This window comes from Papio anubis, chromosome 15 (genome assembly GCF_008728515.1).
Source record: "Papio anubis isolate 15944 chromosome 15, Panubis1.0, whole genome shotgun sequence".
NCBI lineage: Eukaryota > Metazoa > Chordata > Mammalia > Primates > Cercopithecidae > Papio > Papio anubis.
In genome coordinates this window covers 86,569,331-87,722,763 of record NC_044990.1, presented here as the reverse complement: position 1 = coordinate 87,722,763, position 1,153,433 = coordinate 86,569,331, and the positions used below count along the sequence as shown (strand labels likewise).

Sequence of the window (1,153,433 nt, the reverse complement as noted above, 5' to 3'; positions counted from 1 at the left end):
TAGCGCTCCCAGGACACACATTGGTAAGGCCTTCTCTTGACCTTGGGTTCTTTTCTCTTCTTGCATGATGGTAGTTGCCTGCAGCATACCAGATCGAGCTGTTTCATCCCAGGATTTTTCCCATTTTGTGAAACGCTGGCCGTAGTAGGACCGTTCAGTCCTCTGCTCTGTGGTATCCCACACACTTCATCTCAGGAAGTCTTGTCTTGTCTGAGGACGTTTTTCAAAAACCTCCAATCTTTCCTGCTGGTTTCATCCCTCTGTAACTTTAACTAAAGATCTGCAGCTTTTTTTCCGTAAATGGCCAGATAGTAAATATTTTAGCCTTGTGGGCTATGATCTCTCTCACAAACACTCAATACTGCTGTTGTAGTGAAAAAGCAGCCAGAGGCCACATGTTCATGAAGGGGCAAGGTGTGCTCCAATAAAACTTTATTTATAAAACATTCAGCCAGCAGGATTGGCCTGCAGGCTGTAGTTTGCCTCCCTTTGCCTTAGACTATAACATTTCCTTTGGAAAAATAAAAGCTGTGATCCAATGTGGAACCATTGTAGATTCATGCTTAAGTTTAATACAGTTAAAACCAAACTCCCTTTTCTACTAAAATTAGCTCCCGCCCCAGATTTCCCTATTTCTGGCAATGACAGCAACACTTTCCAACTCATACACGTTTAACAACATGGAGTTGAATATTTGATTCCTCCTCTCCATGAACTGCCATATTTCTCACATCTGTGTGTTTCTATTTTCATAGCTGTCATATCTTATCACTTCACATCGGATTATTTATTTTCTTGGCTTTTAGACTGACAGATTTGCCTTCTTTTTTTTTTTTTCCATCTAGTCTGGCTTTGGGGTCAATCATTCCTAAAAATGTTGCTGTTATCAATCCTTTACTCTTCGGTCTTCCTAACCTACCAAACTCTGACTGCAGTCTACCTCCAGCTTCTACCTACGTCTCACTATGGGGTTTTCCTCTGACAAGGAAGTCCACTTTGCTTTGTTCCTGCACCCTGTTCTTTGGCTCATATTATCTCCTCTGTTCAAGATGACCTTTCATCTACAAGGCTCCTCTCCCGTGTCCATTCTGAAAAGCAGAGCTCAGTTCTAGCCTTCTCCCTGACACTCATCAGTCCATTCCGTCCTATACGCTCCGGTGCCGATGTCTCCCACCTCTGGGCTCTTGAGTGCAGATCGTCTCTTAGACTCACTTGGTACCTCATCACATACCACCTCGAATCCTTTCCTAAAGTTTCAGAAGTGTTTGTGATATGCCCCTAATTAGAGCAAGGTTTGTCAAGACCAGCAGCACGCCTCACAGTGCCAGGATTGGGTTTGCATAGACGTTCTTTCCTCCACAGTAGCCTGTATTATCTCCTTATCAGTTATTGGAGTTTAAGGGGAAGTAGTTTTTTTTTTTTTTTTAAAGAAAGTTAAATGAACTATCTTTATAGGCAATCCTGAATTTTTAAATTGCCTGTGTAATAGACACTATTGGAACTAGAGGGTGATAAGACCCCAAATCACTCTATCCAAGCCCATTGTGCTAGTAAAACATTTGAAAATCCACATAGATGCAATGACCACATGAAACAGAACAAGGTTTTGCGATGCCCAAAGTTGAAACAAAAATGAATTAGAGCATTGCCTCCTCTACTTTTGAGGGAAATACTCATATTGAGATAAAGCAGATGAAGCAGATTTTATTATGGGAAAATGAAATGATAGGCAATTTTGTGGATTTTCCAAAGGAGATTTATTAATATGTGTATCTTTAAAAATATTAGCTGTTGACTAAAAAAAGAAATTTTTCCCTTAAATATCCAATTTTCCTTAAAAATTAATGGCTTTCATTTTCTTTTAGATGTGGGATTATCACTGCCACTGCTTTTATATGTATCAGCTTTAATAGAAATCTTTTTTTTTTTTTTTTTGGATCAAAACTTGAAAGAAAACATTTGCGAAGAGTAGAATGCATAAATGAATGACGGTACATTCGTGCAAAAGAATACTACACAGCATGAGTCTGCAAACTCCATCCTGTAGGTCGAATCTGGCCCATCGCCTGCTTCTTACAGCCTGCAAACTAAAAAAGGTTCTTACATTTTAGATGTAAAATTTTTGAAAGTAGAAGATTTTATGCCATGTGAAGGTTATATAAAAGTCAAATCTCAGTGTCCATAAATGCATTTGTATTAGAGCACGGCAAGGTTCATTTCCTTATGTATTGTCTGTGGCTGCTTTTTGTGCTACACTGCCAGAGAGACTCCTTCGGCCTGCAAGGCACAATACTTACTACACGGCTCTTTAAGAAAGTGTTGGCTAACCCCTGCTATGCAGCAGTAAAATTAACAAACAGCAAGGGAGACTTTCACAAATATGATGGTGAATGAATAAAGCTAGTCCCTAAAGAGTATGCGTCATATAGTCCAGGCAAAGTTAATCTACAGTAAGATAAATCAGAATGGAGATTTGCTCTGGGTGCGTGGGTTCTGTATGCAAGGGAGGCTTCTGGGGTGCTGGCAGTGATTGACTTCTTGAGTTGAATTCAGATTGCACAGATGTGTGTTCCCCAAAATTCTCTGGGCACTTGCAATTTGTGATCTTTTCTGCATTTATGTTATACTTCAGTCTTAAAGGTTTACTTAAAAGAGCCTAGGAAGAATAAAAAAGAATGCTTAAGAAGAGGAATGAAAACAGAGGAAAGAGGATGCATGCTGAGGAACAGTTAGGAACTGGAAGATGGCAGAGCTGCCGGGATGTGCCTGGATCCCGGTGAGGCTAGGAGGAGGGGAATTAGCTGGGAAAGGGGCCAGCAGAGAGACCCCGGGATGTGTTAGGTCTTCAGCAGATCCTACCTAGCTTAGTCACCACCATCTTCCTATGAGACAGATATCATCTTTGTTGTACAGAAAAGGAAACTGAGGCTGAGAAAGATTCTGCGTCCTGCCCGAGGACTCACAGCTTGCATATACAGGGCACATTTCAATCCAAGGGAAAACCATGCTTTGTTCATTATTTTTCTGAAAGAAAAGGAAGGAGTTAGTGTGGATGAAATACACAGATTCCCTCTGTGGCTATCAGGGATTACCAAAGCCCTAGAAGGACTCTATTACCCCCTAGAGTGGGGAGCTTATGTGAGGAGGGGCATTTGATAAGGGCTTTGGGAGAAAACGTAGTTTCAGAAAGGATAGCGCAATAGAGATCCTGTCTGCTTTGGAATGTTTATGTCAATATTTTGGCATTCTTAACTCAAGAGGTACTCATGTGTTCAGTTTTTTAATTTCTTCTACTTATAGTGCAGATATTTTTCCAGTCTTGAGGTACGATGGTTTACCTGTGTGTAAACTATGCAACCAGTTGAATGAACTATGATGTGAAGATCAGTTTCTGATAACATAAAATATACTTCTGGAATTCTGTGGCTTGCATACTTTTAAAATTATTCTTGGCTATACACAGAAATCAAGAAAGCTTTTCTCTCCTGAAATGTCATGAAGTTTCCCAGATTCCTTTTCAAAATCACAGCTATGTGTGTCTGAATTTATGTCGCCAGGTGATTAGCAGGTGAGAGGTTGGCCTAAATGAAACACGGATTCTGATATAGCTTATAGGAAAATTAAGCAGTCTAATTAGGTATAATAAACAAAATGAACAAATTCACATCAATCTACCTATGTTCGGTTTGTAGATGAGCTTAGAATGAATATTTATGCTTAGTTCTTGTTTATTTTTATTTTTATTTTTTTGTTTTTTGGTACGCGTATGGTCTGTTCTGGTATGAGATTATGTTTGGTACAAATTCCAGGTCAGATCCTGTACATGAAGAAAGTCAGCTATAAGGGACAGTTAGAAACATTTGGACATTCTGGCACTTCCATAAATTATGCATGTGTTCTCACTGCAGAAATGGGTAATGTTTCTAAACAAATGGAGACCTCCTGAAATGTTGGCTTTTAGTCTTTAGATTTATTTTTAAAAACACATGCACACAAATAACAAGAACAAACCTCTCATGTTTCAATAGTTAGCCCTCTCGTCTTCCCTTTATGCCTCTCTAAGCAATTGAATGTGGTGTACTCTCATCACATGCTAAGGCTCGGAAATACTGCTTGAGTTATAAATTCCAATTTTCATCTACTTATCTTTTACTATTGAAAACAAACCCCAAGTCTGCTTCCAATTGTTGCAATATCTTCATGATTCTTTATTAACTTCTCTAAGAATGTGACAGGGGAAAGCATACTATTCAGGTTATTCCAAAATATTTTATTCATGTCAATACTAACCTATAATTTCCATCACTTGCTCCAAGGATCAATGACACAAAACCAAACTGTTAATAATTCTGTATTTTTAGAAGGACACATTGATGGCCATCTCCCAAGACAGACCTAAGAGTCAGGGGAGGAAATGGCATTAGGCTTACAAGAGCTCATCTGGGGAGGGAGAGAATCTTGTCTGTACCACTGACAGCTGGGATGTTTGTCACCTTCGATGCTGGCCAGCTGGGAAAGGGTAATAAAGGTGTGTATCTATTATTGTTGAAAGGAATCCAGATATTGAATAGAAATGGAAAGACCTTTTCTTTCATCCCAAGTAGGTCATTACAGCAATCCAAACTGTGGTGACTAGTGAATGGCAAATTACTTTTTCCAGATGGGATTACTCAGGAAATGACCTCCGAAGGAGCTGGAACCATCCAAAATCAATAAACCAATGCCAGCCACGCCACACATTTGTATTTATATTTCACGTATAAATGACAGAAGTACCATTATGGTAAGAGAGATCTGTAGGCATCACACATTCAGTCTTATAGACCAACTAATTCTGGCACTGAAAAATGATACCTTGGACACGGATTAATTTCTGGGTACAGGTGTGGCTATACCTGTCAGGTGAGGCACCTGACAGCCCTAATGTAGTACAGGTGCATAAAGAATGTCCTTTAGGTAGTGGTCACAGCCATTATTTGCAGTTCTTGGGTTCTAACCTTGACTCTGATCCTTATATTATTGGCAGTAAATTGACTTTTTTTTTTTTTTTTTTTTTTTACCCCAGTTGATTTGGTTATAGAATGAAGTGTAGCATATTAATGATTGATATTCATATTGGGACATTAAATTGAATGCACTAAAATACAAATTGGCTGTCAATGTGTAGACATAGGAACATTTGAAAAAGGAGAGAAGGCATAGTGTGAAAGGCAGTGGCTCATGTTAACAACCACTCCTTCTTCTACAGCAGCAGAATATTTATTTATTTAATTAATTTATTTATATTTTTAAGATGGAGTTTCGCTCTTGTTGGTTAGGCTGCAGTGCAATGGCGCTATCTGGGCTCACTGCAACCTCTGCCTCCCAGGTTCAAGTGATTCTCCTGCCTCAGCCTCCCAAGTGGCTGAGATTACAGGCGCCCGCCACCACACCTAGCTAATTTTTGTATTTTTAGTAGAGATGGGGTTTCACCACGCTGGCCAGGTCTCCAACTCCCAACCTCAGGTGATATGCCTACCTCGGCCTCCCAAAGTGCTGGGATTATAGGCATGAGCCACCACACCCAGCCAGAATATTTATTTAATCTTCCAGTTGACCCCTCCCAACCCCCAAACACCTTTTGCATCTCCGCTTTGTTGTTTCAAGTTGTTCTGCTCTTCCTTGCTTTCTTCTTACATGCCTTCTTTGTAAGTAATTACTCCATCCTTAAACAAGAACATACTCCTGTAAATAAGAGCTCATTGGTATTAATGATAACCTATATTTACTAAAGAGATCTTGAAATTGCTTTGATGTTCATTGGAACCCTTGCCCCATGCCCAATCTGGAACTACTAGAAAGAATGTTCAGAAAAAGAATGGGAAATCCCCAGAAGAAAACCAGCATCTGCCAAGCCCAGGGAAGCATTGATGGTGACCCTGCACATGGGCTATGAACTGGGAAAAGCCTGTTTCAAAACTGCTCTGGAAAAATGAAAGAAAATGATCCTGTATTAGACTGATACACCATGTATGTGTGAATGAATGGTCTTTGTATATATTACCGTGATTTATTATTAAAAATGGAATCAACAAGAATCACGAAAAGATAACCTCTCTTTGGTATCTCTCTGACATTCACTAAGAAGTCCCCTACTGATTAGGGTATGCTGTTTTCTCTCATTACTTAATATTCTGAATACAGTCAGCCTTCCATATTCACAGTTATGCATCTGTAGATTCAACAACCATAGATTGAAAAATTCAAGAAAAACAATTAAAAAATAAAAAGTACAACAATGAAAATTGATACAAAAAATACACCTCAACAAATATTTGCATAGCCTTTACCTTTATTAGGTATTATAAATAATCTAGAGATGATTTAAAGTATATGAGAGAATGTGCAGTAGGTTATATGTAAATACTACATGATTTTATTTAATTTATTTGAGCATCAATGGATTTTTGGTATCTTTGGGACTCCTGAAACCAATTCTCTGCAAATACTGAGTGAAGATTGTACTGCTGTTCCTTTGGTGGGTGGCAGATCTAGGGACAGAAAGAAAGTTTGTGGTGATGAACATGTGGTGTTGGGAGAAGGTGGTGGTGGAACCACTGGTTAGGTTTCTTTATACCTAATACAGTGTGGAGTACTGATATGGTTTGGATCTGTGTCCTCACCCAAATCTCATGTTCAATTAAATACCCAGTGTTGGAGGTGGGGTCTGGTGGGAGGTGACTGCATCATGGGGGCAGATTTTCATGAATGGTTTAGCACCATCCTTCTTTGGTACTGTACAGTGAGTCCTCATGAGATCTGGCTGTTTAAATATGTGTGGCACTTCCCTCTCTCTTTCTTGCTCCTGCTCTGGCCATGTGATGTGCCTGTTTCCTCTTTATCTTCTGCCATGATTGTAAGATCCTGAGGCCTCCCAAGAAGCTGACCAGATGCCAGCACCATGCTTCCTGTACAGCCTGCAGAATGGTGGGACAATTAAACCTCCTTCCTTTGTGAATTACCCAGTCTCAGGTATTTCTTTATAGCAATGTGAGAATAGACTAATACAAGTATCTAACAAGGAATGTAACATCTCATGTAAGAATCGAAATAATTCTATGGTTTAGCTTATTTTTTTCATTTTATAACTAAGGAAATGTACCTTAGTTGTACCCCTTACCTCCTATGTTAGGGTTCTCCAGAGAACCAGAACTAACAAGACACACACAAACACACACACATACACACATGCACACACACATATTTATTATCGGGAATTAACTCATGTGATATGGAGCCCAAGAGGCCTCAAGTTCTGCAATTGGCAGAACAGGAGAGACCACATGTGGTTCCAGTGCAAGTCTGAAAACTTGAGAACAGGGGAGCCACTGGTGTAAGGTCCAGTCTGAAAGCCGGCAGGCTCGAGACCCAACAAAAGTGGATATTTCAGTCCTAGTCTGAAGTTCAGAAATGACTGATGTCCCAACTCAGCAGTCAGGCAGGAGGAGCTCTCTCTTACTCCGCCATTTTGTTCTATCCAGGTTGTCAACTGATTGAACAAGGCCAACCCACATTAGGGAGGGCAATCTACCGTATTCAGTCTCCTGATGCGAATGCAGGTTTCTTCCAATAACACCCTGGCAGACAAACACCCAGAGGAATGTCCGATCAAACATCTGGGCACCCCATGGCCCAGTCAAGTTGAGGCACAACATTAATCATCACACCCCCTAAATACTTAAATATATTATAGTAGTTTAAATACTTGAAGATGTCATAGTAGTTGAAAAAGAGGGTTACCTCTGCCCTTCATATCTCTTTTGGTATCTTTGGTATATTAGCAAATGAGTGGTAACCCTTTGGCAGGCTAGAGTGTGAACTATGGGTAATAATGTATGTGAGGTTTAATGAAATGTGGGTATAACAAGCAAGTATGAATACAATAGGCTTTTATAGCATTTTGCACACTGAATAACTCCAAGTACATAAAATATAATTTGCCTTTCCAAATAAACTGACACACACAGTTCTCCTTGCAACCTGAATACACAGACTTTTCTCTGAAACAGCCTTAGGCTCATTCCAAAATCTCAGTGAGCCAGGTATTAAAATTATTCTTTATACTATTTTTTTTTCTTTCTGGGAGTAAATATCACAGGGAATTTATCTGTTCTTTAAGTGGCTACCCCATTTCAAAAGATAAGTCTTCTATGTTTTAAGTAAAAGAGTAGGTCTGGTATTAGGAGGGTGCAGGCTTCAATTTTCCTACTGCTGAGGGAAATAGGCTTTCCTTTAAGAGAAAATCTCCATGGACAATCCCCACCCCACCCCCACACACACACGTGTACACACACATACACAAGTGCACGCATACACACATGTACACACTGTAAGTAAAAAATGAGAAGGGAAGGCAAAGATTCAAGTTGAAAAGCAGTGTGCCCCTGGGATCTCTTCTACTTTTCTTAGGCAATTTTCATGTCAATGGGAAAATAGAAAATGTGAATAAGAGCTTGTTTTTCAAACCTGAGGGAAGATTCTATCTTTACCCCCAAACTCCAGTGCATTCTGTGAGAGCTGTCAATTTGGGTAGGCTTTTTAAGTGAAACTCCCAGCTCACCTTTCTTTTAGATGGGGCTTGGCTGGCTGTCACTGACATAATATCATCTCCTCCCTGCCATCATTAACGCTGTAGGTATCTGTAACTTTACTGTTTTGCGGGTAGAACAGTTACCAAAAACTCAAGCCTTTTCCTTTAGGTGAGACAACACATGGTTCCATTTTAAGTATTTCCTTTGCTCATGATCATCGTTGATGGGAAGGACCTCATAGGATTGTACTAAATTAAATTAATTCTTTTGTATAGAGATGGTAAAGGCGAGAACCTAGCTTTTCATCATTTTCAATAGTTCCTAACTTTTTGCTAATCCCTAAGCTTTTATTGGCTATCAACCAAATCTGAGGCAATGATTTCTTATCCATTTCCACACTGTCTAAACAGCAACCTCAAGACCCTACCATTGTCTCTCAAGATGCCCCCATCAAATGTCACACAACATAAGTTTGCTTCTTGTCTTACGATTTGATATTAGCTCAGGCACTCCCCAGGGTTTTGTTTCAGTATGTGCCCTTGTGGCTTGTCCCCGAGGGCTCTGTCTTAGATGGGATGCCTCGTGACAGACCTTGACTATGTTTTTGAATGTGGCTATCAGGGCCCCATCAATATTTCAGATAAATACTGTCAATCATAATGAAATGGAATAGAAAAGGAAAATGTCATTATAATAGATATCAGCCAGACTTAAAAACAAATAATGCAATATTCAACCATAAAAGCATTTATTACTTGAATTAACTGTTATCTTGATTTATTGACACAATTCCCTTCCACATCAGGCAATGGTTCCAAAGACATCATGGCATACGTATTGCTTTTTAATCAGCATGCCAGATGGGCACCAGCAATAGCTCTTCGAGGAGTGTTCTGATCCACTGTGGGAGTCCAGTGGGTGGAACTAGGGTGCACTGCAGAAAGAAGTTTCTGGGCTCCATCCCTTCTTCATGAAGGTCTCAGAAGCCTTATCATTTCTCCACTAGAGGTGTAAGAAGTTGCTCTACTTGGGCATGAATTTGTCTCCTCTCTTTCCTCGGCAACCCCATACTATTTCTATGCATATTGTGAACTTGGTGGTGGTAGAGGTTGCAGTGAGGAAGAGGCTATTTTACCAGTATCTATTATGGAAAGGATAAGTGTCATCATCTCATATAATGTATGGCAACTACAGAGTAAAGTAACAGAGGTAAATTTTTGGCCCCCTCAAAGGTTTACTTTGGGAAGCCATTCAGTTATCCCTGAGAATGCTGCTATCAATAAAGTCTAGCTCCATTCAGAGCCATTTTTATAATCACTTCCAAAAATATCCCTTGACTTCATGATTGCACTTCCTTTAACACTACAAACAAATTGTATTTAGCTTTAGACCTGACCACATTTACTAAACTAGCATCACGGTCTTTAACTGCTTTCAAAAATCATACTTACACTAAAAGTTTGATAACTTCATTCATTCAGGATATCCAGAAGAGTGCTACATTCTCTGAAGATAATTTTTAAAAAATGAGTTCCAAGGATGTTTTGAACAGTGGAAGGACAACTGAATTAAAAGCATGTAAAGGTGATTACATTGCCTTTGGTGCATTAGGTTGAAAGCATTTGAGCTCCTATGTTTGTAGTTTTTAAAAGACGGCTATATTAGTCCATTTTCACACTGATAGGAAGGACTACCTGAGACTAAGTAATTTATAAAGAAAAGAGGTTTAATTGACTCACAGTTCCGCGTGGCTGGGGAGGCCTCAGGAAACTCACAGTCATGGCTGAAGGGGAAGCACACTCCTCGGAGAGCTATTGCTGGTGCTCATCTGGCATGGAGGGAGGGGAGAGAAAGAGAAAAGTGGGAAGTGCCAGTTTTAAGCCATCAGATCTCATGAGAACTCACTCACTGTCATGAGAACAGCATGGAGGAAACCACCCCCGTGGTCCAGTCACCTCCCACCAGGTCCCTCCGTCAACTCATGGGGATTACAGTTTGAGATGAGATTTGACTGGGGACACAGAGCCAAACCACATCAACATCTTACACCATGTAGTTGTCTACCTATGTGAGTAAAGGGAAAGGGGTGGGTACCAATACCTAGAAAGTGGCCAGGTGTGTAACTCTCATTCACTGTCAGATTTTGAGAAGCCTGGTTATGACTGAACTTGTGTGACTGTCTCCAACCTGTGCAGTCATGGGTCAGTCCAGAAAGATTCTGGGGGCAGCCAATGGCTGGATCCTCCCCACTTTCTGAAAATGAAGTAGAAAACAGATTCCCCGTCCACTGGGTTCCTGGGAAGACATCCAGCAGCCCTCTGGGATGGCCTATGGACTGGCGATTGTTGTAAAAATAAGCACATGCTGTCTCAGGGCATGAATGGAGTCAGGTTGGCTTAACTGGAAATAAACATAGTGAACCTTGAGAAATCTTATATCCTCTTCCTCTTTTGGTTTTCCTTTTGGCAGGTTTTCATGGGAATCTGTATTTGTTTGTTGAGGGCAAATAAATCTTTCTGTTCATAGTGAATTGAGAAGGATAAATAGGAGGAAGAGGTAGATAAAAGGAGCAGGTAAGATCTCACCGATAAATGTCGGTGGGTCTAAAATTTTGATAGCCCAATGCATTTTTATTTGTGAGTTTAACATCCTTTCAAAGTAAATTTTAATCTAATCAGGTTTTATTTAAAAATCAAATAATCATATATGATGATGCTGAAGCTAGTAATAATGACCAATATTAGTAATCATTTTAAGAGCAGGCTGCTAATTCATGGCTTTATATTTTTTTCTTCAGATTTTTCACACTTTAGCATTCAGGGCACAGATTCTCATTTTAACTCAAAGCAATTTGAAAGAGTAGATGGGAGGCCCATTATTATTTCTTGATGGTGGAATGTAACTGAGACTCAGAAAAGTTCAAGGACTTGCCCAAGGTCTCAAGGCTAAGGGGATAAGTTGGGAATTAAAACCAGGACTTTTAGCTCCAAACCCAAATTGCCTCTGTTCTCTCAAGATAGAGGTTATCTAGCATGCTTTGCCAAGTGGAAGTTTCTAATCCACTCTGGTCTGAACACAGATGGATTATGTCAAGTCAATGACGTGTCTCTCTTTTAAACAAAACAATATCTCTCGCACTTGTCCCCTTGTGCGTAGATGGTGGCAAATGATTGTTTGCCAAGCCTTCTACCTCCTCCCTTTCTGTGTTCCATTGAGATCATGGAAATGCAAAGTAAATAACCATGGAGTAAAATGCCTCCGAGAGTATTTATTTAAGAGTATTGTTCCAGGATATGCACAAAGATAAAGACTTTGTGTAATGAATGAGTGACTCAGGAGGCCAAACACCAAGGGGTTATATTCTGTACCCGGCCATGTCCTGGCCAGAGTGAGGTCATTATGTGCTCCCTCTGGTCATGCCCTTAAAAAAGGATCACCTTGCCAAGCTAAAAGCCAGTCCTGTCAATCACAGGGGTGGGCTTGAGCTCAGGGAAAAGAGCATAGGAACAATTCTGGGCCATTGCTGGTTTGTCAAAATGTCAAGGTGGAAAGCAGGCAAAATGAAATCCATCCAAGAGGAAGCAGTGAGGAAGACTGCAGCCCACATGCGGGGCTCTCCTAGCAGAGAAGAGAACAGGAAATAAATATCCTGGAAAGGGCAGGCATGAGTTTAATGACTGGGCCAGATGGTAGGAGGGACCAGGGCAGTGACGGTGGAATTCTGGAATGGAAAACCCTGGCAGCAAAGAGTTAGCTCTTCATTTAGTTCCTCAAGGGCCCAGTCAAGGAATAGGGTTGGTTATGGTGTCACACAACCTCTCTATGAGTGCAGGAAAAGCACTATCATTTGGGAGTCCGGTGTAATAGATTTCAACATCACCCAGATCCCTATAGAGGCAACAAACAAACAAACAACCAAAACACTAATAGCCTGATTTGGAAGCATGTCAAATAAAATGCTACAAAGCAGGAAGCATACAAATGTCTCTGCATATTTAATAATTATTGACTTTTTAAATTGGTTTTAAAATAAAAAGCTTTCTGGATGAAATACAGATTTAAAAGGATTACTAGAAAGTGTACCCCTACTTATTTTACATTAATTCTCCACTTCTATGCATTAAGCTCTACCATTCCACTAATTTCCCATAAACATATATCTGCAGTGCAAATTGTTTTACCACTGAAAATGCCTCAGATGCAATCTACTGGTATCATGAACAGATTTTTTCATAAACAGACCTGTTTATTCACTAACTGTGTATGAAATAGACTGTAAGGTGCTCATGAAAAACACAATCAGACTAGACGCTGTCTTCTTCAGAGAGCCTGGCTTACTGTTTTACATAATAACAACATAAAGAATTGCATTTTGTTGATATGGGAACCCATTTAATTGCTTTCTCTGATTTAACATCTTTACAAAATGTAGTGGATTAGACTCTCCATTTCATTAAAGGAAGATTACTGGCCCTGTTTCATGATCGCTTCTGATTCTCGAGGAAAAAAAAATCTTCCACATAGCTTTTTGTTAGTTAATTCTTATGGTAAGTAGCAATCATAAAACTGACGTGGAACTCTCTTTGTAGAAATACATGAAAAAGTATGCATATTTTTATTTTTTTAAGTTATTGTAGTGATCAAATCAGTGTAATTAACAAATTTGTCACCTTGAACATTTATCATTTATTTGTGTTAAGAAAATTCAAACTTCTTTTTTCTAGCTATTTAAAAATATATGGTAAGTCGTTAACTATAGTCACTGTAAAGTTCTATAGAATGCTAGAATGTGTTCCTCCTGGCTAGCTGACATTTTGTATACTTTAACCAACCTCTCCCTCTAACTCTTTCCCTCTCACTTCCCAGCTTTCAATATTCACCCTCTTCTAGGAGATTAACTTCTTTAGTTTTCACATACGAGTGAGAAGTGGTGGTATTTTATTTCTCTGTGCCTGACTTATTTTACTTAACATAACGTCGTCCAGGCTTTCTATGCTGCTGTGAATGACAAGATTTTAATTCTTTTTTATGGCTGAATAGTACTCCATTGTGGATATGTACCATATTTTCTTTATTCATTCATCTGCTGATAGACAAAGTTAACTTGGTATCGGCTATTTGTGGAAAGTGCTGCAAAAAAACAAAAACAAAACCAAAACAAAACAAAATTAAAAAATGAGAGTGGATATATCTCTTTGACATCCTGATTTCATTTTCTTTGGCTGTATAGCCAGGAGTGGGATTGCTGGATAACATGGTTGTGACGGTTGATATTGTCAACTTGATTGGATTGAAGGATGCAAAGTAATGTTCCTGGGTGTGTCTGTGAGGGTGTTGCCAAAGGAGATTAACATTTGAGTCAAGGGACTGGGAGAGGCAGCCTCACCCTCAGTCTGGGTGGGCACCATCTAATCAGCTGCATGTGCAGCTAAAATAAAGCAGACAGAAGGTGGAATGAGGAGACTCACTGAGTTTTCTGGTCTTCATCTTTCTCCCGTGCTGGATGCTTCCTGCCTTCGAACATCAGACTCCAAGTTCTTCAGGTTTTGGACTCTTGGACTTACCAGTGATTTGCCGGCGGTCTCAGGCGTTTGGCCACAGACTGAAGGCTGCACTGTTGGCTTCCCTACTTTGGGGTTTGGGGACTTGGACTGGCTTTTTTGCTCCTCAACTTGAAGACAGCATATGGTGGGACTTCACCTTGTGATTATGTGAGTTAATTCTCCTAATAAACTCACCTTCAGATATTCATCTATCCTATTAGTTCTGTCCCTTTAGAAAACCTTGGCTGATACAATGGTAGTTCTAGTTTCAGTTTCTTGAAGAACATCTATGTTGTTGTTGTTGTGTTTCATAACGGCTGTACTAATTTACATTCCCACCTACAGTACATAAGAGTTTGCCTTTCTCTGTACCTTCTCTGGCATTTACTTTTTGTCTTTTTGATAACAGTCATCTTAACTAAAGTGAGATGGTAGCTCATTGTGGTTTCGATTTGCTTTACCTGATGATTAGTCATGTTGAGCATTTTCATATACTTGTTGGCCAAATGTGTGTCATCTTTTCAGCGATATCTATTTAGATTTTTCACAGAATTGAGTTCCTTATATATTCTGGATATTAATCCCTTGTCAGATGAATAGTTTGCAAATATATTCTTCCATTCTGTAAGTTGTCTCTGTGCTCTGTTGATTACGTCCTTTGCTGTGTAGAATCTTTTTAGTTTGATGTAATCCCATTTGTCTATTTTTGGTTTTGTTGCTTGTGCTTTTGAGTCTTATTCATGAAATTTTTTGCGCAGACCAATGTTCTGAAGCATTTTCCCTCTGTTTTCTTCTAGTAATTTCATACTTTCAGGTCTTATATTTAAGTCTTTAATCCATTTTGATTTCTTTTTTGTGTATGGTAAGAGATAGGGGTTAGTTTTATTTTTCTGAATATAGATATCCAGTCTTCACAGCACTATTTATTGTATTGGCTGTCCTTTCCCCACCAAATGTTCCAGATGCTTTTGTCAAAAATCAGTTGGCTGTAAATACATGTATTTATTTCTGCGTTGTCTATTCTGTTCCATTGGTCTATGTATCTGTTTTTATGCCAGTACCAAAGCATGGTTTTTATGTATGAAGAGCAGAGAAAACACAAGATATTCTTTTTCTTTTATTTTTAATAGATAATCATAGTGGGAGAAACTTTTACAGCTCACATGTACTTTTAGAGACTTTCTATTAATTATATGCTATGTAATTACTTATGTCAGATGTGTACTGACTCTTGGGTCAGATGGATACCAAAAAGATACCCATTTCCTAGATGAAAAGATTGAAAACATCAGTGTCAGTACTCTTCCAGAAGAGAAAGTAGTGTGCGGACTGAAAGGAGGAAGATTTAAGATGCTCCTGACTTCTCACTGACCCCTCAACTCAAGACATTAAAAAAAAAATGGCAATGGGTCTCATTCAAAGCTTTTGCTAATTGGTATCAAATACAACCTTTTCAGTTTTTCCTCTTCTGTCATAGACCTAAGACAATATTTTGCTAGTCTCACTCCTGAATGCTCTGTTCCACTAGGATGTGTGCCTACCTTCAGTAGATGACCCCTTACCCACAGCTACAGGCTCTGCGACTGCCAGCGAAGGCCGGCCGGCCGGGGCAGGCTGCCCACAAACCCACGGCTGCAGAGAGGGCACTGCTGCCACAGGCCCGTGGGGTGTGTCTTCCCTTGACACACCTTGGCTCTTTTTCTGCCTATACTGGGAAAGAGAAAGCTGACCTAGCAACTGGTAACTAAGGAGGATGCTTCACAAAAACAGAGAATCTGTCCCACACGGGTGTTGGGGATAAAACCAAGACATCCCATGTGAAATGTTAGAATAGTCCTTCCCACCTAGTAAGGACACCGTGCATGCCAGTTACTATTTCCATTACTACTAGTAGTTGATTAATAATGAGAGCAGGATCTCATTTCATTCCCCAATCTACAGGTCTTAAATTTGAGGGTACATTTAAATCACCTAGGAAGCTTTATAAAAACACCAATGCCTTAGTCCACTGCCAAAGATTCAAATTCAGATAGGATGAGGCCTGGCATGGTTCAAAACTTCCCTGGATGATTTTAATATATAGCTAAGTGTGAGAGCCCACTGATCCAATGCTTGAAGTGAAAATTACTGTCACCTGATTTACGGATGAGAATAAAGAGGCCCAGGGAGATTTAGTTATTTGTTCAAGGCCACACATCTGAGTGTTGGAGCTATGATTACCACCCTGGCTTTTCTGAGCCCAAAGTTGAAATCCTTCAGGGTAATAACTCCCAACTGCAGCTGAGTATTAGAATCACTCAGGGTATGGATGGATGTCTGGACCTCATTCAACGTCAGACATCCTTCTTGTCAAAGTTTCCCAGATGAATCTGTTGTAAAAAGCAGATCTGAAATCAATCTCAATGACCTGAGAAATGACCAACTGTGTTAAAAGTTCCTGGGGTGCATGCTAAGCAATAGTGATTCCAGGTTAACACCTAGCTCTACTAAGTCAGTTCATATGAGCTGGGGGCCAAGGATCTGGGCTTAAAATCTAGATGAAGCTTTTCCGGCATTTTTTTTTTAAATACACAGAACTTTTAGAACTAATGCTCCATATTATGCATCCAAGTATTTACATTTTAGTTGACTCTTCTCTGATTCTCTTTCCCTCTCTCTCTTCTCTTCCTGTCTCTCACTTTTCTCGTCCCCACTACTTCCCCATGTGTGTGTGTCTTTGTCTGTAAGTCTGTGTGTCTGCCTATTAAATAAAGTGACTTATCAGAATCAATTCATTTCAGACTGAAGACCTTTAGCAGAAAATTATACTTAATTAACATCTATTGGTAAAGTTATCTAAGATGTACCATCTCATCCTTCACTCCATAGTAAGCAGAAATATATATATATATATATATATATATATGAAATTTGTTTTAGTTTCTAATTTGGATTAATCTGGTTTTATTCTTCTTTCCATTGGTGGTTAGCGTAAAATAGTAAGGTATTATTCTATTTATATTTCCTGAATTCACTTATACAGAGAAAAGAGAAGGACAGAATTAAACATGGGGACAGATGAGGAAGTAAAGAAGATGAAACTGAGAAAGATAAAAAACAAACTGAAGGTAATGAAGCAATTGCTGGAAGAAGGACTAGACAAAGGAAAATTGAATTGGAGACTATTATTCTAAGTGATGTAGCTCAGGAATGGAAAACCAAACATTGTATGTTCTCACTCATAAGTGGGAGCTAAGCTATGAGGATGCAAAGGCATAAGAATGAGACAATGGACTTTGGGGACTCGGGGGAAAGGGTGGGAGTGGGTGAGGGATAAAAGACTACGCATTGGGTACTGTGTATACTGCTCGGGTGATGGGTGCACCAAGATCTCGGAAATCACCACTAAAGAACTTGCTCATGTAACCAAACACCAGCTGTTCCCCCCAAAAAACTACTGAAATTAAAAAAAAAATCAATTAAAAAAATAGAAAAAGAAGGGATGGAACAGAACAAGGGAGTGAAAGAAGGACCTAGAAGAAATGAAATAGGAAAGGGACAGGAAGAAACACGTGGTAATTTATTTAGTGTTTACCAAGTTCTTTTTTATTTGATCCTCAAACAACCCTGTGAGAGAAGCACTACGTGTCAGCAGTGTCAGGAGCAGCTGAACACTGATGCTGCCAAGAGGCCCAGGACCCGCCTGTGGTTATCTCTCTAGGAAGTGGGGACGAGAAAGCAGAAACCCGCCGACCTGACTGTTCTTTCAGTTTTGCTTTCTATCCAACCAATTGTATGAAAAGCACTCATGGATGTCATTTCTTCCTAAAAGCTGGAGAAACTGTGGGAAATACATGCAGGGCCCGAAGGTCAGGAAGAACAGGGCCCGTGGCCTCAGAATTTAGCTTCGGCTTGGGTGTCTTTACCTGAATTGCCACATAAGGAAAATCCTGACTCAAGCATAAGTCAAGCACGTCTTTCGTCTTTTAGTTTTCCTTCTCTTGCCTAACTAGGGCCAAAGCTCAAGTTCCCACCAGAGGGCTGCATCAGTGACTAGACTTGCAAGGTTGCAGGGCAATGCCATTGCTACCACAGTCAGTGCATGGGGAGCTCACACTGAGCAGGACAGCATGGTGGGATACTTGTGCCGTGTACTTTGTAACTTACCAGCAGGCCCTATTCTCTTCATCTCACGCTTGAGTGACAAGGTGCTCTAAATGTCCTGTCCCTTTTCTCTCTACTGCTTAGAAGTACAGAGAGGGAGCCGTCTGCCTCCCATAGATTTACAGAGAGGGAGCCGTCTACACTCCAGTAGATTTGCAGAGAGGAAGCCGTCTACACTCCAGTAGCTTCACAGAGAGGGAGTCGTCTACACTCCAGTAGCTTCACAGAGAGGGAGCCGTCTACACTCCAGTAGATTTGCAGAGAGGGAGCCGTCTACACTCCAGTAGCTTCACAGAGAGGGAACCGTCTACACTCCAGTAGATTTGCAGAGAGGGAGCCGTCTACACTCCAGTAGCTTCACAGAGAGAGAGCCGTCTACACTCCAGTAGCTTCACAGAGAGGGAGCCGTCTACACTCCAGTAGATTTGCAGAGAGGGAGCCGTCTACACGACAGTAGATTTGCAGAGAGGGAGCCGTCTACACTCCAGTAGATTTGCACAGCACATCCTCTCTGGTTGTTTTTTGTTTTAATTTGCTTTGTTTTCCCATACACTTAGAAATGTATGAAGTAGTTCTCCTGAGGTTGGACTTGATTTACTGGTAAGGGCTAAAAAGGATGACTTACTCACCAGGGTCCAGAGCCCAGAGTAGGTGAGGTCTAGAAGACAAGCTGGGCATTAATTGTAACCAAATGGAGCAGAAGGCAAGGACTCAGAGTTAGGGAAGCAGCAGCCGCAAGAGATGGAATGGAGTCAACTCGGAGAGTAGAGGCAGCCTGTTTAGAGGAAAATGGTAAAAATGGGAATGAAACCTGGATAAGTGTATTGAAATGCTGACATATTCTCAGGTCCAGGCAAAAGAGATACACAGAGAGAGGCACTCTGGCCTCCCTCCAGACTGGGTGATGATAAAAGCTCCTGTTCATGGGCATGGGGTCTTTTTACATGCCTGCGCTTTTCCTAGGCAGAGGCTGGTGCATCTTTGGAAAAAACAGTCACAAGATTATTGTGCTTTCCTCCAATTATCTCTAACATGTGTTTTATGGACCAAAAGACGTGTCATCTGAGCAACTGAGGAGTGAAAACAGGGCACAGAGATCCTGCTGTGTGTGCAAGTCTTGGAAATCTGTTTTCCTGAACAAACAAGTTAGTTGAAAGAACAAAGTCTGAAAGTGAATCATAAACTCTTGTTTTGTTAGAGCAGAAACTGTTTTTGAAAACATCTACGTTGGATATTTGGGCACAGATGGTCAATGTAGGACCAGAAATTAACTATAAATTTCCAAGAAGGAGTTAGGCCAGCTGATTAGTCTGTTCTGTCTTTTTTTTTTTCCCACAATAATTCAAAGGCAAAGATAACAAAAATTATTCAACACACTAAAAACATTATACACTGTTCAAGACTCCAAGTAAACAGCTTTTGTTAACTCTTGCATAAATAAGTTTAATAAATGGAAAAAAACAATCTTAATATAAAAGAGGCTCAAAATGAGTTTTGAATTTGGCCAAGCAAAAATTAATGTAAACAATATGGTGAGTTTTTTTGTAAATGCTAAGGCATTATGAATTAATAAGAAAAATTATGTAGCTGAAGGAAATCCTCTGTATTGCATTACTGTTTTTACTAAAAGATGATATTACTTTTTGAATGGGAAAACAAATTATATTAAATTTAAAAAATCCAGATACTTTGAGGCAACATATTAAAATATTTTCTTTTCAGAACATTAACATATCTATTGGAAAACCTTTGGACATCTGAATAAAATTTATATGACAACTTAGAATGTACACATACTTGTTTAGACTACATAAAAACTGTTTAAAGTTTATCTTTCCCATTGTAATCTGGAGAACTCAGCCTAAAAGCTCCACAACTCTTGGAAGATACTTGTCGAATTGTAAAAAAACTGGCTAACCTTTAAAATGTTCAAGAGGACTTTCTCAAGTGAAATAAAAATACTGACTGAAGTTTTAGACAAATTACTTCAAAAACAAAACCAAGAAGAATTCCTGTGCTTTAAAATAAGTACATTAATAGAAGTTCCCCCACTTTTGGATAATATATAAAACCATGATGACTTTCACTGTTTTGGAAATCTCTGAATCAAGCTCTGTTCATTTCCATTTGCCCCCAGCAGAGAAATGAACAATATTTGACTGAAGTAGCATGGATAGAAATATATAAAATAGTGAATGACATTTGATTACTCACAATTTTTTAACTGATTTACATAGTGCTTGCTCAATTTTGCATCCCATTTGCACACATGGCCATAATTAAAGATCAATGATATGAAACTACAATTTTAGTGTTTACACACTGAGATTTTAAACCAACTAGTTTCACTAATTTCTCATTTTATCATGACTTAGTGTGAGCATCACAAATTATTGCTTCTGGCAGTTTAGATGTGGCAGCCATGAGACTGCTTACAGGGCAATGGTCCTCCTGAGTCCACTGTGCCAGGAGGCCAGGCCCTTTCCCCAGAATTAATTCTTTTCCAAAAGGAGTAGGTAAATATCCCCTCCCATCAAGTGGAGAATTCACAGTATAACCTGAGAACTATCTACATCCACTCAAGGGCAGTGTCCAGTGTACGCCCGAAGCATGGATTCCTCACAAGAAAGACTGAGGGCAGGCAGTTCACAAGATAGGTGCTTGGACAGGCCTGGGCGCCAGGCATTAGTGGCTGGGAGAGCAGCAGGAGCAGCAGGAACTAGGAGTCAGGTGCTTCACAGGCAACCAGTGTATCAGTCTGTTCTCATGCTGCTATAAGGACATACTCAAGACTGGGTAATGTATAAAGGAAAGACGTTTAATCGACTCACAGTTCTGCAGGGCTGGGGAGGCCTCGGGAATTTACAATCATGGTGGAAGGGGAAACAAACATGTCCTTCTTCACATGGTGACAGGAACGAGAAGGATGAGAGTTGAACAAAGAGGGAAGCCCCTTGTAAAATCATCAGATCTCCTGAGAAATCACTCACTATCACGAGAACAGCATGCGGGAAACCACCCCCATGATTCAATAACCTCCCACTGGGTCCTCCCATGACACGTGGGGATTGTGGGAACTACAATTCAACATGAGATTTGCATGGGGCACAGCCAAACCATATCAACAAGTTACCTATAGGCAAGTGTAAGAGGAAAGAAGCAAAACGGGGAGGGATCTCCAGGGACAGGTAGGTAGGTGAGAAATGCCCTCCCAATTCCATTTATTAGTAGACACATGCTTTGTTTCCTCAGAGCATACATAGCCTAGAGCAGGAGCAAACAGGAAGTCAGCACCCGGGCACAGAATTGTCCCAAAATGCAGCTTGGAGTGGAGAACAGGGCTGTATAGAGAGAAGCCCCTCTGCCTGGGAATTGTAGGAGTTCTTTGCCGGAGAAAACATTTTGACTTCAGTTGTAGAGGATGAGAAGAACTTTCTAGATGTAAATTTAAAAGTTAAGTATATTCTTGGCATGAGTCAATTGAAGAAAAAGGGACACCTGATACAGAATGAGAATTTCAAGGTGACAGAATCACAAGTGTCATCTGAGGATGGGATGGAATGGGGAGAGATGAGGTTCACAGGGGCGTTTGAGGCACGACTGTAAGGGATGAAATGACTGGCCATGGTATTTGAAATGGCTTCTGTGGAACATCGTATATGTGTGTGTGTGTGTGTGTGTGTGTGCGAGCGCACATGCACGTGTGTGGTTGTATCCATGCTTATGCACTAACTGAGATGACAAGAGAGATGGAGAAGCAGCCCCTCAAATATAAGAATTTCAACTTTGGATGTCTTCCGTTTGAAATGCTGTGAGACCCCTGTGTAGAGATGACCAGAATGCAGATGGAGTTACAAGGGTAAGGAAATCTCTGACAAAATATAGACCCAGGGCCTTCAAGACTGACATAGGTAAAGCCATACCCCTGAGGGGAGGGCAGCAGGGTCTGGGGCCACCTCACTGACCTCTGAGACTCCTCTTCCCCTCAGAGAGGCAGAGTCACGACTTCTCACCCTAACCTGGTCATGCCCATAGTGACAATGCCCATTTTCCTTATCACTCTATAGTATAGTTAAACAGAGTTTGGGCCATTTAAACAGGCATCACTCAAGGTGAATTAAGGACCTGTCAGAGACTATTCCTCAGAGATTTCCATTAAAAATAATCACTGTTGCTAATTAGCTTCACAAACACCACATAATATTGTCATTGGTTATCAAACACACGTTGATGTTTTACATTTTAACATTTATGAAGCGTGTGCACATCTTCCAGACATTGATGGCCAGGAGCACTCAAGATGGAGTTGCCGGCTGGGTGCTGTGGCCCACGCCTGTAATCCCAGGACTTAGGGAGGCCGAGCCTGGTGGATCACTTGAGGCCAGGAGTTCATGACCAGCCTGGCTAACATGGTGATACCCTGTCTCTACCAAAAAAGAAAATTAGCCAGGCGTGGTGACACATGCCAGTAACCCCAGCTATTTGGAAGGCTGAGGGACAAGAATCACTTGAACCTGGGAGGTGAAGGTTGCATTGAGCTGAGATTGTGCCACTGCACTCCTGCCTGGGTGATAGAGTGAGATCCTGTCGCAAAAAACAAAAAAAAAGGAGTTGCCATTGCCCTCATCGTGTGTGACCTCAGCTGTCATTCCAGGTCATGTTGGGGCAATGGGAACCCCTCAACATTTCAGGCAACAAAACACTTAAGGAATTAAAAACATGTTTCATTATAAGAAGGGGATTAATTCATCAAGAGAATATACTAATCCTAAAGGCTTATGCACCTAATGGAGCTTATAAATACATGGAACAAGAACTGAGAATTGATAGAGATGGAAGGAGAATAGAAAACTCCACAATTATATTCAGAGATTTCAATACCTGTCTCTTAATAATTGATAGAAAATTGTTAAGAATATAGAAGATGTGAACAGCATCACCAACAGATTTGACCTAGCTGACTTTTATAGACCAATCAAAGCACACAGTGTTTCAAATGCACACAAAAAGACTATATTTTTCGCCATAAAATAAGAGAAATAAAGACACATGTCCACACAAGTACATATATAAAAGTATTTATTGCAGGTTACTATGTAATATTCAAAACCTGGAAACAAGTCAAAATGCCATCACAGATGAGTGGATAAACATACTGTGATACATCCACACAATGGAACACTACACAGCAAAGAATTAAATAAGCCACTGATAAACATGACAACATGGGTGAATTCCAAAATAACTGTGTGTCTTGAAAGAAGGCAGACCCGAAAAGAAACTTGTACAATGGTATAAAATTAAATAACATTTTGGTAAATGAAAATTTTTCCAGAGAGACAAATCAGATTAGTATTTGCCTTCGAACAAGAGTGTAGTTTGAAAGGAAGGATGTCAGGGAGGAATTACAAAGGGTATGAGAGAACATTTGGATTGGGAGGTGGTAGACAGATTCCCTTCTTAGATTGTGGTGCTGGCTTCACAGGTATATCCATATGTAAGACGTATCAAAGCTTTTAAGATACGCAGTTTATTATGTGTCAATCATGACGCATAAAGATATTAAACCTCTCAATAAGTACAAATTAGAAATTTGAAATGAGAAGACCGTTTTACAGCATTGTTTATTTGGCAGTGCTTTTCTTCCTTAGTGGCACATAGAACAATAGCTCACCCTGTGATGAGTGGCTGGGGTGTTCAATCTTTTGGCTTCCCTGGGCCACACTGGAAGAAGAATTGTCTTGGGCTACACATAAAATACAACACTAATGATAGCTGATGAGGGTTAAAAAAAATCACACACACAAAAATCTCATAAAGTTTTAAGAAAGTTTATGAATTTTTGTTCGGCCACATTCAAAGCCATCCTGGGCCATACGTGGTCCATGGGCCATGGGTTGGACAAGCTTAATGAATGGTGTCTGGGATTCACTACACCGCAGGTGTACTTTGATGCCCTTATAGATCCTCAGGAACCAGTGTCTAAGGAGACAAGGAACATTACACCTAATTGATCATGGAGCTCATTTTTAAATAATTGTTGGCAGTTTCTATGTACAGAGAAAGAATAATCTAGACCATCCTGATTGCAAAATAGAACTTTCTTTTAAAAGCACACAGGTATTAGCTCATCCTAACTTCTGCTCATTCATTTTCCTTGAGGACAGTAACTCTGAATGGAATACCAAGGCCTTGATGTGTCCAATATTTACTCAGGAGCTTCACTGCAGTAGCAGAGAGGTTATTCGATTTTCACAGGTTCTGGAACTTGAAGGGATTCTGCAGCTGGAAGTTTGGATTGAGACCCACCAGCATAGAGAGGCAGTTAGAGCCACAGGAGGGCATAAGCCCACCGATGTAGCAAGGTAGAGATTAGAAGACAGACAAGGTCAGAACTCCAAGGTGGACTATTTTTCACAAAACAATCTGGCTAGGTTCCTTCATGAGATGCAAGAAAATGATAGACAAGAGTAAAGAGAAAACAATTACCTTGTTTTGATGGATCCGCCTCCTACATGATGAAGGTTGGGTGGCCAAGCCTGCACTCATACGCTCATGTATTGTCTGCAATTAGCAGCAATGACTATTTTCACTAGTAGATCATATTAACAATATATGATGAAGTAGCCCTCCATGATTTTGCCGTTTATTAAAATAACACTTCAACTGTTAAAGAATGTACATCTTTCCTTTTTCCAAAAGGAAGGAGTTAAGGCATCATATAAACAACAACAACAAAAAAGATAAAACAAACAGAATATCCCACCAAATGAAGAATTCAAATAAATGGAAACCAAGCAGGATGAAGCAGCTAAGTGCATGTTAGACGCCCAGCTTTAAGCTTTGTGGCAGCCACAGGAAAGCAGTAAATACGGCACTGTACAAACTCTATTGTAAAAACTTGGGCATACTCAGCAACCCTCAGGAGAGAACTTTCCTCTTCTCATGCCCCTGACTGACCTGGGAGACTCAGATGGCTAAGATGCACACTCTTGCCACAACCATTTCACGGTAAACATAGAAATAGTATTCATCTGCATACAACTCTAAGCAACCGCTCATGCAAGTCAGATATATATGGAGGTATTATTTTATTAAAATGTTAATTTTATCTAGTCTTTTATTTGGTCCAAAGATGGAACTTAGACTCTTTAGATTGCAGCATCCTTTAGATTATCTTGCTCAAGTGTTGTTTGATGGAAATCAAGCTTTGGGTAGCAGCTGAATGGCAGGAGATAACAATTATATTAATTTGCTGGAATACGATTGCTTTAATTGCTGATTAGGGACACAGACATAAACCCTGGCAGCCAGATAAGCAGGGCTAGAGTCATTCTTTCCTTTAAAAAATCAGGGAATCCAATAGGAAGTCCACCCTATGGAACACAGAGGTGGGGTGGAGGGGTAGCTAAAGGCAAAGACAGAATTGTTCTCCAAAAGCAGGGTGGGGTCTGTTACAGAGTGTGAACGTATATTAATTCTGCTAAGGACTCAGAGCTCGCCACCACAGAGCAGTGCTTCTTTGTGTTGTCCCCTGACCATCTCGACCCTATTTTCTGTAGTACTTGTGAGTAATGCAGGCTCCTGGGTCCTACCCCAGACCTGCTGATTGACAGGGAGATTACTGAAGGACTCAGGAATATGTAGTTTAAAGTGTTTCCCAGTTATTCTTAGACATTTTGAAATTTGGTAACTACTGCCCAAAAAGGGTTTCACTTGGGGAAAAAAAAAAAAAAAAACTCTCAGAGCTGGTGTTGCCAGTTACTCTGGGAAGAATCATTCCTTCCCTCTATTCCTTATTTCTCTTCCTATACTCTTTTCCTCATTTCTTCTTTTCTCCCTTTCTTCCTTGTGCATTTATTGATTGGCTACTATATTGAGGGCCCTATGTAAAGTGCTGAGGCTACAGAAATGCATAAGGTAGTCATCTGCCTTATGACTTCCAATGTGACTGACGAGAAGAATTAACTGCAACAGAGATCTTTTAAAATGAACTGAAACAGCCTGCTGTGCAGGATTATCTGATGTTTATCACTTTGCTGTTGGAGAAAATCCATCATGCATATCTCTGCCTGATTGGTGAATGTTCAGCCCATCTTTTTGGTATTAGATATAAACAAAGGTCACTTGTTTCTTGTAATCATTCCTGGTACCTGACAGGTGGGAGTGTAAACTAGTTCAACCATTGTGGGAGACAGTGTGGTGATTTTTCAAGGATGTAGAACTAGAAATACCATTTGACCCAGCAATCCCATTCCTGGGTATATACCCAAAGGATTATAAATCATTCTACTATAAAGACACATACACACATATGTTTTATTGCAACACTATTCACAATAGCAAAGACTTGGAACCAACCCAAATGCCCATCAACGATAGACTGGATAAATAAAATGTGGCATATATATACCATGGAATACTCTGCAGCCATAAACAAGGGTGAGCTCATGTTCTTTGCAGGGACATGGATGAAGATGGAAACCATGATTCTCAGGAAACTAACATAGGAACAGAAAACCAAACACCGTATGTTCTCACTCGTAAGTGGGAGTTGAACAATGAGAACACATGGACACAGGGAGGGGAACATCACACATTGGGGCCTGTTGGGGGTGCGGGGATAGGAGAGGGATAGCATTAGGAGAAATATCTAATGTAGATGATGGGTTGATGGGTGTAGCAAACCACCAAGGCACGTGTATACCTATGTAATGAACCTGCATGTTCTGTACATATATCCCAGAACTTAAAGTATATATATACACACACACACACACACATATATATATATATCCTGAACTGATTCAAGTTCCTGTTTAAAGACCCTCACTTAATATACATTACATTAAAACTTTTAAAATTCAAATGCTTTCTTCTTAAACTGTAGTATAGAATCAGTGCTTGGGAAAGATAAATCTCACTAAGAGTCTTTCTGAAACTACACCCATTTGGCACAAAAAGAGGAGGGGGTGACATAACTTAAGCTCCAAGGTAAGGTGTTTGTCATGAGAGTTTAATGCTGGATTCTTGTAATACGCCACTCATAGCCTGCAGAGATTCAGTCAACAGCAGGCATTTTTCACACGCGCATGGTTTTCCAGACATGATCTGAACCCTGGGAATTCAAGGCTGAATAGTACAAAGTCCTTTCCTTACAGAGCTCAGGACCCAGCAGTGGAGGCCACATAAGGGTAAGCTGAAGAGGTGCATCCATTGCTCCTGCAGAATTTCTCTGTAGGTCATGATCACATTTTAGAGTTCATTTTCTATTTTTCCATATCAAGTGCTTTTTCTTTCAATTTTTTTTAGAGGGTCAGGTGAAACTTAACCTCTGTCTTTTTCCAATCTTACTCTTTTTCTTATTAAGTAAAAGTTGTGTGTGCTTATAGTGCACAACATATTGTTTTAATATATGTATACATTGTGGAATGGCGAAATCAAGCTATTTAACATATGCATTACATCACATACGTTTTTTTTTGTAGTGAGAACACTTAAAATCTGTCGTAGCATTTTTCAGATATACAATATGTTGTTTTTAACTGTAGTCACCATGTCATACAACAGAGATCTTGAATTTATTCCTTCCGTCTACCTGAAATTTTGTATCTTTTGATGAACATCTCCTCAATTGCTCCGTCCCTCAGCTTATGGTAACCACCATTTTACTGTTTCTATGAGTTTGACTTTTTTTTCACATATAAGTGAGATCATGTGGTCTTTGTTTTTCTGTGCCAGGCTTACTTCATTTAACACATTGTCTTCCAGGCTCATCTGTGTTGTCACAAATGACAGAATTTCCTTCTTTTGAAAAGTCAAATAGTATCACATTGTCTCTATAAAAATACAAAAATTTGCGAGGCACATGGTGGTGCATGTCTGTAGTCCCAGCTACTCAGGAGGCTGGAGTGGGAAGGCTGCTTGAGCCTGGGAGGTTGAGGCTGCAGTGAACCATGATCACACCACTACACTCTAGCCTGGGCAACAGAGCAAGACCCTGTCTCAAAAGTAAAAAAAAGATAAAGATTATAGTACTCTATTGTGTATACATACCACATTTTCTTTATCCCTTCACCTATGGATGATCAGTTAGGTTGCTTCCGTATCTTGGCTATTGTAAATAGTGATAAACTAAACATGGGAGTGCTGATATTAATTCCTTTGGATACATGCCCAGAAGTGAAATTGTTGGATCATATGGGAATTCTGTCTTTAGTTTTATGAGGTGTCACCGTACTATTTTCCAAAATGGCTATACTAATTTACATTCCCATCAACAGTATACAAGAGTTCCCTGTTCTCCACATCTTTACCAATACTTGTTATCATTCATCTTTTTCATAGTAGCCACTCTAACAGGTGTCAGATGTCATCTCATTGTTTTAATTAGCATTTCCCTGATGATTAGAGACATTGACTTTTTAAATACATCTGTTGGCTATTCATATCTCTTCTTTTGAGAAATATCCCTTAAGATTCTTTTCCCATTTTTAAGTTGGGTATTTTTTTGTCATTGAGTTGTTTGAGTTCCTTATATGTTTCGGATATTAGCCCCTTGTCAGATGTATGGTTTATAAACATTCTCTTTCATTTCATGGGCTATCTCTTCACTCTCTTAATTGTTTACTTTGCTGCACAGAAGCTTTTTATTTCCACATAATCCCATTTGTCCATTGTTACTTTCACTGTTGTACTTTGGAGTCCTATACAAGAAATAATTGCCCAGATCAATGTCATATTTTCCTTATGTTTTCTTCTAGCAACTCTACAGTGTCAGGTCTTATATTTAAGTTATTTGTCTGTTTTGAGTTGACTTTTCTATATGGTATGAAATAAACATTCAATTTCATCCTTCTGCACGTAGATATTCGGTTTTCCTAACACCATTTATTGAAGAGACAACTCTCTCCCCATCATGTATCCTTGGCACCTTTGTTGAAATTAATCGACTATACAAGTGGAGATTTACTTTCGTGTTCTCTATTCTGTTTCACTGGTCTGTATGCCTGTTTTTACGTCAATACCGTGCTCTTTTGATTATGATAGTTTTATCATATATTTGGAAGTCAGGTGGAGTGATACCTCTGGCTTTGTTCCTTTTGCTCAATTGGTTTTGCTATTGAAAGTCTGTTGAGGTTCCATACAGATTTTACGATTTTTTTCCTATTTCTGTGAAAAATGTCATTGTTATTTTGATAGAGATTGCATTAAATCTGTAAATTGCTCACATTTTGTTAAAAGGTGAACATTTTAACAAAATAATCCTTCTGGTTCATGAACACAGGATATCTTCTCATTTATTTTTGTCTTCTTCAGTTTCTTTCACCAGCATTTTATAGTTGCAGTGTACAAGTCTTTTACCTCTTCGGCTACATTTATTCCTGTTTGTTTGTTGGCTGCTATTATGAATGGGATTATTTTCTTAATCTTTTTCCTGAATAGTTTGTTGTTAGGGTATAGAATCCACTACCAAAAAAAATAGAATGCTACTAATTTTTGTATAATGATTTTGTATCCTGCAACTGCACTGAATTTGTTTATTACTTTTCTCAGTTTTTTTTTTTTTTTTTTTTTTTTTGGTAGAGTCCTTAGAGTTTTCTACATATAGGATCATGTTTTATGAAAACAGAAACTATAATTTATTCTTTTCCAATTTGGGTGCTTTTAAAAATTCTTGTTCTTGCCTAGTTGCTCTGGCTAGGACTTCCATTACTATGTTGAAGCAAAATGGCAAGAGTGGACATTCTTTTTTTTTGTTCCTGATCTCATGGGAAAAGATTTCAGCTTTTTACTGCAGAGTATGATATTAGTTATTGGCTTGGTATATATGACCTTTATTGTGTTGAAGCACATTTTTTTCTGTTTCTAATTTGTTGAGAATTTGTGTCATAATAGGATGTTGAATTTTGTTGGATGACTTTTCTGCATCTGTTGAAGCGATCATGTTATTTTTGTCCTTCATTCTGTTAATGAGGTGCATTGCATTTATTGATTTGCATATCTTGAACCACCTTGCATCCTAGGGACAAATTTCACTTGGTCATAGTGAATGATTCTTTATGTGCATTGAATTAGGTTTACTAGTATTTTGTTGTGGATTTTTGCATGTATGTTCTTCAAGGTTATCATAATTTTCTTCTGGTTTTCTTGTCATTGACTGGTATAATTGTAATGCTGGCCTTATAAAATGAGTTTGGAAGTATTCCCTTTTATTAAATTTTTTGAGAGAGTGTGAGAAGGACTGGTACTAGTTTTTCTTTAAATGTTTGGGAGAATTCAGGAACAAAGCTATCAGGTTCTGAACTTTTCTTTGATGGGAATATTTTATTATAGATTTAATTTTTTATGAGTTATTAGTTGGTTCAGACTGTTGATTGCTTCATTATTCAATCTTGGTAGGTTAGATGGGTCTAGGAAATTATCTATTTCTTATAGGTTATCCAACTTGTTGATGAATAACTGTTCAAAGTAGTTTCTTATGGTCCCTTGTATTTCTGTGGTATCAACTGTAGTGTCTTCTCTTTCAATTCTAATTTTATTTATTTCAGTCTTCTCTTTTTTCTTGGTTAGTCTAGATAATCATTTGTCAATTTTGTTTATCTTTTCAAGAAACCAACACTTAGTTTTGTTCATCTTTACTAATGTTTATTTAGTCTCTATTTCATTTATTTGTGCTCTGAGCATTATTGTTTTTCTTTCTTTTATTCACTTTGGGCTTAGTTTGTTCATCTTTTTCTAGTTCCTTGAGGTGAACTTTAGGCTTTTTATTTGAGATATTTTTTCTTTTTTTTGATATAGATGTTTATTGCTATAAGCTTCCCTCTTAGATATGCTTTTACTGCATTTCATAAGTTTGGTATATTGTATTACCATTTTCTTTTATGTCAAGATATTTTAAATTTTCTCTTTAAATTTCATATTTGATCTTTTGTATAGAAAAATGTTTAATTTCCACATATTAGTGAATTTTCCAACATTCTTATTATTGATTTCTAGTTTCATATTCTTGTCATCAGAAAAGATACTTGCTATGATTTCCATCTTTTAAAGTGTGTTGTGACATTTTTTGTGGCCTAACATATGACCTATCTTGGAGAACGTTCTGTGTGCATTTGAAGAGAATTTGTATTTTGGTGCAGTTGGATGGAATGCTCTGTATATGTCTGTTAGGTCCATTTGGTCAAAGGCTCAGTTCAAGTCCAGTGTTTCCTTACTGATTTTCTGTCTGGATCATTTGTCCATGGTAGAAAGTGGGGATATTTAAGTCCCTTATTATTATTGCATTGCAGTCTCCCTCTAATTGCTTTGTACATTTAGGTGCTCCTGTATTGGGTGCATATGTATTAATTATTGTTATAGTTTCTTGATTCATTGATCCATTTCTTGTTATATAAGGACTTTGTCTATTTTTCAAGTTTTTGACTTAAAGTCTATTTTATCTGATATAGGTGTAGCTATTCCTGCTCTCTTTTTGTTCCATTTGTTTTGAATATCTTTTTCTATCCCCTCACTTTTAGTCCATCTGTATCCTTCAAAATAAGATGAGTCTCTTATAGGCAGCATATGGTTGGGTCTTTACTTTTTATCCATTCATCCACTCTATGATTCTTAATAAAAACATTTAGTCCATTTGCATTCAAGGTAATTATTCATTGGGAAAGACTATTCTCATATTTTTATTTTGTTGTTGTTTTGTAAATTCTTTTGTTCTTTCTTTCTCTTTTGCTGCCTTTTTCTGTGATTAGATTATTTTCTCTAGTGGTATGCTTTAATTCCTTACTTTTAATTTCCTGTGTATCTAACATAGTTTTTTTGCTTTGTGGTTACTATAAGGCTGACCTAAAATGTACTTCTAACAGGCTATTTTAAACTGATAACAACTTAAATTTGATTGCACTAAATAGCTATATGTTTACCACCCTCAATCTCACACTTTGTTTTTGATGTCACAATTTACATAATAGTCTATTGAAAATACCCTAATTTATTAGGGCTATATATTTTAATAGTTTTCCTTTGACCTTCATACTAAAGATATAAGGGATTTACATACCACCTACATATTATTAGAGTATTCTGAATTTGACACTGTATTTGCTTTTACCAACGGGTTTTACATTTTTATGTGTTGTTGTGTTATAATTAGTGCTCTTTTATTCCAGCTTGAAGAACTTTCTTTAGCATTTATCGTAAGATAGGTCTAGTGGTGGTAAACTCCTTCAGCTTTTCTATGTCTGGGAAGGTCTTTATCCTTCCTTCACTTTTGAAGGACAACTTTGCCGTGCACACTATCCTTGGCAGTTTTTTCATTTATTCTGTCTTCATTCATTTTTTATTAATTTATTTAATAAATATTGTGGTGGCCTTGTAGGTGCCAGGCAAATGCATTATTCCACTGGCACATGATTGTATGGTTGTAAAATAGCTCCTACATTGAGTTTTCCACGTCCACCTTCTGCTCAGCTACTATGGAGGTTGTAAGCACGTTCCAATGCAACCCATAACTCCAAATATCTCATCACAACAGCACCCCGTAGATTCCCAGAAATACATTTCCCACATCTATTGCTGTGTCCTTGACATAAAGGAAACTAAATGCATGAAGGTTTGGGGTTGTGCTGCTGCCAACACCAAAGATAGATGCTGCTTTTCAGGGCAGAGGGGATATGAGGCAGAAACACTTAGATAAAAGAAACGACAAATTAATTAGCTTGTCAAATTCTTCTTTTCAGAGAGCACAGATGCAATAGACTCTTGCATAATGAAGTATCATTCCTCAGCAACGCTGAGCACCTAGGTTCCTCCTTCTCTTCATATACTAAATTTTGTTCGGAAGGTATTTGTGAATTAGCACACATTTCACAACAGTTGTATGAGATGGCCTGAGAAACATTTTGCAACATTAAATACGTCAAATTGCTCTTAAATTTATATATACATATGTGTTTCCAAATATTTAATTTTGAAGCACATAACCAATTATTTTACATGGGAACTTGATGGATATTGAACACAAAATTGTGAGTTTTGAGAATAAAAGTATTTAATAAGAGTTTTATTAAATTTTCAAAAGGGCATTATAGCTTGTTTACATATTTTGGTATAAAATTTTGTTATTCATTATCATGATTTAAATTTTGCATGACTATCATAAAGAAGATTCCCATGCAAATGATCTTCAAATGGATTTCTATATAGACTCTTCTGACCATGAACAACATACTTCTATTTTTGGTTTAATTTAAAATTCTTGCAGTGAAAAATTTGAAAGAAGAATTTTAAAAATACTTTGTGAATCTAGTTACCGATTTAACTAAAAACTGCTTTGTAAATTGTAGTCATTTATATGATAAAATTAAAATGTTTTCATATTTTCTACAACAACAATGATTCATCCTATACAACCTGATTACAATGTCTGAATGCTAGATGTAAAGCTCACGGCTTATTTTCAAACCTACAAATTACTTTGTGAATTTTATTAATAATACCAGTGTCTATTGGTTCAGCAGCGTGATGTTATTCCAATCTAAAATAACAAAAAACTTGCTGGAAAAATTTAAAAACTATGGTGATCCCCCAAAATTGCTTACTTTGTGTCAGTAGAACACAAATTATGCAGAAGAATCTCTATTGTAGCCTCCTAATTAGTGAATTTTCTAAAGTAATGGTAAGAAAAGAATTATGAATTTTGTATGTAACTATTTTGTTACTTATCTAAACCTCTCCAGACTAGCAAGACATTTAGGTCTATGCACATTCAATTAATTTTGCAATTATAAGGATATCCAGTTAGAAGGCAGGTGATATTTTATTCAGTAGTTTGCTAGTTTGGTTTGCACCTTTTAAATATGGATATGCAGGCCTCGATTAGTATTCTCACACCTGTCTCTGTGGTATTACACACTGGTGGAATGAACACACAGCCTTCCTTAGCATTGACGTTTGTCTCAGGTTCTTTGGCTTGTTTGAGGGAATTGTTGGGGAGAATATTGGAAGAATCAGTTGTCTGCTGAGCTTTCCAATGAAAATAATTCTGCTGTTGAAAGGACCATGAGGCCTCCCACAATTTTTCCTGTAGCTTTTTGGTTCAGTTGTCAGCTAAGGGTACCGATGTTTGAATAGATAAGGAAGCCAAGATAGAGTTACTCTAGAGAGATAATAATCCACCCAGAAGTGGTGTCAACATTCCAAGCATCCTTTTGTATTTCCCATTTTCACAGAAAGAAAACAGATTGTCAAAGGCAAAAAACAAAACAAAACAAAAAACAACAAACAATCAAACTCACTAATTAGGACTCAGAAATTTGACATTGGGAAATAAGGTGGAAGGAGAAATCAATTTCCTCTGGGAAATAAGGTGGAAGGAGAAATCAATTTCCTCTGTCAGTGAGGCACCCTTTGGAGGTACCAGTACTATCAGGGATCACAGTACCTGACACGTAATAGGTGTTCACTGAATGTACTCGACATTATACTCGACGTATTCAATGAATATACTCGACGTAATAGGTGTTCAATGAATGTAATCGACGAGTAACAGAATGAGTGAAATGTACTTCTTATACATGTGAATAACCTCATGGAATAACTAAAATAAATAAATCCTGAAAAGGGTCTGAAATTATCTTGTTGCTAAAGATGAAGCGAGAAACTGTGTAGCTTAGGCAATTTGGCATCTCTCAAGGTAACCAGCTGTGTGTGACACGTGTTTTATTAGGACCAGGGTTGAAGAACACAATCTTTGATTCTCAGTAGTCACTGCTCCTGGGAGACTCCTAAACTCCTAAAATAGGGGAGAAAGTAGGTGATGTATCAGAACGTATTTTCTTTCCTTTTTCTGCATCTTCTTATTTAGTTGTCATTACTATGTATTTGGCCACTTTTACATACTGCCTTGATTTAATAGGCAGCATCTTCCAGAATTCAAAGGCACAAACTTGAGGGAGCCCCATCTTCCTATTTGATCCTCTTCATTTGAAAGCAGTGAATACAGAGAAAAATGGGATTTTCCAGTTACTACAGTGTTTCCAGGGCTGAGGAATACTCTCTAGAAAGTCTCTTTTATCAGGTTTCAGAACATAGTGGTTTTACTTACCACCCTGGCTTGTAAGTTACACCATAATTACAAACTTAACTCACAAACCGGCAGTGGACTGGGAGTAAGAATTCCAATTTTATTTTAAAAAATCATCAAAATAGGTATGCTTATATGACTAGTATTCATTAATGTTTTTTTTAAAAAGGAGCAACTTGATAAACTTTAAAAAGGCTGAGGTCAGTTGAGCCATGTAGGGCTGGCTATGTAACCATAGCCCATGATGTTAAAAATCGAAAGCAGCTCTAGATTACACTAGATTCTATGAGTTGGCAGCTCTTCTAGCTTTATCATGTGCCCATGGAGCACGGCCCTGCCTGAACTCTGATTTCCTTATGCTGGTGGTACGTTTGCCTAACTCATTGAAAGTTCTATAACAATTTTGGCAAGTTCCTCCGTTTAAGAAGGTCATGGGCCAGGTGTGGTGGCTCACACCTGTAATCCCAACACTTTGGGAGGCCAAGGCGGGCAGATCATGAGGTTAGGAGATCAAGACCATCGTGGCTAACACGGTGAAACCCCATGTCTACTAAAAATACAAAAATTTAACTGGGCATGGTGGCAGGTGCCTGTAGTCCCAGCTACTTAGGAGGTTGAGGCAGGAGAATGGCGTGAACCCAGGAGGTGGAGCCCACTGCACTCCAGCCTGGGTGACAGAACAAGAGTCTGTCTCAAAAAAGAAAAAAAGAGTCATAGTGTGGCATTTCCAAATCATATGAAAAAAGTTCCAGAATAAAAAATAAATCAATTAAAAGACTGGAAATCCAGCAAATCTTATGAAAGTATCAGCAACCAGATTCCAAGTGCTTTTATGAGTTCCAAGAAGTCTTGCATTTCATTTTGTGTGCACTCATTTACTATTGAATCCTCCCTAATTCTTTAAAATAAAACTAGTGCACCGCCAGGTCTAAAGCCACCATGAACATTACTAATGCTTCTATATCCCAAAAAGTGGATTTAAAAATTTAATCTTGACTGACTTTTAAATGTAACCCATCCTAAAAAGAGCCACTATTAGAAAAATCTAAAGCATTATGCAGTCTTGGTAGAGGCAGAGAAAGTGCTGATTCCATATGCAATTATGAGCTCCCATTCCCTCCTCTTTGGAGAATTAACATATTATGTAAATTATTTTACAAATATGGTGCAGATGTCATTAATAAAACATGAAAGTGGGATCTGTGATGCCAATTAGCATTTTCATTGTATTTCCTGTCCAGTCGCAGCTTACAGCGTACGCTGCACTGTGAAAAACTGTGTTACTGTCATCAGAAACCTCTATTTAGTAGTTACAGCATGAAGAGTGTCTGTGCTGACGCTGGTTGGGGAGGTCTGATGGAGGGTGGGGAGGAGGACAGAGGGTGGATGGTTGGGTTAACGTCAGTGTCACCACAGCCTATCCTGGTGCCACCTACCAATTCCACTTTGTTTTTCGAGTGATCACATTATGAGCTTGTTTATGGATGCTTGCTAAGCAGAAGGTCAAATTTAGATATGGTAGAGTTTATGTTCTTCTATGAGGTTGAAATATTATTAGGTTGTGGGATTCAGAATTGTCATTGCAGCATGGTTTGACCTTGAGGCATTCATTCTTTGGTGTGTGTTTTTGAGGAGCAGGTGCAAGTTTTCTCAGTTCTAGCTGGGAGGTTTCTGGTAGGCCATTGTAGAATATTCCTGAGTTGCTATTATTGTGGACATTTAAAATGAAAGCTATTTACTTCAAAGTAACCACATGTCTCAGTCCATACGCACATACTGTTTCAAAGAAAAAAAAATCATTTGTTTTTAACATCAGTAGTGTAGTAATTGTCAATCTTAACAAAGTCTCACACTGATAGGTGAGGAATGTTGATAAATTGCAGTGGAAACCCTTGGATGAATATTACCCTGAAAGTTATGTCCCAAGCATGCATCATAAAATTAATTTCTCAGTCTAGTAGAAACAATACTCCTAATAATTAAAAGGTGTCTGCTATCAAGGGGCCAAACAAGAGAGGAATGTAAGTCTCTTGGCTCAGATCAACTCGGATAAAATTATGTAGATTATTCAGCAGAGAAGGGCCCCTGCTGTTGCCTCACTTAACCAGATTACTGGCGGTAATGTGATGGTGACTGGGGATGGGGGTGAGTGAACAAAGGCCAGAGGAGTGGTCTGGTAACCCAGCCAGATTGTCCATGCTGACTGTGGCCAGTGACTGTTAGCTCTCCCTTTCTCTGAGCCCAACCTAGGTAGCCAATCAATGCACACCTCTTCTTATGTTTTGGGGTTATTTTTGTTGTAACCCTTTGTAATGTCATCAGCAGCTCAGAGGTGACAAGGTGTATGCCGAAAGCTCAATTGTCCAGCAGGTAATATCCAAGAGAAGAAAGTGACTAGCCCAGGGCCAGCAGGCATGCCAGTTACCATGTCTGACAAAACGCTAGCAAGAGGCGGCACCCTCAGAGCTGGGGCATGGCTATGCCTTCTCTGAGGCTTGAGCTGGTATTTAGTTTTCAAATATTTAACTTTAACCTGTTTAATATTTAGTAAGGCTAAAGGAATAAAAGATGAATTATTGAGGATATTAATGTTTTAAAAAATAAAAAAAAGTCTCAGCCATGCAGCTTTGTATCAAAAACTCATTTCACAGGCATTAATTTTTTAATAACATGCTGATTGTATGGTGAAGTACAATGTTTGCTAATAAGCTCCAATATTCAGCGGGAGGGCTTTATTATTTTGGGAGCACTAAATAAAATCTTTGTTGAATGCTTTCTCATGCCAGTTTCAGAAACTGTTGAAAGAAATTCGAAGGGTTAAACTCTGATTTTTTTCTTCTGATTTGTAACCTGAGTGGACTTTGAAAACCCTCCGCCATTGGAAACCTTCCCCACAAGGGGAGGACCTGCTTTTTCAGGACATCACTCGGCAGACAAAGGGATCACCATTAGAAATTATGTTTTCTGGGGGCGAAAGAAGAGGGAGGGGAGTTTGGGTGGGTGAATTAAAGCAGAATCAATAGGTGGGGCTTTGTTAATCAGGAAACCCAGTGCAGGAGTCAGTGCAGATGGCCGAGTTGGGGAAGGGCAGGCATCTGGGAGAAGGAAGAGAAAGGCCTGTGGTTAATCCCCTCTTTTTTGTCATAGATGTAATCTGCAATACCATTTTGTATTTATCTTTTATATCTGCATTTGAGAAAAGGGAGGCTCTTTCCTTCTATCATTACAACCCCCAGAAACTCTGTGATGCTTCCTAGACAGATATTGGCAATGCTGTATGGAAGTGATAATGCTAGAAAACCCTCAGTGGCATATTGTTTTAAAATGAATATGGTAGATAGGACATAAAAAGAATGTAGGTGAATGAGCTGCAATTTGGAGAACATTGACAGGATGTAGACTAGGAAACATTGTCACTGGGAGAAAAATTTAAGGTTATAAAATCAAATTGAAAAAGAGAGAGAGAGAATCTTGGCTTTCTAAAACAAAAAGGTTAAACTGTTTTAAGGGGAGAAAGAGAAAAGAGTTAGTTCTTGAGGCAAGTGCTCTGCGATTTACTTTTTGCATAGTGACAGTGTATGGGGATTTATGCTTGCCCCTCTGCAGGGATGTGTTTCTAATGCATATTTATAAGTCTTCCTGAAGCCTCTGCAGTCAAGAAGTGTGGCATGTGAGGACCCTGATCAGGAAGTGAATCCTGTGCCCTGGGCTGAGAGAGACTCCAATTATCACAGACGAGAGACCCTCTGTTCTCTTGGGAGAGACCAAAGCTAGTGTCACTTTTAAAGATCTTTGAGACTCTCCAAGAGCCATGTGCTCTGTTCCAAAAGGTGGCATGGGGTTGCAGGCAGGGAATATTGCATTGGTGACAGAGAAAAAAAGAGAGCTCCAAAGTAAATGGGAAACGACTCTCTAGAGATTCTCTTTCAACAAGCTGGATGCATTCCTTTTGTGTTGATTCTTTTGAGGGAATGGAAATTAGGTCCTGAGGTGAAGGACAGTTGTAGTTGTGACAGAAACACACACTCCTGTACTTAGCTTTTCACTGGAGAAAATGTAAGAGAGTGAAAACACCTTTTTAAGAAACATCAATACCTTCTATTTATAGAGCTTGTAAAAATGGTTTGAAGTCAAAAGCAATAATGGCCAATGCTTTAAAACTCTACACGTGCAAAGTAAACTTACATAGATCTTTTAAACATGAGGTCAAAGGTCCAGAAATGTACATCTAAGTCAACTATCTCAATTTTGTTTTGTACCCATGGAGGAAGGTATTTAAAATGACCCTGGAAAGCAATTTTTATGGCAACTCTGACAGCCTGGTTTGACCTAACCTACATGTTTGCTTAAGAGATTTCTAGAGAATTCTCTGATGATTTCTTTGGTAGCTTGTGCATTTTCCTGAGATACAACTCATATTTCAGAAAAAGAAAAGTCTCTCAGGGTAGGCATTAGAGTTATGAAAGACCTTTCATTGCAAATGTTTGTGTCTGGCGGGATTTAGAATTGCAGAAAGGTTTTTAATCAGTATCATTTTATTTGAAAATTATCAAAACTTTCAATGAAATAAAAACTTTTTCCTTGGGCATTTTTTCTTTTTGGAGGGGGTGGATGGGAAGCTTGAGGGGTTATCTTACAAAGCCCTGTTACAATACACACACACATACACACACGCACACACAACTTTGTATAAAATAGTTTATTTTTTAGATCTTTGGGAAGTCTTGGTGTGCATGATGAAGTTTGTCTGATCGGATTGTGTAAATTTGCTTCACACACACATAGCATCAAGGAGGCTCTTGAGGCAGAGCCCTGAACATCTGAGGACTCCCTATCAGTGTCCTCACAGAGGACACACCAACTATTTCCCCATTCCTCAGGTTCTCCACCCAAGCCCCAATAACTCTCAACAGATGGCCTCCTCTATGAGCTAAGTAAGATCAAGATATCAGGTTACTCAATCTCTCTTTTCCTCACTCAGATTATGGCCTTTTGTGTTTGCAGCTCCCATTCTACTTCTTCCCTCACTCTTTCTTTTCCAGCTAGGAATGTACTCTCCCCAGCAGTGTTCCTCCCCGTGCCATCATCCAGGATATTCCAGACCTCCTCTTCAAGTCCAAGTGTGTGCAAAAGCAACTCTCTCTTCATCATCACTCCCAATCGCTGACACGTGCAACTGGCCCTCTAGCCCTACCACGTGATTGAAACTGTTTGTGAAAATCGTTCATACACTTAAAATCCTCTGATGCATTCTCCCCCTTTCCTCCATCTCTTCTTTCATCCTTCCGACTCTCCATTTTACTTTCCATGATCCACCGTGTCCAACTTGCCAATCCACTGTTGCACTGAAACTTTTCATGGAAGTGGATCCAATAGACCCTTCCCAACCCGAAGTTTCCTGACCTGGAGGTGGGTGAGCGAGCATCTGCTAATCCTGCTTGAGACACTCCCTAATGCTGACACCATGTCCTCCCTCTGTCTACATGACTCGAATGCCTTTTTTCCTATCTGTCTCTTGGACAATGTTCTCCATTTATTTTGCTCAGTCTTCTTTTCCTACCTGAACAACACGTTAGCACTCCTGAGGCTACCTCTTCATTCTTCAAGCTGCAAGCTCTCATCCAGCCTTTCCCTCTGGAATTACTCATGGCACCTACAGGGCACCTGCGCCTGGTCTTGGAGTTGTTTCTGCACATGTTAGGACGTCCCTGCCTCTGAGAGACAGATAGACAAGAGATAGACAAGAAAATTGTCATTTATGCTGCAGTGAGATATAAATGTTAGATAAGGGGCACACAGAGCATCACGGGAACACATAAGAGGAAGCTGGGCAGAGAAATGCTGACAGGAAGAGGAAGAAAAGGGTAATTTCTTGTCTCTTACAAAGAGACAAAAAAGAGCACTATCTTCCAAAACCTGCAGGTAGCTCAGCATGGCTGGAAAACAGTAAAAAAAGAAGAGTAAAGTGGTACTACGCAGGAGATGGGGATGTGAACAGGATTATGATGCATTTTACAAACTATTATAAAGGAGTTGGTACTTTAGCATGAGTCACTTAAATATTTCCAGCAAAAGAATAAATATAGTCAGCTCTCTGAATTTGTGAGTGCCACATGTATGGATTCAACCAACCAGATAGAAAATACTCAGACAAAATTGCAACTGTACTGAACATGTGCAGTCTTTTTTCTTGTTATTATTTCCTAAGCAATACAGTGTGACAGCTATTCACATAGCATTTATGTTGTATTAGGACTATAAGTAATCTAGAAGTGATTTAAAGTGTATGGAAGGATGTTCATTGGTCATATACCAATACCATGAGATTTTATATTAGGGATATGAGTATCCTCAGATTTTGGTATCCAAGGGAGATCCTGGAACCAATCTTCTGAAAATACTGATGGATGCCTATGATCATCCTTGTACATTAGAAGCTGGACTCTGACAGCTGAGTAGAAAACAGACCAGAGCTAGCATACGTGAGGAAGCAGAAAAATCAATTAAGGGTCCGAGAGACAAGTTGAAAACAGTTCAGTAAAGTAGGCAGAGAGACTAGCTGTGTAAATTAGCATCATGGCAGCTAGGATGGGCAGATAAATAACTTCTTGGCAGGTGGGAAGCCCACTAAGAATTCTTAACTCACTGCTAGTTCAGTATTGCCTGCAAAGTTGGTCAGTGTTTGCTGACAGCTTTGGTAGGAAAGTCCTTGGTCAGGTGGTCAGGCTTTGATTGGCCACATAGGTTCTGTGGTGTGGAATGGGTGTGGGGTTCTTTGACTCAACAGCCAAGGTTGGCTGGCCTGGGCTGAGGGGCAACATAGCAACCCTATCATAAGAAAAGTATTCCTGGTGAGAAGAAGAAACAGAGGGTAAGAAATGTAAAACAAAGTATTTCTGTGGCATATAGCTCAGCATTTTTTTTCTCCAATTTAAAGCACCTCTCCAGCATTTCTGGCTGCCTTAGGAAATAAATGTTAGTAAAGGAATCTGTTTAAAAAAATGAAATTACAGGCTGGGCTCTGTGGCTCGTGCCAGTAATCCCAGCACTTTGGGAGGCCAAGGCAGGTGGATCGCTTGAGGCCAGGAGTTTCAGACCAGCCTGGCAACATAGCAAAATCCCATCTCTGATTAAAAAAAAGAAAAATACAAAAATTAGCTGGGCATGGTGGCGCATGCCTGTAATCCCAGCTCTCTGGAGTCTGAGGCACAAGAATTGCTTGAACTTGGGAGGCAGAGGTTGCAGTGAGTGGAGACTGTGCCACTACCCTCCAGCCTGGGCGTTTAACACATAGCTAAATAATTAAATACGCCCACGTTAGATTTGAATGTGTCCCCTCCCAAATTCAGGTGTTGCCAATGTGATGGTATTAAAACGTGGGGCCCTCAGGCTGTGATTAGGCTATGAGGGCTCCTCCTTGTGACCGGGATTAGGTACCCTGAGAGAGCGCTTCACTGAGGGAGCTCTTCTCTTTCTGCCCTTTTGCCTTCTCCCTGCGAGGACGCAATGTTGAAGGCCGGAATGATAAGCAGAGAGCAGCCCTCACCACACAGTCGAACCTCACTGTGTCTGCATCTTAGACTCCCGGCCTCCAGAACTCTGAGAAAGAGATGCCCATTGCTTATCGATCTCCCCATCTGTGTATTTTGTTACAGCAGCATGGACAGACTAAGACACTGCATCACAGCACACAGCTCAGTAATCGTGTGCACAGTTCTGTCTTCAAATAGAAAAGATGAGATGCTTTTATTGTTCAGAGCAGAACATTTCTAACTCACGAGTGCTTTCCAGAAGCAAAGCCGCTCTTGCCTGCAGAACCCCTCTGTCCCTGGAATCACATCCATCCCCTTCTGTTTTGTGCTTTGCTTGGTAAATTTCCAAAGTTGCACGTGGGATAGCATCAGAAAGGAAGGCGGAAGAAAATTGGTCTTCAATAGTCAGCATTATCAGAAGGTGCACAGTTTATATAACATGGTGGTTGGAGCAGGGAGCATGAGGTTTATCTCTGTTCTGCCAATAATATGTGAGCCCTCTGTCTGTCATAGAGCTCTGCTAGGGCTGCAGATGCAGAAATGAGTCAAATCATCTTCGGTCATGAAATTCACTTCTAGGAAGACGACTCTGTGCGATCCCAGCTATGGTGCAATAGAGTGAGTGCTTTAATAGAACACCAAGAGAAAAAGTCTGTGCAAAAGGTTCCTAATCCCAAGCATCTGTTTATTAAAAAATAAAATAGTTACACAAAATGAAAATAATTTCAAGATATCTTCTGTTACATGATTTGCAAATTACGTTAAAGCGGAAGGATCTCATTTGGGAAGTGCATGTGTGGACACGGACAATCTCAGTGGCCCTCACTGGCACACTCATCTACTCCCTGTACTTCTGACAGAGAGACAGATGCTGGGATTGTGGAAATGCACCATCAGAGAGAGAGAGAGACCCACTCACCCAATCCCAGTGTGGTGAGTGGTTCAGAAGCTTTAACAGATGTGCAGATGTGTGTGTCCCATCAAGGGACAAGCCTTTGCTCACAGTCACGGAGAGACAATTTTAGTGGAATCTGACCTTCGAGCATGGGCGAGTGTTTATCAGTCAAACATTCTGTCCTTCCTCAAGTGGGAGGAAACACAGGGAAAACCAGAAAACAAAGCAGAAGCTCCCTTTGAAAGGAACTCAGTGGCTGAGGAGTCTCTGGAGATGAATAGCTCTAAATGCATTTGTTGAAAATGTGTTATCTTTTATTATTATTATTACAAAAAACGCACCACATAAGACCCACCCTCTGAACACGTTTTTGAGTGTGCAGCACAGCAGCACTGACTCCACGGACAGTGTTGTGCAGCAGATCTCCAGAGCTTTCCATCTTGTGAGACGGAAACTCTGTCCCTGTTGACCTCTTCATCGCTGTTCTTTCTACCTCCCCCAGACCCCAGCAACCACCATTCTATTCATTCTATTTGGAGAATGTGCTATTTTTTGATATTCCTAATTTTAGAACAGATCTTCATATGAATAATATTTATTAATATAAGATTGCAGTGATTTGGGGGTGGGTTTTGGGATCAGAATTCCTCCTTGCTCCTTCTGTTCTCTGAAGATCCCTGCTGAGCTTACTACGCACACAAATGTCCACAGCTGACAGGGAAGCGGAATGTGAGTTTCCAGACAGTGGGGCCAGTCCCTAATGCTCCCTAATGTCTGGTGAAAGCTGAATTCAACAATTTGGGTTAATGATTCAGCAAAGTTAAGAGCCGGTAAGCAAGGATTTTTGCTTCCTAGTCTTTCCCTGAAGCCAGACTCCATTTAGCCATGTAACTGCAGAGGGTATCAAGGCAGGCTGGGGATGAGGGGCCACACTCAGCCCACTTACTGCAGATCTCATCTGCAAAATGCCAACAGATCAGGCCACCTACCAAAATAACCTCAGGGAAGAGTGTTTTATTCATGAGGCAGCAATCCCACCCACTACTAATGCCTGGTCCAAGAGTCTACCTGGTCTAATTAGAATTTCCTCCAATGTGGCATAGGGTAGGTGGCACAGCAGAAGGTGTATGTGTGTATCACACTCATAGCTCCAGAGAAATGGAGAGAAACAGAGAGAGAGCTTTGAGCCCAAATCCCTTCTTCCTTTGGGCAGACCTAGAGCGAGAAAAGAAGTGAGTCCCTGCCTCCAATCTCATTAGGCATGAGGATGAAGGGGATGAAAAGGATACACGTAAGAGCTGGATTTCCCTGACTACATTATTCTGCCCTCAGGGAGCTTAGAGTCCAGACAAGAGTGACGCTGATTAAACAAAGTGATAATTGATAATGCAAATTAGCCTTATACATGAGTAATGTTGTACAAGTTCAAGAGCAAGGATGCTAATATGGCATAGTCGGGGAAGATTTCGTATTGGAGGCAGGATTTTAATTAAACTTTGAATGATGAATTTCATTTCAATAAAAAGAGAGAGAGAAAGTCATTTTAGATGGGTCAACCTAAAGCAATATTAACTGTTAGGTTTCTTATCTGGTCTTTTAAGAAGCCCTCAGATATTAGGGTTTGGAAGTTGTGACGATGACCAAGTAGCCTCACAATTTCATATAAACATTTCCATTTGTTTTGTAGAAAGAAATGTAGTTTTTATAGAAGCAACCAAGAAACAGGCCTTCACCAAATGTCACCCCTCTTCCATTTCATGGCTATTCATTATATAGTCCATGGCAGTAGTGTACACTATTGCCCAGATAATTAATAGTTTTCTTGTCATTAACCACTTTAGTGATGGTAAAACTAGAACTGGAAATGTTAAAATAAAGATTCCCCAAGCATTAGAGGAATTGAAGTGGAAAACGTTTGCTAGTTGAAGTTACATCTCCTTGCTCTATGTCCAGACGAGGTTGCAGTTGGTGCCTTCGAGCCTTGGGGTATTGGGTGTTATGGTCAGAGTGTTGCTACAGCCACATCCCTGGGCAGGAAGTCCGTCATAAGCATTCCAGTCATGGCTTTGGGGGTGTGGGCTTTGGGCACTGCCCTAATCTGAGATAAAAGTGTGTGGAATTAAGGAAACTGGCCTTCCTCAAGATTCTCCAGCATCCCACCATGCATCACTGTTAGTATTTTCATTTTTCAGATGACAAGAGACCTCAGGCTTCTTGTAAATTCACCTGGATAGAAGCTGGGTGCATTCTTCACATTCCATCTTTCCAAGTCCAGCTCCAAGTGCCAGGATGCAGGATGTGGCACCTGGAGGCAAAATCAGTCTCGTTTCACTCTCACCACACATGCCTTATAAACTGCTTCTCCCTCCAGACTCAGGAGCCCAGATATTTTAGACCAAGACGTTTACATCTGCGTGGAAAGTTGGAAAGATCACCTTTTCAGAATCCAGTTATTAATTAAACGACCTTCCAGAAATGACTAGAGGTCTCTCAACCTTAATTTCTCCCTCTGTAAACATCAGGAATGATGATATTGATCCCACATAGAATTATGATAATGTATAGGTAGTTTTATTATATGAATTTTTTAATTAAATGCATTTGTTTATTAATCAAACCCTATTTGTCAAGCGCCTAATATGGGCCATGAATGATGCTAGCCAAGGTGTAAGAGAGGTGAATACAGCAGATTCACTTCCTCTGTCATGGAGCTTACAATTACATAGAGGAGGCAGCTAGTACACTTAAATACATAAACAAATGTGTACGAATAGGTGTTTTGAGGAAGATTAGCATAAGAGTCCAGTTGGATTTTCAGAACCAGGGTAGCCCTCTTTGAGAATATTACATTGAAGCTGATATCTGAGGAATGGTTGGGTAAATCTAGCAGAGAAGAAGAGGGCACGTTCCAGACTGACGGGAGCAGCATGGGGAGTCCTGGAGTGAGAACGACCATGGTGAGGGTGTGAATGGAGGCCATTGTGCCTGGCATGGTGACTCACACCTGTAATCCCAGCACTTTGGGAGGCCGAGGCGGGTAGATCACCTGAGGCCAGGAGGAGTTCAAGACGAGCTTGCCCAACATGGCAAAACACCGTCTTTACTAAAAATACAAAAGTTAGCCGGGCGTGGTGGTGCACACCTGTAATTTCAGCTTCTCGGGAGGCTGAGGAAGGAGAATCACTTCAACCTGGGAGGTGGAGGTTGCAGTGAGCTGAGACGGCACCACTGCACTCCAGCCTGTGCAATGGGAGCAAGACACCGTCTCAAAAAAAAAAAAAAAAAAAAAAGAAAGGAGGCCACTGTGGTTCAAGCACACTGCACCAAGCAGGTGAGAGGTACGTGAGGTGTCTGCAGACGTGGCGCGTTTCACACCCTGTAGGTCCCATGGAGAACAGGGGGACTACGACCAAAGCAAGGGAAGCCCCTCAGTGCCACTGCCGTCCACATGTTGTCCCTCCCACTGGATCGTAAACCCCGTGAAGCTGGAAACCAAATGAACGTGCGCTTGCCTATCTCATAGCAGCAGATATGCTGATTTGTTTGCTAAATATTTGCTAACTGGCATGTCCAAAGTTACGTACATAGGAAAAGTACTTTATGAAGTATTTTTCTGAGGCTTTACCACAACGTAAAAGGACCTTGAACTGCACGAAGAATGGAATGTTAATTTTGTTCCATTAAACTAGGTACGTTGTAAAATTAGAGGCAAATATTCACCCAGTGTAGTCTATATGTATATTTGAGTAAAGACGAATAGCTCCACATATTACATTTCCTTCCTTTTGAAGTGTTTCAGATTTGTTATTCCTAGTTCCCTTCGGGTTTTTCAGGATATTACAGTGATGCTGGTGAATGTTTCACGTAGCGCTTGGCTGTCATTTCACAGAAAGGAAAACAAATAGAAAGATCTCAGGGTAATTGTCTATATGTTCTGGACAGGGATCAGTAGCCATTCTGTAAGCTTGCATTCCTTGTCTAGCAGACATCAAACCCAGCAGTGGATGTTTTATTTTATTGCTTATAATGTGAACAATGGGGGCTTCCTCTCTGTGGACTTCATAATAGTCCTATTATCATTCCTTCTGCTACCTTTATTTATTGCTCTTAACACTAGAGAATGATAATTTGATGTCTCCCTCCACAAAAGGCTTTGAAGAAATAGAAAAGCTCAAATTCTAATTATGTTTTTTATGTTTTCTCAAGGTATTTCTTGATGAATACATCCTTTTGTAAATTTAACGTTAAAACAATTAGGCATAAAAATGGATTTGATGCAAAATTCTCTAAGTGGTTGATCACACAGTTGGATCCCTTTTTCTCTAATTTGAGAAAAAAAAATGCTGAGGGATTTGCTTTGCTTTCACTTAAGCCATCACTGCCATGTGAAAAATGTTTTATTTTAAAATTATTTTAGTGTTATCATTTGTGGAAAGTGAGTGTTTGAGGGAGGGATAAAGGGTAGGGTGGTACAAAAGCAAAGTAAACTTTGTATATACTGAGAATTCAGTGGTTACATAAAGCTCTCTGTATTATGAAGCTGAAAATATTAAATTAATAAATATTAATTGAATGGCAATGAAGATATAGTAGTGACAAAAACAATGTTACTGCCTTTTTTTTTTTTTTTTTGAGACAGTTTTGCTCTTGTTACCCAGGCTGGAGTGCAACTGTGCAATCTCAGCTCACTGCAACCTCCACCTCCTGGGTTCAAGCAATTCTCCTGCCTCAACCTCCTGAGTAGCTGAGATTACAGGCATGTGCCACCACCCCTGACTACTTTTGTATTTTTAGTAGAGACAGGGTTTCTTCATGTTGGTCAGGCTGGTCTCGAACTCCCGACCTCAGGTGATCCGCCTGCCTTGGCCTCCCAAAGTGCTGGAATTACAGGCGTGAGCCACCACACCCGGCCTATCTTTTCAATTCTTTAAGAGCAGCAGTTTTGACCCTCTTCTCTTCTGGATCACTGCTCATTCTCCTGGTAATTTTGTCCACTCCCCGGGATGTAAATGCCATCAGTGTGCTGAAGCCCCCGCAGGCCTCTTTCCCAAGCCCCAGCCCTGTTTAATCAGCTGGCATCTCAGCATCTCCCTATGACTGTCTCACGGACACCACAAAGTCATCACATCCAAGACTGACTTCTAATCTGTCCCATGTAAGCTGCTCCGTCTGCAGCCTTCCCCTCTCTAAGCGAGGCAGCAAGTTTTCCTATTGCTCAGGCCACCAAACCATCTATTAGCAAATCCTTTTGGTTTTGCCCTGCAAATACTCTGCAGTTAAAACCAAACACTTTTCACGCCTCCACTGCGGCCCCTCTACTCCAAGCCCTCAAAAACTCTTGCCTGGATTGCTCCAATCACCTCCTCACTGGTCTGCCTCCTTTTACTCTTCCTTGCTTCTTTTCTATTTTCACACAATAACTAGAGTGAACCCTTTAATCAAAACCCCGCAGAGGCTCACCTTTTCAATTGGAATAACTGCCAGAGTCTTTAAAAGGACTGCAAGGCCCTACCTGGTCTGACATCATTGATGGTAATACTCTCCCTCTCTTACCCGCTCTGCTTCAGCCATCCTTGCTTACTCCCTATTCTTTAAACAAATGAAGGATGTGCTGGCCTCAGGGCCTTTGCACTGCCTGTCTCCTCTGCCAGAACACTCTTTCCCCAGACAGCCTTCAAGTCATTGTCCAAGTCTTCTCAATGAAGTGCATCCAGGCAACCCTGTTTAAAACGATGACCTTCTGCTGTCACTTCTGGCTCTCTTTAGTCTGATGTAACTTTTGTTTTTCTGTATCATGTAGCATTTTCTAACACGTTATGTAATTAATTGTCTATTATGCCAGGTGTTTATTATCTACCTTCCTTCGGATAGAATGACAACCTATGAAGGAAGGCAGTTGGGTCTACTTTGTTCAGTAGTGTTTATCCAAGAACTTAGAACAGTGCCTGGCACACAGAAGATAAAATAAACCAGTCATTAGCATTAGAATGACCACTGAAGAAAAGAAAAATGTTCAAATGTTGAAATAGAGGGGTTTCTACTTACATCAGCATTATGATGGCATGGAGAGAACAGTGAAAAAAAATTGAGGAAAACTATTCTCTGATGGTGGTAGAGAAGAAGCGCCTTGGAAGGAGGTTTTGGGGCTCAGCAATTTAAGTTAAGGAGAGAAACTGAGGTTAAGAACTGAGAAGTGACAAGTAGCCCTTGGGAAAGAAGAAGGCGCTGCAACTCTTGAGAGTTTAAGAGCAAAACTGAAGCCAGAGGTGAAGGCAGGCTTGATAGAGGCTGGTGCATGTTCTGGAAACTGATAGATGTAACTCAGGCATTAGTTTCTAGGATGAGTGAATTCGTCCTTCTCTACCTCATTTTCCCAATTTTTGGAATGGGAATGATCTTGCTTTCTTAGTGCTTTCAAGTGTTATCAAGTGCAAAAGAGAATGGCAGGGAACAGCCCAGTAGATCGGTATTCCCCAGGATAAGGAGCTCTATAAATACAAGGTTTTGCTGTGACAATTCAGCAAGTCTACAGAGGTACAGCTTGTCATACCTGCGTTGTAGGCCTACTTTCAATATGACCTACCAAAACGTGTGACTGTCAGCAAAACATTTTCTATCGCCTTGCTTTTGCTGATTTGCATTGTATGCTATTTACAGTCTCTCTGACAAAACTGCCCAGCGATTAGAAAGGTTAATATGAAAAAATGACCAAGGCAGTGAAGACCAGCTCTAGTTCAGAAAGCTCCTGAGAATTTTATATTCCAGGAGAATCTTGAGGATAAAACTGAATAAAGTATGTTTCTTCCTATTAGGAAAGAGAGGGCAGATATTTCCTTATCTTTTTAGTATTGATACTTTAGGAACTATGTCAAGTTACATAAAATGCTACCCCACTTCAGAAGGATTGCGTAGTTGTAAATCTCTAAGTACTATATACCTTTTCGGTTTTTAAAAAAGTTTTTGCCATCTGATTGTCAATAGTTATCTATTGAAGTTTTTATCCTCCAATTAGATGTAAAAGTGCCAGCAGAAAATTCTCTTTAGCACAGAGTTTTATATACTGTTAGAGAGATATAAAATTATTCCTCAATGTTTGTCTCCTGTATTAATTCCACAAATTGTTGTGATTAAAAATCTATGGGCAAAGTATTTCCTTAATGTCTGGGTCAATTGGATAAGTACAAGTCAGTACATCTAATCTTGGAGGATTTAACTCAATGGCTGAAACCACACTGGGGAAAATTACAGAAAGGACATAGGCTACTGGACAAAAGGAAGACTTCACAGATAAGGGAGACAGCCGTTGAATTTTAGATCTGAAGGATGTCAGTCCAAACCTGTCCCCTCAATTATGAAAAGGAAGTAGGGAGAAGTTAAAGGATTTATGTAAAATGCAGGTAGAGTGAAAAATGGACTAGCATCTTTAGCTGACCAGCAAAAATGTCGGCACTTCTTTAATGACACTGGAAACCAGAGATGGAGAACATTGATAGGTACAAATAAAAGGATATGACATAATCACCAGCCAACAGTTTGAGTTAGGTTACCAAAGATGCAATGGTCAGATCAGGCACCTGGTCTGAAGTGGGTGGAGGCTGGGTCTCACAGAGCCAGCTCACAAGAGCAGAGGGTTTGAGTTGGTGTCATGGCAACAGGATGGCACCGCCTCACCTTCCAGCAGACAGGAGAAGCCTCACTGGCTTGTCCTTCCCATTGGTTCTTGCCACCGTCGTTCTCTAGGCCCTTTGCATTTTCCTTCACTCCATCATTCCCATCCTGCCCCTGATGGTTCAGCTCACTCTCCCAGCTCCTAACCAGGCTCCTTGGGCCCTCTGCAGGTTGAGTGCAGCCAGCCTTCCTTGCATGAGTGTAAGTGTTGATGGGATTATGTTGGCTAGTCTTTTGCTCTTTCTGAGTATTTTTTCCCTAATTGACTTGAAATTGTTTGATAATTCCTTTGTTTTATGTCCAACATTCTTAACTTTATCAAATTGCTACTACTGTTATACCCAGACCGTTTGTTCCCCAAAGAAGACCACCAGAGTCCAGAGTCAAAGCCCAGCGGCAAGGATCTTTTACTGCAAGTTCGAACTTGGTCCCTCCATTCCACAGCATACAAGAGGGCCCCGAACAATGCGAGTGCTTGCTTTTTATAGCCTGATGTAAATAAGATACGTAAAGTTACAGAGGAACAAGGGAATTCTTTTGGTTACAGCATTACAATTGGTTTACATTTTAAGTTATACATTTAGCAGTTTTCTATTGGTTCCCACGCTTTCAGTAAAACCACAAACGGCTGTGTCCTTATCGGGGACTTTCCAGGTGGTGTTTTTCTAAAGTTGAGATATATGGTAGTCTCTGAGTTGAGAGATGTGTTTGTACTGGACTCAGGAAGTTGAGAGATATATGGTGGGATGTGTTTGTACTGGGCTCAGGAAGTTGAGAGATATATGGTGGGATGTGTGTGTACTGGGCTCAGGAAGTTGAGAGATATATGGTGGGATGTGTTTGTACTGGGCCTGTTTGTGTTGAGCCTGGGGCTGAGGAATGTGCCTGATTTCTTTCATTTTGAACCAATTTCTCTCATTCCCCCCTTTTTCTCAGGTACCTCTAGAGCCAATCTTGGGTCTTATAAGTCTGATTCTGTTTCAGCGTTTACAGGTTGGTATTGGGCTCTGAGGACCATGAGCTGTACGGTGTCAAACCTTTCCCTGACAAACTGTAAAATTCTGTTAACAACACAAGGTCCTACGGTAAACAGTAACAGTAGACTTAGCAGGGGTCCAAGGAAGGGGGCTAACAGGGAAAACATAGAGGAATTCCACCATTGGTCTGCAGCTGAAGCAAACTGCTGTGTTTTTACTTCTGTGTTTAACTTGTGTAACTGCTGGACCCGGTTCTCTACAAGCCCTGATTAATTTATGTAGAAACAACAGTCTTCCTTTAGAAACATACATGTACCACCTTTTTCAGCAGTGAGTAGGTCTAGGGCCCTCCGGTTCTGCAAGGTTACCTGAGCTAGGGACGTGAGCTGTCGCTAAAGGGAGGCAAGGGACTCAGCCGACTCCTCCATAGCAATGGCAAATTGTTGGTATAACTTGTTGCTTTCTATGAGGGTGTGACCTAGGGCTCCCCCCCGCCAGTCTGGCCGCAATGAGGGATGAGGTGAGGGAGATTCCTGCAATGAGGGGAAGAAATATGGCTCGTGCAGGTCTCAGTCTAGGGACTGGGTGAATAGCAGTACTAGTCCAGTTACCGGTGTACCCCAGGAACTCGCCGACAGTTAGTAGAGTCAACCGGGGAACTAATGTGACAGGAAGACACAGTAGGTTGGTAACAGAGGGACCAGATAGGTTCTTAGATAATGTTCCATTACACCAGAAGAATATGCCCGGTGGAGCCCTTAGGGTGATATTAGGGGGCATTGCAGTGATGTTGCAGAGGCTGGAATTGGTTCCTGAGAAACAGTAGGGAATCTTCTCCTGACTGGGGTTTAGGTATAGTGGCACGTTAGGGATAGGGGCATATGAGAGGTTTTGGAGGTTGTTAGCTTGGGCAGAGGTAGAGGATCCCCATGGCAGAGGGATAGCAGTTAGCGGTGGATGCCCTAGAGTGGCACACAAAAAGCAGCCAGACAAGCTGTGAAGTCCTGTAAGGTTAGCAAGTTCTAATCCTTCTTGTAATAATTTTAACCAGGAGAAAGGACATAAGTCTTGTGTTAGTCTGTTTTCTTGTCGTTGGATATTCCCATGGACCAGGGGCCGTACCTGCACTAGACCTCGCCACAGATAGAGGTGACTGCTAGGCCATGTGGAGGAGGAGTAGTAGTATACAGCCCCATGTTGAGGCGTGGTCCAGCGGGAGTTCCGGGGGTCTCTGACTATCCATGTATATGAAAAGTCCCTGTCCCGTCTATGATGGAAGGGCCACTTAGGATCTAACTGTTCTTCCTTTCCCCAATAATGGGATTTATGGATGTTACAATAGTTATAAGGACAGCCGGCATTTTGGTGCCACCAATAGTGTTTACAATTGTATTTAGTCTGATCAACCTCAAAGCATATTATTGGTGCCATTGGTTTGGCTATTTGAAAACCAGTAAAATTTAGTAGAATTGGGCTATTGCACCCTGAGGAGGGGCAGTCAGCACTGGCCAATAATTTCCTGGGCTTATGAGGTTGCCCAGGGTGGGTTTTGTTTTCATAAAGCCAGAATCTCCAGATAAAGGGATTAGGAGCTGGTTTTGTGATTTCCCCAGCGGCCACTAGGGCGACTAACGTTAGGGTTAGACTACCTAACTGCATGTTTGCAGTGAGCTATGCTGCCGGCGCAGGGTGAGCTTTAAGGGGTTGTTCTTAGCTCTGTCCACAGTCCACGTGGCCGGTGCTTCAGCCGCCGCCGTGATTGGCCCCAGAAGGTCGGAGGTTGGGTCCACGGGCTTGACGTGGGTGTAGTGGATCCACGACGCAACGCCTTCTACCTTCAGGGTGGTGGGTGTGGTCAGGAGTACCTGGAGTGGTCCCTTCCACCTGGGTTCTAGGGTCTCTTGTCGGTGTCGCTTAGCCAGGACCCAGTCTCCCGGCTGGTACGGATGGGGTGTTGGTGGGGGACTGGTCTCATACAGTTCCTTCAGCTTGGGCCAGATTTGTTGATGAATTTCCTGCAAGGCTTGTAGGGAAAATAAGAGTTCAGAGACATTTTCTGTTTCAGACTTGAGCAGATCATCTTTTAGGCTGGGAACCAGGGGTGGGGGTCTGCCATACATGATTTCGTAAGGGGTAAGGCCTAGTCTGTAAGGGGTATTACGGGCCCGGAACAGAGCATAGGGGAGAAGGACCACCCAATTAGCGCCAGTCTCCATAGTCAATTTAGTTAAGGTCTCCTTCAAGGTCCGATTCATCCTCTCTACCTGTCCTGAACTCGGGGGCCTGTAGGCGCAATGTAGTTTCCAATTTGCCCCAAGGATGGAACCCAAATCCTGACTTACCTTAGCGATGAAGGCCGGCCCATTATCTGACCCTATCTGGACGGGGAAGCCATACCTGGGGAGGATATCTTCCAGAATTTTCTTTGCTACAACCTGAGCAGTTTCCCTTTTGGTTGGGAATGCCTCAGTCCACCCTGAAAAAGTATCTACAAAGACAAGTAAGTACCGATACCCGTATTTTCCTGGCTTGGCTTCAGTAAAATCTACTTCCCAGTAGAAACCGGGCCTGGTTCCCCTGAGCCTTGTTCCCGTTGCAGCCTGGGATTGGGGGTAGGCGTTGTTAAGCTGGCAGACTTTGCAACTTGTCACGATGCTGCTGGCCGTCTCGGCTATATGTCTGATTTTGAGCTTGGAGCGTCTGATCAGGTGTATCATCCGCCGAGCACCCAGGTGGGTGGTTCGGTGGATGTGTTCTAACACCTGTTGTCCTAATTTTTCTGGTAGGATGGTTTGGTCATTAGTATCAGTCCACCACCCCTTCTGGATCTGTTTCAGGGGAAGTTTGTCAATCCACTGGAGATCTTGTTCTGAATAATCAGGGAGATATGGCAAGTCCCGGGGGCCTGGATCAGGGAGCTGGAGTGCAAGGAGTTGGCTGGGAGCCTTTGCCACACTCCTTGCAGTTTGGTCTGCCAGAAAGTTGCCTTGAGCAATTGGACTGGTTGGTTTCTGATGCCCTGGGCAATGTACAATAGCCAAATTTTCTGGTCTCCATAGGGCTGTTAACAGGGATAGGATCTCTTACTTGTTTTTTATCTCTTTTCCTTCAGCCGTTAGTAACCCTCGCTCCCTGTAAATGGCCCCATGTATGTGCGCCATAGCAAAAGCATATCGGCTGTCTGTGTATACTGTCAGTTTCTTCCCTGCCCCTAAGGTAAGAGCTTGGGTGAGCGCCATCAGTTCAGCCTTCTGGGCCAATGTCCCCGGGGCAGGGGTTCCACCCAGATTACCTCAGTCTCTGAAGTCACTGCTGCTCCAGCGTACCTCTGGCCTTGGTGTATGAAGCTGCTCCCATCAGTGAACCAGACGAGGTCAGCGTCAGGAAGTGGGCGGTCCTGCAGGTCCTCTCGAACTCTGTGCACCTGAGCTAGTATTTCGGTGCAATCATGGAGCGGGGCATCCAGGTCCGGGTTGGGCAGCAGCGAGGCAGGGTTTAAGGTTGTTGGGGGCAGGAAAGTTATCCAGAGGGGATTTAGTAGTAGTCCTTGATAGTAGGTGAGCCGGGCGTTACTTAACCATCGATTAGGTGGCTGTTTGAGTACACCCTTGATGGCATGTGGGGTAATGACCCGTAATTCTTGACCCATGACAAGTTTATCAGCATCTTGTACCATCAGGGCCGTGGCCGCAATCATTCGGAGACAAGGGGGCCACCCGGCAGCCACTGGGTCTAATTTCTTTGACAGGTAGGCAACCGGCCTCTGCCAGGGGCCTAAGTTCTGAGTTATTACCACCTTGGCGACACCCTTGCTCTCGTCCATGTATAAGTGGAAGGGCTTGGTGACATCAGGTAGTCCCAGTGCAGGCGCAGAGTAGGGCGGTTTTGATCTGTTGGAAAGCCGACTTGGCTTCTTCTGTCCAATTAAATGGCTGCTGCCCCCATGTTGCCTGATACAAGGGTTTAGCCAGCTCTGCGAACCCAGGTATCCATAGTCTACAAAATCCTGCACACCCCAGGAATTCCCTTACTTGTCGGGTGGATTGTGGCCTAGGGATCTGCAGAACAGTCTGCTTCCAGGCGTTTGTTAACCAGCACTGCCCTCCTTTTAGCAGGTACCCCAGATATGTTACTTCTGATTTACAGATTTGAGCTTTCTTTGCCGAGGCTCGGTAGCCTAGATTCCCTAGAGTTTGTAAGAGACCTCTGATCCCTTGAATACAAGCTTCTTGGGTCTCAGCAGCAATCAGGAGGTCATCAACATATTGTAGTAAGGTTATTTCAGGGTGTTTGCGTCGGTACTCACCCAGGTCTTCATGGAGGGCCTCATCGAACAGGGTAGGAGAGTTTTTGAATCCCTGCGGCAGTCTGGTCCATGTCAGTTGGCCACTTAAGCCCCTCTCAGGGTCAGTCCACTCGAAAGCGAAGAGCTTTTGGCTCTGAGGGGCTAAAGGCAAACTGAAGAAAGCATCTTTCAAATCTAAAACAGTGTACCATTGATGTTTAGGGTTTAGGGTACTCAGGAGGGTGTACGGGTTAGGCACAGTTGGATGTATGTCCATAACCCTCTTATTGACTTCTCTCAAGTCTTGTACGGGTCTGTATTCTCCGCTATTAGGTTTTCGTACCGGCAACAATGGAGTATTCCAGGGCAAGTGACATGGGCGAAGGACCCCTTGGTCGAGGAGCTGGCGAATATGTGGTGTAATTCCTTCTTTGGCCTCTAGGGGCATCGGGTATTGGCGTACCCGAACGGGGTCTGTCCCAGGCTTGAGCTCAACAAACAAGGCAGGACGGTGTTTTGCTAGTCCTAAGCCCCCCGTTTCCGCCCAAGCTCCTGGATATTGCTGGAGCCAGGTTGCTATGTCCTGGTCAGGGGCCGCTTGCTCCTGGTGGAGCCGGTACTCATCTTCTAGGGTTATAGTCAGGATGGACACGGGCTGATTTTGGGAGTCGGTCAGGACGGGCCCCTCAGGGAGGAAATGGATCTGTGCTCCCATTTTAGTTAGCAGGTCTCTCCCTAATAGGGGACAGGGGCTCTCAGGGATGACCAGGAAAGAATGGGTTACACTCCTGGCTCCGAGGTTTACTGTTCTTTGTGTTGTCCAGGGGTATTTCTTAATTCCTGTGGCCCCTTGTACCCACGAGGACTTGAAGGATAATTTTCCATTAGTTTTAACTAGGACCGAGTGCTGCGCTCCCGTATCGACCAAGAACTGAACTGAGGACCCCTCCACTTGCAAAGTTACCCTAGGTTCGGGGAGGGGGTCCGAACCCCATCTTCCCTAGTCTTCGTCTTGAGTGACTAGTACGGGTGTAGACCTAGGGAGTCCCTGTCCTCGTTGTTTCTTTTTGGGGCAGTCTCTTACCCAGTGGCCAGCTTCCTTACAGTAGGCACATTGGTCTTTGCTCAGATTATCATGTCTGGGGGACCACCTAGGTTGGGTGTTCTCTGGCTATAGATGCTCTTTCTGTACTACTGCTGCCAGAACCTTGGTCATTTTTTCAGTGGCCTTAAATTGCTTTTCCTCTGGAGTATCTCTGTTATGGTAAACCCGCTGGGCTATCTGAAGGAGGTCCTGAATCTGTTTTCCCTCTAAGTCTTCTAATTTCTGGAGTTTCCTTTTAATGTCTGGGGCCGCCTGATTTACAAAAGACATTACAACAGCTGCCTGACTTCCTGGAGCCTCTGGGTCTATGGGGGTGTACTGTCTAAAAGCTTCCATTAATCTTTCTAAGTAGGTAGCTGGGCTTTCTGTCTTTCCCTGCAGAACAGAGTATACTTTAGCCAAATTAGTGGGCTTGCGAGCAGCTGCCCGGAGACCCGCCATTAGAGTCTGGCGATAAAGGTGTAGCCGTCCCCTACCTTCTGCCGTGTTGTAGTCCCACGCCGGCCTGGTCAGAGGAAAGGTCGCATTTATGAGTTTGGGGTTGGCAGTCGGTTGACCGTCGTCCCCCGGGACCAGCTTTCTAGCTTCTACCTGTATTCTCTCTCGCTCCTCCGTTGTGAACAAGATTCGGAGGAGCTGCTGACAATCATCCCAAGTGGGCTGGTGGGTGAACATGACACTATCCCGTAAAGCCATTAAATCTTTGGGGTTGTCTGAAAACCGAGCACTCTGAGTCTTCCAGTTATACAGATCACTGGTGGAGAACGGCCAGTACTGGAGCCTGGGGATTCCCGTGTCATCTAGGGGTCCTATTTCCCGAAGGGGTAGAGCCACTGTGGAGTCAGGCAGCTGGTGGGGGGCTAGCCTGCAAAGTGCACCCTCGTGTCCGCCCCACCGGCCCTTCAGAGTTACTTCCACTTTCAGCGGGTCTGGGTGTGCCGGCCGCCTCCTGTCTGCCTGCTCCTTCCCGCGGCTCAGCCCGGGGGGCGGGGGCCTGGAGGGGTACAGAGGGGGTTCTGTGGACAGTGGGTCCCCGCTATCAGGTAGAACAGGATGGGGGGGGCAGTCGGTTGCTTGGATTTTAGCGGCCGAGCAACCAGTGCCTTACAGGGTTCAGGGGCTGATTGGAAAGGGGACAGCCAGGGAGGCGGGTTCTCAACAAGGTCCTGCCATACGAGGATATATGGGATTTGATCTAAGTGGCCCGCACACCCAGGTAGGAAAATCTTGGACTTTAGTGACGACAGGAAGTCGGAACATCCCTTCGGGTGGCCACCCCACATCAAAGGCAGGCCATTCGGAGTGGCACAGAGTAATTAGCTTTCCCTTCCTGATTTCCATACTAAGATCATGGCCCCTTGCTCTTACATCTTTGAAATTACTTGTAAGGAGAGATAGGGGAGTGCTCTGGGTATTACCCATCCTGTAATAATCTGTAGTCTCTTCCTGTAAAAGAATATGGTTTAGAATTCCTGTAAAGGGATGGGGCGGAGCAAGATGGCCGAATAGGAACAGCTCCAGTCTCCAACTCCCAGCGCGAGCGACACAGAAGACCGGTGATTTCTGCATTTTCAACTGAGGTACTGGGTTCATCTCACTAGGGAGTGCCGGACAACCGGTGCTGGTCAGCTGCTGCAGCCCGACCAGCGAGAGCTGAAGCAGGGCGAGGCATCGCCTCACCTGGGAAGCACAAGGGGGAAGGGAATCCCTTTTCCTAGCCAGGGGAACTGAGACACACAACACCTGGAAAATCGGGTAACTCCCACCCCAATACTGCGCTTTAAGGAAACGGGCACACCAGGAGATTATATCCCACACCTGGCCGGGAGGGTCCCATGCCCACGGAGCCTCCCTCATTGTTAGGACAGCAGTCTGTGATCTACCGGCAAGGCAGCCGTGAGGCTGGGGGAGGGGCGCCCGCCATTGCTGAGGCTTAAGTAGGTAAACAAAGCCGCTGGGAAGCTCGAACTGGGTGGAGCTCACAGCAGCTCAAGGAAACCTGCCTGTCTCTGTAGACTCCACCTCTGGGGACAGGGCACAGTAAACAATAACAAACGCAGCAGAAACCTCTGCAGACGCAAACGACTCTGTCTGACAGCTTTGAAGAGAGCAGTGGATCTCCCAACACGGAGGCTGAGATCTGAGAAGGGACAGACTGCCTGCTCAAGTGGGTCCCTGACCCCTAAGTAGCCTAACTGGGAGACATCTTCCACTAGGGGCAGTCTGACGCCCCACACCTCACAGGGTGGAGTACCCCCGAGAGGAAGCTTCCAAAGCAAGAATCAGACAGGTACATGCGCTGTTCAGCAATATTCTATCTTCTGCAGCCTCTGCTGCTGATACCCAGGCAAACAGGGTCTGGAGTGGACCTCAAGCAATCTCCAACAGACCTACAGCTGAGGGTCCTGACTGTTAGAAGGAAAACTATCAAATAGGAAGGACACCTACACCAAAACCCCATCAGTACATCACCATCATCAAAGACCAGAGGCAGATAAAACCACAAAGATGGGGAAAAAGCAGGGCAGAAAAGCTGGAAATTCAAAAAATAAGAGCACATCTCCCCCGGCAAAGGAGCGCAGCTCATCGCCAGCAACGGATCAAAGCTGGATGGAGAATGACTTTGACGAGATGAGAGAAGAAGGCTTCAGTCCATCAAACTTCTCAGAGCTAAAGGAGGAATTACGTACCCAGCGCAAAGAAACTAAAAATCTTGGAAAAAAAGTGGAAGAATTGATGGCTAGAGTAATTAATGCAGAGAAGGTCATAAACGAAATGAAAGAGATGAAAACCATGACACAAGAAATACGTGACAAATGCACAAGCTTCAGTAACTGACTCGATCAACTGGAAGAAAGAGTATCAGCGATTGAAGATCAAATGAATGAAATGAAGCGAGAAGAGAAACCAAAAGAAAAAAGAAGAAAAAGAAATGAACAAAGCCTGCAAGAAGTATGGGATTATGTAAAAAGACCAAATCTACGTCTGATTGGGGTGCCTGAAAGTGAGGGGGAAAATGGAACCAAGTTGGAAAACACTCTTCAGGATATCATCCAGGAGAACTTCCCCAACCTAGTAGGGCAGGCCAACATTCAAATCCAGGAAATACAGAGAACACCACAAAGATACTCCTTGAGAAGAGCAACTCCAAGACACATAATTGCCAGATTCACCAAAGTTGAAATGAAGGAAAAAATCTTAAGGGCAGCCAGAGAGAAAGGTTGGGTTACCCACAAAGGGAAGCCCATCAGACTAACAGCAGATCTCTCGGCAGAAACTCTACAAGCCAGAAGAGAGTGGGGGCCAATAGTCAACATTCTTAAAGAATTTTAAACCCAGAATTTCATATCCAGCCAAAATAAGTTTCATAAGTGAAGGAGAAATAAAATCCTTTACAGATAAGCAAATGCTTAGAGATTTTGTCACCACTAGGCCTGCCTTACAAGAGACCGTGAAGGAAGCACTAAACATGGAAAGGAACAACCGGTACCAGCCATTGCAAAAACAGGCCAAAATGTAAAGACCATCAAGGCTAGGAAGAAACTGCATCAACTAACGAGCAAAATAACCAGTTAATATCATAATGGCAGGATCAAGTTCACACATAACAATCTTAACCTTAAATGTAAATGGACTAAATGGTCCAATTAAAAGACACAGACTGGCAAACTGGATAAAGAGTCAAGACCCATCAGTCCGCTGTATTCGGGAGACCCATCTCACATGCAGAGACATACATAGGCTCAAAATAAAGGGATGGAGGAAGATTTACCAAGCAAATGGAGAACAAAAAAAAGCAGGAGTTGCAATACTAGTCTCTGATAAAACAGACTTTCAACCAACAAAGATCAAAAGAGACAAAGAAGGTCATTACATAATGGTAAAGGGATCAATTCAACAGGAAGAGCTAACTATCCTAAATATATATGCACCCAATACAGGAGCACCCAGATTCATAAAGCAAGTCCTTAGAGACTTACAGAGAGACTTAGACTCCCATACAATAATAATGGGAGACTTCAACACCCCACTGTCAACATTAGACAGATCAACGAGACAGAAAGTTAACAAGGATATCCAGGAATTGAACTCATCTCTGCAGCAAGCAGACCTAATAGACATCTATAGAACTCTCCACCCCAAATCAACAGAATATACATTCTTCTCAGCACCACATCGCACTTACTCCAAAATTGACCACGTAATTGGAAGTAAAGCACTCCTCAGCAAATGTACAAGAACAGAAATTATAACAAACTGTCTCTCAGACCACAGTGCAATCAAACTAGAACTCAGGACTAAGAAACTCAATCAAAACCGCTCAACTACATGGAAACTGAACAACCTGCTCCTGAATGACTACTGGGTACATAACGAAATGAAGGCAGAAATAAAGATGTTCTTTGAAACCAATGAGAACAAAGATACAACATACCAGAATCTATGGGACACATTTAAAGCAGTGTGTAGAGGGAAATTTATGGCACTAAATGCCCACAAGAGAAAGCAGGAAAGATCTAAAATTGACACTCTAACATCGCAATTAAAAGAACTAGAGAAGCAAGAGCAAACACATTCGAAAGCTAGCAGAAGGCAAGAAATAACTAAGATCAGAGCAGAACTGAAGGAGATAGAGACACAAAAAACCCTCCAAAAAATCAATGAATCCAGGAGTTGGTTTTTTGAAAAGATCAACAAAACTGACAGACCGCTAGCAAGACTAATAAAGAAGAAAAGAGAGAAGAATCAAATTGACGCAATAAAAAATGATAAAGGGGATATCACCACCGACCCCACAGAAATACAAACTACCATCAGAGAATACTATAAACACCTCTATGCAAATAAACTGGAAAATCTAGAAGAAATGGATAATTTCCTGGACACTTACACTCTTCCAAGACTAAACCAGGAAGAAGTTGAATCCCTGAATAGACCAATAGCAGGCTCTGAAATTGAGGCAATAATTAATAGCCTACCAACCAAAAAAAGTCCAGGACCAGATGGATTCACAGCCGAATTCTACCAGAGGTACAAGGAGGAGCTGGTACCATTCCTTCTGAAACTATTCCAATCAATAGAAAAAGAGGGAATCCTCCCTAACTCATTTCATGAGGCCAACATCATCCTGATACCAAAGCCTTGCAGAGACACAACAAAAAAAGAGAATTTTAGACCAATATCCCTGATGAACATCGATGCAAAAATCCTCAATAAAGTACTGGCAAACCGGATTCAGCAACACATCAAAAAGCTTATCCACCATGATCAAGTGGGCTTCATCCCTGGGATGCAAGGCTGGTTCAACATTTGCAAATCAATAAACATAATCCAGCATATATACAGAACCAAAGACAAGAACCACATGATTATCTCAATAGATGCAGAAAAGGCTTTTGACAAAATTCAACAGCCCTTCATGCTAAAAACGCTCAATAAATTCGGTATTGATGGAACGTACCTCAAAATAATAAGAGCTATTTATGACAAACCCACAGCCAATATCATATTGAATGGGCAAAAACTGGAAAAATTCCCTTGGAAAACTGGCACAAGACAGGGATGCCCTCTCTCACCACTCCTATTCAACATAGTGTTGGAAGTTCTGGCTAGGGCAATCAGGCAAGAGAAAGAAATCAAGGGTATTCAGTTAGGAAAAGAAGAAGTCAAATTGTCCCTCTTTGCAGATGACATGATTGTATATTTAGAAAACCCCATTGTCTCAGCCCAAAATCTCCTTAAGCTGATAAGCAACTTCAGCAAAGTCTCAGGATACAAAATTAATGTGCAAAAATCACAAGCATTCTTATACACCAGTAACAGACAAACAGAGAGCCAAATCATGAATGAACTTCCATTCACAATTGCTTCAAAGAGAATAAAATACCTAGGAATCCAACTTACAAGGGATGTAAAGGACCTCTTCAAGGAGAACTACAAACCACTGCTCAGTGAAATAAAAGGGGACACAAACAAATGGAAGAACATGCCATGCTCATGGATAGGAAGAATCAATATCGTGAAAATGGCCATAATGCCCAAGGTAATTTATAGATTCAATGCCATCCCCATCAAGCTACCAATGAGTTTCTTCACAGAATTGGAAAAAAGTGCTTTAAAGTTCATATGGAACCAAAAAAGAGCCCGCATCTCCAAGACAATCCTAAGTCAAAAGAACAAAGCTGGAGGCATCACGCTACCTGACTTCAAACTATACTACAAGGCTACAGTAACCAAAACAGCATGGTACTGGTACCAAAACAGAGATATAGACCAATGGAACAGAACAGAGTCCTCAGAAATAATACCACACATCTACAGCCATCTGATCTTTGACAAACCTGAGAGAAACAAGAAATGGGGAAAGGATTCCCTATTTAATAAGTGGTGCTGGGAAAATTGGCTAGCCATAAGTAGAAAGCTGAAACTGGATCCTTTCCTTATTCCTTATACGAAAATTAATTCAAGATGGATTAGAGACTTAAATGTTAGACCTAATACCATAAAAATCCTAGAGGAAAACCTAGGTAGTACCATTCAGGACATAGGCATGGGCAAAGACTTCATGTCTAAAACACCAAAAGCAACGGCAGCAAAAGCCAAAATTGACAAATGGGATCTCATTAAACTAAAGAGCTTCTGCACAGCAAAAGAAACTACCATCAGAGTGACCAGGCAACCTACAGAATGGGAGAAAATTTTTGCAATCTACTCATCTGACAAAGGGCTAATATCCAGAACCTACAAAGAACTCCAACAAATTTACAAGAAAAAAAAAACAACCCCATCAAAAAGTGGGCAAAGGATATGAACAGACATTTCTCAAAAGAAGACTTTCATACAGCCAACAGACACATGAAAAAATGCTCATCATCACTGGCCATCAGAGAAATGCAAATCAAAACCACAATGAGATACCATCTCACACCAGTTAGAATGGCAATCATTAAAAAGTCAGGAAACAACAGGTGCTGGAGAGGATGTGGAGAAATAGGAACACTTTTACACTGTTGGTGGGATTGTAAACTAGTTCAACCATTGTGGAAAACAGTATGGCGATTCCTCAAGGATCTAGAACTAGATGTACCATATGACCCAGCCATCCCATTACTGGGTATATACCCAAAGGATTATAAATCATGCTGCTATAAAGACACATGCACACGTATGTTTATTGCGGCACTATTCACAATAGCAAAGACTTGGAATCAACCCAAATGTCCATCAGTGACAGACTGGATTAAGAAAATGTGGCACATATACACCATGGAATACTATGCAGCCACAAAAAAGGATGAGTTTGTGTCCTTTGTAGGGACATGGATGCAGCTGGAAACCATCATTCTTAGCAAACTATCACAAGAACAGAAAACCAAACACCGCATGTTCTCACTCATAGGTGGGAACAGAACAATGAGATCACTTGGACTTGGGAAGGGGAACATCACACACCGGGGCCTATCATGGGGAGGGGGCAGAGGGGAGGGATTGCACTGGGAGTTATACCTGATGTAAATGACGAGTTGATGGGTGCTGACGAGTTGATGGGTGCAGCACACCAACATGGCACAAGTATACATATGTAACAAACCTGCACGTTATGCACATGTACCCTAGAACTCAAAGTATAATAATAAATAAATAAATAAATAAATAAATAAATAAATAAATAAAAGAGTAATTAAAAAAAATTTCCTGTAAAGGAAATCTGGCGTATTAATAATATCTAGCCGCAAGCGCGCTCCGGAAGCCCGGGTCAGAATCAGTTCAGATAAAAATCTAGATCAGACGTGAGCCAGGGGACGTCTCCCACCGGTCTCCGCTGGCTGTCCTATAGCGCATCTGCCAGGACTGCGTCAGCTTCAGTTTCAGACCTCGCGAGTCACAGATACAGGTTCAGAACAGCCACAGACAGACAGACAGAGACGAGCCGGCTCACCTATCAGCAGATCGATCCTGGTAGATCCGTTGACCAGGGGTCTGGTGGGCTTGGGGAATCCCGGACGAGCCCCCAGATGTTATACCCAGACCGTTTGTTCCCCAAAGAAGACCACCAGAGTCCAGAGTCAAAGCCAAGCGGCAAGGATCTTTTACTGCAAGTTCGAACTTGGTCCCTCCATTCCACAGCATACAAGAGGGCCTCCAACAATGCGAGTGCTTGCTTTTTATAGCCTGATGTAAATAAGATACGTAAAGTTACAGAGGAACAAGGGAATTCTTTTGGTTACAGCATTACAATTGGTTTACATTTTAAGTTATACATTTAGCAGTTTTCTATTGGTTCCCGCGCTTTCAGTAAAACCACGAACGGCTGTGTCCTTATCGGGGACTTTCCAGGTGGTGTTTTTCTAAAGTTGAGATATATGGTAGTCTCTGAGTTGAGAGATGTGTTTGTACTGGACTCAGGAAGTTGAGAGATATATGGTGGGATGTGTTTGTACTGGGCCTGTTTGTGTTGAGCCTGGGGCTGAGGAATGTGCCTGATTTCTTTCACTACCAAACATAGTTTTAATCAGGACATTCTCCAGCTCAACAAACAACAATAACAACAACAACAACAACAACAACACACACACATATACCCACATACACACACAGCTCTAAGGATTTATAATGTCAGCAATAAATTTCAACCCTCTTTGCTGGCCATTCAAGAGCCCTACAATTTAGTATCAAAAACTATTTCTTCCTTATCTAGTCATCTTCCTGGTGTGATTCTCTTTTCTGTGGAGGGTGAAAAGATGAGTCTTTGCTGATTATTTTAGGCAACCTTCTATTTTTGCTTTTGCTCCAGCCATTTGCCTACCTGGGTTACCTTTTCTCTTCTTATTGATTTCTGTGAACATTGTACCATGCTTTCACCCCCCACAAGTGCACCAGCTTTCTTTATGGAACCTCTCTGAATCCCTGTCCTCCTGAACCTTTATACATGATACTCATATCCATATTCTACTTAAGTCAGGAGCCACAATCTTCCTTGTGTTGGAATTATTTGAGCATTCACATAGGAAAGTGCCTATCTATGAATCCAGTCAAAGCATAAAACCTCACTGATATGGTTTGGCTCTGTGTCCCCACCCAAATCTCACCTCAAATTACAATTCCTATATATTGAGTGAGGGAACAGGTGGGAAATGATTGGCTCATAGGGGCAGTTTCCCCTATGCTTTTCTCATGATAGTGTGTTCCCAGGAACCTCACGGTTTAAAAGTTCTTGGCATTTCCCTCTTCACACACTCTCTCTCTCCTGCCACCTTGTGAAGAAGGTGCCTGCTTCCCCTTCACTTCCACCCTGATTGTAAGTTTCCTGAGGCCACGCGGAACTGTGAGTCAATTAAACCTCTTCTCTTTATAAATTACCCAGTCCCAGCTAGTTCTTTATAGTAGTGTGAAAATGGACTAATACACTTACATACAGGATGTAGCCAAACAAATAAAAAATAAAAAGTTTTCAAGGCTGACTAAATGAATTTTTAAAATTCCACTTGTATGTTCCCTGTCACAGTTCCCTGCACATGGGTTAAGCAATATTTCCACTGGGATATGATCTACGAGTCATTCTGTATTGCTGTCTTGCATGCATTTAGATGTATAATTATTGAGTAGATTTCAATGATGTCATAATAGATTATATTTTTTTATTCTGGCCCCTGGCTTACAAATGGTAGTTTTAATTTTTTAAAAGTGTATATCCAGATGGAAAAAATCCCTTTTAACTTTTTTTTTTTTTTTTTTAAAGACACTCTTTCTAAAGACTGTGTCAAGAGTTCAAATTATGGTATGGAGAAACAGCATTAAAAGAACTCTTGGTAACCTAGTTAATACTCCTGGTTTTCAGGCCTACCATTTGAAAGCTGGTTTCAGCAATTTTCTTGCTCTTATAACTTGATGGTAAATAACACTAGAAAACATACTGAAAAGGAACCACGTATTCAGTCACTGAAATAACCTTTACCATGAAAAAAAATAAAATAAAAGCTTAAGGGTAAATTTATTCCTTATCTCAGGAATCAGAAATCTGACTTCAAATATATACAGTAGTGTCAAGCTCTACTGAGCCAGAGCTATCCCATTAATTATGGATGACATTGTGTTTTAAACAAACACAAATTGTTTTGCCCTCACCTTTAGAAGTTCCTGAAGCAAATGTTTTATTCCCAGTGAGAATCATTTTGCATAGCTCAGACCCTTCAATTACTAGAAAAGCCACAGTAGTATCATACCACTCCAAAATATAATGTTGTCTTGTGGATACTCGATTTTCCTTTGTAATACGTTCTGTTATTTAATGGATAGGAAGAACATAGTTCTCTATCCAGCTCCCACAGATAACTCCATAGGTGGGATGGTGAGGGCAGACGTCATCTCCAGGACAAGGATTGCTCATTTGGACATTTCCCCCTCTCCTGGGCTCAAAGCAAACATCACTGACGGGTGAATGCCTTTCCTCTCAGTGCAGATGCAGCTTAAGAAATTGCTAAGATGGGTTGGGTACGGTGGCATATTCCTGTAATAACAGTGCTTTGGGAGGTCGAGGCAGGTGGATCACTTGAGGCCAGGAGTTCGAGACCAGCCTGGCCAACATGGTGAAACCCTGTCTCTACGAAAAGTACAAAAATTAGCCATGCTTGGTGGCACACACCTGTAGTCCCAGCTACTCAGGAGGCTGAGGCAGGAGAATGACTTGAACCCAAGAAGTGGAGGTTGCAATGAGCTGAGATTATACCACTGCACTTCAGCCTGGGAGTTGCTGCGAGGCTCTGTCTCAAAAAATAATAGTAATAAAAATTTAAAAAAAGAATTTGCTGAGATGTAGTACTCCAGTGAGACACTAGCAATGATGGAAGAGGCTCACCTAGTACCTCAGTGATTGCTGATCACAATTAGTAAGTCTTTCTTTGGGGTTACTATGGCCTGGAGTGGGTTGGTCTGGGTTATTTTATTCTACTCTTCTCCCTTCTGTTTTATTCTCCCCTGAAGGTTCAAAGTGCTTTGAAGATTCATTTAACCCTTCCTTTGCTGGACTTGTGAGTGGTGTTTGGACAGCAAGGCCCTGAGCCCTGACCTTTCCTACAGCCCAGCAGTCACTTTTCCAGTGTGTTGATTGTCCATTTCACCTTTGCAGTCCAGCCCCTAGAAGGTGCGTGGTGAGAAGCAAGGGGCTTCTCTGCAGGAATGAACCATGCCAATCGTTATTCACATGAGAAGTCAAAACACAGACAGGAAAGCTCACTTTGGATGCAGGGTACGGTCATCTAGCGATGGCCTGTCCTGACATCAGCTGCCATGGTATCCAATTCACACCTTCAAGTCTTCTCTACGTGGCTCACAAATCTCTCAACCACCTCCCAAGAGAGATGGTAGTTTAATGAAAAGGGATACTGGATCTGGAGTCAAAAGGCCTACATTCAGACCCAGTGTTTTATCATTTATCTTTTTGACAAACATCTATTGAGAGCTTATGTTTTAGATCCTTTTGCATTCGTTGTCTCCTTAACTTCACAATGGCCCTTAAGCAGGTTCACTTGTTACCCACATTTGCTGTTATGGAAATTAAGGCAGAGATGCTAAGTAGAATGGTACACAGAGAACATGCAGAAGCTGTGATCTGAACCCGCTTCCAGCCAGCCCCGGAGAGGATGCTCTCCATGAAAATGCTGAGTCGCCCCCTTGCCAGCTGCACAACTTTGGGCAAATGACACAGCATCCACCCTTAGACTCCCATCAGAGTTTCAGTTTTCTTGTGTGAAAAATTGAGGATGAAGATAATAACACCCTCGGGGTATTTTAATGTTTGTCAAAAGAGATGTGAACATTCTTTACAAGCATTATAGGTTGATAAAAAATGAAGGAAGAAAAAGAGCACAGTTTGGAAGTGGGGATCTGGTGAGAGGTAACCAGACCACGAGTGCACTGTGCCTGTCCTCAGAGCATCCATGCTTCCTGCATATGAGAGGCAGCAGAGCTCATATTTTCTCTCTAGCCCTGGGATTTATGAATATCAGACCGCTGACAGAATAGCAATGGTACACAAAATTGGTTGGGCATGGAGGCTCATGCCTGTAATCCCAGCACTTTGGGAGGCCAAGGCAGATAGATCACTTGAGGTCAGGGGTTCGAAACCAGCCTGGGAAACATGGTGAAACTCCATCTCTACTAAAAATACAAAAGTTAGCTGGGTGTGGTGGTGGGCACCTGTAATCCCTGCTACTCGGGAGGCTGAGCCACAAGAACCACTTGAGCCTGGGAGGTGGAGGTTGCAGTGAGCTGAGATCGCACCACTACACTCCAACCTGGGTGACAGAGCAAGGCTCTGTCTTTAAAAAACAAACAAACAAACAAACCTATAAAATTGATACTAGGGCTGAGCACAGTGGCTCATGCCTGTAATCCCAGCACTTTGAGGGGCTGAGGCGGGAGGATGACTTAAGCCCAGGAGTTTGAGAACAGCCTAGGTAACATAAAGAGACCCCATCTCTAAAAATTAAAAACAAAATTAACTGGGCACTGTGGCACATGCCTGTGATCCCAGCTGCTCGGGAGGCTGGCAGGAGGATCAGGAGGTCGAGGTTGCAGTAAGCTGTAATTACACCACTGCACTTCAGCCTTAGTGACCCAGCAAAGCCCTGTCTCAAAAAAGTTGATATTAAAACAGAAGCATTTATATCACATATAAATAAATTCATGGAAAATAGAGAAACAGAAAATGAAAGAAAGGAAGAAATGTTCTCCATTCTATTAAGTAAAAGATTATAATCATAATGGTAATAGGGTTTGTGAGTATCAAGACTTCAAGGAAAATGTTTATCAGCTCCTTATTGACTGTGATGATTGGGAATAGCAGTGAAAATCCAGGTTTCAAAAATTAATCTTTTTTTTTTTTTTTTTTGCTGTCTGTCCTTGGGGCAGAAAAAATATTTAAAAAAGGAAGTTTTACAAAATACTTATAAGACAAAAAAAGAGAAAAAATCAATAGGTAAGGCAATCTGGGCAAGGAGAAGAAAATACAAGTAAGGCAGGACCCAGGATGACCCCTGTGGCCAAACAGGTGGAGGGGCAGGCAACACGTTTTGCTGTAAGCCTTCCCTGCAACCAAGTCAAAGATGGATACACGATTTCTAGTATGATAAGATTAAACAGACAGCAAATGAGCAGCCGGACAAGAAGCGCAAATCTTCTTCTAATACTTACATACAAGTGGGATTTTTCCCATGGGTCCTCAAAAATTGAACATGTGAAATCATGGGGACTTCCATATTAAATAACTTTAATTTCAGGAGAATGGTTCTTAAAATGTCCTTCAACGCAGTTCTGTGAAAAGGCAAAGCAGTGTGATCCAGGGATAGAGCCCTTTGATGGTCTAACCTGGTTCTGGTGGAAAATAAACCTATAGTTTTCCTAACATTTCAGAGAAGCAAGTCGAGGGGATCATTTTCTCTCCACCTGGTGGGTGAGAAATTGGGAAACAGAGAGTAAGCCCAGACTGCCAAACTTGGAGCCAAGGGGCACAGGGCTCAGAGACACTGACATAGCTCATACCCCGACTCACAGGTTGCAAAAATGATCCACTCACTGACGTGGTGCCACTTTGCTGGACTGCACTCCGTAGAGGCCAGCGTGAGATGGATGTGAAAACTGAGAGCTGATTTCAGGTACAAAGGAAGCTGAAGCTCAACAAAGATCAAGTTCCTTCATCATAGGCTGCTAGCCATTCCTACAGTCTTCAACAATCTGTGGGCTAATTAGACTCTCTAAGTAATCAACTACTCATTTAACTATTCCCTGAATTTTTATTATATCTACTTTATCCTAGGAACCATGCTAAGCACTGGTGTATGAGATCATTCCTGACTTCATGGAGCTTATCCTTATACCCAGAAAACGGACACAGTGCATAGTCCTCTGAGATAAAGAAGTCAGGGATGTCATAGGAACAGAGGGCTGAGGAAGGGTCTCTCAGGGCAAAATCATTCAATATGAGAATCAAGGATGAATAAGAACTAGCCAAGTGAAGGCAGTGACAATAGACAGATGAGGTGCGTACCAGACAGAGAGCTGGAAAGACTGGGCCACATTTGTGGAAGGGAAAGAATTCGACTATGCCCGCAAGGTGCAGGTGTTAGAAAAATGGTGAACAGCACAAAGAAAGTCAGGAATGAAAAGGAAGAAAGAAGAGTATAAGAAAGGAAACAGAAAACAAAATGATCGACACATTGGTGTTATTCCTTTTTTAAAAACATTCAATGGGAGTGGCTTAAAATATTAAAAGATAACACTCTCAGACTAGATATCCAAAAAAGCAAAAGCCAACCATATGTCACTAAATTTAAAAATACATGAAGGAGATGTACCTGAAAAAACGCAGAGAAGAAGGCAGGACAGCAGGAAGAAAGGCAGGAAGAGAGGGAAAAAAAGAAAGTAAAAGGAAAACATAAGTGGGTATAAATATAATCAGCGAAGGTATAATCCATGACCCTGATTAAAAAGAAAACGTAGATTTGAAAAATGCAAATGTAACATGGAAATAAAATGTCATCAAATTTTCAAATATGAGGAACATTTGCTTTTTTCCTCTAGTCCTGCCAGGCAAGATAGAGTATGGGTTTTAGCGAGCAACTCCAACATCATTTGAAAATCAGATATGCTTTTAGCTCTGGTGTTGCTGTGCTGCTGTTCTGACTGCCTGTAATTGTGGTCATTACAACCTGGTGTATTTCTGTGCAAGGTGGGTCCATTTTCACACAGGGAAGATAATCCTCAGCAAAGATGAGTGAAGACGTTTTTACAGAGTATAATTAAGTCAAAGGCCCCCTTTGTCTAATTCCAACAACAGAAGCTTGAAATGTTTAGGTGAAATGTTTGGGGTTCTAAAATGAGGGGTAATGCAAATTGGTTTTAGGGGCACCATATCTTTCTGCAAGAGTTTTCTTAGGGATGCTTTCATCACTGCAGATTTAGTCAGTAAACTGACAGCCAATGCAACAACTTTGAAATCCCATGGACGCAGGGTGGAAAGTTTCTAACAGAAAGATGTTTGAGTCAAGTTGAGATGATTGACAGTGGGAGAACAGAAATGAACCTGTGCCAGGGGAAACGTGATATGGCTCAGTAGCAAGGGTGAAAGTGTGGGTGGGGCTGGTTTTTCACTCACACTCCAGCGCATGGTGTTCCAGCCAGACACGTTTGCACACACAGCACCCAGGAATGAATCCTGCCTTGCCGACATGAAGTAGAGCTCAGGACAGTCAAGGAATTGCGCTGATTTTCCCTACAGAAAGAGGATGTCTGGTAGAATAGACAGTGAATAACTAAGCTAAGCAATTAAATTAAGGTGGATTAATTTCATTCCTCTGAGCATAAACCTGGAATGTAATGTAGTGGTAGGAAGAAATAGTAGGCAAGGGTCCAGAAACAGCTTCATATCCAGCATCTGGCACTATGCTGTGGTGACCCTGGTCTCAGATTCTCTATATTTCTGTGGTGGTGTGACAGATGGTCCTGTAGTCTAGATTTCACCCCATGCTACACTGCAACTGCAGACACGGGGCAAGGGGTCTACTCTAGTCCTTTTGTTGAGTAAGGTAGGAGATTGTGCTCCTACCATTAAATGGTAGTTATATGCCATTTAAGGATTTCTGGCCTGCCTGGAGATAGAAGGAATAAAATGCTGGATTGGAGTACATTTACAGAGGGCACAGAAGGGGACATACGAACTGACAACCTTGGCAACGGGTATTAATACTTAGTTAGTGCTACAATGAATCATATCATTGCATGCCATCTTTTATCCTTTCACATGGACACAAGCTAACATCCTAACTAGGTTCTTAAAGTGACTATGCACATTTGTTACACTATGGGTAATCCTTGTGCACCTGCTTTAACAACTATTTTAGCAGCCATGTGCTTCTCCCAGAAAAGACAATTCGTGTGTGTGTGTGTGTGTGATTTTTGTATCTAATTATGTTGTGTATAGATACTTGATAGTACACATACTTGATATTACATATACACATAAATACATACATATAATTTACATATATGTATATACTTTATGCTACATAAAGCAAATAAAAATTCTGTTATGGCAATTTCCAGACCAAATGACAGAAGGTGACAGAACCAGCTGCACTGCCACAGGCACCTGTTGGGAGAGGACACTTCAGACTGTTTTCACAAGAAGCAAAAACTCAGAGAACTCTGTGAAGTCTCTAAGAAAAGGCCAGGAGGGCACCTGCAAGTGGTTGGTGGCAGCTTTAAAGATGCCCCTATGGGACTGCCAGGACGCTCTTTCTGGAATGCTACACGAGGCTTTGAAGACGGATATAATTCTATCCTGACAGTGTTACCCTAGTCATTCCTACATCCTTTTTAGCTCCAATGCCTTAAGAGATCCAGCAACCCTCGGTCGGGCGCGGTGGCTCAAGCCTGTAATCCCAGCACTTTGGGAGGCCGAGACGGGCGGATCACGAGGTCAGGCGATCGAGACCATCCTGGCTAACACGATGAAACCCCGTCTCTACTAAAAAAGATACAAAAAACTAGCCGGGCGTGGTGGCGGGCGCCTGTAGTCCCAGCTACTCCGGAGGCTGAGGCAGGAGAATGGCGTGAACCCGGGAGGCGGAGCTTGCAGTGAGCCGAGATCGGGCCACTGCAATCCAGCCTGGGCGACAGAGCGAGACTCCGTCTCAAAAAAAACAAAACAAAACAAAACAAAGAAATCCAGCAACCCTCTTTGCAGTCCCCAACCTACGGGCTTCTAAAATGCCCCTGTAGCTGGCGGCCGATGACTCAGGGTTCAGTGGAGGACGGGCTCTGGGTGTCCCCCTGGACAAGTTTCCCACTAGCTGAGAGGCAGGCTGAAGCACAACAAAAGAGGAAGAGCAGAGGAGTTTTGAGCTGGCCCAGGACAGTTCAAACTGTTTATACTTGGAGGTATAAAACAGTGTTTTACACCTTTACTTGGAGGTATAAAACAGTGTTTTACACCTTTACTTGGAGGTATAAAACAGTGACTTCTTCTTGGTGCTGCTTGCTGCATCCTTCTTGAGTGTAATGAGCCCCAAGTATTCCTGATCACCTTTCCTGGCGCTGTGGTGAGCGCTCATTCCTCCTGCGTGAAGGGTGCCAGGGACTCGGGCTGCCTGTGCCATGCTGTCAATTTTCTTCCCTAACCCCCATACGTATGCTGATCATTCTGTTAGTCCTCCACGCAAGGCTGTGAGGTGGTGGTTGTTGCTGCTGTGTTATTTCTTTAGAACTCTGAAAGGACATGCTCACTCCAATGTCCCCATTGGTCTGAGCTGAAGGACTCTGCCTGCAGTGTCCCGCTCCATCAAACATCGCTCAGTTCATCTCCTCGGAAGAGGAAGCTGCCACTTCCGAGTCAGACCTGACTGTCACAGCCTCTGTAATCACCTGTGATAGGCAGACTCATCTGCCCCCTCCACCCCCGCCAATTGTACAAGCCCAAATCCCCAGAACCTGGGACTCTGTCACCTTACACGACAAAAGGGACCACACAGATGTGAATAGTCAAGAACTTAAAATGGGGAGATGATCCTGGGTTATCTGGACAAACCCAAGGTAATCACAAGGTTCTCAGAAATGAAGAGGAGAGGTAGGAGACTCCACATCAGTGTGTCCCAATATCAGAACACTTGTCTCACCCTCACAGGCTTTGAAGAGGGGGAGTGCACCTCCAGCCTCACAACGCAGGCACCTCTGGAAGCTGGAAAAGGCAAGGGAACGATTCTCCCCTGGGTCTCCAGGAGGAATGAGGCCCTGCAGGCAGCTCCATCGTAACCCGCTGAACCTTATTTTGGACTTCCAACCTTCAAAACTGTAAGATAATACATTTTTGTTGTTTTAAGTCACTAAGTTTGTGGTAATTTGTGACAGCAGCAACATAAAACCAATGCATTGCTTCATCTTCAAATGCTACATTTCTAGTGGCATTTTAAAACAGTTTATAAAGTGTACAGATATATGATACAGATATAATGATATAATTATCACGCAAATAAGGACCCCTTCTTGGGAGTGAAAGAGGTGTCATTAATAATTACACGGAAACAGGCACAGTGACTCAGGCCTGTAATCCCAGCAATTCAGGAGGTCAAGGCAGGTGGAACACTTGATGTCAGGTGTTCGAGACCAGCCTGGGCAACATGGCTAAACTCTCTCTCTATAAAAAATACAAAAATTAGATGGGTGTGGTGGTGTGCACCTGAAATCCCAGCTACTCGGGAGGCTGAGGCATGAGAATTGCTTGAACCCAGGAGGCAAAGGTTGCATTGAGCTGAGATTGCACCACTGCACTCCAGCCTGGGTGATGGAGTATTTTTGTTTTTCTCAAAAAAAAAAAAAAAAATTACATGGACACAGTAGGCATGACTGAGAATATCTGGCTCGAACTGTGAGGTACCATCACCCTGTGGAACATGACAGACACGTCTTCAGTTCTGTTACGTTTCTGGTGCAGCTCTGCAGGTTTGCATCTTGCTTACATGGAGCACCGTGGGTGAGAGGTGCAGTCAGGTAAGAAGCAAGTGCAAGTGAGGTTTTTTCCTTCATTTCCCAGCCATCTTTCTTCAATATGATGGACTAGGGTCATGTCTGCTCCTAAGATGAGACTTCCCCTTCCTCTCCACTTGCTTTTCCTCTGACACCCTCATTCCTGAATACTTTTACTCAGGCGCTCAAGGTGCCAGTACATATGTTTGGTGGGAGGAGGAGGATGTTTCTTCACAGGTCCAACACTGCAATATCTTATCCCTCATCACCTTTGAGTGCCATCATGCTAGAATTCCACATTCTCTCTGTCCTGTTATTCCTATCAATAATTTAAACAGGAAAATAAAGCATCAATAGACTCCTCAGAGGATAAGATAGGTGATTAACTTTGGACTCTGGTGGTTTTGTCTCTGAATTTATCCCAGGCCATAGCAAAAAAGTAAGAAAGTTGATGGAAATCTAAACAGAAATCTGTGACTATTTTCTAGGGAATCAGAGCTCTTTGAGCTCTCATTGAGTATGTGCTCACAGAAAAGAACAGCCACAAGGCATCTATCCAGTACCACCCCATAAAAGAAAGACCACATGCTGAGAAACTTTTAGCAGGGAGAATATAATTACTGGAAAATACAAAAATTAATTTAAATGAACAATAATTGCTAGTATTTATTATGTTTCAAGAACTGTTCTAAGCAACTTACCTACTTTGTTCATTTGCTCTGTTCAGTAGCTCTGTGACATAGGCACTTATTTCTGTTTTGCAGATGAATCAACTCAAGCAAGGAGGAGCTAAGAATCTTTCTAAAAGTTACACAGCTAAAAAGAAGACCGAGTTTCAGTTAGGACCAAGAGGTCTAGGCACAGGGCCCACAGACTGGAACTCAAAGAGACCCTAACAGAACATATGGGAAATACGAGCCAAGATCAGGCTGTCACCAGGTCAAGGAAATGAAAATATTTTTATGAAAAATACAATCGCTTAGACGAAAAACACAAAGAAAGGCTAAATATTAAGTTGGTGTAAAAGTAATAGTGGTTTTTTTTTTTTTGCAGTTACTCCTAATTACAAAAACTGCCATTACTTTTACACCACCCTAATCGCAAAATGACTAGCTCACAGCAGGCGGAAGTGAGCTGGGAAAATCAGGAGAGGAGGTCTCCAAATAATTCCGTTGGTGATAAGCGGATGGAAACAAATTTAAAAAGAAAGTTAAGAGGGATGGAAGAAAGAAGCTGAGGTATCGAAAGTCCTAATATGAGTGACTTAGGTAGAAAAAAAATCAGACGATACATTTTGTTAAATAATGACAGAGAGCCTTGCAGTATTAAAGAAAGTCAGAAGGCCGAGGATGGAAAAGTGTGCAGTGCCAAGCAGAAGAGACAGGGGAGACCCCATTTGGCCATGTCGCGGTGGCTCATGCCTGTAACCCCAGCACTTTGGGAGGCCGAGGCGGGCGGATCACAGGTGAGGAGATAGAGACCATCCTGGCTAACACGATGAAACGCCGTCTCTAATAAAAATACAAAAATACAAAAAATTACCCGTGCGTGGTGGCGGCGCCTGAAGTCCCAGTTGCTCCGGAGGCTGAGTCAGGAAAATGGCGGGAACCCGGGGGGCGGAGCTTGCAGTGAGCCGAGGTGGCACCACCGCACTCCAGCCTGGGTGGCAGAGCGAGACTCCGCCTCCAAAAAGAATGTCAGACACAAAGAAAACTGTTTATTGCGGCACTATTCACAATAGCAAAGACTTGGAATCAACCCAAATGTCCATCAGTGACAGACTGGATTAAGAAAATGTGGCACATATACACCATGGAATACTATGCAGCCATAAAAAAGGATGAGTTTGTGTCCTTTGTAGGGACATGGAGGCAGCTGGAAACCATCATTCTCAGCAAACTATCACAAGAACAGAAAACCAAACACCGCATGTTCTCACTCATAGGTGGGAACTGAACAATGAGATCACTTGGACTCGGGAAGGGGAACATCACACACCGGGGCCTATCATGGGGAGGGGGAGGGGGGAGGGGTTGCATTGGGAGTTATACCTGATGTAAATGACGAGTTGATGGGTGCTGATGAGTTGATGGGTGCAGCACAGCAACATGGCACAAGTATACATATGTAACAAACCTGCACGTTATGCACATGTACCCTAGAACTTAAAGTATAATAATAATAATTTAAAAAATGGAAGAAAAAAAAAAAAGAAAAAGAAAACTGTGAGGTGTTCTGGAGGGATAAACACGGGGCCCGGCGAAGCGAAAACCCCGGCAGCAAAGGGAGGCGGGACCCAAAGCCCTAAGGGAGGGGCGGCCCCGAGATCTGAGTGCACCACGAGGATGGCAGAAAGAAATTCCCTGGTACAAAGGACCACAGAATGGTGACCACAAGATTCCTCTTCCAAAAGGTACTTGAGGGACGCGATTCTATGAGGAGATATAAACTGAGGCGCACACGGGGATACATGGAAAGCAAGGTTCATTTACTAATAAACAGGCGCGTTTTATTGTATTTTCAGTAAGCAGTGACTAAAACCAAAACCACGTCAACAAAACAAAGAGAAGCACATCTGCAGGAACCGGAACCCAAACTCCAGGTGACAAGGCCCCGACGGAGTGCAGAGCCCGACGGCAGCAGAGGCGGAGGCCTGGCCGACGGAACATCAGAATATGAGACCATGAGAAGCAGGTGAATATTGTATCTTGTTTCCGGTAAAGATGGAAATTAGGAGGGAAAGTTAAAGGTCTTTATAAAATAAAGACAACTCTAAGAAAATTAAAATTAAATAGCTTTTTAAAGCACTAGAAGAAAATATACCTAATTAGAAATAACAAGAAAAGAAAAAGAAATAAAAGCAAAGTTTAGTAAATAAAGCACAATATGAGGTATCAGCAATATCGGCAAATGCAGAGAAGCTAAACTTCCCAAAGGACAGATCTCAGATTTGCTTGATGAAGAAAATGAAAAAATCCAGCTAGTCATGAAAAGACACACTGAAAACAATATGTACTGACTTTTTTTTTTTTTTTTAAAGTAAAAGGATTTAAGAAAGATATGCTACCAAATACAAACCAATAATAAAATTAAGATGGTGATTTTGTTACCAGGCAACAGAAGATTTAGGGCAAAATCATCCTAAAGAACACAGAGGGGACACTACTGATAATATGACACATTCAACCAAGTGGATAAGGGTGACAGTAGGCACACACGTTCCCCATCAGTGGAAAATGCACTTTGTTGAAGACACAGGAAGCTGTCATGAACATCTTCTGTGTTAGAGTATCAAGAAAAACTCAGTAAATTCTAAACCAGAAACTAGCTCTGAACAATATTTCTGACCATAGTCCAATAAAACTGTAAACAAAAGAATTATTTCAAAATTTCATATAGGAGGAAAGAAACAAATCCATATTAAATGTGTTAAAAATGAGACATGAACTTGGGAAATACTTAGAACTGAATAACAGTGAAAACAGTACACGTTAAACTTTGTTGGAAACTGTTAAAGTTGTACTTCAGAAAGAAACTTGTAACTGTGACAATACTAATTAAAAACAAGAAAAATAAAAAAGCAAAAGAACTCAACATGCAACCCCAAAAGTGAGGGGAAGAAAGAGAAGACACAAAGAAATGGAAGGGAACAAAATACGTTTTTTTAAAAATCAGCAAAATTCAGGAAAAAAACCCTGATAACATAAATAATAAAATCTGCTTCTCTGAAATGTTAGCAGAAAATCTCTGGCAAAGAAAATTTAAAAACAATATTGAAAGGAAAGGAAAAATAACTGCAGATTTAACTGATTTTAAAAGAAAAAAGCATATTAGAAACGACGACAATACATTATAAAACCAATTGACAGGGCAAATTTCTGGGGAAAAAAATAAAATACCAAAGAGGGTCAGAAAAAATCACAGAAAAAAAATCAAATAGACAGATGATCATTAAAAAATTAATAGGAAGAGAAGACCTCTATGAGCAAAAAAGGCCCATGCTTTCTTACAAGCGGGTTCTATTAAAATCTCAAGACTGGCTATATTGTCCAGAGGACGAGGTCAAGAGACCTCAGAGGGAGACTGGCCTTACCATAAGAAGAGTCAAGGATGATACTCACACACTCTCCCCTGGCCTTATCCCTCACCTTACTACACACAGTCACCTTCAAGGTCAACAATCCAGCTTCGTCATTATCAACAAATACCTTTGCACCTCAAATTCAGATGCGTGAATCTTGCACTCTGGCTACCACCTCTCATCTCTCTAGCTCCCTTCCCGTTTCCCTGACTCTCAACCATCCTTTGGTTCCACCTTGAACTACAATCCATGGATCACCTCAAGCTTTCAGTGTCGCTCTATCCACTGAAGTCCTCTCTTCTCACCACCCAGTGTGACCCAGTGTGACTGCCACGGCCATTCATCATGATGCCCTTGAACACATCCAGCTCCCTTCCCGGCTCTTGCTTCCTGATCCTCACCCATCGAAACCACAGCTTGACTGTCGCTCTCTGTCTAATCCCCGTGTGCGTCAATTCAGCCCGAGTTTCACTGGAGAAAAGCCAAGCACTATATGGGTCTCACGTTAACTTAATGGCCATGAACCTCAGTGGGGCTTTGGTGCTGCTGGTATTTACACTATTCGTTCCTGCTCCAATTGTTTCTTCCCTCCTCTACATGAGTAACTTCCATTTGCCCCCTCTCCTGAAGCCCCCAACAAATCTCCCCTCCTCGCTCACAGACTTGGAGTCATCCAATGAACTTGGTTCACATAATTCCCTTAATTGTTTCTACCCACTTCTAAACATCAGGAATGGAACGCTGTGCCTTCCCCCCACTAGCAGAGGGTAACTGTACCATTATCTAAGGCAAACCTCTCCATTTTGACAGGCCTCAGGCCCTCCTGCCTACTCCACAATACTGAACTAGTAATTCTTTCTTCCCTTCGATGTCGTCAGTTTTCCCTGTTCTGGATCACTTCCATTAAGACATCTTTACATTATGAGCTTTCCTATCTTAAAAAAAATCCCAAGCTGCAATATGTCTCTATCTTGCTACTGCCCCCATGTAATTCTCTGCTTCCCTTTAAAAGCAAAACTATTCAAAAATGTTGTCTGAGGCCGGGCGCGGTGGCTCACGCCTGTAATCCCAGCACTTTGGGAGGCCGAGGCGGGCGGATCACAAGGTCAGGAGATCGAGACCACGGTGAAACCCCGTCTCTACTAAAAATACAAAAAAAATTAGCCGGGCGCGGTTGTGGGCGCCTGTAGTCCCAGCTACTCGGGAGGCTGAGGCAGGAGAATGGCGTGAACCTGGGAGGCGGAGCTTGCAGTGAGCCGAGATCGCGCCACTGCACTCCAACCTGGGCGACAGAGCGAGACTCTGTCTCAAAAAAAAAAAAAAAAAAAAAAAAAATGTTGTCTGTGTTCACTCTTTCTTCTTCAAACCCAACCCAAAATAGATGGTCATCACACCTCTCCAATTCCCTTCCCCAAGTCACTGATGGTCTTTTCCTCAATAATTCTGACTTTCAATTTTCATTCTTGTACTTGACCTTCCAAATGTATTTGGCAAAGCATATCCCTCTTCACTCATTGATAAAGCTTCTTCTTTTGCCTTCTGGGACTACGTGCTCCACTGGTTTTCCTTCTATCTCACTGGTTGCTCCTCGTAGACTATCCCCCCCTTGTCTCCAGCCTCACCAAGTTGGAATAGACAAGGGCTTAGGATTTGCCCCCCTTTTCTTCCCTGGCTGCATGCTTTTCCTATGGGATTTCACCCAGCACTGTGGTTCTAAACACCATCTGTATGCAACTGATTCCTGAATTGCTGTCTCTATCACAGGTATCTCTCATGAAATTCAGACTATATATCCGATTGCCTATTCCATATTTCCATGTGAATCTCTAATTAAACACTCAAACTTAACATATGCAAGACAACTCCCAACTTTTTTTCTCACTCCCAAAAGCTGCACCTTCGGCAACCCCTCACCTCAGTTGATGAGAATTCCAGTTACTAAGTGCCAGGTACTTGGTGTTTCCTTCACTCCTTTCTTTGTTTCATATCCCATATTGATTTCACCAGAAAATCTTTTGGAACCTACTTTCAAAATATACCCATAATCTTTTTCTCACCACTCCCTACTGCTGCTACTTGGTCCAACCTTAAACCATGTTGTTTCAAACAGCTGTGAAATTGAAAACGGGCACCCTTATTCCTTGTGGGAAGAAGAGAGTCACCCTGCAGAGCACTCTATGGCATTTATTAAAGGCAAGCATGCATCTATTCAGGGAATCAGAGAGACTTATCCAGTTCATAAGAGATATGCACAGCATTGTTTGTGGGAGGAGAGAGTTAGAAGAAACCTAGGTGTCCTTCGCTAGGTGAACATGTAAGTAACCATGTAGTGAAAACACATTGTTAAATTCCATCCCACAGTCAGAAACGCAATTTAGCAACATGGAGAGATCTCGAAAACAGCACTGAATGGGAAAACAGGATCCGTAACACAAAAGTGTGTGGCTTAAAATCACATATATATGGTGTATCTTTCAAGGATACATTTGTATCCAAGGACATTTAATAAACACAATTCAGTTGATGCTTTGGTAAGGGAAGGATTGGGTCATTGATGGACAATGAAGGGAAAAATAATGAAATGAAATAAAACAAGAGAGTCCTTGACAGACCAGTAATAGCACTGTGCTACATGACTCATCCAACTCTCTTCACTGGTGAGAAAGAAAGAGAGCATACTAAAGCTAAAAGAAGTCTTAGCAATTATTTTAACCCAATCTCTGCCTTAAAACACACACATTCTATTACATCTAGCACCAACTCTGCTTCAGTCATTTTATAGAAGAACATCAGCTATACATTTAAGGAAATCCAATTGTCAAGAAACCCCTTTTAAGAAGAACAGAGCTTTTCTAGAAAATCTGCTGATGGAAGAGGGGTAGATCAGGTTTTCTAAAATGGCTTCATGCTGGATAAGTTATTTTAAAATGCCTGTTGCTCAACACACACACACACACACGCACACATACACACACACACCAGAACTCTTTAAAAGCTGGAAAAAAACGTGAATAAAATAAAACCAGAGCTGGGTGAAGGTAATCATAGAAGCCAATGTACCAAAATTTGCATACAAAAGTCAAAACTGGCAACATAGTTTTGAGAATTATTGTGGCCACTTAGCGGAATGAGAGATAGGACTCTGAATCTGCTTGCAAATTTGCATAGTTGAATTAAAACCTCCTACACAAAGCCAGGACAATTGGAGGAACTCTAGCTTCAGAGAAATGGTGGGTGAAAAAAAAAATCTGACTGCCTGCAAGAGAACCAAGGAAGAACATCTTGAGCTCTGTCCTTTTTCCAAATGGAAAAATATCATCTCCATGAGAATATAAGAGCAAAGCTTGGTCTCATGCACCTGGAGTCCAAATGTGCACCACCCCCCCACCCCCACGCTCAAGGAGCCCCAGGCTGAGGCATTAAACATTTCCAGGCGGGCAGCACCCATTACATTTTCAGGCAAATCTCTGAAGAAAACAATCCTGAATCTTGGTTCCTAGGGATTCTCACATATTGTATTTGGCCAAATATTAGTGCATACACATGCACACACACACACACACACACCCATTAACATGCAATGAAAAAAGTCACTGAGTGAGAATAAGCAGAAGCCACAAGTAATTTATTTCCATTCTCAAAGACTTCAGACATTGTAAAGATTAAATACCAAATAAAAATAGCCAAGAAAATTGAAAGAATATAAGTGAGAGAACAAGGAAGATATAACTGATAAGTTTTCAGAACTGACAAAATTAAAGGAAACCAAAGAGACACACCAGGAGAAAGTGGAATGGTATCTTTAAAAAATTAGAAAAACAAATGCAATACAAATTGCTGTACATGATCAAGGGATCTCCCAAGGTCAAGAATGGGATAATAATATTTTTCAGAAAAGCAAAAACTGAAAGCACTTACAACCAGAGTCGTACGTAGAGAAACTTTGGCAGGATCAACCTCAGAAAGAATGCAAAGCATCCCAAGAGAAGATGTGATAACTGAGGGAACTGAGAGCAAGTGGGAAAATCTAAACCAACATTGGCTTATAGAACAATAATGGAAATGTCTAATTTCTGGGGCTAAAATTTAAAATATGAAAGTATATGTACAATGATAGCAGATTAGTCAGATGGAGAATGATAAAAAAACATCCTAAGGTCTTTGTTCTATTCATGAAAAGGGTAGATATGTTAAATTCACTTTAGATTTATTATTTTAATTGGATATATACAGGGAGAGCCAATACAGTAAAGAAATGCAAGAAATAAGAAAAAAGTAAGCGTGATACAGGAAACAGAAAAATAGAAAGCACAAAAATGAGATGGCGGAAATAAACCAAATGCACTAGTCATCACCAGGAATGGATTAGGTAAAAAGACAAAGATTTCCAGATGAGAATCAAAAAATTAAATTATATGCTTTTTGCAAGAGATATGCCTAAAGCCTAAGAATATAGAAATAGAATACTTAGGTAATTAATTGAAAAATGTATGCCAGGCAGATAACAACTCAAAGAAATCTGGCCTAGTAATATTAATATCAGAGGAAAAGCCTAAAAGGCAAAAATCATTATTATAGATGAAGAGGGTCATTATATTTTTATTTAAGTTTAAATTGCCCATGAGGTTATAAAGATCTAAATATTTATGGATATAATAAAATGCCACAAAATATAAGAAAAATTGACAGAATTACATGGAGATATAGGCAAATTCATTAATACACTTGAATATATTCATATAACTTGGTTAGAAAGTGATAGACCAGGCCAAAAATATTTAGTACCGATAGAAATATTTGAATGAGACAATTAACGAGCTGGATTTAGTGGGCATATAATGAAAGCTGCTTAACAATTTGAGAGCCATTATTTTCATTACTACAAAGAACATTTATACAAATATCATGTGCCGTGTCACAAAAGAAGTCTAAATGAATTTCAAAGATTATATTAAAGCAGGCCACATTCTCTGATTACACAGCAATCAAGTTGTAAATCAGTAAGAGACAGACAACATTAAAAATGCACGTATTCTGACATGTTATAGCTTTCTAATTCCAATGTCAACCATCAATTTAAAAAATTCAAAATGCAAACGAAAAGAATGCACCTCAACAACAATAAAAATTCCGCATTAAAATATGTGAAGGACAGTTCAAGTAAGGCTTAAAAGGAAGTGTAGAAGATTATGTGAGCAGAGAAAATTAATAAAGTATTAACTGGTTAATCTTTCTATTTCAGAAGTTAGAAAAAGCATAAGAGTGGAAGCCTAGAAAGGAGAAAAAAAGGAGATAATAACAAACAGATTCAACAGGGAAGGCCAACAATGTCAAAACTGGTTCTTTGAAAAGATTAAGAATAAACCTCTGACCAAGAAATGTAGGGAGGGGTCACAAATACTCAGTATTTGACCTGCAGAGGAGATCACAGGTAGATTTCAAAGGTTGTTAAGAATTTTAAAATTTTAAACAAATTCCTAGAAATATACCAAAACTAGCTTCAAAAAATCTGAGATTAGCTGTATTTAAATTAGAAAGCCTGAATAATCTCATAAGTATTAAACAAACTGAATGAATATTTTAAAATCCTTCCACAAAGAGAACACCAGACTCATACAGTTTTACAGGTGAATTCTGCCAAATCTTTAAGGAAAACACAGTTTTAAAGTGATACAAACTCGTATCAAAAATAGAAAAAGAGAGAGAAGACTCCCCCAGCCATTCTTTGAGTCTCGTATAACCTTGATATTAAAATCAAACAAATAAAGTATGGAAAACTGAAAACCATGAGCTGGTGTCATTCAGGAACAGATAGATGTAAGATGCTTAGACCTGTGAAAATAATAACAACGATAACAATAGCAGTAACTATTGACTAATCCAATTTGCATGTGGCTTCTTGGTTGCAGTGAGTCGGCCTTCATACCTGTGCTTCCTGGTCCCTGGCCCTCACCTTTCTCCCTGAACACTGTGAAGTGTGTTGAAGAGTGAAGGGAGAAGATCTAGCCGACTTAGGGCCTCCGTGTGAGCCGGTGTGGAGGGATGTGAGGAAGGCAGGCAGGCGGGGCCGGTCCACAGGGATTGGCCACTGGGAGCTGGCCACGGGCATAGGCTCAGTGCTGTGGGTCCCTGCCTTTGTCTTTCGGGCTGTGAGTCTTTGCTCGGCACCAGCCAGTGCTGGCTTGGTTTGCAACGGTCGTGATTCAGGGCAGAAGGTCTTGGTCCTTATCCTTGAGAAGCTTCCAGTCTTCTGAGAAAGATACACATTCATCCAAAAATTAAACAAATAAATGCAAATGTGCAACCTGTGATAAGAAGGAAGGACATGCAGTTCTGTGGAGCTCTAGAAGAGTCCGTAATGGGGATGCAGTCTTTTCTGATGATGAGAAGGCTGCTCTGAGGAAACACCATTTGATCTGAGCTTCAAGACACATGAAGATTCAGCCGGTCAAAGAAAGAAAGAGAAGACAGATCTGGGCAGGGGCAACAGCAAGTAAGTCCACCAGCCCAGCACAGGAGGGATCTCGTCCTACTGAGGAACTGGAGCCCAGTGAGGATAGAGAGAGAAGCTCAGAGGGAGGCTAAAAGTCGCAGGGCTCAGTCAACCAGGTCCAGAGCCCACAGGAGGAGTGGACTTGAATGGAGAAGGTCCTTGAATGGCTTTAAAAAAGGAATGACACAGCCAAGATAGTCATTATCTAAAACTCTTTCTGACTGTGGTGTAAAGAATAGAACAGAGCAGGAGACCTTTGCATCAGTCCAGGTGAGAGATGACTGTAGCTTAGACAAGGGTAGTGGTGGAGGTGGAGATACATGGGGGAGTGTTGGTGAGATTTATGAAGAAAAAGGACAGGGCTTGATGATTAAATATGAGATGTAAGGGAAACAAAGAAATCAAAGATGGGTTATCAGACAGTTGGAGAGGCCATTCACAAATAGGAACTAGTGGAGAAGGGCAAAATTAGGAGTGAAGTGAAGAAAAGACAAAACTCTATTCAACATTATCTGCTTCTGAGACAGTCAGATGGAGATTTTCTTTTTTAAATACAATATTTCTTACAGTTCTAGAGGCTGAGAAGTCCAGACCAAATTGCCAGCAGATTTATCACTGTCTGGTGAAGCCTGTTTCTTCATTTGCAGGTGGTTTCCTTCTTTCTATATCCCCATGCAGTGAAGAGAATGATATCTCATGTCTCTTCTTTTTTATAAGGACATAAATATCATCATAAGAGCCTAACCCGGATGGAGATTTTGAGTGGGAAACACATGTCTGGAGCTCAGAGATGAGTTCCGTGTTCAAGAAATGAATTTAGAAGTCCTCTGTGCATAGCTGAAAATTTCTTTTCTTTTCTTTTTTCTTAGGCAGCGTCTCACTCTGTTGCCCAGGCTGAGTGCAGTGGCACGACCTTGGCTCACTGCAACATCTACCTCCCGGGTTCAAGAGATCTTGTGCCTCGGCCTCCGGAGTAGTTGGGATTACAAGCATGCACCACCATGCCCGGCTAACTTTTGTATTTTTAGTAGAGATGGGGTTTCGCCATGTTGGCCAGGCTGGTCTCAAACTCCTGGCCTCATGTGATCTGCCCACCTTGGCCTCCCAAAGTGCTAGGATATAGGCATGAGCCACCACGCCTGGCCTCATAGCTGAAAATTTTAATCACATCAATTGTAGATGCTGACAAATAGGAAGAGACTACAGAGAAGTCAGAGAAAAGAGTTTAGGATTAACCTTTGAGGAACTCCAATACTTACAGTTTGGATGGAAGACTGTAGAAATAGAAGGAAAACCGGAAGAAGGTGGTGTCATGGAGAACAAAGGGAAGAACGTGCTTCAAGAAGGAAGCTGTGATCACCAGGGTTACATGCTATTATTGGACGAAGTAATTAGAGAAATGAAGCATTCCTGTTGCACCTAGTGCTCTGTGTGACAGTGATGTTAACGGGGTCTGTTCTGGAGCCAGGTTGGAGTAGGGCAGGAAAACGTGGATTGAGGGAAATTGGAGAGTCCTTTGGCCAACCCTGATATTGGTGCTATTGATGCCACATGCCACTTGCCACTACATGTGCCAACGCATTTACCCTTCCAGGCAAGAGAATTGGTCCCCTGGACAAAAAGGGAACCATTCCTTTCCTACCTCTTTTACATATAGTTTCTTTGCTTTCAGTTGAGAAGGAAATTCAGGGTTGAAGAAAAACATGTATCACTGAATGCATCGTGCCAGCTACCATGCTACAGAAAATCTATAATGAGCCAGTCAAGAGAATAAATCATTGGGGTTTTATCCACTTTGGTTTTAAAACAAGAAAGTATTATACCATCACTACACTACTTGCCTCGAGTGATCAGAGATGGGTTCTCAGACATAGTATCATCTTCTGTGCTGGCATTGCTATTGTTTCAATTTAGTCTCATAAACATTATATCCTAGTGTTTTTTATGCTGTAGTTTCCCTGTGGTATAATTAATATTCAGTCACTTGTCTGCTGGAAATTTCATCAACTCATTTTAGCATCTCCAAGTTGGTGGGAATGTGTGTTACAGAGCCCCTCTTAAGTCCGCATTCCCCTTAGGGCATTCACCTCATAGACAGAGCTTTTCACAACCAATATTCAGTTCTTTGTTCTCTCATGTAGTCTCTTACATGAGACTAACCAGTGAAAAGGGTTAGTCTCATGTAAGGAGATATTTATATCTGGCACTAAAAAATTTGAAGAAAACAGTAAAAATGCCACAAAAATTGCAAAAAAAAAAGAAAGTTATTCAGTCACTTGTTCATTGAGCATCAGAATGATTAAAAATGTGTTAAAATGCAGTTTCCCAGTTCGTAAGCCTTTAAATTCTCATTTATTGGTTCTTTGGTCTAACTCTGAACCATTTCTCCAAGCTTTGCCAACGTAGCTGGTCCAGGGACCAGTTTGATAAAACACTGCTCTGTATGTGATACTATCATATTTGAGGGTCAGAATAATTAACGTCATTATATGAATATTCAGCATTAAGCAAGAAACTCAATCATATTCTTTTTTTGCTTATTAAGATAGGGCACATTTTAGAAAGACTTTCACCAGTCTGAGAAAACAAGATATATCTTGCCAGGTTTCAGCTGGCCAGTAAACAAATGTGACTGCATCTCTGTGTGTACTGAAGAGTTCACTGCCTCTCTGGAGGCTGTTCCCACCTGGGGTTAGGGATATCCTTTGGGAAGCAGGGAGTTCTTGTCCCTCTTTTCAGAGGCGCCCCAGCAGAAGGTTGTCACTTCTTTCTCCTAGGGTAACCCTGCAAGGGCTGCCCTTTAAGAGTAATCACAAGTAATATCCATAAACCAAGGGCCTAGAATTGAGTTTATATTCTTAAGGGGTCAAAGAAGAAAGAGATAAAGAACTAAGGTGCTTTGTAATTTAGATTTTTTGTTTCCTCAAATCTTTGAGATACCAGGCCAAATGATAGTTGAAAAAAATGAAAAGTAAAAAAAGGGGACTGCATGTTCGAAATTCTATATTTAAGTTGTTCATAATGTGATTACTTTTGCTGGTTCTATTAATCTTCAGAAGAGTAGCTAAATGCAAATGTAAGCATTTTAAGGCATTAAAATTATGCAGAAAAATCTGAGTAGAATTCTAAGAATATGTATGTACATGTAATATATAAATTATAATTTAAGAACCTTTCCAAGAACATTTGCTTAATAAATAGAAATGAGAACGAAAATTTTTGCAATGCTAATTATTATACTACTATCTCTCTCCAGCTCTTACAAGATGGTAAGGGATATGTTACAGGTGTTCATTTGAAAAAGAAATAGTTTTAACTTCTCTTTTATGAGAATAATAGAAGATTAAAGAAAGTCAAAGTGAGTGGTTTAGAAAGGGTGTTCCAGAATATTGTAATTATTAACGAGTGCTTGTGTATCAATGGAAAGAAAACATCTTTACTCAAAGGCAATAAAGGTCTTCATAGTCCAGGTCCAGGAAATGAGTCGGAATAAGCCCATGCATCAGTTTAAAAGTAGAAGATGGAGAGGCGTGGTTTCAACCAGGATTGCCTAAACTACCTTTTCATTAGGGAAGAGGTTATGATAATAGAAGTGCAGGCTTACTAAGTTACCTCATGAGTATTTACACTAATAGACTAATAAAGTTCTCAAGTGATATTCTGGCATGCACTGGCCTCAGGTCAGCTCCTCAGCATGTACAGAGGTCAGGTAGGAGCTCAGGAATGCAAGCGACAGTCTCACTGCCTCCAAATCTGCACAGTCTGTACCATCCCAGAGTCCCTCCAATTACTGTCCCTTCAATTACTGTCTTCAGTCCTCTTCTTTCTTCAGGCAAAGGCAGGTTTCAGCTACTTCCATAGCCAATGGTCAAAACCTTGGAAAACAATTACCAATGGTTCAGAACCAGAAATAAAAACCAAACTTCCTGAACAATGCTGGGTGTTGCTAGGCAAAGTGGATAAAGGTCTCTCCTCCTAGTTAAAAATATTTACCATTTACCCGCAATTTGTGCCTCTTTCTTGTTGCCATTCTTTTGTGCTGGGCTTGGATTTTCATGGTGTTGAACACATAGATGTGCCCAATAAATTCTAAGTAATAGGAATATGAGCTATGAAAAACTCCAAACGTGGGCCCAGTGTTGCCATTTAGCAAGGATGCTGTCTGCCCTGAAAATCCTGTGTAGGTAGAAAGGACTGGTTTTTCCACATTGCATACTGGGACATGATGTACCTAGCAACTGAATTACTTATTTAAACCTGCCCTAATAAGCAGCTATCACTCAAGAGTGTTGTCCTGGGATATGGTTGCAATGATACAGGGTACCCATTGCATAAAGCTTGTGCAAAGTTCAGCTCTGTGCAGCAAAGGTATCACAAACACAAGCAAATCATTACACCAGTCTTATAACTCTTGTTTTCCTTCAAAGGTAGTGGACTACACCAAGCTTTATTTAAATGGGAAAGGAAATGAAAAATGATTGTCTAGGCACATACCCTAATCATCCTAGTGAAGATGAAGAACTACTTTATGAGTCACAGCTGGGAAGCGACCCTAATCTCTGTGATCAGATCCTGAGACACCATCACAGATTCACAGATGTTTTACTCGGGCGGGGGGGGGGGAAGAGTACTCAGCTTTGGTTTAAATATCAGAAATGAGGATAAAAATGCTTCAAGCTTTCCTGAAGGTGCTGCATCTCTTTTTGTTTGAAACTCTGGATATGGGTTTACAATCACCAGTGGTTGTGCATTTAGTGGGGAGTGTGCATTCACCAGTGCCATTAAAGTGGCCTAAATTGAAACTGAATCAACAAGTAGCCAATTTATTTTTTATTTTTCTTTCTTCTATATTGCTTTTCCCTCCTCTTTCTTTCCTTCCTTTTCTCCTTGCTTCTCTCCTTCCTTCCCACCTCTTGGGCCACTTGAGGCCTCTGCACATCCTAAGAACTATCAGAGATTACTGGGGTAAAGTCGGAAAGATGCAAGTCAACTTGAATAAATTCCCCTTGACCAATGGTCAATAAGAACATCAACAATAATAACTACACTGAAATACATAAGATGCATTTAAGCCCATTGGTTCTTGATGATGTTGAAAAACAAAAGGATGCCTCATTTGCCTTCTTGTTCTTTGGGAAGAGGTGAGAGAAACAACTAATTATTTGGTAACTGGTAAAGAAAGGAAAAGAAGCCGGGCACAGTGGCTCACACCTGTTATCCCAGTACTTGGGAGGCCAAGGTGGGCAATTACCTGAGGTGAGGAGTTCGAGACCAGTCTGCCCAAGATGGTAAAACCCCCATCTCTACTAAAAATACAAAAAATTAGCCGGGTGTGGTAGTGGGCACCTGTAATTCCAGCTACTCAGGAGACTGAGGCAGGAGAATTGCTTGAACCTGGGAGGCAGAGGTTGCAGTGAGCTGAGGTCATGTCACTGCACTCAAGCCTGGGTGACAAGAGTGAAAATCTGTCCCCCCCCAAAAAAGGGGGGATTCTGTTCCAAGATGGCTGAATGGGAACAGCTCCAGTCTGCAGCTCCCAGTGTGATTGATGCAGAAGATGGGTGATTTCTGCATTTCCAACTGAGGTGCCTGATTCATCTCATTGGGACTGATTGGACAGTGGGTGCAGCCCATGGAGGGCAAGCCAAAGCAGGGCGGGGCATCGCATCACCCAGGAAGCACAAGGGGTTGGGGGATTTCCCTTTCCTAGCCAAGGGAAGTCATGACAGATGGTACCTGGAAAAACGGGACACTCCCGCCCAAATACTGTGCTTTTCCAAGGTCTTAGCAAACAGCCCACCAAGAGACTATATCCCACACCTGGCTCAGTGGGTCACATGCCCACGGAGCCTTCCTCACTGCTAGCACATCAGTCTGAGATCAACCTGCGAGGCAGCAGCCTGGTAGGGAGAGGGATGTCTGCCATTACTGAGGCTTGAGTAGGTAAACAAAGCAGCCAGGAAGCTCAAACTCGGTGAACCCACTGCAGCTCAGCAAGGCCTGCTGCCTCTGTAAACTCCACCTCTGGGGGCAGGGCATAGCTGAACAAAAGGCAGCAGAAACTTCTGCAGACTTAAATGTCCCTGTCTGACAGCTCTGAAGAGAGCAGTGGTTGTCCCAGCACCATGTTTGAGCTCTGAGAACGGACAGACTGCCTCCTTACGTGGGTCCCTGACCCCCATGTAGCCTAACTGGGAGACACCTCCCAATAGGGGCCGACTGACACCCATATAGGAGGCTGCCCCTCTGGGACGAAGCTTCCAGAGGAAGGATCGGGCAGCAATATTTCCTGTTCTGCAATACTTGCTGTTCTGCAGCTTCTGCTGGTGATACCCAGGCAAACAGGGTCTGGAGTAGACCTCCAGTCAACTCCAACAGACCTGCAGCTGAAAGATCTCACTGTTAGAAGGAAAACTAACAAACAGAAAGGAATATTATCAACATCAACAAAAAGAACATCCACACCAAAACCCCATCTGTAAGTCACCAACATCAAAGACCAAAGGCAGATAAAACCACAAAGATGGGGAGAAACCAGAACAGAAAAGCTGAAAATTCTAAAAACCAGAGTGCCTCTTCTCCTCCAAAGGATTGCCACTCCTCACCAGGAATGGAACAAAGCTGGAGGGAGAATGACATTGATGAGCTGACAGAAGTAGGCTTCAGAAGGTCAGTAGTAAGAAACTTCTCTGAACTAAAGGAGGATGTTTGAACCCATTGCAAGGAAGCTAAAAACCTTGAAAAAAAGATTAGACGAGTGGCTAACTAGAATAAACTGTGTAGAGATAGAGAAGACCTTAAATGACCTGATGGAAGTGAAAACCATGGCACCAGAACTACATGACACAGGCACAAGCTTCAATAGCCAATTTGATCAAGTGGAAGAAAGGGTATCAGTGATTGAAGATCAAATTAATGAAATAAAGTGAGAAGAGAAGTTTAGAGAAAAAAGGAGTAAAAAGAAATGCACAAAGCCTCCAAGAAATATGGGACTACATGAAAAGACCAAATCTACGTTTGATTGGTGGGCCTGAAAGTGACAAGGAGAATGGAACCAAGTTGGAAAACACTCTTCAGGATATTATCCAGGATAACTTCCCCAATCTAGCAAGGCAGGCCAACATTCAAATTCAGGAAATACAGAGAACACCACAAAGATACTCCTCGAGAAGAACAACCCCAAGACATAATTGTCATTCGCCAAGGTTGAAATGAAGGAAAAAATGTTAAGGGCAGCCAGACAGAAAGATCTGGTTACCCACAAAGGGAAGCCCATCAGACTAACAGCAGATATCTCGGCAGAAACTACAAGCCAGAAGAGAGTGGGGGCTAATATTCAACATTCTTAAAGAAAAGAATTTTCAGCACGGAATTTCATATCCAGCCAAACTAAGCTTCATAAGTGAAGAGATTTTGTCACCACCAAGCCTGCCTTACAAGAGCTCCTGAAGGAAGCACTAAACATGGAGAGGAACAAACGGTACCAGCCACTGCAAAAACATGCCAAATTGTAAAAACCACTGATGCTAGGAAAAAACTGCATCAACTAACGGGCAAAATAACCAGCTAACATCATAATGATAGGATCAAATTCACTCATAACAATATTAACCTTAAATGTAAATAGGCTAAATGCTCCAATTAAAAGACACAGACTGGCAAATTGGATAAAAAGTCAAGACCCATCAGTGTGCTGTATTCAGGAGACCCATCTCATGTGTAGGGACACACATAGGCTCAAAATAAAGGAATGAAGGAAGATCTACCAAGCAAATGGAAAGGAAAAAAAAGCAGGGGTTGCAATCTTAAGTCTCTGATAAAATAGACTTTCAACCAACAAAGATCAAAAGAGACAAAGAAGGCCCTTACGTAATGGTAAAGGGATCAATTCAACAAGAAGAGCTAACTATCCTAAATATATATGCACCCAATACAGGAGCACCCAGATTCATAAAGCAAGTCCTTAGAGACCTACAAAGAGACTTAGACTCATACACAATAATAAAAGAGTTTAACACCCCACTGTCAATATTAGACAGGTCAATGAGACAGAAGTTTAACAAGGATATCCAGGACTTGAACTCAGCTCTGCACCAAGCAGACCTAATAGACATCTACAGAACTCTCTACCCAAAATCAACAGAATATACATTCTTCTCAGGACCACATCACACTGATTCCAAAATTGACCACATAGTTGCAAGTAAAGCAGTCTTCATCAAATGTAAAATAACAGAAATCACAACAAACTGTCTCTCAGATCACAGTGCAATCAAATTAGAACTCAGGATTAAGAAACTCACTCAAAAACCACACAACTACATGGAAACTGAGCAACCTGCTCCTGTATTACTACTAGGTAAATAACAAAATGAAGGCAGAAATAAAGATGTTATTTGAAACCAATGAGAACCAAGACACAATGTACCAGAATCCCTGGGACACATTTAAAGCCGTGTGTAGAGGGAAATGTATAGCACTAAATGCCCACAAGAGAAAGCAGGGAAGATCTAAAATCGACATCCTAACATCACAATTAAAATAACTAGAAAAGCAAGAGCAAACAAATTCAAAAGCTAGCAGAAGGCAAGAAATAACTAAGATCAGAGCAGAACTGAAGGAGATAGAGACACAAAAAACCCTTCAAAAAATCAATGAATCTAGGAGTTGTTTTTTGGAAAAGATCAACAAAAATTGACAGAACGCTAGCAAGACTAATAAAGAAAAAAAGAGAAAAGAATCAAACACACGCAATAAAAGATGATAAAGGGGATATCACCACCAATCCCACAGAAATACAAACCACCATCACAGAATACTATAAACACTGCTATGCAAATCAACTAGAAAATTTAGAAGAAATGGATAAATTCCTAGACAAATACAGTCTCCTAAGACTAAACCAGAAAGAAGTTGAATCTCTCAGTAGACCAATAACAGGCTCTGAAATTGAGGCAATAATTAATAGCCTACCAACCAAAAAAAGTCCAGGACCAAATGGATTCACAGCTGAAGTCTACTAGAGGTAGAAAGAGGAGCTGGTACCATTCCTTCTGAAACTATTCCAATCAATAGAAAAAGAGGGAATCCTCCCAACTCATTTTATGAGACCAGCATCATCCTGAAACCAAAGCCTGGCAGAGACACAACAAAAAAAGAGAATTTTAGACCTGTATCCCTGATGAACATTGACGTGAAAATCCTCAGTAAAATACTGGCAAACCAAATCCAGCAGCACATCAAAAAGCTTATCCACTATGATCAAGTGGGCTTCACCCCTGGGATGCAAGGCTGGTTCAACATACACAAATTGACAAACATAATCCATCACATAAACAGAACTAACAACAAAAACCACGATTATCTCAATAGATGCAGAAAAGGTCTTTGACAAAATTCAACAGCCCTTCATGCTAAAAACTCTCAATAAACTAGGTATTGATGGAACGTATCTCAAAATAATAACAGCTATTTATGACAGACCCACAGCCAATATCATACTGAGTGGGCAAAAACTGGAAGCATTCCCTTTGAAAACTGACACAAGACAGGGATGCCCTCTCTCACCACTCCTATTCAACATAGTGTTGGAAGTTCTGGACAGGGCAATCAGGCAAGAGAAAGAAATAAAGGTATTCAATTAGGAAAAGAGGAAGTCAAATTGTCCCTGTTTGCAGATGACATGATTGTATATTTAGAAAACCCCATCATCTCAGCCCAAAATCTCCTTAAGCTGATAAGCAACTTCAGCAAAGTCTCAGGACACAAAATCAATGTGCAAAAATCACAAGCATTCCTATACACGAAGAACAGACAACAGAGAGCCAAATCATGAGTGAGCTCCCATTCACAATTGCTACAAAGAGAATAAAATGCCTAGGAACCAACTTACAAGGGATGTGAAGGACATCCTGAAGGAGAACTACAAACCACTGCTCAATGAAATAAAAGAGGACACAAACAAATGGAAGAACATTCCTTGCTCATGGATAGGAAGAGTCAATATTGTGAAAATGGCCATACTGCCCAAGGTAATTTATAGATTCAACGCCATCCCTATCAAACTACCAATCACTTTCTTCACATAATTGGAAAAAACTACTTTAAAGTTCATATAGAACCAAAAAAGAGCCCGTATTGCCAAGTCAATCCTAAGCAAAAAGAACAAAGCTGGAGGCATCGTGCTACCCGACTTCAAACTATGCTACAAGGCTATTGTAACCAAAACAGCATGGTACTGGTACCAAAACAGAGATATAGACCAATGGAACAGGGCAGAGGCCTCAGAAATGACACCACAGATCTACAACCATCTGATCTTTGACAAACCTGACAAAAACAAGAAATGGGGAAAGGATTCCCTATTTAATAAATGGTGCTGGGAAAACTGGCTAGCCATATGTGGAAAGTTGTAACTAGATCCCTTCCTTACACCATATACAAAAGTTAATTTGAGATGGATTAAAGACTTAAATGTTAGACCTAAAACCATAAAAACTCTAGAAGAAAACCTAGGCAATACCATTCAGGATATAGGCATGGGCAAGGACTTCATCACTAAAACACCAAAAGCAATGGCAACAAAAGCCAAAGTAGACAAATGGGATCTAATTAAACTACAGAGTTTCTGCACAGCAAAAGAAACTACCATCAGAGTGAACAGGCAACCCACAAAATGGGAGAAAATGTTTGCAGTCTACCCATCTGACAAAGGGCTAATATCCAGAATCTACAAAAAACTTAAACAAATTTAGAAGAAAAAAACAAACGACCCCATCAAAAAGTGGGCAAAGGATATGAACAGGCATTTCTCAAAAGAAGACATCTATGCAGCCAACAGACACATGAAGAAATGCTCACTATCACTGGTCATCAAAGAAATGCAAATCAAAGCCACAATGAGATACCATCTCACACCAGTTAGAAGGGCACTCATTAAAAAGTCACGAAACAACAGGTGCTGGAGAGGATGTGGAGAAATAGGAACAGTTTTACACTGTTGGTGGGAGTGTAAACTAGTTCAACCATTGTGGAAGACAGTGTGGCGATTCCTCAAGGATCTAGAGTTATAAATACCATTTGACCCAGCAGTCCCCATTACTGGGTATATACCCAAAGGGTTATAAATCATGCTACTATAAAGACACATGCACACATATGTTTACTGTGGCACTATTCACAATAGCAAAGACTTGGAACCAACCCAAATGTCCATCAGTGATAGACTGGATTAAGAAAATGTGGCACATATACACCATGGAATACTATGCAGCCATTAAAAAGCAATTAAAAAGTTCATGTCCTTTGCAGGGACATGGATGCAGCTGGAAGCCATCATTCTGAGCAAACTGTTGCAAGGACAGAAAACCAAACACTGCATGTTCTCACTCATAGGTGGGAACTGAACAATGAGAGCACTTGGACACTGGGCGGGGAGCATCACAGAAAGGAAAAGACTCAAAGACTCAAGCATTTATCCTGCATTTCCTAAAGGGACACAATGTAATCAGAGTTGATGAGGTGAAGTTTCATTTCATAACATTTTCTGGCTTAGCAATGAAAAAAGAATAATGATAGAATTAGAATATCATCATTTTATCACCCATAATGAAATAATCGATTAGTTAACATCACAGTTAACACCAGCTTTTAGCAAATTTAAGTGGAAGAAAAACACATTAAACATTACCATAGAAATGCAATCAGCAAAATTTTTCCAACAATAAATAGAAAAGTGGGGAGGCAGATCATTTAAAATTTAAAAGAGCCTTAGAAGATATAATCAAACATCACAATATCTGTTTTGTTTTAAATTCTGATTTTAGAGAACCAACATAGATAGGTAGGTAGGTAGGTAGGTAGGTAGGTAGGTGGTAGGTAGGTAGATAGATAGATAGATAGATAGATAGATAGATAGATAGATAGATAGATAGATAGATAATTAAGGACATTTAAGCATTGACTGATATTTAATAAAATAGGAAATTACTATTTTGATTTTTTTGGACTGTGATAATTAAATTGTGGTGATTTGATTTTTAAGAGCCATTATCTTTTAGTCATTTTAATAAAATAGTTACAAATGAAATGATATGAAGACTTCAAAATAATTTCCTGATGGCAGTGGGGGTGGGCGAGCATAGACCAGGATATAAATGGAACAAGATCGGTCATGAGTTGACATTTATTAAGGCTGAGTAAATGGGTGCATTTGAGTTCATTATACTATTATGTCCACTTGGCATATATTACAAATTTTTTATAATAAGACTTTTTTAAACATTTAGAACATATATTTATTTTCTTTTTCTATTCATAAATATATGCATGTAGGTATGTATTCTCTACATGACATTCTTTTATTATTTATTTTTTAATAGTCTACATTTTTCTATGTTATTAAACACAACATGACATAATGACAGTTTATGAACATGTCATAATTTTTTGACATTTAAATTATTTCCAGGTTTTCAGTGTTATGAAGAGTACTGCTCCAATTACCATGATAGATAAATCTTTGTGCAGATCCCTGTTTATTTTATTAAGAAAATTTTCTAGAAATATAATTGCTGGATATGATATGCACCAATTTCTAGTATTTGTATACTGACTGCCAAAATACCCTTCACAAAGTCTCTACATTGTTAATGGCTATTTCAAAGTGGACTCTCACCAATACAGGTTGCATATTTTTTCATTTTGCCATTTTGATAGGCAGACATGGATATCTCATTTTTACTTATACGTATTTCCTATGGCTTATGGTCACAGGCCTAAATGGAGAACAATCAGGACTCCAAATCTGGAATCTTCAAAACCAATTTAGGATTGAATGCATAGTTTTAAAGAAAAGTTCCATATTTCATATTGATCATCACTGAAATCTCAGTCTCATGATATGAGGCATTTTGCCACTTTCACATCTGTAAGAATATATATCTTTGTATATAATATCCCTGATAATGGTCTGTATTCAAATAAAATAACTGATATAATTTCTGAAATCCTGTTTTTAAAAAGTACCAAACTAAAAAGATAAATGCATGGAAAAGCAACACAATTCATTAATTTATCTTATTGACTCCTCCATACATTTATTGCACATACATGTTATGTATCCTTCTTAATATTAACATGTTTAAAAATATCTATAGCAGTAGTCTCCTTCTCTTTGGTGATGCGTGCCCTCCAATGACAAAGCTGTTTACTTTCCTTCGATCCTGACATATCCTAAACCTTCTTTTTCTAAAAGCAAAGACTTTGATGTTCCCCCAACACAAGTCCAGGTCAAATCTTCTTTGCCAGGCAGTTCCTGGGGATAATCAGGGCAAGTCCGGTCTTCCCTGCCTTGCAGCTGTCTCTGCTTTTGTCTCACAGCTCACAGCTCACACCCCCACTCCTCTGCCCCTGGTGGCTGCTTGCCTAGAAATGGAGAGTTATCTGCCTGGTGCTGCCTGGCTTCGTGGCTGTCCTTTCTCCCATCCCCATCCTGCTTCTGTCCACAAACTGTGCTGCTGTGTGCAGACGCTGATGTGACCTGGTGAATCTATCTTGAGAGCACCACCCCTAGGGTCTCTCTGTTTCTTACAACTGCCTACTTTAATGCCTATGTAAAAAGCCCTGCAGAAGCGAAGTGTGCTTGTGTGGCCTTGAGAAGACACCTGGACTTTTCCTCTTATTTGTGATGAGCAATTGATCACACTGTGAATAAGAAAACCCCACTGGGTTATTTTAGATGACTTGATTAAGAAAGTTTGAATGATTCCCCTATAATCCTTTCAGTCACTGAAATTCTGAACATTATTACCTTGTTCCACCTTGTAAATGTTACTGATTTCCATAAGAGCAACAGGAATCCAACAGAGGGGACTTCCTTTCCCAAGTGCACCATCCTCCTGCTTTCCTGCTCTTTGAGATCTGTTTGGAGCAATTCTATCTGCAGGGATTTAAAAACTCAAATTCAAGATGATCCTAAATGCAGATTGTAGAGTAAGCAAAAAACAATAATTAAAAAGTGAAATATGAACTTTCTCATTCTTCCAAAGTACAGAGCACCTCCATGCCAGAAGTTTACGTTTTCTTCACTCGAGGCCTTTGCAGCTTCTGTTGATTTTCCCTAGCCTAGAGCCACCCCTTCTTCAACGTATTAATGTATTAATTTCTTTTCCATTTAAAGTCCATTTCAGAGAAGTCGTTCCAGACTCTACTTTTAGCCGACCCACTGTGTTCTGGATTTTCAGTGCCCTGCCTTACCTAATTTATGATTGTTAATAGACAAGCTTAACCTGTGTCAACTGCAAGCTCCCTGCAGGCAAGATTAGGGTCATCTTGTTCAGTTCTGTGTCTAGCACCTGCCCCTCCTGTCCACGGATAGCAGAGTTTCATGACATTTTGCTGAAGCAAACCGAGTTAAATTCTCCATCCCAAATACCCATCAAATCTTCTCCGCATCCTTGTTTCCCAGTCATCAAGGTATCTGAACAGGGAGGTCCTGCCTTCCTACCACACATCTTAGAGCCAGCAGCACACTGGCCTCAGTGGGCAGTTACCCCTGGCCTCTCCAAACATCACATACTGAGCGAAGGCAGGGTGCTCGGAAGCTGTGGGTCTGGACAGGTTCACACCTCGCTTTCCAGAACCCCCACATGGGCACACACTGCCCTCCTGCACAGGATGGATGAGATGGGAGGGAACTCCTGGGGCATGAGGCCAGCCCTTTGCTGTTCCTGCCATGGCTGTCTCTGTGCTGACCTCTCAGAACCACCAGCTCTGACCCACCTAGTCTTGAAGCCACTCTTTTGAGAAGTGCATATGAGTCCCAAATCTGATAGTAAATATGGTATATAGAGTCGTGGAATCCCAGACTCTAACCTAAAGGAGGGTAGAGATTTTATCTTCTCCTTCTCTGTTACCTCTCATAGCACCTCCCGAATGACTACAAGTACTGTCATTGTTTAATATTTGAAAAATAATGGACAAAGTGATCCAAAACTTTTTTGCCTTTTGCCATTTGTGACGAAACGTTTTACTGAAATCAGGCAAATCTTGCGGAAACTACTTTTTTTAATGGTTTCAATTTGTTTCCTTCACCAATAAACAGATTAACTAATAACTACGGACACAGAGTGTGATTCCATCACCCCATAAGACTTCCTGGTGCCTTAGGTGAAAACAAGCTCTTTCAATGCCGTGTGGCCATTCCCAGGCGTTTATGAACTCTGCCTGTTAGATCATATGGGTTGAGTGTTATATACAGTTGATCCTCATTACTCGTGGATTCTGTATTTGTGAATTTGCCTACTCACCAAAGTTTATTTGTAAACACCCAAATTAATACTCTTGGTGCTTTTGTAGTTCTTCATGGCGAAGAAGAAAGTAGCCAACACTTGGAGACCCCCAGCCCGCACGTTCCCGGCTGTGGTGCACAGGGGCTCAGCTTCCCTGTTTCAGCCCGTACTGTGAACCGCTGTCCTTGCCATGGTCTACTGGGTGCCTTGTGTTTCACATTTTCAAGTTTTTGTTGGTGATTTTTCTGTTTAAAATGGCCTCCGTGCACTGTGCTGAATTGCTACCGAACGTTCAGAAGAGCAAGGAGGCTGCGATGCATCTCACAGAGAGAACCGGCTTGTGAGACAAACTGTGGCAGGGCGTGAGTGACGGTGCTGTTCGGTGTGGTCCAGGGCTAATGAGCCAGCAACATAAACTAAGTGAGGTGTCTTTAAACAGGCACACACATAAAACCAGGTTATGTATTGATCAGTTGATAAAAACGTGACCAGAGGCTCACAGAAACCTAACCCTGTACTTATCCGGGAGCAAAGCTTCAGTGTCCACTAGCTCTGCCTTTGCCTGACTCTGTAGAATGCAACTACTGTGAATAACAAGAATGGATTGGGCCTCATGTTTGACTCTCCCATCCCCACAACTGCCTTATAATATTTGTATTTGTTCCTAGATTCAAATGACTTTCCTGGGACAACCAAGATAAATTCATAGCAGCTGTTATCCAACCTGGAGGGGCAAGACCTTGAGCCTGAACTGCCCCGGCATGGAGACAGAGAAGAAGCTGTCACTGACTCAGTGGCACTCTCCACCAAGCCCTGTGTGGAGGAACCACGGGTGCAATACTCCCCACGTGCTCACAAAGACCTTACATGGTGGAAACCTCTCTCCCGCTGAGCTGTTTGTAAACACCAAAGCTTTGCAGGGTATGCTAACTTGTCTGGTTTGACACAGTGAGAAAGAATCAAAGTGGGATTTTAAACCCTGATCTGTGTGACTTCAAAGCCTACCACCCTAAACCACCCATACTCCTCTCCAAGAGCTAAAGAATTAGAACCATTTTTCTCTTGGGAATATTCCCACCACCATGCCACCAGCTCCAACTTGAAAAACTAGAAACATTTCATATAGTTATTATTTCAACCATTTTCAGCTTGCTTAATGGCTTGAAGCCTGTTAAGGTTTTATGTGGTATGTGTGTGTGTGTGAAAGAGAGAGAGAGACAGACAGAGGCAGACACAGAAAACGACAGATGTTTTCTCCTTTCCTTCTCACTTTCTCGGCTTTCATTTTTATCCTCATTTATTTTTAAAATGTATACAAATTGTCCACATTTATTTTCTCTCAGATTTTGGGTACCGAATAAGCCAAGAGGGCATACTCCTCATGGTGCCACCTCACATCCAGACTCAGGTTGATGGGAATTCATGCGACACTCTCCACAGGTCCCCAGACACGTGGTTCTTTAATAAGTTAGCCCTAGCTGGACCACTCTTGGGTTTTTCTTGTTCTGAACATCCTCCTGCCCCCTGTGAAGCTCTCTCTACTTCAGTCCAAAAGCATGGAATAAATATCCAGCAACGTTTAATTATTAAAACGGGAACAATAAAATCGAGACTTTTCCCTGTAACACTGAAGACGTAATTGAAACCAACTGTGCCCTAGAAGCTTAGGTAACTTTCACAATGCATTCCTTATATGATGTGTAGAAAGAAAACTTTCTGTCTTTTATCTTTTTTCAGAGGCAGAGAGAGAACAAAGATATTAGGCTCACAAAATCCACTTCTGTGAGTGGGGTACTTCATGTTTTTATGGAGGATCTAGTGTTACCATTTAGAAAGTTCAAATGGTAGAGGACAAGCCTGCAGTTGTACATGTGTGCTTCCAAGAAACCCATCAGGATGGGGTCAGGAGAGGAAGAGCGTTTTTGTGAAGCGCATTCTACAAGCTTATAGATAGTCCAAGCCGCGGCACCCTTTGCCACGGGAGCACGGCCACATCAGTGTTACGCTGTATTGTCCTCTTCCGAGTCCTTGCTGCTCTTTGAATTGACCCCGAGGATTATTCACTCATTTACTGTTGGGAGAGGCCCTTCCTTTTGTGGCCAAGTGGAATGTAAGCTCTAAGAGAACTTGATTCTTTACTACAGTTCTGCTTCTCTCTAATGTTTGGGACATAATAGATGCTCCTTAAGTAAAGGCTGAATGAACGATAAGCAGAAACAATTTGAGTGCTGGGGTCCTTCAGAGCACACACTAGAAGAAATAATAAAGTCCAGCTTGCCAATCAGCTTGCTATTAAACCGCCACCAGTCCATTAATTTCTGTAAGCTGCTGCCCGTCTGAACATAAAATAACTCATTTCATAATTTAGCCCCATATACCTCAAAAGAGAAGTATGAGAAAAATGTAATTGGTCTGGAAACTTACCTGCAGGAACTTCAGTTCATTTATTGCAATGGCTGGGGTGAGAAATTCTGGAAAATTGGTGCATAATTTTATACCAATTCACCTATGATTAATTCAGACTCACATAATCTCATGAAGAAATATGAGGGAAAATAGATTAAACTGTCATCAGCCAATGAATTGGCTTAATTATATTATTACATATTAATCATATTAGTTATTATAGTATGTATGGGGAATAATTAATGAGAAGCAGTGACTTCTTTAGAGGGAACAACACTCCATAATCCATTGTGTACTTTGTTATTGCCCTGGTTAGATACTCTTTTAAAATAAATCATACATATTAAATTATTTTATAAGGCCTGCACTAAAATGAGATGCATTTATTACAAACATTGGTAACATTATTCTGCTTTGCAATGTGTGATACAATATTTGCCTCCCCTCCCCACACAGCATGAGTAAAGACAAGTTGAAGGACAAAGATAAAATCACCTCAGATTCTATGCTCTCCCCTTTACCCTGCAGGAGAAGTCTAAGTTCTCAAAATGAATGTTTCTCCAATAAAATAACATTTTTTGCAAGGTGAGCAGACATCACAAATGCACTATGAACACCCCATTGGCAATAAATTAGTTTTATGCTAGCTTTTAATGTTTGTGACTAAAATCAAGTTGATATTTCTTCACAAATACAGTACTTTATATCCTCAGCTTTATGAGCTAACTGACGTCAATCTACTGTGATTAATAGCCGGAGATTAAAAATAAATTGTTTTTGAATACTGTGCCATCATAGCATCTAAAATATCCCCAGAAATCATAAACAGGGGCGGCCAGGGCCAGTCTCTGTCTGCATCTGCGATGAGACATCCCTTTGTCACCCTTTCCGGTCTGTAAAGCCTTCTAGAAAACACAACTTCTGTGAAATCTAGGTTGTCAGCATGAAAAGCAAATTGGCAGAACACAGGGTTCTGTTGCTAAGCGATCCCTGGCAAATACGATACGTGTACATTATGACACTTGATGACACCATGAGGAGAGGAGAACAGAGGTCTCCAGCTTGATGGAAATGTACAGTTTCTGAGAGACGAGGGGCAGCAGGGAGAGCGGGGTGGGAGGCTCAGGCCTGCTTGTCTGAGGGGCCAGGTCTGGGGCTGCTGTGGTTCTATTTTGTGATTGGTCACCGCAATTGGGAAGTAGGTGGACATTGTATTTAATCTTTAGAGTCTCAGTACTCTCTGCTTGTGTCTAGGCTTGCCTCATTTTTGAAAGAGAGAGAGTGATGATTCTGCTGTTTCCATTCACGAGTGCGTCAGAAGGGCGATTTAGTCATAGCCATGTGCCCAGGTGAGCAGCAGTTTACAGGGATTCTTGAGAGCAAAAGAAAAGGGGAAACATGTATTTAACACCACTGCATTTGCTGGAGGAAGCATCTGGTAAAATGCCAGGGATGTGGTGAATTTCAGTCCCAAATTCTATCCAATTAAAGAGCTGCAAGAGGCTCTGAGACCAACTGGCCCAATCTCAGTTTGCAGATGGGGAAACCAAGGGGCAGAGAGGTTAAATGGTGGCCCAAGGTCACACAGATGACCCATGGTCCACTGCCACCCAAGTCCAGTTTTATTTATTTATTTATTTTCAGACGGAGTCCCACTCTGTCGCCCAGGCTGGAGTGCAGTGGCACGATCTTGGCTCACTGCAAGCTCTGCCTCCCGGGTTCATGCCATTCTCCTGCCTCAGCCTCCCAAGCAGTTGGGACTACAGGCGCCCACCACCTCGCCCGGCTAGTTTTTAAAAATTTTTTAGTAGAGACGGGGTTTCACCATGTTAGCCAGGATGGTCTTGATCTCCTGACCTTGTGATCAGCTCGCCTCGGCCTCCCAAAGTGCTGGGATTACAGGCGTGAGCCACTGCGCCCGGCCAAGTCCTGCCTTTAACTCCTTCCAGGACATCCTGGGTGACATGGTGATGTCTCTGTGAATAAGCTACACGACAGAATAGACACGGTGACCTTCGAGAACTGTAGAACCTTCATTTATCATCCCTTTAATGTCAAGTAAGGTTACCCTTAGTGATACAACACAGACACAAATTAAGAGAAATTAACACAAAATCACATGAAAGATTTGACTGCAATATTGCCAGCTGTGATTAGGTGGAGTTGTCTCAACCACTTTTGTGTGCTCTCTTCTCTCCATTGGCTTGGCTGTGGATATTGTCCCTTGCTTTTAACTAAATCAGTCATATTTTCTGGGCCATAATTCCAAAATAGAATGGACACTTTCATCCAGGTATTGCAATGCTTCAACCTGACAGGTATGCCCATGACGGCAGAAGGTCTCTTGCTCCATTTTTACTTACTAACTTTACATTCTTAGTTACATATGCCTCTGTGTAACTGTTGAATGATCAGGCTATGAGAAGTTCCCCAGGATGGTCAGTAGTTAGGACATTTGACAAGGATAATCAGAAATTTACAATACTGATGGAGAAAACATTTCAGAATAATATATTATTCTGGAATTGAGACATTCTGTAGTATAACAAAAGGGCCCTGACAGTTAAAAATTGATTGGATGAAGGATGTGTGTCCAACATTCATATCAATTCAATGGGGAATACTTTACCAGATGTAAACAAACAAACAAACAAACAAAAAACCCAGGATATTAGAAAGCCTCATATAGTTTTTAATACTCCATAATTGACACCTAAATTTGTCTTGTTAAATGACTTACTGTGTTTAAAGTGCTTAGTACAATAAATATTTATTATTTCTTCATCTGTAAAATTAGGATAATAAGAATAACTACCTCCAAGGGTTGTTGTGATAATGAAATGAAATCTGTAGGTAAAGTGAATATGCACGGTAATAATTAGCTAATATGCTGCTGATGCTGGTAATGGCCTTTCATTTAGTAAACTAAGAGGGATTATGGAGTCTATATTAATATCAGATAAATCATCAATCACCCCATCCTCACTAGTTTCTTGTTAATCCTGATTATCCCTTTTATTAAAAAAAGAGAAGATTTCTAGAAGAAAAGTGTGCCTAACTTGCAGATATACATTCAGCAGACTCCAGCCTGGGGGCCTTCTGTTCCTTCCTGAGTCCCTCAGACCTATTTATTCATCAGTCACATTTGACCTAAATCTCTGTGACCATATCACATAGTTATACATTTTATGTCAATAAAAAAGTTTATCATAAGCCTAATAGCATTTTCTATCTCCTATGAGCAGGTAAATAGGAACCATTGCACACTTTAGCTTTCAAGTCAAATAGTTTATGTCAGCAATGGAAAACTGTAATGGGATCAATTAATTTGCCACTATTTTCCATTTACATAATGTGCATTATCAAATCTCATAAAGATTGTTTGGCTGTAATCACAATCTTCGACTGAAACAACTAGGTTCTACCATCACAAAGATCACTGGCTTGGTGTTTTTATACACAGGACCCAGTTATAAGCTTAAGCCTCAGTTACCACTGGTGATTTAAAATTTCATGACTAAGATTTGAAAAACCATCAGAATTTAGTGGAGTTAATATTTGTAAATAATAATAATTATTTTCTGTACTTTGCACAAAGACCTCATAAAAAGGAGTTTCTCTGCTTGAAAATGCTATTGGTTTAGAATAATTGTATAAATGTTTACTCACAAGGTGTGAGGAAGACAGACAAGACAAGAGCGAGAGGGAGGTGTGGCCTTAGGAGAGGAAGTCACGTTTAGCCATTAACTTTTTCAGATCTGTCAAGTGACAGATTTTCATTGTTGCCCTGGTCACAAGGGAATTAAGTCCAAAATTAATTTTAAAGATAGAAAACAAACAAACAAAAACCATGACTGCATATAATTACATATATTTACCAGACAAACAAAACCAAAACAAAAATCTCAACCATAGGATAAAATCAAAACCAAAATGTTATAATATATGAAAAATAGAGATACTACAACACTCTACATCAGAATCTGTGCCACACAGCAAAAACAACACTCAAAGGGTGATTAATAGCCTTAAGTATTTATATAAATAAGAGTCAAAACGAAGGTAATAAACACACAATAAATTGAAAAAGAATAAGAAATATCACCTAACACAGCAATGGAAGGTACTAATAAAAATGGAAATTTGTGAATCAGAAAAGAAAAAAGTTCTATACGTGATTGTTAAGAAACAATAATCTTAACAGAAACAGAAAGACAAAAAATGGATGAATTAGATGAGATTATTTTGCTTAAACCTGTGCACATGAATTTGAGAATCAGGATAAATAAGTGATTTAGTAACATTAACAAAACTGATCCCATATGACAAGAACAAACAAAGCAGATAAATTATTGGAGCAAGAAAAAACAAAAGTTGACTAAGTGCTAATTCCCACAATGCAGCAACTTAAAGAAGTTCATAGGGGAAGCCCAGCAATCTTCCAATATTCAGGTAACTTCAATGCTATCTAAACTGCTTGAAAGTACAGAAAAAGAATTGCAAATTCTGTTTATAATTCTTGCATAGATAGTTAAAAGAAAAAGAAATCAAAATTACAGATCAATCTTATTTATGAATAATGATGCAAAAATGCTAAATAAAATATTTTATAAAATCCAAACCTCTATTTTAATAAACACCCTATGAAGAAGTATGATGGCCTACTTTTAGAATAAAAAGATGACTCAATATTAGAAAATTCTATAATTTTTATGTGAAAATAGTAAAAGAAATCACAAGCTTGTCTCTATTGAAGCTGAAAACTTAGCATCTATTTATTTAAATTAAGCATCTATTTCCAATTTGACAAAATAATTACCAAAATAGGAATAAGTAGATAGTAGCAAAATACAAATATTTCTATGTATCAACTCAAAATCCAATATTATATGATGCTTCAAAGGCAAACATGAGGCAGTGTTCCTGGTAAGATCAGTCACAGGCAGTAGTGTTTACTATCATCACCATATGTGATGTTTCGGAGAAGCTATCTGCACTGTTAGGTAAGAGAAAGGAATAGGGACGCAAATTTAGAAAAAGAGAGAAAAAATAATAATTCAGGAACATATTTATCACATACAAGATTCCTGTATGTGATAAAGATGGCATTTATAATCATTTGAGAAAAATGGTTTGATTATTTAATAAATCATGTTGGAACAACTGCAAATGACTATCATCTGCAGGAAAAAAATAATGAAGTGAGATTCCCCTCCTCTCAGCCAACACCAGAATAACTTTAGCTGCATTAAATACTTAAATGTTAAAAAGAACAACAAAAATAAACCCGACAAACATACAGATAAAGCAGGTTTTCATGAGGATTTGTTTCTTGATAACTTAGACGGGAGAAAGCTTTTCTAATAATGCTCCAAAATCAGAAAACTCAAAAGGACTGATGTATTTATCACATTATACTCATTCAAACACTTCATTAATAAAAACACCAAAAAATAAAGAAATGATATATTTGGAAAAAAATATTTAAAACACAAATTCCAATGCTATAAATTGAAAACATTAGTCTAGTTAACCTTTAAAATTCCTACAGGCTCTAAATTTCCATTAACTTAATGTATTTAATAATTCACATTTATTGAGCCATACACACTAGACTTACCCTAAGTGAACATAAAACAGAAGATTTGTGTTAAATTCCTCACCCCTAAAAGAATCCAGAATGTGGTTCAGGCAGCGAGATAAATCTATGAGCTAATTAAAAGACTTTGAAAAACGAGCACCAGGAGTTCTGAAAGGATGGTGTTGGTGGTGCCAGCATAGTTTGGGATGTTCCTGAATCCCTCTATAAAAAGAGCCATTAGATTTCTCTCTCGCCCCCCAAAAAAGTCAATCGACAACATCAACATTTACAATAAAATAAAACAATAAGATATCCCCTGAAAGATGACTTACAAGTCTCCCGAGCAAGCCAGCAACACCCACAAGGCCATGTGTTGCCAGCACCTACATGGAAAGGAATGTCAGAGAGCACTAGGTATGTAGACACAAGGACCCCCGGGGATGTAGACATGACACAAGGACCCCCAGGGAGGTGGACACAAGAGCCCCCAAAGAGCCAACAGACAGAGCAAGAGAGACGTGCCAATTTGGAGAGACCAACTCAAACTGAGAGGATTTTTCTGAGTCTGCGTGCAAGGGGTCTGTGGTAAGGTCGGAAGAGGCTGGGTCTGGACCCTATTAACTGCTGAAACTAGTCTTCAAGGGCATCCTTCCAGGGTAGAGTGCTGAAATGAGGAAAATTGCTTAGAGCAGCAGTCCCCAAACTTTTTGGTACCAGGGACCAGTTTCGTGGAGAGGATGGTTTCAGGATGAAGCTATTCCACCTCAGATCATCAGGCCTTAGATTCTCATAAGCAGTACAAAACCTCGAATGTATAGTTTACAACAGGGTTCCTGCTTGTGTAAGAATTGAATGCCACTGATCTGACAGGAGGCGGAGCTCAGGCGGTCATGTTCTCTGGGATCCCACAGGAGGCGGAGCGCAGGTGGTCATGCTCTCTGGTCTGACGCTCACCTCCTGCTGTGCGCCCAGTTCCTAGCAGGACACAGACCAGTACCAGTCCGCCGCCTGGGGATTGGGGACCCCAACTTAGAGGAGAAAATGACCATGGAAAAGAAAGAAAGAGAAAGTGGAGGAGAGGAATAGGGACATGACATGTCAAAAAGCAAACTGCTGTATCTTTAAAAATGATACAAAACAACATAAAAGAGAGTTCTTTACAAGATAATAAAAAAGCTATCTGAAGCAAGCCTCCTTCTAAAAATCCAGGAAAATTAAATTTACATAAAATCAACAGGAAAGCATGGAGGTCAAATTCCATACAAAGTTACTTTAAGAAAAAAGAGAATAAGAAGTAGAATAACATCTTGGTAGACAATGAAAACAAGATAAAAAGACATCCTGAGAAAACAGCAAAATTGTAAAGTATAATTTCAGAATGAGATAAAAGGTTTAAAAAAGATGTGAGACATAAAAGAACATAAATCATAATTACAAACATTTTAGCAATGAGGTGAAAAATTTAATAATATAAATACAAAATAAAAATTTTAGAAATACAGTCTTAAAAAAAAGATTGAATGGACACAACTTATGTTAACTTAGGAGAAGCAGAAGGTAAAAAAGGAAAAAAAAATTAAAAAGACAATGAAGATAATTGAAAGCATGAAAGTGGCAAACACTGAAAACAGATAAAGACAACTGAATAGGAGACTGATGTGTGAAGCCAAAACAACAGATAATGACAAATACTAAAATTTGCGATCAATAACTTTCTTTCAATTAAAAAATAGATTTGAAGCTATAAATCAAAATAACTCATTATAAACCAGGAAATATAAAGGAAACAACTAAACTAAGACATACATTAGTAAAATTACTAAATTTTACAGAAAAAGAGCAATAATAATTTGATGACTATCTAGGCAAAATAAGACATGGCTTATATAGAAAAGAAAATTAGATTATCATCAGCTTTTCTTTAAGACACCAATATTTTATGCCAGAAGAAAATGGAGTAACATGTTTAAAATACCCAAGGTAAAGAAAAATGTGAGCCAAGAATTTTATAGCTAGCAAAACTGGCATTCAAGTACACAAACCCCAGACAAACAATTGTCAATGTTTAATAATCTAGGGAATTTTCTTTCCTGACTTCTTCCTACAGAATCACCGAGAGCAAACTTCAGAAAGCCAAAATGACTGCAGACAAACTGACATTATTTTAAATAGAGTGAAATAAATGTATACTTACTGATGGGACTAAGACTAAATGGATAAAACAGACAGCATAGTATGAAATGGTTATGAGACATGACAATGTAGAAAAGTACAAGATAAAAATTGGAGAGAGAATGAGCATACATACATATATTTAAACTATTCTTAGCAATCAAACTCAGTGTTGGTAGCCTAGTACTGTTATTCTGAGACTTATTTGTGCAATGTGGGAAAGCAATGAACCCTTTGGAGACATTATAAATTATCATCTGTGTCTTTGAGAACCAGGATTCTTCGTATTAAAGAACGAATATAGAGATTTAATTAGAAGAAGAGAAATATGAATGCTTTAGACTTGAAGTTTAAATCAAAAGCATTGGTAGGTCCTCAAGAAGTATTTTATCTTTAAATAGATAATTAAATTACATATCTACCTGTCTATTATTCCTAGCTTTTTCTACTGAAAAGGCCTAACAATGATGACTAACCAGACAGCAATGAACATCCTTAATGCCAAGACTGTGGCCTTGAATTATCATTTTCCATTAAAAGAAACAGAGTCGGAACATCTTGACATACCAGATAATAAGGAAGCTATCAAAGATTTGTAGACTCACTTCAAAAGACTCAGGAGTTTATTTTAAAAGGCCCCTTTGGCCAAATATGGGACAATTTGAGCTTCGAAAGGGATAAAAATTATAATGAATTGAAACCCAACAGATAGGTTTAAATTCATAAGTTCATACTGATATTAAAAATTAACAACTGGTTGCATTTTGAAGATGACAGGGAAAAAATCATTGTCTTGAGAACTAGGTAAATGCAAGAAAAGAATCAAGCACTTGTACTTACTTTTAAAATGCAAAATGTAGCATTAGGTAATTAAAAAAAGAGATAACAGAAATTATTTTCTTTCAAAAATTATTCCAGACAGCTTTTAAAAAGATAGAATTAGGATATTCCTTTGTAACCCTTGTGAAAGAATAGGTGTAGGCTTTGACCATAAACAGCAGCTACCACCAAAAATGAATGAAATTTCAATATTTTGTGCTTTCTGATGAAACAATAGAGTGACACCCATACTCTTGCCAAAGGGATCAAACCTGAGTCTCATCAACTCTTGCCAAAGGGATCAAACCTGAGTCTCATCAACTCTTGCCAAAGGGATCAAACCTGAGTCTCATCAAGTCTCTGGATACAGCTGTCAATCTGCAGGAAAAACAAAAGGTAGAGAGGTGAGTTGAGCTGCACAAGGAACATACAATCAGCAAAATGCAGGCTGAAGGAGATGGTACTGTCAGATACTATGTCCAGAATTTTCAGCAGATAAATTATCAGGCAAATAAAGGGCTGTGGAAGGGAATGTAAGTAAAAGAGACTTGCCCCAAGTCTAGTGTATTAGTTGATTCTCACATTGCTGTAAAGAGCAAACTGAAACTGGGTAATATATGAAGAAAAGAGGTTTAATTGACTCACAGTTCTGCAGTCTGTACAAGAAGCATGGCTGGAAGGCCTCAGGAAACGCACAATCAGGGCAGAAGGTGAAGGAGAAGACGATATATCCTACGTGGCTGGAGCAAGAGGGCTAGAAAGCAGGGGCGGTGCTAGACGCTTTTAAACAACCAAATATCGTGAGAACTCACTCATTATCGCAGGAACAGCGAGGCGGAAGTCTGTCCCCGTGATCCAAGCGTCTCACCCAGCTGCTCCCTCCTCAGACACTGGGCATTACCATTCAACATGCAGTTTGGGCGGGTACACAGAGCCAAATCATATCATTTAGTGTTTCTTTATTTTTTATTTTTTGAGACGGAGTCTCGCTCTGTCACCCAGGCTGGAGTGCAGTGGCGCGATCTCGGCTCACTGCAAGCTCCGCCTCCCGGGTTCCCGCCATTCTCCTGCCTCAGCCTCCCGAGCCGCTGGGACCACAGGCGCCGCCACCACGTCCGGGTGATTTTTTTGTAGTTTTAGTAGAGACGGGGTTTCACCGTGTTATGGTCTTGATCTCCTGACCGTGACCTCGTGATCCGCCGGCCTCGGCCTCCCAAAGTGCTGGGATTACAGGCGTGAGCCCCTGCGCCCGGCCCGTATCATCTAGTTTTTAAAAACATTTTTATTGAGCAACCGTAAACAGTAGCTTGTAGTGACCCACGCTTGGGTGATTAAACCATAAAGAAATGGAAGGAAGTGACCACCACAAAAATGAGGATGTGGAAGGGGTCTTTGGGAGGTTTCCAAAGGCCCCAGGGCAGCGCTTCCGAGGGCTCTGTCAAAGTTCTGTCCCCACACCCGGATGGGGAATGTCCCCCTTGTGATGTTTCACTCAGCCATACCTTTGTGCTGGGTGTTTTTCTGTATGTATGTTTTATGTTACCATAAAAATCTGTAATGTAAATAATAAAAAAGATATTATCAAAAATAATTTACGTTAATCTGTGTGTGTATTTGGCAAGTATATACTGAGCAGTTAGGATGTGCTGGGCACTGGCTCTATGCCAGGCGGAGCTGGACATTGCCCCCCTGATAGAATGTCAAAGGGAGCCAGAAGGTGAAGAATGAGACAAATGTTCGAGAAATTTCAGGAACCTGGGGTCTCGTCCTGTTAAAGAATTTTCTGAACCTTGTTCATTATTCCAACCAATTTGAAAATGAGAGAAGATGCTCAAAGGTGTTTATCCCTGAAGCAAAGACCTGAGTGTTAAGTTCTGCTATTGCAAGGGTGACGAAACCCATCCTGAGAGCGCCCCATCACCTGTGAGGCAGAGAACGGGGTGGCGGGGGGCACCCTGTTATACTCTCACGTCGCATAGGTTTTTGGCCAGTCAAAGCTCAAGTCAAAATTTAAAAACAAAACGATAGAAAACGGCTGAAAGTTTAGCTAGGACGTTTCCTAACAGCAATGGCAAAAGAGAAAACTTTATAAGAGAGCCTTGAATCAAATCTAGATGCTTCAAACTTATATCATGAATTAGTAAGTAAAGTGGCTTGCAGTGTTTTAAGGCAAATAACAAAAGTAAAATCTCTGCATGGTTATAGCTTGCATCCATAAGACCAAAGATGATCCTTCAGAACAGATTTTAAAGGACATGTAACTGTTGGCAAAGGATTTGGGTGCTGGGAAGATATCTTTAGTTAGCAGCACTTGTTCTCTTTGTTTGAAGCTATTTTATATTGCATTTGTGTGTGAGAAAGAAAAGTTTCTAAGCGACCGTGTTGTGTGCCGATTGTCTAATCCCAGTAAAATCAGAGTGTTTTTTTTTTTTTTCTTCAGGAAAAGGACATGTATTTATTTCTTATAAGCAGAATCCTTTAAGTGTATGTTGCTTAGTTATCACAACTGTTTGGAAATTGATAATGTTTTTGACATCAAAGTTTCCAGGTGAGAGCAAAGATAAAGACAAACAGGGTAACAGAGACTAGATAGTTTTCTCTTTGCCTGCAAAGAAAATGCCTCCAGCTTATTCCCATTTAATCTTCAACATTGCTGACAAATAGAAAAATCAAATGAGTTTTCTGCTTTCACTCAACACGCTGCTTGATGGATATAGTGGTAAACTTAGGGAGCTTATGGTCTCCAGTGGCAATGACTGAGTTGGAGCTGTACAACCCGTGTCTCCAGCAGGGAAGAGGTTTCCTTGAAACAAGGCGGTACAGCCAATGTCTGTCATTTGCCCTACACTCCTTAATGTAATGAACAAAGCATTATTCTTAAGGCTTTCACTGAAGCTGGTTTTATCCTTTGGCTTGGGGAGTTAATTTAGATTATTGTGTGTTTTCCTATGGTCTGTACCTGAAGGATAGTGTCTAGTTGTCTTTGATATAACAGTATTTAATTCATTATATTATGCTTACAAAGCAACATTCTGGGACAATAATTATAAGACCAATACTCAACAGTGGCTCTTTTCTTAGCTCCTTAGAGCTCCTTAAATGCTGAGACGGTGTGTTTTTGTAGCTAAGCAAGCGGGTCGGCAGCCACGTGGGATTCACGTCTCGAACCTGCCACTTGCTGCTTGTGTTTATGGGCAAGGTTGTTAACCTCTTTGTCTCTTCATTTTTTTCCTTACAAAATGGAGCTAATAGCATCTATCTTATATTGTGAAGCAAATTTATGGGAAATTCTGTGCTTAGCACAACAGCTTTGCCACAAAATAGATATTTATATCAAATCAATAATGTGCTAAGGGTTTTATTTCTAGAGTTCCCTTACTTATATATATATGCAAAGGCTAGCAAATTCAAGCATGTCTAACCTCTATTTGGGAATCAGTCTTCAATCTTATTAAAGTATTTTGGGGGATCATCTATTTTGAGAAAAATTTAGAGAATAAAAAATCTTAGGTCCCTACTTCATTTTTTTGTGGGTGACTTGATTATATGTTTTTGTGGCCAGTGATACAGAAAAATTAGTTTGTATTTGGTATGGACAAAAACAAACTCTACTTTGCATCTGCATGCGGTGGAGAGATAGCAGCTCTGTCCTGAGCACAGCAGGAAGTGAGGGGAACTTTGCTTTTTGTCAACATCCTTTCCCAGGCTGGCCCTGCGTCACTTCACTCTTCTCTCAACAGCACTTTCTCCACCAGGAGGGGAAGTAGCCAAGGAGATACCAGGACAGAATACTAAATAGAAAATGGCCAAGGGATTCAACTCTGGGTTCACTGCCAGGTCAGCTGGAAGTGGGGACAGAGAAAAAGAATCCGAGAAATAATGAAGCTGGAAAGTGTGGGACCCAGAGCACAGACAGCCCTTCCGTGGCTGCGTGCCAGAGCCTCGTGTGCCCTTGTGCATGTGTGAGCTCCCAGGAGAAGGGCAGAGAGTAGAGATCTCACTGCTGTCGAGTGCCCCCTGCAGAACGCATGACTGTGAAGCTCTCCCTGGGATGCTGTCCTTCATCTCCATGTATGTCAGTGTTTTGAACTTTGGCAGAGCAAGACGTAGCCTTGGGGAGACTGAAGGAAAGGCCTCCTTTAGTATCTGTTATGCACCCATGAAATGCACAGGGCAGGTGTTGCACACCTTCTCCTTGGACAGAGGAGGAGCGGGGAAGGGGATGGGAGTGAGCAGGAAGGAGACGTACCTCTGACCTAGAAAAGGAGGGGAAGAAGCTCCAAGGCCCAACCCCATCCTCCACTTGCTCTAGCTCAGTCTTGAGTCCTAGGAGGACCGGAGTGACCTACGCCTCCTTGGAGAACCCTGGAGTATTGCCATGTCTTTTGCCTTTGCCTGGAGCACAAGGGAAAGCACACTGGAGCAAGGTCTGCAGAATGTCCATGAGGGTAGAGCAAAGGTGGGAGAAGCGTAGGGAAGGAGAGAAAGCTTGTCCTGCTTGCTCAGCCACTCAGGGCCCCAGGCTGGCCCTCTTGCCTGCCCCCTCCACCAGAATCACTCCATCCTTGGGTGGTCCTGCTCTTGGCGTCAGTTAGTACCGATGGATTGAAGTGGAAGCTCTCGCAGGAAGAGAATCTTGGGTTTGGGGATCCCTATTCACCGTGTCCTCTCAGCTGCAACATTGGAACCTGGAATCCATTGTGGGGGCCAGGTCTCCCCAATGACTCGGCCCCCTGCTTCCCTCTCCCTCTCCCCCTTTTCTTCCCTCACCAATACCCAGAGTTCCTGGATCTGAAGTCCCCTCAGGGTCTGCCTCTGCTCTTGAGGACTGAGGCCCCGTACACCCAGTTCCTCTCCAGTAAAGGCCCAGGGCTGGAAGGACTTGCCAGCTCCAGGCGCCATATTGGCTGCGTGTGTGTTCAGCACTGCTTGAAACCCAGTGCGTGGTTGTGGAATTGCTTCAGTTGGTCATCACCATTAGGTTTTTAATTGAATTAAATAGAATGGAAAAGAAGTGTTGATCACATTTGGTAAATACAGGTGTTCCTTAATGAAACTTTTGTTCCAGTGGGGTGCGTGTGTGTGTGTTTGTGTATGTGTGTGCCCACACATGATTTTGTAGTGGAAAATGCATCTCTTATAAGAGGTCGTTGTCTAAAATGTAGGAAATCACAGAGATAGAGTAGATGCTCCATGGGGCCAGGGGCTGCCTGTGTGTGACTCCCACCGTGGACCCGTGACTTGGACAGATGAGAGATTGAATGGTTTAGACACTACAATATAACGTTACCCACCACCCTCCTTAAATAAGTCAACAACGGCTTCAGATACAGCAAATTCAGTGCCCTTTCTTCAATTCTCATTTTTTTTGTTCAGTACTTGATAAACTCCTTATTTCTGATTCTTTTCTCTTGGCTTCCCTACTTGGTATGGGCCATTCCTTTTGTCCTTTGGTTGTTGTTGCTGATCCCATGATCCCATCAACTGAATCATTTCCCAGGTCCCTTGGGGAGCTCCTTCTGTCATAGCAATCCGGAACGTGGTTACACATGGATCAGACTCACTGCCAGACGTTCTGTTTGTTTATAGTGCTACATTTCGATTATGTTGTTATAGTCTTCTCTTATTTAGTATGGCCCGCTGGCAATATAATCAGTGGACACGTTGTATGTGGCTATGTAGTATATATAGCGTATCTGTGTACTACATATAGAGAGAGTGTGTATGTGTCAGAGACGGAGAGAGAGAGAAGCAGAGAGAGAGAGAGGTGGGGAGTGCAGTTCCTGATATTCTCATCAGTTTGAAAAAAAAATTGTATTGTAAGCCACTTTGCATATACACAGTTATGTGCTGATGCACTCTTTGTGATTATTAATAATAACGGTGAAGTTACAACAGCAATAATGGTGGGCCTTCAGAACAGAGTCCCATCGCCAGTTGGGGAAAGCTCTGAACCAGTGGAAGTTGCTGGAATGGGTGGTGTGTCAGCCTGAGGCTCTACCCCAGTGAGCTGATGCTGTCTGCAAAGGGACTTCCGAATGCATCGATGTAGTTTTATGCAATGGCTGTGGAGGACAATTAAAACATCTCCATGCAGCGTGCTCTGTTTTCAAAATGATGCACAACATGACGTCCTCTCTAAGTCAGCCCTTCCTGTAGACTTCATTCAGTGATTTTCTATGCAGCTTGTTGTTCCTAATCCCATAGCTAAATTGATCTTCAGCGTCACATTTGAAAGAGAGAAATGAAGCTTTTAAACTTGCTGCCAATTCAGAGAGCTCCTCTCCTGGGTGTTGTCTATGGCCTCAGCAATTATACTTTTTTATCTAAGACATTTTTATGTGAATAAAATAATCTCGATTTCTTAAATGAGACAATTAAACTCCATTTTACCTGGCTTCCCCAGGGCTGTGAGGTCTTTAAACTGAAAGAACATCTTTGTTCAATCCTCTGACAGAATGGCTTTCATTCTTTTATTGACTGACATCTGTGTTCTGAATTTCTCACACTTGTGTTACACGGACAGGACAAGGTGGGGTTGAGCTGCCACCCTGGGGATGCCAGTCTGAATTGCTTAGACTTGCATGCTATTTTCCCATCAGAAACTGAGGGTCTCACTCCATTTTTACATGATGATATGGTCTTTGGTGTCAGTAGCTCTTTTACTCCAGCCTGTACCCTGCTGGGGACAACAATAACTTAGCTGCTCCACTGCCAATTCTTGTAATCCAGGATATACTCTAACATTTCCTTCTATGTGCAAGGCCACATAGCTTGCAACTCTGCTTATCTCTGCGAGGCCCCAAGGCTGAGTAGTTAAAGTCACAAGTGAAGTCTGTTGCAATGGGGAAATTCCTTACTCCTCATGGTAGATTTTATTATTGCTCTAGATACTCATCCTCCTTCCCTAGAGCATATCAGGCTTGGCCATGGGGCTGCACTATCCTTCCTGATGGGAGAATTGGGAGGGTCCCCTAAGCTGAGGACCCACTTTGCTGAGTGGCATGCCACTTGTGTGTCCAGCGTAACATGAGAAAGAATAACCTGCGTCATCTTTGAGCAGACCTGTCAAGAGCCGGCTCGTGAGTCCCCTTATCTTGCCTTGCTTTGAAGACTGGCAGTGTCCCAGATAGTGACTCCATCAGACTTGCTCATAAATTGAACAGAATGTTGAGCAGAGCCAAACCTCAGACAGATCTGTAACACTAGGGAGACAGAAATTGTGTGCTGCCGCAGCCTCTGCAATTTGACGGATGTTTGTTAGTGAATAGTGTACTCTTGACTGCCTGGATGATATTTTCTCACCTGTGGGTGTTTCCTAACGTGTCGCCATTAATTGGCACCTGGAGCATCTCTAGCTCTTGTGTCCCTCAAATTATAGGATCTTGGTTCTATTTCTCCTTCTTAGGAAATGCTGTGCTGTATACATTTTTGTTACAAAAGCTGCACAGTGGGCTCTTCAAGAAAGGCCTCTGGTCCAGGGATGTTGCCCCAGGTGACGGAGGACACATGAGGGAGGAGGGTGGCAGGAATGACCTGAAGGAGATGCAAGACTGAGAAGGGCCTGACCTGCCCCGGGAGAAGGCTGCACACTGTAGGCACAGGTGCTGTGTTAGCTCAGAGCACCAGCAGAGGCACTGCAGGATCCTCAAACATGAAAGCCACAAACAGCTTGCCCTTGTACATCCTTCCACAAGCTTCCATCCCATGTGCTACTAGGGCCTGTACACATTTATATCAAATCTTAAAAGACAGGGAATGGTAAAGGAAATCCATCCGTACCACTATACTGGTATGATACGGCTTTCACAGGTCCTATGCAACAGTGCCAGAGATGGATGGTGAGAAAGTTGGATGGGTGAATTTCAATCATTTAAGAACTTACCCCTACTTGAAATTCATGGGTACATGATATGTATCTATGTGTTTATATAGTGGAGTATGTTCATTTTGACAGGTTCATTGAGCACAGACATATCAGAAAATAACAAAGGTGGTATTGTCGGTGGTATTGTCTAAAACATGAGAACACTTCAAGACCAAGATGGGGGTGTCTGGCTTATGGTCTTCAGAGAAGCAGAAAGTCATGTGTGTGCAGAGGATGAGGGTCACACAGCAAGCTGTGATTTCATAGCAGTACAGAGTTGTGTTTGTTCCAGACTGCACTGGCCTTGAGGAAAAGACAAGGGTGTGCCCAGTAGTGATGATGAGACCGAATATCTAACAAAGCTAGTAGGGTTTATCTTAATGTCCTTCCTTAAGGTTCCTGTAGCTTCTGCTTTGTTCTGAGTAGCTTTTGTCAGTCCCATCTCTAAACTCATCTCTAAACCCGACGTAACTGACCTGGGTCCTCTCCCAGCTCTGGAAAATTGCACTTTCTTGGACAATTAACTTAATCTCTTTCTCTCTTATGTTTTTTGAAAAATATATATGGTGAAGGTTTTGAAAGTACCTACTTCAAATAATTGTTTAGAGTAATAAGTAAAATAATTCATACATTTAGAATAGTGCCAAGTACTCTGAAGCCATTAATAAATATTAGCGACTCTTCTGGTTGTTTTATGTTATTTAATTTTTCATTATTGGATGCAGTTTGTGACCGATTCTCTGCTCCATCTAGCTTCACTTCTTGCACTTACCTAAGGGTCTTTAATAACTTCAGAAAAGTAGATCTTGGTTATTTCAATTCTTCTTCTTACCAATATAAAGTTACAGTGAATGGGTTTGCCCCCATCTGAAACAACTAAAGACACAGTCAGAACTATGAAATGGGTTTTCTGACACTGGGCATCAGCCATCACAGGACAATGACCGTCGGAGGTGGGAAACAGCATCAGCTCTGGAAGCACCGCCACCTCCTGCCGGGAGAGTGCATCCAGGCTGCTGTGCAGTGGGGGTTCCCCAGGAGGACCTGGCTCATCCTTGCACTGAGGAGGTGGGGCTGAGACCCCGTAGAGGCCAAGTGGATAGAGTATCCCAGGAGGGTACCCAGGAGGAGAGAGCTGCACAGAGAGAGGGAACTTCGAAACTCACAGAGGCCTCCCTCAAGTCTTTAGCTGAAGTACATCATGGGAGGACCAGGACACTACCCTAGGCTGGGGAAAGAACCACTCAAAAAGGCCTGGAGAAATAGCCCTGGAGCTGACACAAGGCAAGAAACATCATGTGTTCCCACCAACCAGAGAGAAAAGTGCTTGTAATTCATGGGACATCATCAGGGCACACAGAAGGGTATTGCCTCAGCAGGAGGCACACGCAGCCCTCAACTAAAGCTGTTTCAGCCCCACCTAACAAACAACAAAATGTCTGTCTATCTATCTATCTATCTATCTATCTATCTATCTATCTATCATGAAAAGAAGGAGATAAACAGATCTCCCAAGACAGATCTAAATATATAGATACAGATGATAGAATTAGTGAATAAGGACATTATAATGGGAATTAAAGCTATATTCCACATGATCAAAAAACTGTAGGAAGAAAATGAGCCTGTTATCAGCAGAGACTTAGAAAATATAAAAATAACTCAAATCAAACATCTAGTGTTGAAGGTGACAGTGGCAAAGGTGAAAATACACTAGGTGAAGTCATTAGCAGATGAGACCTTGTAGAGGAAAAGATTAGTGAACTTGAAAACATAGAAAACTATCCAAAATGAGACACACAGAGAAAAAAAGACAAGAAATGAACAGTGTGGTGATTGGTGGCACAAGTTCAAGTGGCCTCTGATTATACTCTGTGTATAATTAGAGTTTCTGAAGGAGAGAAGAAAGGAGAAGCAGAAGAGATATATTTGAAAAGTGATGTTCCAAAATGTCTCAAATTAATGAAAAATATACACTCGCTGATCCCAGCAGCTCAACCACTCCAAGCATGTGCGTGCACACATCACACACCACACACACAGACACACACACATACACACACATACGAAGACAAAGACATTGAGGCATGTCATAAACAAGTTGCACAAAGAATCCCTCTTAGCATGACTTTCGAAAGTTTGGCATGGAAGCCGGTGTTTTAATTTTGCTCCCAAAAGTCACCTGGCTGTCTTTGTTCCAGCCCACTGTGAGGACTGTGGGGCAGACGCCCAGGACTTGGTCTGGAGGGTCACCATATGACACCGCCTTGCGTGGCTTATTGCCCTTGCTGCTCTTTGGGCTGAACACAGACTACTGCCCCCAACTTGTCTCCAGGCACTTCAGGTCTCTGCCCCCTTTATCTGGGGATTCGGGGCTCCCTAGGCCACACCATCTTCTTTGACTTTCCTCCCCCTGCCTGGACACCTAGTGACGGTCTCAATTTGGATGCCCACTACAAACAGAATCTCTGAGGACCTGCTCTAATATTCTGTGTGCCTGTGCCCGGCAAATTGTATACACCAACCCTTCCTGTCTGCCCCCCGCAGAAATTTAATTGTTGCTTTCACTTCACTGTTCCTGACTGACACCTAATTCTTATGGCCACTGATGGACATAATCATGATTAAACCTGTAGTCTGTAGCCAATTTAACCGTACTCCATGTAGGGGTTGTGGAGATCATCATTATCCCCGTGGACATGATATGGTTTATTTCATGAGCAGACTTTGCACTTGCTTTTCCCTCACCTGGAAACATTTCCCTTTGCCCTTCACCAGGCTTTGGGCTTTCCACTCCTCACGTCTCAGCCCAGATGCTCTCACAATATCACACAGATTTCACTGCTGTTTCCTATCACAGCGCCATTTCTTTCCTTTGAAAACCTGATCACATCTCATAGTGGAGCTCGTTTTGATAGAGTGCTTTCTTTCTCTCTGATTCATAAAAATGGCAGGGGCATCAGAAAGACAGGGAAGAAGATACTTTAGTCATGAACCCAGAATGCTGCGTCTCAGTGCACGGATTCATGCTGTCCACCAACATTGCCCCACTGGCCCTGGGAGGGAAAGCTGAAAAAACTGCCTTCCTCACACCTTCTGAAGCATAAAATGGAAACCTCCAGTTGATTACACAGCTCACTGTCAAACCTCTACCTCATATTTTACCCTAGACACAAACTTGGTTAATATTTTATGAATTGCTCATCAGTATGCACAGCAATAAGGGCTGTGGCAAAAGGCTGAGGCTGTCGCTTGTGCCCTTTTGAGGATTTTATAAGTAAATAAAGTCGCTTGAAAAATAAAAAGAGCATAATTGCTTGCGGGGTACGCCATATATAGAATGAATGAATATGTGAGTGAAATGGAAGAGATGTAATATTCTTGGATAAGAATGGGGTGTGTTTTAGTCTAAGAAAGGAGAATATACCCTTGTCACAGTGTCATAAATAAATTAAGTTTTGGCCTGACTGATAAAGATACAGAAATTTTAGTCTTGCAGAACATACAGAAAAAATATGAGAATTGGTAAACTTACAAAAATACTATCAGTGAAAGACATTTTCATATACTTATAATTTTAAAACACAATAAAGAATGATTTGGTTATGAGATGCAGGTAATTTGGAAATTATAGAACATGTTAGGTGGGTGATTTATTTTGCATTAATTAGAAGTTAGGGATTATAAAAAGATGATATTATAAACAAAGTATGATTTAAAATATCTCAGTCATATAATTTATTACTTAACTACAGTTTAGGAAGTATTTTCACTGCACTTATGTGTTCCTGTACACAGATAGTAGATATAGTTTTGGCTTTAGGAATTTTATTAGAATATTTTATTCATCAATTCTGTTTTATCTTCAACATATACAAATACATTGAAGACCATATATTCAAATAGTCCGCTGTTAGACATTACATTTTCTGTGAGGAACATTTAAATGTGTTTTCTCTTCTTTCTCCCTTCAATCTCCGTCTCTCAAGCAAACTTGCCCTCCTCTGTATTGAAATAACATGAAATACTTAGATAATTTAAAAAACATAAAAACACTGTAGTTTGGAAGGGACATATGAAAACACAATTTTCCCTATGCTGAGGAATTCTTTGGAATAGAAAATACAATTCTAAGAGTGAAAAGGGATCTTTATAACAACAAATTTAATCAAGAATAAAGATCCATGGTGGTGAGTATAATAAAGGACAAAGAACTTGTTGGTTACAATTTACAAAACTACAACAGATGAAGCATATTAATAAGACTGCTGAAAAATAACACTGAAAAACCATGAAAGAGACTTTCAAATCCTTTGAAATCCCTAATTGGTTAATCCCTGGGAGTTTAGAGTTATTTTCCCCATTTATATAGATGAGGAAATTGAGGGATTCTATGGCTTAAGACCATGAAATGAGCAAATAAAAGAGTAAGGCTGGAAATCAACAGCTCTGCGTTCATGCCACAGAGAAGAGACAGCTCCCAGTTTACAGAAAACAAAACGAAGCGGATCCATTCCTGTTTACTGAATAACGGGTTCCGTTGACGTATATACAGATTTGCAACAGACAAAATCTGTTTTTGCTCACTGTCGTTTCCCCTACACAAAGCACAGTGCTTGGTACAATAAACCTTTGTAAAATAAATGGATGTAAAACAAACAAACAACAAACAAAACAGATAAACACACAGGCTTCTGAGACAATGCCCACAGTGTGTCATGTAATCTCTGTTATCAAATGTTCTACCACTATGTTTCCGAAGTGAACCTGAACACGCAGGCAACATTGATGAGCACCACGGCCCATTCAAATGGCCACTTTGGACACTGGCTCAGAAGCGCCCAAGGATTACTTTGGAAAGGCAGAGTGCCTGTGAAGCCATGAGCAAAGGGTTGATTCTGGGCTTCTCAGTCTCCTCCCACCCTACTTACTAAAAGGTCATTTTATTTGTGTTTTTGGACTGGACAATATACTGTTTCAGAGCTAACATTTCCCATGTACGTCTTCTTTTCAGCTCTTGAAATGGTACTGGCAGCAGTTACTCACTGCTTGGACCTCTGAGTTTTTCACTGAGATTGTGATCCATGAAAATGTATGTGAATAGCAAAGGCTTAATCAATGAATGTGCTGCTTCCCTGTCCCCTTTGCCTGACCTTCCTGTTGACTATGTAACGTGGCCAACTGCCCTGACTGCTACCATTTCATACAAAATTATTTTGTCAACTTAGCCATGGTTCAGAAGCGGCAACACCCAGATCCCCACATCTCTGTCTTCATATACTACGGTAAATCTGACCAACTCTATCTTGTGTTCGTTCTTCAAGTAGAATTAGCTGCTGAATTAGAATTGAATAAAACCAGATGAAATGCGACTGAACAGAGGTGTGCCAGATGTAACAACTGACAGAACGGTTTAGCCTCAGAGGAGTGAGGCCAAGCAATTGCTGGAAAAGCATTTTCCCCCTTAACATCTCAGCGTGAAATACTTTGGATAAGGAGGCCCGTCTGGTTGGTTCCAAGTTAGAAAATATATACAGACATTAACAGAAAAGCAAATAGCAGGCCATAGAAATTATGAAACAATGTCAGAAAGCTGCCAAAAATTTGATATCCAACAGTTAGATCAGAAAACCTCCCATGCCAGGGTTGTCTTCTGGAAAGACGGACAAAGAGAGACACACTTCAGTCAAGGTAATGCTTTTATTGACAGTTACCAGAGGCTGGGAGGGTGAAGAGAGGTTGGTTAATGGGTAAAAACATAGAATTAGATGGAAAAAATAAGTTCCAGTGTTTAATAACACAGTAGGGTGACTATAGTCAACAATAATTTATTATATATTTTAAAATAGAGGAAAAGATTTTAAATGCTCCCAGTGCAAAAAAATGATAAATGTTTTAGGTGATAAGTACCCTGATTTGGTCATTACACATTGTATGTGAATATCAAAATATCACACTTACCCCATCAATAGGTTCAGTTATGTATCAATACAGATTTTAAAATACAGTGCAAAGCTACTGATGAGTGTTTAGCTTTATTTACAAAATTTTTCAAATGTGGGTAAAAATTTTTCAGCCTACGAGCTAAATTTTTTTCTATTTATTCACAGCAGCATTAAATTGGTACATTAGTGATTTCCATTCTTGCTTTGTGATAGCAAAGTACATTTGTAATTATATTTATTGTAAACATTTCAATCTATTATCACCAAAATGTATTTTAATGCACTTTAATTTAAAAAGCAAATCCACTCAGCCATGGTGAAAAAGGTTTATGCAAGGAAGGGAGAATGCTGCAGAGCTGAACACTGACACTGAAACACAGCTCCAAAAGGCATGACCATCACAGCCCAGAATCCTCCTCCTGAAACTTCCGTCAGTCTTGTCTCTTCACTCATTGGCCCCTATCCTCAGAAACATGCCATCAGCAATGATAAGAACAGCTTAAAAACTTGTTCAGAGTTTCAGCATCCCTCCAAGTCACCCCAGCATTTCTCCTTTGAGACTCCACATACAAGACTGGGCTTCCGTTTCTTGAGTTCATTTGGTGAACTGGGCCAGCTCCAGCACAGCACAAGGCTGCCTATCCAGGCTTAACAAGCGCTGGGTTCTCACTGCACCTCCTTTAGATGGAGCTAAGCATGGTAGCCTCCATTTCATGTCGGGTGTCACATTTGGTAAACATGGGTTTGAGTGTTGACTCTCAGTTCTTTCCCAGCTTCAGACAAATTCCATCTACCACTAATGATCATCGGGCATACCTCAGCCTGCTGTCTTCGGGTCCCTCACTTTTCTAGGCAGAGGGTGTCCGAGGTTTCTGCCTTTCTACTCCTTTGAACAGGCGCTGGCTGTCTTCATCCCGTGCTTGTCAGACATGTTGCTGAGGGCTATGGCCTATTTCTGAACATGTCCCTCATATTAGAGAGTGTCATGGGCAAATGGAAGTCTAACAAGATGCTCCTTCCCCCTTCTTCTTTTTTCTTATTAATTAATTAATTAATTAATTAATTTCTGTTCTGTTCTGACCATCTGAGCATGAAATTGGATTCAGGTCTGACTGTCTGCCTTGGATCTGTGCATTAGAGATTTGTAGTCCTCCTTGGATCCACAGAGGGAAAGGCTACCATTCTCACCACGGACTCCCTGAAGGCCGGCGGTCCTCCTCTTCCCCGGTCTTGCCCTTGTGAGACTCCATCATGACTCCAGATGTGTGGTTTTTGAGCAAAGTTATATTATAAAAAATATAATCTCAATGGTGGCTGCAATCATTGAATTTGGGTAGCATGTGTGAATAGGCCTAGGACAGGCCTGGTAAACACACAACAATGGTTTTCTTATTTTCTTTCTGAGGATGAATTTTCTAATCTTTAAAATACTTAAATGCTAGACATGACAAAATTTGGCTTGTAGACACTAGAGTATCAAAGGTGATTTTTTTTTTTTTAAAGAATGCTTGTCTCAGCCTGAACCATGACTTAAAGGACCACAAGTAAAATACATTTTCTCCCTTTTATAGAAATATAGAGGGCACGATTGTGTCAAGAGCCTCAGCCACAGGCCAGCTTAACTGGATCTTAAACGTTACGAAGTTTTCTGTAAACGGCTGTGGTCTCGGGATATCTTTAACCTGGTTTCAATTCTATGCACTATTAAAATTCTTTCAACACCAGGCTCAGAGGAAGAGAAATAAGAGATACTAGTATACCCTGGGCTACAGAAACAGAACATTGGATGAATATATAAGACAGATACCATCTGTGTATTCAACACATAGGCTCAGGAATTTCTGTCTGTTTTGTTTGATGCTGTAATGCCAACATCTATCATGGTAACTAGCATAACAGATAAAGATGCGCTGAGTGAGTGATTTGCATTTGAGAAGGGGGCAACTAAAACTTGAAGGACATTTTTTAAAAGCAGGATTCAATATTGCCTGAGTTTGATCTCCAGTTACAATGCATTCGTTATTCAAAAACATTATTAAATCTTAAATACAAGCAAACAAAAACTGATATTTCAATTTTCTTTTTACAGTTTTTATTTTCATTTTCCATTTTAGCTTTTGTAACATTATCTGAATGAAGTCACCATCACATTTAAAGTGCAAGGTCAGCTGAGCCGAGAAAATAGAACAAACAAAACAGAACAATTTTTTTAGAAGGAAATGGCGGTATTCATATTCATAAAAGCAAATTTTAATCCAACAGTGATAAAGGGAGTTAGAAATACAATGGATATATGTTGGGTAATGAACAATTCTTATTGCCATTCTTTGCTGAAAAATTTCATGGATGCATTCATCATTTTCTTCTCTCAAAAATGAAAGCAGTAAAACAAATGAGAGACCTAATTTTTAGTTCAAATAGATGAAAAGAAATGGGCCGAGATCCACTTCACTCCCTGAGAAAAAGAAAGAATACAAATGAGGTTTATTATGAGGCATTTGGAGACTAATGATCTCAAGTCAGCTGCAGGAATGCACTTTTTGTCAGTGTCTTTATTAGAAAGCTCAGGCTTGTGTTAAAGTTCAACTTCTTCTAAAAGGATGTACTTTTGGTGCATGAAGTTTCAGCTACATGTGGCCTAACCTGGCCCCCATTCACATCTGTTTCTAAAGCATAACTTTGCAAACAGCTCTGAGCCACCATTTTGGTGCAGTCAGCTCATCCGTGAATGAAGTTCAACGTTCCCTTGGGTCAGGCGTGTGTACTTCCGTAAGCACAGACTGCACCCTGTATATCATTCACCTTCTTTTAAATACATGCATGTCCTCACAAGGTCATGTGTGTAAGAGTCTGGGCATGGTGTATAAGATTCTAGGAAAGTACCAGCAAATATAAAGAAATTAACAAATGAAAGGATACGACTTAAGAATGTCAGACTACTGTTGTCATCTTTGACTTCCATCTAGGGTCCAGATGAGAAGTGAGCTGTATGTTTTCATGTTTACAATTTCACTTCTCTCTAGCCGCCCCTCTGTATGACCAGACAGAGATTTATCTAACAGTGGTTGTGGGGAAATCTTGTTATTAAAGATTAGATTCCTTACTAGATAGCATTTTGTAGAATGATCATGTTGTGTACAAGGAGAAACTGTCCCAGATTCATGTGCCATTCATATGGAGACAATGTTAATTTGAAGGACATCATGCAGTCCCTTGCAAAAGGGGACCCTTGAGGCCCACAGGTGGTCACGAATACACCATAATCTGTGAGAAGACTGTACACTCACCTTGCTAGATTCCCAGGTATCACTTCGCAGGGGCTGATCTCACTGTGCCCCCATCCTGTTCATGATACTGTTTCACACACACAATACCTCAGTACTTTGGATGAGCTATAATAATTCTGAATTAGAATGAGCTGGACTAAAGTTTATCCTTAACTAGATATGTTTAAAAAGTTATTATGTAGCAAAGAGGAATGGAGAGAAAATTATTTAAATTCATCATATATATCATATGTCAAAAGAAAATTTGGCTAAAAACTAAAAAAAAACCTAAAAATTCTTGAAAAACCAGGAACAACATTTTAAAAAGAATTTCTCACAATGTTGGGAGAAGTATGCCAAAGAAGTAATGAAATTATGAAAAAAAATTCTCTGTCAGTTCAGCCTACTGTAACAAATTACCACAGACTGGGTTGCTTCAACAACAAACACTTATTGCTCATAGTTCTGGAGGCTGGGAAGTCCAAGATCCAGGCCCCAGCAAATCTGGTGTCTGGCTTCCTGGTGTACAGATGGCCGTCTTCTCATTGTGTCCTCATGTGGCAGAAAGCAGAGGGATGAAGTTCTCATGTCTCTTCTTATAAAGCCACTAATCCCATTCAGAGGGTTGCACTCTCAGGACCTAATCAGCTCCCAAAGGCTTCACCTCCTAACACCATCACCCTATGGATTAGGATTTCTGCACATAAATTTTGGGAAACACACTTAGTCCATAACACAAATGGTTGACAGATCTTTTACCATAAGATGTTAACCATATAGAATGTGAAAAGCAATAGATATGAAATGAGTAAGAAAGCAGGAAGAAGAAGACATTTGCACCCCATATATGAGATAGAGGATTAATACCTATTATCAGTAAATTTATTTGCAGATGTGAGAACATTACCAAGATCACAATAAATGAAAGAGCTCAGGAAATGAATGGAAAATTAACAATAGGATATAAATAGTAAAGAGAAATGTCTACCTTCCTAGCTACCAAAGAAATGCAAATTAAAGCAAGACCAGAAGCCACTTCATTCCTGGTGAAATGTTTTAAAAAGGATAAAATTCCATACCGTTGACGATTATATGGAACATATAATATTCCATAATAATTGGTAGTATAAACTAATAATGTTCTTTCTCAGTTAAAGCAATTGAATAATGTTTCAGTGCCAACAGTTTTCATTCAACCTGTCTTCCATTCAAGAATTATTTGTTGAGCTTCTACAATTTGTCAATGACTCTACCCTATGCTGGGAATTCAATGATGAACAAGATAAACATAGTACCTTCATGATTCTTACAGTTGCTCTAAGGAAACTTATATTAACAAATAAGATAATACATATTTTAAACAGTTGAGATCATGTCTAGAAGGAACAAATACTATTTTAAATACTTGGGATGGCCGTCTTCTCATTGTAACTCGTAACTCCTGTAAAACACAAATACAGAATATTTTATGAGGCTTCTGGAAACTGAACTGGATTATATATTCTGTGCCTACATTTTCCACCTCCAACTGGCGTTACAGGTCGGGAGCAGAAGGCTTAGGTTAGCAAAGAAGGGGCAGTAAGCAGACTACTGGTGGACACCTGGACAGCCCAGACAAATCAGGACACACGGTCACCTTCGTTATAGAAGATTTACTCTCTCTTATTTGGGAAAGTTTCCCAGGAAAGTAAAATTCTAGTTGATGAGTTGAAGTTTGATTAGAGCACAGCTGGGTGAAGGGAATGGAAGGAGGGGAGGACACTCCAGAAGAAAGGCAGTGAGAGGGAAGGTGCTGGGCAGAAGGGAAAGAGCTGAAGTCCAGGACGCCCCACCCTGGTGAGTGCAGGAGGCTGCAGAGCCCAGAGGGCTGGACCATGCAAGGCTGGTGCTTCCTGCTGGGAATGGCTTCAGTCTCCTAAGGAAGTTGCCTTGAGAAAAGTATCAAAGAGGCATGATTTCAGTTTATAAAGTGTCACTGGCCACAGTAACCATAACATTGGAGCTAAAGAGGTGGCATGGAAAAGTGCACACCAGAATTCCAGTAAGGATAAAGCCATGATATTCTAAGTGTGAATGGATGATGAGTGGGGGGAGTCTTAAGCTGAAGTACAAATACCCTTGCATAGGGCTTGGCTGTGGTATTGGGGTAAATGGGTGGCTTTAAGAAAATTTGTTTCAAGATGCTTGAATTCCTTAAGTAATCCTTCCTAAAATGTACCAGACTGAAGGCAAACCTATAGTAACCTGGTTCTCCTTTATTACCATCTGCTCAGCCAATACCATTTCTGAGAAGAACTTGGCTGGGAAAACTCCTGGCAGGTGGGGAAATGAGTGCCTCCATCTTGAAGGGAGAGCCTGAGGACCCGCTGCCCCCACTGCAGTCCCCTGCTGGCACCACTCAGATCTGCTTTCTTAGTCTTAACTCATTTACCCTACTGGGAACAGGTCTTCCAATATGCTGTTTTGTCTTTGCCCTGGGAATCCATTAAATGTAAAGTCAGTGTTACAAAACACAGAACACAACAACTGGTTATAGGGCTTCAAATGGTCCATATCATCTCCTTTTTTTACTGCCTATTCTAGGTTCCTTCTAATCTTGGCTAGCATCTCTGCCAATCTATGTAGCTTACTGGTGCACCCAGACCATCATCCCTAAGGGACTCAAGTTTCTGATCAGTGTTCCTTTCTCAGGCTGTGCATTTGTTCAGTCATCATCAAAATCAGATAGGGGCCTATAAATGGATGCCCTAGTGGATCACCTGGGTGTCAAATACATTTTTTTACTTACTCCCATTTGTGATAGGAGCTCTGGTTTCTCTTCATGATCATGGTTAATTCACTTTGCTGGGATGGGTGGCTCTTCTCCTTGCTGCTGCTGTCTTGGCAAAAGGAGCTTGAAGTGACTGAGCAGGAGGCATAACTGAAAGTTAACAGGACTCTTGCTGTGTATCTTTGCAGATATATTTTGCCTATAGATCCACAGAGTCTCAAACTGTAGTTACAAGAAAAATACATTTTCCAGGTGAATCACTAGGGGATTGGCAGAGCCACTCCAATTTCCACACCATTATTCATGGCCCCATGCATTCTACCTATTGAGGGCACAGCATCATATAGTGGTGTTTGATTTGGGGTACATGACATATAGTGGAGGATGGCACCCATTATCACATGGTATCACAAGCTTACACCTTAGGTCTGCCTTCAAAAGGCCACCCTGTTGCTCTATCTGTCCTGCAGCCTTGTGGGAGCTGTGGTATGTGAGAGAACCCATGAATCCCACAGTCGCATGGTCGCTGCCTCTGCAGCTACGCTGTAATGTGGGTCATTTGGTTCAACACAATGTATGTGAAATACCAGATGAGATGACTCAACTTCTGTAAGTCCTTTGAGAATGATGTGGGCTAACATTTTACAAGATAGGAAAGGTAACCTGATGGCCAGAATATATGTCAATTCTAGGCAAGATGAATTACTGTTACTTCCAAGAAAATTTACTTCCCACCATGAAGCTAGCTGGCCTCCTCAAAGGTTGGTGCCATCTTGGGGAGCTCGCCCTCGGTCCTCATTGCTCTCAGGTCGAATACTCTGCCGTAGCAGTACTCAAACAGCCATGGAAAAGGGAAGATCTTGCTTCTGGGGCTCCAAACACTCTTGATTCTTGACATGATGGCAATTCTTCTCAGGTGCTCATTGTGCCAGAGCTAGGGTAGCCAGTGAAGAGGCTGGCTGATGTCACCTGGCCACAACTTTCTCTCTACATGGTATCTCTGTATTTCCTCCATGGTAAATAATATCTGATGGACATTAACGTGCAATAAGAAGATTTGCTTACTAGTGACTGTCCCCACAGATATAACTTTACATTGTCCCTGGATATTTTGTATGTAATATGCAGTAACCAAGTCATTGGTCACTACCAATGAGTCGCTTTAAATTCTTACCTTGCCACTTTTTTCTATACAATGTGGATAAACAGGTGAAAACTCTGAAACTCTGTCCACTGGGAAAGTTTTTCCTCGCCATTGACTTCCAGTGGCATCCTGATGGAGCTACATTTCAGTAGCAGTTCTTTTCCAGCTTGGACCCACCTATAGAGTTGGCCCATTTTCCTCCCAAAGAAGTGATATAATACATGCTTTCAATATTTACTTATTAAAGGTACTTTGTTGGCCAATTCCTTGTTACTTTAATTATTGTGTGTTTATTGGACTATGATAAAATTTTATTTCTTGAAAATTCTATAATTCATATTTTGAACATGAGTTTTTATTATTCATCAGAGACCCTGCATTCTATTCAGATGTGACGTCTTTTGATGAACTTAAGGGAAGCAAAGCAAGTTCCCACAGATCTGTCTATATGCAAATTCCAAGACAGGATTAGACAAGAGAGATTGATTGGGGTGGGTGCAGAACACAGTGCAGAGTTCATTCAGACCTTGACACAAGCCTATGCCTATGAAAGGAGAGAAGAAAGGAAAATCGATTCAGTAGCAAGAGTCTTGCACTACAGCACAGTTTTAAGTGAGGCTCAGCCAGTTCAGTGAAATGGTCCTTGGATGCAAGTGACTCAGCAGAAGAGTCTTACATCTTTATAGAAACTACCTGTCATGTTTAGTTGTTGGCTGGGAACAGCTTTCGAGGATCATCACTGCTGAGTAATTGTGATGGTGGGTCCAGAGTGGCAGTGCCTACAGCATCAGCTATTTATGATCCCTGTGGCAGGATAGCTGAGTGATGCAATTCATGGCAACCACACCTACCTTCTTGTGCTTTTCTGTAGCATGCACATGGAGAAACAGCTGTACTGAAGTCAGGAATCAAAATCAGATAAGCCAAGGCTTCATAACTGACAGTAATGCTCTCTTCTTCTCACCAAAACATTGAACAAAGGGCTGTAAAATTTTATTTTAATGAATTTAAGACGCTAGGAACAATTTTTGCAAAATCGTGTGATCAGAACATGGTACCATAACTTCTAGGTAATTATAGGCAACATCAGCATAAACTTTTAATTTATGGCAGATTTCCAGCTTTCATGAATTATTTGTGTAAACCCACATCTGCTGTAAATAAATAAAGAATTTGCTGGTCTTTGCAATGTCCAGTCCCAGATTCTCTTTCTGACAGCTGATCAAAGCATCCTAGGATTGGAGGAAGTGGATGTTCTGCTTGTTGTTGACTGCAATAGGGTACAATTTTACTCTAATCACTGTGATGTCTGTTAAAGGTTCACTGTAAGTAAACACTCATCAATGTACCTATGTGTATAGCTTGCCATTTTTATCCTAAACTGAATTTGTATTATTTTCTCCTCTTTTTCATTTTCTTTTCTTTTTCCTTCCTTCTCTCCTTCCCTCTTTCCTTCCTTTTTTCTTTCTTTCTGTCTCTCTCTTTCTCTTTCTTCCCTTTATTTGGGAATAGAAACTTTTCCACTCTGCTACATGCATTTTAAACATAAAGATGATTTTGTAATCAATTATTCATTTAGAAAAGGGCAGGATTTCTCATGGACTTATTTGGGTGGTTTGAAGCTTCATATGTTTTGCTTTAGGGCATCTGTTTTGTGCTTATAAAGTCTGCTATTGCTTTGCTCACAGTCTTTTAGTTGATGTTAATGGGAAGTCTTCCTATATTTTAAGTGGGGACTAAGTGCTTCCTCTGAATAGGTAATCACAGTGTAGATTGGAAGGAAGAATTTATACTCACAATAAAACAGTAATAAGTCACAGGAACTATTTGCCATTGCTCTTTTCAAGCTTTTTTTTTTTTTTGCATCAAATACCTAGAGACAAGGGTATACATTTTAAGCTTGAATTACAAATAATAACAAAACTACAGTTTTACAAACATACTTAGGAAAATCAGCATAAATTCAAACATATTTAGAAAAGTCAGCAAAAATTCAAATCCAAAAATATGCAGAACACAAAAATAAATGGATAAACTAGCCCCAAACTGAGGTTTCTTTATTCAAAGTTTTAACATCTAGCTGAAATAGTACATTTGGTAAATGCTAAAAAATTAGCTGTGGAATGAAAATCCTGGCACTTTTCTAATTCTTCTTAGGAATTGTAAACAACACTTAAAATAGTAATACATTCTTGTAGAGAATCACAGGTAGACTAAATAGTGAAGGTCTTATTCTTGCCGGAGAATACCTATAAAAGCCAGAAAAGATGGCTTTCTCCAAAAATATGCAAACATCAGTGCAAGAAAATAAGGATTACAAAGACTTGGGAAATTATGACAACTCCAAAACAAACAAACAAACAAACAAACAAAAAAAACTAACACAGCTCCAACACTGAGCCCTAAAATAAGAAAGATTTATGAATGACAGAAACACCAATTCAGAAAAATTATCTTATAAAAGTTCAGTGAACTTTAACCTACTTATTTAAATAAAGAATTCAATAAAATTTGGGGAACAACGCACAAGCAAAATAAGAAATTTGACAAAGAAACAGAAACAGTAAAATAAATAAATAAATAAATCCTAGAGATAAAGAGGACAATGACTGAACTGAAAAATGCAAAAGAAAACATCAATAGCAGGCTTTATTAACGTGAAGAAAGACTCGGTGAGCTTGAATACAGAACATTTAAAATCAACCAATTAGGGAAGCAACAAGGAAAAAATAATTAAACAATGAAAACAGTCTGCAGTAATTATGGACACTATTAAGAGACCCAACCTACACATAATGGGAATTCAAGGAGAAGAAAGATTTAAAAGGCCAGAAAGTCCTTAGAAAACAATCACTGCAAAGTTTCCAATCTGAGGAAACAAGCCAATATCTAGGTACAGGAAGCACAGAGGTCTCAAATTAAATTCAACCCAAAGAAGAGTTTGCCATGGTACATAATAACAAAAGTACCAAAATCCAAAGACAGAAAAAATTCTGAGAACAGTAAGAGATAAGAAATACATCACATAACAGAAAGTCCCAATGTAAGTATCAGCATATTTCTCAGAAGAAACTCTGAAGGTCAGGAAAAAGTGGGATGATATATTAAAAATGCTGAAGAGAAACGAACCCTGACAATTAAGAATAATTTACTCAGCAAACCTGTATTTAAGAAATGGGAGAAAAGTAAAATCTTCCTCAGACAAACAAAAGCTAAAGAAGTACATACCGCTAGGTCTGCTTTACAGGATTTGGTAAAGAAGCTGTTTAAACTAAAACTAAAGGCCGATAACCGATAGCATAAAACTTAGAAACCACAAAAAGTGTAAGTAATGTATAAGTAATACAGAGCAATATATAGAGAACTCTAGGAGTATAATGGTGGTGTATAAAGTTATTTTATTCCTAGTCTGAGGCTTAAAGGATAGAATTATTAATAACAACTATAGCTAAATAAGCTGGAAGGGATACATGTTACAAAATGATATAAGTTTAGACATTAAAAACGCACATGATGTGGGGGAAATAAAGGTGTAGAATTGTTGTATGCAATCAAAGTTAAGTTGTTATCAGCAAACTGTTATAAGAGTGAGATATTTCATGTAATCTTTATTAATCAAAAGCAAAATCTATAGGAGACACACACACACAAAATAAAAAGGTTTTAAACATACCACACTATGAAAAACCATATTAGGCCACAAAACAAGTCATAACTAATTTTTAAAAATTGATATTATATCAAGTATCTTTTCCAACCACAAAGAGACCAGCAATCAATAATAAGAATTTTGAAAAATTCACAAATATGTGGAAATTAAACATGTTTCTACATAAACAAAGGATATAGGAAGAAATTAAAAGACAGATTTTAAAATGTCTTGGAATAAATAAAAATGGTAATACAATATACCAAACTTATGAAATGCACCAAAAGCACGTCTAAGAGGGAAGTTTATAGCAATAAACACCTACATCAAAAAAGAAGAAAGATCCCAAATAAACAACCTATGTTACAACTCAAGGAACTAACAAAGGTAGAACAAACTAAGTAAAAGAAAGAAAACAATAAAGATCAGAGCACAAGTAAATATATTAGAGCCAAGCTAAGCAGTAGAAAAGATGAACAAAACTAAGAGTTTGTTTTTTTGAAAAGATAAACAAAACTGACTATTATCTAGACTAAGAAAAAAATGAGGGAAGATTCAAATTAATAAAATCAGAAGTGAAAGAAGAGATACTATAACTGATATTACAGAAATGCGAGAAACCATGAGACTACTATGTACAATTATTCATCAACAAGTTGAATAACCTAGATGAAATGGATAAATTCCTAAACCCGTGCAATCTACCAAAATTAAATCATGAAGAAATAGAAAACCTAAACATACTAATAAGGCATAAAAAAATTAAATCCATAATAAAATGTCTCTCATCAAAGAAAAGCTCAGGACCTGATGGCTTAGCTACTGAATTCTACCAAACACTGAAAAAAGAACTATTAATAATACCAGTTCTCAACTAACTTTTCCAGAAAGTCAAAGATGAGGGAATACTTTCAAACTCCTTCAATGAGGCCAGCATTACACTAATATGAAAGCCTGAATAGGACATCAAAAATAAAAGAAAACTATAGGCTATTATCCTTGATGACCATAGATGAAAAAATTCTCAAGAAAATTCTAGCAGAATGAATTTGACAACACATCAAAAGGATTACTCACCATGATCAAGTGGGATTTATCACTGGGATGCAAGGATGGTTTAACATTTGAAAATCAATAAATGTGATATACAGTTAATACATTAACAGAATGAAAGACAAAAATCATATAATCATCTCATTAGATACAGAAGAAATATTTGACAAAATGTAACATTATTTTGTCATGAAAACATTCAACAGATTAGGTATACAAGTAATGAAATTCTATGCTATGAAGGTAATAAAGGCCATATATAATAAGCCCACTGCAAACATTACACTTAATAGTAAAAGAATTGGAACCCTTTTAAAAGGACCCCTTGTAAGAGATGGAACAACAAAAGGATGCCTACTCTAATCACTTTAATTCAATATAGTATTGGAAGTGCCTGCTAGAGCAATAAGGCAAGAGAAAGAAATATAAACCATCCAAGTGTGAAAGAAAGAAGTGAAACTGTTGCTGTGTGCTGATGATATGACCTTATATATAGAAAACCATAAAGATTTGACCAAAGAACTGTAATACTGATAAATTTAGTAAAATTGCAGGATACAAAATTAAAACAAAAAATCAGTAATGTTTCATTACACTAGCAACAGGCCATCTGATAAATAAATTAAAACAATCCCATTCATAATAGCTATAGAAAATATACTTAGGAAAAAAATAACCAAAAAGATGAGAGATCCTACACTTAAAACTGTAAAATATTAATGAAACACATTGAAGAAGACATAAATAAATAGACAGGTATGCTCTGTTCATAGACTGGAAGAAATGACATTATTAAGATGTATATACTACCCAAAGTGATCTACAGGTTCCACGCAATTACTATCAAAATTTTAATGTCATATTTCATTAATACAGAAAATTTTCTAAAATTTATATGGACCTATAAAAAAATCCCAAATAACCAAGATAATCTTGAGCAAAAAGAACAAAACTAGAGACTTTACACTACCTGATTTTAAAGTATACTACACAGTGATACTAATTAAAATGGCATAGTACTGACATAAAAATAGACACAGAAGGATAAGGACAGTGCCTTCAGTAAGTGGTATTGGAAAACCTGGATATTTATATGCAAAAGAATGAAATTAGACCCATATCTCACACCATATAAGAAAATCCATTTAAAATGAATTAAGACTTAAATATAAGACATGAAATTGTAAAACTACTGGAAAAAGATAAATGAAAAAAAACTACATCACATCAGTCTTTGCAATTATGTTTTTAGATTTGACCCCAAAAGCATAGGTGTCAAAAGCAAAAATAGGCAAATGAGATTAAATCAAAATAAAACCCTCTGCATAACAAAAGAAGCAATTAACAGTGAAGAGACACTGTGTGTGGATTGGGAGAAAATATTTGCAAGCCTTGTATCTGATGAAGGATTAATATCCAAAATATATAAGGAAATGAAACAACTCTACAGAAAGAAAAATAATCTGATTAAGAAATTGGTAAGATACTTGAATAGATATCTCCAAAGAATGACATGTGAATGGCTAACAGGCACATTTAAAAAATGTTCAGCATCACTAATCACTGGGGAGATGCAAAGTAAAACTCCAACGAGTTAACACCTCACACTTCTTAGAACAAGACTATTATCAAAAAGACAAAAGATAATAAGTGTTGGCACGGATGTGAAGACAAGGGAATTCTTGTGCACTGTAGGAACGTAAATTAGCACAGCCATTGTGGAAAATAGTTTGGCGCTTCCTCAAAAAACTAAAAATAGAATTACCGTATGATCCAGCAATTCCATCTCTGGGTAATTACCTGGAGGGTTTGATACCAGTGCGTGGAAGAGATGTTTGCACTTCCACGTTTACTGCAGCACTATGCACAATAGCCAAGTGAAGGAATCAACCTAAATGTCCATCAGTGGATGAATCAATAAGGAAAATGTAGTGTATGTACACAATAGAATCCCATTTAGCCTTTAAAAAGGGAGATACTCTGTCATTTTCAGCAAATGGATGAAATTCGTGATTATGCTAAGTGAAAAATTCAGGCACAGAAAGACAAAAACTGCTTGTTCTCAGTTATGTGTGGAATCTAAAACAATTGCTCTCATAGTGTCAAAGAGTTGAATGGTGGCTACCAGATGTTGTTGTGAGAGGGGGTAGGGGGAAGACAAAGGGCACAAAACCCTAATTAGATAAAAGGAATAACTGTTTTGTTTTTTTTTTCTTTGGAGCTCTATTGCACAACATGGTGAAAATAGCTAATAATTGAACACTCTGCACTTTAAATTTGCTAAGAGAGTAAATTTCAAATGTTCTTATCACAAAAATATTAAATATTTGAGGTGATGAATATGTTAATTAGCTTAATTTAATTATTCCATGTTATATTTTAAAATTATAACATCACTTGTATCCCATAAATACATATAACTGTAGTTTGATGATATATAATAAAAATGTTTAAAAACACTAAATTCTTTTTTTTTTTTTTAACTTTAAGTTCTGGGACACATGTGCAGAACATGCAGGTTTGTTACGTAGGTATACATGTGGTATACATGTGGCATGTGTGGTTTGCTGCCTCTATTGACCTGTCCTCTAAGTTCCCTCCCCTCGCCCCCATCCCCCAACAGGGCATGGTGTGTGTTGTTCCCCTCCCTGTGTCCATGTGTTCTCATTGTTCAACTCCCATTTATGAGTGAGGATATGCTGTGTCTGGTTTACTGTTCCTGTGACAGTTTGCTGAGGATGATGGCTTCCAGCTTCATCCATGTCCCTGTAAAGGATTTGATCCCATCAAAAAGTAGGCCAAGGGTATGAACAGACACTTCTCAACAGAAGACATTTACGTGGCCAACAAACATATGAAAAAAAGCTCAACATCAGTCCCAGCACTTTGGGAGGCTGAGGCTGGCGGATCACGAGGTCAGGCGATTGAGACCATCCTGACTAACATGGTGAAACCCCGTCTCTACTAAAAATACAAAAAACATTAGCTGGGCGTGGTCCCTGTAGTGCCAGCTACACGGGAGGTGGAGACAGGAGAATGGTGTGAACCTAGGAGGTAGAGCTTGCAGCGAGCCGAGATTGCGCCACTGCATCCCAGCCTGGGCGACAGAGCGAAACTCTGTCCCCCACACCAAAAAAAAAAAAAAAAAAAAAAAAACTTCAACATCACTGATCATTAGAGAAATGCAAATCAAAACCACAATGAGATATCATCTTATGCCAGTCAGAATAACAATTATTAAAAAGGCAAGAAACAATAGATGCTAGCAAGGCTGTGGAGAAATAGGAACGCTTTTACACTGTTGGTGGGAATGTCAATTAGTTAAACCATTGTGGAAAACAGCATGGCAATTCTTCAATGATCTAGAACCAGAAATACCATTTGACCCAGCAATCCCATTACTGGGTATATACCCAAAGGTATATAAATCATTCCACTATAAAGACACATGCACATATATGTTTATTGCAGCACTATTCACAATAGCAAAGTCATGGAACAAACCCAAACGCCCATCAATAATAGACTGGATAAAGAAAATATGTTATATATACACTATGGAATACTATGCAGCCATAAAAAGGAATAACCCTAAATTCTGGTGGATGTTGTGCCATCCAAGTACAAAGGAGGCCACCTTCAATCATCCAGATGGAGAAGTTGGTGTGATGAAAGCATCAACTCATCTTTTTCTAAGGGACTACAGTATTCTTTCAGTTGTTTCTTATCTATATTATAACTTACACTTATGAAATCCTTTGTGCCAGAAACTGTGGATTGCCTGCCTGTTCACCACAGCCAGTTCTCCAAAGAAAGTAAAGTTCTCTTTCATGTAGCCACAGCTTTAGGGCAATCAGAGTCCAACTGCAGTTCTTGGGTGGACCTGGCTTAGCTTAAGTCCATCCTGGAGGCTGATTATCCTCTTTAGAATTGGGTTTAGGTAAAGGCACATGGTTCAATTTTTACCAGTGATGTTAAAGAACAGGTTTGCTGGGAGATTTGCGAAATATTTCTTTGCACTTACAAAAATCCATAAAGTCAAAGACAATGATTGTCATGCCTGTGATGCTTGAAATCATGTCAGTTACCTGGTACTATGAGGAACAGTGAAAAGCACAAGAAAGAAATGCAACAGTAGGGATAGTACTTGGGTTCTTCTTGACCCTGAAGAACTTATTAGACTGCTGAGCTATGGCTTTCATAGCAGGAATGAGAACCAACAGTATAGACCAATGAGCTGGATTTGAGTCATTCCCATGTCAGAAGACTCTACAAATAACTCCCCCTGTGGGGAGGCACCACTAAATGCTGATGGTAGAACATCCCGACGGGAACCCCAAGATCCTGTTAGGGATTTTGAGAGTTCAAAACTACTTCCATAATAATACTGAGGCATCATTTGCCTTTTCACTTTCTTTATCTCATGAGAGCACAGGTGGAGCTTCCCAAGGCTGTATAACTTATGATAGCAAAACAGATGAAATGTAGAAGCAGGTCTAAGAATTCAGCTTTCTTCTATTCAGCCAGACATCTAAGCGATTTTTTAAATGTCAAACAATGCCATTCTGTTGTAAATGTTTTTGGTTTTGAGTTATTTCTTAATAAACATGTTATTTGTGTTACTATGTGATGGGTTTGTTATCAATTGTAAATAAGTTATTAACTATTTAAATTTCTTTCTAAGCCCTACTTTATAATACAATAAATTCAGTAGATATAACCTACATGAACAAAAGCTTTGTGGAATCCTCAATAATTTTTTAAGAGGGTAAAGTGATCCTGAGACCAAATTACTTGAGAACTGCAGACAAAGACATATACTTTTTAAATGAAAAAAAGTCTTAGAGGTGATTGGTAACAGCTCAAAATCTTCATTTAACAAAAATTTTAGCACCACAATGAAGGCATTGGTACAAGTTCCCATGGCCACTACTGCTGTGTGGGATCCCAGCTGTCTGCGGCAAATTTCCAGTCTCTCTTCCTCCAGGTCCCTTTCCTGTTTGTGGCAAAGGCATTGGCTTTTGTAGTCTGCTGTAGTTTGGGGTGGCATTGGCAGAATTTTTTCTAATATTCTGAGCATTTCTGGATTCTGCTATGTCTTTGCCCTGACATGTAAGGATCATTGCTGTTTCTAATGACCTTCAAATCTACAGGGATGCTGATAATTGACTTGATTTCCCTTGCATTCTCAGAATTTGATGATGATAGTCTTTTCACTAAACTTTAGCTTCTAGATCTGACCCAATTCTATTTCAAACATTTGAGGCTGCTTCAAAGATGACAGCTTTCAAAAGAAAGGAAGGCATGTAATTGCTAGCCCTGACTTCTTTCTGGAACTAAAATTGACCTGTAACTAGCATCATTACAAAATTTGTATTAATTTGTTTCTAGTACATTGAGCTGTAATTTGAATAATGAGTTGCCTGTTATTAATTAAGCTAATTAATGTGATTATTACATTCAGTCAAAAATACCTTTTAATTTCATAACACTGTGATTTCCTATAGATTTGGAAGAAAAGAAAGAAGAAAATGAGTAACACATAGAAAAGGCATTAGAAGGGAAAATGAAACACCAGTCTTCCTTTGATTCCTTTTCTAGACTTATGCATAGATACCCTGGTAACCCTCCATTCTCCTTCTAATCATCCGTTTAGCACTGTATCAAGAACATAGCAGATATTCAAGAAATATTTTTGAGAGAATAAACAAATGCTTGTGGCAGGCGGAATAATGGTCCCCCTCTCCAAAGAGGTCCACATCCTGATCTCCAGAACTTGTGTATGTTCTACCTTAGTGGCAAATGGACTTAACTGATGTGATTAACTTAAAAGTTAAAGACCTTGAGATGGAGAGAATCTCCCAGGTTATCCAGGTGGGACCAAGGTCACCACAAGGGTCTTAATCAGAGGGAGAAGAAGGCAGGAGGTGAGAGTCTGGGGGAGATGTGGGGATGGAAGAGGTCACAGTGACGCGATCACAGAATGTGAATTAAGCAATGTAAGGAGGACTCCATTTGCTGTTGCTGGCTTTCAAAATGGAGAAAGGGACCATAGCCATGGAACATGGTGGACTCTAGAAGCTGTAAACCAAAAGGAATAGACTTTCCCCTGGAGCCTTCAGAAGGGACCTTGATTCTAGCCCAGTGAGGCCATGTTAGACTTCTGACCCTCAGAACCATATGATAATGAATTTGTGTTGTTTCAAGCCACTAAATTGGTGGTAACTCTCTAAAGCAGCACAGAAAATGAATGCAGTTCACCATAAATATTTATTGAAATTGTACCAAAAGAACTTACAATACATTAAGTATACATGGTGAGAGAAAAATGTTAACACTAGAGATTCCAGCCATCAAATTCTCAAATTTCTTGTTTCAGAGTATGGACAAGCGATAGGATTTGATTCAAGATTCAGAAAGGAAAAAATTTTTCGATTATGAGACCATTACATGCAAGTCTAAGAAACATTATACATCAACTTCTTTGAAGTATCTCCTGAAACAGTGTTTGGAAAAGACATAATACTAGACAGGACATAAAAATTATTATATTTCCATTGCTCTAATTTTTTTGAACTATCATTTCTGCAGCACATCAAAATGTGATTTAGATACCATTAGGTAGCTTTTCTTTTTTGTAATGTATTCCTTCAGTATCTTCACTTCCCTTTCTTGGATTGTAACTGTTTGACTAGGTAAATTTCTGCTTCCAAGAGTTCTTCATGAAGGGCCAGGGACAGTGGCTCGCTCCTGTAATCCCAGCACTTTGGGAGGCCGAGATGGGAGGATCACCTGAGACCAGGAATTCAAGACCAACCTGGCCAACACAGCAAGACCCTATCGTCTCTATTAAAAACATAAGGAAGAGTTATTTATGAGAAATAATGATTTCCTTTAATAAGAAATACTTTGTAAAGTAGAAGGTATAAAAGTCTTCCCAACTTATGTGTTTAAAAAATTATTAAAGGACACTGTATCTTTTTATTTCCAAGATAATTTGTATGGATCAAATTCTATACATGATTTTGGAGACTCCATTTAATTGTGAAATCTATATTATTGTAACTGCTTCCTTTAAATTGCCAAAGACAGTATATTACTAAACCCCCCCTTTTTTTTCCTTATAGTCATATAGATGTGCAGCTCTACAACTAGATTTGGAAAAATGTTACAATTCTTCCTCTTCTGGAAAAAAAAGTATTTTCCTTTATTATCCTTTAGTGTCTAAAAATAGGCTGGAATTAAATGTCATGTACCTTTGGAATTCATTTTATAAATACACTTGGTAACTAGGAAACTCACATTGTCATTATTTATAATCTAGGAATTCTTTCCATGGTAACTGTTAGAAGGTCACAATTATTGAGTCACAACAGTGGCTAAGAGGCTATTTAAGAATTCACCAAAATAAGGCGATTGACAGGAGGAGGTAATGTCTGATTTTCTGATCACCCAAATTAACGAGGTGAGGTCTTATGTTGAAGCAGTGGCTGCACCTTCAGTTCAGTTACATCTTTCCTGCCATGGCCCTTCTTTCAGCCAAGCAATCATGCCAGCATTACCAACCCTTTCCCTCACAGCCCTTGGAGACTCTGTGCCATGAACTTGGATACCATTTATAGTGCTTTCTCTGTCTTGTGACATCACGTGTAGGTTGATTACATTGGCACACAATAGGGTTTCCAAAGCTCAAGATTCAGCTGAGAAGTGGGAGGCAGCCTCTGTCTGGGACTGAGTCTCACACAAGCTCACAGAAAGCTCTCACTGTGTCCCAGAGTCATGCTTGGAGGAGCCTGGGAACAGGCATGCAGGAGGAGGTCCTTGGTAGCCACCTGTCACTAAGTCTCACAGTAGTGGAGGTTGGCTCTTAAGCAGCCGCATAAATCAAATATACTTGAAATGCCTTCATTTGTTCATTATAATAAACAAGACCTCTTGTCACTAAGCCCAACATCTTATTAATATGTACAGTGCCAGCATCTGCCCTAACACCTCCAAGACATTGAGAGAATGTTGAATGGACTATGTGGTAATAGAGACAGCAGCTTAATGGAGGCCAGATACCCAAACGTGAGCTAAGAGTTTGCCTTCACTCATTATCAGATTTGTGAAAAAGGATGTGACCCCAAATTTTAAACAGTATTTTGCAATAGTATGCAGAGACATTGGTGTAATCAAACATACACAAGTGTGTGATGTGAATGAAGCATTTTGAGAATAAAAGTAGTTAAAATAAATCTGTAATCAATGCCAAAAAAATCCGTACAGCTTCAGAAACGTTTCTTGGGGGTGAATTACATTGCCTATGAGCTTCTTGCTTAGATTAACTCACCATAATTCAATAGCATCAGCAGTAGCTACCAGGCCCAGCTTGACCCCACTAAAGTTTATTATTTAAAGGATATGAACAAACAGTTCAAATATATGCCAATATGAAGAAAAAGAAAGAAGCATAATCTTATGCATAATTAAATAATCACAAATTGAAATGAGATGCTATTTTTTAAAACCTATCAGATTGGCAAAGATTGGAAAGTTGATCTTTCACAGTGTGCACAGGATGTGGGCCAACAGATGGTCTCATTTGCTGTTGGTGTGAGTGTAAGTTGGTGGAATCTCTTTGGAGAGCGTTTTTCCAATGTCTGTCAAAATGCAATGCATATTTACTTTGGTCTTCCAATTTTACTTTGGGAAATTTACCTTACAGGTATATTACCATGTCTACATGAAGGCCTGTACAGAATTTTCCTTGTAGCATTATTTGAAACACTAAAAAAACACTGAAAACAATATAAATGTCCATCAATAGGCACATTAGTCTGTTTCCATGCTGCTGATAAAGACATACCCAAGAGTGGGAAGAAAAATAGGTGTAATGGACTTACAGTTCCACATGGCTGGGGAGGTCTCACAATCATGGCAGAAGGCAAAAGGCACTTCTTACATGGTGGTGACAAGAAAGAATGAGAGCTTGTGCAGGGAAACTCCCGTTTTGAAAACCACCCGATCTCGTGAGACTTATTCACTATCATGAGAATAGTTGGGAAAGACTTGACCCCATGATTCAATTACCTCCCACTGGGTCCCTCCCACAACACGTGGGAATTCACTATGAGATTTTGGTGGGGACACAACCAAACCATATCAACAGGAAACGTATTAATTAAATTATGGTGCCTGTAATAAGAATAATTTACAAGCTTTTTAAAATGTGATAGCTATGTTTGTGCTAATATAAAAATTTATTCAATGTATCTTGTTACTTTTTAAAAATTGCACAACAATGCAAAAATATATTTCCATTTGTATGAAAAAACAAAGAAAGGAGGAAAACTGCATATTGGAATGTTTAGAACTAGAAAATTTTGAAATATACAGAAGAAAACTATTAATATTGCTTTTTTCTTTCTAAAGATGATGAGTATTGATCCAGAAGAAAAATTTCTGTTTCATTATAGTTCTGCTTTACTCCTTTGGAAAAAATGTAGTTTACATGTATTTATTTTCATTATGATTAAAAAGTAATCATTTAAAATTGCCTATTTACTGTTGAAGCAAGCCAGGGTACAGCTGAAAGAATAGTACAAATAGGAGACAAATTTCAAAAATTGTACATCTTGACTCAGCATTATTACTTTCAATAGATACTGAAAGAAAATTATTTGAGGTGTCTGTAGAGATAGAGCTATAGAGCTACATGTATGTCCACTGAAGATTTACTTTTCATGGCAAATTCATTTTACAAAAAAAGCAAGAAGGTAACTTTCGAATGTGATAAAGTAACTGGTACTAGAATAGCTGTCCCTTGGTGTAAGTAACTACAAAACTACCCAAAATATAGGAAGCAACTATTTTCAGGTGTCAGACAAGAAGCAGAGGATTATGTTCCTGGAGAGAAGAGAAATGCACACAGTTCGCCCCATAATCTTCCAGGTGTTCTGCTATAGGCCCTTTGTGGACCAAGAGGCAGGAATGCGGAGCCCAAGTGAGGCAGGATTGGAGGCTTCTGGAGTGGCTGGAATTCTAGTGCAGCGTGCTGGAGAGGAGAAAGCTGTGCAGTGAAGAGACAAAAAAAAAATGTGCAGGGTTTTCTCGAGTCTTTAGCCAAGTGCTAAGCTGTGCATGTGTAGGTAGGGTGGAATCCCTGGGGCCTGGAAAAGCACAGCTCTGGGAAGCTGTAAGTTGCAGGGGATGCTGGCGCCACAGGGTGCTAGAAGACAGAAATTCCAGCCAGCCAGAAAGAAGATACCTCCCAGAATATCCAGGGCATTTAATCACAACCTAAGAGAGAACACGTTTTAGGAGATGGGCTACTCTAGTTCTGCCCAAATTTCAGAGCAAAGAGTAAAAGGATAAAGGCACGAGGAAATATCAAAAAGTAGGGATTTGACTGTACCAATTATGGTTATTCATGTAATGTATTACTATAAAACCATTAAAAAATATACTAAATAAAATGTGTGTCTGTGTGTGTGTGAGGGAGATCTAGAAAGATATAATCTGAAATGCTAATAATATTTATATACATATTTTCTATACAATCACAAGAAATTTCAAAAAACACTCCTTTTATGCTTTAGGGTCTTCAAAAATGTTATTCTTTCTTCTTGGAATGTTGTGTCCTCATTAGTTACTTGGAAATGCACATTCAAACCATACTATAATACAACCCCACGACCACTAGCTAAAGTTGAAAAGCCCATTAACAGTAATTGACTGTGAGATTGTTGATTCCCCGAAATGCTCATGAGCTCCTGGCATGAGCATCAAATGGTATAGCCACTGTGGAAATTGGTTTGGTAGCTGCTTAACAAGTCGAACATACACCTACTCTGTGATCCAACCATTCTACTCCCCAAAGCAATGACATACATGCCCAGAACAAGACATATGAAAAGATGTTTGTAGAAGCTTGACTCAGTAGCACAAACCTAGAAACAATGCAAATATCCAACAAGAGAATGGATAACAAATGGCTGTATACTCAAATGATAAGACATCCCTTATCATTAAATAAAAGTATGTTAATTAGATGACATAGATGAATCCCACAGCAAAACCCAACCTTGTGCTGAACAAAGCCAGAAAAAAAAAGATACATTCTCTATGGTTTCCATGTATTTGACGTGCTAGAACAGGCAGAACTAATCTGGGGTGAAAGAAATCAGAATAGTGGCCATTTTTGGGAAATGAGTAGGAACTTTCTGGAATGACAAAAATGGTCTGTGTCTTGACAAGAACATGGGTTCCATGGGTGTGAACATTTGTAAAACTCCACGAACAAGAACCCTCAGATCTGAGTATTTCATTGTATGTAAAATTATCTAAATAAAAATATTAAAAGGCAAAACAGGATCACCTTAAATAGTCAATAATAAGAGATGGGCTAAATTAATGATGGTACAGTCATAGAATACTCTGTCCCCATTAAAAACAAATTGATAAATCTGTATGGGCTGATATAAAAAGGTCATTAGGTAAAAATATCAAGATATATATTGATTTCTAAAATATTATCTCATTTATGTAAAAAAATGCACACACATGCACGTATTTGTGTACACATAAAACATTTCTGGAGAAACATACCAGAAATTGCCTCCAGGAGGGAGACACTGAGCCGGGGAGTGCTGGGAGCAGAAGGCAAGAAGGAATCTTATCTTTTTTGAACTATTAAAATTGTTTACTGCATGCACATATTTAATTTGAAATTATTCAACTAAATAGAAGTTTTGGTCGGGCACGGTGATTCCCGCTTGTCATCTCAGCACTTTGGGAGGCTGAGGCGGGTGGATCACTTGAGGTTAGGAGTTCGAGACCAGCCTGGCTAACATGGTGAAAGAGTCTCCATCAAAAGTACAAAAATTATCCAGTTTGTGGTGGCAGGCACGTGTGGTCTCAGCTACTTGGGAAGCTGAGGCATGAGAATCAGTCAAGCCTGGGGAGGTGGAGGTTGCAGTGAGCCGAGATCATGCTGCTGCACTCCAGCCTGGGCAACAGAGCAAGACTCTGTCTCAAATATATATATATATGTATATATATATATATATATATATATATATCCCACAATATCACAATATGATGAAGCATGCCAGCGTTCAAGTAGGAGGAATTTTACAATTTTATATTAAATACTACGTTTCAAAGCCAATGTTTGATTCTCCTTGAACTGGCAAATTCACGTTTAGAAATTTATTTGAAGGAAATGAGAATGTTCTGTAGGGAACTATTTATAATAGCAAAAGAGTAGAGGTGATTTAAGTATCCAAAAATAGGAGTTTGTATCAATCATAGCATATTCATACAGGTATTACCATAGCCATTAAAATAATGTGGAAGAAAATGTAACAACACAAAACAGTATTCACCGATAATTTTAAACAAAATGTGTGTGTGTGTGTGTGCGCGCGCGCACGTGTGGCCTGGAAGGTTATATCATTAAATGCTAATAATGTCTATGTTTTCATCTTCTGTCAGAAAAATGTGAGAAATTTCCAAAAAGCCTTCCTCGTGTCTGCCTTAGTGAGTTCTCCTTGGAGAGCTGTGTGCTCATCACTCTTCCCAGGACGGGCTCTTCCGTGTTCCCCCAGTCCCAGCCTCCTTCCTCCACAGCCAGGTCTTTTCTGGAATGGTCCCACCCTGCACTGTCCCCAGTATTATCCTCAGTCTCAGCACTGTGACTTTTACTCACATTACTTCTCTCCATTTCTAATTCTGCAATTGGTGATTTAATGTTATATTTCCTCCATACTCTCTGAAGACTAACAGTAGTGATGGTGTCTATTTTGATCACCACTTGTATACCCAAGGGGCCATGTAATTAAAATATAGCATGTACTCATCCATGGTGAATGAAGATACAAAAAGCTGTGTTGGCTCATTTCTGTAATCCCAACAATTTGGGAGGCTGAGACAGGAGGATCACTTGAGCCCAGAAGTCTGAGACCAGCCTGGGCAGCATAGAGAGATCCCATCTCTAATATATATATATATATAAAATATGTATAATATATATATTTTATATATAATTTATATATTAGTGTTTTTTATATATTATATATAAATAAATAATATATGTATATAATTTTTTAAGTGGAGTTAAGGGTGGGTGGTCACACAATTACCCACACTGAAACTCAAATACGTTTAAAAAAAAAAAAAAAAAAGCAAAACCTCATTATTTTATCTGTAGCCAATCTGTCTTTCTTACACATTCTTACCATTTTAGATAGAAGGAGAGATAAATGCAATGAGATTTGTCATCCTCAGTGTGATCTTACCATTTGAACAGTGTCTTTAGGTCGCCCAGTAAAGGCACCTAAAACGGGGCCTAACACACTCAGTAAATGTTTGTTGAAGAACAGAAATTCATCTGCTTTGAGGTTTCCTCTTGCCCTTGTTAAATTCCCAGACGATGATGTGGTGAGTGAGGTGGTGGCTATGAGCCTGGCAGTGTTTGCTGATGGGTGGGGGGCATGGGTCTTGGCACTATCTCTTGTCCACAGTGGCGTCCCTTGTCCCCATGGGTGATGGGCGTCTGCTGAAACCTGTGACTGGCGGTTCCTGATTCAGCCTCTGGCAGTGCTGGGACCAGGCCTTGCACAATGATTTATCCCATAGTGACCCTTGCTAGGTCCCCAGCCTCCTTGAGGATCTATAATGTCCTGCGTGGAGTTTCAGGCTGGAAACCTACGGCTTCAGGCTTATCTCCCTTCAGGGAAGCAGGGAAGGCCGTTGAGTCTGCCCATCATTTCCAACATCCCCTGGGAGTAACTCGGGAGTTCTGGTCCCTTCCTTTCTTGGGATTGCTTGTCCGGTCTCAGTCTCTGGCAACCACTTTAGCACAGGGGTACCCAGCAGCCTCATCTTCTCATCGTATCCCATGCCTCTGCCCAGTGGCCTTTCCCCAATCCCCAGATGTATAACTGGGATTGATGTGTTTGCTAGTTTGCAAAATCCCACCTTGGGTCCTTGTCCTGCAGGATGAGGACTATCACAGTTGGGACAATCCTGTACAAGCCTCTGAAAGTGTCTCAATGATACATCAATGATAGACTGGATTAAGAAAATGTGACATGTATACACCATGCAGTACTATGCAGTCATAAAAACGGATGAGTTCATGTCCTTTGTAGGGACATGGATGAAGCTAGAAACCATCATTCTGAGCAAACTATTGCAAGGATGGAAAACCAAACACCGCATGTTCTCACTTATAGGTGGGAATTGAACAATGAGATCACTTGAACACAGGGTGGGGAACATCACACACTGGCGCGTGTTGTGGGGTGGGGAGGGGGAGGCGGGGGAGGGATAGCATTAGGAGATATACCTAATGTAAATGATGAATTAACGGATGCAGCACACCAACATGGCACATGTATACATATGTAACAAACCTGCACGTTGTGCACATGTACCCTAGAACTTAAAGTATAATAATAATAAAAAAAGAAAAAAAGAAAGAAAAAGGGCTCTCCAGGATCCGGGAGTCACTGCTTAACAAACTTACATGGAAAAGAGGACCCAAGGGACACAGGGGCAGACCGTGGGGAATGCAGAGGGGACCCTTCTAGATCCCCATTCAAGGAAGAACTTGTTGCCACAGCAGCCGGGAATGTGGTCAGCAGACAATCCTATCTCCCAGCTGTCAGCCCCTGCCCAGTATGCCTCAGCTCCAGAGCTGCCTCACCTAAGAGTCCACCTCTCCTAGGACAATGGACATCCATTAGTTGAGAGCAGCAGGGGAATAACTGCCTGGCTAGTTTGGCTCAATCCAGGAAGATGCCAACATGCCATCAACATCTCCATTCCCTGTGAGATTGGTTGATGCCTCGCTGGCCCTGTTCCGAAGTTCGACATCTCTCTGTCCAATTCTGCTTCTCCCTGACTCTCTTCCACAGTTGTTGATCTCTAATAAATATCTTGCATCCCAAATTCCATCTCAGCATCTGCTTCTAGAGAACCCAAATTATGAACCTCAATCAGGAAGTAAGGCACATGACATCTGCTTCCAACTTCCTCTGCCCCATCCCCTCTACGCTGAGGCTCCAGAGAAGTTGGGACATCAGCATCTTGTCACCTACTTTCCTTATCTGTTGACTCCTTTCTTCCTTCATCCCCTGGGAAGCTCTCAGAGATCAGTTCTTCTCGCTCTGCCTGTGCCTCTGATACATCCTCTGTGCCATATCTTCCCTCTTTCTGAAGTGACATTAGCCACCTTCTCCTTTCTCCGACTGTTCTTTGTGGGCCTCTCATGCTTCTGTGCATTGTATGACAGAGCCACTCTTAGCTCTGTTCTGAACTCACTTCACAGATGTTTCCATAGCAAAAAGCCTTGGAAGAGAGAGATGGTATTTCCTTGCAGAGAAAAGAGAAGGTTTGCTAACAGCCTTGCAAAGCAGTGAGTGTGTCTCTTTGGAGCAGAGTGCAGAGTGGCTTAATGTCCATAAAATATATGTGGATTCTTCTCCTGTAAGGGAACCTGCTGCATGTGCCCGTCTGTGTTGCCCTGTGGGACTTGAGGGCCAAGGATATTGATGCAAATAGGTGAATGCTTAGCTGTTTGCTGTGCTATGAATAATAAAGTCTTGTTTTTGTTTTTTGAGCCAGAGTCTGTCGCTGTCACCTAGGTTGGAGTGCACTCATATGATCTGGACTCGCTGCAACCTCTGCCTCCTGGGCTCACGCAACCCTCACACCCCAGTCTCTCAAGTAGCTGGAATCACAGGCGTGTGCTGTCACACCCAGCTAATTTTTGTATTTTTGTGTAGAGTCGAGGTTTCACCATGGTGTCCAGGCTGGTCTTGAACTCCTGGGCTCTCAAGTGATCTACAGGCCTCAGCCTCCCAAAGTGCTGGGATTACAGGTGTGAGCCTCTGCATCTGGCTAACAAAGTCTTTGGTTTCTGACCCAGGAATCTTGTGTCTTCTGCTACCATCCATGCAACTGTGACAGTTTAACTTGTCAGGTTGTACATAGGGTAGGATCTCAGAGCCCTCACGTTCTGGACAACTCTGATGAATGCCCAGATTCTCAGCATTTTTGGACATAAGCACTGAGCACCTGCTTCACCAAGTGTGGACACACTGTTCTTCTCAATTTCTTCAGTCTTGCACTTCATTTTATTTATTGTGCTTCTACTTAACCCCTCACTTGAGCGTGCAGTCGTCATTTTATGGTATCTGGTACTGAATGTTGGTCTCAATTTTTCTCTCTCTTAGCTCAAGGAGTCTTCATATTTGTTAGGGGCAAACTGCCATTCCAGGATGGACATCACTTGTGCGTGACTCTTGCAGGCAGCACTCCACCTGAGGGCTTCAGTCAAATAGTAGCATTTCAGAGGAGGATTATGCTGAGGGGAAACAATGGCAGCTCTGTCAGCTCCTTGATCCAGTAATAAATCCAACAGTGTTTTCAGGACTCTGCCAGCGTTGGTCAAAAGGAGAGTATCTCAAAAGGATGTAGAGTCTAGGAGGATTTGTCTGAATCTCATAATTAGAACATGCTCACTAAGAAGTTACTGAATTAATAAGTATACCAAAGCCAAGTATTGGTCTTTAGAAATAAAACAATTATAGTCTCAACAATTTCCTAGTGTATAAACAGAAAAAAATAAAGGCAGTTCTAAAGGAAAATCAAACTTCAGTCTAAAAGAGCGTGTAAATTGACAAATGATCAATGAACTCTAGGATAACTGTAAGGGAAAATAAAGATACAACTAATCTGTGTTGTCTCATAAAGCACTAAAAAGTTATAACAACACCTGGGCTGCCATTGGTTTCTGTTTCTTTTTTACCTTCTGTTTCTTTAATCGTATTGAAAATTGTATCATTTTTATTTTATGTTAACACTAGTAGTTTGACTTTTAATGACATGTCTTTTAAGTAATGAAAAATGATCATAAATTAATGGATTATATGGATGTGTTTCTGAATATTTTTGTAGTGAGAAGTTTTTATTAAGTTGTGGGATTAGACTGGCTAGTGAAAGAACTGTGTATAGAAATCAGCTTTAAAAATAAATACAATGAAGGAAGAAGGGGAATGGTTCTTATATTTTACTTAAAAATGAACTATTATAACACACAAACTTTCTAGCATGAAATGTATTGTTGATGATACAATTGGGACCTAATTACCTTATCTGTGACTGAACAGTTTTCTTTTGTAAACCTTTCCTGCTTAACAGCTTTTCCAAAGGCTGTTTCTTTGAGAACACTCTTTAGATAGAGGGTATGTTTTTCCCAATCCCTGGCAAAAGGGGTATAGTGTTTTAGAAGATAAAATCCCCCACAGTAATCCATATTCAACCTACAGAGGAGAAGAGATGCAATAGATGCATTGAACAAAGGAAAAACAGATGTTAGAACATTTACTTTACTTTTTGATTAAGTTATGTGTTCAGACACAGGTTAGAAGTCATACATGTAGTACCAGTTCTCATGGCATGAAAGCTGTGCTAGGTCAAGTCTTTATCTCCAGGCACCTCTGTGTAGCTTGGTTTCTCTTAGATAAACCGAGTGGAAGAAGAGCTGAACTGTGTGTGTGTGTGTGTGTGTCTGTGAGAGTGCTGAGGTGTGGAGGGATCTTCCCCACAGATATGAAACCAGATGGAAGGACTCTTTCATATGATCACTTTTTAAAGCATTCTTCTGTGAAGAAATGAAGGGGCACATGAGTACCCCTTTCAAAATCACCTGAGTACAAAATACCAAACAGCAGAAAAATGAAAGTTATCCAACAAGCCAGTCACTACTGCCAAAAAGTAAAATAGTAATAATAATAATAATAATAATAATAAAAATAAAAGGTCAAAAAGGTCAATTAGCATGGATCTCACAAGTAAACCCCAAATTCTAATTAAATTTATGAGTTTAACATATAATAGGTCAAAATTCTTGAAAAATTAAAGTAGGTATGGTGCTGCCCTTGAGAGGTGCCTGGCTGCTTTATTTAATCAACATATCAAATGAAAGTGAAGAACTATGGAACACAGAGGTGATAGAAGCCCTGGTGGTCAGCCAAGCAAGGGGATCTTCCCATGTGCTCTTGGGCATGAAACCCAGCTCCCTCCCACAAGGTCCAAGCAGCCTGATTTCCCACCGCCACCTCTGCTTGCTGGGATGAATAAGTTAGACAGGGAGGATGTGTACGCAACGCCAGGATGAAAGAAAAAGATAGTAGTGTTTCTTATGTTGTCTCTTCTATACTTTCATTGGTAGCTTCTCTCTCTCTCCCCCACATCTCAATAGGTAAACATGCACACACATGCATATGTATGTATGTATGTATGTAGGTATGTATATAAGTATGCACACAGAGATTTATAGTAATGTAGTATCTATACTATATATAAATATGGTGTACCTGGGCTTTTCAGTTACACAATATTTTTACATGCTTAAAAAATATATTTCTGCAGACACTTGATTGGGAAAATAATTCAGATACTAGTTTATTTGCTATTTATAATTTGCCTGCTAATAAGAGCAAAAAACACACGAGCGTGTTACACAGCATAAAATACTTTGCAATAAGTCTGAAAATAATAAGACAGAATGAAAGGAAGAGGAAAATTTGTATCAGATAAACAGGACTAGGGATGTCAAAAAGATTGAGTACAAAATTTAATTGCCAAGTATTCTAAGGTTTTAAAATTCTCAGTGCCTAATGAAAGGAAACCATGGGAAATAATTGGTTATAATTTCCAGACAGAGAACTGAGACACAGGATGATTAAGAGATATTTTAAGATCACATGACCAGAAGGTATGCGACTCAACTCAAATGTGAGTCTCCAGATTGCTAAATTTGTGCCTTTTCCACCATAACTCGGTAAGATAGTACTCAATGCTCAACAACTAACTACTAGTTTAGATGAGTCTAGTCCACTAAAAAGAGCAACCAGCTCAGTTTAGCACAATCATTCCAGTCAATTAGAATACCTTCTAGCTCAAAGACAATCTTTATACAATCGAGTTGGCCAGAGTAATTGGTATTGATTATAACAGTGGCCAAAATAGTGATTGGGTTGGTACAGCCACATTCTGATTAGTGATTGGTGAATAAACAAAGACAATATGTCTACACTGAGGAACATTTAAGTGTTGTTTAATATCAAGAAATGCTTCACCTCTCAGCTTTTCAGATGACCAGACATCTACTGAAACATTCATTACCAGGAAAGGCCAGTCAACTACAGCCACCTGCCTAGTAGACAGATGCTTGTCTCCCAAGAGCGCCACTAAATGTGGTTAGTACAACATAGATGCACTGGCGTACCCATGCATAGAGAACACCCCTATTGTGGCATGCAAGTCCATTGTGCTGAGACTGTTAAACTATGAGTGATAGGCACCTGCCGGTGCCAAACACATCAGGATGCCACTTGGGCATGGCCTGACATGCTTTGGCTTGGAAAACCAAAGCACAAAAGACTTAACTCATTTGCCCAAAGGCCAAAAACATTTTTTTTCTGAGATGAACAACACCAAGGTAGGCTTCAGGCTCATTCTCTTCTACACCAATCACTGTACAAACCACACACTCTCCCCATAGCTTGTGACAAGTTTCCACCAGGGATGATTTATCACTGACAATACTCATTCTCCAGTTGTCAAAGTACTTCCCTAGGCTTGTAACAGACAACCAACTTCCTATTCGCACTCCTAACTCAACTATCTTTCTACGTCTCTCCATATCTTTCAATTAACTCTAGCTGAATTCCTCCCAGAGGAACTGGCTTAAACTGATGTGGGAGAGAACCATTTTTTCCCTTAAAGTATGTGTTTATTCCTAGCTCACTAGAAGTCAATTCTTATTTGGTTTATTATTTTGTTTATCACAGACTGGAAGGAGTCCTTACATGTATGAAACCAATTTCTCCTGGACGTGGAAACCATCCTTTTTAAGTGGCAGCTACCATAAAGAGTTTCAGCTGCCATCATTATTCTGACTGGGAGTTCAGTTTGTTTTAAAACTTTTTTCTTTTCATCTTTTAGGAATGTAACGATTTTTATAATCTACAGGAATACTTTGACTCATTCATTGTGCACTTTTTTATTGATGTTACTTATAATACTGAAAGTCCAATTCTATTCCTCTTTTATCTTAAAAATAATTCAAATTTATTTTTGTAGTATATATTAAAAACACTGAAAAATGATTATTTTAATACATGAAAGGTTTACTTCAAGATGCTATTTATGTTTTAAATTAGTAATAGTTTATTTAATAATCTTGTGTTAACTTTATTAAAAAATAAATTCCACGTCTCTGTAAAGGACATTAACTCATCCTTTTTTATGCTATTCCATGGTGTATATGTGCCACATTTTCTTTAGCCAAGTCTTTGCTATTGTGAATAGTGTTGCAATAAACATACATGTGCAAATGTCTTTATAATAGAATGATTTATAATCCTTTGGGAATATATCCAGTAAGGAGATTGCTGGGTCAAATAATATTTGTGGTTCTAGATCCTTGAGGAATTGACACACTGTCTTCCACAATGGTTGAACTAATTTACACTCCCACCAACAGTGTAAAAGCATTCCTATTTCTTTATATCTCCAGAAACTGTCATTTCCTGACTTTTTAATGATCACCATTCTGACTGGCATGAGATGGTATCTCACTGTGGTTTTGATTTGCATTTCTCTAATGACCAGTGATGATTAGCTTTTTTTCATATGTTTATTGGCCATGCAAGTGTCTTCTTTTGAGAAGTGTCTGTTCATACCATTCACCTACTTTCTGAGGTTTTTTTTTTTTCTTGTAAATTTGTTCAAGTTCCCTGTAGTTTCAGAATATTAGCCCTTTGTCAGATGGATAGATTGCAAACATTTTCTCCATGGATGAAGCTGGAAACCATAATTCCCAGCAAACTAACACAGAAACAGAAAACCGAACATCTCATGCTCTCACTCATAAGTGGAAGTTGAACAATGAGAACACATTGACACAGGAATGGTAACATCACACAACAGGGCCTGTCAGGGGGTGGGGGATTAGGGGAGGGATAGCATTAGGAGAAATACATAATGTAGATGATGGTTTGATGGGTGCAGCAAACCACCATGGCAGGTGTATACCTATGTAACAAACCTGCACGTTCTACACACATACTCCAGAACTTAAAGAATAATAATTTTAAAAACTCTATTGTTAAAGTACTTATACCAATTTACCCAGTAATTCTTGCTCTCTCTTTCTCTCTCAATATGCCTTTACTTCTGTCTCCTAATCTGTCTCTCTCAGTCCCTCTCTGCCTGTCTCTCCCAATCTCTCTCTGCCTGCCTCCCTCTCTCTTCCTGCCTAAATCTCTCTCTCTCTCTCAATACATCTTTATCTCTCTTTCTTAATGTATGCCTCAGTGTTTCTTTCTCTTTCAGTATTTGTCTCTCTGTGTTTCTCTCTCCTCTCTCTGTCTCCATGTTCTCTATTTCCGGAGCAATATTGAGTTTCCTGCACAGAGAAGCACGTTTGCAACTTCTCTCCTGACAGGTCTGGAAGGTGTAGTTGTGGGCATCGTTCTTGGAAGTTTTGGCTCCACTCTTCATCTTAAAGCTATTTCAGTGACTCTGAAAACTACACAATAGTATTTTAATAAATGTATTTATTTTGCAGAAGTCGTCAGAATCAGCATCTATTGCTTGCCAATAAGGACTCTAACCAGTAATTCCTTCTTTAGAGAAGAGGTTCCTAAACTCTCTGACTCTCAGTGCCTCAGTTGTTTTGTTTTTTTTTTCCCCTAGCATGCCCAGGCCAAAACAACTACCTAATGGCATATTTTATTAAATACTTATTTGTACTTAATACTTGATAAAGTTTGACTGTGTGTCACTCAAATCTCATCTTGAATTGCAGCCCCCAAATCCCCATGTGTTGTGGGAGGGACCTGATGGAAGGTAACTGAATCATGAGGATGGGTCTTTCCCATGCTGTTCTCATGGTAGTGAATAAGTCTCACAAGATCTGATGGTTTTATAAAGGAAAGTTCCCCTACACATGCCCTCTTGCCTGCTGCAAGATGTGCCTTTGCTCTTCCTTTGTCTTTTGACATAATTGTGAGACCTCACCAATCATGTGGAGCTGTGAGTCCTTTAAAATGCTTTCCTTTATAAATTACCCGGTCTTGGGTATGTCTTTATGAGCAGCATGAGAACTGATGAATACAGTAAATTGGTACCGAGTAGTGGGGTACTGCTATAAAGATACCTGAAAATGTGGAAGCGACTCTGGAACTGGGTAACAGACAGTGGCTGGAACAGTTTGGAGGGCTCAGAAGAAGATAGGAAAATGTGGGAAATTGTGGAACTTCCTAGAGACTTGTTGAATGGCTTTGATCAAAATACTCACGAAGCGCTTTCCATGTACCAAACATAAGCTCCATAGCATGACCTAATTCAGTCCTCACCACAGCCTTGAGTTGGCACCCTCATTACATGCATGAAAGATGACACTGCTGAATTTGTGTACTGTTGTAATCTCAGCATCGGTGGAGGGCCTGGCACATAGTAGATGCTTAGTATTTCTTGAAAGAAAAAATAAATAACTTTTACAAACAAAGCAACTGTGGCCTTAGAGAGATCAAATAATTGCCAAAGATCATGAAACTGGTAAGTAGAAGAGCATCTCAGCCTTCCCTCTGCAGAGCTGCTGGTAAAAATGTCTTTGATTGAGCTACTCCATGTTGGTTGTGGGCCACCCACTTGACTTGTTCTAAGCTTTCAAGGTCACTGCTTCCATTTTTAAGGCTGAGTACCCCTTTTATGAGGTGTTTTAGGATTTCACCCACAGTCTCACTCCCACCTCCATGTATTGTAGAAGATCAATCCTGCTCTTTGTAAGTGACATTAGGGCAATTGATCCAGAACCAAAGGTTTATTTGAACCTGCTGAGTCAAGTGCTGCCATCTTCAGGAAGAGAAATCAAACCCACCTGTCTCCCATCTTCCTCTTTTGTTCTTTCTTAAGAATTCTGGGAACAATAATTCAAGGAAATCATTTCTTATTTTTTTACTGATTTTAGCCTTTTCACAGGTAACAGATTATTTCCTTGGACTATCAGTTGCAAGATTCTTGAAAAAAGAGCAAATATTCACATGTATCTGGGAGTGCCGTTGGGTAATATTTGTGAAATGACTGTGTTGAGGGACGTTTCATGTGTACTTGAAAACATAAACATGTGGACAATCCTGCTTTCCATACATGTCTTGCAAACATTAACTCCTTGTTAAAATGTTCACCGCTGAGATTAAAGATTCCTTGTTATTTAAAAGAATTACAGCCCCCTTTCACCCAGATAATGAAAGCACATCACCTCATAAGCCTGTTAAAAATGATATAGACAAAGTATTGAAAATGCTCTGCAGGGAATGGCCCTATGCTGGCCCCTTTAGGGATGATCGAGATGAACTAATAGGTTTCTTTTATGTCTAATTTATATGATTCTAATTATGGCTTCCTTTTCATTCCTGTGGTTGTTCTCATCTGCCCACACAAATGTGCTGCACTTGTGACCCAGCGAATCTTCCTCCACTCCACCATAGCAACTTTCTCTGGGGACTTTTCTCAGTGTTTGATGTCAACCCTTTCAGGAAACTACTTGTAAACTGCAGACTTCTCTGAAGCACCATTGTACACGTAACAGAGAAGGAAGAAAGCCCAGGTAGAACTCTTTTTCTGTGATGTACATTTAAAACCGTATTATGGGTAAATAGAGGGAATGATACAGAACCTAGGGCCAAAGGAATGTGTTGATTTCTCCATGGAATCCATGATTCTCTTCATTGGTCCTGACTGGATGTGATGTATCACATTCACATGAATGTTTATGAAATCATCTATTGTTATTGCAGCAAGGATGGAATATATGCTGGATCTAAGACATTTGGTGGCCTTTTGCCTCCTATTGAAATTCATGAAACTTCAAAATGATTTGAAGAATGGTGCCAGAAAGAACCACACAAACCACAGTGTTCTCTGGCTTGCGCATGGATTGGGGCAAGTGTGTGGGGAAATCATGGGCAAATTTGAAGTTCTCTTAGGGTAGATAAGCTCAGCCCAAGATACCACACTTGGAAGAGAGCTTCTGAGGCTTGGGCACTTCACTTTTCACTTCTTTGTAATCAAACAGCAAGAAGAGAACAGAGCGGACAGATAAAAAAGCTGACATCAGGTTGCACACTTCCCAGGTGTGCAATGTCCCAGACACCAGATCCCCGGAAATGTGTTTCTCTGCGCTCTCCAGGGCCTTGTGGGAAAGCCATGATGTAGGAGGAAGGAAGGAAGGAAAGGAGGAAGGAAGGAAGGAAAGAAGGAAGGAATGAAGGAAGGAAGGAAGGAAGGAAGGAAGGAAGGAAGGAAGGAAGGAAGAGGACGAAGGAAGAAAGGAAGGAAGGAAGGGAAGAAGGAAGAAAGGAAGAAAGCAAGGAAGGAAGGAAGGGAAGAAGGAAGGAAGGAAGGAAAGAAAGAAGGAAGGAAGGAAGGAAGGAAGGAAGGAAGGGGCAGGGACTGAGCGAAGTGGTGGACATTCTAGCAGTGGGTTCACCTTGTCATTGTCCCATGTTTAACTCAGTGGAGTTTTAAAATCCATTGTTAAGGTGGCCACATGTATCTTTTACCTGCATTGTCTTTGTTTTTATTTATCCTGTATAGTACTGTTTCCTTTATTTTCTCCTCAGAGATTCCATCATGTCTTACTGTGTTTGATTTTCTTGAAAGATTTGAGTAGTGAGGGTGGGGGTGGTGGGCTGGCAGAAATAAGTATACAGCCTTGAAAATCCACACTAATCAAACAATTTTCCTATGTTGTTTGCATTTTTTGGTTAATAGCAGATGAAATGGTCTCACCAGGAAATCTTTACATGCACTATTTCATCACTGAAGATTTTTAAAATACTCTCCTGAATGATGTACATTTTATTACATAAGGACTCTACATCCAAATGGATATTTTTGTGTAAAGCATACCCTGACTTATTGAAAAAAGAAAGGAAACAAAACGCTCCCGCAAAATATTAAGTGTGTTTTAAGTGTGGCCTGGTTGCTTTGCCCATTAAAGCAGTCTGTCTCAGCAACAAAAGATGGAATCAACACAGAATAGAATTGGAATTATGCATGTCATTTATAATGAACCTCATTATACAAGGAGGTTTAATTCTATTATGAAGTGCTGCAGTTTGCAATCTTATTGCTATTCAGCTTTGAACAATGACAAAGAAAAAAATTCCCCACCCCATGTCAGAGCTAATCCTTTTTAATGCTCACCATTTTGTATTGTTTATATATTTTCCTTAAAGAGAATTTTCCTGCCATGTTTATTCCAGTCAGCAGTGTGCCCCCTTCACCTTACCCATGTGCAGTGTCTCATTTTCAGTTTTCTTAAGAAAAACTAAAGGATTCCATACATTGTTTTGCTTCTGAGAAGTAATGACACAATGGCTACCACCACAGTTTAATCTGACATTATATTTATAAACAAGAAGGTATATTTACCATCCAGTATAAGCCTCTAATTCCATCAGGGGCGTTTATGTGTCCCTTCTTGACAGAATTATAGCTCAGTGGGCATTATTTGGCCCAATGCTCCATCGTGGCTGTGTGCATGGCTCCCAGGTTTAATAAGACTATTTACCATCAAATCCTTTTTCTACACATTTTTATTACTCAACAATAAATACAGAGGTGAGGTTCTGTTTGGTGTGTGCATATTTTGAGGCATTTTGGGGCCATTATTTTTAAGCACCGACTCATAAATTCAGAATATTGTTTTAAATGCTTGAGCATTTCATCCTGGTGTGGCTGTCATTTTCAATATAACACCCTGGAGACTACACATGTCTACTCAGAATTGTTTACCTCGGGTGTTTGTTAATGTCATTTGTTTATCTGCACCAAGAAGAGTGTTATATTAGGGCTTGTGAAAACATTGAAGAGATATAGAAAAAATAATCTTTGTTCTAGAAGGTAAATTTGTCAGTTGTGTGTTTAAGGAAATAAAGTATTTGTATGTAAATCTAATGCAAGAAGACTTCAAAAGCCACAATTACCTGGGGGTTAATAGATGAACAGTGAACCAGATTTCTCCTGTTCTTTCTCTCACATTTTCTTTTTTTTTTTTTTTTTTTTTTTTTTTTTTTGAGACGGAGTCTGGCTCTGTCGCCAGAGCTGGAGTTCAGTGGCCAGATCTCAGCTCACTGCAAGCTCCACCTCCCGGGTTTACGCCATTCTCCTGCCTCAGCCTCCCGAGTAGCTGGGACTACAGGCGCCGCCACCTCGCCCGGCTAGTTTTTTGTATTTTTAGTAGAGACAGGGTTTCACCGTGTTAGCCAGGATGGTCTCGATCTCCTGACCTCGTGATCCGCCCATCTCCGCCTCCCAAAGTGCTGGGAATACAGGCTTGAGCCACCGCGCCCGGCGCTCTCTCACATTTTCTTCCCTTCTTGCCTTCTTCCTTTTTTTCTTTCTTCCACAAAGTCTGTGAGATATGGGTTGAGATTCCAGCTCCATCATTTACTAGCTGTGTTTGACTTTGGACAAGGTATTTAAAATCTCTAAGCTTCATTCTCTTCAGCTGTGGAATAAAGACAGTAATAGTTCCTACTTCCTGTGTATGTTGTTACAATTTCATTTATATGAGCTGTGTATATAAATCACAGTGCTTGGTGCATAATAACCACTCAATAAATGTTAGCTATTATTTACATTACCTCTTTTTCCACTTATTTTCATTTTAATGAAATAAATAAAAGTATTGAATTGAATCCTGTATTTCTGGTAAACAAAAAAGGGAAACAATGTGTTACAGAGTTTGTATCTGAACCATTTTGCAACAGTCAACAGAGACAAATTAGAGGCCAGTTTGGAGGCTAGCCAACAATAGCTGATCTACTGTAACCTTTGCAACCACCGCCCCCCTGAAAAAATGTATAAAAGCACTGGAGTATATTAGGTAATAAAAAGAAATGAATTACGAACACATGCCACAACATGTGTGAACCTTGAACACATTATGCTGAGTGAAAGAAGCCAGTCACAAAAGGTCACATATTGTATGATCCCATTTATGTGAAATGCCTAGAATAGGCAAATTCACAGGCAGAAAGTAGATTCTTGGTTGCCAAGGGATGAGGGAGAGGGCATTTGCAGAGTGACTGGTAGGGGTACGGATTTTATTGATGTGGTGATGAAAATTAGACAGTTGTGATGGTTACATGACTCTGAATATACTAGGAACCACAAATTGTGCACTTAAAAAGAGTGAATTTTATGGCACATGAATTATATCTCAATAAAGCTGTTATAGAAAATACATATCAGACAGAACAGGGTCAAGTTCAGAATTCTGAGACTCTCACTAGAGATTTTACCATGGTTGGATAACTAATGAATTATTTAATGCTATTTTGTGGGATTTATTCAACAGAAATAAATCCAAATAAGCATCCAACACAAACACACGTGCATGCCCAAAGACTCACAAGGATATGTGATGTGGTGATATTTCTGAAAATGCAGAATGTATCTGATGACCCAAGGCTGATGTCACTGGAGTAGAGCAGTGAACTCAGCTGAGGAGTGGCCAACGATTCCTGCTCACCCTTCTCTCAGAAACTATCTTTCACCTGCATTTGCTAGTGAAAAGCTCCCTGTAAAGCAAGATATCTAAATATAATTACAATCATGATGGTTTAGTGCATTTTGAGATGTGAATTATCATCGTAAAGTGCTGAGGACAGTGGTAAATGAGAAACAGCAGCAAAGGTACCTATGAGCCCCACTTCTGAAAAAAAGTACTGGTTAGTGCCACAGGAAAACAAAAGGAAATTAAAGGTCAAATAAAATTGGAAAGAAAAGAGCAACATTGGCCAGGCGTGGGGGCTCACTCCTGTAATCCCAGCACTTTGGGAGGCCGAGGGGGGTGGATCACTTGAGGTCAGGAGTTCTAGACCAGCCTTGCCAATATAGTGAAACCCTGTCTCTATTAAACATACAAAAATTAGCCAGGCGTCGTGGTGCATGCCTGTAATCCCAGCTACTCAGGAGGCTGAGGCAGAAACACCTCTTGAACCCAGAAGGTGGAGGTTGCAGTGAACTGAGATTGTGCCACTGCACTCTAGCCTGGGTGATAGGGTGAGATTCCATCCCCCTCCCCCCAAAAAAGAACAACATTATCATGATTGACAAACGATATGAATATCTACACAGAAAATCCTTAATAAATATAAAACTTTTCAGATTCATGGGAGAGTCTACAAGTTTCCCAGGTATAATTTCAAAATACAGCAACACCAAAATTCTACACAACGAAATTTAAAAGAATGTTTTAAATGACACCCAGAATATAAATTATTCAGTCTTATGGGCTGAATGGTGTCCCTAGAAAAATTCCCATATGGAAGCCCTAAACCCAGTATCTCAGCATGTGACTTTGTTTAGAGATAAGACCTTTAGAGAGGTGATTCAGTTAGAGTGAAGGTTATTAGCATGGCCCCTAATGCAATACTACCGACGTCCTTACAAGAAGAGGAAACTGTAACACACCCAGACAGAGGGAAGATGACGTGAAGATACAGAGAAAACACAGCCACCTGCAAGCCAAGGGGAGAGGCCCAAAACAGATCCTTCCCTCAGCCTCAGAAGGAACCAGTTCTGCTGACACCTTGATCTTTCAGACTCTGGCGCGGTGAGATGATCAGCATCTGTGGTTGAAGCCTCCTGGTCTATGTGGTTTTGCTATGGCAGCTCTAGCAAATGAATACACTAAGAAAAAAACTTAAATGTGCAAGTCCTTTGTGCAGAAAATAATATTTTATTAAAACACGTAAGAATACACCATGACCATAGAGAGGACTTTTAAAGATATTCAAGACACTGATCCTAAAATGTACAGTCCATTAAAGGGTTGAAAACTAGCAAGAACGCAAGAAGGGCTCACTGGTGGGGTGTTTTCATCTATAAAAACACTTAAAAACCCAGGAGGAATTGGTGACAATATTTAAATAATTGTGAACATTCCTTTTAAATATAATGAACTTAAATAATCTAGATTGCAAAAACCAATTTAAAAAGACATTCATTTAATAATGAAATGTCACCGCAAACATCTGTTGATAGTGTGTAAAAACCTGAACAGCCCAGGATGTCTTTTGACGGCACAAGAATCAACATAAATAATTTGCATTTGTAAAGGAAAAGCAATGAATGTTTTCAACAACAAAATAATGTGTGCCTTATTATGACTTCTGGTATAAATATTAAATGCAAATGTTGTTCACAACTTTTATCATTAAAAGTGGGACATGCCAAATTTTTATTTATTTCATCATAACAGTCACATACAGTTTATTTTTATGGTTCAGATAAAGAATACTTATAATCAATAAGGTGAAAATTAAGATAACATTATGAATCATTTAGTTCTTATAAAGCATTTGAAAAACAAAAATTCTTGAAAACCAAAAGGGTGCTGATGAAGCAAAAGAAAATACTTAGAATGTGCCACCATAATTTTAAACACTGTTCAATATTTAGCAAATATTGAGCATTTTATAATGGACACTGGGGGCAGGGAGGGGGGCCAGAGGGCTGAGGGTTGGGAAGTTTCATATTGGATACAGTGTTCAATATTTGAGTGATGGCTACACCGAGATCAGTCCCCACCATCGTGCAAAATACCTGTGCAACAAATATGCAAAGGTACCCCTGAATTTACAATACAAATAAATAAATAAAAAAGAAAATATTGAGCATTTTGGACACTAAATATTAAACAGAACTTTAAAAAGATTAACGTCACACTGGACATTATTTTGAAAATTAGATTTTTGAGTATTTATCACAAGAATTTTATCTATTCAAATAAAATAATAACTTTTTGAAAAAACTTAAAAATCAGGGCACTAAAATTTCAATTACTATTTTTGATAAGTATTTCACATCAAGATGTTTTAATAATTCACTGGAAAGTTAAAATGCCATATTTCCGAAGTTAGCAATGTATTTTGATGATCTCAGGGAGCTGAAAGGAATGTCATATGAAAAACATTAGACCTTATTTTTGGTACATGAGAAAAATATTTTATTTTCTATTCTATTTGAAACTTAGGGGATTATATAGTAGGTGAATATATCTAGAAAAAAGTATTTTAAAGAGAAAGATTTACAATGAAATCTGGTTAGGTTTTGCACAGATTACATTAGGATAAATCTGTGGAGAAAGTCTGAAGTTTTAGTCAAAATTTAGAAATATTTGTACATATTTAAATGTGGCAACATCTAAGTCATGATACCCACCTATGAGTGTGCTATAAACAATATAAATTGCGTAAAACACTTTACCCTTTAGATAGATGATGGAAGGCTAGATAGACAGAGGATAGATAGATAATAGATGTATAGATGACAAATAGAAAGGTAGATAGAAAACAGATAGATATGATAGATAAGAGATGGATAGGTAATAGATAGATAGATAATAGAGGGAGGGATCGATTGACAGATGGACAGATGATAGGTGGAGAGAAAGAGATAGACAGACATGATAGCTGGATAGATGATAGTTGGAGAGATGAGAAGATTATGGCTAGATAAGAAATAAAAAGAGACAGATAGATGATAGATGGAGAGATGATAGATGGAGAGATTGATAAACAGATGATAGGCAGATAGATGAGACAGAGACAGATGACGGATAGATGATAGATGGATAGATAGAAGATGGATAGATGTCAGATGGAGAGATAAACAGATTAACAGATAGATGATTAGACAGGTGATAGACAGATGACAGATGGAGAGACAGACAGACAGACAGAGCCACATCACACTGCCCTGGGAGTTGAGGAACCAGGAGCGCTGAGAGTGAAAGTTGAGTCCCTGGTGGCCTGAGTTCGGTCTTTTGATTTCTTCACTAGGTCAAGTTGACTTTACGCACAGATTTCTCCCAAAAGGTTCACTCAGGAAGGTGGACAAGGGTCTTCTTTCTGCCTTTGGTGTTCCCTCACTTTTCTGTTACACTGCCCTGTCTTAGGGGTTTGCATTTTGTAGGGGAAATTGGGACTCGCGTGTCACTCTGTGTCAGCCGAGATCCCCCCCAGGAAACAAACGGCTTACTCACAAACGACCGACGTGTGGAAAGTGGGTGGGGGGCTAGCGACTGCAGAACGCCTCCAGGGTCCCTGGACGTGCAGGTGAAGAGGAGGCGTGGCTTCCAGCACCTGAGGAGGAGTTGCCGGGGTCTGCAGTAAAGGCCAAGCAGGAGTGGCAGGTGAGGAGCCAGGAACTCCTCCTGCAGTCTCGCTCCGCCCTCTCTGATCGCCTGATCTTCATTGGCTGAATCAACGGACAAGCACATTTTTACCTGTGAAGGGAAGAGATGGTGGGATTTACAAAACCCGTTCCCAGCTCAAAACAATTACGAAACTGTTCCATGAACCGAGAAGTGTGAATGACTGACACCTCTGAGCCTGAGATCCAAACAAACCAAATCCTTGTCTTTTGCAGCCGTGTCTTTTGGGGGAATAACACCTATTTTGAATGTCAGAAGCGGAATATCTCTCGGGGCATCTCTGAGATAAAATCTTAATTTCCTCAAGGCAGTTGTGTATTTGAGATGACTACAGAGACCATCTCATAAATGACAATGAAAAGAACGCAACACATTTGTATTCATGTATTTTTCAATATATTTCTCCTATTTCCCTTGCACAGGAGAAAACCGAGCTGGAAATAAATAAGACAAATTAACATCAATTTCATCCAGGTAATGGTGTTGTGGGAAGTTCTTACTTTTGTCTTTCATATTTTTCTTTCTTTCTAAAATGTTCACAATAATTATTATTTGCTTTTATAATAAGGAAAAAAATCCCAGCCTTTTCCCAAAGCTGTCATAATCACATGGGGTGAAAGAAAACTAGAGTTGGAGAAGTTATACTTGGGAAAAATGAGGTAAGCCTAAGAGCCACATTACGTATCACTACCCTAGATACTCAGAAATTTTTTTCCTTGATACATTTTTATCTTCAGATGCACATAATGATATTAGATTAGCTTTATGCAGAATCACATTTTTAAAATTCTGTCATAGCCTTACCTTTTATTGAATGTTGTTACTCTTAGACAATTTATGAGACTTCACGTGCATATGTTAAAAGATACCTTATAAAATAAAATTACTCTTTTCTTAGAACATCTGTCTCCCTTATGTGGCAGTTATTGGGCAATTTCCTGGGAAATTTTTTATTAAAACAGGGGGAAGAAAAGAAATCTCAAGATAAACTGTGGAAATTATGGTGTATAAGGCATGATTAAGAGATGGTGTCCCCTGTAACAGGCAGATTCTGAAGTGACTTTTTCTTTAAGTTTCCATGCCTTTATGCAAATAACTAGAGCCCACTTTTTGCCTCAGTTTCTCAGGATGTGAGATTAAGTTGAGTACAACATGTTCTAAGACAGTCATGAGCATGAGCTAATATTTGGAAATTTTAAAACGTTATGATATCCACTTTCCTTCAAAAACTGTCAGTTAAATTGATATTTTCTTCAAGACAGCATAAGAGGTGCCAAATTGAAAGTCGGTTTCTGCAAGAAACGGCTCTGGATCCTCCAGCTTTCACGCTATTTGACAGGAATTAGAGCAGCGACCCAGAAGCTCAGCATTTGGGGGAACTGAGTGGCCTGGGCTGCAGCTGTTGTTAAATACTCTTTCTTTTTCTCAATTTCCCCCCAGCATCCTACTTTTTCTTTTAACTTTTATTTTAAGTTCAGGGATACAAGTGCAGGTTTGTTACACAGAAAAACTCGTGTCATGGGGGTTTGTTGTACAGATTATTTCATCACCCAGGTATTCAGCCCAGTACCCATTAGTTATTTTTCCTGATTTTCTCCCTCCTCCCACCCCAGCAGACACATAGACCCATGGAACAGAATAGACAACCCAGAAATAAGACTGCGCACCTACAACCATCTGATCGTCAATAAATCTGATGAAAACAAGCAATGGGGAAAGGATTCCCTATTAAATAAATGGTGCTGGGAGAAGTGGCGAGCCACATACAGAAGGTTGAAGCTGGAACCCTTCCTTATATCATATACAAAATTAACTCAAGATGGATTAAAGACTTAAATGTAAAACCCAAAACTATAAAAACCGTGGAAGACAACCTCGGGCAATACCATTCAGGACGCAGACACAGGCAAATATTTCATCATAAAGATGCCGAGAGCAATTGCAACAAAAGCACAAATTGACAAATGGGATCCAATTAAACTAAAGAGCTTGTTCTCATTCTTTTTGTCTTTTTTTTCCTCTTCCTCTTGCTTTACTTTTTATTTATTATTACAATTTAATGACATCAAAGTGCAAAATAATTACAGCATTTAATATGCCTATTTTTCAGATTTGTTAGAAACAAGGATGCTTAATAAGTTTAGGGTCTGAACAAAAAAGCAAAATTTTTTCCTATTATTCCTCACATGCTATGTGGTCTTGAGTACTAGCCATATCTTCTCCGTAGTAATATTATTAGTAGGAGGAGTGGGAGGAGGAGGAGGAGTATTTTAATCAGTCAGACGGAAGCCAAAAAATCAAATGACTTCACTTTAATGTCTGTAAGGATCAAATATTTAATAAACCTAGAATATTTTATCAAACCTCTGGTGACTCACTTAAAGTATGTGCAGGGGACAAGCTGAGATGAGAAAACTGGCAGGATCAACAGCAGGAGGACTTCCTACTACTGAGAAGCGCGTGCGGTATTAAAACATATCCACATGGACTCCAAACCGGGCCAGTATCAGTCTGAATTTTCCAAATTAGTTTTGCAAATGTAGAAGAGAAATTCGATGCACTAGAACAGACTGCACCCAGCTTTTTCTATTTTCCTGACATAAAATGATATTGTTGCCTTCTTTTTCCTGAATAAATAAATAAGACAATTTTTTAAGATGTATATTTTGATAGAAGAAATGAGTTCTAGGCTGTCGGGGTTTTAGTTCAGTATGAGCTATAGTAAGACTCCTTTACAAACAAATGCAAAAGATCTCTTCAAAGCATACCTTTTAGGGAATAGCAGTTCTATGACAAAGAAACTTAGGACAAGTTCAAAGTGAATAGGCAACTTCTTCCTTTTACCGTTGGTTCCTTTAAAACGTCTCAGAAATGGAGTTCTGGATTCTTGTCTGAATACAATGAAAAACAGAATAAAACCTCTTACACTAGCTACAGTTGAAAGTGCAAAAGTTATTTGTCCCATGGTGTCTGATCTGTAAAATCTGTTAGCCACGGGGCGTTTTAGTTCTTTGAAGATTTCATTATGGCAAGTCGAATAACACTTAATGTAAAGAATGCATGTACAATATGGAAAACATGCAGCATATAAACTTTTATTGAACTAATTCCCTTCATTAAATATTAGGACTACCTTTGAACTACTGGGCTAACACCTGCATAGTAATAAGCTTTGTGTGGATTATGATATTTCTATTTGATGTTTAATATTTCTTGGAATCGCCCTGCACATCTAAGCTTTTGCCTTTGGAGGTTAAAGCCTGTGCATTTACAGCCAGCCTAATTGGGAGCTGTGAACTGCTGAGCTCTTCTAAACCAGCAGCGTTTTAAACCCAGCTCTGCATGTTTATGTGGCCAGGCTCACTCCGCTTCCCAACTAGGCAGAATTGTGTTCATCGTTTGCAAGCAAAAGGGCCCTGGTGCACAGATAACTGCAGCGGCTGCAGCCACTCGCCACAGGGGAGGGCAGACGGCTCTGCAGAATCAAGGAGGAGATGCCTTGCTGTTGAATCAGGGTTTGACCTTCCAGGGTTTCTGCAACAAGCGCTTGTGGAATTAAAATTTTTAAAAAAGGAGTCTCAGCAAAGGGTTTTAGAGAGGTGCTTTTGGTGTTGATAATAACAACCAAAACATATGGTCCCTCCCTGTCTAGACAGAATGGTACTGTCCCAGACAGAAAGGTCTCCACAGGCCAGACAGTCCATGTAGCACCACGCTGCTGAGGGCTCTAAGACACCCCAGTGTGAGGGAGGGGAACAGGGAAGTGACTGCAACCGCCAGGGATAATTAGCGGGACGGATGAGCAGTAGTGTCTGCTGCGTGTGCGTGCACGCGCTTCAGCATGCATGTATGTGTGTGCACACAAGTGTGCAGTTCTCTGTATGAGACGAATGAGGCTTAGGTTCTTGACCTCAAATTTAGACACAAGCTCGATACAACAACACGCCACCTAGATTTTTTTAATGACACAACTGCAAATAGTAAATTATTTTGAACCTGACATTGCTTGTCATAGAAGGCAAAATTCTGTTTTGATATTTTATTTTAAAATCAGTTTTCAACCTCAGAATTCAAAAATGCAAAAACTCAGAATTTAAACAATTATGTGGCCACACCTAAATTTCCATGGATTTTGGGTTCCAAAGAAAGCATACAAAATGTTATCAGGAGGGTGCAGGTTTTTAAAACTTGGTAAATTTGACACTTTTAAAACATTTCTCTTCATTTTCAACCTGAGTTCACAGCTACAAAAGATGGTGATGTGGCTTCCCTGCTCAGGGTGCCTGGCTCTCCTTCTACCTTGTCTGACAGGAGAACACATTTGTTGTTCTAAGTAGCTGTTGGTTGTTATTAGATGCAAAACTACAACCTGTGTTAATTTTGGGTGCATTTACTTTTGAAGAATCCTAATTTGCTCCTGGATACATCCCTTGTTGAAGACTGCAGGGAAAGTAATATTGTGCCTTTTTTGGTATGATTTATTCTGCTCCAAGTGACATAGCAAAATGTACCTGGCTAAGAACAACTTGTACCCTGTGCTGATTTGCACATGGAGAAAAAACGCTTCAGTGTATCTCAGGGTTCATTCCAGTTGGTGCCTATTAAGGGATGAAAACTGTTCCCTCTGCTTACAGACTAGTGCAATTAATTGCCTTTGTCTAGAGATGACACAGATTTGAGAAACATTGTCTGAGATATGGCTATGGAATTTAGCCAGCATCTTGAAGATGTTCACTGCTTCACTCAAAACATGGCAGAATTTTAAAATACAAAAATGTGGCTATTTCTGCCACTGTGATTTCAAGGTTCAATTAAAAAACTTAATGGGTATGGGAGTTTTCTGAAAGATACCGCACAGGAAATTCTTCAGAACTTGTCATTACTTAAAAGAGTTATACCTCTGGCGAAGAAGGTGTGAGCAGCAGCAGAGGTGGGCATTGTGCCATTCTGCTGCCCCGTTCTTCAGTCTATGGAAACAGACAGAGTCATGTTCTGTGGGCAGGTGATCTCCACCCTCTCGACAGTCTTGGAGTCTGCAAATGAACTCACCTTCAGACACACGGCGGCCACACGGAGGCAACACGGTGCAAAACATGGAGGAGCCGGCAGGAGTTGGAAAGTCAAGCTGGGCCTGCCTTTATCCCTGGGCCTGGTCCTGTTCCCCTGTCCTTACAGAGCCCGGCCAAGGAAAAGTCAAAGGTTTGCTCCTACGCAGCCAAACACACCAAAGGTTGCCCAAGCCACAGATGGCCATGGACGGCGCATCTATTTTAGTCTATTTTTGTAGACTCTGGACATATGGGCCAGCACTTGGTTTTATGCCTGACATATTATCTAAAATTGTCTTTAATCAAAATCCTGGAGATAAGTCACTAGAATGGGGAAAATGTGAAAACAAAATAATCAAAACAATGAAAGACCCCAAATAGTAGGTACTTTGCACAAAGCACAAGAAAAAACAATTGTACTGAAATGAATCCTTCAAATACTGCTTACAGTAGTATAAACCTGAACAAAACTCAGATCTGTGTTCACCTGCCCCCAAAAACTCCCTTGAGCATCCCCAAGTGAGTTATGAGCCTATGCAGGGTGAATGCCATTTCCTTTAGCCACCACTTTCTGCTCTACTTCTTGAACTCTCATAGGCGGGCATGATTTTCACTCATTGAGGTATTCTCAGTGCTCTGCATGGCACCGGGCACATAGTACCTGCTCAAAAAATGTTTGTTAAGAGAATGAATGGATAGGGGCCCCTCCGTTAATGTTTATGACTATGTATAAGCAGATTTTTGAACCATTAAGGTACCACAAATAATTCCTCATTGTGACATTTAGGTTATGCTATATTTTTTTGTAATGTAGCAAAAATGTGTATCCTATTTAAAGAGGCTCAGGCTTAAGAAAATAAATGATTAAAAAACGCAAATAAGTTCAGATGGAATTGTTGGACAGGGAAGTCCCCCAGTGAATGGGAATGAACAGGTCTTGAGAGTGACACAAGCCTGGACTCAAGTTGCAGCCTTGACTGACTTTATGACATCAATCAGATCATTCTCTCAGCCTGTTTCTTTATCCAAAACACATGCTTGCAAGTTTTATCTATCAAATGCCTACCTTAGCCAGGTATGGTGGCTCACATCTGTAACCCCAGCACTCTGGGAGGCCAAGGCAGGTGGATCACCTGAGGTCAGGAGTTCCTGACCAGCCTGGCCAACATGGCGAAACACTGACTCTACTGAAAATACAAAAATTAGCTGGGCGTGGTGGCCAGCACCTGTAATCCCAGCTACTCAGGAGGTTGAGGTAGGAGAATCGCTTGAACCTAGGAGGAAGAGGTTGCAGTGAGCCGCCACTGCACTCCAGTCTGGGCCACACAGTGAGACTCTGTCTCAAAAAAAAAAAAAAAAAAAGTCTAACTTATATGGCCATCTCTTTGGGTGGGGGCATGGAGTGCTTCAAAGAAGTCAGCATCTGATTGTATCTATTCTCAGCATTGAAATTTATCATTTCTTTTTTAAATTTTTTTATTTTTGAGACGGAGTCTTGCTCTACTGCCCAGGCTGGAGGTGCAGTGACACCATCTCAGCTCACTATAAGCTCTGCCTCCCAAGTTCATGCCATTTGAAATTTCTCATTTCTAATCAGTGTTAAATTCATTGGGTCTCGACTTCCCTTCCAGATTCTCAATTTCACCAAACATGTTTTGTTGGGTGTTATTCTTCAAACAGCAAACCACATTTTTGTCCTCTTACCTTTTCTTAGTTACTAAATCTGGCATAGTTTTAGATTGTTACAGTGTTTCATTTTGTTCACTTAATATTAATTATCAGCCGTGCCTAAAGAAACATTGTGAAACTAAATCAGTGTTTAAAGCAGTAACCAAGAATATTGAACCAGTGTCCATCTCCTAGCATCTTAATATTCACTGAAATGGTCACCATATATATAGGCAAGGTCTCAATCTAACAATTTAACATTTTGTTTCCTTTGAGGCTATCTACTATATATAGATTTAATTACCAGTAAGTGCCCACCAGGTATACTATTATAATAAATAAATATCAATGATTAGTAATTGTGTAAGACAGTTTAATTTTTTTCTTTGCAGAGATTTATTTCTAATTGTTTCTCTAGTGTATAGCAGTTGAAATATTAGATAATGGATTTTTATTGATTTTTAGCTGAACATTGAAGATGTACCAAATACATTTCCATAATTTTGATGGTCATGAGTTTCAGAATGTATTGATTGGATTGATGTATTCGTTTGTTTGTTTAGAATATTAACATCATGAGAAGAGCAAATGTATTCCAGCAGGTAGATGTGATGTGCTGAAGAACTGCCTAAGCTCTAATGCCAGCCATCAGCCTGATTTCCAGTGTGATTCCAGGAAACACTCATGCCCTGTACCGTGTGCCATGAGACTCTTTGCACCCAGCTTGCCTCGTGCAATGCTGAGTAGCCCCAGCTTTCTTCCCTCTTCAATGCGTTAGATCATAAAGTAGCAATCACCTCCTAATGTGTTTGTGGAAACAGGGCCTAGAAGAACACAAGATAAAGCTCTCATTTTCACAACAATTAGGCAAGTAACGCTTTTTCATCAGGGTCACTTTCAGAGAAATTATTCTTTGCAGTGTGTTGCAAAAGGGGTCCCAGAGGCCGAGTTATGTATGGGATCTTCTTTTCTCGCAGAAATGTCTGAGAAGTTCATTCAGATGCAAATGGTGTTAGTGACAAATGCAGTGTTAATTTATTTATCAGAGAGACATTACAGGCTAGATAATTCATTCCTAGGGACTGTCTTTATATCGGAAATAACTGGACCACAGCAGAATCAATCCAGTTACTGTAGCCATTTTAGAAAATAAATCAGATTGGATATACTCCATCCATTCGGTTGCCTGCCTATTGATCTGGAGGATTGGAAGCACAAAATTAATGGTGCCCAGCCAGTGGGACTGCAAGTGATAGTCTTAGAGAAAGTAGGTTTGGAGCTAAATCCTAGTGAATAATCATTACCTGTTTCCCTTGCTATGTGCCTGTGGAATAGTCAAAGGACATTGCTGTTGGAGTGAGATAAGATGGGAGTTTGAATCCTGTCTCTGCCATTTATGAACTGTGTGACCATGGGCAAATGGCTTTATTTCTGTTATTATCATTTTATTATTTCCATCTATAAAATGGGAATGCAAAGATACAACTCACAGGGTATATAAGTACATACATATCCATATCTATAGAGAGAGATGTATGTGAAAGCATATATGATTGATGTCCAATACCTGATGGCTTCTGCCTCCTTCTTTCCTACTCAGGGACTCTTCTTCGGTTTATTATTATACACTATTTTTTCAGGAAGGGCCACTGTCTTTTGAGAGGGGGCGTGCTGATTAGAATTTAAAAATTATTTTTAGGTAATTAATTTGGAAGACTTGAAAAGTGAACAAACATATCATGACCCATACTTCACATTAAATATAAATATCGATTCTTGATGGATAATATATCGTAATTTTAAAGGTGAAACAAAGCACTTTTTAGAGTAAAACATAGAATATCTTTATGACTTTGAGTAGAAAACTATTTCTTAAATAGGATCCCCAAAACACGAATCTTTTAAAAAAAATGATAAATTGGACTGCATTAAAATGAATAAATTCAGTTCATCAAAATAGACCAGTAAGAGGGTGAAATGGCAAGCCACAGAGAACAAGTAACTTGCAAGTACCCATATTATACGAAAGACTTGTATCTGGAAGATGTAAACAAGATCTACAAATCAGTAAGACACAGACAACTAAGTCAATCAAATGATTGGTTTTTAAAAAAAAAAAAACAAAAAACAGGGTCAGGTTTGTAATCCCAGCACTTTGGGAGGCTGAGGCGGGTGGATCACGAGGTCAGCAGTTCGAGACCAGCCTGACCAACATGGTGAAACCCCGTCTCTACTAAAAATATTAAAAAATTAGCTGGGTGTGCTGGTGGGCGCCTGTAATCCCAGTGACTTGGGAGGCTGAGGCAGGAGAATCGCTTGAAACCTGAAGGTGGAGGTTGCAATGAGCCGAGATTGTGCCACTGCACTCTAGCCTGGGCAATAAGAGCAAAAACTCCATCTCAAAACAAAACAAAACAAAACTTCAAGTCACATTACAAAAGATAACAGCCACATAGTCATTAACCATATTGTTATGGGAGGTTTGGGCTGTCAGTTTTTCTGGCTGGAAACCTCTGTGGCCACAGCACCTTTACCCAAGCTCCTGTCCTGTGTCCAGGAAGAAGGAGGTATGCAGACAAGTGAAGGGTGTGCAAGATGAACTTCACTGCCTGTTAGAATCGCTCAGAGGAGACTTGCAGTGGGTAGCTCCTCTCTGCAGGCAGGCCATCTGTTGAGCGTTCAGTTCTCAGCAGAGAGGAGGCCCTGGAGAGGGTGGCTTCTCTCTGCCCGCAGCAGCTGTCATCAGAGATGGTAGCTGCTCTCTGCAACTGGTTGTCACGTCATCTCCAACTTCAGCAGAGAGGGTACTCCTCTCTGCAGTTGGTTGTCTCCTCCTCTCTCTGCCCCCTTGGTCCTCTGGCCATCCTCTGCCCTGCTCTGGCTGAGCCCAGGGCTTTTATGGACCTCAGAGGGGTGGAAATCTGTGCTGACTGGTCCATGGGCAGCCATGGGCGGGGCTGGAAGAGGCACCATGAGTCCTCACTCCAGCCTTTAGCCCCTCCCTACCCTGAAGGGGGGCCTTCATGGGGACCTGCCCATTTCCATTCAGGAATCAATCTGCCTCCCACTGCCATTCATGGCTGTTGGGGCTTGGCCCCAATCCCCACTCAGAGATGGGAGCAGGTTCGTGGCATGAAGAGAGGCCAGGCAGTGGGAGCAGATACTCCTGAGCCTGCAGGGACATGGGGGGGTTTCTTTCTGGGGCCCCCAAGGGTGCAGGCTGCAGAGATACCTGGGTCCTGTGCCTGGGCTGCACCCAGGAGCTCCCTACCCTCACCAACTCTAAAGGGGCAGGGCTCCTGCTTGTCCCCAGCTCCTGCCTAGTCTGTAGAGCAGGAGGCCTGGGTCTGCAGCTGCCATTTGGGTGGCTGCAGCAGCACCCAGGGAGTTCCCGCCCCAACTCAGAAGGGGCAGGGTCCCACTGGCTCCATGGAGCGTGCAGCCCTAGCTGTGCCTCCCTGCTGCAACTGGTATGATGGCCACTGCCATCAATATGAAAAGGTGCATAAGGTCATTTGTCATGAGGAAATTGCAAATTGAAATCACACTACAATCCCATTACACACCCACCAGACAAAGCAAAATGAACGCAGGTGTCTGTAAAAATGTAGAGCAACTGGTACTCACCTGCATGGTTAGCAACGGTGTAATGTGGTAGAATCATTTTGAAAAACTCTGAAAATCTTATTAAAGTGGAGCACTTACATTAACTGGGCCCAGCTAGTCATGGCGGGAACAATCTCAATGCAGCATGTTCATACAATGGAGTGTGAAGTAGCAAAGAGAAGGAAACATGATTGCCGCATGCAAGAACATGGGAGAATCCTCATAAGCACAGTGTTGGTATAAATCAGCTACGTGCCAAAGGGTAGACACTGCACTGCACTCCACTTACATAAACTTCAGAGACAGGCAAACCATTCGTGGCATCAGAAGTTATCTTTGCAGAGCCCGAAGCTTCTGGAAAGGGTGGTAATATTTTCCTAGGTAGACCCGGGCACTGGCTACATCATGGGTTGACTCTGGGACCTTGTCAAGCTGTAAAATTTTCATTTGTGCACTTTTTAAATGCATATTTCAATAGAAAGGCTTTTTCTTAAGTTTCCGGTGACATCTTCCTGGAGAAAAAATATCCCTGAATATATGAAACAATGTGTGTTTATTTTAAAAAAATGGGGAAAATAGAAGAAAGCTAAAATCATATATAAGTCTGCTACTCTGTATTTTGATATAATCTTTTCCTGTGTTTTTCTATTTATACACTGGGTGTGTACATGTGAAAACACAATGTCCACTATACAGCATATCAACTTTATAGCCTTCTTTAAAAACTGAACAGTGTGTCCAAAGCACCTTCTCTTGCCATTAACTATTCTTCAATGCACTTCAAAAGGCTCTCTTCTCCAGACACAGCCCACTGCTGCATTTAGCTCATGGCCTTGGCCATATGTACTTTCATCTTAGCGCTGCCTCAGCAACGCATCTGCTGAAGCCTGGAGCTGAAACTGAGTCATTAAAAAACAGATCAATTTAGACCTAACAGGATCTTACCAACAGTATTTTGCAATGGGTGGCCCTGAACCCAGGGTTACTTAATGTTTTCATTGTTGGCCTGGGTTAGGAAACCCTACCAGCATCATGAACAGTAAGAAGCAGCCTTGCTTGCGTGCAGACGAGGGGTCAGTCTAGCTGCCTGCTGGCAGTGTAGCACGAGGGCAGTTGTGTGCACAAGACTCCGGGCTCAGGGTACCCAAGTCAAGGCACCAGCTCTACAGCTGCCAGATGTGTGTCTCTGGGAAAGGGCCGAAGAGGTAGGGACTCAGTTTCTCAGCAGTAAAATGAGGATAATATGCCCCAGTGTGCAGCTCAATGTATGGGCAGTATTTATAATAGTACTGGGCAGAGTAGGCTCACCATAATGATAAGGCACCACACCTTTGCAGAAGTAAATGAAAAGTCACTTCCTTGCTCACAAACCTTAGAGTGATCTCCTGCACATGGCTGGGAAGGAGTCTCCATGTGTGTGTGTCTAGCCCCATCTCTTACTGGTCTATAACTTCATACCTGTGCCCCATCCACACACAACAGTTTGTAGCTTCTTGAAGACAAAATGGCTCACACCTGTTTTCTACCTGGAAGCCACGTTTTCCTCATTGTGTAGCCCTGATCCCTGATCTCTAGTCCTCATTCATTTACCTTACTAATTTACACTCTTCTTTTTTTTTTTTTTTGAGGCAGAGTCTCCCTCTGTCGCCCAGGCTGGAGTGCAGTGGCCGGATCTCAGCTCACTGCAAGCTCCGCCTCCCAGGTTTACGCCATTCTCCTGCCTCAGCCTCCCGAGTAGCTGGGACTACAGGCGCCCGCCACCTCGCCCGGCTAGATTTTTGTATTTTTTAGTAGAGACGGGGTTTCACCGTGTTAGCCAGGATGGTCTTGATCTCCTGACCTTGTGATCCGCCCATCTCGGCCTCCCAAAGTGCTGGGATTACAGGCTTGAGCCACCGCGCCCGGCCTAATTTACACTCTTCTGTGTGTTTTCATCCAGATATGTGTCTCTTCATGGAAACTTTCTCCAGTGCTCACCTGCCCACAGGCCTGGTTAAAGGCCCCTCTTTTTATGGCCTCCTGGACTTAACCATGTCACAGAAATCATCACATTGAGTTGAGCCTCCTGGGTTTCTTTGGACTGGAAGCTCCCTGAGGGTAGGGGCTATCTTGTTCATCCTTTTATCCCCAGGGCCTGGCATAAGATCTGGTGAACAGCTGCTGCACACTAAAGCTTTGCTAATTGAATAACTGTATGTCATTTCTTAAATTCAATGAGAAATCACTTTACAAAGTCCAGGAGACTGAAAGTCACAATAACCGAGCTTTCTCTCCCCTGGGCACTTACACGGGAAACCCAATCACAGCTGGAAGAGGTCTCGAAGACCTGCAGGAGTTAGAAGAATCCAGCATCTCCTGGGCCCTGGCTGGGGCTTCTGCATCTGACAATGGAGATGGCTTTGCTCAGGGGAAGAATACTTTGGAGCCTGTGAAGACAGCTCTGACTCCATGAGCACTGGGTAAGCAACGTCCACCTTGGTGGTTCTTGCTGTAATTTGTCTGTGTGTTCAGACCCAGTCCTTCCCTCCCAAACTGCTGACAGCGGTTTTCTTCGGTTATGCTAACATCTCCCACTACGTTCGAGTTGAGTTTTGCGGACATGCCAGCTGCTCTGTTTCTTCACGTTGATTTTCTAGCTCTGCAATAATACGTGCTCATTTCATAGGTGGACTCTCTACAATCAATTTTTTCATTTTAAAAACGTTCACGTTATTGAGGGACACCTTCCTGAGAGGCGTCCATTATAAACTACAGCTTAACACTGATACGATCCTATGAAAGCTATTGTTGTAGAACTTTCTCTGTAGGGCGCTTGTCACACGGCCATGAGAGATTAGGGTCACAGACATTTTGAAGGGTGAGAGAACATGGAATTTATTGGGCCAAAAGGAAAAAAAGGGAAACAGGGACTCTCAGCAAAGCAACAGTCCTGCTGGCCGGTTTTCCCGCCTCAGCGACAGAACCCCAGGTACTATCCAGGATGAGGAGAGGGGAGGCTTCTCCCCTCTGCAAAGCGCGTGAACTTCCCTGACTCCACCCCATTTTCCCAGCGCGCAGGTGGGTCGGAGTTTCTCCGGGATCCCCTTTACACTTGGCTATTCACTGTGATGATATGGTTCCAGGCCTGAAGAACTTGCAATCTGATTAAGATCTGAATGCATGAATTACAAAAAAATAAAAATAAAAATAAATTTTGGTAATTTAACGTAACAGTCTTGAAGCAAGGGGTTATCACAAGGGTGCTTATGACAGCATTAGTTGTATTAGTAAAATATAGAAATAACCAATACTTGAATTTTTAAATTACAATGAATTCTTTTGCTGCTACTGAAATTATACTTTCAAAGATAATTAATGTTTCTAAGGATAGTTCATTTAGAGGGGGAAAGTAAAGAGTTCAAATTCCAAATAAAAGATCATGATTTGAAACTACCGTGGGAGAAAATGGTATAGATATGGGAAAAGAAAGTGTTTTTAAGGCAGCGACGTTTTGTTTCAAGCTAATCACAGATAACTTCTAATTTTATTATCCTTATCAGGGTTTATCTTGTATCATTAATAGTGAGCGTTTGCCTCGCCTATTATATCTAATTCTGAGTTCTGTGGCTTAAGGTAACGTCAAGCATTTGGAACGGATTCAGATAAGGGCCAGCCTGGCTGGTGCCAGAGCAGGGCACCGAGCCTGTTTCCTACCGATCCTGGATCCTGACAGGGTGACTCCACGTGCGGCTTCTCCCTGCCACAGTCTTAGAGTTGATCCTGTCTCAGTGTATGGACAGCGAGAAGGATTCATTCCAGGTCTGTTTATGAATATTTTCTAAGAAAAAGTGTTTCCTAGGCAACTTCTAGAAGGCACTCAACAATAATGGATTTTAGTTTTTCAAGAAACCTTGGAGATCTAGGACAGTCTGTCTTTACCAACGGAGACACCAAGGCACAGAGATTCCAGGGGATATGACGGCAGAACCATTTCCCTGTTCTTGTCGGCTCGCCTTCTGCTAGCTGTGGCTTCCTTTGTGTCTAGCATATAACCCTGCGTGCCGATTCAGGATTACGGGAGGCCAAGTTCTGCCTCCTGGCTGGTGATTGCCGGGAGGCCCAGGAGGAAGCAGTAGCTGGTGAGGGAAACGCACAGCAGATTTACAGCTGGGCGGAGCAGGGCAGGCCTCCCGGAGCACATTTCTGCACAGAGAACTAGGAAGCAATAAAACAAACTTCATGGAAAATGGATCTTATCCTAAAAATAACAGGTTGAATGCTGACATGCCTACCTTTTGATGACTTACATTTGTTTTTGAGAATTATGATTGCTAATTTGAAAGCAGCTAGGAAATAATCTAATAAGGATGAAAATAATTTAAAAACATTTAAAAACATAAATTGACATAATATTATCATGTTTTAGTCAATTCAGATGAATTTTCCAAGGAATTCAGTGTATAATTAAATTTAGGAAAGAATAGTACCCTAAACCTTTTTTTTTTTTTTTTTTTTTTTTTTTTTTTTTTTTTTTTTTGAGACTGGGTCTCACTTTGCTGCCCAGGCTGGAGTGCAGTGGCATAACATAGTTCACTTCAGCCTCAACTTCTGGGCCCCAAAAGAAACCCTCACCTTAGTCCTCTACCCCCAAGTAGCCAGACTGCAGGCACAGGCCATCACACTCCGCAATTTTTTTTTTTTTTTTTTTGAGACAGAGTTTTGTCATGTTACCCAGGCTGGTCTAAAACTCCTGAGATCAAGCAATTTGCCAGACTCAGCCTCCCAAAATGCTGGGATTACAGGAGTGAGCTACCATATCTGGTACCCTAAACGTTTTTGATGGGCTAGGGGATATAATATTGAGAGGCAAAGTCAGCTGGACTTCCTGGGTGGAGTGGGGGCTTGGAGAACTTTTCTGACTAGCTAAAGGATTGTAAACACACCAATCAGCACTCTGTGTCTAGCTAAAGGTTTGTAAACGTGCCAATCAGCACTCTGTGTCTAGCTAAAAGTTTGTAAATGCACCAATCAACACACTGTAAAAACGCACCAATCAGTTCTCTGTAAAATGGAGCAATCAACAGGACGTGGGCAGGGCCAAATAAGGGAATAAAAGTTGGCCACCCGAGCCAGCAGTGGCAACCCACTCGGGTCCCCTTCCACGCTGTGGAAGCTTTGTTCTTTCGCTCTTCACAATAAATCTTGCTGCTGCTCACTCTTTGGGGCCGCACCACCCTTAAGAGCTGTAACACTCACTGCAAAGGTCTGCAGCTTCACTCCTGAAGTCAGCAAGACCACAGACCCACCAGAAGGAAGAAATTCTGGACACATCTGAACATTTGAAGGAACAAACTCTGGACACACCATCTTTAAGAACTGTAACATTCAATGCAAGGGTCTGCGGCTTCATTCTTGAAGTCAGCAAGACCAAGAACCCACCGGAAGGAACCAACTTCAGACACAATATGATGGATGGTTTTTAGTTGTTGTGGTTGTTGACCTATTTTTAAAATTATTATTATAGTTTAAGTTCTGGGATACATGTGCAGAATGTGCAGGTTTGTTACATAGGTATACACCTGCCATGGTGGTTTGCTGCGCCTATCAACCTGTCATCTACATTAGGTATTTCTCTTAATGCTATTCTTCCCCTCAACAGGCCCGGGTGTGTGATGTCCCCCTCCCTGTTTCCATGTGTTCTCATTGTTCAACTCTCACTTATGAGTGAGAACATACAGTGTTTGGTTTTCTGTTCCTGTGTTAGTTTACTGAGAATGATGGTTTCCAGCTTCGTACATGTTCCTGCAAAGGACATAAACTCACCTGTTTTTATGGCTGCATAGTATTCCATGGTGTTAAACACTTAAACATAAGACCTAAAACCATAAAAACCCTAGAAGAAAACCTAGGCAATACCTTTCAGGACACAGGAACGGGCAAAGATTATACTATTAAAACACCAAAAGTAATGGCGATAAAAACCAAAATTGACAAATGGGATCTAATTAAACTAAAGAGCTTCTGCACAGCAAAAGGAACTATCATCAGAGTGAACAGGCAACCTGCAGAATGGGAGAAAATTTTTGCAATCTATCCATCTGACAAAGGGCTAATATCCAGAATCTACAAGGAACTTAAACAAATTTACAAAAAAAACACAACCCCATCAAAAAGTGGACAAAGGATGTGAACAGACACTTCTCAAAAGAAGACATTTATGCGGCCAACAAACATATGAAAAAAAGCTCATCATCACTGGTCATCAGAAAAATGCAAATCAAAACCACAATGAGATACCATCTCACGCCAGTTAGAATGGCGATCATTAAAAAGTCAGGAAACAACAAATGCTGGAGAGGATGTGGAGAAATAGGAACGTGTTGACGCTGTTGGTGGGAATGTAACTTAGGTCAACCATTGTGGAAGACAATATGATGATTGTTAAGACAATTCTACCAAAGGAAAATTGTCTCTGCTTTGCATTAAATATCTTACATTTGCTGTTTTTCCTTAAGATTTCGTAAATCAAATTGTACATCATAAAACAGGCCTAATAATTGGCTGGGCAGGGCGGTTCACACTGTAATCCCAGCAGCACTTTGGGAGGCCTAGGTGGGCGGATCACCTGAGGTCAGACCAGCTTGGCCAACATGGTGAAACCCCGCCTCTACTAAAAACACAAAAAAATTAGCCAGTGTGGTGGTGCGTGCCTGTAACCCCAGCTACTCAGGCGGCTGAGGCAGGAGAATTGCTTGAACCCAGGAGGCAGAGGTTGCAGTGAGCTGAGATTGCACCATTGCACTCCAGCCTGGGCAACAGAGTGAGACTCAGTCTCAAAAACAAAACAAAACAAAAAACAAGCAGCAACAACAACAACAACAAAAAAAACCAAACAGGCATAATAGTACTCTCCCACATTCCCTGTGTTCTTTGCTGACAAAATAAAACACACTGTCAATTCTCTGACCTTCAAAGGTCAGGTGTGGATATTGGGTGAAACTGAATGTCATGTTACTTGTGGGAGAAAATTGCCATTTTCTTCAAGGAAACTTGGCCAGGACCTCTGTCCTGTCCTTCCCTGCCTCAGCTGATTGCAACTTGCAGGACTCCTCCCTGCAGTGCTTCTGCCAGGACAACTACACCAGGTACCCTGTTGCAGACTTCCCTTTCTCCACACTTGTTTTTGAGGAGTTCAGGTAACCAGTATTTACCAAGGCTCCAAGAAAGCAATACAGATGTAATTTCCCCTTTGCTATTGCTGTGAAAGGACTATGCTCACCTGCATATCAAGTGGAAAGGGCCCGTATGCATTTAGCTTAGACCATTCAGATTTTTTAAAATATATGTTAAGTGTTTCCCTTTGCCTTTCTTCTATTTCATATTTAAGGAGCCGAAGAATCAGTAGAGCTGAGGGCAGCAAGATGGAATTATAACTCATCCACCACCCTTTACTGTACGCAAGATATAATATTCCTTGACCCCTTTACATCTGCTTTGCAATTTTCTATCCTTGATCATCAATGCTTTGTTTAGGTGACTTCACTTCCTGTCACTCTATGATCCATATATTTGTAAAATGTCTGTTGTTTTATAACTCAGTTGACCTTAGTGAATAATCAGAAAACAAGTTGCTGGTTAATATATTCTCAGGATAAACTGAAGATCATGCCTGGAGAGGCCTGTCCATGGTGCAGCTGAGACGTCTCCTATCTTCTTTTTTTGTTTTGTTTTGTTTTTTTGTTTTCTTGAGACGGAATCTTGCTCTGTCTTCCACACTGGAGTGCAGTGGCGCGACCTCGGCTCACTGCAAGCTCAGCCTCCTGGGTTCACGCCATTCCCCTGCCTCAGCCTCCCAAGTAGCTGGGACTACAGGCGCCCACCACCACGCCCGGCTAGTTTTTTGTATTTTTTTTAGTAGAGATGGGGTTTCACTGTGTTAGCCAGGATGGTCTCGATCTCCCAACCTCATGATCCACCCGCCTCGGCCTCCCAGAGTGCTGGGATTACAGGCGTGAGCCACCGCGCCCAGCCATCTCCTATCTTCTTGTCTGTGTATGTGTGAATCTTTCACGCAGAGACAGAGTTGTATGAATGAATCATTCTGAACCCGATGTTCTTTCTACAATGCAGACACATGCAATGGTTTGTTTGCCCTCCTGCCCTGTGGTCACAGCAGTGGCCTATTTACAGGGATGTTTACTGTTCCAGAGGCTGGCAGTTTCCTACGCTAATGTTTTTACTCCATCTTTTTCAGTGAACTTAAGTTTGTTTACTACATACTAGTATGTTCCTCTGCTAGTAATTTCATTGTAACATCGTTTCAAAATGTTTCACCATATCCTGTGTCTTTCTTTTCTCTGTTCCTCGTGTTTCTAATTTCCTTTCCAAAAATTTCCATGGTGCCCAGAACAATCCTGGTTTTCTATCTGTTGTCCTGTTGTCAACAGTAGCCGATTTCACCCTGAAAAGTAACTGCATTGAAATGAAAATTATATTTGCCTATTTACCCATAAAGTAATCACTTCTCTAAGATTTTATACTGACTTTCTGAGAAACTTTATTCCAGGAAAAGACTAATTAGGTAGGTCAATTAATGTAGATCAACCTGCCCCTATCACGTTTCAAATCATAAAACAAGGCCTAAGTCCATTTGGGTGCTATAACAAAATCCCATAAGCTGAGTCGTTTCTAACAACAGAAGTTGATTCCTCACAGTTCTGGAGTTTGGGATGTCCGGGAGAAAATCACCGACAGACTCAGTGTCTGGTGAGAGCCCGCTTCCCGATTCATAGAGGGCCGTCTTCTCACTGTGTCTTTACATGGTGGAAGAGGCAAGTGAGCTTCTTGGGCCTCTTTCATAAGCTCACGAACCCCTTTCATGAGACCTCCTCCCTCATGGCCTTATCACTTTCCACAGGTGCCACCTGCATGCAACATTACCTGGAGGACAGCATTTCAACATGAGATTTCATGATGTGTTTGCTTCCGGAGCACGTGTTCTAAAATTGGAATGAGATTTCAGGAGCCCTCCTCCTTCATGACCTAATCACCTCCCACAGGCTCCACCTCCATATAACGTCACCTCGGGGATGGGGTTTGGGGCAGGGGGACATAAACATTGAGCCCATTGCAGGGGCAGACCCTGAGCGTAACACCAACCAGTAAGTGGGTCCTAACAGGACGAATCTAAATGACAGGCAGGGAGGGAGAGACATTTAAAAGTCCTCTAAACTTTTCTGGTCATTGGTATTTACTCAGAATCTGTGGCTAATTCTGCACTTGCCAGCAATCATCACTGTCCTCGTTGTTGTCTTCATTTCTCCAGCACATACTGCACACGTTTGTACAAGCTTTGTACCAAGCACGGTGCTGTATGTGAGGCTGGTCAGCGAGCACATCAGATAAATTCCTGCCACCTTGGTGCTTACCCTGGGGAGGGAGGCAGACTCACAAAAGGGGAAATTAAATAAACAAAAAACCAGATAATGTTGAGTCTTGTTTAAAAAAAAAGAGTGGTGGGACAAAACCTGAGTTTTTACAAAGTAACTTAGAATGAAAGACCAAGAACGTCCTCTCAAAGGAGGGGACATTTGTGAAAAGAAATAAACGATAAGTCAGTCCCAGTCATGTAGGATGTATGGAAAAGACATCTCAGGTAGAGGAAACAATGAAAGCAAGTGTCCTAAGGAGAAAGCACGGAAAGAGGGAAGTGAGGATGGTTGTTGGGAAAGAAGACAAGTCAATATGCAAAGGTCAGAGACATGGATGCAGCCAGGTCATCACGAGTAGTGGACTCAGCCAAGGGTTCAGAAGGGCCTGTAAGTGGGGTATGCGGCACGGGATACTGACATGCAGTGATGTACATTAAAAACTATCCTCGCTATGATGTGCAGAAAATAGCAAGAAAGGCAAATAAAGAAGCAGAGAGCCCAGTAGATGTCTCTTACACACGCCAAGAGTAAAATGATAGCGGCTGTGGCTGGGTTGATATAGCAGAGAGGGAGAAGGGAACGTCTCTGGGATGTCTTTTGGATGTAGTCACTATGACCTGCCAATCAACTGGGTGGAGAAGGTCAGTAAAGACAATGAATAGAGGATCCATCTGAAGAATGGGCTGGAACACCCGGGTAGACTGTAGGGTCGTCTAACAGGCAGATAATGTTGGGGAAAAATTGAAAGGTTTTGTGTTGTCAGGTTAAGTTTAGAAGCCTATTAGATTTCCAAGGGGAAATGACAATGAAGAACTGCATGTGTGGTGTACAGGCCAGGAATTCAGGGTAGAAGTCACAGCTATAGATATGAACGAGAGGGCTATTGGTATACAGACTGTGTTTAAAGCCACTGAATAAAAATGGACAATCTAGAACATACAGCAGAGGAATCCCATCCAGATCCACCATTTAGGGTTCAGTAAAGAAGACTGTGATGTAGAAAAAGCATGAGCATGGGGTCCATGGAAGCTGAGAGAAAACGTGTCCTGGGGAGGTGATGTGTATCCATGGGTGCTAAGTGCCGCTAGGAGGACTGGAGAGGTGAGAGGGAGGTGAGATCCGGGTCTGGTAGCCACTTTCCAAGTGAGTTGGAAGAGAACGGCTTCGGTTTCTGGAGAATGAAGTGGGAAGAGCCTGGTGAGAGAGAGTGAGGGACAGAGTAAGAGGACAGGAAGCAGAGGCTGTGGCTTCAGATGCTTTCAAGAACATCTGTCATCCAGAGGATCAAAGAAACAAGGCATTTATTGCATAGAAATAGGAAATCAAGGCTGGGCATGGTGGCTCATGCCTGTAATCCCAGCACTTTGGGAGGCTAAGGTGGGCGGATTGCCTGAGCTCAGGAGTTCGAGACCAGCCTGGGCAGCATGGTGAAACCCCGTCTCTACTAAAAATACAAAAATTAGCCAGGTGCACCTGTAGTCCCTGCAACTCAGGAGGCTGAGGCAGAAGAATTGCTTGAACCCAGGAGGCGGAGGTTGCAGTGAGCTGAGATCGCACCACTGCACTCCAGCCTGGGTGACAGAGCAAGACTCCATCTCCAAAAAAAAAAAAAAAAAAGAAAGAAAGAAAGAAAGAAAGAAAATAAATAGGAAATCAAAAACAGCATTGCTTTAAGAAAATAAAGCCTATCCCAGAGCATGCTCGTATGCAGTTAGAAATGGCCCAGTAGAGGGAGAGGGTGGTGTGGAAGACATAGGTAATAACTCTATGAGGAGAGAGGTGATAGGAGCAGAGCAGAAATGCTTGGTTGATCTTTGATAGGAAAAAGGACACACCATCCTCTGAAACCTCAGGCAAAGCTGAGATCTAGGAAAACCCCACAGCTGTTAGGCTGGTAGAGCTGGTGGCAGTCAGATGGGTTCCTCTCCATTTCTTTCTATTGTCTTAACCTGGGATGAGGCAAGATGAACAGATGCAACAGTTAGGAGGTGCTGTGTGGTAGTGTGGTGGACTCTACAGGGACTATTTTGATTGGCTGTGATCTGTACATCCTAAGATGTCTATATTCCAGAACTGATGGGACAAGTGGCCCTGCATGCTGTGCTGTCATCATGAGAGCCACTGATGGTCACTGAGCTTAGCGGTGCTTTACCCAGATGTTAATGTGCTCACTTAATTATGCTCTGCAGTTTCGGCCCCATCTACAATTCTGACATTTTCTCATATTTCTCCGCTTTGCCCTTCCGACCTTCCTTCCTTCCTTCCTTCCTTCCTTCCTTCCTTCCTTCCTTCTTTCTTTCTCTTTTTAAGACAGGGTCTCACTCTGTCACACAGGCTGGAATGCAGTGGTGTGATCTCAGCTTACTGCAGCCTCTACCTCCTGGGTTCAAAAGACTCTTCTGTTTCATCTTCCAAGTTGCTGGGATTACAGGTGTGCACAACCACACCCAGCTAGGTTTTTATTTTTAGTAGAGACAGGGTTTTGCCATGTTGGCCAGGCTGGTCTCAAACTCCTGACCTCAAGTGATCTGCCTGCTCCCATCTCGCAAAGTGTTAGGATTACAGGCATGAGATACAGCGCCTGGCCCGCCGTGGCTCTCTTACTGCTCTCCAGTCTTCTCTGGAGCTTCACTCTTCCCAGGCCAGTGCTCACAACATTTTTCTGGCAGGAATATTCACATCTCACTTCCACATGGGAAATAAGCCAATTCTTTTCACCCAGTTCAAATTATACCTTTAAAATGACACATTTCTGATGACTTCCTTCACCGGCCTCCATTTGGAATGTTCTCTCTAGGGATGCCCATGGAACATTGATTCATTCATTCATCCCCTTGCTCATTCAGCAGGTTTTTATAGATTATCTACAATGTGCTGGGTGTAGGCATGTAGGTTCCAGGAATACGGTGGTGAGCAAATTGACGTGGGCCTTGCCTACAAGCAGTCACCACCTAGAACAAGCACTGTGGCAGAGATGGTGCTGCCAGGAGTAGCTCCACTCTCTTCGTTCCACTATTTTAAGCTGGACAATGACCACCTATCATAGACGACATTTTTCGACCTCTTTTGCAGCTAGATGTGGCATGTGATTAAGTGTTAACCAACAGCTTGTGAGTTGAAATGTCATGTACCGTTTACGAGATGTAGTCTTGAAGTGAGGAGAAATGCCTTTAAAGTTTTTTTGTTTTGTTTTGTTTTTCAATTTCCTTATCCTGCCATTTGGAACGTAGCTTTCGCTGCTGGATGGGGCTGAGTTAGTCATTGTGGACAGTGCAGCGGAAGCCAAATCTGAGTCTGATTCAAGTGAGATCCTAGAAGGACCCTGGGTTCCTGGCACCTTCCGAGCCCATGTGGCTCTACTCAGACCTGCTCTTTTTCAATAAGAAAGTACAGCCTTGTTGTTTTAAGCCACTGGTATTTCAAGTATCCTGTTATGCACATTTGGTCTAACTAAAATAAAGGCGATCAGCTGACAAATGGAGGAGGCTCTAAGAACGTGTAATACGATTCAGTCAAGGGACTTAGAGGAGGTTTTCCGGAGTAATAGACTTCAGGTTTAGATCATAGGGAAGGTTTGGAGTTCAATAAAGTCATAGAAGGAGGGAACAGTAAAGTCCGGGTGGAGGGAACAGTATGTCAAAGACCCTAAAACGGGAGAATACAGCCCTTTGAGATCCCAAGACTGTGGCTTCAGCAGAGTGAAGTAGGAAAAGAGTGGCCCAGCATATGTCTAGAGAGGCAGGCAGGGGCCAGATTACCTATGACACTGCAGACCAAGGTGGGAATGTTGTTCTTTATTCTACAAAAAAATAGAGGTGAATGTGGTGGCTCATACCTGTAATCCCAGCAGTTTGGGAGGCTGAGGTGGGCAGATCACCTGAGGTCAGGAGTTCGAGACAAGCCTGGCCAACATGGTGAAACCCTGTTTCTACCAAAAATACAAAAATTAGCTGGGTGTGGCGGCGCGCGCCTGTAATCCCAGCTACTCAGGAGGTTGAGGCAGGAGAATTGCTTGAACCTGGGAAGCGGAGTGCAGTGAGCTAAGATCATGCCACTGCACTCCAGCTTGGGTGACAGAGTGAAACTCTGTCTCAAAGAAAAGTAATAATAATAATAATATAAAAATAAAAATAAAGGGAAAGCGACTGAAGAATTTTATGCAGGTGTTTCAGTGATCAGGTCTGGGCTTTTAAAACATCTTGCTTATTGCAGTAGGGAGAACTTATTGCAAGTGGACAAGAGTAGATACAGGAAGGCTCTCAAGAAGGTTAGCCAAGGTTAGCCCAGTGCCAGTTGTTCCAGCAGAGAGGAGGAATGTCAAGAATTAGGCAAGCTTAAGATCTACCTGGGAGGTGGAGCCTGTCTTTCCTGCTTTGAGTTCTGCATGGGGGATAAGGAAAGGTGGGGCTTCTGGTTTCATTTAGATTTGCTTAGATATAATTTACCTTCTCCTATATGTTTTATATACTTGCATACATAATTTACCTTCTGTAGTACAGTTAAACGCCGAAGCAGTAGGACTGTATTTTACACATCACCGTGTCTTCTTCCCCACCCAACACAGCACCTTACTCACAGTTGGTGCTCAATACATATTCATTGATTGGGTTAACAGGGTAGATGGATAAACAACAGTTGCATAATTCTTCCCAAAGGAATCCAATGATGCTAGCAGAACTTGCTGGAAGGCTCCTTTGAGAATTGTTGATTTGCTGACTTTGTTGATGTGTGTAGCTAAGGCAGCGTAGGCCGGAAGGGTAGGTCTGATTTTGCAAATTCATTTGCCTATGAAAACAGCCCATATCATGGAGTTACAAGTATGAGCAACAGGAATGGTGCAATCTACATTCTCTGGCAAATATAGTGTCTGAAAAAAAAATTACAACTTTCACCCACTTGCTCTTTTGTAATCATGTGGCAATAACTGTCAAAGGGTAGTGGGTTTTTCTTCTGTGTAATAATGCAGGTTTGAGTAACATGTTTTGAGTAACAAATGATTTCACTATGTTTGGTTAATTATTATGGGTGGTTTATCAATTGATTTAGTGCTCTTTATAAGTATCAGGAAATGAACATAGAAACAGAAAAAGAACTCCATTACAAATTACAGGACCTGATGGTGGCTAGTCAAATCAGATGTTTTAAGCTTAACTAAGTAATAACTGAGGACTAGACTCCATTCCAGGTGACACATTCCATGGTGGTTCAGAAGCCCGGGGGAAGAGAGGTCTATGGTCAGAAAACCAGGCGGCTCCACTGTCTGCAAGGCCTGTGTGACAAACAGAAACACAAATGCATTCAGACCACCATAAATGGGCTGCTAGGAACAATGTTCCCTCAAGAATTCATAATTTATTCCTGATTTCAAGTGCTCACTCAGCAGTTTGAATAGTGACATTCTCAGAAACAAAAGCCACCTTCGTCAAGCAATGAAGAAAGCCCGCAAGCTCACTACAGGTCTACAGTGAACATGAAATTATGAATCAGTTGTAGTACGCGGAGCCAGTGGACTTTAAAGATACAGGAGGCGGTGTCCTGAGAGGTGTGGAAGGATGCCATTTTATTCCACTAGGTCGTTTTATTTTTCATTTACATATGACTGTTGATAGCCCATCACAAATCAATTTGCCTTAAAAGTTTCCTGGAACATGGTAAAATACATGATTTTAAAAAACACATAAACGTATACATTCTCTCTCTCTCTCTCTCACCTCTGCCCAACCCCACATTTTCAACAAACGAATTTTGGAAAGCCAAAACTCTTTTGCCACTAAGTTTCTGTTTATTAATCAGCAAATTTAAGTAACTCAACAATGATCAGAATAACTGTGTCATTCAATAAAACTAGTAACAACTACTTCTGTGAAAAATAGGTCAATTTAGAGGTTGTATTATATTCTACTTCCCCACATGATTACTTTATTTTTCCATCTCATTTTGTGGATACCAGGATTAACTATTTGCCATTTTAAGAAAAGTTGTGACTATCTTTTTTTTTTTTTTTTTTGACATGGAGTTTCACTCTTATTGTCCAGACTGGAGTACAATGGCGCAATCTCGGCTCACTGCAACCTCCACCTCCTGGGTTCAAGCAATTCTCCTGCCTCAGCCTCCTGAGTAGCTTGGATTACAGGCATATACCACCATGCCTGACTAATTTTGTATTTTTAGTAGAGACAGGGTTTCACCATGTTGGTCAGGCTGGTCTCGAACTCCCGACCTCAGGTGATCTGCCCGTCTCGGCCTCCCAAAGTGCTGGGATTACAGGAGTGAGCCACCGTGCCTGGCCTAAGTTGTGACTATTCAGATATCAGTTTCCCTCCTATCTGTAAATCAGCTTGTTTCAATTAATAAGGCATCCTAAACTCACTGCAGAAAATGTAGAATATACATAAGGATATGAAAATAAATTTACCTGAACTACTATATGAAGATTTTGTTTCATATGCTAGATTTTTTTCTCATGCACAGATGTAGATTATTTGAAATAATAGCACTGACTGAACACCCTGCACTGGCACTGTGGTATATTTTGAAATTTCATTATCTGATTTGTACATTTAATTCTCATGACAACTTTACATAAATTGTGCAATTTTTTATTGTATTCCTTTAGCCTCCTACTGTATGTTCTTCTCCATATCATTAAAATTCTTAGTAAATGTTATTTTTAATGCCTGCATGTTTTGTGGGATGGATGTTGCATTTCAGGTTTATGTAACTCATAAACAATTGGATGTTTCCAATTTTTCATTAGCACAAATAATGTAAATACTTTCACTTTAATTGTCTTATAAATTCTGTTATAATTATAAAATTATAAACAGCTACATCTTTGATATGAATCCTCATGTGTGTTTTTGGTTGTAGAGTTAAAATACATTCTCAGAAGTGAAATGCAGGGATAAAGTCTGGGAACATTTTATGTAGACAGTATTTTCTGAAGAATTTTCATAGCAGAAGATGTTTTACTTAGACCAGATTTGCCTTTCTTTAACTTGCATTCATGGACATGCAAGTTAAGAGCTAAAATTGGTTCATTATACAGACTTCTCCCCAAACAGGCAAGCCGAGTGATGTGGAGCCCTTAGTCAATTGGATATTTGCCTCTAGTCCTGTTTGGGTTTTATTTAAGTTCCCTCCGGAAAGTGAAAAAGACTACAGAGGGTGCTCATCATTCTGGCCATCTCCGATGTCCAAGGCTGACCACGGCTGTCTCTTGCCCTGTGGAGTGGGTAGGCTGAGTCTTCCTCGGTCAGTGGCCGTTTTGGTGGCACCAATGCCGCAGAAGGTTTCATCAGATCCCTGCAGAGAGGAAGCTGTGCACAAACCCTGCATGGGGATCTGGAAGCCACGCTGGGGCTGCTGAGTGCCTGAAAATGCTGCTCTTACCACACAGGAGGACAGTTTTTCCAGGCCCGTTCCCATTAGAGCAATCAACGCTGGCAGCGTTCAGTCAACATCTGAGAGAATCTTTCTGACTCGAGAATGCCTTCAACGTAAGGAGAGCTGGTTTGGGGGCCACATGTAAAGCCCTTGACTTAGTAGGTTGCTAACAACATTGTCTTCCTTCTTTCTTGAAGGTAAGCACTTGAGTGTTTAATGTGGGAATGTGTTATAAATTTAACTACATGCTATAGCTAAGCTTCCATTTGAGAAACCAAAAAGAAGGAAATTAGACTTCATGAGAAAACCTAGAAAATGGTCTTTATCATTTTATCCCACTTCACACTTACGAAAAGTACCTAAAATATTGAGTAAACTTGAGGATATATCACTGAATCCTGAATTAAGCATTTACAACATCAATGAAGAAAAAGTGGTTCAATGATGTGGAACCCACGAAAGGGCACAAGGAGAAGTAGGAGAAAATTCACTCTGATCTGAAAGTGAAGTGGTAGGAAAAAATCTTGGCAAGATTGTAAGTTTGGTAAACTATTTTTAAACTGGTTCATCGAGGATTGATTGACATGGAAAGCTGTACATATTTAATATATACAACTCTCTGAGTTTGGGGATAACTAACCATCTGTGAGGCCAATTTGGCAAAATATTTTGAGTATTTGGAGAAATATTCAAACCATGAGGGTATGTCAACACCCAACCCATTCTATGAGAAGAAAAATATAGATTTACTTTTTAACAGGTTGATTGAAGTATGAATTATATATAATAAATGGCACATAACCAGGGTGTGCAAGTGGATAAGCTTTGGCATATGTGCACACCAATAAGCCCCTCTGCATTTAAGGAAATGCATAACCCAGTCTCCCAGCTGTTCCTCTCACCCCTTTGTAATCGCTCCTGCTCTGCCTCTGCTCAACCCCCTCCCCAGGCAACTACTATTCAGCTTTCTGTCACCACTGATTACTTTGCATGTTCTAGAATTATATATAAACGGAATAATGTCATGCATGGTCAGTTTTGCCTGGCTGCTTTTCCCCACGGAATTATTTTAAGATCCATTCATGTTTTTGTGGTGAACAATCGTTCATTCCCTGTCATCGCTGAGTAGTATTCCACCAAAGTGATCTAATTTTTAAACATATATTGTGGCTCTTAAATTCATATTTATTAAGGCTCCATAAGAGAAAAAAAGTGATTCCTGTAACAGTATGAGCTCTCTTCTCCCTCCACCAAGTCAATGAATTTTCCTGTGACATCTTTGCTCCTTATGATTTGAAGAAGTGCTGTTTACAGCACATCTTACTCTTAAAGCTGAGATGCCACAAGGAAGGCAAAGCACAAGCACTAATCCACCGCTGGCCTTTAATTTATGCTACTTTCCATGATGTGCACAGTTTATCCCAGGCTGAGCCTCTCTGTCTTCCCTTGCGGGGCCAGTGAGAAATGCGTAACACTATGGGTGAGGCACTGGCATCATCATAACCACAGGCAATGGACGTGAAACGTGTCTTAGCCAGAATTAATAGCAGCAACAGCCAATTCAAATATGGAAGAATGTTTATGGCTAGAAAATGGTAAGATAATAAGAGCTGGTCTTTATTAAACCCTATGTGTCTGGTATTACGCTGTCTAATTTGTGTGCAGTAGTTATTTTTCACTCAATTCTTCCAACACTGTACACACTACTTCCAAGTTCACATCAGGGTTATTTCCCTTAACATAGAGTGTGTGCATTTTCAGTGTCACTAACAAATTCTTAGTGATCATTATTTATAATAGAGACAACACTTACAGCCAGGAAAAAGAAAAGGATACATTAAAAGAATTTTAGTTTCTATGAAATCCCCTGTGGCATACGTTATGATTCCAAGTAAAAACCAAGAAACCATTCTGGGGAGATTTGACCCAGGGAAGCTGAGCCAGGGAGCGCAGAAGGCCACATACATTAGAGGAGCCCACTCTGGTCCTGGACCGAGGCGGTGCATGTGATCTGCACATTTGCAACAGTTACAGGGTCCAGAGCAGTGAAGAATACAGGAGCTGCCGACCGCCATTATACACTGTGTGGTTCCCCAGCATCCTGGGAACTTGGCTGACTGGTAGCAATTGCTCACCCGGAATGAGACCATGAGGCCCCCACTTCCCATGGCCTGAATAGTTCAGGCTACCTTGGGTTTGTGGGTGTCTGCATCAGGCAGATATCCGGTCCTCCTCTATTATGTCATTAAACAATCCCAGGAACTGAAGGAATGCTATTGATTTGGATCACCTACTCCCCGGCAGGAGTTTCAAAACTTACTATGAGGCCACAAAGGAACCTATATAGAAATTCATTTGGCCACCTGAGGGAAGCACAAATTACAATACTATCCTGCAGCTTGACCTTTTCTGTAAGAGGGAAGGCAAATAGAGTGAAAAACCTTATGTCCAAACTTTCTTTTCATTGAAGGAGAACACACAACTATGCAAAGCTTGCAATTTACGTCCCACAGGAGGACCTTTCAGCTCACCCCCATATCCTAGCCTCCCTATAGCTCCCCTTCCTATTAATGATAATCCTCCTCTAATCTCCCCCGCCCAGAAGGAAATAAGCAAAGAAATCTCCAAAGGACCACAAAAATCCCCAGGCTATCAGTTATGTCCCCTTTAAGCTGTAGGGGGAGTGGAATTTGGCCCAACCCGGGTACATGTCCCCTTCTCCCTCTCTGATTTAAAGCAGATCAAGGCAGACCTGGGGAAGTTTTCAGATGATCCTGATAGGTACATAGATGTCCTACAGGGTCTAGGGCAAACCTTCAATCTCACTTGGAGAGATGTCATGCTATTGTTAGATCAAACCCTGGCCTTTAATGAAAAGAATGCGGCTTTAGCTGCAGCCCAAGAGTTTGGAGATACCCGGTATCTTAGTCAAGTAAATGATAGAATGACAGCTGAAGAAAGGGACAAATTCCCTACCGGTCAGCAAGCCATCCCCAGTATGGATCCCCACTGGGACCTTGACTCAGATCATGGGGACTGGAGTCATAAACATCTGTTGACCTGTGTTCTAGAAGGACTAAGGAGAATTGGGAAAAAGCCCCTGAATTATTCAGTGATGTCCATCATAACTCAGGGAAAGGAAGAAAATCATTCTGCCTTCCTCGAGCATCTATGGGAGGCCTTAAGAAAATATACTCCCCTGTCACCCAAATCACTAGATGCTCAATTGATCCTAAAACATAAGTTTATTACCCAATCAGCTGCAGGTATCAGGAGAAAGCTCCAAAAGCAAGCCCTGGGCCCTGAACAGAATCTGGAGGCATTATTAAACCCGGCAACCTCGGTGTTCTATAATAGGGACCAAGAGGAATAGGCCCAAAAGGAAAAGCGAGATCAGAGAAAGGCCACAGCCTTAGTCATGGCCCTCAGACAAACAGATCTTGGTGATTCAGAGAGGACAGAAAATGGAGCAGGCCAATCACCCAGTCGGGCTTGTTATCAGTGTGGTTTACAAGGACACTTTAAAAATGATTGTCCAACGAGAAACAAGCCGCCTCCTCGTCCATGTCCGCTATGCCGAGGCAATCACTGGAAGGTGCACTGCCCCAGAGGACAAAGGTTCTCTGGGTCAGAAGCCCCCAACCAGATGATCCGACAACAGGACTGAGGGTGCCTGGGGCAAGCGCCAGCTCATGTCATTACCCTTACTGAGCCCTAGGTACATTTAACCACTGAGGGCCAGGAAATTGACTTCCTCCTGGACACTGGTGCGGCCTTCTCAGGGTTAATCTCCTGCCCTGGACAACTGTCCTCAAGGTCCATTATTATCGGAGGAATCCTGGGACAGCCTGTAACCAGGTATTTCTCCCACATCCTCAGTTGTAATTGGGAGACATTGCTCTTTTCACATGCCTTTCTTGTTATGCCTGAAAGTCCCACACCCTTATTAGGGAGGGATATATTAGCCAAGGCTGGAGCTATTATCTACATGAATATGGGGAACAAGTTACCCATTTGTTGTCCCCTACTTGAGGAGGGAATCAACCCTGAAGTCTGGGCATTGGAAGGACAATTTGGAAGGGCAAAATCAGGTTAAAAGACCCCACCACTTTTCCTTATCAAAGGCAATATCCCTCAAGGCCTGACGCTCATAAAGGATTACAGGATATTGTTAAACATTTAAAAGCTCAAGGCTTAGTAAGGAAATGCAGCAGTCCCTGCAACACCCCAATTCTAGAAGTAGAAAAACCGAATGGTCAGTGGAGACTAGTGCAAGATCTTAGGCTCATAATGAGGCAGTAATTCCTCTATATCCAGTTGCACCCAACCCCTATACCCTGCTTTCTCAAATACCAGAGGAAGCAGAATGGTTCACTGTTCTGGACCTCAAGGATGCCTTCTTCTGTATTCCCCTGCACTCTGATCCCAGTTTCTCTTTGCCTTTGAGGATCCTACAGACCACACGTCCCAACTTATGTGGGCGGTCTTGCCCCCAGGGTTTAGGGATAGCCCTCATCCGTTTGATCAAGCACTGGCCCAAGATCTAGGTCACTTCTCAAGTCCAGGCACTCTGGTCCTTCAGTATGTGGATGATTTACTTTTGGCTACCAGTTCAGAAGCCTCGTGCCAGCAGGCTACTCTAGATCTCTTGAACTTTCTAGCTAATCAAGAGTACAAGGGGTCTAGGTTGAAGGCCCAGCTTTGCCTAAAGCAGGTCAAATATCTAGACCTAATATTAGCCAGAGGGACCAGGGCCCTCAGCAAGGAACGAATACAGCCTATACTGGCTTATCCTCGCCCTAAGACATTAAAATAGCTGCAGGGGTTCCTTGGAATCACCGGCTTTTGCCGACTATGGATCTCCATCTCCAAATACAGTGAGATAGCCAGGCCCCTCTATACTCTAATCAAGGAAACCCAGAGGGCAAATACTCATCTAGTAGAACGGGAACAAGGGGCAGAAACAGCCTTCAAAACCTTAAAGCAGGACCTAGTACAATCTCCAGCTTTAAGCCTTCCCACAAGACAAAACTTCTCTTTATATGTCACAGAGAGAGCAGGGATAGCTCTTGGAGTCCTTACTTGGACTCATGGGACAACCCCACAACCAGTGGCATACCTAAGTAAGGAAACTGATGTAGTAGCAAAAGGCTGGCCTCATAGTTTACGGGTAGTTGCGGCAGTGGCCGTCTTAGTGTCAGAGGCTATCAAAATAATACAAGGAAAGGATCTCACTGTCTGGACTACTCATGATGTAAATGGCATACTAGGTGCCAAAGGAAGTTTATGGCTATCAGACAACTGCCTACTTAGATACCAGGCACTGCTCCTTGAGGGACCAGTGCTTCAAATACGTACGTGTGTGACCCTCAACCCTGCTGCTTTTCTCCCAGAGGATCGGTAACCAATCGAGCATGACTGCCAACAAGTTATAGTCCAGACTTATGCCGCCCGAGATGATCTCTTAGAAGTCCCCTCGGCTAATCCTGACCTTAACCTATATGCCGATGGAGGTTCGTTTGTGGAGAATGGGATACAAAGGGCAGGTTATGCCATAGTGATGTAACCATACTTGAAAGTAAGCCTCTTCCCCCAGGGACCAGCACCCAGTTAGCATTTATCCGAGCCTTAGAACTGGGAAAAGGAAAAAGAATAAGTATGTATACAGATAGCAAGTATGTTTATCTAATCCTACATGCCCATGCTGCAATATGGAAAGAAAGGGAGTTCCTAACCTCTGGGGGAACCCCCATTAAATACCACAAGAAAATTATGGAGTTATTGCACTCAGTGCAAAAACCTAAGGAGGTGGCAGTCTCACACTGCTGAAGCCATCAAAAAGGGGAAGGAGAGGGAAGAACAGCAGCATAAGTGGCTGACAGAGGCAGAGAAAGACCAGTAGAGAGAAAGAGAGAGACAAAGTCAAAGAAGGAAAGAGAGAAAGAGACAGAAAGTCAGAGAGAGTGAGAGAGAGAGAGAAAGATAGGAAGTCAAAGAGAAGGAGAGAGGAAGAGACAGAGAGACAAAAAGCCAAAGAAAGAGACAGAGAGAGGAAAGAACACATAAAATCAAAGAGAGAAAGAAAGAGACAGAGACAAAGAAGGAGTCAGAAAGGGAGAGACAAAGAAGAAGTCAAAAAGAGAGAGAGAGAGATAGAAATAGTAAAGAAAAAACAGTGTACCCTATTCCTTTAAAAGCCAGGGTAAATTTAAAACCTGTAATTGATAATTGATGGTCTTCTCTGTAACCCTATAACACTCCAATACCCCCTTTTTGTCAGTGTAAACAAGGGCACAGCCCAAAAGCACTGAGGCCACTGACAACCTGTAACCTTCTTATCAAAAATCCATAACCCAGCAGGTTGCCTAACAGGGGATCCAAATCTTAATTAATTACCATACAAAGGTCCGACCAGACATGGGAGGAACTCCCTTCAGGATAGGATGATAGATGGTTCCTCCTGGGTGATTAAGGAAAAAGACACAATGGATATTCAGTAAGTGATAAGGAAACTCTTATAGAAGCAGAATTAGGAGAATTGCCTAATAATTGTTCTGCTCAAACATGCGAGTTGTTTGCACTCAGCCAAATCTTAAAGTACTTACAGAATTAGGAAGGAGACATCTATACCGATTCTAAGTTAATATAGACTGAACAAGATTGTATTAATAGCAAAGAAAAATTAAAATGCCAAACTTACAAGGTTTTCAACAAAAGTAAAGTTTGCTAAGAATGTTAACAGCATAACATGTATTATCCTAACTTCTAATCTTATGGAAATCAGACCCTATCTGTGCCCCTGAAATCTCAATTCTGTCAGTGCAGGGTCATACAACTAATACCACTACTTATAGGGTTAGGAATGGCTACTGCTACAGGAACCGGAATAGCCAGTTTATCTACTTCATTATCCTACTACCACACACTCTCAAAGGATTTCTCAGACAGTTTGCAAGAAATAACGAAATCTATCCTTACTCTACAATCCCAAATAGAGTCTTTGGCAGCAATGACTCTCCAAAACTGCCAAGGCCAAGACCTCCTCACTGCTGAGAAAGGAGGACTCTGCACCTTCTTAGGGGAAGAGTGTTGTTTTTACACTAACCAGTCAGGGATAGTTTGAGATGCCACCTGGCTTTTACAGGAAAAGGCTTCTGAAATCAGACAACGCCTTTCAAACTCTTATACCAACCTCTGGAGTTGGACAACATGGCTCCTCCGCTTTCTAGGTCCCATGGCAGCCATCTTGCTGTTACTCGCCTTTGGGACCTGTATTTTTAACCTGCTTGTCAAATTTGTTTCCTCTAGAATCGAGGCCATGAAGCTACAGATGGTCTTGCAAATGGAACCCCAAATGAGCTCAACTAACAACTTCTACTGAGGACCCCTGGACTGACCCACTGGCCCTTCCACTGGCCTAAAGAGCTCCCCTCTAGAGGACACTACAACTGCAAGGCCCCTTCTTTGCCCCTATCCAGCAGGAAGTAGCTAGAGTGGTCATCGCCCAATTCCCAACAGCGGTTGGGGTGTCCTGTTTAGAGGGGGGATTGAGAGGTGAAGCTGGCTGAGCTTCTGGGTCAGGTGGGGACTTGGAGAACTTTTCTGTCTAGCTAAGGGATGGTAAATGCACCAATCAGTGCTCTGTCTAGCTAAAGGTTTGTAAACGCACCAGTCAGCGCTGTGTCTAGCTAATTGGGTGGGGACTTTGAGAACTTTTCTGTCTAGCTAAAGGATTGTAAATGCACCAATCAGTGCTCTGTCTCTAGCTAAAGATTTGTAAACTCACCAATCAGCTTTCTGTAAAATGGACCAATCAGCAGGATGTGGGTGGGGCCAAATAAGGGAATAAAAGCAGGCTACCTGAGCCAGCAGTAGCAACACACTCAGGTCCCCTTCCATGCTTGTTCTTTGGCTCTTTGCAATCAATCTTGCTGCTGCTCACTCTTTGGGTTCATGCTGCCTTTATGAGCTGTAACACTCACTGCGAAGGTCTGCAGCTTCACTCCTTCTGAAGTCAGTGAAACCATGAACCCACCAGGAGGAATGAACAACTCTGGACATGCCACCTTTAAGAGCTGTAACACTGACTACGAAGGGCTGTGCCTTCACTCCGGAAGTGAGCGAGACCATGAACCCACCAGAAGGAAGAAACTCTGGACACATCTGAACATCAGAAAGAACAAACTCCAGACACACCATCTTTAAGAACTGTAACACTCACTGCGAGGGTCCACAGCTTCATTCTTAAAGTCAGCAAGATCAAGAACCCAACGGAAGGAACCAATTCTGGACACAGTGCTGGCACAGCAGAGGCATTGCAGACTGTTAGAAAACTTCAAAAGCCAGGTGTGGTGGCTCACACCTGTAATTCCAGCACTTTGGGAGGCCGAAGCGGGCGGATCACCTGAGGTTAGGAGTTCAAGACCAGCCTAACCAACATGGCAAAACCCTGTCTCTACTAAAAATACACCCGGCACCTGGCACCTGTTGTCCCAGCTACTTGGGAGGCTGAGGCAGGAGAATCACTTGAACCTGAGAGGCAGAGGTTGCAGTGAGCCGAGATTGCAACATTGCATTCCAGCCTGAGTGACAGAGTGAAACTCTGTCTCAAAGAAAAAAAAAGAAAAGAAAAGAAAACTTCAGACAAGTTAAATTTGATGGAGTTTAATTGAGAAAAAAAAAAGAAGAAATGATTCACGAATCGGGCAGCTTCCAGAATCACAACAGATGTGGAGAGACTCCAGGAGTGCCTTGTGGTCAGAACAAATTTATAGACAAAAATGACGTACAGGAATTGGCAGTGAGGTACAGAAACAGTGAGTTTGGTTGCACCTTGCCATTTACCTTATTTGAAGACAGTTTGAACACTCAGCCGTCTGTGAGTAGTTGAAGTTTGGCCACTGGGATTGGCCAACACTCAGCTATTGTTACAAGTGCATACTATTATGTTAGATTTTCAATATTGTCTGCCTATTAAGCTAGGTTACTGTTCCATCATGAGGACTCAAATATAGAGGTAGGAGTCCTTCTCAGTTTGCTTTAACAAGACAAATCCTCACATGGACTGGAGTCTGCAAATGGCAGCAGGTACCTCCGAGGCCCAGGTCAGGCTTCCATCAAAAGGGAAAAAGTCTCAGGTCTACTTTATTCCAATATGTGCTCCAAGGAAATAATACTCCAAGCTGTATCCAAGGCTTCAATTGCCTCTACCTCTTCCTTGCAAATTATTTGAACTGCTTGTCTTAATCCCTGAATCGTGAATTTACTAGCTCTGATAACAGATCGCTTCCACATGTAGAGAGTTGAGTTTAGCCCCAAGGTCCTTGCTGTAGTTGTACTTATTTGTTTGTTTTTGTCTTGTTTTATCTTTAGCTAGACTCTACCTGCCTAGAATTGCCACCCATTGGTCTAGGTTTTATGCCTTTGGGTTATATAAAATGTGTGTGGTCTAACTTCTTGCTTCATTATTAGGCTATGCATTCTGGGTCTCACTTCCCACTGCCACAGTTCTGTTTCCTTTCAGTATACGAGTCACTTCTTCCTGAAATCACCTGGGGTTTTCTAACATATCTTTGGAATGTGATGTCCTGCGTTGTATGCCCCAGCAGAGAGAGGTGTCCCTCTGTTACCGCCCAGGTGAGAAATGGGTGCATTCCAGAGTCTGCAATAAGACTCATCCTATCCTATGAGACAGGTACTTCCCACCATCATCTACCCAACCCTCCCAACCATCCTATGAGATAGGTACGGTCATTTTTTCTTTAGCAGCAGTGATGCTGAGGCCACATGATTTGTTTAAGTGCAATAGTGTTGAGCCTGGCTTTCTGTTTCTCCAGCCAATGCTTCAACCTCTCTTACAGTTCTTCTCTTTCTTGTTATCCTTTTTCTTGTATTTTTCTCCTTTCTAATGGATTCTTTACTCAGCTTTCCACTTTTAGTCACGTTTTGTTAACACTCGTCTTCTCTACTCTTTTTCTTTTTGGTCTCCCAGAAATATGAAAAGATGTCCATTTTTCACAGCTCTACTCCACAGTCCATGGCGATGACTTACAATATTTATTTATTTATTTATTTATTTATTTATTTGTTTATTTATTTATTGAGACAGAGTCTCACTCTATCACCAGGTTGGAGTGCAGTGGCGCAATCTTGACTGACTGCAATCTCCACCTCATGGATCCAAGTGATTCTCCTGCCTCAGCCTCCCAAGTAGCTGAGACTACAGGTGTGCACCACCATGCCCAGCTAATTTTTGTAGTTTTAGTAGAGATGGGGTTTCACCATGTTGGCCAGGATGGTCTTGATCTCTTGACCTCATTATCCGCCTGACTTGGCCTCACAAAGTGCTGGGATTACAGGCATGAGCCACCGCGCCCAGCCTACATTTTTTTGCAGTGAACAGAACCTTCAGCCAACTCAGGCACTGCCCTGTTTGTCTCAGCAGGTCTTGTCCCCAACTTACAGGTGTTTGCATTACAAGGTTGATTAGGCCAAGGGATGGGGAAGAGTTGCAGGGAGTGAAGAGCAAAGTCAGATGTTATGGGCTTTTGGGGGCAGAAAAAAGGATATTATGTACCTAACGAGGGGTGCCTTTTCCTGGGACAGGGAGTGGTTTTTGATTTACAGAGGGAAACGTTGAACAAAGACTGCATTCTTCTGGTTGCATAGGCATACTTTAAAGCCCACATTCAGTTCTTACCACAGCCACCCAAGCAATCTGGAATCCCACACAAACGTGCCTTCTAGACAGGAAGTTTTTATGAACATTTTAGAGAAGACAACAAAAACAAGAACAAAAATGAGAACGGCTGGCTGAGTCAGAATCTCAAAAATCTCAAGATTCTCATGCATTTTGAGAACTTGTTAAACAATATGCATATTCTCCTTGGTAAGTCAATTAGAAAAACTCACTCTTTTGAACAATAATGCTCTGTTTTTCTCAAGTTGAGAAACTGAAATAATGGAGGAAATCTCTGCTCTTAATTTCTCTAACCAGATGGAATTTAAAAAGCATGTGGTTCGAGTCATCATTGGGAAAACATGACAAGGATTATGGAACACACATGAATTCCAACTTGCTGGGCACCCACACATTTTCCTTCATTCTTTGAAGAATTGCTAAAATCAGCCATCAAGAACAGTAAACACCAATACTTTGCCTTGAGAGGAATTAGGGGTTTGAGCTAAAATATCTAAAAGACTTGAAATCTGTAATTAAACATAGACTTGGTCTTAAGTTTCCTAATCCTCTCTTTATCATCAACATTCTGCAATAAATTCTTTCTAAACTTCCTCACCTCAGTTTACTAGTTTAGCTCTCTGATGCAATAATTTCCACAATCATTTTTGCTCAGTTACTTTTCATTGATTTATGTTTTTTCCAGTTTTAGTCTTAACTGGAATAAATGAACATATGACTTTAATAAATGATGTATGCATTTATTTATTCTCCATCCCAAGGACCTCACCAATTTGATGAGAGAGGTTAAGCAAAATGAAACAAAATTATTCTCACTTTTTTACTGTACCTAAGCTCAATAGTTCAACAAAATAAAATGAAGAAATGATATTTTAGATAGTATTGTCTTTACTGAAAAGCCAGTTGCAGTCATATTTTGGAGAAAGAGAGTTTAAAATATATAAAAGTAGGGGGAGTTTACAATACATAAACAATTGATCAAAAGTTTTATAGTATAAATGATTCTTTTTATTACCTGTAGTTATGTTTTATAAAATCAACAGAAACCCAAAATTAGCAAATACAGAACCATTTCTCCTAGGGGAAAGCCAGAGTTCATTTCCTTCAAGACTCTGGTCACAATATTTTTGTCAGCTGATCAACATGTAGACTTGTTTTATGTGTGTTTCTGTTTAAAGACACCTTGTTTAATATATATTGTATTCTTCAACGCCAAACTCACAGTCAGTAGCATTCTAACTGGCGCCTGAATGAAGCCCTTCTAACAGGTGTATTTTCTGTCTCAGACACATTACAGCCTTCTTGCATTTAGACACATTAGACAACACTTTTGCACTAGCTTGGGAGCCATTTTAAATAGCAAGATCATCAACAAAAATCACAAAAGTGGACAATGTGCCCCTAAATGGACCAAAATAAGGACATTCATTTACATTAAGAGAGCTGAAACAAGAAGGCAAAGTGTCGCCTTGTTCAACCTCAGCTGGTGACTCGAATTTGGGCCACTCTGCACATGTCCATGAATGACCTTGAAAGCACCATGAGTATTGACTTGGGGGTTACAAATACATTTTAATGAGGAGGCAAGTCTGCAGATACAGGATCTGTGAGTAATAAAGATTGATTACACTTCTGAAAGGATCATTGAAAGCATTTCTATCCTGCACTAAAATATTATTTTGTCAATACCCATACTGTCACTTCTGATTATTCTCAGTCTTCCTTATGTAACTTTCTCTTTTTAGAAAAATCCTTTGAAATTTACAAAAGTTTTTCTTGGTTGACACTCTTTGTACTTACCCTTGAATTCACAAAGGATCACATGCGTTGCTGTTGTTAACATAGAAATTAAGCAATGGAAAAGAACTGTAGCAGATGCTTTCTGTACCCTGCCTACCTTCGCCCAACCCACCCTGAATAGAACTTGTAGACATGCTTGAAGCTTTCTTTGTTTTTTGGCCTGAAAACATTCTCTGTTCAAAAGAATATGCTAGACACACCAGGGCCAACGAGAAGTGAGGCCAACTTAATGCATCAAGAGTAATTGAGTACTCCAGCTCATACCCCGCAGTGGGAAAGTTCTGAAGCAGGTTCCATGTCGTCTCCCAGAAGACCCAGTAGGATCATACCTTATTGCCCACAACAGGCACCGGCTCAGTCATGCTCCACTATTGATTACCAACTTTCCTGCCTCAAAACCCCACTCTATGGATTGCCTCTCACATGCACTCTTTTTATTCAAATCATTGAATCAAGTTCTGCTTTTGTGTTCTTTAAGTTCTGGGACACATGTACGGTCCTGCACATGTATCCTGGAACTTAAAGTAAAATAAACATGTGCAGATTTGTTACATAGGTATACAGGTGCTGTGGTGGTTTGCTGAGCCTATCAGCCCGTCAGCTAGGTTTTAAGCCCCTCATGCATTAGGTATTTGTCCTAATGCTCTCCCTCTCCTTGTCTCCCAACCCCCAACAGGCCCTAGTGTGTAATGTTCCCCTGCCTGTGTCCATGTGTTCTCATTGTTCAACTCCCACTTATGAGTGAGAACATGCAGTGTTTGGTTTTCTGTTCCTGTGTTTGCTGAGAATGATGGCTTCCAGCATCATCCATGTCCCTGCAAAGGACATGATCTTTTTTCTGGATAAGATGGGTTAAAGACTTAAATGTAAAACCCCAAACCATAAAAACCCTAGAAGAAAACCTAGGCAATACCATTCAGGCCATAGGCATGGGCAAGGACTTCATGACCAAAACACCAAAAGCAATGGCAACAAAAGCCAGAACTGACACATGGGATCTAATTAAACTAAAGAACTTCTGCACAGCAAAAGAAACTATCATCAGAATGAATAGGCAACCTACAGAATGGGAGAAAACTTTTACAGTCTATCCATCTGACAATGGGCGAATATCCAGAATCTACAGGAAAAAAACAAACAATCCTATCAAAAAGTGGGCAAAGGATATGGACAGACACTTCTCAAGTTCTACTTTTACAGTAACTCAAACTAAAGTAGAAATAATTTTCTCTGGGAATCCTACTGCAACAACTTGCCATTCTAGAGATCTGTTTGAGTTTCCAGCTTGGAGACACAATAGGGTGGGCTGAAAAGGAGTCCCCTACTGGATTCCAGCCTCTGTTCTGCCACCGCTTGATTCCTAGGTGCCTGTTTTAGTTTCCGATGGATGTTAGAACAAATTACTGCAACTGGGTTGCTTAAAACAATGAAAATTTATTCTTTCACAGTTCTGAAGGCCAGAGGTCTGAAACTCAGGTGAGAGCAGAGCGGTGCTCTCTCTGAAGGCTCTGAGAGAGATTTTGTTCTTAGCCTCTGGCGTGGCCACCATGCCTTGGCATTCCTGGGCTTGTGGATGTGCCACTCTAATCTGTCTGTCTCTGACATTACCTGGCACTCTCCCTGTGTGCCAGTGCCTTTTGAGCTGAGTGCCTTTCTGCCTCCACCTTTTTTTTTTTTGAGACAGAGTCTCGCTCTGTGGCCCACGCTGGAGTGCAGTGGCCGGATCTCAGCTGACTGCAAGCTCCACCTCCTGGATTCACACCATTCTCCTGCCTCAGCCTCCGGAGTAGCTGGGGCTACAGGTGTCTGCCACCATGCCTGGCTAATTTTTTGTATTTTTAGTAGAGACGGGGTTTCACCGTATTAGCCAGGATGGTCTTGATCTCCTGACCTCGTGATCTGCCCACCTCAGCCTCCCAAAGTGCTGGGATTGCAGGCGTGAGCCACCGCGCCCGGCTTGCCTCCACTTTTAAAGACAACAGTCATTGGATTAGGGCCCACCATATGACCTCATCTTACCTCAATAACAAATTTGAAGACTCTACTTCCTATATAGGAACATCACATATACAGGGAGCTAGGACTTGAACATATCATTTTGGGGACAGGATTCAACCAATAAGGGTGCCTTATGTCCTTGTCTACAAAATGTTAATGTTTGACAAAGAAGATGATCTCTGAGGCCCCTTTTAGCTCTGTGGTTCAACGATTCAGACTTTAAAGATGAGTGTTACTTTCAATGCTGTTCTTTTTCTTCCTAGCCTTATCTTCCTATTATCACCACAGAATAAATCCAATTATGGTTTGTCTAAAGGGAAATATACATAGCACTGCATGTTAAAACATAGAGAAAATAAACATGAATGAAATTGATGTCTCTTAAAGTAATTATATTTTCAACCCTAAGCATTTAATTTTCCAATCCAAAGTAACATACTCATTTAGCATGTATAAAATATTTTAAAATCACTGAGTAAAAGTAATAATTACCAAAGACATGAATTTCCTGCAGGACAATCACGTTGCTGAAGACACATTGCTCAGGTGCAGTGAAATAAAATGTTAATGTAAGATTTTATCTGCCCAAGATTCCTTGTGGGTTTGCAAAGTTCAGGGTGCTTTCTGCGTGGTTTAGTTTGTATTCCCTACCAGGGAACGTGTATGGATGGGACTGATGGTATTTTATTTTTTTTTAAGCTATGCTGTATTCTGTATCACTGCAATACTGTTGACTGGAAATGAAAACAACAGATATAGATAATGCCACTCACTCTGAAGATCAAGGCTTTAGAAACCCTGCTTTCCTTCAAGGCTGTCTTCTTTCTTGTTGCTTATTTTGTAAGAGTTTTATTTATAAAAAATATTCTGTGTATGCTCCAACAGCCAATGGAAATAAAGCAAACGACCCTGAGAAAGAGGTAAACAAGTTGTTTACAGTGCTGGGCAGCAGGGCTCCGGGTGCGTCTGCTGAGGCAAGAGGGACCTGGCTTCCAAGTCACTGAGGGCAACAGGGCTGGCCCGGCTGAGCCCTGGCCCCTGCAAAGCCTCTGGGCTTCAGTCACAGGAAGTCACCTACATGTGGTATCCTTTTCAGCTGCTGAGAGAGACAGATGCACCCAGATCAATATCCCTGTCTAGTATCAAAGACGTATTGTTATCTCACCGGGCATTTTCCACCAGGGCAAGAGCACGACTCTTTTCTTCCATCAGTACATGGAGGAGCCTCCAGAGTCCTTCCTCTTTTCCTGATCAAAGGGGTAAGATGAAGGCTTAGTAGGTGATTGGGATTTTATATTTGGAAACTTCCTTCAGCTAAAAGATTATGTATTATATTATATTATGGCTATGATTCTATTGCTGGTACTTATTGGTTTCAGTGGAGAGGCTGTTAATGAGCTAATGACAGCAATAACTCTCCCGCCCTTTTCTGCCTGTAAAGAAGAGTGAAATGGTTGATCTGTTTTAAGTACTGTTGAAGAAGCCATCATTCTCAGCAAACTATCGCAAGAACAGAAAACCAAACACCGCATGTTCTCATTCATAGGTGGGAGTTGAACAATGAGAACACTTGGACACAGGAAGGGGAACATCACACACCGGGGCCTGTTGTGGGGTAGGGGGAGTGGGGAGGGATAGCATTAGGAGATATACCTAATGTAAACGACGAGTTAATGCGTGCAGCACACCAACATGGCACATGTATACATATGTAACAAACCTGCACGTTGTGCACATGTACCCTAGAACATACAGTATAAAAAAAAAAAAAAAAAAAGAACCCTATCAGCTTCCTACCTGTAGAATTTGTATGCAATTTCAAAATGTCCATTACACGTTTTCTCAGGATGGACAGCTAAGTATTACTGCTCTCCATGCTGGGAATAAGGAAATTCACTCATGCACAGTCAAGTTGAGAGTTAAGGTGAACTACTCTAAAAGGAAAAATTTTTGGAAAATTTTATGAAAATTAAGAGAAAATGTTTTTCCCCTTTCTGCATTAACAGGATAAAAGGACTTATTTTTCTGCTGCACTCTGTGGGAAAATACACAGTTAGACACCTTTCACAGGTAACCTGTCCCTGGCTTTAGTATTTTTCACCGGGTACATTCACCAACTGGCCGTATATGGCATCTTTAAACAATCCAACAGGAGTGTAAGAGCCTTTCTGGTGGCTTGGATTTCATTTCCTACAGACATTTCATCAGGTGGTTGGAAAAGGTCTTATTGCTACATGCTTGGAAAATGAAAAAGTAGCAAACAAAAAGTCTTAAAATCTAGAGATTAGGTTAGGCATGCTGGCCCACACGTATAATCCCAACACTTTGGGAGGCCAAGGCAGGAGGATCAATTGACTTCAGGAGTTTAAAAGACTAGCCTGGGCAACATAGTAAGACCCTGTATCTACTAAAAATAATAATAATAATAAAATACCTGAGCATGGTAGTGTGTGTCTGTAGGCCCAGCTACTTGGGAAGGAGGCTAAGGCAGGAGGATCACTTGAGCCTGGGAGGTAGAGGCTGCAGTGAGCCATGATACCACATTTGCACTCCAGCCAAGGTAACAGAATGAGACCCTGTCTCCAAATAATTAAATAAATAAATAAATAAATAAATGCTGGTGATTAAATGAAGTTGCTGGGGTTATCCAAGGGGAAAACAGTGGAGAGTATTTGCTCAGCCCCGAGTTCACCCTACTGCCCACACTGCAAACCAAAAAGTTAGTGTCATGACTCAACTAATGCAGACAGAGGACAGCTCACTCCTGGAGTAACCGGCTCCCAGAACGATAAAGAGACAAGTTTTTTTCCTTATGCAATTGAAAACTTCTCAGTCACTCACATTAAATTCCTTAATATATATCTTTTCATTACCCACACTGTTGGCTTGTTTTGGGGAGAACAAATTCAGAAGGGTGAAAATATGCAGGAAACACTCTGAGAATCATCCTCTGTGTGCTGTGATCATGGCTGTTAGTGCCTTTCTCCTGGTACTGTCACTGAGCACAGAGGGCTCATTATCATAATGTTTTCATTTTCTTACAATAAGACCTTTTGGTAAGAGAAAACAGGCCAACAACTTATTTAATTAGTGATAAAAATACATTCTTAAGAACTTAGTTTGAGTAGTTTAAGGTCTCCAACCTAAACTATAAATCGGGCACCTGTTCGTAATGTTCCCGAAATCTAAAGCTCTACTGAACAGGTATGCACAGGGCATACATTTGGGTGCCCATTACAATATTTTAATTTCCCCAAATCTGGAGTTTAATCATTTACACATTCTGGTATCACATCGTCTGCCCAGTGATTTCTTCTTCAGAGAATCTTTTAAATGTTAATTAATTAGATAATGTGTTCATGCTGTAACTTTAAGTCCAATTCACAATTGGATCTGGCATATGGTGCCAAAAGAATCTGTCCCAAGACGCTACTGAAAGACACAGAGCACCTCAGAAGAAGCCTTCCCACGTGGTCCCATTCCCTGCAGCAAATCAGTAGAAACACACAACGGGTAACTATCCACAAATGAAAGATGCTAAAAGTGGCTCTAAGCTCAGGAGAGATTTTACAAGAGGAGAACACATGTTTTTCGTCTTTCATCATCAGCCTTTGTAAATATGGAAGGTGTTGTATTTTGCTTGAAAATCATGTTGTTAAATTGGTTCATTCACTTATTTTTAAAACAAACATAAATTGAATTGAACCAGGGCCAAGAATTTTGCTGGCAGCTGAGGAGGTTGTGGTAAGACCTGGCCTCTGCCTTCCAGGAGCACAGAGTTCAGTAAGAAAGACAGAAAAAGGAGTCCTGTAAATAGAACAGGGGTTTATTTTAGCATAGCTTATGTAACTAGATGTAGAGGAGATGGCCACCATGGTGCGCAGCCCAAATCGCCTCTCCAGGACAGGCACTCATTTCCCCGCTCCCCAGAGCACTGGCTGTTGCAGCATTACTGCAGAGTCCCTCTCTGGGACCTGCCTGAGCTGAAGGCAGCTACCATGGGCAAGACTTTGTCCCTCCTCGTGGCAGCCCCATGTGGTGACTTGTTGATGCAGGCACATAAAAACCGAGCCTTTGCCTTAATTCCAACAATTATGTAAGATCATCCCAGCTCCATGCTCCCGGCGAAATCAGTGGAAGCCTCTGACTGACGGGCATTACAGTTCAACTGCTGTGCAGTCCTGCTTCCTGACTCCCAAGAGGTGCTGTTCCAGCTACCGTCCCCAGTACCCTTTCTGTATGCAGATATACATCTCACAGTCTGCTTCCTGTGGAACTTGACCTGAAAGACCTACCGCCAAGCAGCCGGCAGAAGCAGCCAGTGGTCTAGCTGTGAGAACCGTCGCTCATGCTACACAGAGAATAGATAGCCTCTGGAATGCCATAGTGTTGCAACTGTCAAAACTTCCAGGTGACCAGGGCTGAGAGGGGAGTGGAAGGGAACCCATCCGCACAGGCATTATCTGGGTGTTGCCCACGTCACTTTCTGAGGGCTGTTGATGCAATAGAGCAATGGTTCTCACTTGGTTTTGACAGCTGAGAGGGAGAGTTGCTACTGGCATCTGGTGGGTAGAGACCAGGGATGCTGCTGAAAAACTCACAGTGCACAGGACAGTCCCCCAAACAAAGAATGTTCAGGCTCCAATTCCAATAGTGCCATAATTGAGAAACCTTCCATTGGAGAGAGAAAATGAAAGCTGAGAGTGTTTAATGTCAGGCAAATCGGGACCTCTATTAGGGACTGAATGTTTGGTCCTCACCCCGCATCCTCCGACACACAATTCATATGTGGAAGCCCCAACCCTTAATATGATGATGTTGGGAGGAGGCACCTTTGGGAGGCAACTAGGTTTAGATGAGGTCACGAAGGTGGAGACTGTGTGATGGTCAGTGCCCTGATAAAGAAGAGGAAGACTCCAGAGCTCGTGCTCTCTCTCTCTTTCTCTGTCTCTCTCTCTTTCAACAGTGTGAGGACACAGCAAGAAGGTGGCTGCCCCCCACCCCCAACCAAGAAGAGGGCCGTCACCAGGAAACAAACGGGCTTCCACCTCGATTCTGGATTGCATCTGTTGTTGAAGCCACCGAGCTTACGGCAATGTGTTACAGCGGCCTGAGCTGACTAAGACACGCTGCTTGGCAAAGTCTCAAGACTATTCTCTACTTTGACTGGAGGACAGAAGAAGCTGAGAAGTGGAGGTAATACTTTCTTGCCAGGGTTGTAGGGCCCTGGAGAAGACTGAATTCTTAACCCCAGCAAATCTGCCATGGCAAGCTCAGGTCTTTGAACACCAGGGCAGGGATACCGGGGCCAGTGAACATGGAAATCTTGACTCCCTAGATGCCCCCAACCCTCTGAGCCTATAGGAGCGGCCTGTGTGTCCCACTGAGGACTAACATTTGCATTGCTTGGAGACCTTGCAAGGTATGCCCACCACGTACACGCAGAATCCATCCCCCAACTCCTCCAGGTCATAACAGGCCCCAATTAGGAAAGGACGGCATCTGCAAAGGGAGGAAGAGACTTTACACTGAGGGAGAGACGGCACTAGCCAATCTTCACAGCAGCAGCCAGGAGGCTGGAGGTAGGGTTGGATTCTGAGGGTGTTCAAACATATGGGGGCCGGACACCGGATAAGAGAGGCTCCTGTTGTGCAAGGTTAATGCCTTAGCAAGGACCCTGGGAAATGGTGCTGAGGCTGTCAGGGCTTGTGGATGACTAGAGAAGGTGAGGGGTTTCACTCAGTGAACTGAAAACGCTAGAACTGCCATGGCAGAGAAAGAGAGAAGAACAAAGCTTCAGGGGAGTGATGTGCTATGGAGGACCAGCCGACTACGGTCTGGGAACGAAGTATCAGAAGTAGGAGTGGCCCCTCACCCCCCTCTTCACTGACCTGGGAAGCTATGTTCCAGGCCTGTGGCTTAGGGCTCTGGAGGTCCAGAGACTCTAAGCTCAGAGGGCTGTTTCCACTGGAACAGGCTCTCACTCCTTCTGAAGCCATGGTTTCCCCCGCAGTGCCTCATGCCAAGATTCCAGGAGGAGAGGAATCATGACCCGGCAGGGGGCCTGGCCCCAGTGTTTAGCTATAGACGCCCTGACAGAGAGGTGTGCCGGACAACTGCCACTGGAGACTGGGAGTCCTGGGGTGGGGTGGCCACCTGGACAAGGCAATGCAGGTGTAAAACCATTCCATTATTTAAAAGCATGCGGGCCTTTTGGTGGGGACAGAGGCACAGGTTACACAGCAAGTGAAAATTGGCAAATACTTGAGAAGATATTTAAGTTTAAATGTCAAATAAATGAAAATAAACAATGAAGGGCTATGTTTTCCACTTTTCAAATATCCAAATTTTAAAAACAATAATGCTTAATACAGATGAGAGTTTTGTGAAGTAGGCCTCCCTCCCATTCATGGGAGCTTGGGTTGGTATAATTTTTTTAGGTGGCAATTTAGTAGCATCCTTCTTTGATTTCTAATTACTTTTCTGGAAATGCATCCTAATGTAATATATCTAAATATGAAGAAAAAAACTTGATGAAGAAGCATGTTGAATAAAATTGTTTACAAGAGGAAAAAGAAAAAGAGAAGAGGAACTATTATAGCTGTATATAGATGAAGAAATATGTTGAATGGAGTTGTTTACAAGACCAAAAGGGAAAACGGTAGAGGAACTGTTATAACCACATTTATCTATTTATTCAGCATAATACCGAGCTAACTGTTTAATGACTGTGGAAACTTTGTAATTATATGGAAATATTGGTAGAAAATACTATTGAAATAATATGGTAAATGCTTTAAATACAATGTCAAATGTAAAACTTAATGCAATGTAGAGAGAATGAGTACAAGCTTGTAAAATGTTTGCTTAAAAATGGAAGGCTAAAAAAAAAAAAAAAAAAAAAAAAAGGCCGGGCGCGGTGGCTCACGCCTGTAATCCCAGCACTTTGGGAGGCCGAGGCGGGCGGATCACAAGGTCAGGAGATCGAGACCATGGTGAAACCCCGTCTCTACTAAAAATAGAAAAAACTAGCCGGGCGTGGTGGCGGGCGCCTGTAGTCCCAGCTACTCGGGAGGCTGAGGCAGGAGAATGGCGTGAACCCGGGAGGCGGAGCTTGCAGTGAGCCGAGATCGCGCCACTGCACTCCAGCCTGGGCGACAGAGCAAGACTCCGTCTCAAAAAAAAAAAAAAAAAAAAAAAAAAAAAAATGGAAGGCTGTGTCAATCAATGTAGATGCAGCTCTTCTGTGACACTAGAAGCTGGAACTGTTTTATGTGCAGCATAGTTTAATATTTCCCTGTGTACAATTGGCTCCATAAAACATGGTTTCTGAAATACTTTTTCTGAATAAAATATGAGTGTAAGTTACTAAGTGTGCTACACCCTTACTATGATATATATATATATCACAGTCATGTGCCCTGCACAAACACTTCCAGACTGAGACGTCTTTAGGGCTCAAATCCAGCCCCGAGGGACAGCCCTGTTTCCATTTCCTCCTGCCCAGAGGGGTGAATTTTCCAAAGGGCAGATGGACACAGCTTCCCTGGGGAGGAGTGCAGGGGTTTCAGTGGGTTATGCACTACAGGGGCCGCCTGTGTTAATTTGTTTTACAGAAGTATTTCACAGAAGAAGTGAACCTGACCCACAGAGGGCTTGAGCGTCAGACAGGTCGGCCTCTCCTGGAGCTGCAGCCTCTGGTAGCTTAATTTCTGAGTTAGCACAGGGCGGAGGGCACTTTTCCCCGCAACCCCTTTCCCCGCTAAAGACACTTCTGGCGGGTCCTCTCTGTGGCTCCTTGTCCCTCTGTCCCAGGAAAGGTCCTGCTTTTCAGGTCCTGTTCATGGGTGAATGTGAACAAGCCCTGAGTGAAAATGCTGGGGGCAGGTGCTGGGAGGCTGGCAGCATGGATTCAGCAACCATGACCCCAGAGAGCAGGACAGGAAGATGACAAAGAAAAGGAGAGTGGGATGCGTGGCGTGAGAGTGCATCAGCCTGCTGGAGTTTGAGGGAGAGGGTGTGCCGGAGCTGGTCTGACCGTATCTGCAGTTCGTGAGGGCTAGCTTGAACACAGCCAGTGCTCTGGAAGGCCTTTGTGAGGCACAGCTGTGATGCAGTTACAGAACACCCTGTCCCTGAGTCCTGGTGAAGATTGGAGAATGGCATACGTGGCTGGTGACAGGTGCCTGGCACCTCGCAGGTGTGTGACCTGTGTGAGTTTCCTTCCCCGCCCCCCTTCCTATGAGATGGAGATGGAGAAGAACGAGGGGAACATGGGGGGCCTACCACTGGATCGGGAGACTGAGCGGGTGTGGAATCGAAGCGGTGTTCCCTTGGCCTCCCATTATCCTGGGAAGTGATTTTCAGAAAACAGTGGGGTGAGCACAGGAGGAAAGTGTGCATGTTGCTATAGCAGCCCCAGGAACTGGGAAATGGCCGAGGACAAGCTAAGTACAGCAGGAGACACTGTCCCTTCCCTCCAGTGACTTCCTGGATTTTCCCTGGTTTGGGGGACACACGAATAACACCACTTGGAACAGCATGTTGGTTTCTATCTGTGCAGTGCACTCGTGGCTGCTTCTCCACTATTCTACAGGAGCTTTCTCTCTCATGAGATGACGAAGGGAGTCCTGGGCCACCTCAGGAAACTCAGATTTCTGTGCCTTTGGCCTGCAAGCTCAGCCATCACTTCAGCAGTGGGTGGCATGGTCAGGACCGAGCGCCATTCACGACACTACCGGAGGCTCATAGGCTTGCAGAGTCAAGCAGGGAGAGCACAGAAAAGGGAGAACTTTTCCCTCTGGATTTTGGAAGGGCTGGGAATCCCCAGGAAGCCCTTTTCTGAGCCAGGAGGTGATGCGCATCATGGGCTCCTCTCCCTCTTGGGTGCAGGTGCCTGGAAGAGATAGGAGCCCTTGTGCCTGATAAGGCGGCACACTCATTACCCTGCTTGGACCCCCAGGGCCCTGGGGAGGCTGCAGAATGAACAAGCAGGGAAAGAGTGAGTGAGCTTCCATCAGGCTGGTGGCAAGGCACAGCGGCTGCACCGAGGGGAACCCACTGGGCACAGGTGCCCGGCTTCCCACTCAGGAGGTGGAGGGCGGGGAGGGCGTGGAACTTAGTTGAATCCCTCCTTTCGGCCTGCTCCCATTTGGGAATTTTGAGACTGGTGACCCACATGCTTTGAATGGATTTTTCTATTTTTGCCACTGCCTCCGCTGCCGCCGACAGACTCTGGCATTTTCTACTCTTTACAGCGCTTGCTGCCTGGATGGAGACAAAAACAACACACACTGGGCCAAGGCTGTGAAAATCAGGGCACCAGAGAAACTGGAACAAAGGAGAGACACAGTATCCCTCTGCAGCATGCTATCTGCTCTCTGCCAGCCCGTGGCTCTTTGTCATGCCACTGGCAGGGGCCTCTTTACTATAAATTGGCATTCTGGTAACTTATTGCCATGACAATGATCTTACAAAATCAGCCTGCTCTTGCCCTGAAACATCGGTTGCAGAAGTTTTACGTAAAGGACAGTGTATGAGGACAGACACACACGTGCAAACACACACAGAGGCCTTTTTATTTATTTGTTTTAATTGACAAATCAAATTTTATGTACTGTATTTGCGGTGTACATCATGATGTCTTGAAATATATGCCCATGAGGAAATGGCTAAATCAAGCTAATTAACATATGTATCATCTTACATAGGCTTTGTGGTGAAAACACTCAAAATCTGCCCTGTTAGCAATTTTCAAATATGCAACACATTGTTATTAACTATAGTCTTTTTTGATGACAACTTTTAATAGGCACTAAAATTGATTTAAGAAGTTAGGGTGATGATAGATATTGATGCTTTATAGCAAAGCTTAAAGCACAACAGGGAATAGAAAACTGAGAAATATCCGATGAGTTTAAGCAAGGTAGAGGATGAGTGAAGGTAATTTTTCAGTAGGCGAGGCGTTGGTTTTGCTGGAATTATCCAAGTCGTGACGTCCAGGCTCCACTTCCTTCAGCAGACGCAGGTCAGCTCCCAGCATCTAAGCAACCCTGGATTCCCGAGGGAGACCCGGCGTCTTCTTGGTGTCCCAGGGCAGCTGCTCTGGAGCAAAAGCCTCTAAAAATTGAATGATGGAGGAGGCAAAAGACAAATCAGAAATACTCAACTGAGAATTTTCCAATTTTCTTGCTATCTTCAATACCTCGTACAATATGTGGTCAAAAAATTGTGCTAAAACTATGCTTGTACAGTGAGTGAATCAATCAATCAGCACATTTCTTTGTTTTTTCTTATCTTTTTATTGGTTTTTTTTTTTGTTTTCTTTTTTTTTTTTAAGAGAAGTCTTCTTTGTTTCAGTCTGTGATGAGATCAATGCAAACATTTGCATGAGGTTTTCTTTTTCTTGTTTAATCTTTATTTCACTTAAGGCATGGTTAGAAGGACTGGGCATTACTATAAATTCCTTCATGTGGGGTCATCCTAACACTAAACGTTCAGCCTAGGTAAGAAGCTGCAGGCAATATGAGAAAAGTGAGAAGGTTAAAAAAAAAAAAAAAAAAAGCCCATTCAAAGGCCAAATCCTTGAAGATTTATTCTCCTTAATTCTGGGAATGAAACCACCTAATGAAATGGAGGCCCACAGCAGGCTTCTGCAGATGGGGTCTGTGAGGGGCTTAATAAAAAAGGAGGAGTCAAAGGGCTAAAGAGATTGTCCCAATATAAGTGCAGCCCTAAATTCCAGAGACACGCCCAGTGGCTGAAAGCAGAGGCGCTGATGCTCTCTGGGCTGCTGCAGCCAAAGCACTGCCCGAGGGGCCTGAGCCAGAGAAGCCATTGCTTCCCAGCTCCAGAAGGCAAAAGCCCAAGAGCAAGGAGCTGCAGGAAGCACCTGTCCCACTCCCCTCACCAGCTTCGCACCTGTCCCACTCCCCTCACCAGCTTCCGGGGGTCTGCCAGCCATCTGTGGGCTCCTTGGCTCAGGGAAGCACCGCCCTGAGCTGCGCCTCTGTTTCCACATGCCATTCTCCCTGTGTGCATTTAGGTTCAAATTTATCCTTCTAGAGACTCTAGTCACCAGGAGTTAGAGCCCATCCTCTTGGCGTCATCTGTACTTGATCCCCTCTTCCAAGACTATTTCCAAATAAGGCCACATCTGAGGTCATGGGGGTTAGGACTCCAGCATGCACTGGGGGGACACAAGCTACCCCACAATGGGTATTGAAGAAAGCTCCGCTTTGCCAAGTCAGGCTTTGCTGGGTGACATGTTCTATGGAACTTGTTTATTGTCAGGAACTCCAAGATCCCTGGACACAGCTTCCTGTATAATCAGAGAAAACTCACAAACAGCATTAAAATTAAATATTTATCCTGATCTTTCATAACCCTACTTACATGAGGGGCAGTTATTGTGATGCTAGTAGCTTTACTAGCATATAGTTCTTGGCAATAAAAGATGTTGCATATAATTAGTTCATATGAAGAGAACAATCCTGGTAAATATTAAATATTTCATAACAAATATTTAATAATTCAAACTAACTACATATCGTACTTGGCCATAGAATCTACAACCCAGGGCTCAGAGTGTGCCTCTGTTAGGAAGGACGCTCAGAGCAAGCATGTGCCTGTCACTTTAATCTTAAACAGAGCAAGCTGACCTCTGGCCCTTTGCAGCAAAGCCTGCAGGGAACCCCCTGCCCCCTAAGAGGCTCCTTTCTAAGCACCCCTACAGCCTGCTGCTCACGCTTGCTCACACACACCCAAAAGGAGGAATGACGTGCTTGCTGCTTCAAACAGGTGGCAGGTGTGAGTGTTGCCCATGCAGACCTAACCACGATTTCCAGCTTCACTCAGGGCTCCTGAGATGGGGGCAATGTGTTCTGTCAAAAGTCTAATTTCTCAGAAACATTCTCTAAGAAAGTACCTTGTACATGTTCAACTGCGACACAAATGGAACTGTCATGCCGTCATCATTATCATCACTGGTTTCAACACTGCAAGCAGAGCCTCCTTATCTTGTGTGTAACCTCATCCCCAGGCCAGGAGGGGCCGATGTTGTGGTGTGTGGCATTCCACAGTGAGTCCCAGGGATTCCCATCTCTGGCTATCATGGCCTTACATAATCCTCTTTTCTCCAGTGTGGGCTGGAGCTGTGACTTGCTTCTGAGGAATAGAGTATGTGCGGCAGGAGGGATGGGTTCACTTCTGAGATCACGTCACAGAGCACTGGGATTCTGTGTTGCTGGCTAGCCTGCCCCCTGCCTCTCTTCTCTCTTTCTCTCTTTCAGTCCTCCCCTCCACTTGTCTCATCCCAAATGCTTGCCTTGCAAGATGCAGCTGGAAAGCTCACATGACAAAAGGATGAGGGCAGCCTCCAGGCAGTCCCCAACTGAGACCCTCAGTTCAATGCCCTCAAGAAAGTGAAGCCTGATGAAGCCACATGAGTGAGCCTGGAGGTGGCTCTCTCCAGTGCAGCACTGAGGTAACACCAGCCTGGATGACAACCTGGTCCCAGCCTGGGAAAGGCTCTGAGTCCAAGGACCACCTAAGTCATGTCCAGATTTCTGATCCATGAGAAATGAGGTAATACGTGTTGTTCGAGCTGCTTTACAGACTGAATTGTGCCCCCACCCCCCGAATTCCTATGTGGAAGCCCTACCCCCAATGGGACTGTATTTGGAGATAGTGTGTTTAAGGAGATAATTAAGGTTAAATGCAGTCATAAGGGCGGGGCCCTGATGCAATGGAGTTGATGTCTTTATAAGAAGAGTGGATTAGGGTACGGATCTGTACGCAGAGCCCATGTGAGGACACAGCCAGAAGGCAGCTGTCTGTAAGCCAAGGAGAGAGTCCTCAAGAGAAGCCAAATCTGCTAACCCCTTATCTTGGACTTTCAGCCTCCAAAACTGCCAGAAAATTAATTCCTATTGTTTAAGCCACACAATCACTGGTATTTTGTTGTGGTAGCTCTATCAGACTAATACAAGCTGCTAGGTTTTGGGGTAATTGGTTACACAGCTATAGACAGCTAATACAGCCATCAACATGAATCAATTTTCCATTTACCCTGAGCTGGGGACAAGACAAAGTCTCTGGTCTTTAAGAATCTTACACTGAGCAGAGCATGATGGCAGACATCTGTAATCCTAGCACTTTGGGAGGTGGAGATAGGCAGATCACTTCAGGCCACGTGTTCAAGACCAGCCTAGGCCACATGGCAAAACCCCATCTCTCCAAAAAAGAACACAAAATTTAGTCGGGACTGGTGGCATGTACCCGTAGTTCCAGATACTCTGGAGGCTGAGGTGGGAGGATCCCTTGAGCCTTGGAGGTCAAGGCTGTAGTGAGCCAAGATGACACCACTGCATTCCAGCCTGGGCAACAGAGCAAGACCCTATATCAGAAAAAAGAATATTACAGTCTACGGAAGAAAATCAACAAATATATTAAAGTAATGGAGCTCAAAAACAATAAAATAATCATGTTACTAGAGAGAGAGGCAAAACGCCACTGGAGACTTGGGGAGAGGGCAGTTCACTCAGTTCTATGGTGGGAGAAAGAGGAAGTTAACCCCATTTCTCTGAGGAACAGTGACTGAGGGGACTTTTAAAGATGAGTTGAAGTTCTACAAGCTGACCAGCTAGGAGACGGCAGTCCAAATACCACCTATACCCCAAAAAAATTTTGGAAAAAAATTTTTTTTTCCAAAGAAGAGCTGCTCTTGCGAAGGCATGAATGCAAGCAATAACTGCACACTTCCTCCTTGCTGGCCATGTGCTGTGTGATGTACTAAGCAGTGTGCAGACGTTGCCTTATTTGATCCTCATAACAGTCCACTGAAGCTGGCGCCATAATCATCTCCATTTTGTCATTGAATACGTAGACGCTGAAGGAGAGAAAGTGAGTTCCCCAAGGTCATATAGCTCATAGGTTGCCAGGCCAGCAGGCTGAAAAGAGAAAATGTCCTTAGAAGACACAGGCTTGTAAGAAGTCAAACACAAAGGCCTAGGAGAGAAACTGAGAAGGATCAGTGTGAGAGATAAGAGGAAAATTAATGTGATCCCAAATCTAAAGGCAGCAATTTGCTGGGTGAGAATGGTGTTGACTGCCAAAGGCAGTAGAGCATCCGGTGGACGATGGGCTTCTGGGAGATCTCCAGGGAGAAGCTCCCATGGCTTAATAAAAACAGAAACAAGATTCCTGCCTAGTGAGTGAGTGTGGTGACAATCAGGAAATGGGTTCGTAAAATGAAGCAGGGGATGGGACAATGGCTAGGTCATCTTGTGGTAAACTCGATGTGTAGAATCATTCCTTATTTCATCCCTTCCCTGTTTGATGCTAGAAGTTTCTTCAAGTCAGTTGGGCTTTAACGGGGCACACATCTTCATACTGCTGTGATTGAGCCTTCACCTTCTCTTCTTTTTTAATGGACCTGGAGTATTCTGGTGAAGCACGCCACCATACTTTGGAGGTTGACCAGCCTACAGGTGGGAGAGGTGGAGAACGAATGCTTTCCTTTTCGGCTAAGGCTAAGCATGGGACATTGGAAGGCCCTATGTCAGTGGATTTGAATGTAGAGGACAAAGGAGGCAAAGGAGCCCACTAATAAGATCCTCCCAGCACCACCCAACCCTGTGAGATAATTGAACTCGTGTGCCAAGAAGAAGGTTGAATTAGAAAAAACAGATGAGAATTTCTTGCCATTTTGATTTCTATAAAACCCTGTCAAGGCCTGTCTCTGAGTCAGTCCTGACCCAGGAGACTGCTTACTTTCCATGCTGTGGAGAACACCCATGAAGCTGGCACACTTTCCTTGGGGTCTTCAAGCTAACATGGTCTTTGTTTTTAACTGACCTTAGCTTGACACCCCAACGGGTTGTGTTTAGAAGGGGTAATGCTTTCTGCAAAGTTTTGAACACACACACACACACGCGCACACACACACACACACACACACACACACAGAGAGAGAGAGAGAGAGAGAACATACCAGACAGTGAAGGGTTGACTCTGTCTCTGAGAATGGAGCAATCACTGAGGCGGGGTCTAGGATTATAGGTCCTGCTTCTTGTCCCTTCTGTGAAGGACATGCACATTTACGGGATGTTGAGTTCAGATGTTAATTTTCAGTCGTATAACACGAAAATGCAGCAACATCCCAAGCAGAGTTCACACTTCCCGCAATAGAATGTGCTTGGTGGAACTGGGTTGAGCACAAGCGCAGCACAGCTGTGGGCGGGTCCTGTGGGCTGTGGAGACGGGGTCACAATGGAACTCCTTGCAATAGGGTATGTGGAATTTTGTAACAAAACGTATGTGGGATCTGCAGTTTGTAAGTTGTGACAATGCAAAACTAGCAAATGGCCCAGAGAAACTTAAAGAGGGGCTATGTATGCCATCCGGTGTGGAAAGCTCCAAACCTTAACCAAACCAGTCATGCTGGGATGTCCTGGCTATAGCAGCTGGCAGACTGACCTCATTGTATTAGGCTAGTCTTTTCTCTATGTGGTACTTAACATGGACTTATACTTCTCTTGTTAATTTGCATTGTTATTTATTGTCTGATGGGCTGTCTGCTTTCTTTGCTTCTCTCCATCCTCCCCAAAACAGAACCTCCATGACATTGGGACCAGCATCCTCTCATTCACTCTTGTCTCTGCCAAAATTGCAGCAGTGCCTTGCATTTTGGAAGTGGCTGTTCCCGTTAAGAAATGCATGAGTGTATCCACCCTCCCCTGCCCTCCTTCCTTTTCCTCCAATATTGTTTCTGCTGTGCCTGTAAAAGGAGCGGGGATACTGAAGTACAAGATCACAATCATGTTATTAAATTTCCTGGTTCTTTTAGGTAAGTGCTACAGGTTGAATTGTGTCTTTCCCAAAGAGATAGGCTGAGGTCCTAACTACTCCCCACCCCATACCTCGGAAAGTGACCATATTTGGAATAGGGTTGCTGCAGAGGTCATTAGTTAAGATGAGGTCATACTGGAGCAGGGTGGGTCCCTAATGCAGAGTAACTGGAGTCCTTTGAAGAAGACAGCCAGGTGATGAGAGACAGCCACAGGGAAAGCTCCATGGGATGCCGAGAGCACAGGTCAGAGGGATGCAGAGATTGACATCAAGCCAAGGAACGCCTGGGCCTCCTGGAAGCTGGACAAGGTGAGGAAGGATTTTCCTACAGATTTTAGAGGGAATTTGCCCTGTAGACATCTTGATTTCAGACTTCCAGCCTCTGGAACTGTGAGAGAATAGGTTTCTGTGGTTTTAAGCCACCCAGCTTGCAGTACTTTGTTATGGAAGTGCTGAGAGCTGATATACTGCAATTCTTGTGAGTTCTCCAAGCCCTAGATCCTCATCTAAAAAATGAGAATAATGAGTCCTACTTAAAAAACATTAACAAAAGTTAAAAGCAAACCCTCATTAAATTAATGTGTATTCTGCGCTATGTTTCCTTTTCTAAGCACAGGTGATTTGTTTAGTAAAACAGCAATAGATTGATCTTTGTGTCCATTTTGCAACTAACTTGTTCCTACTTTTCTCTTTATTAAAACTAGCACGGAGGCACTCACTGACTGTACTCACCTCCATTCACCCACATAAAAGCCAACAGTTCTTACATATCTCATTTATTTTTGATTGATATCCCATCTACATTCAGCATGGATTTGAGGCAGCTTAACGTCAACACATGGATACAAGTTTTATGCATTCCACGTATGAGAGCGCTGCAAAGACAAGACAGTAAAATACATGATAATATACGGTTATGTGGTGTGCTGCACGCTGAAAGGGCAATCAATTTTTGTGACTCCACGTATGAAGATGTATCTTTCTAATACTGTGTGACTCGGGTTATTTCATTTATTTATTTCATCAATTTTGTTCTTTTGTTTTCCTAGCGATTTCTAGGAATGACAAACTGATCATGGTTTAATACAAACTGTGAATCTTGTCTTCTCCTGTGTGTGACTTACGGGGTAATGAATGGCGGGGGTGGGGTAACATTTTGTGGACACTCTCCGGCTTTCTGTCTTCAGGCAGTGTTCTGTTCGATGAATCAGCTGCAGGTCACACATCCATTTCCGTTTAGCGGTGCGGACGGCCTGCGTAGTTCCTTGTCTGCGGGTCTACTCTCCAGCACTGCTCTGTTAAGTAACACAGAAGAAGCCCCGTAATTGAAAGTTGGACAAAAGGGTTAGGGTTTCCCTCTTTTTATTTCCTTTTTTTTCCCTACCAATCCCTTCAAGGCCAAGTTCTAGTCAAATCTCACTTATCATTTCACAATTTTTTTTTTTTGGCTTTGCTGATCAATATGAACAAGTGTTACGTTCTATTAGTGGAATAGTTTATAGATGATACATTACTTGGCTTAAATGTAATTATCTTTCTCGTGGTTGATTATTTCAGCTACCTGGTGAGAAAGGTAGAGCTGGAATCCTGATTTTTAACTTTCTAAGAAGTTTTAAGGAGACCGCTGGCCTTTCCCAGGCTGCTGTTGCAGGAGGTACTTTTCCGGGATACCAGGTACCTGCAGGCAGATCCTAAGGACCCGTCATAACGCTCACTCCAGCAGATACTCAGTGCACACGTGTTTGCTCCTCTAATCAGGGTTGTGGATAGTGTGGGGGCAAGAATGCAAAATGGAGATCTGGGCTATGCTGATTGCTCATTAGCTCCAGAGGACAACTCTGTTGATATCCCTAAAGTGAAAAACGAGCCATAATTTCATCAGTAAGATTGTCAGAAACATCGCAAATGCTTTCTGAGAAGAGAAAACAGAAGGAAATCCCAAAAAGTAGAGTGTTTGTCATGGAGAAAACTGCCATGTGAGGAACTTCGGTGGCATGAGGGAAGACAACCACTTGTTCCAGAGGACAGGAGGAACGAGACTGTGTAAGTGCTGGCTGACATTCTTCCCTTGGATGGAAGTTACAAGACTAGTGATTTGATCTTTCCTTCCCTTTTTTTCCCCAAAATCAACAGAGATTTCAGCTTGTTTGCTCTCAGTTGATGCTATGAAGTGGAATGCATAGATTAAAAGTTTAAGAAGGCAGGGGATGCTGTGGCCTGCCTTCATGTTGCAACACCTTTGATTTCTGCTTTCTGCCTTGAACTCCCTACCAACCAATGGATATCTCAGTGGCTAGTTCCTTGGTCTCCTGAAGGAAGTGCTAGGCATGCGTTCCCATTTCAGGCTGTGAGTGAGTGTCATTAATCTTGCTGCCACAGGCCTTGGGTCTGCGCTTGGGGTAAACATGGATGCTGGTGTGTCCTTGTAGCACAAGTCCCATCCTTACCACTTTGTGTGAAATATTGACTTCATGGGTCTGAGCAGAAATAGTCCAGGGCCAGGTGAGCAAAAATTGAAACAGGGATCAGGGACAAGGCCGCAGGAAAATTAGATTTAATAAGTATGTGACAATATAGCAGATATTTTATGATAGATCTGAAACTTAAATTCCATCTATCATTACAGCGTATCAATTTTTTTTTTTTTTTTTCTGTGAGTATGTCTATATGTCATCTGGAAGTACGGAGGGCAGCCCCGAATGGCTGGGATAACTGCATTAGCTCTAATTTACTTTTCATATGTTCATTAAACCAGTTCATTTCAACTGGGTAAGTGCCTGGCACCTGGAATATGATGATCTGAACACTGTGAAGTCTGTGCCTTAAGTAATATCTTGCCTGCTGGGCATAGCTTTAGTTATTTCTTACAGTAGTTCAGGTTAGAGCTACAAATAAAGGGAAAGATTCTGATGGATCTGGGTCATGTTCATTATGTAGAAAGCAGAGTCTAAAGCTTCTATTTGAAAGTGTTAGAATTTTGTAGCCAAGTATGTAGCTTGCGTTGGAGTATTATGAGCAGGCAATGGCAAGACAGTCGATAATGAAAACTGAATTAAAGAACCAGTGGTCTCTTATAATGATGAAGAATTATGTAAAGTAGAAATGTAAGAAGGATTATGGAAGTAATTGAATTTCTCTTTTTTAGTTTTTTTTGACACATCTGTATTATATGGTCATTGCACTGTTCCTCATTTATCTACCTCTGAGAGATCTGGATATACCTAAATACAGTAGCAATATAGACATATTAACAACCTATCCATTGGCAGCTAGTGAGTGAGCCATATTTCATAGCTCTAATGCAATCAGAGGCTACGAAATTTAATCAAGGGCTACAATATTTCATGCCTGTGAGGCCGTTACTGCGAATTTTTTTTTTTTTTTTTTTTTTTTAGCACAAGAAAAGACGAGTACTTACATTGGATTTTAAACCAGTACTATTGAAATATTCAAAAGAACTTAGATGAATCTTCAAATATTAGGCTCATATGATTGGAAATCTTCATCTTAAACCTGGAAGTATTTTTCATGTGGCAGATGAAGGGCAAAGTTGTCAACTGTTTATTTTCTCTCCTTTCTTAAATAGCTCACTAGTGAACAACAAAGACACAGTGCAGTGCCAAATACAAAGAGAGAGAACTATGGTAATGATAATTTTACCTTTTGAACACATTTTTTTCTGAATTGTTTTTAAAGCCAACATGTTGAATTCTAGATTTAGTATAAGTACTGAAGGATGGCAGTAGGGTGCAACACCCTTATGCAGTTCGGTTTGCAGCCATCTTCCAATTTAAGGCCTAAAGATTTCTTGTCTTTACATAAGACTATACAAAGGGGTTCCATAATAAAACAATCTGGGAAAATACTATGTAGCATGTCTTATTTGTTTGTTGGAAAGTTAAAGACTGATAATTCCTATAGTAGAGAGACATTTAAAATGAAATCAGTTTAATTGAATACCATCATATAAAAGACCAAAACTACGCATCTATTGATCTATGGATCTATCTATCTATGTCTTTGTTCTGAAACTTGAACTGGTCCACAAACTATTGAACCTCTTTATAAAAGGAAACAAACTTTAGTGCAAGTTTTCAGAAAATGATACCTATGTTCTTGTATAGAGTAGAACTAATTTGTACATTTTGTACATATTGAAAACGATCATTGAAACAGCTTCATCACAACGTTTAAGTCTCATAGATGACCTTAAGTTGCTTTTCAAACTATTTCTCTGGTTTGTAATAAAAAACAGAATTCCTAGGTATCCCATTTCCATGGAATATGGTTTGGCACCCTTCAAAATTGGCTTCATTTTCTTTGTTGTGATATAACTGTAGATGAAAAAGCAGCGCCCTTTAAACACAGATACTAATGCACGACGGTGGGTTTATCTTTTCTTCCTGACTCATCAGAGACCCCGGTGAGCACAGAATGAAAGCAGGTTAGACCAGTGCCTCGCGTCAGGCCGAGGCTACTCTCCATTCATGACACTCTCAAGGGGAGTGAAGGAGAAGGGGGTGTGTAGAGAAGACACCTACACACGTTTTGTGTTCCTTGGTTTCATAAGTAGTCAGCCTTATGGGTCTCATCGTGTCCTCCAAAAAGGTCTGCTCAACTCCTAAACTGTGAATACAGCCTTCTTTCTAAGTATGGGGTCGTTGCTGATGTAATCAAGACGAGGTCATCAGGCAGGGCTTAATCCAATATTACCAATGTCCTTACAGAAGAGGAAAGTGCCCTGTGAAAGTACGGACACACGGTGAACACCAAATGGTGATGGGGGCAGAGAGTGGTGTGACGCAACCATAAGCCCCAAACAACAAGGTCTCTGGTGAGCACCAGGAGTGCAGAAATAGCCTGGGCCTGCAGCACCTTGATTTTGGACTTGTGGCTTCAGGAACTGAGAGGGAGTAAATTCCTGTTTTTCAAGCCATCCAGTTTGTGATCCTTTGTTTTGGCAGCACTAGGAAACTGATACAAATAGCTGGTGGTTATTCACTGGTTTATTATATCTGGCAGTGTGCTGGAGCCTTTACATACCTTATTCCTGACAACCACTATGCCAGGAGGGATAGGAGGAATAGGGTCTCCCATTTTATGAAGATGGAGTTTCCATTGTCCCATGCCAGCAGCATTAGCATCAACTGGGAAATTTACAGAAATTTGAATTCTCAGACCCTCCCTAGACCTAATGAATCAGAAACTCTGCAGGTGGGCCCAACAATTGCAGTGTGACAAGTCCTCCTGGAGAAGCTAACACAGCATGAAGTGTGATCTCTGAGGATCTAGACAGACCTAGGGGGGATGGAGTTATGATGTTCATTCACATCCCTCTGGATCAAAAGCTGGGTACACACACACACACGAACACACGAACACACTCACACACAAACACACAGACTCACATCTGAACATATATTTTTTTAATAAAAAAAAAGGAAGGAAGCCTTTTGAGATAGGCAAGGGGCAGCTTTGGGCACTGTTGCTCTCTGCATCCAAAAGCAGAAGGCCCAGGGGAGCCCTGCAAGGATCTATTACCCTCTGCAGAGTCAGGCCTTCTTCATTGCTTTGGAAGAATTTGCAGTAATAACCATTGTCTCTCCTTCCATGTATGTCAAGGCCAAATGCAAAATGACAAAGACCAAGTTGCTTCTTCATTCAGAAAGGATATGAATACATTTATTTACAATCATGTGTTTGCCTTCCTCTGCTAAGTTCAAGGATCTTTATTTATTCATATGTGGACTTTATGTTGCCTAATGCAGACTTTCTTTCAGAATATTTTCACCTATGACCATATGGAATATTTCATGATACTGATTCTGACCTGCGAAATTTAAAGCATTTTCAATACAAACAGGTCCCATTTTCTAAAGATTTAGTATCAAGGCCAAGCAGTCTGTTTCAGTTGTTGACCGGGAAATGGTATTGCAAGGTGGAGCACAATTTGTGACTCAAATGAGCTCTCTCTCTCTCTCTCTCTTTTTTTTTCCTGTGCTGAGCCTTAGCTAAGAGTTTCAACTCATATATTAAAGGCTTTGATATACATAATATTGATCATATAATAATTACATCTAAAATGCCAGTTTCCTATGTTGCAAAAAGTCCTGAGCGTACTAACTCAGGAATTTTCATACCATGAGATTATTGAGAGCAACCAGGGGCCCAGGGCAGCCTCAAATTTCTCTGATTTACAGGATTTTACATAATCTCTGCTTAGTTATTTGTTATCAGAAGTGAAACATTTTAATAACCCCTCTATCACATGTTTCAGTCTTTAGTGTTTTATAGTCTGTTCCCCCAATCAGGAGATTTTGAATATTGGGAGTTACACTTTCCTGGCTTTTCGCCTTGCCAAAATCTTACCAGCCAATCCGCCACCGAAGAACTCAATTTATTTGCTCAATTTATTAGGGAAAATTCAGAAGAATTTTTTATGGGAAAAGTATTTTTGTAGAGACTTTGACACCTACATTGACCCACCTATAGCATTAAAAAAAAAAAAAAAAATCTTTTGATGCTGAAGTTGAATCAAAACTATGCCTGTCCCCTCCACCTCGGGGCTGTCTTCTGCAGTCTGACGTACTTTCCAGTAGCAGGTCCCTGTAAGTGCAGAGAACAACTGTCTTTAAATAGCTGCTGATCTTCGTATCATTAATTTCCTGCTCTGAAAACTGAAATGCCTTGTAATTATCCAGCTGTAGGAACACATAAGACAGTACTAAATTTTGCTTAAGTACAGCCTATTGCCAAAACGGAAGCCAAAATATATAATTAGGTAGGCATTAACATTCGAGAGCCGTGCGGTTTCGGAGCAGCACAATGGCAGGGACACGCGTGAAGGGCAGGCTGTCTGGGTAATGTAGCAGAAACCCTTCTCTAATAGTGTGCCCTCCCGTGCCCCGTCATGGTGCCAGCATGCCCGTCCTATTACTGGTCTGTGGATACGGAAGGATTCCACTTTGCGAGGTCCCCGCCAAAAGATACAGCTTCCCCTGCCTCAGAAGCAAATGTGTGCGTGTGTAAAGCAAGCAGAGTAATTAGATGACAGTGTTCCAGGCTGAACCTAGTGCAAGAAAACAGTCCGTCTTGTCCATTTGCATTCATAAACGTCCCACCATTTTTACGCAGCGTTGTTCCCAGGGCAGGGGTCATGATGTTCCATAATGAATTCCAAGAGAGCTCCTCAGACAGGCAAAGAGAAGTGCCTGCTTTGACCTCTCACCTGCCTGTAACCGTGAGGAAAAGTCACTGGTGATTTTGTGACAAGTATGCTTTTCCATTCCCAGTCATGACTTCAAAAAACCTGCAATGTGCCTATGTCTGGCCAATGTGAACACTCGGGCAAGAAGAAAATCAACACTTTCTGAGTAAAAGTTGCTTAAATATATGACATATTTTTAAGAAACAAAATGATGTTGCCAGTTCTTGGGGACTATAGAGGATTTAAGCTCTTTTGACCTATAAAAGGGAAGGGATCGACCGTGGTAGCTTGGGAGGAAAAAAAAAAATCCTAATTACTATTAATGAGATTCATTATAATATAGGGTCTCCCAGCAATGAATTTTAAATGTCCCCTGTCAGTTTTCTATCAACATGGCACAGAAGGAAACATCTGCTCCGGAGTGCCCATGGAGGCGCATTCTTATGAGCTCATCTGCTTCCTCTATTAACTATCGCTCTCGTCATGTTGGTGGACAAGGGATCAATCTTTCTCCCAAATCAGGTTTTCCACCCAAAGCTGAAAGCCTTGGTGTTTGTGGGTATGTTTTAAAAATCATATATTAAAAGTAATTTAAAGGTTAAGCTCGAATTACTTTTTTCCTTCTTTTTCTATTTTTTTTTTTTTTCCTGTTTGAACTAATAGAAATCATTCTTGTTTCTTGTTATCAGATGGAGGGAAACCTTGCACTAGTACATTTCAGCAAAAATCAAGTTCTTTTGTGACCCACGTAATTCTAACGTTTTGTTGGGGGATTAATGAAATCGTTCTAGAAGTTCCTGCCTTGAGCAGCATTGTGCAGGACAAAGAGAAGGCGAGACAGACGTGTAATTTTAAGTTTTCTAATAGCTACATTTTTAAAAGTAAAGAGAAATTAGTTCTAATAATATGCTTCAGGCCGGGCATGGTAGCTCATGCCTGAAATCCCAGCACTTTGGGAGGCCGAAGCGGGAGGTCAGGAGTTCGAGACCAGCCTGACCCACATGGTGAAACCTTGTCTCTACTAAAAATACAAAAGAATTAGTTGGGCATGGTGGTGGGTGCCTGTAATTCCATCTACTCAGGAGGCTGGGGCAGGAGAATCACTTGAACCCGAGAGGCTGAGGTTGCAGTGAGCCTGAGATCACCCAACTGCACTCCAGCCTGGGTGACAGAGTGAGATTCCATCTCAAATATTTATGTATGTTTCAGTTAAACCAGTATATCCGAATAATACTCTATGAACATATAATCAACATAAATATTATTGATGACCTATTTTACTTTCTCCTTTTGTGTTTTCCACTTGCAACTCTTCACTACCCACATTTCAAGAACTCAGTGGACCGATGGACTCGCGGCTTCCACCCTGGATGGCGCTGAACCTCAGAAAGTACTTTACTTCCATTCTCATATGAGAAACTGGAAGGCAATGATTTTAAAAGATGCAATTCTGCTTCTTTTGATAAACTGTTGTTTACCGTTATACTTCTCTAAAATAGGTTAAATATGTTACTGCTTTTGAGCCTTGATTTTCTAAAGTTTGAATTAGTTGTCAGTGCTAAAATATAAACTTTTTTAAAGAATAAGACTTATCTGAATGTATTAGGCATGAATTTTACTAAAGAAAAGGATTTCAGCACAATAGAAATACCTACATCTAGCCGAAGGTTTCCACAGATGTAAGGCAATTTAGATTTTCCATATGGAGGGATAAACTATTTTTCACTATTTATTTCTGTTGCTTATGGAAATTAAGCAACTTAGAGCAGTAAATGAAGTTTTATTCACAGTACCTTTAATTAGTCAAACATCTGGAAATAGTTTTTGTATGTAATATGACTAAATTATAAAAGATATAATTTTTTATGACTCTATGTTTCCATCTAAATCTAATTTTTTGTAGTATTACATGAGTACACTGCCCAGAAATCTCCTTTCTCCTGGTTTACCTGACAATTTCACTATACCTAGTTCCTGTTGGTGACTGCCAAAGGAAGTCTTTTCAATCAATATTAAGACATTGGCTACTTCGTATATGCTGGCTGCTTCACTTAGCTCTGTGGAGTCAAGAGTATGTTGTATATAACGAAATACAAGACCGTCAACCTGGAGATATGAGGAATATGAAAAGTGGCTTTTGATGGCAGAGGCACACAATCAGTGCTGCCTTATTTTAGAGAAAAGTGCCGTCTTTTCCTACCAAGATCATTGAAAAAGATGTTTTGGAGGAAATGGGATTGTATGATGGTTAGGATTTGGCAACTTGGAGAGGAAGACAACATTCCAAGAAAGATATTTGAGAAAAACACCTGGAAAATCAGACGAAGATAAAATAGCGATTGGCATATAATTCTAATAAAAGACAAATAGTCTGAAAAGGGGGTGCATTTATTAAGATACAGGTTCATGAAAAAATTCTATGTAGTTATTTAAGCTGTCATATAGCAATGCGACTGGTTTCAGGATATAGTAGGGTGCTCTTTGGAAGGATGATGTGGCATTGAAAGAGTGATAAAGAGAGAGAAAGAGAAAAGGGAATTGCAAAGCCTGAAAATCCTTCTTCAGGCTATTCCTTTAAAGCAGGGGTCTTTTACTTGTCATTCATCTGTGAACTCTCAAAGTTCAAGACAAATATTCAATAACTCCTAGGTATTATTTTTAATCGTCAACATCGCTACTATTTTTACTTTTTATCATTTTTTTTGTTTGTTTCTTCTGTTTTTGAGACAGGGTTTGCTCTGTTGCCCAGCCTGGAGTGCAGTGGTGTGATCACAGCTCAATGCAGCCTTGACCTCTCAGGTTCAAGCCTCCTGAATAGCTGTGACCACAGGTGCACACCACCATGCCCAGCAATTTTTAAAAATTTTTTGTAGAGATGAGGTCTTAGTATGTCGCCCAGGTTGGTCTTGAACTCCTGGGCTCAAGCGATCCTCCTCCCTCAGCCTCTCAAATTGTTGGGGTTATAAGTGTGAACCACTGCCCTCAGCCCATCTCCATTATTTTTAAAACAAACACATAAGGAAAGGGTGTAGTGATATAGATTTTTTTTAGATTGGTGTATTACTCTGTTCCCATGCTGCTAATAAAGACATATCCAACACTGGGTAATTTATAAGGAAAGAAGTTTAATTGACTCACAGTTCCACATGGCTGAGGAGGCCTCACAATCATGGTAGAAGGCGAAGGAGGAGCAAAGCCACATCTTACAGGTGGGCAGGCAAGAGAATGTATGTGGGGGAACTACCTTTTATAAAATCATCAGATATCATGAGGCTTACTCCCTATCACAAGAACAGCATGGGAAAGACCCACCCGCTGATTCAATGACCTCCCTCCAGGTCCCTCCCGTGACACATGGGAATTACAGGAGCTACAATTCAAGATGAGATTTGGGTGGGGACACAGCCAAACCCTATCAATTGGAATAGATGTCTTTTCTTAATTTATACAGATCTGTGTGGGCTCTGCAGCTGGCTGTGCCAGTTTCAATCCTAATTTTACCACGCACTTGTGTGAACCCAGGGAAGATGCTGGGCATTCCCCTGCCTCATTTTACTCATCTGCGAAATGGAGATAGTGAGAGTAACTTCTCATGGTGTGTTTTGGTTTTAAATTGACTTTATTTTTTTTTTTAGAGCAGCTTTATGTTCTCAGCAAAACTGAGCAAAAGGTACAGATATTTCCATACACCTCCCCACCCCCACCTCCACACACACACTACCTCCCTCATCATTACCCCCATCCCTTGCCAGGGGATACCTTTGTTACAATCGATTAACCTAAATTGTCTCATCATCATCACCCAAATTTCAGTTTACATTAGAGTTCACTCCTGGTGTTGCACAATCGATGGGCTTTGACAAATGTATACATATTTGCTTTTAAGATGAAAAGAAAATACTCAAAAAGCTTAGAAGAGTATATAGCATAGATGGAAAACTCAAAATGTTATCTATTATCATTGATATTATTATTGATTATAATAGTACGTTTTAAAATAATCTTTTGAAACACAGCTTTTCTTTAAATTATAGTGGCATGTCTATAATTTATATATGTGATATATGTTGTATATTTATATAATTTGTAATAATTATATAATACTAGATATAGTAGTATATATTATATAAACTATAATATGGTATGTATACTATATAATATATACTTATTCTGTATTATATATAACACAATATATTATGTATATATAATATATATGAAGACATACATATATAGTATATATACTAAATTATTAGGTTGTTGCAAAACTAATTGCAGTTTTTGCCATTACGTTCAACAGTAAAAACCACAATAACTTTTGCACCAACCTATAATACATGTCTTCAAAAACTGATGAGCAGAATCTCTGAACTCAGCCAAACACAGAAGGATCCTAGGGAGATGGGTGATTGGTGAAATGCATGCTGCAAAACATTTCTCTTAAAAACCTCACTCTGGGCTGGGCGCGGTGGCTCAAGCCTGTAATCCCAGCACTTTGGGAGGCCGAGACGGGCGGATCACGAGGTCAGGAGATGGAGACCATCCTGGCTAACACGGTGAAACCCCGTCTCTACTAAAAAATACAAAAAACTAGCCGGGCGTGGTGGTGGGCACCTGTAGTCCCAGCTACTCGGGAGGCTGAGGCAGGAGAATGGCGTGAACCCGGGAGGCGGAGCTTGCAGTGAGCTGAGATCTGGCCACTGCACTCCAGGCTGGGCGACAGAGCCAGACTCCATCTCAAAAAAAAAAAAAAAAAAAAAACCTCACTCTGTAAGCTGAAACTTCTAATATTCTGGCTGTCTTTGAGTGTGGTGAGCTCATATTTTGAGGTCAACAATTCGTATTCCCTTCAAATAATACGAATTGTTTGCCTCTGGACAATGATAATCTTTAACTTGGGAAGATTTAATCCTGACTGCAATACGTCGCAGAGACAGAAGTGACTTCCAGAGACACAGACCAATATCTCCTGGAATGAAATTCCAGATAGTTAACAGGCTTTATTATGGTGGCCTACATCAGTGTGCCAATGCATAAGAACATAAGCTGAAAAAAAAATTGGTTCAGATCATAAAAATAAAGTGTAAGGGTTGGATTCAACATCTCTTATCATCTACCACTCCCCACAGATATCTCATCTCTGGATCCCGATCCATTATTCTTGAACTAGGTACACACATTCAATACTCTGTAGCCCAAAGCAATGCCTACAATCTAAGTTCTAGGGCAGAGACTACCATATTCTGTTTTTTATCGTTTCTCCAAGTCAATTATTTCTTAGAAATGTATTAAATTTTCTCATGTCAGATTTTATGTGATTTAATTATGGAACACTAGAGAAAATCAGGGATTTAAAAAAATTTTTCACGCCTATCAGCCATGCTCCAAGATGACTGGTTGTACGTGGTAAAGGATAGCATCTACTCGGTCCCCGTGATTTGAAGACATATGTAACCAGCACTTGCCATTTTATCATTATACCCTAGAAGGCCATCAACCAAGACTTCATTCCAGATGTCCTAACTCTCAGAGAACACCCCTTTCAACCCAATTATATTCTCTGTTCATACTCTATTATTATAGTAAATGTGAATGAACAGCAGTGTATTGACTTTTAATTATGTATAGTATATTTTTAAAATTTGTAATTACTATTCCTTTATAGGTCTCTAAAAATCCTGTAATTATGATGCTAAACACTATCACACCATTGGAAATGGCAGAACTGTTCAGATTTGCCAATATCTGGGTGATTACTCTTACTTGCAAAGGTCTTTAGAGAAATAATAATTATGTGCTTAGCATTTAAGCTATTTTCCCAAGTTTACAATTATTATTCTTTCTTTCTGCAGAGAGCACTGTAACTTACAGACAGTAAGAAAACTAGAAACTTTGGTTTGGTTGTGCCAACGTATCAGCAGCATGATTGGGACAGAATCCATGTCATGTCCCAGGAGAAAGCTACTAGTGACACCATCTCTTCCCACCCTGAACACATTTTTATTAATTCAGTGTTTGACGTGTTTGTAATTACTGATGTGTATTTATGGGTTTCAGGTGATTTTTAAAAATCTTAGAATCTCTGCCCCTTATTGAGGGTGGTCTTAACGTAATAGGACATTTATTGAAATAACTTTATGTACCAAACATGACGCCTTCTTTTTCCTCCGTGGCTTCCAGCTTCAATCTGTACTCCATGTTCCTTCCAGAGTCTGTGCTCCATCCACAGCAAACACTGCAGCTTGCTAAGCAGCCTGTACTGTTGCTTCTGGGCCTTTGCATTGGATATGGTCCCTGCTTAAGAGGCCTTTCCTAGCTCTTTGTCTGCACACAATATTCAGCTCACCCTTCAATTCAACGTAGCTTAACTCACCTTTTCTTCTCTAACAGCCTCGTCCCCTCCCCTAGAGACTTATCCCCTTTTCTTTATGCTACACTGGTATACTAGGCATTTCTGTCATTTTTTTTTTTTCCTGTACAACATCTTCTGAATGTAACATCTATTTAGTAGTTATCCTATTTGTGGATGGAACTTTCTTTAAAAGAATCATCAAGATATATACAACCAAAAATGGCAAACAGAGTAACACCTACACAAGTTTGGTACAGTGCCAGAAATACATGCTTTGTTTTTCTGGTTAAATTAAAGAAATTCACTTTTGGTCACATACACTTCTATATTTGGACATTTTCATGTGGTTTCTGGGTACTTCTCTCTTCTTCATTCCTCTTGTTTTTTTTTTCCTGGCTTATTTTTACATTAGTGGTTCAATTTTTAAAGTTCTTGAAACAGATGCAAAAAATTGCTATGGCATTATTCAAAGTATAGGATCAATTTGTAGATCTTAGGAAATTCTAATTCTGGGAGTCACTTTACTTCTTCTATATGTGTCTCTTTTATTTGCTTAAACTGTTAATGTAATGAGAATTTATCTACTGAGTGATTGCACCAAGCACCATGTCCTTATTCCTTGCTGGGAAATAGTAGGAGTGAAGAATCTCCTTAGTCATTATTTTAACGTATTTTTTTTCAAGTCAGTGAAACTACAACAGTAATGACAAAGTTAAAAGCATTAAGATTACAACTTCAAATAGTGATTATACCTCAAACATGTGCTATTAAAAAATCTTCGGGAGTTAGAATGTGATAAGATTTGTCACTCATTTTCATTGATATTTGGAAGTGAAATATATTATATATATATATTTCAAATAAAAATTTTTGCTATTAAGTGGTAATTTAACTGTGCATTTAGACTCAGATTTCTCTGGACAAACATCCTACCTACATTTTTCTTACATATAGTAGATTTTACTCTAATGAGAGTAAACACTTTAAAAGCTTTGATGGAAGAATTAGTAAGTATCAATGACTGATAGTTCTGTCTAGCATTTTTCTTCTCTCGTGCATTTTGAAGACCATTTAATGGGTTACACCACCAAAACCGCTTCATTAAAAATTTTCAAGCCAGAATAAGAAGGTAAAATTCACCCACAGTTTTTCAGGTAGATTCATGAATTAAGGCAACTACAGGAAACATCAATGGGTAAAAAAAACTATTCCCTTTTTATAAGTTTATAATAATTACTTATTAGGATCACTGTCCTTCAAAGTTCTAAATTTAATTGAAAAAAATTGTTAATGCTTATAGAAGAGTCAACTTGTTAAATTTATCATGTTTGTATATCAATTGCTAGTACATGAGATAAATCTAAACATGATATATTCAGTCATAATTTTTGATTTTTAAATTGGCAATTATATTTCTTGATTATTGATTTAGAAGAATTTCCTTCCTTCCTTCCTTCCTTCCTTCCTTCCTTCCTCTCTCTCTCTCTCTCTTTCCTTCCTTCCTTCCTTCCTTCCTTCCTTCCTCTCTCTCTCTTTCCTTCCTTCTTTCCTTCTTTCCTTCTTTCCTTCTTTCCTTCTTCATACTTTCCTTCTTTCCTTCTTTCCTTCTTTCCTTCTTTTCCTTCTTTCCTTCTTTCCTTCTTTCCTTCCTTCCTTCCTTCCTTCCTTCCTTCCTTCCTTCCTTCCTTCCTTCCTTCCTTCTTTCTTTCTTTCTTTCTTTCTTTCTTTCTTTTCTTTCTTTCTTTCTTTCTTTCTTTCTATCTTTCTTCACAGTCTCACTCTGTTGCCCAGGCTGGAGTGCAGTGGAACAGTCACGGCTCACTGCAGCCTTGATCTCTCAGGCTAAAGTGGACCTCCCACCTCAACCTCCCAAGTAGCTGGGACTACAGGCATGAGCCACCAGGCCCAGCTATTTTTTTAAATTATTATTATTTGTAGGAATGCGGTCTCACTGTGTTGCCCAGGTTGGTCTTGAACTTTTGGGCTCAAGCAGTCTGCCCACTGCAGTCTCCCAAAGTGCTGAGATTACAGGCATGAGCACCATGCCTGACCTAGAAAAATTTTCAATATGTTACAGAATGTTTATCAGTCTGGTAGTGCTATTAAAATAGTGTCTTGGAAATACCCATCTGGCAGCAGAGAGCAGATCTGGTGCAGGGAATATGATCAACTCACAGAAAGGGCACAAGCAAGGAAACGGTGTGAGATGGTAGCAAGAGTGAAGAGAACAAGGCAGATTGAACAAGTGCATGGAGGTAAAATCAGCAGAACTTGAAAGATCTGTTAGCTATGCAGAAGAATAGAAAAGAAAGAAAGTGAAACATGGCTTGGTCAGCTCTACCCGAGGTCTTTCCAGAAAGGAATTCAGGGAGGACCTGGTTTGGGAAAGGCCAAAGGTGGGAGCAATGATGAAATGGGTGTAATCCATGGTCAAAGACTCTGAAAGAGGGCATCACTTTAAAACACATAATTTTCTAAAATCCTAATTATTATATCACCAGTGAAGTTGGTGAAAAAGAGAATTGGGAAGGCTGATAATAAAATGCTTTATCTAAAGGGATCTCTTGAAAGAATTCAGTTTTATTATTTCAATAGGTTTTGGGGAAACAGGTGGTGGTTGGTTACATGAATAAGTTCTTTAGTGTTGATTTCTGAAATTTTGGTGCACCCATCACCCGAGCAGTGTACACTGTACTCAATGTGTAGTCTTTTATCCCTCACCCCCCTCCAACCCTTTCCCCTGAGTTCCCGAAGACCATTGTATAATTCTTATGCCTTTGCATCCTCATAGCTTAGCTCCCACTTAAGAGTGGGAACATATGATGCTTGGTTTTCCATTCCTGAGTTACTTCACTTAGAATAATGGTCTCCAATTCCACCCAGATTGCTGTGAATGCCATTATCTCATTCCTTTTCATGGCTGAGTAGTATTCCATGTATCTATGTATATGTGTATGTATATATACACACACACAGACACACACACACACATATATATACACATACATGTGATATATATGTATATATCACATTTTCTTTATCCACTCATTGATTGATGGGCATCTGACTGGTTGCATATTTTTGCAGTTTCGAATTGTGCTGCTATAAACATGCACGTGCAGGTATCTTTTTCACACAGTGACTTATTTTCCTCTGGGTAGATACACAGGAATCGGATTGCTGGATCAGATGGTACTGATCTACTTTTAGTTATTTAAGGAATCTCCACACTGTTTTCCATAGTGGTTGTATTATGTTGGTGCAAAAGTAACTGCAGCTTTTGCCATTAAAAGTAATGAGTAATGAGCTTGCCTTTCAATCTGACACAGAGAATGGTGATCACAATAAGAGACTTAATATTTCTTTTGTGCTTCCCAGGTGTCAGGCATTGTATGCTTTTCTGTGTGTTATCTCAGCCATTGAGAAGTCCTATCAGACAGAGCTGTGATTGTCCCCACTTACAAAAGGGTGAGATCTAGCTCCTAGAGGATTCATGATATGCCACAAGACTGATGGCCAGGAGAACATTTCAGGACTGCTCTGAATAGGCAGCCCTAGGGAGAACTGCATGAGCCCACAATCTGGGCTCAATGAGCAGATGAGAGAGATGAGAGAGGACAAAGCTGCTCCTTTGCTCCTTCCCCCACCCCCAACTTTCTCCTTTAAGATCAATCTTTTAGGGGCAGCAGGGAGAACAAATGGGTGCAATGGAAAGTGGGGTCCCATAGCTCAGAGGCAATAACAGCAGCTGACGTGCATGGGGCTGAGACTCCAGGTATGGCCAGATTTTACTTCAAAGTGTGCAGAACCCAATTTCAACTATTGTTGAAGAATCACAAAGAAAGTGAAAGGTCAAAGCCGCGGGGCCTGGAAGCCTCAAATAGTCGTACTTGATGGTATTTTCTGGTAAACCTGTGGAGTGGACTATTGTGCTACAGACTTATAAGCCCTTTAGAAAAAGCAGTCATGATTTCCAGGAGTCAGCAAGGGTTCACTAACGGCGAGTCACACCTCATTTGCTTTCTGACATTTGACTGGACTGGCAGCTTGGAAGATGACATGGATGTGGGGTAGCTGGGTTCCATCAAAGCATGTGACAGAGTCTGTTTAATATTTTCATGGAAGCACAGCAGGATGACATGAATGGACTGATAGCAAAATCGGATGCAACGTAAAGCAGTGAATAACTATTTTTTTAAAAAGTGGTGATTAATGTACTGATATCAACCTGAAAGGAAGTCATTAGCAGCAAGCCAAAAGGTTCTGATATGATTAAGTCCAGTCAAATGCTTTTATCATTCACTTACTTGAAGGCATGGAAAACATGCTTCTCGAATAAGTGGGTAATCTAATGATTGTGGGATTGTCTACTACAGCAAATGACTGTATCAAGATTTAAATAATCTGGGAATGCCAGTATGAAGCATAAAAGAAGGTGTTGGAAATTTCTTCCTGAGAAATCCTTTGAAACAAGATAGATCCCTAAGCCAGAACTGGTAAGAATTTCTGCTTTTGACTTGAATTTAATTTTGAATTGAATTTGGTGAATGAAATTTGGCTTCTTTTCCTCCTCCTCTAGGAACTAACTCCAAAATAAGAAGCAAAACAAATTAACTTCATTTTTAATTTTTAAAAAGGAAAAATAAAAACAAAGGAAAGAAAGAGTAAAATAGAAGGCTAGTCTCTCAAAAGCAATGACATTCAAACATGGAAACCATCGAGGGTGGACACCTGTGGTCCTAGACCTCAGAAAAGGCCAACAAAGTCCACTTGTTCAAGGTAGATGGTAGCCATGCAGGCTAGATCTAAACTCGGGTCACAGGACAGGGATGAGTTCTGTCCAGCCCTGAGAGCTTCCCCAGAGTGAGTCTGGCTCTGAGAGAAAATTGAGAAGTGGCTGAGAGAGCACCATGCCAAAGTGTCTTCAGAAGGTTGTCCTTGGTGACAACATGAGGCAGCTGGTGAGGCAAGAAGTTCCCCTGAGAGCCCCCCAGATGTTGATGATCCTGCTTGGCTGAAAGGAAATGAGAGTCCAGAAGCTCATCTGCACTCCACAGTCCTGAGTCATTCTGAGAATTCCTAACATCCTGAAGCACATGCTGTCCCAGGGCCCGTATGGACTTCCTACATATAGTCAACATGTGGAGAGCTTGTCTTGTTCAAACACGATAAATATTCTAGAAATAATTTAAAAGGAATCAGCAAAATATACAAAGATTGTACAATTCTACAAATGGGAAGAAAGAACAGAAAAACTAATTTCCAGACAAAAACCTGCATTAGAAAAACACAAAGAGAGATTATGATCCAACCTATCTTCACAAACTACCAACAAAATGAACTTATCATCTCTATAAACAAAACACACAGCAGAGACACATTAGTTCATGGATGATATATTGGGATCTCAGAAGAAGGTGCTAGCTCAGGAAAAAATGTGAAAAATATAAATGCACAGGAAAAAATGATAGCTAAAAGGGAAGCAGCACTAAGGAGAAACACTATGAAAGTATAGCTCTGCACATAATGGACTGGACTGAGAAAAACATGCAAACTAGAAAGAAAATGAGCAAAGAGTTAATGGGATTACAGTGAAAAAGAGTTATTATGGAACAAGACAAGTAAAATCTAGAAAGCATGATAGATTTACCTAAGTAGGGTGTATTAGTCAGCGTTCTCAAGAGGGACAGAACTAATAGGATATGTATGTGTGTGTGTGTGTGTATATATACACACACACACACACACACACACACACACACACACAGAGCGGGAGAGAGAGAGAGACCAGAGTTTATTAAGTATTAACTCACCTGATCACAAGGTCTCACAATAGGCTGTCTGTAAGCTGAGGGACAAGGAAGCCCAGTCTGAGTCCCCAGACTGAAGAACTTGGGATTCTATGTTCAAGGGCATGAAGCATCCGGAACGGGAGAAAGATGTAGGCTGGGAGGCTAAGCCAATCTAGCCTTTTCACATTTTTCTGCCTGCTTAATATCCTGGCCATGCTGGCAGCTGATTAGATGGTGCCCACCCAGAATAAGGGTGGGTCTGCCTTTCCCAGCCCACTGACTCGAATGTTCATCTCTTTTGGCAACGCCCTCACAGACACACCCAGGATCAATACTTTGCATCCTTCAGTCCATTCAGATTGACACTCAGTATTAACCATCACATAGGGTAGCGAAATAACAAAAGAGTCAAATATTTTAAAAAAACAATATTTTTAAAAACTCCAAAACACAAAAACTTACATTTCCAGTTTGAGAGGGTATCTTGTGTCCCGAGGAAAATCCATGTAGAAAAGACAACCGTAAGGCATAGTTAGTAAACTTTCTGAATCTTAAAGGACCCTGAGGTTAGAAGATGTGTTTGTTTGCCATTGCCACTGTAGAAAAATACACAGACTTAGTAACGGAAAACACTGCAAATTTATGGTCTCACAGTTCTGGAGATGGGCAGTCCAATTAGTCTTCTGGGGCCCAAATCAGGGGGCTAACACACTTGCATTTCTCCTGCAGGCTCTGGAGGAGATCCACTTCCTTGCCTTACCCAGCACCTATACTTCCTTCCTCATGGCTCCTCTCTCCACCTTTGAAGCCAGCCTCATGGCATCTGCAAATCTGTCTGACCTCTGTTTCTGTCTTCACAGCTCTTTTTCTGCCTCTAATGCTCCTGCCTTTTTCTTATCAAGGCCCTTAAACACACCCAGATAATTCATAATCATCTTCCCACTCCAATATCAGTAAACCAGTCCCATCTGCAGAGTACCTTCTGCCACTTTAAGGTAGCATATCCACAGTTTTCAAGTATTAGAAGAAGGACATCTTGGCTGGGCGCAGTGGCTCACTCCTGTAATCCCAGCACTTTGGGAGGCTGAGGCAGGCGGATCACGAGGTCAGGAGATCCAGACCATCCTGACTAACACGGTGACACCCCATCTCTACTAAAACTACAAAAGATTAGCCGGGTGTGGTGGCGGGCGCCTGTAGTCCCAGCTACTCGGGAGGCTGAGGCAGGAGAATGGCGTGAACCTGGGAGGCAGAGGTTACAGTGAGCCGAGATCATGCCACTGCACTCCAGCCTGGGCGACAGAGCCAGACTCTGTCTAAAAAAAAAAAAAAAAAAAAAAAGAAGGACATCTTGGAGATGGGGTGTCATTATTCTGCCAACTACAGAAGGCAAACGAAAAGTTTGTCTAGAAGGTAGAAGGAGAGAAAAACTAAACTTCTCTAGATTTTTCCACAGTGGATGGAAATAATGGAAAATATTTATATTCATTATTTGTTGCTGCCTAACAAATTACTCAAAAACTTAGTGTCAACAACACACCAAAAACGACATATTATCCATATCTTTTCTGCAGGTGAATAATTTGGGAGCAGTTTAAGGGCAGTTCCGGCTCAGGGTGCCTTATGAGGTTGTCACTGGGATGGCAGCTGACTCCAGGCATCTGAGCCTGCCTGGGCCAGAGGGTCTGTGTCCAAGGTGCCTTCTCACAGGATGGATGGCAGTGCCAGCATCGGTGAGGCTGCTGGGGTGTCTTCTACAGTCGCAGTACGGCAATTGGCTTCCTGCAGAATGAGACCCAAGAGAACAAGAGGCGGCCTTGAAACTCATTTCATCATTCCTGCCCTGCCCTGTTTGTTAGAAGTGAGGCTCGATGGACCTCCCACTGCATTTGTATGAAACACCCACAAGAGGCAAAGCTATAGATACAGAAAAAATCTATAGATACAGAAAGTAGATTTGTGGGTAGCTTAAGGCTGGAGAGGAGACTGGGAGGGCTGAGAGATGACAGAAGGTGTGGGTTTCTTTGGGGATAATGAAAATGTTCTGAGTGTGGTCATTGTGGTACATTTCTATAAATATATAAATTTGAAAAACAGTGAACGTGCACTGTAAATTTTATGGTACATGTAGTGTATATGAACTCTATCTCAATAAAGCTGTTACCAAAAATACATACATATTTGATTAACTATACTATATAAAGTTACGGGTAAAGTTAGGCTGAAAACTAAAAAAACAAATTCAGATCAACAGAAAAAATAAATAGAAGACATGTAGTGAAATACTGGGTAGTGAAAGATTTATAATAGCAAAAAAATACATAAAATGCTAGAACAGAAAGAAAGCTTTCTATGTAAAAGTGATCAATATATCTGACATCTTAACTAGTAAAGGAAAAAGACTCAATTAGCTTGATTGGGCGAATCATTTCAGGATGTGCACATGTATCAAGTCATCATGTTGTGCACTTTAAATATATACAAATACATTTAATGATTGACAAATATATTTATTTGTCAGTCATGCCCCAATAAAACTGGGAAAAAAAACAAAGCAAGAAATTGGCACATGTATATTTAAGAGATAAACTAAAAAGTTGTAATTCAGAGATATTTAAGTTAAAATGATGAGAATGGCATACGATGAAAATGCCAAGAATGTAAAGGGTCAGAATCTTAATATGAGATAGGGTTGAATTCTGGGGAAAAAAAAAAACAAAAACAAAAACAAAAACACCAAAAACAAAAAAAAAAGACAAAGACAGGCATTTTACATGTTAATTGTTGCTATCCACAGTGAAGACTGAAGGCATGAAATTTTATGCATAAAATAACATATTATTAACATAGGAAAGCAAACCTTCTTCATAAAAATGAAATCCTGAGAATTATAAACAAAAAACAAGTATACAACTCTTTCAGCCTATGATAGGTTTTGCAAATAAGTAATTATATAGAATATCTCCATAGAACAATATTAGAAATTAAATTCCATTTTAGTAACTGATACATAATTAATAAATAGCAAAGACATAAACGCTTAAAACCGTACTGAGATTCCAGTTCTGGCAATGCTCATCACATTTTATAACACAATGTGTTAACAAGGGTATCATGAAGCAGATGTTTTCAGACTTTTCTTGGGGGAGAGTAGATGTGAATAACTTTTAAGGTGAGCAGTCTGATCATTTATCAAAATTTGAAATGGATATGATCTTTGAGTCAATAATTCCACTTCCAGAAATTTATTCTACTAATATATGTACATGTTGACAAGATGATATGAGAAACAAAATACTTAAAGTATTGCTAGATTATAACCCAAATTTAAAATACATACCAATTTTTCTATGCTGATAGAAATGACTGACTGAATAAAGAAAGAGGGAAAATAGACAAATCTCCTATTCAGAAGAACTTCAAATAATGTATGTAGATTCTTCACTTTCAAGGAGAGGGAGCATAACTCCCCACATGCTAAGCATAGTCTGCAAATAGTGATGTCTTTCTGATTGTACAGCACCAGAGGAACGGAGCAACTTTATGGTGGAGAAATCTGACCAAGACTCCCTTAACCAGGTGATCAATGTCAACCTCCACAGGAAGAAGTAATGTTGACAGTATGCACCCAGGATATAATGTGACAGAAATGACACTTTATCTTTGTGATTTTCTTTCTAAAAAGCCATAAGCCTACTCTAATCATGAGCAATTCCATAGAGAGGCATTCTCCGAAAGACCTGACCAATTGTCCTCAAAACTGTCAGAGTCATCAAAAACAAGGGCTGTCTGAGAAACTCCCAAAGCCAAGAGGAGACTAAGGAGACTTGGTGACTAAATGTAACATGGGATCCTGGATGGGATCCTAGAACAGAAAAATACATTAGGTAAAATAAGGAAATTTGAAGAACTATGGGCATAGTTAATAATGAACCATAGTTAATAATGAATAATGAATCAACATTGGATCATCAGTTGTAACAAGTACACCACACACAATATTATAGGTGTTGATAAGGGAACTTGTTGTGTGGTGTAATGGACCTCTCTCTAGTATCTTTTCAATATTCATGTATTTCTAGCACTGTTCCAAAAATAAAATTTACTAAAATTAAGGGGATGGGAAAAAATGAAAATCATAACATAACGAAACCCCTGGGATGGAGATGAAGCAATGCTTAGAAGGAAATTTTTAGCTTTAAATGATTACATAAGAAGGGAAGGAAGATTCAAAATCAGTTATCTAAACTTCCATCCTAAGAAGATAAAAAGAAGATCAAATCAAAACCAAAATAGTAGAAATGGTAGAATAAGGAATTAAGAGAGAATGGAAATTAATAAAATACAGAATGACTAACAAATGATTTTTTCTCATTGTGCGCATATATATATATATGCATATACACACATAGATAGACACATCTATTTATATGTGTGGTATTCATATCCTTGCTAAGAAAACAACTCTCAGTTACTATTTCCTTGAGTGGTTTTAATCATGAATGAATGTTGAATTTTGTTAAAGACATTTTTAGCATCTATGGAGACTGCAAAGAAAAATGAGTTAAAATCCTAAACAACTTTATTAAACTAAAGGTATTTCACATATTTTAGTTGAAAAAGAATGATTAAGACAATATAACAAATGGTATTTCCTCATTTAAGAAACTATTTTTTTCAAAAGTGATTTTCCAGAACTTGTGTTCCAATGGACACACTTTAAGAAACAATGAGCCTGTTGACTCCACTTTTCCTCCTGTATTTTATATGTGAATAGAGGTATTTCTGCAAAGGTTAACACAAATGTTTGTTTGGGTTACAGTCAGAATGAAAGCCTGTACTTCATGGCCCTTATTCATGGCCATCTAGCTCTCAAAGTCATTTCAGGAATTTTATGATGAGATTCTCTTAACAGAGTTCTCACATAACAAGCCAAGCTCATTACTCAACTAGAGACTTAAAAAATGGTAAAGATATCTTCAAAATTGAACTATTTGGAGAAGTCAGTAAATCATTATGGAGATATGGGGCATGAGCAAATGCTCACATAAAAGAAAGATTTGGCAATAAAGAGTACTGAGATTTTGTCAAATTATCTTGCGTGTGTTTTCTTTATTTCTTGTGAATAACCAAGATTTACAGAAATTAGAATATATTTGACAGATAAACTATATGGTTTGTTTTTCTTTATTTTTCTTTTCTCCATTGGTAAAGGAGGCAGTATGAAGGATGCAAAGTTCCTATTTATGAATTGAATTCTAATAACAGAATCACTGCAACTGAAATTGCTATAAAGAGAGTGAGCACATGTGAAGCAAGTGGCTCATGTTAATACCTTCACCTGGTTCTTAGCCCATGGGTGGCTCATCTTCAAGGCTAACTTTGCACAGGCTTAAATTCAACAGGTGCATTAAACCTGCAAGCACCACGATTTGCTTTTTCCTGTGAGGATTTGATTATATTGCCTTCACTCTTCAAATAGGCATAGATATTTTTATTCATGAAACCAAACCCCAGTTTTTCTCATCGTCTGGTAATATGTCTCAGCTTTTATCAATTGTCTAAGAAAACACCAATAAAAAGTGCCAGACAAGGTATGTAGTAACAGGCAATCCAGAAAGAAAGCAAAGCATCCCAAATGTGATATTTTTGTTTTCTTCCTGTGTCATTGACCTTGTACTTTTATGAATGTACAAATAAATGTAGTCCAAATTTGATTTTCGTCTATTCACAATAGCACCCGGATTTTAATAATGATAATGAACAAGTATGAACAAGACCATGTTTTACACAGGCATAAAGAAAACACGTTTACCATGTTACGGCACAGAAATTGTGCCATAATTGGGTTATTGTGGGCTTTGTTACTTTTTATTTTTTATTGTGGGCTTTGTTTTATATTTTATATGTATTTTATATTGTGGGCTTTGTTATTTTTTATTGCAGAGAAGTTAAGCATTTTGTTAAGTATCTACCTCTGTCTTCAAGGTGCAGCTCCTTATCACCTCTTCCTGGACCCACGGACAACTGCCTGCAGTCACACAGCATTTTGCAATTGACTTAAGGTTCCACATGTTCCCCTGAAGCCTTGGACCTTGAGCTCCAATGCAGTCTCGCAGTCCTGACGCACTTCATCTTTTCAGTCCCTTTGGGTTGACTTTGACTCCTCTGTCTGCTGGCAGAGTTGTTCTAAACCTTTAGGCTTAAATGCATTTTCTCAGAAAAAAATAAGCCATAATGTTGCATTAATGAAGCTTATTCATTTAGGTTGTGCAGGGATCTTTTCTTCCTTTGATGTACATATTTAGTTCCCATTAATGGTAATAAGAGTGAATTATGTGGACATATTGACATGAAAATAGATCCCTTGGGTTCTGTGTATAGAGTATATTTTGTTAATTGGGAAGTACTTTAAAAGAAACCAAACAAATATACCCAGCACATCAGAAAAATAAAATAAAATTACTTTGAAAAAAGAGAGGAAAAATCTTTTGCTGACCTAGGGAAGGATCTGGTTTGAGATGATGCCAAACTATAGTTCCCAAGGATGATGGAATGCTTCTCCCAATGAGGGACATTCAGAACGAATCCTGTCATTAGCTTTCCTTGCCATAGTCTCGCCATCTAAAATTGTTCTCTTTGTAGCTGCACTGCCTGTGATGGAAAGGGTAGTGTCACGTACTGGCTACAGAGCACCCTCCTAGAGACACAAATGTGACTAGCTATGGTCTCATGTCCACGGAGTCTCTTCAGTCAGAAGACTTCCCTTTGTGGCCTTGAATTGACTTTGGAGACTTTTCCAAGTGTCTTCACTAATTGAAGATGCCCGTTTTCAGTGGTTCCTAAAATTTATTAGATCTCAGCAGATCAAGCCTCCAGACTTCCTCTGGACAACTTATTATCCCGCCCTGCTCTGTCTCCTATGATGAACTTGAACTTGTGAATGATAATTTCATAATTTCACATAGCACCATCCACAGAACACAGCATCAGCTTCTGATCAGCGTCCACTTGGGCTCGTCCTGTTCCTTTGTATGGTACATTATGTCACCTTGCCCTTCACTTGCAGTTCATGAACTCTTAAGTTTGACTAAAACACACGAGCAGCTTCCATCGTAAAATGGATAAGCACCACGAAGAACCAGCTTGCTTTAAGAATGTGCTCTTGTCCCGGAGTCTTCCTCAGGATTAGACAACCTGAACAGATGGTGTTGGCAGCTGGGGAAACCAGGTGTGGACTTGGACCGGCGTCAGCGGAGGTCTACCATATTGTCCTGCTGCTGCACTCCCTCTCCAGAGAGGGACAGGGGAAGAAGGGGGAATGCAGGCATGCCAGCCACGCCTCTGGTCTGCTGGGTCGGCACACCCTGATGTGACCTTCATGTCACCTATACCAAAGCTTGGTTCGGTGAGCATCTCTTCCAGCCACGAGGTGTCAAAGGAGCTGTGCAAAAGTTGAAGGCTCATCAGAAGCACATGAAATAGTAAGCAAGCTCTTTCCTCCCCTCTCTCTGCCCCAGATTCAATTAGAGATGTAAATATATTCAAATGTTCTGCCTGATACCACCCTAGGGTGCTGCTGGGATTTTTCTGCCCTAGGCAAGATGGGGAAAAGAAGCCACAAACCCCCGTTGCCCCCTCACAGCTTACAGACCCTCCCGTAATAGAGTCACTAAAACATTTTACTGCCCTAGGCAACCACCTGCTTTTCCTGCCTGTAAAATCTGTCCCTGGCACAACTTAATTCATCCCTGCTGGGTGAATCCATATCACAAGTAGACAATCTAAGGTCAGGGCGGAAAAACAGTTCAAATGAATTCTAATATAAAGCAGAATATTTTTACCACCCCTCCCTCCCAAACTATACCACCTTTATGTTCTGATTCAACCATGGATATTTAGTTCTTTGCATTGCTGTGATGTTTTCTGTGGAATCACCAATTGTGGATAACTCATTAGGAAGAAGGGAAGAGGGATGCTTAAATGAGATTTTTTTTTACCAGGAACAATTTTTTGTTATTTTTACCTCCTTTCTGAATTCTCTCCAGATTTTCTTATTATTGTGGGCATCATGTGTCCATTCAAAGGTTAGCTGGTCAATCACTATAAAAATCCTTTTGAATTTTCAATAAGCAGATCGAAGGGTTGCATATGCAATAGTCTCTTGGTGTTCGTGTGCATCCTATGTTATATACAGTGCATGTATTATATGTGTAAAGTCTGCCCCTGACACTTACAAAGGCTAATTGAACAACACAAATGGAGCCTTCATAGCATCTGTAGAAATATTACAAAGTAATAATCCAGCCAGAAAATGGTTAAACACGATATATTCTATCTACCTACCTTGACACACATATCCAGATACTGACCTAAAAGGCCAGGTTGGAGTTGACAATTCTCAGACTCCTCCAATTTCCAAGCTAGAACGTGGAGGGGCAAGGAGTGTTGGTTCTGCTTACCTGGCCCCTCTTCCCAAGCTAGGCCCTGGGTGTGCGCAGGTGTGTCCCGGCCCTTGAGTCTGGTTTCTATTCACTACCTGACAAACTTCCACCCCTTGGCTACCTAGGACTCCAGAGTCCTCCTCAGGAAGATAGATGGGGAATCGTGCCTGCAGGCAGCGGATGTAAACTGGAGACTGTTTCCTTGGGAAGTCCAGGTCGCAGGCATGCAGCCAGGGCACTGGAAAACGAAGCATGAGATCTAGGGGGCAACGTTCCCTTGATTGTTAGAAGTGCAAGCCCAGAGGAGGACCGGAAATGGGGGCCTCTATAGCATACAGTCCAGGACAGGATTCTCCCTGACCTAGGCCAAGGAGTGAGCCCCACATGGTCAGCTCTCTCATGTGAGGATCATGTAGCTCTAAGAATAACTCTGGCTGCGAGGTTGCACTCTGGTCACACCCTTCATATTTCTCTTCTCATTTCCTCCTTACAAAGCCCGCAAAGTGGGTATCATTCTAAGCAAAGAAAGAGACTTGGAGGAGATAAGCAGTGTGTCCCTGCTGGTGCGGTGAGTAAGTGGCAGAGCGAGGGTTCCCAGCAGCTGCACACGAGAACAGCCCACTCCCTCCTGCTCTCTGCTGTACCTGGCAGGTCGGGTGGACTTAGTAAAAATGAAGTAAAGGCAGAAGGGGTATGACCGAAAGCCTGCTGTTGGTTCTGCTAACAGTCTTCAAAGGAAGACTTCAAAGGTATGTGAGAGTCAGGATTCCTGGCGGGCATCTTCTTTGAACAGTTAAGTCACCTTGGCCAGAATGAAGGTGGTGCTCAGGCTTCACTTTTAGGTGCTGTTCTGCAAGGCCACCAGGCTCTTCTCAAAGGGCTGCTTCATCAGCAAGGGGTGGGGACTCCACTTCACCAGACCTGTTTGCTGTTTCCAAACTGCTCTGGCCTAGACCATCAAGAGGTTTTGAAAGTAGAGGTCAGACACCTGTTTTTTCAAATTATGGCTGATATAGAAAGTGTTTTTCATGGCCTCTGTAATGAGCTGCTTTATACAGGAGGTTTCCAGCCCTGTCTGGAAACTTAACACCCCGCAGCTCCATGCTTTCTGAAAAGCTGAATGTCTTGTATTGTGATATGTCAGTTTAGAGTCATATTCCAAACCCTGAACGTCAGGGGTAGAAAGACAACATTTCCCGGTCCACAAGCCTGCTTCCCTACGTTGGTTTGGTTAGCGTTGCTATAGTAACCTCTAGCCTGTTTTATGATATGCCGGTGATTACTGAGCACATGATGGTGAAGAAAATATCAGGTTACAAGGGCAGATGCCACTGTAAAACATCCTGTGTGATGAACATCCAATTTCCCAGCAGAGAGTGTGGTTTCTGCCGCTCGGGAAGGTGGGGTGGAGAAACATCACGTCACAAACAACACCGGTTTGCAAATATTGATCGTAAACATCATCAAACAATTGTTTTGGAATTGTGCTTTTGTCTCCCCGAGGTGTGGAATCAACTCCATATTCTCCACAACTATCATCCTTAATGGTGTTTGTCGGAAATAAAAAAGTACAATCTGTGAAATTATTCTTTTGTAGATAGAGGGAAAAATAGACATCACGGCTGAAAACCACCGCCTTCATTTTCCATCTGCTTCTTTGCATGACGGTTTCTAGCATACAGCCTGAAGCAGCTAACGTCGCATCAGTTGTCCAGCTGCTGGCATGGCTCGCAATTCCAGGGAGGTGCAGGGAGGAAAAGCCAAGTGGAGAAAGGGGTGCTGAGCTGCGTCGATGGGCTCCACATGGCACTTTAATGGCCACACTGATATTTAGATCAAAGCAAAAGTTATGCACTACTTCTTTGAAAATTAAATTGACTCAGAAATTAAGAGCATTACACTTAGGGTTGAGCCATCCAGTACAAAAATAGATCCAGTCTTTTACTCTAAAGGACGATACGTATCCTGTCCTTGAAATATAATATGTATTATTGTTGATTTGTAAGATATAAGGAGGAAAGGATCCTAACTAAATTTAACAAGACAATGATGACCTGTTGGTCCATGGCTTACATCAATATTACGTCAAAGTTTTTTCCATCTTGCAAGATGAACCATTTCTCTATGTATATTTTTAAACATCTAAGATCATTGCGAAACCAAAGAGATTGTTAATTCAGAGTTGAAGCAATAACAGAGATGCCGGCTTGTGACTCATCCAGGTCAAAAACAGATTATGAATCTTGAAACTATGCATTGATTATTTGATTTTGTGTGATAATGCGGCACACAGGGTTCCGCCGATGCCACCCAGACAGTTCACTGTGCTTGAGTGCAAGCTGACTGGCTTGGGTTTTGGGTCACTCAACCTCCCAGGGCTTCCTTGTGCATATCAGTGAAATGATGGGTTTAACATCAGTGATTTTCAACCTCCACTGCACATTAGAACCACCTGGCAAGTATTTTTTTAAAACATGATGCTGGGGTCCTATGTCAGACAAACTGAATTATTAGTTTGGTGCAAAAGTCATTGTGGTTTTTGTCATTAAAAGTCATAGAACTTCTGGGAGTGAGCCCCAGGCATCTGTGCATTTTAATAAATGTACCAGAGCCAGGTGTGGTGACTCACATCTGTAATCCCAGTACTTTGCAGGGGGGCAAGGCAAGAGGATGGCTTGAGGCCAGGAGTTCAAGACCAGCCTAGTCAATTTTTTAAAAAAATTAGCTGGGCATGTTGGTGTGCCCCTGTAGTCTCAACTACTTTGACAATTGAGGCAGGAGGATCCCTTGAGCCCAAGAGTATGAGGCTGCAGTGAGCTATGATCACACCACTTTGCTCCAGCCTGGGCAACAGAGCAAAAGCAGGTCTCTAAAATAAAGTTTTTAAAATAAAAGTAATAAATGCTCCAGATATTTCTAATTGCACCCAGGATTGATAATTACTGCACTGGATGACCTCTTAAGATTTCTTTTAATCCTGAAATAGCGTGTCCTAGGGCAGTGGTTATCACACGTGAGCATGCGTGGGAATCACCTGGAGTACTCGTTAAACCACAGATCACTCAGCTCCGGCCTTTCAGAGTTTCTGATTCTGTAGGCCTCTGTTGGGACCTGAATACCTGCATTCCTAGCAAGTTCTTGAGTTGTACTAATGCTACCATCCAGGGACTAGACTTTGAGAACTACTTCACTATGGTATGTTTGTACAAAAATGTACATCTTAATGTAAAACACAAATCAACTATATAATTTAATAACATGTGAGAGTTTGGTACTGCAATTTTATAACCCAGTGAACTTCCACTACGGACCCCCAAATCAAATGATTGCATGTCTGTAACTGGCTGATGGTGACACAGCGCAGTTGTTAATAAGGTGTTGTGAGTTCTCTCTGGAGGTATCTGGAGGGTGGCCCTTTAGCCTCCCTGTTCTACCTTTCATTTCTGGTCAACTCTGAAACATACCCATTGAGTAGCAATGTTATTCCACGTATGCTTGGAATAGTTTGAGCCGTACTGAGATGATTTGGATGCTGTAAATAAACCATTGTTAGCACTGTTTCATTGTTCTGAGTTTTTTGTCCAAGGCTGAAATGATGGATTCAGGGCACTGGAATCATTTTCTCTCCCCTAGTGCTATTCAGCTGACAGCATCACCGGAAAGAGGAATTATCCACAATTGCAGAATCTGTGGATCTTTTCTACAATGCCCATGACCTGTCCACAGAGGCCCTGAGTTATTACTGCCCACGTCATAGCAAGAACTGGCAGAGACGTTTAGTTTTCTTGCCATGTTCCCCACTCTTGTCCCTAGTTCATCCTTTAGCCTACAGCACCAGCTTTGAGGCTAGGAGAAACACTCTAAAGGAAAATGATACAGCCTCATCTGTGCTGTTTGCTGAATCTTCCTATTCTCCCCACATCTGAGTAACTGGAAGGATCACAGTTCCTGGCTCCCATCATGGTGCAGTTCCATGCGACCAGCTCTAGCCAGTGAGTTATGGCCCACATGTCCTTTTTGGATTGAATATTCCACTGATGTTAGGAAACTCCCACAAGAACACACCTCTGTTTTGCGCCTTCATCAGCCACTGTCCTGCTCTCTGTGTTTCCATCTGGATGGGGATGATCTGTGAGTGGAGAGCGTCAGATGGTTGGTGAGGCCAGGCCGCTGGAGCCAGAAAGAAACCCTCATGTTTTTCAGGCTCAGAGGCTTTGGGGATGTTTGTTACTGCAGCATAACTGAGTATATACCTTCCAGTGCAGATTCTCTGGTGGCCAACTATTAACTATTCCAGTCTTACAAAAGTCTAGTGCATTATCAATATCTCTGCTCTCATTTCTACTTTTGGTGTGAATTTCTGCCTTTTTAAACTAAGAGTTTGATACATGCTACTCTAAAAACCTAAATACAAATTGGAGTTTTTTAATTTTAGGAGTATTCGATGCCAACAAAAACAAAACAAAACAAAACAAAAACAAAACAAAACAAAATATGCAGTTCATGTACTGGTTTCTTAGTTTTCACCAGCAATTTTTTTACAAGAAAGTGTCACATAATAAATGCAGAAGATACCTTAAGATGATTAGTGGCCTTTGATGTTAAAGGTCTGCAGAAGTTTCAGTGAATTTTCAGGTTGCAATTAACCCACACTCCCAACTCAGTACAATTCATGCTTCTTGGTGTGTGGATGTGAATATTCACTCGCTATTCTCTCACCAGCAGCTCCTTTCTATAAGGCTGCATTCCCTATTGCAGCTGCTTCTCTGATGAACTAGATTGGGAGGAAGAAGTATTTTTGTCAATGCATCAAGGAGAAAACATGTACATTTTATAATAGGTTTATCCACATATACTGATGTAATCAGAGTTAACATTCTCCGAGTGTCTCCTATGCAGTGGGCACTGAATGGAGAGCTTCCCATGAGCCATGGAACTCTCACAATAGGCTGTGAGGCAGGAGTCAGTATGGATCTCGTTTCACAGATGAGGAAACCGGTCCTCAGTGGGGCCAGCAAGTTCCCCAAGGTTCTACAGTGGGCAAATAGGAGTGGTGGGTTTGGAATCCAGATCCATTTGAACGCAATCAGTTGCTGTTCTAAGGACCCATGTGGGAACCTGACACTTCACAGATGTGGGAAAGGGAGCTCCATCTGGAAGTCCCAACCTTCCCAAGAGTTTCTGTAGTTACCCAAAGTTACTACTAGTATCATTCTCTCCAAGCTTCCTTACCAGGAAGCTTAATTCAGCAGTAATGGCAGGAGAGGATACGACTGGGTGGGAAGGAGAAAGTTTATCCAATTGCTTTTGTATTCAAAATGGTTTATTAGATTAATAGATAATTGGTTATGGGAGTGTGCTGAATAGACCAACTACTCTATGAGGCAGACAGAACTGGTTCCTTTAAAGCATAGATGCTGAACCAAAACCTACATCATCCTACTCTGTTTCTGAATTTGAAGGTGCACATGCATAGCTGATATTCAAGCCACATTCTTATTTTTTTCTTTCACCAAGAGTGTTGTGTTTTACCGTGTTCCCATAAATTTACAAATAAATGGAGAATTCTTATTAAATGACAAAATCTGATTTTTGCAAGAGGTTATATCTGTGCAAAATATGGTTCTGGAATAATTTTAGACTCACGCAACACCATTCTCAAAAATAATAGCCCATATGACTATTCTTGTTAGTGACCATCAGTGGCATGTTATTTTCCCTGAAGTCATCCTGTCTAATTCACTTTAGGCATCAGTAATGGGCACTTTCAAACTGTAGCCCAAATGGCAGTGATGCTCCTCTCAGTCATGCGGTAGCGGGAACAGAACAGAGCAGCCGGCTGAAGCACAACAGCGATCTCAGCCCGTCTCTGATCCAGGGCTGATTTTCAGGGTCATGTGTCTATTTTCATTGTCTCCTGAGATAATCTCATAAGAATAAATTTCTACATTGGAGGAAAATTCTACAGTGGAGAGTGCAGAGGCCTCCAGCCCCCATCGGCCTTTGGCCCAGTTGTGTCCTAAGGATTGCTATGGAGTGGCATGCTCCATGTCCGGGCTCTGCTCTCCTGAACCCCCAATTCCTACAAAGGGGAGAATGAAGCCTGAACACTCTCTATCTCACCCCCATGCTAAACAGAGGATGCCCAGCCAATTACCAGCTGCCTTGGGACTAGTTCATTAGAGAAACAGAATGAATACTATGCTAGTGAAATTTGGGAGGCAGTTTTGGTAGGTCTATGAGGACTTGCTCATCAGTATGGTTTATTGGAGAAGGCATTCGTTTTTCAAGCTTGTACTCCATTTCAAAAGTGCAGGAAAGAGTCTTCAGTGAGAGAATAACATTCATTTGTGTGCTACCAGTGATAACAATTGGCATTCAGTGCTTTGAAAGAGAGAACACTGATTGCTTTACTGAGTCTCTCCTTGACTAACCAGAGGTTACATTGAGGATATACCATATTTTTCTCACGAAAATATGTTTCAATTGAAAATTATGTTTAGTGATACAGAAGTGGGACTCAAATGAGTCTGAGCCTGGCAGTTCATGGATGAAACGTGGGAAGCTGAACACACTTCCAGGGGCCACTTGTCAGGTTGTCACGCATGGGTTATTTCTTCTAAATGCTATATTCTTTTTAACTGACTACCTTACCCAAGCAGAGTGATAGAAACTAAGCATGCCTTGCACCACGAGGAGAGTGACAGGGCCATGAAGGTCCTAAGAGGGGCAGCCTGTCCTATCTGTGGAACATCCCAGGAGTCTTCTTGGCGCAGGAGGCATTTGACCCGTTACATATTCTCTCAGGACTTTTATGTTTGTGATTGTTGTGAGGAGTAAAATGTAAGCTATTTATAAAGGGCAGGATAGGCCTGGACGACTGCATATCCTCCAGTAATGGTTGTCATTATTAATTAAACATTATTGAAACCGCTGGGGACACTTTCAGTACTAAGGTGAAAAATTTCCCACACTTCATCCTGAATATGATCTGGGGCTTTTCTCTAATATGGAATCAGGCCTCTTTGTACTGAGTTTGCCCTCAGCAGCCTTGTGTTGTGAGGAGGGGAGATTTGCTCAATCAGAGAGGTGTGTGCAGTTTGGGCTAGTGGTTAAACATACCCTGCAGTGGTGCTCATTCCAAAGTTAACAATTATCTTAACACAATATTTACCTTATCAGGGGAAGTTGCACTGTTTGCCTGTTCCTTCAGCGAGATCTCCTACTGAGCCGAATTCAAAACAGTTAAGATAAATGTTAGCTCTTTAGAGCACACCGCTAGGGCTGGAAAATGGTGGGAACCAAGGTTGTCTCGTGCAGTGTTTTGGATCTGTACAATGACATCATCTCGCCAAGGTCCTTCAGCTGTGCGTCTGATTGATCGTTCCGCATATGCTGCTAACTACACCTGCACACTTTCTTCCAACTTATGCCAGGCAGTATGGCAAAGCCAATTACTTTCTTCTTCTTAGAACAAATTAAATTTTCTGACAATATTACCAAGTAGTCACTGTACTGAGTATTGTTATTGATTGTATTGTCCAAGTATTTGCCCAACTGCTGCATAATTTAGCACAACGTAAACACAGCTCTACAACATGGGGCTTATTGTAGATAATAACACAGGGTTGATACTACCAGAAAAAGTGGCTGACCAAAACACAGACAGCCACAGTTGTGTCTTTAATGTTGGCTGGATAAGCAGAGTTTTATAGCTGTCATACTAAAGCAACTAGGACCTCTAGCTTTTCACCTAAAATTATTTTAAGATGAAGGAGGCCAATCATCAAATTGCTGCCATCTTTTCCTAAAATGACGTCTTTTTCTAAAATGAGATACTTTATTTGGATGCAGTATGCTAAATTAAAGACTAGAAATCTTAGGTAGATCTACCACCTGTCAGACTCCTCACTGACCCCCAGGAAAGAGAATGCCTCCCTCCCTCAGTGAGGGCCTGGTCATGGAGAACTCAAGAAAAATATGATGGCGTCATGCTTCTCTAATAGATCTTATAACCTGAATAAGAAGATTTATGGGCAAGAAGTAATTAGAAAATAATAAAATTTAGTAGTCAAGTACTTAACTGAGTATAAATATGACCAGATTTATGAAAGGAGGAGTTTATTGAGTGTTGAATAAAAGAATAGTCTTTTTTAAAAAACATAAAAATTGAATTGGATTTGAAATACCTTTATTCTGTATATATGGGTAGCTCTGCCAAAATTATTTACATACAAAATGCAACCGAATATAACATATAAAACAGTACCATGCAAGGTATTCCATTATAGACACACATACACACACACACACACACACCACTGCCACCACCACCACCATGTGCTTCACTACTAAACTATTTTAGTTCTCAAAAAATGCTCTGTTGCTTCAGAGTTTTGCTATACCGATCCTCAACCTTGACAACACAGACAAATCATTGAGAGCTTTAACAATTACCAATGTGGGCAGGTGTAGTGGCTCACACCTATAATCTGAGTACTTTGGGAAGCTGAGGTAGGCGGATCACGAGGTCAGAAGATCAACACCATCCTGGCTAACATGGTGAAACCCCATCTCTACTAAAAATAAAAAAAAAAAATTAGCTGGCCATGGTGGTGGGCACCTGTAGTCCCAGCTACTTGGAAGATTGGAGGAGGAGAATTGCTTGAACCTGGGAGGCGGAGGTTGCAGTGAACCGAGATTGCATCACTGCACTCCAGCCTGGGTGACAGAGTGAGACTCCATCTCAAAGAAAAAAAATTGCCAATGTGTAAAGTAATCAATCTTAGATTTTGGTGGCAGGGCTCGGGATCTACGTTTTTAGGGCTTCCTATGTGATTCTAAGGTGCAATCAGGCTTGAAACCCATAATTTTGGATAAGCACATGCTCTGCTCTGTCCCTGAAATTCCCTCCCCACAATTTTTGTCTTTTAAAGCCCCTGTTGATCCTACAAAACCCATCACAGGGTTAACCTTGCAATAAAGGTTCTGTTCCCCCCACCTCCCAAGCTGCTGGTGAGAGGGTCACTCTTCCCTCTGCATCTTGAGCTGGAGAAGGCAATACAGCATTCAGCTGCACACACCGTTACCTCCAAACCAGAATAGGTGACATCCTGAAGAACTTCCTGTGCAAGACCTGGGAAAACCCAGAGGCATAGTTTGTCCCCCCAAGTTTCCCAAAGGAAGCAACCTTCAGCATCACACACTTCCCTGCCTGCATTCCCATCCCTGTCCTGTTCTCTTCCTGCCTCACAAGCCCCCCATGGCAACATGCCCTTAATAAATCAAGTGCATCCAAATCATAGGCTCAGGGTCCACCCTGAAAAATCCTGCACTGCGACATACAATCATAATAAATACTAGTTATTTCAGGGTATGCTGGAGCCAGCTTTGACCAGCTCACAAAAGCTAATTGTGCACATCATGTCTTAACCCTCTTCAGTGAGGGGCATTATCTTGGTAGCTGGAAAACAGCCATGATGTGATCAGTTGCACCACAGAAATTAGCGACTGCTGCTAATCAGGGCTTCTTGATTTTCCTGGACAGCTGTTTGCCAAACATTTATCAGCACACCACTGGTTATTGCTATGAATTTATTACCAAGGAATAACCAAATAAGTAAAGCACATTTGAACTTGGCTTCCCCAATTTTTTCTTGCCTGTTCCTGCTTTCCAAGCTTGTTCATTTCATTTTCCTTGCAGATTCTATCTCTTCATCTCAAGCATCTCTGGGCTCTGGACTACAGTCTCTGTTCATCCACGTTGCTCCTCAGGAAATAAAAGCAGTATTAGTTCAACACCCCAGAGCATCTAGAAGCAAGTTATGCTTTGAGGATGTCTGAGCAGTGGGGGAGCAGTTCAGGCTATGAGGGAACTTGCAGATTTTCCCAGGGCTGCGTAGGCAGTGCCTCCCACACTGCCCATGGGAGTCTGTAGAGCACCAGAGGACAACGAGGGACTCCTGAAGGGCGTCACTCCCCACCCACCCAGTGCAAGCATTTTAACCAGCACTACAGCAACCCAGCCCTAGGGAGGCCAATCAGTTCCTCCTCAGATTTGCTACATCTGTGAGCTAATGACCGGATCCCTAAGAGGTGAGTGTGCTCCTTTGAATGTAGGATCGTGGTGGATTGTGCATGACAGAGGGTGGATGAAAGTGCTGTGAAAGTGTCTGAAAAGTCAGTTGCATTCAAAAAGCAAAGGGTTGAGGGCCTCAGACTCCTGGAAGACCTGACAGGAGGGAGTCACATGTTTGTGCCTAGAAAAGAGTCATCTGCAGTCTCCTGCTGGTAAAGCTTTCCAGCACCTGCAACACACCCTAGGTTAGAGAGCTTCCAGAAACTTCTGCATGACCACAGGTTGTGAATGGTTGTGTGAATGGTGCGGAGAGAGTGAAGGGTCTAGATAAATAATAGGAGAAGTAGCCATGGAATCAGGTATTTGGTCAACAAATTTTATGAAGAGTTTTAAGATAATTTAGTATCAGTGAAACAAGTGGATTGGTCACACTTCTGGCTATAGAGGCAGGAGTAGAAACTCTCTCTGAGAACTCGGGAGATTAACTGGTGACCCCACTTTTGAGGTTGAAGGCGAAGGCCTAGCACAGAAGATCAAGACCAGAGCTGGAGAGAACTTGCATTGCAGGGAGAAAGACTCAGACTTTTCAAGATGCTCAAAGGCTTAGTCAAAGGTGGGAAGTGACCTATTAAGGGCAAAACCCAGTTCATCCCCTAGGACCTTCCTATGGCTAATTGGAAGCTCATTCTTCTCCACCGTCCACTCTCCTTCTCCGTGGAATCATTCTCATCACCATCTAAATGTGCAGTTATTTTCTGCATCCCACTGCTCCAGCTACTTGCTCATTTCTACTCTCACTCGACGGCAAAGCTTCCTGCACTTTGTGTTCTGTTATCTCCCATTCCCCTCCATCCCCTCTCGCACTTTCTTCTGCTCTCACCCTCCCTCTGCTGAAGCCACTCTGGACCGGTGCTGATGGTTTCCATGTTGCTGCTCACAATGAGCAATTCAAAGCCGCCTTCTCTTTGAGTTTTCAGCAGTGCCTCCCATATTTAATTTGTAAATCCATGAAAAACCAAAAAGACTTTCTGTGTTTTCTTCTTCTTCTCAGTTGCTGCATCTCGGTCTCCTTTGATGATTACTCTGCATCACTCCCAACTTCCCAACACTGGAGCATGCCAGGATTCTGGGTCAGCTTCCCTTCGCTATCTGCATGAATTGCCCTGGTGACTTCAGGCACACCTTTAAATGACACCCCTATTCTGAGGACTCCCAAGTGCCTATCTTCAGTTCAAAACTCCCCCCTAAACCACAGGTGCGTATTTCCCTCAATATTTACACTTGAACGTCTAAGAGGCACCTACAGTGCAGCATGTGCAAAACAGAACCATTGCCTCTTTACATGAGCACACACACATACACACATACACACACACACAGGCACAGGCACACGCATGCATACATGTCCTTTCCTTGCTTTGGTGTTTTCTACCATCTTTCTAGTTTCTCTGATCATAATTCTTGGAGTCATCTGTGACTTTTTTTTTTTCTCACATTCCCTTTCTAATCCACCGGGAAGTTGATTTGGCTCTATCTTCAAAATATTTTCAGAATCTGACTTTACCAACTCCATTAGCTGGTGTCGGCCACCATAAGGGCACACAGAGATTATTGCACTCGCCTTCTAACAGGCTCCCAGCATTAATTCTCATATTCCTACAGTGCCTTCTCAACACAGTGATCCCTCTAAATATATGTCCGCACACTTTCACCATTTATTTGCTCAAAACCCTTCAATGAGTCTCCATTCATCTCTGAAACCAAAGTTCCTGCAAAGGTCTGCAATGTTTTCCTGATCTGAGCTCAGCTACTTCTCTGATATCTTCTGTCTCCTCTTGTCCCCTAAACTTCCTGGCTGCCTTGCAGTGGTTCAAGTCCAGCAGAAGTCTCCCTCTCCCAAATGCTTGCAGCTGCTTCTCTCTCCTGAGAGTTCTCCTGAACTCCTCCCGAGTATCACCTTTTCAGTGTGGCCATGCACACTATTTACAGCTGCAGTTCTCCCGTCACTGCCATGACTATCACTATCACCCCCTGCCACATCGTTTCGCTTTTCTCTCTGGCATTTATCACCATCTGAAAACCATCTGAAAAACTGAGTTTCCTTCACATCTCAGTTCTATTCGATTCCTGAGTTGGGATTCTGAGTTTGAGTAGAAGGAGACAATACATTATCCGAATCTGTTTGGTGCTGGAATTTTGGATGGCAAGTAACAAGAGTTTGGATAACAAGAGATTTATTCAAACGTGTACCTGTATGTGTTTAGTTCCCAAGTTTGAACAGCTGGAGATACTTTAAAAACTTTGCTTATTTTTTTTTATTTCTCTCCCCAGATCTGAAAAACTCATGCATGGATTATGCCTCTTTTGCTTCCTGCAATGTCCTTTAGAACAGCCTTGCACGAAGGTATCATTCAATAGGTATTTACTGGTGGACCAAAGGAAGAAAGGGAAACAATAAGAGATATAAACTGAACATTGATGGAATCAGAGGCTAGGGTGAAGATGAATCATATTCAGAATAAATAATACCTTCTATCCTTTACAACCCTAAAGTACTGAGATTCAATCATTTCGGCTCTATTATTTCCAAAAGCAAAGCGATCACATTTGTTTCCTCTGTGTGGCCCCCAGATCAGTAGAATGCACAACTGTCTCTTTGCACTGTTGGAATGCACGAGTCATCCTTTGAACAGCACCACACACTCAGACAGACTCTTGTGTCACGAATCCTGTGTCCAGAAGGTACACGGGTTCTTCTGCTGCCCCCTTGAAGATGCGGTGTCTACACATGCCCTCGGTCCTCCATAAGAGATCATTGCTCTTGGTTTTGCAATGCTCGAAGAAAGCGTGAAGCCTCTGCAGGGGTCTCTCTTTCTCTGGGGGATGATAGAGGCTGCAGTCCCGGGTACCAGATGTGCTGGCATTGGCAGCAGCTGCAGAAATGGTGTTTCTGTGATGTGGTTCACAGCATCATTGGAAGAAGCTTAGCCGCTATCCTCTTAAGGCAGTCCTAGTGATGATCTCTTGAGCTACCTAATTTTCTTTAATACAGTTTGTTTTTTTTTTTTTGTATAAAATAGCCAGAGGAGATTTTGCTCTTACTTTTCTATTTGCAGATTAATGTCCTATCTTGACGGGAGAATTTTTGCCCCTGGGTTGCTTCTTCTTTCCTCTGGTGGAAAGAAAGAGGGACAGTGTTCCTGCAAGTTAGGTATTTCCATTCTGCTTTGAAACTTTCAAAGCGGAAATGCTTTAATTTCTTTGTGAATTATTGAACTGCACAACAAGTAATCTAAATGAGGCTTTCTCAACCTCAGCGTTATTGACATCTTAGGCAAATGATTTCCTTGTGGCGGACTGCACTGTGCCTAGTGAGTGTTGGGCAGCATCCCTGGACTCTACCTGCTGGATGCAATGAGCACCCTCCCCCATCTATGACAACCAAAAATGTCCCCAGACGCTGCCAAATGCCCCCCAGTGGACAACATCACCCCCAGTTGAGAAACACTGATCTAGAGACAGTTGAACGTGTTCTTCTTGACATTGTATTATCAGGACAGCAACTCGAAGTAAAGAGACTGTACCAAGTGCTTTGTTCCTTAAATACGAAATTCCCGAAGAACTGCATTATATTTGCCATATATAAAAGTAAAACAAAATACTTGCTTTGAATCATAAGCATTCTAAGTTTTTCCGCTGTTTAGTTAGTCACACCTGTGTTAAAAGGGATGCCCCACTTTAAGATTATACATTATTTCTCAAAATGACTTAGTAGGCTGTCTAAAGCTAAAATCAGTAGTGATATATTTGGAAAATAAATAACTGGAACAGGAAGTTATAGTTTAGTTTTCCCACCTTCCCCAAATTAAATTCAATGGTGTGGTTTTCTATCAACATATTCTTACTGGGATCATAACACTCTGCTATTTTCACGTTTATGTTGTGCTCCGTGATATCGATCCCTCCACATTTCACATTCACTGCAAAGTTTTACTAAAGCCATTTATTTTTTATAATAAGGTAGATGAGCTATTTATGGCAGTCTTATTTTTGAGAATACAACACGCATATTTTACAAATCTAGTAGACCATAACTAGAATTTTGATTCGTGGAACACCTGTCATTAACAAAATAGAATTACTAATTTACGACATGGCTGCTCAGACAGGCGATGGCCACCAGCAATTTTTAAAGGTAAAAAACTTAATAAAACTATTGTTAATATTATAGATAATTGATTCTCATTTATTACAAAATAATTATCTTTAAACAATGATCACTGTTAACAAGTGATTGCTTTAAGATTATTGCTTAATTAGTATTAAACAGCACAGTACATATGGCATATGATATTCATTGTCTATTATTATTTTTACAAGCACAGATGGCTTAGTACAATCAGGAAGAATAATGGAGAGTAATCTTTTTTTAATGTAATTACCACATGAATATGTCAAATGATTGTTTTGTTTGTTTTGCTAACATTGTAATATTATTTTAATTAAGATGCCAAGGACTGTAATTTTTCCCACCTAACTAGACCAAAAGGAAAAGAAACAGATACATTGAAGATGTCTTTAAAGCTTTATTATAAAAACATTTCTGTTTTATAAATATTTGTCACAGTACTATATCTAACCTTGCTTAAATCTTGCTGTATAAATGAATTTAAAAACTCTTACGACTCAAAGACAGTTCAATGTCTCATAAAACTTTAATGGTTTGTAGTAAAATGACAAAACTATGTATTATAGATGTGTGTATAGTTTTGGAAGTAATGGTTCTATGAAAGAGGGTAGCTGTGATGACTGACTGTGTAGAAGATAATTTAGATTTCTGTAGGTCTTTATTAGACTAATACTGATTACTCACAAAGATAACATGGTTCCACATCATCTTTACAAATACAGCACTTATAATGTAGAAATACAATTGTTTTATTTTTTACAGGAGAAATGCTTTACCATTGAGAAGATAATTTAGATTTCTGTAGGTCTTTATTAGATTAATACTGATTAATCACAAAGATAACATGATTCCACATCATCTTCACAAATACAGCACTTATAATGTAGAAATACAGTTGCTTTATTTTTTTTACAGGAGAATTTCTTTACCACTGATACCTCCCTTTCATTTTCCCTGAAACACATCTTGGATTTTCAGTGCTAAAGCCCAATATGAGCTTTGTCTAGATCCAAGCAAAGAAAATGTGGGCAGACAGTAAACCTGGGCAGGCTTGGAGTCTGGGGCTCTTAGGAGAATCCAGACTCCCAGGAGCGCTGACTCAAAGCCGAGCCCCTCCTGGGGCCAGGGGGACTGGGGGACTTACTGCCACACTCCAGGGTAGATCTGTGCCATCTTTCACTCAAAGTGGCCTTGTGCAAGACACAAATGGTCTGCAGACTTCCTAAGGCTGGTAGGAGGGTTCATTTGATCAAAACAGAGTCGCTGGCTGGAAGTCTGGCCCTTGTGTCTGGTCAGAATTATATTGCTTTTGGCCACAGATGGTTGCAAGATGGTGGCACATATGGTGATTTCTGAGTCTAGCACCATGACTATTGTCATCTCCTAATAGGAGGCTCAGATCACAAGCAAACCTTTCATGGCTCCCAGAGCAGGTTCTGAACAGATGCCAGGAGCTCTCCTGGGGGAGGCACATGACACCAATCCCAGTCACACAGGAGAGGGGCTGCTCAGCAGGAGGCTGCAGTCCCAAGACTGCTGCTGCTGGAACCCAGAGCCTGATTTCCAGCTCACAGTTGCATTCTTAACACAGATTTTGGGAGCTTTTCTACCCTAGGTGTGCACATGCACTTACTGAGGCAAAGCCCGGTTGTTAATGACCCATATTCTCTGGAGGAATCTCTCATTCTCTATTAGAGGCAAGTACATATGTCACCTTCAAAAGAGGGGAGAACACAGGGCTGTGGTGATCCTCGTGGCCTGTTACCAGCACATCAGCACCTGCATAACTCACCTTTCCAGTTCTGGTGTGATCTAACTTCACTAGCTCACCGCCAATCCAGCTCCCAAGAGGCAGGGGCCAGGGATCCAACAAGAATCACGGCTCTCTCACCTGAGCTGAGATGGTCGAGGCTCAGCATGTGTAAACCACAGCGTCTGAGCTCAGTTACATTTCCAAGTTTATCGCTAGTACTGCAATATAAGCTATTCACTTGATAGACATTAGCTTGCCTCAAAATGTTTCCCAGGTACTTTTGCAAGTTTGTGAGAAGTTGTTGTCATCCAGAAAGCGTTCTCCATGTTCCTTCCTCTGTACTACCAGGAGAATAAACTTTCAGAAGTACGTCTCAAAAGGCATCATGATCCTGCCCATAGTTCTGTAGTGGATCTCTGAGCCCATTGCTCGGTGACTGCTGTGTGCTGGCTGCACATGGGAATCATCCAGGGGACCACTGTTGTCCCACTGGACCTCATAAAGAGTATACTACTAATTTTGGTGACCAATGTGCATCCTTATTGCCAATATTGATTGCACTAATACATTTACAACTCAGATGTGTCCAATTAAGGCCGAAAATCTCCACAACTATTGTCTTGGATATTGGCTGTCGTGGAAGATGCTGAGCTCACAGAACTGCCTTTAGAGGCTAGAGCTAGTGTCAATCACAATGGCACTGGATTTAGCACTTGCTCCTGGTCTGAATCCACAAGTTCAGGGCAAAACACTCTCATTGTTGGAATCACTCCATACTGCTCTGTTTTGTACGGTCCGGGCCCATATCATAGGTCCCAATGAGAAGAGGAATTTCCTTTATTCTCATTCAACAATCTCTCTCATTTCCTACCAAAAAGTCATCAAATTTCTAGAGCCATTAAGCCAGATTCATCAACTCCAAACAATTACAGTATATCATTTGTTTGAAAAGCATTAACTTACATGTTTTCCAAAGTGTACTGGGCATTACTGGGTAGACTTTCCTGTGATAATGGAAATATCTGATTATCTGTAGTTGCAACCAGCCCTAGGTGGCTGTCCAGCACTTGAAATGTGACTACTCTGCTGGAGGACCCTTTTCTATCTTTTTAAATTTTAGTTTATTTGAATTTCAGTAGCCTTGTTGACTAGTGAGTATTATATTGACAGCATAGGTCTAAGTTATTTATCTTTTACAAAATCAGAACTATCAAATCAACCTATTATCCAAACATGTGCCATAACTATCTTTCTAAAATATGGATCTGATTATCATCTCCCTGGCCCTCATCTGTGAAGTTCCATTTCGTTAGCTACATGTCAAGTGTCATGGAGGACCCAACCCCACCTCACCCACCTCACTTCCAAGGACTCATCAGAGCAACATAATCAGCTTGAGCACAACATGACACTAACTAAATTACTCATTAGCTGAATTGACCCTGAAAAAACAAAACAGTTTTTCACCCACCTGTTTATTGAGAGTAAAATAATATTTATTGCACTATTTCTTCATGCCAGACACTGTATTGGCAATTTCACATATTTTACCTTGTAATTGCCATTGTAACTCTATAAATAATGTACTAGTCCACCCAACTACTGAGGAAATAGGTTTTCTGAGAAATACCTTTCCTGTAGTTTCTAATGTTTGTTGATAGGACTGCTGGAATGTAAGGTCTCTGAGAGTAGAGGGTCCTGCCTTGTGCACTCTTTGGTCCTCATCACCTAGACTGGTACCTAGCACAGAGTGGACATTTCCATAATATTCACTCATTGAATACATAGACCAGGTTTTATATCCAGGTCCGTCTACCTCTAGGGAACACATATGTTCTTGGGGACACTGCTGCAAAGTCAAATTTTAAATAATCATTTGGAATCTAGGCAGAAACTTCTGTCTAGGGCAGGGATTGGCAAAATGTTTCTGTCAAGGGTTCTGTAGTAAATATGTTAAGTGGGTTTCTGTGGCAGCTACTCAATTCTGCTATTGTGGTGTGAAAGCAGTTACAGACAATAGGTAAATGAATGAGGATAACTGCATTTCAGCAAAAACAATGGCTAGAAACGACACTGACTGCAGTTTGCTGAGCCTTGCCAAGGATCAGTAAGTGTTAAACTTCCATGGTTTATTCAACATAAAGCTGGTCGCATGCTTTGCAAAATCACCTCCAGTAACCTCACATGGCAACTTCAGCCTAAACTTTCTCTCCTTTTTGTCATCAAAATGTCAGTATTATTTTGCATTATTTCTTTTTCATTCAGATTGCTAGAATAAGATCTTTTGTTTTCCTGAGCAATTTCCATGCAATCCTGTTAGTCATAAAACCCCCAAAGGCCTGGCTGAAAAGTCACATCCACTAATAAGGGCAATCATGTCTAATAGGAGCTCTGATTCATTTCCCAGATGCAAGCACACAAACCACAGTTCTGCTTACTCCAGATCTCAGATGCAAACGCTCAATAGATGAGATGTGTTTTGCCACTGAGAGGAATAAAACATATCCAGACTTTAGAAATGCAGAGAATCCAAAGATGACTTTAGTGTTCACTGGAAAATGAATAACAACCAAGACTTCACACTGGATACACAAAGAAGCCTATTTATCAGTATCATTCAGTGTTGAGATTCTGTCAGCTGGGCCTAAATACATAGTGCAGGCATTTCATTTTTTTTTTTCATTTTCTTCCCATTATTGGATTCATTTTGTTGAGGTCAACCTTGAACTGATGAGAACTGAGTTCAGTCTTGAAAATAAATTCCATTGTTTACCTGGTATTGTTTTAGCTAAGGAACTCTACTGAGGCCAGTCTGCATCTCTGAGTATAGGTGCAGACATTGTCTACACGTGTGAATTGTAAACTCCCGGGAGTTGTCGAATTCCCACTGGAAGGATCTCAGGTTTGGAGATAATGCTATTCCCGCCATTTATGATGGTAAGCTGCAATGTTCTTGTCAGGGTAGAGAATAGAAATGAAAGATTGAACCTGTTGTCTGATGAACAGCAATGAAAGAGTGGTAAGAAACAGCAATGGCCTCAGTGTCTGGAAAAAGGAAGCAGTGGAGTCTGTGACAAATGGCAGGCTCCTTCTTCAGACAGAGTCAGTTGAGACTCAGCTTTGCCTATCATTGCTCTGAAGAAATGCCAGAGTTTTCAGATCATCTAATGTTCTAGTGCTGTTGTGAACTTCTCCAATTTGTAAATATCAGTAACTTCGACTAGTTTTTCCCTCCATAAAGAAAGGATCAGACTTCATACATATGACAGCTGCATCTGGTCTAATGGTCATCTGCTTTGTTTAGCTCTATGAGGGCTATGTTTTAGAGTTCTTCTTTCAATTATAAAGAAAATAATCTTAGGGGGAAATAAAGACATATCAACAACTATCTTAATGTAAGAGCAAGTTGAAAGGTTCTAGCAGCAAACACTGCAAACAGAGAAGTGGGAATGCTCTGCTTATAAAAGCCACCATCATCACAGATGGGCCTTGCAGGTACAGGACAAAAGTAGCAGTGAGGGCCCATATATTGTATGTTTAATAATTTCAGGTTATGTACCAAAATTTCTTTGAGTAAAAAATATTCTATCCCCCATTCCCTCCCAAAGGTACTTTCATAATCACAAAGTAAACAGCATATGCAAATATACAATATTAATGATGTCAGCAAGCTACTGAAGACAAATTTCTTTAGCACTGTGAGTGTCTGGTTGTTTGAAATGGTTTGGCTGTGTCCACACCAAAATGTCATCTTGATTTGTAGCTCCAATAATTCCCTTGTGTTGTGGAAGGGACCCAGTGGGAGGTAATTGAATCAAGGGGGCAGGTCTTTCCCATGATGTTCTCCTGATATTGAATAAGTCTCACGAGATCTGATGGCTTTAAGAGGGAGTTCCCCTACACAAGCTATCTTGCCTGCTGCCATGTAAGACGTGCCTTTGCTCCTCCTTTGCCTTCCACCATGATTGTGAGTCCTCCCCAGCCATGTGGAATTGTGAGTCCATTAAAACTTTTTCCTTTATAAATTACCCAGTCTTGGGTGTGTCTTTATTAACAGCATGAGAACAAACCAATACAGTGTTCTCTTCATGGACAGCAATATTTAGATGAGTAAAAATTAAAAATGCATAGCATATAAATTGAATAGTAATTTGTGATTTTTTTTAATATTGCAAACTATTTTTCCTCTGCAGCTGTCCTCTGCAGCTGCTGGGAAGACTGGGCAAGGGTTTGAGGCCCTTTAGACCCACAAAATGGAGTAGCAGGAAGAAAGACCATCAGCAGTCTTGGAGAAGAAGGCTCCACTACGCAGGTCTGGGGCAACCTTGCAGCAGCCAGGTGCGGCTGGCTAATTTGTCAATTCTGTCACCCAAGGGCCACTTAAATTGTACTGAACATCTAAGAAAGACATATGTCTGACATGACAGGGACTCAACACAAGTTTTTTCTTCATCTGGATATGATCTCTTCTTGTTTAGAAGACATTAGGGAAAGAGATGTGGGCAAGAGTTGATTTTTGTCTGTGCAGCCTTTGTCATGAGAATGGACGTGGAGGGTCACTTCACCAGCACAGAACGTTGGGTTTTCAGGGGTAGGGGTGCTCATGTTCTCAGGTATAACTTTGTTTGTGTGAATGTGTGTGTGTAGGGGTGTGCCTTTAGGGTTGTGTGTGTGTAGGGTTGTGAGGCAGGGGCTGTGCATTTGTGTAGGTGATGCAGTTTGGCTGTGTCCCCACCCAAATCTCATCTTGAATTCCCATGTGTTGTGGGAGGGACCTGGTGGGAGGTAATTGAATCATGGGGGCAGGTCTTTGCCTTGCTATTCTTCTGATAGTGAATAAGTCTCACAAGATTTGATGGTTTTATAAGGGGGAATTTCCCTGCACAAGCTCTCTCTCTTTGCCTGCTGCCAATCATGTAAGACATGATCTTCTCCTCCTGGGGGCAGGTCCTTCCTGTGCTGTTCTCGTGATAGTGAATAAGTCTCATGAGATCTGACGGTTTTGTAGAGGAGTTTCCCTGCACAAGCTCTCTCTCTGCCTGCTGCCATCCATGTAAGACGTGACTTACTCCTTCTTGCCTTCCACTCTGATTGTGAGGCCTCCCCAACCACATGAAACTGTAAGCTCACTAAACCTCTCTTTCTTTTGTAAATTGCCCAGTCTCAGGTATGTCTTTATCAGCAGTGTGAAAACAGACTAATGCAGTAGGTGTGTATGTATGTAGACGTGCCTGCATAAGTATGTGTGTAGATGTGTGTGTGTGTAGATGTGTATATATGTAGGGTGTATGTGTGTATGGTTGTGTGTAGGTGTGTGTGTAGGCGTGTTTGTTTTGTGTTTAGAGTTGTGCTTGTATGAGTGTGTATAGGGTTGTGTGTGCAGGTGTGTATGGGTGTCAGAGTGTGTATGTATGTAAATGTATTGTGTGTGTAAGGGTATTTGATGTAATATAAAAGTATTGTATTAATATGTAAAGGAGTGTATAAGGTAATATAAAGGGAATTGTGTGTAGAGTGTGTAGAGTATGTGGAGAAATATATTTATTATGTAGGGGTGTGTGTAGGTGTGTGTGTAGAGAAGTGTGTTAGGGGAGTGTGTGTAGGTGTGTGTATAGGTGTGTGTGTTTTGGGGTGTGTGTCTAGGGGTGTGTGTGCATAGAGTGTGTGTTAGGGGAGTGTGTGTAGGGGTATGTGTGTGTAGGGTGTGTGTAAGGGGACTGCATGTGTTGGGCTATGTGTGTGTGTGAGTGTGTGTATGAGCGTGTGTGTGTAGGGATGTGTGTGGGAAGTAGAATTAGAAACATGTATGCTTAGTGCATATGTACAAGTGAAGTGTATGAGTGTGTGTTATTCGAGTGTGTGAGTGTAGGACTGTGTGTGTAGGTGTATGTATAGGGTGTGTGTGTAAGCATGTGTGTAGGATGTGTGTTAAAGAGTGCGTGAGTGTAGGCTATGTGTGTGTGTAGGCATGTGTGTGCATAGGGTGTGTGTTAGAGGAGTATATGTTGGTGTGTGTGTAAGTGTGTGTGTAGGGGTATGTGTGTGTGTAGGTGTGTGTATGGGGTGTGTGTGTAGGGATTGTGGGCATGAGGTGTGTGTTAGGGGATTGTGTGTGTGTGTAGTGTGTGTGGGTAGGGGTGTAGGGTGTGTGTAGGGGTGTGTGTTGAGGTGTGTATGAAAGTTGTGTGTATGCGATGTGTGTAGGGATGTGTCAAAGTGTATGGAAGTGGGTGTAGGGGTGTGTGTGTAGGGTGTGTGGACATAGGGTGTGTGTTAGGGGAATGTGTGTGTTGGTGTGTGTGTAGAGTGTGTGTATAAGGGATTATGTGTGTAGGGGATTGTGTGTGTAAGTGTGTGTGTAGGGGTGTGTGTAGTGTGTGTTAGGGAAGTGTGTGTGTAGGGGGTGTGTGTGTGTAGGGTGTGTGTGTGTAGAGGTGTCTGTAGGGTGTGTGCTAGGGGAGTGTGTACATGTAAGGGTATCTGTGTGGGTGTAGGTGTGTATAGGGGTGTGGGTGTGTGCATGGGGTGTGTGTGTAGGGTGTGTGGTTAGGGAGTGTGTGTAGGGGTGTGTGTGTGTATAGGTGTATGTATAGGTGTGTGTGTTGGGGTATGTACGCATAAGGTATGTATTAGGGGAGTGTGTGTGTAGGGTGTGTGTACGATGTGTGTGTGTAGGGTGTGTGTTAGGATGTGTGTGTGTAGGGGTATGTGTGTGTGTAGGTGTGTGTATAGGGGTGTGCATGTGTGTGATATGAGTCACTCTGCAGTGCAGGACCCCAGACCAGCCTCCCCTCGCTTGCCAGAAAGAGGGGTGCTGCTGCCGGAGGATTCTAAGGGCATTTCCTGACTCAGTGAACCTTTGTCCTAGGGCCCGTGGAGGACCTCACCCCATTTCCAGGGATAGGGGAGTGTAAGGATCCAGCACACTCTGAGCCCTTGGCTTAGGGTATGAAGGTCTTCCAACACAGATGCCAGGATACATGGCACCCACGCTTCGCTGCCAATGGGAACTTGCAGGCAATGTCCACCCTGGGTTGTGTGGGGGTGGGATGCTTTCTTAACAAGCTCCTTCTAATCATAAACACTGTTGGTTAAAGTTGGGTTTACAACAAAATTCTAAATATAGCAGTTCATACTCTCACACAAAATAGTTCAATCTTTAAAACTATTTTTTTCCCCGAATGAATGTTGATGAGACAACAGGAAATACTAAGGAGAAAATTCTAGAACTACCTTATCTGAATTAAATTGTTTCACAGGAGTTAATAAATTTTTACTGTGACTTAAAACAAAAACAGGAAGAAACAGACCATTTACAATTTGTCGTCCGTGTGTTAATGCAATAAATATTACGGCAAGGTCCAGTTAGTGCAACCATTAGTGAAAACTTCAATGTAAATGAAAGTATATTTATACATTTTAATGAATTTGAACAAAATATTTAAGATATGTACAAATCATTTGTGTAATTATCTGCAGTGATTTTTTTTTTTTTTTTTTTTTTTTTTAGTTAGCCAGTCACCAGTCCCAATCAAGGAGGACAGTAAGACATTTTTTTTTCTCCTAAGATGTAGTTTCTCTTCTTGTTGCCCAAGCTGGAGTGCAATGGCAAGATCTCAGCTCACTGCAACCTCTGCCTCCCGGGTTCAAGTGATTCTCCTGCCTCAGCCTCCCGAGTAGCTGGGATTACGGGCACTACAGGCATGTGCCACAACACCCGGCTACTTTTTTGTATTTGTAGTAGAAATGGGGTTTTACCATGTTAGCCAGGCTGGTCTCAAAATCCTGACCTCAGGTGATTCACCCGCCTCGGCCTCCCAGTCTACTAGGATTACAGGCGTGAGCCACTGCGCCCTGCCGACAGTAAAATTTTTATTGATTACCTTTAATATGCATAGTGAGCATGAAATTAGGAGAAGGTTTAACTAGTTGGCGTCAGATGTTGAAGGGCATGAACTTCACGTGCCTATAGAAAACCACATTCCTTCTCCAGACCTGACGGGGCTGGGGTGCAATCGGTCTGTGTTTGCCTTTTCACTTTGCTTTAACTACTCTCTGCTTCTTTCTCTTTTTAAAAGACACATTCTTTCTTTAATAAGCTAATTCCTTCAGTTCAGGTTTGCTCTGGCCAGGGAGACCTTCCATTATCTTAAAGTAATTTTACCTTAATTCTACTCTGATCTATAAAGTTGGCTTCTGGATTTACTCTCAAAAGGCAATCTCGACCTCACTCCTGTATTGAATTCTTAGAGCTGATACCTCAACATGACTTTTTTGTGTATCCTGCAGTTTTCCATGCATGCAATGATATGTAGCACATCAGGAAGTCAATGTAAAGATTTTCTCTAGATTGACTTTTCCATATATTTGACATCCTTTTCTAGCCATTTTAAAAAATTAGTATTACAATCACCTTAATCTTTAAAGTCACTATTATGTAATTTTTCATCCTTAAGCCGAGATCTTGGAAGACTTGGGGGTCTTGGAAGACTCAGGCACGTCGTGTGATGCTTGTCTATAAGTTAAAATGAGAAAATGGAAAGAAAAGAAACAAAACTGACTGGGCACGGTGGCTCACACCTGTAAGCTCAGCACTTTGGGAGGCTGAGGTGCACGGATCACCTGAGGTCAGGAGTTCAAGACCAGTCTGGCCAACATGGTGAAACCCCATCTCTACAAAAATACACAAATTAGCTGGGCATGATGGTGGGTGCCTGTAATCCCAGCTACATGGGAGGCAAAGGCAGGAGAATTGCTCAAACCCGGGAGGTGGAGGTTACAGTGAGCCGAGATCACATCACTGCACACCAGCCTGGGTGACAGAGCAAGATTCCATCTCAAAAAAAAAAAGAAAAAGAAAAAAGAAAAGAAACAGAACTGCAGCAATGCTCTCATCAAGAGAGTTGTCTCATCACTGAACATATAAAGAGATCTCATTGCATGGAAACTTCTGTGTTGTCCCGGGCGAATCTGATGGGAAGTCAGAGCCCAGGTATAAAGCCAGTGCTTCCACTTCGTGTCAGCTTTACTTGGATGAGTTTCATCTGATCTCGGTGAAAGTTGACATTTTGATCCGTAAAACAGAAAAATCAGTTAGGAGATTTCCCTATAGGGTTATTGTACATGTAAAGCATGTAAAGATTTTAGTGTATGAGGGACGAGTCACATAGCAAACCATCAATAAATGTGTCCTATTAGCACAGCCATCATTGTTAAGATTCTATTTACTATCACTACTATTATATTGGGGTGAACAAGTAATTGCTGTTTTCCAAAACCGCTTGAGTGCAGTGGCACCATCTTGGCTCACCGCAACCTCCGCCTTCTGGGTTCAAGAGGTTTTCCTGCCTCAGCCTCACAAGTAGCTGGGATTACAGGAGCATGCCAACACACCTGGGTAATATTTGTATTTTTAGTAGAGATGGGTTTTCACCATGTTGGCCAGGCTGGTCTCAGACTCCTGACCTCAAGTGATTTGCCCGCCTCGGCCTTCCAAAGTTCTGGGATTACAGACCCATGAATTTTAACATTGGATTTTACCTCAGTCTTGTGCTTCCAGGAAAACAGCACCAGTGATGACTTCCACCACTTTCGTGTGCCAGGAAATGGCTCACCATATATTCCAAATGTCCCCCTCCTGTACCCCTCCTCAGTGACAGGACCCTGGTCCATCCTTCCTCCAGATTCCCATAGGACTCACGTCTCCCTGACTGTGTGGGATTGCAGGCTCCTTTCTTTCCTTTGAGCTATTTCTGAGTCATTCTCCTGATTTCAATCACCAGAATAAAATCACCGCTTTACTCGTGCGGAGCATGTGTCTTTCACCTCTGTCTATGAATTTCCCCATCTGTAGAAGGTACTACTACTAGTACTGTGACCTTCTGTATGGGTTTGTTGTGGATTTTAGATGCACTTCAAGTGCTTAGCAAAATTCTTGACACACAATAAGGACTCGTTGGAGACATCTAGCAGCAACGCGTGTGCGTAGTGATTCATGCTGCACGAGATAATGCTGGAGCTCACTTTAATTTAATCACTGCAACAATTATTCTTGAGACAGGGATTACTTATTCCCGTTTTGTAGATTAGAAAACTGAGAAAGATACTCTGGCCTGCTCAAATAACTCATCTAGCAGGTAAAGCTGAGATTTGAACCTGGACAGTTCTCCTCCACACTGTAGCTTAGAGATAGCTCTGAGGAGCAGTGAGTGTGAGTTTTGGGGAGAAGATAGGATCTGATACTGGTTTCCCATCTTCCCTCTCCTACGGCATTTTAATATGGGTTTGTCCTTCCAGGAGGGGACTGTGGGAGCAGGTCATTCGACCTCTGACAACAGAATAATTTTAAAGTATCACAACAGCTGAGTTGAGGCATAATCTTTCTAGGCCACTGGAACTAGCCCTCCAAGAACTAACACTTGGAGGGCTAACTGATATTCCTAGAGTGAATCTGACTGGAACAGGAAGTCTGCCTGCCTGTGCAAAACTGACCCATCCAATCCTGGCATGTTGATGGCCACTTACTCCAGCCTTAGAAATATGCCTGGCGTGTAGATTTAGTGGCAGAAATGATTAGCTATCAGAATGGATTCAAAAACTTCTTTTTATGAAACTAATTAATTTAAAGTGCTTATTTATAAGCATGTCTATATTAGCATTCTTTTAAACCATGATATCAATTTTAGTCTATTGTTAACCTGATGAGCACTGAAGAATCTACTGAATTCAGCAGACATTTATTGACTATTTTACTCCCTGCCACGCACTTTGCTAGGTGCTGCATAGAATGACATGATGCATTTTCCTTTATTATTATTATTATTTTTTTGAGATAGAGTCTCGCTCTGTCACCCAGGCTGGAGTGCAATGGTGTGGTCTCGGCTTACTGCAACCTACGCCTCCTGGTTTCAAGCGATTCTCCTGCCTCAGCCTCCGGAGTAGCTGGGACTACAGGCACCCACCACCACACCCAGCTAATTGGTATTTTTAGTAGAGATAGGGTTTTGCTATGTTGGCCAGGCTGGTCTCGAACTCCTGACCTTGTGATCTGCCTGCCTCGGCCTCCCAAAATGTTGAGATTATAGGCATGAGCCACCGCGCCCGGCCAACACGATGCATTTTCAAAAAGCAAGCAATCGAGTGTGGATGGTGGAGGGAATATAATTGGATAAATACACAAATCCTTTCCTTCTTCCCTTCCTCTTTTCTTCCTTTCCTCCTTCCTCCCTTCCTCCCTCCCTTCCTCCTTCCTTTCTTATTTGCTTCAACTATTGTTTAGTATCTACTCTGTGGCAGACACTGAGTCTATACTGGAAAATACATTAGCTATATTTTCTGTTTTCTAGAATTTATAATCTGATGGAAAAGAAAAACAATAAAAAGTGAGAAACGCTTTAAAGTGCAATTTCAGAGTATTTTACATAAGGAGAAGAGTGAGTGCCCGCGAACGGCTGTTCTGTCCAGAATGCGCTCTGCATGGCCGGAGTGGGCAGTCACTTCATGTCTCCTTCACCTTTGTGAAGCAGCCTCAGATTCCTTTGCAGGCTGAAGCTTTGGCCAGGCACAAGGGTTCATTGATATGGTTTAGTTGGCACTTACTCTTACACATTCTGTTGCTTCAAACAGAAACACTAGTATCTTTCTCACCCCTTTCAGAGAGAGGTTTTTTATTTTCTTTTCATCTAACCTTCCAAAACATTCTATTCTGTGCAGATGTTGGTGGCAGGATGTTAGAAAATTCCCTGGCAAAAGACTGAGTCTGTCTTTCTGACAAAAATAAACAAACAGCCAAATGTGTAGGAAGGACAGAGTTGAAGATAGCTGGAGATATTAGGCTATTTAGTTTTTAATAGGATCTTGGCCTTTCTATCGTGGTGGAGTTGTCATTCTTCCATGCTGGGATATAGGTAGAAAGTGGGTTTTCTTTCAGCTGTTGTAGATTTGGGAGAAGAACAACTTTGCTTTTTAGGACACCCTGCCTTCAGGGCCTCTCAGTCACCTATCAGCAGTATGAGACAGAAATGGGCAATATCTGAGAAACAAAAAATCCTACATTTTAGATTCTACGAGGCTTTTCTTTTGGGACTTTTTTCTCCACGTGAGAATAACAACCTTACAAAACACAGGAACACAGAAACCAATCCAGAATAGATTTTGCAAACTGTATAAAACCAGTCTGCCAGAAATCAATCACCCCTTTCCACTTAAACAAGAAAGAGTGACACTCACAGTCTTGCCTTCAGAACATTGTACTGACTAATGAGATTGTAAGTTGTATTGGGAATGATCTGTATCTTAAATTATATAGGTTGAGGGAACCATGTGTCCATCACCTTTAATCACACACGAAAAGAACAATAATCATATCTGGTACTCATCAACTACAGTATATTTGTCAATGTTTTCGTATACAGTATTTTATACTATGGTTTGAGATAATAGTTGCACATGTCATGTTGGTGATATATATCAACAATTTGAATTCACATCATTTAACAAGAAACGTGGGCTGAATCTTACTACATGATAGTTTCCTTTTCTTGGGGACAATTTCTCCCTCCCTCTCTTCCTTTCTCATCCTTCTTCCCTTGCTCTTTCTAACAATGGGATGACCCGCGTGAGTGAGATGATACTGTTGAACCAGGCAGGGCTTACAGACCTGCGACTGACGCAGCCTCTCTGGACCACATAAAATTGGGAGATAAGTAAAGAGAAAATACAGTGAAGATAGACTTTACACTTTCCCAAATTAAAATCGCTTATTTTATTATAAAAGGGATAATATGATCATTTTTAAAAAGCAGACAATACTGTGAATTATAAAGAAGAAAAAAATCACTGGTAATCTCTTAGAGACCACCACCGCTACATTTTGAAATCTGTTTCCAGAATTTACTCCATGTTTACATATTTGTGTATATAATTCTGAAAAGGACAATCTGGAATTCAAAACAAAAAATATCTGAACATTATAAAAATGTTATACCAGTAAATACAGACCTGTTTCATCATTTTTATTTTATTTTTAAATTTTATTTATTTATTTATTTAATTTTTGAGATGGAGTCTCTGTCGTCCAGGTTGGAATGCAGTGGTGCCATCTCGGTTCGCTGCAACCTCTGCCGCCCAGGTTCAAGCAATTCTCCCATCTCAGCCTTCAGAGTAGCTGGGACTACAAGCATATGCCACCACACCCAGCTAATTTTTGTATTTTTAGTAGAGACATGGTTTCACTATGTTGGCCAGGCTGGTCTTAAACTCCTGACCTCAAGGGGTCCATCCACCTGGGCCTCCCAAAGTGTAGGGATCACAAGCAGGAGCCAACCACCATGCCTGGCCTTTTTCTATTGTTTTTAAATGACATGTAATAGTCTTTGCATAAATCTACAATAATTTCATAACACTCCTACCAGTGGTTAATTCAGCTTTTGATATCTCTTATTTAGCAGCGATGCTGTGGAAACTTGAACTCAAAAGTAGAGAGTAGAATGGTGGTTAGAAGGGGCTAGGACTGGGGTGGGGGTTGGGGAGCGTTTGGTCGAAGGATATAAAATATCAGTCAAGTGGATAACCACAAGAGATCTATTGAACAACATGGGGACTATAGATAATAACAATGTATTGTATTCTTGAAACTTGCCAAGAGAGTAGATTTTAAGTGTTCTCACCACAAAAAAAAAAAAAAGATGTCTGTGGAGTAATACATATGTTAATTAGCTCAATTGAGCCATTTCACAATCTATACATATTTCAGAACAGCCTGTTGTACATAATAAATATATATAATTTTAATTTGTTAATTAAAATAAATAAGTGAATAATGTTTAAAAAAAAATAAAAGCAATGCTCTGAACATTCTTACATACACACTCCTGCACTTGTCTTTTTATTTCTTTAGATCAATTTCTGCCTGTGGAGTTATTGGATCAAAAGTTGTTGACATTTGAATTTTGATTCATTTTGCCAGATGGCCATCTAAAGAGGTTGAAAAATGTGTAGTTCCACAAGGAAGAGCATGCCTGATGTTAATCCCAGGCAGATGGGAGAAGAGAGCATTTAAAATTATACATGGTGGGGAACTTGAGCCTCTTGAGTGTGCTTTGGATGCACTGACCCTTCTGAGCTCTCAAGAGTATCTCTGCCTTTTCCAGAGCTTCCACCCCTGGAGGAAGTACGCAATAAGTGCACCTGACTTTCTCCAGATTTCATCCTTATCAGGATGAGGGAGCCATGAGGGCCGAAGTCAGGGTGCAGTGTGGCCTGGGAGACTGGGTAGTTTTGCCACCGGCCAGGTGAGATTTTGTCCCGGTTTTGTGTGATGTTGCTCATGACAGCTTAAACATCTTCTTGCACAATCGCTGTTTTACTCAGTGCATACTACTTGCTTGTAAAAGCATCGCAAAAATAGTTTGGGAAGATTCGTACTAAATAAACAATGATAAAGGCCTGGACCTGGTGACGACAGCGCAGACAGAGAAGAATGGAGTGTTTTTTTAAAATTAGCTTCATGCCCTAGTTTCTTCAGATTCATTCCCTCCTAAAATTCAGTCAAAATACGACATACATTGCTTTGTATTTTCACTCTGACTTCTGAGCATCAGCCTTGCCCTATTTTTGTTGGTCCTGAGTCTTTCCAGTCTCAGCTCTGATGCTATATGCCTTCTCTGTTTTTTCTCTGCTACCCTTGGAAGCAAACACGCCATCCTGTGAGGTCCCTCACATTAGTAAGAATGTGTTATGTGACTTCTCTTGTGTCCTCTTATTTATTATCTTGGTTGATAATGATTCATGTTCCAGTTAGCTCCTTCATGACTTTACAAAACCGTGATCTCTGGGGCCATCTTTCTTCTTCCATCTTTGCACCTGCCCCATCATAGCTGGATGTGGTGCTGCTAGGTTAGCACTTGTTCAGCCAATTGGACATGGGCACTTCAAATATCATGTTGATCGCCTGGTTTACTTGTGAGAGGAAGAAGGAGAGAGATTATCAGTGATGATTCTTAGGTTTTGATGCCTCCTTTGGAAGCATCTTCTTTGATTCTTCCTTTGGAAGACCAGAAGGCAGATGATTGTCACTGGCAATAGCAGAAGAATTTGGAATAATGGTTTATGGAGGGAAGGTATACATTTCTTTTTGACTTATGGTTGCATTTGGGAAGACTTTGACACTAAGATGAGAACTGAATTTCTGATACTGCATTGGATGACTGCAGGGAAGGGGGCCTGTGCCTTGGCAGACAGAGCATCTGGTACAGAGTCACACAGCTCACCTGCACACCCAGGGGAGGCCAGGCTAATCCCTCAACCTCTCCCAGTCTGATCTCCCTCACTCTTCCAATGGAGGTGATGGGGATGTTAAAAACAAAAAAACAAGCAAACAAAAAAACACCTTATCTCAGAAGTAGTGTAATAAAGAGGAAAGATGAGTTCGTAAAAACACCTTTAAAAGCTTTATAAGACTTAATGTGTCAATAGTTATTATTATGAAATGTCCAAAAAATGATTTCCCTTGAGGAACAGAGTGAGCTCTGAAGCCAGATGCCATGGTAGTCCCTACCTCCTAGAAGTAAGTATGTTAGTACGTGTGAAATCCTCAAGACAGTATCTGGAAGTTGAAGAGCACTCAATAAATAAGAATAAAACGCTTCCTACTATGCTCATTGTTATTTATATATGGATCTGCAAATTGGATGAGAGTATAGTAGGAGCATCATTGTATAAAGTCTTGCTGATTAAAAGAGACAAGAAACAAGATCTAATTGGGGAAATTTCCTCAATTGGGTTATGTGAGAAGAAGCAGCTCTCACGCACATGGTGTGTTTTCTTAGAGCCAGCTCTAATTAGAGCTCGAAATCACCCACTTTCCTCATATGGCTCGGGGAAATATGGCCCTGTTTTCTCCCTCTGGAGGCTAAGGGAGATGTTTTCCTCAATCTACAGAAGAGACAAATAAACACAACCTGGGTGTGGCAGAAGCACTCCCTGCTTGAGTTCACCTTCCTCGGTCCCCATCCAAGAGAGAACTCAGAGGACAGGTCCTTGCTTTCTGATTTCTGATTCTGCTCTCTAGAGTTGCTTCCTTTTATGCTAGGCAGGTTTCTCGGGAACTGGGCATCGGGTGTAGGTGGATGACTAGAGGGAAGCTGCGGGAAACAGGCGGGCGAAGCCAGCAGTGGGACCGGCCACCCTTCTCTGGCTCTCGACCCAGGGTGGGCAGCATGTCACCCATGGGAAGGGCCTCCACGGCCCAGCGAGGTTTCCCCAGATGCTGTCAGCATGGAACCTCTCACCGTGAAGCAGTAAAGGAAGACCAGCTGGGAGCTCGCTGTCCCCGTGAGCTCTCACCTTCAAACAGGGAAGCTGGCTGACAGTTGTTCTGCTAAATTTAGCCCTAGACTGGGAGTCCAAGCAAGTGCCTGTGTGGCCAAATGAGTAAGCGTTGGCCATACGACTTGTTTTGTCTACAGTGATCTAGAGAGACTTCGAAGTCTGCTTGGCTTCAGCAAGCTAAGCCCTTTCAAATTCACTATTTCTCTCACAGCCATTCTGTTGTGAGCAGGAGATAAAACAAATAGTAACCTTCACTTCCTTTCATCCAAGGATCAATGTTTTAAAAAAGGAAAAAAAGCAAAGCAAAACAAAGCATCTCTAGGCAACCGGTTCAAAAAAGAAAAAAGGTTCCTGTTAGCGAGGCATATGCCCAGAGCACTTGTGCTGTTGCAGTATATGTGTTTGCTGTTTTGCTTTATGATTTAACACGTCCTTCTGTGATGAGATTCCCATGAATATGTTGTTAATTGCTTCAAATTCACCAGATTAGGGAAGCCAGCTGTCTTCCCTAATGTGTTAGTTATTTTTATGTGTCAACTTGGCTAGGCCACAGTACCCAGATAGTTGGTCAAACGATGTTTCTGTGAAGGTATTTTTAAAATTTAAGTTCAATTAAATTACATTTTAATTTTAAAATTTAAATCAGCAGACTTTGAGTAAATCAGAGTACCCTGTGTGGTGTGGGTGGGCCTCATCCAATCAGTAGAAGGCCTGAATAGAAAAAAGCCTGAATGCCATGAGAAGAGGGAATTCTGCCAGCTGACTGCCTTTGACTGTGAGCTGCAACGTCAACAATTCCCTGGTCTTCAGCCTGCCGGTACACCCTGAAGATTTCGGACTTAACAGTCCCCATAATTGCGTAAGCCAATCCTTCCAATAAATCTCTCTCTCTCTCCCCAACATTTTTTCTCTGTCTTTCTCTCTTGCTACACACACACACACACGTGCACGCACACACAATGTATTCACCCTATTGATTCTGTTTCTCTAAAGAACCCTAATACACCTGCCATCTTATAATCTGCCATTTCTTGCTTTTCTTTTTAGAGACTCCAAGTAGACATCTCAGATAGAGTGGCCATACCAGATTTAGCAAATACAAATACAGGATGCCGAGTTAAGTTTGAATTTCAGATGTACAGGAAATATTTTTAGCATAAGTAAATCACATGCAATATTTGGGATATACTTATACTGAAAAAACAATCATTGTTTATCTGAAATTTAAACTGAACTGAGCATCCTGTATTTTATTTGGCAATCCTAATGCCAGTATCACTATGGAAGGAGAGGTTAGTTTTGTTCTTCTCTGTGATTCAGGCAATACCTAAACTCAGCTCTTTTCTCCAATCTATAGTCTTCTTCTTTAGGTTCCAGCCCCGGTTAGCATGAAGCCACGACCCTTACTGTTGTTACACCTTCAACACCCTATCCCATGTTCTCTCATCACCTCAGAAGAAAGGTACCTGAAACTGTTCATTATCTATGCTATAGATTGTGTCCTTTGCAAGATTAGGACCACTACCTTCTGACGTGATTGTGCAAAGATTGTCACCATAGCCCTAAAGTTGGGGAATCCCTTTCTGATTTCAGTAGCCCTCTGGTGTATCACTTTGCCTTGTTTCTTTCCCTTTTTTAATATATTTTATTTTGAGATGAAGTCTTGCTCCATTGGCCAGGCTAGACGGCAATGGCATGATCTTGGCTCACTGAAACCTCCACCTCCAGGGTTCAAGCAATTCTCCTGTCTCAGCCTCCCAAGTAGCTGGATTATAGGTGTATGCCACCACGCCCGGCTAATTTTTTTTTTTTTTTTAAAGTAGAGATGGAGTTTCACCATGTTGACCTGACCTCAAGTGATCCACCCACCTCAGCCTCCCAAAGTGTTGGGATTACAGGCATGAGCCAGTGTGCCCAGCTCGCCTTTTATTTCTGAATGCCTCAGTCCCGGCCCCTGTGACTGACGGCTCCTTTTCCTAACTCCTAGGAATGTCAATGGTGTGCCCCTGGTTTTCAAAGCACTGTAGTATCAAAATCATGATAAAGGAGGAATTAGGATTAAGATCGACCACTATAGCTCATCCCTTCTCATCCTTGCCACTCAATAACTGTTTATGGAATAACATACAAATGGCATTATTTAATATTGTAGGTAAAAATCTTCATACAATCTTAGGATTAAAAAGTTCTAGACAGTCTGTATTATGTCTACTTGTCTCATGTTCAGAACTCTCCCTTCCCTCCTATCCAAGTAGGATGAGAGTCATTGATGATATTTATTAATGATGACAGTTAATATCTTTTAGTGCTTACTGTGTTTGAGGCACATAGACTTTAGGAAGGAGATACCAATGTCATCATAATTGTACAGGTGATGAAACGGAGATGCACATGACTAAAGGCTTTTTCAAGGTCATTTGGCAAGATAATGGCATTGGGACCCAGGCCCCTTTAAATCCAAGTTACCATCAGGCTTCTACAGGTCATGTGCTGAGCACTTCTGGATAAGAGACTTATATATTAATAGGCATCATTTTTATTTTTAAAGTTCTTCCTGCAAAGCAATTCCCAAGTGTTTCTTGATTTATGGAACAGAGATTGGAGAGCTGGTGAAGAGTTTTCTCAGTCGTGTGCACGTAGTCAGGTGAGAGCATCCTTGAGATACAGGGTCTGTGGTATTGGCCAGTCCTGGGGCACTGAATTTACTAAGGGTCATGTTACCTGCTTAGGTCTGAGATAGGGGTGGGGTTAGCAAGTGCATGCGTGCTTCCATGCCATAAGGAACCCACAGTTGATAGAAAATGATTTTTACTCATCAGACTATTCAAAGTAATTATTGAGTACACATGATGTAGCATCAATCAGCTAAACTCTCGAGCTCTGGACCCAACCTACTTGCACTTGAGTCTTGGCTCAGCCACATACTAGCAGTGTGCATAAGGGTTTTATGCACACCCTCTGTGATTCAGTTTCCTCCTCTGTCAATGGGGTAATAATTACACTTACCTCGGCCAGGTGTGGTGGCTCATGCCTGTAATCCCAGCACTTTGAATGCCAAGGTGGGCCGATCACCTGAGGTCAGGAGTTCGAGACCAGCCTGGCCAACATGGTGAAATTCCATCTCTACTAAAAATACAAAAAATTAGCCAGATGTGGTGGCGCACACCTGTAGTCCCAGCTACTTGGGAGACTGAGGCAGGAGAATCACTTCAACCAGGGAGGGGGAGATAGCAGTGAGCTGAGATCATGCCCTGCACTCCAGCCTGGGGGACAAGAGTGAGACTTTGTCAAAAAAAAAAGAAAGAAAGAAAGAAAGAAAGAAAGAAAGAAAGAAAGAAAGAAAGAAAGAAAGAAAGAAAGAGAAAGAATGAATTATATTTGCCTCATCAGATTATTGTGGGGATTAAATTAATAAAATAAAGAAAGCTTTTGGAACGGTGTGCTCCAACATAGGTGGCATGCAAACATTTGTGGTTGACCGTGTTCTTGTTTTCCATGCAGATATACACAATGGGGACACATTTCGTGTACAACATAAACAAGGTACAGACCATCATGGGATATATCTATCACTAGATCGCAGGAAAATTATTAAATAACTATGTAACTTAATTTCAGGTAATCATAAATGCTGTGAAGACAAATTAAGCAAGGTGGAGGTAGAAAGGGTGATGGGCAGGGTCTTCTTTTAAAAAGGTGATGAGCTAACACAGTGACTTAGCATGAAGCCCTGCAGTCAAAAATACAAACGGCCAAGAAATTCCATGCCGAGGGAGTTCCCTGGGTCACGGCAATGTCAGTGAAGGCCCTTGGGGAAGGATTTCAGTAGGGAGATAGGACGGATCTGATCCCTTGGGAAAGGCAAGCCACTCGCTGGAAGACATTCAGGCAAGTGCATCAGGGCGTGATCATGGGGAAGACAGTGCGATGCCAAGCCCCAGTGGCCCCAGTGGGTTTGGGGAAATATTCAGAAATGCTTCTGAATAGGCAGGGCAGAGCTATGTGATGAGAAATCTGGAAAACCAAGCACGTACATTGTAGGTGTGTTGTGGTAGGACACAGTCAAAGTGTTGGAGGATTTTGCATGACACGGTGATGCTGTTCTTTAGAGAAGACAAGACTGAGTGGGCTGCAGTTATAGTGCCAGGCAGTGGACACTGCTAGGGAACCCGGAGCTTCCCATGGAGAGATTGGAGCCAAGAGAGGGCAGGGCTCCTTCAGAAGAACAGGCTTGGCGCTGCCTTGGGTATGTGGGAGCTGTCTTCTCTTTCCATTGTGGTTATGATGATAAATCCTGCACTTCGGATCATTCCCCAGGTTACTCCCCTGAGACAACCAAGGCTCCTGCAAGGCTGGAAGAGCAAGGCCTTCCTTACTTTAAACAAGAATGGTTGCCGCTTACCCTAGGGTTTGTTAGCCCAAGCCACAGAAATTCCAAGACCAGAAAGAAAGCAATATTAAACTCCAGGACAGTGTTCGTAATGTCAAAGGTAGTGATCTTGAAAAATGAGTCTTTTCTCTCTGGAGGGCACTGAGGTCTAGATACAGAATATCCACGTTGTGCAGGGCATAGTGTCAGGCCCAGCATCTGCTTTTCCAAACATTGATCCATTTCAAGACCTTACTGTGTGTCTTCAAGCCGTGAGAATCAAGTGGAAATAATGGATGCCCATCCAGAAGGTAGCTACTGCCCTGTGACTAGAATTAGATACTGCGATAAGTATTCCAATACGTTGTGCAAGCCAGTGGAATGGACAGAAAGGGGGCCTAGAGGAGAAAAGATTACGCTTCTCAGCCATGGCAGGTGCCTGGCTGAGACCCACTATATCAGAAGACAGATGCACAAGAAGAAAGCACATGCATGTATTTAATGTAAGTTTTATGTAACATGGGAGACTTCAGAAATGAAGACCCAAAGAAACAGGGAAATACATGGATATTTAGGTTTGACGAAGACTTGGGCAGTCATGCAGAACTATGATTGGACAAAGTGGGTGTGACCTAATGGTTATAAAATGGGGGGAACTTAGCAAGGCCTTTGTTCAGATGCCTCTTGGTGTCTTTGTGTCTTCATTCCTTTCCTCCCAATACAGGGGGCAATCTTCTGTAATGAGAGTCTTGTGACTTATTTTAGAGAAAGGCCAGAGAATTCTTTCATGGCCTGCTTCAGGGGAGAATGGTGGAAGAAGGTCTGAGAGACCGTCCTGCTTCTGTCTCCTTAAATGCCAGCATGCCATATTCTAGGATAACGTCTTCTGAGCCCTGTTACTCGTCTTGTATTATCCTTCAAGGGGCATCTTCCTGCTTCATTTCTTAGTCCTGCTTTATTTACGGCTTGTTCTTATCTTTCTCCCTCTTTCCTTTCTTCTTTACAAAGCAAATTCTCCTGGCAAGGTAGAATTGCAGTGCTCGTTCAAGGATTGCACGGCTGCTGCAGGATGTATGGCTTTTCATGCTTGTCATCTATATAGAGCCATATTCAAATAGGATGACTGGGTCTGGTTAGAGATGTCAGGATTTCAGTGCACCTGCTGAAATGCACACTGGCCTCCACCACGAGAGGGACATGGAAACAGGCCTAGGGAATGTGGTACTTTTGATCTTTATCCGTACTCCTCCCTCCCTCTTATAACTCTCACAAAATTTGCCCTCAAAAGACACCTTTCACAAAAAGTCAAACATCTCACTTCCTTCTACAACTTCCCTGACTGGTTTGTATTCATTTGAGCTTCTCTTGCAAAGCTGAGCCTCGCTTTGAAAACTCTGGGATCTATTTCATTCTATGCTGCGCACTTCACATGAGTTCCTTCTGTGCAAGCTGGAGACTCCTCTGGGCTCCTTCCCTGAGTGTTATGCTGGCTTCTTCCTAGACTTCTCATTCGGCTCTCTGTGTGCGTGCGTGTGTGTGTATGCATACACGTGAGCATTCACCCTGTAGCTGTACGTGTAAGGGATGCAGGGATGGAACTTTTCCATCAGAGGATCACTGAAGGCATACTAATTAACTTGTTCTCTTTGTTTTCTCTGAAATAATTTTTGTCTTGGACAAATTGAGAAGTAAAAGATTTCATTTTTCACTGAAAAATAAGATGTCCATGTTACCAACAGCCTGCTTTGGATTTCCAAAAGATATCTGAAAAGCCAGGAAGCACACTCCAGTTAGGCTTAATACTGATGGACCCACTCCTCCTTTGAACAAAGGAGCCCTCGATTTACGCCTCTATGGCCCATTTTAGCAAGTTCAATCTTTCCATTAACCCCTGGTAACCATAATGACTTCCTAATACCAGTTAATTAACAAATACCGGGGTGCCACCAAATGCATCCCTGAAGTGCCTTTGGTGTGGTCCCCGGCCTGCTGAAACCAAGTGTGGGTCCCGCCTTTGTTCTTCCTCAGGACTTTTCTTGTGGGCTCACAGCACTTTGAATCTCAAATGAGCTGCCTAATTAATCTCCACAACTATCCTGTGAGACTTGTCCATTATCTTCACTTTGCAGATAGTAACAATTTATAGGACTTGGCTGAGGTCACAGGAAAATTAGCATCAGAGCCAGAATAAAATTCTGAGTTCCTAAACCCCTTTCCTCTTATCCTGTTCCCTAGACAACATCATTTCATCCTCTTGGTATAAAATTAGTAAGTGTGGTAGGGCCTTATTACATCGTAATGAACTACTGTTTGGTACGTGTGACCTAGTGGCTAAGGGCTTTTTTTTTTTTTTTTTCTTAAATGCAGTCTGAAAAAGTACCAAAACAATTATTTTTGGAATATGTCTTACAGAATGGCTTTTAGACCCCACGTGCCAATTCGTCTCCATGAAAGGAATGTCATTTACACAACGCACTGAACATCTCCATGGCTCAAGTATTCCTGTGCCAGGACTTAGAGAAGACGCTGACCCTCGGGTGTTTTCTTTTTTGCTAATAAATTGTGGGTGAAATGTTTTGGACTCGGTGCATGCTGCAATAATTGCAAATGAGATTTACCTGTACATGAATTTTCTCGGTGTGATCTTGTTTGATCTTTCTCGGTGTGGTTCTGTTATGGCAAGAGACATCTTCCTCTGCATCAGAGTATGAAACATCTTAAAGGCATTGCATGGCTGAAGTGCAGGTCTGTATCTTTTAGCACTAGCTATTTGACAGGAAAGGGTGTAAATCTACGTGGTGTTAATTCAATTCTACAAGCATTCATTGAACACGATCTAATGACAAGGCAGTGCCAGGGACTGTGAATGGGGCTGGAGGCAGACACATTCCCAGGGTGACTTTAGGGAGGCCTCTCCCATGTGCTCATTTGGAAAATCAGAAGGAAGGTGACACACTCTTGATTGTCTCTGGCTCAGATGTTCAAGAACATTGTGATCACTTCAGATAATGTTTATCTTATTTATGATGCTGCACTGACACAGACTGCTAAGGCTAGATTCCCACCCTCTCTGTTAACAAGTAAACAAGTCCTTAAGCAGATTATGGGAACTAACTAATGAGTAATTAGAAGCATTTCATAAAGTCACTACAATGGAATCCCAGGGTGGACCCTTTGGGAGAGGGTGAGTTCTTTGACAATGCAAATACATTCTTTAGATTCCAGGTTCCAGTGTGGTTTCTGGGTGGTGAAGTGAGAGGAGCTTGCTTTGGAGAAGTGGAGCTGGCCATAGAAAGGTGTGTTTGACTCTATTGACAATTATCAATCAGGAGCTAGATCTGGGGGGACAGCTAGAAACACTGACATAATCCTCACTTTGTTATGTTGGCTTTAAGAATAAAAATTTTCACATACAGATGACTGTTCTATACTTTCAGGCTTATTATCAACCTGTAGCACTCCAAAGCTTTCAATTATTGTTAATATATTTGAGTTAAATATCAAAGTAATAGGCATTACTTACATTTAGAAAATTGCAACCAGTAAGAGGCATTTCATTTATCATGCATTTAACTTTTGAGACATAATGAATAGTTTCCTAAAACTTTTTAAAGCTGAATGTTATGGAAGAAACATTCTCACCATAACTCTTAAAAATTGCATATCCTTACAAGTGAATAACATATCAAAATATGAAAATTATTACAGACATGTATTAATTACTTACAACTGACAGATGGTAAACAGAAATGTCATTTTTTTCATTAGTACAGAGAAAGCTCCCTCACTTCTCCCAAATACCTACTGTGATGAATTGGTTGATTATTTCAAACCATGTAGTTGCACAAATCGACATTAATGTGAATGATGATGGCATGTCACTTCTGAGGAATTGCATTTAGGAGGTACGTGTATGACAGCTTACATGTAATCTTCAGGCTTGTATTTATGCCACAAGAAAATAGACTTTCTTCAATGATTCACTTCATCACAGGTGGCCTACCTACCTGAAAGACATCTGCATGCCGAAATTGGCTGACTTTCTCATGCACAACTAATCCACATTCCCATAGGAATTGAAGAGGGATATGACTAATCAGTTGAAAACAGTTCTTTAATTTGTTTAACATGTCAAACTCAGGAACAAGCCCCAAGGTTCACTTTTTACTGAGAGACTTTTACCACAGTGCTTTTTTGACATTGAAAAGACAAACAGAACAATAAAAAAAGAAAGTCAACAATTTTTTCAGTGAAGAGACTCACAGAGATTGAAGGTTCTCAGAAAACATTGGGCCAATGCATCATATTACATATGAGAAAACTGAAGTCCACAGGTGACAAAATTTGGCAAATCTACATAGTTAAAATGAAAACAAACAGACTGGTAATCCTACCTGGTGCTGGAGGGGAGGCTGCAATCTGGGGAGCCTGTTACTCAAACATCCCAGCTGGTAGAGTGTGGTACTACATAGATAAAATCACTGTGGTTAGTATCTAGCCTCAGCTTTAAAGTTCAGGAAAATTAAATTTGTCAATATTCTCATGGTTATTTAGATTTAGGGGAACTAATATAAATGCCAAAATATCAATTTATAAAAGAAAATATTGTGACTTTTTATGTTCTCTATGTAGAATGCACCCATTCTTCCATAATCATCCTTATGACATCCAGCATCCTTACAATGACTGAGAAGTGGTAAATTTGGAAGCTTCTTAGGTGAGTGTCGAGAGGGCTGAGGAACAGAATGGTCTTGGGACATCTAGTCATCCCAATTTTACAACTGAGCTGTGGACTGATAACACCACTGTCTCTGTTCTCTAAATAAGCATGGCAAAACTGTGGTTTCCTGAATGTCCTTCATCAATAATCCACGCTGGCTTTTTCACAGTTAGTGTCTAGATAAGGTTCAACAACATATGTGTGGTTTCACATGGTTGTATTTTATTTACATTTAATTCCCCCTTTCAGATCAATCACCTTGATTGAAGTTCTGACTGTTATCTTGCTAAGGATTCTTCTGGAACATGATCCCTTTTGCTTTTCTCTTCAGCTTGCTTGGCAACTTTCTACCCACTTTCCTCAAAATTCCAAGACATCAGACTCACCTCCAATTCATCTCCAGTTCATGTGACAGCTGCTGTCCCTGCTGGTGAAGTGGCTGTGCTGTCTGGGGTATACACCCTGGGGTTCGTTGTCACACGCCAAGAATTCAGGACACAGACACATGTAGGCGGGTTAGGGAGTGGAAAGTTTAATAGATAGAAGAAAGGAGAGAAGAGAGCAGCTCTCTGAAAGAGAGAGATCTGAAAAGTGGGGAGGCGGTGGACCAAAACAGATATAATAGGTTGGAGAAGGCAGTGTCTGATTTACATAGGATTCAAAGACTAGTTCAATCAGGTATGATAGCTACATAGTGTGCAGGGAAGGCTGGTAGCCCCACCCTAATCTTATTATGCAAATCGGCTTTCCAGTTGATCAGAGCCATCTTGTCTGCTCCTTACAATACACTTGGCTGGCAGGGAAGGGAAGATGGAGCCGTCATTCTGAAAATATCTAGTTCCTAGTTCCTGCTGGCATTCACCTATGCAAGCTCCCAGCTTGCAGACTGCTCTTTGTTAGAAAATGATTTGGGGCTGCTTTTCATTAAAAAGAAAAGCCTTACCCAGGACTCCCATGCCCTTGCTATCTGCCTAAATAATTCCTTCTTAACTCCTATATCGCTGGGGAGATGGTAGGAGTGCTGCCCCTGTCCCCTTGCATGAGAGGGGACCTTGTTTGCCACTGCCCCAGGGAACAACCACCATTTTTCTCTATTGCCTGCATGACTGCAGCATGGTGAGGTTCTATGTCCCTGTACCCCTTTTGACTAAGGATGCTTTCCTTCTTCCCCGTGATTTTGTTGGAGAATGAGAGGCAGAATTAAAACTTGCTGCATTTGTATTCAGATTTAAAATTTGTGTCGCTGCATAAAGTATTGCTTGTGTAGGAAGGAAAGCATATTGTTTTAGCCCACAGGGGAACTAGAAATGTGATCAGTCATCAGAATAAGGCAGATGTGTGCTAAATATTTCAGGCACTTATTAGCAGATAATTTATTGGTTTATTATCAAATGTAGCAAATATTTGTCACGTCTGCTTTGGATTAATTTTTTTAGAGTGAAGCCTTAGGCCAATTTCTGGCAACAGGGATTGAAAACACTTTGCTACTTCCCTTATTGAAATGACCTTGTTGCCTGGGTGGGTGCCCAAGTCGTTGGTCTCATAGCCGAGGAAATCGAGGATGCAGACACACCAAGGGTGAGGTCCGAGCAGAAGAAGAAGTTTAACAGGTGAAAGAAAGAGAACATCTCTCTGTTGCAGAGAGGGGTCCCAAAAAGGGTTGCTGTGCCACAGTAAAATGAAAGGGTTTTTATAAGTGAGCTAGTGGGGAGGCAGTATTTTACCTACATAGGGTATGAAAAACCAGTTAAGACCAGGTGTGCCATCTGCATAGAGTGCAAATCTCTGGCAGCCCCCACTCCAGCCTTTTCTTATGGAGGCGGATCCTTTGCCTGAGCTACTCCATGTTGCTTTCCTACTGTGCATGTGCAAAAGAAAAAGAAAAAGAAAAAAAAAGTGGGAAGTGGAGCCCTCATGGTGGATATGCCTGGCTCCAGGTACCCCTTTCTAGTGCAGCAGCTACAGGTAACTCCCCACTGTAAGCTTCCAGCTTCCTTATCTATGTTTGCAGCACAATCTTCCAGGCTGCTCTTTGTTAGAAGACACGTGTCTTCTTGGGCTGCTTTTTGTTAGAAAGGAAGTTCTACTGAGGAATTTTTGTCCTAGCTATCTCTTTTTACTTCCTCGCTCACTATGGGGTCCAGCCAAATCCAGTGGCATTGGGAATGGAAAGGAAGCAAGAATGGCAGATGATGTGGGAAGGTTTCCAATCAGTTAATTGGACTTAAGGGACAAGGGAGAAGTCAAAATAATGATGGAAATGATGGCCAAGAGAAGGGTCTTATTGTTAAAGGAAGCTCTGGAAAGGGAGATAATAGGTGTTTATAGCTATTTCCTGAGCAATCTCTGTTAGCAGGAAAATTCTCTGAAGCCACGTGAAGGGAGGCAGTTGCCAGTGAGGGGAGTTGGTAAGAAATGCCAAAGCCCCCTGGATAATCATTAGATGAAGAAATTGTATTCTCCACAAGTTATCTTTGAAAGATGACTTAATGTACATGATTGGAAATTATATCTTGATAAGCCCCTTGGTTGTTTATGGGAGTGATTCCTTCAAGGGGAATGCTTGGGGGATAATATATAATAGTTAAATATTCTGGTAACTTCAGGGGCTTTATTCTGCTGAGTGGGCATATGAGTGTGGGGATATCAAGGGCTTGGGACACTAAAATGATCAAAGCACTGACTCGGTGGTCTTTTAATTCCTCCATTCTGCTCTTCCCTGTTCAGTGCTTAACTTCTCTTAATATACATTTCACAAATATGTTTATTCTGAGGAACTAAATCATTAGCCTGACCAGGTGTTCAAGTGTTTCCATAGAGGCCTTTCTGTTCCTTTATCTTTCCTATCAGAGCTTTCAAATAAATAGCAATAATCAATATTGATTGATAACAAATATCAATAAGCAAAAATACATCAAATAAATATGTAGCAGAATATGGTGCTTAAGAGTACAGGGCTGCTTGGCTGTGAATCCTGACTCCATTGCCTGCCAGTGATCCCTAAATGGTGTAATTTAGGGCATCTTAACTAACCTTTGATTGCCTCAGTATTCTCATCTATAAAAAGATGTTCATACTTGTCTCACAGGGTTGTTTGAGGATTAAATGAGTTAATGCACATGAAACCCTGCTAATAATTCCTACCACATAATAATTGCTCAATAAAATTAACTATCATCAAAAGCGTTCATTAAATAAAAACTGAGTACTTCTTACCTTCCTTTTATCCACCTCTCAACATTATGCACACAGAGAGGTTTCAGAGTTTCTATGATCACATTTCCTTGCTTTAAGAAGCAGGCAAGGGATTTGGCCCTTTTTAAATAAGAGAACAAACTGATGATCAGAAGGGTAGATACCTTGACTGAGGTGTATATGATACGGTTTTATATAATGAAGCCAAGTGATATTATTTACACTTTTTTTTTTGAGACAGTGTCTCTTGCTCCGTTGCCCTGGCTGGAGTACAGTGGTGTGATGTCAACTAACTGCAACCTCCACCTCCTGGGCTCAAATGATACCCCTACCTTAGCCTCCCGAGTAGCTGGGACTACTGGCATGCACACCATGCCCAGCTAATTTTTTGTAGAGATGGGGTTTCCTCATGTTGCCCAGGCTGGCCTCAAACTTCTGGGCTCAAGCCGTGAGCCTGCCTCAGTCTCCAAAAGTGCTGGGATTACAGGCATGAGCCACAGCACCCAGCTGCCACTATATTTTTAAAATAGTAGATCATTAACCCCTGTGACTATCTAATCCATAGAACTTCAGAAAGTAAAATCAAATAGGGTGAAAGAGTTCAAGTCTTGCATCATCTATAATCTTATCTTGCACCCTGTCCCTCACCAAATATTTTGAAGCAAATCCCAGACATCGTATCATTTCCTCCATAAATATTTCAATATACATCTCTGAAAGTTTAGAACTCTTTCAAAAAGTTAATTTCCATATGATTATCATACTTAAAATTAAAAATTATTCCTTAGGCCAGGCGTGGTGGCTCATGCCTGTAATCCCAGCACTTTGGGAGGCTGAGGTGGGTGGATCATGAGGTCAGGGGTTCGAGATCAGCCTGGCCAACATAATGATACCCCATCTTTACTAAAAATACAAACAATTAGCCAGGTGTGGTGGCGGGCACCTGTAATCGCAGCTACTCGGGAGGCTGAGGCAAGAGAATCACTTGGACCAGGAAGACGGAGGTTACAGTGAACTGAGATTGTACCACCTTGCAGTTGATTGATTTATCTTTTAAACCTCTTTTAAGATGTAGACCTTGTTGGCTTTTTCCTTGCATTTTATTTGTCAAAGAAACAGGTTGTTTGTCCTAAAGAGATTTTTACAGTCCAGATTGCGTTGTGTAATTCCTTTGAAACCTGGATTTCTTATAAACTAGTAAACCTAAAATTTTAGTAGGATTTGGGTTTTATTTACTGTATTTTACTTTGTATTCAAAAATCCTTATAGGCAGAATTATATTTGCTATTGTCTAGCCATCTCAGTTTTTTGTAAAGGTAGATGACTAATCTGACTAAATACATAAAATAAAAGAGAGTTGCAAAATGGTGATGACTTAATGTGATCATTTCTTTTAAATTTATTGTCTGTAGTGTATCTACAAACAATGCCTTTCCATTGTATATTATATGTTTACTTTGTGGTAGAATTATTATAGGAAAAGCAATGTAAGTTCTTGGTTATATCCTCTTATCCACTAGTTTTCAAAACAATAAATTGTTCTCCTTTCACTCTCCGAAGATGATCACTGAAATTTGACTAAGTATTTGATATGGTTTGGCTCTGTGTCCCCACCCAAATCTTATCTTGAATTGTAATAATTCCCACATGTTGTGGGAGTGACCAGGTGGGAGTTAATTGAATCATGGGAGCAAATTTTTCCCATGCTGTTCTTGTGATAGTAAGTCTCATGACATCTGATGGTTTTATAAAGGGAAGTTTCCCTGCACATGCCCTCTTGCCTGCCACCAGGTAAGATGTGCTTTTGCTTCTTCTTTGCCTTCTGCCATGATTGTGAGGCCTCCTCAGCCATGTGTAACTGTGAGTCCATTAAACCCCTCTTCTTTATAAATAACCTAGTCTGGGGTAGGTTTTTATTAGGAGCATGAGAACAGACTATTACAGTATTATTATAAACACATGAATTTCAATTTTTAATGTAATTTATTTCATTTATTAATCTTATTTGTAGTCGAATTTTCCCATCATTGGCTAGTGAAAAACTCTTGAAAGTGGCTGATGAATTATTTGCTTATGATTTCAATAGACTTTGTTAGCTTCTTACTTTCTGGAAAGAACAGATGTTTTAGACTCATCGTTAACATTTTCTTTCTCAAGTTGAAAGCAATTATTTCACTAAGGAATTCTGGTTCTTTGCAGTGGGAAATCATATTTAGAGACCATGATCTTTGTGCTAGAGGTGCTAATTGCTACCGAGTTAGTCACTGTTTCTAGACTTTTCTAGAGAACAAAGCTAAGAAACACACACCCACACACCCACACACAATGTATTCATAAAGATGATGTACAATGTGAGTTCATATTGATTGCTAGTTTTAAATACAATTTAAGACTACAGGTTTTTATTCATATCATCAACCTTACATCCGTATCTCATTCCTTTCATGGTGAAGACACCAATCCTCAATGATAACAGTTCATTTGATTTATCTCACAATAATTACTCATTATATACAGAAAATAATAATATATTCTCAGAATAGTTATATTACTTCTGTCACAAATAATGTGATTATTGAAAAGAGTTGAAGATTGCTCTTCAGGTCTTCAGTATCTAACCCAATAGGGAGGTATAGTAAATCAATATTCTTTAAAGTTACTTGAAATTTTTCTGTTTTTGTGGATATGCTACTAACCTGATAAACAGATTTATTATTTTCAATTTGCTTTTGATTTTAATAATGGCCTTCATAGTTTTAATTTTATTTAATATAATGTTAAGCATTTACATGAGTTATTTGTCAAATGTACAAAACAATGTATATTCAGGGAAGACTTGCTTCTATTCCTTTCTCTTGTATGTATTCAGCCCTCTGTAGGTGCAATTTAAGTTATTAAAATGAAACACATTTTCTGTAGATATGTATGTATATATGCACACATACTCTTCTTAAATATTCTACACATTGAAGCTTCTAGAAGTGTTCATCTTTTATCTGTACAGCTCTATAGTACTCTGTTGTGAGGACATAGCATAGTTTATTGAAATATTGGAAAACATTGTTCTTGCACCCTTTCTATTAGTCATAATGCTGCAAGGAAAAGGCTTATACACCTTTATTTTTCGTATTTTTGACATGTACTTTTAGCATAGATCTCTGGAAATGAGATTGCTGGGTCAAAGATAAATGCCTAAGTCATCCTGTTAGGCATTTCCAAATTCCCTTTTTATAAGATAAGGTCATTTTGTATTTCTGTCAATGTGTGAGATTGTCTGTTTTTCTCCAGCCATTTTGCTTTAGTTTCCTCTTATTTTCCTAGTGTAGAGTAGGAATATGGCAGCACAAAATTATGGAGAATAAGTATCACAATATGTTGAGTTGAGAAAACTTCTCATTCTAACAGAAACTATAAATCCTCAATTGTATCTTGCTAAGAAGACAATATGTACAGAAAGCATCCCTAAAGATTTTAACTTTTTCATCATCAGACTCTGAAAGTCACTCATTAGAAGTCTGACCTAGCAACATCTCACATGCAATTAGTAATCTGGTATTATCCAGTAAAGGCAAAAGCTACTTGCCTTCACTTACAAAATATGTCTTGCAGGTAAAAACATTTTAGTTATTTTGTATGAGTCTGAATTCATTTTTTCTCATGTATGCTGTTAAGATGCCTGGAACAATCATTTGTTGGGGTTGTGTTTGGCCAGGTAGAGCTGTTCATTTATTTTAAGATGTGTTTCTGAAGTATGTCTGTCATCTGATTGGTGTACCTACTCAAATTTCTCGTAATGCATACTGTTCCTTCCTGGTTGGCATTCCTCAAAGTTTACAAAAAGACAACCAATTTCGCAAAAGAGTCATGTTCTAGATTCAAGTAGGGCACATTCCACTAGAAACAAAGTAAATTGTTTTTAAAGGAGGCTTGATGTAGAAATAAAATTTCCATGTAATATGACATACAAGTGTTATATTCACATAACATTACACTTTTAAGCATTTGGAAAGTGGAGACTGGTTCTTCCAGTCATTCATTCATTTATCTGTTATTTATTTATTTTTTTCAGCAAGCATTTTTTAAGTATTTTTAAATCCCAATTATGGGCCAGTGTTTTTGAAATTGTGTTAACTGAAGATACAAGACTAACCAAAGTAGACACAGTTATTACCCATATAGAGTCAAACATTAAGAAATACTATCTAGATTAAGTCATAAATAACCAAATAGCAATAATCTGGATGAAGATCTCTGCACAAGTCACTGTTCCGTCTACCTATATCCCTTTGTTGAAGAGTTGCTTGTATGTGCTGGCTCATCACTTTCTTTCATTTATGCCTAAATCCACTGAAAATGTTTTTCCTAAGATCTCCAATGGGCTTCTGATTCTGGCTAAAATGTAGTAACTGGTACTGAACTAGTCCTCATGACATAAAGAGCTAGAGAAACTGAAAAAGAAATGGTTTTTAGACATTAAAAATAAAGGCAGCATAGAAATAGAATCCATGGCAGAAAAACTAATGTGGTGGGCGCTAGATTCCTTGGCTTTCTGCCTGGATAGTGCTTCTGGACCAGGGCCCAGGAAGAGGCCTTAAGTAGAGCTTGGAGTCTCACTGAGAAGAGGTGATAGAGATCAAAGTTCAGAAAGACTGAGAATAAAGGTACTTGCACAGGAAATGCACAGTTGAAATTTTGGGGGCAGGGGTACTAGAGAGAAAGGGCCAAGCAGAGAAGGAGCTTCAGAATCTACTCAGAGTTTTCGCTGAGTCTTTGTCTGAATAGTAACCTGAACTTGTGTAGGGTACAGAACTATCAAGAAATGATAACTGTCATGGAACTACAAACACAAACTACTGGAGCTCATGTAGAGCTGGGAGACATTTGGACTCCAGCTAGCCTGATTGGAAAGACCAGGGCATTCAGTAGAGGCTCCACAAAGGCCATGTCTTCAGTGCGGGGCTCGCCTAAACCTGGAACAACAGCTAGTCTAAACCTTCTCTAACGAAGTTTAAAAACATCCTAAGAAAGACTTGTAAAGGTCAAACTGATCCTCAAATACATTAATCTCCTTCCAGAACAAAGTACAGAGTATTTTAAAGGGAGACAGGAATCCAGACATTGAACAATAGTGCTAATGTCAAATATCCAATTAAAATTACTAGACATGTGGAGAAGCAAGGAAATGTGACCTTACCAAGAAAAAAAAACCAGTTGATAGAAACAGAGCAGTGACTTTCTAGTTACCAAAGCTAATGATTTTAATTTAGTCGTGATTATCCTATTTGACCAATTTGGGAGGTACTTTGCTGATGATTACTCCTCCCCTGTCTTGGCATCTGTAATACAGAACATCCCTAGTTTCCTGACACTTCTACAAACCCACCTTCTCACTTCTTTATTGGCTCTTGTGTCTGTCTTATTTCTAAGTATTAGTGTTCCTTATGGCTTTTATTTTCTTTTGCTTCTTTCTGACTTATATTACAAGTTCTCTGAAGAGTCTCATTTATTCCCATGACTTGAATTAAAAAATTTCTTTTTATAAGCTTTTGCTTGTATAATAAAAATATGTTAGTAATTATTATGATTATTATAATGTCCACATGCATTAAACTTTATCAAATATTGTTATAGACTTTCTTTTGATTCCTGTGCAACCTCTGCGTGATGAAAAATGCAGGAACTCTTACTACTATTTTTAACAAAGAAGAAACTAAAAGTTCAGCAAGATGAAGGTACTTGTCCAAGGTCACCTGTCTGGGAAGTGGTTTGGCATGGTCTAGGATCTAGGATTTCTGACTCTTAGTGCCAGGCTGTCACCAAATCTGCAGTTTTCTATGATGTGTCCTTTGTAATCCACAAGGACTGAACACATTGTGGATTATCACACATTCAATAGTCATGATACCTGCTGTGAAAAAATTGTCTGAGGATCTTATTTAATTTTGTAAGAGAAATGTCTCCTTGTTGGGCAGTGATGTGTAGATGAGTTCCTTTGAATAATGTCTTTAAATGGACTGAGGCAAATTCTGTCAGGTGATTCATGCCTCACATTGACATTCCAAAGAATCAGATTGCACAATGTGCTTTTGACTTTCTCCCTCTGAGCAATTTGAACTATTTGTGCTCACATGTCCTATCATGGAGCTAACTGCCAGTGTGGATGTTCAGTTTCATCATGACTAGGATTCCTATCTGTGTGGACACAGGCAGGAAAGTCCAGGATGACTTCAGTATCAGGCTGTGGGTCACTTACATTCTGAATTCATTGGTATTGTCTTCCTTTACAGAGAGGCTAGTGCCTTATATAACAAATATTTGTGAATGGTGATGATAGCTTTCCTTATATAGTTCACACTCCATCACTCTAGTTAGGAATGTTACACACTTTTTTTTCTCCTTAACCCGGGAATCCTTACTATGCCCTTTGATGTAATCCCATAGTTTTTGTTTGAGTATCGGACTTGAGAAGTCAAACAGTTGGACACAATTTGAATTTTCTCAGTTTGCCTTAGCACATTCAAATAAACGTCAGAAAATGCAGAGGTCCTCAGGAAACAAATATCCCCAGCCTCACCCCCAAACACACAACCAATAGCAACAACTAAAACAAAAGCAAACACATGAATTAACAAACAAACAACACCTTGAAAAACCTAAACTTTTATTAACACTCTTTTCTGTACCTATCTGTTTTCTCATTTGCAATTTAAAAGTATTAAGGAAAGTTTATTTTAAACTAATTTAATAGCAATATTTTGAATTACAGCCTCTGTTATGCTTGAGACTGTACTACACAACATTTTTAAAACTATTTTTAAGTTCAGGGGTACAAGTGCAGGTTTGTTACATAAGTAAATTTCTGTCATGGGGTTTTGTTTTACAGATTATTTCATCATCCAGGTATTAAGCCTAGTACCCTTTAATTATTTTTGCAGATTCTCTCCTTCCTCCCAGTCTCCCCTCTGATAGGCCCCTGTGTGTGTTGTTCCCCTCTAGTGTCCATGTGTTCTCATCATTTGGCTCCCACTTAAAAGTGAGAATATGTGGGTATTTGGTTTTCTGTTCCTGTGTTAGTTTGCTAAGAATAATGGCCTCCAGCTCCCTCCATGTCCATGCAGAGAACATGATTTTGTTCTTTTTTATAGCTGCATAGTATTCCATGGTGTATATTTACCACATTTGCTTTATCCAGTTGACCATTGATGGGCATTTAGGTTGATTCCATGTCTTTGCTTTGCGAATAGTAGCACTCATCATTTACACTCTTGAGAGTAGCACTCATAATTGCTTGTTGAAATTCTGCTTAATAACATGATTAAACCTGTGTTGTTTCCAAAGGAAAAACAAATTTCATGTGCATATGCAAATTTCATATTCATATGCTGTAACCTTTGTGTATCATTGCCCTTTATATATACTATTCATTTTAGTAGGGGTGAAATAATCTTTTATAACTGTGTATTTCTTTCTATGTAAAAAATGTATGCTTGTCACTAGAAAGTGAAAGTAGGGGTTAAATGACTAAGAGTAAGAAAAAGAGTAAGTTTGTTGTGTCATTTCTGAATTCCTTTTGCCCTTATGCCAATATCATACCAACGTTTCACTGCAACGAGAGTGTTCATTTCTCCTGGTGTTTGAGTTCTGTGTTTCCTTTCTCTCACACTTCATCATACTAGGGTGTGTTTAGTGCTACACAATTTTAGATGGTTCTGTTTTCATAGCGAACAACCACATACCACATCAATAGAATGTTCATGGTGACAGGCTGTATTTCCTTTTGCAAATAGCCTAAACAAATAAAGTTCTATATGTTTCTTCCCACCTTGAAGCAATTAGGTTTAAAATGGAGTCTTAGAGCTAGTTGTGGCAATTAGGTTGGCATGAAAGCAAGATATGATTTTGTAGACTTGTGTTCCTTAAAAATATACAGTGTTGGTTTCACTAGAAAACATATTTATGTCAGTGGTATACTAAATAGGTTATTGTGGGTTTGTTTGCCAGGATGCTCAAAATTGAAAGTTGAAACTTGTAATAAATTTAGCAACGACATGTGTCCCCAAATCTTAAATTGAGATTTTCCAAGATCTTTGGTAACACAAGGCGCACACGTTATGCCTCTACTGAGTGCAGGCTCCACTGCCTTGTGGTGCCTCCCTGATGCCGAGAACTTGGTGACTGTGACACTAATTCTGCATGGGGGTATTATTTCCCCATTTTACAAATGAGGAATCTGAGGTTCATACAGTGTAAGTAATTTTTCCAAGGTTAGAACAATAGAGATAAGATTAGAACTAAACCTTCAAAACCCATTCTCTCCATTTTAATAATCTGCCTCTCACTAGGTCTTTCTACATTTTTTAAAAAAGGTGGTTTTGGCCACGTGCAGTGGCTCATGTCTGCAATTCCAGCACTTTCGTAGGCTGAGGTAGGCAGATCACCTGACGTCAGGAGTTCAAGACCAGCCTGGCCAACATGGTGAAACCCTGTCTCTACTAAAAATACAAAAATGAGCTGGGTGTGTTGGCACGTGCCTGTAGTCCCAGCTACTCAGGAGGCTGAGGCAGGAGAATTGCTTGAACCTGGGAGGCAGAGGTTGCAGTGAGCCGAGATTGTGCCACTGCACTTCAGCCTGGGTGGCAGGGCAAGACTGTGTCGCAAAAAAACAAAAACAAAAACAAACAAAAAAAAACAGGTGGTTTCTTATGTCTGTTAGTGAAAAGAATATTTATTCCAAGTCCCAAGAATCTTCCAGTCAGGTTTGTAATAAGTCCGTTTATTTAGCATATGTAAGTTGTGTTAAAGTGAGGCTCCGTTAAAGGGAGAGGAAAAGGGTTCAGAAGCAGGAGTCAGGAAACTGGATCTAGCTGCCTGTGTCTATCACGACCTGTGTTCTGTCCTTGGCTAAGCCCCTTAGGCTTTCTGTGAGGTAGGTTCCTTGTCTGTATAATAAAGGAGTTAGGTCACATGATCTCTATGGCTTCCCATGCTAAAATCCTGTGACCTTATGCTGTTTCATTTGGATAAAATGCTTGCTAGCTTTTCATCTCTATTGCCTGTCTACTTGACCATCAACAAGATAGCATAGGAACAGGTTTGGTTAAATCACATAGTGGGATTTATGGAGATTGACCTGTGGTGGGCATAAGAATGGACTTTTAAAGATTGGCCCAGAGGGCACTCCTTGTATCTCAGAAAATCCCTTCAGGTGACAGAGAGGCCCTGGGTTTTATGCACATGGACTCAAAATTCCACCACCATCAGTGACTCCTACACTTTTTCTTTCTGGTTTTTTGAAAGAACTTCTTTTGAAAAGTAGGTTCTGACTATTTCAAAGTAGTAGATTATTTGGCCAGAGACTCCTGTCAATGCTGAAAAATAATTGTATTCAAATCAAACATTTAGCTAAGATGTTTTCTTCTACGCTGAGTTGATATTAAACTGAAGGATTGGTCACTCCTATTTCCAGTATCCATTTTATTTCCTTTCAATATATTGACATCAAATAAACACTTAGATTTTAAGGTAAATGTGATGAAAATATTTAAGTATTTTACTATTCTTAAAAAATAAAATGAATTTTAAAAAATAACTCTATAGCCTATATATGTATTGTCTATTGTCAATCTCTGTTTTTGGCTCATTTAAGTCCAAATGAGACTTATATGGAGAGTCTTACTCAAATAGGAGTTTGGAAATGTTCTCAACCAGACTGGAAGTGATGTAGTCTCTATTTCAGTCTAACAATCTTATTATTGGTTGAGATAGATGAGGCTGGACTATGCTGTGGTAACAATCCCCAGACTCAACTGCTGCAGCACAGAGCTTTACATCTCACTCCTGTTCCAGTCTGATGTGGGTCAGGCAGCTGCCTTCCTAATGTGTATTAAAGACACTGATCTTACTGTCTTAACCACGTGGGAGCCAGAGTGCTGGCAAACATGCAGAGGCTTTTATAGCCAGGCTAGGACATGGCTTCTGCCCACACCCAGTGGCCAGGAGCTGGTCATATGGCATCACACTATAATGGAGGCTGGATATTGTAGACCTTGTGTGCCCATGGAGGGAAGAATGGGATGGAGTTTCATGAAAACATGGCATTGTAGCTGCCACAATACCTTATTTAAATTTAGCATGGTACTCCTCGGCAGTAACTCTCAAGAGATAATTGACAACTATATGATTTTCTTCATGGGTCACAAAATCGAGCAAAAACAAAATAACTGAGATGATCTAACAAGACAGCAGGAATGTTGTAAAAATAATTATTCAATGACAAACAAAATTTCTCTTAAAAATGTACCATTAGTGAACTCAAAAGAGAGCGGGCACCTAAAATTCAACAATGGGGCATTGATATGACTTCTTCTCGGATGTACTACTTAAAAAAAATGTCATGTTTCAGACAAAGGAAACTTTAGGAGGTACACTACTGGGTTCCTTCGAAAGATAATTTACAAGAAGAAACTAATGGAGGGAACGGACCCAATATATTACAAAACGTTTAATTGACTTATCAACTAATTGTAATTGTTGATCTTCTTTAGATTTTCACTCAAACTTTAAAACATATGGCATTTATGAGACATTTGGAAATTCGAACAGTAATTTAATATTTGATGATATTAGGAATTACCAACTTTTAGATGTGACAGTTATATTATGGTCATTTCTTTTTCATTAAGCTTTTATCCATTTAAGAAATACTCAAATATTTACAACTGAAATGATATGCTGACTAGGATTTTCTTCAAAATAGTAAAGGAGAGTAGTGGGTGGGATGGGAACAAAACCAGACTCACGTTGAGTTGGTGCTTTTTGAAGCTAGGATATGGGTGTATGAGGCTTTGTTTTACTATCCTATCGATTTATGCTTGCCATTTTGTGTAATAAAAAAATTGAAAACAAAAATGTATGCTATCTTATTATCATGGAATTATTTTTATTTCTACTCTGAATTCATTGTCCCCTTTTTAATATCTATATTTCTTTTCCTGCTTATTTTACTTTTTTTATATAAAGTTTCAACTTTTCACATCAGATATAGTTTCATCAAACTTATCCTCAATAATGTTGGTACAGATCAAAGATGTTGTGTCAAAACGAGTACATGCAGCAGAACATAGAGGTTTTACCCATGTTGGAGCCAGCCAATGTAAAGGATCATGAATGTCCTGAGAGTCTTGGGATGTGTGATTGACGTTCAGTGGATTCCCAGAACAGAAAGTGGTTAACTAAACAAACATCCCCATTCATCACTTCTGAAACTCCTTCCTTGAATTTTCATGCTTCCTCAAAAAAGATAAAGATCCCTAATAACAAAGGGCCATTTTCTGGAAAAAGTATTAAATAATCTGGCTTAGCAAACAAGAGATCTCCATATTTAAGAAAAAATTCCTTTTAATCCTAACTTAGAAAATTGTGCTAATCCAATTCTGGGAGATATTCTTCTCACAGCATTTTGAATCTTGTTGCCAGTTCTGAAGCTCTTGAGACTTAGCCACGAAGATTACCTAGAAAATTCTCAGTGCAGACATTGTGATCTCCTTGACAGTAAGCTCTGTAGTCCCAGTTAGGAGAAACTATTGACTTTCTAAAGAAACAGCATTGCTATTTTTGTCTTCAGAAATCTTTATCAAAGGAATATAGCTTTGTTTTTGGCACTTTGGGTAAAGGAGAAAAAAGATTTATAAAGTTACAGTTCATAGTTTTAATCAGACCAAAAGCTAGCAGTTTTCCTTTCCAAACCGAATTTGTCTCTCCCACCCCCCACTTTTTAAAATTTGATCAGTTTCCTAAGAAGCAGCACTTGGTCATTGCATCATATTTCAGGTCCTTTAATTGAAAAGCAAATTATGCATTTAATATGAGAAAAACTATTTTGAATATATTTCAGTAGAGGGAATACATATTTCAATATTCTGTGATTCTTTCCAATTGGATATTCGTTGTATCATGAATATGATTTAACAGAAAAAAACTAATGTTAGAGAAGAAAATACAATACGATCTGGTCATTCTGACTTTTCAGGCATTTCTTGTCACATCTTTTCTCTCATTTAAATGACCTCTCATGTGTTGCACTTACCCTATGTCTTGCAATGAGCTCATAAAATGCCCTTGTGAAGTATTAAAACTGGAATTTTAGTTGAAAAATAGTGGCAGCATTAATTCAAGGAGCTTAGAAGAAACCAATTAGCTTCCTCAAATCAACCTATTTCCAAGTGGTATTCCACGGATTCTTGATATTGAACGCTTAGCAATTGATCCAGAAAGCTCCCAATATTACTTTGAATAAATCTCATTGGCTCCACAGATAGGGGAGTCAAACTAAATTTGGCAACTGCTGAAACAGTAGTAAAATGAGGTTGCTCTGTAAACCCAATACACTCCTTAGAGCCTTTAGTCAATCAGTCAGACAAAAAGTATCTATTGGGCTTTCACTCTTTAAATAAATATCCCCAACAAAAGGCTTATTTTGGGCCCACAGAACTATAAGCATTACTGTGTAGCATATAAAAATTACAAAGTCATACTGTGCCTGGACACTTACATGCTAAAGGAGTGTTAGAGCTAAATTTTGAGAGAGTTGAAAATAATGGTTGACAAGAAAAGCAATTGAGTAAAAGATCAATGTTGGATGATAATGAGATAGACAAGGTACTAACTAGATGAATGCAATTTTTTTTTTTTTTTTTTTTTGAGATGGGGTCTCACTCACTCTGTCGCCAGGCTGGAGTGCAGTGGCGCGATATTGGCTCAACCTCTGCCTCCCAGGTTCAAGCAATTCTCCTGCCTCAGCCTCCTGAGTAGCTGGGACTACAGGTGCCCACCACCAAGCTAATTTTTGTATTTTTAGTAGAGATGGAATTTCACCATATTGTCCAGGTTGGTCTCAAACTCCTGGCTTTGTGATCAACCCGCCTCAGCCTCCCAAAGTGCTGGCATTACAGGCGTCAGCCACCACGCCCAGCCAATGAATGCGTTTTTTAAAACTTTACAAGTGAAACTAGGAATGTGTGATTAAGACCATTGTCATTACCTTTCTTTTCCTCTCCATGACAAAGGGATTACTCTCTCCTGAAAGACATCTCTATCATTAAGGGTGGAGGATTAGGGCCAGTGAGAAATTGGAGGTTTCCCATCAGTTTTTGTGGTGTCCACTCATCCTGGCTGTTTCCTGTTGGTCTTGTCCTCCCCACTCCACCTGTGTTTTCCTTTCTCAACTGTCTGCCTGCTGACTTCAAGCTGCAGCACCAGAAATCTGAGAAACGGTCTCTTAATAAACATTTAACCAGCCCTACAGTTGCCCAAGATTAAATACCCAAATCAAATTCTTTTTCATATGGAGGGATTGGTTATATTATCGTGGCTCTGCTTCTTTGATAAAAAGCTGACTCATTCAGTCTCCAGGTTTCTTCTACAACCCTGCATTCACTTTCTCTCTAGCTGGCATTGTCTCATGACCTTGGATATCACCCAGAGATTAAACATTGGTTTCTTTGGTCAACCAGTCAGTTAGAAGAATTAATGGAACAATTATCATGTGATAATATGGATACTCTACCATTTGTTTATTGTTTAACTTTTGATGGACATTTAAATTGTTTTCAGTTTTGGCCAGGGACAAATAAAGCCACTTTGAACTCTGCTAGGCATAGAGATACAAAGATGAAGGTTTTGGAAGCTTTAGTAACAAGAGAGACAGATACGTAAACAGAAATATTTACTATTAAGCTTCTAAAATTTAAGTTCTATGGCTTGTCACCTGCAATAGCTCTTTCCTAAGCCCTGTAATTAATCTTTCCCTTTCTTTTCCAAGAGCATTAATTAAATATAATTGACTTGTAATAAAGTGCATATATTTAAAGTATATCATTTGATAAGTTTTGACATGTGTATATGCCTATAAAACTACCAAAACAATCAAAGGTAAAAGTACATTCATCAGCCCCCAAGTTTCCTCAGGTCCCATTGTAATTCAATCCACCCCTTCCCTATCCTCAGGCTACCACTGTTCCAATTTATGTCGTTATAGATTAGTTTGCAATTTCTAAAAATGCATATAAATGGAATAATCGAGTCTGTACTGTTTCGGGTCTCTTTTCCTTCCCACAGCCTCGTTATTTTGAGAGTCACCACATGGTAGTGTGTATCAATGGTTCATTCATTTTTATTGCTGAGTAGCTCTCCATTATATGGATGGACAGCCATTTGTTTATTCATTTACCTTTTGATGGACATTTAAATTGTTTTCAGTTTTGGGCTATTACCAAAAAAAGCCACTATTAACATTCACATACAAGTCTTTGTATAGACATCTGCTTTCATTTTTCTTGGCTAAATATGAAGGAGAGGGATGATTGAATCACTTGACAGATGTATGTTTACATTTTTCAGAAACTTCTAAATTGTTTTCCAAAGTAATTTACCATTTTACACAGCTACCACCAGTGTATGAACATTTAAGTTCTTCACATTCTCACCAATAATTGATATTAACAATCTTTGTAATTTTACTCATTCAAATGGATGTATAGTGGCATCAGATTGGTGTTCTAATCTTCCTTTTCCTAAGGGCTATTGATGTTGAGTATCTTTTTTTGTGTTTATTTGCAACTTATATATCTTCTGTGGTAAAGTATCTGCTCAAATCTTTTTTCCAGTTTTTTAATTGGGCTGTTTGATTTCTTATTACTGAGTTTGAGTTCCACACATATTCTGGATGCATGTCCTTGTTAAATTAAATTTAGCCTGAAGTTGCCTCCTTACATATTTTAAGTTTGGCACTAAAGCTTACACATAGTAAGCTGCAACCTAACTGGATGTATAAACAGACTGTAACCTACTCTTGTTCAATCACACAGTTTCAGCCACTCACAGGCAGCCAGCTGTTCAAAGCATATTCAAATAAGGCAAATGTCAGGAGCTATAACCAATCCAGTTGTTTCTGTACTGTGCTTCTGTTTTCTGTACACCACTTTTCTTTTTCTGTCTATAAATATTATCTGACTTTGTGGCTACCCTGGAATTGCTTTGAACCTATTCTGGTTTGGGTAGTGCCCAATTGTGAATTGTTCTTTGCTCACTTAGACTGCCAATTTGTCTAAAGTTTGTCTTTTAACACCTTTTATCAATATATAATTTGTAGCTTTTGTATATATATAATCTCATGCTATGTGCATAAACTTTTATAATTATTATTTATTCTTAATGAATTGAGCCTTGGATTAAATGACTTTCTTTATACTTGGTATTCTTTGCTCTGAAATCTACATTGTCTGATACTAACGCTGTGACTCTAGTTTTATTTTTATTGGTTATAGTATAATGTATATTTTATACTTTACATTTAAACTTTTTACTGTCTATGTTTAATGTGTGTTTGTTTTATGCAGCATAGAGTTGGGTCTTGGTTTTTTGCCTAATCTGATCATTTCCATCTTTTAATTGGGATATTTAGAGCATTTACATTTAGTGTGATTATTGGCATGGTTAGGTTTAAACTAACCATCTTGCTGCTTGTTTCTACTTGTCCCATCTGTTCTTTTTTTAATTTTTCATTTTTCTCCTGCCTTCTTTTAAATTGAGCATTTTTTTTTATAATTCTACTTTATCTGGTATGTTATATAGATATAATAATGTTATATATATAATGGCATGTGATAATATGTGTAATGCTATATAAATATAACATTTTATTTATTTTAGTGGTATATTTAGGGTGTATGGTATGCATTTTAATGTATCACAGTCTAACATCCATGATATGCTGGCACATTACACATACCAAGAGAATCTTACCATAGTATATTTCCATTTTTCCTCTCCAGTCCTATGCTAAGTATACATTCTACTTATACAGGTACTATAAATCCCACAATACCTGATAGCATTTTTTAAATTCAATTTTAAGGAGATTTTTAGAATAAATATATCTTCTAGATTTTTCCATGTAGTTATTTCCCGTGATCTTCATCTAGTTGTGTAGATTCATGTGACAATTTTGTATTATTTATCTTCTGCCTGAAGGACTTCCTTTAACATTCTGCTAGTGACAAATTATTTCAGATTATGTATGTCTAGAAAAGTATTTCTGCTTCCTTTTGAAGGGTATTTTGCTGCTTACAGAATTCTAGATTTTTTTCCCGTACTTTGAAGATGTTTCCCAGCTCTTTTGTCACTTGCGTTGCTTCTTATGAGAAATCTGTGATCATCTTTATCTCTGTTCCCCTACATGGAATCTTTTTCCTTTGGTTGCTATTAATTTTTTTTCTTCATGACCGTTTTTGTACAATTTGATTCTGATTTGCCTTGGTGCAGTTTTCATCATGTTTCTTGTGCTTTGAGTATGTTGAGCTTCTTGTACCTACAAGTTTCTCATTTTCATCAAATGTAGAACATTTTCAGGTATTCTATCTTCTAGTATGTCCCCTTCCCTCCCATTTAGGGGGTTAAATTTCATGTGTTTTAAACTGCTTGAAGTTTTCTCAGAACTCATGGGTACTCTTTAACATACTTTTAAAAAATTATATTCTATATTTCATATTGAATGGTTTGTATTCCCATTTCTTAAAACTCACTAACTTTTCTTCTAAATACATAACTGCTATTAATTTCATTCAGTGTATTTTTCATCCTACATATTGCAGCTTTCATTTGTAGAATTAGGAACTGGTTCTTTTTTTATGTCTCCCATAGATCTGCTTAACTTTTTGAATGTATAGTTATAATAACTGTATTAAGGTTCTTGCCTGCTAATTGTTACATCTGTGTCATTTCTGGATCAATGTCACTTGATTGATTTTTCTATTCTTTAATGATTATATTTTCCTGCCTGGTAATTTTTGATTGACTGTCAGATATTATGAATTGTATCTTGTTGGGTGCTATAAACTTGGGTATTTATATAAATACTCTTCATTTTGGTTCTAGTATACAGTTAATTGTCTAGGAACCTGATTCTTCCTGTTAAGAATTGTTGGGAAGGGTTGGACTAGTACTCAGTTTAGGCTAATTATCCCCCTTCACTCAGACAAGACACTTCTATGCACTCTACCCAGTGTCCTGAGAATCAGGACATTGTCGAGTCTAGCTCAAGGGAAGAGGCATTGTTCTCTGACCTTTGTGAGTGTCGGATAATGTTACCACTAATCCTTTGGGTGATTCTTTCCCAGCCTTGGGTGGCTTTCTCACATGCAGAAACATGTCCTTAATCATCTGAGGACCCCAGGGTGCCCTCTGCAACCCTGAAGAGCTCCCTCCTTGCAGGCCTATCTTGTGAACTGTAGTCACTGTGGTCTTCCAGCTCCTCCTACTCAACTGAGAGTCCACCAGTACACAGCTCATCTCCCCTTTCCTGATCTGTGGTTTGTAAAATTTTCAGGGCCAGAAGCGGGACAGTCTTTGGAGCTTATTTCATTTGTTTTCTCTCTCGCAAGGACAGCTGCCTCATATCCTGTGTCTTGAAAACCATTGTTGTAGATATTTTGTCATTTTCTTTATTCAGGCAAGAGGATAAATCGGTCTTTCTACTCCATCTTGGACAGAAGCAGAAATCTCTGTCATATATCAAATTTTGCATTAATAATTTTGTATTCCTTTTCTTGAAAGTGCCCCTCCATCCTAATTGTATAATCCAGTTTTACAACACCTCCACTCACCAAAGTACAAAACAAACGAATAGATTGTAATCTTACATGCTGAGTGCAATAATCGATGCATATTGATGCACCTCACATGGTCTAGAGGTGGGGAAAAGATATGTGTCGGAAAATTACCAGAGAAGGAGAGAGTCAAATTGTTTTTAAATAGTAAACAAAATCAAAGATAGGTGAGGAAGAGGTGGTAAGAAACAAAGTGCAAACCTAGGGAGAACCTGATATCACCCTACAATAGATGATTTTCTAAGAGAAAAACAGAGTTTATTTAAAAGACATGAACATAAGAAAATAAAGAGAGTCACACATGGCCTGATATTATTGTCAGGTATAAAGGAAGATAGGAGACATAGTTCACATTAATTCAAAGTGACATTTCCTATTTGAAACAAGAAAGATCATTTTGAATTAATGATACTATGCAGCAGACGATGGCTACTTGTATGTGCAGTTAGGAAGAAGAAAGGGAAGGGAACAGAGGAAGAGAAGTGGGAGAAAGATGAAGAAAGAAAATGAGAAGGAGGAGGCCATAAACTCAGCTCAATTTCAATCAGAACAATGAAAATATTTCATAATTCTAAGAACTGTTTTCCATGAGAGCCAACTTTCCCACAGACCCTTCTCCGATTCATGTAGCGACATTGAGTTTGCTCTCCGTAGCCTTGCCTGTCTACAGACTCATTCCGCAAATACCACCTGCCACGTGTTAGGCTGTCAGGTAAGTGTTACCTCGTCACTCCATCATGCTTCTGCTTCTCTGAGACTTTGCAGATTTTCCCTTAGCACGGAGCTGGACCCTCTGCAATAAAATAAGTTCCCATTTATTGCCAACATTCTACTCCTTACTCACTTTGCTGTAACCATTCGTAACCGTAACAGATTTTCTCTTTCTTCTTGACAGATGAATTCTTTTTGCTTTTCTGATGTTGGTTTATATGACGGTTGTTGTGTGCTTACTCCTTTTATAGAAGCAGGAACAGAAGGGAGCAGGGGAAAGCGTTGTAGGAAAGAAACCCCCAAGAGTGCATAATAACCTGCCAACCTTCCCTTTCTCTCCCTCCTCTTTTAATGGTCCTGGTCTCCTGGCATCTACAGCCCAGAGAAAATGCAAACACATGACACTAGGCCTTACTGACTTACAAAAAATCCCAGGGAGTCGCAGTGCGATAATAGGTCTTATTATTCCTTAACATTTAATAAAGCCTGCAGTGATAGATGCTGAAAATAAAATAAGCTGGTGTGGTATCTGCTTTTTGAAAAGCTGAAATTCAAAAGACAGACCAGTGTAGGCAAATCATACAGATGGACAAAGGATTGAAGAAAATAGGAAGGAAGGGAATAGAGACAGATGGCTGACTCCATGGATTTTTTTTCCCCTCCAAGATAATTCTCCTGGCTAAGGACCCCAGGACACTCCAGAAAGATTCTTTTCTTTTCGCTTTTCTTTTCCTTTTCATTTCATTTGCTTGTTTGTATTTAATCAAGGTTTGCTGTAAACAGTGAAGCCAAGCTTCTCTTAATCACGCTTGCCATTAAGGGCTTTAAATACAAAACTCCTACTTAAAATTGCAATTATACTTTGATGAAAAAATTTCCCAGCCCACTACATTTTACATTTTTCCCATTGGTTTTCTAAAATAGGACTGGAAAGTGCTAATAGAGTGTTTTGGAACTCAGAGTTCTTTGTGGTTTCATAGTCTCAAAAAAACCGGTCCTACTTATTGCCTTATCACCACTAATCAGGGCTTATGTGTGACTTGAAAATTAGAACTTTCACACGTGGCAGGCAGGAGACACAGAGGCACAGTCTCATGAAGAGATACCTAAGCATTGATGTGGCTGCTAAGGACAGCATATTCCCCTGAACCCGTGTGGTTCTGGAAGCCCTCCAAGTTATTAATAGCGACAGTGACAGGGCTGTACATCCTATTGTTTCCTCATCGACGAGAACGGAATGTTAGGCGGTGGGGATTGTGGCATGGAAAGTATGTGAGCTGGCTGTGTTGCATTTCATTTTCTCCTTTGGAGGGCTTTCTGTCCTTTGTGCTTTTTACTGCACTCGTGGCAAACGCCTTAGTGGATGATGAACAAGAAATGACCTCATGGAAACAGTGTGGTGGTGACCCACAGCTGATTTAAAATAAGGTGGACATATTTTGATCACCTTCCCAATGTATACAGCAGGAAAGAGAGACCTGGTTTCACTGGAGTTGGGTTAATCCAGTCCTCCTATGCTGAGTCATTGGATTGAAATGCGTGTCATGTCCCAGGCTAGCCTCAGATTTCCATCTGGTCAAAAAGAAAGCATTTTTGTTGCTACTGGGGTTGGGATTAGTGCAAAAAGGGGAGTTCAGATCTGGATGAGCCAGGCCCACTTGTTCTCTCAGACAAAGCCAGGGGAGGAGCACAGAAACAAACTTGGTACCCTGAGGTGGGATTAAATGAGGAGATAGATGAAAGCCACCAAAGGTAGCTTAAAAAGCATCTGAGCTGGCACAAAATAATTCACTCCTTCATTAGTTGTTAATGCATTTCTCTAATTGCTTATTCAAAGGGACGTTATTTCTTCTTTGGTGTCTTGCATACACAGTTTTAAAATGCTTGTAGACATTATACCTGGCTCTTTGCATTAAATTATCTCATCAGTCGTAATTCATCTCCACTTCAACGAAGTTCTCATGGCACATGGCAAACTGGGATGCACCCTTCCTCCTCCTCTGTGTTCTATCAATTATTTAATCTCATCTCCAAGCAACATGTTCTCATAATGGCTAGATTTTGATCTAAACACTAGCATTCCTGCTATTATTCTTTTACTCAACAGTCCAGATTGTTATGTACCCATGACCTGGAGCTCTGGACTTCTTGGTTTTGTGAACCACAGGACTCCTGCAAGTCTACTGTGTTAGTCCGTTTTCACAATGTATTATAAATAAATACCTGAGACTGGGTAATTTATAAAGAAAAGAGGTTTAATTGACTCACAGTTTCACACTGTTGATAAAGCCTCAGGAAACTTACAATTGTGGACGATGGTGAGAGAGGAGCAAAGGCACGTCTTACATGGTAGCAGGTGAGAGAGAGAGAGAGAGAGCAAATGAGTAAAGGGAGAAGAGCTGCTTGTAAGACCATCAGATCTCATGAGAACTCACTCAGTATCATGAAAATAGCATGGGGGAAACCGCCCCCATGATCCAATCACCTCCCACCAGGTCCTGCCCTCAACACATGGGGATTATGAGGATTACAATTTGAGATGATATTTGGGTGGGGACACAGAGCCAAACCATATAATCTACCATATCATAAGTGCTCAAAATATGGATTAATTGATTGCATCAAGAAGCTACGTTTTCCCTTTGCAATTGGTCAGTCAGCAACTCATTCACTTCAAATATTTTTTTCTTTTCTCAGAATAATCAGAGGGAAAAGGTCATTATAGATAAAACAAATGCATAACAAATAAACTTGAAAAAAGTGACACTATCTGTCTAATTAGAATGGTTTTAATGGCAGTCTGTGTATTTAAAATGTGCAATGCAGCAGCAGCTAAGGGCCTTTTTAATTGCTTTGATTTCATGATTTTCCTAGATTTTATAAAGACTCATAAACCAATGTCTTAAATTTCACTTTACAGTTATTGCCTTACTTTTAGATTTCAAAGTATCTTTTTGACACCTTCACTGGTGTGGCTCTATCCTGGAAGAAATATGCATTCAGAGATTCCATACCTCCCTCTTAATACCCTACTTGGTCAGATTAGATGTTCATTTCTATTAAATCATCTTTTAAGCCTTACTTGCATTTTTAAGAAGATACTATTTTGACTTTGATAAATTCTGGCACTCTGAATTCATTGTGTTTCTTTGTCTTTTTCCTTAGGCTTGCCCTAGGCAAGGTCTAACACTGAAATCATTAGGGGGAGGACTTTATTCCCAATTTCAAATCACTTTTATTTTCATCATTCAAAAAGAAATGGCTGTCTAGGGGATAAGTGTCAGTGCATACTTTGAAGATGATGGGCATATGTTTCTATCTCAGCTGATTCTTGAGGTCACTTTTCTGGTATTTTTTTCTGTAAACTTATGTATATATTCATAAAACTTACTATTTTACTTTGAGTAAGTTTCATTCTTTCCTCTGATTAGAGACTTGTCTTCTCTACCTTTTATACTTTCTGATTGGGACAGAACAATCTTTTGGTTATTCTATCTCATTTTTTCAAAAGCATCCATTATCCCCTTACGATCCCCTTGTGATAAGAATCATAACATTTTAGAGCTATTGTTTAGAAATGTACTATACAGCCTTTCACCTCCTTGTCCCCAACTGTCTCTCTTACTCTTTCTCTCTTTCCAAAAATAGCAAAAATTAAGTTTGCCCACTAGTCCCTGCCCCAGTTCTTTGGGCCCCACATTTTTGCAACCAATGTCTTGTTTTTGTTTTTGTTTTTCTATTTTGAGATGAAGTTTTCCTCTTGTTGCCCAGGCTGGAGCTCAATAGAGCAATCTGGGCTCACTGCAACCTCCACCTCCCAGGTTCAAGTGATTCTCCTGCCTCAGCCTCCCGAGTAGCTGGGATTACAGGCACTCATCACCATGCCTGGCTAATTTTTGTATATTTAGTAGAGACAGGGTTCCACCATGTTGACCAGGCTGGTCTTGAACTTTTGACCTGAGGGTGACCCACCTGCCTCGGCCTCCCAAAGTGCTGGGATTACAGGCGTGAGCAACCACGTCCAGCCCTTTTGCAACCAATGTCTTAATCTTAAAAGCCACATGAGTCTGCAAACTCCACACTTAGGATCAGATGCTGATTTATTTATTTATTATTTGTTTATGCTTGCCTCATAGCTATGAGAGATAAGATAGCCTTAAAGCCACAAATGTTACCTGGTCCACTGAGTATGTCATGAACTGATAATGAAAAGTCCTGAGTGTTTCATTTTCTGCCTTTAAGATTTTGAACACCGTTGAATACAGCCAGACATACTCCGCAGTCATTGTGCTTCTCATTTTTGCCATACTTGCCCTCGACAGTAGACATGTAGCCTGCCAAAGCCTTCCTTCAATGGGCACTTTATTTCCCACAAGCACAGGGGATAATGTAAGTATCTCTTTCACCACCAGATACTGTGGACTGCCAGTGTCTCATCCTTCAATGCTGGCAGAAACTTTGCTGCCTTCAAATCTAACCAGTTTGGATGCATTTCAGATTCCCGTTTCCGTGAGAGTCTATTGTCTCCAGCTGCCTCAGGTACCAATTACTGCATCGAGGGAAGTTCAGTTGAAGAAACAGTCAACTCTGGCTAGTTTAGCCACTTTTTTTTTTACCCGATATTAAATGGCTTACAGAGTCTTTAAGTGGGGCCGAAGAATAGTCTCCAGACTGAGCCTTATGAAAGATCCCTGTACTACAAGCCCAGACTGCCACAAGAGATGTTGAATTGGACAAAATCAGGAAGATGCCTGCAGAACAAGGAAGCCAGCTCCAGGGCCAGCTCCTCCCCTGCCAAACTGGAAAGCTGTCACCAAAATTACTGACCACATGCTGTGTCAACAGTGTTCCGCTGCTCTAATGATGACGTTCTTTGGGCAGAATCTCATTATTGTGTTGAAGTTACTATCTTTTTTTTTTTTCCTCCAGTACTTGGTGACCCTTGCTGGTGCTTTCATGTTTCGTACCGAGGCAGTTAGACTTAGTGCTGAATTTGTTTGTGCTGCCACCTCAGGGATGGGGTGGAATGTGCAGCCGTGGTTTCCATTTGACATTGTTTTCACTGAGAGATGGGAGGGCTGAATGTCGCCTCTTGACAAGTCTTAGTGGACAGAGGGGCCTGGATACCTGGGCACCTTAGTTCTTTGGGCTGTGTTTTCGTTCGTTTTCACACTGCTGATAAAGACATACTCGAGATTGGGAAGTAAAAGAGGTTTAATTGGACTTACAGTCCCACATGGCTTGGGAGGCCTCAGAATCATGGCAGGAGGTGAAAGGCACTTCTTACATGGTGGTAGCAAGAGAAAATGAGAAAGATGCAAAAGCGGAAACCTCTGATAAAACCAACAGATATTGTGAGATTATTCACTACCATGAGAACAGTGTGGGGGAACCACCTCCATGATTCAAATTATCTCCCACCTGGTCCCTCCCACAACACATGGGATTATGGGAGTACAATTCAAGATGAGATTTGGGTGAGGACCCGGAGCCAAACTGTATCAGCCTGCCATGACAAAATACCATAGACTGGGCAATTTGTAAGCCACACAAATGTATTGCTCAGTTCTAGAGGCTGAGAAGTCCCAGATCAAGGCACCAGCAGGTCTGGTGTCTGGTGAGAGCTCTCTGCTTTGAAGACAGTACATTCTCACTGCATCCTCATGTGGCAGGAGGGTCAAGGGACCTCATGCACGCCTTTAAGGGCACTAATCTCATTCCTGAGGGTGGAGCCCTCATGGCTTACTCGGTTCCCAAAGGTCCCATGTTTTAATATGATATTAGGTTTCAACATATGGTTTTTGGGGGACACCAACATCCAGAATATAGCACCGGGGTCCTGCCATTCTCTCTGAATGAGTCTTTTGACACGTGCTGATGCTATATATTCTGCTTAGCTAATAATGGAAAAGGGGAGATGTTTGTGTTGCACACCTGGCTTCTCCTATGAGGGTATCCCGTTAATCACCTTCAGGGGGTCCTGGGGCCCCTTTGTGTCCATGGAGTACTGTGGGATCTGCCCCGTATTGGCCATGCTCTCCTGCATGGATGTTACGCTGTGATTTCCTTTGCAATTTTATTGCCACTATAGTCTACATTTAAGGGATTTTCCCCCACATTTTCTGATCCACCAAAAGTCCTGTGTAATGATTTACATGTTAAACAAATGTTTGTTACATTGTTTTTAGAGATTTGGGATAATGTGGATATCATAAGTGATGCCATAAATGTCACAGCCTGATATCTTGAAAACTCTTTAACTGGTTCTCATTCATTCATTTATGCACCCTTTAGTGTATTCATCCATTAGTAGTACATTGCTGTTCTCTGTGTGCCAAGGACTGTTCTGGAATCTGAGACATACAGTTTTCTTACATCCCCACAGTTGAGTGAGAATGACAGAAATCATGACACCAGCTGGCAGGTGCTGCAGTGAAGGTGTATGCAGAGGATTTTTGAGAACTTAGAAGGGAAGAGTCATTAGAAGAAGAGAGTACATCTGAGCTTCCCATTTCTGGGACTCTCTACATCCAGCATGGTAATGGAGTCTTACATTCACCTCATTTGTCACCTGCCAGTTTTCACTGATTCTTATGTCTCAGTATAAATTCCACTTTGGTAAATACTTCCATGACTCCTTTAAGCAAACCAGATTTATTCTTTAAATTTTTATTATGCCTTGTACTTTTGCCTTTATAGTGCTTGACAACACCGCTTTTTAAATGGTTATATGTGGAATTATTCTGTTTTTCTCCCTACTGTAGCATCAACATGGATTCCATGCCAAATGTGCAGAGGAGTTTCAGAAATCTATGTTTCAATGTGAATAAATGAACTTGCTCTAGGTGATCCACGCATAAAGCACAAGGATATGCATAGAGAAAATTCCAGTGGGCTTCTCTGTGAATTTCGTACCAAAATATCAGTCCTATTTCTCAGTTGAAAAACTCAAGGAGAATGCAATCACTAACTTAGTCTCATTCTCACACAAATGACTAATCCACAGCGAGTGAGAGTGAAACTGCATTTATTTTCATTGCTCTCTCTTTGCCCTCTTCATCTGACTGAAGAGAGGAACAAGTAGTCCCGGCTCCATCCCAGCTACATCAGCTCCTGGCAGGCCCACCACAGATAGCCAATCAACAAGCGGGTAGGGACCCCTTCATTCAACAGTTAGCCAGTGCTGGGGCGTCACTTCTCATCCAACGAATGATCCGGGTCACAATTCTGAGTGAGCAAACGTTTTTGGATGTGTGAACGGTACTCTTGTAACAGTCATATAAAGGAGAGGAAATAAAGAAGCTGTGAATAGAGGTAAAGTAAACAAACAAACAAACAAAACACCCAACAATAAACCACAGGAAACAGGAAAGCATCCAAGAAGTAAACGTGGGTCTGATAGCTGAAAGCAAAGTACTACATTTTGGAATATTCTTTTCTTTATTTTCCAGTGGTATGCTTCTCAGGGTAAAATATCCCGTTATGTTTTCTTATTTCGAGATTACAGTGAAAGAATGGGCCACATGTCAGTCGAATTCATTGGTAGCAAATTTGGTTTTACTTCATTTCACCTGGCATTAATGGCTTGACAAGAGCCATGGGAAGTTTTATTCTTGATTAAGCCATGGAAATTCAAACCAAGTCAACATTAGGTATAACGTAAAAACTTGTAAACAAATTTTAGATATAAATTTTGAACCGGGAATAGTTACACATGAAAATATCAGTATGACTTGAGACGAGCACAGAGCAAACTATTACTGAAATTCTGCGAGTTGTGCAGAAAACAAAAACAAAAAAAGACGTGAATTTTATCTGTACAATTTCTAACCTGTAATAGTGTCACAATCTCCCAAAATTAGAGTGAAAATGGTCCAGGGAGAAGAGAAATAAATGACCTTTAGAATTCACAGCATTCTTTCTAGTGTCATTTTTAATTTATTTTCCAAAATGGATTCTCAACAAAATAAGGTAAAACTAAAACAAATGGATAATCGTCATCCCATTTATCCCTTTGAGATGGATGAAAACTTGTTGTTTTGTTTCGTTTTTGTTTTTCACCTTTGTCCTTAGGTGAGACCACTCCTCCAAGTCCTTTCAAGCAAGTGCAGTTTGGTATAATGTTAAGGGACATGGGGGAATTTCCACACCAGTCTTTGTAACTGGTTCCAATGAGCGTGCGCTCTGCAGTCTACAGGAAGATGAGTTGCCTCTCAGAAGGGAGCCATGGGAGGCCACACTCAGGACACTTTTGGAGGCTCATTCCGTGGCTGGCTATTCCTACCTTCCAGAATGCCAAAACCTCATGAACAGCTGACTCCTTCTAGAGATTGTCTCAACTGTCTTTTCTCCATTAGCATGATTCACCAAACAGTAATTTCCTTAGGAAACATAGAAATGATATAGATGTGCTGTTTTCAGAGAGGCTGCTAAACCTCCATGCACAGGCAGTGCTGTGAGTGCTGCCTGTGGGGCAGAGGGTTGGCAACTGGTCTTTATACAGAGAAGTGCAAAGTTTGGAAACAGAGAGCCCTGGATCCAACTTCATGCTGGGTGACCTCTGCCTTGTCTTTTCTTAGCTTCAATTTTCTCAACTATAGAAGAGGGATTAAAGCATTATGTTTGAGGGGAAGAAATGAGATAAATTCAACTAAAAAAAACTATTTTCCTGCTTTTGGCCAGACAAAAGCATATTAAGGCACAAGTGTGGAGTGGTCAGATGCAAAGCAGTGCCCCATGCACACTAAGCCTCAGATCTGCTGCATCCAGTGACCCCTCCAAACTACCCTTATGTGCATCCCACTGAGTTTATCATTTAGAAGGACATGCATGTTCATTTACTGTGTCTTACAGATTATTATAAGGAAGTTAATGTGGAGAAAGTTTAAAAAACTTTGCTTGTTGCTTAGAATACTTAAAGCTGAAAGAAGTGTTGAGGCAGTAAAACTGTTCATTTTATTAAGGCAGCAAAAAGAGGCAGTGACTCTTCAAAGGTCGGAAGGCTTATTGGTGACACACACGCACATGGAACTTGGCCTCCTCACTTTAAGGTTTGCAGTGTTTGCTTTACTATGTTAACATTGTTCTGTGTGTGTTTTAGGCACATTAATGGAACCTGCATCTGCTGACTGTCGTATTGCTACCCTATTTTCTGCAAAAATTTCCCTTTACATGCTCAGTTTCAAGACTATGTTTTTTGTTCCTTCAAGTCATGATGTAAACGTTTATTAACTCAATGATTAGAAAAATGACTTCTTAGAGCTGAACGCAGTGGCTCACACTTGTAATCCCAGCATTTTGGGATTTTGGGAGGCTGAGGCAGGCAGATCACATGGTTTTCTGCCTGCTTGTATTCTAGCCACTTTGGCAGTTGATTAGATTGTGCCCACTCAGCTTAAGGGTGGGTCTACCTTTCCCAGCCTACTGACTCAAATGTTAATTACCTTTGGCAACATCCTTAGAGACACACCCAGGATCAATGCCTTGTATCCTTCTTTCCAATCAAGTTGACACTCAATATTAACCATCACACAGGGTTTCTCCATGTTAGCCAGGCTGATCTCGAACTCTTGACCTCAGGTGATATGCCCTCTTTAGTCTCCCAAAATGCAGTATTACAGGTGTGAGCCACCACACCCGGCCTTAACATACTTTCTATTGAGAGATGGAGCATAGTCCGCTCCTTTTGAATATAGCCTTGCCTTAGTGACTTGCTAATAACATTGATGCTGCCTGTCTTCTGAGGCTGGGTCATAAAATGTGACACTGCTTTCATCTGGCCCTCTTGAGATGCTTGTCTCTGAAATCCAGATGCCATGGTGGAAAGAACTCCTGGCCACATGGAGAGGCTACAGGGAGGTGCTTCCGTCAACATTCCCCACTGAAGTCCTAGTTAACATCCCACATCAACTGCCAGCCCGGCATGTGAGGAAGCTCTGCTGTGTCACCAGCATTGGTCACCATCTGACTGTAACTGCATGAGAGGCCATGAACACCAACTCTCCTGCTGGGGCCAGTCTCCCCTAGAACTCAGGGAGTCGGGGGGTAATTATAATAAAGGACCATTGCTTTACACCAGTGCTTTAGAGTTCCCCTGGGGAGTGGAATAGAATACTAGTAATGTAGAATTCCTGCTCAAGTATGATTGTTCCTGGACAGTTACAATTTGACACCAGGAAAGCATTCCAGGCAGTCACTTAGAGGGGCCCAGCCTAACGGAGCTTGGGCTCCTTCGGCACACGGCTCCCATACAGAGCTCAGACTCCTTCAGAACTCGGCCCCCATACAGCACTCAGGCTCCTTGGGCACACGGCCCCCATGCCAGCATGACCTTCACTTCCCGGTCAGAGGAACGTGGGGAGCCCTGGGAAGCACATATGGGAGGTTTCTATGGGCCAGACCTGCAAACAACAGGCAGTAAGTTTGTCATTTCATTGGTGACAGCTAAGTCCCAGGACCACGAATAACAGGAAGGGATACTGAGAAAAATGGGTCAGACAAGACAGCCCAGGAAAAAAGAAAATGGCATTGGCTAAAGGGAGCCATTCTCTGTCACAACATTAGGAAACAAATGAAATTCTACCCTTATCATGATTGTAGGGTGAGACGGGAGAGTGTGGCAGCTTTGTTTTGTGGAGGTCTAGACCTGGCAGCTAGTGAAAAATCAGTCTTCAACCAGGAAAATACAGAAAAGAAAAAGACCTCAAATGAATGATTTCCCTTTGGAAAATATTGATGTTGAGGTATTGGGAGGTATTGAGTGAAACTATCTAAAGGTTGTTGAAAACATGGATCTTGAATTCTAGAAAGAGGTCCAAGCTGTAGATAGAGACATTCAGCCAAGGATAACTCAACCTTCCTTGGCAGCAGTATGGGAGTTTCAACAGCTCTGCTGAATATCATTAAGCTGTGGCAGCGAAATCACCAGAATAAAGCCAAACCTCTTATTTCTCATGGCTTGCTGTGGTCAGCAGATAGGCATCCCTACATCTAAACTTTTGAAGTTGCTCACATGCATTTTGAAAACCAGGAGCCACAAATAATTAGAAGACTTTGGAAACCTCTGCAAGCTTTTTTTTTTTTTTTTGCTAGAAAAAACACTGCTGAGTGTCCAATTTGCCAGTAGCAGAGACCGACACTGAACCCTTGATATGGCACCATTCTTCAGGGTGATCAGCCAGTTACCTGGTGGCTGGTTGATTATATTGGACCACTTCCACCATGGAAAGGGCAGAGGTTTGTCCTCACTGGAATAGACACTTACTCCGGATATGGGTTTGCCTATCCTGCATGCAATGCTTCTGCCAAGACTACCATCTTTGGACTCACAGAACGCCTTATCCACCATCCTGGTTTTACACACAGCATTGCCTCTAACCAAGGCACTCACTTGAGGGCTAAAGCAGTGCACCAGAGGGCTCATGCTCATGGAATTCACTGGTCTTACCATGCTCCCCATCATCATGAAGCAGCTGGATTGATAGAGTGGTGGAATGGCCTTTTGAAGTCACAATTCCAAGGCCAACTAAGTGACAATACTTTGCAGGGCTGGGGCAGAGTTCTCCAGAAGGCTGTGTATTCTCTGAATCAGTGTCCAATGTATGGCACTGTTTCTCGCAAAGCCAAGATTCATGGGTCCAGAAATCAAGGGATGGAGTGGGAGTGACACCACTCACCGTCACCTATAGTGATCCACTAACAAAATTTTTGCTTCCTGTTCCCACAACATTACATTCTGCTGGCCTAGTCTTAGTTCCAGGGGCAGGAATACTGCCACCAGGAGTCACAGCAACGGTTCCATTAAACTGGAAGTTAAGATTGCCACGTGGACACTTTGGGCTTCTACTACATTTAAGTCAACAGGCAAAGAAGGGAGTTACGGTGTTGGCTGGGGTGATTGACCCGGACTATCAAGGTGAAATCAGTGTACTACTCCACAATGGAGGTAACGAAGAGTATCCATGGAATGCAGGAGATCCATTATGGTGTCTCTTAGTATTACCATGACCTGTGATTATGGTCACTAGGAAGCTACAACAGCCCAATCCAAGAAGGACTACAAATGACCCAGACCTTCAGGAATAAAGGTTTGGGGTCATTCCACCATGAAAAAATAAAAAACATGACCTGCTGAGGTGCTTGCTGAAGGCAAGGGGAACACAGAATGGGTAGTGGAAAATGGTAGTCAACAATACCAGCTACCACCATGTGACCAGCTGCAGAAACGAGGACTGTAATTTTCATGAGTATTTCCTCCTTTTTTTGTTAAAAGTGTATACATGTTTGTGCATGTATATACTTGTACTAAGAAAATATCTTCATTTTATTTCCTTTCTCCTTCATCATGTGACATAATCTTTATTGACTTCACATCAGCATTTAAGTATTGTTAACTTTATGTAATAGTATTTGGGTTGGGGATTGGTGTGTTTCCAGTTGTAAGAAGAATAGTTGTATTATGTTAGGCAGAATTATGACCTTATTATTGTCTTTACTTGAAGACCATGTATGATCTCAGGAGCTGTGTATGGATTCAAGTTGACAAGGAGTGGACTTGTGATAGTTAATACTGAATGTCAACTTGATTGGATTGAAAGATACAAAGTATTGATCCTGGGTGTGTCTGTGAGGGTGTTGCCAAAGGAGATTACCATTTGAGTCAGTGGGCTGGGAAAGGCAGACCCACCCTTAAGCTGGGCAGGCACAATCTAATCAGCTGCCAGTGCAGCTAGAATATAAGCAGGCAGAAAAATACGAAAAGAGAGACTGGCCTAGCCTCCCAGCCTACGTCTTTCTACCTTGCTGGATACTTCCTGCCCTTGAACATTGGACTCCAAGTTCTTCAGTTTTGGAACTCAGACTGGCTCTCCTTGCTCCTCAGCCTGCAGATGGCCTATTGTGGGACCTTGTGATCGTGTAGGTTAATATTTAATAAACTACCCTTTGTGTGTATGTGTATATATATACACACACACACATATATACATATATACACACACATATATATATATATATTCGATTTGTTCTGTCCCTCTAGAGAACCCTGACTAATACACTCATCTCTACTAAAAATAAAAAAATTGCCCAGGCATAGTGATGCCGCCTATAGTCCCAGCTACTCTGAAGGCTGAGGCGGGAGAATTCCTTGAACCTGGGAGGTGGAGGCTGCAGTTAGCTGAGATCACCCCATTACACTCCAGCCTGGGTGACAGAGAGAGACTGTCTCCAAAAAAAAAAAAAAAGTATCAACTCTTAAGAGAGTTGCAGACATATTCTCAAGCCATCACTTATAACAACAATAATAGAACATATTGCATACATTTCTTTTAAGATTAAATGAGTTAAATGCAGACCATGTAAGTATGTGAGGAACTCCTAGCAAAATTCTTGGCACATAGTAAGCACTGAGTAAATTTTAGCTATCATATTCACCAGTATTATCATCTTTCTTGCCAGGGGCTACACTGGCATCAGCAGTAATAGTTGTATAGAAAAGAACCTTTGTCTTTAGGAAATTGTTTTCATCTTTGAGATCCTGCAGCTGACATTGGTCCTCTGTAGAAATGTTTCCAGGCTGTTTTTAGCCAGAAAACGAAGGTGGAGAGTGGCAGGAACCTTTGACTTCATCAGACACTGCATCTGCCTAGCAGAGCAATCTATCAGATTCACAGGTTTGTGATGATATTCAGGAAAGTATGGTTTCTCTGCCACACACCGCAACACGGTAGGTCTTCATGTAATACTCAACAAATACTTGACTTATATATTGACATGTGTTTCTGTCATGGGAACTTAACTATATAATTTTTTCAGTGTAGGGGCAGCAAAATGAAAATAGAAATCTACATGTTGTATTTTAATAAATATCAATAATTAATCAAATAGAATAACATACACACACTTAGCTAAGCGGAAAAGCACATGTTATTTCCATGGTGGCTGTTGTGGAGGCACACTCTGAGACTCTGGGAGGGAAGGAGACCTAGAATCACAGCAGAGGAGCTGCTATTTTCCTCTAAGCCCAACTCTATCCTAGAGCCCTCTTCTCCCCAAAAAGGAAGGCAGTGAGTCAGAAATCTAATTTCTTTTTCTCTGATATGGAAAGAAAGAAGGTCTCATGTCTGTTAGAGACCACAAACTGCCCCTGTGAGCTGGGGGACAGCGCAGGGAGCCTGAGACTGCCCTGTACTGCCTGCTGGGGCTTAGTTGGGATGAGCCAGTCCTGAGACCCTTTAGCTTATGTCCTGCCCTTCTCATCTTCCTATCATTACCTCACCTTCCTCCCCAGGGAGGATGCCAACACCTCATTCTGCTTCGCCCTTTGCACATTCCCAAGAGTTTTCCCACACTTAATTGTACTTTGATATTTCTAACAACCCAATGAGAGTGGTGACACCATGGGTGACATGATTGCATCTTATCTACAAGGACACAGACTCAGTGAAGTTATTCATGAGGACAGCTCAATGGGCACAATGTTTGAGCTAAAACCCAAGTCTACAGGTTTTTCAACCTTGCTCCCCAATCCCAAGTCATTACAAGGATTTGGAACAAAAGGAGGAACTGCCCTGAAGGAAAGCTCTCTGGTCTCTAATTAGAGTGGTGCTCGCTGGCATCTAGAGTATCAGATGTGACCATATCCCTTGATCGCATGGTAGTCAATTCTTAATTTCTATATGGTTTGAATTCATGCCCCCACCCAAATCTCATATCAAATTGCAATCCCCAGCATTGGAGCAGAGGCCTGCTGGGAGCTGACTGTATCATGGGGTCGGGCTTCTCCCTTGTTCTCATGATATGAAGTTCTCATGAGATCTGGGTGTGGAAAAGTGTGTGGCACCTCCCCCGTCTCTCTTCCTCCTGCTCTGGCCATGTGAGAAATGCCTCCTTCCTCTTCACCTTCCACCATGATTGTAAGTTTCCTGAGGCTCCCCCAGCCATGTTTCCTATGCAGCCTACAGAACCATAAGTCAATTAAATCTGTTGTTTTTTTTTTTTAATTACCCAGTCTCATATAGTTCTTTATAGCAGTGTTTGAACAGACTAATACAATTTCTGAACCTCTTCTCTGGAGGTTCTCTGTTGGGCACAATGCCACCAACATTTTTTTTGCCCAAGCTATTTGTCTAGCACTAGGAATGGACTCAAATAGAGAAATCCTCTAATCAGTAAGTTTTCATCTTAGTAGTGTCATTCTGCCAGCAAAGTGTAGAAGATGGATTCAAACCTGAGTCATGCTTTCTTTAGCTGCCACGTGGCGAAAGCAGAAACTCCTCAAAGAGGCATGTTCACTGCCATTGACAGCAACTTTTTTTCAAGCTGTGTTATTAGAGTAAGACCTGTCTGAATTAGTGAAGAATTATGGGACTTTTAAATAAATTTCATATTTTATCTACTTTCCAGGATATAGTTATAACAGGATATCAGATTGAGACTCTTTTTGCCTCAATTTCCATTGATTTCTAAATGATAGTGATTGGGATACCAAGGGAGTATCAGACAGGTGGCCCTGTATATGTCAGATGCAGACTTTACAAGGGGAAGGAAGGAAACTTGCTCCTATCTCTTGGGCCCTTCAGCAAGATTAAAGACACAAAAAGTGGTCAGAGAGAGGACTAGGAAAAATTGATGAAAATATTTATTTTGCCAACTGTAAGTTTCATCCTGCCCTTTCAGGAGGGGTTTGGAGAGTGCATTTGCTCTTAGTGCTGAGCCTAACGAGGGCGCTCCACCACAGCCCCCAGGGAGCACTGGAAAATGTGCTCACTGCACTGGGGAGATCCAAAGAACTAGTATCTGGCCCATGAGGAAGACTGCTGACTTGCTTTGGAGGTGGGGCTGAGAGTGCTCCTGCTCGGAGCTCAGCCTGCTCTGCAGAGCACGCGCTGCATGAGGGCTCTCCCAACAACTGCATGTGGGCTGCTTGGTGGGTGCCACCTGGAGACCTCCAGAGCAGGGCTTCTCAAATGTCCATGTGCACGTGGCTCACCTGCAGATTTTGACTTGGCAGGTCTAGCGTTGGGACGGTGAGTTTCCCAGGCGATACCACTGCTGCTGGCCACTGGACCACAATTTGAAGGGCAGAGAGTACTGTGTGTGGGAGAGACTGAAGAGACTTCAGAAAAAGAGGACAAAGGACTCCTCCTGATGTCCATGAATTCAGGAAGAAGCCTCAGGAGCTCTAGGAACAGAGAGACATTTGTCTGCCCGGGGCTTGTGTGAGAGAGGACCAAGTAGATAGTCTCCAGAGCCCACTGCATCTTCTGAGAAAGAGTCAGCTTGCTCCTCCACGAGGCCCTCCCAGCGCTCCCTGCTTGAACTGCTGCCAGGCCTGGAAAGGGGAAACCTTCCAGGGAAGTGAGGGACTCCCCTATCTCCCACCTCTCCTCCCACCCATCCTTACCTCGTTACCCTCCAGCGCTGGGTACAGGAAGACTTACAAGGGCCCATTGGGAAGGTGGGCTGGCGGCTGCTGATGTAGAGAATTTTCCGCATCTCATGATTGGCAGAAGGCTAGTGGCTCTGTGCACCTTCTGAGCCCAGAAAGAAATATAAAATTGCTTTTAGATAGTTATAGTTAGGACTTCCCTACCTCACATAGCGTGATGTATCCAGGCGGATCATCAGCCATGTCGCATCCCTTTCCCCAAGTCAAAGAGTAGGACTACTTGTCCCAGGCCCCTTCTGCCAGGTGCAGCCGCATGACTGAGTTCTGGCCCATGGAACGTGGAGGCACGTTAAGCCATTTTTAGGCAGGCCATGAATCCCTCCTGGGTCTGTTCCTTGTGCTCTAATCCGCATCTACTGGCTAAGTAAGGAGCACCGCCAAAGGCCTAGAGGAGGATGAGCCATGAGATGGACGGACCCTTGATCTTTGAATGACTGTGTCAACTGTGACTTAAGAGAGAACACTAAAATAGAAGGACAGCTTTATTGTGTGAAACCACTAGAGCCTGTGGTTGTTAAAACAACCAACTTGAGTAACAAACATAGATAGGAGTGGGAAGTCAAGACAAGTAAGAAAACTGCCCACAAGTGCCACCTGCCAACTGTCAGGAGCAAAACTGGGAGGTACTGTGACTTGTACCTTTAATGAATTTTCTCATTGAGTCACTGTGGGCAAACTTTTGGCTTATGAAGGCTGTGGGCAGCAAGCATTATGTCTTTGTCAGGTTTGCCTTTCCTTCTGAGGCTGAAAAATAAGAGTTCTTGGTATGGGATAAAAACACATCAGTAATGAGACAGTGTCACCTCTAATTTCCTCATTCCTTACCCTTGACACCCTGAGCATCTGAGACCATGACTTGGTGGATTTCTTGTGGCCTCTTTTTCTCTTTTGCTGGGAAACTTGCTTTTAAAAATATAGACGGTCATCCTTTTATGTAACAGTTTCTAAGCCCCAGGGGATGACAATAGTTCTCCAACCACAAAATGCATGTATAATTGTCTGAAGAACTAGTTCCCCTACAAAACACGTGTATATAGATGACCTATTTGTATTAAAAAGTGTCCAAAACACTAGCTTTGTGATATTAAATGTAATTATCTTATTCAACAATAATATTGATGAAGAGTAATAGGGTGTTGGTCGGGTGGCCATGCTCTTCTTATTGCCACACAAAAGTCTAATGCAATTTATCATAAAGTTCGGAAAGAAAATCTCTCTTCAAATATGACAGAATGTATACATTTTTCAATTAATTGTTTTAGATCACAGACCTCCAACCCCTTTGTTTGTTGAAATCTTAAAAGATCAAAAACTCAAATTGAATTTTTTTTTATTCCATTTTTCTTTAGAGCTTTGATCCCCCCCTCCCTTGGAATTTATCAATAGTTTCATTCTCTTTCATTTTCTTTAGACTTCAGAAGTCAAATGGTGACATCAGGAAAATGTCATCTGAGCAGGCTCGCTGGCCTTCCTTTGAAGCAGCGCTTGTTCCCTGGGGCTACAGGGAAAGGCAAGCTGGCAGATATGCAGGGTGTCTGTCCCATGACTAATTCAAAGGAAAGAAAAGACACATTTGATACATTCCTATTATAAAGCAACAATAGAAACGAATGCATAGATTTATTCACCTTTAATTATTTTCTTATGAGAGGACATCAACATTTTCTTCTGCCATTATAATGATCCAGTAAACTACATAAAATTCAGATTATATTGTGCTGATATTGAAGCACACACGAATGATATTTAAAGTATAAGTACATTTCAAAAAGCCTGGAAAATGATCTGAGAAATTAGAACAGGTGATAGAGATGAATTATAGGCACCTATTAAGACATATCCTTTGAAAAATATCATCTTTAAAGTTTATAAAGCATCCTGGATTTTAGAGAAACTTACTGAAACCACAATAATAGAACATCCCAGGGGTTTGGAGTACTTAGGTAAAGTGAAAAAAACTACAAAGATTATTCTTCCCAGTCTGTAACTCAGCATGCTACAACCTTTCGCTATCTAATGGGTATCTTTGTAACTCACGTGGACGCCTTGCAGCAGAGAACATTGTTGGTAGTAGAATTTATTTTATAAAGTCATTGCTTATGAATAAGATGTAAAGGAAGAAAAATGGGGGTGGAGATGATATTTTTAGTTTTTTGAAAGCAGCGCTACTGTTTTGGGAACCCATGAGCATCACACAGAGCTCACTATTCCACAGTAAATAGAAATTTAATTGCTTTCATCTTCATTATATGGATTTTTATGTGCAGCTAAAAACAATTTGAAAAATGTAATAAAATTACACTAAATGTTTACTTGGAACAGAGTTTTTTTTTTTTTCTCTAGCTAATTTAAGAATCTTTTTTATTGAAAGTTTCCTGATGAGAAATAGAAATCAATTCCATTCATTTCTCACCAAAAACTACATTTAAATGATTAGAAAAAAATGAGCAGTTCCAAGTGATGGTCAATGGGTGAATTGTGTCCTACTGAAGAACGTTATTACTTAATACCCTCATGCCCTTTATTGTGATATGAGTTGAGTCTGATGTCTGGCTGGAAACTGACAGCAATAGAATTTTGATAGAAGCTCATCCGTCCTTTCAGACTCTGGAATTCGTAATATACCTTTTGTCTAAGTTGTGTAATGTTTATTTGTGAAGTCCATTCATAAATCTTAGATTTTAATTGGTTGTTGCTTTTATTGAGTAGATTTATATAAGCGTAATTCTACTAAATTAGATACCACTATTTAAGAATAGTGATGATATATTTTTCCATCCTGGAAAATACATTTTAAATCATTTTAACTCATTATAAACATTTGGATAGTGGTTTTTAGAGAGCTCTCATAAATAATTTTTTTAAAAAAAGCAATAGTAGTGGGCAGTGTTTGAACATAGGGTAATAATTCATACCAATTATATTGCTGAACATAAGGTTGAAGCCTCAATAATATATCCTAATTCATACCTTATGGTCTGATGGCAATTAAAATACCACCATTAAGTATTTTGCAAACACACATAAAAGCTGAAATCTTGCTTATATGGAATAATATTCAGTGCTTTATCACCCAGAATAGTACCTCTTTATTTTCATGACAAAGTATAATCATTAGAGAGCCATTCTGAGAGTAACTTTCATCCACACAAGGCTTGGACTTCGTATTATTGTGACTATTAATACTATTACTACTGTCATGGCTATTAATGCTTTTGAGCCTCTGCTGATTTTTATATCATGTAATTAGAACAGGCACAATCAGATGGTCCTAATGTAGTGACCAACAACAGACAGCTGCAATCTCTTTCCACAGCAGAGAAACCAGACAAACACAAAAGAGCTTACTTACTGATTAAGGAGATTGTGTTTGAAAGGTCTGTCTACATTGATTTAGAAGATCACGTTTAAAGAATCTATCTACAAGTGGTTTGGCTTCTAGTGTCTGAAGGTCAATAAACCTTAAATGAGGCAGAGGGACTACTGAGAGGTTAAATATTTCATGTTCATGATGTTCATAGTAATCTAGTAGGTGACTATAAGGTTTACGTAACAACAACACAGGCCCCAGTGCTTCGACTTGGGTTAATAGGGAGGTGTGTGGTTTGGATACACATGTGGCTTGTGACTTCCTTACTTCATGTAGGGTCTCCCTGCAATGGTCATGCATCCTCATTTCAGATATATTTTGATACAGTAAGTTGGCAATTTCTGTGTATCAAATTAAAATGGCATGGGCATTGGAATCATAAAGATGAGAGTTTATATTCTGATGGGCTACTTAAAGCTGTAAGTTTCAATTTCAGTATCAATACAAAAATGATAAAGATTACCTTGCAGGCATATGTCAGTGCTGTGGACTGAATTATGTCCTCTCAGAATTCCGCTGTTGAAACCCTGATCCCCAGTATGATGGAATTTGGAGGCAGGGTCTTTGGGATATGATTAGGTCATGAGGGCAGAGTCCTCGTGATGGAATTCATGCCCTTGTAAGAAGAGACACCAGAGAGGGTGCTTCCTCCCCTTCCTCTCTGAACATGCGAGGGGATGATGAGAAGATGGCCATCTGCAATCCAGGAAGCAAGCCCTCACCAGACACAGGATCTGCAGAAACTTTAATTTTGGACTTCCCAGGCTTCAGAACTGTGGGAATACATGCTTGTTGTTGAAGCTGCCCTGCCGATGGCAATTTCTTACAGCAGCCCTAACCAAAATAGCCAGTTTAGGAATCATATGGGCTGAGCACCTCACACAGTCACCACAATGCTCAGTGAACATTTAAAGCAAGTTCTTGCAATGTGCAATGCTTGAGCAGTTTATTTTTGACCCTGGCCTGAATATACTGTGGGAAGGAGAATGCAATTCAAAGTTTTCATTCAACCAAGATCATTAAGTGCCTACTATTTCCATAACACGGCCCAAGAAGTCATGTATCAAGGGAAAGTCAGCTTCTTCCGATGCTTCTTGGCTGGGGTTGGAAGTCAGAAGGGACAAAGGTGAGAAATAGCCAGGGAGTGGGGCTCGGCTGTCATCAGGCTGGAGGTCAGGCAGAACACTTCCTTGTCTTCGTTGGGTGGCTGCAGTAACGTTGCAGTAACTACATATTGACCATGTGCTTTTATTTGCTGTGTTCCGATGCTTTGGCATCTGGGGCCCTGCTGACCTTGGAGGAACTGCCCTTCCCAGGGTTAGCCATGTCCAAAAGATAGTGATGACTCACCCCAGAACATGATTTTCAAAGACAAGGCAATCAATCTAGAGCCCACATCGCTAGTAAGTCTCCCCTGTGGGTTCTCATAGGGCTGTCATTCCAGGCCACGCTCTGCCCACCCTAATCACCTCAAGGCCAGGTCCCAGACAGGCAGGGGTGGTTCCCGCACCCCAGAACCCACTGACATTTCTCAAAGCAGCCAGTTCTATGCCTGCTTTGTCTTTTCCCAGTGTTGTGCAGACTAAAATAAAGGGCTCCCCCATGCCCTCTGCTTCCTGGCTGACCTTGGTGTGGCCCTCTGATGGTACTATGTGGCCCCTTCTCTGGGATTTCTGAGGATAACAAGCCGTCTTTTCAACGGGACTCCCTTCTGGACCTGATGGTCTCACCATACCGGAATCATCATAAAGCCTGTATTGTAAAACACATCATTGGTGTCTAAAGTTTGCACAATGCTATGGCCCCCACATTAAGGGAGTCTGGGTGAGATGACTTCATTGTCCCTACTTCTCTGACCAGAAAACACAAGACTTAATGGGAGACAATAATAACAACAACAAAAGCAATAGAAGAACACAGTTGTACCTCTTTATTGGCACAGTAACTTTTCAAAGGCTGGTATGAATAAAAAGTTCCAAGTAGCAAGACAAGGTGGTCTGGAGCCACTGCTCAGAACTTCCCACAGCCAACGAAAGCACATCAATGAACAAGGCCTTGCATTATGGGAGGGTTGAGGATATACAGCGAGGGAATCATGCAGTGGAAGTCCTGGGGGACGAACGTTGTGCGATGCAGTCCCTACTGCTCAAAACAGTACATGGCAGCGTGCTCATTTGTACTGTGTAGACCTTTGAATGAATATGACCATTTTACACTACCAGCTATGGATTTGAAGCCATACGTGTTTAACTAAGTGCCATGTGATTTCCTGTGATCTATGCTGAAGTCGGGAGGTGAAATTGAACTAAAGGGTGCACAATCCACTTATCCAGAAATACAGCGCATAGGAAAGAACAGCCTCCTCATCCATGAGTAACACCCAAAACATGGGACTCAATTCATAGTTTTGCAAGGGGTGACACTGGCGAAGCTAAAACAACAATGTAGTTTCAAGATTTCAGGTGGGTTAGGTTAAAAAAAAGGACTGTGGAGGAAAAAAAATAATCTAGAAATTATTTTTTAAAATCTGTATTTTGAAGAAAGGAAGCACCACCAATTGCATAAAGTTATAAAATTACAGTAATAAACATGTAAATAATTATCAGGTTTACAATACCAATAAAACACAAATACCTACAAAGAAATAAAATATATGTCCCGTATACTGTATTACAATAAAACCATTGGAAGTACAATAAACAGACTGTTGAACCGTAGAAAAACAACTGTACAGGGTGTGCATGGATTGCTCCTTTCCTCTGCTACTCTCCCTCTGTGGCCACCCTTTTCCCAGCCTCTCTCTCGCTACCTAGGGGTAGCACAGAGCCATAAATGAGGAGCCTGAAAATCAGAGTGTATCACCACGAGATGGATAAGAAAGAATACACACACACACACGCGCGCATGCGCGCACACACACACACACACGGGATCTCATATATTTAGTGTCTGTGTCCTGTGCTTTTTTTGTCTAAATGCGTGGAGGGAAGACCCAGCGTGTGTCAGAAGGCAGCCTTCTGTTGTTGTAGCCTGGAATCAGTAGGTAGTTCTATTTTGTGAGTCTGTAGTTCAGGCTGCATCAAATGGTGGTGTCCCAGAGCTCAGACGGCAGCCTGTTGCAGGAGGCCCCTTCCGGCTTCTTCAGAAGACTGGGCTTCTTACAAGGTGGTGGGGGAGGTACCCTGGGCTCAGCGTGGTGCAGGATCTGCTGCCAGTCTTGTCCTTCCTCACAGAGCTTTCTCCTCCAGTCCAAGAGTTCCTGCAGGGCCACACTTTCATTCTCTGAGAGCCTCAGCTGATGGATTACCTGTGGGAGGAAGAGGGGGAAAAAAACAGGTAGCAGCAAATATTGTGAATGAGTATGAAGTGTCATAGCAACACCTGGATACAAAGGGGCAGGGCTGGCGCTGAAAGAGGCAGCCTCTTTCCTCAGTCTCCATGCACTGCTGCCTCTGGAAACAGCATTGGGCTAGGGAGGCTATGAATTGCTGAGTTAAGGCGATGACTGCAACAAAAGACTGGGAACTAGGTAGCGTGTTAATGTGAGCTGCACCTCCAGAGGCTGCAAGAAAGAATGAAATGTCTGCTTGACCTATGCCCTCGATTATTGTGTTCATTCTTATGGCAACTTGTACTTTCTCTTCATTTAATTTCTATCCATAATAGATGTTCTCCTATTAACAGAGCTTCCTCAAGCTTCCCTCCATCCTCGGAGCTGCTCCTCCATCTGTCCACATAGTTAATAGTCAAACATGACTATTAGGGTTACATGACCTCATTTCCGACCATAAGGCATGGACCCAAAGATGCACCCCTACTCATGGGGGCCCATACATAGACAATACATAATCACACCACACTCATGTAGAAAATTTTTTCAAGCATTAGGTGTTACAAAAGGCAGTCACTAAAATATCCAATGAGCTCATTCAAGGCAGGCTAGCTGTGCTTGAGAATATTTGAAGCCTCTTTGGGGTATCTACCTGCCTGCTCTATTTGGTGGCAGTGAGACAAAGCAATGAGCTAAATTAGCAACTGTGTACTCTCTCAGACTCTGAGCCCTCAAAGATGGGAACATTATGGGCCTTTGCAGGGAAGCATCAAAACATGTAACTGTATTGGCTACATCATCTTGCATCACTATGGCCCCTGAAGAGAGACACCCTGCAGACCAAGCTTACCCTGACTTCAGCTAGGGCACAAGACAAGCTGGCTATGTAGCTGTGGTCACCCTTCTTCTGCCAGCTGCCAGGAGTCTGTAGCAGCTGGACATTGCAGATATCAATGTTTCTGGCAATTCTAAGGAAGTATACTGGTTTTTTTTTTTTTTTTTTTAAATGAGATTCTGGAAATCCAAATGGGAATACTGGGGAGAATTCAGAGGAAATGAGATGACTCATCCTACCTCCAAAGCACCGACTACTTTATTCCAGCACTTCTTCTATCTCATCACAACCCTCTCCATTAAAATGAGAGAAAATAAAACAGAACACAAGTGGTGATGCACTTATGTAGAAAACAGTCACTTGAAAGCAGCAAAGGGAGTGAGTGTTCCAGACCCAATTCTAACACCAACACCTGAGCCTACTGTTTCCCCAAGAAAGAGGATTTTAAAGGCTGGGATCAAGGAGACGATGTTTACAGCATGAAGGTCAAACCCATATTCCGAGTCTGTAACTAGAGTCCTGGAGCTGGTTATTAGTAAAAGGAGCCTCCCCAGTTGAACTGACAGACAACCAGAGGAAAGAAGAGCTTCAGGGTAGAAAAGAGGACTATGGTTACTCAGTCCCTAAAGCAATTTCTAGACATAACAGAGAGTGAGTTGCAGAGCAGAGTGGGCCCCTTAGAAGGATTTTTTTTTTTTTTCCAGTCTTTAGGGCTGCATCAGAATGACCTGGAAATGAGAAATTCTGTTGGGCAGATTGCTTCTCCTCTCAGCGGAGGAAGCCAAGACAGGGTGGTGGTAGCGAGCATGAAATCAGGTTATTTAGTGAACACTTTGGCTACACATGTGCTAGGTGCTTTCCTAAGCACCTTCCAGGCATTAACTCGTCAGTTCTTAAGAGCCCTGTAAAGTGGGTACTCCTATTTTGCAGATGAGGAAACAGGAACAGGGCAGACAGGTAATCTGCCCAAAGCCACATGGAAAATGACAGATCCTGGCAGCCTGGCCCAAGAGTCCATGTGTTTCCATTTGTTGGCATCATCTATAATTTCTTTCAAAGTGGGCTAAGGACAGGAGTAGACAATTCTCAAAAGAAGATATGCTTTTAGCTGTGAGTCTACTTTGCTTAACCCAACTATTGTCATCTAGGATCTGATACAGGCTAAGGATTAGAGTCCTCTGTACCACGTTCCTCCTCCCTTCTTTTTCTGAATGGGACCACAGTCATCTCTCTATGTTTGTCCAGGAGTGTGTGCCAGCTCCTCCGTCATCCTCCACCAGTGTGTGCTGTGCTGGTTACATTCCCTTCAGTCTCATTAGTGCGGACATGGAACATTCATATTTATGTTCCTTGGCACACACTTAGCATACAGTAGTGATCTCTGAAAACAATGTCACCAGATTAGGAAACAACATTTAGCTGATGGAAGAATATTGCTACCATGTCAACGGATTATTTTCCCCAAGCTTTCTTGAGACACCATCTTTCCTAAATGACACAACTTCATATTCGTTTATTTAGAAAAAAACTGAGGAACGTCCACTTCCAGATAGCTGTAGCAAATTATTGTTCCCGTTGTAAAAATTTCAAAAAAGAGTCATTTTTCTAAAACATCAGGAAATTCTGACAAAAGGAGAGAATTCCAAATGGAGTGAAGCTTTTTGAGGTGAACTGATAATTACCAGCTGCTTCCCCCCGGCCCCCAGGGACACTTGCCAATTCTGAGCATTTCCCCAGATCCAGAGAGTTTTTACTGGAAGAAAGAGAAACCACATAGTATTTTGGAGTTGCATGGAACTAAAGAAACAAATTGGAAACTTGTAGATCCTCAAATGCACAGCCATCGTCCACAAGGGACACTCGTTTAGCTGTTCACCTGCATGGGTGATGGGTGTCCTAGGCCAAAGTTTATAAAAAGCAGAATGAAATCTCCTACAATGACAGAGGTGCTTCAGAAGTAGAACCTGGCAGGGGTGATGATGGCCTCCAGCATGTGGCCAGTCTCATCTTAAAACTTTTTCTGGATTTTGAAATTGTGTGGGGCACAAGGTTGCAGAGCCAGGCTGGGAGCTCTGAAACACAGGGCTAGCTGCTGTCATCTTTCAGTGCTGAGGAACAAAGACCTCTCAATCAAAGGCACAGGACGATTAAGCCTGAGGATTAGGAGAGAACCAGGGGTAGACTGATTCTCCAACACAGCCCAGCGAGAACTACAGTAAGAGTGAAAGCTGATGTCTTCATGGAAACACTGGAAGCCAGAAGCCAACACGTTCCTGGTTAAATTACTGAGAGAGAGAGAAAAAAAAAGTCAACATAAAATTCTACACTGAATGAAAAATATCCCTCAAAAATGAAGGTGATAAGATTTTTTTTTTCTTGTTAATTTGTTTGAGCTCCTTGTAGATTCTGAATATTTGTTCTTTGTCAGATGTGTAGATTGTGAAGATTTTCTCCCACACTGTGGGTTGTCTGTTTATGCTGCTGTTCCTTTTGCCATACAAAAAGTTCCTTAGTTTAATTAAATCCCACCTATTTGTCTTTGCTTTTATTGTATGTGTTTTTGGGTTCTTGGTCATAAAGTCTTTGCCTAAGCCAATGTCTAGAAGAGTTTTTCCGATGTTATCTTTTAGAATTTTTATAATTTCAGGTCTTAGATTTAAGTCCTTGATCTATCTGGAGTTGATTTCTGAATAAGGTAAGAGATGAGGATCCAGTTTCATTCTCCTACATGTGGTCTGCCAGTTATCCCAGCACCGTTTGTTGTATAGGGTGTCCTTTCCCCACTTTATGTTTTTGTTTGCATTGTTGAAGATAAGTGGGCTGTTAAGTATTTGGGTGTATTTCTGGGTTCTCTATTCTGTTCCATTGGTCTGTCTATTTTATATTACTACCATGTTGTTTGACTATGGATGGCTTTATAGTATAGTTTGAAATCAGATAACGTGATGCCTCCAGATTTTTTCTTGTTGCTTAGTCTTCCTTTGGCTATGTGGGTTTTTGGTTCCATATGAATTTTAGGATTGCTTTTTCTAGTTCTGTGAAGAATGACAGTGGTATTCTGATAGGAATCACATTGAATTTGTCGATTGCTTTTGGCAGTATGGTCATTTTCACAATATTGATTCTACCCATCAAAGAGCATGGGATGTGTTTCCATTTGTTCACATCATCTATTAATTACTTTCAAAGTGGGCTAAGGACATGAGTAGATAATTCTCAAAAGAAGATTTACAAATGCCCAACAAACATATGAAAAATGCTCCACATCACTAACGGTGAGGGAAACGAAGATACACAAATGCCCAACAAACATGTGAAAAAAATGCTCCACATCACCTAATGGTGAGAGAAACGAAGATTTACCCAACAAACATATGAAAAAATGTTCAACATCACTAATGGTGAGGGAAACGAAGATACACAAATGCCCCACAAACATATGAAAAAATGTTCCACATCACCTATGGTGAGGGAAACGATGATATACAAATGCCCAACAAACATATGAAAAAAATGCTCCACATCACTAATGGTGAGAGAAACAAAGATACACAAATGCCCCACAAACATATGAAAAAATGCTCCACATCACTAATGGTGAGAGAAACGAAGATTTACCCAACAAACATATGAAAAAATGTTCGACATCACTAATGGTGAGGGAAACGAAGATACACAAATGCCCCACAAACATATGAAAAAATGTTCCACATCACCTGTGGTGAGGGAAACGATGATATACAAATGCCCAACAAACGTGTGAAAAAAATGCTCCACATCACTAATGGTGAGGGAAATGCAAATCAAAACCACAATGTGGTACCACTTTACTCCCGCAAGAATGGCCAGTATCAAAAAATCAAAAAATAATAAATGTTGGTGTAGATGCGGTGAAAAGGGAACTCTTCTACACTGCTGGTGGGTATGTAAATCAGTAAAACCACTATGGAAAACAGCATGGAAATTCCATAAGGAACTAAAAGTAGAATTACCATTTGACCCAGCAATCCCACTGCTGAGTATCTACCCAGAGGAAAATAAGTCATTATATGAAAAAAATACATGCACATGCATGTTGATAGCAGCACAATTCACAATTGCAAAAATGTGGAGCCAGCCTAAATGCCCATCAATCAATGAGTGGATAAGGAAACTGTGGTATATGATGGTATATATGATATATATACACACACACACCCCGTATATGATCATATGTATGATCATATATATGATATATAGATATATATGGGGTGTGTGTGTGTGTGTGTGTGTGTGTGTGTATGATGGAATACTATTCTGCCATACAAAGTAATGAATTAATGGCATTTGCAGCAACTTGGATGGGATTGGAGACTATTGTTCTAAGTGAACTAACTCAGGAATGGGAAACCAAACATTGTATGTTCTCACTTATAAGTGGGAGCTAAGCTATGAGGCTGCAAAGGCACAAGAATGACAGAATGGACTTTGGGACTGGAAGGAAAGGGTTGAAGGGCATGATTGATAAAAGGCTACAAATCAGATTCAGTGTATACTGCTTGGGTGTTGGGTGCATCAAAATCTCACAAATCACTACTAAAGAACTTACTCGTGTAACCACATACCACCTGCTCACCAAAAACTGATGGAAATAAAAGACATTTTTTTAAAAAAAGTGAAATAAAGATGTTTTCTGACAAAAGATAATGAGGGAATTTGTCATCAAACCCTCATATTAATAGACAGAAATAGGTAAGATTTTTTTTGGTAAAAGAAGATGATTCCAGATGGGGAAAAAATAAATGGAAATGTAAGAGGGAATTAACAACACTGGAATTAGTAAACCCAGGGGTAAATATAAATTTTATGCTTGGAATGTCTTATAGACTTTAAATTACATGAATAACACAAGTGCCTGCCATCAATAACTGCAAAACCTTGTTATTGGGATTAAGTAGAGTTTCGAGGTCTTACGGTTCTAGCAGTATTAGAAAAGTGGTCAAAGGGATCAAATCTGTTAGGAAGCAATGAGTCAAGGATGCATGTTTTCTCCTTTTGTGAAACTATTAAAAGAATAATGTAATATTTAATCAAAGTTAATATAACAGTGAAATAATAAATATCCAATTAATCTAAAAATATGCATGAACTGTAGAGAAAAGGATATAAAAATAGAGACTAATTCCTAACAAGACAAAGTAAAGCATAAAAACTAGACAAACAAACAGAATCCAAATCTCTACCCAGCATTTGGTGTTACTCTTCCATCTCCTTATGGCATATGCTGTATTTATCTCGATGCTAGTGTTTGATAGACCATACAACTCTGTGCTTACACCAAGCACAAAATACATCCACTCCAGATTTCCTCTAAATCCTAAACTCTTTTCAGCAGTTTTTCATAGTGACCAAAAATACACTAGATGTGACCCTCTGCTTAACCTTCATAATAGGAACAGACTTAAAACTTTGAGTCACTCCATAGAAGCATAGCAGCACTGCCAATCTGCTGACAGTGACTTTCAGCGGCTGCTCATCTGAATTAGGCTTGTCGGGAAGGATTTTGACAAAAAATGTCCCAAATCCCATGAATCATTGCTTCTCTTTTTGGAAAAAAATGCTCTCTTACCCTTTCAAAGCTTCTCGGTGTTTACTAAAAATATCTGAATTCCCAAGTACCTTATAGAAGGTGAAACTTATGTACATAAACCTTTTGAAAGCCCTTTCTTAATGAGGGTATTGAGTCTTGAATAATGTAGTGAGTACAGGACACCATATTTGAATCAGCAAACAAGAACTTTGCATAGTTCTTTGATAAGCAAAAATTTGACTGATGTTTGCAATAACCAATTAACATTCAGAATAAACCCCTTTATTGAGGGATTTCATGGAAATTTTCTTTTCTATTACAGATATTAATAGCTATTGAGTAAAATCTACTAGGTATATAAGAATTGCCAGAATGGCAGAAATAAGATGCTAACATCTTATATTATTTATCTTAAGATAAAACCAAATAATTGTCACAGGTTATGTTACCATGAAGGTTATAATTCTATGTAAGACTGTATGATAGGTCACTACCTTCAACTTAGCTGAGAGGGCATTTTAAATTATCACCTGTGAGCCAAGAAACAGAAGATCAGAAGAGGAGGCCAGTACTCCTTAACAATATTTAATCTGCTTTATTTCTATTTACTTATTCGATTCTGAAACACAAGAATTACTTTTCACATAGAGACAAAGCTTTAAAATTTTAGAATAACAAACAAATACAATCATGAACACTATCTAAATGGCAGTCCGGTACTATGTAAACAATACAAAGTATTTAAAATGTTCGATGCTGTAAAATCATGTAAATCAATGTTTATCCATTCTTTAAACCTGATGTCCTATTGGTAACAACAAAAACACTCATGGCTTCCTTTACCATTATTTGATACTCACAGTAAATTAAATATCATCATTAAAAAAGCAATAGTGATTTTGTACCAAAAGCTTTAGTTTTGATACCATTTCTTTTTGGAAAGAGAAAAAGTGCCTCTAGGGATTAAGGATGCTGCTGGCAGTGTGAGGTTGGAGTCAGCTGGCTTCACACCGAGTATAATTTATCCTGATTTGTTGGTACAATATAAAGGATGCCATAGTGGTATCTTTTAACTTAAAGCTCATTTTCCATTGCTTTAAAAGATTTATTATCTTCACCCCATATCACCACTTCAGATAACGAGTCACTTATTTATTTTCTTTTCTGGAACTTTTTATAATAGTCTTTGTCCACAGAGTCATTATCTTTTAGAACCAGAAGGCAAGTGTTATGACTGGGAAAGTACAAAGGGCTCCACATCCGCAAACCTTCGCGCTTGCCTTGTACGCCTCTGCTCTAGGAGCTCCCTGCCTCATGAATGGGACAAATGTGCTGCTTTTCAAGGGCTTTTAGACAAACAAAACACGTGTCTTAAAGTGTTATACATGGCACAGAGATGGAGCGGGGCAAAATGGCGGTGTATTTAAAAAAAAATTTTTTTTTATTAAACCATTTACTTGGGAAAGGGAGCTTTATGGAGGAAAGTCTGAGAGGGCTTCACAAGTTCATGAACCTTTGATCAGAATATTGATAAATGAGATGGGCACCTAACCAGTTAGAAAAGGGAAGAAGAACAGGCAAGGAGAAGGGTTTCCAGTCGACAAGTGACAGCAATGACATTAAACTTCATTTTCTAACATGAAATGACAAACCCATGTGGAACTGGAGGATGGTTTTGAGCACAGTCAGTGTGGCTGAAAAACCCAGCCTCTGGAGCCGGAACGCCTGGGATGGAACCCAACTTTGCCATCTACTTGTGCGATGCTGAGCAAGCGTTCACTGGCTTCCTCACCTGTAAAGTGGGACCACAAGAAATTACCTGCCTTGTAACAACTTGGTGTGGATTGTATGAGTCACATATGCAGGTGTCTTAAAAGAAAGCCTCACAAAAGCAGCGAGTGCCGTTTAAATATGAGCTGTAACGATTGTGCCATGGTCAGCTCCTTGACTCGAACGAAATCCCTAAACACTGCTGAATTATGACTATCCTGATGACTCAGTTAAATAATGCTAAATAAGCACACTTCTCATGATTTATGGCCTTTTATAAATATAACATAATTCATTCTTTTATTACTAAAAAGCGACCCAGAAACTACTGAGCAACACATTAGATTTAAAACATAACTATGATTTATATATGACTCAAAACTAAAGAAAGTTCTACAGGAAGAAAATTAGAAAACACAGCTTTTTTGAATTTTAGGGATACGATAAAAAAGAGTATAAAGAGATTTTAGTGACTTATTTAAACAGTTGTTAAATGCAATGCTTCTGAAGTGAGGGTTTGTATTTTCAGGAGTCCTCAAATTCCTTCAACAATTTAAAATGTATTTGCATTTATATACTCAAGATACCTTTTTAAAGTAATTGTGGTTTGTATCATCTTGAATATCTACATTTCAAGCTAGTACTCAATGAGATTTTTTTCTGTCTTTGTATTTTATTTACAAGTAGGATGACAGAAGTAATATTATTTATAGTGTTGTAGGTTAATGAGAAAAGAGCAGATGGATTTAATATGCAATACATTTTCTTTTTCTTGCAAGAAAAGCTATGTGATATTTCAAAGTAGGGTAAGTTCAAAAGCTGGCTGTCAGTTCAAATAGAAATAGTGGTAGGGGCTTGGTTAGCCAGTGGCACAAGGTGGGAAAAATACAGAAAGCTGGACGCAACTTGATGAATAGAATAGTCGACACACATGCTTCCAACAGTCATGTCATTTCAACTAAACAAAATCTCATGCCTAACATCAATGTTGTGAATTTTACTTTTATTTTGCTTTTGTAGACTTTTATTCTACTCAAGTGGTCAATTTGCTTTGGTTTTGTAGCTGAAATGAAAGCTCAAAGAGATTGTTTGTAACCCTGTATGTCTATACATTTAATTAACATTGTAAAATAATTTAAGAAACTTTAAGGGTCAAGGGGATTTTTTTTCTTTCATTTCAAAAGTATCACGTACATTACAAGAGTTGGAGTAATGTTGATCTATTGCATGTGGGTAGAATTAGTTACTGCTTCACAAGACTGTGGTGTCCTTGGAGCCTAAAGTGAGTAAATTAATCTCTACCCAGCACAAAGTATCCAGTGTACTTGCTTAGAGAGTTTAAATGGAGTAAGTGTATGAATGCATGGCCCACGTTTGAGAGAAGGGATAAACATTATCACACAGTATTAAATGTGTGGGTCCATTTAAAAAAAATCTTGGGGGTAAATGGGCAACTCAGCTCCATCAAGTCCAGGAAATAGAACATAAGAGAGTGCCTTCAAGCAATGCCAGGCTTCCCCTGAACGCATTCTTACACGTGAGTTGTATTTCACATTCACAGATTCAGCGAAGGGTTTTTCAAACACTAGAAAGCTCCGGGAACTTATTAAAAATGCTCGGCTGCTCTGAAATCACATAGGGTGTGGGTGGTCCCATGCCCGTTTCTTGCTGTGAATTCAACATGCCTAAATAGATCTGAATGGCTAGTGGGTGGAGCCGCTGAAGGAGAGGGGGACAGTCACCACAGACTCCTGGTAGCTGAAGAACGCAGTGCCTTAGGGTTAAGCAATCACATAAACTTAAAATGTCCAAAATTATTGTTTTGGGATGGCATGGAAAAAATCATACTGTTCTATAACAGGTACAAAACCCAGGCATTTAGAAAAGTGCACAGGCTCTCTGACAGTTTAATGTCTCTGAAAACAAAATTGTTTGGTGAATAAGCTAATAAGACGCTTGCTAGTTATTCTGTAATTTTTATTTTTAAAGTTGACATTCAAAAGAGAGCTGAAAGCTTCAAAGTTTGGGGGCCACTTGCAGTTCTGTAATGAGACAGGAAAGTCACAGTTTATAGGGAGCTAGGAAAATCTGACGTCCAAAGCAATTGACAAAGGGATCCATTCGACAAACATTGGTGGCCAAGGCACTATTACTGGAGCACTTAGGGTGAGGCCAGCATTTCTCATAAACAAGCTCCTGTCAGTTTAGACCACCTAAAATGTGGCCTCGGTTAAACCTCTAACACCCCTATGTTCTCCTTTCTGCTCTTAAGAAAGGATTATGGAAGGTAAAAGCTAAGTCATTTACATTCAATAAATGTCTCTGCCTCCAAACACCAGGAAAGCATTTCAAGCTCCTAGAATGTGCAAACAGTTACATAAAAGTTCATGGTCCAGACACATTTCCCTCTGGGTTGGGATACTCACCCTCAAACAAAATCCCTTCCATTCATTACATTTTCAACGAGAAGATTCCTTCATAGCAATGGTAATTCTTAGAAAATTACAATGCTACTTAAGATACTGGTGATTACTAACTTGACAACCCAGTACGGGGCTTTAAAAAATGATTTTATTCTGTTATTGAGAAAACCTTGGTGATTTGAAATTTAGACATTCAAGACATGAATCTACTTTCCATTTCTGTACTTGTACTGTAAAGTATCTTGTGTCTTCCAACACCCAGGAGCTATCAATTAGATAAGAAGACAGAGTTTGATAAAGTGATGTAAAAACGGAGGTTATGCCAGTGTTTTCTCTAAAGTGAGACACTTGTAATTAGTTCACTTATTATCAGGCGTTACAAAACACTAAATCTCTCACAACCTGGACAAAAATACAACGTGATCTAAAGGCTTAATGAGGTTTATATTATTTATATATTTAATAATTTTCAATAATTTCCTATTGGGCAATTATGAGGTCTAGGGCATGAACTAATTAAACATACGCTATAAAATTTCTTTACTTTCTATGGATATGCATTCCTGTGGATCGTATTAATAAATGTAAATTAATAATTTGCTGCTGATTTTTAACTTAAGTCTTTCCCTTCAAGGATAAAAATAGTCTTTGTTAAATAATTCATATGTAAAATCATGTTGCTGTTCATTTGTCACAGAATTGATTTTTCTATTGACTATTCACCCAAAGGTGAAAAGAGGCATTTACTGACATTTATGGAAATTAAAAGAAGGAAATGTCTTGGCTGACTGAATAGTGAATATTAGTGTTTCAAATGCAAATCCCATTTCTACTTGGTGCTAACAAGATGTAGAAGAATAAAAAATGTTCAAAAAAGAAATTTTAAAAAAACAATCTGTAAAACCAAAGTCTACTTAAATAAATCCTAAAGATATAGCATAAAGTGTGATTTTTAAGAAGTCTTTGATTAAAAGCTTACATATATCTACACTTCTAAAATACCAAGAAAAATATCTGAAAGTCAAAACAGCACTTGTGGTTTTTTAAAAGAATTAGTCCTTCCTAATTCAGAAATGTTCATTTATATAGCAATACAATTAAATTCATTCTTGGAATTTTGTTTCCTTTATTGCTTAAGGTTTAAACAAAGGGGAAAATATCCTTTAAAACTCAGTTTTATTGGAAACAAGAGGAGCTATATCTGGACAATAGTGAGGGAGGGAAGCAAGAGAGAGGATTTGCAATTTTTACCTTATCTGGATGCTTTAATTTCCTAAAAAGAATCAACAACTATTCTTTACTTTTATAATAAATAACATTATATTAGAACACACTTAGTATAATTTAAATATAATTATTTTTGCATTTAGCAACTGATTTTAACCTCTCCACACATAGTTATGAGTAAAAATGGACTCCAATGAGAGAATGTATGTTTCCTCATACCAACTGAAAGTTAAAAAATAGAAACTTAAAATTTTACTACAAATCATGCAATATAATTAATTTGTGACATTTAGGATAAGGATTTTGTACGAACTCTGTTCTCTTGCCACTTTCTTTAGGGAGAAAAAAAAATCTGTCTATATAATTTGCTTGCTCAAAAATCTTTAATGCCACTGCTTTCCCCTAGCCTAAAGAAAGAATCAAGCCCATATGCTTTGAGAAAGTTCTGTATTTTCTGGCCACACTGAATTATTCTAGCCTCGTCATCATCCATTCTGACACAGTCTCTATATTTCAACCCAACCAGATATATGTGGAACACCCTGGAATTCTATTTTTCTTCCCTACAATCGTCCTGGTTTGTACATCCGAATTAAAATTCCCTGCCGGATAGATGCCTCTTCAAGGTTTCTAGTATCATCTTCAGGATATTATTTTATACCCTTAAAGCACTTTCAAACGTTAGTACTCTAGTAGACACTCACAACCGTGTGAAATATGCAGGTTCAATATCATTAGCCTCATTTCACAGATGCAGAAAGTCACCGTTCAAGCCTAAAGTCCCTTGGCTAGAAAGTGGTAGAGTCAAAATGCCATTTCAGGTGCAATTGAGTTTAGTCAACTTTTATATGTATTAATTACATTGCCTTCCAAAAAAGTTTTACCCGTCAGTCAATTAATAAATGTACTTCAAAGCTTTATGAAGATGCAAGGAACTGTGGTGGGTTCTATAGGACTAAGCCAGACCCACACTATCTGACCACCTCTATCAAGGGGCTTTCGTTCAAATTGAGCAACAAGACATAAATGCATAAAAATTATATGAATAAAGATGTTTAGGCAAGACATAAGTACAAAAATTTCACAAGGCAGGATAGCATTAATTGATTAACAACTTCTGCATGTGATTACTGCTGTTGGAATACAGAGGAGAAACAACACATTTAAAGGCAGTCGAGCCACTGGGATGTGTGATTTGATCTGGATTGAAAGGATGACTAATATACAACAAGAAGAAAGGCCAGTTGAGTTGAGTGGTATAACAAATGGTATTCATATTTTGCTTACATGTATATAATTATTATAAAACCAAGAGAGAGAAAAGCCCTGTGAGATGTGGGTACAGGACTTGACAGTAGACTTTGGAGTAACAATACAGTTGTGAATAACTAGGAAAGGAGGTAACGCCTAGGAATAAAGGTGAGGAAAACAAGGGTCAAAATCATGGTAGCATGGCACCCATAGCCTTAGAGGAGAGAGAAGTCAAGTAGAAGAATACTTCCCCCAACCTGCTACATTAGCCTGTATCTTAATTTACATTGTTTCGCAGGACACAGTTTAATATTCATTTAGTAATTTCTCAAAATATTTTTTCCAGAAATAATCATGTTATTTAATCGTGTGTAACAGTCTTAAATAAAATTAAATACGAATGAAGAAAATAATTTTATGAAGCTGGAGTATAATAGAACCCAATTCAACTAGATTTTAAAACACCAGCTATAATTGGAAAGGGGCACAGATTATCAAATCAATGGGATCAATGAACAACTCCAAAATGCAGTGACCTGTTAGAGCCACCCACTTGAGAACTGGCGGTAAGACAGGCACTTCTGTATCATTACTAAATGCACTCAAAGAGTTCTGAAACTATTAAAATATTTCTGTTTCTCAGGGTGCCCAATTTATTACAGGGAATTCACTTTTTCCTTCAGCAAAATTAAGTTCATTTATTTTTGAAGAAGTTTTGGGAGTTACAAACTATATACACATAGAGAACACTGTGTGTGTGTGTGAGAGAGAGGGAGAGAGAAAGAGAGTATGTATAAAGGGTAGCTTGATGGAGCACCAACTGATCATTATTTTGTATTATAATTTCTTATTAACAATATTCCTATAATTCTATCACTGGAAGACATTAAGAGGCATGATTTTGGCTATCTTAAATCTTAAAGAATAAAGATTACTGAATAATGGAAGTTAAACTTAGGTACTACAAATATTAATGCCTAACAGCAACAATAAAATATTAAGCAAATAAATGATGAAGAGGTCCCAGTTATGTTACCCAAGATGCTATAACAGATAAATCATAAATATCAGTGGTTGGCACAAAAGGAGGATATTTCTTGCTCATATTGAGGCCAGGATCTGATGAGTGGATGACCTTTTTTGTCACCATAAGTGAACCTGAGTCTTGGAGGATTCTGAGTCTTGGAGGATTCTGTATCCAGTTTTGGGTTGAGAAAGGTCATAGAAGATAGTCAAGGTTGGTTTGCATGGGCTATGCTTACAAGTGGTGCCCCTCACTATGGTTCTCATTCCATTGGCTATTTTCGGTCAGATGACTACCCCTAACCACAAGGGATACTGGGACATGTAGTTTAGCTTTATGATTAAGAAAAAGAAGGCATGAATTTGGCAGGCACAGCATCTGCCACTATGACTCTGGGCTCAATTACATTGCCCTTAAGATACTGTCAGAGCAAATAACGTGGGTACAAATGCTAGAGAAAAGAAAAACAGATGTCAGGAAGGATTAGGAAGGAAAAGAGGCAAGACTCTGCTAAAGTAGGCAAAATATAAAAGCAAATATTTTAAATTAATATTCCTTTCCAGAAACAGTAAAAATCACCTGCAAGTGTATAAAATTAATTTAAATCCATTTGGGCTTCAAAATCTAGACTTTTTATATCATTGACTGCATGACACTTCTTTCCAATATCACAGCTCATCTGTTTTAGAAACAGAGTCAGAATTACAAAATGACAGTTTCAAATAATAATGCAATCATAAAAATCAGAGAAAAATCAGGTCTACTAGGTCTACTGAGGTCATAAAACACATACCTTCATCAGTGTTAGCTGACTCTATTTCAGCATAATGGAAATCCTTCTATTCTTTTAGCCTGAATTTCGCTTTCAAAATTATCAGAAAATATGGGGCCCAGGTTCCCTGGGGTCTCTCTTCCAATTCTCTGATATCTTGAGCAGAAACAGAGCTATATGTCTAATATTTTCCTCTTACAAAAAAAGGCAAACATTTAACCTTTACTTATACTCTGAACAGATTAAAGAAAGTTGTAATATAATATAGTCATAATTGGTATTTTATATTTAGCCTCTTGCTGTAGTTCACAACTGGAAAGTATCTCTTTCCTAGAATTAACACTTAAAGTAATTTCGACCCTACTTGAACATCTAGTGACAAGTAGAGTAATCTCACTGCAGCCACACCGGCCTTTTTGCAATGCAGGCATGCTCCTACCTCAGGGTCTTGGCTGCTCCCTTTGCTTGGAACACTCTGCCCTGACCTCAGAACGGGTCTCTCCCTGACTTCCATGTCTCTGCTCAGGGAGGCTTTTGTTGATCCCTGATTTACAGTTGCAACTCAGCCCAACCTTCTTCCTCACCACTCTCCAGTCTGACCCTTCCAACCCTGCTTACCCTGTTCAACATTTTCTTTTTTCCATGTGATTTTTCCTTTTATATATTACACATTTTACTTAAATATTGCTTGTTTTTCCATGCTAGAATTTAACTTCTATGAGGGCAAGCAAGTTTGCTTTGTAGACAAAGTATTCCACGTGCCTAGACCTGTGCCTAGTACAAGCAGAACCTCAATAAACATCTTTTGATCGATGAATGAGCCTTTGAAAATTCTTTTTTTTTTTTTTGAGACGGAGTTTCGCTCTTGTCCCCTAGGCTGGAGTGCAGTGGCGCGATCTTGGCTCACTGAAAACGCCACCTCTGGGGTTCAAGTGATTCTCCTGCCTCAGCCTCCTGAGTAGCTGGAATTACAAGCGTCTGCCACCACACCTGGCTAATTTTTGTATTTTTAGTGGAGACAGGGTTTCTCCATTTTGGCCAGGCTTGTCTCAAACTCTTGACCACAGGTGATCCGCCCGCCTCGGCCTTCCAAAGTGCTAGGATTACAGACATAAGCCACCACACCCAGCCTGAAAATTCAATTTTATGCAATCCACTCACTTGGAATTCAAAATGCTAAATGTATATTATTATATGCTTTAAGTTGCTTTATGCATTGCTTATACATGGATGCATATAACTGAATGGAGTTACAAACCTTGCATATTATTCTTGATAGGTAATGTAAGGATGTTCCAGAGTCATTTTCATCATATGTCACTTTCAAATTAAATAATTTTAGAAGCCAATCACTGTATAAAATGTGACTTCACTTTAATTCCCTCCAACCAGTGAAACAACTGCCTGTGATCCTAATTACCAAGTTTATTGATACATTTTTAACATGGGATTAAATTTAAAATATCTAATAAAGTTAGGGAATAATATATCAGTCAGCTTCTCTTAATTCTTCTGGAGCTGCTACTGGTTAACAATTACATTGAGCCAGCAAATTATTGAGTGCTTTGTGTTTGGAATTCAAAAGTGATTAAGATGCATTTAATGCACTCTCTATAAGCTCACAAGTCTATGAAGGCATGCACACACACACACAAATGATTATATTACACTGACTGATTATATGTCACTGAGTTGACATACTCAGTATTAGGAAGAAGCCAGAAGCATGGCCTAATGTTGTAAAAAGTGCGGAACAATTGTTATCTGTACAGAAAAAAATGTAAAATTACATTGCTAACTCACACCATTCTCAAAAACAAAGTCCAGGTAGCTTAAATCCCTAAATGTAAAAAACAAACCTAAACTTTATAAAAATATAATAGAATAATATCTTTATGGCAGGCAGCAGTAAAATAATTTTTTTTCCTTAAAAAATTGTATAAGAAAGATTTTCTTAAACAGAATGACAAAAGTACAAACCCTAAAGGTAAGGATTAATCAATTTGACTATAATAACATTAAAACTTTATGTGGGATAAACACATAAACCAGTAAGTCCACTACAGACTAATTCTCTCACTGATTACAACTAAAACTTTGTATAAAATACAAAACATCTATCGAGGAATTGGGAAAGTTAAAAAAAACAGCAACAACAAAACACAAACAAATCGTAGTAGGGAATCAAAACGTAGAGAACGAAGGCAGAATAATGGCATGCTCAGCTAAAGAAAACTAAGATTTCTTGGGCGTACTCTAAATGAAATGCTAAAGGGAGATCTTTAAGCTGATGTAAAATGACACCAGAAAGAAACTCAGAATTTCAGAAATGAAGGAGAGCAACAGAAATTGTAAATATTGAGTTAACATAAAAGATGATTTTTTTCCCCCCACTATTTTCTCCCTGTATGACTGTTGAAAGGAAAACTTACAACACGGCCTGGGGGGTTTCAATGTACATAGATGTAGCACATGGGTCAATTGCTAAGTAAAGATGGGTGATAGAGGGTGATGGGACCAAGACAATTGACCAGGGTAGACTGAAATTAGATGTGCATATATTACAATTTTAATTCACCAATAGGTAATGTAAAATGGAATTTAAAAAATATCCAAATAATCTGAAAGAAGTCATGGTAAAGAAACAGAAGAATGAAAACAGCAGGGACAATCAGAAAAACACATAATAAAACTAATATACCTTGTGATGGTAAATATTGAGTGTCAACTTGATTGGATTGAAGGATGCAAAGTATTGATCCTGGGTGTGTTTGTGAGGGTGTTGCCAAAAGAGATTAACATTTGAGTCAGTGGACTCGGGAGAGGCAGATCTTCCCTTGATCTGGGTGGGTACCATCTAATCAGCTGCCAGCACTGCGAGAATAAAGCAGAAGGAAGAACATGGAAGGACCTGACTTGCTGAGTCTTCCTTCCTTTATCTTTCTCCCATGCTGGATGCTTCCTTTTTTTTTTTTTTTGACAGAGTTTTGCTCTTGTGGCCCAGCCTGAAGTACAATGGCGCTATCTCTGCTCACTGCAACCTTCGCCTCCCGGGTTCAGGCAATTCCCTGCCTCAGGCTCCCGAGTAGCTGAGATTACAGGCATGCACCACACCAAGCTAATTTTTGTATTTTTAATAGAGATGGGTTTTCACCATGTTGGCCAGGTGGTCTTGAACTCCCAACCTCAGGTGATCCACCCACGTCGGCCTCCCAAAGCGCTGGGATTACAGGCATGAGCCACTGTGCCCGGCTGTGCTTCCTTCTTTTGAACATTGGACTCCAAGTTCTTCAGCTTTTGGACCCTTGGACTTATATCAGTTGTTTGCCAGGGGCTCTCGGGCCTTTGGTAACAGACTAAAGACTGCACTGTCGGCTTCCCTACTTTTGAGGTTTTGGGACTCAAACCTGGCTTCTTTGCTCCTCAGTTTGCAGATGGCCTATTGTGGGACTTCACCTTGTGACAGTGTGAGTCAATTCTCCTTAACAAACTCCCTTTTATATACTCATCTACCATGTTAGTTCTGTCCCTCTAGAGAACCTATCAACACATACCTAAATCTAACCATATCAATAATCACATTAATAGAAATGGTCTCATGAAAGGTTGTCAGATTAGATAAAAATAAATAAGACTCATCTGTTATGTTGCCTACAGAAATCTCATGTCAAATATAGAAAGATGAATACATTAAAGTGAAGGGGTGAATTTTTTGTGGGGAGGAGGCAAAAAGTTCTAAAGTTAGATTGTAGAGATAGTTGCACAACATTAAGAAGTTACAAAGAAACACTGAATGTTCATAACTTAAATGCATGGGTTTTGTGGTATGTGACTTGTATCTTGATAAAGCTATTTTTAAAAAGGAAGGATGAAAAAATATACCTTGTAGACAATGAACAAAATAATGGAGTGGCTTTATTAATTTCAGACAAAGTAGACTTAAAGAAATACAAATAAAAAATGAAATTGTATAATGATGAATAGATCTTCGCCAAAAAAGATGCAATAATTTTAAGTCTTTGTATCTAAAATATAGCTTCCAAATGCATGAGGCAAAAACTGATGAAACTGAAAGGTGTGGACAAAGCCATGGTACAGTTGGAGACTTCTGTGCTCCTCTCTCAGGAATAGATGAAAAATGAACACGGAAAGCCAGCAGAGAAGTGGAAGTGGACACAAGTAACCAAACAGACCTAATCCACACTTCCGGATGACTCCACACAATGGAAGTAGAATACACATTTTTGTTCCAGTGCGCAGGGAAATTTCACCCAGACAGGTCATATCCTGGGCCATAAAAACATTTTAGTACATTTAAGAGAACTGAAGTCATACAAGGTATGCCCTCAGATCATAGCGGAAGTAAAGGAGAATTCAGTAGCAGAAAGGTACCCGGAAAACCCCAAATACCTGGAAAGTTTCAGTGTTAGCCAAAGGGAAAGCCCCATGGGAAATTAGAAAATATTTTGAACTGAATGAAAACGGAAACAAGACGAATTAAGATTTATAGGATGCAGCTATTCCAGTGTTGAGATGGAAATTTATAACTCTATTAAATGCTTTTATTAGGAGAAAAGAAACACTTCAAGTCAGCGATCTATGCTACCTATTTAAGAGAGCAGAAATAGAGACAATTAAACCCAAAGCAAGCAAAAGACAAGAAAATAAAAACAACAGAAATCAATAAAACAGGAAAACAATAGAAAAAAATCAATAAAATCAAAAGTTACTTTAAAAAAGTCAATCACATTGATAAACTTCTAGCTAAACAGACCAAGAAAACACAACAAGCAAAATGTGTGCCATGCATGAAACTGGCAAGGAATATTATTCAGAATACGTAGAAAATTCCTAACATCATCAAGAAAATCATGAAAACCAGTTAGGAAATAAGAAAAGGATGTGTTTGGATTAACAAGTCTGAGAATATGTGAAAATACTGCTTGGCAACCAGGAAATATAATAAAACCACAATAAGATCCGTTTTACATTGATCATATTGGCAAAAATTAAAATGAATAATTAAACCAGGCGCTTACCAGGAGAGATGGAAAACTTCACTCCCTTCTAGAAGTATATACACTGATTTAACCTTGTAGGGGAGTAATTTGGCAATAACCACTGTGGTTGAAAATGTCCATGAGCAGAAACTTAGTACTTCCATTTCTAGGGGAATCTTTGGCAACTTTTTTTCCCAATTGTAAGTTAGAGGCATTCTCAGTGATGCTAATTGTAGCATGACTTGTAACATTGATAACTTGGAAATGATTTTGATGTAAGTTTTCTACTCGCTTTGGTCAACCTGTAAACATGTTCTTAAGAAATGCCATGACCACATTTACATGGAACTTGTTCCTCAGAAAAGTTTCCAATGGAGGAGGCATGTTTGCACCTAAAAAGCAATATGATTGTGTGTGCATGTGTGGTGTGTGTGTGTCTGTGTGTTGAAAAGCTTATAGAGTCACTGGCCAGAATGTATGCTCACACCCTTGGGTGCTGTAACTTCTAGTCCTCTAGTGAAGTTGTAAACTACAAAACGACCTGCATATTGGCACTGAGCACACAGCATCATCAATCTCCCTGCATCTTTTGTGGAGATCACAGAATTAGGTTTTCTGTGGACCACAACACAACAGACCACAGGAAAACACCATCTGTTTTGTGCTCATCTGGCCCCTCGAGGCACCAGCACCCTAGGGCCAGCAGCAGCAGGTCGTGTGACACCTGTCCTTCAGTCCCTAATGCTTTCTTCTCCTCCTGAGCTTGCTCCCTGCCATGCTTGTTGAAGGAATATGAATATAATTTTGCACTAAGTATGTGCTGGTCATCAATAGTTTCTCATTGTGTCGATACCTCAGCCCTAAAGTTGTTTTTTAATTTAGTTTAGTTTTTTTTTCTTTTTTTTGAGACAAGGTCTCTGTTGCTTAGGCTGGAGTGCAATGGTGTGAAGACAGCTCACCGTGGCCTCGATCTCCTGAGCTCAAGTGATCCTCCTGCCTCAGCCTCCCGAGAGCTGGGACTACAGGTGTCAACCCTAAAGTCTGTACATTTCACCTGGAGCTAATACTGAGAATAAAATAACAAGTGGGAGGAACATGTATCGAAAAGGAAAAAAAAAAAAAGTCCTACCGCAGCAACAAGAAGAAGCGGTTTGCAGAATAATCTGTAGAAAGTGAGATTTTTTTACACTTTAAAAGCATGCATAGCATTGGTTATTACTTGTGAATATGATATGATTTGTGAGTACACCTATGCTCAGTAAAGGTGCAAACATGGATGAAGGGGGCCACGTGCAAACTTCATTGTGATGATTCCCTTCTGGTGTGGTAGGCAGGGATGAGACTGAGAACTAGGATACATGTTTTTCCAAAAATGTAGCTCTAAGGTAATAATGCAAAATGTTAAGACTTACTAAAGGTGGGTGTTTCATTAATCACTGTTTCTTTCTAAGTTTATACTATTGCCTAATAAAACATGTTTTAAAAATCACACATATAATAGATTTTAACAAAATCCCAGAAAAATATTGGGTTCTCTTGATCGAATCTAATCTCTAATCTCCTACATATTTTAGATGGCATCTACAATGTTAAAATCAGAGCTGGTTTTTAGAATATTGACCATGCAAAGAAAGGAATATCATAATAACAAGAGCAAGCAAGCTTTTTGCTTTTTTTCTTTTTCTTTTTTTTTTTTTAGCACCTACAGTATTCCAGGCAGCATGGTAGGCATGTTACATGTATTTTCTTTAATTGACCCCCAAAGTTACCTTTTTGTGCACTTACATGATAAACAATGAATCTGGGATTCTTATCTAGTTCTTTTCTTACTTTCTTCACTTTAAAAACCAATTAAATTAATATTGAAATTGTTACCTAGAATTTACAGTTAGCCAGATGTTTCCAATTACTTTGTTACTCCTCCACTATACAATAATATTGCTAATTGCAGATTTCCCATCTACAAGGTGAGCTTGTAGAAATATCACAAGACTTTTTCCTCTTTAAAAACATAGTCACAGCCAGGCATGGTGGCTCACTCCTCCAATCTTAACACTTTGGCCAGGGGGCGCGGACCATTTGAGGGCAGGAGTTCGAGACCAGCCTGACCAACATGGTGAAACCCCGTCTCTACTAAAAAAAAAAAAAAAAAAGAAAAAAAAAATAGGCCAGGGTGCAGTGGTTCACAACAGTAATCCCAGCGCTTTGGGAGGCCTGGGTGGGTAGATCATAAGATCAGGAGATTGAGACCGTCCTGGCTAACATGATGAAACCCTGTCTCTATTAAAAAATAAAAATAAAAATTAGCTGGGCGTGGTGGCATGTCCTGTAGTCCTAGCTACACAGGAGGCTGAGGCAGTAGAATCGCTTGAATCTGGGAGGTGCAGGTTGCAGTGAGCCAAGATTGAGCCACTGCACTCCAGGCTGGGCAACAGAGACTCTGTCTCAAAAAAAAAAAAAAAAAAAAAAAAAAAAATTAGCCAGGTGTGGTGGCGCATGCCTGTAATCCCAGCTACTTGGGAGACTGCGGCAGAAGACTCGCTTGAACCTGGGAGGCGGAGGTTGCAGTGAGCCGAGATCGCACCACTGAACTCCAGCCTGGGACAGAGGGAGACTCCGTCTCAAACAAACAAACAAATGAAAAAAACATAGTAACTACTCTGACTTCATATTCTCTTAAAATTTATGGCAATTAAATCCTCCTCATTGATAATAAATAGTGTCTTAATCAGAAAAATTATGCATTTATGTACACTTATGTTGTATTAATAAATACAGTGCAATTTTATGACGGAAAAATACAAAATACAGAATACGTTTTTGTTTTTTATTTTCCAAATTTCTATTTATCTCTACTGGACATGACCTTTCCCTGTTGAAAATGCTGCCATTTCACACATCAACTTAATTTACTACCTTCACTGTTTGCACATAATCTGTAAGTCAGGAGTGGTGAATACGGATTCCCTGAACCTTGGCTGTGTGAAAGAGCTTTGTTTGCTAGATCTCCTTCTCTTTGTAGCTCATAGATGGTTATACAAACTATATATTTATATATGTTCCTTATGAAAGGGTTATCTTATTTATGTTCCCTGACATATCTTTAGAATTACTGTCTAATGATTAAATATTTCTACATTTCATTATTTTATCTAACACACAATTTGTTTTAATTCCATGCTATAATATATTTCAGTCTATATAACAAATACAATGAACATAGAAAGAAGGCATTGGATTTATTTAGTGCTCTGCAACTCTTAATTGTGTGGCTATGTGACATTACAAAATGGTTTATTTGATCATTCAGTAAAGCATACCACATAACAATTTGCTTTTTGATGAGAATCAATTGCGTATTGATTTGATGATGGCTTTCATCGGCAGCTATGGCAGGAGTGAGCTGGATATTTATTAAGATCTTGGGTCCTAGACTGCCATTATTTTATCAAAGACCATGAATGATTTCTTACAATGAATTCCTGAACATGATCAATATGCATAATAACTTTTTATGTTCTTTACAAAAACAAAAGAATATTTTTAAAAACTTGGCAAGAAATATGATAAATGCCCATAATGAAACTAAAAGAACATAAAGCACATGATATTACTGCAGAGAGCAGACTGCTGAGAGGAATAAGAAGGCATGAAGGAAAAGGTGGTAGAGTTAAAATAGTAACATAAATACAGATAGTCTCTGCTTAATGAAACAATTAAACATCTCATTTCTCAATGTCAAGTGTGGACCCCTAAACAGATGTGTAACTAGAAATTTTTAGGCTGAGGGCAAGCGCCAAGCATTTTTGTTTCTGCGTCCCCTTCTGCCATCATTCTGCCTTCAGGCCGTCCTCCCACCTCCCTGTGACTTTCATGCTTTTGCTCTATTTATAAATTGTGGGCTTCCTGTGTCAGGTTACCTGGCCCTCTGAGTCAGCAGAGGATTGCCATCATGGCAAAAAATGCAAAGAAGTCATTCTCGGCTGGATGACGCTTTCAGCATTTCCCCCACTGCTGAGCCTCTCACCACCGAGTTACTTCTAAAGGATTGCATCACGCCAAATAGCATAAACTTAAAAAAAAAAAAGTAAAATCTCATAAAATGGTAAGTAGATAAATGTCATATTCCTTTCATAAACGCTGTTTAATTCCAAAGCTAATTTAGAATACTTCTATAACCTACGAAATTCTAGATTTGCGTCCTGGGAACTGTCACAAAGCTCCGTCAAGGGCCAGTGTGTGGAATTCCATGAAGTCATATCTCACAGCCAGTTTTATTCATGCCCAGTGCTTGGCAAGTGCAAATGAACACAGCCTCATGCGCAGCGCAGCCAATGTCCTGGCTTTTGCTATTTTCAAACATTTTACGTAAAATTAATGTTCACTACTTTTATGTAAAGCCATTATAGTTTTCAAATTAATAAAAAGTTATAATGGAGTACAACATCAACTACATTTTCTATATTCTTTTTCTACATAAGCCACCACCATATACTGAGGATCCAGTCCTATCAGAAAATGTTTTGCAACTATTTTGAGAACAAATGAAGAGCTTGTACACAGAGTGGAAAAAAAAAATACTTGTTTGGGTGTAAAACTTTATGGATAATAACAATAAAACTAAATGTGTATATTAGTCAAAATTCTGATTTCTAAGCAAAGGAAACTAACTCTGGACATCTCAGGCAGGTAGAGGCTTTATTGGAAGGCTAAGGAAAGACATGAATTTCGACAAAAAGGTCTGGCGAGTGACTGAGGTGGATGCGGGGGCTGATGGCTGGCATGCTCTGAGCAAGGTTCTTCTCTGACTAATATTCTTCTGCTGGTGCTGCATGGAGCCACTACTGCCCAATGTCACCCCATGGAGCCAGGTCAGTTGTTGTCCCTTCCATTATATGTCCCTCGCTCTGCATCCATCATAGGTAGGTTAACTGAGCCCATCTTACATGTATTTGTCCAGCTGTCAAAGCAGCAGGGGAGGAAGAGGGAGTCCCTTTCCTTTATTTTCATCATGGTAGGTGCCAAACTTAAATGTGGGACTGGCAGGAAAAAGCCAAATCACAAATGTGCACTATCACTACTGAAGACTTTTATTTTTGAACCAAAAATTCTTTAAGCTTTATGAAACAGGCCAGGTGCGGTGGCTCACGCCTGTAATCCCAGCACTTTGGGAGGCCAAGGCGGATGGATCACTGAGGTCAGGAGTTTGAGACCAGCCTAACCAACATGATGCAACTCCATCTCTACTGAAAATACAAAATTAGCCAGGTGTGGTGGTGCACACCTGTAATCCCAGCTACTTGGGAGGCTGAGGTAGGAGAATCGTTTGAACCTTGGAGGTGGAGGTTGCAATGAGCTGAGATCATCCCATTGCACTCCAGCCTGGGCAACAAGAGTGAAACTCTGTCTCGAAAAATAAAATAAATAAATAAATAAATTAATTAATTTTATGAAACAGTTAAATGACTCCTCTGTTCCTTTTAATGGATTATGATAAGTTCATTCTCAGAAACGGAACATATGATCTTGATTTCCATTCAAACTGTGGACTCAGTGAATTTTCCATATGATCTTTGGCAAATTACTGACTCTATTTTCTCTTTTCTTTATCTACCATAATGCTCAGACATTTTATCTTCCTTGAAGGGAGTTTATTAAAACTGCTGATGAGGCTAATGAAAATATAGACATCCTTAAAGAGAAATTTCATTTTTGGTCACCATTTAATTTTGCTGCTACACGCCCAATGTGTCTGGGACTGGATTTTATAGAATTTCTATTTAATTGCATTAGTAGAAAAGCTAAAAAGCTGCTTCTCTGTATGTGTCCATACTTCTTGTATAAATGTCACATGAGAGATAAATTCTGAAAGCCATTAAACACATAGTTTCACATAACTCTTACAGCTTCTCACCAGTAAGGAATCTGTCTCATCACGTGAGTGCCCACGATTTGCATGGAAGAGAATAAGCCTGGGTTTTCAGTTTCCTTGAGAAAAAGAAAGTGCCCCAAGATGACTGGCAGTTCCTGCCTCATCAGGGATGTCTACATTTGAAAACAAGGCCTCTTTGAAATCTGAGACTGGAAAATGATTCCTGATGACCTTTCCCATCTCTCTTTGATTCTTAGCCAAACACAGAGGAAAAGTCACAAAGCAGCCTACTATATATACCTTCTTTCAAATGACTCTCTTTGTCTAACAACCACACTGTAGGGGCAGGCCTGGAAAGGATGTCAGATGGCCCAGCGTTGTGTTATAATGTACAGGGGGCAGGCCTCTGATACAAAAATCAAACCAGTGTTCGTGACCAGGAGGTTCCCCTCTGTACCATCTCAGAGGAAGCATCTGTGATGCTTACAAGGTAAAGTAGATGCATCTGTAAGGAACAGAGGGGAGATTAGGACAATCTATTATTGCAACCAATCAGCATTTTCTTTCTATTTCAGTGCCTGGATATCAGTGCAAGTGATTTCAGAAGATTGCCTACTGTAAGATTTATTCTTAAGATTCAAATTATTGATTTTTCTCACTACCTCATCAGTGTTATTTAGAAAAATCTCCGCTGATAATATGGCTGTGCCTCTATAATGCTAAATATTCCAAGGAAAGCTGATCATTAGCTGGATACTTGATTTCATGGAAACATCTGGATACTTGGCTGAGGTTATTTTAGATTTTTATGTAGATGTTTGACATAAAAATTGTGCTGTAACTTTAGATAAAATGAGAATCCTGTTGCTAAAGCAATAGTGTGTTAATATATTGATAACAGCGTCTCCTTACTTAGTGGTTTGTGCATCACTTTGAATGCAACATTACATATTTTAAAGATAATTATTTAAAGTATATTTTAAAATTCAACATACAAGGAAAATAAAACACTACATTCTATAATATAAATTCTTTTACTTTCTAAAAGCACCAATGGGTTGTTTTTTCTTCTTCTTGAAGTGATAATCTTGTTTATTTTGGTGAAATTGTTAGGAGCAGACACATGAAACATTTACATGGAATCAGTAATACACCTCCAAACAGTTTTGTGGACTGCAATCTCACTTTGATTTTGCCATGTTCTCATGATATGTCATATTTCAAATCAATGTGAATTACATGGAAGTGAATGTCATAACTGAGATAAAATGCATGCCATGAAACCACAGGTGGTGCAAGCATTTTATTCCCAGGTGTGGTCACTAAGAGTCGTCCTATTTTAGCCAAGGCCAAATGCATAGCAACTTCATTCAGCAGGTTTAATACCATCTTCACCCGAGAATAATTTTAAACTACCACAACATAAATTAAATCTACGATATTTCATTTAAAACTATTATGTTTTAGTTTTTTTGGACATTATTCTTTATTTTGGAAACAGGTGGAAAATTGTAGTCAGCTGAGATGGAGAGAGAAGACCATTCAGCCCAAGGAGTGCAGGGCAGAGGTGAGAACAGCTGAGCTCTGCAGTCCACAGAGCATCTATTGGTAACAAGTTAATGAATGTCTTGTCATAACTGAATTCCATTTGTCACTGCACATGTGAACAGACAGACGTCATTACCTGAGTGGTGTGACTGTCCCTGTGTCTCTGAAATGTCGAAGTCCCCGTGCCACTTATAGACAACCGTGAGTATCCATCTTCTTCAGGTAAACCTATTGAGGTCAACACAAATCAGGAATTAAGCAGTGTCTCCATTCCAAATAAAGTAAGTCATGCACTCACTACGATAAACTAGAGTTGTTATATTTTACAAATTGAAATGATGTTCCTTAAACACAAACTAAATACTAAATTTTGCAATGAAACATGGGCACGCACAGTATTGTGGCAGCTTCATTTAGGAAAAGAGGGCATATCCTGCCAAAGGAGATACAATGATAATAAAGAAATACGTGATAATAGCACAAAAGTGAGCAGACAAGTATTGGAGGGGAGAAGGGAAACTTCCAGATACTGAAAAGGTTTGAAGACGCTTCCGGGGTCAGTGACGGGTCCACTGAGTCGCTGGGGTGACTGCAGACAGCAGAATGTGGCTGCCATTCATAGGACTGCAGGGAGACGAGGAAGGGATTCGAAGTCAGAGCATGACTAAGCCTGTGTGTCCGATGAATTCCACTGGCTGTAGTTCATTTTGTGCACAAGGAAGCAAAGAGATTGGCTGAATTTCCACGAGGAAAAGGTGGGGAGAGCTGCTGATTCACAACACCAATTCACGAGCAACCACGTAGAGTAAGTTGTAGGTTTATGAAACTTTACATGCCCTCCAACAACATGAAGTCGCTATGAGGCACCAAATGATTTTATTAATTATCCTTTATGATCAAAGCAGTTTCCCACCCTCTGCACTATTGGCATTTTGGCCTGTATAATTCTTTGCAGTGGGGTCTGCCCCATGCATTGCAGGATGTTAAATAGCATCCCTGACCTCCACGCACTAGATGCCAGCAGTGCCCCCATTTGTGGCACCCAGAAATGTTCCCAGACATTACCAAAAGTTCCCTGGAGGGCAAAGTCATCCCCTCCTACACTGGCTGAGAACCACTGTGATACATCATGCATCACCAAAAGTGACTTTGATTAATAAACATGAATAGACAAAAAGAGAAATAAGAACCCAACAAAATGAATTCAACTCAGAGAACTTTAACTACTCAAGTGATTACTACTCCCCTCTGAAAGCATAATTAACTAGCACACTGTAATTGATTAAACATATACATGATTCCTAAATTAAAAATCATTAGACAATCACTGCACACTTTTCCGATTACAGGAGAGAGTTCCTCAGGGAAGTCTACACAATCCTGTCAATACATAACAAGCGCTTCCCAGTGATCTTGTTACATGTCCAGATACCTTGGTATGGAAAAGCTAACTTCATGAAGACTGGGCAGACAATGGCTGGAGAACAGATCTCAGCCACAGGCAGCAGCAGTAGCCTCAGGTGCTACGTGGGAATAGTGTCCTTAGACACTGTGGTAGCAGGACACAGGAAAGGCTCCAATCACAGTGAGTGTTGGAGCAGCCTGAAGTTCACACAGGCAGAAGGGAGCATGGCAATTTAAGATCAGGCACAATATGAAATTTCAGGAGACTAGATAAGGCAGATAGTTAGAAAAAAAAACGTGTTTCCAGATAGTAGAGCACAACAAAGGGCTTGGGATTCATGTGAAGGACCCCCTCTTAGAGTGGAATAAAGGATGGGGTGCTGGGACGAAGGGGCTAATTGACAAGCAAGATAAACCTTAACTTCTACAGGAACCATAAAGAAACCAGTTCGCCAGGAGAAGACAATTGTGATCCATTTTTCAAAACTAAATTATAAATTAGAAGTTGGGGATGGATGCGGCGGCTCACGCCTGTAATCTCAGCACTTTGGGAGGCTGAGGTGGCAGATCACCTGAGGTCAGGAGATCGAGACCAGCCTGGCCAACATGGTGAAATCCCATCTCTACTAAAAACACAAAATTACCTGGGCCTGGTGGTGCACACCTGTAGTCCCAGCTACTCCGGGTGCTGAGGCAGGAGAATCGCTTGAACCCGGGAGGCAGAGTTGCAGTGAGCCAAGTTTGTGCCATTGTACCCCAGCCTGGGTGACAGAGTGAGACTCCATCTCAAAATAAATAAATAAATCAATTAATTAAAAAAATTAGAAGTTGGATCTCAGAATCAAAACAGAAACTCAATTGAAAGGGTACAAGCTCAGAGCTGAATCGATAGCCTGCTGAGCACTGCAGAGAGTCAATTAAACTAAGGTTAAAAACATGTATGAGCAACCTCTGCATAAGGCACTGGGAAATACAATGAAGAATGAAGAAATGTCCCCACCCTTGAGGAAGTCATAATTCAGTGAGAATGACACTGAAGCCAAACACACAGCAGCATGATTTCAGGATTAAGAGGAGTACAGGTCACGTTGAACGGGGTCTTGGAGAAGGCAAGCATTTATTCTGATGGAAGGGACTAGAGGAAACTTCATGGTGGTGTTGCCAAAGGACCTGGGCCTTCCAGGAGGAGGAGAATTGTGGAGGGTGAACAAAGTCGAGAAGGACATGCCTGGCTGTGAGCACCAATGTGATAAGGCAACAAAACACAAGGACGCTTCGCGGAAATGTGACCACACTTTGGAGACGAGAGGTAGCACTGAAGACTTCCCAGAAGAGACGTGCTGCCGTTTTATCTAAGTCATGAGTTCAAAGGTATTTCATTCGTAACTGTTGACTAAAGAAAGGATGGGTCCCAGAACCTGTGTCACGGCTCCACAGAGAGGGATGGATGCAGTGTGGGCAGGTGCTTGCATGCAGGTGTGGAGGGCCAGGTGAGGACAGTGGGGAGGGAGGCAGGTGCGTGGGTGCTGGGGGAGACTGGCATGTGGAGGAGGGGGTGGGACAAAGGACTGAGCCCGAGAAGTCAGAGGGAAGGGGATTTTGGAAGGTTGTAGCAAACAGGCCAAGGGTCCTCATCACGGCCAACTGACCAATGTTGTGAGAAGTGGAAGGGGCAGAATGACAGCCAGGAAGCGCCAGAGGTGCAAAGGAGGTTACACGGCAGGAGGGTTTTGTTTTGTTCTGTTTTTTCCAGCACAATATTTTATTTTGCTGCCATATTAGAAGCAGTACCTTTTTAAGGCAAATAATTTTAAAATGACATCAAAGGCACAACCCATGAATTAAAAAAACAGATTCATATCTCTATATAAACATTAAAAATAAACATATTGATGATGCCCTAAAAATAAAACATGCATTTTAAAAGAACAATGTAGAACATTGAAATATATTAAATAAGAGGCTTTTTAATTCTTAAAACATCCTACAGATCAAAATAAAGGACCTTCTCCCAGATATTAAACAGTGGACAAATAATAAGTGTAGAAAATAAAGGAGAAAAAAATGAATGACTAACAAGTAATACACATATTCAATTCCATTAAGAATTCCAAGTAATGGATATGAGACTACAGTAACATTCATTTTATCTATCAAAATAACACAGTTTTAAAACTTTTTATTACAAACATTTCAGACATAAAGAGAATATGTAGTGAAACTCCATGCACCCATTCCAAGCCTTGGGGCTGTCAATTTTATCCATTTTTATCCATTTTTTATTCATTTTTCACTTAAATCCCAGAAATCATGTCATTTTAGCTGTAAATATTTGTACATGTGTCCCTAACTGACAAGAACTTTTTTTTTTTTTAAACATAGCAAGGATTTTCTCACACAGCTAACAGGAACATTGCTAAGCAAAGGCCCCCAGAAAAGTCCCACAGTCTTGTGTGGGTAGAGAATCCCATGGCGCATTTTAACCAGGGTGAAGACTCCAATCGTGTTGGAGGAACATTTAAAGTGAAGATAGAGCTCTTTATCTGTGCCTTCATTAAAGGGTGGAATTCTGTCCGTGAAGAAGCTTCTGCACATTCTGAGAAGCCTCCTCTGCTCCTCGTACTGCAGCAGTCTTCTCCCCAGACCAGGCTTGGAGTTAACAATTCCCAGCTTAGAGATTCATGTGTCCCTTGCTGAACATATTCCTTCCAGGGTCGCAACAGTGTGCTTCAAAAAGTCGAGCTTCTGGTCCATTTGACACCAAACTACTTCAAAAAGCCATTCTTGCCCAAATGACAGCAAGTCAAGGTCTTCTGAAACTGCATCCACTCTACCCTACCCTCCAGATATCCAGCTTTTCTACTCAAAGAAAACATGCAGATGCTCAGGGAAGGAATTCCCCAAAGCTGATCTTCATGGCCTAATGGATATACTGTGGACACTCCATAGAACCTGCTGTTGTTCCTTTAAACTTGGGTGGGCAAAAGTCAAAAAGGCTTTGGCCTTGATTGAGGGTTTAGCAGGAAGAAGCAGCCTCTGCTCTTCCTCTCCTCCTGAATTGGAGGCTGCTCAGAGCACTGAAAATTAAACCTTCCTCCAGGACACAAAGAGCAATGGCTTTTAGGAATCCTCATCACTGTGATGTAGACCTGGTCCCTGGAGTTCTGTGTGATTTTTAAAGTAATTTTGAAAAGTGAGAGACTCTGGGGCCATGAGGTCTATATGCAGAGCCCAGTGGGTTCATGCAGATTCTTATAAGAAGACAAGAATGAGGGCCAGGTGTGGTGGCTCACGCCTGTAAACCCAGCACTTTGAGAGGCCGAGGCGGGCGGATCACGAGGTCAGGATATCAAGACCATTCTGGTTAACACAGTGAAACCCCGCCTCTTCTAAAAAGAATACAAAAAAAATAGCCGGAGGTGGTGGTGGGCGCCTGTAGTCCCAGCCACTCGGGAGGCTGAGGCTGAAGAATCACTTGAACCCAGAAGGTGGAAGTTGCAGTGAATCGAGATCGTGCCACTGCACTCTAGCCTGGGTGACAGAGTGAGACTTCGTCTCAAAAAACAAAACAAAACAAAACAATACAAAACAAAAACCAGACAAGACAAGAATGAGACAGAGACTTTCAAGGGGTGTACGGCACTGAATTTCACATGGCTAACCAGTTGGAATCTGTTAGTCAAATCTGTCATTTTGTAGGGACCCAAACTTGTTTAGTCAATGGCAAGGTGGTTTGAATTCTCTTTTTACATCTGTCCAGCTTTCCAAGTATTCCATTACCTTTAAATCCACTCCCCTCTTGATTTCCATGAAATCGGACATCTGTCTTCTATCTCTTGAGCACCTATTGCATGTCTCCATTTCCACCCTTCTCAATGTAAATTTCTCAAAGTTTGGTGTTCTGCATTGTTTAGTGGTCATATTTCTTTTCTTATTCCTCTTTATTATTTTTCTTCTGATGCTACAAATAACCACCATGTCTCCAGCTTCTTTGAAAATTCTGGCTTTTCTCTTTCTATCCTGGAACCCTGGCCTAAACTCCAAACCTGTAATCATCATTTGCGGAAAAATCATCCATAATCAGAAGTCCTTCTCTCTCGAGTTCCAAATCCACTTATGGAATTAACCTCCTTTGGGAACTGCCCTTCCCTTCTGAAGAGTGCAGTATTCTCCCATCATTTGCCTCAAATTCTTGGAGTCGTTCTTGACACCTTCCACTTCTTGACTCCTATACCAATACAGTCTAATACTCTTGCTTCACGTACAAAACCTGCCAAGGCTTAAGTGAATGAATTCAAAACTGGCACCCCCAAACTCAGTTTCCAATTCTGTTGTTCACCCTGGATAGTACAATCAGGTACACTTCTCCAAAATAGCAGACAGTACTCCCTCAAAACAATGGCAACCCTTTCAGAGACATTCTTTTTTTTTTTTCTCTCTTGTTTTTTCATTTTTCATTTTTTTCTTGTTTTATATTTTTTATTTTTTTTGAGACGGAGTCTGGCTCTGTCGCCCAGGCTGGAGTGCAGTGGCACGATCTCGGCTCACTGCAAGCTCCGCCTCCCGGGTTCACGCCATTCTCCTGCCTCAGCCTCCCGAGTAGCTGGAACTACAGGCGCCGCCACCTCGCTCGGCTAATTTTTTGTATTTTTAGTAGAGACAGGGTTTCACCGTGTTAGCCAGGATGGCCTTGATCTCCTGACCTCGTGATCCGCCCGCCTCGGCCTCCCAAAGTGCTGGGATTACAGGCGTGAGCCACCGTGCCCAGCTGAGACACTCTTTAAATTGGCATTCATGGCTCTGTAGCTCCTACATAATTGTTTCTTTCCTCTCTTATTTACTCACCTATTCTATCAGAGAAGCCGATTCACATTCGTGCCACAATACATTGTGCAGAAAATTCCTGGAAATGTGCTCCCTTCTTTTCTGATTTAAACACATTTTGAAAATCCCAACCTTCTCTATGAAGCATCCTTAGCAATCCCAGCCCACCAGAATCATCTCTTTTATCTATGCAGAAAGTAACAGACTAACCATTATTTATGGGATTCGTTTCACATTTATTGCTGACTGCCCTATTTTGCAGTCTCCTTGGGATGTATTTTCAGTGTGCTCCGTATTTTCACTGTTCACACACAGAGGTCATCTTGTGGTGCTTAGGTATCATAGGGCTCCCATGCATAACACAAAGCCTACATGTGACAGGTGCACTTGGTGAGTGTTTTGATTGACTAATGTGCACCTCTCTCTTCACTGGGTTTCCTCTTGCCATCCTGCCCTTCATATTATTTTGAATCCTCCAACCTCAATATTAAATATCCCCTGAACTCCACCCAGATATTCCCGCTTCTATTCATCCCAGAGACTCCAAATTGTAATGTCTGTCTTTGCCCTGCATACCAGCATAAGCCATCAAAGTAACATTGTGCATTTGGCTGTACACGTGGGCATTTGTGTCTCTTTCATAAAGCACTGATCTACTACTATAGCCTGTATGGTTTCAGAGAAACGAATTCACTGCCTTGCACCTCATCTACCTCATTCATGTAATTGTTGTTTCTGTTGGATAAATCCTCATGACTCTTCTAGCTCTAAAACACGTAACACTTTATGAATAACTATGTATGGGTAATACTTCTTGAGTATTAACTTTCTGTTAAATATTGTCATATAAAATACAGCAATCCATGAAGTAGGTGCTTTTATTATTCCCATTTTTAAGACAAGAAAATTGAAAAGCAGAGAGGTTAAGTAACTTGCCCATGGTAGGGGAGTTAATAAGCATCGGAGCTGAGCTTCAAACCCAGGCAGGCAGAATGATGCCTTAAGCACTGGGAACAATATTCCACAGCTAGGAAAGAGTAGAGTGAGCATTTCAGTCTGTTCCTTTTCAACACTGACTTCTCAACTGCAGTGGAGAAAAGGTAATTAAATAATATCCACATTAGAAATTATTTAATGTGACTTTAAAATGCTTTTAACTAGAAGGATGAGTGGGGCAGGGCTTACTTGATGCCCCAGGAGTTTTCTTTCTTTGCAAAGGTAACTTCTATTGCTTAAAATAGATGATTTCAACATATTCCAGATTGTCAAGTGAGGCTTGCTTCCTTTTCTCTGGCTGTTAGACTTTCAGTCAGACAAGAGTATGAGTTCCAAAGAATGTGTACAATTTCCGTAAAGAAAGTGATGTTGGCGAGGCGCAGTGGCTCATGCCTGTAATCCCAGCACTTTGGGAGGCCGAGGCGGGCGGATCATGAGATCAGGAGATCAAGACCATGCTGGCTAACACGGTGAAACCCCGTCTCTACTAAATATACAAAAAATTAGCGGGGTGTGGTCGTGGGCGCCTGTAGTGTCAGCTACTGGGGAGGCTGAGGCAGGAGAATGGTGTGAACCCTGGAGGCAGAGCTTTCAGTGAGCTGAGATAGCGCCCCTGCACTCCAGCCTGGGTGACGGAGTGAGACTCCGTCTCAAAAAAAAAAAAAAAAAAAAAAAAAGTGATGTTGTAAAATATATATTAAAGACATTTATGGACTCCCACCAAAGGCTCCTTGACTGGTGGATTGGATTGATTTTGAGGTGTGGCTGATGGAAGCCCTTCTTAGATGTTCCCAGAACTGGTGTGGTTTGGTGCTCTAATGGCCTAAGTTCAACAAGGCGCCAGAGTCGATGCACAGAATGTAGATTTTCTGGTCCTGCAAATGATGCCCCCCAACCTTTTGCCTTAGGAAGCCTGTATTCAACACAAGTAACCCTTATTGTGCATTGAGGGTGAACACAATGCAAATTAAAAATACACAATTTGCACAGAATGATAAATGTAAATGCAAACGCAATGACTGTATTCTTTCATTGCCATTTTTCCTGATACCCAGCCATATAATGTATATTCAAGGAAAAAAATAATACTGATATAAAATGCCCTAGTTAGATTTTTTTATATGTGTCCCCACAAAATAAACATCTTTATGTTCACAATATTTTGTTTGATAAAGCTAAAATGTTCTAACACTAAAAACTGCTCTCTAATCTAATAATAAATAACCACAAGTCCAGGGAATAATTAAGTATACAAAAAAAGATCCAAGCTTGCATTCACATCAGTAAAAGGATGGCAATTAAAGTAAGTGATAGCTATAATTACCCACACATAACTATATTTCAACAAATGAACAAACAGATAATTATTTCTGGGAAGCAGAGGTAACATGCAGATACTGGCATTCAAAAGAGAAATGTTTCCTAGAAAATAACACTGTTTCTAATTCAATTTGAACTTTAAATTATTTTAAACATTTGTTTTCATCTTGTGCCCATATTTAGAAAGTGCATTGGCCGCACTTTGTAAGTTATGAACCTGTACTAATAATTGCTTTAAGAGTTATCATGTTCGTGTATATATCACATGCTGCACATGTGTAATGTTTGTTCAATTTCTATAATACTGATTGGGCAGTTTTTCTGACTCTGCCCTCTAGGATGGGATTTACTGGTTCCTACGTAACAAACAACATTATTTCGATCAGTAAATGCTTACTGAGGGCCTAAGTATATAGAGCTTTGTGCTGGATGTTTTCAAAATCATGGGGAAAGTTCCAGGCACCCAAAAATTCACGGCGCTCACAAGAGTAGATCAGCATAAATGTGTTAAGTTGCTTTGAAAGATTGAATTTCCAATTGAAATAATTTTCCTTTTGCACATATAACTCTTGAGATTTTCAAGTGGTTTTTAATTAACGACAGCACAGAACCAACTTTATTTAAAATCCGTAAGCATGTTAAGGGAGAACACAGCAATCTGTGTTGCAGGCTGCGGCCATACACACTATCTGTTACATGCTGAAGTTTAGAACCCTGATACTCCCAAAGAATTCATATTATTAATTTCATGGAGCCTTTTCCACAAACATCTCCATTTTGGTCTAGAGGGTTTTTGTTTGTTTCTTTCGTTTTCGGTTATGTTTTGATATTTAGAGTAACACTTGCAGTTCTTTATTATTATTAAATTTTTTAGGATCATTTCCGTAGCTGTAGTTTTTGCCTTTTGCCTCAAAACACGGAAAACTTAAATATTTTGGTGAAGAGAAGTTCCCTTTCTCCATCTCTTTCTTCCTTTTTTTTTTTTTTTTTTTAAATTGCAGAATTGTAGCAACTGTGTCCGGAATTGGTGGGTTCTTGGTCTTGCTGACTTCAGGAAGGAAGCCGTGGACCCTCGCAGTGAGTGTAACAGTTCTTAAAGATGGTGTGTCCAGAGTTTGTTCCTTCAGACGTTCAGATGTGTCTGGAGCTTCTTCCTTCTGGTAGGTTCGTGGTCTCGCTGTCAGGAGTGAAGCTGCAAACATTCATGGTGAGTGTTACAGCTCTTAAAGGCAGCGCGTCTGGAGTTGCTCGTTCTTCGCGGTGGGTTTGTGGTGTCGCTGGCTTCAGGAGTCAAGTGGCAGACCTTCGCGGTCAGTGTTACAGTTCATAACAGCAGCATGAACCCAAACAGCAGCAACAAGATTTATTGCAAATAGAGAAAGAACCTAGCCTCCATAACGTAGGAGAGGATCCTAGCGGGTTGCCACTACTGGCTCCGGCAGCCTGCTTTTATTCCCTTATCTGGCCACACCCACATCCTGCTGATTGGTCCATTTTACAGAGAGCTGATTGGTCCGTTTTGACAGGCGGCTGACTGGTGCCTTTACAATTCTTGAGCTAGACACAGAGTCACAGAGTGCTAGTTAGCTACAGAATTAGCTAGATACAGAGTACCAATTGGTGCGTTTACAAACCCTGAGCTAGACACAGAGTGCTGATTGGTGCATTTACAATCCTTGAGCTAGACAGAGTCACAGAGTGCTAGTCCTCCAAGTCTCCAATAGGTTAGCTAGATACAGAATACCAATTGGTGTATTCACAAACCTGGAGGTAGACACAGAGTGCTGATTGGTGTATTTACAAACACTGAGCTAGACGCAGAATGCTGATTGGTGCACATACGATCCTCTGGCTAGATATAAAAGTTCCCTAAGTCCTCATCCAGTTCAGGAGCCCAGCTGGCTTCACCCAGTGAATCATGCACCAGGGCTGCAGGCAGAGCAGCCCCTCAGTCCTGAGCTGCCCCTACACTCTTCAGCCCTTGGGCTGTCGATGGGACCGGGTGCCACGGAGCAGGGGGTGGTGCCCCTAGGGGAGGCTCAGGCCGCGTGGGAGCCCACTGTAGGGGGAGGAGCTCAGACATGGTGGGCTGCAGGTCCTGAGCCCTGTCCCGCAGGTCCCGAGCCCTGTCCCGCAGGGAGGCAGCTAGGAGGCCTGTGCCAGTGGGCTGACACTGCTGGGGGACCCAGTGCAACCTCTGCAGCTGCTGGCCCGGGTGCTAAGCCCCTCATTGCCCTGCGTTGGCGGCAACTGCTGGCTGCTCCCTGTGCAGAGCCCACGGAGCCCACGCCTGCTCCCGCCGGAACTCGCACTGGCTCACAAGCGCCGCCCGCAGCCCAGGTTCCTACCCGCGCCTCTCTCTCCACACCTCCCCACAAGCAGAGGGAGGAGGCTCTGGCCTCAGCCAGCCCAGAGAGGGGCTCCCACAGTGCCATGGCAGGTGAAGGGCTCCTCAAGCGCCACCAGAGTGGAAGCTGAGGCGGGAGGCCGAGGAGGTGCTGAGAGTAAGGGCTGCTAGCACATTGTCACCTCTCACAACTACACAAATAAAATAAAGAAATACAACACTGGCAGCTCTGCGGAAGCTCCTGTGGTCATCTCTCCAAATAGCTGCTGGCCTTCTCCTCCGAATGAAATCGCCGTCCTCACTTTGTGGCAGTTGGTTCTCTGAGCACCTCTTCCTTGTCAGGCAGGTCTGTAATTCTAGAGTGTGTGTGGTAGCATCGTCCTGGAGTCTTAAGTTACATTTCTCTAGTTACTAACGAGGTTGGAATCCATTAAAAATGTTTTTCTAAGTCGTATTCGCGTATTCTGTCCAATTTTCTTTTAAGCTGTCTTTTGTTTTTGATTTAAATAAACGTTGAATATTAGCCTTTGTTGGGTAAATGTGTTGAAAATATTTTCTCCCTATTTATGTTATTTTTTCCTTTTTCTTTATGGTTAAAACTTTTGTGTCTTGCTTAAGAAGGCCGTCTTTCCTTTTACGAAGAAAGAAAGATGTTCTATTGTTTCTTCTATCCATCTTATTATTTGACATTTGACATACAGCTCTATAATCTATCAGGAATTGTTTTGTGTGTATAGCATTAGGCAGGGTCAAGTTTCACTGTTTGCCTCACATGGATAGCAATCAATTATTCTTCCCCAGTGCCCTAACATGCCAATTTTGTCATAAATTAAGTGGCTAATTATGCAAGCTGGAGTAATATTATGTTCTTTCTCCTTCTTCCTTCCTGTTCTCTGAAAGTGTTTATGTGACATTGGAGTTATTTCATCCTTAGAATTTTGGAAAAATCTAGTGGAGAAACCATCCGATTCTGGAGCTTTCCTTGCAGGAAGGCATTCAATTACAAATTGCATTAATTTAACATTTACAGTGTTATTTAGCTTTCCTACTTCTTTTGTCCATTTTCTTTAGTTCTATTTTTCCTTTTTTTGAGAATGTATTCATGTACATTTGCAAATTTATCTTGGCGTAAAACTGTTTGTAATATTCTCTTATTTTTAATTTCAGCCAGATCTGTATTGATGTCCTCTTTTCAATCTAAAATCTGTTTTTTGTGTCCATTTTCTCTATTTCTCTATCCCATTGCAAGAAAATTTTCAATCTTATTAATGTTTTCAAAGATAATTTAAAAGATAAACTTTCTCTTTCCTTCCTTTCTATCCCTTTACATTATTTTATTTGTTTTATATTTCAATAACTTGTGTTCTTATTATCACTATCGTATCTTTCCTTCTATTTTCGTGGTATTTAGTTTTTGTTCTGTTTCTAATTTCTAGATACTTTTAACACTTGTTGTATTTGTTCTCTTGTGATGCAAATGTTTGAAGCCATACATTTCCATTTCTTAAGAGATCTTTTGTAGCAACATGGATGGAACTGGAGGCCATTATCTTAGGTGATATAACTAAGACACTGAAAGACAAATGCTGTGTGTTCTCACTTATAAGTGGGAGCTAAATAACGTGTACACTTGAGTGTGGAATAATAGACACTGGAGACTCAGAAGGTGGCAAGGTGGGAGGATGGGATGGAGTGAAGCACATGAAACGACTTAATCAGTACAATATATATTATTCAGTTGATGTGGACACTAAAAGCCCAGCCATGGCCACAATGCCGTACAGCCACATATTGACCATACTGACACTGCATCTGAACCCCTTCCATTCATACACAAAAGACATTAGTCATGTCCTAAAACTTCTGTTTTCATATTTGCATTGTCATTAGTTAAAATGTTTGGGTTTTGAATTTATTTTGTGATTTCTTCTTGAATATTAGAGGTTTTTGTTTTGTTTTGTTTTGTTTTGTTTTTTTTAGATGAAGTCTGGCTGTGTTGCCCAGGCTGGAGTGCAGTGGCACGATCTCAGCTCACTGCCAACTCCACCTCCTGGGATGAAGAGATTCTCCTACCTCAGTTTCCCGAGTAGCTGGGATTAAAGGCATGTACCACCACACCCAGCTGATTTTTGTATTTTTAGTAGAGATGGGGTTTCACCATGTTGGCCAGGCTGGTCTTGAACTCCTGACCTCAGTGATCTGCCGGCCTCGGCCTCCCAAAGTGCTGGGATTGCAGGCGTGAGCCACCGCGCCGGGCCTAGAGATGTAATTTTTGACATGCAAATATATGAGGACTGTTTTTGCTGCTTTTTAAATATTTGCACGTTATATCTTTTTCTTTTCTATCCCTTGACATTTAATGTTTCAGAATCCTTATGTTTTACTGTTTTCAGAAATCTTAGTTTTTAAAATATTCTGTTAATCATTTTTCATATAAATTTACATTAAATGAGTCTTTTAAAATTTATTTTAATTAAATAAGGTTTATTTTCATATGTGCTTTTATATCTACTGTCTCAGAACTTTCTACTTGCCCTATTTTTCCTATTTTACCCCTTTTTTTCATCTTTGGAGTTGACTTTTTATGATTTTATCTTTCTATCTTTACTGGTTTGGAAATTATCTACCCCACCAATATTCTTTCAGGGGTTACCTTTGAGGTTACAACTGGCAAGGTAGGTTTATCAGTATACAATATTAAATACTATTTTACCCCTCCCATTTTTACTTGCCTTTTTAGTTATTCTTTATTCTTTCCTTTATCTGGAAGCATTCTGAGTCTGTCAATGTTTAATTCTTTTCATTTTAATTTTTTTTCCTAAAAATATCCTTAACTCCCTTTCATTATTACAGGAATTTTTGGGGGGCAGTTATTTTATTTGAGCATGTTAACTGTGTTATTTCATTGTCTTTGGACTTCAGTTGCTGCTTTTTGAAGGTAGTACATATTTTTACCTCTATTTGGTCTTTATTTTATAGGTGTTTTACTATGATACACACCTAGGAAAGTTTTATGTATCCTACTCAGGCTTTGCAAAGATTTCTGTTTCATTTCTACAACAGTTGGATTGATTATGGTGTAATTTAGAGATAGTGAGATTCACCTTTTTTAGACATACAAATCTGTGCATCTACAGAGACATGAACCCTCCCGGTTGTCTATAACAACACATGTCCTTCTGAACTTCATCTGCTGCCATTATGCCCGGCCTCCAGCAACCACTCAACTGTCTCCACAGCTTTGCTTCTCCCCAAATGTCATATAAGCAGGATCACACTTAGTCTTTTGACTTTTTTTTTTTTTTTTTTTACCTCAACACAATGTTTTAGCCATCCCTTTTGATGCTCGTTACAGTTGATCACTCTTATTTATTGCAGACTTCATCCATGTGCTAGTTTGGCCTGTGAGATGCTGGTGAGCTCACCTCCAGGCACTCACAGACTCCCCACCCATTGAGTGTGGCCTGGATTTAGTGACTCCATCAAATGTGACAGAGTGCTGGGGTGTCACTTTCAAGACTGGGTTGTGTGAAGACTGCAGCCTCCATCTTTGGTGCTGTCTCTTGGATTGCTTGCCCAGGGGTGTGGGGAGAGCTGCCGTGCTGGGAGGCTGCCCTGTGGAGAGGCCCATGTGAGTTGACTTGGATGTGAACCTTCTGCGGCCTGCCAATAGCCATCTGAGTGACCTTGAAAATGGATCAGCCTTCAAGATGACTGTGGTCTTGGCTGACAGCTTGATTGCTGTCTCACAAGGGACCTTAAACCAAAGGCACCCTGCTAAGCCACACACAGCTTCCTGGCCCACAGAAACTATGAAATAATAACCATTTCTCACCTAAGCCTCCAAGTGTTAGGAGTAATATTTCGCACAGTGGTGGATCACTAATACAAGCCATTTCCAGTTTTATGTGATGATGAATAATGTCACCATATGCATTTGCATACAGGTGTTTATGTGAACACTGCTGTCATTTCTCTTGGGAAGATACTGAGGAGTCAGACTGCTGGATCTCATGAAGAATATATGTTGAACGTTATAAAAATCTGCCAACTTAAATCCATTTCCTGATGCTCTTTCGTCAGTGTTGGGAGAGGCTCTAACATTTCTCACCAAGTCTTTCTTCCGCTCATGCACTTCCTCTTCTTTCCCTAAGACTTCAGTCATCCTTCTCATTGTCCTTTATATCTCTAAACCATTGTCCAGAGTTTCCATTCTTCTGTTTTGCTTCAGTCTGTTTCGTTCTGGAGATTTTCTGAGTTATCTTCCACTTCCCCAGTTATTTTTTGTTTGTTTTGTTTTGTTTTTCAACAACTATATCTAACTAAGTTTAACTTTATCCTCTGTTGTACTCAATTTTATTACAGCATTTTCCAATTCAGAATTTCCATTTGATGATTTCCTTATAGTTTCCCATTTCTGCTGAAATTCTCGTTTTATTTTGTGGGGGGCTCAGTAAACATACTTGTTTTAAGGCATGTGTCTTTGAACTCCAATCTTTTGAATCCCTGTGGACATACTGCAATTGACATATGTCTCGGCTTGTAATTTTTCAACTTATTTTGTGTCCTCCTATGCCTGGTTATTTCTAACTGTGTTGGACTTTGCATTTGAAAAATGGTTTCTAAGAATGTTTTGAAGCCTGGTATGCTATTACTACCCTTTGGGGTACATTTACACGTGTTTCTCCCAGGTACCTGTAGGCCTGGTTGCTTCTGGGCAACTCCACATGGCTCTTGGTTCTGGTTCACTCTGACTCTTGGGCAGAACACTTGAAGGCCCCACCCCAAGGCCTTGGTGGGGCCACGACTCAGTTTCTTGCCCTGTAATCTGAGAAGGCAGTCAGAAGCACAACTCGACTTCTTAGCTGCCTTCTCCGAACAATGTGGGTACCCCTTTGTCCCCATGAGCCAAGCCTCAAGTGTGGGCTTCCTTGCTTCAGCTCACCTTGCACCCCACTCCCAGGTCTTCAGCTGCTTCCCAGAATTTCAGCATCGTGATGGTTCTCCCATGCCTCTAATTAGACTAAACAAACATGTTTTTTCCAACCATGCAGGAGCCTCTCAGGAATAGTTGGTCTGAATCTTCCCATCAGTTATTCCCAGAAGCCTTTGTCTTCTTTTATTTGTGAGAGAAAATACTTGCATGATCCTCAGCTTTTGTACCTGCAACCAAGCCACTTTCTAAATGTGGCACTCATTGATGTACGTAAAATACCTGAAGCCAGTCTGGCACTTATCATTTCTTTAATATTATTTTCCTTCACATTTCTTAGTTTCCAGAATAATTTTTTAATTAAAAATATTGGTAGATAATCCATTGCCGCCTTCTGCTCAGTATACTAATTTTAGACCAATTAGATTAATACTCCATAAAATTTCAGAGAGGTCAACAAAGAGTGAATACAATTCCAATTCTTTAACTGAAGCAATCATATGCTGACAACAATACCTGCAGGAGAGTTTCATGGTTTATTTTCTATTTTCCGGTTCTTAACCCTTCTTCATTTTCATATGTTAAATCCATTCCTCCTAGAAAGTTGGTACAGCCTAAAACTTCTATCCATTTACTTCTGAGTTTAAAAAGTGCTTACCGTTTGAGATGGAATTTCCATTTTCAGCAGTGATAGCACTAGATAGTGAATTAGATAACTGAATTCCATGGTTATTTGCATTTCTATCTTGAGTCTCGGAAGTAATTTCTGATGTACTAGGGTCATCCCGACTACTTAGGTTCATGTTAGTTTCAAAACCTAAAATAAATTTTAGAAAACATCATTATTTTCTGATGACATGTACTGAATACACCGAATAAAACATTTGGAGAAAATAATAAAACATCAAATCAAACATTCATGACATTTAAAATAATAATAATCTTTAATCAAATTTGTGGCCTATATAATATTCACCAAATTTTGCCACAACACTGTTAAACAAAAGGGAAAGTGTTAAGTGGTACAAATAATTTGTTGCATTCAACCCTATTTATAAAGAATTTTTGATGTCACAGATCAAATAACTTGTCATTATAGTATTGCCTATCATGAGAAAGCAATGAGTTCATGTTTCAGGAGTTTTCTGAATTATTAAATTTAAATAAATTTAGGCAATCTTATAGCTTTGGAAAAAATAAGAAACACTTGAGTGAAAGAAACACTATGGTGCTATTTTCAACATCACTATAAACATTTTTAGTGTCCATATTGGAATACTAAACTTCAATACTCAACTTCTGCATTCTGTACACTAAGATAATTACTTAAATATGTAATGCATGTCCTATATTAAGTGTTTTGAGAGGCGGGAACACAGAAGCCACTGTCCAAATTCCACTGAAGGGCCTAATGAAGACTTTTAAAAGTGACGTAGTATTAATAAAGCAAAACACAGCAAATGCTTGCTCTTTGGAGCAATATCTAACGGAGGTAGGTTTCCCCATGGTCACTGCATTACCCTTAGGCACACAATCAGACTTTGCAAATCAGGCACGACTGTCCATCAAGGGGTCAGACATCCCCCCATCACCACCTCTGCCAGGTTTCCTTTCTCAGACTTCACAGGTGCACCTGGGATTGGCTCTTGCTTCCCAAGGAACCTCAAAAAAGCTGCAACCTATTGGAGACTTTTGATTCAGCATCAGGGATATGTGTGAGACTGGTTCTTTTCTGTTGGGACACAGTTGATTCTGACTGTCTTAAAGTTAGGCCTTTCTAAAGATTTAGGCTAACAAATTATTTGAATGGGACAACACGCATCATTTGCTTTGTTATACTTTAAATATGGCAGAACAGTGTTTTACCACCCCAATCCCAATCACCAGTACTTCCATAGGCAGACATGTTATCCCTATTTTGCTGAAGAAGGAATTAGGGTTACTCAGTCATACAGCTGAAAAGAGACAGAATGGAACTTGAACGTGTATGTTCTGATTATTATTCAGTCTTTATTTTTCATTAAAAGAGAAATTGGATTATGTCTTTTCCATGCTGAAAACTTTTGGATAAACTGCTGTTGGTTACAATCTACAGAAAGAAGGTAGGAAGGAGACAAGGAGGGAAGGAGGGAGGAAGACAGGAAAACAATGGAAGGAAGGAAAAAAGGAAAGAAGGGAGGGAGGGATGGAGGGAGAGGGGAGGGAAGGAAGGAAGGAAGGAAGGAAGGGAGGAAGGGAGGAAGGGAGGAAGGGAGGAAGGGAGGAAGGGAGGAAGGGAGGAAGGGAGGAAGGAAGGAAGGAAGGAAGGAAGGAAGGAAGGAAGGAAGGCAGGCTCGCTCCAGCTCCCCAGAGCTCATCTCTCAAGGCTGGTCTTGACTTGGTCCCTCCTAACTCCTTCCTTGACATTATCCCCTCTTGCCTCCCAAGACATACCCTCAAATAGCACTACAAGCAATGCATGTTTATCCAAATTCTCCATATTGACTCCTGTTTTCTTGCTTTGGTGCACTCATGCCCTCTCCCGCATCAGCCCAGAGTCTTCCTACCCACCAGTCAGGACCTTGGTCAGATCACTCGCAGGGACCTCTCCTTTACAAGCACAGAACACAGCCTGCTCTGCCCAGAAAGGAAAGCAGGTCAAGATTCATAAGCAGGAAATGCTGGATAGATGGAATAAAGGCAAAACTATTGGCACTTTGAAAACTAGGCAGAAGAGTTTATACTTAAATGATCCAGTGAGCCACTGTGCCTTCTGACTCCATTATACATAAAAAACAAAGACCTTCAGTCAAGTTAGCATGTACAAGAATGGCAACAAAAGTGAAAGTCAGGTGATCTTAACTGTTTTAGCTCTTGATGATGAGCAATTGTTGAACGGGCTGAAACTGAAAGAATACTTATTCAATGTGGTCAACTCTAGTTTGGCTTTTTTTTTTTTTTTCTTTTTTTTTCTTAAGTTTCTGAATGCCAGTAAAACAGGTTCTGTTTTAAAACTGGCTCAAGATGTACTCACCTGCTTTTATGTTTCTTTCACCTATTTTATTTTTGTATTCTTTAATTCAGTTATTTATTGGGTGCCTACTATGTGCAAGATACTCACTGAGCGTGGGAGATACATAATGAATACCACTGCCTGGTACCTGGGAGCTTCTCTCCCAGAAAGGTGATTGGCAATAAACAAGCAGATGCACAAGCAGATAATTAAACATGGTGGACTTAGAGCTGTGCGGAAAACCTAGTAAGTGGAAAACACTGGTGGGCAGCCAGGCAAGGTGGGTGAGGTCCATGAGGTCGCATTTCAGCTCATGGTTTTAGAAAGGCAACCTCCACACCATGCGTAAATAACCCAAGGCAGGAAAGAGCTCACCATTTTCAAGGAACCCGGTACTAATGAGTCAGGGCCTGGGAAACCACCAGAGAGGAACTGAGAGGTTTTATTCTCAGCACAGTGAGGGCTTCCCCCAAGGCTTTGAATGAGGACAGTCCTCTTACACCTGGTGGCGATAAGCGAATCCTCTGAGACACTTGCTGACTCTCGGTTTGAATACTTCAGGCTGGCCTCCCTCACGACTGATTTCTATCTCATCAACTGATGTATTTAAATTATAGCCAAAATTCTCATTTTTGTGATTAAAGTTTAAAAGTATTTCTGTTTTTCAATTGGCAGGTTAAACTGTAGCCAAGATATGTTTTTTGGGTTTTTAAAATTTCATTTCTTGAGACAGTGTCTCTCACTCTGCTGCCCAGGCTGGAGTGCTGTGGTACGATCTTGACTTACTGCAACCTCTGCGTCCTAGGATATTCCCCTGCCTCAGCCTCCAGAGTAGCTGTGATTACACGTGCGCGCCACCATGCCTGGCTAACTTTTGTATTTTTTAGAAGAGAGCAGGTTTCACCATGTTGGTCAGGTTGGTCTCGAACTTCAAGTGATCTGCCTTCCTTGGCCTCCCATAGTGCTGGGATTTCAGATATGAGCCACTGTGCTCAGCCACCATGATATTCTTTTAAGTGGTCATATAGGTTAGGCTTAAATCCTTGAATTATCTGCTAAATTTTAATTTTTTCAACCTTAATTTATAATTATTTTAATTTTTTAAATCTTAAAAACATTTATCTACTTAAGGCTGGCTCTGGATGGCAATAAAGGAATAGGCCCTTCTTAATGTAAGGTGTAAGAATTAATGGTCAGCATGACACTTCCTCCCATTGCTCTTACAATAGTTACCATCACCTGGGTGCATATTAGGTGCCAATTCCGTGCTAGATGTGGTGCTTGGTTTAGCTCTGTTCTCATGACAATTCTGAAGAGTTGTCACTACTACGCCTATTTTTGAGATAAGGTCATTGAGGCTTGGGGAGGTTAATCTCCATGTAAACATTTCACAACTCACGGCATGGCAGCCGGATTCAGACTGAGGCCCAGAGGGCTCAGCAGTCCCCCGACACTCGTTCTTTTACTCTTGGTTCCTCTATGTAAAGTTTTCCTTCACTGTTTCATTTGCTGATGTAAAGGACAGGATATAACAGCTTCTTTCCTGTGACGAGTTAACCACCCAGGCCTCAGTGGTAATGAACTGAAAACTATAGGCTGCAAAGCTGCACTCTGGCAGCTGCAATAGTGCTGCGGCTTCAGTATGACATCCCCACTTTGGGGTTCTCCTCTGCTTGTAGTAGCCAGGGCATTCTACTGAATTATGCATCAGCCTCCGCTCATAAACACCCTTCTCCCAGTTAGATCCAAACACGTGAAAGCAGCCGTGCCCTGACTTGTTAATTTCTAGATTCAACACATTGAGGATCGAATGCAGAAACTCTGGATGGTTGGGTTCTCCTGTAAAGTGGTAGCTTAGCACACAAAATTCCTTGTCAAAAGCACTCCCGTTACCCAGCACTTCAGCATTGAGGGAATTACAACAATCAGACATCAAGAGGACAATGGCATGAAGTCTGAAGAGGTCTTTGTTAAAAGTGCGTATACATGATGCATGCTTTCAGGGGAATTTTAGAAATAATATGGTGCAAACAATGTCATCAAGCCTTTTCATGCCTTCAACCAGTGGCTAGCAGAGTTCTGAGAATGAAGAAAAGTCACATCGAAAGAAAATATTTGAAACTCTCAGTGAATTTAGGGAAACAATAGGGAAGTGAATACTGTAAATCCTGTATAATATTTAAAGGTGTGTCTGGGACATTTTTGTGCCTCTGCATTTGGTGAAGTCAGGGTTTGTGTAGTTCAGTGGCATCCTGTGGTTGGGTCCATGGTAACACGGGTTGGTTTGGATACCTGTAGCGTATTCTTTTAGCCTATTAACAAGATTTCTCTGTGATCTCAGGCTTGGTGCTGTTTTTACAGGTACAAGAGAATTGAATCACATCAGGATCTGACTCAAAAATAAAGTCTTGGCCTTCGCATTAGGATATGATTATTAACTACAAGTATGCAGTGTAGGTACATTTACGTTGAATTTTAATCTAGTGAGAGCAAATCTCTAAATGTTAATATAAAAAATTTGGTTGTCTTGTGCTAGTTTCTATATAACTGCAATATCACTCCCAGTCAATGTGATTCTGTTTTAAACTGTGGCTCTTGATAGGAGGGGCTTTCTGACCCCCAGGGGACATTCAGCAATGTCTGGAGACATTTTTAGTTGTCACAACTGGGCCAGGGGTGTGCTCCTGGCGTCTGGTAAGCAGAGGCCAGAAATGCCGCAAAACACCCTGTAGTGCACAGGATAGTCCCCAGCCTAGAATTATAGTATCCAGCTCAGAATGTCAACTGTGCTGAGGCCGAGAAACCTTGCTTTAAACATAAGTCGGATCATGTCATTTCCAACTGCAGCCTCTCTGCTGGTTTCTGAGTTGATTCACATTAAGATCCAAAGGCTTCCTGAGGCTGAGAGGACCTTGCATGCCCTGGCTCCTGTTGGCCTTGGGCCCCCGCCCCTCTTACACGCCTTAGGCCTTGGCCTCGGTCTTGCCTTCCCAGCCCTGTCAGCCTCCCGGCCTCTCTCTCCTTCTCTGGCATCCAGCAGGGCATGGCAGCTGCACCGTGTTCAGGCCTTCTGGATGACCTTCTGAAAAACAGCACCCGTCTTCCTCGCCAGGTCAGTTCCCGTCCCCACTCCTTGCTTTAGTTTCCTACACAGTCCTTCTCCCTGCATGGCACAGAACAGCCCAATTGTTTGTTTTCTGTCTCCTTCCTCTGGAATGTGGGCAAATACAATGTGCGTTGTATTTTCAGCGCCTAGAATACAGCCTGGCACACAGATGGTGCTCAATTAATATTTGTTGAAAAAGAAAAAAGGTGAATGAACAATAAATTAGTTTTAACAATGTTGCTATAGCAATTTTCTTTCTGAAAGGAGCTACACTTTCTGTACCTGTAAAATAGCTTGCACATTTACTAAAGGGAAATTTTATGCAAATCAGTACAGTAAAGCCATGCACCACAATGATCATTCCTCCCCATTCACACAAGATTGACAGTTTATGGAAGCACTTTCAGTGTTAATCTACCTTTGAGTGCTGATCTTTACTTATTTAAAATTGTAAGATAAGGAAAATATCTCATTGCATGAGGTGAATATTTTCTTTTATGCAGTGGAGTGGAGCTGTTTGTTTTCTACCTAAGCTTGTTAACTTATGAGAGAAAAGACCTATGGTTGTTTAAAATTGATTCCTGACCCATGGTTTGAGAATTCAAAGACACAAGGTCCATAAATAGTTTTGTAAAATCGTACTTTACATTGCTTTACAATCTGGAATATCAGGAGATAAAAATCAATTTGATAAATGTTGACATGCTTTGACTGTGCTGAGTGTGACTCTGGAATCGTGGTGACTGGAGTGGGCACAGTGGGTTGACCCGTAGTTAAGTGAGGGGGCTTCCATGCATCCCTCTCTTCCCCAGGCCCCTTCCAAGGCCCAGGGAGGGGCTCAAGCAATGTGCAGACAGTTAACATTTGTAATACTTTGTAAATGCATACTTTGATTTATTTTCTCATTGTGAATAAATGTCCACTTAACTCTCTACATGTTCATTTTTCATCTTTATTATTTTGTTTTAAAGAAGCTCACGTCTCCCCAATTGTATATGCTTCAATCTCTAGACAAAAACCAAAATGGGTCTCAGGCATAGAGCCTCTAGCCATAATCCACATGATGAGATCTTTACCCTTGAGTAATTCACAGGCTGGCAGGAGAAATAGGTGTGAGGTGACTGAATGAGACTACAAAGGCGATGTCACCTCTGGCTCACCTTGGAAATGTTTTATGGGAAAAGCCTAACTCCTCATACAGTAACAAGACTGTTTTATAAGTTTGCCCTGATAGAAGAGGCATGAATAAGTTAACATCAGGGATGTGTCTGGGAGAGGAGACACAGGAAGGATTTTGTGGAGGGAGGGGGAGGTAGGATGGAGGGTGAGAAGAGGAACTTCTCTTAAGGAAGAAGGCAAAAATTCTGCAGGAGTGGAGAGACACTGCTTACTGGGGAGAGAGAAATGTCCTTGAATAATTCTGGGAGAGCTGGAGAGACAGGGAGCATAATGGGGGTTGAGATGAGCCCTTGCTCCAAACCAAGAGTGACAAGAAACTTCGCAGAAAGGACAGTGCGTGGTTCACCCCTGGGAAGGCAAACAGATGCTCTTGAGTGCAGCGGCCACTCTGGGGAACATGAGAACTGAACGAAGAAGAAAGGAAGAGGGGTGGGCCATGAGCAAACCATATTCCTCCCCCAAACTAGGGAGTTCTCCATAGATTCAATAGGTATTCACGTCCTACAAGGTCCAAACCTGGTGCTAAGATTTACTTTAGAACTTAAAGAAATATTCGCCTGAGAGAAACAATCCATTGAGCGCTTACATTTTAGAAGGGCTATGGGGCACAACAGATGACAAGAATTTATGACAACTGGGTATGTGCAAGAAGAAAAGGTACTACCTGAGGGGTATAGAAGACTGAATAATCTGGAAGCATCACTGTGGGACTTGCATCCTGCTCGGCTAATTTTGATGGTTGTATTCATTTGTTAAAGCCTTTGACACTTATAATGCCAACCCATGTGACAGGGACATCCAGGGTGCATTCCAAGGGGTGCTTTTCCCCGGGGCTTCTCCGTAGTGACTCAGCTCTAAGGGGACTGCCTTCAAGGTGCTTTGAAGGCATGTGTTAAGGTAGCAAAGGGCCAGGGGCTGGGATAGGAGCTCTGCAAAATGCTCTAGGAATTCTTAGGAGAGGTCAGAGTGGGCTGGAGCAGCCAGGTGAGCCTTTGTTGTGTAGGCAGGAGGAAGAAGCAGTGGATTTTGGGTTGCGGACGGAATGTGGAGAAGGGGAGGGAAAAAGAAGGGAAAGCTGCAGAGGCAGAGGCAGAGCTGACTGCACTCCTGAGGGAGAGGAGGCTGGCTCTGCCCACACCTCCGCACCGGGAAGCAGGAGCAGAGAGCTTTGGAGTCTATGAGCATCACAGGAGTGGGTTCCAGCAAGTATTTTGAGCAAGGGCATGCTGTGAACAAGAAGGTGTTGGTTTTGTTTGTTGTTTTTGGTTTGTTTTTTGTTTTTTTGTAAATACTAATCTAGCAAAGAAAGTATACAGCTGAATGGGCCTTGAGGAGAGATTAGAAATAGAAAGAGAGTCAGGGGAGAGGCTGGGGAAGCAGAGGAAGGAGTCGGGAGGCAGGAGGAAGCTGAGTTCAATCCCTCTGAGAGGGAGAACTGGGACCCCATGGGGATCACAGCTGGGGTGTGGTTCAGAGCAGCAGCTCCCACCTGAAGAGCAGGGTGCATCCGGGGTTGTACTTGTTGACTTTGAAGTGACAGCCACAGGCCCGAGGATTAAATTGAGTGGCAATTTTTTGAAGAAGAGCATTTATTAGGACTGAATAAGGAAAAAGCTAGGAGAGACTTAAAAATCTTTCAGGAAGGAGAAATTTTCTAGGAAGAGACACTCTTGAGTGCGAGGAGGCAGCAGAAGGGGATGCCCAGGTGACTGCTCTGCAGGAGGGGCTGCAGGCCGGGAGCCTTGGCAGAGGTCAGGACTGTGTGGAGCGGAGGGCCGCTGACAGCATCAGCGCAGGGTAAAGGCCATGAAGCAGGGGAGAGAAAGGAGCCATGGAATGCTTCCCCAACAAGATGCTGAAAACACCGTTTTTCTCTTAGGTACCTGTGCTAGAGATCAAATTAGAGTGTATTTTGGAATCCTATGAGATGGGATCCGGGTTTCAGTAACGCAGGAGAAAAACAAACTATAGCTGTTTGGCTGACTTAATACTGAGAGTGCTATGTAAGGCATAAAAAATGTGAAAATACATTTTAAACTCATTACTCATACTGGCTATAACTCATTCTGAAACTCTATAGGAAAATTCCTCTTCAGAAAGGCTATTGCATGAAGGGAATGTGCTTGTTTTTTCCCACTTGGCATTAAGGAAAAGTACAAATGCAGAGAGAGGTGCCTGGCAGGCTCCCACCACTTCTCAAGTTCTCGTTTGTAAAATTTAGAAGTCGCAGCTCGACAGCACTCGCAGATACACATAGATGGTGCGTAATTAAATTTGGATACAAGCACTTCGACCTGAAATTGGCGTCTAGCTTGTGTTAAACCAAATCTAGTTTGTGTTACACAGGGCAACTCCTTTTAAATCTCTGAAATATAGATTTCTCTGAAATCCTGTATTACTGCACATGAGGAAGAAATGCAAACAGGGCTTCGACAACCCTCTCAAGTAGACCTGCATTCTACTTTATAAGCTTCTAGGAAGGGATTTGTTTTCTTCTACATAATGCATTTTTTCTTTTACACGATAGAATTTTCTTTCCTTTCCATGATAGCATAATCCAAACATTTGTGTTATTGCCTCTCAGAAAGACGAATTTCAGATGTAAAGAACCACAGAAGCTAATCTGAAACCCAAGAAGAGAGGGTTCATGTGGAGATGGGTGGATGTGAGGAGAGTGGAGACTGTTAAAGGGGAAATATGTTAAATTTATGGAGGTGACACACCGCAGTTATGTATGTTTTGAACAGCACAATTCGAATTGCCTTTTGAAAACGTGGTCCAGATTTTATCATCCCTTTGCAAATGGTTGCAGAAATATATCAAGAGAGGGCGTCTAAGTCTAGTGGTGATGGAGATCTGGGAAGAGAACTGGGTTCCCAGGCAGTTACTCTTGTGACACAGCTGTTACCCACACTATGTGGACAGGTTATATTTCTATAAACATTGATTACTCAAGAAACAGAAAAATATATCAGTGCAGACCTTGGAAGGGACGCGTGGGCTGAGAAACTGGATTTGCCCGGCCCTCTACTGACCTAAAATGTCTCAGGCTGGGCTCCCGGCATTCCTTCCTCCTTGTTAATAACCCCTTATGAAATCACCACTCTGGAGTAGATCGAAATTCCTCTTGAACTTATGTTTTCAGCATTCTTCTGTGGTAGCGAGTGCCGCAAATACTTATCCTCCAGGTTAAGCAGGGAGGAAAGGAAATGTCTGCTCTTCCTTCACTCCTAACTCTTGTCACCCACCCCCCTGCCAAGTCGAAGGAGATGGTTTGTGCTAGAAAACACCAACTGAAGTAGGAAACAGAGCGATGTCTTCAACAACATATGTGCTGAGCAAGGGAAGAATGCATTGATAGTAAAGCTAAAAAATGACTGTCAGTATAAATAAGGTTTTCAGTACCCAAAAATGCACAGAAAATTAAGTTGTGCCAATTTCCTTTTAAATTTAACTAACTGAATCCTTTTTTGCCCATTTATTCTGTCCCTGCCATAAAGGGGAAAAAATCACTTCAATCCCTTTCCTTTTCTTGTACTTGGGTAGCTTTTATTTTATTTTTTTTTATACATAATTAGCCGAGTATGCAATACCTAAACAACAAGCCTGCCTGGCCCAGAGCCCCATTCCTCACGCATACTTTTATAGGTCATGAGGTTATTTATATTGCTGTTATTTTTACATTTCCTCAATGCCAGGTGGTAATGTAAATCCAGGAGTCCTGAGCCACAGTGTGTGGTCAAGTACGCAGTCGGTGTCAGCAACATATGCTTTCCTGGAGGGAAATGGTTCCTCCTCACTTTCCCCAGAAGGCAAAGGTGAGAAGATAACGTCTCTGCTCTTCTGTTGGGAGTGTTTCGTGTTGGTGACACCTACAGCCTGGATGGTAAACTAGTGGTGCCTGTCATCCGCTAAAAAAGAAACAGCAAAAATTAAAGAAAACAGAAAGAGAGAAAAAGAAAAACTATAGCAGTGTTGGATGTGAGGTCTTTTCAAATCCCTTGCTCAGAACTCATTACAAATTTACCCATCTAAAGTACTTAATAACAAAAAAGACACAAACCAGGGCCAATTGGAACAAGCTTCAGCTATCAACCTTGAGCATTTTGCTGTGTCAATACTTCACCAAGGAGAAACGTGGCAGGCCTGGGCCAGGCCACCCAAGGGGGTGGGATGGATGTGGGGACCTTGAGAGCTCAGGGCAGCAGCCCTGCACCAGCTGGCATCAAGACATTTCCATATTTTAATAAGAGTGTGGCAGCGCCTGTGGACACCAGCTGAAGCACAGCCCACCTGCCCACACTCGCTGGCTCCCTGCCAGGAGCTCTGAGGCCTTGAAAATAAATTTAAAATATCTATGGAGATTCAAATTATTCTCGAAATTCTGGAAAAGCCACATGGACTGTGTCTTTGATAGCCGTTAACGGTTGTATCTCTTCCTGGTGGTAGATTGGCTGGAGTGACTAATTCTGTATATGCTCATGTGACCCCGTTTCCCTTGATGGGCCACAGGGCAGGTGCCAGTCACCCAGGAAGGACAAATGCCTGGGACGCAGTAGAGAAAGGCTGAGCCTAAGCTTCCAGTGGATTCACACTTCACTGGGGACCACAGGAAGACACCATGAGGGGGCCAGGCAGGTCGGTGGTGGGGTTTCCCTTCTCCTAGCTCTTCATTTCTTAAGTAATTAATCAGCCCAGATTGATCACTCTTTTTTTATTATTATTTTTAGTTTTTTTTGAGACGGAGTCTCGCTCTGTCGCCCAGGTTGGAGTGCAGTGGCGCGATCTCGGCTCACTGCAACCTCCGCCTCCTGGGTTGAAGTGATTCTTCCGCCTTAGCCTCCCAAGTAGCTGGGACTACAGGTGCCTGCCACCACGCCTGGCTAATTTTTGTATTTTCAGCAGAGATGGGGTTTCACTGTGTTGGCCAGGCTGATCACCTGACCTCAGGTGATCTGCCTATTTCAGCCTCCCAAAGTGCTGAGATTATAGGCATGAGCCACCTCGCCCAGCCAGATTAATCATTTCTAAAGTATACAGGTTCACATGCAAATGAACATAGAAATAGCAAGAAAAAAATCTATCCTTTATCTATATCTATACCTCTATAGGTATTCTGATATAGTTACTCCAAAACATAGTTTGATCATGCCCTTTTAAAAATCCTTTTAATGTGCAGGATAGGGCACACAGTGGCTTCCAGCACGCGAGTAGACATCCTGCTCTTGTTCTGGTATTTTCTCTTTGCAGATTTTGTTTCCTGCTTGTCCGTATAAATCCTCCCCTCTAGACCAGTGTTTCAGAGGACATATTTGTGGGCTGAGACATCAATTTAGTGGGTCACGACATGCATTTTAAAATGAAAGAGAATAGAATACTATGAGTAAAAATGCAGTCTTTAACAAGCATCATGGCTAAGTAGTGTTTTGTGAACCCTGAGTAGCATCTCTATGTAAAACGTGCTTCTAGTTCCTTGGATGCGTTGGAGTTTTCAAGTTTCCCTGCAATGGTCTGCTTAAGAGGGAGCCCACAATTCATTTTAAAAATCCATACAATTCCATGCAATGTCTGGCACCAAACAGATTCCTTGGAATAAATGAATGAAGTGTGCCCTTCGTATTTCATGATTTTCCCAAACCTTTTTTGAAATTTTGAAGCAAATTGCACATAGTAATAGGAAATACTACTACTAGTTTTACCATTTTGCCTGAAGTTAACCTCTGATATTTTGTAGCCTAAAAAGGTATGCCATAGGGTAATTTTCTCACCTGATAAAAGGAACATTGGTTTCTAAAGCCATTGCAGAGGGTTCCAAAGACATGCTCAATCCCCACAGAAATGGAAATGCATTCTGATTAGCCGCGGCGCCACATCACTGGGTGTTTTAATGATCATCAGATTAAAAAGACATTTTTATGATCCCACATCTCCAGATAGAAAGCACAGAGCCTCTTTCCTGTGTCACTGTCCCCAGCCTCTAAATTAGAGATAATTTCAAGCCTGAGTAAGTGAATGGTGGCAACCCCCCACCAAGCTGCAACTACATCAGTGAAATTAATGTTCACAATGAGAGTTTTACTGTCTGGTATGACATGTAAGTGATTCAGACAAATCTCTAGTTGTGCTAATGCTTATGTGGTGCAAATAGGGTGTGATTAGAAGGAACTAGAACACCACCAAGAGTGTGCTCCTGTGTCCGAAATCAAGGTCCTATAGCTTCTCTTAAGGACTGAAATAGTCACTCGGAAGGCAATTTAGTGATTAAAAATCTAAGGGGACTTTGTTACGAAGGGGACTTTATTACTAGTAATATATACAAAGGTAGTTAAATACCAAGAGACAGAGTCAATAAAATTCTCATAAAAAATTTTAAAAAGATATACTATTTTGCCTTATAGGATCTGCTGCTGGGCACTGGTTATTTACCTAAGAAAGGATCTGTGAACTGGCAGAAGTACGATGAAGGTCACCTACTTTAAGTTGGTTGTTTGTACTCCTGTATGCCCCCTCCATCCTGCTGTTAAAACCAGTTGGACCCCCTCCAGCCGGTCATCTCACCTGAGAGCCGAAGTTAAAGGAATGCAATGTCACCAAACGGATGTGACCTCAGCAAGTAACTTCACAGCTGCGAGCTTTTGTTTGCTTTTGAGTGACATGGAAAAGCCTGTATGGTGAAAGTTTTCACTAATTGCTTTGCCTAAGTCTTCTCATTTTCACTTACTTCTTCTCAGTTTATCCAGCTTTTCACATAAAAAGCAAATAATAAAGCCAAAATCCAAAATGTACATATATTTCAGGGACACAGTGATGTACCAATTGTGCATATATCAGTTCTTCCTTGCTTTAAAATGGAGATTTCTTTCAAAGGGTTATGTTTGACTATGAGTCCGAGTTTTCAGTGTGAGGAAGCTCTTTTGTGGGCTTTTAGAACTTTGGGTAATGCACAAATTCTCAGGTGTCTCATGCAGTCAGTGTTCTGTAAATCAGTGTAAGTCTCGGATCTAGTTCATGTCTGACCTTGTTTGGGCTCTGCATAGTTTAGAACTTAGTCATTTGCGTGGGGGAGAGAAATGAATCATATTGTTTATTGTCTTATTATAATTAACATGTGTTATTAAATTTGCAAATGGCCACTAATTGCCCATGCACAGGGTCTAAGTATGAAAACTGAAGATTTCAAGGAGAAACCAGGGTGGAGTCGGTAACGGCCCTAGAAGCTCTGCACAGAGTACATGGTGGACGACTGTGTTGACTCATTGAATAAAGGACTGGGTGAAATGATATTGAATATAGCTCACTCACGATGGCGTGAAATTTTCTAGGCTAATCTGGGGATTAATCATAAAAATGACTCAAGTCAGGCATAAAGAGCCTAAACACCGGTAGGTAATTAGGAAATAGGTTTTTCTCTTCCAATACGCTTCAGGAGAGAGAGAGCAGGGCACCTGCCCAGTCTCTCTTTAGGACAATATTCCATGCACCATGTTGTTTCTAAGCATTTCTTCACAAAAGGAAGAAAACCCCAGGATATTGTATTATGTGGCAATAATGAGATGCAGATAGTCAGGAAGGTCTTTATTAACTTGCTTAAGGAGAGCTGCTGAGTGGCTTAGAGGATAAAGGGCTGGATTTCTCTTTAGAGCCCCCAGTGGGAGTTTAATTTGCAATCCAGTGTAGAGACACAATACACAATAGCTGCTTGCTTTAACGGGTTGATAGTATGAAAAATATTTACTGGTTATGAAAGATAATCCACTTCTGAGAAGACTGCCTTATTTTCAGAATTTCAGGTACAACAGATCCTTTCCCCACTGACGGTGCAGTATAGAGCATCCCGGTTGCAAAGACTACTTTGCTGCATTTGGCTCATCTAAAAAATGATAAACTCTTTATGCTAGATACGTATCTCTAGTCTGACTGACATGCTAGCTGCTGCAGATTTACAGCTAATATGTTAAGGTAATTTCTCAGGATAGTTCATGCAATTCAAAGGGTACCTTTTTGATCAGATTGATCTAAATATTTAATAGTCATAACCTTCTGCTTGGTTTTGCTCCTTGGTTTCAAAGAATAATGAAGTGGTATGACCTAGCGGGGACAGCACAGTCACGAGAGCAGTCCGCTTTATATTCTCCCAACAAATATTTATTGAGGGGCTGTGAACATAGCCCTGGCTTTATTCAGTCATGTTTCTCACTTTGCCGTTACCGATGTCGGTTTCTGCATTCACATAATTGAGAAAGGAATGGATTTTTGCCTTTTTAAAGAAAGTTGCTGTAGAGACAGACGACGAGGGCTTTTTGATTGTCTGTCTTTCCCCTGTTCCAATCGTGATGGCTGTTGAGAATCACTGCTGATCATCTGTCTGCACAGTTCTTAGCAGGGTTCCTGGTTCTAGGTGAGGGCCCACCACCTATTTAATTTCTGGCAGGTCTGGGGCAGGCATCTGACACCCCACTTATGAGGTTGAAGTCCACATCCCCAGCAAGTCATATGTGTCCTACAAAAAATATGCTCGGCCATTCTGCAAGTGAGGGTGGATTTCTTTTCAGCAATCAGGAACTCAGTCCCAAGCAAAACTTTAAAGAGGCCAAGAAAAAGGGAAATGGAAAGTGAGGAGACATGAGTTGAGGAATAATCCTAGTCTATCACGTGTGCTGTGGATCCCTGGTGCTACGGAAGACACTTCATGGCAGGTGGGTAGAAAGGATTTTCCAGGAAAGGGGAGAAAAAGAGGAGGAGGAGGCAGGGGGTACAGGAAGAACATGCTCTGTTTCAAAAGCGGCATCTGGCGGGACATTGACAATGGGCAAAACAGTTTTATCTGTCCACCTCCCACATGTTTTCCTGGCAATGAGTTTGTGTTTGACTTCAGAGGGGAATTCCTTTCTCAAACAGAGACTCTGTATCATTATTTTAATTTTATTGTTTTCAGAGACTATGAAGGACATAATAGAAAGAATCCAAGGTTTGGAGAAAGGAGAGGTGTTTGATTCCTGACTTTGAGACTGATTAGTTTTTGTGATTATGAGAAAATCACTTAATCCCTCAGTCTCAGATTGCTCATTAATAAATAGGGATGGTAACACTTGCTTCACCCACCTCAACGAGATGCAAGGGTCCGGGGGAGAAAGGAGATGTCAATATGCTTGGTCAACAGGAGATAGCCACTTACAAATAGCTGTTTATATTATGACCAGGATGCCATTAACACGTCACAGTGTATATCCGAGTATTTCTCATTATACATATGTACCTAGAAGCACTGTTTTTGTTCATTTTCTTCCTCTGGTTCTTTGCACTTTGTAGGAAAGATGCTAAGAGTTAATGCTGAATTCCTGTGTGACGGAAGAGAAACAATGGAGATAATTCAGAGCCTTGTCATCAAGCTAACAAGGAGCTTCCAAGTACAAAGCTTATCCTGCTCTGATTCTATGCAAGGGAAGTCATTTTCTCCTCCTTCTTCCTCAAAATTCATGGTTATATTCTAAAGGAACGACACACCCTGAAGTTTCATGTCTCACCCTATATTCATCCATCGGCCTGCAGCGTCTATTACCCTGACTTCTGCACCTAGAGAGCTCCATCCACCTGTCATCCACTTCTAGCATTCCTCCTGCCCTTCTTCCAGCTCTGGTTGCAAGGCCCTCAGATTCTCTCAGGTATTTACCTCCTTCTTCTTCTGGCCGCAGAAAGTGCTGTGAGTGCACATTCAAAAAAAAGTGAGCGGCTCCTCACTTTTCCCACGTCACTGACATTTTGGGAGGATCCAATGAAGCTTATGAAGCCTCTGCCCAAACAAGTGGCACATATACCATGGGGGCTCATGGGCCACTTGGAGCTCAACTATGAATCCACGCGTGGTTTAGGCCCTCAGGTTAGAAATTCTTTCCTCTTTGGAATTTCTTTCACTGAAAGTGGATGCACCTTCTGTCTCTGATGTGGTCTGTGAGAGGGCAGAGGCAATGCCAGATTTGTTTATCAGTGTTTTGGATTTCCAGTGGCAATCCCTGTGCTTACATTAAGCTTATTGGATGACAGTAAGGGAATTAACTCCACAAGTTAATGCAAGTCTGGTTTATAGGCCTCCTGCTTGCACAATTTCCCTGTATGAATTATTGGGCATTTATACAGAGAAAGTGTTATAAGTTAGGAGAAAAATGTCACAAACATTCACAACAAATCGTTAGGCATTAAAAATATATATATTTCTAATTAATATAGGAAAGAAAGAGCTTTGTGCTCTCAACATAGATAAATTGGGTTACTGATACATACATTAACATTGAAAGTTAATTTCAAAGTGTAGATGAACACAGTATTATTTCTATTAGACATTTAGGGAATTAAAAACAATGAAATATATAGCTGCAAGTCTCAGGCACAGGCACTCTTGGCTACTGCAGAGAGGCAAAGAAATTAGAAAAAAAAAATCCTTTTCTTCCAAAGAGACATATTCCCTTCTTGTCAAGCCTAGGTTTATTAACATGGCAAGGGAAGAAACTTCACACAGCTCCTCCTTGCTTAATGTCCACTTAGTGATAAATGGAGACCCCTCTTCTCTGCGGATGTTAATCTAGTTTCCCCAAAGGACTTACTCATTTGGAAAATGAGGAAAATTTTACATTGATTTAAAATGGTTCTGGAATGCAGAGGAGCGCCTCACTTTGTATGAGACAAGAATTCAGACAGTCACAGATCATCAGCAGAAGAGCATATCAGTAAACTATCTTCCACACTTTTTCTAATTTTCATGAGCACTCCCGCCCCCAACTCCCCACACTCAAATAAATCACCATGGGGAGAAATCATCAAGGGGAGTGAAAAAGATTTAACTGCTTCAGACAGGATAAAACACTACAAGACCTGCACATAGGCAAGAAGCCTAAGGGATGCTAAGCTCTGCATCCCATTATGGGATGTCAAGATTTGCATAAGGCAGACTAATGCCTCATACTTCAGTCTCGTTTCAATGTGTCAGAGATTAAATGATGATAATGTTGCAACTTCTGTTTCAGACATCAGGAGCAGAGAATAGCAATTTGCAAACACCGTCCTGGAGCACATCCCAGGTTTCCGCGAGTAATTCAGGGGCATTTGAGTCATTCTAAAGCATCCTGCGTCTTGTTGCTAAACAATGAATGGGTAACTGTACTTGATTTGGCATAGAAACATCTGAAACCCATACGATATTGACTTAGGATGTCATTGTGTGTCTTTGAATTTTGATCTTTCACAGTTAGTTCTACCTAATATTTAGAATCTTTTTTTTGTTTTGTTTTGTTTTTTGTTTTTTGTTTTTTTTTTTTGTAGAAGGGGATGTCTGCAAGTGTTCCCTTAGAGAAATTTGCAGAGTTGCATTGCTTGGTGGAATGCTAGCCCAAGAATTATTTTGTTTATATGGTGAAAAATGATGCCCTGGCTTCAAGAATCAGGCTTTTGTCATGAATAGCAGTTTCATGCTTGTGAAGACTGAAATGGATTGATTGGTCTGAGCACTTATTAAAGTGCCTTAAGAATAAATGTTTTTTTTTTCTAAAGAACATCTATGATAAAATATTTATAAATGTTTAAATATATATTATTTAAATGGTTCACATTGGTTTTATTTTCTCTTCCTTTTTTTTCCTCTCTCTTTCTTTCTCTTTTTCTTTCTTTCTTTCTGGCCAGGGCATTACTCTGTGGTCTAACCTGGAGTGTAGTGCAGCAACCACAGCCACTGTAGCCTCAACCTCCCAGGCTCAAGCGATCTGCTCAGCCTCAACTTCCTAGGCTCAAGCGATCTGCCCACCTCAGCCTCTCAAGTAGCTAGGACCATAGGCGCATGCCACCATGCCTGGCTATTTTATTTTCATTATTATTATTATTTTTTGTAGAGACAAGGCCTCGTTAGATACTTTGCCAGGGCTAGTCTTGAACACCTGGGCTCAAGTGATCCTCCCACCTCAGCCTCCCAAAGGGCTTGGATTATAGGCATGAACTACCATGCCCAGCTGATTTGACATTGGGATGCACTTCAAAATGATCCAGTGCCAGAGGAGGGAAATGGGCAGAAGTAGAGATGAAATAGGATGGGCCACAGAGAAAGTTCATTAATTTATTCTTTATGCTTTGGTCTATGTTTGAAATTTTCCATAAGGAAAACTTGAAAAACAATTATTTTGTAAACAAATGGCCCTATGGAATAAAAATATATTGTAAAAAATTGTTTATAAAATACTCTGACTCCAAACTCAAAACGTTCTTATTCCGAATATTTATGTAATCAAATAAAATATTTGAAATTAATAGGGACTTCCATTTAGCTTATGTGATCCTTATTTAGTAAAAATGCCACAAGAGTTAGTTCTATCAAATAGATTTATATGGCAGACTGCTCTTTTATAGTAAATTTTAACTCAAACAACTATTTAATAGTCACTTACTATATGCAAAGAAATACTGTACATTACAGTTTTCTTGTTGACATCATTTTTAAGTACCTGTTTATAACTTAGAAGCTAAGGATGCACTGTGTCAGAAAGTAATACAACTGAATTAAAAAAAAAATATTTTGAGTCTGATTTTCATTAATTTGGCCAGGCTGTCTTCAACTTTGTTCTCCAGATTTCTGAGATGTACTGCATTTTTGTCCAGACCCAGTCTTCCTGATCTTTTTCACTGAGTAGAGAATAACATGCTCATGTGATTTCACTTTATTCTGGATAAACTCAACCAGACGCGGAAATGCCATTCAGAGCAATGGAGCACCCTAGTGGCCTGAAGGAGCCAAGGACTCTCATTCACCATTTGAATCGGGTCTCATCGTTTTTGAAACCAAGCGACTAGAAATAATTAGCATAATAATATTAGCCACATCATCACATGAGATGAAAAAAGTGTTGTGAATTAATGGGATCTTTATATCCAAAATGGCACAGACAATTAAACATTTAGTCAATATTAATTTTAAGGGCCAAGTAGCCTAGACACTGTGTCCCAGAGTTATACATCCCCATAATCAGTATAAAGTGCGTTTGGCATTCTTGAGTTTATGGGACAATTCTCTTCAACTACAGTCTTATGACAATGACTCATTGCCCCTCAGTGAGCAAATACTAATTTTAAAACTTTTTTTTTTCTGTTTCTTTTCTCCTGCGGTCTGAGCAGCATTGCATAGGCGGCTAGAGGAAGAGACTCTAGAGACAGATTGACTGCACTCAAGTCATTCTCTGTCCCCCATGAGCACAGTAACTTTGAGCAAGTAGATTAATCTCCCTGTGCCCCAGTTTTTCCACCTGTAAAATGGAGATAAGTGGAGCAGATGTCTTATAGTGTTGTGAGAATTAGATTATTCAGACAGTGCCTGGTACACAGTAAGCACTACAATTCCTTGCTGCAAACATTTCTTCTCAGACTGCAGTCACATCCATCATCTGCACAATCATATCTTTCCTATATGTGTATCCACCACTCTTAGAATCTGCATGATTGTCTATACTTCCAATTGCATATCCAAGAATCTATAGAAAATGAACTGGTTTGGGCAACACAGAGTTTGCGAAATCCTACATATAAGGCTACGGAATAGTAACGGAGTAGAATTACACGAGAAACAACCTTGCTTCCTGTACACAACTCACCGTACATTATAGCCCATTATATTTTAACCAGAAATAACTAAAGTAGTGAATTACTGAGTGGTTTAATCTTGTCGCGGTCACTGTTCCAAACAGCCAAGGAGAACATTTTGAACCCTTCTGCAAAATTTGTGCAATAATTTTCCCCTATGAAAACTGAACAAAAAAAGGAACTTTAGTTAATTTAAGAAGCCTGAAGGGTAAATTAGCCACACACTGTATTATTTGGTTAAAAAAAGCTATTTCACGGTGAAAATAAAAATGCCTTTAAGCATAAAGAAAGTACAGTAAAAGATTTAAAACTTGAAAGTAATTCCAAAGAAGTCATTGAATTCATTCAGAAGAAAACGGATTACTGACCTCAGGATCAAACTGTGTAAACTTTAAGAGTCATATAACCAGCACCAGTGCTGAGCACCAGCACCGAACGCTTTTCCTTCCACAGCTTATGTTGAACCTCTCCTACATTCTAAAAGAATGACCTGAACTATCCCATGAGAACATGACATCCGAACTTGTAAACTTGTTTCCCTCATCACAGCCCATAAAGAATTAGACACTAGGCTGGGCATGGTGGTTCACGCCTGTAATCCCAGCACTTTGGGAGGCTGAGGCGGGCAGATCACCTGCGGTCAGGAGTTTGAGACCAGCCTGGCTAACATGGCGAAACCCCGTCTCTACTAAAAACACAAAAATTAGCCAGGCATGGTGGCGGGCGCTTATAATTCCAGCTACTTGGGAGGCTGAGGCAGAACAATTGCTTGAACTTGGGAGGTGGAGGTTGCAGTGAGCCAAGATTGCCCTCTAACAAGAGCAAAACTCAGTCTCAAAAAAAAAAAAAAAAAAAAAAGAATTATTATACACTTCTCAACTGTGTAGTCAACTGTGTAGTTAGGACTCCCATAATCTGGTGTGCGGGGATGACCTGGTCTGGTATTGCTAAGTTTTCTATTACTACAGCAACTGTGCAAGTGGCCAAAGTTGCCAATTCGTATATTTTTGAGAAAGTCATAAGTGGCTCAATCCAATCTTTTCACATGAAAAAGTATTGCAGAAAAGCCCACAATAAGAAAATAGATGTCTTATAATTATAGTTGAACTATGTTGTACTTGAGATTTTGATGTGTGTTCCCAAATACTGGTTAATACCACCACAGGGAAATATAATTAGCAAATTTACACACTATGCCTGGAGGGCTCACTATAATTCTCGCTATCCTCTGAGGGGTAGACTTTGGGATTTCCAAATGATGAGGTCTGTCTAGAAATTCATTAACTTCACTTCCTTGAATAGAGTCAAGAAGAATTCACCCTGTTCCATTCTCTAGTAAAATGAGGTTCATGAGGTTTTAATAAACTTTTAGTTCTAAAAGCAAATATTAATTTGTTCATTTAATGATTTTCTCTTATCCATTTTGTTCCTTGGAATGAAACACGATTTGTGAAATTCAAACATTCTGCTATTTACAAATACAATTTCATTTATTAATGGCCTATAATTAAGAAGAATTTGTTAGCTAAACAAACAATTAGCTTATTTGTCTGAAGAATAAATAGGGAGAAGGTTATTCATTCATCGTTAAAGGTTCTTAGCCTTGACCTACTTTTCACTTGTTCAGATTGCTTTCTAGATGTTCTAGTTTTTGTACCTAAAGTAATAGTGCTAATCAAATGATGAATGCTTACATATTTATGTATTTTCTTTTGGTGAAGGAGCAGGTTAATGTATGCATAAAATGTTACTACATTGTAGATCAAAGTCTACTTCCAATCCTACCACTTAACCCTAAGGAAGGAATTTAACCTCTCCACCGTGAAGTTTTCCATGTATAAAACAAGAACGTCCACAGTTGCCACCTACCCTGTGTTACCAGTAGAGGGTCTTGACTGCAAGTTGTCCAGGTTCTTGGCATTTTTAACAAAGAATTGGAAAAACACCCAGCAAAGCAAAGAAAGAATGAAGCAACGAAAAAATGAAAGCAGGGATTTACCAAAAACAAAAGTACACTCCACAGTGTGGGATTGGGCTGGGCAGCAGCTCAAGGGCCCAGACACAGAATCTTCTCAGGTCCAAATACCCCCTAGAGGTTTCCCATTGGCCACTTCATGCTCACCTCATGTAAATAAAGTGGTGGCCTCCAATCAGAGGCTGAAGTGAAGTTAAAAGATCACACTCCTCTGCAAACATCTGATTGGTTGCAAAAAGCAATGGAACAGAGGCAAAGGTGAAGTTATAGAGTTGCATTTCTACACAAAGGAAGACTCTGCCTGCAGTAAATCTGACTGGTTATGGACAGCTAATTTCCCATCTGTGGTGCAGAAAAGGTGGGGGTTTGCAGAGGGAGTAGCCTAGGGTCCTTTTTTTACTTAGGCACGGAAAGTTATGGTTTTCCTTTCAATTGAGTTCTAGGGAGTCGACATGAAAGCGCCTTAGGTTCCCTGCCTCCAGACCCTATCCTCCTGCCTCACCTAGAGAGGAGTGGGGGATCGAATGCCATCATGATGGAAGAGACTGGTTATAATTTTTCTTAAAGAGAAGATCCTTTTCATTAATGAACTTCTTCCCCAAAATACACACCATTGGGAAAACATTTTGGCTTTGTATACAAACCATAACATGTCTTTTGGAAGATGAAGACATTCTTTGTGATTATTAAAGGAATCTGTGCAAAAACAGTACCTTTGGCACCCAGGCCGTGTCATCTGAAGGAAGAGCCATGTGGTTAGCCAGTTACAAAAGACTGGCAAAAAAAGTCATCATTAAAATCTTATTTTGCCAGCTACATTCTTCTTTTACAGGGACACAAAATAAATGTTTTTTAAGGCAGGGAACAGCCTGTCATGGAGCTCACTTAGTGGACTGATTCCCACCTGCAAACCCCACTGTGGGCTGAGTCACTGGATGAGAAAACACAGACAACGGGGCTGCGTTAGAGTGTTCCTTGGATGGCACACGACCAGAAGAAAAGCAGTTCATCCCAAACAGCCCACAGCCGAGTGGCGTTAAGTGCAGGGTAGTAACTGGATAGGTCATCATCCCAGATACCACCAGGCAAAGCTAGATGGATGGCAAACCGCACAATGGGGTAGCCGTGAACTGTACATCAAACGGAAATCGGCAATAGAAACTTACCCAGAATACCACTTTCATGTTATAAGGAAGAATTAAAAAAAAAAAAAGAAAAGAAATCAGTAGCTAACATTTAACCTTCTCTGTCGAACATTTATCAAGTTATAATTTATTAAATCCAGTTGCGGTCTGTGTCTTTTTGTATCACGAGACTTTTCTGTCATATTCTGCAACACGGAAATATTAATTCCCACTCATTTGGTCACAGTGGGTGTATATGATTTTTTTTTCTTTTCAAGCTGATACCTGCTCTGAACGACCACGGCCATCACCTGAAACTTCACTCTTTCACATCTGTGCAGACACAGGTGCACGCAATCACAGCGTCCATGCAAAAGGAGTGGGGGGATGTCTACTCCGCTTACCTTCGGCTTCCCTGATTTTTCTTCCCGCCGCGGATTTTCGAAGCACACTCCTCCCGGAGTTGAAGAGGCTGGCGAGCTCGTCCAGGGGGCTGCTGAGAGGCCTGGAGCTGGGAGGGCTGTAGGGCGCCGGGGGAGAGGCACTGGAGCCGGCCTTCCTGGCGTCGACCCTGGCTGCCTTCACCGGGGAATACGGGATCTTGGGGAAGGAGCTGCAGGACCCGGCCCCAGGGCCAGAGTTTGGCTTTGGGTGGACCTTGGGCGCCTCTGTGCTCGGCCCCCCTTTCCCCAAGCTCACCGGGGCGGGCTCCGGAGGGAAGGCCAAGTGCGCGCAGGGTCTGAAGGGCGCGGGGGGCGGCCCGGGCGGGGGCGGGGGCGGCGTGGACGGCGGAGAGGCTCGGCCGGACCCGTTGAACAGCGCCAGGCCGGGGGACGCGGGCCTGTCGCCATCGCCCTTCTGGCTCTTGGAGTACTGCGGGGACAGCGGGCTCGACCCCTCCGACTGCACGGGGTACTTGAGGTTGGTCTCCAGGACCGGCAGCTTCTTCACCTCCAGGGGTGTCAGGGGCGACTCATCCGAGGCGGGGGAGCAGGTGACAGGGGTCGGGGGGAACACCAGCAGGGGCGGCCGGTGCGGCAGCAGGTTGGGGAAGGGCGGCGGGATGTCGCACGTGTCCCCGGGGGGCCCCGCCGCCTCGTCCTCCGGCGCGCCGTGGAGCAGGGGCGGCGATGCGCGCAGGAAGGAGCCCGCGCCTGGGCCGCCGTCGTCGGGCAGGCAACACTTCATCTCCTCGTACACGGACTCCCCGGGGTCCGGGCTATCCGGCCTGGCCGCGTGCCCCAGCATCTCGATGTACACCGGCTCGCCGTCGTCTTCGTCCCCCGGGGGCGTGGCCGGGGGCAGCGCACACTGTGGGGTCCCGGGGGTCAGAACGCGCGCTGCTGTCCCCGGGGCGCCCGGGGGCCTCGCGTCCCCGGGCCGGGACCCCGATATCTCTTCGTAGGAGCCGCTGAGCTTGGTGTTGGGGCTGCGCTTGGGCTTTCGAGGAGGGATCTTCTTCATGGTGCTGTAGTCGTCGCTGTGCGGTCTGGGCCGGGCCAGAGCTGCGGCAGGAAAGGACACGGTCAGTGGGTGCCAGGCCAGGCCCACGGGTGCCCACCTCGCCCGGGGCTCGCCTCGGAGCCACGGCCCTGCGCCCCGAGAATCCCAAGGGACCGGGCCTGCATGTTCCTCCACCCGCTAGGCTCCCTGGCTGAACCTGAACTCCCGAGACCACCACCGAGAAAAGAGAGATTTGATCTTGGAGACGGAAGACTCCCATCCCCTGAGAAGGATGTCCAGCGGAACGTCAGGGGGTTCCAGGACGTCAGCCACCCACGGAGGCCGCGGAGGTGAGGTCCCTGGAGACACAGTGGGGAAGGGACACTCAGGGATCAGGTGGTGGAACACACTTAGGTGTGGATGCTTAGGACCTAACACAGGTGTGACATAATGTACGGGTTGAACTGGTCCTTATGATTTGAAACTCAGGAGACCTGGCCAATTAGCTATTAATAGTTAGTGGCATATGGAAGCTTCCTGTCAGAAATGAGTGTGATTATTTAAATGATGTAAAATGGGCTGGGTACAGTGGCTCACGCCTGTAATCTCAGCACTTTGGAGATGGCGGATCACCTGAGGTCAGGAGATCGAGACCATCCTGCCCAACATGGTGAAACCCCGTCTCTACTAAAAATACGATTAGTCATGTGTGGTGGCGGGCGTCTGTAGTCCCAGCACTTTGGGAGGCCAAGGTGGGCGGATCACCTGAGGTCAGGAGTTTGAGACCAGCCTGGCCAACACGGTGAAACCCCATCTCCACTAAAAATAAAAAAAATTAGCTGGGCCTCGTGGTACGCACCTGTAGTCCCAGCTACTCGGGAGGCTGAGGTAGGAGAATCGCTTGAACCTGGGAGGTGGAGGATGCAGTGAGTCGAGATTGCACCACTGCACTCCAGCCTGGGCGACAGAGTGAGACTTGGTCTCAAATAAATAAATAAATAAATAAATAAATAAATATAAATAAATAAATAAATAAATGAATAAAAATGATGTAAACTGGACAAAACAAAACAACAACAAAACACTTGTGTGGATGGAGAGTCTTTAAAAAAGGACTTTGTTCAAATGTCAGGGACGACAGGTTTTACAATCAGTACATTTCAATACTTAACAGAAACACATCCTTAACAAGGAAACCAAAAGAATAACATTTCCCTAAGAACTTTTCAAGGGGAAACTTCTGAAGGTAAAATAAGAAGCCATACTCAGAAAAACAAATAAGCATAGTGTTATTACAAGAGTGAATTTCAAAAGAGATGGAACAAAACTACTTAAATATGAATTTAAAACAATTATTGAAAATTAAGTCAAAAAATTCCACAAGACTTCTTTTTCTAATGCTTTTTCTGTAAATTATAATAATGTTTTATTAAATAAATATAATTTCTCTGATAACAGAGATATTAATTTTGGAAAAATTATTTCGAGTCTTAGAAATACCTAAACTCCCAAACCTTGAATTATTTTACTAATTTGGTATTTTCTGAATCTATAGGAACTCTTCATAGAGGCACATCTGCCTTTGCTGAGTTCCTGAGTTATTTAACTGAGGCAGTTGTATTCTTCCCTCACTATGACTGCACATTTTGACAGCAGTCTCTGTACCCAGTTTTTGGAAGACAATGCAGTCTAATGGTTAAAAGTAAAGGTTTGGAATCAGATGGACGTGGGTTCCAATCTCAGCATGACCTTTTATTCATTCATTGAGTCATATGCATTCAACGAGTATTTACCGAGATAAATTCATGAGTAAAGATAAGTTCCCTACCCTCCTCTACCCTAGTGGGAAGAGTCATACAACAACAAAAATGGAAATACGCCAAATGAGTGAGTGCTACAGTATGTTAGAATGTGATACAGGCCACGAAGATGAGAACCAACAGGCCAGAGTGAGGGTCACAGAACTGTGTGTGTTTGTGCTGGGGTTGGTGGGGCAGGGTCGTCATTTTAGAAGAGCTCCTGGGCGAAGCGCTCTGAGTCTCAGGGTTGTCATGCATAGAATGGTGATATGAGTATGTATCTCAAAGGAATAAAATAGATACTGTAGGGAAAGTGCTTCACTCAGTTCTTGACACACTGTCACCAGAAAATGGGAATGGAAAAGAACGAAAGTAATTTTTGAACTCAACGGACATCTTTGTAAGTCAGTATTATACCGGGCTCCCCAAAGCAGCCAACATTTAAGAATAGAAAGTACCCAAAGTGTGTGCAGTTCTTTAATTAAGAAGCATTATTCCAGTGACTTTCAATGGGCTAAAACATAGCAGCCCCTGAGCTCCTAGAAAGTGAATAAAGCAACCCCATTTTTAACCTTAAGATTATAGAGTTGCTCTGAAGATATGAATAATTTAAAGGATTTGTGAGAGACCGTATTTTCCAAAGCTGCCTTCAATAATATTTTCAGCCCCACATACTCTTCCAGAACCTGGAACCTGGGAGGGTCTCTGTGTCTGCCCCAATGAATATAATGATTAGAAGATGATGTTCCCTGCTTTCTGGGGCTGGGCCAATGACAATGCAGCCTCTACCTGGCCGCCTCCTTCCCTTGGGACACATGTCTAGGTAGCCCTGACTTCCATGTACACGTCTGTACACCCTGAAGCAGCCACGCCGTGGGAACTGTGGAGAGGCTACATAGAGGTGAGGGAGAGCCAGAGGACTCCGATCTGCTCCAGCCCTCGGCTGTCTGGTTTCCCATCCCAGACACCAGAGATGTAATTAACCATGACTTCCAGTGATCACAGCTGCAGCCACTATCTGACTGCAGTGATGAAAGAGGCTCCTTGAGAACTGCTCAGCAGAGCCCAGCCAAATACTAGAACCATGAGAGATATAATCACCTTATTTTGGTGTCTTCAGCTACTAAGTTGGAGAGGTTTGTTACATAACAATAGACAACTCATAAAGACATTGCTACCTGGCAGTGGACTCTGCTGTACAAAGAAAAACAAAAACAGAAAAACCCTTAAACTCTTAGAAGTTGCTTTGGGCCATGGGAGGAGCTTTGAAGGGACCATGAGGGGAAGCGTGGTGGCCTCAAGAAAGCTCTTGATGAGGCCTAAAGAACAGTGAGGAAGATGTTGGAAGCTGGAGGGAACAGAACATTTTAGCCACAGTGTTAAGTTTAGCAATACTATTTCACCTGCAGTCATGTGGAAAACAGAAAACAGAAGATGAACAGGGTGATGTAGCTAAGGAGATTTCCAGGCAGTATTAAAGTTGCCTCCTGGATTCTTCTAGCTGCCTAGAGTAAATCATGAGAATACAGAGATAAAGTAAAGAAAGAACTATTCACTATAAAGGAACAAGAACCTTCTGAGTTTAAAAATAAAATGGTTCTCACTGCCAGGCTCTTCAGACAGCAAATAATTTGAATGCTAAGAAATGACTTCCAGCCAGGCGTGGTGACTCATGCCTGTAATCCCAGCACTTTGGGAGGCCGAGGTGGGCAGATCACAAGGTCAGGAGTTCAAGACCAGCCTGCCCAATATGATGAAAACTGTTCCCTACTAAAAATACCCAGATTAGCCGGGTATGGTGGCACACACCTGTAGTCTCAGCTACTTGGGAGGTTGAGGCAGGAGAATCACTTGAAACTGGGAGGTGGAGGTTGCAGAGAACCAAGACTGTACCACTGCATTCTAGCCTGGGCAACAGAGTGAGACTCCATCTCAAAAATAATAAAAGAATGAAGGAAGGAATGAAGGAAGGAAGGAAGGAAGGGAGGGAGGGAGGGAGGGAGGAAGGAAGGGAGGGAGGGAGGGAGGAAGGAAGGGAGGGAGGGGAAGGCAAGGGAGGGAGGGAGGGAAGGAAGGAAGGGAGGGAGGGGAAGGCAAGGGAGGGAGGGAGGGAAGGAAGGAAGGAAGGAAGGAAAGGGAGGGAGGGAGGGAGGGAGGAAATGACTTGTAAGTAGAAATAAAATTCAGGGAATTTTCAGAAAAACATGATCTAAAGATGAAATCAAGCACACACTGATGAGACCCTTCAAGAAGTACCCAGAAAAATCCAAGGAGGGGCTTCATAGGGCTTTTCAAGGAAGCAAAACCACAGGTCTAAGAATATCAAGGGCATTGACCCACAGAAATACTCAGTGAGCTTCCCCAGTTACTGGGGTTCAGTAACATTAGCAACATCCATCAAAAAGATTTGTGGATGTGGCTTTTCACTCATAAGGTGGATTATGAATTGATTCACAAGAAAGTCACAAAGCTTTTAAATGAATTTATCAGTTTACACTGAAAGGAGCAGCGTGCACACAAAGACGAAGAAACTTTGGTCTCTCAAAATATTGGCCAGGTGCAATGTGAGCCTGCAGTCCCAACTACCCCAGAAGCTGAGCAGGAGGATCCCTTCAGGCTAGGAGTTCAAGGCTGCCGTGCGCTATGCTCATACCTGTGAATAGCCACCGCATTCCAGCTTGGACAACATAGCAAGACCTCACCTCTAAACAACAGCAACAACACAAGCCTGATCAGGAAGAAGCAGGCTGAGAAAACTACCAGCCTCCCAAACATAAATCACCTCTTGTGGATTGGGAATTATCAGTCAAAAAGGGGGGTGCCAAGATTCCAGAACATAGAGCTAAGAGCTACAGAAAATTATTTCCAGTCTGCGAACGGGACTAAATCCTCATGAAGGCACAAGCAACACGTATCCAGCTCTTGTTCACAACTGCCACCCACCGATGACCACTGTGTGTCACCTGATCTCCCTCCCGTGTCTGAACAGAAGCGTGCATCACAGTTATTCTCTGCCTGTCCCTCCAGTGTATTTTGGTTGTGTAGGGGATCCGGCAACTTGTCTTTTTGGTCATTAAATCTTCAGATGGAAGAGGACACCCTTGAGGCGCTGTCTCTCTCAGGAATCGTACCAGAGGCACTGGCACACCGGGATCTGATTTAGAGGATGCGATCTGGCCCTTGAACCTGAGCCAGATGTGATGCTGCAGGAGGCTTTGGGGAGTCTGGGGGAGGGGTGAGTATAGTTTGTATGAGAGAGGGATACAAATTGTTTTGTCCAGAGGGTGGACTGACACAGACGGTACTTTCCAACACCTTGGCCACCACAGTATATCCTTTCCAGAGGTAGAATCTGTTTCTCCTTTCCTAAACCTGGATGGGTGTTTGGGACTGAGGTGACGAAAGGAACGTGGCAGAAGGGAGTTTGCTCACCTCCCACGCTGGCTCCCTCAAAGCAAGGCTGCATCTACCGCTTTCTCTCTCCCAAAGCACATGCCCCCGAAGCACTGACTCTCCGTGAAAGAAGTTGGATACCCTGAAGCTGTCATGCTGCCCAAGCAATGCAGAGAGATCACATAGACAGAGAGAGACACCCAAGGAGTCGCTCTCCTCAGATGGCTGAGGCACCAGACATGCCTGTGACCGGCTTTCAGATGATTCCAGCCACCTTGCTGCATGAAGGACCGCGTATGACAACTGCCTCAGTGATCTCTGTTGACACCCAGAGCCTGAGAGGGGTAGTAAAACAATCACTACAGTATATAAATCTAATTTCTGGGTGGGTTGCTATGTGACAACACGTAACTGCTATAGTATTCCCTGAAAGTTTGCTTCAGATGTGGTGAAGAGCCTTTTTGCATTAAAAAATTATAAATAAAAGTAGCATGTTTGTTGAGAGGCTGTTGAGAACCTGACTCAAGGGTCCAAAGCTTGCCTATGTGACATGGGACAAGTTACACCACTGCTCAGTGACTTAATACCCTCCTCTACCTAGGGTCATGATGACAGTCCTACTAGGTAGGACCGTTCTACAGATGAAAGATACTTAGCTTAATGCCTGCACATTGTAAACGTCACTAAGTATCCATCATGACCGACATTATCACCGCTACACAACCAGAGACTTACCGTGAGAGATAGAACTGTTCCTTAAAGTGTGGTCTGGGGTTCAGTAACATCAGATCACTAGAGTGCATTATCCTGTTCTACTCCATAACAGTTAAAATGGAACCTCTGGGGGGTCAGAACTGGAAATAGTCATTCTTTATAAACTAAAATTAGAAAACCACAGTTAACAAATTAAAGTCTAATTTGGTTTGTGGCTACTTCTGGATGCATGTGCACGTGTACACATGCTAAAAGTTCATTTGCAAATACTGGTTAGAGGGTTATTAAAAATGAATTTACATCAACAGTTTTCTTAATTTTTTGTCCTAATATTGATGCATAAAACATTTGCAACTACTTGATAAAGTCAATGAAATGGAGTAGGGAAGACAGTTCACGATCACAGAATACTTTTAGGGCAGGTTCTGGGATCCTAATGGTAGCTTAGGAGTCAGACTACATTCTGAAGCCATCTTATTACATCATAAAGTTGCCTCTTGTCTGAACTGCTGGAGAATGATACGGACATGTGTGTCATGTTAGGAGATCTACATTTTCTCCTACAAAACATTTTCCTTTTGGTATTTTTGCAAAGGCATGTCAGTGACTTTTAAGTCATCTTCTGTGCATAAGTTATTTGGTCCCATTCTCACAAAAACAAAATACCTGCATAGTTAATCTGTGAGAAAAAGGAGGAATGAGATGCTTGTTCATCCAAAATAAATAGTGTCTGCATATGTGACTCTCCTCCATTTTCCAGCACTTCTAGTGTGATTGTGCTGAGTTTCAGAGCAGAAGCAAACGTAGCACAGAGCACAGGACCTAGGACATAAAAGATGCTTAATTAAGTGCCTGCTAGCTGACTACTCAGGCTGCATACATCAGTGGATATAGGATGGATTTACAATCAGTTGCAAATTGGACAGAAAGGGCTTCTACTGAGCAGTCATATGTCGCAACCTTGTTATAACTTTTCTTTCTTCGTGGGAGGAGCAGTTCAGGCAATATCATTGCCTTCCCTGCCCCCATCTTTACCCTCCTGACTGCACTTGATGCTGTTGACATGCCCTTCCTGAGCCTTTCGCAGTTTCCACAGAGGGCAAGGTACTCTGTGGCCCGGTGTGCACCTATCACACCCTCAGTGCTGTGGCTGTGCTTCCCCTGTAATCTGTTTGACCACTTATCTCCCCACCTGGTCTGTCAGGTCCTCAGAGAGAAGCCAGGCTCATGGAAGACACTTAATTACTATTTGTTGAATGTACCACTGCGACATAGGTGGTGAACTGTGCAATTGTGTTCTGTTACCCCCAGCAACACATTTCTCCAAAGAGCGTTCACAGAAGACCTAATTTCTGTCCATTTTCAGGTAATAGAAAAAAAAATTTTTTAAGGGCTTCTGTTAAAACTATGTGGACAAATCCAGCCTTGACACATTTCAAGGGTACTTCTCGAACCTTGGCAAATTGTGCTCCCTCTGATATACTGATAGGAAGCACATTCTCTTTTAATGAAGAGTGTAGAGAAATAGATTTCTGTAACATGTATTCACTTGATAAGTATTTGTTGAGTGCTTACTATGTGACACATGTTGTTCTAGAATGAAGACAGAAAGAAGAGAGTAAAGAAAAGAAATAAAGTTATTTCCAAATTAAGCCACAGAGCTGAATCATGATTTGTGTCTACACATGTAAACTGCGTTTTGCGGAGAATGGAGTTGTACAGCAATTTTTGAAAAAAAAATTATAGGTTCATTAAGGTATAATTTCCAAGGAGGAGACAGTTGGAGTCTGAAGGGAGGGTGAGTGTGGAAGTGTCCACATAGAACGGTGAACAGTGAGGACTAGAGCTGCCTGAGAAAAGCTTGCTTCTGCAATTTCACCTTGAGCAACGGTCACTCCAAGCCAGGCACAGCACCACTGACATCATGACTTAACTGCAAGTCCCACATTTTAGAATTTAGTATCCATTTCACAAATGAGGAAACTGACTGTCAGAGGCTTCATTAACAACAAAGCTAAATGCTTGTAACTTTGCTCAGCGCTTGCTATGTCCTGGGCAATGAGGCTCTACAGTCCTTTGCTTCCTAACTCCCCAGAAATAGCCGCTGCCGTGCTTCTGCTGTTGCTGCTCCTTGATATACATGGGCTTGGAAAGACTGAGTCACTTCTTCAAAGTCACACGCATGAAATGCAGGCTTATATTTAACTTCGGTCAGGAGACAATTCGAGAGAATGTTAACCGTCTTTGGGAGAAAGGCTGCACCCGGTGTGTGAGGAATGAACTCTGCAGAGCAGCACTCCAGCTGGGAGGCCCCGGCCAAGAGGAAGTGAAAACGAGGCCCTATCTTTCCTTTCCTAGCCACTATTTGCAAAGAGCAACTGCAGGCTTTTATTCAATGGCCAAAACCGCAATTCCTTTTGCACCGACCTAATAAAAACATGGTACTTTTAAATAGTTGTCTCTAGCTTGCTAATAGTTTGCAAAGAAGTGTTAACATTTATTGGCCTGCAAAATTGTTTCATGCTTTTGAGGTACAAAGGAAATGAGAAAAAAAAAAATTGTTCTCTATCCTGTTTTCCTTCACCACAACCATTTTTATTGGGTGAGGACCCACCAGGAAAGACATGTGCTAATAAGAAAAAGGATAAACACAAAGATAACTTTAAAGTGACCTTGGGGCTGGTCACCCTACAATCCTTGGCCCTTGGTCTCCAATCAGATCTCCTCTCACTCTATAACCATCTGAACTGATTCACAGCTTTATTTGTAAAGGAAAAGAATTTGAACTTGATTTTTTAACATGCCAAAAAGGATGGCTCAGGTACAAAACCAACTTCAGCTGCAGTCCTCAATCCTGTGAAACCAAGGTTCACCAAGCATTTTAGAATAGTGATCAAATTTTCTTCCTATCTTTTGACAGAAAGGAGAATAATTTTGTGACGTTACTAGGTGCAAAAAAATTCAGGATCACCACTTGGTAGACACACGAAGCATTTAGAATCAGGGTTGTCTAACAGAAGCTTCTGTGATGATGGAAAAGTTCTACACCTGTGGCTACTGAGTACCTGGGAAGTGACTGATGATGGAGGAATGACATTTAAAATTGTATTTAATTTTATTTACTTTAAACTTAATTGGCCACATGTGCCTAGTGGCCACTGCATTGAACAACAAAGACTTAGATGATACTCGGATTGTGTTGGATTGAGGGAGATGTCTAAGATGCTAGGATCAATTTCATCACTGTCTTAACTCAACCACCTTCAGCTCCTGACATAAGGGCACAGAAGGGACCAGAACCCCGTCTGACAGCTGGCTTATCACATGTGGGTGGAGCTACCTTTGCAATCATGGATTAGAAACCCAGACCACTGACAGACTGGGTGGCTAAGCTCCTGTGCTGGCCTTCTCTGACTCCCTAATGCTGTAAAAACTAATCAGCAAGCATGCTTGAGCAGATTAAGCTGTTTAATTGTCTTATTCTTAAAAATATACGGTATTGAGAGCGCATGCCAGAATGCAGAAATACATCTCTAGTTGCAGGAGATCAAAGACTTTCTTTTTGTGGTGGTGGTTGTAAAGTAACCAGCATGAAGAATTAATGTATTGTAAGAAAGAACAGATAATGTAGATGGTAAAAAGGAAACCATGTATACACTTGCCCTTTGACAAGCTTCTGAAAGGTCTGCTCACCAGGGTGGGACATAGTGGACAAAACGCATCTCTAAGTACCTTATAATCACATATCTGACAAAATTAGGATCCAAGAAACTAAATTTTACATAAATATCTCACATGCCTAATGCTATCACATGATGTATTTTGATAGCATGTAATAAGGAATTTAAGAGTTATTATGCTGTCCTCTTTATTAATCTTTTTCGGGGTCACTTTGCTTTTGTGCATGTGTGTGTGTGCATGTGTGTGCGTGTGTGTGCGTGCGTGCATGCGTGTGAGCGTGCGTGTGCATGCATGTGTGCGTGTGCGTGCGTGTGCACATGTGTGTGCGCGTGCGTGCGTGTGTGCTTGTGTGTGTATCTCCTGTCGTTCCTGAGTAACCTTTATTTTAATTGACTCTGTTTTTGCTGCCCATATGAGAGTGCTCTCGGAGCTCAGCTTCTTCCTCACTATTTGATCTCCTTTCATAACATGTGACAAAGTGGCCCCCCCCATTACTCCAGGGCAGTGGTCTTTTAAGGTGCACACAAACCTTTAGCTTTTCCTAGATGTTACAAGGTATTCTGAGGCCTCTTTATGCAAATTTCTAGAGCCTGTTTGCAGGGTTCAAGCTTGGATGGGGCTCCATTCTGCATTTGCTGCAATTTTCCATCACATTTCATGACTGTTTTTTCAATGTCTGATACTATCTGGAGTCTTAATTTCCCACCCTCTCCATCTCACAGGTCTTAGCATCTTAGATACCATCTTCCTCACACAAGCTGCCAAAAATCTTTCTTGTTACTCTAATTTACATCTTTTTGAGATACGGGCTGCAAATCTAAAATGGAGGCCTGAAGTTGGAACAGTGGCGATGAGATGCTCCCCACTTTCTCAGGGAGGGTGCTGGTGGCTCCCTCAGATCGTGGGCTTCTCCTGGTGTATGTGGCACCGGGGGAGAATGTCTCATATCTTTGGAGGTCCTGTTCTAATTTACATCTAAGCCCACATCGATGTCCACTTTGAAGACTTTCCTTGGGATGATCTCATCTAATGTCATTTTACAGCTTTTCTTATTGTGCTTATCAAACCAGGACTCTAAAGACACAAATTTGGACTCTCCTCCCCAAAGTCTTTAGGAATTTCTCCTCTACTTTGATCTAAGTATTGTTGATACATGGCTCATACACTAAGACAGTAACATTTTGTAAGTAAAAAATATCCTAAAGATCTATTCTTCTTTAATGCCACTAATAAAAAGCACTTTGAAGAGTGTACAGCATGGTGACAATAGTTAATGACAATACATTGTATTCTTAAAAAATGCTTAAAAAAAAAAAAAAGAAAGGAAAAGGCCTGGCACAGTGGCTCATGTCTGTAATCTCAGCACTTTGGGAGGCCAAGGCAGGCAGATCACTAGAGGTCAGGAGTTTGAGACCAGCCCGGTCAACATGGTGAGACCCAGTCTCTACTAAAAATACAAAAATTAGCCAGGTGTGGTGGCAGGCACCTGTAGTCCCAGCTACTGAGGGAGGCTGAGGCAGGAGAATCACTTGAACCTCGGAGGTGGAGGTTGCAGTGAGCTAAGATTGCACCACTGCACTCCAGCCTGAGCAACAAGAGCAAAACTCCGTCTCCAAAAAAAACAAAACAAAAAACAAAAAAAAACTAAAAAAGTGGACACTAAGTGCTCTTAACACAGAAATGATGGCTGTGTGAGGCATGGATTTCTTAATTCACTAGATTTAACCATTCCACAATGTACATATACTTCAAAACAACATGTTGTTCATGACAAAAACATACAATTTTATGTCAATTAAAAATAAATTTGAAAAAAAAAAAAAAGAAGTTGGCTAGGATGGACTTACTGCTTCAGGCCTCTGCTCCATGTCTTCCTATCACCTTCTTGTCAGTCATCCCAACACTGAGCTTACGGATTTGCTGTGTTTTTGTATTTGGGGTTATTTATTTACTGAAGGAACTGTGTTTCATCCTGTGTTCAGATATTATTTTCTAGTGAGTTCTACCCAGCCGTTTCATTTAGAATCTCAACCCCTGTTCCACCCTATACTACTATCCTGGGTCTATTTATTTCTCTCAGCAGCAACAATCCACTTCTAAAGTATTTACTCTTTCACTATGTTTACCATCTGTTTTGCCACACTAGAATGTAAACTCCATGAAGAAAGATATAGACATGCCTAGAATAGAGCCTGATGCATAGCGGGTGATCAATAAAATCTGTTAAATTCTAAGTGTTCCGCTAAGAAGCACTTCCTTTATTTTTCGCAATTCTTAAAATTAATAATTAAACAGTAATTGTCTCATTACTGATCTATGAGATCTGGCTGAGAAAAACTGCAATGTTCCCTTTTGAGCATCCCTGTTTCTAGACAATGGATGCAGAAACTTTTATAATCTAGTCTCAAAAGTTTTCCTAACAGTATTCTCCTGCACGATGACTCTCCTCTGGGTAAATAATTTCACTTATCGTGTGATGAAGCAGTCTTAATTTTTTATTAGATTGTGATAACTGGACTGCCTGATGCATTTTCTTGACTTTCTAACTGGTGAACCTTTACATGGAATAGCTGCTGACTTTCTGAATTGATTTGATGCTGCTCTTTGGAGGCAGGGGTGGGGATGGGAGTTAAGGAAATGCCATGTAAGTAGCTTTTCCCTAAGAGGCTTAGAGATTTGAATAAATATTATTTATATTTAATGATTAAGAGCTGCTGGCAAGCCAACAATTGGATTTATTTCTATTAAGAATACATTAGGGCCACATACTGCCATGGGTGCCCCAAGGCGAAGTCAGAGCATTCACGAGCCTGGAACACGAGGCTGGCTCCCTCCCCAGGGCTGACCTTCGTTGGCTGCTTCCCTGGCCGCAGAGAGACAGGCGCTCACAGCCTCATAGGAAGCACTCAGTCGGGTGTTGGGGTCCCTCTTTGGCTTGGGCGGAGGCTGTTTCCGTGGAGATGGGAGGCTGCTGTTGTCATCCATGCTGAACACCGAGTGCAGCGAAGGAGACCAGATGGACGGGCCAGCGAGGCACTGGCCCAGGCCATCCACGGCCATGCAGACTGACATGGAGCTGGGGTGGAAATGCCTGGGTCCACTCTTGTCTTCGGTTCTTAGGGGGAAACAAAACACAAACAGCACCACGCCAGAGAGGCCCAGATGCATTATTCCGGTAACAAGGAACCTGCTCAAGCAGACATAATGACGGCTTTTTGGCAAGCAGCCCTTCCTGCTGTGGCTGGAGGACGTGTGCAGCCCTCTGGTGACCAGTTGGTCCAGAGAAGGCCACCCGTCCTCTGGCTCGGGCTTTGTGATGAAAAGCACATGAGCCCGCGGGATATCCATCATGATTACTTTTTAAACATTCTCACACAAACGCAACACTACTTAAGGGGCTTCGCATTTTCCATCAGGCACTCGCTGAATGAGTTCTTCACACTCTGATTATTAAGCAAATCAAAAAACCAGAATTTCAATCTGAATGATAATTTCTGGCAAATCCATCTTAATAGAGAGTTACTGATGCATCAAATACTGGGAGTTCATCACCATTTCCCCTCGCAAGAGGAGGAGAGACTCTACTTAAAACTCGCAGAAATTTACATTTCAGTGTTCTCTTTCTCCCCGTCACTCTCTTTCCTGCCATTTAAATTCCACCAGAAATTATTTAATTATGTGCAGAGCTGTTATTTCTCCTTCTTGACTCTGTATGGTTGGCCAGTGCCAAGGAAACTGCTGGTATCCAGTAAATAAACAGAGAAATACTTCTTCACTTAATTTTGTATCAGGAAAATACATACATAATCAAATTGAGAAATTGGGGTGGCCGTTTAGTTCCAGCAGAGAAAATAATAAATATTATTTTGGAAGTCATATAAAATTAATAGTTATCTTGTTTAAAAAAAATTTCTTCTGGCTTCACATGTCAACGTAATCATGTGCTAGCAAGATGCCAATGCATTCACTCTACAAGGAGTTTCCAAGCATTTGTTTTTATAATTATATCTTTCTGTGGCAGAACACCAACAGGGCTAGAATCTACCACAAGGCAGAGCCAGCCGCCCATGTAGAAAATGAAATAGCTGAAGATGAAAGCGTGGCACTCAGTGGATAATTTGTTTTTCCTGTAATGTTTAATTACAGTCTTTTTTTTTTTTTTTTTTGTACAAAAGGGATTTTTTTCAGTATTTAATCACTGAGATATTTGAAGCTAATTAACAAGATACACATTGCCATTTCCACTTTAATAAAAAAAATTGACATCAGCAGAAATGGGAAAGGAGAGTCATTTTCAGTGAGAAACTACAAGATATTACCAAGTTTCTATAGCAAAATAAACATCTCCCTGACGATAAATTAAGGTCCAAAGGAAGGAACTCCTTGCTCTCCCTCGTAGGTGTGTGGTGGTTCACGAGCGTCTTCATCGTTCTCAGAGAGAGGAAAATGATCAAATGGAGAAGGACCAGCTGGTCTTCATGTTTCTGTTTTAAGCTAAGCATCTAAAGTGAACTTTTAAATAAAAAGCTTTCCCCAAAGCTTGCTTTATTGGAAAAGAGAGATGTGACAGTTTACACAGGGATATATAATACACTTACAATCTATCGAGTTCACTTTCTTTCGTGTTTTCAGAGTGGTATCTCCATTTTTTGGGTCAGATTTCCACAAGTTTCTATAAGCCAGCCTTATGTCCGTAACACTTGTGTAAAAATGTCAACCCCCAAGCTATATAGTTTTGCCAATACAGAAACAGTAAATGCTTTAGAACTAGAATGTGCTTGAGGTAGTTAAGTGACACAAGCATGGCAAGTGAGGCAGTCGTCATCACATACGAATGAAGGAACGCAGCAGCCTCGAACTCATGAGAAGACAGCACAGGAAAGCATCTTTTTAGACTGCTGCTGTTTCAAATAACAAACCACGCACACCTGTTCCTGTAACTCCTGTCATATTATTTGATCGAACTCTTCATTAAGGGCTATATGAATTTTCATGACTCCATTGAATCAATCACAAAGGTAATTAAAGTTGCATGCTCTCTGCCTTTACCTTTTGATTCCTTCCTCTTGCGTGTTCCTGACCTCTAACTTCTCTTTATGGTAGGGAGCGTTCATTTCACTACGGAGCCGGTCATTTTCCCGGGCAATGTCTGAAGCATTCTGAATTACTAGGGCATCATAGGTTTTCAGCCCCATGTCCTCTGTGTTCTGCAGAAAGCTATTGATAGAAGTCACCTCTTGTTGTCTGATGCTCATTTTCTGAAGCAGGTGCTGGCGTGCTAAAAATCCTCTGATAACTTTTATAGAAGAATCATGGGTCAGTAAACGGAGGAAAAGTGAAAAACTCAGACATGCACAAACAAAAATCACAATATACTTATCTCTGAGCAGTTATAAAATAAGATACATGTAACCCAGAATAAGAATTTACCTAAATCAGCAGTGATAACACTAAAGGCAAAGCACTTTGACCTGAATGAGATCTTGCAGGCAATACTGATGATAAAGGCCTCCACACTGTTTTTGGTGACACAAGCTGGACACTGATGGACTGGAGTTAAATCGATGGGAAAGAACTAGGTCCAAATGACACAGAATTTTGGGGTATGCCTCCAACTGCAGCATTTTGGGATGCACGAATCATCTTTCATTACATCACATTATTACATAAACACCTAAGGCTTATGGGGTTTGTCTTTGGAAATATCATGCATATATTGTTTCTAAGATTATGATTTAATTCTTAAGAGAAATTAACACTATATTTAAGACTCTGGAAAAAGACTATATAAATACAGGAATCTATCCTGCTCTCTGGGAGAGGACGGCTAGAAAAATGTGTAAAAATTGGGGGAAATGAGTGAAAATGCTTTGAAATCAATATGTCAGTAACAAATACAAGAATTAAAAACAAAAGACCACCATTTAAAGGGACCTCTGTGTGTAAGACACTCTATTACCTCATTCAATTCTGAAACTCAATGACAAAACATACCACTACCTCAATTTCAGACACAATGGCACTTCTCTTAGTGAAACTAAGAAAGTTCCTCCAGGTCAACACAACCAAAGAATAGTAGAGCCAGGGTTCATATATCCCCAAGCTTAGGAGGTGAAATTACATTTCCTTAGCCTGCAGTTGCACAGACCTAATCTCTAACTCTTCAGGGGGCAGATCACCAACCAAGAAAGTCACAGGGAAGCCTATTTGCAATCAGTGTTAGAAAGAACTTCCTAACCGTCAGCACAGGGTGGAAGTGGATCAGGCTGGCTTATGAAAGAGTTGCTTCCCAGGCCCTGAGTGTGTACAAGGCCAGCACAGTGACCCCTTCTCATGGGTGAAGTGGACAAGTGCAGGTAGAGGAATTCTGATTAGAGTCTTTTCAAACTTTATGATTCTGTCTCTCCCAATTTTAAAAGTTTCTGGGATTATAAGGAGTTGGTTAAGATGACAGAAGATGGATAATTTCAGGAAAGCCAATGTCTGCGGCAAAGCCACTTTATTCTTGCCCTTGGGAAAGGAAGAAGCCTATAAATTATTAAGTGCTTTAAAATAGTCCATGGTTATAAAATAACAAATATGAGGGGTACCTATGATATTGACTTTGATGTCTTTACTTGAGTAGCTGGTGGAAAGTTGAACAGAACATTCTACTATGATGGCTGAAGAGGAAAATAATATGTGGATATCTGAAATGCTGAAAGCGTTTTTTTCCGATGGCACTACTGAAGGTTTAGTTATGTTGGAATGCAGTTGCATTAAGTTAACCGTAAAACAGTCATTCTGAAGTAACCTAAAGGAAAAATGTTAAGCAGAGCGGTACGATCAGATTTCCAGGAAGATAAAATGTGGAATAAAGTGGAGCAGTAGGAACCAATGGGCACCTCGAGCGAGAAGAAGGCAGAACGCTTGAAATTGGCCCGTTCACTTGTTCTTTCTGGTTACACTAAAACAAAACAAAACAAAACAAAACAAACAAACAAACAAACAAAAAAACAAGGGAGACATTGGCTTTCGGAAGAGGGAAAGTGAGTATATTCAAGATGTTTAATCTCTTGGAATAAAGAGAAGATTAATGTGGATGTGCCAGACTTCTCCTGACCTCCCACTACAGCACAGCTATTCACTGGATTCGCATTCACCCGGAGTCTATTGTCCCGCCTCCAGAAGACCTCATTTTCTCACACCTCATCCCACTAGCCTTTTAAAATTCTTTAAAAATGTTACACCAGTTGCTCACTATTGATATCTTCAATAAGGGGCAACTGGTAAAAATAAAATTGCCACTCATGGATGCTGATGTTTATTGTCTTTCAGACAAATTCAGAAGACTGCTGCTAAGACACCTGCCATGTAAGGTCTTAATTTCATCTGAATGAAATGAGCATATACAGTCAGAGAAAAAACTTCTGGCAGGAATAATTTCAAATTAAAATGATTAAATTTAAAACTAAAAGTTACAGCTTTCTTTCCCCTGGACATTTTTAAAGAAAACTATAGAATTCTTAAAAAAAAAAAAAACTGGAAATGCTTCCAGATCATATAAATTTTTAGTAAATTTAATATTAGCAAAAAGCATTGAGGGAACTGTTTTAAGAGCTATGAAAATAAAAATCAATAATTAATGCTTTGCATTTAAAACCCTGTAATTAAAAAATACTCATATTCATTATTTCACTTATGCAATATGAGATTATGGTTTCTATCTTGATGTCATTTTTTAAGACTTTTTTTTTTTTTTTGAGATGGAGTTTCACTCTTGTTGCTCAGGCTGGAGTGGTGCAATGGCATGATCTCGGCTCACCACAACCTCTGCCTCCTGGGTTCAAGCTATTCTCCTGCCTCAGTCTCCTGAGTAGCTGGGATTACAGGCATGCACTACCATACCGGGCTCATTTTGTATTTTTAGTAGAGACGGGGTTTCACCCTGTTGGCCAGGCTGGTCTTGAACTCCTAACTTCAGGTGATTCGCCTGCCTTGGCCTCCCAAAGTGCTGAGATTACAGGCGTGAGCCACTGCACCCGACCTTTTAAGACCATTCTTAATTTTTATCTTTCAAAAAGTGAACAAGTAATTACAGTTCTGTTCATCTTTTCTGTTCCAGGTCAATAGGGTACAGCAATTTAATCTTTGTTAAATAGAACAGAAATTTCTAATGGTGCAAAACTTCTTCTTATTATATTTAAGGGAAGTTTTCAGGAGAATTTGTGATACCCTGTTCTGTCTTTAGCATTATATTAAATGAGACTCTCCCTGTCCCAGTTTCAGCTGAGGCTGCAGATAAAGCTCTGGATGCCATAGGTCCTGGGTGGGGCCTGAGGCATTGCTTTGCTAGCCAGATCCCTGGTGAAGTTGGTGCCACTGGTGTTCCAGGGAAACGTGGGTTGGGGCAGGGCCAAACGTGCAAATAGGACTTGCAAGGGGGAGATCCAAAACAGACCTGTGGCCTGCCCTCTCCCCTGCGCTGATGAAGGTTGATGTTAAGAAGGCCAGGTCATCACACACTAGAAAGAAGATGCCTCCTTTACCAAGAGGTGGCAGTTGGCCCTCTCTTGTCCAAGACTCCCCCTTGCCTCAGCCTGGTGAAAGTGGCTTCAGGAGGCCACCCAGAGATCTTGGCATGTGGCTCCTTGGGGTTGGGAGCCACTGTGCACTGTGATATCTCAGAGGCCACGGCTGCAGTTTTCACAAGGATGTGGTTTTCACAAAGAACGTGTACAGAGAGAACAATGAGACTCCAACAGAGGGTCTGCAAGGTGCCCAGGGGTTGCGGGGTGACTTGCAAATGACCGGCCAAAGGAGGATGTTGCCAGTTAGAGAAGGAAGTCCCTGAAGTGCTCCGGAATATGTGGAAAGCTGTTGAAGTCTGCCCCAGCTGGAGGAGACCAGTGCCAGAGTACACCTGTGTCATCAGAAGACTTGCCAGAAGCAGGTCTTTTTATCTTTAGAAGACTTTTTATCTTCCTCAGAAGACACCTCCTTACTTCTTCCCCTCCTCATTAACCCTGGGAGACCCCGAGGCAACCTGAGTAGGTAGGGATCAGTCCCATGTCCAGTAAGGATGGGACAGGCCTGCAACAGCCAAGAAGGATGTTTTAACTTAGAATGAAGTTCTGAATTTTGATCATTATTTGAGCTGGATGTGTTAAAATCTGAACAGAGACTAGCATGTAACAGGGCTTCTTATTTATTTTTTTCTAATTTTGATTTTTTTTTTCTTTTAGAGGTGGGATCACACTCTGGCACCCAGGTTGGTGTGCAGTGGTAGAAAAAGCTCACTGCAGCCTGGAACTCCTGACCTCAAGGAATTCTTCACTTCAGTCTTCTGAGTAACTGGGATTATTGTTGCGTCCCACCATGCTTGGGAAATTTTTTGAGAGATGGGGGTCTCACTATGTTGCCCAGGCTGGTCTTGAACTCCTGGACTCAAGGGATCCTCCTGCCTCAGCCTCCTGAGTAACTGGGATTACAGGTGACTTTTTATTATCAGAAAATGAAAAGACCCATTGGAGATTCACACAGGGGCATACCTGAATGAATCCCACAGAAAAAGTGGACAGAGGCTTGAGAAGAATAAAAGTGATCTGGGGATCCTATTAGGTTTCCTTGTTAGAGTAACAGTTTCAAATATATTAGAATTGAGTTCACTATATCTTACTAAAAGCTAGCATATAGATCATTTCTCCCTCTTTTATTATTCTTTCAGGAATATATATATATATATAAAATTATATATAATATATATAAATATATATATAAGCTATTAAGCAAATTAAAAATCTATTGCACATGTACATCTTATGTGAAGCATAGTTATGTTTTTAAAAATGTACCCATTTTCAATAGTCACTTGGATTTTGATAGAAAAAACAATTCCAAATGGAATCTCTTCTAAAGTTAAAATGAATAGATACTATCTGCTTTCAAAGATAGCACTCCAAATATTACTGTCACTTCATAAAGGGAAAAAAAAGTCAATACTTTTTCCAAGGCACATGTAGAATTACAGAAAATGTTTGGTTCATCGGCTTGTTCCGGTTCTCCAAACTCTGGTGTCCCTGTGGCGCTACTGAAATGACACAGGAATTTGGTGCCATAGCTGCACCCACATGCCAGGGGAGACGTTTTCCCTGCTGCACAGTCAATGTTACATTCTCACTGTCCTGTGCTTTTGGAAAGAATTTAAAAGCCTGAGTATTTGCAGGGTAATGGATGCATAAATAGTAAGAGATGTATATTCCCTCTTCCAAACTGTACTTTAGGGAAATTCAATATAAAATTTTGTACAAAAGGATGTCTAATTAAAACATGACCAATGTCTGCAAATGTTGATTTTGAGACAGTTGCATAGCACACTAAACCTCGATGCTTCCTAAACACCCAAAAACTATTTGCCTGAAGATAGCATCCAGGAATGGAATACAGTGGCCATTAGGGTGCAGACCCCATTGACATTTAAACCTAGGGATGCACTAAAAGAGTTTGCATTTCACAACTCAAAGAAGTTCGGAAATGTTGGCATATAAATGTTACCTTTTTGGCAGGTTATAATTTTTCTCTGCAACTGTAGGCACAAGTCATTGAGTTGGTCAGCATGCCAGTATTTTAGAAACACTTTTCGGACTCCCATCTAAAACGCAAACAGCGGGGAAACATTTAATAGCATGAAGATACCAAAATGATGATGGAAAAATAATCAGACAAAAGATTTTTCCAGCAGAGGATTAGAAGAAACAAACTAAGAAAATTAGAGTACATGTCTCTGATGCTCAAACACTATTACATTTAATCAAAATCCCAAAGGCTTTGTTGTCATAAGTATGTTTTCTGCATGTGCCGCATTGTTTGCAAATGGTTACACACTACTGATGTGGGTTGTACCATGTGGTGCAAAAGAGAAACACTGGCCTTGACTATCAGTCAGAAGAGAAGACCATCCCCATGAATGGATTCTCCCATTCTAGAGCTAGACCCTCATCTTTCCTTCCTCTTTTCATAGCAGGGAGTTTGAGTTTTGAGTTTACAAAAAGAAAAACGAACACTCAAAAGACCAAAATGAAACATAAAGCCGACGCATAAAATTGTTTTACTTCTATAATTTTTCCCACTATGCCACATATGATTATAAATCAAATGTTTGTACAATTGCAATTATAGAACTTCAGAACTAAAGTTTAAAAGTCTCAAGAAAGATGAGAAAGTCATCTTTGAGCAACAATCTTCTGGATGTTTGCACAAACAGTAGTTATGGGATGAACATACTTTTCCAGAATTTTTAAAAAGAAATTTTAGCATGACATGAAATCAGTTTCTATGACAAGCTCTAGTGGCATGAGAACTTATCCAAACGTACTGATATCGATGAAGACAGCTGCCAAAGAAAATTCTTAACACAAAACTGTAAGCCACATTCATACACTTTTAAAGTAATTCTCTTGTGTGTTGTGCTTATTTGAAGAATTCACAGAACTGAGGTAGGTGTGAGGAATACCCCTCACATAGAAGGCACTCATAGTCTCTTAGGAGAAGCAGACACAAGTAATTGCAGGAGAGCCTGGTGAATCCGAATGTGGTGTGCCAAGGAAGCTCTGAGATGGTATTCGGCTAGATAAAGGGAAAGTATTACTTGCAATAAGTTTATAATCATATTCTTAGCACTTGAGACAAACACCATTAAAGTGAGAAGTCTAACATGTGTGCTCCCAAGCATGAACTGGGGACATTAAAATGATAACACCCCCCTAGCCTATGCCATACATCACAGTGTCACCAGAAGCTGGCATGTGCGTACACACCATGAGGTATGGGAAAGGTTTGTAGGTCAGCCTTGTCTTCAGAATGGTTGGCCAGAGATGTTTTATGAGCTATTTCATATGAAAATGGAGCTTATTCCAAACACGCCTTGTCACTTCACCCCTTTCCACCTAACTCTTCCCTTACATGATCTGCTGTCTTAATAAAACAGTTTTGCCGAAGATTTTGGCTGAATTCTGCATTATGAGAGTCAGGCTAATTAGTTAGATCAACGGGAAAAACTCTTAACTACTGGTCTACTTCAGAGCCTTCTGGCTGACTAGATGTTCTTCTTCATTTAGTTTAGTTTCTTTTAGTTGGTTGAAATTTGAGACAGTAACATGAGTGGGTGGCTACTGAGATTGTTACTTTTTTTTTTTTTCATTGTATTGCCATTTTATCTTCCCAGTTATTTTCCATAATTCATAGTCTTTTTTTTTTTTCTCCTTCCCAACTGCTGACTTATTTTGGCAGTCGACAGGAAGAACAGTTGGTCCTGTCTGTGAGCTCTGCAGAACAAATCTGTGAGACAGGCATTGGAAAGGAGGGAGCATGTCACCTCTCTGTTCATCATTGATTGTGGGATGTAACTCATTGTGGGAGAATAACTCCCAAAGACAAACTTCATCCAAACCTGGGTTCCAAAACAGAACTCCAAAGGAATGATGGCTGGTGATACTCCACAATGGATGGGATCAATAATGATCATTAGGGGAATTAACATATGGAAGGAGAGCAACATGCCTAAAAGACCTGTGGAATGGAAACAGGAGAACAGGATTCTAGTTCCCCTCTCTTAATTCAGTGGAGACCCTGAGCAGGAGGGGAGGTAGAAAAAATGAGTATGTCCTCTTACAGTGGCATTTCTAACAGCCATTCCAAAACCCAAAGGAGGTTTATCTTGAGCATTGTGCTAGATTTGGGGATACAAAGGAGGCCTCCATCCTCGTGGAGCTCATAGTGTACTGGGGAAGGTCAGCAGTGAGCAGATTGTGGCAATTGTCCATGCTCAGGACAGAGAGTTATGTCCAAGAAACAGCTTTCAAGAAAAGAGAGTGATCAAGGTGTGATCAGGCAGGGTTCAGTGAGAAGCATGTTTTCTAAGCCATTTTGTCTTGAGGGATAAGCAGGAATTTCCCAGGGCATCTTGAGATGGTGGGTGTGAGACAGAGAAACTAGCATGTGAAGGGCAAGAACCAGAAGATAAACCATCTGAAGGTACAGTTATGTGGACACGGATGAGGGAAGAGGCTACACCTGTAATTGCTGGCTACATCATGAAGAGGACTATAGGAAAAACATGGAAATTCTCCCATGAGCAATTTGGATATGCTGGGAAATGTTAAGAGGACCAGATCTAAATTTTATAAAAATATTTTTTTGAAATTTGTCTTGAATCCTGAAAACTGTCTAAGAATAGATTGTTGAGCTGGTCATTGGCAAGGGAGGGAAAAATACTCCAATTAATCATTTAGGTTTGGAAGATTCTGCAACTGCTGCTTCCCTGTTGACCAACTCCTCTGTATCCTTTACAACTGAAATCAAACCTCATCTCCATTACTAGAATTTTTATATCCACCTTTCCATTTCCTTTAGGGCTTTGACACCTTCTATTTGTGTTCCCAGAGCATCCTATAAATGATTATTTATCCTTTTATAGTGCTTTGTATATATTTACCATTTTATATATATATAAATATATATATATATATTTGCATCTCCTGAAGAATATGGACACATATTCTTGAAATGCACAAGTGGCAGGGATGTGGGCAGGATGAATTCAGATCAGAAAAAAAGAACAGAAGATAAAGAATTGTGAAGCCCTTGCATAAAGTGAGTCACAGAGACGGATGATAGCTTCTAGGGTGAAAATGAGGTAAGATGGAAAATGAAAACTTCAGTCAGATCCTAGAGTCATTCAACAATCCAGAAGTAAGTCACAGAAGGTGGCAGGTGATAGAATAAGTCACGGAGGAAATAAAAGGAAAAAGAAACATGGGGTGAAACTGGCCTACCAGTTTGTATTGTGACACCAGATCTCCAACCTCCATCGAGTGAATCTGAAGCCCAGAAGCCCCTTGTAACTTACAAAACCCTTGGTTGTACCTCAGCAGTGCAGATCTGCATAGCCATCACTACATCAAAAACCCACCAGGGGACTGGAGAACAGGTCCACCCTTCCAACTCCTACCATTGCAAGTGTCTGCCTTCCTCTCATTTGTCCTTCAGTTGCCAACCCTGCTCCCTCCCAGCCATTATCCTCATTATCTCAACCCATGGCTAGCTGCAGCCATAAGCTGGGGGACCAGGAGCTAGCTGACCCTGTTGCCTCCTCCTCTCATACAAAGGAAGTGGGGAAAAGGGGAAACTCAGGATACAGTATATTCAGGAAATAGACAGTTTTGGTTTAGATATGGAAGTTAAATTACAGGAAGAGTAGACACAGAGGTTGAAGTGAACTTTTCTTGGAATACACTAGGGATTTCATGAAGCTCTTGATGGTGGTTAGTTGAGAAGTGGATTGACGGTTTCACTGCATGTCAGGTCAGTTTTGGAAGTGGAGAAAAGGACTTCTTTCTGGGAGCCATGGATTGGGATAATGGCTGGGAAGAAGCAGGGTTGGCAATCGAAGCACAAATGAGAGGAAGGCAGACACGTGCAATGGTAGGAGTTGGAAGGGTGGACCTGCTCTCCGAACCCCTGGTGGGTGTTTGATGTAGTGATGCCTGTGCAAATCTGCACTGCTGAGGTACAACCAAGGGCTTTGTAAGTTACAAAGGGCTTCTGGGCTTCAGATTCGCTCGGTGGAGGTTGGAGATCTGAAGTCACAATACAAGCATCCTATCAAGACATGGCTAAAGACTTTGTTGCAATGGCTGGGTATTGTGCTTGCTGCTATTACATTCATTCAGATTATTTTGTAAAAAAATTCTTCCATCAACTACTTGGGCATATTTTATGGGTATCCAACGGACTATTTTATTTCATGTAGTTTTGTATTATATAATTTATTTACGGTTTGGCAACATTTGTAGATACTCATTGGATGTTTTAGCATTTGTTTGACTGTACTTTTTTTTTTTTTTTGAGATGCTATACTTGTAGTAAATGTTTACTCTTTCTGAAAACAATGAAATTAGCAGTTAAGTAGTATTTTGGAGTTCTTCCCCAGAAACCATTCTGAATGTAGTCTTTATAGTTCTCTGCTTTCACTGATGCTACGGATTAATGAAGATACAAATTTAAGAATCCTTCTTTAGCAGGGAAACACAGATAAGATCACATATATTCTGAATTTTCATGGATTCACACTGTTTATTAATGATATTGACCAAAAGAAAATTATTGACCGTTTTTGTTTTTTTCCTATGGAATGAATGTTACTGTATAATCAGTCTTACAGTGTTATACCAAATCCAATAAATTAAGATTCATTAAAATTAGACCAAAGGTTCAGATCACCTACATTTTTCATTTTGGTGGTATTCTCACATCAAAGAATGTTTCTCAGTAAGCAGAGAAAAGGAGAGGTTAAAATGTTCTTCAACTGAGCCCTCTCCCTGTGCACTGCTAGATGCAGAGTGTTCCCAGCTGAGATTAAAATGTTAATGTCATTCTGACTCCTGTAAAAGTAAACCATCTGTGAATTACAGTCATCGCTATTTTTATTAGAAAACCATTAGGTTTTTTTTTCTTTTTAAGTGACAGATTTTAAAAGATTAAACAAAATTGTCATTGATGACTTCCAAAGCTCCAATTACTGCTACAATTTTTAGGGGTGTGTGTGTGTGTGTGTGTGTGTGTGTGTGTGTGTTTTTGAGAGGTGTAGGCTGTGGAGGTACAGACAAATGCTGGAACGGTGCTTGTGCTAGAGTGTAGGTGGCACGGAAGCTGTGTTAGTAGAGACTTCAAGGGAACCTGTAGAGCACTTTTTTTTTTTAAAGACAATTTTTAGGAGTGCTGAGTGTTTCTGGCAGTACTTTTGGAACAGCATTTACAAAGAAAAAATACAGCTATTATCCTTTGATATTTTTCTGCGATGCACATTTCTCTCTGTATTAATGAAATTGAGGAAAACATCTAATGTAGAACTATTCTTACATATTGATAGTTTAGAAAAATAGTGACGCCTCTCATTTCGTTATATCTATGAATTCTTTGGGAGTTGAAGAAGCATATATTATTTGTATTCTATGTGTGACTTAATTTAGTTTACTCATTTACTGCTGCTGAAAAATACAATCAGTAATTGTTTCCCATGCAGGTAAAGTAAAGGAGGAAGCTCAGCTCACATGGTTCTGCTTTGACAGAAGGACATGTCAATTAAAACAACAAAAAACACTTCAGTTACTTATGGAGACATAGAAAATTGGATAACATTTATTTTGAAATAATAGTACAATTTCCTCTAAGGAAATGTGTACTTGTGATGTCTACAACAGATGATACTAGTAGGATTCATCATCTACAAAGGAGGGGCAAAGGAACTGAGTGTCCATAACCCACACTGTTCTAGTTAGATCTTAGAAATCATCTCGATCAACCTCTTCAGTTTTCAAGAGAAAAAGATATGTCTTAGAGAGGACATATGACACTCACACAGTCCATACAGAAAGTTAGTGCCAGAGGTAAGATGAATCGGAGCTCTCCAGGCTCCAGACTAAAAGAAACACATACCCTTGACCCTATAAAGTCTCAAACTGAAACATGTGTATTAATCACTTGGAGATCTTGTCAAAATGTAAATTCTGATCCAGTAGGTTGGGATGGGGCCAGTGATTCATTCTGCATTTCTAACACATTCCTAAATGATGTCGGTGACGTTAGTCTGTGGACCACGTTTTCAGTGGTGAGACCCTGGGTCACTCTCTTTTCTTGAAGCTTGACTTCTCTGACAAGCTCACCTGGTCCCCTGCTCTGTGTCTGTCATCTCTGTTCCAATGTTTGTCTGAAGCTGCTACGTTGCTGCTTCCCAATGAAAAGTTAGCTATCCTCAGAATTCTCTACTGAATTCTCCTCTTACTTTTCATCATCTTCCTGGTAAGTTCATTATTCCAAAAGCTTTCACTGTAGACTGCTCATGAGAGCTCATCTTATCACCGAGTCCAGACCTATGGAGCCCATCTCATTGCGCACACATTTATGTCAATGTTTCATGGGCACCCTAGCCTCACTCGTATGTTTCCCTCTTTTCCTGTATTTTCTAGCTCAGTGATCAAAAGAACCATCTACCTGGGTATTCCCTGAGCACCTCAAGCCCTAGAGATTTCCACAGGTCATTTCTCACACACTTTCCCATCTCATCCATCCCTACCCACTCTTGCCTTTCTAGGCCAAAGGAGTCATCATCACCTCATCACCCAAGCCAGAACCCCAAGCATCACCTAAGTTTGCTTACAGCTTTTCCCCCAGGCCCCATTTAGTCATAAGTTCTGTTGAGGTTTCTAGAACCCACTTACTGATTACTTTTATGAATAATTTCAGTAGCTCCATAAATTATCATGGGTCTATAAGCATCCATTTTTTTAAACTATATTCAGAGTGATCTTTCTAAACATCAATCTCATTATGTTACTTTCTTGTCTAAAATTAGTTAGTGGCCTGTAATGATTTTCAGGATGATGTTCAAATGCCTTTAAAAGGTTTATTAGAGTTTTCTATTGTATCGCACTTTTAGTCTCCTCCCTCCCTTCCTCCTCCCTCTATTCCTTCCTTCTTTCCTTCTTTCCTTCCTTCCTCCTTTCCTTCTTCCCTCTCTCCATCCCTGCCTCCCTCACCTTCCCTCTAAAATTTGTGGTAAGTACACTTAGCCTGATATCTACCGTCTTAACAAAATTTTAAGCATATAATGCAGTGTTGTTAAATAGCGGTGCGATGTTGTATAGTAGGCTTCTAGAACTTATTCAATACATTCAAGCTTACTTATTCTCCAGCTATATCATATTGCTTTCTGATCCAAAGTGGGAATTCATTTTTCTCCTGTTTGGTGTGTACCTTATAATAATAAATCAATTACAATAGTACATCCATGTCACTAATGTACTTTGTATACATCTCTACAGTAGGACTGGAGTCCTGGTTTTCTTCTTATTTATGTACCGTCTGACTATTCAACTTAACTGTGAGATATTTATAAACTCAGATAATGTTGGAAAAGTATAAAGTTCATAATTCACATGTATTAAGGTGAAGGAAATGAAACTAAATGGACGTGTACAATGGAAAAGGCAGAATTTAAAAAAATGATTTTAATAAGCACTTGCTATAACATAACCTCAGATATTTAAAATTTCATTTGTCTACAAAAATTTAATTATTATTTTTATTATTTTTTTTTGCGGAGTTTCACCCAGGCTGGAGTGCAATGGCATGATCTCGGATCACTGCAACCTCCACCTCCCAGGTTCAAGCGATTCTCCTGCCTCAGCCTACTGAGTAGCTGGGATTACAGGCATGCGCCACCATGCCTGGCTAGTTTTGTAATTTTAGTGGAAATGGGGTTTCTCTATGTTGGTCAGGCTGGTCTCGAACTCCTGATCCCAGGTGATCCACCCACCTCGGCCTCCCAAAGTGCTAGGATTACAGACATTAGCCACCGTGCCCAGCCATCAAAAATTAAATCTTAACATTTTCAACTTATTTAAACTATTTGATGTATTTTATTAAAATACACCTAATAGGATTAAAGAAACAAAGATGCTAAGTTTCATATTTCTAGTGCCATCACCTCTGATATAGGATTATTACAGACTAAAATCTAGAATTTAACTCATCATCTCTCCTTTATCTGCTTTTTAATTCACCTTGCACATTGACTTCAATTTATTAGTCTTCTAGAAACTTCAATGATTTTATGTTGCCTATAAAGCCCTCCATAATATGAGCTAACCCTTTTTTATTTCTCTAAAAGAGATGCTATTTACTATTATTTTAGCTTCCTGTACACTCTCCTGAAGCGCAAAACCAATGTGAACCTTCTTTATATATATTGTGCAGGGCCCACAGCATTCTTATGAATGGAGTTTTCACTGAATGACATCATTACTGTCTTTATACATTGTACAGGGCCCATAGCATTCTCATGAATGCAGTTTTCACTGAATGATATCATTACGGTTGTCAGTGTTGGGTTAGATGCTATCCCTTTATTTCTAAGTCTAAAATCATTGGACTATTTTATTAACGTATATTACATTTTAATGAGAAAGGTCTTATTGTGAATGCTAGCTTCTTTTCTGCAATTAAAATGCTGTATTTTCATACAAAATTAATCTTGAAAAATGTTAACCCCCTTGCTCTAAAAACAGCCCTAGTCTAGTAAATACTTTCAGTTTTTTCAAAGGATATGTACTGTCGTAGTTGCATCAAAAGTAGTCACATCTTTCACATATCAGTATTCTGGAAAAATGCCCTAGTATTTTTTAAAGTGCCCAGCAATGTAAATCTGTTCCCAGTTTGTTAAGAATAGCTTTATTGATTGCGATACGAACAACACAATCTTTTCAGTGTTCTGATGTCTGCAGAGTTCTCCCCTCAGATTTGCTTTCCTTCCTGCTGATCTCAGAATGTCATTGTGCTCCTTCACAACCCTGTTCTATTTTTGCTATGCGATACCATTTCTGTGCCTACCAGGTCATCTCTTCCAAGGGAAAGAAATCTCAAAATCCCAACATTTCTACATGTGTGCCATGAACAGGTCTTTACCTATAATTCATTCCTGGATCAATATCATTTCTCATAACACTCAGTTGCATTATATTTATATTTTTCCTGATGATCCTTTTCTCACATTTATTCATCCATCATCCTACCATCTGTCTGCTCTGAACATCCATTCACTCATTAGTTCATTCATTCATTCACCTTCAATCATTCATTCATGTATCCATTCATAAATCAAATGTTGCCAAGCACCTTCTTCATACCAGCAGGGTAGAGATGCTGGGACCACAAGGATGAGTGAAATACTGTCTACCTTTTCAACAAGCTCAATAAGGAAACCATTGAACTAAATGCATCCTCTCCAGGCTGAATTCACATTTCCCCCATTTCATTCATTAAATTTCTAAGAATGACCATTACTTTTTCGTGTGTGAATATTTTACTATTAATACCTCCACATTCTACACTTTCATGGTTGCTTTGAAAAGCTACTAAATAGAAAAATTCTAATGTTCAGCCTGGCTCTGAATGTCTGAATGTACTTTTAAATGTTCTCAAAGGATACATTTATATGAAAATACATGTTCTCTTTGTTATAAATAGACTATTCTTGAAGTTTAACTTCAACACAGAAAAGATAATTACAGCCACACACATCTAATAGAGCACTGTATCTTCTGGTATTTGAAGAAGGTGGTTTGGCTTGAATTACATATAATTATAGTTTAAGAAAAATTAATTATTCTTACCTAGAACAGTATGACCTACACAGCAGGCAGTGATGAATAAAAGCTACTATTTTGAGCTTACTAGTGAATGACTCACTATGTAATTCTATATGTTATTTCATTATGGAAATCATATTGACATGGTCAAGAGTGCTTAAAAAAAAATCACTTTTCCCAAAGAGACATATTGTGAAAAAGCAAACCAAAGCCACACCCAAACAAAGGCAATTAGCTTCAAAAGCACAGAGGAAAGTGTATTTGATAAGTTAACGTATTCAGTCAGAGCACACATTTGATATTTCTTTTCAAAATGGCCTAAATCATGTCAATAATGGTTTGCCCCATGGGACTGTATGTCATAAATGGCCAAACAGCAGCACAAACATGGTCATGGCCTTTGGCACTCCTTGGGGTATGGGAGCCCTTGTCCTACCGTCGTCTGCCAAATTGATGGCATTTATATATTTTGATGTGTGCTTTTCTTCTAAAACCATGATACCATGTTTTTTTTTTATCCTGCACATCTGATCTTATGTAGTTAATCTTTAGGAATATTGGTAGATATTCAGAAGTTCTGGCATTGGTTTCCTAATTCCCCATATGTCTGTCCTGTGGTGTGCTCATGTTTGCTTTGAGAATCCCATTTAATTTTGTGAATGGTCTTCTGTTTTCAGCCCTAAAGAGCTGAGTCTTTTCCATCATCTAGAGCTCCAAACATATTTTATGGAGCAAGTTCATTTTTAAAAAGAACTTGAGTACATTCCCGATCTACATGAATATTTTGGTTTTAAATGAGATTCCACTCTTCAAGTCAATATAACTTAACGAGCACCTTCATTGTTGCCACGGTGAGGTCCTCTCCCCTCCCATCATGTTCTCGGCTTCCTCCCTTGTCCCATCCATAATGGCTGTCTCTTGCTTGAGCCGCCACATTGGCTTGGGAACTTGTTTCCCGGCTCTGTTCTTGCTCTCTAATAACACTTTTTTTTTTTTTTTTTTAACATTTAAAGCATAAATCAGGTCATGTTCCTACCCTCTCTAAAATTTATCAGTAGCCTGCCTTGAACCTAAAATAGAATGCTGCACTTTGACACACAAGGTACCACTGGTTCTGACCCAGTCAGCTCCAAGCACACCTTCTCCTTGTGGTGATCCTGTCTAGTCGGTGCAACCGGTTCTTGAGAAGAAAAACGTGTTAGCAATTATAAGGCTTCTGGCATATAATAGGTGCTCAGTAAATGCCTATCGAATGACTAAATAATCTTGAAGTTGGGGAAATTTGTATTGACATAGAAGAGATGGAGTTGGATCTCTCAGTAGGCACAGGCACAAACGCCCTTCTTTCAGTAGTTGTTAGGGGCCTCATATTATCCAGCAGGACTGAGCTTTGAAGGTCAGAAACTGTTGTAATAGCAAAGTTATTTTTGCCTCCCCAGAACTAAATTATTTATTAATTCTCTCAATTTTTCTCCTTCGTGGGGCAATAATGAAAACACAAAGGTTGAGAAACACGACTTTGTAGCATCCCTGTCTGCCATTTTCACCTGGTTCTCTCTCCAGCCCTCCTGCTCTCCTGTTGGTTCTTCCAGGAGGTCCTCATCTCAGGAGCTCAGCACACTCACCCTGGGACCCTTGGTCCTGCCTCAGCATGTCCCCGCTCCTTCTCACCCTTCAGATCTGGGCCTACATGTGACCGTCCCAGAAATTCCCTGCATGGCAACTGCCCTGTTAGGTCAGGAACCCTCTAGTTCACTACTGCAGTGTCCCTTTTGCTCTTTTTGCACCTGGATCCTAATCTGTGATTTATTAGTTTAAAGCTGACTGTTTCTCCCCCAGCAGACTGTAAGCCATCGCAATTGCCTTGCCTAATTTGGGGAACTCACAAGGTGATCAATAAATGCTTGTTGAATCAGTCAATCAATAAACTTGAAGCAGAGGAAAACAGATGGATTTCTAAGAGATCAAAGTTGGATTAGGCATAGGACAAGTCAGTTTTAATCAGCAATTAGCGCCAGATAGTACCCTAAGATATTACTCTTCATGCATAATGAAGCTGAGTGAAAAAATGTAAACTTACTCTAAAGGCAGAAACTATCACACATGTCACCCAAACTTACTGCAGATACCTTCATATGCAAAGGGAAGATGTGGTCATCGGTAGGAGGTTCATTCATTCAACAAACACAAGTTGTATACACACTATGTGCCAGACCCTGTAAGAGATGTCATAGTGAAACACACACATGTACACACACACACACGCACACGCACGCACATGCACATGTGCACACACATGCGCACGCAAGCAAAAATACAAAAGAACATGGTTACATGACACCTGTCCTCAGAAAGTTAAGTGTGGAAAGGGAGAAAGACATTAAGTAAGGATCAAATACATGCAGGATTTTTAAAAACGAAGTGAATGACGACGCACCAAATATTTTCAGTAGTTATCTTTAGGTAGTTCAATTCTGGTAGACTGTATTTTCTTCCTCAGTTTTTTTCTATTTTTCAAACTTCTTATCAAGGATACATACTACTTTTATAACAAAAATGTTCCATATATGTATATGGCGTGTGTGTATGCATGTGTTTGGCACAAAAGAAGAAAGGAAATACACACAGACACACACACATATAATATAATATCTATGGTGATTGCCAATAGAATGTACATCGTTTCAAGGTGTACTCTTAGGTTCCTAATGCTTATTATTTTCAACACTTATAATTCCAGAGAAGGAGAAAGGATACAAAAGAAAGAATCATTTTATAGGCTATTTTCTAGCTTGTACTTATAGTTGATTTATGGAGTGCTCCCTGAGTAGTAAAACAAAGGTTATAAACCATTAATTTATCGTACTAATAAGAACCTAGGGCCCTAATACAATTGTCTCATCACAGAGAATGTAAAAAAAGTGGGGGTAGTTAAAACTTTAACAGTTCCTTGCTCTTCTATTTTATTTTCTCTACTGTACTATTGCAGATTAATGAAATAATAAAACCTTCACCCACTGATTTTATGTAATGTTATGGTAAAATGTTAATGGTGCAATTCTTAGTAATATATGAGCAAATCCTTCAAAGATCATAACTTAATTTAACTCGTTTTCAAACTATGACTTATTTCAAACTATTTAGGTAACAAAATCTAGACTATTCCATAAACATTACATTAGAAGACGATGATAAAAAAAAGATTGTGAATTTCTTTGTTCATGAGTAAACACAAATAGGAAAAGTATATCTCATTACAATTTGGAGTATGTTTTTTGTGAGTATCCTTTGTTATTTCTTTAAGAGCCTCTCTCTCTGTCTCTTTCACATCCACGCATGCACACACACAAGAGTAAGTATCGTATCATGCCGGTACTTGGGACGAAGTTGATGTTCTAATTTTGTTTCTTTCTTCCTGTCTGTATAATCTTGAGTAAGCCACCAGAAGGATCTATGTGTCTGACTCCTCATCCTTAAAATCATAGATGATATGTCATCTCTAAGGTTAAGAGCTCAACTTCTCCTTCCACAATTTCCAGTAACAGATATCACAAGTTCCTGCCTCAAAGGAGACACACAGGCCACTCTTCTTTGCCTGCTCACAAAACTTCTTTCACCCCAAAGTTCTCGACATCTGCTTGCACAGTGAAAAGTACCACCGGGAAAGACTTTCTGCACAGAGCCACATCCGTGCAGTCCCCCCTCGACTCTCCGGGTGCTGTGTGTTCCGAAGCAGCACCCCTGGTATCACATGGACCGACTCTGACAGATTTGTTTCTTCATTCGTCATCCCTCCAGATGGCTTTAAAATGAATATAGCATTCAAATAACTACACAGAAGAAATCATCCTATAACCAGTTGATGCATATAAAATGTGTGAAAATCAGATTATACCACTTATTTTTCCACTTAGAATTAGCTTCAAAGGTTTTCATTTTACATAAATGACATAACACGAAAAACAAGCATGTTCCACATGGGCCTAACTGCTGTCCAGTCACTTTTCTGTGGCTTGGAGAAATTCAGGCTAATAGTCTGATTAACCGTACACAGTTCCAGAGGGATCCTTTCCAAGTTACCTTAAGATAGCCCTGAATTTAAAATGCATATATTTAGATAAGTAAAATACCTGAATAATAACAATAATAAAACAAATAGCAGATGGCTAATAACTACTGGCTTAATTTAACTTGTTTTCAAACTATGAGTTAATTCAAACTTTTTGGATATTTTTCCATAGTGAAGTAATCCATGAACTCTTGGTTTCATAAAGAAAACTCTATCTGCTGAGACAGAAAACAGCACTAGAAGTTAGTCATGCAGGTCCTATTCAGATCATTTCAAAACACTTCCATTCCTTTTTGCAAACAAGTTACATAAATCCCACTTTGCAAATAAGGACGTGGCTCTGACTAGTCCACCATGTTTTTAAAATATATCATTTCACTGTAAACATAAGAAGCCACCAACGTGAAAGATTGCCTTCTAGCCACCACTACATCTTGATTTTCCTTTCTTCAAAATCAAACCACATTATGTAAAAGTAGCAATTTTGAGTATGTTAAGGAAACAGCAACATGCATGAGTTTGCCAAAACTTGTGGTGACCAGTTCAAATTATATGAAAGAAGGCACAAGATTCCTTTGAGAAGTACAGGCTAGTGGTATAAAAGACATAACAGAAATTATATATTGGAAAACAAAAATGCTTTGGTGCAAAATGCCGTGTGACTTACAGCTTTTTCACAAATGTTTAAAATAGTTAATTTGACCCTATGCAGTATTCTATGCTGAAATTATATTTACGTAGTAGTTTCAAATTTTAAAAATTATCTGTAACTATAGAAGTAATGCATTAATACATGTATCTTATAAACACAGATATAAAGCTAAAAATCCATTTGATTCTTACTTCATTTCAAAACAATACATTTTAAAAGGTTTTTGTTTTTTGTTTTTTTTTTTTTTGAGATGGAGTTTCACTCTTGTTGCCCAGGCTGGAGTGCAATGGCGCAATCTCCACTCACTACAACCTCCACCTCCCAAGTTCAAGCAATTCTTCTGCCTCAGCCTCCCAAGTAGCTGGAAATACAGGTATCACCATGCCTGGCTAATTTTTTTGTATTTTTAGTAGAGACAGGGTTTCACCATGTTGGCCAGGCTGGTCTTGAACTCCTGACCCCAGGTGATCCACTCACCTCAGCCTCCCAAAGTGCTGGGATTATAAGCATCAGCCACTGCGCCCAGCCTAGAAAAGTTCTTACATGTCTTTGAATCCACATCAAGTATACTGTATTGTTTGGTAGTTTCTTATTTACAGAAACTCATTTCTTGGCCCAGCTTCCAGGCACAGAGTGTCTGTCCTGTGTCTTTCTCTGGCTTCTATGCCGGGGATGCAGCAGTAAGCTGCGGACACAAAGCCCTTGGGATGGAGCTCCCATGCTATGGAGGAAAGGTGGTGAACAGCATGTTAAGGATTGCAATCTGAAGCGTAACAGAAGGTCCTAGGCACCATGGAGAGGAACGAAGCAGAGAAGAGGATGAGAAGATGCAGTAGGAAGGTCGAGGATAATGAGAATTTAAAATCTAGTAGCCAGGGAATGCCTCGCTGAGAATTGGCATGTGAGCAAAACTCGGTATACTGAAAATGGTGCAGATCTGCGGAAATAGCCTAATAAACTGTTTTCAAACTGCCTTTGCTCTAGGTGCGAAGGTGCAGCACTGCTCCTTTGACCTGCATTTCTACCAGCACCGCCCATGAGTTGCCCCCACCCCTGTCATTTCCTCTGGATGGCCTGAGTCACATCTAGGTCTTAACTCTCAGAATTATAATGAATATCAAATGCTTCCTGAGACTCTTCACTTGATTACAGTTCTTCTCCTTCTCTATCTTCTTCTTTCCTTACTCCTCCTTTTCTCCTTTTCCTTCTCCTCTTGTTTCCAAGATGTAGTTGGGAATGAGGGTGCAAATGCATTGTGCTATTTCAGGGTCAGTTTGGTTGACAGTTTGGGTAGAAAAGGATTCTGATCAGAGTCACTCTGTAATGGGAAGTAGTCTGCTTGTTTTTCCTTCATTTGCTGGGCGAATTTTAAACATAAAAAAGGCACTATGTACAAGGCGAAGGCTGCTCAGACGAATAAAGGGTATGAGTGTCTTTGATCAGAGCTCGCACTGTGACGCATAACCTATCCCTTTCAAGTCCTGTAATATGAGCAAAATGACTTCAGATAGTTATATTAAAAGATATAGATCGAGTTAAATGCAGTGGAAAGAACATGACATAGTAAAAGCTAGACGTGGTCTCAGCAAAGTGGTGCTCCCACTGAAACTGAATATTAACTGCACCTAATATTTTGATCAGTACACTGATCTCTAACTAAGACAAGGGCTCTCTGTGAGGTTCAATTTCCTCAAATCTAAAATAAGGTCACTCCTGTACACACTGTCTACTTTCCTTTTCTGCACAGATTTTTTTATTAGGCTCTAATAAAATAAAATAAAAACTACGAATAGTTGTAATATACTCTGTAGATGACAGGAATTATTACCTATTAAATATTAAAAATTCCAGTACAGACTACAAACCTGTGACTACTTAAAGCATGAAAAGCAGACACAGGTGTATAGATCGGCGTACAAAATAGTACTGAAGATATGACATCTTTATCCTCATCTGAAACAGAAGGAAATCAAATGTGCACCAAGGCTTACTGAATTGCTACAATGTTGGAGAGTATAAGAATTCCAGAGTTACAATCTCATGTTGATGATTCAAGGCTTTCCTTCTACAGGGTCTGATTAAAGTTAAAAAGAGAAGACAGAACCTGCCAGATCTCCAAGACCCATTAGAATGACAATGAAATTACTATGTTCAGTTAAAAGAAATGAATTTGTACCCTACAACTTACAGTATAATAATAATAAATAAATTTAAAAAAAAAAAAAAAAAAAAAATGAATTTCTAGCTAACACTGTATACAAGTTAACGCAGCAAAATGTAATTCTAATCTCTTGGGTCCTCCAGCACTGCTTTTAAAAATATGGAAAAGAATAACCATTCATTTAATGCTAACCACTCAGGACTAAAGGATGAACTGACTGGTTAATGAAAACACACATTCTAACTCTCAGCAATTTGGAAACAATGCTACAGATACACTAACCATCAGATGCAACCTTGTTGTCCCTGTAGCCTAACAGCTTCTGATTTAATTGCTGTGTCAATTAAAAACAGAATAGACTAGGAGGAATTCTTCCTGTAACTAGCAGTGCATTTCAAACAAATGCTTTGCTTTTGCAACTGAGGAGTCTAACTTTCCAGGTTAGGAATGAGTGTTTTTTGTTTTGTTTTATTTACTTTTTTTTTAACAAAAGCTTTTTTTCCTTTGTCAGACCAATATAAAAGTGAAGTATGAATAAGCTTCATTTCTGTGAAGTTGATTATTTGTCTGGTAGTACAAAGTACATCATAGGTTACATCTTGAAGAAGCTGAAGAAACACTGTTTTTTCTGACTAGACAACAGGGAACTCATAAGTAAATATGCTCAGTGAATAAGCACATTTATTTCTCTTTCCTTTTAATTTTTTTTGTCTTGTATTTTCAGCTTCTTTTCAGGCAGGCGAAAAGTGTGGAGAAAATAGTGCCATGAAATGGGATCCCTTTCCCATTTAAAAAAATGTTAATACTCTCATTGAAAGTCCTAATGCATGTTTCAATTTAATGCTATCCTCGGCTGCAATTTCAAGTATCCTAGCAAAAGCAGCGATACAGAAGAAATGATGGCTGGCAGGGTGTACTGATTTGTCTTCCAGTCTCCTCTCATATTTGGCCAGTACTTTACAGTGGTCTATCAGAGGGATCACTGCTCAGGTATTGTGGTTACTTCCAATCACTCTCTTAGTGAAAGAATTATTCCAGATTCCCTTGCTTCCTTCTACAAATAAAAATTCTCCCTCTCCCTTTCCCTCATACACACACATCTATCTCACAGATACACACACACACACACACACACACACATACACATATATATGTATATCATTATCTGTAAGTATTCTTTAAAAGCAAAAGAATACAATAAGAATACCTTAGTGGTACATCATCGGTGGACTACTACTATAAAATTACTTATTCAAAATCTCAGCAGTGATTTCGTTGAACTGACTTCAGTTACCTATAGACCGAATAAACGCTGATATATGTGAATCCCACCCCTATGTCACTGACTCTGGAGGGGTTGGCGGACATCACTTCTGGTTAGTAATTCCTCCTTCTTCCTCCTTCCTTTTTTACCCAATCTTTTGGCACTGATGTGCATCACTGACAACTTCAGACTGAGTAAGCTTCCTCCTTCAGATTGTTATTTAAAGTTCAAATTTCATTATTAGTTAAAAAAAAAAGAAAAGAAAAGAAAAGGAAAAAAGATAACAAAGAAAAAGATTGGGTGGCACAGACAATTAAATCATTACTCATCAATGCCAAAATTCTAGGTTCTTTGTTCTTTGTCATAGACAGATGAGTGTGCGAGTGTCAATCCAGTCTTTCCTCCCTGTTTTACTTAGACTGGGCCACTTTTGGACCTATTCAGCAATTCTGAATCATGAGCTCATGTCATTTCTAAAGCCAAGTCCTCATCCTTTGACTCATCAATTATCATGTATTTTTACTCATAGATATTCTCCCTATCACTTTTTAAAGATGCAAATTATGTCTACTTTCCAGTCATCGTCATGTTTTTACCAAAGCTTTTAGCTACCGTTGTTTCTGCCACCTACGCACTTTTGGTGGTTTTACAGCAAGAAACTTCCAAATAATTCCTGGTGTCATGGACTGCGTGGTTTCCCATTGCTGCTCTAATCTGCTCTTCTCACTTCAAACCTCTTCTTCCTAAAATGAGTCTAGGATGGACTCTGATGTTGTTGAACGTATTTAACAAAATCTGGAACCATCTTCTCCTGTTTCTGGTGAACATTTGCCTGTAATTTTGTCTCAGGTTATTTTCTTTTTCTGCAAGTCTAGCTATAGCTTTCATTGGCCCCTAGGTTCTGCCATCAAATCGATCACAGACTATAATAAAGTGTGTCCAATTATGAGGCTTTTGCCAACAAATGAGGTTCAAAGGATAGTGACATTTTCACTGTAAGGCAGGTGAGAAGCAGGGCAACGAGAAACAGAAGAAAGGGGAGCTGAGTGAGACTTGAACGAGCTACGGAAGTCTAGGTCAAACATGCACTTGTGAGAGACCAACTCTGCACACAGAAATCAACCTTAGTTCTTCAATTTTGGCTCCTCTGACTCCTGCTACGGGTAAATACGACAAAATGCTTTAGTGACAAGGTATGAATCTGGCACATGGGCAAACAGAATGGGGCTCATGAGCTTCTGTCATGGTTGTAAAGGGAGCCTCTTAGATTTCCTCATGTTGGCTGCAAGATGTTAAAATCAGCAAGTCATAAAGAATGACAAATTTCCAGGGAATACACTGAATGTCACGCCTTGCCAAACACATCAAAGGAATTTGTTTTTGCCAGGAAGACTCTGGTGGCTCCCTGCAATGACTCAGCTCATTTATTTAAAATCCTAAAGTGGTATTTTCATAGCTTGTAGGTCACCGACCTGCCAGCCTTGTAATTTACACTGCTGGAGAACAAGCCGACATCGCTCTGCAGCCGAATGTTCCTTCTTCTCACGCAGGAACGTATCAGCCAGCGGCTTATACCTGTGAAAAGCAGCAGAGACAGAAAGCAGTGACTGCATTTGCCAAGCACATAATCACATTCAACAGGGCTGTCTTTGTTACATCGTTTCCCAAGTTTCCCCGTCTTTCTTTATCCCAGGAATACCCAAATTCCTGTTCACTGTGCATTTACTAGGGAACTGGAAATAATCCTTATCTTTTACAAGGGAAATCATTTTTACAATGCATCAAATATATTTTTCAGTCCTCTAATATATGTTTAGCACTGTCATGGAGCAATTCAAACCATTTAACCAAAGGAAATTTGAAGGGAATGAAAATATGAAAATTAATCCAGTAGCCATTTTTAAACATTTGGCATGCTCCTTAAAAATACATCCTTTAAGAAATTTAAGCATTCTTTATGGCCACTTAAGAGTGAATTCAGATGTAACTAGAGTCTATAATAATGGAATACCAAAATGTTCATTCAGAATACTTATTTGAGAGATAGAATCACTTCTTCCCCATATATTAGATATTGAATATTGAAAATATTCTGGGACATTTTTATTTTGCAAAGCATCAGTGGCCAGTTGACTTCCATTCCTTAGCTGAAATTCATGGCAATATAATAGTTTCCTATAGGTTTTTCAAAAATGACTTTTAAAATTATATCGCCCACTTTAAAAAATCCATGTAAAATTCCCTTTGCACTTACAGTGGTTAACCTAAGATACAGGCAAGGCTACAATGGAGGAGGAGGAAGAGGAGAAAACCAAAAAGGAAATGAGCTAAGGTACATGCAGTTGCATCCTGTTGCCTTCTGTGTTTATGATTCTCATGTTGGGCTGTTCTGCAAGCTGAAGGAAACGCAATGCCAAAGCTGAAGTCATCAGTTTTCTGTTATTTTCTGTGTAATACCTTAGTGCTTCATCTAAAGTTCACTGCAGTAAATTTGGGATTTGCTAAAATGAGTTTATTCCGTTTCCTTAGTGCAATTAAGGGAGGGAGTGTTTTGCCTACACATCTTTATTTACTTGCTTTCCTTGGAGAAAGCAGTGGGAGTATGGGACATATCCCATGGACAGCCACACAGGAATCACACGCGTGTCTTATTTCGGCAGGTACTGTGGGTAAACAAGGGCTCACATGTGCGGCAGTACAGTCTGGAGTGTAACACAGGCTGGGAAACACACCTGCCATGGACAGAACGTATATCAAAATCCCTGCATTCAAATCCTAACCCCCAATATGATGGTACTAAGAGGTGGGGCCTTTGACAGGTGATTGAGTCATGAGGGTGGAGCTTTCATGAATGGGATTAGTGCACTTAGAGAAGGCTGAAGAGAACAGGCTTGTTCCTTCCTATAAGGTCAGTGTAAATGCAATTGTGGTTTTCACATTGTTGAAATTTGCCATTTGATATTGGAATACATTCTTAAATAAATGTGGTTATGTTATACATCATGTTAGTGTGCATTTCTTGCTTTATGTTTTTTGCTAATGACTTATTACTTGCTGTTTATTTTATATTTATTTTAGACTATGAGAATAATGTTAGATAAAAAGCAAATTTCTGGGTGTGGTGGCAGGAGCCTGTAGTCCCAGCTACTCGGGACGCAGAGGCAGGAGAATGGCATGAACCGAGGAGGCAGAGCTTGCAGTGAGCCGAGATGGCACCACTGCACTCCAGCCTGGGCAACAGAGCAGACTCCGTCTCAAAAACAAAAAGCGAATTCGAGCGATTTTCTTATTTAGGTTCAAAATGGGTCATAAAAGAGTGGAGACAACTCACAACATCAACAACGCATTTGGCCCAGGAGCTGCTAACGAACATACAGTGCAGTGTGGTTCAAGAAGTTTTGCTAAAGAGATGAGAGCCTTGAAGATGAGGAGTGTAGTGGCTGGCCATTGGAAGCTGACAATGACCAACTGAGAGCAATCCTCGAAGCTGATCGTCTTACAACTACATGAGAAGTTGCCAAAGAACTCAAGGTCGAACATTCTAAGGTTGTTTGGCATTTGAAGCAAATTGGAAAGGTGAAAAAGCTCGATAAGTGGGTGACTCATGAGCTAACTGAGAATAAAAAAAAATGTTGTTTCCAAGTACTCTTATTCTATGTAACAACCATGAACCGTTTCTTGATCAGATTATGATGCACGACGAAAGTGGATTTTATATGACAACCAGCGATGACCAGCTCAGTGGCTGGACCAAGAAGAAGCTCCAAAGCACTTCCTAAAGCCAAACTTGCACCGAAAAAGAGGTTATGTCACTGTCTGGTGGTCTGCTGCTGGTCTGATCCACTAGAGCTTTCTGAATCCCAGAGAAACCATTACATCTGAGAAGTGTGCTCAGCAAATAGATGAGATGCACCGAAAACTGCAACGCCTGCAGCTGGCATAGGTCAATAGGAAGGGCCCAATTCTTCTCCACCACAGCGCCTGGCTGCACGTCACACAATCAAAAGTGGAAAGACGGGCTACTAAGTTTTGCCTCATCCACCATATTCACCTGACCTCTTGCCAACCATCAACCACTTCTTCAAGCATCTCAACAACTTTTCGCAGGGAAAATGCTTCTGCAAGTGGCGGGATGCAGAAAATGCTATCCAAGAGTTTGTCGATTCTCAAAGCACAGAATTTTAAGCTACAGGGATAAACAAAACTTACTTCGCATTGGCAAAAATGTGTTGATTGTAATGGTTCCTATTTTGACTAATAAAGATGTGTTTGAGTCTAGTTATAATGACTTAATGTTCACGGCCCGAAACTGCAATTACTTTTGCACTAACCTAACACCATGTGAGAACACCGTTCATAGAGAGAACAAGAAGGCTCTCTCTCCAAACCAGGAAGCGAGCTTCCACTGAATACTGAATTTGCCGACAACTTGATCTTGGATTTCCCACCCTCCAGGACTATGAGCACTTTCTGTTGCTCAGGAGCCACCATAGTCTATGATAATTTGGGACAGCAGCTTGAACTGACCAAGACAGTACCCAGTTACCTTCTCAGCTAGAGACATTTCTTATTTCCTTTCTTAAATCTTCAGCATTCTCACTGAAAAGTCAGTGTATGACTTTTCCGGGACTGAGAATCCTCATAATCTTGCTAGCCATAAACCAGAATGAATTTATCAGTATCAGCAACCACCCTTCCTTCTCATAGATGGATTTTTGCTCACGTATCAAACTTAGTGCATAGGAAAGCATAAAAACAAAAAATGGCAAGTAACAGAGATTGAGACTGAAGTAACTGAGACTAAAATTGCAGTGCCAGAGGCAAGGATATGAAAAAGGTGGCTCATTATTTTGCTCACACTAAACGGACTACAGTGATTTGTTGATGGATGAAGTACTCAGGAATTGTTTTGCTTTTGATGGGTGACAAGAATGTGATTTCTTACATGCCATGTACTAAAGTTGGTAGCTGTGTGTTTTATTTTACTTTATTAATTTTTATTGGGGTTTCTGCAGAAGAAGAAAGGGAATTTCCCCTGTACAACAGGGCAGGGCAAATGGGTATGACGTGGGATATGTAGAGGGTTGGGAAACAGGAGTAAGCTGTGCAAAGGGCAGTGAATGTGGACCACCCAGGAGGCTATGGGCATCCCCTAATGATTCTCTCACATGCTATCAGTACCTCTTTTTTTTTTTTTGCAGAGTTTCATTCTTGTCATGCAGGCTGGAGTGCAATGGTGCTATCTCTGCTCACTGCAACCTTCACCTCCTGGGTTCAAGCGATTGTCCTGCCTCAGCCTCCCAAGTAGCTGAGATTAAAGCACCCGCCACCATGCCCGACTAATTTTTGTATTTTTAGTAGAGACAGGGTTTCACCATGTTGGCCAGGCTGACCTCAGGTGATCCACCCGCCTTGGCCTCTCAAAGTGCTGGTATTACAGGTGTGAGCCACCGTGCCCAGCTGACATTAGTACCTCTTATGAGCAAACATGGGTTAGGTTTGATAATGTCTGAGTGGTTAAAAGGCGACAAGTGATATAATTGTACAGTGTGTTCAAATAGGAAAGAAACTGAATTGGGAATCTGAAAACTGAGATTTAGGTTCCCACTTTGTAACCAGTTTGCTATAATGCCCTTGGCAAGTCACCTAACAAGCAACGCTCTGCCCTCCCTCAGAACTGTCTGTTTGCATTTCTCCAGACGAGACATAAATTCTATTCTGTGTTACAAACTCTGACCTCTCCTCAAAGTTTGTGAGTTCACCCAGAGTAAGGGGATATCTTTGTACATTTTATGGTGTCTCCTAGCTTGCCTTTGAATGTAGCAAGTTTAAATAAATGATAGTCAAGACATGGGGCTGTGGAGCAGGAGATGGTAAGTTGCATTTCTTGAACCCTGAATGAATGCAAAGGGCTTTTCATATCACCTCACATCCTCCTCACAGATGCAGGCCTGGATGACAATCATCTTTAGATAGTGAGACAGATAATGGTTGTAGGCATTCATTCACTTACCCAAGTTCACAGGGATGCTGTTATGGGCTGAACTGTGTCCCCCAATGCAAGATAAGTGAAGGTGATGTTTAGGGTCTTTGTAGAGTATTCAAGTTAAGACGAGATCATTAGGGTGGGGCCTAATCCAATATGACTCATATCCTGAAAAGAAGAGGGAAACGCCACGGGAGACGCACAGCAGAGGGCCACATGATGCATGCAGAGGTGTCAGTGACACAGCTGCAATCAGGGAACACTGAGGATCTATGGCCGCCACCAGAGACCAGGAAGAGGCCAGGGCAGATGCCACCCAGACTTTCAGAGGAAGCCCTGCTGACAACTCAGTGTTGAACTTCTCACTTCCAGAGCTGGATGAGGAAAGGTCTATTGCTTTAAGCCATGGAGTTTGTGGTACCTGCTTACGGCAGCACTGGGAAGCTGATACAGATGAGGAAAGTGGCTGAGCTGAAATTGAACCCAGGACAATCTAACTCCAGGGCCAAGCTCTTCACCACCATTGCTACAGTTTTGATGACAACTAACAAGTCCTAACCCCGGATGGTTCTAGAGTGGAAAAGGATAAGATTTACCCTTAAAAATTGAAAAAGTAAAACTTAATAGTAACCACCATGATATTGGACATGTAGGAATAAGAAGTCTTGGTTTGTGGCTGGGTGTGGTGGCTCACGCCTGTAATCCCAGCACTTTGGGAGGCCGAGGCGGGTGGATCACAAGGTCAGGAGATTGAGACCATCCTGGCTAACACAGTGAAACCCTGTCTCCACTAAAAATACAAAAAATTAGCTGGGCGTGGTGGCGGGCGCCTGTAGTCCCAGCTACTCGGGAGGCTGAGGCAGGAGAATGGCGTGAACCTGGGAGATGGAGCTTGCAGTGAGCCGAGATCGTGTCACTGCTCTCCAGCCTGGGCAACAGAGCGAGAGTCTGTCTCAAAAAAAAAAAAAAAAAAAAAGAAGTCTTCGTTTGCTGGCCTTCAGTGCCTGGAGGCTCTTTAACAGTGAACTCATTCATGCCCTCAGGAAAGCCATGTGTTTCTAACATTTAGCCAGAGTAATACACTGAAATGAAATCACTCTTTTTTTTATTCTCTCTCATAATTCTCTCATTCTGGAACTTTGTTAATTATAACCAAGAATTTAATTGATATAATTCAAGCATCTGAATATAGTATTAACAAGTCAGAATGAAAAATAATGCACCTGGTGCTTTTTTTCTCATTTTATATTGTTCTTTTGACACTTAAAATGGTATAATTCTGACGTGTCAACTAAAGAAAAAGATCACCTGAGACAGGATGAGATACTCTATGTAAAACATCTTGTCTTTTGGAATGTGAGTGTTTTCTATAGGTGGTGTCACCGGATAGAAAGACAGGGTCACATTCCATTCCTGAGTTAAAACACATTCCCCCAGTAACTTTGTTCTGAGGCCATACGGTTCACGAGCCTGGAGCAGGACGTTAGTCCTGAGCACAGGAGCAGCTGGAGAGGGACTTATCTACTCTCACTCCCCACGCTGTCCCAGCATCTGTCATCCAAGACAGACAGGTCACCTCAATCCACTGAAGACACCTATATTTAGGCTTCACTTCCTCTGTGTCTGAGGCAAACCAATGGACTGTAAAAAGTAAACATGAACCTTTCCAGCCAGCCTGCTCTTCCTGCCTTATCCTGGTTTGGGATGAGGGGAACAACTGTTACCTAGTTTCATATTTGGAATCGGAGTTTGTGGTTCACTTGCTCAGGATCAATCAATCAATTCACCAGCACTGACTGAGCACCAAGTCTGTGCTGGGGATGCTCCCAGGTGCTGGGATCTAGCAGGGAATAAGCAGCCAAAGCCCTTTATGGTAGTAGGGGTAGAATTAAAAAGTAACCTTGGAACCAACCCAAATGCCCATCAATGACAGACTGGATAAAGAAAATTTGGCACATATACACGATGGAATACTATGCAGCCATAACAAAAGGATGAGTTCATGTCCTTTGCAGGGACATGGATGAAGCTGGAAACTATCATTCTCAGCAAACTAACACAGGGACAGAAAACCAAACATCGCATGTTCTCACTCATAAGTAGGAGCTGAACAATGAGAACACACTGGGGCCTGTCGGGGGGTGGGGGGCTAGGGGAGGGATAGCATTAGGAGAAATACCTAATGTAGATGACAGGTTGATGGGTGCAGCAAACCACCATGGCACGTGTATACCTACGTAACAAACCTGCACGTTCTGCACATGTATCCCAGAACTTAAAGTATAATAATAATAAAGAAAAGTAAATAAGGGCCGGGCACAGTGGCTCATGCCTGTTGTCCCAGCACCTTGGGAGGCTAAAGCAGGAGGATGGCTTGAGGCCAAGAGTATGAGACCAATCTGAGGAACACAGCAAGACCCCATCTCTACAAAAAATTTTAAAAATTAAGCAGACATGGTGGTGCAAACCTTTAGTGACAGCTACTCAGGAGGCTGAGGCAGGACGGACTGAGCCCAGGAAGTTGAGGTTGCAGTGAGCTATGATCACACCATTGCACTCCAGCCTGGATGACAGAGACCCCAACCCTTAAACAAATAAAGTAAATAAGGAAGTGTGTCAAATCCAATGAGAGATGTGGAGAAAGATAAAGCAGGAAGGCTTTCCCTGTGAGCAGATGCCTGACAATGAGGGAGGCAGCTGTGGCTTCTCTAGGGGACTGTAGTCCTGGCGGAGTGCGGGTGGTGCATGGCCGCTCTGGGAATATTGAGGAGTCGAGTGTGGCTGCAGAAGAGGAAGGGAGAGGAGAGCTGTAGGAGATGAGTTTAGAAAGGTCAGTGTAATGGGGTAAGGGACCATCAGGACCTCGGCTCAGACTCCGATTCCCGGGTGTGAGGTTTCAGCACACTCTGTTCCTCGACTTTGAAGAAAAGCATCATTGATACTGTGAGGCTGAGTGGGCCTGGAGAGGGGCAGGAAAGAGCCAGGGCCGCCATCTGGAGGCCCTTCCTATAGTCCAGGTGAGAGGCATTGGTCCAAGGCAATGGCGACAGAAGTGGTAAAAACGTGCTGGGCTCTCTGTGTATTTGGGTAGCCCCAGCAGGATTTTCTGGTGAATGGATCAACGTGGCTATGACAGGAAGAGAGGATGATATCAAGGTTTTTGACCTAATAAACTGGAGGCTGTGGCTGACGTTTCCCGCAGTGTAGTAGACAGGGAAGAGCATTTATTCTCCAGACTAATGTTATTTAAAAGGAGGGAAATACTGCGACTGAGGAGAAGCGAAAAGGAGAAATTTGGGTGGAGCTCCGTAAGGAGACATTGACCAAACATCAGCCAGTCCCCCACACTAGATTTATTACCTTCCTGGTTGCCAATGACTCATCTGTGGCTGGTTTCTTTACTGCCATACACCTCTGTCTGACTGGACAGGGCAGTACTGAGCATTCGGGAAACGGATGCAGCTTCCGTGATGGTGCAGAATGCTCATGACCTCATGGGGTTCCAACCTCAAGTTGTGTTATGTTAGACGCTCCATTTGCCCCACTTTTCTTGTGATGGGTTTCTGACCACTTTCAACTTCCCCTTCTTCTTGTCAGTCTGCATTCTAAGTTGCCAGTGTATACTAAGTGTGGGGTTTCAAAAAAGTTCTATCATAGTTAAATGAAAATTTATCTAACATGAGCCTTATTCATCAAGTACATTCTCAACATCAAGGATTCAAGCATAAAAACATGCTTCCATACATTCACGTATCGTGACTATAACACTAAAAAAAAAAAAAAAAAAAAAAAAAAAAACATAGTATCTTACAAAATTGTAAGTGAAAGAGCCATATCATAGATCGCCTTCATTTTGGAGTCTACATTTTTACAAGGACAGGCTGAAATTGAAAAGGCAGAGAAAATCTAACCAGTAAAAGGTGTAAAGAACTCAAGGAAAGTGATGAAATAGTGTTTCTCTCTTCAAAAGTGATTGTTCCTTCCAGTATAAAGGGGAACTTTGATATCCTGTGTATCACGGACCTAGAGATAAAAATAGCTTATGCAGTCACCACAGGATTCAGATTAAACATGATGACTTCTTTTTTTTAACTTTTATTTTAGATTTGGGGGTACATGTGAAGGTTTGTTACATAGGTAAACACGTGTCATGGGGTTTGTTGTACATATTATTTCATCACCCAGCTATTAACCCCAGTACCCAATAGTCATCTCTTCTGTTCCTCTCCCTCTCCCTACTCTCCTCCCTTAAGTAGGCCTCAGTGTCTGTGGTTCCCTTCTCTGTGTTCATGAGTTCTTATCATTTAACTACTACTTCTAAGTGAGAACATGCAGTATTTGGTTTTCTGTTCCTCTGTTGGTTTGCTAAGGATAATGGCTCCCAGCTCCATCCATGTTCCACAAATGACATTATCTCATTCTTTTTTATGGCTGCATAGTATTCCACGGTATATATGTACCACATTTTCTTTATTCAATCTCTCACTGATGGGCATTTAGGTTGATTTTAAAACACAGTGAATTTTAATTGACTACTTAAAAAAAGACTATCAGGAAGTAGGAGAATCATTTTCTTAGAAAATATAATGTATGTTTATCAAGCTAATGTTTATTAACCTTAGATGCAGTTTCTCTGAAAATGTCTCTGTTAAATACTGGTTTTACCACTTCATTCTTAAGGAAAATTTTGTTATGAAAGTAAAACTTACGTTGTTTCAGTCTGAAACTCCTTAGAAATTTAATTCTATTTGAGAAGTATTTATTGAGCACTTACTGTGAGCAATATATTCTGCCAAGAAATGCCAAGATCACTAGGCTGTGTAAAGCAATGTTCTAATTTTACTGCACATGGTCAAATATAAAGCAAGACTTTTTTGGACCAAAATTATACCTCAGAAAAGATGTGGTTTTCTTATTTCAAGAAATTATACTATTTATCTTATTATGGTTATATTCCAATTACTTTATTGTGAAAAATAAAATACTATTTGGAGAGAACCATTAACCTCCTGCTCTTCTAGAAAGACTGAATAATCAATAAAAAGAGAAAAACTGAAGGAGAAAAATCGAATGTCGTAGGAGCTACCTATTGGAGGGTTGACAGAGAAAGAGAGTGGTGAAGGGGAGGGGAAAGGAGAAGCAGGAAAGAAAGGACTGGACGGGAGCCGTCCAATTTCAGAGGAGCCAAGGGAAAGCAAAGTTGGAAATGTGGTCTGCAGTGCTGAACGCTGCAGAGGAAGAGAAGCAGATGCACACTGAGGGGGCTGTGGGATTTGGTGACTGTGGCGTCAATGGCAACGTCAGACATGGGAGAAACTAGATTACAATGGCATCAAGACACTAGCAGCTGGTGGTTCTTAACATCAATCAAAGAAAAGACCAATAGCTGGAGGGTGGGATAGAATCAATGAGTGCTTTTTGTTTTTCAGAGGCAAGGAAAAACTGATTAAGCTTGCAGGCAGCAACATTTGTAGAAATACACACAATGTCTACATGCTATTCATATTTATTTTTGTATATTTCCATTTTCCACCAGATTATCTTATTTGGAAATTTTAGCTCTCATAGAATGAGGATGTACTTTCTTCTAGAACTACTCCTGGGCATTTTCCCTGGGGCACTGCATGGTGTCCATACCTGCCATGGACACCACAAACGTGGCTGTCTGCCCATGGCTACATATGGATGCATTTCCCCCATTCGATGAACTTATATTCATATTCCTGCTTTCACAGTAAACACAGAGCAGGTGCGGAAGGGTGATTTTCAAGCTATTTGGGGCTAATTTCCAGCATTCAGAAGGCTGCATGGTGGGTTGAACATAACAGCTGCCTAGCAACAAGACTGACATACATCATGAAAACCGAGAGAAGTATGAAGGAAAAGGAGCACAAGTGGGCTTGGGAGAGAGATAAAACCTGCTTCAATGTGGAGAGCTGGAAAGGATAAGAAAGAAACGGGATGGGGAGAGGTGGGGATTGCAGAAGTGCTTTTCCCCTAAGGAGGGAGGACTAGTTATTTTTTCTTTTAAGGAAAAGGATATGAAAGCAGAGACAAAGTTGTCAAAAACGTTCTAGTTCACACAGAAATCGATTTTGTTCTCTACACGTGCACATTTTTTCCCTCCTTCCCATGACTCTGACAGGAAATATCCCACCGATCATTGCAGTGTAGTTCTGTCTGTCCTGCTGTGGGTCTCCTCCGCTGTCCTGCAGCCTCCGCACACCCACAGCGCACGGCAGGGCCCCCTTTCACCATGCACCCCTGCCCACCCCTTCTTGCCTTCTGCCCCTTCCTGAGGGTCCTCTGCATCAGGACCAGTCACGTCACCTCCCATCTGCCCACAATCCCTGGCACTTGCCGTGCCCTTGAACTGGAGCCTGTCAGCAGACACATGGACTCACAGCCATAGAGCTCACCAGTCCTCTCCCTCGGTTCCCATGACTCCGCCCTGCATATTTACAAGAAAGATGGAAAGGGGACTTCAACTATATTTTGTGATGGCTTTTGCACCTCCTGAGTGCTGAGGCTTCAAATTTGGTCTTGAGTTTATTTTCACATCTACAGGAACCCATATGAGGCTTCTCAGTTCTCACCATGGTCTGCACATGGCTCTGCTAAGGGAGGAAGAAGTCTTTGTGTTATCACTACGACAATTCCAGGGCTACTGCTTCTGGGGCTGGCCAACACAGATTTCCCTTCTACTTCCGAACTAGGGAGAACAGGCTGCTATCATCTTTTAGAAACACAGATGCACCATTCAAACAAAGACATTGTGACACTTCACATTGCTGCAAATGTCTTTGCTATGCAATTCTTGGCTCAAGAGCCTCCTTGGAACCTTAGGGAAGGGCTGCCCTGCAGCCCCAGGAGGTCTCTCTTGCAGTCTAGGGGACTGGTATGGTAAGGGACTTCCCTGAATTCTACATGCAACTCTCTGCAGTTGAAAATGGAGCGTGAGGGAAAAACAGAAGGGAGGGAGGAACAGGGAAACAGGAAAACAGAGGAAGATTTATAGAGTGGCCATAAATTCCAGGTGTGATAAAAGACGATTCCACATCATCACTGACTTCTCACAACAACTCCAGAATGACATTTTAAGACATTATGTCATAAGACAGTCAGTTTATTGCAAAGCTAGCATCTTAATCTGGACTGTAGGATCTTGAATCAAATGCAGTTTCTAAATCAATATGGGAGATGGGATGATAGATGTTCGTCCCTATTGTTTTTGTGTTTGAAAGGATAAAGGCAACCAACATACAGAATAATGTATAAATGAAGCATATTAGTATACAGAAAACAGCCAGTTGCAGTGGCTCAGACCTGTAATCCCAGAACTTTGGGAGGTTGAGGTGGGCGGATCACTTGAGGTCAGGAATTCGAGACCAGCTTGGCCAAAAATGGCGAAACCCCGTCTCTACTGAAAATACAAAAATTAGCTGGGCATGGTGGCGGGCACCTGTAATTCCAGCTACTTAGGAGGCTGAGGCAGGAGAATGGCTGGAACCCAGGAGGTGGAGGCTGCAGTGAGTCAAGATCACGGCACTGCACTTCAGCCTGGGGGACAGGGCGAAACTCCATCTCAAATAATAATAGTAATAATAATACAGAAAACAAAAAAGGCAAGACTATGCTATTCCCTTAAATTCTATGATTGCTTTTGCCTTAAATTCCAAGTCTTCGAAGTCAGGGTCATATTCCCTCTCTCCCCAGCCCTCTCTCACTGTGGTGGTGGTTGTTTTTGTTACTAGTATTTTAATGACCTCATGGCCATATTTATCAGGAATTCATCTCTTAAGATTCTAAAACAGCATCTGAAAGGAGACTCAGTTTTCGATTTTCACAGTGCTCTTGGCAGAAACCCAGAGGAAGGGAAAGGAGCGGCCTGGAGGAGTGAGGGGTTGCCCACCCCCCTGAGCGGTTACAAGACCACCTGAGGCCCTCAGCAGGGCTGTTCACCACCGTCTGGAAATGACCAGGCTGCTGTGGCCTCTCCTCCTCTGTGTGGTTCGGTCTAAAGGCGCTGTGTCTTCTCGCGCCATGCGGAAGGGCAGCCAGTGGCGGTGCCGAGCGTGGACTGCGGCCCGCTGAGCTCGCTTCACCGCCACCGCCGCCTCTCAAGCACCGCACCCACAACACCGCCTTAATCCCAGGGATTCATTCATGTACTTTATGTAATTAGGCCAGGGGTTCTCTCCTCCCAGACAATATGGGAGCTGAATAATAAAAAAGAATGCTGAATTATACTTCAGCTCTTGGGATTAGGCAATACCAGAAAGCAGATAAAAAATGAATTCAGAGCATCTGCTAAGAATTTACATGACAATACTCTCAAGTTCTCTTACTCAAAGCTGGTCCCACCATTTCATTTTAATTGTGCCATATAACAACACTGTATTTATTCAATAAATGGATGAAAGTGAAACACTAAATTAGAAATGTGTCAGCGTGAAACAGACAGCAAGCTCCATTTCCTGCGCAGCCTTTCCCACACGTAATGTTTATTTTAGCCAGGTTTGTACTTGCTTCCCATACAGCCCTAGGATATTTTTCTACACAGACTCCCCACCAGTGCATACCTAATACTCAGCACCATCTACCAAAGGGAGCATTTAATTTAAAACTGTGCCCTCTTGGAGAACCCAGACTGCGATGAAGCTGAAATAATGGTCGCAGGCAGAGGAACCAACCACACTGTTCTCTGATTTGATCACACATGCTCAGGAGGACACTGAGCCCAGCCTGTTCCGCACATTCAAATCGATATCTTTATCCTTCATGCATTTTATAATTCACTGGCTGAGCCATGGCTTGTATTTATCAGGTACAAGAACAGCTTGTTTCGTTAAACTGAAAAGAACAGATGTTCATTTGTTGTTTAAGCCTAAATAAAAGACCTGTTTAGGCTCTGAGGTTTAAGTAAAATTATCCCATTCCTAAAGCAATTTGCTCCTTAATCAAATATTCTCCAAGGTCAGTCTGACCTCCTATCTTTCAGGAGGGACAGAAAACTAACCAGGTAGATTTAGCTGTTAGAGATACTTGTTTTTCCAGTGTTTTCTCCTCTTACTGAAGAGAGAAGGCTATACTTGAAAATGGCGAAAAAGCGTTGTGGAGTTGTTTGTTTTTGTTTGAGACAGAGTCACACTTTTGTTGCCCAGGCTGGAGTGCAGTAGAACAATCTCGGCTCACTGCAACCTCCACCTCCCCGGTTCAAGTGGTTATCCTGCCTCAGCCTCCCAAGTAGCTGGGATCACAGGCACCCGCCACCACACCTGGCTAATTTTTGTATTTTTAGTAGAGACAGGGTTTCGTCATGTTGGCCAGGCTGGTCTTGAAATCCCGACCTCAATCAATCAGCCCACCTCGGCCTTTCAAAGTGTGGGGATTACAGGCGTGAGCCACCGCGCCTGGCCGGTGTTGTGGAGCTTTGAGGCTAATGCCAATCATTTTAGTATTTAAACAAGTTCATGTGTATTTCAGATATTAAGTTGAGTTACTCACTACCATATGAATCTACTGTTCAGAATATCATTGCCAGCGCAATTGATTAGTGCATCATTGAGAAGTTAAGAATGAAATTACAATTATCTCCAAAGGAGCAGCCTGGTGCTGAAACCACACGGTTGCTTCTACAGCAAGGCACTTTCCTCTGCACACCTCCTTTAGACAGTGTGGCAAGGGTTGAATTAAGAGCTAGAGTCTGGCATCTGAACTGAATTATGTTTGTTAAGTTGGAAAAGTATTACTTTAAAAATAGAGCCAATCAATATTTATTATAAAGACAAAATAAACATTTGGTCAGTGAGATATTAAACATTAGTAGCAGTGAATTTTAATGTCATTTGACTCTGTCATTCCACATTGAGCCAAGAAATGCAATAGACATGGACATTTTCAGAACATATCGTGATGATCAATTTAATAAAAATAATGGAATTCCTATTTATATTCAGCGAGACTCTTTAAATACAGGTATGCTGCTTTTGAGTAATATAACAAAGATGACTGGATAATAGTGAGGGGGAATTAGCAACATTAAGAATTAGAGTCCCAGACACATATTCTGAGGGAAAATAATTTGTGCACCAAATTGTCATCTAGTATGTTGATGACTTACTTTCACTCTTTGTAAATATTGGATGGATAAATGATAAGAAAAGTGCATGACATGTGAAATGTCATGGAAATTAAGGTGTATTATCATAGGCACTAATAATGGCAATGAAGATCTAAATTCAAAAAAAGTCATGATTAAAATTGGCATTAGCTAGAACCCCAAAGAAATTAATATTATCTAAAATGGTTCATCTCTTCATATTCACTAATATATCACATGCCTTTGACACAACACATATCTCAAAGGCTGGATCCTATCTATGCTTTCTACCTGAAAGTTAGCTCTTTTGATGATTACCCATTAAGACAAACACATATACAACATTGTGCTTGGTTCTGGGGAAGCCACAGTGAGGCAGAGAATCCTGTCTTGGAGTATCCTTTGAACAGAATGCTGGGCATTGTCCAGTGGGCCCTCTGGTAATTACTTAATTTTACAGAAGTGTGACCTTCAATTGTTTGTGAGAAGGTTATTTTATAGCTCTGTGGATATAGAAAACTTCTAGTAATGCAAATAATTCCTTTCCAAAGCAGCACAAATGATGTCTATCTTGGGCAGCACAGATAAATTTTGTTAGTAGAGAATACAAACCTCTATAAATCTGTTGTTCATTTGAACTGGTTTTACCATATTTTCTCTAGTCTCTGCTGCACACAGAGACTGGAGTTTTGGGCACACCACTTTATCAAGGCATCCCATATCAAGAGAGCTAGCATGTTATAGGTCAAATTTAATAATGATATTTCAAAGTTTCTCTCCATTACACATTTCTGTTTCCATAGGGTATGGGTCTGTTGACTTCTCCCTCATTGAAACCGCCGAGTCACTGACTATCATCCACACTTGGTTGTTCCCTGTCACCTGCCTCACACATTGTCAGTATTCCTTATAGACCCCGGTCTGTTCACACTCCCACTAACTGTACATGCTCCTCAGCATCTGCTTCTTGGCTCTCCTGGCATGTCTTTCTTTAGCAATCACAAACGCATTCAAGGTTAAAACTATCATTTAGGAACGAAGGACTTAAAAAATGTTATGCACTCAAATGCAATCCTCTTTCTTGACCTTCACACCTATGTATTGAATTTCCTTCTGGACAGCACAGCTTCGATCTCCCAAGGAGAACTCAAGACAAGTTGCTGTCTCCATCCATCCTCTCACATCCCCCATCATTTGCTCCTATTCCACTGGGTCCGCCCTCTCTCTGCCTCCCTGCCTGCAGACGTGGGCTCTGCCAAGACTGGTTCATCAACCTGCGATCCTTCCACATCCTAAACATCTCGAAAGTTTATGTCGTTTTCTTCAGCTCAATGAAGTTTTCTCTCTACAACCTCAAGTAAATCTTCCTCAATTACTCTCATCAATAGTCTCCAAAATACAACTCTCATGCCCTATCTAGGTAATTTGTTGCATGGTCTTCCTTACTATCCTGCAGTGACTCCTCACCTCCTGCATCCAATCCTGGCTTTTAGTTTGGCACTAGGACCCCTCATGAGGTAGTCCCTGCTGTGTCGTTCAACATCTCCCTGTCCATCGGGATCTACTCTCCCCCGGGCTGAATCTGCCGAACTCACATGCTCCCTCAGTGTTGCACTTCTGCACCTGCTTGTGTGGACAACCCTTTCGGGCTCATTTTAAGTTGTCCCAAAGACTCAACTCCATGTCAGCTACTGCGGTATGTCCTATAAAGTTCTACCCATAACCCCACACTAACTGGTCTAGATCCTTCCTTTCTGGGCTCCCTTCCACTTTATCACTCCAAATGGTCATTTTTCTATTTTCCCTGGCTTTGAAGATAGGGGCTTTTTTGTGCATTCCATATTTTTATCCCCAAAGTGTCCCACAGTATCTTGCATGTTACAGACATCCACAAACTACTGCTGCATGAATAAAAAGAAGGAAGAGAAGGAAGGAGAAATGAGAAAAGGTGGGAGAAAAAATTGTAATAATTATGTAAATATTATTTTATTTCTTAACATAATCAATATAGAGTGTTTACATATATGTATACTTAATAAAGTGAGTAAACTTAAGTATTATTTAATATTACTCTAATAATTCATGGATATGATCATGCTAGTGACCATCCCCTTAAACAAATACATATACATTAGTGATGTATAGCATACAGCCTATTTCATTAGCTGTCCAGGTAAAAGGGCGATTTCATAGCCATTCATTTCTTATTTTCGTTTCTAATTACATTAGAGGGTATCAACAATGTAACTTTAATTGGCACCTGGCCACCATCTCTGAGGTCAAAGTCATCATCAAGTCTGTCATCGACCCACTCTTTCACATTGAGGAGGCGGCAGCTGTGTTGGTGCCATCAATCCCATACATAGGGAACAGATGCAGTCATTAGGATGAATTGGCAATGCTATCATTGCTTCTCTAGGCTGCTGCGCCCTACATGATTGTTATCTAATCGTTCTCTTTTCCTCTTATTCATCTAGATTATTTTAAAAAATTTCTAAGTACCCAAGTTTTCTTTAGATGTATCTTCTTCTACACTTTTAGATCGGATGGTATTAAAAGAAGACTATGACAATTTGCTTAACATCAATTTTAAACATCTAAAATACATTTAGAAACAGGAACTGCTGAGTGGATTAACTTCAGTAAAAATGACAAAATGGATCGACTTTAAGCCTATGTTTATACATAATGCATTATATATGTGTTGCAATAGAAAGATACATACTGCATATGACCACGGATCTATATTATGGAATAGAAACAGATGCAAGCTATGACTTCACAAAAGCTTCATTCCTAGATACTCCATCTCTTTGACAGACTGTTGCAAATATTTGGTATGATGCTGGTGCCCTTGAAAACTATCTCATGCTGTCATGATTGCCACCCACCAAGTGCAATTATCAGCACACTTTAGAGATTTACAAGGAACCTGCCCTTATAAACATTGAAACACTGTGTCTTGCTCACCTACAGGATTATTGGAAATTATCCAGCCAGCATTGAGTGCGACACCCACTTAGAATAAACCTTAGAGGCCACAGAGCTTATGACTCTTCGTATTTTACCTTCTTTTTGTCTTTTTCTCATTATGTTTCATAAGTTCTTGACTATCATTCATGCCTCAATCTACATCATTTTCTTCTACCCGGCACCCTTAGTACACCTTTCCCTAACTCATAGGCCCAACGGATAATTCATAATGACCCTTGCTTTTTGATCCTCTCTACTGCAAAAGCTCTTTTTCTCTCTCTCTCTTTTTTTTCTTTTGAGATGGAATTTCGTTCTTGTCGCCTAGGCTGGAGTGCAGTGGTGCGATCTCGGGCCACTGCAACCTCTGCCTCCTAGGTTCAAGTGATTCTCCAGCTTCAGCCTCCAGAGTAGCTGGGATTACAGGCACCTACCACCATGCCCAGCTTGTTTTTGTATTTTTAGTAGAGACAGGGTTTCACCACGTTGGCCAGGCTGGTCTCAAACTTCTGACTTCCAGTGATCCACCCACCTTGGCCTCCTAAAGGGCTGGGATTACAGGCGTGAGCCACTGTGCCCAGCCTGCAGAAACTCTTGACTCCCATTTGCGTAAGCTTTATATTCCCTTGGCCTTTCTAACACTGCAATCTTTGGTTTTCATGTATTACCCTGGTTTTAAATACTAGCCATATTCTAGTGATATTCAAGTATATATCTTCTCCCAAAATTGCCTTATAGATATATGAATATATATTCTTATATTCATATGCATATAATCTTAGAGTCCCTCTGCCTTAGCATGTCACAGGTACCTTGAACCCACTTCATCTAAAGCTAAACCCATTATCTTCTGCTTGGTACCTGCTTTTTTTTTTTCTCTTTCTTTTTTTTGAGATGGAGTTATTGCAACCTCTGCCTCCCAGGTTCAAGTGATTCTCCTGCCTCAGCCTCCCAAGTAGCTGGGAATGCAGGTGAATGTCACCAGGCCCAGCTAATTTTCATATTTTTAGTAGAGATGGGGTTTCACCATGTTGGCCAGGCTGGTCTCGAACTCCAGGCCTCAAGTGATCCACTCTCCTCAGCCTCCCAAAGTGCTGGGATTACAGGCATGAGCCACTGCACCTAGCCACTGCTTTTTTTCCATTATTACTTATCTCAGTGACGGGCATCATTACTCTTCCTGTAACCTAAGCTAGACCTTCGGAAGTTATCTTCAATTTTCATCTTTCTTAAGCCCCATATTTATAATTAAGTTATGCTACTTTTAAATTCAAAATATATTTTTTCACAACTATCCCTTCAGTTCATTAAAATTACCACTTTTTAAAAAATTATTATTATACTTTAAGTTCTAGGGTACATGTGCACAATGTGCAGGTTTGTTACAATATGTATACATGTGCCATGTTGGTGTGCTGCACCCATTAACTCATCATTTACATTAGATATATCTCCTAATGCTATCCCTCCTCCCTCCCTCTTCCCCATGACAGGTCCCAGTGTGTGATCTTCTCCTTCCTGTGTCCAAGTGTTCTCATTGTTCAATTCCCACCTATGACTGAGAACATGTGGTGTTTGGTTTTCTGTCCTTGTGATAGTTTGCTCAGAATGATGGTTTTCAACTTCATCCACATCCCTATAAAGGACATGAATTCATTCTTTTTTATGGCTGCATAGTTTTCCACTGTTTTAACTTTGGCTACCATCATGTTCACTCAAAACTAAACTCTACTTAGCTGCTAAAAGTGTTTCTTAAGGAGGAGTGATGTTACCTTCCTCAGGGGCATCTGGCAGTGTCTAGAGAGGTTTTGGTTCTCATGATGGGGAATGGGGTGCTGCTCCTGGATTTAGTGAATAGAGACTAGGTGTGCTGATAATATTCTATAAATCACCCATCAGTCCGTGACAATGGTGAATTATCAGGCCACAAATATCAAACGCCAATTGAGAAGCTCTGTGTACAGTAATCTAGCTCAGAAGTCAACATTTTCTCTACAGAGCCAGATAGCAACTACTTTAGGCTTTGTGGGCCATACAGTCTGTACTGCAACACTCAACTCCGCTTTGAAAACGCTATGAAAACAAATGGGTATGGATGTGTAACAATGAAACTTTATTCAAAAAACAGGCTGCTGGATAGATTTGGCCCATCAGCTGAAGTTTGCCAACCCCTGATCTAGCTTAAAGAAAAATACAATTATGTTATTAGCATTGCAGGAAATGTTCAATGCCTATTAGTTAACAGCATAGAGTCCAAGTTTTATACCCTAAAATACATAGATTCTACCTTTCTCACATTTTCTCATCTTCTTATGCCACTACAATGGCAGCGTCTTTTCTTGTACACCTTAAGATGCTGCTCATGCCATCCCTTTTTCATATTAAACTCAACTACCCTTACGCTCAGATCCAGTTCTAAGTCTGGGAGCTCCTCCTTTCCATTTTTGGATGTGTCCATCTCTCATCATTGCTCAAGGCCTCTGTAGGAGCACTTATGTACCGTTCTCTCTGGAGGTATCATGCTATTCTTCTAGGCGCTGCTGACCCCGCCACAGTGCTACATTAGGTGTCTGTCACCCCAACGTTCCCGTGAGATAGTGGGTTTAAACATGACCTACTCATTTTTGTATCCTCAACATGTAGAACAACATCAAGTAGTTTGTGGGACTCATTATTCATTCTAATGCATAACTTTTATGGAGATGTCTTTGAGTTTTCAAGCTTTCAGGTTTTCAGAGAACATTTTTGCAATAAATATTTAAAGGCATGCAGTATTTTATTGTTAGATTTTATTTGAGATGTCTTCTTAATTTAAAATATTTCAATGAATTATCTTGAGAAAGTATATATGTAGCTTCATATGAAGAATTCATATTTTTAACCAAATGAATAAATAATGTATGAGAATTCTGAGGAAAGAATGTATAAGACTCACATATGTATGTATATGTATGTGTGTATATCTATAACATATAAATAAAATATATGTATACATATGACTTATACCTTTCAAGTCTGTCTTAATATATTTTATGTTTGCTTGAAACAGATACATATCGTTAGTATGATATTATGTATAATTTCTCTGATCACTGAAATTGAATGGTAAGAGTGCATAATAAAGGACAGAGGCATTTGCTAAAATCCTAATTTTTTGAGCCTCATTCGTGACCTGATAAATGATCATACAATACTTACAAGTCATGGTTTCTGCAAAAACTTTTGAGATAATATATGAGAAATATAAGTGAAAGGTAATTTTATAAAAGCATATTCCTCTATGCTCATTATGTATAAATTCTTAAATATCTTAATACTTTTTTTTCATGTCTCAGAGTTCCCCGGGTTAAAGCACTGGTAGATCATCAATAACAGAATAGAGGATTTCCTGCTAATTCCTACAATCTACTGTGGACAAAGAAGGTGGCAGTTTGTCCTGAGTCAAAGCACCTTTTTTTATTTTTATTTTTTTAAAGGGGGGCACAGAATGTTCAGAATTCTGTTCAGAACTCTACAGAAATAAATGCATTTTTGACCATTTGGTCATTAAAACTCCCAACCCAAGATATTCCTAAGAAAAAGAATAAAAGCCATCAGCTTCCTGGACAATTTCTAGTATGCTTAATTTTAACTTAATTAAAATCCATGCACATTCAAACAAATATAGGACTCGCCTCCACTTCCTATCCAAAACTCAAGTCTAGCATCATCATTTTATGAAATACCAGCTGCTCTATGTTAATTTTTGTACAGAGATATGTCTGTTTAGGAAAAGGTGGTATACATAATCTAAATAATCAAAGCAGGAAAACAGTTATCCATATAGAAAAACATTATACACATTATCAAAAATTATCTTAAGAAATACAAGTGTTCAGGCTGGGCTTAGTGGCTCAGGTTTGTAATCCCAGCATTTTGGGAGGCCCAAGTGGGTGGATCATGATGTCAGGAGTTCGAGACCAGCCTGACCAACATGGTGAAACTCTCTCTCTACCAAAAACACAAAACTTAGCTGGGCATGGTGGCACACACCTGTAATCCCAGCTACTCAGGAGGCTGAGGCAGGAGTATCGCTTGAACCCGAGAGATGGAGGTTGCAGTGAGCTGAGATTGTGCCACTGCACTCCAACCTGGGTGACAGAGTGAGACTCCATCTAAAAAAAAAAAAAAAAAAAAAAAAAAAAGGAAAAGAAAAAAAAAGAAAAAGGAAAAGTGGTCAAACAAAAAACCATCATTGTAGAAAGTTCTCCATAATAAGAATTGCAGGTCCCCCCAAATCACCAGGAGCAATTTGTTTTATTCAATTTTACTTTAACTTTTATTTTAGATACAAAGGGTACATGTGCAGGTTTGTGACATGGGTATACTGTGTGATGCTGAGGTTTGGGGTATGGATCCTGTCCCCCAGGTAGTGAGCATAGTACATGATGGGTAGTTTTTCCACCCATGCTCCCTGTCCCTAGTCTGCAGTCCTTGTTGTTCCCATGTTTACGTCCATGTGTGCTCAATGCTTAGCTTCCGCTTATAAGTGAGAACACATAGTATTTGGTTTTCTGTTCCTGTGTGAATTCGCTTAGGATAATGACCTCCAGCTGCATCCACGTTGCTACAAAGGACACTATTTCATTCAATTTTATGGCTGTACAGTGTTCCAGGGGCAATTTAATAGTTAAAAAAAAACCCATACAGTAGGGAACTCATATAAAAAATAAATAAATCTCAGATTTCTGCTTGTAGCCAAGATGGAGCAATAGTCACCGATTTGCCCTCCCTCCGGAGACAACTGAAAACTGGACAAGTAGGAGGCAATGGCTCCCCAGGTTATCTGACACCAGACAATGAAGTCAGTGACCCCTGAGAGACAGAAAACAAATGAATTAATCCCTCACTCTGCCCCAGCTGACTTCACGGAGGTTTCTGGGCTTTGACACAGAGAGAGGAACCAAAATGAAATCTGGAGATCTCTGGGTGGAAGAGATGAGAGATGAGGGATACCAACCAGTTAGAGTTTCAGAGCAGAGAATCAAAAAGGAGACAGCTGCACAGATAGGAATTTCCGGAGATTTTCAGAGCCTTCCTCTCAAGTCATGAGCAGAACAGAGATCAGTACACGCCCATGAATAGATTACCTAAGTCCCAGAAAAGGACCACCAGAGTGGATTAGAGGGAACCATCCCCAGGGCAGGGACAGAAGGGAAAAGGGCTGTTCCCATCTGCCAGAGTAAAAAACTCCATAACGCATGGGCACTGCATACAAAACTTAATTGGTTTGCATCAGTACTAAGAAATAATTGGCCCTTGGTTAAATTCTGCTCTGGCTCCATGTAACAAAGCTGAAAAGTAAAACTTCCAAACAACAAACTGTTTCCAACTGACTTACTTGTATCCCAGATCAAACTCTAGAATATTAATAGAAGTATAAAAATGTACATCACTTGACAAATTAAAACTCTGGTACTATTCAAAAATTACCAGGCATGCAAAGAAGTGGAAATATACAATCTATAATAAAGAGAAAAATTAATCAATTAACACTGACCCAGAAATTACATAGATAATGGAATTAGTACACTAATAGATACTAGAAGAAAAATTAAATATGTTAAAGGCAGGCAGAATTTTTTTTAAAGAGTCTTGCTCCGTTGCCTAGACTGGAGTGCAGTAGCACGAGATCTCAGCTCCCTGCAACCTCCACCTCCTGGGTTCAAGCAATACTCCTGCCTCAGCCTCCTGAATAGCTGGTACTACAGGTGTGTGCCACCATGCCCAGCCATTTTTTTTTTTGTATTTTTAGTAGAGATGGGGTTTTGCCATGTTGCCCAGGCTGGTCTCAAACTCATCTCAGGCAATTTGCCTGCCCTGACCTTCCAAAATGCTTGGATTACAGGCGTGTGCCACTGTACCTAGCCTACAGACATGCAGAATTTTAAGGGATCCAAATTAAGCTTCTAGAAACAAAAACTACAATAATTGAAACCCAAAAAAATGTGTTGAATTGGATGAACAGAAGATTAGACACTGCAGAAGAAAAGGTGAGCGGACCTGAAGAGATAGCAGTAGACACTACCCCAAATGAACATAGAGAAAAAAGACTAAGAAACATCACCAGAGAATTGTGACACGTGGGAGGACTTCAAATACCTAATACACATGAAATTGTAATTTCTAAAGGAGGAACAATAGAAAGGAGAATAGAAAAATATTTGAAAAAATGTCCAAATTTTACAAAAGCTATAAACTCAAAGATCTAAGAAGCCTGATGAAACTTAAGCTCAAGAAACATGAAGGAACTACACCAAAGTGCTTACTCAAACATAGTAACATACAGAAAATCTTAAGAGCATATGGAAATAAAGATATACTGTGTACAGAACAAAGTTAAGATGGACAGCAGCTTTCTTCCTGGAAAAAGTGCAAGACAGAAGAGTAAAATCTTAAAAATACTAAAAGAAAGATATGTTGACCTAAAATGCCTTTCTCACAAAAATACCTTCCACAAATGACGTGAGAATGAACAGCACCAGGAGTAAACGCTCATGCAAACCACAGATTCTGTGTGCTAATAATGTGTCAATGCAAATTCGTCAATTATAGCAAACCTAACCCTGTGGTAGGGGATTTTTGAGAGCAGGGGAGGCTGTGGGTTTGAGGGAAGGGGAAGGTCTAGGAGAAATCTCTGTACCTGCAGCTCAGTCCTATAATGTACCTGCAATTGCCCTAAAAATATCTATAAAGGCCTGGCACAGTGGCTCACGCCTGTAATCACAGCATTTTGGGAGGCCAAGGCAGGCGAATCCCTTAGGGCCAGGAGTTCGAGACCAGCCTGGCCAACATGGCAAAACCCCATCTCTACTAAAAATACAAAAATTAGCTGGGCATGGTGGTGCATATCTGTAGTCTCAGCTAGTTGGGAGGCTGAGGTAGGAGAATCATTTGAACTCAGCAGGTGGAGCTTGCAGTGAGCCAAGATTGTGCCACCATATTTCAGTCTGGGCGACAGAGAAAGACTCCATCTCAAAAATAAAAATAAAAAAGTGTAAATAAATACATACATTGAGCTGAGAAGAATGTAGATAAAATAATATAAGATCTAGCCATTGCAGCTTGGAGGCAAGCCTATGAGTTTGTTAAAATATATAGAGAGAGTCAGTTTCCACAGCTTCTCATCCTTCCTAGTCTTACTTTTAGATTCTCCACTTTTCTGCCCTCCAGCCTGAAATCTGGGCTTCATTTTCCATCTCTGCTGCGCATTCATCCTGACTGCATGTATAGCTGGGGCCATGCTGCAGGCTGACTGGAAGACGGAAACAGCCCCAGGGGTCCACCCCACTCTTAGGACCACTTCCCTGCTGACGGAAGAGGAAGGTTGCAGTCTCACGGAGCGTTAGGTGTCTCTGGGCCCTCTGCTATGGGATTTCTTGAGATGGAGCATGGAAGAGTGTAGGAAATAAGAAATGGTATTCCCATACACTGGGAGCATCAGGAGTTCCATGTCCTGCGCCTTGAGCCTGAAGTAGAGGCTTCTCCTAGAGTTGTTTCTGTTTGCATTAATGCCCACTTCTGGGTGCAAAGTTGCCTGGACTCCAGGCCGTGGTGAACACACCATCAATTCTGTGCTGTTTCAACAAATATAGGGAAGTTTACGTTAAATGTTTATATTAGAAGAAAGATTTCCTATCACTAATCTAAGCTTCTACTTCTAGACTAGGAAAGAAAAGAACTAAATAAACCTAAGAAAAAGGAATGAAATAATCAAGATAAGAGCTGAAATTAATGAAATCAATTTACTAATTGTTTCAACAGAAAACAACAGAGAAAATACATCAAAAGCTTTTTCTTTCAATAAATAAATAACATAATACAACTCTACCAAGACTGGAGAAGAAAAAAAGAGAAAAGAGAAGAGGCTATCACTGGAGACCCTGCAGACACTGAAAGGATAATAAGGGAGTTACTGGTACCCACTGGTACCCACCCACATAAATTCACAACTTAGATGAAAAAGACCAATTCCTCAGAAACTACAAATAGATCATTAAAGATACTGAGTTCAGTTCACATCCTTCCAGATAAGACATCTTCATACCCAAGTGGTTTCTCTGATAAATTCTATCAAACAGTTAAGAAAAAATTCATAGTAATTCTGCACAGTCTTTTTCACAAGGTAGAAGACAGGACACTGTCTTGGAGAAAACGTTTGCCAATTGAATACCCAATACACATGTGTCTTCAGAATATATAAAGAACTTGAAAAAACAGTCACCATGATACTGTTTATGCAACATACCTGAACAGAAAATTCACCAAAGATGTATGAATGGCAAAGAAGCCCATAAAAAGATTCTCAGGCCGGGTGCGGTGACTCACTCCTATAATCCCAGCACTTTGGGAGGGTGAGGCAGGCAGACCACGAGGTCAGGAGTTCGAGACCAGCCTGGCCAACATAGTGAAACCCATCTCTACTAAAAATACAAAAATTAGCCACACCTGTAGTACCAGCAACTCAGAAGGCTGAGGCGAGAGAATCGCTTGAACCCAGGAGGGGAGGTTGCAGTGAGCCAAGACCATGCCATTGCATTCCAGCCTGGGTGACAGAGTGAGATTCCATCTCAAAAAAAAAAAAAAAAAAAAAAAAAAAAAAAAAAAAAAAAAAGATGCTCAACATTAGTCATTAGAGAAATGCAAAGAAAAATCACAAGAGAATGCTGGTGTAAATTCATTTTAATGCCAAAAATGTAAAAGACTGATCAAACCACATGTTGGAGAGGAGATGGGAAGACAAAAGGGAATAATCAATTTGGAAAACAGTTTGGCAGTTTTTAAAAACCATAACCATATACTAACTCTATGCCTCAGCCATTCCACTCCTATAATTTCCCCAGTCTCTCAAAAAGTGAACATGTCTATATAAAGTCTTGTACACCAGTGTTCTTAGGAGCTCTATTTATAATAACCCCAAAACTGAGAAAACCCAAATATCTATCAATGGGTATGTAAATATACAAAATTAAGACTCGGCAATAAAAAAGAATGGACTATAACAACATAGATGAATGTCAAAATTATGATGCTGAGCAAAGGAAACCAGACGCAAGAGTACACAATTTACAGTGCCATTTAATTAAAAAATAGACAATGAAATTAATTTATAGGAGGTGATATGGTTTGGCTCTGTGTTCCCACCCCAATCTCATGTTGAATTGTAATCCCTACATGTTGGGGGGGGGACCTGGTTGAAAGTGATTGGATCATGGGGTGGTTCCCCCATGCTGTTCTCCTGATAGTGAACTCTCATGAGATCTGATGGTTAAGTGTGGCAGTTTCCCCATGCTATTCCTGTGATAATGAGTTCTCATGAGATCTGATGCTGTAAGTGTGGTGGTTCCCCCATACTGTTCTTCTGACAGTGAGTTCTTATGAGATCTGATGGTGTAAGTGTGGCAGTTCCCCCATGCTGTTCTCCTGATGGTGAGTTCTCATGAGATCTGAAGGTGTAAGTGTGGCAGTTCCTCCATGCTGTTCTCATGATAGTGAGCTCTCATGAGATCTGATGGTGTAAGTGTGGCAGTTCCCCCGTGCTGTTCCCGATGTTGAGTTCTCATGAGATCTGATGGTGTAAGTGTGGATGTTCCCCCATGCTGTTCTCGTGGTAGAGAGTTCTCACAAGATCTGAGGGCTTAAGTGTGGCACTTGCCCCCTTGCTCTCTGCCTCCTGCCACATAAGACATGCCTGCTTCTCCTTTGCCTTCGCCATGATTGTAAGTTTCCTGAGGCCACCCCAGCCATGCAGAACTGTGAGTCAATTAAACGTACTTTCTTTACAAATTATCCAGTTTCAGGTAGTTCTTTATATCAGTGTGAAAATGGACCAATACAGGAGGCAAAAGCATGTCAATGCTTGTCTGGGGATGAGAACTTGGTGACAGGTAAGAAAGTGACACTATAAAAGGGCTTGAAGCATTTTTGGGGAGGTGATAGATATTACCACCTTGGGCTCATGGGTGTATGTTTATGTAAAAACACAATTGCTTTCTTTACCAAAAACAAGGTGAAGGTAGGTCGATTACTTCTCAATAAAACTGTCAAAAATAAATAAATTAAATGTCCATTCATGAAAATAATTCAGAGAAACTTTAAAAATTTGTCCTGGATGACTACCATCAAAACCAAAATGCTTTCTCCTTCTGATGTATAGTTTGCACAAAAGTAAACACTGAAGGAGTACCTTCCAGTGGTGGAAAAAGCAAAGAAAATGTTCTCAGGTGAGCCGAGCTTGAGATCTTGATAGGAATCACAACGTAGCTCACCAAAGTGCCAGGCAGATGAGATTACATAATGCGCGCTTTCACAGTGTCTCGCCAATAGCAAAACTACTCATATTATTCCCTTGTATTGGATAAGTGCTACATTTTGGATGTTACAGTTATGAATATATTTAACCTGTGAGGATTAGTCTCACTAGGATATGCTGAAGGGCAGAAGAACATCTGTTATTTGGTCAATGTGCATAACATTTTCTGAAAAAACTGATAATACATAGCACAGGCAGTTAGTGGCCTAATAATAAACTGACACACCAAATTACCCTATTTCTACATCAGCATGTACTTGTCTATTGGTTAAAAGCATGTATTTCTGTATGTGTTTTAGGCTTAGATGCTCCTTATTTCGAAATAATGGGACAAAGATGAAAATGTACACTAAATGAAGGAATTCATTTTTTCTTCATGCTTTTTAATAATTTGAATACAGATCACCGATATAAAGATATTCTATGGGCCGAGCACAGTGGCTCATGCCTGTGATCACAGAACTTTGGGAGGCCGAGGTGGGTGGATCACGAGGTCAGGAGTTTGAGACAAACCTGGCCAAAATGGTGAAACTCTGTCTCTACTAAAAAGATACAAAAAAAAAAAAATTAGCCAGGAGTGGTTGCATGTGCCTGTAATCCTAGCTACTCATGAGGCTGAGGCAGGAGAATCACTTGAACCCAGGAGGAAGAGGTTGCAGTGAGCTAAGATCACACCATTACACTCCAGCCTGGGCAACAGGAGAAGACTCCATCTCAAAAAAAAAAAAGATATTCCATAATTTCACTCTATACTCAATATTTAACAATAATTAAGATAAATCAAATAGAAAATTGAAATGTATCTCATAAAAATAATGGATTTGAATATCCTAATGTAGTCTATAAGAACTGCAAAGGCACTCACTTAGCTGTTGTAGTTAAGAATTCCTTGTACATAGCAGACAATCTACAAATATTTGTTGAAGGAAGAAAGGAAAGCAGATGAGAGTAAAGAATGGAAGGAAACAAAAGACAAAGGGGCAAGGAATGCTTCAAATTTTCAACCAGGAAATGTCACAGCATCCTTAAGACATAATCTTGCTTTTTTAGTCTTTGACATTTGTTGTTTATCTGAAATATTATATGTCTTATCACAACCTTACCTACTGCACAGGCCCAACTCAGCCATCCATGTTGTAAAATGCCCTGGTAAATCTACTGAGTAGCCATGGTTGAGAGGCACTGATTTAAATAATTTGGTCTGAAGAATGCTTGGGTTGTGTGAGTGTGTGTGTGTGTAAGTAATGCCACAGATTTTATAACCATTAAGAGTGGCAAGAGAAGAAAGAGGATTCCCTGGAAATTTTCCAATTATAATTTGAAATCTGTATTAATTATTTCAAGAGCAAAACAATAATTAATGAGGAAGTAACCTTGTACCAGGCCCAGGGAAAGGTGAGGGGACACAGTGTAAAATGGGATGCTTGTAAATATCACTCAGCTTGCATCTAGATAAGATTGTGAGAAGATATTACAGGATAGTGGGAAGAGCAAATCTTTATTCCAAATATTTTCTATTCCAATGACAAAGACCCAAAATGGGAAAAGACATTGCTACCACTGAATTTCCAAGGTACTTTATAACATTGATTGTAAAAATTGAAAGTGAACATGCACCTTGAGAGATTTACCAAGAGGGCCTAACCTGGATTGTGAAGTTGATGAGCTTCTGAAACAAGAAACACAGCTAGAGCACAGAAGCTGTTTTGAGATGAACCTTCAATCAAGGTCTGGATTTCCTCAACACCCAGTTCACTGGTGATATATTTCCTGTTATCAGAATGTGTATGCTTTATTGGCAGTATAATCACAGTACAATAAAGAACTAAAGTCAACTATAAAATATGCAATTAAGTGCTGAAGTTTTTCATTCAAATGTGGGAAGGTGATTATGGCATTAACATTGGTCTTAGCCAGGGGGTGTGTTGGGCATAGAAAATGGATTACCTGAGTGTATGCTTGCCTTAAATATATCGTTCACTAGGACAAGACCAATAGATATTTTACTAGTTCCTGTGATGATTCCTCTTTAAAAGTCTCTTCCTGGTAATTCTATGAAAGACAATCTTTAAACTATGTGTAGGTCATCACCAATAAAAAAAAGTGTAGGTATAACTTTCATGTCTTATTCTATTGTTAAATAATCACTGATTTACTAAATCTAGTGTATAAACGGTTACTTCTATTTCTTAGCCTTGTAGAGACTTAATAGAAGAAGTGCGTTCAAAACAGAGAACATAATTTTGATGAATGCCACATGTTGCATTCTGATTTGTGAATGGGAATCTGATTTTCAGTGTCATAATGATCAGAGCTGGAAAAAGGTCACATTGCCCCCGTCTCTCATCATTCATCAGTGACGGAGGTGGCTCAACATATCTCCTATTATTTTCCTTATTCCCTCACTCTATGCACTGCTAATTTTCAGGACACTTTGTAATAGCATTCATTCTTCTGAACATTTCATTGTTTTGAATATATAAAACGTTTCTTTCTAACATAAAGTGATCCAAGTTTTGATAATTGTGGAGACAGTAGTTGAGAACTTATAAAAAATAGATGTTTTTGTCATAAATGTGAAAATATTTATAAGAATACTATTTAAAAGTTTGAAAACACGTTGTCATCATCCTTTTCATTCTTTAGCAAATGATGTGTTGTTTTAAAAAATATGAATTTCTAGACAATAAAACAAATTATTTTTATTCCAGAATAGATTCTGCTAAAAGTGGACATCTTTATGTCATATAATATAAGTACTGAGTACTTAAGTTGCCACAAAACTAAGTTTTCAAGTTTAAGTGCAAGGGTCTCACAATGATGTAGCTGGTAGTAGAGCATTCCGTGAGTATTCTGTGGAAATACTGTAAAGTGGGTCAGCTATAACTGAATTTTTCTTAGTTAAAAATAGCTTCTCACCTAAACATGAGATCACCAATACAGTGTCCACTGTGATTTGATGTTTTTATCCCTAAACATATTTCCATGTATAAATTGATGCTTCACCTTGGGAATATTACAAAGAATGCTGTCAGTTAACAAAGCATTTCAAAGACCTAAGAAAGAAAAATCAAATGTAACCTTTAAAAGATATAAAACAGAAGTACTAATCTATGCCTCATTTCATAGTTACTACATGGGTAGATATTTCAGAAAATGAATCAGGGCTCTTTTTTGGGGAGAAAGACTATTATTAACCCGCCCAATGTCAAAACCTTGGATCATTATCTCATTCTAAAGTGTAAATGGCTACCCTAAAATGGAAACATTTACTCATAGTTAAACCAAACTTTTTAAGCTGGTAAGATAATAACAACTATTTAGGCCTATTGATATGTCTTGTATGGGATATCAATAAACATTACATCTAAGACACAAAATTTAGAGCTCAACTCTAAAACTATACAGAAAACTGAAACATTAATCATTTGTGTGTTAGTCCATTCAACAAATATCTGTTGGTCATCCACTACATGCCAGACGATGGAGCTGAGAGTCTATTGGGAATTACAGCATACAGAATCCTGGTGATGAAATCCAACGAGACTTATGGGAAGATGGAGCAGTATAAAGATAGGATGACTGTATGTCCTGCTTTGTCAGGACAGTCCCAGTTTAATACCTGTATTCCTGGCAAAATTATTAATTGTTCCTTGTTTTACTATAAAACATGTCTTGGTTTGGTCCATACACTATAAAGTCACCATTGTCTTTAGCCACATACAGTATTAGATTCTAGAATAATTCTGCTGGCAATATGCTGCTCTGAAGACTAGAGGCAGATTTGTAAATTAATTGCCTGTGAGATTAGTACTCTAATAGTTGTGCCTACTATTTATTCATTGGACTCTCAATGTAAGGATCATGAGAGACTTGGCACTGAATTAAGACAAGTGAGGCCCTGGATTAGCCACATCGATTGAGATGTGTTATGGACTGAATGCTTGCGACCTCTTAAAATTCATATGTTGAAGTCGCTAAATCCCCAAAGTTACTGGATTTGGAGATAGATCCCTTGAGAGGTAATTAAGGCTAAATTAGGTCATAAGGGTGGGGCCCTGATCCAATAGGATTAGTGTCCTTATAAGAAAAGACAGGAGAGAGCTAGCACTCCCCTGACCTCCGTCTTGACTTCCCATAGCATGCAAGTACCAAAGAAAAGCCATGAAGTCATATGAGCACACAGTGAGAAAGCGGACCTCTACAAATGAGGGGCAAGCACGCACTAAATGCCAGCTTGCTTGCTGGTGCCTTAATCTTGAACTTTTAGCCTCCAGACTGTGAGAAAACAAATGTTTTTTAAGCCACCTAGTCTGTTATTTGGATATGGCAGCCCAAGCAGGCTAATACAATAACTGACAGCTCAGACTACAATGCTGAAGTGTCTCAGCTCTACCAAGATGTCTGGAACCTCTTTAGCTAAGACTGAGTAAAATAAGAAAATGCAAAGGATGATTTGGGGACAATAATTTAACTTATGCCTATGAAATTTTGGACATTTAACTCAGAAAGGCAAGATAATCAGATTTGGGATTTCAATTCCATTGGAATTGAATATCTCTGGACTTTAATTTATAAAGTACATTAATCTTTGAACTTTCATTTCTCACTGGGAACTTAATAATGGCAGCAGACTTCCAGTCAAATATGGAGGGATATCTAGGCTATTGGGATTTTATTATTAGAACTGCTCTTTTGTTTTATTTTAACATTTTCATTTATTCTGGTTACGGGATCCCTGATGAACTACACTGGACAATGTGTCAGGGCAAGGTTTGGGATGGGAAAGAATGAATTCACAGCCTTGAATGTAGAGTGGCCTGGAGATCGATACAGTAACCCATTGTTGACTATGACCCATTTCAGTTTCTTTGGATACAAAATTTACATTGCTGGGTTGGGCACGGTGGCTCTCGCCTGTAATTCCAGCACTTTGGGAGGCCAAGGTGGGCGGATCACCTGATGTCAGGAGTTTGAGACCAGCCTGACCAACATGGTGAAACCCCGTCTCTACTAAAAATACAAAATTAGCTGAGCATGGTGGCACATGCCTGTAATCCCAGCTACTCCGGAGGCTGAGGCAGGAGAATAGCTTGAACCTGGGAGGCAGAGGTTGCAGTGAGCCAAGATTGTGCCATTGCACTCCAGCCTGGGCAACAAAGAGCGAAACTCCACCTCAAAAAAAAAAATTTTTTTTTCATTGCTTATTAGTGGTCCTAGAAGGATACACAATGAAGCAGTGGTGTGCTCATGAAGATAAGAGAAAGAATGTTCTTAAAGACTAAATATCCCCCCAGGGGTATAGCCACGCCCATTATTACAAGTTTACTGGATGAGACCAGTAGTTCCAGAAAGTAAAACATGGCAGAACACTACACAGAGAAACTTCTGGTCTGATGTTTCCTTAGAGGTGGAGGTAGAGTGACCTGCTGGGCCACTCTCTAACCTTTCCCACTTCTTAAAGGAAGGTGAAGTGGTAGACTAATCTAATCATTAATCTAGGGAAGAAAACTTGTGAACAAACTGCTTGCAAAGAAACAGTTGTTTCCCTCTCCTTCTCCAAGCTCCAGGATTCAAAATCTGATATTGCATTTTTTTAATAAAAATATTCAGAATTCTGGGACTAAATTTTTTTATGGACTTCACAATTGTGTTAAAAGTACATTGTAACTCCCAAAATATTGAATTAGGGTTGCAAACAGATCTCCGTTTATTTTACCAGGATAATCACCTTCATTTCATTTGTTTGGTATTGAACGTTTGCTCAGTGGAATTATATATTCATTTTATATCCTTTGGGCCGGTCAGCTTTGGGTATTTGCTTCCGAGGTTGTTAGGTTGTTAGGAAGTTATTAAAGACTTTTTATTTTCATTTTCACCTCGTTTTAAGCAAAAATGTACAATCCTTCATTTGTAAACATCGCTTTTCTTATTGTTCTTTGAGCTGATTTTCCAAAGGTTGTGACTGATTCAGCCTCCTTTCATACCCAGCTGCCTTATGCCACAAATGAGTCTGTGGGATGGTGGGTGAGAGGTATGGGACTGGCTGCAGTCCAGGAAACTCCACAAAATTAAATGGGTTGTTTTTCAGGAAGCAGACCAAAGGCAATCCAGAGTATAAGGCCCACAGCTGAATTTTAGAACTCTCCAAGGCCTTCTTTTCACCTGATGTCACAGTGCCATTCTGACGTGCCTGTGCAATTGAGGGTGGATGTTAATGACAGTCAAGCCTCAGAAACGGCACGCCACTGTGGAAGTGGAACCAACAACTACTTTGGAACAGGACCAATGTCAGTACAAATCTCATGTCCTGCAGTGGTTAGAGACACCCTTAGGGATGACGTGCGAGACTTTGGACCTACCTCCTGGGAACTGCAGTTTTCTCAGCTGTAAAATAGAAATGCTGGCAGTAATCAACTTTACACGAGTGCTATGAGGATTAAATGAGATGATGCTTGTGAAGGGTTTAGCACAGTGCTCGTTGCCTAGGAAATACTGATAAATGTTATTTGGAAAAACATTAAATCGAAGCTATGGCAAATATTAATTACATAATAACAAATATCTACATAATGAGAGTAGTTACTCTAAATGGTTATCATAAGGAGAGGAATAGTGAGTATACAGCGAAGAGTGTGGAGTCTGACTCACAGCGGGTACACAGTGGTGATCCATGACGACGACTCTGATGCCGCGCTTATGTGGACTCCTAAGCTACACTGACATTCTGATTTAGTAAACTGCTTGTATGAAATAAGAGTGAGCAAATAAGGATTGAAGAAATTAATGATGAATGAAGGAGTGGATGCTGTTGTGGGGGATCATATCACTTGGTAGAGTAGAAATTAGGATCCCAGCCACATGATGAAACAAAACAGCAAGGTCGCCTTTCATATCATCTGTTTTTCTAAAAAATTTTCCCCAACTATATTAGAAAGAAGATGAGTGGGACTAGATCAAGGTTTAGTTGCCCTAGAGCCCCCAGCCACCTCCTGTTTTTGTCAGTTTACTGGAACACCACTTGACCCATTTGTTTAAATACTGTGACTGCTGCTTTCTGCTGGAGAGGCCCAGGTGAGCAGCTGGATCAGAGACCACATGCCCATGAAGTCCACAGTACATACTATTTGGTCCTTTATACAAAAAGTGTGCAGATCCTTGAAGTAGAATATGGGAAAACTTATGATCTATAATGCACTGAGCAGCATAACAAATTCTCAGTAAAGATATAATTTACTATGTTTAAGCTAAAGCGACTTCTGGAAGTGTTAAGCTTCTCTCTCATCTTTTACATTTCATTGAAAAGTTACAGCTCCTCTCTCCTCTCAAACTTCATTAAACCTTAAACAAGCAGCCAACACTCAAGGACAGTTTCAGCTTTAAGAAAATGGTTTGATGTGGCAAAATTACCTTGGAGAAAGTTTATCCTTTGCCAATTCAAGCTGTTGAGAATATTTAATATCTCCTGACCTTATTAATTCACACTTCTCTAAAGGATGCATTGACAGTAGTTGGCATCTCCAACATGTAACAAGGCAGAATTTTAAAAGACTCCAGCACAGGCTGTTCTCTGGCGAGGGTCTGCCTCATTGGGTAGCCACTGTCCGTTAGCTTTAATCCAATAGATGGAAGTGTGTCTTCTTTCATCCCTCTCTCTGAACACTCAATTTAACATCATGGATGTGTCCTTTCACAGCAAGGCTTTTCAGCAACAACTGTGTCATTTAGGCAAGCTAAATGGTTTGGGCTATTTCTGAGAGGGATTTCATCCAGTAACAATCTAAAAACACAGCTCACGGTCCCTCACCATGCCAAGCATAATAGCCAACCCTCTGGTGCTTTCATTGACAAGTCCTTCTGTCTTTTCCAAATAAGTTCTCCTCATTAAATAGTAAACTTCTCCATTTAGTTACCCTACTCTTCCCTGCCAACCATAAATAATCCCTTAAATGAATGATGGATGTGACACATGCAAGCTTGCCACCCCGGGTCTGGAGTTAAGACTCTAGTGTTTGTTCCTCGTAAGCTGGGATTAAGATGGAGAGGAGTGACACCTTGAGAGAGAGCCATAGGACCACAATTCTGGCACAGCCCTTGATGACCACTGGAAACAAAGACGTATGAATGAGAATGCCACAAGCATACAGGGTGATAAAGGCAGCTTTGGGAAAGGTGGCTGAGACCATATAAAACATCTCCTGCAGGGACTTTTCAAAGCTGTCCTTTTTTCCTTTCTTTTCTCTCTCTCTCTTTTTTTTTTCCAGCATGGCCTCCTATTACCTTTTCTCTCAATTCTACAATTTTGAAAAAAAATACATGGTTTTATATTATTCAACACATTAAATTAACTTATACATATTGGGGAGAGATGAAAATAATAATTCCTATGTATAGGCATGGCTGTGGAAGGGTTTTATTATTTCCCATCACTTGTGAGTTCTGTATTTGAAAGGATGGTAGCTTGTCTCATATTGGTGCTATACATGGATGCTCCCCATTGAATATATCTGGGTTGGGTTTAAGTACTTTGACGAATAGAATACAGGGAGAGTGCTGCTGTGCCACGTCCAGGCCCAGCTTTTAAGAAGGCTGCAAGCTTCTTTCCTTCTCCATGGAAACTTGACCCAGTGGGTAAGAAGTCTGGGCTATTCTGCTAGAGAGAGAGTCACCTGGAGGAACAGAGGCACCAGGCATAGGATTGAAGAGACCACAGTTTGGCTCGTCCCAGCCCAGCCAGGACTTAGCTAACACCCACCTCTTCAGCCATATGGCTGCAACTGGAGAAGAGACCCCAAGCAAGCATTGCCCACTAATCCCGGTTAGCTAACAGCATGGAGAGAAAATATAAATTGCTGTTTTATGCCACTGAGTTTGGGGATGGTCCAACACACAATAACAGATAATTCAGCCAGAAGTTGATGCATTTCCAACCCTTTGTTACATGTTTTGCAGCGCATCCCTATGAGGAGGGCACTTCTCCACGCTATCTATGTTGGTCTTGGCCAAGCGACTGATTTTAACCAATGGGATACTTGGGAATGACACAGGCCACACTTCAGTAGCCTCTGTAACACTCATTCAGCCTTTTTTTTGGTCCTCCCTAGGACTCAGGAAGAGTATATCCTAGATCTGGGCTAGTCTTTAAAGCTGAATCCCATTAAAAACAAAAACAAGAACAACAACAACAACAAAGACTGGAGCTGGTTTGAGCTTAGGCATGCTACTTCTAAACCACACTCAAATGCAATGCAAGAGAGAAATAAACATTTGCTGTTGCAAGCCACTGATTTAGGATTTTTTTGTTCTACAGAACATACTGGTGGAAGCTGGCTTTTACAGTGCCATCAGCAGAAGGTCTCCTAAACTGAAGAATGAGACCGACATTAGAGAACATTATTGAGATCTACTGAAGAGTAGATCAGATTTTTTCCTTCAGTTGCACAGAATTTGGATGCAGAGGCAGGAAGGGTGACCAGCTTCTTGCTGGAGGCCAGGCAAACCCCTCTTATGGTCTAAGGCAGAGATAAGCAAACTTTTCCTGTGAAGGGCCAGAGAGTAAATATTTTAGGCTTTGCATGCTAAGAGGCAAAACTGCGGATATTATATAGGTACTTATATAACCGTTTAAATGTAACCATTTAAAAATGTAAAAAATATTCTTAGCTCTCAGGCCACATGAAGCAGATGGCAGGCCAGATTTGTCTCTTGGGCTGTCATTTTCTAACCTCTGGTCTAGTGGTTTAAATGAACACATACATGGATATTTCCAGCACGCTCTAATAGGCATGTGATAATTATATTATACAACACATTTTGAACCTTAAAGACACCAACTTATCTGGGATTTTATAAAATGTCTTCCAAAGGAGAGGATACCTGAGTGAACCTGGAAGAGCAATAAAGGAAACAAGGTAGAAAAGATGACGGGATTGACATGTACGATGCCTCAAAATCTTTGAAACCATATGGTATGTTCTGGTAAGGCATGTTTCCTTCCATCAGCACAACTATCAAGTAACATAAACTTAGCTCCAAAACTTCCAAACGCAACATATATAGCTTTGCTGCCTATTGACACCAAATGAACACACAAACGTGACTGTTTTACTTTGGGTGGGCTGCTATAACAACGTACTATAGATTGAGCAGCTTAAACAACAGAAATCTATTTCTCACAGTTCTGGAGGCTGAGAAGGCCAAGGCCAAGGTGCCAGCCACATTCTTGTGCCGGCCACATTCTCATGCCCTCATTCAACCTTAATTACCTTCTTAGAGGTTCCACCTCCAAATAAAGGCACATATGAATTTAGAGGAGGACACAGTAAGTCCACAGCTGTAGGCAATCCAATTATGTACCATAATTTGCACATAATAATTTTCCTGCTGCTTCTTTTATTGTTCCTCCTGTCTCCAAACTTGTGAAGTCTCTGGCCATTGGAGACAGAGTCCTTAAGTCTTTATCATTCCACTCTCAAGTTGTATTACACAAGGAATATACAGAAAAAAAATTGACAAGCATACTTTTCTACATTTAATCAAAATAGTACCCTCTCAACTAAAGCAATCCTCCAGTTTCAATTAGAAAGACTTGGAATGATGGACAGTTATTAAAGCCAAGATACCATGATGCAAATTTACAACCTCATGTCCACCTACAAAGTCCAAGAAATGTCCATTATCCACATTTATTGTCATGTCAGATTTCAGAAACAATACATCCTGTTCAAATCAGTAATTGCTTACTTCCCAACTGCAAAACTGGACATTTTTTTTTTGTTCAAGATTTTTGTGGTAATCATATTCTTTCTTGTATACTTAATGAAGTCATTTGCTTTGATAGATTTTTATTCTCTGGCAGTTCAGACTAGGTGATATAAATAGAAAATAAATATTTTGCATAGGGGTAGTACATTCTGTTACCTGAAATTTTGGTAACCAAACAAACAACCAAAAATTTATATTAAATTACAACTCTAGGCTTTGCTTTTTATAACGATGTTTCCATTGCCTGGGGGCATTTCAAAGAGTGGATGAGCTTCTTGAATACTCAAGGAATATTAAAGTATGCTATTTCTTGATGTAACAGTATGTTGATTGTATCTTACTTAAATTCTTCAGTTTCTACAGGAACTATAATCTATGAATCAATATTTTTTGTAAGATTATTTCAGACTGGCATCCTAAATGTAAGAGAGATACGGGCAAATTTCCTTTAAAATAAATTCATAATTCCATTTCCACTGATAAGTCATTACAGATAAAAATAAGAAAAGGAAATCACATCTTATTTTAAATAAGGGAATGCTAAAAGAAATGCAAAGAATTACCTAAAAGCATCATTTCCCATCCTCAGTATTCCTTTTTACTCACTGTACTTTTTACAGTATGCCTATGATCTCTGTTATGCAGAAATATTACCTTAAAATGAATGACCATTTAATCTCCAATGCCAAGTTCATTTTGAAAAAATTTGCTAAACACCAACAAGGCACAAGCATTGTGAATGAATATGATACGATCCTCGTTTAGAAGAAGTTATAGTCTATTGTAAACATATAAAAATTACACTTAATTTTAAAGTATTAATTGCATTTACTATTTTAGCAAAAGAGTAATCCTAATAGAGCGTATATAAAACTGACTTGGAAGTATACAAAAGCAAAGGTAAAAATAATTTTCTAATTTTATGATATATGATCTCTCTCTCTCTCTCTCTCTTTCTCTCCCTCCCTCTTTCCGTCCCTCCCTCCCTCTCTCTCTCCACTCTCTTCTGGGGAAATAGAGCAATTTGGATAACTGTTGGAATAATGGTTAGAAATATTCATGTAGCTGACAAAGGTTACGCTGGACAATCACTAAGGGTTCCTGTAATGCAGAGAATCTTTGATGTCACAGATCTAAGGAACTCTAACAACACGAAGAAACAGAGAAAAATACACTAAATGCACTTTTCTAATACTGGCTGAGTGAGATAAATCCCATTTCACATCCTGCACACGTGCACCTCATTTTGTTGTGCTTTGCTTTACTGTGTTTTGCAGAGATTGCATTTTTCACAAATTGAAGGTTTGTGGCAACCCGACAGCAAGCAGGTTTAATAAGCATAGTTCTTCCAACACGTTCACACTTCACTTCTCTGTTTTGCACTTGGGTAATCCTTGTCATGTTTTAAAACTTTTCATTAAAATTATGTCTGTTATGGTGACCTGTGGTCAGCAATCATTGCTGTTACTATTGTAATTGTTTTGGGGTGCCACAAACCACACTGATATAAGAAAACAAACTTAATCAATAAGTGTCACATGTGTTCTCACTGTTCCAACTACCAAGAGGTCCCCCACCTCTCTCTCCCTCTTCTTGGGCCTCCCAATTCACTGAAACACAGAATTATTAAAATTAGGCTAATTAATAAACTTGCAATGGTCACGAAGTGTTTACATAAAAGGAAGAGTTGCACATCTCTCGCGATTAATCAAAAGCTAGAAATGATTAAGCTTAGTAGGGAAAGCATGTTGAAAGTCAAGACAGGCCAAAAGCTACATCTCTTGCACCAAACAGCCAAGCTGTGAATGCAAAAGACATGTTATTGAAGGAAACTCAAAGTGCTATTCTTGTGGGCACATGAATGATAAGAAGGCAAAACTGCCTTATTGCTGATATGGAGAAAGTCTGAGTGGTCTGGACAGAAGATAAGACCAGCTGCAATATTCCCTTCAGCCAAAGCCTAATCCAGAGAAAGGCCCTAACTCTTCAATTTTATGAAGGCTGAGAGAGGTGAGGAAACTGCAGGAAAAATGCTGGAAGGTAACAGAGGTTGATGCATGAGGTTTGAGGAAAGAAATTGTCTCTGTAACATGAAGGGGTGAGGAGAAACAGCACATGTTGATGTAAAGCTGCAGCAAGTTATCTAGAACAGTTAGCTAAAATAATTGATAGAGGTGGCTACAGCAAACAACAGATTTTCAGTGTAGGTGAAATAGCCTTCTATTGGACGAAGATGCCATCTAGGAATTTCAGAGTTAGAGAGGGGACAATACCTGGCTTCAAAGCTTCGAAGGCCAGGCTGACTCTATAGGGGCTAATACAGCTGGCAATTTTAAGTTGAAGCCAGTTATCATTTGTAATTCCAAAAATCCTAGAGCCTTCAAGAATTATGCTAAGACTACTCTCCCTTTGCTATGTAAATGGAGTAACAAAGCATGGATGACAGCACATCCATTTTTAAAATCAATTTTACTTCAAGTTCTGGGATACATGTGCAGAACATGCAGGTTTGTTACATATGTATACATGTGCCATGGTGGTTTGCTGCACCTATCAACCCATCATCTAGGTTTTAAGCCCCACATGCATTAGGTATTTGCCCTAATGCTCTTCCTCCCCTTGCCCCCCAGTCCTGGATAGGCCCCAGTGTGTGATGCTCCCCTCCTTGTGTCCATGTGATCTCACTGTTAAACTCCCACTTATAAGTGAGGACATGTAGTGTTTGGTTTCTGCTCCTGTGTTAGTTTGCTGAAAATGATGGGTTCCAGCTTCATCCATGTCCCCACAAAGGACATGAACTCATTCTTTTTACAGCTGCATAGTATTCCACAGTGTATATGTGCCACAATTCCGTTATCCAGTCTATCATTGATGGGCATTTGGGTTGGTTCCAAGTCTTTGCTATTGTAAATAGTGCCGAAATAAACATACATGTGCATGTGTCTTTATAGTAGAATGATTTATAATCCTTTGAGTATATACCCAGTGATGGGATTGCTGGGTCAAATGGTATTTCTGCTTCTAGATCCTTGAGGAATTGCCACACTGTCTTCCATAATGGTTGAACTAATTTACACTGCCATTTCTATTCCCCACAGCATTCCTATTTCTCCACATCCTTGCCAGCATCTGTTGTTTCCTGACTTTTTAATGATCACCTTTCTAACTGGTGTGAGATGGTATCTCATTGTGGTTTTGACTCAAGATGGATTAAAGACTTAAATGTAAAAGCTAAAACCATAAAAACCCTAGAAGAAAACCTAGGCAATACCATTTAGGACACAGGCATGGGCAAAGACTTCATGACTAAACACCAAAAGTAATTGCAACAAAAGCCAAAATTGATAGATGGGATCTAATTAAACTAAAGAGCTTCTGCAGAGCAAAAGAAGCTATCATCAGAGTGAACAGGCAACCTACAGAATGGGACAACTTTTTTGCAATCCATCCATTTCACAAAGGTCTAATATCCAGAATATACAAGGAATTTAAACAAATTTACAAGAAAACAAACAACCCCATCAAAAAGTGGGTGAATGATATGAACAGATACTTCTCAAAAGAAGGCATTTATGCGGCCAACAAACATATGAAAAAAAGCACATCAATTTACAACATGGTGTACTAAATATTTGAAGTTCACTGTTGAGAACTACTGCTCAGAAAAAAAAATTCTTGCAAAACACTGCTACTTATTGACAATTCACCTGGTCACCCAAAAACTACTGAAGGAATTGAACATTGTTTTCATGCCTGCTAACATAGTATCCATTCAGCAGCCCATGGATCAAGGAGGAATTATTAAGAAATAGATTCTCTAAGATTATAGCTGCCATAGATAGTGATTTTTCTGATTTATTTGGGCAAAGTAAACTGGAAACCTTCTGGAAAGTATTCCCCTTTCTAAATGCTCCTAAGAATATTTGTGATTTATGGTAGGTAAAAATATCAACATTAATGGGATTTGGAAGCAGTTGATTCCCACCCTCATGGATGACTTTGAGAGGTTCAATACACCAGTGGAGAAAGCAACTGCAGATGTGGTGGAAACAACAACAAAGCCAAAATTAGAAGTGGAGCCTGGAGATGTGACTGAACTGCTGCAACCTTATGATCAAATATTAATGGATGAGGAGTTGCTGCTTATGGATGAGCAAAGAAAGTGTTTTCTTGAGATGGAATCTACTACTGGTGAAGATGCTGTGAACATTGTTGAAATGACAACAAAGGATTTAGAAATTCCATAAACTTAGTTGGTCAAGCAGTGGTAAGATTTCAGAAGATTGACTCGAATCTTGAAAGAGGTTCTACTCTGGGGAAAATGCTGCTGCAGCATTGCATGCTACAGAGACATTTTTCACGAAAGGGAGTCAATGGATGTAGCAAACTTGATTGTTTCATTTTAAGAGATTACCACAGCCACCCTAGCCTTTAGCAACCACCACCCTGATGGGTCAGCAGTCATCAACATCAAGGCAAAACCCTCCACCAGCAAAAAGATTATGGCTTGCGAAAGACTCAGGTCATTGTTAGCATTAGTTAGGAAAAATATTTTAAAATTATGGTATCATATGTTTTAGATGTAATGCTATTGCACACAACAGACGATAGGATAGTGCAAAAATAACTTTTATATGCAGTAGGAAACCAAAACCTTCATGTGATTTGCTTTATTATGATATTAGCTTTATTATGGTGGTCCCTAACTGAACCTACAACGTCTCCAAGGTCAGGCTGGATAGTGATTCTCAAACTTCAACTGCATACCAGTCACTGAGGAATTGTGATGAATTTGCAGATTTTGATTGAGTGAACCTGGGGTGAGGCTGGAGATTATACATTCCTCACAAGTTTGCTTTGATCACCAAGGCACTGGTGCCCTTTCAACATTTGGCTTGGGGCAAGCAAAACAAAACAAAAACATTGTCCCCAGATGACTAGAGATTCCATGCCAGGGGTTCTCAAAGTGAGGTCCACATGGCAACAACGTTAACATCAGCTGGAAACTTTTAAAAAATGAAAACTCACAGGCCTCTGCCAGATGTACTGAATCTGAACTTGGGGGAGCCCAGGAAACCATAGTTTAAGAAGCCTCCAGGTGATTCTGATGTGCACTGATGTCAGAGAACTGCTGTTCTGAGTAACACTAAAGAGGGAGTTACTACAGTTAAACAAATCATAATGTCTCCAGGCTTGTCACCCTCTGAGGACACTGCAGATCACTTCCTGAGACCTCAGCCTAGGACGGACACTCTCCATTCTATTTCATATTGAATCATCTCTGGAGCTACAAACCAGGGGAAGCCCAGTCCCTACTCCCTGTTGATTCGGATTCAGAAAGTTTGGGATAAATCTGGGGACTCTATTGTTTTAAACTTACACAACAACAGTTTTTAAAACTCAAACCAAAGACCATCTATACTTAAGAAGGTGGGAGGGCTAATACACACACTACAAAATGTAAGAAATATCAGCTCTTAACAGGCTTGACATCTCTGAAGACTATGAAGGGATGTCCACCAAGGGACCAGAAAGAGATGGGTCAAGAGCCGTCCCTTTCAAAGCCCCATAACAGTCAGTGATAGCTACCAAGACTCCTGTCCATAACAACCCCCAGAAGTGTTACATCCAGCTTTTCTTTTTTTCTATGTAAGCCCAACTTTGTAGTTATTCCTTATAAATTAAGAGACAACATGTCTATTATCTCATTTACAAGCACCTTCTAAATTTTAAACACAAATATCTTGTCTATCTGAAATACATATTCTACAGTTTAAATGCATCCATCCCCATGTGGTTCTGCTTATCTTCTATCTTCTAAAGATATTCTATCACCCCTTTAAAATGGAAGGCTCAAGCTGAACTCATATGTTGTTTATTTTCTTCTATGTGTCTTTATAAAATTTACCAACATGCACGATAAGTAAATGTGGCTTCTTTCTTCTGGAAAAACAAATGTTATAAAAATTAAACACAGAATTTTAGTCATCGTTTAAATATTATTCCCTTTGTTCTGAATTAAATATTTCAAATGTAGTGATTTAAGTTTGTTGGCTTGCTTGTTTTGTTTTTGTTTCACAGCTTCCTCAAAATAGTGGCTCGCCTCGAACTAGTCAACAAAAGTCTTAAAATCTCTCTTTTTTGGATGAATGGTTTATCAAACAGACTTTTTCATATTGTAGTTGTACCGTTAATTTTTAAACATAAATGCAAGATTTCACACTTGCAATACTTATATTAGTTTACATCAGTATTATTTTAAGATCTCATTTTATTTTATATAGAATTACCAAATGTCTTCTGATTTCCTTTTTGCCCACCCTGTTTTATTTTTTAAATGTTTAAAAACAGATAGTCTCATTATTTTCACCAGGATTGTAATATCTTTCAAATATCTTTGAAAGCCATCTCTGATCCCGAATTACCTCCTTACTATGCGTCTGTAACACTTTGTAATATTCCAACCCTTTGTAGCATTACAAGCACTGAATGGCCATTATTTGCATACACATTTACCTGCCTAAACTGGGACATTCATCAAGCTAGAGTGTATAGCACAACAATGTACCTAAAGATGAGGCCTGGAATAGTGCTTCGTAGCATATATCTGTAAATTAAGTTACTATCCATCAACCAATTTATTTAAAATGGATTCTTCAGTGAGGATTTTAATTTACTTAAAATCAGACTAAAGTTTCTGATCAAATAAAATACATACGAACAAATACGTAGCCTGAGGGGATGATACTGCTTTTGGGTGAGTTTAGGTTCGTCTTGCAAATGGCTGGGATAAGGCTACCATCAGAGAAGGGCTAATACAGACATGAAGACGAGGCCACATGACAAGAGTTTATCCTAGGAATGAGTGCACTGTTTTGTGCACAGTGTGTTTTTCAGCTGAATTTATTAAAGAAAATAGAGGTCAACAAACTTCTGTTCTAAAGGGGCAGATAACGAACATTTTACAAATATTTTACACCATGGGACATTGTCTATCTCCACTGCAGTGCAAAAGTGGTTACAGACAACATGCAAAGAAATGATTGTGGCCATGTTCCAAGAAAACTTTATTTACAAAAACAGGTGGTAGGCTGGATTTGGCCCACGAGTATAGTTTGCCAACCACTGATCTCAATAATATTTGTTCATATATAAAAGGGGAAATAATCACATATATATTCTCCTTTTAAATAATAAATAGGGAGTATCATATGCAATCATTTTATAAAAATTTACTTCAAGGAAAGCCACACTTTGAAAGCTTTGAAAGCCACACATGAGAATGGTTTCCAAGACACTGTCCTCAGTACAGTGTAATTATTTTTTATGTGAGCTTTGTCAGTGTCTTTCATTGTTTCCCAGAATATTTTGTTTATTGGAGATAAGAAAACGTAAACAACAAAAGCAATGCCAAAAAAGACAACAGAAGATCCTTGCTGCAATAGTGTCAGTGTCAGTGTCAGTATACTTCACTGAACAGCAGCTAAAACGATGATTTTAAGAGCAGAAGAATTTACCTTGACAGGAAATCCGAGAAGGAAAGACGAACAGGGTATCCATATCGGAAGATCTTCACCATCTCCAGGACCCCAATATATTGCAGCTGAGCAGACACGTAAAAATTATCGAAAGTATCTGGCAGCTTTGAATTATTGGGCCTGATGCAATGAATGAAGTGTGGAGTGCACTTCTGAAGCTTTCCAATAATATCCGTTAGGGATTTCTAAGGAGAGAAGTAAAACCCAACTGATTCTCCAAAGGAGAGACACTAGCTAAAACTATGAAGCAGTTTTTAAATAAAAAGTCTTTATATCTTTAAATCTTATTATGCATTTACTGTGTGTGTGTGTGTGTGTATGTTTACTTTTTCTGAAGACATTTTGTTGCCAAAAATGGGGGAAAAAAAAGTACATAAACCCTCTTTAGTTGCTATAAACATACATTAAGTTTTTGAAATCTGAAAACGTCACTAACCCTGAGTTGTGATGCTATGGTGACTGGATCTCCTCGTTCCAATCTTTGAAGAAATGTAGAAGTTCCTTTCTTTTTTAATAACTGTAATAAAAAGAAAGAAAAGAAGGAAAGGAGGGAGGAAAAAAAAAGAAAAGAAAGGAAAGGAAAGGAAAGGAGAGGAGAGGGAAGGGGAGGGGAAGGGAGGGGAGGGAAAGGGAGGGGAGGGGAGGAGAAGGAGAGGGGAAGGAAGGGAAGGGGAGGGGAGAAGAAGGAAAGGGAGGGAGGGGGAGGGAAGGAAGAAGGAGAAAAGCGAGGGAGGGGGGGAGGGAAGGGAAGGAAGGAAAGTGAGAAAGGAAAAAACAGAGAGAAAGAAGGAAGGAAGAAGAAAAGACAGAGGAAGAAAGGAAGGAAAGAAGAAAGAATGAAGAATAAGAAAAAGTGAGCAAATTTATTTTACTAAATTTCAGTTCAGAAGAGCAAAAAATTAAGTCTCACATCCATGTACATTCACTTACAGGCAAATGTGGATTTAAAACAGTTTATAAAAACCAGTGCCAAGTGATTTTCGTAATGGTGTATAAGTTGAGGAAATGGGCAACTACTTGTAAAATCACAACTGTTACTGCCAACCTTTCACGTATAGGGCTGTTGTATAAATCAGATCTATCAACATCCTGCACCCATTTTAGTGTGACAATAAACATAGATCCTGATTTGATCCTGATTGCTTGGTGGTACAATAAACTCACTACCATATCCTGGTTATGCTACTAACTGTTCATATTTATCATGAAATTTAGTTTACTCTGGGGCAAAATGATGCTATTTTATGTTACAAAAATTTTGTGTTTCAATTATCATTGGTCTGTTCCCTTAAATTTAAGTACACTCAGATGAATGAATGGTCTGATGCTTTCTTACCATGTTTTTCTTCCCTTTCCTCCTCTTCCTCGTTTTATAACTACTAAAAAAGGTTACTAAATTACCTATCTGTAAAAAATGCTAATAGACGCTATTTTTTTTCAAATAAGTAAATATGTACAGCCCTGAAAAGAAAAAAAAATCCTATGTAGCGAAGATTACATGATGACAGAGACATAAAATCAGTGAAAATGAGCCCAAAACGAAATAAAGGGCAGAAATAAAGGGCAGATGTAATTAATTAAATTCCACCCAGGGTTAAAAGGAACCTCAGCCACTAACCTACTATTATATTTCACAAAATTATATATTAGACTAATAGACTTATTGATCTAAAATCATTTTTCTTAAAAAAGGTCTTGATACAAGAAGAAATCTGAGATAACTTCCTTGTGGATTTAGTGCCTTTGCTATTATGACAATAGCTCATTTTCTTCTGTTAAGATCTACCATCAATCTGAAGTGATTCATTGTACTGACGAGGGAATGTAAAATGAAGTGACTGGGCCAAGATCAACCTGTTCTCTACAAACACAATACAATGTGTCATACTCAGTTACAGAGTAGGGAAAATCCTATTTTCCTGACCACAGGGGTGGCTGTGCATGGATGAAGGGAGTCTGAAGGGAAGAAATAAGGGAAGTGAGAAATAGAACATTTAAGGAATAATCATAATAAATAGCTCTCTGTCCCTTGAAATGGAACACTCCAGTTCCCTTTCTGGGTGGAGGAACTACTGTGAATTACCCCCCTTCTGGTCCTGCAGGGAAAAGACTAATGGCCTCTAGGCCTCGTAATGTTTAATAATTGAGGTTAGATGTGTGTGGTAGTTTTTGCTCTTGACTTTTAGGATGATTGAGAAAAGAAGGGCCAGAAGGTTCAGGAAGACCTCCAGGCATAGAGATCTTTCTCATAAGGATAACCTTGTGTATGTGTTTTTTTAAACGTACAAAACGCCATTTCCTATGTGGCAGAGACTAATTCTCACGACCATTTAGTTCTAAACAACTACATCAAAGGATTTTTTATTCTAGAATCCACTGGCTGGAGACACGCACTCACACACTCACTCACACTCATATTAACACACATTTTGGTGACTCTTCTAAAATAGAAGTGAATTGAATTATGCTTTTATTTTAATTGGTAAGCTAAAATGTATTCCAGAAGCTGCAACAATTGCATTTCTAAAATTGATTGTCCTGAACACCTTCCCAAATATATTCCTCATCTTTTATAGTTTTGGTAGACATAAGCAAAACACGCTGGAATACCATCTGGCACTGGATTCTTAAGAAACCTAAAACACTCCATACATGTTTCCTATCGGTTTGAAACAACTCTTCACTGAGTTTTTAGTTCTCTTTTGCCACATAGAATCTTGAGGTTGTATATACAACCAAACTTTTGTGAGACAAATACACATTACAAATTAGTATAATACAATAAAATTAAAACTCTATAAATATGCAGTAAAAACATCCTAGCACCTGAACAATACCCTATGTCTATAAGAGAAACAACAATTTATCATTTAGAGACCTCAATTATCTGAAGTGATTAATATCAACAGAACAAGATAGCTAAGTTTGCTCCCTCTAAGCCTACAGTATCTGAAGTTACCTTCTATGCATCAAAAAGGCAGTCAGGGATGAAACATAGCTGGGATGTTGCACAGACAACCAATAAAATGACTCAGACTATACTTACTATTAACATTGTCACCCTGCTGCACCTTCCTCTACTCTTCCTTCATTCTGATGGTTACACATCAGATAGACATTCTTTTCCTTAACATTTTCTATTAAAATATCTATTTCTTTGGTATTCAAGATTGTGCTTTTTTTTTAAAAAAAGAAGCAAATATACTTATCAAAATTAAAAATAACCCAACAATAATCACAAAAACTCCTACCTTACTAAGTTCTAGATAATTCTTGTTTTCTCCAATAATTGAAGAAGCTGTCATTTTCTTACTGAGCAGGGCAGACTTATGTCCTCGGAATTTAAAGGAAGGATAGGCAGATACGAGGGATCCTGTCTGTGACAATTTCGACTGGAACAAATGATTGATCACGACATTTTCACTAGCTAGGAAATAAATAAATGAATATCGTAAGTGGCACTAAAATTATTACTTAAGCATTGAACTTACTCCTCATACAAGAGCTTTAGCCACTGATACATTCTAGATGCAAGATGTCGTTGCTTCAGCAGATTGAGGAGTCTACCTTTTCCTTTATCCTTATTTTATTTCCTCCACTATTTAACATCATTGACCAATTCTGACATTCACTACCCTTGACCAGGAATCCTGATCCCAACTGGGCCTTGCTCTCTGAGTGACGCTTCTATCCTAGTTTTCAGAACCAAATCTTACCTGCTCAGACCTAAAGGGCTTTTGTGCACTTGTCAAATCATGAAGACTTATGGACTCTGTTAGAAACGCCCCATTCCAGGAAAATAATTATTCAGGAAAATGTTTCCCCAGGACCTAACTCACCTGTATCAGAGCCGTCTGTAAGTACCTGTGAGAGGACCTGCCTTACTTGGTGTGGCAGTTGCTAGGTGAAAGAAGGGAAAAGAAGTGTCCTTTTATTTAAAAAACAAAACAAAACAACAACAACAAAAAACAATTAAAAAAACTCAGTTAAGATGAAAAGGTAAAAGCAAAATGATATATTTTCATGTTTAAGTTACAAAAATCAAATAATTCTGAGTCCATATTCCTTTCTTGACACCTCAGGGAGAAACTGGAGCTCAGATGAGTGGATTTGGGGTTACAAATTTTAAAATCATAGGGAAAACAATGTATGTGGTGGTTAAGGATCAAAAGGAATGTTTCTTGTGTTACTTATATCTGCATGTAGGCAGTTTTTAAGCCTAAGTGTCCTTTCCTATAAAATAATGATGACAGTACCTACTTTGAGAATCATTGCAAAATTAAAATGTGAAATAATGAACATAAATCACTAGGATCATGCTTCGCCAATCAGACAGTTGGCAACGTTTCATGCAAAGCAGTTTAGTTTCTACCTTTTCCACACTCAAATCATTTTGCCTGCCCAGGTGCAAAATACGGGTGACATAATATATATCTGTAATGCTTTCCATTAAAAAAATCCCTACATTAGGTAATAAACGAACAGGGAAGCAGGAAGAACTGTCAGGAAAAGGAGATACAATTATGTAATGCAAAAGAGGCCCTGTGATGTTGGGATAAAATTAGAGAGAGCAAGAGAAATCCATGATTCTTAATACACAGTTACAGATCTATATACCTATATGTTATCTATACTCACATCTTAAATGTTCAAATTCCGAAAGGTCCTAAAAGCAATCATACCCCAGTAGCAATGAGCTCACCCAGCCCCCAGATCTTGGAGTTTCTGAATACCATTCTTTTCTAAGATATATCAAGGCTTCCTGAACAAATGTCTGATTCTAGATTTGAGGCAAGATGAATGATTCTGGAACATTTTTGGAAGGCCAGAATGTAAGGCAGTGTTTAAAAAAAAAAAAAAAAAAAGTCAAGAGAATATGTCAAAAAGAAATAGGAGTTAACCTGAAGGGGTTCTTACTGCTCAAATCTTAAACAATTTTAGCATCAATATAATGATAGTAATGAATCATTATTCATTGAACAACATAAGAATCCATGAGTGTACACTAATAAGTTAATTAATAGATAAAGAAGTGGGAATTATTACAGTAGAATGCCACTGTTTATGGAAAGATGGGGTAAGAAATTCAAAATTTTGCAATCGTGAGAAACGATTTAGGCAGGAATCATAAATGTATATAAAACTAATGGGTAAAAGTTTGATGAGGAACAGAGTATTTACATAGTCTCAAAGTACTTTCTCACAAATTACTCATTAATAACAAAGGGAAAACAGCAAGCTTTATGTTAGAAGAAGCTGAAGAGCACCACCTTACACAGTGCTCATGGTGAACCTGTTTCAAACCGTGACTGCCGCCAAATGTAATGTGCCAAGAAGGATACTCCACTACCTCTTGGGACTCCTGGTCAAAAATTCATAACCTACTTCTAATATAAACTCAAACACAGTGATTTCTATGAATTAACTGGCATTAAAGAAAATGTCATGAAAGAGAGAGAAAAGCTAAAGAACTGTCTCAGATTTAAAGGAAAAATGATAACTAAATGCAATCAATGATCCTGAATTAGGAGAAAATGACCATAAAAGACTAATATTAGTGGGACCATTGGTAAAACTTTATATGAACTCTGGATTAGATATGAGTAGTACATGACTGTTGAATATTCTGATAACTTACTGAAGTTATCTAAGATAATGTCCCTTCTCTTAGGGTGGGCACCAAAGTATTTAGACAAGAAGAGGCAAGCAACTTACTTTCAAATGATTCAGAAAGTAAACACACACACACACATACACATACACACACACACACACGGGACACAGGAAGGAAAGAGGAGAACAAAAGATGGAAGGAGATAGAAAGAAAGATAGCAAGACAGTAAAACAAAGGAAATGAAAAAAATGAATCTGGGAAGAGGATACCTGGGAGTACTTTACAATAATTCTGTCACTTTAAGTTTAAAACCACTTCAAAATAAAAAGTTAAATGATAAATACATAATAGTATAGCCAATTTAAATACATAATTAAACAATTATTATTTATATTTATAACAGGTCTATGTATAAGTGAACCCACAGATAAGTAATGCAACATTTTATTCTTATAATTGAGAAAATGCCTCTAATAAAACTGAAAACATTACTGAGAAGGTAGGTAGTGCAAAAAAAAATTTTTTTTTTTGTTTGAGATGGAGTCTCGCTCTGTCACCCAGGCTGGAGTGCAATGGCTGCATCTCAGCTCACTGCAAGCTCCGCCTCCCGGGTTCACGCCATTCTCCTGCCTCAGCGTCCGGAGTAGGTGGGACTACAGGCGCCCGCCACCTCGCCCGGCTAGTTTTTTGTATTTTTTAGTAGAGACGGGGTTTCACCGTGTTAGCCAGGATGGTCTCGATCTCCTGACCTTGTGATCCACCCGTCTCGGCCTCCCAAAGTGCTGGGATTACAGGCTTGAGCCACCGCGCCCGGCCGCAAAAAAATTTTTAAAAGAAAAATATAAAAGATTTAAAAAACTGAAGACATGAGACATAAATATGGTCCAAAATATGTAACTGACCCAGTTTTGTATTTTCCCTGAATCATGTGGTCAGGCTGCAGGTATAGCAAGACTCATGTCATCCAATGGACACAGGGAGATGCCATGATACTTTGGGACCCTAACGGGAGAGCCCTGACCACAGCTGAACACATGGCATGAGACAGCAAGTTCCCTCCAGGACTTAAAAGAGAACTCTACTATCCATTTGCCTCTTAAAACCTAGCAAAGGAACTCCTGGTGAAGAGGCATATTTACCTCATTGGGATTACAAGGAGTCACTGACCACAAATCATTTTCTTCATGTCACTCTACATACATACTCAGAGCGGAAGTGTCCCTTACTGGAATCTACAATCATTGTCCAGGGTCTTTCTACCAGTAAAGTGGGATAAGCTAACTTATAAGCAAGTGTACAGAGACACACAGAAAAAAAAAAGACTCAATAATTATTAACATAATTGACAGTAAATCCTAAATTTTCCTAAATCCTAAAATTTCCTATTCCTGTGAGCAGAATTAAAAGTCTGCATTTTGGCTTTCTTATTGTTGTTGTTATTTGCCTCCTTTTGAGTGAACTAGACTTTACTTCTAATCTTAGGCACAAATGAGTGTATTTGCTGCGTGTCTCTATGAGCTGTCTCTAAGCTCCCTGACTACACCTGGTTAGCGGTCTCAGAGACACAGCTCTGCTTGTGTAGATTCTACAACAGACTTCACCATCTTCCTCAACTGGGAGCTTTCTGATGCTATGAAAATTGAATTAGATACTATAAGCAAAGTAACTGCAAATAAAAATTATTATTTATGAATTACATTTGCTTTTAATAATGATGCACAAGCATCAAAGTATTTTACAGATTCATAAAACATGATGGCAACCACAAATATTTTGCTTTTATGATAGAGTGAGTGAGCAGTCATGGCTCCTGAGCCAAACATGACCCACTGCCTGTTTTTGTAAATAAAATTTTATCAGAACACAGTCACATCCATTTGTATTGTCTACAGCTGTTTTTCACATTATAACAGCAGAGGTAAGTAATTGCAACAAGGATCTTATGGTGCACAAGGTCTAAAATATTTATTCTCTAGCCCTTTACAAAAAAAGAAAAAATCTGACACCTCCTGTATAAATACAAAATACAAAAGGGCACATTGTAAATTCTGTCCTTTTACTCAGAAGCACCTACCTCCTAAAGAATAAAAAAAAGACTCAATTGTATTTTTCCTGGAACTTTTTGTGTACAAATTTACATAAAAGAATGATTTTAAAATATAGGCACTCTATTAAGATAAGCAGAATTGCAATATCACTAGCCATCATATTTTCATTCTAAATACACACACACACACACACACATACACGTACACACACACACATATCCTATCACCATGAAATACAAAAGTAAGAAAAGCATTGTGTAAACTTTTAAATACATGCTATATATTAGATCTTCCTAAAAGATAGGGAAGTGCATTATAAATAAAAGTGCAAATAGTCACACATTAAAAGGAAAATTTTCTAATGATAATAAAAAAGACCAATTCTTTCCATCTTCATAAAGTTATTCCTTGTTTTTTTTTTTCCGTTAGTTTTAGCTAAGAGAGCTCACAATAAACGTTAAGTTCTAGAGGCAAGCAGAACAATCTTCAGTGAAAAACAATGTACTACAACTGTGTTGCTGTAATTTGAGGCAAATATGTTTCTCAAACCAGAAGTGATATGGATTTCTTATTTTCAGTGCTAGAGCATTCAATTTTTTCATGAAAAGCTATTCTGAGCTTCTTTTAAAGATGAATGACTATTTCATTTATAGCAACTTAAAGCATACAAGATGCAATGTTTTAATTCACAAAAAAGGTTATTAGAAAAATGTGAATCACTGCAGAACTGCTAAGAAAATAATTACTAGAGACAGAATTATGTATATATGTATGAATATACATTTAATTATCACACATATACATTTTGTATATGGTCTTGTATATAGTGTAGAATTATAGTAGATATATGCATATAAAGTATTAATGCTCACTAAGTAGAAGGGTCCCGTAAATTTAAACTTACATGTGTATACATATATATATTCCTTCCATTTCTACTCCTCCTACATAGTGAGCATTAATATTTTATAACTGAAAGTACATAAGAATAAAATACCACCCTTAGTTGTGCTCCAGAGTCATCTTAAGTAATGAAATTCACCCTATTGTGGCCTAAATAAAGTTGGAAGTCACACTCATCTTCATTAGTCTTCACAGAAAAGCTTTTCTATATTCAACCCACTACAGTAGTAAAGGTATTTTACATTTCTATCTGCTAAAAGCTTAGTTAAATTATGGTTTCCACTGGACTCCAAATTACATTCTAGCAAACATATAGTGCAGCAAGACCCATTTCTTATTATTCTAGGCATTAGAATGCAAAAGGTATTTCAATTATGCTTTAGCTGGTACATATTTTATAGGAAAATATTCAGAGATAAAGGAATAATGGATGTATGGCATTTTAACCAGGGTAGGGCAGGAAAAAAAAATCAACTTACTTTTCATTACAAACAGAAGATTCTGTGAAAGGGAGTCTTTATTTTTTTCAATTGCCCCAACAACATCATACATTACCTAGAATAAAAGAAAGCAGCAAAATTACTAATGATTAAACATGACTGTGAAAATAAATTCCTTTAAAGGATAACTTGACCCAGGTGAAGTTTTAAATTATTCATGAAAGAAGTGTCTTCAGGTCTTAGAGTTCACATTACATGCAAGTTCAAAGCTATAATCTGCCTGTTCTCATTCTGTACATTAAACAAGGGAACCCTCTTCTGTTCTATTTTGTGAAGGTCTCCTTTGATTGCCAAGTTAAGAGCAAATAGTGATAGTTCACATTCACATAGTCTCCTTTATTCTTAAGGACTCTAACTTGCTCAGAAAACTCACTAAATGCAGTAAACATACTTGGGAAACTTTGGGAATGAAGTGTGATTTCAGTTTGAGAAATTTAATAGTCTCCTAATTTTAAAAGTTCTGCTTGAATACTTAAAGAATTAGTACTCTGAAGTCTTTACAATTAAGAACACATAGGAAATAGTTAATTCTGGATTTCTAAAGCACAATTTTCTTCACCATAGGTGACTTATGAATCAATTTTAAGGATGTTACGATATAATTTTATCAGCATACTAGTAGAGGCTGAGAAACTTGATCTCTGAAGACTGAAATAGTTTGTTGGCTCTCTTAGTCAACTAAGTGTGAAATCTCAGTGGTCATGGAAAGCTGATCAGCCATACATTCTTTAAAAGGCTTACCTTTGAAAATATACCTTGGGGCATAGCACCAGGGTCAGTGTGCCACAGTCTATTCTCTGCCCTGTGTGAACCGGGAGTGGATAAGGGGAGACACAAAACCAATGAAGCCTCATTACTCCTGAGCAAGAGTGAGCAACAACCAAGAAGGGGAGTGAGCATCGCTGCGAGGGGAGAGCACCACCATGGGGAGTGAGCACATGCATGAGGGAGGGTGAGCACCATGTGAGGGAAGTGAGCACCGCCATGAGGGGAGGGTGAGCACCCGCCATGAGGGGAGGGTGAGCACCCACCATGAGAGAGTGAGCACACACATGCATGAGGGAGGTGAGCACCAGCCATGAGGAGGTGAGCACCACCATGAGGGAATTTCGTCTGCTTTCGGGGAGAGTGAGCCTCACCCGGGTGGGAGTATAAGAGTTATGCCTGTGGACATCTGAGTGTCACCCATGAGGTAGTATGCATAGCTAATCTGAGTTCTCTGGGAATTTTGTCTAGAGAGCCCAGAGAGGACTGGATCCTTTGTAATGGATGGGTATTAGACAGAGACAGCAGAAGAAACTATGAAGAAAGGGCTTCGCAGCCAGTGGAAGGACCTGGAAAAGGCAGGTGATCCCTGACGCAAGTTCCTTTCTATACGCTTTTATATTTGCATCTGCCACAATCGGTGCCTGATTATGTCCACCTTTCCCATAAAGGCTGAGTTTTTATTCTTTGCTGTTACAAGGGCCTAAATAAAACAGAAGTAATAAGGCATCCCACACGTTCCCAGGTTTTCCAATAAATTTGGGTCAGAAGACCAGTTGAGCTGGAGGACAATGCCAAAATCTTAAAACTACTTTCAGGTACAAGTAAACCATTACCTAATTACCCAGTTTGCACTTGTGCCACCACATGGCTTAGTGATACTGAAATGTGAGCTTCATATGATGTGACACACCATACATTGTTAAATGTGAACAATGTATCATCTAGAGCAATGGTTCTCAATCATACCCTCCAGGGGACACTTGGTCATTTCTGGAGATATTTTTCCTGTCACAACTGGGGGTGACAGTTGGGCAGAGATGTTGCTACACATCCTAGTGTGCACAGAGAAGCTCCCACAGCGTGGAATTATCTGGCCATAAATGTTCATAGTGCTGAGGTCAAGAAACCTCCATCTAGAGGTTTGGCTTCCCTATGCCTTCCTGAGTTAGGAACAGCAGTGCCCAGCAAAACCATGGAGGAAGTCAACACATCTTCAGAAGCCACCTGGAGCTATGTGGAATTAGGCAAGTCATTCAATGTTCCAGTTCTACAGTTTCTTACTTGGTAAAATGAGAGTAAAAATGCATTACCACACTGTTAATATTGTGATGTAATATACATGAAAGTTCTTAGGGCTGGGCGCGGTGGCTCACGCTTATAATTCCAGCACTTTTGGAGGCCGGGGTGGGCAGATCACGAGGTCAGGAGTTCGAGACCAGCCAGACCAATACAGTGAAACCCCATTTCTACTAAAAATACAAAAATTAGCTGGGTGTGGAAGTGGGCGCCTGTAATCCCAGCTACCCAGGAGGCTGAGGCAGAATTGCTTGAACTTGGTAGGTGGAAGCTGCAGTGAGCCAAGATCGTGCCATTGCTTTGTAGACCAAAAACAGTTATTTGAAGTATAAGGGGTTACAAACAGTGTGGGTAATCTCTACAAAATCCTACTGTGCTGTGCTCTTATCCAGCCATGCTCACATGACTTTAGTAGTTACTCCAATTCACTTCTAGAAAATTAATGGAAGTTGAGATAATTTCTTCTCACATACTTCATAATATAACAAGCATGATAATCAAATTCTGTGAGTATCAGTGATTCGTTTTTCACTTTATTCCTAGCTTCCTCAAATGTCATTTCAGTTACATCAAAAAGACTATGCATTTACTAAAGATCTTGTCCAAATGCTTCCAATCATATCTTTCTCCATGACTTTGAGTATTTCTGGTGCAAATATCTAGAAGCACCCTATTTCCAAGATATTCAAATCCTGACTCTCATCTTTAATAGCCTATGTTATTCTCTTCCACTTTCTAAACCTGCTTTTCATTCCCACTGGCATCTCCCCTCCTTCAATTCATCCATAGTTTCTAAAGCAATTGCCTATTTTGACTTCTTTCAGGTCTCAAGAAAACCTGAACCTTAGGGCTTAGCATTTAAGTAGCAAAAGCCACTGATAAGCTGCCACCATTTTTTTTTCATCATAGTTAGTCATTCCTAATTGTAGTAAATGACATGGTCAATCATTGGATCTGACTGTAATTCGGTATCATTTACATCTGCCACAAATTCATTCTGACATCTCAGATGGACCCTGTCTGGCTGCTAAGAAGTTCCCCGATTCACCTCTTGATAATGCCACATTACAATCCTCACAGTAACCGTTAGAAATCTTTTTGCCTCTTTTCCAGCTTCCAGCCCCAGCCCAGATTGGCTCATTCTCAGAAGATGGCCATATTTCTTACTTAAAAATTCAATGCTCTCTCACTTGAAATCTCTGAATCATTCATTCGTCCTTCTCTCCTTCCTCATGTTCACTGCTGCATGTTATGTAGATTAGAAACCGCGGTGCCATCTGGGATCCCCTCCCCCAGGACGGCTCCCTGTCATCTGCCAATGGCTGCAGTTTTCCCCTCATTTTCCCTTCAATCCCTGCTTTTTATATTTACTACCTTCACACTAGTAAAAACCATCACTTACTATTTTGACAGACAAATAGTCAAAAAGGCTAAGCACTGGCCTTTTACATCCTCACTTCAGTGCAACACTGCTATTTGATGCATATATTAAACTGAGAATGTCATTTCTCCTGTTCAGAACCTCTGACCCTGTCGTATGGAGCCCTCCTCTATATAGCCACAATCTACAACTCTAGCTTAGTCTCTGCGTGGAAATCCGATGATTTCAAATGAAACACACAGACACGCACACACATGCACACACACAAACACACGCACAACTGGACCACTGGATTTTCATTAAATACATTTCTTGTCTATCTTTGTTCATGCTATGGGCTTGTTTTTTGATGGTGCTTCCAAGCTTCCCTGGTAAAACTGCTACCAAGTGCCTTGAGGGCAATGACTACGCGTTTCTCAGTTCCGTCTCTGCAGCAGCCAGCACGATGCCTTGTCTATTGGATGCAATCAATAATGATTTGATGAGATGGACAGCAAGCTTTATATAGCATAACATTGTGCTGTCATTTTTATTTAAGATAATGCTAACTAATCTTTCATCAGCACAAGATAATGTTCTTTGGAAAGTTCTCATACATGGCACCTGGTTTACGTGGATGTCTAGAGAAGATGTTGAAGGTCTTCCATTCAAACTAAAGTAAAAAAACTCCCATTTGGAGGCTTCAATTCACTGTTACCTGGGAAAATGCATTTAACATCCACATACAACGACAAACATTTGCTGACGGCAGTTTGCTTTTTGTAGGAAGCACAGTGTTTAGTAAGTCATTTTTTATTGCTAAAAGGACATTTGTATGAAGTTAATGAATTGTGAAGCAGGTGAGCTTGATTATTTTTGTGATATTAGACAAGCTCTTTAAATTCTTTGATTCTTTTTTAATGTGTTAAATAATATTACCTAAGGGCCCTCCAACTTTAAAAGCCTTTGACCCTATCCATAAGACATAGATGACCAGTACTGACAGGATTTGAGTTGACAGACGGACACAAATATTAGAGACTATGCGAATAGCTTATACGTTTTATCATAATAATGAAAACAACTGATAATATGTCACATAAAATTGGTATTAGTGGATTGTTAACACATGGTTGCAAATAGTGTTTTGTTGTTATCTTTGCCTGGTGCTAAATTTGGAATCAAGTATTCCCTCTGGGACATCTTGCAAATGTTTGTGAAGAAAAATGACATGGAGACCTTCTGAACTGTAAGGATTCACAACAGCACATTGTGAGACTGAGTATTGGATCAATCAACGTTTCTACGTATTTCTAGTGGACAGAGCCAAGTAATTTAAATACACAACACAAACATGCACACACAAGCATGCACAAATACTTTTCTTTTTTGTTTAAAGATAAAATACTACCGGATTCCAAATTAGGTCTTTTAACCATGATACTTTCCTTGATCACTGAAGTTTCATATTGGCCTTGTCAAAGGCAATTTGAGGGCCCAGCCCAGTGGCTCATGTGGAGGCTGAGGCGGGTGGATCACTTGAGGTCAAGAGTTCGAGACCAGCCTGGTCAACATGGTAAAACCCCGTCTCCACTAAAAATACAAAAACTAGCCAGGCATGGTGGTATACACCTGCAATCCCAGCTACTCGGGAGGCTGAGGCAGGAGAATCACTCGAACCCAGGAGGTGGAGATTGCAGTGAACTGAGATCACATCACCACCGCACTCCAGCCTGGGCAACAGAGTGACACTCTAGTCTTGAAAAAGAAAAAAAAAAAAGGCAATTTGAAAATCGAAATAAATGATGTCCATTCATGCCCTTTATTATGTCTATATGTATCCTGTTTCTATTACCTTTAAATATTTTTAAAGTTTTAATTTTGAAGTAAGTTTAGATTTGCATACAGTTGTAAGAAATAATACAGATAAATCTCGTGTACTCTTTACTTAATTTGTTTCAATAGTAACATCCTGCAAAACTATCACAACCAGGATATTGACATTAATGCAGTGAAAATATAGAATATTTACATCACCACACGGATCCCGCATGTTGCCAATTCATAAACAATTTCACTTCCCCAAAATCAATTGAGTCCCTTTGTGTGTGTGGTTCTATTTCTGCGTCCTTATTCCGTTCCATTGACCTATGTGTAACATGCTTTAAGGACTTTAAATGGAGAAGGTTAATTCCTCCCACTTAATTCTTCTTTATAAACATTGTTTTAGTTATTCTACCTTCTTTACCTTTCAATGTAAATTTTAGAAAGGTATCATCTAATACCTTTATATCTACAAAAATTTTACTGTGATTTTGATAGGAATGCATTAGCCTATATGTCAATCTGGGGAGAACTGACTACTACTATGCTGATTACTACTAAATTGACACTATATTGCCTTCAAATCTATAAACATGAAATGTCTTTCTTTTAATCTAGATCTTTAACTTCTTTTATCAGCATTTTGTGGTTTTTGCCACACAAGTTCCCTACATATTTTGTTAGATTTACACCTAAGTATTGCATTTTTATGAGCAATTGTAAATGTAATTGTATTGTTCACTTCAATGCCCATTACTAGTATATAGAAATACAATTGATTTTTTGAATGTTTATCTTGTGTCTTGTGACCTTGCTAAACTCACTTATTAGTTCTTTTAGTCTTTTCTTTTCTTTCTTTTTTACGGTAGATTTCTTGGGATTTTACACAAAGGCAATTATGTCACATATAAATAGGCACAGGTTTATTTCCTCCTTTCCAATCTGTTTGCCTTTTATGTCCTTTCTTGCTTTATTACACTTGCTAGAACTTCCAGCAGCCTATGTTAACAGTGGTGAGAGCAGACATCCTCGTCTTGTTTCTGATCATAGAAGTAAAACATCCAGATTTCACCCTTAAATATAATATTGGCTGTAGGATTTTTGTAAACTCTTTATCAAGTTCAGGTCGTCTTTTCCATTCGCATTTGTCTGGGAGTTGTTTTTTATCATGACTGGATGTTAAATTTTATCAAATGCTTTTTCTTAATCCTCTGATATAATCGTGTATTTTTTTCTTGTTTGACCTATTGACATGATGGATTACCTTGATAATTTTCAGATATGGAATCAGCTTTGCACCCCGAGAAAAAGAAAACAAAAACAAAAACCATTCTTTTTATATTTTGCTAAGTTCTATCTGCTAATATTTTAAACATATTTTTTCACCTATATTCATGAGGGTTGTTTTTAATTTTCTCTCTCTCTCTCTCTCTCTGTGTGTGTGTGTTACTGTCTGTGTGGTTTTTGGTGTTAGCATGATACTTGCTTTATAAAATGAATTAAGGAGTATTCTCTTCTATTTTCTAGAAAAGATTGTGTAAAGTTGGCTTTAATTTTCCTTAAAACATTTGGTAGAATTCTCCAGTGAAACAATCTGGAATAGGAAGCTTTTCTGAGAGATTTTAAATTACAAATTCATTTCTTAAAAGTTACAGAGCTATTCAAATTGTCTATTTCATATTGGGTGAATTGAAGCAGCTTGTGTTTTTTGAGGAATTGATCCATTCCTCAAAGTCACAGAATTTATGTGTGAGAGCTGTTTGTAATATTCCCTTTGTACCTTTTTGATGTCTACAGGGCCTATAATGATTTTCCTTGTTTTATTACTGATATTGGCTATTTATGTCTTTTCTCTTTTCTCTTTGTCACTCATATTATAGGTTTATAATTTTTACTGGTGTTTTCAGAGAACCAGCTCTTTGTTTCATTGATTTTCTCCTTTTCTTCCAATTCCATTGATTTCTGCTTTTCTTGTCATTGGCTTCCATTTGCTTACTTTGGGTTTATTTTGCTCCTAGGTTCCTGAGATGGGAGCTTAGATTATTGATTTGAGACTTTCCCTATTTTCTAACATATGCATTTAGTGATATACATTTCTCATTCAATACTATTTTAGCTGTGCCACACAATTTTGACATGTTGTACTTTCATTTTCATTAAGTTCAGCATATTATTTTTAATTCTCTCAAGATTTCCTCTTGTATCCATGGATTATTTGGAAGGGCACTGTTGAGTTTCCAAGTTTATGGAGATTTGGCTGCTATCTTTCTGTTATTGATTTCCGGGTTGATTCCATTGTAGTAGGCAAACCTACTCTGTATAATTTCAATTCTTTTGAGTTTGCTTAGTTTTGCTTTACGGCCGAGCAGATAGTCCATCTGGACACATGTCCCATGGGTACTCAAAAATAATATGAATTCTGCTTTTGCTGGCAGATGTGTTTATAAATATTGAGTAGATCCCGTTGGTGATGGCATTGTTCAGTTCTCCTGTACCCGTGCTGATTGCCTATGTCATTGTTTTACCAATTGTTGAGAGGAGGGTGTTGAAGTTTCCAGCATCACTTTCTGTCTAGCTGACTTCTTTCAGCACTTGGCAAGATAAGGAAGGCACACACTACTGCCTAGTCAGAGTAGATGTCTAGGTCCCTACCCAGCCTCCTCTGATATGCAAGAAGAATGAATCTTCATTATTGCTGGGTGAGGATAAAGCATCTACCTCTCCACTACCTCTCCACTAAGTCTCCAGTCATTCTTCCCTGGCTGTGGGATGAGCAGTGGAAGGAGCTGAAACACTTCTTTACTGCTTCCTACATAGCCTTCATAAATTGGGTAGTGGGGTGTTACCTCTGCACAGTGCTGGAAGTCCTAACCCCCTACCAAGCCTCCTCTGATATCACCACAGTGGCAGGGAGCTAGGGGAAAAATATCCATTTAGAATCTTAGCACAGTGCCACAATCTGAAATAAACCTATGCATTAAAAAATTGTGCACACTAAAAGGAAAACTGTGATTTCAATAAATATAACTAAAAAGATTATTTAAAATTTTGATTTAAAAAAATGTAATAAATGTGATTCTAAAAAAAATTATAATCTGGACTAAGATAGCCCAAATGTTTTCTTTTTGTCTTAAATGAATACAAAAGCTTTGTATTCATCAGGGTTCTCCAAATGAATAGAACCAGTAGTATAGTATAATATATATAGTCTGAGTTATTGGCTTACATAATTATGGGGGCTGAGAAGTCCCACAATCTGCCATCTGCAAGCTGGAGACCCAGGAATGTCGACAATGTAGTTCGAAAGCCTAAGAGCCAGAGAGCCAATAGTGTAGATTCCAGTCTAAATTCAGGAGCACCAAGAGCAGGAGACTGATATTGTAGCTCAAGCAGTCAGGCAGAGAGACTTCAACCTTCCTCCACCTGTTTGTTCTATTCAGACCCTCAAGGGAATGGGTGGTGCCCACCCACCCCCTTGAAGCTGGGGAGGACATCAGCTTAATCAGTCTATGATCAAATACTAACCTCTTCCCAAAACGCCCAAGAAACCCTCAGAAATGATGTTTAACAAGCCATCTGGGCATCCCATGGCCCAGTGAAATCAACACGTAAGTTAACCATCACAACCTGGGAGTTAATTCTGAAGAAAAGATGTTAATGGAAAACAAAAAAATCTAACTTGATGATCGATCATGTTGGATCCCTGATAAATCCTCACTGTTTACAAAACATGTACACTTTGCCTAATTAAATCCTTTGCTTTATAGCATTTTCTCATTGTACTCTGCTCCTCACTTTCCTCTACCCTACTCACAAAATCCTCCCTTGCCATCACTGCTGCCTTTCCTTTCAATAAACTCATTTCCAGCTTCTCCAGCAACCAAGGCCAACTCTGCCTTTCTAGACGCAAGTCTCTAAGAGGCATCAAGCTGTCATGAAAAGTGCGTTGGCCTTGCTCAGTGACGCACCTTCTGGGGTCCAGCTTCAACAAGCCCCAGGGCCTGGATAACCAGGGCAAGTCACTGAGTTTCCAAGGCTTCTCATCTACAACACAGACAGTAATGCTGACCTCTCTCTCTAGCTCTTTCTTTCTCTCTCTCCCATTCCTCTTTCTCTTTCTCTGTGTGTCTCTCAGTGGCTTTGGAGATAAATAAAAAGGCTTGTTCCTACCTACCTTTGCATAGTTTTTCTATAGTTTTCTCATGAATGTCCCTAATTGATGTTTCTAATGCTCACCTGTACCTTCTTCTCTGCCGTTTTCCAGAGTTTTATACATGACTTACTTGAGAAGGACTCATGGTATTACCTAGGTAATCTGTCTTGAGGCTGTTAAATAGGCTGCCTCCCAATAAAAAGCTTCTCATTCTGGACCCGTAATTATCTCACATGAAATTCACTGACAACTTATGAAGGAAATGCTTCCAAAGAAATCTCCCTAGAACGGAAAGCCCATTAAGCTCATCAGCATCTATACTCAGCCCCTGGACTTCACTGACAGCCACCGCCTCCAGCACCAGGAAGAGGCAATAACTTTGCATAGAGAAGAAGAAAAGCTGCAAAACAGTGCAGACAAGGCCAGTGGGCTCCTGGGCAATTCAAAGGAAAGTGAGCCTCAGAGCCTAGTGAGATGGAAGCATTTCTAGGAAAGAAAAAGCACCAAGGAGAAACTCAGCCTGTATTAGAATTCACCTAGAGCTTTGTGAGTCTGGAGTGTCAGGTCTGCTGACAGATAAAGGTCTGCTCTCTGCTGTGCCACTGGGGAGAGCAGGTTGGTGCTGCTGGAGCAGCAGAGAGAAGATTTTAGGTCGAAGGCTCTCTGGGGTCACTCAGGGCAGCTGCTTGGCTCAGGGCCTTGCTTGTCTCTTTTGGTTTATTATTTGGGGGATGAAAGGAGAAAAGCATGAAAGTAGCCAAAGATAGAGGCTAGGTTTATGCCTTCCTTTTTCCCACTCTCTTTACATAACTGATCTTCAGCCTTTATGTATTTATTTTTCCTTCTGAAGATTGGAAGACAGGATTCATGCAGTACATGGCAGCGTCTCTCATGCATGTAATAGAGAAATTTATATTCATGCGACTCAATATGGATCTTTAAGGAAATTGTCATGTATTCAAAATTTCCTTTGGAATGATTCTGTTCAATAAAATAACTCAAAAGAAAACTTAGCATTTTGCTTATGCTGCGGCAGTTAGCAATCCTCATTTAAATGCTACAGTGTGGATGCCAAATGAGGGGTGCAATATAAACTTGAGAGCAGTGACAGTATGTGGCTTTTTTGGAAGTACTTGCTATAACACTCCAGCATTGCAATAAATACAATTAAAAGATAAATTATGTCAGCTATATATGAAAAAAGGGGTATAAAACTTTCACCATGTCTGTGACTCAAAATTCATCAAGATACTGAGTTTCCTGGCTCCACAAAGAAAACAAAAGTTACAAAATGCCAAACCACATGCATTTTCCTCCTAACTGAAGGGTGTCAGGCTCATGCTTGGCTAATCACCAAGGAAACTGAAATTCAAAGGCAAGAGAGCACCACCGAAATAGCTCCATCCACCAACACTGGATTTTAATTCCCTGAACTGAAAGCAAGAGCAATTGGCTTACTTCACCTTGCTAAAGAAGGTCCAAGGGTTGCCCAGAGCTGGGGAATAGTGAATTCTTTATGTCTGCAGCCTCATCCCTCGCTGCGCCTTGTACCAGGTGAGAGAACAATACAAAACTGTGAAATGTGAGCACCTACTATGTGGCTAATAATTTTAGTGTCTCTCAAAATGTGCTTTCCAGATTCCCTAAAGGAGAATATCCTCTGGTGTTTAATAAAAAGGCAAATGCTTTAAACTTCACCCTAGGCCTCTTTAGTCATTATTGGAGAGGAGTCCAGGAAGCTGCATTTTAAACTTGCTCCCCAGTTAAGTTGGATGCACGTTACGTATGAGAATCACAGCTCCAGCTACTAGGAGCTTAGGATGCTCTATTAACTCAGTCCTTCTATGTGGTGCTGGCAGGTGAGAAAGGAGTGTGGGAGCATGGTTTGCTGGAAGTAACTGTTCACAGTGCATTTTATTTTATTTAATTAATTACTTTTTTTGAAGCAGAGTCTCACTTTGTCACCCAGGCTGGAGTGCAGTGGCACGATCTCTGCTCACTGCAACCTCCGCCTCCTGGGTCAAGCGATTCTCCTGCCTCAGCCTCCTGAGTAGCTGGGATTGCAGGCATACACCACCACACCTGACTAATTTTTGTATTTTTAGTAGAAACAGGGTTTTGCCATGTTGGCCATGGTGGACTTGAACTCCTGACCTCAAGTGATCCATCCGACTCAGCCTCCCAAAGTTTTGGGATTACAGGCATAAGCCACCATGCCCGGCCTACAGTGCATCTTAAATAAAGAAACACAGTCCTTCTGAGAACAGCCATTAGAGCTGATATTGATGTATTTTTAAATTGCTTATAAGTTTAAGATGAGATTACACTATAACTATACTCAAGGCTAAGCTATTTTCTTAGGGGAGTTAGCATTTTTTGAAAAGTTCTTGTAAAGGAAAAAAAAAACTTTCAAATACTTTTATCTAAGAGGGTAGCAATAAAGTACAGTATTTTTCAAAAATCCCTGGTTATTGTGGTACCCTATATATGCCATATATGGTGTTGGAATTTTGGAGAAAATGATATAAAAATGAGAGTGTGGTAAAGCAGAAGGAACAATAGACTAAGGGTTGGGAAGAAGGGATTCTCATTCTATTATAGTTTCTGCTTCTCAACCTGTAGAAACACTCATGGGCCACGTGCTGGCATAATTAATTGTGGGAACATGATAGTCAGCTTCTCTGAACCACAGTTTCTTATCTATTTGAGTTTTGATCTCTGGCCAGTTCACACTAAATTTTAATGATTTTATTGATTAGCATAATCCATCAATAAAATTATTATTTTAGGGGGCTAGGAATGGCTTACATGTAAATTTAGTATATGGGCATCTATTTAGATTTTCAGATTGCCTTTGATATGGCTAATGTCAAAAGTTATTAAAATATCATCAATGGATTGAGGAAGTTATCAGGGTTAAGACTAAATTTTTAATAAGCCAAGGAAAACAGCAGGGGCTAACCTTTTAAAAATATTTTGTAAAATATGTTACATGTTGTATTAGTGTGTTTTCACACAGCTGTAAAGAACTATCCGAGACTGAGTAATTTACAAAGGAAAGAGGCTTAATTGCCTCACAGTTCAGCATGGCTAGGAAGGCCTCAGGGAACTTCCAATCATGATGGAAGGCAAAGGGGAGGCTTTTGACTTTGCTCTTGTTGAATTTAACATGCTATACTAATAGAGATATTAAAAAGTCAATATGCAGCCCACAGCAGAAATAGAGTGGAGATCTGTGAATCATCACGTATATGCAACTGAATCTTGACAGTAGATAAGCTCCCTGCTCTGAGAAACATCATCAATATTCACAAAATGAAAGTAAATTCATACATCCATCAAATTTATAATCCCTTTCTCTATCATGTTATTTATATGATGCAAAATATAATCCTTAGGAAAGAAGTGGTTGGAATTAAATTTTTAATTAAACCACTTTTCTGGTGTTGGAAGTGGTGATAATTTAAAATGCAAAGTTTTGAGATAAACCCTTGAATTCAATATATCACATCAGAATATATGTGAAGATTAGATTTTAGCAAAATAAATAAGAGATCATTTTCAGCATATATAAATGTGTCCAATTATTTTCCCTGCCTGGTTTCAGTTTTCTATCTGAGGTTTGCTGAAAAGAGTCTCAATTTCTTCTGTAGTGGTAAACCAATGTCTATATATTGTCAATATTTATAAGCAACAGCTTCTATTCTTTTACTTTCCCATTAAGTGATTCTATCCACTAGTTTTTTTTTTTTTTTTTTTGCTTTCCTTCTGATTCAGTTTAAGTTGATGAATACTAATTAACAAAGAAGGTTATTAGGAACATATAGTAATGAGTAATGTTGTTAAGAGTCCTATCTAGATATCTAGAAATCTGTATATGGATATTCCCTTGAAATTGACATGGCGGAAATTTATGGATGTGCCTCATTGATTCCTTTATGAAAAAATATACCAATCAACTAGTTCATAAACTATCAATATTCTGGAAAATCTAAAGTTTTATAACTTTCTGTCAGGTCATGAAGCTAAAAGAATATATTAAATATTTGAAGAAGCAGAAGATTTTCTAAATGAGATATTACATTTTGTCTTAACAAAACCTAGGTAAGAAAAGGTGGATCATGCCTCCCGTAAAATACTGCCAAAGGTGAAATTCATGTAAGCAGTGGATCACCAGGAGCCTGGTAGAGCTACTTTTATTTTTCAAAACGTCTGCTCAAGGGGTGAACAAATACAGATGTAAATTAAGTTCTTTCTCTGCAGGTCAAAATATCTTTGTCAAATAGCTTTTAAGGGTATCAGTTTGGCTTAGACCAGACAGATTTGGTTGTTATGTCTGGGGATTCTGCCTGGAGAAAAGGAGAGAAATAAATGAAAACTGCCCTATTGATTAGTTCATGTTCTTTGTTTTTTAATTTAAAAGTTCACTCTCAGAGTCTTCTTGGGGACAATGCGTCCCCCACAAATCTCTGGGGAGGTAAAGGACGCGTTATGAAAGGTGTTCCTGACACAGGTGGAACTGAGAAGCTGAACAGACAGAGATCCCTGCAAGCATGTTATGTAAAAATCTTTACGGTGGGAGGCTGAGGAGAGTGGATCACCTGAGGTCAGGAGTTCGAGACCACGGTGAAACCCTGTCTCTACTAAAAATACAAAAAATTAGCTGGGCATGATGGTAGATGCCTGTAATCCCAGCTACTCGGGAAGCTGAGGCAGGAGAATCACTTGAACCCAGGAGGTGGAGGTTGCAGTGAGCCGAGATTGTGCCTTTGCACCCCAGCCTGAGCAACAAGAGCAAAACTCTATCTCAAAAAAAAAAAAAAAAAAAAAATGTTTAAGGGAAAAGAGGTTGGCTTTCATCACTAGATCATCTAGAATTGACCGCAGCATCAATGAGACAAAGATCTCTACTCAGGGACTTGCATAACAGCATAAATCTAAACAATAGAAACATTTCAAACTTAGTTTATTCAAAGATAGAGATACACTATTTTTAAAGAGGAGAAAAATATTACGTATTTTAGAGACGGGCTACAAATCAGTGACTTCATTCTTTTCCCCGCATCATTTCCATCAACAACGTTTTAGTGATATGATTCCCGTAAAGGCCTGTGGAAATCAGTGACATGAACAGTAATGATCAAGGCCTACGTGTCTGAGATTACAACTTGATCTGTAGGGTTGTGGTTTAGAGCTACAACGAAGGAATCATGACAAATACAATCAAAATCTACCCACAGAGAGATGCATCTACAAGCACAGTAGATAAGGTGGCTGTAAGTTTTTATGCCATTATAAAATTACAACTTAGAGTATGTATGTAAATTGTACAGAATGTTTTAATTTTATAAGGTGAAATCATATGGAAAGGATCTTTTAAAATGCGCAGTAAAATTTCCCACACCTGTATGCCTGATTAAAGTATTAGTTATTAAACTAAATGGTAAAGAATACATATATTTTTTACAAAATTCCCTTCAAAGGGAGCTACCCATCACAAACCATCCCAAATATTCTGTGAAAAACAAAATTTTGTTTTCTGTTTTCTCTCTTAATATTATAGTTGAGAAATATCTCAATTTTCTGTATTTAATACTATATAGAGAGAATTTAATTTAATTTTATGCTATATTTTTATATATTTTTATATTATATTTTTATATATTTAATTTAATTTAATATGTAGTTAGAGAAATATCTCAATTTTCTGTACATATCTTCCACTGAAGTATTTCAAGTGTCATAAGAAAGGCCAGAAAATACCATAATATAATCGGAGTGGTTACACCTTTCCTATCATCTACTGAAGCGATACCAGTAACCCTGTGTATATAAAAATAAACATTCTAACATGACTTCCAAAACATTACTTTATATAATGTGAGCACTTTCATAAGATAAAAGAATTGACTCTTTTTAAAAAAACAAATCAAGGACATTTTACCACTTACTTTATTTTGAGCAACTCAAAGGGGCCACCAATATTCTCATCTGAATGTATGGCAAAAGTTGATTGGATAACCTCTGCAATATTATCTGGTCTTCAATATCTGTGATTGATGAGTTCAAAATTTTATGAAGTACTGTTGTATTCCTGCACTGAAGACCTTCAGCCATTGTTGGGGAAATAGATGACTCACATACTTGAAAAGATGAGTAAAAATAATTGTACCTGCATATATTGCTTGTCATTGTACTTAATCTTTGGGACAAGTTTATGAGGTTCATAATTATATTTTCTTTAATGGTAAATTTCATGGTGTGAGGGTCCTTATCCTCCTCAAAGGCACACAGCAATGGAGCTGGAAATCAAACCCCCAACAGCTGGGCCCCAGGCAGGGCTCCTGCCCTTTCTACCCTCCTTCCACTATGCCACATGAATTCTATGAGTACAGACAACAAACACATTAGGAATTTCACCCCATGATGTGGTGAAGAGAGAAAAGCACAGGGAACTTGGGGAAAATAAGACACAATAGTGTCACTGCTAGCCTGTAGTGGCTTGCATAGTGTACCCTAAAATTCACGTCCACCCAGATGAACAGAATATGACCTTATTTGGCAATAGGGTCTTTGTAGATGAAATTAGCTAAATTAAGATATGGTCCTGCTGGATTAAATCTTTGTGAGAAGAGGAGAGAACACACAGAGGGATAGGGCCATGTGATGGAGGCACAGATTGGGGTGATAGGTTTGCAAGCCAGGAATGGGGGCCTGCAAGGCAGGAATGCCAATGGCTGGCTACCACCACAAGCTGGGAGAGAGACTTGGAACAGCCTCTCCCTCAGTGCCTCCAGAAGTAACCAACCCTGCCAACACTTGACTTTGAACTACTATCCTTCAGCACTGTGAAAAATAAATCTCTGTTGTTTTAAGCCACCCAGCCTATGGTACTTGGTTTTGGCAGGCCTAGGAAATTAATATGCAGCTGTACAATCTTTGGTGAATCACTGAACTTCACCAAGGCTTATTTACCTGAAAAATGGAAATAGTAATACTTATATCCAAGACCATGGTGACAATGTCACAGAAGTACTTTGTAAACTGGAAAATGTCATGCAAGCTTCAGGAATCATTATTGATAAGGGCAAAATGAGATCAAGGAAATTTAGATCAGGCCAAGAACTGGATCTGAGGGAAGATGGATAAGATTTGGAAAGACAAAGAAAAGGGATGTTCCAGGTAAGGAAAATCACATGCGCAAAACCTGACTCAGAGAAGTGTAGGAATCACTTAAAAATGAATCAAACGTGGCAAAGAAATTCTACAATGTTATCTGATAAAACTACTCCTCTTATCATCTGTCAAGATGAACCAATAAATACTTTATTAGCTTCCTAGGGTTGCTGCAACAAGTAATGAGTCAGGTGGCTCAAAACAAGAGAAAGGGGTTCCCTCTCTGCACTGGAGGCCAGCACTCTGGAATCTGGTCAAGACACACCGCCCGAGGCTCAACGGGTGGACCATTCCTGCCTCTTCCAGCTTCTGGGAGTTCCAGGTGTTTCAATACCTACCCGTGTGGTCACATGGCCTCCTCCTCTTCTCTCTCAAATCTCTCTCTGCCTAACTTTCGGAGTAGACTTTGGACGTAAAGCCCACCCATAACCCAGAATCACCTCCTCATCTCAAGATCTGTAACTTCATTATATAAATGAAGATCGTTTTTCCAAATAAGGTCATATTCACAGCCTCCATGGATGGGGGCCTGGAAATATTTTTGGAAGGCTCCTGTTCAGCCCATTACAATGCATAAGCATTTGGGGGGAGAAGGAGCTGAAACAGGGATGCATCATCTTAGGTGTAAGAACAATATCACCAACTTGTTGCCTATAAACCATTCAGGCCAATCACAATGGGATGCTTATCTGAGATCCAAAGAGATTCACTTCATGCTAATATAAATTTTCATAATAAACAACTTTCAGACAAAGATCCTATGAGCAGACAACAAACAAGGCTCATATAGGTAGGTGTCATATATTATATTACATATATATTATATAATAATTATTAATTTTGACCTATATTTTCATTAATGCAATTTTTATTACTTAAGGTTGTTTTACTATCTCCTAATCTATTTGCTTATTTCACATCAAAATTTAGGAGCTTAAAAATTCTATTTCTTACTAGAGGTAGTTTAGAATCACCTTAATGGAAATTTAACTCTCCTAAGAGCCAATGTCTTTCGCCAAATCATAATTCTTTCTTCTATCAAGATTCTTAATTTTAATAGCCAATAAAACTAGATACATTTCTGAATTTAATGCTTATCTATCATGTAAATCATCAGAATTTTAAGAGCAGCCCCTATAAGTGATAATCTCATATATGATTTAATATTTGCTAAAACAAATAACTAACCAAAAAACCCTACAAGCCTTCCTTAATTCAGATTCATGCTCATTAATGAGACCGTGTTAATATTTCATGTACAGCCTCTTCCCATTTACTTTAAAATATTTCTGTAATGGAGACTGGAAAATGTACTCTGCTCCTATGAGTAATGAAAAATTCAAATGTGTTTAGAAAAGATCTTCAGCTATAATTTAAATAATGTTGCTTAAACATTTCTAAAAGCACCTCAGAGCCTCTGTTCCAAACAAGACTCTGAAGCCTGGCCGTTCTTCCTGGTCAGAGCTTTAAGGATAGGCGAGTTCCTCCAGGTGGGGCTGGATGCCAATATCATCCAGGAGTAATAATTATCCTTCCTACAAAAGGTAATGAATTTCCACTAAAAAGACCAGGTAATCCTATCATGGAGGAGAAAGCGGTGATGAAGGAGATACGTTCTACCCCATCCATCTGGCCAAAAAAGTGGCAACAAAGAACCCCAGGGCCACTGGGGGCCAACTTGACTATCAGAGAGCTATTCAGCAATGTTCCTCCTATTGTCCAAACTAGACCTTGTATGTTGATTTCAAATCAGTTAACTTTTTCTACATGTCTTGATTTATAAAATACAGAAAGTGTTGCTGCCTTTTTCGAAACTGCAATAGCTCAAAATTTAAGTGTATGTGTCTACATTTGATTATTCAAATGGCATATGGCTTGACATATTGCCACAAATTACATATAATCTATACTGAACATGTGAATGAGTCCTCAGGGAGTCTTTTGGCTAAGACTCATTAATACATCTTAGTACAATAAAAGATTTTTATAAAACCACAAAACTGACTCCCATGATAAAAATCTTGCTTAAAAAACAAAGGTGATTTTACAGGAACATTCATGTTTCCACAGGGGTTTAGGCTGTGTACCAGCTAATCGGTTGGTTTCCTCTGTTTTGCTTTATTTCTATCAGAACTCAGCGAAATAATTATATTGACTTAAACTCAGTTGTTTTCTCAAAAATTTTCTAAAAATATTTGAGGCTAAAAATGGAAATTTTAAGTGAATGCACAACCATTTTTTAAATCGAACATAAACTAATTTAAAAACGATTATTCCCAAGCACATTTCCACTGACTGTAATGCAATTAGCATTTATTGAACATCTAGTGCACCTCCAACACACAACACAGACTCAGAAGGCACACCAAGTATGCACCCGCCTACAGTCACTTCTGTACACCCGAGGAGAAGTAATTCTCAGAAGGCACGCCAAGCATGTACCCGCCTACAGTCACTTCCGTACACCCGAGGAAAGCATGTACCCGCCTACAGTCACTTCCCTAAACCCGAGGAAAGCATGTACCCGCCTACGGTCACTTCCCTAAACCTGAGGAAAAGTAATTTCCTGAGATCATCACACTTCATTGTAACTTGTAAAATACTCCCTACAAATTCAACAAATATTTACTATGAAGAAAATATAGCCTGAAAATTGAAATACAAGTCTAAGATTCCTGTTTTCCTAAAGAATTTTTAATAGTGAAATCTCTCAAAGAACATGAATTATATTTCAAATGTATGTTTTTACAAAATTTATGTATATAAATTTATAATTGAATAAATATATGAGATATATACAATTATAAATATACACATATGCATTATATATTATAAATATATATACACGTAGAAATATATATAATATAAATATATGTATATATTTATATACATATATTGATATATTTATATATGTATTGATTATATAAGCATTTAAAATTTAATAAATTGTATATTATATTTATTAAATATACAAATATTTAATAAATGGAAATATAAAATATACATATATGAATATAAATATAGAATATGTATATAGTATGTATACAAATATATAAATATATTTATATTTGTATATATAAATACATACATAGTACATATACATATATTTATATTTGTATATATACAATATATTTGTATATATACACACATATTTATATTTGTATATATAAATATGTTTTACATATAAATATGTTTTATATATAAATATATAATATACATCTATATACACATATACATATAAAATCCTCCCTGGATTTTCTTCTGACGTGCCACTCACCACCCCAGCCTTCTTCTGAGACTGTGCCCCTCTAATGCCTCTCAAAGCTCCTTGTTAGCCTAACTACCACATCACTCAGATGCATTTTCTATTGACCCCTTTTCTTCCTTTCCCTTGGTTTCTATGATACTCCTTTTCTACTAACTTTTGTTTTCCCTCTCTTCCATTTTCTTCCTGAGTGCCATAATCAGGATACACATTTTCAATTATATAACCATATTTCCCAAAACCATCAACCTATCTTATCTCAGCATCAAGTACTTTTAGCATCGTATTAGAAGTTGCACAAAAAACCCCCCAAATTCAGAACATCTAAAACTGAATAGCATTCCTTCCAAACTGCTGCATCCTCCAGGGTTTCCTCTCTTGGTTGCCGTAATACCACCCTCTGTCAGAGAGTTAAGTGAGACCCTTCATGGTCCTTCCAGGCTGTCTCCTCGGCTTTGCACATGCAATCAGTCACTGTCCCTGCTTCCTCTTCCTCTGAACGCCTCCTCTTATCCTCTGGTATCACTCAAATGCACACCTTGACTGGGCATTTTCAAAGGCCCCTTTATTCTTTTACCAATATCTCCTGTATCAGGCCCTCTGCTTTTTTGTTTTTATTGCTTCATCTTCCTACTTTGTCTAAAAATAGTTCATGAGTTAACAGTGTCAAGAGGACAAAGCCCTTGGTGGTGCATGCATATTTACTCATGATTTGGCCCAACCCAATCTTCTTAGACATGTTACCTACCGCCCTTTCTACCCTGAACTGAACTTCTGACACAACTTCCCAAATACTCTGTAGGTGCTGTGTTGGAATGGCATCGCCCATCCACCCTGGTTGCTGCTTGGACTGCGGAGGCTGAAAAGGAGAAGCCTGCCTTCACGTAGGCTTGCACCAGGATCCAGTTGCTCTTTAGCTTCTACCAGTCTGGTGTGATGGCACAAGACTCAGAGGTAGACGGAGTTAGAACCACACTTCTGCTGCTTCTGCTGTGTTACCTGGTGAGCCTCCGTGAAGATGATTTTCCCTTGCAGTGGGAATCTCCAAGCCTAGTCCCTTCCTCCTTTGATGTTGAGTGCTAGGGTTTACACATGCTACTTGTGCAGGTGGGAGCAGTAACAGAAACAGCAACTGTAGCAGCAGCTTCTCAGTTTGGCTAGAGGCTTCCTGATCTAAGATAAGGCTGTAACTGTCTTAGTAACTCTGTTCTGTGGTGTGCTTGTAATGTCATTCCTGAAAGTTCAACTTAGAGTCTCCCAATGATTATTTTCTCAAACTAGATTATTTTCTGCTTAAATAGGTAGAGTGGATTCTGTCCTATACAACTGAATCCTGAATCAAAATTATATGTCTTTACAAGAATGTCCCCCCACTCTTTTATAATTAGTGAGCTCTCAATCACCCTTGAAGGTCTGGGTTTGGAAAGCATCTCTACACATTTTTTAAGCCACTAATTGCTTCCTTCCCTATGGTAATATATACATTTGTTGATATTATTATATCAATATAATACTTTATTCATATTAATATTTGTTCATTTGCCTTTCCCTATTTGAAGCTGAGATATTTGAGGGCAAGGAATAGGCTTTGTTCATCTTTGATTTTCGAATTCTCCTTCTTTGGCATAACACAGAGTCTCTGGAAACACTGGTCGAAATGAACTGAAATACACTGTAAGCCAGCGGTGAGAGATTTTACCCTCTAGCACGCCATCTGTACTAAGTGGGGTCAAAGGAGTAAGAGTAGGAGACAGAGAGCTGTACATGCAAAAGCAGGAGACACTAACTACAGCTGGGATTTGGACTGATGATAAATGAACACGGATTTAATACTGAAAGTTGGATAAAATTTGATCTTGTTAAGAAGACAAGGAGGATATTTCAAGCTTAATGTAAAGGAGTTTAAGGGAGGCTGAAAATGCAGAAAATATGAGTGGATTAGAAAAATAACCTGAACAGAGATCTTGCACAGGGGAGTTCTGACAGGTAAGAAATGAAAAGAAAAATTATGATCAGCTTGGAGAAGCCTGATATTAGCGTGGACTAAGGAGAATGATAATTTTTATATAGGTAAGAGGAAGTCCTTGAAGGTGTTGAAGTAAGAAGCATGTTTTACAAAGCTGGTTAGAGAACTGGGAAAGATCTGAGAGAGTGGCTTTCTTTCTTCCTTAAGTTGACATGCTTTAAGAAAAAATACTTTAATACTAAAAACTATATTCAAGGTAAGAAAACTCAGATGTCCAATGTTCATCTGTATTATGAATAATATTCCAAAATTTATAGCAGAGCTCTTTGTATTAAACCCAGGGATCCTTTGCTCATATAAAGTTATAATTCTAGAAACATTATGAGAAGACTCACACAGCGTGTGTCATCATTCTAAAGATGTTAATTCCGCATCAAGCTAAAAGAATATCACTTAGAAAAGTACCTATTGTGGGTTGTTCATCCAGCTTCCATTTATCCAAATAACACAATTTAAAATATCAACAACTCTAGAGCTTGTCCCAATGACCTTTGATCATTAGTGCACATGAAAAATTATGCAGTTCTGGCCACTTACCCTTCCTGCGTAGTGCATGATGGTAAAGGCTGTACCGTGGTCTTTGAGGGCAACATTCCCATTCCCATCCTTCATGGGGGAGTACACCGCATTTGTGTTTGAGGATTCTAGGAGACTTTGCAGCTTTTTTGGAAAATTTGATTCCACTGACCAAATCATTTGACTTTCTTCATCCAATAACGTGAGAAATCCAGATGGCTTCTGAGAGTTAAGAAGAGATGGGGAGTTGTTTTGTCTATTACTTAGTTTGATACTTTTGTTATGATTCATGCATGCTTGTTTATATTTTTGTTAGATTCATACAGACACTCAGAAAATGAATCAGTCTTTACCTTAATACATTTCTATTTCTGCCCCACCACCTAGCAGGTCTCTGATGTAAAGTAGACCCCCAATAATATTTATCAAATTAATGAACAAATAAGTAAAAAAAGTATTGTAATGTCATTAAAATACTGTAGTTATTTAAAAAGTACATTTTCATCTTATTAAGAAAAATAAAATTTCAGACTACAGGAAAATTGTCATTTTTCTTGACCTACAATCCATCTAAAATATTCCACACCTATGATGAGACAAGAAACTTATCAAAAAATAAAGCTCATCATGATGTTAAGTCATAAAAATTATGGCAAAGCTGGGCACAGTGGCTTAGGCCTATAATCCGAGCCCTTTGGTAGGCCAAAGCAGTCAGGTCACTTGAGCTCGGAGTTTGAGACCAGCCTGCCTGGGCAATATGGTAAGACCTCATCTCTATTAAAAAAAATAATAATAATACAGAAATTAGCTGGGCATGGTGATGTGTGCCTGTAGTCCCAGTTTCTCAGGAGGCTGAGGTGGGAAGATCACTAGAGCCCAAGAGGTATAGGTTGCATGGAGCCATGATCATGCCACTGCACTCCATCCTGGACAACAGAATGCAACCCTGCCTCAAAAAAAAAAAAAAAAAAAAAAAAGAGAGAATGTCCAAGATGGCTGAATAGGAACAGCTCTGGTCTGCAGCTCTCAGTGTGATCAATGCAGAAGACAGGTGATTTCTGCATTTCCAACTGAGGTACCTGGTTCATCTCATTGAGACTGGGTGTACAGTGGGTGCAGCCCATGGAGGGTGAGCCGAAGCAGGGTGGGGCATCACATTACCCAGGAAGCGCGAGGGGTCAGGGGATTTCCCTTTCCTAGCCAAGGGAAGCCATGACAGACTGTACCAGGAAAATTGGGATACTCCTGCCCAAATACTGCACTTTTCCAATGGTCTTTGCAAATGGCACACTAGGAGATTATATCCCACGCTTGGTTCAACGGATCCAATGCCCACAGAGCCTTGCTCACTGGTAGCCCAAGATCAAACTGCAAGGCAGCAAACCTGGCTGGGGGAGGGGCGTCTGCCATTGCTGAGGCTTGAGTAGGTAAACAAAGTGGCCAGGAAGCTCAAACTGGGTGGAGCTCACCACAGCTGAATGAGGTCCGCCTAACTCTGTAGACTCCACCTCTGGGGGCAGGGCATAGCTGAACAAAAGGCAGCAGAAACTTCTGCAGACTTAAACATCCCTGTTTGACAGCTCTGAAGAGAGCAGTGGTTCTCCCAGCATGGTGTTTGAGCTCTGAGGACAGACAGACCACCTGCTTAAGTGGGTCCCTGACCCCTGTGTAGCCTAACTTGGAGACACCTCCCAGTAGGGGCCGACTGACACCTCATAGAGTCAGGTGCCCCACTGAGATGAAGCGTCCAGAGGAAGGATCAAGCAGCAATATTTACTATTCTGCAATATTTGCTGTTCTGCAGCCTCCACTGGTGATACCCAGGAAAACAGGGTCTGGAGTGGACCTCCAGCAAACTCCAACAGACCTGCAGCTGAGGGAACTGACTGTTAGAAGGAAAACTAACAAACAGAAGGTAATAGCATCAATATCAACAAAAAGGGCATCCACACCAAAACCCCACATATAGGGCATCATCATCAAAGACCAAAGGTAGATAAAACCACAAAGATGGGGAGAAAACAGAGCAGAAAAGCTGAAAATTCTAAAAACCAGAGTGCCCTTTCTCCTCCAAACGATTGCAGTTCCTCACCAGCAACGGAACAAAGCAGGATGGAGAAAGGCTTTGATGAGCTGACAGAAGTAGGCTTCAGAAAGTCGGTAATAACAAACTTCTCTGAGCTAAAGAAGGATGTTCGAACCCATCACAAGGAAGCTAAAAACCTTGAAAAAATATTAGATGAATGGCTAACTAGAATAAACAGTGTAGAGAAGACCTTAAATGACCTGATGGAGCTGAAAACCATGGCACGAGAACTACGTGATGCATGCACAAGCTTCAGTAGCCGATTTGATCAAGTGGAAGAAAGGGTATCAGGGATTGAAGATCAAATTAATGAAATGAAGTGAGAAGAGAAGTTTAGAGAAAAAAGGAGTAAAAAGAAATGAATAAAGCCTCCAAGAAATATGGGACTATGTGAAAAGACCAAATCTACATTTGATTGTCATACCTGAAAATGATGGGGAGAATGGAACCAAGATGGAAAATACTCTTCAGGATATTATCCCAGAGAACTTCCCCAAACTAGCAAGGCAGGCCAATATTCAAATTCAGGAAATACAGAGAACACCACAAAGATACTCCTTGAGAAAAGCAACTCCAAGACACATAATTGTCAGATTCACAAGGTTGAAATGAAGGAAAAAATGCTAAGGGCAGCCACAGAGAAAGGTCAGGTTACCCACAAAGGTAAGCCCGTCAGACTAACAGTGGATCTCTCGGCAGAAACCCTACAAGCCAGAAGAGAGTGGTGGTCAATATTCAACATTCTTAAAGAAAAGAATTTTCAACCCAGAATTTCATATCTAGCCAAATAATCTTCATAAGTGAAGGAGAAATAAAATCCTTTACAGACAAGCAAATGCTGAGAGATTTTGTCACCACCAGGCCTGCCTTACAGGAGTTCCTGAAGGAATCACTAAACATAGAAAGGAACAACCGGTACCAGCCACTGCAAAAACATGGCAAAGTGTAAAGACCATCAATGCTAGGAAGAAACCGCATCGACTAATGGGCAAAATAACCAGCTCACATCATAATGACAGGATCAAATTCATACATAACAATATTAAACTTAAATGTAAATGGGCTAAATGCCCCAATTAAAAGACACAGACTGGCAAACTGGATACAGAGTCAAGACCCCTCAGTGTGCTGTATTCAGGAGACCCATCTCACATGCAGATACACACATAGGCTCAAAATAAAGGGATGGAGGAAGATCTACCAAGCAAATGGAAAACAAACAACAAAAAAAGCAGGGGTTGCAATCCTAGTGTCTGATAAAACAGACTTTAAACCAACAAAGATCAAAGGAGACAAAGAAGGTCATTACATAATGGTAAAGGAATCGATTCAACAAAAAAGAGCTAGCTATCATAAATATATATGCACCCAATACAGGAGCACCCAGATTCATAAAGCAAGTCCTGAGAGACTGAAAAAGAGACTTAGACTCCCACACAATAATAATGGGAAAATTTAACATCCCACTGTCAATATTAGACAGATCAATGAGACAGAAGGTTAACAAGGACATCCAGGACTTGAACTCAGCTCTGCACCAAGCAGACCTAACAGACATCTACAGAACTCTCCACCCCAAATCAACAGAATATACATTCCTCTCAGCACCACACTGCACTTACTCCAAAATTGACCACATAGTTGGAAGTAAAGCACTCCTCAGCAAATGTAAAATAACAGAAATCACAACAAACTATCTCTCAGACCACAGTGTAATCAAATTAGAACTCAGGATTAAGAAACTCACTAAAAACTGCACAACTACATGGAAACTGAACAACCTGCTCCTGAATGACTACTGGGTAAATCACGAAATGAAGGCAGAAATGAAGATGTTCTCTGAAACCAATGAAAACAAAGACACAAAATACCAGAATCTCTGGGACACATTTAAAGCAGTGTGTAGAGGGAAATTTATAGCACTAAATGCCCACAAGAGGAAGCAGGCAAGATCTAAAATCGACACTCTAACATCCAATTAAAAGAACTAGAGAAGCAAGAGCAAACAAATTCAAAAGCTAGCAGAAGGCAAGAAATAACTAAGATCAGAGCAGAACTGAAGGAGATAGAGACACAAAAAACCCTTCAAAAAATCAGTGAATCCAGGAGTTGTTTTTTGAAAAGATCAACAAAATTGATAGACCACTAGCAAGACTAATAAAGAAGTGAGAAAAATAAAATAGATAGAATAAAAAATGATAAAGGGGATATCACCACTGATCCCACAGAAATATAAACTACCACCAGACAATACTATAAACATCTCTATGCAAATAAACTAGAAAATCTAGAAGAAATGGATAAATTCCTGGACACATACACCTTCCAAGACTAAACCAGGAAGAAGCTGAATTGCTGAACAGACCAATAGCAGGCTCTGAAATTGAGGCAACAATTAATAGCCTACCCACTAAAAAAAGTCCAGGACCAGACGGATTCCCAGTCGAATTCTACCACAAGTACAAAAACGAGCTGGTACCATTCCTTCTGAAACTATTCCAGTCAATAGAAAAAGAGGGAATCCACCCTAACTCATTTTATGAGGCCAGCATCATCCTGATACCAAAGCCTGGCAGAGACACAACAAAAAAGGAGAATTTTAGACCAATATCAAGGACCAATATCCCTGATGAACATTGATGCGAAAATCCTCAATAAAATACTGGCAAACCTAATCCAGCAAAACATCAAAAAGCTTATCCGCCAATATCAAGTTGGCTTCATCCCTGGGATGCAAGGCTGGTTCAACATACGCAAATCAATAAACGTAATCCATCACATAAACAGAACCAAAGACAAAAACCACATGATTATCTCAATAGATGCAGTAAAGGCCTTTGACAAAATTCAACAGCCTTCATGCTAAAAACTCTCAATAAACTAGGTATTGATGGAATGTATCTCAAAATAATGAGACCTATTTATGACAAACCCAAAGCCAGTATCATACTGAATGGGCTAAAACTGGAAGCATTTCCTTTGAAAACTGGCACAAGACAGGGATGCCCTCTCTCATCACTCCTATTGAACATATTGTCGGAAGTTCTGGCCAGGCAATCAGGTGAGAGAAAGAAATAAAGGGTATTCAATTAGGAAAATAGGAAGACAAATTGTCCCTGTTTGCAGATGACATGATTGTATATTTAGAAAACCCCATCGTCTCAGCCCAAAATCTCCTTAAGCTGATAAGCAACTTCAGCAAAGTCTCAGGATACAAAATCAGTGTGCAAAATCACAAGCATTCTTATACACCAATAACAAACAGAGAGCCAAATCATGAGTGAATTCTCATTCACAATGGCTACAAAGAGAATAAAATACCTTGGAATCCAACTTACAAGGGATGTGAAGGACCTCTTCAAGGAGAACTACAAACCACTGCTCAGTGAAATAAAAGAGGACACAAACAAATGGAAGAACATTCCATGCTCATGGATAGGAAGAATCAATATCGTGAAAATGGCCATACTGCCCAAGGTAATTTATAGATTCAATGCCATCCCCATCAAGCTACCAATGACTTTCTTCACAGAATTGGAAAAAACTACTTTAAAGTTCATATGGAACCCAAAAAAGCCCATATTGCCAAGACAACCCTAAGCAAAAAGAACAAAGCTGGAGGCATCACGCTACCTGACTTCAAAGTATACTACAAGGCTACAGTAACCAAAACAGCATGGTACTGGTACCAAAACAGAGAGATAGAGCAATGGAACAGAACAGAGGCCTCAGATATAACACCACACATTTACAACCATCTGATCTTTGACAAACGTGGCAAAAACAAGAAATGGGGAAAGGATTCCCTATTTGATAAATGGTGCTGGGAAAACTGGCTAGCCATATGTAGAAAGCTGAAACTGGATCCCTTCCTTACACCTTTTACAAAATTTAATTCAAGACGGATTAGAGACTTAAATGTTAGATGTAAAACCATAAAAACCCTAGAAGAAAACCTAGGCAATACCATTCAGGACATAGGCATGGGCAAGGACTTCACGTCTAAAACACCAAAAGCAATGGCAACAGAAGCCAAAATTGACAAATGGGATCTAATTAAACTAAAGAGCTTCTGCACAGCAAAAGAAACTATCATCACAGTGAACAGGCAGCCTAAGAGCCGTCCTGGCCAACATGGTGAAACCCCGTCTCTGCTAAAACTACAAAAATTAGCCGGAAATGGTGGCACACATCTGTAGTTTCAGCTACTCAGGTGGCTGGCTGAGGCAGGAGAATTGCTTGAACCCAGGAGGCAGAAGCTGCAGTGAGCCGAGATCGTGCCACTGCACTCCAGCCTGGGTGACAGAGCGAGACTCGGTCTCAAAGAAAAGAAAAGAAAAGAAAAGAAAAGAAAAGAAAAGAAAAGAAAAAGAAAATCCAAAGACTGCAATTGCCTGAGAGCTGTATTGGTGAGATCACTCCCTTTCAGCCAAAGGGAATGAAAGCTAATAATGCCAGCCACGGGACATGCACACCCCTGGTGGGGCTCACACAGCAGAGCGTGCTCCTTGAAGATACTCAGCAACAATGACAGCCACCTCTAAAACGAGAAACCAAATAACCTCCCTGGGAAGGAAAGAAAGAGAAGGCCCAATGCGGTGGAGAATGGCACTAGAAAGGAAGTAGGAACGCCTTCAAAAGCAAGCTCACCCACCTTAGCAAGTTACCTGACGTCAGCAATGCCTGGTGAGACTGCTGTTGCCAACACAAAAGTGTTTTTGGATAAAAGAATTTGAAGAAGAAAGCCCCTTACTGGGAGGACTAGTTCAACAGGAAGTTCCATAGAACACATTGCAAGAAGTTCAGAGTGGCCGGGGGACCCCATGAGGAGTCCCCTAAAGAAGCTGAAGGTGAATAAATATATACGTATATTTATATATAAGATATATAAACATTTATTTTTATATAAGATATATAATATATAAATATATAATATATAAATATATAAATTATGTGTGTGTGTGTGTGTGTGTGTATATGAGAGCAGCCCTAGAAAATGGTCTATGTGAGAAGTTTGCCAAGGATTGGTTCCATCTGTGATGTCTTCAAAATCAAACAATTCTTTACATCAACTAATAGCAAGCTATTTGCTGAAGAGTAAGTAAAATGTTGATATTACAATATTATCCATCATTCCTTCATGTATTGATCTGAGCATCAGGTCATGATACTTCTGTAAATACTGTTACAGATTCACATACAAACATACACAAGACACACAGCAGAAAGACAAATGAGCCATGGCAAGGTTGTCTGCAAGTCTGTTTCTGTTTCAAGGGCAGTGACAGATGTCTTCTCTGGGGTGAAAATATTCACTTGTTTGGTAAAGTGGTCAATGTGTATTGCAGTAACTCAAAGACAGGGCCCCGAATCAGTATAAAGATGATAGACATTCCGAGAGCTCACGGATTCTGCTCCAAAAATCAACATCATGTTCGCCAGGGATAAGGTGGTTGATTACTAGCAACATTTTTGAAGCATTATTATTTGTATTGTCTTCAAATTAAAAACAAAATCTTGTGTGTTATGTTTTCTGGATGTCTGAAATAAAACAATAAAAGAATGGGGCGATTAACCTTTTAGACTTTTAAAACTTGTGGAAGTGCCTAAAAACAAAAATAGAACCTGGGGAAATAAGCCATAAGAAAGGGATTAATTGGCCGGGCATGGTGACTCATGCCTATAATCCCAGCACTTTGGGAGGCCGAGGTAGGCGGATCACGAGGTCAGGAGATTGAGACCATCCTGGCTAACATGGTGAAACCTGGTCTCTACTAAAAATACAAAAAAATTAGCCAGGCGTGGTGGTGGGCGCCTGTAGTCCCAGCTACTTGGAAGGCTGAGGCAGGAGAATGGCGTGAACCCAGGAGGCAGAGCTTGCAATGAGCCAAGATCATGCCACTGCACTCCAGCCTGGGCGACAGAGGGAGACTCTGTCTCAAAAAGAAAAGAAAGGGATTGATGACCTTCAATTCCTTTACTAGTAAAGGGTTAGAAGAGATTGCATGGCTCTAATCCATGTGAAAGGTTGTCGTAGTTTCACCTTCATCAGATACTACAGAGTGCAACAAAATGTACTAGACACTTGGAGGATTTGGTAAAAATCTGGATCAGCCCCTCCCCTCAGGGCCAGGGACAAATAGGTAATCCTTGAAATATAAATATGGCCCATGCAAGTTTTCATTCTGATGACCCCTGGTTAGCAGTGGAAGAGAACACGGCAAGCTGGAGAGAAGGTGCTGGATGCCTGAGGCTTCCCATATACAATTAAGTATACAGTCCTGCCAGTTTGAAGACATTTTTAAACCTTAAGTAATTATAGGCTCTGTATGTCACTATGAGGGCTTTCTGGAGGAAGAGGGCTATAATTTTAAAAAAGAAGAATGCTGACAAGTTACTAGCAGGAACAAGAATGTGTTAATCAGAAAAATTTATAAAATAATTTAGAAATCTATCTTTATGGAAAGACAGACTAAAGAATGACATATTCTCCAATTAGATGAACGCTGTCTGTTTTCAACAATGTCCATGTGTCTTGGAGATATTGTGAGTAAATCCATATAATGTTTTCTTATATTAGTACATCGCAATTGCTGTTTATGTGATAGATTTTGGCTTATATGATAGAGACACAGGGTCAAAATGTTTTTCACTGTAAAGTAGAAAAAATAAAGTAAACTCTAAACAGCTGCAGATGCCGTGAGACTCTTAATTTAACTGATATTATATATGTGTTTATATGTTATTCCTGCCAACTTTTCCAAATTTTAAATCTTAGAAACTTTGAAGATAAATTAACAAAAAAGATTCTGTTGAACTTGTTTTATGGTGTGATTAATCTTAGGTATTATTTTATAAAAAGTCCTTTTTTTTGCAATAAGCACTTATAATTGCCAAAAGGACAGTTTTAGTGATGTTGAATAAACAGTATTGAATATTTCTATATCAAAATGATCTGATATTTCTTGTCCTTTTAATGAATTGGTGATGCTTCAAATGCCCTTTCAGAAAAAGATAACTTGTGCACCTCAATGGATTTTGAAAAATTACTGCAGAACCTCACATATAAAGATATCTCAAAAATAAGGCCTCCTGAAAGAAAATTATTTGTCTCCAGTATATTTAAATCCATGTATCCTGTTAAGTATCTAATTATATTATATGAATACCTGGAAAAAAAAGTCCAAAACTCCATTCTGGTTACCAGGAGAATATGCTGTTTCCATGGTAACTCCCTCTTGTACACATTCCACTTGCTCGTGGAGAAAAAGCACTTCATTGATATAGTGGTGCATCTTCTCATTGGTCATGTTGACACAAAGCTATTGTGGAGAAAACAAGAAAACATTTCACAAGATAGTACAGCAGTGCATATTCACTTGTTCAATGACAGTTTTAGATTGGTAAAGTATTGACTCAGGGAGGTTCCAATCAATTAGTCTATCAAAATAAAGCATTACAACGTTGCCTGAGAAGTCAGTTTCAACTGAAGTCCAGTAATGGACTTGCACATATTTCACAAGTCAAATATATCTGATACCATATCATCTAACTATTCAAAGTATGTTAAAAACAACAAAAAGTATGATTACAATATTAACTTATAAATGTTGAGTCTCAAATATATTTGAGCACTTAAAATATTTCCAAAAGGAAAATATATTTGAGCTCTCATCAGGAAATGAAGATAAAGCTGGGTTTGCCATGAGATCCCAGAGAAAAGAGAAGCATTTCTTGAGGGCCTCATTTCTGATTGCATATTAGTGATGGGTAAGAATGAATGTGGTGGTTCTTTCAGAAACAGTAATCGCCAGTCAAATCATTTTATTGTAGAAATTATTTTCTTTATCAGAAAATTTTCCACATTCCTCCAACTGTCAATTTTTCTCTTTCCACAAGACATTCCCACGAGGAAACAAATATGTTATTTCTTAATCTTAAAAAAAAAAAACTTTATCTTAAAGTATTTAAAAAACTAAACCATAACTCAAATCTAACCAGCATAAAATCTGACTTCCCCTCTAGTCTACTATTCTACTTCTCTGCTTCCTTTCATATCAACACACACACACACACACACACACACACACACACACACACGGCTGATTTCTACTTATTATCTCAAATTCTTCTCTTCCCACTCTCTCTTGAAACCACTCTAATAAAACTTTGGACACCATGGCGCCATCAAAATTGCTTTTGTGGAACTCATCAGCAATGTACACATTTCTTTTTTTTTTTTGGAGACAGAGTCTCGCTCTGTTGCCCAGGCTAGTGCAGTGGTGCAATCTAGGCTCACTGCAAGCTCTGCCTCTCAGGTTCACGCCATTCTCCTGCCTCAGTCTCCCGAGTAGCTGGGACTACAGGCTCCCGCCACCACGCCTGGCTAATTTTTTGTATTTTTAGTAGAGACGAAGTTTCACTGTGTTGGCCAGGATGGTCTCAATCTCCTGACCTCGTGATCCGCCTGCCTCAGCCTCCCAAAGTGCTGGGATTACAGGTGTGAGACACCGCGCCTGGCCAGCAATGTGCACATTTCTAAATCCAATGTTCAAGTCTCACATTTGTTTCTCTTGACCCATCCCCACCGCAGCGTAATTTGACTGAGTTGGTTTCTCTCCTTCCATGGAGCACTTTCTCACCTGTCCTCCAGGACACCACACTCTCTTGGCTTTCTAGCTCACTGGCTGCTTCCTCCCTATCTCCTTTCCCAACTCTTTATGGACTCCTGCCTGCTCATGTTGGAGTGTCCAGGGGCTCTGTTTGTGGGCCTTGTCTCTTCTCTGTCTACACCCACTTCCTTTGTGAGTTCACTCAGTCTTACAGACCCTCATGCTCCCTCACCTGCACCCTAAACCACTATGTTATACTAGACAAAATTTAAAGCTGCTTAGAAATATGTAGTGCTCAGTAACTAAAAATAATTACAGATCAATATTTATTTAGATGGAAACAATTGATAAAACATTTGAAAGACACTTAGATCTCATCTGCGAGGGGAATAATATCTATGATATTTAATGAGAAATATCTTGTATTAATATAAACAAATGCCAAAGCTTTTGTTAAAAATTAACAAAATATTAGCCAGGTGCGGTAGCTCACACCTGTAATCCCAGCACTTTGGGAGGCTGAGGCAGGTGGATCACCTGAAGTCAGGAGTTCGAGACCAGTCTGACCAATATAGTGCAACCTCGTCTCTACTAACAATACAAAAATTAGCCTGGCATGGTGGCGGGTGCCTGTAGGCCTAGCTACTCAGGAGGCTGAGACAGGAGAATCGCTTGAACTCGGGGGGCGAAGGTTGCAGTGAGCCGAGATCACGCCACTGCACTCCAGCCTGGGTGACATAGCAAGACTCTGTCTCAAATAAATAAAATAAATAAGAAAGACTGGAAAAAAAGAGCACAGAAAAGAAAGAACTTCCTGGGTTCCTCTTTTCCACACACCCCAAATCTTCTCCAAGTCTGATGTCATCACAACACCTGGGAAGTAGGAGCTCCTTCTAGAAGTTCTGGTCCTGCTGATGGGCACTCATGTCCTCCTTCTAGCCCATATAAGCACAGCTTCCAGTGAGCAAGACAAATTACCTTCTAAAGTGACCAGCACCAGGTCACTCCATATTCTCCCAAAGGGAGCTCCCACTTACCCTTAAGGGTGTGGCTAGTAATGTATTGAGAATTACATGCACCTAGATGGAAAAGGGCATTTTCTCAAAAATCCAGTTACTTAGGAGAATGGAAATTTATGACATGAAGAAGTCTCAGGGGGTAACTTCAGAAGTAGGGCATGAAGAAGTCTCAGGGGCTAACTTCTTCAGAGAAGAAACAAACGCATCAAAGAGCAGAACACGGGTGTGAACACAGAAGGGAATGTGGCGTGGGACTGAGTGGATTTGCTGTAAGTTCTAGTCTTCTTGCCAGGGTTAGAATGTTGTGCGTAGGTGTAGCTAGCTCAAACATCTTCAGAAACGGGGCGATGACAGCATGAGAGGGTGGCAGGCAAGGGGTTCCTTGACTGAAGCAGAGGTGGGAGAGCTCAACGTGCAGAGGTCTTTACAACCTGATGGAGTTAGTTTAATGATGAATGCACATGGTCTTTTTCATTATTAACACGACAGGTGGAGAATAACCGTATAGTAGACATATACCAAACAAAATATTAAAGTAATAGCCATATTGAAATAAGATCTGAATATCACATATTGACATCCAAATCATAAGAAAAGTAATTCTTAGCTTCAGGTCAAAAAATGGTGCTCCATGATGACCACTCTTCCCAGTGGTTTTTCTTGTCTTTCTGCCTTCATGGGTAAAAGATGGTTTCTTAAATTCAGTGATAAATGAATTTCTGTAGATAGAAGTAGTTTCCCTAAAACATTCTATTACAACATGAAATCTAAGTTAAAAATTAAAGAAGAACCTGCCATGTTGTGGTGGTCCTAGAAGTCATTTTAAACCTAAAGAACTTGAGAGGATTTGTATAAACCAGGAGAATGGCCTTCTTCCCCCAGCACTCCCTCCAAGGTTACTGGATTTTCTTCCTTGTATATTATTTGCCCAGAAAGTAACTAGAACTTTTCCTCTCTGTCTTCTGGCAACTAGATTTCAAGAGAAATGCACAAAGCGGGAAGTTCCTTACCTTTTAAACTAAGTGTTTCTTAGGTAAACTCACACTTCAGTGATCACTTCTCTTAATTAAAATAGTCGCTTTGGATGAGAACATACCATATAAAACATTTAATTTTAAAGGCGCTGTTGTTAAGGCAAATACGATTTGAATATGGACACAGACCAATAAATTCTGCACATTATAGCTGGCAGAGGGAGGAGTGGCATTCAGTATCTAAATATCATATGAAAAATATTTTCTTTCTTGTAACTGATACAGTCTAGCACATTTATCCTCTTGAATTATTCCATGAAAACCAAGTGATGCCAGGCGATCCAGATCTTCATGATCAGTTTCTATGTTTATCTTATCCTACAGGGCATAAATCTCCAGTAATGGTTTTGGAAAGAAAAACCATTTTCCATGCAACTGTGTAGCATCTGTCCACAATTGCATCCCTACTGTTAAAGTAATACATCTGCTTGTCACTTTCATTTCAATCATAAATAAAAAATAAAATTCTTAAAGAGAAATAAAAACTGTTCCAACTATTTCACTTTGCTTCAGAAATAATATTTTGATGCATTCCTTTAATAATTTGTTAAATTCCAATAATAAGATAATTTTGCTATAAAGGAATAATAAGTGCTATGAAATTATTAAAGTTTGGGGTGAAATATTTACTGAAAATGTACAGAAAATAAATGACTTCTTTTATGGAATGAAACCATTGGAAAATATTCTTTGACTATATGATATATACAATTGTAACTTCTCAAGTTATTATTAAAAATACATTGAATCATCTAAAAATTAACACAAATAGGTCTGTCCTTTACCTCAACAATTTGACTGTTTATGGATAGTGTGCTTAAGTAGAATACATTTTAGGGAACAAATTGCTGAGAAACAAATGTTGAATCCATGAAATAAAGTAATGTCTATTACTGTGCGAAACGATAAGAAGTTTGATAAAAATGATTCCAAATTTTAAAAAATCAGTGACTGATTATTTACAAGACATACCCACATTATATGACATTTTGTTTTCCTCTCATTTTGAGATTGTCTAACTGAAAATACTTAGATGGACATGGATGACTCTAACATATTTCATACAATTCTTTTGTTATTTTGCATTCAGAATAGGTTGCAGCTCTGTAGGTACAAAAATTGCTTTCGATCACGATCTGAGTGTACCCTCCTGGCCTTGACTGCCTTACAGAACACAACCTCTGTTGTGTTTTGACTGACCTGAGGCTTCTCATAATAGAAAACAGATACTATAATTGTTTTTTTCTTACTGATATTTTACTGAGTTGAATATTGGCTTCACTGAATTGATCCCCCGGTTTAATCAAAGCAGTGAAACCAAGTGTGAATGTAGATGAAACCGTGGGAAATACAAGGATGGGAAGAAGTGAGGTCTCAGGTTCCTTCCTTTTCTCCACAAAGGTCTAAAGCAATCTACCGAACTTTGGATAACAGAAATGGATGTGGCCTGTGTCTTTGGATAGAGCAACCCAATTTATTCCTCTCCTGGTCAAAATGATTGATAAAACCTACAGCTTCTCTGTTGGACTTCTAGCATTGTTAAGCTTCAGCATCAGCTGTGAGTTCTTTTTGTGGCATAGGGTGATCTTTACAATACACCTGAACCTTTTATTGAACCTCGTGTTCTTTGTGTTCTGGGGGGAAAAAAAATCTTAAAATAAATTATTGAAATCCCATAGAGAAAATTCCAGCTTCTTGTGTAAAACCAAGTAGCCTGTGGACTGATTTCCAATTTGTACCTTTTATTATGAAGGTGCCTTCTGGAACTGAATCTATATTTGTGTTTCCAACAGCGGAGAGTGATGTGGAGTGATAGTGAGTCACTGGAAACATATGTAGTTTAAAGTAGAATGTTTTTCAAAATAATTTTTGTGTAATGTGTCCATTAAAATGTTTTACTTAAAGTTTGCCTTCATTCTAAACTGTTCAAAGCACTCATTGTTTGAACCAAAGTTAAAATATAGAAGTACTGTGGCATGAAATTCAAAACCACTAGAACATGTAGCTAAGGTTAACAATAGGAACATACTCAATATCAGATACCTCACTGAAAATTTAAAAAATGTACCCCACAAACCAAATGGTTTTGCCAAAGTCGTGGATAAAACCTTATTCTTCATTTATTTTCACTAAACTGTGTATGTGTATGTGAACGTGCACATGTGGGCGTGTGTTCCACACAATCAAAGATTAGAGTGAAGATTTTTACAGGCAAATCAGTTCGTATACCTAGAAGCATAAATCTGCATCAATCATTGGCATCACTGGCTTCAATGCAAAACAACCATTCATTTTTCAAATCTACCTATTGTAGAGTTGTTTTGGGGTTCAATTAGATCTCCGAGTATTCCTCAGAGTAGACGTGAATGTGGGTGAAAGCTGAGTATTCATAAATGCTCATGAATAATTACCAAGTAACCACTTAGATAGTATTTGCTCTTCTCTAATTAAAATACATGCTTTGTACATGAAGTGCCACTGCTAAGTGGTTTACTAATAAAAATTATGCACCCCTGGAACACACTCTTTAGGAACGGAACCTTACTGCTTATCCAGATGGCTCATCATTTGTATTAACGACAAACAATTTCTTGAGTAAATTTTCACCAACTGTTCTCCCTTTATTTTTATTACTCAGTGAAACATATCTGACACAAAAATATAATAGAGCATGGCATATACATCACATAATTAAAGTAGGAGATTAATTAAAGCTGACTCCAGCTGAAGGCAGAGCCCCGGGCAGTGATTCTCAATCCTCTCTGCATATTGGAATTAACTGAGGAGCTTTTTAAGAAAGGCTAATGTCTGTGCTTGACCCCCAAACCAATTAAATTGGAGTGGGGTGCAGGCATTGAAATATTTAAAAGGCTTTCCAGGTGATTCTAATGGGTAGACATGGTTGAACACACTGAGACAGATCATAGAACTAAGAATGCACTATGCATTAACTAATTTACTCATTAGTTTATATATATGTGTATATATAAGTTATTAACGTGTCTGTGTTCACATAAGACAGAGAGAGAGAAGGAATAGTGTTAGATTTAGATATTCAGCATTCCTGAAATATGTTCAGCAGAACACTAATTGTGTAAGACTTTAATAGCTGTTGTCTAAAAACCCTACATAAGCAGAAACCCATTGGGGAAACATGGAGTTAAGTTAATAGGCTTCTCTGCAGGACTTCTTGGGGACTTGAATACGTCAAGCGTACTATAAACCTCAACTATTTGAAGATTACCTCGGGGCTCACCAGACTGCCCCAAGTGGTTCTCCAACAAATCAATTATCCCTGATTTCCATATATTGCCTATGAAATGGCAGGTCCAGGAGGTTGGTGAGGCGACAGCATCTCTGTTGTTTATTTCAGTTTTAAAAGTCCAGTTCATTTTGTCTTCTCGGAATCTATAATTGTAGAGGCCTTTCTTTCCTACCATTCTTATTTGGGAAAGGTCATGTTTCCTCTTTTGCTAGCACCATCACTCTTACCTTGATAGAGGATACCACCTCTGCTGATAAGCTGATCTTATTTTAAAAACAGAGGACTTGGGGGCTTGGTAGTCTCTTGGTGGCCACAACAGAGAAGGGTTGCTTTCTTTACCAGAGCCCCGTATCAGGACCTGCAGTCAACACCCAGGAAGTGAACTGGGCACACATTCGCTACCACCAACAGCTACCACCTGGCCCAGGCTGCCATATTTGCTTTTGTTTGTATTTCTTTTTTTACCCTTCTATTTCCTTTTCCCCTTCTCTTTTTTTAAATTTTTTATTTTGTTAAGTTACTATTTCTTAAAGGAATCAATCATCTTTCCTTCTCTGGCTTCCCTTATATATTTTAAAAATAAAGTATGTATAACAAATTTTAGGCAAATATACATTTCAGTTACTTCACATGTATAAAGACATTGTTTTACATACATAAAAAACGCTTTCTCTTTTTACAACATTTATTTTATTCTGTTACTAAGAACAAAAAAAATCTAGTATTTTGATGGGTTTAATTCATGACTGTATTCTCCTTTAATGTAAATAATTACTACTTTGGGATTTGAAGAATTGGTCTTCAAAAATGAGTCTATCTGCTATAAACTAACTGGCTAAATTTATTGACAAATCTGATATAATAATATGCTAAGATCAGGATTGAAAAACACAAATTAAAAAAAAATTATTTTTAGATATTTGGTATGATACCTTGTACATAAAATATATCCCTCAATTTAAATAGAAGCCATGCCTAAGAGTTAGAAACATAACCTCTGGTTAAAATGCTCTTATTTTAGAGCTTTAGTCACTCTATCAAATTGCTCAATGTTTTCTTTTTAAAGTTTGTTTTCTTGTTTAGTAATAAACCTCTAATCAATATGCTTTCTTTTTTCACATAAAATTATTCATATAGTCCAAAACCAAGGATTAATATAAAATTTCTACCAAAATAATAAGCCTTTTTCAAATAGTTGTAATTATTCAGAATTAAATGCAAAGTTCAGAGGTTCTGAATGACGAATTGACAGCATGGCCTGTGCTGGATCACCTCCTGGCGCCTCACACATCAGCCTCTGAATTCCCACTGCACCTCATAAAACTTGTGGGGATAACTCTTAATTTTCTGAAAGAGCTGTTGTAAGAGTTAAAAATTATATACAACAATAATCTGACTAATAGTAGGAGCTCAAGAAATTGTAGCCATTATCAATTATTAGCACAAAACTACATGAAAGCATTTTCCTAGTTTAGGTATCTGGGATTGGAGCTTTATAGCTGGACAGCCACAATGATTAATTTAAGCCTTTTCCTGGTCATTAAAATAACTCAATTCACTCTTCTATAAAGTAATCTGATAGATGTTTTTAAATGCATTAATTCTCCTTATTAAGCTTTGTAACATTTCCTTTTAATCATCCTGGTACTCTACAATGAAAAAGATATACCTGCATTATGTAACTTATTTATTTATATTAAATGGATTTGGTGATAAATTCCACTATGTAAAAAAATAATGGCACATAAAATTTATGAAGATTTTATTGTTTCTACACAAAATAGAATAAATAATATTAAGTCCTAAGAGAAATATTTATGAAGAGCTTATTGTTTCTACACAAAATAGAATAAATAATATTAAGTCCTAAGAGAAATACAAACAAAAGGGGCATCAAGTGAAGTTTAGAAAACATACACTAATAAAATTTTAAGTTTAGCTTTGTAAGAACCTTTGGAACTGAAAATAGCTCAAGTTATTAAACCTGAATTCAGACCCTGGTTTTGTTAGAACTTCTATGAGCTACTTAAATTATTTAACCTCAGAGGTAATATTACTTAATTTACGGAGATTTTGAAGGAAAAATCATTAAATGTATAGTTTGTATGCTCAAAATTCTTAATTATGTTGCCACTACCCATTTTATTTCTCTAAAACAAGTTTTTGAAGACTGTTATTTAAAGAAGACCAATAATCATGCTATCTATAAACACAGAATCCAGTGTCATTGTAAGAGGTATATTATACTAGCATCTCATTATTTAATTATTCTATTTGTTTTTCTGTAGAAACCTGAATAGCATTATGCTAGAGTTCTGATATGTAGTGAAAATAAATGCATTTCCTTGTTCAAATTTTTACAAACATCAGATCAACAGCTGGTAAGACCCTGAAATGATTTTGGAAAGTTCAACATCATTATGAAAAGGAGATACACAGAGTAGAAGATGCTTTAAGATAGAGGTAGATATTTAACACATGTATGATTTTGAAATCTATGTGTGAAACAACTGAAAATAATACTTTATCATATTTGTGTATCAACTGATCAGTGGACAAATCAATATTGATATCTAATAGCGATCACATGATACAGTGTGAGTAAAATTACATGGATCCTGTCCCATACTTAGACCAATATAGCAGCCTTTCCCCATATAAGCATCCCACCAGTCCTTTTCCCATGATGTCCAATTAAAATCGGTCCTTCATCAAGAGGTAGACTCAATTTACCCTCCTCCCTGAAGCTGGGCATGCTTGTGATTGCTCCAACCTATAGAGGAAGTAATGCTATGTGACCTCTGAAGCTCGGTTATCAAAAAAGCATCCAGCTTCTGTATGTGTTTCTCCTTTGGGGAAGCCACTCTAGAAAAATCAGCCAATAAACTGCAAGAAAGCCCCAATTAGTGTGTGCATAGAAGCCACAGGGAGAGACCAACATGGAGAGACCAACGTGGAGAGACTCATGCAAGGAGGAACTGAGGCTCCCAGCCAACAGCCAGTGTCACCCTCTACATTCGTGATTGACGGAAGCTTCACATGGCATTTGCCTCCAACACTTCAGTTATCTAGCTAAGACTCCAGATATGATGGACCAGAAACAATCTGTCTCCATATACCCTGTTCAAATACTTGACCCAAAGAATTGGTGAGCATAATAAATGTTTGTGTGTGTCATTAAGTTTTCAGGTAATTCATTATGGAATCATAAATGCTGCAGCACTAAAAACTATGTAGGACTGGAAAAGAGAAGAATTGGTGCAGAAGTGGGAACATATTATCTGGCTAGAGAAAATCTAATTTATAAAAAAGGAATTTGCCCTTTTAACATTTGTACCGTACCTGCCATACCATAATGTCTATGTAAACTTTAGTGCCTAGAACAGGGTCTGGAACTTGGGGCATACACAGTATATGTTTATTGAATGAATGATTACAGATGCAACTAAGCCAGAAAAATGAAACCTACCAGATACTGCTAGCACGCACTTACAAAGCACAGACTGTAGCAGCCGCAATTTTCTCATCTGTGAAATGTGAAAATGCATGTGAAGAGTATGTGGGAAGAGTCCAATTAAGAGAAGTTAATTTACTACTCCATTTTTCTTCTATCATCTCTAGCATTATGATTTCACAATGAAGCGCGTTAAAATATTTCTTGAGGTTGAGACTGCCAAATTATATCATATCATTTCATAAAACTTTAGAAGTCAAAGTATCTCCTTTTTTACCAAACTCTGAGCACAAAGGTCAAGCCCAGGTCATCTGAAGTGCCCAGTAAATCTTAGCTGTTAGAAAACAGTCTGTAAGCAGGGAAATGATTTGAATTCTTGACAAGTCTGATGAAATCGATTTAGATAAAGCCTGGCTTGAAGATAAATTACATATCACAATATTTTTTCTTTTTTTTGAGACAGACTTTCACTCTTATTGCCCAGGCTGGCGTGCGGTGCCGCGATCTCCGCTCACTGCAACCTCCGCCTTCCAGTTTCAAGCGATTCTCCTGCCTCAGCCTCCCAAGTAGCTGGGAAAACAGGCACCCACCACCACGTAGGCTAATTTTTGTATTTTTAGTAGAGGCAGGGTTTCATCATGTTGGTCAGGCTGGTCTCGAACTCCTGACTTCAAGTGATCCGCCCATCTCAGCCTCTCAACATGATGGGATTACAGATGTGAGCCACCGCGCCAAGCCTATATATATCACAATTCTATCTTCGGCAAAGGGAGCTTTTATTTTGAACAAATGTGTTCTGCCTCCAATTCCTCAATTCTCTAAATTCTTCCAGCGTTTTTCTTTTTCTTTTTTTCTTTTTTTTTTTTTTGGCATGGTCTTGTTTGGTCACCCAGATGGGAGTACAGTAGCACAATCTCGGCTCACTGCAGCCTCAACCTCTCAGGTTTAAATTATATTCATGTCTCATCCTCTCGAGTGGCTGGGACTACAGGCGTGTGCCACCACGTGTGGGTAATTTTTGTATTTTTCATGGAGATTGGGCTTCACCATGTTGGCCAGGCTGGTCTCAAACTCCTGGTCTCAAGTAATCCACCTGCCTTGACCTCCCAAAGTGCTGGGATTACAAGCACAAGCCACTGCACTTGCCATTCCAGCATACTGTTAATATGTAATCTCTCTAGACACCATGACTTTAAGAGATTCACTACATGGCTTTGCATGTATGTGTTTAGTGGAAGAATGTAGGGAAATTATTTGTAGGTTAAATTATTTGTTTTCATGACTTTGCTCGTTGGCATGCAGAGCTCTGTGATAACATGTTTAGAGAGAAAAAATTCTATCATTTATTATAGTAATACTTATCTTAAATTTTTCTCATTGAATTAAAATGGCATATGATGAACTGTTTTAAACATATACAATCATGAAGAGAATAATGCAATAACCTCCATCAACCACCAACTAACTTCAACAATCATCAATAAGTACCAACCTATGGCCAATTCTGCTTTTTCCATTTCCTTATCGCCCTCAACGGTGGACTCATTTGAAGCAATTTGCAGACGGTACGTCCTTAAATCAGTAAATACTTCAGTATAAGTCTCTGAGATACAATAACTTAGAGAAACACATTTTTTAGTATCATTATCATACATAATCCAATAAATAATAATTTTTAAAAATTTCATTAACTGTCCAGATTTCACATTACTTTAACTTTTATACATAATTTAGCACATTAGGGCCCAAGAATGCCCACACATTCAGCTGTTGTACATGTCTTTAGATAGCTTTTAATCTACAGGTGCCCTCCTTTCACAATTTTTCTCCGCATTTTATATGTTAAAGAAGTCAGTTGTTTGTCCTGTACAGTTTTCCACACACAGAAAAGTACTACTGGAAGTACCAAACTACTGAGCTATGTCAACTATATTTTTTACACTAGTACTGTACTTATTACTAGAAATAATTATGAATAGAAGTGATTTGCTAATTCTGCTATGGTCTGAATGTGTTCCTCCATAATTCCCCAAAGTGACAGGATTAGAAGGTGGGGCCTTTTGGAGATGATTTAGGTCATAATGGTGCCACCATCCCGAGTGAGATTAGTCCCCTTAATAAAAGAAGCCCCAGAGAGCTGCCTTGATCCTCCGTCATGAGTGGATGTGGCAAGAAGGCAGCATCTATGAAGCAGAGAGCCCTCACCAGACACCAAGTCCACTGGCGTCTTGATCTTACATTTCCTGGCCACCAGAACTGTGAGCAATAAATTTCTGCTGTTTATCAATGAACCTCTTCTAAGGTATTTTGTTATAGCTGCCTGAATTGACTAAGATGAAGTCAGAGAAAATGGGATTAGAATTTCCTATGAGCTGAAGTATTTCATCTTTTAGATAAGAGTCCATTTAATCTTTTGGAGCTACTAGAGGAGACTGAGGTTGGAAATGCTGAAGTTTTAGAGTATTTCTTAATATCTCCTCAAATATGTCCCTACTCTAAACCATTGTCAAGCTTCCTGTGGAGGAACAGTTGTCGAGAAATACATACATTTATTCCTGAACAAGAAGAACCACTATGAAATCCACTATGAAGACTTTTTTCTTATGAGTTTATTCATCTTTAAACTTCAATTGAAAACATGCTCGTTGAACTTCTATTCTATACAAAGCACAGACACAATTTCAACTCTGCAGGAGTGACATTCAAGTGAAGAGCTGATGGATGGGTCGATAAGCTCAAAAGAGAATAACATACATATTATTAAAGCACTAATATTCTTCTAGGTTTGATTCTGAATACAGCATTGATTTGTTAAGCATTTTGTTGCAAGTTTGTAGTGGAATAAAAGATAAGAAAGTCCAGCTTCTGTTAGCAACACAGAAATCTAAAATGTATCGCTCAAACCAATGGTCTTAAAAAAAATTACATGCAAATTTGCACTTGTCAAATGATGAGATTTGTACTTATCATAAGATGAGATTTGCACTCACCACAATGTAAATAATTTTATTCTTCTAAATGACTCCTACCTGCTTTTGTACACAATAGCAAAGCAAACCATTAAAAATCATATATATGTATATGTACATATATGTGTGTGTGTGTATTTCAATTATTTTTTCAAAATTTAAGTCCCAGAATTGTTCATCAGATTTTTACACATAAATGCCCAAAGGTAGCTTTTGGCATTTAATAGAGACTGACTCTTTAGATGTGAAAAAAAATGCCATTCCTATTATACAGAAATCTCAGGCTGTAAATGTATTTCAAAATAAATCATAAAAATATTTAGCAAAAGAAGTTCTAATAAGGGATTTACGTAATTGTAGTAAAATAAATATGTTTCAGTAAGAAAACAACTTAAATGTTTTGCACATATTCGTCATTAGCACTCTCTATTGATAATTATATCTGCGTGTGGAGCTGCAGTTGTATGGCAAGTCCCCTAGTAGACTTCAGAGGTCATCATTCCATCTGTAATTTCTATATGTCGCTTACCAGGAGATGGATAAAGCAGGGAATCTCATTGCAGACATGAAAGCTTGCCTGTTTTCTAAGATAATAACCTAAGGAATCTCTACTGATGCCAGACAGCTTCAAACCCTTGAGCTGAGAGATGCACCTTCATAAGCACCCTGCAGACCCACATATATTGTCATATATTCTACTGGTCACACTTAACTGCTTTCTTCCTTATGTTCGTCACTACTTTTCTCACAATAAGCAATAAAAATAAACACATGAAGTCTTTCCTTTTCTATTCATCCACAGAAAACTATGAAAGGAGAAGAGATCTATGGCCTCTATAGTTCTAGTTCAAACTAGACATTTTGTAAAGTTTTGTAAAGAACGTGGTTCATGCTGACTCACCCTGGATTAGGTAAGTCAGCATAATTAAGATCTAAACACAGGATGATACAGAGTTTTTCTAAAAATAAAACTGGCCAATTTTTAAGTTTTTAAAGTGTTCCCATTTGCGACAGTGATGGGTAGGTATCCATCATTTCTTAATCATATACAGTATGAGAGAACCTCTGTTGAATCATGTTTAATCTCAGAACTCTGTAAGTCTATTAATCTGATTTTACAAACAAGAAAACCAAAGTTCACTATAGAGTCTTCATCTTGGCCAAGAAATTGATGCTTGTAAAAGTCACAGACTTGCATCTCAAACACATTCTATTTAATTGTTTATCCTACCACACTACCCACGTTAAGAAAATAAAGCTAAACAAATTACATGGTTATGAAAATTCCTCCCAAATGCTATGGAGTTGTAATTCTTCCTGTACTATAATATAGCGTGGTTCTCTATTTTTTCATGTTTACCTTCCTACAGGTTGACTTTACCCCTCTGTTTGATAAGGAGAATTGTATTTCTACTGTCTTTATTAACACTTAGTTTTTAGGCATACTTAATAAAACTATTCATGCAGTGCTATTAAGATGCCTAAATAATTTAATACTTTCAAAATGCCCCAAATTATAGATGGATTAAAAACAACCCATGCCTCTCTAATGTATTTTTATGATTTTCCAATAGTCCTATGTATGAATGTCACATGGAGATGAATCTACAAATAACATCACGTAGCATAACAGAGCACTTCCACTCTGATGTTTGGTCAAGGTTTTTGAAAGCCTTCGCATTATTTCAAATATTCATTTTCTCCCTTCTCTCTGACCTAGTTGAAACAGCATTTCCATTAGCACAACTCTAGTCTTCATCTTGCATTGCCTTTTAAAACAAGTGATTCTGCTTTCAATGTGTGACTATGCTAGTTGTTTACAAGATCACATAAAATGATTAATATATTGATAAACCAGAGATATTAATCTTAAAACACGAGAGTAAATTATTTATTTTAATTCCATACTTGTAAGTAGTTACACTGTCCTTACAGAATTAAAAACAGAACTTAGTTTTAAAAAGCCATTCAAGTTCACACAATTTTAAAAGAAAGACTACTTACTTGTTCAAATTCATTCTTTTGAAACTCTTCAAAACCAAAAATGTCCAATATTCCAATATCCAATGTCTGCATGCTGAAAGAAAACAATACACCAGGATAAATGGGCATCCTTAAAACTCCTTCATGACCCTCTGCTCATTCTTCAGGTCAGAAGAATCCAGACACTTAGCACATTGCTGCCAATTTGGACTAAAAATATGAAATAATTATTTTAGAGTCTCATTAAAAAAACTCTGAAAGTTAGTCCCCCAAAAGTGTTATTTTGATGCTTTGATTCAAACACATGCACATTTATAAAAACACATCATCCTGTAAATCTGTTTAAATTCCTTATAGATGCTGGATATTAGACATTTGTCCAATGCATAGTTTGCAAAAGTTTTCTACCATTCAGTAGGTTGTCTATTTACTCTGTTAATAGTTTCTTTTAATAATCTGTACAACAAACTCCCATGATGCAAGTTTACCTGTGTAACAAACCTGTACATGTACCCTTAAACTTAAAAATTTAAAAAAACAAGAATTTGAGGCCAAAAAACCCAAAAACCACATTGATTTTAAATTAAAAATGTACCACTAGGTGTGTGATTTAATATTTGCTTATCTGAAATAGTCCTTGTTGCTGTCTCCTTAGGTTGGACTTCTTTTCCTTTAAGGAACTGAACCTACATGTCAAGTGGTCCTCACTAGCTGTACTTGTGTCTTCTCAGGCTATGCAAGCAGTAAGTCAGAATTTTTTCATCACACCCAAGTGTGATGTAAGGTAAAACACAGTTAAGTCACAAGCATGTTCTTTGATGGATCAAATTTAGTCACTTTAAAAATTCTTCCAGAAGTAATTCTTATAAAAGGAGAATGAAAAAAGTAGAACTTTTGAAGGATAATTTAAATAAATTGATCTTGTTATTCAATGTGAACTATCACTCTTGGAAACAGAATTTACTACAATTATCGATGATAAAAATCTCAGATGTCTGAGCCCACTTGATAAGCAAGGAAAGATGTAAGACAGGCCCAAGTCAGTGACAGCCGCTCTAGCAATGGAGATCAGGTGAAGAGGGTCACAGGGAAGGCAGGGAAGGGTAGCATGGGTCACGTTGGCATGAGCCTGCTTCTTACAAGGAAGCCCAGAGACAATTCTGGAATTTCTGGGAGGGCACGTACTCCACCTCTTCCACATCACTGATGTATAATATGAATGGGACAAATGCTGTACTAATTTCCTGCCAATGGGCACACTGTTCTGTTATTATTATTGTGCTTACAGGGTCAATATCCATTATTTGGTTGGTTGTTAAACTGGGATTTCTTTGCTTTTTTCAAACTGCAGAACCAAACTGGCAAACACCTCAGTCTTTGCATTGTATTTTGTTTTTCACATACAGTATAGAATTATAATCCATGAGGGTCTATAATACATTGCTTCAATGACCATTTTTTCTCTAAAAATGTAGTCACAATTCTATAATATCCTGCCTGTAATATCTGTTGTTATATGTGGTAGAATATAAGCTTCATAAGTAGGAGGGAGAAAATTTTTTAAAAGCCTTCATACAAATTTCACATGTTAAAGAATATAATATAAGGAGAGAAAAAAAGAAATCATTCAATATATTTTCCTAATTGACTTAGTTTATAAGAAGAAAGAATAAAAATAGCTTTATAACTCATAGTGTGTCCAAATAAACTCTACATGGATTAAATGCTGGAACAAGAAATTAAAATGGTATAAGAAAACAAATGCGATTGTTTATTCTGATTTCAGTTTTGGGAAAACTCAAAATAAGTGTTTTAAACTATTGAACACTTTTCAACTATTAAACACTTATTCAACTATTAAACTCCTTTGCAGGATAAGTAATATAAATAAAACTGTTTCTGTTAGAGGTAAATGTTATGTGAAAATGTATTGCGTCATTCGCTTTGGTCGGTACTTTTCAATTTACTGATACATCTCTCCAGTTTTCTGTTCACCATCCAGCATCCATGCATCCTCCTCTCCATCCTGCTGGCCTTACGATATACACAAAGAGATGTTTGGAATGATGTTCGTTCAGTGCTAACAATGCTGCCGAGGCTTAGGATGATTTTTTGTTTGTTTTGGTCATGTGTGTGTGTCTGTGTGTGTGTGTGTGTGTTGGGTGTGTACCAGGGTGTGGTTTGGTGTGTGTGTGTGCTGAGTGTGTAGTGTGGGGGTGTGGTTTGGGGTGTATGTGTGTGTGTTGGGTGTGTAGTGGGGTGTGGTTTGCTCTGTGTGTGTGTGTGTGTGTGTGCGCGTTGTCTGTGTGATGCGCTGCATCATTTTTCTTAAAGCAGTTTGGTGATAAAGTTTGTCAGACTTTGGAGATGTTCAGTCTTGGGGTAGGTTTAAATACTTTTTGGTTGGTTAACTTTAGACAAGTTACTTAAATATTTTGAACTGGAGTTTCATCGTGTATATAAACAGGAGATCAAGTAAAATTTGTCCACCTAGATCACTGCTAGAATTAGAGATGATACGAAGTTCTAAAACAAATAGCTGTTATATAGAGTTTCCAAAAAGCTACCTCTTTAAAAAAAAAAAAAATTTAAGTATCAATCTTATTAAAATTACAAAGAAATACAATTTGAAAAAATTAGAATGAGAAAGATATTTTCCTATATACTTTTTCTGATAGTTTAAATTGGTAGAGGCTTCCTCAAAAACAATTTAGTTATAAAGTTTGCAATATTCATATCTTTTGAACCAGTACTTCCATATATGGGAATCTATTCCAAGATTTCCAGAAACGCTTTTGAAGACTTATAAACAAGGATGTTCATTGTTATCTTAATTACTACAACTACAAAAAGAAATATTTATTTATATCCCAGACTGAAAACACAATTAATTAAATAGTATGGACCCTATGATAAATTAAGAAAGCAATATATAAATTCTGTATAAATAATAACCCCAATTATATATCCAGAAGGCCTGGAAAGAAATAGAATGAGACTTGAAAAAGGAAATGGAGATATTGCTTTGTTTACTTCTTTTAACTATTCTCAATTTTCTAAGGTTTCTATATTGAAACATCTATTTTTATAACCAGCAAATATTTCATTGATGTGTATATAAAGGTAATATGAAAACACAGGAAATGTTCATGAACAACATTAATCCCAAAACAAAAGCCAGAAACAAAATGTATACCTTTAGTATACTTAAAGTATAATTTGAACTATGTTAAAAAATAAACTTAAGACACAGGAAAAATAAAGTCTATGTTAACAGTACCTGTAATAAGCTGGTAGACCTGGAGGTGATTTCTTAATTTCCTAAATGTTCTATACTGAGTACTATAAGAATATTTATCTTTAACATTATTTAAAAACTATATTTGGGCATTTTCTAATTCTGTAGAGAAAAGTGACACCAATATCCCTAAGGGCAGAGAGGGGAAACTATAGACCCGGTGGGTAGGAGAAAAGTGTCTGGTTTTGCCTGTAATAAGAGATGCTGCCAAGGCAGGGACAACTTAAGGAGTCAGGAGAAAAAGCACTGGGGCCTCTCCCCTGAAGGCCGGGTGCTGGCCCCAAGCACGATGCCTCCGTTCACTGACATCAGGGTCCCTATGTCAGGCTCTCAGGTTTGATTACCCTCCTTGCTTCCCAGTTGACCTTGGCAGAAGAGACCCTATGATCATGGCATATTGTTTTGATAGAATTTAGGGAAAAGAGCAACAGATACCCGTGACACCATGTTGCTTCATACATACCTGCCTCCCTTACAAGGATGGCAAATTGCATCCACACACAGAGAAGAGAAATTTGGCCACTGTGGCATGTGTGGGTGGGCAAAATCATTACAGGATGGGTTCACATTGGGGAAAGTGAATGATTAATTAGTAATTTAGAGTGGCATACATTTGATTGGAAGGGTATTCCTCTTAAATGATCTTAAATGATTTTTTTTTCACATTTCACAGATACCCACTCTAAACATACTTGGTTTTTAAAAAAAGAAAATTCCATTGTCAGGAGAAAAATTAAATGCAAGTTTAAAGCATTTGAAGGACTACTTCTGCAATTACTGAGATGCATAACATGTTCATTTAAAATAATTTATTTCATCATTTATGACTGAAATATGTGTCTGTTACTGCAATAGCAACCTTGGCAGGATAGTAATAAAAACTTTTAGCCAGCAAAGTGCCCATACCACATAGCAGTCCGCATGACTGTCCTTTCCCTTATTGATATTTGACTCCTATTCCACAGGCATTTAACTTAACATTCAATTTCTGACAAGGGGGAGCACAGAGGTCATGTGATCCAGCCAAGACTCAATCCTATAGGCAAAATTAACATAAATTAGATGATCTGTTTCAGTTCAAATTCTGCCTTAGAATTCTCCTGATAGCTTTCCTGATAGTTAACAAAACTGTCAGCTTGCATTGACATATTAGTAAAATGCAACACCCTTTACATCAGACAAAATATTAAACGCCAAGACATCAGTCTGGTTTTCATTCTACCTTTCATGTAGATAGGTATAGGGTGGAGAAAGGACTGAATTAAAGAGAATGTTTATCTTAGAACATGGGCAAACTCACTTCATCTGAGCAGAACAATCTGATGGTGTGTACAAGGCAGCTTTTGTCCTCAATTATCCTCAGGCAAGGAGATTCCCTAGAGAGTTATCCAAGTAGTCAGTTTAGGAAGTAGCTTAACCCTACTTGGCACAAAAACCCTTAGACTGACTTAGACCAGTAGGACCCCAGATGGGGCAAGAATTAAATATAAACACATTCCAGACGTGAGCAATCTTGTCCAGACCTACTGCCCTTGGGATCAGCTGCACGTACATAGAGGCTAGTGCTGGAAAGTCCCTGGAGACACCGAGCATTCATCAACTGCACTGTCAATATGCTGATTTATTCATTTACAATAAGTTCTGTTTTCCTTAGTTGGCATGATGCCTCGCTGTGGAGGTGAGCCCTGCTTACATCTTACCTTCTTTCAACCTCTCAAGGTATTTTTCAGTCTATGAGAGAAACTTGGGGGGAAGAAGTAGGACTCTAGGATTGCATACTTTTGGGGGTTCCTCTCTTTTATTCTTTGAAGAAAGTACCTGAGACTTCTCACTTTGTGCAACCATGCCAGAAATTATGGAAAGCCTTTGCAATTCTGACAGTTGAGCTAGAAGCTAGGAGTAAACAGAGGCCCTCTGGCCTTCTCTATCCTTTATGGTAGGTACAAACTAGCATCCTCCTAGATACAGTCATTCCCTGCACCTTTCCCCACAGAAATATATGTTAGGAAGTACAGAACTGTGGACCCCTTGCAAGGAAGACTGCAGTAACTAGACTTCGAGAAAATCTGGGATGCAGGTGAACACAGGAGTCCTGTGCACGAAGCACTGTTAAGAGCATTTAAAAATGCCTCTCCTCATTTAATCCTAGCAGATACTGAGATACAGAATGGTGAAGCTGCCTCAAAACAGAGATGAGTATTAGAGAGACCAAGCATTTGAACTTGGCCATCTAGCTGTAGGGCCTGTGCCTGTAAGGTCTATGAAGCACTGCAGAAAACTATTTCCAATTGCTGGTCTTACACCCGAGTCTAATTCTGCTCTCCTTAGAAACAGGAAGGGCACTGCCTGCACTTGGGATAAGAAAGTGAGCAGTTCATCAATAACTGTAGTAGTGATAAGAATATACATAGTAACAGATCACTTATATCCTTCATAGTAGTGAAAGCCACACTCACACTTTAAAGCATGAATACTTAGTATCTTTTTTCTTTTTCTTTTTTGTTTTTGAGATGGAGTTTCGCTCTTGTTGCCCAGGCTGGAGCGCAATGGCATTATCTTAGCTCATCACAACCTCTGCTCCTGGGTTCAAGTGATTCTCCTGCCTCAGCCTTCTGAGTAGCTGGGATTACAAGCATGCACCACCATGCCCAGCTAATTTTGTATTTTTAGTAGAGACGGTTTCTCCATGTTGGTCAGGCGGGTCCTGATCTCAGGTGATCCACCTGTCTCGGCCTCCAAAAGTGCTGGGATTGCAGGCATGAGCCACCGTGTCCAGCCAAATACTTAGTATCTTAATAAATTTGTGTTTTTATGTATTATATGCTGCATTTATAACAATGACATATATGTCTGTTTTGTTACAAAAAGCATCTTTAGAAACAAGAATCAAGTCAACCTACAACACAATTTAATTACCTTTCAAAAACAATAAATAATATTTATGTTGACTCATATCTCTACTCTCAAACAACTCTCATTTCAGAATAATAGTAGACTAAGTAAGACACCAGTAGTCCACAGGTATTCTGTAATCATGAAAAAGCATGGTTATGAAGGGACAGATAGAAACACAGATAAATAGTTATCACAAAATAGTTTGTGTCCAAAAAAGAGCCAGAAACAAAACTGTACTTATGGGATGTGGAGCATCAGGAATCCGCATACATGGCTGCTGGTAGCTTGAAGCTGAACTTTGGAAAATGCTTTGACTTCATCTACCAAAGCTGAACACATGACTACTGAGTGACCCAGAAATTCCACTCGTGGGCTTGTAGCCTGGAGAACAAGTACGTATGTTCGCCCTAGCATATGCACAAGAATGTTCAGGCTGTTTTGTTTCTGTTTTGTTTTGTTTTTTTGAAACAGTCTTCCTCTGTCACCCAGGCTGGAGTGCAGTGGTGCAGTCTCGGCTCACTACAACCTCTGTCCCAGATTCAAGCGATTCTCCTGCCTCAGCCTCCCAAGTAGCTGGGATTACAGGTGCGTGCCATTGCAGCCAGCTTTTTGTATTTTTACAAGAGTCGGGGTTTTGCCATGTTGGCCAGGCTGGTCTTGAACTCCTGGCCTCAAGAAATGCACCTGCCTTGGCCTCCCAAAGTGCTGGGATTACATGTGTGAGCCACTGCACCCGGCTGCGGCTGCTTTATTTCTAATGGTCAAAACTGGAAACAACACAAGTGTCCATCAACAGTAAAATACAAAACCGAATCATATGCAGAGGTATGTCCAGACATATTTTTACAAAATAATATTATACAGGAATACAATAAGAATGAATTACCACTATACTCAATTTCAGATGTGCGTCTCACATAGGAAACATTGAGCAAAAAGAGACAGACATTTGAAAAGTGTATCGAGGAGCCCTCTGGAGTGCTGGGTTGATTGTACGTCTTTACATCTTTTTTTTTTTTTTTTTTTTTTTTTTTTTTTTTGAGACGGAGTCTTGTTCTGTGGCCCAGGCTGGAGTGCAGTGGCATAATTTTAGCTCACTGCAACCTCTGCCTCCTGTGTTCAAGCAATTCTCTTGCCTCAGACTCCCTAGCAGCTGGGACTACAGGCACGCACCGCCATGCCTGGCTGATTTTCTTGTTTTTTAAGTGGAGACGGGGTTTCACTATGTTGGCCGGGCTAGTGTCAAACTCCTGACCTCGTGATCCACCAGCCTCGGCCTCCCAAAGTGTTGGGATAACAGGCATGAGCCACCATGTCCGGACTACATCTTAGTCTTTATGGAGATTACATGTTATGTTACATGTGTAAAAATATACTGAACCGTACACATAACATGCGCTTTAGCTATGTTCTACCTTGATATGGTTTGGCTGTGTTCCCACCCAAATCTCATCTTGAATTGTAGCTCCCATTATCCCCATGTGTCATGGGAGGGACTCCTTGGGAGGTGACTGAAGCACGGGGACAGGTTTTTCTCATGACAATCTCATGAATAAGTGAATAAGTCTCATGAGATCTGATGGTTCTATAAAGGGCAGATCCTTTTGCACATGCTCTCTTGCCTACCCCCATGTAAGACGTGCCTCTGCTCCTCCTTCACCTCCCACCATGATTGTGAGGCCTCCCTAGCCATGTGGCACTGTGAGTCCATTAAACCTCTTTTTCTTTATAAATTACCCAGTCTCGAGTATGTCTTTATTGGCAAAGCGAAAACAGACTAACACATATCTCAAAAAAACAGTAAAAAAACAAACAAAATTTATGCTCACTTGGATCACAACTATGCACTGTGATAGAGATTATTAGGTAAATATTTGTTAAATGAGGAGCACTTAAATGCCGATCTATTTTGGCACTGCCAAATCAAATATGATGTTATAATAGTGAAATTATTATGGTTGGCTCTGGCTACTACAAGAGGCTCAAGCATCATTTATTAGTAGAAAGATTAGCAGCAGGGAAGCAAATTACCAGCAAGATGTTTGAGTAACCCAGAACTTAAGGAAGAACTGAAAATACATTCTTCATGAAGTTAAATACACTGACCACAGTATTTCTCCCACTAGTGTTTTCACTGATGGTTAAGAGTTATATCTGGTCTCCTCCCTATGTCTGCTGATGCCTTCGTCAGCTACACGCTGCTCTGTCAAAGTGGAGATCCACTTCTTGGGGGTATCTTCAGGATAATGACTTTATTCCCTCCAACAAAAATGATAAATAGTTCCTTGTGTTCAAGCAATTATGTGGATGTGAGTCAGCGAGACAAACTAGAGGGAGGCTGCTTGTTGCTGAGGTATGTTGTCAAGGAGGGATGGATTTCCTGACCATGTACATTAACTAAAGAAGCACAGCATGAATAAAAGCTTTTAAAAACCCAAGCAACAGCAGCACATGAAGTCAACTCAGCTGTCTGCTACGTGTGGTTTGTACTTGCTATCTCAAAGTCAGTGACCAACTATATTATTCTGCATCCCATACAATAACAGAGAGTGGTTACATCTATATTCTTCGAAAAAAATGAGTCTGTATCATTGTATTTGGACTACCTTTAGTATTGAAGTCAAAATGAAAACTTACATGAAGATGCAGGAATTCTGCAGCTTATTTGTCTTTTTAAGGAAATATTAATGTCAGTATTATATCAAAAAGAGATTTCTCCTTTCCTTTCTGTCTGTGTCAGTTTGTAGATGACTGTGGGAGAAAGTTCAGCATCAGGATTCAGGACTTGGAATCAGGTTAGCCCAGTGATATTTGAGAGATCTCATGCCACAAAAGGATCCACATACATCGACATACAGATAGACTTGAAAGGAGACTGAGCCCTAAGGTGTATCTGAAGTTTATGTTTTGGTTTTTGACAAACCTGAGGGTCACAGAGAAGATGGTGAGTCAGAGGATATGACCAAGGTCTGTCAAGGAGTGCTCAAGAATATTATAAGGAAACTCAAAAAGCACAAAATCCAAGTACATGGGTCTGGTTTACAGGTCAGCAATTCAGGAAGAGAGAGACAAAGTTGGGACCCCAGCGGGAGTAATCCGGATAGGTGGGGTGAAAGATTTCTGTGATTGTCAGTGAAAACGTATGATTACCAACCATCAAAAAGAGAGTTTTCCCTATGTCTGAATCCCCTGTGTGAATGAATGAACGAGTTCTAGCAGGCACATGCTTCCCTGCAAAAGAAAGCCACCCATGGCAAATGTATATGGATGGTGACTGCAGGAAAGGCAGGAATCTAGGCTCTCCACGGAGTTCTAGTGCTTCTCCGGGACTTGGATTTGTTAAGGTAGATGCCCTGGGAGAGGCAAGCTAATCCAGGTCATGAGTTTGAGGATTTCTAAGAGTGATCTTCTGATTTGCAGCCTTCAAAATTCACCCATTAATAGTGGCCCTACCAATTCTCCTAAGACCTTGGGATCCATGGAATTGGATGCATTTTTAGCATAATTTGGGTTGGGGAAGGCCAATTCAGAGGTCATTCATTATGGTATAAAGTAGTGAGAATGCATTTTCAGAAAGAAAGTTTTGTGATAGAGCAGAGTGAAGACTTTGTACAGCTGCTGGCTGAGCCTTCAGGGTGGCTTATTGAGCTCCGTGAATATTTTAGAAGCATTCACAAAACAACGCTCTTCTCAGGGGTGAAAACCTTTCCTGGCTGATTAATTATATTTTGTCTTTTCTTGATGTTAAATCAGTATACTAAGAGTGCTATCGGTAGTTGGGTCAACTTTTACTAATGAGAGGTGAGGGAGGACTCAACATAACTGTTTTGCAAATGGAAAGAGAAGGCTATAGGCACTTCCTCACAATTTCAACCTGTCAATTAGAAAGTACCGTAAAGCCTCACCGTGCCCTTCAGTCTTAACAATTGAGAATGGAAGACATGGAACCTGTCCTCAGGCAGCGTTCAGTCTATTTGGAGAGTAACAAGCTGGGAGAGGTCATCTTCACTTTTAGTAACACTGAATTGCTTGCCTGCTTCCACTGGCAGAAAGCAGCAGTCTCCTAAGGCACATGGGGTTTTGGGCTCCAATGCTCCTAAATATTTTTAAATAGGCTACTGAAGAGTTTTTCAAGTGTGTCCTGAGTTCTACGGCCAACTAAACCTGGCTACTCTTTATATTACGTTCAAAGCTTTTTGGTCCATTGGACTGTGTGCTGTTTCAAGAGAATGTACAACTTTCTTTCGGACCAGAGGCACTCCCTTTCTTGAATTTTAAAATTTGTTTCATAGAAATCTTGAGTGAATATCCCACAGAATGTTCTCTGGGAAACACTGTCCTGGGGCCAATCACTTTCTTCCTCCCACAGTTCTCACGTGAGATTCCGATGGAGAAATGCATTCGTAAGAGAGAAGAAGGAAGACAGGAGAGAGAAAGAGAAGACTAGAGAGATGAAATCAATGGTACAGATGGTATTTGTTTCCAGAAATGTAATTTTGATTTTACTCTGCATGGTATATTTATTTTGTACTTCAAACCAATTAGAGAATTACAATCTACCTTTCTTGTTTTGATTTAGTCTTTGGCCTTAGAGCGCATGCATATTATCAATAAAAAGTTCAAATATTACTGGCAGTTGGGAGATGGATATCAATTGAAAAGGTTTGTTTTTTTTTTTTTTAATTAAAAATGAAAGACAGTGTGGCACTAAATCATTCCAATTTTAGCCATCCCAATCAGAAAATTGACTGTGTCTTGGAGTGCTATAATGTATGGATTGGTCTGATGTATCCAAAATGTATTTTAAGAGCATAGGCTATTTGGGTGTTACTGACAATTTCAAACTTATCCTAACTAGGAATTATAGACTCATAGGTCTTAAGATCAAAAACAAGCCAAAGAGAGATGTAGGCTAAACCTCCATCTGTAGGCAGATGGGATGTGATTATCACAATTTTAGGGATGAAGAAAATTAAGATTCACAAGACATAAATGTTTAACTAAAGATTTCATTAATGTTAAGTAGCAGGCTCAGAATAGGAATCCAGATCTTTTGCTTCCTATTACCCTTTAAAAAATTAAAACCCAGTTAAAAGATAAAATTACTGTATATGCATGTAGACAAAATTTACACGCTGCATACCATTTCAACCCTGTAGCTAAGGGCTACAGTAAAAAGTGCTGTTCACTTTTTTTTTTTTAACTTGTCATGCTTTTATTAATAGAGTTCCTTTTCTCCCTTAATTATCTTCCAGCCCAAATGCTCCCTTTTTATTTTTTAATTTTGGTTCTTTAAAAAATAAATTGTATTATATATGTTAAAGTAGACAATATGATGCTATGAGATACACATATATAGTAAATGGTTATTAGAGTGGAACTAATTAACATGTCCATCACCACACATAGTTATCCACACCCCTACCTCATGGCAAAAGCAGGTATATTCTACTCATTGAGCAAAAATCCTGAATACAACACACTGGTATTAACCATAGTCCTCACGTCCTATATTAGTCCTTTTACTTAGTTCATCCTACATATTTGCTACTTTGTATCCTTCTATCTCCATCTCTTTATTTCATTTCCTCCAGGGGCTTCTGGCTACTAAGTGTTTTACAAAGCACTTCTGGATCTTTCCGCAATCTAGTACAAGTACTAAAAATCAACAGTCTTCATTACCTGAAGGTTTGGGATTTTAATGGCCCAGAAGATGACAGACCAAAGAGTTTGAAAACACCGGGAAGGCAGATAATCTCAGAATCTCCCAAATCACTCATGAAATGGAGAGCTGTCTTTTCAGTAATGACCTTCAAATGTACATACAAAAAATGTGTGGTTCCAAGTAACAGCTATGAACATTGAATTAGAGACTTGTAGCAAGTCGATGTTTCTAGATAACCAAGCACCACAAAACTGAGTGACTTAAAACAGCAAGTAGTTATTATTGTTCATAATCATGTGTGTCACCTTGGGCCGCCTGGCAGACGTTAGCAGGTTCAGGATGACCTAACCCATCAGCCCCACAATTGGCCGGCTGAAGGCTGGAGCAACAGGAGTGTCTGTCTCATCTTCCAGCAGGCCAGCCTGGCCTTACTCACATGGCAGTGACAGGGATCAGAGGGAGCAGAATCATGCAAGGCTTTGGAGTTGGCACACCATCATTTCTGCTGCATTCTGTTGACTAAAGCAAGTCACAAGGCCAGCTCGAATTCAAAGGGAAAGGAAACAGAATTAACCTCTTACAAGAGAAGCATCAATTGTACATTTGATTACATTGTACAGGGCATGGATGCAGAGACTAATAAAAATTGGGATCACTTGTTTGCAATGTACCACATGACACTTCTCTTGATACTGGCCTTTAAGCTAGGCTTTAATTATTGTATTAGTTCATTCATCATTGCAATAAATACATATTGAGCACCTTGATTGGGAAAGCACTGTGCTGCATTCTGGAGATCCAGATAGAAAGGAATAGAGGATAACCTCGCCTGTGGAGGCATGTCCATATTCACATAGATTTAACTCTCGTAATAATTTCATTTGAAATAAAGAAATTACCTATATTTTAAAGGGTTATTTAGAAAACATTTAAGCTTTAAAACTAATCTTTTTTCTCACTGTTTTGATGGTCATCAAGGTGGGAGGCATTTTTGCAAAAACTCAGGCTTTTAAGTCTCGCATACCACAGTTCATATCCCAAGCCCACCATTTCCTGGCTGTGTGACTTGGGCCATTTACTTAACCTCTCTGAGTTCCAGTTTCTTTATCTGTAAAAGGGAGACAAGAATGCCAACCTCATAGCTAATGTCAATGTAAACTGTAATAATCAGCAGCTCCAAGCCTGTCTCACTTACAGGTAATATTCAAAAAATAATAACCACAATAATCGTACCTTCACAACTTCTCACATCTGCACACATAAAGACGGCAGGCTTGGAAAATGTATTTTCCACTAGACAGTATGTGAAGAGAGAATAGTTCAAAGTTTGAGACTGACAAAAACTGAAAACGTCCTTTAGTTGCAAAGCACATCCTCCTTAATTAGAAAATTACATTCGAAAAAGGCAAACGATATTTAACTAGTGGTAGTGACATTTCCTTCCTGGTGTTTTTTTCGGGGACAGACAGGGTCACGGAGAGCCAAAAAGGGACATTCTGCTCTCCTTTCTGTACGGCACTGCAGTGCTATTTATTCTGGCAGAACTGCCACTGTGCTCAAATGACAGGCACAGAGAGCATAATAAACAAAGATTCGGCTAACTCTATTGAGCAGGACAGTTATCAGGGGTTGAAAAGAGGCCAAATGCATTTCCCCTGTTAGAAATGAAACGAGAGAGCAGGAATAGCTAACAGTGCAATGAATTTTTTCTTTTATATAAAATATACAAGCTTTAGCCTCTGCACTCTTGGCTCAAGAACAGCTAGCAAAACAAAACACTAAAAGGATTTTATTGGCCTTTTAAATCATTGTATTTCATATACATTTTATTATTAAAACTATGTGGCTCTCAATATTTGTAAATAACCTATTAGTCATTAACAGAAAGAAAAAAAAACTACTGTTTAATATTAAAAATGACATATTCTCCTAGATTTGATAAATCAATTTTCCTCTCCATCTCCTGAAAACATGTACTTAACACAAAATACATAGTTCTTTATTGGGTCAATAAGCTGCACTATTCTTGAAGCAATTTATCATAGATATCATGATTAATATTTAAATTTAACCACTATTTTGTCTATAGCATACTTTTTCAAAAATAATGAGTGGCAAAATTTTAACCATTATGTTGTACTTATTATCTGATAATTTAAATTATTTTTAAGTATTATAATCTGTATGATACTTTGGTAAAACCCCAATACTTTTTTATTCCTCTAGATTCTTCTATTTGAAAATAAAAATGGTCTCACAAAGTAATGAAAAAACAAATGCACAATTGCAGAGAAAAGGTTTTTAGCTCTTTAGGAAATCATTATACATATGGGTATTTTGGTAAGGAAATGGAGCAGAAGGGGGATTATTTAGAAAGCAGGTTTGTCTCAGATATTTGCTAAATTGTATAGTTTGGGTTGTCATGGTAATAAGCAACGTGATTTAAATAAGTCTACACAGAAATAGAAGTCACTCATACTATATTCATAAGAATCAAAGAAATCTCATTATTTAATGGTTAAAAAAAAAAAATCCCCAGTTTGGATGAAGAAGGGAAAAACATTGTGTGTTAAATGTATTTTTCTGACAAACTGATTGTTATTTTATCTCTGAAAGAACATAAAGACAAAATATTAGAACTAAACAACAAAGGCAGCACTACAGATAAAACTTCTGGAATACACTAAGAGGTATTTAGGAGATGATAATTTATAGACTCAGGGTAAAAAAAAAATCATTGGAAACTATGAAATAAATATTCAGCTCATGAATTCAGGAAAAAAATCACCCAAAAAGTCAAAATTTAAAGAAAAGAAAAAGAAGGATATAATAAAACTACAGAAAATATATTTTTGAAACTTCAGAAATTAATTAAACAAAATAACATAAAAGTGAAAATGACAACAAAACAAAAATATGATTCTTGAAAATAATTCATAGAGGCAGATTCTTGAGCAAGAATTATCAATGATGTTGGGGACAATGCATAATCAAACAGTATCAGGAATGTAAATGTCAAACTACAGTTGAAATAGAGATTAAAAGATTACTAAACAAAGCTAGTTATGATTTAGCTGGTGAATAAATTCAAAGTATCAAAGTGGACAAAATTCCAGAAAATACATGTGACTCAAAAAAGAAAGAAAATAATCTGCAACTGTAATATACATTGTAAAATAATCAGTACCCAAAAGACAACTCTCCTTTCAAATGCTCAGAAGATTTTAGGGAGATTTCACCAGACATTAAAGGAGTATATGATCTTCATTCAGTACAAACTGTTTTAGAGAGAAAAAACAGAGAGAGAAAGAAAAGAGAAAGCTAACCAACCTACTTTTTAATGTACATTTAATAGCAAAAGATTGCATAAGAAGAAAAACAAGAATCTCATCTCAATAATGAAAATGAATACAAACATAAATAAAGACTAGAAAGTAGAATGTAGTATATCATGAGCAAACAAGGTTTGCAGTATAAATGAAGAATGATTCAATGTCAAAAAATAAACATCAATGCAGTTTATAACATGAACAAAGAAAAGAAGGAAATTGTTATGATCTTCCTAATAAATAAACCATTAGAAAATATTTGTATCCATCCATGATTGAAAACACTAGGCAGAGGTTATTTACAAATGTAGTACTTAATGACAAATATTCAGTTGCCATTATTTTGGAAACTAAACAATAAGATCCATTATCATCACAAATTTTCCACAAGTATTGGCAGTGCTAGCCAATGTGATAAAATAAGAAGAGGTAAGATACATAAAGAAAAAAAGATAATTATGATCATTTACATAAGAAAGTAGTAAGCCATTTCACAGGAAATTTATTAGAACTAATAAGAAAAGTCGGCAGGATTTCTACATATAAGATCAACATAAGAAACTCAAGGTTCAGTATTCCAATAAATTAATACATAATAGAATAGAACTCATTATAGCCACACAAAAAAAAATTCATAGAAAAAGAAATAAAGGTGTGCATAAAATTGATAGAAAAAAATCAAATATTGTTTAAGGAATACAATAATAAATGTTGAAATATATTTGTGGAAGAAAAAAATCAATAGCCTAAACAGTGTAATTTTTCCCATATTAATCTATAAATTAATTTCTAGTCCACATTCCAGAAGAATTATTTTATGGATAGAGTCAAACTGATTATAAAATTAATATGTGAAAATAAAGACCCCAAAATAACCAAAACACATAAGAAAAACAGAACTTACGAGAAGTAATTAAAGCAATATATCATTGATACGGTTTTAGTAAAAGAGATTAAAAATCTAGAGAGGGGTAAAGAAACATTGCTAATAAACAGGGAAGGGATCATCGAATATTTAACTAAAAATAAAAACTTTATCAACTCTTTACATACACAATAATTTTCTTGCTATGCTGAAAATCTAAAGGTTTTTTTAAAAAAATGTAAGATGACCTTGTGGTAGGAACAGAATGTCTACAGTAAGGCCTAAAGCTGGAGCATGGTATACGACTGCATAAAGCCCAGTAAACATCCGTGGGCATGCGCCAGGGTGCAGGGCACAACTTGCTTTGCCAGAAGATGTCGACTTTGCTTGCAATCAAGAAAATGCAAATAATCGCTCTCCTTGCAATTCTGCCACTAAATATACACCTCGGGGAAAATTCTAAACATATATCTCAAGAGACAAGTATGAGGATACAGCACTGCTTGCAACTGAGAAAAAAATGAAAAGAGACTTCAGTGTCCATCAACAGTGAAATAGATGAGTATACTGAGATTTCTTCATCCACAGGTAGTGCAGCAGTTAAAAAGAATAAACTACGTCTCGAGGTATCAATATAGCTAAATTTCAAAAACCACATGAAGTTAGCAAAGGATGTACAGAATAAAATATGCTGTGGGATAGCATTTCTGTAATTCTTAATTACTCACAATGTTATATATTTGTTATGAAAATACAATGGCTAGAGAAAATAAAAAAATGTGGAAGATTACATGTATTTGATAATATTGTTGTCTCTGGGGAGGGAAAGAGAAAAATGTATCATATAGGAAAACAAAAGAGACCTTGGCTTTTAGTGGTACTCATCTACGTCTTTTATGATAACGAAAATCTGAGGCAAAAGGTGAAAAATGTTAATAGTATTAATTCAAGGTAGTAGGTAAATGGGTGGCTTGCCTGGATTCCTTTTGTACTCTGCTTGACTACTGAGTTTTTCCCAAAAAGATAACATAATAAAAGAGGCTTGTACGCATGAAATAGACAAAGAAAAGTCTGGAAAAGTCTATTTTTATTTTCTCGCAAATGCACAGGAAGTGTTATTTTATAATGTATTTGAAAATTATAAACATAAATTCATTTATTATGAATTAAGTACTTTCATTATAACGGATAAAGTAATGAATAAAATATATTTTATACCAACATTCAATTACTAATAAATGGATTGTCTAGATTTTGGGATTCTTATCTTTCTTACACATATCCTTTTGATTTGTAATTATCACCAACGAGTTTGAACCTTGATAATCATTTCAATAAAATGATTGATATAAGGGAAAAAGTAGAAACATACATAAAAACACATTTGGTTTTAATCAGATTCATTTATCTGTGTTCAATCCTCGCTTCAGAAGCAAGTTTCCATTTTTTCCCAGTTTTTGTCCTGTTAAATGAGATTGTATCTCCTGTCCTTTTCCAAAAGTTTAATAGCAATTGATAAAATATAGATCACATCAGAGAGAAAGAGAGAGAGAAAAAACTTCACTTATGAGGTGTTAAATATGTCATATGGTCAGATGTTTTCCTGGGAACATTAATTTCCAATATTATTATCAAAAAGTAAAAATATGTAATTTCCAGAAGTTTTCTTATTACTCTGCAGTTTCTAGACGTTTTCTTATTACTCTGCTTTTCTACCATCTAGTCCACCATTTAGATTAAGTTTTTAAATTTATTTCATGCTCAGAACACTGAGAAACATTGCATATTTTCTCTCGCCATGATTCCTGGAATGTTAAGGACAAATTCTATGTGGGTTGACAAAAAATACTTACTTTTATTATGTCTCTGCTTTATAATGAATAGCCTCTGATCCCACCTCACTCCATACTACTAACAATTACTACAGATTATCTAGTTAATGACATGGATAGTCCCAAAGGGCGGAAAATACTTAAATGTGAAGTTAGGTGATGCTTATTACACAAGTTCCATTTCACATGGAGGGTGGAAGGCATATACATTCTAAAAAATCATGTTGCTTATTTTCACTAAAATATTTCCCAACTACCTGCCTCAAAAAGGAGGGTGCACTCTCCACCTTAGGCTTCTGGTAGAGAGAATAATGGCAAGCCTTCATCTAAAGCAAAGGAGACGTGTCTATAAGGAAGCATGGCTGGGGAAATGAGGTGTTTATGCCCTTGTGAGATTTTCCAAAATGGAAAATTCCCTCATCATACCTGAGATGCTCCTGACGGCTGCCTGCCTTGAAAGAGATTAATTTTCAAAGTTTTAACTCAAAGATTTAACTTGCCCAGTTGACCTCAATTACTTGCAAAATACTATTTATGCTTTGTAAGAACAATTAAGTGCTCGTATGGCTACATTCCACCCAGTCCTTTTAAAAAGTCATAAATTTCACCTGGTTTTTTTTTTTTTTTTTATATTTAAAAAACCTCTTTGTTGAATAATTTGAGAAAAAAATAATCACAAGCATTTACCCATAGAGCCCCAAGCATACACACACCTGACTAGATTTGGGGGCCTATGCATCCAGCAGAACATGAGAAAATGGTGAACCCCTGAAGACTACAATAGTGGCCTTTTTAATAAAAAAAAAAATAGTATCCCAAAGCTTAAAGCATATTGATATATCTCCAACTGCTATTGTACTTAGCAAGCATACCAAGGATTCTACAGTAAAGATGGGTAATTTTTCTGCAGAAGTAATGGCAACTCACCCTGCATAAAAAGCAAATAAATAAATGCATGAATAAACCTATGAGATGAAATTTGAAAACAGTCATGAGATGCTAGGTAGTCTTCATAAGTGATCTATACAAACAGTATAGATGTAACCTGTAATTCAAAAGGTATTTTAATAGCTCGCTTACAGTGCAGCTGAAAGACGTTCCTTCCTTAGCTCCATCTTCAGGCTCAGAGAACATTGTATAAACAAAGCTCTGGTTTACTGTTCCTAATGACCAAGATCCTTGAGAAATACTCTCTTAGAGCTGAAAATCGAATCCACTAAAAATAATCTTACAAAATAGGCTTAACATGCTTAGTGTCATTTTACTGTTTTAAAAATTATGTTATCTATCTATTAGGAGAAATCTCAGAATATATTTTTAAAATCACAAATTTTACCTAAAATACAAAAATAGAATTCTTCAATTTACAAAAACACAACAACAAAATCATTATACAAAAGACTTAACCTTAAAAATCCTCACGAACTATAAGGAGACTCTGAACAACATTGAGGATATTAATCCAGAATGTATTAATTTTCTAATCAATAAACTAAGAAATTATTATAACCCAATTATATGGTTTTCTGGGGGAGGAGGAACAATGAATTCCCAGAAGTTATGTGGAAAACTGTATTTATGTGTGTGTGCATGTTTGAGTGTGTGTGTTTATGGCATTCGCTGAATTCCCACATTAGACTTTGACCTAGAAGAGGTTGAGATACACTATAAAGTTTCATAAGTATATTAAGTGTTACCTGATTGTATCAATCAGAGACATACAAAATCATAGAAAACTCTATCACTTAATGTGATCAGCAAGAAATATTCTCTTATATTTGAAATCCCTGGATACCCAAAAAGCACATTAAGATATACCTATACGTATTAAAAACCAATAGTATACAAACTGAATTCTTAGTAGAACAAAACCAAAGTGTAGAATTAGGAAATGAGAACGTAAGCCAATTCAACTTAATCCACTTAAACCAATTAATTCACCTCACTTTCACAGCATCAAGGTAAAGATCAGCCTTTTCTGTCATTCGGTTAGACAGTCTTCAGACCAAACATGGATTATCCAAAATGCAACTGTGAGGGATTTTTTTTTTTTTAAAACCAGCCAGCAGAATTCTTCAAAGCTATAATTATGTTTTCTCTATATGGAATATTTTTCCCTCTAATTAAGTAAAGATAACAAGTCTCACCTAATGAAGAAGTACAACTTTTCTGAAGAATATTAAATTGCTTGTTACAATCTTATTAGTGCAGATTCTCTATGTTCATTTAGACACTAACATTCTCTTAAGTGTTGTCAGATGCTAGGGATGAATGTACTCACCTAATACACTGATATCACCTTCAATTTACATGATACTGGATGTGTTCTTTTTTCTCTTTTCTGAGTGGAGTCATCAGTTTTGAGACCCTGGGAAGCTGTGATTCACGGTCAATATTGCCACCTTCTACAGATCACCTCAGTCAGACTTGGGGACACAGGGGCACTGTTGTGAATGTGCTGATGAAAATCTGGATCTCTAGGAAATCTCACATTGGCTTAAAAATCATTTCCCTTATTATCAAAATATGAGAATTTAGAAATGTGGTAAGATGCAAAAATTATCCTGCTGATGATTTCAGGAATTGAATCACTGGATTAACATGTGAATTAAACAAATAATAACCTTAAGAGAAAATGACTTCCATTTCTCTTTGAAACATTTTCTCTTTTTCATTTGTATAGAATCTGTTCAATACTTCCTTCTGTTATTTAAACAATTATACTGGGTAGCAAAGAGAAGGTTTAATAGTTCAAGAAATTCCACAAGTGATATATTTTCAAAAGCCTTCATTTTTTTCCTCCATAATCAATTTCATCTTGTGAAACAAAAAAACTAAGGCTCCAGTTACTGGAATGGGAACCCCTTGCTTCTTGGTGAAAGACATTGCCACTTTTATACTTACATCCTTGAGCCTTCATTCCTGTTTCATTCTCCCACCTGCTCCCAGACACTCCATGGGATCCCCATCTCTACAGGGCACCTGTCCCCTGTTCCCAATATCTCCCCCACCTCAGCATGCCAGTTCCTTAGTTCAGGCACTGCGTGAGCCCCTGTCCACTGGCAGGACCTTGTGTTGCTCCAAATCCTATTTTTCTTAAAAAACTAAAAATAAAATAAACACACACACACACACACACACACACCCCTACCATTTAGGAAATATCACTGTTTCTAACCCATGTGGATCTTATTTTTGCAATACTAAAAAACCACAAACCACTCTTGACCCTAGACAGGCATGTTACAAACATGTCAGACCTGTGACCTAAGAGAAAGAGTGGCAGTTGAGCAATGCAAATCCATGATCCTTGCTTACCACAAGGCAAACCTGAGCAAAACACTAAGAAACAACACCCCTCTCTCTAATAGTGTTCTGTGAATCCTGATATTTCTATTTCCAAAGAACAAAATATCTCCTTTATCTGCTACACCGTGAAACAAAAAGATCAAGAGTGAAATGTAAAAGGAAAACTGGGATATATCTTGGGCGTCCACCACGTGAGTCATCTGCATTGTTTTCAACAACTCTCCCTTTCTCCATAAATAAGCTAATATAAACTAAGATGCTTTCTTACCAGCCACAGCCATCACTATACACACACACACACACACACACACACACACACTATATATATATACACACACACACACACACAGACACACACACATATACATATATGTATGTATATATTTTGAGACAGGGTCTCAGTCTGTCATCCAGGCTGGAGTGCAGGGATGCAATCAAGACTCACTGCAGCCTCACTGACTTGGGCTAAAGCAATTCTCCCAGCTCAGTCTCCCAAGTAGCTGGGACCACAGGTGTGTGCCACTACACCTGGCTAACTTTTTGTATTTTTGGGGGGAGTGGGGTAGAGATGGGGTTTCACTATGTTGCCTAGCATGGTCTCAAATGCCTAAGTGATCCGCCCACCTCAGCCTTCCAAAATGCTGGGAGTACAGGCCTGAGCCACCACGCCTAGCCCTATCACTATTATCATTATAGCAACCATTCCCATTGTGTCAGATACTCTGATAACAACTTAGTATGCACGACCTCATTTAACCTTCAAATAACTCTGAAAAATAAACAAGTTCTTGCAACCTGGGTGTCAAAGAAACAGGCCTGGATAACCAAATAACTAACTCATGAGAAATGAATGCAATTAATCATAATGTTTTTAAATGTTTATGTTTAGGTCAACTAAAATACTATAAGAATGTAATATAAGAATTCATAAGAAACCAAAGGCTCAGTGAAAAAAATGATCTCCATATATATGTTAGAAGCTCAACACACACCATTTTATTCAGAACTTATGCTGAAATAAGTGATAGGTTTTGATGTTTGAAGACATTTGGAGAACTCTCCAAAGTTTCTACAACCCCGTACTTGCCCAGACTTCTATTTGCTTGCAAAACCCCAAAGAAGGATTCAAATGAGGAAAAACAATAATTTTAAATTTAACATTGCAAATTCAACCTTGGGGATGTAAGTGCTGCATTATAAAACAGGCCGAATTTTAGACATTGCAAAAATGATTGATCTTTTTTTAAAACAATTATTTTTCATTATACTTTAGTAGCTCTGATCATGTATCTCATTTCAGAATACTATGGATGATATTCTTTATAAAAATTAAATACTCTTTAGATCATGGTCTTTGTTTATAGAAAACGAGTAACTGGAGTGTGTACAACTCCTCAAGGCACTTTCCCATTCTGTAGTCCCTCTCTACCTTCAACCCCAAGAATTCCTGTCTAAGAGGCACACTTGGGAAAGTGTGGGGCCTCAACCTATTAGCCAGGTGAACCTGAGTCTAAAGGGCTGCCATGGACCATGGAAGGGGGTGGGAGCAACCAGCACACACATGGATGCTGTTGCGGGAAGTCAGAGAGCCCAAATGGAGGAACCGGCTGAAGCCATGGCAGAAGAACATAAATTGTGAAGATTTCATGGACATTTATCTCTGCCCCAATCAATATTCTTGTGATTTCCTATGCCTGTCTTTACTTTAATCTCTTAATCCCATCATCTTCGTAAGCTGAGGGTGAATGTCGCCTCAGGACCCTGTGATGATTGCGTTAACTGCACAAATTGTTTGTGAGGCACGTGTGTTTGAACAACATGAAATCTAGGCACCTTATGAACAGGATAACAGCGATGTTCAGGGAAAAAGGGAGATAACCTTAAAGTCTGGCTGCCTGTGGGCCAGAAAGGACAGAGCCATATTTCTCTTATTACCGAAAACAGGTAAGAGAAGTATCGCTGAATTCTTTCCCCGGTAAGGAATATTAATAATTAACAGCCCTGGGAAAAGAATGCATTCCCAGAGGAGGCCTCTGAAATGGCCGCTCTGGGAGTGTCTGCCTTATGTAGATGTAGATAGGGATGAAACATGCCCTAGTCTCCTGCAGTGCCCCCAGGCTTGCCAGGATTAGGGAATTCCAGCCTGGCAAATTCTAGTCAGACCGGTTCTCTGCTCTTGAACCTTGTTTATCAATGACAATGCATGCACAGCTGGACATGGAAGTTCATTAGTGATTCTAGTTTTGTCCTGACCTTGTGATCTTGCCCTGACCTCCTGCCTTGTGATCTTTTGTCACCCTTGAAGCATGTGATCTCTGTGACCCACACCCTATCTGTACACTCCCTCCCTTTTGAAAACTGCTAATAAAAACTTACTGGTTTTACAGCTCAGGGGGCATCACGGAACCTGCCGACGTGTGATGTCTCCCCTGGACACCCAGCTTTAAAATTTTTCTCTTTCGTACTCTTTCCCTTTATTTCTCAAACCAGACGACACTTAGGAAAAATAGAAAAGGATCCACGTGAATATCAGGGGCGGGTTCCCCCAAAAGATGCATTTTGCACATCTTGAGGATCGCAGGGAAAGGAATCCTAGTGATGAAAATTTATGAGGATTTGAAGAGAAAGGGTCAGTGATAGCCATCTTGGTGGCCAGGAAAGCCTTAAGATGTCAATCAGCAAACCAAGAAATCCCTCACCTCCTTGTTCCTGTTCCCATTTTACCCTGACACTGGGGTGCAGCAGCCCACCTCACACCCTTCCCAGGAGGCTGACAGCTGCCCCCAGAGGCCTCACCTGTGGGAGACGGAAGGGAACTCTCACCTTTGAACATAATTTCTGCTCCAATGCTGGCTATTTCGGGATTAAAGGGTCCATAGAACTGTGATTTATTTAAAAGTAACCAGAAAAGTCTTGGGACCTGATTAAGTTTTATATCAGAGTCAGGAAAATATTACCCCCATTGAATAAATGTTAAAGGGAGGTGGGACATAAGAAAATACGTTTTCATTATACCACAAGTCATGCTTTTTTAATAGTGTTACACCAAAACAAGTGAGAATAGTTTCATATGATGTTTAATTTGGTTACACTGAAACATGTATAAGGCAACTCAGTTTGAAAAGTTGTGAACAATTCTACACATTTCTGGCAGCCACCATAATATTATCCATAATGCTGCCCTTTCAGATCAACAGTAATTTCAGCGTGTTTCCCCAGCTATCTGGTTCAAAGGTTTGCAATTTTCTTAAGCAAAAGAATGGCGAATACTTAATGGAAGCCTTTCAATATTACATTAGAAACAGCCAGCTAGTATCACAAAATGGAAAAGGGTTTCTTCAGTAATGAGGCAAAATAGACCATGAAAGAGTAGAAGTGTTAAGAGAATTCTACACCAAATCCTCTCTATCTCACAAGGTGTGTTCTTAAGATGATGCTCTAAATCACAGTGGTGAAACCCTTGGGTAGAAACCTATTCAGAGGTATAGAAAAAAAAAATCGTTAACAATCCACAGTTCTCAATGTGATTGCTGTAGCCGGGCAGAGAGGCGATTGAGCTCATTTGGGAAGCCGTACAATGCTGCTATTTGCCGCTCAAATGTGCTAACATGGTAGAAGGAACCCTGGCAACCTCACAATTCCTAAAAAGAAGGAGCAGAGCATAGCTTTGGTCTGAGTGGGATTCATGAAACACCCGAGGGGAGGTGATGCCTCCTTGGGGAGAATGGCTGTTATCTGTGGGAAGAGAGGGCCACAAGCCTTTGAATCCACTGGGGGAAAAGTGGACAGTGAGGAGAATGGAATGGAAGATCCATGGCATCCCTGTCCATCAGTGGGTGCCAATTTTCTACATGTGAAATTATGGGAATCTACGTATAGGTTCTCCAAATGGTTTAAACAAGGACTTTGTTAATACCTTCCGTGGTCACTGGGTATCAGCTGACAATTCACAGAGGTGTGGAGGCCAAACAATTCTAGAAAAGTCAAAACAAACTTAACAACTTTATTATTAGTTTTTCTTTAGAAATAATTTGATGTAATTTAAGATTATATTTTCATTGCTAAATATGATCAATTTAATGTGAACTGATGGCAAGTTATGAATAAACTACACGGGTCTTCCATATGCCTAGTGGCCAGACAAGTTCCGGTCTATGCTCTCGAAAACACTAGAGAACGACAACAACAAAAGACCCAACTCACTCAAAATGGGAGTCTCAAAGCCTACACACCTTTGTGCATTAGACTGTCCCTCAATCTTTCAAGTTTATGGACTCACATGTGCTAGGTAGAGATGCTTATTCATAGTCTTGAGGTTTTCTTACAGGAAAAGGAAGCCCCTTTAGCTGTAAGTCTCTTGGCTTCTGGAAGACCGACTTATTCCCTTAGAGTCTAGGACGAAGCCTGGACAAGGAGAGCTCAGGGCAGTCTTCCTGCACTCGCAGGGAGCACGCCATGGCCTCTGCTCCTCCAAGCTCTAAGAGGGCACTGGCCACTTCAGGGCTTACTGGAACTGGTAGGTAGTCAATATGAGTCTAGGGCACAGCAGGCAGAAACAACTGGTTCACTGTGTAAACGTCATCTTCTCATGTCTGCTGTGTCACTCCTCAAATTGCTATTTTGACTCCCAAATGTCTTACTCCACTGTCTTTTTTTTTTTTTTTTTTTTTTTTGAGATGGAGTTTTGCTCTTGTTGCCCAGGTGGGAGTGCAGTGGCACGATCTCGGCTCACTACAACCTCCACCTCCCAGGTTCAAGTGATTCTCCTGCCTCAGCCTCCCGAGTAGCTGGGACTACAGGGATGCACCACCACACCTGGCTAATTTTTTATATTTTTGTATTTTTAGTAGAGATGGGGTTTTGTCATGTTGGTCAGCCTGGTCTTGAACTCCCGACCTCAGGTGATCCAGCTCCATTGGCCTCCCAAACTGCTGGGATTACAGGCATGAGCCACCGTGCCTGGCCTCTTACTACATTGTCTTATTCCTCAACCAATTAAGAATCAGAGATGAAAATGGGTGCTATTAAGTAATCCCCCCTGCCCCCATCTAAAGACCATGATAGCACTGAGCAAAATTGAGCACATGAGTGTCTGATGCAGCAAGAGTGTACGAGAGGCGAAGACACGGTGAGGAGAGCACAGGTACTGCTGTAAGAGGCTGATGCTCTGTCTGTGTGCGGGAGATCAAGGTGGAGTGGATTGAGGGAAACTGTGCTTGCATTACTGGAGACTGTAATCATGAATTTTGTAATAACGACATTGGCATACAAATTTAAATGATATGCAATATCCTTTATTTTAGAAGTCATAAAATTATAGTTTAGAAAAAGAAATGCCTCAGAAAATGATGAAAATAGTAAGCCTTTGGTTTTCACACGAGTTTCTCCAGAGGAAGAGCATTGGAAGGAGACGTGAGGAAGCAGACAGTGGTCACAACTGTGAGCTGTGCTTCACATTTTCCTAGAGTCACCGTTTTAACAATAAAACGTGTTGTTTTTAGCTATTTAACAACATTTCTTCCCAAGGTAATTTATATGTACACGCTTGGTGAACAACAAAGTTTTAAGCAAATATAGGGCATGATATTATTGCTATTTTTTATTACTGTTATTATTCTTTTACCTGTTTGGACCAAATTATTTTCAGCTAAGCATAATAAATAAAACTTCAGTGTGTTTCAATATTTAAAGTACCACTAAGTGTGGCCCTCAGTGGTCCCCAGCCCGCAGGGTCCGGGCCAAGCACTGCACAGCAACCAGGCTCGCAGAGGATAACACCGCAGTAGGCAGCCACATGTAATCATAGACTGGATTCTGATCTGGCAAATGTGGCAAATGCTTCTGCCTATTTTCATTAATCCCATCAACCTCACCTTCAACATACCCAGGGTTTTTGTTTAGAAGTGAAACCTATTTGGATCCAGGTAGAGAAAGTAGAATTATTTTAATATGCTATATGATTAATATTGCACCTATTTTACTGTAATCCAAGAAATGAATCCATCCTGTAACAAATGGACATTCACCTGCTTCAATTTCACTCATTTTCCCTTTATAACTTGTTAGAGTAAATTGTAGTGATATGTATTCTCTCTTGCCAAATTTACAAATGTAAATACACACACACACACACACACACTCAGTATACATGTCTGTGTACTGTATGTATATATACATGTCTGTATGAAAAGTATGTCTATTCTATCACAAGGTGTATTTACTGTGTGTGTGTGTGTATATATATACACACACACAGTAATATATACATATATACTGTGAAAAATGTCTATTCTATCACAATCAATGTGCTCTACAACTTTGACCATGAGGATATTATTTATTTATATAATCTTTTTTGATATGATTATACTTCAAAAACACTGGGGATTGGTAAACAACAAGAGCCTATTCTAAGGTTATCTAAATTTTTTAGACTTTTCTGTGACTTAGGAAATGGGCCTATAAATCTGCAAAACCATAAGCTTTCCATGAATTCAAATGAATTAGAAATACTGCAAATATAACCTTTTCTTGCATTATTTGGGGATTTAAATTCAGGTTTGTGTGACTCACGGGAGAAACAGAGAAGAAAATATGGGAGTTATGACTCAAATGAGAATACTGTCTCTTAGAAGTCAAACTTCTAATATGTTGATTCACGTCTAATTTCCAACGAATCCTTGTCCTCATTCATATGCTTAGTAATACATTTTAAAAGATAAGACCATCCTTATAAATTTACACATTGCCACAGTGGCAATATTCCCATGAAAAGACAAGTAATGTGCTTTCCACGGTTTACGATTGTAGTTTTCCTCCGGGTGTGTGTCTGTAGCAAAAACTGTAGACCATTATATAAGTATTTCCAATTATATAAATTTAACACTCCGTAAAATGTAAATGTCAAATGAAAATTTTCTAGAAGTTTCTATGCACAGCTGGACTTACATATTCATTTTTTCAGTGTCAACTTCAGCAGAGCTGTCAATAATTTTATATATAATTAATTTGGTAGACCCAGCATATTAGTACCATTCTGTGAATCATCTATACATTAACAAATTAACTGATAACAATAATAGCAAAATCAAGAGTCCTTGTCATACTAAATACTACAATATTTCTGCTGAAATATGGTTTATACCATTGCCACTCTCAAATTACAGACTACTGAATATGCTGATCAATGTTCAGTGAGATTTGAGATGTGTACATTTTAATAAGAATTTCAGTATCCTCTTGTCTTTGAAATCTTCTGAGATGTCTATATTTATTTAAGAACTTTCCCATTAATATATATTAGTTCTAATGTTTTCCAAGAAACCTCTGAAGGCATCAATTTTCAGGAATTTAATTTAAATTTAAGAAGTCTATATAGATGACAAAGAAATTCTCAGGTTTCATTTGAAGACAAGTACGTGAAGACTTGTGAATGTGATTGTGCTCTCAATTGTCTGCTCAAGGTCACTACTAGTGACAAGAATAACAAGAAAGTTTTCCACTGATAATATGTAATGGAGATATGTAATTTTTAGATGATGAAATAGCCCTGAGAAGCTACTGTTTGAGATGTTTAGGGGCCGGGCGCGGTGGCTCATGCCTGTAATCCCAGCACTTTGGGAGGCTAAGGCAGGCGGGCGGATCACCTGAGGTCAGGAGTTCAAGACCAGCCTGACCAACATGGAGAAACCCCGTCTCTACTAAATATACAAAATTAGCCAGGTGTGGTGGCACATGCCTGTATTCCCAGCTACTTGGGAGGCTGAGGCAGGAGAATCCCCTGAACCCAGGAGGCGGAGGTTGCAGTGAGCCGAGATCACACCATTGCACTCCTGCCTGGGCGGCAAGAGTGAAACTTCATCTCAAAAAAAAAAAAAAAAAAGATCAGGGATATAAAGCCAAAATGATTACCATAGAGACCCTCTGTCACATAATCCACAAAATAAGTGAAGAAATAAGACGAAGCATTACTGATCCAAAACACATCATAAAATTGGTTCCAAAGGAGGCATGAGCTACTCCACAAATTCCAGTGCCTTACCTGTTCTTAGAGTGTCCTCTTCCTGGATTTATAAAATTTTTATATTTATTGTTGCACAAAAGGCCACATCTACCTTCAGTCCATAAAGAATGCATTTGCGTATCTATACATAGATTATTAATTCATCAATGTAAATGGGAGGGTACCCCAGGGAGGGGGCTTCACTTCCTAAAGAATAATCAATAAAACCCTTCAAGTCAGATTACCTTGTTAAAATAAAATATATTAATGAAGTTCAACTTATGGGTCACCCTGTAATATGAAGCTGCTTTTGGAGTTGAGTCTTTAAGTTACTTACTACAGTAATAATAACAGAACCTAACATCCATCAACTCCTACCTTCTCTGTTCATCTTGACTGAGGAGGCAAGAATTCATGGTATTCACCAGAAAGCTAAACAAACGACTGTACAGGGACTTGGCCAAGAGGTCTCGGAAAAACTCAGCAATCTGTATGGTATGACGTCGTATTATCATATCCCCTAAAATGGTGGAAAGAAAAGGAGGAGTGAGCACAAGGGTTCCCTCATCTAGAAGCCAACCAAAACTCCACATATCCTATCAATTCCCCACACATCCATACGATAAGTGATGTATAAAAATTATACTGATTCTAATAAATGAGAAGGTCTCTGTCAGTTATTACGCACAATGTTTCCTAAAACAAAAGTAAAGTACATTGTAATCTTCTTTGTTAGAATTGTTGACCACAGCATTTCACCTTTATTGTAGGTTGTGTAATTTCACCTCAGTTAGGGAAACAGTTCTTCACAGAGTCCCTCCTGGCAAGGCTTTTGATAACAACTAGCTGGTTTGGATACTGAATCAGCCTAAGGCATGTGGAAACGGGCTATCTGGAAAATCGGATATATTTTAAATATTTTCAAAGGCATGATCTCATTAACCAGAATGTGGGTCTGGAGTTTGGAAAGAAGATTGGGCCTTAGGTGGGAATTTCTATGTCATTCTCAAAGACACAGTGATTGAACTCTTGAGTGACAGGTCTGTGGAAGAGACTAGAATAGAGATGGGGCCAAGGAAAAAAGAACAAGGGTGGTTTGGCATTGAGCCTATCCCATCACTGTTGCAGGAGGGCTGAGTGTAAATAGGAGCCTAGAATTCATATTCTATGGCCTTGGCCAAACTCGCTGACCATTGCATCTCAGGCAAAGAAAGAGACTAGAAACAGGGTGGGGTCCACGTGCAATGCGGGTTGAAGTGTTTTCAGTCTGTTAGAAGCACAGGTGAGGAAGGATATCTACTGATACTGGTAGAAAATGTAGTCAGAGAGCTACAAGTTCAAGGTCATCGAGATGGAACAACACAAGAGGAAGGGGCAGTGAAAGTGGGTGTGGCCATTTATGACATTGTGAAATTGACATTCCTAGAGCCATGTGACTGAGGAGTGCAGATGGGTCACCCACAGGGTGGTGGTAGCAAGTGAGGGTGGTATAAGCAGAGGAAATCATAGACACTAATGGGGAGCTCAATGTTTCTCAAAAGAAGGTGCGAAGAAGAACAATGTCTTCAAGATGCTTAGTGGGTGGGAGGCAAGGGTGCCAGTGGGGCCTCCTAAGCCACCTAAAGTGACGAGCTGGTCTATCTTTGAAAGACTGTTGGCCTTATTCCTGAAATGCCTATTGCATTTCAGAAAGATTATTTCAGAAGTAGTTTGGAAGGAGGGCAAGTTGAGATAAGGCCAGATAAAAGAGGAATAGGAGTGTCTTGCTGTAATGCAGGGAAAGAATGATAAATTCAGCAGTGCTGATGAAAATGAAGGGTAGGAAGTAGGAATGGGAGATATTCATGGCGTCTGTCTGACCTATGAATGGAGGAGTTGGAAGAGAAAGAGCTATCAAGGATAACTTTTGGGCAACGGAGTGAACAACGGGGAGATTCATTAAGTTTGGGGATATTCTGAGAGTAGGAGTGAGGCAGGAATCATGACTCACCTACCTAAATACCTGCAAGTAGGCCCAAAAGGCCACAGAGGAAGAATAGTAGAGATTTAGAGAAGAAAGGTTAGATGAATGGTGAGTTCTCACAATCACAATAAAGAGGAAAACATAAGGCCATCATTTAGAGTGAGTACTTGAAGATCATGTGGGAAAACCACTCTCTTTGTTCACTGAGTAGAGATGCATGTAGCATAGAGATTAAGCACGTCATCTGGGAGTCCGACAGTGCTAGATTCGAATTCCAGACATGTCACTTACTAGTGATTTGAGGTTCAAAGTCATTTAACTTATTTGAATTTTAGTTTTCCCCTCCGTTAAAATGGAAATAGTAATGCCCACATCAGAGCAATCTGTGAGAATTCAAACACAACAATTTTTATAGGACTTGGCACAATGCCTATCAGTTTATAAATGCCCAATAAATGACAGCTATTCTAACCAATGAGGTAGCAGGAAAAGGTCGGTCCTTCATTGAAGAGTGCAGCATGGCACCACACATGCAAATGGATCCAATATTTTATTTGAAGAAACCCTCTTGGATTGATGGTTTTGTTTTTCTAAGATGACAGATTATCTAGAAAGGGTGACCAGTTAGGCAAAATGGTCTCTCAGGAGTATAAAGAGTCTAAACTATAGTCACATCAAATGACCAAACAGGCTCATAATGCTTTTCTCATTTGACCTTAAATTCATAGAAATAGTTTCACTAAGTGGGGACAGGTCAAACTGTATTTAATTTTCATATTTGATTCTAAATTGCACAAAGATGTTAGAGTATAAAAAAATTACCTTTAAAATATTGAATATCAGTTGTTAAGGCAGATGCCAACTCATCTGTTGATACTTGTAACATTCCAGCCACTAAAATTAAATCAGCATTATAAACATAAAGTTAGTACATTTTTTGATTCCAAGAACATTGAATTTTATGGCTATAATTGATAAGTCTTATATAGGCACATTACAAAACATGAGTATTTTAAAAAGCCATTACTACTGTAATTGTCAAATTCAACTAGAGAAACATCTTAATCAAAATATTAATGAGTTCTTACAGTTCTGTGCATTAAATCACAGCAGATTTTTTTCCTCCCTGTCCTGACAGATGGTATGGAATTGTTTTTTTCCAGGTTCCTGGTTAAATCTCTTTGATATAGGTGAAGATATGTTGTTTATTGACAATCTGTGGTTTTAAGGTATTTTTTAAAATCTGGGAGTGACTAAAGAGGCAGCTCCAAAGAGCGAGATTCTTGGCAAGATCTTTGAAAGGGAAGTAATTACATTCTGTTTAAAATGTTTAGCTAATAACATGCCCCCAAAATACACTGGGTGGTGGGGTGAAGGGTACTTAGAACAATATAAATAAACACAAGTATGTGCTAAAGAATCAGTGTTGTTAACGTGGTGCACAGAATGAGAACAAAAAAGTACATCTTGCTATTCATTTCCACAACAGATTATAAGAAAAAACAAAGTAGACAATTTTCCCAGCTTACTGAATTCTACTTATAGAGGAAAGCGTTTACGCCAACAGGCTTTTCTGTACTATGTCGCCATCTACTGGTAGATCTACAAAATTGCACATCAATGTGGTGAATGTCAGAAGGTCACGTTCCACTGACCTTGTTCCAGGAGCTGGAGGTCAGAAACGAAGGCGGAGTTCCCCTCAGTCAGGGCAGTAAACCGAATGTCTCCAAGGTGCAATATTGCTGCTAGAATTACGAACAGATTCTCCACCTCCTATGCGTTTTACAAACAGAGACAAGGAATAGGGTGCTTAGAAGAAAGATTAAAAGGCAAAATGTTTAAGTATCTAAAAGTAAGTTACAAAAATGATGAGCTTATGAATGAGGTTGTGAGTTTGCAGATCCCAAATATTCGCTATGGCAAGAAAACTACTAGCCTCTACCTCAACATCAAAACCTCATAATTCAAAGCATATTTTCTCTAAATCAATGTTTCTGTTCCTGAAATATAAGAGAGTCAGGAAATAATATTCTGATATAAATTAACAGCTTGTAGATAATCATCATAACAAAAATGAATAATTGTGTGCTGTGGGTTTGACTGGCTGGGCTTCACTTGTAAGGTTAGACTTCACTCCCCCTCCTCTCCAGGCTCACGTTGGATGCTATTTAGACTTTGCAGTTGCTGTGGCCGCTTCATTCAAGAACCTACATTATAGTGTTCACTTCTTTGCTATCTCTCTTATGAGATAAATTAACATGATGATTACAAAATTGTTTACTTCTCCAGGAAAAACTAAAGGAGGCGTAATGAAAACCACTGTGCCTAGACTCACAAAATGCTAATTGTTTTTTAAGGTATTTTAAGGAAAACAGAAAAAAAATGGATGTTGGCAAGAGCTATCTTTGAGCAGAGGGTAGCAGGAAGTAAGAGAGTGCTGAAAGAGAATCTGGAACGCTGCATAAAAAAATAAATGAGACCTTAAATTTGATTTTGGATAGTCATTTTTTGGCAAGAATGAAAAATCAAGAAAAAGCTGCAAGTTAAACTGTACTTCTCTAGAATGTCAAATATTTAGCATGATGATATCAATAGTAAAACAGGTTGAGCCCTGTGAAGGGCGAGCGGCATAGCCTGTTCCATTCTCAGTCTCCTAATCTGTAATTTGAGAACAAAACCTCCTTCCGTAACTACTGTGGCAGCTGTTCTAAGAACAATGCTGATGTGCTTTATAAATATACAGTGGAAACAATATACTTCTTGAGACTTCCGTGATTTTCTCCAGAGCCTGTAGTTTTCATAATAAGGTAAGATTTTACCAATTTTAAAATGAGAGCATTGAAAAGAATGATCTCTAAGTTTCAGGTATAATAATGTTTTATGAAGGTCATATACATATAAAAATGTTTTCAGTTAATCCCTAAATCATAAATTTGCTTTTCAAATTTCATTTACTTATGCTGTATAAAATGGCATTATTCAAGCCTCTCAAACTACTTAACTACTTGCCAACTTATTTTTTTTCCTTTTTTTTTTTTTTTTTTTGAGACAGGGTCTCACTCTGTTGCCCAGTCTGGACTGTAGTGGCACAATCGTAGCTTACTACAGCCTTGACCTCCTGGGCTCAAGTGATCCTCCCACTTCAGCCTCTTGAGTAGCTAGGACTACAGGCAAAAATTAGTGTCCAGCTAATGTTTTTGAAAACAGTTGCAGAGATGGGGGTCTCGCTATGCTGTTCAGGTCGGTCTTGAACTCCTGGCCTCAGGCAGTCCTCTCATCTTGGCCTCCCAAAATGCTGGGATTAGAGGCGTGCACCACCATGCCCAGCTTTTTTTTTTTTTTTTTTTTTAAATCAATTAGTCTTCATGAAAGGTACTGGTACCTGCAAGATAGGCACCTCTGGATAGACAGCTGAAGAATCTATACTGTCCTCAAGAATCTCATAATTTAGTGATGGAGACAGAGCTGTGAAAATAACTATAATATGCATTACAGTGTGCTGGATTCTATGACAAAAGTAAAAATAAACTCCTTCCTGAGCAGAAAGGAGGCTGTGTGATTCTGTGTCTCTGCGTAGTGAGCAGCCATCCCTGCCACCCTGCTAGACGGGAGAGCTGGAGGCACGGTTACGAACAGATCTCTCAGGACCACAATCGCAAGTGTTGATTCAAGAACTCACTGGCCCAGAAATACCATCCTTTGAATCTTACTGGACATAATCCATCCCTCTAAAGTGGATTCAATTGTCTTCATTCAAGTCACTCCCAGGGTCAGGATGAAATAATTAATTTCATGGTTTTTGCTAGTGTGTACCTACTACTTTTACCAAGAAGGCTATGAGAGTCTCCCTGGGTTACCTTAGTCAGAAAGTGTACTTTGCTTGCCCTGCCTTTGAGGATCAGTCATGAATTTTCAAAGCCCTGTTTCCAGGCAACTGGTATGTTGGCAGAATGGTTTCTATCCATATCTCTAGCTTCACTTCCTATGAGGAAGCAGACATCTCAGGCATGGAAGGAGGGAAAAATATCAAAACAAAAAAGTACCACAGCAGCAAGTGCAAAGACAGAACAGTGCCAGTGGATAGGACTCAGTAAAGGAGAAAAACAGAGGCTGGGTAATCAGAGCCAAAAAGAACGAGACACCACGTGATTGCGGGCTCCTTGAGTTCCAGTCTCTCAACACGGCAAGGGTGAGTGCAGCAAGGTGCCCCCGCATTCACTGATTTAGGGTGAGCCTCACTTCCTTCCTCTTCCCCCTGTGGACCTCTCCACCCTCCCCACCCACTCACTGCCCGCATGTATTGGCTTCAGAAAAATAAAAAGAACAACTTTAAATCTGTGACCCAGTCTGGGCTTGTGAACTAGTGGCATGTCCAAGTTATCCCTGTGATATTATATTAAATATTCATGAGGAATTGCCCGTAAATTGACCATAATCCAAAATACCACCATGTTGAATGGAGGCAAAGATAATGCCTCTGGAAAACAGAGATTGAAGGGATTCTGAGAGGTCTTTCTCAAGCCTTAGACCATTTCTTATGTCTTATTCACTGGACGGGTGCTGTTTAATTCAGTAACTGCTAACCACACATGGCTATGTCAATTTAAATGAATTAAAATAAAGAAATATAAACATTTATTTCTTCAGTCCACAAGCCACACTTCAAGTGTCCAGGAGCCACACGTGGCTGGAAGCTACCGTGTGGTACAACACAGAGCAGGTCACCAACATTTCCATCATCAGAGATGGTTCTACTGCACGGCCATGGTCTAAAAGTTTTAAAGTGTAATTTTTCAGCTTCATAATGCTTGGAGGTATTTTTCAGCTTCATAATACTTGCAGGTATTTGGCAATTCTGTGCAATAAAATATAACAATATTGAAACATTTACATTGTTCAAGAAGATGTTTTAACAAGGTGATTATGTTAATTTTCAAGTGATTCTTAACACGAACGGTTACTTTAGGTTTATCAGTTTTTTCATGGGTTGATCAAATATAAAGTTATTTGATCTGTTTTGGATACATATATAAAATATGTATTTTGAATATTATATATTTAAATTTTAAATTATATTTTATAAATATAATCTATTTATAAATATAATCTGTAAATTATAAAGTTTATGATCTATTAAAATATATTTTAAATATTTTAAAATTATATATTATAAAATATATATTTAAAAATATATAATGTATATATTATATTCATTTTGGGAAAGGGCTCCTTCTCTACCCTCTTGAAAACTGCACCCTCTCCTCTTGCCACTCTCTGCTGACTGCTATGTTTTCTTCCTAGTTCCCTTCTTCCTCAACATGTGGATTAAGTCCTGCCCCCTGCCCCCTGCCCCCCGCCCCCACTAGCACGTCAGCTCTAGGAGGCAGGGATTGGGGCTTATTGTCTGTCGAATCATCAGTGTCCTCGGCAATACCTGGAATGTCATAGGGGCTCAGTAAATACTTCTGAATGAATAACTTGTATAAATTAGTAGAAGGTTGATTTACTCAGTGAAATATTTATGACATGACTCACCAAGTTGCTGAAGCCAACTACATTCAGGGCTTGTTTCAAAACAGCCAATTTCTCCCTGTTCAGAGAACGCTCCCCTGTGGACGCGTCGTCCTGCATGGTCTGGTTCAAATACCTGTTAGGAGACAAGGCGCGTAATGTTACCGCTTGGCTTCTGGTCAGACTTCTGTGGTTAAAAGTCACTTCTGCCATATTTGATCTCTAAAATGATGGGAATCACCTGGACATGGTGTCCCCATGTTTTCAAAGCGTTTGGTGCATAACCCCACATGATGTCTCAGGAAAGGGAAATGTTAGTTCTTGTTGTACCAGGACATATTTACATTCCTCTACTCGGTTTTCATCTTAGCTGCTGCACCTTTCCTTGTGACAGGAGAAGGTCACAAGTGATTCATGTCTTTTTTTTTTTTTTTTAGACGGAGTTTCGTTCTTGTCGCCCAGGCTAGAGTATAGTGGCACAGTCTTGGCTCACTGCAACCTCCACCTCCCGAGTTCAAGCGTTTCTCCTGCCTCAGCCTCTTCAGTAACTGGGACTACAGGTGCGCACCACCATGCCCAGCTAATTTTTGTATTTTCAGTAGAGACAGGGTTTTACCATGTTGGTCAGGCTGGTCTTAAACTCCTGACCTCGGCCTCCCAAAGTGCTGGGATTATAGCTGTGAGCCACCGCACCTGGCTGTGACTCATGTATTTCATATAAAAATTTGACAGGTTCTATCATATGCTTTGTAATTAATATCTGAACTAAAGATGCCTAATTTATAGTAAGTTATTATTTTTCCTTGTTGGTACTTTTCAATAATGAGATGGTTGATTATGCCACTGATTTACTCCTTTCCCTCAACAAACGTGTACGAATCACCTATGTAACACAGGCAATACCGAGCAGCTGAGAATATGAAGGAAAAGGACTCAACAACAGCAGAATAAACTATGCAGGGGCACAGACAAGGGAGACAGAATCAGAGAGACAGACTCCAGGTATAAGTGTACAGGAAGGGGCCACACCCAGAAGTGGACCATGAGGAAACATGGTGGGGAAAAGCAGGTTTTGGTTCTAACAGTTGCCATATAAGACTTTGCCAAGCAACTCCCAGGCTTTCAGCTTATCCCTGGAATAATTAGAACATGTACAAAGCAGAAAGAATTGGTCAAGCATGATGCATACGGGGAAAATACATCCATGTGTGCAAAATTGGAGCCTAAGGTGAGATGAGCAAAGATTGATGAGACTGGAGAAGTAGCCAGGGCTTTGTACAGCTTGAAAAAGAGTTTGTCATGTCTTGGAAGTGACAGGCAGCTCTGAGGGCCTTGCAACAAAGAAGTGGCACGACCAGGTTGGTGCCTTGGAAAGAATATCCTGGTAGCCCAGGGCAAGATTACCTGGAAAGAGGTAAGGCAAGTAAGGGGAGCATGTGGCCCAGTGGGAGACTAGTGGTGGTGAAGAAGAGGATGGATGGGGAGAGGAGAAGGGAGAAGGCAGAGCTGGCAGTACGAGGGGGTGAACTGGGCACCGGGAGGTGGAGAGTGGGGAGCTCATGATGAGTAGCAAGTCTCCATCTGGGAAAACAGGGTGGACTGCGGGCCCGTTCAACTGGAAAACATTCTCAAGAGGAGGAATAGGTTTCTGGAAGGATAAAGTCTTATATTTGATATTAGACACATTGACTTTAAACTACTTGTTAAAGTTTAAATGTAGTCCCAAGAAATAATAGCTATAAAGATCTGGAATTCAGAAAAACACTAGATAATAGGATCTGGAAGTCATCAGCATGCAGAAGGCTAGAACCATGGGAGAGGGTGAGCTCACACAAAATGAGATGCTGGAATTAGGGCTAAGGAAAGAATGGAGTGTCCAGGATGGAGTAAGAATGTTATAAGAAATTTGAGTCATTAAAACAGAAGGGTTGTTTTTTTTTTTTTTTTTTTTGAGACAGAGTCTTGCCCTGTTGCCCAGGCTAGAGTGCAGTGTGATGATCTCACTGCAACCTCCTCCTTCCTGGTTTAAGCAATTCCCCTGCCTCAGTCTCCCAAGTAGCTGGGATTACAGGCGCACACCACTACGCCCGGCTAATTTTTGTATTTTAGTAGAGACGAGGTTTCACCATCTTGGCCAGGCTGGTCTCAAACTCCTGACCTCATGATCCACCCACCTCAGCCTCCCAAAATGCTGGGATTACAGGTGTGAGCCACTGTGCCTGGCTGGAAAAGGTGCCTTTAAGACTGAATGATAGTGATGGAAAAGAGACCACAGAAACAAGGAAATTGTGCCCTTGACAAGGGGAATGTTTTTTGGAATTGGAAGGGAGAAGCAGATCGCAATGGCCATGTGAGCTGGGTCTATGAGAACTTCTTTTTCCTCAATCTCGGCTGAGGTTGGAAGAACAATCTAGGGGCTGGAGTGGGGTGTGGGGAAGACTTTGGAATATGAACCTGCTAAGGTAGACGCATAAAAACCCACATAAAAGACTTCAAGAAAGGGAGCCGTGGAGAGTACTGAAGAGGGGGAAATGGAGGAGGTAAGGAGAGGGTGTGGAATTGGTGCAAGGGGAGGGTCTGCCTCTCACTGCAGAAATGACTTGACTTTCTAGGATGTGCCAGGTAAGGTGACAAATACGACCCTGAAGGCTGGTGCCATCTCAGAGGAGGAGAGCAACCAATGCTTGTAGCTTTGATTTTTCTAGGAGAGAAAGAGGTTGAGGTTTCGGTGACCAGGTGAAGGTCGTGGGAACTTAAGACATTTGCTGCGGAGAAGGGACACAGTTGTGAAGCAGGGAGCAGCAGGAGCTGAGCTGATGCTGCAGCATGCCATGCCCAGGTGGCGGTGGAGACCAGCTCCTGGGGTGGAGTCACCTCCTCTAGGGCCCCTCAAATGCCTGATGGAGGATGAGCAAGCTGGGGTTTGGGGCAGTGGAACAGAAAAAGGTCAAGGGCAATGATATCAGTAAGAAATTGGCTTACCATGGTCAGAGGGTCCTTTTGTCTGCAATCTATAAACCTTTAGTGATAAACCTTTTATTATTATTATTATAATACAGGGTCTTGCTCTGTTTCCAGGCTGGACGGCATGGTGTGATCTCAACTCACTGCAGCTCTGCCTCCCAGGCACAAGTGATCCTCCCACTTCAGCCTCTCAAATAGCTGGGATCACAGGCACATGTCGCCACGCCTGGCTAATTTTTTGTATTTTTAGTAGAGACAGGGTCTTGCCATGTGGCCCAGGCTGGTCTTGAACTCCTGATCTCAAGCAGTCTGCATGTCTTGGCCTCCCAAAGTGCTGGAATTATAAGTGTGAGCCAGCACACGCTGGCTCTAGTGATAAATCTTAATGATAAAAAATTGTAACCCCTCTCCATACTTCTGGTCCTCACAGTAGGTTTCTATGCATCTTCCTGACATCTTTTTTTCTGACTTCCTTGATCATTGCACAGGTTAATATTCCATTGAGGGGCCACTTGTCTTGCAAAGAACAATTGGCTCCTGTTATCATTAGAGTCAAATGGGAAAAAAAAAAAAAATTTACAATTCTTGATAATTAGTAAGCTCCCCGTAGCCCTGCACCAGCTAGCTTAAGTATTTCTTTAAACCTCCCATCCTCCATTTTATTTTACTTTTTAGCCTAGAATTTACAGCAGCTATGACCCGCTCCATGAGGAAGTATGAATACAGCGGCTTTTTTATTGCAGTTAAATTTTGGGTAGATGAAGCCCTGTGAAGAAATCCTGGTAGTTGCAGACAGGTCTGTTAACTACGTAATGGGTCAGGTGGGAACCAATTCAAAACAGACAATTTGAAAGGGCAGTTTGCCTGATGGCAGGAAAGATGCCTTCAGCTTGGTTGTGAGCATTTTCCTCTGTAGCCAGAAAACTTGTCATAAAGACAAAGAAAAAAACACAATGCCTTTTGCACAATACTTAAAATTCTCCCACTATTCAAAAGCATCTAGGATGATTTCACTAGAAATGCAGTTCTTACTTATCAGCAAAACTATATCTTAAAATGGGAAGGTTAGTACCAGAATAAAAAAAAATACATGTTTATTTTTGGAGATTAAAAATACAAATTTTCCCTTTGACATCACTCAATCATGAAATCTCACATAAGGGCAAAAAAAAAATAAAACTTGGAAAATATGCATGGTAAAATATGGAAACTAAGAATCTGGAGACATATTTAAGTACTATTTGACAATTAAAAAAAAAACCCAAACATTTAAATCTTTATTATCTGTAAAACAGAGTAAAAATATATTAAAAATAGATTTAAAAATTCTCCATTTCTAGTTCGCAGTGGTTTTGTGAATGACAAATGAGACACTGCGTGTGGTAGGCCTCCTATGCTCAGGTTGCAATGCATGTACGGAATATGAGTATTTCCTGGAATGTCTATATCTTGCCTATGTGGGCAACTTTTAGTCAGTGTACTCCGTCATTAATGAAGCTCTTAACCAAATAAATGACTGTGCCACTAACCATCTTAAACCATAAAATACGCTTTTCTATACTTTTCAGACAGAAAAAAGTAACAAATAGGTAAAAGGAAAAGAGCATAGTTCACACTTCGCTGTTGTATACTGACGTGAATTGCCTGAAAGTTGACAATCATCGATGCAATGTTACAATGGCATGCCCAGACTTTTTTTTTTTTTTTTTTAATAGTTTGAAATAGGTAAGAATAATGGTGGGTAATGGGTCATGGACTTCCCAGTGGCTAGTGGACTCGCTTCACCTCCACAGATGTTATCCCACTAATCTCAACACAGTGGCTGAGAACCATCCTAGATGAATCAAAGCAAGGGTTTCATCTAAGAGTTTCCAGTTTTGCCCCCGTATTGATTCACGGTCACATAACCTCTAGCATTCAGACCCTTTAACTTAATATTCAATGTCTTCTATACTATTCTTCTATGAGTCAAAATCATACATCTATAGCTTAAGCCTATTTTCTTATCCTCTTTGGCTCTTGGAACACTGGCAACATCTAGATATCTCCATGTGCAGAGTCAGAAATTTCAGAGAGCATTTGTTAAGAGTCATTGCTATTTTGTTTTTAAAAGATTGGCAGATCAAGGGAATAGTCTGTCTGCTGTTTCTATCATGGGGTAGAAGACTCTTAACATGGGTGCTCTAGATGGATAAAAACTACAGATGGATTAATACTGTTTAATTCCACTCAAAGGGAAAGGCAATGGGAACTAATATTTCTTGATACTGATGGCCCAAATTCTCCCCTGGATGTTTTTGAGGCACTTCCTCTATTAGTCTCCACAACAATTCGCAAACGGAGCCATTATTTTACCTATTTCAGAAATAAGGGCACTGGAGTCTGTTTAAAGTTGTGAAGCCTGACATCGGTGGACCAACACACCCCCATCCTGCCCCTGAGTCCAGCGTCTCTCAAGCTTAGTTAGGAGCTTCCTGCAAGGCGGATGGGACACACCAAAGGTCTTGCTGTTCTGCTCTCTGGAAAGTCAGCAATTCCTAAAGTCTCCTACATTTTATTTACAGAAAAAGGATAAAAACATTGTAGAAATTTGGTGGTCCAATTCCATAGAAATTTTAGTAACACTGATATCAACTACATATAGATTTATTTATTATTTATTTATTTATTTATTGACATGGAGTCTCACTCGTTTTGCCCAGGCTGGAGGGCAATGGCATGATCTTGGCTCACTGTAACCTCCATCTCCCAGGTTCAAGCGATTCTCCTGTCTCAGCCTCCTGAGTGGAGTAGCTGGGACTACAGGTGCCCACCACCACTCCTGGCTAATTTTTGTATTTTTTGAGATGGCATTTTGCCATGTTGGCAAGGCTGGTCTCAAACTCCTGACCTCAGGTGATCTGGCCTTCCTCGGCCTCCCAAAATGCTGGGCTTATAGGCATGCATCACCATGCCAGGCCTATAGTTGTATTTTTTAAGCAGTGAAGAGGTGTCTTGACCTTAAGTGTTGGGTTGAGTTGGCAGCTGAAGGAGAATAGTTAATATCTTTCCTCACCAGAAATCTGTCTACATCAACATTGTTCATTAATTTATATATTATTCATTTCTTCTCTCCAAATTTTAAACAATTATTTAAGCATGTTTATTTCTCCTTAAGGCAAATTCTAGGAAAAATAAACTTCTGCGTTCTTAAAGTGTCAAATCACATAAAAGTCATAATTGCTGTGAAAAGTGCCACTTGAGAACATAATTTCAACAGGTATTTAATTGGCAGGGACGTCCTGGGGAAAATATAGGCCCTGGGGAAGGCTCCCAGCCAACCCCACAGCCTTTGCCCTCACAGTGTTCATCATCAGATGCCCACTCCTCCCAGCTCTCCACGGCCTCTAGGTTGATGCCTAATTCACTTTCCATTGATTAACTTCATAGCATGAGGTTTTGGCAGTTTTTCTGTCTCCCCATGAGCTAGCCACAAGAGTCCCAAGAAAACCAAGTGAACCTAAAAGGAAGGACTAGACAGCGTCTGGAAGAATCTGCATCTATAGGGGTTTCTCCAACACAGGCATTCGTGGTGCATACCAATCATTTTCTTCTTTTTTGTTCTTTTCCATGTTCCCCAGTATTTCTGAAAATCGAAAAGTATTATACATAATCATAAGAAAAAGAAGCTCTGCACATGTATCCCAGAACTTAAACAAACAAAAAACAAACAAAAAAATGTTTTGAGGGAGGTAATGCTTTTAAGTCATCCCTACATCTGTTATCAAGTTTATAAAGTTCTCAATGAAAATGTTTCTAAAGGGAGAAAAAAAAGAAGCTCTACCAAACTCTAAATCAAAAACTGGGAGCACAGTTTTCTGTGGATTCATCCAGGCTGCTGTGTACGGCTAAACTGTATTCCAGTGTTAACACATGGCGGTGTGTCTAGCCACTTAGCCGTCTGAGAAACGTCTAGAGTGCTTCTAGTGGGGCTTTTACGAATAAGGCCACTGCGAACATTTACATAGAGGTATCTGTGTAAACATACGCCTCCATTTCTCTTGGACGGATGCCGAGAAGTGCAATACCTGGGTCGTAGGGTAGCTGCATCTACAGTTTTATAAGAAACTGTCAAACTCTTTTCTAGCATGGCTGTACACTATTTTACATTCCTACCAGCAATGCATGGGGCAGTGAGTTTCTTCACATCCAGCATTTGATGCTGTCACAGATTTTTTTTATGAGCTGTTCTGATAGGTATGTGGTGGTATCTTATCAGGGTTTTAATGTGCATTTATCTAATGGTTAATGACACTCAACACCTTTTCACATGCTTATGTGCTATCCGTATATTCATATTTGGTGAAATATCTCTTCATGTCTTTTGCCCATTTCTAATTGGACGAGAACAGCTTTTATTTTCCTACTGTTAATTTGGAGTGCTGTTTATATATTCTAAATATTAGTCCTTTGTTGGATATGAAGGTTGCAATATTTTCTCCCAGCCTGAACCTTGTCTTATAATATTTTTAATGAAGTATTCTGAATAAGAGTTTTACATTTTGATGTCATATAATTTATCAATCTTTCCTAATGTGGATTAGGATTTTGATGTCAAGCTTAAGTTCTTTTTGCCTAGTCATGGATCCCAAATATTTCCTTCTTTTGTTCCCTAAAAACTGTATTGCTTTATACTTTACATTTAGGTCTCTGATCATCTTGATTTTTTTCCATAATACGTGAGATTTTGGCTTTGCTTTATTATTTTTGTTTTGCTTGTTTTGTCTATGGATGCGCAGTTGTCCAGCACCTTTTGAAGTTGATCTTTCCTCCACTCGACTGTTTTGTATGTTTGCCAAAAAGATCACCTTTTTGTGTGTGAGTATATTTGTGTGAGTCTATTTCTGCACTCTCCCTTCTCTTCCATTGATCTTTGTGTCTGTCTGTCTACCAATACTGTCTGGATTACTCAGACAATAATGTCTGGATTACTCTAGCTGCATGGTAGTCCTTAATATGGGTAGGGTAGTTCCTCTGATTTTATTCTTCTTTTGTTTGTTTTTTTTTTTTTTAGCTATTAGAAGTTCTGTGCCCTTACACACATATTTTAGAATAAGCTTCCATATGTGTCTTAATATTGTTAAGATTTTAACAGGAATTACACTAAACCTATAAATCACCTTAGGGATGACTGGCATTTTATTATATTGAATTATATTGAATCTTCCAATAAGTGAACATTATAAGTCTCTTTTCCTTTCATTGGTATTTTTTTTCATTTTCACCCTCCAGATTCGGTACATGTTAAGTGTATAATTAAGTATTTAATTTTCCTGGAGAAATTGGAAAGGGTGTTATGTTTTTAATTGTTATGTTTTTAATTGTGGTTTCCACACGTTCACTGTTAATACATAATGATTAATATATGTGATTGATTTTGTGCACTGATCTCATATCCTGTCAACTGCTGAACTCACTTACTAGTTTTAGGAGATCCTTTGTTTTTTAAGCTCCTTGGTTCTTCCCACTCCCCTTTTTCACAAAGCCTAATGGTGCTTCCTTTAGAGTAAGTTTCTAAATTAAATTCTAAATTAAAATTTTATCAACCAGTATGAAAAAAGCACACCTTCTCCAGCAACACAGATACCTTCCTTCTTACAGAAGAAACAGTGGCAAACCAGATGAATATGTGTTACAATTGTATAAAATTCGACTTGTGCTTTGGATACGAAATGGTTTTCATTACAAGTTAAATTTATTGAAAATAAGTCAGTAACAACTGTTGACTATGTGCTATTTCTAATTAACTCGTCCATTTAACCAATTTGTTTATTGTCCTGACAACAAAGAGCAGGCTGATGTTACGTCTTCCAAAGCAAGTCCATAATATCGCCAGAATAATCTGTGTATATATGTTAGGTGTGAGTGTGAGTGCGTGTGCTAATACTTTTGCTTTGAGGCAGAGTAAAACTAGTCCTGGACTAAGTTTCTTGTGTCACCTGAGAATGCATGAATAAGATCAAGCTGTGGACTAAATCACAGGAGGGTTTTCTTTTTGAACAGAGGAGTCCACACTGAAGATTTCTTTCAAGAAGTGCTATGTGGAGGCACAGATGAAAACTGTTACCATCCAGCATGCGGCATCACTCTGAGGAGGGGGAATAGATATGATTTGAAGATCAAATACAAACATTGACTGTTTGCCAAAAACATCCCCATGGAACTTCAAAGGCCTGTGTCTCCAGGGTGCAGGTGTGGCCCCGTTCAGCAGGCACAGAGATCAGTGCGCGTGAAACAACCCTTGTGTGCCTGCTTGTGTACCCAAGGCACGCTGCGATTGAAGGTTCAAGTAGAAACAAAAATGTTACTACTTAAAAACCAACTTGTTTAGTCCATTCACCAAGTCAGAGACTCACAGACTGCAAACACAATGTTCTGCTCGGTTTTTTATCTGCTGTGTGAATACAAAGGAACAGTGTCTTCTCTATTGTGGGCAGAGCTATCTTTTACTTGGTGATGTTTAATATATAAACAGAAGCCAAATAAGGCACAATTAAACAGTTGGTTTAAACTAAACAGTGGGTATCAATAAAGACAGCACACTTTGCTAATGACGATGGCCAAGCGCTGATTGCCCACCCGCCCTCACTTTGCTCCTAAAAAAGAAATTATTTTCTGTATTGTTTCTGAACTATCTGAAACACATTAACTAATTTTAAATTTTAAGTCTCCCCCTCCTCAAGGAATGCAAGTACAACTTTTTATTAACCATGCGTTCAGATACATACATCTCCACCTGGAAAGTATTAATATGTGAGTCACAAACTGTTTTGTTTGGAAAGAGAAAATCTTGTCAGTGGTCTCCAGGAAAAGAACAGAATCTAATAAATTTAGGAAAAGAACAGAATCCTTTTAACAAGTTACACATTCAGAAAGTCTTTGGGTCTTGTGACATTCCCAGAATAGTTCATCCATATTTTTCTAATCAGTTGAAATATTTCAAAACATCTGGTGAAACAAATTCAAAACTCTTGCCACCTTACACATAGTGAATACTCGTATGGCCAATTATTCGTTTCTTGAAAATGTCTAGTTGGGAGAGCCGGGGGGTGGAGACAGACAGGGTGGCTGTGTCTTGCACAGAAGGCCCTGGACAACGGTTAAGGGGCTGACCCCAGCCTGAACTCATCCCCGAGCTTTGTGTCCAGCATAAACACAGCCAGAAACACACACCCAGAGCTGCTGATATTTCAGTGAGTGAAGTCGTGAAATGGAGAGAAAAATCAGTTTTTGCTCAGGAAATGTGGGTTGGCCTGGCCTTGAAGATGGTGGGATTAGTTTAACAAGTCGAGGCCTGGGGAGCTGCATCTGCCTGGAGGGAGAGGTGGGCAGAACTTTCTCTAACTCACACCAATACATTCTCAGTCTTGAGAGGGTTCCATACAGGAAGAGGGCACAGAAATATGCCTCAGGTGAGGCTGAACAGGTGCCGAGGTCCTCCTCAGGGGAGAAGGTGACCAGAAAGCATTGTGCAAGGCCATGTCCACAGCACCAACAGGAAGGATAAACTTCACTAACCCTGTGTCTTCAATACCGACTAACATAGGCACCTACACCGAAACTTCAGTAATATGCAAATATTACAGTTTATTTGATTCAGACACATGACCATGTACGGATAGTTACTACCGACAAAGGTATTCTTAGGCAGGTTCATCCAGGCCCCACCCCTGACCTTCATCAAATGCTCATAAAGTATGGTGTGAAAAACACTGCGCTGAATATAACCCACAGATGTATCAAGCAACCTCTTTCAGGTTAGCAGGACTAAAAGAAAATTTTAATTACCCAGTCTCTACAAGAAATAAAAAAAATTAGTTGGGCATAGTGGCCTGCAACTGTAGTCCCTGCTTTTGAGAGGCTGAGGTGGGAGGATCACTTGGGCCCAGGAGGTCGGGGCTGCAGTGACCTGTGATCGTGCCACTGCACTCAAGCCTGGGTGACAGAGCGAGACTATATCTCAATTAAAAAAAAAAAAAATCCATCTCTGTCTCTGTATAGATCCATACCCTCTTGGCTATTGGCTCTGTTTCTCTGGAGAACCCTGACCAATACACTCTCTTCTCCCCATTTCACTTATTCATACATTTAAATATTTAATAGCTCCTATTTAACAAAAAATTAAATGTCATTAACTTGTTTATGGATAAAGATCATGCCTTAAAATTCCTGGTGGATTCTCATAAAATTTAAATTAATATTGAGTGTACAGAAGGTTATATACACCTGCAAGTTTCCATATGTATTTCAGAGTTTCCATGTGTATACCTAGTTGGTTACAGTTTTGCCGGATAGGTTCCCAATATATCTGGTAGTGCCATAGGTAGCAGGATGACAAGTCCATAGTGAACACGAGCTCTACTCTTCCTTTGGTCAAAGGTTGGCAAAATAAGTGAAAAATTTATGCCATAAAAGTCAACCCTCTTTATTATTATTATTATTTTTTTTTTTTGCCAAAATCAAAAGAAACAAATAATCTAACGAAGAACGTATTAGGTAAGGTTATCTAGTGAAGAAAGTTTAGTGTAAGAAACAAACATACAAATATTGATCAGAGATGCTCCGGAAGGAAGTATGACAAAATGGGGAGGAGAGAAGGAATGGAGATATAATAAAATAGTGACCAACAGATATTTAAATACTTAGTCAGATTGCCTTTACTGATAAGGTAACTGGACAGTCAATTTAACCTTCAAAAAATGGCATGTCTGCCCTCGGGCGGACAGACACACACTCCAGGTAGGCAGCTCAGAAGCCTGGCTTCAGGACAGGGTGGGGGACGCATGCTAAAATCCTTTCTGACATGTTAATTAGAACCATCGGCACCTCCAAGCTCTAAAGATTCATTAAAATTGAGATTTTTAATGAAGAACTTAAAATGAGTAAAACGTGTATACTCTATAGACAATCTTTAAAAGTAAACTTCACGAAGATTTTTTTTCAACCTCCAAAATGTATTCACATGTAGGCTGTACCTACTACGGTAAACTTATTCGAAACAATGTATGTAACTAAATGACATCAGTAATAGGATATTAGATCTGGCTATTTCAGAATAGATTCATAAAGTAAATAAAACTAAATAATCCAAATTTTCTTTTCTGCTAAATGTAAAAGCTGAGTAAAAATGCCTAGCTAATTATAATTAATCCTAATAAGTCAAGATAAAAAAGCATAGAAATGTGGGTTCCATTTTGACACCTACTGTTCTATTGCATAGGATTTGGCTCCTATTTTTAAAATACTTTCTAGTCAAGGATGTCTTTCAGAACTACTGTTGTGATTACTTATATGCTACATATTTTCATTAAGAAACACTATTTATGAAATAACAAAGTTCAAATAATGAATAACCCTCCAAATAAGTGGTCCCGGGCCATGAATTGTGCTTTCAAGTCATAAACACTTCTACATGAAAGAAAATTTCCAGAGAGACCCAATCACATGGTCTAAATGCCATCATATATTCACATTCAAAAATTAATGGAAAGTGAAAAATTCTGAAACTAATTATCAGTAAAGTTTGGACTGATGTGCTTCAGCTCCAACTGTAATATTCTAATTGAGAGATTTTAGTGTGAGAAATCCAAGTAAGTTACACAAGAATACTGTGAAACAATCAGTTACATAGAAAGATACTGAATCAATACAAAATATTTAAAACCTGTTTTACAAAAGATGAATTCTGGAAACTTAAAGACAAGCAGGCATGACTATACAGGGTTTAATATGTTTGTTCACTCAGACAAATAATTAGCATTCTGTTAGAACTTTCTTGTACACTTAGGAAATGAAGCAATATTATGACCTAGCAAAAACTGGGTTACTCAATTACTATTACTACTGCCATTTTGTGATATTGTTCCTATTTAGAAAATAACTCTATAGTTGTCTAAACCAATTATACTCATTAAAAATACTAATAAAAGTTATAAGGAAAACATGATTAAACTCAGGTGTTTCATCTCTGACAAATTTATCTTCAATTTTAAAACATGCAAAAGTATATATTTCCTTAGAAATAAATTGAAATGGAATTATGATATTGTAGACTCTTTAGACATTATTCTTTAGTAATCGCTCTCATACTATCTTTCCATCCAATTTTCTGATTTTAATGCCTTAACTTCAATACTTATATTTAGGGTATCAAATACTTAAACAGTTAACAACAAATCTCAACATTTATGAAAATAAAAACTCTAAATTAGCAAGATTTATATCAGTAGACATTTACTTCCAATTTGTTAGGGAATTTAAAAAGTGGGGGTGGAAATTAAATTATATAAACGAACTAATAAAGTGAAAAAGTAGCTTAATGTCATCATTATCAAATGCAGTTGACAGTGTCCTTCCCTTTTTCTCTTTTCTTCTTCAATCTTAATAGGTGATCCTAAAAAGTTTTATTTAAGAATAAGGCAGGCTGCTTTCTTTTATTACTATTAGGTTGGGGCAAAAGTAATTAAAAGTAATGACAAAAACTGCAATTGCTTTTGCTCTAATCTAGTATTATTTTTTTATCTTATCTCCCAGAAGAATGTTCTTACAACAAGCACCGCTCAGAAGCAGGAACTCTATATGTGGTCACAGCAGAGAAAGAAGAAATCTAGAAGAGGCAGAGTCAGAAGTGCAATACCCTCTAGTACAGTTCGGCCTGGTGTGCTGCGCTGTGTTCTGGACCCTCTAGTACAGTTCGGCCTCGTGTGCTGCGCTGTGTTCTCGACCCTCTAGTACAGTTCGGCCTCGTGTGCTGTGCTGTGTTCTGATTACTTGAGGCTGGAACCCTGATCAGCTGATTTGCTAACGCAACTGTTCTAAATGTCCTTCTCACTTCCCACTAAGTTCCATTTTCAGAAAAGAAGTCTCTTCCTGCTGAAACTGAAATCACCACTAACTGGAATCAATGACACATTTTAGCTAAAGAGGAAACAAATCTGCGCGTGATGGCTCACGCCTGTAATCCCAGCACTTTGGGAGGCCGAGGCAGGTGGATCACTTGAGGTCAGGAGTTCCAGACTAGCCTGGCCAACATGGTGAAACCCTGTCTCTACTAAAAATACTAAATTAGCCGGGTGTGGTGACTCATGCCTGTACATCCCAGCTACTCAGGAGGCTGAGGCAGGAGAATCGCTTGAACCCGGGAGGCAGAGGTTGCAGTGAGCCAAGATCATGACACTGCACTCCAGCCTGGGTGACAAAGCACGACTCTGTCTCAAAACAAAGAGGAAACAAGTTCCATTTGATGTTTTTAAAATGTTGATGATATCACACTTAAACAAAAGTACTACATCTATATAATGATCTAGATCAGGAACTTGTAGGGTCTAATGAAATGTTACTTAACTCATTTTGCATTTCAGCAAAAACTGTATATAATAAGGACGTGGTCCTGGTAAACAATATTCTTGTAGTTAAAGCAGAAAGTTAAAGGCACTAGTTTATCAGCCACCAATTAATTTTCTTAGTATGGAAAGCTAAAAATACAGTGTTTATGTTTCAGCAATGGGTACTTACAGAAATGTTTCATAACTTTCTTCTTTGGGGCCAGAATATTCGTTTCTTTCATTAGATGGACATTCTTAGCATCACAGCAAATTCAAGTGTTTCTCATTCACCAATTGATTTACTTTATAAATGTTTAATTTGATACCAATCATGCTTCCTTACTGGAGTCATAGACCTGAATAAAGCAAGGTTCCTACCCTCCTGTTACTCACAGAAGATGCTAAATTTTAGACTGGAAATTGCCCGAATAGAGGTAATGGCTGTAGTTCTCTAAGCTGCTTGGGGGAATCGGATTAGCTTTATAAAGATCGACTTGAACAAATTGTATACTTGGGATAGACAGTGTTTCGTGGTTTTGTTATTATAAACTGCTGATTTAAGATAGTAAGTCTTCAGTTAAGGAAACAAAAATGCTGAGTTTCTACATGTGCCAAGAACTGGGATTACTGGGGAATTCAAAGATGAGCGAGACTCAGTGCTTATCAAGAGACATCAAACAAGTCAGCCAAGGGAACAGATGTGTAAAGATGAAATTATAGTAAGATATACACATACCACATTTTATTATATATTATACAGAACAGTGATATGCACAATATCAATGGTCATTTAATTATTAACTCAGAGAAGGCAAACTAATACTTAAAATATGAGTTTTTTTTAAACACTGAAATGCTGCTGCCTGTTCTAATAACAATTGACTCGATCAGAACCTCTGTATGCACATTCCAATTAGTAATGGAGTAAAATGTGAACAGTTCTGCAAATGCACTTACTCTCATCAGCACATTTTCTAAGGGGCTTTATGATCTTGGGAATTCTTCAAACATTATTCACACAATCCCTTGTCTAAGGGAAGTCCGTTTAGAAATAACACAAACGCTTAGAGTAAATGTGCTTGTAATAATAATTATATTATGTAATATGGAGAAAAAACAGTCAAACAATAGGATTACTATTTGAAACAATAGATGAAGGATTAAAAAGCAAGTCTTTAGTCACAGAACGATTAAATGAAGTACCTACCGCACTATCACAATCAACTATAAAATGCAGGCCTGTTAGCCTCCCTGGTATTCTCTGGAAGTGCGGAATTGTATACACTATGCTACAAATACAAAACACATTCTATTTATGCCAATTAATCCACAAAATAGTTTACTGTATGTATGCATAATTAAATTAACTCTTAGGCATTTAAGAAAATTCAAAGTCAATTAAACAAAACAAAATTTGCTTTGAGTCAAGGAGTATAATGTGTCTGTAGTAACCAAAGCAGCAAAACATGTTAATTTTTAATTAATTTGAACTTTCATTGCTGCAGTGAGGTTTTCACACCAACAACAAACACGAAAGAGCATTTCTCTTGATTGAATCAATGTTTCAGGAAAACTTTTTAAGAGAACAAATGAGCAAATGGACAGCCATAGCCATTTTCTGGCCCCTTCATGCACTTTTTTTTTTTCTTCTTCTTTTTGAGACTGAGTCTTGCTCTTATCGCCCAGGCTGGAGTGCAGTGGTGCGATCTCGCCTCACTACAACCTCTGCCTCCTGCGTTCAAGCGATTCTTGTGCTTCAGCCTCCCAATTAGGTGGGATTACAGGTGCATACCACCACGCCCAGCTAATTTTTGTATTTTTAGTAGAGACAGGGTTTCACCATGTTGGCCAGTCTGGTCTTGAACTCCTGATCTCAAGTGGTTCACCCACCTCAGCTTCCCGAAGCCCTTCATCCACTTTCAAAGCTCATTCTTGTTGGGGTGATTTTATTCCATGCGGTAGGATCCGTCTTCACTCCAGAATGCTTTGGGGAGTGGCAGGAAGCAGGCCCCTGGTAGAAGGCTAACGTCAGTGTCAGCATCCCCTGGATCTGTCTCCTGAAACTGACTCCCAGTGACCTCTCCTGTCTGGCTTCTTCTTATTGGAAATGGATTCATGCTCTTTCAGACTCCACCAAAACCACTCCTCAGGCACAGGCGGCCTTGCCCAGAGCAGCTTCTCCCTGGGAAGCTGGGGCATGCTGAGCCTTTCCAGCCTGTAGCTCACTCATTTTTGTTTCCAGCCTGTGGCTCACTGGTGTTTGTTGTTGGTGTGAAAACCTCACTGCAGCAATGAAAGTTCAAATTAATTAAAAATTAACATGTTTTGCTGCTTTGGTTACTACAGACACATTATACTCCTTGACTCAAAGCAAATTTTGTTTTGTTTAATTGACTTTGAATTTTCTTAAATGCCTAAGAGTTAATTTAATTATGCATACATACAGTAAACTATTCTGTGGATTAATTGGCATAAATAGAATGTGTTTTGTATTTGTAGTATAGTGTATACAATTCCGCACTTCCAGAGAATACCAGGGAGGCTAACAGGCCTGCATTTTATAGTTGATTGTGATAGTGCGGTTGGTACTTCATTTAATCCTTCTGTGACTAAAGACTTGCTTTTTAATCCTTCATCTATTGTTTCAAATAGTAATCCTATTGTTTGACTATTTTTTCTCCATATTACATAATATAATTATTATTATAAGCACATTCACTCTAAGCGTCTGTGTTATTTCTAAACGGACTTCCCTTAGACAAGGGATTGTGTGAATAATGTTTGAAGAATTCCCAAGATCATAAAGCCCCTTAGAAAATGTGCTGATGAGAGTAAGTGCATTTGCAGAATTGTTCACATTTTACTCCATTACTAATTGGAATGCACATACAGAGTTTCTGATCAAGTCAATTATTAGAACAGGAGACCCAGGGAAGTTCCCTGTCAAAGAAACGTGACAGGGAGGTGGCCCACATTTAGCAGAACATAGTACAAATAATCTTTCTTATGAGAAATAGGAAGCGTCCTATTGGGCAACATAGGCCAAAATACCTGAATTTTGTCTTACCTCTCAGGGCTCACTGAAGAGCTTCTCACTGTGATATCTAAATCTTGTCCCCTTAACTTCTCAGTCACTCCTAAGTGTTCTCTGCCGTTCTTTGTGTTTAGGAACTCTTCAAGTTTTTATTTTTCTAAGATTATCAGCAAGCAGAAATTTCATGGGGAGAGTTTACAGGTATAATATGTGAATTATTTTACCAATTAAGAAAAATAATCAGTCATTATTGCATATTGTTCTATTTACCAAGAAATATTTAACCAGGTGAGATATTGCAACATGTCTAGGACAAATTCCCCTCTACTTAGATATCACATACACAGACACAGTAAAGATAATATATTATATGAATGTGTGTGTGTGTGTGTGTGTATATATATATATATATATATATAGAGAGAGAGAGAGAGAGAATATATATATGATGCATCACCTATGACAGTATGATAACACTATGGGTAGTACTACCCAGTGTCTTTTATTGACATTGATATTTTCCGTACTTTTCTCTGATAAATGTGTTAATCTGTTTAATAGCTAAAACTCTGAATTAGACACATTAGAAATATATTTTGTTATTATTATCTCTAATAATATTCTCAAATAAGAAGAAAAGCGGTTAGAGTTTATCAAAATATTTAGCTGTAATAAAATTTAGATTTTTATTTCCAAGATGACAAACTAGAGGCATTCAGTGTGCCTCAGCCACCTGGAAATAGCAAGACAGTACAGAAAGATCAACCCAATTCAAACCCCATTTTAATTGAGGAAGGAAAACAGGAATGTAGCAGAATTGTGAAGACACCCCAAACGCTGGAGAGCACGATACCAGCAAAGAGCCTCAGTGATGGCATGTGACTAACGAAAGCGAGTGAGGCCCCAGTGCATGACAGGCAGAAAACCTCCTTCCGTGACTCCCCTTTCCACTGGGGACCCCGGCAACCCCGACCGAGGGGGACCCCGGCAACCCCGGCCGAGGGGGACTGTGGCAACCCCGGCCGAGGGGGACCCCGGCAACCCTGACTGAAGGGGACCCCGGCAACCCCGGCCGAGGGGGACCCCAGCAACCCTGGCCAAGGGGAGCACTTTGTATTTCCCAAGCACTGAAGTTAACTCGGGGAGTTACCTGAGGGAGAGGCTTGGAAAGATGCTCTACGGGAAATACGCTGGGAAAAGCTCAGATATTTCCCAGACCCAGGACTGGGAGCAGGATGTCATTTTTAATCCAGGCACCTACAAAAGCAGCCATTCTTCAGCAACCTTGCACTGTGGCTGTGCAGGCATATTAGGCTTAGGCCTGAGATTGGAGAGCCTGCTCTGGAGTAGGGTAGGGGCCTCCACAGTCAGAACTGTGGAAAGTGCCTCAGCAGTAGGTGCTTTGTGCCTCTCCACAGGCCTGGGGCAAGAGGGGAGCTGCTACAGCTGAGATTTCTCCTGAGCGTTTAGTCTTGCAGCCATGGTCAGCCTGGTGACCTGGATCTGATCCGTGTGTGCCATTGATGGGTGCAGCAGCCTAACGCCCTGAGACTGTGATGCAGCAAGGCTCTCTCTGCTCTATGCACAGGCAGATCTCTGGGCATTTGGAATACTCATTCACCAGGTTCAGCAGTCTGAGCCATTGCACGTTTCCTGAACATAGATGGTGGTGCAGTGAGATCCTCTCTGCTCCATGCCCAGGCAGATCTCCAGGCATCTGGAGCACCCACTCTCCTAGACTAGGAGGTTAGGCCACGCCCACATCCCTGTGCAGAGAACTTGGGGGCTAGGTGGTCTCCCAGCTCTATGTCTAGGCACACCTCTCAGCACTTGGTGGCCACCCACTGGATTCTCCCTTAGCACTGGGGTTTGTGTCTACCAAGAGGGGACCTGTGGGTGGAACTGCCCAGTCCAGCCCTTCCTGGCTCCTGACCCCCAGGGCTGAGCAGGGAGCTCAGACCATTGTGCATTCCATGGATCAGCCCAGTGCCTGAGGCAACAGAGAGTTTCAGCCAGCAAACAATAAGCAAGTATATATGCAGTCATGTTGGCCTCAGACAGCTCTTAGCTATAAGCACCAGCTACGGGCTTGTAGGATGAACTGCAAAGTTCACCACAAGACCTGCCAAAAAAAAAAAAAGTACACAGGTGTATAGAGGCAAAGCCAAAATACTGTATCCAACATTCTCTATAGTCACACCCCTAGGGAGGGGGAAAAGGGAAAGGAAAAGAAAACACAATAATAATTAACAACAACATTATAGGGAAAGAAAGAAAAAGAAAAAATCCACATGCATAAAGATAATTACAAAAATTAGAAGGGTCAATTTTTCCATATCAGAAGAAAACACTGCAATAATTCTGCTACCATAACAACTCTGAATGTAGCAATGCCACCAAAGGATTGCATTAGCTCTCTGGCAATGGTCCCTAACAAAAATGGAAAGTCAGAAATGACAGGTAAATAATTCAAAGCATGGATTGCAAGGAAGCTTATTGAGATCCAAGACAAGGTTGAAAATCAACACAAAGAAACTTCCAAAACAATCAAAGAAATGAAAGAAGAGATAAACATCTTAAAGAAATCAATCAGAGATTCTAAAATCAATCAGAGTATCAGAGGTTCTGAAATTTAAAAGCTTACTTAAGGAAAGTCAAAATACAACTGAAAGCTTTATCAATAGATCGAGGCAAGCAGAAGAATTTCAGAGCTTGAAAGCCAGTCTTTTGAGCTAACACATCTGACAAAAACAAAAAAAGAATTAAAAAAATGAGCAAAGTCTTTGAGAAATATGCGATTATGTAAACCAACCAAATCTATGAATTACTGACATTTCTGAAAGAAAAGAAGAAAAAGTAAACAAGTTGAAAAATACATTTGAAGGAATAATTCAAGAAAAACTGCTTTATTTGGCTAGAGAGGTGGATATCTAGATACAAGAAATCTAGAGAAAACCTGTGAGATATTATACAAAATGAACAACACCAAGGCATATAGTTACCAGACTGTCCAAAATCAATGCTAAAGAAAAAAAATCTTAAAGCCAGCTAGAGAGAGAGACAGAGAGAGAGAGAGAGAGAGAGAGAGAAAGTAGATCATGTACAAAGGGGGAACCCCATCAGGCTAATGGCAGACTTCTCAGCAGAAACTTTACAAGCCAGGAAAAACTGGGGGTCTATTTTCAGTATTTTTAATGAAAAGAAATTCCAACCAAAAATTTCGTATCCTGCCCAATTAAGCCTCATTAGCAAAGCGGAAATAAAATATTTTCCAGACAAGCAAACATTAAGGGAATTCATTATACATAGGCCAGCCTTATATGGGACCCTTAAGGGAGTTCTAAACATGCAGACCAAAGAACAATACCTGATACCACAAAAACACACTTAAGTACATAGCTCACAGACACTATAAAGCAAAAACACAATAGAAATGGCAAAGCATAGAGCTAACAACTTCATGACAGGATCAAAACCTCACATATCAGTATTAACCTTGAATGTAAATAGTCTAAACACAATTTACACTCTTAAATGTAAGAATTTAAAAGGCATGGAGTGGCAAGTTGTATAAAAACACAAGATCCATCCATTTACTGTCTTTAAGAGATCCACCTCACACGTAACAACAACTAAAGAATCAAAGTAAATGGTGGGAGAAAGATCTACCAGGCAAATGGAAAATAAAACAAAACAAAAAGCAGGGATCACTATTCCTATTTTAGACAAAATAGATTTTAAACCAGTAACAGTAAAAAAAGGACAAAGGCATTATAACCACTCCCACAGAAATACAAATGATCCTCAGAGACTGTTATAAATAGCTCTATGCACACAAACTAGAAAATCTAGAGGAAATAGAAAAATTCTTGGAAACATACAATCACTCAACATTGAATCAGGGAGAAACTGAAACACTGAACAGACCAATGCCAACTTCTGAAATTAAATCCATAATGAAAAAATCTACCAACCAAAAAAAGCCCTGGACCAGACTGATTCACAGCAAATTTTTGTCATACAAAGAAAAGCTGGTATCAATTCTAACGAAACTATAGAAAAAAATGGAGAGGAAGGACTTCTTTCTAATTCATTCTACAAAGTCAGCATCACCCTGATTACAAAAGCCGGCAAAAAAGGGCAGGGCAGGGCAGGGAGAAAGGAAGGGAGGGAGAAAGGAAGGGAGGGAAGGAGGCAGGGAGGGAGGGAGGGAGAGAAGGAAGGAAGGAAGGAAGAAAGGAAGGAAGGAAGGGAGGGAGGGAGGGCAAACGAACTACAGCCAATATCCCTGATGAACATAGACACAAAAATCTCAACAAAATACTAGCAAAACAAATTCAATAGTACATCAAAAAGTTAATTCAAATAAGCTTCATTCCTGGGACGAAAAGTTGGTTCAACATACACAAATCAATAAATGTGACTCACCACATAAACAGAATTAAAAGCAAAAATTATAAAATCATCTCAATAGATGTGAGGAAAGCGTCTGATAAAATCCAACATCCTTTCGTGATAAAAAACCCTCAAGAAACTAGGCATCAAAGGAATACACTTCAAAACAATAAGAGCCATCTATGACAAACCTACAGCCAACACAGCATTGAACAGGCAAAAGTTGGAAGTATTCCGGTTAAGAACTGAAACAAGCCAAGGATGCCCACTCTCAACACTTCTATTCACCAGGACCTCATAATACTGGAAGTCGTAGTCAGAGAAATTAGGTAAGAGAAAGAAAAGGCATTCAAATTGAAAAAGAAGAAGTCAAACGATCTCTCTTTATTGACAATTTGATTCTATGCATTGAAAACCCTAAAGACTCCTGAAACTGATAAACGATACACTCACCAAAGTTTCAGGATATGAAAGCAATGTAGAAAAATCTGTAGCATTTCTATACACCAATAATGTTCAAGCAGAGAGCCAAATCAAGAGTGCAATCCCATTTACAAAAGCCGCATGCAAATACCTAGGAATATGTATAACCAAGGAGGTTAAAGATCTCTCCAAGGGTAACTACAAAACACTGCTAGAAGGAATTACAGATGACACAAACAACTGGGAAAACATTCTATGCTCATGGATTAAAAGAATCAACATCATTAAAATGACCATATGGCCCCCAACAACCAACAGATTCAATTCTATTCCTACCAAACGACCAATGTCACTTTTTACAGAATTGGAAAAAACTGTTTTAAAATTCATATGGAACAAAAAGAGCACGAATAACCAAAGCAATGCTAACCAAAAGAACAAAGCCAGAAGCATCACATTACCCAACTTCATACTATACTCTAAGGCTAAAGTAACCCAAACATTATGGTACTGGTACAAAAGCAGACACATAGACCAATGGAACAGAACAGAGAGCCCAGAAATATAGCCACATACCCACCATCATCTAATCTCAACAAAGTCAGCAAAAGTAAACAATGGAGAAAGGACTCCCAATTCAATAAACAGTGTGGGGATAGCTGGCTAGCCATATTCAGAAAAATTAAAATTAAAATCATTTAACTCAAAACGAATTAAAGATTCATTTAATAATACCTGGTAATTCATAAATGTAATACCTGGAGCAATAACAATCCTAGATGAAAACCTAGGAAACATCATTCTGGGCATGGACCTTGAGACAGACTTTATGATTAAATCCTCAAAAGCAACTGCAACAAAAACAAAAATCGACAAGTGAGAGAGACCAATTAAACTAAAGAGTTTCTGAACAACAAAAGAAACTATCAATAGAGTAAACAGGCAACCTACAGAATGGAAGAAAATATTTACAAACTATGCATTTGACAAAAGTCTAATATTCAGAATCTATAAGGAACTTAAACAACGAAACAAGCAAAAAACAAATAACCCCAGTGAAAAATGAGCAAAAGACATCAACAGACACTTCACAAATGATGACACACAAGCATCCAACAATCATAAGAAAAAATGTTCATCATCATGAATCATCAGAGAAATGTAAATGAAAACCACAATTAGCAACCATTTCATACCAGTCAGAATGGCTATGATTAAAAAGTCAAAAAACAGTAGACATCGGTGAGGCTGAGGAGAAAAGGGCATGCTTATACACTGTTGGTGGGAATGTAAATTAGTTCAGCCACTGTGGAAAGCAGTTTGGAGAGTTCTCAAGAAACTCAGAACACCACTCACCATTTATAACACCATTTCCTTTGTTACCCAAAGGAAAAGAAATCATTCTACCAAAAAGGCACATGCACTCACATGTTCTTTTCAGCATTATTCTCAACAGCAAAGATCTGAAATCAACCTAGGTGCCCATCAACAGTGAGTTCAATAAAGAAAATATGGTATATATACGCCATGTAATACTACACAGCCTTAAAAAAGAATGAAATCATGGCCTTTGCAGCAACATGAATGTAGCTGGAGGACATTATCCTAAGTGAAATAAGGCAGAAACAGAAAACCAATGTCAGAAACATTCTTACTTATAAGAGGGAGCTAAACACTGGGCTCGTGGAAATAAAAATGGCAATGGTAGACACTAGGGACTACCAGAAGTAGGAGGAAGGTATAGGGGAAAGGGCTAAAAAAAAAGCTGTTGGGTACTATACTCAGAACCTGGGTAAAGGGATCATTCGTACCACAAACCTCAGTATCATATAATATACCCAGATAAAAAAACCTGCATAGGTACTCCACCAATCTAAAACAAAAGTTGAAAAATAAAAATAAAATAAAATTTACTAAGATCTATTTCCTGGGGTTATCGCAGGGATGTTTTTAATCTCATACATACACACATACACACACACACACACACACACACACACACACACACACCCCCCAAATAATCGATCTTACATTATCAATATCTAATATATCTTAAAATAACCTAAGACCACTGTATACGCTGGACTTACAATGAAGAGAAATAAAGAGCTTCTTCATTTCTTCAAATAGAAAACATATTATTAGGAAAAAACAACTTGTTTAGTACACTTCCGGGACCATGTGGATCAGATCAACTGAAAGCATGCTCTCAGGCATTCCTGTCTGCATAACAATTCTTTGCTTCTATCTCAGTCTATTCTCATTCAAGTTAATCTCCGACCAATTCCCAGAAGTCTTCAGTCCTCCAATAGCAATGCACTCCATGCATCTTGCCACACCCTGTTAGTGAATGAAAGACAGAAGGAACGCCTTGGTATACTCTTTCTTTTGCTTGCATTCTCCTGCTCCACCAAGAGAACACTCTCATTTTGAAAATTCATCATGAGGACCTCCTGTTATTTGCAGCTCCCCCTGATGCCTTTGTCCTTTGCAGGCACATGTTGCAGCTCCCCCGATGCCTTGCTCTGTCCTTCGCAGGCATGTGCAGCTCCTCCACCTTCTGAATGCCAACATCCTCCAAGGGTATTTCTACTGTGGAACTCATCATGGGGTAGATACTGCCAACTCAAAAGGAGAGTTCACATCTCAGGAAGTACGGGACAGTCCATGGGCCACCCACAGAAGATGGCCACCTGATTCTCAGTGTCTGTGGGAACTTTGGCTTATTTTATTAATCAAGAGGTTCTGTTTCAAAGGACCAATGTGGAAAGGGGGCACATTATTGGCCTTAGAAACTATGTAAGCCTGATGATCAACAAGTCACTATCTCCGTGGGAAGGTATACCGTGAAATCTCTGCCCACAGATGCACAGCCAGACAACAAGGAGACTTATCTTGGGTAGATACTGGATGGGAAAATAAATGTCTGTCCCTGAAGAAATCATGGCCACAGCCAGCCCTCTCTTGGTTTGAGAGGTTTCAACATAGACTGCACATGTCACCTGATCAGTTTAAGGAATGAATTTAATGAATGTATTTACGGAATTAACATAAAAATGGTCCTCGGTTGGTAACACTCCAGAGGACTTGACCAATGCCAAAGCAATCATCTCTAGAGAGCTAACCCTTGACCTAGGCCACATGAGACCCTCTCAGCCAAGCCAAGGAGGAATACCAAGTCACACCCCAAACCACAAAACATGGAGAAATGATCTCACTGAGCAACCATCGGCAGGCAGAATAAGCAGCAGTAGGAGAAGTTCAGTTACTTCATATATACGATGATTGCTTATAGAATGTGCAATAAGCAGCTTTGAACAAAAACAACTACGGATATAAAAAGAACTAGAAATATGAGAAAAGAACAAGAAACAGTATTTGAGAAAAAAACGGATTTGAAAAAGAACAAAGCAGAACTCTTAGAAGTGAACGAAAGTCATTGAAATTAAAATGCAATGCACGAGTTAAACTTCACATTAATCACCATTCATGAAGGCATGAAGCATAAGAAAGCATTGCAGAAATTCTCCAGAACGAAGCACAGAGTGATACAGGGATGGAAAATGTAAAATAGAAATTACAGGAGCAGACAGAACCAGAAAGGACAGCATGCATCTAAAGCGAATCTCAAAGGAAAGGAAGAAAAAATAAAGGAGTGGGGGGAACATTCACAAGGATCATGGCCAATAATTTTTCAAACTGATAAACGCATCAGATGATGTGCACATCGGAAGAAGCCTTAAGCAGGATTAATTTTTAAAAACTAATATCTGGGGTTACTGTGGTAAAACTAGAAATATAAACCTACCCACCCCCGCATACACAAAGCACAAAGCAACATTTATTCACCCATTTGATCACATATTACGTGTGAATGATGGTGCCAGGACTTATGGGCATAACGTTGCTGAAGTCAGGGTCCCAAATCTTATAATTTGTGCTTTATTGGTGATAACAGGAATGTAACGAACAATAAATATGATGAATTCCACAACAGAGATACACACAGAGGATGCTGACATTCAGAAGTGGGGTGGGAGGACTACCTGTGCCTACAAAGGACAGGGAAAGGCATCGGAGGGAACTACATATGACAGAAGGTCCTCAAGATGTTTTCAGAATGAGAATGTTTTCTGGGTGGAGCAGGAGAATCCAAGCAAAAGAAAGAGTATACTAAGGCATTCTTCTGTCCTTCATTCACAAACATGTTTGGTGAGATGCATGGAGTGCATTTTTATTGGAAGGCAGAAGGCTTCCGGGAACTGGTAGAGGATTAACTTGAATGAGAATAGACAGAGATAGAAACAAAGAATTGTTAGGCAGACAGGAATGCCTGAGAGCAATGGTTTTAGAATTTTTTCCATCATAAAAACTTTAAATATGAATCATATGAATTCTAACATATAAAACAGGTAAAACAGCGGTTCAGATGGAAGAGCAGGTGGGGAGGCGTACACATGTGTGTGACGGTGTATTTACCGGGGAGCCCAGCGAGTCAGACGTCCTCCTCTCACGACTGCAGTTTCTCTGGGAGTGTCTTCATTGGATTCATTTTCATTCACAGATATTTTACACTTCAGCAGTATCTTTAGAAGAACTATTTCTATTTATCTATTTAATCTCCACTGCTACAGCTCATATATATGTGATATTTTCATTTTTGCATATGTCTACTTTATAACTCAAACTTTACTAAAATACAGTATTAGAACAAATGCTTTCCCACTGGTTTATTTATATTTGATTTTTCCAGGTGGACAAGCATATTATTTACAAATAGTGGTATTTATAATCTTAACTTTCTTGGTAATTTTTATTCATTTCATTTCTTTTCTTATGTTGATTAAAACTTAAGGATCAATGCTAAAAAGACACTGAGTTTATTTCACAACCAAAGGTGATATCTCCTTGGGAACTTAGCATAATTTTTTTGTGTGTATGAAAGACTCCTTTTACTTTTAATTTAAAATAAGATTTGGGAAGTGACATTTGTCATCCTTTTGGTACCTTTTGAAATGGTGATTGACTTTTCTTTTTCAACTTATTGATGTAATATATACTAAGACTTAAATTTCCAATGATTGATCATTGAGTATTTAGTGGACTGCTAGATTATATTTGCTGTTTTATTTATGCCTCTATCTTTGCAAGTCAAATAACCATCTATTATCGATATATCTCTTCATTTCACGGTGTCATAGATAGGCTGGATTTTTTAATTAAAAAATTGCTAATGAGAACAATTTAAAAATACAGAGAACTATAGAGACAGCCAACGTCATTCTACAATAGTGTGAAAATAGCAACACTGAGCTATATTTACTTCAGTTTTACTTTTTACAAATAAACTTCACAGATAAACTTAACAATCCATCTATACACTCTTATCCCCTGATTTGGTGAAATAAGAATGATCAATTTTACAATATGCTTTCAGTCTATTCAAATTGTTTTCACATTATATGTGTACATACCTATGAAATAAATAAGATTACGGGCATTGAAAATTATGAAAATGTTATTTACAGTGCATGCATCATTCAGCAAATTGCTTTTTGTTAACCTGACCTTAGGTTTATAAATCTATTCTTATTAATGCATACAGTTTAGGTGCATTTATTTGAAATATTTTAAAGTGTCACAATTACAATCAGATTAATTTATTCATTTCCCTAGTTATGATCGTTTACTTTCTTTTCCTTTTACTTGCATGTTCAGGAGACGTGTCAGTGAAGAGCTATGTACATTTTTTTTTAATGCATGTGTGGGTTTCTCTATGCCAGGATTTCTCAAACACGGTGCAGCTGCCATGTGAGGTTGTATAGCTCTTTGCAGTGGGGTCCTCCCATGGAAGGCCGGACCTTGTGCTTCACCCACTAGATTCTGGAATTTGACTCCACCCACTAGGTTCTGGAATTTGACTCCACCCACTAGATTCTGGAATTTGACTCCACCCACTAGGTTCTGGAATCCCCTCTCCTGAGCTGTGACAGCCAAAAATATCCCCAGACATTGCCAGGTGTGCTCCACGGAGTAAGATCAACCATCATATGTACGATGGTGTGTTATGCACATTTCCAACTTTACCAAATATTGCACACTGTTCTTCAAATTAGTTGTACTAATTTAAATCCTCATTAGGAGTGTGTGTGTCTATTTTCATATTACCTGATTTTTGTTATTATTGAAAATATTTTCTTTGTGAAGTGGTCCTCATTATTCTTTCAATTTCTAAATCCTTCATTATTTGTGGGAATACGCATCTTTCCAGATATGTTTTGGAACTTCAGGTTTTCACTTGTGCATACGCTGCTTTCTAGAAAAGGAACCAAGGATTTCTTCATTCTTTCATTTTTATAACGGTTTAAACAATTTTGTATTCTTTGAAGTTTTAGAAGTTCATGTTTAGGAACTTCTTGAGTTTGGCTCCTTCAGGATGGAAACAGTCTTGGTTTTTTCTACGTTATTCATGCAATTTGATTTTTTAAACATTTCTTTTACAGTTAATTTTAATCTGCAGAAAGCATTTTTATTTATTTAGTATCAATGTATATGTGGCTATACCTTTTGTTTTCATTACCAATTATCAACATTTAGTTTTCTAGTGACTTTGTTTACTTTTGCTTCTGTATTTATGTCTGAAATATAGTTTGATATGAAAAGTACAGATTTTGGTATGAAGCAATCATTGGCTTACCTGCCATATCTTTGCTCATTATTTTACTTTTAGGCATTTTAAGCTCAAAATAAAATACAGCTTTAGGCCCATTCCCTTTCTATGAATTTTTATTTTATAGTATTGTGTGTGGTCCTTGACATAAATTGTAAATGTATACATGAGTTCACACAGACTTCTTTTACCTAACAAATGACTCCATTCTTTACTCTTTCAGTCATTTGTATATGTACTTCTTTATGTGTATCAGAAGTTAGTCTTTTCTTATACATTACATCCACTGGACATGACTTATTCAAATGCAAGAATTCCATGTTGCTCCTCAGAGATAAAATACATGGCATCATGAATATTAATTACCATTATATATAATTATATATCCTATGCCATAACATACAATATTCTATATAACATTGCTGTAGATCCCTAGCTAATAGACTACATCATGTAATATAATGACACAGTGCTGTAATCATAATGCCAATAGCTGAACGGACGCCTGCATTTACGGGACACGTGATGGGGCGTCTGGCACTTGCCTTGTTGACCTTTCTGTGCCTCTGTCCTCGGTACACACTCTCTCACCTCCAGGCTGGTCCCATCCTCTCTGTCCATCTCTCCCTGTGGTCCAGCTTCCTCTCTTTCCCAGAAGCTGCTCCCATCCCTCTCTCCTTGTGTATAAAGGAGAGAAGCCCCAGAAGGCAAGCACATCGGCGTCTGTCGGAAGATGTGACTGTGAAACGCAGGGCAGAGCAGAAGATAGGCTGGATATGGAAGGGTAGAAGGTTCTAGAAACCTCACCCTAGTGCTTCAGGCAGAGCCACTCTTGGGCAATTCCTCGTCCCTTTACTGAACTGTGTCTGGTGGAAATCAGTGTGGTGGCAAGAGATGGTGCAGCCTAGAGCGCATGCTCAGGCTCCAGGCCAGGTGCGTGTGTTGGCGCGGTGATTTCCGGCACTCCAGAGTGCAGATCTCTCTGCCTTGCATTTATTTCCTTATCTGTGGAGAGGGCAGGAAATGCCTGCCTCGTGGAACTGTCACGACGGCTCAGGTTAGTTGAATTCCTGTACAGGGCTCCACACCTCCAGGGCATGGGCAGGGACAGGGCCATGTCTGTCTGTCCGCTTGGCATTTTCACACACTGCAGAGCATGTGGCGTGTCTCCTGCCTCGTCTCAGAGAAAACTTTGTGAAATTTCAAAAATCATGTAAAATATAAATATACTTCCATGTCAGAAAGCCTTATTTGAAAATCAATCCAGTAATCTTGGGGTGTCTTTGGGTTTTCTGGGAAGCTCTAGAAGGGTGGCTCCAACTGCACCTAGTCTGCAGCAGGGGTCCTCAGCAGGACATGCAAGAATCATGGGCGGTGAGCCCCAGTGCCCAGCTCATGCCCCAGGCCCATTATACCAGAGGCGTCAGGAAGTGGAAGGCATCAGAGGTGTGACACTCACCAAAGGATGTTGAAAAATCACTCATTTAGAAAGATCCTTGCTGTTGGGTGGAGGAAGGCAAATAGGAGAAAAGATTCCAAATGCTGAAAATGCAACTATAATGCATTATTTACTACCACCTTACTTGGGAAAATCCCTGGTATTTGGGACTGGCACACTCATTTTCTCTAAGTGTGTTTATTCCTGTGCTATATCTTCATCTGGGACAGTCTCTCTCTCTCTCTGTCTCTCTCTTCAGCTGTTGATAGATGCCTTCTCCTCCATTCACTTGGGAGTCATGCTATCCAAGACGTGGCTCTTGACTGTGTACCTTGTTGTCATGCTACACTCTGAGATCTGCACCGTGCCAGGGGCCTTTCCCATACTAGGACTCTAGAAATTCATTTTAGTATTTATAACACTTGACAGTGCCTGTAGCCTAAACAGAACGAAGTGCAATCTGAAAATTATTTCTGTGGTATGTTTATTTTTTAAGATGTTTAACACCATCTATTCAAAAGGAGCATTGATTGTGAATTGGATCAACTTCATCAGTGTTTTCACTGTTGGTGATTTATTCTTCCAGTGAGGAAAGAGTCTTTCTTGAATTACCCACCACCCCTGGTGAACGCTAATGGCACTGCTCTTACTTCTCTCCAAAAACTGCTTGAGAAAACATCACTCCTATTTCTCCTTTTTCATGTTAGCCTGATGGTCTCTAGACGACAGGTTCCACTCACGCCCTTCTGTTCCTGGTGATCTTTTCATGCAGCCCTTGGCAGAGTCCTGTGTGTTCGTCTCTCTCTGGCTGGCTCCTGACCCCTGCTTTTCACTTCTCCTGCACCTGAGCACGATGCCTCCTTGAGTGCACCTGAGATTCTTCAGTTATATGTTGCAGACATTTCTCACATTGCAATTTAATGCCTATATGCTCTGACTTAGACTTTGAACAATTTGAATTTGAGCAACTTTAGAGCAGGGACCATCTCTTATTTTTTCATCTTCAGAAAGGCGCATTGTACTTCAGATACAATAGATAATAGCTACTATTTCAATCAGAGAGAGAAAGAGTGAAGACCGCGACTCTGCGCAACAGACTCCTTGGTGCTGGTTGCCTCTGCAGCCTCTTGGATGACTGGTCTTCTAGACACCTCCCTTTCTCTGGTCAGTACACATGTTGAAACACGTCAGTGTATTTCATTCTGGGAAGGCCTCTGTCAACACAGGATGTCTGAGGAGAAATCTGAAAATTAAGGATGTTTCCAAATGGAAGTCTGGAGGATGAGCCACGGAGCGGTTGGCTCTGAGTCTTTGTGGGGTCAGAACAAGGTGGCTGCAGTGGCATCCTGATGACAGTGGCAAGACTGGATGGGAGGCTCCAAGGGCCCAGGGGACGAGGATGAATTCTGTTCTATTGTCCAAGGCAAACACTGGAAGCCTTTAATGGGGGCAGGAAGGGGTCAGTGAGAGGATCAAACTTCTATGTTAGAAAGCGCACTCTGAACCACTCAGTGGGGCGTGACTTTTCATGGAGGCCGGTCAGTGCCAGGGAGTCCAACAGGAAGGAATGAAGAATTTCAGGTGGGAGATGCTGGGAGGGGAGTCCTGTACTGCAGCAGAGAGACGGAGAGACATAGACAGGTTTGTTACATGTTCAGGAGGCAGAGCCAGAAGGACTTGCCAATGAGCTGGTGTGAGAGGAAGGAGGAGAGTCAAGAATAACATTCCAGATTTTAGCGTGAGTGGAGACGCCATTTACTGGGACAGGGAAGACTTGGTGGGGGAACCAGGTTCCTTAGGTGAGAAAGTCAAAATGTTCAACCCGAAGCTATTAAAGATTCACAGTAAAAAAATAATACCACTATTTAATTACTTGCATTTATAAATCGTATGATATGTACTTCTCTCTGGCCCCATCATCAATAATTTAAGACCATCCATACTACCTCTACCAATGAGGAAGTAAAAGGGGGGGTTCAGAGAGAGACTGCAATGTGCTCAGTAGCACAGGCACAGGCGTGGCGGAGCTCAGTTCAACTCTAGTTCATCTCTGTGACACTCTCCCCAATGGCCCCATTGTCACTCCTGAAAGCAAACACACCACAATGACTTCATTGTTTTAAAAGATAAGTTAAACATCTTAAAGGATGCCCACAGAGAGACACCGGGACTAGCGAGAGAGTGCCATCCTTTCAGAATCAAGAACACCCAAGTCACCCCACCTTCAACTTCCCTCGGCTCTGGGTGCCTCTGGATGACGCTCAGCTAAATCCAAAAAATGACCGTGTATACTTAATTCTGAACAACACAGTTGCAGGAAAACACATGGGCCCATGAACTCCCACCTTCTATTCCCAGAAAGACAAGTACAACCCGTTCCTATGTTGAAAATCAGTTTGTTTTAGACACCAAAATATATTTAAGAAGAGATGACACATTCAGAGCAACAAAATTCGGAAATCATGTATTTGCTGCCATGAATTACCGTGAAAAGGTTAAACTGAATATGTCAGGGTGTGGCCAACAGATGTAAGCTGAACAAAACCCTCTAGCCTGCACTGATAGCAGAAGATGTGACATCAGGAGTGAGTCGCCATGCCATGCTGTGTTGCTGGGAAGACCCTCGTGGGTGTGCAGAGGCAACTCCCACTGTCTTCCTTTGTATAACAAGGAAGTGCCCTAGCTAGCTATACAGAGACTAAATAATGGGAAAAAAAATGCAGCACTTATAAATCAGTAAGTGGGGAACGTCTGGGAATATGGTTCTACTGAATCTGAATCTAAACGATTCCATTCGTACTCAGGAATCATGTATTCAATTACCTGACTTGAATAATGAGAATTTCTTCCTATTGAAGTTCAAGCATCATCGACCATTCTGACAACAGGGGGTGAGGGTGGCTCTCTGGGGTACTTTATTAAGGATGATTGCTCAGCAGGTTGCACTTGCAAAGGGGAAGATACTCTGCCAATTCGGGAGGTGGGAAGCAGAGTTAACGACTTTCCCATGACTCAGAAAAGCAGGAGCTCAGCGCTGAGCTGTTTTGGAAGCTTCGTTTAGATTGGAGTCACAGGAAGAATAGTGTCACACAATGACATCCACACGGCTACATCACATCACTATTTCCATGGCTTCAATATCTCATGACACTTTGCACATATTCTGTTGTGTCCAGCCAGGCAAATTGATGGGGCCAAGTATCCTACCCAAATGAATTTTTAATGTATACAAACATAGAGATTACTGGGCATATTTTAATGTATCTTTGGACTTTATGGCCGTAAACTGATGGTGGAAGACGGCAGAAACCCTTTTCTGTCTCTAAGATTTTGTGAGGAAGATTCATGGCCCAAAGAGTTCAATAGTAAAAAGATACCAATGTCAAAATGGAAAAAGTGAACAACATGAAATGTAACGGCCTATATAACAATGCCAATACGTCAGTTCCAAAATCAAAGCATGCAAATGCTGGCTGGGAAAAAATGCTGCTCTCAGAACAATTCATATAAAATACAAAATCTATGCATGCTTGTTGAAAAGGTTTACTATGAAGTCATGGTGTGGCAGAATTACACAGACAAGCCAAAGACAGAAAAGCCAAAAGTGCTCAGCCTGAATTCTGAGAATCCTGAATCTACAAGAAAAAGGAGACACTAAGAAGCAGAGGGTGAAGAGAGGTCTGCAGGCTGAGGGCTCCTGACCTGAAGCATCCCGGCCGCACTGGGGCAGTGAAAGCAGGAAGGCGAGGGCCCCAGACAGAGGTGAGTGGCGAGGTGCTGGCCAGCGGGTCGGCCACACCAGCCTGAGCAGGGGTTCCCTCTCCTTTCTCCTTCCTCACTGTCCAGGCAGCATCCACCATGTGGGACACCCCACTGCCCTTACCAGTCTGCCTGGACAGAGCCCTCCACTGCTCCAAACAGTGCTGACTTCACCTGTTCCCTTCCTCTGAAATAACTCTCCTAGTGTCAGTGACTGCTAGCAAAAGCAGTGACTGAGTTATACTGCCTTCAGCTTATTACAAGTTGCTGTAACTGCTCCCTTCTCTTCCATGTCCGAATTTCCCATTCCTATCTGTTTCCAACCATGTTCTGAGGTCATCCAGCATCTTGCGAGAGTGACGCCTTGGACCAGGGCACAAGATGGATACACACACAGCCCCCATGTCTTCAGGGGCTCAGGCCTCTCCTTCCCTCCTTCCCTGTGACTGGCCCTTACTCTAGGTGCTCCTGTCCTTTTGTGGATCATTGCAAATACTGCTACAAAATCTTTCACCTGTTTTTACAAATCAGGGTTTGAAAGGCAATTTTTTTTTTTTTTTGAGATGGAGTCTCACTCTGTTGCCCAGGCTGGAGTGCAGTGGTGCGATCTCGGCTCACTGCAAGCTCCACCTCCTGGGTTCATGCCATTCTCCTGCCTCAGCCTCCCCAGCAGCTGGGACTACAGGCACCCGCCATCATGCCTGGCTAATTTTTTTTGTATTTTTTTTTTAGTAGAGATGGGTTTCACCATGTTAGCCAAGATGGTCTGGATCTCCTGACCTCGTGATCCTCCCACCTCGGCCTCCCAAAGCGCTGGGATTACAGGCGTGAGCCACTGTGCCTGGCCGAAAGGCAAACTGTTAAGTGTTTAAGAGAAGACCAGACAAAACCGTGGCTCTCACGCTCCTAGCATGTGACCAGGAGGTTCATGTAACCTCTCTTTGTGTTTGCCTTTTCATGAGTGAAAAGGGGAGGAACCTGCTTCTACACTGGGCCATGGACACAGGGAGATGACATACGTCAAGGTTTTGGTACAGTCTCCTTCCTAAACTCAGTGCTGAACAAATGCTGGTTACTGTCATTTTAATTACATGACTTGAAGCATTAGATTCAAAGTGCTAATTCCTACTATGGCATAGAAGGTGATTTTGGATTCCTGTGCACACACATAAACACACATTTTGTTTTTATTATAGGATTCTACCTAAATATCCACAATATGTCATCAACTCCAAAACCACCCATAACTCATACGACGTATGTCTGGTTTGAACCTGATAGAATCCACCTGAAGAGCTTGATAGATGACTAGTAGCAAATCGTGCATTCCAAATCTTATTGACTTTGCCATCTCTGATTAAATAAGCACTGGATTTTAGATGTAAAGGAAGTCTTTTTTTTCTCCTCTAGCTGATACAGAAAATCAAAGCATTTTAAGCCACAAGAATGGAATTTTTTTGTGCCAGTGAAGATGTGAAAGAGGAAGTTTGACAGAAGTGTTCGATTGCTGCTTTTAAAGATATCTCTCAGCAGCATGGCCCTCTCTGTTCCTGTGCCATGAGGGACACACAGAAGCTGAGGCCGGGGCTGGCGTGTAACCAGGCTCTGGCTGCCCCACCCAACAGGCCTCCGAGGGCTCTGCAGTCCTCTTTCCTCCTCTTTCCTCTCCTTTTGTCCATTCTCAGCCACCCTCACTTCAAAATGCTGGGTTGATTTTCATCAAAAGACCATTAGGTTTAAATCACTTAAATTCATAATTCCTCACAGCTACATGATGAATCCAAGTCCAGACGCCAGTTGATGTCCAACAAGAGAGGGTGGACACGGCTCTGGGCAGAGCTGCACAGAGGCAGAGATGTACACTAGGAGCAAGACCAGACCCCACTTATTTTAAACTCCTAACTCCAAATCGTAACTTCTGCATAACAATTATTATTCCAGTTATTCTCACATGACTCCAATGGGAAGGAGCCTTCTACACTAACAGTGACGATACTAGTCAACCCTTCCCCTGCACTCCTTCTGTCACTCACAACCATACTCTGAGGCTACCTCTGGCCTACAGATGAGCAAAGGGAAGCACAAAGAGGTTGCATGATTTTCCCAAACCCCCGGCCAGGGAGATGTAGATCCTGAATTAGGTAAACTCCGTGCCTTCAACTAATAAGTCTGCTGCTTTTAGCAGTTCAAGCATAGTATCAATGAATACTCATAAATTGCAAAAGACAGTCAGTCACCCTATATTGAGGATATCATCTCTCTAAATGGCAGCAGTCATGGAAGATGCGGTTTTATAGGCCTACACACCTAAAAGCTATGATTTTGCTAACAGCTATTAATGTATATCAATTGATTTTTGCAATGTCCTATATCAGTAGGACAAAGAAAAGCATTTTATCTTCAACTGTGCCACATGTATCCTATATGGCCTGCACGCTACAAAGGAAACCTCAAAGATGGGGAGTGCATATGGAACGCACTGATAAGAGAACATTTTATGTGTCATGTGTAAGAATGGTCACCAATAGTCACTGTGTCAGCAAGGGACAAGGCCAGGCTGGAGTAAATTTGGACTGGGATGTGGACCATGATCCACCCAGGTTCCTAGGAGCTCAGGCCAACTCACCCAGCAGGTCTGTCAGAAAGAGGTGGTCACTCCAGACCCAGGGGAAGGCCCGATGGACAAGGCAGCTTGGGGTTGCCTGGTACAAGTGGCGGGATGTCCTACCAGGTAGGAAGAGACTGGCAGGGAGGTTGAAAGAAAAAGAAACACTGACTACATCAGCTGAACAGTGAATACACTGGTGAGGCAGACAGGCTTGGTCCAGTGTGTCATGCTGTTTGCTACAGTCACATGGGCGGGTTTTGGAAAGAAGGAGACAGGTTCACACACACATGTGGAACTGTGCAGGTGTCCCTCTCAAATGGCAGTGGGGTCTCCAAGCAGACATTTGAGCCACGCCCTGCAACCTTCATTGGTCTATGAGGGCCACACCTCCAGTGACCAGTGACATCACAACCATTGGCAAAGTCAAGCAAGTGTCCTCTAAAATCTGATGCTCTTTCACATCTCCAAATGGTTCATTATTTAAGATACAAAAAATAAATTTTATTTATAAGGAATAAACAATGTTAAAGAGACAGAGACAGACGGCTGGGCGCAGTGGCTTATGCCCATAATCCCAGCACTTTGAGAGGCCAAGGTGGGCAGATCACTGGAGGTAAGGAGTTTGAGACCAGCCTGACCAACATGGTGAAACCCAGTCTCTACCAAAAACACAAAAATTAGCCCAGCTACTCGGAAGGCTGAGGCTGGAGAATCGCTTGGACCTGGGAGGCGGAGGTTGCAGTGAGCTGAGATCGCACCATTGCACTCCAGTCTGGGTGACAACAGTGAAACTCTGTCTTAAAAAAAAAAAAGAGAGAGAGAGAGACAGACAGACAGAAAGAGATGACAGGGAAAGAAAGAAAAGGAAGGAAGGGAGGAAGGAAGGAAGGAAGGAAGGAAGGAAGGAAGGAAGGAAGGAAGGAAGGAAGGAAGGAAGGAAAGAAAGAAAAAGAAAAGAGAGAGAAGGAAGGAAGGAAGGAGAGGGAGAGAGAGAGAAAGGAAGGAAGGAAGGAAGGAAGGAAGGAAGGAAGGAAGGAAGGAAGGAAGGAAGGAAGGAAGGAAAAGAAGGGAGGGAGGGAGGGAAGGAAGGAAGGAAAGGAGGGAGGGAGGGAGGGAAGGGGAGGGGAGGGGAGGAAGGAAAGAAACAGAGAGAGACTGAGAAAAAAAGGAGTGGAGCTAGAGGCAGAAGTCTATTTTGGAAGCAAATTCAGAGCCTCCTTGTCCAGACACAGAAGCAGGTTTATTGATCATTTTAAGCAAACATTTGCCTTGTGGTCCTTCAAGGTAAGGTAAGTCCTTAACTTGGTGAGAAACATAATGACTTCCAAGTTTTCAGTCCTCAACAAGCTAGATTACACAGCTTACAGCCCCTTATCCTAAACTTCTGAAGACAAACATGTTCTGAAATCCAGATTTTAAAAAGTAAAGGTAGTGTTTATATCCCTGGTAGGTTTGAAGCAGTATCACCAGTCAAATATTTTAATTTGGGGGGAACCCCATATGAATACTCACAGTCAGAGAAATATGTAAGAATTATAAACACAGTTACATCAATCAAGTTTAGATTTTGCTGTGAAATAAGTTCAGGTTGGGTCATGTTTTTATGAGCACATGAGTCATACGCGAATGTCTGGTTTTCAGAACTTTTGGGAATTTGAAATTATAAGTAAGCAATCAAGGACATAGACCAACATGCTTTAAATTCATCATTTTATTTGCTCATAACAACCGTGAGAACATCTTCTGACATTTAATTGCCTGACTGCATAAGTGAGGCTGGAGTGTTTGACTCTCTCCCGACACAAGAGGGACTTTCTCTTTTATACCCTGAAAGTAAATACACTGCTTGCACATCTAGCACCAAGCAAACATCTTTACTCAGCAAAGAACTGGTGTCACCTCACTGATAACCAACCCCATCCCTAAAGGAAGTGCTGAGACAAGGAATGGAGAAGATGTCAAAGAACCAGTTAACTACAATTGCTTACGCCAAATTCCCTATGGCCCAGCCATCTCTGTCACCTGGCATCATTGGCGAGACTTTATTGGATGTGACAGAAAAGCAATATTTATTAAAGATTTTTGAGTTAGGAGGTTTTATAGTTAAATTGAAATTTAAAATATGTGAATCTGACCTGAGATTAAAGGGTGAGATTGAAGAGGCACAAAGGTAAGATGCTGTGCAGCAAGGGAAGGTGGGGTAGGAAGGGCCAAGCCAGGGCCATGGGACTGCATGGCAACACGCCAGCACCTGCCCTGCCTCGAGAGAAAAAGACATGATAGCCACAATGCTCGCGGCACCTCTTTTTACACACATGACTGGGAAAACAGCCTCGATCAAATAGGAAGTACAAGCGCCAGAAGCAAAACTTTCAAAAGAGCCTGAGTATCCGGAGAAAAAGTCGATTTCCAGCTGTCTTCCCCAAATCGTGACTATGTGGACATTGGTCTTAGGTTTTCATGTCAAAACAGAGAGTATAAGTTTGAGTGTAATTTTTTTTTTTTTCCCCCAAGACCGAGTCTCTCTCTTGTCCCCCAGGCTGGAGTCCAGTGGTATGATCTTGGCTCACTGCAACCCTCACCTCCCAGGTTCCCGCAATTCTCTTGCCTCAGCCTCCCGAGTAGCTGGGACTACAGGCGCCTGCCTCCACGTCCGGCTAATTTTTGTATTTTTAGTAGAGATGGGGTTTCATCATGTTGGCCAGGTTGGTCTCGAACTCTGGACCTCTGGTGATCTGCCCGCCTCGGCCTCCCAAAGTGCTGCGATTACAGGCGTGAGCCACAGCACCCAGCCAAGTGTAAGTTTCTAAACAACACAGCTGGCCGTCACCTCCTCAAGGACAAATAGCATTAGCAGCCAGTGGCCAGGACTGCTGGAGACAGGCCCTCCCTCTCTGCTGGGAGATGGGCCACTGGGCACCATCTCCGGCCTCCTGCCTTGCCTGACCTTGAGCAGGCTGCTACTTAACCTCTAGGACTCAGTGTCTTCATTCATCAAACAGGGACAATATTAGTAACAGTCTCATAGAGTTATTAGAAGAATTAAGTGAGAATTAATTACTGAGTATGGTGTCTGACACTCAAAATTTTAGTGAAGGTAGTTTCTTGCTGAATTTTATATGCATGTGCAGTTGTATGTGCATGTTTATTTATGTATGTGTTTATTACGTGAACACACCCTCTTAATGAAGGTATATTTAATATATTTATAATTGGCTTAATGATGGTCTATTTTCATAATAAAAATCATAATGATGCTACTATCGTCAAAAATACGAAATAGAAAGGAGAAGGGTTAAGATGCTGATTTTAGCAAATAGTTCTCTTGCTGAAGTAGAGGCAGTTAAATGTATCTGTGATACAAATTCCTTTACTATATGGAATCATTTGAAAACAAATAATTGAGAATCGAACAGATTGAAGTTCAAACATCAACTCTGTCCCATGCTGGTTAGTTAACCAAGCAACCATAGCTCTCAGTCACTTCATCTGCAACATGGGGAAATCAATTATAATCTTCCACAGTTATCATGAGCAGACAAAGAGGAAATCTATGAGAAGTGCTCAATGACAGCTGTTATTAGCTTCAGAAGTATCACAAGGGTGACAACAAAACCAACAACAGCAGCCAAAACAATGTGTCATCATATAATACATTTAACCATTTAAAAGTAATATAGAAGTCTGAATTTTTGAGGTATATTCAGATAATAAATATAGGACCTCTGGCCACAATTCTCTTACGCTAGCTATTTAATGACACTGTGGATTAGGCCGATCATACTGCTGTCTTAACATCATACAATATTTTTTTTAAAAATCTATACAAATAAAAGTCATGAGGAAATACATTGCAATATTCATCTACAGGCTTCATGCAATAGACCTTCATGCACTAGATGCATGAAGCTTCATGCACTAGATGGTCCTGTATGAGTAGCTGGAAATCAAGGTGATAAGTTTGGCCAGAGTTACCAGTGCAGAGTGCTGAATGACTGGTACCCAGACTTACTGACAATTGCACTCTGACCTTCACCTGCTGGTGAACTGCGCTGATCATGACTGTGACTGTGACTGTCACTTAGGTTATTATTAATGGAGTCTGCGAGAATCTGATGAAAGCGCCTCCTGTCTTGAACTTTTGTCTTGGGAGCACCTTCAAGCTACTTACTAAGTAAATAGCTTATTATATCACAAAATTATGAAGACTCACCTCCACATAGTACTTAAGTTTTCCCTTACCTCTTTTTAAACATTATGTGACACTCTCAGATTAGGTTCACCGTTCATAATAAGCCCTTAGCAGAAACCAAACCTTCACGGGAGCTGCTTGCCGTGACTTCCCCGTGACAGGTACAGCTCCCAGCAGGATCACAAGTTCAAGCTCGCGGTGACTCAGCTTTTCCTTTCATGGCCACATGGGTTAGAAACAGGTCACACGCTCTGAATCAAACACTGCTTGCTTTCAACTTAGCATTCAAAATCTGACCTTTACTGACAAATGTTATCCTGCAGCACCACAATCATTTCCACCATTCATCAATACAAAAGGAGATTTGGAATAACTTTTTGGATTTAGGAACCTAGCTTTTCTGGGACTAAACCCATCTAAGCTGTTGAAAGTATGCTGAAGATAAACAATGAATGACTATTTCTGGCTTTCATTAAATCTCAATTCCCCAAAACAGAAATTACATTCGTTACCCAAATGTAATGTTTGCATGATACGCAAAGGGTAAGAAAAATTGAAATAGTCCTTGTAAAACAAACAGCTGGAGGTGAGGGGGTTAGGGGGAAGCAGTCAATATAGGAAGAACCATAAGCGAAAAAGAAACTTTTGGTGACAAGCATTTGTGTTTGTGTTTCTTCATTTTTCTATTTTTATTTTAATTTCTTGGTTTGGATTTTTGTTTTGTTTTTCTCGTCTGACTTTATGGAGAGCTCGCCATCTTGTGGAATTCCAGATCCACGCAGTCTTACTGCCACAGCTCAAAATATAGAAACCTACAGACTGTTTTTCTTGTTGTTTTAATAATCTGTGGAGGAAGATGCTTATGCAAAGTGTTATAAATACTGTTTTCATGCAGCTAAGCCTTAGGAGGTGATGTCTATATCTGTATCACTTATATTCTAAAGTTAGGCACACGTCCTATCTGCTGTTTCTAGATATCATTCCTATGTTACAAACAAGAAAGTAGTTTTACATTCATTTTAATGCTGAAATAAACCTCCATAAATTTTCATGTGATACTTTCAACATTTTTAGTTCTAAAAACAGAGTCAAAGCTAAAGAGCACTTTTGTAGCTTTAATGATAAAAGCGAATTACAGGCCGGGCACAGTGGTTCATGCCTGTGATCCCAGCCCTTTGGGAGGCTGAGGCAGGTGGATCACTTGAGGTCAGGAGTTCGAGACTAGCCTGGCCAACATGGTGAAACCCCATCTCTACTAAAAATACAAAAATTAGCCAGATGTTGTGGCATGTACCTGTAATCCAAGCTATTCAGTAGGCTGAGACAGGAGAATCGCTTGAGCCGGGGAGGCGGAGGTTGCAGTGAGTCAAGATAGCACCACTGCACTCCAGCCTGGGCGACAGAGCAAGAATCCACCTCAAAAAAAAAAAAGAAATTACAGCAATGTTTTCTTCTCTCTGGAGGTCTAATCACATAAGATGATAAGTATTGAACATCCCTTTAGCTCACAGTTACATATGCATGTATATTTTATTTTGATTCATGTATCTAGTGAGTTGTTCTAAACAAAGAAGAGAGAGAATGAATCTGAAAGAAGGCAGCTTGTAATTTCTGTCGTGTTTGCTTTAGGACTTAGTGTACTTCATCCAAATTCCACTAAAAGCTGCACTGTGGAATGAGTGAGTCAGCAAAGAGATGCTGTGTTCATGTGATCACATGTAAGCTGGTGTATTCCACATAATAGGAATAGCAATATTATTTTGAAAAAATCAGACAAGTAGATGTGACAATAATCATGCCATTCTTAATAATAGTAGACATACTACATATAATATAGTGTATATAATACATATATTAACAACAGTAGATATACTATTAACAATAGTAGATATAATTATCTACTTAATAATAGTAGATATACTACATATATGTAGAATCAGGCAGCCCTCAGAATCACAGCAGATTCAGAGAGACTCCAGGGACACCTCGTGGTCAGAACAAATTTATAGACAAAACAAGGGAAGTGCCGTAAAGAAATCGGCAGGGAGGTATAGAAACAGCTGGATTGGTTACAGGTTGGTGTTCGCTTTATTTGAACAACTGAACACTCAGCAGTCTATCAGTGGTTGAAGTGTGGCCTCTGGGATTGGCCAAGACTCAGCTATTGCTACAGGCACATACGCCTAAGTTGGGTTTTCAATCTTGGCTGCCTATTAAGCTAGGTTACAGTTCATCCCCAAGGACTCAAATATAGGAGCGTGGAGTCCTCCTCCAGCCATATTTCCTTTGCTTTAACGTATGGTATTAAGCATTTTATGAATAGCAATATCATTTACCTATGAGTACCAATTTTAAGGAAGGGATTCAGAAGGATTATCAGTTTGTGAAAGGTTAGAAAGCTCGCAAATTCAGGTTTCTATTTCTAATTTTGAGCAAGACAAACGGTTTCCAAAAATAAGGAACTTAATACTCATAATTACTAAACAAAGATTCGATACCAACCTAAATTTAAACATTAATCAAATATGAACTCCTCAAACCTAACCAACATTGTAAAAGTGAGAAGATTCACCAACATTATAAATGTGAGAAGACCTGCATAATATAAACCACAAAAATACTGCGATACAAACTATAACTTGAAAAACAGCTTGCTTTACCGTTCAAGTTTTCCTGTGAAATTGTCATTGTACAAATGCTCCAACTGATGTCTCCGTGGATCTGGAGGGTGGTGGGTGGTGAATATTTTCATGGAAAATGTTGTTTTGCACACATTAGATATTTATGATACATTTTAATAAAATAACTGCTTTGTTCAAGAGAATTGAATTATTCATGATCTTCCTAAGTTCTTTCCTGTTGGAACTCCTCATAAAGTCACCCCTGACTGTTTGACTTTCTAAATAGCCTAAGCGACTCCAAACTCTTTTTTGCAAAGAGAAATGAATGTCAGAATTGAAGCTCAACACAGAAATCCTTGTTTTCTCCCACACACTCACACACTTCAAATGACTCATCCAAACCACAGATCAAGAAGTTAAATTGTTTATTTAAATTATAGATTAGATTATTCCTTTTTCTTCATCAGTGGCCATACATCTGCAGTGCCAAGCACATACCCACGTGCACACACATGCACACACACAGATGCACTCTAAGCTACATATCCGCTTGAGGCTTTGAGTTTTTGCTCATTAGAAGGATTGGGAGCAGAGAAACCCAATACTCTTCTCTTCCTCACAGGCTATCTCTCAACCTGCAATCGCTAGAATCCAGTTAGTTGCTTCCCCCCAGGGTGAGTATGTTCCATTAGCGATGTTCAAGGTAGAAAAACACAAAGTTAATCTCAGGGGATGGGTTTTGTCCACACTGCTGTTGCATAAAAGGGATTCACTTGAGTACAGCTTCTTCATGTCTCTGGCTTTGATTTCCTCCTTCACAATATGAAGGGATTTGATTTAAAATATTTCCAATGTCCTGGAAGCCTGGAATTTTTATATTTCTATCACTTTTGCCTGGGTTACCATACTTTAATATTAGCACTTTCTTCTAAATTTCTGTTGCATTTTGGGAACAGAAAACCCTAAAATAGTCTTTCTTTGTAAATAAAACACAATTTTGATAAGGCCTTTTACACTTCTTAACTACTTTCCACCTACACAACATGACAAACCATATCCATAGCCTTGGATGTCTTCACTGAAATTTAATGATAGTAGTTAGTAATCTGACAGTAAATTAGGCCAATTCAGCCCCTTCCCCTGAGCGCACCTGCACCATCACTCAGCCCTCACAGCAGTGGCGGGACAGAGGTTGTCTTATAATTTCTCCAAGCAGTTCTAGGTGTTCAGTCTCACACTGGCTCCATTACGCTGCAAAGTCCCTCCTCTCTCCAGCGCCCTCCTGACACTCCTGCATCTCCACCTTGCTGTCTCAAAACAGCAGGACTGGTTCTCTGGCCACTCTTCTCCTCCCCAGCACCCTGGTTCCCTCCTAGCCTTGTCACGATGTAAACAGCACAATGACACCATGTGTTGCTCAGGCCACAGTCACAGGAATCATTCTTGATCTCTTTACCTTATATCCCTCGCTCAGTGCATCCATCAATCCCGACCTTCCTACCTTCAGAGCGTCACCCATGTTTCCCCATTTCTCATCGCCTGCACCACCACTACCATCAGTGCCATCACCATCTTCCCACTACCATACCAGGAATTTAGCTCTCTGCTTCCAGCTGGGAATACCACAGGGACATCTCCACAGACGCAAGTCACCTTCAAAGTGAAAACCAATTCCCTTGCATACTCAAAACCCCCAATCACTTCCAGACAACTTTGAAGGAAATCTAAATTTCTGAACATGGCTGTTCTTTTCATGTTGTCTCTATTATCCTCTCTCTTTCCCATACAACTCTAATCTCAGCCCCTGGCCTTCATGTTGTCCCTCAAACATTGAGTATGTTCCTCAGGCCCCTTGTACACTTCCATCTCCCTTGGACACCACTTCAGATCTGTGAATGGCCTTCTCTGGTGTCTCTACCACAGGTACCACCTGGTAGGAGGCTCTTGATTAACCTATCTAAAAGCAGGACACCCACCCGCTCTTCTGTTCCCCAACCCTGATTTATTTTTCATCATATCACCTCGACTATTACCAACCAGTTTATTAATGTCTCCCTAACCAGAATATAACGGCTTCAGATGGAGAAACAGCACCGCAGAGCAGAGAGAACTAGAGATACATATTTTTTTGCAGGCTTAAAGCAGCCTACGTGTGTACTCAAGAGGGGGGCTTGTTGGGGGAAGCCCCCCGCCATTTGTTCTCTCAATAATCACTTGGCCTTAACCACTGTCTTGACTCCATGCAGGTAAGTGAAGCAACTCTTCTGTGTGTGTGTGTGTGGGGGGGGGGTGTTTGTGTGTATGTTTTCTCCCATGGCATCCTTTATTTTTCCCACAAAAGTTCTCCTAAAATTGTGCAAACTCACACCATTCCTCTAGATCTAATAATAAACACCCAATAAGCCATAAATCAGGTATCAGCAGGTATCTGAAGTCAATCCACATGTCCCTCAGATTCTAGTTCCCACATCCCCTGCCACTGAATTGAGTTTGGATCAGAATCCAGTTCTCTCTTATGCTCTTCTCCAACCAACTTCTCTTCTGAACAGGGTTCATTCCCCATATTGTTTCTTGTTCTCATCCTAATGCAAATCTGGACCAATCCCTGTGGCGGAGACGCACTAAACCAGCCAGTTAGCAGAAGTGCAAACATTGAGAAAACATTTTTCACTCACTGTCGATACGGCCCGTCACTCCCATCGTTCTCGTACGACCAAGGCATCCTAATTTTAACACAAGTGCTTTCTGCCTCCATTAAAGGAAATCAGCCCCTCAGGTTATGTGTGCTATGCATCTTAAGCCATGATAAACCTTCATCCACCAATGAATAATCATACTTACTCAAATAATATTGCCCATTATCTCAAAACAGGGGCATGAATTAGGAATGCAGAACTAATGTTATAGCCAAAATACTTAAAAGGAGTACAGGAGTTTACATATGCATAAGTTTTTTTTCTGATCTGAAAACTAGTAAAATACAAATATAAGTCTGTTCACACACATACAACCTCACCCAAACATTCAACAAACAGTTGGAACCTTGTTATGTGGATGGTTTCAACCTAACAGTATCCAACAGTTATCTTTTACTCACCATTTTGTCTCCGAAAAGTAAGAAGATAATTTAAGACTACCAAATTACAATCACAATTTGAAGGCATAGCTTTTAGATACAAAACACTTAGTCACTCACCGGTGTGCACATAAATTATTAAGATGAAGTCCATGTTTTTCTTCAGCAGATAACCCATCCATCAACAAGGAGAAAATGAGAAAATTGCTCTGGCCAAGAGGTTGTGAAACAAGTCTGGATTTCTCCAGCAAATATGTATAAATTCTGGCTGGTTGGGAAAAGAAAAGTAATTCTGTTAAATGGCAGAGTATTCATTTCATTTCCATAAATTAACACATATTAATTAATTACAAGAGATACAAGGACTGCTGACTTTTCCCTTTCCCATCTATTTACATTTTATTTTATTGTCATTTTGCATTCGCTAGGACTTTCAATATGATGCTGAAAAGACACGGTTTAAGGGGACATCCTTCCTCGTCCCATATCCAACAAAGAACTTGGTGCACAAATATAATCTGGAACAAGATCTGCTCTTGCCTCTAACAAAGGCTTTGAAAGAAGCTTTGGAATTTTCCTCATTAATATCTCACTGTTTGAGAGTCCTGGCCATGTTGGTAGGGTGGATATTAACACACACTGTTCAAAAAGTGCTCCACTAAAGGCACTGACAAGAATTCCCCGCAACTAAATCAGAATTATATGTGGCCACACTACGAAGGCCCAGGGAGATAGATCATGGTCCCTCACTGCCAGAAACACCAGAAGAAACCCACTGCAGCAAAGGAAAATGCAATTTGAATTCACACAGATAGAGTTTAATATACAGAATGTACTTGAGGATGAGGTCGATGAGGTGTCTATAAAGTAACACAGGTCCAATGTGAACAGTGTGTAGTCATCTTCTCCTTTTACTCTGACCACATGTGTGTAGTAATAGGACTACTATCTAATGTTTATTTAGTCCTCTGTTTTCAAACCTTTACAAAGTAAAATAAAAGATAACCCAATTCATAAATATAAGGTGTTGAAATTTATTTGATAGCAGTTGATTAACAAGGCCAAAAAGATGCAATATGGTAATCACAGCCTCAGTGTTGCTTTACATATGAAGATCGGCAATTCAGAAGCTAGCATTGGTCAAAATTATGACTGTATGTTTGGCATGCTGCAAATTTCATTGTTTCTGGAGCATTAAAAAATTAATATAGGTTTATTTTTATCATTATGAATAATCAGATTATGTATTTTAATTTAATTTTTATTTATTTATTTATTTACTTTTTGATTCATAGTCTCACTCTATTGCCCAGTCTGGAGTGCAGTGGCATGATCGCGGCTCACTGTAACCTCTGCCTCTCTGGTTCAAGTGATTCTCCTGCCTCAGCCTCCTGAGTAGGTGGGACCACAGGTGTGTGTCACCACACCAGCTAATTTTTGTATTTTTAGTAGAGATGGAGTTTTGCCATATTGGCCAGGCTAGTCTTGAACTCCTGACCTCAAATGATCTGCCCACCTCAGCCTCCCAAAGTGCCAGGATTACAGGGGTGAGCCACCAAGCCAGACCTGTATTTCAATTTTAAATGCAAATGTGAATTATTAGTTTTCCTCTTTGAAGTAAGAATCCAATATCAATATTATTTGGGTGAGGGTGTTAAAGAATGGCAGTTCTTAGAAAGGCAAATGGTTATAATTATCTCATACATTTGAACTTTTAAAAAACCTCATGTAATGAATTTGCTAAGCATTATTCTAAAGTCCAGCCACTAAAAGCAAAAATGTGGTGTCTCCCAATTTAATTGTATACAGAAAATCTGTTCTAACAACTAGAACCACTATTTACAGTGCCTTCCAATGCATTTAGTAAGTGGTCAATTTAGCTAATCAGAATGATTATCAGAGTTTTTTAAATTTCAAAATTAATATCCCTTAGTAAGATAAGTTGTCTAAAGAGACAAGTTTGGGGAAAGTCACCAGAAGTGCATAAAGAAAAGGTCTTTCAAAATATCCCTTTCATCGGTGACAGTAAAGCCCCAAGGTGATGGTAAAATTAGAATGGGGGTGGTATCAAGTCCTGAATTAGCAATAAACCTCAATGGATGGACATGTGTGCTTGAATGTGTGTGCACAGGTCTCAATGAGAATCAATTAGGTGGCAATTTCAAGTTAAGTTTTAAATACTTTTTTTCTTTTTTTCTTCCTTAAATTCTTCGCTGGAAACATTTTCTATTTAATATTAATAATATTCATCTTGAATTAATTTACTACTCAAGAGGATATTCTTTAAAAACCTAAAAACATTTTAAATAAAATTATCTTCCTTTTGTTCCTAACCTTCAGGCATGAAATACCAGATGAGAAGGGAGAATGAAACAGTCATCTTGCTACCATTTTTGGAGAAATGGTTGGCTAACCCCCACCTATCCCAGCCAATATGCAAACTCTGCTTGAAGCAGTATTCAAAACTAATCAAATTCCACATCATGGAGTCACTTTGATATCTTTCATCTAAATTCAAAAACAGAGTAATTATTAATCAACCTGGTTAGCTCATCTCCAGCAGTGAATAAAATTGCTGTGGATTAGCAGAATTCTGATCAGCAGGGTTTCAAAATATGTATACATCTTGAGTGAGCTTTTAGATGGAAGCAAACACAAGACAGCCCAAAATTCAAATTGCCATGAAACTCTAATATTCCTTCAAATGGAGAAATGCAGACTTTTTGTTGTGTCTGAAATTAAATGGTAAAAATGGAAGGAGTATGATGGGCTTCTAAGTTAAACAGGTTTCAGGACACATTCATGTAAGTGTTCATACATAGAAAGAAACATTCTACTAACAGTTCTTGACTTCTCAAGACTTCTATGTTTTAAAAGCTCTTTTATGTACGAAATACTTTTGACTAGAAACATACTTGTAATTCTCTACAAGTGTCCACATATTCATATATGTATTCAAAAAGTTCTGGTGCTGAAAAAACATATGTTTGCAGATTATATGTAACATAAAATGCAATAAAGTATTTCATAGGGCTATACAGCTTTTGCTCATTATGAAAAAAAGTGGGGAAAATAAATTTCCCTTTCTTTCAAGAAAGAAAAATTCCTGCCTTTGCTCTTCCCATTGACTTCCAGAAACTTCCAACACCCAATCTCACCCTGTCGCAGCCATCTAGTTATGGGTACATGACCACTTAGGGCCTGTTCCCAGAAAGTACTGTTATGCCTTCAATTAGCAACCACCAAAAACATATTATCAATTAATTAGGATAGCCAAATATTTTCCCTTTCACACCTATGCATTTCTTTCCATCTCATTATTCATGGTCAGGGTGGTCATCACTCTGGTGGTGTAACCTAAGTGAAAGTGCTTCCCAAAGGAGTCAAATGGACGGATCCTACTCTGGAGTCTGACGCTGCCAATCCCCGCATCCCTCTGGGCTTCGTTTTTCCTATCTGTAATAGGAAGAAGAAAAGACGCGAATGTTCCAAGATTCCTCTGGACTCCAAGAGGAAGGTGCTACCACTTAAAGCACCTACTGTGTACCACACACTATTCTAGTGTCCTTCTAACATTGCCTCATTTAAAATTCTGTTGCAGGCCTTTTCACATTGAAGCCCAACTGTCTTGTCTCCTAAGCCCAGGCTGTTTGCAATAAAGGATGCTGCTCTTCACATAAGATCAACTAAAGCACTTCGAAACTTTTAAAAGAATGTCCTGCTAAGTATGTAATTCTAAGACTAACTGATGATGGTAACAAAGACGACTATTCATCTGGTATTATGCCTCTACTTTATTTAACATCAGGATTTGGAAGAAACACAAAGCAAAGGCCTTAATATATTTTCCATTTCATTTGCAGTAACTTTAACGTTTAAATTTCTTAAATAGAACACATAGCCTGGCTATATTTACTGGAAGATATTTTCTAACATTAGTAAATTTCAATTTCAACTGAAATACACTTGGATATTTTCAGGGCACAAACATCAAAATCCAAGTATTCTTGACATTCCTCAGGGGGACTCTGGACCTCCCTCCCTTTTGAGTTCCTCCCACTTACTTCTGGGAAAGGGATAATCTAAGATTTGAAATAAAAGTGAAAGAAAAAGAAAACAGTGAGTGATTTAAAGAGCAATGTTAACATATTGAATATTCATGGAAACTCTACGAGTTTGGGGTGATAGTTATCCCCTTTGGACAGAAGAAGTAAATGAGGTATGGAAGATCCAGTGAGCTGCCCAAGGCCGGCGGGCACAAAGTAAACGAGCCAGGACTCAACCCCAGGCCTTGTGGCTCGTAAAGACTACAGAGGGAACTCAGAGCTTAGAATCAAGCTTAGAATCAAGCTTTTGAGCTCGCTGAATGCATTGCCAGTGGTGATGAATTTGGCCCTCTGCATATTCTGGGTGCAGTCAAAAGCATGGCCTTATGGACTCTCAATGTCTTCCAGTCCTTTACAAGTAAGCTCTTCTAAAAGTCCTTCACCCTGTTTTTGGTAAACAGAATTCTCTTCAATAATAAATATTCCAGAAGAGGAGATCATTTTCTTGTTTGAGAACTTATCTGGTCAACAGCTAAGATTTACCTTGATAAAGAGAATGACTCCGTTTGGAAAATCTAGCTGCTAAGCGAGATTTGGGACATGGCTGGTCATATGCTCTTTTCACAAGCCCCTCAGTCAAATAAGATTTGTGAAGATGCACTGAGGCCAGTGTTCTTGGCACCCCTTTATTAGCACTGGCTCCTTTGCAGAGGCAGCCTGATTAAACCATTAATAACTCCATCATGATACTAGAAATAGTCAACTTCAAAAGTGGTTTATTTCCAATTAAATAAAAAGCAGCTGAAAGGAACACAGGAGACCATGGAGTCCGGTCCCCTAATTTTATAGCCAGGTAAAGAGAATCAGTGACATTCACCTATTCACCTGAGTTTACAACTGGATGGCCAACCTGCAATTTGATCTAGAAGGCCCTTTTCCATGTGCCCAGCTACCTTGCATGAAGATGGTTTTACAACCTGATTTGTTGCTCCCAGGAAACAGGTGACTTGCAAGTAAATTAGAATAAGAAAGAGCTCACTAAAAATGTCGCTATCACATATTTTTGAAGATCCAAAACAATAAAGTGATTATTTGATAAGAATGAAGACAGTATATTATTTTACTTTATCTGTGCATGTTCGGTAAGACAGTTTTGTGTACTATATAAAAAACTGCACACACTCAAAAGTGAATGAAAATTTATGGTTTTGTACCCTTAAAAGACAAGGAATGATCTTGTGCAGAAGAGAAAGAACTGCCATTCCCTTTCCAGGAACAGATCCTAAGTGGTCATGGACCCATAAGGAGATGGGTGCAACAGGATGAGAGTGGGTGTTGGAAGTTTCTGGAAGTCAATGGGAAGGACAAGGGCACGAACTTTTCTTTCTTGAAGGAGAAGAAACTATTTCCCGCACTTTTTTTCACAATGAACAAAAACTGTATAGCCCTACAAAATACTTTATTGCATACTACGTTACACATAATCTGTAAACACATATTTTCAGGACCAAAACTTTTTGGAAAACATACAAGAATATGCCATTAATATCATAAATTGATTTGTATGTCACATAATGTAAACCTCTTTGCATGCTCAGATGAAAAATACAAATTGGTAGGGATTCAGGCAATGATATCAGCAAATTACCTTAAGTTTCAAATAAAAGGTGCTGTATGGCTAAAACTAAGTCATTGTTGGCAAAGTTTTCCTTTTATTTATACAGTAACTTTTTATAAACTTGTCTGTGCAGTAATAGTAAGATGTTTTATAAGTCACTCAAACCTGAAGGAGGGTGGCACTTACACCAGCGAACCTAAATAATCATATCTTAAAATAAATAATCAGATCAGGGAAAATACTGGACTAGAAGCCAGACTAGAATGTTATTTATAAATTTTCCCCCAAACAAGAAACAGTCCTTACTTATCTATAGTTAGTGTTTCATAAAACTGAGGCTGGTATTTTTTATATTATGATTTGTGGTTACATCTCTGATGAAAGATTTGACATTAAATTATAAAAGTATAACTAATAGTAACAATGAAAGAAACAGCATCTATCAATCTTCAAATTAGTATGATGATACTCCCTGTCCAATAAAATGATAAAAACTGTTTCATAAATGCTAATAATTTAAAGAAAAACAGTCTACCATAAAGTATAAACTCAATCTGTAATCAACACTTATCTGACCTGGTTTGAGAGAGAGCAGCATCACTACAATTTGATTAACTATTTTAGTGAACATTTACAATTCAGAATGCTTTTACAGGGGACTAACTTGAATGACTCAGCTCTCTTTAAAATGTATGTGAAGTAGTTTAAGTTCATGTGTTTTTTATTTTTCTTTCATAAAGAGTCTTGGCAGCCAATTGAATTATTTAAAAGTATCACTAATGTATAACAAAAGTATCATTTACTGATAGCTTCTTAAAGTATTCAGGGTGCCCATTTTTTTGAGCAGTGATGATTTCACTCTTAAACTGAAAATCATTTTAAAGCAAAAATTCATACAATGGATCTCCATTACTCTTTGTTACAGGATGGATTTTGTCCTAAAAAAACCCCCAAAACTACATATTGAAGTCTTCATCCCCAATACCTTAGAATATAATCTTCTTTGGGAATAGCATCAATGCAGAGATCCAGTAGTCACCCCTTATCTTCAGTTAATACATTCTAAGATCCCAGTGGACCCCCGAAACTGAGGATAGTACCAAACTCTGTATGCGTGACGTTTTTCTATACTTACACATCTATGATAAAATTTAATTTATAAATTAGGCACAGCAAGAAATTAACACAGCAACTAATAATACAATAGGACAGTTGTAACAATATGCTGTTCACAATTCCAGGGGTAGGAGATTGTTTCCTACCATGGATCTTAGCAACCTCAGCATACAATTTGTTTTCTTTCCTTATTTGTAAGTTGAGAACATTCACCTTTTCATGAAAAGGAAGCACTTTTCAGTTTCTCTTTGGCCTATGCAAATTTCCAGCCTCACCACTCCTATACTCTGACGCCATGATTAAGTAAAATAAGAGTTACTTGAACACAAACACCAGGAAACTGGCACCATCTGATAACTGAGAGAGCTTCTACATGATTAACAGGTGGGTAGCGGAGACATCGTGGATACACTGAACAAAGGGGCGATTCACTTCCCAGGCTGGATGGAGTTGGAGGGCAGGAGATTTCATCACATTACTCAGAATAATACGCAATTGAAAACTTATGAACTGTTTACTTTGAGAATGTTCTGTTTAATATTTTTGAACCACAGTTGAACTCAGGTAACTGAAACCACAGAAAGCAAAACCTTAGTTTAGGGTGAAACTACTGTACTCAAGTTACAATAAGGTCATACTGGAGTAGGGTGTGTCCTAATTCAATGACCTACTCCATACTGGGGTAGGGTGCGACCAGTGTCCTTCGGAGAAGAGAAGTGACACAGGGAAAAGGCCATGAGCCAAAAGAGGCAGAGACTGGAGGAATGTATCTCCAAGCCACGGAGCACTAAGGATCAGTAGCAACCATCAGAGCTAGGAATGGGCAGGGGAGGTCCCCCCAGAGAAGCCAAGAGCTTGTGCATCTACAGACACCTGAATTCCTGACTTCTAACCTCCAGAACTGTGAGACAATTAATTTCTGTTGTTTCCAGCCACCACATTGGTGTTCATCTGCTACTGCAGCTTTCGAACACTGACATCTAACACATTCTAATATCAACCCTGTTCAGTCTATGCTAACAGGCACAGGAGACAAGTACATGCTATTAAGCTACTCTGGGAGACATGGGAACATCAGATCCACAGCTGAAAGAGTGCTTTCATTTTTGGACTTAAATAATGTTGAGCCCTAGGCAGCATCTTTAAAATTATCTGGTCCAGCTGGTGTCCGCCCCTTCCTCTTGCTTAGGCACAGCCAGCGTAGGCGTGAGAGAGTGCGTGGCAGACGTGAGGATGTTGCACGGCAGGTTCTGATGACTGAGTAAAGACGTTCCTTCTCGGAAACATCGACCTGCTCTTTGTAGTACACACAATATACCTTTGTACTCAAAACCCTTTCCACGAGGTAAGGGATACTTGAAGAAATCTGTCCTCTTTCTCTTGAGTTATTTCTTTTTCAGTGTAAACATTTTTAGTTTTGTCAACACTTTACTCCAAAAACATGACATTGGAACTTTCACTCTCCTGATAAACATTTTCTGAATATATTCCTTTTATTTCTCTTCTTAAAAACAGGAAACAACTGAGTTCCCAGTCTCACCCCTTCAGGGCACTGTGGGTCCTACCACATTTATGATCTAGGCAGTAGACTTCTATGAATGCCATCTCAGCACTGGCTTTGTTACTTTGTTTATAGCAGTTTATTACTCTTAAATAAAAACATTAAAAACGATCACCAAATCATTTGGCCAGAGTTTTAAAAGAACACAGCAGGAAGCTATGAAACAAACAAACATAGGTGATAAGAAATAAATTAAGGATGTTAATTAGGGGAACAGAACTAGTAAAAAGGTCATCCAGAAAGTGGAGAAAGGTGGAGCACGCCTGTCATCAATGCCCCGATTGCCATTTCCATAAGAGAAAAATAAACTCTACACAAGACTGAAATTATATCGAAATTACGGTCACAGTTCCTCAAGGATTCAGAGAACTTTTCTGGGCCTCGAACTGCTCCAGGCCCATCATTATGAATATGCATCACCTCTGGGTCTCAATGCTGCCTGGACAAGCTGCCCCAGAGGTATATGTGGGGCTGATTATGCTGAAGATGTGAGGGACCACGTGTTCACCGAGATTGTTGATTAACAGAAGGCTCAGTTAATCAGTGTTTACAACAAAGTTTTCCAGTTCTTTTTAATAGGTATATATAATTATTTTCTAAATTAACGTTCCTAACTAAAAGGACCCTCTAAGCTAAAAAAATGGGCACCCTGAATACTTTAAGAAGCTATCAGTAAATGATACTTTTGTTATACATTAGTGATACTTTTAAATAATTCAATCTGCTGCCAAGACTCTTTATGAAAGAAAAATTAAAAAAGAAAAGAAAAAAAAAGTTAGTAATGGATGACACCTTCAGAAGCCAGTTATTTTCTCTCCCTCTTGGTAAAGGAAACATGAAATTGAGAGGAAAAATTCATGCTGGTGACACCCCAGATGAGCTTCTCCTCCTTGCACTAGTTGTGCATAAACACGAGTGGCCTGCTTTCAGCTCTCAGAGCTCTCAGACACTCACGTCCCATGAATCACCTGGGAATCTTGTTAAACTGCAGTCTCCACCAGCCAGTCTGGAGTATGGCGTCAGATTCTGCGTCTCCAACAAACTCCCGAGTGATGACGCAGTGCTTGTCCTTGGGCCACATCTTTGAGTGGCAAGCGGCTGGAACACGGAGCTTTCCATGTTTCAGCTTCCTACTTTTGGAGAACTTACTACCCACTTAGAGAACATCGCCACAGCCCACCAGTCACTAAGAGCTCAGCGGGGAACCCGTGCTCAGTATTACAGAAGTAAATCCGGCCCTTTCCCTGGAGGAGCACACCCGGCCAGGTGTTAGGAAACCGAGACTGGAAAACCAGAGCTTGAGGCTCAAGACAGTTCTCCAATGAGGTCTTCATAAAAAGGCAGACCTTCAGAACTCTAAGTCATGCATTTAAAAAACAAATCAACGAACAAAGAGCTTTCCTTTTGCACAACTTAACCTTCTAACTTCAGCATCTAAAAGCATCCTTTTTTTTTTTTTTGGAGACAGAGTTTTGCTCTCATTGTCCAGGCTGGAGTGCAATGGTGCGATCTCTGCTCACCACAACCTCCTCTGCCTCCCGGGTTCAAGCGATTCTTCTGTCTCAGCCTTCTGAGTAGCTGGGATTACAGGCATGTACCACTACACCTGGATAATTTTGTATTTTTACTAGAGATGAGTTTCCCCATGTTGGTCAGGGTGGTCTCAAACTCCTGACCTCAGGTGATCCGCCCACCTTGGCCTCCCAAACTGCTGGGATTACTGGCGTGAGCCACCATGCCCAGTGCATCTTTTCTTACTCTTTTGATGCATGTTATTCGTCACATTTAATTAGTAGAAATCTGATTCTGACACAGACTTGCTGCAAAATGCAATGATTTTGTTTCTAGATTATAGTCAAAACTAACTTTTGTTTCCTGAAGGGAAAATAGGGCAACTTTAAAAAGCCAAATAAAATTAAGCTCTTTCGGAAATCATTTATAATAATTGGCAAATGTTTAAGTGCTGACAGCTGTTGTAAAAGTTTTTTTTTAATATTCAAGTATATCAAAAATGCTACCTATGATTGTATTTATATTATTAATTTGCATGAATTTGTTTTAATTGGAAAGATGTAAAATCCTAGGTGAATTATAAATTAGTTGAATTTTAAATAAGGAGTTTTCATAAAATATACTTTAAGTATTTAAATCAAATATGAAACAGTGTCTGTTTGGGTTTAGTTTGGTGATTATTTTGATGTTCAGATTTAATTCAATCATTTAACTATATGGATTCAGTTTTATTTCAAATAGATTTCAATGTGTGTTATGTGAAGAAATTATATATAATACTAAGGTATTATTTATTTAATTAAAGTATTTGAGTTTGTTTCTATGTTCAGCAAGGATGATTGCTTTCAGCTATTTTTGGTTTGGGTTTGGTTTCTCATTATATAGTCTATAAAATAATCATCTTGAAAAGGTCCAGCTTGCATTTGAGAATATTTTTCAATTCACAATAACTTCAGCACTTGTCACCTGATATCCCAGGTACGTATACACACACACACATACACACACACACACACACACACCCCCCCTCAACTGAGTGCCTGACTGTTGATCCTTGTTCTAATGTAACACAAACTTTCCAGAAGTATCTTAAGCTGTTTACAGATATGGTTGTGATGAAGAATAGATTTTTTTCTCCCAGCATTGATTCATACATGGTGTCTCCATCACGTGCTTGTGTGCGACGTGCCCGCATGCTGGTTCCGCACAGGAAATCCACATTGGCAAACGCTGCACTTACCTCCAGTTAGCTGCTGTTTCCTCTCACAGAACTGCAGTTCAAAGTACTTGATGAAGCAACTGGACAAATCATTAAGTGTGGTCTTGGCATGTCCAAAGGCTTCTAAGATGCACATGACCTGTGGGACAGGAGAACATTTTACTGAACTGCTCATATTTTAAAAAATAAAATTGATGAGTAATAGTCAGCAACGATGCAGGGAATACTTCTTGGTCTGAAAGTTTCTCTCCTGCTCATATAATGCCATATTGAATTTTTAAGACTCCTTTTTCCTCAAAGGCAAGCTACTAGCATCCTATGTCTCAAATTGTGGCTGCTGTTCATGAAGCAATAATAGACAGAGGACTTCATGACACTGCACTCTCCTTGCACATAAGAGAAGGAAAGCCATTCTCTTCACACACAGCCCCAAGCTTAACAAATGTTATTGAGATTTCACACCTGAATAGAACAGTAAAATAGCGTTTGCATTTTGGAAGGGAGGGAGTCATTTGAATTAATATAAGCAATAGTCAGAATGTATTTTACAGTAATACATTTACTTAAACATCAGGATAGAACATTCCTTTGAATCCTTATTTACTTTCCACTCATACTCTTTTCAACCCTGACCCCAGTTTATCCTCCCTGTATTGTGCTTTGGCCTCACACCAACTATTCTCTCCCACAAGGCAGCAGCAAAACTCCCAGCTGAGCTGCTGTGTTGCCTTTTCTCGCTGCCCTGTGTTTTGTTGCAGACTGGCAAGTTGGTGGCTTTGCAATTGCTATGATCAAGCTCCTCAGACCAACCCTGGGGGCTGAAATGCTTCCTTGACATGTTTCCTTAACCATTAACAGTAGAATAAAAGTCACTGCTTCTTCATCAATTGACTCTGCCTGTGAAGGTGACGGGGACCAGCAATTCTCCAACACGTATGAAAATCTGGAGGGTTCCCGGGTGTCTCTGTCTTTTGCGATAGTGGCGTTCCATGCAGTTTCTGCGTCAGCCACAGGAGGGAGTACAATAACACCTTATTGATATGTGGACTGGTTTTCCTGTTCCCTAGGGTTTCTAGTAGTGTTTTTTGAGAACACTATCCTATTTTTTTAAGTGCTTTGATCCCACTCTTTTTTTAAATTTATTTTTTATTTTATTTTTTGAGACAGAGTCTCGCTCTGTCACCCGGGCTGGAATGCAGTGGTGTGATCTCAGCTCACTGCCGTGGTGTGATCTCGGCTCACTGCAACCTCTGCCTTCTGGATTCAAGCAATTCTCCTGCCTCAGCCTCTGGGGTAGCTGGGATTACAGGGGCATGCCGCCACGCCTAGCTAATTTTTGTAGTTTTAGTAGCAGAGACAGGGTTTCACCATGTTAGCCAGGCTGGTCTCAAACTCCTGACCTCGGGTGATCTGCCCACCTCCGCCTCCCAAAGTGCTGGGATTACAGGCATGAGCCACCGCACCCGGCCGCTTTGATATCACTTTTAAATTTCCTGGCCTTTGCTACATTAAGGAGTTGAATTAACCTGGAAGTATTTTATACTGTGAAAGATTATAAAACACTTTGACGCTAACCACAAATTAAAATATGCTACAAGTTGTGATAATAGTGAAGTATGTTAAAACTTCTGTGTTTGAAGTTTGAATTTGGGAGACAAACACATATTCATTCCTTACAAAAACTTTATGCTTTAGGTCTGTATATAATAACCTAATTTTAAAGATGATAAAAGGAAATTGATAGCAGTGATAACAGCAATGTTTTCTGGGGAAAAAATGAAATAGTAACTTCGTTTTTGTATCTTTTCCTATAATCTAACATGAAATCTGTAGTGATGATATACATACAGTGAAAACAGCATAATGATAGCACATTTTAAATATTAATAATATTACATTAAACAATTATTTTAAAAATCTTAAAAACAGGATAATCTTTTAAAATATTGTGCTTCTAGTTATTCTAGTGTTGTGTCTGCTCAGTAATGTGTTGATTATTCTTGGAAAAACGACATTACAGGTAATTAATAACTTGTTCCCCAAACAGTCAATATAGGGAAATGGTTAAATGCATGCGCCTGGAAGTGAGAAGGAGCTACCCCCACACCCCAACACTGCTACCGAGAACTGATGTAACACTGAGGAGGTCTTCTGAATTCCTCAAACCTCATTTGTCGTTAATTCTCAGGCAGGAATAACCCCTTCAGTGTTTGTCAGTGTCTGCTGTGTAAAGCACTCAGCTTTTCGTCTGGCACAGAGAAAACATCCCGCAAATAAGAACAGTGAATTTTCCTTTTGTGAGTAGCAATAGACAACATTCCTGTCATGCTCACTATGTGCCAGGCAGTGTTCTAACGTGAGATGTGTCTGTGCTTGTGTGTTCTCTGTTAACTCTCGGAACCAGTGTATATTACATACTGCTTTATAAGAAAAATGACACAGACGAAGTAGTTTTCCCAAGGCTCAAAGGTTGTCAACAATGAACCTGGGAGTTGAACCTGGGTGAGCTGGCTTTCAGAATCACACACTTCACCACCACGCTATGCAGTAATCACTGCTGAAATACCAATAAAGGCATAAAAGGCATGAAATGAATATAAAACTACAACTACTTAACAAAATGTAAATACTCCATGGCATTCTTTCACTGTACATTGTCATCCATGAGTCAAGATTAAAATGCTAAATAAACTAGGCAATAACCAGTTTTTATCTTTAATTAGCCATTTGGCCAATAGGTGGCACTAAATAAATGTATTAAGAGAAATACTGAGTGAAACAAAACTGGCATTATTCCGCTGCTCACCTTGATTTCAAAAACAATGATGACAACATTGCACAGTAACAAAATTTAAATAAAAATATAAATGAAGAAAATTAAATATATATATTCTCAATATTTACTTATTCAAATTTTATTGACTTTTTTTCTATTTATAATGTATGGTATTTTTTCTACAAATTTATGTCCCTATAAGTTGTGGACTATTATGGCAGGAGTTAATCTACTGTATTTTCTAAAAGTAAAAACTTGCTGCATCCTCAATAAAAAATACTAAATCAGGGGCCAGGCGCGGTGGCTCACGCCTGTAATCCCAGCACTTTGGGAGGCCGAGATGGGCGGATCATGAGGTCAGGAGATCAAGACCATCCTGGCGAACATGGTGAAACCCCGTCTCTATTAAAAATACAAAAAATTAGCCAGGCGTGGTGGCGGGCGCCTGTAGTCCCAGCTACTCGGGAGGCTGAGGCAGGAGAATGGCGGGAACCCGGAAGGCGGAGCTTGCAGTGAGCTGAGATCCGGCCACTGCACTCCAGCCTGGGCAACAGAGCAAGACTCTGTCTCTAAAAAACAAAACACAAGCCAGGTGCAGTGGCTCAAGCCTGTAATCCCAGCACTTTGGGAGGCCAAGACGGGCGGATCACGAGGTCAGGAGATCGAGACCATCCTGGCTAACACGGTGAAACCCCGTCTCTACTAAAAAAATACAAAAAATTAGCCAGGCGTGGTGGCGGGCGCCTGTAGTCCCAGCTACTCGGGAGGCTGAGGCAGGAGAATGGCGGGAACCCGGGAGGGGGAGCTTGCAGTGAGCCGAGATGGCGCCACTGCACTCCAGCCTGGGCGACAGAGCGAGACTCCATCTAAAAAATATATATATATTAAATCAATCGATATCAGCCCACTAGTCTGCTCTCTGAAAGCTATTGCATAGTAAATCCTTATTTAAGTGATTTCAATGGAATTGAATATTCTTAAAGTTGAAGTTCATTTGAGCCAGAGTTGGTGAAAGTTCCAGGTAGTTTCTTTCTGAAACATGACTTTTCTATTCCAATAAATTTAATGTCATGGAAAATCCCCTGCTTCCAGTGTTTGAAATTCAAATGCAGGGATTAGAAACACAACAGCCCTTCCTAACTGCTCTTAAATGGCTCTGAAATTGTATGGGGGAACAAAGCCATGTCTGTGGTGATCGGGTTCCACCCGTCCATCTACCAGGGGGTAAAGTGCACTTGAAGCACAGGACAAAGAATGTGAGCTTAGGCAGGCTTTTCAGATGGGCCAAATGAGGTGTAAGACTGACAGAAATACTTCAGTCACGTCTCTTAAGAATAAGTTTTTGACCTGCATATAATCGCCAAAAGTCATTTCTGGACCTCAATGCTGCACTCTCTCACTTTCTAGTTGTTACCAACTAAATCTTCCTCCTCCCCTCTCTTCTCCCGAAACCTCCTTCAGGGAGAGTACTGTCTGCTGTGACAGTGTGAAACTGATAGTTTCCACTCAAACCCTTTCACTTTGGGTTCTCTTGCTCCCCATACTCCACTGAGATGGCAATCTTTATTTTAGCAATGATGCCATTATTGTCAACCACAGGAACACTTTCTCCACTCCTCAGCATCTGCACAAAACTACACTGAAGACCACCCCAACACATCCTGACTGATATGGTTTGGCTCTGTGTCCCCACCCAAATCTCAAGTCAAATTACAATCCCCACATGTCAAAGGAGAGACCTGGTGGGGGGTAATTGAATCATGGGGGGCAGTTTTCCCCATGCTGTTCTCATGATCATGAGGGCATTCTCATGAGATCTATGGTTTAAAACTGCTAGTTTCCCCTGTACACGCTCTCTCCTGCCATCATGTAAGACATGCCTTGCTTCCTTCTCCTTCACCTCCTGCCATCACTGTAAGTTTCCTGAGGCTTCCCCAGCCATGCAGAACTGTGAGTTAATTAAACCTCCTTTTTTTTTTAAAATAAATTTCCTAGTCTCAAGTAGTATCTTTGTCGCAGTATGAGAACAGACTAGTACACTGACTTTTACTTCTCTTCATTCTTTTACTACACATTATTTGATAACTGCTGATCCAAATGACCTCCAATGAGTATTTTCCTAGGATTCGAGGCAAAATTGTCTCCTTTAGAATGAACCAGGCTCTCTCAGTAGAATGTACAGTTTGTGTGCTTGCTACACACCTGGTCCCGCCTGCCAGCATTCCCCACGTTGGCCTGTGTGATATTCCACAGTGGAGACTCACAACCAAATATGGCTAAACTGTGTCTCTAATCAGCTCATTGTCCTCTCCTCTTAGGGCCACCTAGTGAACTTTCCTTTCATCTTATCCTGACTTTCAAACTTTCTACTAGATAGCTCCATAGATCAAGGCTGTAAGGATGTTCTTTTCTACTCATTTCCTGAATTCTATTTTCCTTTCAGGAAGTACAGGAAGTACTCACTTAATATCATCAATAGGTTCTTGGAAATTTCTACTTTAAGCAAAACAATGTACCTTCTAATGCAACGAATTTTATCATAGACTAATTGGTATAAACAAGAGTTAAGTTTTTACAGCAGACAGGAAATAGTTTTGCCTCAAGTCACAGTTTACAAGAACCCATCAATGACATTGTGAAGATTTATCATACTGGTTCATCTCTTACATATACTTAATTTCACTAAACCCTCTAATTTTATAAAGATTTACAGTAAATTAAAAAATGTATTCAATGCTTGTATTTAATTCCTGTACATATACTCAGATGATTTACAGATATGATGGCTGATGATTTTCGTGAACATCTTGGACACTGAATGATATTCGTGTGGATAATAATTTAAAGGGAAACAATAAAACCATAGCTGACATGGAATTTAAGCCATGCTCAAACCTGGGCACTATTTTTTCATGAGACGAGAAGTCATTTATTTATGACATTTTTTATTTGTCATGAGGAGTGAATAAAACACACAAGTTAACCAGAATTAGTTTTACTTGAAATATGCACTGCTATTATAATCTGGACTCCCAGATGGTAATTGATTTGGGAGGGTTATATCTACCTGATCCAAAGGAATGCATTTTAGAATGTATTTGTTTGAACTAAAATTTAAAGCCAATTTACGTAAGGTAATCGAGAATGCATTAAAGAAATTATACAGCCTGCTGTCTCCCAAATGATCATTTTAATAGATGACTGTTTATAACTTAGAGGAGAAACTATTGTTCCTTGTCATTATGATTAAGTCATCAGTTTCTGTCATTTCTGTTAGTTAACTTGAGGCTATTTTAGGGCCATGTTGTTTTACATGTACTCTAACTCTTAAGCGTCAGCCGTCAGGATATTAACGTATTCGAACAAAGAAGATAGGTTATGCTATTTTCCCAAGTTGACTCTCAATGTTAAACTATTTTGAGCAGCCAGGTGCAGTGGCTCATGCCTGTGATCCCAGCACTTTGGGAGGCTAAGGCGGGTAGATCACTTGAGGTCAGGAGTTCGAGAGCAGCCTGGCCAACATGGTGAAACCCCATCTCTACTAAAAAATACAAAAATTAGGCAGGTGTGGTGGCACATGCCTGTAATCCCAGCTACTTGGGAAGCTGAGGCAGGAGAACTGCTTGAACCTAGGAGATGGAGATTGCAGTGAGCCAAGATCGTGCCACTGTACTCCAGCCTGGGCGACAGAGCAAGACTCCATTTCAAAAAATAAATTATTTTGAGCTTGCTGTAGAATTATGCAGGTGCTCAATACAGTATGAGCTTAGTAAATGGTTATAAATTAAAGTCATTAATGAACACACATGATACCATAGATATTCAAAAAACTGATTAATTATGCATTCTTTTTAAAGAGAAAAGTCTACAGAATCAGACATAAGCTTAGGGATCTATTAGAGCAGAATAAATTTTAAAATTACTTATAATTCACAGGTATAAAATATGTAAAATCACACTAATTTATTAATTAAAAAATCAGTTATTCTCATTTCTAAGTGAGGAATCAGATACTATAAGTTTCCAGAACATGCCAAGTAACCACCACCATGGTAGAAATCACTCTACGCTGTAGCAGCCAGATAAAAAAGCAGGTGACGCAGAAACAAACACAAATAGCACAATATTCATTGGGCAGTATATCTCTGTATTTGTAACTTTTGAACCTTTAGATGGCATTGACTTAGGAAATGATTTAAGTGTAGCTGTCTTGCACGAATGTAATCAGACACTTTGAAATATAAAATTATGACTGAAATGCAGGTATCCTTCTGTAAATGTGTGTACGGCCAGACACATGCCAGCATCAGAGGCACCTCAGTGGAAATTTCACACTGCATCAATATCACACTTTGAAATAAGTGCCAATAGAAAGTTTTATACTATTGTAACATGGCCTATGATGTGTATATGCATTATTTTTTGTCAAAGCAATGATATAGCACATATGTACATTATTTCTTGAATGTTATACAGATAATATTGATTTATTTATAGAAAATCTTATGTTCTGTTAGTATATATGTGGAATTGAACACGATTTTCCATATATGCATTTAGTGGTCTCTTGACCTGCAAGATAATAAACAAATCTTTTTAAACAAATGTGTCTTCCCTACACTTGAATGAAAAATAAAAGGTTGTAAAAAAAGGAAGAGAGGCAGAAAAATCCCACTGTCTAACAAAAGCAGGGCAGGTAAAGAAAAACTGAAGAAAATGTCAATGTTGGTTCTGTAAATCACATACAAGGAAACACACACAGGCCAAATGTACAGTCTCCTGATGACATACAAATGGTTTGTCCATTAAATGTATTTGATAATGTAAAGCTAACTAAGAAAGTTAACTTAGGAAACTGGGGGTAATTGACTGTGTCTCCTATACTGTCACAATACTTATTTTAGTGTATTCATTTATTCCCCACATAGAAACTGAGCTTCTCCCATGCTGTTGAGACAGCATCTCTGAATTCGAGGGACAGGCACTGGGAAGCCACTTTATATTAATAGATGCTTGTGGAATGAGAAAGCAAATGAATGAGACTGCACGGGCCAGGCTGAGAGGGATACATGCTCAAAGGTGGAATCAGCATAGAGTAAGAGGAAGGGGATTTAGTGTTCTAAGATTAGAGAAGAAAATAAAAACCACAACAAATGTAACACTGCCAGAAAGAATGCCGGGCCATGCCGATTTATCGGACTTGATGTAAGGGGAACAGAGACTCATTCAAGGGCTTTGAGCAAAGGAGTCTCTGGTGATACAGGCTGATGGCAGTTCACCAGCATCAATTCTCCTCTTCTTCCGTTTACCAGATGAAGTTGAACACATGGCTGCCTAGGTAGCAATGAGTCCTAACTAGATAGCAGCATGACTAAGTTCAAGCCCATTAACTGTGATGAGAAGACAGGCAGCGCCTCTGCATATGATGAGCCTTCTCCCTGGACTGGGGCTTGCTGCTCCCTTCCTCTGAGCAGGTGAGAAAGTGCCTGGGGAACAACAGGGTCTGGGCCCTACCTGACCCTGGGCAGCAGAGCTACCAACCATGGCCTGCCCCAGGAACATGCAGTAGAGGATGGCCAAGAATGGCAAAAGAAGGACAGTAACTTAGAACAGTCTCAACAATAATGCCATGTGAGATGACTCCACAGCAGCAATGACTGTGGGCCTGAAGGAAACTGGACAGAATAAGAGCTAGGAGTGATAGACTATTCAGAATGTGTTGGAAATAGAGAAACTTAGTACTGTGCAATGGCTCACGTCTGTAATCCCAGCACTTTGGGAAACTGAGGCAAAAACTGTGGATCACTTGAGCCCAGGAGTTCGAGACCAGTTTGGGAAACACAGGGAGACCCAATCTCCACAAAAAAACTACAAAAATTAGCTAGGCATAGAGACACGTGCCTGCAGTCCCAGCTACTTGGAAGGCTGAGGCGGGAGGATCGCTTGAGCCCAGGAAGTTGAGGCTGCAGTGAGTGGTGATCGTACCACTGCACTCCAGCCTGGGAGACAAACCGATTCCCTGTCTCAAAAATAAATAACAATAACAGTAAATAAATAAATAAAAATAAAAAAGAAAGACTTCAGTTTTGGTCATGTCTTTGCAGTACACTGTGGCATGTCCAGGAAGTTCGCTGGACAGGCAGGTCTGCATTTTAAGAATGAAAGGCAGGATGGAGATTAGGATCGGGAGCTGCTGGTGTACCCGTGGCACTGAGTCATGGTCATCAGCATAAGCAAGGCTATAGTATCCTCTAAAATACTATTTTATTTCAACCTTGGGACAATCATCATGAACTTACAGGTGTCAGGAGTGACTTCCAGAAGAAATACAGAAACGGGGAGGATTCCATCTCTAGGCAGAGGCCCCCAGGAAGCAGACTGTTGAGTTCCATTCTTTCGGATTGGTTATTGGTTCCTGTCCTGTCTGTTCCCCCCCACTGCTAGCTGTTCCTTCCAGTGGCCTTTGTCTTCTTCTGATCTGCTATCGTCTGAACAAACTTTTTAACAAAACTTGCTAGAACTATGTATAAACCAGAGAACCAGTCTATGGATAAGCACCTGTGGTGGCCTCCTTGAGTAAAATTTCTGAGTTTGATTGTGTGGAATGTTTTAGCTTTATTTCAGCTGCTACTGGTCCGTCTGCTTCCCCCTTGAATCACGGTCATATTTTAGATAGATGAAGTAGCGGGACAGTTAACACTGTGAGTGTTTCTGAATAGAGTTTAAAAACTGTTTTGGTCCCAAAGGTGCATGGCCTGCACATCAAAGTCTTTAAGGCTCGCTATTGCCAATTCCTTCAGATACACTGGAGATTTATTATCAGCCCCCAGTGATCCCCCACAATAATTTCTTTTCTGGCCAGCTCCCCAGAATGTCCTAACACACCCAAGTGCACTTTCTTTTTTCTTTTCTTTATTTTTTTTTTTTGAGACAGAGTTCTGTTCTTCTTGCCCAGCTGGAGTGCAATGGCGCGTCTCAGCTCACTGCAAACTCTGCCTCCCAGGCTCAAGCAATTCTCCTGCCTCAGCCTCCCAACTAGCTGGGATTACAGGGACCTGCCACCACACCTGGCGAAATTTTGTATTTTTAGTACAGACAGGGTTTCACCATGTTGGCCAGGCTGATCTTGAACTCCTGACCTCAGGTGATTCATATGCCTCAGCCTCCCAAAGTGCTGAGATTACAGTCATGAGTCCCTGCGTCCAGCCTTAAAGTGCACTTTCTTTGTGAACAATATCTACCTATATTACATGTTTTAGATCCAACTATTCAGAGCAAATACAAAAAGAAGGTACAAGATATTTTAAATATGTAAAATAAATAAATGTGCACTTAAACAATATTAATTTGAACCCAAGCTCAATAATTTTTTATTCTTTATTTCCACATATTTTGACCCCCTTGTGTCTATTATGATGTCCCCTCCCCTATTTGTAAATGACAATTGACTGAACATCTTCATTCACATATTTGCCAACCCAAACAAAAAACTTACATGTTTGAATCTGGAATCCAGCATGGCCCTGCTGGAGGCAGCCCTGCAGGTGAGGTGTCTTATGATTTGTTTGCTGGCTTCAGACTTTCCTGATCCCCTTTCTCCACTAAGGAAAACAGAGAGGAAAAACGTAAGTTTGAAGGAACTTTGTTCCTTTGAACAAGCTTTGTTCCTTTGAAGCTACTTTGAAGGAACAAGTAAAAATATTAACTGGAGATATTTCTCAGACACAGAAATGAGGAGGGAATGGCATATTAACTTGCAATGAGTTTGTGGTCTACGTTCACACTTCAGTTTGATGCATTTGTCTGAAATACCTAGTACATGTTTACTGTGTCATGTCCCTGATGGTGTTTCAGATGCTGGCATTACAAATAAATATGACACAAGTTCTGCCGTTCAGTATCTCACAGGGTAGAACCACCTAGTGCAGGTGAATTATGCCAGAAAGGTGTCAGGCTGAGAAGGAAGACATAACCGACTTGACTCAGCTTAGCAAGTCAACATAAAGTGAGGCGATCCCACGACAGCACGCTGTGTTGAGACATGCAGGCTCACACTTGGCCTTGGGAAAGCTGTTCATGCTTCATGGGCCTTACAGGAAAGACGTTACCTCTTCTGTGGAAAAGCTGTGACATCTTTCTGAGCATTCCTTCTCTGTTCTTTGAAACGAAGGTAAAGTACATAGCTACGAAAACTAAGGCAGTAAGGTCTTCAGATCTCCCAGTAGATCCTAAACCTGACCTGGTTAGGTTTCCTTTTCAGCTTGCTTTCGGTTCTGCTCTTCTCTAGTTTGCATTTTTCTTTAATCTAGGAACGATCACTGAACTTTTTATTTATAATGGCATCACTTTTGATACATCCCAGGCATTCTTCATTAACTCACCCAGTGTTTACAAATGGTAAATATTCTATTCCTGACACTAGATGACATAGGATTAACATAAAATTCCAACACAGTAATTACTATTTCACAGTGATCTGCTCTACAATAAAGTTATTACTGTACCCAGATGAAAAACTCATAAAAACAGCCTTTACTTATCCGGTAACCAGAAAAACTTTTTAAAGCCCTTTTATGAGTGCTTCCTTGGTTTTCTGCCTGGAAACATCTCTTTTAACAAAGTTGATTAAAAGTGTTTGCCAGAAAAGAAGTTGAAATTTAATTATTTTCTTAAAGTGTCGAGTCGTTAATGGATGCTTCCACTCACTTGTACAGACTTTTGAACTACTGGGGCCTAAGAGTGTCAACAAATGAGGTATTAAGTTAACATTAGAAAGCAAAATGAAATTTTTTCTGGTTTGGTACTGAGTTTTGGGACATCCATTCCAGGAATACTTGCGTTTTGATTGCTAAATCTTAAATTACCCTTTGTAAGTGCTCGTTTTGAGACACAATCGACACTCAATAATGACCTGTAAACAACTTACTAAGTTGAATTTCAAATGGCTAATTTTATCCTATTAGTAACAACGGAGAAAGCATGTATCTTCGTCCACACAATCAAGGATGCGGCAAAGCTGTATGAAAGCACACATGGTTTTGAAAGAAGAAAGAGAATCACTAAAATAGTAAGTCCTAGTAACCACAGGTGTGCACTCTTCAATTCTGTGTATCAGGACTAGCCATGCCGAAAGGAGTTTGCCAGCTTGTTTCAGGCAGACAGTCAGGGAAGGGTCCCCGGAGAACCTCCGACCCGCCCCACAAGTGCTTACATCAGATGTTTTCTGCAGATAAGGGAACTTGCACAGAGGCTTTGCCTAAACAAGCCTGCGGTGGAAAACTCCGTTCCTTAACACACGTGCAGCAAGGGAAATAAATCAATATGGAGCCGCTCAGTCTAAGCATGCGCACTGGAAGGACGGGGGGTGGAGCCAGCAGGAATTTGCACCATAAGCCCCGGTATTCAACTAAGGGGGCACCCGGCACCCCGCTTTCAGGACCCCTCTCTGCTGAGAGCTTCCCTTTCGTGTCATAAATTCTGCTCCACTCACTCTCTGGTGTCCACACGCCTCGTTTTTCCAGGGCAAGAACCCGGACCTAGCTGAGCTAAGGAGCAAAATCCTGCATCAAAACCTTCTTGAAACTTGATTGAAGAGAGATTTTTTCAAAATAAGGGGTTGGTACATGGAATCATTAGCTTTAAAAAAATGACCCAAAGGAAAACTAGTTCTGCAGAATATTAATGAGTTCTACTGGATAAAAAGTTCCATGAGCAAATACATGTGAAAACTGTTGGGTTAAACTAAGATAAACGGGGTTCTTCACCGAAACAACTCGCTGGCCGCTGTGTGCCCTCTCCCAGGCGGACCCCCAAAGCGCCTCGGCCTGCTGGTTCCTCCTTTTCTCCCCTCAGAGCCTTCCTAGGACCCACACTTTCAACAACTCACCTATAACAGCTGCAATGGTCATCCTAGAATTAAGTGGGAGCGCTCAAATTTACGGAAATTCTAAAGAAATAACTAATACATAGAAATAATCTAGTCCAGGGTCTGGCACCCAGTAAACTCTCAATAAACATTAGTTGTTATTGTCAACAGTGTTACTCCCTATCTCATCAATTTACAGTGCTTTTTCTAAGCAACTTTTAAAAATTTTTCCCTATTTATCGAAGGAAGACCAGGAAACTAGACAGATAAAGCAGATAAAAATAGGGTTGCCTGAGTCTAGAATGGGTAGAAGCCCCCATCTCTGCGCCTTTCTCCTCCTTGAGTCTAGAATGAGTAGAACGGTCAGGTGCAGTAGCTCACACCTGTAATCCCAGCACTTTGGGAGGCCGAGGCAGGTGGATTGCCTGAGCTCAGGAGTTCGAGACCAGCCTGTCCAACACGGTGACACGCCGACTCTACTAAAAATACAAAATTAGCCAGGTGTGGTGACACATGCCTGTAATCCCAGCTACTCAGGAGGCTGAGGCAGGAGAATCGCTTGAACCCAAGAGGCGGAGGTAGCAGTGAACTGAGATCGTGCCATTGCACTCTAGCCTGGGCAACAACAACAAAACTCCATATCAAAAGAAAGAATGGGTGGAAGCCCCTGCCTCGGTGCCTTTCTCATCCTTGACTCTAGAATGGGTGAGAGCCCCTGTCTCAGAGCCTTTCTCATCCTTGAATCTAGAATGGGTGAGAGCCCCTGTCTCAGTGCCTTTCTCACCCTTGTGTCTAGAATGGGTGAGAGCCCGTCTCAGAGCCTTTCTCATCCTTGTGTCTAGAATGGGTGGAAGCCCCTGCCTCGGTGCCTTTCTCATCCTTGAATCTAGAATTGGTGAGAGCCCCTGTCTCAGAGCCTTTCTCATCCTTGAGTTTAGAATGGGTGGAAGCCCCTGCCTCCATACCTTTCTCATCCTTGTGTCTAGAATGGGTGAGAGCCCCTGTCTCGGCGTCTTTCTCATCCTTGAACCTAGAATGGGCAGAAGCCCCTGCCTTGGCGCTTTTCTCATCCCTGAGTCTAGAATGGGTGGAGTTCCCTGCCTCAGCGCCTTTCTCATTATTGAGTCTAGAAGGGGTGGAATCCCCTGCCTCGGTGCCTTTCTTATCCTAGAGTTTAGAATGGGTCGAAGCCCCTGCCTCAGCACCTTCCTCATCCTTAGGATGCTTCTGAACCCAGCACGAAAACAACCGCTAGCACCCTGCTTTGAAAAGTAGAAAACTAAAGCGTGCACCCATCAGTCTGTGCCTCCATCCTCCATAGAATTTTTGATAAAATGCATACAAACCTATAAGTGCTCATTTTAATATTTAAATAAGCCTTTTGAATTCTATCCAGGTTCTGACTTTACACCATTTTCATTTCAGTTTCACTTGAGTTGTGTGCTACTGTACTTATGCGTTCAGTTCCAACCAGCACTACTGACAACAACTAAGGCACCGCCGCCGTGAGTATTTACAGAGGTTTCCCTCCCTTGTAAAAGTTTGGCTGAATATAAAATATAGGTCTCTGACGCAGATTTTAACATTTAAATGTTTCTTTTGTTTTCTATTAATTTATGAGTTAAATCTAGCACTACATTTCAAATTCAAAAAATATTTTGGGCCAAATGCGGTGGCTCATGTCTGTAATCCCAGCACTTTGAGAGGCTGTGACAAGAGGATCGCTTGAGCCCAGGAGTTTGAGACCAGCCTGGGTAATATAGTGAGATCTCACCTCTACAAAAATTTAAAAATTAGCCAAGTGTGGTGGCATGTGCCTGTAGTCCCAGCTATTTGGGAAGCTGAGGTAGGAGGATCACTTGAGCCTGGGAGGTCGGCTGCAGTGAGTTGTGATCATGCCACTAAATTCCAGCCTGGGTGACAGAGTGAGACCCTGCCTCAAAAAAAAAAAAAGTTTAGGAAGTAGAATTCAGTGAACTATGAGCAAAAGTAAATAACAAGAAACAGGCTGAGAAACCTTTGGAAAGAAAGAAAATTGTATTTGGGGCAGCCCTGGATTTTGAAGAATAGTGGCTTAGGTTCACTAATATTGGAAGTTTTTCTTTCTCCATGTTTACTTAGGTTCAAAAGCAAAAACTTTTTATCTAAGCTTTAAATCTTGAAACAGAAATGAGTTTCAGGTTAAGTTTGTTAATATTGATCCAGCTACACTTGGGGCTATTCCTAGTAGCCAACATATTTCTCCTTTGTAACGAGTCAAATGTACTTATTGCAAAGATATACTGGACCTCAAAGTGCTGAGAAAGTAAATAAAGGTAAACCATGGGAAATTAGGACATCTTCACCGCCAAGTCCCATGGCAAACCTGAGTGTGGCAGACAAGGTTGAGGGGGACTCACCTGAGGATGAAACACTGAGGTCGCTGCTCCTGGAAGAGCTGGTGAAAGGCTCTCTCCACACAGGAGAAGAGGTGAGGAGGCAGCGAGGAACACAGCTTCCCTGAGGAGCTGAAATACAGCTGGGACACCTGGAAAACAGGGCAGCAGCAAGCAGAATACCTGAGTGAAAAGGCACCAGGATTCCTCATCCCATAATGAGAGTGACTTATGTCCAAGATACAGAAGTGAATGAATTTCTAATTCTGAATCTCATTGGTATGTAAAAACATTTGTAAAATTACACCCTTCTCTGCACATTTTCAGCATGCATAATGACAAAATGGAGGCTTATACTTTATCCTTCATTACTTGGTCCACAGGCTTTAATTATTCTGCTGTCTTTAAGAAGAGCAACTCACAAAAAAATGTAGTTTAATAGATATCTGTGCAGTAAGCTGAAACTGTGGTAATTTATACCAAATACAATTTCTCTCAGCAGTATTTAATTTAATTTCAATACCATAAGCTAGCCAAGGTTTTAAACTTGAATGTGAGAGGCAGTTGCAGCTGAAATGCATGTAAGTTTACAAATTTCTCATTTCTAATTTCTTAATTAATTTCAGAGAAACGGTGATTTACAATTATTGCCATAATGATTCATTTCCAGTATTTTTAGTCCTTTTGAATTTCTAGTAAATTCCATTACTTTAGAATAAAAACTCAAGAGTAGGAAGACTTCTTAGCTGTGAAGAAATCAAAGTTATTTTTTATTTTGCAAAATAACTGGCCTATATCTTCAAAGATGTCAAGGTCAGAAAAGTCAAAAGAAGACTGCAGAACTGGTCCAGACTGAAGGAGAGTCAAGGGCATGATGGTTCAAAATGCAACATGCAATGCTGGTCTGAATCTCTGGCTCTATGGGCCTTACTGGGACAATGGGAAATCTTGAACAAGGTCTCTTGATTCAGTGACAACAGTGCATCAGTAATAATTTTCCCATTTCGATGACTGTATGGAGTTGACATAGGAGAATATCTTTGTTTAAATACCCAGTAAACATATTCAAGGTTGATGGAACTACGTGCCAGCAAAGTATCTTAAAATGGTTGGTGTTAAAAGTTGCTTGTACAATTTATCTACACATTTTACAGACATTTAAAATTATAGCAAAAATAATTTTTAAAGTAGAATATATGATTCACGATGAGAGTTAACTGGATGAATCTCACAATGTTGAGTGTGAGTGGTCAGATACATAACAGAACACACTATATGTCTTCACTTACATCGAGTACAAACACAGGTGACCAATCCTTGCTGTTAGAAGTCAAGTTGGCAGTAGCAGGGGAACTGTTAGCGTTTAAGGGGCTTCTGGAGTGTTTATAACTTTCTGGAGCTGAGTACCACCCACCTGCACACTTAACAACATAAGCACTTTCCTACAAACATTACACCTCAACCAAAACTCCAGAAAACTAAGGTCATCACACAGTGTGGTGCTGGTGCAAAGACTAGATAAATGGATCACAGATCACTTGAAACAGACTAGAGAATTGATGAAGATGAAACAGGAGAGTTCCCTAACTCTGCCCATAGCATGTGTGACAGGGGTGTGGCTCATCTGTTTGGCCACTGTGTGTTCTCAAACCCCTTATGGGAGGAGGAGCATGCAGATGGGCACGTGCAGGAGCTGGGGCCAGCACCTTTGGGCTCTGGCCCCCTAGTAGCATCTAGGGGTGGGTGCCTGCAACTTCTGAAGCCCAAGTGGGCATGTGTTACAGAGTGCTCTTTTAGCTTTGCCATGTATGGAAAGCTTAAGTGTTAAACAGTTCAGTGGAGCTTCTGCAATTTTTCTAGGGCAGAGGGCCAGTGTGACAGCTTTCTGTATCCTAAGCTCTTGTCTGGCATCCAGGAAAAATCAGATCACACATGGACTTGAAGGATGGTGAATACAGGGTTTTTACTGAGTGGTGGAGGTGGCTCTCAGTGGGATGGATGGGGAGCTGGAAAGGGGATGGAGTGGGAAGATGATCTTCCCTGGAGTTTGGCCATCCAATGGCCAATCTCTTCTCCAATCATCCCCAGCTGAACTCTCGACACTCAGATGCTCCTTCTCTTCTCTCCTTCTCTGGCACTCTTCTGCTCTTCTCTTCATCTGCTTGTGGAGCCTGGTGTTTGGGGGCACAGGATGGGGGGCATGGTGGGCCAAAGGCAACTTTTGGGCATGAAAACAGGAATACCTGTTCCCATTTAGGGCTGTGGGTTTCCAGGTTTGAGGGTGGAGTCTTTGCTGGGGAACTGCTCTCTTCTACCCGGTATCTCCCTGCCTCCTGTCCATGTCAAACATACAGTGTATGACCAACCAGGCTGCACTACCTCTCAGTGGTAAAAGGTGCTGCTGAGACGACTGATCGTCTATTTGTAAAGAAAACAAGTGTTGATCTCTATCCCATAGCATGTGTAAAAATTACTTATAAATGAATTTAAATCCCAAATATGAGCAGCAAAGTTTAAAGCATTTTTACAAGCATATAGAATGACACTCTTATGATTTGTATGTAAACAAGGAAATAGGATTCAAAAATATAAATTATAAAAAGAATGATGGAGCAATCTCAATACATTAAATTTAACAAGCCCTGGTCAACCATATAATGATAAAAAATAAGCAAAGACAGAGAGGTGTATAAGCTGTGCATATAATCAGTAGATGAGCAGCAATTTATAACATATTCCTACGAATCAATTTAAAAATGGAACTACAATAGAAATTTGGGCAAAAAATATAAACTAAAAAGATGGAAATAAATGAGAAAGGATAGAAAGCTCTCGATGCTATTTCAAACTATAAGATGCTATATTACACACAAAAGCCTAGCATAATTAATCATAGTTTAGTCATAATGATAATAATAGCCTACAGGCACTCTGTGCATGGTGCTGTCCTCAGCATCTCACAGACGCTCACTCATGCAGTCCTCTAGAACCTACGTCTGGAGTCAGATAAGTATTTTTATGTTTACAGGCAAGAGAACTGGTGCTAACAGAAGTCAGTGACTGGCCCAAGGGGACAGGGCTAGGTGGTGTCAGAGCTTGATTTCCAAATGAAGTTGTCTCTTGGGCTCGGAAAACATGTCTATACTACTGAATCTTGTAGTTTTAACTAATTGGAAGAATTATCTGGCAATATCTTCTAAACTTGAAGATTCATATTCAACTGGGAATATCTCTGTTGAAACTCTCAAACATGAGCAAAACGAGAATTTATAAAACAATTCTTAGGACTCTTTGTAAGAGCAGGAAATACAGAAATTAGTTAAAAGTCTATAATAAAGATTAATAGACAAATATAACTTGTTGTGTGTCATTACAAGAAAATTCTAGAGGGACTTTAGAATAAATTAGGTATAAAATTTTCAAGATGGAAAATTTTTGAAAGCATGAGGGCTGATCAACAGCTTTTTTGTAAAAGAATACGGTTAATGACTGGGCGCAGTGGCTCACGTCTGTAATCCCAGCACTGTGGGAGGCTAAGGTGGGCAGATCGTGAGGTCAGGAGATTGAGACCATCCTGGCTAACTCGATAAAACCCCATCTCTACTAAAACTACAAAAAATTAGTGGGCATAGTGGCACATGCCTGTAGTCCCAGCCACTCGGGAGGATGAGGCAGGAGAATCACGTGAACCTGGGAGGCGGAGGCTGTAGTGAGCTGAGATTGTACCACTGCACTCCAGCCTGGGCAACAGAGTAAGACCCCATCTCAAAAAAAAAAAAAAAAAAGAATATAGTTACTATAAGTTAATTAAAATATAGAAAATAGCGGTATACCCACTTTTTGAATGTATATATGTGTTCATGTATATAGTTAACATATGAAACACTGGATGGAAGGATAATAACTTCAAGATAACCATTATCACCACTTATGAAAATAAGTTGGTTGAAGTGGTATTTACCCTGTGTTTATAGAAGAGTATGTCATCTATCTAATCTAAGACATCATACAATTAAAACATACTGTTGTTTTTGTACCACTCAGAAAATAAATGTTACAATTAAATTAGGACACAGTGTTTTCTTACCACACCCTTACGGCTGCATCCCAATCACAAAAGTACATGTGAAAAAAAACACAGCACTTTTAATTTTAAATGTTTTTAAAAGAGATATGAAACCAATATGCATGGTGGGCACACCACTGTCTGTTGCATTCTGCTTGAACTTTTTTCATTTTTAGTTATTCCAGAAGTTGCAATGAATATTAAGAATAATTAAATGATAGTGATATACACATTATCATTCATAAAACTAAGGAGTTTTAGTCCAGCTTCATTTTCCAGCAGATCCAATTTCTATTCTTGTTCTAAAACCTAACTACACTATTTCACTTCTCCCCAAGTTCAGCATAGACTTAGACTCTAATTTGACAAAATGTTTTTCAACTCTCTATTTTGTAAATGAGAATTTCGTTAGATGTTCAACAGACACAAGAGACAGCCTGGATCATGTATCCATCTGTGTGTACATGGAGTTCATTTCTCTTTCTAACTATATATTTTTTCATTTTCATTTTTTTGAGACAGGGTATCACTCAGCTGCTCAGGCTGGAGTGCAGTGGCCAAAGTATAGATCACTGCAGACTCCATCCCCTGGGGTCAAGCAATCCTCCTGCCTTAACCTCCCAAGTAGCTGGGACTACAGGTGCATACCACCACAGCTGGCTAGGGTTTTTAAATTTTATTTATTTAAATCTGTTTGGGCTTTGATATTGTCTTTATGCCAAGTTTTACTAGAGAGTAGATGTGGGTGATGAGCCTTGAGTGTCTAAAGAAAGTTATTTCCTGATAAACTCATAACCTCTCTCAGCTCCCCTTTCATGTAAATCTCTTTCCCATGCAGTGTTACAGTTCATGCTGTGGAACAGTCCATTGCTACCACCTGGCAACACATTGCTTGAAGCTGATTCTATGCTTTATACATAATATAATTATGGAAATAATAATGACAGTGTAATTCTATAAAACATTGAGGATTTCTGCTTATGCAGTCTCTTTTTTCTGAGTGAGTGACAAGCCATCTAACTTTTTTATTGGTTACCATTCTCATTGTTAATATTGCACATTCTCATTGGGTCCAGCGAATAGCATCAGGGCCAGCCACTTCCTTCCCCACCTGTCTTTTCTCTTCACTTCACTGTCTTCTTTCCTTATTTGTATCATTTGAAACAAGACGATTCTTGGTCAGGGGATATTTTAAGCACTCCATTTTAGCTCATAGGTGAGATGACAAGAGCTCAGCCTTGCTAATCGTTGATGGACTCTGGTTCCAGGGAATAAGTTCCTTCCTTCCTAATGGATAAAGTCCCTCCTTTTCTTCACTGGTCATTACACTTCTCAATAAACCACCAACAGATTGCAGAACCCTGCCACGTTCATTTCTACAGCCACCAATGCTTCCACAGCTTACGAGAGAGCCATTGAGCCACTGGCCTCCATCTCTGGCGAGCCTAGAAACTTTGTGGAACCTCCCAGACGCCAATGGCTCCAAGTGCCCCGGGCTGCTGGTTTTGCACTATGCTATGAACATCTCACTCTGTAGGCCTGTGTAAGTGTCCCATTTGTTAACTGTATACCTATCTATAGGTGACGTATTTTGAGAAAGTATGTGTTTGTGTTTACAAAAGATCACATATAATAATAATAATGAAACTGTCTGCCTCTGGGCGCAGCACTTGTGCTGCTGAGAGAAGCCTGCCAAGCATTCACTCTGGAGTTGCATAACCTGGACATTAACGCTAGCTCTGCCACTCATGGGAAGACTTTAGAAAATCTGCTTAACCTCAAGTCTCAGCTTATTCAACTGCAGAGTCGAAATAACAACTCTTATACTGTTTTGCCTGCCTTTTGAGATGGAATGTGATAATACCTGTAAAGCCATTTGAGGCAGTTCTGCCATATAATAAGCACTCAACAATGGCAGCTGTTTTCATTTCCTAGAATTTCAAATATTATAGTCTTTTAACTTCTTGCTCACATCAAATTGCATGGTTCATTTCTCTAAATAGTCCTACATATTTTTTAAACCCCATAATGTGGCTCTAGACGATTCTTCTGCTCATCAGAATCTTACTAATTTTTTAAGATTTGCCCTGATCACATTTCTTTTTTATTGTGATACTTATTTTAAAAAAAAACCCTGATAGGATTTATTCCCTTCTAACCTCTTGACTTGCTAATTAGGACTACACACCCTCAATACAGCTATTTAATTGTTGTCCTCAGCTCGAAGTGAAGTATGTGATTTTTTCATTGTTATTTGTGTTTTGTCTCTAGCATGTCTACACAGTGCTCAAGAATGGGACACTCTAAGTATCTAAGGCAATGTATTTTCTTATAGAATCAACAGATGTTTGTTGGTTTGATGATGCATTTTTGTTTCTGATTTTAAGGTTGCTTTTTTGTAAAGCCCATGCAGGAAGATCCGGTTCCTTTCTATTTTCTCTTTCTCCTCTATATGTAACATGTTTAAAATGAATGATATTACATGTCTTCAACATAAACAGGCAGCACAATAATGGACCCTGTCCTGGTTGGTTGTACTTCCTGTGGAACTGCCTGCTGACTCGCCGCTGTGACCCGCATCCTGGCAGTGGTGGTTGTTAGCGTCAGATCAGCACTGCTGTGGCAGAAAGCAGTCTAACCGGGAGGCCTGCCCGCTGCCTTGTGTAGACATCAGTCTCGAAATGAAGTTTGCCTCAAGAGAGTTCTATGTCCATGATTAATAACTTGCTAGAAATAAAAATGAATATTATGCAAAGGCTTAACATAACAGAGTTCATAATGAAATAAAACTAAAATGCAGATGTTATATGTGAATTTCTTTTTAAACATGAAACAGAGAAGTCATTCTCCTGGTCTTTATAATCTATAGATATAATTATGTTTCATGTTTTTTTTTCTTGTAAAGTAATCGGCCGGGAAGAAATTCAAATATTTTAACAAAATTTGTCATTTAAAGCAACAGACATAATACAATGATAACCACTAGAAACAAAAAGAAATAAATTTTTGTTATGTGGCCTAAGGACAAGATTGTTTTAATGAATACCCGATAGGTGACTAGTTGATATTATTTACTAGGCACTAATATTGCTACAGGGAATAACCACTAATTCAATGTAAAATATATGTCCTTATAGCAACCTAATATCTATTATTTTATGGGTTGTTACCTATAGACAAGGAGAGCACAAACTATTTGATTCTACATAATGGATGCCAAGTTCAGAAGGACTAGACACTTTCGCCTTTTCTTATGACCTATAAAAAGCAGGTAATTTTACTGTAAGCTTTATATCAGCGCACCTTTTACCTGATACATTTTTTGTATTTATTTTCCATTTTTTCCATTTTCGTTTTATGACAGTTAGAAATGATAAATATAAAAGGTGGTCTGTGTGTGTATATACATATATATGAAAATTCATTTTATAAAATCATAATACTTACATATTAAATACTTAATTCATATACAGAAACATATTTAGATTTTATTTATATAATTGTATAAATTATAAGTTGCATTAGCTATTCTCAGTTTTAATAAACTATTCTGGTAATGATCTCAATGTATTGTATCTTATTCTTACATTAATAAACAAATATGTCTCTTAATGTGTTTCACCTTTTCTCTATGAATGTGTATTTCTGAAAAAACTGCAAATACAACGTATTATTTGAAGCCATAATACCACCATAGTGTCAACACTTTAAAAACAAACACATCACAAGTTAACAGTTTTTTTCCCAGCACAAGATACAATATAGTATGACAAGTTGTGTCATACTATAAAAAATTATTATGTTAAATTTTGGCTAATACTTAAAACTTTCCCTCTAGATCCATAGAAGCATCCAAATAAGAGTAATTTTTTTTAAATTTTCATTCAATTATTCAAAGCTGACTTTTGTCTCACTGTTAATTCTTGTTAACTCCACAATCAACTGTTACCATAAACATAAGCCAGAAATAATATATTAATAGTAACTTTAAATAGGGTGTGTTTCTCTGTCTTTCCCCTCCCACCCCTTGATGCATACATAATTCAAAATTTAAAGGCATGAAATGCCAAACTAACCTAGGTATTTGAGGGCAAATGATCGTCTGACACAAATGCAATAAAAACAGATACAGTCTCCTTCACAGCTGTCATGAAGCAGCTACTATCAGTGAAATTTTCCTAACCATGAACAATTACAAAGACTGGATCAAATACAAATCAAGCATCTAACGGCAGGGCTAGTAAAATCAGCAAAGCAGCAACGACTTAGGGAGCTAAGATCTTGAAGAAAATCAGGATGCACCGGGCCACACGGAATCTTTTCCATGCCCTCCTCCCAGCACACATTGCCACTGTGCCCTCCTCCCAGCACGCACTGCCACTGTGCTGAGTGTCTCTCAGCAGCATCACGGAAAGTCAGCCTAAGTGTCTCATGCTCAGCAGAGATTGGAGCAGCCTCACACAGTACCGGGAAGACACAAATCCAAGTTCCCGGTTCAGAAACAGAGGAAAGCCAAAGGAATATCAGCCCAACGTTTCACCTGAGTCCAGTAAGGCGGCTCGCCTTTTCGAAGGGAGGCCGGGCGCGGTGACTCGTGCCTGTAATCTCAGCACTTTGGGAGGCCGAGGTGGGCGGATCACGAGGTCAGGAGATCGAGACCAGCCTGGCTAACACGGTCAAACCCCGTCTCTACTAAAAATACAAAAAAATTAGCCGGGCGTGGTGGCGGCGCCTGTAGTCCCAGCTACTCCGGACGGACACTGAGGCAGGAGAATGGCGGGAACCCGGGAGGCGGAGCTTGCAGTGAGCCGAGATCGCCCCACTCACTCCAGCCTGGGCCACAGAGCGAGACTCCGTCTCAAAAAAGTAAATTAAACGAGACTTCACAGGGTCAAGGTAGTTTGTCTACAACTTGTGTACCCACTAGGAGGAAAAGTCAAATCTTCTTGGAAGGAAGGTAACATCTTCCTAGACCCTACGGTTTTTTTATATTGGAAGTTCAATATTCCATCAAAAATCCCCATGGATGTCAGTAAATATATCCATATATGTAAAATACACACACACACACACACACACACACACACACACACACAGAGTCACATTGTAGAAACAGACCTCAATAGTAGAATCATAAGACACAGGATTAAAAAACATCACGTTCAAGAAAATAAGTGGCAAGATGAAGACGAAGAATTTCACCAGGAGCCTGGAAACTCTGAGAGTATAAAATGAAAACGCTAGCATTGAAAAAAATCACATAACAGACATCAGCATTTTAAGGAATGATTCATTAGTCATTCCTTAAAGTTTATCAGCAGATTCAAAACAACAGAAAAGATTTTTTAAAATATGGCCAGGCAATTATCCAGACTGTGGTCAAAGAGAAACAAAAGTAGAAAACAAAGATTAATACAGTTTATATTTTTATAGACTTTCTACATATATATATATAGATAGATTTTTACAGAAAGAAATCACAAATAGATAATACCTTAAACTAATTGACAATGAATTTATGAAATATCATACATGTAGAATTCAGTAAAGCTACATTTAAAGTAATATTTAAAAGCCCCAAATACTTATTTTAGGAAAGTCAGGAAATCAAGGATATATCTATATAACACAAACAATAATCAAATTATACCCAAATAAATTATAAAGAAGGAAATTTTAAAAACTCAGAAAACTCACAAATTACCAACATATGGAATAAAAAGAAGTCACTCAAAAATTCTACAAATATTAAAAAGATAAATAGAACTATGAATATTTTTATGCCTAAAACTCTTGAAGATTAAATGTAACTAACATAATTTTTTAGAAATGCAATCATTAAAAACTAGCACAGAAAGAATATGAACTGTCCTATGTATGTCAAAGAAATTAAATCCAGAACTCAAACTTTCTCACAAAGAAAATACCAGGTCTTAATGGTTTCAGTTGTGAATTCTTCTAAACATTTAGGAGAGAAACAACACCAAATTTTCAAACTCTTTCAGAGACTAGAAAACAGAGTACACCTTCCAATTCTGTTTATGAAATCAGCATAATTTTGATATAGAAGATTTAAGTAAAAAAAAAAAAAGAAAAAGTGGAGGCTTATCTTTTTCATGAACATAAATGCCCTAAGCAAAATATTACTGGATAGACTTCAGTAATATAAAGACAAGGTTAAAACATCAAAAATGCAAGGTAGGTTTAATATTTCAAAATCAGGAATTATAATTCACAAACAAAATAAAGGAGAAAAATATTCATATCAACAATTGATACAGAAAAAATACTTACATTTGATAAAATTCTATACCTTTTCTGTGATAAAGACTTCTTAAAACAGCAATAAAATGAAATTTCTTTAATCTGATAACTGATGTCTATGTAAAATTTATAATTATTTTTATACTTAAGGTTTAATTACTAAAGATTTTTCCTGAGATAAGACATATATATATTTTAAAATGAAATTACTAATAGTTTCTGACATTATTCTGGTGATCCAATCCATTAACATAAGAACAGACTAATAATAGGATTTTAAAGAAGGAAATAAAATTATTATTGTTTCAGGCAATAAGATTGTGTACACAGAGTATTTTTAAAACACACTAGATAATTTTATAGCTAATAAATAAATTTTACAAACTTGCTAGTTTAAGGTAAGACTTTTAAATTGTGTTTTTATACATACAGGGAGCACACACCAATGGAAAATAAAATCTTTAAATGATTATTTATAACAGCATTTAAAAACATTTAATGAACACTATGCAAGATATCCTCCAGAAGAGCACACAGGATGATACACTGAGAGGAATTCCACATTTTAAAGCCTCAATAAATGAATATACTGAAAAGACTCAGTACTACTAACATTTTTTGTCTGTTTCTAAATTGAATTGTAAATGTAATGCAATCAAATTCAAAATCCCAGGGGGAGTCCCCTCAGCGCCCCAACAAAACTGACAAACTGATTCTCAACCTTAAAGGAAAAGGCCAGGAATTAATTGCTAGGGCAATTTTGAAAACCAAAGGTGAATGACTTAGAGTACAAGACATAAAAATGTATTATAATGGACCAATCAAACTGAATGGAAATTCTATATCCATTCATATATAGTTACGAGATTTATGCAAAAGTGCCAACACAATGTCCTGGAAAAAAGATGGTCTTTTTTTCCTTTTTTTTTTCTTTTTTTTTTTTTTTTTTTTTGACAGAGTCTCACTCTGTCACCCAGCCTGGAGTGCAGTGGCGTGATCTCGGCTCACTGCAACATCTGCCGCCCGGGTTAAAGCAATTCTCCTGCCTCAGCCTCCCAAGTAGCTGAGATTACAGGCGCCTGCCACCATACCCTGCTAATTTTTGTATTTTTAGTAGAGATGGGGTTTCACCATTTTGGCCAGGCTGGTGTTGAACTCCTGACCTCGTGATCTACCTGCCTTGGCCTCCCAAAGTGCTGAGATTACAGGCATGAGCCACCGTGCCCAGCTAAAAGGATGGTCTTTTTAAGAAACAGTACTATGTCAGGTTAATATACATTTTTAAAAAAATGAACCTTGACCCCTGCTTCTTACAAGATGTTTTCAATATGCATTAGGAATCCAGAATGCTTAAAGATCTTTCAAGTCAATAAAGATAGATGAACCAATTTTAAAGTTTTTAATTTCAAAGCAGGATAAATTCCTGGAATAGATGCATCACGAAACAGGATATAACTGTACAGTAATTATGTGAAAATGTGGTTAATATCACTGTTTGTCAGAGAAACACAAATTAAAACAACAATAAGATTCCACTATGTATACCCAGTAGAATGATAAGTAAACAAATGAAATTTGAGCAAAGAAGAGGAACAATTAGAATTTCTGTATTAAGTTGTAGATATACCTTAGTACAAGCACTCAGAAAACTGTTGGTATTTATCAAAACTGAATGTATGTATACACTTTCATGTACCAATTCCACTCTTTCCAACAAAAGAAATACATATGTTATCAAAAAAAATTTTGTGAAGATGTTCATAGCAGTAACATGCTTGCTTCAAAAGACAAAATCTCCATCAATAGTTAATTAAACTGCCATATATCCTCAAAAGGAAATGTTATACAGCAATACAAAAGAAAATAACCTATTGTACTCACTGTATTGCTACACACAAAAACATGGGTGAATCTACCTTCCATAATATTGAAAGGAAGCAGCCAGGTACAGAGAAAGATAGTCTGCGAGATTTCACCCACATAAAGTTCATCCATGCAAAGCAGAGGGCGACCGTAGTCAGAATTGTGCTGTCTTTTGGGGAAGTATGTCATGTTTGAGACAGGGCATGGGAGATATCTATAATCCTACTAATACTCTATTTCTTCATGTGCATGATGGTTTTTAGAGTGTCACGACTTTTATAAATTAGTTGAACAGAAGACTTAATATTTGTATGCTATGCAATATTTATATTATACTTCAATACACACAGTCACAGAAATATTAATTAGGACTCAACAAAGTGAAAGATACAGAACTGAGCTTTTTCTCAAAACCATTTAATAACCATATATCAGATTAATTTCAGTCCTTGGATGAAAATCCTGAAATGATCATGGGTGAATCCCTTGCTCTAGCGTCTCGTGCTCACATACACCATTAGATTGCACAGGGTGAGGCTGGCATAGGATTGGGAGGATAGAGGAGGGTAGGCAGGTTTCAACATAGCTTTAAAGTAACCATGGCACTGACTTTTTAATTTACTTTAATTTTACTTTATTCTATTTGGAGACAGGATCTCAATCTGTCTCCCAACCTGAAGTGCAGTAATACAATCACAGCTCACTGCAGCCTCAACCTCTTGGGCCCAAGTGATCCTCCTGCCTCAGCCTCCTGGGTAGCTGTAACCACAGGTACACACCACCATGGCTGGCTAATTGTTTTTTCATTTTCTTTTCTTTGTTTTTTTTTTTTTTTTTTTTTTTTTTTTTTTAGTAGAGATGGGTGTCTCATTATGTTGCCCAGGATGGTCTCAAACTCCTGGCCTCAAGTGATCCACCAGCTTTGGTCCTCCAAAGTGCTAGAATTACAGGCATTGAACCACTAAGTTCAGCCAGAATTGACTTTTGATAAGATGGGTGGAGGGTGGGGTGGTGGATGCACTCTTGTTCTCATGAACTTTTTCTGTGAAAATACATATTTGATTTCCTAGGAAGTTGGAGGAATTTCTAATTTTCTCTCTCCTCTCTGTCCTCCTCCCTGCTCACAACATCTATGAGCGAGCCCCAGCTTCAGGAACATATACCCACTCCCTGCCTCCTGGTTTTGGGCAGGCTCCTGTTCCCTATTGGTGGAACCAGCCTTGTTGTTACATAAAAAACAGCTCCTATTATATAGTATTTTTGACCCATTTCTACTCAAAAATCTTACTGCATTTTCAATTGATTGGAATAATTTTCTACAAGCAATTTCTCTTTGAATTTTTAGGGCCTCATAATTAAACCTGGCAAGTAATTTGGGAAAATGTAAACATGCGAAATCACCCTTTTTTATACCCATTGCTTCAACATCATAGAACTCTTCAGACACAAGTCACGTGTCCAAATAAAGGCTCTAAGCCAAATGATCTTGAGTTAGTCAAGAATGTATGGAAAATATATTTATATATTATTTAATCTTAGAAGTCTGTCTAATGGCTATAGTCATAAACAAATTACACATTTTAAGTGCAAAGAAACATTTTGATAAAATAACTCTGATTTTCAAAATTGCCTCAAAATGAATTAAAGTCATTACGACGCAATCATTCAATTCAGAATTTCATAAAGGTTTTTAGAAGTTTGCCTTATTGTTTTTTTTTAGTCATTTGACACAAATATGCATGACTAGAGCACATTACTCTACATTATTCAATGATATTTAAAATTTTGTACTCACCACGGAAGAATAAATTGGAAGTTCCTTGTATGGGTTAACAAGCAAAAGAATGTCCCCAATGAATGTCTGTGAAAAAAGGGATGCAAACAGTTCATTATTCATATAAATAGCACTTTAAAAAACACAAATCATACCATTTAAAAGCCATTGTATGAAATATAAAAAATAAGAAAAATCTACTTTAATATTTTGTAACTTTTTAATATTTCACAATTTTTTTAAGTTTGGAATTAAAAATATTAAATGAATTAAATAATTCAAATTAAATAAAACAGGCTTTATTTCACTGAGCATATGAGAAACAAAATAGTTAAATTCTAAGAATTTCTTTTCTTAAAAGATTCTGTGAGAACAAAACAATGAAAAAATATAGACTTAAAACATATGACAAAATACCTATGAAAAAGTCAATGGGGTAACAAATTCTGTTATTCTGCTACAGAATAATAAACTGCATAAGAGAGAAGTTAGTAAAGCACAATAATCAAATAAAATACTTTGTTTCAATTAAAAAGTGACAATGAGATACAAAGGCACAAAGTACAGACGGAACAAATAAAAATAGTAAAATGATAGATTTAAACCCAAACAACAGCAACATCAATTGTAAAAGTACCAAATAGTCCAATTAAAATGCAAAGATTATAAATTGTATTAAAATATGAAAGATGACTACTTTAAAGAGAAACATCCTAAACATATAGATTTAAAAAAAGGAAAAGAATGAAGCAAGGTATGCATGCAAACAATAATAACAGCAAAGAAGATGACTATAGAAATAATTAATTTATAGAAAACGTGCTTTTGGAAGCGGTACCAGAAATAAAAAGAAACATTTCACAGTAAAATGATAAATCAATCAGGAAGAAACAACATTTCTAAATTTCTAGGAGACTAAAATCTAGCATCACATATATAAAGAAATAACATATAAGGAGGAAAACATGAGTTAACAATGACAGTGAAACATTTTAACCATTTTTCTTAGTAATTCATGGAACAAGCAGACAAAATTTTAAAGTAATAATTACCGCATTGACCAATTTATTTATATAAAACACTGTTACTGACAAGTTGAACACTGGCTTGTTTCCTTAAACTTTAAAGATTTGAGTCACACAGGGTATGTTCTATTACAGTAGAATTAGGATAGAATATTGTCTCCCAAACTCTGTGTGAAGGGCCTTAATGTCATCCACCAGAAAATTAACACCAAATAAATGTTTACCCTTTAAAAAAAGAAGAATATTGTATTGTGTGTTAAAAATTAACTAAGAGAGCAGAGTTTTGGTGCTCTTACTATAAAAGAAAAAGGTAACTATGTGAGGTGATGGGTATGTTAATGTGCTTGACTGTAGAACTCATTTCACTAAGTGTATGTACGTTGAAGCATCACGGGCAGGGGCAGTGGCTCAGGCCTATGATCCCAGCACTTTGGGAGGATGAGGCAGGAGGATAGGATGATTGTTTGAGCCCTGGAGTTCAAGACCAGCCTGGGTAACATGCTGAGATGCCATCTCTACAATTTTTTTTTTTTTTTAATTAGCTGGGCATGGTGGTGTATTCCTGTCATCCCAGCTACTCAGGAAGCTGAGGCAGGAGGATCACTTGATCCTGGAAGGTTGAGGCTGCAGTAAGCTGATATCTCACCAATGTATTCCAGCCTGGGTGAAAGAGTGAGATCCTGTCTCAAAAACACAAAACAAAAACCAAAATCCAAACAAAACTCACGTTGTATCCCTTAAAAGTATACAATTTTAAAAAAGGTTATTTTAATTAAAAAGATATTGAAATCACTAGTAGATACCTAGAAAATCACCCAACATTTTGAAATTTTACAATACATTTGCAAATAACTAATGAGCTAAAAGGAATTAAAATGCAAATAAGACTATTTCTATTATAACATATTGTAACTTGTGGGATGCAACTAAAGGTCTACTTAAGATAAAAATTATAGCCTAGAATACATGTCAGAAAAGGAAAACAGGGGTGATAATTAATTATCTAAGTATCAACTTCAAGTAGTTTAAAGAACTGCATCAATTATAAGGAAATAAATGAGTAAAATAAGATAATATCAAAGCAGAAATCAATGGAACAGGGAGAAAAAAGCCAAAAGGTGATCCTTTGAAAAATGTACAATTTATCCCAGCAAAACGGATTCAGAAAACAAGAGGAAATGCACCAACTACCAATAGCAGTCGGTAATATGACATCAAGACAGATCCTACGGACACAAAGACAGATGAAGACAGTATCATGAACCATATTGTAGTCACTAAATTTAGAAATTTAGGTCAAGTAGACAACAATCCTAGGAAAATACATCATACCAAAGCGAACACAATAAGAAACAGAAATTCTAATTAGTTATTTCCCTGTAAATCTTTTTTACAGTATTTTCCCTGTAAATATTTTAGACGTAGCAGAATCTACATCTAAAATATTTTTCCAGAAGGAAAACTCAGGCTTCACTGGTGAAGTCTTCCCAACATTGATGTACAAAATAAACAAATATTCTACAAATTATTTCAGAAGATAACAGAAAAAGGAACACTTCCCATTTTAAGAACCCCACATAAAATGGACATTAGAATCTAATAGGAATATTCAACAAAGAAAAATGACAGGCTGAACTCTCTTAATAAAATACATGTAAAAATCCTAAGCAAAATATTAACAAATTGAATCCAGCAATTTAGTAATCATGATAATACATCTCAAATAGCTTTATTCTAGAAATGCAAGGCTGATTTCATAATTGAAGATCAACACCTGTAACTAATAATATTAAAAAAAGAACTTAAAAAGACATATGATCATCTCCATAAATGGAGAGAAAGCATTTAATAATATTCAGTGCTCATTATTGATTAAACAATAACTTTGAAAACCATGAATATAATGAGATTTCCTTAATCTAATGAAAAGTAATGATACCTATGGCATACCTGCTACAAAGAACTTTCTTATGATGAAACACTCAAAGCTTTTTTTCTGGGATTGGCAATGGATAGGGCATTTATTATTGACATTTAAGTCTTTTTAGTGAAGTTCTATCTCATGAAACAATGCAAGAAAAAAAGGTATGATTTTTTTAAAAAAAGAAATAAAAGTCATCATTTGCAGACTATATATCATTGATGTAGAAAACCAATGGACTCTTTATGTAAATTAATACTGACATATAACTTTAGCAAGTTTGATGGATAAAAAATGAATATGAAAAAATCAAAATTGTATTCTCTATATATTATCCATGAACAATTAGAAAATAATTTTTCTTCTTATTTTCCATAAAACAAACAAGCAAACATTTATTATGTCCTCAAAACGTGAAGAATGCAGATAAGCAAATTTAATAGATATGGGAAAGACTCCTACACCAAAAAATAAAAATTGCTCCAGAGAAATTAAAGATGGCCAATAAAAGGGCTACACCATTTTGTGAAATGAAAAATGAAATATTGTAAAAACCTCAATTATTTCCACTTACTTTACATATCTGATACAATACCAATAAAAATCCAATGGAAATTGCTAAATTAACTTTAAAGTAGACATGAATCAAAGGTCATGATTGGCTAATACATGTTTAAGAACAAGGGGACTTTCTATTTGTCAGGATTGACTATATCGCTGTAATGATCAAGATATTTGGGAATTTGTTTATGAACACATGGACCAATACAAAAGAAAACAGATCCTAGAAAACAGACCCACTCCCTGGGGTCAATTGTTTAGGACAAAGGTGCTGTGGCCATGCAGCAGGGAGACACATGTGGGAAAAGTTTTAATCTGGATCCTCCTCTTTGACCACTGTGAAATCTTTTCCACATGGGTAATATACTATGCCTTGGGTTTGGGCCATAATCCCCAAAGACACCATCCTAAACAACATAATCCCGGATGCTGAAATCCCAAAAGAGCAAAATATCTAAAGTCCCAAATCCTGCAAGTCGAAATCATGATGCAACTCTTGTGCATACAATCAAAAACACAATAATCCTTTCCCTAGAATTCAGCTTTCAGGATTTTAACATTCAGAATTTTATTATTTCAGGATTATGATTTGCAGGATTATAGATGTTTGCGATTTCAGACTTTGAGGATTTTGATTTTTGGGGATTTCAATCTTTTGAGATTTCAACATTCTGACTGATGGCATTGGGGATTGTGTCTTTCAGGATTATGATCAGCACCAAAATACCTTAAATGTAAATGCTAAAATAATCAAATGTTAAGAAGAAAATGTAGGAGAACATTTTCATAACCAATGCCAAGCTTTCTTAAACAGGTCACAACAAGTATGAATCCTAAAGAATCTGTAAAATTGTACACTTTGCTTCATTTAAATACACTATTTGAAGAGTACAACACAAGCCATAAACTGGAAGAAAATGTTCTCAATATGTATGTTTCACAACAAAAAGAATATCATGAATATATAAAAACTCCTACATATCAAGAAGAAAGAAAACCCCATTTTAATGGCACTATAACTGAACAGGAAATTCACAAAAGAAGATAATCAAACGAACAACAAACACATATTAATATTTTCATTTGTTAAATCAGAGAAATAGAAATTAGAACCACAATAAGCTACCACTCCACAACTGCCAGAATAGCTGGAATTTGAAAAACTGTTAGTGAAACAAAAATACCATTTATGCCAAAAGCAATTGGGTCATATCTACCAAAGCTGAACATATTTTATGATGCTGGCATTCCACTCCTAGGTAAAGATCCCACAGAAATACTTATGTGGGCCAAAAAAAAAAAAAAAGGTGCAAAACTGTTTATATTATTCACATTTACTAGAAAAGTGGAAACAAGTCAAAGTTTCCTCAAGTATAGAGTGGATAAATTAGAATATACTCATATAGTAGTTTATTGTACATAAACAAAAATTAGTAAATGCTTTTACAAGCAACAGTATAGCTGAATATTAGAGACATAATAATGAGATGAATACTACAAAACAGATTGCATTTATATAAAGTTAAAAAACACAGACAAAACCAATCTATCGGTGTAAATGTTGGAATATTTTGTAATGACAAACGTGGATTGGGGAGGACTTCTCTCTTCTATTACATTATGAAGTTGCAGGTTACGTAGGTATGTTCATGAAGTAAAAGTTCATTAAGCCACACATTAACGAGTTGTGCATTACCTTGTTTATATGTTGTTATTTAACACAACATTTATGGAAAAGAAGGATTGCTCAGTATTCTATACCCAAGTAAATAAGAAAAGAAATAAAAGTGAAATAATACGTCTGCAGAGGACCTTACTAATGTAGTATCTGAAAACTCCTGTTAAATTCCAGAGAAGAAAAATGGAGCTAGAAAGCAGATTGCAAGTGACTTTAGAAATCTTTGATTAAGAAAGACGATAAATTTTAAAATCAATTAATAAATACTTCTAAAATGGCATTTTTCCATTGAGGTATAATTTTTAGATGGGTCTAATTATTGAAGGAATTTCAGACTGTCTTTGAAAATATGTTTTCTGACAAAGAAAAATGGTGTATAATAATGTGAATTTATATTATTGTAAAGTCGTAGAGTATAACTTTGTATAAATAATCAAAACGAAAGAGGCTGTTTTGATGAAATGGAGCATTTTAAGGGTACTGCAGAGAAATAATTTTTCAAATTGTAAAAATCATGAGAATTCGTTCAACTCATCTTTCTAATATATTAAGGTTCTTTCCCCCAACAGCTTACTTGTTAAGTACTCAAAGGGGTCTTTTAGGTGGAGTGGAATGATTTGGAACTACACGGCAGGTGTTGCATAGCATAATGCAGTATATCATAGGTGAAGCTCTGGATAAATAGACAAGGGGCACTATTAACTCAAGGAAAGTGTATGCATTCATGTTACTTCAAATATCCTTCAGGTGAGAGAAACCTCAATCTCTGACACCAGCTTGTCAACATTAGCCTCTTGAAATGCTCTTAAAAACAGGACCTACAGTTTATGTGTTCCCTTTTCTGCACAATCTTGCCAGCATCTATTGTGTTTTTGACTTTTTAATAACAGCTGTTCTGACTGGTGTGAGATGGTATGTCATTGTGGTTTTGATTTGCATTTCTCTAATGATCAGTGATATGGAACTTTTTTACTGTTTGTTGGCTGCATTTTTGTCTTCTTTTGAGAAGTGTCTGTTCATGTCCTTTGCCACTTTTTTTTTTTTTTTTTTTTTGATATGGAGTCTCACTCTGTCATGCAGGCTGGAGTGCAGTGACACTATTTTAGCTCACTGCAACCTCCATCTCCCAGGTTCAAGTGATTCTTCTGCCTCAGCCTCCCAACCACCTGGGATTACAGGCACCCACCATGATGCCTGGCTAATTTTTGTATTTTTAGTAAAGATGGGGTTTTACCATGTTGGCCAGGCTGGTCTCGAACTCCTGACCTCAAGTGATCCGCCCGCCTCAGCCTCCCAAAGTGCTGGGATTACAGGTATGACTCAGTGCACCCAGGCTTGCCCACTTTTTAATGAGGTTGTTTTTCTCTTGTAAATTTAAGTTTCTTACAGATGCTGAATAGTAGACCTGTATCAGGTATATAGTTTGCATATATTTTCTCCTATTCTGCAGGTTGTCAGTTTACTCTGTTGATAGTTCTTTTGCTGTCCAGAAGCTCTTAAGTTTAATTAGATCCCATTTGTCAATTTTTGCTTTTGTTGTGATTGCTTTTGCTGTCTTTGTCATGAAATCTTTGACCATTCCTATGTCCCGAATGGTACTGCCTAGGTTGTCTTCCTGGGTTTTCATAGTTTTGGGTTTTACATTTATGTCTTCAATCCATCTTGAGTTAATTTTTGTATATGGGGCAAGGAAGGGGTCTAGCATCACTCTTCTGCTTATGGTTAGCCAGTTATCCCAGCACCATTTATTGAAGGGGGAGTCTTTTCCTCATTGCTTGTTTTTGTCAGCTCTGTCCAAGAACAGATGGTCACAGATGTGCAGCACTACACTGTTGTTGGGAGTGTAAATTAGTTCAACCATTCTGGAAAGCAGTATGGTGATACCTCAAAGGGCTAAAAGCAGAATTACCATTCCACCCAGCAATCACATTACAGGGTATACGCCCAAAGAAATATAAATCACTCTACCATAAACATACATGCACACGAATGTTCATCGCAGCACCATTCACGATAGTAAAGACATATAATCAATTTAAATGCCCATAAATGACGGATTAGATAAAGAAAGAATGGTACATGTGCATCATGGAGTACTATGCAGCCGCAAAAAAGAACAAGATCATGTCTTTTATGGAAACATGGATGGGGTTGGAGGCTATTATCCTTAGCAAACTAACACAGGAACAGAAAACCAAACTCATGTTCTCCTTATAAGTGGGAGGTAAATGATAAGAACTTATGAATGCAAAGAAGGATGGGAGGTAAATGATAAGAACTTATGAAGGCAAAGAAGGAAACAATAGTCACTAGGGTCTACTTAAGCAAGGAGGCTGGAATGGGGGAGAGGAGCAGAAAATAAAACTATTGGGTACTGGACTTAATACCTGGGTTATAAAATAATCTGTACAACAAACCTCCAGGACATGTGTTTACCTATATAACAAACCTTTACAACCCAAACCTAAAATAGAAGTTAAAAAAAGAGGCTCTGCTGCATCAACCTGGGTCACCCTGAGTGGCATGTTAAGTGGCTGAAATGAGCCAGACTGTGTGCTAGGAGCTGTCAAGCAATGCTTTATTGCTCTGGTTTGGTTTTAGCCAATTACTATATCTTTGTTTCAGAATTCTTTTGGCTAACCAGATGTTACAGGAGGTCTTGTGTTTATTTTGTGGGGTTTTTTAATTAGTCTTAAGTCCCACTAATGTGCTTGTAAAACAAATACTTCCAGCAAACTTCTTTGCTGTCCATACAGGAATTTGATTGCATATTCTGTTCTCTCCGGCGCTGCTGGCGGTAAGTATTCAGAGAAGGCAATGCTTGTATTCTGTGCATTTCCTGGAGAGCATGTGTCTCATCACATGCATTTCATTTTCTGTTTGAAGGTTTGAGAACTTCTTAATGCTGCCAACTGTGGAAACTCCCTAATCTAATGTTCAAATAGAAGGTTATACACTTAGTAAAAAGGCAATTTGCAATCTGTTTTGAAAGATCATACTATAAAACAAATCAGACTGTAGCAAAAAGAGATGAAAACCCTGGTCAAATGATTAAGACAGCTAAAATATTTTATCTTGGCTCTGAAAAAAGTCATTGCTCAACCCTCAGTTATTTGCTATGGATAAGTAAATATTAACTTCTTTCTCTCATCTAAAAATAGGGACTTGGTTGAGGAAGTCTACTCATTTATTCAATATTTATTGGGAATCTATTATGGGTCATACATAGCAGTGAACAAAATGAGAATTCTTTCCCTTATAGAACTTGCATTCTAGTGGGTATGGACATGAGAGAGAGAGAGAGAGAGAGAGAAACAGAGACAGAGACAGAGACAGAGACAGAGACAGACAGTCTGTGTGTATAGGGAGAATCAGCACATGGTATTTATAAGAATCTAAATAAGAAAAATATACTGTATGTTAGAGAGTGGTAAGTTTGTGGAGGAAAACACATGAAGGCAGAAGGATAGGAAGTGCATTTTGCAATTTAAAATAGACTAGGGGGCTGGCCTTCAGAAGCAATGACACTGATATGAAGACCTGAAGGGAGGGAGGAATGGGCATATGGTGGTCAAATTATTCAGGCAAAGGCCTGCACAGAAGTGCCGGCCACACTCATGAGACACCAGGGCCAGCTATGTGGCCAGGGCAGAGGCACCCAGGGGAGGGTGCCAACATCTGACATCAGAAATTCAAAAGGCAGCGGGAAAACATTGTGGCTTTATGAGCCTTTCCTCAGACTGTGGCTTTACTGAGTGAATTGGGCATCCTTTTAGCAGAGAAGTGTCATAATGCAATGTACATTCTAACACTGTTACTCTGGCTTTTGTGTTGAGAATAGACAGAGGGGAAGTCAAGAGAAACTCAGACACTTATTTGCAGGACAAATAGGCATCTACAGAACTCTCCACCCCAAATCAACAGAATATACATTCTTCTCAGCACCATATCGCACTTATTCCAAAATTGACCACATAGTTGGAAGTAAAGCACTCCTCAGCAAATGTACAAGAACAGAAATTATAACAAACTGTCTCTCAGACCACAGTGCAATCAAATTAGAACTCAGGATTAAGAAATTCACTCAAAACCCCTCAACTACATGGAAACTGAAAAATCTGCTCCTGAATATCTACTGCTTACATAACGAAATGAAGGCAGAAATAAAGATGTTCTTTGAAACCAATGAGAACAAAGATACAACATACCAGAATCTCTGGGACACATTTAAAGCAGTGTGTAGAGGCAAATTTATAGCATGAAATGCCCACAAGAGAAAGCAGGAAAGATCTAAAATTGACACCCTAACATCACAATTAAAAGAACTAGAGAAGCAAGAGCAAACACATTCAAAAGCTAGCAGAAGGCAAGAATTAACTAAGGTCAGAGCAGAACTGAAGGAGAGACACAAAAAAATCCTTCAAAAAAATTAATGAACCCAGGATTTGGTTTTTTGAAAAGATCAACAAAATTGATAGACCGCTAGCAAGACTAATAAAGAAGAAAAGAGAGAAGAATCAAATAGATGCAATAAAAAACGATAAAGGGAATATCACTACCGACCCCAGAGAAATACAAACTACCATCAGAGAATACTATAAACACCTCTACGCAAATAAACTGGAAAATCTAGAAGAAATGGATAATTTCCTGGACACCTACACTCTCCCAAGACTAAACCAGGAAGAAGTCGAATCCCTGAATAGACTAATAACAGGCTCTGAAATTGAGTTAATAATTATTGCCTACCAACCAGAAAAAGTCCAGGACCAGACAGATTCATAGCCGAATTCTACCAGAGGTACAAGGAGGAGCTGGTACCATTCTTTCTGAAACTATTCCAATCAATAGAAAAAGAGGGAATCCTCCCTAACTCATTTTATGAGGCCAACATCATCCTGATACCAAAGCCTGGCAGAGACACAAGAAAAAAAGAGAATTTTAAAGACCAATATCCCTGATCAACATCGATGCAAAAATCCTCAATAAAATACTGGCAAACCGAATCCAGCAGCACATGAAAAAGCTTATCCGCCAAGATCAAGTGGGCTTCATCCTTGGGATGCAAGACTGGTTTAATATATGCAAATCAGTAAACATAATCCAGCATAGAAACAGAATCAAAGACAAAAACCACATGATTATCTCAATAAATGCAGAAAAGGCCTTTGACAAAATTCAACAGTACTTCATGCTAAAAATTCTCAATAAATTTGGTATTGATGGAACGTATCTTAAAATAATAAGAGCTATTTATGAGAAACCTACAACCAATATCATACTGAATGGGCAAAACCTGGAAGCATTCCCTTTGAAAACTGGCACAAGACAGGGATGCCCTCTTTCACCACTCCTATTCAACATAGTGTTGGAAGTTTCGGCCAGGGCAATCAGACAGGAGAAAGAAAGAAAGGGATTCAATGAGGAAAAGAGGAAGTCAAATTGTGCCTGTTTGCAGATGACATGACTATATATTTAGAAAACCCTGTCATCTCAGCCCAAAATCTCCTTAAGCTGATAAGCAACTTCAACAAAGTCTCAGTATACAAAATCAATGTGCAAAAATCACAAGCATTCTTATACACCAGTAATAGACAAACAGAGAGCCAAATCATGAATGAACTCCCATTCACAACTGCTTCAAAGAGAATAAAATACCTAGGAATCCAACTTACAAGGGATGTGAAGGACCTCTTCAAGGAGAACTACAAAACACTGCTCAATGAAATAAAAGAGGACACAAACAAATGGAAGAACATTCCATGCTCATGGATAGGAAGAATCAATATCATGAAAATGGCCATACTGCCCAAGGTAATTTATAGATTCAATGCCATGCCCCTTAAGCTACCAATGACTTTCTTCACAGAATTGGAAAAAACTACTTCAAAGTTTATATGGAACCAAAAAAGAGCCCACATTGCCAAGACAATCCTAAGCCAAAAGAACAAAGCTGGAAGCATCACGCTACCTGACTTCAAACTATACTACAAGGCTACAGTAACCAAAACAGCATGGTACTGGTACCAAAACAGAGATATAGACCAATGGAACAGAACAGAGCCCTCAGAAATAATACCACACATCTACAACCATCTGATCTTTGACAAACCTGACAAAAACAAGAAATGGGGAAAGGATTCCCTATTTAATAAATGATGCTGGGAAAACTTGCTAGCCATATGTAGAAATGGATCCCTTCCTTACACCTTATACGAAAATTAATTCAAGATGGATTAGAGACTTAAATGTTAGACCTAATACCATAAAAACCCTAGAAGAAAACCTAGGCAAGACCATTCAGGACATAGGCATGGGCAAGGACTTCATGTCTAAAACACCAAAAGCAATGGCAGCAAAAGCCAAAATTGACAAATGGGATCTAATTAAACTAAAGAGCTTCTGCACAGCAAAAGAAACTACCATCAGAGTGAACAGGCAACCTACAGAATCGGAGAAAAGTTTAGCAATCTACCCATCTGACAAAGGGCTAATATCCAGAATCTACAAAAAACTCAAACAAATTTACAAGAAAAAAACAACCTCATCAAAAAGTGGGCAAAGGATATCAACAGACACATCTCAAAAGAAGACATTTATGCAGCCAACAGACACATGAAAAAATGCTCATCATCACTGGCCATCAGAGAAATGCAAATCAAAACCACAATGAGATACCATCTCACACCAGTTAGAATGGTGATCATTAAAAAGTCAGGAAACAACAGGTGCTGGAGAGGATGTGGACAAATAGGAACACTTTTACACTGTTGGTGGGATTGTAAACTAGTTCAACCATTGTGGAAGACAGTGTGGTGATTCCTCAAGGATCTAGAACTAGAAATACCATTTGACCCAGTCATCCATTACTGGGTATATACCCAAAGGGTTAAAAATCATGGCCAGGTGCGGTGGCTCAAGCCTGTAATCCCAGCACTTTGGGAGGCCGAGGCGGGCAGATCACGAGGTCAGGAGATCGAGACCATCCTGGCTAAACCCGGTGAAACCATGTCTCTACTAAAAAAAAAAAAAAATACAAAAAACTAGCCAGGCGAGGTGGTGGGCGCCTGTAGTCCCAGCTGCTCGGGAGGCTGAGGCAGGAGGATGGCGTGAACCCAGGAGGCGGAGCTTGCAGTGAGCTGAGATCCGGCCACTGCACTCCAGCCTGGGCGACAGAGCGAGACACCGTCTCAAAAAAAAAAAAAAAATCATGCTGCTATAAAGACACACGCACATGTATGTTTATTGTGGCACTATTCACAATAGCAAAGACTTGAAACCAAACCAAATGTCCATCAATGATAGACTGGATTAAGAAAATGTGGCACATATACACCATGGAATACTATGCAGCCATAAAAAAGGATGAGTTTGTGTCCTTTGTAGGGACATGGATGCAGCTGGAAACCATCATTCTCAGCAAACTATTGCAAGAACAGAAAACCAAACACCACATATTCTCACTCATAGGTGAGAATTGAACAATGAGAACACTTGGACACAGGAAGGGGAGCATCACACACCAGGGCCTGTTGTAGGGTGGGGGCAAGGGGGAGGGATAGCATTAGGAGATATACCTACTGTAAATGACGAGTTAATGGGTGCAGCACACCAAAATGGCACATGTATACATATGTAACAAACTTGCACATTGTGCACATGTACCCTAGAACTTACAGTATAATAAAAAATAAATAATAAACACAAAAAACAAAAACCAAAATGCAAGTGCAAAATGCAATTGCTGTAGGAAGGTATGTGCCTGGAGGCAGCAGTAGGGGTGGTCTTCTGTGTATAACTTGAAGGTAGGGCTGGTGACATGTGCAGGGAAATCAGATGTGGGGTGTGGAAGGAAAACCAGCATCAACAGTCTCACTAAGTGCATTGGCCCAAGAAGCGACAAGAGTGGGACTGTCATGAGCCAGGGTGGAAAGGCCATGAGACGTGAAGGTTGGAAGAGCTCAAATGACCACATTCGGGTATTGGAATTTTGAGATTTCTACTAAACTAGTGATTTTCTATTTGTGGGGAAGGATCACTTGCTTTTAGTTCCAATTAATCATGGACTGATACCTTTGTAAAACATAATAAAAAGAATTACTAAAAAATGTGATTAAAAGACATATGAAGTTCAAGCTCTGATTCTTATTAACTGCAACAGATAGGGATTAAACCAACAGACTGCTGGAAGAATTTCTATAAAAACACTTATTTCCATTACACACTGGTCATAAAAAATTCATATACCTACTAATCCGCAGACAGCACATTGGGAAGCACATATTACCATTTAATCCATAATGTTTAAATTGCTTGTCTACCCATTAGAGGTGATTTCAGACACCATAATGTACAACATTCCTATTATGAAATTGATCCTAATCGATTGAGCTCTTCTGTATTTTAGGAATTGAGCAGAAGAAACCCATGCCTCACACAGTGGCAAATTTATGTTATATGAACATTAGGAAAGCAGAGAGTAGTATAAATAGTTCAGGTGATCAAGAGAGAGGAACTGACTAGAAAACAAATTATTTAAGAAGATAGTCCACTGTGTGGAGGAGCTAGAGGCAGGAGTTTGATAAAAATGTAGGAAGTATTTACTGTTTAAGAGGGAAACAGCAGAAAAACTCACATAGCTAACTCCATTTTGTTAAGCGGCTTTACCTATTCTTGTACGTGGGCTAGGATCATCTTAAAGCACTGAGATAACAATGCAAAAATAGCAATTGTATAGTTTTTACTCTGGGATTAAAGGAGAAGTGCATAAGCAACTATGTTTTATTAAAGATTTCCAGGAAAGTTGTAGCCTGACAAGGACAAAGTTCCCAACTCCTTAGACCCTCCCTGGTCCCCAGATGTCTATAGTCCTTATCCACCTTTTGATACCAACACCCTCGTCTTCTGTATATGTCCCTCCCATAAACACTCTCTGGCCAGCCTGAAAAATTGGAGAAGGTACATTAGAACACTAGTTTACCATCTTCTCAGTTTTGCTGGCTTTCCAAATAAACCTACTTTTCCTCCCATCAACCTCGTCTCTGGTGTTTGGCTTTTGAGCAGCCCAAGAACCAGATATTAACAAACTATCAACGAGTTACAGAATAACAAACTGTGATAAATTCTCTAAAGATAGATAGTCCATGATGATGTAATCTAGAAGCTCTGGGAAGGTTTACTTAAAGAGTGGATACTATTTGAGTGGGAGTTTATAAAGCTAACTATTTTATGGAGTAGAAATGTAACTCTAGGGGAAATAAATGAACAGAGAACAGTCTAAGGAAAGTCCTTGATGCAGGAAGGCAGGTGATAAGTAATTTAGATATAAGTGAGAAAGAGTCCTCAGTGACTGTTTGGGGCAGATCATGAGGATTCTAGTCTCTGGAATAGGGGTTGTCGTCTTTTTCCCATGAAAAGTGGTGGGCCATAGAGAAGATTCAAGACTGGGAGCTTTTAGATTACATTTGTGCTTTATAAAAATTACTCTAGTTCATTGTGAGATTGGATTGAAAAAGAATGATGAAGCCTTCCCTAGAAAGTTAGTAGGTTGTTAGAGAAGGGAAGGTAATGGCTTTGATGAGGGTGCTTACTACGGGGGTGGAGAGAACCAGAATAAATGCATATTTAGATGAAATGTCACTTTAAAGGCACAAATGGGTAAAGAAAGACAAAACAATTTAAGCAATGGTCTTCTAGGCTTCCATAATTACGAGTAAAAAAAAAATCAACGCAATACTGGGAAAAAGATGAAAAAATGGAATAAAAATACACACTTTACAAAAGTAACAGGGTGATAACAGAGACCAAAGTAATCAGCTCTTACCACTTTATGCCAATGACATGATTTCATTAATTTTGACAGAAGTATTTAATTTTAAGTGTATTTACAGTGGCAGGCAATTTATCTAAGCATTACGATGCTACATTGCATTTTCATAGGCTAATCAGCATTTGACAATTAATTACTTGTAAGGAAATCTCAGACTTCACATTTACATGAAAATTACTTAATCAGTTTCTCAGTAGACTAGAAAACAAAAGTGTTATCAAAAAGGGACAGCAGGTATATGCATAATCAGATTTCTTTATAGACATTCTGATTGAATTGCTCTGTGCTCTGTGTAGAATATAACAAAATCAGAGAGTGGGAGAGAAAAAGAAAGAGAAAGAGATTGATTTTGATATTACAAGGTGTCTAAACTGTTATCAGTGTTGGGAAAGTAACACACAAATGAGGATAGAACCACAGTAAATAAATTCTCCATGCTGTCATTTGAGTAATATTTTTGGATTCTACTATCAGGAATCTGTGCATAAATTATTAACTTTACAAAGACATTTCCTGGCAATTCTGAGCCACAACAGTTTCTCTTCTCATGCAAATAGAGAGGCAGTCGTTCATGCATAGTCAATGTATGCTCTTTCGCTTCCTGTTCCTGATCTAGCAGGTTCAAGAAAAGTAGAGGAGACAGACAGCAATTTTATAAGTCATATGCAGATCCTGCTGGTTCTAGCAAGCTCTTCCACAGCAATCATGACAACAGGAAAGTTTAATAGCAGTACTTGTGTCTGTCCGCAGGGTAATAGTTTATACTTAACTCCAAAATTTGGAACTGTGCTGAATTGGCTTTATAACTGAGCCAGAATGAAGCTAAACTCACCTTGAAAAATTCAACTTAAGCTATCACCATGACCAGAAGCTCCAGTGAGCCCTTTACTTGCAACATTTGAAGCACTGAAGGGTGATAAAAACATGCAGCAAGACAAAAGTAGTTCAAAAGGCAATTTCCAGGGCACTCACATAGATCTGATTGTTTCCAAAGCGCTTCTGAATCTCATAGAGCAGGCTGCCATCATTGAGCTCGCTGAGCGTTGCCAGGTCATCGTTTGGGGCAGGAGGCATTAGCTTGACCTGGGGAAGAACAGAAAGTATGATCAATTCTAATTGCTTTCCAGTCAACTTTCTTCACAGTTGGATGTTCCACTTTCAATTACCTGTCAACAATTTGAAGACAACCTGAGTTAGGAACTGTTATTAAAAGATGAAATGGTTCAATGAAAAAGAAAAAAAGGAATCCAAAGCCACAGAGCAATGTATTCAGATGAGAATTTTTGTGCTATACTCCCCAGCGTGCAGGTGCACACACCCTGTCTGTCAGCCCAGGCATTAGGTCTGTCAAGATGAGTTCAGCATGTTGACTCTTCTTATTCCCTACTAATAATTTAGACAGCTCTGTACTGTTCTCAGTCCTCTGAAAGATAGGCAGTGGAACACCTCATATATTTGCAGTGTTCCCTAAGCTAAAGCAAAACTTTTCATGTTACCATTGTTGGCATGGTAAGGAAGAAATGTGTATGGAATTTAGATTCTGCATTCATGTAAGACGAGGCCAGGTTTTAAAGGTAGACTCCAGATCTTTCTATTCTGCTCTACATTACTTTTAAGATTAAGGTAGCTATGAGATTAAAATCACGGTCATAAATAAAGCTTTCCTATTCAATTTAATATGCCATGAAAGTTTAAAGACTGTGCAACATTTCAAATAAAAAAGATAAATTTGGATTCTTCAATTAAATGAAAATCCATTATTTTCAAATTAGAAATGTGCAATTTTAATTTTACGTACACAGAATATGCTCAGAAAAGTAGCCATTTGATGTAATATAGTAGGAGTGTTTTTTTAATATCACACACAAAGGAGCAAAAGAATAAGAATATTCTTATCAATCTGAGCTCTTTGATACTCCTAGTAAAGTTTTAATAATTATCATTTGTATTCATGTATGTATTCTATATTTGCATTTTGTATTTATATCTGTATTATATATTATTAATAGTATATACCATTGCTAAATAATTTGAACATAAATATTTCTGCTTATCTAGTAAATGTAGTGTAAAAAATACTAAACATTTTTAATAAAACTAAATTTAGGACTATCTTTTCTGATATTAGTGGATATTTCGCAAAGTATAATCTTTCCCATGAGTTCATAAAGTCGGTTTATTTTCTCCCTAGATTTTCAAAATCTAATGCATTAATAATAGAAACACAGGCTGGTGTGGTGGCTTACACCTGTAATCCCAGCACAGGGAGGCTGTGGCAGGTGGATCACTTGAGGTCAGGAGTTCAAGACCAGCCTGACCAATGCGGCAAAACCTCACCTCTACTAAAAATACAAAAAAATTAGCCGGGCATGGTGGCACACGCCTGTAATCTCAGCTACTCAGGAAGCTGAGGCACGAGAAATGCTTGAACCCAGGAGGTGGAGGTTGCAGTGAGCCGAAATTGAGCCACTGCACTCCAGCCTGGACAACGGAGAAAGACTCTGTCTCAAAAACAAACAAACAAAAATACACACACACACACAAAATAATAGAAACACAAATTGAGTAGTGGGCATGTTGAAAGGTCAGAGTATTTTTTTTTATGAACTCTAGTTAGACTGGTGGCATGGCAGCAAGCTTTGTGGCACTGGAGTTCAAACCATTTCTATAAGCAGGAAACACAATATTCCAATAGATGCATGTTTACTAAACACTAATTTGTAAAATATTCCATTAGCTGGGCATGGTGATGTGCCCTGTAGTCCCAGTCACTTGGGAGGTTGAGGGGAGAGGATTATTTAAACCTAGGGGTTTGGGTTTGAGGCTGCAGTGAGCCATGATAGTGCCACTACACTCCAGCCTGGGTGACAGGGCTAGGCCCTGTCTAGAAAAAAAAAAAAAAAAATCTAGATTTCACAAATATCAACAACAAGCCTGTATCCCTCCCCACCAAGATGCACAAACTCAAACACCCTGAGTTCATTGTTTTAACTACTTTGCAACTTTTAAAGGAAACATATTTCCAAATATCTTTCAGCATTAACCTACGCGAAGCATACAATATAGTTTTACTAAAATTAGTTATTTAATGTTGGGTTAGAGGCATAGCTTTAAGGCTTTGATGTGTCAGAATTATCTACTTGAATCTTTCAAGAGTTGCATCCAAACACTGGTACTTTTTGTTGATAAAAATAGAAGTCATAATGTTCCAGCTATGCTGGTGTTTCCTGGGTTGTCAAAACAATTTTGAAATTGTTTGATATCAACTTTTTAACATTATACACTGAGTTCCACTTTGCGGAGTCTCATAGGCACCAAGCGCTACCTAGACTGACAGGTCTCAGAGAGAGGCGTGACAATAGAAGAAGCCACGCTGCCTTCGGCATAGCCCTTAGACAAGGAACTGGTGGTCTTGATCCAGGCAGTTTTTAATTCTGCTTTCATCGGTCATGCAAATTCAAGTAAATATCTCAGACATTAATTTGAGCTTCCCTACTTCGAATGTTAGAAAATGCGAGCTCATCTACCTCTGAAACATCAATTATTTGTATTCAGTGGGTTGAACAACAGTGTTTAAACCCCAGTTGTACATCTTCCAATCTGTGAGTTCTTGAATAGTTTTCTATCTTAACATCATGAAGTTGCTTTTCATTCTCTATGTGATGAAAGATAGTATATACTTCATAGAGTGGCTGAGGGAATTTTAAAAATGAGGGGAATTTGGCCCGGTGCCTCCTCTGCAGCTAAGTGTGCCTCATTAGTGCCCTTAGTAACACATCTAGGGGCCACGGAGACCATGTAACTTCCTACCAGCTTCCCTTGGGGCTGGGGGAGGGAGGGATGCGGGTGAGTGTGGAGGGCCCTGGGGCTGTCCGCGCTGTTCTCAGCAAAGATGCTCAGCTTTCCTTTGCTTTAGGAATCAGAGTTCTCGTTCACATATTTCTTTCTGAGGAAGGTTCTTCTGCTGAATAACATTTTAAAACATTTTGGCATTCATTATTATAGCATCATTATTTAATGGATGAAAAACTTGAGGCCCAGAGAGGACATGAACTTTTTCTAGGGTCACACAGCTGATAAGTCAGAAGCAAAAGCCGGCATGATAACCACTGGGGAACAGGAGAAATGCCAGTGGATAATGGAAACATCTGATGACATCTATTCAATAATGGGCCAAATTTCCCCTGCTCACCTTCTTTGTCGGCCATTGTGCTAGAGGTTTAGCACAAAGAGGAAAAAAGGAATGATGTTTGTGACCTCCCCTCTGCGGGGGAGAAGTTAGGACAAAAATAAGAAATTACAAGTACAAAATGTATGTGAGGGGAAAAACAGGATGCTTTGAAAAGAGAAAAATTTTACTTTAGATGATCCGAGAAGTCCTCTTTGAAGAGGTCACGTTGATGTTGAAATTGGACATCATTTTAAAAGGCAGTCCTGTGGGATGTGGGGCGAGATGTCTCAGGGAGAGGTAAGGACATGGTGAGGGCTGTAAGATCGGGAGGAGATGGGTGTGTGGGAGACCCTAGAATCTGCCCTGGTGTGGAGGAGGTGGGAGAAGGCAGCAGCAGGGGATATTGAAGGAGCTGGAAAAGCTTCCTGGGCCATGAGGAAGAGCTGCTTCATTCCAGGAATTAGTGAAAGTCATGGAGGGGACTGAGCATGGGGACCACAAGACCAGTTTCACAGTGCTAAGACGACACACCGGCAGCTGCAGCAGAGAAAAGGCGGAGTGGTGAGACCAGCCAGCAAGCTCTAGAAAAAGGGGGCTCAAGGAAGAGGCCACAGAGGAATGGATTGGACTTTGATTAATTTAAGAAAAAGAGAAGCTGCCATATGCAACTGTATGCAACTAAGTTGCACTTGATTTCCTAACTAGAATTAATTTAGACAAGACTGAAGATTTCCTTATAAAGATGGGTAATTTTACTGCATTCCAGGATCACAGACTGGAATGGTTGCCCTTGGATATAAAAGGAATCTAGAAAACATGTGCAATTAGGTAAGAATGTATTTTCTAGAGATGAAATAACTTGTGGCAAAAGTCCTTATGTAGAGAGACACATGAAAGGGAAGTTTCACCATCAATTTAGGGATGGATGTAAATATATTTTCTTTTTTTTTTTTTTTTTTTGAGACGGAGTCTTGCTCGGTAGCCCGGGCTGGAGTGCAGTGGCCGGATCTCAGCTCACTGCAAGCTCCGCCTCCCCGGTTCACGCCATTCTCCTGCCTCAGCCTCCCAAGTAGCTGGGACTACAGGCGCCCGCCACCTCGCCCAGCTAGTTTTTTGTATTTTTTAGTAGAGACGGGGTTTCACCGTGTTAGCCAGGATGGTCTCGATCTCCTGACCTCGTGATCCGCCCGTCTCGGCCTCCCAAAGTGCTGGGATTACAGGCTTGAGCCACCGCGCCCGGCCAATATATTTTCTTTTAAATATCTTTGCAACGTTTCTCCAAAGTACATAAACTTACGCACACATATAGACAACCCCAAAAGTGATGTAGGCATGCATGAATGCATGTACGAAAATTAATCCATATGCATATTCATACATGTACCTAATTTGATGTAAATCAGTAAATGATTGCAATAACTTTGAGTCATGCAAAAAGAAGGCAAAACTCTCCAGCAAGTTAGCATACATCTTCAACTCCCAAAGAAATCATAAAAAGGAAGAAAATCAAGAGCAAGATTTGTATTTTCTTCAGGAGTAATGATTTATGCTAAGATAATAAGATCCCTCTTACAGTCACGATGCTAACAATTTCAATGCAAATTTCTGTGTGCACATTTAGCAAAAACATGAATAGTACTAACAGAAGTTCTGCATTTGTTCCAGCAAGCCTGGAACAGCTATCACAGACATCTCATTGGTATTCCTGTGGATTCTCATCTTCAGTGGCACAGCTGTTACATGGGTCAGAAAGTGTACTAGGCTGACAGTAAAAATGTGACTACTCCCTAGCCTGTTTATAGTTACACAGAGGGGCAGATCCAGTGTGACAGTAGATCAAGGGAAGAGTTCCTTGCATTTCTCACATCAAGATTCCAAAATGACCCGAAAGGAAGCTTTGATAATCTTAACCAAGGCTATCAAAGGAGCACATTCTTTATAGATTTCAAAAGCATTGTGACAGCTGATAAGTAGAAAGAAAAATAAAAAGTATGTCTGTGAATGTTTTTATGTTGCATTTGTAGGCTGAAAAGTAGGCACTACCAATGTCTGCCAAATAATTATAATAATAATCACCAGATAAGTACAAACTATTGCCTATCCTCTCCAAAATTGATCACTATGGTTTTTATTATATATATTTCCAAAAGGAGAGATCTAAAACGCAAGACAGACATACTTTAGAAATCAAGGAAGAATTTAGGGGAAACACTTTGAGAAATGTTTTGCGATCCAAAGCTAATTTAAGTTTTGAAAGTATTCTGAATTTGCTGATCCCTCGTCTCCATTGTGTGGACGCTGTTTTGAGAACCGTGGGCTTTACCATGTTGTCTTGTGTTTGCTTGTTCGTGATTTCTCTCTGGGAGGCTGGTAATACATGTCCAGGGAGTAGAAGCCCAAGGGGCAACAGAAATAATCTGACTTGTGGGATCAGGGTCACAGGATTTGGAGGAAGGCAGTCTAGGGGCAAATAACCCAGTATGGATAAGTAAAAAAAAAAAAAAAAAAAGGAGAAAATTAAAAAAAAAAAAAAAAAAAAAAGACTATGTGTTGTTGGATGGGTACAGTGGCTCACGCCTGTAATCCCAGCACTTTGGGAGGCCGAGGCAGGCAGATCACCTGAGGTCAGGGAGTTTGAGACCAGCCTGATTAACATGGTGAAACCCCATCTCTGCTAAAAATACACAAATTAGCTGTGTGTGGTGGCAGACACCTGTAATCCCAGCTACTCTGAAGGCTCAGGCAGGAGAATCGCTTGAACCCAGGAGGCGGAGGTTGCAGTGAGCTGAGATGGCGCCATTGTACTCCAGCCTGGGCGACAGAGTGAGACGCCATCTCAGACAGAGAAAAGAAAAAAGAAAAAAAAAAAAAAAGAAGCTGTGTGGACCGGAATGACCAGATTAAGAAAGGGTGATCACATGACACATACTTTACTTCGCTTCCCAAGGCTTCCACCCGTGCCATGCCTGGACAGTCCTGTGTAGTTTTGCCCTCCTTTTGTTATTCTGCCAAGGTTTCTTAAATAGTGAAGTCTACCAGGTCCTTTCCCTTTCCCTTTCCCTGGGTGCAGATCTACATGCTTGCGTCTCTGTGGACTACAGGAAGAAAGTTTTAGCAAATCTTAGAAGCCTGCGGTGGTGCCACTAGAAGAACACTGGATACAAAATAAAAGAAACATTTGTGATTCTAGACAACTTGTTTAACTTTTTGGTCAAGAAAAGGGTCACACTCTGTAGCCCATGCTGGAGTGCAGTGATGACATCCTAGCTCACTGCAGCCTCCAACTTTTGAGCTCAAGCAATCCTCCCACCTCAGCCTCCTGAGTTGGTGGGACCACAGGTGTGGGCCACCATGCCCTGCGCCATCATGCCCTGCTAAGTTTTAAATATTTTGTAGAGATGGGGTTTTTCCATGTTGCCCAGGCTGGTCTCGAACTGCTGGCCTCAAGCAATCCTCCCACCTTGGCCTCTAAAAGTGCTGGGATCACTGGAGTAAGCCACCGCTCCCAGCCTGCTCAACTTTCTTGAGTTTAAGTTTGGTCAGCTTGAAACTCAGTTTGAAGCTTGAGTTTAAGTTATGTAGTGAAAGCAGTTAATAACCTGCTCACAGTGACGTTTTGAGGATTAAGATAATGCAGCTGAAAGCATTTCTAAGCTTTGAAATGTTAACCAACATAACACACTATTTTGCATTATTATTTTCTAAAATCATCTATATTTACATTGAAGAGTATAAAGTCCTGTGGATATGCTGACTGGAACTACATGAATTTAGAACAGATCCCTGCAGGGAGTAGAAGACATTACCGCTCTGGCAAAACCAGAGTATGTAATTCCAGTCAGTCACATACAGCCAGTCTATACAATAATAACAATACGAATAATACATCCATCTACTGCCATCGTCATAACAACCATACAAGGCTGGTCCTATGTACCCATTTCACACTTGAGGCTCAGCAAGGCTATGGGACTTCCATAGAGTTCCCGAGCTGCAGACCTGTACCACAGCAAAGCTGCGTGCTTCTTTCCCGCTTCTCTCTACCCCAGGCTATCATGGCTTCACTGAACGGAATAATCACTTGACTTCAATTTCAACCTTAAACCTAATTGAAGTAAAAATGTCTGAAAGAAGAGAGGGAGGAAAGACGGAAAATAAGAAATTAGGGAACCAAGAAAAGAAATGAAAAAACCCAGCAGGTCAGGGAGGGATGGGATGGGAAAGGAAACGAGGAGGGAAAGGGAAGAGAAGGAAGTCTTGCACATTATACGCCACTTACGAAACATTCTGAGTTCTCAGAGATAATATAAAAACAAATGTTAATTTTAGTGATTCTCGGAAATTTAAAAAAATAAAATGTCAAATCATGTCTTTAATATTCATTTACATAGTTACCATTTGATAAGACCTACACTTTGTAAAAATCTGGAAAGACAGATGCAAAGTAGTTTTTATTTTAAGTTTTTAAAATTTTTCCACATGATGTATTTATCTCTAAAATGTTAATCAGAGCTTTATGGCTTTGAAAAGTGTTTTGGAAAGCTTTCCTATGAAATGTGAATATATAATCCATTCAGTTTATCACGCTGCTCTTCCCTGGAGAAAACTGTGGGCAAGAACATAGGAGAACATGATGGCATGTACACATGTACAGCATATTACCGGGTGAATATTAGATCACACAGGAGCATAAAGCTGGGTAGCCACTGTTCCCTCTCTATTAACCCATAAATAGAACATGGTTACAATTACTTTTTATGTCTAGGATACAATTATAAAAAGTCTACATTAAAACAGAAAAGTTAGCCTATGAAGATTACACTTGATATTCTTATGTCCTGAATGTCTTATATTTGAAGAATATTTTATGTCTTTTAGAAACATCTTATTAAATTACCACTTAAAAAGCAATCAATCTGCTAATCATAAATTGTTTTAACTTCACAGAGGGAGAAATCTCAGTACTCTGATGAAACGGTTGACCTAGTTTGCTCTTCTTTAAATAAATAAGTATCATTGTACTTACTACTGCTAAACTCAAACACCTAATTAACACAGCTTGAAAGCAAATTAATAGAAATGTACAATAATTTCACATATACACGTTGACTAAAAGTCATGCCATATCACTAATTGCATTCAAAAGTTTTTGAATGTTAGTTAATTTGAACAGTAGGAAATCAATTCGCCTGAGATTTTCCATACATTTCTATAAATGAATTAAGAAAAAATACTTCAAAACAATGCCCGTAAAAACAAAACTACATTTCAAAGTAATCTTTAATTTCTCTAGGTCATATAATGAATAACATTAATTTTCCCATTCTTAGTAACAAATTAAGGTATGAGGAAAATAACTCCGTAAGTTTAAAAATAATATTCAATTGTTGCTCATACTCAATTTTTTGCTCACATACCTATTCTACTAGAATCCTATGATGTAATATTTTAATCAATAAACAAGCTATTGAAAAAATGAAATATTTCCCCTCCCAAAAGGAAATACATGAATATACACACACACACACAAACATATATATATATACACAAACTTTGTTAAATCTAAAGGTGAGCAGTAATGGTTTTATATATAACACGAGAAAGCAGCCCATAAGACTTTACTCAAAGTGGCTGCCCGTGAAAAGAAACAGGAAACAGAACTCATTCTTGAGTTTCAACTGTTGTAAAATAACTCAGAAATTTGTTTCCTCAACACTCACTGCAAACTAATTTGAGTCTTAAATATCTGTAACGAAAACAAAAGCAAGCTTTTAGATTACTAAATTTACGGGCGTAAGTGTTAAAATGTATGAGGAGTAAAAGGGTGTTAGACACTAGTTAATTAATAGTTATTTTTCCTCTATACAGGATACTAATTACAGAACAGTATTAAATCATAACTGGAAATGGAAAGTTATGTCAGACATTAAAGTACACAAATTATATGACTCAGAAACATGTGGAATGTCAAAAGAAGTTAATAGGATCCTTAAGAAAGTTAAGAATATTTTGCCAGGTGCGGTGGTTCACACCTATAATCCAAGCACTTTGGGAGGCTGAGGTGGGAGGATCACCTGAGCCCAGGAAATCAAGATCAACCTGGGCAACACAGTGAGACCCTACCTCTTAAAAAAAGAAAAAAACACACACAGAAAAAAAATGTCCGAGCATGGTGGCACACACCCTAGTCCTAGCTATCTGGAAGCGGAGGCAGAAGGATCAGTAGAGCCTGTGAGGCTGAGGCTGCAATGAGCCATGACTGTGACACTGCACTCCAGCCTGAGTGACACAGCAATGTTCTGTCTCAGAAAATATATACATATTCTCTCTTAAATTTTACCTAACCTTTGATTTGTCTAGTACTGTGGACTCACTGTATTTCTCCAAATTCATATGTGGAAGCCCCCATCCCTAATGCAACTGTATTTGGAGATAGAGCCTATAAGGAAGTGATTTAGGTTAAATGAAATCATAAGGGTGGGATCCTGATCCCACAAGATTACTCCAGAGAGTGTCCTCTCCCTGCTCCTCCCTGCCTCTCCCTCCTTCCCATTCTCCCTGCATCCTTCTGTCCACCCTGCAAGGACACAGCAGTGGGAAGGCGCCCTGCACCTTTAGTCAACCTGCACCTTGACCTTGGACCCTCAGAATCCAGATGCCTCCACGACTGTGAGAAATGCATTTCTGTTGTCGAAGCCACCCAGACTGCGGTGTTTTGTCATGGCAGCTTGAGCCGATGAATACACCTGCTAAAATTTAAAAGTGTTTCAAATGTTTTGCTTATCTGCTTTAGTTACTTGAAATAACAAAAATTACTAAAATTAAAATTAAATTTTAAGAAGATCTTTAGGAAACCTGGCTAAAATATCTATAAGATATTAAAAAATAGATACACTGAAGAAAGCTATTTTCAAGGATGCAAGTTATTCTGCCACTTATAAAACAGAAATATACAAAAATCATTTATTTCTGTGGCCATAATAAAAACATTAATTTCCATAACTCTAAGCTCATTCCCCTCTCCCACTTCGAATCCAAAATTACCTCCCATAACTTGGGCACCAGACAAGGACACATATGCACACGCAAACACACACACACGCAACGTAAACACACAGACACACACAAATACACATGCAATGCATGACCACAGTTACTTTTAAGAATAAATGATTCAGTGACTGGTTTGCCCTTCTTGTTTGTAAAATATTTGGATCATTGAAATAAACCAAAAAACACAGAATACATAAAAATCAAAATAATGACAAATGACTCAACTGGAAATATTCAAGAAGTAATGAGCTGGCTGAGTTTACATTCCTGGTATATAAGTCAACACCAAAATTCAAATTGTAAAGCACAATAGCAATTATGCGTGTTGATCAGCAGAATGCACTAATTGTTTATGAAAACTGCAAGCAAAATATTAATCTAGGCATTAATTTGTCTTTGAATATAAATTAGTGCACACTTGTTTTTGAAATATGTTGGATTTTAATACATTACTTGATATGAAAAAGTACTGGTAGACATACAGTAAGGGAGTGATTACCTGCTCGGGTTTGGTGGAACCGCCCATCGTGGGGTTTTCAGGGGTGCTGTCCTGAGACTGCTGCATACACAAACCTTTCGTTGCATCTTTGAACATAATGTCTTTTTCCAACAAACTGTCTTGCTTGGCAATTGGTAACACCAGGGGACTGCTAGAGGAAAAAAAGTCAATATTACAATTAGTCTCTTTCTAATGTTTTATCAATTGAAAATTACCAATACAGGATAGTTGGACTATAGATGGTGATTTTATTCAGATAAGAAATACTTCTTATAAACTGCAGGAAAAAAATTAATAAGAAATCTGTAAACTTTAAAAAAATTAATTCCAAACTTCAATTTTAACTTTAAAAGAAAAAATATATACTTATTTGAACTCCAGAAGAAAATGTTTACAAATGTGTATCTGACAATAATAGATGAATCAATAAACAATTTAAGTGCTGAGATTGAAATGTATGGCTGAACTAGACAAGATTTAACATTTAAACGCAAAAATGGATTGCAAACAACTGAATAAAGGCATAATTGTATAATTCGTTTAAAAATTACTCATTTAGGATTTAAAATACAAAATCGTGGACAAAATTTCAAGTTTGTAATGGAATAATAACATGAGAATTAAAAACAATAATATCTTTAAGGACTGCAACATTACAAGCAGAGTAACTTTTGTTAATTCTATACAGCTCAAACAAAGCCAAAAAATAAAAGATACTTAACTTTTTATTCTTCTATTTACTTTATTGCCAAAATACAGTCATTATTTTATAATGTTCATTAAAAATAAATAGAAAATAAATTGATAAATGTTGCATCGTATCACTAAGATTTAAAATGTGCCTCCTGAATTGTTACCATATAAGCAGAAATGCATGTGTATTTAATCAAGTGCAATCTATGTAAACACAATTATTTCATGTAGTCTACCATAGTCACTGGGATTCTAACTAGAGCTAAGTGCTTTTTTTGCCTCTTTTCAACTTCTATTTATTGAGGTTTAGTTTACGTACAGTAAAATTCACCCTTTGTTGTTTAGCTCAATGAGATTCAACAGATATACATAGTTGCATAAGCAAAATAACCAGCAATGTATAGAATACTTTATTACCTCCAAGAGACCCTTTGTGTCCCTTGGAGTCAATTATTATTAGGTGAGTTAGTGGCTTCTCACACTGTGATTTTTATTTGAATTTCATTTTCTTATTTTAAAATACTTATTAAATAAAAATGGAATATATTTCAGGTGTATAATGTGGTGATTTGATATACATTTTGTAAAGGAAACTACAATTCTATTAATTAACATATCACATTAGATCTCCAAAATTTGCTCATCTTATGATTTAAAGTGTGTGCTCTATGACTGACACCTTCCCTTGCTCCGACTCTCCAATACCTGGCAGCCACCGTTCTACTCTCTGCTTCTGTGATTTTCAGGTTTTTAAGAGTCCACACATAAGCAAGATGATGCAATATTTATCTGTCTGTGTCTGGCTTACTTCACTTGGCCTAATGTCTTCCACGCTGATCCACTGCAAATGATAGAATTTCTTTTCTTTTTTTTTTTAGCTGAATAATATTCTGTAGATACATACCACAATTTCTTTATCCTTTCATCTGTTCATGGGCCTTAGATTGTTTCCATATTATCATTATCGTGAACAATGCTGAAATGAACATGAGACGGTACATACCTCTTTGAGATCTTGATTTCATTTCTTTTGAATCAAATATCCAGAATTACAATACTGGATCATGTGTTAGTTCTATTTTTTAATTTTTTGAGGAGACTCCATACCTGTTTCCGTAGTGACTATACCACTTTGCATCCCCACAAACAGTGTTCAAGGGGCCCCTTTTCTCTATACCCTCACCAACACTGGTTACCTCTTGTCTTTTGGATAATTTTCATCCTTATAGATTTGAGGTGGTATCTTGTTGTGCTTTGAATTTAAATTTCTGTGATGACTAGTGATGGTGAGTATCTTTTCATATTCCTGTTGGACAAAATTGTATAACTTCTTTGGAAAAATGTCTATTCAGGTTCTTTGCTCATTTTAAAAACTTAAGAGTTGTTTTTACAGTGAGCTTTGTGAGTTCATTATGTACTTTAGTTATTTATCCCTTAATCATATATATTTGCACATACATATGCACATACACGTATATACCTAAGTATACAGTTTGCAATTATTTTCTCCCATTAAACATGCTACTCTTTCATTTTGTTGATTTTATTGTTTTCTTTGCTGTGCAGAAGCCTTTTAGTCTGATGTAACTGACTTATTTTTTCTTTTGTTATCTGTGCTTTTTCTTCTGGTGTCATATCCATAAAACTCATTGCCACAAAAGTTGTTGAGGAGCTTCTTTTTTTTTTTTTTTTTGAGGTTTATGGTTTTAAATTTTATATTTAATTCTTTCATCCATTTTGACTTAATTTTCTACATGGTGTAAGACAAGTGTCCAATTTCATTCTTTTGTATGTGAATATCCAGTTTTCCTAGTACCAACTATTAACTTTCTTTTCCCCATTGCATCTTGGCACTCCTGTCAAAGATCAGTTGACAATATATGCTTAGGTTTATTTCTGCACTTTCCATTCTGTTCCATTGGTCTATGTGTCTGTTTTATTGCCAGTATCATACTATTTTGATTACTATAGCTTTGTAATATAGTTTGAAATCAGGGGATGTGATGCTTTCAACTTTGCTCCTTCTGAAATAAATAGCTTTTGCTATTTAGAGTTTTTGTAGTTCCATAAAAAGTTTCTCTTCTTTGGTAAAATGTGGGCTCAAATCTTTTGACTATTTGTATTGGTTTCTTTTTTTTCAGATTATTGACTTTATATATTCTGTATCCAACTCATTTATCAGATAAGCTCTTGGCAAATATTCTCTCCCACTCAGCATCTTTGTACTTTTATTTGCATAATTGTGTTTCAAAGAAAAAAAATTCTCTTACAGTTTGTGTTTCTGTGACTTATCTAAGTTCCTTTCCTAACCCAATGTCACCAAAAATTTCTCCTGGGTTTTACTCTAGGATCTGTACAATTTTAAGCTTTACACTTTGATCTACGATCCATTGTGAGTTGCTTTTTGTATACAGTGCTACATATGAGTTGAAGTACATTATTTTCTGATATGGATGTCAAAATGTTTCAGCATTGTTTTTTAAAAAATGACTTTCACTTCCATTTAGTGGGACACATTTTTAAAAAATAAATTGATCATATCTGTGTGAGTTTATTTTGGGACTCTTCAGAATGTTTCATTGATATAATCATTCATTATCATTCATTGATATAATCATTCATTACTAAATCAATACTACACTGTCTTGATTCAAATATCTTCTCATTTAGACTTGAAACCAGTCATGTGAGTTATCCAACTTTATTTTCACTTTGAAAATTATCTGGCAGTCTTTAGCATTTTCATATACATTTTGAATCTGTTTGTGAATTTTTACAAAAATACCTGTTGTGATTTTGATTAGCATTGCATTCAACTGATAAACCAGTTTGGTGAGAATTGAAATACTGACAATGTCAACTTGTGTCATGCATGAAAACAGGTACCTTTATTTTGATCTTTGTCAATTTCCCTCACCAATATGTTTTAGCTTTCAGAATGAAAACCTTCCAAATAATTTTTAGATTTATTCTTTTTTATGGTTTTATGAATGTATTTTAAAATTCCAAGGCTGAGTGTAGAAGGATTGCTTCTACACTCAGGAGATTGAGACCAGCCTGGGCAACACAGGAGATTGAGACCAGCCTGGGCAACACAGTGAGCCCCTTCTCTACAAAAAGTAAAAAGTTAGCCAGCTGTGGTGGTGCGTGTCTGTAGTCCCAGCTACTCAGGAGGCTGAGGTGGGAGGATCTCTTGGGTCCATGAGGTCGAGGCTGCAGTGAACTGTGATTGCATAGGTACACTCCAGCCTGAGTGACAGAGTGATACCTGGTCTCAAAAAATAATGAAACAAATGAGTAAATAAAAATAAAATTCCAATTTCCATTTATTGAATTTTAGTATATAAATACACAAATGATTTTGTATATTAACTTTCACATAGCAAGAAGAGAATAAGCTGAAGGGTTGCTTTCAGTAACCACCACAGTCTCATCACTTTGCAGCCCATCTCTATGCCCTGCCTTGCAACTGAACCATAGAACCTAGGAAAGCATGAATAAAAAAAGAGACTAGCAAATAGGCCAGGCCTGATGGAAAGGCAGGAATATTAAGAAATAAGTTTACAGAAATGCAAGGTCAGTCTTCCTTATTTTGAACTCTGGATGATGTTTTATAGTGTTTGAGCCAATGAAAATACTTGCACATATGTGAGGGGACAGAGGATCATATATTAATATGAGATAGCATGGCATAGTACAGATGTACGGGCATACATTTTCAAATCAGTAAAACTACCATGTTTGATATCTGGTTATACCACTTTGGGTGAGTTATGTAGCCATTCTGTAAAATCAAACTGCAAATGGACTATAGTGAAGGACTAATAACATAATGCACAAAAAGGGAGTAGCACCATGACTATGGCCATAGCAGGCAGTAAAACCAGCTGTTGTTTGTCTGTGTCTAGAACTGTCAAGCTTCTGAGATTTCACCCTACTTACAATCTAACAAGTTAGTTTGTTACTATTCCATGGTTAGTTGCAGAAGACAAGAGTTCCCTGGAGAAGAGATAAAAGACTTTATTACTCAAGGCAGACACAGAGCTTTATGTTTGTATCAGTTCTTCTGTTTATATTTGTCTTCTTATGGTTATATTTGTCTTCTGTTCCATGTAGTGAGGAGGGGGAAGTAGGAAGAAAACAATACAGTTGGATCTTAATGGATGCCAACACTAGAGAAAGTGCTGTTACAGGAGAGAAAGCCAGGTATATATCAAGTATCTTTTGAGCAAGCAACAAACATTGCATCAAGGAGCAAATAAGTCAGTCCCTTCTTTTGGGAGTGAATATGATTCTTTAAATTTACTCAGTTGCCTATGTAGCTATCTACATACGCCTTGCAGTCTGACAAACTGAGCAAAAATGTGAAGGATGCTCATGGATCAAGGTAGACAGTTCTTCTCAATAGTATAGTTATTAATTGGAAAAAATTTACTATGAAAAGAAAAGGCTTATAATGCTTATAAAAATTTCATAGCCAGATCTGCTTGATACTGCTGTGATTTGAATATTTGTCACCAGTGAGGCAGTATTGAGAGGTGAAACCTTTAGGAGGTGATTAGGTAATGAGGCCTCTGTCCCCATGAATAAGTTAATCGATTCATGGATTAATAGATTATTGGGTTAATGGATTAATGGTTTATCATGAGAGTGGGACTGATGGCTTTATAAGAAAAGGAAGAGAGACCTGAGCTAGCACTCTCAGCCCCTCATCATGAGATGTGCTGTGCCGCCTTGGGACTGTGCAGAGAATCCCCTCAGCAAGAAGGTACTCACAAGATGTCACCCCTCAACCTTGGACTTCTCAGCCTCCAGAACCATAAGAAATACCTTTCATTTCTTATAAATTACCCAGTTTTAGGCAGCCTGTTATAGGCAACAAAAAATGAACTAAGACAAATGCCATCAAATGATAAAATATTACTTCCAAAGAGACCTTCTTTCTTCCATAAGCACCACTGGGACAATGCCTGTCTGCTGTAACTTCATTCATCATTCACAGAGTTCCCAAGAATATGTTCCATGCTTCTTTGAAACAAAACCCCTTCACATATTTTAAAAAGTTATTATGGTGTGTCTGTGTATGTGTGTGTGTGTGTGTGTGTGTGTGTGTCTATATATATATATATATATTTTTTTTTTTTTTTTGAGACAGAATCTCACTCTGTCACCCAGGCTGGAGTGCAGTGGTGTGATCTTGGCTCACTGCAACCTCTGTCTCCCAGGTTCAAGTGATTCTCCTGTCTCAGCTTCCTGAATAGCTGGGACTACAGGCATGAACCACCATGCCGATCTAATTTTTTTTTAATTTTAATTTTTACTAGAGATGGGGTTTCATTATGAAATTCTGAGGCCAGGCTGGTCTCAAACTCCTGTCCTCAAGTGATCCACCTGCCTTGGCCTCCCAAAGTGCTGGGATTACAGGCGTAAGCCACCATTCTTGCCCTTTCTCTATTGTTTTCTATAATTTGAGTGAACTATCTGCAAAACGTTATATTAATTATATGACATTTAATATGTGATAGTCTTCTGTTCTAAACACTCTACATGTATTAAATTTGCTTCATTTTCACAACAACATTATAAAGTGTTCATTATTTTATAATGTCTATATGTTTTATGAATGAGCGAACTGAGAGCACAGAGGAGAAGAACTTGCTCTGGACACACAGCAGGTGCTACTGGAGCTGAGGTTTGAGTCTGTCGGATCTAAGCTACAGAACCTGTGTGCTTACTCACCTGCCACACTGTCTACATCTACTCTCATATCATAAAAATATTTTCTGTATTTTTCTTCATCTATCAATCGTATTTTCTTTCTTCTTTGTCAGAGAGTTCTATAAACAAAAGGGAGGGTTTGCATATACCAATTTTTTTGAGTCTGGGGTGATTAATAAAAGAGTAGATTGGTCAAGGTCCAAACAAAGAAGATAGTTTATGAAATACAAAAAAGATCACCAATTATAAAGATTTCTTTAGAATAAATATTTAGAAGAACTGAATTTAGTAAAATAGTTGAAATAATCCTTTTATATCTCAAATCTAATTGCAGTATCACTAGCAGACTCCATGAGAGCTATGGTTGGAAAAAAGATTGGCTTAAGACTATGGAGACATCATTCTAAATCAGATTTTACCTCAAGTTGGCTGCCACCTGAACTTTTAAGGCCTGTGAAATCTCTGGGTCACAGCTTCACCTTTGCAAAATGCAAGAGTTAAACTAGGTAATATCTAAGTGTATATCAAGCCCTACAGTTTTGTATTCTTAATAAATAATCTCTACACATAGAACTTTTTACCTGCATATCAAAAATAAGTCACTAACTCACTTAATTACATCATAGGTTATATAAGATATACCACTAACAATAATCGCAAAGAAATAGTTACAGAGACTCTCTGTATTTGCACACTGTTTGTGTGCTGCTATAAGGACATACTTGAGACTGGCTATGTATAAAGGAAAGAGGTTTAATTCACTCACAGTTCCACATGGATGGGGAGGCCTCAGGAAACTTACAATCATGGCAGAAGTCACCTCTTCACAGGGCGGCAGGAGGAAGAATGAGTGCCAACAGGGAAATGCCAGATGCTTATAAAACCAGCAGATCTCATGAGACTCACTCACTATCATGAGAACAGCATGGGCAAACCACCCAGATGATTCAATTACTTCTCACTGGATCCCTCCCATCACACGTGGGGATTACGGGAACTGCAATTCGAGATGGTATTTGGGTGGTGACACAGGCAAAACATATCATTCTGCCCCAGCGCCTCCCAAACCTCATGTCCTTACATTTCAAACATCACGCCTTTCCAACAGTCCCCTAAAGTGTTTACTCATTCCAGCATTAATGCAAAAGTCCAAGTCCAGAGTCTTATCTGAGTCAAGGCAAGTCCCTATCATCTATGAGCCTATAAAACTGAAAGCAAGTTAGTTACCTCCTGGATACACTAGGGGTACAGGCTTTGGCTAAATAATCCCATTCCAAATGGGAGAAATTTGCCAAAACAAAGGGGTACAGGTCCCATGCAAGTCTAAAACACAGTAAGGCAGTCATTAAACCTTAACATTCCATAATGATTCTCCTTTGCTCCATGTCTCACATCCAGGTTACAATGATACAAGAGGTGGGCTCCCATGGCCTTGGGTAGCTCTGTCCCTGTGGCTTTGCTGGGTATGGCCCTGCACCTGGCTGCTTTCATGGGCTGGTATTGAGGGTCTGCAGCTTTTCCAGGTGCATGGTGGAAGCTTTCAGTGGTTCTACCATTCTGGGGTCTGGAGGAACATGGCCTACTTCTCACAGCTCCATTAAGCAGTGCACAAGTGGGGACTCTGTGTGGAGGCTCCAACGCCACATTTCCCTTCTGCAGTGCCCTAGCAGGGTTTGCTCCTGCAGCAAACTTCTGCCTAGAAATCCAGATGTTTCCATACATTCTCTGAAGTCTAGGCTAAGTTTCCCAAACCTCAATTCTTGACTTCTGAGCACCCACAGGCCCAACACCACATGTATTCCACCAAGGCTTGGGGTTTGCACCCTCTGAAGCAAGGCCCAAGCTATCCTTTGGCCCCTTTGAGCTGCATGAGGCTGAAGTTGCTGGGGTGCAGGACACCAAGTCCCTCAGCGGCACACAGCAGTGAGGTCCTGGGCTCAGCCCACAAAACCATTTTTGCCTCTCAGACTTCCTTGCCTGTGATGAGAGGGGCTGCTGTGAAGGTCTCTGATATGCCCTGGAGACATCTTCCCCATTGTCTTGGTGATTAACACTTGGCTCCTTGTTACTTACGCAAATTTCTGCAGCAGTCTTGAATTTTTTTCCTAATAAATGGGTGTTTCTTTTCTACTGCATCATCAGGCTGCAAATTTTCAAACTTTTATGCTCTGTTTCCTTTTGAACACTTTGCTGCTTAGAAATTTATTCTGCCGGATACCCTAAATCATCTCTCTCAAGTTCAAAGTTTCACAGATCTCTAGAGCAGTGGCAAAATTCTGCCAGTCTCTTTGCTAAAGCATAGCAAGTGTCACCTTTGCTCCAGTTCCCAGCAAGTTCCTCATCTCCATCTGAGACCACCTCAGCCTGGACTTCATTGTCCATAACACTATCAGCATTTTGGTCAAAGCCATTCAACAAGTCTCTCAGAAGTTCCAAATGTTCCCACATCTTCCTGTTTTCTTCTCAGCCCTTCAAACTGTTCCAGCCTCTGCCTGTTACCCAGTTCCAAAGTTGCTTCCACACTTTCGGGCATCTTTACAGCAGCACCCCACTCCCAGCACATATTTACTGTATTAGTCTGTTCTCATGCTGCTACAAGGACACACCTGAGACTGGGTACTTTATAAAGGAAAGAGGTTTAATTGATTCACAGTTCCACATGGCTGAGGAGGCTTCAGGAAAATTACAATAATTGCAGAAGGCATCTCTTCACAAGTTGACAGGAGAGAGAATGAGTGCCAGCAGGGGAAATGCCAGATGCTTATAAAACCATCAGATCTTGTGAGAATGAGTTCACTATCAAGAGAACAGCATGGGGGAATCCGCCCTCATGATTCAATTACCTCCCACCAGGTCTCTCCCAGGACATGTGGGGATTATGGAAACTATAATTCAAGATGAGATTTGGGTGGGGACACCTCTAAACCATATCACTCTTTTATTCATATAAGAAAAAAAACAATTCTAAGTAATACAATTGTTTTGAAAGGCAGTATATTAATTAGTCATGCACTTATTTTCTACAAGAAAAGTGCAAATTGTATACCTAGGCTGATGGCATACAATATTATAAATTTCCATAGAACAATTGTTTAGGGATCTTTCTTTTAAAATAAAACATTTTATCTATAATCATTGTGATTAATAATAGCATTCAGACAATTTGACTTCGATATATTTAAATTTTCGCTTACTATGTATTTGTAGAATTTAATGACACATATAATAAAATGTTGTTTAAAAAATTTTAATAATTGGTATTTTCTTAATACTCATTAGATGTTTATTGATTGGAAAAATATTTATCAGATTATGTTTAAAACTAAGATGTGATCATATATATATATAGTGCAAGACTGAATAAAAGAGGAAACATATAAAGGGTAAAAGGAAAAATTCCAAGTTAATAGTAATTTCATCAAGAAGGTGGAATAGTGACCCAGAAGGCCTTAACCCTCTTCTCTCAGCTAAATTTTGGACTATCTCTAATCCTCCGAACTCCCTTTTCTTGGAGCAATGACTTTAGAAAACTGAACTGCAAATATTTTCTCTCCCTCTTTGAGATGTATATCTTCTCCCAGCCTCTGGCCAGTTTTACAACCCAGGGATGTCTTTATGACCTGGGAGTCATCCCTTTGAAGTCTAAACAGGGAAGAACATAGCCACATAGTTTTTGTGGAGCACAGGAGCCTAACTTTGATAAAGGACAATGAGCAAATGCCCATGGCTTAGTCACCTTGACCAAACTCCTCCCTAAAGTGCTGCAGTACTTTCCTGCTAGCTCATCCCAGCACTTAGAAACTCTCCCATTTTTTGTTCAGTTGAATTGAGTTCAATCATTCTCCCTTAGTGCAATAGTTTTTAGTAAAGTCTTTCTTTCCTGTATAACTTCTCTGGTGCAACTTTTCTTTGAAGCAAATGAGCGATTTTTTTCATGCTTCTATATGTTTTTCTGCAGTTTCCAAATTTTCTTCAACAAGAAATTCTTATTCTGATTATAAAAAAGAAATTATTAGTAATAGAAGTTTTATTTGGTGAGGAAAAAAAGAAACGAGATAGTATATTTTCTATGGGTAAGACAGATCCCATAAACATTTAAAAAAAGAAATTCAGTACCATCCAAGGGTAGCTTAGATTAATACAGTAGAGATAGATTTAACTCTGACTGTGAAAAAAAAATTAGATGAGAATATACCAGCAGACAACCAATTTCTGAACTCTACTGGATTTATGCCAGACTTACTTATTTTGACAAACATAAAAGTAACTTCATGCAGAGAAAATGTGCCTATAGGAAATAGGATTTTATTTCTGAAAATGGAAACAGGAATGTAATAAAATGAAACCAACAAAGGCAACAATTATCACCCATTGTAACTAAAGTAATTTTAGAAAATCATAGAGATGAAATACAATTGAATATATTGAGATATATGAGGCCAACAACAAAAATAACCAAAAAAAATAATAATAATAACACAAACAGATTTCGTAAAGATATGGCATATGTGACTTGGTTATTTTGGTGCTTAAAATAACTGAATAGACAGTTCTTAATGTTACTCCTACAAACATAGCTACATAAATTGTTCATCGTAGAAAATTCAATTAAATTTTTGTTTTTCTGCTTCTATAAAGACCTAAGGATTAATATTAAATGAAAGAGTTCTTGAAGAGATTTGAATTAATTGCTGTATATTTGGTCCTTCTAAAAATTAATTTTTGAAAGAATTTTTTTTTACAATTTAAAGACCATTATGGTAAAATATTACCTGTGTCTAAAAAGCAAATAAAACTTTCAATGTGCCATTGGCTGAACTGGAGTTTATACTGTTTTTAAGACATATTAATCTTGACAGCTCTCAATAGATATATGCAAAAAAATTTTAATAGCTCGTTTAAGGGAAAATCTGTAAATTAAGTATAATTTAGTACTTTTATGTATCTATGAAGGAAGATTCTGAGAGTTTCAAGTGTTAGCTTTGCTAGGAATGCTCCCTGAATGGACCATTCTGTCCCTGTATTCGATGGCATTTCTCTTTGTGCACGACTGGACTTCAGAATACCTAAGAGAAAATAATTAGGGAACTCGTTGACAGGTTTATCAATACTTTGTAAACACATTCTGTAGAATTTAACAATGTAGTTGTGATATTTGATTAAAAAGGCTTGATGTTTTATAGATTACTAAATAAAAAAATTATACATACATATCAAATGAGTTATTTGATATAAAAGTCATTTGTAATCTAAAAGACAATATACAAATATGATGTATTATTGCTTAAATTGCTTAAATACTATGCATTAATTGTGGGGAAAAGAAAGAGACCAGGCTGTTACTATGTCTATATAGAAAGAAGTAGACATAAGAGACTCCATTTTGTTCTGTATTTGAGATGCTGTTAATCTGTGACCCTACCCCCAACCTTGTCCTTGCAAGAGACATGTGCTGTGGTGACTCAAGGTTTAACGGATTTTGGGCTGTGCAGGGTGTGCTTTGTTAAACAAGTGCCTGAAGGCAGTATGCTTGTGAAAAGTCATCACCATTCTCTTAATCTCAAGTACCCAGGGACACATACACTGCCAAAGATCGCAGGGACCTCTGCCTAGGAAAGCTAGGTATTGTCCAAGGTTTCTCCCCATGTGGTAGTCTGAAATATGGCCTCGTGGGAAGGGAAAGACCTGATCGTCCCCCAGCCTGACACCCGTGAAGGGTCTGTGCTGAGGAGGACTAGTATAAGAGGAAAGAAGGCCTCTCAGCAGTTGAGATAGAGAAAAGCATCTGTCTCCAGCTCATCCCTGGGCAATGGAACATCTCGGTGTAAAACCGGATTGTATGTTCTGTTTACTGAGAAAGGAGAAAACCGCCTTAGGGCTGAAGGTGGGACGCGCCAGCGGCAATGCTGCTCTTTATGCACTAAAAAGGTTTATGGAGATGTTTGCATATGCATATCAAGGCACAGCACTTTTCCTTAAACTTATTCATGTCACAGAGATCTTTATTCATATGACTTACCGCTGACCTTCTCCCTAGGATGATCCTATTACCCTGCCACTTCCCTTTTGCTAAAATGGTAAAGATAATGATCAATAAATACTGAGGGAACTCAGAGACCGGCGCGGGCGTGGGTCCTCTGCATGCTGAGCGCCCATCCCCTGGGCCCACTTTTTCTTTCTCTATACTTTGTCTCTGTGTCTCATTTCTTTTCTCAAGTCTCTCGTTCCACCTAACGAGAAAGGCCCACAGGTGTGGAGGGGGCAGGCCACCCCTTCAATTAATATTCTTTAATATATTAATACGAAGTGAAACCACACAAGAAATTTTATGCCACAGTTTTCTGATTCTGCAAAGTAGAACTTAAGGTGACAACTGGGACATTTTAATACTGAAAGAGGGCTTTATTCATCATCATGCTGGGGAAACAAGCAGACACCAGACTGGACCAAATGGGCACATATCGCCACTCTAGTTATGAGAAATTTATTCTGCTTGTGAAAAGGAGGTGTTCAGGACATACAAATCCATACGGGGCCCGGCACAGTGGCTCATGCCTGTAATCCCAGCACTTTGGGAGGCCGAGGTGGGTGGATCACCTGAAGTCAGGAGTTCAAAACCAGCCTGGCCAACATGGTGAAACCTCATCTCTACTAAAAATACAAAAACTAGCTGGGCACGGTGATGCACACTTATAATCGCAGCTACTCAGGAGGCTGAGGCAGGAGAATTGCTTGAGCCCAGGAGGCGGAGGTTGCAGTGAGCCGAGATTGTACAATTGCACTCTAGCCTGGGCAACAGAGCAAGACACTGTCTCAAAAAAAAAAAAAAAAAAAATCCATATGGAACATTGAAACACACTGGAAAGTCAAAGTAGTATCATTTGCACAACTTCTAAATCTTTGGAGTTCTAAAACTTTGGAACAAGAAGCAAGATACCCCAAGGGCATGACACCCCAAGGTTACAGCAGCTGTAGCACCAGTCAATATTCCTTTAGGCTGCCCACATCAGAAACTAAGCATAGTATCTTAAAGAAATGGACATTGATTTTTCTCACATAACTAGAAAAGCAGAAATAAGAAGCCCAGGGATGGTAACTTTCTCCAGATCTTCTGGGGCTTTGATTTGTTCTAGCTTCCTGCTCTGTTGTTAGAAAGTAACTTTCATCCTGGCATGGTGACTCACACCTGTAATCCCAGCACTTTGAAATGCCAAGGTGGGTGGATCACCTGAGGTCAGGAGTTCGAGACCAGCCTGGCCAAGGTAGTGAAATCCCGTCTCTAGTAAAACTACAATAATTAGCTGGGTGTGGTGGTGGGCGCCTGTAATCCCAGCTACTTGGGAGGGTGAGGCAGGAGAATCGCTTGAACCCAGGAAGCAGAGGTTGCAGTAAGCCAAGATTGCGCCCTGGCATGCCAGCCTGGGCACCAAGAATGAAACTCTGTCTGAAAAAAAGAAAGTAACTTTCATTTTTTGGTTGCAAGATTATTCGGCATTACCAGGTCACACACTTCCATGCCAAGAAGGAAGGCAACAGAAGGAAAGAAACAGTGATGCTTACCAGAGAAATCTATCCTTTTAAATCAAGAGATTAACAACATTCCTTGCAGCCCTATCCTGTTAAACACTTGCTGGATATGGCAAATAAAAAATCTTTGACAATTATGAATAATAAATTTGTGATTGTAAATTCAAATTTAGCTGCATTTCTTGCATTTTACCTGGCGACTCCATGCCTGGTGTACTTCTGCTGTGTGTTTTAGTGGCCAGGACAGTGGCTGGTATGGTCTGAAAGTTTGTGTGGCCCCTACATTTATATATTGAAACCTAATCCTCAAAAGTGATAGCATTAAGAAGTAGGGCTTTAGGAAGTAACTAAGTCATGAGGGTTGGAACCCTCAGGAGGATTAAAGCCTGGATAAAACTGTCCCCAGATCACTGCGTCCCTCTTCCACCATTTGAAGACGCTGTGAAGGCACCAGACATGGGAAACAGGTCCAGCTAAATTTGAATTTGCAATACAAATATTATTACTAACAGAAACAGATGTAAAGATATGGCATATGTGATTTGGTTATTTTGGCACTTAAAATAATGGACTGAAGAGAAAGTTCTCAATGTTAATCCTAGAAACACAGCTACATAAATTGTTCACTGTAGAAAATTCATGAACCTTTTGTTTTTTTCTGCTTCTTTGAAATAAGATAAAGATCCAAAGATTAATATTAATATCGGACATTTTTAAGACCTTCCTCCAAATCTATTGTGAGTCTTACCTGTTTATTAAGGTCAAACGGGGCATATTGCATTACATATTGTTTCATTCAAAAATCCCCATGGGGTATTTCTCCCCAGTAGCCACTTGGCTGAAGTCACCCTGGGAGCAACTCCAAGAAGTCCCTTTTCCTGTGGCCCTCGGTCCTGCTCAGGTCCCCTCCTCATAGTCTTTCCTCATCCCTAGGAAAGCGGCATTTCCTCTCTATCCCAGGTGACAGATGACTCAGAATCTCTGGAGACCCAGCCCCCACACAACCTCATCAGAGGATTCACACCCAATCAAAGCTGGTCTTTACTGATACTGGATTTTCTTTCCAGCTGCTTAGAAAATAAGATTTTCTCCATATGGTTATAATCAGTTTACAAGCACCCAGTTGAAGGCCTACTGCTATTTCTGTCTCAGCCTATAGCTACAAGGCCTTTCTTCTTTAGATGCTTTTGCTGACAGTTCAAAGATCAGTGAGGAACATCTTTTTTTGGTCATTTCTTAAGTAGTTATTTAGTACTTACAATGAGGCAGATATTGCTCTAAATGCTTTAGAGTATTAACTCAGTTATGAAGAACAACCCTATGATATAGTTATGATTACTATCATCATCAAACTCTGAGGTCTTGCAGTACAATTATGCTAACAGTCAAGGGCCTACAGGTTAAGGGCACAGTCCTCAGCAAGACTGCCGCCATTTTAGATTCCAGCCAAAAGTTTGGGGGTCCCTAGATCATTTGAACTTTTGAGCAACCAGCTACAAATTTTGGGATTCTCACAAGCTCCCCAGGTTTCACAATCTACTAGAATGGCTCACAAAACTCGGCAAAGTACTAATACAGCTTTATTATAAAGGATACAAATTAGGACAATCCTGGCAAACAAAAAGTATGAAAAGGTCTGAGAGGGTCCCAAATGCAGAGCTTCTGAGACCCCTCCCCAAGGATGCAGGGCACATCAAACTCCAGCCTACCGATGTGCTCACCAAATCCGAGTCTCTGTGGAGCTTCAATGTCCACAGTTTTTACTGGTGTCTCGTTGCATGGGCATCAGTGATGCCATCATTGGCCACATGTTTGAACTCCCATCTCAAGCCTGTCCTGCTCCTCCTGGAGGTCGGGCTGGTTTTAATCACATGATTGGTCTTTAATCACACTGTTGTTTTTTCTGGTATGACTAGACCCTTACCCTAAGTCATCTCACCTGGTAGGATAAACTCAGATGTGATCCACGGGGCTCACAAGTAACAAAGACACTCTTATTCCATGGGAAATTCCAAGGATTTGGTTCCCTCCCAGAAACCAAGGACAAAAATTAGCCAGATTCTTTACAAAACAACACCCACATTTTGCACTTGAGTAAAAATGTCACAAAGAGGTTGAGTGAATTGCTCAAGGTCATAGAGCCAGTAAACAGCAGAGCCAGGATCTGAAGCTGGACAGTGGCTCTGGAGTCTCTGCCCCTAAGCACCACACCACTGGACCTCACCAGGAACACTCAGAGAGGGAGTTTAGGCACTATCAATTTCCTTTCTACAGCCAAACGATAAGCTTTGGAATTACAAATAAAAATACCTCCTCACTGAAACAATAACAGATTTAGCACACGTTTGGCATGAGTCATGTTCTTGAAGCTCCCAGCCTCAGCTAGGTGTGTATCAAACGGTTTAGTAAAAGGACATGCATCCAGGTGTTGTTTTGAGAGTTAAATGAAATTACCCAAACAAGTTTGCTCAAGATTCAACACCTGGTAACTGTAGTAAAAAATATCAGTTGTCAAAATTGTTGTTGTTATTATTACGAATAATAAGTTAAAAAAACCCTTTCATCAATGAACTACGCCACGTAGGCAACATGCAGAATTTCTGTGGGCTTTTCCCCCAAGGGCTCCATGAACTTATTTAGAAATGAACAATATTAGAAATGCAAGTTGGCACATATCCAAACTGCTCAGTGATTACCACCCTGGGTGAGCACATCCATGCGCAGACACCAAAGGGCATATTCAGCAGCAGCTGTTTCATCAGTGGCAATAACAGCAAGTGAGGCACTTGAATACATCTAAGGACAGAAAGGCAACACAGAGAGGAGGCGCCCGGTCAGAAGGAACAGAGGAGCAGAGTGAAGAGCAGTCGAGTATGGAAAGAAGACAAAGCAGGCCTACAGGGATCTGGCCTTACAGATACAGAATGTTACAGGTGGAAGGGTCTTTGGAATTAAAGCTGTGCATTTTTAGACACGCACTTGAAAGTCAGGCAACATGGGGAAAACTTAGGAATGATGATTGGATAGGAGACGCTTTAGAAAACGTGAAATATGGGAGAATCCAATAGCATAGGAATTTCCAATTCATCAAATGTGTAAAGACAGGCAGTGTTTACTGACAGCAGGGCATAGTGGAAGTGATGTCCTTAACCTCACTAAATCATGATGTACTGCACAAAATGCTCACCGAAACAATAAATGTGAGTTGATTGTAAAGCAGAAATTTGACTTGTATCCTGCGATAACAGAAAAAAAAAGAATGAACTATTCCATTCTTTCTTGCAATTGTAGCAAAACGTATTCTGGGAAAAAGGAAAAGAAACAAATCACCTTTAGAATGCAAAGGAATAGGAAGTTGGGATTAAAATTGATGAAGAAAAGTGAGCAGCCATGATTCAGATGACGGAATACATGGTGAAGTCATGGACAGTTGTACCCCCATTTTTTATTGCTCTTATATATAAAACTCCTATGAATATTTATGTACAGGTTTTTGTGTAGACATATATTTTCATCATCTGGGAGATAAACAATGTACCTAGGAGAAGAATTTATGGGCCATGCGGTAAATCTATGTTTAACTTTCCGAGAACTGCCAAATTTTTTTCATCACTGCCTCACCATTTGACATTCCCACTACCACCATATGAGAGTGACAGTTCCTCCGCATCCTTGCCAACACCGATTTGCCTTTATTTTGTTGTTCTTTATTAATGGCCATTCTAGGAAGTATAAAGTGGTATCTCATGGTGGTTTCCATTTGGATTTTCCTAATAATGTGGAGGATTTTTGTGTGTGCTTATGGGCTAAGATTGTATCTTCTTTGAAGAAACATATATTCAAATGCATTGCCCATTTTTAAGGGAGTTGTCTTTGAGTTGTAGGCATCCTTTTACATTTTGTTAGATATACCACTGAAGAAATTTTCTCCCAATGTGTTTTTTTTTTAACTTCCTTATTACTGTATTTGAAACCACTAAAATCTTGAGTTTATCTATTTTTGCTTTTATTGCTTATCTTTTGGTGTCATGTCTAAGAAACCATTGCCTCATCTAACGTCAGAAAGACTTACATTTTTTAAAGAGAGTTTTATAGTTTTATCTCTTACATTAGGTCAATGATCCATTTTGAGTTGATTTGTATGTATGTTATAAAGTACAGGTCCAACTCATTATTTTGCATGTGAATATCCAGTTGTCTCAGTGCTGTTTATTGTAAAAGGCTATTCTTTCCCATAGAATCATCTTGGTACTCTTTGCAAAAATATGTTAACCAGAAATGTAAGGGGTTCTTTTTGGATTCTCAGTTCTATTCTGTTGATATATTTATATCCTACGCCAGTATCACAATGTCTTAGTTATTACAGATTCTAAGTAAGGTTTGAAATAGGGTTGTGTGAGTTCTCCAACTTTGTTCGTTTTGCACATTACCATTTTAGGAATTCTGGGTCCTTGAACTGTTATGTGATTTAAAAAATCGGCCTATCAATTTTTGCAAAAATTCATCTAATATTTTATAGAGATTGTGTTAATAATATTAAGTCTTCCAATCCATGAGTGTAATATTTCTTTCCATATATTTAGGCTCTTTAATTTCTTTCAGTGATGTTTTGTAGTTTTCAGTGTAAAAATTTGCAGTTCTTTTCTTAAATTTTCTTGTATTTTGTTTTTCTCATGTTGTTGTAAACTAAATTGTTTTTAATTTTTCCTTTTTTCCTCCCCTGCTGGGTAAGCATGTTTTTAATCTCATTTTTGAATTACGAATTGCTGTGTATAGAAATACTGATTGTTTCTGCGTCTTGATCATGGGTATTGCCATCCTCCTGAACTATATTCTTAGTTCAAATAGGATTTTTAAATAAATTCCTTAGAATTTTCTACATAAAGATTATGTCATCTGAATATAGAGATAGTTTTACTTCTTCATTTCCAGGTTGGATACTTTTTATTTATGTATTTATTTATTTTCTTGCTAGGTTGCTCTAGCAAAAACCACCAATACAATGTTGAACAGAGCTGGTGACAGCAGACACTCTTGCCTTTGTCCTCATCTTATGGGGTAAGTGATCAGTTACCATTGAGTACAACGTTAGCTCTGTTTTGCTTTTGTTTTGTTTCCTTTTTTTATTTTTTGGTACTTGCCCTTTATCAGGTTGAGAAAATTTCCTGCCATTCTTAGTTTATTTACTTTTTCCTCATAAAAGTGTATTGGGCTTTGTCAAATGCTTTTTCTACATATGTTGAGATAATCATTTGATTTTGTTCTTTATTCTATTAACATGATACACCATATTTTCTGATTTTTGAACGCTCAGCCTTGCTTTCTTGTTATAAATCTCACAAAGACATATTGTGAAATCCTTTTTATATGTGGCTGAACTTGATTTGCTGGTGTTTTATTTAGGTGTCTTAAAGCTATATTCATAAGGTTGTTATTTTCTTTTTATCTGACATTTTTATTTGATTTTTGTATCTGGGTAATTCTGACCCAATAGAATGAGTCAAGAACAATTCCCTGCTCTTCTGTTTTTGAAAGTGTTTGTGGCGGATCGGTGTTAATTCTTTAAACAATTGGAAGAATTCAGCCTTGAAGCCATGTGGACATTAGCTTTCCTTTGTGAGAAGTTTTTGGTGACGAATTCAATCTCTACTTGCTGTAGGTCTATTCCAATGTTCTCTTTTTCTCTTTAGTTCTGCTTCTTGGTGTTTTCTTGGAATTTGCCAATTTCATCTAGGTTATCTAATATTTTGGTGCACAATTGTTAATAGTATTTCCTTCTAATTATTTTTGTTTCTGTAAATTCAGGAGTAATATTCCTCTTTCATTTCTGATTTTGGAAAAGAATGTTCCATGCGCAATTGAAAAGAATATGTATTCCACAATTTCTGGATGAAGTGCTCTAACCGTGTTTGTTAGATCCGATTGGTTTATACTGTTATTTAAGTCTTCTATTCCCTTGTTGATATTTTGTCTACTTGCTCTATTTGTTTTTGAAAGTTGGGCATCAACGTCTTTAACTATTCAGTATTAGTCATAAGGCAGAGCTCTTTCCAGTAACCACAACACCACCTCTGAAGAATATGAATATATAAATTCATAGAGATCTGTTTTAGAGGGGTTGCATTAGAATATCCAGATTTTCATATATTTGCTTTTTGTACATTTTCACCATGGGTATTTCTATGGTTTTAAATGAACTTTTATATCATGTTAAAACCCTTCATAAAGCTTTCCATCTTTGTCTTACTTATTTTAATGCATATTTTAGCAGTAGCATTCTGGAGGTAACAAGCTTTCCAATGTTTAATAATTTATCTTTCAGTAATTTTGTAGGTACTATCAATTTTTTATAATATTGCTCTGAACACACAATTGCTTTACCCGATTGCTGTTTTTGAAGGTCTTTAAAATGATGTCACAGACTTTTAAACAAGGTCCCACAGATTACATGCAATGTTATTTATTCATAGAGATTTACTTATTGATTTAGATACTCACAGTCCATCTCTACCTGACAATGTTTGCTATCTGTTTTGTTATATATTCCAAGCACCACAGTCAGTAGATTCTGAACAAATATTTAAAAATGAATGAACATGTAAGCATACCTAAGTTATATACATAAAACCTGTGTTTATATATCCATATGCTGGCAAAGAAAAACTCCAGAAACATAAGCATCATTCTACAAGTTAAATGAACACTTATTCTTCAATAAATTTAACATTAATTCGAATGTTATTTGTTATTCACACTTTGTGTCACGTTTTCAGACCTTGAAAATGATGTCGATCCATTTGATATTTTCAATGCAACAGGAAAGTTATTTTAGGAGATAACATACACAACAATAAATAATTTGTTTTATGCTTATGAGAGAAAAAAACACATATCAGTATTTTCTCTTTCAGGAAAGTTAGCCATAATGATAATCACTGGAAACCTCATTATCAGTTTAGCTAAAATCTTGGAATGTGTTTAAAATATTATTTGGTCTCATGGTACACGAAATTGATTTCATAACTGATATAGTAACATTGTTTTTAAATCAGAGGGTTTTTATAAAATTATGTTTAACTCATCATTATGTTTTTTTGTTAAACTCAAAATTATGTTTAACAAGTGTTCTTTGGTACATACATTGATAAACCATTTTAATTGTTCTAACTCATTTTTGCTGAGAGTCAGACTTAATATTGGCTCTGAAATGACCAGCAGGTAGAGAAGATGGCAAATGAGAATGAGCAGGGAGACACTTACAGCTTACTCGACAGCACGGGGAGATCATGCATGATCTCTTCATAGGGCTCTTCTTGTGCTAAGGTAGAAACAGATAAAGGCTCTTTCATTTTTTCTTCCCAGGCAATTTCGGCTTTCAGCAGCATTTCCTCAATAAATTCAGATGCAGCAATATCTACAAGAAAAAAAATAAGAAAATCAGAAAAATGATGGGTGGTGATAGTACATAAATCTATTTACTTTCAATAATTCCGATATGCTTAAAATGATAAAAATTTATCAATGTATGACTCAAAACAAAAAACCTTAAAAGTTTATTGCTGGGATAAAATTGAAGTACTGTCACTTTAAAACACTATTTTGTTTTACATCAGTGACATATTTAATTATAAATGAAATAAAATATGAAAATAGTATACACTGGATGGGGGATATGTAAAATAAAAAATCATTGAGAATAAGCTGGCACAAACTTAATGTCATTTCATTCTCAGTAAAACTTGTCCTGCATCTTGGTGACTACGAACCAAAATTACAGAAAGAGTTACACTTTCCCATCGACTGGATTATAAAGCATGTAACTGGCTTTCTATAAACATTCTACTAAATGGGTAGTTGTACAAGTAAATACTCAGTTGTATTATTTACACAAGGGGTCTGCTCTCGAGCCATAATATTTTTACCTTTATCAATTGCAAATATAAATAAATATATTCCCTTACAAATTACACATAACAGTAACATCTCAACACGTTTGGGTAGCAACATATATATGTATCAGTCAAGTTTATACTAACAACAATTACTGATCTAGAAACTGATATAGAGCATGAGGAAAAAATCAACATTCATATCAATTAAGAATCTACTGGAGGCAGCTGCTGCTTCTCAATCATCAGGACCGGACTGTGTGACCACCTATGTCTATAAATGAGAGTTATGTGGCCTTCTGGGCTGGTCACAGTAATGTAGCTGCCACAAGAAGATATTATGTAAAGATTTGTCATTGTTTGCCTCAGATTATATTATATACATGTAAAAAGTAGGTGGGTGTTCAGCTTTCCTACTTTGCGAGATTACATTTCTGTCCCACCTAACAAATTGTTTCCCTCCCCCGATATTTTTTTATGAATCCATTCCAAATTCAAGAAACATAAAATAACAGTAATAAATTATAATACTGATGACGACTTTCATTTGCCCAGTTATAGCACAGGTTTCTGGTTTACTGTTCTGTGCTCTATTCTTGTATCTGGTTTTATCTAGTTTTATCTTCTTGCTGCCTGGATTATTGGCATATCTGCTTTAGTTGAAACCTCTCACTGCATTATAACTCTTTGCTTTTTGCATGTGATAAAACTATTTTCATTCAACTAGCAAATCTTTACTGAGGATCTATTATGGGCCCAGCACTGCGCCCTGTATTGCCAGTAGGCCATGAATAAGGTACTAGGTTGCTAGTCGACTTTGCATGAGCAATATGGTAAAAGTTGCCTGAGAGAGTCCTCATACACTGTGCTGAGATGACCAGTGCTGAATCTAGACCGGAAGTTCATTCATTGCCTCCATTCCTAAGATTGTCAACCACCGTGCCTGGACATCTGTTTGAAATGACACTAGACCTAAATGGTGAGAGTATGCCACGGGAGTCCATGCAGTCAAAAGTCAGTCATATCCTCCCTTGTCTGGGAAATAAGCCAGGAATACAAACTTTAAAAACGTGAGCTACTGTTAGACCCAGATTAGAGTTAACAGAGGATGTGACTTTTATTCATAGTAAACATATTTTTTAAAAATACCTAAAAATTTCTATTTGCTCTTTTGATATTTATCATTAGCATACTAATATAGTTAATGTTAAAATTACTAGACTGTAAGTAATATTAGCTTGATTCTGAAGTTTGTGACTATTAAGCTGTCTTAAATTTCGGTTTGGTAAATCTTCAGTTTAGCAGAGAAGATGAAGTAATAAACATTAAATAATGATACTTAATTCCAATAAATAACAAACAGAGAAAAATCCCTTCTTCTGGCTTTAACTGGAGATTTATTAGAAATTCATACTCCTAAGAGTATATCAAATGACAAATCTCAAAAGTAAGGTACATTTAAGTTAGCAGAGGTATAGCAAGAACAATAATAGATTCATTAAGTTATTCAGATCAGTTACTGCCTTCAAAATTTTGATGTGGTATTACTTATGCTAGATTTTTCTCTTTGTTATTCAGAACTCTTTTTACTATTGCAAAATCATTATGATTAGTAACTTTCTGTTAAATTTGAAAAGTTACAAAATTAATGTAGCATCCATTTATTAAATAAGTATATGAATATACAAAAGGGCAGTGACTAAAATAATTTTAGAAATCTTCAAAAATATATTTATTAAAAAATAAGTAACATTAAGTCAAGATTTTCAAAGTTCGAAATTTGCATGAGAATGTCAGCCTGTGTATTTTTCTTGTAGTTTAAATATCTGCACAGATAATAATGCTATTATTTTTCAAAAATACCTTAACGGATAAGCATGTATTTGGTAGGATGAGATATTAGGATGAAATAACAGTAAAAATGTATTTTAAAGTAAGTTACACTGAATGAATCACTATCCTGAAAGTTTAAAACATGAAAGGCAAAACACAACCAAGTACAATGGTACAGTGTAGATTAAACTGTGAATAGCCTCTTGGAATGGAGCCGAGCACAGGCGATGATGAATTGTGCTTGAACTAGGCTTGTTGTTACACAGCTTCACAGGCTTGTCCTGCTCTCACTTTGTAGCTGTGCTGAAGATAGATGGATACTCCGATACGAAAGGAAGGAAACAGTACCTGCTCAATGGTCCCAGGATGCTCCTAACCTACCTGACGGCTTCTCCTCATTACAGTTCACAAGGTGTGGGTTTGCCTGATGCATCAAAAGAAGTTTCACCAGGTTTGCCTGAAATATTAAAGATAATTGATATGGGAACCACCATGGCAGATGCTAAGGATTCATCAGTAAGTTACACACTGTGTTGTCCAACTGGCAGCTGGAATGAGACGGCATCAGCGTTCCCACTCAGAAGTCCTTCCTGGGACAGTCCCAGGAAAGTACCTTTCCCAATGCCTTTTGTGAAGATGTCAGATATTCAAACTATTGCAGCCCTTTCTGGATTCAGAACAAAAATGATTTATCCAATAAGGATTTAACCACTGAAGATTTGAAAAGGACATTTTAAAACTTTTAGGTTCATATTATGTGCATTTGTAGGATGAGAAACTAGTTACATAACAGTAAAAATATATTTTAAAGTAAGTTGCACTGAATGAATCACTACCCTGAAACTTTAAAACATGAAAGGCAAAATACAACAAAGCACAAAAGGACAGTGTAGACTATATGCCATAATATAACCTGAAAGTACTTAAGCTATACTCCTTATGTGAGGAATTATATGGCACAGCGTTTTGTTCTGTTTTAATTGAACAATTCATTGAAGTCTAACTTGTTGGTATTGTTCCTCTGTGACAGCAGCGTGGGCAGTATGAACCTAAAGTCACATTGGACCATTAGAAAAATGCAATCTCAAGTTATAAGAGTTAAGTAACTTAAGAAATTAATGTAATTTTAAAAATTATTATAATATATCACACATATAAAGGGTATTTATAATATACATGTGCTATGGAAAAGGCAAGAATGAAATAAATTTCAATGTACTCAACTTTTAAAAATATGTACTCAACATTTTTTTTAAATGATATCTTCGTGAGTTTCTCCCCAAAACTATGCCTCTCTCTATTTCCCAGAGTTGGCCACTATCATGACTTTTGGGCTAACCATTAATATCTTCTCTATATGCTTAGCACACATATATGGAAGTATCCCCAAGCAACATATTGCTTAATTTGTTTGTGACATTTATAGAAATGAAATCCTATTGTATAGATTCTTCCACGCCTGTTTTCATGGCTTACCATTGCATTTTTGAGTCATCAGAGTTGATGAGTTTAACCAAGTTTCATTCTTTTCCTTGGCTGCATGGAATTGTATTGTACAAATATATCACAATTGATCCACCTTTCTCCCAGTGAATATTGAAGACATTTGCAGTCATTTATTTGTTTTTACAAACAATGTTCCCATAAGTAGTCTCATTTATATCTCTCAGTGCACACATACACCAGGATATATGTACTTAAAAATGAAATTGCTGGGATCTCAGTTTGGACAGTATCAAAGAGATAAATAGTGCCAATATATTTTTCTCCAAGAGATTGCTCAGATTGACACTCTTACTCCTAACAAGGCTTTCTGTTGCTCTACGTTCTACTTAATAATTTTATTATCAGGCATTTACTTGTTGTTAAATTCTTGGGTGTAAAAGAATTGATTATTGTGGTTTAATGGTACATTGCTTTGAAAATGGAACAGAACTCTCCTGGATTTCTTCTTGGTATGATTTTATACAATACTTTTTAAAGTTATTACCTTCTAGGGATTTGCTAGTTTTGTCTAAGTTTCCAAATGTGCTGGCATGATGTTGTTGGTTATATCTTCTTATTGTGCTTTTTCTTTTATTGCCTTTTTAACAGCTGTGCTGTTTTTGTAGTTCTGTTTCCCTTTGCAGGCACACTATCAGTCACTTTGTGCATGCCCTCTCCATCTTTCTGACCAGTATTTCCAAAACTTGGTTCATTTCATTAATCCTTAGAAGAACCAATTTGAGGTATTATTGATTCTTTCTATGGTACTTTTGTTTAACAGTTCTATCACTTTGGCTTTTATATGTTTTATATTCCCATTTACACATTCTGTGTTTGTTTTATTAATCTCTATCTCTCTGTCTCTCTCTCTTTCTTTCTTTTTTTTTTTTTTTTTTAGACATCTCACTTTTTCGTCCAGGCTGGAGTGCAATGGCACCATCTCGGCTCGCTCAACCTCCTTCTCCTGGGTTCAAGTGATTCTCATCTCTCAGCCTCTGGAGTAGCTGGGATTACCAGCCTGCACCACCACACCGAGATAATTTTTATATTTTTAATAGAGGTGGGGTTTTGTCATGTTGGCCAGGCTGGTCTTGAACTCCTGACCTCAAGTGATCAGCCTGACTTGGTCTCCCAAAGTGCTGAGATTACAAGCATGAGCCACCGAGCCCAGCCTGTTTTATTAATGTCTTACAAACTTTGTAAGTGGTAACATTATTTTTCAAACTTGTCTTTTACAATATAGACATCTAAGGTTGCTATGCAACCTCAAAGGCTGTACATTTTCATCAAATGAAAATTACCACCAGTTTCTTTATGTCTCACATAGGGATAGAGACAATGTAATTTTTTAAAATTATGATTCTGTTCTGAATATTTTAAAATGGTCATTGGATGTCTTTTTGATTTATAGAGAATAGTAAGTCCTGAAATAATGTGTGTTTCTGTAATACAAACTAGCTCATACTCAATTGATAAATGTTGGTAGGTACTATTTTTTCCTAGGCCAGAGGAGCCAAAACAATGGAAGTCAAATCATAAAATTAAAAGACCTCAATTGTTGTGCTGGAAACTGAAGCTGTCTTAGCTGTATTTCTACAAATATTCTTTTTTTAAACAATAAAGTAATTTAAGGGCAATAAAATGGGCAATAATAAGTGCACAGTTATAAAACTTGGGCAAATGTGTGTACCTGTGTAATCAACACCACAAATAAGATATAGAACATTTCTCATCACCAACAGTTCCCTCCTGCCCCACTGTGGTTAATCTTCATCCCATACAAGAAAACAGTGTGATTTACAGCACCCCAGATTAGTTTAGTCTATTCTTTTTTTTTTTTTTTTTTTTTTTTGAGGCGGAGTCTTGCTCGGTAGCCCGGGCTGGAGTGCAGTGGCCGGATCTCAGCTCACTGCAAGCTCCGCCTCCCGGGTTTACGCCATTCTCCTGCCTCAGCCTCCCGAGTAGCTGGGACTACAGGCGCCCGCCACCTCGCCCGGCTAGTTTTTTGTATTTTTAGTAGAGACGGGGTTTCACGGTGTTAGCCAGGATGGTCTCGATCTCCTGACCTCGTGATCCGCCCGTCTCGGCCTCCCAAAGTGCTGGGATTACAGGCTTGAGCCACCGCGCCCGGCCAGTTTAGTCTATTCTTAAACTTCACATCAATAAAACACAGAAATATACATGTTTGCCCAACATAACGTTCTTGAGATTCGTCCATGCTTGTGCATGCATTGACACTTTCTCTCTTCACTGTTGAGCTGTAGTCCATTGTACAACTACATTACAATATGTTCATCATTTTCTTCTTGAGAGTTGAGCCATTTGTTTCTGGCTCTTTGAATAAGGCTACTATGGACATATGTCATTTTAGTCAATGTAGATTTTCATTTTTCTCTTTTGAACATTCTAAAACAGAATTCTGGGTAATCTGGTAAGTATATATTTAAGTTTATAAGAAATTGCCAGAAAAGTTTACCAAGTGGTTTTACTATTTTTTTATCCTCACTGGCAATTTTGCCACATGCTCTCCAACACTGATATTGTCATAGTAAAACAATGTTAGCCACTGAAGTACTATCTCAGTGTAGGTTAATTTACATTTCCCTGATGACTGGTGATATTGAACTGAAAAGCTTTCATGTGCTTAATGACCATCTTTTGTGAATTGTCTACTCAGGAATTTCTTGTCCATTTATTACTGCATTGTTTAACTTTCTATTATTAGTCTATCTGCATTTTTATATGATCTGGATGCATTTTTCAGATATATGTATTGTAGCAGGAAATCAGAGACTGGAGAGACCAAGTGGAGTTCAGGAGGGTATATTTTAGGTGTACACTGGCTCAGCAGACATGCATCCTGAAAGTCTGAGCAGTAAACAAAGAAAATGGATGCTTTTTATGCACCTCGAGGTGGGAATTACATGATGCAGGAAGCTGGCTTACGAAAGCAAGTACCAAGCAGTTAATTATCAGGTGATATTCTTAGGACTCAGCTTATATCTTGGGAAACACGTCCTGCAACTCATGCTTATCGATTGTGTGACCTTACAGTTGCACAGCAAGAAAAACGGGAGCTTACAGAACTTACAAAATATGTGGGGGAGAGATATGGTTAATGCTTCACAGACCTTACAGAGGAGCAGTTAATATTCTTTCTTAACTCTTACTTGGGGTGGGTGGGCGGAGGTGCTACTTCGGGCCCATTCTAGTGTAAACTTAAACTGTAAATTCAGTTTCTTTTAATTTTTCTACTTTAGTATTACACGTATTTCCTCTCATTCTATGGCTTGCCTAGTCATACTCTTAAAAATGTCTTTTGATGAGCAGAAAAACACTTTTATTTCTTTTCTTTTGTTTAAGTGCAATATCTGTACCTATTTTTATCTACTCAAAGTTCATGGTAGTATTATACTATAGTTTCTTCTGAAAGTTTTATAATTTTAACTTTTATATTTGTGGTCCATTTCAAGTGAGTTTTTGTGAATGCCATGTAAAGGCCTGGATGGTCCAGCACTATTTGTTTTTCAGCAACATTTGTGGAGAAGAACATTTTTTCTTTTTGAATTGCCTTGAGACCTTCATAGGAAATCAACTGACTTGTTATGTTCATTTGTAGCCACTATATTTTAAGTTTCATTGATCTACTGGTCTATCCTTGCTGTATTACCTAACAACTTTATGTGTATAGATTTATAGCAAGTTTTGAAATCTTACAAGTGAAAGACTTAGAGTAAGTCTTGAAAAAAGTCTGTGTCTTATTCCTTCAAGAACATTTTGTTTATTATAGGTACTTTGCATTCCATAATTTTTAGGATGAATTTCCCAATTTCTATAAAAAAAAAGACTGTCAGGCTTTAAATTGGGATTGTTTTAAACAGGAAGCTACTATACTAGTTTGATATGCCTTAACAAACCACCACAAGGTTTGTGGCTTAAACAATAAAAATGTATTGTCTTACAATTGCATAGGTCAGAAGTCTGACAAAGGTATCACTGGGCTGACATCAGGGCCCTGGTAGCATGTTCCCTTCTGGTTATAAAGCAGAATTTGTTTCTGTCTTCTCCAGTTTTGGAATCACCCACATTCTTTGGTTAATGGTCCCTCCCCTTCCACCGTCTTCAAAGCAGCAATATTGCATGTCTCTGGCCATTTTTCCACAGTCACGCCCCCTCTATCTCAGCCAAGAACAAGTCTCTGCTTCTAAAGGCCCATCTAGAGAATCCAGGAAAATCTTTCCAGCTTATGATCCTTAGCTTAGTTACAAGGCAAAGTTCTTTATTTAGCCTTGTAATATATTGACAGGTTCTGGGGATTAGGGCATGGACATCATTGGGGGCCACTATTCTGCCTTCCCAGATACCTTAACAATATTCAGTGTCTCAATGACAACTGCATATCAATGAGCGTGGCTTACCTCTCTATTTGCATGAGTTTTCAATCGTCACTGCAATGTTTTGTAGTGTTAAGTGTACAAATATTGCACACTTTGTTAAACATATTACTATCTATGTTATGCTTGTAACACTACTGTAAAAAATTGATAAATTCACTTAATGGTTCTAATTTTTAAGGCTTTTTGGAGATTCTTTGGTATTTTTATTATCCTTTCTCCTTTCCTAACCTTGCCTTTCATTTTCATTTCGTGCATTATTTTACTTGTTAGACTGACAATGGTTTCTTCAATCTGCGGTAGGGTTTGTGTGTTTGCTTTTGTAACATTTTCTGTGGCATTTTTCATTCATGCTGAGCTTTTTGCCCAGGCATTCCAAGAGATCTCCCCAAATAATTATGGCTCTTGCCAGTGTTCTCACTTTAAATTTAATTAGGTTTTCAATAGTATGCCCTATTGCTATATTTCCTACAAGCCCATTCAAAATTAGTGTTTGGTTTTGCACAAATTATTTCAGTAGTACTTATTCATGTTATAGCAGGGTGCTTATATTTAGAAGTTATTTTGATTTCCAAATATATCGTTTGCTAAAGAAAGAGAAGCTATCTTTAAATCTGAAAGATAAAATATATATTGTAGGTTCCCAGGACATTAACATAGTTGCAAGAATCAGTATTGCTTTTTATTAAAGATTCGAGGGATTTTCTTGCCTTTATATCATTTGTCAGAAATGAAGGAAAGAAGAAAGAAAATGAAAGAACAAAAACGTAAAAGATAGAGTAAGGTAGGGAAAAATGTAGATAGGAGGAAAGGAAAGAGAAATTCAGAAAGAAAAGAAAAGAAAAACAATGAAAGCCAAAAATTACTTAAGATTATCTTCGTTTTCCACAAATTTGAAAGAATGGCAATAATGCTAAAGCTTCTATATCTTTGCAAGAACGTCAGAGTATCAGAGAGTCTAATAATAATGTTGCATTACTCAATTCAATTTGCTTTTTCTAGAACTCCAAATAAAATCACGTGCAATCTCCTGACAAACTACTGTTCTCTAAAACTTCAACTGGAAAGCATTTAAGTCATAAAAGTAAATGTTTCCTACAAGAAAATCTTTAACAATAAAACTAACTCCATTTTATTTCAGGCCTGTAAAAATAAACATTCATGTGTGAAATAAGGAAGTTTCTCCTACTTGGGGAATTTCTTTCCTTTCGTAAAGTCAATATTTCCTATGTGCTTCCAATTAGAAATCAGTGAGGCACTTCACAAAACTGAATTAAGCAGGCCAGGGCTCATTCCAATTACTCTACTCCGGAACATCTGTTTTAACCTCACAAAACAGCTTTAGGTAAATTACTTAAAATGTGAGCAGACAGAGTGTGCCCTTCAATCGCAACTCATCTCCAGTATTGAAAGAATTTCATAATCAGCAAAGTTATCAGAGGTTAAGGTGACTACTATTCAGAAAGAGAGAGAGAGTATGTGTGTCTGTATAAAAGGAAACACTAAGTGGCTAACAAAGAAAATGTATTTAAGCTCAAATTTGAATTAATATTAGTTATTGAATATAGACTTTACTTAATCTTCAAATAGTTGTATTTCAGTGTGGCTAAATTTATCAAGATTAATTTCTTGAGAGTCAAAGTATCTCTTTAAAAAGTTAAAATATAGCAATGAGTGTTTGGAGCCAGCACTCATTCCTTCCTAGTTGAGAAGCTAAAAATGATTGATTTAATTTAATAAAGAGGAAATTATAATGTTAAAGTCTCTCAGAAACTCAGCACTTGCATACCCCACTTGAATTATATATACCTAAGTCCAATGGTGCATACTCTACACTGCAATGAGTAAATGTCTCTAACTCTGAGAACCATGTGAACTATTTCAGATATAATATTTTAAAAGTCTAATATGTCACTACTTTTAGTGATTCAACTATGATTTCTATTAACCAAATGGTTCTGCTCTCATACCACAAAATCAATAATATGTCATCACTGCAGTTTTCTATATAATTTTCCTTGTGTTTCTTTTCTGAAACACTCCTCTTTCATTTCCATTCAGCAAACCTCATAATCCTCCTCTGCCTGTGTCCACCCCTCCTCAGTCTCCTTTTATGGAACTTTCCTTTTACACAGTTGTCATAGTTGTATTTGTGCGGCTATAACAGAATATCTGAGACTGGGTAATTTATAATGAACAGAAATTTATTGCTCACAGTTCTGGAGGTTGGGAAGTCTAAGATCAAAGTGCCAGCAGGCCTTAGTCTCTCTTCTTTCAAGATGCCCCATTAAATGTTGCACCCCTCCAGAGAGAAAGATCATTATATCCTCACATGGCGGAAAAGCAGGAGAGAGAAACATTCCTGCAATTTCTTTTTATAGTTGTATTAATCCTTTCATGAAGGTGAAACCCTCATGGCCTAAATATCCCTCATTAGGCCTCACATCCCAATTTTGCTGCACTAGCGATTAACTTTGCAACACACAAATTTTGGGGGGACACATAGCAACCATTAAATACGGTGTTGCTCACAATATATTGCCTTTGGTTGAAATCCCTTTAATTTGTGCATGATTTATTTTAGTAATACATCCCAAATGCAAATTATTTCCAGTGCTAACGAAGTCCTTGCATGTGCCCAGGTTTCTCTTGGAAATCTCCAGGATGATTTCCTGCAAGAAGCAGTCTCAAGGGGTGTGACCACTCATCTACTGTTCACACATTTATTCAGTGATCCATTGATAAAGGCAAGTATGTATTACATTAAGGCATTTATTGATCCTCTCATTAAATAAATAGTAACTTAGCCAGTATTCTGTGTTGGCTCCGTCTGAGATACTACAATATTTTGATAAGCCAAACAAATGTTCCTGCACTCAGTTCTTACAGACTAAAAGGTGATACGGATGAATGAACTGACAACTACAGCAAGTTCTGGTAAGGCTGTGTTTGTGATATGGGATATGCAGGGTGCTTGTACAGGGACAGGAGAGGAACCGTCATATGCAAATTCCTAGCATTAGGAAAGACGGCCAGTGAAGTGACATCTCAACGTAGCTGTGCAAGGTAAAATTTAACAATTTCAGGAAGAGCAAAAATAGGCTATATGTGGTGGTGCATTCTAGAAATGGAGATACATTCAGTATAGCTTTATCCCCAGATATGATGGGGCGAGGCAGAAGAAATAAAATGCGAGACTTAAGCAGGGCCTCTGACACATGGGGACTTATAAATAGTGCTAAGGAGTAAGTATTTTATTTCAACCGCAATGGAAAGGATACTGTGTTGACACAGTGTGATTACGTCTGCCTGTGGAATGATTACTGTAGCCTTGTCATTGAGAGAAGAGTGGGGAAGGGTGATAAAAACCTGCTAGAAGCTGATGGGTTAACCCAGATGTAGAGATGCTAGTGTTCTGGGTGAGGAGAGAGGCAGTGAGGAGGCACAGATTGATCGGTGACGATTATGGCTTAAATATCTCAACACAAGCCGCTGGGTAGAAGTTTGTAGGCTCAGTGTTCCGTTAGGCACGAGAGAGGAGGGAGAAGTAAGAAAATGGCAAAGGACTAGTTTTGTGATGAATAGATGACGAAACAGAAGAGCCACAGACAGGGATGGGAAAGAGAAGATGATGGCTTTTTTTTTTTTTTTTTTAACAAGTGGTGTTAGAGGACAGAAAGAAAGAGACAGCCGCTGGTTATACACAGATGCAGAATTTGGGAGAGGAACAGAGAGGAGGCTTGGGCAGCCATGAGCATGTAGAGAGCACTTGAAGCTGAGGGCATGAGAATATTTCTCAAAGACATGGCAAACATCAACTAGAGCCTAGGATGGCACATGAAGCGTGTCAATACTGCATGGCCAGAGGGGTAGGGGCATAATCAGACTGTTTTCTTCAAAGCAAAGAAGAAATAAACATGCAAAATAATTCGAGCTCTGAATATATCTTAATTTTTATATACTTGGGTAAAAATTGTATTTGAGAATAAAAATGGCTTTTTAAACATTAAGATGTGTGAGTTATGCCATACAAAATACTTTGGGAAACAAAAATATTTAGATTCCAGCATTTGTACAAATATTTTCTTATCTTTGGGTGTAGTATTGCCAATTCTGTTGTAAATACTAAATACAGTAAATATATACAAGACTAGAGTGAAATTTTACTTCACGTACAACTCATGAAAGAGTTGTAAAACCAAAAGACTTATTGCTCACATAATTTATTCAGTTCCCAGTTTTTGACAAGAACAAGCATCTCTTTTGTTTTCCACTGCAAAAGTTAATATATTTATAAAAGGCAGTTTTAAAATATGCATACCATCCCACTATAAATGTAAATAATAACTACAGTTACAGATTGTGAGCTACCTCCTTCTCCATAAAGGTAGTTACATTTATAAGGTCTTTATAAGAGTGAAATTACTGTGAATGTCTCTAAAAATGCCATTAGTCTCTCTAAAATGTTCACATTTCTAAAGCTTTTTGCCCTGAACACAGATACAATATATATTTACAGCAAATTTCTTCAGAGAGAGTTATAAATCTTCCATGCATATAAATTGATATTCACATAAACCTGTTTCTAAAATATAATTTCTAAAGTGCATACTAAATGATATCTTTGCAGGAGAACAATTTTTTAGAATAATTTTAGATGTCATATACTATCTTTCTTGGTGAATTAATTGAGATGCAATTTACTCAAAATCTTCTATTATCATAAATCTCTCAGTAGTTTCATCAGTCTGAGTAAAAGAAGAGTGTCTTGGTTTTGATGTCTTATATTCTAAAACAAAAGCCTCATTTATACTCAGTATTTCCAATTTTGCATCTAATTCTGGGTTGGTTGCCTTTGTCTTCTGGTCACTCTGCTGGACAATGGGCTATCACAGTGGACAACTCAAAGTCTGTTTTTCCGGAGCACGCATTTGAGTGGAGACACTACTTGACTAGGCTTAATGGAACAAAGTAGTAAAGACACATGATTTTCAGACACTTTCCTTAGTACTAAAGTGTATCAGAAGTAAGAAAATTAAAGGCAAGTCTAGCGAAGCAGAGGATAAAGATAATGTGTTTTAAAAACCTGCCTCATCTGCACATTGTAAATGGCCATTTCTGGAAACCATTGAATAAGATATCTGTCTGTACCAATCTAGCCACCATCAGTAGATCAGGACACATGTTGACTGATGATCCATATACACACGAGGCATTCACCTTCATGATTCGCAAAAATCTGCTGAACTAAGTAAAAGTCTCCCCTTTCTATAGATGCTTATCATTCTCAATAATTGGTGGCCCCAAGATTGGGCTCTGTGGAAAAAGAACAGTCAAGGCTTGTTGAGTTCACGGTCAGTGAGTGGTGGGGCTGGTACCCAGCGCTGGCCCTTTCTATTCCAGTGAGAAGGCCATGGAGGCCTCAAAGCAAAGCTGGCATAATGCCTGCGATAGTTTGGATGTTTGTCTGCACCAAATCTCAAGTTGAATCGCAACCCCCAGTGTTGGAAGTGTGACCTGGTGGGGGGCGATTGAGTTATGGGGCAGGTGTCTCATGGCTCAGTGCTGAGTGAGTTCTCGTAAGATCTCGTTAAGTGTGTGGCATCTGTCCCCACCCATGCATACATCCCCCAACTCTCTTTCTGCTCCTGCTTCCACCATGTGATGTGCCTGTTCCTGCTTCGCCTTCTGCCATGAGTCAAAGCTCCCTGAGGCCTGTCCAGAAGCCCAGCAGATACCAGTGCCATGCTTGTACAGCCTGCAGACTGTGAGCCAATGAAACCTCCTTTCTTTATAAATTACCCAGTCTCAGGAATTTATAACAATGCAAAAACTGCCAAATGCGATCCCTTAAATAAGCAGAATCAAATGCATGAGAAAATAGAAGGAAGTATAGGAAACCTTTAAAAAATGAAAGCTAGGGTGTGTGTACATTTTCGGGTCAACTGTTTTGTAGCTGGCTTTGAAACAATGAAGCAGTTGGGAAGTGTTTCTTAATTGACTTATCATGAATAAATGATGAATGTTGGAAACCTAGCTGGCACACTGGAGAGGGGGCAATAAAAACAATCTTAATTCCTTTGCATCTGACAAAGTAAGGAAGGCTTCTGAATCATATTTCTCATGTAAGTTCATGACTGTGTTTCTCTAATTTGAAAGAACAGATTAATAAAAGGTTGGGAAGTTTTTGGAATGTGACAGGTAAAGGCAGGTAGTAACACTGACAGCCACTAATTCTCTCTGCCTTATCATTCGGTGATTCCTGTGTCTTATGACTTTTGAGGGACAGGAATCTCTAGGAAGCTTTCTGAAAGAAGTGGCAATTAGATTGGGCTTATGTTCCCTCTACCACTGACGCATGGCATGTATCATGTGTGGCATATATGTTAATCATTAAAGGATTTTTTATTGTTAAATCTAACTATATAAAAAAACATTTAAAAATCTATCCAGATTTTTTACCACATAATACAAATTTTATCTGGCTGATCTTGTCTCTCAATTCTTACTACATAGTATAGCTTTATTAGAAGCATAATTTCCTGGATAGAAGCTTCCATTTCTGGCAGGGCACGGTGGCTCACGCCTGTGAATGCAACACTTTGGGAGGCCAAGGCAGGTAGATCACCTGAGGTCAGGAGTTCGAGACCAGCCTGGCCAACATGCCAAAACGCTGTCTCCACTAAAAATAGAAAAAATTAGCCAGGTGTGGTGGTGAGTGCCTGTAGTCTCAGCTACTTGGGAGGCTGAGGCACAAGAACTGCTTGAACTCAGGAGGCAGAGGTTGCAGTGAGCTGAGATTGCACCACTGCACTACAGCCTGGGCGAAAGAGTAAGACTCCTTCATTAAAAAAAAAAAAAAGAAGGTTCTATTTCTGCAGAGCAGGATTTCTTAGGGGCCTCTGGAAGGTCTATGCCTAGTTTTCATAGAGGATTCAACCTCTGAAATGGTAGGGATACTTTTTGTGTCTATGCATTTCTGAGAAAAAGGTCAGTAGCTTCATCTGATTGCTTGAGGGATAAAATTTCTGATTCTAATCAGAATTTCGGATTCTAATCAGAATCTAATTCTTTATGCCTTGGTCATTACAGCTTCCAGGAAGTAGAAAATAAGTATCTAGATTCTCCTTATGAGTCAGGAAACATTGATTACCTTTAGGCGCGCTCAACATGTAGAGCCAAAGACTGCAGTAGATACTTTATAATGGAGCAATTGCAGAAACGTATACTCGTTTCCCTGCTTTTCAGGCAGGTTTCATGTGAAAATAATGATACATTAATGTTCTTGTATCATTCTTTACCAAGCTTTACAAGACTTTAAGAAATTAGTATTTTTATTTTTATTTTTTTTTTGAGACGGAGTCTCTTTCTATCGCCCAGGCTGGAGTGCGGTGGCCGGATCTCAGCTCACTGTAAGCTCTGCCTCCCAGGTTCCCACCATTCTCCTGCCTCAGCCTCCCGACTAGCTGGGACTACAGGCGCCCGCCACCTCGCCCGGCTAACTTTTTGTATTTTTAGTAGGGACGGGGTTTCGCCGTGTTAGCCAGGATGGTCTCGATCTCCTGACCTCGTGATCCACCCGTCTCGGCCTCCCAAAGTGCTGGGATTACAGGCATGAGCCACCGTGCCCGGCCAGAAATTAGTATTTTTAGAAGAAGAAACAGCTGTTTTAAAATTCACCAACTTAGATTTTTCTTCCTGCTCCTCCACGTTAATTATGACAATAACCGCAGAACAGCGAGCAACTCAAAAATAACTGGTAGAGGAGACGGCGCCACGGATGGCTCAGAAATTTAAAAGCATCACGATGGAATATTATGAGCAAATATATTGAACCAATGGGAGAGCCTCGAAGAAACTGATACATTCCTAAAAACATACAACCCATCAAGACTCAGTCAAGGAGAAATAAAAAGCTGGAACAGACCAGCAACAAATAAAGAGACTGAATCACCGTAGAAGCACGATTCAGGGATATTTAGTAGACCTTTAAATATATGTATTGAATAAACGGATCTTTTTTTACAGGAGGTGCTGTCAAAACAATGTTCTTTTTTGTTTGAAAGAACTTCCCCATGCAATATGTTTTTTTTCTAAAATATATGAAATGCAATCACTTTCAATTCTTTTGACAGTTACACTGCTGAAGTGTATGATAGATTATTTTACATAATGGATAGTCTCTTAGAGATCTAACTTACTACAAATTTACTAGATGTGATTGTTACCCCAAAGTAATGTTCTGAAATGAACACATTAACTTAAATCTCCATATATGTGTAAAACTAAGTTACTTTTCCTACTATTGCCATGAATAAAATATTAGCTGTAGAAAACACATAATTATTACAGATTCATGAAACTGTAAGCTTATGAAGTCTATATAATATGAAAAACATTTTAACTCCATATTATGACAAATGTTTACAGATTTTGATTATTTCTTCAATGATTTCACTACAATATTCAGATACACAAGGAACATGTTTTTGTGTGCTCTTATATAAGCATTTTCCTTTAACCATAAAATTATTTGTTCAGTAAGAAGATACTATTAAAAGTCAAATTACAATAATGATTAGTACATAATTTAAAATCAAATCAAAATTGAATATGAAATTATTCACTAATTATATAAAATTATTTTTAAAAGAATTCAGAAAATCACTCTACCTGGCCATATTTGGCTGCCAAATGGAGGGGGGTCCAGTACTGATCATCTACTATGTTGAGGTCTCCACCATGTTCCAGGATAAGAGACACCACCTCCTTGTAGCCACTCGCACACGCCATATGTAACTGCAGTGAAGAGACATCTTATTATCCATTTTTTTAAAAGTAGTGGTATTCCTGCAGTTCACTCTAAAGAGAGCTACTTAATTAAATGTTGGATCTAAAATACAGAGACCATAAAAACAAAAGAACATACATGTAATTTTATTTATTTGGTATAAGTGGGTATAATTATCAGTCTTGAAAGGATGCTTATGGGTATTCATTTTCCTTCTGACTCTGATAGTGTGCACTTTTTCAAGTAATTCCCATCCCCCTCCGAGAGTTCCATTTCAATGCAATCTGAATATTTTAAAATACAGAATATAATCATTGAAAAGCTTACCATTTCTTGCCCAAAGGTAAAATATTTGCTGATTAGCTCTATATTCCAGGCATTGAACTCGGTGCTATAGAAAGTCATCCAAAGAATAACTAAAAACAGGAAATGTGATCATTGTGATGCTTCTGTATGTGTAAAAGGCACAGGAACACTAAAAAGGATCAACTAATCCTGGTGGTGGCTTAAAAATGATTGTGTAGTTACCATTGTAACATTCTCCCAGTTTTAGTTTCTTTTGTAATTATATTTTTGAGACAGGGTCTCTCTCTGTCACCTGGGCTGGAGTGCAGTGGTGCAATCATGTCTTACTGCAGCCTTAATCTCCGGGGCTCAAGTGATCCTTCCACCTCACCCTACTAAGTAGCTGGGAATACAGGTGCGTGCCACTAAACCCAGCTAATTTTTGTTTGTTTGTTTGTTTGGTAGAGACTTGTTTTAACCATGTTGTGTGTTACCCAGACTAGTCTTGAACTCCTGGGGTCAAGTAATCCAACTGACTTGGCCTCCCAAAGTGCTGGGGTTACAGGCATGAGCCACCACATCTGGCCCCAGATTAGTTTTTTAATGGAATCTTAAGTTTAGAAATAAGGCCTTTGGAATAATAGTTTGGAGAATTTTTTACATTTTTCAGGTGAGGGAATTCCTGTTTCTAAGGTAGCAGCCTTTATTTCTATATAAACTCTCATCACACTCTAATGAGGTAACTAAGCAACTACATGATTTATTTTATAAACATAAAAATTAGGAAGAAGAAAACTATCAGAAAAGAAAGAAAAAAACCTTAAAAGTAGTAAAATCAATGCCATCTTCTAGGTTTGATAGCATGGAATTTTGTAGCTCTGTTCCATTGTGTTTTTATTACAAAGACAAAATTAAAGTCAAAAAGGCTTATTAAATGTGTACATTTTGATAAAATTTAACAAAAACATTTATTTTTATGCCTTTGGACCTAATCAGGCTCTTCAATCTACAGAGTGTAAATATATGTTTATTTCTTGTAACTCAACTACATTAGAATAAATATATTCATCTAAATTAAGACACTGTTTCACATAGATTTTCCCAGGCTTGCTACATATAGAATTAATCCTATTAATATTCTAGGAAACAGTCCCAAAAATGATATATCCACAAGTATTTTAGAAAATATAATTTTATATACTTGCTATCCTAGAGAATTAATCTATTCATCTGCTTCTAAATTGATTCTACATTATTTGAATAATCAATAAATGATTGGCAGTTACTCTGTGCTATATGCAATAATCTGAATCTCAGAAGAAACTAATTTTTAGCATAAAGCGGAGTCTACAAATGGAATCAAGAATGAATACATTTTCTGGTTAGCAATTGATACTAATGATCCCAAGTTCACAGGGCCAATCCCTGCAAGATTAGATTTGCTTTCCGTAAAGCAAAAATTGGCTCTTACCATTTAGAACTTAGTCCAACCCTGGGCCAGTCATCACAAGCACAGCTGGGAAGGAAGACTAGAAGTCCTAGCTAACTCACTAGAGACTCTATCCAAAGTTTTACTACCAGTAACCTTTGTGGACGCTGGCAAGTTTACTTCTAGGTAATCCCAAAACCAAAATAAACAAACAAAGGAAAACCCTAATTGAATACCTCTACTTAATCACACAAGATAACCAACTTTTCAATTATCATAATACAATAGCAGGAGTTAAGAGCATTGTCTTCAGTCTACTGGCAATCAAATTCTGAATCCATAAGCAAACAGCTAGCCCCCATGGGATATAGTTCCTCATCACTAAGAACAGGTTAGACCTAGAGTTAAAAGATTTGAAAAAAAAACAAAAACAAACAAAAACAAAACACCAAAAATACCTATTTATGAAACGGAACTGATGCTCCTACTACTTGTCCTGACTATGACTGGAGGATACCAGGTGCCCAAACGTAACAGTGTTGATCACTACTGTGTCTCAGAACCTTCCTCTCCTGCTACTTTAAGGGTCTTGTGAGAAACACGGAGATGGTGATCATTTCTGCCGTGAACCAGCAGCAGCGTATTTGCAAACACAGTTCCCACAAAAATTACAATTTGGAAACCACCTATGTAGCTACAAAGCAGGACAGGTGGTTGGAGAGGCTTCTAAAACATTAGGTATAAAGGCTGTGAGTTATTTCTTCTAATCTTTACCATCTGTGATATGATTGTTGCCCTTATTTTGCAGACGGAGAAGCAGTGGTTTAGCGTTTAGGTAACGACCCAAGGAAGAAGCATGGTCACTGAGATCTGAGGCCATGCTCTGCAGCCTCCAGCACTCAGACTTGAAATAGCACAGAAGAGTGGACACGCAGTCACACAGTGAAGTCAAGCCACAAGGATAACACTACCATACTGAGGCTCCTAATACATCTTGCATTCACACCATCATTTTTGTATGTTAATATAATTTTTTTCTTCTTTCTGTAAACCACTTCTATGTCCCTCACCCTTCCACATACTAATTTTATATTAACATTTAGTCTCTGGATGATACACAGTATCTATATGCTTGCCTCAGCTTTCCCATGGCTCTCCATCAGTGTAGGCACAGTTTTGTTTGGTAAATGTGGCATATTGCCTCCTGGTGTGCTTTGCAAAACCATCCCCAAGTCCTAGTGTTTTTCAGCTATGAAAGCACAGGAGAATCCCAGGCTCCACATTTGGGAGACTGAGTCTACTCTAGAAGGGATCTCCTCTAAAACTGCCCCCCAACACACACATCCAGTGTGACATAGGCCTGGGAAAGACAGACAACAGGGTCATTCGGTCATTAGAACATCTCCTCTTTTTATAATCCCATATAAGGGTAAGTTTTCACTGCATCAGGTCAAAGCCCCCAGCACTGTGCCCATTTCCTATTACAGCATCTCAGTCTTTGACAGCCTGTTCAATTACTGATAGTGTTAATCGCTAGAAAACATGCTATACCAATGATTTCTGAAGTTTGAGATTTTCCATTTATTTTCCCAAATAAAAGACAGTTCTGATATTTGAAAAATAGTACCTCAACCCAATATTTATAGAAATTAAAATAAGTAGCATTATCATTGTTTTCAGTGTTGGTTCTCAGCTGAATCAATCGCTCCGGACAGGGTTTAAGGCGGCACAGAGCCAATGTCCACAGATTAAATACCAAGAGGGCCCTGCCTGGGTTTTAAGAGCAACACACACTTGGGCCCTTTCAAGCATGTATTCGAGTAAAATCCAGAAAGGTTTTCCTAACTTTAAATTACTTTGTATTTATTTTTCAGAGTTTAAAATATGTAAAATATAAAAAGACATTAAAGATACTGACAATTGGACTTTCTGGATAAATGCTTCGCTTTTCGGATTCTGGTGATTTCTTTCTATTTGACGATGCAACTCCCTTTATAAAAGCAGGACCCGGCCGGGCGCGGTGGCTCAAGCCTGTAATCCCAGCACTTTGGGAGGCCGAGACGGGTGGATCATGAGGTCAGGAGATCGAGACCATCCTGGCTAACACGGTGAAACCCCGTCTCTACTAAAAAATACAAAAAAAACTAGCTGGGCGAGGTGGCGGCACCTGTAGTCCCAGCTACTTGGGAGGCTGAGGCAGGAGAATGGCGTGAACCCGGGAGGCGGAGCTTGCAGTGAGCTGAGATCCGGCCACTGCACTCCAGCCTGGGCGACAGAGCGAGACTCCGTCTCAAAAAAAAACAAAACAAAACAAAAAAAAAAAAAAGCAGGACCCTCAAACAACTGAATAACAAGAAAACAAATAACCCAATTTAAAAATGGCCCAAGGACTTGAACAGACACTTGTTGAAAGAAGATATACAGTTGGCTAATGGGCTGACGCAAAAATGCTCAGCATTACCCAACATTAGGGAGCTGCAAATTAAAACCACAATGAAATATCACCACATACCTGTTAGGATGGCTATTTTAAAAGATGACAAGTAAGTGTTGGCAAGGACGCAGAGAAAGGGGAATATCTGCGTGTTACTGGTAGAAATGTAAGTTAGTACAGCCATTATGGAAAATGGTATAGATGTTCCTCAAAAAACTAAAAATACAGCTACCTTATGATCCAGAAACCCCACTCCGGGATGTATAACGAATGGAAGTCACTATGTCATAGGGATATTCATACTCCCACGCTCACTGCAGCACTATTCGTAACAGCCAAGTTCGGTGTTCATCAAGTGGTAAATACATAAAAATGTAGTATATATACATAATGGAACACTATTCACCCTTCAAAAAGAAAGAAACCCTGTCATTTGAAACAATGTGGACGAAACTGAAGGCCATTAGGTTAAGTGAAATAAGTCAGGCACAGAAAGACAAATACTGCATGACCTCGCTTCTACATGAAATCTGAATCAGTAAAACTCATAAAAGTAGAGAGAAGAATGATGGTTGCCAGGGACTGGGGGAGGGGAAGAGAGAAAATGAAGAGTGGTTGGTCAAAGGGTGCAAAGTTTCAACTAGACAGGAGAAATATGTTTTGAGATCCACTGCAAAGCAGGATGACTATTGTCAATAAAAAATGTATTATACATTTTAAAATAACTAAGAATACATTTCAAATGTCTCAACAAAAAATGATAAGAAAAGTGGTAGATAGGTTAACTTAGTGTGATTTAACAATTTCACACTGTATACATATATCAAAACACCACATTGTACCCCATAAATGCATATGAGTATTATTTGTCAATTTAAAATAATATTAAATAAAATTAGAATCACTGTGTACCTAGCAATTTATTTTATTCAAATATAGTTAATATTTTCCATGCTGTGGAATGTTTGGATCACTTAAAGGCTAACTTTGATGGAGAGCTCACTGTGTATGAACTAGACAATAAGCTGAGTGATTTACATGCACAGCCTCCTTGGGCCTGGTTATCTTATAATGTGACACTCTTATTATTCCAGCTTAAAAGATGAGAAGATGATAACTCAGAGTTTAAGAAGCCAGCACAAGTCACAGCTTGGAAGTGATGGAGACTTCCAGGATGAGCACCGAGCTGGGTCTATCTGGCCTCTTTATCATGGTGCTGTTGGGCTTCTAAATCCTAGATTTTTAGGAAAGCGTAGTATACAATTATACAGACACATTTCATTGACTGGGCTAATTCCTAATTGTTGGATATTTATGTAATTACCATTTTTATATTGCTTTTAAAAACTATCTTGTTGGTGATTATTATATATGTTCGTAGTGATTTCCTTCTGATACATCCTGATTCTAAAATAATGAGCATTTTTTCAAGTTCCTGGGGCATGTTGCCATGCAGAGTTCTAGAATGTACCAGTCTACCCACAGTCCAGCAGTGTATGAAAGAATCCATTTGCACAGACCCTTAGCTTTTCTGGTCTTCACTATTATTTATTTCTAAAATGATTTCAAATAATTTGCATTTACTTAACTCCCAACAGTGGTCCTCTTGTCATATACATAGGGTAGTTGGATATTTTTCTTTTGTGAATTGATTCTTATTATTACTCATTTCCCAGTGAGAGGTGGTTTTTTGTTGTTGTTGTTGTTAATTTCTACGAACTCCGCATATTTTGAAATTTTGGGAAACCTGTTGCAAATATTACTCTCAGAAAATTACCTGTTGCCTCTTAATTTTGCTTACTCTTTAATGCAAAACATCAATTACAATTTCTGACATAATCAAAGATAACATTCCTGTGTTTTTTCATCATATTTGTACATTGTAATGGTCTTTGCCAGAGGCTTAAGTCTTTTCCACATGTATAACTTGGAAAATATCTGATGTTTTTAAATATCTTACCCTTTTATTTGTGCATCTGATTTTTTACTAATCTGTATGTAAAATGTTAAATATTATTATACATTCCCACTGAATCTGTTCTTACTGAAGCTCTGTGACTCCTGCCACTCTGAAGCTAGAAGATCATGCTGAGGCTAATGCTATATTTTAATAAAAACTATGTTAGGAAGAAATGAAAACTAATCTTGAGGACGATTCAAATACCTCCTAGGTTCAGTCAGGATTGTTGGCCAATAATTTCAGGTCTTCTTCATCCATTGCATCATAACACTAACACAGGACTTTTACTATCTCAGCTTTGACAGAAGTATGAAAATACTATAAATCATATCCCAAAGTGAGACTACATATGTAGATTGGACAATAGTTGCCCTAAAACTTCTCAGATGACTTTTGAACTCTACCTCGAGACTGAGGGCTCAGTAGGTCAGAAATAAAAGACAAAATGAGACAAAGTGTTGAACAATTATTAAAGAGCACTCTTAGTGTGTTAGGAGTCCACTTCCCCTTTCCACTGTGTGTAGATGGTGGTGTCAGGGTGGATGTGAGTACCTCCCAATTTTATGGCAGAGAAAGGCTGTAGAGACCACCCTGAGAAGCTACATATCCTGAGTAGTCTGATGGACATATAATAAACTGGATTTGATTCTTGCAGGCACAAAGTAAATGGCAAGAGATGGGCTGGTTTACCCATGAAGCTGTGGTCATTTCTGGTTCTATTTTAGGTGGTGCCTCATGAAGCAAGCACAGCTTAGCTGAGGGAATCTGGAGTGTCCCCAAATTCCCAAAAGCTGAGTGAGCATAAAGGACCATTTGGAAGAGTGCAATATTGACTTTTAATATTATGATGACTATATTTCAACATAATTTGTTTTCTATGCCCCATTTGTTATTACATTTTAAAAATTATTTTGAAAGGCAATCCATGGGCTACACCCAAGGGTCACTGGGAAGTATGGCACAAAAATTCGACAACTCCTGACTTAAGTTGAGAGTTTTAATTGTAATATGGGATTGGACACTTTAATTTGAGGTTGGTTTATGACATAAAGTGACCACAGAAGTTGTATTCTTTAAAAATGACCATAAAATCAATGGCCGTCTCCAGCTATAAGTAAGGGATGAACCAACATTACTGAAATAAAGGTGACAAAAATAAAATTGCTTGATACTTGCATCTCCTGAATAATTCTTTCCTAACAAAGCAAATAAATAAGCCTCAAGGCCAGATATGATATATCAAATTATGTGCTAACACAGTAAATAATAAAACAACAATGTCTTCATAATATATACGCTAGTTATCACATTAATATTTTCAAAGACTGTATTCTCAAACTGATGAATTCATTTTCATATGCTCTGTAACATGGTGTTTATTAAAATTGTATCATTTTCTGAGGCTCCTATTTACTTTAACAAGAAGATAATGTAAACTAAAAGATCCCTTTTAAAAAGAGATATGTTATGTTTGGTTATTTTGCTGCAATTCTAATAAAGGAGGTAAAGTCAACTCCAAACCTGTCCTATTAGAAGTTTATTCCCATTGAACCTTTTGTTGTTAGTTTCTTCTCTTTTTGCACATAACAATTTAACAGTGTGAAAAATTATGCTTAATTTTGAACCACAGCTGACATTCCAACTCAGGTATGGAAATCAATCTGTGAACAAAAGTGTCTTCTTCTCCTTGTCGCCATAATAGGTAAATACATTATATATCTTACAGAAAAGAAAACACAAGGAAATGACAGTTATTAACATAAACAGACTAACCATTTCAGACATGTGAATCAAACCAAACCACTGGCTGTTAAATGCTGTAATTTTCAAGGGACAGCATTCTAGTCTTTTGTTCACTGTTACTTTCTTGTTAAAAGCTCAAAAATGATGACCACAAGATTTGGTTATTTTAGAACAATTATTTGCAACATTTATGCTCTGTTCAATAAAAACAAGGTCACAAGGAAAGTCAAAATTGAAAATGCTTGAAAATCATAGCAATTTATTGCTCTGTATTGATTGTTTCAATAGCTTCTCTACTGAAGTGTGTATGCTCTTTTATTTAGCAGTGGTTGAAGTATGCATTTTGTTTTTACTTAGCAGTGTTTTTTTAAAAAAATATGAAGTTGTAATATGTTCTACCATACAAAGAAACAAAGGCTCTATTGTGTTTCTATTATGTGTTAGGCATTAATTCATTACATGTAATAAATGAATTATTAAATAACTCACACCAATCAGACTTTTGATTCTACTAGTCCACTGAAACTGTCCTCCAAGAGAAAGTCAATGACCTCCAAGTTACTAAGTCCAATACCCAATTCACATTTCCCATTTAACTGACCCCTCAGCAGTATTTGCTAGTCTATCCTTCTTCCCTCTTCCTCAAACTTTTCACTTGGCTCCCAGGACATTTTGTCCTCTTAGTTTTCCACCTTCCTTAATGCTTGCTCCTTCTCATCTCCTTTCTGGAGCCTCCTCTTCTTCATCTCCATGGCTTGGTCCCAAATTTCTTTCCTTCTGCATATAAGTAGTGACTTCATCCAGTATCAAAACTTTCAATATCACATATATGCTAATATTCTCCAAATTCTTTCTTTCATCTAGAGATCTGAATTCCAGACTCCAATGTCCAACCACAAACCCAACAGCTCCATTAAGATGGCTAAGAGGCACTTTAAACTTAGTATCTCCAGAACTGATGCGATCTTTCCTGCTTTAGGTTTGTGTCTTCTTCAGCCTTATCTCATTTGATGCCATCTCCATCACACTGGTAGTTTAAGCTAAAAATGCTTAGAGTCATTCTAAAGCCTTCACTTTATCTCACACAACACATTTATTAGGAGGTCTAATTGCACTACAATTCTACCCCTGTTGTCTGAGCCACATCACTGATTGCCTAGATTACTGGAAAAGTAATTATCACATTAATATTTTCAAAGACTATATTCTCAAACTGACGAATTCATTTTCATATACTCTGTAACATATTGTTTATTAAAATTGTATCATTTTCTGAGGCTCCTATTTACTTTAACAAGAAGATAATGTAAACTAAAAAATCCCTTTTAAAAAGAGATATGTTATATTTCATTATTTTGCTGCAATTCTAATAAAGGAGGTAAAGTCAACTCCAAACCTGTCCTATTAGAAGTTACTCCTAAACAAACTCTCAGGTTCGCCCCTGTCCTTTTCAGTCAGTTCTTTTAAGTTCTAGGGTACATGTGCACAACGTGCAGGTTTGTTACATATGTATCCATGTGCCATGTTGGTGTGCTGCACCCATTAACTCATCATTTACAGTAGGTATATCTCCTAATACTACCCCTCCCCCCTACCCGCTCCCCACAATAGGACCTGGTGTGTGACGTTCCCCTTCCTGTGTCCAAGTGATCTCATTGTTCAATTCCCACCTATGAGTGAGAACATACGGTGTTTGGTTTTCTGTTCTTGGGAGTTTGCTGAGAATGATGGTTTCCAGCATCATCCATGTCCCTACAAAGGACACAAACTCATCCTTTTTTATGGTTGCATAGTATTCCATGGTGTATATGTGCCACATTTTCTTAATCCAGTCTGTCACTGATGGACATTTGGGTTGATTCCAAGTCTTTGCTATTGTGAATAGTGCCGCAATAAACATATCTGTGCATGTGTCTTTATAGCAGCATGTTCAGTCAGTTCTTAACACAACAGCCAGAGTAGGTGATCCTTTTATAACGGAGCAGGCTCATGCCCCACCTCTCTTCCCATCCCATGCAGAATCATAGCCATGGTCCTCATATGGGCCCATAAAAGCTTGTATGATCTGGTCTCAGCACCTCTCCTTCCTTGCTGACACTGCTTCAGCCATACGGGCTCCTTGCTGTTTCTCAAGCACACCACACTCGCCCCTGACACTGTAGGAGTTTATGGTTTGCCCTTCTCACTCTCAGCCTGAAACACTCTCCCTTCACAGCCCCACTGTGCTCTCTCTTCTTTGAAGTCATTATGGAAAACACCCTTGTTGGTTAGATCTTTCCTATCTATCCATCCAAAATGGCAACAATATGACCAACATGTCCCTGTGTTGTTTTTTCCCTTGCATTTATTGCTAGGATCCTATATATTTAGCTCATTTATAGTGTCTATTACCCATTTTCCCAACTGAAATGTGGATCCATGACAAAATAATTTTGGTCACTATTGTTTTGTTCATAGCATGTGGCCAGTTACATTTCTTCATTAATTCTGAATGCTTTTGCTGTTTGAATGCGTTATTTTTTGAAACACTCTAAATATGCTCTGCTTTCTTTTCTTATGAAAGAGTTACCTTGTTATAGTCTTCTAAAGTTTACAAATTTGTAAATATCAATTTTGGAAGACAAAATTTAGGAAAGCATAATTTAAAAATTTTAGAAGCTGGCCAGGTACAGTGACTCACACCTGTAATCCCAGCACTTTGGGAGGCTGAGGGGGTCATCTCACATGGTCAGGAGATCGAGACAATCCTGGCCAACATGGTGAAACCCTGTCTCTAATAAAAATACAAAAATGTAGCTGGGCATGGTGGCACACGCCTGTAGTCTCAGCTACTCAGGAGGCTGAGGCAGGAGAATCACTTGGACATGAGAATCACTTGAATCTGGGAGGTGGAGGTTGCAGTGAGCCAAGATCATGCCACTGCACTCCACCCTGGGCGACAGAACAAGACTCCGGAAAAAAAAAAAAAAAAAAAGAAGGAAGGAAGGAAGGAAGGAAGGAAGGAAGGAAGGAAGGAAGGAAGGAAGGAAGGAAGGAAGGAAGGAAGGAAGGAAGGAAGGAAAAAGAAAATTTTAGAAGCTTTTACAATTATAACATTTTAAAGTTAGAGTTTTCTAAATTTTATTTTCCAGAATCAATACTTATACATTTATAAACTTTAGGAGACTATAACAATGTAACCCTAAGTCATAAGAAAACAACACATTTTTAGAATGTGACCATCTAGAGGTCACAGGCACTTAATCTGCATTTAATAAATGTAAAAAATGTATTAGATCTCAAGGAAACTTTTCAGACAACAAAACTTTTATCTATTTAGTTAAATCACTTTCCTTATCAACTGTCTTCAACCTCACACCATATTTTTTTTCATGGGAGAAATGAATCACTGATTTGAAGCATTTCTATGCAATTCACACTTCAGAATTCTGAACTCCCTTCTCCTATTCTAGTTTACTTTCTCTCAAAAATTTTTCCACTGGGTATTACATTTCTTTCTGTCATCATTAATTGTAACTCACAGTAACCCAGGTAAGTTTTATGGGTCACTAGGGCAAATGTTCTTATTTTGGTGATTAGACATCAAGTATATACAAATTTATCCAAATTTAGTTGATCTTTTAATAATTTACTGCAACAGTGCTTGAGAACAATAAAAAGTAATGACAGGAGTTTGCTTGAATTTAGAAATTCACTCACCAAAGTCATTCATAGTTTGTTTTACTGAACACTAAAATAAAAGCATGCTCCTATAAGTTACATTTCAAAACCAACATGGACTAAGTAATGCATACAATTATTTTAAATTTGTAGGAAAAACATACATAGGAGGAAGGCTTGAAGAAAATATACCAACCTAGAGACATTGGTTTCCCTGGGTAGTGGCATAAATATTTTGCATTTTTTCCTTCTAGCTTTTTAGGATCAGTGGGATACATGTGCATGTTGTTACATGGGTAAATTGCGTGTTGTAGGGGCTTGATGTACAGATTTTTTCATTACGCAGGTAATGAGCATAGTACCCCTTAGGTGGTGTGTCATCCTCACCCTCCTCCCACTCTCCACCCTGAAGTGGGCCCTGGTGTCCCATTTCCTTCTTTGTATTCATGTGGACTCAGTGTTCAGCTCCCACTTATGAGTGAGAAAATGTGATATTTGGTTTTCTGTTCTTATGTTAATTCTCTTAGGTAATGGCCTTTAGCTGCACCCATGTGGCTATGAAGGACATGGTTTTGTTCTTTTTACAGCTGTGTAGTATTCCACGGTGTTTACGTCTGATGTTTTCTGTATCCTTCCACCTTGATGGACACCTAGGTTGATTCCACGTCTTTGCTATTATAAACAGCGTTGGGATGAACATACGCATGCATGTGTCTATGGTAGAATGATTTATATTCTTTGGGTAGATACACAACAATGGAACCGCTGGGTCTGCATTTTCTTCTTTGCCTACTTAGGTGTTTTCCAAAATTTCTACAACTGACATGTATTACTTTTATGATCACAACAATTATTTAAAGGTTAATTGTAATGACGTCTATGTTTTATAAATCAACTTAAATTCTCTCTTTAAACAGTTTCTGAGTCAAATATATGAACTTACCAGGGTTACTCCTTCATCATTTTTCTCATTGACATTTCCTCCAGATGACAAGAAGTGTTTGACATCTGTTAACATGCTCATGGGTCTCTGAAGCTTCATCTGGCGCAGTGAGGTCAAATCCACTCCTGTGGGGAGAAAGAGCCTTTCAACCAGAATGGAGAGGTAGTTCTCACTTCCTGGGGGTCAAAGCCTAGCTTCATCATCTATTCTTTCAACATGTTCTTCTTTGAAGCTCCTCTTCTACTTTGAACACTCATTCAAAGACTGATTGTTTATCTTTGCACATATTGTATTTCCAACTATAGTCTTTAAAAAATGTAAAATTATCTCTTGTTATGTTTAAAGTATGATATGATGCCTTATAAGGGCAGGTTTTCAAGTAATATCTGTTTTAATATAAATCATCAACATACATTACTCAAAGTATTTTAAAGTACTTAAATGGAAACAACAAAGATACAGTTTTTGATCTCTATGATTTTTCTGGCCAAAATACTTGCTTCCAAAAGCAATCTAATATCCTGGAATAGAAGAAAAGACTTTAGGCTGGGCACGGTGGGTCACACCTCATCCCAGCACTTTAGGAAGCCAAGGTGGGCAGATCACTTGAGGTCAGGAATTGAAGACCAGCCTGGACAACACAGTGAAATCCCATCTATAGTAAAAGTACAAAAACTAGCTGGATGTGGTGGCGAGCACCTATAATCCCAGCTACCCGAGAGGCTGAGGCAGAAGAATCACTTGAACCCAGGAGGTGGAGGTTGCAGTGAGCCAAGATTGCACCATTGCACTCCAGCTTGGGCACCAAGAGCAAAACTCCATCTCAAAAAAAAAAAAAAAAAAAAAAAAAAAGACGTTAGTATAAAAACTGGAAAACTATGAATAAAGTCTTCAGTTTAGTACAGTTAATATTGTCCCAATGTTAACTTTTTAGTTTTGATAAATGTACCATGACTATGTAAGTGTTCACATTAGGGGAAGCTCTGTGAAGGGCATTTGGGAACTCTGTGCTATCTTTAGACTTTCTTGTAATCTAAAATGACTTTAAAATAAGTTTTTAAAAAGATGCATCCATTGAACATTTAATGACTACTAATGTTAATAAAGATAACTAACATTGAGTGCAGAATCCACAGTCTGACTTCACCCAGGAGGGGAAGTGGTGCACAGAAGGCTCAGGTCTGCTAAATTCCTGCCTATACCTCTATTCAGCATATATTTTAACCTGAAATTTCATGATGTATCATCTCTATGGTAGCTGTGTCTCTTCACTGATGTGTCTCCTATTCCTAGCATTGGTTCCTGAACAAAATAGGTATCTGCTAAGGAGAACTAATTCATCTTTTTCCAAGGGAAAAATGATAATGATGGTGATCCCTCCCTCATAGCAAATGTTTGCTATGAACCAGCCACTTTTCTGAGCACTTTTCTCTTATGTGATTGCATCCTGGCAGCAAACATCAAGAGAAAGCCTGGCACAGTGGACCCAAGAATAAACCTCGGATTGATGCTCCTGAACGTGCCTATCTGTAGTTTCCTTCCTCAGGTTGACTCTGTGAAAGTTATTTAACCTATGTGGGCTTCAATGTGCTTAGTCCCTCAGATAATAATTCATTCTTTTAAGATGTAGCTCTATAGCAGAAACCACATCAAGCGTGTTGCATATCTGGTATCATTTTTCCCCTTGGAGCACTTCAACTCTGCCTCATGCCACAGCTCCTTCTCCGAACCTGGATGGGCAATAGAGAAGAGGCGCTTTGCACTCAACCTGCTTGGGTGTTAGTGCTGTGTGTATCAATGACTACTTGTGCCAATGTGGGCAAGTAACTTATCCTCTGCCTCTGTTTCTTCAACTGCAAAATGGTGTTGGTAGTATGTGATTAGTCCGTTGCTTGAGAATGAGTTAAAACACATAAAACTTACAACACGTATTTAGCTTTCAGAAAGCACTAAATAAAAGTGATCTGTGATTATTAGTCAGCTTTCTGACATGTGTTTTTCATACCTCTCATTTAGGTGTGTCATATATTATCATTTGGTCATTTAGGAAGCATGGAGTAACAAAACAAAGTAAAGCAAAATGCAGTATTTGAATAATGTATCTCGTTTCAAATCTAGTCAAAGCTAGTCCATTTTAGTAGAAACAAGAAATAGAAACACCCGTGACCATTCCTCAGCTTCTGAATCATGGACATGCCATTTTAGAATTAACATTTCCCTTATAGAGTCATTTGAGGTCTGTTATGAACCAGCTAAAACTGTCACTTATTCTGACTTTCAGGATTATGAAATTTCATGTGTGATTTTATTTTGGCAAATATCATTTCTCAGATGTCAGCCTTCAATTTTGCATGCTAAAGTAGCAGAAGAATCTGATAGTCACTCTAAAGTTACTTTGTTAACTTTTAGGATGTTACAATGTCTACTAAAGTTGTATGTATCTTTTATACAATTATGTATTTAAAAGGGAGTGATAAAAACACAAGATTAAAGACAAGTAACAAATTAAAACAGAGATAAGACATCACTCACTGCAGACTCATTATATTAAGAGAAAAAAATCTATTTCTGGTCCCTGTTGTGAGGATATCACAGGGGAATATTATTACATTGTATCCTAATGCTTGAAAACTTAATTTTGAATCAGATACGATGCCAATTAAAATGTGAATTTTAGATTTCTTTTTTTTATATATTCAGGAAAGTAGTCCAAATCACTTTTGGTTAACACAACACAACAGAAACTCCCTCTCTTGGTTGTCAAATTTCTTTAATGCTCCTGGATAAAACCAACCAAGATGGATAGAGCCCATAAGTCTATTTTGTAATGGATAATGGGTCCATTCTCATTTTGTCTACAAAATGTAGATTTTCATACTGTTTTTTGAAAATAAATTAATGGAAGGTCTCTTTAGATTTATTATTTTGAAAGAAATTTAGTAATTTATTTTAATATAAGAATTAAGAAACAAAATAATTTACCTAAAATCCACACATTATTACTTGTGATATTATTACCACCTGGTTTAATCTGATAATATCACTGGATTCTTGTGCAAAACTGAAATTACATCAACACCCCAAGTCAATCTGAACCCTAACTTAACTTTCCTTAACCGTCCCTCTTAAGGTAATATTGTTTTTGTAAGAATTCAACTTTTCCTTTTCTCTGTTGATATTAGGGCTACTCTTTGCTGCTATTATGACGGTTTTATGACCATGCTGAACTGCACAGCTGTGGGCTCTCCTGAGTTGTAGGAGGATCTGCACTGCCTCTCTTCTGTGGCTTTTCCAAACTTCTTACCTTCACTTATGCTACTCCCTATGCCTGGGTCAGACCACTCTGCTTGGTCTCCCTGCGGTAACCCAGCCCCTCACCTTCAGCTTAGTGTAGGTGACACCTCTGTGATGCCTTCTGTACTATTTGTAAGGAAAATCATATCCTTCCTCCTGGGTGTTTTTATAAGATCTGCATATGCCTTATTTTTATTCATTATCATATGCCATTGTGTCATCATTTGGTCATACATAAAACATCATTTTTGCCCTCAAAAAGGAAACAAAGCTAAACAGGCATTTGCAATTCACTATAATATGCCCTATCTTATGATTTTAGCATGGGATCCTCTAAGCTCATAGAACTGCCGCTAACCCAAATTTTTACCTTCATAGTAAGTGTTCTAAGAGACGCACGGAAGTAAAAAAGTTGAGCAGACAAATAAAGTAGTTCCAGCAAAGAGAAATAAACAGAAAGGGTGCTGCTACCCTCCACCCATTCCCTTCTCCCAGCCCTAACAGCAGGCATGACTTGCGACCATCTTACATAGTCATGGGAACCGTAACCCCAAAATCAAAATGCATGATTTTGAAGAGGCTGGTGCAGGGAGAGCATTTCAAATAAACTGCCTTAAACTAAAGAAAAACACATGATATTCGTGAACTGATTCACCCAGGAGTCCTCTGAAAAATGAAGGGGGAAGATTAAGACGGGGGGCAAAAAGACCAGTTTTGGAAGCTACTGTAGTAATCCAAAATAGAAAGACCGGCATGTTCATTAAGGCAGTGACAGCATGATTTGTGATCTGGGTGGACATATTAGAAAGATACCAAATAGGTAGAATCTGTGAGATTGGCGACAATCAGACATGACGATATGGAAGAGAAGTGATGTTCCTGGTGATAATGGCAAAATATGAAATACAGACAGTGAAAGGACAGTAATACATTCCATAGAGACTGTTATTTCAAACTATCTGACACTCAAGTCAAGATACTTAATAAAACTGCATATACAGGAATGAAGGTCTTTAAAGATAATTAAGCTACAGGGATATTCTTGAGAACCAGCAAGTGGTAACAATACAAGCAAAAGGCTGAGATAACCCAGCAACAGCATTGGGGGAGATGGAAGATTGTCAAAGACGAAGCCCCAGGAGGGACCAACATTTAGCAATCTGGACAGACACGGGAAACACTCGAAGGAAACCTAAGTAGAAGCTCGAAGACAGGAAGGAAAACCATGGGAAGATGGCAGGAGAGAGAATGTTCCTAAGAGAGTATCACCAAAGTCATCGAATGTCAAAGAGAGATAAGGTAATAAAAAAGGAAAGAAAGCTATCACTGGATAGAAAACTAAGGAAGGTAATCACAATTGTTCCAAGGGCATTTCTAATGGGTTTGCAGGTTTAGAAACTGAACTTCAGTGGGCTGAACCACAGGAAACTAGGAACTCAGGAAAATAAATGTGAGCTATGATTGTTAGAAGAATGGGTTTGAAAGAAGAAAAGACAGTGAATGGTGATGTATGCAGAACCAACGAAAGCTTTTGGTGTCTTTCAGGGACAAGAATATTTCTGTATGTGTGTGTATAATGTACACATTATGCTGATCTTTTATCCTGGGCACTCCTCGGGCTCTCCCATCAGTGCTTTCTTTCCATGCTGGCTCACTTTCTAATCGACTGCCTTCCTTGCATGCCAGCTGGTTCTCCTTGCACTGGAGATCTAATATTCATCAAATGCTCAATCGCTCTCCGTGGTTGTCTCATTTTACAGCCTGGCAGGCTCAGGCGGTGAGCCGAGGTTAATTGCTGTCCCCGAGTTTACAGTGTAAGTCGGTGGTGACAGCACCATTAGGACTTGTGACCAGCGATTTTCCATGTAATCAACTTGTTCAAGACGTTGCCGGCCTCCTCTGCTACGTGCATCCTGATGTGACAGGTGATAAGTACTCGGATGTGAAACTGCACAACGCAAAATGAAAATTCTAGGATTGCAACCACCTGGTTATAAAAAGGCAATGGTGAAATACCCAGAGCCAAATAATAATAAAAATCTCATCTTGAAATAGTAAGGATTTCTAAAGACGTCAGCCCATGTTGTCACAGTAGATAAATGTAAAAGTGTACCAAGCAGAGGGCCAGAGAATAAATCGAATTAGACAGTATTTACTGGGAACGGCGGCAGATGATGGAGATAGTGGGAGGAAGACCAACATAAGCGGAAGCAGACTGTGAATGAGCTGAGGGAAGGGCAGATGGATGTGAAGGCACGGGCCAGAGTGACTGCAGTGACAAATGGCAAACAGAATTAAAAATTTAAGAGATATTAAATTGAGTTTGTTCCAGCAAACATGTATTTAACAAGCTGACCGTGACAGCCATAGTAGTGGCAGATTTCCTACTAACCATTTAAGAGTTAGTACTTTCCTCTTGTTTTGTTCTCTTTTGTTTTGTTTTGTTTTTGCATACTCCTTTTAAAAAATCAGCCTCTCAAAGGAACACACTTATTTTTATTCTTTACAAAGGATATAAAATACTGATCTTGCAATACTAAAATTTCCTATCAAACAAAATGCTGTCATGAGTTGGAGAGGTTTATAAGCAATGTGAATGCATTAGAAAATAAATGTCATTTTATTTTCTAAAGGAAACATTTATTACCGTAGCATTTTAAAATTCAGAAAGACAGAAAAAGCAGGAAATAATAATATAGAAATGGCACAGCGAAACAAAACATGGTCAAGGACTTTTGAAAATTTGGCATCACGGATTTTATTTTTTTAAACCATTTTATTGCAGTATGACCAACATACAAAAACTGTACATATTTACCGTATACAACTTGATGTTTGTAGATAAGTATACATCCCAGAAAACATCCCCATATTATATGTCATAAATATACCCATCACCTCCAAATTTCCTCCCACACTATTTACTGTTATTTTTACTATTATTTGGTGATAAGAACACTTAGCATACGAACTATGATCTCATATATGTTTGCAAATTTGCATATGTTTGCAAATTTCAAAGTATGCAATACAGTATTATTAACTATAGGCACCACTGTGCCAAGTTTTTCATGTAAACTCAGAATTGCATGCTACTTGTGCAGTCTGGCAAAGATTCAAATAATTAACTTCCCAATAATGAAGTCTGCATAACTTCAAGCTTCATTCCCTTTAGAAGTAATGGAATCCGCCTCCCACAGGGCATAGCTAACAAGACTTGGAGAAAGTGAGTGAGCATTCCCACAGGTGATAGTGCCCAGGCACGACTGAGCTGCAGAGTGGTCAACTGAATGCACTGCCAGCCCGACCCAGCCTGCTTCTTCCTGAGACCCCCACCTGGTGACCTTCAGCAGCACGGCCATGCTCACATCATCCCCTGTCATGGTAACCACATCTACCTTGCTTTCACAACTAATGAGACTATTTTATCTGAGAACTCATTGCTGCTAAGTACTATTATTATTCTAAGCCATCCTCAGAATAAACCTTTTTCATAAAAGCAATCTGGAGGAGGCAGAGAGCACAAGGGAACAATGAGGCAGATGTGAGGTTTTCTTAGAGGCAAAAAGAGTATCGACATAAGCTCCATGTGGCTCTTAAAAACTGTAAACTTTTCTCTGGCCAAGGGTCATTTTGAAGGGATTGGAATTTCTTTATTTTGTTTATACTTAAACAGCAGGGGAAAAAAGGAGGTGCATAATTCTTTAGTTTAATACTATATTGGGCTCAGGGATTCTCATACCTCCCACTTTCCCAAGGCTGCACTTACTGATGAAATTATATGCTGGACCTGTATAATTAAACATCCTTTGTCAGTGAATGCATTTAGGGGCTCAACCTCATCTTTTCAGGCTAGTATCATGACCACAGGGCTTTCTTCTGATGACCTTTGTGTTCTAAGTGTCACAAAAGGTCAATTTGCACACAATTGTTCTTGACTTAAGCCCTCACTTCCTTGCCTCTAATTCCAGCTAGGACTACCTGCTTCTAAGAGAATACATTTCAGATGACCTTGTTCTCACTAGCTCAAAATTCAGTTGTGTTGGTTGACTTCCCTTCCCCTCCCAGGGGAGAAGAGATTATAATTACAAACCCAGTCCCACTAATTATGGACTTCAGATGCCTGTTAAAATGTCCCTTCATTGTTGGCCTCTAGATTTCTGCTGGCTTGCAAAAACACCAGCATTGACTAAACCACAATGCAGTGCAGGGAGAGCAATGGAAAGTTGAAGGGAAAAAAATACCATCTTCTACACCACATGGGGAAACTATGTCCACCAGAAATCATGTAAGCAAACCTGTGAAAATGAATATACACTTACAATTCTCCCAATCTATTTTTTTCTATGGTTTTAAAAGTTTTGCCTACCATTTTCATCCAGATAGGTCAATAGGATAGAGCTGGATTCTGTCCCTTCTACAGCATAATCTAATGGGATATTTCCATTCACATCCTGGAGAAGGACATTGGCTCCAGCCTAGATAAAAAGAAAAAAAAAGTAACATCATATATACTGTTAAAATTAAAAGCAGATTAGGAGTTGCACTTCAATCTTAGTTGGGAAACAGATGCAGAAATAGTCTATGGTAGATATGACCCTGAAGAATCAGGTCGGAAGCTCTGATTATTTTTTAAGACAAATATATTAAATGAGTTGTGGAGACTCTAACATTCTGAAAACCTTCCACTGAACCTTGCAAAACCTTGGCCCCAGCTGTGTTTCCCCATCCCTTTGCTAAACCCAGCATCTCTAGTGAGTGGCTGTAAACCCATGCCTCTGCACTGGCTGCCCTATATCCTGTCTTGTTTGTAATATAATAGAGGTGTCTGATGCCTTCAAAGATTCTAAAAGAACTCTTCAAGGAACAAGCTGAACTTTGACCAACGTTCCCCAATCTGTACTATCAAATCTTTAACCTCCTTTTTTTCCACAGAAACTCATCTGGGAGCTCTTCTCACACTATGACGTTTTAATCAAGGCCTGTGTTAGTGACTATGGTTGATTTTTCTCTTTCTAGCAACTATTTTCTAACAAAAGGCATGATCTGTAAATCTTGATGGGCTGACTGTATTAAATATGGCTCTTCCATGTGTTAGCCTCCAAGGTCCCTTCATCAGCATAGCACCTCTGAGCACTCCTGTTTTACCCCTGGTCCATCTCAGCTTCAATACAACGGTAGATTTGCTTGCGCTCTTCAGAAATCAGTCATATGAATTGTCTCCATTGCTCCACATTCCCTAATGAGTTCTATAAAATTTATTAGGCATGGCTAACATCACATCTTTTAGGGCATGGCGTGAACATATGCCCATTGTCCAAGATTTCCCACACACCTCCTAGTAACATGTTATTAAACTCAGGCCAGACAAAGGAAAGATTTTCCCTGTTCCTTTTACAAAATAGCGTTCTGTGTTGCAATACTAGCATAGTTCTTATTATATCCCCATTTATAACTTTACATAAAATATGATTCACGTTTAAATTTTTATGGGTTAATATTTAGAGTTTTTTCTATTATTCTCTATTTGCAGAGAGATTTTCTATACTTTAGCAAGTTTGCACAGATTTCCAAAGAATGACTTTAAATACATTATTTTTAAAAACCCAAAACAAACAAAAAAGTAGCTTAAAGTGGTAAAATATTCCATATCTTAACATTTTCCCACAAGGTAAGTTGAGTTTCTTACCTCACCATATTGAGTGTACTATGTTATATTCTCCATAATCATGTAAAGATATTACTTTATCTGAACAGAGCAAGTCATCTATTTCAGATGTTTTACTTATCTAAGGACCTTTATAATTTTAAGGTCCTCAAGATTCAAAATTATCTTATTAGTGCATTTAGTTTTAATTATTCGGAGTTTGAAAAAAAAAACCACAGAAACCCTTACTTCAGGCATATTCTTCAGTAGACTTTGCTAATGATTCTTTTCCTTCAGTCTCCAAGCTACAGGAATAAGATTTTGCGTTCCTGTAGGGAACATGGCTGTGCTTTGGTCAAGGATAGGCAGGCCGAGGCAAACATCCGGAGTGACTCAGTGAGTTTAGTGCACAGTACAGGCATATAATTCCGCTTGTTATCACAGCCATGTAGCCACAATGTGGGAAGGCCATGCCTTGGTCCTACATCACTACTGTCTGTAGAACATATAATTGCTCTGCTGACACTGTACAGGCACTGTATTGGTTCGTTTTCACACTGCTGATAGAGACATACCCAAAACAGGGAACAAAATGAGGTTTAATTGGACTCACAGTTTCACACGCCTGGGGAGGCCTCAGAATCATGGCAGGAGGCAAAAGGCACTTCTTATAAGGCGTCAGTAAAATGAGCAAGCAAAAGCGGAAACCCCTGATAAACCCATCAGATCTCATGAGACTTATTCACTATCATGAGAATAGCATGGGAAAGACCGGCCCTCATGATTCAGTGACCTCTCCCTGGGTCTGTCCCACAACACATGGGAACTCTGGGAGATACAATTCAAGTTGCAATTTGGGTGAGGACACAGCCAAACCATATCATTCTGCCCCTGGCCCCTACAAATCTCATGTCCTCACATTTGAAAACCAGTCATGCCTTCTCAACAGTCCCGCAAAGTCTTATCTCATTTCAGCATTACCCCAAAAGTTCACAGTCCAAAGTTTCATTTGAGGCAAGGCAAGTCCCTTCTGCCTGTGAGCCTGTAAAATCAAAAGCAAGCTAGTTACTTCCTAGATACAATGCTGGTGCAGGCATTGTGTAAATACAACCATTCCAAATGGGAGAAATTGGCCAAAACAAAGGGGTTACTGGGCCCAAGGAAGTCTGAAATCTAGCGGAGCAGTCATATTTTAAAGCTCCAAAATGATCTCCTTTGACTCCAAGTCTCATATTCAGGTCATGCTGATGCAAAAGGTGAGTTCCCATGTCTTAGGCAGCTCCACCCCTGTGGCTTTGCAGGGTTCAGCCTCCCTCCTGGCTGCTTTCACGAGTTGAGTGTCTGTGTCTTTTCTAGGCTCATGGTGCAAGCTGCCAGTGGACCTGCCATTCTGGGGTCTGGAAGATGATGGCCCTCTTCTCACAGCTCCACTAGGCAGTGGCCCAGTAGAGACTCTGTGTGGGGGCTCCAGCCCCACTTTTCCCTTTCACACTGCGGCAGAGGTTCTCCAGGAGGGCCTCGCCCCTGCAGCAAACTTTTACTTGGGCATCCAGGTGTTTCCATACATCTTCTGAAATGTAGGTGGAGGTTCCTAAACCTCAGTTCTTGACTTCTGTGTACCTGTAGGCTCAATACTACATGGAAGCTGCCAAGGCTTGGTGCTTTCACTCTCTGAAGCCATGGTCCAAGCTCTACATTGGCCCCTTTCAGCCATGGCTGGAGCAGCTTGGACAGATGGCATCAAATACCCAGGCTGCAAATAGCATGAGGACCCTAAGCCTGGCCCATGAAACCATTTTCTCCTCCTGGGCCTCTGGGCCTGTGATGGGAGGGACTGCTGTGAAGGTCTCTGACATGGTCTGGAGAAATTTTCCCATTGTCTCAGGGATTAACATTAAGCTCCTTGCCACTTATGCACATTTCTGCAGCCAGCTTGAATTTCTCCTCAAAAAATGGGTTTTTCTTTTCTACCACATTGTCAGGTTGCAAATTTTCTGAACTTTTATGCCCTGTTTCCCTTTCAAAATGGAATGCTTTTAAGAACACCCAAGTCACTTCTTGAATGCTTTGAAGCTTAGACATTTCTTCCGCCAGATACCCTAAATCATCTCTCTCAAGTTCAAAGTTCCACAAATCTCTAGGGCAGGGGGAAAATGCCGCCAGTCTCTTTGCTAAAAATAACAAGAGTCAGCTTTGCTCCAGTTCCCAATAAATTCCTCATCTCCATCTGATACCACCTCAGCCTGGACCTTATTGTTCATATCACTATCAGCATTTTTGTCAAAGCCATTCCACAAGTCTCTAGGAAGTTCCAAACTTCCCCACATTTTCCTGTCTTCTTCTGAGCCCTCCAAATTGCCCAACCTCTGCCTGTTACCCAGTTCCAAAGTTGCTTCCATGTTTTTGGTATCTTTTCAGCAACACCCCACTTCTATTGGTACGAATTTACTGTATCAGCTCATTTTTACGCTGCTGATAAAGACATACTTGAAACTGGGACCAAAAGGAGGTTTAATTGGACTTATAGTTCCACATGGCTGGTGAGGCCTCAGAATCATGGCAGGAGGTAAAAGGTACTTCTTACATGGCAGTGGCAAGACAAAATGAGGAAGAAGCAAAAACAGAAATCCCTGATAAACCCACCAGATCTCGTGAGATTTCTTCACTATCATGAGATTAGCACAGGAAAGACTGGCCCCCAGGATTCAATTACCTACCCCTGGGTCCCCTCACCCCCGGACAACAAGCGGTAATTCTGTGAGATACAATTCAAATTGAGATTTGGGCGGGGACACAGCCAAACCATATCTGGCATGCTTGTTCCCAGAGAAAGACAGAAAGAGCTCACTGCAACCTCTGCTTCCTGGGTTTAAGCAATTCTCCTGCCTCAGCCTCCCAAGTAGCTGGGACTATAGGTGCGTGCCACCACGCCTGGCTAATTTTTGTATTTTTAGTAGAGATGGGGTTTTACCACGTTGGCCAGGCTGGTCTCGAACTCCTGACCTCAAGTGATCCGCTCGCCTTGGCCTCCCAAAGTGTTGGGATTACAGGCATGAGCCACCGTGCCCTGCCGTGAAATAATCTTGAGCCCTCAAGTCACCCTGACTCTTCCTCACCAGGGGAAGCAGCTTGACCTTCTGTGCCTGCGATGCCCCATTGTTCACTTAAAAACTGTGATGACTTCACCAGAAAGAGTGCCTTGAAAGAGGACATTCTCTTCTAGTCCCACTGTAACTATCCCGTTTTTGCTAGATTCATGCCTAGAGTGAAATCCCAGTATCATTTGGGGAAAGTAAATACTAGGACCCTGGATGAAGCAGCTGACACATCAAGAGAACGGCAAGATTTTACATTTATATGACATGTATCTCCCTCTAGGAGCCAGAATTTCCACCAATAATTTTAACAAGAGAGATTGGATATGAAAAACTAATGAGTAAAAAGGAAATAACTACTGAATGTAATCTGGAGAACTCTGAAGAATATGGGAATAGCAGATGCAGGGAGCAGATATTATTTCTGCGGTTGAGGGAGACATTCCCTAGGTATGAAGGTATGTATGCAAAAATGTTAACATACCTACATACCTGGGGAACATAGGTAAACATGGATTCTTACAACATTAGACAAACAAGGGCAGAATATTCATTCACTGACATTGGACCACTTAGAAGAGATTCCAGATTTACAGTATGGCTCTGGCAGTTGAGGGAGGAGGGGGTACTACAGTAGGAAGGGGCTCCTCTCACTGGCCCAGGATGTTCATTCTTGTTCTGACCCATTGTGGGGTACCCAGCGGTGCACACCCTCCAGCCAGGTTTGCTGCCACTTAGCCCATAGCTTCCTAATTGCCAGAACCAGTCTCCGTGAATTTGCCCACCATGCAGAGGCCACAGCCACATCCTCTCTAAAGGGGTCTACATTTCAATCCCTGAGGGGTCTCTTCCAGATTCTCTCCCTGATGTGGTGAACAGCGGTTGCTTCCTATATCTGTTGCTCTGTTAGTTTTCAGCATTATCTTTACCGCCCGCTTTGTAATTAATCTACCTTTATTAGATAATAATGTTTATATTAAATGCATCCTATTCAAACTAACTTCTTTGGTGGGCTTTTTGTCTTCTACCGGACACTGGCTAGTACCCATGTTGTGCCTTTCTATTATAAAGTGAGTATTGCACAGTAATACAGAGTTAATGGTTTGAGATTCCATCCCAGTGCCTCTCCGCATGAACTTTATGGCCTAGGGCAAATTCTTAAGGGTTCTACGCCCCAGTTTCCTCGCAGGTAAAAGCAGGCTATACTAATTATAAGCACCACTTGGAAAGGTTGCATGCAGGAGGCTCACGGCACTTTGCATGCAGGGTTCTAGGTACACACAGCCTATCTTAGCTATTGCATTTAACAAATGCGTTAATCCACATGGCCTTGAGTAGTTAAGTCTGTGTCTGTGATGCTTTCAAGGCATACACCCACTGTTCTCCACCAGGGGCAGCATAGCTGAGCCTTTAAGGACACAAAATCCAGTTCAAATCTCTGCTCAAAACTTCTCAGTCGTGTGACCTTGGAGACACGGCTTGCCCTCTCTGTCTTTAATTCTCCCAAAGTTGCTGTGAAGATAAAATGGGTTAATGTTGGTAAAGTATAAAAAATCTTGATAACAGAGTACTAGTGCAAGGATAGCTCTGTATCAGGCTTGGATAATAGGCAGTCTGCAAAATGGCTAGCACGTCCTATTGAAAATACCCAGTTTTCCTAACACTAAAACTCAGGAGGGCATTGTAGGTGCCTATTTGAAGTAGTTTTATTGGAGTGCTACAGATAAGAATACAGGTATGTAGAGACAAACACCCATCGGCATAATACTCCATCGAGGAATATAGGAAATAATAGAAATGCTTATTGTGCCTACGGCAAAGCGTGTGCCGCCATCCGCCGCTCATTAAGTAGCTAACTATACCAAGGAGGTGTGCACCAAACTCAAAAGGTCTAGAGCTTGTGGAATGGTGTTAACAGTGGGCCTCTGGAAGCTTCTAGACTAGGCCAGTGGTGTCTCTCTGTATACACCTCTCTATGTAAACTATGCCTTAGTTTCCCATGCTTTTTTCTAGATGCCCCCGACTTCCCAATTCATGCTATGTGCAGAGTCCTCTGTCTCACCTTCATGAATAAAAATGGACTCTTCCTATGCCCTGTTGTGAAAAAGGTAAGTGTCCTTAGGAAAGCTGACCGTATTTCCCACAATTGTGTAAAACACTTGCGTTTGGAGATAATGCCTTGACACAAAGGGGATTCTTTCAAGCTGGCAATGTAGATTCCTTGGCAGGCTAGAATAAAATATTTTAGCAAGTGAAGCTTTTGCTGTTTCTCAGGTTATAACAATTCATGGAAGTTCTATAGGCAAAACCTGCCCCTTTGAGCCTCGGGGATTTCAAACCCATGTTTGCACTGGAAGAAGGCATGATAGAGGACAGAGCTAAGGTGATGTGCTTCAAATACTCCAAACAGCCCTGGAAAACTAGATTAATGTCTCACACTTGCACATGTGCAAACGCCATAATTCTTCCCTTTGCATAAATTAATTTCATGTCAGGATTCTTTACTTTTACTGTACATGAATATTATTGTGTACACCACTAAGAAGACTCACAGCTGATTTTCATCATTAGTCCAGCTAACTCAGAAGCAAATGTGCAATTTTAGTTGGTAATGGATCCCACTGCAACTAAGGAGCTGATGAGTTGCAAAGCAAGGCTTCATCAAAATGTCAGAAAACCTCAGAAAATCTAGTTTTCAGCATATCAAAGGTGATATGACCCATGAGGTTAGGAATCAGTCACATTTATAAGGTATTAGATTAGCTCTTATTTAAAAAACAAAAAACAAAAAAAAACCCTCCGTTTTGAACCAATCAGGCATAGCAAACCTATATACTAAATTGTGTGAAATGAAAACAATGAAATTCAATAATTTCTTTTGACATTGCCCATTTACCATATGAGACTTTAAAAATCTATGTGTTCTGCAACACAATTTTTCTCTTCCAAAATACAAACTTGATATTTTAAAATACCTTTTAAAAATGTTCTTTTTTACATTTCAAATTTCATTCCTCTGAAGACTCCAGTATGTAATTTTTCAGCTATGAATAAAAAAAGTGAGAGAAAAATGATCCTGAACCATTGTCCATATCGATTCCTTGAGTAAATGGTTCAATACTTTCTGTACAGAATGAGGAGTCACACTCAACATTCGCATTGATGTTAATTTCATGTATTGGTGTATGTATTTGACTGTACACATGGTTGTTTTATTTCAGAGGATGAGAAGCAGGGGGAGGTGAGGGTTTTAGAGAGGATTTTCAAATATAAAACAAATATCCAAGCCTAAACTTACTTCATAATACAGGAACAACAGCGTTAGCAATCACTCTACATTTTCTAAATCTTAAGTAATATTTTTAAACGACTGAATGCTGCACTTTATAAGAACATATGGATTAGGAAGTGGGTGTGTGAAAAGGATACTGAAAGTGAGAATAACTGAAAAACATATATACTTTCTCACGATGTAAGAGAACATATTGATATTTGGTACCCACTAACACCCTAAACCCTAAGGGTTTGTGTACACGTGTGTGCATATACATGTAATATCTTCATAATATATATTCTTACATCTATTCACTAGATGTCAAATTTTTCATACTGACAGTACTTATCAGCCTTTGTCTTACTGAAAGAAGTACTTCCAAATTAAGAAAAACCTTATGCAGCTCAACAAAAAAAATGTTGTATTTGTACAACATAGACTGTAAGGCACGTCTTTCAGTTTGGCTCCAAAAAAAAAAAAAAAATCAATCACATCATAATTGATTTTCATCAGAGAAATAAAATGAATCAATGTTTTATGTGCAAAATCAATAGCAACCCCTCAAATACTTTCTGCAGTTGAAGACTGCATAGTTCCTACAGGGAGCCCTGAGCGAATTTCCTGTGTAATTATTGAAACTGGAAGACTGCTTAACTTCCAATTTGTCCTAAACTATGTTTCTGGAGTGTTGGAGATGAAACTCAAATATATCATTCCCCACATGAAACTCAAATATATCATTCCCTACAAATGGAAATTTAATTTACCACAAGCCATATGGCACATGAACCAAGAGGTGTATATTTCCCCAAGAATTTATTGGTTTATGTTACATAACAATTTAATCTCAAAGAATATACTTGTCAATTGTTCCATTTATAGTTCTCTAACACATTAATACTCACATTTTATTTTATTTTATTGTTATTTATTTTTATTTTTTTGAGACGGAGTCTCGCTCTATCACCCAGGCTGGAGTGCAGTGGCGCAATCTTGGGTCACTGCAACCTCCTCTTCCCAGGTGAAAGTGATTCTCCGGCCACAGACTCCCAAGCGCTGAGATTACAGGCGCTCACCACCACACCCAGCTAATTTTTGTATTTTTTAGTAGAGACAGGGTTTTGCTACGTTGGCCAGGCTGGAATAATCACATTTTAAATGAGAATTATCTATCTAATGGCATTTTAGTAAACAAAGGCCATCTTTTTTTTTTTTTTTACATGCTAACACATTTTGGTAACTTTTAAAAATATAATTTCAAATTGATGGAAAGTTGCAAGAGTAATGCAAAGGACTCCTATGTACCTGTTATGGTTTGAACTGCATTTCCCCAAAAAAGTTATATTTAAGCCTTACCCCCAAGTACCTGTGAATGTGGCTTTATTTAGAAATAGGGTCACTGCAGATGTAATCAGTTAAGATGGGTCACACTGGAGAAGGATGGGCCTTAATCCAATCTGACTAGTATCCTTGTAAGAAGAGAGACATTTGAAAATGGACACACACACAAAGCGAAGGCAGCCACATGAGGATGGAGGCAGAGATTGGGGTGATGCTGTCACAAGCTGAGGAACACCTGGGGCTACCAGGATCTTGAAGATGCAAGAGAGGGGGACCCCCTAGAGATTTTAGAGGAATCACAGTGCTGACACCTTGATTTCAGACTTCTAGCCTCCAGAACTATAAAAGAATACATTTCTATTGTTTGAAGCCACCCAGTTTGTGGTATTCTATTATGGCAACCTTAAGAAACTACCACAATACCCTTTATCTAATACAATGGACTACACTACATGTTTACATACATGGAGATACTGCCCCAAATTTATATGCTAACATTTTAACTTCCAGGATTATGATGTCAGAAGGTGCAGCCTTTGGAAGATAGTCAAGTCATGAGGGTGAAGCTCTCAGGATTGAGATTGGTGCCTTTATAAAAGAAACCTTAAAGGGCTCCCTTGCCCTTTCTACCATGTAAGGATGTAGTATGAAGACAGCCAACTATGAAGACCAGGAAGTGTGCTCTCACCAAACATCAAATCTGGCACCTTGATCTTAGATTTCCCAGCCTTCAGAACTGTGAGAAATAAGGTTCTGTTGTTTATAAGCCACCCGGTTTATAGTGTTTTGTTATAACAGCCCAAACAGACTAAGACATCCAAACTCAACCATCATTTATATTTTCCCCTATTGTTGTTCATGCTCTCTCTTCCTTCCTTTTCTTTTTTATCTGCCCCCTGCCGCACGCAGTTTTTGAACCACTTGAAAGTGGGTTGCAGGCATCGTGCTTCTTTATCCCTAAATATTTTAGTATGTATTTTATAAGAACAAGGATATTCTCTTACACAACAGTTATCAAAACCAGAAAATTCAACATTAATCTGTTGAATTACTTAAACCACAGTTAATATTCACATTTCATTATTTTTTCCAAGTATGCCCTTGATAGCACTTTTTTCCCAAGGTTTAGGATGTAATTCAGGATCACCCGTTGCATTCGAGGTCCTTTCTCTTTAGTCTCCTTCAACACCACATACCTAGTCACGTGGCCAAAATGTAGAACACTGATGGCACCAAATGCTTGTGAGGATGTGGAGCAACAGACGCTCTTTTTCATTGCTTGTGGGAATGCAAAATGGTACAGGCACTTTGGAAGACAGTTTGGTAATTTCTTTCCTTTCTTTCTTTCTTTCTTTTTTTTTCCTTTCTTTTGAGACAGGGTCTTGCTCCGTTGCCCAGGCTGGCGTGCAGTGGCGCTATCATGGTTCACTGCAGGCTAAACCTCCCAGGCTCTGCTACCTCAGCCTCCCAAGTAGCTGGGACCACAGGTGTGCACCACCGTGCTCGGCTATTTCTTCCTTTGTAATATTTTTTTGCAGAAACTGAGTCTCACCATGTTGCCCCGGCTGGTCTCTAATTCGTGGGCTCAAGCAATCCCTTCCTCACTTTCCCAAAATGCTGGGCTCCAGGCATGAGCCACCACGCCAGCCTGGTAATCTCTTACAAAGTAAACCTACTCTTACTACATGACCCAGCAATCATGCCCCTTGGTATTTGCCCAAAGGAGCTGAAAACTTACGTCCACACAAACACCTACGCACAGATGTCTGTATCAGCTTTATTTTTAACTGCCAAAACTTAGAAGCAACCAAGATATCCTTTAGTAGCTAAATGAATAAAACTGTGGTACATCCAGACATTGGAATAGTATTCACAGCTATACAAAAATGAGCTATGAAGCCACAAAAAGACATGGAGAAACCTTCAATGCATATTACCAAGTGAAAAAAAAAAAAGCCAATCTGAAAAGTCTAAACATGTATGATTCCAAGTATATGGCATTCTGGAAAAGATAAAACTTTGGAGACAATAGAAAGCTCACTTGGTAATTATCAGGAGATGGGTCGGGTTGTGATCAACAGACAGAGCACAGAGGGTTGTTAGGACAGTAAAAATGCTCCACAGATTTCTGTATGGGTGGATCCATGTGACTGCATTCATCCAAATCCATAGAATATGCACCACCAAGAATGAACCCTAATGTTAACTACGAACTTGGGGTGATAAAGATAGGTCAAGGTAAGTTCATCAGTTGTAACAAATAAACTACTCTGGTGGGAATGCTGGAAACAGGGGAGGCTGTGCGTGTGTGGGGTCAGGGAGTACATGTGAAATATCTGTATCTTTCTCTCAAATTTTGCTGTGAACCTAAAACTGCTCTAAAAAAAAGTCTAAATAAATGCTGGCATCTAACATAAAAGAAAAAGTAGAAAATAAGCCTTATAAGTGGATATTTTATGCTTATAAAATATAGTTTTTCTCTCCATAGCAAATTTTGTATTCATGTGCTAGTAGAAAAAAGTGAGGGCTACCCTCTCCCCCCGTGCATATATCTATATATAGATTGATAAAGTGAGAACTATCCTCTACGCCCTACCTCTCCCCACTAAGGAGAGGATAGTCCTCTTTCTTTTATAGTCCTCCCCTTTATAGTCCTAAATATATACACTTTAGATCAGAAAATATGCCATTAGCACTTTGCAAGCTTTTATGTTAATAACACAAGGAATTGTATTGTGATACCAGAGGTTTACAAGTATCTACTTCATCTGGACCCAGCTCTCTCCAACCTCATCATTTCCACTTGCCTACAGCTCACTCTATTCTACAGAATTTGTTGTGTAACCAAAATGAGAGTGGTCTTTGGTTAGTGGAGGAGCTAGACTCTTGTTGTCTAGGGGCTGATCTTACCACACTCGAATGTGTCGTCGTTGTCGTTATGTGAGAAAATTTCTTTATGTTGGAATTTATGTTGGAAATGGTTCTTATTTTCTCACCTGGGCTCTCTTTCCTCAGTGGCTTCATTTTCCTATGTACATGCCCCCAGAGAGAGTTATGAGGTGGTAACTCTGAGCTTTAAGATACGAACTGGAAAACTCAGGCAGCCGTGATCACAGAGGCTGATGTGACAGTTTGGGAGATATTGCTGAGGAGGGGCTTGCAGATTTTTAACAAGGCATGAAGGCCTCATAATTTTAAAACATCCAGATGAGGAAATTGTGTATTTCATATATATTTTACAAAAAGTTTAGAAAAGTCACCAATTTATATAATTTGCTTTTATAGAAATATTTTCTTTTTTAAAGCTTTTTAAATTATTACATTAATACAGTTATCTGAAATTTTAAAGACAGTAAAATTAAATTAATTTGCAGTCTCTCCAGTCAAAGGTAAATACTATTAATAGTTCAATGAGTTTATTTTTTATGTGTTCAGAGATATGCTATAATGCATATTCATTAAATGAGGGTATTTATGGAAAATAAATTGAGAATATTACATGCCTATAATTTTATATCATCAATTTTTATTTAGTTTTCATCAATATTTTCTTTTCTGTTTCACTGGGCAGTACCTAAATTACTACGCCACCTTCCATTACATTTATATACCAATTCACTTACCCATTTTATTTTTACACATTGATTTTTACACATCACTATTATAAATAGCACTATTATACATAAATCTAGGCAACATTTCCCTTTACCCCATTTAAAGCATTTCCATCACTAGAATTACTATTAAACAAAATCATATAAAATTATTAGGGTGCTTAATACATTCTGCTTAAGTGCTCCAGTGCCTCCACCTCACTGACTTATTAACCATCTAGTTACTTAGCCCCAAATAAGGAAATTCTTGATTTCTCTCTCTTGCCATACTTGTCCAATCAATCAGTGAGTTTGGCCACCTCTTTCCTTCCTGTTGAATCACATCTGACCATTCTCACCAAGTGTCTTTCTAATCCCTTATCCCAGAACCACCCAGTCTTGCTCAGATTGCTCTAGTGGTTGCTTAACAGGTTTACTTGGTTCTAGTTTATCAAAACCACAGCCCCACCTCAAAATCTTTTGCAGAGTTAATTTTTCACAGAATAACCAGAGGAATTTTTAAAAGACACTTTTCATTGCCTCCCTGTCTCAGTCAAAATCCACCATGATCCCCAGAATGAAAGCTCCCCTCTTTCCCTTGATTTCCAAGTGTCCCTGTGGATCCAACCTTCTGCTCCCAACCCTCTCTCCGAACTTCGCACTTCCACCAGCCTCTAGCGCACTCCATTCTGGCCACACAAATCTTCTCATGTCCCTCACACACGTGGCTCCCACTGACTTTGTCCCTTCTGGACCGTCCTGGTGCCACCAAGTGTATCTTGGAACAGCTTGTTCCTTTATATCTTCCTAGAACCACTTGTCCAAGAGCCTCTTTCCCCCAAACTTCTTCACTTTACATTCCCTTACCATTCTAATTTCCTCCCAGCAATGGTGACTAACCAATGCTTTAAACACACATATGTTTACTAACTGATAATATCCCTTCCTGGATTGCAAGATCTGTGAGAGAATATCCTTTGGGTGCTGAAGAAATAACTGTAAGTGAATAAATACAATATAAATAATATTAAATAATATATGCCTATTTTATTACTTACAATATATTAGAACAGTTTTTAGTTAGCATCTTTAATTCCAGGAAAAGCTACCTATTTCTTCATATGTTCATGGCCGTTTGATTTCTTCTTTCATAAATTATCTGTTCAAGGGTTCTGGCTATTTATTTAAACACTAGGGTTGTATTTGTCACTAATATTAAAAAGTACTTGTCAATTTTTAGCCCAAGCTGTTTGGAATGGCTGAGTGTTCAGACATTACACACCATAAAAGACGAAGATAATTTAACTTCATTTTCATTATGTTTTCCTCAAACATGATCATCAAATGCATCACATTAATTGTTTTATTAAAACTCATTTCAAAGATCTATATTGGAAAATATTTTACACTGTGTCTGTGTCCTATAAGGTTTTGGGGCATGTTAGCATATTAAGGTCTCGGAAAAGCCCTGAACCTAAAAAAGTAGTTTAAGATCATTTCAAATATTGTATTTTCAAATTAATTTGACCAAAATTATTCTGTGTTTTGGAAATGCAACAATATTCACTGTTCAGCTATTCATGGAGTCTCATTAATTAAACAACAAATGTTGCCATTCTATAAGAAATGCAGACTCCAAAGAAAGAAACAGCTATTTAGAAGACAGCAAGAAGTCTAAGTGAGGCTTCCTACATGGAAGCAGCTCATAACAGTTTAATCTTGTATTTTCTACTACCTTGCATTCTTCAAGGTTGATGAAACTATTAGAAAATGGAATATTGAAACTCCAAGAGCTGCGTAATAGGAACACAAAGGAGCCGAGCAGTGCTGGAGCCAGGGGCGGTAGGAAAAGATTCAAATGGACAGAGAAGAAAAGAGGGAAAAGATGCCACATGGCATAGTGAAAAGAAATAGGGCTTGGAGTCCAAGAAGCCTGGGCTGGAATCTCAGGTTTATTACTCGCTGGTTCTGCAACCGGGGCAGATCACTTCACTCTATGCTTCCATTTGCAAACTACAGACAACTGTATTTAATGTATATTGCAGTAAATGGTCAGCATGGGCCCATGAAATACCCAGCCCATTGCTTGGCAGTACAGTAGGCAGCTAACAAATTGTGCTACATGAATAAAATAGTGGTAAGGGAAAGAATACCATACTAAAGTGTATTTTTGCAAAGACAATCATGAACTAATATATTAAACCACACATTCCTCTCTGACTGCACACTTTGGGGCTAAGTGTAAAAATTCATATTCTGAAAAACACGTATTGGAATAAAATAGGAAGGGAGAATGGAAAATGTTCAGCTTAGGGCTCTAGGAAATGTTGAAGGCAGTAGATTTAGTTTGATTACCTGCCTTCTTCCCTTCACTCTTACCATGCAATGTATTTAACAACACTGGCAATGGGGAAATACAATAATTTCAGTTAAAGGCAAGAAATGCTTGTAAAATGGTATTCCCAGAATACTGAGGCCCAACCATGTTGAAAATTTCTAGTGTAGTGTTTACAGCAGACCAGAACAAATAACAGAACACCCTCTATCACTACCTTTATTGAAAAAAATGCACCATGCCCTGAGATGTATAAAAGAGCTCTTTATAAACCTGTTTCTTAAAAAATATCTAGATGCAACAATAACAAAATACATTTATGGAAGTTCAAGTAGAAACCTGCAGGTACCTCTGAAAGACATCTCCAAAATATGTATTCAATTTATTTCCAGGCAATTCCCTATTTCGTTTTTAAAGTGTGTATCCCACAGCTACTCACCCAGGAAAGCACTGCAGAGCTTTCTCTATTGCTTACAACCAAATCTGTGAGAATGAAAAGAGCAGTTTTCACAGCTCTACCCTTTATCTTCAAGGACAAACTCCAAAGAGCTGTTAAATCTTCAAATGAATCAGGCCAAAGCCAGCAAACTGTTTTCATAAAAAGACAAGCAAACCCATGAGTCTTTAAAAGAAAAACCCTGAAAAGGACTGAAAATGAATATTAGACAAAGACCCCAAAGGGCAACCAGATGCAGTCAGGAATAACAGACGCACATCTTCTTGGGTGCTATTTACCCCCTGTGCCTTGTAAAATGTTACATTCTTTATTGTTGTCTATGTAGGCAATTGGTATGAATGCAATTTTATAAGGGTCATTCTGAAAGCAGCCCCCCTTGCTCCGAAATTTAAGCCACTAAGTGGAACTGGCAAAGAAATGCTTAAACCTCTCTACCTAAAGCCATTGAACTGCTATCTCTTTTCCCAAAGTTCAGATGACACGTCACAGTTGAAGGCCCCATGGCAGTCAGGGGAGAGGCTGCCAGGTACCATGTGCACCTGCAGAAACAATAAGAGGGAATTATTCTTGATAACCAGCAGCAAACGAACATCTCAGGACAGGCTATCTCTATCGTACTCGAGTCAAATCAACCAGATAAATGCTGAGCTTCCATCTGTTCGTGATCAAGAAGCGCAGGGAAATGAGCAGAGTCATGCCTCTCTGGTCTCCAACAGAGACTTCCTACAGGTTCCCACTGTTTTCACAGAGAAAAAACTAGAAGCACACAGTATTCCTTTAGGTTCCAGATTTTTGGCAGATAATGTAGGAGGTTATATGGTTGGGGAGTCCATTTATTCATTAAGGAACTATGTACCAAGCCCTAATAAATAATAATTTTATCCATAATAAATGGCTAAAATATATTTTGAGATGTTTGTGACTACACATTTTTATGGTCATAAAAATGTAAAACCTTTGTTACAGCCATTTAAAATGTTGTAACAGTTGAATTATATATTGAACACCTTCCTAAAGCTTCCCTTGTGAACTTCCGGAGGTCAGTACTTATGACCTCAGGAAACATAAACAGTGATGTGGGCACGCTGCCACACTAAATAACAAAACTAAGTTTGTAAGAAAGAAAAGGGAACAAAAGGGAATAATCCTAAGTCAGCAGGGTGCAAAGAGGATTTATAGTCATACTCAGAAGTCCCCACATATTGGCATTAAAACCTTTGCCATGGTGACAAGGGGAAGATAGGTCCCAGGGCAGAGCGTGTGTATCTGATGGGGATGAGATGTGTGAACAGAGCCATCCCGTCCTCCATGCTGCAGATGGAAAGTTATGGTGTAGCAAGAGAAGCATAATTATTTAGTGTAAAATGAGTAAAAAACCCAGGAGAACCATCTAAGAGGGTTGAAAGTCACTGTATCTGGAAACAAAATTCGGAAGGGAAGTACTGAAGGGAGTATTGCTATTTTCCAACAAGCTCTGGGGGTGACCTGACTTTTAGAACATGGGTATGTATGACAGATACAAATCTGAAGTGAAAAGCAATAACACCATGTGTAAAAATAGTTTTGTCATATTAGAATAGTGTAATAACACTATAACATTAGAAAAAGTAGTAAAACTGTATATAAAAGTAGTGAAAAATTAATTAATAATACTTAATGATATTTATATAATGCAACTGCATACCATTAAAAATCGTGTTGAGAAGAAAATCTTAAGGCCCAGACAAGTGCAGAAAATGCGTATCAAAGGAGAGGCTATACAGATATGCATGAAACCTGCTTTTTGTATGATTTACCTGTGTGTGTGGAAGAGGGAGAGCGGAGAGAGACTGATTAAGAAATACATCAAAAGATTCAATAATTATCTCTATGTGATGAAATTATTTGTGATTCTAAATTGTATTATTTATATGTTTAGGTATTTTTCAATTTTCTGTAATAAACATGTTATATTTATATTGAGAAAAATATTTCTCAAAATGAACAAAACTGAAACAAGATGAAAATGTATGACTGTTCTGCTGTGTCGATAGTTTCAAATTTCAAGTCTACTAAATTCAGAGGTGAGGAGTAAAACTTTAGACAAGCGAACGATTGCCTGGGGAGCCAGCGTGAGTGACATTTGAATCAATTAATGGCCAGAATATAATTAAAGGTCAACCATCCAATTAAAAGATAGTATTTCACAAAGAAGCCTACTGAGTAAGTGCTCCTGAGAAACAGCTAAGAAAAGAAACCATGGGTTCCAGGGCTAGTAAAGAGCCCCATATGGTTAGGCTAAATTCAACATAATTGCGAGTCATTTATATTGCATTTCCTGCTAAGCCAGTCATTTCTCCTGATACGCACCACATGTAAGTATTTGGTATTTATTTATTTATTCACTAAAGCCTTGAATGAAACCAGCCAGTGCCCACGTACCTCATTAATAATTCATTTAATTATTCTTCAATAGCAGTCTGTTTACTCTGCTTTTTACAAAGCACATTTTTCTAATATGAAAACACTATATCTGCTCTGAGGATATATAGCCTTTTCCAGCTCTGTTTACCAACAAATTAAAAATATGAGCAGTTGATATTTTCTGTCTCTCGATGTCTTATATTGATGTCCTGAATGTGTAATTTATCTCTACCACATTATGGCACCGACATCTATATTTGTATTTCTTTAGTCTAAAATATTCTTTTCCTGTTATAATGCTTCACACAGTAAAATGTATGTACATAGTGGGGAGAAAGCACACAAAGTTGAATCTGTCTTCATGTTTGTGCTGAGGCTGCAGTTCACAACTTTAGAGTTTGTGTTTTGTGCTGAAATGGCTAGCTTCTCCTGGAATGATATAGCTTCCATTTCCACAAAGAAACTCTCAAAATATTTTTCTCTTGATGTTCATGACAATACAAACATCTGATTTTCCTTTTAAATTGAGTTTCTCCTTATCGGTCTTTCTTGTAGCCTGTTTTTTTTTTCTAAAAATATCTTAATTGGTTTACTTTGGACTATCTCAAATTTTCTTTCTTATTTCAGATTACACATTTTCATGGGTTAATCTGATTTACTCCAGGACTTCTGTTACTATATATACACCACACACACACACACACACACACACAGGCCTTTTCTCTCTCCCCTGAGTTCCAGGACCAGCTGCCTCCTAGACTTTTCAAAGTGGATGTCTTCTAGGGACCCGGACCCTAACACATCCTGAAAGGAATCATGGCCCTCTCACATAAAAAGATTCGTTATTGGTGTTTGCTTTCTTGGTAAATTGCACCACCCCTCCCAGCTGGGAGTCATTCTTAAACTCACCCCCCATCTTCTTTAACATCTATATTAAAATATCAACGTTACTATTGGTTTCAACTTCAAATTCTATCATGAATATTTTCTTCATTTCCTTCATCACCATTCTGAACACCACAATCACTTTCCAGGTTTGTATGCGGTGTTCTTGCAAGGACGGAACCTCCATCATTTCCCCTGCAATCTTATTCCACACTGCTCTCAGGGTCTGTTAGACTAGGTGAGGCATCCCACATGTGAGTTTCCATAGTTTTGTTTACCTACTCCATCACAGAACTCACTGAAAGCTAAGAGTTTACGCATGACCTGCATAAAAATATTTGTATAAATGTATTAGTGAGTATATACCACTCCATGAACTAGTATACCACACAAGTATATTAATGTTTAAGCCAGGCACCATGTTCCCTTGTTACTCCTGTACTCTCAAAAGCAAGCATTGTTCCTGGCTCATAGCAGACCCTCAATAAAGAATATGTTATGTTAAAAGAATGAATAAATTAAATAATTCATATCATAATTTAACTGGAGTTATTTGGGAAAATAATATTTCCAGTATTGTCCTGAATTTGAGAGAAAGATTAGAGACTTTCTTACAATGCACTGTGGACTAATTTCTTATTCTAAAATACTAGTTGGTGTTTATGTTAATTCAGAAGTTGGGACTTTTGAAAAGCAGGTAAATTTGACTGCCATGGGAAAACAGTAAACCCCTCAGAGTGCAAAGACCACATCTGTCAATGGTGTTCTCACAGGTAAAGACGTAGGCTCTTCCCCAAACCTAGCCCCTAAACATTGTTTTAACTGGGACAGTTCAAGTCTCTCTTTGAGTGAGATAATACGACAAGATCCCTGCCAAATTATAAAATATTTATAAAATACAGTACGGAATGATAGACATTGAGGTCTTGTAAAAGTATGGACTAGGTGATAGGAAAGTACTTAACGAATAACAACTTAAACTATTTAGGTGATGGATACCCTAAAAGCCACAACTTCACCACTATGAAATCAACGTATGTAACAAAACTGTACTTGTACTCCATAAATGTATATGATTAAAAAATGTTTACAGCTTACCAGAAGAGTCTAGTTAAATTTACAAAATAATCCCCACCAGTATCAACCAGCAAAAGGAAGGCAACAGAAACAGAGAGAAGGTGGAGGTGGGGACAAACAAGACCTTTAGAAACAGACGATCCCTTGGTGAATCCCAGCTCTCAGATTTCACTACCTGTGTAAACTTGGGTAATAATATTCAGGTCAAATGTCATTTCGCTTTGAGATGAGACTCAAGTGGATGCCTTCTTGAAACCTGTTTTTGTGAAGATTTTCCTTTTATTGGTGACTTTCCATATCATTCTTCACAATCTTGGTTTGAAAGTCTCCAATACGCTGCCCTCCTATACTTTCACTGCCTATTAAACCCTGTGCATAGATGGTAACAGACATGATAACATGTGTTCTTTCTCCCCTCTGGGCTTCACTAATAAGTTTTCTCAGCTTTTATCTGCATTTTATGGCACACCATATTTGTAAGAAAGTTGTTTTTTGTTGTTGTTGTTGTTTTTTGGTTTTTGGTTTTTTTTTTAGTGTCCATGATCAAATCTGTTTGTGGAATCTTGTGTACTCTAGATCCCTCTTAGGACTGTATAAGGCATCAGAGCACTGCTGCGTCCGTGTGTTGGGAAGGGTCAAGGTCAGATGAGCTTATCCAAATGCTCTGGGCAATGCTGGGCTCAGCAGGCAAGTTCTAGGCACAGTCTGTAACGGTCACTATAGGATGCACTCGGCCTGGAGCCCTGAAACCCTTTACTATCTCTCTCATCTATTGGTTTCATTATTTAAGCATCCATCAACAGATAAATGAAAAAAAAATAGTGTGTGTGTGTGTGTGCACGTGTGCACATGTGCACAATGGAATATTATTCAAACACAAAAAAGAATGAAACCCTGACATTTGCAGTAACAAGAATGGAACTACAGGTCACTATATTAGGTAAAATTGTTAGGTGAAATCAGCCAGACACAGAAAGACAAATATCACATGTTCTCACTCATATGTGGGAGCTAAAAAATGTTGATCTTATGGAGGTAGAGAGTAGAATGGTGGCTACCAGGGGCTGGGAAGGGTGGGAAAGAAGACAAAAAGATTGATTAATAGGTACAAACAAACAGTTCTCATGTCAGCTCCCCCTTCCTCTTCCCCTTTCCAGCCTCTGTGAACCACCAATCTACTGTCTGCCACCAGGAGTTTCACTTTTTTCGCCCCCACATGAGAGTGAGAACATATGGCATTAAAAGTGCTTATACTTCTTTCTGTAATGACTAAAGGATTTTTTGTAAAAACTTTAGGTTAAAACTTCAAAGATTATATGTCAGGTGGAAATGAACACATAAATAAAGAATATTTCTAGTAAAAATATTTTTACTGCCCCAGAAAATAAATGAAATTTAAAAAGCCAAAATGATTTTTAAAAAGCAAGTTATCATTAAGGATTTTCTGTCAGCCAAGAAGCAGAAGATATGCAATAGATTTATAAGTTTTCTAAAAGTAACAGAAGCAAGAGGCATATGATGGTGTTGTCAATGTGACTATAAGTTTGGTGGTAGAAATAAGATAACTTTGCCAGGAAACACAAGACAAAGGAGATAAAATATCTGTAAGAGCGCCCACCATAAAGCTCTCTTAAGGAGCTGTGAGAAATAGGTCCAGCGTAAATTGCTGCTTTTTCACCCTTTAACTGTTTCTCAGAACCAGCAGATATGGGCACAAAAATACAGTTAGGTAGAAGGAGTACATTCTAGTATTCGATAATGTAGTGGGGAAATTATAGTTAGCAATGCTCTACTATATATTTCGAGCTAGAAGAGAAGAATTGAAATCTTCCCCACACAATAAAAGATAAATGTTTGAGGTGACAGATATCCCAGTTACCCTGATCTGATCATTACACATTGTATACATGAATCAAAATATCACATGTATCCCCAGAACAAGTACAACTACTATATGTCAATAAAAAAATATAAGACCTTTTGTCTACCAAATTATTTCCAAATTGTTTACTTTTATATTCCATATCCCTAGAGCAGACCAATTAAATTGAATTCAAATAAGTTTTTTTTTGTTTGTTTGTTTGTTTTTTTTTTTGGTGAGACGGAGTCTCGCTCTATCCCCCAGGCTGGAGTGCAGTGGTGTGATCTCGGCTCACTGCAAGCTCCACCTCCCAGGTTCACGCCATTCTGCCTCAGACTCCCAAGCAGCTGGGACTACAGGTTCCTGCCACCACGCCCGGCTAATTTTTTTGTATTTTTAGTAAAGATGGGGTTTCACCATGTTAGCCAGGAAGGTCTCTATCTCCTGACCTTGTGATCCATCCACCTCGGCCTCCCAAAGTGCTGGGATTACAGGCGTGAGCCACCGCGCCCGGCCCAAATATGTTCTTTATCACACTTTGTTCACCTCATTTCTTTCATATAATACTCTCTCATTTCCTAGCTCAAAGGACATATGAATTGCTACATTTCTCCTGAGTCACGTCTTAACTTGCCAATGATTTAACAAACAGTATATAATAACACATGCCAACAAGACAAAATACCAAAAGTACAGGAATAGTATTATAAATACAGCAGAATGATGTGTGTGTTTTGTAAAACAGTAATTCCTCTCACATCTACATAAACACAACTGATAACTATTCACACTTTAACACAGAATTCTGTAGTTCTGTTGAAACAGCTGTTCTAGTTATACAGTTCTTAAAGTAGAAATCTTTAGAAGATGTAGATGTTACTCTTTTTTCTTTTTAACAGACTACAATAATTAAGAGAAGATAGTCCACAAAATCTTTGTCAAAGAGTGATTTTCATTTGGCAAGTCCTTTCATTTGGCTCAGGCTTTCTAAATTAAATTATTTAAAAGTTCAGATTTCATAATATCTTCATTGAAAATGATAAAAAGCTAAAAAATAAATTACTTAACATTTCTATTAATATTAAAGTACCAAAATGTAGCAGTTGTAATAGATACAATATTTTAAAAGAAATAAGGATGTCAAGAATTCTGAAAGAAGAAAAAGATATTATACTAAATCATATATCAGGAATGTGCAATATTCTATATCTAATATTTTTCTGAGTCCTCAAAATGTAATATTCTGATATTATAACATGCTTTTTGAATATGGCTTTAAGATGAAATGATTCTTTAAATTTAAATGGTATGAATATTGTATTTTGTGGAGCTTGATCTTTTTTTTTTTTTTTTTTTGAGACAGAGTCTCGCTCTCTCCCCCAGGCTGGGGTGCAGTGGCGTGATCTCAGCTCACTACAAGCTCTGCCTCCCAGGTTCATGCCATTCTCCTGCCTCAGCCTCCCGAGTAGCTGGGACTACAAGCACCAGCCACCACACCCGGCTAATTTTTTTGTAGTTTTGATAGAGACAGGGTTTCACAGTGTTAACCAGGATGGTCTCGATCTCCTGACCTCGTGATCCGCCCGCCTCCACCTCCCAAAGTGCTGGGATTACAGGCGTGAGCCACGGTGCCCGACCAGAGCTTGATCTGTTAACAAACATGCCACTCAACTCCCCACGATGAGTTCTAAATTGAATAAAACATACACTGTCATCCACATCTAACAGCTAGTGTGACAGTCATGTCTATTCTTCTAATGGAGTCAAAAGATAAACAAGAGATCATTGATGACTGAAGTTGAAAGACCAGCATTTCTCCATCTGCCTGTGCACATGGGAATGACTTGCTCCTTTTCTCTTCCCTGTAGCTGAAAAGAATGTGTGAAAATCAAGCAATATTAGACCTGAACAGTCCTGATAGTCCTGATAACACTGATCTCTTACAGATGTGTTTCAATAAAAAGTCACTGGTGGTAAAATATGCTCTGAAAAACAGCTTCTACCTATAGGGGACACATACCTCGGGCAAAACCACACATGACACTGGTTATTGACCTACAGGAAACAAAATTTTAAAAAATACAATTTGAACCAAAAAAAAAAAATAGTCAAGTGTTTTAGTTTATTCAGACTACTATAGCAAAATACTTTAGACTGGGTGGCTTATAAACAACAGAAATGTATTTGTCACAGTTCTGGAGGCTGGATGTCCAACACCAAGTCGCCTGAAGATTTAGTGTCTGGTGAGAGCTTTCTGGTTCACAGACAGCATCTTTTTGCTGCATCTTCGCAGGACAGAAGGGGCCAGCTAGCTCTCTGTAGTCTGGGGGAATAATCTCAATTAGAAGACCTCTATCCTCACGCCTATCACCTCCCAAAAGGCTCTCCTAATACCATCACCTTGGAGCTTGGAATTGCAACCCATAAATTTTCAGGGACACAAACATTCAGACCATAGCCTTCAGGCACTGCATCACATACATATCCGCAGGACTCTGTTTGTAGCATTGCCCTCATATGAAGTAGCTATGTGGTCTGATGGTGCAGTGAATATGTTAGTATAACTAAATGAAACCCTGAAAAATAATCAAACTTTAAAATTAGCTTGGTCAGAAAAACAACTTTAAGTATGACTGTAAGCCTTTAGATAGCCTCTGATCTGTCTCTACCTTCAAACCATCAAGGATGTGTTAGAAACTCCTGTTATAAATGATTCTCCTGCATTAGGAATAAAATATTCTGTAGACAACTCAAAGATCAAAACTTCAAAGCACTGCTCTCATGGTGAATTTATCACAGATATAATGTGCTCGGAAGTGCATAAATATATTTCTCTCAGAATTTTCCTAGCAATAAATATCCTATGAAAATGCTTTTATGAACCATGCTAAAATGCTCATTTTTGTTCAGTAGGTAGAATTTGCCTTTTGCACTCTAGGTTCCTGAGAACTGTTGAAGTTAGTATTAAAAGTTCAATTTATTATTATATTTATAATCATCGTTTTAGAAATTTGCAAAAATATCAAAAGCAATCATGGCATTCTATTTCAATATCTTCCTTGTAATTTAAAGAATAGATACACCAAGGGATATTGAATAAATTTTAGTACAGCCTTGCAAGTTGTTATATTAAGCCATCCCATAGACTGTGTTGTAAAACAGTGTAGATACCATACATAAACTCCATCAAATTATCCGTAGACTCTATGATGGTTAATTATGTGTCAACTTGACTGGGCTATGGATGCCAAGAGAGTTGGTAAAACATTGTTTCTGGTTGTGTCTATGAGAGTGATTCTGGGGAGATTAGCATTCAGATCCATAGACTGAGTACAGAATGCCCTCATCCTTTCATTTTCCTTTGTTTTTTCTATATTTTCCAATGCTTTGAAAATAAATGTGAATTCCTTCTGTAATTAGAAAAGCAAACATCTTACCAAAAGAACGTTCAAAAATTAAATATAAGTGCTTTACAATATTAATGTAAATGATCCAAATTTTAAAATTTCCTCTAATAAAACATAAATGAAAACTATTATCTTGAAAAGCACTTTTTAAGAGGGAATATAATTTATCAAAGATAAAAGCATAAATAAATGAAGAGAGTAAATCACAGAAAGTTTTTCTTAGACCTTGGGCATAGATGGTACAGATATGTTTCTCAAACTTATTAAACCCAGGTAAACACGTCATTTGCCCACATTCGTATCAGATGCCTATGAAATGCTGCAATGTAGACACTTCTCATACATAATTCAAAGGATTTTATGTAAAATCATAGAAACTTCATAAAGTACATATTTTTGAGTTGTATGCTTTTATATTGAAAGAGCGTTTTTTCTTCTACTGAAAAATAAGTCCAGAAAAGAAAATCTTAACCATCAATATTGGAAGTCTTTAAAAATGTGAACAAGGTTATAATACATTAACTCATATGTTATGTGAAAATACAAACCTTTTATTTTCATGTGTAAACACCTTATATTGAGTAGAAAAATAAAATTAGAGAGCTCAGTGAGAATAAAAAATCATGGACAATCGAGACCATCCTGGCTAACATGGTAAAACCCCGTCTCTACTAAAAATACAAAAAAAAAACTTAGCCAGGCGTGGTGGCGGGTGCCTGTAGTCCCAGCTACTCAGGAGGCTGAGGCAGGAGAATCCAGCCTGGGCGACAGAGCGAGACTCCGTCTCAAAAAAAAAAAAAATTCATGGACAATATAAGACCATTTTCCTTGTAAAGGATTGTGACGACAATGCTAAGTTCTGTGCCACAAACATAACACAAAAGTAAGTATTACTATTCTAACATTGGCAACTATGACTAAGAAAATTCCTGAATATTTAACACATCTTTACAAGAGGGCCTATTTGAAGTTTTTATTCCATAGAACTTTAAGAACATCTCAAGTTCACTGCTGAGTCACTACTGAGTGCACTGACATGTCATTAGCCACAAACCACTTCACATAGTAACTTAAGTAAAAATATGTTGGCAATCATAATAAAGGAGCAAAAAAGCAGATTTGAAGAAGATAAAATCCAGCCATTCTTTAAAATTACTTCATTGTTTTGAAGTTAAAGATAGTGTCACTACATTTGAACAAAACACCAATCATAAATACTACTAAAATAATTACATTTTTTAGGATATATACCATTGAATATTTCTTTTTTGCAATTTGAAGAGAAAAATCACAGACTAGCAAGACTTCTATTTGTTCTTAATAATTATGTTAAAATTAAGATAAAATGGTGTTTTCTTACTCAAAATATACTGGTAGTAAGGTGAAAGGATCTAAGATCATATTGAGAATTATCTCATAAAAATGAAGATATATGTTTTATTTATACCTTAAGGTCAAGAAACCATTTTTAAATCTATTTCTTTTACTTTAAGCCTGTATCATTTTTATTACACACACACACACACACACACACACACACACACACACACAGAGTGGCCAAAACCTGTAACTAGCAGTTTTATTCATGCTCAAAAATGTTGTTCAGTATGTCAATATACTGACATATCAGAGAGTTAAGTATGTCAATAGTCTGTACATTAATTTATTCCTTACCATTGTAAACACACATTTCCTCTCCCTAAGCAACCTCTTATTCTCTGCTTGCTCTGCATGCTACAGCTTGTTCTACACGCTACAGCGTGTTCTGCATGCTACAGCTTGTTCTACACGCTACAGCTTGCTCTGCACGCTACAGCAGAGTGCTGTGACAGCAACAGTTCTACCAGAACGCAATGACTGCTTTACCAGAAATCACTGCTGATCTCTTCACTGATTTATTACATAAATGCAGGTGCTGTGAGAAGGTGATATGAAATCTATTGTAATATAAACATACACACATTGTCAACTGTCTGAGATCTGCCAAATCCTCAAAGTATAGCCTCTTTTTTTGTATATGTTTCGTAGTGACCATTTATTTAGGTAGCAGAATGTGAAGGGTACTGACTCCTACTACCTTTGTGCAAGTTAATGTAGGTCTTGATTCTTTTCCAGCTAATTATCATTTCATAAGTTCATTCTGATGGCCCAGAAAGAATTTATTTTTAGAAATGTACTTTAAGAGCACCTCCAGGACCGCCTCAGTAGCAGACTTAAACACATCATACACTTTCTGTATTTTCTTAGAATTTAAAAAGCAAATATATTTTAATTAATACCTAGGTCAAAATCCATTTTACTTCCTTGAGTGCATATGAATTGATGTTATTACTGAGATCATATCTCTTGCAGAATCCTCTTGATAGTTTTGGTTATGGAATGAGTCAATAAAGCCATTCCCAAAAAGAAAGACCTCATAAAGAGACAGACTCCTTTTAACGAATACAAAAAAACATATAATCCTCCAAAGAAACAGGGTTATGTTTTATTGTTACTAAATTTTCAGTATTTTTTTTTTTGAGTAGAAATATTGGTGCAATGTCTCATCTATTCTGTCTCTTACATCAACCTTATTAACATATTTATTTATGATATACAAAAACTTAATAGTGTTTTACATAATCATTTTCATCTATAAGTTAAGGCCATATATGGGTGGATCACGAAGTCAGGAGTTCGAGAGCAGCCTGACCAACATGGCTTTTTAGTAGAGACCAACCCTGTCTCTACTAAAAAAAAAAAAAAAAAGAAAAAAAAAGAAAGAAACTACAAAAATTAGCCGGGCACGGTGGCAGGTGCCTGTAATCCCAGCTACTCAGGAGACTGAGGCAAGAGAATCACTTGAACCCTGGTGGCAGAGGTTGCAGTGAGCTGAGATCATACCACTGCATTCCAGTCTGGGCAACAGAGTGAGACTCCATCTCAAAAAGAAAACAAAAGAAAAAAAAAGTTATGGCCAATAATCTTTCAAACAAAATGGAAATCTCCAGTCTCATAAAAGTTTAATGGCATAAGCTTTCTTAATGTCAATGAGCAGTGGGTTAATGAAATGTCTCTTAGGATTTCTGCCCGTGACGAATGACTATAACATTTGCACTTCCAGAGTTATCCCAGGAATTTTAATAGTCCTGTCTTTACAGCCGCTTCTTGAAATTAAGTATAACGTTTGTACGAATCTGTGCCCCTCACTAACAAATAGATATAAATATATGTAATAGCTTGTAGGTGACTATTTATATACGGGAAACCTAGTACAGATATTTTCATAGAATTTTTCTGAAAAAGCATATAAATTACAGATAGTGGCTGCTATAATATTTTCCTCCAGTCACAATGAGACTAGATCTTTCTTGGTCTCCTGAAACATAAAATTATGTATAATTTTTATTGGAAAACCCATATTTACAAATATATTTTAAATTAACATTTTATTTGAGGACAGTTTTAAACTTGAAAAGAAATTGTGACGATACCACAGAGCATTCCCATATACCTCATACCAGTGTCCTCAATTCCCAATTCTTACATTAGTGTGGTATAATTATTATAATTAATGAACTGCTACAGATACATTATCATGAACTGAAGTGTTCACTACATGCAAATCCCTCTAGGTTTACATCTTATCTTATATCTGTCCCAGGACCTCATCAGGACACTACATTATATCTCTTAGTCCTATCTCCTTGGGTTCCTTTAGGCTGTGACCGTTTCTCAGATTGACCTTGCTTTTTATGACATTGACAGTTTTGAGGAGCCCTAGTGATGAATTTCGAAGACTGACCCTCAGTTGGGGTATTCATAACGTTTTCTTACGGTTGAACTGTGCCTGTGCGATTTCGGAGGAGTCCCACAGAGGTGGAATGCCATTCGCGTGACATCACATGAAGGGTATGTAATATCAGTATGGCTCACCACTCTTGAGGTTTCTGTCACCACCTGACTGACATAATCTTTAACAAGCCTTCCCTCTGAAAAGTCACTTGTTTTTCTCCCTTTCCGTATTGCAAACTCTGGAAAGAAGTAACTTGGAGCAGCCCATATTTCAGGAATGAGGGTTTATGCTACAATTCTCTGAGGATGTAGAAGCTACATAATTATTTGGAAATCTTCAGCACAGATTTGTGTATTCTACTGCATTGATTTATATTATTAATGGATTAATATTTATTTCATATTTAAGTAATAATCCAATACTACTATTTTATCATGTTGCTTAAATTGTTCCAGTGTGAGCCACTGGTCTTTCAATTGGCTCTGAATTTCTTTGATGTACTCCTTAAAAAAAAAAATTTTACCTCTCAAGTTTCAAGCACTACAAGCTGATGCAGGCTTGTCTTGTAAATTTCATGCAAGACCTAGATTCAGCCGTTTCTCCAAAAATTCCTGTTTCTCTTTGTTTTTTAATTGGAGAATTATATGGGGAACCAAGATTTTGGAGGTCAGTGTGTTCATCGCTATGAAAGTGTCATGGATTTGGGCTCTTTCAGCTGACACGGGAGGGAAATATGTGTGTGTGTTTGTGTATTAACACACGCACACATATATATATACACACACACATAAATATTTCTATGCATAACCATCTGTAACCCTATTAAGCTAACATGAGTTCATACTGATATTGTCAACTCTAATCCATCACCACAGGAGTCACTCTAGCCTCCTTCCCTTGCTTATTTGCAAATTCCTGCTGCATCAATGAGAAAGCTGGCTCCTAACATCCATTTATATAATTGTCCACTTCCAGTGTACATGTGTCGCTGTATCAGAATTTTTTTTTTTTTTTTTGAGACAGAGTCTCGCTCTGTCATCCAGGCTGGAGTGCAGTGGTACAATCTCGGCTCACCGCAACCGCTGCATCCCAGGTTCAAGCGATTACCCAGCCTCAGCTTCCCGAGTAGCTGGGATTATAGGCGTATGCTACAGTGCCTGGCTTTTTTTTTTTTTTTTTTTTTTTTTTGTAGTTTTAGTAGAGATGGTGTTTCACCACGCTGATCAGGCTGGTCTCGAACTCCTGACCTCAAGTGATCAGCCCACCTTAGCCTCCCAAAGTGCTGGGATTATAGGCATGAGTCACTGTGCCCTGCCCAGAATTGTTAACTCATACCTCCATGAGAAGTAACTTTGCACATTGAAGTAGAGTGCTATGCAAAAATGTTTGGCTTTAGGCTTACAGAGTCCACTCATCGGCACCTTTCTTTTTTCCATCCTCTTCAGCAAAATTGTTTCATAGGTTTGCAATACATTTAGATTCTCTTGTCAAATTCCGTATTCCATCTTTGGATCCCAGGACATCCTAAATGATTGTTTTTGTTTACATACATTAAGGTTCACATTTTGTACTATAAGTTTCCTTTTTGTTCACAAAGGCAGGGTGTCGTGTATCCGCTATCACAGTATCATACAGAATAGTTTTACTGCCCTAAAAAATCCCCTAAGCTTCATTTACCTATTCATCCTTCCTCTGTGATCTCCAAATCCCTGGCAACCACTGACATTTTTTACTATCTCTATAGCTTTTGCCTTTTCCAGAAGCCTTTTAAAACTGGCTTCTTTCACTTGGATGGCATATGCATTTAAGATTTATCCATGTCTGCTCAGGGCTTGTTAGCCAGTCCTGTTTTATTGCTGACTCCTGTTCCACTGCATGGATGATCCACAGTTTGTGTATCCACTTGTTTACAGAAGGACATCTTGGCTGCTTCCAGGTTTTGGCAATTATGAATAAAGCTGCTATAAATATTTGAGTATAGGCTTTTAAATGGACATAAGTTTTCAACTCATTTGTGTAAAAACCCGGGAACTTGATTGCGGGATTGTATTGTAAGACTATATTTAACTTTGTTAAGTGCTGCCAAGTGTCTCCAAAGTGGCTGTGCCATTTTGTTTCCACCAGCAGTGAATAAGAGCTCCTGTTGCTCCACATCGTTGCCTCTGAATGTCTTTCTAGGTTTTGTTTGGCTTTGGTGTGTCTTTTAGTCACTGGGATGGGTATATGGTGGTACTGGGTCTTGTTTTAATTTACAACTGTCTAATAACAAACGCTACTGAGCCTCTTTTTGTATGCTTATTTGCCATCGTCTATCTTCTTTGGTGAGGCGTCTGTTAAGATCTTCTGCCCATTCTTAACTGGGTTGTTTGTTTTCTTATTGTTGAAGCTTATGAGTCCTTTGTATATTTTAGCTATAAGTTCTTTCTGAGATAAATTCATAGGAACAGAGAATAAAGTGGTGGTTATTAGAGGCTGAGAGTTGGGAGAATTCAGATGTTGGTCAAAGGACAAAAAACTTTAGCCAGATAGGAGGAATAAATTCAAGAGACTGATTACATATCATAGTGACTATATATTGTTAATAACAATAGATTGTATAGTTAAGGAATGCTAATATTTTAAGTGTTCTCACTGCAAAAAATAATAAGTATGTGAGGTAATACATATGTTAATTAGCTTGATTTAGCCATTCTGTAATGTATACATATATCAAAACGTCATGTTGTACACTATAAATATATACAATTTTATATGTCAAAAAAAACCCTGCCAAACTAAATTATTATCAGATACTTGTTTTATATATCATAGTCCAACTTATCAATTTTTCCTTCATGGGTTACAATTTTGATATTAACATATATATATAAAAACTCATCACCAAATCACAGGTCACCTAGATTTTGCATGTGATTTCTTCTGGAAGTTTTAAAGTTTTATATTTTACATTTAAGTCCATTACCCATTTTGAGTTAATTTTGGGAAAGGTTTAAGATGTGTTTCCAGGTTCATTCTTTTGCATAGAGACTAATTGTTTCAGGACTGTTTATTTAAAAAACTACTTTTTCTCTTTTGCATTGCTGTTCTTCGTCAATGATCACCAGACTGTATTTATATTGGTCTACTTGTGGGCTTTCTTCCTTGTTTCATTGATCTCTATGAAAACCTTCTATTCTTTCAGGAAAACCTGTGTTGATTACTGTAGTTTTATAATAAGCATTTTTAACGTAGCTTGTGGTTTCACTGATTTAATGTCTTTATGTTTTCCTATTTTTAATTTATTTCTGCTCCAATTATCATTATTTCTTCTGTTTGATTTAGGCCTCAATTGCTCTTCTTTCTCTAGTTTCCAAAGGGGAAAGCTTAGATTATTGCTTTTATATCTGTCTTCTTCTCTGACACATGTATTTAATGCTATAAATTTCTCTCTAAGCTTTGATTTTGCTGCATCCCACACATTTTGATAAGTTGTACTTCTGTTTTTATTTAGCTGAAAATATATTTTAAATAATCCTGAGACTTCTTTGGGCTACACGTACTTTTTAAGTGTGCTGTTTCATCTCCAAATATTTGACAATTTTCCAGAAACCTTTCTATTACTGATTTCTAGTTAACTTCATTGTGGTCTGAGAACATATTTTGTATATTTGTTCTACTTTAAAAAGTTTAAGGTATGTTTTATTGCTCAGAAGACAGTCTATCTTGACATGAATTATTCACGTGAGATTGAGAAGAACGTGTGTTTTGCTGCAGTTGACTGGAATATTCTGTAAAGGTTAATTCAATAGAGTTGACTTCTGCTGCTGTTCATGAAAGTGGACATTTATTCACTTTTGCCTGTTTGATCCATCAATTCCTGAAAAAAGTGCAGTGAAGTCTACAATTATAATAGTGGGTTTGACTATTTCTCCTAAAATTAATATAGCTTCTCTGTCTTTTGATTAATATTGGCATCATAGATCTTTTTTCATTTCCATTTATCCTGTCTGCATCTTTACATTCAATGTGGTTTCCAAGTAGACAACCTAGAGTTGGGTCATATATATTTATCAGTACCAATGATCTGTGTCTTTTAATTGGTGTGTTTAGACTACTCCATTTAGAGCAATTATTGACATAGTTGTGTTAATCTCTGTGTTTGTAACTATTTTCCATGCATTACATTGGCTCTTTGTTTCTATTTTCTTTTCTTCTGCCACCATTGATTTAATTGAGCATATTATATGATTCCATTTCATATCCTGTCTTAGCATGACAATTATACTCTGAAAAATTTTTACTGGTTGTTCTAAAGTTTCCAATATATATTTCTAACTAATCCAAGTCTACCTTCAAATGACACTATATAAACTCATATGCAGTGCAGGTATCTTATAACACAGCATTCCCACACCCTCCTTCGTACCCCCTATGATATTACAGTCATTAGTTTTACTTATCCTTATGCTATATTAACCCAATATATTGTTATTACTTTAAATAGTCATTTTTAGATGAATTTAGAATAAGAAAAATGAAAGTTGTGTGGAATTATTTTTGTCTTTATTTCTTTCTCAGTGTTCTCTATTCTTCATGTAGTAAAAGATTCTGACCTATACAATTTTCCTGTGTATGTTTTTAATAATTTATTTTAACATTTCTTGCAAGGCTGGAGGTCTGCTGGCAATGTATTGGCTCAACTTTTGTTTGTCTGAGAAAACTTTATTCTTTTTCACATGTGAAGGATAATTTTACTGGAAATAAAATTCTATGTTGGCAGTGTTTCTTTTTACCATTTTAAGTATTTCACTCCACTCCTCTTGCTTTCATGATTTCTAGAGAGAAGATCATTGTGATTCTTATCTTTTTTCTTCTATAAATAAGGTATGTTTTCCTGCATAGTTTTTTTCAAGATTTTCTCTTTTTGTTTGGTATTCAGCATTTCAAATATGCTATACTTAAGTATAGCTTGTTTGTTTTTTATGTTTATCTTGCTTGTTGTTCTCTGAGCATCCTGGATCTGTGTGGCTTCGTATCTGTCATGAATTTCAGAAAGCTTTTGGCCATTATTAAACCAAATATGTCTTTGGCCTTTTTCTTTTTGTTTTTAAATTTTGGGTTTTTTTAGTTGATACAAAATAGATGTACACATTTGGGGAGTATATGTGACAATTTGATAAATTTATATAATTTGTAAGGATCATATCAGTATATTGGGATATCCATCATCTTAAATATTGTCTTTTCTTTATGCTAGAAACATTCTAATTCCTCTCTTCTAGCTATATATACACGATAGATTATTGTAAATTACAATCACCCTACTAATCTATCAAATACTACATCTTATTTCTTCTATCAAAGTGTATACTTATTCTCTCTTCTAGTACTCCCATTACACATGTCAAACCTTTTCAAATTACTCTACAGTTCTGTTGTTTCCTGTTACTGTGTTCTTTTTGCATTTCAGTTTAGAAAGTCCTGTTGGCCATCAGAGGTGGCTCGCTGTTCCTCGCCTAGGTCCAGTCTACTAAGGAGCCCATCAAAGGCATTCTTCATTTTTGTTGCAGCGCTTTTGATTTATAGAGTTTCCTTTGGTTTCTTCAGTAGAGTTTCCATCTCTTTGCTTACATTGTTCATCTGTTTTGTAAGTTGTCTACTTTTTCTCATTAGAATCCTCTGCATATTAATAATAGTTATTTTAAATCTCCTGTCTGATAATTTTAATATCTGTGTCATATCTGTGACTGGTTCTGATGCTTTTTTTAATATCTTCAAACAGTGTTTTCCTTGTCTTTTGACATGTCTTTTAATTTTTCTTTGAAAGCCAGATATTAGGTATTACTAACTGAGGTCATTAGGTCTAGGAAGTGAGAGTCTATTTTGATCTGGCTAGTAGCTAGGCTGTGTTTAATGTCTGCTGTAACACTAGGAGCCAGAGGCTTCCAATATTTCTTTGTTTTTGTCTCTCTCTTTATTTTGTGCTTCCAGGTACTTCTCTGCAAAACATCTGTTTTATGGATAAAAGGATTTTATCCATAAAAAGGACCTCTCTCAGATCTTCCTTGTGGGAACCTGGTGAGTTCCTTGTGAGAAACTCTATCGTTTTACCTGGAGGTAAAACCCATGAAAATGTGGCGCCCCCTAAAACTGTGGCCCTCAGGGTTTCCTCACTCCATACTAGTCTGCGCTCAGCCTCCGGCAAGTCAAGACATTGCCATTTAAATATTCCTACCAGTATATGGCTCCTGTGCTTCCGCTCCAGACCATCTGCATCCCCTCAGATTTTAGAGCTGATAGACTTTTTCTTACAAACTTAGTACTCTGATAGGTCCAACAAACGTCACCGATTTTCAATCAGTTCAGATTTGTTCTTGTTGTTAAGACAGGAGTGACAATTAGAAGCTGATTTGAAATTAGAAAACTTACAGATTTGGTTTTTTCAGTGACACTTTATTGCTTATCTTCTAAAATCTAATATTATGGTTCTAATCACTGTTAATATTATGTAAGCATTTTTATGATAGATAGAATAATTTTCCACCATAGATTTTAGTGATGGTAAAGTTTAAGTAGCAGCAGATTTATAAAATCAAAAACTAAAAACCAAAAGGCTCTTTGTCTTCAAAGGCCACTAACAGCATAGGAGGCTGAATAGCCTCTTCCAAATTTTTTACTATTCATGCCAAAATATATGAATGTGGGTAAAAAATGGGACGTTTGCCCAGTTTCCTTCTATGGTCAACTTGCCTTAAGATCAAGTGAGATACATGAGGTAGGATAATCAATGAAATGAAAATGCATTCACTGATTTCACCACAATAGTATCAAAAGTGTCCATGGCCAAGGTCATTTGAAAGGTTCCAGTGGGCTTAAGTCAGATTGTCCGGTTGAGAACTGTCTGGGAGCTGCTAACTGGGGTCAGCAGAATCATACTGTTCTTCAGAGAAACTTCAGTGTAAATGTGAGAGGAACAACAAAGCACAACTAAAGAAACAAGTTTGATTATTTTTTCTTTTTTTAACTTAATGAAAGATACTGGGACATAAATATGAATTTAAAGGAAAAGGCTAATAGAATGACTGAAAACAAGGGAGGAAAAAGGAGAAATCCTTGGAGAGGTGACTATGAGTAGAATTTAGCAAGTATGTGAAAAGACTTAGCTTAAAAGGAGAATGAACACCTCTTTAAGGATGGAAAAAAGGCAGCAAATAAATAGGAAAAAAAATCAATCGTTTGTTAGTAGGAAGTTGAAGGCATTCAAGCCTGAAGACTTCAATTTTCTCAGTGCAGTCAAAGGCAAGATCAATTGATGAGAAAGAGATTAAATATTGTATGTGTGGTCATTTACATGAAAAGTTGATATTCAGGTGCTTGGCCAGGATTTTCTACCACAGTTCACATAGGAAAGTTAGACTTACTTTGAACCATTTAAATGTATACTTATTTTCTACGAAGGGGTATCACCTGACAAGAGCAAGGGCAGCTTGTGCATTGATATGTAAGAAATTGAAGTGATGAAAAGGGCAATTTATAACCAAACTGCAAACAATTTTATGTAGTAGTATTTAACCTAGGAACTATCTAAACAATAATTAGTCAAATTTTGGAATGATTGGATTTTGATCTATCAATGTAAGCCACCTCATATAAAGTAAGCCATATGTCTGTGAAATGTTTACTGTTTCAGCTATGACAGAATGCTTTGGTTCCAGCAGTTGCCTGCAGCACCCATTAAAATGATCTAGTTCCACCTTGTCCATTACTTACAGAACAGGGCACACTCCACCCTACAGGCAAAGATGTTACTAATATCAGATATTCAAACACAAAAGGCCGAGGATTAAGAAAATGTTCCCTGCAATTTCCAGTAATCAATCCATTGTTACTGAAGTAAAAGAGTGATAACGTCACTGCCGAGCCTCACTCAGCAAATGACTATACATTGGCTAATATTTCCTCCTACAACTTCTGATTTCAAGCAGTAAAAAAATCTTTAAAGAGCTCCTCCTTGTATGTAATAGTAAGAATTCAGCAATCTGATATTCCCTATCACCCTTTTCAAAATCAAAACTACTTAAAATAATATTTTTAGTTCTCTAGTATCAATTTCTTGAAACTATGTATGATGGATATTCTTTATAGTAAAATTTAGTGAATGATTCCAGGACACATGAAGTATCAAATGACTTCCACCCCAAATTTTTCAATAAGAAAAAGGAAAAAGCCTGAGAAGATGAGTCAGTAACACTGGTGACCATTTTCCTAAATACAAGCATCATAAGGTGGTTTACGCAATTTAAAGAAATTAATACCGCTTTAAAGTAATTAATACCAACATAAAAGCATTTTTTTTCTTATGGCTTGAAATGCACCTATTAAAATGTGCATATTTGTCACAGCTTTAGAATTGCTAACTGTACAGAATAGCTTAGCAACTGTGGCCACTTTATAAAATTAAATGTGAAAATTTAGATCCGGCATACTGAAGACAAAATGGAAACCTTTTATCTAAAATCGTATCAGAAAAGAAGTGAGAATTGAGCAATGCTATTCAGAGACCATTCCCTATAAAAACCACATGATCCAAAATAGCAAAGAAAAGTCCATTGTTCCTCTCTCAGCAAGCAAGTGACTGAGCAGATCTGAGATTTTACAAGCATTTAACTCAGGGCATAGCTGCATTGTTTCAACATCTTAGAAATTAATACATATAAATATGCACATGTTGAAATAAACATGAAGTCAAGATTTTTAAGAGAATAAATCACTTTCAGCTTTGTGAATTTAATCTTGAGTAACAAAAAGGCTTCTCAATCTGAGAATAAGTAAAATACCTTGGAATTTTTTTTTTAAGCTAGAAAAACACATTTGAGTTATAGAACATTGGTGCTTGGATGTGGTACAAGTTAGAAAATATTTTAAAAATTAAATTATATAAACTGTAAAATAAAAATTATATATTTGAGATGCTCAAATAATAAAAATGTAAATGAAAAAATTCTTAGTGGACAAATTATATATAATTATAATACATAATCATATAACCAAGTACATATAAAAATTATCATGCATTAAAATATTGTTTTGGGGGAGCCAAAACATTTGTATTTGGGATTTCACACCACTGCCAACCTCTCTGATATTAGATTTTATATAACAATAAGGATTAGGGCTGGGCGTGGTGGCAGACATCTGTAATCCCAGCACTTTGGGAGGCTGAGTTGGCTGGGTCACGTGAGGTCAGGAATTCAAGACCAGCCTGGCCAATATGGTGAAAACCCATCTCTACTAAAAATACAAAAAATTAGCTGGGCGTGGTGGCATGTGCCTGTAGTCCTAGCTCTTCAGGCAGCTGAGACACAAAAATTGCTTGTACCCCGAGGATGGAGGTTGCAGTAAGCCGAGATCATGCCACTGCATTCCAGCTTAGCAACAAAGTAAGATTTTGTCTCAAAAACAAACAGATAAGGAAACAATAAGGATTATAAGTTTATTGCTTATGGCACAGAAGCACTCTTCACACCCAGTGAGACAATATAGCTAGGAATCTGCAAAACCCTATTCAACAATATGATGTAAATTATGAGGCCCTCTTTTGCTCAAATTGTGAAAATGTAGAAACCCATCACTTTTTGGCTCACTCCAATTCCTAAAGTATATTGGGCTTCAATGACTTCTATTTCATAGTTAAAACTCAGAAAAGTGTCAATAGTTTTGTTTAATAATAAGTACAGTTGATTCTCATTCTTCGTGCATTCCATATTTGCAGATATACTTACTCGGTAATATTTATTTGTAACCCCAAAATAATTTCTCATGGCACTCTTGTGATAATTTGTAAACCTGAACAGAATGATGAAAAATTTTAGTCAGCCAAGGTTCACATTCACAGCTGAGATCAAATAATACACCTTTTTTGAAGTTAAAAAACTGCCTGTTGTTTCAGCTCTCATAGAATGAACAAGTATCCTTTTTGTGGTCTTTGTAGTGCCATTTTTTTCCACATTTTTCAGCTTTTAAAGGTGGCCCCCAAGTGTACTGCTGAGGTGCTATCCAGTGTTCCTAACTGAGAAGGCTTTGATCTGCTTTCATGAAGAAACTACACGTGTTAGTCTTCATTTGGAGTGAGTTGCAGCACTCACTTAATTAGTTCAATGTTAAAGAAGCAATATTATATATTAAATAAGGTGCCTGCAAACAGACACAAAAAATTTGGTGATATGCTGTTCTGTTTATGAAAATATTGTGACCAGGGATTTGAAGGAACCTAACCTTGTATTTCCTCTAGGAGCGAAGCTCAGTAGTTGCTAACTCTGTGTTCATAATGACTCTATAACTACCTTAAATAAGGAGAATCTACTCTGTGATTTGTGTTTGTTTGTTTGTTTGTTTGTTTTGTGAGATGGAGTCTTGCTCTGTAGCCCAGGCTGGAGTACAGTGGCGCGATCTTGGCTCACTGCAAGCTCCACCTCCCAGGTTCATATCATTCTCCTGCCTCAGCCTCCCGAGTAGCTGGGACTACAGGTGCCTGCCACCATGCCCAGCTAATTGTTTGTATTTTTAGTAGAGATGGAATTTCACCATGTTGCCAGGATGGTGGATGGTCTCAATCTCCTGACCTCATGATCTGCCCACCTCGGCCTCCCAAAGTGCTGGGATTACAAGCGTGAGTCACCATGCCTGGCCTTCTACTCTGTAATATTTCTTAATATTCTTTCCCAATTTTAAATAATCAAGTTAAAAAGCTGTGTTTTAAAAATAAATGTATAATAATATTACAGTGAAAATCATGATATTATTAGCCCACTTAGGGACTCTTAGCTCTGAATGAATTATAAGCAATATAGCACCAGATCAGAGTGGTCAGGCGTCCAAGTTCTGACACTGGCCTTTATGGGATCAAATCTTGCCTCTATGACTAATACTATCTGGCCTTCAGCATGTAGATTTGCCTCGTTTCTGAATCAGTAGCCTCAGCTACATAAAGCAGAAAACGCTGACACCTTCGTAATAGAATTCTGTGATAATCAAGGAAGTTACTAACTGTAAAGCATGCGAAAAATGCCTGCTGCATAGGGAGGGCTACATAAAAGTTAATTGTCAGTATCTGCTAGAGTTTTCGTTCACAGTAGCTAAGCCTCCTCCAAAACAAAACACATTTGTGGCTCAATTCAAGTAGCACTGTTCTAGTGCTGTTAAGTAGACGATGCCCCCTTTCCACACACACTCACATGTCTCTCCTTAGCAACTCACAATAAATCATCTCACACATCAATAAAATTATTTTTATAGATGACTTCCTGGATAACTTGAACAATGTGGCTTGAATATCTCTTTCATTCATTTTTAAACCCAGTCTTCTGCCATTCCCTCTATTCTAACCTTCTCTATCTCAGCAAACAAAAATTACAATGTCAACTTTCCAGGTTTCAGGCCAAAAAAGTGGAAGTCATCTGTGACTCCCATTCTTTCTCTCCACACTAAATCCAGTCACACAAAATATGGACAACTCTGCCTTCAAAATCCTGTATATCCAGATGTCAACCACTCCTTGCCACCTCCACCACTTGTAGTCTGGTCAATAGATACCTAAATGTTCCCTGTTCTTCTCAGTTGTAGAATTTCAACAGAGCAGCAAATGTGATCCTCTTAAACCTAAGCCATCACATCACTTCTTTCCTCACCTCCTTCTCCCCAAGGCTTCCCTAATCACCTAGGGTAAAAATAGACTCTCAAGTCCTTGCAAAGGCTTGACCTCACCCTACCCTTCTGAGTTCATCTATCCCCCGACCCCCTGTCACTTCACTGCAGCTGTGCTGATCTCCTTGCTGTCCCTCCAACACATAGACCCTGCCACATAGCTTTCTATGTACCATCCCCTGTGGCCGGCACACTTGCACCCATGTATCAACATAGCTCCCGGCTCATACATCACCTTTTTCATGAAGCCATCCTTAATACTCTGTTCCTTTCTTCCTGACCTTTCCAAAACCTCTTACTAGTTGATATACTATAAATTTTAGTCATTTATGTGTTTCATCTGCTTTTCCTTAACAGAAGGTAAGCTCTAAAAGGCAGGGCTTTTTCTGCCTGTGCTCACTGCTGACTCCCTTGAGTACACACAGACGGCCACCACAGATTTAATACATGAATCAGTGCTGCGCAGTCTCTCTGGTCCATCATCTAGCTCTGGAAAATGGAAAGAAGATGGAGCATGCAGCCTTCAACACTGGACAATAGCATTTCATCTGGCAAGTAAAATACATTTCTCTTTTGAGGTTATTGGCAGGAATGTATTTTTACAGTAATTAGAATTTTTGTGACAACATATTTTATCAACATTTATTTAGAGTAAATTGCTTCTGTGGATGGATACTTAGGCTGGCTGTAACATGGTATGAATACAGCTACTCAGATTGGCTTAATCCATTAAGCAAATTTCCCAGGGGTTCATTTGATTAATTGCATTGTTTGTTTTCACCACTACTGTAGAGTATAAAATATCTTCTCATTCACCGTGCAGCATCTAAAACATAACAGTCATTCAATAAATATTTAGTAAATGAAGGAATGAATAAACAAGCTGTAATTTCCCTTAGGGCAGGCCTTATATTCATACATAATTGGTGATCACTCATATTTATTAGTTAAGTGAATGAAGATGATGATCGGTTAGCAGAAGTCATTGAATGAGGGCAGCTAACAGATATATTCCTTTGTATATTACGTTGGATTATTCTACATTGTGAGAAACAGGGCACTGCTGAGCCATGAAAATATTGCTAATAATTTGAAAACTATAGATTAACTCTATGATCATCCATGAAATACAACTAGTTTTTTTCTCCCTCAATTCTGTTTGGTAAGGAAAAGCAAACTCATCAGATATTGAGATAATTTGTGTGCTAAAGCAAGCACTTGTAATACACGTGTAGAACATGTGAGGTAAAGAAGTCTAGAATATGTAAAAGGATGGATGTGGTTACACAACAGCTTTTATTACGTATGAGTTAATATTGTCAATATTTTTCAGGCTGAATTCGAAAAACTGGCCTGCTTTCATTCATTCATTTGTTGATTCATATACTTAGCTTGCGAGATGATATTCAAGCATACACTAAGCATCTATCAAGTGCTAGGCACTGTTTTAACAGATAATAATGCATGCATGCGCTACTTCTGTGACTTGCTAGAAGCTAATTATTTATTAAATGCCTAACCTGAAGCTGGTGTTAGTTAGATAAAGAATTACTGAATATACATCAAATTGTTCCAGGCAGAAGAGATGTTTATTTTAAAGGCAACTGGTCATTACTGCGATTGAGTTGTTGCCATGGGAACAAATAGGAGTTACAGAAACTGTATCTCCTAAGAACAAAGAGAAAAATAAGTCATTACTTAAACAAATACAATATTCATAATGGGATGAAATATCAAGGAACACAGATAATGTAATGGTAATCTTAACAGTAAGTGTGGGCACATATCAAAGAATAGGAAGATAAAATAAAAGTACAGAGAAGGAGTGTCTAGAACTCTCCACATCCTAATGAACTTAGCACTGAGTCAGACAATGACGTGAGGGTATTCCTAGTTAGGACAATAATATAACACTTCTCCAAATTGTTCCCCTTTTTCTAAACATTCATTTAGGAGACCAGGATTGGTGCCATTTTTAAATCAAATTTCCTTTGGAAGATGCTGCTTAGCCTCAACATGAAGAAGGCTAATGTCTATTACCTCAGTTACACAAGGAGTCACAGGAAAGGTCTGAGTAACTTGCCAGTATGTCTAATTTATTCTTATAATTATGTTGTTATCCCAGATACCAGTCCTGGCGACCTGCCCCAGTCCTAGCTCTGGTTATAAACATGCCTCCTTCTTGTGCTCAGGATGGTCTAAGTGTTTTGCTACCTCTAGACTATAAATGCTAGTTCTGACAATTATGCTGTATTGGTCTGTTCTCACGCTGCTATGAAGAAACACCCGAGACTGGGTAATTTATAAAGAAAAGAGGTTTAACTTACAGTTCCACATGGCTGGGGAGGCCTCAGGAAACTTATAATCATGGCGGAAGGCACCTCTTCATAGAGCAGCAGGAGAAATAATGAGAGCCCAGTGAAGGAGAAAGCCCCTTATAAAACCACAGGATCTCATGAGAACTTACTATCACGAGAATAGCATGGGGGAAACCATGTCCATGATTTAGTTACCTCCCACCGGGCCCCTCCCATGACGTGTGGGGATTATGGGAACTACAATTCAAGATGAGATTGGAGTGGAGACACAGCCAAACCTTATCATATGCTATCTGTGATACCAGTCTCCTAGATGCCAAAGGGGAGTCATTTCATGTAGTTATAGATATTGCACCTGAGTCACTACACTGTTATTTTATGAGCTATTTTGCTTGAAATGTAACTCAGATCTAACTCTTTTCTTTTTTTGTCATAATTTGGTTCATCAACTCAGGGCTGTTTCTGCAATATTTAATTGTGAGTATCATGTGAGATACCAAGATCTACACTCAGTAGAGATTACAGAAAGAAGGCAGATCTTCTTGCTCTTTCCCATTAGAAATAAGAAACTGCTACATTCAGAATGGAGGAAGGGAATCCTGGCTGGCAGTGAAACTGAGATCTCACAAACCTGTCTGAACTCAAGAAACTGAAGCCTGTGTCCAGACATTTGCATTGAGGAAATGGAAGAAGGATTTTAACATTTTAAGCACAACCACATGAATATTCATTTGTAAGAATAAGTATGGCCATTTTGCATGCAGAAGAAAGAGGTTTTTTGGCATGGCTTAATGTAATTAATAATAATTAGAGAAAAGAAATAAGGATGGGCTTTGAAAAAAATTACTGATTCTTAAAACTAGTATTTAGAAAAAAACAAATGAGAACATAGAAAAACTGCAAAAGCCATGAATCAAACTTTTCTATCTCATTCTCTTATAATTAAAGCAGCTAGCTAAACTATCAAAAAATGTATCAAACAAGTACTATGAACTTAGTTCCTCCTTAAATAACCCAAGTGAGTACTCTATGAGTTGTCAGCATTCTAAAGGTTTCTAAACTTGATCATGTTACAGTATTACTTGAAAGGTGACTTGGTTCCTTTCTGTGCTATATTTTATAGCTTTTCACAATTCTGGGGAAATCCTGTGGCCTTTATGGTGAACTGACAGTTTAGTGCCTCTTAGGCTCTGTATCTACAAAACCCAAATCTTGTTTTATAAATGAGTCAGGCAGCTTTTCATGCCTTTTTATGTAGAGTACTAGCCCTCTAAAAGTTTATATTTCAAGCTAAATAATCTTTTATTTCCTTTGCCTTTCCTTATTAATATACCCTCCATCTTCCAGAATTTGAAAGACATACATTTTTAGTGACATATGTTTCTACTGAAAAAAAGGAAGTATACATATTCTTGAAGGACAAATCAGAGAAAACGAGACAAAATTAAACCTCATACAAGATTAAGACAGTCCCTATTCACAGCCTTTAATCCCAAAATATTTTCATTCATAATTTTAAAAAGGGGGGAAGAGGAGCAGTATGGTATATTTAAAATGTTTTCCACCAAAAGCTATGCTCCCTAGTACTGTAGATGTGAACTTATTGGGGAATAAGGTCTTTGGAGATGTAATCAAGTTAAATGAGGCCATCTGCCTGAGGGTAGGCCCTAAATCCTATGACTGGTGTCTTCTGAAAGGAAAACATGAGAGATATGGATATAGTGACACAGAAGAAAGTCATGTGCTGATGGAGGCAGAGACAGGAGTGATGCTGCTATAATCTAAGCAACATCAGGGACTGCAGGGGTCACCATAACTAGGAAGCACCAAGAAAAGTTTCATCACTAGGGCCTACAGCAGGAGCATGGCCCTGTCCACACCTTGACTTCAGACTTCTAACCTCTACAACTGTGTTTGTGTACAGCCATCAACTATGTCTTAATGGTATGGCAGGCACAGGAAACTAATATTGGTAGCATGGCTCAGTGACAAAAAATGGACTTCTGACAATGAACTTGAGTTCTTAACTATCACTTGCTTTTGGCTTAGGGCAAGTTGTTTAATATATTTGAGCATCAGTTTGCTTTTGTGTAAAATCTTGAGCTTACATAAAAAAAAGTGAATTCCAGGTGCATAATAGCAAGCCATTAAGAAGTTAATTTTTTAAATAAATAAAAGCAAATCATTCTTACTCATATATTCCAGTGTATTTTCTAAAAATTGTAAATAGTTTCTTGAAATACTTTCTAGAGATTACTATTCCAAAATAAAGCATGTGTGAGGATCAATGTCTGGATATAAGATTAACTGAAAATAACAACCAAAACAACAAACTCCAATGCTTTTCATATTTAAAGTTCTCGTTTTCATGTAAACAAACATTGTAGACACTTCTTTACTAGATGTAACCAAGAAAAAAAAAGATTCAATATAAACCATATCTCCTTATAATGTTATGCCTCTTTGGCTAAAAATTTAAAAATGAGAATGAATTGAAAAACAAAATTATCAAACCATTTTAGTTGAAACTGACTTGTATCAAGGCATATAATCCCCAAGGAAAGGCAAGAGAAGTTGCATTTGGCATAGTATCTGCACAATTTGTTTTATAAACTATATGACCCGCAACCTTAGTCTATAATTATCTTGTGTTCTAGGGGGATACATGATAACATATGCAGATTTTTTTCTCAACCAAAATATTAAATATTGTAAAATATCATTAGTTAAATATATAGCCTTTTACATGCCATCAGATCTTCAAATGGTAAACTGAATTGCTTTACTTACTAATACAAGAAGCAGGACAATATCAGGGTTATCGCATGCACAGGCAATGTGCATGGGCGTCCAGAAATCTTCATCCTGGTGGTTCACGTTGACTCCTCTGTCAATCAGAATTTCTGCAATGAAGGCATTATCATACCGAGCACACTAAAAGAAAGAATACAAGGAAATATCAAATTATTACAAACCGTGATATGGCTTATTCCAAATGCCCACAGATTAAAAAAAAAAAAACTCAATGTCAATTTTGGGAGTTGAGAGGTGAAGCTAACCTGGGAAAAGATGTATTTCCCCGGCTAACCAACAAGGAAAAGAACATATGCAAGACTTCTGGGGAACTGGGTCAAGGAACAGCAGACAGAAAGAAGAAAATCAGGGTAGATAGTAGGAAGGTCAAAAAAAGTACTTACCTACTGGTTTTTATTTCATTTGTAAATAGGATTTTTTTTTTTTTATAAAACTTGAATTATAATAATTATCTTCCTAAAAGTACAGAGTTGATCACAGTACCCTTCTACTCTAAAACATGCATAGTTTGTCACTGCCAAAAGAATAAAGTGTAACTATTTAATTGCATCCAAGATAGACAAGGCCCTTTAGAATCCACGCAACTTAATTCCTCAACATTCCCATCTGTAGCCTTCACCCTAGTCACATTTCATAGCATGTCATACTGTAAAAGTTAACAGTTGAAATTAAAGAGTCTCGTAAAATCAATTTTTATGATTTTATACTGTTGCATTTTATATATGTTCAATAATTTACTAAATCAAACCATCAAGCAACTTAATTTACTATCTATAGTTCAAACTCACGTAAATATCGTATGTGTAAGTCAGGGCTGGCATCACGGGTGTACAATCTATGCAACTGTGCTTAAATGAGTCCTGTACTTTGATGTTCTGCCTTTATGATCTTGAATTTCTAATTTTTGAAAAGTCCCACATATTTATTTGCATTGACCTCTTCAAATCATCTAGTCCTTTTATGAGTATTTTTATTTTTCTTCTTTTTTTTTTTTTTTGAGACAAGAGTCTTGCTTTGTCACCAGGCTGGAGTGCAGTGGCGTGATCTTGGCTCACTGCAACCTCCACCTCCCAGGTTCAAGTAATTCTCCTGCCTCAGCCTCCTGAGTAGCTGGGACTACAGAAGCATGCTACCACGCCCAGCTAATTTTTGTATTTTTAGTAGAGATAGGGTTTTACCATGTTGGCCAGGATGGTCTCAATCTCTTGACCTTGTGATCCCCCTGCCTTGGCCTCCCAAAGTGCTGGGATTACAGGTGAGAGCCACCACACCCGGCCTTATGAGTATTTTTCATATTTACATCTACAAGTTACATTAATGCCAAATGCATATCAGTATAATTAGTTTTTAAGAACTTATTATTAAATAGGTCAGCAAAATTTCTGGGTTATGAGATACACACTTTTTCTGTGATGTATATGCATAGAACAGATTTTCCACCCCAAAGGAATGCCGATCAATATCCCACTGGAAGCACTGTCACACAAATTTACCCACCAATTCACTGGATAGTACCATTAAAAACAAATCATTGTAGAATTTTTGCTTCCCTGTAACAGGGACCAGATGTACCTTCCTGCTTGAATCAACTAAAAAAGAAAAACAAAATATATGACCTCTGAATGATGGGCAGCAAACAAGATAAGCCCTACTACCGTTCCAGCCTCCTACCTTGAGAGAGTTCCCAAGCTACAGCACAGGGAGAAGAACCCAGCCTGACCAAGGCTGGCTCTTGAAATGTCTTGAGAGACCAGGGTGGTTACATTTCGCAGAGCAGAGTAGCAGAGAGGACAAAGCTGCACAGAGAAAAACTTTAAAGTTCTAAAGAATGCCTCCCTCAAGTGCTCAGCTGAATAATGATCAGCACATGCACTCTAGGAAACTGCCCAAGGTCAGGCAAAGAACTGCCTGAAAAGAAAGAGAACTCAGGGCTCATAAATTACAATAAATGGTGCCTGTTCCTGCCAACCATACTGAAAACTGCATAATTGACGGGGCACTGGGTAGACTACTAGATGTGTTTTGCTTCAGTGGAGGGAAATATGAGTCCTAAACTAAATGCTGCTCTGTTCCCAACTAAAAAATTTCAAATTCAGGCCCTGAAGAGATGAAATTGTTTCCTCATAATTTAGTAGCCCCCAAAGAGTTCAAGATTATTTACAAAAATACTGAATACCCAACAAGGCAAAATTTACTGTGTCTAGAATCCAACAAAAAAATTGCCAAGTATACAAAAACAGCAGGAAAATAGGATCCACAGTGAACAGATACACCTGTTGGAATGAGCAAATTGGGTGTTAAAATCGTATTTATAACTATATTCTCTATGTTCAAAAAGTGAGGGGATCTATTGAAGATGTTAAGTACATACACAAAAGATATTAAAAAGACTCAAATTTAACTTTCAGAGATGAGACCTTTAATGGCTGAGATGGGATCAACAGCAGACTAGATATTTCAGAAGAAAAGATTTTTGAAAAGATTTACAAATCATAGTTTGTAATAATTTGATATTTCCTTGTATTCTTTCTTTTAGCAGTAACATAAATTAAACAAAATATGACAAGGAAAGAAAAATGATTTTTTAAAAATGGCAGAGCATCAGTGATCTGTGGGATATCTTTTTAAAAGATTATATCAGAACGAAGAACACTGAGAATTGTGACTGTGTGAGTTATATATATTTTTTCATTTAGTCTATTTAAAATATAATTGTTTAAAAATCATGACAGAATATGAGGTTTATAATATATACAGATTAAAATACATTACAGCAATAAAACAAAGGCTGGAAGGGGAGAAATGAAAACATAATATTGTAAGGAATGTTTTTATGCTACATGTGAATGGATAGGATGCCACTTGAAACGAGAGAGGGTTAAGTCAAAGATGTATCCTAAAAATACTAAAGCAACATGAAAATAACATGCACAGTGCATAATACCACAAAAGAGATAAAACTGATTCACGAAAAATACTCAAACCTAAAGAAGGCAGAAAAAGAGGAGAGAGAAACAAATGGGACATGTACCAAAAAAAAAAAGGAAGGTGGTAGATTTCAACCTAAACATGTAAGTAACCATATAAATAAGTGTACATATTCTAAATGACACAAAAGGCAGGGAGTATTAGACTGGATAACAAAGCAAGAGCTAATAATTGTCTCCAAGAAACCCTCCACACTTCGCACTGAAACCAAGATGACAACAAGCATGTTCACTTTTACCACTTCCCTTCAACATTCCACTGGCAGTTCCAGCCATGGCAAAAAGGAAGGAATAAGCAAATACATTCATCTAGATTGAAAAGAAATAATTAAAACTGTCATTATTCACATATGACATGATCGTCTGTGTAGAAAATATAATGGAATATGCAAAGTTATTAGAACCAATAATTAAGTTAGCAAAGTTGAAAGACGGAAGATCACTATACAACAAAACAAAGATATTCGTATATGTTAGTGGTAAGCCTTTGAAAAATAATTTTTAAATTAAAATAGCCTTAACGATATTGAAATACTTAGGGATAAATCTGACAAAATATCAGTAAGACCTGCACACCAAAATCAACAAAACATTAGTGAGATAAATTTTTTTAAAACCTAAATAAATGGAAATTTATAGTGTGTTCTTAGGTCAGCAGATACAATATGGTTAGGAAACCAGTCCTTCCCAGATTGATCTGGAGATTCAATCCAAATGTGTCATAATTCCAGATGGGTTTTTTGGTAGATATTGAAAAGCTGAATCTAAAATTCATAAGTTAATGCAAAGGACCTAAAATTGCCCCAAAAAACTTTAGTGTGGTGGAACCCAAAGTTCATGAACTAAAACTGCCTAATTTCAAGCCTCATTATGAAGTTATAGCAATCAAAGCAGTGTGGTGTTGGCGTAAAATCAAATTAATCAATGAACACAACAGAGAATTTAGAAATAGATCAATTCATGTATAGACAACTAATTTTTAAGAAAGTGGCAAGGGCAATTCAGTGAAGAAAGAATGTTCTTTCAGTCGACTATACTGAAATAATTGAATACACACATGTATAAAAATCCTTTTGACCTACATTTTGCCCTATATTCAAATATTACTCATAATGTAAAATTGCAAAAAATGTAAAACCAAAAGTTACAAAAGTTCTAAAAAGAACATAACAGAAAATCTTAGTGATGACTAAAAATGCAGCCTATCAGGGAAATATTAGCAAACTGAATTTAATTAAAATAAAAATCCTCTATTCCTCAGAAAATACTTCTCAGTATATAAAAAGACAAGCCATAATCTAAGAAAAAATATCCACAAAACACCCATCTGTTAAAAGACATTTATCATGAATATACAAAGAACTCTCAAAATTCAGTATGTAAAAAGAAACCAAAAAACAGCTTCAAAGATTAGGCAAAATATTTAATCTCTCACTTCACCAAACAAATGGGTGTTCAAATTATGGTTCACAATCATGATACACTAACTGAATACTCATACCGTCCTCTATTATCAGGTTGTGTCAAGAGTGTACAACCACCACAGCAAACAAGCATGGTGTGAGGTCCCTGAAGAGTATGGAGGAATGTATTAGCAGACATCATTATTAGGATTCAAGTAAGCAATGGGTGCAATGACAAATGTGAATTCTTATAGAATAATTTTGGTTTTGAACTAAGGTCTTTCTGTATCTGATGTTCTTGGTGATGTGTACCAATAAAATGGTCACTAGACTCAGTGTCCTGACCGTATGAACTGAGGCCTCATCCCCTGGAGCTTCAGGTTTGGGTGCAAGGACACAGAAGGTGAGTGGCACAGTAGGAAAGTTCAATAAATTGATGTTAGAATGTGAGGCCCCAATCCAGTTCATTTTAGAAAATTCTTATGCAAGTAATTCCTTTTCTACTCTCTTTAGCTTTGTGATAGCTCAGCATATAATCAATAACGATGTGACCTCCTCCTTCTGCGCCTGTCAAGATATCCTTGACCTGCATCTCAGGAATCTACATTTATATTCAGATACCTGCAGCTTGGATTTTCACTGTGTTTCATCAAACAGAGTTAATTAGATCCAGCGTTGAAAGTGGTATCAGCCCCTCTCAAGTGATATAATTTTGGGAATCACATTTCAGAGGATTATGAATAATAATTTGACAGCAATATATACCTTCTAGTCACTCTTGTCTGAAAAGAGTATGTTGGTGGAACATTCCTGTAACAACATTCTTATAATATTGTTATGTAGTAAATCTATTTCCCTAGAAAGAATTTTCTTCAAGTCAGGAAATCTTCCTCCCAACTCAGGTTGCTCTTCCTTACATCAGTCACTTTCCGGTGACACTTTATGGCACCAAGAAAGTGACTGAACCCACATTCTATTATGCCCAGCAGAACTCCGACACCACCAGGTCCTCCACCTGCAGCCTGGAGCCAGGTCCCTAAGCTCCTGCTGTCACCTTCATTTACCACTCGAAATGCCAAGAAGAGCTAGCTAAGGTGGGACCCAGTGCAAAATGAAAATCCGCGGCTTCTAGTTTTAAAATTATTGACAATTTCAAGACAGTGATAACAGAGGGTGAAACCAAGCATACCAAGCATGGTACCCTTCTAAAAAGAAGGCCCTGTGTGACTATATGGGTAACCTACCGGTGATGCCTGCCCTGAATTACCAAGCCCTTTAATCAACTAAGCTCCTAGATTCCTGCATGGCCACAGATTACTCCCCTCCACGGAATGATGGGAACCCAGCTCAATTTCCACTTCTGGAAATGTCCAGAGAACCTAAATGGAAGTCAGTCTCCCTGAAAACAGCATCTCTCCTGCAGCCTTGTCCAGTGTAGGGAAACTTATTCTTCCACAGAGCACTAAAAAGTTTGGATATCTTCTGAGCTTATCATTGATTCTTCTGGAATCACTGGATGCTTACGTTGATGTGCTTCTTTCTAAGATTTACCCCATCCTTATGTACTACCTCTTCTCCCAACCTGGTCACTCTTCTCTGTCATGGAAGACTTGGGGACCATGATGACAGTCTTCTTTCCACTTAGAACACCATCAACAGAGGAAGCATTAACAATACCAGTTATTCCACATAAGAACCCCAAAATGTCATCCCTCCTGGACTCCACCAAACTTTATCCACCCTTCTGTTTGTCATTTAGCAAGACTGGTTTCACTCTGAAATATTACATTCTGGCATCCCAATCTGTGACTAAAATATCTCATTCTGCCTCCTAAGACAAACTGAGAGAGCAAGGTGATGGGAGAGCAAGTCCTTCCTCAAAGGCTGTCCAAGCCTTTGACTGTGTGGTTAGAACATGTCAACAAATCCTTTCAACACTGCATCAGCAGTTCACAACTTCTCTTGTACTACACTCCTTCACTCATTTGTAACTTTCTAAACAAAGGTAATATGTCTTAATATACAAACTCAACACAATTCACATTGCCAATTCATCTGAAAGTACTGAAAATCATAGGAACCAAATGACAAGCAAAGGGAACTTTGAACTTAAAATGTGTGTGTGTGTGTGTGTGTGTGTGTGTGTGTGTGTGTGTTTTCTGTCTTGGTGTAAGGGGTGGTTTCTGGATTCTGGCCCTTCTAATTGGCTAATGAACATATCATGAATGACCCTGAAATCTATCACTCAGTAAATCAGAAAATTATTACAAATATTTACAAATCACACATCAAGTCTGAAGGTTCAAATCAAATTCTGTGGTTCATACATAAGAGTTATCTTTCATCAATTTTTAAAATGAGGGTTGGATCTATTTTAACATGAGTTTTCACAAGTCTACATGTTTCACAATGAGAGCTTCCCCTTCCCTTCTCTGTAGTGGTTATGGAGCAGTCATGGTAGAGGAGACTAGAGAAAGAATTATTAGGAAAGCATCCAGTTTGATCCGGGGTTGTCTTCGTGAATGTCATGTGCTTCTACAAGTAAATTAAATAAAAAAAAAAAGCTCTGAACTTTTAGTAGCTATGGGGGAAGAAGCAGCGATGTGAGGTGCACAATTTGAATGAGATATAGTCCATGTTTTTGTCCTATGTTTATGAGTTCTCAGTAGTTCAAAGAACATTTCTATAAAGTCAGAAACAGTGACAGAGAAGAAAAGTGGGGGACAAAATAGATAAATTTATATCAGTAGCAAAACAAATTTAATTTTTTTTGCAATTTCTCAAAATCTAACATCATTCTGGAACTTCCATACACTCGTTTTTATTCAACAGCAATGCCGCAGACCGGCCCTTTTAGCCTGTGCTTGCATCTGTGCAAACTCACGTCCACTTCTCTGCCACTCCATCACACTGAAGGATCATATTCACTGTAGTGTCATCTTGAACATACTTATTTTTGCTTTTCATGATCTTCCCTCTGGCAAATATTATATGCCAGGTTATCTCGCCATAGATAAACTACGCAGAATGCGGTGAGTTGAATTATATTTATTATTTCTATTTGTACTGCAGAGAGCCACGGCTTCCGGCCAATGGAACTGGACTCTAAACACTGAACCACATCCAGAAATTTGAAAATCCTAAAAACTTGTTTTCCTGTTAAGTGAGTATAAACCCATCTCCTTCATCAGCAGCACTGGTTTGCTGTATTTTAAATTCTCTAGATTTTATTAGGCAACACGATATTCCAGCTGCACTTGGCAAGGTATATATGAAGGTGAATTACACAGTAACTACTCTTAAGAGATAGTGCTGTTTGATAGTGTGAGGTTTGTGATAAAGGGTATGTACAGCATTCTATGCAGTCACAGCAGAAGGTACCTAACAGCCTGATGGGAATTGGATAATTGGATATGGGAACACAGGAGCTAGTCTTGAAGGATCAGGAGGCATTTAACAAGTGGATGCAGCCTGGGGTGAGACATTCATGTATCTGTTAGTTAAACGTATATTTTCACTGAGGAACTACTATGCACCCAGCGCTGTGCTAAGCCAGAGGGCTGATATTATAAACAAGAACTCACCTCTGGAAGAACAACCTACAATTGGGGGATGACGCAGGCAGAAAGCTGAGAGGGGACAGTGGTGAGCTGCTGGCCTGTCTCAGTAGAGCTCGCCAGAGTAAGAAACAGCCTGAGCGATATCGAGGAGGAATGGAAACAGCCATTTGTGGAAGTATTAGCAGTTTGGTACATCTAGAGAGTAATATAAATTATTAAGATTGCTTAAGGAAGGACTTTCTAAGTAGGTGAGTTTCAGGCTGATAAGTAAGGAAACCCTTTCTCGCCACAAACCTCTAGTTTCTCTAGGAAAGATTTTGTTACCAGTGGCTTTGAAGGTGGATTTCTGCAAGTTTCCTTAGGGGAGTTACAATTCTATCAGAAGTCTGTGAAAAATGCCTTGTTATCTGCCTTCACCCTGCCAGGAAAGAGTTCTGATTCTTAATAATTTGGGATCCTTATTACAAAGATATAAAAACAAAACACAAAATCTAGCTACTAACTTCACTGGGGCCTTTCTTTGATCGTTTGATGTGGAGCAAATCAGGCTTGTGTGTATTCCTAAAAAATGGAAAACTCATCCACTGGGTTTCTGGTAGCATTTAAAGCATCATCACAACGTGCTCTTCTGTTGCCCTTTTGCCCTCTAAGTCAAGCATGCAGGGAGTCATGATAAAAATACGCCCGCAGGCAGGTCAAGGTTATTATTCTCATCCAAGATGTAGCTGGAGATTTCACTAATGATCTAAAATTCTGAACTAGGGACTTTCCAATTATGAATGTGATGGTTCTCAAGGACCCAAAAGACATTGAATTTGAAAAAGCCACATCCAGCCAGAATTTTGAATCTTGAATTGCACCCCTGGGGTTATGTGAAAAGTCTCTTGTTCACAGTCCGTGGCCCCTCCATTGCCTGTTTGCCAGGGCCAGGCAGCACCCTGCAGCACTCACCCTCAGACGTCAGAATCACCCAACTCGCCTGGCTGTCCCCGCTCTCTTCCCTGCCCCTCACCTGCCTCCTGCTTTCTGCTGCTGCATCCTCCATGGGGCTCCCATTCCACATCCTCCAAGGAACATGCAGGAACAGCCCCTATGAGGTCCTTGGAGGATGTGGAGTGGGGGCCCCGTGTGGAAAACCCCCCTGTGCAGAGGGGACATTGCCTTCTGCTGTGAACGATGTTCTTGCTAGAGTCTGCCCTTGTAGCTCTTGCCCTTTTTCTTCTAGGAAAGCAGAAAAGGGGCTTGGAGTTCAATGGCCAGTGTCCAGGTGGGTGGGCGGGATCACTGGTGGGCACCTTCCACACACCAACTCTTTTTGTTCTTTAACACTATATATTTTTTAAAAATAAGATACTTCTCTAGGCATTTTCTCTGGAATCCTGATATTCTGCCTCTGTAAAATACATTATTTTCTGCTAGAGTTTGAAAATTAGGCAGTTGAACCACCTCTATGTAGTAAGTTGCTAATTATCTCTGCTTCCTATAGCATCCAAGCCTTTAGAGAAACTGATGGTGAAGCATAAAAAGCAGCTCGGTTTTGAGCAGCACATTTTCTTGTTTGAGTAGCAAAATTATTAAATTATTCAAAATTTAAAATTCGAATAAAAACAGTCTTAACTAGTTTTATGTTAGTTTTATTATATGAAACATGCATGTTTCTTATTTAAAATGTTCAAGTCATTTGTAAAAGGAAACAGAAAAAAATTAAAAGACCTTGTCCCCTTTACCCAACCTGAGTCACTGTTGAAAATTGCTTATCTGGTCTTCAAGATCCTCCATTGGCTATTAAAAGGATTCTCTCTCTCTCTCTCTCTCATACATCCGATTGTGCTATACGCACTATTCTGTAACCTGCTTTGGACATGTATAATATGTTTTGGACATAGTTTCAGATACATTATGGCTCAATATATATATATTTTTTCTTTTGAGATGGAGTCTCGCTCTGTTGCCCAGGCTGGAGTGCAGTGGCGCGATTTCTCAGCTCACTGCAAGCTCCACCTCCCGGGTTCACACCATTCTCCTGCTTCAGCCTCCCGAGTAGCTGGGACTACAGGCGCCCACCACCACACCCAGCTAATTTTTTTGTATTTTTAGTAGAGACGGGGTTTCACCTTGTTAGTCAGGATGGTCTCGATCTCCTGACCTCGTGATCCACCCGCCTCAGCCTCCCAAAGTGTTAGGATTACAGGCGTGAGTCACCGCGCCCGGCCGGCTCAATATTTTTAACAGCTACATGAATTCTACTGTTTAAATTCCTATATCTAGAATTAACTTGATCAAAGAAAGAGTATTTCTTATTTCTAATATATTTCATCCAAACTTGGCTATAGTCTGAGACTGAGGGTTCAGTTACCATCGGGAGCTCCTTCTCAATTGCTCATTGAATAAAGGTAATAACAAAACTCCAGACATTTTAGCAAAGCCTATGTAATACTGTTTTTTACTTCATAAACATAATTTTTTTTTTTTTTTTGCAAAGAGTTAAATGTAAGGTTTCGTCTATACTGTCCTCATGAGACCAAATGCCTGGGATACAGACCTTGTTACTTTTTGCAATTAATCCCCTTCTGTCAGAGTACCTGATACCTGCCATAGGTTTAACACAGACATGATTCAATAGAGGATGAGGTAAAAAGATTAATTCAGATGTATTTGTTGAAATTTTATGAAAAAGAAGAAACTAAAGATGTTATATGGCCAAAAATATTAAAATATGTTTCTCAAATATCCACTTTTAACAACAATTGAGTTAAACAACACAACGCAGTAATTTCTGCAGCTGATTCCTGATGCTCCACAAACGCATTCTGCCTTTCCCTCAAAGTCCCTGATCATCTATAATTAGAGCTCCGTGCTGATGAAGCTTCAGGCTCCATAACGTGGGACGCCCAAAAGGTGAGGCAAACAGCACAGATTCTCACGCTTGACATTTTAGATGGCTAAATTGCCTTTTTCAGTACTTAAGACATTTTGAAACCCTGTAATTTCATCTCTCCAGCAACCTGCAATTTTTCATTTGTTTTTATTTACTTGGTAACCCCAGGAAAAGGAGACTTCAGCACTAAGCGCCCCCTCCTTCAGCTGCCACGAGGTATCCTTATCCGTCCTCCAGATTCATCTTCCACTTTGTCCTAATCTCACAACCTTTGCATAACAATATAAAATGATATTTTTTACTTTAGGTTGGGAGTTAATGAAATTAACTTTCCATCTCCCTCATCAGTTTAATCTTCTCATTTCTTTTCCATTCGATACTGCCATTTCTGAATCTTTATCCCTCTATTTACCCCTTTCTAGCCACTATTAACTAAGTCTTCACCCAAAGAACCCCACTTATATCCCTTCACAGCTCATTCATTCATTCATTGGCTATGTATTGGTATTCCAATATACATCCGCCTTATATCATAAGCTCATTCATTCATTCATTGACTATGTATTGAGTATTCACTATGCATCACGCCTTATATCCTTAGAGCTCATTCATTCATTCATTGACTATGTATTGAGTATTCACTATGCATCACGCCTTATATCCTTTGAGCTCATTAATTCATTCATTGACTATGTATTGAGTATTCACTATGCATCACGCCTTATATCCTTAGAGCTCATTCATTCATTCACTGACTATGTATTGAGTATTCACTATGCATCACATGCTAAGAACAGAAAAGTATACAAGACAGCCACAGTTTTTGAGATTTCAGTCTAGCCGAGAGAAAAAGCCACATATTCCATTAATTAGAATCCATTGTGACAAGATCTATGGAGAAGCAAGGAGGGTACATTATGAGACCTTGGACAAGTATTCACTATGCATCACATGCTAAGAAAAGTATCCAAGACAGTCACGGTTTCTGAGATTTCAGTCTAGCAGAGAGAAAAAGCCACATATTCCATTAATTATACTCCATTGTGGCAATATCTACAGAGAAGCAAGGAGTGTATGTTATGAGAGCTTGGACAAAGGGTTATTAAGCCAGACCAGGAGAGTGAGAAAAGCCTTTGTAACTGATGCCCAGAAGCAGCCGAGTGGCCCCATTGTTTGCCTCCTTCACTGTCATCTGTGTATCCCTCTTCAGTCCGCTGCAATCAGCGGTTTCTTTTTCTGTCTCCCTCAGATGCACACAGTATATGCATTTTGCATCTTTTCACCCCAATATCTATCACAGTGTCAGATATTAATTAAGTAGTAACATTAATTAATTAGCTTATCTCCTTAACAAAGCTACTGAGCATCTCTGAGTATCAGGCACTCTCCTGGGCATTATAATATTCATGAAAATATGACAAGTCCTGTCTCTGATGGCGCTAACATTCTAGGAAATAGAAAAGAGTCATCTGAACCTATGATGGGTTTGGTGACAAGTGTGCTATAAAAGATGGGAAAGAACAAGATAAAGGGATGGAAGTGGAGTTGCTTGTGAGGCATCAGCGGTGAGTTACTAAACCCCATAGGGCAAGCCAGGGAGGGCTGCTCCTTTAGATCACGTTGAGCAGAGACCCACAGCAAGTCAGCAAGCGAGCCGTGTACATCTGGGAGGCTTGTACCATGTGGAAACCCGGCAAGAGCACACGAAGCAGGAGCATGGGCTGGTGCTGAATGAGCAGCAGGACGGCTGGTGTCAGCAGAGCAGAGCACAGAGGGAAAGTGACTGGAGAAGATGCAATGGCTGTGAGCTGGGGCTTGAGACAGATCATGGTGTGGTCATAAGCAGGACTTTGGCTTTTACTTATGAGAGAAGGAAAGTTGTTGGAGCATTTCAGATACAGAAGTGACATGACCTGGCTGTGAATGGGAAACAGGACAGTGTAGGCAAAGATGGAACCTGGGAGAAGAGTGAGAAAGCTGTTTATCCAGAAAAGAGAGATGGCGGTTTAAAACTGGCTGGCAGCTGCCGAGGGGATGAGAGATGGTGGTGGTGTGGCTTCATTTCAAAGGTCAAGAAAGCAACTGCTAATTTGTTGATTGGGAGCATAGAGATGCATGTGTTCATTCAAAGTCAGATACTATATATCTCTATCTCTATCTCTATCTATCTATGTACCTACCTATCTACCTACCTACCTATCTATATCTGTTAGGGACAAACATAAAGTAAAAGACAACAGGTATTTGATTTGGTGGTCTTCACAATTAATTTAAAGATAGGAACTTAATTTTGAAAAATATCAAAATTAACATATCAATCTAATCTCTCTCTATATATATACACACACGTGAAGAAGTGACAGTCTCTCGCTGTCCCCTGTGCCCCTTGTGTTTCCCTTCCCTCTCCTCTTCCTTCTCCTTTCCTTCCTCTTTCTCTCTCACACATAAATACACAGAAATAACACTTTCCTAGTAACAGCAACAATGACTTGCACTGATTTGTTCACGGAAGAGGTCTGTCTTCTACTGGGACGTGCAAACATGCTGATAACTAGACCTTCTGAAAAACAGGCTGATGGGCCGGGCGCGGTGGCTCACGCTTGTAATCCCAGCACTTTGGGAGGCCGAGGCAGGCAGATCATGAGGTCAGGAGATTGAGACCATCCCGGCTAACACGGTGAAACCCCATCTCTACTAAAAATACAAAAAATTAGCCGGGCGTGGTGGCGGGCGCCTGTAGTCCCAGCTACCCAGGAGGCTGAGGCAGGAGAATGGCGTGAACCCGGGAGGTGGAGCTTGCAGTGAGAGGAGATGGCACCGCTGCACTCCAGCCTGGGTGTCAGAGAGAGACTCCATCTCAACAACAACAAAAACAAACAAACAAACAAACAAAAAAACAGGCTTATGATATTTGCCATGAAGAGAATATTGATCTACAGAAGACTCTTAGCAGAATGGGCCTAGTAGGATTGCTTAAAATAAAACCTAGGATCTAGGGACTAATGAGGTACGACTCCTTGAAAATATCATGGAAGTCATATAAGTATCTGAGTGTAAAACAGAGACATTTCATAACCAAAACATTCCAGAGAAGGAAAAAGTTACCTGGAAATCTCTCTTTGTATCTATTTCCAATGCTAGAGAGAAAGCGCCTATGTTCTTTGGCAAACTGTCTTCTATCACAATATTCTCTGTTCTTTTTCTGTTCTGCTGACTATGTAATAACTTGCATTCCAGATCTCTTGAGCCTTTGGTATACACCAGTTTCTCTTTCGTGCAGTTTTTCCCCAACGTTGGCCATAAATTAGAATCACCTGGGAAGTCTTAACAACTCCCAGTGGTCAAGCTACATCCCAGAAAAAAGAAGTAAGAATCTTTGTGAGTTCAACTCGGGTTGGGAGTCAGGTGTCAGTATTTTAATAACACCCATGTGATTCCCAGGTGCAATCAAGGTTGAAAATTTATGTGATGTTAAGAAGCTTCTGGAAGTTAAGGGCGTGACCCCCTCTACTACAGTTTGCTATAGTGGGAAGAAATACAACATTATTTTTTGTGTTGAAAGACAGTCATAAATTAGACTGATATCTTACGTTAATTTATATTTTTCAAAATTAAGTTCCTATCTTTAAATTAGTTGTAAAGACCACCAAATCGAATACTTATTGACTTTTACTTTATTTTGGCCCCTAACAGAACCAGCAAAAATTTCTTGCACATGACCTAATATGATATTTTAAATGTAGTTATTTATAATATAATATTTTTAAATGTAGTTACTTTTTTATTCACTTACCCCCTTCTTTGTTTCTAAAATACTACAGGGCAGGCTGTATTTGCATTTCTATGAGCTGGATCACGAGCAAAATATAGTAAAATTTCATTAGAGGAATAAGGACAACTTGTGGGAAAAAAGAAAGGATGATTGCCTAATACTGTATAACTGATACAATATTATTTAACTTATTTCGAAGGCTATTAGTTTTTAAAAGTGATTTCTTTAGGGCAGAAATTCTAACTTCATTGATGAAAGATTACTTACAAACTTCAATACAGTAATTAACAATAATTGCAGCAGATTATCCAAGCCTGTTAATTAGAAACACATCCTCCTTCTGATCATCGTCCGTGAGATGTGCATTTCGTTCCTGGGTTGGAACCTGTAATGTATTCTCCCCCGGGTGTCCCCATGCACTGGCACTGATTGTGCCGGTTCTTACCAGATGGAGCAGGGACCCTCCCGAGGAGACGAGGGTGTGGGGGTCTGCCCCCTCCTTTAGGAGCCGAAGCACTGAAAACAACAGAGAGGAGAATGGAGTTACAGAGCGTCCTTCTTCCACGTGTGGAACCAAATGTGTAGCCTTTCATTAACATCTAAAACGCAAACAGCTGTGAACACCAACAAAGATAGCTTCTGTGCCATCTGACCCTATTTTACATGATGATTGGTGGTGTTTCTCGTCATCTTCAAACTTATTCCATGGTTGGGCAACATAATTTCCTATTACAACCATGCAAATTAATGAGAAAGTGAAACAGATTTTTTAAAGTTTACTGTTTCAAAGTGTCTGGTGTTTGCATCCATTGTAGAACAAAAAGCAAAATGAAAGAAATCACTTCATTAGGTTCACATGGGCATTAGGTCACTGAATTTTTATTTTTATTTTTAATTCATTAAGGCCCATTGGCTTAAAGCAATAAAAGCTTCCTTTTTAACATTAACCTTCCACTGGTGCTATGAGCCCTTGGCAATGTTTCCACCATTCTCACAAAGCGCTTCAGAACAAAGCCACATATATCCAAATTAGTTAAGTCAAATGGATCAAACTATATACCAATTACTAGAATAAATTCACAGTTGAAAGGTGACCTGTATTTCCATTTGAACAGCAAAGGTGAATTCATTAGTACACAGAATGCCACAGACTATTAAGAGATTGATTGATTGTGTTCCATTCTCTGCTACTTAAAATGAAGCTATAAGACCAGCCCCACAGAAAGGTTCTTCAATCCCTAACGCACTATAATGGTTTCCACTACTAATAGCAATATCATACTTTTAATAAAATACCATGAATGCATTTTCCACACACACAAAATTAAAGCAACAGTTACTCTTTTATTTCATTATTACACAGAACTGTACAAAATGGCTCAGGTTCAAACTCATACCTCACTGAGGCATACTGTCTTCCCAATTAACTTTATCTGTAAAGTGAAATGTTGCCTGAAGGGGCCATCTTTCCTATGGCACTCCAATTCTTTTATGTGTTCCAATGTCTAGTCTCTGACTCTCTTCCCCAAATCTAACTGCGTATCACAGAAGGCAACATGAGTCTTGGCAGACATCATGACTCTGCGAAGCCTCCTCTCCAGGAAGGTTGAGCTCTTTGACGGTGGGTGCAGTGGGTATGATGAGGGAGACAGGCCTCCACCTGTGAGCCAGGTCAGCCTGCCCTGCCCCGTGTGCCCCAGCCACCCTTTCCTTACATCAGCGCACCCTTGGAGCACATCCAGGAAGAAGTTCCTAAATAGACGCATGTTCACATCTATTCATTGCCAAGGGACTTTCCTTTGATGATGTTCTTTCTGCAGTCAAGGATTTAATTATTTTCATAACCTAGAATCTGCTCACATTGAGTAGTGTGTTACAAAAACATTCTCAAAGGTGGCAAACTTGTAGGATCAGCTGTAACCTGACAGCTCATGTTGTATTCATTTGCCAGCTGGGTTATCTTCTTTCTCTGCTGTTACAAGAAAAGTCGAGGAGGCCAAGGCCATTTTCCTCTTGTTCTTCACTGTATTTCCAAGAATGGTCCTGTTACATGGTATGGAGATGCTCTTCCTCCCACCCTTTTTCTGTCTCTCTCTCTCTCTCTCTCTCTCTCTCTCTCTCTCTCTATATATATATATATATATATATATATATATGAAGCCACCTCTTGCAACCTCATGTACTTATTACTCTTAATGTTTAAAATCCCTTTCATGATAATGGAAAGTTCATTTCACACATTTGCCATTGGTTTCCTCAGATGATAGACAGCACTTTTACTCTAGTATTTATCCTTTTAGCAAATGAAATTATCCATCATGAATTAACTAATATTGATTTTTTTATATTCTGCAAAGAGATAGCACAAACGTGATCTCACTACAAAGACAGTGTGAAGTAGATTGTATCATGTTATAATATTAGCAAAATGCAGTCGGATTTTTATGCAGAGTCCATTATGCAGACACACAGTGAATCATACATAATAGAAATCAGTGATCCATATTCTTTGGGTTTGGAGTTACACAGGTTTCAGCCTGAGACCTGGAAAGCTACTGAACTTTATGTCTCAGTTTTTTGTCAGTAAAACAATGGACAGTCGTACTCACTTCATGAGGATATTGTGAGAATTAAATGAGACAACATATGTAGCATGCTCCAGGCACTTCGTAAGGATCAATAAATGACTGGAATGACTATGTGTAATAAAACCCCATAATAATATATCATAGAATCCATACTTTAAGATCTATTCTGAATGTTTTCCAAACTGTCTGGTTACTAAATGTTGAATTTAAATGCAGAATATACGTGAGGCAAATTTAGCATATTATCCTGGAGGTTGAGTGTATAATTTATCAAACAAAAGTGGAACAAAGGGGGAAATATACACAGCAAAGGAGAATGCTGAGCATGGAGAAAGTGAATCTTTATTACCTTTGCTTTAAATACCATCTGCTGCATTGTAAGTTCATGTCAGTTAATTTTTACTATAGGTATTATTTAACTCTTTCACAACCAACTCATAAAATTCCTGGAATTTTAACAGTTGGCTCTCATGAGCTGGCAAGGGAGAGCTCCAGATCACTAAAGTGGTCAATCATGAAACTCATAAAGAACACTGCCCAGGAATGCCCGGGAATGAGAGCAGGGCTACACTCAAGCTCTCTGAAGGTCCTTCTCATCACTGGGAAACATGTGAGGAAGATAAGCTTCTTCCTCCATCCAGCCAGGCATCATCCTAGTGAGAAAAGGGCAATCTGTGTTTTGTTTGTCCTAGATAGGACAGTTTTTTTGAGAGGGCTGTTTGCATGATCAAGATGGAACCACGTTAGAACCACAAACTCAATATTAACTGGCTTGCCCATCATTACCATGAGGAAGGACTCAAGAATAAGACAAAATCAACTACTGGCCAAATAAGAAATAGGTTATTCTTTGCATATACATATAGTAGTGTGAGCTAAATTCTATGACTCTGCTAAGGGTTAAAAACTGGAATTGTAAGGGACCTAAATATGAAGATATAATGAAGAAAACATCATTTGTATAATAATTAGTTTATAACAATTTTGAGAAGAAAATTATGAAACCAACACATGTAGAACATTTTTGGTGTAACCCTGTACTAAGTACCTTACGTGTAAGAATTACTTTAATTCTCTATAATACGGACACTAGAATTGTCACTCTTTCTTTTACTAATAAGGAAGCTGAGGCTCTGTTATATTACGTGGTTCCCTGAAACCATAGGTACATGATGGAACCAGAACTCAAGTGCAGCCACAGGACTCGTGATCGCGCCCTTAACCCCAGAATCAGAGAGCAGAACTTCAGAATCACAGCCAGGATCAAGATCCATTGTAGTGGTCTCAGAATTACTAATTGTGTGGGAAATTACTCAAATTTCTGTTAAAATACTTTATCCAAAAAGATATGGGTTCATAGCAACCTTGTAATAACGTGATTGGAGCGGCCAGTCAAGTGAAACGGCAGCACCACTCTGAGTCTTTCTGTTATGACAAAATCTGCAAGGAAACAGCCTAAGGAAAACAGCCATCTGGGGACCAAATAGAATAACGAAGCGCATGCTTCCTTTTATAGTGTTGCCGCTTGGAACGGATTCAGCATTTATTGTATATTTGTGGCTTCATCATCAAGCTGCAGCAGAACTCCATCGAGATGCCTGTGGGCGGTGGGGCGGGGAGGCATGATTTGATATTTAAAAAGAAACATTCATTCTCCAAATTTTCAGCTATTGGGGTAAAAAATGGACTAAAATACATCATAAAATTTGCTAAGTGGCTTTAATAGACTACGCAGCTGGTTCCTACCATCACCAACGATAACCAAACATAATAGTCCACCTGGTTGTCAGCATTTATTTTGTGTTTCTAGACACTGTATTGCAACCATTTATCTGTAAAGTCTTTGGAGACCCCATTAGCTAGGGTGGACATGTGACTGCATAGCAATCTATACCTACTCTCACACAATCTCCACTACAGTGGCTCTTATATTCACAAGGTGTTACATTTAACATCAACAGAGGAAAGGAAGATAAAACTAAGCATACCTGGGTTCTCAATTCTGTTCCTGTTACAAGCCCTGCAGAAGATAGTTTCCAGACAGAAGGAAGGACAATCATGCATGGTAAGAAGTTAGCAATTGGTAAACCTGGATAGAGGATATATGGGAGTTCTTGTGTTATCTGGGAAAGTTTTCTGTAAGTTTGGTTTTATTTCTAAATAAAGAAGTTACAATGAATAACAACAAAGTATCAAGCCAGTGTCATTTTTTTCCTCCTGAAATGATAATGAAAACATCAATGTGAAGACTTCTAAAAATGTATGCCTGAGAATTTCCATACAGTTGTTAGTCGTCTGAGAATGCCTTTGAAAATTGTATCTTATCTCATTAACATGTCAATCAAGAAGAGAAGAAGCAGGAATATAGAAATTATGTTATCAACACCACAGAAACGTCTATTTGCACAGCAGTGCTGCTGAAATACAGATTTCCTTTCCTAAGTAGAGCTCAAACTTTAGGATGTATAAGAATAACTTGAGGATTTTATTAAGATGAATTTTCCTAGTTCAGGGCTTCTCAATCTGTTTTTTATTATCACCCCCTCACCCTCTGTGAAATTGTAATAATGCCGACAGGCTGGGATATCTACTTATGGAATGTGGTCGGATGGAGGGTCACAAAATCGTTGCTTTAGCTAAGAGTTTTCGCCCTCCAAAATCCCATTCTTGCACCTTTAGGAGCTATTGCTGCCCCCATTAGAATCAATTCCTAGTCCCATCTCTTCAGTCCTTTGATTCAGGAGCTTTGTTGTGGGATCTAAAATTGTGTTTTTTAAAAAAACACATGCACACACATTGCAGGAGATTCTGGTGCAGATGGTCCCTTAAAGACATTCTGAGAAAAACTGCTAAGATTTTACAATCTCAGGAAATTACCTCTGAACGCCTCATTTGGAAGCGACCGAATTAGTAAGTGGCAAAGACTTGATGGAAGATCCTTTCCCATTAATTTGTCATTGAGAGTTTGGCCCCTAGTGCCTCGTGTCCCACAGGATCCCTCGGGACACACAGTATTCTCAATACATGCATATTCAGCTGGACCTCTGGAATGGATCCGTGGATCCAGAATAATCAGTGTGAGCTCACAGGAGGTGCTCAGGCCGCAGTGGATGGGGAGGCCTCCAGTCAGAGACTGAGTCTGGGCAATGACCCTCAACCCTCACTATGTTTTAGATCCTTACCCAAGCTTCGGAAAGATATAAATTGTTGTGTCACCAGGTTATTAAATTCAGGCAGTCAAAGATGTGTCCATTGATCCCTATGTTCCTTGATGACTGTAATACCGAGAAGCATAGACAGCCAAGGGAATCAGCATCCAAGGACTGTTCAGTTTGTTTCCGTCCAGCCTGGAAACAGTAGGTTCATGATAAGAGGGTCGAGCCACATTGTTGGAGCTTTGGTGGGCTCTGCCTGAAGTCTTTGTTCAAGTGAGCTGCTCAATCATACCTTAAGTGTTTGCTTCTGATTTGACTCAGATCCACACGCACTCACAGGATGCTCAAGACTGCTACCAGCCACCCTCCTGGACAAGGAGACCCATTAGGGCTGGGCATGAAGTCAAGGTACATTAGGTTCCAGCCTTAGCAAGGGAATTATGGGTGAATTAGCTTGAAGCACCTGGAATTAAGCAGTAGCTGAGACCCACCTTAGCCCCAGAGACCTCACAGTCTTCAACCAGTAAAAATTCATTTCATGTCACTTTGGCCATGGCTTTAAGATTTCTTTTTTCCCACTCAACTTAATCAAAACTGGACCTGACTAAATCCTGAAGACTGTAAGCCAAGTCCAAGGTCTTCAAGGCCCCATTGACCTAGATTCTCCAATCCCAATCCACTGTGAAGTTATGACAAATGAAACAAATATTTAGTGAGCGTCCTTTTTGTATTAATAGTTAGCACTATCCCAAGAGGTACAGATGTACAGAGAAGAAACAGAAAACAATCTTGCCTTCATAGAGTGTATAATCTAGTTGGCACTGGTAGAGGAGAAGACAGAGGACAAAAGGGATCAGAATGATTTGTAGTGCTTCTTGAATCACTGGCTATATATCTTGAATTTGTTCTGAAAACTGAATTACCATTTTCCCTTCAAATATTACTTATAACCCATTTCATTCCTTTTCCTCCTCAAGGATCACACTGAGATTGTGTTCAGCATTATCATCATCTTCCTTATATCTCTTAGGCCTTCCTTTGTTTTCACTCAGTATACTACCCTGGATATTTTCTACTGCCCTGCCACAATATGAAATCCTTTTCAGCTATGTACAATCAATCGTTAAAGCCATCAGTTCAATTTTAATTTGTCACATTATTTTTTAGTTCTACACTTTCCAGTTGATACTTTCATATAGATTTTAAAACCTGGTAGAAGGTTTTATCATTATTAATTGTACATGTTGGTTGGAGTAATTATGAAATCAAATCTGATAGCTATATCATGTGCATCACTTGTGAGTCAGTTTCAATTTTATATTGTTTCCCTTGATCTTATATTTCGGTATACCTGTTGTTACTGATATTATTATTATTTGATTGGTCATATAGAGTGTGTTAGGCTGTACTCCTTCCTGTTCACATTTTTAAAAGCATTTATGAAACCTAGTATTAATTCTTCTGTAATCATTTCGAAGAAATTCTCTATGAAGCCACATGTGCCTGGTCTTTCCTTTGTGGAAAGATTTTATTAATTAAATCTACTCGATATGAGCCTACCATGATTTGTGTCTTTCTAGGAATTCTTTTGTTTCTTGTGGGTTATCTAATTTTTTGGCGTATAATTTTACTAGTATTACCTTTTAACCCATTTTAGGTTTGATTCTAATATACAGTATACTTCCCTTTTCTCTGGGAGATACAGTCCAAGATCTCCAGCATATGCCTGAAACTGCTGATAGAACAAAATTTCATATATGCTATGATTTTCCTATACGTACATACTTATGATAAAGTTTAATTCATAAAATAGGCAGAGAAAAGGTTAACAACAATAATACAATAGAACAATTATAACAATATACCGTAATAAAAGTTATATGCATATGGTCTCTTTCTCTCTTCAAAATATCTTATTGTATTGTACTCACTCATTCTTCTCGTGATGATGTGAGATAATAAAATGACTATACGATGAGATGACATAGACACTGTGATGTTGCATTAGGGCTACAACTGACCTTCTGATGACAGGTCAGAAAAGGTTCCTGTGTTCCAGGCGATGCCGGATCACTGAGCCATGATGGTGCCAATGGTTAGATACAAGAGCAGAAGATATTGATGATTAACACGCAGGTAGTGTACGCAGTATATATGCTGGATAAAGAGTTGATTCGTAGCCGGGCGCGGTGGCTCACGCCTGTAATCCCAGCACTTTGGGAGGCCGAGGCGGGCGGATCACAAGGTCAGGAGATCGAGACCACAGTGAAACCCCGTCTCTACTAAAAATACAAAAAATTAGCCGGGCGAGGTGGCGGGCGCCTGTAGTCCCAGCTACTCAGGAGGCTGAGGCAGGAGAATGGCGTGAACCCGGGAGGCGGAGCTTGCAGTGAGCCGAGATCGCGCCACTGCACTCCAACCTGGGCGACACAGCGAGACTCCGTCTCAAAAAAAAAAAAAAAAGAGTTGATTCGTGTCCCAGATGGAATGGAGTGAGATGGCACAGGGTTTCACTACGCTACTCAGAACGTTGTGCAATTTAAACTTTTTGGAATTATTTATTTCTGGAATTTTCTATCTTTTATTTTTGGACCAGGATTGATCACAGGTACCTAAAACCATGGAAATCAAAATCATGGGTAAGGGGACACTATTGTATCCTCTTTCATTCCTGATTTTAGTAATTTTTCTTTTGGTTTGGTTTAGTCATTTTTTTTTTTTTTTTTTGTCAGTTTAGCTAAGGTTTTCAATTGTGTTGATCTTTTGAAAGGACCAAGTTTTGGTTTTATTGATTTCTCTATTGTTTTTCTCTATATTTCTTTTATTTCTACTCAAACCTTTATTATATCGTTCCTTTTACTGGCATTGGATATTGTTTACTACTTTTCCTCATTTTTGAATATAAAGTTAGGTTAATTGAAGATACTTTTATGTATTTAAATATAGGCATTTATTACTATGGACTTCAGGTGATTAGGTTGTGTTAATGTAGGTTTATCAATCATAAAATGTGTACCATTCAGGTCAGGGAGATTAATAACAGGGGAGGTTATGCATGTGTCAGAGCAGGGGCTATATGGAAAATCTCTGTACCTTCCCCTTAATTTTGCTGTGAATCTAAAGCTTTTCTTAAAAATGAAATTATTAAAGACAGGTGAGTGTTTACAGCTATAAAATTCTCCATAAGAACGGCTTTAGTTATACCTTACATCTTTTAATATGTAATATTTTCATTTCATTTATCTAACATTATTTTATAATATCTATTGCGAGATCTTTTTTGATACATTGGTTATATAGGAGTATTCTGGTTAACGTAGTAGTTTGCTAGGGCTACCATAACAAGATACCTCAGATGGGTGGTTTACACAATGGAAATTTATTTTCTCATAGTTCTTGTAACTCGAAGTCCAAGATCAAGGCGTTGACAGTTTGATTTCCTCTGAGGCCTCTCTTCTTGGCTTGTGGATGGCCGCCTTCTCACTGTGTCATCACTGTGTCCTCACATGTGACTCTCTGATGGCACACCCTGTGTATGTCCAAATTTGTTCTTATTAAAACACCAGTCATATTAGATTTGAGCCCACCCTAACGACCTCTTTTTAACTTATTGGCCTCCTTAAATGCCCTGTTCTCAAATACAGTCACGTTCTGAGTTACTGGGGGCTAAAGTTTCAACATATGAATTGAGGGGAGGGGTCAGGGCAGGACAAAATTTAGCCCATAATAGATAATTTTTGCATATTTGTGAATTTTATAACATTCCATCTATTGAGTATTTTTATTGTTATTCCATTATGGTGAGAGAACACACTTTGTAATATTTTAATTCTTTTAAAAATTATTGACACTTGTTTTATGGTTTTGTATGTGGTTTGTCATGGAGAATGTTTCATGCACTCTTCAGAAGAATGCGTGTTCTGCTGTTGTGGGATAGCACGTTCGATAAATTTCTGCTGCATATAGTTGTTCAAGTCTTCTTTTTCTTGAACTTTTGTCTAGTTCCATCCATTGCTGTGAAAGGTACTGAAATATTCAAATATCTATGCATGCTCTATTTTTCCTTTCAATTCTGTCAGTTTTGCTTCATGTATTTCAGAACCCTGTTGTTAGGCACATATATATTTATAATTTCTGTATCTTCATGATGGAATAATTCCTTTATAACTATATAATGTCCTTATTTTTTTTTTTTTTTTTTTTTGAGACGGAGTCTCGCTGTGTCGCCCAGGCTGGAGTGCAGTGGCGCGATCTCGGCTCACTGCAAGCTCCGCCTCCTGGGTTCACGCCATTCTCCCGCCTCAGCCTCCGAGTAGCTGGGACTACAGGCGCCCGCCACCTCGCCCGGCTATTTTTTTGTATTTTTAGTAGAGACGGGGTTTCACCATGTTAACCAGGATGGTCTCGATCTCCTGACCTCGTGATCCACCCGCCTCGGCCTCCCAAAGTGCTGGGATTACAGGCTTGAGCCACCGTGCCCGGCCATTTTTTCTATAATAATAATTTTTACATTAAAGTTGAGTTACCTGATATTAACATATGTACTCTAGCACTTTTCGGGTTACTTTTTGAATGGTACATGATTTCCCATGTTTTACTTTCAACCAATTTGTGTCTTTGAATCCAATAGATGTCTCTTATAGGCAAAATATAGCTGGATGACTTTTTAATCAATTCTGCTAATCTCTGCCTTTTGAGTATTAAATCCATTTATATTAATGCAATTACTGATAAAGTAGGATTTATGCCTACCATTTTGCTTTTTGTTATGTGTATTATACCTGTTTCATTCTTCTATGCCCCCATTGCTGCCTTTTTTGTGTAAATAGGTACTAATTTACATGTCATTTTGATTCTCATGCATTTATTTTCATATATTATTTATTTTCTCATTATTTCCCTAGGGATCACAATTAACACATTAATTTAAAATAATTTAGTTCAGATTAATGCCAACTAAATTTGAAGAGTGTACAAGAACTTTTCTCTTATATAGCCAGCTGTGCCCTCTACCGCTACCCTTCTAACTTTGGGTCATTATGTTCAAACAAATTACATCTTTATGCATTGTGTGCTCATTTATAACAGACTTATGTTCATTTATTTCTGTAATTATGTTTTAAATATAATTAAAGATTAGAGTAACAAAAATAGGCAATACTTTTTTTTATATTTATTTATGTGTTTAAATTTCAAGTGCTGTCTATCTTTTATGTGAATTCAAGTCAAATGTCTTTCATTTCAGCCTGAAAGATTCCCTTTGCTGTTTCATGAAGGGAAGATCTGTTAGAGAAAAATTCTCTTAGTTTTTGTTTTTCATTAATGTCTTAATATTCCTCCATTTTTGAAAAGTCATTTTTATGGATATAGAATTCTTGGCTGGCAGTCTTCCTTTTTAGCACTTTGAATTTGTCATCTTTCTGCCTTTTGGCTTCCATGGTTTCTGATTAGAAGTCAGCTGTTAATCTTCTTGAGGAACCCTTGTACATGAAGCATAACTTCTATATTTATGCTTTCAGGATATTTTTTGCCTTTGGCTTTTCACAGTTTGATTATGTTGTGTCTAGGTATGGATCTGTTTCAGTTTATCCAACCTGGAATTTGAGAAGCTTCTTAGATGTGTAGATTAATATTTTCCATCAAATTTGGCAAGTTTTCTCCCATTAGTTCCTCCAATATTATTCCTGCCTTGTCTTTCTCCTCTCATCTGTGACTCCATTATGTACGCTGGTACACTTGATGGTGCTCTACAGGCCCCTTAGGCTGTGCTCATTTTCCTTCATTGTTTTTTTCTTCTCTACCTCAGACTGGATCATCTTAATTGATCTATCTTTAAATTCACTGCTTGTTTTGCCAGCTTACATACACTTCATTTCTGCTAATGTATATTTAATTTTAGTTACTGTACTTTTCAACTTCAGAATTTCTATTTGTTTCTTTTTATAATTGTTCATCTCTATGTAGGGAGATACCACTCTCATACTTTCCTTTAGCAATTTAGCCATAATTTTCTTTCGTTATTTGAACATTTTTATGATCATTTATTTAAAATCCCTCTCCAGTAAATCTAATATCTGGGCTCTCTCAGACACAGTTTCTGTTGACTACTTTTTTCTCTCTCTGCGGAACATACTTTCTTGTTTATTTGAATATCTCATAATTTTTTGTTGACAACTATGTTTCTTAGTTTGGTTTGTGCTGCTATTACAGAATGCACAGACTGGTTAATTTATTTTTTTAAATGGTAGTTTATTTTCCAACCGTTCTATACCCTGAGAAGTCCAAAATCAAGGGGCCAGTGTACTGTGAGAGCTGTCTTGCTGGGTCATCCAATGGGGTAAGGTGGGAAGAAGGGGAGGGCAAAAGGGACCAAACCCATCCTTTTGGAAGGGAGCCACTCCCACAATAACAAACCTACTCCTGTGATAACAGCATTAAACCACTCATGAGGGCAGAATCCTCATGGCCTAATCACCTCTTAGTACTGTTACAATGGCAATTAAATTTTAACATGAGTTTGGGAGGGGACAAACATTTCAAACAAAACACTAAACATGATAAATAATAAAATGTGGAAATTTTGAAAATCAGATTCACTGTCCATTCCCGAGTAGGTTGCTGTTTCTGCTTGTAATTGTTGTTTGTTTGTTTGTTTCATTACTTTTCTTAACTAAATCTGCAATATCTATATTATGTGTCATGCATAGCCACTGAACTCTCTGCTTATTTATTGTAGTAGTCAGGGAGTAAACGTATTTCCTTAAATGGCTTGAAGCAATAACACTCTTAGCCTTCACTTAGGAGCTGGGCTTCTGTGCTGGGACGCTTCTGTGCTGGGGCATTGCTGTGGTGCTCTTGGAGACAGTTTACATCTTTTCCTTAGTCTGCACTTCTACTTGTGCAAAGCCTTAAGATCAACCCTAAGAGAGAAACTGGGGTCTTCTCAGGTATCTTATGAGCACACCCACAGCTCTGAACATATGCATAGCCTTCTAGATTCTGAGGCATACATTGCAGTTTTTCGAAGTACTCTATGGATCTCTCATTTCCTTCTAAGTGTTTTGGCCAGTTTCTTGTTTGTCCCAATTGTTGCAATGCTAAAGGATTCCTGCTGGTTGTTTTCTACAAATGCCCCAGGGAAAAGGTTTGTAGTGAGCTTATTCTGAGTCACTTTATATGAAAACAAATCTTGTGAGTGATAGTGACCAGAGAGGTCAAATGATGATAATTCTCTAAGAATGGTGTTTTTGGAGGAGATCCAAACCCAGTCTGCAGCCTCCAGTCGCTCCGAGGCTGCTGGTTTATGGGGCTACCGGTTTATGGGGCTACCAAGATTGCGAGGCTGCCGGGTTTTAGGGCTACTACAGAGCTAGGGAGAAGAGGATGTGGCTACAAAAGTCGAAGGACCACAAAACACTGCTCTTGCCAAAGTTCAACCATTTGTTCCTGAATAAACGCTGCCTTTTTTTTTTTTTTTTTTTTTGAGACAGAGTTTCGCTCTTGTTGCCCAAGCTGGAGTACAAAGGCACAATCTCAGCTCATTGCAACCTCTGCCTCCCAGGTTCAAGAGATTCTCCTGCCTCAGCCTTCCGAGTAGTTGGGATTACAGGCTTCTGCCACCACACCCGGCTAATTTTTGTATTTTTAGTAGAGACAGGGTTTCACCATGTTGGCCAGGCAGGTCTCGAACTCCTGACCTCAAGTGATCCACCTGCCTTGGCCTCCCAAAGTGCTGGGATTATAGGCGTGAGCCACCGTGCCCAGCCTATAAATGCTTCTTAGATTGTTGGAAGCCTTTGATTAATCTCCAAAGTCCTGAAAAGTTTATTGTGCCAGTGTTCTCGTTGCTTTATGAAGGACAAATATTCAGTGGTCGTCTCTTTGTAATTCCAGGAGCAGTCTCCCCCATTATCTAAAAACTGACAGAAGAATCCCTGAAAATAGTTATATCTCACTGAGAAGAAGAAATTTGCTAACATTAGATTTATAGTAATCATTATTATTTTTTTGCTAAAGATGAAATTTCCAAGTTTCTGTAAGATGGAAAAAATATTCAAAAAGCTATTGGCAAACTTACATGTTTTACAGAAATTTTAACATATCCTATTGCGGTACAAATTGTCTGGTGGGAATCAGGAATGGTCTGCTTACCAAAACCAGTCCTATAAATCATTGACTCTCTATATATTCCAGAACAGATGTAAAGTGACAGTATTATAACATCATAAACTTGATAGCATATTTCCTCAGATCTTGATGTAGAAGTAGTAAATCCAGGATGCATGCAATATAAATACATGCTTCACTTCTTATTTTCTCTCTATAAAATTCTCTGCCAATTTATGTTATGTAAGTTTAAAATGCTCTTTTTAATGCCAAATCTTAGAAATAAACAGTTTTAAAAAATGACTCACTTTTACAAATAAACAAAAAGAACTGACATAACTACTAATATGGAATTTTGCTTGTATCTTGAGATAATAAAAACGAAAATAAAGAACACCATGCCAATATCTGAGGAAGTTACTAAAATGTGAATAAAACGTTACTTGTAATAGCTATATATACCTATGTAATAACTATATATACATAAATACATATATATGTATATATGCAATAACTCTATGTATACACACATATGTATATGTGTATATATAATATCTACACATATATGTATGTATGTGTATAGTGTATATGGTATACATACACATATATATGTAATAACTATATATGTGTGTGTGTATATATATATATACACACACACACACACACACACATATAGAGAGAGAGAGATAGTCTTTTAAAAGTAAGTCAAGGGGGAGAGAAGTATCTTAGTATGTCACTGCCCACTCCTTAAATCTAACCTGGGAATCAAAAGGGCTGTATCACAGTGCTGTTTGTGGCCCTGACTATGCTCTTTGACTTTTTCGGTGAGCCTCAGTTCCCTCATTTGTAAAACTGTCAGGAAAGCATGTTACAGATGATTATTACTTAGTCAATTTTGGGGACAGGACCAAAGCTTAAAGGAGGCAGTAGACACTCTTTGAGAAAGCTTTCCAAAAGGTGAGAATTATCGAGCATGTGGCTTTAGAAGCAAAGCTTTCGTGGCAGAAATCTCAAACAGAACTTGCAGGTTAAACTGGTTGTTTCTCACTCTCCTTTCCTTTCAAACATGTCTTTTAGTCCTATCTGAGAAATGTTATCATGGAACTGAAGTCACTCCCCACCCTGCAGTTGCATCATGCATTTCCCTTTATCTTAGATAATTCTATGACATCCTTATCTTGTCAGGTTTTAATTAATCAGGGAGTCTTAGTGCTCATATCACCTTTGTGTGTTTGTCTGATGTGAGATTTGAGAAAAATCCACAGGATCACAAGATTTCCCAAACACAGGAATAAGATGCAATCACCATGTGAATTACCAAAGGATACATTTCAAATTGGGAACAGAAATCACATCTCACAGTTTTATCTATCTCATTTATTCCCTAATAACCACAGTATATATCTGTTCACACTCCTTTTCTGAACATTACCCCCTTCAGCTGTTCAGAGAGGGGTCCTCCTGCATATCTAGTATCTTTATTCTGTGAATACCACTGAGTGGACCTGGACATCTGACCCCAGTTGGGCATAATGGATTTTCCAGCTGGGAATTTGGAATTGGGACACGGAGACTAGTTACTTAATTATGGGTGCTGGACATGGAAGGTGACCTAAGGTCCATATGGAGATGGCCATAATAGTTTATATGCAAATGAGAGCCCAAGCTGCAGAGGAGGAACGAAGGCAGAGGGAGAATGAAAAGAGCCAGGCCGGGCGCGGTGGCTCACGCCTGTAATCCCAGCACTCTGGGAGGCCGAGGCAGGCAGATCACGAGGTCAGGAGATCGAGACCATCCTGGCTAACCCAGTGAAACCCTATCTCCACTAAAAATACAAAAACAAAAAAAACTAAAAAAAAAAAAAACAAACAAAACTAGCCGGGCGTGGTGGCGGGTACCTGTAGTCCCAGCTACTCCAGAGGCTGAGGCAGGAGAATGGCGTGAACCCAGGAGGCAGAGCTTGCAGTGAGCCGAGATTGCGCCACTGCACTCCAGCCTGGGTGACAGAGTGAGACTCCATCTCAAAAACAAAACAAAACAAAACAACAACAAAAAAAGCGAGTCGCCTCACTTGAGGGCATGAAGAGCAGAAAGAAAGTGAAGCAGATGTCCTAAGTTCCTGGGTTTTATGTTCAGTTTCATGGGTAGCCTCTGTTCATATTTTTTATTTAAATTTGTGGGATAGTCTCTTACTCTTACGTGGTGCACTTTAGTAAACATGAGTTGGTTTTTTATAAACAAACCCTCCCTGACTCAGGCAATACATCTGTAGTTAATTCCTAGTGTAGCCATATAACTTATTGCCCAAGCCAGGATAATGTGGAGATCAAAGCCGACTTTCTCATTATAACTGAGCAACTGGTTGCAGAGCTGTCCTACATTGTTCAAACACTGATGTGAAGCCTCTGAACTGGGAGAGGATTGTGAAAGAGCTTTCAATTCAGATGGGTCACAGCAGGTTATCTGTTGCTATGCAATTTATGACACCCATACAGTGGCTGAAATTAAAATCATTTACTTTGCTCACACATCTGGGTCTTGATGGGGCTATGTTGACCAGATCTGGTTTAAGGTCTTCTATGTGGTGTGGTCAGATAGTGGCTGGGGATGGGTCATTCCGAATGTTTCTTCAATTACATGCCTGGGCTGAGAAAACTTAGGGACTAGAATAGCTGAGGCCCCATGAACATGACAGAGAGAGATTTTCTTTTATCTATCTATCTATCTATCTATCTATCTATCTATCTATCTATCTATCTCTATCTACCTAGCTACCTACCTACCTACCTGCCTATCATCTATCACCTACCATCTATCTATTATCTGTCATCTATCTTCTATCTTTCATCTATTCATCTGTCTACCTACCTATAATCTCTTTATCCATCTACAATTTTAGCGCCTCTACTTTTTTTTTTTTTTTTTTGGATACAGGATCTGGCTCTGTCACCCAGGTGGGAATGCAGTCGCGCTATCTCAGCTCACTGCAACCTCTGCCTCTTGAGCTCAAGCAATTCTCCCACCTCAGCCACCCGAGTAGCTGAGACTACAGGTACACACCACCATGCCCAACTAATTTTTATATTTTGGGTAGAGACACAGTTTCATCATGTTGCCCGGGCTGATCTTGAACTCCTGAGCTCAAGCAATCCACCTGCCTCGGCCTCTCTCCCTGTTTTTACCCATGTAGTTTCCACACAGTGGTTTTAGGCAGTCAGGACTTCTTGCACAGCAACTGGAACCCCACAGAGCACATGGCCCAGATTCTGATGGAGTCTGGAAGTCTTGCAGCATCTATGGGCTGTGTTCTGTTTTGTATATTGGCAACCAAAAAGGCTTGCCGAAGTGCAAGGAGAAAGGATGTAGACTCCAAGCCTCAATGGTAGGGGTGGCAAAGAACTGGCTGATGTGCTTTAAACCTCTTCAGTGGGAGATAGCTTTGGAGAATTCACTGCCTTGCAGTGGGTTTGAAATGTCACATCAGTCACTTCCATGATGAGAGTGAGCATGATGAGAACAAATTTGCAATATGTATGATACATTTTCATGTAATCATTTTTTGGTTTTACTATATTTAAAGAAATACCACAATAAAGTCTAAAGGGGTATCTTTTATGGAAGTGAATATTTTATTTAGAGCAACTTCGTTAAGTAAATGCTGAAATTCATGAAAGTTGTGGTGCATCAAACACTTATATTTATCAAACTGTAACTTTTGTTAATTTTATCCATTCCTTTTTCACTTATTATAAAATATACAGACTTATCTTTACTGCAGTTATGACTCATCCAAATAGTAACAAAATAAAATGAAGATATTCTTTTGAGACGGTCTCGCTAAATACCTAGGGTTGGAGTGAGCATGCGGATCTTCACTGTGTTCACTGAATTACGCTTAGGCTCTGCCTCAGTTCCTCTGAGACGCTTTTTTTTGTATTTTAGAGATGAGCCACTGATGCGCGTTAGATGGCTGCATCTGGATCTTTCAGATCCACCCGCCGGCCTCCCAAAGTGCTGATTATGGCTTGAGCCATCATACCTCGCCAATATTCTGCTCTCGTAAGAAGAAGAAAATATTTAAATCTGGATTAAAGAACTAGTAATGGCCGGGCGCGGTGGCTCAAGCCTGTAATCCCAGCACTTTGGGAGGCCGAGACGGGTGGATCACAATGTCAGGAGATCGAGACCATCCTGGCTAACCCGGTGAAACCCCGCCTCTACTAAATACAAAACTAGCCGGGCGAAAAAGCGGGCTTCGTAATCCCAGCTACTTGGGAGGCTGGCAGGAGAATGGCTTAAACCCGGGAGGCTGAGCTTGCAGTGAGCTGAGATCTGGCCACAGCACTCCAGCCTGGGCGATAGAGCGAGACTCCATCTCAAAAAAAAAAAACAAGAACTAGTAATAAGAACTTTATAGCTCTAGTCTCTTGATAAAGGTGAGAATAACATATTACCTTATTAGGTTATGTAAACTGTTCTGTCCATTTTTCACACTTGGCACAAATTAATAAAAAATATTATTCAAGGGCAAGTAGAGTGACATAGATATTAATTTGGTATGAGAGTAGTATACATCTTGGCTGGGCACAGTGGCTCATACCTGTAATCCAGCACTTCGGGAGGCCAAGGCAGGCAGATCACTTGAGGCCAGGAGTTCAAGACCAGCCTGGGCAACATAGCAAAACACTGCTTGCACTAAAAATACAAAAATTAGCTAGACGTGGTGGTGCACACCTGTAGTCCCGGCTACTCAGGAGGCTGAGGCAGAAGAATTGCTTGAACCCTGGAGACAGAGGTTGCAGTTAGCTGAGATCACACCACTGCACTCCAGCCTAGGTGACACAGTGAGGCTCTGTCTCAAAATAAAACAAAACAAAACAAAACAAAAGAGTAATACACATCCCTTTATAAATAAAATTTAATATAACTGATCATAAATCAGACACTAAAAAACACATAAATTGATACTTAAAAATACTCTTATTTTTCTTTTTATTTCATCAGCAGCAGTGATAGGCAATTTAAATCAGAACTTGCATACAGTTTACATGTGACCTAATGCCTTTGTTCTACATTAGACCCTTGTGTTACAATCAATGAGACAACTGAACTTCAATTCAAGATGTAACTGGAATTCCTGGAAAAGAAATGGCCGCCCACACTGAGTAATCTCTATACCTCTTTTGGGTGGAATTCTGCAGATGGCTGGGGGTAGGACTTTAGCCAACCTCGTGATCACAGTAGAAGGTAAACAGAAGCACTGTCGAGGGGAGTGGGTGGTCCTGGAAGTAAGGAAAGGGCATCTGGCAGCAAGATAGAGTGAAAGGAGGAGAGCTACGTGAATAACGTATTGAACATTCATGGCTTTGTTGTTGTTGGAGTACTTCTTGTTTGGTTTACTTTTCTTTTATTGTTGTCCTCGTCTTCCTCACCAGGTACGTGGACAGACACAACACTGAGTATAGGATACATCACAGATATTCACTCATTTAAATTCATTTTAAAACTGAAATTTCACAGGAGCAAAGTTTGCCCTGCCAGACTAGATGCTTTTTGTCAACTGATTCGTGGAAGATGAATAGAAGGGCCAGGTAATTTTTTTTTTAATGCTTGAATTCATCTGTGAGTTAAAAACAGAGCAAAGTATTACATGGCCAGAAATCAGAGTTATTAGAAAGCCACAGTAAGCAAAACCTTTGAGCACTGATCCAAGAACAGACAACTAGAAGTAAGAAACAATAAAGTCCAGAATGAGGCCCACACAGGTCGGGCCTTCTGACTTCCTGCAACTATGCCGTTCCATGTAGTCGAAAACTACTCTTTTGTTTTTCATTCGGGGTACAGTGTAACTTATACTTAGTAAAACATACAAATCTTAAATATGTATCTAATTAATGTTTGCCTGTATATACACCTGTGTAACTATCATTCCACTCAAGATAAAAGGATATCTCCATCATCCCAGGAAGTTCCCTCCTGGTCCTTCCCCGCAGGTATCCCCAGGGACAACCTATTATTCTGAAGAAATCCACCGCCAATGATAATAGTTTTGCCTACACTGGAATTTCATTTAAAGAGAAAAATGCAGCATGTCCTCTTTGGGGTGTCTGGCCTCTTCCAGTCTTAGTCTTATGTTTGTGAAATCTATCCATATTGTTCTGTGTAGCAATGGTTTGTCTTCCTCTTTTGACCACGTAGGATTCCATTATATAAGTATACCATACTTTGTACATCCAATTCCCCATTGGTAGACATTTGGGTTGTTTCTAGTTTTTGTCCATTCTAAATAAAGCTGCTATTAACAATCTTGCACAAGTCTTTTTGTAATATCATGCAATCATTTGTAGAGACCCATTCTGAGAGGTGGAATTGCTGGAACACAGGCATAAATTAAAGTGTATTAGAAACTGCCAAACAGCTTTCCAAAGTGGCTGTATTGTTTTATACTCCCACCAGCAATACAAGAGAATTTCAGCTGCTACACATTCACAGCAATACTATTGCCCATTGATTATTGATTATTTAATGAAGCCATACTTATGTTTTAAATTCGAACAACTGAAAAAACCAAAACCATGCAGTTAAATATTTTATGGTACATTTTAGTAGTTGTTTTTCTTTCTGATTTTTAAAAGTTCTGCATCCATTGCATATGGTTGTTTCTCCTTTATGTAGTTAACATAGAAAATCACATTAGTTTTCAACTGTTAAATCAACCTTTCATTCCAAGGATCCTGGCAGCATTCTACTTTGTTTCCCAGTAGTGGTTATATGATGTTCACTTTCTGATAAATCATAGTTGCACATTTTTGGTGAATTTTTGATGTGTTTTATTTATACCAAGTGAATATAAATTGTTTTGCTATATTACTGTTAAAATAATGAGGACTAACATTTTAGTAAGTAACTGCTTACTAAGTTATACTATTTTTGGTAAATTGACCTACAATAACTAACATATTTTGCTTACCATAAAAGAAACCTTGATCCACCCTATCAAAATCCCCCCAATTTTTTTTTTTTTTTTTTTTTTGCAGAAATTAAAAAGCTGATCCTAAAATTCATATGAGATTGCAAGGGATGCTGAATAATCAAAACAATCTTGGAAAAGACAAATAGAGTTAAGGACTTACTCGTCGTGATTTCAAAACTTATTGTAAAGCTACACTAATGAAAACAGTGTGGTACTGAAATAGAGTAAACTTATAGACCAATGAAATGGAATCGAGAATTCAGAACCGATACACCCATACGTCAATGTTCAACAGATTTTCAACAAGGGTTCCAAGATCATTCTATGAAGAAGGAAGTATGTCTTCAACAACTGGATATCCACATGCAAAAGAATGAAGGTGGGATGTGACCTTACAACATATATAAAACTAATAACTCAAAGAGGATAAAGGACACAAATATAACACCTTAAACTCTAATACTCTGTTTTTTTGTTTTGTTTTGTTTTTTTAAATGGAGTTTCGCTCTTGTTGCCCAGGCTGGAGTGCAATGGCGCGATCTGAGCTCACTGCAACCTCTGCCTCCCAGGTTCAAGAGATTCTCCTACCTCAGTCTCCTGAGTAGCTAGGACTACAGAAATGTGCCACCATGCCTGGCTAATTTTGTATTTTTAGTAGAGATGGGGTTTCTCCATGTTGGTCAGGCTAGTCTCTAACTCCCGACCTCAGGTGATCCACCCACCTTGGCCTCCCAAAGTGCTGGGATTATAGGCGTGCGTCATGGCACCTGGCCAACTCTAATACTCTTAGAAGGAAATCCTCATGGCCTTGAGCTTGGTAATTGTTTCTTAGATATGATACCAACAACACAAACACAAAAGAACAAAAATGTATAAATTGGGCTTCATCAAAACTTTTTTAAAAATGTGCATTAAAGGATACTATCAAAAGAATTTAAAAACCCACAGAATGAGATAAAATATTTACAAAGCATATATTTGATAGAGGTCTAGTATATAAAATGTGTATACCAAGAACTCTTACAACTGAAGAACAAAAAGTCAAACAAAAATAGACAAAATACTTTTCTCTAAAGAAAAGATAAAAATGACCAACAAGACATGAAAGATGCTTGGGAAATGGGATGATTATAATAAATAAATTTTTTAAAGGAACATTAAGTGTTGGTGAGTATGTGAAGAAATTGGAACTTTCCTACATTGCAGGAGAGAATGTAAAATGATTTTGCCACTGTAGAAAACAGTTTAGTAGTTATTAAAAACATTAAACATACAATTTACCATATGAATCAGAAATCCCACTTTTGGCTATAAACCGAAAATAATTAAAAACTGGCAGTCAACAATGAGATGTCATCTTACACCACTCAGTATGGCTATTATTAAAAAGTCAAAAAATAACAGGTGCTGGTGAGGTTGGGGAGGAAAAGGAAGATTTTCATTGCAGCACTAATCACAATAGCAAAGATATAGATTCAACTTAAATGCCCAGCCATGGTAGAATAAATGAAGAAAATATGGTACATGTATACCATGAAATACTATGTGGCCATAAAAATGGATGAGATTGTATCCTTTGCAGGGACATGGATGGAACTGAGGGCCATTACTCTTAGCAAACTAACACAGGAACAGAAAACCAAATACCACATATTCTCACTTATAACTGGGAGCTAAATGATGAGAACACATGGACACACAGTGGGGAACAACAGACACTGGGGCCAACTGGAGAGTGAAAGGTAGGAGGAGGGACAGAGTCACAAAAACAAACACCTACTAGGTACTAGGCTTTATACCTGCATGGTGAAATAATCTGTATAACAAACCCCCACGACATGAGTTCACCATGAAACAAACAAACCTGCACATGTACCACTGAACTTAAAAGTTAAGAAAAACAGGTAGTCCAACAAAGACTTATGTTTATAGCAGCCCTATCAACAGCAGCTAAAAGTGGAAACAAACAAAATTCCCATGAACTGATCAACGTATCAACCAAGTTTTTTATATCTATGCAATGGAATATTATTATAAGAAAACAATGAAGTACCAATGCAGTCTCCAACATGAATGAACCTTAAAAATATGCAGAGTGAAAGAAGCCAGATATGAAGGTTATATATGGTGTAATTTCCCTTACATAAAATATCAAAAATAGGGAAATTCCCAGAGACAGGAAGCAGATCTGTGGTTGTCAAAAGCTAGAGGAAGTTAGGAGATGAAAAGTGACTGATTATTTGGCACAATATTTCTACTTGGGGCTATGAAAATGTCCTGGGGCCAGATAGTGGTGACAGATGCACAACATTCTCCGTGTAGTGATGCCACTGAATTATATGCTTCAAAATGGTCAAAAGAATGAGTTTTATTTTAGGTGTCTTTTATCGCCATAAAGAGCCACAATTCCCTGACACTGCTGTTCTTAAACTTTATAAACTTCTTAAGCCATATATTATTTATTATCGTTGTATTTTATAAGACTATCTGTATAGAAAATCTAATGTTAAATAATTTTATTTGCCTAAATCCTATTTGTGTTTTTTAGTAATTCTGAGGTATGAAGACAGCAACTTTGGGGGATAATTAAGCCTTCTTATCTGTATAATATTCATTTGGAATTTTCTTCTGACATGCAAGACATATGTACATTTAGTCATGAGAATGGTTTTAAGTTCATGGTTATGGTCTCTGATCACCTTAGAATGACTCCATGAAGACGGAGCTAATTCAAGTCCCGTCCACAATGTGGACATCGGCTTTTAAGGGTCTCTACTCAGAGTCAGATAAGCCGCGTGCTCGGAAGTTGACCATTTACCCAGTTATTTCCCAGGTTTCTGGTGCAACCACTACCCTTCTTTTTGTACTTCATTAATAAGCACATTTTTCTTTTAACCCTCAGACATATGCCCCATTAAGCATTCATAACTGTTATCCCCAGAGAAGTTCATGTAGAAAGGCACGCACCAGGTGACACATTAAGGAAGAGAGATAAATGCTGGCCCTAGGACATTACCAATTCCAATTTCAACGTTCACCAGAGGCTTCAGGACTCGACAAAACTGCCAGAGTCTACTCCTTCCCAGGCTGCTCAAGACCACGGAAGCTGCAGGAACAATCTGTCTGTCAGGGTGAGGCCTTCACAGGAGAGAACTGCCCCACAAAGGCAAAGTCAACAGTATTTAATGTGCTTGCATGAAGAGTATTTAATTTACTCACTTTCAGTTTTTACCTGCAACATTTCTTAAAATCCCATTTTGTGTGAACCAACTAGGTTATACTGATGAATACCAAATACCTCAGTTGGTTTCAGAAGTGCTGAGGACATTTCTGTCTCAGGAAAACTCCAGGAAATAGAAAGCTTGCATGATGAAGATCATTCTTTAAAGAGCAAGTGCTGACTCAAAAGCATATTTCCCTGGTGCCCAAGTCTGATGAACTTAAATATACTGAAGATTCACATTTGATTCATGATGTCTTTTTTCTAAGTTCATTATTAAATGTAAACAGTCAGTCAAAAACATTAGAGGGAATGAGTCAGACTTTAGGAAGATTTAGGAAAATATTGTTATTGGAAGTGATGTCTTTCAGTCAACTTAGAGACAGTAAAAATGCATCTGCTTTTGTTGGGAAAGGGGGCACTTCCTGTGTTGCCACCGACTTGTGACCTCTAAACCAAGGTCTTGCCCCATATAGAGAATGGTTTCCTAAAAATTCAGAAATATGACCATTTTAATAGTCCTAGCTACTTTTCCAGCTTACCTCTGTTCATCAAATATATCATCAACTGTTAGTGTGGACTGCAAAAGTCACCTGGCTTTAAACCCAAAAGAATTGGTTGAGTTAGAAATCAGAGTCACTAAGCAAGTGACAAGAATTACTGAATAAGTACATCCTCTATCCCTTTGAATTCAAATGAAGTGAATCCTTATTTTACAAGTCAACATGAGAGGCTGAGGCAGGAGGCTCGCTTGAGCCCAGGAGTTCAAGGTGGCTGTAAGCTATGATCTGTAACTGTACTCCAGGCTGGGCAGGACAGTGAGACCCTGTCTCTAAAGAAAACATCAAAACAAATCATAAAAGCAAGTAAACAGTAAATTCGTGCTAGGAGATAATTGTTTCTAGTACAAATGTCTCACTCTTTTTCTCTTCTTTCTCCTCTCTCTTAATCTCTCTCTCTCTCTCTCTCTCACACACACACACATACACAAACACACACAAACACATAGACACACACACACCCCTACACCTCTAATTTATCTACAGGACTCAGATCACTCTGGTTTTCTGGGTTTCCTCCCGTTATTTAAAATACAATCTAATAGGCAAAAACCTAGCAGATTGCTCACAAAATAAATCATTTGTGTAAAGAATAAGTGAAGTAAATGAAGTGGCACCGAGACACCTTCATGAGCCTCATACTTACTTAAGCTACATAAGCATATATTTCATTCAATTAAAAAAACAGACTTTTGGCCAATGCCTTGCAAGTCTACATGCTGTGAAGATTTGAGGTTGATTCTAATTGGGACACATGAAAGAGCAAATTGAAAAGCCCATATCAACAATGATTTGTTAATCTGTTGCTGTGTTAAAAATTAATTAAAACCTACATCTACCACAAGAATCATAATTTTTAAAACGGGAGAGAATGGTGACTCAGAACATGAAGAAGCTTAATTATATCACAGTTTGGTATTAAGGTATGTTCCTTAGCAATCTGAGGAATTAATATACTTGAGCTGAAACTCTTCCCCTACCTGCCACCTCCACAAATTTCCTACCTTTCAGAGTGTGTCTTGTGGGACTATAATACTATTTTTTAAACAGTGTTTTATTTTAGAAACAAAATAATTACAAGAAAAGTCTTACACTTTTTTCAGTAACGTCTGTTACAAAGATTTGTCATTGACACACAAGTGGAATGAGGTGACATTTGGCCACTCTGATGTTTATTACCCAAAAATGTGCTGGAGACAAATGGTTGCATAAATTTTAGATTCACTGCCAACTTTAAAATAGAAATTTAAGCAAAATAAACAAACAAAAATTTATTCAATTTTATTTAGGAAGATTTTGCCCTTCTGGAAGTCAGTTAAACATCTAACTATATTTAAAAGTCCTTTTTTCATTAAACTGATGAATACAGCTGCAACTTAATTAAGACCACGGCATGACATAAAATACACTGGGATTTCCAGTGTTGTTTCTGCTCCAAAGCATCTCCATAGCTGTGGTGGCAGCAGGATGTTGAGTACCACACCACCAAGGAGATTTCATGAAATTCCATAAAGGAGGGAATGGGTACTTTGGAAAAAACTTGTAAGAAGTTCTTATATAACATATTCCCCTTCCCTATTTGAGTAATCAAAAAATATCACCACGAATGGATTTATTTTTTCCAAATTAGTCCTTTATCCTGCTCCGTTTGTTAACTAACCCCATCTCACTTTTCCTGGATTATAAATTCTTTATCATATATTCAGGTCTAATAAACACCATTTCCTAATAATTACTTAAGCAATGTTCACAATTTTTGCCCATCTAGCTTATCATTATTTTATATACTTGTGTACTACATTCAAAGCTTAGCTCCAGGAATTATGAAATGTTTCATTTTTGTACTAAGCTAGAACCTTGCATTTTCAAATAATCGAAAAACCTTTTTAGATTATAATCACCTACCCAAGCTTATGTAAAAAAGAATTTACCATAAATATGTATGTGTAATAAAAAATGTGTAAGCCCCAAAGTAAGAAGACAATTATTTTGATTTTGATTGGATCAAAAAGACTTATCAACCTTGAAACATTTAATGCACAGGAAGCTGTAATCTAGACCACAGCTGACAGTCAAGATAGGTGGTTGACTAGAAGATTAAGGGATTAAAGAGTGAGTTGAAAGAAAAGAGACAAGCAATATCCCCAAAGAATTAAAGGAGTGAGATGATATCAGGGAAGCAATGAGATATAGAGATAGAGGAAGAGGTACAATAGCGGGACTGGTGAGCCAAGTGATGGGAACACCAGAGAGAGCTTCCTTGCAGGAGAGGAAGTAATGGGTACTCCACCAGCAAAGCCAACCACAGATGACAAGGGACAACGATGGAAGAAATCTTCGAAGACAGTGCTTCCTAGGCACAAAAGCCCAATCATGGTATTTCAGAGAATAATTGAAAGAGAGAGAGAGAATGTCTGTGTGTGCATGTGTGAGGGTGTGTGTACATGTGTATCAGAGAGAGAAAGGGAGAGGGAAAGAGGCATGCACTGTTTTGTGCTGATACGATTATCTTAATTTCACTGATTACAATCGCTCCTGATTATCAAAGCAATCAGTTCAAGTTCTTTAATTAGAAAATTGGTGTGGTTACACAGAACAAAGTTTAGGGAACACATGCAGAATGAAATTTATGTAGAACAAAAGGTGATTATACTCTATAATACAGATTTGCTAATTGGTTCAATAGATTTTACATGTTAAGGAGATCCTTGGCATACATGTGTAATATTCTAGTCTTACCTAACTTGCCTATACTTTAAAATATTTTCAAATTTTCCTTTTTCTTCCCAAAGAGTTTTTGTTTAAGCTTCTAACTTGATCACGCATAGTATCTTGTAATTGTTACTTTCAATAGAACTTTTTTCCTTTAGTTTTAGAATACAGATCTAAAATAGTAAAAAGGTGATTCCAAATCAACATCAAAAGAACTGCTTATTTAAAGTATGTTGGTATAAAGAGACTATAACCAGAGCCCGGGCTAAAAATAGCATGGATAATAGATAATAGTTGTAAATCCTTTGTGGTAAACTGTGTCAATTACCTAATTTGAATTTTCCAAATTACATATACCTATTAAAATAAAAATGAAAAACAATGCAGTGCATACATGCACAATTTTGTCCACTGGAAATGGTTTATATTAGGTAATGGAACTTCCTTTCAAAGTTTATATGCGGCCGGGCGCGGTGGCTCAAGCCTGTAATCCCAGCACTTTGGGAGGCCGAGACGGGCGGATCACGAGGTCAGGAGATCGAGACCATCCTGGCTAACACAGTGAAACCCCGTCTCTACTAAAAATACAAAAAATTAGCCGGGCGTGATGGCGGCGCCTGTAGTCCCAGCTACTCGGGAGGCTGAGGCAGGAGAATGGCGTAAACCCGGGAGGTGGAGCTTGCAGTGAGCCGAGATCGCGCCACTGCACTCCAGCCTGGGCGACAGAGCGAGACTCCGCCTCAAACAAAAAAAAAAAAAAAAAAAAAAAAAAAAAAACAAAGTTTATATGCTAAGCATTTTTAAATTTATTTTTATTTTATAGACACGGTCTCTGTGGCCCAGCCTGGAGGATGGTGCTTACTGTAGCCTGGAACTCCTGGACTCAAGAGATCCTCCCACCTCAGCTTCCCCAGTAGCTGGGACTACAGATGTGTACTACCACCCATGGCTAATTAGAAAAAAGTTGTAGACACAGGGTTTCACTATGTTGACCAGGCTGGTCTGGAACTCCTGGTCTCAAACAATCCTCCCACTTTAGCCTTCTAAAGTGCTGGGACTGCAGGCATGAGCTATCGCACCTATACTCTAACCATTTTATAATAAGTTAAAATGCTGTGAATCATACTTAATTCACTTAAATCTGAAGGATCTTTTAAAAACTATTTAGCAATTAAGGACAGTTGACATAAAATGAATTTAAAGAACTTGAATTATAAAGAAGGCTTTAGATTCATAAAACCATGTCTGAGGTTTCCCTTTTCAAAGTTTCAGTTACTTGATGTCAACCACAGTTTGAAAATATTAAATGAAATCTTCCAGAAATAAACAACGTATAAGTTTTCAATTGTGTGTCACTCTGGGTAGCGTGATGAAATCTTGCGCCATCCGGAACAGCTCCCCTCTGTCCCTTTCGGGATGGGAATTGTTCCCTTGTCCACACTCCGCCGTATCTACCCATTAGTCAATGAGGAGCCATGGTGAAAATCAGATCAACTGTCGTGGTCTCGCGGTGCTTGTGTTAAGAGTACGTGCAAGAGTAGTGATGCCGGCAATTCAAATATGCCAAAGAGAAACTGTAAAGCGCTTCCTTTAAGTGAAAAGGTGAGAGTTCTCGACTTCAAGAAAGAAAAAAAAAAACATATGCTGAGAAGTTGCTAAGACCAACAATGGAAATGAATCTTCTATCTGTGAAAATGTGAAGAGGGAGAAAGAAATCCATTCTAGTTTTGCGGTTACATTTCAACCTGCAAAAGTTACAGCCACAACGTGAAATACGTGCTTAGTCAAGATAGAAAAGGCATCACATTTGTGGGTCAAAGACATGAACATGTATTTTGATTAACGGTGATCAGGTCGCTGCTGTCTTTCGTTTCAGGAATCCACTGGGGGTTTGGAACGTATGTTCCTCAGATAAGAGGGGACACTGTGCAGTTCTTTTCCACCAGACTTCAGTCACAGAGAAGACAGACGAGTGCAGGAGGTGGGCACACACACGCGTGCCCCTCCTCAGGATCCTACCTCCTGGTGTTCATGTTCTTCTATGATCCCTTCCCCTTGAGTGCTAGCAGAACCTGTGATGTGTTTCTAACCCACAGAACGTAGCAAAGGTAGTGGGACGTCGGTCCCAGGACGCAATCTTGCTGGTGGACTCACACTGGAGCCTCTCTGTTAGGGTCTGGCCTTGTAATCAGCCACGGTGCAGGGCCCCAGTGCAGGGAGCTGAGGGTGGCCTATGGCCAGCAGGAAGCCAGAGCCTTCAGTCCCGAACCACGGAGAAAAGAAGTCTGTCATCAATCTAGTCAGTTTTGAAGTGGATTCTTCTCCCGTGACACCTCCAAAGTGAGAACACAGCTGCCAAAACACCTTCACTGCAGCCTTTTGAGACCTTCAGCACAGGGCTCAGCTAAGCCACCGCCAGACTCTGGACCCATGGCAACTGAGATGATAAATGTGCGTTTTTAAGGCACATGCTAAGTTACTATAGGACAATAGAAAATGAAACTAGCCTAAAGCAATTCCTAAAAACAAGTATATAAATCAAGAAAAAAATACTTCCATAATTTTTGACTACCTGTAGGTTAATTATTACTGACTATGTCTAGAGGAAAAGGGAGAGAAAGGAGAGCAGAGAGGTTTTTGGAAAGCTTTAGTTACAGACATTTTATTTACAGGGCATTCATAGCAGAGGTTGAGAGGATTGAAGAAAGCCTTTTGAGTGTAACGAATATTATTAAGAAAGCCATGGAACAAGAAAAGGCAAGATACATTTGAAGAACTACAGAGAGAGGAACTAGAGCAGGAGCATTCTTTGTAGTAAAATCAGAGAGGATGAAAAATATGGTAAAGTCAATTTACAAAAAATCTTGAAACTAAGCAACATAGAAAGCATTCTTTATCCTGCTGGGAAAAAGAAGACAGATAGAATGGGAATAATATGGTAAAAAGGATATTTCTTAAAATAGTGTTAATATACTGCTGGGTCTGACAGATTGGAAAAAGAAAACTTTAAAGGTAGAAACACCAGGTAGAGGATTATTACAATCATCTAAGAATAGCCCAGCTTGGTGAAAACTCTGGTCTGCCCAACTCAATTAATCCTGAATAAGTATTGTTCAAACATAAACTTTAAGTCAACATAGTTGTGGTTCTCATTATTTAATCAAGTTTTCACTGAGATTCATTAATTTCAGACTTCGAAATGAAGACATTAATAAGAAGAATCAATGAGATCATGTATATTCTGAAAGAATAATTCTCCACTAAACAGACGCTGATGAAAAAGAAAAGACCTTGGCTAAAAACTCAATCAGTCATTTATGTGCAAGCCCTTCCCGTTCTTAGGTAGGAAATGAGTTGGGTGGTAAGATGAAAAGATGGAAATAACTTGCAAAAGAAAATAGCAGGAATTTTTATTTTGTGCAAAGGACGATAAAGGAAAGAAGGAAAAGGTGAGAAAAGAATAAAGGATGGCTATTCAGTTGTTGATGGTTGCAGCTCCCAAACCTTCCCACTGAAGTCTGAAGGATTCACAAAAGCTTGTAAAAGTGCATTTTTGTTTTGTTTTGCATGGTATCCACCTTCCGAGTTGCTGAGTTCGACCTTCATGCTAAACAGAATTTGAGAGTATCTGGTGGAAGGCATTGGGCTTACCTAGCTGAGAAATGAGAATTTTTATACAATAAATGGGAAAAGTGGTGGGACATGAGATGAGAGCTGGTTCATATACACATTTAGCAAAATAACTTAGGTACATATACAACTCAATATATTATATGAAAAGCAAGTGACACGCTACAGTTCCCACTACAAATTGTTAGATGTAGAATCTCGTTTTGAATACTATTTCTATAACATATTGTTCCTTGATTAACTGATTATTTTCTGCTGGAAATGAAACAACTAGAAAAATGTTGGCTGTGGTGGAGTTTAGAAGTCTGGTTTGGTATTGTTTGAACTTTTAAGCTTTAACTTCTTTGCTGCTATTTTTTTATCTTTTATATTTCAAAGACTCTGTATTTGTATACTTATTACATTTCTACAAACTGGCAGTTAATAAAATTAGGCAAGGAAATAGATTATTTGTCTGAGTTCAACATAGCTAAGTTTTGACAATGAAAGTTAATTGAATTCTTACTAAATATGATAATTGCAAAGATAATAAAAATGTCTATTATTTCCTTAGAAATCCTTATGGGTCATTCAAGTAAAATGATTTAACTATTATAATACAATATCATAATAAAATGGGCTCCTTTACAATTATCAGTTTAATTAGCAAGTATGATTGAAAATGTCTGTATATGTATTTAAAGGCAAACATGGACATAGATAAATAAATGTATAATTATTTAATGTAGCTAAATAATTATATTATTTAATGTATTTTAATGTCCACAATGCATTTTTGAAGGTTCTTTGTGATAAAAATAATGGTATAATAAAAAATTGGAAAATTCAAAATACAAACTATTTCTTATGAACTATGACAATAAAATTCAATTTGACTGAAAAGCAAATTGTTGTCATATCAACAATATATGTTATTAAAGATTATCACCTAAAGTTTTAAAATTGTCACAGTATTTTATAGCAATAGTTTAATCATCTCTTCCTTGTAATGATTATAAGTTGTATTAAACATAAAGACAATATATACTTATAGTGATCCCTTGACAGTTTATTAATAAGAAAGCTACCATTTAACAATTATCTAGCTGATGTCAAATCTTTATAACAAGCTCATGAGTCAGTATTAACTCCACTTAACTAGTAAGGAAACCAAGGCTCAAAGACATTAACTTGACTTGCATCATGCCATTAGGGCACATAAAAACCCTGTGTGACACTTGTAACTCACACATCACTGCTTCGAAAATTGGTGGTCTTTCTAAAATATATTTTCATGAAGGACTTTAATAAATTTATACAACTGTGTATTCTTTAATCTATGGCCCCTCAAATGCCCACCTGCATAAAAAGTTCAGGAGAAAAAAAGGAAGAATTCATTGGAAGTCTGTTTTCTGCCTAAATCAACTCCTACTTCTGTACTGAAAATAATGTCTGTTTATGATGAAACCCATGGGAAGTCTGTCCCTGACAGACTCAGGAATTGTGGAGCAGCTCTCACTCAACCTGCAGTTCCAGTCCAAGCATGTAATCATTTGAGTATAAAGAATGTGGAGAATAGGATGGTGATAATAGTGGGTGAAATTTTAAAGATGAACTAATTCAGTTATGTACAAAATTATAAAATAATACTGAGAATTGTAACTTCTAGTTATAAAGCCTCAAATTCATATTCATATGATCTGTCATGTCAGTACTATTCCTACCGATGAGAAAGTGTAGAAAGTTTAGTTAACATTTCCAACTTGTTCATGACCTCCTAGGGCATCCTGTTCTCTATGTGTAAATCTGCTTCCTTGCATGGAGCTACATTCTGTTTCTCTTGTAATTTTTCACAAGGGAAAAGAATTACAAGGCCCTTGTAATTAGGGTCCTTGTAATTAGGGTCTTATAATTTCCTACTTTTTTTACAAGAGAAAGAATTACAAGGGCCTTCTTTTACCCAGCTCCAATACTGAACAAACATAAGTCACAATAAGAAGAATAAGCTATAAGAGTAAACTCTACATGGCAAATGCTTCAGATACTCAAAGCTATTTTGCTTTGAGCTTTTCTCTTCTTTGAGTGAAAAACCCACAGTCACTCTGCCTCTTCCTCACATAATATGGTTTTAGGTTCCTCATCTTTCTCACAGTCCAAATGTCCTTTTTCCTAGAATCTCCTTTCTATAGCTAGATGCACCAAGGCTCTCAAATTACATTTTATTATCCCCGTCCTTCTGCCCCCCTTGTTTTAGATAATGTATTTCTACCAATGCAAACTTTGACTTTATTTATTGGGAAAGGGTAGCACTCATATTACACTATTGCCAAAAAAATCACACTTTATAAATTATTTAAGTAATCAGTAGTTTGGAATTTACATTTGCCCTTGTTCATTTTTCTATTGTGGGTCAAGTGCACTGTTCAGATACACCAAGTTCTTTTTAGATTTTCCTTCCACACTCAATGTGTTTTCCACTTCTTCCAGCTACAGACTTAGAAAATGTATATAGCCCAGAAATGAGTGGTTTAAAATGAATGCAGAGCAAGAACCCAGGAAGCTGAAGGAATTTTGAACCTTAAAGTAAAGAATGTGTGCAACTGTGAGCGGCTGTGATTTTTCTGCAGTTGGTAGATCAGCTCTGGAGGGAGAAGTGACAAGCCTGGTCTGGTTTAACGTGAAGAAAACATCAGCCTGGAACACCCAGGAGAGACTGTGTGATTATAATTATGTAGGATACTGAAAATCACGAGGCCAGAACAGGGGCTTATCCATACCATTTCTGCCAATGTTATTTATCAAACCCCTGGGGAGAAGACACCGCACTGCAATTAGTCTACTAATCTACAGAGAAGTGAGATTTATATTGTAATTATATTTTGCTATGCATATATTTATGCTTAACATAAATCCATATTTAATAACTGCATAATCTTCTTCCATTGTGTGGAATCAGTCATTATATGTGAATCCTTGTTATCTGAAAAAAATGCCAAGTTATATAGTTCCCTTTTACATTTTAGAATAGGCAGCCAAACCAAAGCAGAACCATATGAACTTGATAATTATTCTTGACCATGGTGGAATCCTAGGGGACCGATGGGGTAAGCAGCCATTGTTCCAGGACCCTGTCAAGCCTGGGCTGCTGCTGTTGGCTGTACCACCCATGACCCATGCCTTCCACTGCCTTCACAGCAAATAAACTACTTTCCAGGAAGCATCTCACTCCCCAGTTACACACCACCCCCTTCCCACTCTGCCGCATTGTCGTCAGGCCGCTGAACATCCAGATTGACCAGGAAAATTGTTGTCTTTTCTCTTCATCATGATTTCCAGCACCAATTTCATAACATTTCAGGAAGTTACGACTTCCTATGAGTAAAAATAAAAAATCTAGGGAATTATTTTGGTTCAGACATCCGGTCCTCTGGTTTCAGCCCTCAAGTAGTTTTAGGAACAATCATTGCCATCTCTTCTTTGTGACTCTGAATCAGAGTATTCAGAGCTGACGTGTGATCACCTCCATAGCCCCTGGCTGGGCCCCTGACCCTGTTCTGGCCTGGTGTCATCACAGCTTCCTTCACTGGATGTGCCGATTGCAGTTCCTGCCCTTATATTTCTACCTGGATCTCAGTTCTCAGTGTAAATATTACAGGCCTTTATCTTTAAAATACTTAAAGATATTTTAATACCTGTGATATCTTTAAAGTATTTTTAAAATATGACAAAAAGGATTGCATTGCCTATGGAAAGGCCTACTTAAATCTCCTGTAGCAAAAAGTGTGAGTGACCCAGACCCCAGCTGCTGTGCGAGTCACACATTGGCCACACATCACCAGGCGCTCCCAGCTCACTCAACTGAGTATAACAGGGATGCTCATCAAGGCGGCTCCACTCCTGCAAGGTGTGAGATCCTCCCATAGCCAACTCTGCTTGGGTGAGGACTACCTCTCAGCCTACCGGAGAATTCTTAGAGCTCTGCTACATCGTGAAACATTTCCTACCAGATCCGCTGCTTTCTTCTCTCCTTCTCTGGGTCTATGGGCTGTCCTGGGTCTCCCAAAATTCCTACATTGAAGCAACTTCAGAATGAGACCATATTCAAAGAGAAGGTCTTTAAGGAGGTTCATGAAGATTCACTGAGGTATTAGGGTGGACACTAATCCAATCAATGTACCTGGTGCCCTCACAAATAAGGTTAGGACACAGACAGACCAGGACGGAGGATGAACAAGTGAAGACAGAGTGAGGAGACCGCTGCCTGCAAGCCAAGGACACGGGTCTCAGAAGAAACCAAACTTCATGACATGGCACCTAGATCTTGGACTTCTTGCCTTCAGAACTGTTAGAAAATAAATGTCTGTTGTGTAAGCGACCCAGTCTGTGGTATTTTGTGATAGCAGTCTGGGCAGCCATATAGATTGTCAGCGAGGATCACACCAGGATGGGGCATTTGAACGCCCTCTCAGCCTCATCTGGGACCTTCCTTGTATAACAAGAACAAACAACTGGTTTTCCTTCTACTACACCCTAAACACTCAACACAAACCCTTCTGTGATCACATGAGTAGGGGTTTTCAACACACCAAGCAATCATCCAGTGGACACCAGCAATTCCATTCAATTTCACACAGGTAAAGGCTCAGCCCCACAAAACCCTTCCCATTTCAGATCCCAGTTCAGAGTCCCAGGTTGTGTCCTATACTTCTGACCAATCAGCTACAAATTGGGGTTCCCGGCCGGGTGCGGTGGCTCAGGCCTGTAATCTTAGCACTTTGGAAGGCCAAGGCAGGCAGATCACGAGGTCAAGAGATGGAGACAATCCTGGCCAACATGGTGAAACCCCATCTCTACTAAAAATACAAAAATTAGCTGGGCATGGTGGTGTGCACCTGTAGTCCCAGCTACTCTGGAGGCTGAAGCAGGAGAATCACTTGAACCCGGAAGGCAGAGCTTGCAGTGAGCCGAGATCACGCCATTGCACTCCAGCCTGACAACAGAGTGAGACTCTGTCTCAAAAAAATAAAAAATAATAAATAAATAAATAAATAAAATTGGCGTTCCCATGACCCTCTTCTTGGGTTCAATAATTTGCTAGGGCAACTCCCAAAACTCAGGGAAACACTTGACTTGTGTTTACCATTTATCGTAAAGGGTATTAAAACACAGAGTGATGAACGGCCGGCAAAGGGGCACATAAGGTGGGTCTGGGGCCAGGCGTGGAGCTTCCAAGCTCACCAGGCAACCCTCGCAGCGCACCCGTGTGTGCAGTGATCTGGGAACTCTCTAAACCCCATAGTTCAGAGGTTTTTATGGAGTCTTCATTATGTAAGCATGATCACTTATTAACTCAACATCCAACTTTTCTTCCTCCTCCAAAGGTTAGGGGTTGGGGTTGAGAATTCCAAGCTCCTAATCATGGCTGGGTGACCGGTCCCCAGCCAGGAGCCATTAGGGACTGCCTCATTAGAAAAAAAACATGTCCCTATCACCCAGGAAGTCCCAAAGGATTAGGAGCTCCGCATCAGATAGGAACTCTGTGTCAGAAACTAAGGGCAGAGATCAAATATATACACAGATCCACAGATTCACAAATAGACGTAGATATCATAGATATATGTATACACACACACAATAAGAGATACATATCTTATTCTATCACAATAGCACATAACCCCTTTCCTCCTGCTGCTGTTCCCCTCACAAATCTCTTGCATATCTAACCTCTTCTTGGTGTTCACTTCTCAGTGGATCCAAACTAACCCAGGCTTGCTAAAAAGAGACACAAGCCAAAACATGCCTTTCATGCTTGAAACAATCTCCTAAGGTGAAAAGAGAAGAGAATGCCCTAGGGGTTGCCCCTGCTTGGAATACAGCCTGCACACCCCTCCTGTGGCATATAAGAAGGCAACACATCCGACCAGGTGTAGTGGCTGACACCTGTAATCCCAGCACTTTGGGAGGCTGAGGTCGGCAGATCATGAGGTCAGGAGATCGAGGCCATCTTGGCCAACAAGGTGAAACCCCGTCTCTACTAAAAATACAAAAATTAGCCAGGCATGGTGGCTCACATCTGTAACCCCAGCTACTTGGGAGGCTGAGGCTGGATAATCGCTTGAACCCGGGAGGCGGAGGTTGCAGTGAGCTATCACCCCATTACTGCACTCCAGCCTGGTGACAGAGTGAGACTCTGTTTCTAAAAACAAACAAACAAACAAAAGGCAACACATCTCACTTCTCCAGAATCATCAGAGGCATAAAGCATGTTTCTTCCTATCATCTGTCCTACTCAAAAAAGAAGTTCAGGGGACATACACCAGGGCCCCGGATTCTCAGGCTTAACACTAAACCTTATCTTTCTACGATTCAAACGGGATGTAAAACTGTGTTTGTGATCTTTATTTTATTAGAACAAGAAGGTAATTCTGTTTCTTTATACAATAATTTTCAATCGAGAAGGAAACAGAGGCAGTTGTCAAATCTGTGTTGCCCCAGGGTATTCAAAAATGACTTCTACAATCACGCAGCAGTAGTTAGCCCAATTACAGCTTCTTAGATCACACGCCAATTCTGCATAAACCGGCTCGTTTATCAGACACAGATTTCCTGCTTGTAGATGCTTCCCACGAGAGTTAGGTCATGGACTATAAGGTTTGGGTATTTTTTTCTTATTTTTTGGCAAATTGCTAAATTAATCAGTAATTCTTACTGCCTGTGGTCAAAGGCTACTATAAAACAGGAGGAAGGAAGGAAAGGGAAGCTTCTCCTGTCAGCCTATCACAAGCCAGCAACTCTGCTTGGGATTGTAAATGATTGAGGACATAATCTCACATCTGAGTTGCTTAGAGTGGGAAGGATAAGGCACTTACATCGAGAATTGAATCGTAATTGTATAAATAAGTGAATTATAGATCCACAGATAAAATGCCTGTGGGCATACAGAAGAGAAATATAACTCTTTCAGCTGAGAAAACCAGGGGAGATTTCTGAAGGAGATACTATTTAATTCAGGTATTAAGATGAATAGAATTTAGATATTTTGAGATGGGGGTAAGGATGAGAAACAGAAAGAGGAAACACACAGAGGCCATTTATACAGCACCCTTGATGTAAGTGGCTCCAAGTTAGAAAAAGACTCTATATTACATTTCATCAGGCACCTCGCCAGCAGGGACCCGATATTTTGCCTGATCAATAAAGACTGCATTCAGCCAGATAAAGGCATGACCAAGCACATTCTTCCACTATCAGTCCTAATCAGAGGACTCTCACCCATAAAAAGAGCAAGACATCAGCAGCTTGAAACGGCCTCTTAACAGACACTATTTCACTGTCGCTTGTGATAAGCACCCGGAATATACCACTGAAGGCTCTGCCCACATCACTGACTCTTCCATGCACGACTCATGGTCTGCCCAGGCCAGACCAGGATATTCTTTTCGTCTACGTCGTTCTCCCTGGACTGGTTCCTTAACCCTTTTTCCTTCCCCTTGATGTTAAAAGTCACTTTGTTTGTTTTGGAATATTTTATCTATAGCATTTATCTATTGATTAAACATACCAGTATATATGGTTTGCAATCTTGATTGATGTGTGGAATGGCTTGAGCCTGTGTGCCCATGGCTGTGACCATGAGTGAATGGGAAGCACCACCGAGAATTGTCTCCTTGGGAATTCCATGCAGCCCGTGATTGAAATAACATCAATAAAAGCCTGACACTGTAGAAAGACACAAACCTGGGCCTCTTGTTATCTCTGACCTTGCACTGCTCACAATAGGCAGGAAATCAACCACTGTATTCAAGGAATGGCAGGGTCCCTGTTAGATCAGATTTATCATGTTTCTCAACAGAGATGATTGAGGCATTTGGAATGGGACAGGCATTTTTTGTTTAGCACTGTGCCGCAGACTGCACAATGTTTAGCATGTCTATCCCCTGAACAGATAATTTCAGTGGTATCCAAGAGTAATTTGGCAAATATGTCAAGTTGAAAACCACTAGAATCTAACTCAAATTTGACCATGGTGGGGGTTACTGAAACAGATTCCTGGCCCTACCCTCCAGTTTCTGATTTAGCAGGTCTGTGATGGGGCCTGATCATTTACGTTTCTAACAAGTTCTCAGATGAGGAGGATGCTGCTGTCCTGGGAACAGTCTCGGGGCACCATTGTTTATGGAGTATAAAACAGAGAAACAGAAAGTCATATTGGAATAATAAGATTGCGGAGGACCATGAATAGCAACGTAGTTATAAGGATAAGTCGCTGAAGTCAAATGCCTAACTACATTTCTACCATTCCATTCAAGACTTAGAGAGAAACATAAAAGAGAAACATGGATGACTTTAGAAATCTCTTAGGAGAGAAATAAAACTCTGGCTCTCTCTCTTTATTTACCCCCTGTAGCTGTGGAACAGCACTGCTAGCAGAGTAATAACAAGGAGCACATGTTCACTTTCTTGATGAAAAAAAGAAAGACGAGGAAGATGAGAAAAACAAGACCAATGGGACTGGTATTTATTCTGGACCATAAGCTCCAAGAATCAAGAAACTCACCTGCCTTGGCTCAGTACAACCTCCCACACAGAACACAATTCTGGGCACATATATGCCACAGAAGACATATTTGGCAAACGAATGAATGAATGAGAAGCTGAAACAACATTGGAAGTGAAGAGTAGGCAATAGAAAAGGGCGATGTAAGAGTTGCAAGCATCACTTTAGGCACCAAGTCACATGCAGGGTGAAGGGCAAAGCCTTTTACTGACACTCCTTAGTGGAGTCTGGAAGGGAGATGTGAAAAAGCCGTGGTCAGTTTATACAGAAAATATCAAATATAACTGTTACATTTCACACTGAAGTTTCTAGAAAAAAAATGGCCATATTATTGACACACACACATATGGAAAAGAGAAGCATATTTTGGTGAGGAAGGAAGAGTGCGTGTGTGGAAAAACACATTCACGTTAGACATAAATGGTTTTACATGCCTGCATGGTTTTTGATTAAAAATGCAAGCAGAAAATTTAGAGCAGTGACTGGACTCTGGAAAAATCAAATTTGGATATGATCCCATGAAAGAGATCAAGACCATGAGAAGGACATTTGACATGTTTGACTCAATACTCATATTGGCAAGAATTAGTGAATAGCCATTGAGATTTTTAATAAAATCACTATATATGTATAAGAAGTCACTGCACAAATGCAAAATATATGCTACAACACCATTGTTCATGCATGAAATCTGGGGCCCTAATAAAGCCCTGAACCTCTCCCATGCACTCCCTCAGCTCCCCATCTGTAGGCTGGATCCACTGGGGGTCAATTGTGAGAGGAGATATGTAAAGAAGAAATCTGGATTCTTACCAACATTATGCCTCCTTGTCCTATGGCATAGTAGCAAGACCAGTTTCTCCACACGTGTAAATAACTAGAAACATAAGCTATGGATTAAAAAGGTGCCTCAAGGTGTTTTAAAAAGTGGTATTCTTGATTGTGCTCATAGAGATAATTTTGCTTCTCTCTCTATGTAAATGATTTTTAAAACGTGTCAAATTCTATGCTAAGCCTGCATTATAGAGTTTTGGAGAGGTTAATCCGGACACCATATGTGGGGAAATAATAGACTAGACAGCTGGCAATCTCATATTCAATAAGATGAATGGAAAAAACTCATTGATATTTTTTGCATTGTACAAACAGTTGCCAGCTATCTAGAAATGGACATCTTATGTTAATTTGCAAAACAAATATGCAAAAAATAACATGGACAGTGATTGAAACATCTGTAATATGTGAGCAACTACACTCTGCCAGGCACTGGGATCCAGCCCCTTGGATGAGAGCCAGGCCCTGCTCTCATGGAGCCCGCTGTGAGTTCTGGACCCAGTGAAGCAAACGTTCAACGCCCTGATACACTCTGTGACATCTGCTGGGATTGGAGCAGCTCCAGGGACTGTGGGACCAACCTGGGAGGCAGCAAAGCCTTCTCTGAAGAAGTGCTCTAGGTTCAGAGCTCAGACAGAAACTGGAGTGTAAGTGATGAATGGGGGTTATCCACACAGAAAGAGCTGAAAGGATTGGGACTAGAACCTACAAAGTTCTAGGGGATGGCACAAAAGGCTTGAGGAGCTGAACGAGCCTACGTACAATGGGAAATGCTGGTGTGAGAGGTGGGCTGGGTGTAAAACGGGAAGGGTGAAGGCTGGTTATGTCAACAATCACTCTGGAAAGATTAAAGATCCACAAGGAAGACTCTCTTGAAAAGAAGTTTGGAAACTAAGCATTATTACAAGAGTTGTTTTTTTTTTTTTTTTTTTTTTTTTCAGAAGCAAGAACAATACATTTAGGATTATTTTCATTAGAGAGAGAAGAATGGATCTAAGGGAGGACAAGACTGAAGATAATATGATCAGTTTAGGGACAGTTGCAATAAACCAGAGGTAAAATTATGGTGGCCACAACCAGGTCATGATGGTGGGACTGAGGGTCCTCGAATATGTAAAAGATGCTTTTACATATTCATTTATTCATTACATTTACATTGTAAATGTATTCATCACATTCATTACATATTACATATGTAAAAGATGCTATTACATAAAGGAAGAGGCTCCCTTTACTTATTTGTTCACTAAGCAAATATTATTGATCACCTACTTTGTGCAAGTCATTGTTCTAGAAGCCAGGGAACAGTACTAAACTAAGCAAAGAAACCTCTTACTCATGTAAACCTAAGTCTACTGGGAGGAGATAGACAATAAAACATCAAGGAAATAAAGAATTTGCTGCAAGGTGATAAGTGCAATGAAAAAGAAGGAAGCAGTTGAGTGGACAGAGTGAGAGGGTTGGGTTGATGTAGGTCAGTAGTACAAGCACCACTGATTAGGCAACATTTGAGGGGAGAGCTGACAAATGCAAATGGCGATCCATGCAGAATCTGGGCCAGCAAGTACACAGACCTCCAAGGCAGGAGCAGGCTAGAGGTATTTAAGGAAAAAATTCTGATGGTGAAGCCAATACCCAGGTGTGATGGTACTAGGAGGTGGGGCCTCTGGGAGGTGATTACCTGGCGGGGGTAAAGACCTCATCAGTGGGATTTGTGCTTTTATCAAAGAGACCACAGAATGCTCCCTTGCCCTTTCCATCCTGTGAGTACCTAGTGAGAAGCTGCCATCGATGAACCGGAAAGCAGACCCTCACCAGACATCAAACTTGCCAGACCCTCGACCTTGGACTTCCCAGCCTGCAGCCCTTTGAGAGCTATTGTTCAAGCCACTGGGCCTGTGGTATTTTGTTACGTCAGCCCTAGCAAACCAATACAGGTACCATCTCTGGAATTTGCAGAGGCAAAGAGTAACCTGCATGGGAGACTGAGAAGGAAGGACCAATGAAGCAGATGAAAAACCAAGGAGAGAAAGTCAACTGAAGAAAACAGAGTGAAAGAAGTCAGTGGAAAAGGAAGAAATAATCGAAGTCAATGATGCTTGTAGATGAATTTGACAAGGACTAAAAATGTACCCTCTGAGCCTGGCAACAGGGAGATCATGGCTACAGGCGGGTTTGGTGGAATCACTGGGGAAAAGCCTGGTACTGGTGTTTTCAAGAGACAATGGAAGAGAGAAGGTCCAGCTCATGAGTACAGACATCTTCTGAGGTGTGTTGGTTATGAAGGAAACTGCAATGAAGGGGAGGTGGTTTGGTTTTCTTTTCTTTTTACTTTGGGAGACATTAAAATTCTTTCCCCCTTCTATGGATATGGTCCTGTTCTGTGGATCATGAAAGGCTGAAAGGGTAACGATCTTGAGAAGGGCAGAGGCACTGGCTCCAGCAGAGTAGTTGTGACACTGTTTGCAAATGCTGCTTTGTGAAGCAGTGTTTATGCATGTCCAGTTTTAGAAATTCTCTGTGTATTGAAAAGGCTCAGAAAAAACCCAGATAACATATTCTGTTCTGTTCATTCTTGCACTCAGTAAGCGATTCCTCTGATCTTATAAATGGCACATCTACATCTTCCCTGTAGAACATTTTACTTCTGTGTGTACTGTGGCGGCACTGTCAGAGGCAGCGAGCATCTACAGATTGTTTTCCAGCTGCACTTGTACACTAAGCAGCAGTCCGGGCTGCTGACAGATCGTGCCTTTTTCCTAGGAAAATTACCAGTCATTTCTTCTTCTTTCTCATAGCACAATAAATCAGAAAACTCTAGGTTTATACCAGCGACGGCAATGCTGTCTAACACTTGATGGATCGGAGACCTGAGCTGTAGCATTCATCCAGCTAACTCAAATGTTTGCTTTGTTTCAGTTTCAATTTAATCAAAACTTGACAGTGAAGAGACAGAAATGACAGATTTCATGTTTTGCCATTAATCCTTATTAGACATCCAGCTTAGGAGAAGGGAGCGGCTCTAAGAAATAACATCGTATGGAGCGAGAAAGTGACACAGAGGAAGTGACACTACAAAATCAGGAGAAGATTTTTTAATTATAAAGACCAGAACCCATTACTCATTCCTTCATTCCCCCTTTCCTAAAATATACAAAAATACTGGGTTAAAATAAATATATATGTGCATGTATAAATACACAAAGGTATATGTAAGTATATATACATATATATCATATATACATAGGTACATATATATGTATATGTACCTATATATACACACATACCTGAATATATATGTATATACTGTATATAGACCTGTATATATATGCATATATATTTTATATATATGTATATACACACACATCCATGTGCACCTTATTGGTTCTAATTCTCTGGAGAACTCTGATTCACACACAGTCTCTGTGCTAGGAATAGAGATAGAAATATTATGAAGTTCATTAGGGCAGGAAGAACTTTATTTCTCACTGTGTCTTTGCTCAAGCTTTTCTTTCTTCCCTGAATCCCCTCCTCCTTCTGCACATCCCCAGCACTTAGAACAGTACATGGAAAATGACAAGGATACAATAAACATTTACTGCATGAATGAATGAATGAATGAATGAATGATGAAGGAATCCTGATCCTCTCCTTTGCATAACACACATTTTAGTGAGAGATATGGGCTTGCAAACAAGAGATTACACTTCAAGGAATTCATGTTGGCAATGCTGCGGGGGAAGGGCTTTGTGTGTTTCACCTGAGGATGTCGGGGAGGGCTCCACAGGGGAGAGGAGAGGTACATCTGCAAGGAATAGAGGAAGGGTGCTCCTGGCGGGTTGGGAAATCTCTGGAGCAAAGACACAGTAGACACAGCAGAAAGCAAGTACGTTTCACATTCTGGGAACTGCTGACCCTGGGACTACCAGGAAAACCCAGCACGCCTCTCCTCTGTCTTCTGGGGCTGCTGAGAAGCTTTGTCTCGTGATTTGCAGCAGTGCCACTTACTCCACATGGCTTTGGTCCATATTCTCATGCTGTCCTCCCTCTGTGTGTGCCCACACTCTTCCCTTCTTTTCAATGGACACCAGTACCTGGACAAGGACCCACCCTGATCCTGATGACTTATCTGAACTTGATTACATCTGCAAATACTCCATTATTTCCAAATAACATCATATAGGTTCTCAGTAGACATAAATTTTTAACCCAATACAGGATTATTTTCAGATTAAATGAGAAAATACGTATAAAGTGTTCAGAGAGATGGCTGGCACGCACATGTACGTACATATAATCAGACATTAGCAGAAAACAAGGAATAAAAATATTGCTCAGTGCTCCTTAATAATGTAATTTTTTCCCTTTTAATACATTTCCAAAGGTGCTATCAAATTCCTGTTTCTCATTATCTTGTTTACATCAGTGCCCTTAGCTTATGTGTCTATCTTCAAGCTTTTTCCATTTCATTATAATTTAAAATATGACTGCCTAAAACATTCCTAAAGCTATGCTGTTATTCCTATAATTTACACTCACTGTGACAATCATTGAATCACATACCAATGTCATTATTTAGCCACTTTGCTACTCTGATAATATCTCTTAATTCAAATCGTAATAGTAGCTAACATTTATTATGCATGTGGCAATACATGGCAGATTCCATTGGCAGGTATTTGCATGTATTATCTAACCAACTAGTCTTCACGACCACTTACAGGAGAGGTACACCTCGTAATCTTATTTGCAGAAAGGTGAGGTGCAGAAAGCGCCCTGGCTGGGGACAGAAAGCTGTTAAGTATCAGAGTACAGATCAACCCCCAGACTGAACTCCAGAGTTAGATCCTTGATGCTAAACCTAAGTAATGCTGCTTCTGTCATGATGCTCTCGTATAAGAAATCTGCTTTCCTCTGGCTCCATCGCTGCCCTCACGCTATGGATTACAGCCAAAGAGTCCCTTTCTCTCTTCCTACCAAACTCATAAAATGTTGAAGAGAGCACAGTTTCAGATTCATGTCATCCTACCTCACCCCAATGAATGCCCGCAGCAACTCTCTGTTAATGAATGGTGCATCTTTCCATCTAGGTTATAAATGATTATAAAGTATATTTTTTTCCTCTTTTTTCAATTATTCTCACAACACCTATGAAAGTTGTGACTATATAGCAGACAATCAAAATAATTAATACTTCTCAGAAATAAGAATTTGTGTTCATGAAATATTAAGCCATGCATTCAGTTCATACAGAATCCTTCAGAATTTAAATGCAATTAATTTGCTACCTTTTGTAATTTTATATCTGATTTGGAAATAGGCACCTTTAATTACCTAGCAGCTGTTACCTATCAACTGAAGGCATCATAACGCACTGAATGTATCTATGTGATATTCTAACCCGCCCCGGAGGGCTGGAGTCAGCATGTGCCTGCACTCTACGTATTTAGCCATACAAATCTCTGATATAGGTATGTATGTGGAGCTGGAAAACTCACCCTTTTTGTCTAAAATCCAGAAGTCATTCTTTTGTACCTTGTAGCTGCCCCAGCAAACATCTTATCTGAGCTACTTCTTCCTGCATCCTTCCCCTCCTGTGCTAAGTAAGAGGAAAGGAAGAATCCACAGCTTCACAATCAGAGGGCGGTATGGTCCCATCCTATTGAGCAGTTAATGAAATGGGAGTGACGCTGATGAAGCTGCCACTTCCCTCTCTGCCAGGCTTGGTGCCACTCTGGAACAGGGAAGATGCAGACAGCACCATGTTGTCAATGTTTTTTCGCTGGGAATGTTGCCTCCCCATTTCTTCCTTAGGACAGGCTGATGTTTTATATTTGCTCTACAACCCAACGTATCTAATATAGGAGATATTCGTGGTGGTTAAATCTGACTCTTTTGGGGAGAGTGTACATATATTCCATGTCAAATACACTCCGAATTTTGAGTTGGAGAAACAGTCATCCTTGCAGAGTACTTAACATACACCACATCCAGTAATGTTCATTTAAAAATGCATATATGGATCCAGGCCTGGTCACGTTCTTAGTAGATTTGACGGATTCTAAAGGTGGCAGGGCTCTGATTTCAATTTATGAAGTGTCAGCTTAAATCCGCTTATTGAGCGCCACATTTTCTAACTGCCAATTTGTGTAGCTGGTTGTGGGGAGGTCAGGGAGAGAGGATAAAGCTGCATCCAATAAAACGCCATCACCACCACTGTGGAAACAGTGCCAGCCCAGATGGGTCACACTCGTAAAAACAGCACTCACCAAACGCTAGTTGTGAAAATTATAACAGGCTCCTTCTATCTTTATACCCTAGATACTAGGAGACAATTTTTTTAAAATAAGCTTACTTGATAATCAACTACTGCAGAATTTTTAACTTCTGAGACAATCTAGTAAATACAAGGACACAGCTGGACTAAATAATCACAAACTAAGTAAATAGGCAGTCTTATTTCACTTTTTATGTATAAAACACTTAAGGCATATATGAAATTTGTTCTTTGACCTCGGTCTACACTTTTGGGAATGGGGCACATAGGGGAGAGAAAGCTTGGTCCTAATGATTTACCTATGAACGTCTAAATGAAGAGATGTCCAACCTATCAATGAATACATCATCCAATGTGTACTGAACACCGATGTATTTTAGGCATCTATTTAGAGGGCTCTGAATGGCATGCAGACAGTTGATATTTCCTGTAGATTTTTCAGAAGAGGTAAAGCCATCAGCACTTCACAAAATTGCACCAAAATCAAAGTGACTTCAAGGTTTCTGTCCTGGAAGACCAGGGGTGGGATGGCAACATCAATTGAGAATCACAGAGGAAGTTTTGGTTTGGGAAGAAGATGACGGTGGATATATTCAGCTTTGAACACGACAATTAATAAAGGCAAGATCATCAGAAAAATTAAGACTGGATCTCAGGAAAAAGTCTGGATACAGATTTAGCATAATTAGAGTGGGTGAGGTGGATGCAACGGGGGAAAATGAGATCTCCCAGAGAAGATGGGTAGAAAGAGAGTTAGAATCAAGAGTCTGAGATCAATAGAAGAGGGAACCAACCAAGGAAGCTGGTACAAGGGTCTGAGGAATAGGAGAAGAAAACAGAGGTATCCCAGTGTTACATTTTGATATTTTTCAATTTTCCTAATAGATTACCTACAATTTTGTGATAAAATGGGGATATAAATAAAGTACGATATTATAGTTCTGTAAATATGCTTACAAGTTCTTTGTGTGACTGGACTGAAATAGGTCCTTAGTAAACATGTGGCATATTAAGTAGTAAATAAATAATATTGCTTTTGAAAAAAAAAAGGAAGAAGAACGAGGAGGGATTGATCAGAGAAAGAAGATGGAAAATCCCAAAGCATAAAAAAATACTTCTCCTGGCCTTTGGACATTCCCTTGACAGCAGGCAGAGAGCTCCACTAGAAAGCAGGAAGAAAGAATTTCAAATGGCAAGGAAGGTAAATCAACCAATGGAGTTAATAGTTTCTCTAACTATACCTCATAAATCAGTTTTGCAGGATGATGTTGTCTATAAAAACATGATCTCTCAACTCGGGAAGCCCTGAGGTAGCAGTTACTTCTTCAAAGGCTCCACTGCTTCACCCACCAAGTGGGGTGCACGTCCTACCTACTTCCAATAGCATATGTACCTACTACATATGTGATTGAAAGGAGTAAGTCAAGTCATGTAAAGCTCGGGGAGCACCGAGCATACCGGCAAGGCGCCAGATAATAACATTAGCAGTTACTTGTAATGGAAACACATTGTGGACTAATTAGTAAGAAGCACTATTTGGGAGTGGCAATTCCAATAGGAGAATTCACATTCCTTCTTAAATTTTCCCTATGTGCTTCCACTCTGATCTTTAAGTCACCTATTCACTCTATTTCTCCATCTCTCTCCCTCAGTCTTTCCTCTTCCTTCATGTGGTGTAACTCAAATGGAGTTGAATTAACAGCCTTAAAAGAAAATTTAGGACAGGTTTCCTTTTAGAGGGAAAAAGAGTTGTTGAACACATTTTGGATTGATGCAGCATATTAAAATGACAAATTGCACACTGAAATATCACCAACTCCCAGAAGAGAACAATAAAAACATCAAAGACACTAAATTTACACTGACAAAAATACAACATTTATAAAGCAAAAAAAAAAAAAAAATCCTGAATTACTTTTAAATGACATGCTATAAACCTTAACATAAAAACACCATAGACATATTGTCCTTTGAAAAAGTATATTTGATTCTTTATACTCAGCCAGCCAATAAAAGTACTTGGAAATAAGAGATAAAATTATTCATACAAATACACAATCTGCAAGTTTAAACAATAATTTAAATGGAAACTTTTTTCTTATGGCAATTTTTTTTTTACTTTCTCAATTGCATAAACAAATGCATTTGACTATTTCAATAGCTTAAAGATAAATAAAAATATCACTACTATGAAGTGAAAACTTTTTCTTATATGCATTTTTGAGAGAAGTAATACATATGCTAGAGACGTTATACTGTCTCTAAACAGATTACTTTCATTTGCAATCCAAATTTCTTAAATTGTAAGAAATTCATATTTTTCCCCTAGCACAGTGAGGTATATGAGTACTCACAATGGTATTTCCAAGGTAAATGAGAAACTCAAGGGAAGTAATACATGTATATCCATTATTTTATACTTGGGTCAGCTCCAAGTACCAAATAAATATGCTCTATTGCAGACTAAATGTTCCTTTCCCTCAAAAATCATACTTTTCCTCAAAAATCATATGTAGAAGTTCCTTTCCCTCAAAAATCATATGTAGAAGCCCTAACCCTCAGGTGATGGTATTAGGAGTTGTAGCCTTTGGGAGGGAATTAGGTTGGATGAGTTTATGAGATGGAGTCCCATGATAAGATTAGCACTCTTAAAAGAAAAGAAATCAGAGCTTCCTCTTCATGTGAGGACACAGCAAGAAGGTGGCTGTTAGCAAGCCAGGTCCCTTGATCTAGGATTCCCCAGTCTTCAGAACTGTGAGAAATAAATGTCTGCTGCTTAAGTCGCTTAGTCTGATATTTTGATATAGCAGTCTGAGCTGAACAGACACCCTCTAGAGCCAAATATTTTAATTTTTACATTGCAATAATGCATTTGAAATTATAATAATTGTTACATATTCAAACTCTTTCATTGAATTCTAGGAGTCAACTATTTCTTCTTCATTTGATGCTGAAGATAACCTTCACTATAGTCCATCACTTTTGCTTCCATTAGTAATGGAAACTATTCACTAAAAGAGATGAAATTATATAGTTGCCTTGCTGAGGATATTTTATTCTAATATCTTGAGAAATTTTTGTGTCATTACTGTCATAAAGCATTAACATAGCATATAGAAAAGGTGTATACAGTTTGCTGTGTACACAGAGAAAGCATGCAAAACACATTGTGTGTGTGCACATGTGTATGTTTCTGTGTGGGTGATTATTTTTGTCTGCTTCCTAGTGTTCCTATCACTTTAAGGACCTTAACATGATCATTACACCATGCAAAATGTGAGACTTTTCTATCCAGTCCTGTCTCTCCTTTGCCATTCAAAAAATAAATACACAAAAAAGCAATTTCTTAAATAAAATAAAACACAACTAAAAGTTAATCATGTATTAATTCAAATAAAAAATTACTCTTTGCTTCTTTTGAATTAAAAAATCAGATCTGACTGCTTGCTTAGATTTTAGTGTCTTTATACCAATATTCATAATATAAACAAACTGCTATACATAATACACTTATCCATTTATTACACTTAAAAATACATGTTAAGAAATCCTTGCCAGGTATTTGTGGTTACCAACATATTTTAACCATGTAACAAATATTGACTGCCTATTGATAAGATTATATTATATTCCACCAAAATGGTATCCATATATACATGTGAAATAATTTCTGGGAAGACAAATTTAGCACAGATGCATTCTAGAAACTATAGGAAGTTTCAGGACAGGAAATTCTTTATGTCCTAAGAATAAGGACAAAGGAGTGGTGAGACCATGCCAAACCATTACTGAAACTCTTGAATCATATTTGATCCTTCTTTGTAGTGCTTATTCTTTATATCTTTTTTTTTTTCTATAGGTCCCATTTAAAAAATACAGTATTTGCCTTGGTCCATTTTTTCTCCCATACTTGCAGGTTCCCTTCTTTGCTTTACTTTCAGGTCATCTTCCACACCCTCACTCTTAGCCAAGGGCCATGGTTCTTTGATTAATTAGTATCAAAACCAGGAGGAGAATCACCACAGGTTCACACCATATCTCTCAGCTCTCTCTGAACACCATAGTCTCCTAGGCACCATTAAAAACCATCCTGGCCCCACATAAGACTGATTACATCACCATATTTATGAGCAGGTCCTAGATATGGAAATTAAAAAATAAAATCTTCCCAGGTGATTCTGTTATCCAGCCAGGATTGATAACGACTGCTAGAGGTGATCCCAGCTGAACCCAAGCCCTTCCAGTGGGCAGCTGACCTCATCACAGTATGCACGTGCACAGGCTTGCTCCATCAATTGTCTTCTCTTACTCTAGTGTGACCAGATTTTCCCTCTCACATGAATTATTTTTATTTTATTTTAAATTTTACTTCAAGTTCTGGGATACATGTGCAGAACATGCTGGTTTGTTACATAGGTATACATATGCCATGGTGGTTTGCTGCACCTATCAACCCACCATCTAGGTTTTAAGTCCCATATACATTAGGTGTTTGTCCTAATGTTCTCCCTCCCATTACCCCCTAACCCCGACAGGCCCCAGTGTGTGATGTTCCCCTCCCTGTGTCCGTATGTTCTCATTGTTCAACTCCCACTTATGAGTGACAATAAGTGGTGTTTGGTTTTCTGTTCCTGTTTTAGTTTGCTGAGAATGATGGTTTCCAGGTTTATCCATGTCCCTGCAAAGGACATGAACTCATTCTATTTTCTGGCTGTATAGTATTCCATGGTGTTTATGTACCACATTTAATATCCAGAATCTACAAGGAACTGAAACACACTTACAATAAAAAACAACCCCATCAAAAAATGGGTGAAGGATATGAACAGACACTTCTCAAAAGAAGACATTTATGCGGCCAACAAAGCTCATCATCACTGGTCATTAGAGAAATGCAAATGAATTATTTTTATCAGCACATACACTTGCTGTTAATTCTCCCATCATTAAAAAAAGCTCTTAATGTCTGTTCCCTCTTCATCAATCTTTCCATTTCTCTCCTCTTTACAGAAACCTCCTTTAAAGAGCTCTTTATACTTTCTGTGCCCATTCCTGTTTTCCTACTCTGTTTGGAACCTAATCCATTAAAATTCTTGCTCCCAACAAGTCATGAAAACTAATCACCTCCATACTCCTAAATGTAGTGGTCAGTTTTCAGGCTTCCTCCTGCTTGATCAATAAAAATTTCTCCTCCTTGAAAACTTCTTATCTTGGCTCCCAAGAAAGCACCCTCCCTCATTTTCATCTTTTCTTCCTGGTCATTCCTTATGGTTGGACCTCATTTCACTGAATTGTTAATATTGGAATTCCTTGGGACTCAGTTCTTAGACTTCTTATCGTTTTACCTAAACTCTTTCTGTACGTCACTTTATCCACTTTTGGGGTTTTCAGTATCATCTATATGCTCTTGAGTTTTTAATTTACACCTCCAGTCAGGATGCCACCCCATCTCATTCACAACTCCTAGAGGCACTCCTACTGTGGCTAATGGCATTTCATTCTTCTATTTGTTGAGGCCCCAAAACCTTGATGTTATCCTGGAATTCTCACTCCCTGCAGTAGGGAACATTTTGGCTGTCCCGATTTCACCCTCTGGAGTTACACCTGCAACTATGCAACGTGATCTGGAGAAAGGGATGTATGGTTACTAAGGGACGTATGGTTACTAGTGAGCTCCCTCTGGAACAGGTGAATCTGCATAGTCCAGGTGAGCCCAGTGTCATCACATAGGCTCCTAAAGGTGCAAGAGGGAGGCAGAAGATTCAGTCAGATACAAGGATGGACAAAGAAACAGGCAAACTGAAGCGTGAGAAGGAGCACTGTCCCTGCCCTGTATCCATCACCGCTGACCTTGGAGACAGAGGAGGGGGCTCTGATCCAAGGAAGGCAGGTGGCCTCTGAAAGCTAGAATTGTTGAACCAGTGCTGATGACAGCTTGTTTATATCTCACCAAAGCCCATACCTGACCTCTGACCTACAGAACTATAAGATAATATTTATGCTGTTTGCCACTATTAAATTCATGATAATTTGTTTTGGTAGCAATAGAAAATCAATACACTCCCTATAGCCAGGTAATCAGCATTTTCTGTCAGCTCTGTCCCAAAAATAAATCCTAAAATTGACTATTTCTCACCACACCCTCGCTCCATTTGGGTCCAAGCCACCACAATCTCTTGCCTAGCTTGCCACTAGAAACTAGGTTACATAGTTTCACACCTACAACATCTGCTAAGAAAGCATTAATTCAGATTGTATGACATGAATATTTGTGGAAACATGACTTATATAATAACTGCTTCTTGGCTTTTGAGTTAGTACTTTACTACTACGAATTTTCCTTTAACCCTAACCTAGACATAATTGTGTACTGTAGGTATTTGGTACAAGAAATTTTAAAACATTTCCAATACATTAAAAGAAGTGTTTTTGAGACAGGGTCTTGCTCTATTGCACAGATTGGAGTTCAGGTCACCATCATGACTCACTACAGCCTTAACCTCTAGGCTCAAACAATCCCTTACCACAGCTTCTTGAGTAGCTGGACATGCACCACTGTGTACAGCTAATTTTTAAAAATATTTTGTAGAGATGGGGTCTTGCTATGTTTCCCAGGCTTGTCTCTAACTCCTGGCTTCAGGAGAGTTTTCCACCTCTGCCTCCCAAAGTGTTGGGATTACAGGTGTGAGCCACCGCACTGGCACCAATTAATTTTTCTGTTTTATTACTTTCAAATCAAAATAGGGCTTAAATTTCAAGACCTGCTTTCTCATTTAAGTTTATTGTAACAACTACTGTGTGTTGAACAACAACCGATCACTTTACTCTTTCACTCAATGCTGCTGAAAGGTATGAGATGGGCAGGAGGGAGCAATGACCTTGTGGACATTGTCCCTACCTTTGATGTGCTCACAGACTCACGGAGGAGGTGGCCATTAAATGAACAGCCATAGGTAAGAAGAGAATAATAAAATGAAAGGTCAGAGTGCTCCAGACAGCTTTCCAGAGAATATGACACGATGGCTGAATTTCAGTTCCTTCATGGGTAAAGTAAGTGGACCACACCAAAAGTTTTTAGGTACTTTCCAGCTCAAAGATTCACTACTACTGTTATTGCAATTTAAGACAAAAAAAAAAAAATTAGAAATTCTCAGAGTATTCCAGTTTAACTAGAAAAAGCCCACACAAAACCATGAAAAGAATGACTTGAGTCTTCTTACTATGTATAACTATTATTCTATATAATGTGCTATAGGTTTTCTTAGCTAATAGATCCACAATCCCCATTTGAAAGCCTTCAAAGCACATATGTTATTGAATTTATTATTTTTCTAAACTGAACAGGTTATAAACCATGAATAGGTCAGTGAAAGTTTTGCCACTAAATGATCTATCCAAGTAATGGCTTCAGAGCTTTTTGGATTTCAAATTGTGAATAATGAATTGTGAAGAATGCTCGTTTTAGATTCATTCAAATACTGATTTGGGAGCCAATCAAGGTAAATTGATTTATATCTGTTTCTTTGAAGCCTTGTACAACTACAACAATTATATCCAGAGCTGGAACATTTCTCTCACATTTGAACTTGGGCAAGTGGGTTCTATATAGGAAAACAGAAAAATTCACATACAAGAATATATAAAACGTGAAAAATTTAACAGTCTTGCGAAGACAATTGAGATTTGCATTGGGTAATCTTAGTAAAACGTGATACCACAAGCCAAACAACTTTAAGGGAGAAAGAAATTGATTCCTTAGAGTCAGGGGAAGTCACATTACTGCCACATCTATCAAAGCATGAGCTACAGATTAACAAATTCCACAGTCCCAGATCATCATCAGGAAAAACAATTCACTGAAATTCCTGCACTCTGGGAGGCTGAGGCTGGAGGACTGCTCGAGCCCTGGAGTTTGAGACCAGCCTGGTCAACATAGTGGGACCCTGTCTCTATAAAAATTTTCTAAATAGAAAACCAATTCATTGATAAAAAGTTTCCCTAACAATTAGAACTGAACAATTTGAAAGGAACTCGCTTGCTCTTCTGATAGGTAATTCTTTAAAAAAAAAAAACAATTTCACCACAATTTTTACATTTTTTTAATCTTACTAGGGGGCAGGACTTTTAATGATGTTCTTTGCAAACAGTATTTTTTTTCCTTGAATAATTCGAACAGTTAAAAGATAGTAGCCTCCAATATTTAAAAGGACTTTTCTGCCCCGTCTCTCCATCAAAAAAACAACAAACCAACAGAAATCAATCATAAAAAATCACATCAGAAAGCGGGTCCTTCTTTCTTATCATGTACCTTCTTTGTCATTGTGGTGGATAATCGCGTCCTGTATCATGTCCGCCAGGTCGAAGTGAACTTTTGGATTCTTCGCATGCTTCAGCCTTTTCAGGAACCCTTCCTGCTTCTGAAAAGCCTTCTCGCGCTCATAGTAGGCTTTGATTTGCTCACAGCGCATGCGCTTCACCAGACGCTGCCGTTGGCCAAGGGGAAGGGACTCTAGCAAGCACTGGTCGATTTCCATCTCATGGGATCGAAAAACGTTACATAGCTGAAAGCAACCTGGAAGAAATGCAAGGGGAGCGTCACCAGACCTATTATTATAGCCACTGTACGTGTGCACCACAGCACGTTTGCTTTTATATTGCCCATTGCACAGGTCATAAACGGAACAATTCTCCCTGCACTTGATACTGCAAATGCAAAGCCCTTTTTATAGATTGGGGGAAAACCGTTCGTGTGTTTCTCAAGATTCCGTGGTAATAAAACAAATGGTAGAATTAGACATGCATATGTAGTTAAGCTCAATGCAATTACTAACCATCCATCCCTTCCTGTTTCTTTCAATCCATAGCCAAAGCCTCCAGATTTCACCACTGTGTCAGGCTCCTTCTGTCTAATTGAATAATACTAACTAATTCTGCATGTTAAATGTGGGCATAAAATCATTCCAACTTTTTCAGAACAACCTAATAGAATTGCTTTTGCATATCATGATGACTAATCGTGACGCTGTTAATTTAATGTAATAGAATATATATGCTGCCAAGTATAATGGCTCAAGCCTGTAATCTCAGTGCTTTGAGAGGTTGAGATGGGAGTATCACTTGAAGCCAGGAGTTTAAGACTTGCCTGGGCAACATAGGAAGATCCTGTCTGTCAAAAAAAAAAAAAAAGAAAGAAAGAAACTTTTAAGTTAGCTAGGCATGGTGGCATGTGGCTGTAGTGCCAACTACTTGGAGGTTGAGGTGGGGGATCACATAAGCCCAGGAGTTTAAGGTTGCAGAGAGCTAGGATTACACCACTGCGCTCCAGTCTGGGCGACAGAATGGGGAAAAAAGGAGAATATATGCTATCAACTCTTTATATGATACAGTAGACATTTTTCACCAATTTATTGCTAAATTCTTTTTCTCATAATCAGTGACATTCATTTCCAAGAAACCTGTGGTTAAGTATAAAGACTGAGGGTTGGCACAGAGATATTTCTCAAAATTGTGGAGAGAATTTTGGCTGCTACAGTTCTTGTTTTATTTATATAGTGATTAACAAACTGAATTCCCATTTCTGAAACTTAAAATATCCCGTTTGTTTCAAAAGTCTATTTCCTATAAACACCAGTCAAAGCACCTGTAATGGAATTGTACAAACACTTGTATTTACCACCAGGTTAAAATTTTACTATTGGCAGAAAATCAATGTTAAAGCATTAAAAATTCTAGAAGCTGCTTGCAAACACAGATTCAGATGTGTTTATATATTCTTAAGCTATTTATGATATAAGGTCCCAAGGAGGTTAAAGTAACTATGCATGAACAAAATGTGGTTGATCATATGCCATATCTGAGAAGATTATATACTAAGGGTATAGTTCATCTTTGGAAAGTGCCCTGGTCCTTTGAAGGAACAACAAGTCATGACAACACTATTTCCACTTCTGTTTCTTGTGACACTTTGCAAGTCTTTATTCTCACAGCCCCCAGGTGCACCAGCATAACCATCCCTGTTTAGCATATAAAGAAAATCAAGTTGAGAGAGGCTGTGACTTGTCTAAGATTAAAGAGACAATTAGGCAAACAGAATAAAAAACGCTCCATAGAGAAGAAACAAACCGAAGCTCCGTGATTCTCTAATGCCAGGTATTGAATATATAAGTACTTTTACATAAGATGTAGGAAGATAAAGAAGCCGTGTTGGGGGATTTTGTGTTCATTTATTTGCATTTGATAAAAGCTATACATTTTAGCATCATGTTTTCATAAGACTGTTCATGAGTATTCGTAAAAGTGATGTGAGAAATATTAACTAGCTATACAGAAAATGTTCCCTTTCCAGTGACCGAAACGCAAATAGACAACAGCGGTTCTGAAATGATGACAAATTGCTCTGGAGTACACTTCTTTGATAAAAGCTCTGATCACTGCCAGAGACAGATTGTATGAGAAAGCTCATAAATAAAGAGCCGTAAGTGTCTTCTGCTTTCACATCTGTGTAGAAAAGTGCACAGGGCTTGATTGATTGACTTGGATGCTTGTGACACTTTGACTTCTGTGACTTTCCTGGCTTGTTATTTGGTGCCCAGGGGATCAACAGGGCCACAAAAAAAAAAAAGCCTGAAGAATTAAAACAAATAACATCGCAGAGTGCCATGTGTTGATTAGCCAGCAGTTGACAGCTGAGGATAATCTAATAAACACCGCAGTAGTCCTCTAGTTTGTGACTCTCAAGAAGGGTCTCTCGGTGAAATTTTCAATTAACTTTTAAGGATTCCACGGTGACAGATCATGATTCATTGAGTTATCCCTCACAGGCTGTCAAGAGGGAATGTAAAAGGTGGCTCTTAAATTAATTTTCTAATTTTCCTTTTTGATTTGGAAAACTCAAAGGCTGTGATTGTTAAATTTCAAATCAATTCAGGTCTCAAATCTTGATTTTTAATGTATTTCTGTTAAATAGTTCCCCATGTTTTGATCTAAAACATTAGTTTATAAATTGATTCTTTTGTAATCTGAAAATTTATCGGGCATTTTGACTTTGTTTTAATCTAAGTACAAGTGGGTCAGCTGTGTCATGTATGTATATGTCTATGAATCGATAAGATATATAATATGACCAGTTGATCTAAAAAAAAAAAATAAAGAAAAAATCGATAAGATAACACAGGGATTCAGGGGATCACGGTGGACGGGAGGCAGGGCTGGTTTGCAGCTCTGGACAGCGCAGCATGGGGAGGCGTTCACTGTGAATTTTAGCTCCAGATTGACTTCAAGAAGAAACCAGCAATCCCGAGAGGACCCACAGATCCTCTGAAAGGAGTGGACTGCGCCTGCAGGACCTGGGAGACACCTCAGATACTGTGAGTGCCCCAACTGCAGAAATGGGAGAGAGGCCCTCCTCTTCCGAACACACACCCCCACTGGAGAAGCTGAAGTTCTGTCCGTGGGAGGTTTTGAACTTTACCTGGAGCTGAGTCAAGTTAGAGAGCCGAGCAAAATACATGGGTAGAGGAAGCAGCAGAAAAGGCCCTGGGAGCTCACTGGGTCCCCAAGCAGCCCGTTCCTGCCTGGCACCACAGGGATCCACTGGGAGGGTGGCCAGAGACAGAAGGAATTCTCTAGCTGAACTTTGTAACATTTTGAACAGGATGAGAAGCAGCCTAGCCAGGGAGGTTGTGAATCAGGCACGCAGACTTCACAGATGGTGAAAGAACTAAAGCCCTTTTCTCTCGAAGCTGGAAGTTGGATCGCCTCGGGCAAGTTTTCAAACCCATCTTGCCCTCTACCTGGGAACTCAGGGCTGTTGGTTTGGGGGGCACGGTGGGAGTGAGATCGGCCTTTAGGTTTGCCTGGCCCGTGACTGCCGGCTTTCCCCCACTTCCCTGACAACCTGCATGACTCAACAGAGGCAGTCATAATCCTCCTAGGTACACAACTCCAGTGACCTGGGAATCCCACCACTATCCCCCACAGCAGCCACAGCAAGACCCACCCAAGGAGAGTCTGAGCTCAGTCACACCCAGCCCTGCTCCCACCTGATGGTCCTTCCCTATCCACCCTGGTAGTGGAAAACAAAGGGCATTAATCTTGGGAGTTCTAGGGTTCCACCCACTGCCAGTCCCTCTCCAGACTACTACAGCTGATGCTTTCTGGGACGTGCCACCTCCTGGAGGAGGCCAACCAGCACAAAAATAGAACATTAAACCACCAAAGCTAAGGACACTTATAGAGTCCACTGCAGCCTTCACCACTTCCACCAGAATGGGTACTGGTATCCATGGCTGAGAGACATATAGATGGTTCATGTCACAGGACTCTGTGCAGACAACCCCCAGTACCAGCCTAGAGCTGGGTAGACTCACTGGATGGCTAGACCCAGAAGAGAGACAACCATCACTGCAGTTTGGCTCACAGGAAGTCACATCCACAGGAAAACGGGGAGAGTACTACATCAAAGGAACACCCCATAAGACAGAAGAATCTGAACAACAGCCTTCAGCCCTAGACCTTCCCTCTGACAGAGCCTACCCAAATGAGAAGGAACCAGAAAACCAACCCTGGTAATATGACAAAACCAGGCTCTTCAACATCCCCAAAAAATCACATTGGTTCACCAGCAATGGATCCAAACCAAGAAGAAATCTCTGGTTTACCTGAAAAAGAAATCAGAAGGTTAGTTAATAAGCTAATCAGGGAGGGACCAGAGAAAGCCAAAGCCCAATGCAAGGAAATCCAAAAACTGATATGAGAAGTGAAAGGAGATATTCATGAAAATAGATAGCTTAAAGAAAAGACAATCAAAAATTTAGGAAATCTTGGACACGTTTTTAGAAATGCAAAATGCTCGGGAAAGTCTCAGCAATAGAAGTGAACAAGTAGAAGAAAGAAGTTCAGAGCTTGAAGACAAAGTCTTAGAATTAACCCAATCCAACAAAGACAAAGAAAACAGAATAAGAAAATATGAACAAAAGCCTCCAAGAAGTCTGGGATTATGTTAAATGACCAAACCTAAGAATAATCAGTATACCTGAGGAAGAAGAAAATTCTGAAAGTGTGGAAAACATATTTGGGGGAATAATCGAGGAAAATTTCCCCAGCCTTGAGAGAGACCTAGACATCTAAACAGAAGAAGCACAAAGAACACCTGGGAAATTCATCACAAAAAAGATCTTCGCCTAGGCACATTGTCATCAGGTTATCTAAAGGTAAGATGAAGTAAAGAATCTTAAGAGCTCTGAGACAGAAGCACCAGGTAACCTATGAAGGAAAACCTATCAGATTAACAGCAGATTTCTCAGCAGAAACCCTGTAAGCTACAAGGGATTGAAGACCTATCTTCAGCCTCCTTAAACAAAACAATTATCAGCCCAGAATTTTGTATCCAGAGAAATTAAGTATCATATAGGAAGGAAGGATACAGTCGTTTTCAGACAAATGCTGAGAGAATTTGCCATTACCAAACCACCACTATAAGAACTGCTAAAAGGAACTTTAAATCATGGAAACACATCAAAACAGGACCTCTTTAAAGCATAAAGCACACAGGATCTATAAAACAAAAATACAAGTTAAAAAGCAAAAACAAAAAACAAAACCAAAGTACACAAGCAAAAATGAGTATGATGAAAGCAATGGTACCTCACATTTCAATACTAACATTGAATGTAAATGGCCTAATTGCTCCACTTAAAAGACACAGAACTACAGAATGGATAACTCACCAACCAACTATCTGCTGCCTTCAAGAGACTCACCTAACACATAAGGACTCATATCAACTTAAAGTAAAGGGGTGGAAAAAGGCATTTCATGCAAATGGACACCAAAAGGAAGCAGGGGTAGCTATTCTTATATCAAAACAAACAAACATACAAACAAACAAACAAACTTTAAAGCCGCAGCCGTTAAAAGAGATAAAGAGAGACATTATATAATGGTAAAAGGCCTTGTCCAACAGGAAAATATCACAATCCTAAACATATATGTACCTAACACTGGAGTTTCTAAATTTATAAAATAATTACTTATAGACCTAAGAAATAAGATAGACAGCAACACAATAATAGTAAGGGACTTCAGTACTCCACTGATAGCACTAGACAGGTCATCAAGACAGAAAGTCAACAAAGAAACAATGGATTTAAACTATACCTTGGAACAAATGGACTTCTGACAGCTAAAGACTGGTCAACAGATACCCTTCCTCCTAGTGGTCACTCAAAATCCCCTTTTACTAAGGCAAATGTCCCCTGAAAAACACTTCAATTCCTATTGCTTGCTTCATTTTTCTCCTTGGTATTTATCACTCTTATACTACAATAGCTATCTATCTAATTATTTATTTTAGAGATGGGGTCTTGCTCTATTGCCCAGGCTACAGTGCAGTGGCATAATCAAAGCTCACTGCAGCCTCGAACTCCTGGCCTCAAGCAATTTTCCCACTTCAGCCTCCCAAGTAGCTGGGACTGCAGGCATTTACCACCACACTCAGCTCTCCTGCAATATCAGTTACTATGCTTCAACTGTATATTATACTAATATCTACACTAATTGATTTCCTAAAATACAATACTATATATTTTCTTATTGCTCTGTAAGCCCCATAAAGGCAGGAACTCAGGATGTTTCATCCCCTGTTTACTTTCAGCATCCAGAACAGGAGGTAGTCAATAGTTTTGTTGTTGTTGTTGCTGAAATTGCAGGACAGACAATTACATTGATGGCAGAAACATCACACTCTTTATTAGAACCTAATCCAGCACTTAACACATGGCAGGTAAATGCTTAGTCTTGCTCTTACAGAAATGCAAGGTGACACTGTGCTCTCATGTAACTGCTCTTCCTTACAGAATTATCTGGCCCGAGGCAGTGTCATCAAGCTCATCTTTGTATTGGATTTCTTTATCTCCAGTGTTACACTTCTTTAGGAGGGCAAGGGAGGTGGCAGGGATCCTACATATATGGTTATCCTGCAATTCGAGATAAAAGTTTACAGCCAGAAGCCCCAGCTCAGTGAATGTGTATCTCTGTAGGACTAAACTCAAAAGCCAGCAAATATCTGACATCTAGTTATATATTTATATACACAGTTTCCCCACACCTTGGTTTGGAGGACCCTATGCAACTGTGTCATGATGTCAAGACATTATGTTATAACTAACTAGAAATATAAAGAGTAAAGTGAAGAGGAAAATGAACAAAAAAAAAATGCGTAAAATTATTCTGCTGTACAACTACCAGAAATGCCCCATGTTATCTAGAATAAAAATCTTCCTGTGGCCATGGTACACTTAGTGTTCAAGATTTTTAAGCAAATCTCTCTGTGATTGCTAAAGAGGCAAAACGTTACTAAGAGCACAGAAAATTTGATCTAAGTACATTTATAAAAACTTGCAGACAAATTTGCAGGAAACATTCTTTTTCAAGAATTCATAGATGATTTATGATATTAACTGTGTCTTAGGCCATAAAGCAAAGCAAATCTCAATAAATTCTGAGGAACCAAAATTACACAGGCGTTTTCTTAACATAATTGAAAAGGGAATATCAACTACAGAAATGAAACCATACCTCCCCATATGTTCAGAAACTTATAAAGCCAATTCTACATAAAGTATGGTTCAGAGAAAAAAAATCACAGAAATAATAAATTTTTAGAATTAACCATTGATGAAGGGAAATCCATCACAATTTTGTGGATAAAACTAAAGCAATTCATAGAAATAAATTCATAACTTTAAATACATTCTAGAAATGAATATAGTTTTAAAGTCAATAAACAAAGTATCTGGCACATGAATTTAGAAAACACACACACACACACACACAAACACACAAAGTTGAAACCAAAAAAGAAAGAAGAAAACAAAATTATGCTATTAAAATTAATAGAAATGAAACAAGAAAAGAGCAAAGGTGAAGAAAGACGTGAGAAATTGACAATTTCTAGAACAATATAACTTACAAAAAGTGACTCAAGAAGAAGTGGAAAATGAACCAATTTATGCAATCATTGTATAAATTAAATCAGTTTTTAAAAATCTATAGACCAGAAATAAAAACAAACAAACAAACAAAATGACCCAGATGATTTAACCTGTCTTTAAGGAAGAGATAATCTGCATTTTCATCCAGTTCTTTCATACAATAGAAAAAGAAGAAAATTACCTCAATTCATTTTCTGAGACAAGCATAAGCTTGATACCAAAATGAGGCCATCCAAAAAAGGAGAATTACAGGTCAATCTCTTGTATAAACACATGCAAATAGCATACATGCATACACATTAGCAAAATGAACCCATGAATGTATAGTTTGTCAGCAGAATGAAAGGAGCGGCTAATTTTAAAACATTAAATTCTGTTTAAAATTTAGAAAAAGAAGGCCCTTTATTGCTGCTTCTATTCTATCTCAAAATGAAGGTCTTAGCATAGAAAAAAAACAGAAAAATAAATAAGGAGCATAAAATGTGGGTAGGCAGAAGGAAAAAATAATCAGTTATTATCGTAAATACTGTTATCTACATAGAAAAAGCAACACACCCTGAGTCAGCTATTAGGAGTGATAGTCCAGAACTTTGCTGAATGCAAGTCAAAATACACACAGAAGAGAGCTACATTTTCAAACCTAACAAAAGATGCTCCACCTTATTAACATATAGCAAAATGTAAGAAGATAAAAAATATCATTGATTAAATTAACAAATTGTCATTACAATTAAAAAGCAAACTGGAAATATTTAGTAAAATGTAGAATCATCTTTCCTACGACCCAGATATATATTTCTTCAACCTCTCAAAATATGATGCAAATAAAATTAAACAAACACAAAATAATACAGCATGCATTAAAAAAAACTACAGGTAACAAAAATAAACCTTTCAAATAACTTCTCCTCTATTTTTGGAGGATATAAATCTATTAAGCCACCTTCTCTCTTCGATATTTCCTAACTGTGGCTTTGGTAGAGGAATAAGACACTTAGACCAATGGAACAGAACACAGAACAAAGCACAAACTCTACACACAGCCACCTGAGTGGTGACAGAGGTCCAAAGAGTAGTCAATGGAGGGAGCATATTCAGATTATGATTAAAATTAAAATATTACAGCTATTGAGAAAAATAGTTTGGCAATTTCTTTAGCTACATTATGTAGTAACAGTTCTAGATGAAATTATGTGGTTCATTAAGATCATTCAAGATGATATTCAACATAGGAGGCCTGGAAGCTTCAGCTGCAAGCGGGCGTGTGTGCCTTCCTAGGTGAGCCTGTTAGAGGGATGTGTGGTGGACACTGGCAGCCTGCTATCTGGTCCTGAGTCAGCTGTCTCTATGGAGCATCAGGGAAGCAGGACATTTAGGATGGAGTACCTGCTTTTACTGACTGCTTTTTCTTTAATTTTTGTACTAGATTTTATTGGTTATTATTCACCCTTTATGAGTAGAACTCAAAAAGCTGAGAATGAAGTGGATTCTGGTGAAAGTTTCAATATATTATGGGCATGAATGGAAATAAACTGCTTATTGCCCTACTTTTTTTCCAAAAGGAAAATGAATCAACAGAAGGAAATAAAATAATTGTTGGAATATTTTCTATAAAAGAAAACAAAATTGACTTTATCATTTGTAAGAATATGTATTTATTTATCTGATGTGGATGAATTATATTTCAATCACTTCTCCTTATATTTTCAATTTAGGAGATGCTTTATATCAAAGGCCTCCTCAGATGTTTGGAATATGGAAGTGGGTGCTATTGATGCCCTGCCCAATTCCCTTTACCCATCCCCCGCTGACCTGGTATATTAGTCTATTTTCATGCTCCTGATAAAGACATACACAAGACTGAAAAGAAAAAGAGGTTTAATTGGACTTACAGTTCCTTATGGTTGGGGAGGTCTCAGAATCATGGCAGGAGGCGAAAGGTACTTCTTAACAAGGCAGTGGCAAGAGAAAATGAGGAAGATGCAAAAACGGAAACCCCTGATAAAACCATCAGATCTCTTGAGATTAATCACTACCACGAGAATAGTATGGGGAAACTGCTCCCATGATTCAAATTATCTCCAACTGGGTGCCTCCCACACCATCTGGGAGTTATGGGAGAACAACTCAAGATGAGATTTGGGTGGGGATACAGTCAAATCATATCATTCTGCCCCTAGCCCCTCCAAATCTCATGTCCTCACATTTCAAAACAAATCGTGCCTTCCCAACAATCCCCCAAAGTCTTAACTCATTTCAGCATTAACCCACAGGTCCATAGTCCAAAGTCTCATCTGAGACAAGGCAAGTCCCTTCTGCCTATGAGCCTGTACAATCAAAAGCAAACTAGTTACTTCCTAGGTACAATGCTGGTACAGGTATTGGGTAAATACAGCCATTCCAAATCAGAGAAATTGGCCAAAACAAAGGGGTTACAGCATCCATGCAAGTCTAAAATCCAGCGGGGCAGTCACATTTTAAAGCTCCAAAATGATCTCCTTTGACTCCAGGTCTCACATCCAGGTCACACTGATGCAAGAGGTAGGTTCCCACAGTCTTGGGCAGCTCCACCCCTGTGGCTTTGCAGGGTATATTCCCCCTCCTGGCTGCTTGCATGGGCTGGCATTGAGTGTCTGCGGTTTCTCCAGGTGTGTGGTGCAAGCTGTCAGTGGATCTAGCATTCTGGGGTCTGGAAGATGGTGGCCCTCTTCTCACAGCTCCACTAGGCAGTGCCCCAATGGAGGCTGTGACCCCACATTTCCCTTCCACACTGCCCTAGCAGAGGTTCTCCATGAGGACCCCGCCCCTGTCGCAGACTTTTACCTGGGCATCCAGGTATTTCCATACATCTTCTGAAATATAGGTGGAGGTTGCCAAACCCCAATTTTTGACTTCTGTGTACCCGCAGGCTCAACACCATGTGGAAGCTGCCAAGGTTTGTGGCTTGCATCCCCTGAAACCATGAGCCCAGTTGGACTTTGGCCCCTTTTAGCAATAGCTAGAGTGCCTGGGACACAAGACACCAAGTCCCTAGGCTGCACACAACATGGGGACCCTGGGCCTGGCCCATGAAACCATTGTTTTCTCCTATGCTTCTGGGTCTGTGAGGAGAGGGGTTACCATAAAGACCTATGACATGCCCTGGAGACATTTTCTCCACTGTCTTGGGGATTAACATTTGGCTCCTTGTTACTTATGCAAACTTCTGCAGTCAGCTTGAATGTCTCCTCAGAAAACGGGTTTTTCTTTTGTACTGCATCATCAGGCTGCACATTTTCTGAACTTTTATGCTCTGTTTCCCTTTTAAAATGGAATGCTTTTAATAGCACCCAAATCACCTCTTAAATGCTTTGCTGCTTAGAAATTTCTTCTACCAGATACCCTAAATCATCTCTCTCAAGTTCAAAGTTCCACAATTCTCTAGGGTAGGGGCAAAATGCCACCAGTCTCTTTGCTAAAATGAAGCAAGAGTCACCTTTGCTTCAGTTCCCAACAGGTTCTTCATCTCCATCTGAGACCACCTCAGCCTGGACCTTATTGTTCATGTCACTATCAGCATTTTTGTCAAAGCCATTCAACAAGTCTCTAGGAAGTTCCAAACTTCCCCACATTTTCCTGTCTTCTTCTGAGCCCTCCAAACTGTTCAAACCTCTGCCTGTTATGCAGTTCCAAAGTTGCTGCCACATGTTTGGGTATGTGTTCAGCAACACCCCACTCTACTGATACCAGTTTACTGTATGAGTCCATTTTCATGCTGCTGATAAACACACATCCGAGACTGGGAAGGAAAAGAGGTTTAACTGGACATACAATTCCACATGGCTGGGGAGGCCTCAGAATCACGGCGGGAGGCGAAAGGCACTTCTTACATGGCAGCAGAAGACAAAATGAGGAAGATGCAAAAATGGAAACCTCTGATAAAACCATCAGATCTTGTGAGACTTATTCACTACCACGAGAATAGTGTGGGGGAGACCACCCCCATGATTCAAATTATCTCCCACTGGGTCCCTCCCACAACATGTGGGGATTATGGGAATACAATTCAAGATGAGAATTGGGTGGGAACACAGAGTCAAACCATATCACCTCGGTACTGGCTGGAAGGATTTACAGCTGTCCTCTCCTCTAGACAATTGCCCTGTCAGCCTCAGCCTCCCAGGGAGTAGAAGATCCTAACCCCATCCCATAAGTCATAGTCACTGAGAGACCTACACAAGGATACAAAACATGTCCCCTTGACTCAATCAGAGACACTCCATGCTGTGATTTGTACCCTAAAGCGAAGTGGATTCGAATGATAATAGACTCTGCTGAAGACTACATAGTTTCTCTGCTCTTTCCTGTTCTATGCCCTGCTTCTTTCACTCCCTTATGGGTTTTCTCTGTTGAGCCATCTCAATACATAGGAATGTGCACCTGACTTCTCATGCTCTGCTTCTAGGGGACACAGTCTATATAAGAATATATATATGTACACTTTGGGAGGCCAAGATGGGCAGATCACGAGGTCAAGAGATCGAGACCATCCTGGCTAACATGGTGAAACCCCGTCTCTACTAAAAATACAAAAATTAGCTGGGTGCGGTGGTGCACCTGTAGTCCCAGGTACATGGGAGGCTGAGGCAGGAGAATGGTGTGAACCCAGGAGGCGGAGCTTGTAGTGAGTGGAGATCGCACCACTGCACTCCAGCCTGGGCGACAGAGCAAGACTCCGTCTCAAAAAAAAAATATATATATATATATATATACACACACATATGTATATTTATATATATATAGGCATGTATGTGTGCATATAAGCACATATACATCCTCTTTCATTTTCTATAACATTCATCTTTTACACCGGGGGAAGAATATATTTTAATACATACAAATGTTATCAAAGATTGAACATACTTAATACCAGTTTCCAAAACTGAAAAAAAATAATAAAAGCACAAAAATAAGATACATGCAAAAAAAAATTGGACTTATTTTACATTATATGCAAAATTAATTCAAAATGGATCAAAGACCTAAAATTGTAAAACTCTTAGAAAAAAACACAGGGAAAAAAATTTTATGACATTTGTGACATTGACCTCGGCAATGAATTCTAGATATGACACCAAAAGCACAGACAGAAAAAGCAAAAATAGACAAATGAGAATACACCAAACAGACAAATGAGAATACATCAAACTTAAAAACTTCTGTGCATAAAAGTACATAAGCATCACAGTGAAAAGACAACTTACAGAATGGGAGAAAATATTTACCGATATATACCTAATAGGAAATTAATATCTAGAACACATAAAGGACTCTTAGAACTCAACAACAAAAAAACAAATAATCTGATTAAAAATGGGAAAAGCACTTGAATAGATACTTTTCCAAAGGTGATATACAAATTCCTAACAAGCATATAAAGAGATGCTCAACATCATTGATCATCAGAGAAATGCAAGTCAAAACCACAAGAAGTTATGACCTCATATCTGAGAGAATGGCTACTATCAAAGAAACAGAAAATACAAAGTTTTGGTGAGGATGTAGAGAAATTGTAACACTTGTTCACTGTTGGGATTGTAAAGTGGTGCAGCCACTAAGAAAAACAGTTTGGAGTATTCTCAAAAACTGAAAAATTGAACTATCATATGATCTGAAAATGCTACTTCTGGGTATACATCAAAATAATTGAAAGCGGGGTGTTGGAGAGATATTTGTATATCCATGTTCATAAGAGCACTATTCAAAATTGCCAAGAAGTGGAAGCAGATGTCCAGAGATGAACAGATAAACAAAACAGGTATCCATGTATAATGGAATATTATTCAGCCTACAGAGGAAGAGGTCCTTGTACATGTCACAACATGGATGGATATTGAAGACACTTTTTAAGTGAAATAAACTGATCACTGAAAGATAAATACTGTAGGATTCCACTTACAGGTTTCTAAAGAGGTCAAACTCAGAAGCAGAAAGTAGAATGATGGTTGCCAGGGACTGAGGGAAAATGAGAGTTGACGTTGAATGGGTACAGAGCTTCAGAATGGCAAGATGAAAATGTTCAGGAAATCTGTTTCATAACAATGAGAGTATTCTTAACATTCCTGAACTGTACACTTAAAAATGGTTACAATGGTACATTTTATGTTATGTGTTTTAACCACTATAGGAACACGAAAGAAAGTGATAAGACACAAGGAGCTACATTATGGGGCTTTAAAAACATATATACATAGCTGAAGTATTTCACAAATAATGTAATCACAAACTTACTGTTTACCCTATTTCATAAAAGTGTTTGCTAGGAATCCTGAGAGCCTAAAAGATAGTTGTTCAGGAATTAGCATGCTTACATGTAGGTGCTGTAGACACACACACACATTCATACACACACACACACACACACACACACACACATTGGTATCTGTTCTCCTAACAACTCCTCTAGCAGAAGTTTTATTCTCAGAATCCATTGTTATAACACTCTTCCAAAGACTTTTTTTTTTACTGCATATACAATGACAATGAAACAAAGGAACAATAAGGATTCTCAAAGACAAGAGTATAATCAATTTCAACCTACTCCCCCAGAGTCTAAAAAAAAAAACCCTCCTTAAGCACTGAACTCTTTAAAAAGTGTTGGATTTTACCATCCTTGTAATCAAGCTTCAGGTCTATATCCCTCTTTATAGAGCAAAAAGTAATTGAAACAAATTACATTTCGGCAAGATATAGATGCTATGCCCTAAAATATTTGAGGATTTAGGTCTACACATAATCATGCATTTAAACACTTATCTGAAAGACAGAGAAATAAATGTAAATAATGTAAATTCTTCTCAAAAAAGTCAACAATATTTTTCATTTCACTAGCTTACAGCTGTCTCTTAATTCTTTAAATTAAGTATCAAGAGGCCATTTCTTGTGTTTCCATCCAATTATTTGGGCATGTTTATCTAGTGAGAGAATGTAATAAGTATTTTCTCTTTAAAATGGAAATAACACAAATACACATGACATACAAATTACTGTATAATATAAGGTATATTTACTTTTTGCACATCCATCTATGCTTTCTGACACTTAATATTTCCCTTACCATATTTCTTAAATAACAAGTGATTTGATTATGATAAAAACCTTTCGGTGGATATAGATTTGCAGTCATAATTCTTGCTAGGGTTCATTTCAAGGTAATAATAAAACTGAAGGTTCTTCCCCTGACATGATGTTTCTGCTTCATCATCCCAGTAGACCCAGATGTCCAGTCAAACCTACGGCTGACGGAGTGTACTATGCCATGCAGGTTGTGCCACAGACAGCTCCCAAGTCATATCCAAGTGCTAAGGCCCCAGCGCAAAAAAAATGCTGCCTGGCACCCACCGGCCAGGTTCCCTGCAGAGACCAGCCAGCTACATCCAGGCTCTGGAGAGCCTGCTGATGTGAAGCCCTGCCCTGGGAACCAACTGCATGGTGTCAAATCTTCACTCAATCATTTATTGGTTGTGTGACTTTCGACAGATTCGTTTTGCTCTCTGTGTCTCATGTCTACCTCACAGGGACGATCCAATGATAAAATGCATGTGAAGCATCAGCCAAGGGTCTGGCACATCCCTTCATAGCTATTGACTTATCAGATGACAATTTCTCTAAAAAATCTGGCTCCTTTAAGATCAGAACTGCTTCCTATGGCTGTTTCCAGATGTCTTCGGATGACACGTCATATGCTGGACACCACAACCCGTCTTTTCCTAAATGCCCCCTGCCATTCTAAACACCATGCTTCCGCTACTGAGCGTCTTCAAGATTTAAGAGCTCAAATTGCTGCTCTATTTCTTCCGAGACAGGATGATGCTTTGGAATTAAGATCATCTCAGACAAGCTTGGATTCCTGGCTCAAACAGGCTATATCCCAAAAGAGAAGTTCTCTTTGGTTTTCTACTCAGTAAAATAAATTTAGATGCACTACCCCAAATATACATTTTTGAACCCTCAAATGTTGAACAATCTTCTGCTCTGAATCCAAATCTACATACTGCATCTTTAATCAACATCTTCAATTCCGGTTGGAAGAGATTCAGCTCACTGTTCCTGCCAGAAAGGTATTTAATAGACAAATTCTCTGGTGCTCAGACTGTCTCAGACAGGATTCCCTCCTATAGAAACAGAAGCCCTTCCTGGCTCCATTCAGGCAGCTTCCTGGATGCCTTTAGTCTGAGTCTGAAGCAACATTGCAAAATGAACATTACGCATTTTAGATACAAGACTAACGAGCATATGCTTTATATTAATAATTTCTCTTAAATTCCTTTGCCTTTAATTTAAAAGTATATGCATGTCTGTAACTTAAATTTCATGATTGCAAGTAAAACTGAAAAAAATCATGATTTTCCTGCGTCTTGACAATAATTTTATTTAAAATATTATTTTGATATAAAATATTTGCTATTTAGTTTTTTGATATAAAACATTTTCAGTACTAAAAGGCCTGAGACAAAACTAAAGTTCACAATTAATATTAAATTTTGGATTTATGATGCCTGTTTTATTTTCCTTTTCATTGTAAATACATTTGGGAAAAATAAGATGCTAAAATCTCTATTGTCATTTTTAGGTTTTACATATATTTTGTAGTTTTTAATGATTTTCATTGCCCTTTTTATTAATTTCTAAGATACATTCAGATGAAAGAAATTCTGCAAGGTCAATTTAAAGATCAATGAGAGAACACAGAAATCAATTCACAGATAAGTTTCTCTGTGTCTAACATAAGAACCCTCCTCATCCCAAGTCTTAATTATTGCATTAAACACCCTTGGCTTTATTCTCTCACCACTTCACTCTACTAGGTGGACTTCAAAAACATGTTTGTTATTATACTAATTCAGAATAATGGTATAGAAAAATGGTATAGAAATAGTCAATGGTCTACCTTGCTTATTGAAGGTTAATACTAATTTGTATTCCAAATAAAGTCAGCTTTTTCCATGTATCTTCCATCCTTATTCCTATTTTCCTGCTACTCCATTATACAGATTCTGCCATTTTCATTAACTATCTAGAGTGGTCCATTATTTTTTCTGGGAGCATCCTTCCGCTGGAGAATCACTTCATATTTGTCACTCCCTGTGGTCCTGAAAGTTATTAGAAACGTTGTCCAAGTCAACTGCCCACAGGACTGGAAATCTGAACTGGGCTGAGCCCACCGTAACGGCCCTGACACTGACAATCAATGACTGATTCCAGTGTAGGACATGGCCCTAGTGCAGCAATTCAGGATCTTTCCTTTGAGTTTGATAAATAGACACAGGAATATTTTTTAATGCCCTCTCTGTTGTTTTAATATCAGTCCATGAGGATATAGCCATTTGCTGTCAAGGTGAATCTCTTCTGAGACAGAAAAAGAGAGCGAAAGAGGTGGAGAGAAAGAGAGAGAGAGAGAGAGAATTAAAATGGAAAATACCAGTCAAATCCCCTGACCCCGATCCAGCAATACATGAAGCCATTGGCATTCAGATTTTCTGAGTATAAGGGCCATTTTCCAAATATAAAACCCAAGACATTCTTTTTTGTATGTAAACCATTATGAGTTGGTTTCTGTCAGTGGCAACCAAGTGACTCATGTAATATAAAAATCCATAATGATCTATTTCTTCGTGCCAAAGGACATACACCTTTGGCATAACTAGTCCTGTCCTCTTTTGAATATATAGCTTATTTCCACAAGTAGAACAAGAGTTTATATTTTGTATTATATAGAATATTTATTATATATTACTTATTTTTAAATAATACATTTTCTGATATCAGAAAGCTTCATATTTTGTGTTCGATATGTGCTCTGCTTATAATGAGGGCAACGATTCCCTTGACAGTCGATCCTTCATAAACAAAGAATCCATTGAATGTCTTCTGTGCACTTGGCTATGAACTAAGACATAAAAAGGCAGAAGATGAAATCCCTGGTCATGAAGACATAACTGTAGGGCTGAGCACGCACACATGTTAGAAAGAGTTGAGAGGCAATGAAATCAGTATTCAGTGCTTCTTTTCCTGGGATATGGAGACACCACTGACCAAGCCCAGGGAATGTTAAAGCCGGAGAAGGACCAGAGAGCATATTCTTGGAGCATGAAAGTTAAGTTTAACCATCTTTGTCCCATTATGGCCCATCGAGCCCAATTCTTGCACTGTACTCTTTTTAACATCTGAAGGTGTCTGAAAAGTTGATGTAAAGCAGTTGGCTCACCACATAATTATGCTCTTATGATGAATGGGAGACTTTAATCAGTATTCTTCTTTTCCTGCTGCCCTATAGATCATAAACTTCATGAATACAGGGGCCATTTCCATTTTGATTATAGTTGCATTTGCAGAGCATATCAAGGGTCCTGTCATGTTAAAGGTCATTCATTCATTCATCTGCTAATGTATTCAGTCATTCAAATCTATTATTCAGAATGTGCTATATGCAAAGCTTTGTATTTAGGCATTTGATGTTACAAGTTTAATCAGTTACTTTGCATTGATATCGTTTACCAACTAGGATAAAGAAGATAGTCACCGAAATATACCTATATCTAAAAAAGGAGGAATGGACAAAGTGCTAAGTTAACTCACGTGTAAAGAGAATTTAGTACTTAGAGATTCTGTGCCTTTTGATCTGAAATTTGATCACAGCTAAAAATTTTAAATTCAAAGATGAGAAAAAAATTCTCAATTTTAAGTTGAGAAGAAAATGGAAGAAAGGCAGAAGTTATAGAATAATTTCAAGCACTTATCAGTTTGGCAGAAGCAAAGATACATAAGGGTGAAAAGTTGAAAATAAAGCTAAAACAAGAATTGGAATCTCCACATTTCTGAGAGAGTAAAAATAGTTTCATCATTTTTGGTTCTGCCACAGGGAGCCATTAAAGATTTGCAAACAGCATTACAAAAAAATAGTGGAGTCCATCAAAAATCTGGAGGCTTCCAGAGCAGCTGATAGAGAGACACAGTGGGGAGCATCTTCAGGAAGCATATGCACTAATTCTGGGTGAAAGTCAGGAGAGTCTGAGTTAGAACAAAAAAAAAAAAAATGCAATGCCAGGGTGAATGATAATGATTATGAAGAGAAAGAACCTTTGAGAGATGGTGAATTGCCCTGCTGGGTGACAAGGGAGAAAGTGGAGTGAGAAAGTAGAGAAATAAAGGTCTCTGAACTTTCAAACTGCAGTGACTAGAATAAAGGTAAAACCATCAATAACAAGGGAAAATGCCATGGATTTAGAAGAGGGGCAAATATATGTATGCATATGATTGTGATACAAATGTATCAATGATCAATTCATATGTATCAGAATACATATTTATAGTGTTTGCTGACAATGTTTCTAGTAGAAAATGTCAATCAAGCAACTGGAATATTTTACAGATATTAGCTGCATACAATTTCTTTAAACTAGCTATAAGTTTACATACACAAGCAGAAATCTCATCCTATTACATATTTTAAAGCTGTAAAAATGAGAAAATATTGCAATATGTGATTTTCAAAAGGGTGCATTTAATTATTTCCAAATAATGTCAAAATTACCAATATTGTCTCTTTTTGACAGATTATACTAGTCTTAGAATACTTTCATAACACAATGGCCTAAATATATGTATATCTAAAGGAGAGGAGAAGAGAAAGTGCTTAATTCACTCAGACGGAAGGAGAATGTAGTGCTTGGAGAAGTTAGAGTTCATGGCTTTTGATCTGAAATTTAATAAAGACTAAAATTTTGAAATTCAAAGAGGAATGCTTAATGCCAATTTACAAATTCTACACAATGACATAAATTGCTTAATCATGAGTTGAAGAGAGACATGAGGAATTCCCTTAATGCACAACAGATTTTTTCCATAACTTTTACTACCTTTTAATACAACAATTTCATAGCTGATTTTGAATCAAGAATCAACTAAAATATTTTTCCAAATATATTAATAAAATGAGGTTATGTGATTCATCTGTGTGCCTCCAAAATCTTTGGTCATGTGTTAAAAATTAATTGAACAACACAGAAAGAAAAGCATGCTAAAAACTACAGCATGGATGATATAATCCACATACATTAAGAAAATTTTAAAAAGGGAAAGAAAGAAAATCAAAGCAACAAACAAAAAGAGCCCTCCTCTTTCTTACTTTCCTTTCACGGGAGCTACCATCTTCTCCTCATGCAGACATATGATCACAAACTAAGGAACCAGGGAAAATGTGGTGTTCCAGGGGACAGGGGTCACCTACAGTCAGCCTGAACCTTGGGCAGAGCTGAGGCAGGGCTGGGAGTAAGTGCATGGCCTTGTAAACACTTCTAAGAGGGTTTCCCGCCTGGCTCTTGAGTCCCCACCTTCCCGCACTCTGGGGCAGGGCTACTTATGCCCTGTTCAGTCTGAGCTGGGAAACCTGGAGGTACTGATTCCACTTCCTCTGTGGATCCAGCATCTACTCTTTGGCATAGGGAAAGGTGGTGGATGCACAAGGTAGATGTGGAGGATAAAATGGGTGAGATGGGCAGTGTTGGGCGGTACTGCTACCTGAGGCCATGTGCATTCCTTTCAGACACTCAGAGCCTCCTCCTGATCTATCACCCTCCATGTAATTCCAGCCAACACTGATCCAACATCTTCTGCAACTCAGTGTGTTTCCTCAGCAAAGTCACAGCTGGTAAGGACAAAACTACTGGAGATCTTTTCCTCAGAATCCTTGTAGGTGAACGAAACCATACTCCTTATTTTTGGTAGGTGGAAGGAGGTTGGTGGAAAGAGACCGGGGGCACAGAGTAGGCAAGTTCGAGTTCTCTGAATGTTAGGAATCACATTGAGAACTGTTTTAAAGCTACAGGAGACAGTGTACATACCAAACTTACAAGGTATAGGGGTCATTTTCAACACTGCAAACTATTGTAGATGCTGGAAAATCAAGAAAAGAACTGCTGAAACATGACTTCATTAAAGAACATTTATGACAGTCTTTTTTTTTTTTTTTTTTTTTTTTTGAGATAGAGTCTCACTCTGTCGCCCAGGCTGGTGTGCCCTGGCCAGATCTCAGCTCACTGCAAGCTCCACCTCCTGGGTTTACGACATTCTCCTGCCTCAGCCTCCTGAGTAGCTGGGACTACAGGCGCCCGCCACCACGCCCGGCTAGTTTTTTGTATTTTTTTAGTAGAGACGGGGCTTCACCATGTTAGCCAGGATGGTCTCGGTCTCTTGACCTCGTGATCCGCCCGTCTCGGCCTCCCAAAGTATGACAGTCTTTTATGTGCATTGATTACTATTGATGACTCAATTTCATTTACCAAATACGATTGTAAGTAGCATGAAAATGTGTCAGATCTTATCAATGTAAGTTTGGTTTTAACTCCAAACCAGCTTTATTGTATGATCAGTCTTGACCTGACAGCCCAGACCTAGCTTAGATCTGGTCCAAAGTAAGCCCTCACCACGAGGGAGGAAGACTCAGGAGACCTGTCATGGCCACTGTCTCTTCTCTTGTCCCCACCGCTGATGTCTCCGCTACTGTTTCCTGGTGGTACAGGGATAAGGCACAGAACTGCTAGAAACCAGCCCAAAACAACACTCTGGAACTTCTAAATTTTCAGAAAACCAGTAAAGAATGCTGCTGGTATTATTCTACTTATACTCTTGGAATAAAATTGCCACTATTAACTTCATCAAACATTATTAACCAAACATCCTAAAAATATTTTCAGACTATACTCCAGACTATATTTTTAAACCAGTGTCTTCTGGCCTGTTCATGGGTGTGAGGGTTGAACACAGATTTGTCTTTCTACGGCCTTCATTGACACTACCGAAAACCAATTATTTAAATATACTTCTGAAATGTCATTTAAGCTTGAATCAATATGAAGATAAGGGTAATGTTAGATAAGAAAAAAAAAAAAAGATGTTAAATGCTATGCATTCTAGAGACTGTTAATTAAAAATTTGGAGCTTGAGTTCATTAAGAATTTCTTCTTTACAAAGCAGTTTGAAATGTAAACAGACTATGGGTCTTCCATTAAAAAATGCCACTGCTACTAATTATTTAAAAGCAAAGTTTTCCCATTGTGTTAACAGAGTTAAAGAGGATTAAGGTTTATTATTTCAGCTCATGGGTTGCAGTCATTTAAACAGATGGTAGGTAGGTAGGTAGGTAGGTAGGTAGGTAGGTAGATAGATAGATAGATAGATAGATAGATAGATAGATAGATAGACAGACAGACAGACAGACAGACAGATAGATGGTAGAATAAATGCTCTAACCATTTGAGACCAGGTATCTAAAAAGGGGATGGAGTGGTGGGAGTGCAAGAACCCTAAAAATCAGAAGCTGGAAGACATCAAAAGTGACACAGTGGGAGTATCCCCGGGCTGACACTGCTAGACCAACCACACAGCCATGGAAACCAGAAGCCTATTATGGAAGCAGAATGAGCTCAGGAATTTCTTCCAGTCTCAGAGCTGAGGATCCAAAACTCAAGAGCCAGGTAAAGAAAGAGGAACCCCAGGCTGGGCCCAGGAAACTGGGCCCAGGACATAATGGATGCAATGGAAGGAGAAAGTCCAGAAATATTCTGTGATGAACTTGCCCAACTGAGATTTTTTGAAAGCAGAATGGTTTATCTAATATTTCCATCTCATGGCTTAATAATTAAATCACAAAGGTTTGACTACAGCATTTTTATGATTTCTGCCAGTGAAATCCTCCATGGCAGACCAGGAATTTCAGTGTGTCAAGATACAAGGGAAATCCCAGTCCTAAGTATTTGAGTGTTTACCTGAGGCAAATAAAACCATGCACCCATGCAAAACAAACAAACTTATCTTTGAATATTTATAAAGGCTCTACTCATAATAGCCCCAAACTGGAAACAAATAAATGCCAACAAACTAGTGAATGGTGTGCACACACTATGATATATCCATAAAAGAGAATCCTACTCAACAATAAAAAGGAATAAACCTGCGATATATGCATCAACATGGATGACTGCCAGATGCATCAGGCTACAGAATGAAAGCCAGTCTCTTTAAACAACTAAACATATTTGCCATACCCAGCCATTGCACCCTTGAACATGTACTAAAGGAAATGAAAACTTATGTCCACACACGAACCAGTACAGGATTCTTCATAGTGACTTTACTTGTAATAGACAAAAGCTACAATCAACCAGAGTGTCTTTCAATAGGTAAATAGTTCAACAAGCCATGGTACACCCACACCACTAAATACCACTCAGCAATTAAAAGAAAGAAACATTGGTAGACAACCACTTGGCTGGATCTCAAGGGCATGATGTTGAATTTAAAAAGCCAATCTCAGAAGATCACATATTGTACAGCATCATTTACATGACATTCTGGAAAAGGCAAAGCTATAAAAACAGAAATCAGATCTGTGATTGACAGAGGCTAGTGATTATGGAAGGAGATGGACTATAAAGGACACAAGGGAACTCTTTGGAGTGAGAAAACTATTCTGCACCTTCATTGTGGGTCACTTACTTGGTGGTTTTCATTTGTCAAAATTTGTTTAACTATACACCTAAAAATAAGTTCTGTATGTAAATTATACCTCCATAAACCTGACTGAACAAAACAGACCAAAACAATAATGGAATATAGTTACATTTGGAACCAGACTTGCAGAAAGTTAAAAGGCAAAGCATTGAAATAAATCTACAAAATACTGAGGGGATTCAGTTATGTGCTGTCATAATGAACATTTTTAAAAAGAGAAAATTTGGGGGGTATGATTAGAAAATAAAACTAATTATTTTTCAAATGATGGAAAAGAAGTCTTGTAAACAGATGCCAGCCTCTGTCACTTGCTATAAATCAGAGGAGTCAGATAAAAGAAACACCCAAAGGCCAAGCATGGTGGCTCACACCTGTAATCACAGCACTTTGGGAGGCCCAGGCAGGCAGATCACCTGAGGTCATGAGTTTGAGACCAGCCTGCCCAACATGGTGAAACCCTGTCTCTACTAAAAATACAAAAATTAGCTGGGCATGATAGCACATGCCTGTAATCTCAGCTACTCGGGAGGCTGAGGCATGAGAATCGCTTGAACCAAGGTCACGCCACTCCCCTTCAGTCTGGGTGACAGAGCAAGACATCGTCTCCAAAAATAAATAAACAGAAAATACCCAAAGTTACCAAGGTGTCTGGTTATAGTGGGGAATAGCATAGTAACTCCATTCCTGCCCCAGTCTCTCAATCTGCACGGTACATCACACATTTGCAAGAGCTTTCACATGTTGTCACTAGATTGCAGACTGGGGTTCAGGCAAAAAATACGTCCTTTCACATCCACAGTCTCATGCCACGGGCAGTGCCTGTACCTGCTCAGTATCTTGCAGTGGCTCAGTTAGAGCTGACTGCATAGTTGGGTGACTGTATAATGGATAAAGGAAAGAATAAAGGGAGGGAGAAGTTATTAAGAAATGGATTGACTTTCACAGCTATCTAGGAAATGAATTGGGATGGTATCATCGGCCTCATTTTTCAAATAAGGAAATCAAGTACCAAGCCCTAGAAGAGTAAAGTGATGATAAAAATTGGAAAGTAGCCAAGAGACCCAAGGATTGTCCTTGTGGTCCCTTAAGTAGCCATGGAGTCTCCCCAGATGATTGTGGAGGGATGTGCTGCCTCCCTGCCCAACCTGCGTGGCTGCCTTTGTTATCACAGCTCACACTGGCCACGTACGCCAGGCCATGATTTACTGAATTTCATTTCAACTGATTTTGTGGGTACATCACAGGTGATGTGCTTTATGTATCACTGTGAGACGAAAGGGAAATTAAAACTTGTTTAGGATTCCCTGAGAATGGAGAAGGTGAAGCAAAGTGTCACCCTGCATAAATTCAGCTCATGAGTGCTGTGTGGAAGGGGTTCAAACTCAACTCGGTCCTCCAAAGATAAACCTAATAGGTAAAGTTGTTCAGAGTGGAGAATGATGAACTAGACATGTAGAAACAATTTAAGTTTTGAATGGCATTTTTCCCCAATAATACTTTGCAGCAATGACTTTAATATAGTTAGGGGCAGCAGGAGGAATGTCTTTCATTAATCTCATATTTGTTGCTGGCCCACTTCAATGACTCTCTTCCTCTTTTTCTACTAACAACTTGAACGAAGGAGAATGGCCAATTGATTTCCACAAAACCATTAGTTAATTTGTGCCTGTCTTTCCTGTCACTTCTCATTTCTAGATAATCAATAACTCAAGTCTCTTTCATCTTTCCTCATTCAGAAGACCCTGAAGCTGTTTGCCTTTAGTTATCCTTCTCTCGACCCCTTTCTATTAGCAAAAGACTGTGTTAAGGTGAACTAGCCCAAACGGTAGAGTAGTTAGAATGCACCATTGATTCACACAAGGTTGCCTCAAATTTCCGTTTGCATGCTTATCTTGTTTTAAAGTATTGAGCAGCATCCAATAAACTTTTGCAACCACGACTATATGTGAAGATGACATATTGACTGAAATTTCAACAGTGACCTCTTGAGCATTTTCTGAATGCACAAGTGAATTTAAAACTCCAGTTTGAGAATTACTTAAATGGACTCCACAATATGGAGCTTTCTCCTTAGAAAGCAAAGCATCATTGAACGTGGTTTGGAACAGGTTTTCATAGTACTGCCAAGAAGGTTTATTTTGACAGAACAACCACTCTTAAACCATGATGTTGTGTGTTCTATTCTAGCATTAATTTATGAAAATTAGTGAAAAACAAAGTTTCCTTTATGTCAAACCTCAACCAAACCTGTCTTGTTGTTCTTAAGGTTGTTGTTACCGGTTACTCCAGTTTCTCAAATCATTGTAGGATGCCAAAAGTTTTAAAAACAAAACCCAGACCCAACACGTGGCCTTTGATGATTTTCTGTTCACTCTCTGTAAATATAGAACAAATTCTGGAGGGCTGTGGACCACAGGCAGAGGCTGTGAAACGATAGATGGGTTTCACTTTCTGAAGATGAGGAAGAAAATGCACATATCAACACGTGTGACCCACTTTTGATACAGTAAATTTAAAACTGCTCATGTGTTTCCTCTCTCAAAAAAATAAAGCATTTTGGAGCGGCACAACCTCCTCCACCAACTGCCCTGTGTGTATTTTTCCTTTTAGTAGCCAAAGCTTCTATGTGTTCTGTACTCTTCATTCCCTTCCAATTGCAGCTCAAGTCATTGCAGGTAGAACTCCATGCTCCTCTCTCCTGGCCTTGCTCTGTGTCCGTATCACTAATGGCCTCCTCATCGGTTACTCCAGAGGATGCTGCTCCAGCCTGCACTGTGATCTTCTCACTTTAGGCCAGGCTGCTTAGCAGACCCTGCCTCTTGAAGCAGTGTTACCTGAGTTGTTGATTGAAGACATCTTAACTCCTTTGCGAACCACTCATCCTTTATCTGCCCTTCTAAAATTTCTGACCTGAGTCATCTGTTTCCTTGTCACCTATTTCCTCTCCTCCTGTGGCTTAAATGAAACCAGTAAGCTAACAACTCCCATGCCTATTTCAAATAGACATCTCTCACCTGAGCTGCAGGTATGTGTCTATGGCTACACACTGGACAGCTCCTCTTGGATATCGTGGGACTCGGCATGTCTGAGCCTGTCCTTCCCATCTGAAGCTTAGTAACACCGTACACATAGCTGTTCACATGCAAACCTAAGTGCCTTGAATATTCCACGTATTGTATACTCCACAATGCCTAAATTGTCCCAAGGCCTCAAGGTCCTGGAACTGAAGTATTTTTCAAATTCATCCAGTTTTCTCCATGCTCAGGTCAATCACCAACACAAATTCTTCACCCATGTGGGTCATCCTAAGAGCCACCCACCTGGCCTCCCAAACTGCACCACTGCTCCCTCCCATTTGTTCTGTATAGTCGATCTTTCTAACACAAATCTTTACTTTCCACTTTTAGGAATTCCTAAGAATTCCATCTTAGTGGATGCCAGTTGCTTTCAGAAAAACTCCTTACAAAATTCTAAACCTGACCTCTGGCTCCTATGTCATTCAGGGTCGAGACATTCAGGTTTAGGAAGGAAGAGCATAGATTCCGTCTGGACGGTGCAGGTTTGAAGTGCTGATAGGATTCAGGGGTCTGCTTGGGTTTGAATAGTGCAAATCAGGAGATCCCAATGAGGGACACAGCCTGATAGATTTTCCTGGAACCCAGCCACAAAGATGGTAGAGATGAAATAATTACCCTACATAGGATATGTATGTTTTTAAAAGAGCAAAGCAACACACAGAATTTTTCACCAATCAAGATAATAAATTCTGTTCATTCCACCTTATAAATACCTCTCTAGTCAGACCATGCCTCCCTATCCGCATCTCCACCCTCCTGATTTAAGCTGTCACCTGGGCTATTTCAAGGCTTCTACCATTTTCAGTCTCTCCTTTAATCCATACTCTACAGTACCATCAGAATGACAGATCTAAAATGCAAAGCTGATCACATCCCTCACTCTTGAAAATCATTTAAGGAACTCCCCCCCTGGCATAATGAGTAACACAAAAACACATCAGATTTGTCCAACTACTGCACATTGTTCTTCTTTCTCCATCTCTTTGCTTTGAATGCACCATGCGGTCACAATACGGTGCTCTGTGCAGGCCTTCTTCCCTCCCTGGCTTCCTCATCCATTGATCTTCAGTAAATCCCTCTTCATCCTGAAACACCTTCTGCCCACTCTGAGGAGCTTGCCCTGGCTTCACACACACCTTCCTCATGGCACAACTGGGTGCCTTTCCCTGTCTTGTCTCATAATACTGACTTACAGGTGGAAATTGAAAATTCATTATTCATTTTCAATTTTTCCTCTAGATGGTGAATTTCTTGTAGAAAAAAATGCTATTTATACATATAAACTGAGTGCGTGGCAAAATGTCTGGCATGAGTGAATGATTGAAAAACTTAAAACATGGGTGTAGGTGGGGAAAGTGAGAGGGGCAGGAACGAGTCAGTGTTACAAGGACAATTATTTTTAGAAAAGCAAGAGTGAGAGGTTAAGAAGTTAGAGATGGTCACTGAGTGAAAATGTGCAAATAATTTGAGATAAATGGGAACCAAAAAGACAGTCTGATGTTTCAGTAGAGTAACAGTGTGGGAGATAAAATGCCATGTTTGAATGGAAAGGTATTTGAGGAGCATGAAGCAATGAATTTTTTAAAAAGTTTGGAAGTAAAGGGACGTAGAGACCTGGGATATTAGCTTAAGTAAGTAACTCTGAAATCAAAAGTAGTATTGACCTATTAGTTTGGGAAGAATTAACAAAAAATGAAACAAAAACCGTAACTTTTGACAGCCTAGATTCTCTAGTTTAACAATGTGGAACGTGCTCATTCCCGCCTCAGGGTCTTCGCACTTGCTGTTCCCTCTGTGTGGCACACTTTTCCCACAGGTCTTCACGTTGCTGACTCACTCACTCCATTCAGTAACTTAGAGACCACTTCTTGAGAGTGATTTTCTCTTAACAGTCTATTTAAAATTACCCCTCACATCTACTCTGCTTCCAGGTCACTCATTAGTTCATTAAACACCTTTATTTTTCTTATGTTAGTTGATGCCACCAAAAGTTGTTATCAACATCTCTTTACTTACCTACTCTGTCTTACATACTGGTATGGTGATTTCAAGAGAGTAGGAATGTTAGCTTGCTTGTTCATCTTTGTATCTTTATTTTTAATTAATTAATTAATTAATATATTTATTTTTGAGACAGAGTCTTACTGTGTCACCCAGGCTGGAGTGCAATGGTGTGATCTCAGCTCACTGCCACCTTCACCTCCTGGGTTCAAGCGATGCTCCTGCCTCAGCTTCCCAAGTGGCTAGGATTACAGGCATATGCCACAACCCCCAGCTAATTTTTGTATATTTGGTAGAGATGGGATTTTGCCATGTTGGTCAGGCTGGTTTCAAACTCCTGGCCTCAAGTGATGGGCCCGCCTCGGCCTCCCAAAGAGCTGAGATTACAAGTGTGAGCCACTGTGCCTGGCCATCTTTGTATCTTTAGCCATTAGACTAGTCCTTGAAAAGGACCAGGAGTTAAGTAATATTTCTTGAAGTCATGAATAAATAAATACATGAATTAAAGACTGAATAAATGAATAAAATAAAAGGAAACTAAAACCGACTTAATCTATCCAGCTCAGTTAAGTTACTGTGGCATGTTTATGTCTTTAATGTGATACTGCGTCTGGGCCAACTGTTGAAAGCATAAGGAATCCTCTCCATTCACCAAACCACCTAAAAGGAAGGGTATCCAAGTAGAACAACAGATGCCGAGTAAGGACATTAGTGTGAAACCCTCCAGATACAATGGCAAGCCTTAAATAATGCAACTTCAACACGGAGCAAAACACAAAGATATATCATCAGGTCATCGGTGCAAAAGCAGCCCATGATGTTCTTGAAAGTCTGTATAAAAGTCAAATGTATAAAGGCTGAACAAGAGACATATACTATAAGTTTATCATTTTATATATCATACGTGTGTATATATGCATACATACATAGAGATGGAGGCATAGAATAGATCTGGATATGGACACAGATATGGATATCTGAGGTTCAAGATTTCCCTTAGCAGCATATTTAATGATTTCTATCTTTCTCTTAATTGCATTATGTTTATACATCCTAGACTTAACACTAGTATGAGGACATCATTTATTTGAACAGTATTTATAAAATAGTGTGGGTAAAAGTAATATAAGATTCCTATAATTAGAGATACAGTGTCACAAAGATCAGTCTCAGTTTGGAGTCATCACGCTATGTATTGAAACTAATTTATTTAGGAGAATATAGGTCCTATAAATCTCTAGATCTTATTATAATACGTTTTTAAATTTGAAACGCTGGATGCATTTGTAAAACAACAACAACAAAAAAAAAACCTTGGGGCTGGGCGCAGTGACTCACGCCTGTAATCCCAGCACTTTGGGAGGCCGAGGCAGGCAGATCAAGGGGTAAAGAGATCGACACCCTCCTGGCGAACAGGGTGAAACCCCGTCTTTACTAAAAATACAAAAATTCACCAGATGTGGTGGTATGCCCCTGTAGTCCCAGCTACTCGGGAGGCTGAGGCAGGAGAATTGCTTGAAGCTGGGAGGTGGAGGTTGCAGTGAGCTGAGACTGTGCCACTGAATTCCAGCCTGGCGACAGAGCAAGACACACACACACACACACACACACACACACGCATGCACAGAAAAAAAACAAAAGAAAAAAAAACAAAAAAAAAACCTTGGGAAATATTTTTCATTTAAGACTAGTTGAAATTATTTTAATATTTTAATATTGGACAGAAAAGTAAATATTTGAGAATATCTAAGAATGTCATGAACACTAATCAGGAGAGATTTATCTTATCATATCTCAAAAGTTATCAAAAGCAAAGATAATGAACACAGTATAATCTTAAACTAAATCGATGGATCAGTGTAACAAAACATAAACCAGAAATGGATGCAAATATACTTAGAAATTTAGAATGCAATAAAAGCAAATTTCAATTCAGTAGGTATTGTGCATGCAGAAATGAAAGGAGGGAAAGAAGTAACTCTTATCTTAAATCACACATACATCTTAATTCCACATGAATTAAAATTTAAAATATAAAAATAAAAGTTTAGATTAAGACATAGAAAACTAATTTAGCTTTAGAATAAACAGGCTATGCAAAGCAATACATGAAACCAAAATCCACAAAACAGAGACATATTTTTCTATACAATTAGTAAAAAATTAGATGCCATCAAACACCCAAAACAAAGGCAAAAGTCAAAAATAGGAAAACTGGCTGGGCACGGTGGCTCACGCCTGTAATCCCACTAGTTTGGGAGGTCGAGGCGGGCGGATTACCTGAGGTCGAGACCAGCCTGAGCAACATGGTGAAAACCCATCTCTACTAAAAATAAAAAATTAGCCGGGTGTGGTGGTACATGCCAGTAGTCCCAGCTACTTGGAAGGCTGAGGCAGGAGAATCACTTGAACCAGGGAGGTGGAGATTGCCGTGAGCCAAGATGGCACCACTGCACTCCAGCCTGGGTGACAGAGTGAGACTCCCTCAAAAAAAAAAAAGAAAAAGAAAAAGAAAAAAAGAAAAATAATAGGAAAACCATCTTCACCACATTCATATCAAGAGAAACATTAATATTTCCTTACAAAAAAGTTTGCATGAAATTGATAAGTAAAAGGATTAAAAACCCAACGTAAATAATGAAAACAGATATGAAGAAATTGGACTAGATAAAGTGGGGGAACACCCTTAACTATTTATTACATAAAATGGAGAGCCTCACAGGAAACCATATTTCGACGATGGAGTTGACATCGTTTTGTGAGGATGCCATGTTTCCGGGTTGGCTGAGGCGCAGGGATGCACGTTCTTTGCTTGCTGGTTGTGGTAATCTGAAGTGCTACTCCACACTGGAAAGAAATCTAGCAGTTTCTACAAAACCTTAAACTACACCTACCATTTGATTCAGTGTTACCACTCTTGTGAATCAATATTCCTATAAGCCAAAATACTTAAACAGAATGTCTTAATGCCTGTCAAAAAAGAACAGTTTAATAAATGCATGGTTTAATAAATGCTATAGACTATTACCATACTTAGCTATCAAGAAACAATACCTAGATATATAATTTGCCAGAAAAGATGTCCATGTTGTTAAGGGACAGAAGGGAGGGCTGCCTAAGGGGACACCTGGGTTAAAGGTTCATGTGTGGGAAAAATACAGATGATGCTTAAAGCCATGAGAATGGATGAGGTTGTCAAAAGAAAGTGTTAAGGCCATGCCGAAGAAGAAGAGAAAGCCAGCAACTGGGGTGGAGGAAAGCTGCCAGTGAATTAAGAGAAAACCCCCAAGAGCTGCAAAAGAAGGGGTGGTAATCACAACAGAAATTAACAAACATGAGGCAGGTCCGGTGTCCACTGGATTTTGCCACACAAAGGTGGTTTAAGTAAAGTGGATTCCGTTGATTGGTGAAGGAAAGCAGCGGGATGCAGTCATGGAAGAGGAGACAAAGAGATGAAGGTCGGAGGCCACGTGCATGGGCAATCGTTTCAATGTATGACCTGCAAACAAGGAAATGAGGTGGTGGCCAGAGCGAAGAGAGAACAAGGGGGGACGTTTGCTTATTGGAAGATGGATGCATTGGCCACATATTCACTCTGATGGAAGTTGATGCAGGAGAGAAAGGGCAGAGCTGAGGGGAATGCAAGCTTGGAGGAGGCAGAAGGAGAATCCCAAGCACGCTGGCCTTGGACACACAGGAGGAAATTCAGGAGTGCAGATGAGAAGTGGGCAAAGAGGAATTCATGCGCAGACACCTTGCAGACTTCATGGTGGGAGGGTAGGTTTGTAACTCCTCAGCCTGGGAGATTAGAGTTAGAAGAAGGGGTCTCCAGGCATGAGCAGTCGTGCCTACCATAGAAACATGACGAGGGTACAGGAGAGTGTCGCCTACCTGGGAGAGACATTTGGTCATGCTGTTAAATGAAATCAGTCTGCTTTTGCTCTGATGTCCTCCTTCAAGCGTCATCCAGCTGCTCTGGGGCAAGGACAGACATGCTGGAAAGGGGGGTTCCACCTCGGGTAGGTATTCATCACTTGAGTGGAACAGAGGGAGGTGAGGGCAAGGAGTGAAGTGGCTTCAGCAATGGACCACGGGGGCTAGACCAGGCAGAGAGCAGGATATGGGAGAGTGAGGAGATGGAGGGAGCGTCAGTGAATTGCAGAACCACTGCAGTGAAAGTTCTTGAACGAGTGAACAGTGTGTGCGATAGCTAGAAAAGTGAGGAAAGCGTTTTACTGGAGGTGGTGTTCATGAGCATGAGTGCCTTGAGGAAAAAACTGGGTTTTAACCTTGGTATCATAAAACATGTTTAATATGTGTGATCATTAATACTGAGTGTTAACTTGGTTGGACTGAAGGATGCAAAGTATTGTTCCTGGGTGTGTCTGCGAGGGTGATGTCAAAGGAGATTAACATTTGAGTCAGTGGACTGGGAGAGGCAGATCCACCTTCAATCTGGGTGGGCACCATCTAAACAGCTGCCAGTGCAGCTGGGATAAAAGCAGGCAGAGGAACATGGAAGAACCAGGCTGGCTGAGTCTTCCAGCCTACATGTTTCTGTCTTGCTGGATGCTTCCTGCCTTTGACCACTGGACTCCAAGTTCTTCCGCTTTTGGACTCTTGGACCTTTGACCACAGACTAAAGGCTACACTGTCAGCTTTCCTACTTTTGATATTTTGGGAGTCCGACTGGCTTCCTTGGTCCTCAGCTTGCAGACAGCCTATTGTGGGACCTCACCTTGTGATTGTGTGAGTTAATTCTCCTTAATAAACTCCCTTTTATATATGCATCTATCTTACTAGTTCTGACCCTCAAGAGAGCCCTGACTAATACAACATATAAAGTAACAGGTTTTCTGGTACAATTCATTCTTAGTTATTGTAAATGAATTAGCAGCTCTGGAGAATATTCATTTTAAATAACTTTAACCTTGCTCCTGCTGCAAACAATGCTGCCCCAAACCCGTATGCTTAGAGAAGAGCTGAACCAGGAGAGAAATAGGCCAAGTGTAGTTATTTCAATGCTTCACCCCCAGAGGCATGTGAAGGGAACTCCACAGGTAAACCTCAAGCCTCCGCTTCAGTTCATTAAGAGTAAAACAAAAATAGTTTCAAGTCTCACATGGCCTTAAAGTTTTGTGAGCCCATTACTCCCTCGAGTTCCATTTCTCATTCCTGCTTGCTCCTCTTCTGCGGCCTGGTCACGTTCACGTGTTACCTCTCAGCAGGCACAGGGCTCTGAGACTGGCTCTCACCGCAGATCTGTCTAAAGCTACTTCTCAGCTACCAAGATACATGAAACGCCTGCACATTTTGCTGTGGCGTTCCGACACTTTCCTGCTACATCCTGCTTCCACAGTAAATTTTTACACTCTAGTTTTTAACCCTTCTCTAAAATAGAGTAATTTTTATTTTTACAAAGTTACAGGTAATATTATAAACTGGAGATAACAACTGTTAGATTAAGTTTCCACCTTGAAGTGTATAATCTTTTTCACCTTAGATGATGAGTATTTTCCCAGGTGACCAGAAGTTCCTTGCGAGCATTAGTTATCGGTCACCCAGCATCACACCCGCAGGCTTCTGATTCGCTAGGAGCACATGGGATGCTAATGTTGCACATTTCAGAAGATCCTGCTCCTGCCCTGGAATTCATCCAGTTCCTGCATTGCTGCCTGGCTTGGAAGTGAACATGCTATGGTGATAAATCCGGCTCAGAATGAAAGACAGATATGTGGTAGAAATGCAGGACAGGCGAAGAAGGAATGGAGTGTGACAAAGGCCAAGGAATCTCGCCAGCAGATCAGCCCAATATGGGAGACAACAATTTGGGAAAATCTTATGCATCAGGAACAACCATTAAACCATGAATTATGACCCTTTAGGATACCATAAGGCACTTTTTTGGGGGACGGGGGTGCAGGTGGAGTTTTGCTCTTGTCGCCCAGGCTGGAGTGCAATGGCACGATCTTGGCTCACTGTAACCTCCACCTCCCGGGTTCAAGCAATTCTCCTACCTCAACCTCCCGAGTAGCTGGGATTACAGGCTCCCACCACCACACCCAGCAAAATTTTGTATTTTTAGTAGAGACAGGATTTCACTATGTTGGCCAGGCTGGTTTCAAACTCCTGACCTCAGGTGATCCACCCGCTTTGACCTCCCAAAGTACTGGGATTACAGGCGTTAGCCATCACGCCTGGCCTTCTTCTATATTTTTTTCATCCTTCCAAGATACAGCTCAAGATGTGTTCTTTTCATAAAACACCCTTCACTAATTCAGCACAGAATGCAGGAAAATTTCTGAACTCCTTAACACATCGCACCGTTTCTCTAGTAAAGTAAGCATTTCAGAATATTCATGCTTCCTTTCCATTTTATAGACCGTCACACTCAAAGCTTAGAAAGCACTCAGATCTTTAGTAGGTAGTTGCTAATTACTTTCAGAAATGCACCAGCAATGTTTAAATTCATTAATTTTAGATTTCATCTCTTATACTAGCATGCTAAGAGAAATATCTCACAGGCTCCCGTTGACATCATCAGTTTTCTGAAATGCCTATAATTTTCTGAAATTCTACAATCAAATAATTCAACTAAAACAGAACATAAGGCAGGAAAGGGCAGCCTCATATTGTGTTTGGTGACCAGCTGCTCCCTGTATCTCTCATGTCCATGTCACTGTCCCTTTCTGCTTCCGCCTGTGCTCCATGGCTGCCCTCCACCAGGTGTGCTCACTGTGCCTAATGAGCCCCCAGTTTCCTTGTAGGAACGATGCAGTTTTTCCTCTGCAGGGGCACAGAAAGGAAAATAATGACATTCTGCTAGTGCAGTAAAACATGAGAGGCAATACAAAAACCAGTCAGAGTATTGCCCTATGTCTATTTCTCCAAGAAAATAACCCCAAGATGTAACAGATTAAAACAGAAGACTATTCTCAAAATTCTTAAATATGCTGCATGCCTCTAATTCTTATTAGTTAAAGAGCTAATCTACAAACGTACGAGATGACCAGTGAATGCTTTTGGGAATTAAAATTGTTCTGCAACAGGAAAGCATGACATTCTTGGCAATGCTTAAGAGTAAGGCATTTTTATTTCCATTAATCATAGTTTTAATTCCTGTATACATTCTCTACCAAAAATAAGAGAAAGGTAAATATTTTCACCTTCTCAATCATCATTTTCAGTCTCCTTTAGTGCAAAGCTCAAGATTCCTTCAACACATGTGTTCCCTTAATATGCCACTTCAGTTTAACATTGTGATGTCCTTTGGCAGCAAAACCTTCAGCCTAAAAGAAAACCATTTTCTGCAGATGTCATCTGTCACTTGAAGATCATGATATATATGTACAGAAGTTTTCAGAAGTGCCGCAGGGGACAAAAATGTATATCCAGCAAGCCATTTTTGGATCAATATGTCTTCCTCTTCATTATTACCATCCAGAGTTGGTTTAGATGAAGGTATTCTCTAGCTCAGAAAATTCTGCCAAAATTTCAGACACTAAAGAAACCCTTGATAAGCCCATCAGAGAAGCTGGTGATAAACTAGATTTCACCATATGAACATCAGTGGAGAGCATTTGGTGTAGAGTCCCCGGAGTCCCTAAGCACCGCAAGGTGAATGATACAAGGACAAAAGTTTACAGTCAAGGATAACCCTAAAGATCACGCCTACAAAAAGCATTGAATAGAGGCTTAAGCAGTAAAACTTGAGACTAAAATACTAGCTAAATGACCTCAGCCATATATGAATAAACTTAGTTTTTATGTACTTTATTAACATGTGCCAATGAGCAAAAATATGCTTTTATAATTTCTTTCCATGTGTTGCTGGGTTTTTTTTCTTTTTTTTGGTTGCTGTGTTTATGAATCATTTTTTTTAAAGCTAAAGTTTTAAAGATCTCTGTGCTATTAGCATTTGGATCACACTGGAATTATTTCCCAATCTGAAATTAAAAGGAAATATATCCAGCCTGTAAAATATTCTTCTGAGTCAACAGTCTATGTCACTTATGGGAATGTGGTATACCAGGAGACCTGCCTTAATTTTGGCATCTGCACAAAATAATACTTCAACAAGACAAATAAACACATGAGCAGAACATCAAGCTTACTTACAGCACTTGATAAAATGATAGTGAGACATCTTTCCATTTCAGACAGGAATCTTGCTACGGGTTCCAGCATTCTCTTCTGTCACAACTGTCGTTCCCAGGAAATGCATTACTTAAAGCCCTTACTCAGGTAACAGTTTACCTCAGGATGCACTATTGCATGGAGGCTCTGTTCCATGATCCTGCAAAAAGCTTCAAACTCATTCTCATTCGGCAGCTGGAGTTAAGATAAGCCTCTCCCCGGTGGGTCTTGAGGCACCGCTGCTGCACGTGCTATTGTAGCACCCTTGATTGACACAGCCCCGAGTACCACAATCCCGAGAATAGTCAGCTCTAATTGGTGTTCACATGCAGCCACATTCTGCTGCACGGAGGTGTGCTGCAGTGCGGCTCTCCCGGTCCTGCCTGTTAATGGCTTTTCAATAGCTTTCAAATGGCAGCAAACTAAGCTGATGAGTGGGCTGGAGAGAAGCCACGGATAGAGGGATCCTAAATCTTCTTCGTGCACATTGTCCATCAGCCACATATGACCAGATTCTTAGCTGGTAGTAAAGCGGATTATTTTTAGTTGCCACCAGTTGCTGTGTGTGAATAGGAAATTGATAGCAGGAGCTTAAAATAGCCACCTCTTAGAGTTAGAGATCTTTGATCTGTCCCTAGTAATGAAAAAAATTGCATTATATTTCAGAACACATCTTTCTGCTTTTCTGTGCAGAATGTAAAACTTAAATTATCCATAAAAAGCTTTTGGTTTGCATAGCTTTAAAATTTAGGATTCTCCTACCTCTGCAGACTGCAATGAATTTAACTGTACAACCCAATTGGATGAAGTAAGTCTGACTGAATTGGAATCAGAAAGAAATGCATGGCCTGCCAGGGTTTATTGTTATAAAAGTGAATATCATACTCAGAATGCAATAGCCATGGTAGCAAACAAAAAGGTCATATTTTAAGTTGTTTACAAATTGAAAGTGATACTTTTTTTTTGCAAATTGATGCATTTTTTTATGATGATCTCCTCCAAAGACAAATTGACATAGTCTAGAATTTATGTTTCAAGTTTGAGGTTATTGGAAAGGTAAACATGAACAGTATGTTAAGTGCACCCATCCTTCTATGGCAGTAACATAATTTTGTATTCCTTACTGAACGAAACTCAAAGAGCAGTGCTTTCATTAAACTAGAAGATTATGAAATTCAAATCTATACAACAAGGGGTCATGACTTAAATTTTCACTGAACAATATTCTAACACATTTTAGTAGTGTGATGTAAAATAGTAAGTTAAAGATTTCGCACAGAACAGCCTGATTTCAAATCCAGGTTCTACCACTTATCAGAGTATCAATGTAAACACATTATTTAACCTGCTAAAGCCTCAGTTTCCTTATCTATGCATGTGAAATATAATTCCTAATCTTTATTCTGAAGGTTAGAAATAATGCACATAAAGTTTCTGGTTTCTCTTGTTGGTGTTCAATGAAAAGTTGTCATTAACATTAACAAGGAAAAAAAGATTTACTTATGTATACCAAAGGATGATTATGGACACTTTAACTTGGTTTTTCCAACGATTAGAATGTGGATTTGGAGCCTTCATCAGAAATGCTGATTCCTCATTCATTCATTGATTCCACAATTAATTTTTGAGAGTCACTGTCACACAAGTCACCATTTTGGCTGCTTTTCAGGAATAAAATATTCTCAAACAAAGCCTTTATATATCAGGAATCTATAATGTATGTTGAAAAAGTTTCTTGGATGTTTTGTAATGTTTCAGTAAAACTGTAAGAGACAACTATCTCTGTTTCCAACACAGGAAGTAAAGCTCTCTTCTCTTTAAATCAATACAAATCTTTACATGTGCATAAAATAACTGTGAGTTTATGTGAATGTTACCTAATGTCTCTTCGGGTAAGGTTGTATCCATGTAGATGTCCCTACCCCCTCTTCTTAATACAATACCAGATAAATAGTATGTTGCCTATAGACCTTCCTTAAATGTCTGAATGTCTTAATTTTCTGCAAATTGCATGCCTCTGCATATGTACAAACTCAGCAAACATCTTAAGACAATTGAGTTTAACGATACCATCCACTCTTTAAACTGAAAAAAAGCATAACACTCAGAGGGGCATGTTGTGCACTTGACAAAGAAAATAAGTTATTAAAAATATAATTGATTTGAGTCGTACTTTTTTTTAATAACTTAAGGCATTTCTTATAAGAACTCTAACCAAGGTACCCTGTGAGAATTAACATCTCATCTCTAGGGGCTCATTATCAAATGTGTTCGTTTTTCATTGACTCATTTATTCCATAAACATTTGGCAACTCTTTGTGCTACAAGAGAAACATGAATCCCTGACCTCAAAGTGCTTATCGTCAGATGAAATAGAGACAATCAAGATAGTACAGTGTGGTGTGCTAGAAACTGTAAGACTGCAAATGTAGACCTCTAAAACAAGAGCCAACATCTAATCCACTTTGAGAAGCTGAAGGAGGATACACTAAGAAATGTATTCACAGATTTGTTAAACTATTTAGAATGTGCTTCCTATGTATAAACCATACCTACATATAATTTCCCCAGATTAAGAAGCCATTTTATCTTTTTGTCTTTGAAACCACATACTCATCCTCTAAACACTGGTAGAACTATGTTTAAACCTAATTATACATTTCATCACTATACAACAAAAATTAATTTCTAATGCAGGCATTAGTACTGAGGAAAATAATTTTGGCTCTATTAACTTCCTTCATAAAATTTTTTTAAAATGGTAACTTGAAGTTGATTAAAATTTCCTCATCTATATCCATCCCTGAGAAACTCAACTCAATGTTGGGTTGTCAGACAATTATTTCAGGACTCCTTGAATCATATATATATACACACACACACAGGCATATATATATATATATATATATATAAAATATATGTATATATATTATATATACATATATATATGTATTTCATTTCTTTTCTTTTTTGAGATGGAGTTTCACTCTGTCACTCAGGCTGGAGTGCGATGGCACAATCTTGGCTCACTGCAACCATCTGCCTCCCTGTTTCAAGTCATTCTCCTGTTTCAGCCTCCCAAGTAGCTGGGATTACAGGTGGCTACCACCATGCCCAGCTAATTTTTGTAGTTTTAGTAGGCATGGAGTTTCACCATGTTGGTCAGGCTGGTCTCGAACTCTTGACCTCAGGTGATCCACCCACCTTGGCTTCTCAAAGTGCTGGGATTATAGGCATGAGCCACCATGCCCGGCTGAATCTTATATTTTAAATATGGTATTAGAGTCAATGACAGTAGCAAGAAATGACCAAGGCTAAATTAAATATATTGTTAGCAATTTATCTATTTTGCAGAATATGGTCATTAAGTACAAAACTAAATCCATGCATTTGAAAGAGGGTATTGCTTTTCATTTCCAGAAAATTTTCAAACAAATAAAGCACAATTATTTTATTTTTCAGAATTATTACAATGAACTATTGTTCTTCCCAAATACGAATGCATAATATTTCAAACTCATTTTTGAATAATCAAGAAACCCCTTTATGTCTTTTATACACCATACAGCTGCTCATTATTCACACTATTTCTGATATGAACACATGATTTTTTTTCTTTTAAATGTTAGCATTATTATACACCAGACTTTTTCAAATAAGGCTAAATGATTTCCCAGCCAAAAAAAAAAAAAATGAAACTGTAATGATTCTAATGAGAGATAAACATTCAAAAATTAGAAATTGCTTAGTAAATATCTTTTAAAATGGGATTCATGAGACACAGCTCCAAAAAGGCCCCAGGTGAGATATTACTTCATGTTTTCATTTAAAACCCTATTTGGACAATGTACAACCTGTAGTTTCATAATGCCAGTCAGCTGACAGATAATTCCTAATCTAATAGTTCCTACATTGTCATGCTTTTTTAAATGAAGAAATTGAAACTAAAGTTTGCAAACACCATTAATTTAGGTAAAGTATGTATTAACAGTAGGTCATGACAAAAATTCTAAATGAAGATATAAATCACACACAGCAGTTTTTTGTAATGCAAAATTAAGCTCTGTGATGGGGCATCATTGCCTCTGCCCAGTGAATAGGCTGGGGCTTATAAATATTAGCCTTTGATGAAGTAAATTACATACATTTAGAGACCTTGAGCCACAAGTGTCTCACACACAATGGCTGAGAGCTAAATTTATAATATCCTTTATCACAAATATTGACTGTTTCTATGTGAATGGAGTCAAGACCTCTCCTGGGAACATAACTCTGGTCTAATAATTGAGACTGAAGGCTATAGAGGAGAAAGTATCTGAGTTGTCAAAAAATAAGGCATAAATACACTCAGCTCTTGCTATAGAATCAGCCTCTGGTCAACCCCTGGTGCCTCAGGACCAGGATCAAGCCTACCTTGAATGACTGAACAGACCCTTGACTCTCTGATCAAGTCCCTCATCTCAGTCTAGTGACTGTGGAGGTTGTTCCTGATTTTGGCCTGCCTATGAAACCACTAGCTCTCGGATTCAGGATTCCACAGGGCCATGTGTTCACTTCAGCTTCACATAGTCTCACATTTCTCCAACCAGAACAAATGGACATTCAAGTTAGATGTGGGCAATTGGGCAATTGTGGGGTAAACAAGAAGAAATTTACAATACAGACTTGCACAATTGGAAAGAAGTAGGGGTTAATAGGACCTGCCCTCTCCATGTCAGAGGGCAGTGAGGGCTAACCCAGCTGAGCACTGCTTTAGTGACTAAAAGTGAATTTGTCATATAGGGGCTAGAAAATATCCCTGATTATTCAAATACTTTCATAGAGTAGTGATATAGAAAAGAAATGCAATTTTAAATGCTGTTTCAAAAGACTGAAAATTACTCTCTGTAATGCAATATAGATTAATATAATAGCAAATACATGCAAGTGCATTGATATGGATATATGAAGATACACACACACACACACACACTCAGGCTATATGGGATGTTCTAATTGCTCCTCAAGGGCATTTGCCACCCACTTCCTTTGGTGATTTTTTTCCCTAATCAAAATGAAATGTTTTAAATTCTAGTGAGGACCAGTTAAACTGGGTATCTAAAGGAGGACATTTGTAAAGCGTTTGTGAGGTTTTTCACTTGAATATGAACAATCACTTTGAAATCTTTCCAGCATATGTGTTACAACTATCTAGGAGTACTTTCCCATTTTCAGATGTCATTTCACCTGACTAATGTTTGACCTTGAACAAAAGTTTGCATATCTTAATGGTGAATAAGAAACAGTGTTGTTTTATGTCTGTTTGACTCTACCTAGGTTTATGTGCACGTGTATGATATGGATGGATATGAGCACATTAATAATTAAGTATTCTCTGCCTTGTTCTTTAATCAGTTTGAGGGAATAAATAGTATACTGCAACCAGTTACCAGGAATAGGCAGATAAAAAAAACTTTTATTGATGATGAAGCAAGTTTAGAGATTACTGATGGCCTAAATAAGACAGCTGGGACACCAGGCTGAAATGTTTGAACAGATCTCTATAAATTTGCAATTTAGAAGACAATATCTGAAGGCTTTTTGATGACCTAAAAGATATTCTTAATTTTCCTGAAAAGGATGAAAGGAATTGTAAGGCAATTAAAAAAGGAGCCTCAGCCTCTCCTTCATAGTTTTCCCATTGATATACATGGTTTTTAAACAAAATATGCCTCTTTAGTTGAATCATGCTCTTATTTACAATTTAATCACACTAGGTTACTTATTCAAATTCTGTGCATTCTTCAAATGTACTTCAAGTCCATTTAATCTACAAATTCTTCTTGATTTTTTTATTGCTTAAATTAGTCCTGACCTTCTCTAAACCCTATATTCATTTTCTTCCTGTACCAGTCAATCCAGCATTTATAATGCAACGCTTTGCATTTTTCTTAACTAGTATCATATGGAAGGCTCTTCCTAGGTAGGTAATTCATTATTTGAGTCTCAAGCCTTCTACTTTCCCTATTTCCTAAGAGGTCCAAAACATTAGTGAACATTCAGAGATCAACAAATGGAGAGCCAGAGAATTAGAATGGCTGTAAAACATTTTCTGGTGCATGACATATAATGTCTTGAGGAATATTTTATTAAAGGCAGGATTATTGAACACTTAGGTAAACATAACTTACCATACATGACAGGAGAAGAAGAGAGAATTGAAGTGGAGTATAGCCCCTTCTTCATTCAAGCATGTAGGTACAAGCAGACTGAGTTTATATTGTCTTTCAGTATTCCCCATGAAGGCTCCATTAAAACAGATCATAGGGAGATCTGGGTACTAGTTTGACTTTCTTCTTCTAAATGAATTTGAATTCCCTTGTTGCTGATTTTCTTTGAGTGACAATGTATACAATATAGTCACTAGAGAGGTTCCCAAAATTTAACAATATTTTAAAGTGTTCCAGAAAAAGAAACATACACTGAAATATCCAAATTCACAAAATGTCATTAAATTATTTCCCCAAACTGAAGTTTCTAGTCTTTTGGGTAAGTTTCAATCGCCCTCATTGTTAGGATATTATTCTCCATAAATATTTTCTCCTATCTGCACAGTTTGGGCTGTCAGAGGAAAGGGCTGTCTCTCTCTCAAATGGGCATATGTGCAGCCTATAAAAGCTGAGTCCTTGAACTCTTTGGTTCCTCTCCTGTGTTACAATTCCACTACCCTTGCAGGATAATATCAGGCTTTCTGTCTCTTGCTTTTTGAATAGTGGGGCTCTGGAAATCAGTGCCAGGATGCTCTGTGAGTGTGGTCTGTGCTCTGATCCATGTCTCTGATTCATGATCCACGACTTCATGTTTCCCATCAGAATCTCTCTTAGCCTCTTTTGGCCACTCCTCTTACCTTCTCCTCCTCCCCTCCATCCCCCACCATCCCTCTCTTTTCCATCCCCCACTAACTGCTGCCTTCTCCCCTCCTCCTTTTCTCTTCCTCCTCCTCTCTCTCTCTCTGCATATTTAACACTCCTATAAATAACTGGAAGGACTTATCAGAGTAAAGCAACAGACACAGGTAAATTCTGGCCACAGTGAGTGAGGCTAATGAAACCCTAGAAGTCTGGGACATCCTTTTCCTGACCAAGGCTCCTCTAGTGGGTCATCTCTCCTTACTTCTACATCAGTAAACTTCCTTGGATATGAATCCTGTATCTGTCACTCCCTAAATGTCAGGTCACCTGTTTGAGGTTCAAATTCCTGTGATAAGAAATGGAAACAATAATGCCTAGCGCCCAGGGTTCTTCCGTACAAGATAGGTACTCAACAAGTACACTTCCAACCATCACTATCTAAGTATTTCACACACCCCTGATATTGTATTAACCTAATGCTATCTTTATATTACTGAAAATATTTATTATGTGATTTGCCCTGAAGACATCACTGCCTTTGGTACAGTCTTGCAGGTATCAATGACTAGCAGAACCCCTTCACAGTAAATATGCCATGTTTACCCATGAACCAGGTGCTAAACAAGTAGACATTATATGGTATCCTCCCAATCTGCAGGGGACACTTTCCAAGATCCCCAGTGGATGCCTGAAACCACAGATAATACGGAGCCCTATATACACTGTTTTTTTCTATACATACATTCCTATGATAAAGTTTAGTTTATAAATTAGGCACAGTAAGAGATTAACAGCAACAATGATGAAACAGGACAATTATAGCAAAATACTATAATGAAAGTTAGGTGAATGTGCTCTCCCTCATCGTCTCTCTCTCTCTCACAATATCTTACTATACTGTACTCACTCTTCTTGTGATGATGTGAGATGATAAAATGCCTACTGATGCCTGATGTGAGGGGAATGACGTAGGCATTGGTATGGAGCAGGCTACTATTGACCTAACACTGCAGTCAAGAGAGGATCATCCGCTTCAGATGGCCCAGGATCACTGAGCCGCGACAATGTCAATGACTGGATGTCAGGAGTACACGATGTGGATGATTAACGAGCAGGAAGCATGTAGTGTTTATGCAATGGACAAAGGGATGATTCATGTCCAGAAAGAAGTGAAGCTGGATGGCGTGAGACTTCATCATGTTACTCCATGCATGGAACAGCATGCAATTTAAAATTAACGAGTTTCTAGAAATAGAATACAAATATTAAATAGAAATTTCTAGACATTTCCATTTAATATTTTAGACTGCAGTTGGCTATGGTTAACTGAAACTGCAGAGGGCAAAACTGCAAATAAGTAGGGGGACTACCAAAGAATTCTATCAACCCTGGAAGTCTTTGTTGAGCACTCGACATACAACAGCCATGAATCAGACCTAGACCCTACCCTGTGGAGCTTACAAAGATTATATACTGGGAACCAGAATTACGGAGACTACACTAGAAAATGCATGGCAGTATGGAGCAGGCACCCGAAGCTTGAGGGTTTGCACTGTGTTTCTGAAGATGTGGTGCTTGGCAGACACCAGAGAATGAGTAGGAAGAAATCAGGCAAAGCAGGTGGGCAGAAGGGAGGTGTGTGGTGTCTTCATGACATGTTCAAGAAATAAACAGAAATATTTGGCAAGGCTGAAGGATAGTACCTGGCACAGCCAGTTGAGAGGTGAGTTAGAGAGGTAAGTGGAGGCCAGGCTGCAGGGTAGGGGTGAGAGGCTCTGTCCGTTCTCATGAGTCGTACAGAGACAAGGAAGCTTTTAATGCAGAGGAGAGGGATGATTAGATCTGAAACGCATAAATATTGCAGGAAATTATTGCAGCAGGAGAAATAGAAAGGATAGTGTGTTTGGGAAGGTGAGGCCGCCCAAGGCCCCTAAGGGCGAAGCACTGGGGTCAGGGCAGAGGCAGTGACAAGTGGGAAGTGGACAGCACGTCCCATCATCATCGACCAAAGCTAAGTCCTCTTCCTGTCTCGAAATCTCCATCCCTATCTCTGCTTCCTTCTTTCCACAGTTTCCTCATAAAGGTGGACTCGATCTGACTCAATGCAGTAGACTTGATCTGACTCAATGCAGTATTTCTTTAATTTATCTACTGTTGCCAATCCTGGAAACCTCTCATCCCTAGAAGCCCAAAATCCAGAAATTCTACCCATAGACTTGGCATCAAGGGAATGAGGCTGGGATACCTGAAAACAGTAACATGAATGCATGCTCTCAGTATGGTTCATCCCTGCTTCCTCTCTTCTTCAGTGTGACTTCAGTGTCAAACATCAGAGCAGCCCTAAAACTCAGGTAGTCAAAAAATAAATATGTTAGTGTCATTCCCTTTAGTATTTCCAGAATAAATATTCAGATTTATTATTCAAAAAGTAAGAATATTCTAAATAAGCTTCGTAGTGAATATTTCTAGGAAATGACTTCCATTTCTTAAGCCTTCATCTTATATAGCAAACAATTAAAAAGTGCTTATTATGTGGTAGGCATTCTAATCTCTTCATAGGCATCAATTCATTTAAGAAATGGAACAATGTAGTGGGTACTAATACTTTTTTAACAGATGAGGAAACTGAGGCACAAAGACTAAGCAAGACGTTCAAAATCATTTGGCCAGAAAAGAGCATGACTCTGTTGACCAAGTCATTCAGGCTACAGAGTCCACCATACCTTTCATCATGGGGCAATACCCCTCCCGCTGGGTGGTTTAGGCTTAGGTTTCCAGTATGCCTTTGCCCTCAACTCCTAGCACAGGCCTTTCTTCTGTCTGTCACATTTTTTCTACCTTCCTCACTGCCCATCGTCCCTTCAACCCTACATGTTGGTGTTGTGTACATAGGGAGGGAGAGGGAGAGGGGAGGACACGCATAGGAGAGACATCTGGAGAGGAGAAGGTGGAGAAGGGAAGGGGTTGTGTAAAATGAGTAGGAAATAACTGTTCAAGGGTCACAGCGGGCAAACTGCCTCCCACTTGGCCCCTTCCCCTTTCTTCTTGGCCAGTTTAGCTGCACTGATGTATCGCTGTGATACCTCCTGATGCTACATCCTATTACTGCTAATTTACATCCTGCGTGGGCTTCCTCTCAAAATGCTGACGTGACGCTGCTACAATGATGTTTACTTTTTTTTTTTTTTTTTTTTTTTTTGAGACAGAGTCTCGCTCTGTCGCCCAGGCTGGAGTGCAGTGGCGCAATCTCTGCTCACTGCAAGCTCCACCTCCTGAGTTCCCACCATTCTCCTGCCTCAGCCTCCCCAGTAGCTGGGACTACAGGCACCCACCACCTCGCCTGGCTAGTTTTTGTATTTTTAGTAGAGGCAGAGTTTCACCATGTTAGCCAGGATGGTCTCGATCTCCTGACCTCGTGATCCTCCCAACCTCGTGATCCTCCCTCCTCGGCCTCCCAAAGTGCTGGGATTACAGGCCTGAGCCACCGGGCCCGGCCAGTGATGTTTACTTTTACACCCTCAAGTATCTATCAAGGCAGACATTGCAACATACAGACCCCAGTCAACCAAAAGTGTAAAGAGAAGGAAAGTGTCAAGAAAAGATACAGATCAGAAGTGAGACTTTATCAAGGGAAGAGGTATATATGTTTATATTTGAAATTTCAGAGTACAGCAGGGAATCGAATTTTAGATTCTTATGAAGTAGCTAAGCTGTAGCAAATTTGGTAGACATTTAATACTTTTTTTTAACATATCATGAATACTGGCAATTACATATAAGCTGCTAATATGATAAGAATTATACCCAGACCACAGAAGATACTGATATACATCTCTAAAGCCAAATATGTAGGTGTTAATTGAGTGGATTAAGGTAAATTGTAGTGCAATGGTTGTGGAGAAATATCACCAAAATAAAAGTCTTACATGAATCCGATGGGGGATATTTTGAGAGTCAAATGTATGACTCTGTTTATTTACATAAAATCCAAAAACAGGTAAAAATTATGATAATAGAAGTCAGGGAAATGGACTATTGATAGGAAAAAGGCTCTAGGGAACTTTCTAGAACAAATGGAAATGTTTCATACTTTGATCTGGTGGTGGTTGCACAGGTATAAATATAGAGAGATACATTAAGATTAGTTGAATTGTACATGTCATATATGTGTGTATTACTGTATACAGATTATAATCTATTGTTTAAGTGTTATAAATAGTGACATAATAACATAGCAGCAACAGACACAGTGAGAAAAGGATTTCCAAGTGTGTAAAACTAAAGGTAACTCAGAAGCATTGGTTCTTTCTACATTCATTCATTCAACAACTATTGACTGGCAGGCTACTATACTTTTGCATATGGATACAACTAAGGGGCAGTCACTGCCCTTAAACTGATTTCCTAGCATAGCAAATCAGCAACTATAACAGTGTGGAAAATGCAAAGGTAAGCTTAGACAAAGCAAGATGGAGGCATAGAAGAGGTGGTGGCTGGCCCAGGCAATAGCTCCTTCATACCATATACAATGTACTCTGTGAGGTGCTCCTGTCTGTCTCTATAGGCTCAACTCTAGCTGCTTCTCATCTTCTATGCAAATGTTCCAGGACACCCACTGCCACCACAGCCTTAATGCACAATGCCTTGTAGGAGGTGTCTCCTGCTGGGAAGTCTCTTCTCCCCTTTTTGCAGGTACTCTTCTGGCCTGAATTACATGCACCTCTTCCAGAGAATCTTGGGAGAGAGTCTGTAGTTATTCAAAGAGATCCCTAACCTGAAAAATTAAGACCACTCTTGCAGCAGATGGGGAGTGGTTAGCAGATTTTAAACAGAGGAGTTAAATCGTGATGCTCTGTGAAGAACAGATTTGAGGGAGACAAGATGGACAGCAAGGAAACTTATTTAAAAAGCTCCTATAATAGTCCAGGGGAGAGAGCATGAGGGCTTGAAATGGAGTCATGGTAGTGAAGACAGAGCAGACTGGGTAAATCCTCAGGAAGCCACAGCCTGGAGACTGGCAGGATTGGGAAGTGAGAGAGAAGCCCAGGTTTCCAGGTGCTTGGGTGTTTGGTGAGGCCATCTGTGTATCTGGTGAGGGACTGGAGAGTGGAGGAGGAAGACACAGCGTGGAAGAGGAAGGGGATGGTTTAAGGGAAAGACAATCAATTATTATCTGGGTATGATATATCTAGGAAAGGTTAATAGAATAAATGAGCATATTTAGTGGGTACTCAATAAGTCTTGTCCTTGGATCCCTGGAAACCGTCCCTGGTTATGCGTGCAGGGCTTCTGCTATGTACAGCCTTTGCTGGTATTAGAGAGAACACGAGATGGACTGAACATGGATCCTAGTCTCCACTTATTTCTTCTTTATTTTCCTTTAGTAATTTTGTTTACGGAGCCTGTACTATCAGGCAGGCACTAGGCCCTGAGAGACAACCATGGCACAGATGAAAGCCCGTTCCTATGAAGAGCTTACCGTTTCAGTGACATTATTTGGGCATTGACAACAGGCTGTTCAGTGCTATAGTAAGGTGGAGTAAAACCACTCAGGTATACACGGAAAAGCCTCTGCCCAACTGCTAGGGATCAAATAAGATTTGGCCGAAATGAGCTATCATAGCTGAAATCTGCAGAATGTGTAGAAGGACTGAGGGAATGAGGGCGTATGAAAGAGTGATGTACTCCTGTGATTTTAACCGTGGCCCCTGGACCAGCAGCAGCATCCCCACATAACTTGTTTGAAATGCAGATTCTGTGCTCCCATCAAGCTGTGCTGCATCCAAATCTCTGGGGTGGGTCCAGCGCTCTTGGGGATCTCACAGGCCCTCCAGGTGGCTCTCTGCTACACACTAAGTCTGAGAATCACTGCTCTAGGAAAACAAAAACCTGAAGAAAATGGCACACTCTGTGGCAAGAAAGAATGGAAAACAGCTTTCTTTTGTGTAAATGAAGACGTTCAGGGATGACTGGAGCCTGGAGTGAAGGATGAGCAAGCAGATGAGAGAGGACGCTGAGATGGAATCAGAGATCAGGTGACCAAACGGTTTGGAGCAATTTGAATTTTATCTTGGGGATAGTGGGGAGGGAGCTATTCACAGGTTTCAAGCCCCAGAAATAAAGGACATTTTAGGCAGATCACTTTTGTTATAGTGGGGACAATGTACACAATACTTAATCTTTCCTCTAACCTTTTCCTATCTTTTCATATTCAATTAAGACATAGGGAGATAAATGAATTTGTCCTAACAACTCTTTCTTTCTACACTTTTGTACTGCTTTGACTTACTGATGGATTCTAACAACTTTCTTAAAAGAGTAAGTAGTTTCTAAAATACTGCAACATTTAATGCACTTAGAGCAGTAAATAAGGAATTCAAATTCCAGATCAAGAATGCCATAATTCCCTAGAACCACATTTCAAGGGCACAGATAAAATCTTCAGCTTAATTCACTGACAGTGTGGTTTACACATGAGCAAGGGAAAAAGGATTACTGCCCATGGTTCAGTTCCCAAGTCATCATCATATGACCCATCACTAAACGGCTGAGGAACAGCTAAAAGAGAAAATGGAGTTGATGCCATCCAGTTTTCTCGATGATTTCAAGCATAGACTACAATGGTGAAGGAATTCGAATTCCCAGGCAAACTAGGGTTTGCACTTACTCAGAACATTGCATTTGCCTCTGAAAGAGTCTTAACTTGTTTTGTACTTAGACACAAAATACAAAGAAAGTGGACATATTTTGTCTTTAATGTCTACTACATATACATTTTTACTAGAAAATGCTACTCTTCAAATATTCAATTTAACAAATAGTTATAGAAAGACTAGCGTGTGCAAAATGTTTTCGTAAAAGTTGACTTGGATAAGATAATGAAGACAAATTATTGCGTCCAACTCTCCAGTAACTTATAGTTTCCTGGAGGAAGGAGGGCAGTTGTGAAAATCATCAGCCACATGTAAATATAAGTGTTTATGCCAAATCAAAGTGTTTATGCCAAATCAAAGTGTTTATGCAGTGCCATAGGAGCAGTGAAGACAGGATATAAGGGACTGCATTTGTGCAGAGAAAGGAAGGTGGGCAAGAAAATTCACAATACAGAATGGTCTAAACAGGTCAGGAAAGAAAAAAATGCATATTTCACTTTTATACTAATGGATTGTTTAGTATGGAGGTAGCCAGTTGTAGATGAGCTAGTTTGGAAACAAAACCCAGAACCATCTGAAGGTCTCTGGAAATCAATCTGCTTTCTGTTTCTGGGATTTGCCAATTCTGGACATTTCATACAAATGAGGTTATACCATACGTGGCCTTTTGTGTCTAACTTTTTTCACTTAGCATATTTTCATGGTTTATACATTTGACAGCATGAATCAATATGTCATTCCTTTTTATACTGAACAATATTCAATTGTATGGGTATACCACATTTTGTGTGTTTCTTTCAGTAGATGGACATTTAGGTTGTTTCTAGGTTTTTTGCTACTCTGAAGAATGCTATGAATATTCATTCATGTTCAGGTTTTCGTGTGGACATATGTTTTCAGTTCTCCTGGGACTATACATAGGAGTAGAATTCTGGATCATGTGATAACACTACATTTAAAATTTTGCAGAACTGCCAAACTTTTCCAAAGTGGGTGTAGTATTCTACAATTCTACTACCAATGTATCAGGGTTTCGATTTCTTCATATCCTTGTCAACACTTGTTATTGTCTGATTGACGTTTTATTTTAGCCAGTTATCGGTATGAAGTTTATCTCACTGTAGGTTTGATTTGCATTTTCTTAATTACTAATGATTTGAATCATCTTTTTCTCTCCTTATTGATCAATTGTTTATGTTGTTTGGAAACATACTATTCACATCCTTTATCCTTTATTATTGGGTTGCTTGTCTTTTTATTGTTATATTGTAAGAGTCACTTTAAATATTTTAGAAAAATTCCCATATCAGACATAAAATTTTCAAATGTTTTCTCCCATTCTCTGTGTGGTATTTTCACTGTTCTGATGATGACCTATAAAACATAACAGTTATCAATTTTAATGTAGTTCAAATTACCATTTTTGTCACTATGATTTTGGCATGATGTCTAAGAAACCACTGACTAATCCAAGGTCACAAAAATTTACTCCTGTGTTTTCTTTTAAGAATTTTATAATTGTAGCAACTGCATTTAGTTCCAAGGTCTATTTTTTTGTTAATTTGTGTATATGGTATGGAGTATGGGTCCAACTTCATTCTTTTGCATATGGATCTTCAGTTGTTTCAGCAACATTTGTTGAATAGACTCTTCTTTTCCCGTAGAATAGTCTTGGCACTGTTGTCAAAATTGATCGATCATAAATGTAAGTGTTTATTTCTGGACTCTTAATTATATCCCATTGATTTATATATCAGCTTTATACCAGTATCACATTGTTTTGATTGTTTTGTAGCTTTGTAGTAATTTTGTAATTGGGATATGTCAGTCTTATAATTTTGTTTTCTTTTTAAAGATAGTTTGTAGTTATCTGGATATCTTGCATTTATGTGTTAATTCTAAGGTCAGATTGTCAATTTCTGCAAAAAGTCCAGCTATAATTTTAGTAGGGATTGCATTTTGTCTACAGGCCACTTTGGGGGAGCATTGCCATCTTTCCAATATAATGTCTTTCAATCCACAGAAAAGAATGTCTTTCCCTTTGAAGGCTTCTTTAATTTCTCTAAACAATAGTTTATAGTTTTAAATGTACAAATCTTGCACTTGTTCTGTTAATTTGTCCCTAAGCACTTTATTCTTTTTGATGCTATTTGTATTTAGAATTGTTTTTGTAAGTTCATTTCTAAGTTGTTCATTGCTGGTTTGTAAAAACACGATGGAGTTTTGTTTGCGGATCTTGTATCGTGTAAACATTCAGAACTCATTTATTGGTTCTACATTTTATATGGATTTCTTTTAATTTTCTATATGCAAGATCATGTTATCTAAGAATAGATAATTTTGCTTATTTTTTAATCTGAATTACTTTTATTTCATTTTGCTATGTAAGTGCCCTGGCTAGAACATGCAGTACATTATGGAATTGAAGTGTTGAGAGCAGAGATTATTGTCTTGTTCCTCATCTTAGGAATAAAGTTCTATTAGGTTCAGGAAGCATCTTTCTGTTTCCTATTGACTGAGTATTTTTTATCATAAAAGGGAGTTATATTTTGTCAAGTCATTTTTCTGAGTCTACTGAGATGATCATTTGGCTTTTGTATTACTTTACCCATGAATTTGTCTTCTGTAATACTTTGCCTGTTAATATGATATATTGTATTCAGTGATTTTCATGTCTTGGACCAACCTGATACTCCTGGGATGAGTCTAACTTGGTCACAGTGAATAAATCTTTCTATATGTTTCTGCATAGGATTTGCTAGCATTTTGTTAAATACTTTGTTTTTATATTCATAAGGAACCTTGGTCTATAGTTTCTATGGAATGTCTTTGGTTTGGGGATAAGGGCATTCTGGCTGCATGGAATGACTGGGAAGTGATCCTTCTTCATGTATTATGACACTAAGTTTTGAAGGTGGCTTCTTACACGTGAAAGGATAACTTCCATGAACATAACCAGGAGGGCATGTTACCTAACTAGATATCAAGAAATAAAAAGAGGAGACAAGTAAAGATAAATTTTAGAATGTCTTAAGCATATCCAGAATTGAGGACACATTTAGATACAATCACTCATTTACATATTTCCAATGTTTTTACAGGCAGACAGAATGTCAAATCCAGAAAGATTATGTAGATTTCCCAGACACACAAATGAGCCCTACCATATTCAGAAAATGCGAAAATCAATTCCTTTTTATATTTTAATCAAATTCAATTAAACTTTAGCCCTCTTAAGACAATGTGCCCAATTTGTTTTCTTGACCTTAAAGTGTGACCATAATCAATCCCATCTTTCCAAGCCATAAACTTTATCTGACAAGCTCAGTTAGCTTTACTTCTTGTCTCTTTCATCTCAGCTCCACTCCCTAAACACTATATCGTCTTCAAACATGAAGTGCTATTTCTGGCTTCAGAGTCTTTGTGTTGGAATGACCCCTTCTCCTTAACCTGGCTACATCTCCCCAAGTTGCATACTGGTTTAATTTCAAGACCTAGTTCTTGAAATAATTTTCTTGGTTTATTTTCTCATTTAGCAAGGGAAGGCAGGCTCTACTAACAGGGCAGCAAGAACGTAAACTAGGTATAACTCTTGATGAGTTACATTTCTCACAGTCTGAAAGGAAGAAATGGGAATGTGTTGTCAAAAGTCAGAGACTACACCTCCCAACCCCACCCTGATAGATGGTGCTCCTTCCTCTGAGCCCTGCTTTGTGTAGTGCTGGGACTATCTCAGCATCTGTCACTTTATAATCCATTTATTTATTTCCTCGAGTGTTTCCTGTGAACTCCATTTGGGCAAGGACCATATCTTGTTTGACATTTTAACCCAGTCAGAGTAGCTGGCACATGTTAAATGTTAAATCAATAAACAGTTAGTGATTTAGAATTTTTAAACCTGAAGGCATTTCTGTCAAGACTGTGTAGACAGTAGCTAGATCTGTCTTATTAGTGTCTACCACCCAAGCATCCTGCCTCCTGTAGAATCTTATATTTTCTTAAAATGATTAGCTTCGGTAAAACCTTGATTCAATGATATTATCACTTTTTTTCTAATATCAGCATCTTGTCTCTTTTTTTCCCTTTTTCCTTGTTGAGGATTCCTTTCCTTAAGCATTCACTAACTCATTAAGCAGGCAACATGCAAGACACAGGACTGTAAAAGGCACATATGTTACAGTGTATGTCCAGAGGAGCTGCAGAAGAGTCAACTAAATGGGCACATAAAATATTCATATCTTATCCATAAAGTAAAGCTAACAAGTGATTCAAGTCTCACAAATATGCACATGCATGCATGCATATGTGAAGAAAGTAGAGTCTACTTTGTCAGAACATTACCTGCCTTCTATCTACCTCATCTCAATACATAACTAGAATACAAGCATTTTGCAGAAAGAAGTTGTTTCTGTTTCATGCTTCTTGCCTGTTTTTAAAAATAAGTATTATGCCTAAATCCAACAGTTTAGAGCTATAGCTTCAATTCCTTTTTTTTTTTTTTTTTCCCAATTTACAGTTTGGAGGGACACAGTCCCCTGGCTTGTCTTCTCTGAGTCTCAATTTGCTTACCTACCATGAGTCAGAAGACCATTTAACTGGACTACTGTGGGACTGTGTAGAGGGCAGAAGTTCAAATGGAATATCTGAGCCCATGATATGACAGATGTGACTTATCTTTTCAGTAATCACTAATTACTAACTCTATTTATGGACAAGCACCAACATTATTTATTCTGGTTTTATATTCATCAAATGGTCTTTAAAAAGCTTTCCTCATATGTGAATCTCTAAAGACTGTAGTGTTCAAATTTTATAAGGCTCTTGCTGAGGCAGATGGTAAAACATAAAAGTTGTTCTGATTTGAAATTGAACTGAATCCAATACTGGCTACATGTTATTTTTCTAGTAGTTCCAAATTAATTCCTTTTTCATTTGTTTCAGTGTGACTTCCAATTTAGAACTTTTTAAAATGATTAATTGGATTCATTTTTAAGGTCCTTTTTTTTTTTTCTTTTTATTGTGATGTAACGCAACTGAAAACAATAGACCAGGTCCACCACCCAGGTCTTTAAAACTAAAAGGCTGTAAGATCTTACTATGCTGTTGTCTCTTTATATTTTATGTTGATTTACTCTTACTTACGGAAAGCTAAATTACATGGACTCAAATCTTTGAAGTGATACCTCACCTCTTTCAAATTTAGACAGAATACACGACATCATTTTCAAAATGATATATGTGATACCTAATGGCTATCTTTAATTTTTAAATTCATATAAGAATTCATCATTCAAAATATTATGGCTTTTGCACCCACTGAAGACTTCCCTGTCATCTCTTTTATTACTATGAGTCAACTTAATTTTTTACTGAAGCATCTGTAAATGAACTTCCGGTAGACTTATCTATCCAGAGGAAAAAGAGCACTAATACAGACAAGCTGAAAGTAAAGGCAAGAGCTCCTTTTTTTCTTTTTAACCATTCTGCAATTCTACCTACTTGTTTCTCTCAGCTCTCCTCCTCTCTTCTGCCTCAAGGTCACCTCTTCCTTGCTAAGATAGCTCTTGGCCATTTGCTTATCAGAGTCTCTGCCAGATCCAACAATACTGCAGCCAAGAATAAAGCAAATATAAGAAGGAGGATTTACTATAAATGGCAGCATGAATGTGGCTGAACTTAAAATGCTTGTATAACTTCGACATCGCACGCTTCCATCAGCACCTATGCATGCAATTTGAAATGATTTTAGAGTAGCACTGTGCTCTATGCTTCTTTATAAACCAGGGCGGGGCCCTTGTCTTTCTGTTTCTCCAGATGAACCAACATGCAGGAGGATTTCAACAATAAGAGAAGAATACCTTCGCCCACAAAGCGCTCCAGGTCCCAAATATTTTGAAGTTCAGTCGAAGAAAAAATTTCTAGTGCAGCATAATCATTAAAAAAGAGCCCAAGAGAGGAAACGGCTGAGGCAGGCAAATGTTAGTAAATTTAATCAATTTCACACAAAGGCCTCAACGGAGCGTGCACAGTACATTCTGACTATGTGTGTGCTGGTCCGGTCTCTGTGTCAGTCCTTATGTGTGCTGTCTCCTTTAATCCTTGCCACATTCTCCTCCTACAAACTCCGTACTACTGTTAGTCCATTTTAGAGATGGACAAACAACGTCTAGGGAGGTGATTGTCAAGGCTGAAGAAAGAGTAAGCCTGGATACCTGTTTCAGGTGGAACAGTCAGTCAGTCCCAGAGCTTCACATGAACTTTATTCTGTTTATTCCTAAATAATTTCTTGTTCCTCCTATATACTTTATGAAATTGTCAGGAAGATCTGACAATTTCCTTTCGGGCCCAGTGTTTTCCTCCCCAGTGCTCTTTCAGGTGTCCATGATTCATCCTTTCAGATGACTGTTAGTGGTGTTCCTTCTAGCCAATCTGTTTATTCAGGGCCATTCCATGAGGCTTTTACTCAAATAAGTATCTTTTTAAAATGTCCATCTACAGTCTTAACATTATTCTACAAATGGTAGGGCCATCATGACCTATATTAAAAAAAGAAAGGATTTGGATCGGATTCAGTTCAGATAAATAAATCAATCTATCTATCTATATAATTTACTTTTATTTTTTAAATTTTTTAAATTGAAGACAAAGAAGCAGAAATGAAATTTCCATGCTGTCAAACACAGCTAAATCTTGGCTTCTACTGTGCTCATGTTGCTAAAGTCCTTCTCTGATCTCCCTCTAGTGTCTTTCGTTCAGTACTACATTTACTCATCAGCTTAATGACTTCAAAATTGTTCCTTCATTCATTCACTTGGCTGATATCATTGAGCACCTGTTTGGGGCCAGGCACCTCGCTGGTGTATGTGCTGTGAACAGAACAGACCCGGGCCCTGCCCTCATGGGACTCACCATCTAGAGAAAGGCTAAGTGTTAAGGAACCATGGTGGCCCAGGGGCCTGAGAGCACTCCCACCATCTTCCCTTTTTCTGAATCCCCCTTTGACTTTGCACCCATTTCTAGCCCTTTCTCCCCAGTGCAAAAGCTGCAGCCCCAGCTGTGGGTGATACAGAAGAAGAAGAATGGCTGGGCAGATCAGGGAGAAAGCACAGGAGAAGGCCATGAGAAGAATGAGGAGGAACCTTCCAGGGACCCCATAGCTTCCTGGGCTGGCCTGCAGAGGCTTGAGTTGTGGGCCAGTGAGAGGTGCTGAACCTGCCTATGGAAAATAAGGCAGTGAGGAAGAGAGATTGTGAAGAGTGTTGCTGGGGTCACACATTGGGTCCCTTTCAATGTCCTTCAAGAAATAAAGATTTAAAAAATTTTTTTACATTGAGTTTGGTTACAAGGATATACTTTCAAAAATATCATCGTGGGGTAGCTCACAGCTGTAATCCCTGCACTTTGGGAGGTTGAAGTGGGTGGATCACCTGAGATTGGGAGTCTGGGACCAGCCTGGCCAACATGGTGAAACCCCGTCTCTACTAAAAACACAAAAAATTAGCCTGGCGTGGTGGTGCATTCCTGTAATTCTAGCTGCTCAGGAGGCTGAGGCAGGAGAATCAGTTTAACCCAGGAGGCGGAGGTTGCAGTAAGCTGAGATCGTGCCACCACACTCTAGCCTGGGCAACAGAGCAAGACTCTGTCTCAAAAAAAAAAAAAAAAAAAAATTTGTGGGTAAGTGGGTTCAGACATTTGTTTCTGCATAGATATATACGTATTTATATGTGTGTATATATATGTATGTGTGCATTTGTTATGTTTAACATATAGATAGCATTTATGAAAAATACTATGGAAGTCAGGAATAGGTTAAGATGAAAGAGAAGAACAGGAATGGTGGAATTTAGCTGTGGGGGTGCGAGGGAGGGTTCCAGCTTGGTCTGATGAGAAAGCTTTAGACGAGGTGTGCACGATGAATCAGCACTAGTTGGGGAAGGCGCCTGGGCAGAGTGTACAGCATGGGTCACTCGTATATAATGGCAAATTATTAGTAGAGGAACCAAGAAAACACCCACATAGCTACAGGGGAGCAGGGCAAAGGCAGAAGCCATGCCACCAGGAGCTACAAAGCTGGATAACAGGCCCCTGATGCATGCAGTAAAGGTCACATTTAGATGCAGCCCTAGGTCTATGTGCACAACTAAAATGATCATGTGAAACTTCCAAAACAGTGACAGAAACTAAAATCAGAGTTTCCAGAAATCTGCAAAACTGAAAGTGATAATTATCGATCGTTAGAATTACAAAGTGCTGTGGGAAAGAGATCCCGACTAGCTGAGAAAATCAAGGGAAGCTTGATGATGTTTACACTGCTTATTTTTAAAATGGGCAGTTTTTAGACATGCTGAGATTGAGCTGAGGGAGAGCACTGTAAGATCAGAGAACAGGAACAAGAGAGAAGAGAGGGGTGAAACCCTAAGAGAACAACCAGTAGTTAAGGTTTAGCAGAAGCATGGCAGCTGGAAGGACAGTAGAGGGTGACAAGGTACGTAGCTCCCTGGTGTCATTGGCTGGCTTTGGAGAAAGTGTGAGCACACTGAGTTCAGTCCCAAAAAGTTCCACAAGAGGCAGTGGAGGTGTGGGGGTTCCATTCTTTCTATACCAACGCTACCCCTCTAAGAGTCTGGGAGCAAGTACATGTATTAGTTTGTTATTTACTGTATTAGTTTATTTTCCTGCTGCTATGAAGACATACCCAAGACTTAGTAATTTATAAAGGGAAGAGGTTTAATTGACACACAGTTGTGCATGGCTAGGGAGGCCTCAGGAAATGTACAATGATGGCAGAAGGGGAAGGAAACATGTCCTTCTTCATATGGCACAGGAGAAGTGCTAAGAGAAGCAGGAAAAGCCCCTTATAAAACCATCAGATCTCATAACTCACTCACTGTCATGAGAAACGCGTAAGAGAACCACCCCCATGATCTAGTCACCTCCCACATGGCCCCTTCCCCAACACGTAGGGATTACAATCCAGGTTACAATTCAAGATAAGATTTGGGTGAGGACACAAAGCCAGACCATATGATTCCACTCTTGGCTCCTCCAAAATCTCATATTTCTCAAGTTTCAAAACACAATTATGCTTTCCCAACAGTTCCCCAAAGTCTAAACTCTTTCCAGCATTAACCCAAACGTCCAAGTCCAAAGTCTCATCTAAGACAAGGCAAACCCTCCCTCCTATGAGCCTGTAAAACCAAAAGCAAGTTAGTTACTTCCTAGATACCATGGGGATATAGGCATTGGGTAAGTACACCAGTTACAACGGAAGAAGTTGGCCAAAACAAAGGGGCTAGAGCCCCCATGAAAGTCTAAAGTCCAATGGGGCAATCATTAAATTTTAAAGTTCTCAAACAATCTCCTTTGACTCCATGTCTCACATCCAGGTCACACTAATACAAGAGGTAGGCTTCCATGGCCTTGGGCTGTTCCACCTCTGTGGCTTTGCAGGGTACAGCTCCTTCCACCCCTTCACCTCCCTGTTTTCATGGGCTGGCATTGTCTGTTGCTTTTTCAGGTGTACAGTGCAAGCTGTCGGTGTATCTACCATTCTGGGGTCTGGAGGACGGTGGCCCTCTTCTCATAGCTGCACTAGGCAGTGCTCCAATGGGGACTCTGTGTGGGGACTCCAACCCCGTATTTCCCTTCCACACTGCCCTAGCAGAGGTTCTCCATGAGGGCTCCACCCCTGCAGGAGACTTCTACCTGGATATCCAGGTATTTCCATACATCCTCTGAAATCTAGGTGGAGGTTCCCAAACCTCAATTCTTGACTTCCGTGTGCCCAGTGGACCAATATCATGTGGAAGGCTTGAGACTTCCACCCTCTAAAACAATGGTCCAAACTGTACCTTGGTCTTTACCCATGGCTGGAGCTGAAGCAGCTGAGACACCTGCTGCCATGTCCTGAGACTGCACAGAGTAAGGGGACCCTGGGGCTGACTCAGAAAGCCATTTTTGCCTCCTAGGCCTCTGGGCCTGTAATGAGAGGGGCTGAGCAGGTCTCTGACATGACTTGGAGACAAATTCCCCATTGTCTTGGTGATTAACATTTGACTCCTCATTACATATGCAAATTTATGCAGAAGACTTGAATTTCTCTCCAGAAAATTGATTTTTCTTTTCTATCACATCATTACGCTGCAAATTTTCCAAACTTTTATGCTCTGCTTCCCTTTTAAACATAAGTGCCAATTTCAGATAATCTCTCTCAAGTTTAAGTTCCACAGATCTCTAGGGCAGGGGAAAAATGCCATCAGTCTCCTTGCTAAAGCACAGCAAGAGTGACTTTTACTTCAGTTCCCAAGAAGTTCCTCATCTCCATCATGAGACTACCTCAGCCTGGACTTCATTTTCCGTATCACTATCAGAATTTTAGTCAGAATGATTCAGCTAGTCTCCAGGAAGTTCCAAACTTTTCCACATTTTCCAGTATTTTTCTGAGCCCTCCCAACTGTTTCAATCTTTGCCTGTTACCCGGTTCCAAAGTCACTTCCACATTTTCAGGTATCTTTATAGCAGTGCCCCACTACCCTGGTACTAATTTACTGTATTAGTTCATTTTCACAGTACTATGAAGAAATACCCCATACTGGGAAATTTATAAAGGAAAGAGGTTTAATTGACTCACAGTTCTGCATGACTAGGGAGGCCTCAGGAAACTTACCATCATGGCAGAAGCGGAAGCAAACAAGTCCTTCTTCACATGATGGCATGTGAGAAAAGTGCAAAGTGAAGGAGAAATAGCCCCTTATAAAACCATCAATCTCATGAGAACTCACCCACTATTACGAGAACAGCATGGGGGAACCACCCCCATGATCCAATCACTTCCCACGTGGACCCTCACCCAACCTTCCCACGTGGACCCTCATCCAAATTACAATTTGGATTCCAATTCAAGAGGAGATTTGTGTGGGGATACAGAGGCAGACCATATCAATACCCTACAATATTGCAGGATACTTGGACATTGGAAGGGATTTTTTTTTTCACATGGAGCAAATCAGATGATGAGTATTTCTGTAAGATAAACAAAGATAGATGACTAAGATGGGCTCCTTAAAAGTAGAGGTAATTACATTTTTGGCACTCATGGCTATACTTAGCTTTCAAATATACTTCTTTCACAGGAGTCTATATTATGTCTAAGAGTCAGTCCTTTAAGAAATGATCATATAAAACTGAACACGCATATAACTGTGATACAGGACTATGAGAAAGGATACAAGGGCTTTGCTTATTATCAGAACCCATTGCCACTACCAGATATGGTTTGTTTCCCATGGAACACTCCACTGATAATTCCTGAAAAAGTAGAAATGTTTACACATGGATAGAATATTTCAAAAGTGGATCATCCTGCTGGGGCATTCCAAATTCATTCATCCATCTAGACAACCACCAATCCATCCATCCATCTATGCATCCAGCCATTTATTCAATAATATGATACCTATTACCATGAACTGTGCAGAGGTATACAAGTGGAAAAACAGACATTGTACTTGCCCTCTAAGGCTGACAAAGTAGTGAGGAAAACAGAAACACAGTTGCAATTAAGTTGGTAAGTGCTTATTTAAAATCCTTCCATAAAATAAAAATCAGCTAAAGGAATATTCATCAAAATCAGAAAAATCAAGCATTACACTAACATTTATGATAGAAAAGTTCAGAATCCAGGACCTGAACTTATATATTAAAGATAACTTTAATAATTCAAAATAATTTAATATTTTATATTTAATAATTTAATAATTCAAAATAATTCAAGTCAACTCCAATGTTAATATTTGAGCTAGTATTGTCAAGAATTTCTCCACTAGCATCTCAACTTTGGTTTGATCATTCTGCTAGTTCTTTTGTGCTATCACCATTGCAATAAATGGCCACATTCACTCACTATGATTTTCATCTATACTTCTCTAAACATTACTTCATTTCCTTGGTCTTACTATAGCATTCCTTTTTCAAATATTACAAGTCAGTATTTTAGTCCTTGCCTGGCTTTCCCAAAAGGAAGTTTCAGATTTAGTTCCTTGGTGCAGGGATGTCTTTTTCACCAAAATATCCTAGTATGCCTCATTAGGTTATACACAGTATAGGCACTGATATATATGGTCTAGCTCTGTATCCCCACCCAAATCTCATCTTAAATTGCAATCCAAATTGTAATTCCCACTTTGGGGGAGGGACCTCATGGGGGGTGATTAATCATGGGGGTAGTTCCTCCATGCTGTTCTTGTAAGAGTGAGTGAGTTCTTATGAGATCTGATGGTTTTAGGCGGGGCTCTTCCTCCTTTGCTTTGCATTTCTCTTGCCTGCTGCCTTGCGAAGAAGGATGTATTTGCTTCCCCATCCACCATGATTGTAAGTTTCCTGAGGCCTCCCCAGCCAAGCAGAACTGTGAGTCAATTAAATCTTACTTTATATATTACCTGGTCTCAGCTATTTATCTGTAGCAGTGTAATAGCAGACTAATACAGGCACTCAATATATCTATTGAATGTATTTGTTATTGATCTAGGATCACTAGTGTTTAAGAAAAAAAAAGATTTGGAAAAGAGTAATGTATTAAGGCTTGACTCAGAGACAGGAAAATAGCATAAGCATATGTGTCAGCTGTAACAGGATGGTGTATTGAACTGCCTTTGTTCATTTAACCTGGTACAATTATAGCCACCAAACTGCTAAATATAGCAAAATATAGATAGTGCTATAAGTGATAAAACAAGCCATTCAAATGAACTCAGAGTAAGAGAAAATTAATAAGTTCATCCAAAGAAGTTAATCACATGAATTGAAAGCAAAAAAATTAGCTTAAATTTAAAATGTAAAGACAATGACCTATCCAAACATCAAACATTACCATTAGATAATATAAATATTATTTCAGAGATTTGACATCTAAAATCATAAAAAACCAAAGTTGTATATGAAATCGATGAATAACATATTTCAGATTAAGTCTATGAATTTTTTCCCACCTTTGGTTAAATTTAGAAATAAACTATAACTAATTTTAGAGCCAATTAACAATTCAGAACACATGCACTATCTCTATTAGGAAAAGTAGTCAATTTAATGCCTCCAAGATGGATCAAAACATTGTAAGATGATGTCAATGTGTCCAGGATTTTCCTAATTAGCAAAACTGGCTGTTCCCTCTGTCCCTTTATCCCCAATACAATCATGACACACATCAAATCTAATTCTCAGTTGGTTTTTAGGTGAGATATGTGTTTCATGATATCTCAAAATATTCCCTTGGAATATATTTTTTAAAACAAAGAGCAAATCCTTTACAATTCATTTTAGATTTTGAGTCAAAATATTCACTTATTACATACTTTTCAATAGGCTCATTTTTTCACTTTCAAACCACATACTGCTTAACCAGAGCTTAAATGGAAACTGGACATTTTTCCAGGTTCTTTCTCCAGGAATGTTCCCTCAATTTAGGATATGCCATATCTATTCCACTACTTCATAGCAAGTGTTATATTTTCTCTAGTTTTGCTTCTAAATTCAGTAGAAACTTTTTAGTCAATGAGAGAAAACTGCAGGAGTAGAGATGGAAAATGGATTCCATTGGTGGTAGTTTAAAAATGAAGATTCTTCTACAAATATTGAACTATTTTATGGAGTGAAAATATTCCTCAGTATTGTCCAGAAAATTGCAGGACCAAACCACCTACTTCCAACGTAGCCTTTATTTAATATTTCAAAGTCAAGACAGATTGATTTCTCAAAAGCAAGGCTCTAGGCCATAGTTGCAACATAACGTGAATTTTTCCCCATATTTGGTTATAGTTTAATGTTTTCATTTATTAGTGACATATTCTATGACTGTGTTGGTTTTCAAAAAATCCCCTTGGAAGAAGAAATTAAATTACTGTCAAAACACTTCAAAACTCCTACCAATATCTTAAGAATCTACACATATTCTTTTAAAATCACAATTATATAGACGATGACTAGCAAAGAGTGCATCAGAGAGGCAAGAGTTAAAGAAAGGAAAAATAGCCTACAAAGAACCAAAGGTGCAAGAGGTCTACATCTTATAAAAACTGTGAAATGCTGTATGCCTGTGTGGGTGGTGCCTCAGTCCAGTCAGGGGCCTAAAAGAGAATGCCTGAGGCCACATGGCTTAAATCACAAACATGTACTTCTCAGAGTTGTGAGGCTGGAAAGTCTGGGATGAAGGCACACGCAGGCCTGGTGTCCAGTGATGGAATTCTTCCTTGGCTATTTTTTCATCATATCCTCACATAACAATGAGAGAGAGAAAAAACTCTAGTATGTCTTCTTATAAGGGCACTAATCTCATCATGATGGCCCCACCATTATGACTTCCTCACCTCCCAATGGCCCAACCTCCTAATGTGACCACGTTGGGGATTTCAGTTCAACATATGAATTTGGTTGAGTCACAAACATTCAGTCAACAGCAGGTTGAAAGAATCAAGAGCACCAATTTCAAAGTCATACTCTCCCAATTTGAGAGGCCTGAGGAGATGTTGTAGGCTCCTGAATGTCTTGGTAAACTGCCTCAAGACAACATAAAGGTCACATAACCAAACACTCAGCAGTGTTCACCCACTGCCTACCTTGCCTTATTCTAAATACAAGGACTAGAAATATGAAGGACTACGCTCAGGGTGGGATTGGATGTTGGCACAAAGGTCTGGGATGCAGGTGAATGTGCATAGCCTCTGGGTCCCTAGGATTATCTTATAACTTCTCTGGACACAGCCTCCTCATATACTCTGCATGGAAGAATTTAGAATCATCTTGACACTTGAAAAAAAAATTACTATGTTGTCATATTTAAAAAGAAACAAACTGTCTAGTCCACAATCTGAGTTTCAGATGATCATATAATTTATAGTTCTTTAAGTAGAGAATAATTAATTTGGTTTTCCCCTTTGTTTCCTCTGCATATAATTTTTATATAAATATATATATATGTGATTTAAAATTATGTTCCTTCTCATTTTTTTAAAATATCTATTGGCATGGAACCTATTGAAAGTTCAAATAATCACTCTGCTGGTGGTGTACAGTTAAAATAAATAACAGGAAATTCTCTAACAGGTTTCAGGAAGCTCTCTAATTTTCCACTTTCTCACAACACAGTCCAAATTCTTCAAATACGAGATGTTACTTTTAAAAGCTTAAAATTCAGTTGCGGTGCTCCATGGGACACACATCTGCAAAGGGAAACGATGCATTGAATGAAGCACACATTCACAGTGATCTCTGTCCACCTTGCAAAAAAAGTGGTCCCTTTGTAAGGCTTTTATATGGGTCAGAACACTCTACCTGCTGGGTTCAAAGCCACACAAGAAGCCCTCAAGTATAAAGGACCTGGGATTACTTTTTTCTCTCTCTCTTCATATTTCTTTCTGTAAAATTAAAAAAAAAATCTTCATGAGGAAAAGTGGCATAAAAATAAGCCCATTTTCAATAAGATCTGCTGGAAAATATAAAGTTGAAAAAGCTTATTTATTTTTAAAACACCATAGTAAAATAAATAAATGGTTAGCATTTAAGGCAAGACTGTTATCACTAACAGGTCTGTTATGGGATACATTTACTAAATTTTGCAAAAGCAACCATAAAATGAAAGAAAAAACAGTGTTCTTGTTCATACCATGGTTGCTAAGTTTCAAAGTATTTTCACTTCAAAGTCCTAGAATTTCTAAGAGAAAGTGAAATAGTTCAGTCATGACACTAGCTCTAGGGTATGGTTTCCCCACCATTTACCTTTTGTTTTTTAGTTTTGTTTCTCTCCGAGGGAACTATTTTTATATGTAGTAAATTCTATAGTAGTAAAAATTTCTAAAGATGATTGATGGAACCTAAAGTCTTCTGAATGTATAAGGGTCAACAGTAGCAGCGTTAATAAATACAATGTTAACAAAGGAATGTTATTGGCTTCTTACCAGGTACTGGACACTATGCTAAGCACCTTTGATGCACTGTGTTATTTCAATGCTCACAGCTCTATGTAGTAGGTAAAATGTTATAATTACCCACATTTCATACAAGAAGGCTGCAGCTTAGAGAGAAGTTCAGCAAATTAATCAATGCCAGTGATCAGTAAATATCAGAGCCAAAGTGCAAACGCAGTTTTGTCTGACATAATCAGAAACTCTTGAACAATCTTTGTTGATCAAATTTCCCCTACCCTTACACTCTCTCGGGGCAATGTTGGCAAAAGTTTTGCATCAGAATCAGAGTCCAAGAAAATGTAATCTTAAAAAGTCAAGGATTAGGGTAAATAGGAGTAATTAGAGAAGTACTGCTGACTTTTTTCAGCTGAATAATTGTGTTTGTACAAATAAGACCTGGGGGTGTGTCTGAAAATACAATGGATGACTGTGCAAATAGAGGGCCAAATTACTGGACATGGAATTGAAGAAAATTTTCCTAAACTTTGCATAAAGTCTGCTATGCTCACAAGTGGCCTTTGTGAATGGATTTTCTGTTGTTTACTTTTCTTTCCATGCCTGTACAAGGGTACAAAGAAAGGACCTCATTTCATGTCCAAACTCTCTCAACCCAAAACTGGGAAAGCATGTGAGTTTTGTGAGACAAACAGAAAATTATAGTAATTGGTGGAGGAGTAATTTAGAGCCAAAAGGAAACTTAAAAATTTTTAGCTCCCTAGGAATTCACAGAAACCTCCCAGTGGGCATTTGATTTTTTTTTATGCATTTGGGATAGCTCTACTTCGTCACTGATTCCAAATTCCAAACACACGGACGGAGTGCTATGATCCAGACACTCTTCTGTGTGGTACATATCCTTCTTAGCTATAAGCAGACTGTGAACTATGACTGGTACTTGAATTACAAAGCAACAGCCGAGAGTGAACACAACCCTTGTTTTTCCAAGGTATTTAAGAAAAGAATACCTACAGAAGCAGAAATAAACCCAGGTAATTTTGCTCAGCATTCCAGTTGTTCATACACATGGATTTCTTGCACTCGATCTCAATCAAAGCAGTTTTATGTTCCAATGAATAAAAATGGTGCAAGAGGAGATCATACCTATCTTTGCAAATCACATAAGAATTCAACACACACTTATTCATTGCTGCCTATTTCATCATTGAAACCATGTTTTTCTATGAAGTAGCAAGTCCAGTAACAGAAAGTGGACACTTTCAACTCATAATTGTCAGTAGCAGCAAAAAAACAAACAAAACAAAAAGTCTCAACCTATCACTTGAATAACAACCTTTAAAAATATTGTCCTACCATGGAAAGACAATTCACTTTTGGTTTGTTATATGAATTTGAGGTTTAATTCTTAAAAATATGGAAATAAACATGCACATGTATGTTTATTGTAGCACTATTCACAATAGCAAAGACTTGGAATCAACCAAATGTCCATCAGTGACAGACTGGATTAAGAAAATGTGGCACATATACACTATGGAATACTATGCAGCCATAAAAAAGGATGAGTTCATGTCCTTTGTAGGGACATGGATGCAGCTGAAAACCATCATTCTCAGCAAACTATCGCAAGAACAGAAAACCAAACAGCGCATGTTCTCACTCATAGGTGGGAATTGAACAATGAGATCACTTGGACTCTGGAAAGGGAACATCACACACTGGGGCCTATTATGGGGAGGGGGGAGAGGGGAGGGATGGCATTGGGAGTTATACCTGATGTAAATGATGAGTTGATGGGTGCTGACGAGTTGATGGGTGCAGCACACCAACATGGCACAAGTATACATATGTAACAAACCTGCACGTTGTGCACATGTACCCTAGAACTTAAAGTATAATAAAAAATAAAATAAAATAAAATCTTTCAGATCACTTAATACAAATAAGAATTTTACTATTGCTGTACTAGAGGTGAGAAGTTTAGTATTGTCTCTCTGTCTGTCTGTCTGTCTGTCTCTCTCTCTCTCTCTCCATCACTCCAATGTTTATTTGTGGAAAGCCATATGCAAATTACTACCACTAGAGTGTCAGCAACTTGAAGGCAGGAATCAGATTTGCTGTGTGATTCATTCTGTGCCCTGTTGCACAATCGCTGGCTCATGGCAGGTGCTGAATAAATATTTGCAGAATAAACAAATGAAAGTAATGCTGATGCCGATCTCTGACCCCTTTCCCATATGTCTCACTAAAGCAGCTATCTCCAAGGTGCTGGTGATTCACCTTTTCGGTACTAATGGTATTTTCAGCAGTGGAGCAGTCATGGATAGGGAATGGTGGACTATTCAACAGGATAATTATTCTAAGGCAACTTCTCACTTGCAATAAGAGCTGGTAAAGAAGGAAAAGTTATCTTTTCTATTATGTATCCCTGTTTATAAACACAAACATAGAGTTACAATATTATAAATAATATGAATTGGTTTTCCATCTTGAAACCATCCCATAGATATAGAAGACCTTACAATGGTTATGAAACACAACCTAATGTTTTTACCTTGACCATGACTGCATGAAACCGCCAGTAATCACACATCAGCAACTTTGTATGTTTCAAACTGACCAAAAGCAAGCCATGGCTGATCAAAATTGGAAAGTAGAGGGGAATGGCAGGGCAGGAGAGGGCAGAAGAACTACCAATTGCATTTTATAAAATGAGTTGAGAAATACTGTCATAGATGATAGAACAATAAATACAGGCTTAAGGGTTTTGAAGTTACCAACGTGACCGACAGGAGAAAAACTAAGTTACGTGTATATATTAAACACAATGGGGTGACAGGAGATGGAGAGTGGTGTAGGATGAGCTGAATCCCTATCCATAATAGCAGGATATCAATAAGACAGTATCAAAAAAAAAATTGCAGACTTGCCATATTATTTAGGAATCTGGAGGTAAATCCTTCCAAATCTAAAGACATAAATAGTTAAATGTTTTGCTCTGGGGTGCAAAACTAGGTAAGAATAGTTATGGGGCAAAGAGATTGTAGGTTTTCCTTATGAACCTTCAGTATCATTTGGTTTATTTTAACCACGTGTAGTTATCACTTTGCTATAAATATATATCTTAAGAGAGTAACAAAAATGTCTAACACATGAGTTTGTTGTAAGCATGTAGTGAAATAATGCATATAAAGAATTAATATCTGAATAAAGGAAGCATTCATAAATGATGGCTATTATTTTTTAACTGACAAAATTTTTATTGATGCATAACAGATATATATAGTTTCAGGGTACATGTGATAATTTAATACATTCATTTAATTTTTACAAATCAAATCACTGTACTTGGGATCCATCAATTTAAGTATTTGTCTTTTCTCTATGCTAGAAATATTTGAATTATTCTCTTCTTTTCTGAAACATACAGATTATTGTAACCTTAGTCACCCTGCTGATCGAACACTAGATTTTATTTCTTCTATCAAATGGTAGCAATTGCTTTGTAAAAAAATATTGTCAACGCTGAAAAATTCACACAAACACTGTTTCTACCAAAAGTACGTTATGCTTTGTGAAAATATGATATACACAAAACACATCACATATTGTAAAAAATGGTGTCAGTTTTAATTGTATGACACATACCATACACGCATTTAAAATGTATGTGTATGTGCTCTTGAATAAGAAAAAATACTATTTTCTATTATAAGCTTCAATCTTAAATTGTACATAAGATTTTGCTAAAACATTTCTACCTGAGAAAATCACTTTTCTGTCTGTTTTTCAAAACTTTTCAATATTTCCTCTTCACTCACGAAGACTTTCAGAATTGGGACTTTTTTTAGCTTTAATTAGAGTTAAAATTTTAAAGAGAATGATTGAATTAGACTGAGCTGAATCTAGCTATCAGAAAGCAAAAACAAAAACCAAAGCAAAGAAAAAGGTTTTGATACTGACATATGCACATTTTAAAGTTAAAACAAGGGAACTTAAATTCACTCGTGGAAAATTCAGAGTTAATTCTGCATGGATTTCTCCTGTTCTTCTAAAAGGAAAAGTGAACCAGAGCTGACCCACTTACCACAATGTGGATGAGAGGCTCCAACCAGAAGGAAAATACAACCTTTGGAAATCTCTCCTCTGCTTTCACTGAAAGTCTCTAGGCGTAGTTCTGGTCCACGCTCAGAGTCTGACACATCCCTCCCCCGTGCCCACCTCTCAACACACACAGCTGATGAGGCCGATTCCTGCAGATCGACTTTAAAAGCAAAAAAGTCATTCCAGAAAACACATCAGCTCAGGTTGACTCAAAGGCAGCCCCAAATTCAGCCCACAGCGGTTGGCTGCTGTCCTTTTACGACTGGAGAGCTGGAGTGCAGCTCTTTAATTAACAGGGAAGCCTTAGCCTGCTCAAGGTAAAAAAAAAAAAAAAAAAAAAAAGACTTAATTTCTGAATTTGCATTGAACTCTGACATGTGCACTCCTTTTTATCTGTAAAACCACTCAAAGTCGCCACCACAATGAACGTTAAAATCCACACAATAAAAAAAGTTAAAGGTTTACACAGAAGGACTGGCGTTGAAGTGCGGCAGACAGAAGAGGAGGGTGAAGATCAGCAGTGTTATTTATTGGAGGGATCAGAGGCTACTTAGGGCCAAGTCCTTGCTTTCTGTCAAAACACTCCCGGCAGGTGGAGAAGGGGCTGAGTGTCTACTGATTAGAGAGCCAAGAGGGACTTGAGCATCTGCAGGAGAGCGGCTGCCTGGGGTATTAGAGACCCGATTAGCCTTCCACTGAAAGAATGGAACTACCTTCACTGAGCTAGTTAATCACTTAGGGATGTAACCTTATATAATATGCAAAACTATTTTTGAAGGAACTTTTTTTTTTTTTTTTTTAACTCAAGAGCAAGCTGTAAGTCAGGCTCTTTATAAAACATATCAGAGTCAGACTCTTCCAGCCATGTGGGTTGGGGAGATTTGACCTGATTCCATTAATCCATTCAATTTTGTGGAATGAATTAAATAAGCCTACTACTACTAAGAAAACTGGAGCAAAACTAATAAAGCCAATATAAACTGTGAATTTCCAATCTGGATATTCCAGGCTTCTGTGACTGGTCCCTGAAAGAAATCCATATGTATCTATAAAACAATTAGAGCTAATTTAAGAAGAGAGACGCCATGTACAGGAAGAAAAAACTTCCCCACAGAAGTCAAGATTTTGGCATTTTCACTTTAGAGTTCAGACAGTCAAAATACCCATGCAATATGTAGACTGAATATATTTAAGAATTTACAGTCAGGAAAGGAATAAATTTGCTTTTGATATGTATGAGCCAGAATTCACTGTATCTTAACCCTTCAGCAAAAGTTATCCAAAACTGATGATAAAGAGGCAAAAAATTATTCCTCTCCTCAGCTTCAGTGAATCATATCATCAGAGAAACTTCTATTTAGAAGAGTGCTGCTGACGACTGGTTCACACTCATTTCCAATGCAGAGATCCAACAAACGTATGCCTGAATATTTCTAACAATGTCACATATCAAGCAGGAAATGGTACAAGACCCGTCATTCGCTCAACAACACTGGGCTGGTGGGGGCTAAAAGAACAGACCCAGCTTCAGGGATTGCCACAAAGCATGCAAAGAAGTTTCCCTGCACAGCGCTTCCAGGATGTCTGAAATTATCCAGCACCAAAGTGCCCCATCAGGGGAACTGAGGAATTCCAGTGTAGGTCAGTTGAGGCCAATCCTCCAGTATACGATTTCCAAAATATTTGTTAAAAGATGGCAACATAATAATCACCTGGCTAGGGAGGAGAGCAGCTGGCAAGAGCTAGAATAACCAGCTGGGATTCAAGAAAGACGTATTAGGCAAAGGATGAGGGAAGCAGGCATTGTGAAGGCGGGAAAGAGTGCCAGTGCTCTTCACCAGGACCTGCAGGGACGCCCGAGGCTAAACAAGTCAGGGTTACCATGGCTGCAATGAGGGAGACTGCAGGCAGTGAGGCATTGTGGGGCATCTCAGCAAGAAGGACTTACAGGATGTGGACTTGTGTTAAGTAATTTTAGAGGGTGTTCGAGGAAGTGGGATCTTCTGTGAGTTGGACACTGTTGGGACATGGATGAGTTCTAAGATTGTGCCTCATGGTAAATCTTACCTCTAAGGAGTGAGGACAAGAGCCAGGCTAGGGCTGTACTTGGTCAAGAAGCAGCATCACTCAGATTAGTGAGCAAGGGTGTCTTGGGTAGCCGGTGTTTGGGTGGCTTGAATAATGATCACGTTTTGTCTGTGTTCATGTGTTACAGAGGGGTCCTGTTCCATCATGAGCACAGAGACACCTGGTCTGAGGGTTGAGGTTTGGAAACACTGTTTATGTTCAGTGGAACACCATGGGCCAGCTGTGTCTGCCAGGTGCACCCTCCTGGGTGTCAGGGGCTGTTCTGCGCTTCTCAGAGGAGGACAGCAGGTGAGGTATTATTACCAGGACAGAGGGCGTGACGTGCTAACAGGGCTTAGGAGCGACATAGGAGCCCCACAGACTCTAAGTGTGACTTCATCACAGGTATCTGAGCTGGAGTGTTGACCTCGGCCTTGGAGAAAGGTGTGTTTAGTGGATTCATAGGTCAGGCTGTGAAAAAGGCAGAGCCTGGGGCTAAACGTATCCACACCCTCAGTAGCTGGTCACATCTGTTCATGTCTAGTTTTACAGGCAACAGCTTCCGAATGTCATGGGTTAAGATACACCACTACATAAACCACAGTCTTTATTTGTCACTTTCAAAATACACAGGCAAACGATTTGTCTGTGGGGCTTCATACTCTGAAGCCCAGACGGCACCATCCTGCAGTGGGTGGTGTCTCAGCTGCGTCCAGGTGAAGGAAACACTGCAGTCTTGAGAGCAGCTCCTGCCCCTGCTGGCAGCTCCCTTGGGGAACTGATTCCCAGAATCCTTTACCAGAAACCTCTGTTCTGTTGGATTAACCCAACTCCAGCATGCCTTCTGCACCTTTTACACAGCTTAACTCACAGGAGCATTGAAGCTTACGTTTCCATCTTAAATTCCTCTTAGAAGAGCCACTTGAGTATTTTAGTTTATTTTAATGCCACTATGTGTTCATATAAAATTACTGCTAACAAATTTTCCATTTCTGAAGTATGATATTCACCCCCGCTTTACTACTCTTCATTTACTCTTCCCTTTCAAGAGAGAAAACAGGTCCCTCATAGATGACATTGAAATGTCAGTGCAAGTATTCATTTCCTGGGGACCCAAGGCCAACAAGGTGCATTCACCCGCACTCACAGGGATGAACACTAGAGAGGCGTTCACCAAACTGTGTGGTGGCAGAGGGAATTTTATTTGGAAGGAACCACGATTGTGATTTTCTCTGGAGAAGAGTACAATGTCCTACAAATTTTAACAATTACATAAAAAATTTATTTCAGGAATTGCATATAATTTTCTTTTAATTAGAAAGCAATAATTGCCATCATATACTATTGAGAATGGCCCTGCACTGGTATCAAAACTTCTAAGAGAGAATGAATGCCAGCTCCCTAACCATACACACACACACACACACACACATGTACCACCAACGCACACAGCCACCCTCACACACACCACATGCACCCCACAAACCCCATATGGCCTCCCACAGCCCCACGACACATAGTCCTTCCACACTTTGTTTTAACGTGACGGACGGGATTTCCCCTTTGCCTGCCATTACCTACATTACTAGTTTTCTCTACCTCTATACTATGACTTTATCGACGCACGACACTTTCTATACAGTTTCCACATTAATTGTTAATAGTCCTTCCATAGCCCTATTATACCTTTCATAAGTATCGACATTACACTCCTCTTTCTTAGTTCCATTACTAATTATTATTACAGTTTCTCTATTAATTTCTATTATACTCTGCACGGTCGACAGCGACGACATCCTCTATAAGCGAGACATTTATATATTATTAGTTCTTTTCTAGGAGAGTTTCGAGATATTTATGATTTCTCGACATTGATGAGATGAGAGAGCCGACATTTATATATAGTTCGCCGAGACTTTATATTTACATTTATTGACAAGGGATGAGATGAGAGAGCCGAGCATTTATATATAGTTCTTTTTCTACATTTTATATTTATACCGGATGGATAAGGATGAGATTTTTGAGATATTTATTTTATATATATTCTTTCGAGACTTTATGATTTATTGACAAGGGATGATATGAGATTTCTAGATTTTATACTTTTGAGATTTATCGATCTTTAGGAGCACTCTCGAGACCTTGTCCCTATTCCACCCTGTGCCCCACACCCCACCTACCCCACACCCTACACATCCTCAACTCCCACCACACCACCACCACAGCCACTCCACACCCCTACAACCCCACACACATCCTACTACCACAGCCCTCTAACAAGCTCCCCACACCCTACAATCCCCCACACCTGCACACACACACCCACACACCCACATGTACCCCATACAACCCACACTCCTACTACTACACACAGCCCTTAACCCCCCACACCCCCACATCCCCCCACACCCTCCACACCCCACACGCCCCTCCATGCCCCAAACACACTCCACACACAGCCCTAAATCCCCACTCTCCCATATACATACCCCAAACCCTCCCACAGCCCCCTCAAGAGACCTCCCCCACTCCTCCCACACACACCCCACACACCATATAATTAAATTTTTGTATCTTATGTCTTTAAAAGTAGATAAACATCCTCTATTTTGTATTTTTTTAATCCAAATGTTTCTATTCATAGAGTGCAACATTAAGCAGGTTAGTTGCTTGCCTGCTTTCTTTGTGTGCCTCCTGAGCATACCAGGAAAGAGAGAGAAGTCAGGGTAAGCTCTTTCTTTTCTTCTCTACACTCAGCCATGTTATACTCAAAGTCAGGACCTTTTCCAAATTTGCTAGAAAAAGACAGAATCAAGAGCCAAATAAAAGCCTATTTAACTTCTTTTTATTTGAAACTTCAAAGTAGGTCATTTACACAGTGAAAAGGACAAGGAAGAAAAGAGAGAAAACAGTTAACAAAAAAATGAAGGCTCAACAACAGTAAAACCCTATTTCAAATACTTTTTTTTTCTAAAGCACATTGTCCACTATTGTTAGGAAAAATAAGTCATGAAATTGATTTTGTTATGTTTCCTTTCAATCATTATGAAAAGCCATTGACTGTAAGCTAAAAATGGAAAAGAAAGAAGAAAAGAACCAAAGCCTGGCACTCAAAATGAAAGGATGGAGACATTAACCATTTATGAGCCTGATTTTTTTTTCATTTTAAAGAGCAAGTGAATTATTATTTTGTGTTGAACTCAATTTTCAACTAGATTTTCAATGAAACCCTGAATGCTCCTCTTTTATGTTTAGGAAAAACTTGTGTTTTTAACAACTAACTCCATTTCTGGGAGATTGAAGCTCTTACACATCTTACAAATTATTTTCTTGGCTACAGCAAACAAGATCACCCCTGGAGTGCCTCCTGATGTCCAGAAGGCAGGACAGACTCCTGGGAGTCACCTGGTGATCTTGTTCAAATGCAAGTAGGAGTCAGGAGATCAGGTAAGGGACTTGAGACTTTTTCTAAGGATGCAAGGCTGGGGACCACAAGGGACTAGAAAGCTGCATTAAATTTCAGCAGCCCGCCCATGACCTACTCCCAGAAACTCCGTTAAGTTTGTGTGTCACAAGGACTGAACTTCTTTGGCTTTAGTACATTCAACAAAGAATCATAACGCACTGTATTAATTTCCTAGGACTGCCATGACTAAGTAACACAAACATGGTGGCTTACAATAGCAGAACTATATTCCCTCATAGTACTGGAGGCTGCATCTCTGAAATCAAGGGGTTGAGGTTGTGCTCCTGAAGGCTGTAAGAAAAAGTTCTACCTCTCCTCTTCCAATTTCCGGTGGTGGCCGGCACTTCTTGGTGTTCTACAACTTGTGGATGCATCACTACAATCTCCACCTCCGTCTTCACAAAGCCTTCTCTCTTTTGTGTCTTTTGTACCCTTGGGTCTTCACATAGTATTTTCTGTGTGTGTGTGTCTGTGTCCAAACCCCCCTCCTCTCATAAGAACATCAGTCGTTGGTTTAGGGCCCACCCTATTCCAGTATGACTTGATCTTAACTAGATAACATCTGCAAAGGCCCTGTTTCCAAATAAGGTCACGTTTGCAGGTCTCATGGATTACATGTTCAACATATCTTTCTGGGGACACAGTTCAACCCAAAATGTGCACAGCAAAGTTTGGCATCCACTGAGACAGTAGTTCTTCATACTGACTGCTCTTTAGAATCACCAGAGGAACTCAAAATTATATCAATACTCAGCTACAACCAATTAAATCTGATTCTAGGCTTAAATTCAGGCAGTACTCTTCTTTAAAACCTCCCAAGTAATTCTAGTGCATACCAAGGTTTGGGAACCACAGCACAGCATGAGACTCGGATTTTACAGACTTTGGTGAATATGTGTAGTATTTCTAAATGGAATGTCTGCTTTCTTAGTATGCAGATATACTGGTAATTTAATCTATGCTGGAAATATGCTGTTTAGAAAACAGGATTTTGATAATTGTTTTCAAGAAACCAAAAGTTTCTTCTCATTGAGATGATTTTAAAAATTTGATTTTTTAAAAAACGAGTATAATACAGATTATGAAATATTTATTCATATATATAGGATATATATAGTTATAGATATATATATATATCACTGCACACATTTAGAAATAAAGGCAAAGGGTTAAAGAGGAAAGTACATATGAAAGAATTAAACTGAGGAAATTTGAGCCAGGAAAGTCAATCAGAATAAATTAATGACATCTTAACACCTTTCTTAAGACTTGCCCATGATGATATATGTGTAATTTTGTCCAAAGGAACTAGAAAATCGAACTGTTTTTGAACTATTCTCTCCAATTGCCACCAATTTTCCAGACATACGATTCCAGGAAACATTTGCTAATGGTCTCTAAATTTTTCAAATAGATTGATGCCACTACTTGCTTGAGAGAGAGAGACAGACAGACAGCAAGAGAGAGAGAGAGAAGACAATAATGAGGTGTTCAATATATATATGGTCATACCTGGAGCCCTAAACAAGACTTCGGAAAAGGTAAAACAAGTAATATTGGGGCATCAGATGTCATTTTCTTTTTTGGATTGAAGACAGTTCTGCATTGGTATTTGCTTTGTTGTGACAGTGATTACTGGCTAAACAGTAATAATAATTTCATGAAACAATAAATTTCACTGTGTTTATTACAATATAGTGTAAAGTAGGGAGCTAAATAAATACTGGTATTTTATAATCCAGGGGAAAAGAAACCCCATTAATGAAAACATCAAGGGCTATACTGAGAAATATAGCATAATAAAATATAAGAAGTTAAACAGTAATATGAAAATATACCAAAACACAGCAATCAGGTAAACAATGATAAATAGATCATAAAATCTGTTCAGTAGGAAAAGGTAAGTATAAAGAAGTCAACATGTGGTTTATGTAAAACTAAGACATAATTTATCATCCAAACCAGAGACTTTGAGAAAAAATAAGTTGCTATTAAAAATTATTCCAGCAAAATAGGTGTAAGCAGAGACTGTTCCCAGCCACTATGAATTTAGTCCACCCCACCACTGCTCTCAGCTCACCTTTGCCTATGCCATTGCTTTAGCCCTTGAAATACCATTCTAATGTCTTTTCCATGATCAAATAGGAAGGAGTACTCATTTATTCAACACCGATTCCAATATGTTGTACACACAGTCCACAAATACTCAGTGATTATTAAGAATAGAAACAGGCTAAAACTATACTGCAGTAAAAATCAGCCCCCAAATCTCAGTGGCTGAAAACAAAGTATATTTATCTCTCAGGTTACCTGCCCACCATGGGTAGGCAGGGGTCTCTGTTCAGCCTAGTCTTGAACTTTGGCAATCGTGGAACCCGAGGAAAATGAAAGGATGTCCAAGGCCTCTCACCAACAGTGCGTGTCATGCCTTGGCAATGACACATAACAAATTCTTTCATATCCAATTCGCCATTACTAATCACACAGTACCACTCAACCATGAAAAGACTAGCAAATGCAATCCTACCTAAGTTCTGAAAGGGGTAAGTGGAAATATTTGCAAGTATAACGAATGTTTACCATAAAAATAACTTCATAACTCAATATCTTCTGGAACCTGGCTCTTAATAAATACCTTCCTTGGTATTTTTCCTTTTCTATTTTGAGGAGGGAAAGTCTATTAAAAACTGTTTCTAAATCTGCTCTTGGTTTAAAAGATGCTGCAGAGGAAACCATGTTTTACGTATGCCCCACCTTCCATACTACCCTCTCTACCTAGCACTGAGCAAGTAATGATGCAGGTTCTTGGCACAGTCTCTGTGACCAGCACAGCCTAGGAAATAGCCACATTTGTCAAAGTACAAATAAGGGAAACTTCCCTTTCCCACATAGGCAGTGTTGATTGTGACATACAAATATAGTTTCTTTCAAGACACAGAAATACCAGTAGATTGCAGTTAATATTCTGACAAGTAGAGGGCACACACAAAAGTCAATATATTGGATGATCTCTATAACATTAACTGAATATGTGTTGGTAATTTTAAAAACTCTGAAAAAATATTTCAAAGGGTGTTATTCCTAAGAAATAGGATTAGAGTCCATTTTTAAAAACACATTTCCTTAGTTAGATATTTTCTTTGTTTTCCAGATACTCTGCAGTAAACTTGCATTACATTTGCAAACAGAAAAAGATATTATTTTGGAGAAAAGGAACTAAGTGCTTCATGTAATGGCTATATTCAGGTATATTTATCTTTTCTGAGAAGGTAACATATAACTCAGATGCTAGCTTCTCTCACCGATGTATTATAACTTTTAAGTTGCTCTTAGAACACCACTTGATTGTATGACTATAATAAGCTGGTGTTTTAGAAGTAGAGTTTGATGTCTTGGGCAGTCATTCCCCTCCTTGAGGAGAATCTTCATGTGAAAAATGTTGGTTATCTATGTATAATGTTGTGTGGTGGAAAATATTATATATGAATTTTTCTTCTCAGTGGTGCCAAAAATGAGCAAATGCTAACCTCATCCTATACTCTTTCATAAAATATACCTTGTCAATCTCCATTAAAATCATATTCCTTATTTATAGGATATCAGAATTTGTTGCTAAAACTTGCTGTTGAATTCAAAATGTGAATAACATTTCTGACATAACATTGTTTGGTAGTTTAAGGTGGTGAAATATCATATGGCCCCTGATGATGAAACTAGCCCGGTTTTCTCATAGAACTGATGTTTATGGTTCCTTTGAAATATACAAATTGACACTCCTAGCCTTAAAACGTGAGAAACTTACAGTTGTCTTATCTAAATTCCTTTCTCAGAAAACCAGCATCCCACCCAGATAATATCAAGGAGCTGAAACCCACAAAATCACTGCATCTGGACAATGAGATGCCAGATTCCTCACCATCATGGTCAGAATCGCTTAACTGACCACCTGCTTCCTGTTGACCAACTCCTCTTCCTTACTGCTCCCTAATTCCTGTTTTCCCACACAAGGTTACATTTCTTCCCTGCTATATAAACCCCTAATTTCAGTCAGTGGTGGAGACGGATTTGAGACTGATCTCCCATCTCCTCAGCTGCAACACCCAATAAAGCCTTCATCCTTAGCAATACCTGCTGTCTCAGTGATTGGCTTTCTGTGCAGCAAGCTGCAGAATCTAGAGGGAACTCCTGGTGTTTTTGGTAACAAAGAAAACTCCTGTCTTCAAATTTCCTGTGGATCTCATTGGAAAGATAGGAAAATAGGCGCTTTTCAGAATATTGTGGAACAATAATGCAATCACAGGGTATAAAGGGTCCTTATAGAAACTGAAAGTAACTCCAGGCTGAGGGGTTAAAGACAGACAAGCTGGAGCAGAAGTTGTTGTCTGCTCTGAGATTCAGTATAAGAATCCTGCCACTTGTTAAATCATAATAACCGGTATCTCTTATCTGAATTTGGCAGTTGCTTTACTCCACCATTTTCTAAAGTACCCGACCCATTTTTCACCTACATGACATTTGATGCTTAAAAGGATTACCTTGAATGGACAAATACAGCCCCTTAAAAGTGACCACTTTGTATCTGCCCTGCAGTGACGTGCCTTTATCTCCAGGGAAGGAGTTGAGATTCAGTTAGCAGCAATAAAAATCTCTAGACGCTGTTTTTCTTTGGATACACTACTTAGCATATCTGAACCTCAGCCTACCAAATGGACATTCAGTAGTACCCAGCCCATTTTAAATATTTGTTTAAATTTAAAATATTACGAAGATGAGGGAAGGTTCTGAAGAAAAATATTTTTTAAAAAAATAGTCAAATAAGGATATTTCATAAAGGTGATTTCTGCATATTCAGTGTAAAATTATCATTTATAAACATTATTTGTTCATATTAATTCAGTCAAAATCTGTGTATTTTTCTTGGATTCATTTATTTTAAGTTAGTATGTTTTTCTAATGATCTCTTCTTTTTTCATCTGGGAAACGTGTATGTGTGTGTGTGTTATGTGTAAATTACATGAATGTATATAACGTATGCATCTCATAAATATAATACCATTTAAAATTATTAATGCTAATTGAATGCCTACTCTGTGTCAAGATCTATTCTAAAAACATTTATGTGGTAACTTATTGAAACTTCTAGTAATTCATCCATCTTAGTTTTCAGATCAAACCTTAGGGAGGTTAAAATATTTTGCTAAAGAGTGAACATTGTAATAAACAGCAAACAAGTTATTTCTCCATCCTTTAATTTCTTATAATTTTGGAAAACCATTATTTATATTTTTATCTACATATAAATTGAGGACTAAGCTCTGATTTTTTATCTTGCCCATATTCCTACCTAAGGGGTCTAGGGAGTCATGCCCTATAAACCACAAATTCTCATCAGATGGGTTTTATTTGACCCTATATATTGTGACTTATTTTTCAATCTGACTCTGGCATGACATTATGAGACAAGGAAAAAAATATTTAACCCCATAATATATTTCCTTCCCATATCTTGAAATTGCCCTGCAAAGTCTCTTGGGGGAAAAATCCACATTCTATAGAGAATCCCTTTCCCCCTTTGTTTTCCTTCCTTTCTTTCCAGATCCAGGAGATTATCGATTAAGAGCCAGGCACCCTTTTAGGTCTGATAAGAAACAATTTACAACCTGCTCTCTCTGAGGTCCACTGAGAGCTCCCTCTGCACAATAAAACTTGGTCTCCACAATCCTTTATCTTTATCCTGAACATTCCTTTCTATGGATCCCAGATCTTTAGACAAACTCAACTGTCAACCAGAAAATGTTTAAATTTACCTATAGCCTAGAAGCCGCCTCTTTGAGTTGTCTCGCCTTTCTGAACCAAACTAATGTATTTCTTAAATGTATTTGATTGATGTCTCATGCCTTGCTAAAATATATAAAACCAAGCTGTACCCCAGCCATCTTGGGTGCATGTTCCCAGGACCTCCTGAGGGCTGTGTCATGGGCCATGGTTACTCATATTTGACTCAGAATAAATCTCTTAAAATATTTTACAGAGTTTGACTCTTCTGTCAACTAAATCTAAGAGTAAATAAATAGAATGAATGATAGTACTTAGAATATCTTCCCAATGATTCACTATTACTCTCAGCTACAAAAGAAAATGTTACTCATAACTAAATTACACTTTTGTTATGGGCCTAAAAAGAGGAAAGCCATTGAATTTCTAACTTTGTCTTAATCATATTGGCAAATTATACTTCTATTGGGCCAACTCTAAGATCAGATATCAATTTATAATTATTCTGTAAAAATACAACTTTAAAGGTATTAAATCTAATTATGTGTAATGGTAGTAATTGTTGTACATCACAATATTTGGTCCGAAGTTGCTCTAACAGACATGTATCTGATTTTATAAACCAGGCACAGACAAACAGGTATCTCATGTTCGTACTCATACGTGGGAACTAAAAAAGTGTAACTCATGGAGGTAGAGAGTAGAATGTTGGCTCCTGGAGGCTGACAGGAGCACAAGGGAAGGGGATGAAGAGAGGCTGGTTACTGGGCACAAACATACAGTGAGATGGAAGGAATGAGTTCTGGTGTTCTACAGCACAGTAGAGTAACTATAGTTAATAATAAATTATTGTATATTTCAAATAATTATAAGAAAGATTTGGAGGTTTCCCAACACAAAGAAAGATAAATGTTTGAGGTAATGGATATTCCAACTACCCTGATTACACATTGTATGCATGTGTCAAAACATCACATGTACGCCATAAATGTGTGCAATTTTTATGTATCAGTAAAAATACCTGATTTCAATAGCATTTGACCAGAAATCATAGACAATGCAAATAACTTTCTCCAATTACTTACATTAAAATTGGTTCAAAGACTACTTTAGGCCGGGCGCGGTGGCTCACGCCTGTAATCCCAGCATTTTGGGAGGCTGAGGCGGGTGGATCACGAGGTCAGGAAATCGAGACCATCCTGGCTAACACAGTGAAATCCCGTTTCTACTAAAAATACAAAAAAATTACCGGGGCTTGGCGGCGGGCGCCTGTAGTCCCAGCTACTCCGGAGGCTGAGGCAGGAGAATGGCGGGAACCCGGGAGGCGGAGCTTGCAGTGAGCCGAGATCGCGCCACTGCACTCCAGCCTGGGAGACGGAGCGAGATTCTGTCTCAAAAAAAAAAAAAAAAAAAGACTACTTTAACGGGTAAATCTCAAAGCTTTGAATCTCAAAGACACTCCTAGCTTTGAATTCTTAATTTTTAATCTTTTGATAATGTATTTTCAAAAGAGTTTTAAAAGACTGCGTAGGTAGGCACTAGAAAGTTAGGAATTATTGTTTTCTGCCTGATGACATTGAAGGTGGATTTAATTCCTTCATTTTGCTTATCTTGCTTTGCAAATATTCTACCTTGTGCCAGAATCAGCTTTGTAACTTAGAAAAATCACTGAGTAATACAAAATTCAAAAATGAGCAAATTATTATCATTCATCATTCCAGCCCTTTGTCAATGGATGCGTTGAAATCCCCTCCCAGAATTACCCAGATAAATGCAATAATACATGCTATGATTTCATTTTAAATAATTCTACAATTATTAGAAATAATATATCACTGGATTATAATATTCCAGGTCCTCTATGCATACTTGTGGCATTCCTACTATCAAAATATGAGGTTTAGCAATGTACTAAAATATTCCATTTTAGCAACCCAAAAGCATATTAGAATCATGTACGAGGGAAGCTTTTCTAAGTAAAGTCTCTTCTAGCACCCTTTGTATCCGAATGCAGGAATTCTGCACGGATAATGCCACCGATGCTGTCAACTTGATGCATGAGTCTTTATTCTGTCCCCAGCATGATTTACGGATATGTTCCCAAAGGTGGTTTTAATATCACATCCTGAGTACCTTCGTTAATCAAAAATATAAAGAAAATAAATGTGTACAAAAGAATTCTACATAGCTTGTTTTTTTAAGTAGAAATGAAAACAAGCTAATCATTATTGCTCCTATCATTTTATATAAACGGTAACAGCCAAAATGCACATCATGTAATATTATAAATCTATAAATATATTACTTCTCTTTGATATAATCTATTTTTAAATATTCTAATATTTACTCATAAACTTTATCTGTTGCATTCTCTGAATCTAAAATATCAATGCTAAAGTTGAATATTATAGTAATATTACAATTTTGTGACTTTAAATTGATTTTCCATTCATAACCCCATTCGGGGTGAATGACCCTTTAATCCTCAGAGGTCAGCAAAGAAGATAATACTTTTATCATTCCCCACCTTCCAGGAGTATTTGGAAACTTTTAAACAATAACCCAGCCCATGTGCCTTAACACTTCCTAACTGCAATACTTTGTCTTCCTCTTGTGAGACAGGGTCTTCATCTTCATCCCAAACTCCACCCCCATTTCCAAAACACACACCCACAGCCTTGATCTGTCCAATCCCTTCTCATATATCCAGTCTTCTCAAGATTCAAATCAATCTTCACCTAACGTGGAAGCCATTTCCAAAACAGACACAAGACCATTTGGTAACTGCCGTTTTCTCTTCCGGCAGCACTGCTTCCGGGAACTTACACTATGAATTGAAATACTCTGCTTAGGTATCTATCTTGTTCCCCTGGCTGGGTTTGGGTGTGCTGGGCGCTCAGTTGGGTTGTGCCACCTGCCACTCTTGGTCAAGTTTAGAAGTGTGTGTACTTTTATTTTGTGTTTCCATTACCTGAGAGAATGTGTCATATGGAACGGACTGAACACATACATATGGAGCTGAGCAGACTTGTCTCAAACCAAGATGCAAAGTCAAGAGGAAAAAAAACATAAATGACTTGGTGGTGTTTCATCATCCAACTCGATATCTTTCACAGAACCCCCGTTACCTCTGTGAACCTGAAACAGTCACAAACTGTCAAGGGAAGGTCCCAAAAATCAAACAATCATGATGAAAAGTACTGGGGAATCTGAACTAATTTACATAAAAATATTTTCAATTAGGAAAATCTTTTCTTCATATTTCTGCAAAATGGCTTTAATGATATAGAAAACATGTTATTGAATGTACCTAAATAATCCACACTCTCTCAAATGAAGCAATGAATATACTAACAAACACATTGGGAATGCTGTAAAAATCCAAATTGTTTCACTGGTTTCTAACATTTCTAACAGGGCTGACAAACTTCCCCTCCTTTTTTTTTTTTTTTTTTTTTTTTTTTTTTGAGACAGAGTTTCCCTTCTGTTGCCCAGGCTATAGTGCAATGGCACGATCTCAGCTCACTGCAACCTCCTGGGTTCAAGTGATTCTCCTGCCTCAGTCTCCCAAGTAGCTGAAATTACAGGTGCCCACCACCATGCCCAGCTAATTTTTGTATTTTTAGTAGAGGTGGGGTTTCACCATGTTGCCCACGCTGGTCTCAAACTTTTGACCTCAGGTGATCCACCTGCCTCCACCTCCCAAAGTGCTGGGATTACAGGCATGAGCCACTGCACCTGGCCACTTCCCATACTTCATAACATTGCCTAGGGCCATCCAATGAGAAAGGGTAGGACTAGAGTAAACGCCAATGAAACCACAATGAAGAGAAATACAGGCAAGATACAAAAAAGAAAAAATAAAGGCAAAAAGAAGGTGAGGGATATTAGTAGAAAAAAAGAAAAAGATACCTCAATTGTTGGAGAACATCCTTGAAAAAGAATTAGACAGTAATAGAGTTTGAATGTTCAATGTAGCTTGCATATTACATGTCTATATCATCTGCGTATGATTTAAGATTCTGACAGTCAAAAATGATTTCCACCTGGAATCTCTAATCATATTCACATTACCAGGATATGGTTCTACATTTAGAAATTCTGTATTAGGTAACATACTTTGTTCTTTTTGCTATATGACTTTAGTGAATCATAAATCATCTTAATAAGTTCACATCTCGCTTTTCACTTTTCTAAAATGGGTACTCAAAAAATAATATCCTAAAATGTTTACATGTACTGTATTAATCATATGCACGCACGTGTCAGCATGTATTCATTCAATGTATTTGAAGTTAATGTAATTAAATCACCATTCATATCTTCTTCCATACAGAAGAAGAAAACATAATTTTACTTTTCATTATAGAAAGAAACATGCTTGTTGAAGGCTTATAAAACAATTAATGTACTTTCATTTTTCTCAATATTCTTAGACTGTCTACATTCAGTCTAAGTGTTACATGTATTTACATATGTTATTTTCTGAATTGCTAAATTATGCAAAACAAGTAGCTACTCTCGAAGTTTTCAACTGACTTCTATTTACTGACTGTCCTCCAGTCCCACTGTAAAATACTCTGAGCAGTGTGAGTGACATCCCAGCACAGACAGCCACTGGGCTCATCTCCCGTCGAATGGGGCACTCCACTTTCACCTGTAGAGATGTGGGCTTACCAAGAGTGCACTCTCCCGTAGTCCCAAACATGGATATGCCAGTTTTACTTGTTATAGTTTAAATTTAAATAAATACACAGATAAATTGAGTGCACAAGGAGAGAGTGGTTACTAGGAACAAACATGTATATGCCAATTTTACTTGTTATAGTTTAAATTTAACCAAATAGACAGATAAATTGAGTGTGAAAAGAGAGAGCTGTTATTAGGAATACTAAAATTAATTCTTTGTAAACACTAAGTGGCTTAAAAGAACTGTCCAATTAGTTGGAGGATAAACAACTTTCAATGTTTGAGGTTGGTAAATCGAGGAAAACCTAGCACGATTCTGCACTCAAATTGTTGCACATGTATCTTTTGGTTCTAGGTTACCCTGAAGAATTTTAAGCATAGAAATCTCAAGGTTTGCAATACGGGTATGATTCAGTAAAGAAAGACACTGGACCTCTAATCTGTAGATGTTTATCCAGGGATGCTGTATAGCAAAACGTTCCTGTTTATGTTCACATTTAAGTATTTCAGTATGTGCAAACCATGGCATTAATTAGAACTCTTTTATTGACTTTATTTTTTATATTTATTTTTATCATCTATATTTTTAAGTCTCAAACACTGATTTATTATGTATTTTAATTGTATTATTTTCCACTCAGAAAAATGTAGTCAATTAGTCAATGTCATAGGAATCCCTGGATCTATAAATTATCGTGAATTTCAAAATACCTGATCACAAACCACCTAACTCCAAATGGTTTCTTACTTAACAAATAGCAGTCTTTGTAAATAGCAGTTTGAAATATTATTTAGGAAGTGGCCAGCTATAGGTATTAATTAAAATGCCCAAACAATAGGCATGGCTCTTCATTTTTCTACAGAATTATCTTAATTTAGAGGTGCCAAAGAAAAAAAGAAGAAAAGAAAAGAAAGCTTGCCTTGGCTGGCCATGGCAGCTCATGCCTGTATCACAGCACTTTGGGAGGTTGAGGCAGGTAGATCACGAGGTCAGGAGTTTGAGACCAGCCTGGCCAACATGGTGAAACTACGTTTCTACTAAAAATACAAAAACTAGCTGGGTGTGGTGGAGTGCACCTGTAATTCCAGCTACTCAGGAGGCTGAGGCAGGAGAATTGCTTGAACCCGGAAGGCAGAGGTTGCAGTGAGCAGAGATTGAGCCACTGAGCACTAGCCTGAGTGACAGAGCGAGACTCCGTCTCAAAAACAAACAAACAAACAAAAAAAAACACTTGCCTTTAGCATTTATAGAAATTCAATGATTAGCATTAATCCTTCAGACCTAAATGCATTCAAACGGATTTCTCTTCCAGGCTCTAATTCAATCATCTTTGGGATGATCCTTCTAGATACTAAATTTCTAATAGCTTTTCATTTTAGTTACTGAGGTTATTGCAAAGGCAATGGTGACTGGTGGGAAAACTGCAAGAGACTGAGGCAAAAGATACAAGTTACTTCCACATTGGTAAGGAAACACAACCTTAACTGCAAATAACTACACAGGGCGTGGGCCACCACTCTGCCCAAGTATCCACAAGAGGCCAAGCAGCGTCTGAAGATACCATTGGTCTTTCTACCCCAACATCCCCTACAAAGAAAAACTATCATATTATTAACCGCTTTCGAATTTTCCATGGTCCTAAATACAATAAGATTTTAAATATATCATTTCCCAGCCATTATATTTACAGTATTCTGACACTCGAATATAAATGTATATATAAAATAAATATGTATTTATTATATAATAATAAATATATGTAATAATACATAAATACATAATACATATAATTATAATATATAATAAATATATATGTGAGCTGAAGATGTATTGCCAATAATTATTACAATCCACATGCAGTCCATAGTTATGAACATACCACAAGACCAATTAGAAAGTGAAGGACGTGGGGATGTGAAAATGTCGCAATGCTCTTAGCAATGTGTATCTCGACCAAGAGTACCCGTATTCTGAAGCTGAACATGAGAAATGTATGAGCATCGGGATGCCAGGGTTTTTTTCCAGCCAGACATCCCAGTGGGAAAGGTGAGGCACGGAGGGAAGAGTGGGACCGCTGGGAAGGACGCTGGCGGCTTTCTTCAAAAGGAGAATCTTTATAAATACACAGCACCCACCAAACAAAAAGGGGTATGGAATCCTGGGCCAGATGCCTTGTTTATAACATGCCTTTTCTAAGTGGTCATTTCTAGTCTTAAAGTCCTCAGATGGGCATCTGGCACTGCCATTACCTCTATATTTAATTTTGCATAATCGTTCCCATTTGGATTTAAAACAGGAACTGTGAAATGGATTGCAATTAGATATTTTGTTATATAAACATGTTTCTCATTATCTGGTTTTCACTCTTCAAATGGCAGTTTACATAACATTTTTAGTGTTTTAATTATTGAATTAAACATGGGAAAAGCCTACACAGATTTCCCAGCTACACAAAGTCATTTCAGGCAAATGCACAAACTCTGGCAACTGATGGCTGCTATTTATGTGTCGAATAAATGTTAAGTCAAATACTTACCTTAAAGCCAAGTTTAATATTGGTAACTTCTTCTCAAGCCAGCTAAAAACAAAGGAATAGAAGTAATTTAATCCTGAAATTTTCATTTTGCAGATCTGCTTAAAAACTAATTTTTTGATCAAAACATTAAAAGGAGCACAAAATATATACTTCCTTAGTAAAGGGATAAAAGATCACTGATTGGGCTATTTTACTCAAATAAAACTCCTCAAGTAGAATGAAAATAGAATTAGATGATTAGAAGGAGATATCGGGGTGGGATAAAAGGGGCAAGTTTGGGGATTTTTGTAAACACATGGATACATAGTTTTCTTGTTAATTAGTCATCTAAAAAACTGTTATTAAATACCTTCTCAATAAAAGACTTCTGGATCAACTTTCCCAACCTCAAAAATGATTACAATGTAAATGGGACTACAACAGTATCTTGGAGTCAGTGCGAAGTGTCTGACAACTTTAACACCGAGTGAGGGAGAGAAAACAGTTTCAGGAGTAGGTATTAAAAGCGATCATATAGCACACAGAGGGTTGGAAGCATTCCGGGATGAATGGGATGTGAGTGAGACCTTGAAGGGCAGGGCAGGATTGATGCTGGTAGGAAGAGTTGGACGTAGTGTTCTAGATGGAGGAGAGAGGCAGAAATTAAAGGCATGAAGGCAGGAAGACAATAAACCAGATGACGCTGTGCTGGTGCCCGGTGCTGGAGCACAGCGAGAGCTTCTACCATGTGTATTCTATGCACACAACAACATGGTAAGGAGACCTCTCATTATCCTCGTCCTATGTATGACACATTGAGGCTCTCTAATAGCCAGATTTGGCCATCTGCCTTGAGAATCCAGCCTTTAGCCATTCCCTCCTCTAAGTCACTACTCTCCTGAAGGCATACTCCAAGGACAGGTTAATTACATCAATGTGGCATTTCTCACTCATTTTTGTATAACTATTAAAAGTTAGTGAGATGTCACATTGCATTAAACAAAAAATGACCAAACGCCTCATGAAAAGGACAATCCAAGAAAACTGTATGGTGGGGAATTTTAGAAAAAGTGAATCAAATGAAAAGGCACTGCAAGCTGGGCACAGTGGCTGTCACCTGTAATCCCAACACTTTGGGAGGCTGAGGCAGGAGGAACGCTTGAGGACAGGAGTGCAAGACCAGCCTGGGCAACGTAGCAGGCCCTGTCTCTATACAAAATTTAAAAATTAGCCAGATGTGGTGATGCATGCCTGTAGTCCCAGCTACTCAGGAGGCTGAGGAGGAAGGATCATTTGAGACCCGGAGCTCAGGGCTGCAGTGAACCATGATTGCACCACTGCACTCCAGCCTGGACAACACAGCGAGATCCTGTCTCAAAAAAAAAAAAAAAAAAAAAACTAAAAAAAAGAAAGAAAAAACTAAAAAAGAAAGAAAAAATAAAAAACTGCAAAGTTCACTGGGAATTCAACTTAAAGCTGAAATGCCCCTAAAATTACTAAAAATATGTTACAGTCAATTTTGCCAAAAGGACAATAACTTTTATATTCCTAGTCCAATGGATTATTTGAATAACACCTCTTATAACTAAGAGCAGTTACTTTTAAAATCAAAAAGAATTAGCTAAAACATGTTTTTCAGATAGCATAGATCCTTCCATTTTGTGTGTCGAATAAATAGCAATGCTTTGTATAATTACTATTGTTTTCCATCCCACATTTTACTCTTCCGTTTTACTCCTTCAGTTCATAGCAGAAGACAATATTACCAGCTGGTTGTTCCTCAGTGTGACAGTGACCAATGCACTAACTCTCAGGCTTCGGTCCTTCCCAAAAGAACCTTACAATGTGGAAGTCCCCCATGAGCAGAGCTGCATTCAAAAGACTGCGGTGGCTAAGTGAGGATTCCTCCTTCTAGGAGCCAGGATTCATTCTAGGTTCAATATGCAGAATTGCCACATCTGCCCTGTCTCTAGTGCTGCATCTGCCATCTGTTTCATTATCGTGCGTGCTCATATGTGTAAGTCCTTTCTATAGTTTTGGCACTTGGCTTACCAGCTTTTCTGAGCATGACCTACATGTTCAAATCCGGTCTCCAGACTTGCCTTTTTCTTTAGTCTTAGGGTGCTAGCCCTGAGCGCCTGACAATCAGCTTTTTGGCCGTACCTTTCTCTATTCCTTCCAGCCCCAGCTGATTTGATATTAGACATTATCTTGTAGGCCCTCAGTTGATGAGACTTGAAAGGGTCTGGCTAGAAGGATTTAAACTCTGTGGCATATCCATTCACCTGCTGGAAATGAGGTTGGAATCTTTCTGCAACACCTGCACTTCCTAAGGTATTATTAGCCTTTCTGGGTACAGGGCTGGGAAAGACAGAATTAACCAGAGCGTAGGCACCACACCATGTCCAGAAACACTGAGCAAAGAAAAGAAATTATACGTGGGCGGACAGGGGACCATTTCATGCATTTGTAACCAAAGTGAAAGCAGAATACCAATAACTGGTAAAACTCACATCAAAAGGACATAGGGTGGTATTGGCAAGGGAGAGGACATTTCAGAAGAGAGTTCATTAGGAGAAAACCACTAGTGTGCTATGGGTCTGTGCCTCTCTCCCCCAAGGGAGAAGGGTTCAAAGGGCTTTTGTGGGACTGAGAGCTTGTTGTATTTCACATAGTTAACGGGTGCTGGGGCTCAGGCTTGGCTTTTCCTTTAGCCATCTAGAGTGCAGAAAAGGACTAGCTGTCCCTTTGGCAGCAGAGCAAGGGCCTGAGGTCTGCAACACTGAGACCTGTCAGCCTCCCTAGAGCTTGTGCAGGCAAAGGCTGTATGAGGTCATCCTAGGACCCATACAGGTCAAGAAGGAGACATAGCTGGCGAGTTGGTCATCTTGGATCCCATCCATTCTCTGTGCAGTATGGAGAGATGTATGAGCTCTAAGCAGATGAAAAGCTGGGACTGGAATCACCAGATTCTTGGGGCTGCAGAAGCGAAGAACCCAGGAATAGAGGCTGCTCAATATGTCTAAGGATTCAAAGGTGATTGTAGCATAGAGGGTATCTGATAAACCCATGAATACTTGAGGTGTGACAGGGTTAGCTCTACACACTGGAGTGTGCAAGTACACCTTATACTAGAACTAGCCACACTGGAGTGTGTGTGTATACCTTATAATAGAACTATTCAAGTGAGAACTTCCCCATCTAGTTTTCCTTTTTTTCCTAACCTAATTTTGACCCTGTTGTGATTAACGACTGTGTTTAACAAACTGAGGGAGAGGAAATGCTTGGTAGGAAAAGAAAGAATCTCTTATTCTCTCACTCACACACATACAAATACACACAAGCACACACACACACACACACACACAATTTGTTATTGGTAGGGTCCCTACTGTAGAAAGGGAGAAGATTTTAACTTTATCCTCATATTAGAAACATTGAGGATTTTCAGACACTGAACATTTTAAGTTATTGAGTTGAAGCTTTATTGAGAATTAAAGAGATAAGAGTTCTTCCTGGTACATAAAAGTTAGCACTGTCTTCACTGAGCATGTTTAATGGGATCCATGAGAGATAAAGTTTATTTTAAAATTTATTTCATGGGTTCCTATCACGAAACCCATATACCAATAGACTCCCCATACCACAGGTATGCTTGGCTCTTGCAACTAGAAAAAGCTCATTGAAAGGACAGTTAATAGATCTTTATCCCACTTCCTTGCTTCATATAACCATGGAGCTTTCAGACAGTTTCCTGACTTTCCCCTAGGACTACAGAAACCTGGATGCCAACAAGAGACACAAGCCATGAAGGATGTCATTAGCAAGCCCAGCCAGCTGACGTATTCAGGACAAATCCAAGCAAGAGAAGCTTGACCAGTTCGGCTGGGTGTAGTGGCTCATGCCTGTAATCACAGCACTTTAGGAGGCTGAGGCAGGAGGATGACTTGAGCCCAGGAGTTTGAGACCAGTCTGGGTAACATAGGGAGACCCTGTCTTTACAAAAAAAATAAAAAATTAAAAAATTAACCGGGTGTGCTGGCATGTGCCTGTGGTGCCAGCTACTTGGGAGGCTGAGGTGGGAGGATCGCTTGAGCCCAGGAGGTCCAGGCTGCAGTGAGTCATGATTGTGCCAGTGGACTCCAGCCTGGGCAATGGAGTGAGACCCTGCCTTAAACATACATACAAACACACATAAGAAATCCAACCGTCAGGGCTCATGAAAAATACTGAACCTGACCTTCTAAGATTGTAAATAACTGTATTTATTAGTTTGCTTTTTAAATAGGAAAACAGTGCATCTGGATGAGGAGCAAAATATGAAAGTCTGAGAGGCTGCTACACTATCTCTGAACCTGTGAAGTCAGGTGAGGATATCAAACTGCTCAGTGTCATCTCTGACCTCCCCCGACTCCCAGACCACAACGGAGACAACTGACCTCCTTATGCTACTTTATTTCTTGTTCAGAATCTATCACCAGTCTATCCCTGGTCTCTCTGATTCCCATTTTCTACAATGATAATTTCACTCTGCAGTTAATAATTCAGTTAATAAGCTAGAAGTATCAAAACAGTATAAATGTTGTATATGCAAATTATACATCGATTTTTAAATACACAGATATTTGAGTTTAAGAAGCATTTTTAAAAGTCCTACATTTTTAAAATTTTATTTTTAAAAAAATGATATTATATTCCAACTTCTAAAGTAACCTATATTTATTGCAAAAATGTTAATAAAACTGAAAAGTAAGAAAAGAAAAATCACCTATAATCTGCATCTAAGATAACCACTGCACTGAGTGAAAGCACACAACCATCGCTCCCCCTTGTCGCTGGTTTCTGCATCTGCATCTTCTCTCTTGTACCTCTGCTTCAACAAGTACAGGCGTTTTACACTTGGCCGTGTCATTTGCTTTGACTCATGGAATGTGGGTGGGACGAACAGCGTGCCAGTTACAGCCAGAGAATGGAGGAGGCATTGAGAGATTCTGCGTGTTGGCTAAGCTTCTGTCTCATCCCGTAGGAGTGGCCCCAGATAGTAGCTCCTCCCTCTGCCTGGGTCCCAGAATGAAAGACCCATGAGGCTGAAGCAGTTTATCTGCAGTAGACACCCACAGTCCTCACGCAAGGTCATCAAGCAATTAGCACTTGTTATGGTTGGACAGAAGATTCTTTTGTGGCCTGTTGCTATAGCAAAAACTGGTTTACCAAACCACTATTAACATGCTCCCCTCCCCATTTAATTTAACAGTATTTTCAAATATACCTATAGATCTGGTGTTCAAAGCATACCGTTAAGTAGAGGTCACGAAATTCAAATCTTGAGGAATATAATCAGAATAGTAACACTTTCAGTAACCTATGTCACAAAAAAAAACGATAAAGGAACTTGGTGTTTTTAAAATGGAGAGGGAAGGACCTAAAGCAAGGCAACAGTTAGGGCTGCAAAAATATAGAATGCGCTGTCTTCCTAGATTGTGATCTACCAAAATAAAACACATTCACCTGGGGACTAGATGACCACTTTTTATTACAAGAATTCATTTCATGGTTGGGAAGCCTGGAGCAGATAATCTTGATGGTCCTCCACATCCCAGGTTTCCATGCTTTACTTATTATAATAACTTGAAAACTAAAAATTGTATTTTTTTTCCAAATAAAACAAGTACCACTTGTATTTTAAGTTATTTAAATGATATAGATTATACCCAATGGCTAGTGGGAGAAGGCAATAGACAATAGGCCTTAGTAAAACTTCAGTATTTGTAAAACTCAATGCCAGCATTAAGAAAACAATAGTAAAATAAACGGACGGGGCCAGATGTGATGGCTCACACCAGTAATCCCAGCGCTTTGGGAGGCCAAGGCAGGATGGTCACTTGCAGGCAGGAGTTTGAGAGTAGCCTGGGCAACATAGCCAGATCCCATCTCTGCAATTTTTTTTTTCTATTTTTAATAATCAGCTGGGCATGGTCCATGCACCTGTAGTCCCAGCTACTCAGGAGGCTGAGGCAGGAAGATTGCTTGAGCCTGGGAGGTCAAGGTTGCAGTGAGGGTGACTGCACCTCTGAACTCCAGCCTGGGCAATAGAGTAAGACCCTGTTTAAAAATGAAAAAAAGAAAAAGCAACAACAAAACTTGATGCGGGGATTGTGTCGTGATTGCTTTCATGGAAACTTTTCTCCAGTCAATTCCAGGAAGACTTACATGCAAAACACACATGGGAACTCACAGTCAGCCAAGTTTTTTTTTTTTTTTTTCAAATATAGAAAAGCCCTTGAACCATTACTTGGTTTTGTTTTGAATTATCCAGACACACACACACATATATGCAAGGTCATGCACATGCAGGTGCAAGGCCAGCACCCTGCAACGCCATTTGCAGCCAGAGAACCATGAGACCTGCAGACCTCCTGCTCACATTTCACTCAGAGTGGCTCCAGGTAGCAGCGGCTGCACTCTTGTTTCTTCTTCCATATTTGGCACATTTAACATTTTAAAAAATACATTTTAATCTTGGTATACAACTAACAAAAACCTTACATTGGAATTCTCTCCAATACTCATGATTAGCCTCTTATTATTTTAGAAATTTCTGAAATCAGTTATCAACATCATGACATAAACACTTGTAGTCCTTGCCAACTTCAGCACCACTTGCATTATTTTTTCTATTCTCAAAGGACCACAAATCTTGACAATTTTGTCTTTTTTTCATCCCAGGGCTAATCCTCAGTCCTGAGCCATCCTCTGATCCCTTACTTTTATCTTCACTGTATCCTCTTATCCTTAACCAGTGAACCAATGCCTAAGTTTCCACAGCTCACAGAGATTCAGTCATCAAAAAGGTATTTTCTTAGAGTCTGAAGAAAAAAATAATAATGGTAACTGCAGAACAAACTGGTTGACTTGTGTTATCTTTTTTTTTCTTTTCCCTCTGCAAAATCAAAACCTAAAATAATCTGATCTATATTTACTCAAACTTACCTATACCAAAAACCCAAAATTACAATAACCTGTGAGTCTTACTTTAGACTTCCTTAGGATGTTTTTGATAAATACTTGTCCCTAAAGCTAACTTTCAGTAAGTGCCTAATAGACCCAAGAGATGTTTTAATTCAAAATAATGGCCATCCCAAAGGAAAACATTAATCTCTCTACAGAACCACTAAACAGGCATAGCTCAAAAACAGAATAATAGTATTGCTGGCCAGCAAAGAGACAAGGCTTTTGGCTACCACCATGGCATTTATAATCATGAACTGGTTTTCTCAATCTCAATGTAGTCTTTTAAATTTGTATAAAGTTCTGAATAAAAGATTTCCTGAATTATTATCTCAGAAATATTCATAGGTTTAGTAGAAAGTACAAGATATTTCAGAAACGTGTACCCAGAGTAAGCAAACAGGTAAGAAATGCTACATTTAAATGTTTACTTCTCAGTCCCAGATGGATTCATTGGTGTGTTACCACAGACATTTAAGAAATAGACTGAACCTGATGGCTTACATCTATAATTTCAGCACTTTGAGAGGCAAAGGTGGGAGGAATGCTTGAGGCCAGGAGTTTGAGATCAGGCTGGGCAAAATAGTAGGAACCCCATCTCTACGAAAACTTTAAAAATTAGCCAGATATGGTGGTGCACACCTGTAGTCTCAGCTACCAGGGAGGCTGAGGCAGGAGGATCACTTGAGCCCAGGGGTTTGAGTCTGCAGTGAGCTATGATTATACCACTGTACTCCAGCCTGGGTGATAGAACAAATAAAAAAAAAAGGATAAAGAGAGACAGAAAAAAGGAAAAGGAAGAAGAGAAGGAAGGAAGGAAAGAAAAAAGCAAGCAAGCAAGAAAGACCAGCCCTTTACAAACACTTCCGAAGCGTAGAATAAAATAAAACACACCCTAAGTAATTATTTGAGGACCGTATGTCCAAAACCAGGCAGACATCATAATAATATTATATATAGATAATGTTCATGACTAGAAAAGCAAAAATCTTCAATAAAATACAAGGATATGAAATCCAGGAACATTTCAGAAGTATTATACACCATGACCAATTAGGATTTATCCGAGGAATGCAAAATTGGTTTAATATGTGAAAATCAATCAACAATTAATTTATGAAAATCAAACACACCATATTTATAGTCTTGAGAACAGAAAACGCACAATTATTTCAATAGACAATAATAGTCCATGTTAAAAACACCCAACAAACTGGAAAGAGAACTTTCTCAACCCAATAAAGGACATCTACACAAAACCCAGAGCTAATATAATACTTAATAGTGAAAGCCTAAAAATATTATCGTTAAAATCAGAACAAGATAAGGACATCTGCTTTTGCCACATCTATTCAACATTTGAAAGGAGGTTCTAGCCAGGAAAATTAGCTAATATAAAGAATAAAGGGTATCTAGAGGAAACGGAGAAGTAAAATTATCTCTATTGAAGGAAGACATAACCTTGTACATAGAAAATTCTAGAAATTTATACACCATAAATCTATTAGAACTAATAATTGAGTTTAGCAAGTTTGTAAATTATCAGATCAATATTAAAAAATCAATTGTATTTTTATGCTAACAATGAATAAATGAAAAGTAGAATTAAGAAAGCAATTCCACTGGCAACAGCATCAAAACTAATGAAACATTAAAGAATGAATTTAACAAAAGAAGTAGAAGATTTGTATCCTAAAACCAATAAGACATTGTTAAAAGAAATTGAATATCAAAATAAATAAAAGACATTACACATTCATGGACTGGAAGCCTCAAAAGTGTGAAGAAGGCAATACTCTTCACATTGATTTACAGACGTAATACAAATCCTATCAAAATTCCAGCTGACTTTTGTGATAAATTTGGCAAGCTGATCATAAAATGCAAAGAACCAAAACTAGCCAAAATAATCTTGAAAGTAACAACAATGTTGGAGAACAGCTGACATTTTAATTTCAAAACTTACTGCACAGCTACAATAATCAAAACAGTGAGATGCTGGCATAAAATCAGACATATAGATCAAAAGAATATAATTTAAATTCCAAAAATGAACACTCACATTTATGGTCAATTGAATTTGAAAAAAAAGTATAACTAGGAAAATAATAGGTTTTCAGGAATTAGTGCTAGAACAACTGGATATCCATCTGCACAAGGAGAAAGCTGGACAGAAAAATTATGTCAAAATAGATCCCAGACCCAATTCTAAAGGATAAAACCACAAAACTCTTTGAAGAAAATGTAGGAGTGAATCTCTGTGGCCTTGGATTAGGTAATGGTTTTTTAGATATGACATCAAAAGCACAAGTAGCAATAATAATAATAATAATAAAGTAGATAAACTGAACTATATCCAAATTTAAAACTTTTGTCATGGAGTCGATAACACTAATAAAGTGAAAAGACAACTCACACCATGGAAGAAAACATTTTCAAAACATTTCTTTTAAGGGTCTGCTATCCAGGATATATGAAGAACTTTCACCACTCAACAGTTAGACAACCCAAGTAAATAATGGTCAAGGAATTTGAATAGATCATTCTCCAAAGAAGGTATACAAACAGCCAACAAGCACATAAAAAGATGCTGAATATATAGTTATTAGGAAAATGCAAAGTACAACCACAATGAGATACTTTACATTCACTAGGAGGGCTATAATTAAAACTCAGACAATTACAAGTGTTGATGAAGATAAGAAGAAAGTGGAACCCTTACGCATTGCTGGTGGAATTTAAAATATCACTGTCACTCAGCAAAGTTTGATAGCTTCTCAAAATGCTAAAACTGGAGTTATCATATGACCCAGCAATTGCACTCATAGATGCAAAATAAATGAAAACCTACATTTATAAAACCTTATACATAAATGCTCACGGCAACATTATTCATTATAACCAAAAAGTAGAAACAACACAAATGTCCATCAAATGATAAATAGAAAATAAAATATGGTATATCTCTACAATGGAATACTGAATACAGTGTTAAAAAGAAAACCAGTGTTAAAAAGAAGTACTGATCCATGCTACAACATGGATGAACGTTGAAAACATTATAGTAAGTGAACAAAGCCAGACACAAAAGGACACACATGTATAATTCTATTTATATGAAATGTTCAGTATAGGCAAGGAAATCAAAAGAGACAGAAAATGTATTAACGGTTGCCAGGAGCTGGTGGAGCAGGTGAGTTGAAATAGGAAGTAACTGTTAATGAGCACAGAGAGTTCTTTTAGGGGAGTGGGTAGGGGGTGATGATTGTTACACAACTCCGAATATACTAAAAATTAATGAATTGTATGCTTTAATAAGGTGAATTTTATAGTTTGTGAATTATATCTCAATAAAGATGTTAAAACAGAAGTTGACTTTGCCGTGCTCATTCACATTTTAATGTGCTGCGTGACATCATTTCAAAAGCATCATTCCATCACCAAGTTTTCTTCATTTTATTACACAAAGCAAAGAGATGCCATGAGTATCCTCCTTGTGGTTCTCTTAGTAATTTTCAGGTAATCACAATGTATCTTTGAATTCTTTCTCCACTCCCATATTTCCTCATGTTTTGAACTGTCTGTTGGTCATTTTTATTTGCTGTATCTCAATTCGGGTATTAATGAAATCTTATCACCTGGGCTAACAAAGTCATTCTCCCTTATCAACGTCGATGATCAGTCAAGAAATCCTCTTTTCTCCAAGGGTCTGCGCTCCAAGCTCTAAAGTTAGTATCTGTATTTCTCTCTCCCTTCATAGCCAGTCATCAGGTTTTCACACTTTCACATAAGTTTTCATTCTTTTCACACTTCCCTTAAATGCTCTTCCCTTCTTTTGTTATCTCCAGGCTGAACTACTTCAATATTCTCCAAACCTTTTATCCTGACTACAGTTCTTCCAACTTATATGGCAAACAAATTCCTACAGTTTATTGGTTTTTGTGGAATGTTTCAGCTCAAAGATGTTCAATAGATCTTCACCTCCCACAAGACTATATTCAATCTTTTGACATTTAAAAATCTCCATCTACTGGCCACATTCCCACATTTGTCCATGTTACTTTCAAGTACTCCGCATTCATTACGCTTCTATCCTAGTCAAATTTTTCTAATTATCAACCCAAAACACAGCTGATAGCCTGTAGAAAACATTTTGCTTCCACTTGGAAGTTTATTTTTCCTTGTTATCACCTACTTACTTAACACAAGTTAAACACCCACTCAATTAAGTACCTCTTTTCTTTTCTCTTTTTTCTTTTCTTTTCTTCACAGTCTCACTCTATTACCCAGGCTGGAGTGCAATGGCATGATCTCGGCTCACTGCAACCTCTATCTCCTGGGCTTAAGCAATTCTCATGCCTCAGTCTCCCGAGTAGCTGGGATTATAGGCACCCACCACCATGCCTGGCTAAAAAAAAGTTGGCTATTTGAAAAGATAAATAAAATTGATAAACCCTTAGCCAAACTAAGAAAAAAAAAAAGAGAAAAAACTCAAGTAAAGAAAATCAGAGATTAAAACAGAGACATTACAACTGATACTGCAGAAATTCAAACGAACATTAGTGGCTCCTATCAGAAACTATATACCAATAGACTAGAACATTTAGAAGAAATAAATAAATTTCTAGATACATACAATCTTCCAATATTGAACCATGAAGAAATCTGTCACCTGAACATACCAATGACAAGCAATGAGATTGAAGCCATAATAAAACTTCTCCAAGTAAAGAAAAGCCCAGAACCTGATGGCTTCACTGCTGAATTCTAGCAAGTATTTAAAGAATTAATATTAACCCTACTTAAACTTTCTGAAAAGATAGAGGAGGAGGGAATACTTCCAAACTCATTTTATGAAGCCAGTATTACTCTGAAAACAAAACTAGTCAAAGACATATTTAAAAAAAAAAAAAAAAAAGCTACAGGCCAATATCTCTGACAAATATTGATGCAAAAATCCTCAACAAAGCATTAGCAAACCAAATTCGACAGTACATTTGATAAAGTTCCACATCCCTTCATGATAAAAACCATCAAAAATTGGGTATAGAAGGAACATAACCTCAACGTAATAAAAGCTGTACATGACAGACCCACAGCTAATATTATACTGAATGGGGGAAAACTTAAAGCCTTTTCTCTTGAATCTGAAACATAACAGGATGCCAACTGTCACCACTGTTATTCAATTTAATGCTGAAAGGTCTAGCTAGAGCAATCAGACATGAGAAAAGAAACAAAGGGTATCAAAATTGAAAAGGAAAAATTCAAGTTACCCTTGTTTGCAGATGATATGATCTGATATTTGGAAACACCTGAATAACTCCACCAAAAAGAAATACCACTAGTACTGATAAACAAATTCAATAAAGTTGCAGTATTCAAAATCAACATTCAAAAATCAGTAACATTTCTATATGCCAAGAGTGAGAAATTTGAAAAAGAAATAAAAAAGTAATCTCATTTGCAATAACCACAAATAGAATTAAATACCCAGGAATAAACTTAACCAGTGAAATGAAATATCTCTGCAGTGAAAACTATAAAACACTGATGAAAACACTGAAGAGGACACAAAACATTAAAAGATATTCCATGTTCATGGATTGCAATAATTAATATTGTTAAAATGTCCCTACTATGGAAAGTAACCAATAGATTCAATGTAATATTTGTCAAAATGTCAATGACATTCTTCAAAGAAAAATTAGAATCTAAATAAAAGATCCTTTGAAGAATTAGAAGATTCTAAAACTTATATGGAATAACAAAATATACAGAGTAGCCAAGAGTATCCTGAGCAAAAAGAACAAAACTGGAGTAATCACATGATGTGACTTCAAATTATACTACAATGCCATCATAACCAAAACAGCATGGTAGTGGCATAAAAACAGACACATAGACCAATGGAAGAGCACAGAGAATGCAGAAACAAATCTAGACAACTACAGTGAACTCATTTTCAAGAAAGGTGCAAAGAACGTACATTGGGGAAAAGACAGTCTCTTCAAAAGCGGTGCTAGGAAAACTGGATATCCATATGAATGAAGAAGGAAATTTGAACCCCATCTTTTGCCTTATACAAAAATCAAATCAAAACAGATTAAATACTTAAATATAAGACCTCAAACAATGAAACTATTAAAATAAAATATTGGGGAAACTCTCTAGGACATTGGTGTGGGCAAAAATTTCTTAAGTAATATTCCACAAGCATAAGCAACCAAAGTAAAAATGGGCAAATAGGATCAAATCAAGTTAAAAAGCCTTCTGCACAGCAAAGAAAACAATCAATGAAGTAAAGAGACAACCCATAGAATGAGAAAAAAATATTTTCACACTACCCATCTGACAAGAGATAAATAACCAGAATACATAAAGAGCTCAAACAACTCTATAGAAAAACAAATCTAATCATCTGATTTTAAAATGGGCAATAGGGACCAGGTGCAGTGGCTCACACCTGTAATCCCAGAACTTTAGGAGGCCGAGGTGGGCAGACCACAAGGTCAGGAGTTCAAAACCTTCCTGACCAGCATGGTGAAACCCCATCTCTACTAAAAATACAAAAATTAGCCAGGCATGGTGGCGGGTGCCTTTATTCCCAGCCACTTGGGATGCTGAGGCAGGAGAATCTCTTGAACCTGGGAGATGGAGATTGTGGTGAGCCGAGATGGCGCCACTGCACTGCAGCCTGGGCAACAAAGCGAGACTCTGTCTAAATAACTAAATAAATAACTAAATAAATAAAGCAATAGATTTGAATAAACATTTCTGAAAAGAAGACAGACAAATGACAAACAGGCATATGAAAAATTGCTCAACATTATTGATCATTAGAGATGTAAGTGAAAACTACATTAAGATATTGAGATATCATCTCACCCCAGTTAAAATGGCTTTTATCCAAAAGACGGGCAATAACAAATGCTGGCAAGAATGTGGAGAAAAGAGAACCCTAGTACACTGTTGGTGGGAACGTAAATTAGTAGAACCACTATGGAGAGCAGTCTGGAGCTTCTTCAGAAAACTAAAAATAGAACTACCATATGATTCCGGAATCCCACTGCTGGGTATATACCCCAAAAGAAAGGAAATCAGTATATTGAAAAGATATTTGCACTCCCATGTTTGTTACAGCACTGCTGATAATAGCCAGAATTTGGAAGCAACCCGAGTGTCCGTCAACAGATGAATGGGTAAAGAAAATGTGGTACTTATAAACAATGGAGTACTCTTCAAGCCATAAAAAAAAAATGAAATCTTGTCATTTGCAACAACATGGATGGAACTGGAGATCATTATGTTAAGTGAAATAAACCAGATACAAAGAGACAAACATCAAATGTTCTAACTGATTTGTGGAATCTAAAAATCAAAACCATTGAACTCATGGACATAGAGATTAGCAGGATGGTTACCAGAGGCTGGTAAGGGTGGTGAGAGAGTGTGTGTGTGGGAGATAGTGATAGTTAGTGGGTGCAAAAAATAGTTAGAAAGAATGAATAAGACATAGTATTTAATTGCCTAATAGAGGGACTATAGTCAAGAATAATTTCATTGTGCATTTTAAAATAACTAAAAGAGTAGAATTGGATCATTTGGAACACAAAGGATAAGTGCTTGAGGGGATGGAGACCTAGCTTTCCACGATATGATTATTACGCATTGCACGCCTGTATCAAAATCCCATAAATACACACACCTACTGTGTACCCACAACAATTAAAAATAAACCATTTTAAAAATACTTATATTGTTATAAAATATTTCACGGTAAAAAATTAAGATTTTTTAAAACTCCAATAACAAAACACAGAAAACATTTCCCTTATCTGGTCCATGCCAATGAAATGAGTTTCCTAGTCAGGCAGTTGGATGTTACAGCAATGTCAGATTGGTCTAAATACTTCTAGATACATCCCGTCAATGCCTGTACTCATTAGAGATTAATAACAAAATTTCGCAAACACTGGTTCATATACATATTTATACATATGTATACTTACGGATATCACAAACACAGTCACGTGTCTGTTAACAATGAGGATACATTCTGAAAAAAGTGTCATTAAACACTTACGGAAACCTAAATGTGACAGCCTCATACATACCCAAGCCATATGGTCTAGCTTATTGCTCCGAAGTTACAAACCTGTACAATATATACTATTCTAAATACTTAAGGCAACTGTAACACAATGAAAAGTGTTTGTGTTTCTAAACATATGAAAGGTACAGTAAAAATATGGTATTATAATCTTATGGGAACCACCATTGTTGACCAGAATATCATTATGTGGCATGTGACTGTATCTATGCCAAAATAATATCACAATTGTGTATAAAGCCGTTTTAAATGCAAATACCCTAAGCAGTTTCCATAGTAAGTTTCCCAGAAGTGGGACTCTGTTATGTAAATATGTCATCCTTAAAACCTGCATCCAATGGTGTACCAGTGTGCATGTTACAGTGATTCTAAAATGAATCATCCCTTTTTCTACTCTTCCTACATTTTCTTATACTCTCTGACAGCTGGGATTCTGCAAAGGACTAAATGTTTTACCCCCTAAAAATTCATATGTTGAAATACTAACCCCCAATGTGATGGTATTTGGAGGTGGAGCCTTAGGGAAGTGATTAAGTCATGAGGGTAGAACCCTCACAAATGGGATTAGGGCCCTTATAAAAAGAGACTCCAGAATGCTTTATTTCTGTCATGTGAGATGACATTGAGGAGGTTGGCTGCAGCCTTGAAGAGGGCCCTCACCAGAAATGGACTATGCTGGCATCTGATCTCAGATTCCAATCTCCAGAACCATGAGAAATGAATTTTTATTTTGTATTGACTATAAACAAAATCTACGATACATTGTTGAGTAGTCCAAGCTGAGACAGACACATTCTGTGATAAAGCTTACTTGGGAAAGTAAAATTCGAAGGTCTAATTGATTACAGAGTGCAGGCTTACAAATGCCTAAATGTATTGATGGAATGATGTCCTTATAAACATTCTCCTTGTCTCCTGAGTTTCCATTTTGGATAGGCTTACTAACATCATACAATATACCATTACTTCTAAAAAGACTTTGTAGCAAGAGGATTTATTTGATTTACTCACTTGAGAAGCTCATCTTATTTATTGTTTTGAATATACATTTTTCTCCCTTAAGAATGGTTTACAAATCAGAAATAATGGGCTTACAAATAAGAATACATAATAGCATTTGCTACAAATAGATATCTGTGTGATTGAATAGAAAGTCTGATTTAATCTATAGCATCAGTTTAATGTACTAGTGCCTTAAAATACACATTAACATAAAACCACAGTATTAGGTTAAGACACAAAATGGAACACACTTTATAATACCCAACCTCAGTTTCAGTTAAAAACATTTGTATCTTTTTATAAGAAAAAAATCAAGGTTTTCACATGTAACTGTTAGAAAGTTATAAAAATATTCAAGCAGCATTGCTTCAGTTTAGAGGGTTCCATTTAATTACCCAAGAAGAAATGCATTGTCAGCAAGAGTTTTGCCAGGATCTGGCAAACGTTGCCCTTGGAAGTCCATGCCAAGAGAATAAAAGAGAGTAAATATTGGTTTCTGTTACGTAAACAAGTCATGCTCTTCTGTTCTACAAGTTGAACTAATGGGAAAGAGACAGCCCTTAGTATGTGAGGATCTCCTGAGATTAGTCATCTTCTAATTTCAAACTGATTATGCCTGATCAATGTATTTTGTTAATATAAACTGCATTTAATATCTGAGAGAGGCATTTCAGTAATTGACGCATCACAGACAGACTCGTCCCTGTTCTTCAGTGTTTTCAGCAACCTTATGGGATGGACAAAGCCTTGTATATATATCATGAGTAAGAAAAGACAGGAAGCAAATAACATCTATTTTATCAGGTAGCTCAAAATAAAAATTTATCATAAAAGATTATGGTGACCAAGTTCAAGACTTATTTAATATCTAATAACTCTATAACAATGGAGTGCTAAAAGTAGGTTCTGAAAACAATAAAATATCATATGAATACATTACTTTTGTAAAGCTGAACCACAAGGCTCCTTAAGTACTAAAATATTAAAACTTGGTTATTTTTGTCTGATTTGAACTACTTATAATATTTATACTATAATTATGTAATGCAAAATGTAATTTATAAATGTTATCTAAAAATAAATGTATATACATAACAACTTTGGTTTGTATTTCCTAAAAAGTCATTTCCCTAAGCGCATTAATATAAAATAAGCAAATAACACCAGTTTAACTTCAAAGACACATAACTTAAAATATTAATGTAAAGTGTAAAATTCTTCTCTAGCTATCCAAATTTAAATGAGTGGGAAGAAAATCAGTGTTATCTGAAATAAGTACAAAGTAGTCAATACGTTGAAAAGCATAAAATTAGCATAATACACTTAATTTTCAAGTACCGTTTTACTGGAATATCCAAAGCAAATATTTAACATCATATTCATAATGTCTATTTTAAAATGCAGTTTCCTACCAGAAATTTTAACTTGACAAATTTGGCTTGAGCATATCCCTGTGTACAACTGAATCAATTTCACACTTACTCACCACCCTGTCTCTGGGAGGTGGTCCATTCATTGGTTTGATATTGCCATGGCAACTCTGCAACATGGTAACAGGCCAGCTAAGCTCTGCTGCTCAAGTCCCAGTGTATGGTGAACTGCATCATATGAATAGACAGCGGTGTGCCTTCGTAGATAGGAGTTCTTTTATCTTAGCTTACTCTTAGCCTGAAACATTAATTGCAAGCAATGATAATTCAACATTAGAAAAGAAAATCTCTGGTTAATTCTTGTTGTTGAAGAGAACACTGCAGGTGCATATTTAACATCTTCTAAAAGCCCTAAAGAAAAGAACATGAGCCCACTTGCAGTACCATTAGGAAGGGTGTTAGAGGGGCTTTAGTTTACCATAACAATTTTTAAGTAACTAATTTCCAGGTTGAATATCTGGTCACAATGCTATACTTTCAAATACAGGGAAGTTGTCTAAAATTAAAGCTTTTGATTTCTAGGTATGGAAAATTTAGTGGTCCTGCACCTTGTTTTTCTTATAGAATCTTTACTGGCACAGTGATTGTGCACTTGCATGAGTTTTTAGGGCTGCTATAAAGCACCTCAAGGCCGGGCGCGGTGGCTCAGGCCTGTAATCCCAGCACTTTGGGAGGCCGAGGCGGGCGGATCATGAGGTCAGGAGATCGAGATCATCCTGGCTAACAGGGTGAAACCCCGTCTCTACTAAAAATACAAAAAATTAGCCGGGCGTGGTGGTGGCGCCTGTAGTCCCAGCTACTCGGGAGGCTGAGGCAGGAGAACGGCGTGAACCCGGGAGGCAGAGCTTGCAGTGAGCTGAGATCACGCCACTGCACTCCAAATCCAGCCTGGGCGACAGAGCGAGACTCCGTCTCAGAAAAGAAAAAGAAAGAGAAAGAAAAGCACCTCAAACTGGGTCGCTCAAAAAACACAGAAATATAATCTTGCACAGTTCTGGGGTTCGGAAATCCAAGTCAAGGTGCTGGCAGGGCGTGCTCTCTCTGCAGACTCAAAGGGAAAACTTGCTCCATGCATTTGTTGCCGGTGGCTCCCAACAATCCTTGGCATATAGATATGTCACTCTAGTCTCTGCCTCTGTGGTCACGCAGAGTGCTCCCTATGTGCCTTCACACACACTTCCCTCTCTGTGTACATCTCTGTGTCTCTTCTTGTAGGGACAACGGTCACATGGGATTAGGGCTCACCCTAATGAACTCAACTTGATTACACCTGTAAAGGTCTAATTTCAAATAAAGTCACATTCACAGGTCCAGGGGTTAGGACTTCAACATTTTCCAGAGACAAAATTCAACCCATTACAGTGCTATTGAGGAAATGTATATACAATTTAAAAAAAAAAAAAAATCAACAGCTCATCAGTTCACCGCTTCATTCGTCTGTGTGAAGAAGCAGCCACAAATACTGAACTGTGCTCACCGACACATGAGCAAGTAACAAAAATGGTGGGTGTTTGAAATGAATTGTGAAGTGAAAATAATACAAAAGATCAATGACACATGTCTCTCCACACAGATACCCAAGGATGGGATATTACACCTGCCTAGAGTTTGAACTGTTCTCTTGCAGATCCTTGTACCCAAGGTCATAACCCTGGACTTTCTGTGGCAGGTGCTCACGTGTAAGTTACAGTGGGTGGCAGGATCAAGAGCAGAAAGCTCTGCCAGCTGGTGCTGGAAAAACTTCCAAGGTGTACCTGGGTTTATAATCCATTCGTGGGAGCTGAGGTGAGTGGAGGAGGTTTCTGCTGCGAGACAGCCAAGGCCTCATCCTCTCCTCACTTCCCTCAGGGAGATTTCATCTTCAAACACCTGCTAGAGCCCTACACTGTATGCTCATTGCCACAGTTGCAGATCTTCTGTGAAAAGACCAAGTCGAGGTGCCCACACTCAGGACACTCAACAGTCAGTCATCAATGTCTTACCCCCCTTTGATTCAAAGCAGACCTAAGGAAGCATGGCAAAGATGGTTCCTCTTGATGTGCCAAGCCCTCTTGGAAACATGAGAGGCAAAAGGACAAGGAGACATTTCCCAAGGCAAAAATTCAGTGGAAGTGGGGAAGCCAGCAGGACTCACCAAAGCCAATTCGACTTCCATGTAAAGCAGGCCCTGCTTCGGCACAGTGAATACCTCGTATAAAAAAGGGAGGAATCTGCATGTGTCTGAAGCTCTGGCATCTTTATCTTTGCTAGCAGAAAAATTCAAGCACTGTTTGTAGAAAATTGATATTTAATTTTGTTTTTCATTTTACTGTACGGCTCCTTAAATTTTTCATTTTTCTTTAAGAAAATTGAAAATAAAATTTTAATAAAGGATTACCTTAATTATTCTCAGGGCTGCTTGATAATGGTTGCTTGATTACCATTTCCTAGGTTGAGGAAAGAAATAAATGCCAATTGTCTTCAACTTCAAGTAAACCACAGCAGTTCTGTTCAAATTGTGGCTCAAGGACCCAGTTCAGAGGATAACAACTAGCATTTTTTTTAGGCTTGAAAGTATCAGAGTCTATCTCATACAATAAGATAAATATTGTTTTGTGAAAACTTTTGTTTCAGTTATATGTTATACTGTTTTTTCAGTTACAAGTGTGTGTGTGTTTATATGGTTTGTGCACACCAACAAAATGTTTGATGCCCTGTTAAATGTATTACTTAATGTGCATGATGATCTAAAAACCTAAAATTTAACCAAATAGATAAAAGATCTGTGCATTGAAAATGTAAAATTTTTATAAAAGAAACTGAAAAAGACACAAATAAATAAAAAGAATCCAGTGTTTGTAGATTGGAAAAATTAATACAACCCCTATCAAAATTCCAATATTTTTCATAAAAACAGAAAATACAATCCTAAAATTTTTGTGAAACCACAGAAGATCCCAAATTGCCAAAGCAATCCTGGTCAAATAAAACAAAGCTGGAGGCATCACACTACTTGACTTCACAGTATAATAGAAGCCTATGGTATTAAAATACCATGGTACCAGCATAAAAACAGATGCATAGGCCAGTGGAACAAAATAAAGAACCCAGAAATAAATTCACACAATAACAGTCATTGATTATTGACAAAGGCGCCAACAACACACAATGGAGAAAGAACAATCCCGTCAATAGGTGGTGCTGGGACAACTGAATATCCACGTGCAGAAGAATGAAGCTATTATCTTTACTGAACACCACATACAAGAAAAAAAAAACCTCAACATGGATGGGGTAATTCAACTCAAGATCTGAAACTGTAAAACAACTAGAAGAAAACATAGAGGAAAGCACCATGACATTGGTATGGGCAATGATTTTTAAATATGAACCCAAAAGCAGAGGCCAAAAAGGCAAAACTAGACAAATGGGATTGTGTCAAATTAAAAAGCTTCTTCATAGAAAAGGAAACAATCAACAGAGTGAAGAGATGGGAGAATATATTAGCAACCCATATATCTGATGAGAGATTATTATGCAAAATACGTAAGGAACTCAAACAATTCAATAGCAAGAAAACAAATAACCTGGGTTAAAATGGGCAAAGGATCTGAATAGACATTTCTCAAAAGAATTCATACAAATGGCCAATGGTATACAAAAAAAGGCTCAAACTCACTAATCATCAGGTTCAAATTAAAACCATAATGAGATATTATCTCATACCCGTTAAAATGGCTATTATCAAAAGAGTGACGGAAAAGTGTTGGCAAGGATGTGGAGAAAAAGGAAGTCTTGCACACTGTTGGTGGGAATACAAATTAGTACACCCATTATGGAGAACAGTGTGAAAGTTCCTGAAAAAATTATAAATAGAACCACCATATGATCTGGCAATCTTACTACTGGATATATAGCCAAAGGAAATAAAGTCAATGTGTTAAACAGAGATCTGCACTAACACATTCATTGCATCATTATTCATAATAGCCAAGATATATTATCAACCTAAGTATCCATTAGCATTATTCACAATAGCCAGAATATAGATCAACCTAAGTGTCCATCAACAGATGAATGGATACAAGAAAATATGATATATCTATACAATGGGATACTATTCAACAACAAGGAAGCAAATTCTGTCATTTGCAACAACACGAATGAACTTGGACCACATTATGGTAAGTGAAATATACCAGGAACAAAAAGACAAATACCACATGATCTCACTTATATGTGGAATCAAAAAAAGTTGAATTTACTGAAGTAGAGAGTAGAATAATAACCAGTGGAAGACGTGGTAAGGGGAGAAGGAGGAGGGAGTTGGAAGGATGTCAATCAAAAGATATGAAACTTCAGTTAGATAGAAAGAATATATTCGACAGATCTATTATACAATATGGTGACTGCAGTTAATGACAAATTATTGTATTCTTGAAAATTGCTAAGACAGTAGACTTAGTGTTCTCAACGCACAAAAAAGATAACTATGTGAGGCAATGCTTATATTAATTAGCTCGGGTTAGCCATTCCACAATGCGTCTTTTTCTTGTGCTTTTCTCATCAACGAAGAACAGAAACCCAAGGTCAGCACTGGCCTCTCAATCTTTTCTATAAATACCTGTTTGAGAGTGTTCACACATTCATTTCCCTTGAATTACTACCTTTATGATGTTAGCTTCAAATTCTATTTTGAAACATCATATTGTCCACAATGAACACATTCAATTTTTATTTGTCAATTTAGAAAATAAATTTTTTAAAAATGTTTTAAAAATCAGAAAGCCAGTGGCCTTTAGGGATCTATTGCATCTCACATGTACACTGGCAGATGTCATCGGAGTTCAGCTTACCTGTGTGCTTGTGACTCTTTACTTTCAGTTCTTTGCCCAGCTCACAAAGAGCACCTAATAAAATCTTGTTAACTGATTAGATAAAATGATAAATAATTGCTTTAAAGAAGACACACAGCCCCAAATATTTAATACTTCTCTTTTGAGACTAGCTGATTAATGATTACTTATTAAATACCTGCTAGATTTCCAATGCTAGCAGGTAAAATAGAATCAATCAATCAATCAATCAGGTTTCTGTATAATCTGAGAAGTTTACATTTGTTAGAAAATATCCAGATCTCTTCCAAGTTTACGGAAGACCACTACCAAAAGATGGGTGGAGACAGATGATTTGCAAATAAAATATGATTAAATATGGATTTGAGACATTCATGGAACCAGGCAAACATCAAAACTTCTGTGCATAAGTGGACAAGACTAAGAACATAGCTAGTGCTTGAATGAGATGGCAAAGCTAAAGGTTTAGCATTTGGAGCCAACGTCATAAAGGTAGTAATTCAAGGGAAATGAATGTATGAACACTGTAAAACAGGTATTTATAGAAAAGATTGGGAGGCCAGTGCTGACCTTGGGTTTCTGTTCTTCGTTGATGAGAAAAGCACAAGAAAAAGACCCAGGGAAGGAAGTCAAAAATTTTTTTTAAGGCAGAGTAACATAGAATTCAGACTAGAAAAATTTCAGGAAGAAAAGCAGTTCCACAGTGTATAATTTCTGTAATTTGTTGTCAAGTTAAGGCAGAATTAACTTGGTCCATGAAACAGAGTATAAAATAAAGACAGAGTATTTGCCGAAAATATCAGAGAACCCGCGGTGTATCACAGTGTATTGGTGAGGATGCATCCCGACTTCAGAAGCAGCACAGGCAGACGGGCTACAGAACAGGCACATACTTCTAACACACTTTTCTCTTCTCACTTGGGGCACTCGCATCGACAGTAGCAGATTACATGAGGAGGTAAGGGAAGAGAAGAAGTTCAATGACTGACTCCAGGTGGGAGCTGAGAAGGTTGTGTTAAGAACACCCATGAAACAACCACTTGAGATTTCTTAAAATATTAGGGGAAGACACAGTCTTGAAGTGGCACCAGAATATTTGCAATTCAAAGTGAAGGCAAAACTGGAAATATACTATTTGTTGTCAACATCATAACCTCATATTCTAACCGTGGGAATAACTCAGCCTGGGATAACTAAGAGTAACAACACATAGAAGATTCTACCAACATTTCTACTCAAAGCTGTTCCCAGTGTAATGTGAGAGAATGAAACGGTAAACATGAAGTTACAGTAAAGTATGATTAAATACCATGACAGATGTAGACAAAATAAACATTATCTTTGGGGCTTCTCATCCAGACTGGTAAGGTCAAAGAAGTTTCCCAGGGATGCGAGAATTGAGTCTTGAAGGGTAAATATAAAAGACCCTATCAAAGGGAAGGCTGATAGATGCTGCTTTGGTTTGAATGTTTGTCCCCTGTAAAACTCACATTGAAGCTTAATTGTCATTGTAAGAGTATTAATGCCAGGTGTGGTGGCTCACGCCTGTAATCCCCGCACTTTGGGAGGCCGAGGCAGGTGGATCATGAGGTCAGGAGTTCAAGACCAACATGGTGAAACCACATCTCTACTAAAAATACAAAAATTAGCTGGGCGTGGTGGCGGGTGCCTGTAATCCCAGCTACTCAGGAGGCTGAGGCAGGAGAATCGCTTGAACCCAGGAGGCAGAGGTTGCAGTGGGCTGAGATCGGGCCACTGCACTCCAGCCTGGGTGACAGAGTGAGACTCCATCTCAAAAAAAAAAAAAAAAAAGTATTAAAGAGTACTAAGAGGTGGGACCTTTAAGAGATGATTAGACCAAGGGCTCCACCCTCATAAGTGGGATTTGTGCTTCTCTGAAAGGGGCAAGTTCAGTCCCCTGCAGCTCTCTCTCATCCTCTTTTATTCTACCATGTGATGGTAGAACAAGAAGGCCCTCCACAGAAGCATCACCTTGACCTTGGGCTTCCTAACCCCCAGAAATGTGATCCAGTAAATTTCTGGGGCAGCGTACCCAATCTCAGGTAGTCTGTTACAGTTACACAGAACAGACTGAGACCAGTACAACAGGAGGAAGGAGTGAAGTCATGGGGTATATCACAGCACATAAATGTAACACATTTACGTATTTGATGATACTCATCTGAGAATGTATTTGATAATATTTAATTCTGCTTAAAGGCAAGATACACAAACAGGTTGGATGCACTCATAAAAAGTGTTGAACATAAGCTGTAGGTAAGCTGGTAGTTTGCAAGATGTAGGGAAAATGTTCAGTGTGGATGACATGTAAAGAGGGAGCTCCTGCACTGCAGGCAGAGCCGAGAAGAGAGTGAGTGAGATGTAAGACATGCCAAGGAGAGATGGAATAAATAAAATGAAACACATTTCAACAAAAAGAGAAATGTTTATAGACAGAAAGGACATAAGCACCACATCATGATAATGCCACCTCCAGGCTGACAGTTCTGTCACCCAAATTCAGCCACCCACTGGTAACACTCAGCATATTCTCATTCTGGTCCCACGTATGCTCGATCCAAGAAAAGTACATGAAAACCATGGCTCTCGAGGAGGCTAAGGTGCAAGGGACACCTGTAGCCAGATGACCTTGCTCTCCCATAGAGGAAGCATGTATCGTTGGCCCAGGACACCTTCTATCCATGGGCCCCTCACTCGAACCTCAGCCAGGGTTCTCATAACCATATCATCATCATCAGTGTCCCTAGACTCAGGGAGATATGGTCCCTCCGCCTGCCTGAAGCCTGTTCTGTAGAGGTTAACTTGCCCATTTCTTTCCCATTGCTTCTTCCTATGTGTTTAAGTCAGTGGATAGAGTGACTCATTCGTTTTAATTTGGTGTGTGATATTTTCTGTCTTTCAACCTCTGAAACAGCCTGACTGGAGTGTACTTGGAAACTACCATTGCCTCAGTATTACTTTCCAGACAACAGTTACCATGAGAAAACCACAGGAACTTTAGTATGCTGGGAATATTAGATGTTAGTTGTGAAGTGACAAGAGACAAGTTGAGAGGAATACATACGGACTAAATCATGAAAGGCCTTTCCTACAAATCTTTGGGGTGAAAAATTTATCCCCTGGGCAATGCAGAATCCTTGTAAGATTTTTGTGGAGAAAAAAAAAAAAAGACAATATTTGGAATACTTCTAGAATTACTGCAATAATGAATTGGAGAGGAAGCATTCTAGAGATACATAGACAGGACACTTACGAGAGGACTGCACAATTCAAGTAAGAAATAAAAGAAGGCTAAACCAGACTCTTCACTATAGGACTGGTGAGATGGAAACAGGTTCAAGAAATGGCAAGTGGACAAGTCAAGCTAATGTGAGAAATAAAAATGAGGCTTAGAGAGATAGCCAGGCAGGACCAATCACTTGTGTGCAGACTGAAGAAGCAGCCTCAGTTTCGGGGGCCAGTTCAATTTTAGACTTAGGGAGCAAGCTACAGGAAGAGGGGCTCTTCAGTTGTGTTGATACATCTGAAACTTGGAAGAAAGACCTGGGCCGAAGGTGTAAATAAGGAAGTTACCAGGTGTACTTGAAAGATGTAGCCAAGGGCACAAGAAGGAATTACTAAGGGAGACTGTATATTATGAAAACAAATGGAGATAGAACACATGGAGTTTTTTTAGAACCCCCCTATTTAACAAAAGTATAGATTAAAATGTGCATGTGAAGGAAAGCAAGGAAGACATGCTATATCAGAGGCAACAATATTGTTTCGGTATCATGAAAACAAAGGAAGAAGTTTCTATAAAAAGGCACGAGGCGTAACACCAAATGCTGCACAACTTGGATTTCCTGACCTTAACATTTATCAAATGTGTAAAATATTAGGTGCATTTTTAATCATGCATTATGCCTGTGGATATTTCTTTGTAAGACTCAACTGTCAAAGAGCAAGTTACCATTGCAGGCAAAGAAGAAAAAATAAAATAATATGATGCTTTTCTCCCAAATGCAATAATTCAGTTCCAAAATATTAGCAGGGATTCAATACAGGTTTTTTTTCCCCCAAAAACAGAGGGATAGCTTTGGTAAGTATAATAAAATAAAAAAACAAATGATAATCATTACTTCCCTTTTTCAATTTAGTTTATTTCTATTACAGATCCACAGACATTATAACTTAAATCAATCTCAAAGTGCTATAAATGATTCCATATTATTTGCCTTAGTTAAAAATCAGCAAGGAATACAAACCGGAATACAAACCTCACCAGCTTGCTTCTCTATTTTAAATTTTGTTTGTACTCCAGCAGGTGAAAGAGAAACTATTATCATACTTTCTTTAAGGAACAAAAGACTCTAGGTTCAAGTCCAAGGTGTTAAATCTAAGTAAATCATCAACGTTACTTGGAGGCTGAGTTTCTGACATGACTTGAGCATGCTTGTCCTTTGTTTTACCCACAAGTGATATTCAAATTAAAAGCTCAGGGGTACAGCATGGCTAGGACTACCAGGAAATTGCAAAGGTCGCCGTTCTTTCCAAGACTCTGTGCTCAGCTGCCAAATGGCTGATGCTGTGGCAGTATCACGCCAGCAGCTGTGTCAAAGAGCAGATGGGTGAGGAATCATGTCGCCAGTGGCCGAAGTGTCTCCGAGGCCCAGTGTCTCTCTGCATTGCCCAGATGCTTCACTTCTTGCCCATCTGCAATCCAGGCCATGGATCCACAAAGCCAGTTGTGTGGTCTGCCAGCCAGCTGGCCTTCCAACATGACGGAGATGAAATAGAGCTGGATTCAGTGCCAGCCGCATGGCAGATCACGGAAGACAGAAATCCAAAGTATCTTGCCCATGCAGGGGCCAGAAAGTCTGCACCAAAGTTTGGTGGAGACAATTTGAATTCATTATGACTCCTTCTGCTTTGCATCATTGCCAAAATTAGCTTCCATTTTAAGTGAAACATATTAGGGTCTTTTAAACTTTTAATCACTTTTTAATGAGTTCTAGTGCAGGAGGAGCTGGGGTTTTTTTTCTCTTTCTCATTATTTATATTATTACCATAATCTTAAAATTGTCCATCTCAAATAGCTACCAGGACCACTCTCCCCACTCCCACTAACCCACCAAATATAAACTGTCTTTCCATCCCCAAAGGACTGACTTTCACCTATGCATTTAACATAAAACCTAATAAGCTTCATTCGACCTTTCATTTACTTACACATTAGATATTTATTAACTCCTTCCTCTATTAATGTTGCATTGGTTTTCCATTGTTACTGTAACAAATTATCACAAACAGTGCCTTAAGACAACACAAATTTATTATTTTACAGTTACAGTGGTCAGAAGTCCAAAATAGGTGCTGCTGAAAAAAAAATACAGAAACAGGGTGTCAGCAGGACTGTGCTCCTTTGAGAGGATCCAGAGGAAACTCTGTTCCCTAACCTTCTCCAGCTTCTGGAGGTGCCTGCATTTCTAGGCTTGTAGCCCCTTTTTCCATCTTCAAAACCAGCTGTGTAGGACCTTACAATCTCTCTCTCTCATAGGATCATATGGGATCACACAGATAACTCAAAATAATCTCCCCATCTCAAGACTCCTAACTTATCTCACTTGCAAAGTCACCTTTGCAATGTGAAGTAATGTACTCAAAGTTTCTGGGGATCAAGACATGGACATCTTCAAGAAGCATTATTCTGCCTATGAAGTATGGGAGTCTAACGATCAGCAAGACTGTTTCCAAATCCCGGCCCTCATGTATGTTCAGAGCAATCAAAACACAGTGCTGTGGGATTCTCTCTTCTCTTTATCGATCTGTGTATCTACAGATATATCTATCCATTAGATATAGATATTTCTATCCATCCTTCCCAAAATGGAGAATAAGAACTCATTAATTGTGCACAAGGAGAAATGCCTGTGTTGGCATTCATTGACTTTTCTCATTTTACTGATTCTTACTAGTACGGCTAGTTACAATAATTAATGAATTCTTAGCAAACCCTATTTGTGAATCTTGAACGTAGAATACTGAAGTGGGCAGCTGAAGTGAGTGTATTTACTGATATATCTATCATCATCACCATTCATCATCATAATCATCATTACCACTATCAAGACTGCCTTCATCAACACCACCACACCATCACATTCACATAATTATCACCTTATCATCATCATCCACACGTGTTTTATTTATTACTTATTTTATTTACTTATTTATTTATTTTCATTTATTATTCTCTTCTCTTTACTTTACTATTAGTTTACATTATTCTATTTATTGAAAGTCTCTTTCTTTGCGACATTTATGAGACTACGATTATTCTTTAGATACTTAAATTATTATTCATTTACTTTATTAAATTATTCTACGATTATTTCTTCTTTCCTTTTACTATTTATGACTACGACATTATCTCTGACATTTATTTATTGGTTTCGATTATTCTTACTATTGATTCTTCTTCTTTACTTATTTTTATTTTAATTACGATTATCCTTTTATTTTATTTTACTTTATTATCTTTATTTTATTAGATTTCATTATTCCATTTATCGATTTCCTTTACGATGATAATTTCATTATCTCATTTACTTTACTTTATTTTATCTTTATTACTTACTTTATTATTATTATTATTCATTTACTAATTATTCTACTTTACTTACTTACTTACTTTACGCATCTTTGCATTATTTGCTTATCATTTTACTTCACGACATTCTTTAATTTTGAGACACATTTATTACTATTTGATTATTATTGTTTTACGACAGACTTTACTCCACGATTATTCCCCTCACCATCACCATCATCATCCTCCTCACCACCACCACCATCCTCACCATTATTTCCACCACCACTACCACCATCATCGTCAGCATCATCATTCTCATCACCACCACAACAACCATCATCACCATTTTGATCATCCTAACCACCACCAGCATCATCATCCTTACCCTCATTCCCACCAGCACCACCACCATCATCATCACCATCATATGCAGCAGCAGTAATACACCATGGTACACTTGTAAACTAATATTTACCTTTGGAATACATCATTTATCCGCAAACAAACTAGCTAAGTAGATCAAAAGATTTTGAAGGATTACCTCATATATTTCATAGAAGAAGAAAACATGGACTCAGATATGTAGGGGCATTTAGGAGACTTTCCTGACACCTTGTGTTAGAAGGTAACACATTGGCTCTTAAACGTAGAACTTTTTGATGAATCATTGCTTTTTCCACCAAACCACACTGTCTTTTGGAAAGGATACATAATGTTGTATCTTAACTGGAGGGAAGAGATGACAAATTCAAAAGAATGATCCGTATTAGAATAAGAGGATAGGGACTGCCTTCATTAATCAGTATGCAAATAGAAGATTTCCTTTAATTACATACTATTAGCTAAAGCCCTACTCATCCAGTCTTAGGTGATCTTACCCACCTGGCATGTCTATGGCAATTGTTATACCACCAATGCCTAACAGCATCTCATCCAACATTTTTATTTGTAAGCTCTTAGGTAAATGGCCTACAGCATATTTCTTTATAATTGCCATAGTGCATTTGTTGCACTTAGAAATGCCTAATAATGATCCAATAAATTTTAACTAAATACCCAAGAAAGTGTGCTTAATAGTATACAGAGTGGTGTGCACCAGCTGTCAAAACCCAATGGTACACATCTCTCCTAACTTTGTTCAGTTACATCCTGTTGGTAGCTTGAAATCAGCCATGATGGGCATGTTCACACTGTAGACACCAGGAAATGTTACAATCAAGGGACCCACACCCAACCTCATGAAAGCCAATGTTAAACATTACTTGTGCACACTGCTTGTGGGTACCAATAAATTGACAGTGGGCTCAGTGTTCAACAGTCCTGGGTTTTATTCTCAGCGCTGATACAAGCTGATTCTGAGACAGCTTTGATTCTGTTTGATGCCTTTTTCCTGGAGGAAGGATAATGGTTACCACTCACCACTTATCAACCTCATATGATTTTCTCCGCAGTGATTTGAAGATCTGTTCTGAAATATGTAGTGCAAGTACAAAATGTTATTATTTTGACTACACTGACAAACAAGAATGAAGCGAGAAGAGGAAACACAAGGTTTCCATGCCCCAGTGGGGGGGTTCTGTGTTGCATCCATGCTGTGATGGGAAGAGTGAGGACCATGGCATTCTGTATAATGATGTACTCTGGACTTCATGTATCCATCAAATGCTATTGTAGTGAGTATTTTCTCTGCAAAAAAATATTCAGAAATTGAATGAGGACAATAAACATTCAGAGAGCAATTGTGTAAATTAAACATAAAGTGCCAGCCAAGCTTTGTCATATATATATATATTTGTGTGTGCTTGGAGGGTGTGTGTCACGGGGAGAGAGAAAGAGATTCTCTAAAGATAAATCTCTTCTCCAGAGACATTGCACTGCCACATTACACACTTTAAACTTACAAGATGCACCTTCAGGGTCCTCTTGATCTTGTTTCAACACCCTTAAAACCAACTGCCCTAGAAGAGCCTGTTTTCAGAAAATCTCCCTAGCTTCAGTTCACTTATAACAAAATGGATAGCAGCCTTCTGGGAATGATGTGCTCAGAATGCAACCCCAAGGGCCTCTGGCAGAAACAGCTATTGATGTCTCTGGAAATCCCAATTATCCAAGGCCACTGCTAGGCTGTGCTACATAGTCCCTGACCTCACTTTTGTCTTTCTCTCCTGTATCATAGACTGTCAAAGCACACTGAGAACTGAGGGCCTTATATTCGTGAGGGTCCGCACTTATGCAGAACAGTGCAGCACAGGCCAGCTAGAACGGAAGGTGGACCACATGGCCAAAGGTCACTGACCCAACATGATGGCACATTTACCACCAAGTCACTAGTGTAGACTGAGAGACTGTGATGTGGCAGACCCTAACCACAATTTTCAAATGTGGTTCTCACAGATACTATGAGTTAGTTATCTCCATTCCACTAAAGCTAGGAGAGGTTGTCCAAGCACACAGTAAGTATCAAAAGCAGAAACTGAGCCTTGTTCTGACTCCAACATGCCAAGCTCTTCATTGCTACCAACTCCCTCAAGGTATAAGTCGAACTCCATCCCTCTTCCCTGCTCCTTTGATTTAATATCAAGCCCACAACGATATGCCGTCTCACACCAGCCAGAATGGTTATTATTAAAAAGTAAAAAAATAACAGATGCTGGTGACGTTGTGAAGAAAAGAAAACGCATATACACTGCTGGTGGGAATGCAAATAAGTTCAACCATTGTGGAAAGCAGTTTGGCAATTTCTGAAAGAACTTCAAATAGAAGTACCATTTAAGTCAGCAATCCAATTACTGGGTATATACTGAAAGAAATATAAATCATTCTACTATAAAGGCACGTGTACTCATATGTTCATCACAGCACTATTCACAATAGCAAAGACATGGAATCAACCTAAATCCCCATCAATGGTAGCCTGGATAAACAAAATGTAGTACATATACACCATGGAATACTATGCAACCATGAAAAAACAAGATTATGTCCTATGCAGCAACATGGATGGAACTGAAGGCGATTATCATAGGCAAACTAACATGGGAACAGAAAACAAAATACTTTCCATTTTCACTTATAAATGGAAGCTAAACATCCAGTACATATGGACACAAAGAAGGGAACAATAGACACGGGGGCCTCCCTGAGGGTAGAGCATGGGAGCAGGTGAAGATTGGAAAAACAGGAATCAGGTAGTAGGCGTGTTACCTGGGGGACGAAATAATCTGCACACCAAACCCTCGCGACACATAATTTACCTATATCAGAAACCTGTACATGTACCCCTGAACCTACAATAAAAGGTAAAATTAAAAATAAAAATAAAAGAAAATGTGGTACTTATACACAATGGAGTACTATTCAGCCATTAAAAATACGTGAGATTCTATCATTTGCAGCAGCACAGACGGAACTGGAGGTCATTATGTTAAGTGGAATAAGCCAGGCACAGAAAGACAAACATTGCAGGGCATGTTCTCTCTTAACTGTGAAATCTAAAAATCGTAACAATTGAACCCATGAAGACAGAGAGCAGAAAGATGGCTCCCAGAGTCTGGGAAGCACGCTGGTGGGGTAGGTGGGAGTTAGGAAAGGTTAATGGGTATCAAAAATGTTAAAGAATAAGTAAGTCCTAGTAACTGATAGCATAGTGGGTGTCTAAAATCAATAATAATTTACCTGTATATTTTAAGCTCTTTAGATAGGTATAAAAAGTTATATAGGTATAACTATATATCCTCTTATAACTATATAATTCTTTTAATAACTAAAAGAGTATAATTGGATGTTTGTGACACAAAGGATAAATGCTTGAAATGATAAATACCCCACTTTCCATGGTGTCATTATTAATGCATTGCATACCTGACCAAAATATCTCACATAGCCCATAAACATATACACCTAAGATGTGCACACAAAAGTGAAACATTTAAAAAGTTAAACAAATTAGTGAATAAAAATATAATGCTCAAATAATTCTTTCACTTTTCATCTCATATCTAAGGTTTTATGTGATTGGGTAAAAATCTGGTGATTGTTCCTGATTAAAGGAAGATCAATTGAGAGTGAGAACTGATGGCTACATTCCACCTAGAATAAATTAGCTCACAACTTGGAATATTAATGTAAACATATTAATACACGAGGGCTTAAAAGCATTAAATAGCTAACATTGTATAGTATGGGATATATATAAAAAACAAAATAAATTATCATGCTCTTTTTTTTTTTTTCTTTTGAGATGGATTTTCACTCTTGTTGTCCAGACTGGAGTGCAATGGCGTGATCTCGGCTCACCACAACCTCCGCCTCCAGAGTTCAAGCGATTCTCCTGCCTCAGCCTCTGATATAGCTGGAATTACAGGCATGCACCACCACGCCCGGCTACTTTTGTATTTTTAGTGGAGAGGGGGTTTCTCATGTTGGTCAGGCTGGTCTCAAACTCCTGACTTCTGGTGATCCACCCGCCCCGGCCTCCCAAAGTGCTGGGATTACAAGTGTGAGCCACCACACTCACCCTTATCGTGCTCTTTAACTAAGTGTGTGATTAAAAAAAAAAGAAAAAAATTAAGTGAAAGTAATTGATTTCCCTAGTACCTTAACTTTGGTCAAATAAGAGAATCTGAGATTCTATTTTACCAAAATAAAATCTTGTTTCATAAAGGTATATTACCCTTAAAATGTGTGAAATTACCTATTGGATATTATTGTGCATTTTACAATCATAGTAAACATAAATTATTGTAATTAAACTTTAATACTTGGAAGTACCTCTTTTTCAAACAAACCATAAAAGAATTATTCTTTATTTTACTCACATAAAAATTACATTCCTTATCCCTCCCTAATATTTATTTGATACTTTCTTTAGAGAAAAACTTGTTGTATTTGATACTGAAAATGTATTTTATTAAAATAAGCAGAATATTGTGAGATGAAATCAAATACCTAATTTCTGTGGAATACAAAACAATGTTTTATCTGTTTGTATTTAACTTCAGGTTGATGTCGACATATTCATTTAAAAAACCATTACTGTAGCATAATAATAAAATCATACAATTATAAGTAATCAAATTATTATAAAATAATTATAAATAAATATAAATAAACCATAAATGAACATGGTTTATTTAAAATTAATAATAGAATAAAATGCAGGTGGGCTTTCTCACATTTTCCCTGATTCATGGCTTTATTCCAGTTACAGAAAACTCTGTTTATCCAGAACCCTCTTCAAAACTACAGGGAAAATCAATTTTCTTCTGTCATTATGGAAAATCCTCCAATACCTAGTCCATCTATCAATAACTACATTTATATAAATGCCAGTGCATTTATTACTTCCTGAGAATTTGTATGTAAGATTTCAAAATAAAGGCTAAATTTGCATATTTAACTCATTTCATTAAATACCATAGGATTTGAGACACCAAAGAAAGTCACAAAACCAAAAACCCCAGTAACTATTTCTTTTTAAAAATATTTTAACTCTTAATTTAGGTTCAGGGGTACAGATGCAGGTTTGTTATAAAGATAAACTTGTGACGGGGGTAGGGGGTTGGTGTACAGATTATTTCATCATGCAGATACTAAGCATATTACCTGATAGGTTTTTTTTTTCTAAACTTCTCTCTCCTTCCAACTTCCTCCCTTAAGTAGGCCCGAGTTTCTTCTGTTACCCTCTTTCTGTCCCCGTGTTCTCATTATTTAGTTCCCACTTGTGAGATCATGAGATAATTTTTTGTTTGTTTCTGTGTTAGTTTGCTAAGGATGATGGCCTCCAGTTCCATCCACATTCCTGCAAAGGGCATGGTCTCATTCTTTCTTATGGCTATATAGTATTCCACGGTCCCCGGTGTACACGTACCACATTTTCTTTATCCAGTCTAGTGTTGATGGGAATTTAGGTTGATTCCATGTTTTTGCTATTGTCAGTAGTGCTGCAATGAACAACAGCATGCATGTGTCTTTATAATAAAATGATTTGTATTCCTTTGAGTAAATACCCAGTAGTGGGATTGCCGAGTCAAATGGTAGCTCTATTTTTTGTCCTTTGAGGAATCACTACACTGCTTTCCACAATGGCTTAACTAATTTACATTCCTACCAGCAATGTATAAGGGTTCTCATTTCTCCACAAGCTCGCCAGCATCTGTTATTTTTGGACTTTTTAATAATAGCCATTTGACTGCTGAGAGATGGCATCTCATTGTGGTTTTGATTTGCATTCCTCTAGTGATTAGTGATATTGAACATTTTTATATGCTTGTTGGCCACATGTAGGTCTTCTTTTGAATAAATATTGTTGAATCTAGAGTATCTGAAGGTTTACCCTGCTATTATATTAAATTTTCAGTATAATGAAACTTTTTATGGTAAAATGTTTAAAAGAAAGATGAAAAGAAATGCTGGACCCATAATCTTTAAAGCACAAAAACTGAAGTGTGAAATAAAATAGTCTGTAAGTTAAAATCAATTATCTATTGAATATTATAGTGCATCAAAAAGTGTGTTTCTTAGAGAATATTGTGAATACATATTTTTATAATATTTATAAAATACAAAATTAATGTATGTATAAAACAAATATATACATTAATAGATGCATAATTATACATATATCTATAAATTAATACGTGCATCTATATAATATAGATGTTATATATACACATTTATACAAAATTTAGATGTTTAATGTAATATATAAATTATATGTCTCTAAAGTCACTTACAGAAAATATGTACATTTTTACTTCAATTTCCCAATTCTGATTTGAAAAAATATTGTGACAAATAGCCAATATTAAGGGGTCCTCCAGGGCTACTGAGGCATATGGAGTAATAAGCATTCAGTAACAGCCAGCTGCCCTGTGGAACTGTTGTGGTCTTCCTACAAGGAAAGTCTCAGGTCACGTCAAACGAAAACAACGTTCATTCTGTCCCAATATTTATGTCACCTAAGAGTATTTCCTAATCTTTAATTCAATGCTTAGCATGTGCATTCTGATCAATATAATAAAGTTTTATAATTTTTAACATCTTAGGAATTAAAATTTTGCTATATATTTGTGAGTAAGATAGGACTTTCGAGTAAGATAGGACTTTCTCTTTCTTGACTGACATTGAGGTTACTGTCTCAAAATAGTTCTGCCTATAGAAAAACATGAAGCTTTGCACTTCTGATCCAACTAACCTCTTCAAACTGCGCCTTGTAAGAGTAGTTCTTCAGAAATGGGTTCTTTGCAGCACTCATGTTACGGTGAATATGGAAGCAGTTGAAGAAATTGGTGTGCTGTATTCCTACCTAAGGAACTTATACTCCAACATAAAATTATTCATATTATTTGTTTATTTTCTGTGAGTGGCAAAGGGATCTCTAATGTTCCAGGCTTTAATAGACTGAGCCTTTGAAAACTGCTATGTATAATCATACAAGTTCTAAATAATTTCTTGTGAAAAGGCAGTATCAGTTACACCATACAATCATTCAGTGTGTTCCTCAGTCATACCAGATTCACTTCTTTTGGATGGCATCTTTAAGTGCCACTGTAAGTAAAACAAAGGCTTGATCCATATGGGCTAAAAAAAGTTTTTCCAATATTCTCATTTTACACAAGAACCACTGTTCTTTTATAGTTCTACAAAATACAACCTTCGTGACAAAGTAAAACCCGTAACGATAAGTCATTTAAAATTCATATGGCGTAGCCTTTGATATTTCTACCATTTACATTGCTCATGGCATGAATATGCATATATGACTATAATAACAAATATTTTCCCACCAGTGTCCTTCATTACAGTATAGTTTGTCCAGACTCTCATTCAATAGTTGCATAAGAAAAGTGATAAGCTAGTCGTATAATTACAGAAATCAAGCTAATCATCCCTAAAAATCTTGAATCATTCTCTTAAGGTTTGTTGATAACATACTTCTCCTATTACATTATTAATTTTAATTTTAGTGACAAAAATTGGTTGCATAACCTTGGCATGTAACCATCACTTGCAATGATACTAATAATTTAATACTCTTTTTCCACCTCACATTTCTGAGCTCCTTGTGCAAGCGTAGAGCCAAGGAAACAGTAGGGAAAAGATAAGTGCATTTCCTCCCATTAGATGACCAGTAACAATGACAAAATGAAATATTGGTCTACTCTTTTGGCTGAGCTTTTCAGGTTTGCAACCATCTTCTTCTCAGCTGTGGACAGAGCAAAATCAAAAATTGATTATCTCTCACTTCTAGACCTAAGCTTCATGGATCTTCAGTGGTTGACTAGTTAATTAAATACGGTAACAGAATCGCAGATTGGAGCTTTCTCCATAAGCATGCCATTAATCAACCCATTTTTCAATTCAAGAAAGAACTGCACACAACTACTGTAATATTACGTCTTAGGCATAGCCTTCTATCTACTATCTGGCAGAGCATAAGTTATTTGTTCCACAGGGAGGTTCATCATCAATTCACAGCTTCTTTTCCTCATTTCCTAGACAAACTATGAAGGTTAATAGATGTTTTAGATCTTTCATCATTCATTTGCTCAAAGAATGAAATGCCAGCTCTCTAAGAACTGAAAACTGAATGGAGAGGGTGTCCATGCAGATTGATGTTTGACCAATGCCAGTGAAATGTGGACCCTGCCCTGCTTTGCAATGTACAGTGGTGAGGAGTTCTTGGGTTTATAAAAACAGCTTACTCTTCTGCAAAGCAGATATTGAACATTATGTGTCTGAGCATTAAATTATTAACGTTAAAAAGGATATTTCCTTAGAAATAATTTTTGGCAAACACTGATAAAAACCATCCCTCTTAACTTGGGTACAGGACATGAAACACTGGAAAGCAATTTTTCTGATAAATAACAACTCAGGCAGTCTATTTTTTAAATCTGGTGTTGTAGCAAGAAAGCTACAGGTGATACATCTCACAGGGAAAAGCACCAGGTGAAGGCAGAGGTGAACAGGGTGGAGAAAAATGCAATAGACAAGACTGAGTGGTACACACTATTCAGTTGGGATAACTCAAAAAGGGAAGATTTAAAACTTCTGTTGCTTCTTTTCAAATCTAAGTTGAATATTCTTACAGACACCAGGGGCCAGATCCAAGTTTGCAACTGGTGCCTGGCATGGTACAAAAACTAACTTTATGTTAGAGTGCCATGTGAGAATTTTGTATTCATTCCACAAATAGATTTTGAGTTTTCAAGCCATAGTGCTAAACACTAGGGACACAGAAATAAATAAAAAGAGCACCTGTTGTCTCATATTTCAGAGTGAAGTTGGAGGGAGGCAAGGATACTATACCAGTAGGGATTAATCTTAGCAGCTATCTCTCCAGAATGATAAGTCTCCCTGAAAAAATCACCCACAGGCTCCTCTACCTCTTGACTTTCATTCCATTCAGAGCTAAGCTTTAGTGAGGAATAATCAGTATTTGCTGTCTTCACTTTGTCACCCTAACATTCACTCTCAGACCCACTATGTTCTGAATTTGATCCCTCTATCCCATACCCACACAACCACCAGTGGAATTTCTGTTGATGAAGTCACTGACAATCAATTAATTTCGAAAGTGAAAAATCTTGCTCACTTACCTTGTTTAACATTAGTTTTCCTTCTCACGATATTATACTTCCTCGGTGATCTTTCTAGTCTCTGATTACTTCTCCTATCTGCATAGTTTTCCTACTCTCTGTACCCTTTAAATATTCTTAGCTGTTCTGATCCTAACTTGAATCTTTCTTTCTGTGACATTCTCTTTATTAGTCTATCTACTTTCATGGATTAAATTATCTCCCATATATAAATATATTTTGTGCTAATAGAAAAAGAAAGTGCTCATTCTAGAAGAAAACCTAGAAAAAACTCTTCTGGACATTGGCCTCAGCAAAGAATTTACTACTAAGATCTCAAAAGCAAAGGCAACAAAAACAAAAATAGACAAATGGGCTTAAACTAAAGTGCTTCTGCACAGCAAAAGAAACAAGCAACAGAATGAATAGACAGACTACAGAATGGGAGAAAATATTTGCAAACTATACATCTGACTAAGGATTAATACCCAGAATCTACTAGGAATTTAAACAACTCAACAAGATAAATAAATAAAAAACCCCATTAAAAAGTGGGCAAAGGACATGAACAGACATTTTTCAAAAGAAGACATACAAGTGGAAAATACATGAAAAAATTATCAACATCACTAATCATCAAAGAAATACAAATTAAAATCACGATGAGATACTATCTCACACCAGTCACAATGGCTATTATTAAACATCAAAAAAAAAAAAAAAAAGATGTTGGAGAGGATGCAGAGAAAAGGAAATGCTTGCCCACTGTTAGTGTTAATGTAAATTAGTACAACCTCTATGGAAAACAGTATGGAGATTTCTCAAGAAACTAAACATAAAACTACTTCTCAACCCAGTAATCCTTCCATTGGATGTCTACTCAAAGGAAAAAATTGTTATATCAAAAAGACACCTGTAGTCATACATTTATCACAGCATTATCCACAATAGCAAAGTCATGGAATCAACCTAAGTGTCCATCAACTGATGATTGAATAAAGAAACTGTGGAAAATATACATCATGGAAAACTATGCAGTCATAAAAAGGAAATAAAATCATGTCATTTGCAGCAACATGAGTGGAGCTGGAGGCCATTATCCTAAGTGAAATAACTCAGAAACAAAAAATCAAATACCACGTTTTCACTTGTAAGTGGGAGCTAAATGATGGGTACATGTGGACATAAAGATGGAAATAATAGATACTGGAAGCAAAATGCAGAGGTGGGTTAGGGTTGAAAAGTTACCTATTCTGTTCATTATTAGGTACATTATTCATTATTCAACTGGTACACTATTCATTATTCAGTTGATGGGTACACTGGAAGTCCAAACCTCACCATTTTCCAATGTATCCATGTAAGAAACCTGCACATGTGCCCTCCTTCATCTATAAAAATAAAAAGGGAAACAGCAGACATCAGAAACTACAGACATTAGTTCCAGGAACCTCAACAACACTATTTGTGATGATGGACTTAATGTTGTATTTATTTGGTCTCCTGTTCAGTCTCCTTAGTAAAATTACAGGTTTAGATTTTAAATATTTCTTACTCCCTCCATTTTTATAATGAAACATTAAGACATTCAACTATTGAATATCTCATTGTGTAGACATACCTTATTTCTCACACAGAAAAGGTGAGAAATAAGAAAAGTACTCAAATGCAGTTTATACTAAAAGTTTTAGATTTTTCTTCATTAACACTTCCAAAGTTATTGCCAAGTCATTAAATTGACTGATTCACTTCTGAGAGTTGCATTATTAAGTGATGAATGAACAATACATTCATTCTCCCTATATGTGGATGAGAAAACTAAGATATAGACAGGTTATGTCACTTGTCCAAGGTTACAGAGCTTGTTCCTGTTATTGTTAAGATTCAACCCCCACTCCCAATCTGACTCCTGAATACATGAAATACAGCTTCAAGAAACAAGGATGCCGGGCGCGGTGGCTCAAGCCTGTAATCCCTGCACTTTGGGAGGCCGAGACGGGCGGATCACAAGGTCAGGAGATCGAGACCATCCTGGCTAACCCGGTGAAACCCCGTCTCTACTAAAAAATACAAAAAACTAGCCGGGCGAGGTGGCGGGCGCCTGTAGTCCCAGCTACTCTGGAGGCTGAGGCAGGAGAATGGCGTGAACCCGGGAGGCGGAGCTTGCAGTGAGCTGAGATCCGGCCACTGCACTCCAGCCCGGGCGACAGAGCGAGACTCCGTCTCAAAAAAAAAAAAAAAAAAAAAAAAAAAAAAGAAACAAGGATTCCATGTATTTAACATCTTAAGCCGTTTGCTCTCTCTTGCAACATTATTTCCAACTTGCTTCCTCCCCAGCTTTAATAATTTGATAAACGTATTCCACTGCGAATGTCCAGGGTGGTCACTGCAAAACTAAATCCCTGAGAAGGAGTCAGTTGTGAATCTGTAGCTCTTTGACTACTGGTCCTAAAGAGATTACATCAAAACTGAAATTGTTTCTCTCTTCTCCAAGTGACTCGGTTAAGGCTGAGCTGAAGCAGATCACTAGGGAATTAATCAATACTCTCACTCAGCCTACACTATATATTCTAATGGCACTGATTTTTAAAAATTGCCGAATCTAGCAATGTTCCTGTATCCAACCAAAGTAAGCACACTCGCACAGGTGCACACCCACACACACACACACACACACGTATGCATATATACACACAGACATAAAACACAGAAAGGCTAAACATGTGGAGTTCCACAAAAGTGACGTTTTCTTTTATCAGCTGGACATCTCCTAAAATATCCCCACTCCAAATTTTCAGAAGAAAGGGTATTAGGGCAAATAAAATGATCAACATTAAGTAATTGAAAAGTACTTAGTATTTTGGAAGCAGCTGGGTCTATAGTGAAAGTACAAGGCATGTTTCTAGCCTATGGAAACTACAGTGAAGTAATACCACTCTTGAATTCCGATTTGACATGATGACACCTAAGAAAAAAGACTACATATTCCACTCTTTGTTGTAGCTAAGTAAAGCCATAGAGTAAATTCCATTCTACGAGGTTCAAGGGAAAGTGATGAATGAAATTTTCAACAGATTCCCTGAAAGGGAATTAGTTTATTCAACACTATTCCCTGAAAGAGAAATGGCATATTCTGTTAATTTTCAAGTAATAGTGTTTAATAGTGTTAATAGTGTTAACCTTGAAAGTTAAAATGTGAGAATGTTCATTGGAGCTGCAGCTACCATATTGAACTCTGGGAAGTCACCAGATAGAAGGATTCTGGTCCAGAATGATCATGGGACCACCATGCCAGCCCTGGGCATGTCAGTCAATAGATAGGAAAGAAAAATAAGCATCTATATATTGAGAAAATTTATATTTTAGATTTTTTTTTTTTTTGCCACGTTATCCAAGCCTGTACTTAAGTAATACAAGTGAATGGAACTGAGATCTGTTGATGTTTGGCAGATTATTTCCCCACTCAAAGAGTTTCCTCTTTGCTAAAAATAATTTAAAAAGGAGAAGAGCAAAAAAAGAACAAGAGGAAGAAGAAGAAGAAAAAGGAGAAGGAGAGGAGGAGAGGAGGAGAAGGAGGGAAGGAAGAGGAGGAGGGGAAGATGAGGAAGAAGAGCCAGAGGAGGAAGAAGAAGAGGAAGGAGGAGAAGGAGAGGAGGAGGAGGAAGAGGAAAGAAGAAGAGGAAGGAAAAAAGGAAGGAAGGAAGGAAAGCAGAAGAAGATAAGAAAGAAGGAAAGTAGAAGAAGATAAGAAAGAAGAAGAGAAGAAAGAAGGAAGAGAGAAGAAGAAAAAAGAAGGAAGAGAGAAGAAGAAAAAAGAAGGAAGAAGAAAGAAGAGAGGAAGAAGGAACAGAGGAAGCGAGGAAGGAGAAGGAGGAGGAGGAAGAGGTGGAGAAGGAGAAGAAGAGGAAGAGAAAGAAGAAGAAGGAGGAGGAGGGAAGGAAGGAAAGAGGAAGGAGGAAGAAGGAAGAAGGAGGAGGAGGAGAAGAAGAAGGAGGAGGAGGAGGAGGAAGAGGAGGGAAGAGAAAGAAGAAGAGAAGAGAAGAGGAAGAGGATGAAGAAGGAAGAGGAGGAGGAGGAAGGAGGAAGGAAGAAGCAGCAGCAGCGGAGGAGAAAGAGGAGAAGGAGGAGGAGGAGGAGGAGGAGGAGTCGTAGTAGCAGTAATAACAAACTGTCAGGTATTACTTTTCACCTATAGAAATTAGAGATTAGTTGGCTACAGAGTCAACAAAATGAACCAATGAAGAGCAGAGATTCCTCTTTGAATGTTTTTTTAATGTAGAAACAGAATAAATAGAGACTCCATGTTTCCCACTTTCACCCTTCCTGGGTGGAACTGGAAAAAGGACTGCAATTTTTTCATAAAAGTTTTAGTATCTTACATGTGGACATTCAGGAAAAGCACCAGGAGCCAGATACTTTGACAGCAGCTTGACTCATTTTTCTTGCTGTGTCTTGTTGCCATTACAAATCATCACCAGACACCAAACCTAAGAACAATCAGGTAAGTTTGGGATACTCTGAGCACTGGGTTTCTTCTGGGGCTAATGAATATTATGTCAAAACTAAAGATAACTTTCCCTAGAAGCTTCAGGAAAGTCAAGATGAAACTTTCCACTTTCAATAACAATATGTAGAAATGGTGGTCCAAGGGAGAGAAATTGTTTCTAAGAATGATCCTAAAAGATGACTAAAATAATATTCCTTTTTGAAGGCTTTCTTCTGAATTTCCCATTAATGTAGCTGATGCAATAAAAACAATTTTTAGACACAAGTACAATTAAAGGATAAACAAAATGTTAAACCAGAACTTGAAAGCAAGAAAATAACCTCTTAGAACCAGAACAAGCACCGTTTCAATTCTTGCATAATGATTATAGTAATTAGCTTGAGTTGTAACCCTTCCAGTAATATTCAGCTTATCTGAGCAAACATAAAAAAAATCTGCTTTCACAACTCTGCAAAAATAAGGGGGCAGAGGATGGTGATATAAAATTTCCAGTAAGGAAAAATGTTCCAGTATTAAAATCAGAGAACCATTTGCAGGGTGCTATATATGTTCAATTGAATATATGCAGATGAAATCACTAAAAAAAAAATCTGCATTTTTTTATTCAAGGCCATTTTAATTCATTAATAATTTATTTATATGGGAAATAGAATGTCATCCCAAATGGAAATCTTTGTTTTTTCTGACTAAATACATATTTGCTGTGCTTACTTCAAGGAAAGCATACAAATTAGAACCAGAAAAAGTGATAAATATATATAACAGAGTCTGGGAGAATTCCAATGCAGAGCTTCTATTGTCCTCAAAGACACTGCATTCCCAGAATCAATGTGTAGCATACACACACAGATCACTGCCAATCCAGAAAGTTCACCCAAGCTTCAGTGTCCAGAGTTTCTGTTGAGGCTTCACTGAAAAAGCATGATTGATGATGCATTGCCCACATGGCTGAACTCGGTCTTTAGGTCAAATTATACCATGTAACCTAATCATATGATGGTCATTCTGGCATGGACAACTCCCAACCCTAGATTATATGGTTGGGCCAGCCCCACCCTGAGTCATCTCATTAGCCTTAAACTATCAGGTGTGGTCCCAGAGGCATACCATGCACAACGAAGAAACTTCTATCACTTCAGAAAGTCCGACGCTTAAATAGTTACCTCTCAGGAGGTAACTTCTCTTCGGATGAGGCCAAATCCTTGACTACACAGGTTGCTAATACCTATGTAAACCCCCTTAGCCTGACATGAATGTTCCTCTCTATGACACAGTGTGGTCTCCCCTCACCACCACTCCAAGTCAGTTTCACCAGTAACCATGCTTCATAATTTGAAAGGAAAACAGAAGTCATCAGACGGAATCCACTCATCTTTCCATCAATGAACCGTACCTTTTCTTCCTTCCATCTAAATGAAGCAGGTGTCTCTTCTCACAGTGGAGACCAGGTGGCTTTTGCTGTTCTGGGTGCCATGTTGTTAGGGGCCTCGCTTTCTAAGGTAGGGGCCTCTTTCTCTTGCATTATCAGGCAATCTTTCACATTGGATGTGTCTTCTCATATCCAAACCTTCTCTAAAATATTTTATTTTGTAATATTTATTTATTTTGATACAGGGCCTTGCTCCATCATCCAGTCCGGAGTGCAGTGATGCAATCATAGTTCACTGCCATCTTGACCTCCCAGTTTTAAGTGATGCTCCTGCCCCAGCTACTTAGGAAGTAGCTGGAACCACAGACACAGGCCACCATGCCCAGATAATTTTTTAATTGTGTAGAGATGCGGTATCACCATGTTGCCCAAGCTGGTTTTCTTTTCTTTTCTTTTTCTTTTTTTCTTTTTTTTTGAGACGGAGTCTTGCTCTGTTGCGCAGGCTGGAGCGCAGTGGCATGATCTCGGCTCACTGCAAGCTCTGCCTCCTGGGTTCATGCCATTCTCCTGCCTCAGCCTCCCGAGTAGCTGGAACTACAGGTGCCCACCACCACACCCGGCTAATTTTTCTGTATTTTTAGTAGAGACGGGGTTTCACCGTGTTAGCCAGGATGGTCTTGATCTCCTGACCTCGTGATCCGCCTGCCTCGGCCTCCCAAAGTGCTGGGATTACAGGCATGAGCCACCAAGCTGGTTTTCAACTCCTGGGCTCAAGCAATCCTCCCACCTCAGCCTCCCAAAGTACTGGGATTACAGCCATGAGCCACGACTCATTTCCCCCATCTCTTTCAGTTACCACACTCTCTCTTCTCAAGAACAAGCAGAAGATGGTTATTTTCTCACTCCTCATCCCTCTTTTTCTCCTGATATCACTACTCTGTTCAAACAGCTCCTTTGAAGATCACCAATAAATTCCATGTTGTTAATACTGTTCCCCATTTGACTTGACCACATAGTGGGATCTTCCACAGCTTATTACCCCTCTTCTTGAAGTAGTTGCTTCTTCTGCTCTTATGTTTCATTTATTTATTTTTATTTTTATGTATTTGTATTTTATTTATTTATTATTTTTTTAAGACAGAGTCTCACTCTGTCACCCAGACTGGAGTGCACTGGCACAGTCTTGGCTCACTGCAACCTCTGTCTCCTGGGTTCAAGCGATTCTCCTGCCTCAACCTCCCTAGTAGCTGGGATTACAGGTGTGCACCACTGCGCCTGGCTAATTTTTGTATTTTCAGTAAGACAGGGTTTCACCATGTTGACCAGGCTGGTCTCAAACTCCTAACCTCGAGTGATCTGCCCTTCTTGGCCTCCCAAAGTGCTAGGATTACAGGCGTGAGCCACGGGGCCTGGCCTTCTGCTTTTAATGACCCCATACTCTTTTACATATCCCTTGATTCTTCTGGCCTAACTGTGCTGTTAGTTTGATCTTTAAATGCAGGGGTTCTTCAATGTCTAGAACCAGTCTTTCTCTTCTATCCCTAAGTGAGCCCATCCATATTTATTTTCATTAATTGTTAGCCAGTGACTTCTAATATTTTATTTCCAGGCCCTGTCTCTTATGTGAGCTTTGTGAAGCGTATGTTAACTGTCTGACTCACATTTCATTTGAATATCTCATAGTTTTCTCAAATAAATAAATAAATAAGAAAGCATGTTCTAGGCTCAGTTGTATCTTCTTTCATGTTTCCTGTCTCAGTAACAGGTAACCCCACCCATCAGCTGCTCATATCAGAAACACTGTCATCCTCCTTCCTATCTTCCTCTTCTCCCAAAGCCCACTTTAAACCTATCTCAAGTCTAAATCTACCTCTAAAACAGATCTCCAAAATGCATCCCCTTCTCTCCATTTCTGCCGCCTGGTCCGCAAAGCACTCAACTTCCATAGAAACTGCTAAGACCGTCCTCATTTCACACTGTCCTTGTTCTGCTTCCTCCCGACGTCCTTCCTCCTCCTCCAGAGTGGTCTTTACATTGCTCTTACTGTCTTCTGTGTAAAACCCTTCAAGGGCTACACATTTCTCTAAGGACAAAGACACTAATCCTTAATACAGCATCAAAGCCCTGCATCCTCTAACCTCGGACTACCCTTTCCAGCCTCACCTTAAACCATCCTCTTCTCCACTGTGAATTTCAGTCTCACTGACTTTCTTTTACTTCCTGGAAACCACCTCACCAGGCCAACTCTAGGTTTGCACAAATACTATTCTCTCTACAAGCAAGGTTGATTTTTGTATGGCTGAGTACTTTCTAAACCTAAATGCAGTGAAAAAAGTCATGATATAAAAGATCCATAACTATGAAGGTAATATAATTAAATTGTCTCTGTTTGAAAAAAAAAAAACCATAAACAAAAGCAACAAAAACTTAGAAAACATTGACAAGATTTCTCACGATAGAGTTGATAGCATCATGTGAATCAATAAAAAAATTTTAAGACCCAACTAATAAATGGGTAAATATAATTCTCTAAAATAGAAAATATAGTGAATAATTGTCATTAATAATATCAAACCTCAATAGTAATTAAAAGTATAACATAACATTATTTTGTATATATGACACATTTTGTTAGATTTTGAAGATAAACACAAGTAAAACTCAAATTTTTACCGTAAGCTAGGCACTTTGCTAAATGTGAATACGGCAGTGATCAAAATAGACATATTCTGTTTCCACAGAGCCTATACTTTAGCAAAGCAAGATCCATTAACCAAATAATTACATGGAATTAATATGTTAGTAACATAATGAAACTAAAGAGCTGGTTTTTTAATTGCAGTGCCATTATTAAAGGAAGAAACATAGGTGAATGTTTGATCTATTCAAATCTATCTTCTCTGAAAGAAATAACGCTAGAAATCAACAACTGGTGTTATTATCCTGTCACACCAAACATTGAAATAATCATTGTCCCATTCTTCCTTGCAGCTTTTAGTCCTGTTTATCCTTTTAGTCTCTCATTTTTTCAGCATCCTTAATGCTACATCTCCTCTTTTGCTTTTGGTTCCCAGCAATTTTTCCTTCGACTGACTCTGATACGTGGTGGTTGGTAGAGTGGACTCTCACCCTCCCAGTTCTTCTCTCTCTAGATTTCCCCCATAGAATTTAGAAGTGACTTGGAAGTAGCAGAAATGGAAGGATCTACAGAAGTGTCTAGAAAGTCTGAGCAGCAGGAAATGCAAAGAGACATCAGCACTGAGATCACTTGGGAGCAGAAGGAATTGGGAATGCACACAGACCCACCTGGCCAGGTGGGAGGCTTACTGTGGGGATGGCAGGAAATTGTTGGGAACCATTTGGGGTTCTAGAAAACCGTAGTGAGAGAGAAATCAAATGAATGTTCTTCAGTCATATCCCCCACTCTGCCCCTGTGCTCTAACAGAGTGGATCAAAGGCAATGGCAGTGGCACCCAAGAGGGTTACCAGAACGCTCAACTTAGCTGAAGTCACAATAAAATTGGATTGCACCAAGGATGATCATAAGAGGTGTTCAGTATTCCCAAGGATTTGTAAATGAGAACCCTTGTGGTTAATCAAATCAGCATTAATTAAAGAAACACTCTTCAAGATGAGGCTGTAATTTTGGGAAAAATCATTGTAACTTACTCTGCCATCCAGTTATGCACGTCACAATTAATCGTCAGGTTCAAGGGGAATTCATCCTGATGATAACCCAGACTCGGGTCTCCAGTCTGCCTATGATTACATTTTTCATTTTATGTTACCCAACATTTTTAGTTCATGTGCCCGGGAACATCGGCAGCTCTAGTGAAGCTCGCCCTGGCGGGGTTTTCATAGAGAAAACGCAAATCCAAAACACTGGAAGACCTGTGTGCTTTCAAAAGAGACCACTTTAGTAAGATTAAAAAAAAATAGCTTTAAAGTATGAATACATGATATCCAGATTGGCAGTTCAGCAAATGAAGAAGTGAAGTGTTCAATGAAGAGTATACTCTCTTTTAGGCTCGCGCTAGGTTCTGGAGTGAGGAAAGCATGCAGGTAGCTCTACCCACTCTGAATGCCCTAGTGAACCTCATGCTCCGGTACAGAGATGAGAATCAAAGATCAGAAAAAACTACATAAGAAAATATTTATGCTAACAATAACAAATATAAGGAAATAGTTAAACCATAAGGACAATTGGTGGTTAGTGCTGGTGTTTGGAAGGTGGGAGATCATTCCAAGTTGGAGTGAATTAGTAAGAAAGTCTTTCTGAAGGAAATGATATTTAGGTTACGTTCTGAAAGATTTAGAAATGTAAAGAGAGAGATGAAAGGGAATTGTAAAAGGAATATGCAGTTTTCTGGGACCTGAAATATTGCTATCAAGTCATCACTTCCAACCTGGGGAAAGTTAAACCCTACGCTGGTCTAAACCTTTATCTTGTTTCCTTCCCACCCCTTCATTTGTCTAAGTTATTATCAGTTTCCCTTCTTCTCACATTGTCAAAAGCTGAAAACTTCATTTTTAGAAAAAGAGAGACAGAAGAGGGAAGATGGAGGAGAGAGGAGGGGAGAGGGGAGGGGAGAGGGGAGGCAAAAGGGACGTAAGGGGAAGTGAGGGGAGGTGAGGGGAAGGGAGGGGAGGTGAGAGGAGAGGAGAGACAAAATAAAATGAAGCTACTCTCATTTTTCAAGTACAATTTAGGGAACTAATATTTTCTAGTTAATACAAGAACTTGCACTTTAAATCATGCTGTATTTATTTAGAACAGATAGCTCCACGTCTCCTCACTCTGTTAGTTTCCTGTCCTATTCTTGGCATCAGACCTAACGTTTGTCATCCCAAATTCTATCCTCACAGCCAGATGAATAGCCCTAAGTTATGCCATCTGGCCAAAAGGTAAACCGTTGATGGGGTCTGCCCCTTTTTGAGATTTTGTCCTTCAGCTCATTCACAATGCTTTGGCTTAAAATGCCATATAAACAAAAGCTGTCAGATATGGTAAATACAGGTGCTAATCTGTTTTCATGAAGCATTCATCCCACTTAATTGCTTAAAGCTTCACCTCTGTACACGCCTGTCACTATTTTCTGTATCTATCTTATTTTCCGTAATCTTACTTCCTCATATTTGATGCCTAGGGATCCTGCAGTTACCAATTTTCCATGTGTCAAACTGAATGGAATCAGGTTTCAGAGAGTGAGCTGTCACTGAGGTGACATGTTTACACCAGAGATACACAGATACCAGATCATAAAACAAGGGGCACATTTGGGAAGTCCCTGTTAAATAGAAAACTAACAACCTCACTTTAAAGAATCCTTTCATTGGCATACTGCTAACCTAGAAATGTTAGAAAGGCCAATTGGGGCGGGGGCTGAAAATAAAAGCACTTTCAAAAATAAGGTAGACAAAACAAACAGGGTCATTACTGAACAGAAATTCTTACATTAATAATCCTTACAAATTAAATAAATAAGTTGTGAAACTAACCTGTCACTGTCAAAGAATCCTTTTATTGGCATATACCATTACCACAGAGATTTTAGAAAGGCAGCTGTATACGAAATGATCACTTATATTATTCAAATTGCCAAACAATTTTGAGCAGCTACAGGAATCCTTGCAGAATGATTTCTTTAATGAGTATGCACAGAAAGAGAAAATTATAAGCCTCATATTCTTTGACTCAGCCATTACAAAAAACTATAACTGAAGCCAGAGCTTACAACCCTTAATTAACAGTTTAATAAGGAGTCATGCAAATAATTTGGAGACTGTTGATATGGGGAATTTTTTAAATTAAAGTATTCACTTAACTATCACATCTTATTTAAAAACAAGACAAATTTTGGCAATATTTACATAGTAGATATGATCAAACCTGACTCGACAGTTAATCTGCAGCTTATCATCATGAACTTGAGTTTCTAAATGAACTCCCTTTGCTAAGAGAAAAAAAAATCCCCTTCCTATAAATACTGAAAAATCTGTTTTAATAATGTATAAGTTCCAGGGACTGTGTTTACGATTGTTTATTGCAAAAAGCTCCATTTATTAGAGATTTGTCTTAGAAAGCTGTGCTTGTTCACTTAGAGTTATGAACCATTTTGTCATAGAAAGTTGGTTTCATCTACCAACCTCATGATAATTAACTCACCATCTGTGATCACACAGTATTTTGTAACTTCATCCAAATTTAATGGCTTGACCTTATTTGTTAGTGAAAGAAAAAGACAGCAGATTCTATTGCCTTTCCACAAAATCAGCCTATTGCAGAACTAAGATTCAAACCTGGGCAGTTTGTCTAAAAATCTGTGCTTTTAACCCTGACAGTACTCTGCTTCTGCATAAAAAGTAAGTAATAGACTAGACAGAAATATTAGCAGTAATATCAGTAGACCTAGTGACCAACAGAAAAAGGCAGAAATAACAGAATATTCACAGGAAGATACAATGTATCTATTAATGACATACTTTGACAAAAGTTCAAATTTGGTAGGTTGAGGAATAAAGGGAAAGTGAGAATTGGAGAAAATATGTAAATTGTATTTTTGAGTTTATTAAAATTCTTCTTTTTGACTGTAATTTAAATTAAACTGATTTTGTTTGTAAAGATTATAGCACTATTAGTTCAGTAATAATCCTGTTTGTTTTGCCCAAGCATTTCCCGAAAGGCTGTATTTCAATGCACTTAAACCATTAACAAATGAGCATTTGAGGAAAAAAGATGCCCCCACAAAACTGCTGCCATGAAAACAACAAATCTTAAGGATCACTTAAATATTGTTGAGGTCATTATTTTTCAAATACAATATAAAAAATCATTTTTTACCTCTCTGAAAGTTTTCTTCTCTTAAGGAGTATATGGTGACCTCTAAGGTAGCCTTTTTATGAAATGTATTTATTCATTTTTATGTAACAAAAATTCAAGTTCTACCGAAAGTTAGTAAATTAATAAGTTTTATAATTGATTTCAGAGGCAAATGCATGAGTAGTCAAAATTTTTCATCAGATACAGTATCTGTAACAAACCTTCTACTGTTCCAAATTCCCCAAAATTGCAACATATGCTTCCAAGAAAAAGAATGGAATATCTGTCCAGTTACTAGTAATCTTAAAAGGGCAGGAACAGCTGCCAAAGTCATTAGAGGTTGGTCATCCATGTATGTGTTTTTTGAGGGAAACAATCTGTAATTAATTCTGCATTCACCAGCTGGTGTCTTTCCCATCTCTCCTCCCTATCCCCTCCCCAGAAAAAAAAAAAAAACACAAAAAATCAGACCTAGGAAGATGAAGAGCGGCATCTGTTGCCACACATAAAACAAGAAAAAAAAAGGATAATTTGCTCAAGCACACACAGACAATGTGTAAAATGAGTAAAAGGTAATTGATTCTTGATCATTGGAGTTAAGTGCAATACATTCATTAAAGAAATCCAAAATGTATGGGTTTTATTTTTAGGATTCTCATGAAACCCTCTTCAAGCTAATACTCCTACCTGGCATGCTAGACCACCAGACAGTGGTGCCCTGAGGAAGCGTCCACAACGAGTTCGGTCACTCGCTTAAATGAAAAGTAGATTATGGAGTTGGTGCTAATATCAAGATCAGTGGCTTTTAACTTCAGGTGATTTTGCCCCCTAAACATTGTAACGATGTCTGAAGACATTTTTAGGTATCAAAACTGGGGGGTAGTGTGTGTGCTTCTCTCATCTAGGTTAGAGGCCAGATGCACAGGTTAGGTGCAAATAAATGCACGTTCAAGTGAAATAATAAAACACAGCAACCTCCACACATGGCTCGAGGACTGTGAGCAGAGCACGGCATTCACAATGCTTAGTGAATGGTATCCGTCATTTCATTAATTCAATTATTTTCATTAGGTGCCTAACACCTGACATGCACTTCAAACTGGGGAGAGCTAAATAATTTAGCTATGGCTTCTATTGCATCCTAGTGTATACATAAAACAAAATTATTTTTGAGGCAATAATGCACTATTATAAAATGTATTTTTTGAGGCAAGTGAGTTTGGTTTGCCTTGTAAGCACTCATCACATGTTATCTCGTGGTGTCCAAGGTGATTTTGAATGGTCATTCTCGTTGGGAACCAGAGGTAAAGTCTGTGTGTTGAGTGGACTCTAGTCCTCACACTCCCGGACACTTCACTCTCTTATTTCAGTTCTGAATATAAACTACTATTTTACAACAGTTTGATTTTTTAAAAAAAGGTTTAAAAACATATATTATAGGGCAATCATTTTAACTTGAAATCAGAAATAAGATTAAATAAGCACATGATTTTAAAAGCCCAACTTTATATTTTCAAAAATAAGTTTTATGTAAAATATCCAACCCTTCAACACAAACCTGCATATCCAAATTCCATTTGTTTTCTTTGTTCTCTTATTTCTACTAACATCTCACTCTTAATCATTTCTCTCACATACGTCACTACCCCTGTCATCACACACAGTCCCAATCCATGCTCCAGGGAGAATGATGGGGTAATATCCACTGGTGAGGTAAGGCAAAAGTGAAGGTGTTTCAAAGAGGATCATGGCACAAAGAAAGACACAGAAATGGGAAAACACATGCACACACTTGTATGAGACTATTCTCACAGTTCTTACATTGTTATAAAGAACTACCTGAGATTGGATAATTTATTTTTAAAAAGAAGTTTAACTGGCTCACAGTTCTACAGGCTTTACAAGAAGCAAGGTGCTGGCATCTGCTAAACTTCTGGTGAAGCTTCAAGGAGCTTTCAATCACGGTGAAAGGTGAAAGGGAAGCAGGCAGTTCACATGGTGAAAACAGAAGAGAGAGAGAGAGAGTCAGGGGAAATGCCACACACTTTATTTTTTATTTTTAAATTTTTTGGAGATGAAGTTTTGCTCTGTCACTGAGGCTGGAGTGGAGTGCAGTGGCGCAATCTCGGCTAACTGCAACCTCCGCCTCCCGGGTTCAAGCTATTCTGCCTCAGCCTCCCGAGTAGCTGGGACTAAAGGTGCAACGCTGCCACCCCGGGCTAATTTTTTTTTGTATTTTCAGTAGAGTTGGGGTTTCACTGTGTTGCCCAGGCTGGTTTCGAACTCCTGAGCTCAGGCAATCCGCCCACCTCAGCCTCCCAAAGTGCTAGGATTACAGGCGTGAGCCACCGCACCTGACCAGTGCCACACATCTTTAAGTGACCAGGTCTTGCAAGAACTCATTCACTATCATGAGGACAGCACCAAAAGGATGGCACTCAACCATTCATAAGAAATCCACGACTAGGATCCAATTCACCTCCCAACAGGCCTCACCTCTAATACCGGAAATTACAATTCAATGTGAGATTTGGGTGGGGACAGATAGCTACACTATATCAACACTTGAAATGTCATGCACACAGGTCAGCTAGGTAACAAGGCAAAGTTCCTGGGACAGGAGGCAGAAATAAGACACACACACTTGGCTTGGATGTTGAAGGGTTCATGCGTGTGGTGCAGGATTAAACCAGATGACCTCTGAAGTCTTCCGGAGCTGAGACCCTTTAACTTTACTCAATGTTGACATGAGAAAGGGAGGCTCAGGCTAGGTTTTGAAAAGATTTGACTGCTGGGGTAAAGAGCTTGAATAAGATTGAATAAGATGGGAAGGTGGTAGGAAGATATTGGAGGTTTGGGGTCTGCAGAATAATGAACAAACTGTGCTAAGGAGATGACTCAGGTAGTGATGGACAGGAAGGATGATAAAGGGAAGATGTTACCACCAGAAACGTCATGGGAGACTGCGGCCAGGGCACTGGCACCTGAAAGTAAGGCCTGAAGCTGGGCAGCGGCAATGGAAACAGACACGATGGAGGAGGGCAGACTCAGGTTCCGCTGGCCCCAGGGAATTCAGGAAAAGTGCAAGTTTATTCAGAAATCTGAGTTTCCTCAGATTTAAAACCTGAGTTTAGATATGTTGGAGTTGAGCTTCTTGCTCACTAGACCAAGATCCACGTGCTCTTCAACTCTCAAGCTGTCTCCTCCCTGGTAGGTCCCTGGGAACCCTGATTTGCCTCAAGTAGATGCATCTGCTTCATTGTCACCGGGGCCACTGCCCATGAGACCTTCATTCATTTCACTAAGTCCTTGTAACATCTATTTCCATATCTAATGTTATCCTCTATCTAAATCGCTCTATGTAGAAAGGATTAAAGCTTTTCTATGGCATTCTTTGTTATGGGTTACAGTGTGTGCCCCTGCCCCAAGTTCATATATTGAAGACCTAACTCCCAGTACCTCAGAATATGACCCTATTTGGAATTATTTCCAAGTAGGGTCATTGCAGACATACCTCGTTAAGATGAGGTTATGAGAGCAGGCTTGGGTCCTTATGAAATGTGGAAATTTAGACACTAAGACAGACAGACAGACAGACACACACACACACACACACACCCCACATGGTAAGCAGAGATCTACAAGCCGAGGAACAGCAAAGATTGCCAGGCAGTCACCAGAAGATAGGAAAGAGGCATGGGGTAGATTATCCCTCACCAGCCTCAGGAGGACTCAATCTTGCTGACATCTTGATCTTGGACTTCTAGATGCCAAGATTTATGGGAGTCAATAAGTCTCCAAACTTATTGGAGTCAATTTATTGTGAGACAGTACATTCATGTTGTTAAAGCCACCTGGTTTGGGGGATTTTGTCATGCTAGCCTTAGGAAGATGATACATCATGAAAAGTAAGATATTGCTATGTTCTTGAAAAGTATAGGATTCAAGAACTGGACTCTTTGCTGAAATACCATTGTAAATCCATGTGCAAAAAAGGAACATGTTAAATGTAATTTAGTTATATAGTTATTTGTTCATTATTCAGGAAACAAATAGCCATAGACTTGCCAGATTTTCCTTTTAGCATATTAGTTGAATCTTAAAATTCATAGAAGCCATTGCTTTCTGAATAGGAAAGAATTTGGGGGTCTTCAAGATTCTGGGCCAGTTCTGGGCTACATCAAAGCATGGTAAAAAGATTCCTTTCCAAGACATGAACAATAGCTGTGCAAAATAGTCTTTGTACTTAAACTTGTTTTCCTCTTCCCTTCCTGACCTTGATTTTGTTCTCACGTTTGGGAGATAATTAGTAACTATTTATTGGGAAACCTGTGTGCACAATACTAGAAATATTCTATTGAGAAGAAAGACTGGGAAAACTGCAAAGTCAGCAAATTCAGTCTGCAACCAACCAATGTTTAGATAAATTCAAATCATAATTATATCACTGGAGATTAATAATGATGAAACTGTACTTAATGTAAATCTAGAGAAAGTATAAAATGTATACAAAATCGTAACTTTTTCTGAAATATCTAATGCTCCATTTCTTCTGTTGTTTTTTTCCACATTCAGATTTAGTTGACTAGTCACGGGAAAGAAAAGCCATTCTATTTACAAAACAGATCATTAAACATAATTACATTTACAAGCAAAACTACTTAAGGTCCCAAATGTCAGGTTCAGAGGCAGATTATCAGACATAAAGAGCACACTTATCAGTTTGAATAGTGCTATTTACCAGGCAGCTGCACAAAAGGTGACCTCAGTAAGTAGTATGCAGGCACCTAATACATTTATATTATAGGCAATTATGTTTGAGATCAAAAGAATTAAAAAACAAAAATCTTTTCCTCTAACAGATAGCTGTTTTGGAAACAGACTTTGTAGATAATTAAAATAAGTTGGAATTCATTTTGAAAGTTTTCATTGTTTGTTCTCCTTGCTACCCAGTGCTGACTTGCAAAATAATATTTAATAACCATAAAATCTTACATAATCTGTATTGATTACTTATATCACTTAATTGTATCTGTCTTTCAGGCATCCTTTAAGAAGTACATCACCCCCGTGAAGTCTCCTTATCTATTCTAGTCTCACTAATCTGCTTCTTCCTCAATTTCTCTAACACTTTCTGTTGTCTCCCCCTCCTGAGATAGGCTGTCACACATGTTCATTTCCAGCCTCTCCAGTTTGACTGTAGAAGGTTGGAGAATATAGCTTGTGCTGCTTTCATCTCACACCTACCAAAATAGAACCATATACATTTTGGATAAAAGGAAGAAGAAAACAAAGAAAGGAAATTGAGGAAGTGAAGGAAGAAAAGCAAAGGAAGGAAAGAGGGAGAAAGGAAGGAAGGAAAGAAGGAAAAAGAAGGATGGGGATGTGGGAGGAAAGAACACGTGGAAGATGGGAATTACCCATTGCACAGACTTATTTGAGGCCCTTTAGCCCAAATTGTAATTAATGCCAATCCTCTCCTGACTGAGAAGAGAAGCATCGGGAACATCCACTGCGAGTTATCATTGGAAGAGAAAGCTCACTGTCTATACATATGGAATTTAGTTCAATGTGATCACTGCACACTTTAATTCTATTGTAATCTCATTTGTCTTCTATGCATTTAAATTGTATGCATCCATACTACAGGGTGTGTTAAAAGTTTATCGGCTTGGAATGTATCTGACACTGATGAAAATTTCCATGTATCAACTTAATAAATTGTAAAAATGTATCAGATTATCAATAGATTTTTACTAACCAATTTTCTCCTTGACAAATAGCAATTTTGTTCAATGTGCCATATTTTATTAATGCAATGAATCAAGATTAATAATTCCCCAAATGAGTACTTATTTGCAAATTGCTAAAATGAGAGATTAAAATTCACAATGAAGAGATAAAATATTCTCTAATATCTAAAAACCAGATATGGTCTGATTATATCTTTAATCACATATAAATTGGATTTTTTCAAATAAAATGACGTGGGGTTTCATTGCTATTTCAGTTGCATATTTTACCTTCAGAGATATATAATTGTGTATGCATCTATTATAGTGTGCATATTATAGTTTTGTAAATAACTTTCACACGCATCATTTGATTGTCACTAAAACTGAAGCAGACCAGGCAGATCTTATGACATATAATTTATAAATTAGAACACTATGATGGTGATATTAAATGACTTGCCCAAGTCACATAGAAGGAGAGAGAAAAAGGAGAGGAGAGAGGGAAGGAGACAAGAAAGTATAACTAGAGAAAATGAATGTTAAAAGTTTTATCTTCACATTTATTATTTTCTCAGTGAAAATATACTCAAAAGTAATTATAGTAAGTTGCTATCTTGTAAACTGATGGCCCCAGGGTTATAGTCTCAGGGTCAAAAAATAAGCTTCCTCTAGATATGGTATGTTAAAACAATTTTATCAATAAAACATGAACAGTATTGAAATGTACAAGTACTCAACTTTTCAAAACTTATGTTTTCAGTTTTTTTATATAATGTCACTAATTTCAATTCCTTTTCCTAAGGCAAACAAGACATAAAAGAGTCATTCGCTGGTACATTTACTTTGACTCCTACAAATGATCTTCCTGTCGTTATTCTTGCATGATGTTTAGATAGCCTTTGTAAGCTCTTAAGAATGTCTGGACTTAGTGCAAAAGTTTGATTTTTTTCTGGTGCGTGTGTTGTGTGTATGTGTGTGTGTGTGTGTGTGTCTGTTATTTTGCATATTGTTTATTTTGACCAAGCAACTCTTGTGTTTTTTCCCCATTATTTCCAGTGTTCAAATGTATTATGATATCTCTATCAGTTTCCAACTGGCTTGTACATGCAGTACTTTCACAGAATCAAGAGAACAGAACCACTAAATGCAGTCAAATCCACAGATTAGAAAACAGAAGTAGAAAAAAGGAAGAAACAAACAGAGAAAGAAAGAGAAAAACCAGAGGGGTGGGAGTAGAAAGAAAGAGAGAAAAGGGAACATTGATTTCCATCCTGCAGAAGAAGTCAGTAGCCTGTTTTGCTTTCGAAAGCAGATCGTACTCTGTGGAGAGAGCTGGCTTCCCTACACCATCATTGGCATGTTACAAATCGTTGTTGGCCACTGACCTGGAGCCATCCGCAATGCAGGATTAAACTATTCTGTGCTCACCTGTGTGAAATTTGAACTTCTTGCCTCTGGTAACATGACCAAGATGCAGACTCAAGAAATGTGTTTATGCTACTGATCTTTTAAAATTATGGAAATATCCACATAATAAAATTTCTTTTTTTTTTTTTTTCTATTTTCAACACCTTTAAAGCAGCAGCATCTATTCCAAGATGCTTAAAGTCAGAGTCTCTATTCTTTTGAAAAAGTATATTAATTTGAGATCGTATTACTAAATTTGTGTGCATCCTTTGGCACGATAGAGATGTATAATTCCATTAAGTTATCTTAGAAAATTAAAATAATCATGAACTTCTAAGGCATTTTGATTTCTGATATTCTATTTTTCTCAATAAGTACCCCTCCACACTGTATTTCTTTCTACTTATTAAAATTGTTCTAATGAGGTCATCTAGAACTATATAGCAGACCACACTAAGAGTTATTCACTATGACATGTGATTTTACCCAACAGTTTTTTAAATATCTGTCCTTAGAGGTTACTTTTTCCTTTGTTTTGACTTTATCACTTCTTCAAGTAGTAATTATTTGTATGGAAAACTGGTGCAATTGTCTAAGTCACATTACACATGGTGAATGGAAGCTATAATTTAGGACTCAGAAACACCTCTCTGTTCAAAACGTTTAAAAATGCTTCCAGTGGGATATTTTAAAGGTTACCCAGGATTTTGCTGTTTGAGTCTGTAAATTCTTCCTGCCTTCCTGGGAAGGCAGACATATTTAGAAGACCCTGAAAAATCATCAACTAAACTCAGGACATCTTAGACATCTCAGGCAGATGCTATTCCTGTTTCTGTTGGAACATCTTTTTGATGTATCAAAATGTGTTGTAAGATCTCATTTTCCTTTTCTTGGAATTATTAGAATGCAATTTATGTTAAATTATGACATATTAAGGATGCCTTAATGCAACCATCCCCAACCCCACCCATTGGTCAGAGGTCAACTGTATAGATAACAAATTATGCACAATCATTTTTCTATGTAAAAGATTCTACATTTTTCTACCTTTTTACAGGGTAAACCTTCCCAGGATAAACTTTTCACATTATTCTTTCTGGGCTTTAGCCATTCTAGTTTATTTCCTCTGTATATACTTGTCACAGTGTGAATGTGGGTGTCCCCCCAGAATTCATATGTTGGCATCTAATACGCAACAGAATAATATCAGGAGGTGAGGCCTTTGGGACGTGATAAAGTCATGAGGGTTCCACCCTCATGAAGAGGTTTAGTGCCTCATAACAGAGGCTGGAGCGAGCTCCTTTGCCCCTTGTGCTAGTGACCCCATAATGAGGCACCATGTATGAAGCAGAGAGCCCCCATTAGACACCAAATCTCCTGGTGCCTTTTCTTGGGCTTCCCAGCCTCCAGGACTAAAGTTATGTTGTCTATAAATAAGCAAGTCTAAGGTATTCTGGTTACAACAGCCAGCAAACAGACTGAGGCAGTATTCTAGTTTATAAAATTCTTAACTACAGATGGCTCCCTGACATGAATATATTATTCTAAAAGTAAAATCATCAACTTGGGATATTAGACATTGCCTTTCAATTTCAATAGTGTATCTACATTAATTGTGGTGAAGCTGCTCTTGTTATGTTGAATATTAGTTAACTAATACACACATATTTTTCCAAGTGTCTGTTGTAAAGACAGGTGCTTGACATTCTGAACATATGCCATTGATATTTTGAATTCACCGGCAGGGCTTACAGTTCTCCCTAATAAATTTCCAAGGTTTTAGAACCAAGGTTCTAAAAATTTATATGATTTCACCCTCCCCTTCTAGGCACACTCCTTAAAGACATGTGTACACATATGTATCCAGGGGGCATTCCAGGACACCACACAGCAGCATTATTCACAACATGCAGCCAGGTGCCGTGGCTCATGCGTGTAATCCCAGCACTTTCCAAGGCCAAGGTGAGAGAATCACTTGAAGCCAGGAGTTTAAGACCAGCCTGAGAAATATAGTGAAATCTCGTCTTTCCAAAAATATTTTTAAATAACTGGACACAGTGGTGCATGCCTACCATCCCAGCTGCTCAGAAGATGAGGTGAGAGGACCACTTGAACCCACAAGTTTGAGGCTACAATAAGCTACAATTGCACCACTGCACTACAGCCTGGGAAACAGAGTGACACCCTGTCTCTGAAAACAAAACAAAGCAAAACATAATCACTCAAATGGCAGGAAAAAAAAAAACAAAAACCAAAATCCCAGTCACAGAATGACTAAATACCTTCTGGCAGACTCACAAGAATAAATGTACCCAGCAGAAAAACCAAATAACCTGCAGACTATACAGCAAAAATGAATAATTCTCTTCACATAAAGTTCAAAATCACACAAAACAAAATTATAGCACTTAGACATGTGTACTTAGGTGACAAAAGAACAGAGAAAAGCGGCCGGGCGCGGTGGCTCAAGCCTGTAATCCCAGCACTTTGGGAGGCCGAGGCGGGTGGATCACGAGGTCAGGAGATCGAGACCATCCTGGCTAACATGGTGAAACCCCGTCTCTACTAAAAATACAAAAAAAAACTAGCCGGGCGTGGTGGCGGGCGCCTGTAGTCCCAGCTACTCGGAGGCTGAGGCAGGAGAATGGCCTGAACCTGGGAGGCGGAGCTTGCAGTGAGCCGAGATCGCGCCACTGCACTCCAGCCTGGGCGACACAGCGCGAGACTCCGTCTCAAAAAAAAAAAAAAAAAAAAAAAAAAAAAAAAAAAAAAAGAATAGAGAAAAGCAAAATAAATAAATACTATGAAAGTAAGCATGCTGGATGGCGGAATGGTTTATAATAGTCTATTTCTTGATACATGTTTACCTTATACTAATTTCTTATGTGTGCCTGTATATTACATGCATTTTTCTCTGTATGTGTTATAGTTCTCAATCAAAAGACTAAGATCAATTTTTAAAAATTAACTGTCTACCGGGCACGGGGGCTCACGCCTGTAATCCCAGCACTTTGGGAGGCTGTGGCGGGAGGATCACGAGTTCAGGAGATGGAGACCATCGCGGCTAACATGGTGAAACCCTGTCTCTACTAAAAACACAAAAAAATTAGCCAGGCATGGTGGCGGGCGTCTCTAGTCCCAGCTACTCTGGAGGTTGAGGCGGGAGAATGGCGCAAACCCAGGAGAGGAAGCTTGCAGTGAGCCGAGATCGCGCCACTGCACTCCAGCCTGGCTGACAGAGCAAGACTCTGTCTCAAAAAACAAAAAACAAAAGCAAAAACAAACAAATAAAAACAAATAAAAATTAACTATCATGACTATCCTTCTGCAATCCATAAGCATTCTAGGGCATAACTAATATTGGGGATTATTTCAGGTGTTACTTGACCATAGCTTTAGCCCCTTTCTCTTCTCACTCAACGCACTCAACTTCTGCTGTATCTTGTAGCAACGTTAGTAATAAAAGGTCTTCTGGGATGACAGCAACATGACAGTAGCAAAACAATGTTGGGGTTGCGGGGGAAGAGAAAGAGAGAGTCCATGATGCAAGAAAAGTCCGGGGCCACACTCAGTTGGGTCACGTTCTTAAACTTGAAAAATGACCAAAGGTAAAATAAAGTCATCAGAGCAAGCAAGATTATGCTGATCAACGTAAGCCAATGACAGCCCACTTTTAGAGCTCAAGTTGGACCAATCTCATTCAAACCATGTGGTTATTACATTACGGGGAAAGAGTGAAATTAATGCTAACTTGTATATTCTCATATGCACACATACATGTACACACAATCGTACATTCAACATTAGGGGAAAATGTACAGCAAAGTGTAAAGTGTAGCTTTCCATAGAGTAGTAGGACTATGAATTTTTCATTTTTTTCTTCTGAATTATTTGGACTTTGTAATGTTTCTATTAACAACCAAAAACCCTTCCTCTAGTTTCTGTATGAGAGAAATCTCCACTTAAAAATACTCCTTCATGTTGTACAAGTATCATACTGGTCTTGATGTTCATCTGGGATTCCAATTCCGTTTCTGTTGGTCTTTCATTGTTTGACGTTAATCAGTCCTCTGCTTATATTACTCCCTGAAAGTTTCAGATCCCTCTGCCTGTTCTTTTAACTATCTTTTACTAAAATTAATCTTTGATGGTCTAAGGCTAACACTGGTTTATTAAATATTTTGTTTTAAAGTAACCTGGTTTAGCTCAGCGTTTCTCATCTTACTCAGTTTCTCCTGTCCACAAATAGGAATCACAGCTGATGAGAGCAGTGGTGTCCTCTGGAAAATCCAGGAAAGTTTGCAGAACATCTGGTTAAAATTGAGTTAAATTCCAGTCTATGGAATGATGACAAGATAACTGAATAGTAAGTCCCATCTCTCACTCTCCCAAAAAGACATTGTCTAAAAAGCAACATATGAACCAAAACACCTTTACGAGAACTCCAGAAACCAGTGAAGAAGCTGCAGTACTCTCAGGGAATGCAACTTCAAGAATATCTGCTCTGAAATGGGTAAGAAAAGCCTTTACATTCTACCCTCCCTCCCTCTACCCCAAGCTGGCTGAGCTCAGCACAGCTGGGAGAAAATTCTCAACTCATAGCTTCTCTCTCAGGAGGGAAAGAGAAGGAGGAAAAAATGCATCCAATGTTAGGGCTTTCAGGAGATACCAAGACACTGATCTCTCATTAACCTGATTTAGAATCCTGACAAAACTTGCATACTTTAGATCCCTGGGAGCCACTGAGAACAAAAGAGAACTGTAGGCTTGCTGAAGCAGCAACCAAGATAAACACCAGAGGGAGCAGGAGATTACGAACTCCTAGAAAAGAAACAAGCAAACCTCTCTGGAAAATTACGCATACTAGCCAGAGAAAGTGCATCCCAAAAAAGCTTTGAGAGGCCTCCAGAAGCTCTAGCTGGGCTGCCTAGTGTAGTTTTCCTCAGTATAAAGCTAGTCCATAAAGACTAAGAAAGATAGCTTTTTTTTTTTTTTCTTCCAAATACCCAAGTCTCCGCAAGAAAAAAAAAAACTGCAAGGCTTACAAAGAAAAAGAGAAATTTGGCCCAATCAAAAGAACAAAATAAATCTCCAGAATTCAACCCTAAAGAAACTGAGATCTATGAATTATGTAACAAATAATTTGAAATAGCTACCTTATAGCAGCTTAATGAGTTTAAATAAGACAGATAAACAAATAAGAAAAAAATCCAGAAACCTATGTGTGAACCAAAAGAGAATATCAACAAAGAGATAGGAATTGTATGTTTAAAAAAACTTCTGGACTTTAAATATATAACTGAACTGAACAATTCACTAAAATGTTCAATAGCAGACTTGGCCAAGCAAAAGAAAAAAAAAAGGTGAACTTGAGGACAAGTCATTTGAAGTTACCTAATCAGGAGGTAGATAGTAATATAAGTGATATTATTTTCTATAATAACAATCAGATAGAAATGAAGAAATCTTAAGATACTTATGAGACATCATTGACTGGGCCAATATATGCATTATGAGAGACCCAGAAGAAAAGAGAAACGGGCAGACAGCTTATCTGAATAAATAATGGCTGGAAACTTCTCTAATCTCAGGATGAAAGTAGACATCCAAATTTAAGAAGTTAAACACACTACAACTCTGATAAATCCAAAATGACACAGAGACACATTATAATCAAACTGGCAAAAGTCAAAGACAGAAAGAATCTTGAAGCAGAAAGAATATGTAACTTGGTACATCAAAGGGAGCTCCCATAAGATTATCAGTGGGTTTCTCATAAGAAATCTTACAGGCCAGAAGAAAATGGAATGATATATTCAAAGTTATTTTTTTAAAAACCCTAGCAAGCAAGAATATTACATGTGGCAAAACTGTTGTTCAAAAATGAGGAAGAAATAAAAACTTTCTTACACAACCAAAAGCTAAAGGAGTTCATCACCACCAGACCTGACTTAAGAGAAACATTAAAGGGAGTCCCTTCAAAGTTGAAATGCAAAGGTGTTAGATAGCAACATGAAAGCCTATAAAAATATAAAGCTCTCTGGCAAAGTTAAATACACAGATGCTCCTTGGTTTATGATAGTCCCATAAACCCATCGTAAGTTGAAAATATTTTAAGTCAAGGATTCATGGCTAAGAACTGTGACTCACTGCTGCTGCCCAACATGACAAGAGAAGAATGGTTAGGGTTAGGATTAGGTCATACACCATGATCAAGTGGGATTAATTCCTGTAATGTAAGAATGGTTCGACATACAAACATAAATCAGTGTAAAACACCACATTATCAGAATGAGATATAAAAAATTACACGATCTCAATTGATAAAGAAAAAGCATTTGGCAAAATTCAACACCTTTTCATGGTAAAAAAAAATTCAACAAACTAGAAAGGAAATTGCCTCAACATAATAAAGGTCATATATGAAAAGCCTACAGCTAACATCACACTCAACAGTGAAAACAGTGAAAAACTGAATGTGTTTTCTTTGAGATCAGAAACAAAGCAAGAGGCCCACTCTTGCCACTTCTATTCAACATAGTACTAGAAGTCCTAACCAGAGAAACTAGGCAAGAAAAAGAAACGAAAGACATTCAAATTGTAAAGGAAGAAGTAAACTTATCTCCATTAACAGCTAATTCTGTATGTAGAAAATTCTAGACTATGCACAAACACACACACACATACACACACATGTGCAAAGTGTTAGAACTAATAAATGAAATCACTAAAGTTGCAGGATCCAAAATTAACATGCAAAAATAAGTTGCTTTTCTATATACTAACAATGAAGAATCCAACAACGAAATTTTAAAAATGATGCCATTTACAATAGCATCAAAAAAGAATAAAATGCTTAGGAATAAACTCAGCCAAAGAAGTAAAAGATCTATACACTAAAAAACGTTGCTGAAAGAAATTTATGAAGACACAAATAAATGGAAAGATATCCTGTATTCATGGATTGGAAGATTTAATATTGTTAAAATACAAGTAATATTCAAAGTAAGACACAAATTCAACACAATCCTATTAGAGTCCCAACGGCATTTTTTGTCAAAAATTGTAAAGAAATTATAAAATTTATATGGGATCTCAAAGGACCCCAAAGATCCCAAACAACACTGAGAAAAAAAGAATAAAGCTGGAGGCCTTATACTTTCTGTTTTTAAAACATGTTAAAAGCTACAGTAATCAAGACAGTATGGCACTGGCATAAAAACAGACATAAAGACAAATGGAACCAAATAGAGAGCCCGGAATAAATCCTTGTGTATATAGTCAAATAATCTTCAACAAAAGTGCCAAGACTACACAATGGGGAAAGAACAGTATCTTCCACAAATGGTGTTGGAAAACTAGTTATCCACTTGAAAGGCAATGACATTTGATCTTTACCTTATGCTAAAAAAAACAACTCTAAATGGATTAAAGACAAAAATGTAGGATCTGAAACCATATACATCTAGAAAAAAAAAATATGAAGAAAACCTTGTGACTTTGATTTGACAATGATTTCTTGATGACACCAAAAGCACAGGCAACAAAAGCAAAAATTGACACATAGGACTACATCAAATCAAAAATCTGTGCAGCAAAGGAGATCATTAAAAGACTAAAAAAAGCCTATGGAATGGGAGAAAATATTTTCAAGCCATGTATCTGATAAAAGTTTAATATCCAGTATATATAAAGAGCTCTCACAAATCAGTTACAAAAAAAAATCAAATGACCTGATTAAAAAATGGACAAAGGATTTGAATAACCTTTCTCTAAAGAAGATATACAAATGAACAAAAAGTTTATGAAAAGATGTTTGACATCATTAATCATCAGGGAAATGCAAATTAAAACCACAATGACATATGACCTTACCCTTATTAGAATGGCCACTATCAAACAAATAAGCAAACAACAACAACAACAACAAAAAAAAAAACAGAAAATAACAAGTGCTGGTGAAGATATGGAGAAACTGGAACTCTTGTGCACTTTTGGTGGAGATGTAAAATGGTGCAGCCACTATGGAAAACAGTTTAGGAGTTCCTCAAAAAATTAAAAGTAGAATTACCTTATGATTCAGGAATCCTACTTCTTGGGTTTTAATCCAAAAGAATTGAAAACAGAATCTTGAAGAGATACTTGCACACCCATGCTCATTGCAGGATTATTCACAAAAGCCAAGGTGAAAGCAACTTAAATTTCTATCAACAGATAAATGGATGAAGAAAATGTGGCCTACCCACAACAATGGAGTATTATTCAGCCTTAAAAGTTAAGGAAATGTAGTCATAGACTAGAACATAGATGAATCCTGAGAACGTTATGCTAAATGAAAAAAACAGTTACAAAATATCAAATACTGCATTATTCCACTTATATGAAGAACCTAGAATAGTCAACTCATAAAAACAGCAAATAGAATGTAACCACACATTACAGGTGTGGTTACAGGTGGCTCATGCCTGTAATTCCAGTACTTTGGGAGGCTGAGGCAGGCTAATGACAAGGTCAAGAGATCGAGACTATCCTGGCCAACATGGTGAAACCCCATCTCTACTAAAACTACAAAAATTAGCTGGGCGTGGTGGTACACGCCTGTAGTCTCAGCTACTTGAGAGGCTGAGGCAGAAGAATCGCTTAAACCTGGGAGGCGGAGGTTGTAGTGAGCTGAGATTGTGCCACTGCACTCCAACCTGGGTGACAGAGTTAGACTCCATCTCAGACAAACAAACAAACAAACAAAACACCTTCTAGAGATCTGTAGCTCAAAAATGCCCATATAGTTAACATTAGTGCACTGTGCACTTTGAAATGATTAAAATGATGTATTTTGTTGTGTTTTTTACAATTTTAAAAAACTGACACCAAGTAAAGGCAAAAATAATAATAATAAAACCTATGATAAATTCTTAGAACATAGGAACCCTGGAAATTATTTAGTCCAGATTCCTAATGTTATAGATAAGCAATGTCTCACATTAATTTTTTCTGGCTTTCTTTAAAGTCTAGGTCATCAGGTTTCTTTGCAATGACTTTTGTGATATATTTTAGCTCCTCATGTTTTAAACGTTTAAAAAGCATTTGTGATGTGTGCATATATATTACATATATAATTTATTTTTGATGTGATTCTATGTACCACCTCATATCATCAAGGATGCTTCTTTATGCAGCTCATCTGACCTACCCCGTTTTCTGGCATTTCTGTAATTCTCCATCATGTCCCAAAGATTACAAGTAGCACCTGCAAAGGCACATTTGCAATTCTTTCAGTCTCCTGGCATAGGATTAACTTGAGCCTAACTTGAATGGTTTTCAAAGAGCTAAATAAATTTTTGTTTTAATTTCCTCACCTATCTTTGGCTTTAATCCAAGATTCTGACCTTTAAAAAAAAAAAAAAAAAAAAACTTTTTTGAGCTGCTTCTCCTTGATGAAGAAAATTGGGGCCACAATTATGAAGAACAGTTCCGCTTTGAAATCATCTTGATGGTTTTTATACCGTCGGCTCCTGGCAGAGGTTGGCCCCTGCCTTGCAGCTCTTGTTGCTTGCACTGGGCATGTCCCATTTCACAGGTGAGGCCTAGGAAAGGTTTTCCACATATTCACCATCTCAGAGAATTGAGATGCAGAACAGGAATCTTCTCCAGCTTGAGGTGGAGAAGACTGACCATATTATTGACCTTCTTATTGACCATATTATACTATATTGCAATTTCCTGCTTCAATGTCTGTTTTATAGTATATATTAGGGAAACCCCATATGTCATCCTTGTCTGAACACTTACATATCTATAACTTTAGCAAACTCCCTTCCTTAGAAATAACCTGTCTTAGGTTCACTCCAGAAAACTTGTTTCTACACACTAAAATGAAAATAGCGAGCTACACCCTATATAAAAATATATTCTCAGAATTCTGTCCTACTAACGTTCTTTATTTCTTAGGCCAAATTTCTGTTGTCTTGCTCTTGCATATAGATCTAAACCTCTGCAATGAATGTAAAGTTAATGGCTCTCTGTTTCAGATAATAAAGATAAAAGGCATATTAAGAGACTTTTCAAAAGAAGATTTGAGAGCTCATGAAATGATTTCAACCCAGGGACTCCAACCACATATTACTCAGCTGCTTATAACCAATAATCTAAATTAGAAAAAAAATTAGTAAGCTTGGATAAGACTTTATCATTCTTAAAGAAATTATTTAATATTTCAAATCTGTTCATTAAGGGCACACAGTACCACATTCTACAGTTTTTAGCCTCCTGGGTTTATTTTTAGAATATCAACTAATTTCAGTAATAAAAATAACATTAAAATGTTTTCAACATTTTGGTTAAAGAGGATATTCAAATATCAATTTGAACTGATAATTCAATTCAGCTTATGATAATTTAAACATCAAACTCACTGTTATCTATACCTTCAAGCATTTTTAACCAAAAATTACCAGAATGATTTGATGAGGAATTAACTTTACTTACATTACTGAAAATTATGTCTATTATGCTAAATAGTTGTGGATAAATAATAAGCATCAAAAATAAGAAATAAATATGACATCAAGTATTTAAATACACTATGGCTTTTCCTTTCATTTTTTTCTTAAAATTCAATAAATCTACAAGTTATTTTATTTATTTATTCATTCATTCATTTATTTAGTTATTTATTTATTTTTTGAGACGGAGTCTCATTCTGTCACCCAGGGTGGAATGCAGTAGCTCAATCTCAGCTCACTGCAACCTCCACTTCCCAGGTACAAGCAACTCTCCTGCCTCAGCCTCCCGAGTAGTTGGGACTACAGGCGCGTGCCACCATGCCCAGCTAATTTTTTGTATTTTTAGTAGAGAGGGGATTTCACCACGTTAGCCAGGATGGTCTTGATCTCCTGAGCTCGTGATCTGCCTGCCTCGGCCTCCCAAAGTACTGGGATTACAACTTATTTTTATATGTCCAGTCTTTTCTGGCATCACAATTATTTGCCCAAGTCAGCTACCTCATAAATTATACTAAACATCATGTTCAGGTCTCATTATTCCCATGATCAGGGTTCAGCAAACATTTTCTGTAAAAGGCCGGAGAGTAAATACTTTAGGCTGCATTGGCTGCAGAGTCTCAGTTGGTCACACATTCTTTATTTGGTTTGGGTTTTTCTTCCATATTTTAAAAGTGCAAACGACATGTTTAGCTTACTGGCTGTACACAGGCCAAGGTTGGAACTGGCCCACTGGTGGTAGTGGCTTCTTGTCTCCAGCTATAGATGGTTTTCTATATGGCACTTGTTTAAAAAGCCAGTTTTCTTCTTTTAAAACACGCAAAGAGCACAGGGTAAATAATCAGCCCTTGTGGCAAGTCTGGATCTACCCTAAGCTAGCAGTGTAACTCTGAAGAAGTGATTCAGTCTCTGAGTTTTCTTTTCCTCGTCTGTGGAAGGAGCAGATGTCTTTTATGGAAGGGAGAAGCACATGAGAGAGAGTCGGAGGATGAATATGGTGGGACCCGGGGTTACCGGCAGAGGACAGATACAATAACAGGTGAGACAGAGGGTCCCTAGGGAGAGCTTAGGGAGCTGTTGAAGCTAGAATCTCCCCCAGGCACTCTTGCCTCGAGAGCAGCTCGCTTTTATCTTCTGCAGTGTTCATATCCATTCATGTAACACCAACCCAATCCAGACACACAGAGATGAGTAAGAAGCAGTAACCACAGTGCCCGGGAAAGTCCGGCGTTTCAGCAAGTGAGATACACTAAGGGTTAACAGCGAAGATGGGCAGGCAGCAGAAGAGGCAGAAGAGGGACCTCTATGAAGTGGGGTGTTTGGGGGAAGATGATCCGGATTTGATTCCAGCTGAACAAAGCTAGAAGCAGCTCATGCCCAGTGTTCAGGGGGATGAATAAAGTCAGTGTATTCAGAAATGCTAAGTTCCACGTAGAGAACAAGCACCTCGGTGTTGTGAAACGCAGGGATGTGAGTTGGGAGAGGTGTCAGAGGAGGCTGGAGCTGGGCAGGGAATGGGTCAAGAAGGTGTCTGTCGTGGGGAGGAGCAGGTACTTTATGCTGCAGATGATAGGAAATCATTCAAGTCTTTTAAGCCAGAAGGTTTCATGGCTAAATTTGCATTTAAGATAAATCACTCTGGCAACTGTAAGACTGGAGCAGGAAGATGAATTAGGGTCTAGTCCCTTAGCCCTGACAGGGCATGATGAAGATTGGATCCAGGGCAGTCCTAAAAGGTCAGAATAAAGAAGACTCATCTCAGTCATATCTGTAAGACACATTGTAAAGACTTGATGACTAATGGAAAATGGGATGTGGAGGAGGGAAAGGAAGAAGAAAAACAGCAGGAAACAAAACAACAAACAGGAATCAAGTCCGGGCGAGGTGGCTCACGCTTGTAATCCCAGCACTTTGGGAGGCCAAGGCGAGCGGATCATGAGGTCGGGAGTTTGAGACCAGCCTGACCCATACAGTGAAACCCCATCTCTACTAAAAATGCAAAAATTAGCTGGGTGTGGTGGCGGGCACCTGTAATCCCAGCTACTCGGGAGGCTGAGGCAGGAGAATCGCTTGAACCCGGGAGGCAGAGGTTGCAGTGAGACGAGATCGCACCACTGCACTCCAGCCAGGGTGACAGAGCAAGACTCCGCCTCAAAAAAACAAACAAACAAACAAACAAAAAAAACGCCCAGGAATCAACAGGAATAACAGAGGCCGGCCTAGAGAGAACAATCGAGATTAGGATTCCAGTGTGGATGTGAGGAGTCAGGTGTGGTATGGAACCTCCAGGTCAGGACTGGAGATGCATATGTGGATCCCAGGCACAGGCACCCACCAAGAGGTGCGGGAGACACTTGAGACCACAGGAAAGACGGGAAGCGAGGGGCCACCGGAGCTGAGCGAGGGAGGGGCCGTTCCAGGGAGAAGCTAGGCTGAGGAGAGCTCAGGAGTGGACTTCCATGAAGCGGAGGGAGGGAACCCAGACGCCTGTGCCCAGGCTTCTCTGACCACAGAAATAAGCACATCGCAGACATTATAAAGAACAAGTCACTTAACATAGTTATTTTAAAAAACATAATTATATACAAAGAATTGTAATCCTGTGTGGGATATACAAGAAATGAGTTGATTTGATCCTACCACTTAGAGTTTACCAATATTTCATCCATGTTTACTTGTAGTCACAGTTGAGAATATAAACCTAAACTTCCTTGGAATTAATGGCCTGGTTTATTGTCACATCTTCCTAGTTATTATAATAACATAAAACTAACAAAGTAAGAAAATCTTTGCAGATTCCTACATAAATGGGAAAAGAAGTGGCTCTAGCTAGATGGGGGGTTGGGGGTGCACCCAGTGTACATTTTTGAAAGACCATCCACTGTGTTCTCAAACGCAGTGTGCTCCTGTAAATGACTCAGTGGAAGGCTGTGGTCCCAGCCCCAGATTCTGATTCCGTAGGCCTGGGACAGGCCGGGGAATCTACTTCTTATTGGGCACCTGCAGAAAATCTAGAGTTGGCATCCCAAGGAGCACACCTCACCAGTCCTTAGAAGTTTACAGTCTTCAAAGTCAGGGTCCTGCATACTTGAATGACTACTCATTTTCAGGAAATGTCACTACAAAATTGTTAATAAATTTTTATAATTTTACATTGTCTGAAAATTATTTAGCACATTCTCTTGAAAAAAAAAAAAAAAACCCATGCTTAAAACAGGTAAGTTGAGTATAAATGTTTGATCTCAATTAACTCATGAGTCAACAATGCTCTGAAAGCACTGACTGAATCCTTACTGAATAGCACATCCAGGGCAGGCTATTAGGATACAAAGATGAAAACAGACTTAAATTAAGACAACAGATGTTACAGGGTGGTAATCACCCACATGTATCATAGCCCCAGAAGAGGCCCTAATTTTGCCTGGGGACATCTGTAAGAAGGAGAAGGACCAGAATTCAGTCATAGGAAATTGGCAATGTGGAATGAGTGTGCCTGCACTACATCTAGACAGGGCACTTGTGAGGATCAAATGAGATATTAAATGGAAAAGCATCTTTGGGACAGGTAAGGTGTTGTTACTGTGAGCTTTTCAGTTTCTAAGAGTAATGACATTTCTTCTTTTAGGACTGTGTCCTTGCCTCAGTGGAATTCAGGTGAAAATCATTTGCTTATACTCCCTGGCTTAAAAAATTTTTAAAGACCAACTGGTTAAACTGTATGCATTTTAATCTCAGTAAGTTTTCCTTGTTCTCCTCACATGCTCACTCTTTGCTGTCTGGAAATCTTAAAGAAAATGTGTTATTTCTAGTACATAGGAGAATGTAGAAGAAAGGTTGGTGGGCAGAGAACCACACAGGAAGGGTGTAAGGAGAGGAGGGAGAGGCAATACGTTTGTGGCAGGTTTCACTGGCCAGCCCTTTTCTCGGGAGAAAGTAATCAAATCACTCTCTCTCCCTACACATCTACCACTCCAGTCTGGTGAAAACAGCAAGATCCAGCATCCTTGCCAATATGTAGCTGTGCGATCTTGAAAAAAAAATTACCTAAGTCTTCTGGACCTCTTTGCCTTCATTTGGAGTAGAGCAAGCTTGAACAGAACATTTTGAAAGTACCGTTCTACCCCAGCATTTTCTCATTCTATGAACATGTGTTCTCATTGGCCTGGATTTGCCCTGGTGATGTGATGAGATCCAGAAAGGGCAGACACATTTTTGAGGTGCTCAGCTGAGCACAAGCCTAAAGTATGATTTTCAGATATCACAGTTCCAATACCATATCTCTTCTCACTTATGTACATGTTTTAACACATTTAAGACCTGCAAGTTATGTACACACATAGAGATACACACATATACACATATATTTGGATCATATATGATTCTATGTATGATTGTGGCTTTCCCCAGCAGATTTTATTTTCTGATTTCTCAAGGAGAAGGCAATATTTCTATTTTTATTCAGTCTCCTTCAAGAACATTGGGGTTGTGCAGCCAGCTTGTATACAGTGTACACTCTCCTTTATCCACAGGCCACTAACTTACCCACAGATTACATTCATGACCCAGCACAGCAGCAGGTGGGGCTTGTATCTTCGAGCATTCTCAGGCCAGGGGGGTGGAGGAGAGGGGCAGAAACCTTTACAGTATTAATTGCATGTGCAAAATATTTTAGCTATTTTAATGTATACTAAACAAATCGTTTTACTTTACTAAATTTCCCCCCCCCCAATTCTCATAGTACACAGATAAACCCAACCATAGCATTCTGCCCTCTAGATAAAACTGTATTGGTTAAACATATTTTTCCTTCAGTAAATAAATATCACACTCTGGATGATTTTTATAGCTAGTAGTATGGTCCCTGGAACATATGCCATCTGTAACGCATTGCTGTGTATACTGTTTTCAAAACGTCCATCATATGTAAACCTCATAAGCTTACAAAAGTTAATCACATGTGATAGTGTTAAGTATATGTCACATATGCTTGTATAATATTAACAAACTAAAATAACTTCAAACAGACCAATAGACATGTTTTAGAGCACCCTTAATCCACAGATGACAAATTACCTTCAAGGCTTCTACAAATTAAAAATACTAAGAGGAAAGTGTAATTTATTCTGGTAGCTATGCAATAATCCCACAAGAAAAAAGCTGGTTGTCCCAGTGGATCTGTGGTTGGCCCCTCCTCAGTCATGTGGCTTTGATCTCAGGATCTCATTGACGACTTTGGGATCCCTTGTTTTTCCTCTAGATTCTAAGTGAAAAGCACTGGGAGATGCATGGATAGACCACAGGAGCGTCAGAAATACTCCCAAGAACACATGGCAAACGCGTGTTGTAAATGCTTTAACCTTCATTCCAACACAGACTCCAGGGACTGCATGAGATTCGCAGAGAAAGCCACTACTCAGAAGAGGCTCCGGGCTTCCCTTGCGCTTCTGCCTTTGGAAGCCGCAGGCCAGTCCTCTGCTCATTTACTCCTCTGGCCAATTCAGAGCAGCCAAGTTTCACTTGACCCTGCTTAGCAAGAGAAACCGCTCCTCCTCCAATGGCTAATAATTCTTCTGAGTGGCAAACGGTTAACACCCAATTTTAATGCCCTGGCTCACAACCCCCACACAGACATCTGAGCCACATGTGAGTAGCTTTTCTGTAAATGACAGAAATACTAAAAGAACTTGATGGAAATCGTCTCCATTTCCTTTCGGGGGCGTACTAGGGACCAACTAAACGGAGCACTTCCACCGGCCTAGTGGTTTTCTGCAGCCGGGGAAGACGGGGCGGTGCGCTGAGGCTCGGCGCCCCCCGGTGAGACCGGCCCCTCACTTGGCCGCCGGCCTCTGAGACAATGGAGCTGACACTGCCCAGCGGGGGTCGCGCAGAGGGGTCAGCAGGATCCGCGGAAGAGGCAACAGCTGGGGAGCCCTCCTTCACCCTACATCTTTGTTCTGCTCTCTTTTCCATCCCCAAAGAAACAGAGGAGGAGGAAGCAGAGCCCCCACCGCGCGGTTGTGTAGGTGACCACGCCGCTTCCCCCATCTCCCTTAGCAACGGGGCTTCCGCGTCCCTCGAAATGGCCAGTTTCGCCCCCTCCTTCTGGGGTAGGTCCAGAGTTCAGAAGGCTTCTACTCCCAGCCTCCTCGGCTTGTGCATCCTAGCGGTTGGGAAGTCCCCGCGATTCCTCTCCCAGGAAGGGACCGACAAGCCTCCTCTCCACGCCCCCCAGGCGCGTCCAGTCCTCACCGTGCGGGAACTCTGGGTGGAGACCCAGCGCCTCAGGTCCGACCCCCGACACCCTCCCGGCGGCGTCCCCAGCCCGGCCGCGCAGAACAGCCTCTGCGCCCCGCCGACCTCCAGACTCGGAGAGGCTGCCCCGCCGCGTTCTCCGCGCTGGGACCGCGCGCAGCGCCCCGCCGACGCCCCTACCTGCCGGAGAAGGGTCCGCGGGAGCCGGGGGCCGGGCGACGCGGCGATGGCCGGGACTCGGCTCGGAGACCAGCCCCGCGCAGCGGGTGAGGGGGTCGGCAGTTGCCCCTGTGCCCGGGGCCGGCGCAGATGCGCGCAGCCAGGCCGGCTGGAGGCTGGGGACGGCTCCGCCACCCGCTCGGTGGCGGCTCTCTCTGCCCGCCTCTGCGACCCGCAGCCGTGGCGTCGGCGGCGACACAGTCCCCGCCGGCCCCGCCTCTCCCCTCCCCGCGCGCCCCCCGCGTGGTGCCCGCCGCAGCGCGGGTCGTGGGGCTGGGCTCCAGCTCCCGGGGCGCCGCGCCTCGCTCTGTGGGTCACTTTCCTGCCGCGCCCAGGACGCTGAACCCGCCTGGCTTCTAATTCCCGCCCGGGCAGCCCCCCAGTCTCCGGCGCCCTCCTTTCCACGCTCCCCCGGGCGTTCCTGGAGACCGCGCCTCTCTCCGCTCCTGCCCTCCGATCCTCTCCGCTCTCTCCCGCCTGTCTCTCTGCTACAATTCTAAGAACGTAGCTCACTCCTGAAACTTTTCCGTCTCCACTTCAGCAAGATCCCGGGAGCTGGAGGGGAAGGGAGTGCCCAGAGCTGTGACCTGCAGCCGAGGTCCCCCTGGGCAGTCCGAACAGAACAAAGGCCATTGCGGGGACTGTGGCAGTGGTTACCAGATGAAATGAGTGACCCCTTTTAAAGCTACAGAGGCCGTAACAGTCTTTCGCCCTCTCTGGTAATTCAAGAGCCTTCTGAATTGGGCTCCAAAAATCAACTTCAGCCTTGGACCAGAGAACATGTGCTAGAATAAGCCTGCCTCCAGGGGACTGCGCCGTCACAATTGTTAGACAATTCCAGTGCATTCAGTGCGATGAAATGGAAGGCTTACCCCAGCCCCCAATTTTGCTCTTGGCTGGCTGTGTAAACATGTTTCCTGTCCACATTTCTCCAGGAGGGCTATTTGCTGTATTAATTCTGGGGTTAATGGAGACATGCAGTCACACGTTGCTTTACCAGAGGGGTACGCTCTGAGAAATGTGTCCTTAGGCGATTGTGTGACTGTGCGAACATCACAGGGTGAATGGACCTACAAAGAACTCAGTGGTGTAGCCTACTCCACACCTAGGACATGTGCTACAGGCGGGGTGCAGTGGCTCACATCTGTAATCCCAGCACTTTGGGTGGCCAAAGCAGGGGGATCTCCTGAGCTCAGGAGTTTGAGACCAGCCTGGGCAACATGGCAAGACCCTGTCTCTACCAAAAACACAAAAAATTAACTGGGTGTGGTGGCACGGCCTGTGGTCCTAGCTACTCAGGAGGCTGAGGGTAGGGGAATTACTTGAGTCCTGGAGGCGGAGGTTGCAATGAGTCGAAATCCGAGATCGCGCCACTGCACTCCAGCCTGGGAGCGACAGAAGGAGACTCCTGCCACACACACACACACACACACACACAGAGAGACACACAGGACATATGATACATAACCTAATGCTCTTAGACTACAAACCTGTAAAGCAAGTTCCTGTGCCAAATACCATAGGCAATTATAACACAATGGTAAGTATTTGCATATCTAAACATATGTAAATGTAAAAAAGGTACAATAGAAACATGGTATTATAATCTTACAGGACCACCTTCCTACATGCGGTCAGTTGTTGACCCAAACAACCTTATGCAGTGAATGACCGTATAGGTGATTATATATATACATATTGTACACATTGATATATATTATATATAATCTATGTAATGTATATATAAAGTGTAATATATGATAATGCGATTATATAATGCATGCATATACTGTAATTATATATTATATATAATCACATAATGTGTATGTATACGTGTACATATATACATAATAGCAGAGGGTCTTGAACATAGTACACACTCAATAACTGTTTCTTCAAATGAGTTTACTACCATATTAATTATTGGATATGTCTGGATAAATTGTATGATAAATGAATATATGAAAAATAGAGACTATAGTTTTCTGCATGAAATTCGAACTTCATACACTTAGGTGACGTTATAAGGCTGCATTTTCAAGTATGGATGATATAATGACTTCAGATACCGCTTTTTAATTGCCATTTGTATTTCACATCTTACGTGATTTGAAATATATTCTGTGATTTTTAAGATGGGATTAATTAAACTAATTAATTGACCTTAAATATGAAACTATATGATGATGTTTTCTATATATAATGTAATGGAGTCTAAGTCAGAGTTAGTTTTTATTAAAATAATTTACAATGGGTAAATTAAAAATTTTCTCCCATTCTGTAGGTTGCCTATTCACTCTGATGGTAGTTTCTTTTGCTGTGCAGAAGCTCTTTAGTTTAATTGGATCTCATTTGTCAATTTTGGCTTTTGTTGCCATTGCTTTTGGTGTTTTAGTCATGAAATCCTTGCCCATGCCTATGGCCTGAATGGCACTGCCTAGGTTTTCTTCTAGGGTTTTTATGTGGCACATGTACACCATGGAATACTATGCAGCCATACAAAAGGATGAGTTCATGTCCTTTGTAGGGACATGGATGAAGTGGAAGCCATCATTCTGAGCAAACTGTCATACGGACAGAAAACCAAACACTGCACGTTCTCACTCATAGGTGGGAATTGAACAATGAGAACACTTGGATACACGGTGGGGAACATCACACACCGGGACCTGTAGTGGGGTGGGGGGAGAGGGGAGGGATAGCATTAGGAGTTATACCTAATGTAAATAACGAGTTAACTGGTGCAGCACACCAACATGGCACATGTATACATATGTAACAAACCTGCATGTTGTGCACATGTACCCTAGAACTTAAAGTATAAATAATAATAATTTACAAAATCATAATAAAATAATGAAGGCTAACAAGATTGACTATGAATTAAAACTAAAATAATTATTTCAGCACCTTATTGTTTTCCTGGCATTTTATGCATTTAGTGTCAGAGAAATATAAATCTGTATAAATGTGGTATGAAGATACTACTCTTTTTTTTTTTTTTTTTTTTTTTGAGACAGAGTCTCACTCTGCTGCCCAGACTGGAGTGCAGTGGCATGATCTTGGCTCACTGCAACCTCTGCCTCCCAGGTTCAAGCGATTCTCCTGCCTCAGCCTCCTGAGTAGCTGGAATTACAGGCGCCCACCACCACGCCCGGCTAATATTGTATTTTCAGTAGAGATGAAGTTTTGCCATGTTGGTGAGGCTGGTTTTCAACTCCTGACCTCACATGATCCACCCACCTCCGCTTCGCAAAGTGCTGGGATTACCGACATGAGCCACTGTGCCTGGCCATGTTACCCATTTTTATGTTTGTTGTGTTGCATAATATTTGAAATCATTCTGTTTCTCTTTATACTGTAAGATTTGTATAGAAGAAGAAGCTTGCACATATTTAGCTCACCAGAAGTTAAGCTCTGGTAACCAACCTTTAAAGCTCTACAGACATCAAACAGTAGAGGCGCCTGATAAAATACTAATGTGGTCAGCAGGAGAGTTCAGGCTTTATATTGCTACAGTGCATGTTTCTCAATTATAGGTTATATATTGGATATATGTTTATATCATGTATCTGTTTCTATATTAGCAGGTGACAGTATAAGACAAAAAGGAAAGAAAATAGCAAAAGTCATAAGTAGAAATCATGTTTGCATTCTAGTTATTTCCGTTACAGGCAGTGATTACAGTGGGCTGAAATACACAATTGAAATTGATAAGGTTTGAAAAAGTCACTATGCAATTTAAGCATATGGGCAATGTATTATTAAGAATGTATTATTAAGAATGTCAATATTGGTTCAGTTCCCAAAGGTAATTTTTCTTTTTAAAGTGAGATATGAATGCTCGTTTGTCATTGGTAATTTCTCTGTTTACATGAAGGCAGCAAATTCTGAAATAGTAAATTTTTTTACTAGGACAGAAGCATGTATTATCCAGCTTTGGCAGCCATATGAGGTATATTGTGGTAAAAGAGGATTACCTGAAATAGAAACCTCAAAGAAGATGGCTATAACAACATTCTGAGTTAAAGTTTTTATCACTTTTAGAAAGAGAAAGTATTAAGTTCATCTAATGGAAACATGTGTAAAGTGAATTATTTGTATGTATTTTATTACACTCATAATCTGTTCTGCATATATATATCTATTCTGCATATACAATCTAGTCTGCATATATATAGAGACATATATATGTGTATATATGTGTGTATATACATATGTGTTTGTATATCTGTGTGTGTATATATAGGTTTCTTCCACATTTTCAGGAATCTTTACAGCAGTGCCCCACTCTGCTGGTACCAATTTACTGTATTAATTCCTTCTCACAGCTGCTCTGAAGAAATACCCAAGACTGGATAAGTTATAAAGAAAAGAGGTTTAATAGAGGTTTAATTGACTCACAATTCCGCATGACTGGGAGGCCTCAAGAAATTTACAATCACGGCAGAAGGCACCTCTTCAAAGGGCGGCAGGAGAGGGAATGAGAGCGGAGCAAATGAGGGGGCCCCTTGTAAAAACATCAGATCTTGTGCGAACTCACTATCATGAGAAAGCTATGGCAGAAACCACCCCCATGATTCAGTTATCTCCACCTCGTCCTTTGACACGCAGGGATTATTACAATTCAAGGTGAGATTTGGGCGGGGACACAGAGCCAAACCATATGACAAATGCACTTGAAGAAAATGCACATTCTGCTGTTTATAGGTGGAGTTACTATAAATGTTAATTGTGTTGATGGTTGATAGAATTATTAAAGGCCTTTATATACCTACTGTTGATTTTATCAATTAGAAATGAAAATGGGGTGTTGAAATCTCCAGCTGTAATTGTGAATTTTTATATTCCTCCTTGTAATGCTATCAGTTTTTACTTTTGTATTGAGAATTTCTCTTTTCAGTGCATATTTTAAATTGTTACATACTTCCTTTGTAAATTTTAAATTTAATATTTAATTTTGGGATACATAGTAGGTATACATATTTATGGGGTACATGAGTTACTTTGATACAGGCATGCAATGTGTAATAATCACATCATGAAGATAGGGTATTCATCCCTTCAAGCATCGATCCTTTGTGTTACAAATAATCCTATTAGACTTTTTAAGTTATTTTAAAATGTACAATCAAGTTATTGTTGACTTTAGTCACCTTATTGTTCTATCAAATACTAGATCTTATGCATTCTTTCTAATTATTATTTTGTACACATTAACCCCACTCCCCACAACCTGCCTATGATCTTTCCCAGCCTCTTGTAACCACCTTTCTACTCTCTATCTGCATGGGTTCAATTGTTTTGGTTTTTAGCTTCCCACTTTGATAAAAGGGAAGATCCAAAGTTTGTCTTTGCCTGACTTATTTCATTTAACATAATGAACTCCAGTGTTGCTGCAAATGACAGGATCACATTCTTTTTTTTATGGCTGCATAGTACTTCTTTGTGTCTATGCACCATTTTCTTTATTCATCTGTTGAACGCTACTTAGGTTGCTTCCAAATCTTGGCTATTGCAAACAGTGATGCAACAAACATGAGAATGCAGACATCTCTTTGATACACTGCTTTTCTTTCTTTCGGGTATATACACAGCAGTGGGGTTGCTGGATCATGTGGCAGCATTATTTTTAGTTTTGGAGGAATCTCCAAACTGTTCTCCATAGTGGTTGTACTAATTTACATTCCCGCCAACAGTGTATGAAAGTTCCCCTTTCTCCACATCCTTGTAGTATTTGCTACCGCCTGTCTTTGGGATAAAAGCCATTTTAACCGCTGTGAGATTGAGAGGTGACAATGTGCTAGCAGCCTTCGCTTGCTCTTGGCACCTCCTCAGCCTCGACATCCACTCACATTTTGGCAAGTGAGACTATCGCCTATCGCCAAGCGATGGGAAACACGCAGGCATCAACAGGCTCACCCTTGAAATGCATCCTAAGCCATTAAGACCAATTTGACCCACAAACCCTGAAAAAGAGGCAGCTCATTTTTTCTGCACTACAGTTTGGCCCCAATATTCTCTCTCTGATGGGGAAAAATGGCTTTTTTTTCCCCCTAAGGGAAGTATAAATTACAATACTATCCTGCAGCTTGACCTTTTCTGTAAGAGGGAAGGCAAATGGAGTGAAATACCTTATGTCTAAGCTTTATTTTCATTGAAGGAGAACACACAACTATGCAAAGCTTACAATTTACATCCCACAGGAGGACCTCTCAGCTCACCCCCGTATCCTAGCCTCCCTATAGCTCCCCTTCCTATTAATGATAATCCTCCTCTAATCTCCCACTCCCAGAAGGAAATAAGCAAAGAAATCTCCAAAGCACCACAAAAACCCCTGGGCTATTGGTTATGTCCCCTTCAAGCTGTAGGGGGAGGGGAATTTGGCTCAACCCGGGTACATGTCCCCTTTTCCCTCTCTGATTTAAAGCAGATCAAGGCAGACCTGGGGAAGTTTTCAGATGATCCTGATAGGTACATAGATGTCCTACAGGGTCTAGGGCAAACCTTCGACCTTGCTGGGAGAGATGTCATGCTATTGTTAGATCAAACCCTGGCCTTTAAGGAAAAGAATGCAGCTTTAGCTGCAGCCTGAGAGTTTAGAGATACCCGGTATCTTAGTCAAGTAAATAATAGAATGACAGCTGAAGAAAGGGACAAATTCCCTACCGGTCAGCAAGCCATCCCCAGTATGGATCCCCACTGGGACCTTGACTCAGATCATGGGGACTGGAGTCATAAACATCTGTTGACCTGTGTTCTAGAAGGACTAAGGAGAATTGGGAAAAAGCCCCTGAATTATTCAGTGATGTCCATCATAACTCAGGGAAAGGAAGAAAATCCTTCTGCCTTCCTCGAGCGACTAAGGGAGGCCTTAAGAAAATATACTCCCCTGTCACCCAAATCACTAGATGCTCAATTGATCCTAAAACATAAGTTTATTACCCAATCAGCTGCAGGTATCAGGAGAAAGCTCCAAAAGCAAGCCCTGGGCCCTGAACAAAATCTGGAGACATTATTAAACCTGGCAACCTTGGTGTTCTTTAATAGGGACCAAGAGTAACAGGCCCAAGAGGAAAAGTGAGATCAGAGAAAGGCCACAGTCTTAGTCATGGCCCTCAGACAAACGAACCTTGGTGGTTCAGAGAGGACAGAAAATGGAGCAGGCCAATCACCCGGTAGGGCTTGTTATCAGTGTGGTTTATGAGGACACTTTAAAAAAGATTGTCCAATGAGAAACAAGCCGCCCCCTCGTCCATGTCCACTATGCCGAGGCAATCACTGAAAGGTACACTGCCCCAGAGGACGAAGGTTCTCTGGGTCCGAAGCCCCCAACCAGATGATCCAACAACAGGACTGAGGGTGCCTGGGGCAAGCGCCAGTTCATGTCATCACCCTCACTGAGCCCTGGGTATGCTTAACCATTGAGGGTCAGGAAATTGACTTCTTCCTGGACACTGGTGCGGCCTTCTCAGTGTTAATCTCCTGTCCTGGATGACTATCCTCAAGGTCTGTTACCATCTGAGGAATCCTGGGACAGCCTGTAACCAGGTATTTCTCCCATATCCTCAGTTGTAATTAGGAGACTTTGCTCTTTTCACATGCCTTCCTCGTTATACCCGAAAGTCCCACACCCTTATTAAGGAGGGATATATTAGCCAAAGCTGGAGCTATTATCTACATGAATATGGGGAACAAGGTACCCATTCGTTGTCCCCTGCTTGAGGAGGGAATCAGTCCTGAAGTCTAGACATTGGAAGGAACAAATTCAAGCTCCAGCCTTAAGCCTTCCCACAGGACAAAACTTCTCTTTATATATCACAGAGAGAGCAGGGATAGCTCTTAGAGCCTTACTCAGACTCGCAGGACAACCCCACAACCAGTGGCATACCTAAGTAAGGAAATTGATGCAGTAGCAAAAGGCTGGCCTCACTGTTTACGGGTAGTTTTGGTGGTGGCCGTCTTAGTGTCAGAGGCTATCAAAATAATATAAGGAAAGGATCTCACTCTCTGGACTACTCATGATGTAAATGGCATACTAGGTGCCAAAGGAAGTTTATGGATATCAGACAACCGCCTACTTAGATACCAGGCACTACTCTTTAAGGGACTGGTGCTTCAAATATGTACTGCGTGGTCCTCAACCCTGCTGCTTTTCTCCCAGAGGATGGGGAACCAATCAAGCATGACTGCCAACAAATTATAGTCCAGACTTATGCCGCCCAAGATGATCTCTTAGAAGTCCCCTCAGCAAATCCTGACCTTAACCTATATACCAATGGAAGTTCATTTGTGGAGAATGAGATATGAAGGGCAGGTTATGCCATAGTTAGTGATGCAAACATACTTGAAAGTAAGCCTCTTCCCACAAGGACCAGCACCCAGTTAGCAGAACTAGTGGCACTTATCCGAGCCTTAGAACTAGGAAAGGGAAAAAGAACAAATGTGTATACAGATGGCAAGTATGTTTAATCCTACATGCCCATGCTGCAATATGGAAAGAAAGGGAGTTCCTAACCTCTGGGAGAACCCCCCATCAAATACCACAAGGAAATCATAGAATTGCACGCGGTGCAAAAAACCAAGGAGATGGCAGTCTTACACTGCCAAAGCCATCAAAAAGGGGAAGGAGAGGGGAGAACAACAGCATAAGTGGCTGACAGAGGCAGGGAAGGACCAGCAGAAAGAAAAGAGAGAAAGAGACAGAAAGTCAGAGAGAGAGAGAGAGAGAGAGAGAGAGAGAGAGAGGAAGTCAAAGAGAAGAAGACAGAGAGGAAGAGACAGAGAGACAGAAAGTCAAAGAGAGAGAAAGAAGGAGATAAAAGTAGTAAAGAAAAAACAGTGTACTCTATTCCTTTAAAAGCCAGGGTAAATTTAAAACCTGTAATTGATAATTGAAGGTCTTCTCTTTAACCCTATAACACTCCAATACCACCTTGTTGTCAGTGTAAACAAGGGCATAGCCCGAAAGCACTGAGACCACTGACAACCCGTAGCCTTCCTATCAGAAATCCTTAATGCAGCAGGTTTCCTAACAGAGGATCTAAATCTGACAGTTTGACCAGACATAGGAGGAACTCCCTTCAGGACAGGATGATAGACGGTTCCTCCCAGGCGATTAAAGAAAAAGACACAATAGGTATTACAACTGCCTAATAATTGGTCTACTCATACATGTGAACTGTTTACACTCAGTCAAACCTTAAAGTACTTACAGAATCAAGAAAGAGCCATCTATACCAATTTTAAGTTAATATAGACTGAACGAGGTCTTACTAATAGCAAAGAATAATTGAAATCCCAAACTTACAAAGTTTTCAACAAAAGTAAAGTTTGCTGAAAGTTAACAGTGTAACATGCATTATCCTACTACCACACACTCTCAAAGGCTTTCTCAGACAGTTTGCAAGAAATAACGAAATCTATCCTTACTCTACAATCCCATATAGACTCTTTAGCAGCAGTGACTCTCCAAAACTGCTGAGGCCTAGACCTCCTCACTGCTGAGAAAGGAGGACTCTGCACCTTCTTAGGGAAAGAGTGTTGCTTTTACACTAACCAGTCAAGGACAGTATGAGGTGCCACCTGGCGTTTACAGGAAAAGGCTTCTGAAATCAGACAACGCATTTCAAACTCTTATACCAACCTCTGGAGTTGGGCAACATGGCTTCTCCCCTTTCTAGGTCCTGTGGAAGCCATCTTGCTGTTACTCACCTTTAGGCCCTTATCTTTAACCTTCTTGTCAAATTTGTTTCCTCTAGAATGGAGGCCATCAAGCTACATGTGGTCTTACAAATGGAACCCCAAATGAGTTCAACTAACAACTTCTACTGAGGACTCCTGGACCAACCTGCTGGCCCTTCAACTGGCCTAAAGAGTTCCCCTCTGGAGGACACTGCAACTGCAAGGCCCCTTCTTTGCCCCTATCTAGCAGGAAGTAGCTAGAGTGGTCATTGGCCAAATTCCCCATAGCAGTTAAGGTGTCCTGTTTAGAGGGAGAATTGAGAGGTGAGGACATGCTAGCAACCCTCACTCACTCTCAGCACCTCCTTAGCCTCAGTGTCCACTCTGGCCACACTCGAGGAGCCCTTCAGCCGGCCGCTACACTGTGGGGACCCCTCTCTGGGGCTGGCCGAGGCCAGAGCTGGCTCCCTCTGCTCCCGGGGAGGTGTGGAGAGAGAGGCACTGGTGGGAGCCTGGGCTGCATGTGGTGCTTGCGGGCTGGTGTGGGTTCCAGGTGGGCGTGGGCTCAGTGGATCCCCACACTCAGCATAGCCAGCTGGTGCCTGCCAGGCTTGATCAGGGGACGAGCTCCCTCTGGACTGCAGGAGTGCTGGGACTACAAAGTCCCATGGGGAGTGCCAGTGAGAGGTGAAGCTGGCTGGGCTTCTGGGACAGGTAAGGACTTGGAGAACTTTTCTGTGTAGCTAAAGGATTGTAAATCACCGATCAGCACTCTGTGTCTAGCTAAAGGTTTGTAAATGCACCAATCAGCGCTCTGTGTCTAGCGAATCTGGTGAGGACTTGGAGAACTTTTGTGTCTAGCTAATGGATTGTAAACGCACCAATCAGCTCTCTGTAAAATAGACCAATCAGCTCTCTGTAAAATAGACCAATCAGCAGGGATGTAGGTGAGGCCAGATAAAGGAATAAAAGCAGGTAAGCCACTGGGGTCCCCTTCCACTCCGTAGAAGCTTTAGTTGTTTCACTCTTGGCAAGGAATCTTACTGTTGCTCACTCTTTCAGTCTGCACCACCTTTATAAGCTGTAACATTCACCGCAAAGGTCTGCAGCTTCACTTCTGAAGCCAGCGAGACCACGAACCCACTGGGAGGGCCAAACAACTCTGGACAGGAGGAACAAACAACTCCAGATGTGCTACCTTTATGAACTCTAACACTCACTGTGAAGGTCTGCAGCTTCACTCCTGAAGTCAGCAAGACCACGAACCCACTAGAAGGAGGAAACTCTGGATACATCTGAACATCTGACCATCTGAAGGAACAAACTCCAGACACATCATCTTTAAGAACTGCAACACTCACCACGAGGGTCCACGGCTTCATTCTTGAAGTCAGCAAGACCAAGAACCCACCGATTCCGGACACAAGATGACATCTCATTACATTTTTTTTTTTTTTTTTTTGAGACAGACTCTTGTGCTGTCACCCAGGCTGCAGTGTAGTAGTGTAATTGTTTTGATTTGTGTTTCTCTGATGATCAATAATGCAGAGTCCTTTTTCATATGCCTGTTTGCCATTTGTATGTCTTCTTTTGAGAAATGTCTATTCAAATCTTTTGCCCATTTTTAATTCAGATTATTAGATTCTTCTCCTATATAGTTGATTGAGCTCCTTATATATTCTGGTTATTAATTCCTTGTCAGGTAGTTTGCAAATATTTTATTTCATTCTGTTGGTAATCTCTTTATTTGTTGATTGTTTCCTTTGGTTTGCAGAAGCTTTTTAACTTGATGTCATCCCATTTGTCCATTTTTTGCTTTGGTTGCCTGTGCTTGTGGATATTACTCAAAAAATCTTCGTCTAGTCCAATGTCCTAGAGATTTCCCCAAAGTTTTCTTGTATTAGTTTCATAGTTTGAGGTCTTAGATTTAAGCCATTAACCCAATTTGATTTTTGTATATGGTGAGAGATAGGAGTCTAGTTTCATTCTTCTGCTTATGGATATCCAGTTTTTCCAGCACCATTTATTGAAGAGACTGTCCTTTCCCCAGTGCATGTTCTTGGCAACTTTCTCAAAAATGTGCTCACTGTAGATGTATGGATTTGTTTCTGGGTTCTCTATTCTGTTCCATTGATATATGTGTCTGTTTTTATGCCACTATCATGCTTCTTTGGTTCTATAGCTCTGTAGTATAATATGAAGTCAGGTAATGTGATTCCTCCAATTTTGTTCTTTTTGCACAGATATCCATATTATGTCTGCTGCCGGGGATTGGGGGAGCGGTGGCATTGGCAATTCAAGACTGTCTCTCCTACCCTCCCCATGACTCTTTTAGTGATACGAAGTTAAAACCAGGTACTGTGATTGCTCCCCTTATTTTTGGTTCTTGTGATGGTGCATTTTTATGTGTAATTAGTTGTTAAAATGTGGTGTTCCTGAAGGGGGCACACAGGATGGTGTTGGCTTCTATTTCACTGTCTTGCTCTGACCCGCAGAAATGCCATGTACTTTTAATGAATTAATCACTTTATCACTAAACGATCCTCTTATTCCTAGTAATATTCCTTGATAAAACAATCTACTTTTGTTTCTCACATTTATGTAGCCACTCAGTTGTTTTTAAAATTAGTGTGAGCATATGCCTTAGTCAGTTTGGGCTACTATAACACAATACCATAGACCAGGTGGCTTAAGCAACAAATACTTTTCACCTTGCTGGAAGCTGGAGAGTCCAGAAACAAGGCACTCACAGATTTGGGTCTGGTGGGAACATTCTTCTCGGTTTGCAGATAACCATATTTTTGTAACCTCAGATCACAGAGAAAAACAAATATGCTGTCTATTTTTTATAAGGATAATAATCCTATCTTTAGAAGTCTATCTTCATGATTGAATGTACCTTAATTACTTCCCAAAGACCCCCACCTCCATATACCATCACACTGGGGATTAGGGTTTTAATGTATGATTTTTTGGGGGGAGGGTGCAGGGAGCATAAACATTTAGTTCATAATAGCATGATGTCTTATATCTTCTTATTCTTACTTTTAAATGATTTAGGTCTGTATAGGTCTGTATATTTAAAATGTGTTTCTTGTAAGAAGTATATGATTAGGTCTTTTTTTTTTTTTTAGTCATTTTTACAATCTCTGCCTTCTAATTGAAATGTTTAGACCATTTACATTTATCTCATGTACATGTTAAGTGTAAGAATATCACAACAGTAGACTTTCATATATTCTATACTTTGACTAAAGTCACAGAGCACACAGTGACAAAGGTTTGCTACATCTGATATGCTCATCCAATTTGGAAGAATAAAGAAAGTAATTTAACTCAATATAATTCTTCTTATGGGAAATTCTATCTGTATCATATGCCTCCTTGCTACACAAAAGGATCTTTATTAGAAAAATATGTAAATCATGAGAAGCTAATTGATCTTCTCTGTTTGCACCAGACCATCTGTCTAACAATGGCAAAGACACAAAGATGTCTCAATAATATCTTTAAGTCACTAGTCATTTCTGCAAGCAATAAGTGTGATTGGTGGTTAACACACAAAAGTCAGAAAATGAACAAGAGTTGGCTAATTCTCAAACTGAAAACATTTGTTTATTTAGTTTAGCAGGTTCCTTGCTATAGAAATGCAAACCTTCTGTCTGAAAAGTTGAGCCATTGGTGAGAGTCAGTTTCATATTCACCTCCTGCTCTGCAATTGCAGGGGAATTTAAACTATGTAAATCAACCACTTGAAAACATGAAACTGGTACAAATGTGTGCCTTCCTACACATATTCCATACTTTGCTTAAAGTCAAATAATGTCTTCTTGTTAAGAGGAATGCTTCAAGAAGAAAATTGCTAATGAATGTTGACAATAAGGTATTACATATCCAGTCTTTCTCCAATAAAAATAGGTGATTAAAATCATTTTTCTTCAAACATATACTTACTACAACTTTACATTCATATTTTTAATCTAAATTCACCTATGCACTTGACAAGGGTTAGCATTGAGTATGTACAAACTTGATTGCCATTTATTTTAAAATTAACTTTGGTGAAGTGTTTGTTTAGTGTATATCAGTGTATTTACATAGACACATTTGATTACATGTATCTATGTAAATGATTTTAAAACATAATAATGAGGTAAGTTAAAATTTTATCAGTTAGAAAAACAGTCATAAACCAAAGGCAAAACATATGAGTTCAACAAAGGCAGAATGCGGCACTCACTCAGAGATGCTGGAGGAGCAAGTCTACAACACTCTTTGTCAACACTGCGTGTAAAGTGCACGTTCAAAGCTCTAGGATTGATATAACCACAGAAAGGTGTTCGAACCACACAGTGGCAGTGCACTTACAGTTCGGAAAACGTTCATTATGCACCTAACCGTTTGCATGTTTTCTTCAAAAGAATGAATGAAACATATTAATGACAAATACTGTGGTATAAAAATATAATTTCTTTACAAAAACTATATATGAGCCATCCTATATATCTTAAATTAGTAACTACCACACCTGTACATATCAATCCTGCACAAAAAAATTCACCTTTGTTTCACTTTGGTACATGAATTGTGGGAACACAGATACTCAGTTAAACTAAATTGGCAAAAGTGTATATGTGTAAAAAGATAGAGACCTGTGCCTGTGAAATTACTGTAGCTCTTAGTTCTAAATGTCTATTCTGCAATTATTGTTCTGCATGTTCAGTCCAGATTTGAATAGGCAGAAAAATTACAGCATTTCTAACAGATTGAAAAGTTAACTGTAGCTCATGCTGGTGTCTCACTACATCTTCAAGGTTGTAATGGAGCTTCAGTAAATTGTACAGTATTTATATTTTGGAAGTAAGTAAGCTTATACAATTTGGAAGTCAGTTCTGTGAAAATGAAACATTTAAAACATTTACAAAATCTTACAAGTAATTAAAGCACTATTTTAAAACTTGTACCCTGTTAAAAATGCTTCTTTCTGCAATAGTAGAACATACGCTTTAATTTTGAATTTTGACTTATGAAGAATTTAATAGATCATGAAAATTTTCATATTTCACAAAAATACAGAATTATAATTCTGAAAATGTATAAATGTAAGGTATTCTATTAATGAAGAGACTGAGGGCCACATAAATTACATGAATTGACTATAAATTTATTCAAATATATTGGTCTGGCAAGAATCAGTAAGATTTACTACTAATTTCCATTTTACCATGATTCTTAGAAAATCATAGAAATTCAAAAGCAAAACTTCTGAACTTGCTTCTTTTAAAATATTTCTTAAGCTCTGTACTAACTAGAAATAATTTTTAAAGGAATAAAATCAGGTGGCCAATAAAAGTAGTATAACATACATTATCCAATAAAAAATGGCTGCTAGAGACCGCTGTTTATATGAAACAAAGTTAGAGAAAGGACTTAAACATTGAACTTTTAAAATGTGGAGAATATATACTATAGCTTGGAGCAAAAATAACTGTGGTTTTGCCATTACATTCAATGGCAAAAATTCTAAATTTCCTTATATTGAAAGTAATGGCAAAACCGCAGTTACTTTTTCACAATTACTTTTGCTCCAACCCAATACATGAGAGAGAACAGTGTACCACAACCAGTTACTAGAATCATGATCTACTGGAATTCCATCATTTGTTTGCTTAAAACAGTGCTGCATACAGAAGTTTCTTAAGCTCAGGCAACTTTTGTTGAAGTGTAATGAATTTCAATTTTCCTTAGCACATTCATCTTATAACGGCCATGATTAAAAGCATTAGTCACCAAATAAAAATGAAATGGCTTCTGCCCACATATGGAGATCTAATTTGTTGTTTACTGATTTTTCCCTCACAGCTGTATGTCCAGTTTTTTCACTGTTTACTGTATTAAGGAATTTTACATTATTTAAACGGAGAAACTTGAATACTGGTATAACACTGGGGTATAATGTTATTACCACCTGTCTGTGAGCATGCATTTTGAATCCTTTCCTATGTGGTGATGCTGGAGAATCTAATGATGCAATTTAGTACAGCATATACATATCCAACTGCAAAAGCTATAGACACTTTATGCCACTTGACATAAGTGTTGGTAGTAGCTTTAATCTGTAGAATTTGTGATGGTGCTAGTGGTTTCTTAGTATCAAAGTAACAAAGATATTTGCTGCATATGTGACTACTCCCAATTTTTTGGTAGCTATCACTTCCACCCCAAAAAGATAATTGAGCACCTGTACCACCTGCAATAGCACAAGGTCAGCTGTTGTTCTTATATCTTGATTATTTGTTTAATGTTCCCAAGAATCTGATACTAGCATGGCCTACCTTATTGTATACAGATTCAGGTAAGAAAATGAACTTGTATATTGCCATTCACAATCATGAGGCAAGTACTCATTATTTTTCCCTGTATGTGGATCCCATCCACCAAAAATATACATCGTCTTTTCTCTAAAAAGGCTATGTAAAAACTTAATTGTAGTGGCACTGTTCCTTCAATTTGTGGTTTTAAGCATCACATAGACTTAATTTCAAATTGCCATAGATCGTCCAGCTAAGAATCACGTATTTCATCATTAATATATATTTCAGTACTTCTAGAATCTTTCTTGTCACAGAATTTTTCTTGCTACAATCTAGAATGGCTACATGTCTCAGAGAAGGAACAATCCCTTGAGCCACTGGACTGTTACAATCAAAACTCCAGAAGCATCCTGTGGCTCCAATTCATATAAGTTATTTAAATATCTGGGAATATTATTTTCGACTCTTCACCTTTATTTTCAGACCACAAAATGAATAGCCATTGTTACCATTAGAGAAAATTTATATTAATTTACATACAAAGAGATAAACAAAATGGTAGGGGATGGGATTTTCCTTTTTCTCCATAACAAACAACTTGCTTATAACTCACAGAACTTGTATCTTGCATCTTCAGCTCCTCCTCCAAATACAAATACTCTGGTACTATCACAAATGAATCCATGGATGGTAGGCCCTGGATGGATATTTTCTCAAATAGTTGGTAGAATCCACTGACTCATAACAGTGTTGTAGAGATTTGCAGCTCTTCCACAATGCCTCTTTGTCCTTTCTAAAAGTGATCATCAACTCCCAAAGGACCAGAGTCTGGTGGCCATACCAAGCATGGAGGATGGGCCCCTTATAACTATTTTGGTGTATACTTGTCTACAAACTCTATCATCTTGGTTGGTTTCAATTGATTGATTGTCTTCTGATTATGGCCATCTTTTTTGTTTCTTTGCATGTCTGGCTATTTTTGATTGAATGCTAGATATTGTGATTTTCCTTTTTGGTTGCTGGATGTTCCTATAAATATTCTTGAGCTTTGTTCTATGACACACTTAGGTTTCTTAAAAGTAGATTAATCTTTTGGGGTCTTGCTTTTAAGAGGTTAGTTTGAAAAAGAAAAATGTTTAGTCTTTGTCTAACTTATCCACATTTGAACTAAAACTCCTAGGAGCACTCTACTTAGTACCCCAATAGTTAAAAGATTTCCCACTCTGGCTTGTGGAAACAGACATTATTCCTAGCTCTGGGTGAATTTCACTGATTTTTCACTATAATTCGAGTAGTTATTTTTCCCAGCCTCAGACATTTTCCTCATATGCATGGGTTGATTGAATTACACGTGAAGGCTTGAGGAAGACCATCTGCAGATATCCAAAGTTGTCTCTCTGTGCAGCTGTCTCAACTCTGGCACTCAGCCTGTGAACTCCAGCTGACTTGGCATTCTCAGACTCTTAGCCAATCTCTTCATTTTCGTAGTCCACCCACATCCACCTGAGTTCCCCTTCCCTGTACTGCTGCATCTGGAAATTTTCCCTGGGCAGTAATCCCAGCAATATGGTTTAGCTGGGTCCCCACCCAAATCTCATCTTGAACTGTAGTTCCCATAATTCCCACGAGTTGTGGGAGGGACCCGGTGGGAAGTGATTGAATCATGGGGGTGTTACCTCCATGCTCTGTTCTCATGATAGTGAGTAAGTTCTCATGAGACCTGATGGTTTTATAAGGGGCATTTCCCCCACTTTGCTCTGCACTTCTCCTTGCAGCCACCATGCGAAGGAGGTGTTTCCTTCCCCTTTTGCCATGATTGTATTTTCTCAGGGCTACCCAGCCCTGCAGAACTGTGAGTCAATTAAACCTTTATCCTTTGTAAATTACTGAATCTCAGATATGTCTTTATTAGCAGTGTGAGAACAAAGTAATACACTGGTTAATCTGCATAATCTTAGGACTCATCTTGTTTGTTCCTCATCTCTCAGGGATCACTGCACTTCACTGCTGATGTTCACCATCTTGAAAACAGCTGATATATAGATTTCATCTGGCTTTTTAGTTTTTTTAGGCAATGAGTAAATTTGCTCTCTATAACTCTTTCATGGCCAGAAGTGAAAATCTTTATGTCTTCTTTAATGCTATCATCAAATCACTTGTAAGAATTTCTTTAAAAAATCACTAACCACCCATGGCTATTTCAAAGATATTAAGGGAAATAAGGAAAATTGATTCAAACATGAAAATTTCTTATAAAGCAAAATGAGCAAAGAAATTCATATATATGTATATATACATATATGTAGTTTAAGAATAATTACTTCAAGTGTATCTCTTATAAGAAGATTTTCAACAATCATCTTATAAATATAATCAGTTAAGAGGCATTCTAAATTTCAGTTCAAACTAATCTGAAATTAATATTTTTCTTCGTTGTAGACAACAACCCAAAGTTTAGACAATTTTGAATTTTTTTAATAAGTCATTTCAAAGACTGTGCCATATATGAGTGAGAGATAAAAGATACTTTCAAATTCTCTGAACCCCAAGGTTCAACATTTGTAAAGTTTCCATTTTCTCCTAAATTGTAAAAATTTCTCTTAGCTTCTTTACAAAAGTACTGGGTACCACTTTACAGGCTTTACAGTCAGATACGTGCTTTTTACCTCTTCAGTTTCACTCTGATTTTAAGCTATTTATCTCTTTAATTTGTTTCATTACCATGGATACACTAATGTCATTTGTATATGCCAAGCTTATGGACAAGTAAGATGTGGTTTAGAAAACTTTAAATATTGTGGAGCAGTTATTGAGCCCACATATGTGGTGTGAAATCTGTTTACAAAACTATGACTTGTTCATATTTACAATTTCATAAGCATAAGAATGATCTGGAATATTTTTGGTTTTAAAATATTCTTTTTAGAGCATAATTGCTTCACTTTGATTTAAATATGTTTTATCTTTAATGTAATTACCAATTATCATTGTTCACTCACTCATATCAGTCTCTAGCATCAGTATAAAGCAATGACTAATGGTCTTGAAAACCCCTGAAGGAAAGAAGATTATGACTGCGCCCCGCACTGCAGCCTAGGAGACAGGGAAAGACTCTGTCTCTGAAAAAAGGGAAGGAAGGAAGGAAGGAAGGAAGGAAGGAAGGAAGGAAGGAAGGGAGGGAGGGAGGGAGGGAGGGAGGGAGGGAGGGAGGGAAAGGAAGGAAGGAAAAGAAAATAAAAGAAAAAAGGAAAACATTTCTACTGAATTCTATTGTCGGAAGAATGTAAGCAGTGCTACAAAATGTGTAATACTTTTACATAAAAATAAAAACTATTTCAGCTGAATCAAAGGGTTAATGACTGAGCAGCTCTTCACTTTATCAAACAAATGTCAGGTTACTTTCCTAGTGTGAGCATCAAACTTTTACGACCATGATATCCCCATGGTACTTTTATTACAGGCGCTCTGAAGTTAGGACGTGTTTCACACAGGCAGCACTGGCTCCTTTTCCTTCCCGGATCCTTGCTGCGTTCCACATACAAGTCTTCTGGGTCTTATTACTTTAGGCTTCGTCCCACGTAGGCTTTATGGCTATATGGACTTTGATTCCAGTTTAATTACTCCCCCAGTTGTCAGTAACTTTTCATAAAAGTAGACTTTTTACACCCTGATTTAAAATGAAATTCATTTCCCGAGCCTAAGTCTCTGAGCCCTGCCTTCATTTGCAGTAAAACTTCCTCCCTAGATCAATGCCATCGTATTGAAAATGATTCTGTCTCCAACATTATTCTGTCTGCTTAAGCTCTAACTGTGTCATCTCTGGTCTGACACTAGCACTTTAACTGTTTTTCTATTGCCAACTTAGACTAGACAGCAAGATGCTTTTCCATTTCTCATTAGTGCTAGCTGCATAGTTTTACAGGTATGGTTAGAAAACTAGGATAAGTGAGCATGCAGCTCTATTACAGTTTCACAATTCTTGAGGATATATGGTATATTGACTTTATTATTGCAATAAACACTTTCAGCCAGCTGAATCTGATGTATTTAATGATTTATGTAATTATTATTATGCTTTGTACTAATTAGATCACCAAGGTAAGTCATTGTTTTACATTGTTGTCATTAACAGTATTTTCTAGCCGGGAGCGGTGGCTCACGCCTGTAATCCCAGCACTTTGGGAGGCCAAGACGGGCGGATCACGAGGTCAGGAGATTGAGACCATCCTAGCTAACACGGTGAAACCCTGTCTCTACTAAAAATACAAAAAATTAGCTGGGCATGGTGGTGGGCACCTGTAGTCCCAGCTACCTGGGAAGCTGAGGCAGGAGAATGGCATGAACTCGGGAGGCAGAGCTTGCAGTGAGCCGAGATTGGGCCACTGCACTCCAGACTGGGTGACAGAGCAAGACTCTGTCTCAAAAAACAAAACAAAACAAAAAACAGTGTTTTCTAACAACCAAAGCAGTTATTTTTCTCTGTTTTAAAAAAATCTTACATTTATAAACAAGTTAAATAAGATATATTTTTATAATAGCTGCAGTCTTATATTTAAAATTATCACCAGTAGACATTAAAATAAAAAGGTTTTCAATATTCTTCTTTTTTCTTTCTTTTTTTTTTTTTTTTGAGATGAAGTTTCACTCTTGTTGCTCAGGCTGGAGTGCAATGGTGCGATATTGACTCACTGCAACCTCCACCTCCCGGGTTCAAGCGATTCTCCTCGCTCAGCATCCTGAGTAGTTGGGATTACAGGCACCTGCCATAATGCCTGGCTAATTTTTTGTACTTTTTAAAGTAGAGACAGGGTTTCACCATGTTGACCAAGCTGGTCTCAAACTCCTGACCTCAGGTGATCCACCTGCCTCGGCCTCCCAAGGTGCTGGAATTAGAGGTGTGAGCCCCTGCACCCAGCCAAAAGACAGATTAATAGGAGGAAAGGCATATAAATTAGATTTTATGTTATACTATGTTATTTATTTATTGAGACAGAGTCTTGCTCTGTCACCCAGGCTGCAGTGCAGTGGCACAATCTTGGCCCATTTCAACCTCTGCCTCCCGGGTTCAAGCGATTCTCCTGCCTCAGCCTCCACAGTAGCTGGGGTTACAGACACCTGTCACCATGCCCGGCTGATATTTATTTATTTATTTATTTATTTATTTATTTATTGAGAGGGAGTCTCGCGCTGTCCCCCAGGCTGGAGTGCAGCGGCACGATCTCGGCTCACTGCAACCTCCGCTGACCAGGTTCAAGCAATTCTCCTGCCTCAGCCTCCCAAGTAGCTGGAACTACAGGTGCATGCCACCACACCTGGCTAATTTTTATACTTTTAGTAGAGCCTGGATTTCACCATGTTGGCCAGGCTGGTCTTGATCTCTTGACCTCGTGATCTGCCTGCCTCAGCCTCCCAAAGTGCTGGGATTACAAGTCTAAGCCACAACGCCCGGCCCTATTTATTCTTAAATATCGTGTCTTCTCCTGTCCCGAACCTACCTCTACCTTGATCTTAGAGTCTTAGATGATCATAGATGTGCATCTGCAAGCGTCTACAGAGTCTTCTCTCAAGCCCCCCAAACAGTAATAGACACTTAAGCTATTGTTCCTGGTCTCTGTGGTCATGTCATGTATCTCAGAAACTGTGGGCGCCGAGAGGGCAGAAACAGCATGCTGGGAAATGACAGCATAATTGCCACGTGGCACAGATGGGAAGCTAAGGCTCCAGATAAAGGAGAGGCCACTCTGCGAACTGATTCCTGAACTAAGTATCTGTGGAGGGTCTGGGAGAAGTGAAGTGAGTGGATCATTTCAAGGCAGAAGAAGAAGTAAAGCACCAGGACTGTTGTAGTCAGTTGCACACCTTTTTGATTCTGCTTCCCCCTTATGGAGCCAGGAAAATAAAGAAGCAGGTTCAGTGTCAGGCCAGGGCTTAAGTATATCTTAAGAAAGAAGATCATCCTCTTTCTATTACGAAAAAAATCTAACTTTTATATTATCTGAAATTTTTAGCAACAAATTCTTTCTTTATAGACATGAAAATATTTAAAGATAAAAATACTTGAGAGAGGCAGAGCTGACCTAAGACACAGAATGAGTTTTTAGTCTGTTTAAATGATGATACAGTGTATTTTCCATTTGCTCGAAAGTCATGAGATACACTTAAGGGGAATGGAAGAGACAAGAGACCATGCAAGGATGGAAGGAAGCCAAATAAAGAATGGAGATTCCCCAGACCAGCCTTTCTGATTTTATAATTTACTAGTTTATTCTCAGTCAAGAGAATAGGGCAAATAGATGCTCCTCATGGAAACACTTCCACCCCTGTGAATCTTGGAGGGCCACCTTCTGCCCGAAGACTGAGGCACCAGAAGGTGAATTACCAAGGAAAATCAGATCCCTCTTCAGTCAGCCTACCTCTTAAATGTGAATGCCAGTTTGCCACTTTGACTCCATTTATCTCAATGTTGAAATCTCTGCAATTAATCTTTTTGCTTTGTTTCAAATCAACTGCCTAAATGCATCACCTCTGGGCATTTTAGAAATTTCTTTGTACCAGAATATATTTGCCTAAAAAAATGAGTTGCCATTCAAATAAATCTCTAGAGGTCAAAGTGGTGTATGTTAGCCATTAAATTTTCATGTGGTGGTTCTTATTCCTGTGTTTTAAAAAAAAATTACTAAGAGTAAAAACAAAAATATCTTTGGTCTCTGAAAACACAATGTTCAAAACTGCAATTTTTAACAATGACATCTTGTCTTTCTAACAATATTGAGTACAATTTTTATATGTGATTATTACTTAACATTCTTAAATTTGGTTCCACCATAAAATGCATTTTAGAATCTTAAAATTTAAATTATACCTGTACATATATATCATGTATACACTGAAGTATAATGTACATTTCAAACAGAATTTGCTTATGAACAGCATTCCACAGTATCTATTCTTAATTCTTTTCTTTCTGAAAGAATATAAGACATCTTATGAGGAGAAATATAAAGTCCAGTTGTCCTTTGTTATACACAGGATTGGTTCCAGGATCCCTGAGTACACCAAGATCTGTCCATATGCAAGTCCCCACCTCAGCCATGTGAAACCTGTGTATCTGAAGAGTCTGCCCTTGGTATAGGCAGGTTTTGTATCCCATGAATACTGTATTTTCAAGCTTCATTTGATTGCAAACTATCTGTGCATAAGTCGACCTACACAGTTCAAAACTTTTGTTGTTCAAAAAGCAGCTGTAGAAAGAGGTGAATAGGTATAGAAATGAAAGCAAAAGACAAATAGAGGAGGCAGAACATTAAGATGAAAGAATTAATTGATACATAACATATGTATTGCAGTCTTATGAAATGGCATCTATGATAAATGACTGATTTAAAATATAATAAGCATAAATGGCCACTAAATTTGGACCTCACAGTTGTTTCAGAGATGATCAACAGTAAAAGTGAGTGTAAACATATATGTCAACATTTGCACCTTTCACAAGATAAGAGTGTGCTACTTGCTGTGGCAACGGCACACTCTCTTTTCTTGTTATTTTGGTCTGCAAAAAAATATTTTCCAATGAAGCATTTTATTTATAGGCACACATAACCAAGTTGTCAAAGTGGCAGTATTTACGGAATGATTGTAGCTAATTTTACCTGTCATGATACTCTGGTGTAGAAGATGTTAAACCCTTTAAGAAATAATTAAACAGAAATAATTAACATTTGTAAATTGCTATATAGCTTAAAATAACTTCTATATAAAATAGTTATTGTAATCTTAAAGTTCTTGGAAACCATTAATTTCATTACTTCAATTTCATGTTTGAGATTACTGAACATAGCTCTTTCCCAAATCTGGTGAGAGAAAGATCTAGAACTCAAATTCAGATTTCATGATTGCATATAAAATTTTCATTTAACTCTCCTGAAATTGGGATGTTATATTTTTATCCAGAGCATGTCATTTATGTTTTTAGTTTACATTGAAAAGTTTTTCTTCTGAATTTTGATCAGAGGTAAGTAGGTCTTAGTGCATTGAGATGGATATAACTAGTGTATTTGTCCATTATCACACTGCTATAAAGAACTTCCCTGAGATTGGATAATTTATAAAGGAAAGAGGTTTAATCGACTCACAGCTCTACATAACTGGGAAGTCCTCAGGAAACTTACAATCATGGCAGAAGGGAAAGCAGCCACCTTCTTCACAAGGCAGCAAGAGAGAGAGAAGAGTGAAGAAGAACTTCCAAACACTTATAAAAACCATCAGCTCTCATGAAAACTCACTAGAACAGCATGGGAGAAACTGTCCCCATGATTCAATCACCCCCCTCCCTCCACACGTGGGGATTATGGGTCCCCCCTCGACATGTGAGGATTAGAATTTGAGATGAGGTTTGGGTGACAACACAGAGCCAAACCATGTCATTCTGCCTTGAACCCTCCCAAATCTCATGTCTTTTCACATTTGAAAACCAATCATGCCTTCCTAACAGTCTCCCCAAAGTCTTAACTCATTTCAGCATTAACTCAAAAGCCCATAGTCCAAAGTCTCATCTGAGACGAGGCAAGTCCCTTCCACTGATGAGCATGTAAAATCAAAAGCAAGTTAGTTACTTCCTAGATGCAATGGGGGTACAGGCATTGGGTAAATGCTCCCATCTCAAATGGGAGAAATTGTCCAAAACAAAGGGCTACAGGCCCCATGTAAGAGCAAATTCTAGCGGCAGTCATTACATCTTAAAGCTCCGAAATAATCTCCTTTGACTCCATGTCTCACATCCTGGGCATGCCGATGCAAGGAGTGGACTCCCATGGTCTTGTGCAGCCCCTTCACAGGCTGGCATTGAGTGCTTGTGGCTTTTCCAGGTGCACAGTGCATGCTATTGGTGGATCAACCATTTTGGGTTCTGGAGGATGGTGACCTTCTTCTCACAGCTCCACTAAGCAGTGCCCCAGTAGGGATTCGGTGTGGGAGCCCCAGCCTCACATTTCCCTCCCACACTGCCCTTGCAGAGGTTCTCCATGAGGGTTCTCCCCCTGCAACAGACTTCTGCCTAGACATCTAGGTGTTTCCATGTATCCTATGAAATCTAGGTGGAGGTTCCCAAACCTCAATTCTTGACTTCTGTGCACCTGCAGGCTCAACACCATGTGGAAGCTGCCAAGTCTTGTGGCTTGCACCCTCTGAAGCAATGGCTTGAGCTGTACATGGTCCCCTTTCAGCCATGGCTGGAGTTGGAGTGACTGGGATGCAGGGCACCAAGTCTGAAGGCTGCACACAGCAGCAGGGCCCTGGGCCTGGCCCATGAAACCATTTTTTCCTCCTAGGCCTCAGGCCTTTGATGGGAGGGGTTGCTACCAAGATCTCTGACATGCCCTGGAGACCTTTTCTCCATTGTCTTGGCTAGTAACATTCAGCTCCTCGTTACTTATGCAAATTTCCGCAGCCTCCTTGAATTTCTCCCCAGAAATTTTTTTTTCTATCATTAGGCTGCAAATTTTCCAAACTTTTATGCTCTGCTTCCTTTTCAAACATAAGTTCCAACTTCAGATCATCTTTCTTGAGTTCAAATTTCCATAGATCTCTAGGGCAGGGGTAAAATGCCATCAGTCTCTTTGCTCAAGCAAAGCAAGAGGGATCTTTGCTCCAGTTCCCACGAAGTTCCTTATCTCCATTTAAGTCCATCTCAGCCTGAATTTTATTGTTTACATCATTACCAGCATTTTGGTCAAAGCCATTCAACAAGTCCCTAGGAAGTTCCAAGCTTTCCCATATCTGTCTGTCTTCTTCTGAGCCCTCCAAGCTGTTCCAACCTCTTACTCAGTTCCAAAGTTGCTCCCACATTTTCAGGTTTTCTTTATAGCAGTGCCCCACTCCTGGTACCAATTTATTGTATTAGTCCATTTTCCATTTTCACACTGCTATCAGGAATTTTCCTGAGACTGATAATTTATAAAGGAAAGAGGTTTAATTGATTCACAGTTCCACATGGCTGGGGAGGTCTCAGGAAACTTAAAATCATGGTGGAACAGAAAGGGGCACCTTCATCACAAGGCATCAGGAGAGAGAAGAGCAAAGGAGGAACTTCCAAATACTTATGAAACCATCAGATCTTGTAAGATCTTATGAGGAAAAACAGCATGGGGGAAACCGCTCCTATGACCCAATCACCCTCCTCCTTCAACACGTGGGGATTACTGGCCCCTTCCTTGATATGTGGGAATTACAATTTGAGATGAGGTTTGGGTGAGGGCATAGAGCTAAACCATATCAACTAGTACATAAACTTTACTTAAGGAGTTCCCTTGAGTATGAAAAGTAAGTTGAGTTTCTTGCATTCACCAAGGTGACTTAAAAAATCATTTCTTATCCTTTCATGTGCATTTGAATCACCTGGGGATTTTGTTAGGTACAGATTCTGATTTGGCAGCTGCGGGGTGGCACCAGGCACCAGCATCTCTCATTGCATTTTCCATAATGCCAAGTTGATCTCTGGAGCTTCTCCCTCTGTAGGTTTGCATAGTTCTCAATTTCTTTTCAATTTACAGATTCCAGTATAAAGCGTTACCTTGGAGAATTTCACAGCAACCTTGTTTAGTGTGTGAGCTATGAATTGCTATTATTGATCTCATTTTACCAATAAAACTGAGTCAAAGAGGTCAGTGAGTACTCAGAACCATTCAGCTGCTGGAAAGGCAATTACAAATTCACATTAATGGCTGGTTTTCTGATTTGAAAGCTCTTTCCACCATCTCACCACTGCCTTAGAAAAAGTGCTATGATACTTTATCTTGCACTATTACACCAGGACACTGTGCAACAGCAAATGCAGGAGTTGGCAAAGCGGTGCAGTTGTAACCCAGAAAGGCTCAGAAGCATCTCCTAGCTCCTGCTACACAAGCTCCAGTTCATTTCCCTGCAAGACAAACCTGCAATGGCATGACCTGGCTGGGTGCTGCTTTCTGGATGTGTTCTCCCCGGCAGCCCAAGAGTAAGTTAGATTTGTGCTAGGTCTTGGCTCATTGCTCTGAGCCCACGTCCCAGTTGATGGCTGGAGGAGCAGCTGCTCTTCACTCATTGCATGCATTTCTCTCCTGTCACTCTTCATTTAGATTTCATTCAACTTCATCTGTTTCCTGGCTGCCATTTAACTACAATCTCAGTCCTTCTTTATCTCTTATCTAACTTTGATTTCATCTCCTTTTTCCTGTATTAAAGTTATATAAGAAGAGAATTTTCTATATGGTTAGAAGAGTGGTAGAAAATATATAATTATGTGTAGTTTCTTTTCTTTGTGAGAGAAATGCAATTTGTCAGGGTTTTAAAAATGTGTTTGTTCTTTAATCATCTGTTTTTAAGTTTTACCACTGTGGTCATTTTTTTTTTTTTAGAAAATTGCCTTCATCATGGTAGGAAGAATATTTCATATTTGGCTGATTGACTCTTCAGTCAAAAACTGCCCTTCAGGGTGCCATCCTCACATTGCATGCCCATAAATGTTGAAAGATGGTAATGATGGTGAAAGTACTATTTCATGGTAGGATGAAAAGGTGTGACTGGCAACTGTCAGCAGAAGAAACACTGTAAATCTTAGCGAGAAAAACTGCAATGATATCCAATGATAGCAAGGTGGTATTTCAGCGCAGAGCACTAAAGCTCTTCTCAAACGCCCACACTGTAAATCTGGTGAGTATCACTTGATGTCCATAAGTAACGTAATTAAAGAAACACAGCTTACAAACAAGGTCTGTCCTCATCAAAGAAGGTTTATACAGAAATATCATGTACTACAAAACTGTCTTTTATTTCCTCAGCTATTTGTTCATCTGATCAGAAAGTATAATGGGCATTGAAGGTACAAAAAAAGATAACAAAATTCCCTGTCCAAAATATAATTTTATTAAAATTGTGAACTATATAGTTTATAAATATATATACACATACACACATATTGACATGGTTTGGATATTTGTTCCCTCCAAATCTCAGGTTGAAATATCATCCTCAATGTTGGAAGTGGGGCTGGGTGGGATGTGTTTGGGTCACCGGTGCAGATCATTCATAAATGGTTTGGTGTCCTCACCACAGTAATGAGTTCACATAACAGCTAGTTGTTTAAAAGAGCCTGACATCTCTCTTGCTCCCTCTTCTGTCATGGGATGTGCCTGCTCTCTCTTCATATTCCACCATGACTGGAAGCTTCCCGACGTTCTCAGCAGAAGCCAGTGCTTTTTCTTGTACAGCCTGAAGAATCGTGAGCCAAATAAACCTCATTTCTTTAAAAATTACTCAGTCTTAGGTATTCCTGGATAGCAATGCAAATGGACTAACACAGAAAATTGCTACCAAAAAGTGCGGTGTTGCTCTGAAGATACCTGAAGATGTGGACACAGTTTAGAACTGGGTAACATGCAGAGTTTGGAAGAGTATTCAGGTCTCAGAAGAAAACAGGAAGATGAAGGAAAGTTTGTAATTTCTTCGAGACTGGTTAAGTGGTTGTGATCAAAATGCTTTCTTTTAGCCAATTTCTTCCTTGTGGAATGGAAATTTTTACCCAGTGCATGTACCATCATTGTATCACAAACGTTAATAACTTTTCTTTTTATCTTACAGGTGCATAGGTGAAAGAAACTTGCCTGGGGTCTCAGATGAGACTTCAGACTTTTGAGTGCATGCTGGAATAAGTTAAGACTTTTGATGACTATTTGGAAGTGATGATCATATTTAGTAAAATGAGAAGAACAGGAAATTTGGGGTGCCAGGGACAGAATGATATGGTTTGTATATTTGTCCTCTCCAAATCTCAAGTTGAAATATGATCCCCAGTGATGGAGGTGGGGCCTGGTGGGATGTGTTTGGGTCATGGCCGTGAATCCCTCATGAATGGCTTGGTGCCTTCACTGTAACAATGAGTTCATGCGAGAGATAGTTGTTTAAAATAGCCTGGCATCTCTCTTGCTGTCTTTCTTGCTGTGTGATGTGCCTGTTCCTGCTTCACCTTCCACCATGATTGGAAGCTTCCCAAGGCCTTCACCGCACGCAGATGCTGGTACCATGCTTCTTGTACAGCCTACATAGCTGTGAAGCAAATAAACCTCATTTTTAACTAAACCACCCATCTCAGGTATTCCTTTATAGCAATGCAAACACACCAACACACACACATATATAAACGTACGTAATAGGCCAATATTTTAGTTACACATATATAGCCACAGATATGTTTTAAAATATAGGTTTATCAATATTCAGCTATGGTGATACCAACAGATCAGGAGATGACTCATTGAAAAGATGATTAGTTATACAGTTAATACAGCTATGAGCAACATAATATTTTCATCAATGAAGGATCTCATAAAAGTGGTGGTCCCATGAGATTTTAATACCATATTTTTCTTGTACCTTTTTTATTAATATGTTTAGACACACAAAAACTTACTATTATGTTATAGTTTCCTACAGCATTTAGTATAGTAACATGTTGTATAAGTTTGTAGCCTAGGGGCGATAAGTTGTGTACCACATGGCTTAGGTGTAGTAAGTTATACTATCTAGGTTTGTTTAGGCACACTCTATGATCTTCACACAATGACAAAATTGCCTAACAATGCATTTAAAAAAAGAACTCTCTTTGTTAAATGATGCATGACTGCATGATTTGTACTTACAGATCCCAAGAGGAGCGGCACATCATGTAGGGGCACACAGGGAAGCACCAGGTTCAGACAGGGGAAGGGGGCAAGGAGAAAACACAGGAAAAGCCCTTTATTGTGGTTTCTGCAGAAAGGAATGGCTGAGATGGAGGAAACAGGTTTAGGATATAATTTCAGCAGGCTCTTGGGTATAGGGGCTGTCCCTAACTGTCTGGCACTTGGCCCTGAGGTGCCTAGGGCTGGGGGCTAGTGGCATGGTGTCTGAGAGCCCAACAAAAGAGATGGGTGGGGTGTAGACTCTGGAATGGCTGTTTTGCATATGGAAAGCTGCTCTCAGATCAGTCTGTTACTATCTCCAGCAGGTGACTACCCCTGGGAGACGCAGTCTTTCCAGGTCTGCAGGACCCCAAGATGTCAAAGAAATAAAAATATAGAAAATAAAAAGGCATGCTTATTACAGTATAAATTCAAGCATTTATGTAAAAGGTTATTTTATTGTATATAACCACAATAATATGTGTTTCAAAATTACAATTAGAAAGCATTTTCACAAATAACTTTTCTCTTGATCAACGCAAATTCCTACAATGAAGATAGAGATGCATAATCCTCATTTCACAAAATAAAGAAAAAACACCTTTTTTAAAATGTAATTCTCCTCATGTTTACTATATTAATCTGTTTTCACGCTGCTGATAAAGACATACCCGAGACTGGGCAATTTACAAAAGAAAGAGGCTTATTGGACTTACAGTTCCACATGGCTGGGCAGGCCTCACAATAATGGTGGAAGGTGAAAGCAACATCTCACATGGCAGCAGACAAGAGAAGAGCTTGTGCAGGGAAATTTCCATTTTTATTTATTTATTTATTTTTATTTATTTTTATTTTTTTATTTTTTTTTTGAGACGGAGTCTCGCTGTGTCTCCCAGGCTGGAGTGCAGTGGCGCGATCTCAGCTCACTGCAAGCTCCGCCTCCCGGGTTCACGCCATTCTCCTGCCTCAGCCTCCCGAGTAGCTGGGACTACAGGCACCGCCACCAGGCCCGGCTAGTTTTTTGTATTTTTAGTAGAGACGGGGTTTCACCGTGTTAGCCAGGATGGTCTCTATCTCCTGACCTCGTGATCCACCCGCCTCGGCCTCCCAAAGTGCTGGGATTACAGGCTTGAGCCACCGCGCCCGGCCGAAATTTCCATTTTTAAAACCACCAGATCTCATGAGACTTATTCACTATCATGAAAACAGCCCAGGGAAGACCCGCCCCCATGATTCAATTACCTGCCAACAGGCTCCTCCCACAGCACATGGGAATTCGAGATGAGATTTAGTTGGGGACTCAGCCAAACCATATCACACTAGTATATTACAAATGGGTTAAGCATTCTACTGTTAAAAATAAATAATAACAACTAGTATAACATAGAGGGTAACTTTCTATATAATATTTGGTTGAAAGGCTTCTTAAGATAACCACTGTTTTAGTTATCTATTGATGTACAACAAGTTGCTTCCAAATTTAGCAGCATAAAATAATAAATATGTATTATCTGCTTCTATAGGTCAGGAACTGGGAGGGGCTTAGCTTGGTGGTTCTGACTTGTGTTTCTCGGGGTCCTCTTGAAGCCTTCTTATAACACCTCAAAGGAAGAAGCATAAAGGAAATGTGAACTTCTCAAAGTGCTACTTAGAACACTTATGCATCTGCAGGTTTTAAAACTGTAGGACACTTAACAGACTAAAAAAATAAAACAGTTAATGAGGAACTGGTTAGTACTCTAAATATGCAAAGAGCCCTTAAAAATCAATTTAAGAAAAATAATTAAATTTTTAAAAAGAACTTCCAGGAGACTAAGGGCCAACTGAGAAAAAAAGAAATTCACATTTCTTCCAATCATACAGAAAAAATATTCAACTCTACTAGCAGTTAAAGAAATGCAAATTAGAAAGTGAGAATATATGTTGAAATATCATGTAGGTAAAAATTAAAAAGAATTATAGCCACCAGGGAAGACAAGGGTATCCACAAACACTGCTAACAGGAATAAAAATTGGTATAGCTTTTCTAGAAACAAGTTGCCAACAAGTATGACACACTTTAGAAAATGTCCACAGACTTCAGAAATTGTCATTCTAGACGTCTAGAATAACAAGACATCAAATATAGATGTAAATTTAGTAACAAAGATATTTATCACAGAATTATTAAAACAATTTTATTGGCCGGGCGCGGTGGCTCAAGCCTGTAATCCCAGCACTTTGGGAGGCCGAGACGGGCGGATCACGAGGTCAGGAGATCGAGACCATCCTGGCTAACACGGTGAAACCCCGTCTCTACTAAAAAATGCAAAAACTAGCCGGGCGAGGTGGCGGGCGCCTGTAGTCCCAGCTACTCGGGAGCCTGAGGCAGGAGAATGGCGTGAACCCGGGAGGCGGAGCTTGCAGTGAGCTGAGATCCGGCCACTGCACTCCAGCCTGGGTGACAGAGCAAGACTCTGTCTCAAAAAAAAAAAACAATTTTATTTTAAATTATTTTATTTATCATAGAATTATTAAAATAATTTTATTTTAAATTATTTTATTTATCATAGAATTATTATTTATATCAGCAAAAAAATGGAAACATTGAAAATATCAAACATTAGAGGAATTATAGGATATCCCTCTGTAAACAGAAAAATGTCAGTCTCTCCACCTCTTACCCCCTGGTAACTAAATAAGAGGAGAAAATGGAAAGTTTCTCTTCTAAGAGAATCAAAGGGCCAGAACTCAGCTCAAGGACAGACACTCCTGAAAGCCACGCTGTTTTCTAGAAGTAATAGAATAATTCAGTTTAGCTCTGGAGAAGAAAGGGGCAGAAGAGTGAACGAACATGCAGGAAAGGAGGAGCAGGGGAAAGAGGGAGACACGTGCTGAGAACAAAGTATAAAATAGAAGCCTCTAAAAAATTCCTCAACCAAACAATGGATTGAGTCATGTCTAACGCTAGTTTTTAGATTATTTGCATTGCAGCAAAGTAAACCCCTTCTCGCCAAACCTTCAGTCACACACACAGATGTCTTCTGTGATGTTTATTAAGGAAATTACCCAAAATTCCTATCTAGGTCAGTCTGGTACAGACAAGGAAATTTTATGTGAGATAGTAAGAAGATTCTAAGAGAAAACTAATTTAATGGAAGCCTGAACAGAGAGCCATGATTGATAGTGAGAAAAATAACATCTCCAGTAATTTATAGAAATCCTGGTGAGGGCATTGAACTTTCTACAATCTATTATATGGGGAATTTTGAGGCAATCTTATCTACAGCTTAGGAAGTAGGGTGACCCCAATTGCTATTTCAATTGTCCAAATCATCGAATTCTACACAGCCCTTATCAATTAAGTTTGAAAAGAATGTGTAATGGCAGTGAAGGCTGGACAAGCTTATATTGTTTAGTGAAAAAGCAAACGTAGAATTGTATAGCTAGTATTGAAATTTAATCATATACACATTTTTATACATTGAAAAGATTGATAGTGCATATAACAATGCTAATAGTAGCTATCTGTGGTGGTGAGTACAAAAGTGAATTTTTATCATCTTTATTTCATACGAGAAAAATCAGTGCTTTATTTCTGAGGCAATTAGATGTATAAACCCTTGGTAGGGTGGTCTGTGTGTTTACGTATTTCGGGTCAGGCTCCCAGGAAGCGTAATCAAAGCGGGGATGCTTGTTTGAGTGATTAGTAGCTCTCCGCAGAGGAGGAGAAAGGGACACAGCCACTCTTCACAGTGCGAGGAGAAAGTCTCTGCCAGAATGTTTAGGTACTGCAGGCATATCATGATGCTCCCAAGTTTCCTTTAAAACTGTTTCTTACATGGCTGTTAAAATTTAAGCCAGAAAATTTGGTTTACACATTCAATACACACTCATGTTTAGGTGAAACTTTTTTTTTTTTTTTTTCCTGTGAATAGTAATTTAAAAACACAGTGAGGGCCCGGCGTGGTAGCTCATGCCTGTAGTCCCAGCAATTTGGGTGGGTGGATCACTTGAAGTCGGGAGTTCGAGACCAGCCTGGTCAACACGGTGAAGCCCTGTCCCTACTAAAAATACAAAAATTGGCCGGGCATTGTGCCCATGCCTGTAATCCCAGCTACTTGGGAGGCTGAGGGAGGAGACTTGGTTGAGCCTGGGAGGTGGAGGTTGCCAGGAGCCAAGATCTTGCTACTGCACTCCAGCCTGGGCAACAAGAGTGCAACTGTGCTTAAAAAAAAAAAAAATTAAATTAAATTAAAACAAACAAAATAGTGGGACGTCTGGAGATGGGAACTCTTCAAGACTCAATCTGTTCCATGATGTCTGTTATCTAACATTGTGAGAGCAGTTCCCTGGCTTATCTAATATTGTGTTTAATAAACTACACTAATATTTTACCAGTAATTTAAATACTATGATTTACTTCTACTTTTGTTTAGTGATAAGTGTTTATCTCAGACCTACTTCTTAGTTACCAGTTTGTCCAAGGCTATTTTCTGTCATCCTCTAGTCTTACCCATCAAAAATAGGGAATCTCTATTTTTCCCACTTGTTTGGGCCAAAAACGTTAGAGCCAACCTAGGGCATTTTCTTTTTTGCACAGATAATCCATGAGCAGATTCGACTGAGTCTACCTGCAAATTACACACCAAATCCGATAACTTCTTATCACTTCCACTGCTGTTATCTCGGATCAAGTCATTATCATCTACAAGCTGGGCTGTTAGATTAGCCCTTGCACTGGAATTTCTGCACTTTTGCCCTCATGACTGTACTCTTTTTACACAGTAGCTAGAATTATCCTTTTAAAATCCCAGTGAGGGCTTGTATCCCATTTTCTCTGATGTTTCCTGCCTATTTTGAGTTGTTCATGAGCATTGCTGGACCTCCCCATGCTCATCACCTACATCCCCTTCCCTCCTTCGCTGGTCTCCCTGCGGTCCCTTGAGCTCTCCCTCTGCCCTTCCCCCATATGCACAAGGTTTATCTCCTCACTCCCACTGGGTCCCTTTCCAAATGCCACTTACCAAAGAGGCCTTCCTGCCCATCTACTGAAACAGCATGCCGTGCTCAGTGTTTCTCCTTTTCCCTGCTATATTATTTCAAGACGAGTATCCTCACCTGGTATATTATCCATTAACTCTTTGGATTTCCATCTCCCACAAGAGAAAGTAGCTCCATAAAAGCAGGAACATGGTTCCTTTTGTTCATTGCTATGGCCCCTGTGGCTGGTGCTCCTAATTGTTGCTCAATTATTTTTTGAGTGAATGAATCATGGACCCAAGGACTTTCCCTTTCATTCACTTCACTATCATGAAACAGCTCTTCCTGAAAATTAAAGGCTACTCTCCAATTTCCTGAAAATTTAAAACATTTTAGTGCCATCACCACCACACATCTGTAGGGAATATAGAAAAGACCTTATTCCCTTTACGTCATCAGTTTTTGGAAGGATTAAAAGTAAAGCTCAAAACCTAAGCTCAAAGTGTAAGCAAAATGTGACTGTCACCCCCACCCATAATTGATATTGGATGATTTTCAGCCTAAAGTTTCAATGTTTTCCAAAAGCTGTCAGCTTCTAACTTAATACAACTACTTTTTTTCATTGCAGTACTTCGTAATCTAAATAATACCTTGACCCTATTTTTTTTTCTTATGGGATACAAAAGTGCTCAAGATTAGACAAGGTTTAATTTCAAAATTTGTTTTATCATGCCTAATGTTCTCCTCTCCTTCCAATGTGAATGGAAAAGGGAATAGAAAGACAGTAACAGAAGTTTAAAGTTCTTCAGCAAATATTGCTGTTAAGTACTATTTACACCTGGTATAGTAAAATATCACTTAAAGATTTAATATTAAGAGATGGTGGGCTTCATTCCATTTTTCCACTTTGTAACTGTGTGGCCTTGATGATATCATTGAACTTCTCTGAGTCTCATTTTCCCCATTTGTAAATTTTCAACATTATAGCAGTAAAAATATGTGTTTGGGCCAGGGAGGTTATGAAGATCAAATGATACAATAGAGGAATTCTTTTAAAAGTAGAAAGTAAAATTTTATTGTGTATAGGATTACATGCATACTTTTACTTTGAGAGGATTTTAAAAGTACCTTTTCTGTATTAAAAGGTATATATTATATTGTATTATATATTATATTATATTATATATTATATTATATCCAAATTACTAAAAGCCCCGGTTTGGGATACACCAGCACCCCAAAGCACAAAGCTTGGCAAATAGAGCGTACCTGTCCAACTCCCTGAGGTGCAAGACACCGCCATGCAGGGCACAACCTCTGCAATTTGACAGGAGTCCCGGCGGCTAGATGGAACAGATGCCTCTTGAGAATGCTCCTACTCTTTTTTCAAATTTAATTTTACTTTGGATTCAGGGGGTACTTGTGCATATTCATCATGTGGATATATTGTATACTGGTGGGGACTGGGCTTCTATTGTAGCCGTTATTCAAATAGTAAACGTTGTACCTGATAGGTTATTTATCAACTCTCACCCCCCGCCCCCTACCCTCCCTCTTTCTGGGGACCCTAGTGTCTATTATTTTCATCTTTATGTCCATGTGTACATACTGTTTAGCTCCCACTTACAAGTGAGAATATGTAGTATTTAGTTTTCTGTGTCAGACTTATTTTACTTAAGATAATGTCCTCTACCTGCATCCACCTGCTGAAAAAGACACAATTTTATTGTGTTTGTGGGTGCATTATATTTGTGGTGTATAGATACCACATTTTCTTCATCCAGTCAACCATTGATGGACATGTAGGCTTTTTCTCTGACTTTGCTGTTATGAATAGTGCTGTGATGAACACACAGGTACAGGTATCTTTTTTCACATAGTGATTTATTTTCCTTTGGCTGGACACCCAGTAATGGCATTGCTGGCTTGAATGGTAGTTCTGATGTTAGTTCTTTGAGAACTCTCCAGATTGCCTTTCCATCCTGTGTCTTTCTGAGACTGTTACCTTGTTCTTTACTGGAGAATCTGTTCCATCTTGCCTTTCCTGTGACCTTGCTCCATGAAGGTCTCTGTCTCTTCTACTTCTTTTCCACTTGCTATTTTCTGTCTGCCTATAAATATGCTCAAATATGTCCCATGAAATTGTCTTCCAGTCTCTGGCCACCACTCCTAAGTTACCGCTGTATGCCATTTTTACTCTTTGGAAACGAAACTCTGTATATCTCCTACCTCATTTTCTGTGCATTCCTCAAGCAATTGAAATATGGTTTCATCTCTCCCACATTATTAAAATGTCACTTTCCAAGGTCACCAATAACCTCTAAATTGCCAAATCCAAGAAATGCTTTTTCTGCTTATTTTATGTGATGTTCAACAGACCGGTGAGCCCTTCCGCCTCTGCAGATTTCTTTCCACTTGTTCTTGATAACAGCTCCATTTCCTGGTTTCCATGTTAGGGCACAGTGAGAAGGTAGCTGTTTGTAAGCCAGGGAAGAGAGCCCCATGAGGAACCAAGTTTTCCAGAACCTTAATCTTAGACTTCTCGCTTCCAGAACTGTGATAAAATAAGTTTCTGTTATTTAAGCCACATAGTCTGTGACATTTTGTTATGGCAGCAGATGAATACAACGATGCAAACATACTGAGCAAAGTAAGCTATAATTTAACAGTGTCTTTTGTTAAATAACCATCTTGAGTACAGAAAGCATTCTAAACTGTTCTCAGCAATGCTCTCAGTGGACATCTGGGGACTCCATGGGGTGAAAGGGTTAAGTAATGTTTAACCAGTATATATACTTAGTTCTTTTTATCATTCTGAGACTTATTAGCACTCTGAGTATCAATCCACTAAGAATGAATAATACCTTGAATGACATCAGCTTCCGCCAACATGTAAGAGGTTACTATGGTAATGGAGAAAGTTTTTCAGAGCACAAAACAAGTACCATGCTTGATATATTAGTCAGCCAGGGAAAGCAGTCACACATATAAGCTACCGCATTCATTCAATGAATAGTCATTTATACAGCATGCATGTTAGTAATTCCACTGTGTTTTTCTGAAAATCAAAACTTTAGCAGTTGTATTGAGATTCTTGGCAGATTTACAAAAGTGTTAGCACTCATTTTCAGAGCCTAGCTTTTTGGGTTTTTTATTCTTTCTTTCTTGGAACCCATATTTTCAACAGGTTCACAGGATTTCTGGCCTAAACACCAAAGTGAAAGTTCCCTGCTAGGGTTCACCTCTACTTCATGTTCATTTTCACTGAAAAATCAGCGCATTTTCTTTTCATTTCACTGCAAAAGCAGCACATGTTCATTTATAAATTTGTTAGTTATTAATTATATTTGGCTGAAAGCTCAAGGTTTGATTGCACAGCCATTTTCTCTACATATTTTCTTAAGATTTTAAACATAAACAATTAAAATGATTTGGCTCCCACTAATTATTAAGTTATTTATAATCACTCTTTCAAAAACTACTGTGAAACAAAATAACAAGAGACTATTAAAGATAAAATGGCCAATCTGGTCTTATAGGGTGAGATGTAGACTTTATCTCAATATGGAGAAGAGGATCAATTACTTATCCGTGAGCAAATTACTTGAAAAGGGAAATAATTGCTGGGAAACAGAACGAAAACAGGTTCTCTAAAATCAAGGTAACCCAAACTGGCAATAATTCCTTTCTTCATAATGTGATAGGGATAGTGTAGACCAAAACCATATAGCGTACATTCATTTTAGCAAGGTATTTTTTCAGCAAAGCATTTAAGTCTCTCATATGAGTTTTACGAATGAAACTCCCAAGTCCTAGTTTGGGTAGGAATTTCTGGCTCTGTGATGCTTGCAGCAGGTTAAACCCAAGCTTTCCAGGGTCCAAGACACACATGGGGTCTCTAGTAAGAAGACCAGAGTGTTGATAACGCCAACAATGTTGGCAGTAATACCTGACATGTGGCAACAGAGACTCAGATCAGCAGAACCCAAGCGGGACCTACTCAAAGGTTTTCTGATTCCTCCAGAGGGCCCCGGTGTCTGGAAGGAGTCAGTCTATTCCTTTTCCATCTCACTGCTGTGGACTTGGCGATTACTCAAAACTTGGGAGAATGTAGAATCTTCTATTTTTCCACCACACTCCAACTAATGGTTCAGTGAAGGAAAGTGAACTAGAAAGCCATAAATCAATGCTTCTGAGTGGTTTCAGAAGTCTCTCTATTAATATGGATATTACTGGATTAGAAGAAAGCATCACACATCATATTTTCTTTAGAAATTTATTCAGTTTGCAGCCGGGTATGGTGCCTGTAATCCCAGCACTTTGGAGGCTGAGGCAGATGGATTACCTGCAGTCAGGAGTTTGAGACCAGCCTGGCCAACATGGTAAAACCCAGTCTCTACTAAAAATACAAAAATTAGCTGGGTGTGGTGGTACGCACCTGTAATCCCAGCTACTCAGGAAGCTGAGACAGGAGAATTGCTTCAACCCAGGAGGTGGAGGTTGCAGTGAGCCAAGATCATGCCACTTCACTCCAGCCTGGGCAACACAGCAAGTCTCCTTCAAGAGAAGAGGGGAGGGGAGGGGAGGGGAGAGGGAAATTTATTCGGTTTACAATTAACCAATTGAAATATTTTTGTGAGGAATGAGGAAAGGCCATAATCTTTACACTTTAGTCACACACACACAAACACACACACCCACACACACACAGAGTATATTTAATGTAAGAACTCATATAACTACATATTTGGAGTTACCCATTTTTTAAAAAATCAAAATATAATGACTTTTCTAAACTTAAGATCAACTTGCTGGATTAGTCAGGCCCCATCTTCTCTCCAGATAATATACTACAATTCAATGCAGTTTTACACTTAATGATAATTTAATTTTAATGTGGAACAATTTAAAAGGTCTTCAGTGACCCACTTACCATGATTCTAATTTCACAATGATAGAGCTTCATTATTTCACATTTGTACACAAACATCATTTGGGGGAGGGTGCAATTTGTTTTACTTGATGAAAACGAATTCAGTTCAGTACTATTTTAAAGAGATAATCAATAATGTATGATAAAGACCCACCGTATATATTTTTTACCTTTCAAAACACTTAACTGTATTCAGCTCAGAATGAAAATAAATAGTAATGCCTTTGAGCAAAGCCAAACCACAAAGCCTAGTTACAGCTCAAGGATGGACGGGAAAGCTCAAAGTTGGTTAGTGTCACTGCCACTTAATATCATAATCAAATGTGTTAATTCACAGTGCAAAGGACCCCGGAAGATCTCAAATATATGGTGGCATGTGTGGGCTTCCCCGTGGCTCCGTCCTTCCTGACAAATTCCTTCCTAATGCACTGGGGAATCCCCCAGTCCTGAGTGAGGTGGGTACTGCAGGCGCCACTGCTTTTTATCCAGGGGCATTTAGGACAGACGGCAGTTAGTCTAGCACCCACTGTCTTCCTGCTCGCCTCATTGGCACAACCTATTTACTTCTGAGTTTCCTTTGTCACTGTGCCTTCAGTCCTTTCTTTCACTGTTAGAGAAAAGGGTCTGGGTGTGACCTGTAATAGGCATAACACTCAAAAGAAATACTTCAAACCACGATTAATGTTAAAACCAAGAAATAAGTTAAACTACTAGTCATGAAGCTGTCAGAATATATCTAAAATGCAGATACTACACAAAATAAATTGAGAGCCAGAGGAAAAGCATTGCATGAGATTTCCAACTTTCTTTGGGAAGAAGAGTAAGGTAGCACAAGGGTTCGATAAATGTCATAATGCTCCTGAGATAGTTTGAGCAGATAAATATCCCAAATTAACACATGGTAAAGTTTTGGTAAGTGTATGCCTTCGGCTGCAATGTACTGGTTATGGACATGCTCTGTGGCTCTACATTTACGGTATCAAATGTCAGTGTGTTCTGGTACACGTGGCTTAAATCATCTGTGCCTCAGTTTGCTCATCTGTAAAATGGGCAAAATAATAGCAACTTAATATTTTGTAAATTTGTTAAGGGAGTCAAATGAATTAATAAATGTAAAGCCCTCAGAGCATGCCTGTGAAAGTTAAATATGGAAACTAGTATTGTTATGATTATTGCTGGATTCCTAGACATTACAAAATGATCCTTTAACCTCCATAAATTCATGCTAAATTCTACTGCTGTTTATCCAGTACAGAAATCATTGTGACTGTCACTGAGATAGTTTCTCTTTTCTTAGCTCTTTCTTTTTGAAATACACATTAAGTGAAAACAACTCACTTAGTCTCCTCACTACGAGTCCTGGCTGCTGTAGTGTTTAGCGGGAGAAGAGGTAAAATGACTGAGTAGTTACAGGTTTGGGAACATTCTGATGCAAGAGAATGGAAACCAGCAATGAGTTGGGTGATCCTAAAAGCAAATGCTAAGAATAGGTCCTAAAGATAGCTCAGCTCATGTGCTCTTTGATCATCTAGTCAGCTCTCAAGGTCAATGGTGGCCTTGAGAGAGGGAGGGGGAAAGCGAGGGGGAGGGGGAAAGCGAGGGGGAGGGGGAAAGCGAGGGGGAGGGGGAAAGAAAGCAATAAAAGGAAAGAAGGGAGAAAGAGAGCAATAAAAGAAGGAAGGGAGAGAGAAAGAGTGAGAGAGAGAAAGAACAGGATGAGAAAAGAAAGCTCAACATTATCAACACAGACCTGCTTTGGATAGGTTGGTTGGGGAAGGCCTGCTCTATTTGAAATTGGATTATGAAATAAATCTTACATTTCTAATGAGGAAGATAAATTTAATTTGTATGGTCTAGTTTTGATTTATAGAAATAGTTTTCAAACATCAGTAATTCCCACAGTCTCCAAAACAGGATCAAAACAGACTTTAAAATAGGTCTTTGTTTTGCCTATTTCTGCTCAGAATGCTTCATTAAAAGATATATAAAAGAAACCCCATCCTCCCACTTAAATCCTAAAGAAGCACTGACTTACTCTGTGTTGGTGATGTGTTGTACATAGTATTCATGAGAATAAAAGTATTCATTTGAATAAAAGATTTAACAACCCTAACCCGGGCCCATAGCTATAACCTTACCTGTCAATAATTTGGGTCCCTGCATTAGTTGGTTTGCGATGCTATAAAACCAGAGACTGGGTGATTTGTAAAGAAAAGAGGTTTATTGGGCTTACACTTCTGCAAGCTGTACAATAGGCATGGTGCTGGCATCTGCTTCTGGTGAGGGCCTCAGGAAGCTTCCAATCATGGTGAAAGGTGAAGGCAGGTGATATGGTTTGGCTGTTTCCCCACCCAAATCTCATCTTGAGTTCCCAATTGTTGTGGGAGGAACCCAGTGGGAGGAACCCAGTGGGAGGTAATTGAATTATGGGGGCAGGTCTTTCCTGTGCTGTTCTCATGAGAGTAAGTCTCACGAGATCTGGTGGTTATTATAAAGGGGAGTTTTCCTGCACAAGCTCTCTTTGCTTGCTGCCATCCATGTAAGACATGACTTGCTCCTACTTGCCTTCCACCGTGATTGTGAGGCTTCCCCAGCCACATGGAACTCTAAGTTCAATTAATCCTCTTTTCTTTATAAATTGCCTAGTCTTGGGTATCTCTTTATCAGCAGTATGAAAATGGGCTAATACAGGGGGCATAGCCCATGGTGAAAAGGAGCAAGAGAGAAGGAAGGAGGTGCCAGTCTCTTTTAAACAACCAGATCTCTCCTGAACTAACAGAGTGAGAACTCACTCATTATTGCAAAAACAGCAACAAGCCATTCATGAGGGATCCACCCCCATGATCCAAACACCTCCCATTAAGACCCCACCTTCAATACTGGGGATCACAATTCAACATGAGATTTGGAGGAGACAAATATCTAAGCGATATGAATGTTAAATACTTTCTATGGACATATTAGAGAAGCTTGTCCAGCTAGTGATAAAAGAGGAGAGCAGCTCCATTTCTCCTGCTTCTAAGCGTGTGCATCTGCTCTTTCTTATAAACGTGAGTCCAGAAATGTTCTATTTATTTGGCATACTTTCTGTTAACAATTAAATGTGTGTGCTGAGGAATAATTTTGGAAGTTAATATATTTGATCACTGCTTGAGATCCAGAAAATTTAAAAAATTTATATTCTGGAACAAAAGTAGCACCAGGCTGCTTTTCAGATACTTTTATATGGCGAGTTTGTATGCCCAGGCTACCTCCTAAATTGGGATTCTTTATCTCCCATGTAGTATACAATAGCTCATCATTTCTTTCTCTATTATTATAAAGGCAATGCATGCATAATATGGAAAATTTGAAGGAAAAAACATTAAAAATATAAGTTATCTGTATCTCTTCCACCCAGAAATCATCATTATAAACATTTTGGCATATATTTTGCAAATGATTCTCTTATAAAATTAAAGACATATTGTTCCTACTAGATATGTTTGTTTACACTACAAAATATAATCATAAGAATTTTCCTGTGTCTTTAAATATTCTCCAAGAAAGTCACTTTTAATGGTTTAATAGTTTTAAAGTAAAAAAACTGGCTATAGAATATTCCATCACATAAATGTACCAAAACTCATATTTAACCACTGCTCTATTGTTTGACATTTTTGCTGTTTTCAAGTTTTTAAATAGAACTGGGATTGACGTCATTGCACATAAAGTTTTTGTGTATCACTAATGATCTTCTTAGGATAAATTGTAAGTGTGATTATTGAGTTAAAACACATGAAAGTTTTAAATGCATTTTATATGTCTAGCCAATATTTTTTATAAATAAAAGTCACACTCCCACTGGCATAGACTAAAAATATTTACCATTATCTCTTTTGTAGGAACTGGTTTTACTATGATGAAATTTGGAAGCCATATAGTCTTTGTAGTAGGAGAGGAAGATACATATATTTGGCTATATGGCAGTAATTTAAGATGTGGGTAAGACAGTACTCAGGTCAAATACATGAAACTAAATATTCATGCCACTAAAAAAAAGAATAAATTAAATTAAACAAACGTATGTCCTGGGAATTTAGTGAAAGCGTGTCAAAATAAAACGAAGAAATGAAGTAATGATATAAAACCAAAATAAATATATTAGAAATTCAAAGTTAAAATAGGTCATAAGGCATATCAGAGAAGTAAAGTTAAAAATCGATTATCTGACAACCCTGATAGATTGCCTCTTGTCTACCCCAGTGGTGTCACCATCATGTTCTAAAGTCTTGTTTCCTGGTGGGCACCGTGGCTGGTACCTGTAATCCCTGCACTTTGGGAGGCCGAGACAGGGGGATCTCTTGAAGTCAGCAGTTCAAGACCAGCCTGGCCAACATAGTGAAACCCCTGTCTCTACTAAAAACACAAAAATTAGATGGGTGTTGTGGCAGGTGCCCATAATCCCAGCTACTCCCATGACTGAAGCATGACAGTCGCTTGAACCCAGGAGGCAGAGGTTGTCGTGGGCCGAGATTGTGCCATTGTACTCCAGTCTGGGGGACAGAGTGAGACTCCGTTTCATAAATAAACGAACAATTCTTGTCTCCATTGCAGAAAGAATATGAAAGCTACATTTTCCAGGATCCTCTCCTAAATATGATTTCAGATTTTACAGCCTATCAGTAAGAGGTTCTCACTCTAGATTGGAAAGGAAGGAGAGAGATTGGGAGCATGGAGGAGAGGGAGGAGAGGGAGGGGAGGGAGGGAGGGAGGGGAGGGAGGGTTTCTAGGGTAAGTTGCTGGCCATACCAGAGCAAAGTAAGGTCTGAATAAGCCTGAAGAAATGACATGGAAAAATTATCATTTGCAGGTGAAATAATTCTGTGTACTGAAATCCAACAAAATCAAATAAAAAATACACATACACCAAATACAATAAAAACCATTAAATACAAGTCAGAAAGAGATTGGTTCCATTAATACAGCCAAATAGAACCAGTTCTTACTCTTTTTATCTTTAATTAAAATATCAGATGTATAATATCCCCAAAAAGGGAAGTTACAATATCTTGATAGTATGCCAAAAAGATATCTGTACCCCCATGTTTATTGCACTGCTATTCACAATAGCCAAGATGTGGAATCCACGTTCGGTGTTCACTGTAAGAATAGATAATGCTAAAAGTAGTGCTGCATATATCCAGATCAAGGTAGGAAGGCTCACTAGTCAACCACAGAAAAGGAGATCCTGTCATTTGTTGCTAACATGGATGAACACAAATGTGGAGGATGTTATGAAGTGAAATAAGTGCTACCAGAGGGTGATATGGTTTGAAGAAGTAGTAGTTGGGGGAGATGTTGGTCAAAAAATATGTAAGTACAGTTAGAGAGGAAGGATAAGTTCAAGAGATCTATTGTACAACATGGTAAGTAGTTGATGACAATAGATTGTATCCATGAAAAATGCTAGGAGTAGACCTTAAGTGTTCTTGTTACAAAAAAATAACTATGTGAGGTAATGCATTTGTTAGACATAACCATTTGAAGTATACATACTTCTAAACATTATGCTGTACATGATAAATATGTATACTTTTACTTTTTTATTGATACCTAATAGTTTACATATATTTGATTACATGTGATACCTTGATACATGTATACAATGTGTAATGAGCAAATCAGGTTAATTGGAATATTCTTCATCTCAAACTTTTATCTTTTCTTTATGTTAGAAGCATTCAAACTTTTTTCTCCTAGCTATTTTGAAATATGCCATAAATTATTGTTAACTATAACAGTGGTTACAGTTAGATAACTATTCATCCAACTGAACTATCTAACACTAAATCTTAACCCTTCTAACAGTATTATTTGACTCATCAACCAACCTCTCTTCACCCCCTGCCCCACTTTTCCCTTTCCCCACCTCTGGTAACCACTAACCTACTCTCTATCACCATGAGATTCACTTTTTTAGCTCCCATACATGAATGAGAAGACGCCATATTTGTCTTTCTGTGCCTGGCTTATTTCACTTAACATAATGACTATCGGTTCCATCCACACTGCTGCAAATGACAGGATTTCCTTCTTTTTTATGGCTGAATAATTTTCCGTTGTGTATATATATCACGTTTATCTTTTCGTCTGTTGATAAACACATATGACTTTATACATCTATTTTATAAATAAATTTGAAAAAAAACTGATAAATTTAACTACACTTACTCATATAGAGTAAAAGATGAAAAGGACAACAAATACGTCCAGCTAATATGAGATAAAACGGCACTTTTTTTTTTTTTTTTTGAGATGAGATTTCACTCTCACCACGGCTGAAGTGCAGTGGTGTAATCTCAGCTCACTGCAACCTCTGCCTCCCAGGCTCAAGCAATCCTCTTATCTCAGCCTCCCAAGTAGCTGGGACTACAGGCATGCACCACCACACTCAGCTTTTTTTTTTTTTTTTTTGCATTTTTGGTAGAGACAGGGTCTCACCATGTTGCCCAGTTGCTCTTGAACTCCTGGGCTCAAGAAATCCACCTGCCTTGGCCTTCCCAAGTGCAGGATTACAGATGTGAGCCCTGTGCCAAGCCTGGGACTCTTCTTAAAAAAAAAAAAAGTATTTACAATTTGACTGTGTGTATGTATGCATTTTTATATATATGCAACACAATATAAACTAGCAAAACATATGAACAAACAATACATAGAAAAAGAAATTAAAATTCTGGTTAATATGTAGGGAAAAAATGCCTCTGATATAAACGACCCCTCCTTTATTACTTTTATCTAATTCTTAGTCATCCCGCACAATCGGGCCCATGTGTCACCTCTTTCAGAAACTCTGCCACCCTCCTCCTCATTCCCCTTCCCACAGTGTGAGCTGTAGCACCCTCCTAGGAGCTCTCCCGGCTCCAGGGCAGCCACTGCTTCATGGCACTATAACAGCCTGTTAAGTCACCTTTCCCCTCCATCTACTCACTTCCTGAGAACTCAGTGTGAATCTTACTTGCTTTGCATTCTAAGTCCTACTTGCAGCTCCTGGCAAATGGTAAGCACAAAATAAATGTTAATTAAATGAATAAATGAATGAAGAAATGGTGTTTGGATTCATTTACTATGGTCAATATTCAATGTTAATGAAGACATTAGGCAATCACAGAAGTATGTGTTGACCCTTAAATCATCATAGTCTTGTAAGGTGTTATATTTAATATTGTTAATTATATGTGAATTACATAATGTGAATAATGTCATATAATACATTTCTCTGACATTTCGGTAGGTTATTGAAATATAAATGCACCTTGATTTTTCCAGCTTCCCTAAATCTGCTTAGTATTCTTCTGCCTGGAATCCTTTCACTATTCAAAAATCTACCTTTTCCCTGCAAGAAACCTCAAAGCCCCATCTCCTCTCAGATGCCCACCCTCATTTCTGTCTAGTTCCACAGGTTTTTGTTTCATTACATTATTTCGTTATATTCTTTTCCAAATATGTGACAGCAACCTCTATTGGTTTATAAGTTCCTTAAAAGCCAAGTGTATATTGCTTTCATTTTTATATCCCTCCAGAATCTGGTAGAACTTTTTTGGAGGAGATATTTAATCTTTTTAAAATTAAAGATTAGGACTTCCAACCTCAGAACTATCAAGTTCATAGAAGATTTTTAATTACAACAGTGATTTTCAGTGCAATGTTTTGGGAATTACGTTAAGCTTTTTACATGCATTAACTTATTTAGTTCTCAAAATAACCATCTGCATGAGTATAATTAATATCACCATGTTTTAGACTGCCATATGAGAATTAGAAAGAAAAGTAACTTGTCAAAATATACACAACTGATAGTGTCATCTTAACTACTATACTATCTACTTATGGATGTTATATATTAGCAATAGATTTTTCCCTAATTGCATTAATCTGCCTTCTTTTTAAAAAACGAGAAAGAAAAAAAACCATACTTTCCTTTAGGTAATTTAGTTCAGTCAGTTCAGTTTACTTACCTGATTATAAAAAGATATTTGTAAGAATCATGGGTTAATTTGATTGAATTTACGCACATACAGAGAGAGAAAAAATGAGTCTCTGAATAAACTATTTTTTTTAAGCAATCGAAAATATGTAATAGGGCTGAGATGGATAATTACACTACTGAACAGTTGCAACTGAGGTGCTTATTCTCCTTCAAGGATGGATGTGGTTTTGATTCTAGGAGGGAGCAGGCACTACCTTTGCTCTCCTTTCACAGATAATTAGTCAGCTTAGCCTCTCCACAAATGACAACAGACCCATCTGCAATTCCATGGCCCTGTCTCTATCTCATTTGAGCTAATTGTGATATCTGCAGACTGACAATAAAGGGCTCCCTGCTTTCCAGGAGACCCAGTTAGTGTGGTGTTGTCATGGCAGTGGTCTTTTCTTGGTTGCAGAGAAGCAGTTGCGCTAATTCTCCTAGGGTGGCAAGGATCTGTTTCTTATCAGTGCCTTGCATGATTCAAAGATAGTATGGGATAAGTCAGTGATGCGGACCCTTGGAAGCTGTGGCAGGGTCCTTTCTGTCCACTGCTCCATCCCACTTGCCCAGTAAAAGCCCTTGTTCCACCCCTTGTGATATGCAGCTGAGTTCAGTCGTGTGGCAAAGGGGATGTCTGCAAGAAACAGTTGATTATCAGAACTTCCAGGAAGACACTTCAGCTTAAACGATACATCCTAGGCTTTGCTGAATAAAGAATGAACCTTAGGTCCTGTATTAGTCTGTTCTCACATTGCTATAAACAACTACTTGAGACTGGGTAATTTATAAAGAAAAGAGGTTTAATTGACTTACAGTTCTGCAGGCTGTACAGGAAGCAGGGCTGGGAGGCCTCAGGAACTTACAATCATAGCAGAAGGCAAGAGCGAAGTAAACACGTCCTACCAGGGTGGAGCAGGAGAGAGAGAGTGCAAAAAGGGGAATTGCCACGCACTTTTAAACAAGCAGATCTCGTGAGACCTCTATCACAAGAACAACAAGGGGTAAACCCACCCCCATGATCCAATCACCTCCCACCCGGTCCCTCCCCCAACGCTGGGGATTACAATTCAACATGAGATTTGAGTGGGGACACAGAGCCAAACCATTTCAGGTTTCTACACCTGTAACTGTTTTGTTGGGAAATTTTAAAGTATCTTATTCGCTGATAGCGTAAATGAAAACGTCTCTTCATTCTGGGAGCTGATGAGAGAAACAAGACAGTGGCCTGCTGTCTCCCAGGATGGTGGGGTACACTGATTGCTTCAATGGCCCCAATTTAATACGCTTTGCTGTATAACTTTGTAGGGTCCTCCCACTCTCACTCTTGGCTTGGCCGCATGTCCTGGCTGATGGTGTTTAGCAAAGTGGTGCAAACAGAGGCTTGAAAAGCTCAGTTTGTTGAATCTTTCTCACTTCTTCTGCCATCGCCATGGCACAGACTACATACCTAGGCTAGATCACTGGAGAATAAGAGACACATGGAATCAATCCAAATAAGGCCACCTTGGATCAGCCACAGATGTAAGTGAGACAAGCTGAGATCAGAAGTACCACCAGCTGAAACCAGTCTAAACCACCAATCTACAGGCTCATGAGCTAAATGTATACTAAAGTCATTAAGTTTCAGAGTCAATTATTACTCAGCAATTATTAAAGCATAGATAACTAATATAACTAAGAATGCCTTTGGTGCAAACATTTTCTCTCATCAATTTATCTCAAATTCAGTATAATTTCTCAATACATTATTTTGAATGGAAATTGTGAATCTCCTTGTACATCTCACTAGACTGGAAACTCTCTAAAGACACAGACTTTATCCAAGTCACCACTGTAGCCTGAGTGGCTGTCATTTGTTATCTGTTTAACAGATTTTTGGTAAACAAATGAATTTATGAGTGAATGAGAAAAGCAATATTCTTTACAAACTGCAAATAGGAAGAAAAATGTCTGCTCTCAAGTTGCAGGAATAAGTTTTAGCTCTCCTTAAGTTGTAGGTCAAGAAGCAGGAAATTGCCTGTCCCTTTCTTAGCCTTTGAAACACAGGGAACCCTTCCCTATTGTGCTCCAAATGTCCCAGAGCCACTTGGAAGTCAGTGCCAGAGGCTGTCAACCATCCATCCTCAAGTCCCAGTCTACTCTCCTGTTTAACAGTAACCCCGCCAACCAACCACCCAGTCCCATGACTATTCCAACTCTCTCTGGTTTCTGCTTCTCTGTATCCCCAGATCTGTTTTTCTCCATATGTGCCTTTTTATTTTGACATTGTCTCTGATGGATTGACTTTGGTTCTGCTTTCCTTTTACCTTGTTTTACTAGTCCTGTCATCAATGTAAGAAACAATCCCATCAGTATTAGCGATGTTCCTAAACGTTCTGCTGAAGTCTGAAGAGTCTAAAAGATTATTATCAAATGGAAGCTGATAGCAGAGGGAATGGAAGCAGAAACAAGAACACATCCAGGACATGGCTATAGGAAGGAAGAGTACACTAAGACTCAAGTCCGAAGGCAGAGGGCAGGCTAAGACAGGAACATGACCAGGTGCACAAGCCTTGGCACATGACATCAGCCACAGGTGAGGGTGTGCGTGTCAGAGGATTCTGAACGTCAGCCTTTGAAGGGATCCAGGTGCATCAAAAGGTGGAGAAAAGGCAAGGGGTGGTTATGACAGCTTAGATGAACTATTTGCGGCTTCAATGGAGGCAGAGGCTTCACAGTGATCTATCAGTAAATTGTGTTTTCCTTTGACAAGGGGATAGTGAATTAAGATCCTAAAAATTTGGATTGACTTTTCCTAGATCAATTTATATTCATATAGCTAATGAGAAACTTTAAAGGGAGTATTCTGTAAATGGATTACACGTGTGCCTTTAAATAGTGATACCTTTAGCCCTCTGGGTAGCCTGATGGAGGTGTCTAGCAGAAGTCAACAAGTGGGTTACATCTAGGTTGAGAAGATTTGGCATGGCCCCCTCTCTTTGGTCAAACAGAATACCAAGAACTGAGTGCAGCTAGGGAGGAAGTCTTACCTCCCCATTCCACTCCATCTATTTCAGCACTGGACCATGGAAAACACTGCTGCCTTTTGAAGATAAACAACTGTGGGACTGCCAGACATGTCTGTATTCCTGGTGTTCAAGATGTGAAACAGGCAGCCCTGTGAATTTTGAAGAGAAGAGGGAGATGAGGAGGGGGCTTTGGTCTTTAAGTCAGACACTGCTGCCAATTTACAGATAATGAGCCCATTAAGTAGTATCCAAGCTAGGTTGTGCTTTCTATAAATAAATTCTTCATTATTTCAAAGTACTTTATTTGAAAGTTTTCTTGAATTTTAAATACATTTCCATTTCTACAATGTAATTTTAACACTTAGACATTTTTAAATGACTATAATACACTATTTTGAAAAGTCTGCCATTGACTTGCATGAACAAAGTTTCTTGTTGAAAGTGACAAGAATTTCAGGTGATCAAAATTAAACTGCTTTTACCAGAAATTGAAACATGGACATTTTCAGCAAAAATCCTGAAGTAAAATTTAAGTGCACAGAACCAAGTTTATCATCAAAAGTTTTGAAAAGTTATTTGAAAGGTTAATATAAATTCAATACTTATTTCTAATATTTGCATCGTAATATTTGTCAGAAGCACTGTCAAGAACTGAAAAGACTGAGATTTTATTACATTTGCAAGCAAACAAGTTAGCATGCCCATTTTATGGATAGTGGCAGAAGGCATGAGATTCATGGGTCAAAGACAAAAGAAAGATTTTTACTCACAGCAATAGCAGTATCCAGAGTAATGTTATTATTTTTGTGTCATTTCCCAAGTTTCACAGGATGGCGTAAACAGAGCCAGCAACATCCATACGTGCACTGGGTTGTACTGTGGAAGAGCAACCCTGAGCTTAGAGAGTTCATATACTTTGTACTGGACAGTAAGCACATTGGCCTTTTGCTACAGGTGATGACCGTATCTTCCACAAATGTCAATATTTATGTTTATTGACATTGACATTGATATTCCATTGCAATATCATGGAAGACTCATAGATAATTCTATGAATTTGTGTCCACCAGGAAATTTGTACTGAACCTATCAAATACTGAAGTCAGCAACTGCATAGACAACTTTTGGAGAGTTTATTTATTTATTTGAGCAGGGTCTCACTCTGTCACTCAGGCTGGAGTGCAGTGGTGCATTCTCAGCTCACTGCAGCCTTTACTTCCTGGGTTCAAGCAATTCTCCCACCTCAGCTTCCCAAGTAGCTGGGACTACAGGCATGCACCACCATACCCAGCTAATTTTTGTATTTTTTGGTAGACATGGGGTTTTGCCATGTTGGTCAGGCTGGTCTCAAACTCCTGACCTCAAATGATCCACCTACCTCAGCCTCCCAAAGTGCTGGGATTACAGGCAGGAGCCACCACATGCAGCCCAATTTTTTGGAGAGTTTTAAAAATTATTTTCCGCTTAGAAAAAAAAACACTTATTACAAATAATACACAATAGCAAAGTAAATTCTACATATTCATCATCCAATTTGAGCATTAATTCATGCACCTCCCCACACTGAAGCAAATGCCAGACACCATGTCATTTAATTTCTCATAACTTCACCATCTTCTTAATGTTCCAAAGACAATTACTTCTTATAAATCCATGTGAGAATGATGAGGAGTGTTAAGGAGCAAAATGGAAGACGTGAGGTAAATCACGTGACATGTGCATTTTTTTTTTTTTTTTATTTTAATTTTTTCTCACACGGAGTCTTGCTCTATTATTGCCCAGGCTGGAGTGCAGTGGCACAATCTCAGCTCACTGCAACCTCCGCCTCCTAGGTTCAAGCAATTCTCCTGCCTCAGCCTCCTGAGTAGCTGGGATTACAGGCACGTGTCACCATGCCAGCTAATTTTTGTATTTTTAGTAGAGATGGGGTTTCACCATGTTGGCCAGGCTGGTCTCAAATTCCTGACTTTGTGATCCGCCCACCTCGGCCTCCCAATGTGCTGGGATTATAGACATGAACCACCATGCCTGGCCTGTGTACATTTTCTAGATGAAAAAAGTGCATACAGGTGATACATCTTTACCTTTACTGTCCTTAGAGATAACTGAAGTACTCCAGAATGTGTTTTTCTTAAATCTTATTCCTTCATTATAATGAACAAAGCAGTTAATGAGGTTTTATGCTTGGTCCCACCTGACGTGATTAACTGTTTTAAAAGATTTACAAGGTAAAACTGTTTAACATAAAGTCAAGGCCATAAAATAAGGGGAAACATACTCAAATACCTTTATTTGTAAAAAGCAACGTGCTGAGGTTGCCGGAGACCTGCACAATGGGTCAGAGTTCCAGACTCCAGTCCCAGCCCAGCTCATCAACAAGGAGGCCCTCGACCCCGTGACCCCATCTCTGTGGCAATAAAGATTAGGTCCCTAGGGCTACTACAGCAAAGTACCACACACCAGGGGGCTTCAACAACAGGAAGTTCTTGTCTCCCAGTTCTGGAGGTTGGAATCTGAGATGCAGATGCCAGCTGGGTTTGTTCCTCTGAGGCCTCTTCCCTTGGCTTGTGGATGGCCACTTTCTTGGTGGGTCCTCACCTGGTCTTTCTCTGAGTACATCTGTGTCCTGATCTCCTCTTATTAAAAGGAAACCAATCATACTGGATTAGAGCCCACTATATGATCTCATTTAAACTTTATTATCTTTCTAAAGATGCCATGTCTATCCTATTTCCAAATACAGTACAGTCACATTCTGAGGTACTGGGGGTTAGGGTTTTAATACATGAATTGGGGGAGCCCAATTTAGCTTATAACAATGTCCTAGACACATTAATTCCTTTGAGAGTTAAATTAGATAGTGTTTGTGAAAGCTGTTGATAAATTATTATGCACTATATGGTATAACCTTTTTGTTGATCGTAATATCTCTATCAATTCATCAGAATTTCATTATGTCAAGAAAATATATTCAGTGCTGAGCTAACTGGTCTTGGAATCCTTGTATTTTAGAAATTCATCATCTTCAAAAGGAAGCAAAATATATATTAAATAAATGACATATAAATTAGCCAGATTTGAAACAAGTACACTATTTGGTAATTCAGTCAAAAGAAGGGAGCCCCAACTAAGGTAGGCAAGATGACATCAGAACAGGTCCTTAAAGGAGAATTCAAATTTTATACCAGGGGAACAAAGTGAGAACATTATATCACAAACAGTAGTACCCCCTTATCTGTGGCTTCCCTTGCTGGGGTGTCAGTAACCCATGGTTCAGTACAATAAGATATTTAGAAAGAGAGAGAGACCACAGTTGAGTAACTTTTGCCACCCTATACTGTTATAGTTGTTCTACTTTATTATTAGCTGTTGTCATTCATCCCTTCCTGTCTGTAATTTATAAATTTAAATATCATTTTAAGCATGTATGCATAGGAAAAATAGAGTACACATAGGATTCAGTACTATCTGAAGTTTCAGGAATCTGCTGGCAGTCTTGAAACACATCCCCTATGGAGAAGGCGGATGACCGCATTGTCTTCCTGGTATAGAATGAAACCCGGCTAGACCCTAGATTCTGCTAAAAAGTGGTAGAAAATAAGGTTAAACAGGTAAGACAGGACCAGATTTAAAAAAACCTTAAAATCCAAGCAGATGAGTTTTGCTGTGATGAAGAAAATGATATCTAAGCCATATATGTAATTATCTCTACATCAATTTGTTTATTCTTGATTTATATATTTTCTAATAATAAAAATAAACCATCCTAAATAAGGAACATGAAATAAAATTGTTGGTTGTGGTATTTATATCTGGCTATGATGTTATTCTCTTTAGTTTTTGTGTATAATCATATTGGGCCAGTGTATTAGTGAGCTATTGAAATGTAACAAATTAGCCCTGACACTGAGCAGTTTAAAACAATAAACATTTATTATCTCACATAGTATCTGAGAGTTGGGAATCGCTCAGGAGGCTGTAGTCATCTCATGGCTCAACTGCGCTGAAGGATCTGCTTGTAAACTCCTAACATGGTATGAGGAGGCCCCTGTCCCTCCCGTGCTTTGGCTGGAGATCTCTGTTCCTGCTATGGGACCCTCACCATAGTTTGCTAGCGTGTGCAGCAAGATGGCCACTGGCTTCCACCACAGGAAGTGAGGTGGGAGAGAGAGAGAGTACACTCTGCCATGTACCACCTAGTCCCTGTGTCACACTCACCTGTGTCTTATTCTTTTTTTTTTTTTTTTTTTTTTTTTTTTTGAGACGGAGTCTCGCGCTGTGTCACCCAGGCTGGAGTGCAGTGGCGCGATCTCGGCTCACTGCAAGCTCCGCCTCCCAGGTTCAGGCCATTCTCCTGCCTCAGCCTCCGAGTAGCTGGGACTACAGGCGCCCGCCACCACGCCCGGCTAGTTTTTTGTATTTTTAGTAGAGACGGGGTTTCACCATGTTAGCCAGGATGGTCTCGATCTCCTGACCTCGTGATCCGCCCGCCTCGGCCTCCCAAAGTGCTGGGATTACAGGCTTGAGCCACCGCGCCCGGCCTACCTGTGTCTTATTCTAATATTAGGAAGAGGTCAATAAATCCAGCCCATACTCAACAGGAGGATGTGGATAACAGAAGAGTGTTCTGCAGACCAACTGGAGCCCATCTTGGAAGCTGACTGCACAGTGCTGAAGTCTGAATGTTTGTTTCTCCTAAAACTCATGCTGAAATTGTACTGTCATGTGGTGGTGTTAAGAAGTGAGAACTTTTGGAGGAAATTAGGCCATGAGGGCTTCATCCTTACAAGTAGGAATAATGCCAGTATAAGAGGGCAAGTTCAGTCATTTCACCTTCTGTTATGTGAGGATGCAGCAAGAAGGTCCTCAAAAGATGCTGTCACCCTGATCTTCCCAGCCTCTAGACCTGTGAGAAATTTCTGTTTTTTATAAATTAACCTGTCTCAGGAATTCTTACATGAAGCAGCACCAATGGACTAACACATACAGCCAACCATAAAGATACATTTCTTCCTTTAAACATGTTAGCTTTTGTCAATATTGGACTGACATTTGTCCTTTATATTATCAAGGTGAACATATTTCATCTGTCTCTTTTCATTATAAAAATAGCTCAAGGTTAAATTAACTTGGGAGTTTTGTATGTTGTTTAAATATCTTCTTTTGTGGAATCAATTTTGAGTTGAGTGTTGGAAATATCTTGAAGTTTGTCAAGTAAAATTAGCTACTCTTGTAATTCTCTAAGTGAAATTTTAGGAACAGAATAAATATGAGGAGTAGTTCATATAAGTATGAGGATTAAAACTATCCACAGGCGAGAACCCAGTTTTAGCCTTCTACTATTAGGGGAAAGTGAAGGAAAGATTGGAAAAATACTATTTTTTTCACTTTGACAGAATAAGATATAAAACATTGTTTAACCCTATTTGACATATAAATTATTTAAGAAAAGCCAAGCATAAACACACCCTTATAAGGCAGGTGAAATTTCTTATTTGTAGTGCTGAAGACAGGAGCAGTTAAGCTGGATGATAAGTACTTAGGGTTATACTTCCTGGAATCTGAGTTTAAGGGGACAGATGGAGAATTCATGATTCGATGAAATGACATGCAAAGTGAAGAGTCTGGGTCAATTTTCACTTTTAACTTTGTGGATGTGAAGTCTGAATTAGATGTTAGGCACAAACAGTACCATTCAACATAAATAGACATTTTTCATGAGAAACATTATAAATTGCATTTATCAAAATAAACAACTATCAGTTCCTTGTCACTAATGTTCCTGAAAAGGATGAACAGTTGAAAGCTCTGGAACAAAGGATTTCTGGGCTTAATGCTTTGGGGATCTATCAGCACTGGCGATTTTTTACTGTCATACTCCTTAGGAAGGTGCATGTCTTCATACTTACGGAAAGACACTACAGATTCATTTTGATAATGGCAATCTACACTGAGAAAAGTGATTATGTTTGTGAGTGTGCACACAGAGAAAGGATCAACCAAGGTAATTTCAAGGTTGCATAGGGATTAAGGATATAACTTACCTGTGAAGCCAAATTTTATCTAAATGAATAAAACGAGTTGAAGTATCTGTTGATTGAGGAAATGCAGACCCTCTTTTCTCCTCAGTTACTGACAAGTATGGGGTCAGGTAAGAAAGTGCTCACCACCGCAAAATCACTGAATGTGAGAGGGTCTTACCCTGTGTCAACATCTTCATCTTCTAGCTGAAGAAACTGAAGCCTATGGGCAGAGCTGGCTTCATGGGGGAGAGAGCTATGCTCTTGCACAGGGCACACTTAGAAGGACTCCATGCTTAACTTAATGCTCTGCTATCACTGCCACTAAATTCTTAAGTTTTGGACAGGGGCCCTCATTTCATTTTGCACTGGGCCCTGCAAATTATGCAGCCAATTCTGCATAGAGGGCTCCCACAAAATGATCAATAAAGAGGGGCCTGGGTGAATATTCTTTCAGTGGTTGTTTTAGCAGAGGGGTTAAGAGCTCCACTGGCTGTACCACCTCCTGCCTGTATGGTTTGCATATGTTCCTTAGCTTGTCTGGGCCTCTGCCTCATCATCTCTAAAATGGGGTGGTGATAGAGCCTGCTTCATAGGATTTTGATGCACTGAAGTATGCAGAGTGCTGATCCCAGAGCCAGCACAGGATAACCACTGCTTAAGTGTTAGCTATTGTTATTGTTGTTATTGCTGTTATTGTTGAACTATTAGGAACAATTAATCCAGTCTAAGCTGCCAACAACCCTGTCACCAACACTCCTCACTCACCAAGTTGCACGTGTAAAAGTAACAAAATCAATCAAAGACTGGAGGTTACCTTTTACATTTTCAATGAAATGACTGATTTGACCAGTTGGTTGAATACATCCTAGATAAATCATATACATATACATTAATATTTAAGGCAGTGAAAACTTGAAATTTATGATATCAGTGGAATGTAGAGAGATGTTCATTTTGCCATTAATCCAACAACAGACTCTCCTGAAAGTAGAAAGGAATCAACCCTGGGGTCTTTGGAGTAAGGGTGAGGTAGGTGACAGAGGAATAGGAAAGAACACTGGACAAAAGCAGACAGTGCTGTGGAGACTGCGCTGCTCTTTCTAACTTTCAACAGCAATATTTTTGTTCAATGAATTCATGGACCTGCAATCCTATTAAATATCCCCATGTGAGTAATCTATGTAGTCCTCATTTCCTTTGTCTCTCAAATGCAAGAAGATACATGAGAAGAAGTAAATACGTTAAGAAGAAACTACTTTTTGTTTATGTTTGATGTGTAACACACATTTAAATTTCATCTTCTGCAAGCACATTAATTTTCAAGGTGCAGTTCAGTGAAAATTAACATAGCAATTAGGTACACTGTAAACCAATGTGTTGGAAATTGTGAGTCCAATTATTATATGAGATTTTTAAAATATATTAACCAATCTGAATCATAACATTAGCCAATTTTCACACCCCTAATATGATTCTTCCCTGGCAGAAAATAACAGACAACCAACCTAATGGAAACGTTGCATATAATGAAATTCGAGGAGGGTCATGAGTCCCCTGGGTGACAGGTGTTATTAAAATCTGAAAGGACATTATTGTTACAGTTGGGCAGGGAATTTTGAATATTGGCATTGGAGGCCATTAGGGCCATCTGTCTTGCACTCTGCTCCTCTTGATATTAAAGGGGAATGGGAACAAGCTGCCATGTATTTGAAATGAGGCAGGATGCTGAAACCATGTATCCCAAAACATACATTCTCGATATGTTGCAATTTCTGAATTTCTAACTGATTCTGCCTGTATGTCTTTGAATCAACTCTTTTTCATCCTTCCTGTTGTCACCTTTCCAATATTTCCAAGCAGAAACCTCCTATCTAGAGACAGGAATTGAAGTCACTTATGCTCTGAGTCTGTCTCTATTATTTGCATGCAATTAAATGATTCACATAATATACACTTGTATAAACATACGCCCCAAAAATCTTCACTATTTTTTTCATCACACATAAAGCATAAGTCTAGAATATTCATACAGATTCCTATTAGTTTAAAATATTTTTGGAAAAAATTATTTTTTCCTCTGATACTCACTTTCCTGTACCCGCTCAAATTTTATCATATCTTCATGTCATTGAGATGCACTGAATGTCACAGAGTTCATTCTTTGCACTTAGAATTCTCCAGCCTCGTTGGTATGACAGATGGAAAGATTATACCTCAGGGTATGATGATTCCTTGGTTATAGTTGAAGTCACTCTGGATTTGCCTATCTCCTACTGCAAACTGTATCTGTTTTGTAATCTAAAAGGTCTTTTCCAGCACTAACATTGATGGCTTTCTCAGCAGCTCCCATCTGACTGGCTGTGCTCAGGATTGCTAGTCTCTAGATCTATTAACTCAAATTATCCAGGCTAAACATTACCTTATTATTTCCCAAGTGTATTTTAAGCTTCGTGATGTTTACAACACTTTCTAAATTGGGATTGGTTCAGAAATAATGAAGGAATTGCCGTTTGTCCTCATTTTCCAAGCCAAAAATAATTATACACAATAAATTCAGTTTAGTGTTTCCCTGTGGGTCTTCAATAGTAAGCTATCCTGAAATCAGAACACCACAACTCCATTGAATTTTTCAGGTTTTGGCTCTTCAATACTAAGTAATTGTGAACCAATTTCACTTATTTAATCTATTTCTTAAATAAAATGTACCTAACATTGATGAAATATTTTGAAAATAAGAATTTTTTTTTACCTCGAATTATACTTTGCACCATATTTTCATGAGACAGTAAAAGAATGAGCTCAAAGTCAGCTTTCTCTGTAAGTTAGCAAAGAGTTTATGAGAAAACTTCTGTGCCAAAAAGCACTAGCTTTATTGGTCTTTGTGCTTATTTTTAGTGTTTTGCCAAGAAAATAGATGCAGAGAAGATACGTAGTTAAGAAAAATCCTGAATGCTGTGTTGAAGGAGCCTCAGCATAATTATTGTTCAGGGAGTTGTGATCTAAACCACCCATATTACATGTGAAGTCTGCCCTGTGCCCAAAGGCAGGGAGACCAGCTGCTGAAGGAACTGAAAGGGTCTTTACTGGGAAGAGATGAAGGAAGCGGGGAATGGTGAACTTGAAGTGGGAATTGAGAGAAACAAATAATCACCTCACATGTGATGGCAGAACATGCTGTGGACAAGGGATCATGTTTAATTATGGGTCATTTCAGGGTCCAGAAGTAAAAACCTATGAGGTTCCACAAAAAGTGTGTGTGGAGGCATCTAATAATTAAAGACAACCAAACTGGAATGGACTTCCTTGTCAGGCCATTAACTATCGACCACGGATAACCACACAGAGGCATGTGGAGGTCCCTGAGCTCCTGTTCACATTGGGTGGGTAAGCTGTGGGGGTCGTGCTATCTCTGGGATGGTTCACTATTGTTTTGTCTCTGATTTAAAGTTTAGAAAATTATAAAAAGACCTGGAGTTCATGTACATAGAAACACTGATAGTCACAAGCATTGGAAAATGACAGAAGGAAAAGGAGTTGGTATGTCCTAGATTTGCAATTTTTTGCATGAATTGCTGTGTGTGTGGAGACCCCTGAAGCAACTTTGTAGGTGCTAGTGTGTCATAAACCAAACATATGATGATCTCTGCTCAGCTCCTTCCCCTGAAAACTAGTCCACAGTTTTAGATGAGTTGGGAAATGAACCAAAGACTAGCAGAACGCATTGGTGGAGTCAACACTGGATCATGATTATCAGCAACTACGCAAATTGCAAACCACTGTGCAGAGTATGGTGGTGACGAATGCATCTCCAACTCTGAGGAAAGATTCGTGAGTCAGAAGTAACTACTTCTTGAAACAAAGGTGCAAGCATGAATTTTGATCTTATGTACTATTCATCTGGTCATGACAAAATAATTTGATTATAAGAAAAAAAACTGCTTAAAGACAGTTTCTGAAGATAGTAGTCACCATTGCCTCCTCCCCAGCCAACAGTTCCATCTCAGGGATGTGTGGGTCATCAGGGTGGAAGCACCTAATAACATATTTCAAGTTTCAGAACACAAAGGGACACCTATAATTAATTAACCATCACCTGAAATGGTCCCAAAGCTCAGCTCATCATAGAGACAGGAACGATGATATCAGATGTCTTTTGGCAAAGCTTGGATGGGGACAACCTCAGTAGGTTTATTCTGTTTCTAGACTGGTTCAGTAGCTTGGTTGGAACCCTCTACCTTTGTAGCCCAAAAGCCGCCACAGATATGTAAACAAGTGAGCATGACTGCATGCCAATAAAGCTTTAGTTATGAACATTGAGACTTGAATTTCACCTAATTTTTATGTATCATAAACTGCTATTCTTCTTTGGATTTTCTTCTGACCATTTTAACATGTAAAAACCACTCAGAGCTATATACAAAATAGGGCTGTACAAAATAGGCATTAAGTTTTGGCTTATGGGTTACAGTTTGCTGACTCCCAATCTAGTATGTTAAGAAACTGCTGCCTTAATTAAAATAGTTTTTGGATATTATATAACTGTTCTCAATATTCAAAGCTAATAAATAATTTTCAATGATTAGAATATCCAATGCACATGCTGCTGAAAAGAGAATTTTAAAAGACACATCCCCAGAGCTGATTGAGGATGGCCATGATTTACATTAACTGCTCTGACTGTAACGTAAGCTTCAGCCTCTTATTTACAGCCTACATATCTATCATACCACTGCCTTGGCTCCTAGAGCTGCTGTGTTGAGTGTTAGCATCTGTGCTGTGCAGTTAAGAAAACCATAATTTCATTAGCATGAATGAAAATTTTAAATTTTTCAACTTCAGATTAATTAGAAGAGTGGATTCCAGCCTATCTGACAACAAAGAAGACTCTGGTTATTTTTGGTCCCACAGAAAATCTGAGAATAGCTTATCAATCTTGTTTAAATAGAATCTGTTAACTGCTGAAGGCAATGTGATAATGGCACAATTTGGTGTAGATACTGTGTTTATTTCTCTGACATTGACATAATCCAGGAAGGACGATGGGAGCTTTCACTTATTCATAACTGTTTAGAATTAGGTAATGAGAAGCGACAAGGTTATCTCAGTACAAATTCAATGTGGGCTTAATCTCATTCCCTTGTAATAGAAATTTCAGCCAGAAGCTGATCTTACTCTGAAAGATACCTTCTTCTAGGGCTGTGGCTTCCACTCCCATCTATAATTCAGATATAAGATAGACAGAAACTAATAAGCAGCTAGGTCTACAATAATATACAATTATGTTTACAAAACAAATGTGCTAGTTTTTTTTTTTTTTTTTTTTTTTTTTTTTTTTTTTTAGGCAGAAACTTGGCAAAAATAGAGAGTTGCTAGCATTGCCAAGCAATACAGAAAAACTTGCGATGTACTTGAAAGACAAACAGAACAAGTAGCTCATGTGCTGACAAATCAGTTTTGTTCATCAAAGCCTCAGGATGAGGGTGAGAACTGAATCCACTCATTGACAATTTATTCCACAGAAACTTAGGGCTGAGCCAATGCCATTCTATCTCAAACCATTCCAGTCTTCTCTACCAATGGCAGAAGTTCAAATTGGGCAATGTCCCGCTCCCAATCACACAGCATCATGGTTGAGATAGATTCTTATTAGTTTTGTTTCAGTATGCTTACATTCTTGGCTTTTCTAAATTCTTCCCAGTATCTATTGGTACTGTTATGTACTAACTGTATTCCTTTGATTAAATTCTTATATTTCATGCATCTGTCCTATTTTCAGTTAAAGCAAAATAGAAACATATGAGTTCTACTGATACAGAAAATATAAACATTTCTTTGTTATGGGAAGCTACACAATTTGGGAGTCAGGGAGGGGATGGTTGAATAAGGCAGAAGGAAATATGATTCTAGGGGCAGTTCTCTATCATCTGATGACAGTCATTGAGAGATGCTGATGTAAATAGAGTATTTGGATTGAAATCACATGCCCTGCTTTTTTTGGTAAGAAGAACAGTTGCTCACCTTTGACTGAGTTTTAAGTTTGAATAATGGCAAAAGTCCTAACGTACATTTCTGTCTTAGGTCGTTGACTTAGTTTGTTGTGAGCATCAGGTGGTGTGATTGGTTTACACATGGACCACATTTCCCATTTTTTTTTGTAGTTCTATTGGTTTAAAAGTCTGTTTTATATTCTAATATAGATAATTTTTGTTATTTGTCACTGTATTCATCTGTTTCCAGGTTGTTATGAAGAAATATCTGAGACTGGGTTATTTATAAAGGAAAGAGGTTTAATTGAGTCAGTTTAGCATGACTGGGGAGGCCTCAGGAAACTTACAATTATGGTGGAAGGGGAAGCAAACATGTCTTTCTTCACATGGTAGTAGCAAGGGGAAGAGTGAGAGCCGAGCGAAGGGGAAAGCCCATTACAAAACAATCAAATCTCATGAGAACTTACTACCACAGACTAGCATGGGGGAACCACCCCCAATATTCAATTTCCTCCCACTGGGTCCCTCTCATGACACATGAAGATTACGGGAACTATCAACAATTTAAGATGAGATTTGGGCAGGGCACAGCCAAACCATATTAGTCACTCATAAAATTAATAAAACTTTGAAACGTATATAACAATATTTTAAGAAACAGGACCATAGGTTTTGGCTTAGAAGGCATCCATTTTATTCATGAGTGTGGAAAACTGATGTGGCATTTTCTCCAAGGTTCTTCCAAGGTATGGAATGTTTTTCTAGTCTAGGCTGTAAACAGTTGCATTATGGAACATCTCTATATCATGAGGGTTGTTTTCATAGTAGTGAGACACCCTTCATCCCTGCCTTTCAAGATTCCATCAAGAGGTGGAAAACATGTAGCAACATGTCAAATGCTGCATTGTTAGAATTCACACGCATCCCAGCTTGTTAAATGCCTTTGGTTTCCCCAAGAGACAACTCTTGCAGAAGTTTAGGTTTTCCGTATTTTCTCTCTTGTCACCTGGTGTCCTTGGGGTCTCCTTAACTTACTAAAGTTTCATAGCCAGTAAAGCCAGAAGGGTGTCTGGAACTTGCCTACATGTTTCCATTTCCAGAATTTTTTCTTTTAATCTCAGAAGCTGTGTATTTTCAACTTGTCATTCCTAACAAAAATCAGTGTTGTAGTGCTAAAAAATATGGGGTGCAGGAGAGGTATGGACAGCGAGCAGATTACTAGCATTCATCATTGTAATATATAATATTTGAAACAAGGAGATAAGTTACATTATACATAGGAATAGTTGTTACCTGTAAAACCCAAAGAATCAAATTAAACATGCATAAAGTAATGCCTGAGTTCAGTAAGGAGACTAGTAAAAAATGTAGATACATATAATCAGTAGTTTGACTTATACCAACAATACACATATTCACCGTAAGAGGCTAAGTTAGAATAGAATAGAAAAAATATATTTAAATTTACATATATACACACATATATAAATTAACCATAAACAATATTAATGTAAAAATGTCTGACTAATATTGTGTGACTGACTACATTTTTGTATGAGAATTTATTAGGCATAAAAGAATATTAAAAATAAAGGATACTTCTATAAACCTTAATAAAACATATACTTTTCCCACAATTCCAATAAAAATACCAGTGTCATTTTTTTTTTAGAAATGGTTCTTAAGATTTTCTAAAACAACACACATGAGAAAAGATAAAAATAAATTAATAAATGAATACCCTACAATATATCAAAATATATTATGGTATGCTATAATTAAAACCAAGACTAGATAACACACTGGATTACTGGAACAGAGATGATATTCAAAAGTGGCTTTGAGCATGTTGAAAAATTTAGTGTATAATAAAAGTGCCACTTCAAATCCATAGGGAAAAGATGGATTGTAAACAGAGTTGTAAAAACCAGCGGGCAGTTTGGAGGGAAATTGAGTATATAAGTCATCATCTTTACACCAAAATTATTACAAAATTGTTTGAAAAAAATAGGTTGATATTTGTATACTATTTTGGAAAGAAAAAAGGCCATTTAAACACTGTACGAGTTGACAGACTTTAACACTTAAACATTTAAACTCCTTTTTCTATGACTCTCATTGCAAAGAAAGCCAATAATAAGCAAATAAAAACATATTTAAATCATATGTAAGAAAAAGTTAATTAATGCTTTAATAAATTTAAAGCTCTTTCAATTCATTAAAATATAGAAAATGCACAACAATCATTTATAGCCAATTACCTAAAGAAAATATTCAAATAACCAGAAAAGAATATAGACATAGCGCTATATTTGAAAGCACCATTTCTTTAGTAAATTTTGGGGGTGTCTACTCTGTGTTAGGCACAGTTCTAGATATCCTGAGTAAATCTATTCGTGTGATATGTACAGATACAGATATACAGGTATATGATCCTTCTCTTTGTGTTACAAGATGGTTCTTGTATTTCTTTGCTTTACTATATATATTACATATGGTAAAAGCTAGTTTATTTTTAGGACAGTTTTATATGTGTGTGTGTATGTGTGTATATATGTATCTGCATGTATATGTGTAGCTTTAAAATTATTCAGTGTTTGAACCAGCAATTTATTTCAATTATAGAAATTGATCACAATAAAACTATCATTTTTTTTTTTTTACGGGAATGTTCATTGAAGCATTACTTACCAAGGAAAAATTGGAAATAACATAAGTAACTAATGCTTTGAGCCTCTTCGATATGAACATCCCTTTAAGAGAAACCCAAGTAGTCTTTTGTTGTACCTGATCCTAGCCCCTCAGCCCATTAGGGAGCAAGAGACCATTTCATGCTCCACAAGCTGAAGTCACTGTAGCCCTTCAGCTTCTACAACCAGAGATGCCAAGGAGTTGTTTGAGGAGCAATCAAATTGGAACTGAAAGCTCCATATTTCTTAATTTGTCCTGCTACTTAAAACTGCTCAATAGGTCTTGCTTCTCTTCTTTCTCTTCCTCCTCCCTATCCTTCCTGTGCTGAACAACTCAAGCCTAATTCTACCCTGTGAGCTAAAGCAAGGCACGCTCCTGTTCTGACAGTGGAGAATGGGCAGCTGTGGGAGCCCGAGGTCGGGGGAAGTTCACCTGGGAGGGCCTGGCTGTCATAGTGTCAGACAGAGCCCCAGCAGTGGGAAGAAATTATCCTCAGAGGGGTGGCCTGCCCAGAGGTTGAAGCCCCAGCAGTTTGGTATAGGGAAGCAAGTGGCAGTGGAGATGGGAAGTTGATTATATACAGAGGAATAATCAGAAAAGTAAATATCTTAAGGATGATTCAAAGCAGGTTTTTTTTAATGTCACAGAAAAGTGTTACAAAAAGTGGGAAGGGAGAAAATGAGAACAAACCTCGTGTGATGTTGGATTGGAGTTGGATGCATTGGTGTGAACTGGTAGTTTTCAGAGTATGTGGATAGACACAGACGTAAATATAAGTGTAAATGTGTGTGTACATGTGCATTCCACTAGCTCTGTCTACTGAAAGAGACTGAGGGTATGACACCCCAAAGAAATAAGAAGACTTAGCAGATATTTTCTACTAAAGAACCAAGGCTCCTTGGAGAAAGCTTCAAGGCTGGGGTCGGATTGCAGGGGCTGTGAGTCTGAAACATCTTGTTTTGCCAGAAGACAAAGAAGTGCTCCAAGTATGATGGAAATGTCAAAAGAACTCATAAGCCAATTTGAACAGGTGCACTGGTTAACTCAAAGAAAACTGGAGCATCAAAGTAAATAATGAGAATAATAGATTATGACCCATTGTCTAGAAAATGAAATCCTGAGTTCATACAGATGAAAATAAATTAATAATTTGAAGGCTTGATGAGAAACAGGATATTTACATAGTTTCAGAAATAGCTCCATGAAATATGTACTAATTATAAAGCAGAAAATATAGCCTAGTCATGGAAAATCCTGGAAGACAACACCTTCATCCATGATCAAAGTGGATAAATCAACAACATGTACCACCCGAAGATGGATGAGAAGAAAACAGTGCAACTTCTTTGGCACTTCTGCCAAAGATGCATAATCTTAACCAAATCATGTAAGCAGCATAGAAATCCACACTGAGAAATACCCTTCTTCCTACTCAAAGGCATCAAGATCATGGCACACAAAGGAGGGGGCCACCGAGGGATTCTCCCAGATTGAAAAAGCCTGAAGAGACTAACTGCAATGCCTAGCTCTGATCCTTTGATATAAAAGACATCATTGGTACAAGTGGCAAAAGTTGTATGGGGTTTAAGAATTATAAAGTAGTCATCTATCCATATTAATTCCTGATTTTGACGATTGTATTTTGCCTTGTATTTTCCTTCTTCGAACACTAAAGTATTCGATGTTCATGGGCAATGGATTGGCCACTGACTCTCAAGTAGTTCTGGAAAAAAAAAAAAGGTTTTGTACTTCAATTCCAACTCTTTTGTAAAGTTGCAATTGTTACAAAAGTAAGAAAAGAAATACTGTTTGATACCCGTGAAAGTTTTCTAACTTCTCTTAACTTTGGATTCTCTTTTTGTATCTGGTTAAGTAAGACACAAATAGGATAATACATAGGAAACAATTTGCAAACTGTAAAGCATTATTGAACATAAGCTTTTGGTTTAAATAATAATAATATACTGCATTAAGAAAGCCATTCACCCATTATGTATTTTTTTAATCTATCCAACAAACAATATGTAAACACACAATTGGCATCAGGTATTGTGCTGAAATGTAATCTCAAACAAGACATACAAGAGCACTAAGTACAGTAAGGAAGAGAAAATAAGTAAGTCAGCTCTCCTGGCCAAGTATGATAAGGACTATGATACAGTAAACTGCAGATTATGAGGAGAGGACTAAGGCAGATCACACAAATTAGAATGTGGTGCCAGGAAAGAGTTTATGAAATAGTAATGCTTAACCTGAGTTTTGTAGGATAAAATATAATTTGAAGAACGATATACCATTTGAGACAATGCCAACAGAAGACATGATGCCTCAGAGTGATGAAAAATGGTATCTTTGGGGGATCCCTCAGTAATTCAGAATGACTGTACAATGCCTATCAGAGTGTAGATGCCTATGGTTCAAGCAGGAGGAGAGTTTTCATGAGACGGCTGTGTAGAAACTTGGCATGAAGGGTACGATGTCCTAGGCGAAAACGTAGGTGATATACTAAAAAGAATATGCATGAACTCATTTCTTTTAGCAGAACAATGGCCTTTCAATGGTATGCAAGATAACTCTGGTGAGTTTCATGAGGCTGGAGGTGGAAACACCAGGAGGTGCAATGGAGCATCCCATGCTGGCTTGGGATATGGTCCTGTTTGCCGAGATAGGGATTACAAAAGGAGGATAAGATTAGATAATGAAGAGCTCAGTCCTGGGAATCCTGATGTTGAATTTTCTGTGGGACTCTCGAAATAAAGATATTAAGTATGAAACCACTTTATGGAACATGCTGGATCCCAAAGGCTGGAAGCAGAAAGCCACTGTACTCTCTCACCTCTCCCAGTTAATTCACCCAGCAGAACCATTCTCCCAGGCTACCAGGAAAAAATGCAGGCAGGCTTTCTAGCTTTCCCAGTTTCTTAGTCACAAGTGCAACCTCATTTCAGCTTTTAAAGAGCTCTCCCTAGTATACAATCAGAATCCCAAGTTCTGGTCCAATGGACACTGTTCCCTGTCCCAGTTCTATCCTGCTTCAGGAAGTCTGCAGAGGAGGAAGGTGGGGTGGCCGGCTTCTTTCTTCACAGTTCTCTCCTTCCAGGCCTTCTGAGTTCCACTTTTGACTGCCCCAGGATGAGGCCCAGATGGGGAACAGCTTAGGGGGCATGGCACCGTCTTATGCAGTCAGGAGTTGTGACCTTGCTCAGCAAGCACGAGGGATGTTTCTGCAGCTCGCCTTCTCTTTCTCTGGCTGCCCTTCGCTGGCTGTGCTATCTTTAGCTGGATGTCCCCCTCCACTGCAGTTACTGGGGCACAAGCTTCTGTTACTGATTGCTTCTAACTCACCCTTCAGCCTCGGGGCAGTCCATCCTTCTGCAGTGGTCTCTTTGTTCCACCTATCTTGGGATCCCTTTTAAGCAAACTTCAAGCCAGCCTCCATCAGAAGGGTCATACTTGGTTTCCCCAAAACCCAAACATTTCCTCTCACTGTGAAGTGTAGCTGGTCCCCACATAGCCAGTTTGCTTTGCTTTTCAAACATTCAGGTAGCATCTCTGGTCTTAGCTGCTTGCCTTTAAATTTTTAGTTGTGAGTCAAATATCGGTCTCCAAGTCTGTCAGTCTAGGGACATGTGCCAAGCCCTCTGAAGACGCTCTTAGAGCCCCTTCTCATTTGCTTTCTGGGAGGAGAAGCCCCCTCTTCTTTCACATAAGTGAAGACAGAAACACCATAACACTCTCACAATTTTATCGCTTTCTTGTACCTTCCAGTTCAATTTTTTTATCTACAAAGTGGGTGATGGGCTGGTAGAATGATTTTTCCATCTCTAGCATTGCTATTAGGATATGCATGTTTTGACCACCATTGTTCTCACATTATGCTTGGAGTTTAGAGCCCCTGCCAAAATCCAAAAACCACATGCTGCAAATACACTGGAGTAAGACATAAAGTTGGGGGTTAAGAATTTAAAAGAAAAATCTTTGATTCTGAGAAATCACTATGACTTATTCTTACCAGCTGAAGTGTTGTCATTTGTCCAGGAGGCCTAGAAAAGCTGTTTAAGCTCTTTTCCTTACACTGTCTTCATCTCTGGTTAGCTACCATCAGGTAACAACTGGTTGTTAACCAGATTAAGGTGACATCTAACCAAATCACCTATACAGTTAGCAAGAGCACGCCAGAAAGATACAGAAAACATTTCTTTTAGAAGACTAATGATATAGGAAAAATATTCCACATACTGATTTTTAAATTTTACGTAAATAAGCAGGAAACAGATTTTATAGGGTTAAATTATCAAAATGACTCAAAAATTTAAAGATTCAAAATATAGTCCAAAATTTCTGTACAATGATACCCCCCATGAATTTGAAAACCTAAATTGCCTGGTTAAATTTTTCAAAAACATTATAAAATATAAAACAGCATAATGAGAAATGAAGAAATGTGGCATGGTCAATAATAATTTAAAATTTTATAATGGTATTCAAAAATATTTTATTTTTATTTTTATTTTATTTTAGTCTGTGTGTGTGTGATTTTTTTTTTTTTTTTTTAGACGGAGTTTCACTCTCGTTGCCCAGGCTGGAGTGCAATGGCACCGTCTGCAATCTCCGCCCCACCGGGTTCAAGTGATTCTCCTGTCTCAGCCTCCTGAGAAGCTGGGATTACAGGCACCCACCACCACGCCCAGCTAATTTTTGTATTTTTAGTAGAGTATTAGGGGTTTCACTATGTTGGCCAGGCTGGTCTCAAATTCCTGACCTCAGGTCAATCCCCTGCCTTGGCCTCCCAAAGTGCTGGGATTACAAGTGTAAGCCACTGTGCCCAGCCAATCTTTTCCTTTTAATAGCCTGCACACATGAACATGCATGCATCTCTCCTCTCTCTCACATACACACTCACACGTGTGTGCATGACAGTTACAGGCATATGTGTCTTTACAAATGAATTCTGCCAAAGTTTTAAGAAATTCCTGTATTATACAAGTGGCTACAGAAAATGGCAAAGATAAAATGGTCCAGAGAATAGAAAATGACGGAAAAGACTTAGAATGCCGATACCAAAAATAAACATGGGTGGTAAAAAGTAAAGAAAATCCTAGTTGATGTTGATATACTTGTATAGGCGAAACAATTTTACATAAAATATTAGCTACCAAAAGTATATTTGCAACCCAAATGCAAATGTATACTCTAGCAAAAACGATATTATAATCAAATAGGGTTTTTGCTAGAAATGAAAGATGGCTTCACATCGTACATATATCAATAATGAATTGAAACAAAAAAATTACCATCTTGATATTGTCAAAAAGGAATTTGATAATCTTCACTTCATTATTAAAGTGGGAAACAAAATGTTTTTTGGGTGCCAAATATAGAACTCCCTCTAAACTTGTTATAGGATATATATAAAAATTTCAAAGCATAAAACAAACATCACATTTAATGAAAACACTGGATAAATATTAAATATTCCCCCTAAGATTGAAGGAAAGTAAATGTTTCTCTTACCGGTGAATAATGTGCAACACATTATAAGAAAATGAAGGAAGAGACCGAAGCCCTTAAAGAAAGAGATTAAATTCCCTTCATATATGCAGATGGTATCATGTAAACATTTACCTTGAAAATCCAGAAGCATTAATGAACAGACATCTAGAACTATTACCAAACTTGAGCAAGATTGCCAGAGGCATGAACAACATTCAAAATAAGCTGTGTTTCCCTAAAGTAGCCATAATCAATTAGAAAATAAAATAGGAACTCGGAGGACATTTGGAGTAGCTTCAGAAACTTAAAAATGTCTAGGAATGCATCTACCAAACCCTGAAGAAATCCTTTATGAAGATAATCGTAAAATTAGCCTAAAGGACAAAAAATAAAACCTGAACAGATGAAGGGGTTTTCCGCTTCGTAGGAGGAAGTGTTGTAAAGATGTGAATTCTTCCTTAATTTAGGCCTCAGTGCAATGCAAATCCTAACAAAATTTTCAAAGGCAATGGACAAACTGTTGCTAAAATTTTACTTCCAGCAATATGGAGGCCTGGATATTCTAAAATTCAATCCCACTGTCTAACTGGAAATGTGGGATAAATGAAAGTAAATCTTTAAATACATAACTATGGCTCCTAAGAAAGTGAACAAAATTGCCAGACGTGAAAAAAAAGTAACGAAGTTAGGATATCAAGTTTGTCCCTGATTCCAAAGCTGCAGACACCCTTTGGGCATTTTTACCAGGTAGGGATGTAGACACGTGTAGCCACTCCAGAGAACAATCTGACACCTACAGTGAAATTGAGTTGTGGTACTCCATGAACCAGGAACTTCACTCCTGGGGAGATCTGAGAGAGGAACCCAGCTCCTTTTGTGATCATAAATGTTGAGGCAACTTGATGTTCACTACTGTAATAGATAAGGAAAATTTAAAAGATGCATAGAAGGGGTACTATAAGTAAAACATTCCTGAGTACTTAATTCAATAGAAACAGGGAGAGCAATCAGATATAGTATAAATGAAAAGAAAAAACCTGTGAGATTTATAGTACAATATTATTTATGCAAATTATAAATGTAAACACATAATATAAGACTATATATAATTTTCTAAATACTGATTTAAATACATGCATGAGTTAGAAAATTATATAGTGTTATGTGTTTATATTTACAATTTATATAATGTCTAATCTAACTAGTGTAATCTTAATGTCTAATCTAACTAGACATTAGGATTATCAAAGCATAAAACAATGTACTCAGGACCGACATACTAAGTGACAGCTCTAAGTAATCCAGGATTGGACATAGGCATTGATATATTTTTAAGGTCCCTATGTGACCTAATAGATAGCCAAGGTCAAGAATCACTAGTCTAAATAGTTGTTGTGCCATATATTCAAGTGTATGTAGAGATGATTAAAGATTATTAAGAGCAGTCAATTCTGCTGTAACATTTATGGAGAAAAATTCAAGTTTGTTCCTATATGACTGATGTATTTGAAAACAATTTGTGCTTAATGTGAATTTTGTTTTGTTTATGCCTGATTTTGTCTGCAAGAAATATTAGATGTATGTGAAAAACTGCACCCAGATACAGAGCCATGTAGAAATACACAAAATGCACACGCTTCATAAATCTACCAGCAACCTCAGTTTGTCTTATGTGATGAGCCACACCTATGACATCTGTTGTTACAACTTTCTTCCAGTTTCAAATAACCCTACTGCAACGACTTCGCAGTATCTCACAAGCTGGAGTGGTTTCTACACCCCTTCCACAAGCAACCAGGGGTCTTTTCCAATGTAATGTGTCATACTTATTGTGGTAGTCCTGACCATTTAACATGTGAAAATTGTGATTTCATTCTCATTAGGCTCTTAGCTTTTTTTCTTTACTGTGTCACTGACAAAGTTTTTGAGTGTTGTGTCCCGAACCTAATTGTTTTCCCCTAGTCCTGTGGTTTTTATTGTGCAATTTTGCATGTTGTGGTTCTCTTAAGGATTACATATGTCATGTTGTGGCATGGGAGATAGTTGGACTGACACTGGGAGGAGAAAGCATAAAATAAAACATCAGGCTTATTTTTCTAGGTGCAAACAACATCGAGTTCCAGCATCTGCAAATAACTCAAGAGTGACGGGTAGGCCCCAGAGCAGGCAAGGGAAATCAGCACACTGAAGTTCCAAGGAAAGACTTCTTGAACCAAGGAGGAATCCGTCCTCATCTATTCCCAGAGGAATGGAAATCTCCGTTGCTTCTGGTGAGCATTTTGTCAATCAGAGCTTCATGATCTTGGTCACATTTACCAGATGGTATGTTTAAAAGTATTCTGGGGTTCAAGACTGGTCGCGGTGGCTCACGCCTGTAATCCCAGTGCTTAGGGAGGCCAAGGCAGGCAGATTACCTGAGGTCAGGAGTTCAAGACCAGCCTGGCCAACATGGTGAAACCCTGTCTCTACTGAAAATACAAAAATTAGCCAGACTTGGTGGTGGGTGCCTGTAGTCCCAGCTACTTGGGAGGCTGAGGCATGAGATTCACTTGAACCCAGGAAGCAGAGGTTGCAGAGGTTGCAGAGGTTGCTGGGAGCTGAGATGGCACCACTGGACTCCAGCCTGGCAACAGAGTGAGATTCCTTCTTAAAAAAAAAGTATTCTGGGGGTCAAGAGAGGGCAGATTGGGAGGAATGTAGACATAATGTTGTTTAGACATATTGTTGGTCACGTGCTGGTAAGGGTGTAACAACCAACTCTCAGGGAGAGGGGAGAAGGCAGTGACTTAGGTTTCCACTGTGGTTGATTTCTGTCAGTTTGACACCAGTGAACACCAAGTGGGGACGAACACTGATCATCGCTTCTGGCGAGCCACCCCAGCCAGTGCCAATAACCATCTTCTGTCACTGTAAGAAGGCCCCTTGACGTTCACTTAAACAGGAGAATCCTAGACTGCAGCCAGGCAAAGTGTCACGAAAGTGTGATTATAGGCGATAACCACTGTCAGAGGAACCCAGGCACAAATGCAGGGAAATGTCTAGTTGCTCTTGGTGAGGCTGCAGCAACAACATGTCTGCAGGCGTTAACCGAACACTACAGCAGGGAGGGGACCAGCCTCAGGTCAGGCTGATGGCAGGTGGTGAGCTCTGCCGGTGGTTACATGGGAAACCCAGCTCCATCACCATGGCCTCAGGCTCCTCATGACTGGACTGCCCATTGTTTCTCTGGCCCATCCGCCCACCACTTCCTCGCTCACTTCACTCTAGCTCTTGCCCGGCTTCCTGTTCCTAAAACACGTCAGCCTCATCTGTCACCCCATGGCCTTCACTCTTGCAGTTCCTTCTGTCTGGAATGATTTTTCCCCAGATACCTGCAGGGATCCGTCCCTCCCTTTCTTCGATTTCTGCTCAAATGACACTTTGTCAGAGAATCTTTTTCTGGACACTTATATGAAATAGCATCCCCATCTCCATCACTCCACCTTCCTCCTCCCTACCTTATGGTGTGTCTCCCTTTCTGACACATCTCCTATTTATTTATTGTCTGGCTCTGCACAACTGAAGGGCAGTTCCCTGGCAGGAGGGACTGTTCTACATCTTTCACTTCCACACAGAGAGCCTCTTAATCGTTTTCAACTGAATAACTGAATCAATCTCAATCTTTTGCTCTGTTCAAACGAATTTATCAATGCACTCATGTATCAATTCAACAAGTCTATCAATTGTCTACAACGATCCAGGGACTAGAGATCCAGCAATGCGTAAGATGCATGACCCATAGCTTCTACCTTCATCCCTCCCAGAGTTCCATAAGACTGCGTTGTCTTCTTCAATATGGTATCACCATTGTATGAGTATGATGGCTAGCACAGACACTCAAATATTTCTAAATGAATGAATAGCAATAGTCACAAATGTGAGTGATTAATCATATTTAGAAAACTGATTTGAGCATGTCATTCCATGTGGAAAAGACTAAGGCTTGGGAAATGGAGAACGATATTGGAGATTGGATGTGGGCAAGAATGGCTTGGTACACAAACAAAGCAATAAGTTCAGATTCAAACTTGGAGCAGCATTCTCTTATGTTTAGAGTTTCTGTCATCCTTGTTGCTATGAAATTCAGCCATGGCAAATGTCATAATCACTATGTCCTTTTCCTTTTATTGCTGAAGAGCCTTCCATTTTATCACATCTCACAAGTTTTTATCCATTCTCCCCATGATGCACACTAGGCTAGTTTCCATTTTGGGGCTATCATAAATAAGGCTGCTTTGAACATTTGTATGCAATCTTTTCATAGACACATGAACCAATTTCTCTCAGCAAAGCCACACTGACAGCACAGTTTGTCTCTGGGATGGGAGAGAATAGAGATCTTTGCAATGTAAGCAGCCCTAGAGTTGCAAGTTGCTGTTGTCTAAAGGCATGGGGCAGAGAGGAGTTGTTAAAATTACTTACAGTCCAACCTTGAGTGAGAAGGAAAAGTGCTTCTTCCTGCTCTTCTCTCTTTCATGTTGCTTTTGGAAGTAATTCTTCTAAACCATTATATTTCTAAATGGATGGTGTTTGTATATTTGCAGCCTATCCATTTCATATATTAATTTTTCAACCAGTCAGCTTATTAAACTTCCTTATCTTTTCACTTCATTAAATACATTCAGTTCATTCTCTTGGATTTTTCCTCATTACTTTCAGATGATCTTGTGTGCTCCTGCTTTAAAATACTATTGCACTTTTTTCCAGCCTCTGCAATACTTTAGCTAGTTGTCCCAAACCATGATAAAGAACAATTGGTGTTCTTGATTATCTTCTGACTTTAATAAAAATGGCTCTTGTCTTTTACCATTAATCATTATGCTAGGTTTTGATTCAATATAAGTACTTGTAAATTCCTAATTTGTTAATAATTTTTTTCATGAATGAAGTAGAATTTTATTAGATTTTCAGCTTCTATCAAGATACTGCTTTTTCTCCTTTGATATATTAACAAGTTACAATGTATTCAATTACTTCTAAAAGAAAGCTATTTGTCTCTGTGGTATATATACACTGCAGAATACTACATAGCCATAAGAAAGAAGAAAATCATGTCCTTTGCAGGAACATGGATGGAGCTAGAGGCCATTTCCCTAAACAAACTAATGCAGAACAAAAAAAAAACAAATACCATATGCTGTCACTCATAAATGAGAGCTGAACATTGAGCATATGTGGACACAAAGAAAGGTACAACAGACACTGGGACCTACTTGAGGGTGGAGGGTGGGTGCAGCATAAGCAACAAGAAACTACCTATCAGGTTCTATGCCTATTGCCTTCACTCAATGCTGAAGTATGACAGGTGATTAAATAATCTGTGCAGCAAACCTGTGTGACACACAATTTACTGGCATAGCAAACCTGCATAGGTAGCCCTGAACCTAAAATAAAAGTTCAAAACAATTTTTTTGGTAATTTCTTTTTTAGATTTTTAATATTTTCTTTCTTCTTACTATTTTTAGTTCTGGAGTACGTGTGCAGGATGTACATATTTGTTAAATAGGTAAATGTGTGCCATAGTGGTTTACTGCACCTCTCAACCCATCACCTAAGTATTAAGCCCCACATGCATTAGCCATCTAATACTCTCACTCCCCTCATCCGACCCCCTGACAGGCCCTCCCCATGTCCATGTAATCCTATCGTTCAGCTCCCACTTATATGTGAGAACATGCAGTGTTTGTTTTTCTTTTCCTGCGTTAGTTTGCTGAGGGTAATGGCTTCCAGCTTCATCCATGTCCCTGCAAAGGACATGATCTAATTCCTTTTTTATGGCTACATAATATTCCATGGGGTCTAAGCAAAAAGAACAAAGCTGAAGGTATCACCTTACTGGACTTCAAACTATACTATAAGGCTATAAAAACCAAAAGAACGCTGGGCGCGGTGGCTCAAGCCTGTAATCCCAGCACTTTGGGAGGCCGAGACGGGCGGATCACGAGGTCAGGAGATCGAGACCATCCTGGCTAACACGGTGAAACCCCGTCTCTACTAAAAATACAAAAAACTAGCCGGGCGTGGTGGCAGCGCCTGTAGTCCCAGCTACTCGGGAGGCTGAGGCAGGAGAATGGCGTGAACCCGGGAGGTGGAGCTTGCAGTGAGCTGAGATCCAGCCACTGCACTCCAGCCCGGGCCACACAGCGAGACTCCATCTCAAAAAAAAAAAAAAAAACCAAAAGAACATGGTACTTATACAAAAACAGACGCATAGACCAATGGAACAGAATAGAGAACTCAGAAATAAGATTGCACATCCACAACCATCTGATCTTCAACAAACCTCACAAAAACAAGCAATGTGGAAAGGATTTCCTATTCAACAAATGGTGCTGGAATAACTGGCTATCCATCTGCAGAACATTGAAACTGGACCCCTTTGTCACACTTTATACAAAAATTAACTCAAGATGGATTAAAGACTTAAATGTAAAACCCAAAATTATAAAAACCCTAGAGGAAAATCTAGGAAATACCATTCAGGACATAGGAATGGGCAAAGATTTCATGATGAAATCTACAATAGCAATTGCAACAAAAGCAGAAATTGACAAATGGGATCTAATTAATCTAAAGAGCTTCTGCACAGCAAAAGAAACTGTCATCGGAGTGAACAGAAAATCTCAAAAGTGGGAGAAAATCTTTGCAATCTATTCAATGGACAAAAGTCGAATATCCAGAATCTACGAGGAACTCAAATTTACAAGAAAAAAGCAAATAACCCCATTAAAAAGTGGGCAAAGGACATGAACAGACACTTCTCATAAGAAGACACTCATGCATCCAGCAAACATACGAAAAAAAGCTCAACATCACTGATATAGATCGGCTGTGTCTCCATCTAAATATCATCTTGAATTGTACTCCTGTAATTCCCACATGTTGTGGAAGGGACCAGGTGGGAGATAATTGAATAATGGGAGTGGTTTTTTCCATACTGCTCTTGTGGTAGTGAATAAGTCTCACAAGATCTGCTGGTTGTAAAAAGACAAGTTACCCTGCACAAACTCTCTTTGCCTGCTGCCATCTATGTAAGATGTGATTTGCTCCGCCTTGCCGTCCACCATGATTGTGAGGCTTCCCCAGCTACGTGGAACTGTAAGTCCTATTAAATCTCTTTCTTTTGTATATTGCCCAGTCTCAGGTATGTCTTTATCAGCATGAAAATTGACTAACACAATCAATTATCATTAGAAAAATGCAAATCAAAGCCACAATGAGATACCATTTTATGGCAGTCGGAATGGCCATTATTAAAAAGTCAAGAAACAACAGATGCTGGCGAGGTTGAGGAGAAATAGGAATGCTTTTACACTGTTGGTGGGAATGAAAATTAGCTAACCATTGTGGACGATGGTGTGGCATTTCCTCAAAGAGCGAGAACCAGAAATACCATTTGACTCAGCAATCCCATTACTGGGTATATACCCAAAGGAATATAAATCATTCTGTTACAAAGATACATGCACATGTATGTTCATTGCAGCACTGTGCACAATAGTAGGGACATAGAATCAACCCAAATGCTCATCAGTGATAGACTGTACAGATTTTAAATATTTTCAAGATCAATTTTAGACATTTAATCTTTCCTAATAATTATCATTTAATCTGATTTTCAAATTGTTAGCTTACAGTTTAGCAATGTAATCACATATAACTATTTTCATTTATTTTGTGTTTATTTGCCATTGTTTTTATGTATTTTTCTCATCTATTGTGTTTAAGCTAATTACTTAATTGTAGCTATACAAATGACTAATTATTAAATTGTATGTTAGAGAGTTTGGTAATTAATTGCAGCTTTTATGTTTGCCTCTTTGTCTTGGATTCTGTGGAGTTATTTAATTGTTTGAATAAGGATCTCATTCTACAGTTGGTTTTTCTGCTGCTTTCGCTCAAATTGTATTTTATTCCTTGCGTGTTTTCTGATATTTTTCCTTAAGCTCATATTCAACTTTTTCTGTGAAAATCCTTTTAGGCCTGTTTTAAAGTTGTATTCCTCAAAGAGGAATGGTATTTGTTTTGCCAGTCTCCAAGGATTACTACTTCCTTGAGACTACTTTAAGTTAAATTGTTTGCATAGGTTTTTCACAGACATATAGGTAATGTGAGCTTGTGTTGAAAAGTGGCTTAAGAACTGTATTGTGGTTACGAATTCTCAGACTATTTCTGTTCCTATCCCAGACTTCGTTGTAGAGCAATTATAAGAAGTGTGTCTTTCCTTTCAAAAGTGCCCCAGTTTGGAGGATACATTATGTGGTCACTCAATGCTGAAGTTATGGCAGGTGAGTTTCCTTCCTGCACTCTTTGGTTCAGCAGTTTTATTTATTGTTTTCCTGTAAAAAGAGTAGTGCTAGCTCTTTGGGACCAGCTCTATTCAAGGAGTTCCCATGAGACTTCCAATGTAGGATGGTTCTAGGTTAAGTCTCCTGTCTTCTGTCTCTCTCACTTTATGCAATACTCAAAATAAAATCTCACATATATCAGAGTCCACAGCATGACATTTGAAAGAGTTGTTTTCTTGGAATTCAGTGTACAATATGTACAATATTGGTGGCACTGGATTCATGATGGTTGTAAGTCTTTATCTTATATTGAACATTAATCATCATAAAGTATCTCTGTATGTCTTTCAATATTTTTGCCTTGTATTTAACTGCGCATGACATAATCTTACAATACCTGAATTCATTTTGTATATGTTTGTCTATTAATTCTTTTTCTTTCCTTTTGTCTTCAGTATTTATTTATAAGTATGCTCTAGAATTCATTGTTTTGTGTACAAATGTTCGGCTTCTATATTTGATAAAGTCAGAAATGTTTGAGATTTTTTGTCTTATCTCATCTACATTTATAGATATGACAGGTTACTTTGATATCAGTTTTGTCTTCTTCATTATATTTTCTTTTCATTTCCTATTTTTGTTTCTTCTTTTCTTTTTTTCTTAGACAGAGTCTTGCTCTGTCATCCAGGATAGAGTACAGTGGCACTGTCACACCTCACTGCAGCCTCAAACTCCTGGGCTCAAGTGATCCTCCTGCCTCAGTCTCCTAAGTAGTTGGCACTGCAGGTAGGGCTACCACACCTCCCTAATTTCTTGTTTAATTTTTTGTAGAGACAGGTTCTTGCTATGTTGCCCAAGCTGCTTTTGAACTCCTGGCCTCAAGAGATCCTCTGCCCTCGGGCTCCCAAAGCCATTTCCTTTTTATTAATTATTCAATTTTTTCTCTTTTTCTCCATTTTCTCTATGTTTTTAATTTGTGGCTTGTGTGTGTGTCTTCCTTCTATGTGTTTAGAAGGATTATAGTCTGAGTTTATTTTGTCTTAAAATTTCTTTTTAAATGTTAATAATATGTGTGTAATACTTTTTTTAAAAATCCAGAATCTATAAGGAATGTAAACAAATTTACAAGAAAGAAAAAACATCAAAAAATGGGTGAAGGATATGAACAGATGCTTCTCAAAAGAAGACATTTATGCAGCCAATAAATATACGAAAAAAAGCTCATCATCACTGGTCATTAGAGAAATGCAAATCAAAACTACAAAGAGATACCATCTCACACCAGTTAGAATGGCGATTATTTAAAAGTCAGGAAACAACAGATGCTGGAGAGGTTGTGGAGAAAGAGAAACGCTTTTACGCTGTTAGTAGGAGTGTAAATTAGTTCAACCATTGTGGAAGACAGTGTGGTGATTCCTCCAGGATCTAGAACCAGAAATGCCATTTGATCCAGCAATCCCATTACTGGGCATATACCCAAAGGATTATAAATCATTCTATACAGACACATCCACATGTATGTTTATTGCAGCACTATTTACAATAGAAAAGACTTAGAAACGACTCAAATGTCCATAAATGATAGACTGGATGAAGAAAATGTGACACATATACACCATGGAATACTATACAGCCATGAAAAAGAATGAGTTCATGTCCTTTGCAGGGACATAGATGAAGCTGAAAGCCATCATTCTCAGCAAACTAACACAGGAACAGGAAACCAAATACTGCTCTCACTCGTAAGTGGGAGCTGAACAATGAGAACACATGGACACCGGGAGGGGAACATCACACACAGGGGGTATTGTGGGGTGGGGGACTGGGGAATTGAGAGCATTAGGACAAATACGTAATGCATGTGAGGCTTAAAACCTACATGATGGGTTGATAAGTGCAGCAAACCACCATGGCACTTGTATACCTATGTAACAGACCTGCACATTCTGCACATGTATCCTAGAACTTAAAGTAAAAAAAAAAAAAAAAAAAAAAAAAAAGCAGTGGACACTGGTGAACAATAGTAAGAAATAAAGATATATTCACCTCTGCTTTTCTTCAAGTTTCAGATGAAGACATAAAAATATTATAAATTATTCTTTTTTCCTTTCATCTTCCCTATATCAATAATACATTTGATTATGTTATTATCATTTGTTTTTTAATTTATTTATGCTCTTAAACTTCTATTAAGTTATTATCTTTAGGTGATTCTATTGACTCCTCACCATTAGAGATACAAATATTTAAACACTTCTCTCTTCCACTCCTCTTCCCTTTCCTACTGCAGCCTGAGTTGATTTGGTGTTATGTTATTTATACCATTTATTTCCTACTCCATACCTTTCTTTAATACCGGATTCAACATGTACCATTAATCCTGTAACCCGAGCATCTTCATTCATCTCTTAAAATAGCTGATTTTATTATCAAGCGCTCTTTTTTCAATAAGACTGTGTTGTCCCTAAAAGCTTGAATTCTTGAAAGTGTTCTTTATTTTGATTCTTGAATGACACTTGAGTGGATAAAGCAGGCAATACATATTGGCTGATCAAGGCATTTCAGATCTCCTGCCCTCTGTCTTCCTCCCTTGCAGCTAGATGTGGCCTTATGAGACCTTTATGAATAATGAAGTATAGGCAGGACTCTGCTGGGAAGTGGGATGTGGTATCAGGGAAAGACAAATGACAGGTAGGACCTCACTGGGTCTTGCACTTTCATCTTGCCTTGGACACAGAGTTAGAGGCAACTTGCCTGGAGTTGGAGGCAATTGTCTCTCAATCAATTAATGATGAATGTGTTTGATGACTGGATTGGTTCTTTGAAACTCCATGTGAAACTTCTATTTAGAAAGGTAAGGAGGCTAAAATCACATTTTCCAGAATCCCTTGAAGGTATGTCCTGCATGCAAATTTGCCTCCACCAACTAGACTAGTACTTAATACAATGTCTTAATGCTGAATTAAGAAATATTAGAAGTCTAGTACTCAATAGAGTGCACTAAGGCTGAATTAGGAAATACTGAAAGTCTAGTACTTAGTAGACTACACTAAGGCTGAATTAGGAAATTAAAAGTTAGCATAATCAGAACCAATGAACCATATATATCTCCAAGTCAGATGGCCATTTGAATTCAACTAATATTAAATGGTAGGTAACTGCATACATTTTTAATATGCTTCTGCAACCAGAATTATCTTTAAAAGCGTTAACCATCCATTTAGTTTTAAATGAATAGAAAAATCATTGTATTCAATAATTCTAAAAGGTGAACGGATACCACAGCAGAAAAGGGGTTTTGACTTCCTGTTGATTTCCCAAGACACAAATAAAACTAGATACTGGAGTGGCAAAAAGAGTTGTTGTTTTTTTTTTTTTTTTAAAGATTAGGTTAAAAACACTTCAAAACAACATGGCTTTTAGTAATATTAGCCCCCAAATCAAGAAAAATATGGGTAATCATTAGGCAACTGCTTTTTCCTGTGAGTCTTAGCAATCATAAAACCACTCAAAGAACCATTAAATAAACAAGAACAAAAGAGCTCACGGAGAAAAGGAGAGCTTTGTCTCACATTTCTAGCCTAGGGAATTTTGATGTCAGTTCTCTATCAAATGATTCCATTATGTATTTAAATAACAGAAGACCGAAGATTTTCTTAATCTTTTCAGAAATACAATTTGCCCAAAGATATTATTAATTCCATGAATATTTACTGAGCATCTGATATGTTCCAAACACTTTTCTAGGCACTGAGGATGTAGGAGTTAATGAGACACGATCTTTCCTCAAAACTCTCCCATTCTCTTGGAGGAGTGTCTTAATCTCTGCTACTGCTCCGCCGTGGCCCCGTTGCTGTCCACGCCCTCTGCAAAGTACGTCTGATTCACTCTTTTTTTTTTTTTTTTTTTTTTTTTTGAGACAGAGTCTTGCTCTGTCGCCCAGGCTGGGGTGCAGTGGCCGGATCTCAGCTCACTGCAAGCTCCGCCTCCCGGGTTTATGCCATTCTCCTGCCTCAGCCTCCCGAGTAGCTGGGACTACAGGCGCCGCCACCTCGCCCGGCTAGTTTTTTGTATTTTTTAGTAGAGACGGGGTTTCACCGTGTTAGCCAGGATGGTCTCGATCTCCTGACCTCGTGATCCGCCCGTCTCGGCCTCCCAAAGTGCTGGGATTACAGGCTTGAGCCACCGCGCCCGGCCCTGATTCACTCTTGAGCTCCACAGTTCCTGGCAGAGTCGATCTCTGAATCTTTTGCTCCTAAGGAGCACCTATTTTATGTCTCTTGGAATACCCATTAGGACAGGGATCCCCAACACCCAGGCCATGAACTGGTACAGGTCCACCGCCTACTAGGAACCAGGCCACACAGCAGGAGGTGAGTGGCAGGCCAGCGAGCCCAGCTTCATCTGTATTTACAGCCGCTCCCCATTGCTCCCATAACCACCTGAGCTTCACCTCCTGTGAGATCCACCCTGGCATTAGATTCTCACAGGAGCTGAAACTCTGATGTCAACTGCGCATGTGAGGGATCTAGGTTGCACGCCCCCGGTGAGAATCTAATGCCTGATGATCTATCACTGTCTCCTCTCATCCTGAGATGAGACCATTTGGTTGCAGGAAAACAAACTCCTCAGGACTTCTACATTCTAGAATTGTATAGAATCTTCCATAGAGTCTACATTCTGGTGAATCGTATAATTGTTTCGCTATATATTACAATGTAATAATAATAGAAATAAAGTGCACAATAAATACAATGCACTTAAGTCATTGTGAAACCATCCCCACAACCCCCAGTCTGTGGAAAAATTGTCCTCCCCCAAACTGGTCCCTGGTCCCAAAAAGGTTGGGGACTGCTGCGTTAGGAGACACATGCCCTGCCGGTGCTGTGTTTCCGAGAATAAATAAGTGCCTTTGCTCTACTAGGACGGATTGATTCGTGTTTGGCCTTAATAAATAAATAAATAGCAGGGAAATAGACAGTGCATCTCTGTAGAATATTTCTAAAATTTTAATTCAGAGACAACCGTAAGCAGAACCAAGGAGTAAAACCATTTAAAAATGAAAAGAGTATGCAAGTATTAAGACCATCAGTTGTTCTTATTAGTATTAATATTCAAGTAAGTCTAACAAATTCTGGATTAGAGAAAGAACTTGTATATTTTAAGATTTTTTCTAATTTAAGAAGCTTCGCTGGTGCCTTTTCTCTCTTAAGAATTCAGCTAAAATTAGTTTCCTCTCCACGCAGAGTCTGAATATATTATAAAATAAAAGAATAATTGTCTTTCACACAATAAATCTAATTTACATTTCTTTTCATTTTCTTATCTTTTTAAAACATTTTTCCTCAGATGACGAAATATATGCTAAGTCCTGGATTCAGGTTTACAAAAAAAAACCTAATAGCTACGGCCAGCACAGATTATGATAAAATACCTATTTTTTTCCTGCAGCTTATAAAGAATGCTGAAGTAAAATATAATTCACATAAGACAGCAGGTACAGACAATCTAGCAAAAGACTTATCAGTTTCTACATAGAAAGGAGCTGATTTCATTATAGTAGCAAGAACTTCTCGTGTGCATGTTTTATATTTATTTTAAAGGCTCCTTTTAAATTCAAGTGAACAGGAAACCAAAAGTATCTTATCTAGTAGTAGGAACATACTGATGTTTAAAGTGTCTCTTTATCATTTCTTTTAAAAAATATTTTGTAATTAATATTTCAAATGCCTGGCTTGTTAAAGTACTTAGGTATAAGAATTTTTCAATTTTTGTACAATACATTTTTTAAAATTTATAATCAAGATATTTATTAGTAACAGTCAAAACAGGCTCATTGAATCTTTTATGTTGCCTTTTGAGGAGAAAAATTCTGAATATGTTGTTTGTTCTTGTTCTTGTTCATCTGTGTACAACAGCACAAACCTGCTGGACTTGCCAGCCACTAATCAGGGGCTACTGGGCTGCTCACCGCATCTTTTCATAAACTGATTGCAAATACAGGTTATACGTACAGATAAGCCCTTGTTAAATAACCTTTTAAAGAAAATGTCTAAGTGATCATTAAATAGAAGTTTATTGATTTGAGAAAGGCTAAAAATAAACGAGTTGTGCAATTAATTTGGGCTCAAAAATCTTTTCACTTTTTAAAAATAATCATTGTCACCCGGATATCTGCACAATAAGATCTGATTTATACCAGAATCAGCTGCTCGCATGACGTAGGTGGTGAATCATGTGAAAGCAGCATAGTAAAAATGCCCACAGGAGGTTTCTTCGTTTGTATGTTTCTTAGTGTAATATTTATTTATTATTGTTAATTTTTTTAATTGTTTTAAGTTTTTGTAGAGATAGGGTCTCGCTATGTGGCCCAGGGTGGTCTTGAACTCCTGGCCTCCAAATGATCCTCCTGCCTCAGTCTTATTTATTATTGTTAAGACTGAGGAAAGTCATTCAATAAGTGACTGGGAGACTGTAGTTATAGATGCTGCATGAGCATCTGGGATACACTACTACTTTAAGTAGGCATGCATGAATGGGCTATGTTTCTCTCAAAGGGAGAGGAGGGTCTGAGCCTCTGATGGTGTCTCTCAGTGTCTTGCAGCCCCTACTGCTCTGCTCTGAGACCAGCCAGCACTGCCTGTGCAGCTGCAGGGAGGGGCAGGAAGCTGAGCCAGGACGTGCAGCCAGTCAGGGGAAATCTTAGCAAATTTATTCAGGGACAGATATCCCTATTAAAAACTAAAAATTAAAGCGTTAGCCAATAAAGAACTCCTAAATCTGATACTCCATGAATTAAAGATATCTCATCAACTAAAAACTGTCAGTATTTCTGTTCTTGAAACAATGGGCAAAGTCAGAAAAAAAAATACTATGCTTTCAATACAGAGGTACATTGAAATTGAAATACAATAGAGATAACACCATCTCTATATATTATTGTTTATGGAGATATAATTCACACACCATAAAATTCACCCTTTTAACATATAGAATTCAGTAGTTTCTGCCCATTCAGAGCTTTGCAACTATCACCACAATCCAATTCCAGAACATTCTCATTATCCCAAAGAAACACCCTACCCATTAGCAGTGATTCCCTATTTTCTTCTCCCCTAAGCTCCACACAAACACTGATCTACTTTCTGTCTCTGTATATTTATCCATTCTGGACATTTAATATCAATGAAATCATAAAATATGTGGCCATGAATTTTATTCTTTCAAATGGATTCAATCCTGAATAAAAGAAAGGTATCGTTTTGCTTTAGTTCACTGTCATAGTATCATTTTCTTTTAAAACATTGCAAGTTAGTTCATGAATAAGAGATGTGTGGATCAATCGGGTAAAGTGAATCAATTCACATAAGTGAAAAGATATCTGGTTATTGATTGACATTCTCATTTCATTCCTTTCTTTTAAAACCAAATAATCTAAAGCATTCCACTCTGATGCAGGCGACTCAGAGACAATGGGATTGACTGATATTTCTCATCAAATTGATTCAATTGCCTCGTTGTTTAAGGGTATGCATAGTTAACCAAAATCAGTAAAACAAATTACTAAACAATGTTAGGCTGCAAAGTATTCTGTTTAAAGACAGTGCTTATTCTGTCTCCACTGAGACTAGTTACTGGAAGAAAGCCATTTATTCTGCCTGGTACAGGGGAGAAGTGATAGATGAGAAGCACGAAAGTTTCACTGTGCAAAAGGAGGAAGTGGGTAACGATTATAGTGGAATAGTCATTACAAAATGGTACACTGACTCTGCTTATCCTGAGAAAGAAAAGTGTGGTCACAACAAGTGTGATTGGGGTGAGTACATTATTAGTAAATGAAACCCTATGCAGCAATAATCCCTACACACCAAGAAAGGAAGAACCACCTCCTTGTATACAACTGCCTTCTCATCAGAAGTTTGTTCACCTTACCCGGGGAAGTTCAAACTCTTCAGCCTGGAGCCTACCGATGTAAACAGAGAAAAGGTAAAAGCAGTGCCTCCAGCATGCATACCTACGTAACAAGCCTGCACGTTGTGCACATGTGCTCAGAATTTAAACTATAATAATAAAAAAAAGAACAACAACAACAAAAATCAGTGCCTCCAGAAGAAAAAAGAAAGAAAGACAACAAAGCAGAGACAAATGAGTCCTCACCTCTGCTCCAAATCTATTCCTTTCTCCATTTCGTTTTACTCTTTCTATCACCCAGGTAAACTTTCTCCATGGGCAGGACGGGCCAGGTAGGTTTGAGTCAATAGCTTAAGTAACGTAGGAGATTCTATCAGCCACAAAAATATCATTCCCAGTAGTGTGCTACAATATTGCAATTTCAATCGTTAGGTTTTATTATTATTATTACATTAATGTAGTATATCTGAGACAAATAAATTTGTCGAGACGGACATATATGGGATGTTTTGCTGCTAACTACCAGATGACACTACCGAATACCTCAAAAAACAAACAGCTCCAAGAGTGAAGATACTGAGAAGAAGACTAATTTGCTTTGTTTTACACATATATTTCAAACTCCAGAGATTGTGCTGTGCTCTGGGCATACATGTATGACTCAGACAAAATCGTCGCCTCTGAAGAACTCAATCTAGTGAATGATGACAATTATCCTTAAAGATAGCATAGAATCTAAACTGGAGGTGTATACAAAATATTATGAGGCAGAATGTAATTCATAGAAATGCTGGCATCAGGCCTGAATCTTGAAGAATGAAGTAGCATTTAGCAAAGAGATAAGAAAGCGAAAGACTTTTTATATAGAAGAAATAATTTACAACGTAATGGAGAGAAAATGTCAAAGTAAGAAAAATACAAATTGCTTCTTATGCTAGAAGCATAATAAAATGTATAAAGTTAGGAATAGAGAGGGAGGCAAGGGCTATTTCATTAAGGTCTTTTCTGTGCTAATAATAGGACTTTGTAGATTATCTAGTAAGTGAAAGAAAGCTATTGAGTTCATTTATAGAGAAAGGCATTAAAAAATGATTCATTCTTACAGAGTTATTTTAACAACAGTGAGGGATGTACTGAACCCTTCCTACCCAAGTGCTATCTCTGAATCCTCTTCCAGTCTGCAAGTCATCTGTTCTGGCCTCAGACACGTTAAGAACCTTGCTCCAGAATGTCAATCAACTACTTCACGAAGTGCACTTCATTTAGCTCAGCTGATTTCTAAAAAATACACTTTGTTGTAGAAGATAGTAATGCATTACTTTACAACCTGACTCAAGCTCCTCATCTCTTTGTAGACCAGCACCTTGGGTAGCACTGCTTAGAGGTGAGACTATAGTTCCCTGATGAGCAATAAGCATCTTTGGATGGTAGAGAAGTGAGCTCCATAAGGGTGTCATCAGATGTGTCTTGCACTCCGTAACTACTCTCAGCTCTGACCGCATTACATGGTAAATGCTCAAGAAATACTGGGCTGACCATTGAATGGGATCAAGTCTAGAATATTGTGACCCATTATGGTGCTGTTGAAATAGTCCAGGAAAGAATGACTTTCCACACCAAGATAGTATCAGTAGAGATAGGGAGGAGGGAAAGATATGGAGACACTTGCACCTTAAAATCAACTAACTCACGGCTAATCAGAATTTTTGGATGAGGCACGTTAGAGAGAGGGAGTGATCTAGAGGGTTGCTTATGGAAATTTGGCCTGGGGGACAAACTAAGTGATGTCTAATTTCTAGTTAGGTTGCACAGGAGGCATATCAGGGTTTAGGTATGTCCAGGATGAGTTGTTGGGTTCATTAAAAAATCACAAATATGTGTCTTTGACTTTTAAGAAATTGGAGTTAGAGATGCAAATCCAGAAGTCACCACCATGTGCAGAGAGAGCAGCCCTGAGGAATATTAGCATCGAGGGGAACATGAGCTGGGAAGAGATTAGCTCACATACCAGAGTAGGAATAAATTTTTGCAGAATAAACAATAAAATCGGGAAGACATGATACAGATAAAAAAGGATGAAGAAATTTTCTAGAGGGAGAAAATGGTAAACTGTTACAAATGTTCCTTAACTCGTACAATGCAGTAATGTTCTGATTCTGCAAAACAAATTATCACACACTGAGAAGCTTAAAACTACATCTATCGATTCTCTCACAGTTTCCATGGGCCAGGAGTCTGTGTATCACCTATCTGGGCCTTCTGCCCAGGATCTCAGGATGCTGCAACCAAGGTGTTGGCTGGGCTATGTTCTCATGTGGACGCTTGACTAGGGAAGATTCACTTCCAAGCTCATTCAGGTCATGGTATACATTGGGTTGGTGTAAAAGGAATTGCGGTTTTTAAAAGTAATGGCAAAAAAAAAAAAGAGAGAGAGTCTCTCACCCCAGTCTGCCAAATGGAGCCTTACACATTTTAACATAACTATGGGCGAGACATCCCATCACCATTGCCATCTTCTATTGGTTAGAAGCAAGTCACAGGTTCTGCAGTTAAGGGAGCAGATTACAGAAGGATATGAATGTTGGGAGGTGGAAATCATTGAGGGTTCCTGTAGAGAGTGCGCACAACATTCAATATGGCATGAAAATGACTCAGGGATGGATTTGTCATTTAGATCACTGGACCCTAGAAGAATCTCAGTGAATTCCTGAGGCAGGAAACAAATTGCAATAAACAGAAGATAGAATGAGAAGTGAGTAAATGGAGACAGAAATTATAAACAACTCTTCTCGGACTCCTCTCTATGAAAGGAGAAAGAGAGGCCACGCCTACCAGTTGGTTAGTGACCCCACGGAACAGAACCTCCTCGTATTTGTCTCTGATTCCTCGCATCAGCTCAGGATCTGGCAAACAGCAGCTGTTTAGTAAGAATTTGTTGAATGACAGTAGCAAAAGTGGAGAAAATTTGGAGAATTGTTGTTTTTGTTTAAGATTGGGCAAACTAAAAAATGTCATTAAATGGAAGAGAAGAAGTCAATAGAGAGAAAGAGGTTAAAGATGCAGGAGAAAGGAGTTTCTCAGAGGTAACTCACACAGGAGAAGCAATGGCATCTATGGAAGTGCTGAGAGGCATCTGATGCTCTTGCTTGTCATTCACAAACAGAAACAACTAGAAGACTTCTTGGAGTCCATGATGCCCTCCGCAATGACCAGCATCAGTGTTCATCTTCTGCATCCTCTGGTTCCTACATGAACCAACATGATCCTGGCTAAGGCCAACTACTCCAGGAACCCACTGGGAATTACTCCCTCTCCTATTCTCAAAGATGGGGCTAGCAATTCTTGCCTCCCTCTTTTGCTTCATCATTTCCTCTTTTATGGTATCATGCCCGTTCGCTTACACATCAATTCCCCCAAAGTGGCAAAAATAAAACAAACATAAAACCACACATCTCTACTTTAGCTTTTTCCATCTCCAACAGCCAACTCAGGTTTCTGTTTCTTATCACAACAAAACTCTAGGAGACATTTTCACTCATTATCTCCCAGTAATGCATTTATACGTTTTGTGTGTTTGTTTACTAGCAAATGTTAATCAGGATGGAGAAATGTGAAAAAAAATCATCTTATATATTCCGGTTAACACTTTACAACGTAGGGAAAAACACAATTGCTGTACTTGAAAATGAACTTGATTTAGAAGATGATAACCACTACCACCTGCTCTCTATCTAGCCAGGATTCTGAAGGGAATGATGTCTATTTGCAGTGGCATCTTGGGGAATTTGATCTGTTTGGGCAAATGGCCTCACTGTGAGAGCGAGGACTCTCTAGCTGCTTCGAGGACAACTTCCCCCGGGGATGAATAAGCAGAGTGGAGAACCCCTGCGCTCCTTTCTTGGATGTTGTGTCTTCTGTGTCAGAACCTTCAGAACAGAGATTGTGGACTAGGCACCTTTGTATTCAGAGAAGCAACAGTGCTAAGCTGCAGGTTTTAAACCGTCTATGTTAGTTTGCTTTCATAGTGTCCAAAGCCTTGTTTGCCTTTCTCTTTGAATTTGATGTTACGGTTTTATTTAAAATTTGATTTTCAACTAGACAACAAGCCTCTGTTTTCTCTAATGCTTTCTTGCCCTAAGCATTTTCATTGTGGTTTAAATTGGACATGCTTAAATCCCCTTTCTTTATGTGGCCAAGATACATTATTGAAATAGTGCATTGTTTCTGTACTTCCCGGAATTTTCTCCTTCTCCTCATTTCAAGCAAGTAGCCAGGATTTGTAATTCTTTTAGAAATCCCCCCTCCACCCCCACTCCTCTGGGGTTTTTGGCTGGGATGAAAGCAGTCTGTCTCTCCTTGTCCTTTGTAAAAGCCTACATCCCCTGAAGAGACTACCCTGGGTTTTCTGAAGGGTCTGTGCAGGAGAAAAGTCCTGGGAGCCAGGAAAGGGATGGGGGTAAATCCCAGAATATCCAAAAGGGGAGGCGGGAGGTGAGAGCAGGCCCTGAGAGCAGGGTCTCTTGGCTGAGTGGCTCTGCTGCTTCTAGACCTCCTTGATTGAGCTACGGGACTTGAGGTGATTCTGCAAGCTCCTTCAGGTAGCAAGACTCCCACTGGCAATTCCAGCTGTGCACCTGCAGAGGCAAGAATGCAGGTCCCCAGTGTCACCCAGCAGGCTAGCACGGCACGGGCACACGTGGGCCTGGAAGAAGCGTGGTCACCATAGTTTGGGCGGTCTGAGGAGAACGGCTTCACACTGCCTGATGTTCAATATGGACCTTTACACCCTTCATGGCCTCAAAATAAACTAAGTTGAATTTTCTATTTTCTGCTCAGGGTCAAAACTTTTGGATACCCAAGTTTTATAAATATATACACCTTGCTGACTTGAGTTTGTGGACTGAGAGTCATACCAGCTACACTTATAAAAAGTGTCGAATTTTGTTGATTTCTGCCCTCAACCTTCTACTTATTTGTACTGTTTTATTCCTCACTTCCACTTTTTTAGGCTACAGACATGTTTTTTCCAGAATTATCTTCCTAAATGGAGTGTAATTTTTAGTGCTTCTTTCTCAGGTAACAGAAATCAGAATGGAGAACAAGGAACACAGTGACTTCCATCATTTATCTTGATCTATTCAAAGATGTTAAAAAACGTTCATATTTTATTTTGATTATAGTTGTTTTTTATTACAGACTTATTATTTATTACTGTTTTTATCCTATACCCTTATTGGTGGACATATAGTTGTTTCTTTTGTTTTTCACTTTTAAAAACATCATTGAAGATACTGTCTTGTGTGTGCACCTATGTGAATAGATAAATCTAGAAGTGGAATTCCTGGCTCAAAGATACATTTCTCATTGTAATTGCTTTTGCCAAATCAACCTCCATAAAATGAGCTCAGTGTATGCTCCTCAGGAAAACGAATATAAAAGCACACAGGTGGTATGGATCCAGGCCCCACTGCAACAGGAGGAGCAACCTGTAGTTGCAGATGCAGTCAGGGGGAAATGTCTGGGGTGAGCTTTTCCCAAGGCAAGTCAGGACCCTTCGTGAGTAGGTGTTCAGTTGTGGACATCTCCACACCCACTCTTCCTGAGCACGTGGCCCTCTGGGGTCCTGCTGCTGTGGAACCCCTCATTTGTCTGTCCTCCTGCCAACACCAGAGGCTCTGCCCCTCCTTTCTGCTGGCTCTTGGGCAGCTGGCAGGATCGGTGCTGGCTTTTACTTCTGGATTTCTGTTCTTGCCCAGTTTTGATAATTAAGAACTTTCCTTATTTACTTATTTTTTCAGTCGTGCATTGAAGACGATGTTTGAAATTATTATCCAGCACATTTTCAGCGTTTTTTAGTGGAAAGGTTGTTTACCTTTTCTGATTGGCCATATGTTAGATACAGAAACCTCACCTGTCTGTTTACTTTGTCTCATGTACTTTCTATAGTCAGGTTGTAAATTTTTATGGAGTCAAACTTAATCTTTCATTATATAGCAGAGGTTACTGTATACCCACCAAGATTCTAGGATGAGGCAGGTGTTATGGGGCCTTGTTTTTATTGTGTTGGGGTGTTTGTCACTGCTGAATTTACCTAAAATTATAGAACAATATGCATAGTGTGACCTCACAAGGCTCCTAAACATGAAAACGTGTGTGTGGGGTGGGGTGGGGGGGGTGTAACTCTAGTTGGAAAAGAAACAGAAGAAATTCTAAAAAATTACTTTATTAAAATTGCATCAGTATATTCTTGGCCAGACCTTCTTTCTGGCTCTAACGCATGTCACTTTATATTTCCAATATTTTTTTACAAGTATAAACAAATGACTACCAAGTAGGCAAATTTTATCTCAGGTTTTCTGACTACTGAAAACTCAACTCCTTAGCCATTTGAATGTGTATTTAAATATCTTTGAATTATTATAATTCTTCTTCTTTGATGGTGTCCACACAAATGTGGTATGAATGCATCCTAAACATAAAGCTCAACTGATCTAATCTTTTCTACGGCTAAGAAAACATGACATTAAGTAAAATTTAGATATGAGAAATCAGTAATACAATGAGGTTACTGCTTATCACAGTGCTAAGCAATTTAACAACAGGATAGTTTTAAAGTCAGTTCTACCATTGCTCTATTGAACTGACCAAACTGGTAGTAACCAACATTTTAAACCATGACCTTTTATTATATGACTGAAGCTGTATAAATACCTTTCAACTAGAAGTTGGGTTTTCACATTGTTAAATTGGCTAACTGATCTTCTGAGAAGAGGCAGTGAAAAAAATCTGGTGATGTCATAAAAATCAAAAATGTTATGGACAAAAGTTCTCATTATCTGGAAAGATGAGAAATATAAAACTAAAGAAACACAAGGTCTCTAAAAGAAAGGTCAATTCACTTTCTATACGATAACCTCTTCCTTCAAACATCCTTTACTGCTGACAATCTACAATTCAATACTTAGCTCAATAAATTGAATGGCATTACAAAGTTGGAAATTATGTCTCTACAGAAAAAAATCCTAAGTTGTGGAATTGCAGATCTGAATATTATTTAAGAAATCTATTTTTCTATCTATCTGCCTATCTATCTATCTATCTATCTATCTATCTATCTATCTATCTATCTATATCACCTATTTATCTATCATCTATCTGTCATCTATCATGTTTGTCTATTTATCTATTTATCAATCATCAGTTTGTCTACCTATCTATCACCTGTTTGTCCGTTTGTCTATTTATCTGTCATCTGTCTATTTTATCTATCTGTCTGTCTATCTATCTATCTATCTATCTATCTATCTATCTATCTATCTATTCACCTACCTATCTATCTACATCTATCATCTGTTTGTCTATTTTTCATCTGTCTATCTATCTATCATCATCTATCTATGAAGAGAGTTTTCATCTTTGGTTACTGTGTATACAATTGTCTGTTTCTTCAGAACAATGTTTGTTACTATAACTATGATATCTTTCAAGCTTGGTTACTTTTTCTCCCTGGTATCATTTGCCTTTACAGTTTATTAGATATTCCAAATACAGTGTCAAAAATCTCACATCTCATACTGCCCTTTTTCACTCTAACTTTCTGCTGGAGTGTTCTGTGCCCCCACTACTTTCTGAATTCTCTGTGTCTGCTCCCCCATCTGTTTTTGTTTTATGTTCCTTCATTGCTACTCTAAGATGTTTCACCCATGCTTGAAGTCAATTATTGATTCCATTTTTTTGGAACTATCCTTTATTTTCATAGAGCACACCATAACACAAAGAGAGGTAGAAATAAATTTTCTGATTCCTTGTAATCCAAATTTTTTTATTTATTTTTTACTTCACTGAAAGTCTTGCTGCAACAAAATTCTAAGTTAAAAATTGTATGACTTAAAATTTTATAGACATAAATCCTCTGACTTGCAGTTCTTCTTGTTATTTCTGGAGGGTCTGATGCCTTTCTGATTCTTATCCTTTTGTGGTGATTATTATTCCAGAAATTTTAGGAACTTCTCTTTAAATTTGCTGTTCTCAATTATTACAATGGCATTCTTACCACGCATCTGTTCTCAATCATTTCTTTGGAGATTTGTTCAGTTACTTCATCTATAGACTCCCGGCCATTGACTCTAGGAAAATAATTTTGTTAGATTTTTGACCATTTCCCCATCTACTTTCTCCTTCTTTCTTTCAATAATTTTTATTAGTTAGAAATAGTTGAATTTTAATTTCTTGGAATAATCTTGCAGATCTCTTGTTTTCACTCATATTTTTCATTCCCATTGATTCTTGTTCCACTTTCTAGGCTATTTCCTTGATTTTAAATTCCTACCAGTGATTAAATAATCTAAAATTTCTTAAATCATAGTTTTAATTGTCTGAGTGTACTTTTTGCTTCCTTTTTTTTTAAAGTGTCTTGTTCTTATTTTATGGATGAACTGTTGTCTTGACTATCTCAGTAGACACTGTTTTACCCTTTGGGTTTCATCTATCTTTGGATGCTTCTGTGATCAGTTGTTCTAGTTGTTAATCTTTGTATCTCTTACATCACGAGGATATCACTAAACATAAGGAGGTCTCAATGGTTCAGTTATGTTTGAGATGAAAAAAATAAAAGCTGCCTGTAAGCTCTGTTTGTATGGTCAAGTCTTGTCAACTAGCAGCCTTGTTTTAGGGTAACGATTCAGGAAGCAGGAAAGGAAGTTGGAGGGCTGTCATGTGAGCATCTTGGTCCGGATCAAAGTTCTAGAGGAAAGACCTATGCAATTTTTTGCCTGGTGGGTGGACACTTCGGTGCTGGGAGATGTAGGGGGATTGTGTTAGCTAATCTAAAAACAACTTCCCAACATTCACTCCTCCTATCTTCTGCTCCAAGCCTCTCTCCAGCACACTTTTGTAAATGCTGCTTTTGAGGCCCCGTGTTCTACTGGGGTTCTGCGGCCGTCTCCCTCCTCTGCCATGACCACCTCCTGCGTACTCTACACCTGCATTTGTCCATGTGTGGTCTGCGGGTCCAGGCATCTGCCTCATGGATGGGGCCTACAGAAATCCACATTCTCTGACCCTACCCTGGACCTAACTAAATCAGAATCTCTGGGGGGTGGTGCCTCCAAGTGATCTTTTAACAGGTGATTTTTGTGTGCTTGTTTTTAAAGAATGAACAATTTTGAGAGCTGCTGCTCTGGACTGCAGCTTCCTCGTCTCCACTTCACTAGGTACGTCTCCTCCAACCACATCCAGACTTCCAGAAATTGCTGCTTACTCTTGTCAGACATGCTTCCCCTTCATTCTAGGATTGCGCTTTCATGCCAGAAGTTATAAATATATGTGACAAAGCAAGTAAAGCTAATGAGTGGCATGGACCGAGTGACCAGCCTAGGAATTGAAGGGGACTGCAGTGCAACTGGAGAGCACAGTCTTCCACCTGACCGCATGGCTGCCACGCAGCCCACCAAGCCCCCGTTACAGCATCCACGTGAGAACGTGGGCCACTGCTGCCACAACCTCCAGGGTTTGCAGTGTTGGGGAGTGCGTGACATTAGGAGATGATCTTCTCATTTAAAAACATCATGGCTATCATAAGTGTGGGCCACATCTGTAACACCTTATCTGTGTTGTTTTCCTTCTTCTATCATTTTAGTGGGGGCTTGGTAAGAGAAGAAGATGAAAACCTACTGGGAATCTGTACCATTTCAGAAGAATCTTTCTGTTCCTACTTTATTTTGTAACTTGTTTTTGAGATATGATTTACATATATAAAATACATTGTTTTACAGTGTACAGTTGTGTTGGTTTTAGTACATTCATAGTTGTGTGAAAATTACCACGATCTAACTCTAGAACATTGCCATCACCCCAAAAACGAACTCTATCCCCTTAGCAGTCACTCCCCATTCCTCTCCCCTCTAACCCCCAGGAATCACCAATCCCATTCTTATCTCTATGAATTTACCTATTCTGAATATTTTACATCCAGATTCATGTAAATGGAATCGTGCAATAAGTAACCTTTTATTGTCTGGCTTCTTTCACTTGGTATAATTTTTTTTCAAAGTTCATCCATGTTATAGCAGGTATCAGCACTTTTATTTCTTTTTATGGTAGAAAAATATTGCATTGTATGTATATACCATATTTTATTTATTCATTCATTTATTGATGAACATTTGGGTTTACGAATACTGCTATGATGAATATTGCTGCTATGAACGTTTGTGTACACGTTTTGCATAAACAAAGATTTTCAATTTTCTTGGGTATATACCTAGAAGTAGAATTTCGGGGTCGTATAGTAACGTATTGTTTAACTTTTTGAGAAACCACAAAACTGTTTACCAAAGTGGCTGAATTCTACATTCCCACCAGCAATATATGAGGGTTTCAATTTTGCCCCTTTCTTCTAACACTTTTTGTGGCCTGTTTTTTTAATTTCATCCATCCCAGTGGGTACGAAGTGGTATCTCATTGTGGTTTGGATTTGCATTTATTTGATGACTAATTTAATTAAATGTCTTTTCAAGTACTTATTCACCACTTGTATATCTTCTTTGGAGAAATACCTACTCAAATTCTTTGGCCATGTTTTTATTGGGTTATTTTTCATTATGTCGTTGAATTGTAAGATTCCTTATACATTCTGGGTTTTTATCTGACATATCATTTGCAAATATTTTCTTGCATTTCATGGATTTTCTTTTCATTTTTATGATTGTATCCTTAAAAGCATCGTTCCTACTTAATATTCAAAAAACAGAATGAATATGGAATTTTACTACCTTTTTTTTTTGCTGTCAAAAAGTTTATTTTTTATCACTTATGATGTCCTGGTGACGAGCTAAATTTGCATTTCCAAAATAAACTTGATTGTGTCCTAATTTCTTAAATATATAGTGTTGTTACTTGTTTGTTTGCTTATTTGTATTTTGCCTCCTTCTGGCTTACACCTGGAAGATTTCATATAACCTGATCACTTTGAGCCAACTCTAGCCCCAACTGTGTTAAACAGTGTTAGTAGATCTGACAAAGCGCCAGTGTAAAATACTACATTTATGGTCATTAAGCCTTTGTGTTTCTAACATTTTCAGACCTCAGTATTTAATGCATTCTCATCCAGTGCACCACGGAGGTAACATATTGGCTCCCCTGGGGCACGTAGGGCCCACAGACATGTTTGGTTTGGCACACACAATGCTACAAACATTGGAATGGCACCCATAAAAATTTAGAGATTCAGCGTTACTTAAAAAATTTGATCAGCTGGTACCAGGATCATTTACCCACCCAGCAACAAGCAGTGGGACTGGTTTCCAGTTTCACTTTAAAATAGAGTAGGTGGACTCCAGCTTGCCATCATTTCCTGCAGTGCCAATTATCATTCAGTCATCGACAATATCCTTTGACTCGTGTATAAAAGTTTGTCATCTCTGGAGCAAAAGTCAGAACATTCATATATTCATCATAAATTTAGTCTTCTATGTTGTCTGCACTTACATTGTAGTACTTCTTTCTAGATCCCATTTGCCGTGTGTGTCTGTGTGTGCAGGAGATTTCGTAACTCAGCCTTGAACAAGGCATAATGTTTGACATATGTTAGGATAAAAAATTAGTTTTGGCCCTGATGTTCTGCCTAATCATGGTTGAGTCTTCTCACATCTGCTGTGCAAAGCCCTCAGTCTGATTCCCAGGTCCAATATGCAACAGGCCATTATTTTCTCTCACAGTGTCTTCTTGCCTCACAACCCACACAGCCCTCCACACCCACTGGCACAGGGAATAGATTGGAGCACAAGCAAACAGAGATTCACAGCCACCCCTGTTACCAAGATTTTGCCTCTCTGCACCTTGCAGATGTTGTTTATCTGGGGGCCCTACATCCCTCAGAGGGTACCGTAACACTGCCAGTTGGGCTCTAAATTTTGTGCATTACTTTTAAAGATTTACAGTATCTCTGACTTTATCGCTGGGCCTGAAAAATACTTAATTATCTCCTTGTCAGGTGCCTGAGTCACAAATAAAATGTTGCAAATAACGGAAAACATCTTCCTATCTTTTCTCAGATGTTGTCTGCTTCCTGAATAGAAGCCAACATGTCTTCTAAGTTTTTCTCCAGCCTCCACCACAGACCCTATAATTAAAATTAATTCTTCCCAGATTCTGTCACTGAGTTGACAGCTCAGTTCTCCATGGTGATAAAGGGTGTTTACTTTTCTGTATCTTTCATAGGTATCTATTGGTAGGTTGATGGTGGTTATAGACCAGACGACGGTGAAGATGATGCAGGCAATGATGATGCTGGTGATATTCGTGAAATGAATTTAACACTTTCTCTGGGCCAAGCACTACCTTATGGACTGACACATCCATAAACTCCTGTGGAGTCTGAAGCTCTCCTTCTCCTCCTTCTCACATTTTTGCATTTCACTTTTCATGCCCATAATGCTTCTATCTGAGTCTGGCTTGGAGAATTTTGCGTGGCCTGAAATCTTGTGAAGCTGGGATCTGGTTATTTTGTACCATTTGGAAACTAAAATAGAAACACTAAATTTACGGAGCACTAAATTGTGTCAAGCATCATTTGATACATTTGTGTTAAGGATTTCACTTAATATACGTAATTTTCCTAAGGAACCAATACTGATAATTCAGAGACTGAATGATATCAAAAATACGTTTAGTCTCCTTGTTTAATGCAATAAATACACTTACCTTGAAAACACTTAAATTCAGTGTGTGCCTATGTGTGTGTGCGGTGGTGGGGGTTTGGGGTGTGTGTGTGTGTTTAGTGGGCATAATATTAATAATATTAAGTGCAATAATAGAAATCTAAGATACAGAACATAGGATGGAGAGATTTTCTCTGCCAACTGGGGGGATTCCCTGAAAGTGAGGCCTGTCTTTGGTGTTGAAGCTTGATTATCCCATTTTAAAGATGAGGAAACTGACTTAGACACATTAAAGAGTTTTTAAAAAGCTACAGACACATGAAAGGATCAATATTATGCCTATTTTACAATTATCCAATAGTCATTTTTCATCTTTTGCAACATTGAATAGCAATTTTAACTTTTTCACTATTTTAATAAATCCTTAATCTATCTCAGAATATCAGCTCCCAAATCACCTTTCAGGTTATTTTACGAGACATTTTAACTAGTTTTTCTTTTAACTAGCATGCAAATAAAAATATGTAGCTCAGCTGATGACAATCTGCTTTAATTTTTCAGATCACCAGCTATTCTAATTATCCAACACTCAGCACCATCCACCCACCATGCTTCGTTGAACTAATGGTGCAGGAATGTGTGTGTGCACGTGTGTGTGTGTGTGTGTATTATACATATAGCATGTACATTAATAAATAATTTCTTCCATCAAACATTATTTCATGAAGTTTTGTCAATCAGGCATCTTTCAAAGATGTATGTATGCCACTGTCCTCAAAAGAAGTTAATTCATTCTTGCAAATAACATCCACCAATAATTTTAATAGTTTATAAGAAATTACTCTTACATAAATAGGGAATACAGCAAATTATTTCTCACTCAGATATATCCTGTAAGGAATTAGTTATAATGTTTAAAAAATATGTGCTACATTTATATTCATTTTAATGACTTACTGTAATAACCTGACACAATTAAGCTATATTATGTTTAGCTTTAAATTATATTCAAAGCATACGTAAGGGTTTCATTAGTTTAAATAAAGCCATTATTGTATATAAATTAATTTGAATTAAATTATGTGTTCTAAAAGCCAAAGTATTCGGTTGTAAAATATCAATTTAATGCATGATATAATTCATTCTAAATGTCCAAGTTAAGAAGAAAAAGAAGAAAACAACTGTAATCAAATGTCCTGGTATGTGGACAATATGGTAATGAGCAAAAGTGATGGGAAAAATTGATTTAATTTAAGTTGCTCAATTTCACTTTCATTATTTTAGTTGCTCAGTAGAAACCTCATATTAGTTATCTGCTCATCAGTTGTGAAAAGTTTTGTGATAAGAAATCAAGCTTTCTTGAACATGCAGAAAGGGTGACGTAAGGGTGGCGTTAAGCTGGCATAATCACCAATTCCAGGCGTGGTTTTCATTTTTGTAGGCTCATTCATGTGATTATTAGTCCACCCAGAGGTCATCATAGTCCAGCATACAGACAATGGCGAAATTCAAACTTTCATGAAAATACGCCTACCAAGTGGATGAGACGCCTGGGCTGCCCGGTAGTCAGCCTTTCCTCATAGATGAGGTCTCACAGAAGCCATTGCAACAAAGGGAGTTGGGTGATGGTCTTCATGGCTTTGGTCCACATGCCATGCCCATCTCCTGTAGTGTTATATCTTAGCCACTAACTGAATATCTGCATTCAGGGGCCACACCCTTTTTCATCCACAGTGAAAATCTTAAATTCTTAAGTTCCTTAATACTGTTAAATACCTTACCATGCTTTAAGGTAATTTGCATAACCACTCTTTGTATTTAATTCTCAATACCTTGATCACTAACTCTGGTACAACTTACAAATCAATTGGTTTACTTCTCATTATTCCATATGAAAATTTTTCAGCTAAGTGAAAGATGGAAACTGTAAAAGCATATGGTTTTCACCTTTTTCAGTAAAATAGTCATGAAAATGGTTTAATTAATTACTTATTTATTTGACTTAGGTGTTTAGAATGAAAGATGTGGTCCGATTGTAGAATATTTTTTCCAATCTTTTAATTTTCAATAAGTTTTCATCTTAAGCACAAAAGATTGTTTATTTTTTCCAAACTTTCACATAATTTTCAGAGTGGACAAGAAGCATCAGAAATATTTAAATAAATATTTCAGTGACATCTGGGGACATTAATACATTTTAAATTGCATCTGTCAATCAAAGCAAGAGAAAGGATTCATTCATTTATGTAACAAATACTTATTGAGATCCGTTTTATCTCAGCAACTAGAAATATAGAGATAAATAGACCCCTCAAAGTTTCACCTTTAAAATTGTATAGCAATTAGTATATACCTCTGCTCGGGCAAATGCTTATTATACACTAAATGGTTTTTTAATATCTCCCTACTTACTAGACTGTAGGTCGCATGTGAACTCCTTTTGAACCAGAGGCTACAGTCTAGTAAGTAGGGAGATATGCAAAGACCAGTTAGTGTATAATAAGCATTTGGCCAAGCAGGGGTATATACCAATTGCTGTACAGTTTTAAATGTGAAACATTTTGGTTAACTTGAGGCCATCCAGAAAGGCCCCATTATGAAAGCAGCAACTAAGAAGAGATTTGTGGATCAAAAAGGAGTTTTTCAATTAACAGGTTGCAGAGGACACTCAAGCCAAAGGGAACATCATCTACAAAGACAACAGTGTGAGAGAAAGTGGAAGATTATGGTATCTATAAGTAGTTCCATATGGCTAAATAAAAAGTATGATGACAAAGTGTACTAGGAAGTGAGGCTGGACAAAAGGCAAAAGACTGGTTTAGAAAGGAATGTGCAAACTCAGGAAAATATTTTAGAATTTGACAAGAAAAGGGGAGTTGCTGCATTTTTTTCAGTTAAACTTTTTAATTTTTAGATAATTGTTGATTCACATTTAGTTTTAAGAATTCATGTCCTTTGCAGGGACACGGATGAAGCTGGAAACCATCATTCTCAGCAAACTAACACAGGAACAGAAAACCAAACACCTCATGTTCTCACTCTTACATGGGAATTGAACAATGAGAACATGCACACAGGGAGGGGAACATCACACACCAGAGCCTGTAGCCGGGAGGCTGGGGAAGGGAGAGCATTAGGACAAATACCTAATGTAGATGACGGGTTGATGGGTGCAGCAAACCACCATGGCACGTGTATACCTATGTAACAAACCTGCACGTTCTGCACACATACTCCAGAACTTAAAGTATAATAAAAATAAATAAATAATATGAAGAGATCCCATGTACCTTTTACCCCCTCCCCAAGTTTCCCCTTAGGCTACATCTTGTAAAGCTGTTTTTACATTAGGAGAATTGGTCTGTGGATAATGTGAGACATATTGATGAAAGAATGGGACATGGAGCCATCTAGGAGGCTGACCCATGACTTAGAATAAAGAAAAGGCGGGCATAGTTTAAGCTGGTGCTAGTGAAGATGAAAAGGGGAGGACAGGATATTATGTGTCACGTAATTATAATAATAAGTCATCAGCGTTGGGTAATTGATCGGATGCTGGTACTATAGAAAGAAAGGGATGTAGAAGGTTTTCAGATTCCTATACTTGAAGATGTGGGTGAGTCCCCAAAATATAGAGAAGGGGTGGCAGTTAGTCAACAGTAGGTGAAGTAAAATGACTGATAATCATGATGAAATGTATCAAACAAAAGTCACTGATGTCCTTAGAAGGAATATTTGAAAGAGGCTAATTGCTCTCGCTCCCAGCTGGGCTTCTGGGGAGAAGAGGCTAAACTCACTGTGGCCAATTCCTTAACTCATTTCCCCTTCAGTTTACTGTTCAGTTTATACTGCAATCTAGTTTCTTATTAAATGGTGACTATAGTGTTCGAAAGGTATTGAATAGTAATAAATGCATGCACCTAGGAGTGTGAGAATTTCTTTCTAAGGATCAGGTCTTCTTTCTGCATGGTTCCCAAAAAAGAGATACATAAAGAAAAATGGAAAACAGAAAATCAGAGTTTCTCTTTAACATTCATTACTCAAGTGCCTGATACTTGGTTCCAATAGAAATGGAGGATATTATTTAGTTTTAAGGCCTAAACAGAGTCTCTCCTTTCTGCTAAGCTGAATTTAAATTGTGTAACCAGCCCATCACCAATGTACCAAAGAGCTCAGACCACCACCGATGATAGCTCTCCCATGGAAAAAGAAGAGAAAAGGAGGAGGGTGGATGAGTCTCCTGTCAGGGTTCGAGTCCTAGACTGGACCCATTACTATTCTGCACCAACAGGGACTGAAAAAGAACCCAAAGATCAAACCACTCAGAATGTTGACCTTTTTGCCTACCCTGAAAATGTATGTAAATCTCTTTGAACGCTTTTTTCCAGCTTTAAAACTCAGAAATGTCTTTCTCAAAGACCTGGAAGCCATCCCTTTGAAATGTAATAATCAAGGAAGAGGGGGCCAGATCTCACAGTCTCTGTGGGACAGTACAGACCTATCTTACAATTAAACATGGATGGCCTAATCACGTTGACCATGAGGTCCCCAACAGCTGTCCACTGGTTCACTCTAGTGCTTAGAAACTCTCCATCTCAGGTTGCAGTGAGCCGATATCGTGCCATTGCACTCCAGCCTGGGGGACAAAGCAAGACTCTGACTCAAAAACAAACAAACAAACAAACAAAAAACTTAACCAAAGAAACTCTCCATCTTTTGTTTCAGCAGAGTTCAGTTCAATCTCTCTCTTCCCTTTTATAATAGTCTTTTTTTTTTTTTTTTTTAAGAGAGTGAGTCTTGCTCTGCTGCCCAGGCTGGAGTGCAGCAGTGTTATCACAGCTCACTGCAGCCTTGAACCCCTGGGCTCAAGGGATCCTCCTGGCCCAGATTCCCTAGCAGCTTGGATTATAGGTGTACATGCCACACCCAGTTAAATATTTTTCTTTTTAATTTTGTTAGAGACAGAGTCTCACTACATTGCTCAAGCTGGTCTCAAAGTTCTGACCTCAAAGGTTTACATGTAGCGGACCATTACTAGTTAACAGACAGCATCCCAAGCATTGTTTATCTATTAGCCAAGTTAGCCACACAGGCACATGGCGCCCTAGGGGCAACCCCCTCTTCACACAGGCAGAAGCAAAGTACAAAGATGTCCCATAACCTCCCAAAGTCACACAAGGTCACACAAGTGCCTTCACCAAGACAGCTGTCTCCAGAGGCTGTAGTTGTAAGTACTGTGACCTCATGCCTCATAAGTACGGTTCTGCCCCGTCCTCCAAAAATCTAGCCATTTCCAGAGAGAATGTTTATTACATAATCAAATTGCTAGCAATGGTAGTTCTTTTAGTACTGTGTCACTGGAAGCTGACTGAAACCCTCAGTTTGGTGTTTTAGTGACTACACCTGGGACTTGGGAGAACATCACAGCTTTCTTCAGCTCATTTTTCTGTAACAGCCGCAGCTCCATATGTTAAGCGAATTTGGGTCGAATTGTTCTCATGTGAATACCGAGTGCTAAAAATGGTTTAATTGGAAGCTATAGTTAATTACGAAGACATGAAACTTTTTAGAAAAATGCTGGGAAAAGGTGTTCTTTAAGAAAAAAACATTTTATTGTATCATTAGTTGACTTTAACTTACGGAATTCTTGGTCATCACTGAAAAATAATTTCTGGGTAATAATCTCGGTTTCTTTTGTAAATAGAATTGTTATAAATATTTCTGGAGAACTATAATAAAGTAACCTGCTAACATGTAAGTCATAATAAGCAAGTGAAGTGTTCAAATTCTCACAAGCAAACTAATATCATATGTTTTTCATGACAGAACAATAAATTGGAAAAAGAATCAGATTTTATATATTCCACCTTCCTTCTTTCAGTCAGGTTAATGGTAGAATTGAAAAATGAGTCCCTTTTTATTTTACAGATGGAAAAGTCAAGATCAACAGGTGCAGTTAGCCAAAGATGACACAACTTCACAGTGACAAAGAGAGAATCAGAATAAGGATGGTATAAAGCTTTCAACTAGAGTCCTAACTTAATAAATTCACAATGGCTTTCTGTGGGCTGTTTGATGAAGGACTCAGTCCAAGCACTCACTGGGAATAGTGTGTTAATTGGTAATGTCTGTCACGTGTGAGGGAGGACTCAGTCCAAGCACTCACTAGGAATAGTGTGCTAATTGGTAATGTCTGCCATGTGTGAGGGAGGACTCAGTTCAAGCACTCACTGGGAATAGTGTGATAATTGGTAATGCCTGCCATGTGTGAGGGAGGACTAAGTCCAAGCACTCACTGGGAATAGTGTGTTCACTGGTAATGTCTGCAGTGTGTGAGGGAGGACTAAGTCCAAGCATTAACTAGGACTGTTGTGCCAATGGATTGGTAATGACTGCCATGTGCAGGGATGGGGCAGGGAGCACTGTTCCATGGACTGGTCCATGTTCACTGCCCCTTGATGAGATGAAGGGCTTGGAGCCTTTTCACAGGGCTCAGTGGGTGAGCAAATATCATTGCTCACCTGATACAGAACAGCATCTGCAAGTGTTCAGCTGAGTAACTCATGAGGCCAGCCTGGAGTTGGTGCTGTGGGCTGGGAGCTCAGGGGCGGGAGGCTGGGAATGACCACGTCGCCTGGGGCGTTCATGAATTTTGTCATGGGCGTCAATGAGAGAGCATTGTGAAGGCAGGAAACAGTTCTGCCAAAACTGCTGAGCGCTGAAGGGCAAGTAAGAGAACAGTGTATTTGGGATGCCTTATGGGTACTTTAAGAGCTTACATAAGGTAAGTGAATGTGCTGTCATCCCTGGGCACCGGGTTAGTTTTGCTCCTGTCTGCTAATCCCTTGGAGTAGTACATGAAAACTAGTAGTATTTTAAAATGTGCTGAAAATAAACAGAAACATTTGAAAATTCCTGGTTACCCCTACTCCCAGGTGTAAGCGGTTTCCACTGGCGAGCAGTGCTTCCCCAAAACCATCCCACTCCAACCTCCTGTGGTTTGATACCTCCCTGGGTCATGGGCTTCTAAGTTAGTAGCCTCCCCACTGTGTCTCATGACTCCTGGCCCTAGAACAGACTTGTTTGGTGAGCTTTACACCCATACACAAAGAATGAAGTTACTACTATTCTTTTAAGTTACAGAGAAATTAAAAATCACGTTATTTTCTTGGGTGTGCGCTTTGTTTAGTTTTGCACTCCAGACTGGGCAACAAGAGTGAAACTTCATCCCTAAAGAAATACATGCATGCATACATACATACATACATACATGTATGTAATCCTTTGCAGTACCTAGCTAGTCTGTGTCTAAATACAGTGGTGAAAGTCACCTTTGCAAAGATAGGAAAAAGATGGATTATGTTTCCACTTGCAAAGGCTATTTTAGACTGTCATTATGTTATTTACAATTCTGTCAGCAATGCTTTCCAAAAAAAGAAGTGACCATTTTCAACTGGATTTTCAGTATAATAAATATTTTATTTTAATACCAGATCTCCTTACCATTTTAATAAGTGGTTATTCAAAAGAACAAACTAAAATTTTTATATTTTACACATAATAAGTTGTATTACAATAGCAAATACTTTTTGAAATTGTGGAAACATTCCTTACTACTTCTGAATTACCTGAGGTTTATTTATCTGGGAGTAGAAATATCAAATTATGTGATGTAAATGTTATTGTTTCAAATGTTTTACTTCCTAATAAAAAATTACCCTGTAACAAATCATGCTACTTCCTTTCATTCATATCCTTGAGTCTTAAATAGTCCTCCTATGAATGAAAAAAATTTAGAGTTACTGTATCAAGAGAATAATTCTATCCTCCATTTTAAATCTAAGAAAAGTCAGTCTGACTTCACATACCACACAATAGAGAGAAGAGGAGGTAGCATTAGATGACTAGTCACTAGCCTTCTGTAGAGAGACAAGCAAAGTCAAACAGAAAAATAGTACACTACAGCTATTAAAGACCTCCTGCTGAGGTACTTGAATGAAAATGAGTTTTAAAAAACAGGAAAAACAGATTCATTTCATAAGTGAATTGCATAAAATTGCAGCACTGAATACGAAGATGTGTGATTCTAAAATGAAATGCCATGAATATTTTCACATGATTCCACAAATAGCTGCTCTATTATAGTCCGTTGAGTTCAGCATAAAATACAAATATCCAACAGCCCGAAGAATAAAAAGGAAAAGTAAATATTTTATGGCAAAATTAAATCACAAAAGTAAGTGAATTTGAAACATATGTGCAACTCATGATTTTATGTCATCCATGCTTGAAAAGAGATAGTGGGGACTTGGGAAATTTATGACATAGGACTATTTTAATACATCCATTTAATGTAAATGCCAATGCATTTTATAGCTCACCTTCACTGTGAAGGCTTTAACACAATTTTTCCAAAATGTAATTTTTTTGGTCTTTAAGACTTTATTTCCAAACTGAAGTCACAAACACTGCAAACATACATTGCTACTTACTGCTACCATTTTCTAACTCAGTAGTTCTCGGCTAGGGACAGTTTTGCTTTGCTACTCCCCAGTGTCAGCTAACAGTGTCTGGAGACATTTGTGATTGTTCTGACTGGAGACAGAGGGAAAGAGTTGCTGACATCTGGTGGGTAGAGGCCAGGGATGCTGCTAAACATCCTACAGCACATAGGACAGCCCCCTGCCCCCAACCAAAGCAAAGAATTATCCACCCAAAATGTCAGTACTGCCACGGCTGAGAAAACCTGATTTAACTGAATTACAAACCTATATGAAACTGTGTAAAATCTTTCAAATTCTTAAAATATAAACTCTTCTATTGTCAGTTAATAGGCTATAACTTAGTTAAAATACCCATGATATACGCTTAGCAAATTAGACAATAAAGATTCCAAGGGAGAAAATTTTAGAGGAGCATGTGGTCGTTGGGAAAATAAAATTGTGTGCATTTTACATCCAATTTTCTGACTCATATCATCTAGTCCCTGTAGTTCACTGGAAGTGAAATTGTCCTCCCTTTAAAGTAATTGCTGCGGAAACAATTCAGTTCAGCAATATAAAAAGACACTTTTGTTCATAGCCTTAGCAACTCAGCCCAGGAGGCACAAGGCCCGGAGCCCCAACAGGCGGAGCTTCAGATGGAATCTAGAGATAAATGATTCCTCTGTTGGCCTTGCTTCTTTTCAAGCAAACATGACTATGTATCCAAGCTTGAAACAGAGGAGAACCAGATAATCCACGGGAATTTTCTAGTAAGTGGCGCTTCTCAGAAATACCTGGTCCTAGATCGTACTACAATACAGCACACTAATCTGGTTACCTGAAAATGAAGGTCAAATTGTTCCCAAGCCAACTTCAGAGTGTGTGAATATGGGCCGGGCGCGGTGGCTCACGCCTGTAAGCCCAGCATTTTGGGAGGCTGAGGCGGGCGGATCACGAGGTCAGGAGATTGAGACTATCGTGGCTAACACGGTGAAACTCCATTTCTACCAAAAAAAAAACAAAAACAAAAACAAAAACAAAAACAAAAAAACCACATTAGCTGGGTGTGTTGACATGCACCTGTAGTCTCAGCTACTCGGGAGGCTGAGGCAGGAGAATGGCGGGAACCCGGGAGGCGGAGCTTGCAGGGAGCCAAGATGGCGCCGCTCACTCCAGCCTGGGCCACAGAGCGAGACTCTGCCTCAAAAAAAAAAAAAAAAGAGAGAGAGTGTGAATATGAAGTATTTACAAAATTTGGTTATCACGTTGGTAGTTTTTTCCTTAATGCATATGTGATTAATGTTAGAATAGGAGGTGGGGGGATGCTTAACTCATCAATAAGTAATCGTCATGAGCTAATCCCCGTAGAAGTATAAACAAAAAATAAACAAAACTGAACTTCAAAAACACAGATATCACATTTTGTTTTTTTAAATAAAGTCGAACTGATTGTCGACATACTACCTCCTACATCCACAAGCTTGGAATTCCGGGTCAAAATATCCATTTGTTATATTTCAAGTGTGACTATAAAAGCTACTTAGAAAAACAACAAAAACAAAAATCCTCAACACTGATTCTTCAGACTTAATAAAATCACTAGTTAAACAATTATTCTTTAAAGTTACTAAAATAGGCTGGTGCAGGCTGGCTCATGCCTGTAATCCCAGCATTTTGGGAGGCTGAGTTTGGTGGATCACCTGAGGTCGGGAGTTTGAGACCAGCCTGGTCAACATGGCGAAATCCCATCTCTACTAAAAATACAAAAGACTAGCCGAGTGTGGTGGCTCATGCCTGTAGTCCCAGCTACTTGGGAGGCTGAGACAGGAGAATCGCTTGAACCCAGGAGGCAGAGGTTGCAGTGAGCTGACATCCCGCCACTGCACTCTAGCCTGGTTAACAGAGTGAAACTCTGTCTCAAAAAAAAAGAAAAGAAAAGAAAAAAAAAACTAAAATTGACGTTGATACCCGGATAACTAAAATTCATAGTAAAATTAAGCCGTGATTTATATTAATAGTTTCAACCATTGTTTGTGTCATCTCTGATTTCTTTAAGCAGTGCTTTGTAATTCTCATTGCAGATATCTTTCAACTTCCTACTTAGCTGTATTCTTAGGTATTTTATTCTTTTTGTGGCAGTTGTGAATGGGATTGCGCTTCTGATTTGGCTCTAGGCTTGGCTGTTCTTGGTGTATAGAAATGCTAGTGATGTTTGTATATTGATTTTGTATCCTGAAACTTTGCTGACGTTGTTTACTGGCTGAAGGAGCTTTGGGGATAAGACAGTGGGGTTTTCTAGATACAGAATCATGTCATCAGCAAACAGGAGTAGTTTCACTTCTTCAGTTCCTAATTAGATGCCTTTATTTCTTTCTCTTGCCTGATTGGCCTGGCCCGAACTTCCAATAGTACGTTGAATATGAGTGGTGACAGAGGACACCCTTGTCTTGTGCTGCGCAAATGCTTCCAGATTTTGCTCATTCAGTATGATGTTGTCTGCAGGTTTGTCATAGATGGCGCTTATTATTTTGAGGTATGTTCCTTCAATACCTAGTTTATTGAGAGTTATTACCATAAGGAATTTTGAATTTTATTGAAAGTCTTTTCTACATCTATTGAGATAATCATGTAGTTTTGTCTTTAGTTCTGTTTGTGTGATGCATCATATTTATTGATTTGCATATGTTGAACCAATCTTGCTTCCCAAGGATAAAGACTACTTGATCATGGTGGATTAGGTTGTTGATGTGCTGGCTGGATTCAGTTTGCAAGTATTTTGTTGAGGAATTTTTTTATTAATGTCCATCACAAATATTGGCCTGAAGTTTTCTTTTTATTTGTTGTGTCTCTGCCAGGTTTTGATACCAGGATGATGCTGGCCTCATAGAAAGCGTTGGGAAAGAATCTTTCCTCAATTTTGGGGGAGCAGTTTCAGTAGAAATGGTACTAGCTCTTCTTTGTACATCTGGAAGAATCTGGCTGTGAATCTACCTGGTCCTTGGCTTTTTTTTTTTTTTTAGCTGGTAGGCTATTTACTACTGATTTAATTTTAGGGTGCGTTATTGGTCTTTTCAGGGAATTAATTTCTTCTTGGGAATTAAGTTCAGTCTTGGGAGGGTTTATGTGTTGAGGAATTTATTCATTTCTTCTAGGTTCTGTAGTTTGTGTGCATAGAGGTGTTCATAGTAGTGTCTGATGGCTATTTGTATTTCTGTGGGGTCAGTGGTAATATCCTCTTTGTCATTTTTAAGAATCAATAGCATTAAAATGGCCATACTGCCCAAAGCAATTTACAGATTCAATGCAATTCCTATCAAATGACCAATGACATTCTTCACGGAACTAGAAAAAACTATTTTAAAATTCATATAGAACCAAAACAGAGCCCAAATAGCCAAGGCAATCCTAAGTAAACATAATAAAGCTGGAGACATTATGTTACCCTAATTTAAACTCCACTGCAGGACTACAGTAACCAAAACAGCATGGTTCTAGGACAAAAACAGACACATAGACCAAAGGAACAGAATAGAGAGCCCAGATATAAGGTCACAGACCTACAACCATCTGATCTTGAAAGCTGGCAATAACAAAAAATAGGTAAAGCACTCCCTATTCAATAAACGGTGCTGGAATAACTGGCTAGTCATATGCAGAAGATTGAAACTGGACCTCTTTTTTCACCGTATTCAAAAAGCAAATCAAGATGGATGAAAGACTTAAATATAAAACCTAAAACTATTAAAACTCTAATGGAAAACCTAGGAAATACTAGTCTGGACATAGGGCCTCACAAAGATTTCATGACAAACACTCCAAAAACAATTGTGATGGAAACAAAAATTGGCAAGTAGAACCTAATTGAACTATAAATCTCCTGCACAACAAAAGACACCATCAACAGAGTAAACAGACAACCTACAGAATGGGATAAAATATTTGCAAACTATGCATCTGACAAAGATCTGGTATCCAGTATCTACAAGAAACTTAAGGAAATTTACAAGAAAAAAAAAAACATTTAAAGTAGGCAAAGGACATGAACACTTTTCAAAAGAAGACATGAATGCATCCAACAAGCATATTAAAAAGCACAATATCACAGATCATTTAAGAAATGCAAATAAAAACTATAATTAGATATCATCTCACACCAGTCAAAATGACTATTGTTAAAAAGTCAAAAAATAACAGTTGCTGGCAAGGTTGCAGAAAAAGGGAATGCTGATACAGTGTTGGTGGGAGTGTAAATTAGTTCAACCATTTACAGTTGACAATTCCTCAAAGAGCTAAAAGCAGGACTACTATTTGACCCAGCAATTCCATTACTGGGTATATACCCAATGGAATATAAATCATTCTACCATGAAGATACATGCATGTGTATGTTCATTTCAGCACTATTCACAATACCAAAGACACGGAATCAACCTAAATGTCCATCAGTGGCAGACTGGGTGAAAAAAACCATGGTACATATATACCATGGAATACTATGCAGCCATAAAAAAGAATAAGGTCATGTCCTTTGCAGGAACATGGATCGAGCTGGAGACCATTATTCTTAGCAAACTAATTACCGTATGTTCTTGCTTATAAGTGGGAGCTAAACGATGAGGACACGCGGACACATAGAGGAGAACAACACACCCTGGCCCTATTGGAGGGTGAAGGGTGGAATGTGGGAGAGGATCAGAAAAAAATAACTATTGGGTACTAGTCTTAGTACCTGGCTGACAAAATAATCTGTACAACAATCCCCCATGACACAAGTTTACCAATATAACAAACCTGCCCATGTAGCCCTGAACATAAAAGTTAAAAAAAATAAGTTTCAACTACTCTCTAAACCTTTTAGGAAACAAGCAAAGCTCAGGTTGAAAAGCCACTTAGACACCTGGGTGCCAAATACTGAATCACTTTTGGAGAAGGCCTCCCCTCTCAGATAGAACGTACTAGATGTTAGTCAGTAGGATATTTCTAGATAAATATTAGATATTTCTCAATACAAGATATTGGCAGCCCAAAGAAAAGCTGTGATTTAAACTGGAGTATCCATTTGGAACTTTGGGATAATAAGATAGTTGTCATTGAGAAAAGGTGATTGCAGATCAAAGCACAAATGAAGAGCTGAGCTCTTGAGTTGGTTTATAAGTGTGGATAAACTGATTCTAAAATTTTTACAAAAAAATAAAAAGCAACTGTGATAGCCAAAACAATTTGAGCAAAAAGGAAGAAAATAGGAGACTCACACTACTCAATTACAACCATTGTTATAAGCTACAATAAGTAAGACTATGGTATTGGTGAAGGAACAGGCACATAGATCAATGCAACAAAAGAGAGATTCAGGAGATTCAATGGAGGAAGGATAATCTTTTCAACAAATGGCAATAGAACAATTGGACATCTATGTGCAAACAAACAAAATGAACCTCAATATAAACCTCACACCTTATACAAAAAATTAACTCAAAATATATAATAGAAATAATTTAAAAAGTAAAACTGATTTTTTAAAGGAACACATAGAGAAAAACTTCATGACTTTGTGTTAGGCAAAGAATTCTTAAATATAACACCAAAACCCTAATAGATAAAAGAAAAAATAAAACTTCATTGAAATTGAAAATACTTGCTTCTGAAAGACGTGATTAAATGAATGAAAATACAAGCTATGGATAAGGAGAAAATATTTGCAAATTGCAAATGTAGCAAATGACTTTATTTAGAGTATGGAAAGAAATTGCTAATGTCAGGAGTAAGAAAACAAACAATCCAGTAAAAATTAGAAAAGATCTGAACAGGTACTTTTCCAAAGAATATATAAACATGTGCAAAAAGGCTCAATAGTTCTAGACATTAGGTAAGTGATAGCTGAAATTGTAAGAAGAGGTGGAGCAAGATCGCTGAATAACTCCCCCAGCGATTGTCCCTCTTGCAGGAATATCAAATTGACCAACTCTCCATGCAAGAAAGCATGCTCAGAGGCATCAAACATCAGGTGAGCAATCATAGTGCCTCATTTTAACATCACTGCAAAGCAAGAGGCACTGAAGAGGGTAGGAAAGAAAAGACAATTTTGAATTATCAACACCTCTCCTCTCCCAACCCCTGGTAGTAGCCACATGGCATGGAGAGAGAATCTATGTAGTTAGGGAAGGGATAGCACAGTGATTGTGGGACTTTGCATTGGAACTCAGTACTGCCTGTCACA

The 1,153,433-nt window shown here is 39.4% G+C and overlaps 1 protein-coding gene and 3 long non-coding RNA genes across 8 annotated transcripts; 2 read left to right on the top strand and 2 right to left on the bottom strand.

The window, feature by feature from the left end:
• Positions 1–104,194: 104,194 nt before the first annotated feature.
• Positions 104,195–112,766, top strand: LOC103879466. Its single transcript, XR_640096.4, has 3 exons — positions 104,195–105,657; positions 105,839–105,933; positions 112,273–112,766. It is a non-coding gene; the product is annotated as an uncharacterized LOC103879466 (long non-coding RNA).
• A 182,596-nt stretch (positions 112,767–295,362) lies between these two features.
• LOC103879465 lies at positions 295,363–296,359 on the top strand. Its single transcript, XR_002518541.1, has 2 exons — positions 295,363–295,414; positions 295,887–296,359. It is a non-coding gene; the product is annotated as an uncharacterized LOC103879465 (long non-coding RNA).
• Positions 296,360–340,131: 43,772 nt separating this feature from the next.
• Positions 340,132–914,482, bottom strand: MYO16 (myosin XVI). 4 transcript variants are annotated; one of them, XM_021929768.2, is made up of 35 exons: positions 911,573–914,482; positions 875,144–875,407; positions 820,690–820,760; positions 805,621–805,764; positions 760,050–760,158; positions 752,387–752,511; positions 739,815–739,940; positions 725,644–725,719; positions 722,801–722,954; positions 701,603–701,750; positions 690,852–690,962; positions 674,887–674,952; positions 660,923–661,050; positions 656,154–656,259; positions 645,904–646,021; positions 634,931–635,078; positions 588,292–588,403; positions 584,412–584,529; positions 583,579–583,650; positions 581,172–581,313; positions 551,620–551,692; positions 536,432–536,584; positions 527,198–527,398; positions 504,772–504,847; positions 498,979–499,154; positions 496,164–496,244; positions 495,707–495,912; positions 449,489–449,591; positions 430,221–430,317; positions 424,737–424,983; positions 422,534–422,802; positions 409,062–410,162; positions 385,329–385,487; positions 368,983–369,074; positions 340,132–341,531 (listed from the first exon to the last, which is right to left on the bottom strand). In XM_021929768.2, the coding sequence occupies exons 1-35, from the start codon at positions 911,598–911,600 to the stop codon at positions 341,304–341,306; spliced, it is 5,628 nt and encodes a 1,875-aa protein (XP_021785460.2). In that variant the 5' UTR covers positions 911,601–914,482; the 3' UTR covers positions 340,132–341,303. The 4 variants fall into 4 exon arrangements, with proteins under 4 accessions (XP_021785460.2, XP_021785461.2, XP_003914117.2 ...); XM_021929769.2 differs by having other exon boundaries at positions 701,603–701,753; positions 910,621–914,481; XM_003914068.5 differs by having other exon boundaries at positions 701,603–701,753; positions 911,573–914,481.
• A 170,709-nt stretch (positions 914,483–1,085,191) lies between these two features.
• Positions 1,085,192–1,148,203, bottom strand: LOC108582973. Of its 2 annotated transcripts, none has more exons than XR_001897104.3 (3): positions 1,148,055–1,148,203; positions 1,089,664–1,089,791; positions 1,085,192–1,087,533 (listed from the first exon to the last, which is right to left on the bottom strand). It is a non-coding gene; the product is annotated as an uncharacterized LOC108582973 (long non-coding RNA). The 2 variants fall into 2 exon arrangements; XR_002518540.2 differs by lacking the exon at positions 1,148,055–1,148,203 and adding an exon at positions 1,090,413–1,090,838.
• Positions 1,148,204–1,153,433: the final 5,230 nt, after the last annotated feature.

What these genes read in the sequence shown, in the direction of transcription:
- MYO16 (XM_003914068.5), bottom strand. Translation starts at nt 911,600, where the DNA reads ATGTCTCACTATCATTTTATCAAGTGCT. An exon ending in CCATAGCATCACAACTCAGG is followed by an intron (nt 495,913 to 496,163) that starts GTTAGTGACGTT and finishes TTCTCTCCTTAG; the next exon opens with AAATCCCTAACGGATATTAT. An exon ending in AATTATAACCTGCCAAAAAG is followed by an intron (nt 424,984 to 430,220) that starts GTAACATTTATA and finishes CTTCTATAAAAG; the next exon opens with TTATCAGAGGATTTTTAGCA.